General features: G+C 40.7%; 31 protein-coding genes, 19 long non-coding RNA genes, 2 other non-coding genes and 3 pseudogenes across 80 annotated transcripts; 27 read left to right on the top strand and 28 right to left on the bottom strand.

Annotated features, from left to right (window-relative positions):
- Positions 1–12,146: 12,146 nt before the first annotated feature.
- Positions 12,147–17,268, bottom strand: LOC145442477 (C-type lectin mannose-binding isoform-like). The gene is made up of 3 exons (XM_080320395.1): positions 17,130–17,268; positions 14,767–14,948; positions 12,147–12,502 (listed from the first exon to the last, which is right to left on the bottom strand). The coding sequence occupies exons 1-3, from the start codon at positions 17,163–17,165 to the stop codon at positions 12,229–12,231; spliced, it is 492 nt and encodes a 163-aa protein (XP_080176521.1). The 5' UTR covers positions 17,166–17,268; the 3' UTR covers positions 12,147–12,228.
- Positions 17,269–29,937: 12,669 nt separating this feature from the next.
- LOC145443353 (uncharacterized) lies at positions 29,938–31,905 on the top strand. Its single transcript, XM_080321332.1, has 3 exons — positions 29,938–30,429; positions 30,977–31,255; positions 31,318–31,905. The coding sequence occupies exons 1-2, from the start codon at positions 30,209–30,211 to the stop codon at positions 31,161–31,163; spliced, it is 408 nt and encodes a 135-aa protein (XP_080177458.1). The 5' UTR covers positions 29,938–30,208; the 3' UTR covers positions 31,164–31,255; positions 31,318–31,905.
- Positions 31,906–54,304: 22,399 nt separating this feature from the next.
- On the bottom strand, positions 54,305–58,586 carry LOC145443249 (uncharacterized). 2 transcript variants are annotated; one of them, XR_013916362.1, is made up of 4 exons: positions 57,870–58,586; positions 56,495–56,591; positions 56,104–56,254; positions 54,305–54,454 (listed from the first exon to the last, which is right to left on the bottom strand). It is a non-coding gene; the product is annotated as an uncharacterized LOC145443249 (long non-coding RNA). The 2 variants fall into 2 exon arrangements; XR_013916361.1 differs by lacking the exon at positions 57,870–58,586 and having other exon boundaries at positions 56,495–56,732.
- A 14,039-nt stretch (positions 58,587–72,625) lies between these two features.
- Positions 72,626–96,643, bottom strand: LOC145442838 (b(0,+)-type amino acid transporter 1-like). Its single transcript, XM_080320858.1, has 11 exons — positions 96,485–96,643; positions 91,719–91,866; positions 89,544–89,786; positions 88,956–89,178; positions 88,837–88,881; positions 76,377–76,500; positions 75,521–75,624; positions 73,934–74,030; positions 73,716–73,871; positions 73,487–73,655; positions 72,626–72,912 (listed from the first exon to the last, which is right to left on the bottom strand). Exons 1-11 carry the CDS (start codon positions 96,575–96,577, stop codon positions 72,830–72,832), a joined length of 1,485 nt encoding a protein of 494 aa, XP_080176984.1. The 5' UTR covers positions 96,578–96,643; the 3' UTR covers positions 72,626–72,829.
- Positions 96,644–107,738: 11,095 nt separating this feature from the next.
- Positions 107,739–126,628, bottom strand: LOC145442833 (b(0,+)-type amino acid transporter 1-like). The gene is made up of 11 exons (XM_080320851.1): positions 126,373–126,628; positions 124,785–124,932; positions 123,176–123,418; positions 120,112–120,334; positions 119,995–120,039; positions 114,013–114,136; positions 113,589–113,692; positions 112,945–113,041; positions 112,730–112,885; positions 112,138–112,306; positions 107,739–108,853 (listed from the first exon to the last, which is right to left on the bottom strand). Exons 1-11 carry the CDS (start codon positions 126,463–126,465, stop codon positions 108,729–108,731), a joined length of 1,527 nt encoding a protein of 508 aa, XP_080176977.1. The 5' UTR covers positions 126,466–126,628; the 3' UTR covers positions 107,739–108,728.
- Positions 126,629–134,786: 8,158 nt separating this feature from the next.
- Positions 134,787–134,858, bottom strand: Trnaq-uug (transfer RNA glutamine (anticodon UUG)). Its single transcript has one exon. It is a non-coding gene; the product is annotated as a tRNA-Gln (tRNA).
- Positions 134,859–137,756: 2,898 nt separating this feature from the next.
- LOC145442959 (b(0,+)-type amino acid transporter 1-like) lies at positions 137,757–158,797 on the bottom strand. The gene is made up of 11 exons (XM_080320998.1): positions 158,419–158,797; positions 155,008–155,155; positions 154,358–154,600; positions 148,706–148,928; positions 148,602–148,646; positions 145,222–145,345; positions 144,779–144,882; positions 144,440–144,536; positions 144,228–144,383; positions 139,104–139,272; positions 137,757–138,898 (listed from the first exon to the last, which is right to left on the bottom strand). The coding sequence occupies exons 1-11, from the start codon at positions 158,509–158,511 to the stop codon at positions 138,834–138,836; spliced, it is 1,467 nt and encodes a 488-aa protein (XP_080177124.1). The 5' UTR covers positions 158,512–158,797; the 3' UTR covers positions 137,757–138,833.
- Positions 158,798–191,330: 32,533 nt separating this feature from the next.
- On the top strand, positions 191,331–205,515 carry LOC145442482 (forkhead box protein F1-like). Of its 2 annotated transcripts, none has more exons than XM_080320399.1 (2): positions 191,331–193,546; positions 203,186–205,515. In XM_080320399.1, exons 1-2 carry the CDS (start codon positions 191,911–191,913, stop codon positions 203,329–203,331), a joined length of 1,782 nt encoding a protein of 593 aa, XP_080176525.1. In that variant the 5' UTR covers positions 191,331–191,910; the 3' UTR covers positions 203,332–205,515. The 2 variants fall into 2 exon arrangements, with proteins under 2 accessions (XP_080176525.1, XP_080176527.1); XM_080320401.1 differs by having other exon boundaries at positions 191,333–193,546; positions 203,189–205,515.
- A 30,720-nt stretch (positions 205,516–236,235) lies between these two features.
- LOC145442842 (tRNA-dihydrouridine(20) synthase [NAD(P)+]-like) lies at positions 236,236–265,013 on the bottom strand. The gene is made up of 13 exons (XM_080320866.1): positions 263,053–265,013; positions 256,418–256,463; positions 254,170–254,264; positions 252,302–252,345; positions 252,188–252,248; positions 250,930–251,043; positions 249,911–250,068; positions 247,638–247,806; positions 245,626–245,747; positions 244,842–244,994; positions 244,159–244,252; positions 242,662–242,735; positions 236,236–236,496 (listed from the first exon to the last, which is right to left on the bottom strand). The coding sequence occupies exons 1-13, from the start codon at positions 263,182–263,184 to the stop codon at positions 236,370–236,372; spliced, it is 1,389 nt and encodes a 462-aa protein (XP_080176992.1). The 5' UTR covers positions 263,185–265,013; the 3' UTR covers positions 236,236–236,369.
- Positions 265,014–290,475: 25,462 nt separating this feature from the next.
- On the bottom strand, positions 290,476–356,188 carry LOC145442861 (uncharacterized). The gene is made up of 8 exons (XM_080320891.1): positions 354,921–356,188; positions 321,388–321,496; positions 321,150–321,305; positions 309,902–309,976; positions 306,343–306,417; positions 301,609–301,662; positions 296,912–297,150; positions 290,476–290,786 (listed from the first exon to the last, which is right to left on the bottom strand). The coding sequence occupies exons 1-8, from the start codon at positions 354,996–354,998 to the stop codon at positions 290,592–290,594; spliced, it is 981 nt and encodes a 326-aa protein (XP_080177017.1). The 5' UTR covers positions 354,999–356,188; the 3' UTR covers positions 290,476–290,591.
- Positions 345,051–353,200, bottom strand: LOC145442955 (uncharacterized). Of its 6 annotated transcripts, none has more exons than XR_013916206.1 (6): positions 350,534–353,200; positions 349,870–349,976; positions 349,643–349,721; positions 348,440–348,555; positions 348,122–348,228; positions 345,051–345,397 (listed from the first exon to the last, which is right to left on the bottom strand). It is a non-coding gene; the product is annotated as an uncharacterized LOC145442955 (long non-coding RNA). The 6 variants fall into 6 exon arrangements; XR_013916209.1 differs by lacking the exon at positions 349,643–349,721 and having other exon boundaries at positions 350,534–351,555; positions 352,078–353,197; XR_013916208.1 differs by lacking the exon at positions 349,643–349,721 and having other exon boundaries at positions 350,534–351,555; positions 351,829–353,196.
- Positions 356,189–356,349: 161 nt separating the features above from the next.
- Positions 356,350–372,685, top strand: LOC145442654 (microfibril-associated glycoprotein 4-like). 7 transcript variants are annotated; one of them, XM_080320624.1, is made up of 8 exons: positions 356,350–358,033; positions 361,370–361,432; positions 364,858–364,920; positions 365,685–365,747; positions 368,131–368,273; positions 368,336–368,423; positions 369,802–369,898; positions 370,459–372,685. In XM_080320624.1, the coding sequence occupies exons 1-8, from the start codon at positions 357,796–357,798 to the stop codon at positions 370,772–370,774; spliced, it is 1,071 nt and encodes a 356-aa protein (XP_080176750.1). In that variant the 5' UTR covers positions 356,350–357,795; the 3' UTR covers positions 370,775–372,685. The 7 variants fall into 7 exon arrangements, with proteins under 7 accessions (XP_080176750.1, XP_080176752.1, XP_080176754.1 ...); XM_080320623.1 differs by having other exon boundaries at positions 356,355–358,033; positions 368,327–368,423; XM_080320626.1 differs by lacking the exon at positions 361,370–361,432 and having other exon boundaries at positions 356,354–358,033; positions 368,327–368,423.
- Positions 372,686–375,260: 2,575 nt separating this feature from the next.
- LOC145443554 (uncharacterized) lies at positions 375,261–378,495 on the top strand. The gene is made up of 2 exons (XM_080321496.1): positions 375,261–376,224; positions 377,080–378,495. Exons 1-2 carry the CDS (start codon positions 375,457–375,459, stop codon positions 377,581–377,583), a joined length of 1,272 nt encoding a protein of 423 aa, XP_080177622.1. The 5' UTR covers positions 375,261–375,456; the 3' UTR covers positions 377,584–378,495.
- A 447-nt stretch (positions 378,496–378,942) lies between these two features.
- On the top strand, positions 378,943–824,052 carry LOC145442999 (uncharacterized). The gene is made up of 2 exons (XR_013916254.1): positions 378,943–379,317; positions 823,888–824,052. It is a non-coding gene; the product is annotated as an uncharacterized LOC145442999 (long non-coding RNA).
- Positions 388,453–438,763, bottom strand: LOC145442870 (uncharacterized). Of its 3 annotated transcripts, XM_080320903.1 has the most exons (9): positions 436,976–438,763; positions 436,057–436,224; positions 431,307–431,348; positions 426,767–426,820; positions 419,870–419,923; positions 419,243–419,296; positions 418,795–418,848; positions 395,483–395,718; positions 388,453–388,697 (listed from the first exon to the last, which is right to left on the bottom strand). In XM_080320903.1, exons 1-9 carry the CDS (start codon positions 437,022–437,024, stop codon positions 388,503–388,505), a joined length of 906 nt encoding a protein of 301 aa, XP_080177029.1. In that variant the 5' UTR covers positions 437,025–438,763; the 3' UTR covers positions 388,453–388,502. The 3 variants fall into 3 exon arrangements, with proteins under 3 accessions (XP_080177029.1, XP_080177031.1, XP_080177030.1); XM_080320905.1 differs by lacking the exon at positions 426,767–426,820 and having other exon boundaries at positions 436,976–438,762; XM_080320904.1 differs by lacking the exon at positions 431,307–431,348 and having other exon boundaries at positions 436,976–438,762.
- Positions 395,726–408,564, bottom strand: LOC145442956 (uncharacterized). 3 transcript variants are annotated; one of them, XR_013916211.1, is made up of 5 exons: positions 405,928–408,564; positions 405,280–405,407; positions 402,271–402,386; positions 401,954–402,060; positions 395,726–399,249 (listed from the first exon to the last, which is right to left on the bottom strand). It is a non-coding gene; the product is annotated as an uncharacterized LOC145442956 (long non-coding RNA). The 3 variants fall into 3 exon arrangements; XR_013916210.1 differs by lacking the exon at positions 405,928–408,564 and having other exon boundaries at positions 405,280–405,667; XR_013916212.1 differs by lacking the exons at positions 395,726–399,249; positions 401,954–402,060; positions 402,271–402,386; positions 405,928–408,564 and adding an exon at positions 404,323–404,476 and having other exon boundaries at positions 405,280–405,672.
- LOC145442867 (uncharacterized) lies at positions 473,956–493,921 on the bottom strand. Its single transcript, XM_080320900.1, has 9 exons — positions 493,613–493,921; positions 493,344–493,499; positions 491,376–491,450; positions 488,691–488,744; positions 486,843–486,917; positions 486,162–486,203; positions 485,967–486,020; positions 481,958–482,196; positions 473,956–474,331 (listed from the first exon to the last, which is right to left on the bottom strand). The coding sequence occupies exons 1-9, from the start codon at positions 493,677–493,679 to the stop codon at positions 474,143–474,145; spliced, it is 951 nt and encodes a 316-aa protein (XP_080177026.1). The 5' UTR covers positions 493,680–493,921; the 3' UTR covers positions 473,956–474,142.
- Positions 519,200–525,668, top strand: LOC145442629 (uncharacterized). Of its 4 annotated transcripts, XR_013916103.1 has the most exons (6): positions 519,200–519,624; positions 520,893–520,990; positions 521,379–521,495; positions 521,561–521,673; positions 524,599–524,755; positions 525,485–525,668. It is a non-coding gene; the product is annotated as an uncharacterized LOC145442629 (long non-coding RNA). The 4 variants fall into 4 exon arrangements; XR_013916102.1 differs by lacking the exon at positions 520,893–520,990 and having other exon boundaries at positions 519,214–519,624; XR_013916105.1 differs by lacking the exons at positions 520,893–520,990; positions 524,599–524,755 and having other exon boundaries at positions 519,309–519,624.
- LOC145443414 (uncharacterized) lies at positions 542,742–548,389 on the top strand. Its single transcript, XR_013916425.1, has 6 exons — positions 542,742–544,489; positions 544,837–545,029; positions 545,433–545,552; positions 546,143–546,332; positions 546,824–546,922; positions 547,291–548,389. It is a non-coding gene; the product is annotated as an uncharacterized LOC145443414 (long non-coding RNA).
- LOC145442982 (uncharacterized) lies at positions 563,834–565,225 on the top strand. Its single transcript, XR_013916235.1, has 2 exons — positions 563,834–564,036; positions 564,782–565,225. It is a non-coding gene; the product is annotated as an uncharacterized LOC145442982 (long non-coding RNA).
- LOC145442866 (uncharacterized) lies at positions 602,239–623,497 on the bottom strand. 2 transcript variants are annotated; one of them, XM_080320898.1, is made up of 9 exons: positions 622,580–623,497; positions 619,254–619,409; positions 618,236–618,310; positions 614,599–614,652; positions 613,473–613,547; positions 612,813–612,854; positions 612,454–612,507; positions 603,844–604,082; positions 602,239–602,554 (listed from the first exon to the last, which is right to left on the bottom strand). In XM_080320898.1, exons 1-9 carry the CDS (start codon positions 622,644–622,646, stop codon positions 602,360–602,362), a joined length of 957 nt encoding a protein of 318 aa, XP_080177024.1. In that variant the 5' UTR covers positions 622,647–623,497; the 3' UTR covers positions 602,239–602,359. The 2 variants fall into 2 exon arrangements, with proteins under 2 accessions (XP_080177024.1, XP_080177025.1); XM_080320899.1 differs by lacking the exons at positions 612,454–612,507; positions 612,813–612,854; positions 613,473–613,547 and having other exon boundaries at positions 622,580–623,496.
- LOC145442864 (uncharacterized) lies at positions 628,826–661,227 on the bottom strand. Its single transcript, XM_080320895.1, has 6 exons — positions 655,765–661,227; positions 655,281–655,699; positions 633,565–633,719; positions 632,223–632,493; positions 630,245–630,699; positions 628,826–629,438 (listed from the first exon to the last, which is right to left on the bottom strand). Exons 1-4 carry the CDS (start codon positions 656,089–656,091, stop codon positions 632,426–632,428), a joined length of 969 nt encoding a protein of 322 aa, XP_080177021.1. The 5' UTR covers positions 656,092–661,227; the 3' UTR covers positions 628,826–629,438; positions 630,245–630,699; positions 632,223–632,425.
- On the top strand, positions 640,827–644,351 carry LOC145443217 (uncharacterized). Its single transcript, XM_080321203.1, has 2 exons — positions 640,827–641,223; positions 642,122–644,351. Exons 1-2 carry the CDS (start codon positions 641,199–641,201, stop codon positions 642,523–642,525), a joined length of 429 nt encoding a protein of 142 aa, XP_080177329.1. The 5' UTR covers positions 640,827–641,198; the 3' UTR covers positions 642,526–644,351.
- LOC145442840 (glutathione synthetase-like) lies at positions 678,569–1,028,624 on the bottom strand. 3 transcript variants are annotated; one of them, XM_080320861.1, is made up of 10 exons: positions 1,028,604–1,028,624; positions 687,357–687,553; positions 687,131–687,276; positions 685,939–686,011; positions 684,793–685,217; positions 684,664–684,733; positions 682,834–683,025; positions 680,970–681,051; positions 680,112–680,310; positions 678,569–678,965 (listed from the first exon to the last, which is right to left on the bottom strand). In XM_080320861.1, exons 2-10 carry the CDS (start codon positions 687,489–687,491, stop codon positions 678,842–678,844), a joined length of 1,446 nt encoding a protein of 481 aa, XP_080176987.1. In that variant the 5' UTR covers positions 687,492–687,553; positions 1,028,604–1,028,624; the 3' UTR covers positions 678,569–678,841. The 3 variants fall into 3 exon arrangements, with proteins under 3 accessions (XP_080176987.1, XP_080176990.1, XP_080176989.1); XM_080320864.1 differs by having other exon boundaries at positions 684,793–685,214; XM_080320863.1 differs by lacking the exons at positions 687,357–687,553; positions 1,028,604–1,028,624 and adding an exon at positions 704,698–704,874.
- Positions 687,554–690,358, bottom strand: LOC145442816 (ATP-dependent RNA helicase DDX51-like). Its single transcript, XM_080320829.1, has one exon. The coding sequence runs from the start codon at positions 689,742–689,744 to the stop codon at positions 687,915–687,917; it is 1,830 nt and encodes a 609-aa protein (XP_080176955.1). The 5' UTR covers positions 689,745–690,358; the 3' UTR covers positions 687,554–687,914.
- LOC145443347 (uncharacterized) lies at positions 733,407–735,638 on the top strand. Of its 2 annotated transcripts, none has more exons than XR_013916407.1 (2): positions 733,407–733,675; positions 734,229–735,638. It is a non-coding gene; the product is annotated as an uncharacterized LOC145443347 (long non-coding RNA). The 2 variants fall into 2 exon arrangements; XR_013916406.1 differs by lacking the exon at positions 733,407–733,675 and adding an exon at positions 733,723–734,162.
- Positions 734,724–736,238, bottom strand: LOC145443346 (uncharacterized). The gene is made up of 2 exons (XR_013916405.1): positions 735,155–736,238; positions 734,724–735,106 (listed from the first exon to the last, which is right to left on the bottom strand). It is a non-coding gene; the product is annotated as an uncharacterized LOC145443346 (long non-coding RNA).
- Positions 753,506–758,336, bottom strand: LOC145442935 (uncharacterized). The gene is made up of 4 exons (XM_080320987.1): positions 757,605–758,336; positions 757,044–757,144; positions 756,743–756,851; positions 753,506–755,751 (listed from the first exon to the last, which is right to left on the bottom strand). Exons 1-4 carry the CDS (start codon positions 757,654–757,656, stop codon positions 755,687–755,689), a joined length of 327 nt encoding a protein of 108 aa, XP_080177113.1. The 5' UTR covers positions 757,657–758,336; the 3' UTR covers positions 753,506–755,686.
- LOC145443627 (uncharacterized) lies at positions 768,482–769,686 on the top strand. The gene is made up of 2 exons (XR_013916495.1): positions 768,482–768,582; positions 768,642–769,686. It is a non-coding gene; the product is annotated as an uncharacterized LOC145443627 (long non-coding RNA).
- On the top strand, positions 770,159–773,587 carry LOC145443420 (uncharacterized). Its single transcript, XM_080321386.1, has 2 exons — positions 770,159–770,636; positions 773,258–773,587. Exons 1-2 carry the CDS (start codon positions 770,490–770,492, stop codon positions 773,585–773,587), a joined length of 477 nt encoding a protein of 158 aa, XP_080177512.1. The 5' UTR covers positions 770,159–770,489.
- Positions 774,787–776,899, top strand: LOC145443825 (uncharacterized; annotated as a pseudogene).
- Positions 796,321–797,565, bottom strand: LOC145443302 (uncharacterized; annotated as a pseudogene).
- On the top strand, positions 844,858–845,931 carry LOC145443535 (uncharacterized). Its single transcript, XR_013916455.1, has 2 exons — positions 844,858–845,183; positions 845,477–845,931. It is a non-coding gene; the product is annotated as an uncharacterized LOC145443535 (long non-coding RNA).
- LOC145443536 (uncharacterized) lies at positions 845,850–847,521 on the bottom strand. Its single transcript, XR_013916456.1, has 2 exons — positions 846,730–847,521; positions 845,850–846,111 (listed from the first exon to the last, which is right to left on the bottom strand). It is a non-coding gene; the product is annotated as an uncharacterized LOC145443536 (long non-coding RNA).
- Positions 863,329–865,281, top strand: LOC145442975 (uncharacterized). The gene is made up of 2 exons (XR_013916229.1): positions 863,329–864,190; positions 864,404–865,281. It is a non-coding gene; the product is annotated as an uncharacterized LOC145442975 (long non-coding RNA).
- Positions 874,249–875,167, top strand: LOC145442446 (uncharacterized). Its single transcript, XR_013916072.1, has 4 exons — positions 874,249–874,356; positions 874,414–874,709; positions 874,774–874,950; positions 875,024–875,167. It is a non-coding gene; the product is annotated as an uncharacterized LOC145442446 (long non-coding RNA).
- Positions 881,689–882,401, bottom strand: LOC145443612 (uncharacterized). Its single transcript, XR_013916490.1, has 2 exons — positions 882,009–882,401; positions 881,689–881,945 (listed from the first exon to the last, which is right to left on the bottom strand). It is a non-coding gene; the product is annotated as an uncharacterized LOC145443612 (long non-coding RNA).
- Positions 889,221–890,123, top strand: LOC145442932 (uncharacterized). The gene is made up of 3 exons (XM_080320982.1): positions 889,221–889,391; positions 889,454–889,631; positions 889,691–890,123. Exons 1-3 carry the CDS (start codon positions 889,242–889,244, stop codon positions 889,720–889,722), a joined length of 360 nt encoding a protein of 119 aa, XP_080177108.1. The 5' UTR covers positions 889,221–889,241; the 3' UTR covers positions 889,723–890,123.
- On the bottom strand, positions 911,215–912,976 carry LOC145443624 (uncharacterized). The gene is made up of 2 exons (XM_080321562.1): positions 912,806–912,976; positions 911,215–911,764 (listed from the first exon to the last, which is right to left on the bottom strand). The coding sequence occupies exons 1-2, from the start codon at positions 912,849–912,851 to the stop codon at positions 911,232–911,234; spliced, it is 579 nt and encodes a 192-aa protein (XP_080177688.1). The 5' UTR covers positions 912,852–912,976; the 3' UTR covers positions 911,215–911,231.
- Positions 936,041–939,935, top strand: LOC145442374 (uncharacterized). Its single transcript, XM_080320270.1, has 2 exons — positions 936,041–936,222; positions 939,349–939,935. The coding sequence occupies exons 1-2, from the start codon at positions 936,177–936,179 to the stop codon at positions 939,879–939,881; spliced, it is 579 nt and encodes a 192-aa protein (XP_080176396.1). The 5' UTR covers positions 936,041–936,176; the 3' UTR covers positions 939,882–939,935.
- LOC145443889 (U1 spliceosomal RNA) lies at positions 957,331–957,494 on the top strand. Its single transcript, XR_013916571.1, has one exon. It is a non-coding gene; the product is annotated as a U1 spliceosomal RNA (small nuclear RNA).
- LOC145442897 (zinc finger C4H2 domain-containing protein-like) lies at positions 967,122–973,696 on the top strand. Of its 2 annotated transcripts, XM_080320935.1 has the most exons (5): positions 967,333–967,752; positions 968,362–968,533; positions 970,034–970,206; positions 972,185–972,347; positions 973,195–973,696. In XM_080320935.1, the coding sequence occupies exons 1-5, from the start codon at positions 967,685–967,687 to the stop codon at positions 973,312–973,314; spliced, it is 696 nt and encodes a 231-aa protein (XP_080177061.1). In that variant the 5' UTR covers positions 967,333–967,684; the 3' UTR covers positions 973,315–973,696. The 2 variants fall into 2 exon arrangements, with proteins under 2 accessions (XP_080177062.1, XP_080177061.1); XM_080320936.1 differs by lacking the exon at positions 972,185–972,347 and having other exon boundaries at positions 967,122–967,752.
- Positions 979,538–990,637, top strand: LOC145442817 (N(6)-adenosine-methyltransferase catalytic subunit METTL3-like). Its single transcript, XM_080320830.1, has 11 exons — positions 979,538–979,737; positions 979,808–980,055; positions 981,270–981,794; positions 983,043–983,151; positions 984,179–984,390; positions 985,604–985,791; positions 985,851–985,889; positions 988,837–988,945; positions 989,031–989,096; positions 989,957–990,069; positions 990,124–990,637. Exons 1-11 carry the CDS (start codon positions 979,644–979,646, stop codon positions 990,242–990,244), a joined length of 1,824 nt encoding a protein of 607 aa, XP_080176956.1. The 5' UTR covers positions 979,538–979,643; the 3' UTR covers positions 990,245–990,637.
- LOC145442939 (U6 snRNA-associated Sm-like protein LSm8) lies at positions 988,947–991,631 on the bottom strand. Its single transcript, XM_080320992.1, has 3 exons — positions 991,510–991,631; positions 991,279–991,447; positions 988,947–990,364 (listed from the first exon to the last, which is right to left on the bottom strand). Exons 1-3 carry the CDS (start codon positions 991,538–991,540, stop codon positions 990,274–990,276), a joined length of 291 nt encoding a protein of 96 aa, XP_080177118.1. The 5' UTR covers positions 991,541–991,631; the 3' UTR covers positions 988,947–990,273.
- On the top strand, positions 996,386–998,153 carry LOC145443506 (cancer-related nucleoside-triphosphatase homolog). Its single transcript, XM_080321464.1, has 2 exons — positions 996,386–996,558; positions 997,729–998,153. The coding sequence occupies exons 1-2, from the start codon at positions 996,386–996,388 to the stop codon at positions 998,147–998,149; spliced, it is 594 nt and encodes a 197-aa protein (XP_080177590.1). The 3' UTR covers positions 998,150–998,153.
- LOC145442849 (uncharacterized) lies at positions 1,002,586–1,012,267 on the bottom strand. The gene is made up of 9 exons (XM_080320878.1): positions 1,012,140–1,012,267; positions 1,009,205–1,009,260; positions 1,008,700–1,008,854; positions 1,007,045–1,007,141; positions 1,006,892–1,006,992; positions 1,006,496–1,006,576; positions 1,006,294–1,006,436; positions 1,003,837–1,004,188; positions 1,002,586–1,003,754 (listed from the first exon to the last, which is right to left on the bottom strand). Exons 1-9 carry the CDS (start codon positions 1,012,180–1,012,182, stop codon positions 1,003,499–1,003,501), a joined length of 1,284 nt encoding a protein of 427 aa, XP_080177004.1. The 5' UTR covers positions 1,012,183–1,012,267; the 3' UTR covers positions 1,002,586–1,003,498.
- Positions 1,027,702–1,028,571, bottom strand: LOC145443505 (uncharacterized). The gene has a single exon (XM_080321463.1). It carries the CDS (start codon positions 1,028,569–1,028,571, stop codon positions 1,027,702–1,027,704), a length of 870 nt encoding a protein of 289 aa, XP_080177589.1.
- An 8,722-nt stretch (positions 1,028,625–1,037,346) lies between the features above and the next one.
- Positions 1,037,347–1,038,528, bottom strand: LOC145443398 (uncharacterized). Its single transcript, XR_013916424.1, has 3 exons — positions 1,038,362–1,038,528; positions 1,038,196–1,038,287; positions 1,037,347–1,037,435 (listed from the first exon to the last, which is right to left on the bottom strand). It is a non-coding gene; the product is annotated as an uncharacterized LOC145443398 (long non-coding RNA).
- Positions 1,038,529–1,048,904: 10,376 nt separating this feature from the next.
- Positions 1,048,905–1,051,988, top strand: LOC145442733 (uncharacterized). Its single transcript, XR_013916145.1, has 2 exons — positions 1,048,905–1,049,547; positions 1,051,322–1,051,988. It is a non-coding gene; the product is annotated as an uncharacterized LOC145442733 (long non-coding RNA).
- Positions 1,051,989–1,063,096: 11,108 nt separating this feature from the next.
- LOC145442944 (uncharacterized) lies at positions 1,063,097–1,091,265 on the top strand. 3 transcript variants are annotated; one of them, XR_013916187.1, is made up of 16 exons: positions 1,063,099–1,063,270; positions 1,064,269–1,064,385; positions 1,065,017–1,065,223; positions 1,067,243–1,067,334; positions 1,068,349–1,068,624; positions 1,069,245–1,069,315; positions 1,070,408–1,070,570; positions 1,071,499–1,071,640; positions 1,072,328–1,072,431; positions 1,073,393–1,073,503; positions 1,077,525–1,077,656; positions 1,078,119–1,078,192; positions 1,082,698–1,088,006; positions 1,089,627–1,089,762; positions 1,089,825–1,089,918; positions 1,090,780–1,091,265. It is a non-coding gene; the product is annotated as an uncharacterized LOC145442944 (long non-coding RNA). The 3 variants fall into 3 exon arrangements; XR_013916189.1 differs by lacking the exon at positions 1,064,269–1,064,385 and adding an exon at positions 1,089,214–1,089,348 and having other exon boundaries at positions 1,063,097–1,063,287; positions 1,082,698–1,088,024; positions 1,089,825–1,091,265; XR_013916188.1 differs by lacking the exon at positions 1,064,269–1,064,385 and adding an exon at positions 1,089,214–1,089,348 and having other exon boundaries at positions 1,063,098–1,063,270; positions 1,082,698–1,088,024; positions 1,089,825–1,091,265.
- A 6,391-nt stretch (positions 1,091,266–1,097,656) lies between these two features.
- Positions 1,097,657–1,099,190, top strand: LOC145443504 (uncharacterized). Its single transcript, XM_080321462.1, has one exon. It carries the CDS (start codon positions 1,097,665–1,097,667, stop codon positions 1,098,910–1,098,912), a length of 1,248 nt encoding a protein of 415 aa, XP_080177588.1. The 5' UTR covers positions 1,097,657–1,097,664; the 3' UTR covers positions 1,098,913–1,099,190.
- Positions 1,099,191–1,099,194: 4 nt separating this feature from the next.
- On the top strand, positions 1,099,195–1,099,627 carry LOC145443326 (histone H4-like; annotated as a pseudogene).
- Positions 1,099,628–1,099,765: 138 nt separating this feature from the next.
- Positions 1,099,766–1,101,747, bottom strand: LOC145443324 (uncharacterized). 2 transcript variants are annotated; one of them, XM_080321303.1, is made up of 5 exons: positions 1,101,328–1,101,747; positions 1,101,154–1,101,266; positions 1,100,939–1,101,099; positions 1,100,672–1,100,804; positions 1,099,767–1,100,585 (listed from the first exon to the last, which is right to left on the bottom strand). In XM_080321303.1, the coding sequence occupies exons 1-5, from the start codon at positions 1,101,545–1,101,547 to the stop codon at positions 1,100,127–1,100,129; spliced, it is 1,086 nt and encodes a 361-aa protein (XP_080177429.1). In that variant the 5' UTR covers positions 1,101,548–1,101,747; the 3' UTR covers positions 1,099,767–1,100,126. The 2 variants fall into 2 exon arrangements, with proteins under 2 accessions (XP_080177428.1, XP_080177429.1); XM_080321302.1 differs by having other exon boundaries at positions 1,099,766–1,100,585; positions 1,100,939–1,101,266.
- Positions 1,101,748–1,107,189: 5,442 nt separating this feature from the next.
- On the top strand, positions 1,107,190–1,107,795 carry LOC145443503 (proteinase-activated receptor 2-like). The gene has a single exon (XM_080321461.1). It carries the CDS (start codon positions 1,107,190–1,107,192, stop codon positions 1,107,793–1,107,795), a length of 606 nt encoding a protein of 201 aa, XP_080177587.1.
- Positions 1,107,796–1,111,418: 3,623 nt separating this feature from the next.
- Positions 1,111,419–1,116,029, bottom strand: LOC145442995 (uncharacterized). The gene is made up of 3 exons (XR_013916250.1): positions 1,114,660–1,116,029; positions 1,113,946–1,114,106; positions 1,111,419–1,111,854 (listed from the first exon to the last, which is right to left on the bottom strand). It is a non-coding gene; the product is annotated as an uncharacterized LOC145442995 (long non-coding RNA).
- Between the last annotated feature and the right edge of the window lie 37,404 nt (positions 1,116,030–1,153,433).

Here is a 1,153,433-nt window from a genome sequence, read left to right as displayed (position 1 = left end):
AGGCTTCAGCCGTTTCCTTCGCAATAAAGCAATCATGCTGTAAAAGCTTCGGTGAAGCTGGTGTTGTTTGTTCATCATGTAATTCGTAACTCAACATGTCCTGTTTTAATTTTAAATCACCACTTCTTGAACACCTAATCAGCAAGCTGCTGCTGGCGTGATCATTGAAGCATAGCCGATTAGCCAATCAATAGCCGTGGTTGTTTGATTACTAGTCTTCTCGCCGTTCTATGGTCGGTGGCACGCCCATTCTTGAGCAGCTACTTTCAAACGCTTTGACCGAAATCTTAACGGCATTTCTGTAAGCTTCTTTCAGGCTAATTGTTTTTTTTTATCAATAATCTATAGAATGAAACACAATCACGGAGACTTTTTAAGATTTTCCAAATTTTGGACAACCCTATTGGACATACTGAGCAAGTCCTCCGTAACTAACTGTGGGAGGTGGGACGAGTGGGAACAATTGAGGACGAACCAATAACTCTATGGGATATCGGGTGTTTGCTGGGGTGGATCAGGTCACTACGCTATCTCGCAACCGTATCCTGGAGTTAAACAAAAGTAGAATCAGCTAATCTATGAACAGATCGCTGATCCGATATTCAAATTTCCATGCTGTTCTAACCGACTTTCATTCTTATAGTTTTGACAAATTGGTTATAGCGATCGACCAGCTTGTAAAATCTCGTCGAAGTTTCTGACCCGTGTACGTTATCATTAAATCAATGTTTGGTCTGTTTTAAAGATACATATATATTACCTCCATACCATCACTCTATAATCAAATAGCGATATTGCGTTTTGGTTTATAATCCAAATTGTATGTAGTGTGGCCCGCGTAAGGATTCAGATCTTGAAAGCGGCCCGCGAGCTAGAAAGTTTGCCCTCTCCTGGTCCAAGCTACATCAGTCCAATTTAAATTATGCAAGAGGTTCGATGATATTAGTAACGAGCAGGAAAGACACTGCTATAGATAGGACACTACTAGTGGGTCCTAAACTTTTTAAGACATGCCCCTTTATGATAGTGAAAATTTCACGCCCCTCTTATCGTGATATCACAAAATATTAAAAACAGCAAATATAATGCTAGCAACATCAACGGTTAGTTCAATGGCATGGAAGGATATGGCTGTTAAAGATATAGTTCTCGGATATGAAATTCGGACTAGAATCAGAGTAACAACTAGGAAACAGAGGTAAATCGCGCACATCGCGAAAATAATTCAGTTGATGCGGCTTCGCGCCCCCTAATTTCAGAAGCACTGCTCTAATCATTTCGTTTGCGGTCAATGTATTTGTTACTTACCGACAGAGGCTGAGTAAAACCAGGCTGCGCAATCGCTGAATGACTTGTAGCTCACACAGATCATATCAGCGTGCCGAGAACATGTACGTGCGGATACAGCGATTAAATCGACACGGATTACTTGATAACGTGAAATTGCCTCGAATATTTTGCTTCGAGTCACGAGTCAATCCGCATTAATGTAACGCCGAGTCCAGTCATTTTTCAAAGCCACCAATGACCACGAAATTCACTGATTCATCGGTAAACCTAATCCAGGAGTGTTAAACCTTTTTTTGCTATTTACGACCCTATTTCGATTATAAATATAGCACAGGGCTGCGTTCCAGTTGAGAGTCGTCGTGGCCTATCTGGACGACAAATAGCCGACTCATGTTACATTGACTACTTGTAACTTCGCACCGCGGAGACTGATTGTGGTCTTCTGTTCCATCACTGACTTCTTGAGATATAGGGGAGATGTGGTACCGATGGATCACTGGGACCGAAAACACTTGAAAAATTCTCCATGATAATTCCATGATTACACTCCGTGAATTTGTCGACAGTTACATGCTGCTAGAATCTTTCCCCACATGCAAAAAAATGCGACCTGCGTGAGTTATGGGGTCTGTGACGAATGATTTACGTTTTAGGGGGTGTAAAGTAAATTTGGATCGACATTTGCATTTTTCTATATCACCTTTCTGACTAACAAACCCGCCATAATTTTAGATGTGAAGTATAGGGCTTGTATAATGGCAGATATTTTTTGAATCAATACCATCCTCGAGTGGACTATTTTCAATTCAATTACAATATTTATGGGGTGGGGGACCTATGGTACCATAGCCAAATCAAGCAAAATAGATGGACCAACTAATCACTTAACAACAGAAACTCGACTACATATATATAGGCTGCAAATCATAGTTACCTGTGGTGTTTTGTCGCTATTACGGGGTATTTGACAGTCAAAATGTCGATTTGCGGGTAATATGTATGTGGCATTAATTTTGTTAATTTGGGCGTAAATCAAAACATTATTTTATGCCAACATTTGAGTTGATATAATCTATTTTATTCTTGAAGGTCGTGACGAAACATTCGTCATTGGCTTGCTGTAGCTTAGCTTATGGTACACAACAAAACAAGTTAACAAATTTGAATTTTTGAGCAACAAATTTTAAACGTTTATAAATATTTTTTGAAAAGGCGGATATCCATGTTAATGTCCGCGATAGGTAAATCTTGTATCGAAGTGTTGAGATAGCAAAAGATCTGTTATTCTCAGCTGAAGATGTGAGGGCCAGAGATCATTTTGCAATTTTTGATCCATCGGTACCACATCTCCCCTACCTTGCACTTAAAAGTTTCTAATTGTCGAAGCAGAGCACCCCCGAAAGCTTCCTATACAAGCACCAGAATCGTGATTAATATTGTTTCGAAAAGTTATTGGGACTCATTATACAGACGCGCCGACCGCGGATATATTTCTAGCCTCGTGAATGACTTCCGTCGATAATATTTGTAGTTTCACATAATACCGTCAAATATTTATCCATTTCAGCCCAGGTGATCAGATCACCGGCAGAGCTGATGAGTGGGATATCTTCGGAAACTTCGGGCACAACAATAATTATGATGCATCCTGCGGTCTTCGTTATTTCTTGACCTCCCATTAAAGGATTGTCGGTATAGTCATAATTTGGAATCACCCAAACGTTCCAGAAAATCCTTCACTCGTTAGACGCACACGTCCCACATGATTTCAACTTGTTATTTATTTGTGGAGCCCATCACTTTTCTTTGCGGTTCGCATTTACACGGTGGGACTCAGATTGCAAGGACACTATTATATTAAAACCGAAAAATCCAAGTCACCCCGAATCGCGACAAGCGTGACGAAAAATATTGATTTCAATTAAAATCTCTTGATAACTAGGAAACGTATTCGTCAATTCAAATTGCACATTGACAGTCGCCAATACACGCTAATTTAATTATGTGTAGAAGGTCGCACATATTATACGGCAGTGGTTCTCAAACGTTTTTCGACATTTTTTGTACCCCCTTACCGTAATTTCATATAATAATAAAGAGAGCAATCAGTATGCTAGCGATCCCAACGGGTAGTTTGATGGCATTGAATGACATAGCTGTTGATGAGAGAATTGTGAAAGACGAAATTCAGATAATTTACCAAGCAGTCACCGTGAAACGAGGGTAAATCGCGCAACTGTATGTTAACTGCGGCTTCGCGCTCCTCTTCAGAGGCTTTCACGCCTCCAAGGGGGGGAGGCCATACATCAACAGGTTGGCCATCCCTGGCCTAATCGAAGCAAGGATGAGCAAGGCTGTTACATGCTAAATACTAATGAGGACTCGAGGTTAGTGGGAAATAATCTCACACAGTTTTTCTGAAACCCGACTCCCGAGACTCGCAGGAAGTACCAATTAAAAATGTCTGAACTATCGCTGCGGTTTATTCTAGAATCATTGTAGACAAATATCGCAAGCTGCACACATGTTAACTCCATCCTGTTCTACTTCAAAGGGAGCCAATAAGTCCATTACCAACGATTAAATGATGGAGTGAAACATTTGCTTATGACATCACAATAATGATGTAATTCACAGGCTGCGTTCAGTTGATATGAAGATTGTCCGATATTGCGCATCCGGTCAACCTGTTTTGAAGCATACACTTGTCTATCTATATTGTGACAGTGTTGGGATGACTCGAGTCACCTTTTTCGTACGACTTGACTTGACTCGAGTCACTTTGCTAAAATGACTTGACTTGATTTGACTCGGTCTATCTATATTGTGACAGTGTTGGGATGACTCGAGTCACCTTTTTCGTACGACTTGACTTGACTCGAGTCACTTTGCTAAAATGACTTGACTTGATTTGACTCGGCGTATCAGAAATGTGGATTTACTCGTGAATCGGAGCAAAATTCACGAGTCAATTTCGAGTCATCAAGCAATCGATGTCGATAAAAATCATTGTATCTTGCGTATGTTCGGATTGTACGCGAAACGCTGGTGTAATCCGTGAGAGCGACCAATCATTCAATGATTGTGCTATTTACTGAACCTCCATTGTTCTCACACAAATAAATTGATCGGAAACGAAATGATCGAAGCTTACAGCTTACGCTGTCGTAAACTAGTAATTTAAAGTAATTTAATAACAAAATGTCTATTTCTGTTCTCTGTTCTTAACTTAACCAGAGTTGTTTTATTGAAATTGAATTCTAATATAGTTTATATAGTCCTCAACCATTCGCGCAGGCCCGCATTGTATCAATTTCTAACTGGGTAATGTATTACATCTTATCAATTCGTTTCTCTATTCTCTGTTTTGGCTGGTAACTATAATCCGAGGCTATGCTATTACTTATGTAGTTTAGCATTTCAACGTAGGCTATATGTGAGCAATAAAGTGCCTTCTTGCGTTTATATTTAACTCTATATTCGTTCATGAGTCCAGAATCAATGACCACTCAATCTTTATTTCTGACAGCTAGCTAAATGCAATGACGTAAGCATGCCTTATACTTCGAAAAGGCAACTTGACTTGAATTGTGACTTGACTCGTGACTTGACTTGACTTGACTCGACTTGACTCGAGTCACCTCCAAAAATCGAGTGACTTGACTTGAATCGAGTCACCTTCGAAATTCGATTGACTTGACTTGACTCGAGTCAAAAAGTGCAATGACTCGAAATTACTCGTGACTTGAAGGTAGTGACTTGATCCCAACACTATATATATCGACTTTTCAATTAGATAAAATAAAAAGGGCAAAAGAAAACAGGAGACAAAAAGAACATCGAGATAATCAGTTATGGGCTCGTGTTAAGCGTCTCCAACGTGGGCGGTCGTGGGCGTCTTCAAGCGACAGCCCGCGTTGCGCTAGATCAGTCTCCATTGTCGAGCGCCATGTTCTCCGATTCCAGCCACCTCTGCGCCATGGCTACGTGGGAATGTGATTAATGGTTGCTCGTCTTGATGCCGCACTAGATGGCCGATTAGGCGGAGGCGTCGTTCAGCTGCCAGTAGACGGCATGGGACCGTTCCTGTGAGTTCTCGCAATGCGTTCGTGGATATATGCTCCGGATGGTGAATGCCGAGTGCATAGCGGAGGATTGCGTCATAGTCAGCGTTGAGCGTCTTAGCCAGCTTCTCTGTCAGCGTGAGTGTCTCTATTCCGTAGAGAAAAACCTGCTCGACAGTGGCACGGAAGATGCGGGTCTTGAGCTGGGTTGAGGCACTTGAATGGAAGAGGCTATGTAGCCGTCTTGCCGCGCCCCAGGTCTTTGCTCGCCTCGCCTTGAGCGCTTTTCCAGGGTCAGCGACGTCAATACCGAGGTATACCATACTCGTTACATACTTGAGATCGATATCTCCCAGTCGAATTGGTGTCGCGTTCTCCGGTAGAGCTGGTATGGCCAGAGCCTCAGTCTTCTTAGCGTTGATCTGGAGGCCAACAAGAGCGGCGGCGGCCTCTAGCTGGTTAATGAGGCGCTGTGCCGATGCGGTGTTCGGGGCAAGTAGGGCTAGGTCGTCTGCGTAGGCAAGAATACCTACGTGGATTGCCTCGCGAGTCGTACGCGTGCGCGTTCCTTGCCGTGGCCGCCATTTAAAGAAGTTCGTAGTATCCGGGAAGGCCGTTCGTAGCACGAAGTCAAGGATGACCACGAACAAGAATGGTGCCAGGGTGTCACCTTGAAGCACACCAGCCGAAGTGTTGAAATCTCCGCTTGGGCCGTCATCTGTTCGGACTCGCGCTCGTGTGTCAGTGTAGAGGGCCATAATGGCGTACGTTATCACATCAGGAATTCCATAGAATCTGAGGATCTCCGCCATGGCTGGGCGCGAGACCGAGTCGAAGGCTTTCGCGAAATCAACGAAGACGGCCACAACATTCTTTTTGTGTGAGCGGCAGGTGTCAATGATTGTGCGCAGTGCCAGGATGTGCTCTGTTGTACCGCGAGATGGTCGAAATCCATTCTGAGCATTCAGGAGCTTGGTAGAGAGTTGCTCACGTATGCGAAGGAGCAGTACTCGGTCGAACAGCTTGGCAGCGGTCTGCATCAGGGAGATGCCTCTGTAGTTCGCTGGGTCACTCGCAGCGCCTTTCTTGTATTGTGATAGCTAATCACCCGTCCATTGTAATTCGAAACGGGTACTTCTCATTGCATTCCATCTGAGTGGTGCAACCCTTTTAAAATTACGGTACACCCTAGGGCTGACCTGCTGGGCAATGTGTGGCCCGCGGGCCAAATGCGGCTAGCGACGCGATTCTGAACGGCCCGCGAAAAGTTGCTTGCAATTCATAATATAAAACCCACTTTTGAATATTAAGTGGCTGTAAGCGGACTACTGCTCAAGTATCAAGCGAGACAACCCATGAGTCATCGTCACCCATTAAGGATGAACGGGCATGTCACAAAAAGATAGGTGCGATAACTGAACGAAGGAATTCTAATAAGATCCTCCGCAAATAATCGTTTACTGCAGTCATGTAAACCCGTATTTTAAGCAGTTTGTGTACCGAGCAGGTCGCTGTGTTTAAGAACTATTATTATTTAAGTAGATCCTCTTAAAAAACACAAATTTTTGTCTCGACCCTCCAATATAATTTCTGCTTTTCTTTTGACCCGCGGAGAAAATAATTACCCACCATTGCTCTGTGCGATACACCCGTATGAAGAGCACTATTCAAGATAGCATCACATCCATAATCTTAGATTTTATATTTAAACGCTGGGGACAATCCAGTGTTGGGATCAAGTCACTACCTTCGAGTCACGAGTCATTTCGAGTCATTGCACATTTTGACTCGAGTCAAGTCAAGTCAATCGATTTTCGAAGGTGACTCGAGTCAAGTCAAGTCACTCGATTTTCGGAGGTGACTCGAGTCAAGTCGAGTCAAGTCGAGTCAAGTCAAGTCAAGTCACGAGTCAAGTCACAATTCAAGTCAAGTTGCCTTTTCGAAGTATGAGGCAAGATTGAGTAGTCATTGATTTCGAACCTATTAACGAATATAGAGTTGAATATACACGCAAGAAGGCGCTGTATCGTTCACATACGTAGAACTGTTGAACTACGTAAGTAATTTTTATTTTATTTTTATTGCTTAGCCTCAGTTTATAGTTACCAGCCAAAATAAAGAGTGGTGAAACTAATTGATGAGATTCAATACATAACCCATTTGCAAATTGAAATGATACAATTCGAGCTTGCACCAATGGTTGTGGACTATATACACTATATTCGAATTCAATTTATATAAAACAAGAGGTTTTATTGGGGTAATAAATGAGAACAGAAATAGACATTTTGCTATTAAATTACTTTACTATACTAGTTTACGACAAAGTAAGCTGTAAAGCTTCGATCACTTCGTTCGCGGTCAATATATTTGTGAGAGAACAATGGAGGCTCAGTAAAACGCACGATCATTGAACGATTGGTCGCTCTCACGGGTTGAACTAGCGTTTCGCGAATAATCCGAACATATGCAAGATACAGTGATATTTATCGACACCGATTACTTGATGACTTGAAATTGACTCGTGAATTTTGCTCCGAGTCACGAGTCAATCCACATTTCTGATATGCCGACTCAAGTCAAGTCAAGTCATTTTAGCAAAGTGACTCGAGTCAAGTCAAGTCACACGAAAAAGATGACTCGAGTCTGACTCGAGTCAAGTCATGACTCGAGTCATCCCAACACTGGGACAATCTAGTAACGTAGTTATTCACTTACTGCTCAAGAAATCCCGATGGTGCTAGTTACTGGGAAGGTGGGCAAACATTCCGTAACATTATATCGCGATATCAAGTATCTGCTCGCCGCTATCAACATCCTTTATAATCGAATGCATTATATTGCGGCTCCTGGAAATCACACCGATTTCGAGACCCCTAAACCGACCATCAAACAATGTCATTGTATGTATATTTGAAATATTTAAACATATTCCTGGAACCCGAGTCATTACACTGGTCGACACACATCTCAGGAAGACAAAGTAAGAGTGGTTTTGGGGGTTCTGAAGGGCACTGATTCCGAATATGACCTTATAGTTTTTTTTTCAAATTGGCTCTTGTTTCGAAGATAACCCATGGGGCTATTTTGAGCAAAATATCTCATTTTAGCTGTAATGGCTAGATATACAATCGGCTCAGTCGTACTATAAAGTTTTGAAATTCATTCTACCTGTTATTTTTACACAGAGAAGACTCTTTTAAATCAAAATACAGCAACAGCACTTTATTTAAGGATATTAGATTTATCACAGGTATAGACTTTCACGGATATCATGTAGGCCAGTGGTTCTTAACCTTGCCACCAGCGCCCCCCAAGGGGCGCTAGCAATTTTGAAGGGGGCGGAAATGCTCAGGGGGCAAAATGGGGGGCGCTGGGCTCAGATGGGGGCGGTATGGGGGGCGCTGGAGAAAAATGGCTTCGCAGTAGATGATGTGGTGGTAGGGCATATCCTTAATGAGTATTCAGAGCAATTAACACCGAGAACTTCGTTATATATTGCCTACAAAAGACATATAGGTTTAATTGTCCACGGGCGCCTAAATGACTGGCACCGAATGTTCATGTCTTGGCAATCTGAACCCCAGAAGAGGAATTCCATCTGGCAGGGAAAGATTTTATGCCAGTGAAGAAATACCAATTTGAAATCGTGTGCATGTTTTAGTTTAGTACGATTGGACGACAGGGATATCTAAAACTAGATATTCCTGTTGAGCGATATCCCTGTTGGGCGATTCTATATTTTTTGATATAGCAGACAGGAGGTCACGAAATAACATCATGCAACGAAGTCATACCAACGGGTTCGCCCCCCCCCCCCCCGAATATGTTTAATTATTAGTTATGGGCCCTACAGTTTCGAGGACACCTCAAAATGTTCGCCCTACGTTTTAATGAGTTTGCGCACACTCAACAACTCACTGCGCATACCCTTGGAAACACAGTGCGTAACGACTGAAAAAGGGTCATAACTTCGGATTTGTTTTGCGCAACGTAGATTTTCTGTGCGCAGAGACCGTGTCAGCACTGCGCACGTGCGCAGCTTAGAGGGAACATTACACCTCACTCAGCTCTACCGGTAAATCTGGTAACGTGAGCAGAGGGGACAAGGAATTGATAGCAATATATATGCAATCCCCGATCTGACTGGCCGATTTTATTATGAATTATCGAAAGTTTTCGCGCTTCGCACTGGCTCGCTAAACAGTACATCTGATTTCGTGGGCTGATAGGATAAAAAATTTATAGCGGCTTATATATGTAACTACCACCTATTCATTCATGCATTATAGAAAATTTTGGTACCTAGGGCGACCAGGCCACACATACTTTGCTGACCATCGAAATCACGCTACGGGTTTCTTGTGGGCGAAGCCCTCAGAAGTTTGGTATATCACGCTATGGGTGCGCAAGGCAATCGTTTTTAGGGGGTTGACGAAGTGCTGTTACGGCCCTCCCTCTTACTCATTGTCTTTATTACATTCCTTACAATATGAGGTTGGGGGGTGCTGGAGCACAATATTTTTTGAAAGGGGGCGCTGGAGGAAAAAAGGTTAAGAACCACTGATGTAGGCCTACATAAATAATCTCCAGTTATGTATATAAGTATTTACCTAGATACTCAAATTACGCGGTTATAATTCAATCAGTTTTATGTCAACCACCTAGTGTAAATTTGAAATAATCAGTTGGAATATAATCAGTTGGACATTTATTTTGAGGCACAATTGTTTTTGTACGGTTTTCGCCTGTAAGCAATTTAATGCAGTTTCTCGAAAGATTCAAGCATTGGTCTGCTATAATATGTTCATCTCGTCGGCCCTAATATCTTTCTTTGGTTGTTTTGGTGTCTGGGTGGAACTCCTCCCCTTGCTAATCAACAAGATCATCTGGAAATATATTAAGATGACTGAACAGGAAGTGAATATTTATGCTCATGTACGAATTTTCGGACCAACTGTTTGTAGTTGGGTGCTTTGTGATCATCTAAAAAGTTTTATTTACTACATCTTAGTATACATTGTATGCAGTGAACTCCTTCCTAATATGAAATTGGAATCTTTTATCCGTATTCGAATCTCAAATCTATCAAAGATATCAGATTTAGGCTTCTCGTTCATAAGGACACTATAGGTATACCCGCTTTGTTGATAATCCTCTTTAATTTTGGTAGAATGACCAATTGATATAGGAGAATATGTATTTCCATTATGCAAAAGTACAATTTCTAGGCCTGACAAACTGCTTTTTTGACAAACAAATATTTCGCACGACGTCATGTTAATATTGATAGAATGACTAAGAACGACATGAGCAATTATCTACTTATGCGCAGTATAACATAAGAATAAAGTACGATTTTCTTCCTCATCAGGTGAAATATTCAAAGGTAAACACAGCAGGAGCTTTTTCAGGGGCATAAAAATCTTAAAAACAAGAGCCAATCTGGCAAAACTAATGTGATATCCGTGATCAGCAACCTCGAAAACCCCAGAAACGGCTCTAAGATGTTCCGCCAAAATTATTTTTTTCATTTTGTTGACCAGTGTTATTCACTTTTTCCGGGTTAACGGATATGCATGAATCCCACGTAACGAAAAGGTCGAGGAATTACCTCGGGCAGGCTCGTCGAACAGCGAAATTCTGACCGTATGGGAAGCCAAAGATATGACGAGAAAAAGCTATGCAAGCGGTCTGACTAAGCGGATATTAGGCCTATGTCGATGGGAGGGCTTCGCACTACAAGCTGATACACCGCGTCGCAATCATTCATTCAGCAGCATATACAAACTGCAATCTTCACATTCAACGCCGTGTCTTTAGACGAAAGTTATGTCATGACATTAGTAGCAATCATTTTATTCGGAATCGGTTGCTCGGACTGTGCGATGTTCGACGAATGCGGCGTCATCAGGACATTCAAGTAGGCCTACTTCGTAACAACATGCCTTGAATATGATTTTCATAGATAGTTCCTGATATCTTATTGTCATGACTTGCAATTGTCGTTCACCCTGCATAACCTGCGTTAGTTGCCCCAATAGCCACCAGTTGCTTAGTTCTTTATAAGTTGTAATAACTTAAATTAGTTACCGCTTGGTTTGTATTACCAAATGACCGTAGCGCACAAGACCATAAATCAGGGGCGGGCCGGATACGGGATAATGACGTACTTAGCGGGCCGGATTCCTAAATCGATACATTATTCGCAGATTTATCCTCCCATACAAGGAATAAATTTAATGTAAACATTAGGTTTAGCATAGAAACCAAAAACAGTGTACATGCCTCTTCTTTACTTCGCCTAGGCCAAGGTGACTGCTGATCTCAAAGACTACTCCAAGTCGTTTCGACACCTTCCTATCTTTTCATTGTATCGCAGTTTTGTGGTATTTTGAAATGATGAAAATATTAATAAAACTGATTCATTGATTGATCCAATGAATTTATTGACGTAATGTACTTCAATATCTGTTGAGGTCAATGAGACATCTGGGGTCGATTAAAGTTTTCAACAAGTTCTTCGAATTCTGGCTGTATGTCGGACGTATAAATCCTTAGTAAAGACACTGCACGTGAACATCAGTTAGATTCGAAAGCGGCTTTGTCTTGTTAATGTTCATTGTTAATGTTTGCTTGGATATCTAGGTAGAGACCCGTGGGCCACATTATCATGTAAGACCGGAAGTGTCTGAGGCCGCATAAAATCCCGTCGCGGGCCGGATGCGGCCCGCAGGCCGTATGTTGCCCGTCCCAGTTATAAGTACGAATCCAATTCCCAAAAATAATACTCAAAATTTATTAGAGCTATGTCGGTTGATGAAATCTCAAACTACATACTATGCCATATATCAAATACGAGTAAACATGTCAACTATTTATCAACTTCGCATATATAGTAATGGTGCTCGTCGCACTGATCGTCGTTTATTTGCAGTTTTGCAAGGGTGGCAAACCATATATGACCGCAATTTTCTTCTCCACCGGCATTGTCCGGCTGACCCTGAATCCACTCTGTTGTATTAAGATTCGTGGTTCCGCCGTCCGACCAGATCCAAACTCCCTCACTACTATGGTCATCATAGCCTATCCAGGGTGTCGTGAATTTACTGTCCGACGTTCCTATGTATCCCTTTGAAATGATATTACTGTAAAAGGAAGAAAGGACAAAGAGGTTTTATTTATTAAGTTTGATCATGTTGTAGTCACGGAAACGTTCAATTTTAAATATATAACGATGCGAGGACGTACTCCGAAGTCCATTTCCCAATTAGTTTTGCAAGTCCGAATCCGATATGCATCAATGACATGGCTTGATCCAATGTAGGCTACCTTCTCCAATTATAACTCAACGAAATCGAAGGTATTTAACCGCGTTAGAAGTCTCATAAATCATCATTTCCTCATGTTTTATTCTCGTATACATATGGCAGACTAAAAGAGTGATTCTAACATGGATTATTCAAAAAGGGTTTATTGTGACGCCACGCATGTCCAACGTTGATAAAGCAAGTTTTACAAGGCACACTGAAACTTTGCTATTCGGCGACACTGATGAAAAAAAAATACCCACAATTGTCGGCGGACATATTAATTGATGAATTTTAAAATAGAGTACAGAAAGATTTATTTAAAATTCGTTATTCGTATTTAATAGTATCAGTTATGAAAATGATTTGACTTAAAATGCTGGTAGGCTTTATAACTACAGTTGTTTCGACTCTCCCACATATATGGTAATAATCAGATGACACCAATTTAAAGTAGATATTTAATGAAACTACTTTCACACCAGTCCGGGATCAATGAGAAATGCGATTTATGTAATTAATTGATTGGGAGCTTGGCAAAGCTAAAGTACAGATCAGTTCACTTACAATAAGTCGTTTCTAAAAGAAGATTGGATCTATCCGCCGCATACTTTGGGCAGCCGATCCAACTACTATGAAAATTGCATGGTGCATCTTCGTGACTAATACAAAACGACGAATGCCGCTCAAATTCTTGCAAATTCGAAAATATATTCAGTTACTGTGATCAAGGGGCTTTCGTTTGATCGATATAGGAATTTAACTCACAAACTTCATGGAAGCATGTCCCCAAATCACTTGGACTAAAAGAAAGTAGTTTTTCCGGGACGATTGTGACGCTGACGTGGAAGTGTAGTACAAAGAAACATCCACACGAGTAAGTACTGCAAGCGGTCAATCGAGTATACTCTGTAAAAGTCATACTCAGTTACTGACCACCTTCGATGAGCACACGCAGTCTTGCCGCCTACATCTCCATCCGTCCTTAAAGCCACTAGACATTAAACTAAGACTGTGATACTGTTTTGGGTGATTGCCCGTTCAGTCTTAATGTGCGAACCGAGGGTTGTTATTTTGCTCTACCACAAAAATAGATGAACAAAAATATGTCTGCGTGTTTCTTGGTTAGCATTCACCATGCAGATTCAATGTAGCTGTATGTAGGTTGTTTTAACATATACAATATCGTTTGCTTTGGTGAATGTTTGTCAGGTGTGCGAAAACACAGTACATCACTTTAAACCAGTGGTGCTCAAGTGGCGAGGTAGCATAATGGTATAGTCCACAGCTGCAACACGAATGGGTTGCAAGTTCGAGTCCGGCCGACGTCAATTCAAGAATCCTTACTAAGTGTTGAAGGTTTATCTAAGCTCCTCCTCGCCATATCATCCATGTAAGCGGTGTCTTATAAAGTCTGGAAGTGAGTCGTGCTACAACATGGAGACGGCAGCTGCGGAATCAATACGAAGAAAATTGGATTTGTGTAAATGACCATAGTAGTAGACAAGTGGGATTTTGAGGGAGCAGGAACGCTCATGGACTAGATCAGTGGTTCCCAACCTATTTCGACTCATCGCCCCCTTTTCAAGCTCAAGGCCGATCATCGCTCCCCAGATTTTGTGAACCGAAAAATCGGTATACAATCTGTAGTCATCGGCCGGTTGACTAAAAAAAAAAAGGTCAAATTTTCAGATCGTTGTCGAATTTTACAATTTTGCAACCAAATTTCCGTGGGTTGGCCCTGGGGGGCGATATCGCCCACGCTGGGAACCACTGGACTAGATGGAAGATATAACTCGCTGCTGTGCCTGTATAGATTTGTGTATCTATATTTTTATGTATCAATATCATGGTTGAGTTATGTTACAGCTGTTCTGGTTTAAATACAAAATAGTCAGAGCAACGGCGTCTTCAAATACATAGTGTTTTGGTCTTTATCGTGCCACTGACACTTAGTCGTTTGCGGTATTGTAATCATCGATGCGAAACAAACATGTATCGAATATAGTGAAGCTGAGAGCAGTGAATTAGATTTTCTAACACTAGTAAGCATTCATTTTCCGCTCAGTTATTCAAAAGGGTCTGATCATCATGATTGTTACCTAATGGCCTGCGCATCACGTAACGCTTTTGTCGCAAGTCTTCCTCCGGGATATCCCGCGCATTGGATTTCGGCAGTTCCGTAATTGACCGCCTGACGAAAGTACTTGTAGACAACATGTTCGCTCTTTTCCCATCCTAACAGTTTAACAAGAATCAGGTCGATATATGTATTCTGGTAGTCCTGAATAAAAATATCATTTATTAGGAGGATTCGAGGAGTGCTGTCGATTTAGGTATTTTATTTCATACGTATTTGTTTAATACCGCTACGTCAAAATTAAAAATCATTGGAAAATGGTAAGCCTCTAGAATCACGAATTCTAAATAATTCACATTCACGAGTCGTATAAATTAGAGTTTCCCTATTTTAAGATCCGATAAAGAGGACATGTTTTACACGGAACATTACCAGACATTGAAACGGGATATTTTTAAGAAACGTTGTGTTCGCTTGTAGGTAGGTTGACTAAAAAAATGTCATTTTCTGATTAATCACCAAAAAAAAACAGTTTCGACGCCCAATTGCGTTGGGTTGAGCTTTTTTTTAGTCAATCTTCGCATCGATAACTTTAAAATCCATTTCCCACGTGTATTCTTGTGCGGTGTTTAACTTTTGGGTTGTCGCTATACGTAATCGCCTAATATTGAACGTAACGAAAGTGGACGACTTACAAAAAAAGAGGACATTTAGGCGCCCTCTGAGGACATTTCGGGTTTCTTCAAAAAAGAAAACGCCACATGTTCCATTTTGTCACATCATGCTATTTATCATGTTTGAAATGTTTTGGTTTACTTTAGGATACGAGTTGTCAAACGATGGGCCATGACGCCCTCTTCAGTGAACCACAGACCTTATATAGCAGTGGCTTTTAAATAGGGTACTAAACGAACCTCACGTCTCAGGAAATTAGCGTTGGTTAGGAAAAACATCGAACTCATACAGTCGAATTCACACGGATAAAAATCATGGTAAATGGTTATGTTCTTACAACACTGTTGCTGATGTATAGCAGTATGAGCATCAGGCGGACACGGATAGCATTCGGGCCGGATATTGGACAATTTTGTGGCAGTCGGATAGGATTCGGATATTTCCGGATAGTTGTAAACAGAAGTGAGTTTTCATTGCAAGCCACTCAAAGAAATCATCAATTCGAGAACAAAACACAGACGGTTGACACCTTGCGATCTGACTGGTTGCACAATTCGTCAGTGATGACCTCTCATAACTATAAAATTTAATGGTAACAATTAGCTTCTATTACTATTTACTGGGATCATATGGCTCAACGTTTGGTAGTTTTATATGTTCATTGCCTAAACATTTCTGTCCTTTTTCATTTGCTTGCGATTCGAGTTTCAACTTTCATCCGCACACCTACTTCAAATTAGTAGCGGTTACCTCCAATTTTCGATTTTGCTCATTCCATTGATACTATTAGTGATCTTCCAGTGCAAAAATATATCTCAGCTTAGTTGTACAATTGATATCCTGCGACAATGTTTTTCGATGGGGATATTTTGGATTCTCGGACGAGATTTTCGGATATAGTCGGATAGTTGGATGATTCCGGATGGATTCGGATTCTCAAAAATCAATATCGGCTCAGTACTGATGCATGATAGTTCATTTTGTGGACCAATAATAAATAGTACTGTATTTATTTATTATAATTAGTATGTGTAATGTGCTTCAAATCAAACTTAAGGACTTGCTGAGCTAGACGCAATAGATCAGCGTAAATTAGGAGAAGCAGCAGACTCACACAGCAGAATTCACAATGATTCGCAGCAAAATGCAGTATAAACGTCTTGCTTTGTATGGAACTCGTGTTTTTATGGTTTGGTTCTTTCAACACTGTTGTTGATATGCAGAGCTCATTTTGTGACATCGCTTTAGCTTGCGATTGCAGCAGACATTGTAACGTTGCGGACTTTGTTGAGTCACCAGCGATTAGTATAGAGACGCTTTCAACCTTGTGAAAAACTCATTTCGTTTTGTTGTTGATCAAGTATCCAGGATGTGTTACAAGATCAGTGTATTTACTATATTAGAAATGATATTTGCTGTTATGACCTATTTCAAGATTTATCTGGTACTGAATTATGGCATCAAGTTCACGCATATAACATCGAACTATGTGCGCTTGAAACTTCGAATCCTGTCTGAACCTGGCATTCAGGCAAAAGTGGTCTATACAGAACCAGTCCTTTTTCTGAAAAACTTCCCACATCTTTATTATCTATGAATACTCAAATTTTTTGTTAGGGGTATATGACTTGGCCTCCGTCGTCCCCATTTCCATAGCGACTTGTTATTCTTGTGTTCATTTTATTCTTTTGATATGATATCGGTAATTACCTGATTCGTTTCGATTTCCGAAATGTTAGACTTCATGGTGAGTTCTGTTTGATCGTGTTCTGTGAAACAGATCCATATTGTGAAGAAAATAGCCTGACTATAGTAATGATAGTTATAATGATTTATGACGGTATCAAAAGGTTACTTGATCAAAGCGGTATTGCGACATGGCTACTAATAGAAAGTTAAAACACCACACAGTCCAATTCTAACAGATTTTCGAAGGTTAAATCCACGGATTTCAGTATCAGTGGCTGAATTTGTTATCCTCTCCGGCAAACATTTGTAGCACTGACTAAAATATCTTTAGACCTGGTGTAAAGGTAGCATTACCACACTTCGGAATCACAAATCATAATAGTTGGATTACCGGAATTGAACACGGCTGAATTTTACTGGTATCTTGTTACGTTCAACACACAAAAAAAATTAAAAAACTCCTACTCCCGAATGACCCGCGCGAACGTCCGCATTACTTATTTCGCGTCATTTATGGTGTTTTTTAGTTGAGCCTATCCATTAGCTATGCTGTCAAAGCTGTAAAAGAGGACGAATTGCCAAAATAGAAGACATTTAGGCGTCCTCAGAGGATATTTTCGATTTCCTGAAAATGGAGGACATATGGTAACCCTATAAGGCCATAATAGTAACCGATCACAATATTACAATACTACCAACCAACCAACCAACCATGATTACTACGAACAACAACAGCCGTTTATTGACCAGGATTTGGACATGATTCGAAACGAATTCCTAATTTGGATTTGGATTTGGATTTCCACTTGATTCTCAAATGTAGAACTCGATTTCTATTCGACAACAATATATCTATTCAATAGAAGTTGTAATAATTGATATGCCTTCGACTTATAAAATATGCAACGACATCTCGCAATAACCTCGATACATTGTTCCTTGAGATTCGAAATGTAAGATAAAGATCGTTGCAAGTGCTACAGATGTTGCTAAGAATAATACGCAGGACAAAAGCATAGCCATCTTCCCATATTTTCCTGCTGGAACTTCAGCTTTTTCCCCGGGGGTTGGACCTAGAAAGTTGGACATAGTCTTGAAATTGAATGTTATGTTACCAAACAAATAGGTAAACTTGTAGAACTGTAAGCATTTTCACCAACTATAAAATATCGCATTGTGCATTACGTTGCTCGACCTCTGTATAGGTATGAGATTCAACAGATTCCATGTTGGCAGTTTTCGGTAACGTCTTCGATAGTTGCGTATATCTATGTTATCTGAAATTTGTATTTAAGGAGTTTCCTGTTAGATTCGATCATTCATGTACATTTTAACATCCCTCTTGAATCAGGGCCGTAACAGCACATCGTCAGCCCCCCAAACGTTGGTCTTGGGCCCCCATATGATGATAAAACGTACTTATGGGGGATTTCGCCCCTCAGACCCTCTCAGGCTATACGCTGTTTACCGCTACCCATCATTTAAATTGGGGCCTGGTTGGAGAGTCGCCTATTTAGCCTATACGCGCGAAGCGCGAAAAATTTATATGATTCATGATTGAATCATTCAATATCATAGTGAATTGCATATATGTTGTTATCAATTTTTATCCGCTCTCTGCTCACGTAATCAGATTTACAGGTACAGCTGAGTGAGGTGTTCTTGTAAATGTAGGACCGCTCAATAATAATTAAACATCTTCGGGCATATACCCGTTGGCAGGAACGAAACAGCACTTCGTCAGCCCCCCCCCCCCCCTTCAAAAAACACGTGTCTTGGTCGTCCATAGGGTGATAAACCTACCCCCCATCACGTTGTTTGCTTTTGCCACGAAATTAGTTGTACTGTTTAGTGAGCCAGCGCGAAACGCGAAAATTTCCGAGGATTCGTGATAAAATCGGCCAATAAGATCGAGAATTGCATATATATTGCTATCAATTTCTTGTCCTCTCTGCTCACGTATTCAGATTTACCGATAAAGCTGAGTGAGGTGTCTTAGAAACTGTTAAACCCATAAATAAAAATATTAACATCTTCGGGAGGGCGTACCCGTTGGGATGGCACCCTAACATAATGTTATTTCGTGACCTCCTGTCTGCTATATCAAAAAATATAGAATCGCCCAAACGTAGGCTAATAAACTAAAAGACCCAAACGATTTCAAATTGGTAATTCTTCACTGGCATATAATTTTTCTCTGCTGGATGGTATTTGTCTTTTGAGGTTCAGATTGCCAAGACAGGAACATTCGGCGCCTGTCATTTAGGCACCTATGGACAATTAAACCTATCTGTATTTTGTACATATAGCGAAGTTTTCGGTCAGCATAAGGGCAGTCCTTTTCCACCAAGGTTTTCTCGCTGCCGATCGTTCTGGCACACTTCTTGGAGTCGAATGTTAAATGTCCTGAAACTTTATATGTAAAGGTTGTTGAATTCTAACAGCAGACACGCCACAACTACCAAGTGTGAGCTGGTTTATTGTCAAGGCAGGAACGCAAGTTCCTCACACAGCAGCAGAATACAAGGAATAAGCCAGACTACATAATAGCACGTGCACAGTAACGAAAAGGGGCAACACTAAAGGTTGCTGTCTAGCACAATCAATTAATCATCAATCATTCACATTACAACACTCCCACTTGATTGATATTTCAATGCTAAAGCATTTCGAGAGCCATTATCCCTTTCTAGTTCCAGAAAGTGTCGCAGATAGTGGAAACACATTTTGGTATCAGACTAACCATATTTATCAATCAAATTGCAAATGTATCGTTTTTGATGCAAATGGATACACTTCTCAGTGTGGTCTTGCTTAATGCAAACATCAAGGCAGTAATGCGATTCACCGATACCCGCGATGCAAGATTCAGGGCCGAAGTTATACTTCACTTCAGTTAGTTGATCATAAGACGGTGAAGCCAAAATGACATCATCAACAATGAACAGATTCTTATCAGTGCACGTAACGCATGAGTCAGAATAACAGTATTTGAACCCGATCGACTCAAAGTACTGATTAAGCACAATGTTCCAACAGCTTTGCGGCTGTTTCAATACATACAAAGACCTATGCTGATTACACACCAAATGTTCAGAACCAAATGCAATATAACCAGGTGTTCGATTCATATAGATGTCTTCTTCAAGCAGACAATTCATGAATGCAGTATCAACATCCATCTGATGTAACATATCGTTTTCAGGTGCTACAGTTAGCACAGCTCGACTCGAGACAAATCTGACAACTGGTGAAAATGTCTCATTATCATCTATGCCGCATTTTATTTCGAATACCGAGGGGCATTCAGCTGGTGCAGTTCCTTGTGGTTGCTCCACAACACTCCCTGTTTCATTCTTCATCAGAAAAGCGTATTCTCTGTCAGCAGCTTTTTCGCACTCACTTGAATGAGGTGATTTCATAGCCTCATCGACGATTATAGCTTCACATAAACCAGCAGCTGCAAATGCAGTTTGTTCAGTAGCAGTCCTTCCATCAGTTGATTCATCAGGCACATCATCATACTGGTTATATCCATTTCCAGTAGGGTGGTTTTCAGATTTAATTTCTCCCACTGGTTCAACATGTCCATTGGCAATATTTTCTGTGTCGGATATAACATGACAGCAACACAATCTGTACAGTCTTCCTGACACTGAGCCAGTTCCACAAAGCTTTCCATGCTTATTGTAGATTCTGCATTCATCTCCAATAAATGCAACTTTGCCACCAAATTTACTTGCTGCTCGCACAGAAAAAAGGTTGCTTGCCAGCTTCGGAACGTATAAAACCTTTTGCAGTGTCACAGTTACATTTTCTTCATTTTCAAGAAACATTTCAAGGTTTACTTTTCCAATTCCAAAGGCTGAAACGGTGCTACCATCGGCTAAGTGAATGGGTCGAGGAACCTCAAATTCTTTGTAGTCCGAGATTGATTCTTTCACCTTCGACATGTGCTTTGATGCACCACTGTCTACATTCCAGCTTGGATCAGCATCATCACAAACTTCTTGACCACCAACAGAAAATGTGTACTCTTCATCACTGTCATCAGACTCTGGACATTCGTGATACAGGTGACCAAATTTGTCGCAGTTATAGCATCGTAATATCTTTATCGACACCATTGCTGATTCTTCCAGTTCATAGCGATTTTGTTTACGCCTTTTTTGCTTGCCATACAGCTTATCTCCTTCATTCAAAATTGCTCTTTGAACAAATTTCAACTTGAGACCTGGTTCGCTATGAGTTTCCAGGGCAGTGACCAAGGTTGCGTAAGGCTTAGGTAAACTTCCCAGCAACGTTACAACTTGCAGTGTTTCTTCAACTGGCGAGCCAAGAGCAGCCATTTGATCAGTCAATTTCTTCATATATTTCAAATGACTCTCGACTGAGTCAGACTGTTTCATTTCACATCGAAAATACGACTTCATTAGCAAAAGTCTATTACCGGCGGATTCACCCTCAAAGTGTTCCTTCAAGGCATTCCAAGCATCCGCAGGCGTATTGCAGGATGTTATCAAATACAGTTGCGACGTAGAGACAGCCAAAGTAATGATGGCTAACGCCTTATCTAACTTCTTCTGATGTTCCCTTGTCTGCTGCTGATTTGCGCCTCCTGGCAACACTTCCGATCCATCAACATATTGGAATAATTCCTTCGCCTTCAGCAAACAAGTTATCTGGTATTTCCACGTCAGCCAGTTATCACTATGCAGTTTGTCCGCCGTGAATTTCTGTACTTCACCGGACGCCATAGTAGTCATTAGGCTCCAACGCAAATTGTAGAAACTGTAAGCTCTCCGTACGATCCAATATTCTCAATATCTCTTCTTCGGAATCCCCAAACTCGTTACTTGCCGCAGCGGGGGCGTGCTGGTCCCATAACCTGTTGAATTCTAACAGCAGACACGCCACAACTACCAAGTGTGAGCTGGTTTATTGTCAAGGCAGGAACGCAAGTTCCTCACACAGCAGCAGAATACAAGGAATAAGCCAGACTACATAATAGCACGTGCACAGTAACGAAAAGGGGCAACACTAAAGGTTGCTGTCTAGCACAATCAATTAATCATCAATCATTCACATTACAACAAAGGTGCGTCGTGGCGCGGTAATGGCCAATGACCTATATACATCTTGCGTATTTTTTTTCTTGGGGGAAGAAAATCAAGATATTCGGCAGCTTGAAATCGCGCCTAGCACGAACAAATTTCGATAAAGTTGCACAAATTTTCAAATAATACTAATTCATGAAATGATTTTGGGCACCTTCAAGCTTGGGCCCACCAATTGGGGGGGTTGGGGTGCGGAAGTTACGGTCCTGCCTTCAATATATAATGCGGCGATATACTGCTGCTTTACTTCGGAGTCCTTCGCACTACAATTAACCAGCTGGTACACTGGATTAATTGGGACGTCAGCGCAAAATATTTCAATCGTCAAATCTCAGTTGGTTTAACTGTATTCCATGATATACTGCTACTAGTAAAAGTGATGCATATGCATTGTGCCCTACCCACCACTCCTATCACCACATGTTCATCGGTAAAATTTAACTTATATGTCGCACCCTTTATGTAGGATATATTATGCGAACGACAACCTGATGCGGCCAGACATGGTGGGACGAAAAAAATATAATTTTTACGGGAGACACGAATTACACTAGGCGACCTTTTTTAACGTTATAATTATTTTTCTTCGAACAATCAATTAGGCTTACCTAATTCCACTATGCTGATTCGTAATTTGCAGTCAGAATTTATACATCACGCCACACTTTATTTGGAAAAATCGAATGAAAAATTTATTAAAATACGGCTGGATCAAGGGCTCTTGTACCCCATCAGCAAAAAAGCCTATCATTACCCGATAAGAAACAAGCCTAAAAGACTGTCAACTTACTCAACTGGATTTAAGATTTTATTAGCCTAAACATTAACCATTAACCCTCTCAACCTAAACCTAACTCACAAATAGCCCATAATTAGGATAATATATTTAAGAAACTTTTGATCCAAACAACATTTCTTTCTAGTTCTGTATTGGTGTTTGACACGAATTTCCGTATTTAAGCTATTTTGCAGCCTTACTATACTAATAGTCACGTTTCAGACACCAGCACTAGTCCGCCATCATCGTGACATCCAATCGCCCTTGATAACGCGTTTTCTTAGTTCAGATGCCCTGGTAAATTCACTATGTTCCTTGCTCATGTCATCCAAGTTCTTACGAAAATAGCCCGTATATGCACGCAGAAAAGGAACCTCTAAGCTCCTTAGATATCGATGCAGTGTTTGATAAAGAAACTGTGGTGTTATGATATGCTTGATTGAGCATAGCGATGGGTTCCGGATTGTTTTGATGACAGACAAGCATGTGGTCTGCTGGGAATACACTTCGAGTTCGGCTTGTAAAGGTATCTGTCTAAGTAGTCAGTCTTACAGGTAGAAGCTCGGTGATAATACTACAGAAACGAACCGACTTTCTACAATTTTCTGTTAATCCGGTTCCTTAGTATTTCCAAGGTATGTAGATACAACTTCCGTGAAGAATAGTCATGCATTTTTTTCAAATCCGTCTTGGCAACAAGAAATAGGCGGTTTGAGTTGAGTGTTCTGATATGAGCTTCAACAAATACACCTCATTTACCTCGATACTCAAGTGGCGAAACTTTCCCCACCTGTATTTAGAATGTGCACCTTCCTTGTTGAGAGCTTTTACAAACTGGTTCATGAGACCTAGTTTATCATCTAATGGCGAAATAATACTATTAAATCTGTCTATAACAGCAGGCTATAAAATATGTGGTGCAACATAGGCCTACTCCTCAACGGCCACTCAACGTTTAACGCAATGATTTCTTCCGTATCGACCATGCCATTCACACATAAACCAAGGATAGACTACTTTGTAAATCTAGATCGTTGAAACAGTAGCATATTTAGGACTTCAAAATCTACGATATCTTTCCATGCACGAGTGCTAAATTTTCAGATTTCATATTCTCGTAAGAGTCCTTGATGGTAGTTGCATGAGCTACATGGATATAAGCACATTGATTTGTTTTGTGCAACAAAAGAGCTTTTAAACTTGACTTTGATGCATTACCAAAGTCACTGGTCCCAATTTATTTATAATACCTTCATCATCCAGTATCCACACATTAGACTAAAGAGGATCCGGAGGCAAATAAGCGTGTGTATTCATGGCAGTGCTTATATCCAGCAAATGTGGTTTCAGTCATAAGCATGAGATTGGGTGTCAATATAGAACTGACAGGAGCAGACTCCTTCGGCAAATTTCAAATCTCTGACAAAGTCATTTAGTTATGATTGATTCAACTTTGGCTGCTGATCACCATTCCACTCATGCTAGGAACATTCTTCAGACCACTACTCTTCATTAAGAGAATCTTCTTTTACTCTTTATGAAACTTTTGAATGCAAGGTAACTGGAACATCTGGCCCATGGGGAATCGGTCGTATTGCGCAAGACGAATTAGGGTGTTGAAGTTTAGATATATTGTGGACATTTGGACAAAAAACAACACATGAAAAAAGTAACATTCTTTTCCGTGTCCATGTGGATCTCTCCAGATTATGATTTTTAAAGTGTCCTCCTTACCAGATTCAAAATATGGTTACCCTAATTTCATACAAAACGCTGTTCTGAATATTATCAATCATGACCTAAAAGCGATGATTTATCTCACAATCCTGTATTCGTAAAATGTTCTATTTATCACCGAAGCTGCCTATGGAGCAATCTATAGAGTCAAACACGCATATGTATAGCGGATGGCTTCTATGTTCCATCATAAATAACTCGAAAACTAATTGAGACCTATACCAGAAACGTGTTGCGGCATACGGAAGTTTTTGGAGGCTATACTTGGTTTCTATCTTCCGCTATAAATAACCCAACATCTAATTGAGATCCACCAGAAACGTAGGCATACAGAACTCTTTGGGGAGATACTTCCTCTTTCACAGTATTGAGAAATGCCGTTACTGTGACATTCAAGAACACTGATGCATGTACGACGAAGTCAAACCATTGTACAACGCTCCTTCAATGTTTCGCATTGTGTCAGAGCGTCTTTATTTATTTTCTACTAACCTACGGATAGAAGCGAAACACGTGACTGCATAGTTGGGCAAGAAAATATGGACTAACAATTTTTCCTAGCTTCGGAAACAATTATGACAATCACGCAACTTACGATCCGAGCTAAAAATTGGTTGAAAGTGGTCTCGTGCGAAAGCTACTGTCGCACTGATTCTGGCAATACATATTTTGATCTGGTTCGGGCGTTGCAATAACCTAAAAATTGCCCGAAAAAAGGCATTATTCCGAATAATCGATTCGCCGTAATACAATGATCGTATAAGTGGCGATATAGCGCAGTGGTACAATCCACGGCTGCAACACAAATTGGTTGTGGGTTAAAGTCCGACCGAGGTCGGCTTCATAATTCCTACCTAAGTGTTGGAGGTTTATCTAGGCTCCTCCTCGCTGCCTCATCCGCGTTAGCGGTGTCTTACAAAAAGCCTAGAAGTGGCCCGTGCTACAAGTCGGCAGATACGGAATCCAAAATGCAGACAATCGGCCTGGTGTAAATGACCGTTGCAGTCGACAAACACCATGAATACCCCAAAAACAAACAAACAATGATCGTATAGCATTGACATATAGCTGCATTCGAATTGTTCGGAGAAACGTCACTTCTAGCTCTATCTCAGTGGTTCCCAACCTGTGGTACGCGTACCACTAGTGGTACGCCAAGGTCTTCCAGGTGGTACGCGAGTAAATTCTGTCTTTTTCGACCGAAGGGAGTTATTAGTTCAGGTGAGGTTGAATTTGAGTTTTTTGAAGCCGTCGTCCCACGCTATTCCCCAGCTGCTAATTTTCCCTTATACGTGGGAATGCGAGCAAGGATTTTCATCCCTGATGACTATCAAGTCGAAGAAACGAAACCAACTTGTTGCGCCCATACATGATTTTCGATGCTCTGTAAGCCAACGTATGCCACGCATCGACAAACTAGTGGAAAATAAACATATGCAGTCATCGCATTAAATAAATTGACTTTTGTTGTGTGTTGTTATTTCATTATGTTGTTCTTCTTTTGACTGGTGGTAAAAAAACCAATTCCATACATCCCAACAACCCTGGCTGATAATGCCTAGATCAGGGGTGTCCAACTCAAATTGCATCGCGGGCCGGATCGAAGTCATGAAATCGCTCGCTGGCTGGACCAGTCAACGGAATCCAAAATGTTGCCTCGTGTCATTGCTTCTCGCTGGAGTACTTTATTATCATGCACGGATCGTAGGGGTTTCATTCTAGCGAGTCGCAACACCATTATTTGCGAGCAATGAAATTGGCGAAAATACGATGTTGGTCCGGTTGAATACAGTTAAGAGCCGCTAAAACAATGGCATTACCGGCGATACAAGTACACATATTTCAGTGTTCCCCTTGCTTTAGTCCAGGGGTGGCCAACCTGCAGCCGTAGGGAATTTGTGCGGCCGTAGACACGCAGTTCAATTAGTATGTGTTGGCGGCGGTCGACATGCAATTGGAATTTACGAATTAACTCCTTATTTCTTGAAAGATTTTAATTAATCTTGAAATTTTATTCGCGCTGGGCGCGATTCAATGCGACTTCACTTTTGATTTTAATATAGCAGCACTCTTTGCGATCAGAGCCCCACAATACAGATGCGAACATCAGTGGAAAACGAGGCGCCTCACATGGATATATCAGCTCGGAATCGTGTGCTCCTCACTATACTAACAATCTTGGTGGGAGGTCAAGAAATAACAGCATGCTACAAAGTGACTAATACCAATTGGCCCACTCAAAGATGCATCATAATTTATAACTTGCTTTAAATTTTTGAAAACACCCCTATATCAACTCTATACCAATGAATCTGATCACACGGGATAAGAAAGGATAAATGTTTGATGGTAATATGTAAAACTACTAATATCAATGACGAAATTCATTCGTGAATCTCATTTTTTTTCGCGCTTGGCGAGACTATCAGTACTTCCGACCTCTGCATTACCAGTGACCACTCGCGATTTGGGTGCGCAAAGTAAGCCTGTCATTAAATAGATTAGTCCAGAGTTCACCAGAAATGGACGATGTACATAGACACTTTAACCTGGGTATTTGGCGTCCATCTCGTTCATTACGACTATGCCCTGAATTGCGGCCGTAGGCTACACGAGTAGTCGAAATGCGGCCGTGAATGGCAAAAAGTTGGCCACCCCTGCTTTAGTCACAATCTGGCGTTATCTCTGCGTATGCGTTGTGATGAATACAACATATTTAACTGTAAACGCGGACGTTTTAATTTGGTTTATTACTGGGGATGTGATGGATAATATAATCTTTTTTCAATGTACTCAGAATTGCTATGCAGGCCGGATAAAATCGTCTGGCGGGCCGGATCCGGTCCACGGGCCGTATGTTTGACATCCCTGGCCTAGTTTAATAGAATGTGTTAATACACCTCGCACAGGTCAAATACGTGAGTATGACGTCATAAATGCTGGAAACGCGCGTAACGTATATAGGTGGTACGCGAGAACTGCATAAAACCTCAAAATGGTACGTGGGTGGAAAAAGGTTGGGAATCACTGCTCTATCTGCTTGCCGCTTACCCAACCGTATCATTACGAGGTACAAATCTACATGTAGATCAGTCTTCAGGGCTAATGCATTCTATAGAATCAGGCTGCATTACGAAAGTTTGAGTAATGTAGAATCATATCGATTGAAAGGTAACTTACATGTAGCCATGTACCACCCCATGACAATCCACGACCGGGATCACAGGCGGGATCAATTCACCATCAGTCTACCGGAAACTATTTTTCCAAGCTTCTCCTTACTCGAATATTCGACACATTCAACTTGCTCTTTCAGCAGCAAGACTCTGGCCAGTCGTTACGCTCATTGCTAATGTATTGACAAATTATTACCTCATAAGTTCACACATATAAAACTACATTGGTGAATTTATTTGATGTATGTTGGGTCCATTATAATTTTTAGAGATATTTGGGATGTAGAACTGGTAAAAAGGGATTTACCATTTTACAGACATCGATTCAAATCATCAACCTGAAGCGTCAATAAATTTATCCCTAATAAACGTTTCCACTCATGCAAGCAGCGGATCACAATGAACATATTGTATACGCAACCAGCAAACAAAACATGGATAACGTGAAATGGTTAGCAGATACCCTATTACCTATTTAGAATGTATTGAAAATCAGTCGATAATGGCAGATTTTAACGAATAGTAAATTCATATTTCACACCGAAGTTGTTAGTCGGTTGCGTGCCTCTTGTTTGGATCTTTTACATTGCGGATCACTAAGTAGTTCTAAACTTTAAATATCAATCAAATTCATTGTTTAGGGCAGGTTTTCCGTCGCGTGCGCTTGTCTCACTTCATTTAGTATTTTCAGTATGGATACCCCGTGACCCCAAAAAAATCTTAAATTAAATTAAGAAATTATGCAAAATTTACAAAAATGAATGCGACCGTATCCGCAATTGTGAGGAACAGTCTATCTATGCCAGTGGTTCTCAACCGACGGTCCGCGAGATATATTAAAATTATAAACCTTAATTTCAAGATGCAATATGCTCAAGGCTTTTCCACTGATCTGTTTGAATTTCAAATTAATTCGGAACTTCGTGAGGTAACATTAGGCTTCGAAACATGTTCCATTTGACTTGAAGTTCAAGGTCGCCCGTGACGACACATACGAGCACACTCGTTAAACCAAGCACTTTGCACAATCATTCGTTTTCGATTCATTCATTTTGTGGATGACCATGACCAGGCATCGCTGTTGCCAGGTGTTTGCTTGAGGCGCAGTGTATTCGCAGTGTATACGCCTCCTGCATGGTAGTGTGAAATGATCAGCATAGCACGACAAGGTGCTTGTTCCGACTCTGAAACGCTTCTTCTCGATATTGTCGAAGAGAAGAGTTGGCGTTGTCGGTTAAACCAGGGCCTTCGGCGCAAAAGACAGTAATCTACTCTCGGCATAGCACTTTTACCTGACTCAGCAGACACGCTACCGTAAAATCACATGAATACCATCATGAACATATTTAATTACGAACAAAACTCTCGAAATTTCACTCTCTATTATACAGAGGCAGCCAACCTGCTGTCGTGGCAGGAAATTTGTGCGGCAGTCGACACGTATTCCAATGAGAATGTGAATGTGTGAATTTACGAATTGACTTCAGATTGAACCCACGATTATATGCGACTTCATTTTTCTATTTTAATATGGATGAAGATTATGAACAGCAGAGGAAAATGATGCGCCCTATAAGAAACTAACAACTTGGAATCGTGTGCTTCCCTCCTGACGAAAGAAATTTGTTTCTGGCGCGTTTGGGCGATTCCAATATCTTTCCACTCATACCGACAATCCTGATGGGAAGTGAAGAAATAACAGCGACAAGGTGACTATATGATAGCAATTGGCCTACCCGAAGATGCATTATCCTTTATAATTTGCCCTTCATTTTTGAAAACACTCTCTCCATCAACTTTACCGTGGAATGTGATTACATGGGCTGAAAACGGATAAATATTTGATAGTAATACGTGGAACTCCTAAAATTAGACGAAATTCATCCGTGAATCTGTAAAATTTTTCGCGCTTTGCGCGACCATAGCCGAGCCCAGTAATTGTGGTATTCATAACATGATCACTCGCGATTTCGGCACGTATAGTAAGCCGATATGAAAAAGTAGATTAGTCCGGAGTTCAACTAGGGTTCTGGTTTAAATCAGGCTGATTTAAATCAGTGTGATTTAAATCAGGTTTTTTTCGTTGATTTTTGATTTTAATTGCACCATTTTGATTTTAATGATTTTTTTGATTTTTTCAAATTTTCTGACGAGATGCGTGAATGTGGTCTATTATCGGACAATCATGTGCGTTTTATATAAACCGGACGTAGTATTTCGTCACCGGCACCGTTATGGTTCAGCTATTTGACAGACAGGCGGGAAAAGAGCAAAGAGCGGTAGTCAATCAATATGTTAGCGTTTGTGCTGTGGATAGTCAGTCGTCTACGACATGCTGCTGCTATTTCCGAGGCACTCGTGGGATACCGAAAAGGAAGCGCAATCCGGAGTCTCTATCGAAAGATTCCCTCATCTCTGATGCCTAAGCGTTGCAAAAAGCAGTTTGCAGTTATTGTGGGCTGGAACGATGGGCCAACTAGCTGTGTGGCTGTGGGATGTGAACACAAGTGCAAGTAAGATACCATGTCATTATGTGTGATTCATATTTATATAGCTGCTTCAATACTGGTTATAGATTAAAATAAAAACGAATCTGTGTGTACCGTAAACAGGAACGGATACAGTAAAACAGCATGTCCCTAGGGCTAGATTTATCAGAACATGCGCACGACGTTCGACGAAAATCTCACCTTTGCCTCATCCCCTCAAGCTCGATGCTGAGCAATCGAAGGCCATAACTTTTGCCATTGGCGAACATCTATTGGACAATCCCGCTTGTATATGTTAACCAAAAATATGGTAGCTCATGAGATTGCCATTTACATTTAATTTTACTTCAGAAAGAGAGAGACAATATGACACTTGGTTTTTGACTTAAACATGCATGCTGTACTGAGAACAAGCAAGCTCCAATTACATAGAATAAGTAAGTAAGTCTCTATCAGAACTAAGTACTGATAGCGACATCAAAACATATAGAAAGAAAAGATTTCGACCAGTGGTTTCAAAACTTTTTTTGACTGATCGCATGTCTGAATTAAAAATCTTGCATTTTTGCAGCCATCTCTGGATAATACCTCTGCTGCCCTTCTCTTATCAAGCTGGATGTGAATCAAGCTCGAGATTAAAAAGACTATTGCTCCTTGTGCGGACTATAAAGTCTGATGTTGTCAAAGATGAGTTAGAGTATGTGGCTTGGACAATGGACATGAATCGCAAAAGAGTTGTTCAAGACCTGGCAAAATGATTAGTTTCGAAGATGGAACCAGAATGCAATAATTGGTCTGCTGGTAACCTATAATCGAACGCTGGATTGGATTGATTATGATTGTAAAGTTGGTGAGTATAATTGTGTATACTCCACACACACTGAATGTCTCTTATCTTCCTTCGATTTTTAGGAATTTTCGATGCAGAATCGAGTATTTCGGTACCATATCTCATTCATCAGCCAGCATTATTCTGGATGGATCATGCCGGTGTTCTCCAGAACTTTCAAGACTCGCCTTTCGTCCGTTGCACATGCTGCATCTTGTGCGGGGCATCAGTCATGTGCGGCCGCAACTGCAAACAAGAGTCGTGATTGCTTGCCACAGGCAAATCTTGAAGTGATGCCGCGAGTGAAAGATCACTTCATGGACTATGGTACTAACAAAGCAGTAAAGACTTCATGAAGATCAACAGTTTGCTGGCAGAGACCAATCCATCAATCAAGATGAAGATGCAAGTATTATGGATGGTCCCGAGATAAATCAACATGTTTCGTCGCTACTAGAACGGATCAGTATTGATTCTAACGACCCATCATTACCACATAGGTTAAACGTTTACAGCTGTGTGGATGATGATTCACAGCCCCACATTATGAAAGTTTAAGCGTTATCCTTCATCACCTTGATTGACAGTGTCGTCATTCATCCCATTTTCTGTTGTTCATGTTGCTGTTGTTATTATGAGTAAAAAAACCAAAAAAATCAAAAAAATCATGATTTGAATTAATTACTCGATTAAAATCGATTTTAATCAGAGGCAAAATGATTTAAACCGGATCCCTACGTAAGTAGTGTAGTTGGGTTCGTTTCGTGCAGGCCAATCAGAGAGCGCCACGTCATCCTAATTGCCACGCCCATTTTCATCCCCTAAGGGAACATTCATCTGCTACGTCATCTGTGCCACATCATCAAGCGTCACGCCTATAGTGCCACATCATCCATCCATTGCTATATCATCGCCGCATTGATTGCCGCATCTTGATACTTTTCTCAGATATTGTATTATGTGTATTTAGGACTAATATCATCCGTCCATATTTTTAAACTTGATTTTATGTGTACAAGTTACGGTTTCTGCAGTTTCCACATTTTACGACTTATGATTGCTGCGTCGATTGCTAGAATCGACAGATTTTCTATTATGTGTATTTAGGACTATGTATTTAAATTCCTATTCAGATTATACATAAATGCGAAAACTATGATGTCTATGTAAGGTTATATTCTCCGGATAATATTATTAATATCAAAATTCTACACATCATCACTAATTACTTAATATAAAATGCGATTTTGAGCGCTGCGGCTTGATAATATGAACCCCTACGCTTCTGATGCATGATTTTTTGTGATAAGGACCTAGGTAACATTCAGAGTCGGCAACGATTGTTTGGATATACATTATAGCAATACCCCACTAAACTATAGGCGGTTATATTACTCTATTGGTCAGAGATAACTCATCCGTCTACATTTTTAAACTTGATTTTATGTATACAAGTTACTGTCTCTGCAGCCTCCACATTTTACGACTTATTTTCATTAGACGCAGGCAAGCGATTCTCCAGTTCGGAGCTACGGAAACAAATCACTCGCATGTGCGCGTTCCGAATAGTCTTGTAGAATTTTCTAAAGTCGTAACAGCTTAGTAGCATATACGCGAATCCCAAGGTGAAAATAATCGAACGAACTATAGCCGTAGGCGTGCGATTCGCAGGGCTTTATTTATACAAACTCTATCGATGCCTGTACGCGAACCCCAGCGTTAAAACGATTAGGTCTAATTAACACGTTCTGAAGCCGAAAATTTAGTCAACATCATTGAGATAGCCATGATTTGAAGATGGTGATCGAGTGTGACAATAGCACTCGCCAAGGTTAGACAAACATAACCTTAAACTACTCTCTACTTCACAAAATATAAAGTTATAAAAGTAAGCAGATTTCTATGAAAACCCGTGAAATAGAAGTAAAAGTAGCCTAGAAACATAACTACTTAATGAAAAATCGTGATTCTTGAAGTGACCACATTTCATACGATTCAGTCCTTTTCATGTCACTAGAATAAGGTGATTAAACTGACAGTGAAACGCCGCCGGCGTCTTATAACGTAATAATGTAAGCTGCGTCGGGTGCTGCTATAATGTTAGGAGCGAATATAGTAGAAAGTTCACGTCTGGACACCTGTAAGCAGGTGCGCATACTACCGTAGTAAAACGCATAACAGAATTCACGCAAAAGTCGATATTGCTTTGTGATGCTTTTGATGTTGTTCCATACCGATTGGGAAGATAGGACTCCTAATTTCCTAACTAACTACATAATCCCTAGTAACGTAGTCAGACGCATAACGGAATTTACGCAAAATCGGTATTGCTCTGCGATAATTTTGACCACTATGTTTTGATAATAACTTGCTTCCGAGAAATAAATAACATTCATTATACGTTAGATGATACTTTTCCTTGATATTCTATTATGTGTATTTAGGGCTAATGCGACATCACTATATTGCCGACAGGCCTGATTCGAACACACCAATTTTTCGAATTAAACTTTTATCGCGGAACGCAACAAGATAAATCATATGAATTTGTAAACTACTTATTCATGACATAGTAATAATTCTACTTGTGTACTTTTTCATATTTTGCAGCAATTTTAGTAGTACTTAAATAAAATTCGGAATATAAACTAATCGAAAAATTCGGTAACCAATTTCGCATAGGCTATGCATACAAATGAGGAAAGTTACATCAACGCGTGTTAACTAATTGAATTATGTCGCTTGTAATTCATGCAAGTTTCGAAACTTCTACACTGAATCCTTTAAAGTAGATAGAATCGAAAAAACTAATCGAAAATATTCACGAAGTTTGGATGCGACATATTTGGGTTTTTTAAAATCATTCATACCCATGATTCGAAATACTTTAACTAACTTATGTTTTCGACATAAGATAAGCGTGAAATGTACAAATTTCTATGTTGCGCAAATACCGCAAACTTTGCTTGCTTTCAGAGCCGGCAACTAAATGCAAGACAGAATTTACGCAAAAGTTGCTATTCTGAAAATTTTGTCAAGGTAATAGTTTAAAAACTTACACTTGAGCACTACGAAATGTTCAAGTACTTTATCTTTACACGACGTTTTTTGTAAAACGAATACTAATATTATTGAAAAAATAAAAAATAAAAAGAGCGAAAAATTACATTTTATCCAGGAACGCAACAAGAAAAATCGTATGAATTTGTAAACTACTTATTCATGACATAATAATAATTCTACTTGTACACTTTTTCACACTTTATAACACTTTAAGTAGTACTTAACAGTTTCAGTTTTAAATAAAATACGGAATATAAACTAATCGAAAAATTCGGTTACCAATTTCGCGTAGGCTATGCATACAAATGAGGAAAGTTACATCAACGCGTGTTAACTAGTTGTATCGAGTTATCGAATGATTTTTTTCTTTACATCAAAATAACTAGAGTGTGTAACTACATTAAAAACGTATCTAAATGAGCTCCAGGTCATTGTGATTATGCAGCATACCAAATTTCATCACACATTTCATGATGGAACAACTTTAAAACTAACGCAGTTCTATAGCAACTTTTGCCTAAATCTGTTTTCGGTAGCATGTACATATCCATAGTCAGCTTTAATAACAGAATTACCATGCTAATATGTGACTCCTCACCTTGAAACTTGGTACGTAGTTGTAGGACATTGCGATTATGCAGCATACCAAATTTCTTCACGCATTTCATAATGGAACAACTTTAAAACTAACGCGGCTCTACATCGACTTTTTGCGTACATCTGTTTGCGGCAGCGTATAGCACGTACCTATACATAGTCAACTTTAATAACGGAATTACCATGCTTAACATTGAATCCCAACTCTAAACTTGATTCGTAGCTGTAGGACATTGTGACAATGCACCATGCTAAATTTCATCGCACATCTAATGATGGATCACCTTTAAAATTAACGCAGTCGAATACCGACTTTTAAGCATATCTGTTTTGCGTGAACATAGCATATACCTATGCATAGTCAATTTTAATAGCAGAATTACCGTGTTAAACATTGAATTCCCACCTTGAAAGTTGGTACGCGATTATAGGACACTATAACAATGCACCATACCAAATCCCATCACACATTTCATGATGGAACAACTTTAAAACTAACGCGGCTCTACATCGACTTTTTGCGTATATCTGTTTTGCGGGGGCGTATAGCACGTACTCATACATAGCTAACTTTAATAACGGAATTACCATGCTTAACATTGAATCCCAACTCTAAACTTGATACGTAGTTGTAGGACATTATGACAATGAACCATACTAAATTTCATCACACATCTAATGATGGAACACCTTTGAAACTATCGCAGTCGAATACCGACTTTTACACATATCTGTTTTTCGTGAACATAGCATATACCCATACATAGTCAATTTTAATAACAGAATGCTAAACCTTAAATTCTCACCTTGAACGTTGGTACCCAGTTGTAGGACATAATAACAATGCACCATACCAAATTTCGTCAGGCATTTCATGATGTAACACTTTCAAAAACCAACGCAGTTCTATACAGGCTTTTGGCTAAATCTGTGTTTCCGTAGCGTAGCACGTACCTATACATAGCCAACTTTAATATCAATACATGTTTATCGTAAGTCCTACACAGTCATGATATCCGGCCGAGTTTGACTTTTAGAAAACATTATACCGACATCGCGACATCTTACAAAATTGAAACCGCGGTGACTGCTTGAGAGACCTACCAGTGATATCGCGGTAATCTAGTTACTTCCACAAAATAGTATGTATTCAACTTACTTTCCACAAATCTAACGCGCAAAACAATTTACTTTGCTAACGAAAAGTGCTGAGTCATCGTATCATTATCCACGCAACAATACACCTAAAACATACTATCGTACAAAATGGTCGCTAACCTCTTTGTGCACCAGCTGTAAATCTCACAAGCAACAAGTTTCAAGATTCCAGTTATTGAAAAATGTTAAAGTGTTTCTCCTGCGCCAAGTCGTTATGTTGACGAAAGTGTATATTGTAATATCATGATCGATTTGCATTCGTTGGTCACAAACTGTCACTACTCTAAATAATTATTTTTCACTCAAACACAACAGCATACTTGTCGCCATTCGTTTTCATCAAGCACGAGTTCAATAAACTTACTTACTACGACATGAATTGGTATTTTTATGTTGTGTAAATAGGTAATAATTAATTTTAGTAACACTATACCAATATCATCGAGTTGTGCGAATAGATTTACATGTGGTGTTATGGTTTTAATCGAAGTACACTGCACGATCTAATGTAGAGTCATCTCTATTGTATAGCAACTCGGTAATCGAAATGCATGCATTAACATTTAAACAGCGATCGTGTTTCGTCACGCGAAAAATATGTTCACTACTGCGATACTCCGCACAGGGCATGCAAATCCTTTTCACACTCGTAATAGTATACCAACGGCTACCGGCGACAACGTTTAACAATACCAACGACACTAAACATACGATACCTACCCAATCTGCAAATTGTTTCGATTTATTCTGTCCGTTTCAATTTAAGATAAGGAAGCCCATTTCACTCAATGTATCGATGCCTACGGTACTCTACAAAATTTTCTGATTAATTCTCCCTATGCTTATTTATCACAAGAAAGATGATTTGACACCTAAAGTACGAAATACTTTTTCGCTTGAGCTAAGCCGCAGCACCTGGAGTGGAATTTTACGGGGTATGTGGACTCATTTCGTAGGGCTCTATGCCATGGGAGCATACTTTACGCTCCAATTCGATTCCCACACATTCCATATAATTACTAACAGAACCATTGAGTACCAGCCTTGACATTTTCCGTAGTACTAGATGGCATGTATACAATTTCACGACATCCGACATTACGACGAAGACTATCAAAATATCGAAAGAAGCCCTCTATTCTTTTCTGAAATAATCAAGGTTTTATCAGGACTTCCCTTCATCTAAACTCCAGCAGAATCACTAATAACCTCTCAAGTGTACTCAATTTACTCTAATTTGATACTCGTGTACCAAATCCCTATTTTCCGCAAGTATGATAGAGGCTATCGCTCGATACTCAACGATTCGTAATTTTGCTGGAATACAAGTACAATTAGTTTAAAGTAGTTTGAGGTTACGTTTGTATCACCTTGACAAGTGCTATTATCAAAAAATACTTTTGCTAAACTCTTACACTTTCACTAAACTTCTACACTGAATCTTGGAAAGTAGATAGAAAAGGAAAACTATTAACATAAGCTAAGTGAGAAGCACGCAAATTTCGATTGCATACAAATGCCACAAACTGCGCTAACTTCCAGAGTTGTTAAGTATAGAAGTACTCGTACGTCTTGAGAATACCCAAGTAGTTTTTTTGCCTACATGTACCAAATACTCTCAAGTCCTTATGATATTGGATTTACATGCCCAAGTTGGGGATTCTCGTTACATTGTCTTCTTGTGTGTTGATGATTAAATACATTGCGACGCTGTCACTTGGCTCTTAATTGGGTTGTTTCATCTGAAAGAACTAATTTTGTCTGTTATAATACTTTATTAGACTTGTATGGCGAGGCGTCTGGTATCGAGAAGTAAGATCGCAAGCAATCATTGAGTCAGTCGTGATGTCTGATTGGGAGTGTCGGCCTCTTATATCCAGCAAGTGTCATGTGCCATATTAGGCCATAAGTATCGTAGGCCCCGCGTGAAGTGTACAAATTTCGATGTTGCGCAAATACCACAAACTTTGCTTGCTTTCAGAGCCGGCAACTAAATGCAAGACAGACTTTACGCAAAAGTTGCTATTCTGAAAATTTTGTCAAGGTAATGGTTTGAAAACTTATACTTGAGCACTCGTACTTCTTGAGAATACCCAAGTAGGTTTTTTGCCTAGATGCACCACATAGTCTCAAGTCCTTATGATATTGGAGTACATCAACTTCATGATAGCTAGAGTATTAAACAGTAATATACCTAGAGTACTAATGTTTTACTTACTCGGAAATGACTACTTCTACCTTATTTTAAAGGATACCTCGTTCGAAGCGAAATTGTATGTGGTTTTGGATAACATCCAAGATGTAGGCTCACTTTGAAGGTTACTTCGTAAAACTCAAATATTGCGCAGTGAGAGTTCGCAAATTCTCGAAGTATTTTTGTTATTTTTATTGCGATAAGTCATTCTGCAGCGCGAAAATGCGTCGTAGGATATAGATGAAACTAGCACCACTCATCAAGACCGCTGAAAACAGTACGTTTCAACATTTAGTAGCAGTAAATTTCTAGTAAAGTACAAGACGTGATGATTTCCGAGTGAGTTAAAAAGTATTGCAGGTATAGTTTACCTGAAAACCGAATACTCTGAAATAGAAGTAGATGCAGTGTAAATAGTTAATCACTTGATTAAGTTTAGCGCAAGCAGATAAAACCTATACTTGAGTAGTACAAAATGCACGAGTACTTCGCTATCGCCTCCCTGCACGTAATAAGTGCTTTTACCGATACTCGTCGGTTTCAGTTTTAGATAGAATTCAGAAACCAAATAATTTCATAAACATAAGCTAATTTAATGAATTTACTCGAATGTACTATGCCGCGCTGATAAAATTAATTATAATATACTTATCATGTTACAGCGATTTTTCTAGCGTAGAAAATCTTTAAAATGTGGTAAGCAGGCCAAATGAAGATATTCGTTGAGTTGAATAAACATAAAAAATACTCTAGACCACTTTATCGGTACTTTACAGTTTCAGTTTTAGATAAAATTTGTCCCTTTCACCTATAATTACAACTCCTCGCTATCTAAACATGTTTAGAATATATTATTTGCGATGATACGAACCCGTGAAGTACTCGAGTAGCTTTTCGTAGGATATAGATGAAACTGACAACACTCACCAAGACCGCTGGTCCACTGAAAAAAGTACATTGTAGCAGTAAAGTCCTACTAAAGTACAAGAAGTAATGATTTCCCAGTTAGTTGAAAAGTAAGTATTGAAGGTATAGTTTGCTGGAAAAAGCGAAAAACTCTGAAATCGAAGTAGATGCAGTGTAAATAGGTAATCACTTCATTAAGTATAGCGCAAGCAGGCCAAACCTATACTTGAGTACTGCAAAATGTACAAGTACTTCGCTATGTTCTCCCTCCACGTAAAAAGTGACTAGGTTTTAGACTACTTTATCGGTACTCGACAGTTTCAGTTTAGATAGAATTTGGTAAGACTTTAAATTTTAAAGTAGTTTGAGCTTACGTTTGTATCACCTTGACAAGTAACATTATCAGACATGAAAATGATAGGGACGTGTTCGGACATCATGTCTAGGGTGTGTTCGGCCTGTGCTGCCATTCGGACATGGTGTCTTGGTCGTGTTCGGACATCATGTCAGGTGCGTGTTTGGACATCCTGTCTGGGGTGTGTTCGCCCTGTGCTGCCAATCGGACATCGTGTCTGGGGCGTGTTCGGCCATTCAAACATGGTGTCTGGGTTGTGTTCCGACTGAGTTGACACTCGGACATCGTGTCTGGGGTGTGTTCGCCCTGTGCTGCCAATCGGACATCGTGTCTGGGGCGTGTTCGGCCATTCAAACAGAGTTGAATAACCATAAAAAATATTCCCGCGCCCTCCTAAACCCAACTATTCCTAACCCCTACAACCTAGGGCGCGGGAATATTTTTTATGGTTATTCAACTCAACGAATACCCATCACCCTGCTTACTACATTTTAGAGCCACATGAGTTAATTGAACACGCCGCAAATAAGTACAAATCCTCGACAGCAGGTATTTTATGTTTATTATGAAATTAATTAGCTTATGCCGTAAAAGAGTTTCGTTATTGAAAAATCACTGTAACATGAGAAGTATATTATAATTAATCTCATCAGCGCGGCATACAACATTTTATAGTTTACATCTTCATATCGGCCTGCTTACCACATGTTAAATATTTTCTCCGCTATTGTGTATACAAGAATATACTTCTCTTAGTAATCAATTTCTCGTGAATTCCGAATCACATTGTCGTGTGTTAACTTCTGATATTAGGTGATAAATCATTTTCATGTCTTATAACGCCACTCGTCAAGGTGATACAAAAGTAAGCTCAAACTACTTTAAAATATATAGTCCTAAAAGTAGCTAGTTTCACCTGAAAAGCCTCTGAGTAGAAGGATAAATAATCTACAAACATACCCATATTAGTTACTTTCAGATCCCTAATTGTGATATTCCATTGGGAGTCATTGTTGAATTTGAATTGATCAACGTAGCGCTATTCATATTGCGCTGCACCGAAAGCTTCAATGGTCCCGGTGTAGTTGTTCCTAATCCAGACATTCTGCTCGTACGTATGACAGCAAAGCGAAACCACGAAACCTCGAAACATCAATCGATCTGGAGGATTTCAAGCAGCGAATCGACGCAATGACGGGCAACGATATCGTTGATATACTAACCTTCTATACTTACTTTTCATTCGCACGGGAATCATTACCTCAAATATAGCCTATCGGAACTTCATGAATTATTCGTTAGTTTTCCTTTTCTATATACTTTACAAGATTCAGTGTAGAAGCTTAGAAGTGTAAGAATTTAGTAGAAGTAGTTATCTGCGTCCTTTACGAAATTAAGTGTACTACCTCCCAAATCGGTATGGAACAACATCAAAATCATCGCGGAGCAATAGCGACTTTTGCGTGAATTTTATTTTTCTTTGCGCAAAACCCAATTAAACTGAATAATGTGAACATGAAGCATTGAGCATGCTACTTTTCAAAACGAACATCAATACGACGATAAAACAGCGTGAGCTCTAGCAACTTTTAAGTAGTCAGAAACGCAACTTCTATGGCAGAAGTTAAGACATGTCAATGTAACTTTCCGCATTTCTGTCTATATCGATTCGGGATCCACCAGAAATTGGTTACTATGTGAGCGAAGTATTCTTGCAAAGCAACAGCACAGGCAAATTTATATTTGTTCGGTATGGACAATATTATAGAACATGATATTTCCACTTGGAGAGAAGACGAAATTTGATGTCTTAAGGTAGGTCATTTTACACTATCGTAAATCTCTGTCGCTATAATGCTCGTAATCGAATCAAATTTGACCTGCAATGTATTCTGGGTAATCCTAACAATTTCCTTACGTAGCTGTAGAAATTAGAAAAATTAAAAGTATAAAGAAGGTTTCCATATGGGGCAATCCTTCGAGTATTCTCAGAAGAAACTGTATAGGTCCTACAGTAAAATGGATGCGATTAAACGATGAAGAATTTTATTCTTAAAATATTACACGAGACAAAACACGCGAACATCCATTATCTTGATAATGCCATTGCAGTAGATGTCAGTCCGATCCCGACAAACACGAGTCCCTTCCAAACTTTATTGTAGTCGAAAGCGGTATTATCAAAGAATTCTACAAAGCCATCCTACAACAAAAATAGAAGCCTTAATGATCAAACGGATGAAAGTTATCGTATCTGGAACCGAATTAGAAGGTAAAGCTGAGTTTCATCATCGAGAGATGATATGGGCTCTGGGGAGCGGATACACTATATATCTCATGCTAAAAGATAATTTATAAATCCCAAGCAAAGCATGTAAATCACCCACCCATCCTCCATTTCGCACTATCCACTTTAGTCTTCTGGTAGCAATGTAATTTCCGACTGTCTGTGTGATAGCTTCTATATGCTCCCCATGATGTTCATCCTCGTTCTTGCGAGCAAGAATGCTACCTAGCACAAAAAGGCAGACAATCCTACCCCAATTTTCTTCGGTATCTTTGCAAATTTCATCAGCTATCATCAGGAACATTCGCTCATCGGGTAAATATTCTTTATATTTTTCATTGACATCGACATCGCTATAGCGGAGACGTTTGGAGACTGCGTTTAGGACAGTTCGATGTCGCTCGAACATTTCATCCCCAACTCGACGTAAGGTTCTCTCTGCTTTCGTATTTACCTTAACGCATGAGCCATCGAGTTCGTACATGATAAAATTCCTCGTCAAGGAATATGCTTTGGATATAATCTCATCCTTTTCTTCAGCGATCGAAGGTGATACTCGTGGTAATTCCATGCTTTGAGGAAAATAGCGAGTCAGAGCTTATTTCGAGATCTAAGCTACTTTGAAAATGAGGATCCTAGGATTTGCATAACTTTTATCTATATCGTGCGATGCGTTTACGCGGTTCAGAATGACTTATGGCGATGAAAAATAGCAAAAATGGTCTATTGAGCATTGAGCACGGTTAAAGAACTATGATATTCCTGTAGGCCTACTTGCACAAGTTACAAACGCGGTATCGTAAATTAGTATATATATTACTAAAATACAAACTAGGACGAAATCAAGAATGCGTAGGACTTACCTTAAACATATATTGTGTACAAACAACTTTTTACAAGAACTATAAAATTCCACTCCAGTCGCTGCGGCTTAGCTCAAGCGAACAAGTATTTCGGACTTTAGGAGTCAAATTGTCTTTCTTATGGTCAATTAACATAGGGAGAATTAATCAGAAAATTTTGTAGAGTATACTCTATACTGTAGTCATCGATACATTGAGTGAAATGGGCTTCCTTAAATTAAAACGGATAGAATAAATCGAAACAATTTGCAAAGTCCCGTAGGCTTTAAGACATAGCTCAGGCTGAGATCATAGCCTAATAACGAGAGCTTCGAGTGGGATGTTATAGGAAGCTAGAAGAATCGTTGTAAAAGTGTTGAAACCTAATTACATCTGTAATTTCGTCATTAAAGTTGACTACGCATAAGTATGTGCTAAGCTCCCGCAAACAGTTTCACGCAAATGTCGGTATAGAACTGCGTTAGTTTTCAAGTTGTTCAATCATGAAATGCGTAACAAAATTTGACGTGGTACATTGTCATAATGTCTGACAACTGCGTACCGAGTTTCAAGGTGGGGAGCCGATTATTAACATGATAATTCCGTTTTAAAGTTGACTATGTATAGGTACGTGCTGCGCTATGGATAACAGATTTAGCCAAAAGTCGGTATAGAACTGCGTTGGTTTTAAAGGTGTTACATCATGAAATGTCTGATGAAATTTGGTATGTTGTATTTTCATAATGTCCTACATCCGCGTACCAAGTTTCAGGGTGGGAATTTGATTATTAGCATGGTAATTCCGTTATTGAAGCTTACTATGTATGGGTACGTGCTACGCTAGCGAAACATAGATTTGCGCAAAAGTGTGTAGAGAACTGCGTTAGTTTTAAAGGTATTGCATCATGAAATTATGATCAAATTTGGTATGATGCGTTGTTATTACTTTTACTTCTATTTAACGGGTTTTCATATAAATCTGCTTACTTTTGTAACTTTGTTTTGTGAAGTAAAGAGTAGTTTACCGAATAAGTAGTTTACAAATTCCTATGATTTTTCTTGTTGCGTTCCGGGATAAAATGTAATTTTTCGCTCTTTTTTATTTTTTATTTTTTAATTAGTATTCATGAGCATTGAGCACGGTTCAAGAACTATGATATTCCTGTACTTGCACTTCGAAATGATTTACTGAGCGTCGGTTCATTTAGATACCTAAGCTACTTTAAAATTAGTACTCGAGTATTTGCCTCAATTATACTATCGGGTAGTTATAGCCAGAGGGATTCGATGGTGACGTACTAGTATAATGCACATTTTTGAGAGATTAAGTAAAGCAATGATATCAGATAAATCCATTAAATTAAGGCAGAAGTAGCAATTTACGAAGAAAGTTAGCATTCTAGGCCTATAATTCTGTTTAATACTGAAAATGTCATGAAGTTGAAGCGAACGGAAATCATAAACACTTTAGTATTAGGTCCATATACGTGATAAGCTACTTTAGTATTCTGATGGTTTGGGATAAAATGTAATTTTTCGTGCTTTTTTATTTTTTAATAAAATCAGTATTCATTTTACAGAAACGTCGTGTGAAGGTAAAGTACTTGTACATTTCGAAGTACTCAAGTATAAGTTCTGGTCAGCTAAATTTCGATGTCATAGAAATACCACAAACTGTGCAACTTGTACTTCTTCAGAGTACTCAATTAGGTTTTTAGCTATATGCAACAAATACTTTCGGGTGTTTTTGATATTGGACTGCTTCAACTCCATGGTAATTATAGTATTAAGCAGAAATGAACCTACAATACGAACGTTTTACTTACTCGGAAATGACTACTTTTACGTTAATTTATAAAACTCAAGTAAAGCTCACGAAATCCATAGTGTAAACGTCTCTAATGCGCTGAAAAAGCCAGAAAAAGTACTCAATACGCTAAATTTGAATCTAAAAATATTAATTCTCGTAAAACGTAGTGGGTGTGGGATTCGAACCTATATGTGAACACTTGTTCATTGGAACTTAAATCCAACGCCAAAAAGCTATACTTTACAAAAATTTTGGAGTACTGAATAATTATATAGCTATGCTATTCGTACCACTATAAGCATAGGTTTATATTGGTTTTATATTTTATTCACTATCAGAAATGGTAAGATAAAGCATCACTGCACTACCTATTAAATCAGCTCCATTACGTATCTAAAAGCAGCGGCTTATGGGCCTTGTAAAATCAGCATAATCTCGGTAGTTAGATGCTTGCTATACAACTCGCAATTTAATTAAATTTGACTACGCATAGGTATGTGCTAAGCCCCCGCAAAAACAGTTTCACGCAAATGTCGGTATAGAACTGCGTTAGTTTTCAAGTTGTTCAGTCACGAAATGCGTAACAAAATTTGACATGGTACATTGTCATAGTGTCTTACAACTGCGTACCGAGTTTCAAGGTAGGGAGCCGAATATTAACATGGTAATTCCGTTTTAAAGTTGACTATGTATAGGTACGTGCTGCGCTACGGATATGGGTCTGTGTTGGGTTATTTGAATACTAGGATACGTGACCATTCATGTAAAAAAGTTATCTTGATATCAAAAACATTTTGTAGAGACTATATCATTCTATAGTTTGAAAACGCGTCCATTCATTCTTCAGTTTCGTAGTACGCGAATATCGGGTAAAGTCGATCACTCATTTATCAGCAGTAAATTTCTAGTAAAGTACAATAAGTGATGATGTCCAAGCGGCTAAACAAGTAAGTATCGACTTCTTCCGAGTACTCAAGTACGTTTTTTACCTACATGCACCAAATATTCTCAAGTGTTTATGATATTGTACTGCTTCAAATCCATTATAGTTTCAGAATTAAGCAGAAAATACCTGGAATACTGACGTTTTACTTAGTCGGAAATAGGTACTTAGTAGGCAAATACGTACTGGATGTGGGGTTCGAAGCCTAGACTAATAAGAGGAGCGTGATTGAAAATAGATGGAGGATCACTGGATTAAAGTTTACTGAATACCCCGCAATGTAAAAGTAGTATATACTATACAAAATCGGAAGTATAGGTATGTGCTACGCTCCCGCAAAACAGATTCACGCAAATGTCGGTATAGAACTGCGTTAGTTTTAAAGTTGTTTAATCATGAAATGCGTAACAAAATTTAATATGGTACATTGTCATAATGTCTTACAACTGCGTACCTAGTTTCAAGGTGGGGGAGTCGATTATTAACATGGCAATTCCGTTTTAAAGTTGTCTATGTATTGTATACGTACGTGCTGCGTTACGGAAAACAGATTAAGCCAAAAGTCGGTATAGAACTGCGTTGGTTTTAAAGGTGTTACATCATGAAATGTCTGACGAAATTTGGTATGATGTATTTTCATATTATCCTACAACTGCGTACCAAGTTTCACGGTGGGGATTAGCGTGATAAAAGGTAATTTTTCGCTCTTTTTTTATTTTTTCTTAAAATTAGTATTCATTTTTCAAAAACGTCGTGTATAGGTAAAGTACTTGTACATTTCGTAGTGCTGAAGTATAAGTTTTTAAACTATTAACTAGCCAAAATTTTCAGAATATCAACTTTTGCGTGAAGTCTGTCTTGCATTTAGTTGTCGGCTCTGAAAGAAAGCAAAGTTTGTGGTATTTGCACAACATCGAAATTTGTACACTTCACGCTTATCTTATATCGAAAACATAAGTTAGTTAACAATATTTCGAATCATGGGTATGAATAATTTTTAAAAACCTAAATATGCCGCATCCAAACTTAAGTCTGTCTTGCATTTAGTTGCCAGCTCTGAAAGCAAGCAAAGTTTGTGGTATTTGCGCAACATCGAAAATCGATAAAGTAGTCGAAAGCGCTATTATCTACCAACAAGGTTTAAATGACTCGCCTCCAGCGTTTATTGATGATTTAATTATAATTACCCGTATTCTCGACATGCCAAAATCATGCATGTATTAGTATGAAGCCCAGATGCAGCAAAGTGTGTGAGACTACCTGTCAAAATTGCGCGAAGCGTCGACTCTAATTTCCTGGCTTATAGCAAACAACGACGGTGGAATTCCACTTCAGATGCAGCAAAGTATGTGCGACTACTTGTAAAAATTGCGCGAAGGTTACTGCAAGTTGAACATAAGTCGTACGGATGGCGCTAAAAATAACTATGTATCGTTTTGTACGCACACATACTGCGGTGTTGCAATATAGTCCTGACACGATTGTCCAAGTTCTGAAAGCTGGAAAAGATACTCTCATATTATTTGATTGCGATTTCGATCCCACAGAATCTCAAGTTATTCGTGGTCAATGGAATGGTACCTCTATCATAGATGTAGAGGGAAAAGAGATCTTCCGATTTGTTGGTATCGTTAATATTCAACGCAAATCGGGCTTCATAATTGTGCGGGGGATCCCATTGTTGAATTTGAATTGATCGGCGTGTCGCTGTACAGTGTACATGATGCACTATATCGAAAGCATTATTGCTGGTTGAATATTGTCGAATGGTTGTCTATAATGTTAGTTGCATACAAGAATCTCGGAGATCTAAGCTCAAGATTTACGTACTCATGCTTGATTTGTTTCCATAGCCTCGACCTTGGGAATCGCTTGTATGCGTCCAAAGAAAATAAGTCGTGAAATGTGGAAACTGTAGAAACGGTTGGGAATCGCGTACCTGTCGCGAAAAGTTTGTTTAATTGTAACGCCGCGAATTGTGCGCCTACGGCTAGTCCGTTGGCGTTTAGCGCTGATTAAATTATCCTTATACTCGACATGCAAAGTAAATTTGCAGGTATTGGAATGAATTCAGTTGTAGTGTGCGTTCATATTAGGTCATGAAATGCGGAGACCTCGGCAATCGAAACCGCGATCTGTCTGCGCTCAAAATCGCATTTTATATGAATTAATTAATTAGTGATGATGTGTAGAATTTTGATATATCATCATAGAACCCCGCGTCTAGTTCAACGTTGATGAGTGTTATCTGTGAATATCTGGCAAATATAGTATTCTATTGACATCATAGTTTTCGAAATTTATGTGTAATCTGAATGTTATTTATATCCAAAAAAGTAAGTTATCATATTATTATTTTCAAGTCGCAGCGCTTAAAATCGCATTTTATATTAATTAATTAGTGATGATACATTTCAAGTTATTCAATACATATTGCTAAATATACATGGAAAACCGGTATTGAAATTCACAAAACAATGAAATTTGCTCATAAATACACACGATGTGGCACTGGCAGGTGACGTGGCAATGGGCATCCTGTAGGCGTGACAATGGGTGTCATATAGGCGTGGCAATTAAGGCGACGTGGCCTTCTGGGATTGGCCTGCGTATAAAAAGGATACCCTCACTACTTACGTACAAGGTAATTTCTCTTCCAAATAATCGTATTTCGTTGTGATGTGATATGCGTATGCGTTTAAGACTTCTTAGTCGCCGTTGTACATGCGTTTGAATGTGTGCCATAACTCTTAACGTGGCCACATATTCATAAATCAGACTTTGATGCAGAGGCAAAGCTAGTTTATTTACTCTCAGTGCCCGTTACTCTGCCAGCGTTCCCCAGACGCCTAATTTGTTGCTAGCGCCCCCTTCGACCTTGCTACCACCCCTCAGGGAGCGCTGGCACCTACTTTTGGAACAACTGCTTTAATCAAACAAGCAGAAGGGCTCATGCCTTTCCATAGGATCACGTTACATCACCAAAGTTTCAACAAAGTAGAACCCGGTAGCCTACAGTGTCACAACTTTATAATCGATTGAAAAGCCATGTACCTGTAGTCATGTAGGCCCTACCACACCACTACATTAATTTATTGAAAGCGGGTGATGTTTGCAATCTTTAATTGTCAAAATGATACAGTAGATTTCTGTTGGGGAAATTGCGGGCAGTCACGCTCCACAAACGTGATCACAGGCTAGATCAATTCATTATTAGTTTACCCGAAACTCTTTTCTAAGCTTCTCATTGCTGGGGAATTTGATGCATTCAGATGGCTCTTTCAGTATTAAGACGCCGACAAGTCGTTACGCTCATTGCTAATGTATTGTCAAATTATTACCTCATACGTTCACACTTATATATAGGCCTACGTTGTACCAATTCTACTATTAGAGAGATTTGGTATGGAGAACAGGTAAAAAGGAATTTACCATGTTACTGGCATCAATTCAGCGGAAGCGTTATTGAATAAATCCCTGAATAATGTTTTCGCTGATGTAAGCAGCGAATGAGAATGAAACATAATAAATACGCAATCAGCAAACAAAAGATGGGAAACGGGAAATGGTTAGCAGACACGCTATTTAGTATGTATTGAATAGCCGGTCGGGAATAGCCGCTGTTGACGAATAGTAAATTCCTATTTCACACGGAAGTTAGTAGTCGGTTCCGTGACTTAGGTCGGGCATGCTGTTGAAATCTTTTACACTGCGGATTTTTTGGTTGTTCAAAACTTTCAAAATTAATATTATTGATTCCGGCCATAACTCAGAGCATGTATTTCCCAAGGTCATAACCCCTAATCTGGTATCTGATGCATCCGGTCGCTCTACAACAGGGATGGGCAAACTATTGAGCTCGCGGGCCGCATTCAACATCAGAATCCGTTCGCGGGCCGCACTATATAAAATTGGGATTATAAACCAAAACGCAATATTGGCATTTGATTATATAGTGAGGACATGGAGGTACATGCTTATTTAAAACAATCCAAACATTGCTTTGATGATATCGTACACCCGTCAGGAACAGTGGCGAGATCATAGGCGGGTCGACCTCAACAACCAATATGTCAAAACTATAGAGATGAAATTCGGTTGTCCCGATTCTTATAGCAGGATTGAAATTTAAATCTGTGAGCGGAACGGAGAACGAATATACCTAATACACGCGCAGATCGTTTTTTATAAGCACATCACTGAAATATTTAAAACTGGAGTGGCCGATCTCCAACCACACTCGTGATACGAATTATGTCAATCTCGTTTAGGATTTATATGATGATTAGCAGTTGAAACCTTTCAAACTGCGAGGGCCTTGAGATCGGGCAGTCGCGTCAGAAATGAAACAGAAAAAATAATATGGCAAGTGTTTACCTTAGAACAGTGGTTCTCAAACTTTTTGAGACACGCCCCCCCCCCCCCCCTTCATTATGATGGTAAAAGATTTCGTGCCCCCTTATCGTCATATCACAAAATGCAACCAGGTTGCTAGCAGACTTAACGGATAGTTTGTTGGCATGGAAAGTTACGGATGTCGATGAGAGATTTTCAAATATAAAATTCAGCCTAAATACAGAGCAACAATTATGAATGGGACGTAAATCTCGCTGAGCGCAAATTTTTTTTTTAGTTGAGCTCAGCTTCGCGCCCACCTTCAGATGCTTTCACACCCCCTAGGGTGATGCCGCCCCAGTTTGAGTACTACTGCCTTAGAATTATTATGGTAAATTTACCAAGAAAATGTTTAGTCATGTCGCTGCATTAATTCGATTTTTGGTACTGATTTTATCAATATATTTAATAAATTTCTTTAGACTCTGGCGGGCCGCACAGAACGGTGTGGAGGGCCGCATGCGGCCCGCGGGCCGTTGTTTTCCCATCCCTGCTCTACAACATGGACCGCGGCCCCCTAGTATGTGTGCCACTTGCGTCGCCTGATCGCAAACCCTGCGAGCAGAACCGTAACTGACGCAACCCAAACCCGAACTTGGGGTTCGAGCTCGAAGGGACCGTAAATTAGTGTCTACATATTTTGGACAGATCAATTTACAGAAATTAATCCAACTGTATCCGTAATTATGAAGGAAACCTGTTATCCTTTGATACCGTCGGCGGCAGTTATGATCATTTTGTCTGTGGTATTGGCTCTTAACCGGGGTGCCGATTTGATTGTTCAGGGGTGAAGGCGAAAATGAGATAAAAAGGGTTGCTGTCGACTGATAACACCCATATTATGAGACGCTTTTGAAAAGCTGTTGATTGGGCCATGTTTTGACATGTCAAAATAAGAACAAATTTTTGCCAAAATTGTAGCGATAGGCCAAAAATGGTCAAAATTGTTTACAAAGTCAAATTCTTTTACAACCTGCATTTGGTTTGTATCGTAGATCTCTGCACTGCTGGTGAACCTATCATTTGACACTTTACACTACACTGCAGTGGTTCTCAACCTTTTTGACCCGCGGACTATTTTCAAGCTCGCCTATATATCCACGGACTCAAGCTTTATATTAACGAAAAGTAGGATTTTTGATATCTATCCAAGAGAGTGTAATACGGTATCAACAAAACAGGCAAGCATTGTTTTTCACCCAACCCACACTTAATGAGAGCCTTGTCCTTGATCTTGCTTGACAAGCTTATCGTAGGTATTCCGTAATTATGGTTATCAATGTAGGCCTACATCTGATGTCATCTTCCGGTTGAAGTCTATTGCTATAGCCTACTTATTTTGTTCACCGTCAGAGTTGAAAATCCAGATTCACACAGGTAGGCAATGTGGCCGGAAATAGCAAAAGAACTGTTGCAGCTTGCTAGCAAAGATCTGAAAGACTATCTTCCATCGACTGTACATTTGGCCGAAATTGAGTCAAGGAAGCTTTTTTAAACATGTCTTTCCACATCTATCGGCTTGCAATTCAAGCAACTGTTCAGTAATGCAGTCCATATCTCGAGTTCTACTTATAATAATGTCTCTACGATTTATCAATATCCAAAGGGAACAAGTCGCAATAATCAATCAACAATACTCAGCGTATATCGCGCCGGAAACGTGTGCAATGTGTCTATACGTGCAGGACCGTAACAGCACTTCATCAGCCCCCCCCCCAAAAAAAAACGTTGGTCTTGGGCCCCCACAGGTTGATAAATCTAACTTCTGGGGGGCTTCGCCGCCAAACCCCCCACTTCCGATACCTTTTTACCGCTATACTTCTCAGCGAAATTTTTGTACTGTTTAGTTAGCCGGCTTGTTTCGAATGAACCGCGCGAAGCGCGAAAATATTCTATATTTCATGATTGAATCGGTCAACATGATCGGGAATTGCATATATAGCGCTATAAATTTTGTATCGTGTCACTGCTCGTGTAATCAGATTTACCGGTAGAGCTGAGTGAGGCGTTTCGGAAAATGATACGTGTGTATGAAGAGCTGTCCTATGGGTTTATACCTGGCATATTCGGTATGTGAATTGTTATTATTATTATTATTATTATTGGTACAACACAGTGGCGCTTATCGCTTTTTCAAGCTAGGTGCTGCCACGACATGAATTGTGATAATGTTCATAGTGTCTTTGTCTTTCGTAATCTTGGGGGCGGCTTTCATTCTCTTCTCCCAGTCAATCCTCAGTCACCCTCACTAGCACGCGCCCCCAGCGTTGTCTCAGCTGCCGACTTGTAGCACGGCTCACTTTCGGTCTGGGCTTTTCAACGCACTACCGTAGTAGTGGGATCGGCGATGAGGAGCCCAGAGAAACCTCCGACACGTAGATGTTGGTCAGAACCGGGATTCGAAACCACATCCATTGGTGTCGTGACTGCAGTGCGTAACCAACTGCGCCACTCGCTTCCCCGTATGTGAATTGTGAATCGTACTCAGCATTAAATTCCGAGTTCATTCGTACTAAATTCAAGTCAATCCGACCAAAATTGTAGAGTTTATGACCATGATAGAATTGCTTATGACAATTTTAACAATCGGCTACCTCGGACATAAATGTAGGACATTTTGAAACATTCCAGTTGGCGATAATAGGGGTTTATACCTGGCATGTTTGGTATCAAACCAGGAAGATGCTACAGATGTGCAAAGTATACCCGTTTTGCCTGTGATACTTGCAAACAACTGGTTTGCCCAAGACACAGAAAATCTCAGAAGAACGAATATTGCTTGGAATGCTGATCAATTTATTGTAGTGCTGTTTCGTTGTTCTTGCGTTTGAAATATACGTGGCGAAACATCGCTTATTGAGGTATCTCTAATATTGCTTTCAAAACTTATAGTCACTGCAGTATAATTGATCAACTTGAAGGCATTTCGTATGCCACGGCACAATAAGAAGCGTATAGAACAGGGGTTCTCAACTTCCCATGTATGACGGGCCGCATTTTAACGGAAAAAGACGCTGAGGGCCGCAGAACATTATTAACATGTATTTGAAGGCTACTATTAAATTTAGGCTACTGTAGCTATACCAGTCGTATACTGCATTTAGGACATATGCATTCCCAGTAAACACAGTACAGACCAAAGATGTAGAAAGCCGAGCCCGATATAGTAGATATTAGATCTCGGCAGGTCGTAGAAAGGGGGATTTTGTGTCGACTCAATTCAATGTCTTTTCCATGTCCTTCAATAATGTAAATATTATGCAGATGCTACAGCCTTTAAACATGGTGAGTAGAATGTAGATCCTACATTAAAAGAACATCCTGATATAATAACCTGTTTTCTACCACTGGGGATAACCTGATCACGGCTGCGTACACACACACACACCACATTATCTACTACATATTAATCACATTTGCGGTAATTTAATTCAAAACGAATTGGCAAGTAAATAATGCCGGTTTAAAAAATGAAACGAATGAAATTACTTGAAGGGCGAAGTAGCAATGAATGAAACTATGAGAACAGTCAGTAATCAGAAGGTTTCATCGTCTGATGATGATAATCCCTCTGGCGTTTTCTTTTCAACAACCTGTAGAAATAAAATGAAAATGACGATTATTAGATAAGACATTCGTACTGCGAAAATGGCAGAGGTAGCGAGTAACGAATGACTCCTACATTTTTTTTCACCCATACTTATTAAAATGGATTTGATTCTGGACTATTTCCACTCAAGTTTTCAAGTTTTTATTATTATATTTTTTATTATTATATGACTAGAGAACTGACTTCAATCGCCACTTCTACTTGATTATCAAGATCAACGATGACTACTTCAGCAATCTTTGAAAACAGCCACTAACACAAAAAGAATTCTTGACTAAAATTTCTTCACATTCTGTCAAACATGATCAATTCAACAATCCAAATGAATCAGTTATTTGGCAGCTAGTTGGAGAGATACATACTCAAGTCTAGAAAGTGGAATGATACTCTGCCTGGAAAGCTGAAGACCTAACAATATTGTGTACAGAGAACAAAACATTTGAGTGGCGGCACTGGTATAGACATTAACAAATTATTAGAATTGGCAGCAAGATAACCAGCAAGACATTAAAATGAGAATTAGTGCAGTTTCTTAGGCTGTATAGTGATACACAGCCAGTAATTGACCTAGCAGAGAGCAAAACGTTGTAAAAAAAGCGAGCGAAACCTCCGACAAATGATACGATAAAACATTAGAATCGACAGTCTTACTAGAAGCAGAATAACAATCATGAGGGGTTAGAGAACAGAAGCCCGGGAAGTGACCATCAGAAATTACTGCATACTGGCCGAACAAATCCATGACCACTAACAAATGGTCTTTTAATAGTCAATATTGATACCAAATGACACCACCCCTATTTCACCGCAACATTTAGCAAATACAGCGCTGGAGTCAACCTTATATAACCGCTAACCAAACGCCCATTAGTTTTCTCACCTACTACTTCGCGCTTCGTGGATGGAAATACGCATTTAAGCGAATGGACGCGACTTGTCACACTCTTGCTATTTCTGCTCCCTTTTTCTCTTCCTTACTCTTGAGGAGAGAAACAGTCGGCCGCGTTTACGGATCGTGAATTCCCGGCTTAAGGGTGATTCTTCCTCCAATGGTCAGCACCTTGAAAATTGAGAACAATGTTGTTGCAAAATGCATGACAATTTGAAAGTTACATCATTCTAATTATTCCAGTTATGGCCGTGAATCGTTACAAGTGCGGTAACCATAAGAATTATTACTATACTTCAACTACAAATACAATATATTGTATAAAATAATTACTAATTCTTTTACGTTGATCGAGTCCCAAATGGATGAAATATGTCAAAGAATTTGCTAAATTTTTTTGTATAATTTGACAGATTCCGAAATCTTCTCAAAGTGCACCTTTCAAAAATTTGATATCAAGACTCCCAACATTTTACAATTCGAAGTTGGATGGCTTAACCAATACAAGCGAACAGTTTGTATCGCAATTGACAATTATGTAGAGAACGCTGCGAGACATGTGAGTAGGCCTACCCTAAAACGTTTCTGACATGGACATTAGGGCTCTTAAAAAATGACTTTTTTTCTCAAATCGTTCTGGCTACTTGATAAAATTGTTAGGTTACCTAATTCAAGCCTACACACCAAATTTGGTTCAATTCCAACCAGTAGCCGCATTGCTACAGGAAAAGAAAGTTTCTATTTATTATATAAAAATAAATAGAAAAAATTTTGAAAATTTTCTGTTCACCCCATGAAAGTGTTAGGTTATGTATAGAAACGATGTTCATCAAATTTGGTTCGATTCAAACAAGTGGAAGCGGAGTTATTGCCATCGAAAAATTCGGATTTTATTAAAATAGTATTTACGGTGGGCACCACTATAATAAATAATTAAAGAATTGTGTCACGCTGTCATACTGTTTTACGCAACCGTTGTTATGCACTGCATTGTTGCTGTGTTCTGGCTCCATTGATGTTATTTCTAAATTCGACATTAATGCGTCATAATTCTCCATCTGGTTTTGAATTCAACTCTGTTTTGCTTCCTTTATCGTGCAGGTAGCTCTTTAATAGGCACGCGAAAAGTTCTTCGGGTTTCAATAACGTTTATCATGAAGGTACTTTTGAAAGCAGTATTAAAATTTTGTACCACCAACCAGTTATTTAATTACTATTTATCTTCAAAGTAAATGCTCATTGCATGAAGCAGGGTTGTAAGACTCGAGTCAGGATTTTCTGTTGACTCGACTTGACTCAGGTCATCTTCTCAAAGTACTGAAATGACTCGACTCATTGCGCATGACTTGAGACTCAGACGGCCAAGACCGACATTTCATGATTATTTCAAAGAATAGTACAGCAAATCGCTATTGGGATTTCGTCTATTGATACTGGTATTTGAAAATGCGGCCAGAAACTGCTAAAAGTAAGGAAAATTCGTATATTATAAATGCGACCCACTCGATATCACAAAAAATATATAAAAAGGTGGTTTAACAAGACTTGAATTGGAAACTGAGCAGCTAACACAATGACTCTGGCTCGAGTCATAATACCATAACTCGGACTCGGCCCTCTGCTTGCTGACTTGGACTCGGACTTGACTCGGTGGTGAATTGAAAATGACTCGAGTCAAAACTATAAAAGTGAGATTGACTTGCGACTCGGAGCCTTGTGACTTAGTTACAACCCTGGCATGAAACCTCAATAGTTACATGAGTGGGGTGACTAGACAAAGAACACAGTGACATTTGCAGCATATCATGAATGTCTCTTACTATATGTGATCTTGTTCAAATGGAGGTTGATGAAAGCGTATTTCCCATTCTTTCCGACTCTGCTATAATTTCACCAGACTGGCAACCTTCTTCATGATGCTTTTTGCTGACTGACCAATATTGTCGCCGCCAACGGTACGAGTGCAAATGTCTGATATGTAAATATAGGAACAGAATTAGTTGACTGTTCATGACCGTCCACGTTCAGAGTTGCATCTCAAAGATGCTAAAATAAGCCTAAATATAATCCAAGCAATACGATCGTCCAATTTGACTGACTGAATTTCTAAAAATAATGAACATAACACCTTGATAGCTTCCACATCTTACGTTTATATATACCGTCTGCTATCGGCAAGCATTTGAAAATAACAAAACAGATTCAACATACCACATCTCTTGCAAAGGCTTTTGCTTTCATTCAATATGTCATCAAACTTCTTTAAATCCTCCTTTGTGGTGAGTGGCTTCGTTTTATCATATACAATCTATGGCGGAATAAAAGTTTCGGATAAGTTCTAAAACGAACACAATTTTCCACACAAAAGTCAATTGCCACACGAAATGCCAAATGCTACGGTCCCATTTTACAAGGTATGGCGAGGTAACGTAGTGGTACCCTTCATTATAGCTAAACACTAATGAATTGCGGGTTCGAGCCTGACACGTTGACTCCATACTTCCTACCGAAGTGTTGGCCGTTTATCTAGGCTCCTCCTCGCCGTCTGATCCGCATAGCCATGTCTTAAAAAGCCTAGGAGTGGGCCGTGCTATAAGTGGGCAGATGGTTGCCGATGAACTCGGCACTTGGTGAATTCGGCCCTCGGGAAATTTTGTAATGAAGTGTATTAACAGCTATTAATATGAATTATTAAACTAATAATAGTATTATCAAGTGATTCGTCAATCTTGTAAGGAGGTCAGGGCATCCGTAGATCACGCAGTCACGGTGTGATTAGATCACGGATTGCGTAGCCGCGGGAAATAATGCAGTGCTCATATACCGACCACACGCGGTCTGCTTGGAATCGATGGCGTGAGTGACGGGCCTGTGTCGTGTAAGCTTTGAGAAGATGGATCTTGGCGTTGTATGTGAGATCGAAACTGTGGAAGATCAAGCGGCGCTTCTTCGTTTATCGATCACGACAAGCCAGTGTTCCTCATCAACAAATGTTTCGCATGATCACGTCAAAATAAATTATTTTTTGCCTTTGGAGAGACGATTCCACTCTGGGGTTAGAATGTCTCGATAACAGGGTTGAAGGATCCCAAGATTTCGAGATCTACCGCGAGCCACGACACGTTTAAATTTCCTTTTTGATACTGTTCATTCATATTAAATGCATTTCTAATGCGAAGGTGTTCTAGTGCCAATTCCTCCAAGGGCCGAGTTCACCAAGTGAATAGCGTCGCGTTATATCCCGCGATTACGCAATCTGTGATCTAATCACGCCGTGACTGTGTGATATACGCATGCCCTGACCCCCGTACAACATTGACAACCACTCAAAGTGCCAAGTTCACCGGCAAACATTCCAGTAACCAATCATGGTGACCGGTACCGCTACGAGATCTACCACGGCCGAATTCACCAAGTGCCGAGTTTGTGCGGCCGAATTCACTAAGTGCCGAGTTCACTGGTAATCGGGCAGATACGGAATGATAATAATAAGAACCGGCCTGGTGTAAAATGACCAGTGTAGTCGAACCACCACCATGAACACCACAAACAAACAAACAAACATCTAACATGGAAAAGAAATTACCTTTACAGCCTTTGACAAACACAGTTACCATTGAAATCAGCAATTTAGGTCTTATTCGAAAGCAGAATAACAGCTGTTTTAGCGGACATATCAAATCAAATGTTGGAAAGTTCATGTAAATTAGCCCAAAATATTATCTTACTGTGACCATATTCTATCAATATGGTCTGGCTAGCCAAATTCTCTGGGCCAACATAAACAAGCTGCGTTTGGTTTCAACGATTAATAATCTTGTCACTGGATTCGAGGTATAATTGCACTCAAATATCAAATTTTGCTCCATTAATCAACATCGAGTTGAAAATGTCCATTCTTGCACCAACTTTTATAAAATCACGAATCAGTGTTCTACAGGTATGTATCTATATGACTTATATACCTAGAAAATTCAAGCATAAATATTATGATATACCGTAGGTATAGGTACCGGTAATTCAGATGTTTGAAGCGACTTGGACAACTAGATAATTATAGTGGTCTAATTTCACTAAATTAGAGCGAAATGCCAGCAATATAATTGTAATCTAATTCGGAAAAAACGGTTTAGCTCTAATTCTAGCCTGGAAAAGCTGAAACTTTTCTATAGTTGTCTACACATGTTTGCAGAAAGTCAAACAGCTCTAGGCGTCATATACTACAGGCAATTCGAAATACCCCATAAGCTATATGCTACTGCGTATATACCTTTAACCCGCTACCTCAGTCAGTCACAGTTCCTATATATTCACGGCATTTACCATACAGAAAGAGCGAACTATGCCTGGCTGCGACCTGTTGCGCGTCAAATCTTTGTCCGGCGCGCTGACGTAAAATTTGAATCGCCGAAATATTCTAGAAGTCACGCATCGATAATCATATTCCTAAACGTACAACATCTCACTTATTTAGTTATTCTCTGAATAAAACTATTAGCCATACTCGTTGAACATGCGAGATTACCGAAAGAGCGAATATATATATAATGAAGATCATATCAGAAGAAAACAAAACTGTTCGACCTTAGAGCAACAACACGAATATACAACACCGGTGACATCCTCACGCAATAAAACGAAGGGAGAACATTGTTTTCTAATGAATAGAACGAAGCTACCGCATGAGATCGAACAAAACCGGATAGGAATTCATCGTGATTGAATGTACCGACAAAGTCATCCTTTCTACGTATTTTAGTCATACCAGCGAGAGATAGAAAATTTGCATTATTAGGATAACTACCGGATATAACGAAGCCTAATGCATGAGATGGAACAACACCGAGTATGAATTTATTCTGATTGAATATAACCACAAGACCATCCTACTACGTATTTTAGACATTTCCTCGAGACTTAGAAAATCAGAACCTAATCGTGATGATCCCGGATGATCCTTTTACGGTTTTGTGTTTGCTGGGTTCTAAAGCATTAAAGGACAGTGTTCGTAAGTTTGCAGTTGCCGCTTTGTGTTAGAATATGTATCCTCCAGCGGCGCAAGTAAATCCCTTCATGGAGCATGCAAAGCATTCGTTGCCAAGTCGGTTATAGGAATCCTCAACTCAAACCCTTCCACCAGAGAACCGAACTCTCTGTTTCAATGCGTGAGCGAGCAAGTATAAAATTACGGTAACTATTTCGTTACAGAGGTCAATATAACTTTGACCTCTCAGTGATATGAAAAGAAGTCTGGCGTTCGGGGTCATTTCTGAAAAAACCAATCAACCCTTCTCCTTTTCTTCCATGGCTGGGGCCCTGATGCACCAATAGTGACAGAAGTCAGCTTTGTCAAGTCGATGTTTTTCGCTGGTCCGCTGTCACGTTTGCCCAGCCAGCATTTCTTCTACAAATATGTCCACTCTGATAAAAGGTGCCCATTGATAACTAGCTATGCAACGTATGTGGATGTGGAGTCGTTGGATTCGTCATAGGCTAAAGTAGCCTAGGCTACGCGACATGGTGTTTCAGAACATGCCACAAAAGATCGGCTGACTTTGCTGTTAGCCTACTCTTCTGGTCTACATCGAATCAGAAAACTGTAGCTTCGAAATTTGTCATGTGATATTGTCCTTGCTGCTGAGTTCCGGAAACAGCAAATATTCGCACAGCGTTAAGGTTTTATTGAAATCACAGTTTCTGTAGCAGACTTCTTCGGTTTATCGATATTCCAAGCAATTGTGAACGAATTCTGCAACGTGGTCGGCAATTTTAACAATGCCTCGAAATATAAGTTGCTGGGCTTGACAGCTATCTAGCAACGTTTTTCTAAAATTAGGCGATATGTTTAACTCCAGAAGAAACTGTCGTGGTATCATTTTAAACTTCTACAATTCAAACGACTTGTGATAACTATTCTTCTACAAATATGACACGTCGGTTTTCCTTTTATATCTGAGGGAGCAAATTCATTTTTCTACGCAGAGTTACGAACCTAGTTTGCGCCCTTTAATTTCCTGTTCCTTCTTCTAGTTTCTGTTCAAATGATTCGCGGTGAGTGAACCACTCGTTAAAAGTGTACTACGTATAGTGGGATTCTCTTGAACCAGTCCACCCGAATACCGATTCAAAACAATAGCAATCTAAACTCGAGCATATGTCAAGAAACCAGACACACCAAAGAATGAGTAATCAAGCGAAACAGAGACGGTGCGATGAGAGAGCTAAGTAGCTAAATTAATATGTAACAATAATGTGTCAGTAATAATTGCGTTCATAATGAAAGATGTCGCGGGCCGCAAAATAAACGTCTGCGGGCCGCATGCGGCCCGCGGGTTGAGAACCCCTGGTATAGAAGAAGATTCAAACGAAATCCAAATTGGCCAAATTTGACGTAACAATGCAATAATAAAAAGGAACGGTAGCTGGTCAAAGTCAGCTGTACCGGTACTCCGGTAGTCATAATAAAGGGGTAAGAGAGAATCAAATTATACAATAAACAGAAGACGTTACACAGACAATTAGCGGTATATATTATTGGAATATTTAAAGATTGTATACAAACTCTCTCCTTCTTATGGAGCCGTTAATTCTTGATAAGGGAAACCCGAAAAGCCACCGAGGTAATAAATTCCACTGCAATGAATGTAGTTCTGAAAGCTCTATTCAAGTTGAGTACCGCCAGTCACATATTTGAGGCATCTATGCATTTTTATGACAGCTATTAAGGTTACTAACATTTCAAAATAGGTATTTTGCGAATCACGCAGCCTAATTCTAAAATCGGAATTTGACGAAACCGGACCAGGACGGGGCTCATGCACTTTCGGACCAAAATGCGATTTTAAGCCTAGTGCACATTTGCGTAATTCGTACGCGCGTACTGGACGCGTAAAGTATTTTGGTAGTTTCTTTCCTTTCTCTGCTCTTCTCTCGTTTGCTCGTCGCGTAAAGAGCCTCTTTCTCTCGTTTTTTACGCGGTCATTACGCGGACCTTACGCGAAGAGAGCGATTCGTACGCGCGTATTGTTGACTTGCCAAGCTTCCAATCAGATATAGCTTCCAAATATGGTCCAGAAAAATGCCCGGCATTTTTACACCTACCTTGGCTAGGTAACGTGTCTAACCGTTTTGAAAAGCTTATTAAATCGGCTGTTCACCGTTGTTATTTCAGCGTTAACACTCATGTGGTGTAGCCTACACGACGAAATCCTTGTTGCCCAACTCTCGAAAATATGTACTTCCTGCCTTTAATGCAAGCAATGTTGTCTACCAATACAAGTGCCACTGTGATAAGATTGTTTGAGCGTATTAAGCAGCATATCCCTTAACTGATTCGGCCAAAAACATGCGCAAATGATCGTACGGAGCTCGCATGTCAGTGCAAATTGGCTACCAGACAGCTAACAGACTGCTATGACGATTACCAAGCATATGCTTCATCAATTGGTCAGTATCTGAGTGAAAACCTCGCCAGTGCACAGCACTATATATCTTTACTGTCATTGCGCGTGGCAGATCTTTGTTTCATTTAAAAGTGTTGGTGTCTACTATTATTCAGTTGGACAAACCAATGATATATATACAATGATTGGAAACTGCCACGCCCCTTAACGCTATAAGATAGATTCCAGGCGAAATCAGTCCGTCGCGGGATATGCTTGAGTAGAGGTACGGAATTGCGTATGTCGACTGTGGGGGAGTGCTGCAATCGACCATTCTGGGGTACTAATTCACTGCTTTTCCCCAATTGGTTTAGTTTTTGTTGGATTCTTGATCATAGTGAGGCAGTGCTGCATACTAGGATCTAATAGAACTTTTACCAATGCACATTTATCAAAGTACCGACTAGCTGTGAGGCATTTTAGCATCGGTTGCAACCATGCATGTACGACACAACCAAAAATATTAATAGATACTGTGGGTGAGCGTCAATATAGATGTGCAGAACCTAGAAGGATTGTTAAAAGAGGATTTTAAAATATTCTGGCAGCATTTTATGTCAGCTGATTTTTTAAAAGAGAAGGGTTGATTACGGTAATTGTGTGAGCAACTAAGTTGTTTTATATAGTATATGTTGTAATATTGTAGGGCCGAGTTCACTGGAAACCATAGTATTAGTATAGCGATTGTACCTTCATAATATAATATAAAATCGGACCTAACCGGAAACTAACATTGTACTGATTGGTAAAATGCTAACAGATATAACTTTTTACCGGGTCAGGCCGTTCAATCCACATTCCACATAAATGATGAGAATCGGCATTGTTCCAAACAATATTCCATCGGCAAAACAATGCACTAGAATGACATTGAGGATAATCACTCCATAGTTGGTATTGTGCACATCGACCTGGCGTGATATGTCGTACTACTCTCAATAGTTGAATCTTTCACACCGGGGTGTCCGAAAGAGTCTACCAATGCCCATTTGTTCAAAATATACCTGGTAAACGTTTTGGCACATCTTTGATATGAACTACCCGTTGTGAAGTGTTCCCCATGAATTGCCTGTAAACCTTGAAAATTAACATGGAGTACTCGTTAAGATTGATAGCTGGAAGGATTGTACAAAATAGATGATTTATGCATTTGAGAGCAACATTCTATGGTGTCTTATTCATTGAAAGGTTAGGAAATGATTTTGTAACCTTCGTCATTGTATAGTGTGTACGTCTATGGTTTTTTATGTATAACCTTCATAACTTTTCGCCATTTGCATCACGCTTTATGACCTGAGCATGAGCATCAACTTGCATTGTATGTGCTGCTGCCTCAAATACTCAGGTTATTTTTCCAGCAATGTAACTCCACAATCATCCAATGCAAAATCTCTCCCTTGAATATGCATATTGCTCATATATATTGCATATGCGGCAGTACGGAAAATACTTGACGGATTGAATAAATAACTTGATTTCAATTGTAGTTGACTGGCAAAACTGTGACATAAGAAATTCCCATTCTGTAAATGTCTAATGCATAAATTTTTTACAGGATCGTTAACATTTTTTATAAATTATAGTCCATTCAAACTTTCAAGAAAAGATTGTTCATGTATTGAAACAGCCGCAAAGCAACCCACAGCCGCGAGGAAATTGAAAAGGATTCAGGGATCTTAATAAAAGTGCAAATCATTATCTCATGGGATTTCGGCACGCCAGGCCGTCCGTGAGAAGCAACCATGTCATGTTCCACTTTGCTTCAGACATTGAGATATTTCCAAAGATTGCAGTCAAAATGAATAATACTTTGACGAATGGTGCCGGATTGGATTGATACTCATTGGATCGATTGATGCAGAGAAAAATAATCTTGCTGAACGACTATGACCTGACTGAACGGCTTGAAACATACTAGTGTTCAAATGTCATGGTACTTGATAGAGCCCGACCGATATTGGATTTCTGAGCCGATACCGATAAGACCGATATCCAGTACCTCCACCGATAACCCCGATATATTCAGCCGATATTCAAAAGATATGGAATCTAGCTCAAGGCCCAATTTTAACAACTCAGAGCATTTATTTCAACAACTTTACATCCATTGATATGCTTGAACATGAAATAAATGATCTAGGGGCTATAAAAATATATCAAAAGCACCAATCCAGCAGTTGCAGATTACAGTTCACGAAGCACAATTTCTCGGCTCATTCTCCAAGGAATGAACTTCTGTGGTCTCCATAAATGATGTATAAAGTACTAAACATAGTGAGCAGTGTTTCACTTGGTACCATAGTTAGTGGCACAGCAAGAATTGGAAATCTTTCTTCATTTCGGTTCCACCGCTCCCTTGCAGGGGATCTTTCCTTCAATGGTTTCACCAAATATTGATATTATTATTGATTAGGGTTGCCATACGTCCGGAATTTCCCGGACATGTCCGGAATTTCACTGAAAAATCTGCGTCCGGGAGGAATTTCTAAAATATGCATAAATGTCCGGAATTTTGACGGCTTGAAGCAGGCTCAAAAGTTTTTCGTAAATCAACATAAACAATATTATTTTCAAGCAGATTTATGCTATTCAAAATTGTTCTTCGCGCGCGAGGTAATACAACGTATATTGGTATTAGTATGGGCACCAGACACCATCCTCGCCAAAATGCAATCAAAATTATAAGCTATAACGGTATATTCCTAGAGTTGGTTAATGGTTAAGGCCGATCGGATGCTTCAGTCACAGACAGCGGTTCCAAATCTTGGGGTCGTTCGCCTTTATCTGGGGATCGCGATGATGTTGGACGTCATCAGCTTCCTAGGCCGTGAGTAAGTTTGGGCAAGCTGGATTTTTTAGTAATCAGCTAATCAAGTTTTCAGCTTTGACACGGAACATTTTCAAGTGGGAAATGAGATCACGACCATAAAAGGTTGGAAATCACCGGATGTGCAACCTATTGGTGCATTTTATAGTGGCCTAATATTTGGAGGAATCAATATTATTGACGGAATTCATACATAAAATTTTTCAGTTAAATGCATATAGTAAGTGCCCAACAAGTTACATCGACTACCCTATGGTGGGCCCAAGATCAGTCCTTTTTTGAGCGGAAGGGGGGAGAAGAAATGAGGAATCTGTTGCAGACCTCAGCAAGTAGCAATCACCAGAGCTCACATTACAGATGGCCCAATTCATGACCTATGTTCCACTCCATACCTGTATAGTATATAGTGTATAGTGTATACAGTCGATGGGCAATGCTTTGCTAGTGTGACGTCATATTGACGGTCAATGTGTTACACCTCATTTTGAAATCCGCTAGTGGGCGTTAAAGAATGTCCGGAATTTGCTTCACGAAAATATGGTAACCCTATTATTGATATTCTTCTGGCAGTGCACCTGGAGCCTTCAGCACATCGTTAACAAATAGATGAAGAGAATGTGCAAAACAACTGAAATTGTCCACGTCTGCAACTGCTCCACCCATCCCCCTTGGGCCTTGACCATGAGTCCATGACCAGCATTGAAACAATCAATTGATCAATATTTTACGCTCTTTTGTCAGAATTGGCCTATGTCATCATGGAATTAAAAATCTTCGTATCAATTATTGGCTTTATTCCACGTTTGCTTGATTTTCTTGCCCTCTATGCTCGCATATTTCTTATCATGGTGGCCCCGAAGGCCTCAGTTAGACGACTTCATACATTACTGGTTGGTACCGAACCAATAGCACTATCTTCCGAGAAATGTTTCGACGAGACGCCTTTCTCTATCATCACGAGGGTCAGTCCAGCATGATTGATGTTCTCATTTCTCTTACTGATTGAAATCTTCTGCAGACAACTATCCAATCCAACCCAGCTGCTCTCTGTCTTTGGTGATCGATCACTGGAGGGGGATTCCCACAAAGTCAGTGGGGCATAACGGTGGTTAGTAATCCATTATATTTTTCAGATAGGCACGCCTACTGCCTGTATGGAGTATGCACTATGTGCAGCATGGCCATTAATTTTTTATAATTTACCGTCCTCACGTCTTCTAGCGACTTCTCTGACTCCCTGCCACCATGTTGTGACATCACGAAAATGGCCGATATTTTTTTACCTTCAACGGCCGATACCGATATTTCTCTCCAAGCGTGATATCGACTCGATATTATCGGCGACCGATAATCGGTCGGGCTCTAGTACTTGATGCTTGAATGCCCTCCGATGTTCAACGTCATGTGAGATCGCTGCTCTACCATCCAACTGCTGTCCTGTTATTGTCATTAAGAGAGGATAAGAAAGCTCGAAAAAATAACATTTGAGAATATATATTTTTGTTACGTGACAAGAAACATTGACGTTATCAACTACTAGGCACAGTTATTCGATTGTTCATAATAGCACAGCACAGTTTCATAAATTACAGCAAAAATAGATGCAGACAGTACATAGGTATATCTGATATTGTAATTTGCATAAACATGAAAATCCTCTTTTGCTACATATTCACTTGACTTAAATGCTTTCCGTTGACTAGGATTTTGGTTCTTGTTATTCTGAATTTAGATGATAACAAGTCTGACATGATAACAAAAGTTGTTTATGCAGTTTTCAAGTGTTATAGTAAATGAAATATCCATACCCTGTATAAAATTCTCAATGATATTATGGTGTTGGTATCCTCAATGAAATTTAGACACGACTAGTATCAGAGCATTTAGGAGTCCATGAAGAGGTGAGGTATTTAAGCTGTTCAAAATCCTGCTTCTGTAACACCCATGCGATGACACATTGTTATGATGCTCGGATTCGACCAACTTCTTCCATGATCACCTCGACCGTTGAGGGAATAGATGGTGATGTGTAAGTTCGGAGATTTGTTGAGTGAAGGGGATTGTTGGATAGTCTCTATTCCGTCCCATTCTTCGAAGTCACCATCTTGCAAGTCAACTATGATTGTAAGAGTTGACAAACTGGACTGGACATGGACAACATTACAATTTTATGACCATACAAAGTATATGCTGTGAACAATAATTTATAGATCATTGGCTGTGCACAAGTCTATCAAACCTGACATGGACAGTGGCAGGAACTTTCTACCTATTGTGGGTCGCTCTTGCGCACACATACACTTATAAGATATACCATCATATCATGTTAAATTGTACTCATGAACAATGTTCCCTCTAATTTTTCACGAATCTGCGCAAACACGTTAACTCACTGCGCAGGCCCTTGGACAATAGTGCGCAACCAGCCCCCCACATAAGGTGATAAACCGAACTTATCGGGGGCGAAGTCCCCCAGACCCCCTATCGGGCTCTGCGCTTTTTGCCGATATCATATACATCGGGGGGGGGCTTAGTGGCTATCTCGCCTGAACGCGCGAAGCGCGAAAATTTTATATGATTCATGATTGAATCGGTCAATATGATCGGGAATTACATAGCATATATCTATTGCTATCCATTTTTATCATCTGTCTGCTCACATAATCAGATTTACCGGTAAAGCTGATCAAGTGAGGTGTGTTAGAAAAGGTAAGTCCTCTAAATATTAATTAAACATCTTCGCGCGCACTCGTTGGTATAATGACATCGTTATATGATGCTATTTCGTGACCTCCTATCGGCTATGTCAAAAGACATTGAAATCGCTCAAACGTACTAAACTGAAACACGAACACGATTTAAAATTGGTATTTCTCAACTGGCAAATAATGTTCCCTCGACATGGCATTTGTCTTGTTGTGGGACTCGGATCGCCAGCACATGAACATTCAGCGCCAGCCATTTACGCGCCTATGGACAATTAAACTTATACATATGAATCGAAGTTTTCGGTCAGCATATAGGGCAGTCCTTTTCGGCCAAGTTTTTCTCGCTGCTGATCGTTTTGGCGCACTTCTCGGAGTCGCATGTCACATAGCCTATAACTTCATATGTCTTGGTGCGCATTGGCATAAGGTAATGGCCGAGGCCCAAGTGCCCATTTCTCTTCATCACGCCTATTTTTTGTTGTGGGACGGGTACCCAATATTCAAGACATTTGACAAAATTAATTCGCGCACGGCGCGATAAATATTTTGAAAAATTCCTAAAAAATACACCATGATTTATGTTAATTCATGAAATAATTTTGGGCTCCTTTCGATCTCGGCCACCTAATTGAGGGTTTGGGTGCGGCAGATACGGTCCTGAGGAAATCTTACGCAATGTTCATGACACGCGGAGAAGACTATGCGCTAGTTTCTCGCAGATTAACTTCGAGCTCGCCCATTGTTATTTATAACTATGTTAAACCATGTTATTTCGCCATTCCCAGAAAATAATGCGCTATTGAAATGATATCAGTATCGCTCACGCGTACGAGACCATACTAAAATAAAACATTTTTCGTTAGGCGCTCGTGATTGCAAAGTCTCATTTCTTCACGGAGTGCAGTATTTACCTTTGCTGGCCGCACTTGTACCTCGATGTAAGACTTCAGCGATAACAATATTTGCCCCTGGCAATGTTCCCTCTAATTTTTCACGAGTTTGCGCGCCTGCGTGGTGCCTTGGACAACAGTGCGCAACGACTTCAAAAAAACATCACTTCGGATTTTCTGTGCGCAACTTAGATTTTCTGTGCGCAGGGACCGCTTCAGCACTGCGCATTTGCGCACGTGCGCAGCTTAGAGGGAACATTGCTCATGAAGTACCGTAGTTTGAAAAAGTAGGTTAAGACCAGGTTTTGCAGATGTTTCTTAGTCAATTGGATATTGAAATCTACTTGTTGAAGCAGAAAATGAACGGTCTGATAAGTACTCGAGTAGTATGAAGAAATGAGTTAGACTTTACTTTGTATCCATCTGTTAGTCAATTGTATATTGTATCTACAAGCTGCTGACGATTACTCCTGATATGTATCAAATAAAAATATTTTTATTTTTATTCAATTGTATATATGAGCATTCGGATCACAAGATGAATCTCCGTAACAAAGGAATAATGACTATTATTACTTCAAAAATGTGATGCTTTTTGCGATATCCTCAAATAGGTTTTGCCTACTTTCACAACTTCAGAAGGCCTGACTTCAGAGTCAGTTTTAGAACCTGCCTGAATTGACTTGAAAAATTTAGAAATGACTTCGTGACTTGATTAAAAATTTGCAATGACTTGAAGATAGTGACCTGATCCCAACTCTAGCTCGTCCTATGAAGTATCCACCTTTATTTGATACTGCGAGACCACCTCCGATCACAATGTTCATCACGTAGGCACACTGGTACATCAGTTTCGTCTGAATATTAAGCCATGCTACTGGTATTGGCCAAAACCTGTACAGTATGCACACATTTCACGTGCAAAAGAGGTCTCGATAAAAAACTTTTCACTACGTTAACGCCAGTTCCTGAAGAAAGATTGCTGGCGAACCGTTTGTTAACATCGATTTCATACCTGTAGTGAAGCATGACTCGCGACGCGCTCAAACGCAGAGCTCACTAGAGTTTCCAATCATTGTATATATATCATTGGACAAACCTATTTTATGCAGACGAAAAGATTTCCTTGATAACCTACATTTTTCTCATTAGTGCGTGTAAATCTTTTCGTCTGCATAAAATAGGTTTACTGTTTATTTACAAATTGCGTTGTACCGTATGTCCGTATACTTCAAAGTATCTTACTGTTGCCATTGATACAATGCGAATTTCATGGTCTGTGATTTTGATTGTTGCGTTGCTGACACTCGGCAGCGACAACATGCGGCACAGCGCTAAATTTGTTCTCACTTTTCCTTCAGCGATGACGTAACCTCTCGTTTTGGCCAACTTAGTGAGAGAGTGAAAATCGTACGCGCGTACGATTTACGCTAATGTGCACTAGGCTTAAGGCTGCAATGACTTTGGTCCGAAAGTGAACGAGCCCCGTAGGTCTGTCAATTACATGTTCCGAAAGCATATCGGAAGTGGGAGAAAACATTGAAAATTTTGACATTTCCGTGGATTTTCGATTTCTCAATCTAAAACTAAGTCCGTGTAGACCCCTAAATTAGGATCCATGATCGTTTCTTAAGGTTTTATCGATATAAAATTACCTAAAATAATAAATTCACTATGAGACTGGCGTCTTTCCATTGAAAAACACGAGGAAATACCAGGTTGACAATCTGTCAACGTGTGTGCCGATTAAGTTACTTAAAATTCCTGTGCTCGCGGACTCACCCAGGACCTTCCACGGATTCATTTGAGTCCGCGGACTCGGGTTTGAGAAACACTGCACAGCTTGTAGCCTAGTTTATAGGTCAACCTTTGTAGACGGCCAACTTTTTGACTCAACTCCCGAAACACAGTTTTTCTTTCACATTATCAGTTGGGTAACTAAAAAAAAGGTCGACTTTCCGGCTGAGCTCCCGAAATAGCCGCTGGAGCGTTACTTCAGTGCTGATTTACTGCATCTCAATCGAAATATGCCCTATGTTTAACCGAAAATCTCAAAAAAGAGGACATTTCGGCGTCCTCCGAGGACACTTTAAAAAAGTCAAAAAAGAAGACAAATTCTCTTAAAGAGGACGTATGGTAATCTTAACATTGTCAGACTGAAGTAACACTGTCTGTCACCAGCAGTGTGCGCACAACTTCAGTGTTGCCAGCCAACAACTGCTGCTGTTGAAAGTTTTTTCTCCATTCTTGGCAAGCAACTTAGTATAAGGACAGACACTTTCTAGCCGAGAATGTAGTAAAGTATCTTTCGTTGTACCATAATGCGTGATGGAACGACTGTAATTCTTCATATGTCCAGATTTCGTTAAAATAACGTTTTTTCATGTAAAAATTTGTCTGTTTTTAAGTCAGAATTTTTTTCAAGGCAAACTACTTCGTAAGTACAGTTCCAACAACAAATGAAGATAAGTAGGCCTAGTACAATTCTGACATTATGTGCAAAAACAGCTACATTACAAACGTGGGGGCAAGATTTCGTCAAAATTAGATTTTTTAGGTCAGAATCTTCGGTTTGTAGGTAATAAATAGCCGCACTGATGACCAAAAATGAGGCCATCAATGGCAGTGAGTCCGTCAGATTTAGGCTCGACTGAAATGAATAACTTTTTTGTCGCCTAATGATGCAAACATATTGCTGTTTAGAGTAGTTTTTCTGGCATTTTGGAAAAAAATTGTTTCAAAAAATCCATTTCTCCTGTGATAAACCGCTATTCCATAAAATCTTGAAGATGAGCTGCTAGATAGAAATGACTAGACTGAACGTTACATGATCATTAAATGTATTTTGATCAATTTCGATGCCACATATATTGCGATAATACCCAAAGGTGTCTTCAGACGCGTTACGCGTTATTATTATTATTACATTCGCCAATGCCTATCTTTGTGGAAAGGCATTTTCGGCACTTCTTCATATCAAATCGAGGGCGCGGATTTTCAAAACATGGCCGTGTATATCAAGAAATGCAGCTAGATAATTCACTTCGAAATACTAAAAGTCTTCCTAATTTCTATATAAATAATATATCTAATAAATATAAGTCATTTTGCTGCTGTATATCAGCACTCAGTGGCCTACGGGTAATATTTACACAAGACAGATGACGCTTGCACGAAATTGAACTAAATTTCAAGTAAAGAGTGTGTATGGGGGGGGGGGGAGGGTGGTGGTTCTGTGACTGTCCAAAGGGGATCCGCGAATGCAAAAAATTTGAGAACCACCGATGTATATTGTAGATCGATAGCTCTGGACCGCGCAGTTTACGTTCGGACTCAGGGTGGCGATAGAGGGCGTTGTCCAAGTGTCAATCGAACGGGTTCGAGTGTCGAGCAAGGAGAAACTAACAACTACTTTATTTTACAATATAGATTTTGCGAAGTATAGAGTAACACTTCCACAATGGGAGATGACGACAAGATAGTAAATCTATGTCTCGCTCTAGACACCGCTTACGGGTTTAGATGGCGAGGAGGGGTCTAGATCAGAGTCAATATTGCCACATTAAATAATCTGAATTGAAATTGGCACAAATGTTATTCGGAAATTAGATTATTATAGAAATTACAACATTCGCTATTTTGTACCACTCTTTGAAATTTTAAAACCTCATAAAGATATCTGTAATGCTGAGATGGTGCGACCTATTCATCCCTATGATAGGGTATCACAATGCCAAAAAGCTCAGGAACCACTTCTCTTAGGGTTTGTGACATGCGTGAAACTATTAGGCACCGGCATTTTGGCTCGTGGTATTATATATGTGTACACTGTACAGGTTCAGAGATGGCCGTCGCCGGAATGCCGGTTACGGGGACTGCGCACCACTAGCCTGAAGCATCCCGAAATCTAGTTAATTCAATCTGCCGCGAAATAGCCTACTCTTAGTATACAAAGATTTATGAAAATGAGGATGGCCCGTTGCGCCACCATTGACTAAGCTGTTGCTTTTTCAGTCATCAACATCCCAAATCTCACGGCACGGCTAATCAACACTTTGTTTGACCCTGCAAGCTCACAAAAAATTACGTCGGCGTTCTATTTTCCAATAAAATAACAAGTCTCGAAACCTATTCGCGGGCACGGGTTTTGCCACCCCTGTTGTAACATCATAGGTATATGAACTAGCACAAATCATAAGTTATCCAATGTGCTGACTAATTTGTCCGACTAAGGCGAATAAAGAAACGGAATCGTAGATTTCTTTATTGTGAGCGAATTAGGGGAATTGATAAATAAAGATGTTGGATTGTTGGTAGTAGGGCTACAGAGGCAAGAAAATATATGGCCTGGCTAGGAATTTACATGTATCGATATCTGTATTGCTCTGCGACTATAAATTATAAATTGTCTGTAATGTTCATACCACAGTATTGTAAGTGGGACAATGTCCCAGTTGCCATGTGGGACGAGCCGGCACTGGTGTATATATTTTATTCACAAGCTCGAAAATATACAGATTGAAATGATGTATAAAAATTAATAATATCTTACAAATATGAAAGTATATATATATATTTAATTCTTGAAACGCACTCGAATATAACTATGTTTATCGAGAAAATTTGGAATTTTTTATGCATACAATCGGCCAAGGTGGTTACAATTCACTTTGGTTCGTTCACATTGCTACTTGATCGTCGTCGTCCGCCTCTTCCGCTGGTACGATCTCTAATAACTGTTGCAGGAACACTGATAGTGACTCTGCAAAAGGAAACGAAAATATATTACCAGAAGTGGTCAAAGTTTTCATCGTTGTTACTGAAGGAGAAGTAACGTCGTAAATTTTGACTCAAGTGAAAGTATAGTAGTAGCGATTTCAGTTGAGTAAGATGTGAGTATAGGCTTATAGTTTTGGCTAGAAAACTGAAACCTGTTTAGTAGAAATGAAAGTAATCTGACATCATAAGAAGCACTTAAGTAGTCATTGCAAATAGGGTAAAGGTAAACCTACTTGGGCACCCCGAAAAAGTAGAAGTACTTCGTTACTTAACTGTAATTTGCAATCAATATTACTGAGAATGTCATTACCTAGCTGAAATGCAAATCTGCTATTTACGGGCCCATGCTTACAATACATCTTTGAAATTAATTTGTGGAATTTGTCTCGGTAGTGGTGCCGTATCCAGTCCAATATCGAAGGTTCTATAACCTTCGATTAATGACTCTCTTATATGGTTATGGAACATATATTTATATAGTGCTCAAGATGTTTAGGCTTTAGCTGATTAAATCTACGAGGTTACAACTGCATGGACAATTGTCAACGGTCACTTACTCATGAAAGGAAGGTGTTTCTTGTAGTAAATCACCGGAACGTAAACGACAAATCCGAACAAGATGACAATTGTCGCATATAAATACGCGAGGGAGGGAGCCTCGATCAACGGAGCCACGATCAAATATATAGAAGCCAGGAAACAGATCGCAGGAATCGCAATGAAGACCTAGAAAATATGATGTGAAATGAGCATCGTAGTGACCAAGCGAAACGAAGGACAACCAACTTTGTAAGGACGATGCAAATCCGGGTGTGTGTAGCGTAGAACCATCACCGACAGAAAAGTAGCACCGTAGAATATCCAGGTCGCGAACGTGAAATAATCAACCAGCGTACCGAATGAAGAGGATTCGGGAATTATCATGAGAAGAGCGACGAATCCCTGAATTTGGACAGTGACAAGTTCAATTTGATTGTTGGTACTTTGGTAGTCAGTTACCATACGTTGAATATAACTGCAGGCAACGGCGTCACTCTCCTTACACTGATGTAGGATAGCACTTTCGCCATGTGGCCTTCTTTAGCGGCGGCATATACGAGTCTGAAAAGGTAAAATTCCCCCCATATAGTAGTGCGTTGTTCCAGCAAGAACATAAAGAGAGTGGTTGTAAATAAACGATTGATAATAATGAGATAATATTTGACGGCAGCACAAAATTTAGACTAGATTAAGACACATTGGTAACTATAGCCTTCGGAACGGGACACATTTGAGATTTGGCCAATTTGGATAATGTAGGTTGATAAAGCATGTCAGACAACGCTTGATTTAATCTACTGACACCTACTGGAGCGGGAATTGAATAACTCTGATTATCTACCGGTTCGTCCGACCCCGTCTTCTCTGAAGGTATATTTAACTTCAACATTTGCGAAACGTGTGAAAGCCCCGTAGTTGTATTTGTGGATAACTCAGAAGTCGACAAATATGATTGCAAAACTTTGAGATTGTCTGTTTTTGCCGTGGACACTCCTGGTGTCTCGAATGCGTCAATTGAACGGCTAATATTGACAATTCTGATAAGTCAAGTGGCTTGATCGTGTCCCGTTGCGCGACTTGGTGTTTTCCAAACTTCAGCATGCGTTTGTTCGATATCTTCTATATCTTGTCTCGTGGAGTCAAAGCGGTCCCTACCTGCAGTCAATTCGGTTCAGGCGTTTGCTCACTGTTTAACGCCACTTCTTACCATGCGCTAGCCGCATGATGTACACTTGACATAAATTCAGCATACCAGCGGTATCACTTTATAAGTTATAAATGTCATTCGATAAAAGTCACAATTAGGCGCTGATACCCGCATCCAGGGAAATAATCGGTATTGTCAAATTCTGGCCGATATTTAGCGTCCTGTCGTAGACGTCAGCACTTCATCCACGCAACTCTTGAGTCATTACGGTTTTCTTATATTCCTTGCTCTCTGTGTTTTCAAAGTCCGGAATCTCTCGATTGTTATTAACTATTATTATTCGATAGTATACTGTCACTTCGGACCAGTAGTGAGTACAAGCCGGGAACAGTTATGGAGGCTGATAGCATTGGAGGTTACCTTCACAATGGGGTATAGTTAAGCAGTAACGAAACCATTGCCCTGTTCACATCATGCAATCTTGCAGTCGCGACGATTAGGGATTATCTGATAGTCTAGTTGCTTTCGTGGGATGATATCGGCCAAAAGCACGGAATGAGAGCTATGCTCTGATTTCAGTTGGGTTTCTCCAATGATAATGCCCGCCTTTTGGAATAGAAATGTTTTTTCTACAACTTTGCTACAATTTGATTTCGAATAAATGGAGTCGATACAGGACTTATTTTTCACGTTGCTGTCACTAATAAGAAGCTCCGCTTCAAGTATGACATCAGTCGAGTTCTGGTGATAATAATGCGGGCAATTAGATCTTGTATAGTGTTGCAAGGCGCGCACCAACGCTGTAGCGCTACTTTGACAACCTTGTTTGAATGTTTGAGTAGTTGCTCAATCAATTATACATGAAGAGGGACTTTCCGCCTGGACTCATGAAAGCAGTTCCTACCTTGCAGATGTAAACGCACTTCCGTTGGCGGCTCCAAAAGTAGAGAACGCTACCGACAAAGGAACTGTCCAAGCCCATGCCCCAAATACTCGATCGCCGAACGTCTAATACAAAAACGGCATTCGTACATACCGGTACTTGAACATAGTTTTATAAATAGGAAGTAAAACATAGTGATGATGTGAACCGTTACGAAGCTCAGGTTCGTGTGAGAAATGAACAGAAAAGATGGCATCACGTAACTTCCTAGTGCCTATTGAAACACAATGCCTTTATTGCATTTTTGTCGATCCCCATATCTGGACAGTGTACTGTACAAGTATAAGCCGAAATAGTACTCAGTATTCAGATTACCCTTCTTGTCATTCAAAAGATGTTTCTTACTACGATATGACAGAACGAAATGTTCTGTTATAACCACCTAGGTATATTTATAATATTATGTGGTGCAAACACGCACAAAGTATTGTTTGGCTGCTTAAACAATCTTTGGAACCCACACAAAGACTTTCGCATCGCTTGAAACACAATCGTTTGCATCAGGCATATGTAACTCCGTCACTGAGTGGGAAAAGCATATCGTGTCATGATCCTACACTAACCCGGTTCCGAGCCATGCCCGTAGCCCTGGCATAAAGAAGCCAATTTATTATTTACAACCAGATAGCGCTATATCCCGAGCAACATCTTCGAGAATCACTTTAAATTAAGGCCGTACAATATTTATTTTAGTTTTCTGGTCATTGTGCCATCTTGCTGCCATCTGGATGGACTTATATATTATCATGCTTTATACACCGAACTCGGAAGTGACCGCAGCGTTCGCAACAGCTAGCACTATAGTAAAATCACTTACCACAGCTACTGCGCTTGACGACAGAATTTCCGAAGGCGACATAACGGTAAAATAGGCGATGTTCACAAGGATATACAGAATCGTGACCAGTGGTATTCCAATGTAAATTGCAATTGGGAAATTTCTGCAAAATATAGGTGGAAATTTCAGTTGTAGCCTGTATCATATTCCTTGCTCTTTACGGGACGTGCATATCCTTGCTCCCAGTTAGGGACTTCATTGACACTGAGACCGTTTGAAGCTAATTCTTCTCAGGTTTAGCGTATATAGGCCTATATTATACGCAACGTGCGAATCACAAGATTATTCATGTCGTAATTCAGAAATGCCCTAACCAAACGGCCTGAACCAAATATGGAATAAAATGTGTCAGCGTAAGAACCGAACATTCATGCCATTACTTCAATAAAACATGAGAGTGAAAGAACGTACGGGCGTGATGAAATGCCTCGTCTGTTGTCATGATAACTAAATGAAAATTGTGAAACCTTCGATATTTATTGGTATTTGTTTACTGATGTTCAATAATGAAAAAATTTGAACGGCTTTACACCCATAATTGCATGATTTGCATATTTATTGTTCTCGAACAGGGCGAAATGTAAGCTGAGGCATGGACGAGCTGAATCTCGTCTCCTATCACATAGCGATGCAAGCTTAGACCTTATAACAGGGGTGGGCAAACTTTTGAGCTCGCGGGCCGCATTCAACATCTGAATCCATTCGCGGGCCGCACTATATAAAATTGGGATTATAAACCAAAACGCAATATTGGTAGCCTATTGGATTATATATAGTGAGGACATGTAGATGCTTATTTCAAACAAACCAAGCATTTCGTAGATGATATCGTACATGCGCCAGAAACAGTGGCGAGATTTCATAGCCTGGTCGACCTCAACAAAATTTGTCAAAACTATAGGGATGGAAGTCAGTGGCACCGATTCTTAAAATAGGATTAAATTTAAATCTGTCAGCAGTGATCGGTTTATAGATTTGTTAATTACACTTTTGGTGCATTTCCTGGATATACATAATGCTGACCGCATCATAACCATATAGCTTCAAACACGCTTCTACTGTGTGTGGATAAAATATAAATACCCTGTTTCTACGCATACAGAGAACGAATCTACCTAAAACAAGCGCGAATCGTTTTTTATAAGAACATCACTGAAAAAATTGTAACTGGAGTGGCCAATCTGAAATCACACTCGTGACCCGAATTACGTCAATCTCGTTTAGGATTTTTGTGATTTTTAGCAGTTTGAACCTTTCAAACTGCGTGAGCTTTATTATCGGGCTGTCAGACATTAAACATAAAAAATAATCTAGGAAGTATTTACCTTAGAACAGCGTTTTTCAAACTTTGCAAGAGACCAAACTTTACCCCCTTACGATGGTGAAAGATTACGTGTCCCCTTTATCGTCATATCACAAAACGCACCCAGGATGCTAGCAAACCTAACGGGTAGTTTGATGGCATGGAAGGCTACGACTGTGGATGAGAGATTTTTAAATATGAAATTGAGACTAAATACAGAACAACAACTGTGAATTGGATGTAAATCGCGCGGAGCGCGAAAATTTTTTTTAGTTGATCTCAGCTTCGCGCCCTTCTTAAGATGCCTTCCCCCCCTCAAGGTGGGCTCGCCCACCAGTTTGAGAACCAATTCCTTAAAAATATCATGGTGAAATATACTAAAAAGTTTAATCAAGTCCCTGCATTAATTCGATTTTTTGTATGCATTTCATCAATATTTAAAAAAAGTTTCTTTAGACTCTCGCGGGCCGCACAGAACGGTGTGGCGGGCCGCATGCGGCCTGCGGGCCGTAGTTTGCCCACCCCTGCCTTATAATATTCGGTATCAATGAAATGCTATTGTCGCACTCATTACTAATCTGGCTAGTAATCACGGCGCAATGAAACAACGGGCTATCGACATTGAGTACCGACGGTGTTTGTGAGAATTGCGAAGTCACGACAGCAGTGTAGTGCAGATCACTGATGTAGCAGTAACGCATTTTGTGGAGTGTGGATTTTGTCAATTGTGGATAAGTGGTAACTTGTTTCGTATAATGCGCGTGAAGCATAATAATGTCACAAGAAAGATGTCATTAACAAAATCAGCTCGGTTTTACATATACATTTATAAATCTGATCGGAAATCTCCCTCCCTATCACGAAACCCGCCGCACGTCACCGTTACAGTGAACCAATGTGTCTTATATCAGTGGTTCTCAACCACTGGTCCACAATGTATAGTGAAATTTTATACCTTAATTTAAAAATGCAATATGTTGAAGGCTTGTTCAGTGATGAAATAAACAGGACATCAAATTTTTAACTGATTCAGAACTTCGTGAGGTGACATCAGGTCTGGAAACAAGCTCGACTTGGCTTGAAGTTTAGGACGTGTCATTTGACTACATGCGAACGACAAGTAAGAGCTGACTCACTGACTTGGTTGATGGGTGCCTTTCTCCAAGAAATACGCATGATTTATAGAAATAGGCATTTCGTGATCGGTTATTACCGCGCTATACGACGCATCAACACATAATGAAGTTTAAGCTAACATGGGACTTCGAAAGGTGTGCCAAAACAACCTGGGCCGAAAAGGAATTGCCTTTGTCGACGGAAAACGTCAATATATATGACTAATTGTCCATAGGCACCTGAATGGATTGCGCCAAATCTCGCTGTCCTGGCAGACTGTACTCCACATGACAAATGCCATCCCACAGAGGAAACTTTTTGCCAGTTGGAAATACCAATTCGGAATCTTGTCGGTCTTTTAGTTTAGTACGCTTGGGCGATTTTAATATCTATTCACTATATAACAGACATTAGGTCACGAAATAATGACATGCGATGAAGTAATTACTCCAACATCCCAACGGAATATGTTCAATTACTAAGTACGTGCCTTGAATTTTCGAAGACGACACCGCACTCACTTCTACCGGAAAATCTGATAATTCTGAGAGGATAAAATATTTAGAGCAATATATATGCAATTACCAATTTCATTGACCGATTCAGTCATGAATGATAGAAAGTTTTTGCGATAGGCGCGATTTACATAAACTCTCTGCCTACATTGAGTAGAACGTATGTGCTCACAAGTATACTGGTGAAAACATCCATTCCACTGTGGGCTTCGACCCCCTCCAGAGGTTTGGCTTGTCACCCTGTGTGGGCCCGAGACCAAAGTTTTGTTTGGGGGTGAGCTGACGAAGTGCTTTTTCGATTCTGATTTTGTGAATGGCCGGTATAGCTGTTGCCAGGTATTTTCGTGCAGCGCATTGTATTCGTAGTAGCCAGAGTAGCCTACGTCCGGTGGTAGTGGGCAATGATCAAGGTATCACGAAAAGGTGCATAGTTCGACTCCGAAACGCTTCTTCTCTCGATATTATCGAAGAGAAGAATAATATTCGAGTTGGCGTGATCGGCTAAATCCACGGCCTCCGGTGCGAAAGACTGTATATACCAGTGGTTCTCAACCGCCGGTCCGCGGACCGGTGCCGGTCCGCCGAGTATATTACAATTTTATATCTTAAATTCAAGATGCAATGTAAAAGGCTTTTCCATTGATAATATTAATAAAACATCACATTTCAAACTGATTCAGAACTTCGTGAGGTAATATTAGGGCTGGAAACATGTTCGATTTGACTTAAAGTTCAAGACGTGTCATTTGACGACATGCGAGCGACATAAGTACAGAACCGGTACGAGTTGACTCATCGCTAAACAGCGCAGTTTGCGCGAGCATTCGTCTTCGATTCATTCATTTTGTGTAGGACCGTAGCCGGGGCACCCAAAACCGCCCAAATGGAGAGGGGCTAAGCTTGAAAAGAGCCCGGAGTTATTTTGCAAATGAACATCAGGGTTGTAACCAAGTCACGAGGTTCCGAGTCGCAAGTCAATCCCACTTATATTCTATAGTTTTGACTCGAGTCAAGTCGAGTCATTTTCAATTCACCACCGAGTAACGTCCGAGTCCAAGTCACTGAGTAGACTGCCGAGTCCGAGTCATAGTGTTTTGACTCGAGTCCAAGGCATTGTGTGGACTGTTCAGTTTCGAGTTAATGTCATGTGAAACCCACTTTTCACAACTCTACTCGGTGATAACGAATGCTTCTCATTCATAATATCCTCATTTTTCTCACTTTCAACAGTTTCTTTTAGCATTTTCAAGTACCAGTACTGATAGACGAAATAATATTAGTGTGATAACTTTACGATTCTTCGAAGTTACAATGAAATGCCTGTCTTGGTAGACCCAGTCTCCAGTCATATTACTTGTTCCGGGTCATACGCAATGACTCGAGTACAAGTCGAGTCAATGCACAAATTGACTCGAGTCCAGTCGAGTCATTTTTCATTAAAAAAATGACCCTCGAGAGTCATTACAACCCTGAAGAACATAAATGATGGCGTATTTTTTTAAAACTTTTTACAACATTTTTCAATTTCTTTTCGTGTTTTGCACAATTTAGTGTCAGTAAATGTCTTGCTTATTAGGTGCCCTTCACCGAGAAATACGCATGATTTATAGAAACAGGCATTTGGGCGTCAGCCATTACCGCGCCATGACGTACCAACACATAATAATGAAGATTAGGCTAATTTGGGACTACGAAAGGCGTGCCAAAAACTCGGCAGGGAGAAAACCGATTGAGTCATGAATGATGGAAAATTTTCGCTATTAGCACGATTAAGCTGCTCAAACTCTTTGCATACACTGAGTACAATGAATGTGCTCGCAAGTACAGGTGAAAATATCCGCCCAACTGTAGGGTCTGGGGGCAAAGCCCCCAGAAGTTTGGCTTATCGCCATGTGGGGCCCAAGACCAACGCTTTTGGGGCTGAGCTGACGAAGTGCTTTTTCGGCAGGTATGGCCGGTATAGTTGCCGTAAGGTGTTTTCTTGCGTCACGCATTGTAGTCGTAGTTGCCAGAGTACCCTATGCGTCCGGTGGCAGTGGGCAAGGAGCTAGGTATAGCACGACAAGGTGCTTGGTTCGACTCCGAAACGCTTCTTGTCTCGATATTGTCAAAGAGAAGAATATAATTCGAGTTGGCGTGGTCGGTTAAACCCACAGCCTTCGGTGCGAAAGACTGTAAACGACTCCCGACGGTAGCACGTTTATATGGAAAAGGCAATTTTACATCGACTCAGCCAACTGACTACCATAAAATCACATGGATGCCATCATGAAGATAATTAATTACGATCAAATCCTTCTAAATGTCACTCTCTAGCACCACATAATTGCAAAAAACGGTTGCATGCTTTACATTTTGGCTTCATTCCAATTTTGAAAGCTCACCGGTCTGCCAGACATTTTTTGAAATTTTACCGGTCCGCGAGGTGAAAAAGGTTGAGAACCACTGGTATATACGACTCTCGGCGATAGCACGTTCATATGGACAAGACAATTTTAACTAGACTCAGCAGAGTCAATACCGTAAATTCAAGTGTTGTTGTTGTTTTGATATTCATGGTGTTTCGATTACATTGGTCATTTTACACCAAGCCGATATTCTTTATTTTTGATTCCGCATTTACCGACTTGAAGCATGGCCCACTACAAGACTTTTATAAGGCACCGTTTATACGGATTACGTGGCGGGGAAGAGTAAATTCACGTGGATGCCATCATGTAAATAATTAAATACGATCAAATCCCTCTAAATGTCACTTTCTAGCACCATATACTTGCAAAAAACGGTCGCATACTTTACATTCTCGGCAGATTTCAATTTTTGAAAGTCCATCGCTCCGCCAAATATTTTTTGAAATTTTACCGGTCCGCGAGGTAAAAAAGGTTGAGAACCACTGTCTTATATTACCGAAAATAATACATTTTTGGTGACATTCGATTCAGAATTAGGATTGCCTATCAGTAAAAAATCCTTAAAACATGAATTAGTAAATCCTTGGAATCGCATCCATTGCCATTGGAGCTATCATGTTCTAATCTAGAGAAGTAAAAACAATAGGGTCATATCAAACTCATATGTCGTCCAAAGGTTGGATTTTGGACAGCGGTAATCGGTTTCATACAATATAGTATATCTTTTGCGACTCTTGTATCAATAGTCACATAATTGGATGTATGGTGCATGTTATATATAGAAAACCTTACCAGTCGTCTACCCATCGAACTTTAATGTGGCGAAACTATGCTGCGCTTAGGCCTGCTTACTAGGGATGGTGTGAACGTGAGGTTCACGTTCGCGTTTTGTGAGTGAACCTCCATAATCTAGAGGTTCACGTTTACAAACGAACCATGGTAGGTTTTGCACTGTGAACTAGGGATGGTGTGAACCTCTGAAAGGTTCAGGTTCTTGTGAACGCGAACCTTTTCGAAAGGTTCTGTGTGATCGCGGACGTGAACCACATGACGTCACGTGACGTCATATTGCTAATTCCAACCCTATATTCAGTGAAGTGATAGCCTATATCAATGTACAGTACACAATACCAGCTACGACTCGGGCCACACAATGTCACAATGCTGGCTGAAGTACATGTTGACGTTTTAAACGTCGCCAAATGTAGCAACTGCTGGGGCAATCAAATGATATAATACTACCATAAAATCTATACCTTCTGTCGCTTTGCCAACAATTTCGACGAGGAAGGGAACATGACATTACGCCTCAATGGTCTAGGCCAGACAGGACAATGTATTCGGGATCTGAGTATTGCGTTGTTGATATTGAGTAGAGTGTAAAACGTGTTTCTATACTTGCTGCCTGTATTACCCCATTAACAAGTTATACAGCAACAACCAACAACGCAATCGCACGGATTTGGTTTTTATGATACAATAAGCATATGAAGTCAAGATGGACCCATTACGCCTGCTAGATTTTTTTTTTACATCAGACAACGATATCAATTTCATTGATTGATTGATTGAATAAGCATAATTCGCTGACTGCATGTAGTGTATTTCGCTCTTGATGATGTGTGATTGCAGGCCTATTTCACAGCAGAGAGTCACTAAATATTCACAAGCGGAAAGCTGGATATTTCGAGCAAACTTTTGCAACAAAGCAAGCAAAATCTTTGAGACTGTCAAGGTGCATGCTCGTTTGGTGGTGATTTTTTTTATGCTGCCAGCGCCATGCATAGAGTGGCCCGCAGTTGAAATGCAATAAATTTCATACAAAGATGTTATAATGAAGTGAAAATTGTAATATATGAAAAAGGTTCACAGTGCAGAACCTACCGAGGTTCGTTTGTGAACGTGAACCTCTAAATTTGTGAGGTTCACACACAGAACGCGATCGTGAACCTCACGGTCACACCATCCCTACTGTGAACCTTCTTCATTTATTGCAATTTTCACTTCATTGTAACTGTAACATCTTTGGTTGAAATTTATTGCATTTCCAACTGCGGGCCACTCTATGCATCGCGCTGGCAGCATATAATATCAACACTAAACGGGCATGTACCTTGACAATCTCAAAAATTTTACTTGCTTTGTTACAAAAGTTTGCTCGTAATATTCAGCTTTCCGTTTTTGAATATTTAGTGACACTCTACTGCGAGCTTGACCCGTAAATCACACAACATCAAGAGCGAAATACACTACATATAGTAGGTAGTCAGCGAATGGTGCTTACTCAACCAATCAATGAAATTGATATCGTTGTCTGATGCGAAAAATCTAGCAGGCGTATGTATGATTCCATGTTTAAAGTTTATTGTATCATGAAGACCAAATCCATGCGATTGTAGTGTTGGCTACTGCTGTATAACTGGTTAATGGGATAATATCGGTAGCAAGTATAGAAACCCGTTTTACACTCTGCTCAATACCAACGGAGCAATACTCGGACGTCGAATACATTGTCCGGTCTGGCCTATACCGTTAAGGCATAAGCTTATTCCCTTGCAAGTCCCCGTCAATATTGTTGGCAAAGCGACGGAAGATATTGATTTTATGGATTTTTTTTATATTATTTGAATGCCCCAGTTGATGCATTTGGCGACGTAATGTGTCAATATGTGGGATACTTTAGCATTATAGCAATATGTGGCCGAGTCGTCGCTAGGTATCGTGTACAGTACATAGGCTATCACTTCACTGAAATGTATGGTTGGAATTAGCAATATCATGTCCCATGACGTCATGAGGTTCACGTTCGCGTTCACACAGAACCTGGTTCGCGTTCACAGGAACCTGAACCTTTCAGAGGTTGACACCACCCCTACTAGTTACCCGTATACGAAGTTAGTTACATATTTACAAACAGTCAAACTCACGTGAACTTAAATGTGAGATATGCACGGTGTATCGAGTACAAACAATGTGACAACCGATAAAAATAATGATCTTGGTGTGGCGAAGATGTTGCCGTCCAGGTTTCACTTGCGTTTGCATTTCGTCACGTGCTCAGTTCATGATATGAGCCTTTATGTTAACGAAGAGTAGCGTAACGTACAACTGTGTGACAGGATTGAAAGCGGCCGACAAATATACTAGAAACTAGGGATGGTGTGAACGGTGAGGTTCACGTTCGCGTTCTGTGTGTGAACCTCGGAAATTTAGAGGTTCGCGTTCACAACAGAACCTTGATAGGTTCTGCACTGTGAACCTTTTTCATATATTACAATTTTCACTTCATTATAACATCTTTGGTCAAAATTTATTGCATTTAAACTGCGGGCCACTCTATGCATGGCGCTGTCAGTATAAAAAATCAACACTAAACGAGCATGCACCTTGACAATCTCAAAAGTTATACTTGCTTTGTTACAAAAGTTTGCTCGAAATATCCAGCTTACCGTTCGTAAATATTTAGTGACTCTTTGCTGTAAGCTTGACCCACAATCACACAGCATCACGAGCGAAATGCGTATAGTCAGCGAATGATGCTTATCCAACCAATCAATGAGATTGGTATCGTTTTCTGATGTAAAAAATCCAGCAGGCGTACGGGGTCAATCTTGACTTCATATTTTACTGTATCATTATAGTCAAATCCGTGCCATTGAGGTGTTGGCTACTGTTGTATAACTTGTTATTGGGGTAATATCGGCAGCAAGTATAGAAACCCGTTTTACTCTCTGCTCAATATCGATGTAGAAATAGTCGGACGCTGAATACATTGCCCGGTCTGGCCTGGACCGTTATGGATTAAGCTTATATTCCCTCGTCCTCGTCGAAATTGTTGGCTAAGCTACGGATGATATTGATTGTATGGGATTATTATATCCTTTGATTGCCTCAGTTGATACATTTAGCGACGTTTAAAACGCCAATATGTACTTCAGCATTATGGCATTATGTGGCCCGAGTCATCGCTCGGTATCGTGTACAGCAGGGGTGGCCAAGCTATTCAGCTAAAGGGCCACATTCAATTGACGAACTATTGCGCGGGCTACTAGCCGCGCGAGGCGCGAAAATTTTCAAAAGTTCATAGCTCAATAACATTGTCACTTGGCTATATTGCGGGCCTGTTGTATATCGCTATGAGCTCAGTTTGCAAGGACTGGACTATTTGGCGCCTGAACGTATCGATATCGAAAGCTTCGACCAACATGAGTCAATCATGTTGTGCCTAGGTTGCATAGTCGAAGGTCTTTCTGCAAGCGCGAACGCAAGTTCGCATGTGTTGAACGACACTTTGTCTCGAAATCGCGAATATACTTAGACCCAATCTGATACAATAGGAGTTCATTCATTTTCACAAAGGGGTAATAATATTAAAAGCAAGAAATCAAGTGACAACATGTTGCGCGAAGCTTGTTGAAAATTTTTACTTTTGATAAGTCTATCGCAAATCATTTTGCTTTATTGTAATGTACGAAGATTTACCAAAATGTGACTGGCTCATGGATGTGCCAATGCGTCGGAACTGTTATTTTTGTCATCACATCTCAAGTGTGGCGGCCAGACTAATCAAATTGCAAGTTCACAATTTGTGCAATCCATTTTTTATAATATTACGTATTACGGAAATTACCTCGCGGGCCACTCAAAACCTTCTCGCGGGCCACGGGTTGGCCGGCCCTGGTGTACAGTGTACACACTCTGTCACATTAATATAGGCTATCACATCATTGAAAGATAGGATTGGAATCAGCAATATGACGTTACGTGACGTCATGAGGTTCACGTTCGCGTTCACACAGAACCTTTCAAAAAGGTTCGCGTTCACACGAACCTGAGCCTTTCAGAGGTTCACACCATCGCTACAGTAGAAATTATCCCTGACTGTGAGTTTTATCTAGAGTCCTCATCGCCACACGACCGTCATCAGCGATGTCTTACAAAATCCCACAGCGATAGAAAAATTGGTGTACCCTACACTGCATACGTAAGTATACAGTTCCCTTTGTAATTTTGGTTTATGTATTGCTACATAAGTTTCGTTTCATATATCTTTTATAGCTGTCAACGGGAATGGAGATTTTATATTCATCACAACGCATACGCAGAGCAAACGCCGCATCACCACTAAAACAGGGGGAATAGAAATACGCCAACTCATATCGTCATTACCGCTGTATGAATGGTTTATACCGGTATTGAATCGACCAGTCATTCTTGCCAATACCATTTTGGTGGATAAGACTAATAAAATATATGGTCCATCTCTGCAATATTGCCCGTGAAGACCTATTCCAGGCTCCGCTAGTAACACAAATCTATAAATCTATTAATTATGATTTTGACTAGAATTTATCTGTAATTAACATATTTGTGTCATCGGTGACGTCGAATAGCAAATAGGACCTATATTCGAGGTTTTCCAGAGCGACCGGCGAATGCTATAGGTATTGATTTAAATTCAGGTCGAGTGGATTTATTGATTTCAATCAATGATTTTTATCAAAGTATCAATGGACTCTTTGTATCAAAGAACTTTTTTAGCAACGAGAATCAGAATTTTTCGTAGGGAGTCCTTATACATCATCTTCATATGCGATTAGCACGGCATCCGGACATTTTATGGAAGCCTATTCAGTATTCAGTCATAGAACGAAATTTTCAGAACTTGGCGATCGACAATAAGCGGTATGGCAACTTGTTGTTGTTGTTTTTTCGGCTACTACGGTAATTATACCAGACCGATATATTTTGTTATTTTTCATGATCCGTCTACTTGTAGCGTAGCACAACCAAATTTCCCTACGCTTTTGTAAGACGCTGACGCTGTGGAACAGGCCACTACGCTATTTGCATTATAACAGATATTATTTTGTTTCTTTCCGAATAAAAATGACGAACAACACTGGGCAACACTTTTAAGCGAAAAATCTGTTGACTTTGATTTTGCACTTGATTTAGGCTAATTCGGGCGTGCTGATTCCAAAAATGCCGCTGGTTTTCTTCTATCATGTCATCTTTTTGCTCTACGACATATTTGAAGAGCTTCTTGGAGGTACAGAACTTCAGCATACAATTGAATAGTATATTCATATTGAAATGAAACCCGAATATTTTCGGCTAAGGGGTAATCGTCATCAACTAGTAGAGAATCGGAAAGAACATTGAATATCAACAATTGTATCACAATATATGACGTCACCAGCATGGAACTTCGAATGAGAGAGCGTTCAGTGCACTATCCCCAGGTAGTACACGAATTCCTTCTGTTGACAGAGTTTCGGTTGGTGTATTTTGATAACAGTCGACTCCAAGGCACACATGTGGAAGTGTAAACGGCCCTCCCAATAACGCGAAATTTGAACGGCAAATGCCTATAGGCAACTCAAAGTGGATCCTAAAGTGTGGCATTCTCCAAAATGGCAACGTATTAGGTTCATAAACAATTGCCCACTCAGATAGTTTTCGGGAATAATACAGAAGCATTTAATTGTAGGAATATCACAAGCCCGATTGGATCATATGTATCAGCTTTGAAATATTGTGTTTTCTTGGTGGTCAGACAATAAGGATGGACATTGGTCATTTAACCCTGATACACATGTGCCACTGTCATATGTTTATGTCGAACAGCACACATTCAAAGCTAAAATAGCTAAATAAAATCCCGGAAAACCTAGGAATAGTCAGCAATGGGCAAGCAGAAAGCATCCCCCAACATCTGAAGATGATGGGGTAAGACACCAGAGTAGATTGGAGCTTACATATCTTAGCTGACTATTGCTCGAGTATCAAACGAGACAACCTACAGAATTATGGGGTACTAGCGTAAATTTGGACCCTGAAACTAGCACTTAGTGCACAGTAGTGCTTCTATGTGGGTTATGAGTCCACATGGTCGGTGTCAACCCATAAACCGGACGTGATAGAGAAAAAACGAAAGTCATATTTTTAAATTCAGCACCCAGAAGTTAGTCAGAATTAATTTTCTGACCAAAGTCAACAAAAATTGTGTTGACCAGTGTAATTGAAATACTGGCTTTAGAGAAATAGACCCGAATGCCCCATTATAAATGTGACTTGAAACTATAACTCACCTGACAGGGTTTCTCACTTCTTCAGTCACGAAATTCAGTTGGTTCCTGCGGTCAAGGGCGATTATGCATTAGACGCATTCATGTACGGAGCATAACAGGAATCTCAGAGTTTAACTAACCATCCATCATATGACCAAAGTCCAGAGTAGAACGCCAAGGCAATAGCCGACGGCGAAGCGGAACCGCCGAACGCATTTGTGAGATATTGGGTGTTTCCTTGCCCGATCATTACAAATCCACCGATTACGATAGCAGCGATTATCAAGAGCTTCGCAGCCGTGAAGAATATTTGCACAAAGTTAGAAGCCTTCACGCTGAGGCAGTTGATCGTAGTTATGGTCACTATAATATAAACTTTCTATTAGCGATATAACTATTAAGCGATAAGTAGAAATGAGAATTTTCACATGAGGATGGTTTTAACTGCATGGAATATTATACAATCATGCACCATGGCGCTGTACTTCAGTTTTGGCTTTGCGCCTTACCATCAATTCGTGACGAGTATCTTTGCCGCACTATTAGAGTCAGCTCTACTAAATAAGAATAATTCAACCCGAATCTAATAATTAATGCTTGGAGTCATGCTTTTGAACAAACCGGGCTATTTCCTTTGATCTAACAATTATAGTCAACTCGATTGTTGAGATGAATCTCAGTATTATAATTTTTTGATGAATCAACAACAGTTATGTCAAGTAACTTACATATGCAAATTGCCGCAGCCAGTTTCTGGGCACTGGCAGGTGGCACACATCCCGGATAGAATGGCGCAGTCACGTACTGAGCAAACCCGGTAGAGATTATGGCAAATATTGATGGTTTGCTGATCAAAATTGACGTCCACGCGAATATGAAACCCATGGCATCTCCGAACGCTAATTTGAGATAGGAGTATTCGCCTCCCGATTTTGGAATCATCAGAGCAAGCTCGATGTAGGACACGGCACCTGTCACGACATCATAATACAAGCACTCATAAATCAAGTTGTACCTACGTTATTTCTATAATGGTGATGGAATAAATTTCACATCAGATATGTATGGAAAGCGAGTGGCGCGATTGGTTAAGCGCCAGCGTCACGACACCAATGGCAGTGGTTCGAATCCCGGTTCGGACTAACTTCTACGTGTCGGAGGTTATATGGGCTCCTCACCGCAAAGGAGAGTGCCTGTGAGAGTGCAAGAACATTCAAGAGACGAAGAAATGTATTCATTGAACTGTATAACATGTAATGCCGTGGAGCACAAAGCCTTAAACAGGCTATAAGCTCCACTGATGTGAATCATAATAATAATAATCACATATGTATGATACGTTTTTATTGAGAGTATTTTTAACATATCCTATTAACGGTTGGAAGGACTCAAATTCTTATAGTGAAACTTCGAATACAACTCTAAACAGATTCAAAGCTTCCCTCAACTAGCCTATCTCAGTCTAATGTCCGTACATCAGGAACGGAACAGCGATTACGGCCGGACTAATTGACCTCAACTTACCGAGATGACCCATTCTCGATATTTAGATTTTGATATTTTGTACGGTGCAAAATCTCAAAACTGTCATTGTGACTCAATGCACCGACTCGAAACTATTTTAGCTAAATATTGCACTCTGACTTACCATATGGACTCTTTCCATTCAACACAAATTCCACTGTTCAGGTAATTAAGCATTTCACCCTCACATTATTTAATCCCTCCTTAGACCAAAAACATTGATTGTCCCAAATATACAGCCCTTCGTGCTGCTGCATTGAGTTATAGTTCCGTATTTTACGTAATACTGTCACAATCGTAATTAACTCGCAAACATCGATGAATTAATATAGGACTGGATTGGGGATGGTGTGATCAACTGAAAGGTTCAGATTCGTGTGAACGCGAACCTCTCTGAAAGGATCTGTGTGAACGCGAACGTGAACTTCGTGACGTCATATTGCTAATTCCAACCATACATTGCACTGAATTGATATATATTAATGGACAGAATACCTAGCGACAACTCGGGCCACATTATGCCACAATGCTGAAGTACATATGCTGACTTTTAAACCGCCGCCAAATGTATCAAATGGAGCGATCAGTGATATAATAATCCCATAAAATCAATATCTTTCGTCTCTTTGCTGACAATGTATTCGGCGTCTGAGTATTTCTACATTGATATTGATATTATCCCATTAACAAGTTATGCAGAAGTAGCCAACACCCACATTACACGGATTTGGTTTTTATGATGCAATAAAAATATCTAATCAAGATGGACCCCATACGCCTGCTAGAATTTTTACATTGGACAGCGATGGATACTGTATATGAATTTCATTGATAGGTGAAAAAGCATCATTCGCTGACTACCATGTAGCGATTTCGAACTTGATGTTGTGTGATTGCGGGTCAAGCTCACAGCAGAGTCCCTAAACATTCACAAACGGAAAACTGGATGTTTCGAGGAAACTTTTGTAGCCAAGGAAGTAAAATTTTTGAGATAGTCAAGGTGCATGCTCATTTAGTGTTGATCTTTTATGCTGTCAGCGCCATGCATAAAGTGACCCGCAGTTGAAATGCAAATAATTGTAACCAAAGATGTTATAATGACGTGGAAAATTGCAATATATGAAAAAGTTAACAGTGCAGAACCTACCAAGGTTCGTTTGTGAGCGCGAACCTCTAAATTTCTGAGGTTCACACACAGAACGCGAACGTGAACCTCACGTTCACACCATTCCTACTGAATATATATCACTTACATACTTATCTGAAAATAATATGGTGTAGCCCGGGTGCAGTTAGACTTTATTACGACATTTATGCGGGTCTGAAGTCATAGGAACAGTACGAAACTATCAAGAATCTCAAAATAATGAAACTCATACTTAATGTGGCCAGAATACCGCACCCGGCCCAAATGATCAAGCTTGCTCCCACGGTTTCTGCACTCGCAAGGATAGCCTGAGGAGATAGAAATATCCCAGATCCAATCATTGATCCTACGACTAGAGATATTCCGCCAATGACCCCCAACTGTAAAAAGCAATCACAATATTATCATCTTGAACAATTGAATGAATAGGGAAGCATCGTTTGAATATTATATGTGCAATTTAAAATGAACCGCGGTAAAATTAACCGTCAACCTGAGAGTAATGATATATACTTGAATTCGGTAGATGTGAGCTTTGTGCTGAATCTCCGAGGTACTCAACCACAGTAATATTCATCATTGTAATTCAATGTTGATTATCCTCGTTCCCTCGTACCAACCGTATGCCAAGGTGCTTGATATTGACTGTTGCTATATTGATATTGATATTGACCAGAAAATACATTTGGGTTCAACTTAGCACCTAAAAGCTATAGTCAATTACCAGGGTGCGTACGAATAGTCCAATATTTTGCACCAGTTTTGCACCAATATTTTGTGACCTGACAATTTTCTTTGCACTTCGTGGGATTTATCTCCATGTCTTGGTAATTGTTATGTGTAGTCCCATATTGAACTTCATTTTCTCAAGTCAAACGATCTCTGAGAATTTGCCTATGCAAATAGTGGACAGTATGCAGGCAGGGGTGCCCGCGAGGGCAACAGGTCGCCCTTTGTGGCACTAGCAAATATTTAAATTAGACATTTTAAGGTTGAATTGGAGACGGGCTTCATGTGAATAGCAATTCAACACGGATCGTATTAAAATATGGTTAATATTACCGAGCCTCTACGTGAAGATTGGCGCTTCGGAGCACAGTGCGGCAATGCAACTGAGCCCGGATACACCGAAGTGCGTCCTGTCAAGAGTTATCTTTTCTTGCTAAACATCTGAAATCTACTCTGGTGCTCTGAATGTTTAAGTCAGGGATTCTAAAAATATATGGGTCGCGACCCAAACATGGGTAGATAAGGGTAGAAATTTGTGTTGCGTTAGGGTCGAGGCGATTTCTAAATTTCTTGCAACAGAAAATATTTCTCGTGCGTGGTTTGTACGTGTACAAGATCACTGTGTTGGGTACTATATAGCCATTAGGGGTTAGGCTACTACAATCCCTTGATCATGACAACGTGACGACATTGATGTGTTGTTTGTTGTTTTGTTGTTGCTTATTGAAAATTTGTGGCGCTTATCGCCTAATCAGTAGGGCGGTTTTTTTTTTACCAAAAAAAAATAAAATTTTGACCTAAAAAATCAAAAATTTGACTTTTTTTGACCTAAAAAACTGAATTTTGACCAAATTTTGACCTAACGTATGCAAATTAGGTGTTTTCCCACATAATGTTAAAATTGTACCACTTATCTTCATTTCTGGTTGGAACTGACTGTCCTAACGAAGTAGTTTGGCCTGAAAAAACGCTTTTGGCTTAGAAACAGGCAACTTTTTACATTAAAAAATACAACATTTTAACGAAATCTGGCCCTATGAACAATTCCAGTGGTTACAATATGTATTATGGTAGAAATAATTAAAATATTTTGTAGTACAACGAGAGATACTTTCCTACATTCTTGGGTAGAAAGTGCACGTCCTTACTAAGAAGCTTGCCAAGGACGTTCAACAGCAGGAGTTGTTGGCTGACAACACTCACGTTGCGTGTGGCGAGATAGCGCAGTGGTATAATCCGCGGCTGCAACACCAATGGGTGCGGGTTCGAGTCCGACCGAGGTCGACTTCTGAATTCCGATACCTAAGTGTTGGAGGTTTACCAAGGCTCCTCCTCGCCATCTCATCCGCGTCAGCGGTGTCTTACAAAAGCCTAGAGGTGGGCCGAGCTATAAGTCGGCAGTTACGAAAAATAAGAAAAATATCGGCCTGGTGTAAATGACCATAGTAGTCGACAAACACCATGAATACCCCAAAACAAACAAACAAACACTCAAGTTGTGCGTACACTGCTGTTGCTGGTGACACACCGTGTTGCTTCATTCTGACAATGTTGTCTACATCACAATTTTTCACCATGCGCTTCTTAATGTAAGAATGATGCGATGCACAAGAAGTCTTTCTTCATTTAGGATATATCGGTACGTTGACCATATTACACCATGTCTACCTATTATTTGTTTTATTTGACCGTTTATGATTCACAATGGGCAGACGATTAGGTGTTTACAACGGTAGGCCTATAAAATAGGCTAAAAGCGGTAAAATATCAAATTATAAGTTCTCCGACAGTGCAAAATCTACAAAACAAACAAAATGCAGACGTCAAAATTCTTTTGACTTCATGAAAAATTTTGACAAATTTTGACCTAACGCTACAATTTTGACAAAATTTTGACAAATTTTGACATGTCAAAAAAAAACGCCCTACTAATCAGGTTGTTTATGCCATGATCATTAGGGTTGGGTCACCATATTTTGGAATCGGGAAAGGAGGACACTTTTTCCAAATATTGAGACTTTGAATACGGAAGTAAAACCCGGAAAAATGTTAAATTTATCACGGAATTGTGGTCGGTTGACCAAAATAAGGTCAACTTTCCGGCTCTACACCCGAAATAAAATTTTTCTTTCACATTTTCCGTTCGTTGACTAAAATAAAGGTCGTCAATTACGTTCGAACCACGAATTTCCTGTTTAGCGTAGTTGATGCCCATTGCGTAATTTATGCCCCTTTTCAGTCGAATCTATCCATCATCTAAGCTCTAATAACATAACATCGTTAGTTTATATTTTTCATCTGAACGAGTCACACACAATGTACAATGCGATAAGGCAGCTGTGAAGGAGAACGAATTCCCGAAAAGGAGGATATTTAGACGTCATCGGAGGATATTTTCAAAAACATGAAAAATGAGGACAAATCCTCCTAAAGGAGGACGTACGGTAACCCTACATTAAGGTAGTAATGTTCATAAGTGTCTTTGTACTCTTTTACCGGTGACTTCCAGCCACGCATCCATTCACCCAGCAGTCTCTCTCGCTTTTCATGCGACCGTATTGCTTGTTCGCTGCTGCCGACTTTCTGGCACGGCTCACCATCATTCTGGGCTTGTTTGAAACACTGCTGTGGCAGTGAGGTCAGCGATGAGGATAAACCTCCATCACATCGAAGTTGGTCTCAGCCGATATTCGAACCACTGGCATTGACGTCGTGATGCTGGTGCTTAACCAACTGCGACACTCGCTTCCCAACACTGGTGCGTCTGGAACGGTCTAACTTGCGCGGATAACACTCGGGCAGGGTATAGGAAGAGAAATGGGTTGGCCGTAACTGCCGCACCCGATATTTTTGAATAGGTTACGCATAATTTACAGTGATGAGTCCAATTTATTCACAATTGTGAAACAGCAGTATATTCCTAGTATCACTGAACGCCGCCGGAGACCGTTGGTGTGCTTTAGTCTTGTGGTAAGCGACGGTATTCCGAGGTTGCCCTTCATGCCAAAGCCGGGATCCACGAAGACATGAAGTTTTGGCGTTCATGCGACTTGCCAATGCGGTGCAAAAATACTCGTCGACATATGATAGCACCTTAACCCAGAATGGCCGTCGCTGGTTGGCGAAAACCTTCAATATTGATATGTCCGGTATGCGAAATGGTAGGCACCGAATAGTCTCGTCCTTGTAATCACCACCAATCAGTAGGCTACAATATGGCTCGCAGAGGAAGATAATGCACCCCGATTTGAAATCGCTTGCGTCACACATAGAACCGCATTGGCTACATCTGACTGTCTGCGACTTCTCTATTTATAAATACCCGTAAATAGATAGCAAACTGACATTAAAAATACATTCATGTCGATGTGTGTGGCTTGGGTCGCGAAATGAAATATATCTCAGTTCAAGTTTATGAACCACTGGATTATGTGAAGAACTTCAACCAATACGGGTTAACGATGGGGGTAATGGATAGTTAGTCGCATTAATCAGTATCCAAGGTTATTTTCGAAAAGGTTGGTGACATTTGGTATATAGCGGTGATGTCGCGACATTAACATCGTCCCGATTGTTTAAATATTTACACGACTCGGTGACAGAGACACTTCGGTGACGCTATCCGAAACATTAATTGCTTTCCATTCTGAAACTGAAAGTTTTTATTTCAAGCCCCCTAGTTGCACTTTTTAATGTGTTTTGTATTGTCGATACGGGGCGCACGATATTTCTTACTATCGATAAGCGATCGTGTCTCACAAAGCTCAACAACCATGTAGGCTAGTGGAATTAACGATATAGAAATGAATAATAGCACAAAAAAGCATCATACATATTCGTCAAATTCTATTTGTCATCTGCCAAAGACACACACACACACACACACACACACACACACACAATGTACAATGTGATATACAAGACACGTAATGCGATGTGATAAATAGGTAGGGGGATGCCGAACGACCAACCAGTTGGGGTCTCTTAAACTGACATCCACATCGACCTAGTAGTCGATGGAACAGTCTTGTTCAATTTTATTATTTCTTTGTCTTTCCTTTCTTGAAGCTATTTCCTTCTTTAATTGGTCTTTTTTTGCCACCGTTAGAACAGCGACGCGGGGAACGAGGAACCCAAAACAACCTCCTACGGCGGGAATCGAACCCAGACCGCCAACGTAGATTGCGCCGATGCTAACCACAACGCTATCTCCCTCATTGTTAACAATGCACAGGGTAGAATAGTAACAGAATATCAACAAAATCCTACCTCTTTTTTCAGCATGATCTTATCCGAATCTTTGGGAGGAAAGTCATTGTCGTCTGACGGGAAGCGCTTACGTAACTCCGTACCGGTACTCATTTTGATAAGACTGTGGTCGAATCGAAGTTAAATCTGAAAGGTAAGCTAACCAACATAAATTGTTGAGGGAGATGTATATTGTGCAGTGACGAGAGAATTTCCGTCTACAATGGACTGTACGAAACGAAGAAATCACATGGTTGTTTCTGTTGGTACTGATTAACTTTCATATTGCTTTAAAGACCATGTTCAATTCAGTATAATTGATCAACTACAACTACTATCGGTGGCGCAGGGTGTAATTTACTCCCTCGCCATAGTACTATAGCCACCGACCGCTTATGGATTGATTTATGATTGCATCGAAAGAAAGAATTCACAGTGTATAACCTCCTCGCGCGGTCAGAACATCTATCACCGCTCTTTGAGATTGATAAATAGTTAGGGTTTCCTTACTGTCCTTGTCTATAAGATTTGTCCTTCCCCTGAAGGAAAATGTCTTGTTAACTCCACTGCCCTTGATGACACGGCTTTGGAGCAGCCGTAAATTTGCATTGCTCCAGCTCCGGAGCTTTCTTCTATCATACAATAGCTCCGGCTCCAGCTCCGGAGCCGCATTATTACCACTGCTCCGGCTCCGGCTCTGAAAACTATCGAAGGTGTCTGTCTATATCAGGGGTGGGCAACCCGCGACCTCCGGTCCATATATGGTCTGCGATGAGGTTTTGAGTAGCCCGCGAGCTAATTTCCCATTATATTATCGAAATCCTGTCATATTATCGAAATTGAAATGCTCAGATTGTGAACTCGCAAGGCTGACCAAAAATGATGATTTGTCGGGCCGCGACACATGGGATGTTGATGACTAAAATATCAGTTCCGACGAATTGGCAGATCCAGGGTATAATCACATTTTTAGTAAATCGTCGTACATTACAATAAACTAAAAGAGTAGTAAAATTTTTCTTCACGCTTCGCGTGTTTAATTGTCACACGCTTTCTTTCTTTGTAGCCTACCCCCTCCTGAAAATGAAAAAAGCCTGATTTAGCCGATTGAGTCTAATTATATTCGCAGCTACGAAAGAAAGTCTTTTAGCGTTTGCTCTCGCATAAAGATCGCCGACGATGACATGTAGGCACAAAATGATTGTAGAATATTAGCGGAAATCTTCGATAGCGATATGTCCAGATGCCGAATAGCCCTGTCCTTGCAAACTGAGCCCATCAAGCGGTATACGGTTGACCCGCAATATACCTAAGAATGGCCTACTATGTAGGCCATGACCTAAGTAATATTAATATTACCTTTGAAAATTTTACGCACCTGGCGCGGCTAGTGGGCAATGCGTCAATTTCATATCGCCCTTTAGCCGAAAAGGTTGGCCTCCATGGTCTATAGAGATTAATAATTTACCTTGTAGGTTAGGTATCTATGGTAATCTAGATTCTGTCAGCCGTCAGTAGCATCGGATGCAGCAACGAAGATATAGGCGCCGCTGTGTCGGCTTGTGACGTCATGATGAATACTTGTCAATTGTCGATAACATCATAGTTGCACTAGCACGCACTTTAATCCATGCCGTTGCTGTGTACAGCATTAAAATTCTGATGCGGTGTTTTAACACTGGCGCTGTAGTCGTTAACATTGAGCGATACAGCTCAATTCAATCTTTAAATGTCCGATTATTATTCAACTGTAACTGTAGTAAGAGCAATTTGGGCAGATATCACGACTCACGACCTCATCAATGCAAATTAGATTTGTACCAAATGGCCAATGGTTTAACGTTCGGTATTGGTGCACTCGCGACCAGTCCATCCGGTGTCGATCAAGTATATCGGAATATAATATTCTCCAGCACCAAAGAGGAAAAGATTTTTAATTTCGCGAAGGCCTGCTGTTGAATTATCTGAACTCAGCAGATATGGTTGTTGCATATATAATAACATGTTATGAAATACGTCGCAGCCGGAGCTACCCCTGAAATAACTGGCTCCAGCTCCGGCTCCGGCTCCGGCTGAATTTTATGTAGAGCTCCGACTCCGGCTCCAGCTCCGGTAAAAATGCACGGCTCCGGGGCTCCGGCTCCGGGCTCCGGCTCCGGCTGCAAAGCACTGCTTGATGATGACCTGTTTTTAATTAACAAGATAGGTATGATTCGGAGTGCTCGAGATGCGGTTTTTGTTAGTTGAGTAGTCCCCAAATTCCACTGATATCTGTCCATTTTAGCCGTTCCAAAATTTGAAACCATGTGGATGACAACCCTGTTGTTCACTGCAAGTTGAGTCGTAATACTAAATTCTGACCGTAAGAACTCCATCTGGCGGCAATATTCTAAATTATACAATTTAATAATACTTCGCTCACTCAAACAAAATGCAGATTTGCCTTTCAAAGTCACAATGAACACGGCGCCATTGTAATAACTGACATGCCCTGGGTGATTCATGAGATATAGATTTATTGATGAATTAATTACTGTAATGTAGTTGTAGAAATCAAAATTGTACACTTCTCTACAACGACTAACCAGCTCAGAGCGATTGACTGATTGAAAGACCTGACTGATTGCGTCACATGATGTGTCATATTTATTGGTATGGCATGCAAATCATCATAGACTCGTGCATCCTTGTGCCTCTCGTGCCTCTCTTCCTATTTATCCAAGTTCGCGTTGTCTTCTGTAAAACCGTCATCGTAGAAACTTCCAGGTTCCCTTTCACTGTTCTGTACCAGTTGTTCTCAGCCAATGTTCCCTCTAAGCTGAGCCCGTGCGTATTTGCGCAGTGCTGACGCGGTATCTGTGCATAAAAATCTAAGCTGCACACAAAAAAGCGAAGCTATGGCCTTTTTTAGTCGTTTCGCACTGTTGTCCAAGGTACCACGCAGTGTGCTGTTGAGTGCGCGCAGACTCGTGAAAAATTAGAGGGAACATTGTAATTCCAACCTTTTTGTCCCCGCGGACCCCAAGTTTTTGTTCAAATTTAGCCCAATTATCGTGCAACCGTCATCTTTCTAGGGCAACTATTAACTCTAGGCTAGTTATACACAGCAAAGAAATGACATTTCTTGAAAATAACAGCATAGGTAAAAATTGGCTATTATTTCAAAGCGAATTCTGCAGATGCATTTCTTTAATACGTGGTCGTGTCTTGAAACTCCGCGGCTTCAATTTGATGCGAACAAGTGCCGAAAATCTATTTCCACACAGATAGGGGGTGGCGAATGTAATATAAACTGACAACGCTTACAATAACGATTTTGGATATGATCGCAACATGGCAATGACACCAAAGCTGGCAAACAGATTTTTTAATTAACGTTCAGCCTAGTCATTTCTATCAAGCAGCTCATCTTGGAGGTATTCTGTAATAGGGGTTATGCAGTCGAAAATATTTCGAAGTCTCTTTTCACCCTGATCTACCATATACTTCCAACTTCCATTTTTCCACAAACCCAAACCAAACATCGCTAAACAGCAATATGTTTTTATCAGTAGGCTATTGGCAATTACGATAAGTTTGCGCTGTAGGATATTTTATCTCAGACGGTCATTATGTTGATGTGAGTCATGAAGTTTTAGCAGTAATGAAGCACAAACTGTGTCGTGATTCCCCTAATATAAACAAAAAAATTGGTTATCAACCAAGTCGCAAATTTAGAGGTTTCGTCGACCCCCTGGAACTGCTTCGTGGACCCCTGGTTGAGAACCACTGCTTTATACCTTCTCTTCGGCATATTATCGAGCTTGTCTGCATCCAATCCGAAAATAAAAAAATTAGGAAGTAAGCCCAATAACCGTTTCATCGGTTTTATTGTTGTCGAGGTTTCATTTTCCTGGACACTTTTGTATTTAATTCTAAAATTTGATATCTTGTCCTGTTCGATGTACATACAGCCGGCATTCTCTAAAAATCCGAGTTTCATCTCTCCCATAGAGGATGTAGCCTTCTCTCAGATATATCAATACCCGATTTCTTGAAACTAATTTTCTCGGGGAAATCTCTCATAGCTCTGAATTAAATTACCCCAAGATATTTTCAAGAGGATTTTCATCATAGACAATTCACATATTTGTTTATTCAATCAATCCGGCGATCCATTCAGCAGCGTATACTGATAAGCTACACCTGTATTTGCGAACTTTCTTACTCTGGCAAGGTAAATCTTGTTTGTTAACCGTCAAACTTGGATTTATAGATTTATTTGTAGTCAACGCAATATACAGGTCTGCTGTCTCTCTTGTTTTTTAGGCCTAAGCATATATTGTTATAACTATGTTATATCATATCAGCGGTATGCCGATAACCCATTTTGCTTGCGAATCTGTCGCGAGGCTGGACTTGCAATAAAGTGATCACTAGGGCAGGTTTTGTTGCAGCAAAATCCTTGGAAAGTTGCACTTATTTTTCAAAAAAAATTGCAGTAGGAAGTTGCATTTATTTTTCACAAAAGTTGCACTAAAATGTTGCATTTATGGACAAGTTTCTTGAGCTTCTTATCAGGGTATGAGGTACTCGTATCGATCCGTATCCATAAGGCTTTTTAGCAAAACTCAGTGTGGACGACTTCAACAAAATCAATAGCCTGAAATAATTGACTCAGTGAAAATATAATTTTAGGCGCTCCAGCCTGAATGTCCGTCAAATCTGAAAGGACCTCAAATTTGAACGACAGCGAAATAATCAACTGATCTATTTACATATAGTGCCAAATATCTCCAGTAAAAAGTTGATTGCATGAAAAAAACGTAAGAACTTTCAAAAAGTTGCATGAAAAATCGAAAAATGTTGCAAAATGTTTCATGAAAATTTGAAAAATTGCAAAAAGTCCCATGCAAAAACTGGAGAAAAGTTGCAGAAAGATGCAATATAAGATTCTCCCAAACAGCTTAAAACACCATACTACATAACTTCTGAGTATTGAGGAAGCTGCCGGAAGCTGTCGAAAAAGTTGGAAACTTTGCAACAACTTGCCTTAGTGATCACAATCAAAATGCCTGGAGTGTACGAGTTTTCCTCAACCCTCGGTCGATGCTAGGTTAGGCCTGCATCATTTATAGTTCATGTGTATATCGAACTCAAGATTGCATTGCTGAAACAAATCAGTATTTAGCAATCGATGTGAATTACACATTGGTATTTCTACTGCACGTTCATTTTAGGCGACGACCACCGGCAAATCACAATCCGGAGACCTTTCCTCTGCACTGAATGCGTACATGCTAAGTATCATCCATTTATCTGCAAGTAATGTATCATATCGAATTTAATAGCACGAGAAAGGAGCTTGCAAGCGAGATATTAGAATCCATTTAACACAGTGGGGTAACTTTATCTCTAGAATAGAGGTCTCAAACACGCGGCCCGCGGGCCGCATGCAGCCCACGAGAGCATTTTGTGCGGCCCGCGACGGCATTTTGGAATTTCAAGTATTCGACAATTTATTTCAGTGCCACATATCTTTTTTTAGATATAATAACTTGAAGCTCAACCTAAAACTGCTTTAAAAACACTGAAATCTCAACAAACTATACTATCACACCACGTTTAAAAGCTACCATGCGGTAGAAGATCAGCTATTACGTCACATTTCTAGTTCATGATGATAAAACATGATACGTTGATGATTCGTGACTGAAAATATTGTGATTTGGTTTTGTGCGATTTTCGTAAAATTACTTGATTTCGGATTGACTGGGTGATTAAATAAAAATGACTCGAGTATAGTCGGTCGAGTCAAACGTTAAAATCAGAGAAGGACTTACGACGCGAAACGGTGACTTGGCAAACATACGGACATAACAATCTATGAAACTGTCATGGCGAATTGTAATATATCAAAAGTTGGTTGCTTGCGTTGCGTAAGGTATATATAGCTATCTGATCAGGTCAGTATGGCAACCATTGGCATCATTTGAGCCCCGTGACGTATAGTTGGTGACATGCTAGATGTTGCCTGATCTCTTTGTCCATGTTATTATCGGTGGCGAGTAAGGTGGTAGTACGCTCCACAGCAGTAACACCAATGAATTCATCGGCGATCGGGCATTTCTATTCTTAACCAGGGTCCGTAGACCCCTTCGGGGTACGGAGCACCACATCATGGGGTACGAGATGCATTGTGGAATTAGGCATATGTGCTGGGTCATATTTTCTTGGCCAATTTACGCAACTGGAAAATGGTATTCGCGCTACGCGCGATTTTACGCGTATTGGCTTCTAATTTTAATATAGTTACAATCAGAAATTATGTTAAAAATGAACAGGGGCTACGAGGAATTTTATTGGAAGCACGAGGGGTACGATCTCTAAGGTTAAGAAACAATGCTATTACTATGGCTCAATAATGATTTTATTCAAGTTGTTATTGTTATGTTCCAATAATAATCGAAGGCAAAATCTCACGCATATTTGATTTGACTTTGGCAATGACATAGTAACAATAGCCTACTTATCACGACTATATCATAACCCGGATTAGGCTACACCGCTCAAATGCTCTGATATCAGATCAATCTTCGGTAGATTTTAAAATATTCTACATAAAATTGTGGCACGTTAAAGGTCCACTAGCTGCACTATAATAACCCGACAGTTTGACGATGTCATGATCAATGCTCCCTCTAATTTTTGACGCATCTGCCCAGACTAACCAGCTCACGGCGCAGACCCTTGTGCAACAGTCCGCAACGACTAAAAAAAGGGTCATCACTTCGGATTTTTTGTGCGCAACTTAGATTTTCTGTGCGCAGAGACCTTGTCAGCACTTCGCATTTGCGCACGTGCGCAGCTTAGAGAGAACATTGGTCATGATGCATCCTGTCGCATGATGTCTATAACTCACTATTTGAACAAATAATGCCAGGCATAAAATCAATTTTAATCAAATATTTAAAAATGTGATTTTGTTTCGTGTCAAGCGTGAATAGTACGTTTCTGGAATGCCTCTCCTCAAGCTCCCGTCAAATAAGGCGTTGAATATCCTTTTTATTGGTGATGCGGCCCGCGGCGTCATCAAAATTACGAAATTGGCCCGCGAGCACATTTGAGTTTGAGACCTCTGCTCTAGAACACCGGGAAGTGTCTGTCACATCTCGCGTGACTTTACCATTTGCGAAATCAGTCGGCAATCTAAAGTCAATAATATGGCCCATCATATTTGTTTGTATTTTGACTTCTGGATATTGACATGAGACAGAGGCTGCTTCACTAAGTACTAAGTATGTTTAGTTTATTTCGATATAATGCACGCCTCGTCATGTAATAATCTCGCACAAATTTTCAGACTACGAAACCAACTTAATACACTGACCAGTGCTTTTCAAATAAGCATGGGGTGCGGCAGCGCGGAAAGGTCTACAATGGTACATGACACACTTGTCACACTAAATTAGTGGTATTTAGCGTGGGGATGCCGTTTGTGAAGGGGCGAATCTTTTGTTAGCAATCATATTCCCTAATATGCCTTTAGGCCTGTGGTTCCCAAACTTTCTTAAACACGCCCCCTTTATTTGTTTGCTTTAGATATTCATGGTGTTTGTCGACTACTATGGTTATTTACACCAGGCCAATTTTCGTCATTTTCATTCCGTAGATGCCGACTGATAACACGGCCACTTCCGGGCTTTTATAAGACACCGCTTACAAGGATGAGATGGCGAGGACCCTGGGTAAACCTCCAACGCCCCCGTTGATGATAGCGAAAAGTTTTGCGTCCACTCTTATCGTCATATCGAAACATATTATAAATAACAACCACAATGTTTGCAATCCCAACGCATAGTTTGATGGCATGGAACGTACGCACGTAGCATATATATACTTTAGCGATTTTGGTGTCTAATACATTCTATTTCCTGACTTGGACTTGTTTTAAACGTACCTGACCATAGGCTAAATCAAAAACCAATGACGTGGGTGGCACGCCATTCAAACGTGACACTTCTTCACGGAACAAACAAACTTTCTCAACCGGAAACAAAAGCATATTTCAATTGATTAGTTTTGTGCTGCCACAAAATGCGCTCTTTAAGAGTGGCATTCTACAGAATGTGTACCAATTGAGTATACTCGGAGTGGCTTTACTTCGCCTTTCTAAGCTACTTCGATTTAAATCATTGTTTAGCAGATTCAAAAAGCATTTTCACGTGTAACATGACATGGCCTTTTCTACAGAAATATCTTATATCTCCATAACTATGTGTCTTTCTACGACGTCTGCACAGATGCCTGACATACAGACCATAAAAGCATCAGTTAGCACCAAGAGTCACGTATCCGCCATAGTTACTCCTAATTCAGAGACACCTTTTCATATGGGCAATGTACGGAATCAGTCACAATCTAGCATCGGTTTATGAATGGTAATACGCAACTCTGACATTTGACATGGAGATATAATTAGGATTATTGCGGTCGGTAAAACATGGAAGTTTCAGCAAAAAATTGAACTCATTTCTAGTTTAGGAAACTTCATTTCTTTATTGCTACCTCGCGTGTCCTTCGGATGCTTCCACGCCTCAACAGCCTTAGCCTGTCTGGAAGAAGATGTCGATTTATTTTATCAGCTATCAATTACGTTGAATATTTCCAAATAAACAGGGTGCATGAGTTTGTCGCAACAACTTAAAGGTTTCACCACACAAGAAAGGTTGAAGAGCACTGAACTAAACAAAGCTTAGTTCAGTTTAGTCTGGTAATGATTTATTCATTTCCAAACACCACTTGATGTACAGAAATAAATTCAATGACTTCGAGATGCTGAAGCTTTGGCGTAAGAAGTATTCGCAGCACCACAAATCAACTTTGTAGCCTGGGCTTGCACGGGTGTAGAACTACAAATTTACTTGAACAACATTGCATTAATTATTAACTTGGGTTAGGTCTAAAAATTGTCAAAATTGTTTTCAAAGTCATATTTTTTGCCACCTGCATTTCGTTTGTATCGTCAATGCTCGTACTGTCGGTGAACTCATCATTTGACATCTAACAGCTTTTAGACCTACCGTTTTAGAAGGTCCATTATCTGCTCATTGTGAATCATAAACGGTCAAATAAAACAAATATGTCGACATTGTGTTATGCTGAACGTAATGTAATATCCTAACTGAAGCAAGACTGCGTGGGCATTGATTCTTATATATATCTACCATATTGTACCATATCGTACCAACTAACGGAATTCTTCATAGGTCCAGATTTCCTTAAAATAAAGTATTTTCATGTAATAATTTGTCAGTTTTGAAGTCAAATAATTATTTTCAGGCCAACTAATTCGTAAGGACAGACAGTTCCAACCAGAAATGAAGATAAGGCGTACGATTCTAACATTATGTGAGAAAACACTTAATTTACATACATGAGGTCAAAGTTTGGTCAACATTGAGTTTTATAGGTAACAAAATGTTAAAATCTCTATTTTTAGGTTAAAATATCTCGCTACCCGTAATTGATTTCCCCCCTGTTCATGCTTGTTTATCATGAATGAATGATTTTATTTCGTCAAGCTAGATAAACGTAATATGGACTCGGAGTTAATGATAAGATTTTGCCCTTGGCAGGGTCAAATTATATTTACCAATAGCACGGTCGTAATGTCCGACCCATGTTAGATTGTACCTACTTTGCCTCATACTAGGTTTCGTCGTAGGAGTGTAACAAGCTTTAATGCATTTTTATTGTCTTTAAATCTGTTCCCTGCCGACTTTTCGAAAGTTAAAAATTATTGGAGTTCAGTCTTTTGTTCATGTTGGCAAGTGGAAGAAAACCTACCAATAAAATTTACTGGCAATAAATGATCCTACATTGTCATTTTACTTCATATCGTTAGTAGGTTTAATAAGACCTTTCGAGCTGCCAAGTAAAAAAATTTTACGACTCATCTCCTGATACTGAGTGAATGGCCAGTGGCCAGCTTGCCTCTTAGGTACAATATGACTTGAATGGGCCAAATACTACGTATTGATGCGTGCGATAACTTCACAATGATTTATGTCTACTCTTCCTTTTACTCCAAAACTCACTAACCTAATCTGCAGAGGTTGGCTGGTACGTCTTTCTTTTAACCAGACTGTCCATGAAATCGCTGGAATATATCTTCTGCCATCATGCGGATAAACGTACCGCGGTGATCCTTGGGCATATCCATCGCGAGTCGAAATGGTATGCATCTGTCAAAGCTTAAGGGTAGTATATATTTAATAGCGTACCGGTCCGTTCCATCATTGCGAAGCCGATGGTTTCAGGCTACAGTAGCTATAACATGTTGGAGGTTTAGACATGCTGCTCGTCGTAATTTGATACGTATGAGCGGTGTCTTACAATTTCTGGGACGAAAGTGGGCAGTTCTGTAAGTTGTCAGCTCATCGATAATGACTACGATGACCGTCATGGTGGAAGCGTTCCAAGATGCCAGAATTCGTTTAACACCGAACACCAACAAGGAACCGTTTGGAAGCCCATGAATACGGTCTGCACGTTAAATTACGATTGAAGCAGGTCCCAAGACGATGCAATAATATAAATCGCTACCGCTGCAATGACAGTATATTTTACACGTGACACCTAAACTAACATCTCTGACCTCTTGCCACAAAAATTACCTACTGCCTAAGCTATAATATGTTCAACGATTGTCTTCACTGAACGAATGACTACAAGTCCAAGGGTCCCTAACCGGCGTATTGAGTCGAAACAATCATCGTCAAGTTAAATAATTTCGTGTGTAGCAGGTAGAACGGGGCGAGCCCGACTGGATATCCGGTCGTTTTTTTTTCAATTATGATCGGAGTCGGATCGGAGCCGGATTCGTACTTTTTGATATGATCAAAATCGCTACTGATGAGCATGAATGTTGCCACCAATACACATCTGCATCCAATACAAACTTGTGAGTTTTATTGCCATGTTTCTTTTGTTAATATATAATCGAAACCCGATCTACTGATCTACTCTTTTCGCATGTTTCCATGAAATAGGTCTTTGTAGATGATGATTATCGGTGTTCTTTGGGCCGAGTCTCGGTCATGTCAACAATCTGTCCTAAAGGAGTCGAACCAGAGAACTTGTCGACTTGCCCGCGCTAATGGTAATATCCTAATTCGTCAACCCATGCACACAATCATCCGAAAAAGTGTACGATATTGCATACAATGGTAAACTGTTTGCGCTCGATATGCATGATACTTTAAGCTTGCAATGGCTTAATTGGAACAATGTGTGCAACATATTTGTATGAATTAATATTATTATGATAAAAAGAGCAGCGCATTATTTACATAACAGCTAAATGGTCATGGACTTCAAATGAATTCCTGGTTGAAGAACAGAAACTAATGAGGCAACAGCGGACTAGTATTTAGTACCTGGTTTTGTTGGAGTGTGTCCCCTTTTGGCGATTTTTAGGGATGGATCACGTTAATAGAAACCTCTCCACCCCTGGGATATATCTTTAAAAAAATCGGTGTGTTTGTCTTGTTTATACCCATTGGAATCAGTGTGTTGAGTGGATGCAGAATTTCGTACCAGGAATTGTAATTTACCTGATCTGCACTCTACGCCATGTCGTAATCGGCTAAACGCAATATTTTTGTCCATACTGTATGGTATGGCAGAATGTGGATACGGATCTGGATGAAAAATCCCATAGCATGAAAAGAGTTAGCCAAGTATGGAACATGGAAATTTCACATTCCACCACACCAGACTATTCCCTTCTTTCGGGGCACGCTTTTCATATATTCGACAGCGACTTTTGGCAGGAAGAGCAGAATAACGGGGAGTCGCGTAATTCGGGGATCCATTTTGATACGCGCTGCTTCTGATCACTCATTAAAACGCGTGTGTATGTATTGAAACCATTCTGTATTTATATTATAATTAGAAGTTGGAGTATACCTACTGCCATTTATGGCGATCAAAAATTCGCTTGCTACAACACATCACGAACTCATCAACGGCGAACGAGAGTTGGGGCAGCGAAGGTTTGTCGTATATGGAGAACGATATATGCAGCTTATTACAGTACGTTAATGAAAAACCTAGCTTTGTAGTTACCTCCCATCCTTTTGTTCCGACGATTGTAACGTAAGGTCATGCATGGCCGACGACGTGCTCACATCGAAAATGTATAACAAGAATGGGAAATCGACAGTAGTAAAACAGGCTTTATAATCTATATGTACATATGAGATTTGGAACTATGACTGTTTCATAACTGATATGATTTATAGGACTCCTTCATATCATTGCGACTTTGTTCTTCTTCATCGTCCTCATCGTCATTCTGCGTTGGTACAACTTCCAATAACTCTTGAAGAAATATCGTTAAAGGCCCTGTGAAATGATCAGTCATCATATTATTTGCGTTACTCGGCTTTGATGTGAATTGAGGTTAACGTATCTCAGCGGGTATCGGAACATTTAATTCACCACTTTCATTTAATTCATTATATTGTTGCGATTCTGACTCCTGAGATCCGCTGACGCTTTTATTAATATTGCCCGCACAAACATATCGGTGTCTAATTCACCGTATAAACAGAATCATGTTCAAATTTTTCAATGAAATTGCATTGGTCGAATAGGAATCGATGTTAGAATCCAACAATTTATGCATCGAATAATAGCTAATCTTATCAAGTATAAAGTAAAACATCACGTGGTGAAATAATGTTCTACTGCAACGAGATGCCGTCGAAGTATGTCATCAATCACACGTATATGCACGATTTGTGGCGGTTTTGAACTAATTTTGACGCAATAGGAGTTCAATGGGGGATATTGAAATACGTTGAATATGGAAAAATGTTGCAATCTGTAGAGTATCAGTATTGGGGATGGTGTGAACGTGACGTTCGCGTTCGCGTTCTGTGTGTGAATCTCCGAAATTTAGAGGTTCACGCTCACAAACGAACCTTGGCAGGTTCTGCACTGTGAACCTTTATCATATATTCAAATTGTCCACGTCATTACAACATATTTGGTTGTAATTCTTTGCATTTCAACAACGGTCTACTCAATCCATGGCACTAGCAACATAAAAGAATCAATGCTAAACGAGGTGCATTCTTGCCAATCTCTGCCCTAATCGTCTCTAGGAATATATCGTTCTCTTAAAATTGTGATTACAATTAGAATTACTACAGTAAATAATGGTTATTTGTTATTAAGTTTTGATTCCATGTTTGCGAGGCTGGTAGTCCGCATATTAAATTCAACATGTGTGACACTAAATCGCGCACAGCGCGAAGAAAAATTTCAAGTAGCATAAATCTGTTCAAAATATGGTTGCTTATGCTAATTTACAAAAACATTTTGAGCCTACTTCAAGTCTAGAAAATGAAGGATATTTAGACATATTTTAGAATTTTGTCTTGGACACCGTTTGCACAGTGAAATTCCGGACATGCCCGAGAAAATCCGGGCGTAGGGCCAGTGGTGGCCCTACGAACGGGAGGGGCGGGCGAGACTTACCGGGGCCCCCCTATAAATATCTAACCGTAGCTTCTGGGGGCTCCGCCCCCCAGACCCCCTTTCGCATCTGTCATTATTATCTATCTTTCACCACGTCAAGGTTTAGCCATATCTATTATTGCATGTGTGCAAGGATAGACTACATCAAAACTGAATAATTTTACCGCATGCAGAGGCGTTGATGATCGGGTACGGGACTTTTCTAACAAATGCAGATCTTTGATGATTATTCACATATCTGTGCGGAATCATATTCTTGCTTGGTACACGGGGTTTCCATGTCTATTCGCTATTATCCATGAAAAAAGCGCATAAACCAAAGAGGGGGGCCTTCGACCAGGGGGGGGCGGGCGACCGCCCACCTCGCCCACCCCAAAAGCCACCACTGCGTATGGCCACCATAGTATAGTTTCTTGGAAGTCCTCGTCGAAATTATTGGCAAAGCGACGGAAGATATTGATGTTATGTGATTATAGCATTTGATTGCTCCAGTTGATTCATATGGTGACGTTTGAATAGCCAGCATGTACTTCAGCATTGTGACATAATGTGGCCTGAGTGGTCGATAGTCATCGTGTACATGTAGGCCTACAATAATATATCACTTCACTGAAATGTAGGTTTGCAATCAGCAATGTGACGTCACGTGACGTCACAAGGTTCACGTTCGCGTTCACACGATCCTGAACCTTTCAGGGGTTCACACCATCCCTAATTAGTATGGTAAACCACAACAATGGCAGTGTTGAGAGGTAAGTCATCTCACAGGACTAAACAGCATTTTAGTATTGTATTCCGGGTGATAAGTGTCTGTGACAAATATCAGATATTCGGTTTACTGTTTCATCATTTCTATAATTGCAAACACGTCGTAATATCGGCTGCACGCTCTAACAGCATAAATGGTAATACTCCTTCATATTTACACACCAAACGTCAAACGACCACATTGATGTACAACACATTCCTGCCAAATTAAACATTGGAAGTAAATACATCGCAGAATAAAGGCCAATGCCGTAAACAGTGTTTTGGTGTTACGAGATTGCACCACAGCCTTTCGAACTACACCATCACATCAACGAGTATCCATACTGCTTCTTTGGTGAGCGCCATATAGTAGAGCTACAATATCAAAGAATCTCTAAATGCCTTTTGTAGGTATCTGTGCGATACATGTAGGTCTAAAATCGTGGATCGTGAAACCAATACCTTTTGCATTCTGCAATCAGCATAGTATTAGGATATCTTATGTATTCTATATGTTCTAAGATGGTTATACCACCGCTGAATATTGTAACGGCGGATTTATTCAGCTCCGGCTACCGTCATGAATTTCGACTAGATTTTATTGCTTTGCTGCAGTGATTCCCATCGAGCAGAATTCACCCCTTGGGGGAATTGGGAAATTTTTAGGGGGAATCTGGCTTTGGCATTGTATCGGAAGATAAACTGGGTTCACAAGGTTTTTATGGTATAGAACTGTTAAGTATGAATTAGTTCTTTACAATTGTGTGTTTCTGTGGCGGATTTCAAGCTAGGTATATGTTTAAATGCCTTCCGTATCTATTACACCCCATGGTAAAGTGAGGCTCACGAGACGATTTCGTTGGCTTCGCGACAGCCACTCGACCAGATTGCTTTTAAGCAGGAAAACGTCAAGCCGAATTCAGCACAAGGCCGCTAGTGAAATTTGTTTAACTTTTTAAGCCAACATATAAGCTAACGTGAAAAACATACCGTACCAAATTCATCAATTTAAATCAAGTCCATAGCAAACGGACTTGATTTATTTTTCGTCAGCGGCTACCCGATCGGTCAAAAACAGGTCAAATTTGACTGTACCTTACCAATGTTTAGTGCGGTCCGGATTCGCCATAGTTCGGACATATCTGAATATGTTTGGCCATTAATTGCTCAGTAAACACATGGATGCGCGTTCAAAAGCACATTTTTTAGTCACAGGCAACTTTTTCATAGGGGTGAATTTTCCTTCAAATATCGGCCAAGGGGGACACGAGACAAAAAAGGTTGGGAACCACTGCTTTACTGCAAATACTAGAATTGTATTCATGTCGAAGCAAACCCTTATCGTTCCTCGTCGCGCAGACGTGAAACGCCATTAATTCCGGAAAATATCTTACTCATTATCGGCGGATGTTTCCCGAAATAGACGACTGGTACGTACACCACGAAGCCAAATAAGATGATGATGGTTGCATACAGATACGCGAGTGATGGTTCCTCTACAATTGGAGCGACAATCAGGTAAAGTGATGCCAGGAAGCACACTGCTGGTATAGGAAGGAACACCTGGAATACAAGAAAGCCATACAGAGGACACTCGGTTATCAAATGGGAGCTTCCAATCTGCTATTGCAATCACAGCAGAGGATTCACGAGTCATTTAAAGGCGATATTTCGTCATTTAATGTTATGCGACTTGATGATACCCGGATATCCCACACGCTATATTCTGGCTGTGCCATGGTTTTGGTAAACAATTCGCCGCTGTACTTATGTATTTTGTTGGAACCCTATAATTAGGTCTATCGTTTTGTTCTCCCTTTCCCTCCCCTCCCCTCCCCTCCTCTCTCTCTCCCTCCCTCCATCTCTCTCTCATCGCAATGAACTAACCAACGAGCGATGGCAGTTGCACACCAGATGCAGTCACACTACAATCTACCTTGTCTAAAGCTGCATTAGCTCCCTTTCTACTGAAGTAGGTCTACTAACCTTGTAAGGACGATGTAGATCTGGTCGCCGGTACCGCAACACGATCACCGATAGGAAGGTAGCTCCGTAAAAGATCCAACTTGAAAACGTGAAATAGTTAATCAGCGACTCAAACGTGGATGCGTCCGGTACGATCATAAGCAACGCAATGAAAGCCTGAACGACATAAAGATGTTGTCGCCTGTATTCAGCTGAAATCAGGGAATAAATCGTACATTGAACATCGCTGCCGGTGATGGTGTTACTCTTGTAACGCTAATGTAAGAGAGTGCTTCCGCCATGTGTCCATTTCTTGCTGCAGCATACGTCAATCTGTAAATAGCTGTTATGGTGGATAAGTCACATACATAGATCGCATGAGCGTATAGATATTTCCGACACAAGCGGGTTTCCCCTCCATAATAGAGCAATTGCATCATTATTTACGACATACGTTAAATCCTTTTAGTGTGCCGTTAACTCTTGAAAAGAGGCACCCGAAAAGTCTTCGAGTTTAATAAATATTCTGTTACAAAGGATGTTGTATTGAAAACATACGTCAAAAGCAGAAATCTAATTTTACCAGGGAAAAAATTCAATAACATAGAACATTCGCATGTCTCGCATTCAATCACTGTAACGGGTATCCTGATATTGTCTGTTTCGATATACAACAATGCGTGCGCGTGAACTCGTCAAATGATCGAAGTAACGTCCTGCTGGTAGGGTATTGCAAAATTAATTATATATTTAAGATTTTATGGAGTTGACATCAGGTAGTCTGCCAGCGAATATCAATATTGATATTGATTCGATCCGACTACCAGTGTAGGTATTCGTAATTCTTATGATTAGGTGCACTTGTCACGACTTTTCTTACCGAGCTCCTGTAAAAGCACTGCCATTCGCCGCTCCAAACGTAGAACACGCCACCGCCAACGGGACCGTCCAGGCGAATGAACCAAATACCCTGTCTCCAAAGGTCTGCAGAAAATATGTAACTGTCATAAACTTGCATAGCTACATGTTCGAAATATCGTCTGGTTAATACTGTCGTATCGTTGTTACAAAAGTAGTAATTGTGAATATCCGTCCTAGTCGTTTTGTGGATTCTTACGCATTTAATCATCAATGCTCGTACACTAAGCATTGCAGTGAATTCCGGCGTCCGCTTCCACATATAATACTACACGAATGATTCGAAAATGGTTTAAAGACACATGGACCTACACACGACAAATACAGAATGATAAACACATGGACCAGGGAATGAAACTGGGGCTTATTATTTATTGTAATCTTACCACAGCCACGGCACTTGATGCCAGTAGTTCAGCTGGTGACATTACAGTAAAATACGCAATATTCACGAGGATGTAGAGTACCGTCACCATCGGTATTCCCAAGTATATGGCAATCGGGAAGTTTCTGCGAATGTAATCTGAGATTTATTCACAAGTGGTCAGCAAAGGTTTATATATAAGCTATCTTATCACGTGATCAGATGGTTGTCCGATTTCCGTGCTTGTGTTTTTGTTTGATTTAATATTTATCGAGCACCCGGCTGTTTACTATAATAGACTTACAATTCTTATTCTAGATAACGCCCACTAAGACAGATTGGTGACTCATAGTCACAGGCAAATTGATTCGTTTGTGCAAATCCCTCCATGACTGGCAAACACGTGCCGTTGTACCCCTCGAAAGTATTTGAACGTTAGTGGAAACCTACCAACATTATAAAATATCTCCAAAGATTGCATGCATTTATTTGTATTTAATACTTCGATTCGGCATACGCCCATATTGCATACTGCAACAACACGTGGATAATTAAAAGCGCGCCATTTTACGATCAAATTCGACGGGCTGATAGGGGCCTACGAAGGCCGTAGGACCCGGGCTGATATTATCTAGCGCATTGTCGGCATTAAAACCCCAGATGCGTAGCCAGGGATTTTCTCATTTATTACTAGAAATCCTGTCCTTTCGAAATGCCAATTCACTAATTCGTATTATTGATGCTGCGTACTGCAAATTAGCGAGAATCGTTTGTATGCGAAATGGATCATCGATATCTCGTGTGCACTATCGTCGGTGGTTTGATTTAGCGCGTCCACATGCAGGCCTGCTACCGTCCGCAAAAACACTTTCGCTAAACAGGAACAATCTCCGAGTGTAATATTGTTTGTGTTTATATATCTTTTTGATTAAAACTTATGCCCGCGTCTGAACTAATTGTGCTCGTTGCCATTGCCGAATCTGGGTATTTGGGTATTATTAGCGCACCCTGCAATTGTAATTATTGCAGGTTTGCTGCATGTCTGCATTTTAGTTATCAGCGCAACCTTACCGGCCGCATGTACAGTCCGATAAAATTGGTCACTACTATGTATTTCGCACAGCGTAGATGCTGATTTCAGCAAACTAACGATCGTTATGAGATGTAAAAATTCGACCTCATTGTTAGAAACGTAAATTTCATCGCGCGCTCTGAGAAACACCATCTTCTATCGCGATTTTACAACCAAATATACGTCTGCATTATTTGCATCGAGGTGGGCCGTCAGCCGCGTATATTTTGTGAACCATTTTTCTGATAAATATTCTCGGAGCGCAGTGTTTTATTGTTTGCGCCTGCTAGTTGGAATTTATTCCAGTACCCATAATATTAATCCAACTATGCTTTGCGAACGTAAATCGGGAAATGCAGAAATGCAGTCAAAATCAATGTTTTAATCAGCAACCAATTGTCGCGATGCGAGCTTCTTAATACTAAGTAAAAACCCATTGTGTGGGCGGTAAGGGATAATAACTGATTGGCCGCGCGCCTTTGCAATCATAATTCTTGTCTGTCTTTCGTGTTCCAGAATTGTCGCCTGTGTTACTGCTCAGTTCAACGACGAATGCCGAGCGCGTGGAAATCAATGATCTAATTTCGCTATCATCTCAGCGGGAGATCGCGTCCCGTTGCATTGTGCGATGCGATATGCGTGCACAGACAAATCTCGATAATTGGTCGCGGCTTCACGTAACACTGATAATACGACTTGAATTTGAATTGCATTGTTGAATTGCAACTGAATATTAGCGTCAGAATGGTCATTTCAAAAGGACGAGGTTTTGCCTGTCAAAAGAAGAGTGTTTCGACACCGTCCCCTGGCTACGCGTCTGCCGCCACCCCATGCAAAAAATAAAAGTCGGCGCCTATGGTCTGTTGTATCAACTCATTAAAGTACGGTATATCTTGCAACGATCAATATGTGCACAAAAGACGCCCCTCGTTACCAGAGCATCGCATACTCGGAGGCATATTCGTACAACCAACCATCATACAACGCCCTTTCTTCTACATATATACATACCAATCACAATCACTTCCTGACATATTGCAAATATTTGAATTAGACCGAAGTATTCATCCCACGATGAGCGATAATCCAATCGCTTCAATTAATCATAATTAATTTTTCAATCAATCCGCAGACATTATCACCCAATTTGAACGGAATATAATATATGTGCTAGGCAAAACAATATTGAGCGACGGATAGGTAAATACGCGGCTCGTCGCCGCGTGTGCTGTGCGCAAAATATAGCAGGCTCATGATCCCTTTTCAGCATAGTCCTATCAATACTCTGTCTGATGACACGACGATTACTGGCAAACACTCATAATCATCATATCTAGCCTGGTCGGTTGCAAATATCAGTATGAATCTTGGTATGATTGTTGTTGTATTGATATGCAAATACTGGATCTAAAACAGTGGTTCTCAACCTTTTTCACCTCGCGGACCGGTAAAATTTCAAAAAATGTCTGGCGAACCGGTAAACTTTGAAAATTGAAATGAAGCCAAAATGTAAAGTATGCAACCGTTTTTTGCAATTATTTGGTGCTAGAGACTGGCATTTAGAGGTTTTGATCGTAATTGATTATCTTCATGATGGCATCCATGTGATTTTATGGTAGTCAGTCTGCAGAGTCGAGGTAAAATTGCATTATCCAGATGAACGTGCTACCGCCGAGAGTCGTTAACAGTGTTTCGTGCCGAAGGCCGTGTGTTTAATCGACCACGCCAACTCGAACCAAGTCTAACCATGCACCTTGTCGTGCTACCTTGCTCATTGCCCACTGCCACCAGACGCATAGGCTACTCTGGCAACTACGAATACAATGCGTGCTGTAAGGAAACACCTTGCAGCAAACTATACCGGCCATTCGCAAATCCGGGCCACAAAAGCACTTCGTTAGCCCACTCCCAAAAACGTTGATCTTGAGCCCCACAGGGCGTTAATCCAAACTTCCGGGGCTTCTCCCCGAGACCCTGCAGTTGGGTGGATGTTTTCACCTGTGCTTGTGAACGTATTCAGTCTACTCAGTGTAAGCAGAGAGTTTATCCAGCTTAATCGCCCCAATAGCGAAAATTATCGATCAATCACGACTGAATCGGTTTTCTCGCTGCCGAATTTTTGGCACACTTTTCGGAGTCCCATGTTGGTACGTCGTGGCATGGTAATGGCTGACGCCGAAATGCCTATTTCTATAAGCCATGCGTATTTCTTGGGGAAGGGCACCTACTATATGCAAGACATTTAGTGATACTAAATCGCGCAAAGCACGAAAAGAAATTGAAAAAGGTTGGAAAAAGTTTCAGAAAAATACGCTATGATTTATGTTCATTTGCGAAATAATTTTGGGCTCTTTTCAATCGGCCCCTCTCCAATTGGGTTTGGGTGCCCCAGTCGCGGTCCTGCACAAAATGATTGAATCGAAAACGAATGATCGCGCAAACTGCGCTGTTTAGTGATGAGTCAGATCGTGTCTGTTCTGTACTTGTCGCTCACATGTCGTCAAATGACACGTCTTGAACTTTAAGTCAAATTGGACATGTTTGCAGTCCTAATGTTACCTCATGAAGTTTTGAATTATTTAAAATTTGATGTTTTATTTATTTGATCAATGAACAAGCCTTCAATATTGCATCTTGAAATTAAGGTATGAAATTGTAATATACCTGGCGGACCGGCGGTTGAGAACCACTTATCTAAAACACAATGTATCTTCAGTAACCGCAATGCGTGTGGTTAAAGAGTGTGGTTACACAACGAAGAATGCATGTTCGCGGACTTGGTATCACGTGGAAGCACTGCTCAAAAATTTCAGAAAGACTATAGTAAAACTTGAACCATACTCTAATTTGAAACACAACACAGTTTATCATAAATATATTTATTGTGCCTGTGGTACATCCTCTATATGTCAAATTTCTGGGTTCAGTAATAATATCCTGATAAGCCAATAAAACAATGTTGGGATCACGATCCAAGTCACTACTTCGAGTCACGAGTCATTTCGAGTCATTGCACATTTTGACTCGCGTCAAGTCAAGTCAATGGATTTTCGAAGGTGACTCGAGTCCGGTCGAGTCAAGTCAAGTTACAATTCAAGTCAAATTGCCTTTTGGAAGTATGATGCATGATTACGTTATTGCATTTTGTTAGCTATCTGAAATACAGATTGAGTGGTCATTGATTCTGAACCGATGAATGAATATACAATCATCGCTCACATATACCTAGAACTGTTAAACTATACGTAAGTAATTGCATAGTATCGGTGTTTAGTTACCAGCCAAAATAGAGAATAGAGAATAAAGAAACGAATTGATAAGATGCGATACATTACCCATTTACAAATTTATATAATACAATTCGAGCAGGCGCCAATGGTTGAGGACAATATAAACGATATTCGAATTCAATTGCAATAAAACAAGAGGTTTAGTTAAGGGAAGAAGAGAGAACAGAAATATATATTTTGCTATTAAATTACTTTACCATACTAGTATACGACAACGTAAGCTATAAGCTTCGATTAGTTCGTTTGTGGTCAATTTATTTGTGAGAGAAGAATGGAGACTGAGTAAAACACATGATCATTGAATGATTGGTCGCTCTCACGGGTAACACCAGCTTTTCGTGAACAATCCTAACATATGCAAGATACTGTGATTTGTATCGACACCGATTACTTGATGACTTGAAATTGACTCGTGAATTTTACTTCGAGTCACGAGTAATCCACATTTCTGATTCGCCGAGTCAAGTCATAAGAAAAAGGTGACTCGAGTATGAATCGAGTCATTCCAACACTGCAATGAAATCCTGCAATAACGACCTCAGAAATTGCCCTCTTGCGACTGAATAGCTCTCTCATTACGAAGACAAGTTTGTGTGGTCCATACTGATCTTACGGGAAGACCGTCAGTAAATCAATATAATTTGAGGCTTATAAAATTGGCGATCGATCATTATACACCCTAATGCTGCCAAATTTTGTTTGATGGCTGAACTCTATCTTCGTATATAGGACCTAGCAGCGTACTCCGATATGGAAATTTTATATACGCGCAACAAGTTTTCTTTGTGACCTAACATGGAATATTTATATGTAAGTTTCCTTATTTACTTGCCTATGATGAATAAGTTCTCTTTTACTCGGATATAGATCGAACATCATTGTTGCTATCGCAGTGGCGATTTGACAACTGCGTTACAACTGTTTTGACTAGTCATATTTTAAGTGAATGAGTTTGGATGTGTTAGTGAACCAGTTGAATTCAACTGTCCTTTATTTGCATTTCGTTTCCTCATCGACAACTCCTCATTGTGGTGTTTGATTTGATGGATTGGTTAATTCAATTGTTGCGCCGTCCGTTCTCTTTTACCTATATATTTCACTCGTTACTGTTGTTCCATTTCTCTATTCGACTATTATCGGACGAGCGAGCAATCGTGCGAAGCTCTCCCTTGCGTATCTTGCTATTATGACCAAGCTAATCCGTATTATTAGATTTGGACTGCTTGTATTTGAGAATAGAATAGATTTGATACGCAACGTTTGCCTAGTCCCCATTGCCAGATTTAGTGTATAGCAGACAGGATCCGACATCTGATAAAGCGCCACTCGTTGACATCAGTGCCGAGTCGGAACATCAACTTGGCCTGTAATTTATAGCTATATGCCGGTATCATTTCAAGTTGACAGTTGACCATGACCAGTACGCCAAACTTTTTTTTCTCTGGGATCTCCTATTGAACCGCCTTAGCAGCTCTGGTGGCAGAGAGGATCCTGGAAAAACCAGTGTCCAATAGTTTATGATATTATGGTATTAGAACTCTACTCTTAGTTCGCCACTGATATTCTGTTTGGTGTTATTTATCTGCTACCAGTCATCTAAGACCCAGTGATTGAAATATACGAAATGAAGAAAACAACCAACCTCTCCGGGTTTTGGACTTCTTCAGTCACAAAATTCAGCTGGTTCCTGAAAGTCAATAATTTTATCTTACCATTTTCGTTTTACCTGAGGCAAGATCATAGGCATGGTTGGACTTACCAGCCGTCGTATGACCAAAGTCCAGAGTAAAAGGCCAATGCAATCGCCGATGGCGTGGCAGAGCCACCAAACGCATTCGTTAGATGAGTGGTGTTTCCTTCGCCAATCATTACAAATCCTCCGATTATAATGGCGGCAATGATCAGAAGCTTTGCCGCCGTGAAGAATATTTGAACAAAGTTTGACGCTTTCACGCTGAGGCAGTTGATCGTAGTGATGACCACTGTACAAATAGCATCATTTTGATCCAGGGCAAACAGATAGTAGTCCAATCATGTATTTAAGACCAGGGCATGGTATGGTATGGTATGGTATGGAAGTATGGTATGGTATGGAACGAAATTTCGGTATGGAATATGGAAGAGCGCAAGTATGGTATGGTATGGAAATTTCCTAAGTATGGTATGGAATGTTCTTTCCATACTTCCATACTTTTCAGAGATGAGCGGATTTGAAATTTCTATGTCCTAATCCAATCCAAATCCGAACCTTCAAATCCAAATCCAGATCCTAATCCATAACTTTTTCATATTCAAGTCCATGTCCAATCCTAATCCGATTCCAACCGGAAACTCAGAAAAAATACCAATTTATGCATTGGAGGGATTCGAAAATTTTCTTTCACAAATAACGATTCACTTGATTCAAGATAACTTAGTAACCATAAGTACATTAATAACTGATCTGAATAAAGTTTGTCGCCATTCGCCACACGACATTTCAATCTCCCAGAAAATCGGTAAATCCAATCCAAATCCTAATCCGTTCTGAAAAAAATGTCTAATCCAAATCCAATCCAAATCCGACAAAATTTCACAAATCCTGTTTTTTGAAAACCTAATCCTAATCCATGCTCATCTCTGATACTTTTCCATACTTTGGCAGTTTTGCCAGAATCATGGCAATGATCCTACTTTCGATTTGTCAAATTGATTGCATACCTCAGAAAATCGCTCACTGTCTATGTTCATATCTCAAATTACGATTTAGTACTCACCCACCACGGTCGACATCTATTTGAATACAACAAAGAAGCGTTACGTGCATATGAAGGAAGATAATATTTATACTGAATATTCAAACAATATTAAAACTTAATATCATAAAAACGAATGATATTCGACCGCTGTCGCGTTACAACTTGCATTCAACTTGCACTTCCACTTGGTAAACTACCAAGGGAGTTTTAAAATCGTATATTCTGATAATGTAAAAGTTACATGAATATTTTTATCAATTTGTTGAACTTGAAAATAATTTTCTGCGCTGCAGTAGGATGATCATCGCGCAATATCTATTTTACATAACCGTCATTGTAATTCAAACATATATGTAGCTTGTCTTGGAGTGACGTTACGATATGCCGGCATCCAACACGCATTAAACTTCATGAAATGTGGTTATCTATGATAAAAGACTAGACTCCCCGATCTTGGCTAATGATTCTGATGTGTGGCCCACAGATTGGCGGGACAATGGACATTTGATCCGCTGTTCCAAAATGATTGTAGTGATGCAAATTTATATTCTAATATGTATTCAAATGCAGTGGTTTCGAACCGATGGGTAATTTAGGGATTTCTAGTCGGGTATAGTGTCTCTTGTAAAAAAAATATTCACCTTATTAACCTCATTTATTAAACGTCTGTGTGAAAAGCCGATCGTATCTCTAATATTTAGGCCTATTATAGCTCATTTGCAGTTCAGCCATTCGTAATTTCACTTATCAGTGCCTCCAATTGGCGAGAATCGACTTGACAGCGGCACGCGATCTCCCGCATATACGTTGTTATTCAGTCTCATGCGAAATGGTGTGATTGAAATCACCTGATTCGTTATAATAAGAGTTCATATATATATGGGTATGTATTCAGGGATATCGCGGACTCCCTAATTGATAGCATAGCCGGACTCGATACAGATGAAATGACATATCTAGCGTGCGAAAGTGTAGCTTATGGCGGCTTATATCTAACAGCAGGAAGTTTATCTGGCCCATGCATTGTTTTACATTTACAGGGGTATATAGAACTCATTTATCTCTGGGCATTTACACATGTAAATTGATGCTACCGCGCTGCATTTGGAAATATTTCAAGCCCCTACTATTTTTCTGCTGACTTACACATACATTCGATGGAGGCGCAGCATTGCGTTTACGGTTATCAGTTCACTGCTCAATCATTTCATTGCGTGCTGTTCAATTCTGAGGGTCTTAACTTTCACAAATAGCAAGTCTTTACAAAACAAAGTCTTACCTAATTTTATTGGATGGAGCAATTTTAAAGGGTGGAAATATAGATTTCAAGTTGTGGGGAATAAAGAAAGGGTTGGGAAACAATCTTCTAATTTCACAATACTTTTGGTTTATGTAATTTTGTAGACGATGTTACTGCTAGCAATTAGCTACCACAGTAGATTTACATGTCATGAGATTCTGTTGTGATTTCCAAATAATCCCGTGTGTAGGCCAATATATTATACGCGTCGTCTTCGATGATTAGGCAACATACATTGCTGACGTGATATGATAATAAGGAACTGCGGATATCATTGGTGCATCAGGGCTGTTTAAATGGATGATTCCATCCAAAATAATTAGAATTAAAACGCCGCTACATTTCCACGTAACAAAAATAGAATATCACTTGAGAGGTTGGCCAAGTCGCGAAAGTATGGAAAAAGTATCAAATATGGTATGGAAGAATGTTACTATGGTATGGAAAATTGTCAAGTATGGTGTGGAACGATTGGGCGGGTATGGAGTATGGAAAATTCCCATTCCATACCATACCATACCATACCATGCCCTGTTTAAGACAGAGACATTCAACGCGGTTACATCTACACACTGCACTACTATGCACCCAATGACTCAAAATCAATAGTTAACATAGATTGTCCAACTACCGCGCCTATATGTATTTTGTAGAGTCAAAATGTTATTGCTAGTGTGACACAAAGTTCATATACAGCAGTAGGTCGTGTTTAGTGTCATTGAAATGCCTTTTGTCACGTATTAACACATTTCTGTACTGTCATCTGTATATAGTACACAACTTACAGATGCAAATCGCAGCTGCAAGTTTCTGGGCGCTTGCTGGCGGTTCACATCCGGGGTAAAACGGTGCGGTTACGTACTGGGCGAAGCCAATCGAAATGATCGCGAACGACGACGGTTTGTTGATCAGAATGGAGGTCCACGCCAATATGAATCCCATGGCGTCACCGAACGCTTCTTTCAAGTACTGATACTCACCGCCGGATTTTTTTATCATTAGAGCAAGCTCGATGTAAGATATCGCACCTGTTAAAATCGTCATGATAGATTCATTGTTGACTGATGAATAGACTCCCAAAGAAGGAAGTTGCATTTGTATTTTCGGTGAACATCCGCAAACGATGCAGCTTTACACCATGGAGAAAACGTGCGCACGGCGCCACTACTTATTTGGTCGCAATAATGCACATCATACATGCTTCAATTTATTTAAACATGTCATATTTTAAATAATATTCTTTCAAGCAAAATATGAAGGAATTTTCTGCACAAATAGCGTAAATTCAGCATGTTAATCCACCATGAAAAGATAAATCAGTTGATCCCGCAGTTCAATTATAAATACCTAAATAGTTACATATAATATCCCGATGTATAAAAAATTGAGCAAGTTTTTATAAACTTGGTAAGGGTTTCATCACAAAGAGTTGAATGTTTTGCTGAGGCCACAACTGGTTTGTAGCCTATTCTGAATTCCAAGTTACACGTTCCGGCTCCTGCACTTACGTTGAATTTGAGATACGGAGTCTTCGTCTATATTCTGCAACATGTTTTTACAATAGAATTTCAGACTGTGAAATATTTGCATCGATCACCAGATAGTAAAAAGAACAGTATGAAATTGGTAGCATTATGCTTGACGTATGACTTTACTATCAAGTTACATTGATACAATAAAAATACAATAGTAATCATTACGTAAAATACGTGCATACGAGTAGCGATTGGAACATTTTAATGGTAAGCTACCTACTTGATATATAAGAGCATGATGTGTGACGCAGGACTATCACAAAAAATCGAGGATTCCACTGGTCTAACTTCCACATCCACACACAATGCATGATCAGTCAACAGCGCTTATGCCAGGGGTGGGCAAACTTTTTTTTAGCTCGCGGGCCGCAACCAACATCTTAATCCATTCGCGGGCCGCTCTATGTAAAATTGGGATTGCAGACTAAAACGCAATATTGGTAATTGATTATAATTACAATATAATTTTTTAATGAGGATACGGAAATATTAACCAACCAACCAACCAACCATTGATTTGATGTTGTCGCACGGGCGTCAGAAACATTGGCGAGACTTCATAAGCTGGTCAACCTGCTGTAACATTACACTCGTAATCCGAAAGTCATTCCCGTTTTGCCTTTCTCTTATGTTTGGCAGTTGAACTGAAACCTTTTTGGCATCGGGCATCGGGCCGTATATGGCAAGCGGGCCGTAGTCTGTCCACCCCCGGGGCTTACGCTATATAATGCACATTTACGCAAGATATAAATGATTGTTTATGTAATATACATTTATTGATGTTTTGAGAATGACGCCTCAAGGAATAATAAACGAATCCTTATCGGAGAATGGAGAATGAAGTATCCGCTAAACTCACTCAGTGTGGCCAGCACCCCACATCCTGCCCAGATAACCAGACTAGCACCCACCGTCTCCGCGTTTGCAAGAATCGATTTCGGAGAGAGGAATATGCCCGACCCGATCATGGTACCGACGACCAGTGAAATGCCACCGACAACTCCCAGCTGAAAAGATATATTACCCGGTTATTGTATTCCTCAATCTATAGCGTGGTTGAATGTGTTATGACAATCAATCTATAGTAGGCGAGTGTGTAGTCGGTTTTTGAAATCAAAAATGCGAACCAATGAATCAAAATATAATATTTTCGAAGAGTGAAAAAGAATTTTTACATGGAGTTGTTAATGATCCTTCATTTAAACGTGTGTTTTAAAAACATTTTGGTCACGACTACGTAATATGGACGAGACTACACAGGGAATTCCTGCAAGCTCGAAATAAGTATCAATGGTTAGCACTTAAGTCGTAAATCCTAACATTACACAGGGAAATGATGTATGAAACATATAGTACGCCGTAAGCTATTTTATGGTATATTGTTATGTGTTTGACGTGATCATCATGAAGCAATCTCTTAAAATGTTTTAAAATAGTTTTTCATGTTCAGCAGAGATCACGCATTTGCGATTACCTCATTTTTATGAGATGGATTCCGTCTGTCGCCGATAAAAACAAGGTAGATGGGACTCATTGGTACCCAAATGTTTAGGCCATCCATACAATACATTTATCTCATGTTTTTATTATATGATCCAAATTTCCTATGTACTTTACGCTGCTAGGCCGTTACCGACACACCTATATGTAGTCGGCCTATAATTTATAGCACAAACCAATTGGGTGGTAGGTCATTGTAAGTGGTCCCCCATCACCTTTTGCCGTGATATAGACAATATCTATATATATAGCTTCCTCAGCACTGGAGCCAGACCTCGAAAGACCTCGACCGATATCTATCTTGATATACATATCTGCATCGGCGCGCGCCGATCAATATTTAATAGTCCGTTGTTGTTGTTCTATTGTTCTATGTGAGAGGGTATTCGGTACAGTGGGATTATATGGCGATTAATAGGCGTTCACTTCTTGGTGAAAATACTGAAAACTTGTTGCTCCTGAACTGAAAATATGCCCTTCGTACTGAAAGTATTAGTTTATTATTCATCTTGAGTTCTATCATAAGAAATGGAGTTGATATGGGATAAATTCTTCTAATTACTGAAACAAAACGAAAACTGAAATCCTTGTTGGAAATTACATCGGCAATATCATTGGCCGTATCGGCAAAAGTGAACTTCATCGGCAATATCGGTATAGGATCAAAATTCTTATATCGGCCACACTCTACTATGGACTCAAATATTGACATTGGTTTTGAATCCTGAGTGCATAGTTGGTTGTGGAAACTAAATTAAGTAAGACAGAGTTTCTCACTTCAATTCGAACAAACGTGGGATGCGACCAAAGTAACAATCATATCTCTCTTTGAAAATAGGCCTATATGAACAACTGAGTCTATACGCATGCAGCAATAACCTACGATCGAAGACGTTTTAGCATAATTTGCAATTATCCATCACTTTTTCTGACGAATAAGCACATACCTCTTTTTTCAAGACGACTTTTTCCGCCTTCTTAGCAGGGACATCGTTTTCCGTACTTGACGGATATCGCTTTCGTAACTCATTCTCGTTCATAATTTATATGCGCTATGAAATGCAGTGTGTTTGGAATATCTTTATATGTCAGGATTCAGATTCAATTTTCTAATATACCAAGTACAGTGACATCTCTTAATTATGGAGATAATCAGACACCGAACAATTGAATTGCGCAAAAAACTCATTTTCGCCTCTAGTACTGTATTTCACGTGTCTTCAGCAAGACAATAGGAACCTCTTTACTATGTTGCTAGTTACTGCGTTTGCGACCGCAAGGACAGGTAATTAGCAACGCCTATTTATACTTAGCAACGCCGAGTTGAGCAAATAGAATATTTTTGAATTCGACACCAAATTCAAAGCCGTATTGAAATTTGTGATTATTTTCGAATATATTTCCATATCCGTAGACATACCGCCAAATCAATTCTAAAATCGCATGAAATTTAAAATACGTGGCAAAACCATCTAAATACACATCGAGTTTCGCAAAAATCAAACAACCGAATCGAATCAAAATTCTCCCCAAATCGACAATTTGGATACTTCAAATCCGTCTTCGACTATTCACTTATCTCCGGTGTAGCACATAACTTGTAAAATTATGAACTTTGGATGCTGATCTAGTGATGCGTTGCGAATGTTCCGCAAGTTAGCAAGCTGCATTCTACCGAACGCTAGTTTTTGTGACTACCATATCAAATCATTGCATTATGACATGTAGCCTATACTTAATTAGTGTCAATTTATACTTCATTACGGAATTACTGAATAAGTATATCTTCTCGAATTTCGTCTGACAACATATCCCGCCGCTTGACTAGCTCTAAATTAGAGATCTAACAAACACGCCAGTTTTCACATAAATATATAATTTCATAACCTTTCATTTAGATATTTCTCAGTAAACTCAAATATGATACATATCATAGGCTGGAAGCAAGACTCTTCTGTCAGTCATTTCATTTTAAAATGCTTTCTCACACGTGAACGAAATATAAATCAGTGCATAAATCTGTGCGAAATCTGCCCGAACCGGTAAAGTACTCGGTGACCAACATCTATCGCTATATAACACCGTTATTTGTGAGCTCATCAACTGCAAGCTCTTTTTGATCGCCGTACCAATATAGTGCGCAATATTCCCAACATTTTTATCTGAATCATCTCACTCTGCGATCCGAGTGGAAAATGCCGACGCAAATATTTGGTGAGTCCTGTGCAATGAATAGCGCTTTATGCCTATTCATGCTGTTTGCAATAGTCGTGCCAGTAGTTGAAAGACAGGTTTGATTATGCATATCTGAACTATAATAGCGAAATTGAATACGTTTGCTTTAATATTTTAACCCCATATTGTGCTGGTGCACGGATACGTAATCAATGGAGTACTGCCATTATGACGTGAAGGATCTTTAGAAACGTGATTCATACGGTACATATTTCCTGCAATTTATGGCCCTATACTACCCACGTCAGACTGCTAAATCAAGTCTGATGCCCTTGCAGACTCGATTGGTCCCATCTCAAACCAAGTCTATGTTAATGGCGGTGCTGTTCTTTAGGTAATCCGTATCGTTAAACGGGATAACGGCCTTTATATATCTATACGTGTTTATACGGGACGGCTAACCAATTTTTACAATCATTATAGTTGAATCTATAACGAACCACCGTAATTGGTATCAGATATGCTCGGGGATGGCTGCTCACACCACGTGCTTATCGATAATATATGGTGGCTTGGAGCATCAACAATTTCGTCAAAAAGCGAGTGGATAGCCTATTGGAAATTCACCCGACATATGCTTCCTGATAAGGGAATGAACCGCACACACAGAGGTCAGCGACATCCAATATATATTATAATTATTACAGCAGCGTCTTAAAGTGTTGTATTTAAGCAACGGCATATGAAAGGTATTTTGAATACAGTAATACAGTTGACGTACATGAAATATACATTTCGTTAGAGGGAAAATTTGCTTGTCATTCTTCAACAACTGCTTTATCGGTGTTTCATGAAGCTGAACGTTTATGCATCGCACAGTGACCGTGCGCAAATAACTAACCAAAGTAAATGTTGGAGTTATTGTGTAGTGGTTTTATCGCTTTTCGTTTTGCTCGATTCGATTACATAGTAAAGTTGTTCTTGCGTTTCTGAAATACTCGCACCACCGATATATAGGATGAGAGGATGAGTACAGATGAAATGTAGGTACCGATTGTTTAAACTGGAAACAGGTTCATCCTGAAATGTCTGGATGGTAAATGTCGGACTGATTTTTTTTGTAAATTGTAACCTATATGCAGGACCGTAACTGTCGCACCCCAAATTCCCCAATTAGGGGGGGGGGAGCTAGAAGAGGGCTCAAAATTATTTCGTGAATTTCCATAAATTATAGAGTATTTTATTGGAAATTTACGCCGTTTAATTTTGGCATTTTTATGCGATTTTGGCATCGCTATGAATTTATATTCATAGACTCGAATTAACCATATAAAACGCTTCGGTCTGGCCTTTCTTATGAAATGGGAGTCACAAAACATGCAGTATCCACAGCTCCACACTGTGCCATCAAACAACAAGATTTAAATCCGAATTGAAAACGATGTTGGAGCCCAAAGTCAATTCACTATGCGTGCAAAATTATCGGTATTCACACTGGTCATAATGTTTATGATTACTATTCAAAAGGGTTTCTGACACGTTTGGATCGCAGCCTTCACTACCCAGCCAATGGGTAAAAAATTATGAGAAGGGCAAGCTTTTTTGCACTAAAAATCATGTGAAAGTTGCACTTTAATCGAACAAATTTTGCAGTAAAAAGTTGCATTTATATATTTTTGGAAATATTAGGATATGAGACACTCGAAAAGCTCCGCTGTATAACCCAACAGTCGATTCAGTCGATCATTTATACATTTTTATGTTCTTCAGGTTTGAAACCTCCATGACATTCGACAGCATTCCGTTGTCAGCTTCTGCAGAACTGTAAAATTCCGTTCCCATTTCACGGACGGCCTGGCGAGACCGCCAAAATTACATACGCAGCATATACGATACGCAGCAAGAAAATAATGGAAGCAACAAATAGCCAAACAACAAAGCGATAGTCCATAGAACAAGTCCAATTCCATACCCCAAACCCTTCAGGTCTGCAAACTTGGCCCAAGTCAATGCATCAAAATTCAATGTTGGCGACTTTAACAAAATCAATAGTCTCAAAAATGTGACCAATTGAAATGAAATTTTCGGCGGTCTCGTCTGGGCGTCCGTGAAATGGAGAGGGGCCTCAATTTTTAGCGACAGTGACTTAATCAAGCGATGTGTTTACATATAGTTCAGGTATATTTCAGATTCGTGCTTGTCTGGGGTTGTCCAACTTCTACCTCGCACGCCATTACGTCATAGATAATATCGAGATGCAGCTAATTCACCACATAGCTCTTTGTTAAGCAAATCAAAGATAATATCATACCAGACATAGTTTTATAACATATTTTTTTAAATCCCTACTTTGCATTTTACGCAAAACATGATGTAAGTTGCACTAACAAGTCGCATGAAAAATAGCAGAAAGTTGCAATATAAGTAGGGTTGCATTTAAAACAAAAATCAATTTAAAACAAACATGTTTAAAACAAGGCCCTTATTTAGAACATGTTTTTTATTGTTTTTTTAAAGCCATGAGGTCACGAAAATTCAATTGTTACGTCATAGTGGATTGGCATTGACAATTGAAAATATAGGGTAAATGCAGCTCCTTTGACGAAGTATCCATACTATTGCTGTTGAATCGACTAGTTTGAGGGTTCTAACCATCCCGTATCGATATACGTCGGCTATATCGGGTGGTAATTGTCCGTAGGCTTATACAACGTGTTTTTGGAGTGTATTTACACAATTGTGGCATAATTTTACAACTTGAAAAAACGCATGTTTTAGACAAAGTGTTTTAAAACACCGCTTGTTTTAAATTCAACCCTAAATATAAGATTCCTCCAAACAGCTTATAACATCATACTACATATCTTCTGAGTATTTAGGAAGCTCCCGTAAGCTGTAAAAAAGTTGCAAAAGTTGCAAAAACTTGCCCTAATCATGAGGGACTTTATTAATCAGTATAATAGGAAAAATTATCCACCCGGCAATGAAAAATTAGGAAAGGACTGAAATTCTTGATGTATGTAAAAGGTACGTATAGACCTGAAGGCCTTCTGCGCAATGTCTGTTCAGTGATGAAAGTATGTCCCTATAGGCCTATTAGAAAACGTGACACAATATATCAGTTATTGAACAACGAACATGCAGACAGTTTTCAATTTCAAGGTAAGGGGGATGGAATTAGGTATATATGCACAATTGCACATTGAACTATATACAGCGTGGGTCGCGCGCGGCTGCTACATGATGTAACGAAATGCATGGCGCATCCGCGAGAATCCCTAAGGATCGTATCGCTGCAGCTTGTATTATATTTTTATTGCAATTCAGTTCAATAAAACTGTCTCTCTGTCATGAGCATATTGAGCATTGACAAAAGGAATATCCCTGGTAATTGCGCTAAATTCAAAAATTAGGGCCCTCTATCACAGATCCCGAAATATGCTGATTACTACTTTTGCGTGCAGAGATCATTTACTTCAGTGGTTCCCAACGTGGGCGATATCGCCCTCCCCCCCAGGGGGCGATTTGGCGGTCTAGGGGGGCGAAAATGACGAAGGGGGCGATAGGGGAGCGAAAACGGACAAAGGGGGCGAAATAGCGAAGGGGCGATGACGCGTTAAAACGGCTATATTGGAGTCAAGTCGGAGAAAATACCTTTTTTTTTCTTTTTTTCCATTCAACCCACGAAAATTTGGTTGCAAAAGTGTAAAATTCGACATCGAGCAGAAAAGCTGACCTTTTTTTTTAAGTCAACCCGCCGGTGATTACAGTTTGTATGCCCATTTTTCGGTTCACAAAATTTGGGGGCGATGATCGGTGTTGAACTTGAAAAGGGGGCGATGGGTCGAAAAAGGTTGGGAACCGCTGATTTAGTTCCTAATCGCTTAATATCATCTACTTTCTTTAATCGCTTGATATCATATATTTCCTAATCGCTGGATTTATCAATCCACAGATTGGCCGTAAATCCAGATTTAGTCACTGGACTTTTTGGCCTTTTCAATCACCTTTCATCGACCCTTAGATAGTAGTCTGCAGACCCGCCCGAAGGATTACGGACCCTCATTAAAGAATTCTGCTTAACAAACTTGTTTTATCGCTTCATACAAACTCCTGTCAATTCTTGTAGACATTTTTATCAAAAACTTTCATAGAAATTTACGACAGGCCTTATTTTTGGCATTTTCAAATATTTATTTTGGCATTTTGGCATTTGCTTCCCAAAATGCAAAAAATAACACGGCCTGCATATAGTATTGGCATATATAGAGAGAGGTAGCAGGCAAATCATGAGAGGCCTGTAAAAGACACGATAGTTCAGGCCAACGATGTGATCGCATGCGTCAGGCCTGCTGTAGACTAGATAGTTCAGGCTAGTGACGATATCAATCCTGGCCCGGTGCACGCGATAGTTCAGGCCACTGATTATATCGTGCAGGCCCGCATGCGGACGCTAAATCAAACTAGCGACGATAGCGCACAGCAGACGTCAATGACCCAACTTTGCACATAAATGATTCTCGCTAATTTGCAGTACACACACAGCACCGATAATACGAATTATCAAATTGGCATTTCGAAAGAACAGGGTTTCGTATTTAAATAGATAAGTCCCTGGCTATGCGCCGCCAACACACTGCTTAATATCAGCCCGTAACCTACGTAGTCCCCGATCAGCCCGTCGAATTTGATCGTGAAATGGTGCGATTTTACTTATTCAGGTGTCATTACAGCGACTGTCTGCATATGTTCTTAGACATCATGATCGTACAATGGGAGCGCGGTTGGTCTATAATACAGTACGCGAAATTCCATTGACATTTCCTGCTGTGCGCTTTCATCGCAGGCTTGATTTATCGCGTCTGCAGCGAGCCTGCCTGTTATTTCTCCAATGTATAGCTATAGACACAATGCCGTTCTGTGTAGCGACTGTTGTATCATATTAATTTACGACTGACAACGTGCATCTCAATCTTCGAATCCGCAAACAGACTATGGGCGTAATTTTGTTTGTGGTATTCATGGTGTTTTTTCGACCACTATGGTTATTGGTCATTTACAACATTTTTGGTTTTTTAAGGCATTATTTAAACATAGTTTAAACATTTTCTAAGAAACAAAGTCATTTAAAACACTATTTCATTTAGATACAACGCTACATATAGCAAGGCGGCTCAAATGTTGGGATTACTTTGTAATGCAATAAATCAAGGCGCCTGTATCATTTTCATAAACGATAGCAGAGGTGCGTGGTCTGAGTTTTTTTCACTGTCGCTAAGTTCTTAGTCCTTGACCTCGGATATTAGCTGATAGACTGCGTAGACGATCGTTGATAGGGCAGCGTTACGGGTATCCGGTACGGGTCGCCTGCACGTGCATTGAGTAGCATAATATTATATAACTATTATGAGCTAAATCACATAACGTTCGGTAAACGATGGAAGGCAATCATGTAACAACGAGTCAGTTGTTCCTTCACTTCCACAAAAAACATTGTTTGCTTTCTCAGTCTTGGTACAAAACATTGACTACATTATATGTTCATCAAGTTCTATCAAGATCACAGTCACATTATCACTCTCTTGCTGTTTGAACAACCAAGAACTCTAGTTCTGGTTAACGAAGATAGTTATGGTAATCTCGCTGTCAATCATTGTGTTGTGCCGCGTAATCCAAGATAGAAAAAAAAAGGTCAGCCACAGCTTCTAAATTGGCGACCTCTGTTGTAGACGTTGCAATTAGCCTATACTTCATTTATTGTTGCTTCATATAATTATTGTGGCGTTCGCAAGTGCGAAGATAACGGTGACTATACAACACGGATAGTGCAAGTAGCACTTCCAGTAGTGGGTTGCTGAAAACCTTACTCCTGTAACACTCCAGCTTCAGTGACTGCCGAGACTTTCAAACTAACACACTATTCACATACCATTTGTGCAATATCCATAGATTTGTTTATGTTGGGATTAATTAGGATTGTTGAGGCGGTTACCAGTGAATTCCGCATTCGGTGAAATCAGCACACAGTGTATTCGTCCCTTGGCGACTCCAAGTCCTTATCCTAACCTATCGTTACGCTCCTGCCTAACCTCAGCGTAACCTAACCTCGAGCCGTAGCTCGAATGCAACATTTGAGATCTTATTTCAAGCTGGTGCCGTCATATTTTGTGATATGATTGTTGCTATACATTGTTAATTCCAATTCTCTATTCATTGCTGACGATTACCCCCGACGAGCGTCAGTCGAAAATATTCGGGTTCATTGCAATATGAATATACTATTCAATGGTATAATACATACATAGATTACATACAATGGGCCGAGTGCCGAGTTTATCGAGGGCCGAATTTCCCAAGTGCTGTATATACTAATTTACGCTCATATTCTGTGAACTATTCGTTACCGAATTTATGAATACAATATTAATGCATTGCTTTCATAATAACATTTGTGTGTGTATTTACCAGTTTTGCTGTGAATAAAGAAATAGTTATTTAATTTCTAACGGGGTATTCACTAGTAACCGTTGAGACATTTCTGTTTGAATGTATGATATGATTCTATCTTATTGGTCGGTTCAAAACAATTAGGTGTGTCTCCTATTACACACCTTCGGACCATGCAGGTATACCAGATGGAGGAAGGTACTGCCAATGATATGATACAAAATTGGGCAAATGCAAAATGGCGAAGTTTCGCCGAGCCTTTAACTCGGGCAAAGGATTCAGGATTACGTATTCTAAAGATTGCACCACATGGTAATACTGGTATTCTTGGTTCGTTCGTTTGTCGGAGAAATTCTAATGGTTCAGAACACCACTAGATTGCGATAGAGTGTAAAAAAAGGAAGGTGTTGAAACGATATTGGGTAGCCTAGCCTTTCAAGTCAGATATCCCCTTGGTCTGGAACATGAGAATAAGAATCATGTACGCCGAATAAAAAGTAATACAAGATTACATGAACGCGACAAGTGATGAAACTTAGGTAACATTTGTCGGTACGTGAAGTTGATATATATTACATTGTGGTCGGGTAATATTGAGCGTTGTCTAGTATTTACTACGTATGGGAGGCTGCTACTATTACGACTTGAAATTGGACATTGCTCGACTATTGTCGAACACAGCTGATGTCCCTTGTTATGAATAGAGTTGTTTGAACATAATACAGAAGTAAAATAAACAAGGTCCCACCGAGATTTGAACTCGGATCGCAGGATTCAAAGTCCTGAGTGCTAACCATTACACCATGGGGCCTCGCGGACACGGTTCAACGCCTAATAAACTCATCTTCCGAATGCGTGTGTTTTTTTGCATTTGCAGTGAAGATGAAGATTCTATGCACAAATGCACATGCCTGTAGGTATATTCATAGGCGAAATTAAAGTACTTAGTCAAAGCTATAAACTGGCATGCGAATTGCCTCTAATTGTTCGACATTAATTATACTCCAAACACAAGTATAATGCATTAATATTTGGAATACCTCCGAATTATACATTACTATTATTCACTGTGAAAATAATACATTGTGGGGCTTGTCACCTTACCGATCTGGTTCAGCACGGCAAAAATTTCGTATTACATGTCGCAAATCATTTAGCTACACCGATTTAAACATATATATGTATATTTATTATTTAAACGAAACTGCACACTTATCCTTCTAGCTGGCGTAAAAGCACGGCTCAAGCATCACTGGGGAAGATAATACAACAGCAAGTTCCGGCCACCCGTTCCAAGTTTCGATTCAGTTAGACCAGTGGTTCTTAACCTTTTTTCCTCCAGTGCCCCCTTTCAAAAATTATCGTGCCCCAGCGCCCCCTCATATTGTAAGGACTGTCATAAAGACAATGGGTGAAAGGGAGCGCCGTAACAGCACTTCGTCAGCCCCCCTCAAAAACGATTATCTTGCGCCCCCATAGCGTGATAAATTAAACTTCTGAGGGCTTCGCCCCTAGAACCCCGTCACGCGATTTCGATGGTCAGCAAAATTTGTGTGACCTGGTCGCCCTAGGCGCCAAAATTTTATATATTGCATGAATGAATCGGTGGTAATTACATATATATGTCGCTATAAACTTTTTATCCTCTCATCCCACGTAATCAGATTTACCGGTAGCGTTGAGTGAGCTGTTGTATTGGAAAATGAAGGCCATGTAATTAATAATTGAATATATTCGGGTGTGCCCGTTGGTACAATTAATTCGTTACATGTTGTTATTTTGTTACCTACTATCCGCTATAGAGTCAAATGATATAGAAACGCATTAACGTAATTAACTAACGTAAGCAGTGGCAAATAATTTTCTCTGATTTATGTTATTTGTCCTGTGGGGTGCAGATTGCGACGACATGATAAATCGGCACTAGCGATTTAAGCACGTATGGACAATTAGACTTATATACATCAAATTTCACGGTCAACATAAGGGCAATCCTCTTCGGCTCAGGTTTTCTCGATCGCGATCTTTCTGACACACTTCTCGGAGTCCCATATTGACCGGAACTTCATATGCCTTCCTGAATCCTAGCGTGGTAATGGCCGATGCCGAAATGCCTATTTCTATTTTCTATAATTTTGAGTATTCTTTCGTTGGGGAGTCGTCAAAACATGATGTGTAATTTATGTTCATTCACCGAAATAATTTAAGGCACCGTTCGAGCTCACCGATTGGAGGTTTGGGTTATAGCAGTTTCGGTCCTAATTAGATGTCAAAGTCCAGTCGGTGTTTTCGGGACTTAAGTATTGGAAATATTTCGCGATTTAATCGTTCTCGAGGACCATTCGACTATAATAAACCATATAATAATTGTGTGTGGTATATTCAGGGTCAAACAAGGTTGTTATAACATAGCATTACCATATTATGGAATCGGGAAAGGAGGACCCATTTTCAAAATTTTCAAACTTAGAATACCGGTGGAAAATCCTGAAAAAATGGTTACTTTTTCCATTTCGTAGTCGGTTGACTAAACAAAAGGTCAACTTTCCCGCTCAGCGCTAAAAATACTGCTTTTTCCTTCACTTAATCAGGTGGTTGACTAAAAAAAGCTCAACTTTCGCTCAGCTCCCGAAATACCCGCCTGAGCGTTAGTTCAGTGCTATTTTATGGTTTCCCGGTCAACTTTTGCACTGTGCTTAACCGAAATTCTAAAAAAAGAGGACGAAATCTCAAAAAGGAGGATATTTAGGCGTCCTCGTAGGACATTTTCAATAACCAAACAAAGGAGAAGGAGGACAAATCCTTCTAAAGGAGGACGTATGGTAACCCTATTATAACAACAATCGGGTACGGTCTCATCATACCCTGTGGTTCGAACCATCCCGAATTCACATCTGCGAATAGCAATACGGGGAAATTAATGGTATTGGATTTTGTCTTAGTGCTTTTTGTAACAATAAGTAAGTCAACTGAGAATGGGATGCATATATCTGCTCACATTGAATTTGGTACTGCACCCAGTTATTAATTTTAACATGAATATAGTGCAAACAAAGCAACTCATATTATATAACGTTCATGTTAGGTTGTGAACCGCAACAATAGATAGTATCATCCTTCATGATACGATGAAAAAATATTCTGACGATTTAAATTTGTAGCTCTTAAATACAAGTATATTTAGTTCTTCATTTCGTGCACAAAGCTTGAATACTTATTTGATGCACAACGGGCTCTCACACTCAAAAGTGATATACAGTGCCTCCTTCGATTTTCACACTTAGTGCGCTGCGGGATATAATACCTAATTTGAAACATTTTGTTGAAAATAACCCTAGCAAGCGTGACGACAGTGTTTTAACGGGAAATTGGCAATCTAAAATTACGCGCAATTCGTTTTACATTTATTATAATAACCCACTGCATTTATGAAAACATATGTAGCAAACATCGTCGCGTAGCGCGACAAAACATTTCGGGATTGGACATGTCTTGTGAAATGTTAATTTGCTCTGAATACTCATTAAGGATATGTCCTACTATCACATCATCTACTCACTACTGCGAATCCATTTTTCTTCAGCGCCCCCCTTATCGCCCCCCTGAGCCCAGCGCCCCCCATATCGCCCCCTGAGCGTTTCCGCCCCCTTCAAAATCGCTAGCGCCCCTTGAGGGGCGCTGGAGGCAAGGTTAAGAACCGCTGAGGTAGACGCCCGTAACGCTTAAGGTTAAGTCACTGTCAGCTACATCCACACTTACGGGACGTCAAATGATCTCGCTCGGCTACTATATGGAACATATGCCACATCGGAAATATAGTACCGCATTTTTTATCAAATTGCTCTCGACTTCATTTTCTCTAAAGATTGTTGATTAAGTTCCGCGATGTTCTCAGCGCTCAGACCTACTGTCCAAGTAATATTTATGATGTTACATTGATACAAGTTTCACGCCGATATGCTGATGTAACCGAGAATACAGAAATTAAAAACATATATATCACAATTGGAGATCGCATATTTGTAAACGAAGGGAGACTGTATATTGAAGGAAATATTGTTACCAAAGAAATGGTATTACGTATCCGCTGTGACGTAACCACAATGGTTTCATAGGTTTTTGATAACATTCTTCAAAGTTTAAACCTAATACTTGAGGCTATTGATTATCCACAGGCCAATATTCTACTTATATTACTATGTTATGTGCGTCTTCTATGACTGATCCAATTTGCATTTAACAATAATGTTTTAGTTTTAGTTTGAAATACGATTAGGGTTGCATTGAAAACAAAAATCAATTTAAGATAAACATGCTTAGAACAAGGCCGTTGTTTAAAACATGTCTTTTTTTGTTATTTTTTAAGCCATGACGTCACTAATACTCAAGTGTGACGTCATGGGGGATTGACATTGACACTTGAAAATATAGGGTAAATATAGCTCCTGTGACGAAATATTTGTACTATTGCTGTTGAACCGACTATTTTGAGGGTTCCAACCATCCCATATCGATATACGTCGGCCATAACGGGTGGTAATTGTCCGTAGGTTCATACAACATGTTTTTTGGAAAGTATTTACACAATTATGGCATAATTTTACAACTTAAAAAAACACAATTTTTTTTCAAAAGGCCTTCGTTTAAAACATTGTTTAAAGCATATTTTTAACAAAGTGTTTTAAACAACCATTTGTTTCAAATCCAACCCCAAATACGATGAGATATTTTGTTAAGTTAATTTCTTCGTTTGAAATCATCCTCCTTTCTTTCATATCAGTTAAATTCATTCGTCTTGTGCCTCTGTCGGTACAACCTCCATTACCTTTTGAAGAAATATTGTCATTGGTTCTGAAACAGAAATATTTGAAATTTAGGCCGCATGATAAACTTTCTACTAAAACATAAATTGTGCATTATTCATCATATGGATGACGGTAAATTTTACATAGGCCAAGCTATAAGTCATCTGAGGAAGGGATATGTCATTTAAAGCAATTAAGATATTGTGTTAGTAATGTAGCAAGATTCCAAATAGAAAATTTCAGACTCTTACTCATAATTGGTAGATGTTTCTTGTAATAGACGACCGGTACGTAAATTACCAATCCAAATAACATGATGATAGTTGCATACAAATAAGCAAGAGACGGATCCTCAATAATCGGCGCAACGATCAAGTAAATAGATGCGAGGAAACATGCTGCAGGTATGGGAAGGAACACCTGCAATAATATAAAATTGGTTTCATTATGTTAATGTTATAGGCGTTGGGTGATTGCAAGTTAACCGACGCGGTGGTTCGCTGTGCAGTAGTCAGCAGAGCAGATCAATTGTATAGACTCCAATCGAACATGTGTACGGGCTAGAACAAATTTAAGTTGCTATGTGAAGGCGAACCAGATGTACGGCATCATGTTGTATTTTATATATCAAAATTTATTCTATAAAATTTACAATTTTCACTGTGAATATCATGATCTTCTTCAAAACGGTGGTCATGTGATAAATCAGTGGTTCTTAACCTTTGCTCCAGCACCCCCAAGGGGGCGATTTGGATTTTGAAGGGGATGGAAACGCTCAGAGGGCGAAATAAGGGCGCTGTGCTCAGGGGGCGGTAGAGAGGGCGCAGAAGAAAAATGGCGTCGCATATGATTATATAGTAGGACAATAGTTCTATATATCCCTGAGTTATCTTTGAAAACTAAAATACGACAAAATCTGTCAAATCACAACGTTCTTCGTTGCGCTCATCGCGAAATATCCACTGACGATGTTTCCATGAATGCAGTGGTTTATTTTAATTCATGTAAAATGATTTTGGCGTACTTTTGGATTGTCAATTCCCCGTTGAAACTCTGCCGTCGCGCTAGCTACTCCAAGTCGTTTCGAGACCGTGCTATCATTTCATTGTACCGCAGTTTTGAGGTGTTTTGAAATGATGAAAATATTAATAAACTGATACTGATACCGATAGCTCCGGTTATTTTCCACAAAGTGTTTTGATCTAGGTATTGTATCTTGCAGCGCACTGCGTGTCGAAATCGAAAAGGCACTGTACTGTACAACTTTTGAGAGTGATGCCCTTTGTTCGTTAGATCAGTGCTCTTCAACCTTTTTCGTCGTGGTACACCCATATAACATTTACTCGAAACTCAATTCCGTATAGCAAGTCTAATCCAGGGGTGCTCCACCCCCTTGCTTTTCACTGCCGTGCTTCGATTCCATATACAGCATTCGGTCGTCGGAGAGTTGTAATGGTCCATCTGGATCTCCTATACTCATGCTAAATTGGCTACTGGAAACTTCGCACCGCGGCGAGTCCTTGTAGAGTCCTTGTAGTGTTCTGTACCATCACTGATTTCTTGAGATATAACTTGCGCATAAAACTTTGAAATTGTAACCGCAGAACTCCCTGTAGGCTTACTATCTATTCACTAAAATAGCTAGTAAAAATGTTCGGAAAAAACAAGTGGATCACCTCTCTGGCCGCGCCGAGAGTGAACATTTTTTTCATCTGGATAATTAATTTCGTCGATAATATAGGTTGTTTCATATATTACTGTCAAATATTAGTCCATTCTTAGCCCACGTGATCATATTAACCGATGGAGCTTATTGAGGGGGTGTCTTCGAAAATATTGGGCACAAAATTAATGATGAGCATCTTCCGCTTATTATTAATCACTTTGTTCCATGTATTTTTCTTTTGACCTTCCGTCAGGACTGTAGGTCTAGTCGAAATATATATTGGATTCTGCCAAACGAACGAGAAAAACCTTCATTCGTAAAAACGCATTCGAGTCCAACTTGGTAGTTTTATGGGGAGCATGATTGTCCTCTGCGGTTCGCATTTGTACGGTGGGACTCAGATTACACTATTACATGAAAATCCAAGTTACCCTGAATCGCACCAAGCGGGCCGGCGGACCGTATGTTGCCCGTCCCTGGTTTAAATGACGAGGAAAAGCATTTGTTTATGACATCACAAAAGGGAATGCTACTCCCAAGCTAGGTACAGCTGATGTCAACATTGTAAGATATTGCACACCAGGTCAACATGTTCTGAAGCATAAACTTGCCTGTTTATTGTGATACCTAGTCATTGGTATATTTTAATGTGGATATGGTACACCCCAGTACACCACATCCGAGTAGTACACCCTTTTATAATTTTGGTACACCCCAGGGTGTACGATAGACCCGGTTGAAGAGCCCTGGATTAGATTTTTGAAGCTTTTTGGCTAAAATGATTGACTAAATATACTTGTATTTGAGAGCTACAAAATTAAATCGTCGGAATATTTTTTCGTCATGTCGTAAAGGCTGATACTGCTTAGTGTTGTTACCCCATTCATGTTAAAGTTGAGAGCTTGGTGCAGTTTAATATGAGAAAATCTCTACCACATTCTCAGTTTATTTAGTAGTCACTCAAAGCAATAAAACAAAATCCAATATTAACTTCCCCGTATTTCCAATCGCAGAGGAGAATTCGATATGTGTACATCGATCTTGAACCAAATTCTATAGCCCCCCGCCATACCCGATGGTTGTTATAACAACCCGGATTTGATCCCGAAAATAGTGCATACAATTATACCGGTAATAGGTCGAGTGGTCTAATGGTGAAGTCCCAACCCGAAACCGGACATCGACCACTTACCGATTGTTTTCTTATTACAGTCCTTAAATAGGGGGGCGCCATAGCCAGGCAATTTTCGAAAGGGGGCGCTGGAGAAAAAACGTTAAGAACCACTGTGATATATGGAGTCGTGCATTTTGAAATGCAAAGTCTGGCAAAGTCGTGAGCCTCGATTACTAGTCCTGAAACTTTTTCTGTTTCTCAATATTTCAGAGCCAGGCTCGCGTCTCGCCGTGGGTCAATTCATATGCTAATGCAAGACTGTTTCGTGTCATATTCATGACGGTCCATATTTTCTCACCGTTGATTTTGGGTTCAAATTCAAATCAATATTACTCTGGGCCAGGAAAGGGCAAGAAATATTCTACGGCCGTATACATATAATTAAATTATCGTTTGTTGGCGGCCGTCAACATGCAAGTTGAATTCACGAATTGGATGCCAAATTTTTGAGCGATTTTAATTCAACTTATAAAATTTATTCGCGCCTTGCGAAACTCAGGGTGTCCTTATAGTGTTGTCCTTGAAATCTAAGTAAGCACAACCGTACAAATGCAAACCGCAGCCGAAAATGTTCCACCCCATACGTTTGGGCAATTTCAGCCTATATTTTGAATCTACCAACAATCCTGATGGGAGGTGCAGAAAAAACATCGCCACAAAGTGATTAATACCAGACCTAAGATGCTTCATCGTAAATTATGAGCCCAGAATTTTCGAAGACATCAGAAAAATCTGAAATGTGGACAGAGAAAGGATACATATTTGAAAGAGCATTTGTTCAACTACTAATATTATCGACGAAAATCATTTATGAATTAGAAAATTTTCCAATAACTTTTCATAACAATTCCAATCCCAATAACTTTTCATGATAATATCACTCGTGATTTCGGTGCGCATATAATAGGCCTGTGAGGACGTTGTTCTTCTACAATTAGAAACTTTCATGATCAAGATATTTAAGAAGCAAGCAGTGATGGCATGAAATGCCACAAGAGATGTCCCAAATGTGAAGTCTACCAGTAGCCAATTTAACAATGGATATTTGGCGTACAGGACTACGGGTGTTCCATTCCGGCTGTCCGCTTGAATGCGGCCGTACCCTACATACGTATTCGAGATGAGGCCTTGAATTGAATAGCAAAAAGGTTGAACACCCCTTCTCTGTGCTATACGCCACGTCAGTAAAAGCCCAGCGTTGGCAAGAGATAGAAACGAATAAAGGATTTCTTCTGCATTTGATTAACATAACAGTATCGTTTGTATTTTTTGTGACTAATGTTATGGTAAAAATATATTTTTGTGTATGAGCTATGACCAGGCCTGTTTATTTTTGGATATTCGGTTTTATTTTTGGAGATTCTCCAAAAATAAGATTTGAAAACATCTAAAAATAAGATTTTTTTGGACGATGTTTTTTCAAGTTTTTCAGTGAAATAAACAAGTCAGAGCGATGTAAACAACCAGGAGACTACTTCCACTTATTCCACTACACGTTTCTGCTGACCTTGCCTTCCCGCCCCCTCAGTCTTTGCACTCCTGTAAGTTTCACAGTGCGACACGTAGAGAAGACGGGCAGGCAGCCTGAGTGGCAAAGGGAACGGCGAAATCAAATACCACCGCTTCTGTCACAATCACTTCGTCTATACCTACACGATGACGGGACCTATTGGCTGCCTCAGACGGCAACACAACTTGATCCAGGAGATGGAAAGTACGTGTCCCAAGTTTGTTGACAATGAAGAAGGTGGCCTCTTGGTTGACTGGACACCGTACCAAACTCCTTGGTGTTATGGACGAGAAAAATCCGGCACACCTTCGCTGCAGTAGTGTGAACTGATCGTTGTCGATCGCATGGTCACAGAGTTGAGCACCACCGTCAGGAAGCGTCAGGGTTTTGGCGTTCTAATCGTGGCGAAAAAGGAGCTCCAGCGCCTGGTCGAACGCCTTCGAGCTCTGTGTCCAGGTGAGGACTGGGACAACGACGCCCGCCACAAGGAAGGTTATCTGGTCAGAGGGTGTTGGGCTGTCAAGTTCAATGAGGCACGCATCTTCGTGGAGGATATGAGGTTTCAAGCGCATTACTGTATTACTACGAGCGCTTGTCTGGAGCAAAGGTTCAGAAGTTTGAGGAGGTTGGAGAGTTTGCCACCCATCCGTTTTTGGACCCCTAGGCTCGACGTTTCCCACAATTGCGACGGTCGAGGCCGATATCTCGAAAGAGATAAGGGTCTCGGCCGGGTGTCTCTCACCGATTTTTCTTTAGAGGGCATTCTCCAGGCCAACGACTTAATTTGTGACGAATGTATTGGAAAGTTAGATCAAGATCACTGATGATGTCGATGTGTTAGAAGACTTTAATACATGATAATAACGTACTTTCGGTGGAGTTTTCCAGTAGTAATAGGGCTAAAAACACCTTCATTTCTTATTTTTGGAGATTCTCCAAAATTAAAATTTGAAAACATCCAAAACTAAGATATTTTTGTTATTTTTGCAGAAATCCCAAAATAAACAGGCCTGGCTATGACTGACCTTGTAGGGGCGATGTAAATCTGGACGTCTGTACCGTAATACGATCACGGACAGAAATGTAGCTCCGTAAAAGATCCAAGACGTAAACGTAAAATAATTTAGCAGCGTCTCAAATGTCGATGAGTCCGGCAGGACCATCAACAGCGCGATAAAAGCCTAAAGGATAACATTTTGGAATACTGCAAGAACTGAAAATTCGATACACCTCATACATTAAAGATAGCTGCTGGGGATGGTGTAACCCATTCGACGCTGATGTACGATAAAATACTGGCCATGTGGCCATTCTTTGCGGCGGCGTATGTTAATCTATAAAAGATGAATCAGAAGGTTTCTATTTCGAAATTGCATGACCTGATGAACAGAAACTATGCACTAGAATACGTTACGTCTGCATTAAACACTTGAGTAGTTTCGGAAAATCGCGTCATTAGAATAATACCATATTGGTGTGCGTATTCACCACATTTCTTCAGTGTGCTAAATGAATATACATATAGTAACCTAGTTCTGTTGTAGAATTCAGTTACAGGTTATGGGATTCTCCTTACCTAGCCATGGTAAAAGTACTTCCATTCACAGCTCCAAAAGTAGAACACGCAACTGCCACCGGTACAGTCCAGGCGAATGATCCAAACACTCTGTCTCCGAATGTCTGAGGAATAACATGCAGTACGATATATAAACGGACTTCTGGAGGTGTCCACGATGAATTCGGGTAAAATGTTCTTAAAAGGTCTCACAAATACTGGTGAATTAAATCTCGTTGGGTCCAAAGTCGCGAAGTGTAAGGATGTTTCCATATATTCAAAATGCGACTTTGATATTTCTGAATCCGTGCTTGGAGTGCTAAGCGTATTTCATATTGAGTGCATGACTAATCTAGAAGCGCACTTCGTTTAGCAAGAAATGAATTAGGCACACATAGAGTGACAGGAACTAAATTAAAATAAAAGCTTGTTAGCCTTCTATTAAACGGAAGGCACGCACTTACCACAGCTACTGCACTGGACGCCAGTAACTCAGATGGTGACATGACTGTAAAATACGCAATATTCACAAGTATATATAAAACCGTCACGAGAGGTATTCCAAAGTAGATTGCGATCGGGAAATTTCTGAAATAACACAGATGTTGTTGTTAGTGATCAAATAGTGGTCACAATTCAGCGCAGAGCTCGTTCTTGTTGAGGTGAGCTCGTCTCGTGAAATCACAGCCTTACAAAAGCCTAGAACGTAAGTGAGCCATTCTATATGCAGGGCCGTAACTGAGGCACCCCAAACTCCCTAATTGGGAGGCGGGCGAACTCGAAGGGGGCCCAAAATTTTTTCATGAATTAGCATAAATTATAGAGCATTTTTTGAAAATTTGTGCAACTTTTTCAAATTTGTTTTTGCGGTATGTGCGATTTCAAGTTGCCAAATATCTTGATTATTGGGCACTCTTCCCCAAGAAAAAAATACGCAAGATTTATAGAAATGGCAATATCGGCATTGGCAATTAACGCGCCACGACGCACCAGGGCATATAAAGTTTTAGGCCTTGTAACATGCGACTCCAAGAAGTGTGCCAGAACGATCGACAGCGAGAAAACCTTGGCCGAAAAGGACTGCCCTTATGCTAACCGGAAACTTCGTTACATATACAAAATACATGCAGGTTTAATTGTCCGTAGGCGCCTAAACGACTGGCGCCGAATATTCCTGTCTTGGCAATGTGAATCCCACAAGACAAATATCATCCCGCAGGGAAAAATTATATGCCAGTGAAGAAATACCAATTTGATATCGTGTGATCTTTTAGTTTAGTACGTTTGGGCGATTCTATATTTTTTGATATAGCAGACAGGAGGTCACGAAATAACATTATATAACGAAGTCATATCAACGGGTCCGCCCGCCCGAATATGTTTAATTATTATTTACGGGCTCTACAGTTTCAAAGACACCTCACTCAGCTCTATGTCTAAATCTGATTACGTGAGCAGAGAGAACAATAAATTGATAGCAGTATATATGCCATTCCCGATCTTATTGACCGATTTCATCATGAATTATCGAAAATATTCGCGCTTAGCGCTGGCTCACTAAACCATACAACTATAATTTCGCGGCAAACGCGAACAACGTGATGGGGGTCGGTTTATCACCCTATGGGAGCACAAGACTCAAGTTTTTTGGGGGGTGAAGGCTGACGAAGTGTGGTTTCATTTCATTCAACGGGTATACACCCGGAGATGCTTAATTATTATAGAGGAGTCCTACCCTTTCAAACACACCTCAATCAGCTCTACCAGTAAATCAGATAACGTGAGCAGAGAGAGGATAAAAATTGATAGCAATATATATGCAATTCCCGATCATATTGACCGATTCAGTTACGAATTATAGAAATTTCTCGCGCTTGGCGCATTTAGGCGAAAAAAGAGACTCACTAATCGGACACCCAACGCAGATGATAAGTAGCGGTAAACAGCGTATAGCCTGAGGGGGGTCTGGGTGGCGAAGCCCCTGAGAAGTTCGGTTTATCACCCTATGGGCAGGCCGTGTTATTTTTGGCATTTCGGGAGCCAGATGCCAAAACTGCCAAAAATAAAAATTTGAAAATGCCTAAAATAACTAATTTTTGGCATATGCCAAAAATAACACAACCTGCCAATCGTGTATTTCTTTCATAGTGTTGTGTTAACAGGACCGCATTACAAGTGTGAAGGGCAGGTTTTTAACTCTATGGGTCCAGCCCACCCATTAGGGGAAAGAGCATGGTGTCCTAAATGGTGTGGGCACAGCGAGATTGAACGGCTGACTGCATTTGGTTTACGTCACTCTTTCCATTTGTCCAAAGGCAATTTTACGGCCATTTTTACCCGGTTTGCCGAGCGCTAAATTTGATAAAACAGGTATCAATGGAAAGCTGCCGCTGTACTGATTACTAAAATATAAATTGTATTCTGCTCATGGATCTGGAACCCCCAAATTCATCTAAGATTTTTGCATTGTGATCGAGCTGAGCATTGTGACACAACAAACAGTCCGGCTATTTCTGAGTTGCAGTCTCGTTTTGTCAGACAGTCTTGTTGCGGTAATGTTCTCAAACAAGCTAACCTTCCCAGGACTCTTCCATGTGAGTTGGTAATATTAAAGCCATCTGACCTGACAAAAGTCCTGCTAAAATATATCGGTAGACTGATGGAGATGGGATGGTCGCGCTACAAAATAGAATGTGTTGAGAGACAACACAGGGAACTCCTGGAAATGTATCGGGAAGAAAATTCTTTCCGCGATGAGATCGATGGCACTAGCGCAGTGATCTCTTTTCATGATGCTTGGAAGCCGGTTCTGCCCTCCGAAATTTTGAAGCTCTGAAAACCTTTTGTGGAGGACTGGCTACATTCTTTCCCTCAACGGCTACTGTTGAAGCCGATATTTCCCAGATTCGTTGGGCGAAAAATTAATTCAGGAGAAACTTTGCTGACCTGAGTTTGGAAGCACTGTTACAGTGCAAACAAGTTAAGTCTATTCAAAAGCTGTAACAATCAGGAGTTGAGCGTGTTTGTTAGGCTTCTCATTCTTTTTGCTTATTGGCACCGATTCCGAATGGATACTGCACATTTTGTGGTTTCGTTTGATATTATTAACCTATGTAATCGCTAGGTTTTTTCTTATTATTATTATTTGTTGGTACTTATTATAAATGGAAGCTGCACATTTTTTGGTGTCTATCGATAAACTGACCCAAATAAAGCTTTTTTATGACTAATTCGAGTCTGAAAATATCTATTTAGAGGTCGATGCCAAAACTGCCAAAAATAAATTGAAAAATGGCCTGCCCTATGGGGCTCAAGACCAACGTTTTTTTTTTTTGGGGGGGGGGGGGTGGGGGACTGACGAAGTGCTGTTACGGCCCTGGCTATATGAGACAGGGAACGAAAAATGATTCATAACGTGGTGTAAATCCGAGGTAGGTTCTGGCTTCGTGTATTGCGTATGTATATCGACATCCGCATTTCACGAGAAGTACACTGGTCTGAATACACAATCTTTTCGCTAGGAGTGTGGTTGTTTATGAAGCTACATTTATATCATACTGAAATTCCCCGTTTGTTATCATCGTACCATTAACCGCAAATACAACAAACCTCGCATTTGTGGCAATTTCCATTCCACTAACGTACCTTATGAAATAGATATCATATTCTCGGATTTGCGTGGAGATCGCAATATTTAATCACGGTCTCGTATCAATTCATCAATTCAACTAAAACCGGATCGGATGAGGGCCAATAAATTCTGATATAAAAATCGTTTACCATCATTTGCCATCTATAACAGTCATATATAACGTGGATCGTTACAACATTCAGACAAACTCACCTTTCTGGGTTTTGAACTTCTTCGGTCACAAAATTCAACTGATTCCTGAAATATTCAAGATTGGTGAAATCCTCCGTGAGTTCGCTCAGGTATATTGGACCTACCATCCATCGTAGGACCAAAGTCCCGAGTAAAAGGCCAGGGCAATCGCCGACGGCGTAGCGGAACCGCCGAACGCGTTAGTGAAATATTGAGTATTTCCTTGACCAATCATCACAAATCCTCCGATTATAATGGCGGCAATGATCAGAAGCTTTACCGCCGTGAAAAATATTTGCACCAAGTTGGAAGCCTTCACGCTGATGCAGTTAACCGCGGTGATTACCACTGTTGAAATGTCATTTCTTCACGTTAACATCGTACTTTATATTCATTCACTCGCGGAAGCATTATTGTATTCGCATTTAGAAAGTGTTGTATATGAAATGTATATGAAATATGTCGTACACGCCAAGGTGGTTTGGATACCGCGTTCAACGGAAGATGTCCAGTCAGGAGATTTATGTCAAAATCGGGCCTAGTGTATTCTATTTCCTTCATAACATCGGCTGACGTGGCGAGATAGCGCAGTGGTATAATCCGCGGCTGCAACACCAATGGGTGCGGGGTCGAGTCCAACCGAGGTCGACTTCCGAATTCCGATATCTAAGTGCTATAGTCTATAGCAGTTACGGAAAATACAAAAAGAAATATCGGCCTGGTGTATATGACCATAGTAGTCGAGAAACACCATGAATACCCCAAAACAAACGGAAAATACAAAAAGAAATATCGGCCTGGTGTAAATGACCATAGTAGTCGAGAAACACCATGAATACCCCAAAACAAACAAACAAAACATCGGCTGACAACTATATAAAGTTCGACCTCTGCGTGCCTGCCGGAGCGTGCTGCAACTCTGGAAATTTCAATACATTACAGCTCCATTACGGTGGCGTTCTGAAGAAAACGGCTGCGGCCAAAATTTTTCTTTCGTTTTGCCCTTCAATTTGAGACCACATCATTTTTAGAGTGCAGTGCCCCTTTAAGAACCATTGATCTCCTTGCGCAACATATAATCAGACAAAAAACGGTAGTTTGAAACCGTTTTCTGGTTGATAAGATCACTTAATTTTACAGTGCAGTGTGTAGGGTTACATTTAAAACAAAAATCAATTTCAAACAAACGTGCTTAAAACAAGGCCCTTGTTTAACACATGTTTTTACTGTTTTTTTTTTCAGCCATGACGTCAGGGATCTTCAATTGTAACGTCACGGTATATTGACAAAGAGCAGTGCTTTTCAACCTTTTTGAGCTTCATTCGCACTTTTTTTGTAGAATAAATTTCATTCGCACAAACTAACCGAAAATTGTTATACAAAAAGAAGATAGTTTCCAATACAACATCCATTGTAGCAGTATATTTATTAAACTCGAAGACTTTTCGGGTGCCTCTTTTCAAGAGTTATCGGCACACTAAAGGGATTTAAACAGATTTAAAAGCAAAACCAAAAAGGCAAAGTATGACGCAACAATCAAAATCACAGACCATGAAATTCGCATCGTATCAATGGCAACAATAACAAACTACGAAGTATACGGACATACGGTACTATAGTAGCAGCACAATTTGTAAATAAACAATTACACGCACGGAACAACACGCACTAATGAGAAATTTGTAGGTTATAGAGGAAATCTTTCTGTCTGCATAAAATAGGTTTGCTCAACTGAATAATAGTAGACTCCAACACTTTTAAATGAAACACAGACCTACCACGCGCAATGACAGTGAACATATTGTCATCATAGTGCTGTGCACAGGCAAGGTTTTCGCTCAGATGCTGACCGATTGACGAAGCATATGCTTGGTAATCATCATAGCAGTCTGTTTTTGCAGCCAATTTGCACTGACGTGCGAGCTCCGTGCGATCATTTGCGCATGTTTTTGACCGAATCAATTTTGGGATATGCTGCTTAATACGCTCAAACAATCTTTGAGATGTACGTCCTACATACCTACTATCACAGTGGCACTTGTATTGGTAAACAACATTACTTGCATCAAAGGCAGAAGGCAAAATTGATTCGGTCAAAAACATGCGCAAATAATCGCACGGAGCTCGCACGTCAGTGCAAATTGGCTGCAAAAACAGACTGCTATGATGATTACCAAGCATATGCTTCGTCAATCGGTCAGCATCTGAGCGAAAACCTTGCCTGTGCACAGCACTATGATGACAATATGTTCACTGTCATTGCGCGTGGTAGGTCTGTGTTTCATTTAAAAGTGTTGGAGTCTACTATTATTCAGTTGAGCAAACCTATTTTATGCAGACAGAAAGATTTCCTCTATAACCTACAAATTTCTCATTAGTGCGTGTTGTTCCGTGCGTGTAATTGTTTATTTACAAATTGTGCTGCTACTATAGTACCGTATGTCCGTATACTTCGTAGTTTGTTATTGTTGCCATTGATACGATGCGAATTTCATGGTCTGTGATTTTGATTGTTGCGTCATACTTTGCCTTTTTGGTTTTGCTTTTAAATCTGTTTAAATCCCTTTAGTGTGCCGATAACTCTTGAAAAGAGGCACCCGAAAAGTCTTCGAGATTAATAAATATACTGCTACAATGGATGTTGTATTGAAAGCTATATTCAAGTTCTGTACCACGAACCAGCTATTTACAAAAAGAAGATGAAAATACAGCATTTATTTGTTCGGATGTGCAACAAATTGGCTAATATGTATCTTAAGCTATCAAGTGTCTCATTAGAAAGGCTACTATTTTCGCTCGTTTTGATTTCAACAATTTCACTAAAAACCTTCTCAGCCAAACAAGTTGTCGGGTTTTATCCAAGAACGTCTACTATAGTGCTCTGATGGCAAGGTCTTAAAATCTGTTATGCACTCCTATCCAAAATACAACGTATTTTCACAAGTGAAAAATGCTTGCTGGAAGACGTCGATTTTGAGATCTGACAAAAAGGTCAAGGAGGCCCCAGTATGTCGAACGGGTGAAACAAAACACTTGATTGTATTGAGGCGTTTGCCTTATATCTTGGAAAATAAGGTCCAACTGATCAAGGAGAGTAGGCAGTAGGCACATTAGAGTTCGCTACCTTGTGATACGCTGTTCCAACTTTTTTTTCGATTTCCCATTTTCTGTCTAGCGAGTAGGCCTATATGTGGGAAGAGCAAATAAACTCACGATACTGTGCGTTATGCTCTTTAGCTCAATCTAACTTGAGAATTCATAACAGTTTATTAACGTTAAAGCAGCTTTTTAGACTACCACCAAAATGTGAGTTTTTGTGGCATCTCGCGGCCCGAGCCTCACCCAAGAAAAGGAATTCATTTTTATTATTATAGTATTATGCTACGATTTTACGGACATAATAGGCCTATGATATACAGAACTCCCACACCACATTTCTATCAAACACTGCTCTACAGAATATGTCCGACGCACGCGATTTCAAATTAGGGTGGATTAAATTCCCCTGCGTGTCGCAGTTGTACTACTGTCTACTCAGATTGCAAGAACGGGACTATTCCGTGCCGACAACGGCGCATATCCATATCGAATGGTTTGACCACATCCAGCATCGGTCATTTTGGCCAAGGTTTTGTCAATCCTCATGTTTTGACACCGCATTTTATCAGCGGCTTGTTGGCCAAAACTTTACGCCGTCATGTGACCCGACGCAGAAGAGGTTGGCCTCGAAATTAATGAGTCTCACAGACCTGAACTCGCTCGTTGCACATCCCTAGTCCATACACTAGTTCATCCCAACGGTCTTCGACCATGTTTACCAGTCGGACAAATCTTATCATAATTTCTCATGATAAAGCCATATTTTCTGCGTGTCTCGCTTATTGGCTACAGCAGGGGTCACCAACCCGGTGCCCGCGGGCACCAGTTAGCCGCGAGGATTAGATGAGTAGCCCGCGAGCCCATTCTAAAAATAGGTGGAATAGCAGCATTCACCAATATTCGTCATGTTATTACCAGTGAGCTTTTAAATATATAGATTGATTGATTCAGCTATTCTTGTTTAAAACACACTAACATGTCACTTACATATACAAACACTTGAAAATATCTTCAAATACAGTTAGTAATATATAGATGTATGTGATAGAATCACCAGAAGTTCAAGATACGGCGCTTTGCCTATACAGGCGACATGACGGTATGCCGTCCACGGTCTTCTTGAAATGGTGGGGGTTCCGTTACGATAGCTCAACGACCAGGACAATGCCAAAGTAGTAAACAATATTACTATTCGGAGTCAGATAGCCGTGAAGTACTAGCAGATTTTCAATATCTGTTACCCATTACGTATTGCATCTTTTGGCACAGCTTGTTTCTGTTACACTCAACGCAGCTTAATATACCATGTTTCTAACTTTCTGTAATGGTTGCTGCTGTCCGGTATAATGAAATCATGTCATTTCTGGATGCTGAACAGTTGGAGATTGAAATTGTAACACTGCAAAATGACCACCGCCTCAGTCTGCTGCAAATGTTTGGTGCATTGTTGATACGGAAAAGTACAGTGGTGTATGCACATTTCGCAGCAGCTATGAAGGTTGCAAGCGTCTATGGTTCAACTTATCGTTGTGAATCAGCCTTTTCAGACATGAACTTCATCAAAAACAAACACAAAACACGCTTAATTAATTCACATCTGGAACACTCACTCAGAATTGCAGTGTCAAGTTAAATATCAGAGTACAGCGCACTAGTTGATATCATACAATGCCAGGCTTCCCACTGACTGCTATAGAAACAGATAACATGATGTCCAGTCCTGCCCAGTGCTATGAATATAAAAGCGGAAATTCAGTGTGATATGGGTAAACGGTGGGAGTAAATAGTAGCCCGCCGCTTCAATCATTACGCAAAAGTAGCCCTCGGTTGCAAAAAGGTTGGTGACCCCTGGGCTACAGTATCCAACACCGTGGCCTTGGATTTGTAAAAACTATCGCAGGATTTTTTTGCAATAAATTCAACAAATATTACACACATATTAACAGATAGCTCAGGCACCGTGTCGACCCAAAATTATACCCTTTGCGGTCCATACTTTAATAACCCTTGAAGGGGTAAAAATTTGCAAGCGTTACAGTAACATGCAGATGTGAGTCTGTAATGATGGTATTTACTACTATCCACGTGCCTCGCACTAATCGAACAGTTATTACAAGAGTATGATGATTGTTTAGCCACAGAAAGCAGAAAGTCAATTTGACGTCATTTTCCAGCCTGTCGCAGGCTCAGACGGGCTGATATAATGTATACCTGCCACTACACAGCTTCCAAACCAGGCTTCTGGTTACGTAATAATTATATAGTGCGAAAGTATTAATTCACTACGGCTAGGGAGAGCTACGATTAGTGGTGCTTCGTAAGTTAAACAAGTTTTTACAATCGCGTCGCAACAGCAAAAGTTACACTGCCCTTGAATTTCCTATTAGGTTTATTTGAATTATTCCAGGCCAGAAAAATTAACAATTATTATTCACAATTTTCATTCGCACTCATCCGAGATTTTCATTCGCAACATTCGCACCACCTTCGTCATTCGCACTCATCCGGGATTTTTATTCGCACCGTTCGCACCACCTTCGTCATTCGCACTGCAATTTTTTTCATTCGCACAAGTGCGAACCGTCACACAGGTTGAAAAGCACTGACATAGACAATTGATAATAGACCGTTTGTTTTGAATACAAGCCTAAATTTACTAAATTGAATGCACAACTTACCGATGCAAAACGCAGCCCCAAATTTCTGTGCGCTCGCCGGTGCTACACATCCGGAGTAGAACGGGGCCGTTACGTATTGAGCAAATCCGATAGCAATGATCGCAACCGAAGAGGGTTTAGTGAGCAGGATAGAAGTCCACGCGAATAAAAATGCAATTACATCACCGAAGGCTTCTTTCAAATACGGATATTCGGCGCCAGATTTAGGTATCATTAGAGCGAGTTCAATGTAGGATATTGCACCTGGTAAGATGAAAGGTTTGGTATAGTATATTCATAGTCTTGATAGAGTTAGACCTATTATTTCGACTGGTGAACGGCAAGTTATATCCAGAGATTCGGACGTAAATGTTCACGATTCTATAGATTTAGAACCTGAAACAATCATTCAAATACGAATCCTCTCAATCGTTATGATTCGAGTCAAAATGTCAGATATGATGCTAATAAGTATTGAAATCTTGCTTTAGAATAGACAGTGTCAAATCAGTGAGTGTTATAATAGCTTGAAGGAACATGTTTAGTGGTTATAAAACACGACGAATTATTGGCCGAGATTTTCCAACAGGTACGTTGGGCAGGTTAAATATGTTATCTTGGGTATGACATGCTATTGGAGCTGAAAAAATTAATATGCCATGCGACCTTACTCAATGTTGACAGTACTCCACACCCTGCCCAGATGATCAGACTGGCACCCACGGTATCGGCGTTTGCGAGAATGGATTGAGGAGAGAGGAAGATTCCGGATCCTATCATGGTGCCGACGACCAGTGATATTCCACCAATTATTCCAACCTGTTTAGATATAGTCCTAATAATGGCGAAAGCTGTATCAATATGGAGCATTGTATGACAGACGGTGGGCAATGACTATACGGGTATGCTTGATGTTCACAGTGGTGTGAGTATTGCAACAACCACATTACTTGCTGGTGGTGTTATGATAATGATGAGAATAATCAAATTTACCTCAGGCATATAGACATTAGAGATTTCGGATTACCATCAATTGGAAAGATTTCTTACACTAACGTAAGACTGCCCGTCCCGAAAGACCATAGTAGTGCTTGGGAATTACCAATTCAATAACAACTGACCCTTGTTCTGTGATTGTTACCAAATATGCTGCCATTGATTATTCCGATGATTATGCTATTCTTTCACAGCATAATTTTTCATCTCTGTTTTTTTTTCATTTGTGTGTATCAGGGGTGCCCAATATGGAGGTCGTGATCCTGATCCACAGGAAGTTTTCAGAGGGGCATGACAAATTGTAAAATACTTATCATCACTACGTCTTCTCCACCATAGCAAAATAAATAAATTAAAATTTGATATATATACTCGTAGCCAATGTTCCCTCTAAGATGCGCACGTGCGCAAATGCGCAGTGCTGACATGGTCTATACGCACAGAAAATTTAAGTTGCGCACAGAAGAATCCGAATTGATGACCTTTTTTTTAGTTGTTGCGCACTTTTGTCCAAGGGTCTGAGCAGTAAGTTGGTAAGTCTGCGCAGACTCGTAACAAATCTTTAGTTTGTTTTCTTCCCTCTCCTACCAAACAATCAATTACGACATTGTCAGAGCATAAACAATCTGTCATATTAACCGTCATATTAACTGAATACGTATTAATTGATTAATGTAGGCCTACTATCTTGTTTGGTGTGTTTCACTTGTTTTAGATTCTTCTATCATTCCAACTACCAGTTGCAGTATAAATCAGTTTCTAACTGAAATAAACATTTCTTCAATTTTTTAAAAGATTGAAAAATAGAGGTGTTCATTGATTTTTCAAGATTTACAAGGGGGTCACGGTGTATAAAAGGTTGGAAATCCCTGGTGTAGCTACTATTTATGGTCTTTCGACATCAACATTTATTTCAGCGGGACGACGATATCGTGTACTTGCATCCTTAACTGCGAAGGTATGGTACTGTATAAATAACCCCACACACGCCCTGAGGAAAGGTTCCAAACCGGCGATTGGCTGGATTTGCAGCTGCGGTTCGTACCGCTATACGTAACTCACCATCCCCACCATACGAGTTAATAAAAGTCTGACTCATAGGTCTTCATAGAATATATGAATACTTTGATTCCTTTTTCGACATGGTTAATTTAGTCGGGGGTTATCAACTCGTGGCCGCTTTCGCTCTGAAAGACACCGTGGTCCATGAGCATGATGACTGAAATGTACATCATTGGTGTTGAGTCATTGGCTTTGGACCTATTTTCTTACCGAATCCCCACCCGCTGTTGTAATATGCCTTGTAAGTTGCACAGTATATACAATATACCTCGTACTTACATCGCAGTTCAATTTTCGATAGCACCACCACTCAACAGACACATGTTGGCAAACAGAATGCTTTAATACAAACGTATTAAAATCGTTGAATTTGTACGGTGCTATATCATCCCGATGAGCGCGATACAAATGTAGGGACAAAACAAACACGTATGTCCGAAGGTATACATGTAAAAACTTAGAGTGTCATTTTATTTTATTATGTTTGTACACTGGACACACACCATTACCTTTTTATAGCTTGATAAACAGTTTCATGAAAACTCAGAGGTAGCTTTTGCCACAGAAGAGCATTGCGATGACCTGGTGTGTTTGAGGTCGTGTCTTATTCTAAAAAATTGTGATGGTGTCATCGAACTTCACATTGATGCTCGAAACTAGCTCATGAATTTTTCTCTCTCCTTCAGGTTCCACATACCTGATGACTAGAGCCCAACTTTTGAGCCGATACCAATACAACCTATTACTAGCACATTCACCGATAACCTCTATACAATGAGCCGATATTCCAAAGATATGGCATCTTGCGTAACGCGCCTTTCAAAAACTGCAGAACAGCTTTGAAGTCATTACTATACTTGGCCTAGGAAGTCTGCATCTGGAGATCTGTATGGTCATTAACGAAGCACTTCTACTTATTCAGAGTAGTCAAGTAGGTTTTGGGCACACTTTTTACTCAAGTGGTTATGATTTCAGACTATACTTGCATTTCAACAGAGGAAAAACTAGGCCTGTTGATTTTTTTTACTGAATTCGAAATCGTTACTTCTACTTGTACTTAAAAATAAATTTACGACGTTGCGTCTGCTCATACCTGACTACCAACTATATGACTACTTTAACCACCTCTGACTGTAAGCTGTAAGCAATAGATCAATATTCCCAGACTTGCGATCGCAGATTATAAGTCTCTGACTCCTCACAACCATATTGTGACGTCACCAACATTGCCGATGATTGTTTACCTCCAATGGCCGATGCCGATATTTCCTTCAAAGTGTGATATCAACTCGATATTATCGGTGAATAGATTATAATCGGTCGGTCTCCGTAGTGTTGACACGCAGTTGGACCAAATTTCAACGTGAAATATATCTACATAACGATGGTAAGCTCGTGACCTTGGAATAATTAGCAGGTTCGAATACCTATGTTGACTATATCGAACATGTTCGAATCTACAGATTAGACATGAACATTGCACATACTACGAAATACGCCGCATACCAAGAAAATAAGATGTTGGAACACGCTTGGTCAGGCAATATAATTATTTTTTTAAATTTCGTTTACACGAAACAAACATTAAACTTGATATTCCTTAGCCCCGAACTTCACCGTGTAAGAACAGAGCAATTTCAAAGATCTCTGCAATACGCCGCGGCTGATTTAAGTTCCTCTAGCTTGTACCGCTTGGAGTAACAATGGCCATTATATCGTGTTTGTCGCTTTGTTTTGAGTTATTTTAATGACTGATGTTCTGTTTCTTTCATATAATCAATGATAGCAAATTAATATGAAGCGAACATCTTGACTAGCGCTAGGGCCAGCGAACTGAATTACATCTATCGCGCCGGTCAGGGCGATCGTATCATCCTACTTCACCATTAGTAACGGCAGGGCATAGTCAACCATTGAAGAGCAAAAACAGCAAAATTGAATTAATTTAACAGGATTTGCTTTCTTGTTGATCCAAGCGTTACGTAAACTAATCACCTCATCCAGAAGCTGTAAGTTGCTCTCACCTCCTTTTTCAATGCCACTTTTCCGGGGACTTTTACGGATCGCGTATCATCTTCTGCGACTGTCGACTGTCGTTTCCGTAATTTTGTACTCATATTGTGAATATTCTATAACGCAAGTTATCCCTGAGGAATAGAGTATAAGTATTATACATACGAGTTGAATGTTATGCATCTGGTCAGTCCAAACCCTGACACGCGCGCATGTGTCGATATCTTGCACCTCGATAAGCTAATACCATCATTAATATCAAAGAGCTAATAGAAAAATATTAAATCGTTTAGGACCGTGAAACACTTCAATTTTAGATGGTGCAGTATTTTCGCCGTTCTCTTCCAATGCCTTTCTCAAAGTCTTTGGATGTCCTGTTATACATCATCTTATCACAATACCTTGTTCGATCGGTCTATAAACTTATTATATAACTGTGGTGCAGATGGCAATAACTCAAACTATTTCACGGGCTGTCCTTCTGAGTATAGAACAAAGGTATACATTATACATTCACAAACACCGTATATTCTTTTCATCAAACGGCAGTTTATGGACATAATATTCGGAGTTCAAACAGCAAACTAAAACGAACATTACATTTCTTTTGGATTTTTGCGCGGTCGGTCATTTCGGTGCTGTCGACAGCGATTGAATATCTCGGACGTCATCTTCTACTTTTTAGCTAGGTTATAACTGATTTTCTACCAAGGACAACCATAATAAGTGCATGAAGTAAAAAGCAACAATGAATTCGTCTCTGCGCATTGAAATGATAACGTAAACCTTGTCGGTTTTCGATTCAGATATATGTCTTCGTAATTATAGAATCATTGACATTACTGCTGACCGCTAATCTTTATGGGCAGTGGCGTGAGAGCATATGCTGCCGCCCCTGGCTTTCGTTGAAAATGCCGCCCCGCAGCAAATGTTGAAATAGTTTCATGTCCCAGCAATCTTTTCAATAAATATAATTACAAATAATATGCCGTGTTTCAAAAGTTCTATGTTGCTTGGGAAAGAAGCCTCGCTGTCTCAGTGTCAAGGCCAAAATTAATGAAAAAAGGAGAAAAATGTATTAGGCAAATAAAAGATCACTAGCGGCCTCCTAATTGAACATTTTGAGCTTTTACCAAATCAAAATCAGCGCTAATATCTTCAAAATCAAGTTTTTGAACATAGTCTCTTTCTATAGAATGAATCGATGGAGGTGATAGCCGAACAAGATTCATGGTAGTACGTATTGTTACGACTTCATCATTTTGAGCTTTGAGAAACTACTTTCATCGCTCGCAATTGAAACACCAACGGTAAGACAATGTTTCGGACACAAGCTTAACTATGGTGTTGAATCAAGTAGCTGCGTGATTAAGCTGACTGTAAAACATCAAACTCTGTTGCATTACGATCAGACGTGGTTTCATAGATTTTGGCCAGCCTCCTAAATCTTCCAATATCCACAGCCAACTTCACAAAGTCAATCGCTCCGTGCTGTGTGCACTGTGCAGCCCCGTTTTGCCGGTCCCTGAGTAGATCCAGAACCGCCAAGTGGCTGGTACGCCACCACCTGCGGAAGTTGCTAATTTTAGTATAGCTCTAAAATTACAGATCGAGGTGCCGGTGGTATCTGAATGGGGTGCCATTTGGACTGCCTCAAAATAATGAGCTTAGCTTGAACCCGCGGATTGTTTTTGGAAAGACTCTGACGACTGTCGCATTCCGACCTAAAATTCGTCACCAGGAATTGGAATACGACGCAACAACAACTTCATACATTGCTGCCACCTAATATAAAGCGCATTACATCTGAACTCAGCGATTATATGGAATCGCGGTACTTGTAGTAATACAGTGCGATTTTACAGGGGTGCTGATGCCCTGTTCAGAATTACACTGACGTTTCCGAAATAAGAGAGATGGTAGCTTGCAAATTGTCCCGCTCTGCAGTTCGGGTTTCTGATTTACGATCACTCGTATGTATGTATTTCCTGCTCCATAAGCAAAATCTCTTGTCCCTTACAAACATTAAAGATGCATGATCAAAGGCAATGGTAAGGCTGTGGAAAATAATTGCTTAACACATTTCTATAGCTACATTATATTTTGCACAATTGTAACTCTTAATTACGAATATTGGCGTGTTTAACTATCAGTTCCGCACTATTTTCTACCGTTCTTCGGACTGTTGTATGAGTGCTGGGGTAGCGCGAAGGTACGACATCCCTTTATATTTATATACAGATCGTATACACATGGGATCATACAATATACAGATACATGCATGAGGGGGGGGGGATAACGTCCACGAATATATTGGGAAGTTTATTGGGTATTGTTTTCTATGAATTCGCCGACAATTCCATTTTTACATTGTCAGGTAGCCCATAACAACATTACTATGAAATAGCGCTGCGCAAAACATTTGTATTTTATTTACAAACAGTCAAACAGTGATTCACCTTTAATGTATGAGAAACTGGAGGTGAGATTGATCATAACTATATTTATACTAGGGATGTGATGACGATACGATGGATATTTGATAGAACATATTCCTTTCGAAAGAATAGAATAGCGGCCGCTTATCATTAAGATAATCTTTATCTGCGCCCCACATCGGCGATTCCGGTATACAGTCACGGCATCTGCAAAACCCCTGAATGCCGAGCTCAAGCATTCAAGCCCAGACTGGGTAGGGTTACGACATTTTGAGATCCGAGAAAGAGGACACTTTTTACAAGTGATAATAACAGACATCAAACGGAAGATCTTTACGGAAATTGGACATTTTTCTAACAGCTGCTATTTCCACGGTTACGTTCCGTCGGGTTGGCCCTTTTTTCTTTTTTTAGTTAACATTCGTGCCAATTTTGTGCAGAGTTTATGAAGTCAGTCTTGCCTGTTTCTCCGACGTTTCACTAATTTTAGTTGCATCCACGTCATCGCCTAACACTCACGGTAATAAGAGAGGGCGATTTGCGAAAAAAGAGGACATTTGGGAGTCCTCGTAGGACATTTCGGTTTTCTTGAAAATAGAGGATACAGGTAAATGTCAAAACTCATCACTTTTACATATCTAGCATCCAACACGACAGAATGAACATGCTTCAGGGTCATTATATTGCCATATCTACTAAGAGCCGCACAGGTGCAGGAAAAAACGTGCGAGATCAGGAGGATTAAAGAATCAACCTTTTTCGTGCTTGATGGGTGACTGCCATTGACACCACCTGCATCGTTCCTATTCATTGACCGACTTGAAATTACTTGGAATTTGAGAAGCCTTGACACCTTAAAATCCGTGCAGTGGCGCTGCTGAGTTATCTGATGTTGTTCTCCTAATACGGACAGAACAGTAGCGTCGCAGCAATAACTGCGCAATTGATGAGAACGCGAACAGGACCACAATTGTTTCGTTAATCAACAGAAAGTAGAATACGGCAGGGCCGGGCAACATACGGTCCACGACGGGATTTTGCACGGCCCGCAAGACGGTTCAGGTTTTACATGATTATGTGGCCCACTACTTGCTTATAGGTCAAATTGTAGTGGCCGTAGGTTTTTCTTTAGTTCATTGTTTTCTCTATGTTGTGCGTTTAGGCGTCCCTCAAGGAATCCAAGTTTTTCAACCTGAGAAAAATGGTAATGAAGCAACTTGTTCTAATCGGTTCGACATGCATTCGCGAGCAAATATTCTCGACCACGAACATTACCAGGACAAAGCTGCGTTACAATTGAACTTATGTTCACGTGCAGTATTTACCAAGGGTTTCTACGTCCGACTTACATGCATTGCATATGCATAACTTATTGACTTTGATCCACCACAGATGTCTTATTGACTTCAACAGCTATTGAAGTACATTTATTAGATCTATAGAATACTGTTTTTAGTCTCTGTGCTTTAAGCTTGGTGTTTAGATTGAATACGGTGTATTGCTCGTATAGTCGGATAAATCAGTGATTATTGTATGGACACAGGGTCTAGCCCGCCATGTACCTAATTTTCCCATATCAGGCCCGCCGACTCGAGACGTTGTCCGTCCCTGATTTTAAGGCATAGGCCTGTATTATTTCAAGTCTTTCCTCGTGGTTCGCGACATTTAGTGTCACCATGGATTTCTATTGGAATGGGTATGGATGACTGTGGCTATCCCCTCACAAGATATAAAAAATACAAATAAAAACTACGCGTAATTTACAGAAAAGAGTGCAACCTTATTCGTGATTACGAGAGAAGAGCCTATTGTTAGCATCGCATGAATAAGCATATGCAGCGCCATTACGGGTGTACGGCGTGTACGTACAACCGCTAGTGTAATGTATAATACAACAGGTCACATTTGAAGTGACATGGTGAAAAGAAACACTCGCAGTTGTACGCGCCATTTTCATTTGTATATACATACAAACGATTATTACCAATGGGTTGCGGTTTCGAGTCCGACCGAGGTCGACTCCAAGAGGTTTATCTAGGCTCCTCCTCGCCACCTCATCTGTGTGAGCGGTGTCTTATAAAAAGCGTAGAAGGGGGCCGTGCTGCAAGTCGGCATTTACGGAATAAAAATGAAGGTAATTGGCCTGGTGTAAATAACCATAGTAGTCGACCAACACCATGAATACTACAGACAACAACAACAAACGATTATTGAGTGACCATTATGCACATTACGACGCCAGATATTTCGGATTAAAGTGACCTCGTCATCTACTCTGCTGCTTGGCTTACTTGAAGCAATACAAAAACGACAGTCCAGTTTAAAACCATCATAATGGCCTTGGCTGACGGTATTATATCATTACAATCATGCATCTATATTTATTCAGTAGTATTATCGCTTGTGTGAGACTGGCTAAATTTCAACCAATAAATTTGAATCCATCCCGACCTATATGTGACATGGTAAATATAATCTACGAATTCCAATAATTCGAGACATAATTTTAATAATGATGTAGTTACTGTCAGCACGCTTCTTCAAAAGTCAATTGGTATATTTGCACCCCACGCAAGGCAGCCTGCACGAATTACAAGAGACGTAGGCGCACATAGGCCTGAAGACATACATGTATTGTTCCTTCAGTAGAATGACCGAGTAGTCAAGTTTGTGTACCGATATTAGATAATAAATTTCTCTAACGCGTCCAAACCATATTTATCCTGAAGTTGGCGCTACATATATAGCCGATATACAGATTTGCAATCAATAAACGTCGATTACATTGAATTGTACGCCATGTTCAGTATGGAGTCCACGCCAGAGGCAGCATTCTTTGCAACTTACATGAAATATAGTTTCCTTAGGGTTTTGAAATGTCATGCCACCACTTATTACAAGTTTGACGCGGTCTACCGCTGTACATTGGATCCTGAGCAAGAAGCCAGATTCCCGGGGCCGTGCATATGCAACGGAGCTGGAGCTGGAGGCGGAGATCTATGTGAAGTTGAAACGGAGCCGAGAGAGCGAGAGCGGGAGATTGAGCCTGTTGTTTTGAAAGTAACCTCGGCTCCGTGTATTTCATAAGATGATATGCAACTACTGTTGAATTGGACTGAATTCACTTTAATTACTAGAAATCCTGCTCAAATTTAGGAATTTTTATTGCCTTATTAGTAGCATTTTTTCTAATTAACCACGTTGCTTGGGATTTGACAATGGAGCAGTCACATGTTCATAGCTACAACCGAAGGTACTAACTACTGACTGACTCCTTTGATAGTTTACACTCGGTGATTTTATGGAGTCGGTGCTGAAGCTGGGGCCGGACCACTCGTATCAAAGGGCCGCAGACAAGGGGCTGGAGCTAAGTTATGATGAAAATTAGCTCTGGCTTTGGAGATGAAGCAACTTACTATTTATGCTTGCTTGAAATTGTGTCGAAATCACAAAATCGAAGACGACTTGACCTGACTCAAGTAACTTTAAAAATTTGCGAGACTTCACTATAGTGAATCGATTTGAAGTTCAAAATTAAATGACTTGACTCGAGTCGAAATTTGCACTGACTCGAAATGGCTTGCGAGTCATGCTAGTGACTTGACCTCAGCATTGCCCATCAGTCAATTGCATTTGAAAGTTTTAGAATTACATAAAGTCATCGGGAATAGCACAGAATGATTGATGCCGATGACGCCAAGTTCCATTTACGAAGTTATATTCGTGTCACCGTCGTACATGGTGTGCATGTGCAATGTGCATCGTCTTTCATGTCATCACTATTCACGACATGAAATATGACTATGACTATCTATTGAACGAAATGGTCCACAGTAAGCAGTTCGGCTTAAAACATAGAAATGGACGTGTAAGTAGTTAGAAATCGTTCCCATTTGATTTAGTAGTGGCTGCGTATAAATACCATTTGCATAATTCAAAAAGGGGGAGCTGTATTTCGTTAATGACGACCACCGAATATGATATGTAGGCTTGAGTTACCGCCATAGTCCCCAACCAATATGCAATTTATGAAACTGTTTGTATCGACCAATTTTCGGAAATAAATATAAAGTAGACTGTTTGTAGGGATGTTAATTCAAATTGCATTTTTATTCACGCTTTGCGCGATTTAAAGGGACTAGAATTCATGATTTTGAATTGGGAACCCTATATCCAGTAAGAAAAACGCATAATTTACAGAAATAAGTGAAATTTTATCTGCAATTTTGAGAGAACGGTATGTTCCTAGTATAGCCCAGAGGTGGTAAAAGTAGTCAAGAAAGCTACTCAAGTAGAAGTAGAAGTAGCGACGAATAATCTACTCAAGTACGAGTAGAAGTACTTCTTCCATGAGCAACCTAAAACTACTTGAAATAGAAGTAGAATTGACTGACTTTAAAAGTACTCAAGTAAGTAAGTAGTTGTGAAAACGATCCTAATTCGTTCACATGGATTGTAAAAATGTGCAAATTGAGCTATGCGAAAGGTGCCTAGCTTGATTCATATTGATGCATACCAGTAGGTCTCCAATTTTCGATAGCATGTAAGCCTTCGTCCACATCATGGGATGAAAATGATAGTATTGATATGGAAATATACTAATTCTCTGTTTACTCAAACAGCACGTTTTAGAAAATATCATGGTACTGCGCACTCCCCCATATGATAAGGCCTGTAGTTTAGTCGAAGAGCAATACGGAGATGTTGTGTTGGATACGGTGTAAACGCTTTGTGCGATTAGTAAACGTTAATAAAAAATATGGTGGACCGTAAGCTATATTGTGTAGCTATATTTCTGGAAATTGAAGACATTACTACACTTGTTTTTATGCTTCAACATGTACGTTTTTCAGACAAAAGAACTGATATAGGCCTAAATTAGAAATCAAAATAAATGGTACTGGGAATTGAAAGTGAAATCTAAATCTAAAAACGAGACATGTATCTAACGTCTTTAGTCCAGAAAGTTACGAAGGTTGGTATGCTAAAACAGCTCTAAAACTAAAAAAGTCAGAGTCCACTTTTCCAGATTAGGACACGCCATGGACAGCTTGATTACAATATAATAAGTAGATGCTAGATTGCGAAACATCAGTTTCAAACGTTATGATAAGCCATATATACTGTGATGAAATACTTGATATGGCGAAGGGCGACAATGCGGTGTGAACGGAACCACGCCAAACCGCCACCCACATTGTATTCACCGACACTTTCGTGAAACCATACTGGTTGCTCCGTATTCACTGCACGCGAAGCGCGACGAAAATTCTGGGCTTAACTCAACTTTTATGAAAATTGAATGTCGATACTCCATGAAAACAGCCCCGAAATTTCTCAGGCTATCTTCCTGATTGGAGGATTAAACTACTTCTACTTGACAAACTGAAAATAGCGAGAAGTAAGTAAGTAGATCACAAAATATTATGAAGTAGAAGTAGAAGTAGTGAAATTCAGATCTACTTGAGTAAGTATCAGAAGTAGAGGAAAACTGCTTGAGTACTTCGAAAAAGTAGAAGTACTTCGTTACTGACCACCTCTGGTATAGCCTAATGCCGTTGTGATGGCTTCGTCTTTCGTTTTGCATCCTGCGGGTCGGTACTTCTAAACATCGGCATTGCGGCTGCCAACCGGCACCACACCGGGACATAGGCCTACCAATACATATGAAGATTTGGCCACCACGTAACTTCGCAAAGTGCACTGCCTGTATCTCCATCAGCTCGGCCACTGAATCTGACCACATGGACTGTCGGATGATCAGAACTTTCTAGTCATATTATATGCATGTACCAGTATTATTGACAAAATTTAATTCTTATGTTAAAGAATTTCTGGCTTTATGCGTTCAGTTGGTACGAAACGCACACTGACTTTTCATAATATTAATACTCGCCATTTTGCTACGTATATTAAACAGATAGAAATAAATAGATAAGTCTCGTGTTAACCGTCAGCTAATTCGGCCCGTTTCCGAATCAAGTAATACACAAGACTTAGCTTGTTACAGCATGTTTGTTTGTGAATAGGTTGTATAACGGGTCGTGATGAAATCACCCGTAGAGAAAAGAGGGGCCTGGATGAGAAGTCCGAGTGATTACCCTGGCACCCCGGTAGGGTCCTAAGACCAGCGTTGTCAAGGGGTTAAATCGATTAAATGTTGTTCAGGATATTGGGATGGATTCTCCCGAACGTTACCGCATGACCCAGCTGGTCGTATGGCAGCAGGCACATCCGTTTCCTTGAGATAACATGAAAACCACAGTGTTGTTTCGTTTTTACCTTTTTTGATAATTTAAGGAACCGTGAGCCATTTAGAAATTGCTGAGAAAACATTGAGTATTTCAAAAAAGGTTTAAGAACCACTGACCTAGAACATGAAAATAAAAGGCCCACTAATGTGTGGAGATAGGCGAGGTTGGTGATGTGTTATACCGTGTTCCGGTAATCTGAAATGCTGTCCGGTATTTACTCAGTTTAAGCTGCTTGTACTTTGATTTTGATACTGCTCCAGTATTGTCGGATAAGGTTGAGATATGCTTTACCCCAGGTGAGGTTCAGCATACCGTATAAAGTGATGTGCGCCGTATTTTATAAATGTGCAATTAAGAACGTCAATTCCCACTCAACAATTTAATGAATTATTCCCTGCTTATTGCGAATCATTTCCGCAGCCATTCTTAGTCGTTATATTTATATCTGTGCATACTGATTTTTGAACCTGGTGGCATTAGAGTAGACTCATTAAACAGATGCCAATGCCTCATGCCTACTAAAATAGTGAACTAGGGATTGACTTGTGACTTAGAACTGCGTGACCTCGGTTTAACATCAGAGATTACGAAATAAAAATATTAGATGGACTCAGCAGTGGTATATTTTCCTATTTTTAAATTTTGTCAACCAATCCATTGACCTGGCTCATTACGGCAACTGTATACGTTCATATACAATGCTTTCCCGCTAATGAACATGACATTTTACGTGCAGAAGTATTTCGAACAAATGTTTATTGTTGGGACAGAAATACTCGTCTGCATCCGATTTCCATCGCTTCTGATATCTCTTTGGTTGGATATTTGGCAGGCAACGCGTGATGGTATCTTCCTGTCATGTAAATATTTATCTGAACACATTAAAACAGCGATTATATCCTTGTGGCATCTCGGGAGCTTCTTTGGGAGTTCTGATTGACATTTTCTGCTATCCGTTTTGCGGTCTGGGAGCGCGTGGCTCTTCTTGTGATACCGGGTATCTTGTTTGTGCCGCATGCACAAGCGTACTTGGATAATAAGATAAATCCGCAGATAGTTACGCATCATCGAATTGGCTGAAGTATCTTTAACGCCTACACGTTCAGAAGCAATTTCCAGGGGATATCACGATCACGAGTAGGGCTGGCAAAATCGAGTACCCGGGTGATTCGATTCGGAATCACGTATTCTGCTTCGAGTCGAGTCAACTAATCGAGTATCACTCATTATGACTTCATAACCGAATACAGTATTTCAAAGTACAAATATGTACCTTTTATGCCACCACAAAGAATATAATGTCCGTTATCTATCACATTAAAGTTACTTTGGTATTTTTTGGGCCATAACGATTTCATTGCACTTGATGACAATGTTGTGGAATGATCATGACTTCAGAAATGTGTTATTCCAAGTAACGTTCGTAGCTTTGTACTATATGTATTGTAAGCTACGGTACGGCCAGTCAATGTTTTAAGGCTTCAACAGTGAAAATTAGTATCGTAACTATAATTCTCGTTGATAAATAAACTTTCAGTGGTGAGGAGCGAATAATTACAGTACTCGAGAAAATCGTCTATTACTACTCGACTCGAATCATTAATATTGATACTCGACCCAGATTCGAGTAATCGAATCATTATGCCCAGCGCTAATCACGAGTGTTCTTCGTGGCCATGGGAGCAATATGTTCAACTCAATTTCACCCTAGCAACGGATAAGACTTACTGCTCATATGATGTGATGCTTGAAAGCCCCAACGAAATGCGGGTTGTTCCATATTAAATGTGCTTGTATTCTTGTTATAACCCTGTTGGACGAGCAATCAAATCTAGTTTCTGCCATGCTAAGAATCTGCGATGTCGCATCATTTCATTACCCCACTGTTATTGAGCCCATGCACTAATTCAGTGAATAATACTATAGGTCTACTTGCCGAGCAATGTCGTGAAACCATGTTATTATCCTCACAATAATATAGCAAACTTTCCTCAGTGTACGTGTTTTGTACATTTTATAGAGGCTTAGTTCTCCCACCGAAACGAGTTTGCCAGGTACGAACAGGAGAAAATCTTATATTATTATTGAATATTTTTTCAGTGCCGTAAATAGGATTGGGGACAATGATCCGAGATCTAGAATCTGCATCGAGTATAAATTCAAATGATTCCAGTCGAGAGATAATATTTTGAGTACTGAAACCGACAAGATAGCATAATGGTGAAGCGTCCGGCTTCTTGATCGGTAGGTCGTGGGTTCGATCCCCGACCGGGTCAGACCTAAGACCTGATTAGCAACACTGGTATCCATGACTTCCCTGCTTGGCGCTCATGCATTACTGGGATAGCATGGAGGGGTGGTGCATGACTCAGAAAGCCGTAAAGGCTATATCTGTACTTCCTTGTCCAGCGGCATATGCACATCATGCACTCATGGTATGCATATGCGCAGATCGTGTGTATGTGTATTATGAGTCGGTGTATATGCCGCAAAAACCATCAAGGACAAAAATAAACTACGTCTTTCCTTTTCCTCCTTTACGTGCTCCTTGCCATAATTATATTTTCGATACTATTTTCCACTGTGAGAGCACCTCCAAACCAGGGCTGTGGAGTCGGAGTCGGAGTTTGGCTAATTTGGCTTGATGGAGTCGGAGTCAGAGTCGTGAAAACTGTGGTGGCTGGAGTCGGAGTCGGAGTCGGGGAAAACATACTGACTGGAGTCGGAGTCGGAGTTTGTGAAAATGATCCTCACTTCGACTCCGACTCCGACTCCAACTTCTTTATCATGAAAACAATTGCTTTAAATTACTCATAATAACTATAATAGAATTTTTATGTACCATCAATCCCTGTTATAGTAACGATACAGATCGGGGGCGGCCAAACCATGCCCCGCAGTCCAAATGTGGCCCACGAGAAGGTTTCGTGTGGCCTGCGAGGTAATTCTCGAAGTTAGATATAACATCAGGTAAAATTGCAAGGCAAACCAAAATTTGATTAGCCTGTCCGCGAAATTTGATGATGACTAAAACATCAGTTTCGACGCATTGGCGTAACCAGGGGTCAGCAACATTTATCCCAGATCTTTGTATATGACCATGAAGTAAAATATTCCGTAGCAGATTTATTTGACTTGAAATTTTTTTCAGCACTTCGCATGATTTATTGTCACATTTCTTGCATCCAGTATTGGAACCCCTCTTGAAAATCATAAATACGCGTAATTTACATGATTGGGTCCAACTATACTGGCCATTAGGAGATAACGTGTCGTCCTACATGCGACTTCGCTTGAGCGCTCGAAGCGAGATCGTCGGCGATGAAACATTTACACAAACTAACAGATGCATGTTCACCAAAACCGTCGATATTGCTGTGTCTGAAACGCCAAATAATCCTGTCCTTGCCAAATGAGCCCATTGCTATACAGAGGCGACCCCCAATATATGCAAGTAATATTGATCGAAATCATTCATTACCTCTGAAAAAATTTCATACTTCGCGCCACCAGGGCATGACTGCACACTGTACATTTGCACACGGAGTTTTCATGACATAATTGTTATCAATTTTAAAGCGTAGTCATAGAAGTATTGTTTTCAATGTTATCTAATTAGGTTCGTTCCTATCGGACGACTAAAAAAGGTTATCAACATTCAAGTTGCCCGCGCAATGGTTCGTAAATCTCATGTGGCCCTATGACCGAAAAGGTTGGCCACCCCTGACATAAATAGAATTGGACATTATTTGCAAATTTAAATGCAGTTGCATAGATGAAGAAAGAAGCAAGATGCATCTTTGCGATGCAGTCACAAATAGATGCAATTTTTGGAATTATACCATGATATTGTGACAGAGCAAATATATCGTCTTGTTGTAAAATTGTTGTAAATATAACCAAACGTCCCTTTTCGCTTGACAAAATTAAAAATATTTGTAGTGTAGCTTAACTGCTTGGGTCGAACATTTGATTAAGCAAGACTGCAAGTCCTAGTCCTTGAATACTTGACTAAGTGCATGTGGACTAGACATATGCTATTTGACTACTTCCTAAATTTCATTCATGACCATTGACCAATGTCTATTAGTAGTGTGAGAGTGTGTGTGCTTGTAATCAGTACAGGGTGTACTGAGAAAATTAGTAAGATGCATCTCCGTATTAGTTACTGACTCATACATAAGAGCAACACTTCGATTGTTTAATCTACATTTTAATTATACAGGATGGGATATATGTCGTGTTTGAATGATTCATACATATTAGGTTATTGGAGAGTACAAGTTATAAAAACTGATAAAATATGGAAAAAGTAAGGATATTTAGAAAGGCAATCTTTCATGCATAGTGGATAATTCGAGCTGAGCCACAATGAAACAGTTTTGTATGTCATCGTTAATCATATGTTGGCATAAAGGTTTGATGTTTATATGAAAGTCATTTAACCGTCACTGTGACATATAATTTACGAGGAAAATTGGTAATACTGTTGGAGTCGGCGTTGGAGCCGGAGTCGGAGTCGGTACGTTTAAAGACTCAGGAGTCGTAGTCGGAGTCGGTCCATTGAAAATGTGTGGAGTCGGAGTCGGAGTTGGAGTCGGTGGTAAAATTTACCGACTCCACAGCCCTGCTCCAAACCCAGATTGGTGGAAAAGAAGAAACACGTAGTAAATAGCAACGCAAGTTAGTGGAAATTCTATATCTGCAAGGTCCAGATAAACTCGCAACATTGACATTAATTCCAATAAAATGGGTATGGACGAAAGAACACCACACCTAACTTCAATGTGATGCAAAACTGGCATTATAATATAGTATAGTATATTCATATTCGTAATTTCATGCTGGTGACGTCATATTTTGTGATACGATTGTTGATATACAAAGTCCTTTCCAATTCTCTACTAGTTGCTTACGATTAGCCCTGATGAATGTCAGCCGAAAATATTCGGGTTCATTTCAATATGAATATACTATTCAGTTGTATATTGAAGTTCTTTACCTCCAAGAAGGTCTTCTATTATTTGTGATAGTATAGAAGGTATATACACAGCGGCTAAACGTCGAGTCCCGTTCTGTTTCGAGTGTTGCTACAACTCCAAGTTTTACAACGATTCACGTACAACACGACATCGAAATGTTGTGTTGAACTCACACTTTTAATCGCATTTTTGCATTCCTACAATTTACAAAATCGACATATTAAACAGTTTACGCAAATAGTTAACCGCACGTATACTCCATTCCCTCACCTTCACTGGCAAGAGCGGACTTCCTTGAATCGCGTAGTACATGGGCATTGTTATCAGCAAAACAGAATCAGGATTAATACATGTTTACGTGTATGGCGCGTCTTTTTCTTAAAGGGAATAGAAATAATGTTATGTAACAATTTACACAAAAGATTCACAATTCCGCCAAAGTCAACAGAAAAACAAATATTACAACACCATGCTGTGAGGCGAATTCATCTCTGCAGCATGATTTATTTATTCAGCCGCAACCGTGACTAATACATATTCACAACAATTTATCATTTGTCCCCGGCATATTCTGCGTTTAGGGAAAAGTGTGTGTATGTACACACGGTTCACAATCTTGACAACATTGTAGCAATAATGACACGGATATGGACACATAATACACAATCACGTCTTAAAAGCTCTTTCCGCGGGACATTATTATCATTAGCATCTTGCAGAGTACATATGCCTGTATACACGTGAAGTCAAATTTTATCGGGGGAATAATCAGGAAATTTTATCAGCAGAAATAATCAGGCGCGCTACTGGGACATTAGGGATATCGTCTTTGTTTGAAAATCATGCGTATGAAATATTAAAATTATGTCGACCGCGAAGAAAACGCAGACACTGCACCAGAATTGTGCAAGCTAAAACGTTACATTAGAGCACAATAACGGCTGCTGTAAAATACAATCTCGCAGCAACTTATCGTTTTGAAATGGATTAAATTTTCGGCAATTTGACGTAATCATGATGCGGTCATAAATGAGCTGTGACGTGCAGTAGTCGGTCGATATTATCGCAACCAAAATTCTACTTTCAAAAGGAACATCGCTTGGCAACTAGAGACAAGAACTATGGTATGGGTTTCAGTCGATGACTCTTTTCATCAACATGCATGGCCTGATGAAACGCATGGATTTTGGACGCTTCTCGGTGTCATGAAAACAACTATACAAATTTATAAATACACGACACAGTTATTTCTTCCTAACTCAACCGTCTCAAGTAAATATCTATTCTGATTGCGTGTGGGACAACCACCGATGAGGTGAATATCAAAACACAAATGGCCACGTAAATTGAGTGCCAAATCACAAAGCGAATCATGAATACACATTCGAACAAAAGTCATAAATCATCCATCTGAATTACAAATTGGTGCGTGATCCATATTATTACCAATTGTAAGTTTTACTAACAAAATAAGCCAAGTGCCATTGTATGACCTAATCCAGGGGTGGCCAACCTTTTCGGTTAAAGGGCCACATGCAATTGACGAACCATTGGGTGGGTCATTATCCGCGCGAGGCGCAAATATTTCTCAAAGTTTATAGTAATAATATTATTACTCGAGTACATCTGCTGTGTATCGCTGGGCTCAGTTTGCAAGGAAAGGACTATTCGGCGGCTGGACACATCGACATCGAAAGCTTCGGCCAACATGCGTCAATCATTTTGTGCCTAGGTTCCGTTGTCGACGGTGTTTTTGCGAGCGCATACGCAAGTTCGCATGTTGTACGACACTTTCTCTCGTAATTGCTGATATAGTTATACTCAATCTGATATATCAGGCGTTTTCTTTTCATTTTCAGGAACAGTAAGAATATTAAAAGCAAGAAATCGAGTGACAACATATTGTGCGAAGCGTAAAGAAATTTTTTACTTTAGATAAATCTAACGCAAAATATTCCACTTGATAAATAACATTTTTTCGTACTTTACTGGCTAGTTGGAATGCACGAAGATCTACCAAAAATGTGGCTGGCCCATGCATCTGCCAATGCGTCGGAATTTATATTTTGTCATCAACATCCCAAGTGTTAGGGTCAGACTAATCAAATGTTTGGTTGGCCTTGCCATTGCGCAATATGTGCAATCCATTTTGATAATATAACTTATTTCGAAAATTGCTTTGCGGGCAACTCAAAACCTTCTCGCGGGCCACGTGTTGGCCGCCCCTGACCTAATCAAATGAATCAGCATTTTCGCAGCCATAAGAAACAGATCTAACACTCGGGTTGAGAGCCAATGCTTTAATAGGTAAATTGTTATTGGTGAGCAACTGTATCACAGTGTTACAAATGGTGCGTCTTTATCTGCCATGATATCGAAACCTTAGTTCAAATCTTACAATAGTCTATCGCTGAGGTGGCCAACCTGGGGTGGCTGGAGTGTCCATTTTATGAATAGTCACTGCGATTGGCCATGGTCGCGCCACGCGCTAGAAAATTTTCACATTAAAAATGACTTTATTCATTACTATTAGTAGTTTCCCATATTACTATCGAATATTTATCCTTTCTCAGCCCATGTGATCAGATTCACCGATTGTGTTGATGGAGGGAGTGCTTTCGAAAATTTAGGGCATAAGGTAAAAATGTTGATCCATCTTCGGGTGGACCAATTGTTTTTAGTCACTTTGTTACTTGCTTTTATTTCTTGACCTCCCGTCAGGCTTGCCAGTATAATGGAAAGATATTGGAATCGCCCACACGTACCAGAATCAAATTTCCTTTGTGGGGTGCACGCGACTCCAAGTTTGTATTTCTATATTGAGCGCATGCTTTTTCCCGTGCTGTTCGCATCTGTAGGCCTACTGTGGGGCTCAGATTGCAAAGGCGCTATTATATTAAAATCTAAAAATGAAGTCGCATTGAATCGCGCATATCGCGAAGTAGATTTCAAGATTAATTAAAATCTCTCGAAAATCCAGGAGTCAGTTCGTAAATTCAATGCGCATGTCCATGGCCGCACAAAGTACCTTCTACAGCCCCATGCGGCCGTACGGCCGCAGGTTGTCCACCCCTGGTCTACCGATACAGTTGATTGTTGTACGGTATAGTTCCTTTTTACTACTGTTGCAGTGCTATGTCCATTTGTTTACTCCATTTTTTATATTTTGTTGGATTATAGCAATAACAATTATTCGGTGCGGCGGGACAGCATGACATATGTTTAGAATCCCAATAAATAGGCCAAGTCAGGCGTATAACATCAGTGGCGGCTCGTGACAATATCGGGTGGTGGGGCAAGGGCTGCGAGCGACTTTTATCAACATGACGTCACAATGGCGTTTTCCAACGTAAAAAAGTAACTTTAATATGATGGTCACATGAATTTCCCGACAACAGTGATTTTAACGTAGGTGCCGCGAGAGGTTTGCCGGTGAGCCGTGACTTGAAGTGTGGTAACAAATGTTTTATTCATTTTTTTTTAATCAAAGGATTATTTTACATTATGTACGTGAACTAAGAATCGTCCCTATGCCACGAATCAATTATCAGGTCATCCTTAGTAGCATGCGTTATGATTTCATGGTAGAGTTAGAGATTACGCAAATCGATAGGCCGTCCGAAAGTGTTTCGTACAAGATCCTGGTGTGTTACGACCACTGAGCTGGTGGTTACGAGTTACGACCAGGTGATAGGCAACAAAAGCGGAGGTACCCGGCGCACGATTGGATCAATGGACTGGACAATTTCTATCATCATCATCATTGGTTTATTAGCAATTTTATCAGTTCAATACACCACAAAAATGCGATACAATGAAAAAGACAGGAATATGTCGAAGCGACAAGGAGTAGTCTTCTAGACCTTTAATTTTCGCTCTAAAGGCAACTGCGTAAACTAGCCTACGTACGGAGCAAAGATTCAATACGATTCATGTTCGCACTTGACTTGACCAGACTAATTCCAATGACTAGAACTCGAGAGATTGCGTAAGCCTAACTGCAAAGGTCAACGACTTCGGACACATACGCAATTGTTATCTCATAGATTGGGCCTGTCATATTGAATCCAGAACATCAATTTGAATGGTCTTTGAAGAACTAAGGACAGCAGCCTCGGAACTTCGGTCTCGGAACAACATAGTACATTTTGGCCTTGAAACTGGAGATTGTGACGCAACACATACGGCTTACTGTCTGCTGCCAAATCGCCGTTGGAAAATATATTAATCAATAAATACATGAATGAAAGCCGTAAACTTAGCATACTGTTACATGAAATCATCGAGAAGTAGCATTCGCAATCTCATAACCCATTCCGGCATCGTACACTGTCAAAATCAATACAAACAGACGAACACCGAACTTTGAGTAAAATAGATCGAGGAATAGGCTGATCGAATGATCAGCTGTTAGCCGACATCGAAAATGAAATAGCTATCGCATTTGACAGGGGATTGTAAGCAAACGGTTTGAAGGCCACAATTTCACAGTGAAATGCACATTGGCGAACATAAAATTATGTGAATATTTGAATGCAAAACGAGAATCTTAGTTAGCTGTTTCATGCGATCATCGAGATATACCATTGGAAATATCATCACCGATCTCGTTATGGAACGCAGACTAGATTAAGACAGACAGACACCGGCTTTTCCGTGAGATCCGCAATGATGTAGGTAGGCTAAGTATCAGATCAGCGCGCATCTCTACCATACTCGACCTCGAAAACGAAATAACTGCCTCAATCATTGAGCGTCAACTTTAAGACTTGGCACCGCGTTCGATACTAAAATCAAGACATACCGTGCAAAAGCTCATGACAGATCTAGGTATGGAACATCGTTAAAATCAATAGAGACCAATAACGGCTTTTGCGTAAATCTGTTAGCGATAAATGAAGAGTCAGCTCTCACTCGACTTTGGAAACGAAATTACCACCCACATAGTTCAGTGACAAACTTAAAACTTATTACAGCGGTCGATACTAACATTAGGACTTACTGTGCCAAATATCATGACCGATCTCGGTATGGAACATCGTCAAAATCAATGGAGACCAATACCGGCTTTTGAGTAAAATCTGTTTGCTGTACAATGTACATGATAGATCAGCACACACTGAACTTCGGAAACGAAATTACCACCCTTATTTTTGAGTAGCAAGCCTGAAACTTGGAGCAGTGCTAAATACTACCTTCACGACATATCGTACCAAGTTTCAAGAATTATCATGGTGCGAAACACCGTCAAAATCGACATATACCAGCAAAGGTCGAGTCAACGCATATCACGGTAACCGAGTTCAGATATAGATACGATTGTTACATCACACCTTAAGGGCGACAGGCATAGTTGCCCCACTTGCTCGGCCATTTTACGAATAGGAGAGAGTAAATCACCGTTTCTTTATTGTGCGCGGCTTTGAGAGAATAGATAGTGAAAGTATAGAAATTAAACATGGAACGGCAACGACCGATTTTGCAGCTTCGTTCCGCTTCGCCGAGGCTGGAGTGGAGAATTGTTTTGCGTAAGCGACTGTAGGATTTCTGGCAATCCAAAAGCTATCTTCCCGAGCGCAGAAATTACTGAATCTGGTCTTGATTGAAAGCTACTGTTACACCGATTCCGAAAATATAAATTATAATATTGATCAGGCACTGATCCACCTAGAATCTGTCCTCCAAGTCTGAAATATCGGCATTGTTCAGAACAATCGGGCAACCGCAACACAATGGCCATAACAATGACCCGTTACGACCCTCCGATTGTTCGAACAATGCCGTTATTCAGACTTGGAGGACGGATTGTAGGTGGATCAGTGCTTGATCATTATTTTAATTTATATTTTCGGAATCGGTGCAACAGTAGCTGTCGATCAAGACCAGATTCAGTAATTTCTGCGCTCGGGAAGATAGCTTTTGGATTGCCAGAAATCCTACAGTCGCTTACGGAAAACTATTCTCTACTCCAGCCTCGGCGAAGCGGAACGAGGCTGCAAAATCGGTCGTTGCCGTTCCATGTTTAATTTCTATAGTGAAAGCTTGTTATGAGCGCTACCGGGGCAAGCCCCGGCTAGGCATTCACAAAGCGAAAACACAGAAGAGAATTCGATTTTCGCAGAGACTTCGCTATGTATGGGCATTTGTTAGCGAAAGCACAAGAATAATGCGGGTTTCGCCGTGATCTCGGTATATACTGATTGCTGTGCGTCTATAAATGGTTAAATTGTTATTGAACAGAATTTTAGGTGGGGCAATGCCCCAGTTGCCCTATAGGACGAGCCGCCACTGTATAACATCGATGCGGCTTGTCTGCAAACGCGGGGGCGGAGGGATTGGTTCATCATTTTTTACCTTTATCAGCTTTTCATCATAAATACCACGAGATTTTACAAACTGCATATGGAGAGTATGAAGAAATATGGAATATGGAAGAAATGCACAGCAACATCACGTCGGAGAATATGTATAAAGCGAACATACCAAAGACTTATAATCCGGGTGCTAATCCGAAGGTGTAAATAGAAGTTGAATTTGTTTTTCAAATTCCTGTCTCCTCGTTAGTTACGCAGTCTAAGAAGAATTGGTCAACATTGATGGAATGCGGTTATGACTTGTAAATGGATTTTAGCAACCTTGTCTATCTTGAATAGTCCCAAATAGATTTACTACCCAGACCAACGGTCCTAACCTGGAGGATCGAGACATTCATTTGATGGGGCGTACGAAAATAGCAGGTAATTGTCGAAAGGAAAAAACGAGTGGAAAACTGGTTTACACCATTTACACCAGGCCAATATTTCTTATTTTTGATTCCGTAGCTGCCGACTATAGCACGGCTCATTTCCAGGCTTTTCGAGACACTGTTTACGCGGATGAGCTCAATTGATTGCCGGCCATTTTCAACCACGGCGTCCTTGTTATCAATAATTATTTGATAATAAATATCAACTGCGGTTGACTCTTTAACCAATCCCAGTTTGGTAGACATGTCTCCGATTCGGCCCAGATGCTGTTCGAATCAGATGACAAATTCTGACCAACTACTTGAGTGGTTTTCGAATTTTATAAGTGATATATCATGCCGACAAAGCAAACGCGGATTGGTGATTTTGCTGAATAATAGGCTTTTACCTCACAGTACACGAGTGTACCAATGTCCCCACTGAATCTGTTGGAATGAAGCTTCAGCTCGCAAATGAAAGTTTATTGGCAAGTCAATTATAACGTGTCCCTTCAGCATTAATTGATGACGCCATCGCTGTACCATTTCCTTTCGCGAAAACTTGTATATGCGATACGTAATTTTCCATTTTTGTGAATAGTTACTCGTGATGCTAACGAGAAACAAAAACATGCTTTTCCGTCGGTATTGATGGGTAACGAGAACTGGGATAGTGATTTCAATTGAGTGCCAACTGGGAGAATGTTAGGAAATGGTGATTGCACAAAACAGATTAATTGGAGTAGGCTACATATTTGACATATTACCTATACTTCGAACTAATGTTATGCATGTTTTCTGGATGAAGTGCCAGATTCTACAACTTATATTATTCCTCATTCTCGTGTTATCAACCCTTGCGTTTGCAGACGTGTAGCACCCAATAATATGCATGGAAACATTGCTGAAATTGTTCAATAGTCAATTACAAATGCATTGCTACCTATATCTCTTGATCATGACGCGCAAACACGGAGAACAAGTGACATGAAAAATATAGATTGAATGATAGATACTACACACCATGCGTTAGGTGTGAATAATGCCATGTACTCAGCATTTATTGCGCTCACACAGGATTTCCTTGTTACAATGAGCGCATATGATGATATCAGGTGATTTGAGGAGATTGGCACCAATAATTATATTTCTTATGCCTCAAAATTATCAGTGTGCCCGCTTTTACAATGTATCAACGCATACGATCTGATTTAACGCAATAACTTGGAATAGTAAGGAATGTTTGCCCACTTCTGAGGGTATTGGCAGATGAAAGCAGCCTTTCGATACTCCCGCCTCAAATGAGAGCTTTTGAAAAGCAACAAAACTCATACGCTTGATGATTTGTGACTAATGAGCGAATCAGATTTTGGATTTAGATCTTATCTGCGAAACTTGCAACGCCACAGGTTTTGTTCATCAGCACTGATCCAAAATACGAGCCCATAATTATTTCATTTCGCGGGATTTGATAATTGTGATTTTGATCAGATACATTCTTCGTTCGGAGATAATTAAATGTGCTTTATTACAATAAACACCATTATCTCTCACATTTATTTCTACACTTTGCTACTACATATAAATTTATTATGTTCAAAGCCAAGATGGGTGCATGAGTGTAAGAATATTATGTATTATTCCCCATGTGACGGATGCACAATCGAGCCTGCCGAAAGTTAATTTTTCACTGGTTCACATTTTCAGGCAATTGATTTTGTTTAAGTCGCCAACACTGAGTTTTGCTGCAATGCCTTGGCTCAAGTTTACAGACCTGGGAGGTTTAGGGTGTGGAATGTTACTTATTTTGTGTATTATCGCTTTTTTGTGTGGCTTTCTACGGAAGTTTATTTCCGCATTGCGCTATTTTCTGGATGCGTACCGACAAAAATGTAATTGCCGTCCGTGAAAAGGGAGAATACCAAAGTTGTCGGCTATGCAGTAGATAACAGCGAAATGCTGTCATTTCGGTGTCAAACCTATAAAGAATATAAAAATGTAAGCATGATCGATTGAATAACGAAGATAGAATCAGAACAAGCGGACACCCTGCAAATCTTAAACTGATGGGTTATACAACGACATCATACCCTAGTAATTCTGAAAATAATAAATGTAACTTTTTACAGCAACTTATGCTAAAATCTGCAACTTTCTCAAGTTTTTAGTACAACAAAAACCTGCCCAGCTGATTACTGAAGAAAGGTCAGCACTTACGCTCAGATCCACTCACGGCCTATATGAGTAACCTACAACAAAAACAAATCATGTCCGTAAAGTTAGGGCCCTTTGCTATTCTGATACATGCGTGATGCAATAATTCACACACTGTGTTCTCGTGTTAGCAATTGAATAACCACACCGGTATATAATGTATGTCATTCAAACGATGCAAATCCATTCTGAACTTAAATATTATGCATTGATGGAATAAATGTACACGTTGGACTGTGTGCCTTCTGTTCCAAACGTGCAACAGTGTCAGAAGCAAGGTGATCTACATTACGAAAATAAAATCTCTTGATGAAGTACCATCACACTGTAAACTTAAATCCTGCATTCCACTTATCACCCCCATAAAGGGTACATATCAGGTGAACGCAAATTTCTGATCCGAAATATTGATCTTGAACGAATTTTAGGTATTGACAGTAAGCCAGACCCATCAATCCATATGGCAGTTGTTCCTAAACTTTTTTGACCGCGGCCCAAATATGAGTTTTAATGGTATCTCGCGAGCCAAGCCTCACACATCAAATAGTATGCATTTCTAATATTACTATGCTACATTTACGCGCATATAGGGCCTATATGATATAGAGAACGCGCAGACAGCATAGCTGTACGAAACATGTCCGCCCCATGCGATTTCAAATCGAGGTGCATTATTTCACCTTGAGGGTCGCATTTGTACCGCAGTATAGTCAAACTATCCGGTGCCGACCATTTCCACGACCGGGCGTATCAATATTGAAGGTGTTAGCCAACGCGCGACGGTCAAGGTTCTATCGCCGCTGATCGTTTTGTGCCGGTGCGGAGCGGGTTGACCCTATCATTGCACACCTCTACACTAAAGCATCCCAACGGACTCCACGGTGTTTTTCATAGAAACCTGTCAACGAAACGACAAATCTTTTCGTGAATTCAAACCAATTTACGTAATACAAAGTTCGGCAATTTTTTATGAAGAAGTCATGTGGCAGTAGCGACTTTTTTACCTGTTTTGCTTATTGGCTATCCAACACAGTATTCTCGAATATGAAGTAAGTGTCCACAGGAAATTACGTGAAGAAATGTTTTTGTTTTCAAGAAATTCAACAAATATGACACGCATATAAATAAATCACTCTGATGTCGTCGCGACCCGACATGATACCCTTCATGGGTCGCGACCATTACCTAAAGAACCCATGCCATATGGTGACATATACCTGCGGTGAATTGGGCATTGTAATGTATTGTATTGATTGGCAGAGCACGGTGGAGCTTATCGCCTTATTAGGCATTGCACTTCACGACACAAATTTCAAAATGTTCATGGGTCATGGATCTCGGGAACGTCTTTCAACCTCCCTCGCTGTCGTTCATCAGTCAATCGCGTATTGAGCGTTGATACACATTCTACCATCAATAAAATACCCTATAATGTTTGTATGAATACAGGTTAAAGGGTGGGTGGGGGGCTAACAACACCATATATATAGTTTGATAATCACTTCTTACAGTCAATGAATTCAGTGATTACAATGCATGTTTGGAACTCGATCAATTTCCACAAGTAAATTGTATCCTTCTTAATCATGAAGTTGCCGTTGAAGATTAACGTGTCATATATCACTCTTTAGGAAGCATATATCGCATCTATCGCATCACAGTTGTAACAAAAGAACGGATATTTCTGTCAAGTAAATGAGCTACCACGTAGAACAAAACGAAGTTTCATGGCCCCATGTTTCATATCCTGATGGAGTTGGTGAATTACGATGCAATCCCGGGAAGCTAATTGGTTGTAAAGATATTTCCTATACGCTGGACCCATGTCTAATGTGCATGTTTATTTGGATTGATCGGACGATTGGAGAAAAGGGTATACACGGGCGCCAGTCGCTATGGAGATAGATGAGTGATTAACGAGCCCTCTATACACCACTGTAGAAACTTCCCCTGCTCAATTAATTTTAGCCGCTATATCCGAATGGGCATTTTCAATATCGTGTGCGCAAATCCAATTATCCAAGTAATTATTTCATAACTTGGAGGTTTGGGCAGGGCTGCTTTCGCACATATTATAGCAGGCCTTCACAACATCGGAGCAATTACGTAATTTGGTCTGGCCTTATAATAATGTGGTCGCGGAATATTAATATTACTCAATTTCGCGGAACGTGAGGTAATTTTATCATTTACGGTGAAACCACCAGTTAAGTTACATAATACTGCATAAAATTAGCATTTCAACTTTTGACGTTTCTGATGTGGTGAGGAAGCCGCACCATGTAGCCGGGACAATGTAGATGTCAGCGGTTTTGGTTGTCTGTGATAGGGGGTGGATTTAGAAAATTATGGCGGTATTTTTGTTCTTCTCTGTAACCTTTCTACATCATATAGAATTATTTTATCATAATCTAAATTCTAAATGAATTAATGCGTGGTTGGACCTGTTATCGAAAGTTGTGATCACTTTCCAGGGATATTATAGACCGAAACGAGCCTCCGACTAGTGGGCCATCCTGTGCCTGGCGCATTGCCGGGAGAGCATCAAATATGCCTTTCATTTCAGATATAGTGGGGAGAAAGCTCCTGGTTGCCACAAGACTAAACGTAAAATCGAAATGGTCAAATATCGCTATCTCTTATTATGTAGTTTGTAGAGGCACCTATGTGAAACAACATTCAAACATAAATCAAGCCATAGAGCTAATCCCAGAAGAAATAGATATTTCGAAAATATCAAAGTCAATATTAAAGATTGGAAACGTAAAGAGGGGCCTTGTGAATACCGACTGGATGATATTTCTATGTCTTCCATCATTTCAATGAGGCGCATATCGGACTATCATGATGAAGCAGGATAAAGCAGTTATCTTCTGAAAACCTAGCAACATGTATTCTCAATAACTGGCGTCCTATTTTCGTGATGTTTCAACTGGTTTTCCTGGCCTCTACGAGAACCCTGATATATTTAATAGCATACGCAAACAGTTCACTCACTCCATACTAGGGGTTCTTGAACTGGCGTCCACACACTCTTTAGGTGTCCGCGAAATAGTTGCTGGGGACACGCGAAAGAGTCATGTTGAAATACATCGTTACGGAAAAGTTAGTGGAACCATGGCTACATTGTCTAGCGACCATATACTCATTAAATCGTTATTGAGGCATTGAATTGTCATACATACAATTTTGCACCCTTTTACCACTCAAATCACACATGACCGTAACTGCCGCACCCCAAACCCCCCAATAGGGGGACCCGAGCTCGAAGTGGGTGCAAAATTATTTCGTGCAACTTTTTCAAAAAAGACCCGCGCTTCGCGCGATTTAATACTGTCACATATATAGATTTTTGTATAGGCAAGTTGTTTCATGATCTCGCTATCGCGACAGGCACGTAATACTGACAGAAGCGAGACAATTTATTAGTTTCGACCTGAATAGCGGAATACGTCGCTCAAATTCTCGAGAATCACCTTATTTTGCCATTGCAAGCTTATAGGTGATGGTAGAAGTGTCTTCCATATGTCGCCACATCGATGAGGTGATCGAAAGGATGTTGAAATTCATGGACTTAAACATAATTAGGGCTGGGCACAATGATTCGAGTACTCGAATCTGAATCGAGTATTAAATTTAATGAATCGAGTCGAGTAGTAAAAGATCATTTTTGCGAGTAGTGAAATTACACGCTCCTCGCCACTGAAAGTTAATTTACCAACGAGAATTAGAGTTTTGATACTATTTTCCACTGAGAAAGCCTTGAAACCTTGATTGGCCGTGTCGCAGCATACGGGACATAGTACAAGGCTACTAACGTGGCGGGAATTGACACATTTCCGAAGTCATGATCCTCCCGCAACATTGCAAGAAAATCGGTATGGTCGAAAAAATACCAAAGTATCTTTAATGTGACGGATAACAAGCATTATGTTCTTTGTGGTGGTATAAAAGGTACAGATTTGAACTCTGACATAGTGTTTTCTGTTATGACGTTATAATGAGTTGTACTCGAATACTCGATTCGGCGCGAAGCGTAATACGTGATTCGGAATCGTATCACTCAGGTACTCGATTCTGCCCAGCCCTAAACATAATGCGGTAACTCTGATATTTCAGAGACTTCACTGGCTATGATCCATCAAGGATATTTGCGAACACAAAACTCCGAATTGATTAGGTTGGCATACCGAACGTGAACCGATGGTTCGCGCCATCCCTAGCGACTGTGTATTAGCGTGTATTACCGGATTTTCACTGGTGCGACAAAATGAATTAATCTATCTACAGCACACTCTCGCGCCATCAAACTGGTGACTAGCTATGCGCGCCGTCGTGTCTTGTCCATTCTGTTTCAGACGTTAGAAATCTCCCATAAACGTAAAAATTGCTTATAGTTAGGCTCCGTACAGTTGTGTAAGTTGGAAATTTATATACGTAATAATAGCATATAGATGGAGAACGTGAACTTTTCGATAACTTCACGTCACATTTCTGTTTGACGTCACTGTACATTTACGACTTTACTTAATTTTCCGTATTCACTTTCTTAATCCGGCTGTATAACCCTGTGCTATTATCATTATATAATACAATAGTTATCGCCATACATTAGTTTATAGTCTATAGTTTAATGACGGTCCATCCGTAGCTTTGCAAATCGAAATCTTTAGATCTTTGCCTCGAAGAAGTATTGAGTATAAAATATAGAACGCGTGTTCTATATAATGTACTCTACTCAATACCTTCTTTTCCAATTCTTACCTGTTTCTTATTGGATAATAGCACATTGAATGCGCGGATTAATAATTGATTCAACATGCAAATTATATTTTCAATGCCGTTCAACGTCCGTTAATACCATGAAATGACGAAAGGTTTTCGCAAATTTAGGTCTTACGTCACGCTTGTCATCAGAGATGAATTATGACGATAACAGGCTTACGCGACACGGCGTTGACGATTGAGTTTCCAGAAAAGGTAAACAAATCATCCGCCGCGCGTCGACCTATTACAGTAGTTCATTATCTCAGTTCCTTTCCACGTCGCAAGGTTAATCATCCTAACATTCACTCAGAGCGAGACGTCGATTATGCATTGCTGAGTACGTAACTTGCAAAACGCTGATGTGAAATACCGTATTAGCGAGCCATATCGGCTGCTGCTGAATCTTGCAGAGTTACCACGAAAACTTGCAAGGTTTCAGTTGTCATCTTTAGTCCTCAAGAATGGCACAATTTAACGTTACTAATACCGCCCCTAAATTCGCGGTTAGAAGAATGCGGACTTAGGGGGTAGTAACTAGGGCTGGGCATAATGATTCGAGTACTCGAATCTGAATCGAGTATTAATTTGAATGATTCGAGTCGAGTAGTAAAACACAATTTTTTCGAGTCCTGAATTATACGCTCCTCGCAGCTGAAAGTTAATTTACTAACGAGAATTATAGTTTTCACACTATTTTCCACTGAGGAAGCCTGAAACCTTGATTGGCCGTGTCGCGGCATACGAGACATAGCACAAAGCTGCGAACGTTACTGGAAATATCACATTTCCGAAGTCATGATCAACCCGCAACATTGTCCAGAAGTGCAATGAAATCGTTATGGTTGAAAAAATACCAACGTATCTTTAATGTGATGGATAACATGCGTTATGTTCTTTATAGTGGCATAGAAGGTACATATTTGAACTTTAACATAGTACATGTTGTTGTGACGTCATAATGAGTGATACTCGAATACTCGACTCGACTCGAAGCATAATACGTGATGCCCAGCCCTAGTAGTAACGTGGCAGCGAGGCTCACATAGCATACCAAATGAGAAATAGGGCGCATGCGTTACGATCCCATAAGCGGGGCAGAGAGATTTTAATCAACGTCAGACTTGAATATAGTAATCTTTGTCTCAATATATTGTCGGACTGGCATCAAAATATCGGCTTGTTAGTGAGTGAGGGTCGTGTAAAATATAAATACCTAATAGACTATATGTTTATCGTTAACTTGTAAGATCATCGGCTACTGTGGTTAGCTTTGAATTAGTTCGGTCCTAAACATGCACACTCTACTAGCTATGCCTTGCATTGTTAAAGTTTTATCCTTACCTCAAAAGCACGTGACATAAATTGTGTGATTGCTGACAGTCAGTTACTGCGGTATATGGTCCGTCATTAGGATACTATTCATTTGCTGACATCAACACGGCAGTCAACATCAACCAAATAATTATGTACCTAAACGTTGATTGATCCGGATGGCCTTGGTTTAAATATATCAAACAACGAATATGTCATATCTTTAGTATGTGGTACAAGTACAGAGGCATCATTATGTACAAGTTTAATTGCCTTCACGGAAGCATAAAGTCAGCATCACTGCGTGCTACCGTCGAAGTCATTTGCCAGGACGACTTAGTTCCGCACAGTGTTCACATCATAAATAAGTCATCATTTGTCGGGCCCTGGTAGGAAGCTACGCATCGCGCAGTGCGCAACTGCGCAATCGCTCGTACTCGCATACGAGCCGAACAGGCGCGCCGATTTTCCGCGCGTGAGCCGTGACACCGTTCATTAAATTGTGATTGAAAACTTCGTTGCCCACCTCCGTCACTCGATTTAACATCTAGAATTTTTATCAATTGACACACTTTGAAATATTCATGGGCGGGCGGGCGGACGGGCTGGGTCGTCGTTTCAATACTTCCAAGGCTAGGCGAACATCCGGAATTCAACGCTTTATTTATAGAATAATATTCGTCTTATATTCAGTTTTAGCGAGTTTTGCACCCGCGTTGATGTAGTTTAATACGTTTTAAGATAGACGGAACCCGTCACAGTGAAGCGAAAATCTATTACTTGTCCCAATCGGCACCCAAATATTTACAGTACCTCTCGCTTTATAAAACACCATAAAATATCTTGCCTCATGAAGCGGCGACCGTGTAATCGTAATATTGTCAAAACCCCGTCTCCGTTTGGTTTATGTTCGCAGGGTTTTTGTCCTGCATTTTTCAGGCCCTCGCAAGCTGCTAATGCGAGCGTGCATCGACCTTGCGTATGGCAAATTAGAGCGACTCATCGCCTGTGATTACGTTTAGAGCGCGATCGGTGACAATGTGTGATTGAAATTTACGCCACTAAATTGTGCTTTTGCGCTAATGTCGCAGGTTTGCTCTCAACACCCCGGCGTGTGTTATATGTTATCCAAACTTCATTAGCAATAATGGTACATCCGCCTAAATCGCATTTGGCAGTAATTCTTTTTATTTTGCATTGAACATGGGAAAATGACATCGCCCTGTCACTATCAATATATCAAACGATTGGCATCCGAAATTTATTAACCTCACCCGTGACTCACGCGCGAATCGTGCAAAGCGCCATTACAAACTATAAACAACGAAAGGAATGATCCAATAATGATGTTCCATTTTGTCGGCAGTGCCTCACCGGCTTTTTTCCTGATCCGATACGAATTTCGTGCATCCGAGCAATTAGCTTTCGGGCAGAAACTTACCGCATTCAAATCTTCCCGGATTCGAATTACATCGTGCATCGAAGTTGTGTTGAGTTGGTAGCCATTTTACACCACGGATAATGCGAGGCTTCCTTTAATCGTCGCAGGATTATGGCTACCAGTATTTAAGCCATTTCGCGATATTAGAGAGTTACGCTTTATCCTTCCTTATCAAATGTCATTAGCAACGCGACGCGTCCGACCTGCCGCGCACGGAAATTACTAACGAAAATATTTTGGAATCGGGAGCCGCCTTGATAATTAGAAATTGGGACATAACGTGATGAGGGCATGCAACGATCAGGCACTACCGACAGGTAGGTGCTCATGAGGTAGCAATTAGGCGTCACTGTTCAAGTCGATATTGTTTCGAAGGAAAGTGAGCGTTATGGTGTTACTGCAACACCGTATACCCGGTCATAAGCTCGAAATTGCGAAATGACGATCCCCACAAAAATACCAGAGACACATAAGGCCCACAGGTACACAGTTTGCATGCGGCACAAATACAATCAGGTAGCACTTTTTATATGCAGCTATGCTCGATTGGAAAAATCGCTACGCGACGCAGAGACAAACAAAATGGTGGTCAAACTCACTAACAGAGTATCAGGGTGTACCCTGCATCGTTAATGGACATTAACTGCACAAATACATGATTGAAATCCTTGAGGTATGGATAGCCGATTAAATTATTAAATATTATAAAAACCGAAGCAAAAAAAAAACATTTATACAGGCACAGATAGGCGAAATCGGTTCATCACTAGAAAATTGACGTATTTGTTGTTGTTGTTTGTGGTATCCATGGTGTTTGTCGACTACTATGGTTATTTAAACCGGGCCAATTCTCTTCATTTTCGTTCCGTAGCTGCCGATTTGTAGCACGGCCCACTTCTATGCTTTTTATAAGTCACCGCTTACATGGATCAGATGGCGAGGAGGAGCCTAGTTAAACCTCCAACACTTAGGTAGGAATTCTGGAGTCGACCGCGGTCGGACTCGAACCCGCAACCCATTGATGTTGCAGCTGTGGATTATACGATACCACTCGCGTATTAAATGCTACCTCTCGGAAAGTTACAGTGCATTATTGCACAGTTATATCGCTGCGTCATTTGCAACGCGGATGTGCAGATTGATGACACAATTGATTTGTAAGAAAATAATTTATGTTGATTCGAGGATCCCAATCATCTTGTATCATGGGATGTGTACCCCGTACACAATTTTGTTAATTTTCAGCACACCCGACGCTCGCAATGCTCGGGAAAACCCGAGTCGTCAGGATCGGAGTATTTAATTCGTCGGATATGACATGATATCGAGTTTCGGGCATCTGGTGTATTTGGGGCGCTAGTTATGGTAATGATAAGTTTATCCCAGACTTTTTTCATTTCACTTCGTAACACTTGATACATGATAACGCCAAATTAGGACAATAACGATAACGGACCTATTTCAGGTAGACCTACATCTTTGCGTAATCGATAGTGTGAAAATCGAATGGGATTTAACAGAGATACTTCAGCTATCTGCATCACTTTGAACTTGTTTTTCTAGGGTTGTCATAACGAGGAATAGTCTATTTCCTATTTCTATTCAGTGGTAATGGCGCCATAATTTCTCACAAATGTACAGTACGCCTCATTAAAAACTTGCCGTTCATACATGAATTATTCTAGATCATTTCAAGGTCGACATCGTTAAATGGAAGAGATTTAATAGTATTAAGTTTCTAAACATTATTTAAAGCGATGTTTATGATAGGCTGATCGCACGGTGCGGCGATTTATCAATAAACCTTCCAATCGCAATATAAGAGGCTGGGATAGCGTCTGCGCGCAGAAAGGTCGACCTGACACCATGTTCCGTAGGCTATGTATTGTCATCAGTTATGGGACGCACGCTGTATGCATATCACCATGATCATAACCGTTTCATACACTGAATAATTATGATCATATCAGTTATAGAAGATACACACCTTGAGTAAATAATGATATATTTATCAGTAGAAACTGTATGGATGCGTGACTGAGTGCATGGTACATAAGTATGGGACGCAAAAGATTAATAGATGCCTGTATCGACTGGTTTACCGGTGTATTGCGCTATGGAAATCGCGATCCGGGCGATTTTATCGGCATTCAGGACGTCTGTAGAGAAGGCAATATGACGTACTCTGAGTTAGCCATGGAACCCATCTACCAAGTTTAAGACGGCGTACCAGTCATTTTCCATTTCGACACGGATACAACATCGGCATATTTAAGCTCCAATCATGTGCTTTCCAAAGTCGATGACCAAATATATTGTCACATGTCCAAGTTCAAAATAAGTAAATTATGCTTGGTATTGTTTTAATGTGTGGCTTAGCGCTGCACACGTTCCACACTAGCATGGTTCGGATCACTATATTGGCAGTCTACAATTGTCCACGCTATACCGCTCCTTGGCGATTGAATTATTTGAAATCGCGTTAGAAAGTATATATTATTGCATATGTGCCATCGCCAAAAATGCGTTTATCTATAAGGTGTATAATAACAGCTGCGAGGCAAGCTAATAGGTATCATTTCGAGAAAGACCGATTAGCGAATGATCTGGATGAACTGTTTTTCACTCTTTATGCCGCGGCTCCCTTCTTTTCTCTTTTCTTGTCGCGAGCGTTTGCGTTCGACTTCATCGTCACCATCTCCAGAGTTCGTTCCTCTGTAGAGAAACCTTGCAGCTATTATCTCCACTATATCACTGCGGTAGCGCGGAAAAGGATAGGTATAGTGACAGAACCATTGAGCATGAATGAGGTATTCAGTTAGCGCGCCGGCTCGATTCAGAATCGCATCAAAAAGTTTGCAAAGACAGTGGCATTATTTGTTTTAACAACGACTTCTCGACGCACTTTCGCTTGATATAGTAAATGCAGTAGAACTAATATTTAGATAAAAAGGCGATGCGATATTGGGTTTGTTTACTCGTCATCTGATAAGGTGCTAATTTTAACAACCATTGGTCACAGTTGATTGACGATATACAGAGTTTGTTGGCCGTGTATTTACTATATTAGAGCACATTAAAATAAAATTGTTATTGTGTTATGAAATAATGTGATTACATTATACCGAGCGAGTGATTTGGTTAAAATGTAAATTTGTCTGGGCCCAGGTGATTTGTTTATGTCATCACATAAACCGTTAGACACAACACCAACAGAGATAATGAAGCTCGGAATAAACAGTCGAAAATATTTACAAAATATTTACGATATTCGATAGTGCTCGTGTTGACTTTTCGGAACTATCTATAACAGTTTATATTTTTCCAGCTTACTTATCTGGACTTTGAGCTTGATACTATCTTGTTTGTAATATGGACGCGGCGAGATGCCGAAATTCATCCGTAGGAGTAATGGGCTCACCGACCAATTCCGACGGGCATTTGTTAAACCCTCCGCACCTCCTCGCATCCAGGTCGCACCAACGAGCGGCCAGTCAAACCCCGCTACCTCTAAGTCCCTCCCATTTGATGATGCACGGCGTGGCGGAACATTATCAACGCCAGGCTGCTCCGCATATGCCACCCCATCAGCAAGTATCACCTCAACCATCTGGACACCACCCGTTGCACCTCAGCCATTCCCATGATATGATATCGCACCAACCGATGTACCATCACCAATCTCAACACCCGCACCTTCAAAGGTCCCAATCGCATCACCCTACTAGTAACTCTCAAATGCCACAAACAGATATTGTTTCGCAAAGACCCAACAGCAACGAAGCTGTACACTCGCCCCCGCCTTTACGCCATCAGAGAACTCACGATTCTTCGAACATAGAAACCGGGATGTCGATGCTGCCGCAGCGACAGCAAAGCTCCCCGAGTTCAGACACTCAACCTCTACCAGAAACCCCAACAGACGACACAAACATCAATAACAATAGCAACAAAATACACGATGCCACGATGGACGAATCGCACAATCAGGAAAGCGCAGGAACCGGCGCTTCGGTCAACGGTTCGGAGACATCCACCTCTACGGAAGAAGACGGTAGTGACGGAGGCGCTGCAGTGTCTACGAAGAAAGGCACAGGCGCTCATAGACGCCCGGAAAAACCGCCGTATTCCTACATCGCTTTGATAGTGATGGCTATCCAAAGCTCGGCCACGAAAAAACTGACCCTCAGCGAGATCTACCATTTCTTACAGACCCGGTTCGAGTTTTTCCGAGGCTCTTACCAAGGCTGGAAGAATTCGGTGAGGCACAATCTCTCTCTTAACGAGTGTTTTATCAAACTCCCGAAAGGCCTAGGCCGACCCGGCAAGGGACATTACTGGACTATCGACCCGGCCAGCGAATTCATGTTTGAAGAAGGGTCCTTTCGACGACGCCCGCGCGGTTTTAGACGTAAGTGTCAAGCTTTAAAGCCGTACGGACTCTTCGGCGGTCCTGCTTCATTAGTATCCCATCAAGGCTACCCTTCTCATGATATGTTCGGCCACACCGGCCCGCTTCACCACGGCTCCATGCCACCACCTAGACACCAGCCAGGTCTTTTAGGTTTTGACCCTCAAGGTATGAACTTTTTGAATGGGGCTGCCGCTGCAGCAGCTGCTGCCAACGGTATGGCAAACCCCTCATCACCGAATCATCCCGCGAACTCAAAAGTTCCCGGAACGCCCCAAACACCTCCCGCAGTCAACCCGCATTATCCCACAAACACTCATTGCCCGAATTCCGCCATCGACGCGCGCACCACGCAGATTTCTCCGTCTTCAGCGGCTGGTATGGCAGTTCACAATCATCCTTATTCAGCGTCCATGTTTAATTGGTCGAGTGCGAGCTCTCACGTTGCCGGGGGATACATGCGCCACGGCCCGGGGAACCCGGTTTCGCCGGCCGACCATCAGGTTCCAATCATGAACGGGATGCCGCCGCCCGGATCGAGAATGGATTATCATTCACTGTACGCGCAGGCCCGCGAAAATCATCTGCCTTATGACGGTAAGTGGAGTTTTGTAATTGAGCATGTTGATTAAAAGTGCGTATGGCGGAATTGAACCTGGGCAGGCCGTCAGCCACAAATTTATTGCACTGGAAGTTTTGTTGTTGTAAATATATATCTATATATATATATATATTGTAAATATAAATGAAATGGTTTTATTTTCATCACACAATCCTGAAAACGTTGAAGTATATAGCTGACCATAAAATACTTTCGGAATCGCTGAGGTTCGGACTGGGTACAGCTTCTTTTTCGTGATGAAAATAATATGATATGTCCACAAATTATTGAAAAGTATACCGGCTCTGTGTGCAGTGAAATTTAATCACGCAAAGAGATCTGTGCACTTAATTATCAAACACCATTCACAACTTGATAACTACAGCTATATATACATTCTGTTCAGGCGCTTCAGTGATTTTGGACAAATAATGCTTTTCGGAGCATTGCTTAACTAATTAACGGGGTCTCATTGTGATTTCCATAGATATCAGTCGTAATTTATTGATATATTATATCCACGGTAGGCCGGAAATATTATCGCAAAACGTTAAGCTTCATAGTCCTATTAGACTGTATCAATCCCTATTCTCCTGCGCTATATTGAATATTGTTTATTTACTTATATTCTTTAAGTAGTGCAATGATTTATTTATTTTCGGATAATAAGTAGTACTCGAGTCAAAAATTGACGGAAAGTGGCGTATTTCGCGCGATACTCGACTGTAACCTGGCAATTTTAAACCGAACGAAATACTAAACCAACAGCATGCCGAAATAACAATTACAATGGCACCGAAAGTGAGATTATATCACTCGACAAAGTGTCTTTACCATTGGCCGATTGCTAACGTTATTGCCACACTTAAAACATGGCAATTACTTGACACGGCGCACGGTGGCTAAATTGGTTGCAAATAATGTCACTTCGGGTCGCCAGGAATCGGAAAACACGTGAATCATATGTTCTCCAAGGATGCGTGGGTTGTTTGTCAAATACGTGTTCATTGGCATTAGTATGAATATAGTATGAAAGTTGTCCTACGTCATGATATACCATTTTCATCAAGAGTCAATAAAAGTTAACAACAATAGTACGCCATTCTTTTGTTCGCGCTACTGGACCTAATGCAAGTACGGCATGAGATTTCGTACTCTGTGAATCTAGAATGTTGGTTTTCTATGCTTCTCTGGGAGTTAATTTGTAGATGACTAGGGTTGAAACAACAACACTACTCGTGAATTCCTGAACGCTAAGCACTAATTTTCCAAAGTTGTAGATAGCTACGTGTATAGTCCTCATACAGCTAATTGTATGTTTGTGAGTCTGTGTGCTGAATATGGCGGGTTATATTTCAATAATTCGACACAATATTTTTACCAGCTGAAGATGTATAGATCCGTTGTGTAGGTTTTCAACAGTTTCGTGTCGTGACAATATTAAACAGACAGAACATGCCAGTCGGGTTCTTTCGATGGCTGTATCCTCCCGTATTCAACTTGCGAAATAGTGTTGTTTCTGTAAGTACTTGTGACAAATGATCGCGAAAATCGGCAACAAAATCAGGTACGCAATCCGAATATCGGCCTTATCCGCTGACCGGACAACAGTAAGTTTCCGAAATATCACGACCTTTGCGTCGCAGCAAATCAAACTTCGCGTCACCGAAAATCGACAAGGCGTCGCCGACAATTCAGTTCAAGTGCAGTCTTTCAGAGATCCATCACAATATTTTTGTAAAAGGATCATTTTTGAGATAGTGATCTACACGGCTTGAGAGGGCATTTTTAATTGCTCCTGCCGCGTCAATACCGGAGATGAATCATTAGCGATGCGCCAGCGAACTTGATCAGACATTTTTTCAATATGGCCGAACCGCGATTAAAAAAACATCGCATGTTTGATGCACACGTACTTCAAACAATTAAATTCGATCACAAATGACTTCGAGATACGCATTCCTGCCTTTACGTAATATTTCACCCAATTTGCATCTTAGGAACGGTGTTCGCCAGCTGTATCGTAGTCTTGTTACATCGAGATGGTTTCTGTTCCAGACAAACTTCGTGATTCTTTAATGCGGGCTGTTGGTGGCTGGGTTGGTTTAAATTGGAAGTGACCTGATCACGTTGCGTCTAAATATAATAAGCAATTGTCTTGGCATCAGTCAGTTGACGCGGTATAGTTTGGAAATTATCTAAGTCTGGTAGAGGCCGCCCTCATATCAACATCCCATCCCATCTTAAGCAGGCCTGAAACAGTTATACAGTAGCGATGGCAATGTTTAAATACAAGCCTTAACATAACGCCAACTCGGTGTCTATATGCGTCTCTGCGCATGTGAATGTAAAATCGTCAATTGCAAGTGTGAAATTCTTATAGTAAGTCCATAATGCCGTGACATAATGTCCGCCAATTACGTGCAGTCTTTAGACAAAATTCTGTCTTCGCTAATGGTATGTTTTGCTAATTTGTAGTCACTATCTTCCGTTTGCGGTGATTAGTGATGAATGGGTGTGCAAAAAATTAATCTGTATCCATTTATTAGTCATTGCTACGTGATGTAATTATGCAGTGTATTTAAATATAGCGCGGCGCGGTAATTGTGCTTCATGTGCACATGGCGGCGAGCACTCAGTACTTTCTGACATATCACGGTTGCGACAATGCTACTGTTACAACTAAACATTATGCATTGGTCTTGTTTATTATATGCGTTTGCATTGTCAACTTTTAGCAGATTTGTGTATGTTGCTTGCAAAGTAGCATACATTTTACCATCATCCTGATGCTGTGTTCTCAGTGAATCAAGTTCTGTAATCTGAATCTCTAGGGATATGTATAACGGAGAGGTTGCATGGTTATAATGAATTGCGCAATCCGCTTAATCTTCACAGCGCCTGTAGAAATGAACCCACTATGAAAGGGTGTCCAATGCGTATCCATTTTGTTTGAGATATCTTTGTCAAAGCTGTTATCGATTTAGCACTAGTCGGGACTTGCAGCACTTGGCGAAACCTTTACGTTCCCTTCGCTAATTTACAATCACCTATACGTAATCTCGCGGTATAGCACCGTCACATTACCCATAACTGAATGGTTTCTCGTATACGTATCACGCAATAAAATTTCGCCCATAAGTTGACATACTCAAATACTGATCCTTCAAGTTATTCTTAGCGATCTGTTACCTTTTTCGAAGGCCTTTTATATCGATTGGCACTGTGTGCAATTGGCTTTCCTTGTAACTGGAAAGTTAAATCACATCACGAATGACTTGTCCTTACGTTTGACCTACCGGCGAACTTGACGTAGTAAAGTACAGTCGTAAAAACAAGTTGTCTGCACCTCAATGTGCGCTCTAATTATGTTCTCTTAAAACTATATCGACATATTCGCTTCCGATATTATTAGAAATTTCTGTAAAACATAATTACAGTGAATCGTGCCGTAAAGTACATTGACGAAGCGGGAACATGAAATTATAGGCTACTCGCGACAATGCCACACGAGGCCATGCTTCAACGCTGGTAGAAATTATGGAATTAAGTTCATGTGCTTACATTAGTACTCTTGTTACAAACCCCCGTTGTTTATTTATACAGTCTCTAGATCTTGTTCGTAAAAATACCAATGCAAGCATTTATTCCTCTCAGTCGGTGAATAAGGGCAACCAAGTGTGGATGTACAAATTTTGGAGTTTTTCGTATGTATGAATGTCGTGATAAACTGGTCTTGGATTCGTACGTTGTTCTGGATGAACAATAGACTGACTCGCACGCAACGCGTTATTGGCTGCTCCCAGACAACAATCACCAGCGTATTGATGCTGCCAGATGTGATTGCAAATTTGGTTTATAACACGACGAACGAACGAACGAACGAACGAATGACGTGCCGGTTGGGCGGCATGTGTGTGTTGCCGTATTCCAGTTAGTGAAGTTTGAAATGAGTTGCAGAAGTCGAACGGAAGCAACATTCATCCTTTTGTAAAAATTGACTATATAATTGAAATTGTTTTTCGGGTAGAATAACGATATAATGCAAACTAGTAGGCCCTCGTCTATGACTGCAACTTCTTTGTTAATTGATGTTTGAGTATAGAATGTAACTAAGCATAAACTTTCATGCGGACGTTGAGAATAGAGACACCAGATCACATATATTTTCATTGGATTTATAAGCGTTTTGATATATGTATTGTTGATTCGGCTTGTATCATAATGTTCTGACTAATGTACTCGCCTATTAACAGTATTTTGCCGGATATTCGCAAACGCGAAAGCGAGCAAGTATTTATAACCTGCGCTTGTAAAAACGCTTCCTTATAAGATCACAGAAGACAATATTTGCAATATGATAAGCAACCGTAACTCGTTAATCCAACGACAGTAGTAAATACATTACTGAGGGATGTTTGATCGCTTTGTCAAAAAGTAATGGGCAATGACGATTGAATACCCCAGCCTATAACAAGACTATGATATCTGTAGCAGGCTCAGCTAAAAGCCCGGAGGCATGCAATAAATATGAATAAATCAACAGGATGTTCCAGCGAGATGACGAGAGATTTCGCTGTCAATTCGTCGATATGAAACAGGTTTGCGGCATAAAGCCAGAATCTGTGTAGCCTGTAGAAGTTTTACGAAAAGTCCGTCTACCGTTTCGCGATGTCTCATTTAGAAAGACGATTGCAATGATGGGTTGCTAGATTACAATTGTCACTTTCATTATGCACGGTTAGTCACTGAAAATACTGTGAAACTGGGAGCTAATTTCGTTAATTGCATCGCCACCATGCGATAATAACCGGTCACAATGGGGGATTTGAATTGTAATGGAAGCGAGGCTACCTGCAGCCGAGAACTGGCCTATGAAGTAAATACTGCATTGGTCTATCGCGGCGCCCGCCATTTTGTAAACTAAAGCTATATTCGAGCCAACGGTTGAATGCACGTCTCATGTTTTAAAAATGATGTTTAGTCACAGCAACGCAAATCGTTGGGCAATGTGTGTGTAAAACCGGAGTACCACCAAGATACGTGTTTTTGTAACCACCGTGTGTCACTCAGCATGCTGATGAGGAGCTTGCAAAAACACGCACATGTTACAAAATTATATCTGAATGCATGAACCGCGGTTATTCCGACACATTTCGTTTCAGGTTTTAAAAAAGATTGATATCGAGGCCCTTTCAGTCGATTTTAGCGCGATACACTAATCGTATTTAAAACTAGATTGTTTTGAACATTACATAAAGAAATCCATGTTGTTCCTTACATCTGTTATTGATCGAACTACATAACACACAAAAATAAAATCGTTATCTTCACCGCGAGATAATTTATTTTGCGAGACAGCGTCTAACCAATGCCTCGCGCAAAATGTCTAAATAATTACAACCGACCAGCTAAAAGCGTGATAGTTCAGTAATCTTTGAATTTTGAAGGTGTGAATTATATCCATTTAAGTCCGAGATCAAAGTAATATGATGGACTCATTGATTTATAAATAGCAATGAAATGTTTGAATTTCAATGCAAGCTTCAAGCTGTTGTAGAGCTTAAACCCAGTGCGTTATCGTGGTTGAAATTGAATAAACGCTAAATTTTGTTTTGCAAGTTGCCCTGAACGCAATACTATAGCATTACGTCGACGCAAGCAGGAGTACGCTATACGTCATGCATATATTTGAATATCAAATCACCACCTAATACAGCAGAAAACTTGTTTGCAGCATCTACATCTACATGTCGTAAACTACTTCATCACAAGTAATTTTGGGTCATTTCGGCGAAATGCGTAAGAATGAAATCATGAATAACATCTGTTTGCTCTAAATCTATCTCAACTCTCAGGATGTATTTTGTAACGCTTAGTTTTATTCGAAAAGCAAGTCCTAAGTTCTTTCCATGTGAGATTTCGCATGCAGGTTACTGAAATTTGTAATGCCTTGATATCATCAGCTCATTGCGACGTTCACGTTAGTAAACATTCAATAACAATCATTTCATTTGGTATGATCATTACCGATGCTATATAATATCCTCTGCCTAAATGAAAATGAGTAACATGGTTAACAAGAATTTCTTTACTTGTCGTTCCTTAATCTTCAAAATGACTGTATTTGCATATATCAGGGAACGCCAACCTCTTGTGTCAGCATTTGCATCATTCATGGGCAAATAGAATATGTTTAATTGAATTCTTAGCGCTTCGCCATCGTTAGGGTTGTTATTGTGTGACCTGAAATAGAAAACCCCACGTGTACGAAAACCCATTTCCTCCGAAATACGATATAGTTGTTCAGTGCGCTCAAGATCATTAGCTGCACTTATAACAACACAGAATACAACTTTTAAACATTAAATCAGTGTCGCGAGCCGTGGCACTACACAGATATTTTTATTTTAGAAGTTGCATTCTCATTCACGGATTAGATATACTTGTCATATGATAAATTAACCATGCCTCGGATATTTGCGGCGCATGAGTGCTCCAATTACCGGTATTCCAATATTCCGATCCAACTTTTCTGCTGGAAACTGATATAATTCGCAGTCGGATGTGACGATGATTTAAGTCAGATATAGAGAGAAATATATGCTCAGTATTTTTCATCAAGTCTGTTCTTATCGCAAGTGGATTTTCCTATCTTATACATCATGATAATCGTGAAAACTCCGTCGCCCACTCGAGTCAAGGAGATTACTGACTGAAAAGTGTCGGAACTTACAATGAATTCATATTGTATTGAAATCACTTTAAACTTACTAATAATGTGACGGTTCTTGATAATATTTCCGAATCAACAACGCCGACCTGCACTACAATGGTTTAAAGGCTAAGTCATTGATTAAGTCTTCATTTCCTTTGTCAAACGCCAATTTACATGTAGATGAACTGACAACTAACAACATCCAAATAACAGGCCCTTAGCAATGCGATTCATGCCGCATTCATTCCGCGAACCAATTATATTATAATATTGCATATAGCAGTATGAATGCTGAAGTTCGTCCACGAAATGACAAGCTATAGCTTGGTGTTTTGACATCCCGTGCGCATGGAAAGTATCACAATGCGATTCGGAGAACGGTTTACCAGCGATTTCGACGCCATGTACTTTAAATCCGCGAGAAATGTCAAAATGTAGAATGGAAAACAGCACGGGGTTGACGGGGCACAAATGTCGAAAAACGGACGATAAATGACGATTTCCAGATGCGAATTCCTTGCGTGCCGTTTGCGGAGTTATTTTTCAATAATACGGATTAAAGGGGACACAATTTCAGTAACGGAACGTTATTACCGACGTGGATCCTTCCCACTACATTAGTCCGTGAATTTTGACCCAAATAGATATATCACATGTCAATCGACTTCATCCTCTACGCGAATACACATTAGTCGTGTTTAAATAGATAATTACTGGGTAATTGTGTTTCTATTCGATAATCCAGTATTGAAACTGACTGCAGGCAAAGTCCGATTATACAAACAAAACAGTATCAGGTTCAACCCTTTGGCTGTAAAAGAAATACTACTCATTCGTAACCTTGTCTTTATATTGCGTAATTTATAAGCATTACTCTACCATTCAAATCAGGTGTAAATTAAACTTATGACCGAATTTTAGATCTACCGAATAGACTGCAGTGATACCGGACACCCACGCCGCGTGTGTAAGCCTTCATATATTTAGAACACTTACTAGGACTTATCGGGTAAATCCTTTTTAACTATCCCTAGATTTCGACCACGACTTGACTTCAAAGACGCAGATCAATACTTGAGATCATGTACCGGCTATACCACTACCAGTCGAGAGACGATATTAAGTACTTATATAGATATATCGTATCTTGAACACACTCGACACGTAGGACTACATACAGTGGTCTAATTTTGCATGTTTCAAACGATGTCTGTGGTTGCAGATTGTCTGCTTTTTAACTACTGCACTGCCTTGATCGTGATTTTTTAGGAATACTACGATTAATTATAATTTTCAAACGCGATTTACAGAATTTATTTGATGGAAATAACACAAATTCTTTGAATAATCACATGCCGACTTACCGAGTCAATCAAAGTTATTTTTGCGTCCAACCGACTGACGAGAAACAGCATAATGTTTTCACCTAATTATTACCTTTACTATTAATACCATTCTAATTACCACAGAACAGGCAACGCACAATTTTCAATCGTCACGATCGAGCATTGCTCGGTTCGCGATCACTAGTTTGTTTGTGCGTTTATTTGATTCGCGTTAAATCCGGATAGGTGTATTTATTTAACTTTTTATTTCCGCAACCATCAGATGGAGATACACTGTAAAAGAGGAATGTACAACTGTGCAAGATTCGCATTTGTTGATATCTTGTGGTGGCGGCACGCGAACACCCAGAATTATCATTCACAACCTACGATTAGCGTGTCGAACGGATGCACAAAACTACACATAAAACAAGTACGATGCACTGATCTAACACGTGAAATTATTAATAATCTTCTGGGATTAAGGCAATGCGAGGTAGTCCGCCATAAGCCGGCCACACTCGTAGCAGGGATATCCAATAAAAGGGAGAAGCACCCTGACCACGGTGCGCGGGGTATTATTTAAATCTGACTTGAAGATGGGAAATATTTTGATCTCTTTCGCTTACCGATGTACGACAACACTTTGTACCGTCCTAATGTATGTGGATTATATCTCCGATCCAGCCTACCCTCACGCATAATGACTGTGATGTCATACACTGGATTTTAACCCCTATATCAATAACGATACATGAAACTATAGAGCAGACGGAATGATTTCAGTTGCACGAAAATCCTGGAAATGCTGCATGAATAGGCTTAGTCATATGAACAATTGACACCCACCCAAATTTCCTTAAATTATTGAAATAAACCACTCCCATAAAATCAAGGGTTATTAACCTGGGTCTCTTGGTGCTCCGCGGACTATTTTTAACCTCCATGAAAGGGTAAACTTGAAACTACAACCATAAACTATAAAAAAAACTACAATGCTACTATTTATCCTTAATTTAAACTTATCTCCGTATTCAGTTACCAAGGCTCTGTGACAATTAGGCTGTGGTTTAGAACTGGGCGAAATTGTTGTCTTTTAATTGGTCATGCGTTTCCCAAATGTCGCGGTTAGGCTACTCAAAATTTGACCATGGCTGTGAAGTATAAAAAATTATTTCATGCTAGGTCACAGTAAGCGGACCGTGTACGCAGACACCACAAAAAATTAGGGGTTCGTGCCAACAAATATTCTCTGATATCTCTCATCTAAACAAAGTAAGTTCCTTAAAATTCATGCCGGTCACTCTTATAGTAACATGTTCGGTTTGCAGGTATATAATTGAAAGTTGAACAACATTATTATTTGCCTTCGGTTTCGTGTGTCGGTTTGACATAAATCAACCAAATCAATTAGTTATAATCGTAACAGCGTCGATCCTATATTTTGCCATCAAACCTATTGCACGCCATTCTGTTTTCACCAAAATTTCGCAACCGCGTTTGAGATATTTTCGATTTTTTTCTGTTGCCACTACGGCATTTTCCTTTTTCGGCCCGCGATCTTATCTCTGACGAAGGTATTTCTCTGTAAGCAGCGTCGCCGGGAATGAAGTTCAAAACGGAGTACGATCAGTACGCAGTATCAGACAGGAAACCGCCGTATCCAGCTATCACGCCACCCTTGACAGCCGCCGGGTACGCCACGGGTTATTACGACGCGAAGACCTGCGCTATGTAGTTCTCGTGTCCTCGCCGACAGCAACATGACGGCGGTAAACTCAGGTGATGGCGCAGATCGCGGGACTTGTTTGAAGACGTGACAATAGCCAAAAATATGAAATAAGACACATTGACGAATGGCTCAAGAGTGGTGCGAAATCTCATCGCGATGAAGATGCATATATGGTAGCGCCGGGATCAAATCAGAAACGGTGCCTCATCGATAAAACAGCATGCGCGACACTCGCGGATGAACGCATCCACGCAATGCCACAATCTCGCTTCACAAACGGATGAATCGCAGATATTACAATGCTGTGGACTGTATACGAAAACCATGTTTTCAGCCGATTCCCACTAAATCCGGTAAATGGACCTTCATGGGAAAATGTGTTGCTTCTACGCCCATTCAAGTTGCAGAATATGAGTCAAGTACGCCAATTCATATTTCGTTATATCCCAGGGGCTAAAGTAGCTTCTATAATCTATATATGTCCGTGAAATACCTTTTGGGGTGGTAATATGCGCTTCGCACCTTTCGCAAACCACATGCGGGTGAAAGTTTATCGACTATATTGTATCTTTGTAGTAGTGTCGGTATGCAGCATCCATTCCCACCATCGTATACTTGTAAGGTATCATTTTAGACTTGGAAGAACTATCACCGGTGCCTGATTCTAATGTGACAATACTGGAGTTGGCATCATAATCTCCAATTGGGAAATGCCTTTCAGATTTATCGGATGTGAAATTATGCGTTAGAAAGTCAAACACGCCTCAAAGTAATGTGTTCGCGGTTCTGTAGGTTTCCGAACCTCAACCTCAACAGCCGACTACAATGCCTGTAGTGTCAAGCTGAACATTCATTTATATACGGTGAAATCCGAGGGGCTATCCATAGTAAAAATAACAATATCTTTTTGTCGTTTATTGTTGTTTCAACCGATATTTATATTTTGGTTTCAAACATACAGAAATGTCGCTTTATATGTCGTATTTATCTCCGCAAATTATTTGTTTGTAGAGCAAGAATTGCGGTTTACGGGCACCGCCGTCCAGAAATATGTTTCACGCCGGTAATCGGTCATTATAAGGAATGCCTTGCATTCTTTTTAACATTATAATACGCTGGCCGGCTTCTAATCTACCCTACAGTAGTGACAGGTTAAGTGATACGTCAAATTTTATTCTGCCTCGGACTGGAAAACTCGCCGCGCATACTTGTCTGCGACTCATTAGACCTCTCGTTATGACTAATTCGACGCGGTTTTATAATCTGGTTAATATGAGACGAACGCCAAAGCAGATTTGGACGCGTGTTAAAATTTGTCCGTCACATTACATCCGGTAAGCGCTTTGTAGTGCCGACGTCACGAAACGATTCGTTAACATTCACTCGTGGTTTGAGTTACGTATGTGTCTAATTCCAAACACTGCCATGCGTGTCCAAGGATACAAGAGTCAATAAAACATCATCCTGCTCAAAACAACGAAGGGTATGGTGCCAAAGACTAAACCCAAAGTGACAATCTTATGAATATAATTTTTCGAAGCACTGACATTTTTCGTACGTAATGATAAATTAAGCCCAATAGTGCGATATTTCATACTCTCGCTGTGAAAAGTCGCGAGTATGCATCTTGCGATAGTATAGCCAACTATAGCCACCGCCGATAAACTCCAAAAAGTATATGCGAACGTTCACTCAAATTTAATTTTCCTAAATACTTAAATGGATAGATTTCTGATTTTCCGCTTGAAACACTTTTGACGCGTTTAGGAAATCGGCACTTGTATTTATACTTCTACTTAAGTATCAGCGTTGCTTACTTTACCAACCTCTGGGTATAAGCGGGAAATTATTCGCATACTGTGAATCTTGCGTCTCGTGAGTAACTATAGAGTCGTTGCGTGACATTATATTTTGTTGATTTGTCGCACGTACCCGACCCAATGGAGCGGTGGCACGTGGCATAAATATATATTTCAAAGCTCTACCATACTTCCCAGCGTACTGTCAAACTACATCGGTATTTTGCGTTTAAGCGAAACAACCTCGCTACATTTCCTTGTATTTTGACTTCATCGGTTTGAATGGGCAATCGTGTAGCCTTATCAATGATAGTAAGATCGTACTGCCATTTTGTTTTTGTTTCTTTCTTTTTCTCGTTGCATTTAATAAAGTATTGACCGACAAAATATAGTTCATTTGGTCGTTGTATGATTACCACAGGTTATATGAAATCTTCCGAACTGGATGAATTTGGTGACGATGTTCGGTAACGACATTCGGGATGAATTGGATCAGATGGCGCTGTAGTCGCAACGTGTACATCATTTAGTACAGGATGGATCTACCCGTGTGTCCACGGCATGCAGACACTTGTTGTTGTGTGTGGTATTCATCGTGTTTGTCGACTATTATGGTCTTTTAGACCAGACCGATATTCCTTATTTTTGATTCCGAATCTGCCGACTTGTAGCACGGCCCACTTCTAGGCATTTTGTAAGCATTCACAACCAGAGCACCGAAAAGAAAGGTATACACGAAACAGAACCTAACTCGGAATTATATCACGTGCCTACATTCCTACGTGCATGCATATTTTGGATTAAAATATTGTACTCGATTTATGAAGCGATAAAAGTGTGAGGTAGGTCTGGTATCGCGTTTCATGGGTGTATTGTTTTTTTTTGTCGACTACTATGGTTATTTAAACCAGGCCGATATTCTTCATTTTCATTCCGTAACTGCCGACTTATACCACGGTCCACTTCTAGACTTTTTGTAAGATACCGCTTACGCGGATGAGGTGGCGAGGAGGAGCCTAGATAAACCTCCAACACTTAGGTATAGGAATCCTGAAGTCGACGTCGGTCGGACTCGAACCCGCAACCCATTGGCGTTGCCGCCTCGAATTATACCACTGCGATATATATCGCATTTCAGTGAAGAAATACAGCCTTGATACAACAATAACACTGGTGATCTCGATCCGCATCAACGGAATGTGACGTTCCTGTGGAGACCATAAGGAAGAGCGAGAGAGAGAGAGAGAGAGAGAGAGGTTGGAAGAATGACGAATATGATGGCAGGCCTATACGCAAAATACAGTGCCCTGGCATTTATAGTAAGAACGATAAACTTTGGGAGTATTATATGCGATACATTCGTACTGTTACTCTTCCAGATTAGTCTACCCATACCTTCTTGTGTCAATTTCACATTGCACCGCGTCACGTCATTGATATCCGCGAGGTTTCTCCCATTTCCTTTCACAGAACTTACCGAAATTACCAATTATACTCTTTAGGAGTAGTCAAGTAGGTTTTATCCACTACTTACTCGAGTAGATATAATTTTAGACTACTTCTGCTTCCGCTTGAACAGTTTTCAGATTTTAGGCAAATACTTCCTCTTGTAATTACTCGGAAATCGCAACTTGTACTATAGTAGAAAATTACGTCATTGCTTTTAATTCAGTACCGTCTGTGGCCATTTACACATTGATTACCTGGCATGGACAGTGGACGAATAGCGAACAATGGCTTGCAGTAACACGTGGGTTCTCAAAGTATGAGCCGTGAAGGGTATAATTTTAGGTCGCGGCTGCATCAAAGCGATCTTGTGATACATACATATGTCATATTTTTGAATTTCTTGCAACGAAAAAATCTCTTCGCGCTTCGCGCGATTATCTGCTGGGTAATGGATACTACAGCAGATAAACGAGACACACAGAAAGTTCGTTACTGAAATATGGGTTGATCTTGAAAACTATATCGACTTTTGTATTACACAAATTGGCTCGAATTCATGATGAGATTTGTCCGACATTGATTTGTCTGGAACACACCGTCGAATACCGTTGGTATATGTTGCGATGGTGGGTTGTGTAACAAGCGGGGGGAGGGGCTATATGAGACACAAGTATACTTCGAGGCCAACCGCTTCCGCGCTTGAACACATGCGGACATGAAGTTTTTGTCATTACACGACTGGGAAAATTGCGGAGCCAACACGATCTACGGCGATAAAGCCTTGGGCTAAATGGCAGGCCAAAACCCTGGGTATTGATATGTCCCGTCGTCGAAATGGCACAGTTCCGTTCTTGCAATCTGAGTAGACAGTAGTACAAATACAGTACAAATGTGACCCGCCGAGGAGAATAATACAGTCCACTTCCAAATAGCGTGCGACAGAATAGTTTCATAAGAGCTGAATTGCGTATACAGCTTACTAATAGTAAAAATGCATTATTTGTGATGTGTGCGGCTTGGGTAGCGAGATGCCACAACACTCAGATTTTGGTCACGGCCTAAAAAGTTTAAGAATCACTGATGTAACATATAACATGATTATCATGTGGGTGCGTTGGCCCAAGATCATTTAGAATTATCGCGCTGTAGTCCAGTGTCAGACGCCATCTCGTGTTAGATACTTCGGGACTACCTGTGGAACAAATTCAATGTAGGTAAGTCATTCGTGTAATCTCTCTCCAATGTCACTCGCGACTTCAAGTCTATCAGAGATGGTACCGACAATGATGTATGCAGTTGTGCGACAACAGTCAGATTTGTCTTGGCGATTAATCGATGCGTGGTAATTGCATCTTCATACTACCTGTGCACGCATATTATACTGACACTTTATGGTGACCTGTTTTCGATTCTTCGTGTTGACAGCAGTCGCATTAATTCTTTTTCAACGTCGCCAATCGTCCGAAGCTCTAGCGCATTGCTTGTGACCGAAGACGATATGTGAAAGTGAATTATTGATGGCAGAATTGTGATTGATATTTATTTGGATTATCGCCGACTGGGCACTGTGGAACTCTATACAGTATGGCATATAGACACGGTACCATATATGTGTTGACCACCTGGCAGGAAATGTGTGATTTCGAGCTAAATCTACATCAGCAGTACTTAGTTTCGACACTTCGGTCTTTGCCAAGTTTTGACAGTGTTTCTCGCATTGAAAATACTGATGAGTAGATGGAATTTCTTGAAGTAGGCCTACAGCCCATTATGCCCAGCACACAAAAATTCTACCTCGTGCATATTCACATCATAGGATTGCTGCTGATCCAAACACCAATACATTAGGCGTGATATCAAAGCCACCAATCCACTGGACAGTTTGTTAATATCTTATATAATATCTGTAATGTTCTTCCTAATTTTTCCCAACTCATAAATGTGTTTGACATTCCGATACCGATTTGTGTCATAGTCGCTTTCGACGAGATTCATCCGGGAAGTGTTGCAGACGTAAATTGGCGAGTTGCTCTCTTGTTCTTCTGCAATCCTTAATTACTGTACCACAAATAGTTTACCAGCTTCAATGTAGTTTGGTTAATGTTATTATGGATAGATATAATTGTTTCAGTTAGCTATCGAAAATATCACGGTTGTAGAATTTCAACGATGGTGGAGATCGTAGGTAGTAGGGACTTTTGTACTGGGTCCCGAGTATCTCTCACGCATTGCGTCGGCATGGCCCTAGAGCAGGGGTCTCAAACACACGGCCCGCGAGATCATGTTGTGCGGCTCGCGTCTGCATTTGGATTTTGAATTATTCGACAATGTAGAACTGCCAGATATTTTTTAGAACCTGAAACTACTCATCAAACTTCACTATCACGTTGCTTTAAAAGGTTACCATACGGTGGAAGATCAGCTAATACGTCGCATTACCTGTTTATGATGGTAAAACATGACCCGTCGATGATTTGTGACTGAAATTTGTGATTTGGACTTGGGCGCCATCTCATGTAGAATTACTCGAACTCGGACTGAATGGGTGAAAAAAATAAAAATGACTCGAGTTGACTCGAGTCGAACGTTACAATCGAAGAATGCCGTGACTTGGTACATCCATAGGGTTTTCTCCCGACATCTGTTATTGCAATGACGTTTGGCAAATACAATCAACCGTTAGAAGCAGACAACCTTTTAGTGAATCTTCGTGGCAATTCCTCGCTCTCTCCAGGGACGGGGTTCTCAATCTTGGGTCTACGGACCCCTCAGGGGTAGGAAACCAAGTTATAGAGCAGGGGTACTATTTTTCCATTTTAACACCCAAAGAGCCGTACATGTGAATCAACTATTACGTCGCAATGGAAAATTCGTGACGTCATGGTAGCACTAATTCGAACTCTCTACATGGGATTAGTCATGTGCGCCACATTTTCTCTGTAGAAAATCGCACTAATAATGCTGATTGCCTTGTTTAAGCTTGCAAAACTTATGTTACGAGAACGGATCTTCGTCGTGTGCTACTTATAAATGCGAGAACCCATGATCACATGCACAGGTGTCGCCAAACATGGTCACTACAGCAGTATATATGCCTAATACCCACTCTAAGCTGGGATGCATCAGTGACGTCGGGTCAGGGGAGGCAAGTGAGACAGTACCTCACCTGTCGTCAGGATGATTGAACGAAAATTGTGAAAGCTTTAATTACTATTGGTATTTTCTATCGATGTTCATGAATGACAAGATTTTGAACATTTTTCTTCCAAAATCACACAATTTGCGTATTTATTGTACGAAAATAAAGCGCAAAACGAGAGGTAAAGCACTGACGGACCTATAAGTGGGCCGAGCTAATAGTCGACAGTTACGGAATAAAAATGAAGAAAATTGACCTGGTGTAAATGACCATGACAATAGTAGTCGTCAAACACCATGAATACCACAAACAACAATAACAAAAAGAACAAATGTGTATTTGAAAACTGCATTGTCATATGATCGTCGCCATGTCTGCCATTCTCTTTGATCAATCAACGTAACGTGCAATCCAAGATTTCGAGGCGGGTACATCGAATTCGCGAGTGATGTCCGTCGCCGGCGCGACAGTAACCTAAATTTGAGGACTTTGAAAAGTGGGGGTCGGAGCCCGTAAACCTGAAGACGGCATTGTCTTTACCTCTCAGATACGCGTTTATACTGCAACGAGAATAATTATTCTGGCCGCGATGAACATTTACTAACAAGTTGCTGCAATATTGATCAATTCAGTACAAAAATAAGTAGTTGGCAAATAGCCATATCTTATACCACGAAGAGCCATATATGGCTCGCGAGCCATAGGTTCCCGACCACTGTTATAGAGGGTCCGTAAAAGAGCAATACTTCACCAAGAAATCGACAAAAACAGAATATCAGTTAAGAATGACGTCGTGGGTGGGACTGTGATTACCTTGTCTGGAGGAATCTTATATGGCAACTTTTATCCATTTTTCATGCAAATTTTTGTAACATTTTCGATTTTTAATGCAACTTATTTCGATTTTTTACCTGAAAAATAAATGCAACATTTTCCTGCAAATTTTGTGAAAAACAAGTTTTACTGCAAGAAAAATTTGCCCTAGTCGTCACTTATCTTATTATAGGCATGGAGCAGCCTTACAAGAATGGAGCTTGATGTGATGACCAGCCATCAGCTTCTGTCATTTTTGGAGTAAATTCATAACTGCCACAAAACCTGCAGGGGCCTGCGAGATTGGGGTTCCGCACACATCGTGAAAATATGATTTACTATTTTGAATTCACGCCTGACACGAAAGAAACCGCTTTTGTAAATATTAGAAGAAAATTGTAATTAGCAAAGTTTGCCAAAATAATTAGATTAGAGTACAAACGCATCATGATATCGTAAAAACTGTCGCCTTATAATTGTGCGGCTATAGCAGACATTTGACCTGTCACAATTATAGGTGAAAGATTGATGTGATATCAGAGCATTGGACCAGCACAGCCTAATCTGGGTATCTGGCATACTCCGATAACTAGGCTATCGATCATGTCATTACCAAAGTCAAATTATATCAGCCTTAGATTTGTCTTCGATCTATCTATTTATGTGCCATAGTACTAGAAATTTCCAATCGCCGAAGAATCCATTGACGTTACAGCTGGGGAGAGTAACAGTACTTTACTGGCAACCTTTAATTGGCGGCAATAACATGGATGACGCAGGATGTAACAACTATACATCAAGGGTCAACAGAATGCCAATGGTTGCCATATCGACCTGCTTAGATAGTTAAATACGCTACACAACGCAAGCTATGACATTTTGATATATTACTATTCCCCTTAACAGTTTGATAGTTCGTTGCGCCTGCATAGGAGAGAGGGGAGTGACGGTATTATGCAGTTGCGCGGCAATCTTAATGGAGCATACTCTTAACAGTTTAGTCTTGAGATAACTACGAACACCTAATATATATGCCATAACAATTTTGAAGCTACTGCCGGGCTACGATTATTTTCAGTTATTACAATTATTGCAAAATTGCTTTCCATGTATTTAGGAAATATAAATGATTATGATATAGACGTCAATACGCCGACGGTTACATCTTGAACAGGTAGCCTACACTACTATTTCAAAACTATATCCAGTCCATTTTCAATTGACTGCCAAATCCAGTGGTTCTTGATTTGACATTTTTCATTGTTCGCACTCCTTCGAAATTAGCAACCGGAAATAGCTTTCTTTTTTGAATCACTGATAAGCGCGTTGTTCCCATGCGTATACGCATGCGCGCACACGCGCATGGATAGATATTTCAAAAATAGGAATTATTTCAATAAACAACGGGACGCCATGGATCTAGTGTGACGTAGCGAACTAAGCTACGTCGACATTTTGAGAGGGGAAAGCACTTTTTTACCCTGACTATACCAGTTCCAATTGTAAACACCAAGATTTAATCTGCATTTGACTGCATGGTTTAACTGAAATATTCGCCTGAAATACGTGGTTAGCCGGCCATGAAGCACCACTGTGACCATCTGACGCTTGACATAATTACTGCAATAGATGAGTCTCAATTACTACAGAGATATGAAGGTACACACATTGGAGAAGAACCTAAACACATTGATCGAATATTACGCATTGCCGCGTCATCACTAGCAGTAGCAATGGGATATGAGTTTCAAAATGCACGATAGAAATCATAGTTAAGCTATTATTGTATTGTTTATTATGGAAATGGCTTTCGATGCACCGTTTATATCGCATAACTAAATTTAAGTTTATAAATGTATTTAACATTCGAATACTCGTTGAACTAGCAAGAAGAAGGTATAGTAGCTATATGCGTCAGATAAGAGGAATCAGTTATGTTATATTTATTGTTTAACCATCAACTACAGTAAACAATAAATAAACAGCCCTGACATTAACGGAATCGCTCATAATATATACCACATACGTGGTCTTCCAGGCTTAATCGAATATGGCACAATAATATCAGTAAAAGCTATACATTTAATGCGACATTACGGTGCAAAGTCCCATTTAATAGTTACGCCATACATATTATCCAAGATATACTGATTTTCTGTATTGAAATATTATATCTCAGTAGTACTCGAACTGATCGTGGGGATGACTTCGTCCAAAATATAATGATATTCGCAACAAAGATACCTTTTTACACGGCATTTCAAGGTAATAACTATAGCAATGGAAATAATACAGTGCCGGCTAAAAAATCTTTACATCGATTTGGCAGAAGGAAATTTACGTCTAACATATGCAATATGCATACGTCCGTAGCTTCAACTTATTGTTCCTGACAGAATCATCTCGTAACCACAGCCCTTATATTATGTCATAATTTGCTACTGTCCGGATACAGTTTTCTGCAAGGACATTGCTCTGCGTGCCTACTGCTGGTTTACAGCTTCCTCGCTGAAATCGCACAAAATTGTTCATTTTCATAAAATTTCGACGACTTTTAAAATCCATTCAAAAACTAGAATTGTTCGAAAGAAGGTGGAAATGAAGAATAACTTCATGCCTCGACTTTGTTGTAGAAGGGGGGTTCTGTTATTACTGTGCCTAGTGATATTGGGGTCTCAAGAAAGCCAATTAACCAAGTAAAACGGTCAGCGGCTACCTTACCACACATGATGATTCCGAATAGGTCAGGCCCCCAAAAAGATTTCGCCAGGAATGGAAAAGCCTTTGAACGTGAATTAAAATCATATCCATCAATAACCGCAAATGCATTAAAAAGACAGAATGCTGAGCTTCGCCAAAACGCTTCTAGTAGGACCAATTGTCACCGACTCCAGGATCTTAAGTTACTATGTCGCTGTGCACTGTGCAGCCGTGCCTCCCTTGATACCCCGATATCTCTGGCTACAGTAATCACAGTGCCTGCCTTCTCTCACAGTTTAGGACATGATGTTGTTCTTGCATTTGCACTTTTTTAACCAATCAAATTTTTCAATGCAAATTGAAAGCCGTCCAAATCTTGCAAAATTGAACGATATTGTGCGATTTCAAAGACCTTACTGCTGTAAAGCAGAGGTGTTCATGCAAAGCAATGTCCTTATAGTAAAGTGTAGCGAGACACTATCTTACAACGTACTATAGCGTTGAGGTAACGCGATACTTAAGTCGGGAAAATAAGCTACGAACCTATGCAGATTTTAGATGTAAAGTTGTTTTTTAGTCGACTGAATGTAAAGTTTTTTCGCCGGCACTGTAGAATGCCCGCAACACAGCATCGCATTAAAAAACGGTGCATTGCTATGGGGCAGAAGTCGCTCCGGGATTTCCGGGTCAGGGATATCTGTTTAGATATCCCTGTTCCGGGTTCGGCTCGTGACGGGTTCGGGCTCAAAATGAAATTGAAAAAGTATCCATTGTAAATCTCTAAATATCTGCGTGGATTTATTTATTTATTGTCATTCGATATTGCGAACGTTATATTAATATAGTATACCATATCCTATACAATATAATAATGCGTGATTGTCAGTCGCGATTCACGTAACACAGACTGGTTTCGCCAGGTGTCATCAGCTACCAGTCAATCCAAGAGTTTATATAGCTTAATAGGTTTTGACTTTAATTGTAAAAGTGGCCTTCGTACACGCAAAGTTTAAGTATACCATTTTAGGTCGGATTGCGGATTACATTTTGCCGCCAAGATGAACTGCAATATCCCCAGTAACCGCTGAGGCTATTGAACTAATTAAATATTCTATTGCAACTTTGAGTAATCACCAGGGTATGTAGTTTTTGTTGATTTTGTATTTATAGTCTTTCGGGTATTTTTCATTTTTCACCAGGGTGATATACATCATTATTATCCCTGAGCTGCCGACTTCAACACTTGGGAAGGAGTGCCGGAGTATGTAGTGTTATTTATTGATTTATTACTTCGTGGCGGGCTTAAACAGACTTGTTGAGAAGTTGAGTCTGATTGTGTGATACACTCGTGTCGATAGAGGCAAGTTCAAGACTTTTACGTAAGTCTCCAATAGATTGATGTATAGTCTTCGTGCTCAAACCGAGCTCCAATATGGCAGCCAGGCTGAGGCCGTGTTTGGGCTGAAAGCTGTCCGGCTCGTTCGGTTTTGGACACTGCGTAAGCGGCCCTATTCCACATTTGAAAGACGGCTCGCCCCGGATTTGAAATATAAATTGTCACGGTCTTTCCGGGCTCGAGTTCCTTCCGATTAGTAGGCTAATGTCCGCAGCCGGTTTGAAATAAATGAAACTAGGTTAGAGGGTGCAATTTTAAGTCATTTTAGGTTTAGTTCTGACATGCTGCTGACTAATCTAATCGAGAATATGAAATTAATTCTGGCTTTAGGGCTCAAATCGGGTTACTATACCCGGCTTCGGGTTCGTACTATGCGTACGGGCTCATGCATGTAATGCTGGTTTTGAAGCCACTGGAAAGGGCTCGATTCCACCTCTATCCCACAATATGGTTAAATCACTGGTACATTGCTCGGATTTCATGTCGTAGGCAGATTTTCATTCTAGCTATCACGCCCATGCTGGTCGCAAATCATCTGCGTCAAACGTCCGCCCCGCCTATACCAAAAGAATTCGAAAATACGATCCTGGACTGTAAATAGAAGCCTGATTTGACATTAACCACACGACACATACAATCCGCGTTCGAAACACTGGTAGTAACATTGTTGGTAAAGCAAATCGGACTTCCGCTGACAACTTCAATCTGATAAGCAGTTTCAGCGAATTCGAGAACGCGCTCGCGCAATCGAAATCAGCACACCAAAACATGCGCTCCGATCAGATTTGCGGCCAAAAGGCCAAAGGTGAGAAAGCGCGTAATGTGTCAGAAGGCATGGCCGCCCAGTCATCCACTGCTGCGATATTTCACACGCAGATTATCCAGGCCGAAATCCGTTCCGGCAACACTCTTTTTTTAATAGCCCAGCCGATCGCGGAAAGATGAACGATGAACACACGATTTTCAGAGAGATAAATCGCATTACGAAACCGGCGCAGTTTTGTAGGTGGATTCAGTCTTGAGCTACTAAATTTATCGTCATTTTTTCAACTATACCGCCGTGGAAATAACAACGCATCCTCTCTAATCGGGTGGTACATTAATTCACAAGTGCCTATTGGTAGATGGTATTTTAATCCTGCACAAACTTCTATGAATCATCGATCCGAATTCTGTTTTTTTTTGTGAGCATTTCCGTAAATTGACAACTCGGACTATTACACCTTGTAGGTTTGGTTCGTTTCTCCAGCTCAATATAAGATATTGCAACTGAAAAGATACAAATCTGCATACTGGTTATCGGAGACTTTGGTTCTTTACCCCGTGCTAGTCCGAGGAATGAAGGTTAGATCAATTGTAATGGTTGTCACTCAATCATCTCGACATTTTCCAGTTAATGTGTAATACTTAACTATATTGTGATGCTTTGAAAGATGAGAAATTAATAAACAAATAAACAAATATATGTAACGCACGGCGATGCGAGAAAAGTGTTATTGTTTCGGTTACTATTACACGTTTTGGATTCTTTTGGAAGGAAATCTTCGCAAGCGATCAGCTGAGCAACTGAAAGAAAACGATTTTGTCATATTTTATTTTATCTGCCAGGAAGTGCAACCTACGTCACTTCATTATACATAAACGCGATAATAATGAGTTATCTTGGCTATTCAGAAGTTAGATTAACCATTTGTCAATACCAATGTTTCCCAAACTTTATCAAACAACGCCTGCCCGGGTGCAGACCAGGTATCGTACGCCCCCTGATTCCCGCCCAATCTGGCCCAAAAGTTGTTTTCATCAATACTCAGCGCGATATACGTGATACACATGTGTCAGAGTCACGACTTTCAATCAATTCTATGAGAGACACAATCCGGTAAAATATAGGACAGGCCAAGTTTACTTACAAATCATACTTCGATTTGATGCGATATGGGCTTAAAACGTTATCGTCGTCGTTGCTCATGCGCGTGACTTGCGTTCGATAAATGTCGTTGGATAATATTAATCTATATATTGTTTGATTGATTGGTTGATTGGTTACAAAACTCGATGTTGAATATGGTTAGACCACGAAAGACGTGAAATTTTGGCCTAAAAGATAGATGACGGCAGTCAGATCTGAAAATTGACCTTTTATTATGAACACCACCAAACTATACGTACAAAGAGCCAGAGTGATGACGTTTTTTAATTCTACGCAACAAGATTTTCAGTAAATATTTCAAAATCAGTTGTTTTCAACTTCGGTAAACTAATTCTTATGATTTGATAAAAGTGCCGTCCTTTCCCGATTCCAAAATATATAACCCTAATGTTGATAACAATAAGCATCTGGGATTGTGCAGGCGACGATTTCCGATTGAATGCGCCTAGTAAGGCCGCGAAATGCGTGACGATATATTCGTAATCTGACTTTAGAACACAAATAGAGGTATTAATTTACGGGTTTTTCTCAAACAGTTTTCTAAAGTTCACTGCGCCCACTTTAACTCTCAGCGCCCTTCTTCTTTAAGCGCCCCAAGCGCCCAATTTGCAGCTAGCGCCGGCTTCTAGTTCCATTACGATCATCAGAAGTCCGTCTATAACGGTTACGAGATCAGACGAATAATATAGTCGCTCCGCAATCACCGATATCAACGCAAGATCTTTCCTCGCAACATATGCACTTACATAATCTGCTAGTTACAATTAAGGTATTTATTCTGTTTCCGTGAAAAATATCATTTCAGTGAGACTCAAACACCCACTTGCTTACGCGCACACGCACACACACACGCAAACGACACACACACAAAACCTGGTGATTGCTACCGTGGTTGGTCCGTCACGAACTACTTCTACTTTTTCAGGGGTGCTCAAGTAGGCTTTGTCTATGCTTGAATTGGTTACTGAAGCTGTTACGATCTTAGACTACTATACTTTTATACTTGACAGTTTTCAGGTGTTAAGGCAAAACTAAGTCTAGCATGCTTGCCGTTTTACGTATACTTCTTCGAAACATATACTTCTTTTACCTCTGCTGGTGTATCACGATGGTTAACAACAGGATGGCTATCTGCGATCAGCATACAGAATTGGTGTCTGTGCACTCCGGAGTCTTTCGTATTCTTGTTGTGAGAAAATAATTAAAACTATCGCCATACCCATGTAGTTATGCATACTTCGAAAATGCCAAATAATACCCATCTCGAATGTAAGACAAATAGCAATGTCCAATTTAACGTAATGTAAATAATTACAAATTCACTCTCCGCTCGTATGGCGGGGACAGCTTCCACTCTAATATTTTAGACATCATTCAAATACTCAGCGATATTTCTACGCACAAGGATAATACCATTTACAGTACATCTTAGTGGGGAACAGTATACGTTCAGCACATAGGCCTGCTCAAATCACATGTCAAAACCTACGCGTCAACGTCACTAGAAGTTGTTCTTTCTAGTATTTTATCGGTCTGGCTCTGGTCGCACTTCTTGTCGTGGGGCGTAATTGACTAACATACTATCATCATCTTCAACAACCACCAAAAACCTCTGTTAGACTGAATCTTGAATGTGCGATCAGGTACCCGGAAAAGGAATGTGTAACATGCCCCTTCAAAGAAGATGCTGCGTGTCTTTGAATATATATTATGGACCAGTGCTCGTCGAACTGTTCGGTGTGGTGAGCCTCTAAAATCATTGTGACTAACTCATGCACCCCAATGTATGCATCCTAGGACGCAACTGTGCACATCGCACTGTTTTAGACTATATTGGATCATTCTATTGGGCAGAACATGTAAACATAAATGCGGGTGTCAACGAAACAGTTCATGTCAAACTCCTATTGTGAAGGCACTTTTAATGAGCTTAGAAAACTTGCTAACTCTTCAAACTCCACTATAGATTTCAAGAAACGTCTCTGGTATTGACCCAGGATACAAGTGGTCAGATATTTACGATCATGACAGACATAACACTACACAGAATGTACCGTAATTTGTTTGTGTTCAACGTAGGCAGCGCGCCGTCTGGTCGACTGTAATATCTTCATCCGCGCTATCATGATTTTGTTTTGACGCATATGATACTTTGAATAAATGCGTTTAAATTTCACAAATCTTATGCAAGAATAGTCATACTATATATACCATAATAAACAAAGACAGTCTACGGTATGACAGTAAGAAACTATATATATTGCTATTCTAAACATACATCTCAGCCTACCGTTATGTCAGTTATATAATGACAAGCAACAAAAATGTGTTAACTGCAGATTAGAGGCATGAAGCATTCGCTCACGAGTTTCGACAATTGGCATTTATTCGACGACAACCAGGGCCAAACAGGTTGAAGACAACAGGTAAAATGTGCAGATAACGAAAAGAGAATATAGTGATTATACAATGTGGCAGCTCTCGGATATATCCGCTTATCTACCAGAGCAAACCACTAAGGCCAACAACAACTCGGAATATCCATTGAAAAAGTCTGAATATAGCAATGATACGGGGAACGGACGATTAGGGTTAATTTATAAATCCAGACTACAATACAATATTGCCGTTGCTGTGGATTTGTTCGGAATAAGAAATTGCTGAGATGACCAGACGGCAAATAAGTCGCCTTCATGAATTAATACAAGTGCTTTACCAAACCATTTCCTCGGATAATAACAATATAAGTTTTCGTCGTGCTTTCATTTTAGCTCATATACTTGCTCACAGAATGGCGCCAGATCCCGATATGACGTAGCTTACTACATTGGACAGGTTGTGGTGCAGCCAACAACAAATTCTCTAGATTCGGCACGAGGCGATTAGTCGATCATCAGTATTTAAAATGATATTTGCTGATGCAGCTTATGTTTTTGTAAATTTTGTTGCAAAAATATATCCAAATGAAATAATAAATCACTTTGTAAACTGGTACATCGGAACTGTGGAATAGGCCCATATAGTAAGGATACATCCTCGTTTTATTTTCTGGTTACAATGTACAAACAGGTAATCGGACTTCCTACAATCGGAAAATATTTTCTGATGAAACAGGAATGGTTCATTAAACACCAGCTTGTAGGATGGAAGTGTAACGTGGGATAGCAAAACACAAACCTACATCGGGGACAAATGTGATAACGATATGGTTCGGAGGCGGAAGGATATCGTTGTTTAGTGCAGTGGGGCTCGATCCCCAAATTGTTAACGCTCTGTTACTCCAAACATGACTTGTTACCGCAATCTACAAAATTTGCCGACATCCGCTTTCCAACCAAATCAATAGTCTGCGAATTTCTTAGATCTAGCCGGATGGCTTCCTAGTTCAAAAATCGAGAATCCGCTCCTTTCCGGTCTGAGATGCGAGTGAATTTCGATTCAGATGTCGACTGATAGAAAAGAACAGGGTTGTAACCAAGTCGCAAGGCCCCGAGTCACAAGTCAATCTCACTTTTATAGTTTTTACTCGAGTCCAGTGAGTGAGTCATTTTCAATTCACCACCGAGTCCAAGTCAGTTAGTAGAGCGTCGAGTTCAAGTCATGGTATTATGACTCGATTCCGAGTCCAAGTCATTGTGTTGACTGTTCAGTTTTCAGTTACAGTCTTGGTAAACCCACTTAATATAACTCTATTTGATGATGTCGAATGGTTCGCATTTATAATTTACTAATATTCCTCACTTTTAGCACTTTCTGGTCGCATTTTCAAATACCAGTTCCAATAGACGAAATCCCAATAGTGTGGTTACTTTACTATTCTTCGAAATTACAATGAAATGTCGGTCTTGGCCGTCTGAGTCTCGAGTCATATGACTTGCTTCGAGTCATGCGTAATGACTCGAGTCCAGGTCAGTCAATACACAGATTGACTCTAGTCGAGTCATTTCGGTATTTTGAGAAAATGACTCGAGCCAAGTCGAGTCATCGGAAAATCATGACTCGAGTCGGACTCGAGTCGACTCATGACTCAAGTCATTACAACCCTGGAAAAGAAACTCTACTTCCGATTTCTAAATATACCCAGCGACGATGATGATGACGATGATGAAATCATATCAATGGATAATACCAACCAAAATATTGACCTCAATACTACGAACTTCGACACGAAAATCCAAAACAAGCATTGGATTTGATGGTATTTAATATACATCTGACATACAGTTACATATGAGAGAATGTTATTGATGAAATTATCAAAAAGTACCAGCTGACTTTGTCATTAGGAAGAGAGCTCAGCGTAGGTCACTATCAGTGCCGTAATAGATGTGAGATATGCATGTGGGGGCAGCACTGAAATACTCTTGTCGGTGATTAGACCGTGAAATTCGCGCTACGCGATGGCGCCTTCTAATTTTTCGCAAATTACAGTATCTGGTCGCCTTGGTGTCCGAGACGAATTCTCGTGTGATGCTTACCACGCGCGGAACTACGCGGTTTGCGCGTGCGCGCTCTGTTGGAGACTGAAACCTTGTCTTGCGGCATCTGGAACGTAATTCTTCAAGATCTGTTCCCGATAAAGAAACCTAACACAACCTAAAAGATAACTTACAGAATCGATAGCAATTCAAAGAAAATCAACAAACCATCTTGTGTATTTTGACGTCGGTGCGTTGACCGCCCTTGTTGCGATTCGTGGCCGGATATTAATTATTCAAACAAAAAACTCATTATATAGGCAACACCCTACAACTATTAGGATATAGTGCGCATATGGTGGTTCAGCATAGGAAAACATGAGTTTGGGAAGAACGAGATGTTGTATGATATACAGTTTACTTCGATTGTCGATTGGCATGAAAGTAATAGTCTATAATTCGTTATACCATAGTGTCCTATACGGTATGGACATTGGACACAGCGAGACTGAACGGCTGACTGCATTTGGGTTACGTCATAGTTTCCATTTGACCAAATGAAACTTTACGGCCATTTTTGACCAGCTTGCCGATCGCTAAATTCAATGAAACGGGTATCAATGGAGAGCTGCTGCTGTACTGATTACGAAAATATAACTTTTCTCCTGTTTGTGGCCCTGGAACACCCCAAAATCAGCCTCAAAATTTGCATTGTGATCGAGTTATGACATTGTTACTCAACAATCCTGTCTGGCAAATCGAGAGTGAGGCTGAAAAGAAAGAGCCAGACAGTGATGTTGCGTCACCATGCCAAAACTCGATCCCAATGCATATTTCTAGTCTGATTTTGGGGGGTTCCAGGGCCATGAACAGAATAAAACTTATATTTTCGTAATCAGTACAGCAGCAGCTTTCCATTGATACCCGTTTTATTGAATTTAGTACTCGCAAAGCCGGTCAAAAATGGCCGTACAATTGCCTTGGTCAAATGGAAAGTATGACGAAACGCAAATGCAGTAAGCCGTTCAGTCTCGCTGTGTCCACACCATATCGGACACTATGGTCACATCCTCATACTTTTTAACGAAACTCGTAATATGGCCGGTTGGTCACCGTGGTGGCGCGCAGTGCAGCGGTCGTTTTCTATTATGTTTGTTTGGCGGTTACAACGCAAGGGGTTTTGTTCGTCATGTATATATAATAACGGAGTTTGGTATGGTGACGTAACTATGCCGGCTGAGCAGCTCAGGAGCATGTGCGCACGAGAGTTAGAGTGTGAATGCTCAATCGCCTGCGCAACAATGGCCAATACGCTTGCAGTTTGCGCTGCTCCTCACCTGCTCCCAGACGGCATGGCTGCGTCACGGTACCAAACACCGTTACAATGCAACATTCGAGGCTGATTTTTGGGGGTTCCAAAACCACGAGCTGAATAAAATTTATATTTTCGCAATCAGTACCGCAGTAGCTTTCGATTGATAGCCGTTTTATTGAATTTAATGCTCGGCAAGCAGGTCAAAAATTACCGTCAAATTTTATTTGACCAAATGGAAAGTGTGACGTAGACTAATTTCACGTGAGATTAGCTTGTGTCCACACCATATGGGACACTATGGCTGGACAATCCATCAAAAAATCGCGCACGTCTCCGATGCCTCCTGAGCTCTAAAGTGTTATTATAGGACAGGGGTTCTCAGCCCTTTCTTGGCCGTGGCCCATTTTCCGGTTTAAAAATGTGCTGTGGCCCACCTGATATCCTGGAGTCATAATCCTGTTTAATTCGTGATCATGGACAACGCCGATAGGCCTATTTCTCTATAATATGTGCATTTTCCTCTAACTGATGATATTTAAATCTCGATCTCCCGGGATATGAAATCGCGCGAAGCGCGAAAAAAATTTTAAGTTGCATAAATATCCTTCAACAAACGACCAACGAAATAATCGTGGGCCCCTTCGAGCTCCCTCAATAGGGGATGTGGGTACGACAGTTACGGCCGTTGTAGATCATAAGCAAAACTCCTAAGTAGAATATTTTCGTCCGCTGCTCCATTCGGATCGCGAAACACAGTGATCAGATCCCCGCACTGTACAATTGGGACTTTAGTCATACTATTGTGGAGAATATTATAATCATTCTGGGCCGGCATCGAACAATTCATTGGTGAATGGGGTACTACAGAGAAGGGAAGAAAGATTTTTCAAATGCATGATGTACTTTGTATGTCTTGTACCAAAACAACTGAAGTTGCGATGTCAGAATATTCAATCCAATGATACAATCAATTCCCGTGACTATTTCAGTATGTACAATGATTTCCAGGACGGACATTTTAAACCGACTTCAACGATTAATGCGCTCCGATAAATCCTCAATCCATTAAGATTCGTTGTTGCGGTGGTGCAGTATACCTCCTCCAGAAGTTGCTAATCATTTGCAATTATGGCTATGTTTAGCTTGCAATAATACGGCCTGCCGAAGTACGGTAAATCTGTACATCAATTGCACTTCATTGCGAGTTCATTGCATACCCCTTTCAACGGCATGCGACATATGACCCTTCCGGAATACTTGGTTACTTCAACATTCTCTTCCAGTTATTATACGCTTGAAATTATTTTAGTTGCTGTTAGCCGTAGGTTGTCATAGCCAATAGAAAAAGCCACTGTTTCCATCCCTAACGTTTTCGATTTGTACATTCTGACTTCATGCGTGCCACTACGTCTAATCAGAGTCGTATCAAAAGCTTTATGTAGCCTACGTATAATTCGATAATACGAATATATTTTTAGAGAATAACATAAGAAATGTAACTAAACTTACATTATTTCTGAAATTTTCTAAATGGCTCTGTGGCCCACCTCAAAATGCTCTGTGGCACACCAGTGGGCCATGGCCCACCCTTTGAGAACCCCTGTTATAGGACGACAGCTCTCAGGAAACATATAACGATTTATCGGCCTAGATGTCGACACATCATAAATACTGAATACCAACAATAACAACAACAACAACAACTACAAAAACATCAGACGCCACTTTTGACCAAATATAGTTATTACGATGTCCTTGGCTTCACAGGTGTCAGCATAGAAACATAAAATTGCCTTGTTCTGCAGTGACTTGGCTGTGCATAGTAATTGTGGATCGTAGGTTGACGTAGATTGTTTGTCTGTCTGTGAGCCACTAAAGGCAAATAATAGTCATTCCAACTTTTTCAGAGGTCGAAGCTACTAATATCCTATAGCATAGGCTTACCATACGTCCTCTTTTAAGAGGATTTGTCCTCTTTTTTGACTTTTTTGAAAGTGTCCTCGGAGGACGCCCTTTTGTCCTCTTTTTTGAGATTTTGTCCTCTTTTTTGAAAATTTAGGTCAGATATAGAGGAAATTGCGAGTGATATGCCGCAAAATAGCGCAGAAGTGAAGCTCCGGCGGGTATTTCTGAGGAAAAGCGGTGATTTCAGCTCTGAGCGAAATGAAGACCTTTTTTTTTTTTTAGTCAACCGACCGCAAAGTGGGAAAAATTCACCGGTTTTTGGGAATTCTACTCCGGTTTTGTATCTTGCAAATTTCTGAAAAAGTGTCCTCTTTTTGCATTTTCAAAATATGGTAAGCCTACTATAGCAGAGTTAGAGATTGCTATCTGAAGAGTTGTATGACATGCAGCAAGAATGCGCCATTACATGTAGGATTCTCCGAATTTCCTGCGGACATAAGTAATGGATAAGTTTGCTACCTGCGTGGGAGGGTAAGAGGAAACATTCGTTGCCATCAACGCGAGGCTCAAGCATGTTTTTTGTTGTAAGAGATAATCGGAATTTCGGCGGTCCGTCGTAGGCCGGCATGTTTAACGTGAAATATTTCACACGTACGATACTGCCACAACACGGATGTCGAAGAATCCCGGAATAATCCACCAGACACGAGGCGACAGTGCTGGATAAGTCCATTGTGGTCTATTGTGGTACAAGTTATTGTAAAAACATGTTTTTCATTCCGAATATTTAGTAAATGCGAATACTTGGTAAGTTCAAGCCGTGCTTCTGGGTTTATGGACATGCATGCAGATTTTGGTCACGTTTTCTGTTTGGAGGTAGACGCGATCTACGCAGTGGTGATATTTTTGCAACAACCGGTTTAAACGCGCCCGATCTCATTATCCCGTCTAATTGAGCACAATACAGTTCAAATCAGGGAGCATGTTTACAAATACTTATTGATCTCCAAAGTAAAGAACGTTTATGGAAGTATGCTTAAGGTATAAATATATATACACTAGCTTTTAGAGTAAAGTTCATTTATAAAGTCCATTTCCTAAAAAAATGTAATTGAAGCCCGTGACGGATGCGGAACTTTCAATATGATGAAAACCCGGTGATGTTATTAGCATCATGTGTACTGAAATCTATGTGTGAGGAGACACGTCAAAAGTCAAATTATTGCTAATGGTTCTTTTTTTCCCGTGCTGTCCGCGCGAATAAGGTACATAAATTTGACACGCGCAACATTTGAATCGGGTAGGAAATATTGGAAATGATCATTTTTTCACTCAATCCATCAGTTCATTTCAACTAACTCCATTCAATGCTTCAGAACTCCAGTTGCGTCCCCATTGTGTGATAATTCAGTCGAACATATAGTATTTGTAAACATCTGCTTTCGTGTCCTATCCATTCAAGACAGACAAGCGATGTAAGGAACAGATGGGAGAATGCCGAAAGGACCAAGCACTGTCTTCCAATTTAACATCCACCTCGGCCTATAGTGCCCAATGTAGCAGTGTTCTATCTTTCTTCGCTGTTTTCATTCACTTCCTTTCGATGTGTCCATTACCAGGTCGTTCTCCGGACTTTTTAAGGAAAGACACCGTGGGAACAGCAGCGGGATGAGCCCACATACGGCACTGCAGAACGTGCTACTGCCCAGACTTTTAACTGCAATATTTTGCTCCGATGGCGGTGGATTAACTAACCACACGCCAACTCTTTCGCAATTAAGAACTTCTCCGAATAATCACAATCCTTTGAAATCCATAATTAATCAGGTAGACCTGGACCAGATTCTGTGTCCCTGAAAAGAAGGAGGCTTTTATGTGATATTTGTTTTGATAGTTCTCGCTATATATCACTAATTTTGATACGATCGATAATATATTTATAATTCGGTTCGAGCTAATCAGAAAAAGTTTTCATCAGATACGAAACTTCATTTCCGTGCACCACGAATTGATATCGTAATTGCAGTAACAAACGTTAATAAATTCTTATGAATGCCTTCAATACTCTCAATATGTGATTGTTTTGGGGCATGTTGTACCGTGTCAGACAGAACCTGTGTATTATTCATAGCTAATCTGAGACAAGCAAGTTTGCTGCAACTGTACCGTTTCGTAGATAAAATATTATCTCCGACCTCACACAACATAACTGTACACTCTACATATATGGATATACATATTTAATACGCTCAATATGTAAGTGTATTGCAGCCTATATCATCAACGTACATTTGTGCAATCTTCCACATTTGTGCACAAGATTGCGGAAATCAAGCTCTGGCCTACCCGTCAAAATTGGAGCCGTCTTATCCACGTGAAATTTAGCGAGAATAATATCAATTACACGGTTTCATTATATCAGATTCATATCGTTATAAACTGCAAGTAAGCATAAATAAACAAATTAAGTTAGAGCTGCATTGTCGAAAGTGTATAATCTGAACTCATTCGAACCCAAACTCTAAAAGTTTAATGCATCGTCTAAAATTTAAACTCTAAAACGCCGAAGTGTCCGTTCGTCAAATTTTCCAGTCAACTTTCGCCATCCGGAGCACTAAACTCTTTCCGTCTGCTTGTACATCTGGCATATATAACGTATACCCATAACGCAGCACTTCGTATTTTCTCTATTTATATACGTTCACAGGCGCAGGCTAACAAGAGCACAATGCTCATCACTAGTTGAATTCAGAAGGTTAAATGATCTAACGCCATTGGGACTAATCTTTTGACTCAGCATGCGCCTTCGTCAGTGACTTGCATGGCCCAGAATTCCATGCGATCTAGCGAGCAAGTGTCGGGAGCCAATGGCTGTTTGGGGGACAGGATATGACTATCCCATACATTTTTAATTTGGATCTTAATGATCATCTTATTTGTTAATATTGCTGCAACTTGTTTGTGGATTTTCACGACGGTTAGGATCATTAGTCTTGTCGTAGCTGCGACAAGTTTTGTGCGGTCAAGACGATGGTGTATCCTGGGGGTTTAGGGAATCGAAACCTCCCATCTTCAATATCCTAATATTTATGTCAAATATTGCCTGATCATTTACCAGTCCAATAGAATATATTTTCTATGATAGGGTAAAAACGTAACTGGTGTTAGAACATCGCATCAGATTTTGGCTAGAAAATGTGGGGCATGTACGGCGAATCACATGTAGTGAACTTGGATTTCGTACTACCATGACATCGTCAATCTTCAATAGGAACTTTAAAATCAATTGACACGGTTGTATAGCTCTTTATGAATTGCAGCGGTATATATAGGTTCGAAATGGATATTATGAAGAAAAAGGTTCTCGACCCCTGCTATAAAGTTGGGTATTGCAATCAAATGAGATGTTGAACAAATTTCATAGCGCCAATGAAGTTCCAGACCACCGTGAATAAGATGGGGTGTTACGATGGATCTTCTCATATTTCTGTTATTACAGAAAGTAAAAGGTTAATAGTCTGTTTTTCATCGACCAAAATTGCTGCGGTTATAAGTATCGTTACTTTATTAATAGTCTGCGGCAATTTCCTTATCGTCGGATTAATCAGATAGCTGTCAGCTGCCCGAGTACCTTAATTCGTCTCGGAATAATTTACGCGGAATTTATTCACAAGAATACAGATGCAATGCCCCGAAGTCAATTATAAAATGACAGAAAAATGATGACGGATTCAATGTAGCGGCGATGAGGCATGTTGTGGTAATCCGAAGATCATACGCGCCGTTTTCAGATTACTCCGTACTCTTTAGCCCCGAGACAACTTGTCCTATTGTGACAAATGATTTCATATCGTACGTATTGTCGCCTTCGCCGTTGTTTATTTTTTCCACTACTATCCGTCATATAGGTTTTCTGTTGAAACCAAAAGCATCACCACTTCTACATAACGACAAACAGCGCTTCTGGTAAATAGATACCAGACGAGGCCACAACAATCCATGGACACTTGATAATATTAAATGATAAAAAATTTGAAAATTTTCTGTTCACCCCATGAAAGTGTTAGGCTGTCTATAGAAACGATGCTTACCAAATTTGGTTCAATTCCAACCAGTGGAAGCGGAGTTATTGCCGTCGAAAAATTTGGATTTGAATAAAATAGTATTTACGGTGACCGATTCTTTGTTTATTTATTATAGTTGTGCTCACCGTAAATACTATGTTATTCAAATCCAAATTTTTCGACGGCAATAACTGCGCTTCCACTGGTTGGAATTGAACCAAATTTGGTGAGCATCGTTTCTATAGACAGCCTAACACTTTCATGGGGTGAACAGAAAATTTTCAAATTTTTTATTATTTATTTTTATATAATAAATAGAAACTTTCTTCTCCTGTAGCAAAGCGGTTACTGGCTGGAATTGAACCAAATTTTCTGTGTAGGCTTCAATTAGGTAACCTAACAATTTTATCAAGTAGCCAGTACGATTTGAGAAAAAAAATCATTTTTGAAGAGCCCTAATGGACACGTCAATACTCTCACCTGCTACTACTTCAAGGTGTCACCATTCGCGTTATTGTAAAATTGTTCTATTCACTGATACATATATAGCAGGGAAGGGCAACATACGGCCCGCGATGTGATTTTGAGAGGCCCGCAGAGAGTTTCTACCCTAAAAGTGAAATTCTATTCTGTAAGTATTGACAAATATAATGCGTCACAGAATGAATCCAAGTTTTCCAACCAGAGAAAGATATGGCCATGAAACTATTCGCTACGTTCCGTTGTGCATACGTTTGCGAGCAAACATTTTCGACTGACAAGATAAGGCTGCGTTCCAATGTAACTGATGTTCACGTGCATTCTTTACGAAAGATTTCTATAAATACGTCATGCATTCAGAGTTCCCAAGAACTTGTTGACAAATTTTATCGACCACTGATGTCTGACTGACTTCAACAACTGTTTTTAATAAATTCATTAAAAACTGTTTTGGTCTATGCTTCGAACTTAAAGTTTATATTAAATACGATTTATTCCTTGTATAGGTTGATAAATACGCGATTAATTGATTTTCCCATATCCGGCCCACCGACCGGAGAAATTCCGTCCCTGATATATATTCATATTATTTTCAGGGCTGACAGGGCTGTGGAATCGGAGTTGGAGTCAGAGTTTCGCTTATTTTTTCCTAAACGGAGTCGGAGTCTTCAAAATTGTTTTTAGCATTTCTCGGAGTCGGAGTCAGCGTCGTGAAAAATACTGACTGCAGTCAGGGTCCGACTTTGTGAAAATGCTCCTGACTCCGACTTCGACTCCAGATTCTTTAATATAACAGCAATTGCTTTCAAACATTTCTTAAAATAACTCATAATAAATGAAACAGGATTTGTATGAACCAGCAATCACCGTTATTATACTAACGATCAGTGTTGGTATCAAGTCGGTATACTTTCAAGTCGCGAGTCATCTTAAGTCATTGCACATTTTGACTTGAGTCAAGTCAACTCAATAGATTTTCGAAGGTGACTCGAGTCAACCCACGTCAAGTTAAGTCACAATTCAAGTCAAATTGAATTTTCGAAGTATGAGGTATGATTCAAAGCCATTACATTTTGCTAGCTATGTGAAAGTGAGAGATAAATCGATCATTTATCTTGAATCAAATAAGGAATATAAAGTTGAATACATGCAAAAAGGCGTTGTGTCACACACGCCGACGTAGAACTGCTAATAGCACACGTGAGTAGCAGTATAGCTTCATGCAACAGTCTGTAATTATCCCCCAAAATTGAGCATCGGATACGAAGCCTCGAGAAGCTGAAACAAATTTATATCATACAATACACTACCCACCGATCTACACATCCCTGAGAATATAAACGCATAAACTATATTCGTTCGATTGAAATCATACAACAGGGTTGGTAAAGGTGAGCACTGCGCAATGAAAGCACTGAGTCGTCTAAGAAACAGGGATACGTTGCTATTAGAATAATCAACTAGGCTACTACTACTATTACTACTACTACGACAAGGTAAGCTCTGATCATTTCGTTTGCGGTCAATTTATTTCTGATTTAATCGACACCGTTTACATGATGACTTGAAATTGACTCGTGAATTTTGCTTCGTGTCACAAGTGCATCCATGTTTCTGAAGCATCGAGTCAAGTCAAGTCATACGAAAAAGTGGACTCGAGTCATCCCGACACTGGTAACGATATTCAAAAAAATAGACATTATTTGCAAAGTGCAATTCATCGTTTGGTTTTGTAAGTCACAACATCACTTGTAAAATCGATGCAGATATAATCATACGCTGCTTTCCAGTTGACAAAATCAAAAAATATTTCTAGTAATAAGTAGCTCAGCCGCTTTGATCAAAGAAAGAATAATTATTGAAGAGTGCAAGTATAGTCCTAGTCCATGAATTTTTGACTAAGTGCATGTAGAGACTGTAGACATATGCTGTTTGACTATACTCCCTAAATTTCGTTTCTGACCACCGTTTATTAGTGGGAGAGTGCGTGCTTGTAATAAGAATAGTATGTAGTGAGAAAATTTGTACACGTTTGTATTAGTTGCTGACTCATACACAAGAGCTACACTTCAATTGTTTTTATTCACATTTTAAATATACAGAAATATAGAATATTTGGCCACTCGCGGGCGACTCATTTAGCTGTCGCAGGCTACCTGTAGACCACGGGCACTGTGATGACCTTTATTTCACAGAGTAACCAAGGCTTTTATTAACTGAAAACGAGCACTATACGTAACACAGCTAGGCCAGCAACTATAAGGTACCAAGAAACGACAAATTAGGAGCGAGACAATATATAGAGGAAAAGACAGGTAATCAAGTAATAATTGATTTAACTAAATGTAAAAGACGAGACAATTGCGCACAAGAATTCACCACAGGCACCGTGCTGGTCACCCCTGATATCGGGACTATATCGCCCAGATAATTTGATAATTCTCACTAAGGTGATACAAACTATTCTAAAACTACTTCTACTTTACAAAATAGCTCAAATGCAAGTTGTATTGCTTCAAAAGCTTTGACATGAGCTTGAGTGCGTACTCAGTAGTGCAAATTGCAAAGTGCACTTGAGAACTCCAAAAAAGTATAAGTACTCCGTTACTGACCACTTCTTGATATATGATCTCCTCTGGGAGGTGCGGTCGCCAAGTAGGCTACACTGCGTTCATAAAACAATGAATAAGAAGCGCAACTTCACTGCGGTGAATATATCTTCGTTAAGGTTAGATCTAACTATTTTTTCGTCGAAATGGGATGAGGTGTATCAGGAGAAACGGCGATGGAACGCGATTTCAGCCATGAAGCAAATAAAGACTTTCAGACTATTCGTTTATGACCTACAGTAATGTAATAGCAATGCAGGCCTTGACTGTAGACATTGATATCCGAACTTACTCAGCGGTATTGTCGCGATATTCAAACTAGCTGAACCAGTCGAACATTTTACAAAAATAAGACACGAAAGCCTATTATGCATAGCAGGAATGCTCAATGCTCAAGTAGGCCCTACATTATGTCCGACATCGATTTGATCAGAAACACGGAATAAATAAATTTGTCAGCTCTCTGTAATCACTTCTTGACTGGATTCTAAGCAATTGATGATCCTCGAATTCGCTATATTATACCCAGCCCTGGTTGGAAGTCAGAGTCGCAGCAATATTCAACTTCAAAACTGACCCAAGCCTGAGTGAGAGTCGGAAATTTAAATTCTGCATTATAATCAGGCTCGCGTCGCAATCAGAATCGACATGGTCTAATCTAAGTGTCTAAACGTTAGCCTATTATTTCAACCAATGTGTAGAATTGGCCATTTTTCCAGCTGCTTTGAAAATAGCTAAAATTACTCATGTTCACAAATCTGGAGCTAAAACTGACATGAATAATTACAGGCCAATCTCAGTTCTTCCGTGTATTGCTATTTCATTTGAGAAACTCATCTATAAAAGAATGGTGACATTCTTTGAACGAAATTCCCTGATATAGAGTAGCCAATTTTGATTTCGACACAACACCGACACAAATCAAGCCATTAATGATCTCATTACTAGACATTATTCAACTTTAGGCTCTAACGATGTTTGCTGCAGCATATTTTTAGATTTGAGAAAAGCATTTGACACGATCAACCATTCTTTATTGCTTGAAAAATTACAGCGTTACGATATAAGAGGTAAATCCCTGGAATTATTTCGTTCCTATCTTTCAAACCGCTTACAGTACATTGACCATCACATGACATCTTCCTTTCACTATGGAAAAATCGAGACCGGTGTTCCCCAAGGCTCAACTTGAGGTCCAATTCTTTTTATAATGTACATTAATGATCTGCCAAATGCATCAAAGTTCCACATTACTCTCTCTGCAGACGATACATGCTTATTTGCCCGCGATTCTGACCTAGCTTCTCTCCAGAATACAGTCAACTCTGAAATGGAAAACATTATCACTTAGATGAATGTCAACAAACTAGTAATAAACCCTTCCAAAACTGAACTGTTGATTAGCAGCAATAAGGCACCGCCCACACACACACACTTTTGCAATAACTATACATGGCGTCACTGTGAAACCAACCTCCAATGTGAAATAATCAAGGATCCACATTGACAATGATATGTCTTGGAGATCCCATATCGAATTGCTAGTGTCAAAAGTTTCTCGTGCTTGTGGTGTACTGTCACGGTATCTCGTTTACTTCCCAGATCAGTTCTAAGAACTTTATACTTTTCCATAATTCATCCTCGTCTGTTATATGATATTATTTTGGGGGGCACAACCTTCAAAACGTTCTTGCATGACTTATCAGTGCAACAAAATAGAGCTATCCGCTCAATATGCCGTCTAGGGCCACAGGATAGTGTCCGGATCCCCCAACATATTAACAGTTTCTAAAATGAGCACTTTAGAAATTGCAAGGATTATGCATAGGTACCATAATGGCGATATTTCCGATGCATTGCTAGGCCTATTTCATTTCCAAAAAGACGTCCATACTCAAAATACCAGATCTGCTTCTTCTACCAACTACTTCATCCCACGTGTGTCTGCAATAGTTCAAAGATCAATTGTCTTTTTAGGACCAAAACTATGGGGTGAGATTCGAACTGATCGAATTCAAAAAATATGTCTTTCGTCGAATTTAAATATCATTATAAAAAGCAGGTCTTGCAATCATAACCAAATTGCTATTGGTTAGGTTATTCATTCTCATACCATTGGTAGTTTGGTACCGTTCGTACTGTTTACTTGTTATTTTACCAACTGTTTAGTTACTTGTTTTTATATAGCTAGATTGACATATGGGTTATATGTAATTGCGTTGCATGTAGGTAGGCCTATATATGACGGCCTGGATAATGTATAAGGTGACCAGTTGACTTGAAGACCTGATGGCCGTATAGCTGGCCACCATTTCATCGCAATACTTTCTTGCATTTCGAAATAAACTTCTGTCTACTGTCTGTCTCAGTACACGGGAACCAACCAAGTGAATTTACCCGCAGGATGTAATTGGATTTGCATTGACCACCATAATTCCAGATATATAGCGATAGGCCTAGGCTACCTGTAAATCAAAGAAATAGGATTTACCTTGGGTCTTTGATTCCCAAACTTTTAGAGCTTAGTAGCACACTATCAATATTATAAAACCCTGGCGGCACACCGGCAATATTATTTTCAATTTTTTTTATTTCCAAGTGTTAACGCGATGGGTGTGCTTACGTTTACAGGAACAATGTTCGTTATTTGTGTTCGTGTTGCAACCTCGTTTCAGTCGTATGAAAGTCGTATGCTTTTTGCATTGTTGACTAACATAACCGCATTCCGTCGTCAATTTCAAGCAGTCTTTATCTATTTATTGCTCTCAATTCCAGTTCAAGCAGAAAAGCGTCGATGTTGATATAGCAACGAAATAATAGAATAGAATAGGATTAAGAAGCAGACAGCAAAAACTCAGCCACTTCATGTGGAAACAGCGTTTGAAGAAACGGGTCGAACGAATGGTTGTTGGTTATCCTCGGCTCCTGACGCAATAGAACCGTAGGCTACTGGAAGTAATCTTCTCTACATTTAAGCTCAGGCTTTGGCTGTGCTGTCTCTTTCTGTTTGAATGTAGGAAGATTAGCTTTACCGTTACCACAATACTTTTCCATAAATAGTTACACTTTCTCAGCAATTTGGAAAACACAGTATAAAAGTAGCTGTAAACAATGCATAAGCACGGAACTAATTAAAAATATCAAATTTTCATCATACCCGTTTTTGCGGGTGTAACGAGTGGTTCGCTTGGCTCGGGGCTGAATCTCGCTCCCGCGGACACAGATTTTTAAAATACAACGTTACAGCGATGGCGGGCCTTTCACAACACTGTGTTGAATTAGCCGATTACCAGTCGGGCTATGCACGGAACTAACAGAATGAGATGTAGACATTTAATTGTAACATAGCCCCCAGATTATGACGGGGAATGACGCTACTCTTCAAGCGGCAGAGCGCATAAGTTATTTTCTCAAAAGATTTGCGGCACACTAGTCACCAGAGGTGGTCAGTAAAGAAGTACTTCTACGTTTTCGAAGTAGCCTACTCATGTAGTTTTCCGCTACTTGGGTACTTACTCGAGTAGATCTAATTTCCTGCTACTTCTACTTATACTTCGTAATATTTTGTGATCTACTTACTTACTTTTCGCTATTTTCAGTTTGTCACGTAGAAGTAGTTTGATCCTCCATTCAGAAAGTTAGCCTGAGGAATTTTGGGACTGTTGTCACGGAGTATCAACATTCAATTTTAATAAAAGTTGAGTTTTCGTTGCGCTTCGCGCACAGTACTCTAATATGATTTCACGAACGCATCGGTGAATATAATTTAGGTAGCGGGTCGCGTGGTTCCTTTCACACCGCATTGCTGCACATATGGAATATTTCATCACAGTAAATATGGCCCATCATAACGTTTAAAACTATAACATTTCGCAATCTGGCATTTACCTATTATATCGTAATCTAGCTGCCGATGGTGTGTCCCAAACTGGAAAATTGGACTCTGACTTTTTCTTAGCTTTACATTTGTTTTAGCAGACCACTGTTGAAACTTCTGGACTAAAGATATGAAATATAATTGCCGCTTTTTAGAAGTAATATTTATATTTCTCTTTCAATTCCCAGTATCATATTCTGAGTTTAAATTAGTTTCAATACCTTTGTCTGGAGAACATCATACATGTTGAAGGATAAGAGCAAGTGTAGTTGCTGGAATAAAACCCTCTATGATCCGTGATACAATGTAATACCCTTTTATTTATACGTGATTGATAATGAAGTATTTAAGTAAAGGTACGAGGTAACATTTTGGTATCATTGACTGGTCCGGCCCGCGAGCGATTTAAAGGTTTGAATCCGGCCCGCGAAGCAATTTGAGTTTGACACTATGTCTATGCGAACAAATTACGATCTTTTTCACGACTACTTATTTACTCGAGTAGATCTGAAGTCCGTCAATTCTACTTCTACTTCATGTAGTTTTAAGCTGCTTTTAAAAGGACTACTTTTTCTCGTAATTGAGTAGATTTTTGCGTCGCTACTTTTACTTCTAGTCGAGTAGCCTTTTTGACTACTTTGACCACCTCTGCTAGGGTTAGAGGTTTAGAAAGCCTGCAATAACCGCCACCCTCGCTTCTCATGATGCGTTTTGTTGTTTTCCTACGTCTCTATTTTTTGGTTATGCTCCTACCGTGAGTGGTTCACCATTGATGACTCTGCCCTATCGAAATACCTAGGTTATCCGGACATTTCACGCAGTTGCATTTTTGCCATGTACTTTGATTTGCACGGTCGACAAATAAAAGATTCAGGGACAACAGTTGTCGATACGTTCCAGCGTAGCGCTAAGTACTGCGTCGCAACTTGGTCACCGCCTTACGAACACTGCCATATTGACGATCCAAATTCGACTACAGCTTAGTCTGCTAAGTCCCATTACACATCACCGAACAATCCCCGCCAATTTCGTGTATTTATCGCCCACTAAAACAGAAAAAACTCATGACTCCTTCATCTTCAGCCGCCACGCATTTCTGCGCGCCCAGAGTTTGCTTCATCACTACTTTCAAAGTGCTCTACAACAGCGATCACGTGAGCGCCGATTCGCCATTCGCGACCTTTCTGACGACAGGTTCCAGCTTGCCGTCATCCACTCCCAGCGAGCGCAAGCACACGACCGCCGCGCTTTGCTCCGATAGTCGCTTGTTGCGCGCCCTGCAAATACGAGGATAGGATTAGATGCGGGCTGGTTGTCCAAGTCCGCCTTGCCTACACAGCATGGGAGTTTATTAGTATCACAGGCCAGTTGGTACGGACCAGATTTCAAGACTCATGACTACAAAATAATAGACAGTGATGGCGGGGCTAACGATATAATGATAAGAGACAGCTTTGTGAGTAATTATTCCCTTACAGAGTACTCAAGAGGTTTTCCTAATTTCACCTTGTACTCTAGCAGTTTTTAGGCAAGCCGGTAACTTTTACACTCCGATTTTGTAACAGTAGATAATAGCTTTGAAACTATCGACTCTAGAAGTTTTTCACAGTGTTGTTTTCTATTACCACTCCAAGTAGTTTTGACGTGTATTGGAAATTGCTAGTTCTTCATATAGTTGAGTAGAAATTTACGTCAATAGTTGCGCTTGCGTAGTAACGCAGATGAACTTGACTATACCTCGGTGAACAATTGAACATCTAAGTCCTGATTTCAAATCGTGGTATTTTAATTTCCGTGTAGCTGCGGTCCAAGTTTCTTGCAAGCGGAAAATCAGAAATTACGCCGATCGAACAGCGGCGTGACCGTGAAATAACATAACCGCGATATCATCAACAAAAGAATACGCATTGCACCTACTCGAGGAGACGACAAGGCCTATGAAATGCCAGAGGTGGTCAGAGCATAGTCAGTGCGTCTACTGAAGTATAAGAACCTGGTAATATTACGAAGAGACACAAGAAAAATCAAGACCAGTTCATATCGAACCAGACTTCATTCTCGTAAGAACGGGAGTGGCAAAAGTCCGCAAACCAAGCTCGGCTCGTTTCGCACCAATCAGTTCTCCTGATGGATTAACATGAACGCCAGAAATTAGATGAGAATTAAAATCAGAACATGGAAACATTTCACGAATTATGGATTAGATAGAATTAGTTTACCAGTATCGCGCTCCCATTTGCCTAAAAGGACTACTAAAATCATCTATTCCCTTTACAGCAACGAAGCAGTTCGGGGCCATTGGCCAGTTACAGTTAGCCGCCAACCATCACGATAGGAGAACAAACAGAAATCGCGGGGGCAAATCAGAGAGGAATATTCATGAAAAGATTCAACTTAGAAAGTAATTCTTCTTCTTTGGCTTACTTGCACGTCTATTTGAACAGTAAATGGAACATTGATCGGTTGTTAGTGACCAGATTTCAAGACCGATGACAATGACACAACAGGGAGACGTGTGGGGCTAACAGGACACAAAATATCAATAATGAGAGTCAGCTTTAAGAGCAATTTTTCATCTCCGAGTACTCAGGTAGATTTTGCTTACTTGCATTACCACTTGAACCGGTTTTAAGACAAACTGCAGCCGTTCACATTTTGGATTATGCAGGTGGAAGATAGCTTTCAAACGAGTACTTTTTTTCAGTACTATTCATATTTCCACTTAGAGTAGTTTTGACATGGAAATTGCTATTTATACTTGCCATTGAGTAGAAATTTACGTCATCACTTCCACTTGAGTACCAACGCTGATTACTCTGACCCGTTCTGTAAGCAATTGAACACTGAAGTTCTAATTTTAAAGTCGTGATATTTTAATTTCAATGCAGCTATTACCATCCAAGTTTCTTTCCATCATAAAATAAAGGAATTGCACCGTAAATAGAGCGTTTATACAGCGTGGTGACCGTAAAATAGGATTATCTCTATATAATCAAGAACAGAATACACATCCCGTGCACTCAGCAAGACGACTCGACCTATGAGATACGACGGCACCCTCGCGTGCAAGGCAACACCAATACCTCACCACCACTATCGCGTGCGGACAGTAATCAAGCCGGAACAAAACAACAGCCGTAACTGATAAGCCGTGCGATTAGCGGCGGTCCGTCTTGACCTTGTGACTCAAGCCGTGCGACTGAAAACAGCCGACCGACGACACAGACTGTTTACGGCGTACAGTGAGTCGCCGCAACAACGAAACGGCGGATAATGCGCGGATTAGCGGAGCGCGCGCACAATAACGCGGGCGTCGCGAGGCAGATTCCGCATTTTTCACACGCCGGGCCTCGCGGTGGACTTGTTTACGAGCGAGATTCCGCGTATCGCGGGCGGCCTTTTTCGCCGGGCTCCGTGTCTCTCGCGTAGGCGGTATACGCGGAGAGTACGGTGTCGCACGCCTGTCCAATTTCCGGTGTTGTATTCGTTAATCCTATTAACGAATCGTGTAGAAGCGAGCGAGGAAGAGATACATTGAAAATCACGAACGGAAGAGACGTGTTAATTATAATATCCATATTCGTTCATTATCGTGTCCTAATCCAGTTATGACCAGCTCATACTTGGACAATTAGATAATTCCAGTTGTCTAATTAGAGCCAACGCAGTTCATCTAATTCTAATTCAATTTCTAAAAAAATTAGCTGAAATTCTACTTCTACTCGAATTTGGAAAGAAACTGTATCTATGATTCTAATTCCAATCTGATTTGAAAAAAAAGGATCAATTCTAGTCGCTTTTGAAACAACACATCTATAATTCGATTCTCAACTAATTCGAATCTAATTTCAAAAACAAATTTCGCTATAATTCCAATTCTAGTCGAATTTGGAAAAAAATGTATCTGTAATTATACTTCCAATCTAGCTTGGAAAAAATAGGATCTATGATTCTGATTCTGGTCGAATTTGAAAAAAAAATATCCATAATCCTAATTCTGAACTAATTCGGAAAGAACTGTAGGTATAATTCTAATTCTTGTCGAATTTGGAAATAATGTATCTATGATTTTGATTCTAGCCTAATTTGAAAGAAAAAACGCAGCTATAAATGTAATTCTAGTCTAACTTAAAAAAACACTGTGTAGCTCTAATTCTAATCTAATTCGGAAACGCTACAATTTTTCTAGTTTCCAAACTCTGGATCCAACTGTTTAAAGCAGGGGTGGGCAAACTACGACCGTTTTATGCGGCCCCCGAAACCCACATAAAAGATATTGATAAAATAAGTACCCGGTACTAAAAATCTACATTATTGCGGCGACTTGATTGAACTTCATCTTAACATAATTCTCCATGACTATGATAAGTAATAGTCTTCTTACTATGCTCATTTCTTATTTTTGTTGCTACCGCAATAGCCTTACCTTGCTAAAGATCGCAGAAAGTCAAAACAGAAATGACATAATTCGGTTCACGAGCGTGATTTTGAATTGGAAACTTCAGTGGGTTGATTACTTTTAGTGCTGTGCTTGGAAGAACCGATTCGCGCGTGTTTTGGGTGGATTCATCTTCCATATGTGTACAAGTAGTATATATTTATATTATCAATATATTGTAGATACGTTATTTATATATTGTAGATACGTTATTTAAGGTAACATGGTTATGATGCCCCCAGCATTGTGTGTCCTGCAAGTAAAGCGAAAGGAGAATCAGCACATCTATGAGCAGATCGTTGGGCACAGATTCAAAGTTTCGACTTTCATTGCTAATGTTGACAAATTGCCAGAGGTGGTCAAAGTAGTCAAGAAAGCTACTCAACTAGAAGTAGAAGTAGCGACGAAAAAATCTACTCAAGTACGAGTAGAAGTACTTATTCCATAGGCAACCTATACCTACTTGAAGTAAAAGTAGAATTGACTGACTTTAAATCTGCTCAAGTAAGTAGTTGTGAAAACGATCGTAATTCGTTCGCATGGATTGTCAAAAGGTGCAAATTGAGCTATGCGAAAGGTGCAGAGCTTGATTCATATTGATGCATTCCAGGAGGTATTTAATTGTCGACAGCATAAGCATTCTTCCGCATCATGGGATGTAAATGATAGGGAATGCGATACTAATCCTCTGTTTAATCAAACAGCCCGTTCTAGAAAATATCATGGTGTAGCGCCCTCCCCCATATTATAAGGCCCGTGGTTTAGTTGCAGAGCAATACGGAGAAGCTGTACAGGATACGGTTTGAACACTTTGAGCGATTAATAAACGTGAATAAAAATTATGGTGGATCGTAAAAATGACATATTGTGTAGCTTTATTGCCGGAAATTAAGGGCATTACTACACTTGTTTTTATACTTCAACATGTACGTTTTTCAGACAAAAGAACTGAAATAGGCCTAAATTAGAAATCAAAATAAATGGTACTGGGAATTGAAAGTGAAATCTAAATCTAAAAACGAGACATGTATCTAATGTCTTTAGTCCAGAAAGTTACGAAGGTTGGTATGCTGAAACAGCTCTAAAACTAAAAAAGTCAGAGTTCACTTTTCCAGATCAGGACACGCCATGGACATATGATAAGTAAATGCTAGATTGCGAAACATCAGTTTCAAACGTTATGATGAGCCATATACAGTGTGGTGAAATATTCCATATGGGGAAAGGGCGACAACGCGGTGCGAACGAAACCACACCAACCCACTACCCAAATTATATTCACCGATACTTTCGTGAAATCATACTGGTTAATCCGCATCCACGGAGCGCGACGAAAATTTTAAGCATTACTTAACTTTTATGAAAATTAAACGTTGATACTTCGTGAAAACAACCCCGAAATTCCTCAGGCTATCTTTCTGATTAAAGGATTTAGCTACTTCTACTTGACAAACTGAAAACAGCGAAAAGTAAGTAAGTAGATCACAAAAAATTATGAAGTAGAAGTAGCGAAAATCAGATCTACTTGAGTTAGTACCAGAAGTAGAGGAAAACTACTTGAGTACTTCGAAACAGTAGAAGTACTTCGTTACTGACCACCTCTGCAAATTGGCTATTGAGGACGACCAGCTCATAAGATCTTGTCAACATTTCTGACACGTATATTTAGTTTGTTTCAAGTATACATTTATATTACCTCCATATTTCTTCGGTCACTATATAATTTAACAAAAGGTTTGCTTTTGCTAAAAATTTCTATTTACTATAGTGCGGCCCGCGAATGGATTCAGATGTTGAATCAGCCCGCGAGCCCAAATGTTTACCCACCACTGGATTAAAGTATAGTTGTCGTTGCTACTCAGGTAGAAGTTGAGTAGGCCATTACCTTATCATTCATTACTTTTCAACCAGTGTGCACGCCTCCCATTTACATGCTCTAGGATTGTAGGCCAAGGTGGGTGTCTGATTGAAATACTATTCCAAGTCGCCCCGACAACCGTCTGTCTTCATTACACATATTATTGATCTGACAGAAGTTTCATTGAGATGATTAAGTAGCAGCAAGGCTGTAAATTTCTGCGTAACTACAAGTAGAAGAAGAAAGTTCCAGGACACAATAAGACTATGGTACTTCAAGTGGAAGCAGCAAAGAAGGGTCAGAAATGTACTCGAACGTTTCAAAAAGTGTATTTGGTCGCTGGGTTGCATACTTCTAGCAGTTGATCAAAGACAGTGGCTTTTGAAATTACAGTGTCATCTTCGCTAGGTTATGGTGATAGTGGCTACTGTTAGCCTCAATCTCGAGTCGTCACTGGTATTGTGTTGGTGCCGTTCATTTTTGTGGTTTGGTGGTGGAAATAATACCAAGCAGTGATAATAGGGACTCAGCACAAGCGAAAATATCAGATGCTAGGCGATGTCATATTTGAAACCCGAATCCTATAGTTCAACGTTGTCCAACCTGAGGCCGAAGATGAATAATAATTATTATTGGCGTAATCCAATAAGGCTATGTAGGTGGCTGTCAACGCACAGTTCACGTTCACGAATTGGCCAGAATAACAGCATAACCCCAAATGAAGTTGGTCAATCCTCAATTTTTATCGTTCCTCGGGCGAGATTCTGTCAAGCGTTCACCAACTTCCCAATCGCTCAAGCCTATACCTTTCACGGAGGTCGATTGTGGGTCAACACCATCACGGTAAGGAGCAAAAAGCAATATTGAGCGGTGGTTTTATTGTTTTAGTGTGCTTTCCAACAGCTTTTGGTCTGATAGTGCATACGTGAATGTACTGCCACGTTTTGTCGTGAATTAGACGACTACGGATTACACAGTAACAGTCTTCATGAACATGAGTAACTTTAACGACCAATTAAACCAACTGTTGAATACACCTATGCGCACAAGTTCACTGGACAAGTTGTATCAAGAAACACTCGAAGTGTATTCTGCACTGACACACAGTTCGATAGCAATCGATAGCCCACGGAGCCAAATACCAACCATGTCGTGCATCTGTACGTTTTCGCGTTCACAGTCAAGGTCGATTGAAATTGTCTATCTGTCTTGCGACATTCCTGAAACAGAATAGAATAAAAGCTAGCGTCGAGCCACCGATCAACATGATCAACAGCGGCAATAATCCAAACGTCAGAGACAAAAGAATGAAAAATCTTCTCTCTGCACCCATCTCAGTCACCGCAAACATAATTTTCAAAATAGAAGGTATGCTATGCATTGTTTACAAACATATGTAGGCTACATATAACATGTACAATCGTACATGCAATAAGTCCATCTAATGCTGACACGAAACATGAAAACTACCTGGTACATATCTATGGGCATTAATATTACATCACCACGAGCAACGAAACATTGAAAATATGATGTTTATTGTGATATTTATTGTAATTTTCTGTCAGATAAACACCGAGTATGGGGAATCACATTCAAATTCAAAACGTTCGAGTGGCCACGATATTCCTTCTCTCAGAGCAATGTGAACACTGCGCTGTACTGCCATCTAACGACAGCAGTTTCGATCATATCGAATTTTCCACAGAATGCAACGTTTTGAGGTGACTACAGCACAGTACAGCAGGGCTGGACCCGTGCAACATTGGTCTCTTGTTTGGAGTTAAGTGCATGATGTACGCATATTTGGATGTTGTTGGATATACATTAGGGTTGTTATAAAATAATCAGTTCGGAGTCCGCGAATTCACTGACCAAATTGTTAGGTTGCCTCAAAAAACACTGCACACCGACTTTGGCTCGACCCAGTTGGTGGATGTGAACGAACAGGAGTTGAAAATTTTTAAATTTATTAAAAACCAAAAAAAAAATCAAATTTTAAATGGTAACCCAATGCAACCCAATGGAATAGTTGAGTTGTTGAAAAGAACTATGCTCAACAGTTTACCAATTTTTTTTTGCTCTCTTCTAACCGGTAGGAGCGAAGTTATTGCAGTTGAAAGTTTTCAAATTCGCAAAAATAGCCTGGCCCTGGACGGTGGGTAATTCCAGAATTATGAATGAAAAACTCAAATAGCTTCGCTTCTACAGGTTGGAATTGCGTCAAATCTGTTTTATATCGATTTTGTAGACAACTCAGAAATTTCATGGGATTGTCAGTAAAATTTTTAAACGAATTTTATTTTTATAAATTCAAAATTTCAAAGTCTTGTGCTTGTGCGTTCAGGTCAACCAGTTGGAATGGAGCCAAATTTGATGGGTGGCGTTTTTTAGGCAACCTAACAATGTAATTGATCAGCGAATCCCTGGAATCAGGAAAAAAGTTATATTTAAACAACCCTAATGCAGATACAATTCTGATAAATATAAAACTATTCAATACCATTAAGAGTATTATACTGCACCCTAACAGACACCAGAGCATCATCACAAATACATGTGTACGTCAGGAAAAATAGGAGAGTCAAAGTAGTCGCTGGTGTTAAAGAAAAATAGATTTTCAATGTGGATCAAAATACTAACTGTTTGATATATCGGAGGTGAAATTTTATTCTTTTTCGTCCAATCGTGTAAAATAGTTTTTGGAGATCTTCCTTTTTTCAAATCGTATTCGCATCTGAAATACAATTTTTCACGTTCAACGAAGCGACCCAACACGGCACTCGCCTGGACAGATGGCTATTTGCAGCCAATACGAAAATCCAGTAATCGAAAATCCAGGAATATCAATATTTTGGTAGTCACACATTGCATGATATGCAGCTAGAGATGAACACAGATCCCGTTAGATCCCAATCGGGTCCTCCAAATTCGAAGAGACCCTTCACAAATCAAATCGAAAGAACAGCGATCGCATCACTTCATTTACTTTGTAACAATTATACTTGTTGTGTAAACTGGCCACATGAAAGGGGAAAACTGAGCTATTTAGTCGGTGACACGGCCAGAAACGATTACAAACTCGAAGAAACAGAATACGTATGCATTCCACAAGCAATACTCCCATCAGAAAGACTATTTTCCGTCGATAGAAAGTATTACATCCCCTTGGAAATCATAAGGTGGGCCCAACACTTCCAAATTACCGTTCGGGTAACCATAAAATGTAATCATGGGAAGATCGATATGGATGGTGCTACATTTATTCGATGTTTTCGTTGATTCGAATCTGCCATGATACGATTTTTTACATTTAATAAACTCACCGCTTTAAAACAAAATCCATTTCTACGATATTGGATAGCTTCAAACGTTTGGCGTCGGGTAGCTCGGCGAGACCGCTTTTCCTCAGTTTCTCTTTTATTTTCCTGCGATTACTTTCCGCTTCATCGTATAAAGATTCCAGGTCCCAAATGCAGCTGACAATGAAGATAAAGCTGACACGTGAACCAATTCCTAAATTCTCACAACAAACGAAGAACAGACCACTAATAAGAAAACAAATGAATATTGGATTGAAACATGGTGTAACCGTTTCAGATTGTTGTGAACCCGGCATTCCGTGAATACCTATAACAAATTAAATATTGACTGCGTAATAATAGTCAAACTGAATAGTAAAATTCATGACACAGTTACACCGTTTGTTGCACAGGTACAGAAGCATCTATTCATAGGTAAGTCGGGCAGGGAGAAAATAATATAGCCTGCATACACTAATCACTGCTGCTTGCATCAATACCAGTTCTATCTATGGGCTATTATGGTCATTGGTCAGTCCATGCGGTTAACGCTTATACAGTTATACTGTATTAGAAGGTTGTAATAATTTTAATTGAGATGATGGTCAACACATTCAGCAACCTTATACATTGGAATAAAAAAATTAAATTCGTTATTTGATCTGAAATGCACTATATTCACCGCAAAGATTAGATTTGCCAATTGAATGGTTCTTTATATCATACGCATTGCGTATGACGCAAGTATGCTTGACACCCAACAGTGGTGGTACGTAATTTGCCATTACTCTACACCTGCATGACTTACCAGATTTCTCTCAACGATACCGACGCGTGGAGCTGTTTCCCGATCTCGCCCTCCAACTTCTCTCGCATGACTTCTTGAATGCAAAACTTGCAATTTATGAAGTGGTTGTCGTACATGATTGCCTGCAAGCAACAGACATTTACTAAAACTCAAACCGCCGGGGCCTGCAAACATGCCGGGATAAATCATTTCGACTGCGAGTCCAGTTTTGATGCTAGTCGATTACAAGAAAACCACCAGTAAAGGATGAAGTACGGCACAGGGGTGGTTGATTGGTCGAAGTAGTCAGGATTGGCGCTGTGAGTAAAACTAAAAGTAATATCATAAATTTTTACTCAATTACAAGTTGAAGTAGCCCAGGCACACCGAAACTACTTCAATTGTTAGTAAAAAGGGCAGCATGAACAGTACTAGGTAGATCAGGTTCGATGCGTTGTACACTTTTAGCAGTTACTCGGAGTTGGCTATCTCATTACTTGGAAGATATGGTTTCGCTACTAATGCAAAAAGACAAATGACTTTACAAGCATTTTGGAAATTTTTCGAAAATATATCCAGTCACTGTGACACAGGGGGTAGCCTATTTCGCCGGTTGCTGTCACAATTGAATTCATTGAAGTGATGTAAACCTATTCCAAAAGTGCTTTCTACTTTACACAATCCAAAGTGAAACATAATGAGCAATTGAGTAAATCTAAATTCAATAACCAGTTTGAGTTAATTGCGAGCACTCCCAAATTACAAATTTGGACATTGCGAAGTGATCGGTCCTGTGATCACTACAATTTTAGTTACTACAAACCAGTAGGTCTGGGCGCAATGATTCCTGCACTCGAATCTGAATCGAGTAGTAAAAGACCATTATGTTCGAGTACGAGAATTATAGTTTTGGTACTGTTTTCCACTGTGCAAGCCTTGAAACCCTAATTGGCCGTATCGCAGTATACGATAACAAATGGTACAAATACAAAGCTGGTAATAACACATTTCCGAAGTCCTGACCGACCCACAACATTGTCACAAAGTGCAATGAAATCGGTATGGTCGAAAAAATACCGGAGTATCTCTAATGCGATGGATAACAGGCATCATATTCTTTCGGATGGCATGAAAAGTGCATATTCGAACTTTGACAACTTACATACTGTCATGACATCATAACGAGTGATATACCCGAATACTCGACTCGAATCGGAGCATATTACGCGATTCAGAATCAAATCACTCAGGAACTCGATTTTGCCCAGCCCCACAAACCAGCCAGCTAACTACCGGTATTTTGACAAGTTCCAGTTCTACTTGAGTATCTTGAAAGGTGACTAGTTGCAGTTCCAGTTGCGGATTTAAAAAAATCAGTTGCCGAACAACAAGAAAACACGTGTGAATCGCGATATCGGTGTTCTGTCGTTTGATGTTCTTGCAGCTATTTCCAGGTCAGAGTCATCACTACTAGCAGGGGGTGGAGACCCCTCCCATTTCAAAATAATAATTGTGTGGAAAGCCGATCCGATTTCGATAAATTAAAAATCAACAAGTTGCTGTGGATTTGAATGTAGTTGGTCGTGTTTTAGTTAGTTAGTTGCGGATTTATAAAGGTGGTTAGTTCTGGTTCTAGTTGCGAATTTTGAAAAGTAGTTCTAGTGCTAATTGCGAATTTTGAAAATCCAACAGTTTGTACAAGTCTGGAATTGACTCTTTCCTTCCGTTCTTCTTTCGTCCGGTGAAATATCCATTCCTAAGTCAACACTGATCGACAGTTCCAACCCTAGAAGCGGCGTTTGGAAATTTGCAGGACAAAATGGTTTCAGCGAGTTATATCCTGAACCCATTGTGAAGAAGCGAGAAGGATGACGTCGCTATGTCTGCGCGAAAAATTGCGGGTATATTTCTAGCGGCAAAGACATATTTTGTTCACTCGGGCCACGTCCATTTCGATAGTGTTTTTCAAGCAGTGACATTTGCGTAGCAGCCTAACTGCAAACTAGTAATACGAAAATACAGTATATCCTCACAATTTTCAAATAGTCCTTGATCACGTCATGAACCGGCAGTAGACCTTCTTTTCTGAAAACGGACATGTTCCACTGAGCAGACCTTGCGATCATAACGGAAGACGCGCCGGCCATCGATCTGAACTTTTCAATGTCTTTGTACGAGCTGATGATGTCGTTGGACCCACCACTGAAAACAGAAGATAACTACTAATCGCTATTGAAGCAGCAATCGAAATTCTCAACTAGTTCAGACGATTTTTGTGGTAATGAAAGCGGACTTGCACAAACTACAAATGAAGTTAGCAGATGGTCAACTAACTAACGGTGTTTGGAGTATTTCGATTTCAAGTTGCTGATTTCGAAAAGTGCGTTGTTTTAGTTCTAGTTGTGGATTTTGAAAAGTAAGTAGTCCTAAGTTACGAGCTTTGCGATGTGAATAGTTCTAGTTCTAGTTGGGCATTGCCAGAATCCAGTACTTTGAACAAGCCTGGCTGAGGGGGTAATATCAAGGGAGGATAGGCAGAGGTTGTTAGTAGCAAAGTGGTTACGTTTATTCAGAACTCAAGTTAAGTCTTGCCTACATACTCTAGTGGTTATGGTATGGCTACTTCCACTTTTACTGAACAGTTTTTTAGGCGAAATGGCAGGGTTGTAATGACTCGAGTCGCGATTATTTGGTGACTCGACATGACTCGTGTCTTTTTTTCAAATGCCCGAGATGACTCGACTCGATTCAATTTTTGTATTGACTCGACTTGTACTCGAGTCATTGTGCATGACTCGAACCAAATCATATGAGTCGCGACTAGGACGACCAAGACAAGACATTTCACTGTAACATTGAAGAATAGTTAATGTACCACATTATTGGTATTTCGTCTATCAGTCCTGACACTTGGACAATAGGGTCAGTAACTGTTAAGACTGAGGGAAATTACCATATTATGAATGCCAGCCATTCTATATCACCGGAGCAGAGTTGAAAATAGTGGATTGAGCCGGATTGAACTGGAAACGGTGAACATGACTTGGACTCGACCCTCTGCTCTAAAAGAGAGATTGACTTGTGACTCGGAACCTTGCTACTAAGTTACAACGCTGCGAAACTTATAACATCTTGACTTAATTGCAAAGTAGGCCTAGTGAGCAGTTTGAGATATGCTTTGCTTACATAATGTTATGGGTGCAATTGTCATAGCAACTGGGGAAATAGCCCCTGTATCACGATAATTGAATGCAAAATTGCAACTTTTGCATTGTCATTGGTCATTTTGCGTTAGAGGCGCACCCTGCGATTTATAATCGAAAGCAACCACCTCCCTATCATACGTTAAAATTATGCAACCGTGCGACCAAATCCACTTTATTAAGCCTCTTTACTAGAGTATTTTCCATGCCTTCACGTTCTATTTCCCCTCACTGTAATTTCGACACAACTTGGAAAAATCGATTGTAATTGAGTAGAAATTTGCGGTGTTAATTCCACTTCCATCAGAATACCAAGGCTGACTACATTGACCACCACTGAGGACTGATTCCGCAGGGTTGTAATGACTCGACTCGAGTCAATTTGTGTATTGACTCCACTTGTACTCGAGTCATTGCGCATGACTCGGACCAAGTCATAGGACTCGAGACTGGGTCTACCAATACAGACATTCATTGTAACTTCAAAGAATAATAAAGTGATCACAATATTATTATTTCATTTATCAGTACTGGTACTTGAAAATGCTACCAAAAACTGTTAAATGCGAGGAAAATTAGTATATTATGAATGCGGAGCATTCGATATCACCGAGCAGAGTTGTAAAAAGCGGGTTTCACATGACATTACCTCGGAACTGAACAGTCAACACAATGACTTGGACTCGAGTCAAAACACAAATGACTCGAACTCGGCACTCTACTCCGTCACTTGGACTCGGACTTGACTCGGCAGTGAATAGAAAATGACTCGACTTCACTCGAGTCAATACTATAAAGGTGAAATTGACTTGTGACTCCGAACCTCGTGACTTGGTTACCACCCAGCGACTCGGGACCTGTACAAACCACCAAGCTAGTTAGCTAATGGTCAACTATCTACTGCTTTTCGAGTTTTTCTAGTTCTAGTTGAACATTTTGAAAAGTGAGTAATTCTAGATCTGGCAGCGGATTTTGAATAGTGAGTAGTTCTAGTTCTAGTTACAGATTTTTATAAGCGAGTAGTTCTAGTAGTTTTGAAAAGCCGTTAGTTTGAACAAGTCGGCCTAAGGATAATTTAGAATGGAAAATGTCAATTTTCTCACTTGGCAATGACTGGTATCGATACAGTTTCCGCAATTTTCTTGATAACGTCAGCGTGGACCGGATGGCGCGGTCTCTCTTCTTTGAGACGGCCGTGCACACCAAGGGCCACCACACCCGTTTCTTCTATCAGCTTCACCAAGGCTAACGTGTCTTCGAGCTGAAATACAATTCAATGAAGAACTAAGTAGGTTTAAACAGTAAATTTGGATTACTATACTTTCCTGAATTTGAAAACGCATTATCGCAACAAGCACAATGACTAATCCTACCCGAAATAGTGCAGTTTCTAAAAATATTCCATTACCACGTAAAATTTTTCAGAACTTTAAAACACAATGTTAATGGTAGGCAAAACCAACAAGTAATATAGTTTCAAAGTGGCGAAACGCTCTACTTTGTTTTGATAGTATCCATCAAATTAGTTGAGCAAAATCGGCTACTCATGGCTTGTTTGAAAGAAAAGATATCTGTTGCAGTGAATAACACACACTTATTCGCACTAGGTATACATTGAGGACTCTATAAGGAAATAACCAAAAGGTGTCTATTTTTACAAGGTTATCTCGTCTTCTTCAATAAAATGATTATATACACGCTAGGTTTCCCTGATCTTGTTTATCTTCGCGGCGTAGTTGGTTAGGCGTTGACATTCTGAATCCAACGACATATTACTTGTTGGTTTCGCATCCCATTGAGGTCGTGTTTTATAGTTTTGAAAAGTGAAGGACAATTTCCCAGAAACCCCCCCGGGTGGCAGCCTGTTAACGAGTGAAAGTAGACAAACCTACTTTGGTACTCCAGAAAACCAGAAGTAGGCCACTTTGTTACTGGTCAGATCTGGGTCTCGCCATATAGTAATAGGTGATATTAAACGCTCACTAGTAGGGCTGCACACAATGATACGAGTACTCGAGTACTCAATCTGAATCGGGTATTCATTCTAACGATCGAGTACTGAAATGAGTGATTCCATGCAAATTAGAGTTGGCAGCAGATTATAGTTGTGATTTATACTCACTTTGGGCAATATTCTTATCTTGCATGTGATGGGTATGTTGACGCCTTCCACTAGCGTAGTAAGAATCGCTCGGACTTTTTCTGGCGTTTCCAGTAGAGCGGCTCCCATTCCACCCTGGAGTAAAGTAGGAATTGACTGTTTTACATTCATCTGTTTGGAAGACGAAGACGAGAAGGAACCAAAAAGTTATCGAGACATCACCCCCATTTCCGCTTACCGCGTGCTAAAGCAATGGGCCTCATGCATTTCACCTTGTCAAATTTGATTTTCACACAGTGAGAGATTTGAATGATATAGCCTACCTTGGATTAGGCTTCTCGGCTGATTCATTCTCTCATTAAAGTGGTCCAAGTGCATTCAGAGACCCATTTTCACTCGACAAAATTATAGGTATGTAAAAATTAGTCATTCTGCAACAAAACTGTCGAAGTAATAGTATACAAAAACTACTTTCAGAGTAAGTTTTATCAGGAGACAAAAACTACCTCTGGCTTTTAGATGGTAATTAAATCATGTCGAGCATTATAAGAAGTGATGAGTTTGAGAACAACGTGATCAGGCCATAAATGATGGTCACGTATCAAAATATGTGTATTCAGATATTGACAATATCTGTACGAAAGAGTGGTGCGGTCAGTAATCAGCCTATGTAGGATCAGGGTTGTAACCGAGTCACATGTCAATCTCACTTTTGTAGTTTTGACTCGAGTCAAGTTGAGTCATTTTCAATTCACCACCGAGTCAAGTCCGAGTCCAAGTCAACGAGCAGAGAGGTCGAGTCCGAGTCATGGTATTACGACTCGAGTCCGAGTCATTGTGTTAACTGCTCAGTTTCCAGTTGCAGTCATGTTCAGCTCACTTTTTATAACTGTTTGGGGATATCGAACAGTTAACATTCATAATAGACTAATTTTTCTCTCTTTCAACAGTTTCTGGACCTTTTCCCAGTTTCAGGATTGATAGATCAATAATGCGGTTACTTTGCTATTCTTAGAAATTACAATGAGATGTCGGTCTTGGCCGCCTGAGTCTCGAGTCATATGACTTGGTGAGAGTCATGCGCATTGATTCGAGTCCAGGACGAGTCATTTCCGTAAATTGAGAAAATGACTCGAGTCAAGTCGAGTCATCAGAAAATCGCGACTCGAGTCATTACAACTCTGTGTAGGATACAGTTACAGTGGCAATCTGTGGGTTGGATGGTCTCGCAGATATAACGATTAAAAAAGCAGCCAAGCCAACATCACATGAACAGTACCTTTGTGGAGTATTCTTTTGGGCATCCCATGTTGACATCAATCCCGAAGACATCTTTCTCCCTGAAGTACAAATGACCGTAAAACATGATTGCTTCGCGGCTAGGATAACTTACACAAGTTTGGCAACTTTCAATGCTCTTTCTGGGTCTGATGTGCCCTGGAATAATGAATGAAACAGTTACAGAGTTAACGCAATGCTCATTATGGATTAGCAAACTGGTAGTATACTATAATCACTGTATACTGTCTTGTAAAAGGCACGTGGGTAGCTTGAAGACCCATTTAATGTTCAACATCACACAACTTCTTCCTGTATAGGAATACTTTATTGTTTCTGGACAGTAATCGCTTTAATATAATTTTATTATGCAATTCAATAGTAGCCTTTGTTCATATTGTAATAGGCCTACCCCAAATATTTTCGGCTGACACTCATCAAGGGTAATCATCAGCAACTAGTAGAGAATTGGAAGGAACATTGTATGTGAACAATCGTGTCACAAAATATGACATCACCGGCATGATATTACGAATAATCAAAGAGGAGCGCTGAAGCCCAATGTACCATCTTGAATTTTAATAGATCACTATGAGTTGGGCACTTTCCCTGGGACTCATGTATTGTGGAATTTGAAAATGTTATACACTAAGTCAATGCATAATATCGTTCGTCCAGAATAGAAAGGGCCTATGTCACATTTCATAGTTCTGAGAAAATTCAATTTAAAGATTCTACGTATTCCTTATTGAAAGATCTCAAAGCCTTTTCTGATATTAGTTCTTTCATCCTTCTCCTTGTCAATCAACTTACTTTGGGAACAAATGTCCATTTTCAAATCAATCGGCATGACGGGTTTTTCCTCCCCGAATGGACATAGGCCATGATTAATGCTCACTAATATACTGGGACATAGGCCCATTTGACTCAATATTGGGACATAGGCCCATGTGTCAATCCTTTTCAATCCGTCTTTTTAGACATTATGATGCTGTATTTTGTGAGCAATAACAGTTAACCATTAAAACAAATGTATTTTCGCATTTTTCAACCACCAATGTTGTAGACAGCAGGTACCGAGTCCATTAGAATGTCGCAGTTTTGATAGGTCTTGAAATTGAAGCAAGTTCAGCAACCACCGTTTTTGTTTTATACAAACTTGAAACTGAGAAACGACTAAATATAGTCAATAACATACATCATGATTCTATTTACAATTTATGGTGAAGACATTTTACCTATTCCTAATAAATCTCCTAACTGTTTCACCTCAAATGAATCACTCTTCAAGAAGCTGTATCCGTTGTGGCTGTATTAGAGACTTTGAATGGACCCAAGTTAACTGGTAATTACTTTTCATGTCTTGTTTTATCCTGCTGCCTTCTGTTTTCTGTTTGCTATGCTTACTATGAGAGTGGAGTATGATAGATTCCTATTGTACGAGGGTGGATGTCTTCTTATAACTTCTTTTTCAATCAAAGAAACTATAGCGCAACTGGTATCAATACTGATAGCTGGAGTTTTGAAGGTCCATTTCTCCTGGAATGATTTTAGCTGCTCAAATCAATGCGAGTAGTGTTTTCCTAACCCTAGCTAGATTGCTCTTTCTGTAACTGAAAAATTAAATAGCGTTCATTGTTCCACATGAGATGAAATAAAAATTTCCATTGTCCGTCACAATGCATCAACAATAAAATGGGCCTATGTCCAATTACTTACTTCAAGCAAGGTGATGGAAAAGGCCTATGTCCAAAAATCTTGGACATAGGCCCCTTCTATTCTCAAATGTAATCAAAAGTATTTGGCCTATGTCACATCAAGTCAAGGAACAGGCCCAATATATGAGAAGGTCTCATTGCCATCTGAAAGAGCTGTATCCATATACTGAAAAAATCAAAAAAAGTAAAATTATGAAAAATGGACATAGGCCCTTTCTATTCTGGACGAACGATATATCTACTCATAGTTGAAGCAAGAAATTACCATTTGCAAAACTACCCGGTCTCGTTCCTCAGAGCACGTTTGAAACATCGGTCGACTGCTTTCATCTTGAACAAAGTCGATGGTGCCGAGAGTATCTGTTAGAGATAAACGGAAAGGGCATGTTGTAAATATGTTTTCGTCACTTTAAATTATGACAATTAATCCAGCAGCAGGTTTCTACTAACAACACAGCGCAGTGGTAGCTTGTTGACTTATTCATTGCTACCCGGTAGATCATGGGTTTGAATCGCAGCTGTATCAGATCTAAGACTTGTTTGGTATTCACACCATCTACTATTCGGTATCCACACCTTTCTCCTGATAGGTTATTAGTATTTTAAGATACCATAGAGATGAAAATAGTGTTGGGGACTGGTAAGCAAACAACATAGGTCAAAACTATTGCTACACAGCAATAAAACCTAGTCTCTGTAGTAGGCCTGACCACTTATTTATATCTTATTTAAAATCATAAACAGGTGTTCAGTTATCTAATTTCAATATTGAGTAAGCAAAAAATATTCATTTTCACCTCAAGAACTGATCAATCAAATTATCTCAAATGAATTTCGTTCCACTAGGAACTTCATGATGCGAGAGACTGTGTTGAAGGGATTAAAATTTATCTGCATTTTGAGCCAACGTGTCCTGGCATTGTAAATTTTGTGTCTTGAGAGGATGATAGTAATAGCGTCGCTAATCATGACGATTTCAACACAAAACCTCGCTTCGATAGCCTGAATATAATAACGATGTTCCAATCGGTCATGGTAGAATAGGAAAATATGGCACAAAAAGACACAAGTCAAAGATACAGATATAGTTCAAATGAACTTTATATAGCTGTCATGAATCAGTAAATTGAGAGCCTACTACCCTACTATTATACCGCTATACCGGTACATGCAAGAACCTGTTAAGTTATAGTCGCAACAATAGCCTACCGTAAACCGGGGTAACTTTGGACTTACGGGTAACTTTGGACACTAAGCAGTAAAAGATTTAAATGGTTATTGATGAAAAAGGGTTGCTGCTGGATGTCCAATTCTTTTCATGAGGCAACAGTACCACAAGTAGGCTCTATAAAAGGTGGATTCATTTCACTACCAGATAAACTTGACCCAACATTGATAAATTAATGGAGGGGGTCAATTTCGTCAAAATTGATGGCCAATAAACTTCTTACAACCAAACATAGATAGCATGTGATTCATAGATTCAAAACTTGGCAGCAGATACCTCTAAGTAGTCTTAATCCATGGCCAAAATCTCAGTGGGGTCACCCTTAGATCAATACAAGAAAATGTGATGTCCAAAGTTACCCCGTCAAATTTTATCAGAACGGGGTAACTTTGGACAGTGAAAAATGTGATATTTAGAGCTCTGGAAAGTGGCTGCTTCATCTGCGTCAAAGTGTATCGTCAACTATATTCCTTATGACCGGCCTGATGGCTTCTTGAAATGGAATGAGAAGGTTAATAAATTGAGAGCTTGCCAAAATATGAAAAAATGGGTAGGCAATGAGCTGAGAGATTATAATCGGGTGTAAGCTACTTCAAAAACTTATCACATACTCCTAAAGATGCGCCTGCTGAATATGGGATATCGTAAATTACGACAAATATATCCATCAGAGGACATAGGAAAGGGAAAATGTATCTTTTCAAGAACAGTAATATATTAGAAATCGGCAATAAATCACGCTAACATGCTTAATGTTTGCTGTCAATTGCTGACACTGCCAGTGGGATACCCCTTATCACCATAGTTATTTATAAGTCCCAATTGGTGAAGGCATGAGGGAAAATTGAGATAAGGGATGAATAAGGGGGCATTAGCCTTCATAAACTACCTAATTTTTTTTTTTTTTGGGGGGGGGGGGGATTAGGTAAAAATCATGCAATAGGCCAGACATATACTATTTTGTTTCAGCTTTACTCACTGCTCTCATCAACTCTTACCAAATAAGCATCATTTACGAGGTTTCATAAACAATAGAGTGTAAAGGCATACAAAAAACTACATTGTCCAAAGTTACCCCACATGCAGGGGTAACTTTGGACACGGGTAATTTACAAAAATAAGGTACTTATTTATGACCATGAAGATTTTGGATGAGTTAATTCTAATCTTTGCTCCATGACTCCAAAAAAACACAAAACTTGCCTCCCCTACACCCTAGCATTTCCAAGATACAAAGCGGAATTGTTGAGAATTGTCCAAAGTTACCCCGGTTTACGGTACTTACCATTTTCAATCCTCTTGCACTGTGCCAGTCGATGATCAATTAGCTCCTACAAGAATTGGTCGAATTGTTTTAGGAATGTAAATGACTACCGTACATTAGGGTTGTTCAGAATTGACCGACTTTCAAAAAGTCTAGGTTTTCAGTCCGATTCCCATGCCTTATACCTTAAAAACATATTCTGGCTACTTTTTTTTGTAACTCATCCCCTGCATCCGTGTGCACATTGAGCCGGAAGAAGAGCAGCTGAAAATAGGGAATTCCCCTAAAATCTGAGTGTCACGATTTTACCTAGCTTAGTTAAAGTGACATATAACATGGATTTATGCAGCTGTTGCGGTTTGGAGTGCTACAAAACCCCACTGTATAAGGCATTCCTAGTTCAGGATATCATTTCCATGTCCCACACTGCCTTAGAACTGCTCAAAACTACCTAAAACTGATAGTCATTTTGTTGGATCACATATCCTACACCACTCAAACCTACCCGGCACTGTTCATCAATTTCCTGGATCCCCATGTGCAAGAATACAACTGTAAATGTAACATCCACTCACAGCCACATAATAAACATCACACGAAACGAAAAAATAAGGCAATGAAAGAGATCAACTTGGCAAAATATTACATAAATCAGGTGGATGAAATGGTTGCTTTCGAGAAATCTGCATATCTGTTCCGGTGATCTTCCACAGCTTGTAGGAGGCTCGCTCGCTGTTTTTTGTCATCCGTTACGAACGCAGCATAGTCGGTATTCAATTTTACCATACGCTCTGCTGCATCATTAACTACTTCAACAGTATTCACAAATTCTTGAGCAGTCACGAAATCCGGATCAGTATGTCACAAATTTAGTGGAATGACCAGATGTCGACTGTGCAAGTTCAAAATCAGTGCTGTGAGAAGTGTCAGCTACCTGTGACGATATAGATGAGCTCTCTGTAAATTCACCTTCGCTACTTGATGCTGGTGCAGACTCTCTTGCACTCATGGTCCGTCTCTTTTGTTGCATGATTTTCGCTTTCAACACTTTATCTTTGCCACCGATTGTTGCTAATCTCGGACCCCTTTGATCCTGATAAAATGCTATGTCTTCACGTTTTTTATCGTGAGAAAGAAGTCTACTTGCTTCAATTGTCGCTATAGCGTCAGGAGCTCCTATATCCCATAGCTTACTCAGTTTGGCTTCAAAGTCGCTTTGTTTTTATGATACATATTGCCGGCCTGCAGTTTTCTTTAGTGACAGCCATTTTTTTCCACACTGTTTCCAATCTTTTAGTGGCATTGACTTTTGTGATAGTCTTTATGCCAGCAAGTAACCAAAAACCGATCACTTCATCTACTGCGATCTGGATGTGTGACTTGACTGGTTCATTTTTTAAATATGAACGCTCTCTCAGGTGTAGCACATATTGCATAACTTGCCTCAGAGTGGGCAACTTCGATCCCGTAATGGCTTCCTCAGATGGCTCAACTAAGAAATGTTGTGTCTGCGATCATGTTCTTCTAGTTTTCTTCGGTACTGCTGCACTAGATGACGATTTTCTTTTTTTTTCAGACATTTCGCACTACAGCTAATCCTAGAAAAACAGATATACATAAACTCAGTAAAGCAACAAAGAATAGTGGAAAACATTTCAGTTCTTTTAGGTCGAACACATACTGCATAACTTGCACAGGAGTAGCCAGATCAGATCCAGTTATAAATTATCGAAGATAGTTATTCCTAAATTGGAAAAAGTCATACCAGTATATTGATATCTTGGGATATAACAAAAAATTTAGAGCAACCGACTGGCGGTTTCCCCAGTCACTGGAATATACATTTGCAAGCTTTGTTTCTATCCCAGTAGAAAGGAAAAGAGTATCAGGTCTATTATATCAAATAGTTGTATACTGCTATAATACTATGTTCACTAACCATGCGCTAAACTCGCTAATAGCATGAGTCAAAACGCCGCGTGATAAGTCCTGCACCTCAATCGTAAACACAGTCCATCAACAACAAAGCAGCAAGGCATGAAGGCACTTGACTGATCAATGATCCCCGTTTCACAGCCGTGCTCAGCGCTTTCTTCAACGCTAAAACATACGCGTCACGTCAATGAGAACACGCGCCATTCCTGTCGAGTCACTGACAACGGGGGAATCCCCTAATTCCGAAGAAATTTTTAAGTGCATGAGAAAACGGCAATGTGCACACGGATGCAGGGGATGAATTACAAAAAAAAGTTGCCAGAATTTGTTTTTAAGGTATAAGGCATGGGAAACGGACTGAAAACCTAGACTTTTTGAAGGTCGGTCAATTCTGAACAACCCTACCGTACATCTTAGTTAGGGTTGTTCAGAATTGACCGACTTTCAAAAAGTCTAGGTTTTCAGTCCGTTTCCCATGCCTTATACCTTAAAAACAAATTCTGGCAACTTTTTTTTGTAATTCATCCCCTGCATCCGTGTGCACTAGGGCTGTTCAAAAATAACTTTTTTTCCTGAATCTTCTGGGTTACGTGATTATATCGTTAGGTTGCCTTAAAAAACGACGCACACCAAATTTGAATTCATTCCAACCAATAATCGCGGATTTCATAGAGTTTGAAAATTTCGAATTTGCCTATGAATGCAAAAAAAATTTTATTTAGAATTTTTCTTCCAACCCCATAAAATTGTTGCGCTGTCTTCAAAAACGATGAAAAACAAATTTGACTCAATTCCAAGCCGTAGAAGCGGAGTTATTTCAGTTTTTCGATGATAATTCTTGGATTATCCTTGATTGGGGGATAAGCCCAGAAATATCATCGAAAAACTCAAATAACTCCGCTTCTACGGCTTGGAATTGAGTCAAATTTGTTTTGCATCGTCTTTGAAGACAGCGCAACAATTTTATGGGGTTGGAAGAAAAATTTGACTAATTTTTTTTTTTGCATCAATAGGCAAATTCGAAATTTTCAAACTCTACGAAATCAGCGATTATTGGTTGGAATGAATTCAAATTTGGTGTGCGTCGTTTTTTAAGGCAACCTAACGATTTAATCACGTAACCCGGAAGATTCAGGAAAAAATGTTATTTTTGAACAGCCCTAGTGTGCACATTGCCGTTTTCTCATGCACCTAAAAATTTCTTCGGAATTAGGGGATTCCCCCGTTGTCAGTGACTCGACAGGAATGGCGGGTGTTCTCATTGACGTGACGCGTATGTTCCAGCGCTGATGAAGCGCTGAGCACGGCTGTGAAACGGGGATCATTGATTAGTCAGGTGCCTTGCTGCTTTGTTGTTGATGGACTGTGTTTACGATTGAGGTGCAGGACTTATCAGGCGGCATTTTGACTCATGCTATCAACGAGTTTAGCGCGTGATTAGTTTACATAGTATTATAGCAGTATACAACTATTTGATATAATAGACCTGATACTCTTTTCCTTTCTACTGGGACTGGAATAGAAACAAAGCTTGCAAATGTCTATTCCAGTGACTGGGGAAAACCGCCAGTCGGTTGCTCTAAATTTTTTGTTATATCCCAAGATATCAATATACTGGTATGAGTTTTTCCAATTTCGGAATAACTATCTTCGATAATCTATAACTGGATCTAATCTGGCTGTTCAATCTCCTGTGCAAGTTATGCAGTATGTGTTCGACCTAAAACTCTAAAAGAACTGAAATGTTTTCCACTATTCTTTGTTGCTTGACTGAGTTTATGTATATCTGTTTTTCTAGGATTAGCTGTAGTGCGAAATGTCTGAAAAAAAAAAGAAAATCGTCATCTAGTGAAGCAGTACCGAAGAAAACTAGAAGAACACGATCGCAGACACAGCATTTCTTAGTTGGGCCATCTGAGGAAGCCATTACGGGATCGAAGTTGCCCACTCTGAGGCAAGTTATGCAATATGTGCTACACCTGAGAGAGCATTCATTTTTAAAAAATGAACCAGTCAAGTCACACATCCAGAACGCAGTAGATTAAGTGATCGGTTTTTAGTTACTTGCTGGCATAAAGACTATCACAAAAGTCAATGCCACTAAAAGATTGGAAACAGTATGGAAACAATGGCTGTCACTAAAGAAAACTGCATGCCGGCAATATGTATCAAAAAAACAAAGCGACTTTGAAGCCAAACTGAGTAAGCTATGGGATATAGGATCCCCTGACGCGATAGCGACAATTGAAGCAAGTAGACTTCTTTCTGACGATAAAAAACGTGAAGACATAGCATTTTATCAGGATCAAAGGGGTCCGAGATTAGCAACGATCGGTGGCAAAGATAAAGTGTTGAAAGCGAAAGTCATGCAACAAAAGAGACGGACCATGAGTGCAAGAGAGTCTGCACCAGCATCAAGTAGCGAAGGTGAATTTACAGAGAGCTCATCTATATCTTCACAGGTAGCTGACACTTCTCACAGCACTGATTTTGAACTTGCACAGTCGACATTTGGTCATTCCGCTAAATTTGTGACTCTAAAAGCTCCTGTAAACCTATTCAGCGACGAAGACCTATGCCAGGTTTTTGATCGCTTGAAAGTCAGTGATAATGCCGCTACCATGATAACTGCAGCACTGATTAAAGCTTGCGATGGCAACCCTAATGACTTCCATCTTTCAAGATCTGGGACCTATCGATGACGCATTGCAAATCGTTTGAAAATTTCCGAATCTATCTTTGAAAAAATATCCACCAATCCACCAGAGCACATTGCATTGCACTGGGATGGAAAGCTCACTAAGAGTCGTCTAGGATATCAATCTGAGGCCTTGGCAGTGCTCGCATCGTCTGCGTATTCCGGCGCATTTAAGAAACGGAAACTTCTTGGCATTTAAACTCTGGAAAGTGCTACAGGAAAAGCACAGGCTGATGCATCATTTCAACTGCTGGAACTTTGGAATTTAACAAAATCTGTTAGAGCTCTTGTGTTTGACACAACATCCTCAAACACTGGTAAAAACAAAGGTGCGGTTCCGTTACTTGAAGAATTGATTAACAGGAAAGTTTTCTACAATGCCTGTCGCCATCATATTTATGAACTGGTCATTCGAGAGGTTTGGAAGTGTTTGTTTGGATCGACAACCACAGGCCCTGAAAACACGGATTTTAATACCTTCAAGAAGAAGTGGAAACATATTGATAAATCAAGAAGCTATAAAACGCTGAAGTTTATTGAAGGCAGCTGGTTGGCGATGAAAGCTGATGAAGCAAAGCAAGAAATAATTCCACTGATGAAACCCAATGATGGAAAGCAGAAAGAAGTCTTGATAAGAGATGACTACAGAGAATGTGCAAGAGGCACCTTGGCGATTTTGGATGACAAATATGTTGATCATCGTTTTCGCAAGCCTGGTGCTACTCATAGCGCTAGATGGATGAGTCAAGTCCTGTGCTGTCAAAAAATGTTCATGTGGAGTGAGCAAATGGACTATTCTGAAGAGTTCATTGAAAAGTTGGAACGAATCAATACATTCATTGCTTTGTTTTATGTTCCAGCTTGGTTGAAAACAGGTATTGCATGTGACGCACCTTGGAATGATCTCAAATTCCTTCATGACATGAAAAACTTTTCATTATGCGATCTCACTGTTGCTGATGTGGCATACAAGAAATTGCGAAAACATCATTGGTATCTAACTGAGGAAATGGTGGTATTTACCATGTTCTCGGCTAATCCAAAGATTCCTGACAAACTGAAGGAAGCGATGGCTGCTAAATTGCTGAAAATGCCAATCCCTGAAAAATTTCGCAGAGGTATGCCTCTCAGTCTGATCTCTGACTCTGTCTCTGAGTCAATGAGTATGGTCGATTTGATTGGGCCAGAATCGTGGTTTCTATTTGATGCTTTACATGTGGAACATGACTGGTTGAGTCTTCCAGTTTCGGAATGGCATACTGATCCGGATTTCGTGACTGCTCAAGAATTTGTGAATACTGTTGAAGTTGTTAATGATGCAGCAGAGCGTATGGTAAAATTGAATACCGACTATGCTGCGTTCATAACGGATGACAAAGAACAGCGAGCGAGCCTCCTACAGGCTGTGGAAGATCACCGGAACAGATATGCAGATTTCTCGAAAGCAACCATTTCATCCACCTGATTTATATAATATTTTGCCAAGTTGATCTCTTTCTTTGCCCTATTTTTTCGTTTCCTGTGATGTTTATTATGTGGCTGTGAGTGGATGCTACATTTACAGTTGTATTCTTGCACATGAGGATCCAGGAAATTGATGAACAGTGCCTGGTAGGTTTGAGGGGTGTAGGATATGTGATCCATCAAAATGACTATCAGTTTTAGGTAGTTTTGAGCAGTTCTAAGGCAGTGTGGGACATGGAAATGATATCCTGAACTAGGAATGCCTTATATAGTGGGGTTTTGTAGCACTCCAAACCGCAACAGCTGCATAAGTCCCCGTTATATGTCACTTTAACTAGGCTAGGTAAAATCGTGACACTCAGATTTTAGGGAATCCCCTATTTTCAGCTGCTATTCTTCCAGCTCAATGTGCACACGGATGCAGGGGATGAATTACAAAAAAAAGTTGCCAGAATTTGTTTTTAAGGTATAAGGCATGGGAAACGGACTGAAAACCTAGACTTTTTGAAAGTCGGTCAATTCTAAACAACCCTAATCTTAGTATTGACTATTGACTAACCTCAGAATAGACGAGATCAGCGCCGTATTGGAGAGCAAGTAGTCTTGATGGTAGAGTCCCAATCCTTACCATTGGCGCGAGTATGTTTTTATTTGCATAATGTCTTCTTGCTTCGACTTTATCCACAGGCATTTCAAGATCAGATGATAGTGGAGATGAGAAATAATGGCTTTCAATAGAAAAATACAGATATTGTGAAATTGTGGGGCTAGGCCTATATATGATAGGGGAGAGTGGGTAGCAGTGTTGGGGTCAAGTCACTACCTTCGAGTCACGAGTCATCTCGAGTCATTGCAGATTTTGACTCGAGTCAAGTCAAGTCAATCGATTTTCAAAGTTGACTCGAGTCAAGTCAAGTCATTCGTTTTTTGGAGGTGACTCGAGTCAAGTCGAGTCAAGTCAAGTCAAGTCACGAGTCAAGTCACAATTCAAGTCAAATTGAATTTCGAAGAATGAGTGATGATTCAAAGTCATTACATTTTGCTAGCTGTGTGACAGACAGATTAATTGATCATTTATCATGTATCAAATAACGAATATCTAGTTAAATATACATTCAAAAAGACGTTGTATGCCTCACTCACACGTAGAACTGCTAATAAAATACGTGAGTAACTGTACAGTGTGCACCTATATGCTACAGTCAGTTATTAGCAACCAAAACATAGGATCTAATACGAAGCTTCGAGAAGTTGAAACAAATTGATATGGCGCAATATCAACATACACTAATTATCTACACATCCGTGAGAATATAAACGCACAAACTATATTTGTTCGATTTAAATCATACAAGAGGGATTGTAAATGTGAGCACTGCGCAACGTAAGCATTGTGCCGTCTAAGAAACAGAGACACATCGCTACTATACGTTGCTACTCTACAACTTCGACAACGTAAGCTGTGATCGTTTAGTTTGCGGTCAGTTTATTTGTGATCTAACAATGGAGGATAGTGTAACGTCGAATCAGTGAATGAGCGGCACCGGCATATTTTAAACAATCCGAACATACACAATATACAGTGATTTATTCGACACCGTTTACTTGATGACTTGAAATTGACTCGTAAATTTTGCTCCGAGTCACGAGTCAATGCACATTTTTGAAGCTCCGAGTCAAGTCAAGTCAATTCATTTTTCCGAAGTGACTCGAGTCAAGTCAAGTCATACGAAAATGTTGACTCGAGTCATCCCAACACTGGTGGGTAGGTATGGGCCACCAAATCTTACTAAGCTATAACTTGGCCAAACTTGGTCTAATATTCCTAAATTTCGGTATGGACGATCATTAGTTATATGGCTAACTATTACTGGTAGAATTAAGCTAAAATACCCATGTATTTGGAAGTGACATCAAATTTCGTAACAATACATCATTTTTGTAAATAAAAAATAGGCCTCGAGGTATGGGCCGGGGGGTGGTGAGGTATGGGCCGCTGTCTGTATTGAATCAATAAATGCCATTCATATCCTACAAACCGCAACTCTTGTCACAGTTACCGACAGTTTGTATATACTGATATAAAGCTGAGCTGGAAGTAGACAATTCATATATTTCAATTCCCGTATTGATCGTAAGCCATAACGCATAACGAAACAAGATAACGAAAAATATGTAACATGAAAATCACTATCAAATCATGCTTCTTTTGCCTCAACTACCCCATCAAATCCAAATGTCACAGCTCTATCTCTTATTTAAGTGGGAGTGACAAACCATGATACATATTTGAGCATATGATGACATACTGTGCTAACAAACTTTTCTCCTCTTCATGAAAGATAGTATTGGAAAACGATTTTGAAATCCTTTTCATGTGAGACTCATCCCCTGTTTTTCCATATACCTATTTAATGTAGCTCTACCAATTTTGTACTGACGGCATGGTTATCTTTTTGATACCTCCCATGCTTTAACGTTTCATATTGCCAAGCTCAGATCTGATTCTGAAAACTGGCCTTTTTAACCAAAGGGAACTCAGCCACGAAATTTCCAACCACGAAATTGCTACTTGACGATATCGCAGCACTAACGACTGTATCACTGAAAATCTTTGGACCACGGTACCTGTCTTGCTGAACGACAGAGAAAAAAAGAGAGAGAGAGAGAGAGAGATACAGAGAGAGTACGAGAGAAAGAGAGATATTTGATTTCCACAATACTGAGGATGCGTAGGAAAGTCTTTCTAAAATCCCCGAAATCGGCTCGCTCCCACGACAAAGACCCTATAAGGATGGTCCTAAGTACCGTAGCCACCCACCTAGAACTTTTCAACAATATCGTACGTTGGGACAGTGTCCAAAATGCACCCTATCTGACCAGCCCCAATTTCTTCAAAACTGAAATTTAGTGTGAAACCCTTTCTGAAAACCCCGAAATCGTTTCGCTCCGACAGTTATGACCCTATACGGGTAGCCTCTAGTATTCTAGTCACCCACCAAGAAATTTTCAACAATATCGTACGTTGGGACAGTGTCCAAAATGCACCCTATCTGACCAGCCCCAATTTCTTCAAAACTGAAATTTAGTGTGAAACCCTTTCTGAAAACCCCGAAATCGTTTCGCTCCGACAGTTATGACCCTATACGGGTGGCCTCTAGTATTCTAGTCACCCACCAAGAAATTTTCAACAATATCGTACGTTGGGACAGTGTACAAAATGCACCCTATCTGACCAGCCCCAATTTCTTCAAAACTGAAATTTAGTGTGAAACCCTTTCTGAAAACCCCCGAAATCGTTTCGCTCCGACAGTTATGACCCTATACGGGTAGCCTCTAGTATTCTAGTCACCCACCAAGAAATTTTCAACAATATCGTACGTTGGGACAGTGTCCAAAATGCACCCTATCTGACCAGCCCCAATTTCTTCAAAACTGAAATTTAGTGTGAAACCCTTTCTGAAAACCCCGAAATCGTTTCGCTCCGACAGTTATGACCCTATACGGGTGGCCTCTAGTATTCTAGTCACCCACCAAGAAATTTTCAACAATATCGTACGTTGGGACAGTGTCCAAAATGCACCCTATCTGACCAGCCCCAATTTCTTCAAAACTGAAATTTAGTGTGAAACCCTTTCTGAAAACCCCGAAATCGTTTCGCTCCGACAGTTATGACCCTATACGGGTGACCTCAAGTACCCTAGTCACCCACCTAGAAATTTTCAACAATATCGTACGTTGGGACAGTGCCCGTTGTCGAGAACAATTGGCCTTTGACGGCTATTTTGGAATGGTTACATTGCCCTGACGAGATTTTAATTTACACTTTTGGAATCAGTGCGACACGGGATCATGCATATCAAACTGGAGATAACAATTACTTAGCTATAACCCCAAACCTGTGAAGTTTTTATAGTTTATATAACTCAGTGGTGAAGCCACACTCTCGTGAATTTTCCAATACTGACGTCAAAGATGAACGCCTGATCGGTAACGCTCGACGAGTTCAATTGTGACGCTATTTCACGAACTACTATAAAGGCAAACGCATGCAAGACAGCGTCTTTCCCAGATTCGTTCGCGCGGTATAGTAGTGGTTGTTCGCGTTGTCGTATTTTCAAACTATAGGCAGTTGACTTTGATCATGTCATTCACTAAATCCACAAAGTTGGATGATATCGCTTCAGCTCTCTCCAAATTCTCACTTTCCGATATTGACATTCCGTCCATATGGCAATCGGTCTATATCGCGATTAATGGTGATAAAATTAGGCACAGGAGCAAGTCGGATAGACGCAGGTCGATCAGACTATTAAAATTCCGATTCGATAAATATAGAGCTGTTATCCTACAAAAGAGACGGGAAATTATATCTGCATCTGAAGCATCCGAGCATGCTGTAGATGGCTTTGTGGACTCGGCAGTAAGGTCCGAGCCTGTTGATGGTTTTGCCGACTCGGTGGAAAGCTCCGAGTCTGTTTTACTCGACTCGACAGTACACACCGAGTCTGTTGTAGATGGCTTTGTCGACTCGGCAGTAAGGTCCGAGCCTTTTGGCTTTGTCGACTCGGCAGTAAGGTCCGAGCCTGTTGGCTTTGTGGACTCGGCAGTAAGGTCCGAGCCTGTTGGCTTTGTCGACTCGGCAGTAAGGTCCGAGCCTGTTGGCTTTGTCGACTCGGCAGTAAGGTCCGAGCCTGTTGGCTTTGTCGACTCTGCAGTAAGGTCCGAGCCTGTTGATGGTTTTGCCGACTCGGCAGTAAGGTCCGAGCCTGTTGGCTTTGTCGACTCTGCAGTAAGGTCCGAGCCTGTTGATGGTTTTGCCGACTCGGTGGAAAGCTCCGAGTCTGTTTTACTCGACTCGACAGTACACACCGAGTCTGTTGTAGATGGCTTTGTCGACTCGGCAGTAAGGTCCGAGCCTTTTGGCTTTGTCGACTCGGCAGTAAGGTCCGAGCCTGTTGGCTTTGTGGACTCGGCAGTAAGGTCCGAGCCTGTTGGCTTTGTCGACTCGGCAGTAAGGTCCGAGCCTGTTGGCTTTGTCGACTCGGCAGTAAGGTCCGAGCCTGTTGGCTTTGTCGACTCTGCAGTAAGGTCCGAGCCTGTTGATGGTTTTGCCGACTCGGCAGTAAGGTCCGAGCCTGTTGGCTTTGTCGACTCTGCAGTAAGGTCCGAGCCTGTTGATGGTTTTGCCGACTCGGTGGAAAGCTCCGAGTCTGTTTTACTCGACTCGACAGTACACACCGAGTCTGTTGTAGATGGCTTTGTCGACTCGGCAGTAAGGTCCGAGCCTGTTGGCTTTGTCGACTCGGCAGTAAGGTCCGAGCCTGTTGGCTTTGTGGACTCGGCAGTAAGGTCCGAGCCTGTTGGCTTTGTGGACTCGGCAGTAAGGTCCGAGCGTGTTGGCTTTGTCGACTCTGCAGTAAGGTCCGAGCCTGTTGATGGTTTTGCCGACTCGGTGGAAAGCTCCGAGTCTGTTTTACTCGACTCGACAGTACACACCGAGTCTGTTGTAGATGGCTTTGTCGACTCGGCAGTAAGGTCCGAGCCTGTTGGCTTTGTCGACTCGGCAGTAAGGTCGGAGCCTGTTGATGGCTTGGCCGACTCGATAGAAAGCTCCGAGTCTGTTGTACCCGACTCGACAGTACACACCGAGTCTGTCGCAGATGGCTTTGCCGACTCGATAGAAAGCTCCGAGCCGGGTCATAATCGCGTATGGAGTCGTGCAAACATTAAGGGGAACCGGTGGTTCAATGTCAGTGAATCGGATTGGGATGCAATTACGTCCTTCGCGGGTGACCGGTCAAATGGGTCATGGGCGGATATAATCCGTGATGGATTGAAAAAGTTCAATCCTTATTGATTACGAGTCTTCTCACTGGTGATTTAAGCAGATATGGCAACTCAAGCTCGTATGGAAAGTACGGAAGGTTTTACAAATCGCTGGAAGGTCGCAAATATCAGAACTTGACTCGCAACTGTAGGACTGCTGGTATAATGGAAAAATCGAACCAGGAGCTGAAGCGTTGTCGCTTGCAAGGACGCCGATTTTCTGGACTAGACGAGTTCGCAATCGTCTACGATGAATTGCATAACTCCTTGATTCGTGAGTACCATGACAATCTTCAATCATTTCCACCCGTCAAAAGCAGAAAGCGCACCAGTGTCCCACCTGAAGAGGTTGAGGTTTGGAAAAAACATCACAGAAATGAAAATCCCAATAAAAATATTGGGAAATACTTCCAGCCCCCCCGGAAACCTCTGCGCGGTGTGACAAGTTGTAAGAGTAAAGCACTCAAGGATACGTCTTTCCCCATGGTTAACCGCTTTCTTGCCGAGAGAGGCGTTGCGCCTCATTTGACTTCTTTTAGGGACTCTCGGAAAATTTTGACATCTGCTGTTATGTGGCTCAATAGCGACATAATTGATCATTTCATGTGGATGTTGTCATCGCGCTTTGGTACCATCGACGGATTGACTAGTTGCGGCTACTATCACCCGGATTCGGCGCCGGGTTACACACCAATCACCGAATTCGTGCAAATAATCAATATCAACAACAATCATTGGGTAACGGTTTCCAACCTTTTTTCACCTGATCTCAACACCGTCGTTGTTTACGATTCATGGTACCGACAGTCAGCTTACACCGACACTTCCGCGTTATCAACTGTAGGTAAACTTTGTCGACCTAGTTCTGGAGTGTTGAACGTGGAATTCCCAAGGGTGCAGTCGCAATCGAATTCCGGCAACTGTGGTGTACTTGCAATTGCCTATGCCATTTCTCTCTGCTTTGGGATCCGCCCCGAATGCGTGTCTTATGACGAGCAAAGTCTTCGCTCTAAGTGCCTGCGTATGATGGAATGTGGCAGTATCGAGCGGTTGGGTAAAGAGTGCGATAAGCCAGTTTCTTTGAGGACAAGTATGCCAGCTGAAACGTATTGTCGCTGTAAATTACCGTTCGACCAAAATTGTACAGCTCGAATGATTGAATGCATGAAATGCAAAGAATGGTATCATGAATACTGTTTGGGGTACCGCATTCCAGAAAAATTCTTTCGAAACGAAGACCTGGACTGGTTCTGCTCTGATTGTGCTAGTGACGGGGCGAGTAATTAACCATGGCAATGGTCGACTAGGTAGCCTGTTGAGCAGGGGAGGCATACTTATACAAACAACTGGATCTTCAAAAATCGCAACTAGAACCAGAATTACCAAATTTTCAAAATCCGCAACTAGAACTAGAAATAACGACCTTTTAAATACGCAACTAACTAAAACGCAACTGCACTAACGAGATCAGTGTTTCCGGGAACATAATGTAAGTTATATTAAATGTGTAGTTATTGTGTAATGTGGTAGACTTTTTAAAACGCAACTGCACTAACGAGATCAGTGTTTCCGGGAACATAATGTAAGTCAGTGGTTCTTAACCTTGCCCCCAGCGCCCCCCAGGGGGCGCTGGCGATGTTGAAGGGGGGCGGAAACGCTCAGGGGGCGATATGGGGGGCGCTGGGCTCAGGGGGGCGGTATGGGGGGCGCTGGAGAAAAATGGCTTCGCAGTAGATGATGTGGTGAAAGGACATATCCTTAATGAGTATTCAGGGCAAATTAACACCGAAAACTTCGTTACATATAGCCTTCAAAATACATATAGGTTTAATTGTCCATGGGCGCCTAAATGACTGACACCGAATGTTCCTGTCTTGGAAATCTGAACCCCAGAAGACGAATTCCATCTGGCAGGGAAAAATTATATGTCAGTGAAGAAATACCAATCTGAAATCGTGTGCGTCTTTTAGTTTAGTACGATTGGGCGACAGGGATATTCCTGTTGGGCGATATCACCGTTGAGCGATTCTATATTTTTTGATATTGCAGACAGGGGGTCACGAAATAACATCATGCAACGAGGTCATACCAACGGGTTCGCCTGCCCGAATATGTTTAATTATTGGTAACGGGCCCTACAGTTTCCAAGAAACCTTACAATGTTCGCTTTAAGTTTTGATGAGTCTGCGCACACTCAACAACTCACTGCGCTGACCCTTGGACAACAGTGCGTAACGACTAAAAAAAGGTAATAACTCCGGATTTGTTGTGCGCAACGTAGATTTTCTGTGCGCAGAGACCGTGTCAGCACTGCGCACGTGCGCAGCTTAAAGGGAACATTGCACCTAACTCAGCTCTACCGGTAAATGTGTTTACGTGAGCAGAGAGAGGATAAAAATTGATCTCAATTTACATGCAATTCCCGATGATATTGACCAATTCAATCATTAATTAGTGAAATTTTTCGCACTTCGCGCGACTAGGCGAGAATAGCTGCCTCAGTAAATGTACACCCAATGTAGATACCTAATAGGCTATCAGCAAATAGCGGACAGCCTAATGGGGGTCTGGGAGCGAAGTCCCCCGGAAGTTTGGTTTATCACCCGATGGGGGCCCAGGACCAACGTTTTATGTTCAGGGAGGGGGGCTGACGAAGTGCTGTTACGGCCCTGGTAACGAATAATTGTACCTGCGGGAACGCCCGAATATGTTTAATTATTAATTACGTGCCCCTTATTTTCCTATACAACAGCTCACTCAGTGCTACTGGTAAATCTGATTACGTGGGCTGAGAGGATAAAAAGTTTATAGCGACTTATAAATGTAATTACCATGCATTATAGCAAATTTTGGTACCTAAGGCGACCAGGCCACACAAACTTTGCTGACCATCAAAATCACGATATGGGGTTCGTGGGGGCGAAGCCCTCAGAAGTTCGGTTTCTCACGCTATGGGTGCGCAAGGCAATCGTTTTTAGGGGGGTTGACGAAGTGCTGTTACGGCCCTCCCACTTACTCATTGTCTTTATTACATTCCTTACAATATGAAGTTGAGGGGGGCGCTGGAGCACGATAATTTTTGAAAGGGGGCGCTGGACGAAAAAAGGTTAAGAACCACTGATGTAAGTTATATTAAATGTGTAGTTATTGTGTAATGTGGTAGACTTTTGTGTTTGTGACTCACTGAAAATTAGCGAAGGCTTGTGGATTAGTGTACTCACTTTTTGATATCTGTAACTAAAACAAGAACTAGGCGTACTCCAATTTGCAAAATCAACAACTGGAACTAGAATTACAACTACTCAATTTTCAAAATCAGCAACTAGAACTAGAAGGTTCATGGATGTGGGAGCGAAACAATTTCGGGGTTTTCAGAATGTAAACATGGAATGGCAACGACCGATTTTGCAGCCCTCCAAGTCTGAAACATCGGCATTGTCCGCACAATCGGAGACCCACAACGGGTCGTTGTTATGGTCATTGATTTGCGATTATCCGATTGTTCTGAACAATGCGCATTTCGGATGTTCAAAGCGATTTTTCGTCTAAGTCTAGTACCTGACCATATTTCAATTTATATTTTTGGAATCAGTGCAACAGTAGCTTTCGATCAAGACCAGACTCAGTAAATCCTGTGCTTGGAAGATAACTTTTGGATTGCCAGAAATCCTACAGTCGCTTACGCAAAACAATTCTGAAATACAGCCTCAGCGAAGCGGAACGAAGCTTCAAAATCGGTCGCTGCCATTCCATGTTTACATTCTATAGTTTTACGCTCAATTTCAGTTTTGTGGAAATTGGGGCTGGTCAGATAGGGTGCATTTTGGACACTGCCCCAACGTACGATATTGTTGAAAATTTCTAGGTGGGTGACTAGGGTACTTGAGGCCACCCGTATAGGGTCATAACTGTCGGAGCGAAACGATTTCGGGGTTTTCAGAAAGGGTTTGACACTAAATTTCAGTTTCGAGGAAATTGGGGCTGGTCAGATAGGGTGCATTTTGGACACTGTCCCAACGTACGATATTGTTGAAAATTTCTTGGTGGGTGACTAGAATACTAGAGGCCACCCGTATAGGGTCATAACTGTCGGAGCGAAACGATTTCGGGGTTTTCAGAAAGGGTTTCACACTAAATTTCAGTTTTGAAGAAATTGGGGCTGGTCAGATAGGGTGCATTTTGGACACTGTCCCAACGTACGATATTGTTGAAAATTTCTAGGTGGGTGACTAGGGTACTTGAGGCCACCCGTATAGGGTCATAACTGTCGGAGCGAAACGATTTTGGGGTTTTCAGAAAGGGTTTCACACTAAATTTCAGTTTCGAGGAAATTGGGGCTGGTCAGATAGGGTGCATTTTGGACACTGTCCCAACGTACGATATTGTTGAAAATTTCTAGGTGGGTGACTAGGGTACTTTAGGCCACCCGTATAGGGTCATAATTGTCGGAGCGAAACGATTTCGGGGTTTTCAGAAAGGGTTTCACACTAAATTTCAGTTTCGAGGAAATTGGGGCTGGTCAGATAGGGTGCATTTTCGACACTGTCCCAACGTACGATATTGTTGAAAATTTTTAGGTGGGTGACTAGGGTACTTGAGGTCACCCGTATAGGGTCATAACTGTCGGAGCGAAACGATTTCGGGGTTTTCAGAAGGGTTTCACACTAAATTTCAGTTTTGAAGAAATTGGGGCTGGTTTGATAGGGTGCATTTTGGACACTGTCCCAACGTACGATATTGTTGAAAATTTCTAGGTAGGTGACTAGGGTACTTGAGGCCCCCCGTATAGGGTCATAACTGTCGGAGCGAAACGATTTCGGGGTTTTCAGAAAGGGTTTCACACTAAATTTCAGTTTCGAGGAAATTGGGGCTGGTCAGATAGGGTGCATTTTGGACACTGTCCCAACGTACGATATTGTTGAAAATTTCTAGGTGGGTGACTAGGGTACTTGAGGTCACCCGTATAGGGTCATAACTGTCGGAGCGAAACGATTTCGGGGTTTTCAGAAGGGTTTCACACTAAATTTCAGTTTTGAAGAAATTGGGGCCGGTCAGATAGGGTGCATTTTGGACACTGTCCCAACGTACAATATCGTTGAAAATTTCTAGGTGGGTGACCAGGGTACTTGAGGCCACCCGTATAGGGTCATAACTGTCGGAGCGAAACAATTTCGGGGTTTTCAGAAAGGGTTTCACACTAAATTTCAGTTTCGAGGAAGTTGGGGCTGGTCAGATAGGGTGCATTTTGGACACTGTCCCAACGTACGATTTGGGCCCAGGGCTGAAAACTACTGAATAGGGTTGTTATTTTGCAGTGGATATGTGTTTAGAAAAATGGTGGGATTTCGTGGCTTCTGCATGTGGCTTGGCCTGAACGTTTGATCCTGCGATATGTTCGACTCATGTGATATTTCTGCTGGGATGCTTTAGTTGCGAATTTGCGATTTCGTGGCTGGAAATTTCGTGGCTGACTTCCCTTTGGTCCTTTTTATTGGTTTCATGATTTACTTTCAGGTGATTGTATATGAGAGGGATTAAACCAACACCTTCTGTATTCTAGAGATAAATATATTTAATAGGATCAATCAAATATTGATTTCAGGTAAATGTTATGCTGTCCCATACCCCAGCCTATTGAGGTATGGGCCGGCCTATACCCTAACCTGCTAAAAGGCCCATACCTCAAACTCTCCATCTTGGGGATTCTTACCATAACTTCAAGATCCGAGAGATTGACAAAGCAATAAAACTATACTCTATAGATAGCATATTTCTATAGCTTTCACACCATAAATAAGTCTAATCCAAACATGCACATACGTGGACTCAAACCCAAATTCCCTATTTTCAAATAAATTTACTTTAGACCTCAAAAATTATATATCTTTAGCTGAGTCAAAAACTCTGCTGGCCTCACGGCTATGAGTAACATGGGTGAGTCTGGAGCCTTTTTCTAACAATCACACAGCTTGACAAGCATATGTGATATCCCAGTCACCAGATATGGCAGTGGCCCATACCTACCCACTCTCCCCTATATTAGTGCACTAAAAATATGACCTTCGATTCAGTTCATCAGCAATTTTTATCAGTTCAATACACCACAAAAATTGCGATACAATGATAAGATAGGAAGGTGTCGAAACGACTTGGAGTAGTCTTCGAAATTCAGAGTGGAATTGGTGGCAAACGTCACGCGCAACTTTCCAATTAATTCCTTAATTATTCAATGGAAGAAACCCTTCTGTAACGCGCAACTTATTGACGAAAACAACCACCGTAAACCGGGGTAACTTTGGACTTAAGGGTAACTTTGGACACAAGCAGTAAAAGATTTAAATGGTTATTGGTGGAAAAGGGTTGCCGCTGGATGTCCAATTCTTTTTCATGTGGCATCGGTACCATAAGTAGTCTCAATAGAAGGTGGATTCATTTCACTACCAGATAAACTTGACCCAACATTGATAAATTAATGGCGGGGGTCAATTTCATCAAAATTGATGGCCATTCAACTTCTTACAAGCAAACATAGATAACATGTGATTCGTAGATTGAAAACTTGGCAGCAGATACCTCTAAGCAGTCTTAATCCATGGCAAAAATCTCAGTGGGCTCACCCTCAGATCAATACAAGAAAATGTGATGTCCAAAGTAACCCCGTCAAATTTTATCAGAACGGGGTAACTTTGGACAGTGGAAAATGTGATATTTAGAGCTCTGGAAAGTGGCTGCTTCATTTCTGTCAAAGTGTATGGTCAACTACATTCCTCATTACCAGCCTGATGGCTTTTTAAAATGGAATGAAAAGGTTAATAAATTAGAGTTTGCCAAAATATGAAAAAATGGGTAGGCAATGAGCTGAGAGATTGTAATCGGGTGTAAGCTACTTCAAAAACTTATCACATACTCATAAAGATGTGCCTGCTGAGTGCTGAATATGGGATATCGTAAATTACGACAAATATATCTATCAGAGGAGATAGGAAAGGGAAAGTGTATCTTTTAAAGAACAGTAAAATATTTGAAATCGGAAATAAATCACGTTAACATGTTTAACTTTCACTGTCGATTGCTGACACTGCCAGTGGGATATCCCTTATCAACATACGTTATTTATAAGTCCCAATTGGCGAAGGCATGATGGAAAATTGAGATAAGAGGGCCCATTGGCCTTCATAAACGACCTATTTTTTTTTGGGGGGGGGGGTATTAGGTATAAATCATGCAATAGGTCAGTCATATACTATTTTGTTTCAGTTTTAGCCACTGCTCTCATCAACTCTTACCAAATAAGCCCCATTTACGAAGTTTCATAAACAATTGAGTGTAAAGTCATACAAAAAACTGGGCAACTCTAAACGGCGGAACGAGCGGACGGCGGAACTAGCGGAACTTGCGATACTAAACGGCGGACCAAGCGGAACTGCGGACCGAGCGGACCGTAACAAAATAGCCCAATACTAAACGGCGGACCGCGGAACAGCGGAACATGTAATACTAAACAGCGGACCGAGCGGAACTGCGGACCGGGCGGACCATGAGAAAATAGCTCAATACTAAACGGCGGACCGCGGAACATGTAATACTAAACGGCGGACGGAGCGGAACTGCGGACCGGCGGACTATCACAAAATTTGCAATGTAAACGGCGGACTACGGATCAGGCGCATCTCGTAATTTTCTCAAGTTATCTTTTCCTGGACTTTGTTGAAGCTTATATTTTGCTGAAAATTTTGACAAGTAGTTTTATTTTGTCAAGTGATTTAATTCTTCAACGTCTAGTTATGAATTAAGACACAATTTTATTTTATTCCATGTCGTTTTGTACTTTATATGTTTTGTATTTCTAAACTGTAGTATACTTTAATGGTCATGACATTGTAATCTGTTGACACCGGACCACAGTGTCCGTTCTATAATAGAACTTCTATTAGCAATTTCATCATTTCAAAAGACTGCAACACTGCGATACAATGAAAAGATAGGAAGTTGTCGAATGGATGGGGAGATAGCGCAGTGGTAAGCGCTCACCAATCTGGCGGACTTTATTCGATTCCGGTCGGAGGTTTATCTGGGCTTCTCTCCCCCGCCGTTGCCGTTCTTACGACGACCAAAAATGCCCAGTAAAAGACCCAACGAAAGAAAGCACTCACTCACAAGGAATGGAAAGAACCAGCAGTATAAAGGGCATCAACAAGTTCAAGATTGAAAAGAACTGCGTGACATCGGACACTAGGCCCAGGCGGATGTCAGATTAAAAGGATCGCAACTGTATGCGTGTCGTTTGACATCGTCCTATCTGTTCATCACTTGGCATTGTGTCTCACTTGGCATTGTACATGTGTGTGACTACAGATGATAAATATAATCCAACTATATTATCCTCTTATTGTCCTGGACTGTGGTAATCAGTTTACACCAGGTTACACAGATCAAAGGTACTTCATCTGATGTCCCCCCGTGGGAAAATTATGTCATTTTTAACTAAGACTGTGAGAACCATAAAGGAAGTTGACCAGCGTAGTAGCTGTGACATCCATAATCTGACATACCTTCACTGATTTAATGAGCCGTTCGCAGTTTCACTTTACGTTCAGTTCGTACTTACACCTGCATGGCTTAATCTTTGAGACAAGCATATTCATCTTTGTCTGCTATTACATTTGTTCAGTCAGTCCACGATTTGCGTTTCGGTAATCTGTCGTCTGACCCGTCGTTTTCCTTGTAAAATCCTTCTGGGATTTGTATACGAAGTTGTTATAAGTTTCCCTTGCCAAATTATCGTGTTCGAGCAACAATACTACTTTCTACATGTCAGAAAGTAAACAGTTCGTATTTCAACTTTAAATTAAACGGTAATTTTGATATAGTCCAGAAACGTAACCACCGGAAGAGTGAGCAGATGAAAACCTACCGGCATGTTCAAAAATAAAAAGTGCTTTCCTTATTTAGCTATAGACTAAGAGCACCATCACCGACGTAATGGAAACATCCATCGAAAAGAGAGCATCAGAGTTAGCTAGTTACATTTCATTATAATTACTACTCAAGTAGAAACAATTGAATAGTATATTCATATTGAAACAGGGTTGTAACCAAGTCACAAGGCTCCGAGTCACAAGTCAATCTCACTTTTATAGTCTTGACTCGAGTCAAGTCGAGTCATTTTCAATTCACTACCGAGTCAAGTCCGAGTCCAAGTCAGCGAGCAGAGGGTCGAGTCCGAGTCATGGTATTATGACTAGAGTCCGAGTCCAAGTCATTGTGTTGACTGCTCAGTTTCCAGTTGAAGTCTTGTTAAACCTACTTTTTACAACTCTACTTGGTGATATCGAATGGTTCGCATTGATAATATAAAAAAATTTGCTCACTTTTAGCAATTTCTGGTCGCATTTTCAAGTACTCGTACCAATAGACGAAATCCCAATAGTGTGATTACTACTATTCTTCGAAATTACAATGAATTGTGGGTCTTGGCCGTCTATGAGTCTCGAGACATATGACTTGGTTCGAGTCATGCGTAATGACTCGAGTCCAAGTCGAGTCAATACACAAATTGACTCGAGTCGAGTCGAGTCATTTCCGTATTTTCATAAAATGACTCGAGTCAAGTCGAGTCATCAGAAAATCGGGACTCGAGTCATTACAACTTTATATTGAAATGAACCCGATTATTTTCGGCTGACACTCGTCAGGGGTAATCGTCAGCAACTAGTGGGGAATTCAAAAGAACAGAGTATATCAACAATCATAACACAAAATATGACGTTACCAGCACCCTAAGCACGTCCCTAAATCAGCATGTTCCTAGATTCATTAGAACACGCTCGGTGAAAAGCTCACCCTTAACTCATCCGTTCAAGATCAAAGGCCATAAATTCTGCAATTGGCAAGCACTTGTTGGATAATCCCGCCTCTGCAAAAAATTAGCGAGACGACAGATTTCGCATACTCGGAAAGGGTCGCTCACACTTTCATTTGTGTGCCTTGGAGTCGACTTTTATCAAAATGCACCAGCCAAGGCTGTGTCAACAAAAAGAGTTCGTGTATCATCTAAAAATAGTACATTGAACGCTCTCGTATTCGACATTTCTTGCAGGTGACGTCATATTCTGTGTCACGATTGTTGATATACGCTGTTCTTTTGAATTCGCTACTAGTTGCTGACGATTACCCCTGACGAGTGTCAGCCGAAAATATTCAATTGTATATTGAAGTTCTGTACCTCCAAGAAGCTATTCAAGTAGAAACATACATATAAATTTCCCCCCGATCAGAGACAGTCGATAGGGCCTATATACCATGTCTGTGGTGTGTTAGTAGAGTACTGCATTGCAACCAGGACATCATGTTTGGGGTATGTTTGGAGTGTGTTGGTACTGTGTTGCAACCCGGACATCATGTCTGGGGTATGTTTGGGGTGTGTTCGTACTGTGTTACAACTCGGACACCATGTCTGAGGTATGTTTGAGGTGTGTTCGTACTGCAGTGCAACCTGGACATCAAGTCTGGGGTATGTTTGGGGTGTGTTGGTACTACATTGCCACACTTGAAGACACCCCATAGTTACCCTTGACAAGATGTCCTTATGTTCGGTATGCTCCTTATTGCCAAAATGAAAGGCACCCTTTCAGAAATTCGGAGTATTGCGACATTTGCGAGTTGCGTCTGATCCGTGGTCCGCTGTTTACATTGTGGTCTTTGTAGTAGTCCGTTCGGTCCGCAGTTCCGCTCGGTCCGCTGTTTAGTATTGCAAGTTCAGCTAGTTCCGCGGTCCGCTCGTTCCGCCGTTTAGTATTAAGCTATTTTGTTATGGTCCGCTCGGTCCGCAGTTCCGCTCCGTCCGCCGTTTAGTATTGCAAGTTCCGCTAGTTCCGCGGTCCGCTCGTTCCGCCGTTTAGTATTGAGCTTTTTTCTTATGGTCCGCTCGGTCCGCAGTTCCGCTCGGTCCGCCGTTTAGTATTACATGTTCCGCTGTTCCGCGGTCCGCCGTTTAGAGTTGCCCCAAAAAACTACATTGTACAAAGCTACCCCACATGCAGGGATAACTTTGGACACAGATAATTTACAAAAATAAGGTACTTATTTATGACCATGAAGATTTTGGATTAGGTAATTCTAATCTATGCTCCATGAACCCTAAAAAACACAAAACTTGCCTCCCCTACACCCCAGCATTTCTGAAATACGAAGCGGAATTGTTGAAAATTGTCCAAAGTTACCCTGGTTTACGGCACTGATTCCAGTCTGGTTTGAAATCAGTCCTCACATAATATATTATGTCATCATCTCCACTATTCCAGGAGCTATGAATATTCCAAGAATCCAAGTAGCCTATTTTCAAACACGTCCTTCTATCAACATAACATCAAGCATATCGTAGCCAATGGCCAATGCCAGAGCAGTACCGAAACTGTGGAACGGTATTTCGACGGCAAATCATCAGCTGAGGAGCATGTCCAATGTCCATATTCAAGTCCAATGGCAAGCAAACTCTACTGAATAAATACTATAGTCAGCACTCGAGATTACAGGAGCATGAGCGGACATATCGACATTGACTTTCATTACATACCACCTTGTTTTGCCGCTTCTTCTATTATACTTTTTATTCAGTGTAAAGTGTACAAGTACAAGTACTGGCCTGTTCTTTACATCGCCTATACTTTGGCGCTGGGTGTCTGATTTCAAAGACTACTCCATGCCGTTTCGTCGCCTGCCTACCTTTTCATGGTATCGCGGTCTTGTGGTGTTCTCACCTGCTGAACTTTGTACAAAATTGCGAACTGAGGCTTTTCAATATCAATGTTTTCATCACAAAAGCATGGGGGTATACTCTAAATATGATAGTTTACAACTCAGTCGGCTGTATCGCCATATCGCTAAAAGCTGCATTTATTATCTAAATTTGGGCACTGACATATGAATATTCGCAGGGTTCTGATTTCTTTCGAATTTCTTCCTTAGGCACTCAGCATAAAACAGTCTTTCTATTATGTTTCAACGTATTGTTTATTTAGCATTGGGTTGCCATACGTCCGAAATTTCCCGGACATGGTTGTCCATGTCCAATGTCCATCCAACAAGTCGCTGCTGAAGAGATTCGGCGTCCTAAACACAGAAGATATGCGGAAACTAGAAATCACCAAGTTTATGTATCAGTTCCACTGCGGTCGTTGCCCCGAATATTTCGATGACTTTTTTACCTCGGTACAACACACGCGTCCACGTCGTCCAAATATCATAAGATCGACCGAAAAGATCATCGCTCCATCAAATATGCCGGACCTGATGTGTGGAACCGCCGGCCATCCCACAGTCGACGAGCATGTCCATATTCAAGTCGAAATACAAGCAATTACTACTAAATGAATACTAGTCCATCCTCAAGATTACCGGACCACGATTGACCTATCGATTTCGCTTCCATGACATGCCACCCCATTTTGTCGCTTGTTTTTTTTCTATATTATCTTCTTTACTTTTCATTCAGTGTACATGGCTCCTCTGTACATCGTCTACGCCAAGTTGAATGTCTGATTCCATAGACTACTCCAATCGCTTCGACACCTTCCTATCTTTTCATTATCGCATTTTGTGGTATATTGAACTGATAAAATTGCTAATAAACCAATGATGTCTGGAATTTCACTGTAACAACTGCGTCCGGGAGGAAATTCTAAAATATGCCTAAATGTCCTGAATTTTGAAGGCTTGAAATGGCTCAATATTTTTTCGTAAATCTACACAGGGCCGTAACTGCCGCACCCCAAACCCCCCCAATTTGGGGGACCCGAGCTCGAAGGGGGCCCCAAATTTTTTGGTGAATTAGCATAAATTATAAAGTATTTCTTGAAACATTATGCAACTTTTTCAAAAAACGATTTCAAGTTGCCAGATGTTATGATTATTGGGTACTCTTCCCCCAAGGAAAATACGCAAGATTTATAGAAATGGGCGTATCGGCGTTGGCCATTACCGCGCCACGACGCACCAAGACTTATACAGTTTTAGGCCATGTAACACGCGACTCCAAGAAGTGTGCCAGAACGATCGGCTGCGAGAACCATTGGCCGAAAAGGACTGCCTTTATGGTGACCGAAAACTTCGTTATATATACGAAATACATATCGGTTTATTTGTCCATAGGCGCCTATATGACTGCCGCCGGATGTTTCTGTCTTGGTAATCTGAACCTCACAAGACAAATACCATCCCGCAGGGAAAAATTAGATGCCAGTGAAGAGATACCAATTATAAAAATCTTGAGATCTTTTAGTTTAGTACGTTTGGGCGATTCTATATTTTTTGATAGCAGACAGGAGGACACGCGAAATAACATTATGTAACTATCGAATGTGAATGTGAAACTGTCACATTCGATAATGTAACGAAGTCATACCAACGAGTCCGCCCGTCAGAAGATGTTTAATTATTATTTACGGGCTCTACAGTTTCAAAGACACCTCACTCAGCTCTACCGGTAAATCTGATTACGTGAGTAGAGGAGGACAAGAAATTGATAGCAATATATATGCATTATGCAATTCCCGATCTTATTGACCGATTGTATCATGAATTATCAAAAATTTTCGCGCTTGGCGCTGGCTAAGAACAGTACAACTGTAATTTCGTGGCAAAAGCGAACAGCGTGATTGTGGGGGGTCGGTTTATCACCCTATGGGAGCCCACGACTCAAGTTTTTGGGGGCCTGACGAAGTGCTGTTTCGTTCCTGCCAACGGGTATACACCCGGAGATGTTCAGTAAATTATTGAGGGGTCCTACCATTTCAAGCACACCTTACTCAGCTCTACCGATAAATCAGATGACGGGAGCAGAGAGAGGATAAAAATTGACAGCAATATATAAGCAATACCGATCATATTGACCGATTCAGTTATGAATTACTGAAATTTCTCGCGCTTCGCGCGATTAAGCAAGCAATCCTGACTCACTAAACAGACACCAAATGTATAAACAGCGTCATATTTACCAATGCAGTCATGAATTATACAAATTTCTCGCGCTCCGCGCGATGAGGCAAGCAAAGCAGGCTCACTAAACGGACACCCAATGAAGAAACAGCGTGCACCCAATGTAAACAGCGTATAGTCGTACGGGGCTCTGGGTATCGAAGCCCCCCAGAAGTTCGGTTTACCACCCTATGGGAGGCCCAAGACCAAGGTTTTTTTGGGGGGCTGACGAAGTGCTGTTACGGCCCTGAATCTACATTAACAATACTATTTTTAAATGCCATGATTTCTCTGGGCGCCTCATCGCTGACCTCACTGCAGTAGCAGTGTTTCCAAAGCCCAGAGCAGAGTGAAGGTGAGCCGAGCCAAAAGTCGGCAGCAAAGTGCAAGATATGGGCACATGAAAAACGAGCGTGACCGATGATGGAAGAGAGCGAGAATGGAAGTCGTCCGAAACGTTACAATGGCGAAGGACTGAAATTACTGAAATTAATGTCGTGGCGCAAATGACCATGTAGGCGATAAGCGCCACTATGTATATGTGTGAATAAAACAAACAAAACAAACAACTGCAATGATAGCTGCAGAAGAATGTGCGCGTGCTGGTGCTACTCGAAGGTGGTGGGTGCATCCGATTTTGCAACGCCGGCCTGTACTAGGTAGTGAAGCAGCCCAATAATTTAGTACTGCATCGCAGTAATTCGTTTCGCAATGCCTCGCCATAAGGTCCGTTTGCCAAACGGCTTTAGCAAAAATGACGCTATTCGAGTCTCGACACTGGTTTATATATGGATATGCATGAGCGCATCTTCCACTTCTCTCATCGTCGGCAATGTCGCCGAGTTAAATATGCTAAATAAAATCGACGGCGATTCGGTTGATGGCAGCGATGATAAAACAAACACTAACGCTCCGCCGACATCGCCTCGTCTGATACGGCCTTAAGTTAGCCATGTGATGAGGAGTGAGTACTACAAGAGATTTGACTGTAGTCCGGGGACCTTTAGAGTCGGAAATGACACCATGAATAGAGAGGGTCTGCATTTGCTGGACCTCAAACCAGAACACTCACCAAACCCAAACCCCAAACCCTATTTCTTATTAGGAAGGCGGATTTCGAAAAAAAATACATGACTCTCTTTCATTTAAGTTGCCTTTAAATTTCTTGGAAGTACAAAGGATCCTGATTATCTGGAGGGTTCGTAGTTCAAGATAATCAAACCCCAAATCTAATAAAGTAAGCTGAGAGCTTTGTAGGATGTGTTTCGTGTCATACGGACCTAAACGGGCATAAACGCCCTTTTAATACAGTCGTATTTGAGTAAAATTTTCATTCGATTTTTGCGAAAAATTGTTATGTGATGAGTGAATTCTGACGGCAAATTCGGAATCAGCATGGTCAAAAATAAGGTAAACTCAATTAATCGTTCTAAAAAAAAAAAAAATAAAGTTGAAAAATGTCGACCAGTGTTATTTGTTGTACTAAGCTGTCTTATATTATACTTCGTATTTCATCTCGGAAAAATGCGCTTTCGGTGTTACGGTTCATCCAACCCCGTTTCTTGTCATTTCTTCCTTCCATAAACTTAGGAAGTAGTCGGTTGCTCAATCAAGCCCTCAAAAAGCTACGCTAGATCCAGATTTACAAATTCTGTGTCGCGTTCTGACCGAAATATTCAACATCGTAAGATGTTGATTGGTTGTTGCATCGTTTTTGGACGTATATGACTATGATTCCTCCTGAATTCAATTCAAGCAAAAAAGATTATACAATTTACGTATTTTATTCTGCAATTAATCATATAGCATTGTCTTGAACTGATGGCCACACCATTTACGGCCTTTTAGCTATAGGATCAGAAAGGGAGGCGGACTGGGCACAGGGACACCTGAAGTTTTTAGCTCCTCCTGCAGATCGTGGATAATGATTGTCGTTTTTTTTAAACTCTGTGTCTATGTATTTCCAGACCTTTTCAACAGGACTCGTATCAGTCGAGTTTCCACGATATGTTCACTATTATGTTTTGCATGTACATTAATGAATCAAACGCTGCTATTTTAGTTGCAATTTTAATAGCTTTGTTTCACTTAGGCCTATATGGAGAAACATTGAAGCTCGTGTTTGACACAGAATACCGTAATGTGACTCTTAATCTAGGTAAATCACGTATCCGTCGTTTGCTTTTCTTTTGGCAGAGTTTATTCACGAAACTATAACTGAGCTTTCTTTTTTTGGCTGGGTTGGTGCCCATCGAATCACAGGCGCTCTTAAGCCGACAGGAAGTTGACGACATCAGTCTGAAAAGTAGCAGATCATTCGTCTAGGTCCGAATGTTCCAGAACTGAGAAAGGCTATTGAGAGCTTCTTTGACTCCAAATAAGAAAATCCAGTATCATATAAATTACGTGATCTACTGTTCTATTCGATCTAATGATTTTCTGGGTGTCCTGCATTCTCTTCAAGGCCTAAAGTAAGATGTTTTGCTAGTAAGCTGCATGAAGTCACATTTTCTAAGACTGTCACCACGTCCATACTTGTGAATGCGAGATACCAGTGCAGAGATCAAAGTCTGTACACATATATTGAGAACACTTCAACGAGAAGTAGCTGTCTCCTTTAGCAACAACACTAACAAAAAACCGCAGAAGGTTTCATTTCATGGGTGTGGTTGACAAGACTGTAAGGTAGTATTGCACAAGGGTGCCACCATGACGATGATGGGCAGTGCATGTTTACTTGAAATGTGATGGACCTTATACTCGTCAATAGACCGATACTGTGCAGATCGAGGATTAGTCGCGACATTACAAAATTCAATTCCTATCTTTTTGATATATTAGAAAGAACCAAAACGAACCTTCAACCCGCCCCAAAATCTCAATGGACGTGCAAAAATACCAAGTGCGCACCAAAGCGACACTGATATGTTTCACCATTGATACGGTGATCAGCGACAATTGTTGCATAGGAGTGTGGATAAAATAATGCGAGCATCTGTTTGTCTGTTATCCGTTTGTAGATCCTTGTGCTGATTTTTAGAATTGCAATAAATCGGACAAAATACTACATGTGTCAAAAAAGTCACTTGGTCTTTCTGTAGGTAGTTAGAAGTTCCGGTAGTTCTGGTGATATCTTATAAGTGCATGAACTGCGAGAGGGCACAGGGCGACCTACACTACTGAGCTCCAATTAATGGCTTGATATTTATTTTCTATGTTTGATGTAGGGCAGTGGTTCCCAACGTGGGCGATTCGGCGGTCTAGGGGGGCGAAAATGACGAAGGGGGCGATAGGGGGGCGAAAATGGACAAATGGGCGACAGGGGGCGAAAATAGCGAAGGGGGCGATGGCGCGTTAAAACGGCCTAATTGGAGCCAATTCGGAGAAATGACCTTTTTTTTTAGTCAACTCACGAAAATTTAGCTGCAAAATTGTTAAAGTTCGACATCGAGCCGAAAAGTTGACCTTTTTTTTTAGTGAACCAGCCGGTCATTACAGTTTGTATGCTCGTTATTCGGTTCACAAAATTTGGGGGGCGATGATCGGTGTGGAGCTTGAAAAGGGGGCGATGAGCCGAAAAAGGTTGGGAACCACTGATGTAGGGTGTACGGGTCAAGCTTTTAACTCGGTCATACATCTGTATTCCCGTGATGTCTCATTAAACATCATCATCGCAAAACCAGTACAATACCAATATTTATAATTACGAAAATCTGCAAGTCTGTATGAAGCATTGATAAACTTTCGTACGGCATTAGGCCTACATACAAGTTGTTTCGCTATCTCTCATACTCATGAGAATGCGAATGTGATGCGACTTGACTCCCAACATAAAAAAGTGTACGAACTTTCCTTAGAGCAGCAACGAGACTCTTCCTGGAGCGGAACTAGTCGTCGGATCACAGGTTTCTTACCACTGTCTCACTGATGCGATAGAAATGTACAGGGAGAGTGGGCGCAATGCTGTTAATGTTGTTGATTAAACAAAAAATTAGCCGCTTATCGCCTGTTGATTATTTGCACCTATCGAAAATGATGTAAATGCGTCGGGTTCAGTTAATATCATTCAAAAATGAAATATGGAAACAAGCTTCCGGAGCGACAAGGAAATGCAATCAAGGTACAAAGTAGAGACAATTTTGTGAACGTGTTAAATTATAGATAACTAACCTACGGATAGATACGCAACACCCGTCGTCACGCTTGGTTGCCCGGAGGGAATTACTGCTCAGCAATCTGAACGCAGCATAATTGCTAATCTCATAGCTGACGACCTGAGCGCTCAAATTAAATAAAGTTGATCTTATTTGAAAGATGCTGCTGCACTGATTTTGAAAATACACATTAAAATCTGAGCAGGGCAGCGGAACCCACTCAAAATACACCTCAAAGTCTGGAAATCTGCATTGTTGTAAACAATCGCAACCACGCAAGGGCCATTGTTATGGTCTTTGTGCTGCGTCGCTGCCATTGTTAGCAACAGTGCCGATTTTCAGACTTAAAAAACTATTTCGAGCTGGTTCCATTCCGCTAATGAACTTTTATTGTATATTTTCAGAATCAAAGCGACAGTAGCTTTCAAATAAGATTCACTTTATTTAATTTGAGCGCTCAGGTCGTCAGCTATGGGATTAGCAGTTATGCTGCTTTCAGATTGCTGAACACTGAGCAGTAATTACCACCCGGCAAGCAAGTGTGACGACGGGTGTTGCGTATCTGTCCGTAGGTTAGTTATCTATAGGTAAATATTCGAAAAACTATCTCACTGTATTTTGTAAAGAAGCAGGAAATAGTTTCATAGGTTTGTACCACTTTTACCAGTTGTCACAGCGACTGGGTGAGATCGCCAAAGTACCAGAGTAACTAATTCATTGGTTTTTAACTGATACTCCACGGATCATATAAATATATGTATATATCATTGCATTTGACCTAATGCCGGACGTAACAGAGTTCGATGTTGGTCTTTCGGTTTTCTTTGGACGCTTTTCCTAGTTCCTTTCTATAAGTCTTTCATCGGATATTTTTTCTTGATTTTTTTTTTGTACACGGGGATGTGACTAGTATATAAGACCTATGCCATATCGTCATCTCTTGTCAAAATTGTATATTTTTGACGAGAGAGATAATTCTTTTATTCGTCAGTCATGAAATATAGTATAGGCAACGCCCACACACATTCACCACGTGCAATAGTACATTTTTTTGTATTTTCCCAACTATATTTTACACGGTATAGACTGGGAGACCAGATATGACCAAAGTCTTCAAGGCCGGAGTCACCCAATCGCCAGATTATATTTTCATCTGCCCAAGATACTCACATAATGTGCAATGCGATATACAGTACACAATGCAATGATTGAATAGATAGCGAGGATGCTCAAACGACCAGTTGCGGTCTTTTTATCTGACATCCACTTTGGCCAAGCGCCCGATGTCACAATCTTTTTCTATGTTAATCTTTATTAGTCTGTCATTTTAGTCGCTCTTTCTTGCTATTGTCGTTTTGTCATCTTTCATCGGATCTTTTTTGTTTCTGCATTTTTGTCGCCATAAGAACAGCCAGCGACACAGAGACGGGGGGCCCGGAATAACCTCCGACGGCCGGACTTGAACTCGGACCGCCTGCGTAAGTGTCGCCGACGCTCACCACTGCGCTATCTCCCCGTAAACTATCTGTATGTCTGAGGGGGAGTTCACATAAACCGCCGATGCTTCAAAACATGCTACCGCCGAGAATCGAACCCAGTTCTCCAATTATGGCGATGGATTTAAGCACGACGCTAACTCTCCCCTGTTGTTACGAATACGTCATTAAAACGGCACTTTTCGCATTTATTGATTTTGTTCTTATAATAACATCGTGAAATCCTATTAGTTGCAGCCTTATATATCGAACTAAGATCATGATATTAGACATACTCATATCAAGAAATGACACTGCAAAAAGTACAGAGAAGAATATGTTCGCTTTTACTTTCATCACTTATTGAGAGGTGGGATATACAAGAGTCACCTTACTTTCAATGTAGGGAGGTTCGTTACAATTGCAGCATGAATACCTAAGTGATAAAAAGATCATTTCGAATCAGTCCACCCAAACAATAGGGGAGATGTGGTACCGATGGATCACTGGGACCGAAAATACTTTGAAAATTCTCCATGATAATTCCATGATCACACCTCGTGAACTTGTCTACAATTGCATGCTGGCAAAATCTTTCCTCACATACAAAAATATTCGACGTGCGCGAGCTATGGGGTCTCTCACAGATGATTTTTGTTGTGGGGGGTGTAAACTAAATTTAGAACGACATAAACATTTTTCTTTGTAACCTTCAACACGAACAAACCAGCAATCATTTTTATTGTGAAGTGTAGGGCATGTATCAGGCTATATAATGACACCTATTATTTTTTTCAGTACTTTCCTTGAGTGGACTGTTTTTCGATTCATGTATAAAATTCGTAGGGTGGGGACCGATGATACAATAGCCAAATCAAGCAAAATAATCAAGCATACTAATCATGAAACAAATAAAACATGCCTACGTACAGAAAATCTTTATGTAATAATTGCATATGATGTTTTATCGCTATAACGAGGTATTTGGAAGTCACACTGTCGATTTTCGTGCAATATGTATGTACCCACAAATTTATAAGTGCGAGCCTAAATCGAAACGTGATTTTATGACAACATTTGAGTTAATATTTATTCTATTTTTTGACAGTTGCGACGAAACATTCTTCTTTGACTTGCTGTAGCTTAGATTATAATACTGAGCAAGAAAAGTAGTCACATTTGAGTTTTTTAGGGTATATGTGTCATAGGTCCCCGGGTCGTGTGTCATTGGACCCACCGGGTGGGGACCGATGACACGTTCGAGCAACAAATTTTGAACGTCCATAAATATTTTTTGAAAAGACGGAAATTCATGTATATGTGCGCGATAGGTAGAGCTTGTATCAAAGTGCTGAGGCAGCAAAAGATCTGCTGTTTTCGGCTGAACATTTCGGGGCCAGCGATCATTTTCCAATTTTTGATCCATCGGTACCACATCTCCCCTATATCCAACATCATCTCATCTCATTATATAATGACGAAGCGTCCAGGATTTATTATAATCATAGGTTCGTACCACTTGAGTATACTGCATAGAAAACAACAAGCAGAGCCTACGAAAAGGGTGCTAAAAATTAGGTTTGCGTGACACGCGAAACGAGAACACTAAAATCAACACATCTATTGAAAATCAGTGTGACTTTTGTTGTCCCCTTTCAGATACCATGCGTTTCAGAAACTCGGTAGCTTTCAACTCGGATAGTGTCAACGTAGGCTAGCCTACTGTTCGGTCGAAACGCAACGACGGTACACAGTGCGTTACATTGTTGTACAGCACTTGTAAAATCGTTTGGTATCGAAAAACGGTACAAGAGACCCACATCTAACCTGAAAGTTTACCTCGCCCTCTAATGCGTTATGTGCAATCAGTGCCAATTACTGCAGTAACGGAGCATGCAATTCATTTATCACAAAAACAGTACAGAATTTATAATGCGTTGTCTGCCTTTACGCATGATCATGAAGGGAATTTGTTACCGCTTAATTCGGCTTAATTAGTTTATACAGCGGGATCATCGGGACAGCTCCCAGTTCGACTTTCGGCAGTACCACGTTTCGAAGTATCGGGGGCTTATCTGGCACCTCGACATCCCTGTTCTTATGGCGTTTATGCAATAAAGCCGATAAGAAGGCCCAGTGTAGGACGAGTGCATGGAAAGTGAATAAAAGGATTAAAAAAAAAGGGTTTAAATAAGCCGAGTTGAATGTTAGATTGAGAGGCTTCTGCTCTTGTAGATTAGCCTACACTGTAATACTTTTTATTACTTTTGCACCAACCATGAAATAAGAATTAGAAGTATTTAAAAGCCATTGATGCAGATTTGAAAAAGAAGGAAACTTTTCGTTTCGTAACTAAATGTTTGTTTGGTACTTCAGGTTCATGAAATATCCTATTGGTTTATCATGCAGTGTTGGATAGTTTTCTCTAAATGTCTGCTAAGCCTAGATTGGGAACAGCAACCACCTTAAATGCTGATAAATGCGACTAAGCTTCTGAGAAACTGAAATTCTCATATGTTTCGGATCGTAGACCTTCTCTATTAAACTTCCTAAAATAAATACATCGCTTATACACCATGTGTTCGGCGTGCACATGAATCAATGAAATAGAGCTATTTTAGTTACAGGTACAACAGCTTTGTTTCAACCATTTCGATAAACATAATTTAGACTCGAATCTGACAGAGAGCACCGAAATGCAAACTTGTTTCTGGGACAGTGAGGTATCCATCGCTTGCTTTGTCTTCGTGAGAGTGTATTGTCAAGAGTATAAATGAATATCTAGCATTCCTATTTAGTTCCTCTTGTGCCCAGCGAACGAATGGCGCTCTTGAGGCGTCAGAAAGATAGACATCATCAGCCTGAATCGTAACAGATTTAGTTAAGTCGGGGTGTGATCCAGAATAATGAGCAGGTCGGAATGGATCTCGAGGGCCTCGCGGGCTGCTAAGAGTAAACTGCAATATGAAAAATGCTGAATTCGCTCTTCTAATTAATCTAATGATTAACTATGCGTAACCTATGCAAATTATGCTAATGAAGAAAATACATAGGCCTACTGGCTAAAAAAAAACATTAAAATAGCTAGATGTGATACATTGTAGCTGCATCTCAATGTTATCTATGACGCAATGCCTTGTAAGCTAGAAGTTCAACAACCCCAACCAAGCACGACAGTACCAGGACTATATGTAAATAAATCGCTTAAATAATTCTCTGTCGTTTAACTTTAAGGTAATTTCCCATTTCACTGACGTCCATGTGAGACTGACGAAAATTACATTTCTATACTGGCTCACGTTTTTTGAGGCTATTGATTTGAATAAAGTCGGCAACACCGGGTATTGCTGCAATGTCTTGGGCCAGTTTGCAGACCTAGGGGGTTTTGGGTGGGGTGTTCGACTTGGGGAGAGGAGAAGCAGGTTTTCGCTTTGCTCACTGTTTGGGAAAACTATTTCCGCATTGCGTTATTTTCTTGCTTAGTACCGACGAAAAAGGTAATTTTAGTCGGTCTCGTCCGGTCGTCCGTGAAATGGGGAAGTACCAAATTTGACAGCTCTGTACGAGTATACCGCGAAATGCTAATATAGATAGGTTTCAAGCCGAAAGAACAGAAAAGTATATGTATTATCGATTGAAACAGAACAATCCCACACTCTGCAAATCTCAAGTTACAACGAAACCTTTCGAGTGTCCTTTACCCTAATAATTCAAGAAAATATAAGTGAAACTTTTCACTGCAACTTTCGATAAAATTAGGTGTAAATTTATCACGATTTTACTGCAACAACAACTTGCCCTATACTGATTACAGTTCGGCGGTCGAAATAATTTTATTACTAAATACTTTCACGTAATGCAGACAGCGAATGTCGGGGATGTAGACCTGCATTGTGCGAATGCGCATACATGAAAACGGATCCTACTACAGAATTCAAGAACCCCGTTCTCGGTCATCGATCGAATATTTCATAGGACTTAGCATTCCTTTATTTGTTTGTGTGTTTCAATTCAGTGCCAGTTTGAGCCAATTATCATTTAGGGCTGGGAAAAATCGAGTACCTTGGTGATTCGGTTCTGAATCTCGTATTCCGCTTCGAGTCGAGTCGAGTATTCAAGTATCACTCATTATGAGGTCACCACAGAATTACGATGTCAAAGTTTAAATGTGTACCTTTTATGCAACCACAAACAACATAATGCTTGTTATACATCACATTAAAGATAGTATGGTATTTTTCCACCATAGGCCTACCGATTGCATTGCACTTCTTGACAATGTTGTGAGATGATCATGATTTCGGAAATGTGTTATTTCCAGTAACGTTCGTAGCTTTTTACGATGTTTCGTATGCTGCGACACGGCCAATTAAGGTTTCAAGGCTTCCTCAGTGGAAACTAGTATCGAAACTGTAATTCTCCTTGATAAATTACCTTTCAGTTGCGAGGACCGTATAATTTCAGTACTCGAAAAAATCATCTTTAACTACTCGACTCGAATCATTAAATTTAATACTCGATTCAGATTCGAGTACTCGAATCATTGTGCCATCCCCTAATTCAGTGGTTCCCAACCTGGGGGAATTCCCCCCTTGGGGGGAATTTTGAAATTTTTAGGGGGGAATCTGGCTTAATTTTTTAGGGGAAATCTGGCTTTGGCATTGTATCGGATGATACACTGGGTTCACACGGCTTTTCGATTTTTATGGTATAGAACTGGTAAGTAGAAATTAGTTCTTTACAATTGTATATTGATTTGGCGGATTTCAAGCTAGTTGTATGTTTAAATGCCTTCCGTATATATTACACCCCCTGATAAAGTGAGACTCACGAGACGACTTCGTTAGGTCCGCGACAGCCTCTCGGCCAAATTGCTACTAAGCAGGAAAACGTCAAGCCGAATTCAGCAAAAGGCCGGTAGTGAAATTGTTTAACTTTTTAAACCATCATATGAGCTAACGTGAAAAACATACCGTACCAAATTGATCGATTCAACTCAAGTCCATAGCAAGCGGACTTGGTGATTTATTTTTCGTCAGCGGCTACCCGACCGGTCAAAAACAGTTCAAATTGGACTGTACTTTACCAAAGTTTAGTGTGGTCCGTATTCGCCATAGTTCGGACATATCCGAATATGTTTGGCCATTAATTGCTCAGTCAACAAATGGTTGCGCGTTAAAAAGCACATTTTTGTAGCCACAGGCAACTTTTTCATAGGGGGGAATTTTAGCTCAAATATCGGCCAAGGGGGGAACGAGACGAAAAAGGTTTGGAACCACTGCCCTAATTAATTATAATTGGGAATTCTTCGTTGTCAGTAACCGCCTGACGTGAATGCTGCGTTTACACTTGATAGTGAACATTATAATAGCAAGTCGGTGACATCGACGCCAAAATCGAAAGCAAGAAACTACACACCAACTTCATAGTTTTCAGGAAAATGGACTAGAACAGTGCTTTTCAACCGGTGTGACGGTTCGCACTTGTGCGAATGAAAGATTTTCAGGACGAATAACAAGCTTGGTGCAAATGAAAATCCAAATGACTGCGAATGAAAATTGACCATATTTCTCACTCCAGTCCGTAACTTTTGTCGTTTGGACGCAATTCTAAAAACTTGTTGGTAGATGCGTCTTTCTAGTTCACAAGTGAGGACGCTGCCGATGCGTTTAAATTGCAAGTTTGAGAATGTTTTTTCCGCACGAGAGGATTACGTCACTGCCTAGAAAATAGTAGTGGAATCGGTCGGTATCAGTTGACATTTGGCACATTTGAATGCAAAGTATTGGGATTTTGTCACATATTCATGTTGGTTCGCACCAGAATTTTTCGTTTATCACATTGGCAATTTCGACTTTCTTCAACTATAACGATTAGCACATTAGATCTGTAGCGAGTGTTGTTTACTCGTGTACCTAACTAAGTATTAGAGGCTGTTAAAAAATAAAATTAGAGTAAGCACATTGGTGTCTTACTTCCGATGAATCTTTATCTTGCATTACATCGAAATATTAAGTCAATGGGCAGTTTATCTATACTGACCATTGCAATAACCTGCTTGTAATGCGAACTAAACCATTCAGGCTTACATACGATTTCCATCTTCTTGTACTGATGATCTCAGGCCGAGTCTAGATCGTTAGAGCATAGGCCCTATATTGGTGATACCACTAAGCTTGCTGATCCATAGGAAAAATTTCCCTGGTTCGTATTCGTACCGCCTTGGTTTGTACTACAAACTTTGTAATATTGCGAACTATACCGATTTAACTTGAGCACTCTTTGCAGAGCAAAATCAAATCCACCAAGACGTATGTCTTACGATATTGCTTCTGCAGCCTATTTTAAGCTTAATTAGACTGTTGAAACTTATTCCTCTTTACGTATAAGGATATTTGGGATAATAAAGATAATTTGGCATTATTTCAGTCAGTTTGCCAGTATGTTACGATTGCCCCAAGAGCCATCCCGCAGTTGGCAACCCTGGTCGATATAACTGTGCAGTGTGCATTAATCATGAATATTATGTAAGTAATAAATATTCAAGAAGCTGTAAGTGTTGGCTTTGACAACGACAAGGATACCACACGTTGTTCTTAAAAGATATATTGATTTGTGTACTGCATAGATAAGAAGTGAATGAAGCCTATAAGCCAATCCATAAATAACCGTCATCAATTACTCGGATTGTGTGGGTTTGTATAGCAATGCATGCAGTCAGTTTCACTCATTTTTGCGTTATAAATAAGACCACATTCACATCGCGATGACGTAACATGTCGATTTAGTGGAAAAGTGAAATTGCTGCGAGTGAATATTATTCTTGGGTTCGCCCTTTAAGCTTCGAAGGAAATCACTGCACGATACCCCCGGAAAAGCAACGAACACCTTGAGAACAGCGTGAGTGCGATACCTGTGAGTTTTTCTACTGCAGTGATTTTAGTACTTGATTAATCAACAATATGATACGCTGAATGTAAAATAATGAAGCTCTGTACATCCAAGAAGCTCTTCGAATACAAAAGTGATAAGTTTCTTCATTTTCTTTTTGTGTAATAAATTCCAGCTGGCTGGTGTAATGAATTTTTTTTCAAGTGCGAATGGAGCTCAAAAAGGTTGAAAAGCACTGGACTAGAACATAATTATTCGTGGTCCTGTTTGAATGGTGTGATGCGAACCGAATGCAATAAGTCTGTGTTTGCAGTTAGATCTTTTGTATTACCACCAACGCATAGGAAGGGTCAAGGTAATATGCCGACTAAAACAGAGGGAATATAGAAACATCCGTATTACCGTGACCAGCAGGTTAAAATTAGGGATGGTGCGAAACCCTGGAAGGCTCAGGTTCGCGTTCACACAAAACCTTTCAAAAAGCTTCGCGTTCACACGAACCTAAACCTTTTAGAGGTTCACACCATCCCTACCGAATAGTATATACCATGTATATATGAATAGGACCCGCGAGACGAATCGAGTTTCACATTCGTGTTCCAGGTCTGTGTGGGATTTCACCGACCTGAGGACGTCCTGCTCGAGCCGTATAAGAATGCAGCATAGCCCTGGCAGGGTATTGATTTTCAGAAAGCATTTTGTATAATGTATGTAAACAACAATAGAGACGTCTCTTGGTCTAAGTGACGAACAATGCCTCAAAGATAAATTTGTGCTCCGTATTAGGTAAAAAAATTTATTAGTGAAACAACTTTGTTTAGCTAAAAGCGCTTGATCTTGATTTGTATTGCGATTAACTTTGATCGTAATGTACGATTAGTAGTTTTTGCTGACCGCATTCGCACCTCGTGCCAGGGTTTGGACCACCCTCATCTAAATGTTTCGTTGTGAATCTGGTTAATTTCGGCAGGCCGCGGTTTATCAAGTTGCAGATTTTTTTGAACATGAAGGTATCTAGCAAACATAGCCGTCCTACGCAGGTACCTATACTTGGTAATTTCTCACCACCGCAATCTCAATTACTTACAAAATATTCCGATGTAACTGAGATTCAATGAAGAAGTAGCTTTTCATATTTACGTGATGATTATCCTATTGCGTTTTATGCTAGCATTGATTCTTTCAAACCTTTGATAATATGTTTCGCCAAATTCCCTAGTATAGAAATTATTAATTACCTGCATGTAGATTTGTATTTAAAAAACAAACAATTTAAAACAAACATGTTTAAAACAGGGCGCCTGTTAAACCATGTCTGTTTTTTGTTTTTAGCCACGACATCACGAATATTTGATTATGACGTCATAGTGGATTAACATTGCGAAAATATATGGTAAATACGGCTCCTATGGCGATAACGGCTTCCACCCCTGTCATAAACAGACTATAAATATCTTTAACCATGAGTTTCATCGTCATGCAGCATGTTTACAGTCGACGGTCATCATCATCAGAACCCCCATTCGTTGATCTGCATTTACGTGCTGTAACCATTGTACCGACGACGATTTCTACAGTTCCAATCATACAATATCGTATGCGTCGACTATATCGGATGCAAATCGTCCGGCGGCTAATACCGCATGTTGTTTTTTTCGGAAGTATTTACACAATTATGGCAAAATTATACGTTTGAAAAATAAATCTAAAGATATTTTTTTAAAACGCTGTTCATTACGGGGGTTCTTGAAGTATGCGACGCGAATGGTATAATTTTGGGTCGCGACGGCACCAGTATATGTAAAGTAATATCAATAATAATGCACACCAATTTGAAATCGCGTGCGTCAGACATGTTTCATGAAGCTGCGTTGCGTACAATTATTTTCTACGCGTTCTCTATGTCATACACATGCCCTCAAAGACGTAGCTTACTAATATTAAAGTTAATTATTTTTGATGTATGAGACTTGGGTCGCGAGATGCCACTAAACTCAGATTTGGGTCGCGGTCCAAAAAGTTTAAGAATCACTGTTTTGAAACATGTTTTAAACGAGTTGTTTTAAAACATCATTTTTTAAAGATGAAACCCTACCTGCGTGTCAAATATCATTCCGGTTTTGAGGCTAAATGAGGGCGCTCCTGCCAATGAACCAAATGAAAGGAAAGATCTATAATAATCGGTCAACATGTCGAAATGCTGTGGGGAATATATGTTTCCCAGTGTTGCATTTTTTCGCTGGCATGACCATCGGGCAGCATTCATATTCATGGTTCCAGGTTCTGTCTCTCTCACGAAGTAACAATATTCTTCATATCGCACCTCGCATAGGCCTGCAAAACATATATAGTTGTCATAAATAATTGTATTTAGAATGCAACCAGTTTAAGAAAATTCATCACGGGAGGATTCATGTCTATTTGTGCGGTCTGCGACACAGCAAAAGAATTGCGAAAAATGCTGCCGCAAAATCTTTGGAGATGTGCATGCTCAAGCCAGGGCATTGGAGCCAGAGTCGGAGCAAGGAGCCGGAGCCGGAGCAAGGATCCGGAGCCGGAGCAAGGAGCCGGAGCCCCGGAGCCGTGCATTTTCACCAGAGCTGGAGCCGGAACCGGAGCTAGAGCCAGTTATTTTAGGAGTAGCCCCGGCTCCGACGTATTTCATAGGATGATATTATATATGCAGCAACCGTATCTGCTGATTTAACCTAAATCAACAGCAGGCCTTCGCGAAATTAAGAATCATTGCCTCTTTGGCGCTACCTTTTCCGACTAACCTGTTCCTGTGGATTCAACAGGAGAGCAGCCATATGTTCAATGTTCAATTTTCGTACATGCGCGCCGAACCCCGATATGCTAGATATGCCTGTGAATATTGTGGGTATTCGGCATACCCGCAATTTCATCATCAGCACAACCTTGTTGGCTAATTGTACGGTTCGCAAATAATGATAACTATATGTATTACGCGAAATGAGACATTCAAAGATTGAATTCAGCTGTATAGCTTAATGTTAACGAGTAGTGCCAGTGTTAAACGCTGCATCACAATTTTAAAGCTGTACACAGCAATGGCATGTAGTAAAGTGCGTTCTAGTGCAACTATGATGATATCGACATTTTACAAGTATTCATTATGACGTCACAAGCCAACACGGCGGCATCATGTCTTCGTTGCTGCATCCGATGTTACTGACGACTGACAGACTCTAGATTACTATAGATAACGAACCTACCGGTAGATTAGTAATCCTTATAGACCAGGGGTGGCCAACCTTTTCGGCTAAAGGGCCACATGCAATTAACGAACGAGTGCGCTGTCCGCTATATAGCTGCGCCAAGCGCGTAAAATTTTCAAAGTTTGTAAATGAACTCAGAGGTCAATAATAATATTACTTGCGTATATTGCGGGTCTACTGTATGCCGCCCGATAGGCTCAGTTTGCAAGGACAAGACTATTCGGCGTCTGGCCACATCGATATCGAAGGTCTCCGATAATATGCGACAATCATTTTTGTGCCTACATTTCACCGTCGACGATCTTCATGCGAGCGCAAACGCGAAAAGACTTTCTCTCGTAATTGCGAATATAGTTAGACTCAATCGGTTAAATTAGGCGTTTTTTTCATTTCAGGAGAGGGTAGGCTACCAAACAAGAAATCGTGTGACAATTAAACACGCAAAGCGTGAAGAAAAATTTTACTACTATTTTAGTTTATTTTAATGTACGACGATTTACTAAAAATGTGACTGGACCCCGGATCTGCCAATGCGTCGATATTGATATTTTAGTCATAAACATCACATGTGTCGCAGCTAGACTAATCATATTTTTGGTTGGCCTTGCAAGTTCACAATCTGAGCAATTCATTTTCGATAATATAACAGGATTTCGATAATATCAAAGGAAATTACCTCGCGGGTCACTCAAACCTTCTCGCGGACCGCGGGATGACCACCCCTGATATAGACAGACCCATTCGTTAGTTTTCAGATCCTTAGCCGGAGCAGTTGTCATAAGGCGGCTCCGGAAGTAATGTATGAATGAAGAAAGCGCCGGAGCTGGAGCAATTCAACATTTACGGCTGCTTCAAAGCCCTGGCTCAAGCTAGGCAAAATCTCAATTATTACTACAACTCTGTGGACTTACGGTAGCTACGCATGACGGCGTATGCGCATGCAGGTAATAATTGTCCAGCTGCGGTAGCTACGTATGACGGCGTCTGCGCATGCAGGTAATAATTGTCCAGCTATCTAGCTTGAATAGTGGGTCCCAACCTTTTTTTTTTTGGTTTCGGCCGAGGAGTCACATGAAAACACTCAAGTAATAATAACGTGTGTGATTGGGATATGTTTATGGACTTACAGTATAGACACGCGAGCTTGGCCGAGTGAACCACAGGTGATCGTGTTCTCGAAATGCCCTAGCGTTAACTCAAAAGCATGGAATTCTATATATTCTATTCTTTAGTTTCATATAGCCTACGAAGATTGGATGGTATTTAGTGAGACAAATTGAAAATTCTATCGCCCGTTCCCTGGTCAAGCAAGGCGTTTTATTATCCGCAAACGGAGAGAGTGCTATTTTTAACAAACGAATCGTGTAATTTTCGACGACACACGGTTCATCTCAGTTTTGAGTTGAATTTTCTTTTCGACCGTTCCACGGTCACAGAGAGAGTGATAGTAAGTTTTAAATCGATGGATTTGTATCAACGATGTTGCAATTACCTGGACATTCTTCTATCTCATTAAAAGGCTCACAGGGTGCATGCGAAAGTGAACATAGACCGAACATTCACACTGTACGTATATCACGCATGCGCAAGTTTGCCCAGTTTTGTATTTTTCTGTATATGGCTAGCATCAATAAAGTTTAGAAACTTGGAAAGGTGATGAACGAGAGTTTTGATAGTATTGTAAAAATACAAAAGAAAACATAGTGACGCTTCTCGCAGTGAAGCTTTTTACGTCACAAAAACATACATATTATGGCCAATGTTCCCTCCAAGCTGTGCGCATGCGCAATCATGCAGTGCTGACACGGTCTCTGCGCACAGAAAATCTAAGCTGCGCACAAAAAATCCGGAGTGATGACCTTTTTTTAGTCGTTACGCACTGTTCTCCAAGGGTCCGCGCAGTGAGTTGGTGAGTGCTCGCAGACTCGTGCAGAGTTAGAGGGAACATTGATTATAGCCCGTATTATATATTATAACCCCCGCATTGCTACTGACAAAACAAGGCAGATATATGGAGTCAGAATTATACAAAACTACGGACTTAGTACATGGACCAATGATTCAATCGCGGCGTCACTCCGCAGACTTCGATGTATTTATCCGCAGTCAAGTTGCCAGACCGGGAGGAATAAAAGTCCCGTGAATAATTACATTGATCGTTGCTGAGACCAAATAAAAAGAAGTGATCTCTGTGGTGTTTTATGTATCCGCTAGGTATCTACCTTTGCCGGATTTCCGTTCGTAATTATTTCGTCCGTTCGTTCTTCAGTTGATCATTTTGGTGTAGGCCCTACAGTGCAGGGCCTTTCGAGAGTAGCATGTGTTTCCTAATTTACTTGCATTTCATCGTTTATATTCTTTGTAGCATAGTCCGCAAAACAAAGCCTAGAAAACCGTTTGGATATCAGTAGGTTTCCTCTAAACGCACGACAACCTCTAATACAGGGGTGGGCAAACTTTTTAGCTCGAGGGCCGCGTTTAGCATCTTAATCCATTTGCGGGTCGCACTATATGAAATTGAGATTATAAGCAAAAACGCAATATTGGTATTTGATTTTATAGTGAGGATATAGAAATATTACATACGTTTATTTAAAACCAATCAACCACTGACTTGATGATATCGTACACGCGTCAGAAATATTAGCGTTGGTCAACCTCAAGTTGGTCAACCTCAATAACCAATTTTCAAAACTAGGGATGAAAATTCAACTACAAGAGACACAATGCTGACAGCGTCATTACCATGTTAGCTTCGAATAGCTCCCGCTAAAATATATACATTTTATAAATATAAATACTTTTGCACAAATGTAGAATGAATCTACGCAACACACGCGCGAATCGTTTATTCCAAGTACAGCACTAAAAGTATTAAACTTGCTGGAGAGGCCAACGTAAAATTACACCCGTGATTTGAAAGTCATTCCCGTTTTCACTTTCTGCAGTTGAAGCGTTTTAAAATTCGTGGGCCTTGAGATCGGGCTATCGCGTCAGCAATGAAATAAAATATACTATACTATAGTAAGAATATAACATATAATTATCACGGTGAAATATAATAAGAAACAGTTTAATCGAGTCCCTGCAGTAATTAGATTTTTAGAACGAATTTATCAATATTTTTAAATACGTTTCTTGAGCCTTTCGCGAACGCATGCGGCCCGCAGGTCGTAGTTTGCCCATTACTGCTCTGTTACTTAAAGGCATGATTTATGGTATCACTTTTCCCTTACGATTTTTCTCCCGTATGGAGCACGTAACGAGCCATTCATACGAGTTGGAAACCAACGATTTGTGGGAGGAAGATATATGTGCAATTCGTAGGCTACTTGATCATGCGGAATTTACGGAATATGTACTGTAAATGTGATATTTTATTAAATGGCAGTTTGGTATTCAATTTCTGATTATAGCGCAGTCAGCCATCGATAGTTCAGCGATTAGTGAGTACTCGTTATGCAATCTGCACGCCCGAGTTCAAATCGCATAGGAGTCCGTCATCACAACCCACCGCTGGTGTAAATGAAGTATCAACATTTCTTGAACTCACCGATATTCGCTCTTCTTTCGATTCGATCGTTATCACTCCGCAGTCGCTGTGTTTCTTGATTAAAATAGAAGGAAATAAGCAAGACAGCATTGATGTAGCATATCAGCGAGATTCTGGTATATTCCGTTTATATTTATAATATCCATAATCTTGTTTTTTGCTAATAAACAAAAACTTTGGTATATTGACAATGGGTGTCTCAAAGTAAAATGCCCACATCTCGTGAATTCTGCGCTTATTGAGCATTACAGAAATTACAATGAATATAAAAACTTCTCTTACGGTTTTCATGCCTCAAGACTAACTATATTCAGACAGCTTGGGGTCAATCAGGGCCTACGATATTCGCGGCCTTATCTCGCACAGAACACCGGCAAGAGCTAACAGGCCGATGCTAATAAAACAGACATCAGCGATTATGTACGATTTCACTTCTCGCTACTGGACGCCTTTCCTCATACAAGTCTAACAGAGCCATATAACAGGCGAAAGCCGTACTTTTCGTGCAAAAAACACAAAGTGACCAGTGACAGCGTCGCAGATGCAGTTATCCACCAAGTAAGCTAACTATTGAGAATACCCCGACTTGCTCATGCAAAGTATTTTATTGCATGGAAAATCAATTAAAGCATGTGAAGAATAAATTGGTAAAAACGAACATGTGCCTTAGTCATATAAGATTCTCGATCACAAGTACTGTTATTCAAATGTATCACTGAAGTATGCAAGTAACGTTTTACTCAACTGTCCTTCACAGCATCTTTTCTCACAGAAGCATTTACCAGTTTCTGCTTGTTATTGTAATATATGTTCACAATAATTTTGCTCGCTTATTTCAAAGCTCGACCTCGATGATCACAACATGCAAAGTGCAAGGCCCCCCCAAAACGATGCAAAACATATTCGCCAGCTTCCCTCACTGTAACCCGAGAGTGAGAGCAGATGATCTTATCAGAACCATATAGGATTGAAAAACCAGATGCAACAAATTTAGCGAGTGGTTCTGAAGGAGCAAACAGCAGGGTTGTAATGACTCGAGTTATGACTCGACTCGAGTCCAACTCGAGTCACGATTTTCTGATGACTCGACTTGACTCGAGTCATTTTTTCAAAATACGGAAATGACTCAACTCGACTCGAGTCAATCTGTGTATTGACTGGACTTGGACTCGAGTCATTGTGCATGACTCGAACCACGTCATTGACTCGAGACTCAGACGGCAAAGACCGACATTTCATTGTAATTCCGAAGCCAACACACTATTGGGATTTCGTCTGTTGGTACTGGTACTTGAAAATGCGACCAGAAACCGCTAAGAGTGAGGAAAATTGGTATATTTTAAATGCGAACCGTTCGATATCACCAAACAGAGTTATAAAAAGTGGGTTTACCAAGAAACTGAGCAGTGAATACAATGACTTGGACTCGGACTCGAGTCATAATTCCATGACTCGGACTCGACCCTCTGCTCGCTGACTAGGACTCGGACTTGACTCGGTGGTGAATTGAAATGACTCGACTTGATTCGAGTCAAAACTATAAAAGTGAGATTGGCTTGTGACTCAGAGCCTTATTGTGACATGGTTACAACCCTGGCAAGCAGTCCCCCACGATCGAGCAAATCGAAATAACGTGAACCTGCGCAATCAAACTCATCAAAAAATAACTCAGAACATATTTCACAAGCCAATTTTGCGAGGACCTTCTTACCAATGTACCCTGCAACAGCATACGACACCTCCTCACTGTCAGGAGAAAGAACTGATTCGGTAATTTCAACCGACAAATCTTCAATGACTTTTTTCAAATGATCAAAATGTGTTGAACTTGAAACACCAATAATATCATGCTCCCAGTAATTAATGTCAAATTTTAGGATGGAACGGAGAAGTAATATCTTTTCAGAATTGGTAACTTCTGTCAAACTTACCAAAAACCTCCCCCACTCATTTGCCTATGCTGTGAGAACCTTCTTTCAATTGGATCACTTTCGAATTTTCTCAAAATCACATATATTCATACCCCTCTGCTGAAAAGTCCTTCATAAGCAGCGATTGCGAGTGCAGGGTTTCAATCAAAGCAGTGAAGGTTTGCTTTGACAAACAATAATTCTGGGGGTTATCTCCATTCCATTTTATCAGCCAATTAGCGAAATCTTGTAGGAAATGGATTTTGCCCTCTTGTGGGACCACTGCTTTGGCCAAAAGGTTTCCTGAATTTCTGTAACAGGAATTTAGAATTGTCCACCAAGCATTGATAAGACTAAAAATGGAGCAATATCTTCCTTGTGAGACAAGTAACTTTTGCAAGCTGCAATAGCGCAGGATGAATGTTGAAGAGAGAACTCATCATTGCCAGGGTATTTTTATTTCATTATTGCAAATGCTTTTACATTGGACGGATCATTATCCGACACAAGTCCTTGAACAAAAAATCCATGGCGATAGAGAGAAGCAATACAATCCAGCAATTCGTCTGCTAACCATTTCCCCGTAATTTCGGTATCTGGCAGTGCTTTCACCACGATTGATGTTGATTTTTTCGGACCTAGAGCATCATTACAACAATACCTTTATATAGGTTACCGCTTTCATCTGCTCCATAATATTGATCTGCATGATATTGAACACCTTTCTGTAAGTACATCTCATCTACCATCAAAATTATATCAGTGGAGATTTCGCCCTTTTCTTTCATAATTTCCAGAACTTTAATCGCGTCAAAGCTCCCTTTACTATCGACTCAAGGTTGACATTGGGGGAAAGGGAAAGATTCTTGTAAGCATTTTATAAACTTGTGCAGATGAGTACCGAAGTAGTAGAGCAAAACAAATCATTTCGGATGAATATCGAATATGAGCATGGCCATCAGTCCCATCGAGCGAGATAGTCCGGCTTCTCGAGCGGTAGGTCGTGGGTTCGATCCCCGGCCGGGTCATACCAAAGACTCGAAAAATGGTATCCGCAGCTATCCTGCTAGGCGCTCAGCAATCACGGATAGCATGGAGGAGAAAAAAAACGGGGGCGCACACTAGATGATCTCATGGGGCCGTATCGCAACTCCGTCGCCAAAGCATCTCGATGGTGCAGGCGAGAAAGAATATCATATCTCTCTCTCTCTCTCTCTCTCTCTCTTGTAATATATTAGATTTTGTAGCTCGTCCAGTAAACTGTGCTGGGAATTTTCACGGAGATTTTTGAGAGGTTGCGGAAAGTTCAGTAAAGCACAAAATCTAGTCCGAGTAGCATTGGTGCCTTGTGTGGACCAAGGTGGCAAAGGAACATTCTTTCCATCACACTGCAATTTGACATGCAACATATCACCAATCCTTATGCTATCTGACACCTTTAGGAAATCATTGAATTCCAAATGGTAGAAAATCACATATTCATTATCACTTTTGTACATGGTATAGCCTTGTGAAGCATGTGACTCAGTTAAATCTGATAAGCTTATCGGCCAGCTTGAAATCTTTCAACTCATCTTTCTGGAATATCCTTCCGTTTGGTGGTTTTCTGCAAGGAGACACAGTCGGGATCATTGAAGGCCGTTGCAGCTCCTGCTCGGATCGAATGGAAGGGACCAGCTTTCTATCCCAAAGTAGCTTTTTTCGTAAGCCACAGTCTTTGATGTACTTTGCTTCAAAGTGCAGCGCACAAATTACAAAATTCTTAGTTGGCTTACAATCGCGTCTATTCACAAAAGCTATCCATTTTATTTGTAACTCTGTATCATCAAATGGAAATTGAAACGACGAATCTTTTTCCTTAGTTGTCATATATCCAGACTTACAATCATAAACACAGCACTTGTTGACTATTATCGATTATTTAGCCATAAACCAGACCTGAGTCACCAAGTATACAATCAGTCACTGAACTACCATCGCAATTTCTTAAAATATTGTGGTGCTCGTGCGTAATATCGCAACATAAAGAATTATTTAATAACTGCATAACGGTATCCTACCTCATGCTATAAGCCGTTCAAACGGCAGCTAAACATAACTCCACTACAATAAGGAAACAGTCGTCCCTGTAGTATTAGTTAGTCACAGTATCATTCTATAGCAATTCAAACTAAGGGGACTGCTTCATAGTAGCACAATCGCATTACGGTAGCCTACCTAATACTATAAGATGGTCTTAAAAGCTCATAACATCCCTTCTACTCGAGAACTCGCCGAATACTGAAACCTGCGCGCTTCAAAATGCGCCGAGTTTGTTATGAGAGGCGAAATCAAAACAATTCCTGAGTCAATCGCTGATGTCTGTTTTGCAGAGTCGGCCTGATAGCTCTTTCAAGTGTTTTGTGCGAGCTGAGGCTGTGAATATCGTAGGCCCAGGTTCAATGAAGCAATGGAATAACCAAATACATCTGATTACCAGCGTAAGCGATAACGGCCTCCCACCAAGTCGCTTCGACTCGTTTCTGGTCCTAGCAATAACTAGGGTGGCGAGGAGGCGAAAAGCTCCTTGATCCCTCAAAATATTCGGTGTGGTGATCATCTATCCCCGAAGCGCTCTTTACCGTTCAGTACGGCCCGCTTTAATAGCAGTATTGGACAACTCTAGTCTAGGCGATGGACAATGTCACATGATCTCACATGTTGAAATTCTACAGGCTACCATACAAATTAAAGTAGCTTAGAGTTGGGGCACATAATACCTTTCATTTCTTTGAGCTACTATATCAGATTAAAATTGCGTAATACGACGTAAAACTAAACATACCGTTGACATTCTTTTCTTCCATTGAAATTCTTTTGTTCTCGAGCCGCTGATATTTCTCTTCGAGATCTGCGTATTCTGGAATTGATAGCTGAATTAATTTTAATACAATACTTGAACGAATAATCTGGGGCTCAGATTGATAAGGGCGCTACTATATTAAAATCGAAAAATGAAGCCGCATTGAATCGCGCGAAGCACGATGAAATTTCGAGAGCAATTAAATCTCTCGAAAATTCTGGAGTCAATCAGTAAATTTACTTTTCATGTCGACGGCCGCCAGCAAATACTAATTGAATTACGTGTCCAGTGTCCACGAACTTCCTTCCGCGGTCGCAAGTTGCCCACCCCTGTATTAAAGTATGTAAGACATGCACTTGCTAACACAATATGCCAGCTATAGTGAAAATGATGTGAATTTCTACCAAATTCGGTGTAGAAATAATTTCCAGAACATGCCAAAGCTACTTTAAATGGAAGTAGAAAGGAAGGTCTGGGAAGTACCAAAGTGGTAGTTTCAAATAGTCTGTCAAATCCAGTCCAGCAGTTACTCCAAGATGGCCACCTTCGAACCCACAATATGCGTCTTCACGACTAACGCAAAATGACTATGGTCAATATATTGTTCAGTTCGGTTTATTAGCAATTTTCACCAGTTCAATACACCACCAAAAATTGCGATACACTGAAAGGATAGGAAGGTATCGAAACGACTTGGAGTAGTCTTTGGAATCAGACACCCACCTTGGCCTATAGGCGATGAAAAGAGGAGGCATGCACACTGAATGAAAAGTAAAAAAAGATAGTATAGAAAAAGCAAGCGACATAAATGGGGTGTCATGTCACGGAAAGCGAGATCAATAGGTCGATTATGTCGTGGTCCGGTAATCTTGAGGGCGGACTAGTACGGACTACTGACACTACAAATAGGTGCCATTTTCGGAAATATATTCAGGTACCGTGTTGCATGGTCTGTTTCGCCTAGTTGTTAAGAATGTGAACGTGGCGAAAATCCATCCCTAAACTGTTTTTTTCTACTCTACAGGTCAGCGCAACTTCGCAATTATTGCCAAACTTTGTTGATTTGAAGCTGACAGTCGCTTGAAAAGGACTTCCTGGAGTATTTTCCCAATATGTCCAAGAACCAGCACAGAATTCATTTCCTCCTGATGGATACATACGTCCTCTTTTCAGAGGATTCGTCTTCTTTTTTGACATTTCTTAGAGTGTCCTCGGAGGACGCCCAAATGTCTTCTTATTTTGAGAATTTGTCCTCTTTTTTGAAAATTCTGGTCAAGTGTACGTGAAAATTTGACAGAGATACAGGAAGTCAGCACTCAAGCAACGGTCCGGTGGGTCATTAGGGAGTTGAGCCGGAAAGTTGACATTTTTTTTAGTCAACCAACTATTACTATTATTATTAATTGTGAAAATGGGACATTGCGGCGCTTATCACCTTATCGGTCTGGTGCGCCACGGCAGAAAATTTCGTATTGCATGTCGCAAATCGTTTACCTAAAAAAATTGCTTAAATCATCACATTGCTGGCCAGGACGAAGTCAACAAGAGGCGATAGAAGTTCTGGCCGTACGTGAAGGTTATCTGGGGTGAACTCAAATTTCAAGTTCAAGTAGAAATCAATCAAATATGCTCGGTGCCAATCATATTTTGGGCGTGCAAGGAGGAAGTGATCCACATTATCGGGTACGGGGTAAAAGTCACACAATGGCGTGTCGCTGCAGCCTATTTTAAATAAATGCCCTTTCAGGCGAAAATGGATCGGAGACGGAATATTATCGTTTCATACAAACGCGATCTGTGCATTGAGGGAAACGTCGTTTGTACCGTTTGGTGGAAACGTTTGTAGTGGTTTCCCGTCTCTGTGGAACGGTACTCGGTCTGCCAATCAGTCCGGACGTATTGACGTACTTCGTTCATGACATTCCTATAGGTAATTTGAGGTACTTCCTGACTGTCAAATGCAAAAACGGCAGTGGAATGTGCAAGCTCATCTGCAACCTCATTGCCGGGAATGCCACTATGTCCTGGAACCCAGGAGACGGCAACGTCGATGCCCATTCCTACCAACTGCAGGAACAGAGGGAAAATCTTATTGAACGTTCTGCTCGGTGTGCGGTTCGGGGTAGCGATTGTATTCAGAACACTAAGACAATCTGTCTGAATAACATATTTATCGGTTCGACTGTCATGATTGATTATCCACGATAGGGCATTAAGCTCCAACTATAAACACGGAGTAAATTTAATAGTTTTTCCCGATTTTTGTCCAGTATCGTAAGTCTGAAAATTTTGAGATTTCCAAAATATGATAACCTTAAATGATAACCACGATTTTGGAAGAACTTGAAGATGAGCTGCAGCATGGATATAAAAACGCTGACCGTGATATACTTATTGTAAAATCTTTTCGCGCATTTGGATGTATCCATCATGTTGCGGTCTTACCCAAATGTCGGAAGCATTGCGCGTACAAGTGGATTTCCGGCTCTCGTTCACATAAAATCGAAGCCGCGGATTTCAAAAATACGACCACGTATTTATTACTAGCTTCTGACATACTGATGCTTCAGTGTTTTGCAGTAGGGAAGGTGGGGCACAATGGATCAAAAGTCACACTTTTGGACATTAAAATATTTTGAATCCAGATATACCAATGAGCAATGAGCAATGAGCAATGACGATGGATAAACAGAAAACGCATATTTCAAAGAAAATTGAATTGAAACTACGAAGAAGTAACGAAAGCGCATCCACTTGAAAAACGAACCTTTTTGTCCCATTGTGCCCCATAGGAGGGGTAGAATGGGACAAGCGCTGGGTGAAAATCGGACAGTATTGAAAATTTTAAAACTGCATCAGTTAGTAAGAAACTGGGAACAGTTGAAGAAAATGATGGATCAGGAAGTGTTCAAGACCAGTTTTAGTTTACATCCCGAAGTTTGGAATCGTAATGAAATTTGCATGACGATCGCTGCCGGCTCGTCAATTCACGTTGATTATAATGGTGATAAAATAACTTGAATGTCCTCCATTTATTGCGTTTCACTTCAAGATATGTTTTAAAGGAGTTTTGGTGACGATTTTGCTCATATCATACTATTAAATCATCGAAGCGATGTATATTATTCTTGTCGAGTTTCATAAATATTCACGATGTACCGTTGTGCCCCTGTACCCATTGTGCTACTCCTTCCTCCAATTATAGTCGTCACAGATTTCGCATATTATGATGTCATTTTCAAGAAAATCGCAATTTCTGCCTACAGTTAATATTTGCACAAGACAGATGATGTTTACAGGATAATTAAGCTCAATTTGAAGTAAAACATGTCGGGTCTCGGTCAGCCGTGAAAGGCACAAATGTGTCCGCGAAGACAAAAACGCTGAGAACCACTGCTAGGTTGTCATAGGACCTGAAGCGCCGTATCAAAAGAGCGGTAGAGGCACATACGTTTATTTCCTTCAGGTTAATAAGATCAGCATTTCAGTCGAAAATTACCACAATATCAAACTGAAGATCACCGTAAAATTATAAGCATACCATTAAAATTCTTTTCTTCCATTGAAAGTCCTTTTTCTTCTAGTCGCTGATATTTCTCTTCTAGACCTGTGTATTCTGGAATTTATAGTAGAATTAGGTGGAATACAATACTTGGGCATAAACATGAATTTTGTCACCGGTCTTGGCCTCACAAGATATTTCAATCTAAAGATCCACCCATAAAGTCTGTTTTCGGACTTATACAAACGCACACGCAATTAGTACAATAACGAACGAAAATTGCTGTAGCAAGATCGTGAGTAGTTATATAGATCGCTCAACCGGTGGCAGGGGTAGTATAGGGCCCGCTGGTGAGGTGCCGCGAAACTCGTGTTGGTGATGGCACCCTTTTGACCCCCCCTTCCGCTGGTGAGGTGCCATGTGTTCTTATGGGATCTCTGGTGATGGTACCCTTTCGGGTTTGGCTGCGTCGGTGATGTGCCGTGAAAACTCGTATTGGTGATGGTACCCTTTCAGACCCCCTATCGCTCATGATGTGCCATGTATTTTTCCGCGATCTCTGGTGATGTGCCATTGTTTCTTGCGGGATCTCTGGTGACTCACCATGTGTTCTTATGGGTGCGGCCGTGAATCGCCCTTTCGGGTATGGGCATCTCTCGACCGGTGTTGAATATGTATCGGGTATGGTAAATAGTCACGTGATTGCTCCTTAGTTAATGTGTATATCCCAAATTATTTTATATGACCGATTCGAGGTAATCCCAACGTTTACGGTGAGTGCGACTTCGATATATCGTTATTCTTATGGGCGCGGCGATGATTCGTACTTTCGTTGATAGAATGCTAGCGGCATGTCGTACTTTCACCAAAAAGGGTGTGAAATAGTTTGCTAAATCTAGGAGTCAGTCGCTTGGTAATTAATTTACCACGGAGCCGGCGTAGACGGCGATTCCAATACCAACAATAGCCGCGTTCACATATTAACACTCCAAATAGGTGTGAAATAGTTTGCAAACCCGGCGATCGCTGACAAGATAATATCTCAGACATACGCGACTTGATGTTACAGGCATATCGATCGCTCACGCGGTGAAATTTTCGTAAGCAGTTTGTCACAGAACTTGATTTCACTCATAAAGATTTAATAAGTAACGAATAACAGACCGCCAGTGTCGGTAACTTGAATAGCGACAAATTGTCACTTATTTCTACTCTAACCCTAATCCTTTGTGAAGTGTACGCTTATTCAAAAAGGTGCGACATAATTCTAAAATCCTACGATCGCTCACAAGATAACACCTATAAGACATAACCATCTCTCGTGACTTGTGGTTACATACATCGCAATCGCTACAATGTAATATGTTGGTAGTTTGGTGCAGAACTGGATTTCACGAGTCTGATACAATAAGAATATTACCTATTAAGTAATAAGCACCGAATAACAGAACCGTCGCAGACGGTGACTTGAATATCCAAGATTTGATACTTTTCGCGATCGCTATATGTTTCACGTTGACTTTGGTTGCGTGATGCGAATCATGAGAATATTCAATCAATGTGTCAATTTGTCAACTTGAAATGAAACTCACTACACAAACCAAGTTGATTCATTTTTGAATGTGTTGATCCGGTACAACTCTAATCCTTTGAGAAATCCATTTACCGCGATCAGTTGATTCGAACGTAACTTGAATATTGCTGACTCCAACTTCAGTCGCATCGAATTATTCACACATTCCACGCTGCTGTTTCACACCTATAGAATCAATACCAACTAACTAAACAAGAATCAAGAATCACAAGTATGTGCATTATACAGTTATTATCTTTATAAACATGAATTTAAACTCTTAACAAAAACACACAACTAATCATTTGCCAACTCCAGCATTACCAAAAAATTCAGGTATTGTTGATTGAAAATCCCTGAACCCGTATTATTAAGAGTGTTATAGCACGACGTCGGAATCCACTCGCGAGGTGTACTAAAGGTAAATCCAGATAATCCAAAATGAAATATTTGGACTTTGACATAGTCTGAATTAAAATAGATTGACAAACATGGCTAACAACTTTCAACCCAGGCATATTTAGAGATTATACGCACATTGATTCGAAACAAGTAATGAAACATTACAACTCTATTCGCGACCTGTCTTTACGTTTGTCAAAGAGAGTTTCAGAAATATTATCACTATGACATCTCAACATTTTAACATCTTGCCATCAACAAAAGAGTAAAATACAAAAACCTTGTCAAGTCAATCCGTTTGTAACTCACCGAACCAAAGCAAAATGCGTCCATACGAAAAGTAGACAAGACTACGCAAGTAATCACTACAACCCACAAACATATCAAGTTCGGTTTTAGGCATAGACCGCCAAATCGTCTTTTTGTTCAACTGTAAAAGTCGTTACTATTCTGTAAGATAAAAGTAATTACTTCTCGGTGCCGGCGACTTGAGATTAACATAATATGTTTGAGTATACGAGATTTGAATTTCTGACCAACGTAGTTGAGAATTCATTTATTACAATCGAACGCAGGTGTTATATCGAAAATTATCGTGATGTAAACATAAGGATTGTCACATCGATTTAACATATGAGATTTTGTAATGGTCTACCATGACTTGATTATTAAATTATTCGCGTTAATTAGACCCGGCGTTGTGGTAAAGGTTATTATGACAGCAACAAACTTTTCAGTACCGTTGTTATTAACATATTGAGTTGTAAAACTATGCGTGTCTGAAATGTTCTTGAATGGAAAATTATTCCACCTTGGTACATATCACCCTGCGTATCGCGGATATCAGAAAATAATTTACAAATGTAATTGTTTCCAGTAACCAAGACTAAAGACGAAACAACAATTGCGTTTGCTGCTTAACAACCGGTACAATACTTTATTGTCGGAATCTGCGACATCGAATTGAAACATACGCACATTACGCAGTACGAAAATATTACTTGGGAACTCGAGGGTATCATTTAATCCGTGTTAAACTCTTTTCACACTATCTGTCGAACGCGTGAAATGTAAAACATTACGAGGTTACACTCTAAGACTTTGATCATCAAGAAAGTAAATAGAGGTATGCTTGTTGGATACGTCCTATTCAACCGGTCTTGATTGGTACAAAACTCATAACAATATTAAAATCGAAGTATGTGCTACACTGAAATCTACAAAAAATGTGTTTGTATTGCTGTTCGTAGTAGTGATATCGATTTGAACCTCCGGAATAGTTGTCATCATCTAACCAAACTACTGAAAGTCGTTGTCAATCTGTATGATGTTCACTGATTGCATACTAGAACTATTTGTGCAACACACACGACCAGAGAAATTGGAAATTTTCCCATTGTCATTCATCAAAGTAAATGTCGTCACAATACTCAGTCACTAAAAAACCATATACTTGTATGTGATTGAATCATCGGTAATTAACTAGCTAAATCAAACCCTTAAGAAATTTCACTCACTCATTGGGTATTAAACAGCGTCGCTTAATCGGTGTGAGTCGCTTTTTTCTAAATACAAATCATATCTGTCCATCAGAAAACAATTTTCACTCACTTGGGTAATGAAACCAGTGTGCGATATTAATACAAGATGATTCAACTTCACTCGATATTCCCATGCTACGAAACTGTACAAGGGTTTCATGTTTTTGTATGACATGGAATTAATACCGATCGAAGTAACCGTATTAGAAATGACTTTCAAACAAAGACACTATATGTGGTTAACATTCTCATCGATTCTATTGTGATCAATGTATACTTCATGTGATCTGGATTCATTTCGATATGGTTAAACATTCAACCTCGACGGATACGAATTGTCACACACTCAAGTAATATCATACCAAATAGTTATTCACAACAACCAAGACACAGAAAATTTGTTTTGGTCGTTTCGATTTTATTACTGAGGTACTCATCACTTCACCTAATACAATCTAGATTTAAACTCCGTCTATAGTTTTGCTGGATACGAATTATGTTAGTGTAAACAATTTTCACTATCTTGGGTTATGAACTCAGTGTGTTAGCGGTCATTCAATATTTTGTTGTATCAACTAGTTACTTTGTAGGATACGAATGATCATCCCTACAACTCTTACAAAAGTACGAAGGATATTTACATCACGCGAAGTAATCAACTTTACTCGATATCCTCACACTACGAAACTAAATGTTTGGATGGACTCTACAAACTGTTTTGATGTCACAAGAACTTTTTCATACGAATGGTTACGTATCTAAATATTCAAATAATCCAAAACGCAACTATAGTACTTACAGAAATATCATATAGTTGTTGTAACAAAGTTGTATGAATATACTATTGAATTACATACTAAAGTTTTGTACCTTCAAGAAGCTCTTCAAAGTTGTATGTGTACAATGTTTATCGTGAGTCCTACACATTCATGATATCCGTCCGAGTTTGACTTTTAGAAAATATTATGCCGACATACTGATGTCTTTCAAAAACCAAACCGTGGTCACTGCTTGGGAGACCGATAAATGTCACGACAGTAATCTAGTTACTTCCACCAAAGAGTATGTATTCGACTTACCTTCCACAAATCTAACGCATAAAACAATTTACTTTAATAACGAGAAGCACAGATCCTCACATCAAAACAACTAGAAGGTGGAACTATATTAAAAAAACGTCGCTAACCTTTGTGCACCAGCTGTAAATCACACAAGCAACAAGTTTCAAGATTCTGGTTATTGAAAACACGTTGAAGTGTTTCTCCGGTGTCAAGTCGTTATGGTGACGAAAGCGTATATTGTAATATCATATGTCACCCATCGCGATAACAATTCTAGGTCGAGTTCCCCCCCCCCCCGCATGTTTACTTTGAATATAGTTCATTGGTTTACCGATTCAGAGTTGATATCCGGATCCGGTTACATACTTTATCAGGGTTTCCGATTTCAAACTGAATGTCGAGACATACATTAACCAATAAAGACACAATATAGTAAACATGCGGGGGGGGGGGGGGAAACTCGACCTAGAATTGTTATCGCGATGGGTGACATAAATCCAACCGTTTTCCGAAGACTGTTATCCACATACCAACCATCGTCGAGAAGGTGTTTTATTCAGACATTTTGACTCTGGAAAATCCAAAGCACGAACCCGGACATCGCAGAACTATCGAAGCCTATTGTCCAATTTTCCAAAACATACATTTCGGTGTACAAGAGCATATTGTATGTGGTTAACGATGATATTGATGTGATACGACTGATGGGGGTATACTCTGAAACCGGTAGTCCGTGTATATTTCCGTCACTGTTCGTTGTAATCTATTTCAAACTATCGTCAATACAACAAATACCAAATTGTCAGGTGTGTTTGTCAGATTTCAAAATGAAAATGGTTTTGTTACTCTAGGAAAAGCTAGATGACCAAGAGAAAATGTATTGTTACACTGGGTAAACGCCAGATCTCCAAAGGAAAATGATATTTTTACTCAGGTAAACGACGACCCACCAAGTGAAAATGGTTTGTTGCTCAGTGAAAACGGTTTGTTGCTCAGGGAAAAATATATTTCCAAGTGAAAAAGGTTTGTTACCCAGAGAAAAAATATATTTCCAAGTGAAAAAGGTTTGTTACCAAGAGAAAAAGTATATTTCCAAGTGAAAAAGGTTTGTTACCCAGGGAAAAAAATAGATTTCCAAAGGAAAAGGGGTTTGTTACTCTAGAAAACGATAGACCCCCAAGTGTAAATGTGTTGTTACTCTGAGTAAACGATAAATCTTCAAAGGGCAATGGTATTTTTTACTCTGGTAACGGTTGACCTCCAGGTGAAAATGATAATTTTACTTGGGTAGGTATCGTATGTTTAGTGTCGTTGGTATTGTTAAACGTTGTCGCCGGTAGCCGTTGGTATACTATTACGAGTATGAAAAGGATTTGCACGTCTTGTGCAGAGTATCGCGACAGTGAACATATTTTTGGTGTGACGAAACAAGATCGTTGTTTAAATGTGACTGCATGTATCTCGATTACCGAGTAGCTGTACAACAGAGAAGAGTCTACAGTTAGTTCGTGCTGTATGTCCCGATAAAAACCACAACGAAGACCACTTATGAATCGATTCGAAACATTTCAACCCTTCTTGCATTTAGTCAATTCGAATCAATTGCAATACGGATCCCCCAAGTATGACACACACACACAGATACACACTAATATCGTAAACACTCAACTCGATGACATTGATGTAGTGTTACTAAAAATAATTACAAAATATTTACAAAACTAAATCGGACTTCATGTCGTAGCAAGTAAGTTTCTTGAACTCGTGCTTGATGAAAACGATTGGTGACAAGTATGCTTTTGTGTTTGAGTGAAAAATAATTATTTGGAGTAGTGACAGTTTGCGACCGACGAATACAAATCGATCATGATATTACAATATACGCTTTCGTCACCATAACGACTTGACACCGGAGAAACACTTCAACGTGTTTTCAATAACCAGAATCTTGAAACTTGTTGCTTGTGTGATTTACAGCTGGTGCACAAAGGTTAGCGACGTTTTTTTAATATAGTTCCACCTTCTAGTTGTTTTGATGTGAGGATCTGTGCTTCTCGTTATTAAAGTAAATTGTTTTATGCGTTAGATTTGTGGAAGGTAAGTCGAATACATACTCTTTGGTGGAAGTAACTAGATTACTGTCGTGACATTTATCGGTCTCCCAAGCAGTGACCACGGTTTGGTTTTTGAAAGACATCAGTATGTCGGCATAATATTTTCTAAAAGTCAAACTCGGACGGATATCATGAATGTGTAGGACTCACGATAAACATTGTACACATACAACTTTGAAGAGCTTCTTGAAGGTACAAAACTTTAGTATGCAATTCAATAGTATATTCATACAACTTTGTTACAACAACTATATGATATTTCTGTAAGTACTATAGTTGCGTTTTGGGGATTATTTGAATATTTAGATACGTAACCATTCGTATGAAAAAGTTCTTGTGACATCAAAACAGTTTGTAGAGTCCATCCAAACATTTAGTTTCGTAGTGTGAGGATATCGAGTAAAGTTGATTACTTTGCGTGATGTAAATATCCTTCGTACTTTTGTAAGAGTTGTAGGGATGATCATTCGTATCCTACAAAGTAACTAGTTGATACAACAAAATATTGAATGACCGCTAACACACTGAGTTCATAACCCAAGATAGTGAAAATTGTTTACACTAACATAATTCGTATCCAGCAAAACTATAGACGGAGTTTAAATCTAGATTGTATTAGGTGAAGTGATGAGTACCTCAGTAATAAAATCGAAACGACCAAAACAAATTTTCTGTGTCTTGGTTGTTGTGAATAACTATTTGGTATGATATTACTTGAGTGTGTGACAATTCGTATCCGTCGAGGTTGAATGTTTAACCATATCGAAATGAATCCAGATCACATGAAGTATACATTGATCACAATAGAATCGATGAGAATGTTAACCACATATAGTGTCTTTGTTTGAAAGTCATTTCTAATACGGTTACTTCGATCGGTATTAATTCCATGTCATACAAAAACATGAAACCCTTGTACAGTTTCGTAGCATGGGAATATCGAGTGAAGTTGAATCATCTTGTATTAATATCGCACACTGGTTTCATTACCCAAGTGAGTGAAAATTGTTTTCTGATGGACAGATATGATTTGTATTTAGAAAAAAGCGACTCACACCGATTAAGCGACGCTGTTTAATACCCAATGAGTGAGTGAAATTTCTTAAGGGTTTGATTTAGCTAGTTAATTACCGATGATTCAATCACATACAAGTATATGGTTTTTTAGTGACTGAGTATTGTGACGACATTTACTTTGATGAATGACAATGGGAAAATTTCCAATTTCTCTGGTCGTGTGTGTTGCACAAATAGTTCTAGTATGCAATCAGTGAACATCATACAGATTGACAACGACTTTCAGTAGTTTGGTTAGATGATGACAACTATTCCGGAGGTTCAAATCGATATCACTACTACGAACAGCAATACAAACACATTTTTTGTAGATTTCAGTGTAGCACATACTTCGATTTTAATATTGTTATGAGTTTTGTACCAATCAAGACCGGTTGAATAGGACGTATCCAACAAGCATACCTCTATTTACTTTCTTGATGATCAAAGTCTTAGAGTGTAACCTCGTAATGTTTTACATTTCACGCGTTCGACAGATAGTGTGAAAAGAGTTTAACACGGATTAAATGATACCCTCGAGTTCCCAAGTAATATTTTCGTACTGCGTAATGTGCGTATGTTTCAATTCGATGTCGCAGATTCCGACAATAAAGTATTGTACCGGTTGTTAAGCAGCAAACGCAATTGTTGTTTCGTCTTTAGTCTTGGTTACTGGAAACAATTACATTTGTAAATTATTTTCTGATATCCGCGATACGCAGGGTGATATGTACCAAGGTGGAATAATTTTCCATTCAAGAACATTTCAGACACGCATAGTTTTACAACTCAATATGTTAATAACAACGGTACTGAAAAGTTTGTTGCTGTCATAATAACCTTTACCACAACGCCGGGTCTAATTAACGCGAATAATTTAATAATCAAGTCATGGTAGACCATTACAAAATCTCATATGTTAAATCGATGTGACAATCCTTATGTTTACATCACGATAATTTTCGATATAACACCTGCGTTCGATTGTAATAAATGAATTCTCAACTACGTTGGTCAGAAATTCAAATCTCGTATACTCAAACATATTATGTTAATCTCAAGTCGCCGGCACCGAGAAGTAATTACTTTTATCTTACAGAATAGTAACGACTTTTACAGTTGAACAAAAAGACGATTTGGCGGTCTATGCCTAAAACCGAACTTGATATGTTTGTGGGTTGTAGTGATTACTTGCGTAGTCTTGTCTACTTTTCGTATGGACGCATTTTGCTTTGGTTCGGTGAGTTACAAACGGATTGACTTGACAAGGTTTTTGTATTTTACTCTTTTGTTGATGGCAAGATGTTAAAATGTTGAGATGTCATAGTGATAATATTTCTGAAACTCTCTTTGACAAACGTAAAGACAGGTCGCGAATAGAGTTGTAATGTTTCATTACTTGTTTCGAATCAATGTGCGTATAATCTCTAAATATGCCTGGGTTGAAAGTTGTTAGCCATGTTTGTCAATCTATTTTAATTCAGACTATGTCAAAGTCCAAATATTTCATTTTGGATTATCTGGATTTACCTTTAGTACACCTCGCGAGTGGATTCCGACGTCGTGCTATAACACTCTTAATAATACGGGTTCAGGGATTTTCAATCAACAATACCTGAATTTTTTGGTAATGCTGGAGTTGGCAAATGATTAGTTGTGTGTTTTTGTTAAGAGTTTAAATTCATGTTTATAAAGATAATAACTGTATAATGCACATACTTGTGATTCTTGATTCTTGTTTAGTTAGTTGGTATTGATTCTATAGGTGTGAAACAGCAGCGTGGAATGTGTGAATAATTCGATGCGACTGAAGTTGGAGTCAGCAATATTCAAGTTACGTTCGAATCAACTGATCGCGGTAAATGGATTTCTCAAAGGATTAGAGTTGTACCGGATCAACACATTCAAAAATGAATCAACTTGGTTTGTGTAGTGAGTTTCATTTCAAGTTGACAAATTGACACATTGATTGAATATTCTCATGATTCGCATCACGCAACCAAAGTCAACGTGAAACATATAGCGATCGCGAAAAGTATCAAATCTTGGATATTCAAGTCACCGTCTGCGACGGTTCTGTTATTCGGTGCTTATTACTTAATAGGTAATATTCTTATTGTATCAGACTCGTGAAATCCAGTTCTGCACCAAACTACCAACATATTACATTGTAGCGATTGCGATGTATGTAACCACAAGTCACGAGAGATGGTTATGTCTTATAGGTGTTATCTTGTGAGCGATCGTAGGATTTTAGAATTATGTCGCACCTTTTTGAATAAGCGTACACTTCACAAAGGATTAGGGTTAGAGTAGAAATAAGTGACAATTTGTCGCTATTCAAGTTACCGACACTGGCGGTCTGTTATTCGTTACTTATTAAATCTTTATGAGTGAAATCAAGTTCTGTGACAAACTGCTTACGAAAATTTCACCGCGTGAGCGATCGATATGCCTGTAACATCAAGTCGCGTATGTCTGAGATATTATCTTGTCAGCGATCGCCGGGTTTGCAAACTATTTCACACCTATTTGGAGTGTTAATATGTGAACGCGGCTATTGTTGGTATTGGAATCGCCGTCTACGCCGGCTCCGTGGTAAATTAATTACCAAGCGACTGACTCCTAGATTTAGCAAACTATTTCACACCCTTTTTGGTGAAAGTACGACATGCCGCTAGCATTCTATCAACGAAAGTACGAATCATCGCCGCGCCCATAAGAATAACGATATATCGAAGTCGCACTCACCGTAAACGTTGGGATTACCTCGAATCGGTCATATAAAATAATTTGGGATATACACATTAACTAAGGAGCAATCACGTGACTATTTACCATACCCGATACATATTCAACACCGGTCGAGAGATGCCCATACCCGAAAGGGCGATTCACGGCCGCACCCATAAGAACACATGGTGAGTCACCAGAGATCCCGCAAGAAACAATGGCACATCACCAGAGATCGCGGAAAAATACATGGCACATCATGAGCGATAGGGGGTCTGAAAGGGTACCATCACCAATACGAGTTTTCACGGCACATCACCGACGCAGCCTATACCCGAAAGGGTACCATCACCAGAGATCCCATAAGAACACATGGCACCTCACCAGCGGAAGGGGGGGTCAAAAGGGTGCCATCACCAACACGAGTTTCGCGGCACCTCACCAGCGGGCCCTATACTACCCCTGCCACCGGTTGAGCGATCTATATAACTACTATCGTGGGATTGTTAGAAACGTAGTGTTGCTTGAGTGGGTGAGAATATGGGGTTCCATATCGTAATATGTTACTTCGTAGTGCAATCTTTTCCGCACTGAATATTCTAAATCTTCGAAGCTGATACAGAGCATTGATAACGTTTACAGATAGATATGAGGTGTTTTCCAAATTCATATCTGACAATTCCCTCCCAAACAGGGATATTGGTCATCAACACAGTCGTTTATAGTACGGCAATTTGTTTGTACAGGATCAATAATATGATTTGAGTCATCGGCTGATGAAGAATTCTGTGTATTCGTTGCACTAACCTCGGAACCATGTTCCCTGATGCGCGAAATGAAGCGCGAAAAGTGTTATGATTCCAACGGCTAGCAAACAGAATAAAATCATCGCTATAAGCCCTCTTTTAGAACATTTCTTTGTAAATGACTCCTTCGGCATCTGATCCGGCTTTTGATCAATATCTTAAAATAAAGCACCGTGGCTATGTCATTGCGATTCGGAGAGCCCGAATATAGGCCTGAACATTGTGAATAGCGTTGTTACCGTGAACAGATACTTGGGGTCGACCTCCTTCTTCCTTTTTTGGGAGATTATACGTGACGGTGTGCATTTCGGATCTGCAAATCGATCGGGACTCTGTGCAGGTATAGATCTATGACAAGAGTAGCAGTAGGATACATTCAAGAGTAGGACAGGTTGCAAAAATCCAAACATAAAACGCATGACTATCATGGGTCAAGTCCGAGTCCAAGTCGGGGTGCAGAGATTCGAGTACGATTCATAGTGTTGAGACTCGAGTAAGAGTCCAAGTTATTCTATTCGCTGTCCAGTTTCGTCGAGTTCATTTCTCGTTCAACCCACGTTTTTACACTCTGCCTGTGTTATATCGAATATTAAGATCGTAATATACATATTTTCCTCACTCTTAGCAGTTTATCGCCCTATATTCAAGTACCAGTACTGATGGACGAAATACCAATAATGCGATTACTTTACTATACTTTGAAACGCCTGTCGTGGCCATCTGAGTCTCGAGTCATCAAACTTGGTGGAATCATGCGCAATGACTCGAGTGCAAGTCGAGTCAACACACCAATTGAATTAGGTCGAGTGGAATCATTGTCCGTATTGATCAAAATGACTCTATTCAAGTCGAATCGACAAAATATCGCGACTCGAGTCGGTCGCGAGTCATTACAACCATGGTCACTCGTCCTCGCTTCTCAATTCTTTGCGAAATTTCTGGCACACAATTTTTTAGAGTTGCATTTTCTCGACTCTTAGTCCCATTTCTTTATAGAAATTACGTTGAAGATGTGATGCATCACCCAGCTATCTTCCACTTGATAATACGAAATGGAGAGCATTCATTCGGTTATTTTGAATTTATTGATTCTGTTCTGGAGTGACCGCAAATAAATAAGTATTCCCAGATTTGCAGCATCGCCTGGAAGGTCGGGGAATTATTATTACTCTTGAGTCATCTGTTAAGTAGGCAAGATCTTCCGACGGATATAGCAAAAATTGGGACACGTCGAATAGACGTGATTCTCCTTAGACTGAGAAGCGGTCATTGCAGACTAAACAAACATTTGCATAAGATTGGATGTTCTGACAATACACTATGTCAGGAGTGCAGAGCAGAAGATCAGGGTTCTAATGTCTCGAGTCATGACTCGACTTTAACTCAAGTCATTTTTTCAAATCCGTTGAATGACTCGACTCGAGTCAATTTTTGTATTGACTCGACTTGTACTGGTGTGCATGGTGTACTGGTGTTGGCATGACTCGAGTCATCACTTGACTTGAGTCAGACTCGAGTCCCTGTTTTCGTAGGACTTGACTCAGCGTTTCAAAAATGTGGATTGACTCGTGACTCAGAGCAAAATTTACTAGTCGATTTCAAGTCATCAAGAAATCGGAGTCGATAAAGATCGCTGTATATTTCACATGTTCTGATTGTTCTCGATATGCTGGTCTGACGTGTGAGAGCGATCAATTCCATTCATTCAATGATTTTGCGTTTTACTGAACCTCCATTGTTCTATAACAAATAAATTGACTGCAAAAGAAGTGATTGGAGCTTACAGCGTACGTTGTCGGTAACTAGTTGAAACACAATATAAAAGCAAGAAAATCCACTATAGACTAGTCAGAGGTTATTGGTGCCCGGCAACAACCTTAACCAATACTCTTGTATGATTTAAATTGAACTCGAACATAGTTTATATTGCTCGCCAACCATTGGCGCAGGTTCAAATTGTATCCCATGGATATGTAATTGTGCAGTGCATCCTATCAATTCGTTTCAACTATCTGAGGTCTCGTTGTTGTCAGTGGTATTTATGGTGATTGTCGACTACAATGGTCATTTACATCAACAGGCCGATTTCCATTATTTTGATTACAGGCTGCCGACTTGTAGCACTGCGGCTCACTTCTAGGCTTTTTTAAGACACCGCTCACGCGGATGAGATGGCGAGAAGCAGCCTAGATAAACCGCCAATAGGATAGGAATTCTGGAGTCGACCTCGGTCGGACTCGAACCCAAAACCCATTGGTGTTGCAGCTGTCGATTATACCACTACGCTATCGTTTCGTATTCCATTCGCTATTACAGACGTAGGGTATAAAGTTAGGCCTACTTATGTAGTTCACCAATTCTACGCGCGCGAGAGCTATATACACCGCCTTTTTGCATGTCTATTCAAGTCTATTCGGTCTTCGATTTAAAACATATAGCGAATGCAAGGACTTAATCATACCTCGTATACTTCGGAAAGACAACTTGACTTGAATTGTGACTTGACTCGTGACTTGACTTGACTTGACTCGACTTGACTCGAGTCACCTCCCAATATCGAGTGACTCGACTTGAATCGAGTCACATTCAAACATAGATTGACTTGACTTGACTTGAGTCAAAATTTGCGATGACTCGAAATGACTTGTGACTCGAAGGTAGTGACTTGATCCCAGCACTGGCATGACCAGGACCGAAACAGCACTTCGTCAGCCGCCCCTCAAATAAAAAACGCTGGTCTTGAGCTTCCTATAGGGTGATAAACCAAGTTTATGGGGGGCTTTTCACTCCCCAGACCACCTCATCAGCCTTTACCTTTTTTACGCTACTTATCAGCGAGATTTGGTGTACTGTTTAGTGAGTTACCATATACCACTTAAACGCGCTAAGACCGAAAAATTTCTACAATTCATGATTGAGTCGGTCAAAATGATCGGGAATTGCATATTTATTGCTATCACTTTTTTACTCACGTAATCAGATTTGGCGGTAGAGCTGAGTGAGGTATCTTGGAAAATGTAGGACCCGTATATAATAATTAAATATCTTCGAGTGGACCCGTTCATATAATGACTTTTTTACTTGATGTTATTTCGTGACCTCCTGTCTGCTATGTCAAAAGATATTATTGAAATCACCCAAACGTAGACCCTACAAACTAGACGCACACGATTTAAAATTGGTATTTCTTCTTTGGCAAATATTTTTCCCTGCGGGATGGCATTTGTCTTGTGGGGTTCAGATGGTCAGGGCAGAGACATTCGGCGCCAGCCATTCAGGAGCCTATGGAGGACAATGCATGTATGTTGTAGCCTATATATATCGAAGTTGTCGGCAGTCCTTTTCGGCAAAGGTTTTCTCACTACCGATCGTTCTGGCACACTTCTCCCGAGTCACATGTTACATGGCCTAAAACTTCATGTCTTGGTGCGTCGTGGCGCGGTAATGGCCGACGTCGAAATGCCCATTTCTATAAATCATGCGTATTGTTTCTTTGGGGAAAATTGCCCAACTGCCCAATAATCAAGATATTTGGCAACATAAAATCGTGCACATCGCGAAAAAAAAATTTGAAAAAATTGCCTAGATTTCCAAAAAAATACTCTGTAATTGACGTTAATTCACTAAATATTTTTGGGCACCCTTCGAGCTCGCTCGCCCCCAATTGGGGGGTTTGGGGTGCGGCCGTTACGGTCCTCTGCATGACTATAACCAAATCATATGACTCGAGACTAGGACGGTCCAGACAGACTTCTCATTGTCACTTCGAAGAATACTAAAGTTACGACATTATTGGTAGTTCGTCTATCCGTCCTGATACTTCGAAAATAGGGCCAGAATCTGACTGTGAAAAATAACTATATAATGAATGCGAGTCATTCTTTTTCACTCGAGCAGAGTTAAAAAAGTGGATTGAACCGGATTGAACTGAAAGCTGAAGAGTGAACATAATGGCTTGGACTCGGACTCGAGTCAAAACACTATGGCTCGGATGCGACCCTCTACTAGCTGCGTTGGACTCGGACTTGACTCGGTGGTGAATTGAAAATGACTGGAATTGACTCGAGTCCTAACTATAAAAGTGAGATTGACTTGTGACTCGGAACCTTGCGACGTGGTTACAACCCTGCAGAGGAATCTGTAGAGCACTTCTTGTTACATTGTGTGAAATACAAACAGCAAAGAAGACAAGTAGGCCACTACACGCTGGGCGAGTGAACCGGATTAATTTGGACTTGAAGGATGTTTCAACAGATAATGTTGTAGAGTTCGTGATATCTTCAAGACGATTTATATAGTAGGATAGCTAATACATGCAACTAAATGTGTGCGCCTGTGTTAATGACGCATTTGCATCATGTATACTATGGGCATAGTTCCGACAATTCTGTATATTGAGTGTTGTACATATTATTAATGTGTCGCTAAGACTGAGCGATGTTTTGATGCAAATTCCTGTTATAGATGTGGCGCACACAACATGTGCTGTGATACGCCCTACTTTCAGGATCTTAGAAATATTAAAAATAATACCGGTGGATATTTGTTTGAAGCGCGACAGCAACTCAGGCCTGGCAGAGGTACAAATTTCTATGGTAGGCCTACTCTACTCACCACAAGTGCTGGGCAAGCGCGAGTACCTGAATGATTCGATTCTATTATTTCATTATGCTTCGAGTCGAATTGAGTAATCGAATCAACGTCCAAATATGTGCCTTTCATGTCACCACGAAGAATATAAAGCCAGTTCTCCAACACATTAACAATTCTTTGGTATTTTTGCGACCAGACTGTTTTCATTGAACTCTGTAGCAATGTTGTTGAATGATCATGATCAGACTTCGAAGATGTGTTATTTCCAGTAACGCTCGTAGCTTTGTACTATATTTTTCGTATATGCTGCGACACGACCAATCAATGTTTCAAAGCTGCCACAGTGGAAAATAGTTTCCAAACCATAACTCTAGTTGATAATTTAACTTCCAGATGCGAGGAGCGAATAATTTCAGTGCTCGAAAAAATCGTGTTTGACTTCTCAACACAAATCATAAAATTTAATACTCGATTCAGATTAAAGTAGTCGTATCATTGTGCTCAACCATACTCTCGGCCGTCGCAAGACTCAAAGTGGCGACTCAAACTTCACTCTCGACTCCTCCCAATTAAAATTGGCTGCTCTTACTTTAACTCCAGAGCCTTGCGTCTAGAAAGTACAGAACCAACGAGAGAATGATTCTACAACTGCATCCCAATTAGGAATTACTTTGTAAATTGAGGAATATCACGCCATTGCTCGTGTAATATTGTTGTTATTGTTTTGGTATTCGTGGTGTTTCCACTATTTTATTTACTACGCTAAGCCGATATTCCTTTATGATTCCTGATCTGCTTACTTATAGCCGAGCTCACTTTCGTTCGAGCTTTGGTAATTTACCGCTTCCGCGCATCACATGGCGACTAGTAGCCTATATAGAATTTCCACACTTAAGTAGGACTAATGGGGTCGGCTTCGATGAGACTAACACTCGCAACCCATTGGTGTTGCAGCTGTGGACCGCAACACTATAGAATACACTGTCTCATAATCGATATTATATGCTGCACTTCTATAGGCTATATAGCATGTAGAACTTCTCAAGTTGCATCTTTTGTCATACGGCGATGTACGTTATCTTTATATATAGGCGTACATGGAAGCGAATTGAGGAAATGACCGTCGAAATTTTGCTTGAAATATGTGATTACTATGGTTGATATGGTTATGATACTGGGGTGGTTGTTTCGATATCAGGAACGGCTAGATATCTGTACAGTTGACGTCGACGGGGAATCTCGCATAGAGGTGTAAGGAACGCTGTATGAGTCAGGTCGAAGTATACATTCGGGCTGAACGTAAAAACGTTGATGATGTTATTTCATATTGATGTATGGTGTCATTTACCGATACCTAAACCGATAATGAGCTGTAATCCGAGGCCTACGCAAAATTAAAGACGGATATTTCCGTTGAGACACCATCTGTTTCTGATCGTTTCTAGCGTTACGTGTGTATTTCGTGCTTGTTGAGTATACGTACGGATTTTATAGTCATCATCTCATCCACATCCATTCCGGGTCTACTGGTCCGCGGGGACGGGATTCCAGGGCTTATTCATTGTCCGTTCAGGAATTCCTTGGGCACATGGTTTAGTCATAGCGTCATAACCCTCTTACGATAGCCCCCTGAAACACTGGTTGAAACTAAGCGGAATTTTGTGCGTTTTAGACAGTCTGACAATTAAATCTGAGAATTGAAACAACCTGACAATTACATGAAATACGACATACGAAAAGGACGATTTTTGGCATCACGCTAATACTGAGGCGTTAGTGTTACCCAAACATTGATATTCGGCAAGTCTAGGTTAATTGGTTAAGGATTGTACCATGTCATGTTTCCTTGTTGCAATTCATTAAGACGGGGGAAGACATTCATGTTATATTTAAAATTTGAACTCATATTGCAAGAATTATAGCTGTGAGACTTGTCATCGCCTGTTCTGTTCAAAATATTTTCTCGGTCGTCATAATTGTTTCAACGACATTCCTAATCACTATCGTGGTGGCATATTCAAACCCGAGCCTACTATATTTGAAGCGTTGGACGAGTTGGGGATAATCGTGCCCAATCCATCTCGCTTCCATCCATATAACCTGGTTTTCGACTATGAAAGTATATTACAAAAAGGCTCGACTCCAAACCAGACTGTTAATGTGCACTATGTAAATCGTCATGCCCCGGCCGCGGTGGCCTTCGCCCGTAATTTCCCGGGGTTTTTTGAATTATTTGAGTCAATTACCTGTATTCTCTTTCAATGGGTCTCGTTATGATATACCTTTGATTATCCCATATCTGGTGGAATACTTATCAGACCCTATCAGTATCATTAAGAGAGGGACATCGTATATGTCTCTGTCAACTAGTCGGTTTCGATTTCTGGATGTGACGTTGTATCTTGGCGCCGGTACAAGTTATGACGCATGCACACGTTGTCATAACTGTGCTTCAAGGAAGGCTTTTTTTCCGACTAACTGGTTCCCAACGTGGGCGATATCGCCCCCCAGGGGACGATTTAGCGGTCTAGGGGGGCGAAAAGGACGACAGGGGGGCGAAAATGGACAAAGGGGGCGACGGGGGCCGAAAATAGCGAAGGGGCGATAGGGGGGAGATGACGCGTCAAAACGGCTGACCTTTTTTTTTTTCTTTTTTTTTTTTTAGTTAACCCACGGAAATTTAGTTACAAAAGTGTGTCAAATTAGACATCGAGCCGAAAATTTGACCTTTTTTTTAGTCAACCCGCCGGCGATTACAGTTTGTATGCCCAATTTTCGGTACACAAAATTTTGGGGGCGATGATCGGTGTTGACCTTGAAAAGGGGGCGATGGGTAGAAAAAGGTTGGGAACCACTGGTATAACTATTTCACTGATTTATCGGTATTGGATGAGAAATGTATAGCAGACCACATACATCAGACCACATACATTTTATAACAAACTGAAACGGTCTAATATAACTGATGAACAAAATATCTTTGGTGTCAATCAAAGTGGGCAGAACATAAAATGACTACTTTTCGTGATAATCTATCTTTCTATGTCAGTTTAGATGTCGGGCCGTTACTGGAGGCCCTCACAAAGCACAAGCAACAATTTGCTCGTTATTAAATCGACATAACTAAAGACGGTATAGCATTGCCCACTCTAGCATCGAGGTTTGTGTTTAATAGTATATACCACCTGTATTTACCTTGTTGAATCAAAAGTATAGCCATATACACACGTTGATACGTGAAAATTTACGAGGAGGTCTTTCTGTTGTTACACTGCGTTATGCGGAATCTGAAGTCACAAAAATCAAACAGCAAATATATGGTGATAACGCGCTACCTGTGGAACAGGTGATAGATGTAGACGCGAATTGTCTCTATTTAGATACGGTTCGTTCACGATTACTGGCTGGCTATCCTTGTCTGTGGTCACCTAATGAAGATTTTACTCTATTCTCCAGGACAAAACGGCACCGCTCCATGGAAAAATGTCACACCAATGGCTAAGCTACATTGCGCACTGTCGGGGGGTCAAAATCCAACATCAATTCAATGGTCCTGAGCATCGTATTGGCCTGCTCCAGATTTGTATTGATGGGTATTATAGAACCCCACAAGCGCCTGTTGCACTCGAGCTGTTTGGGTGTTTTCACCATGGACACGGCTGCGACTTGGGAGTCAGCCCGGATCGTCAAGCCCGCTGGGCCACGACGCAGCGTAAAATCCAGTATATTCAAAAAGTGGGGTATAAATTGGAGTACATCACAGAATGTCAATGGGTCATTATGCGCCAACGAAGTGATATAGCTGCCTTTATTCAAACTCTCGAATCCAGTAAAATGGTGAAATGTCGGGTCCTCTCAAGTTCGAAACTCTTACAGTTGGTGTCAAAAGATCAATTATTTGGGGACGTTGAGGTCGACATTCATGTGCCGAGTCATCTTAAGGAGCATTTTAGTGAGTTCTGTCCCCTGTTCAAACATGCTTACGTAAGTCGTGATGATATAGGCCCATATACGAGGGCATTTGCTGAACAACATGGTTTTTTGAAGCGGCCACAGAAATTCTTGATTGCTACTCGGCAGGCCACAAAATCATTGCTATTAACACCACTATTGAAGTGGTATCTCGAGAACGGGTTAATCATTACTAAGGTATATCAAGTTATAGAGTTTGAACCAATTCAATGTTTCAATTATCTTGTAGATACGATAACCGAGGCTAGAAGACGGGCTGATGATGACCCATCTCAAACTCCTGTATAGGTAAAAACTCTCAAATTGTACAAAATATTCTGATGTCAAGATTGTTAACCGTCTAAAAGCTATGGTCTTGGTAAATGACTCCAGATTTAAATCGATGATTGAGTTATCCACAGATATTTTTGAGGTGTCCATGAAATTGAGAAAACATGTTTGGAGCCAACCTAACCACATTGTTTACTCTGTGTATGGGTATGCGAAGTTGGCCTTATTACGGTTCCATTCGTATCTGTCCACCTACATCCTGCCACGGTCCATTGAACTAGCTTATTCTGACACTGATAGCTGGTATGCAGCTTGCTCCTCTGACAGCCTGCTAAAAGTTGTACGACCCGAAAAACAAGCAGAATTTTTCGAAAATTTCCACAAATATTTTCCAGCAATCGCCTGTGACGAGCACCGTAGTGAATTTTTTGCCAATCCTCTCTCGTTTAATGATAAACGTGCCTGTTGTAAAGCTCGTAATCGATATGATCGACGGACCAGTGGTCTTTTCAAAATTGAGGCACAATCGAACATCTTCGTTGGTCTGTCTGCAAAGACTATTACTGCAATGAAGCTAAGTACTCACGCAAAGGGCTCTCAAAAGTAAACAAACTGACTGCTGACACTTACCGGAAAGTTTTATTTGACAAAAAACCGCACGGTGATGTTAATTCTGGTTTTGTGCGGAAAGATGCTTCCATTTTAACCTATGAGCAATTTCGGTCAGCCTTGTCTCACCTCTACTGTAAACGAATAGTCGAATCAGACGGTATTCATATGAGACCCTTGGAACTATTATTTTTTTTAAATGTACACTGTCTTTACCCGTATCTCTGCTTTTTATCTGTTTTCCCATTTTGCTCTCATGCTGACTCGAATGAAATTATTCCATGCATCTTGAACCTTTCACGATAGTGCTCGTTTTCTCGTGTTGTTTGAAACAGACGACAGACGATAGCATCAACTCCGCAGGTCAATAGCTTACGGCATGTGGGGAAAACGTATTATTGTGTTTAATGATTGTATAATACAATGAGTTTATTGAAATCATAATTGTCTCAATTCTCAGATGGATCAATACATCGATCATGCAGAATTCTTCCCGCCAACGGGAGTACATGTCTGGGTACGATCATTTACCTCCGTGTAAGCACAACGACAAGTTTGAGATTGGCGTTCTGTTTGGCTTGATCATACGACATGAATGCGGGGCAGACCGGGTGGAACTTTTGGCTGAGGTCTTGAAGATATAGAGGCTTTGAACATGGACGTCAGAAGACTAAGAAACATTTTGGAGGAGATTGGTGGTGTGTAAATATGCTCTTAGCTGTGTCGTTGCTAAAGCACATTTATTCATAGCCACAAGAATGTGCTAGCGTCCTCCTCGACCATCTCAGCTGCAAGACCTGTCGAGTCGCATGGAATTCCTAAAAACAGGTGGGGTTGTATATTGCAACACACATGAGTAATTTTATTTTATAGAGTTTCGTCGGCACGTCAAAGACATGTTAAAACGAAGACACTATTTTGTTGGGATACATTGCTTATCTTTCGGTGCACACTGTGAAATTGTGTTCCACATTGAACGCTTTTTCTTTCATCAACGCCTGTCGCTTGCGACTAGTTTTCGAAGGCAGCGTTTGAGTTGTAATATGTGTGTTATTTTTGTTTTTCCAGATGACTCATAATTCAGCCACAGATTTCATTAGTCATGTTTCCGGTCAGCTTTCACTTGATAGGCTTCACCGCAACACCCAAGCCAACTGGCATCGCGTCACTGAGCTGAATGATATTCTGCTGGAAGACAATCTGACCGATCAGCAAACGATTCACATCAAGAAGGAGTTACAGGAGTGTCTACACACTGCCACCACCTTGAGACCAGGTAACAAAAACGGTGATAGTCATTACCTGACACATGTCTAACTATCCTTTGTCTTCTAGAATGGGTGAGCTTTCGAGACGACCTGTTGCGGTGTGTGACGGAACTGCAGTTTCTACCCGTGTTCACATATGAAGGCGACGATGTGAGGAGCCGGCTGCTGTCTGATGCCCGTATCTTGAATCGTCGTCAAGTTGGCTTCACAGACCCCACCGACCGTACCACATGCAGCGTACAGAGCCACAATCAGCGCTTGACTCACGAAAGAAACGACAACGATCGCTACCGCTTCATGAACCAGGGTTATCTCCGATCGGGTCATAGAGAAGATCGTCGCACCCCGGCGCCTAAATCCGTTGACACATCACCTACCGTGGTTGATGCCCCGTTTGTCATGGCGACACCACAGCATGCCAGAGACATCATACATTAGTCGCCAGTGCTACCAAGACCGAATCTGACTAAAATCATAACAAAGAAGTCGCCCGGCGGGATATCACCTTACCCTACCCCACGTAGACCTCGATCCTTGGCCAGGACACCACTGAGCCCTGATGATGCTTCGCCTTGCGCCGATTATGATGCCTCGCTTCTGGGTATAAAAAGACGCTCTCGTGGACACCACTCAGCCCTGATGATGCTTCGTCTTCTCTCGCCGATTATGACACCTCGCTTCTGGTGTAAAAAAAAACGGTCTCGTGGACATTGTAAGATTCCCTGCGTGTAGTAGACGATTCGATTCGTGTTGTTTGTGTGACACTCGGAATTTATGTATTTTTTCGTGTACCTGTCATTTTTCTACTTGTCGGCTATAAATAGAAGTGTTTTTGTGAATACTTGTCGGCTATAAATAGAAATGTTATTGTGAATACACGTCTCGTTCTGTCAACAGTCGTCGAGACTTGGTGATGGATTTGTCGACAGGCAAGTCCTGTCTTTTGGCAGGACCGTCGTTTTCTGGGAAGAGCACTTTTTGGCAAGACCGTCGTTTTCTGGGAAGAGCACTTTTATACTCAAAGTCATAAAAAATATCGATAATATCAAAGGGTCGAATTAAAAGAATTGTCTATTGCTATACGGCTTATCAAGACTCCTTCAGCGAGCAGCAAGGAGTTGAGTTTTACTCGGATCTCTCTATCTTGGATGAGTTGGCGACAAGCCGCCCCTGTCCTACGCTCCTGATTATTATGATAAACAGGAATTTTCGGAAAAAATAACCCCTTTCTTTACTATTTTCGCGAATCATAAAGATATTTCTACTTATTTCATAATATTTCTACTTATTTCCTAATACATAATATATTTTTCCGGTCCAAAAGATCGAGGGACCTTAGCGCTCAGTATTTGAATATGATGCGTAATCCTAGAGATCGTTCTCAGATTCGAGTGCTTGCCCAGCAAAAGTTCCCGGGTAACTCCAAGTTTCTAGTTGATGCGTATGCTGACGCGACAAAAACGCCCCATGGATACCTTTTTACAGACCCGACCCAAGCCACACCCGATTCTACTCGTGTTAAAACGAGTGTATTTCCTGGGGATGAACTGGTGTTGTATACACCACTATAAATAGCGAAAGTGCCCACACTTTGACCACTATATTCATAATGGCTCGGTCCAAATCGCTGCCCAAGCGTCACTGTCATATTAAAAAGCATGGCGAGACTTTGAAATTCCTGTCCAAGTTGTCGCCCGCGATAAGGAAGGATATATTATTGGGGAGCTCTTCTGGTTTGGTGAAAGCATTTTGCGAAGTTTGCGTGAATGTTTTGAACGGGAATCTGCGACTGTCAAAACGCCGTATACAAAATTTACACCCGCAAAAAGACAAGATTCGGAAGTTGACTAATAGGCAGCTGAGCTTGAAGACCAAGAGACGTGTATTACACGCCAACACTCAAAGAGGCGGTTTTATCAGTGGGATCTTGTCAATCCTCCCCTTGGCGGCATCGTTGTTGAAATACGTTTTTGGTAAAAAATGAATTTCAAAAAAGTGATTATATCGCCTAACCCTCTAGCTCCCTCTAACGCGACTGATTTGAACCCCGAGTTGGATTGATCGATCAGCGCGATTTTGACTATGGACGTCTCGGCTAACAAGAAATTGTCCTTGTATAACTCTGCCATCTCAAAGTATAAAAAAGTCAACGTGGTGGTCAGATCGACAAGCCTCTTCAGATGAAGATGACCAACACCTCTAACGGGTTCACGAACGATCAGATAGCCACTCTCCGTGAATTACTGCACGAAGTGAAGCCGGGTCGGGTCACCTCGAAAGTAACACCGAAAGCGCTGTCGTCTCCAAGTACCCCCACTACAAGCAAGATAGTTAAGATCACCGCCACTTCAAGAGATCATCAGGCGTAGCCGGCGATCTAACAAGAAGCCGCCCCCGCTCTACGGGTCGTGGACGGCCTACGACGATGACGAACAAGGATAAATATTTTGATATCAAAGCCACGGCGAGCTATCGTGGTAAATACTTACACCCCGGCAAGAAGGATTTGAAACAAGAAAACAGCTACACCCTGCTTTATCCGTATACCGGCAAATTTCAACGCCAGAAGACGATCGTCAGCGGGCCATTTATTCAGATACAGAGTGACCTCATGGACTTGTCTAATATCTCTAGTAGCAATGACGGTTATCGTTATGTGTTGGTGTCAATTTGTTGTTTTTCGTTATGTGTTGGTGTCAATTTGTTGTTTTTCGAAATATATGTTTCTACACGCCACGAAACGAAAGCGTCCGATAGATATGATCGAGGGTTTTAACCAGGTCTTCGCTCATAAGAGGCCACACGTCGTTCAGACTGATGCCGGGAAAGAAATTACCGGATCGGTTATACAAAGGTTTTTTAGAGACTACCACGTCAAGCACTCTTTTACCAACAGCGACACTAAGGCTAGCGTCATAGAAAGACTGATCCGTACAACACGCAATGTATTGAATCGATACTTTGTCAATAACCGCACACATCGCTACATCCACGTGTTGGGGGATATCGCAGAGAGCTATAACAAAACATATCACACCGCGATTTCAATGCGACCGTCAAGGTTACCAATAGCAACGCGTCTCTGGTGTTCGATAGACTATTTACCGCAGGGGTGGGCAAACTACGGCCCGCGGGCCGCATGCGGCCCGCAACACCGTTCTGTGCGGCCTGCGAGAGTCTGAAGAAACTTTTTCTCGAATATTGATAAAATGCGTACTAAAAATCGAAATAATGCAAAGACTTTATTAAACTATTTCTTATAGTTTATTATCGTTTCTTATTTCACCGTGATAGTTCTAAGACAGTGGTTCTCAAACTGGGGGGCGTGAAAGCATCAGTGGTTCTCAAACTGGGGGGCGTGAAAGCATCAGAAGTGGGGCGCAAAGCTGAGCTAAACTGAAAATTTTTGCGCGCTCAGCGCGATTTAATAGCAATTTCATAATTTGTGCTCCGTATTTAGCCTGAATTTCACATTTAAAAATCTTTCGTCCCTAGCCGTAACCTACCATGCAGTGGTGGCTTTTGGGGTAGGCGAGGTAGGCGGTCGCCTAGGGCCCCCCTGGTTGATTTACGCGCTTTCGAGGGGCCCCCCCTCCTCAGTTTACGCGCTTTTTTCAACTATTTCTCCGGTTTACGCGCTTTTGTTCAAGTATTACCATTTTCCGAATAACCGCGGAATCCATGTATCCATAAAGAATCTTGGTATTGTACCGTAAAGAGGGGTCAATCATCAATCCTCATTTTTTAGTTATCATTTTACGAATAACCACAAAAATTCATGCACCAATGTAGAATATGGTACCGTAAACAGTTGTCGATCATTAAATTTCTGCACTTGGTGCAAGAGCTCACTTCGATTTTATGATCTCTATCCATTTTTCCATTAGTTAAAGCGCCCCCCTCCTACATTTTCGCGAATGTTATCATTTTGCAAATAACTGAAAATACATGTACCCATATAGAATATAATACCGTAAACAGTAGTCAATCATTAAATCTCTGCAGCCGCTAAAAGAGCTTACTTTGATTTTATGAGGAGGGCTTTCCTTCTTCATTTATGCGATTTTTGGTTATCATTTTGCGAATAGCCGTGAAAATACATGTACCGTAGGCCTACTGCCTACATATGTAGAATATAGTTCGGTACCGTGAGCATTAGTCGATCATTAAATTTCTGCACTAGTTGCAAGAGCTCACTTTGATTTTATGATCTCTATCCATTTTGACATTAGCTAAAGGGCCCCCCTCCTACATTTACGCGAATGTTATCATTTTGCAAATAACTGAAAATACATGTACCCATGTAGAACATAATACCGTAAACAGTGGTCAATCATTAAATTTCTGCACCCGCTAAAATGGCTTACTTTGATTTTATGAGGAGGGCCTTCCTTCTTCGTTTATGCGATTTTTGGTTAGCATTTTACGAATAACCGTGAAAATATATGTACCCATGTAGCATCTGGTACCGTAAACAGTAGTCGATCATTAAATTTCTGCATCCGCTAATAGAGCTTACTTTGATTTTATGAGGCCCCCCTACATTTATGCGAATTTTCGTTATCATTTTGCGAATAACCGTGAAATATATATGTACCGATGTCGAATATGGTACCGTAAACAGTCTATCATTAACCTTCTGCACCCGCTAAAAGAGATTACTTTGAATTCATGAGGGCCCCCCTTACACATTTATGCGAAGTTATCATTTTGCGAATAACTGTGAAAATACATGTAAGCCTACCGATGTAGAATATGGTACTGTAAACGGTTTTCGATAATTGAATTTCTGTGCTTGTTTAAAGAGCTTACTTCGATTTTATGTCAATGAGGTCATATTTTAACATGGAATGAATTATTACTGAATATATACTTCCTAGTGGCAGCAGTGTATATTTCAGTGCATCAAAATTTTCTATTTGTGTGAGATTCTACTTGCTAGCTCTTGATGCCAGCTTTCATATGATATGTCAATTTCTAATGAAGCGAGTCCACACTGAGCCTGAATATCCAAAATATCAAAGGAAACAGTCATTTTTAAAGCCAATGAAAGCATGTAGGCTATTATAACCTATATATTGTTGTTTACTGAGCCATTCTGACTCAACATATTAGTTGTGAATTAGGCCTTTTCTGAATGGAAATCCATTCTCAGGGTTGTCATGATTTGTTCATTTCTTCCTTAATACTCAAAAGTTTTGTTGGAAGCTTCCTAAATACTCAAAAGTTATGTAGTATGGTGTTTTAAGTGTATGCAGGAATCTTATATTGCAACTTTTCTTCATTTTTTAAGCAATTTTTGCAGCTTTTCGATTTTTCATGCAACTCACTTTTTACTGGGAAATTTTGGTACTATATGTAAATAGATCACTTGTCTCACTGTCGTTTGAATTCGATGTCATTTCAGATTTGACGTACATTCAGGCTAGACCGCCGTAAAATATATTACCACTGGGTCAATTTTTTCGGGCCATAGATTTTGTCGAATGCGCTAACACTGAGTTTTGCGACAGTGCCTTGGATACGCATTGATTCGAGTATCTCATACCCTTATAATTTCAAGGAACTTATCCATAAATGTACCTTTTTAGTGTAACTTTAGTGAAAAAGAAATGCAACTTTCCACAGATTTGACTGCAACCAAGATCTGTCCTAAGATCAGGTGTTGCATAAGTCAATTTTGACCATTACATTCTTCATATGGGCTACCAGTTCAATATAAATATGACTCGGTAAACAGCATATTAAGTAAGGCGCACTCGTCAGTTGACAACCATACATTTCATTAGCTACGATGAGTTTGGTATCACTCATTTAAAAGTTATGTTGTAATTTGTAACATCAGTATCTCCTAATTACTCTAGTCAAGTATCTGCTACAATGCCTTATGACTTGAATGATGTAACGGTGCTTTCAAATACGTATATGGTATTTGATTGTAGTGGTCTTTTGTCTATGCTATTTGTGGCTTTTTAGGTTTAATCCAACCAGGCAAGTTCTTACAGACAAAAAGATTTTCTCTATAACTTGCAAATTTCTCATTAGTGCGTGTTGTTTCGTTGGTGTAACTGTTTATTTACAAATTACGCTGCTACTATAGTACCGTATTTCCGTATACTTCAAAGTTTGTTGTTGTTGCCATTGTTACAATGCGAATATCATGGTTTGTGATTTTGATTTTTGCATCATACTTTGCCTTTTTAGTTTTGCTTTTAAATCTGTTTAAATCCCTTTGGTGTGCCGTTAACTCTTGAAAAGTGGCACCCGAAAATTCTTCGAGTGGAAGAAATATTATATTACAATGGATGTTGTATTGAAAGCTATGTTCTTACTGACCGTGGAACTAGCTCTTCACAGGTTATACCAGTGCTGATGTGTTCCTGTGGTATTACTGGTGTTGTACCACGTTGCCGCACATTTTGCTTGTGTGCCTAATCATGCGACAAAATCTTCTTCGTAGACAAAAGATAGGCCCAATCCAGCACCTGGCTGAAACCTTGACGTGGTGTCAGCCGACAGCTTTCTGGATTTATTTTTATATGTTCTATTTGGCGTGCAGTTGCCTTGGTATACTATTATGTCATGCTACATCCCATAATTCTTCTAAATAGGTGGGTCTCGACACGCGCTATAGTTCACTTGAGTCACTTATTTTCAAATATGACAAGTAGTTTATTGTACTTTGGCATGGCATTATAATTATTTATTATGGTTAAAGTTTTTATCATGAAGTACAGACAATGTAGTACCGGAACAGTGCATACGAGGTGTACAACAAAAGCTTTGTTCAGCGTTGCGATAATGTAGAAAAGGGGGAGCCCCGGAAGTTTCGCCTAGGGCCCCCCCAATCGTAAGGCCACCACTGCTACCATGCCATCAAACTATCCGTTATATTTGTTAGCAACCTGGTTGCGTTTTGTGATATGACGATAAGGGGGCGCGAAATCTTTCACCATGATGAGGGGGGCGGGCGTGTCTTAAAAAGTTTGATAACCACTGTTCTAAGGTAGATACTTTTTATATTCCTTTTTGAGTATTGCTTTCACAACTACATTCATTGCAGTAAAGAATTTATCAACTCGAAGACTTTTCGTGTGCCCCTTATCGAGAGTTAACGGCACAATAATAAGCATACAGAGAGAGATTCAAACGAAAACCAAAGAGGCAAAGTATGACGTAATAATACAATAATAAAAAAATTAACGCTAGGCAAAGTCAGCTGTACCGGTAGTCATAACAAGAGACGAGAGAAAATCAAATTATACTATAATACACGGAAGACAACACACAGACAAATCGCGGTATATATTAATGGGAAATTTTGAGATTATATCGAAACTCTTTCTGCCGACATAAATCCGGATTGGTCAATTTTATTATGGTTGACTCCGAGACAGACAGATGGAAGGCAGATCTGCATTTAGCAATCACAGTGAACATACTGTCATTGTAATGACTGGCACACACCGGGTAGTTCATTAATGTTGACCAATTGCAGAGTTGAACGCTGAGACCTGGTTATAGGAAGCAGAGTCAACCGCTTCCTTACACCGACGAACAAGTGCAGATCGATCGATAGGCTTGTTTACTGACCTAATCGATTTAGGCACATGTTGGTTCACTCGTTCAGCCAACCGCAAAGATGTGCGACCCACATACCGACTATCACAGTGGCATTGGAATTTATATACAATATTACTTTTTTGTAAAGCAGGGAGCACATCCTTGCGAGTTTGAGGCATGAGCGGCCTAGTCATGAACACCACTCGGGTATTCAGCATAAAATAGCACGATTGCACTGATGACCGGATTTGATTAGAAAAGCCGACTGACACTGACCCAAGCCAAGGGAGATGTATGTATACAGGGCATTTGTCTGGTCCATGAATTCGCGGCTGTTTGAATTGCGACATTTTCTTTGTGATGGCAGATTCAATTACGTAGTCTGGATACCCATTGTCAATCAACATGGATTTGATTTTATCAATTTCGCCACGAGCCGAACATCGGAGCATATCCTGAGCGCACTGTGAACTAATGACGAAATCAAATTTAATTTCCGTTGTTTAGGGCAAAATAAGTCCCAGCGAATATAGTGACCGGTAAACGTTGGTTTCCTATATACTGAAGTAATGAAACCGAGGTTGCTCTTTTCCGCCAATACGTCGAGAAAGGCGAGTGAGCCGTCAGACTCTTTTTCGATGGTGAAGTTTAGCGACTCGTGCAAGTTGTTTAGAGAAGCTAAGAAAACATTGCAATCGTCTTCACTGTCGAAAATTGCGAATGTGTCATCAACATATCTAACATACATGCGCGGTTTGATTACATTTAAGAAAAGTTTGCTTTCTTGGAAACCAACAAATATATTTGCCAAGCTAGGCCCAAGGGGTGACCCCATTGCCAAACCATCTATTTGGAGATACATGTTGTTGTTTAAGCTAAATTCAACCGAATGGGTGGCAGTTTCAAGTAGCTCAATGAAGACATTACGTGGAAAAGGAGGTGGATGTAATGAACTATTATTATACAGCGCATCGGCACATATATTGAATGTTTCACTCAAGGGGACATTAGTAAAGAGACTGGTGATCGTGCAATCGTGCTATTTTATGCTAAATACCCGAGTGGTGTTCATGACTAGGCCGCTCATGCCTCAAACTCGCAAGGATGTGCTCCCTGCTTTACAAAAAAGTAATATTGTATATAAATTCCAATGCGACTGTGATAGTCGGTATGTGGGTCGCACATCTTTGCGGTTGGCTGAACGAGTGAACCAACATGTGCCTAAATCGATTAGGTCAGTAAACAAGCCTATCGATCGATCTGCACTTGTTCGTCGGTGTAAGGAAGCGGTTGACTCTGCTTCCTATAACCAGGTCTCAGCGTTCAACTCTGCAATTGGTCAACATTTAATGAACTACCCGGTGTGTGCCAGTCATTACAATGACAGCATGTTCACTGTGATTGCTAAATGCAGATCTGCCTTCCATCTGTCTGTCTTGGAGTCAACCATATTAAAATTGACCAATCCGGATTTATGTCGGCAGAAAGAGTTTCGATATAATCTCAAAATTTCCCATTAATATATACCGCTATTTGTCTGTGTGTTGTCTTCCGTGTATTATAGTATAATTTGATTTTCTCTCGTCTCTTGTTATGACTACCGGTACAGCTGACTTTGCCTAGTGGTAATTTCTTATTATTGTATTATTACGTCATACTTTGCCTTTTTGGTTTTCGTTTGAATCTCTCTCTGTATGCTTATTATTGTGCCGTTAACTCTCGATAAGGGGCGCGCGAAAAGTCTTCGAGTTAATAAATTCTTCACTGCAATGAATGTAGTTGTGAAAGCAATACTCAAGTTTAGTACCGCCAACCATATTTTCAAATATTCCCTTTTATGTTTAATTTCTGGAGCGACAACCCGATCTCAAGGCCCACACGGTTTGAAAGGTTTCAACTGCTAAACATCACAGAAATCCTGAACGAGATTGACATAATTCGGATCACGAGTGGGATTTCAGATTGGCCACTCCAGTTTTAATTATTTCAGTGATGTGCTTATAAAAACCGATTCGCGCGTGTCTTGGGTAAATTCGTTCTCTGTATGCGTAGAATTGGGGCATTTATATTTTATCTACACATAGTATAAGCGTGTTTGAAGCTAACATGTAAGCCGTTTCCATGTCCAGGTTTCGTTGGCAGAGTGACCATATATTGGTTTCTGTGAGCATTGTGTGTCCTGGAACTGAACCAAAAGTGGAATTAGTAAATCTATGAACAGATCGCTGCTTACAGTTTTAAATTTCAATCCTGTTCCAAGAATCGGGACAACCAATCTTCCTCTCTATAGTTTTGATAATTGGTTATTGAGGTCGACCAGCCTATGAAATCTCGCGTGTACGATATCATCAAAGCAATGTTTGTTTTGTTTTGAATAAACACATATATTATCTCCATGTCCTCACTATATAATCAAATACCAATATTGCGTTTTGGTTTATAATCTCCTTTTATATAGTGCGGCCCGCGAATGAATTCCGATGTTGAATGCGGCCCGCGAGCTAAAAAGTTTGCCCACCCCTGATTTAACGGAACCGGACCTCCGGTGTCACCCAAGCTATCTGTCGATCAACCAGTCAGAATTACCACACGACGTGCCACGTTTGCGAGAAAGGGACAGCGGGGTCTTGGACTCGCGAGATATTTTACGTACACACACGAAAATGGGGGAGTCCCGCTACGTACACCATCCGAGATTATAACGGGGACGTGATTAGCGGAACATTTCACGAAAGTGAATTACAAGACATCGTTAAAAAAAGACGATGTCTATCGCGTGGAATCGATACAGAAAGTGATCGGTAGGGGACGGAACAGGAGATATCTAGTGCGCTGGGTTGGGGGGGGGGGGTACCCAAAATCGATGGACTCTTACGTTGTCGGTTTTGCATCAAACAGAGACGGTGACTCGACCGTGGTAATCATGGATTTATCGCAGCGGGGTACGAAAATTTTGTTCAGTTGAGCTCAGCTTCGCGCCTCCCTTCAGATGCTTTCACGCCCCCATGGGGGTGAGCCCTCCAGTTTGGGAACAACTGCCTTGGAATTATCGTGGTGAAATGTATAAGAAACTGTTTAATCAAGTCCCTGCATTAATTTGATTTTTAGTACGCATTTTATCAATCAATATTTTTAATAAGTTTCTCCAGAATCCCGCGGGCCGCACAGAACGGTGTGGAGGGCCGCATGCGGCCTGCGGACCGTCGTTTGCCCACCCCTGCCGTTGTGAGTATTCAAGATGTCAGTTGTTAAATCTCTGTACATCGCGACTGAATGTATGTCGCTTTTCATCGCCACAACGCTTATGACACTAAAAACTCCTTTCCAATCGACACCATATGATCGAATCCAGTCAACCAATGCGGTGAAATCACAATTTCGAACACGGTTCACGTTTTGACTACGTACATAAAAATCTAGTACTCCGTGGATGAATTTTCCCATTTCACTCAAAGGAAGACTTGGACAACTAGATAATTCTAGTTGTCTAATTTCACTAAATTAGAGCAAAATGTCAGTAATCTAATTCTAATCTAATTTGGAAAAGCTGAAAATTTTCCGGTTGTCCAAGTATATGCTTGGATAACTACATAATTCTAGTCCAGTTGTCCAAGTATATGCTTGGATAACTAGATAATTCTAGTCGTCTAATTTCACTAAATTAGAGCGAAATGTCAGTAATCTAATTCTAATCCAATTTGGAAATGCTGAAAATTTTCTTAGGTGTCCAAGTCTGCTCAAAGGGAGAGTTGTTAAGTTATGATAGTGTAGAAAATAGTTCTCAATAATCGCGCTAGTAGACATACCGAGTATTTAACTATAAACTGAAAAGGTAAACAATGAGAATGACACCGCGAGGTGTTAAAATGGTGAAATATACCTCTCAAACACCTAAAAAGAAGGGATCTGTGTAAGCGTGTGAAAATTAAATCTATAAATAGACATTACCACGATTCGATTGTGATACTTCGCTGTCGCAGACATAAACGTTGGTTGGAGCAGTTAGATATAATTATTTTACAGTTGTCCAAGTATATGCTTGGATAACTAGATAATTCTAGTGATCTAATTTCACTAAACTAGAGCGAATAATTTCACTAAATTAGAGCGAAAATTCAGTAATCTAATTCTAATCCAATTTGGAATTGCTGAAAATTTTCTAGGTGTCCAAGTCTGCTCAAAGGGGGGGTTGTTAAGTTATGATAGTGTAGAAAATAGTTCTCAATAATCGCGCTAGTAGACATACCGAGTATTTTTAACTATAAACTGAAAATGTAAACCATGAGAATGACACCGCGAGGTGTTAAAATGGTGAAATATACCTCTCAAACACCTAAAAAGAAGGGATCTGTGTAAGCGTGTGAAAATTAAATCTATAAATAGACATAACCACGATTCGATTGTGATACTTCGCTGTCGCAGACATAAACGTTGGTTGGAGCAGTTAGATTGAATTATTGTACAATGGTCGAGGCTCAGATGGATAATCTTGATAAATTTGGTCATCAACCAAATGCGTTCTAATCACAATTTGAAGAGAATGCGGATATCTTCGACCTGATTAATTCTGGTGATCTGATGACACCTAATTTAGGACTTGAATCCGCAAAACGCAACTCTACGACAGCGATCGAAATGCAGACATATCACCCAGATATAGCGGTCCAGGCGTGGGTGATGTCGGGTGAACTAGCTTGAGAAGGAGTGATTAATGATCTCGCGAACTTAGCGACAACGCCGCCGCGTATATCGAACGACGAAGCAACCGTTAGCACCGAATTGCCGAGTACTGAGAAACCGTCGACTTCCGTGGTGACGTTACCGTGCTCTGTGGAGACGCTATCGGTATCTGATACCCCAAAATCTGCACCAATCGGGAAAACAGTAACTTTTTGAAAAATAACCATATTGACAACGGTGGAGATAGTCATACCGCCGGCTGAACAACTTTGTAATGCGAAATCGAAAAAGTCGAGTCGTACTGAACCCAAGCAGAAGGTTGGTAGGAAACCTGCGAAATCTTAACACCGCGAGTATTTTAAAAGACGACGATGATTTTCGCGATGATACGAAGAGTAAGAAGAAGCAGGAAGAAAAACTATGTCACTACACAGTTGACAAGATCGTCAGCCAGCTCCAGACTATTGATGTTGTTAAACCACAATTAGGTTCAATACTATGTTATATTGACTCATTGATGGAGAAAAAAAACTTGACAATCGGAAAGCTCATGACTGACATCAAACGATTGCTAGCTGTCAAGGGACAGCGTTGGAGTCTTGATGAGATTCAACCTGAGTAAACATCGCAACCGATGAATACTTGCGTCGACTTCTAGAGATTAGAACGAAATTGAAGTATAATTTGTGATTGCGCTGTATGATTTTCATTGCTGGTGTGTGTATATTCTCAATTTCTTTTTTTCGTTTTAGACTTTACATTACAGCCATAAAAAAACAACGCCTTCTAAAAGCGCAACCACTAGTGGCGCTGGTTCTCTTATAGTCTCGACCAAGAGGAACGCTGTTTACACTCTAAGCGAAAAGAGTGGTTATATACACCCCAAAAGGTGGTACACGAAAACAGAACTTACGTAACCCTGCCGGTGTGAATGACCAGAATCCACCCCATTCCTTGCGGTGTATATCGGATATCTCACCCTAGCCATTAGAATTGATTGAGGCGGAATTTCAATATATACACCCCACTTGAAATCCTGCATCTTCTTCCAAATGGCACGCTATTGCAAATAAACTTTCTTGATTGCATATATTCGATATCAATTGAACCATAATAACATAAAATGGAAACATATTTCGCGAAATCACAAAAACAGAGATCCCAGCGACGGAGAAAAAAATTCACTGAAAATACTACTCGAAGAACATTGCCCATGTAATATTGGGAAGTCGCCTCCTCCAGGTTTCCGAAAAACACTCTTGTACGGCGAAGGCTGAGATCTTGTGGCATCATCCTGAAATCAAAATGCATATTCACAGCCCAAATAACAGGCACATATGCTAACATGCATAACTTAATGAACGACCACAAAAATAGAAGCCATTACAAAGTATATATATTTTCACAAAGTACTTACAAAAAATCAGATGTTACACTTGCTAAGGAATTGCAGCACAGACTGTGGTCCGATAGGGTGAACTTACCGCTATAGGAAACATGTTCACACACGATCACTGTATGTGTGGGCAATTAGGCATCGAAAATATGGAAATTGATGGATAGTTTTCATGCTAACCGCATGTAACAGGCAGACTTGGACAACTAGAAAACGTTCCCTTTTTCCAAATTGGATTGGAATTATATTACAACTACAAGTTTTTTTCGAATTAGAGTAGAATTAAAATTTGAGCTACACAGTTGGAAATTAGATTAAAATTATAATTCTACCTAACAGTTTTTTTCAAATTAGATTAGAATTAGAATTACTGAAATCGCCAAAAGTTGAATCAAACTCCGTTATCATCAAATCATAATTCATCTTATGTGCATGAGAACAGCAAATTTCTACTGTACAGTAGGGGTGTTCAAAAATGACTTTTTCTTTCAAATCTACTGGCTACTCGATAAAATTGTTAGGTTACCTAATTGAAGCCTGCACACCAAATTTGGTTTGATTCCAACCAGTAGCCGCATTGCTACAGGAGAAGAAAGTTTTTTATTTATTATATGAAAATGAACGAAAAAAGATTTAAAATTTTCTGTTCACCCCATTAAATTGTTAGGTTGTCTATAGCAACAATGCTCAACCGATTTGGCTCAATTCCAACCAGTGGAAGCGGAGTTATTGCCGTCACAAAATTTTGGATTTGGATAAAATAGTATTTACGGTGAACGATTCTTTAATCATTTATGACTGTTGTGCCCACCGTAAATACTATTTTATTCAAATCCAAATTTTTCGAAATCAATAACTCCGCTTAGGTTGGTTTGATTTGAGGCAAATTTGGTGGGCATCGTTTCTATAGACAACCTTACAATTTCATGGGTGAACAGAAAATTTTGAATTTTTTTACTAATTTTTAAATAATAAATAAAATAACTTTCTTCTCCTGTAGCAATGTGGCTACTGGTTGGAATTGAACCAAATTTGGTGTGCAGGCTTCAATTCCGTAATCCAACAATTTTACCAAGTAGCCAGAAGAATTTAAGAATAAAGATTCATTTTTAACACCCCTGCTGCACAGCAAGCATGGCTTGTTTCGCACTAGACAGTTCTTCTGTAACGTACCCAGGAAAACCGGGCATTAGATTAGACTTAAAAATAGACCATAGAAAGATTTCATATATTCGATTAGAATTGGAATTAGAGCATAAAAACGTTTCACAAATTAGAATAGCTTCAATTAGGATAATTAGACAACTAGAATACTAGCAACACCGCCTATATCAGAAATAACTGAATATGTTTTTGAAGATTCTTGCTGTTAGTAGTGTCATATGCCATTAGTAATTTTATATTAGTCGCGAAGATTCATATCGCAATTTTCAAGGTAGAATCCTCTGAAAATCTGCGTACCATACTTGACTATTTTTCCAACATTTCGTATTCTACTTCCACTTGGCGTAGTTTTGACTTGTATTGGGAACTGTTGCATCTACTTGTAATCGAGTATAAATTGAAGTTGGTATTTCTACATCGACTTGAGTAGCAACGCTGGTAACTTTGACCATCGTAGCAACGCTGGTAACTTTGACCATCTCTGCTTTGGTTTACCTCATAGATGCGACTACGAAAGTTGACATCAGGTGTCATTACTAGGGCAATTTTTTTTGACATGTCAAAAAAAGTCAAAATTAGGTCAAAATTGTAGCGTTAGGTCAAAATTTGTCAAAATTGTTTACAAAATTTGTCAAAATTGTTTACAAAGTCAAACATTTTTTGACCTCTGCATTTCGTTTGTATCGCAGATTTTGCGCTGTCGGTGAACTTATCATTTGATATTTTACAGCTTGTAGCCTACTTTATAGGCCTACCGTTGTAAACGGACCATCGTCTGCTCATTGTGAATCATAAAGGGTCAAATGAAACAAATATGGACATGGTTTTATGGTCAACGTACCACAATATCCTAGCTGAAGCAAGAATGCTTGGACATTGCATGGTTCTTATATCAAGAAGCGCAAGCTTAAAAATTGTGATATAGACAACATTGTCAGAATGAAGCAACACGGTTTGTCACCAGCAGTGTGCACACAACTTGAGTGTTGTCAGCCAACAAATGCTGCTGTTGAACGTTCTTTCTCCGTTCTTGGCAAGCTACGTAGTAAGGACAGATACTTTCTACCCGAGAATGTAGGAAAGGATCTTTCGTTGTACTACAACAAATTTTAATTATTTCCACCAGAATACGAAATGTAGCTACTGGAATTCTTCATAGGGCCAGATTTCGTTAAAATACTAGTTTTTCATGTAAAAATCTGTCAGTTTTTGAGCCAAAAACGTTTTTTCAGCCCAATCTACTTTGTAAGGAAAGACAGTTCCAACCAGAAATGAAGATAGGTAGTACAATTTTAACATTATATGCGAAAACACCTAATTTGCATACGTGAGGTCAAAATTTGGTCAAATTTCAGTTTTTTCAAGTCAAAAAAGGTCAAAATTTAGATTTTTTAGGTCAAAATCTTCCATGTTTTAGGTCAAAAAAAATTGCCCTAGTCATTACCAAAGTTGTCATACCTGCTGGCTTCATAACGAGTCTTTCAGTTTTCGCAGCAAACTCCTAAACTCGGTTAGTTCCTATGATATAATCTTGCTCTTGCAGCATCCAGTCTTTAAGCAGCATCCTAAAATTAGAAGAAAATCAGAGAAAGAGATGCATGGACTTGATTTAAATTTGACTACTTGGTATTAATGCAAAAACACGAAACGTTTTCTAGTTGGGCAATATTGACTTTCAGAATGGATTCAAAGCGACCGCAGATACAGGTCTGATTAGAAAACCGTGACTTGCCTTATACATGGAAATTAGCAAATTAGCTGGATGCTAATGATTACCTTGCAATATCTGCTGTTGATAAAGATCCATCACTGTTTCGCAGCATACGGTTTTATGGTTCAATGCGACGTCGACTTGGTTGAAATGCCCTGACATGATCTTGTATAGTAGCATCCTAAAATTGAAATAATAACCATGAGGTATAAACGTTTAGTTGACAATTTGGATTGGATTCTAAACTCATCTTATATGTGCGCTGGGGGTCTTCAAAAGTGGATTTTTTTCTCGAATCGTACTGGCTACTTGATAAAATTGTAAGGTTACCTAATTTAAGCCTGCACACCAAATTTGGTTCGATTCCAACCAGCAGCCGCATTGCTACAGGAGAAGAAAGTTTTTTATTTATTATATGAAAATGAATAAAAGAAGATTTGAAATTTTCTGTTCACCCCATTGTTAGGTTTTCTATAGAAACATTGCTCAACCGATTTGGCTCGATTCCAACTAGTGGAAGCGGAGTTATTGCCGTTGAAAAATATTGGATTTTAATATAATAGTATTTTTACGGTGACCGATTCTATAATCATTTATTACAGTTGTGCCCACCGTAAATATTATTTTATTCAAATCCAAATTTTTCGACATCAGTAACTCCGCTCCGGCTGGTTTGAATTGTGGCAAATTTGGTGGGCATCGTTTATAGACAACAATTTCATGGGTGAACAGAAAATTTTGACTCATTTTAATATAATAAATTAAAAAAACTTTCTTCTCCAGTAGCAATGCGGCTGCTGGTTGGAATCAAACCAAACTTAGTGCGCAAGCTTCAATAAGGTAACCTAACAATTTTATCAAGTAGCGAGTAGAATTTGAGAATAAAAAGTCATTTTTGAACACCCCTCCTGCACCGCAAGTTTGGCTCGTCTCGCATTCTACGGTTCTCCTGTAGCCTTTTCAGGAAACCCAGACATTAGATTAGAATTAAAATTACCGTAGATCATAGAAAGATTTCATAAATTCGATTAGAATTAGAATTAGAGCATAGAAACATTTCACAAATTAGAATAGCTTCAATTAGTATAATTAGACAACTGGAATATCTAGTTGTCCAAGTCTAGCAACACCACCTGTGCCAGGAATAACTGAATATATCTTTGAAGATTGTTCCTGTTAGTAGTGTCATATGCCATTAGTAATTTTATATTAGTCGCGAAGATTCATATTGCAATTTTCAAAGTACAAACTTCCGAAAAACTACTTACCATACTTGACTATTTTTCCGACATTTCGTATTCTACTTCCACTTGACGTAGTTTTGACTTGTATTTGGAACTGTTGCATCTAAAAAGTAATCGAGTATAAATTGACGGGGTATTTCTACATAGACTTGAGTAGCAACGCTAGTAACTTTGACCATCTCTGCTTTGGTTCACTTCATATATGCGACTACGAAAGTTGACATCAGGTGTCGTTAACAAAGTTGTCATACCTGCTGGCTTGATAACGAGTCTTTCAGTTGTCGCAGCATACTCCTAAACTCGGTTAGTTCCAGTGATATAATCTTGCTCTTGGAGCATGCAGTCTTTAAGCAGCATCCTAAAATTTAAAAAATAATCAGAGAAAGAGATGCATGGACTTGATTTAAATTTGACTACTTGGTATTAATCCAAAACACGAAACGTTTTCTAGTTGGGCAATATTGACTTTCAGAATGGATTCAAAGCGACCGCAGATACAGGTCTGATTAGGAAACCTTGACTTGCCTTAGCCCAGTGGTTCCCAACCTTTTTCGACCCATCGCCCCCTTTTCAAGGTCAACACCGATCATCGCCCCCAAAATTTTGTGTACCGAAAATTGGGCATACAAACTGTAATCACCGGCGGGTTGACTAAAAAAAAAGGTCAAATTTTCGGCTCGATGTCTAATTTGACACACTTTTGTAACTAAATTTCCGTGGGTTGACTAAAAAAAAAAGGTCAGCCGTTTTGACGCGTCATCGCCCCCCTATCGCCCCTTCCTATTTTCGCCCCCTTCGTCATTTTCGCTCCCCTAGACCGCCAAATCGCCCCCGGGGGCGATATCGCCCACGTTGGGAACCACTGCCTTAGCCTATACATGGAAATTTGCAAATTAGCTGAATGATAATGATTACCTTGGAATATAAGCTGTTTGATAACGATCCTTTACGATTTGGTTGAAATTCCATGATATTAGCTTGTATAGCAGCATCATAAAATTGAAAAAATAACCATGAGGCATACGGTAAACGTTTAGTTGACAATTTGGATTGGATTCGAAAGGCCCACGACATCCGAAATGTGTACTGATGTTGTAGCCTTGACTTGCTTTATGCTTGTAAATAAGCGAGTTAAAGTACAATTTTGTAACTATCCTACGCATAGTATATTACTCACCAACAACATATTTGATTTCACATTCACAGAGTAATAGTCTGCTACTAATAGCAATCAGTCCTTGAATCTAACAAAAAGCAGATTTGTGCATATGCACAGATCGTGTGTATGTCATATCATGAGTCAAGAAGTGCATATATTATGATTTGTTTATATTGACCGAAAGGATAGTTTGATAAACTTTGGCAAGGCTATGTTTGCCTCTTCATATTGGTCAAAACACTGAAGACCCAGCTAATCCGTGCATTGTTGCACACCGAGTTGACCGCAGTAGTGCGCATTGCTACTCAAGCAATAGATGTCAATTTCTACTCATTGACAAGCATATAGAAGTGGCTATGTCAAATCCATGTCAAGCTGCTTCAAATTAAAATAAATATATGAACAGAACTCAGAGAAGTAGTTTCAAAAGAAGTAGTCTGGTTGATGGGTCACATACTCTTAACAGATAGTCTGAGTTGGCCACTGCAAAATATGTTCAATGAGGTAAGCCTGTTCCCAGTCAAGTCTCTCATATTTATAGTGATAGCAATATAGCATCGTCATATTTTCACCCATGTCATAATATCAATAACATTTACTGGCCCCTATTTACGGGGATCGAAAGCTTTCATCAAATGTCCATTGCTCACCTCAGATACCATTGCTTCATATGCTTCAGCCCTCTGCTGTTTGTATGTTACACTTGTATTCTCGTGAGGAGAAATCGATAATTTCATTCTTCAAGAGCCCCAAATTTGCGATCTTTGCCCATGCAAGTCTGAAGTAGAATAGATAATATGTTTACCTTCCTACCATAACATAACATAATATATAATGTGTATATAGCTCAGTGATAATGACAGGGTGATAGGCCTATATAAACATAGCTCTGCATAGTCAGTGGTAGGCTACCCTTTACACTTAAACAGGTCGTGATGTGCTTTGGTAATCAATATAACGACAATCGAGTCGATTTTTTTCTCAATGCACTTACAAACGATGTCGCACAAACCCAAATTACCGTAGTTTATAATCATAGCTAATGCTGGACCTGTCAACAGTATCTCCATTAGAGACATTGAGCTACTGTGTCTTGGAGATTGGTATCGGTACTGGTGATACAACAATTTATGTGAATTCAATGTATCGTCACTACCGGTACGTTTAAAATTCCAACTTGCTACATATAATTCTGTTCAGTACAGCTGCGACACTGAGTAACAGGAATCGGATCTGTACTGGAAACGCAACGGAACAAATGTTCTATACTACAATAGTACAGATACGAAATGTAACTCACCATCCAGATATTTTCAATATCGAAAGAGGCTTTCTTCACAGATTCACGACGACTAATACGGTCAGTCGATAGCCAGTCTGGTCTCTTAAGCGCGGAAATACGGTATATAACGAAACATTTTACATGGCTGTAGCCAAACATAGCAGCAGCTGTTCTGGTGACGACGGTTTGTATATTCCATTATGATGTGACAATTGACTCACTGATGTAATAACTATATTGAAGTTAAGGATCTCCGGAATATTTGTATGTATACTATAATTGATTTATCGGAAATATGGATTTGATAGCTGTGAAGCTGCAGATTGCATCATAAGCTTCAAAAAGTCTTGCAGTACTAAATTTATCTTCATAGATCGAACCATTGATACGATCCGAAAGCTTTATGCGAATTGTCGGTTAGGCTTAGTGTGCAATTCATAAAGCTACCAAATAGTGAATAACACATCAATATAGATATGAAAATAACCAGGAAACTTTGCCCAATTTAGTCCCTCTTTCGCCCAATTCAATGATTGTTCCGTGACGTAACCTGGTGTTCCATTCTAATTTGAATTCTTGCTACGCCCATATTGCGTACTGCTCATATAAGTTTGTGGCTGAAATTTAACTCCTTCTAGTATTCCCAGCTCTAAATACCCTTAACCTGCATTATATTGTGGTTATACACTAATGCTGTGCGGAATAGGCCCGATATATTTTGTACATATAGGCTACGTACAATGTACAATTGTGCATTTGACGTGACATGAAAGAAATTATAAACCAGTATCGTGACAACTTCATAATGTGTCGTATTTTTGCGACACACTTGAGATACATCGGTCACACTATAGTAGACAGGGTGAAATTTCAGCCAAAGTAAGAGTACCGCAGTGCACGATAAATGTGAATTACAATATGATATTGCAGACTTAGCTATTATTCATTCATGTCAATGTAGCACACGAATGTTATACAACGAATTCTTATTTGTCACTGAAGCTGAAACTATCTGCGTAGGCGAATTTACTTGATCGAACCGGGTTAAATCCATAAAAACTGAACAATGGAACATTGCCGAAGCCTACCCAAGAAGCCTTAAAGACACGGACAACAATAAAGTGGGCGAAAACACGCATTTTCGGTGGATAATTTAAACCCAAAGAGAAAATGTCCGACACGACCTACAGTTAGACACAGCAGAGAAGTTCTCAAGTGCCCATACAATGATCAGTATACAATGATTCGACTGAATTTTTAACAAGAATGCAGACTTGCCGCACCCCTGCCTGCTTAACCAGGCTTCTGACCGACACAGACTTAAAACTTCAACAGTCAAGTTTTGTGGAAGCGGCTAGCGCGGATTGAATCCCAAACTTCATATTTGTCTGACAAAAAGTGTAATCTTTAACAATTTACCCCAAATGCCAATGCTTTGGGTGTATATCTTGAGTTATATGTGTTTAGGGGTGTGTTTGGCTCATTTCCACCAATAGCTTAGGTGTAAATGACAAATTCAGTACCCAATAGGTGTGATGACCCAAAACACACCCTACGCTAGGGTGTGAATTGCCAAAACACACCATTTTCGTTTACAGTGTAGGGAATGCAAATGAATAAGGCGATGGTGTTTAACATCAACCAGCAAATCTTGCGCTTCAAGGAAATCTGCTCCCAGCAACGGCTGGGACACGTCAGCCAAGGAGAATTCCCAACCATATTTGCCAGACGGGGAAACTGAAGAAATACGCTTGGTCCCGTAAGTACGTATGATGCTTCCGTTCGCGGTCGTAAGCAGCGGACCAGAGGTTTTGTGTTAGAGCCTGGTGGGTGGGAAAACGCTCACTTCCGCCCAGGTGGCGACAAGAAAAAGGAAGTTAGACCTCAAATCTTGCAAGTAAGATAATTTTTTGCCGGTTGCCCCGTTTACTGCGGACAACCGACTTTGTTGTTTTCCTGTTGCCAAGCACAGGGACGGCAGCATTGTCATGCTTTCTTGCCAAATCGTCGATGATAGAAGCAAAAGTTTGAAGCCGGCTCAATCTTATTAGGAACGGTCGGTTTTGTCTTACTCAATTTAGTAATATTGTAATCGCTGGATATCGATAGCCACATTTGATCGGCCTGCTGAGCCAAGTCTCGGGGGTTATCTACATCCTCTTCTGCCAGCACTATCCGTATGTTTTCCGGCATGTGCTTCAAGAATAAGTGTTTGAAAGTAAGCGGGGGTGATGATCTCCTGACAGTGCGAGCATTTCGTCCATCATCTGTCGGTTTTCTGTCGACAAGAGGTGACATTTCACAGACGTGCAGCTCGCTCTGGTGGAGGCAAGGCAAAAGACTGTAACAACCTGCTTTTACTTGTGTTGTACTTCTCTGCCCGTAGAGTATTGTCCAATAGTTCTATCAGCCGTTTTGCTGTGGCCTGATCTAAAGCTGAAACTACGTAATAAAATTTGGTTTCATCCGCAGTAACTCCTTTCAAGGCGAACTGTGCTTCGGCCTGTCGAAACCAAACTCGTGGTTCCTCGCTGCCCAAAAAGTTGAGAGCTTAACATCTACCGTGTTCTGATTGCCTGCTTGCTGATCCATGCTCGTAGTGCAGGAATACGTTCCTGCCTGTCGGGTCACCAATGAAGCGTGAGCTCCGTTTATTGCGAGCGAAGTTAGTAACTGCACCAGAAAACGCATCATCATGCACGCATTGAAAAGGGACGCGGACGCATTCACAATTGGCAATCAAACAATCAACACTTCGACGAGAGCGCGTTGTAGAGCCGCTACAGTATTAGCTATTTCAGTTACGGTTACAGTAGCCACGGTTCACCCATTTTGTAAAACGTAATTTAAAATCGTCTCACTGGGGCAAAGAACAGCGAAATTGACATCCCCCTGTTGGTTGTCCAAGTATCCATCGTTTGCTTCACTTTCGTCAGCATTTACATATACGCCATACGGCTATAAATGAATGCTGAGCTATGATTGTTGGTTGTCCCGGCCTCCAGCGAATGAGTGGATTTAAGCCATCAAAAAGATGAACAAACCTAGTCTGGAAACCAATAGATCATTTAGATATATTTTTTTCTAGCGTCGTATATGCAGTTTATTTCGTACATATTTTCTAAACAAGAAAACATTGAGCGAAGTTGTAAAAAAGTGGGTTGAATATGACTTGAACTCGGTACTGAACAAAGAACACCATGATTTGGAATCGGAATAGTCACAACACTATAACTCGGACTCGACGCTCTGACTTGGACTCGGAGTTGACTAGGCGGTGAATTGAAAATGATGATATTTACTTGTGACTCTGAACAATGTGACTTGGTTACAACCCCGGGAATTAGCATGACTTAAGTCTACTATAATGAGATTGAATCAAAATATCGCTGAGGGGACAATCTGGTGGCATTATCGATGGAATCGGTGGAACTGAAACCTACCAAATTAAGTGTTTACCCTGAGACCGTGTGGTAGTGTCTTCGATTTTAGGGCAATTTTCCACATCCCCTTGTTGCTCAGAATTGCCTATATACGGTTAACATTGACTAGAATGTGGGACAGGTCTAGCGGTTGTTGCCCTGTTGAACGTACTATGACATGAAGTCCTCTCGGTGAATTTTTTATCGTAAAAATATTTCTTGAATGCTAAAAACACAATCAAACATTCGTCTTGCACTCGCACGAATCACTGAATTGTATTTTCAGGTGTTATTTTTTTTTTTAAATCTGGGTTAAAAACGACCATGTTTAAAGGGCAACTGCACTCTAAATATGACGTGGTCTCAAATTAATGATAAAAGCGAGACAAAATGTTGGCCGCTGCCACTTCCTTCAGAAAGCCACCGTAAAGGAGCTGCAGCTAAAACAAAATTACAACTATCGCCATTGCACGCTAGTTGCACAAATGAATTTCTATGGTGGCGAGGCTGCGCGTCTCCGCTGGTTAACCTGTTGTGAAATTGCTGGCACGATTTCTTCACTGGCACCTGCTCGACCCGATTTATAGACGCGACCTCCATATTCTAGTCCCATCATTTCCTTTGGCTAGTACGTTGAAAACATATGATGCGTATGCATCTGAATTAATTCCCAGCCAGATCAGAAGGCTCAGCTCCCGTAGCGTACTTCCATACAACACTTATGACGATATTTGTCAGCTTTCACATATTTGTAATCAACACGCCCTCGGGCAAATTCAAGTAATGCAACGATTTGCTGTAGGCTACATAAATTATTTGAAATGTCGTTTGATTCCAAATATGTCTTTATCTCACGTTGACATTCGTTAGTCTGTATTATGTCGGAGAGGTTCAGTGGCAGAGAAATTGCGTTACTCGGGCTTTTAGTTTAGTAGCAGGTATAGCTTTAGTTTTACTTTGAGTGTGCAAATTCGATTTTATTATCATGAAACAGAACGAATTATAAAGTATAAGAAGTTATTTTCTAGTGAAATCGCTATTGGCACGTCATTCATGGATGAATTTAGTTTGTAGAACGTGAATGGAGACTTCGATTTAATTTCGATTTGACTATATGGGTTGCATTTAAAACAAACGGTGTTTTAAAACATTTTGTTTAAAACATGTTTTAAACAGTGTTTTAAACAAAGGCCTTTGCCATAATTGTGTAAATACTTTCCAATAACATGTTGTATGAGCCTACGGAGAATCACCACCGATTTAGCCGACGCGTATCGATATGGTGTGGTGGGAGCCCTCAAAATAGACGGTTCAACAGTTAAAGTACAGATATTTCGTCAAAGTAGCTATATTTACCATAAGAGGCGTGTGCAATTGTGTTAGATATAGATGTTGGCAATACCACGAGCAGATAGTTATTTGCGAATTACTATTACTGAGAAATGAAAAGTGACCGTTTCACGACATTATTACATTGCATTATTAACCCATGGTGTGATGGTTTTGCTAAGTATGGCTTCGAAATAAAGCATTGACGGTTGCAGAATCGAAATAGTGTTTGACTCGGTCAATTCAATTCAATATTGTGAAAGATTCTTATTCACAAAGAAATATATGGTTAACAACAGAAACTCACCTACATATATATAGGCTGTAAATCATAGTTACCTGTCGTGCTTTATCGCTATTACGAGGTACTTCAAAGTCAAAATGTCGATTTGCGGGTAATATGTATGTGGCATTAATTTTGTAAGTGTAGGCGTAAATCAAAACATGATTTTAAGCTTACATTTGAGTTGATATAATCTATTTTATTCTTAAAGGTCGTGACGAAATATTTTTCATTGGCTTTCTGTAGCTTCAGCTTATAGTACACAACAAAACAAGTTAAAAAATTTGAGTTTTTGAGCGTATGTCTTATCGGTCCCACGGTCGTGTGCCTTTGGACCCACCGGGTGGGGACCGATGACACATTCGAGCAACAAATTTTAAACGTTCATAAATATTTTTTGAAATGACGGATATTCATGTAAATGTCCGCGATAGGTAGAGCTTGTATCGAAGTGTTGAGACAGCAAAAGATCTGCTATTCTCCGCTGAAGATTTGAGGGCCAGAGATCATTTTGCAATTTTTGAACCATCGGCACCACACATCTCCCCTACTTTTAATACTTTCACTTTCCATTTCCACTCGAAATACTTTTCACGCGTTTTATATATCGCTACATAAACTTGTAAGTACGAAGAAATATAGTGTTCATTCTATTTCGACTCGAATTTACCAACGCCGACGACTTTGACCACCTCTGTTGAAATGAGGATAACGAATGTGATCATCGCGTCATGCATATTGGGGATGATTTCTGCTGCGGATCAACACGAGGAAATGCGCTGCAAAGCACGACTAGGCTGCCATCTGGCTAAATGTGATCCCGGACTGCTGTCTCCTAGTTTGAACGCAAATGAATATCCTGTTACTTGCGTTAGGACGTCTGCTCAAGACGGGGGGGAATACAAGGAATTGAAAAGCGAAATGAGAAGCATGCGAACAGGTACTTCAATTGTGTGTATATAGCAGTGATTCCCAAGTGCGGCCCCGAGGGCCGCATGCGGCCCTCAAAATATATTAAGAAATCGATTTATGACAAAAAATAAAATTTATATTTATAAAATACTCTTGCTTGGCCTGGCCTCTGTAGTTTTTAATTATAGAATTGCAGGAAAGTTGTGAGTATAGACTGCTAACGTTGCGTCACTGCTGTTTCAATGCAATGTGCCCTTACTTTCCAGTTGAACGAGCAGTAGCTATATATATAAATAGGTATTGATAACTTTCAAAACCGGAGGAAAATCCTGAAAAAATGGTAAGTTTTCCCCACTTCGTGGCCGCTCGACTAAAAAAGAAAAAGAGCCCAACTCCCGAAAAATACAGTTTTTCTTTCACATTACCAGGTGGTTAACTAAAAAAAGGTCAATTTGCCGGTCCCGCTCCCGAAATAGCTGCCGTAGCGTTCCTACACTACAGTGCTGACTTAATGTAATATCAGTCGAATTTGGCCCTGTAGCCTAACCAAAATCCTCAAAAATGAAGACAAAATCCCAGTAAAGAAGACATTTGGGCGTCCTCCGAAGACACTGAAAAAAAAAATCAAAAAAGAGGACAAATCATCTTAAAAGAGGACGTATGGTAACCCTATGATAACTAGATGTGCAACACGTGGCTCACGGTTGAATACGCCGAGATGCATACTGCTTAGCCGGCTAAAAGCAGCATAATTGGTAGTCCTATAGTCAGGGCCGTAACTGCCGCACCCCAAACCCCCCAATTGAGGAAGGCCGAGCTCGAAGGGGGCCCAAAATTATTTCGTGAATTAGCATAAATTATAAAGTATTTTGAGACAATTTATAAAACTTTTTCAAAAATTTTTCGTGCTATGCGCGATTTCAATTCGCCACATATCTTGATTATTGGGTACTCTTCTCCAAGAAAAAAATATGCAAGATTTATAGAAATGGGCATATCAGCGTTGGCCATGACCGCACCACAACGCACCAAGACATATAAAGTTTTAGCCATGTAACATGTGAATCCAAGAAGTGTGTCAGAACGATCGGCAGCGAGGAAGCCTTGGCCGTAAAGGACTGCTTTTATGCCGACCAAAAACTTCGTTATATATACAAAATGCATGTAGGTTTAATTGTCCATATAGCAGTGTTGGGATCAAGTCACTACCTTCGAGTCACGAGTCATCTCGAGTCATTGCACATTTTGACTCGAGTCAAGTCAAGTCATTCGATTTTCGAAGGTGACTCGAGTCAAGTCAAGTCACTCGTTTTTCGGAGATGACTCGAGTCAAGTCGAGTCAAGTCAAGTCAAGTCACGAGTCAAGTCACAATTCAAGTCAAATTGAATTTTCGAAGTATGAGTCACATGATTCAAAGTCATTACATTTTGCTCGCGGCGTGAAGGACATATAAATTGGTCATTTAGCTTGAATCAAATAACGAATATAAAGTTAAATACATGCATAAAGGTGCTGTATCACTCACGCACACGTAGAACTGCTAATAAAATACGTGACTGTATAGCTACATGCTACCGTCTGTTATTATCATTCAAAATTGAGGATCGAATACGAATCCTCGAGAAGTTGAAACAAATTGATATCGTACAATACACTACCCACCCATCTATACATCCGTGAGAATATAAACGCATAAGCTATGTTCATTCGATTTGAGGTTGGTAGGGGTGAGCGCTGCGCAATACTGAGTCGTCTAAGAAATAGAGATACGTTGCGATTAGATTAAATCTACTACTACTACAACGACGTAAGGTGTGATCATTTCGTTTGAGGTCAATTTATTTGTGATGTAACAAAGAAGCAATCAGTAAATGAATGGTTGCTCTCGTAAGTGACACCGGCGTATCGCGAACAATCCGAACATGCACAAGACACATAAATCTAATCGATATCGCTGACTTGAAGACTTGAAATTGACTCGTGAATTTTGCTCCGAGTCACGAGTCAATCCAGATTTCTGAAGTGCCGAGTCAAGTCAAGTCAAGTCATTTTGGTAAAGTGACTCGAGTCAAGTCAAGTCATACGAAAAGTTGACTCGAGTCTGTCTCGAGTCAAGTCATGACTCGAGTCATCCCAACACTGCCATATAGGTGCCTAAATGACTGGCGCCGAATGTTCTTGTCTTGGCAATCTAAACCTCACAAGACAAATACCATCCCGCAGGAAAGGAAATTATATGCCAGTGAAGAAATACCAATTTGAAATAGTGTGATCTTTCAGTTTAGTAGGTTTGGGCAATTCTACATTTTTTGATATAGCAGACAGGAGGTTACGAAATAACATCATGTAAAGAAGTCATACCTAGGGGTCCGCCCGCCCGAAGATGTTTAATTTTGCGAGGTCTGCAGTTGCAAAGACACCTCTCACTCAGCTCTACCGGTAAATCTGATTATGTGGGCAAAGAGGACAACCATGCAATTCCCGATCTTATTCACCGATTTTATCATGACTTATCGAAATATTCGCGCGTCCCGCTGTCTCACTAAACAGTACGACTTTAATTTCGTGGCAAAAGCGAACAACGTGATGCGGGGTCAGTTTATCACCCTATGGGAGCCCGAGGTCCTGACGAAGTGCTGTTACGTTCCTGCCGACGGGTATACCCCCGGAGATGTTTAATTACTATTGAGGGGGCCTATACCATTTCAAACACACATCACTCAGCTCTACCGGTAAATCAGAATACGTGAACAGAGACAGCATGAAAGTTGATAGCAATACATGCAATTCTTGATCATATTGACCGATTCAGTCATGAAACTAAAGAAATTTCTCGCGCTTCGCGCGTTTAGGCGAGAAAAGCTGAGTCACTCAACGGACACCCGATGCAGCAGATCAGTAGCAGTAAACAGTGTACAGTTTTGAAATCTCGCCGGGGCAATAAAACTACTCAGAAATAGCCATGATGACTATTTGGGTCCGTTTTATACCGTAGTATTCGTGCGGCCCCGACCGTACTCTGAAATTCTAAATTTGGCCCTCACACCGCAAAAGTTTGGGAACCACTGGTATATAGGTTTGCCTTCAAAGCAAATGGCGTTTTAAAACAATTGTTTGTAACAAGTTCCGAACGGTGGTTTAAAAATGCCATTTTAAAAAACTTTTGTATAATTATGCCTTAATTGTGTAAATATAGCCTACGTACTCGATATAGTCAACGTATACGATATGGAATTCATATCGGATACCGGATAAGTGTTTGAGAAGTGCAGTTTCGTTTGTGCCTCTCAATAACGTGAGACGATATATAAATTCGTGCAATCGATGGTAATCATGCGCTACAGTCTCGATCATTGTGTTCAGATTTCACATCTTACGCATCAAGGATTTCAACGCTTGAGAACGAAAATAGGAAAACAACCGCCGGTGATATATTACTTTGTTATACTATAATGAGAGTGGTTATACAAAAATATTTCCGAAATACTCAACACCCAAATTTCTATTTGTACGGTTGGTACTAGTGCTACGTTTTCCGAATCCTAAAGTAGGTTTTGCTTACTTGTACTAATTTAGTGTGGTTCGGTTTATAGACTTTACAGTCACTGCTACTTAACAGTTTTCTAGACAAAGCCACACAGTCATTACGATTTAGATTTGGTTTGGCTTGCATCATCTTTGTGTGAGTTAAAGTGTCATGAAAACTTCGAGACGGATCCCGTGTATCACGATACCTAGATAAGTGGGTATATTTTCATGAATTGCACCTACCGGTATCTGTATTGTCATTGGTCATTTTGCGAAAGAGTATCGATCAAAATTACGTTTAAAACTAGTTACTTGGGTAGGCCTACTTTATATATATAAATTTTATACTCTCACTTAAAGTAATTTGGACGTGTCTTCAAAATTACTTCTTCTGTAATCGAGTAGACACTTACGACGTTACTTCTACTTGAGCAGCAAGACTGACAATTAACCATTTCCGGTATATAAATTTGAGAATTCATAAGAATAAGTAGCTATATATATTTATTATCACTAGGGAGATTTTTTTTGACCTAAAAAACGGAATATTTTGACCTAAAAAATCTAAGTGTTGACTTCTTTTGACCTAAAAAAACTGAAATTTGACCAAATTTTGACCTCAAGTATGCAAATTAGGTGTTTTCGCACATAATGTTAAAATTGTACTACTTATCTTCATTTCTGGTTGGAACTGTCTGTCCTTACAAAGTAGATTGGCCTGAAAGAACTTTTTTGGCTCAAAAACTGACAAATTTTCACATGAAAAAACTAGTATTTTACCGAAATCTGGCCCTATGAAGAATTACAGTAGTTACATTACGTATCATGGTGGAATAATTAAAATTTGTTGTAGTACAACGAAAGATACTTTCCTACATTCTCGGGTAGAAAGTGTTTGTTTTGTTTGTTTGTTTTGTGGTATTCATGGTATTTGTCAACTACTATGGTCATTTACACCAGGCCGATATTCTTCATTATTTTCCGTAACTGCCAACATATAGCACGGCCCACCTCTAGGCTTTTTTGTAAGACACCGCTTACGCGGATGAGGTGGCGAGGAGGAGCCTAGGTTAACCTCCAACACCTACCTTTCGGAATTATGAAGTCGACCTCGGTCGGAATCGAACCCACACCCATTGGTGTTGCAGCCGCGGATTATACCACTGCGCTATCTCGGGTAGAAAGTGTCTGTTCTTACTAAGTAGCTTGCCAAGAATGGAGAAATAGCGTTCAACAGCTGCAGTTGTTAGCTGACAACACTGAAGTTGTGTGCACACTGCTTGCTGGTGATGCACCGTATTGCTTCATTCTGACAATGTTGTCTATATCAGTGGTTCTCAACCTTTTTCACCTCGCGGACCGGTAAAATTTCAAAAAATGTGTGGCGGACCGGTGCACTTCGAAAATTGAAATGAAGCCAGAATGAAAAGTATGCAACTGTTTTGTGCAATCATATGGTGCTAGAGAATGACATTTAAAGGGCTTTGATCGTAATTAATTATCCCCATGACAGCATCCATGTGATTTTATGGTAGTCAGTTTGCTGACTCGAGGTAAAAGTGCGTAATCCAGATAAACGTGCTACCGCCAAGAGTCGTGTACAGTCTTTCGCGCCGAAGGCAGTGGGTTTAACCGACCACGCCAACTCGAACCAAGTCGAACCAAGCACCTTGCCGTGCTACCTTAGCCTACTCATTACCCACTTCAATCAGACGCATACGCTACTCTGGCAACTACGAATACAATGTGTGCCGCAGGAAAACGCCTTGCCGCAACTATACCGGCCATCCGGAAATCCGGGACGCAAAAGCCCTTCGTTAGCCCACCCCAAAAAACGTTGGTGTTGGTCGCCCTCAAGGAGATAAGTCAAACTTCCAGGGATTCACCCCCAGACCCTACAGTTCGGTGAATGTTTTCACCTGTACTTGTGAGCACATTCATTCTACTCGGTGTAAGCAGAGGGTTTATGTAGCTTAATCGCGGCAATGCCGAATATTATCGATCATTCATGACTGAATCGGTTTTCTCGCTGCCGAATTTTTGGCGCACCTTTCGGAGTTCCATGTTAGCCTATACTTCATTAGGGTTGCTACGTCGTGGCGCGGTAATGGCTGACGCCGAAATGCCTATTTCTATAAATCATGCGTATATCCCGGAGAAGGGCACCTAATAAGCAAGACATGTAGTGACACTAAATCGCACAAAGCGCGAAAAGAAATTGAAAAATGTTGGAAGAAGTTTCAGAAAAATACGCTATGATTTAGGTTCATTTGCAAAATAATTTTGGGCACTTTTCAAGCTTGACGCCTCTTCAATTGGGCGGTTTTTGGTGCCTCAGTTACGGTCCTACACATAATAAATGAATCGAAAACGAATGATCGCGCATACTGCGCTGTTTAGCGATGAATCAGCTCGTACCTGTTCTGTACTTGTCGCTCGTCAAATAACACGTCTTGAACTTCAAGTCATGTCGAACATGTTTCAAGCCCTAACGATACCTCACGAAATTCTGAATTATTTTAAGATTTGATGTTTTATTTATTCTATCAATGGACAAGCCTTCAACATTACATCTTGAAATTGAAGTTTAAAATTGTAATATACCTTGCGGACCGGCACCGGTCCGCGGACCGGCGGTTGAGAACCACTGGTCTATATCACAATTTTTCAGCTTGCGCTTCTTGATGTAAGAACCATGCAATGCCCAAGCAGTCTTGCTTCAGTTAGGATATTGCGGTACGTTGACCATAAATCCATGTCACTATTTGTTTCATTTGACCGTTTATGATTCACAATGAGCAGACGATGGGCCGTTTACAACGGTAGGCCTATAAAGTAGGCTACAGGCTGTAAATTATGAAATGATAAGTTCACAGACAGCGCAAAATCTACGATACAAACGAAATGTAGAGGTCAAAAAATGTTTGATTTTGTAAACAATTTTGACAAATTTTGACCTAACGCTACAATTTTGACCTAATTTTGACTTTTTTTGACATGTCAAAAAAAAATCGCCCTAGTTATCACTATGAATGACATTGTTAACGAGGTATGAAATAGGACTGAACGGTGCCGGAAGTATAAATCGCATCCTTATATCGTGCTTTCGAGGACAAAATTGCACTGGTACCCACGATTTTCAAGAATGATAATTTGTACATATGGAAGCTATCGTGTGATATCCCGCATATTCCAATCACTTCATGCTTTCACGGATAAAATGCCGCGAACTTGCGAAAGCAACCACGATTTTCATTTCTGCTGTATCTATAAAGTACATTATATAATGATCATGACAATCTTTGCAATATGATTACTTCTAGAAATGGAAACGCTGAAGACCAAATTAGCGAAATCGGAACAAAGCATTGAAGCGCTTTTGAAGGGTATGATATATGATTTGATCTAATATGTAAATTGCAAGTTTGAAATTATTTTTGTGAAGCTGCCATTTTCGTTAGAAAGTCACTGTTCTGAAACTGCGGCTACAACATTACTACGGGTTGTACCATACCACTCCATCAGTGTAGGTGCTACGGAGGTCATGCATCATCGATTCTTAACCACGTGCGAAGTTTTTGGCACTCATTTCTTCAAGGTTGCACTTTTACGATGCGAAATGTGTCACCTACTTTACTTACCCTTGATAAAACAGCACACTCTTATTGCAACTTGCAACAGACATAAATATATAAAAAAAAAACTTTTGGCAAGATCTGACATTCTCAAGGGTATATCCACCATAAATAATGCATTATAATGCAAAGAAAGGTCCCTACAGCGACTCGACAAAATCATGTCACTTTTCAAATGAAATGAATCCGATTTGACACCAAATAAAACAGCCATGCACGCTTTTATCCGGTTCATTTCTCAAAAACGCGTCCAACTCATTTTAAGCTTTACGATCATCCACTATATAGTGTCGTTATTCCTCTTTCTCCTACTTCCCTTATGATAAACACTGATGTTTACCTGATAGAACCGAAGTAGTCGACTTAAGACATACAATCGAAACATGTTTAATCGTGAACACTAAGTGTCCATGACTATTTCATTTCAACATGGTCGTTTTTTATGGCACAGCAGTGTCCTGACAAATATTCCAATTTAGTAATGCGACGCCTAAGCGGTGTCTATTTGATTTTAGAATTAAACGCCTTGAGGATCAAAACGAATGATTTGGAATCGCACCGTGTCGAACCAAACGCAGGTATATGATCGGTTGTTTTGTTTTACAATATTTATTCAATCACTGCGTATGATCAACTAGGCCGGGAATTTTAACCAAACATAAATCTGTGGCGAAGAATTGGTAGGAACGTTGGCAGGAACGGAAAAGCACTTCGTCAGCCCCCACCCCGCCAAATATAATAAAATAAAATAAACTTAGGTCTTGGGCTCCCATAATGTGATAAACCTACCCCTATCACCTGGTTCGCTTTTGCATGAAAATAGCCGTACTGTGTAGGCAGCCAGCGCGAAGCGCGAAAATTTTCGATAATTCATGATAAAATCGGTCAATATGATAGGGAATTGCATATATATTGCTCTCAATTTCATCAGATTTACCAGTAGAGTTAGTGAGGTGTCTTGAAAACTGTAGGGCCCGTTCGTATGATTCCGTAACATGTTATTTCGTGAATTCCTGTCTGCTATATAAAAAAAATACAGAATCGCCCAAACGTAGGCTTTCAATCTAAAAGACGCACACGATTTGAAATTGGTATTTCTTCACTGGAATATAATTTTCCCTGCGGAATGGTATTTGTCTCGTGAGGTTCGGATTGCCAAGACAGTATTTTGTAGATATAACGAGTTTTTCGGTCAGCATAAGGGCAGTCCTGTTCGGCCAAGGATTTCTCGCTGCCGGTCGTTATGACACACTTCTTAGAGTCGCATACATGACCGAAAACATAATATGTATTGGGGCGTTGTAGCGCGGCAATGGCCAACGCCGATATGCCCAATGTCCATTTCTTTAAATCTTGCGAATTTTTTCATGGGGATGAGTAGGGGAGATGTGGTACCGATGGATCACTGGGACCGAAAATACTTTGAAAATTCTCTATGATAATTTCATGATTACACTCCGTGAACTTGTCTACAATTGCATGCTGGCAAAATCTTTCCTCACATACAAAAAAATTCGACGTGCGCGAGCTATGCGGTCTCTCACAGATGATTTTTGTTTTGGGGGGTGTAAACTAAATTTAGATCGACTTATACATTTTTCTTTGTAACCATCAACACGAACAAACCAGCAATCATTTTTATTGTGAAGTGTAGGGCTTGTATCAGGCTATAAAATGGCACCTATTATTTTTTCAGTACTTTCCTTGAGTGGACTTTTTTTCGATTCATGTATAAAATTCGTAGGGTGGGGACCGATGATACAATAGCCAAATCAAGCAAAATAATCAAGCATACTAATCATGAAACATGCCTCCGTACAGAAAATCTTTATGTAATAATTGCATATGATGTTTTATCGCTATAACGAGGTATTTGGAAGTCACGCTGTCGATTTTCGGGCAATATGTATGTACTCACAAATTTATAAGTCCGAGCCTAAATCGAAACGTGATTTTATGACAACATTTGAGTTAACATTTATTCTATTTTTTGACAGTTGCGACCAAACATTCTTCTTTGGCTTGCTGCAGCTTAGATTATAATACTGAGCAAGAAAAGTAGTCACATTTGAGTTTTTCAGGGTATATGTGTCATAGGTCCCCGGGTCGTGTGTCATTGGACCCACCGGATGGGGACCGATGACACGTTCTAGGAACAAATTTTGAACGTCCATAAATATTTTTTGAAAAGACGGATATTCATGTATATGTGCGCGATAGGTAGAGCTTGTATCAAAGTGCTGAGCCAGCAAAAGATCTGCTGTTTTCGGCAGAAGATTAGAGGGCCAGAGATCATTTTGCAATTTTTGATCCATCCGTACCACATCTCCCCTACCCCAAAAATCAAGATATTTGGCAGCATGAAATCACGCCTAGAGCAAAAAAAATGAAAAAGATGCATAAATTTTCAAAAAAATACTCCACAATTTATGCTAATTCACGAAATTATTTTGGGCTCCGTTCGAGCTCGCCCCCCATTGGGGCTTTGACGTGCGGCAGTTTTGGTCTTGTCTTTATCTATAAATCTATAGCCACTGCTCGTGCAACTGGAAAGTTATGGCACACTGCATTGAAACAACAGTGACTTAACCATAGCAGTCTACTCACGACTTTCCTGCAATCCTAATTAAAAACTCCATACTCCAAGCCAAGCAAGTGTATTTCATAAATAGAATAATTTTTTGTCATAACTTGATTTCTTAATATTTTTTTTTGGGGGGGGGGGCGCGAGAAGGCTAGCTGGGGGCCGCAGTTGGGAATCACTGTTCTAGACCATGCATGCTCACAATGTTTGCGAGGCTTCCAGTTGACTTACGGTCAGACTTGACCTGTATGCCTTCAACGAGTCATCAACATGGATCTGATCTAGCAAAGCATGTTTAGAAAAGTCAAGGGCTGGAGAGATTTCCATCGCTGGCATTCGTCGATTGACGATTATGAAACGAATTCTATTATTTCTAGCTCTTGTGAGAAGTTGCGACGGCGCCCAATTGGAATCAGCATTAGCGCGCAATGATTCTGGGGGAGTCTTCAACTCGTACATACCCACAATTGGATTCAAGGGTGTATTCTGTGACGTAACTGACGATGGAGGAAACTGGACCGTGAGTTCAATGCGCGATTGTTGCGGAAAAATTTATTTCCATTTTCATGAAAGGTTTTCCAGCGAAGAATGAACGGGGCCGTGGATTTCTACAGAGGTTGGGATGATTACGTGAAAGGATTCGGCGATTTGCAAGGAGATCATTGGTTGGGTAGGCTTTTCATTTATAACTTTGTGGTCTATTCTAGCTTATGAATTGCGCCGAGCCGTCATAAGCGTGGTGACAAACTATTTCAAACGTTATTACTGAAGAACACGTCATCTAGATTTAGAGTTGCGTTTGTGATAGGATTGCCGAGAACAGGAGCGATCAGAATACGTCGGCTTTGATAGAATTACTTTTTTTTCCGCAATCGATCGATGTCGAGTTAATATTTTACGCAATATACGAGTCGGTGTGCATGGCTTTAACGTAGAGCGAATATTTGTTCATGTTGTACTTGTAATCCGACTCCAGAAGGTAAATTTTGATTCCTTGCGTAGCCTGTATCTTTCCTTCGACGGACCGGCGTCCCTCGCCGCAGGGTTCGTTGGCTGACGTGCCACGAAGCCTGTCTAGTGCACATGTATTCGAAGCAGCCCAAAACTACTTCAAGTTCAAGTAGAGCTGATTAGGGTTGAATCAACTTAAGTAAGTATAGTATTAAAAAGTAGTCATATCAGCGTTGTAATCAAGTCACTACGTTCATTTGCTTTTATTTCGTACAAGCAAACTTGTGAGACTTATGAGACTTCATTCTGTACAAGAAACTAATAAAACAAGGAAACTTTTGAAACAGGAGGGAAATTAATTCAGATTTGAATTTTATTGTGAGTCCATTGTCTAGCTAGATATTCGATTCCAAATAGGGATTTCCAAATGACAATTGCAATCGAGTGCCAATCGAGATTCACATGGTTGTCAAAATTTTCAACCATGCAGCACCCTCTGTAAATGGAAAATAGTGGTTCTCGACCATATTTGGCTAACGGCAAACTGCCTGAAGATTTGCTAGCACCGAGCTAGCACCGATAGACAAGACATACAGAAATTATGTCTCTCTAACGAAGCTCTTCTACCTATTCACTGTACGCGAGTAGGCTTTGCCTTGTTGCACTATAGTACGTCACCATGCGGTACTAAGTGCCACCACGCCTAACAAGAAAATGGGGACGGATTTGATTGCAATATGTCTTGCAAAAGCCCCAAATCATAATAGTCGGCGGATCAGGAACCGCAACTTTTTTACAGCTTCCGGCAGCTTCCTAAATACTCGGAAGATATGTAGAATGCTGTTTTAACTTTTTGGAACTTTTGTCAAAAATAAATGCAACTTTACACGGGTTTAACTGCAACAAAAACTTGCCCTAGTAATGACCAATACCAGCCTGGTGTAAAATAACCAGACCATAGTAGTCGAAACACCATTAATACCAACCTACTTCACATATAGAAATTATAAATGATAGATACATTTATACATTATCCAGCTTGCTGACGATTACGCTTGCCGCGTGTCAACCAAAAATATTCGGGTTTATTTGAACAGGCCTAGCAGCGCTGCATCAATTAACAAAGGCAGGAGACATGGAGCTGAAAATCAAAATGATTTCGAGGAAAGGAATTTACTCGGTTGCCAGATACAGGTGAGCAGCGATCCTCGTGTATTTCGCTTCTGATACGCCAAAAAGAGAGAACGTTTGCGGTCTGGAGACAATCGAGCCCTGATTTTCATTCGATAAAACTGTGCAATTAAAGGCGCAGTATATGATTTTTGTAGCGGATCCATTTGGATTTCTTGTAGTCAATTAGTTTTATTAACCGTAATTTGGTAAGGTAAGAATCCCAATGTTTTACGACTAGATCTCTTTCCCGTAGGCCGTCATTGGTGGGGATTGACCCCTCCCACGGAAGTGATGGGATTGTGAGATATAGTTTGCTATTATGTAACGAAGATCTTACGTATAAGAGGTTATACTGGTAGTGGATGTTATTAAGAATGGTAAGTTAAGCATGTGAAAAATATATACAAATATATATATAATAATGTAAAGAGAAAGCGAAGGGTAGTAATAATATAAAAAGAATATGACTCAGTCCAAAGCAACTCTACTCTAGCACCTCACGTCATCAGGGGTGGTAAAGGTGCGCGCAGGGCATAATAGCCGCTCCTTTTCTGTAGCAAACAACTTAAATAATTTTCCAGCATTTTTCGCATCGGCCCCGGTTCCGACAACTACAGACTGCACGCATCCGGATTCTCCGGGAATGCAACCTTCGATGCTCTCTCATTCAACAATCAACAATTCTCAACGAAGGACGCAGATCACGATGGTCGGTCGTCAGTGAATTGCGCTTCCAACAACGAAGGAGGCCTCAACGGAGGCTGGTGGTATATCGGATGCGGCTCCAGCAACCTGAACGGAGACTTCCACAAAACAGGCACCAAGGGAATCTGGTGGCGGAGTTGGTGGATCAGCCTCCTGCGCTTCTCGGAGATGAAGGTCCGGAGAAGACCGTGAAAATGGAAGTGACGTCACTGGTCCCAAAATCCTGACTCTCTTTAGCGCCCTGTAACGGTCCAGGAATGACATTGCGGGACTTCTTTATTCCAACTCCGGAAAACTTTCTTCTTTTTGACTATTGCGTCAAACGGTTTTATTTCAATATCAATTATTATTCCTCTGCTATTATTTTATATTCTCGACATATCAATATTTTCGTGTCGTGTTGATTTGACGTCAGAATTTTTTTTTGATTTCACGCCTCCACTCAACGTGTTTTTGGCCTACTTCAATTATTTTGTGTTGTGCTTGTCAGGTCACAATAACAACGTACTGTCGTTGAAATTGTAATTAGGCAAAAATGTTATCAAATTACATTTACACAAAATGAAAAAGCTTTAATTACAATTATAATTACGATTACATGAAAAAATGTTATTAAATATATTCAGCCAAATTACAAATTACCACAACTCAAACACTGTGGCACACCACAGGTAACTAATTGGGGAGAGGACAAGATGTCAGTGATGGAAACCATATTGTTGGCGTCCACGGTGGTGGCTTTTCATGAGATAGCTACTCGCTGTCTGTGGCCTTTATGCTGTGTTCAACTGCAATACCTATAACCAGGCCGTGTTATTTTTGGCATTTCGGGAGCCAGATGCCAAAACTGCCAAAAATAAAAAAATTTGAAAATGCCAAAAATAACTAATTTTTGGCATATGCCAAAAATAACACAACCTGCCAATAGTGTATTTCTTTCATGGTGTTGTGTTAACAGGACCGCATTACAAGTGTGAAGGGCAGGTTTTTCACTCTATGGGTCCAGCCCACCCATTAGGGGAAAAAGCATGGTGTCCTAAAAGGTGTGGGCACAGCGAGATTGAACGGCTGACTGCATTTGGTTTACGTCACACTTTCCATTTGTCCAAAGGCAATTTTACGGCCATTTTTAACCGGCTTGCCGAGCGCTAAATTTGATAAAACGGGTATCAATGGAAAGCTGCCGCTGTACTGATTACTAAAATATAAATTGTATTCTGCTCATGGATCTGGAACCCCCAAATTCAACTAAGATTTTTGCATTGTGATCAAGTTGAGCATTGTGACACAACAAACAGTCCGGCTATTTCTGAGCTGCAGTCTCGTTTTGCCAGACAGTCTTGTTGCGTTAATGTTCTTAAACAAGATAACCTTCCCAGGACTCTTCCATGTGAGTTGGTAATATTAAAGCCATCTTACGTGGCAAAAGTCCTGCTAAAATATATCGGTAGACTGATGGAGATGGGATGGTCGCGCTACAAAATAGAATGTGTTAAGAGACAACACAGGGAACTCCTGGAAAAGTATCGGGAAGAAAATTCTTTTCGCGATGAGATCGATGGCACTAGCGCAGTGATCTATTTTCATGATGCTTGGAAGCCGGTTCTGCCCTCCGAAATTTTGAAGCTCTGAAAACCTTTTGTGGATGACTGGCAACATTCTTTCCCTCAACGGCTACTGTTGAAACCGATATTTCCCACATTCGTTGGGCGAAAAATTAATTCAGGAGAAACTTTGCTGACCTGAGTTTGGAAGCACTGTTACAGTGCAAACAATTTAAGTCTATTCAAAAGCTGTAACAATCAGGAGTTGAGCGTGTTTGTTAGGCTTCTCATTCTTTTTGCTTATTGGCACCGATTCCGAATGGATACTGCACATTTTGTGGTTTTGTTTGATAATATTAACCTATGTAATCGCTAGGTTTTTTCTTCTTATTATTGTTTGTTGGTACTTATTATAAGTGGAAGCTGCACATTTTTTGGTCTCTATTGATAAACTGACCCAAATAAAGCGTTTTTATGACTAATTCGAGTCTGAAAATATCTATTTAGAGGTCGATGCCAAAACTGCCAAAAATAAAAATTGAAAAATGCCAAAAATAAGCTATTTTTGGCAGTTTTGGCATATGCCAAAAATAACACGGCCTGCCTATAACCCTTAATTGTGGTATGCGATAGCTATACTTATATAGCTTGCGTTGTTTTTTTTTTTTGTGGTCAGTGGTGCCACTGTTATGTGTTTTTTCATTACATCTAGTGTATTTTGACTTGACCGAGTGTATTTTCTTTCGAAATTCGGCATCTAGTGTTTTTTTACTGAAAAAAATATTTGTAAATGAGGATGCTATTTTCATGTGCGTCGAATAATTTATACCGGTACTTGAAGATATACTAATTATAATAATAATTATAATAATACCTCTGCTCTGTAAACCTTGCCAATTCTTCATCTACTGCATTTCAGTAATCTGACTTTTCCATGTCTTGCATAGGAATCACAATTTGACTGCATTAATGAAATTAAAAAAAAAAATTACTTCAATCTCGCCATTTTCCTTTGGGTGCAGGTTGCTCCCCGGATTATGTGTGTATTGACCAGTTTCTTACTGTGAATAAAGAATAAAATAATAGTATTTGGTTGCATTAAGAGGATTTTAAAGATCTTGTTTTTGTTGCTGCTACAACAACAACTACAAGTAAATATTCTCACTATTCATTGTATTTAAATGCTTAAACATTATATACCGGATGGTCTACTCTACGTATTTACGGAGACACATGCGCGATTACCGTTAGGTATATCGAAAATTAAAAATTGAAAGTGTCCTCGGAGGATGCCTAAATGTCCTATTTTTTGGGAATTTGTCCTCTTTTTCTCTGAAAAGAATTTAAATGGCACGGAAAATTCGATTCCGACGCGGCGCACTTCCGAGTTTCTTGAAAAATCGGGAGCCGAGTCTGAGTAATGACCTATTTATAGTCAACACAATACTTTCGATCGAAAAAATTTAAAAATCACCAGTTTTATTGTTGCTTTCAGAATTTATGAAAATTGTCCTCTTTTTAGGATCTCAGAATATGGTAGCCCTATTTTAAAGTGTAATGGGGGATGAAGACTCGAGATAAATCTGAAGTGGGGAATGAAAACAAAAATGTTTCGAACCACCGATTTAGATCGTTTTTGCTCGCATCGTAAATGCAGTTTATTTCGCAAATATATTCTGAGCAAAATGACATTTAGCGCAGTAGTAAATATGTGGGTTGAATATGACTCGAAACCGAACAGAGAACACAATGATTTGGACTCGGACTCGAGTCACAACACTGTGACTTGGACTCGACCCTCTGCATCCAGACTTGTACTCGGACTTCAATAGACGGTGAATTTAAAATAGAAGTGAGATTGACTTGTGTCTCGGAACAATGTGACTTGGTTACAACCCCGGGAATTACCATTACTAAGGCCTGCTATGATGGAATTGAATCTAATTATTACTGGCGGGGAGAATCTGGTAACATTATTGATGCAATTGGTGAACCTGAAACGCACCAAAAGAAGTAATGAAGCTGATGATTACCATGAGACCCAAGAGTCGTGTTGATAGTGTCTTCAATTTTTCGGCGATTTTTCAAACCCTTCTGTTGCTCAGAATTACCTATATGTGGGTTACATTGACTAGGATGTGAGACAGGGCCTGCAGCTGTTGCTTTATGCAACACATGTATGTCATGAAGTCCTCTCGGTGATTTTTACCGTAAAAATAGTTCTCGAATGCTAGAAACACAATCAGACAGCTTTCTTTATCGTGCACACGCACGAATCACTGAATTGTATCTTTAGACGTTATCTTCGTATGAAATCTGGGTTAAAAACGGCCATGTTTAAAGGGGAACTGCACTCTAAATATGACGTGTGTGGTGATTCGTATAATACTCTTTTGTATTCAAGCCATCGCGCATCATGTAATCCAGGGCCGGCCAACCCGTGGCCCGCGGGCCACATGTGGCCCGCGAGAAGGTTTTGAGTGGCCCGCGAGTAATTTCCGAAATTTCTAATTTCATCAAAAATGGATTGCACAGATTGTGAACTTGCAAGGCGAACCAAAAATTTGATTAGTCTGGCCGCAACACTTGAGATGTGATGACTAAAATATCAGTTCCGACGCATTGACAGATCCATCAGCCATTCACATATTGGTATATCTTCGTACACTACAATAAAGCAGAATAATTTGCAATAGATTCATCAAAGCTTGTCGCAACATGTTGTCACTCGATTTCTTGTTTTAATATTGTTGTCCCTTTGTGAAGATGGAAGAATACATAATGTAATAGATTGAGTCGAACTATATTCGCGATTACGAGACAAAGTGTCGTTCAACATATGCGACATCGCGTTTGCGCTCGCAGTAAGACCGTCGACTATGAAACTTAGGCACGAAATGATTGACGCATGTTGGTCGCAGCTTTCGATATCGATATGTCCATGCGCCGAATAGCCCAGTCCTCGCAAACTTAGCCCAGCGATATACAACATACCCGCAATATACTCAAGTGACAATATTATTGATCTATGAACTTCAAAGAATTTTCGCGCTTCGCGCGGCTAGTGGCCCGCGCAATATTTCGTCAATCGAATGTGGCCCTTTGGCTGAAAAGGTTGGCCAGCCCTGATGTAATCATTGCTTTTCTAATCATTAGTTTCCAATTCCTCTGTTACTTAAATCGCTAATGCTACTGTTACTGTTACTGTTCTATTTGATGCCGAGATTTAAGTTAGTAAAAGCCAACGAAACAAGAGTCTTCTGTTTACTGGTACGACAATTTTACTAACTTAAATTATATCTCGCTGCTTGAGATAGATCGCCTGTAGTAATGTCCGGAGAGAAGTATATTAAAGTTCCAACGTTGGACGTTCTACCGGACTCTGCAGATAGTGTAAAGATCTTCTCTCATTGGGAGCGGATGTTGAAGAGTTTAATCGAAGCTATAACTGCTCCTTCAACTTATGTAAACAAGCTCGCTATATTGTCAGGTTATTTATCACCTGAAGTCTTCTCATTTACTGAAGAAATTGATAATTACGATGCTGCTATCACCGAGCTGCAGTCCCTTTACAAAAAGAAGAAAAACGAAGTCTACGCCCGACATCTGTTAGCAACTGCAACGCAAGAGGTCGGAGTTAACGTGTCAGAATTTTCTAGAAAATTGATGGCATTGTCCAAAGATTGTAATTTTTTGGCCGTTAATGCTCAAAAGCATAAAGAGGAAGCTGTAAGAGACGCTTTCATCACTGGGCTGAGGTCCCCTGCAATTCGACAGAGATTACTGGAATGCGATGAACTAACTATGCAAAAAGCATTCCAGACTGCGGACACATTGGAAAGAGCCCAGTTGTTCGCAAGCTCTTACAATGTCACCACTCCTTCGTCTGATACCGTCGCTTCTACGGAAATTGCAGCAGTTCGGCAAAGAGATCAGGAACACAGGACAGATTCTAGCGCCGCTGTAGAAAAGCCTGGAGCACCGAGATTACTCCGCAAATGTATCTTCTGCGGCGGATCTCATGTGGCAGACAAGCGATATTGTCCTGCAAAGGATGTCGAATGCCTGAAATGCGGAAGAAAGGGGCATTTTGCAAAGGTATGTCGATCCCCTCCTCGTTCATATGACATCCGAGCGACCGCCAGCATGCTTCTAGCCGGAGTTCCAAATTGTCTCTGGCGTGCGTCATGCACAGCTAAAATTAATCAATTACTTGTGGGCGTTCTCTTAGACTCCGGCTCCTTCGAAAATTATATGGACGAGTTGCTAGCTACTAAACTAGGATTCTTGCCACAAGGTCAGCCCACCACCATATCACTCGCATCCAAGACAGCGACAGCCGAAGTATCCGGCACCTTTACTATTTCTTTCGAAATGCTATCTCGAAACTATGTGGGTATCACATTCGGGGTGGTTAAGGATTTGTGCGCTGATGTAATTCTTGGTCATGATTTCATGAAGAAGCACAGGAAAGTCATCTTCGAGTTTGACGGAAACGAAGAAACGCTGACAATACAAAGTCGATCGTGCGCTTTGTCCCCTGCTAAGGCAGAACCTCTTCAGCTATTTTGGTTCCTAGATTCCAATTGCAAGCCTATCGCCACTCCGTCAAGAAATTATAGTCGCGAAGATCAATCGTTCATCAAAGACGAAGTTAATCGCTTACTCGAAGAGGGAATAATCGAGCCTTCTCGCTCTCCTTGGCGTGCTCAAGTATTAGGTACGAAGGATTCCAGGCACAAGAGAAGACTTGTCATTGATTATTCGCAAACCGTAAACAGGTATACTCCGCTTGATGCGTACCCCTTGCCAAAAATTGAGACTATCGTAAATGAAGTGTCGAAAGGTAAAGTATACTCGACTATTGATCTGAAGTCGGCTTATCACCAAGTTACGCTATCTTCATCTGACAAGCCGTTTACCGCCTTTGAAGCTTGCGGCTCCCTTTATCAGTTTTGCAGGTTGCCTTTCGGCATCACCAATGGAGTGGCTGCTTTCCAACGTTTTATCGATTCGTTCATCGACGACCACAGTTTGAAGGGGACTCTGGCTTACTTGGACAACATCACTATATTCGGTAAAGATGCCGCGGAACATGACGAGAGACTTCAAGCTTTTCTCAAAGCCGCATCTGATTGTCGACTAACGTTGAACGAGGACAAATCCGTCTATACCGTGAGTGAATTGCGTCTATTGGGCCATCTGGTGTCGCACGGATCCATTAAACCCGACCCAGATCATCTGAAACCGTTGATTGAGTTGCCACCCCCTAAATCGGATAAAGAGATGAAAAGGATCTTGGGTATGTTCGCATATTATTCAAAGTGGATTCCAAGCTTTTCTGATAAAATCAAACCAATGCTTAGCAATTCAGTTTTTCCCACTGAGTGGGCCTGCCCTGACCTCATTCAATGCTCTGAAGGAAGACTTGATAAAATCATCCCTTTGTTATATTGACGAATCTGAACCGTTTGAAATTGAATGTGATGCGTCTAACAACGCTATTGCTGCTATTCTCAGTCAACGAGGTAGACCTGTGGCATTTGCATCGCGAACATTTTCTAAAAGTGAACTAAATTATCCTGCTGTCGAGAAAGAAGCAGCCGCAATCATGCATGCTATAAGAAAGTGGGGGTATCTTTTACATGGTCGTAAATTCCGATTGATAACTGACCAAAAGGCCCTGTCGTTCATTTTTCAGAAAAAGCATCGCAGTAAAATAAAAAATACTAAATTGACACTGTGGAAGCTGGAACTTAGTGTTTTCGAATACGAAATTGTTCACAGACCAGGTGTAGAAAATATTGCGCCTGACACTATCTCTCGGATTTGCAGTCTAACGGCTTTGTCCACTGATTTACGCGAACTTCACAACATTTTGGGACATCCGGGCATCCGTAGGTTGAGTCATTTTGTTAAATCTAAAAACCTACCCTATTCAATGGAAGACGTCAAAAAGGTTTGTGGTAACTGTAGACAATGCTCCGAATTTAAGCCTCGGTTTTTCAACAACAACGAGCATCATAAACTTGTCAGAGCCACTCGCCCATGGGAACGCATCAGTATGGACTTCAAAGGCCCCGTGGCTGGGAGAAACAGGTTTTTATTGATTGTTGTGGATGAATACAGTCGATTTCCCTTTGTGTTTCCATGTCGTGATATGTCAACTCCAACCGTGATGCGCAACTTGAAGACGCTGTTTTCGCTCGTAGGAGTTCCCGAATATATCCATAGCGGTAGAGGAAGCTCTTTTATCTCCAGAGATTTGATTACATTTTTAACCAAACGTGGTGTCGCTACTAGCAGGTCTACTCCGTATCACCCCACTGGTAATTCTCAGTGTGAACGCGTCAACCAAACGATTTGGAGAACTATTAAATTGATTCTTGCTACGGAGCGGCTGCCGGAATCTGTGTGGGAAATGGTGTTGAATGATGCGCTACATAGCGTGCGATCGCTGCTTTGTACAGCTACTAACGTGACACCACATGAACGATTTTTTGGTTTTCCTAGACGCTCGATGATTGGACCCTCGATTCCTGATTGGTTACTTTTCGCCGACTCCGTACTCTTGCGACGTTTCCATCGATCCTCAAAGTCTGAACCGCTTTGCGATCCGGTCGAGCTGCTTGATGTGAATCCTAAGTACGCGTTAATACGCCACGAAGATGGAAGAGAGTCCACCGTGTCCGTGAGAGACTTGGCTCCGAACCCAACCATCGATGTGGAGAAGTCGGGAGCGAGAGCCGATACGTCAAGGGCTGAAATCATTCCGACATCGAATGATCGTGCCGAGGCATCGGGTGATATAAAGAGCCCGAGAATGAGACATCTCTAATGAAGGACAATTCGTCGCATACGCCAATGCCGCGCCGATCTAATAGAGTTAGAAAGTGTCCGGAATGGTACGGCGACCGTGTAAAGTGATTTTGATTTTGATGTGCTGATATGTCAATTTTGTATTTAATTTTATTCGGTGGGGGAGATTGTGGTGATTCGTATAATACTCTTTTGTATTCAAGCCATCGCGCATCATGTAATCATTGCTTTTCTAATCATTAGTTTCCAATTCCTCTGTTACTTAAATCGCTAATGCTACTGTTACTGTTACTGTTCTGTTCTATTTGATGCCGAGATTTAAGTTAGTAAAAGCCAACGAAACAAGAGTCTTCTGTTTACTGGTACGACAACGTGGTCTCAAATTAATGATAAAAGCGAGACAAAATGTTGGCCGCTGCCACTTCCTTCAGAAAGCCACCGTAATGGAGCTGGAGCTACAACAAAATTACAACTATCGCCATTATGCACGCTAGTTGCACAAATATATCTCTATAGTGGCTAGGCAACCCGTTGTGAAATTGCTGACGCTTGCTCGACCCAGTTTCTAGACGCGAACTTCATATTCTAGTCCCTTCATTTCCTTTAGGTACTAGGTTGAAAACATATGATGCGTATGCATCTGCAATAATTCCCAGCCAGATCAGAAGGCTAAGCTCCCGTAGCGTACATCCGTACATGGACCAGTATGGTGATTATGTATAATGTACAATTTGTCCATTTTCAAGTTGCAATGAGAGACCGTGCTGTTACATCATCAGAAAAGTGACTGACGTGCGGCCAGGGGAGGTAAGTAAGGTAGTTTTTAACATTTTATGTTTCGACGCGACACTCCGATCTTAATGCGTACCGATTTAGCAGGCGTCAAATCCTGTTTGCTTAGCTAAAATCTCTACTGTGGACTAGGCAAACCTTGCGTATTAGTCTTGTATTCAATCTAACACAGCCAAGCTCTCCAGATTGAAACAAGGATTCGGTTGAAACACGAAGATGCGTCACCGAGATTCGCAATAGTGCTTGCTCGTCCGTTGCTCGGTGGAATGGAGCACGATACAACAGTATAATCAAACAATCAAAATCACCATAATCGCACAATTACAATGATTAGAAAAGCCGAATACAAATAAGAACATTCAGTTGCGAACTGATTCCTCAAAAACGTCATCAAATGAAGGATAAAAAAAACATGCGCAATCGCATTTTAACACCCAAAATCAGGGAATTTGCATATTTATCGATTTATTGTTCAGAGATATATCGCGAATGAAGAGGTGAGGCACGGACGGGCCACGCCCCACCCGTGATAACGCAATACATCATAAATCGCTCAGAATTTATATAAACAAGGTATTACTCGAATGCCATTGTCGCACTGATTCCGAAAACCTAAACATTATGAACTTCGGAGCATTAGAACTCCCTGAAAACCGCCAAGGAATGTGAGATTCGACTTTGTGGCGTATAATGACATCACAGACAAACAATAACCAGGTGAAGCATAGATGGATTGCGCTATCCATTTCGCGAATCGACGTTATGATATGAATCGTGGAGTTACGACGGCATAAATATAGTCCATCACTGAGCAGAGCACAATTCATTCACTTGCTGGCGTGGCTGTTATGTGTTTTCTATTCACATCTATAACTATAATTGTAGATATATATAGCATCAGCTTCCTACGTCACGCGCTTGTGAAGGCTGTGAAGGGAACTGATGTGTGGTCATATGTATCAGCCACCATTTTGGGTTTATATATTTGTAAACCTGACTATAACTGGGTTGGTGCCTCACCAGTCACCAGTGAGGAAATTCACCGCAAGTCACTGAAATTGGGTGACGTATCATATGATGAATATTGAATATGCATCTACATCAGTGCTTTTCAACCTTTTCAAGCACCATCCGCACTTTTACGCAAAGGAAGTTTCATCTGCACAAACCAACCGAAAAATGCCATACAAAAAGAAAACGAAGATTCTTAACAATAATTTGCTCGGATGTGCTACAACTATAGGCTACTATGGTTTGTTTAGGCCAAAGGTGTCAAACTCAAATGCGAACGCGGGCCAATTCCCGAGATGGCGTCGTGGGCCGCAGCACCAATAATAGGGGTATTCAATGTGTTTCTAAGTATGCCTTATTTGACGGTACCTTGCAGACTGGCATTCCACACACATCGTCAAAATGTGATTACTATTGTGAATTCACGCCTGGCACGAAAAAATTGTTGTACTTGGCATAGTTTGTCAAAATAATTAGTTGTAGACACCATGCGAGAGTGCAAATGCATCGTTACATCCTAAAAGCTGCCACGTTATAATTTTGCAGCTGGCGGACGTTTGACGTGCCACAATAATAGGTAGAATATTTTAGAATTTAACAAAGATTGAGATCAGAGCATTGGATCAGTATAGCCTAATCCTGATAATTGGATAATGATCATGTCATTACCAAAGTCAAATTAAATCAGCGTTAGATTTACCTTTGAATATTGGAACAGATCAATGACAACTTGAATATAATGATTAATGTTCCATTGCAATAGAAATGTCCAATCGTTGAAGAATCCATTGGTGATACAGCTGGGAAGCGTACCACACTGCCACTACTTTATTCGCCACCTTTGATTAGCGATGGATAAAGAGACCCAATATGACACGAGATGCAACTATCTATACAGAATGCCAATGTTTGCCATACCGCTCTGCTTAGATAGCTAAATACGCAACGCAGCGCAAACTCCGACCTTTTGCTATATTACTATTTCCCATAATAGTCTGATAGTTTGTTGGGCCTGTGGTTGTACCAAGTCACGGCATTTCGAGCCACAAATCCTTCTCTGATTTTAACGTTTGGCCCGACTCAACTCGAGTCATTTTTATTTTATCACCCCTTCAGTCCGAGTTCGAGTAATTTTACAAAAGGTCGCGTACAATTCCAAATTACAATTTTTGTCACGAATCATCAACGGGTCATGTTTTACCATCATAAACAGGTAATGTGATGTAATAGCTGATCTTTCACCGCATGGCAACTTCTGAAAGTAAAGTTTGATGAGTAGTTTCAGCTTTTGGAGTAGTTTTAAAACGATTTTTAAGTTCTCAAACCTAAAAAAAATATGTGGCAGTTAAATATTGTCGAAAATTTCAAAATCCAAAATGCCCACGCGGGCCGCAAAAAATGATTTCGCGCCCGCGTGTTTGAGACCTCTGGTTTAGGCCATCAATTGTCTAATTAAAAAGACATCTTTTTCCTTAGTTTTGATTTCAACCATATTGCACTAAAACCCTTTTCTGCCTAATATGTGTTGGATTTTGTACAAGAACTGGTAGCGGATGGCCAAGTGTTTATAAGAACCATCCAGCAACCAAAAGGGGTGCACAAACAGGCAGCGTGATATATTCCAACGTAAGAGAGAGAGAGAGAGAGAGAGAGAGGTAGATTTATTGATTCGTCAAACCGACAATAAAATCACATTGGCGTATGAGAATAATTACAAAGCAACTGACGGTGTAGCGCACATAGTACAACGATATGACTCTCGGGGGGTCAAGTGGTCTGATCACACTGTGGTGAATTCTTGTGTTCGATTGTCTCGTCCTTTACATTTAGTTAACCATTATTACTTGGTTACCTATCTTCTCCTCTATATATCGTGTTGGTCCTAATTTGCCGTTTCTTGGTACCTTAGTTGCTGGCCTAGTGGTATTGCGTGTAGTTCTCGTTTTCACTTAATAAAAGCCTTGGTTACTCAGTGTAATAAAGGCCGTCACACCCACCCTGCAAACAAGTACGACATGTATAATTAAGATCCATTAGTTTATTTCAGACATTAGGAAAAAGTTTAGCTGAGCATATGTTTGACTGCTCACTTTCAAAAAACAAACTCCAGGCATCAGCTTTATACGCAACATTCAGCATGGAGTTTCGGCAGTGTCCACCTCCAACCCTAGAACGAGGCTTCAATGAAAAAATGAGGAATAAGATGAATGATTGACAGGTGGAGGACAAAATATCTGCACAATGCTCAAAGCTTATCAATTGACATAAAAAATCTGTTGTTTGGTATATTTGATTATATTAGCGTATAGAAATAAACGGTGCCAATATAGAGCGCTACGTTCAATGCTGATTTCGGACTTTAGGAGCAATTTTGAGGGGGTTGCCACTTTAAAAATTGAAGGTTGCACCTCGGCGACAAATGCATAATATCCAGTGACACTACAAATAGGTGGTTTTCTGAAAATACATCCAGTTACCACGTTATAGGGACTATTTTGCCCAATTGTCACGAGAATTTCATCCATGAATGCGATGAAAGCATATCCCAAAACTAAGACTGAAAATGTAAGTAGTTTTGATTGAAAACCTGAGTAGAAGTAGTCAAAAACATGACCAGTACAAGTAGGCAAAACCTAAGCAGAAGTGCTTTGTTACTGACCACCTTTGTACAATGCGTGAGAACATGCCCCGTAATGACAAAATGATGTCGTGCCGCGACCGAGTGACCAGAACAAGGCATCCTACATTTTTTATTGCATCGCTATTCGTATTACCTCTTCACTTTCAAATCTTGGTAACTTTAATGCCAACTTCAGGTATTTCTCTAGTGTGCATATGTCTTTTTACTCTCATAGAAGAACTTCAGGTTGTCACAACCCGCTACTTTTTTTAATTTTCATTACTTGTCTATTTTTATGGTATTACCAATTTCTCATATTGTGTACATGCTTTATCAACTTGATTGATTGACAGTTGTCGTTTTGACTCATGGAAGTGCTTTAGGTCGCTGCAGTTGAATGTATCGCTATTTCAAAATGACTCATCATTTTCAAAACTTGCCAACCTCTGGTATTTCTGATATAGGCTAGTAGTGTACTGCAGTGCGTGTCTTATTTTTGTTCTCATTGACGAACTTCAAATAATATTTTCCCATTTTGTATAGTATTCTGTGATTCTCCCAGTGTACATACTCTGTAGTCATCCTAATTTTTTGCCTGATTGATTGATTGATTTTTACTTGATTTACAGCCGTTGCTAAGTTGACTCGTTGCTGTCCTTTTTTATTTCTCGACAATTTGATAATAGAGGCTTTTAGTCTGAAAATCAAACTTGTGTAAGTGTAGGGTTACCATATTTTCGTGAGCTAAATTCCGGACACTCTTTATCACCACCTAACGGATTTTAAAATGAGGTATGCACAGATATGGCGTCACACTATCAATGCTCTGCCTATCGATTGTATACAGAAGTGGATTTTTCAACATAGCTAGTGAATTAACTAGACTATTGCGACATCTCTAAAATTTGAGCTCTGGTGATTGTTAGGGTCGGTATTCTCATTTTGTGTGCAACAGAGACGTCTTCACGGGTCGGATGAAATTGTCTCGCCCGTCGTCCTTGTGACATCCCTGCTATACTGTTAGGTCAGTGCAGATATGTTGTTGTGTGTTGTAGCCAGGACCGAACCAAGACTTGTCTGAAGCCTGCTATAGGGTGATCGACTTCCTAGATATGCATATGCATCTGGTTTCTATGTCCATCCTCTTGTTCACTTTTTTAATGAATTCTGTCAATGAAATATTTTCTTCCATACATCATTATAAAATTGTTTACCTCTCTCAGCCGACGCGATTAAAGTTAGCGGTAGAGCTGGTGGAGGTGATGATTTCGAAAAGGCAGGGAACGTCGTTGTACGAGTACATCGCAAAGTCATGCTCATGTCACATATTGTCATTGTAGTCGAAATACCAGCAATCTCTTTTAAATGAATAAAATAGTCAGCCTTCAGGATCACCGGACCACGACCTAACATGTCGTTCTTGCCTTCCGCCACATGCCACCTCATTTTGTCGCTTGCCTTTTATATTATCTGCTTTACTTTTCATTCAGTGTGCTGCGCATGCCTCTTCTTTAATTCACCTAGGCCAATGCGGGTGACTGATCTCAAAGACTACTTCAAGTCGTTCCGGAATCTTCCTATCTTTTCACTGTATCGCGGTTTTGTGGTGTTTTGAAATGATAAAAATATTAACAAACTGATACTGTCACACGGATAAGACTATTTATGAGCCGAAAAGACGGTGCGCACCATCAGGTTTCGCATCCGGTAGTTTCCTACCTTTTATGGTCGCGACTCCTATTCTAATTTGGAAATGTTCCGTGGCCCAGCTCGAAGTTTGGTAAGCTGATTACTAAAATACTAAAAAAAAGATCAGCACCTTTGCCAAGACTTACTCCCGGCCTATTATGTTGGAAGTTAATTACGTTAAACATCCCCGCGATCCGCGGGAAAGGGCCAATGACCCCAGCTTGAGAACCACAATCTTTGACTGAAGCATCCAAACAGCCTTACCGACACTAGGAATATACATTCTCCTTGCAATTTCGATTACAATAAGTATGATTACAGTAAACGATGGTTATGATAATTTATTTTTATTCAAAGCTTTGCGGGACACAGTTACCCAACCCATATCAAAATGTGTGTCACTAAATCGCGCATAGTGCGAAGAAATATTTCAAGTTGCATAAATCTTCCTCAAAATAATATGTTTTGATTTTTATATGGGTACCCCTATCCTAGCAAAAACTTCAATAAAAAAATAAATTAAAATAACTATCGTTTACTGTAATAAGATGAATTGTAATCGCAATTGTAAGAGAACCGTATATTCCAAGTGTCCGTAAGACCGTTTGGATGCTTTGGTCAACGATAGGTGTTCCGAAGCCTGGGTCGGTTGCCATTTTCTGACGATCACAAAGATTTTGAACTTATCAGCTTCAAACACTGGCCGTGAGGCGAACGTGCTGACCATTTGTTTAGTATTCAGTAGGGATGGTGCGAACCTCTGAAAGGTTCAGGTTCGTGTGAACGCGAACCTTTTTGAAAGGTTCTGTGTGAACACGAACGTGAACCTCATGACGTCACGTGACGTCAGATTGCTAATTCCAATCCTATCTTTCAGTGAAGTGATAGCCTATATCAATGTACACTTGTACAGTATAGGTACACGATACCTAGCGACGACTCGGGCCACATAATGCCACAATGCTGAGGAACATATTGGAGTTTCAAACGTCGCTAAATGTATCAACTGAGGCAATCAAATGATATAATATTCCCATAAAATCAATATTTTTCGTCGCTTAGTCAACAATTTCGACGACGGCTTACCAGGGAACAAAAGCTTGCGCCTTAACGGTCTAGCTCAGACCGGACAATGTATTCGGCGTCTGAGTATTGCTACATTGATATCGAGCAGAGTGTAGAACATGTTTCTATACTTGCTACCGATTTTACTCCATTAACAAGCTATACAGCAGTAGCCAACACCTCAACCGTACGGATTTGGATTTAATGATACAGTGAACCTATGCAGTCAAGTTTGACCCCGAACTCCTGCTAGATTTTTTACATCAGAAAACGATATTTATCACATTGATTGGTGGAGTAAGCATCATTGCTGACTACGCATTTCGCTCGTGATGTTGTGTGATTGCGGGTCAAGCTCACAGCAGAGAGTCAATAAATGTTCGCAAAGGGTAATAAAGCTGGATATTTCGAGCAAACATTTGTAACAAAGCAAGTAAAACTTTTGAGATTGTCAAGGTGCAAGGTCGTTTACTGTTTATTTTTATACTGCCAGTGCCATGCATAGAGTGGTCCGCAGTTGAAATGCAATAAATTTGAACGAAAGATGTCATAATGAAGTGAAAATTGTAATATACGCGAAAGGTTCACAGTGCAGAACCTACCAAGGTTCTGTTGTGAACGTGAACCTCTAAATTTCCGAGGTTCACACACAGAACGCGAACGTGAACCTCGCGTTCACACCATCCCTAGTATTCAGCTTACCAAATTCTGAGGTGCGCCACGGAACATTCACAGATTGGAAATGGAGTCGCGACGATAACAAGTTGTAAACCGCCGGATGTGCAACGTTCTGGTGCGGACTGGCATTTCGGATCGTAAGTAGCCTTAGCAGTATGACATGAACATGACCTAATAACGATGTACAATTACATTCCGTGCATGTTCAAAGTCATCATCCACACCAGCTCTACCGCTAACTTTGATCAGGGGGCTAAGAGAGGATTGCATTTTTATAATGAAATTTGAAAGGGCCAATATTATAGTCAGAATTCATTCACAACATTTACCAACCAGATTCACATAGAAACCAGATGCATATTGTTACAAGCCAACCAGAAGTTGCATCAATCACCCTATGGTGGGCCACAGACCAGTGTTCTTATGACGGGAATTGGCTTAAAAGTATTGTTCCGGTCCTTGTCTAAACACACAACCACATATCTTCCGCAACGTAACAGTATAGCAGGGATGTCAAACACGGCAGCGGGTCCGACAAGTTCATCCGGCCCTGGAAGTATAGTCTGTTGCAGACCAAATGAGAACTATCGACCGTAGTAGTCACCAGAGCTCAATTTAAAGATGGCTAATAGTCTAGTTAATTCAGGACCTATGTTTAAAAACACTCCTGTATAAAATCGATATGCATAGCATTGCCATTTTGACGTCATGTGTGTTCACTGTTCATACCTCACTTTAAAACCCGCTTGGCCGCGCTAAAGAGTGTCCGCAATATCGTAACCTATTATCTATCAGGCACTTCTTAGCATTACGTCTGAGGCAGGCAGGCATACTTAATGACTGATCAGTGGCATTCTCGTCCTGAGTAATGACCCTTTCGCAGTTATCATTACGCAGCAAATAACTGTACAGTGTACAGGTAGCAGAGATGAGCATGGATTAGGATTAGGTTTTGAAAAAACAGGATTTGTGATATTTTGACGGATTTGGATTGGATTTGGATTAGACATTTTTCTCAGAACGGATTAGGATTTGGATTGGATTTACCTATTTTCTGGGAGATTGAAATGTCGTGTGGCGAATTGCGACAAACATTATTCAGATCATTTATTCTTGTACTTATGGTTAGATCATTTATTCTTGTACTTATGGTTACTAAGTTATCTTGAATCAAGGGAATCGTTGGTTGTGAAAAAAATTTTTCGAATCCCTCCATTGCAAAAATTAGTATTTTTTCTGAATTTCCAGTTGGAATCGGATTAGGATTGGACATGGACTTGAATATGAAAAAGTTATGGATTAGGATTTGGATTTGAAGGTTCGGATTTGGACTGGATTAGGACATAGAAATTTCAAATCCGCTCATCTCTGACAGGTAGTTGCAGCCGTAAGCTTATCTGTCACAAGAATCTGTCACGGAAGTAGGACTTCTCAATTGGTAGTCTCAATGTCATCGAGTTGCCCATTGTCGATCAGGCACTTCTTAGCATTGCGTCTGAGGAAGTAGAATTATAATTATCATATCGATGACGGTATGTATGTATGTAGGCTACACCTTTTCGATCACACTCTTGAAATCATTTGCTTCGTAAATCCATGATTTATTCTCTTTCTATCCTGTTTGCACTTGAATCAATCAAACGTATTAGCTATTTTTGTTGCGGTTACAGTACTTCTGTTCAGTCATTTTGTGAGGCATAATTCAAACTGGTCTTTGGCAAAGAGCACCGAAATTGGTAGCCTCCTCTGGAAAGTTCACATATCCATCGCTGTCTTTACTTTCGTCAGCGTTTATATGCACGACTATAAATGAATTTTGAGACCCGGTCGTTGGTTGTCCCGTTTCCCAGCGAATAAACGGCGCTCTTGAGCCTTCAGAAAGATGAACAAACCGAGTCTGGAGAGCAAGAAAACATTTAGTAAATGCAGTTTATTTCGCAAATGTTTTCTGAGTTGCAATATGTTCTGAACATGAAGGCCTTCAGCGAAAACAGCGATCGTACACACATATCTATTCGATAAGTTCTCACCATCACAATATAGTTCATTGTCAAGCATATAGACATGGACATTTTCGTAACTCGTTACTGAAAATTACCTTTTAGAGTCGAGAACGAAGATGCTCTTCGCACACCTCGGTGGTTAGTCAACACATATCCCACGTAACACAGCATACTCAATAATCACAAAATTATATTTTCATCTGATCAAGACACACACAATGCACAATGCGATAGGATACAATGCGATGTAATGAACAGATAGGAGAATGTCGAACGACCAGTTGCGGTCTCTTAAACTGGCATTCACCTCGACCTAGTGCCTGATGTCACAGTTCTTTTTCGATGTTAATCTCTATTCCGCGGCTCTTTCATGCTCTCTCCATTCCTTGTGAGTGCGTTCTCTCCCCGCTCGCGGGCCGCATTCAACATCTAAATCCATTCGCGGGCCGCACTATGTTAAATTGAGATTATTAGCCAAAGGGCAATATTGGTATTTGATCATACAGCAGTGGCTCTTAAACTTTATAAGACACGCTCCCCTATATGATAGTGAAAAATTTCGCGCCCCCTTTATCGTGATATCACAAAATATCCAAGAGAATAATCAGAATGCTAGCAATCCCATCGGATAGTTTGATGGCATTGAAGGTTATGGCTGTAGACGAGAGAATTATGAAATATGAAATATGGACAATAGACAAAGCAAGATCCATGAACTGTAGGCAAATCGCGCATTGACCGCGAAAAATTTTCAGTTTACTGCGGCTTCGTGCCATCTTTCAGATGCCTCCACACCCCCCAGTTTGAGAACCACTATCATATAGTGACCGAAGAAATATGGAGATAATATATAAGTGTATCGTCCTTATCAGTAACAAGTTTGTAAAGAAAAACACTCGCGGACCGAGCATTCAACATCTAAATCAATTCGCCTACCGCACTATATAAAATTGGGATTATAAACCAAAATGCAATGTGGGTATTTGATTATATAGTGAGGTGTGAAAATTGTATATATTTTTATTTAAAACAAACCAACCAACCATTGATTTGAGGATATGGTACACGCGTCAGACACATTGGCGAGATCTCATAAGCTGCTGGTCAACCTCAATAAAATCTATTTTCAAAACTAGGGATGAAAGTCGGTTGTCCCGATTCTTAGAACAGGATGGAGATTTGAATCTGTGAGCAGTGATCTGTTTATAGATTTGCTGATTCTAATTTTGGTTAACTCCGGGACACACAATGCTGACAGCGTCATAACCATGTTAGCTTCAAATATGCTAGATATAGATTTTATAAATAAAAATACTTCTGCACATACAGAGAATCGGTTTTTTCAAGTACAGCACTAAAAGTAATAAACTTGCTGGAGTGGCCAATGTAAAATTACACTCGTGATCCGAAAGTCATGCCCATGATGACTTTCTGTAATGTCTAGCAATTGAAACCTTTTAAAATGCGTGGGCCTTGAGATCGGGCTATCGCACCAGCAATGAAATAAAAATATTACTCAGAATATAACTTATAATTATCATGGTGAAATATAATGAAAAAAATAAATCAGATTTTTACTGCGCATTTTTCCAATATTTTAAATACGATTCTTGAGCCTTTCGCGGGCCGTAGTTTGCCCGCCCCTGACGTAATAGCTCATTATCTCCAAATCGATATATCAGCAATAGGAAGATCTGCGGCTATATCACATTCGCTACCAATGAACGGCCGTGATAGCTGTTATAAAGAGGATGCAAAGGCTTATAATTGTGACCAGGGCTGTGGAGTCGGTGAATTTTACCACCGACTCCGACTCCAGGTATTTTCAATAGACCGACTCCAATTCCGACTGCCGAATCCTTCAATGTACCGAATCCGTCTCCGGATCCGACTCTAATAATTTTTCTCACAAAACTGCGACTCCGACTGCAACAGTACTACAAATTTACTTCTAAAATTATAGGCCACTGTGACGGTTGAGTGGTTTTCATGTAGCCTAACCATTAAACGTATGAATATATATTAAGCATGATTGCACGGTGAATTATTTCCTTGTGACGCAACTTGAACTCCTATTAAGTATGACTGTATCTATTTCGAAATATCGATCCTTGTTTCATACAATATTACTTTTTTATAACATATACAAGCCACGAATACTTTGATATGTATGAATCATTCAACATGATATATATATATATACATCCATTGGCGCCGACTTTTATTTTTACATGGGGTGGCCAGATGAAAAAGGGAGTTGTTTGGAATTGTTTCAAATTTTCAAAGTCAGCATCGATTTATTACGGTTACGTATAGGCGTAAATTCTCATAATACATGGATAGAACAAGCTTCATCGTGTTGACGAATTTACGCGCACAGGCTTAACTGCGAGTCCAGCGGTTAATTAGCGATTCCTCGATCTCGATTCAGTATCAACTATTCACTTTTCACCAACACGCGCAATCGCGCATGCGAACAATTGAATACGCAACATCGGTGAAGACGAACAATTTCACAAAATAATGCGATTGAAGTCTCCCGTGGAATCTGTTCTGTAATGGCACCGATTTCTGGTGATTCAGGCCTGTCGTATCTATTGATAACTCTGCCTTAACACACAAATTCTGATGTTTTAGTATTAGGGCTAATCAATTACGTCCGTTCGAGTCTGTTGGTGGCCAATTGCGCAGATTCAAAGTTATTAAATTTCACGCTGTCAGTCTTAAAAGTCAGTAACAATCGCATAAGTAGAGATAGCAGGTAAATCATGCGAGACCTGTATCAGTCCCTATAGTTTAGGCCAGCGTAGTTATGGCATGCGTCAGTCCTGCTGTAGACTCGATAGTTCAGGCTGGTAACGATATCAGGCCTAGCCTGGTGCACCATGCCACATGCCAGCAATTGTAGCGCGCAGGCCTGCATGCGGACGCGCTAGATCAGTGGTTCTCAACCTTTTTGGCTTTACGGACCCCTTTTGACTGTCACGGACCCTCGCGGATCACCTAAAGTTTTAGTTCAATTTTAGCTCTTATGGTGAAACCTTCGTCTGTCTTGTGCAAATATGAACTGTAGGCTTGCGATAAACAGCAAAATAATGATTTTTTTGAAAATAACATCATATTATTTATATAGAAATTGGTAGACTTTAACTATTTCAAAGCTAATTTTGCTGCTGTATTTTTGGACGTACGTGCGGGTCGTGTCTTGGAAATCCGCGTCTTCGTTTTGCTATGAACGAGGAGTGCCGAAAACCATTTCCGCAAAGATAGATGGAGGCTAAAGCAATATTAACGCATAACGCTTCTGACGTTACTTTTGGTGTGATCGCAACATTTATGGCACCAAAATGAAGAAAGATATATTTTATGAACGTCCAGCATCTAGCGCAGGGACAGGCAACAAATACGGACCGCGGGCCGGATTCGGCCCGCAGAGAGTTTCTACCGTCAAAGGATAATCCTAATCTAAAAGTATAGACAAATTTTATGTACCCAAGAATGGATCCAAATTTTCCAACCTGAGAAAGACTGTCATGAAACGACTTTTCTGTTCGAGTTTACATATATATTTGCGAGTGAACATTTGCATACCAATATAACTGGTGATATGAATTTCAGGGTCGGAGCGTAATGCTTTGATAGCAACGAAACATCAAAAAATCAGCCTTGTTCATCAAAAAATCAGCCTTGTTCATCAAAAAATCAGCCTTGTTCATCAAAAAATCAGCCTTGTCGATAGGGCATCCGAAATAAGAATGCGCCAAATCTGATAGCCGAGCTTCAAGAGCAGGTATATCATTGTCCGACTTATGATGAATGTCAGCCGAAAATATTCGGGTTCATTTCCATATGAATATGCTATTCAATTGTATATTGAAGTTCTGTACCTCCAAGAAGCTGTTCAAATAGTGGTTATGTATATCACAGGATAAAATGGATTTCGTGGCGAGGTTTCAATCCCTGCATTGGGACAAATTAAGGAAATACTTCGAAAACTTTTGTTTTGAACGACTGTTCACTAATTTAATGAGACTGACAACTTCAAATCGAGAAGGTTTCGCAGACATTACGAAGTCACCCTGATTGACGTTACTATCTCCATATTTTTATTTTTTCCACAAACCCTAACAAAACGTCTTTAAACAGCAACATGTTTTTATCAGCAGGTCATTGGAAAATTGGCAATGAAAATGAATTTCCACACTACGATAGTTCATGTCAGACAAATATTATGACGATATGAGTCAAGAGGTTGTAGCAGTTGTGGTAAAAATTAGGTTATCAACCATTTTATAAATTAAGAGGTATCGCGGATCCCCTGAAATTGCTTCACGGACCCCCGGTTGAGAACCGCTGCGCTAGATCAAATAAGAGACAATCGCGCACATCAGATGTCAATGACCCATTTCGTATACAAATGATTCTCGCTAATTTGCAATACGCAGCATCGATAATACGAATTAGTCAAACTCACTGGCTACTCACCTAGGGTTTTAATACCGACAACGCGCTGGTTAATATCAGCCCGAGGCCTACGGCCCAAGCAGGTTCCGATCATCCAGTCGAATCTGATCGTGAAATGGTGCGAATTTAATTATCCAAGTGCTATTACAGCAAGAGCAATATAGGCGCATGCCGCAACCTTATCAATAGAAATACAAATCCCGATTGTTTGAAATTCGATCCGCGATACGGTTGCGCCCGATAGAGTACGTCCAGCAATGAAGTTTATTGGAACCCAGCAATGAAGTTAATTGGAACAGAAGGTTCCCGCTCAAAAGAATCGAGTAAATTCGAATTTGCGCCACCGATAATCTCGTGTTGCATCAATATTAGACAAAGCAATTCAACGCCGTGCACTGCACAATGCGCAGTATTAATAACAAATCAAACACTGACAAGTGACATCGAGGGAATACGAGTGTATAAAGCAGACAAGAATTAGTAGCCCACAGATGATACCAAACGAGAAAGCGCGCATCTAATCAGTAAATGTGGTTCCGAGTCTGGCATCGCGACAATTGTTTGCTCATTATACCGACGGTTGAGCTGCATTGTTGCATGTCCCGATAATAGTTGGCAAAGCCTTGTTAGAGTAATGAATATGCGCATTTTGCGCAGGAATGACTTTCTATTCGCAGGCATACACAAACACACTGCCCTATTTCGTGCTCCAATTAAAAAGACTATAATGAAACTAACTCAAGAATTATTTTGTAAACGAATATGCGTGCAAATACAATTTAATTGAGTAAAGTAGGACGTGAATTCACTCGTCTGGTCGAGAGAGAAGATGGTGTTTCTCAGCGCACGCGTGTCGAAATCGACGTCGCAAACAAGGTCGCTTCGATTGTATGATTACTAATCACGGATTACAATTTGTTGGGGCGTTTTAAGCAAAAGTTCGTCGTCACCGACGAGGCTGCGTATTCAATTATTTACGCGCGCATCGGTTAATGGTGAATAGTTGGTATTTACGCGATATCACGGAGTCGCTAATTGGCAGACGGCGCAGCGCAGACGGTGGGCGTTTCAACATTTTGTATGGGGTGGCCGGCACCACATAATCGTGTCATGGGGTGGCTGCGCCACCCCGCCACCCCTTAACTCGGCGCCTATGTTAATCCCATCCAGTATGACTGAGATGTAGATAGCAAAAACAATTAAGTGTAGCTGTTGTGTGCGAGACCACAACTAATACAGAGATTTACAAATTCTCTACACAACACAGTATTTACTCATTTACTCTCTTACAGAGACAAGATTTAATTCCAAAAACATTCACCAGTTTGTAAATTGCATCAGTAATTTTGTGTTGGTCGCGAATATGCATCTTGTAATTTTCTTCTTTATGCGACTGAATTACAATTTGCAACTAATATGTGTAAGTCATTTCAATCATGCCAACAATACCAATAATAATGGTTTGTAGATTCAAATCCTATTTTTTTCACTATTGGTAATCTTCAGAAACTGTTGGAAGTACTTGACTTCATATTAAAGGAAATGTATAGTTGGGGTCGGAGTCAGGAGCATTTTTACAAACTGCGACCTCGACTCCAGTCAGTATTTTTTCACGACTCCGCTCCGACTCCAACTCCAACTCCGACTCCAAGGAGCGCCAACAAATTTCTGTAACTCTGACTCCGACTCCATTGCGGGAAAAACTAGCGAAACTCCGACTTCACGACCCCAACTCTTCAGCCCTAATTGTGACTATCTAACAATTCGAGGATTACTCTCAAGGAAACTGGGTGGTTGAGGAATGAAAATATCAAGGTTTGCACTCAGCCTATGAGGTTTTTATTAGCATAATAATTTTAGGACCAGTACAACAAAGCACTGGAGATTCTATTCAGAAAAGGATACAATTCTTCATCCCGGTGATTAAAATATTAGTGTCTTAGTCTTTTTTACACTGTGTATTGAAAACCTGAATATACTGTAAACTTCGCTATATTATAGGGATTTGTGTATGTATAAATGAATGCACCCTAATTCTTCTGTCTAGTTACCGGGGTATGTCAATGATTTGATCATATTTTCAACATCGCAAGGATACCATGATGTTATTTGTTTCAACACCACTTCATCGGTCAAGTACCCTACATAGATCACTATACATCAGTGTGTGTCATACTTATATCTTGGGGCAGGGTGGCCGAAGAAAATATATTACCTTGGTGTCGAATAGCATTCCAGTTTTGAGGCCAAGTAAAGTCGCTCCATTCAAGAGAGTTCCTACGTAGGGTCGATAAAAATTTGTCAGCATGTTGAAATGTTCTGAAGAATATATGTTTCCTAGTGTTGCATCATTTCGCTCGCAAAACCATCGAGCGGCATTCATATTCATGGTGTTCGGTCCTTTCGCGCCCACAAAAAAACAGTAATCCCCATAGCGTACCTCGCACATGCCTGAAAAATATGCAGTTCTTATATAGATTTACATGCTGATGTAACATGTTTGAAGATATTAATCAAACGATACCACACAGATTTCATTCGAAATATTGTAGTCATATGACGGCTGTAACGGTCACCCGTAAGAGATATGAAATACGTTGCCCTGTCTCTTCGTGTGGGATAAGAATCACCAAAGTCCTGTTGAGCAGATTTAATAGGGTTTGCTCTATAGAAACGGGGTCGGCACGACGGATCAGTGCTCACATCTCATTGAGTCTCACACACAATTATTTGTCTGATGTTTACGCCGGATATTCTTCCTGCCGCAACCATCCGGTCATCTACCTGGACGGGAGACTGGCATCGATATTGCTCGCCACGAATGGGTATGGGGGACAGACGGTGCGAAGCGAGTCCAACACTAGGGGTGAACCAGGGGTGAACTATTCAACAGATTTACTGTGAAAAACAATTAATAAAATCGGTTCATTGCTGAAACTTTTTCTAGTGACTTTCGGTCCCAGTCTTGGTATGAGCGTGCCTATGAAGCTGAGGTGGCGATGCTGAGCATCTTCCTTTCCAGGCAGTGGTTCCCGGCGTTTTTGAAGCCATGGAACCGTTGCAGAGAATGTTAAGCCCACGGATCCCTAACGACCAAAAATTAGTGTTAACCAATAATTCTGCATAGCCACGCATTGACCCGCAACCGCAATCCAAACCAAATGGGAATTCGGATGGTTGCTTTAATCTATATCTGCTGTGCTACACTTACCCATTAGCTGACTATCCCGTGAGCGCATTGGTCTTACATTTATCCGCGAACAGCGATGAAAAATAATCTCATCGTAATTATCATATAATAATTCACATCCCTCAAGTTATTTTCCATTTTCTATGGTCAGCTTTAAAAAAAAATTTACGCTACATGATCAATGGAGACGACTAGCGTATAGTGGTGTCATAATGTCTTACAGTGGTGTGGACACAGCCAAATCGGCTCACTGCGATGGGTTACGTCATTGTTTTCATTTTACCAAAGGTTGGGCTGCCATATTTTGGAATCGGGAAAGGAGAACACTTTTTACTAATCCTAAAAGATAAACTACCGGAATTGAAAACAGCTGAGTTTAAAATTTTCACTAATCTTTTTGCGTTCGCTCAAAAAAGCTCATCACTCCGACTCGACTCCCGAATGACCCTCTCCAACGTCCACATTACATAATTCGCGATATTTATAGCGTTTTTTATTTGACCATGACCATAAGCCTAGCTGCCAAAGCTGTAAAGGACGACGAATTTCCAAAAGATTAGGACATTTATGCGCCCTCGGAGGATATTTTCGATGTCCTGAAAAAGGAGGACAAATCCTACTAAAGCAGTGCTCTTCAGCCTTTTTCGTCGTGGTACACGCTTTTAATGTTTTCTCAAAACTCGCACCCCCCCCTGACCATAATACACCGCAGAAAGCTGCATTTCGATGAAATATACAATACGTCCGCTTTCCGACGGGGAATTGCTATGCCCGATGGACGACAAATACTCATATGAATTGGGCTACGGGGAACTTTGCACCGCTGTGTTTTGTTCCTTCACAAATTTCTTGAGATATGCCTTGCGTAAATTTTCTAATTGTAAAAGCAAAACATCCCAGGAGGCTTACAATATAACATATATGTACCAAAATCGCGAGTATAAATATCAGGAAAAGATAATAGAATGACGTGTGCAGTCACGCGGAGCGCGAAAATTTTGCCCCTTGAATGGATTTGGTCGATAATGTTGGTAGTTTCACATACTACTGTCATGAATTTATTCATTCTCAGCTCACGCGATCATACTAACCCGTAAAGCCGAGGGAGGGGTGTCTTCGAAAATTTGGAAACAAAATTAATGATGATACATCTTCCGGTTTTTATTAATCACTTTGTTGCATGTTCTTATTTCTTGACCTCCCATCAGGATTGTTTGTATTGTTTTTGTTAATATTACACATCAATGACAGTGGCGCTAATCGCCTGTTTAGGCTGTGCGCCACGACAGTGCATTTCTTAAAGTTCAGTGTCTTTGCTTTGGGTGATGAGGACGACTTTTGCTTGAACGCGCAACTTTTCATTCTCTCTCGCTTACGTGCGTCCACTTTCTGGACTTTGCTGCCGACTTTGGAGCTCGGCTAACTCTTCTTCTAGGCTTTTCAAGACGCTGCGTTAACAGGGAGGCCGGCAATGAGGAGCCCAGTTAAACCTCCGACACATAGAAACATGGCAGAGCCGAGACTCGAACCAGCAACAATTGGTTGCATAATGACGGCTGCCAGCACACGCTAATTTCAATAAGTGTAGACCAGTGGTTTTTGACATTTTTTTCTCCAGCGCCCCCTTTCAAAAATTGCCTGAGTCTTTTGAAAACAATGGGTAAGTGGTCGAAGTCCGTTTTCGGGTTGGGAGTTCACTATTAGACCACTGGACTAATTAACGATATAATTGCATGTGCTATTCTCGGGAACAAATCCCGGTTGTTATAACAACCATCCGGTAAGGCCTACGGCCTCATAGCATTTGGTTCGAGATCGATGAAGACATCCCGAACTCTCCTCTGCGATTAGCAATACGGGGAGGTAATTGTATTACGTTTTGTTTCATTGCTTTGTGTGACTAATAAATCAACTGAAAATCTGGTAGAGATTTGCTCACATTAAATTTAGTCCTGCACCATGCTCTTAAGTTTAACATGAATGGGGGTAACAACACTAAGCAGTTTCATCCTTTGTGATACGATGAAGAAATATTCTAACGATTTAATTTTGTGGCTCTCAAATACAAGTATATTTAGTTAACTATTTTGGCCAAAAAGCTTCAAAACATTTTTAATGTACAAAGGGCATCACTCTAAAAAGTTTTACCGTAGCCTACAGTGCCTTTTCGATTTCGACACGCAGTGGGCTGAAGGATAAAATACCTAGTTTAAATAGTTTTGTGGAACATATCCCGAGCAATGATAAGTATCAATTAATTATTATTTTCATCATTTCAAAACACCACAAAACTGGCATACAATGAAAAGATAGGAATGTGTCGAGTAGCTACACTCTTAGCGAAAAGAGTGGTTATACACACCCCAAAAGGTGGTACACGAAAACAGAACTTACGTAACCCTGCCGGTGTGAATGACCAGAATCCACCCCATTCCTTGCGGTGTATATCGGATATCTCACCCTAGCCATTAGAATTGATTGGGGCGGAATTTCAATATATACACCCCACTTGAAATCCTGCATCTTCTTCCAAATGGCACGCTATTGCAAATAAACTTTCTTGATTGCATATATTCGATATCAATTGAACCATAATAACATAAAATGGAAACATATTTCGCGAAATAACAAAAAAAGAGATCCCAGCGACGGAGAGAAAAATTCACTGAAAATACTGCTTGAAGAACATTGCCCATGTAGTATTGGGAAGTCGCCTCCTCCAGGTTTCCGCAAAACACTCTTGCACGGCGAAGGCTGAGTCACTATCTTCAGCAAGATCTTGTGGCATCATCCTGAGATCAAAATGCATATTCACAACCCAAATAACAGGCACATATGCTAACATGCATAACTTAATGAAAGACCACAAAAATAGAAGCCATTACAAAGTATATATATTTTCACCAAGTACTTACAAAAAATCAGATGTTACACTTGCTAAGGCATTGCAGCACAGACTGTGGTCCGATAGGGTGAACTTACCGCTATAGGAAACATGTTCACACACGATCACTGTATGTGTGGGCAATTAGGCATCGACAAGATGGAAATTGATGGATAGTGTTCATGCAAACCGCATGTAACAGGCAGACTTGGACAGCTAGAAAACGTTCCCTTTTTCCAAATTGGATTGGAATTATATTACAACTACAAGTGTTTTTTTTCGAATTAGAGTAGAATTAAAATTTGAGCTACACAGTTGGAAATTAGATTAAAATTATAATTCTACCTAACAGTTTTTTTCAAATTAGATTAGAATTAGATTTACTGAAATCGCCAAAAGTTGAATCAAACTCCGTCATCATCAAATCATAGTTCATCTTATGTGCACGAGAATAGCAAATTTCTACTGTACAGTAGGGGTGTTCAAAAATGACTTTTTCTTTCAAATCTACTGGCTACTCGATAAAATTGTTAGGTTACCTAATTGAAGCCTGCACACCAAATTTTGGTTTGATTCCAACCAGTAGCCGCATTGCTACAGGAGAAGAAAGTTTTTATTTATTATATGAAAATGAACGAAAAAAGATTTAAAATTTTCTGTTCACCCCATTAAATTGTTAGGTTGTCTATAGCAACAATGCTCAACCGATTTGGCTCAATTCCAACCAGTGGAAGCGGAGTTATTGCCGTCACAAAATTTTGGATTTGAATAAAATAGTATTTACGGTGAACGATTCTTTAATCATTTATGACTGTTGTGCCCACCGTAAATACTATTTTATTCAAATCCAAATTTTACGAAATCAATAACGCCGCTTCGGTTGGTTTGATTTAAGGCAAATTTGGTGGGCATCGTTTCTATAGACAACCTTACAATTTCATGGGTGAACAAAAAATTTTGAATTTTTTTACTAATTTTTAAATAATAAATAAAATAAAATAACTTTCTTCTCCTGTAGCAATGTGGCTACTGGTTGGAATTGAACCAAATTTGGTGTTTAGGCTTCAATTCCGTAATCCAACAATTTTACCAAGTAGCCAGAAGGATTTGAGAATAAAGATTCATTTTTAACACCCCTGCTGCACAGCAAGCTTGGCTTGTTTCGCACTAGACAGTTCTTCTGTAACGTACCCAGGAAAACCGGGCATTAGATTAGACCTAAAAATAGACCATAGAAAGATTTCATATATTCGATTAGAATTGGAATTAGAGCATAGAAACGTTTCACAAATTAGAATAGCTTCAATTAGGATAATTAGACAACTAGAATACTAGCAACACCGCCTATATCAGAAATAACTGAATATGTTTTTGAAGATTCTTGCTGTTAGTAGTGTCATATGCCATTAGTAATTTTATATTAGTCGCGAAGATTCATATCGCAATTTTCAAGGTAGAATCCTCTGAAAATCTGCGTACCATACTTGACTATTTTTCCAACATTTCGTATTCTACTTTCACTTGGCGTAGTTTTGACTTGTATTGGGAACTGTTGCATCTACTTGTAATCAAGTATAAATTGAAGTTGGTATTTCTACATCGACTTGAGTATCAAAGCTGGTAACTTTGACCATCTCTGCTTTGGTTTACCTCATAGATGCGACTGCGAAAGTTGACATCAGGTGTCATTACTAGGGCAATTTTTTTTGACATGTCAAAAAAAGTCAAAATTAGGTCAAAATTGTAGCGTTAGGTCAAAATTTGTCAAAATTGTTTACAAAATTTGTCAAAATTGTTTACAAAGTCAAACATTTTTGACCTCTGCATTTCGTTTGTATCGTAGATTTTGCGCTGTCGGTGAACTTATCATTTGATATTTTACAGCTTGTAGCCTACTTTATAGGCCTACCGTTGTAAACGGACCATCGTCTGCTCATTGTGAATCATAAAGGGTCAAATGAAACTAATATGGACATGGTTTTATGGTCAACGTACCACAATATCCTAGCTGAAGCAAGAATGCTTGGACATTGCATGGTTCTTATATCAAGAAGCGCAAGCTTAAAAATTGCGATATAGACAACATTGTCAGAATGAAGCAACACGCTTTGTCACTAGCAGTGTGCACACAACTTGAGTGTTGTCAGCCAACAAATGCTGCTGTTGAACGTTCTTTCTCCGTTTTTGGCAAGCTACGTAGTAAGGACAGATACTTTCTACCCGAGAATGTAGGAAAGGATCTTTCGTTGTACTACAACAAATTTTAATTATTTCCACCAGAATACGAAATGTAACTACTGGAATTCTTCATAGGGTCAGATTTCGTTAAAATACTAGTTTTTCATGTAAAAATCTGTCAGTTTTTGAGCCAAAAACGTTTTTTCAGCCCAATCTACTTTGTAAGGACAGACAGTTCCAACCATAAATGAAGATAGGTAGTACAATTTTAACATTATATGCGAAAACACCTAATTTGCATACGTGAGGTCAAAATTTGGTCAAATTTCATTTTTTTCAAGTAAAAAAAGGTCAAAATTTAGATTTTTTAGGTCAAAATCTTCCATGTTTTAGGTCAAAAAAAATTGCCCTAGTCATTACCAAAGTTGTCATACTTGCTGGCTTGATAACGAGTCTTTCAGTTTTCGCAGCAAACTCCTAAACTCGGTTAGTTCCTATGATATAATCTTGCTCTTGCAGCATCCAGTCTTTAAGCAGCATCCTAAAATTAGAAGAAAATCAGAGAAAGAGATGCATGGACTTGATTTAAATTTGACTACTTGGTATTAATGCAAAAACACGAAAAGTTTTCTAGTTGGGCAATATTGACTTTCAGAATGGATTTAAAGCGACCCAGATAAAGGTCTGATTAGAAAACCGTGACTTGCCTTATACATGGAAATTAGCAAATTAGCTGGATGCTAATGATCACCTTGCAATATCTGCTGTTGATAAAGATCCATCACTGTTTCGCAGCATACGGTTTTATGGTTCAATGCGACGTCGACTTGGTTGAAATGCCCTGACATGATCTTGTATAGTAGCATCCTAAAATTGAAATAATAACCATGAGGTATAAACGTTTAGTTGACAATTTGGATTGGATTCTAAACTCATCTGATATGTGCGCTGGGGGTCTTCAAAAATGGATTTTTTTCTCAAATCGTACTGGCTACTTGATAAAATTGTAAGGTTACCTAATTTAAGCCTGCACACCAAATTTGGTTCGATTCCAACCAGTAGCCGCATTGCTACAGGAGAAGAAAGTTTTATATTTATTATATGAAAATGAATAAAAGAAGATTTGAAATTTTCTGTTCACCCCATTAAATTGTTAGGTTTTCTATAGAAACATTGCTTAACCGATTTGGCTCGATTCGAACTGGTGGAAGCGGAGTTATTGCCGTTGAAAAATATTGGATTTTAATATAATAGTATTTTTACGGTGACCGATTCTATAATCAGTTATTACAGTTGTGCCCACCGTAAATACTATTTTATTCAAATCCAAATTTTTCGACATCAGTAACTCCGATCAGGCTGGTTTGAATTGTGGCAAATTTGGTGGGCATCGTTTATAGACAACAATTTCATGGGTGAACAGAAAATTTTGACTCATTTTAATATAATAAATTTAAAAAACTTTCTTCTCCAGTAGCAATGCGGCTGCTGGTTGGAATCAAACCAAACTTAGTGCGCAAGCTTCAATAAGGTAACCTAACAATTTTATCAAGCAGCGAGTAGAATTTGAGAATAAAAAGTCATTTTTGAACACCCCTCCTGCACTGCAAGTTTGGCTCGTCTCGCATTCTACGGTTCTCCTGTAGCCTTTTCAGGAAACCCAGACATTAGATTAGAATTAAAATTACCGTAGACCATAGAAAGATTTCATAAATTCGATTAGAATTAGAATTAGAGCATAGAAACATTTCACAAATTAGAATAGCTTCAATTAGTATAATTAGACAACTGGAATATCTAGTTGTCCAAGTCTAGCAACACCACCTGTGCCAGGAATAACTGAATATATCTTTGAAGATTGTTCCTGTTAGTAGTGTCATATGCCATTAGTAATTTTATATTAGTCGCGAAGATTCATATTGCAATTTTCAAAGTACAAACTTCCGAAAAACTACTTACCATACTTGACTATTTTTCCGACATTTCGTATTCTACTTCCACTTGACGTAGTTTTAACTTGTATTGGGAACTGTTGCATCTACTTGTAATCGAGTACAAATTGACGGGGTATTTCTACATAGACTTGAGTAGCAACGCTAGTAACTTTGACCATCTCTGCTTTGGTTTACTTCATATATGCGACTACGAAAGTTGACATCAGGTGTCGTTAACAAAGTTGCCATACCTGCTGGCTTGATAACGAGTCTTTCAGTTGCCGCAGCATACTCCTAAACTCGGTTAGTTCCAGTGATATATTCTTGCTCTTGGAGCATGCAGTCTTTAAGCAGCATCCTAAAATTTAAAAAATAATCAGAGAAAGAGATGTATGGACTCGATTTCAATTTGACTACTTGGTATTAATCCAAAACACGAAACGTTTTCTAGTTGGGCGATATTGACTTACAGAATCGATTCAAAGCGACCGCAGATACAGGTCTGATTAGGAAACCTTGACTTGCCTTAGCCCAGTGGCTCCCAACCTTTTTCGACCCATCGCCCCCTTTTCAAGGCCAACACCGATCATCGCCCCCAAAATTTTGTGTACCGAAAATTGGGCATACAAACTGTAATCACCGGCGGGTTGACTAAAAAAAAAGGTCAAATTTTCGGCTCGATGTCTAATTTGACACACTTTTGTAACTAAATTTCCGTGGGTTGACTAAAAAAAATGGTCAGCCGTTTTGACGCGTCATCGCCCCCCTATCGCCCCTTTCTATTTTCGCCCCCCGTCGCCCCCTCTGTCCATTTTCGCCCCCTTCGTCATTTTCGCTCACCTAGACCGCCAAATCGCCCCCTGGGGGGCGAGATCGCCCACGTTGGGAACCACTGCCTTAGCCTATACATGGAAATTTGCAAATTAGCTGAATGATAATGATTACCTTGGAATATAAGCTGTTTGATAACGATCCTTTACGATTTGGTTGAAGTTCCATGATATTAGCTTGTATAGCAGCATCCTAAAATTGAAAAAATAACCATGAGGCATACGGTAAACGTTTAGTTGACAATTTGGATTGGATTCGAAAGGCCCACGACATCCGAAATGTGTACTGATGTTGTAGCCTTGACTTGCTTTATGCTTGTAAATAAGCGAGTTAAAGTACAATTTTGTAACTATCCTACGCATAGTATATTACTCACCAACAACATATTTGATTTCACATTCACAGAGTAAGAGTCTGCTACTAATAGCAATCAGTCCTTGAATCTAACAAAAAGCAGATTTGTGCATATGCACAGATCGTGTGTATGTCATATCATGAGTCAAGAAGTGCATATATTATGATTTGTTTATATTGATCGAAAGGATAGTTTGATAAACTTTGGCAAGGCTATGTTTGCCTCTTCATATTGGTCAAAACATTGAAGACCCAGCTAATCCGTGCATTGTTGCACACCGAGTTGACCGCAGTAGTGCGCATTGCTACTCAAGCAATAGATGTAAATTTCTACTCAATGGCAAGTATATAGAAGTGGCTATGTCAAATCCATGACAAGCTGCTTCAAATTAAAAGAAATATATGAACAGAACTCAGAGAAGTAGTTTCAAAAGAAGTAGTCTGGTTGATGGGTCACATACTCTGAGTTGGCCACTGCAAAATATGTTCAATGAGGTAAGCCTGTTCCTAGTCAAGTCTCTCATATTCATAGTGATAGCAATATAGCATCGTCATATTTTCACCCATGTCATAATATCATTAACATTTACTGGCCCCTATTTACGGGGATCGAAAGCTTTCATCAAATGTCCATTGCTCACCTCAGATACCATTGCTTCATATGCTTCAGCCCTTTGCTGTTTGTATGTTACACTTGTTTTCTCATGAGGAGAAATCGATAATTTCATTCTTCAAGAGCCCCAAATTTGCGATCTTTGCCCATGCAAGTCTGAAGTAGAATAGATAATATGTTTACCTTCCTACCATAACATAACATAATATATAATGTGTATATAGCTCAGTGATAATGACAGGGTGATAGGCCTATAAACATAGCTCTGCATAGTCAGTGGTAGGCTACCCTTTACACTTGAACAGGTCGTGATGTGCTTTGGTAATCAATATAACGACAATCGAGTCGATTTTTTTCTCAATGCACTTACAAACGATGTCGCACAAACCCAAATTACCGTAGTTTATAATCATAGCTAATGCTGGACCTGTCAACAGTATCTCCATTAGAGACATTGAGCTACTGTGTCTTGGAGATTGGTATCGGTACTGGTGATACAACAATTTATGTGAATTCAATGTATCGTCACTACCGGTACGTTTAAAATTCCAACTTGCTACATATAATTCTGTTCAGTACAGCTGCGACACTGAGTAACAGGAATCGGATCTGTACTGGAAACGCAACGGAACAAATGTTCTATACTACAATAGTACAGATACGAAATGTAACTCACCATCCAGATATTTTCAATCTCGAAAGAGGCTTTCTTCACAGATTAACGACGACTAAGTAATACGGTCAGTCGATAGCCAGTCTGGTCTCTTAAGCGCGGAAATACGGTATATAACGAAACATTTTACATAGCTGTAGCCAAACATAGCAGCAGCTGTTCTGGTGACGACGGTTTGTATATTCCATTATGATGTGACAATTAACTCACTGATGTAATAACTATATTGAAGTTAAGGATCTCCGGAATATTTGTATGTATACTATAATTGATTTATCGGAAATATGGATTTGATAGCTGTGAAGCTGCAGATTGCATCATAATAAGCTTCAAAAAGTCTTGCAGTACTAGATTTATCTTCATAGATCGAACCATTGATACTATCCGAAAGCTGTATGCGAATTGTCGGTTAGGCTTAGTGTGCAATTCATAAAGCTACCAAAAAGTGAATAACACATCAATATAGATATGAAAATAACCAGGAAACTTTGCCCAATTTAGTCCCTCTTTCGCCCAATTCCGTGGTTGTTCCGTGACGTAACCTGGTGTTCCATTCTAATTTGAATACTTGCTACGCCCATATTGCGTACTGCTCATATAAGTTTGTGGCTGAAATTTAACTCCTTCTAGTATTCACAGCTCTAAATACCCTTAACCTGCATTATATTGTGGTTATACACTAATGCTGTGCGGAATAGGTCCGAAATATTTTGTACATATAGGCTACGTACAATGTACAACTGTGCATTTGACGTGACATGAAAGAAATTATAAACCAGTATCGTGACAACTTCATAATGTGTCGTATTTTTGCGACACACTTGAGATACATCGGTCACACTATAGTAGACCAGACATGGGGTGATTACTTCATGAATGTAATCGATTGCGATTACGATTACTTATGAATCACGCGATTACGATTACGATTACGATTACAGCAAAATCCGCGAGTAGTCGATTACGATTACGATTACTTTGGAAAAGTAATCACGATTACTCACGATTACATTCATTTTGCTTCTGAGAAGTTATCTTTGGAAGACAACAATGCGATGAAAAGGCCTCATGAGAGAAGGTCTTTATTTTTAAATGAGATATAATGACGTCATTTCCTGTGTATGACATAGTATACCATGGCATGATTCACACAGAAATAGGCATTTCGGTGCCAGCCAATACGGCGCCGCAACACAACAAGACATGCTACATTGGCCGAAACATTGTGTATTTGTCCATTGTCCATAGCCGCGCTGGATGGTCGCGAAGAATAGTCTTTTCAATCTCAGCGCCACAATACAAATGCCACCGGGGGCACTCACTGAGGAAAATGATGAACCACGTGCATAAATGACAATTTTTGATGCGTCTCACAAAAGTTTTTCGTTTAGTTTTCTTTTCGTCCGCTACGTTTGGGCGACTCCAATATGTCATGACTATATAGCAGACAGGAGGTCACGAGTTAACACCATACAATAAAGGTATAGTCGTAAATTATGTGCCTAAATATTCGCGCCTGGCGCGACTTGACAGCAAATTCACAGCGGATCCATCGCATCAAATCGTGTTTTCCAGTTCTTGTGAAAAGCCCGGCCTTTAAGGGGGTTCTGGGGGACTTCGCCCGCCACAAGCTTTATTGATCGCCTTATGGGGAGCACAAGATCACCATTTGTGAGAATGGCGGTGGCGAAGTGCTGTTTCGGTACTGATTCTAGCTGAAATCCACGCTAACATGGTGTGTAAGGGGATGGCTAGTGGCATATCCGAATGATGAGTATAAAATTGCGAAGGAACAATTGTTACCCGTTTTAAGTAGGGCCGTATGAGAATATGATAAGGTAAACATCAACTTTTGACTGCAATCCACTTAATACAGGCTATTTCGATCTGCCGTTATACGAGTAACGGAAAATAACGGCTCGGTTATGATTTTTTTATCAGCAGCCTGGTTTTTAATGCTTCGATGTAGAAATTGTCATGTTTAATTTGACGGGTACAAAATTTCAAATCGTTGTCCATTGTATACGTAAATAGGCCTACCGCTCGCCAATCAGCTACGGTCAGATTGCGTTTACCTAAGCATAACAAAACATCTATACATTGTACAATGTAGGCTCCAATTTGTACATTACGTTACTATTCGAAATTAAACCAGGCCGTGTGGTGATTATTATCCTGCTGCGAGGTAGTGGCGTGTGTAATGATCAGTGCAGTGACATAATCCACAGCGGGTGTTCTTACAATCACAGTACTACATTATTTACATCGAATATCTATTTACTACGTGCGGATAATTCGTTACGCAATCAAGAACCAAGCTAATACCTGTGACGTAATAATGATTATAGAGGCGTTTGAAAACCAGACATTTCTGCTATCCAAATCCTGTTTTCACACTCTTCGTTGCTCAATGCTCATTGCTCATGAATGTTCATAGTTCAGTTCATGTCATGGGCATTGCACAAATGAAAAGTAATCGTTCTTTCACAAAGAAATCGATTAGATATGTGAAGTAGTCGATTACGATTACGATTACTTCGGATTTTTTCGAATGTAATCGATTGCGATTACGATTACTTGGAAATGCTGTAATCGTCGTAATCGATTACGATTACTAATCACGATTACCCCATGTCTGTAGTAGACAGGGTGAAATTTCAGCCAAAGTAAGAGTACCGCAGTGCACGATAAATGTGAATTACAATATGATATTGCAGACTTAGCTATTATTCATTCATGTCAATGTAGCACACGAATGTTATACAACGAATTCTTATTTGACACTGAAGCTGAAACTATATGCGTAGGCGAATTTACTTGATCGAACCGGGTTAAATCCATAAAAACTGAACAATGGAACATTGCCGAAGCCTACCCAAGTAGCCTTAAAGACATGGACAACAATAAAGTGAGCGAAACACGCATTTTCGGTGGATAATTCAACCCCAAAGAGAATATGTCCTACACGACCTACAGTTAGACACAGCAGAGAAGTTCTCAAGTGCCCATACAATGATCAGTATACAGTGATTCGACTGAATTTTTAACAAGAATGCAGACTTGCCGCACCCCTGCCTGCTTAACCAGGCTTCTGACCGACACAGACTTAAAACTTCAACAGTCAAGTTTTGTGGAAGCGGCTAGCGCGGGTTGAATCCCAAACTTCATATTTGTCTGACAAAAGGTGTAATCTTTAACAATTCACCCCAAATGCCAATGCTTTGGGTGTATATCTTATGGTATATGTGTGTAGGGGTGTGTTCGGCTCATTTCCACCAATAGCTTAGGTGTAAATGACAAATTCAGTACTTAATAGGTGTGATGACCCAAAACACACCCTACGCTAGGGTGTGAATTGCGAAAACACACCATTTTCGTTTACAGTGTAGCGTGACGGGAGTGTTATAACGGTCCCAAATCCGGCCCACGGAGCCATTCTGTGCGGCCAGCGAAAGGTTGCTTGGAATTCAAAAGATAAAACCTGCTTTTTGAATGTTGATGCGTGGACTAAAACCGTAGGCTGTATCAACTGGACAGGAAATTCCCGTTTACTTTGAAACCTGTTCAGTGTTCAATAATACGCCACGATTACGCTGCTTACGTACCTCGCATGCGTAATCCAGATTCAAAATTAAGTCAATGTAGCAAAGTATGAGTAGCAATTGAAGTCACAAGAAATTACTCTTTCCATGTAGTTTAGTTCAAACATTCTTTGTTGTCATTGTGACATACACATTATACCAGTGGTTCCCAACATGGGCGATATCGCCCCCCAGGGGGCGATTTGGCGGTCTATAGGGGGGCGAAATGATAAAGGAGGCGACAGGGGACGAAAATGTACAAAGGGGGCGACGGGGGGAGAAAATAGCGAGGGGGGCGATAGGGGGGGGCGATGACGCGTCGAAACGGCTGACCTTTTTTTGTTTGTTTTTAGTCAACACACAGAAATTTAGTTACAAAAGTGTGTCAAATTAGACATCGAACCGAAAAGTTTACATTTTTTTTAGTCATCCCGCCGGTGATTACAGTTTGTATGCCCAATTTTCGGTACACAAAATGTTGGGGGCGATGATCGGTGTCGAACTTGAAAAGGGGGCGATGGGTCGAAAAAGGTTGGGAACCACTGCATTATACGGTCTGTGTTTCTAATTGTTACGTGATACGTTTCCAAATCCCTAATTCGTAAAACAAATCAATCAGTGCTCGCGATTACTATATGTCAAAAAAGGAAGCCGAAAGCTGAAAATCAAAGATGGTTGAGAGCACCAAATATTTGTATACTGGAGTCAGAGGTAAACCTTTTAGTTTGCGACGAGCATGTCGCCGAGATTAATGATTTTAATTAAAGTCGGTATTATGACAAAACACAAAGACAGACAGTCGGTCAACGGCAGGCGAATTTCAGAAAAACTGTATGCTTCGCTCAACATCATGGCTATTTAAGCTGCACAAGTGCACACTTCTCGGAAAGCAGCGACCAAGACAATAAGCTTTTCCCTATCCCTAATATATGTCACTGCAGTGGTTCTCGAACCAGCATCTGGAGGGGGCGCAAAACCGAGGTTGGATGAAATTTATTTTCGCGCTCTGCGCGATTACCTCCAGCTCATAGTTATTGCTATGTATTATTGCTACGACTTTCATATTTCAGAATTCTCCCATCAACAACCATCAACTTGCATGCCATCAAAATACCGGTTGGGATTGCTAGCATTCTGGTTGCTCGTTTTAATATTTTGTGATATTATGATAAGGGTTGCGCGAAATTTTTCACTATCATAAAGGTAGTCGTGCCTAAAAAAGTTTGAGAACCACTGTTTTAGTGTCTTATAGTAGAACGTAGGTTTAAAGTAGGGGTGAGCAATCTTTTCAGCTCGCGGGCGGCATTCACCATTGGAATCCACTCACGGGCCGCACTACATCAAATTGGACTACTAAAAGCAAATTAAATATTGTTCTTTGATTATATAGTGACTGATAACATGGAAATATTATATTTGTATTTGTATATTTAAAGCGAACCAAACATTGATTTGATGAAAACATACACGCTTCAGCAACATTGACGAGACTTTATATGCATTGTCAAAATTAGGGATGAATGTCGGTAGTACCAATTAGGGGATATTTAGAACTCCAGATATCCCTGTCCCGATTCAGAGAACTGGTTTTAAATTTGAGTCTGTCAGTAGCCATCTGTTCATAAATTTGCTGCTTGTACTTTTGGTTTAACTCCAGGCAGGACCGAAACAGAACTGCGGGAGCCCCCCCCCAAAAAAAAACGTTGGTCTTGACTCCCCCCCCCCTCATAGGATGAAAAACCATACTTCTGGGGCGGGACTCACGCAATGTTGTTTCGGTCCTGCCGAATTCTATAATTCATGATTGAATCGGTCAATAATATCGGAATTGCATATATATTGCTATCAACTTTTATCTTTTCTCTGCCAACGTAATCGGATTTACCGTTAAAGCTGAGTGAGGTGTTGTCTTGGCAAATGTAGCCCGTAATTAATAATTAAACATATTCGGGTGGGCCCGTTGGTATAATGACTTCGTTACATCATGTTATTTTGCGACCTCCTCTCTGATATGTCAAAAGATATTGAAATCGCCAAAACGTAGCCTGCTAAACTATAAAAGTCGCTCCACGATTTCATATTGGTCTTTCTTCACCAGAAAATAATTTTCACTACTGGATGACATTTGTCTTGTAGGGTTCAGATTGCCAGGACACGAACATTTGACGCCAGCCATTTAGACGCCTATGGTCAATTATACATATCGCAGTGCTTTTCGGCCTAAGTTTTCTTGCTGTCGATCGTTCTGGCACAATTGTCGGAGTCGCATGTTACAGGGCCTAAAATTCACATGTGATCGTGCGTCAATGTACGGTAATGGCCAACAACGATATGGCCATTTCTATAAATCATGCGTGTTTTTCTTTTGGAAACGGTGCCCAATAAGCAATTTTATTTGGCGACAATAAATCACGCGTAGCGCGGAAAAAGCTGAATCAAGTTTGATAAATTTTCACAAAAATACTTCCTAAATTAATGTTCATTCACGAAATAGTTTTGGGCCCCCTTCGAGCTCCCCACCCAATTGGGGTGTTTGTTGCGCGGCAGTTACGGTCTTGACTCCAGGACAAAAAATGCTGACAGCATCATAACCATGTTACCTTTAAATACGCTTCTACAATATATAAATATTATATATATAAATACGAATCGTATTTATTCATAAAAAGAACGAATCTACCTACCAGATTCGTGAATCGGTTTATCCAAGTACAGCATAAAATGTATTAAACGTGCTCGTTAGGGTTGTTCAGAACTGACCGACTTTCAAAAAGTCCAGGTTTTCAGTCCGATTCCCATGCCTTATACCTTAAAACCATATTCTGGCTACTTTTTTTGTAACTCGTCCCCTGCATCCGTGTGCACATTGAGCTGGAAGAATAGCAGCTGAAAATAGGGGATTCCCCTAAAATCTGAGTGTCACGATTTTACCTAGCCTAGTTAAAGTGACATATAACATGGATTTATGCAGCTGTTGCGGTTTGGAGGGCTACAAAACCCCACTATATAAGGCATTGCTAGTTCAGGATATCATTTCCATGTCCCACACTGCCTTAGAACTGCTCAAAACTACCTAAAACTGATAGTCATTTTGTTTGATCACATATCCTACACCCCTCAAACCTACCCGACACTGTTCATCAATTTCCTGGATCCCCATGTGGAAGAATACAACTATAGATGTAACATCCACTCACAGCCACATTATAAACATCACAGGAAACGAAAAAATAAAGCAAAGAAAGAGATCAACTTGGCAAAATATTACATAAATCAGGTGGATGAAATGGTTGCTTTCGAGAAATCTGCATATCTCTTCCGGTGATCTTCCAGCAGTGTTGGGATGACTCGAGTCATGACTTGACTCGAGTCAGACTCGAGTCAACATTTTCGTATGACTTGACTTGACTCGAGTCACTTTGCAAAAATGACTTGACTTGACTTGACTTGACTCGGCGCTTCAAAAATGTCAATTGACTCGTGACTCGGAGCAAAATTTACGAGTCAATTTCAAGTCATCAACTGAACGGTCTCGATTAAATCACCCTTTTTTTATGTATGTTCGGATTGTTCTCGATACGCCGATGTCACTTGTGAGCAGGGTTAGTTCGGATATCGATAATTTTCACTATCTGGATAACGGATATATCCGGATATTTGGAATTTATCTAACCGGTTAACCGGATAATAACTGCTCAGTGAGACGATCGATTCCACGAGGTCTGGATGAAAAACGTATCGCGAAATCATTACACAGCGTTATTGTAGACTTATACGTACACGCGCAGTACGAGCGAACAGGAGAAAAACCACGCAAATTTAATGTTCACTGCTTTTGCAACGCCCTCCATATAAAGCACAATCCAGCATCTTGTAACCGGGACCGGAATTTTGTAGCAAAGAGTCCACATGCATTGAATACTCTTTCAGCTTCCACAGAAGTGGGATGAATAGTAAGCAGCGCTTCGTAGAGTGTCTAAAGTTTGGCAGGTCGTTTCCCGGAAACTTTAACGACTTAACATTCCTTTTTTACCATTCTTCTGTTTAGGTTTGGAGTACAGGACGAGTAGTTGATACTGGAATTGATGACCAGTGATACCTGTCTATAATTCCACCGTGAGAAATTCACGTGATCAGGCACACAGTCAGCCGATAATTAGGGAGGGGGTGTTTGAAATAAAATGAGGGGGTTTCGATTTTTTTCGAATTAAATATCAGCGGAAATCAATTATGCTCGCATGCACGCGCGCTCATCTTTGCGAACATTCGATGTGTTCCGTTTCGCGATGTCACTCTAAAAATTGCTAATCAGAATACACTTAATGGGATATCGTCACCAAGCCATCGAGAGATAGGAGCCAACGCATGCTAGGTCCGAGATGTGATGGTTAGGCCAGCGATAATATCGTGAGCACCAAGCCAATGCAGATGCGATTGTGCAGGTCAGCGATGGAATAGTGTGCACAGTGCACAGGGCTTATTGCAGATGCGATTCTTCAATTCAGCGGAATTATAGGCTTGTTGGAGACGCGATAAATCAGGCCAGAGACGATAGCCGAGTGCGCGGCGATCAATGACCTAATTTAACGATTCTCAGCGGGAGATCGCGTCGTGTTACATTGTGCAATACGCACAGACGCATCTCCCTAAGTGGCAACACGTTCGTCGCTAATCGGTCGAGCGCAACATTGAATACGACTTATTGAAGCTTACTATTGAAGCTTACTATTGCAACGGTACTCCTTTATCCGGTTAACCGGCCGAATTATATCCGGATATCAGATATTTTAAAAACCCTCGGTTAACCGGTTAACCGGTTAACCGTTATCCGGATAATCCAACCCTACTTGTGAGGGCAACCAGTCATTTACTGATTGCAAATTGACCGCAAACGAAACGATCACAACTTCCGTTGTCGTAGCAGTAGTCGATTAATCCAATAGCAAGGTATCTTTGTTTCTCGATGCTCAGTACGCAGCGCCCACCTTTACCAACCCTCTGGTATAATTTCAATCGGACGAACATCGTTTATGTGTTTATATTCTCGCAGGTGTGTAGATGGGTAGTGTAGGCTACTGTAACATATCAATTTGTTACGACTTCTCGAGGCTTCGTATTCTATCCTCTATTTTGGTTGATAATAACAGACTGTAGCATGTATCTATACGCAGCAGTTACTCAAGTATTTTATTAGCAGCTCTAAGTGTGCGTGAGCGATACAGCGCCTTTTTGCATGTATATTTAACTTTATATTTGTAATTTGATGCAACATAAAAGTTCAATTAATCTGTCTTCCACCCAGTTAGCAAAATTAAATGACTTTGCATCATCACTCATACTTCGAAAATCCAATTTGACTTGAATCGTGACTTGACCCGTGACTTGACTTGACTTGACTCGACTTGACTCGACTTGACTCGAGTCACCTCCAAAAAACGAGTGACTTGACTTGACTCAAGTCACCTTCGAAAATCAATTGACTTGACTTGACTCGAGTCAAAATGTGTAATGACTCGAGATGACTCGTGACTCGAAGGTAGTGACTTGATCCCAACACTGTCTTCCAGAGCAAGCTTATAGGAGGCTCGCTCGCTGTTTTTTGTCATCCGTTATGAACGCAGCATAGTCGGTATTCAATTTTACCATACGCTCTGCTACCTCATTAACTACTTCAACAGTATTCACAAATTCTTGAGCAGTCACGAAATCCGGATCAGTATGCCATTCCGAAACTGGAAGACTCAACCAATCATGTTCCACATGTATAGCATCAAATAGAAACCACGATTCTGGCCCAATCAAATCGACCATACTCATTGACTCAGACACAGAGTCAGAGATCCGACTGAGAGGCGGCATACCTCTGCGAAATTTTCCAGGGATTGGCATTTTAAGCAATTTAGCAGCCATCGCTTCCTTCAGTTTGTCAGGAATCTTCGGATAAGCCGAGAACATGGTAAAGACCACCATTTCCTCAGTTAGATACCAATGATGTTTTCGCAATTTCTTGTATGCCACATCAGCAACAGTGAGATCGCATATTGAAAAGCTTTTCATGTCATGAAGAAATTTGAGATCATTCCAAGGTGCGTCACATGCAATACCAGTTTTCAACCAAGCTGGAACATAAAACAAAGCAATGAATGTATTGATTCGTTCCAACTTTTCAATGAACTCCTCAGAATAGTCCATTTGCTCACTCCACATGAACATTTTTTGACAGTACAGGACTTGACTCATTCATCTAGCGCTATGAGTAGCACCAGGCTTACGAAAACGATGATCAACATTTGTCATCCAAAATCGCCAAGGTGCCAGTTGCACATTCTCTGTAGTCATCTCTTATCAAGATTTCTTTCTGCTTTCCATCATTGGGTTTCATCAGTGGAATTATTTCTTGCTTTGCTTCATCAGCTTTCATCGCCAACCAGCTGCCTTCAATGAACTTCAGCGTTTTATAGCTTCTTGATTTATCAATATGTTTCCACTTCTTCTTGAAGGTTTTAACATCCTGTTTTCAGGGCCTGTGGTTGTCGATCCAAACAAACACTTCCAAACCTCTCGAATGACCAGTTCATAAATATGATGGCGACAGGCATTGTAGAACAATTTCCTGTTAATCAATTCGTCAAGTAACGGAACCGCACCTTTGTTTTTACCAGTGTTTGAGGATGTTGTGTCAAACACAAGAGCTCTAACAGATTTTGTTCAATTCCAAAGTTCCAGCAGTTCAAATGATGCATCAGCCTGTGCTTTTCCTGTAGCACTTTCCGACTATGCTGCGTTCATAACGGATGACAAAAAACAGCGAGCGAGCTTCCTACACGCTGTGGAAGATCACCGGAAGAGATATGCAGATTTCTCGAAAGCAACCATTTCATCCACCTGATTTATGTAATATTTTGCCAAGTTGATCTCTTTCTTTGCCTTATTTTTTTCTTTTCCTGTGATGTTTATTATGTGGCTGTGAGTGGATGTTACATTTACAGTTGTATTCTTGCACATGGGGATTCAGGAAATTGATGAACAGTGCCGGGTAGGTTTGAGGGGTGTAGGATATGTGATCCAACAAAATGACTATCAGTTTTAGGTAGTTTTGAGCAGTTCTAAGGCAGTGGGGGACATGGAAATGATATCCTGAACTAGCAATGCCTTATATAGTGGGGTTTTGTAGCACTCCAAACCGCAACAGCTGCATAAATCCATGTGATATGTCACTTTAACTAGGCTAGGTAAAATCGTGACACTCAGATTTTAGGGGAATCCCCTATTTTCAGCTGCTATTCTTCCAGCTCAATGTGCACACGGATGTAGGGGACGAGTTACAAAAAAAAGTAGCCAGAATATGTTTTTAAGGTATAAGGCATGGGAATCGGACTGAAAACCGTGACTTTTTGAAAGTCGGTCAATTCTGAACAACCCTAGTGCTCGTGTTTCCAATCTTATATGACACATGTGGTCCGAACTAAGTCATTCACCTTCTGTGATGTTTAGCAATGAAAAGCTTTCAAAATACATGGACCATAGCGCAATCAATAAAATTAAAAAAAAACTATGGTAAGAATACAACTTATCATTATCATGTTGAAATATATGAAGAAAAAGTTTAATTCAGTACCCACAGTAATTTGATTTTTTTACGCATTTTATCAATATTTCTGCAACGTTTATTGAGGCTTTCGTGGGCCGTACAGAACGGTGTTGCTGGCCGCATGCGGACCGCGGGACGCAATTTGCCCACCCCTGGTTTAAATAGAGTTTAAAATGTATCATGTTTATATTGTTCCGAATCATGACGAGAAATAAATATTTTTTTAAAATTAAACGTCACTTTCTCATTACCTAATATCGACACATTCACTAAGCAGCATTGATCAACAATGTAATTTAGAAATAAAATATTAAAATACGCTGCAGAATATTGCTAAAAAGATCACACGGCCCGCTAACGTATTTTAAACTTTTCATGTGGCCCGCGGAGAAAAATAATTGCCCACCCATGCCCTAGGGTGTACGAAACACGCGGTTGAAGAGCCCTGTACCAAAGTACGTATCGTAACCCTACCAAAGGCAATTTACGGCACCCTTTATACTGCTGGTATCAATCAAAAGTTGCGGCGGTACTGATCACGAAAATATAAATTTGATTCCTCTCGTGGCCCTCTTGTGGCCCAAAATACAAAATTCGACGTTGATTTGGTTTTTCCAAATTCATATTCTCGCGATCAGTGCCGAACAGGGCTATGGAGTCGGAGTCGAAGTTACGTTAAATATTTGTGACGTCATGGCTTAACAAAAAACATAAAAACAATGTTTTAAATGAGGGCCTTGTTTTAAACATGTTTGTTTTAAATTGATTTTTGTTTTAAATGCAACCCTAGCTATAAGTATGTGCTTGGGAATCAAAACAACGAATAACTTCTAGTTGTAAAATGATGGTAGATATCAAAACACAGTGAACATTTAACCATAACCGCCAACCTGCTAGCTGCTGGTTTTACCCACCGCACTCATTTCGAGGGTTTAAATCCCACCATTGCCACTATATATAATATTATCACCGGCGCCACGCACTGAATACAAGTTAACCTCCAACGCGCATTCACTTCTCCGCAGCCCACACCTCATGACCCCAAAACACAATCACGCGAATAAATGGCTGTGGTCATTCAAGCTTATCGTAGTACCACAACTACTGGACCAACGACATCAACGATCCATTGTTATATGGTGGTGACTATTCTATACTCATATCGTTACTGCTCTCATAGTCTGCAGTTTATTGTTTTAGATAGGGAGTGAGTTAAGTCCATAATGCTGTTATCGAGAGTGGTGATACGAAAAATAATAAAATCCTTGAAAACAGATAATATCACACGTCCTGCAAGCCCATGTAGTAGCCCTTCCAAATCCAGAAGTCCCTGAAACCATAAATGATTGAGCCATGTGATTTGTCTATCCCTAAACGCACCGACCCTACCGTCCTATTCCACACTCACGTGCGCCTGACGTGCACCATAAATTCCATTGATAACAAGGAAGATTCTCGAAAACTGGGATTCCGCACCGTTTTAGTGTATAGAGTGAGTGATGGGTGGCTTTGGGGTATGGAATCTATCATGCGTGAGATTGCATTTTACTATTTTCTAAATTCTCACAAGGTAAATGTGAAAACTGTGAAAATTGATGGCTTGGGTAGTCGTTTGTTCCATCCTTCATCCGTGAAAAATCAAATTCACGCCAGGATTAGAGTCATTGCTGTAAATAAAATAACTGCAGGCCTACTTACCGATATTTGCTGTTCTTCTAATTTCATCAATATCACTACGCAGTTGCAGTGTGTCTTAAAGAAATGTTGATCTCATTATCAATATCGTTTCTTTCTTTTCAGAGCGATAAAACTTTCCGTTTTAGTAGCAATATTGATGCAATATTAACGAGGTTATAAAATATAGCGGTATAACTATTCAACATATGGGTGCCAAACATGTATGACAAACATCCCGGATATATATAACGCCATGAAAGAGCCGCCATCTTACTGGGATTTGAAAACGTCAATAGAACTCGGTATCTGAATACAAATACAAGTACTGATTATAATCGATGAATACCTGACGACAAATCGCACTTCGGACTTCGAATAAACTTTATCAAGCACAATATTCCTGTTATGGAAATCCTGCTTGTGCTTGGGCCCTCTCTTATAGTCTCACAGAGTCTATACTATTACCTACCATTGGAATTCTTTTCTTGAAGTTGCTGATATTTTGCATCAAGATCCATATATCCTGAAATAAAACGGGAATGCTCACTGCGACTTCATACCCATGCGTCATATGAGGTCTCAGAATTTCAGGTATTCGAGTTTTGCGATACATCATGTATGTGAGACATTTTCATTTTTAACGGGATTTAACATTATGATTTGTCTATGTTGGTCTTGAATTCAATAATTATTATTTTTCAATACTATTGCTAGGGTTGCATTTAAAACAATGCCTTTAAAAAAACATTTTTTTAAATGTTGTAATATTATGCCATAATTATGTAAATTTACTTTTCAAAAACATCCGGTATGAGCTGACGGCGTGCACCATAAATTCCATTTATAACAATGAAGATTCTCTAAAACTGGGATTCCGCACCTTTTTAGTGTGTAGAGTGAGTAATCGATGGTTTTGAGGTATGAGATCTTTCACGCGTGAAATTGCATTTTACTATTTTATAAATTCTCACAAGTTAAATGTGAGAACTGTTAGAATTGATGGCTTAGTTAGTCATTCATTTCATCCCCGATCGGCGAAAAATCAAATTCATTACAGGATTAGGGTCATTGGCGTAAATAAAATAACTGCACTTACCGGTATTTGCTGTTCTTCCAATTTCCTCAATATCGTTACGCAGCTGCAGTGTGTCTTAAAGAAAAGTTGATTCCAACATCAGCATCGATTCTTTCTTTTCAGAGCGATAAATCTTATTGATTCCATCTTCGTTGCAAAATTAATGCAATATCAACGAGGTGATAAAATATAGCGGTAGGCCTATTCTTATCCAACATATGGTTGCCAAACATGTTTGATAAACATCCTGTATATATACAACGCCAGGAAAGAGCCGTCATCTCGCTGGTATTAGAAAACGTCAGCAGAATTCGGTGCCTGGCTACAAATACAACTACTGACTATAATTGATGAATACATGGTGACAAGTTGCACGTTCATAGCGAAAAGATTCATGAATTCGAATAAATTTCATGAAGTACACAATATTCATGTTGTGCAAATCAAGCTCATGCAAGACCCTCGCTTATAGTCCGATTGAGTCTTGGCTCAAACGTACCAGACCAAGCATCATTAGAAACTCTTTTCGTTGGCCTCTAATCATTTAAACGTGGCACTTCTGCGGGCCGCAGGTTGCACAATGTACACCCTAGTTTAACATATAGTCATTGAAGTGTTATCGATTTATGTTATGTAAGTCTTGTTTTACGAGAGGTAACGCTAAAACATGCATCGCGACACTAAAAAATATCCCTAGACTTCTAGTGTCTATCGTAATGCGGGTATGATACTATACAACCTTCTGTGGCTCATGACAGTTACCGTGTGAGCAATGTTTTTTTATGTTCACTGATTTTTCAAACTATTACCTACCATTATAATTCTTTTCTTGAAGTTGCTGATATTTTGCATCAAGGTCCACATATCCCGAAATTTGAATTGGAAGGAATACTCACTACGACTCCGTACCAGGGCTGTGGAGACGGAGTCGGTGGAGTCGGAGTTCGGCTAATTTTTCGCTTAATTTTAGTACGCCTTGGATTCGAAGTCGTGGGAAAATACTGACTGGAGTCGCGGTTGGAGTTTGTGAAAATGACCCTGACTCCGACTCAAACTTTTTTATTATGAAAACAAACGCATTCAAAGGTATATTTGAATTACTGATAATACATAAAATAGGATTTTATGTATCATTAATCACTGTTATTAGTAACGATATTGACAAAATTGGATATTATTTGCAAATTGTTATTCAGTTGCATAGAGGAAGAAAATTGCAATATCCATCTTCGCGATGCAGTCATAAATCGATGCAATTTTCGGAATTATACCATGGTACTGTGACAGAGTAAATACATCGTCTAGGCAGGGGTTCTCAACCTGGGGGGGCGCGCCCCCCTTGGGGGGTGCGGGAAGCTCTCAGTGGGGCGCGAGAAATTGACCACGTCTGTATGAATTCTGACTAAGAATGTGCTTCACAATCATTCTGAGAAGACGATTGTTAAAGATTAAACTTATTTCGTATTCAAGAAATCTCGCCAAATTCTAATTCCAGCAGTCGCGCTCAACGGAGTATAGGCTGATTTCAACTTCATTTGAGCAAATTTTTGATATTCTTTGAAAATTTGGAGCAATTCCCACAAGTTTGGGGAAATTTGTCAGAAATGTTAAAGACTCAACAACTGGAATGCGGATTCAAACTGGGCGTAAGACATACCATATCCATACTATTAGATCAGGGAAGGGCAACCTGTTGCTGTAGATGGGAATTTGTGTGACCGTCGACACCTAATTCAATTAGTCTGTGCGGGCATCCGTGGACATGCAAATTGAAATTACGAATTCACTGACTTTTTGAGAGATTTTAATTAATCTTGAAATTTTCTTCACATTCCGCGCAATTCAACATAACTTGATTTTTCGATTTTAATATAGTAGCGCCCTTCTCACTCTGAGCCGGAATCGTGTGCTCCTCACGAAAGAAATTTGTTTATGGTACATTTGGACGATTTTAATATATTTCGACTACCGATACAATCGACAATCCTGATCGGGGGTCAGGAAATAACAGCATGCAACCAAGTGACTAATAAAATTTGGCCCACCCGAAGATGCATTATCATTTATACCTTGCCCTAAATTTTCAAAAGCACTCCCTCATTGAACCCTACCGGTGTATCTGATCACATGGGCTAAAAGAGGATAAATATTTGATAATAATATGTGATACTGCTACTATTAATTACGGAATTCATTCGTGACTCTGAAAAATTTTCGAGCTCGGCGCGACAATAAACAATCCCAGCATCTATTCATAACATTGCGACTCGGCTTTTGTTAAAAGTATAATAGTCCGAACTCCGGAGTTCACCGGCAATGGATCTGGATATGAACAGATTAGGTATTTTGCGTTCAGTTGGTTCATTACGGCTATGCCCTGGAATGCGGCCTTGGGCTACATAAGTAATCGAAATGGGCCGTGATTAGCAAAAAGGTTGCCTACCTCTGTATTAGATGATGTGCTCTTTTAGACATGACGAAAAGTGTAGGGGGGGGTCGGGGGGGGGACGCAACTATTTTCGACCATCCCCAAGGGGGGGGGGGATGTCCAAAAAGGTTGAGAACCGCTGGTCTAGGGTTTTGTAAAATTGATGTACATATAACCAAACGCTGATTTCCCACTTGACAAAATTAAAATGATTTGCTGTGTATCTCAGTTGCTTGGGTCGGGCAAATGATTAAGAAAGACTGCAAGTCCTATTCTTTGAATACTCGCCTAAGGGCATGTAGATATATGTTATTTGACTACTTCCTAAATTTGGTTTCTGACCAATGTTTCTTAGTTGTGAGAGTGTGCGTGCTTGTATTCAGTGTAGTGTGCAATGAGAAAATAGGTAAGTTCCATCTCTCTATTAGTTGCTGACTCATGCACAAGAGCTACACTTCGATTGTTTTATCTACATTTTCATTATACAGGATTGGATATATGTCATGCGTGAATGATCATACATATAAGGGTATTAGAGAGTCCATGTTATAAAAACTTATAAAGAGAAAAAAAAAAGGATATTCAGAAATGCATTTTTCCATGTTAATTGCATATTGTATAATTCGAGCTGTGTCACTATGAAGCAATTTTGCATGTCAATTGGTCATACTGTTGTAGTAGGGGTTGTCTTGAGAAAATAGTCGGAGTCGGAGCCGGAGTAGGTACGTTTAAACACTCAGGAGTCAGAGTCAGAGTCGGTTCGTTGAAAATGTGTGGAGTTGGAGACGGTATAATGAGAATGCCAGGAGTCGGGTCGGATTGGGATTCGGCGGTAAAATTTACCGAATCCGCAGTCCTGCTTCCTACCCATGCTTCATATGAGGTCTCAGAGTTTTAGGTATTTATTGAAAATTATATTTCTCACGAGTGGTAGGCTATATTACCTGATCTCAGTGCTAATCCGTTTAGCGTGGTTCTAGGTGAGACGTTAGTGATTTCGTTCAACCATGACTTCCATATACTATGGGTATGGCGTACGGCGTCATTGACTGTACCCAATTTTCCGTTAAGATGACAGTGATCTCCAACGAGTTACATTTCCTCAAGTGTCCAAATGATCTCACGAACGCATCAGCCACATTTCTTTATATGCATTTTAGTGATTCAGTAGAACCACGTCGTCCGTTTTGAAAATTTCATAATTTCGTGTCCGAAGCAATCGGATTGTCGATGTTAATTCAGCAGTTACCGAACCTGATGGATTCCATGAATAATGCGACAATTATAACGTACGTTTTGGTCGTTGCCTAGCTCAAACGATAGTTCGTTATATTTACTTGATTAGAGTTTTGGCTGTAACAATTTAGGTATATGTCGAGTAGCTTGTCAACTCGCATTGAGACTACCACCTCACTTTTTTGCTTCCTACAATCTGAGCCTACCCCTGAGACCCGGTCAAATGTAACTCCAAACAATTACAGAATAGGATAGCAATTTACTACATAGAAAGATCACGTCAACGTCGAGGCAATAGTCACAATAGCGGTTAACAACAGTTAACTCTCTAGGCTCTAAACTTGCAATCTAAATCAATAAAATACAATCACCAGAATGATGGCAGAAACTTACAATACTTATACAATACAAATAATGCCCTATGGTACATTATATCCCTAAATTTAGCCTAACTCCAATCACTGATCCAATGATATTACAAGCAACAAAGCGACTAAACTTCAACAAGTGACTATCAAGACACGAGGGGAAAATCCAACCAGAGAGGGCACTACTGAGCTGTGATGCTCACAATCGCTTGACCATTTCTCGTGTTACAACAATAATGTCCTACACTAGTGTACCGTGTACCTGTACAGTACTCAAACGAAAATCGCACGTCTCAATGAGCTTTGTTTATTTGGCTTCATCGGACCCAATTCAATTTATGACAATATTTCGGCAGGCTTTCCGCGCATTGAATCCATAGTGACCTACTTAGTCACTACGTAGTAAATATATATTATATTCTTAACATGGCTATGATTTTGAAGCCTCCGGTTTTTGAGAAGGCACAGATGTACAATTGTTACTCTCTGCGCATGGCAGCGGAGATTTTGCAAGGTTTCGATGTATTTTTCGAGTTTTGCGATACATGTGAGATTCCTTTTTCAAATTTTGACTGGATTTAACATTATGTGTTGTCTATGTCGGTCCTAAATCAAATAATTTTTTTTTTCAGTACTATAGCTAAGGTTGCAATTAAAACAATGCCGTAACAAAGCATTTTTACTTTTCAAAAGTTGTATTATTATGCCACAATTGTGTAAATACTTTCTAAAAACATGTGGTATGAGCTGACGGACGATTTGAAACAGATATAGTCGACGTATACGATACGGAATGGTTAGAACCCTCGAAGTAGTCGTCGGTTCAACAGTTATAGCACGTAGATAAAGACCATTGGTACGGAATGGATGTTCTGATGATGATGACCGCCGACCGTAAAAATGCTTCAAAATGATGTAGTCCTAGTCAAAGATATTTTTGGTCCGTTGATGACAGCGGCAGGAAGCCTAATTCACCAAAGGAGACATATTTCCCCTACATCTTACATGGCCAATGTCAATCCACTGTAATGTCACAATCAATATTCGTGACGTCATGGGTTAAAAAAAAACAATAAAACATGCTTTAAACCAAGGGTCAGCAGCCTACGGCCCGCGGGCCGGATGCGGCCCGCCAAGCGAAATCATCCGGCCCGCGACAAAATAATTAGTTACCACAAGAATACGGCCCGCCGTTTCGTAATGAGATCCTATCTGCAGCGGAGCACTGCTTGGAAAGAATGCGGCATTGCTACGATATAAGTAGCCTACGTCGTATTAGTCTATTGCTACGCAACTAAACTGGTTCGGTTGACTAAAAGTATGAGATGGAGATTGTCTGCAGAGTAGACTAGACCAGGGCTTATCAAGCGGATGTATCACGCACCCCAAAGAATACCATTGTTTTTAAACAGTTTGCCACTCTGCTGGGGTGTGACAATAAAGGTGCCGTTCCTCTGCTTCAAAAACGCTTGAAACATCTCAGACGCAGTGACAAAATCTCAAACCTTCCCTGCTTCATCATAGATAACTAGCCTCCGTAGGTTATCGTCTGTAGTTTAATTGACCAGAAGACATTGCACGCCAAGACAGCAAACCTGAATGGTGTTTTGGACACTACGGTGAAGTTGATTTTGTCTCACAAACTGAATCACCGACAGTTACCCCAGATGAATCAATATGGCGATGTTCTGTATACCTGCCATGTTTGCGCATTAAGTCGAGCAGCTATGCTTGCACGAGTGTATGAACCGAGAAATGAAATAGCAACTTTCCTTGAAAATACAATCATCGTCGACTCATAATCTTCTAATCGAAAATGGGTATGTAATATTGCTTTCGCAGTACATTTAACGTCACATATAAACAAATTGAATTTGTAACTTCAGGGGAAAGCAACTGAATAGCCTACATGAGATGTTGAGGCGCATTAGAAACGAAACTGCGACTCTGGGAATGCCAAAATTACAAATAAAATTATGCCCACTTTTCTATGCTGGAGGAGAGTATAAACCTAGCACCAGCGCTATACGTTTGTAAATTTGATCCGAAATTCAATTACTGAATTTCCACCCGCTTTTCCGACATTCGTACAAAATAAATTCTGAATACTCAGTACTCCGTTTAATGTGAACGCCAATACCATTGCCTGAAGATTACAAATGGGCCCTCTTGAAATGCGATGCATTTGAATTGAATGAAAAATTTTATACAAAAAGCATATCGCTGCATGACTTTGATGAAGGGTAGGCTACGTTATCGAAATGGGTCTTTATAAAAGCTTGACCAACAATGCAAAAGAAAGGGTATCAACTTTTGGCAGCACGTACGCATGTCAACAATAGTTTTCAGCAATGAAATTCACGAAGAGCAAGCTAAGATCACTTATTCCAACGCCCATTTGGAATATGGTCTGATTCTTGCTTCATCTGACTTGTTACCAGAAGTTGAAAACCCTTCACAAAGCAAGCTGCGCCAAGTGTCACATTTATCCTGCGTTGTTGAGGTGTAAATACATGTGTTTTGTTCATTTTGTGATTTGTATGATTGACATTGCAGCAATGTAGGGTAATATACCGAAGTGAGCGTTAAATATAGTATTAAGAAAAAATCCGGCCCGCCAAAAAGTTGTGCACTCGAAATTTGGCCCGTGACTAGCAAAAGGTTGCTGACCCCTGCTTTAAACAAAGGCCATGTTTAAAACATGTTTGTTTAAAATTGATTTTTGTTTTAAATGCAACGATAACTATTGCGAAGAGAGCAGCCAATAGTTCAACGGATAGAGCACGGGTGCTTGCATGCCAGGATGGTCGGCCTAGCCCATAGTTGGCTTTCACCAACGAAACCCTCCACTCGTATAAATCAAGTATCACGATGTATCACGCTCACCTAAATTCATTTTTCCTTCGATTCTATCGATATCAGTCCGCAGTCGCTGTGTTTCTTGGTGAAAAATGAAATGAAATATGGAGGTCAACATTAATACTTTATTATATATTCAGTTGATATTAGTTAACGGCACTATTATATATTATGTATAATCTTGTTATGTGTCGGGAAGCCATCTAAATGTATACCATGCCAGCAACCGATCACTTTAGCATATTGTTAACCTGTCTAGAGTAAAATGCTTAGTCGTAACGAATACTTCGCTCATCGGGATTTATCAGATGTACAATGACTGACAACGCCACTATGGTATTAATGAGTCCGTGACCGTGACATCACTTCTTCATCCCCCAAAAACGCTTGACTTGGGATCCCATCGGGTGATAGAGCAAATATCTAGGAGGATTGACCCCCCTTCACTACAGACCCCTGCAAAAAAAATCCGATTGATGGGTGAATTCGATAATTGAAATTGGAATTGCATATATTGCAGTCAAAATTTTATTTGATGTCGCTAAAACGAACCAGACCTAGCAAACTTCGTCCGTGCAACACGCACGACTCAGAGTGGGATTTCTTCACAACGCGCATAATTTTTCTGTACGGGTGGCATTTGTGATGTGGGGATTAAATTGTCAGTACAAGAACATATTAGGCGCCAACCATTTCTTGTTAGGCACCTATGGATGACTGAAATTTCGACATATATATCGGTTTCGGACAACATGGGGCGTTTCTTTTGGGTCAAGGTTTTCTTGACACCCAGCTTTTTGGCAACACACTTCGCAGAGTCGCATGCCACTGAAAACGTCAATATCAGCGTCTAAATGTGTCTTCACGCGGTAATGGCCGGCGCCGAAATACCTATCTCCATAAATTGCCGGTTTTTATCTTTAGGGCGGGGTACCCATGTTGTTATCAATAAAGCTAGCGATCTCACTGGTCAACACATATTTTTAGGCAGACAAAGTAAGAGTGGGTTTGGGGGTTCTGAAAGCCACTGATTCCGAATATGACATTAGTTTTTTTTCAAATTGGCTCGTGTTATGGTGATAACGCATGGGGCTAATTTGATTAAAATCCCCCATTTTCGCGGTAATGGCTAGATATCAAATTGGCTCAGTCGTTCTATAAAGTTTAAAAATCCAATCTGCTTGTTATTTTTACACACAGAAGACTCTTTTAAATCAAAATGCAGCAACAGCACTATATTTAGAGGTAATATATTTATCATAGTTACATACTTTCACGGATATCATGTACATAAATAAACTCTTGTCATGTATATTTACCTAGATACTCAAATAACGCGTGGTATATTCAATCAGTTTTAAGTCAACCACCTATTGTAAATTTGAAATAATCAGTTGAAATATAATTTTATTAGTTTAGTTTAAATCACAATTGTTTTATTGTACGATTTTCGCCTGTCAGCTATTCGGAGCAGTTTCTCGAAAGGTTCCAGCAATGGTCTGCCATAATATGTTCAATCGTTCATCTCATCTGCCCTGATACGTTTCATTTGTTGTTCTGATGTCTTGGTAGAACCTCTCCCCTTGCTAATCAACAAGATGGTCAGGAAATATATCAAGATGACTGAACAGAAAGTGAACTTTTATGCTCATGTTTGTGTTAAAGATTTCGAAATGCAGCTACGAATTGGAGGACCAACTGTTTGTAGTTCGGTGCTTTGTGATCATCTAGAACAGTGGTTTTTAACCTTTTTCCTCCAGCGCCCCCTTTCAAACAATATTGGGCTCTAGCGCCCCCATATTGCAAGGACTGTAATAAAGACAATGGGGAAGAGGGAGGGCCGTAACAGCACTTCATCAGCCCTTTAAAAAACGATTTTCTTGCGCACCCATAGCGTGATAAACCAAACTTCTCTGGGCTTCGCCCCCAAGAACCCCGTCGCGCGATTGTGCGGTCTGGTCGCTCTAGGCGCCAAAATTTTGTATAATGCATGAGTGAATAGGTGGTAATTGCAAATATATGTCGCTATAAACTTATTTATTCTCTCAGCCCACGTAATCAGACTTACCAGTAGCGGTGAGTCAGCTGTTGTCTGGGAAAATGGGGGCACGTAATTAATAATTGATCATATTCGGGCGTGCGCGTTGGTACAATTACTTCGTTACATGTTGTTATTTTGTTACCTCTCGTCCGCTATCTAGTCAAAAGTTATTGAAACGCATAAACGTATTAAACTAAAGTAAGTACACGATTCAAAATTGGTATTTCTTCACTGGCAAATAATTTTTCTCTGATGGATGTTATTTGTCATGTGGGAAGCAGACTGCGATGATAATTCGGCACGAGCGATTTAAGCCCCTATGGACAATTAGACTTATATACATCGAAGTTTACGGACAACATAAGTGCAATCCTCTGCGGTTAAGGTGTTCTCGCTGGCGATCTTTTGGCACACTTGTCGGAGTCCCATATTAGCTGAGACTTCATATGCCATCGTGGCGTGTTAATGGCCGACGCCGAGATGCCTATTGCTATTTTCTATCATTATGCGTATTTTTCGTGGGGGAGTCGTCAAAACATGATGTGTAATTTATGTTCATTCACCGAAATAATTTAGGGCACCCTTTGAGCTGACCCCCATTCACCCGATTGGGGGTTTGGGTTGCAGCAGTTTTGGTTATAGTAAGAGGTCAAAGTCCAGTCGGTTTCTTCGGGACTTTAGTATTGGGGATATTTCGCGCCTTAATCGTGCTCGAGGACCACTCGACTATAATAAAACATATAATAACTGTATGTGGTATATTCAGGGTCAAGTCAATGTTGTTACAACAACAATCGGGTACGGTCCCATACCCTGCAGTTGGAACCATCCCGAATTCACATCTGCGATTGGCAATACGTGGAAATTAATGGTATTGGATTTTGGTTTAGCGCTTTGTGTGAATAAGTAAGTTAACTGAGAATGGGATGCATATATCTACTTGCATTAAATTTAGTCCTGCTCCCAGTTATTAATTTTAACATGAATACATTCCAAACAAAGCAATTCATATTATATAACGCTCATGTGAGGTTTGTGGACAACTACACTAGATAGTTTTATCCGATATGATACGATGAAGAAATATTCTGACGATTTAATTTTGTAGCTCTTAAATACAAGTTTATTTAGGTATTCATTTCGCGCACAAAGCTTCATGACATATTTTATGTACAAGGGGCTCTCACTCTCAAAAGTGTTATACAGTGCCTCCTTCGATTTCCACACGCCGTGCGCCGCAGGATATAATACCTAGTTCGAAACATTTTGTTGAAAATAACCCTAGCAAGCGTAGCGGCAGTGTTTTAACGGGAAATTGACGATATAAATGTACGTGCAATTCATTTTACATGAATTATAATAACCCTCTACATTAATGAAAACATATGTAGCAAACATCGTCGTGTAGCGCGACCAAGAATTTCGGGATTTGACATGTTTTGGAGAATGTTAATTTGCTCTGAATACTCATTAGGGAAGTGTCCTACTACTATATCATCTATTGCGAAGCCATTCGTCTTCAGCGCCCCCCTTATCGCCCCCTGATCCCAGCGCCCCCCATATCGCCCCCTGAGCGTTTCCGCCCCCTTCAAAATCGCCAGGAGGCAAGGTTAAGAACCACTGATCTATAAGGTTTTATTTACTACATCTTAGGAGAAATTACATGTAGTATAGATTAAACTTCTTCAAATGTGAAATTGCAATCTTTCATTCCATTGAATTCGAATATACCATATACCATATTTAAGCTTCTCGTTTGTTAGGGTTACTAGGTATACCCACTTTGTTGACTCAGCGGAAAATTATCCATTTACCAGTCAAGAGAAATGAGACGCATTCGAAATTGCAGTTAAGCTTTACAAGGACAAATTTTATAGTTTTATACTACTCTTGGGGTATTTTGTAGAATTACCAATTGATACAGAAGAATATGTATTTCCGTTGTGCAGAAGTACAATTTTTAGGCTTCACAAATTGCTTTTTTTGACAAACAAATATTTCGCATCATGTTATGTTAATATTGATAGAATGACTGAGGATGACATGAGGGTTCTTCATAGTCAATTATCTATTTATGCGCAGTATAAAATTAGAAAAAAATACGATTTTCTTCCTAGCAAGTGAAATATTGAAGGGTAAATACAGTAATTTTGGGCTTTTTTAGGGGTATGAATATCTTCTGACAAAGAGCCAATCTGACAAAACTAATGTGATATTCGTAATCAGCAACCTCGAAAACCCCAGAAACGGCTCTCAGATGTTCTGCCTAAAATTTATTTTTCATTTTGTTGACCAGTGCAATAAATCACGCGAAACGCGAAGAAAATTTGAAAAAAGGTTCTATAAATATCTTAAAATGCTCTATAATATGGTAATTTCCGAAACAATTTTAGGCCCCTTTGAGCTTCCCCATAGCAATTGAGGGGATTGGTTTGCGGCAGTTACGGCCATGTTAATGGCTCGGCACTATTGTTACAGATTACTTTTAAGGTAATCAGAATGGAGTAACGATATGCATTTGCTTACCAGCATGAGCGTCTTCCAGTTCATTTCGTAATTGCATTGTTTCTAGATTAAAATATTTGACATAAGATTGATATCGGCATATCACAATTTCATTGCAGGCTCACATTTGCAAGTTAGTGTGACGAAACTTTTTCGCCATTTTAGGGTAGCCAAAGTATCGATGGCAAAGGGTATATGTTTGGGTGGCCACGGCACCAGATCAATCTTTTAGTATGCATGTAATGCTTTTTAAATTTAATGCAAAAAAATTATTCGCGCGATTTTATGTTGATAGCTGTTGCTTAGCCATATTCATTGTGTTGGGTACGATAATGAATTAGAGAGACATGGAGAAAATATGGCCTGATCATGAAAACGTGACGACCTTTGTATTACACAAATTGGTTTCAATTCGTGATAAGATTTGTCCGACTGGTTTCTCTGGAAACCACCGTCGAGACCGTTGGGATGCTTTAGTATATAGGCATGCTCAACGAATGGGTACCGGCCTATGAGACACATTCATTTCGAGGCCAACCCCTTCTACGTCGGGACACGTGATGACTTGATGTTGTGCCCATCATACCGATGCGAAAGTGCGGTGCTAAAGTGATCGGCGGCGACAAAGCCTTGGCCAAAATTACCATTGCTGGTTGGCTCAAACTCTCGATATTGATATGATAGGTTGTCGAAAAGGCCGGTAGTCGGCACCGAATAGTACCACCCTTGCAATCTGAGTAGAAAGTAGTTCAAATGCGACCAGCAGAGGAAAATAATTCACCACAATTTGAAATTACGTGCGTCAGACATGTTTCGAAGAGCTGTGTTGCATACAATTGTTGTATGCGCGTTCTCTGTGTCATACATGCCGATATTGTCACCTGATTGTTTCCACTTCATTTCGCAATTGCTCGTTATTTCGTGTTACTTTCTTTTTTCATGTACTATGTATGTTCAATGACCGTGGCGCAAAAGGCCGTCGGGCGATAAGCGCCAAATTTTTTGTTGAATAAACAACAACAACATGCCCAAAAAATCGTAGCATACTATATAATCATATTATAATTGCACAATTTTTGATGTGTGCGGACTTGGGTCGCGAGATGCCAGTAAAACTCAGATTCTGTCTAAAAAGATTAATAGCCACTGCTTCAAGGTTACTGAACTGCTATGAACTTTCAAGTTCGATCGAGCTTAACAGCCGAACACACGGCTTCTTTACTTTCTTTGCTCTTCTCATTTACTCTCGAAACAGAAAATATGTAGTTGAAAAAAATAACAGAACACAAATTGAAGCAGCGTATCATAAGGTAGCAAGCTCTAATGTGGTCACTCTCCTTGAGCTCATTTTCCTAGCCATCAGGCAGTTGACATAAAACAAACATGTGGAAATTGTACTCATTTGACGAACTGGAGCCGTCGAGACCTTCGTGTCACATTCTATAAAGAGATTTTTGCAAGCAAGCATTTTTCACTCGTGGAAAATACGCTGTGTTTTGGATAGGAGTACTGGATTGTTTTTATAAATACTTGGCCATCCAGGAAATAGGAGTTCTCGTACAAAATCCAACACTTATTTGGCCGGGGTTGTCCTTTTAATGGGACACTTGATGGCCTGAACCGGGAGCATACTTGTTGCATATTTGAACAAAATATTGCTAAGTATATCTTCAGTTTCTTTTGGCATAACACTTTTCGGTCGGTTTGTGCGGATGGAATTTTTTTCTTTTAAAAAGTGCGGATAGTGATAGAAAAGATTGAAAAGCACTTTTTCAGTTTTGTCGTAATTTAGCTTTCGCCTCAGTGTGGTCAATTTCGTCCGCTACTGTCTACGGGGAATTTTCGAGCTCTGTCCTGACAGCTTTTGGCAAGCCAACGTGTCGGCCGACTCGTTACCACTGATATCAGGATCCCCTGGTACTAAGGCAAAGACAACGATGTCGCATTTTCGGATCGATCAATTCAGAGAGCGACCCGATTCAAATATAATAGTCTGCGTTTGCTGGGACTCCAAGTTGGCCATTGCGGCTAGTACGTCCAAGCTGTCTGAGAGAATGAGATATGATTATGGACATCATTAGCTGACTTCGTCCAAGTAGTGTATTTCATTGTTGATGTTGTGTGATTGCGGGACAAGCTTACAGCAGAGAGTCACTAAATATTCAAAAACGGAAAGCTGCATATTTCGAGAATACTTTTGTAACGAAGCAAATAAAATTTTGAGATTGAAAGGTGCATGCTCGTTTCGTGTTCATTTATTTGTTATCCTGTCAACGTCGCGCATAGAGTGGTCCGAAGTTGAAATGCAAAGAATTTCAACCAAAGAATTTCAACCAAGAAAAATTGTAATATATGAAAATGGTTCACAGTGCACAACCTATACCAAGGTTCGTTTGTGAACGTGAACCTCTAAATTTCAGTGGTTAACACACAGAATGCGAACGCGAACCCCACGTTCACACCATCCCTAGAAACTACCAAAATTTAAACGACAGAATTAATAAAGCGATCTATGCACATATTGTTAGGGCACGGTTGGGTAGTAGTCGAAGTTCTAGCTTGCAAGTCATTGCGTCATAGATAATATTGAGATGCAGCTAATATATCATACAGCTCTTTGTTATGCAAATCAAAGATAATGCTACCATAATAGAGATAGTTCACAACATATTTTTTTAAATCACTTCTTTCTATTTTGCGCAAAATTTGATAAAGTTGCAGTCGAAATTTGCATGAAAAATGCACTATGTAATTCTTGCAAACAGCTTAAAACAGTGGTTCTCAAACAGTGTGCCATTTAGGTCTCGCAAGGGTGCCGAGAGAGATTTATTCGAAATTTTGAAATTATAAAATATATCTAGAAGGTAGCAAACGATCAATGGTCTAAATCGGGCTCGATGTGAAGTTTGTACATTTAACAGCCCGCAATCAATATCATCCGCGAATTCGCTTTACCGGGCATCGCGTGCCTTGAAGGTTAAATTAAGTTTTGCGCAACACGTTGATTGGTCGCAGAGAAGTGCAGACATGGTGGAGCCTGTGTGGCCATTCAGTTTTCAAATCCTCTTTTCTTCCGAATCACCAGGGAGAAATAAACTTTTTTCCCGTTTACAAATTCGAATTAGTAACATAGCCAAGCCATTCACATTACAATTGTTAGATAGCGTGCCTGCATTGCCGATAAATGTAGGCTCGCAGTGTTTGTTTGTTTATTTTTGGGGTATTCATGGTGTTTGTCGACTACTATGGTTATTTACACCAGGCCGATATTCTTCTTATTTTCCGTAACTGCCGACTTATAGCACGGCCCACCTCTAGGCTTTTGTAAGACACCGCTGACGCGGATGAGGTGGCGAGGAGGAGCCTAGGTAAACCTCCAACACTTAAGTATCGGAATTGGGAAGCCGACCTCTGTCGGACTTGAACCCGCACCCATTGGTGTTGCGGCCGCGGATTACACCACTGCGCTATCTCGCCACGCTCGCAGAGTAACATTATGGTACAGGCGACGGATTTGAGAATAAGAAGTACAAGATCATACCAGATAGCAAATTTCCTGGTCGCTGAGGTTATTATTTGTCGGAAATATAATTTAACTGCGAGGTATTGCTATCCTCACGCGTGCTACACGATCTGCGTGGAAATGCGTTAAGCAACTATGTATGTATAATTGTATACGCCTCAGTATTCGTTAATGGCGATGTCACTTGTCTAAAATTCAAAACCACACACGGATCGGAGAAAGTTATTTACTCGGGAATTGCTTCGCGGGACGGGGGCCGTATGTTTGATACCCCTGAGTTAAGGTCTTCAGTATATATGTCTCGTAGGTTCATTAAGCATGGATCCTACTTTTATTCCAAAAATAACTAGTGAATGTTATGTAAATACTTTAAATTTAGTAAGCAGGGTGATCCGAGTCGCGGTATATTTTCAAATCGGAATTTGGGTCGCGACAATAAAAGGTCTGGGAATACCCGAGCCAAATGTTTCATGTTGGGGGATTTATGAAAGATAGATTGTGGCGATATTCCATCACGAGAACGGCTTGAAGGCCTATATTAAGTCCGTGTAAACGAGAACATTCATAAAATTGCCATAGTGTAAAAACATATATATCGCGACAAGATGGCTTTAATTAAATCACGGTAGTGTTGGAGAAGAATAGAGTGATTTCCAATCGCAGTGTCGGGTCTACTGTGCTCGATTATTAGCTTGGCGGTAGACCGTCTGACTTCGCAATTAGTTTTTCAATGGTCAAAACAACTGACGAAGTCGGATCGAAAGCCTGCTGCTTAAAATCGTTAGATCTTCCCAGTTAATCGCCGCAACTATGGAATTAAAAAAATGGAAAAATATGGCTTTGAGACGGTAACATACTAATTCCTTCTCATCTTTATTGCCAAAGAATCGCGATGGTGCGCACTATTATGAAGAAGAATTTTTGTGACATTGCTCTGTTGATGTCGTTAGATAGATCGCCAATAACGAGCGTATACGTTGAAACCTTCCTGGCTATAAATAGGAATCTGAGTAGGTGTTTGCTGGGGAAGATATCAGCTCATCTACAACTGTACATTATATAAAAATTTTCCCAAGTTCCATGACGCTACAGAAAGTTGGACATGCAGGAAATTCGCCATAGGCTACTCTAGTTCTAGATATGCCCGCTCGCGTACAATATATATGCTGGATTAGGATACATAATATGCATTTATTGAAAAGTAGTGTATTTTTTGTACGAAGTATTCAAACGAAAGCTCGCACTCACCTCGATTCCACGTTCCTTGAGATTCGAAATGAAGGGCAAAAATTGCTGCAAGTCCTCCCACTGCTGCAACCAATAAGACGCAGAATATAACCATCGCTATCTTCCCATATTTTCCTGCAAAATCTTCGGCTTTCTTATCCGGAGTTCGTTTAGCCGGTTTGACGTACTCTTGAAAAACGATTTTGTTATATCCTGTTAAATTGCCAAACAAATATACAAACGTGCAGACATAGCCTACGTACAAAGAAACCCAGAGCTAGTCTAGTGGGTTCCGCGGAGTTCAACACACACACACACACACACACACACACACACACACACACACGATTCATATTATTCGTGAATACACGGCCGTCTAGGTGATCATCGGCTGCAGGAAATTCTAAGCGCGACCACTTGTCGAATTTTAACTGTAACTGTGTGATGGCTGATGGTACGTCTTGTGCAGTGGTGAACGCATGGATAACACTGGGCAACAATTTCGAACGAAAACTTTGTTGACTTTGATTTTGCACTTGATGTAGGCTAATTTTGGCATGCTGATTCCAAACATGCCACTGGTTTTCTTCTATCACGTCAACTTTATGCTCTACCTACGAAATATGCCCAAAATATGCCAATTTTCATGAATTTAGTCATAGTACTTTTCCATATCATATAAAAATCCACACTTTTACCACATAATAAGGTATATAGTCAAGGGCTCGATTGAATTATGTAGGGAAAAAGGTAGTGGTATCGATAGTAAAAGTATAATGCATTGGATTTGTTGGTGGATGTATAACCTGGACGCTTTACTTTTGTAGATCAGAAAATATGGGTATTACCCTTTGGATTGCAAATTGGCGTGAGGGTACTCAGAATAAGTAAGTGCTGAAAACCAGTGCATGGTATAATGATACTATTTAAGCATTTTTACCGTTCATATATACTTGGTCGGATTGGTCTTTATATTCAACGGATTGCATTTTGGTAGTTTTCAGTATACTTTCTTCAGTAATTACATAGATCGACGTTATGTGCAATATCTAAATAAAGAGGATTAATGTTGAATACGATGCTGCCAGTACATTTTTAACAGGTAGTTTCAATAGATAGTAAGGTAATCCACTATGCTGTCCTTTGAATCCTATATTTTCCATGAAACTAAGCAGGTATTCGTGCTGTATAGGAATTTGGGCGAAGTATCAAAAGTTTTTGCTTACGAAATCCTAAAATAACGTGCGCTAACTCGTGAGTTGGCTAGTCTGTATTCCGTTGCATACTGTTGCTGCTGCAGTTGATGTATCCCCTTAGTGCCAAGGTCAAGACAAGAAGCAGAATCCTTAACTGTAAGCGAAGTGTGAAACAATATCTCGCCGGTTATCCGACAATCGTTGATTATATCCACATTCAAGTCGAAAAACAAGTATTTGTCACTGAATGAATAGGCCTACTAGTCAGCCCGCAGGTTTACCGGACCACAACCTTACATATCGACCTAGTCTAGTCTTCCATCACATGTCACCCCGCTTGTCCTTTTATATGATCTTCTTTTACTTTTCATCCAATATCAACACCGCATCGTCTATCCCCAGGTGGATTTTATTTTTTATTTCAAACACTACTCCAAGTCGTTTCGACACTGTCATATGTTTTCATTGAATCGCAGTCCCACTTTGAAATGATGAAATTATTATTAAACTGGTAGTAATATCAACTTTTGAAATCCGTCCTAATTTCTCGCGAGCTAGGATCGACACCGACGTCGTCTTTATATATCTTTATGTAGGAGTGGTTTCCACACTTTTTGGCTCGTGGCACACTACAAAAATTATGAAACGCTCGCGGCATTCTTACAAAAAATTGTTTCATGAAAAATATTAATCGGGTATTGCGATGGCTATGCTTATTTATGCCAGCACTTATACGACTGGAACGAGGTTGCAGAGCATTGTGTACAACGTACTCGCACTTCGCCTTTAATTCCCAGCAATATCCATCGTGCACAGCTTTTAATTTCAGTCCATACAAAGAAGCATAATGTCCACATCCACATACTCATGAATGCATGGATGCATGGATGCAAATGACAATATAATTCTGATTGCTCCTGTACCTATGGGAGACTGGGTTTGAAATGAGACAGCCATAACTCATCATTTTTTTTATAAAATAGTGTTTTTAAAAAACGGGACGTTTCGTGTATCAATGAACTGTTCCTCGGCAAAAAGACTACTCGATTATTTGCGTCCAAATACCAACTACACAAAGCCAATTTTAAAGAACAAATCACGAGAGTAATATTGCAAAGAAAGATAAAGTCCAGGCCGGGTACTCACGTCCCGCGGAGTATTGTTTTGTTTGTGAGTTAATTCGCAAGGAGCGTGAAACGAATTACACACTCTTCGATACCTAGCAGCCTAATTATGACTTGATAAATACTAGGGATAGTGTGAACCACTGAAAGGTTCAGGTTCGCGTGAACGCGAACCTTTTGGAAAGGTTCTGGGTGAACGCGAACGTGAACCTCATGACGTCACGTGACGTCATATTGCTAATTGCAACCCTACAATTCCGTGAAGTGATAGGCTATATAAGTGTACACGATACCTAGCGACGACTCTGGTCACATAATGCCACAATGCTGAATTACATATTGACGTTTTAAACATCACCAAATATATAACTGGGGCAATCAAATGATATAATAATCTCACAAAATCAATATCTTCCATCGCTTTTCAAACAGTTTTGACGAGGTCTTGCAAGGGAATATCGTCGCAGTGGAATCAAAGTGACTTATATCCATTTTATATATTTTGAAAAAATTGACTTAAGGTAAAATTTTCATATTCTTTCATCCACATATTGGCCGTGATTGACTTTGAATTAATAAAACAGACATAACAATGGCCAAGTTATGGCCGAAAAAAATTGAAAATTTTTCAAAAACTTGACTTTTTTCAAGTTTTAGAAATGGACCTTGAAAATTTGAAAACTGGACATAAGTCACTTTGATTCCACTGCGACGATATAAGCTTACTCCTGATCAGTCAGGGCCAGACAGGGCAATTAATTCGGCGCGTCTGAGTATTGCTACGTTGATAATGAGCAGAGTGTAAAACGCGTTTTTCTACTTGATACCGATATTACCCCATTAACAAGTTATACAGGAGTACTCAACACCTGCAATCGCACGGATTTAGTTTTTATGATACAATAAACATATGAAATCAATATCGAGGCCGTACGTCTGCTAGATTTTTTACATCAGACAACGATATCAACTTGATTAAGTGGTTGAATAAGCATCATTCGCCGACTACAGCATGTAGTGTATTTCGCTCTTGATGTTGTGTGATTGCTGGTCAAGCTTCCAGCAGAGAGTCACTAATATTTGAGCAAACTTTTGTAACAAAGAAAGTAAAAATTTTTGAGATTGTCAAGGTGCATGCTCGTTTGGTGTTGATTTTTTTATGGTATTATTATGCTAATATTTACGAAGTTATTTTTTTAGATTGGAAAAAATATTCGCGGCACACCTGAGAATATGTGGTGACACACTAATGTGCCGTGGCACACAGCTTGGGAATCACTGTTACACTACCAGGACGTGGGTACTCTCCCGACGACGGATATACTGTGATGGTCTTTTTTTGTTCAACGAAATCATTGACAACAGCCGGCCCATCCAACACCCGATTGCACATTTAAATAGGGATACCGTACGTCCTCCAGGAGCATGTGTCCTCGTTTTCAAGAAATTGAAAATGTCATCCAAGGACGCCTAAATGTCTTCATTTTAACAAATTCGTCCTACTTTACAGCTTCTGCAGACATACCTATGGGTATAGGGTCAAAGGACGCGAAATAGGTAATGCGAACGTTCAAGCGGGTGGTTTGGGAGATGAGTTAAAGTGATGAACTTTTTTTATGTTTTAGTCTACACAACAAGATTTCCGGTCAATATTTTAAAATTAGCTGTTTTCAATCAAGGTAAACTAACTTTTACGATTTTTTTAAAAGTGCCCTCTTATTCGGGTTCCAAAATATGGTAACACTACATATGAATCAACACTGAATTGATATCTACTGATGTGAAACACCGCCTATTGATACATTATTATCATATAATAGATCAGGGGCGGAATCCCCGTGGCCCGCTAAAAGATTTTGAGCCACCCGCGAGATAATTTTCAAAATTAGTATCGCATATGAGTTGGTCATATTATTAATTTGACAGGTCAACCAAAATTTTGATTAGTCTGGCCGCGACACTTGGAATGTTGATGACTAAAATATCAGGTACGACGCATTGGCAGATCCAGGTTACAGTCACATTTTTAATAAAACGTCGTACATTACAATAAAGTAGAATAGTAATAAAAGTTATTTTCACGCATTGCGTGATTTAATCTTCACTCGATTTCATGCTTTCAATATTGGTACCCCTTTCTGAAAATGAAAACAAAACACCTAATTTACCCAAACGAGTCTAAATGTAGGCTATTTGCAATTACGAGAAAAATTCTCTCCGGGTTAGCGTTCGCAGTAAGATCGTCGACGATGGAACCTAGGCACAAAATGCTAGACGCATGTTTGCGGAAACCTTCGATATCGATATGCCGAGGTGCCAAATCCGAAGACCTGTCCTTGCAAACTGAGCCGGCTGGTGGCTCGTGCACTGGCTTGTCAATTGCTTTCAACCCTTTAGTCGATGAGGTTGGCCACCCCTGTCGTAGATGGTCGAAATCTCAATCTTCGGAAGCCGAATTCATCCGACTGTAGCTGTAAATCCGAAATTAAGAGTTCGAAAAAATCTGACTGGTGAGTTTGCCGATTCGAAGTCCGAAATGATTCAGTTAAAATAGTGCTAACACGACATATTTCAGTGGAAAATTCCCGTTGAAATCCGACTTTTGAAGTAAATTAAAAATCCGGGACCAGTGCTCCCACATTAAAAATCGACAAAATCCCGCTCTTACTTCAGCTCCTTGGAAATCGAATCTCAGCCACCTCTCTACATTTGTTATTGTCGTTACGCGGGATCTATAGATCCATAACCTGAATTTTGAAGAAATTGATTTGACATATATATCGGCTATAATACAGACATGGTTGTAAACCAGTGATCAAAACTTGTGATACACCATGACGATGGTTAAAATATAATAGATCGGCCTACGTTGTCATTACTGTTAGTCAACATGTACAATGCACCTGGTGTATATCATTATTCCGTTTGCATAACCTTCGTCCGGCTTAGTGGTGATCATATTACTAATATTATGACAATATGTCACTGCATTGTATTTCTTCCGCCATTGATGCCCACGCGGAAATTGTTGATATGTTTAATGTTATCAACCAAACCGTTCACAAAATCAGTATGATCTTCCAGTTCCACGTAAATTATGCGCGTAGCCCGAGTGCAAGATTTGTGAAATTCATGACCAATATTATAGTCTAACAACCTACGTCGTCATGATATGTCTTTATGTACACTGTACAGTACTGTACTACCAGGACATGTGCACTCTCCAGACGCCGGATGCACTGTGATGGTATTTATATTTACGCAACGAAATAATTGACACCAATCAGAACATTTATCACCCGATTGCACTTATCAGTCAACATTGGATTGGTATGCAAACCGCCTCCCGATACAATACCATAGATCAGGAGTTTTCAAACAGTGTGTCACAGGAGAATTTCGAGGTGGGCCACAGAGCTATGTGGAAATTGTAGATTTTAGTGAAAGTTGAGTTTTCTTTGGTATGTTATTCGCTCATAACATATATTCATAATATAAATTTGCACAGGCAACATCAAGCTTTTCAACCGACTCTGATAGGACGTATAGTGACTAGGGCTGGGCAAAATCGAGTACCTTCGTGATTCGATTCTGAATCACGCGAAATGCTTCGAGTCGAGTCGAGTATTCGAGTATCACCCATTATGACCTCATAACAGAATGTAATATGTCAACGTTCAAGTATATACCGTTTATGCCACCACAAAGAATATGATGCCTGTTATCCATCTCACAAATAATACTTTGATGTTTTTCGACCATATCAATTTCATTCCACTTGGTGATAATGTTGTGGGATAATCGTGACTTTGGAAATGTGCTACGTCCAGTAACCTTCGTAGCTTTGTACTATATATTTCATATGCTACGATACCGCCAAGCAAGGTTCCAAGGCTTCAAAAGTGAAAATTAGTATAGAAACTATAATTCTCGTTGATAAATTAACTTTCAGTGATGGGAAGCGTATAATTTCAGTACTCGCAAAAATCGTATTTTACTACTCGACTCGAATCATTAAAATTAATACTCGATTCAGATTCGAGTACTCGAATCATTGTGCCCAGCCCTAATAGTGACACGTATGGCGTCATAACATATCAGTCGAGAATAGGAGGGGAAAAGGGCGTCTATTGTCTCCGGACACGCCTATGAAAAGAATATTATGATATAATGACTGGAAGGTAATGCGGAAGGGACCAAGTATTTCGGCAGGGTCATATGCGATATGCCGTTCAAAGCTAAGGTTACCGTATTTTGGAAATCTGAAAAGAAGACACTTTTTCAGAATTTTCAGACTTGCAAAACCGGAGGAAAATCCTAAAAAAATGTAAATTTTTTCCACTTCGTGGTCAGTTGACCGTAAAAAGGTCAACTTTCTCGCTCAGCTCCCGAAATACTCACCGGGGCGTACTTCGGTGCTGATTTACGGCATCTCAGTCGAATTTGGCCGTAAATTCAACTACAATTCTCGAAAAAGCGGACAAAATCTCAAAAAAGAGGACAAAAGGGCGTCATCCGAAGACATTTTCAAAAAAGTCGAAAAAGAGGACAAATCCTCTTAAAAGAGGACGTATGGTAACCCAATTCAAAGCGGTGTGCATTAAACTCGGACTAAAGTGTATGTTTGATGTATGTGTACGGTACTTTGGCAGGTCGTATTATTGTAGCATAAAAATACCCATAATTTATTTTTATCAATTACCAACTTCTTTTGGAAGTATACGACACCACTAGAGAAGTCGGTCAAGAATGTTCGGCCCCTGAAATCATTAGATTCGTGTGAATTAGAGTCGCGTGAATTGTTTGTATCAATGGATTAAATGTTTCGACATCGCAACTTCACTACACTGTAAGTTTTGAAGTGTTGCTCAACCCGAAAAATTGAACACGAAACGTGATCCAAAAATTGAACGCCTAGAAGTGTTCCGAAGTGTTCAAATTAAAACTGTTTACCTAAAAAGTGTTTAGTCTCAAAGTGGCTGGTTGACTAGTCACCGGAACGCAGGGCTCAAAATAAAATCAGATTTTATTGATTCAAGAATAAATGACGCTTATAATACCCAACCTGTGTGATTAAATACGTGCAAACATTGAAATTTCCAATAGCTGCTGTGACAGTGTTTCATAGATTCAGATCAGCAGTTGAAACCGTTCCCGGAAGAGTCCATGAAATCACGAACATCACAAATGATTAAGAGCAAACTCACTACAAATATCATGCAACTCGCTCAATCATGAAAATGAATGCATAGGGAATTAGGGATATAGTGATAACAAAATATCATTTAGTATCCTAAACTTTCGTGACAGGGGCATGGAATCAAATTCACTGGTTACGTCCGTCAGCGGAAAACATGATCAACACAAATCATTACAACTTTTTTAAAACTGATCAAATTACGGCTTGTAAATTTCTAATTTTATTGTAAACGAACAAACAATGAATGTATCAGTATCACTACCACTACCACTACCACGATAAACAACCATAAGTATTTTTTTACTCTTAATGAAATTGGGCCTGCTAAAAATATCCTAGGGCTTGCATTAGAAGTATTTATATCAGCTTAATGCCAATCGCTTTTGTTTAAATAACAAAGAAATCGTTTCTTTGAGTCCATACAAATTTTGCAAATTTACAGAAAAAATGTTGTTGTTATTTACCAGTCTGCTGCAAAATATGAAATCTGGAAGTCATTAGGGCAGTGGTTCTTAAACATTTTGGAAACGCTCCCATATGATAGCAAAAAATTTCACACACTCCTTATCGTCGTATCATAAAATTAAAAAAAGCAACCAGAACGCTAGAAATCCCAACGGATAGTTGGATGGCAGTGACGGTAATGGTTGTTGATGAGAGAATATTCAAATATTAAATTCTGACCATACACAGAGAAATAACTACAAGCTGCCATGCATGCATGTGCGAAAAAGATTTTAGTTGACAGCGGCTTCACGCCGCTTCAAATGCTTTCTCCTGTTTGAGAACCACTTCTTTAGGGTATGATAATCCAATGCATAGCAGCTCAAAACGTCAACAATGTTTCTGAATACTAGATTTTCACTGAAGCAGTTTTATATTCTTGCCATCAGCTGCAATCCAGGCTCGGTCAATCTCTGATTCGTGGCGTGTCATGGTGTTTGTTTCTTTTCTACTGGTCGACTCCAAGTTGCGCTCCTTGAAAATGTGATTAAATTCCAAAGTTTTGAATATGTCAATGAAAATTCTAAATTTGATGCAGAAATAAATATAAATATTTCACACATGCAGGTTACGCAAGCGCAGGAAAGGCGCTCGGATACATGTAAAATCCTATCATTGAGAAGGACTAAAATTAGCATAACGACTAATAAAAATATCTTGAATCAGGTCTGCGTTTTTTTTCAATTTGGCCATTTTGACATTTACATTGACATTCAGATGCACAGGCAACAGTGAGAACGCAGAACTGTAACTCAGAATGACATTTATAGTAGAACGTTGCAGGTCTATGTAAATTTGTATGGTCCACAAAAAAAAAAAGATTACGGTACCTGTTTCCATAAGACATGCGCTTGGGTCTTGGATTATATTCGTTTGTCTCTCAATTTGGCTTTGAGAAGAAGACAGTTGACTTCATCAACCTCGTTTTGCTGAAAATGTAATTGATTGCAAACAAGATCCGACAATAAATATAGTAGAATAGTTATCCCTATGGGTTCGGATTTCCATTATAATAATTGACGTACGGTAGGCTTTACATATAACTTTGATTCCAAGATTTTATAGCTGCTTTGAATTGAGACGAGAAAATATACCAGACAAAGGACAGATTAGTAGTATAGTCGATCGGTCTGGGTGTGCCTGGGGTTCTTATGGGCGCGGTGGCGAGCGGCTGGAAAACCGGGGGTGGCGAGCGGCTCTTATGTCTTATGGCGGGGGTGGCGAGCGGCTATTGTGTCTTATGGCGGGGGTGGCAAGCGGCTCTTATTTCTTATGGCGGGGGTCGCAAGAGGCTGGGAAACCCGGGGTGGAAAGCGGCTCTTTTGTCTTATGGCGGGGGTGGCAAGCGGCTATTGTGTCTTATGGTCGCACGGTAACCCTTTTCAGCATAGGGATCGGTCGCACGCGGCTTCGTTGTTGGCATATCATACTTTCGGGTATAGACATCTCTCGTGTGGTGGCTTATGGCTGCGTTGGTATGTCGTACTTCGTATGGTGTTGAATAGGTACGTAAGTAAATAGTCACATGATTGGTTCTTAGTAAATGTGTATATCGAAAATTATTATATATGACCAATTTGAAGTAATCCCAACGTTTACGCTGAGTGTGGTATAATATATCGTTACTCTTATGGCCGCGGCGGTGATTCGTACTTTCGGTTATAGACTGCGGGTGGCATGTCGTACTTTTAGCAAAAAAGGCTGTGAAATAGTTTGCTAAATCTAGAAATCACTTGCTTGGTAATATTTTGGTAATTAGTTTACCACAGAGCCGGCGTAGACGGCGATTCAAATACCAACAATAGCCGCGTTCACATTCTAACACTTCAAAAAGGTGTGAAATATTTGTAAAATCCTACGATCGCCGACAAGATAACACCTCAGACTTAACCATCTTTCGCGACTTGGTGTTACAGGCATATCGATCACTCACGCGGTGAAATTTTCGTAAGCAGTTTGGCACAGAACTTGATTTCACTCGTAAGATTTAATAAGTAACGAATAACAGACCGCCAGTGTCGGTAACTTGAATAGCGACAAATTGTCACTTATTTCCGCTCTAACCCTAATCCTTTGTGAAGTGAACGCTTATTCAAAAGAGTGTGATATAATTTCAAAATCCAACGACCACTCACCGGATAATGCTTCAGACATAGCAATCCCTCATGCCCGCTCACAAGGTAATATTTCGGTAATTAGTTTGTCACAGAACCGTCGCAGACGGTGATTCGAAAACCAACAATTTGTCACTTGCCCGCGATCGCTATATGTTTCACGCCTCCGGAATAGTGGCTGACTTTAGTTGCGTGATAAGATCCATGAAAATATTCAATCAATGTGTTAGTTCGTCAACTTGAAATGAAACTCACTACACAAATCAAGTTGATTCGTATCTGAATGTTTTAAATCGGTACAACTCTAATCCTTTGACAAATCCCTTTGACGCGTTTTTGTTGAATCGAACGTAACCTGAATATTACTGACGCCAACATTCAGCCGCATCGGATTATTCGCACATTCCGCACCGCTGTTTCACACCTATAGCATCAATACCAACTAGCTCAATGAGAATCAGGAATCACAAGTATACACATACAATAATTGTATTTAATACTGAGAAATCAAACGCTTAACAAAAACACGCAACTAATCATTTGCCAACTCTAGCATTACCCAAAAAAAATTCAGGCATTGTTGATTGAAAATCCTTGAATCCTTATTATCAAAAAATGTTATAGTGCGGTATCGGAATCCATTCGCGGGATGTACTAAAGGTAAATCTAAATAATCCAGAATGAAATATTTGGACTTTGACATTGTGTGAATTGAAATATGTTTGACAAACATGACTACCAACTTTCACCCAGTCACATTTCGAGATTATACGCATATTGATTTGAAACAAGTAATGAAACATTACAACTCTATTCGCGACCTGTCTTTACGTTTGTCAAAGAGAGTTTCAGTAATTTCTATCGCGATATTTTAATGTGTTACTACACACAATAGAATCAATCAATGAAATATCGCCCATTGTTGTAAACATTTCCAACTTGACAACCGCTTGCACATAACACGATCGAGTTGCAATGCGATGAGTTGAATCGGAATATTTCAATCTACTTTGATGAAACCCTGAACAAGCTAACTGGTTATGTTTTGCCATTGAGTTAACGGAAATAGTATTACGCATCGACATTTTAACATCTTACCATACTCAAAAGAGTCAATCATGAAAACCTTGTCAAGTAAATCCGTTTGTAACTTACCAGACCAACTAGACAGTACCCGTACAGAAATAAGACAAGATTACGCGAGTACATACAATCGCTACAATCTAAAATCCATAACAAGTTCGGTTGTAGTCATATAAAAAATCGTCTTTTTTGTTCAGTTGTAAAAGTCGTTACTATTCTGTAACCCAAGGTAATTACTACTCGGTGCGCGAAATTGAGATTAACATATGTTTTGAGTATATGATATTTGGATGTCTGACCAACGCAGTTGAGAATTCATTTCTTACAATCGAACGCAGGTGTTATATTGAATATTATCATGATGTAATCATAAGGATTGATACTTTAGTTTGACATACGAGATTTTGTAATAGTCGATCGTGACTTGATTATTGAATCATGACGTAATTACACCGGTGTTGGTTATTGTGATATCAACAAACTTTTCAGGGATATTTTTAATTAACGCATCGATTTGTAAAACGAGGACTTGCATGTGCGCAATGTTTTTTGATCGGGAAATTAATCCAGGATCGTTCGAATCGTGTGATCAATATTTAATCCTTTCACACCCACCATTGTACGTGCTAAATGTAAAAAAGCATTGTGAAGTCTATAGATCTACACTTCAAGGTTTTGATCAGCACAGAAGCAATTGTAATATCTTTACCGATGCGTCCTATTCCACAGACTTGGTTAATACAAACTCATATCAATAATAAAATCTCAGTATGTGCTACACTGAAATCTACAGAAAATGTCTTTGTATTGCTGCTCATATTAGTGATATCGATTTGAACCTCCAGAATAATTGTCATCATCTAACCAAACTACTGAAATTCGTTGTCAATTTGTCTGATTTTCACTGAATGCATACTAGAACTATTTGCGCAACGCACACGATCAGAGAAATTGGAAATTTTCCCATTGTCATTCGTCAAAGTAAATGTCGTCACAATACTCAATCACTAAAAAAACGATATACTTGTATGTGATTGAATCACCGGTAATTAACTAGCTAAATCAAACCCCTAAGAAATTTCACTCACTCATTGGATATGAAACAGCGTCGCTTAATCGGTGTAGATCGTTTTTTCTAAATCTAAATCATATATGTCCAGCAGAAAACAATTTTCACTCACTCGGAAATGAAACCGAGGTCTCCATTCGATATTTTGTTTGTGTCAAATACTTTGCAATGAACACATTTGAGTGGTCGACCTTTACATCATCAAGCTGTCATCTGTAAATCGAGATTACATCCGACTTGTAACTGTATCATTTAACTAACCGAGTTGTACGCCCGGTTTGATATTTTTGTCATTTAGAGATTGCTGAACATACCAAACGATACACATTCACTTCCGAAATACTGCGTTGATCTCAATTTCCATCATCGTAACAATCGAAGTACATTTGTTTCGAATTCGTAAAAACCGACTTTTCTATGACCTGATAAATTTTTGACAAGTTATGCTTAGAAGATTGGTGCATATCGCGAAAAATAATATACCACCCATATTGATACTGTTACTCCATTGACCGGTATTTTCAAACGAGTCGATTTTCAACCGAGCAAAATTTATTACTTGAGTTGTCCCGCTTACTATATTTAAATGTAAACTCACCCGTCTTTCTAAACCACAACAAATAATGATAAAAAGTACACAAGCAAACACAACAAGTTTTACTTTTGTTGGACACTAATTATTATTCCACGCATCTCATTTCATACTAAGTGTATATGAAAGATATTCATGGCACACGAAAATATTCGATATTCCATGCTACGAACATACGCAATGATTGGTGACGCATTCACATTATTTCGATTTAGTGTAACAAAAACAACAACAACAATTTTTACTCTCTTGACTTATGAAAACAACAGACGAACCTTCATTCAATATTTTGTTTTTGTCAACTAGTTACTTTTTCATGAGACCCCCTCAACTCTTACAAAAGTACGAAAGATATTTACATCACACAAAGTAATCAACTTTACTCGATATTCTCACATTACTAAACTAAAGAATGGTTGGTTTGACTCTACAAACTGTTTCGTTACCTCAAGAACTTTATTGTCTGATTGTTTGTTCATGTGTCTTAAGAACCAAATAGTTCAACACAGCACTAGTACCAACAGAAACATCAGAGTTGTTTACACAAAAGTTTGTATGTGCGCAGTATGCGAATACCACGTGTAAGTCCAGCACAATTGCAGTATCCAGCCGATTTATTACAACGGAGCCACGTAAACTTTCGTGAATGTAAGGCATACTCACTTCTCGAGATTCTGTCAATGTCATAGCAATGAACCAGCTACTCCAACAACAGAGTACATACGTTTTCTAGTAACGACTCTCGAATCTTACACACAGATCAATCTACTTTGCTAACGAAAAGTGTTGAGTCATCACATGGTTGTCCTCAGAACAATATAACAAAAACATACTATCATACAAAATGGTCGTTATAGTTTGCACACCAACGGTACATCGTACAAGTAGCAAGTCTCGAGAATCCAGTTATTCAAAAAACGTGAAAGTGTTTCTACATCAAGTCGGTATGTTGACGAAAGCGTATATTGTAATATCATGATCGATTTGCATTCGTTGGTCACAAAATGTCACTCCTCTAAATAATTATTTTTCACTCAAAAGCATACTTGTCACCATTCGTTTTCATCAAGCACGAGTTCAAGAAACTTACTTACTACGACATGAATTGTTATTTTTATGTTGTGTAAATAGGTAATAATTAATTTTAGTAACACTATATCAACATCATCGAGTTGTGCGAATAGATTTACATGCGGTCTTGTGGTTTTAATCGAAGTACACAGCACGGTCTAATGCAGAGCCATCTCTATTGTACAGCAACTCGGTAATCGAAATGTATGCATTAACATTTAAACAGCGATCTTGTTTCGTCACGCGAAAAATATGTTCACTATCGCGATACTCTGCACAGGGAGTGCCAATCCTTTTCACACTCGTAATAGTACCAGTGATGAGCGGAGTCTGCTTTTCGAGACTCCGAGTCCCTCCGGCAACTTTTGTCTCTGATGCAAAGTCCCTCCGACTCCGGGGATCTCAATCCCAGACTCCGAGATAACCCGAATAATCTTGTCCAGTCTTCGAAATATATCCAGACCATTGTCGAAGAATCCCAATCGATGTTTTTGATAGCCTGTCTGATATTCATACCAGTTTTTTTAGTATCCGTGAATTGCCGAACAGTCGCAACATTACTTCTGAGAGTCAAGTTCTCTCCAACAAAATGGACAGTCAAGCTAATAGAACTGCGACCCTTTAGATCGGTCCACATATCTAAGGTGATGCCAGCCAGCTCATAACACTTGATAGCAACTCTTAGTTCCTCTGACAGCTTCTGCTTCAAAGATGAAGCCTCCTCATCCAACTTACGTTTCACCGTAAATCTGGATTTCAAAACATCTTCTGCACAACACCACGGCAAACCGGCACTTCTTCGGTATTCTCCACCCGGCGATCAGTGTTCCCCATGATCACCTTCTTTGATTACTCGCTTACTTGCATTTCAACTGCGATCAATTCTTCTTACAAGCTTCGATATGTCTTCGAAGATGCGACGTACCACGTGTCAACTTGTGATGCTTTAGCTGAACATTGCAATTTTGACATCTCGCAAACCCAGTATACTGGCCGTTATTATCATGCAGCATCAGAGTGAAATCCTTCCACACGTCACTCTTTCTCTGCGTCTTTGTGAGTAACCCACTTGAAGTCGACGGTGCTTCAGCCATTATATTAAAACGACGAAGGAAGACCAGTCAGTTCGAACTAACTACCACTAACACCACTGAAATCGACGATCACATCACAGGTTTCAGTAAATTAAGTTCCGCACCGCCATGAACCAGTTGATGGAACTGCACTGCACTAAACATACATGATGCATCACTGACGCACCGATCGATGCTCCTTGGAGTTGACTAAATGACTAGTGACTTCCAATTTTGAAGCTGATACATGATATCTGGAATTTGGAGTCTGAGACAGACCAGCAGCAGAAACTTGATTGCGGTGCTGATTTTTCTTATCACATTAAAGTCATTTTTCAATCAAACCAAACATTACATGACGAAAATTCAGAAGAGTTCTGGATGACTGACTACGTCAATCAATATTGAAGGAAGCGTAGTTGAGTTGATGCGAGCAGAGCAAAGCAGACTGGTGTGGTTATTTAGTGTGGCTGTTCAGGATTTCGGAATATTCTGTTTTTACAGGGTAAGATCAGCTTACCTTAGTGATTTATGTATTGTTGAAATCTTAGATGCTGGTATGCCTCTGTGAGCGGATCTTACTAGCGAAAATTCGTCGCAATGTCATTAAATCATGTAACACATTGCATAAGTTATTATTGTTTCCATCCAGATACTTGCTTGTTGTATGTATATTTCTCACAGATATAAAGGTAATATTGATGCAACACTTATTATCGATATCTCTTACTGCAAATTGCAAGTACGATGAAAGTTGCGAAAAGTTATCACAAAAGTGGTATCGGATAAATTATCTTGTTTCAACTGATACCAACGTTGGGAATACATTTTCACAAAATGGACTTATTACTATGTTGAATGTCATCAGGATAATGGGATATATTCCGTTATGATCATGAACTTGCTGGAAGAATCAGGGTAGCTAAAGGCTGTACCATAGGGAAGCCCCGCTGTATGTTGCTAATTGTAAATGTTTCGCACAATTACTGGGGTAGCATGAAAATTAGTCACGAAACAAATACGCCAGGAGGAATGTGATGTGACTATACGCAAGGAGGAATGTGATGTGACTATAGAAGACCGCAATGACAGCAACGTGGAAGATTCTGGAGATCTGATCTCATAATATGGTGACATTCAGCAGTGGATTCAAAGACTGCATCTCAAGGCAGGGAGCAAATGATGCACTGCGAATGATATTGGGTGCCTTCAAGTTTGTGAACTACAGACACTGCTCAACGGAAATGCCTTGCTAGATCACTAGGTTACTTTCCAGTCCCCAATTGCAGTGCAGATGGCTGATTTTTGTGCACTTGGCAATCATATTACCGGTCATATTACAACTTTACAAGGTGTCAACTGTCTGAGTTTGTAATCAATAGTGTCTTCTGGTCAAAGCTATCGAAAGATATCGGGGGCAAAACTTAATACTCCGGAAAACTCCGGAAAAATATCTGTTGTAAACTCCGACTCCACTCCGGGTATCACAAAATTGGCAAAACTCCGCTCCTAATTCACTCCGACTCCGCTCCGGTGCTCATCACTGAATAGTACACCAACGGCTACCGGCGACAACGTTTAACAATACCAATGACACTAAACATACGACACCTACCCAAGTAAAATTACCATTTTCACCTGGAGGTCAGTCGTTATCTGAGTAAAAACACCATTGTCCTTTGGAGATTTATCGTTTACTCAGAGTAACAATACATTTTCACTTGGGGGTCTATCGTTTCCTAGAGTAACAAATCCCTTTTCCTTTGGAAATCCATTTTTTCCCTGGGTAACAAACCTTTTTCACTTGGAAATATATTTTTTCTATGGGTAACAAACCTTTTTCACTTGGAAATATATTTTTTCTCTGGGTAACAAACCTTTTTCACTTGGAAATATATTTTTTCCTTGAGCAACAAACCATTTTCACTTGGAAATATATTTTTTCCCTGAGCAACAAACCATTTTCACTTGGAAATATATTTTTTCCCTGAGCAACAAACCATTTTCACTTGGCGGGTCGTCGTTTACCTGAGTAAAAATATCATTTTCCTTTGGAGATCTGGCGTTTACCCAGTGTAACAATACATTTTCTCTTGGTCATCTAGCTTTTCCTTGAGTAACAAAACCATTTTCATTTTGAAATCTGACATATCACACCTGACAATTTGGTATTTGTTGTATTGACGATAGTTTAAAATAGATTACAACGAACAGTGACGGAAATATACACGGACTACCGGTTTCAGAGTATACCCCCATCAGTCGTATCACATCAATATCATCGGTTAACCACATACAATATGCTCTTGTACACCGAAATGCATGTTTTGGAAAATTGGACAATAGGCTTCGATAGTTCTGTGATGTCCGGGTTCGTGCTTTGGATTTTCCAGAGTCAAAATGTCTGAATAAAACGCCTCCTCGACGATGGTTGGTATGCGGATAACGGTGTTCGGAAAACGGTTGGATTTATGTCACCCATCGCGATAACAATTCCAGGTCGAGTTTTCCCCCGCATGTTTACTATATTGTGTCTTTATTGGTCAATGTATGTCTCGACATTCAGTTTGAAATCGGAAACCCTGATAAAGTATGTAACCGGATCCGGATATCAACTCTGAATCGATAAACCAATGAACAATATTCAAAGTAAACATGTTACACCCCGTGTTTCCACGAAAAAATACCATCCAGACATACGTCGCGCTTGTTTGCCCACACCAGTATACGCGTAAATGGAGGTGTGTGACATTGCATGCAATGTGTTGGTATACAAACTTCGGGGAGTAAGCCGTCGATCCACAGACATTATCATAGCCGGTAATTTTGATGCAGATCGAATATCATCACACCCGAAAACAATGTCATACCAATAAGCCACATTGCAATGACTCTGAGTCAATCTGAAGCATGACATACAGACACACAAACATGGAACCCTAACATGGGTTATTCGCACGACGGTGAAAGTGAACTGTACAACATATACCAATTCGGCGTTCACAGTCGAATATGCGAACCATGCACAATCATATACCCAAATTTTTGTTGGATATGTACGAAACCGATAAATCGATACATTTCTTTTCCTTCAACGTCAATAATACAAAGGTCATTCCAATTCATCGCTCGAATGTGAGGTTCGTCTGGTGTAAAATCCATGTCAAATAACACCAAAGTGTGCCTTCCGTGTTTTATTATTTCCACCGTCGCATCTTGTCTGTGTCGTAACACTATGGTGCAGGGACTTGAAAACGGTACTTTGTAAAACGGATTGACATGTTCTTCGATATGACCATCTGAATCGACGTCAATAGCCTTGTGGTGATGACAGTTTCAAAATGCTCCGATATGACGAGACCAACCCCGATCTCGCGTGGTGACGACCGTTTTTTGTAATGTTACCGGACGAACTGGACAAACCCTTACGATGGTGTGTTTTATGATTGCGTGTGAAATCACGAGGTAGTGTTCTATTGTGGTGTACGATTGCAGTCTTCATTCCACTGAAACACACCTTATTGGATCACAATATCAGTCCGAGATTTGCAGAATCACTGTTCACGATATTTATCCGGAGTCGTTATGTGGGAGTAGCGACATCCATGCATCGTGACTAAAAGACTGATCGCAATCATTTCGAGCACTGTACTTCGATAGTTCACCTAGATCGAACGCTGTAGTCTCAGCAGAAAACTTCGGTGTCGACAACACGATGGATATTGACCGAAGTATCCAATTGGTCTGAGTGGTCCGTCTGCAGATAGGGTCATGACTATCTTGTAATGTTACAACACGATAACACCATCGAGTAAATCAGTGAACGGTGTCGAAATATCGATGTAATAGCGCTGACTCAGAGTCATTGCAATGTGGCTTATTGGTATGACATTGTTTTCGGGTGTGATGACATTCGATCTGCATTAAAATTACCGGCTATGATAATGTCTGTGGATCGATGGCTTACTCCCCGATGTTTGTATACCAACACATTGCATGCAATGTCACACACCTCCATTTACGCGTATACTGGTGTGGGCAAACAAGCGCGACGTATGTCTGGATGGTATTTTTTCGTGGAAACACGGGGTGTAACATGTTTACTTTGAATATTGTTCATTGGTTTATCGATTCAGAGTTGATATCCAGATCCGGTTACATACTTTATCAGGGTTTCCGATTTCAAACTGAATGTCGAGACATACATTGACCAATAAAGACACAATATAGTAAACATGCGGGGGAAAACTCGACCTGGAATTGTTATCGCGATGGGTGACATAAATCCAACCGTTTTCCGAACACCGTTATCCGCATACCAACCATCGTCGAGGAGGCGTTTTATTCAGACATTTTGACTCTGGAAAATCCAAAGCACGAACCCGGACATCACAGAACTATCGAAGCCTATTGTCCAATTTTCCAAAACATGCATTTCGGTGTACAAGAGCATATTGTATGTGGTTAACCGATGATATTGATGTGATACGACTGATGGGGGTATACTCTGAAACCGGTAGTCCGTGTATATTTCCGTCACTGTTCGTTGTAATCTATTTTAAACTATCGTCAATACAACAAATACCAAATTGTCAGGTGTGATATGTCAGATTTCAAAATGAAAATGGTTTTGTTACTCAAGGAAAAGCTAGATGACCAAGAGAAAATGTATTGTTACACTGGGTAAACGCCAGATCTCCAAAGGAAAATGATATTTTTACTCAGGTAAACGACGACCCGCCAAGTGAAAATGGTTTGTTGCTCAGGGAAAAAATATATTTCCAAGTGAAAATGGTTTGTTGCTCAGGGAAAAAATATATTTCCAAGTGAAAATGGTTTGTTGCTCAAGGAAAAAATATATTTCCAAGTGAAAAAGGTTTGTTACCCAGAGAAAAAATATATTTCCAAGTGAAAAAGGTTTGTTACCCATAGAAAAAATATATTTCCAAGTGAAAAAGGTTTGTTACCCAGGGAAAAAATGGATTTCCAAAGGAAAAGGGATTTGTTACTCTAGGAAACGATAGACCCCCAAGTGAAAATGTATTGTTACTCTGAGTAAACGATAAATCTCCAAAGGACAATGGTGTTTTTACTCAGATAACGACTGACCTCCAGGTGAAAATGGTAATTTTACTTGGGTAGGTGTCGTATGTTTAGTGTCATTGGTATTGTTAAACGTTGTCGCCGGTAGCCGTTGGTGTACTATTACGAGTGTGAAAAGGATTGGCACTCCCTGTGCAGAGTATCGCGATAGTGAACATATTTTTCGCGTGACGAAACAAGATCGCTGTTTAAATGTTAATGCATACATTTCGATTACCGAGTTGCTGTACAATAGAGATGGCTCTACATTAGACCGTGCTGTGTACTTCGATTAAAACCACAAGACCGCATGTAAATCTATTCGCACAACTCGATGATGTTGATATAGTGTTACTAAAATTAATTATTACCTATTTACACAACATAAAAATAACAATTCATGTCGTAGTAAGTAAGTTTCTTGAACTCGTGCTTGATGAAAACGAATGGTGACAAGTATGCTTTTGAGTGAAAAATAATCATTTAGAGGAGTGACATTTTGTGACCAACGAATGCAAATCGATCATGATATTACAATATACGCTTTCGTCAACATACCGACTTGATGTAGAAACACTTTCACGTTTTTTGAATAACTGGATTCCCGAGACTTGCTACTTGTACGATGTACCGTTGGTGTGCAAACTATAACGACCATTTTGTATGATAGTATGTTTTAGTTGTATTGTTCTGAGGACAACCATGTGATGACTCAACACTTTTCGTTAGCAAAGTAGATTGATCTGTGTGTAAGATTCGAGAGTCGTTACTAGAAAACGTATGTACTCTGTTGTTGGAGTAGCTGGTTCATTGCTATGACATTGACAGAATCTCGAGAAGTGAGTATGCCTTACATCAGTGGTTCTTAACCTTTTTTCTTCCAGCGCCCCCTTTCAAAAATTATCGTGCTCCAGCGCCCCCCCCCCCAACTTCATATTGTAAGGAATGTAATAAAGACAATTAGTAAGAGGGAGGGCCGTAACAGCACTTCGTTAACCCCCCTAAAAACGATTGCCTTGCGCACCCATAGCGTGATAAATCGAACTTCTGAGGGCTTTGCTACACGAACCCCATATCGTGATTTTGATGGTCAGCAAAGTTTGTGCGGCCTGGTCGCCCTAGGTACCAAAATTTTCCATAATGCATGAATGAATAGGTGGTAATTACATATATAAGTCGCTATAAACTTTTTATCCTCTTAGCCCACGTAATCAGATTTACTAGTAGCACTGAGTGAGCTATTGTATAGGAAAATAAAGGGCACGCAATAAATAATTAAACATATTCGGGCGTGCCCGCAGGTACAATTATTCGTTACCAGGGCCGTAACAGCCCCCCCCCCCCTAAAAACAAAAAACGTTGGTCCTGGGCACCAATCGGGTGATAAACAAAACTTCCGGGGGACTTCACTCCCAGACCCCCAGTAGGCTGTCCGCTATTTGTTGATAGCCTATTAGGTATCTACATTGGGTGTCAATTTACCGAGGCAGCTATTCTCGCCTATTCGCGCGAAGTGCGAAAAATTTCACTAATTCATGATTGAATTGGTCAATATCATCGGGAATTGCATGTAAATTGAGATCAATTTTTATCCTCTCTCTGCTCACGTAAACACATTTACCGGTAGAGCTGAGTGAGGTGCAATGTTCCCTCTAAGCTGCGCACGTGCGCAGTGCTGACACGGTCTCTGCGCACAGAAAATCTACGTTGCGCACAACAAATCCGGAGTTATTACCTTTTTTTAGTCGTTACGCACTGTTGTCCAAGGGTCAGCGCAGTGAGTGGTTGAGTGTGCGCAGACTCATCAAAACTTAAAGCGAACATTGTGAGGTTTCTTGGAAACTGTAGGGCCCGTTACTAATATTTAAACATATTCGGGCGGGCGAACCCGTTGGTATGACTTCGTTGCATGATGTTATTTCGCGACCCCCTGTCTGCAATATCAAAAAATATAGAATCGCTCAACGGGGATATCGCCAAACAGGAATATCCCTGTCGCCCAATCGTACTAAACTAAAAGACGCACACGATTTCAGATTGGTATTTCTTCACTGACATATAATTTTTCCCTGCCAGATGGAATTCGTCTTCTCGGGTTCAGATTGCCAAGACAGGAACATTCGGTGTCAGTCATTTAGGCGCCCATGGACAATTAAACCTATATGTATTTTGAAGGCTATATGTAACGAAGTTTTCGGTGTTAATTTGCTCTGAATACTCATTAAGGATATGTTCTATCACCACATCATCTACTGCGAAGCCATTTTTCTCCAGCGCCCCCCATACCGCCCCCCCTGAGCCCAGCGCCCCCCATATCGCCCCCTGAACGTTTCCTCCCCCCTTCAAGATCGTCAGCGCCCCCTGGGGGCGCTGGGGGCAAGGTTAAGAACCACTGCCTTACATTCACGAAAGTTTACGTGGCTCCGTTGTAATAAATCGGCTGGATACTGCAATTGTGCTGGACTTACACGTGGTATTAGCATACTGCGCACATACAAACTTTTGTGTAAACAACTCTGATGTTTCTGTTGGTACTAGTGCTGTGTTGAACTATTTGGTTCTTAAGACACATGAACAACCATTCAGACAATAAAGTTCTTGAGGTAACGAAACAGTTTGTAGAGTCAAACCAACCATTCTTTAGTTTCGTAATGTGAGAATATCGAGTAAAGTTGATTACTTTGTGTGATGTAAATATCTTTCGTACTTTTGTAAGAGTTGTGGGGGTCTCATGAAAAAGTAACTAGTTGACAAAAACAAAATATTGAATGAAGGTTCGTCTGTTGTTTTCATAAGTCAAGAGAGTGAAAATTGTTGTTGTTGTTTTTGTTACACTAAATCGAAATAATGTGAATGCGTCACCAATCATTGCGTATGTTCGTAGCATGGAATATCGAATATTTTCGTGTGCCATGAATATCTTTCATATACACTTAGTATGAAATGAGATGCGTGGAATAATAATTAGTGTCCAACAAAAGTAAAACTTGTTGTGTTTGCTTGTGTACTTTTTATCATTGTTTGTTGTGGTTTAGAAAGACGGGTGAGTTTACATTTAAATATAGTAAGCGGGACAACTCAAGTAATAAATTTTGCTCGGTTGAAAATCGACTCGTTTGAAAATACCGGTCAATGGAGTAACAGTATCAATATGGGTGGTATATTATTTTTCGCGATATGCACCAATCTTCTAAGCATAACTTGTCAAAAATTTATCAGGTCATAGAAAAGTCGGTTTTTACGAATTCGAAACAAATGTACTTCGATTGTTACGATGATGGAAATTGAGATCAACGCAGTATTTCGGAAGTGAATGTGTATCGTTTGGTATGTTCAGCAATCTCTAAATGACAAAAATATCAAACCGGGCGTACAACTCGGTTAGTTAAATGATACAGTTACAAGTCGGATGTAATCTCGATTTACAGATGACAGCTTGATGATGTTAAGGTCGACCACTCAAATGTGTTCATTGCAAAGTATTTGACACAAACAAAATATCGAATGGAGACCTCGGTTTCATTTCCGAGTGAGTGAAAATTGTTTTCTGCTGGACATATATGATTTAGATTTAGAAAAAACGATCTACACCGATTAAGCGACGCTGTTTCATATCCAATGAGTGAGTGAAATTTCTTAGGGGTTTGATTTAGCTAGTTAATTACCGGTGATTCAATCACATACAAGTATATCGTTTTTTTAGTGATTGAGTATTGTGACGACATTTACTTTGACGAATGACAATGGGAAAATTTCCAATTTCTCTGATCGTGTGCGTTGCGCAAATAGTTCTAGTATGCATTCAGTGAAAATCAGACAAATTGACAACGAATTTCAGTAGTTTGGTTAGATGATGACAATTATTCTGGAGGTTCAAATCGATATCACTAATATGAGCAGCAATACAAAGACATTTTCTGTAGATTTCAGTGTAGCACATACTGAGATTTTATTATTGATATGAGTTTGTATTAACCAAGTCTGTGGAATAGGACGCATCGGTAAAGATATTACAATTGCTTCTGTGCTGATCAAAACCTTGAAGTGTAGATCTATAGACTTCACAATGCTTTTTTACATTTAGCACGTACAATGGTGGGTGTGAAAGGATTAAATATTGATCACACGATTCGAACGATCCTGGATTAATTTCCCGATCAAAAAACATTGCGCACATGCAAGTCCTCGTTTTACAAATCGATGCGTTAATTAAAAATATCCCTGAAAAGTTTGTTGATATCACAATAACCAACACCGGTGTAATTACGTCATGATTCAATAATCAAGTCACGATCGACTATTACAAAATCTCGTATGTCAAACTAAAGTATCAATCCTTATGATTACATCATGATAATATTCAATATAACACCTGCGTTCGATTGTAAGAAATGAATTCTCAACTACGTTGGTCAGACATTCAAATATCATATACTCAAAACATATGTTAATCTCAAGTTGCGCGCACCGAGTAGTAATTACCTTGGGTTACAGAATAGTAACGACTTTTACAACTGAACAAAAAAGACGATTTTTTATATGACTACAACCGAACTTGTTATGGATTTTAGATTGTAGCGATTGTATGTACTCGCGTAATCTTGTTTTATTTCTGTATGGGTACTGTCTAGTTGGTCTGGTAAGTTACAAACGGATTTACTTGACAAGGTTTTCATGATTGACTCTTTTGAGTATGGTAAGATGTTAAAATGTCGATGCGTAATACTATTTCCGTTAACTCAATGGCAAAACATAACCAGTTAGCTTGTTCAAGGTTTCATCAAAGTAGATTGAAATATTCCGATTCAACTCATCGCATTGCAACTCGATCGTGTTATGTGCAAGCGGTTGTCAAGTTGGAAATGTTTACAACAATGGGCGATATTTCATTGATTGATTCTATTGTGTGTAGTAACACATTAAAATATTGCGATAGAAATTACTGAAACTCTCTTTGACAAACGTAAAGACAGGTCGCGAATAGAGTTGTAATGTTTCATTACTTGTTTCAAATCAATGTGCGTATAATCTCGAAATGTGACTGGGTGAAAGTTGGTAGTCATGTTTGTCAAACATATTTCAATTCACACAATGTCAAAGTCCAAATATTTCATTCTGGATTATTTAGATTTACCTTTAGTACATCCCGCGAATGGATTCCGATACCGCACTATAACATTTTTTGATAATAAGGATTCAAGGATTTTCAATCAACAATGCCTGAATTTTTTTTTTGGTAATGCTAGAGTTGGCAAATGATTAGTTGCGTGTTTTTGTTAAGCGTTTGATTTCTCAGTATTAAATACAATTATTGTATGTGTATACTTGTGATTCCTGATTCTCATTGAGCTAGTTGGTATTGATGCTATAGGTGTGAAACAGCGGTGCGGAATGTGCGAATAATCCGATGCGGCTGAATGTTGGCGTCAGTAATATTCAGGTTACGTTCGATTCAACAAAAACGCGTCAAAGGGATTTGTCAAAGGATTAGAGTTGTACCGATTTAAAACATTCAGATACGAATCAACTTGATTTGTGTAGTGAGTTTCATTTCAAGTTGACGAACTAACACATTGATTGAATATTTTCATGGATCTTATCACGCAACTAAAGTCAGCCACTATTCCGGAGGCGTGAAACATATAGCGATCGCGGGCAAGTGACAAATTGTTGGTTTTCGAATCACCGTCTGCGACGGTTCTGTGACAAACTAATTACCGAAATATTACCTTGTGAGCGGGCATGAGGGATTGCTATGTCTGAAGCATTATCCGGTGAGTGGTCGTTGGATTTTGAAATTATATCACACCCTTTTGAATAAGCGTTCACTTCACAAAGGATTAGGGTTAGAGCGGAAATAAGTGACAATTTGTCGCAATTCAAGTTACCGACACTGGCGGTCTGTTATTCGTTACTTATTAAATCTTACGAGTGAAATCAAGTTCTGTGCCAAACTGCTTACGAAAATTTCACCGCGTGAGTGATCGATATGCCTGTAACACCAAGTCGCGAAAGATGGTTAAGTCTGAGGTGTTATCTTGTCGGCGATCGTAGGATTTTACAAATATTTCACACCTTTTTGAAGTGTTAGAATGTGAACGCGGCTATTGTTGGTATTTGAATCGCCGTCTACGCCGGCTCTGTGGTAAACTAATTACCAAAATATTACCAAGCAAGTGATTTCTAGATTTAGCAAACTATTTCACAGCCTTTTTTGCTAAAAGTACGACATGCCACCCGCAGTCTATAACCGAAAGTACGAATCACCGCCGCGGCCATAAGAGTAACGATATATTATACCACACTCAGCGTAAACGTTGGGATTACTTCAAATTGGTCATATATAATAATTTTCGATATACACATTTACTAAGAACCAATCATGTGACTATTTACTTACGTACCTATTCAACACCATACGAAGTACGACATACCAACGCAACCATAAGTCACCACACGAGAGATGTCTATACCCGAAAGTATGATATGCCAACAAGGAAGCCGCGTGCGACCGATCCCTATGCTGAAAAGGGTTACCGTGCGACCATAAGACACAATAGCCGCTTGCCACCCCCGCCATAAGACAAAAGAGCCGCTTGCCACCCCGGGTTTCCCATCCTCTTGCGACCCCCGCCATAAGAAATAAGAGCCGCTTGCCACCCCCGCCATAAGACACAATAGCCGCTCGCCACCCCCGCCATAAGACATAAGCCGCTCGCCACCCCCGGTTTTCCAGCCGCTCGCCACCGCGCCCATAAGAACCCCAGGCACACCCAGACCGATCGACTATACTACTCACATTGGATTGTCTTTAGTACAAAAACTTTTTGACATCTTATCGAAGGTGTTGAATATATTTCCTTCATTGCAGTAATTGTAACTGTTCTCAATCTTTCAAAATCCTTCATTCCTGATTAAATTTAACTAACGAAATTAATTGGAATTAGCACGACATGGGAAATGATCTCCATTTGATTTTCCAAGTATAGTTCAGTAAGCAGTAGTTTAAATACAAGTTACACCGGCTCTTTACATTCAACAACACCTCTGTTCAATGTACACAGATCAACCCTCTCTTCAGCTCATATCGCATATATAGATAGTTTTTGAGAACATTACATAATCAATGGTGATATATAAAATGAATAAATAGGCTTACATAATCACATGTATCCATGGGTTCTTGAGACATAGGTCTGTATCGCATAAGATGACTGTGCTGGCACAAAGCCCGTTACGAACGACTCGTCACGTCACTGTCAACATTGTCTGATAGCGCAGGCACGGTAGACCCAGGGGGCTCTTTTTAAAGAGTCGACATCAGTTGGATGAATTTGAGGATTAATCCAAGACTATTGAAAAGAAAATATTTGTTGCGAAAATTTGCAATACAAATGAACTGCTCAGTAATCACGCAGATATCATACTGGATACAGTTGTTATTTTCTACAATAAGTTGTGCATGACAGAAGGGTGTCTTTCATAGAATAATTAAGTATTGGAATGGAAAGTTGCACATGACGTTACCACCAATTTTACTCTGGCACAGGTAGTATACTTCCTGGATTGTTAACAATTTTAGTGAAATTTTATCAGCAGACACTCATAAAAATCTTTATCACGAAGATAACCGAATGCAACAGAATCAAATTCATTCACTACGGATATTCCAGTTCACTTACAAATCACCGTGATGCTTACCAGGATTCCATACACCAAATGCATTTTAAAAAGGTGCCAATTTCAATACATACTACCTGCGACATAGAGTTTAGTTCAGTTACTGTATCATAATATAAACTCAGAAAAGTCAAATTTGGGGATTTGGCGAAACAAATACTAACCCTTGTGATCCATGGTTTGTTGAAAAGATTGTTTGTTTTGCTGTGCTATTATTAGGGCGATTTTTCGGACCTAAAAAGGGAAATTTGACTAAAAAATCCAAATTCACACATATTTTGACGATGAAAAACTTAATTTTGACCCCATGTACTTATGTTTCTCACATAATGTCAGAATTGTATTACCGGTACTTATCTTTATTTCTGGATGGAGCTGTCTGTTCTTCCGAAGTAGTTTGACCTGACAAAATCTTTTAGCATGAAAACTGACATATTTTTACATTAAAAAACCTTATTTTATCGAAATCTGGACCCGTGGAGAATTCTAGTATTAGTTACATCTCGTATTATGGTAGAAATAATTAAAACTTTGTTGTAGTACAACGAAAGATACTTTCCTACATTTTCGGGTAGAAAGTGTCTGTCCTAACTAAGTAGCTTGGCAAGAATGAAGAAAGAATGTTCACCAGCGGCAGCTGTTGGCCGGCTACACTGAAGTTGTGAGTACATTGCCCTCTCTCTCATTATGACAAAGTTGTCTACATCGCAATTTTTCATCATACGGTTTCTAATAGAAGAATCAATGCCCACGCAGTGTTGCTTCAGTTAGGATAGTGCAGTAGGCTACGTTGAGTATTTGTTTCATTTGACAGTCTATGATTCACAATGAGCAGACGATGGTCCGTCTACAACGGTAGGACTATAAAGTAGGCTACCAGATGTAAATCGTAAAATGATAAGTTCACCGACAGTGCAATCATCTATGATACAAACGAAATGCAAGTTTGCCAAAAACTTTTGATTTTGTAAACAATTTTGGCAATTTTTGACCTGACGGTACAATTTTGACAAAATTTTGACCTATTTTGACATGTCAAAAAATCGCTTTAGTAAGCAGTACAAAGTGGGGTGTAAAATGTGTTGCAGTTGTAAAACAATCAAAACCGTTGCACGACTGTCATACCGGCATTCAATTGCTGACATTGCAGTACTTGTCCACAATGGACCACAATATCGCCTACATAGGGTTATTTCAGTGTGGATGGAGAGAACATGCATTTATCTATATATCAAAAAAGTTACTTCGATAGCAGCTTCCCATCAGTACCTAGTATACCTGGTCGCAGCCTGGTATATTATCAGATTCGAAGCTCGATCCTCCAGCAATAAGATCAGACGAATCATATACTACAAAACATCTAAAGAACATTCATATGAATAAGGGATATCAGTAGCCTACTAAAACATCTAAAACAAACGACCTTACTGCAATGTCAAAACGAGCTCATTTTATGACTATTCTCACATTACATATATTCAATAACATTTACCGCATTTCCATACCTTACAGTACATGGACGTTATGATCCTTTACGCCATCAGGTAGCAGAAACTGCTTCAATATATCCATTCTGCCAAGTCTTTTCGTGTACCCTACTCTCTGCTTGAAGACTGACGAGTGACGAACCACCAATTCAAATCCGAAACTGAAATCGAGCGCGCTCTACCGTAACGAAGGTGGTGACCCCTCTGCGTCACAGGGAAATATGTAGATTTTATTGTAATATTACCCTTAAACTTCGTGGCTTGGTCAGTTGAATAACATTATTTTACATATACCATGATTTTATGTGATCTTCAAACCTACCGAAGTACCGATAGTTTATGAATGCGAAATCGATGATAAATTACTAGGTATAAATTTTCTTGAAAATAAGCCGCAGTGGCGAAGTGTTACATATAAACGGAGAAATACGCAGAAGCGTTGCGACGATAATGGCCCAATGCGTTTATATGGCCAAAAAGTGTGTCTGTACGCAGAAAAAAGTGTTATGAAGTGTTCAATACGACTTTGCGGATTTACAGTGTAGTTACAAGACATACGCACAGCTTGCATAATAAAAATTCATTCTCTACTTCTCTGTAGTATCCGATTCACCGAAATCAGAATAAGAGGTGTTTGAAGCAGGCCAATAATCGTTTTGCTTTCACAGTAATATGTATTTCCCAACATAGTGGAACTAAATTCCCAATCACGCAAACTGATTTCTTCGATGCCGGGAGCACATCATGGTATTGCGTGCCGTGCGTGGACGGACATAATGTACAGATAACAAGAGTTATACGGGCAACCAGAACCGTAGCTGTCAGGTGCGTAACTGCCGCATACCCCCCCCCCCCCCCCCCTTCGCATCCAGTCACAATTATTTCGTGAGTTGTTTTTTGGATGAGACCTTACTCAGCATGAAAATTCTCTTCGCGCGTTTCGGATTTTAATGATGTTTTAAACAGTATTTAAATAAATAAATTGAGTTTTTATCATACGTTGCTTGATTATGCCATAATTGTGTAAATACTCTCGATAAAACATATAGTATGAGCCTACGGACGATTAACACCCAATATAGTAGACGTATACGATGTGGGGTGGCTGGAGCCCCCGAAACCATTGTCGGTTCAACAGTTAGAGCATGTAGATATAGATCACTGGTACGGAATGGGTGTTCTGATAATGAACACTTCGACCGTAAAATGCTGCATAACTATATAGTCCTAGTTCAAGATATTTTTGGTCTGCTTATGGCAGTTGTCGAAATCTCTCTTCGTCGATGGAGTCATATTTATCCCATATTTTCAATTGTCAATGTCAATCACAAAAATGAAAAGCATGTTTTAAACATGTTTGTTTTACACTGATTTTTGTTTTAAATACAACCCTAATTGTGATACACCATGACGATTGTTGAAATATGACAGATCGGTCTACCTTGTCATTACTGTTAGTCAACATGCATAGTACACCGGGTGCATATCAATATTTACATTGCATTACATTCGTCCTTATGACTGGTGTAGTGGTAATTATATTACTAATATTATTACAGTATTTCGCTGCATTGTGCTTCTTCCGGTTGATGGCTGCGCGGAGAGTCAATTCACCCAATATAAATCCGTCCGACTGCTTCTGCAATATCTAATCCGAAATGCATGCATAATTACCTGCATTCACACAGATCACAATACAATTCTAATACCAATTCAAAATCGTTGTTGACACGTTTGAATCACAGCCCTTCACTCGCTATTCAATCGTTAGAAATCACGAGTGGCTTTAATATTCAATAGAATATGAAAAATATCCAACGGGCAAACAATAAAGGACTGAATGTTTGCAGTTTGCGGGCCTGTACATGGTATGCATTGATTCGGATTACTTCTTGGCGGCTGAGGTATTTTGCAGTGTGTAAGTGTGTAGGTTCAATTGTTCATTGATGAGACTTGACCCTATTGTACAGCGCGACACATTCTATCAGTGATTGCACCATATACTGGCATCGTCACTAACAAGTTGAAAGTAAATGGAATTATATATACGCATTGACCTAAATGCAGCATGAGTCGCGCATCCGTAATTGCTGTACATCATTTACTACCCGGGTTGATCAATCCACAGTATGTTGTAAATCCAGATTTCCGTACTCGACTTTTTGACCTCGACCCTAAGATTTTCATTAGCATTACATATATCCTTCGGGCGGTATACCGCGGCCTTTCGGAGGATTCACGGACCTCAATTAAGGCATTTAGCGTTACACACTTGTTTTGTCGCTGAATGCTGACTCATTTCAATACCTTTCTATCTAAAACTTTCATAAATATCTATGTTTTCGAAAATCCCTATTTTTGGCATTTAAAATTATTAGTTTTGGCTGTTTTGGCATTTGGTTCCGAAAATGCCAAAAATGACACGGCTTTATCATATGTGTGAGTGGGTAGATTCGTTTGATATATCGGTCCATGTTTCCATCACTGTAAGTCTAACCACGATAATACACGGCGTAAATATTATTATGTCGGTTCCATTGAGCTCCTCCTTATGACTGGTGTGTGGTTACGGATATTACTAACATTGTTATTATCAATCCTCACAAGTTTTATAGCTGCAATGTATTTCTTCACCATTGATGCCTACACGATAATTTTCGATATGACTTAGACTGTCCACTTAATGCATGGTGAGCAAGTATTCGGATGAATCTTGAAATGTTTGAATATTTGATTGCATGTTTGTCTGTTATACATTATAGTTGCATAAAACTATAATCCTCTAGGACAGTTCTGCGGGCCTGATGGACTTGATTATGAGTCCAGAAGAATCATACCATTGTTCTAATGCTACATAGCAATTCAAGCTGCTATGCATTACGATATTTACATTACCACAGCCAAATACTAAACGCAAACCGGTAAATACTAGTTCGTGAATCGCGTAACACCGCCTTCCGTTGACTACGTCATGTCATGAGTGTACCCGTGTTTGTGAATCGCATGTAAAAGTATAGTGATGAAATTACTCGTACAAGAAAGAGGTCGAGTAAGGCTGAACACATTTTGGGGTCCATGATCAGCGTTTTTCTTTGGTTGGGGGTGGCTGACAAAACAGAATGTGGCATGAACATAGTTGAAACCGAGATGGACCTTTTGAAATAGGCGACTATGTTCAAATGTTTGCAACAATGCAATATCGTTTCAGTCGTATGTGTTCTTATAAACAAGCCCATTAACACGCGAAAATAATTTTTGAAACATCTTTTCTTTTGCTGGAAGTGTGCCGCGAGCGTTTTAAATTTTTCTAGCGTGCCGCGAGCTGAAAAAGTTTCGGAAGCACTGCCTCAAAGAGATTCTTCCGAATCAGACCATCCCAACGATTTATCTGGTAACATATCTTGTCAATATGTAATGAGTAATAGAGTCCAGGATTCCTTCTAGGCAGAAGTTCGTTTTCGTATCACTTGAGTGTGTGGCGAGATAGCGCAGTGGTAACACCAATGAGTTGCGGGTTCGAGTGCGACCGAGGTCGACATCAGCATTCCTATCTAGGTGTTGGAGGTTTATCGAGGCTCCTCCTCGCCATTTCATTCGCGTAAGCGGTGTCTTATAAAAGCCTAGAAATGGGCCGTGCTACCACTCCGGCAGTTACGGAATAAAAATGAGGAATTAAGCCTGAACTAAATGACCAATGGCCATAGTAGTTGAAAAACATTATCAATGCCACAAATAAACCACTTGAGTGTATTGTACACAAATCCCCAAAGCAAAACCTACCCACGGGAGCTACAATACGGTTTTTAGGCATAAGAACACACGAAACGAAAACTTAATGAATATTTCTTGCAAATCAGAGTGACTCTGTAGCCCTCTTTCTGATACCAAGCATTCCAAAAACTCGGGGCTTCAACTTGAAAATTGCCATCGTATTGTTCCGTCAAAACGCAACTGCGTGACACAGTGCGTTACCCAGGTAGGTGATAAAGGTAATGGGATCTACGCTATAGAATTATATCGCACGCTATGAGGAACTGAGTACTCTAGCAAAGGAAATTTCAGTTCACTTCAGTGTGACAAACGGTCAATTTTAAACAGTTCAAATCACATTGACGAAGTAAAGCATGGTAGGGGTGGTTTTAAAGTTCGATGTTCGAGCGACCAACAGGGATCGCATAATAACTAGAAAACTTTACTACATACGGAACCACCTTATTATTCGATTAAATAAACCAAACAACATTGATGGAAAATATGGTTGGTTCCTGTGTGGGCTATATGTGGGAAATCTAAGCTCCTCTATATGTGGATTTGATTACAAAAACTCAACAGGTAAAACTCCCCCGAGTTCCAATTGATAGGTACAATGAGAAGATAGACTTGTTGGAATCTACCTGGGATTGGTATGGTATAACCACGCATCTTTACGGATGGAAATCCCGCTTGGTTTCGATGTGGGTAACATGTTACTAACCCATTTCGTTTTTCTACCCCACCTACCCACTTAAATTCCACTTGGATACCAAGTGGGCGTGCTAGCTGGGTACCTCGTTATACGGTACTTGCAGAATAGTTTGATGTTGAAAAACTGTACATATGTACAATACAACTAAGCTGCAGGTAAAACTCGACCTCTTGTGCGTTATATGTAGGCCTAATCAATGTCAATTACTGCAGTTATAGCGCAGCTGCAATTCATTTATCGCGCAACAGAACATAATTTAAAATGCGTTGTCTTTGTCTGCCTTTTTACGCATGACCAATCCAATGACCATAAAGCGAATCGATTTCCGCTTAATTCCGACAATTCGGATAGATTTACGGGTGGGTAGTTTCCATATTAGAAACGGCTACATATTTGTACTTATAAATTTATGTTTTTCGTGTGTCAGGTTGGTTATAGGGCTTAGGTCGAGTTATACTTGGATGATGTTTATTCATACTGATGTATACAATATCAACTATACCGCAATGAGCAGGCCGCGTTATTTTTGACATATGCCCAAACTGCCAAAACTACCTTATTTTTGGTATTTTTAAATTTTTATTTTTGGCAGTTTTGGCATAGACCTCTAAATAGATATTTTCAGACTCGAATTAGTCATAAACAACACGCTTTATTTGGGTCAGTTTTTCAATAGAGACCAAAAAATGTGCAGCATCCACTTATAATCAGTACCAACAAACAATAATAATAAGAAAAAACCTAGCGATTACATAGGGTAATATTATCAAACGAAACCACAAAATGTGGAGTATCCATTCGGAATCGGTGCCAATAAGCAAAAAGAATGAGAAGTCTAACAAACACGCTCAACACCTGATTGTTACAGCTTTTGAATAGACTTAAATTTTTTGCACTGTAACAGTGCTTCCAAACTCAGGTCAGCAAAGTTTCTCCTGAATTAATTTTTCGCCCAACGAATCTGGGAAATATCGGCTTCAACAGTAGCCGTTGAGGGAAAGAATGTTGCCATTCTTCCACAAAAAGTTTTCAGAGTTTCAAATTTTCGGAGGGCAGAACCGCCTTCCAGGCATCATGAAAAGAGATCACTGCGCTAGTGCCATCGATCTCATCGCGGAAAGAATTTTCTTCCCGATACTTTTCCAGGAGTTCCCTGTGTTGTCTCTCAACACATTCTATTTTGTAGCGCGACCATCCCATTTCCATCAGTCTACCGATGTATTTTAGGAGGACTTTTGTCACGTCAGATGGCTTTATTATTACTCACATGGAAGAGTCCTGGGAAGGTTAGCTTGTTTAAGAACATTAACGCAACAAGACTGTCTGGTAAAACGAAACTGCAGCTCAGAAATAGCCGGGCTGTTTGTTGTGTCACAATGTTCAACTCGATCATAATGCAAAAATCGTGATTGAATTTGGGGGTTCCAGATCCATGAGCAGAATACAATTTATATTTTAGTAATCAGTACAGCGACAACTTTCCATTGATACCCGTTTTATCAAATTTAGCGCTCGCCAAGCCGGTGAAAAATGGCCGTAAAATTGCCTTTCGACAAATGGAAAGTATGACGTAAACCAAATGCAGTCAGCCGTTCATTCTCGCTATGTGCCCACACCATTTAGGACACCATGCTTTCTCCCCTAATGGGTGGGCTGAACCCATAGAGTAAGAAACCTGCCCTTCACACACGCTCTTCTCGCTTGTAATGCGGTCCTGTTAACACAACACCACCAAAGAAATACACTATTGGCAGGCCGTGTTATTTTTGGCATTTTCAAATTTTGGCAGTTTTGGCATCTGGCTCCTGAAATGCCAAAAATAACACGGCCTGGCAATGAGCGATAATCTGAAGCCTACGCCCAGCTCAGGGGTTCTCAAATTGTGGGCCACACGAGCATTTTGAGGTGGGTCACACAACTATTAGGAAAACTGTAGAATTAGTGAAAATTCTGTTATATTTATTAAATTATCAGCTCAAAAATATATTCGTATTATCGAATTTTACGTAGGCTAGATAAAGCTTTTCATCCGACTCTGATGAGAAGTAGGGACACGTATGGAGTCACAATGTACAAGTCGAAAATAGGAGGGTGAAATAGTGGCTTTTGTTGCCCCGGCTATGACAACACACGGCTAAGAGCCACGAAAATAATTTTGATTATATGATACCTGGAGGTTTATGCTGCAGTAACTAAGTATTCCGGCGGGGTCGTATGCCGTTGAAAAGCGTGAGCACCAAAATAGGACATAAGTGTATTTCATGTAGATTTACTGTACTTCGGCAGGTCGTATTAGTGTAACATAAAAATACCCATAACTGAAATTCATTGCCAACTTCCTGTGGAAGTATAGGGCACTACCGCAACAAATCGTGATGGATTGAGGATTAGCGCAGCACATCAATCTTTGGAGTCGGTTTAAAACGTCCGGCCTTGAAATCATTGTACATAATGTAAAAGTCACATGAATTGATTGTATCATTGGATAGAATCTTCTGACATCGCAACTTCAGCAGGTAGAAGACATGTTATATTGTACATTGTACTTTGTACATGCGGATTGCATATTAAAAAATTCTTCCTCCACATTTAACTGTATATAGTATCCCATTCACCAAAGAATTGTTTGAAGCTGTCCCAGAATGGTTGTATTATTCCCCACCATAGTGGAACTAAAACCACAATCATACAGTGAATGCGGGGACTAGATCATTAGGTTTCGCGACGTCAGTGGAACAGCGGACGGCCATAATGTACACCAGAGTTATACGATCTAGCAGGGCTGTAACTTCCGCACTCCACACCCACAATTGGGGGGAGCTTGAAGGGGCGCAAAACTATTTCTTTGGTAGTTTCTATCAGGAAATTTATTGAATCGCAAATTGTCGTGCGACTTCATGTTCCTGGCGGTCTAGAGTTCGATATTATTGTTAGTAAAATATGCGGATGCTTTAGAACAGGGGTCTCAAACACGCTGCCCGCGATAACATTTTGTGCGGCCCGCGACGGTATTTTGGATTTTTAAGTATTCGACTACGCACTAAGCGGGCCTATGTTTGACTCTAGGATAAGAGGTGGGCCACAGAACATTCTCAAACCGGAAAATGGGCCACGGCCAAAGAATGGTTGAGAACTCATGGCCTAGCTTAAGGAAAGATCCTTCCGGTAATTCATGATTTACGTCTGATCATTTCTTGCGTTAAGCGTGTATTTCATGTTTGAGTATCCCTTGTATTTCATTTCATAGCGGTTGTTGGAATCACCATGTTATCGACACGTGCAATCAAAACTAAATAAACTGGTCCGCGTGAGGCCTATAAAAAATTATGAAACGCTCGTGACACACTGAAAAGAGAAAAAAAATTCCCTCATGCGTTTGTTTTCACGTGGTAATGCGATATATGTGCTTAATTATACGAACATATATATACAACTGAAACTATGTTTCATTGTTGACAAGCATCCATTTTCGTCGTCGATTCCAAGTATAGTCGCTCCCGTTTAAAGCTTTTGATTACAGTCAAAACAGAAACCTCCTGTTCATAATGGCCGAACAAATGCAAATGGGGCCATACTTTTGATTGCTTTTGCATCTATCATGAAATAGGATTTCGAAGCGTTTTAAAATCATTGATACAGATTTTTTTTAAATTGTGTTTCGTAAAAAAAATGTTTGATGGGGAATCCGGATCACAAAGTATATTTTTGGCACATCCTGCAGTGTTCGATGTGTTTTTACAAATTTCTGCTAAGCTTAATGGGAACAACATCGGCTGGTTGGATAAGGCTTTATTGCACATGGGGTAGAAGGATTGTAGGACATCTTCAGGTCGTGAAGCAATAAACCCGTACTGCACATATACTTCTTTATATCAACACTTTGACTTTTGCTGTGCGGTCTCGTTCTGTCCGCATGTAGGGCTACTATTTGTCATAATTAGCTTGATGTTTCGGATTACATAAACTGGCATCTGAATAAATAAAAGAACTAGAATATTTCAAAATTCTTTACCGGCCGAGAATCGTAGCCACGCCTCACCATAAGCAGAGATAAAACGTCACCTATATCCAGCAGATAGCCAATTACTATTTGCATTGTCCTAATTCGAAGGTACATCGGTAATGATTTATTATATTCTCAATATTCATTTTCCATAAACGCTGATAAATGCAAATGAGCTTCGGAGATGCGGAAATCCTCATATATTTCGGATCGTAGACCTTCCCTATTAAACTTCTTGAAATCGTTTCACATAATAAATTCATCGTTTATGCACCATATGTTCTGTTTGCGCATGAATCAATCAAACTGATCTTTTTAGTTACAGTTATAATAGGTTCGTTTCGATCATTTCGATAAACATAATTTAAACTGGCATCTGACAGATAGCACCGAAATTCAAATATCCTTCATCTGCGGTGAAGTATCCATCTTTTGTTTCATCTTTGTCAGAGTGTATTGACAAGACTATAAATAAATCGTTTCGATTTGCTTCGGCCGATTCCCAGTGAACGAACGACGCTCTTGAGGCATCGGAAAGATACACAACATTAGCCTGAAGAGGAACAGATCATTTATTTGGGTAGGAAGGATCCAGAGTTATGAGCAGGTCGTAATAGATATTGAGAGCCTCGCGGGCTAAAAAGAGAAAACTTGAGTATGCAAAAAAATTGAATTCTCTCTTCTTATCAATCTAATGGTTATTTGCGCCACATATACGTAATTCTTGATGGTATCTGCATATATTTGAGACTTAAAGTTACAAATCCTGCTGATAAAGACAATATATACTGGCTTGCTAAAAAATAGCAAGCCTATTAATATAGTCATTGCTATCCATTGTTTGGACGATGTCTGATTAGATTTCGGTAGTGGAAGTTTTTTTTACAAAATATGTCCACATAAGTCAGTGGTTCCCAACATGTGGCACGCGAAGGTCTTCCACGTGCATGGTACGCGAGTAAATTCTTTTTCTTTCGACCAAAGTGAGTTAGTAGTTCAGTTTTTTTTTTTAAATCTCGTCCATAATATTGGTAGTTTCAAATATAACTGTCAAATATTTATCCATTCTCAGCCCACACGATCAGATTAAAAGGCGTAGCCGATGGAGGGGGTGTCTTCGAAAATATCGGGCACGAAATTAGTGATGATGCACTTTGTTGCATGATGTTACATTTCTTGACCTCCCATTAGGATTGTCGGTAGAGTAAAAATTCATTAAAATCGCCCCAACCTCCATTTGTGAGACTCACACGATTCTCACTTGGTGTTTATTTATGACGTGACTCATGTAGGTACTACGCGAGCACTGCACGAAACCTCGAAATAGTGCGTGGGTGAAAAAAGGTTGGGAAACACTGCCGTATATGATCCCTCAAGACAGTTAATGTCGAGCATGTCCATTTTCTATACACTCTTAGCGAAAAGAGTGTGTATCAATACTTAATAATTATCGTCAGATTATATTTTCATCTGCCCAACACACTCACAACATGTACAATGCGATATACAAGACACAAATGCTGCGTAATGAACAGGCATTTTGTTCTGGCATCACCCTCAGCCAAGTGTGCGATGTCACAGTCTTTTTGGTGTTAATCTTTTATTCATCGGTCCTTATTCACACCCAAAACCCGGTACTCGAAAACTCAACCGATTTCGGAATTCAGAAACCCTGTTCTCGAAGTGTCGATCGAATATAGTTCACGGGGCTTATTAGCGACTGAGCGGCATTTATTTATCTGTGTGTTTCAACTTGGAGTCAATTTGTGCCAATCATCATTATAGATAGGCGCTTTTATATCTCTGTAATATTCAATCGCTAATTTAGCTCTTTTGGTTACTTCGCGGGCTTAAAGCAATGGTTTTCAACCTTTCTGACCTCGCGGGCCGGTAAAACTTCACAACAAATCTAGCGGACTGGTAAACCTTCTAAAACCAAACTCGACCCTATATAACTACGACAAATGTATACAACTCAAATGTGATATTGTAAACTTCATTTCATGTTGCCTTTTTTGCAGTAGATATTTTTGAGTGATGTTGTGAAGTTTCCGCAAGGTAAAGCTTACAAAGTCGTGTGAAGACCTCTGACTTCATCGGCGACTGTTGGGTATCCTTAGAAACATGAGATGTTGTGTGCCAAGGCCTTATTATACCGCTAGTATCGCATAATTGCACCGTCAGAATTTAATGATTGTTTAAAAGTCTTCCGTAGCTTTCACATATAACAGGCCATATACTTTTAAACAGTTTCGTACAACACTTGCACAATTGTGACATACGGCCAAAGTATACCATGAAATCTCTTGTACGACACAATTCATTGCAATGTACACGTTACAAACTTCTCCGTCAATTTATAATTTGATGTTTTATTTCCCTCATTTATTGACAAGCGTCTATCTATCGCATTTTGGAATTGAGATATAAAACTAGAATGTCTGTCGCGAACCTGCAGGAAACTTGCCACGAACCGGCACCGGTCCGCAAACCGGCGGTTGAGAATCACTGGTCTAAAGCATTGTTATAAGCACCTATACGTGCCTACGTCTATACCTCGTACCGTCCGTATGTGGGTACATTCATTCGTACTCCATTTGTACTTAATTTAGTGTGTCAGGCATCATTCGGATTGAAATGCTGTGTGTGATATTTACTGCGGTATAATTCTAAGATAGGTTTTGTTTTGTGTGTCACCTTTAGGATGTCAATACACACTGTTATCGCTAAGAATTTACGCAACGATACAACCGTCCAGCGAGACTGCTGCGCTTCCACTTTATTGACGAATGTAGTTGCAAGTCTGTGACATTATCGACACCAAATTCTGAGAACGCAAAAAACTACTCGCAGACGGCAGAGTTAGTGGTTTTTGAATGGTGTGATGTGAACCAAATTCGAAAAGTCTGCGTTTGCAGTTGGATTTATTGTACTGCTCACAACGCATACGCAGGGTCAACGTCGCTCCACAACCAAAAACAAATGGGACATAGAAATATACCAACTTACATGCCTGCTTTATCATATTATAACTAGAGTGGGGAATTTTTATTCTCCAATCACTGTTATTAATACCGATATTGATAAAATTGGACATAATATACAAATTCCAATTCATTTGCGGAGAGGAAGAATATCGCAATGTGCATTTTCGCGATGCAGTCACAAATTGATGCAATATTTGAAATTATGCTATGATACTATGAAAGATCAAATACATCGTCTGGTTATGTAAAATTGTTAAATTGATGTAAATATAACCAAACGCTGCTTCCCATTCCCCATCCCTATTTGTAGTGTAGCTCAGCTGCTTGGGTCAAACAAATGATGAAAAACGACTGCAAGTCCTACTTCCTAGTCCTTGAATACTTGACTGAGTGCATGTAGATATACATATGATATTTGACTATATACTTCCTAAATTTCGTTTCTGACGAATGTTTACGAGTTACAGTATAATTAGTGTGCGTGCTTGTCATCAATATAGTGTGTACAAGTCACATTTGTGTATTAGTTGCTCACTCATACACAAGAACTACACTTCGATTGTGTATCTATATATTTTAAATATGCAGGATTGGATATATGTCATCGTTGAAGGATTCATACATATTAGTGTATTAGAGAGTCCATGATATAAAAAAAAAAAACTCATATAAAAATATTAAAAAAGGAATGATATTTAGAAAGGAATTTGTACATGTCAATTGCATAGTGAATAATTCTGTGCCGCAATGAAACAATTTTGCATGCCACCGTCAATCATATGTTAGCATATGTTTAGTGGTTATGAGTAGGACAACTTTTACGACTTTATTTTACAACTTCCGACAGCTTCCTATAGATACTCAGAATCTATGTCCATACAATGATGTTTTAAGCTGGTTGGAGGGATTTTATAATGCAACTTTTTGCAACTTTTCTGTTTTTCATAGCAATTTTAACTGCAACTTTTATCAAATATTGCGACAAAACGTACAGGAGTGGTTTAAAAACATGCTATAAACTATTTCTAGTATGGTTTTATTCTCTTCGATTTGCATAACAAAGAGCTATAAGATGGGTTAGCTGCATATCACAGTGTTATCTAGGACATAACGGCTTGCAAGCATAAAGTTCAACTACCCCTGCCAAGCACCACCGTGTCCGAACAATATGTAAATAGATCGCTTTAGTAATCATTTCATTTAAATTTCAGATAGTTTCCCATTTCACGGACGCCCAGGCGAGACCGCCGAAAATTACACTTTCACTGGGTCACCTTATTCGGGATATTGATTTTGTTAAAGTGGTCAAGAATGAGTTTTTCAGCATCAACTTGGGTCAAGTTGAGGTGATTTATTGACTTGCTTTAGGGGGAGGGGGTGATCGCTATGATGTTTGGCTATTTTGGGGAAATTATTCCTGCATTGCGTAATTTTCTTGCTGTGTACCGGGAAAAATAGAATGTCCGTGAAATTGCAAAGTAACAAATTTGACAGATCTGCAGGAACTAGGTTGTACTGCAGAACTTCTCGATTATCTCATACCCTACTAATTCAACAAAAATTATAAATTCAACTTTTTACTACAACTTTTGTCAAAATTACATGCAACTTTCTCGCGATTTTAGTGAAACAAAAATTGCCCTAGTCAGGAGCAGAGGTGGGCAAAGTAGCCAAGAAAGCTACTCAAGTAGAAGTAGAAGTAGCGACGAAAAAATTTACTGAAGTACGAGTAGAAGTACTTCTTCAATGAGCCACCTAAAACTACTTGAAGTAGAAGTAGAATTGACTGACTTTAAATCTACTCAAGTAAGTAAGTAATTTTGAAAACGGTCTTAATTCGTTCGCATGGACTATCAAAAGATGCGAATTGAGAAATGCGGCAGAGAGCTTGATTCGTATTGATGCATCCCAGGAGGTGTCAATTTTCGACTGAATAAGCATTATTTCGCATCATGGGATGCAAATTATAGTATTGATATGAAAATGCGATACTAACCCTCTGTTTACTAGAAGACCCCGTTTTTAGAGAATATCATGGCATGGCGCCCCACCCCATATTATAAGGCGCCAAGTGCAGGCGAAGAGCAATACGTAGAAGTTGTATCGGATACGGTTTCATCACTTCGCGCGGTTAGTATACGTTATTACCAAATATTGTGGATCCGAAAAGTTCTATTTAGTGTAGCTTTATTTTCGGAAAATAAAGGCATTACTACACTTGCTTTTGTTGCTTCAACATATATGTCCTGCAGACAAAAGAACTGAAAGTAATTAGAGCACAAAGTATGATACTCGCAATTGAAAGTGAAATACAAATACCACTTCTAAAAAGTGGGAAATATACTTCATGTCTTTTGTCCATAAAGCTTCAAAGGTGATCTGCTAAAACAGGTGTAACGTTCCAAAAAAGCTGGATTCTCCAGATTAGCAAGACACGTAATGGCCTGCTGGACTACGATATGATAGGTAATTGCTAGATTGCGAAACGGTAATTTTTAACGTTATGGTTGCCCATATTTACTGTGAATAATTATTTGATATGGGCGACAATGCGGTGTGAGAGCAATCAAGCAATCCGGTACCTAAATCATATTCACTGATACTTTCATGAAAACATATTTGTCACTCCATCACTATACTATGCGCGAAGCGCAACAAAATTTCTGGGCTTTACTTGACTTCTATGAATATTAAATGTTGGTACTCCGTGAAAACAGCCCCGAAATTCCTCAGGCTATGTTTCGTATTGGGCGATTAAATTACTTCTACTTGACAAACTGAAAATAGCGAAAAGTAAGTAAGTAGATCACAAAATTTTACGAAGTAGAAGTAGAGAAAATCAGATCTACTTGAGTAAGTACCAGAAGTAGAGGAAAACTACTTGAGTACTTCCAAAAAGTAGAAGTACTTCGTTGCTGACCACCTCTGGTTAGGAGTCATTTAACCGTCACTGTGTCATATAATTTTCGAAGTAAATTGGTAATACTATTGTAGTCGGAGTTGGAGTTCTCATAAAAAAATGATCGCAGTCGAAGTTGGGATTAAAGTCGGTATAATGAAATTGTCTGGAGTCGGAGTCGATGATAAAATCTACCGACTCCACTGTCTTGGTTGTAGGGGCGTCAAATTGTATTCATTCTTCCAATGACTGTGTTTTCGTCAATTTCCTTGTTTACCTAAAAAGGTGCTGTTAGATTAGAGCCCCTACCAGCTACAGAAGTTAAGTTTGACATCCGCGTTGTAGGTCCTGCGAGATTTTACCGACCCGAGGACGGCCACACCCTTCCATATTTATTTCGGAGGCTGCTCGAGCCGCATATGAATCCAGTATAGTCCTTGGTAACGTATATATTTTGTTGGAGCATTTTGTGTACATATAATAAAAGAGAGGACTTCTGGCATACGGGGCAACAATGCGTCTGAGTTAACTTTGTGCTTGGCATAAGGTAGCACATCTGTGAAATCACTTTTATAGTTATGAGGAAGCGTTTGAAAAGCAACACCAAGACCTTGATTTCGATTGAAATTAACAACAACCGTGATGTGTGATTAGCAGAGGTGGTCAGTAACGAAGTACTTCTACTTTTTCGAAGTACTCAGGTAGTTTTCCCCTACTTCTGGTACTTACTCAAGTAGATCTATTATTCGCTACTTCTACTTCTACTTCGTAATATTTTGCGAACTAGTTACTTACTTTTCGCTTTTTTCAGTTAGTCAAGTAGAAGTAGTTTAATCCCCCAATAAGAAAGATAGCCTAAGGAATTTCGGAGAGGTTTTCACGTAGTACCAACATTCAATTTCCATAAAAGGCATGTAATACCCAGAATTTTCGTTGCGTTTCGCGCACAGTAGGTATGGAGTGACGGATATGTTTTAACGAAAGTATCGCTGAATATAATTTAGATACCGGGTTGCGTTGTTCCGTTCACACCGCATTGTCGCCAGTATCAAATATTTCATCACAGTAAGTATGGCCCCTCATAACGTTTGAAACTACAGTTTCGCAATCTATCAATTACCGATTATCCCTAGCAGCCCATGACGTGTCCTAATCTGGAAAAATTGACTTCAACTTTTTTAACGTTAGACCTGTTTTGGAAGACCACCGTTGAAACTTACTGGACAAAAGACATGAAATATATTTTCCAATTTTTTAGAAGTAGTACTTGTATTTTTCTTTCAATTAGGAGTATTATACGTTGAGTTCTAATTATAGTTTCAGTTCTTTTGTCTGGAGAACATACATGTTGAAGTATAAAAAGCAAGTGTAGTAATGCCTTATATTTTCCTAAAATAAAGCTATACACTATATGGCATTTTTACGATCTGCCATATTTTTGATTAACGAATTACCGTATACTAATCGCGCAGAGTGTTAAAGCCGTATCAGACAAAACGTCTCCGTATTGCTCTTCGACTGAACTAGGGGCCTTATAACATGGGGGAGGGAGCCATGCCATGTTATTCTCTAAAACAGGGTGTTTGGGTAAACAAAGGATTAGTATCGCATATCCATATCAAACCTATGATGTGGACGATTGCTTATTCTGTCAAAAATTGACACCTCCCGGGATGCATCAATATGAATCAAGCTCTCTACACCTTCCGCATAGCTCCATTTGCAACTTTTGATAGTCAATGCGAACGAATTACGATCGTTTTCACAACTACTTACTTACTTGAGTAGATTTAAAGTCAGTCAAATCTACTTCTACTTCAAGTAGTTTTAGGTTGCTTATGTAAGAAGTACTTCTACATGTACTTCAGTAGATTTTTTCGTCGCTACTTCTACTTGAGTCGATTTCTTGACTACTTTGACCACCTCTGGCGATTAGTAGTTTTCGTGGTTCGCATTTGTACCGCGTGACAGGCTTCAGACCGACCTTACTTGACTGTTTCCTCCCGACCGGTGGATCCTCTTTATTTCGAGGTTTTTCAACTATAGGAGAATTTTCGAAACATGAAGGTATGTAGCGAAGATAACCTCCGTACACAGGAGGCTATACTCTTTTTACTACGTCGATCTCAATTGCTGGTAATATATTTTCTTAGTTAACTGAGAGTCAATGAAGAAACGGCCATACATATTCTATTTACGCGATCAATATCCTTTTCCGATTTACACTGACATTGATTATTTCCAACCTTCGGAAACTCGTTTCGCGACATTCACTTGTACAGAAATATATTACCTGCTTGTCAAACTTCATTCCGGTTTTGAGGCCAAAGCTGGGCTGTTCTGCCAATGAATCAAATGTAAAGAATGTTCGGTAATAATTGGTCATCATGTCGAAATGCCTTGCAGAATATATGTTTCCCAGTGTTGCATTTTTTCGCTCGCACGACCACGTAGCGGCATTCATATTCATGGTAGCAGGTCCTGACTCCTCCACGAAGTAACAATAATCGCCATATCGCAACTCGCAGAGGCCTAAAAACATTGAGTTCTTTTATCTATATATATATTTACATAGAATGTAACCCCTTTGAGAATATTCATCGCGCGATTGCATGTGAATAACCATTTGAAATATTTTGTTGTGGGCGAGGTAAGCTAGGATTACAAATACGCAAGCCAGTTTATTTGTGCCGGTGCTATCGCAACATCTTCGGAGATTTACACGATCCTTACTAGGCAAAATCTCAATACAATTTCCCATTGTCGGTGCTACCATTCTGTGGACTTATGGCACCGACCCATGTCAAGGCATAACAGACCGGGGCTTTGTGCAACCCGTGGTCCAAATGCGGAAGCGACGCGATTCCGAGCGGCTCGCGAAAAGTTCCTCGGAGTTTAGACTATAAAATGTATTTAATAATTTTAATAAGTGGAAAAGAACTATAGTGAATAAATGGATCCTGAAATGAATTCTCTTTGAAGTCTAGTTTACTTATGTACCGTGATTACGTAACCTACGCACGTCGTTTGAGTAAACCAGGCTCAAAATTCAGCCAAGTCAAGCCGCAACGATTAAAGTTACAAGTCACTGTTTCAGCATCCAAGTTCAAATCTTGTTTGTTGCCAGGTCTGTGCTTTAAACTGTTGCGTCACACGTTTCCAAATCCTAAATCGAAATATAAAGCAATATGAGTGGTCATCACTTACAATTAGGGCTGGGCAAAATCGAGAAACTGAGGGATTCGATTCTGAATCACGTATGAGTTCGAGTCGGGTATTCGATCATCGCTCCTGATGACGTCACAACAGAACGTACTATGTCCAAGCTCAAATATGTACCTTTTATGCCACCACAAAGACTATAATGCCTGGTATCCGTCACATTAAAGATACTTTGATATTTTTTTCGACCACACCGATTTCATTGCACTTCTTGGCAATGTTGTGGGATGATCATGACTTCGGAAATGTGTTATTTCCTGTAACGTTTGTAGCTTTGTACTATGTCTCCTAGGCTGCAACACTGCCAATCAAGGTTTCAAGGCTTCCCCGGTGGAATTATTTTCCAAACTAGGATTATCATTAGTAAATTAACTTTCAGTTGCGAGGAGAGTATAATCTCAGTGCTCGATAAAAACGCCTTTTACTGCTCGGCTCGAATCATTAAAATTAATACTCTATTGAGATTCGAGTACTCGAATCATTGCGCCCAGCCCAACTCACACATAATGTTATGTCGAGCAATGGGAGGTGCTGCTGAAGGCCGATATGTCAACAGCATTTAAAGCATAAGCATCAAATATTTGTTTATTGAAGTCATCCATGAACCGGTCTTTATGATGAGTACCGAGTAGGTTTCCGTGTTTAGGATATATAATTTGAATCGACAATAAGAGAAAAATCAGGCAGTGAAATTCATACACTTGGCTGATTTGGAAGATCTGCTAACAAAGCTAGCAAAACAGCAAGGCTATTTTACCAAGCCACACAGCGCTCGGGACGCAACCTAACATTAACTCATCCGCTCATCAGCATATGGCAACAATGTAATTAATTGCTTTCAATTTGGAAATAAAACTGCACGCCGCAGAATATATAGCAAACTTTCGTCTCGACCCGTCGGCGTATTTTCTGCTTTACATTCGGCCCGTCGGGAAAAATAATTGCTCAATGCTCAAGAAAATTTGACCGGTTTAGACAGACAGTAGCCTTATAATCTCGCCGAGTGAGATGAATAAAGAGGGTGAATCGTACGCTTCTTTATTGTGGTGGGCATTGGGAGAATATGTAAGTGAAGCTTGTTATCAGGGCTATAGTGGGATAACGAATACAAGTTTATAAGTGAAAACACAGAGAATAGCACGATTTTCGTCGCAGTTTCGTTATATTCATTGCCCTGCGTCTACAAACAATAAATTGGCGTTGATATTGTTATAGTATAGAATTATATGCCCCAGTTGCCTTATATGACTAGCCACTAGGGTTGTTCAGATTTGAAAAAATTTCCGGAAACCTCGTTTGCCGAATTCTAAATGATATAGTTTAGTATATAAAAACACTTTTATACGCGATTCTGGTCATCTTCATCCTGCTCTTTCTTCCCCTCAAAGCCCCCAAAGATCCACGGGGGAATTCTCCTTACTACGGGATATCTAGTGTTGACCATGTCACCGGTTTATTGCTTTGTGACGTTATCAGATGAAAACGGCTGTGTGGAGATGGGATTTTGCAATGAAATAGATATGTATTCAAAATTGTACTCAAATGTAGTCCTATAAATGCCATATGCATCTCCATATTGCTCTGCACAACCTGTCTATCATGTTCATGGGAGCCATGTATTGGTCGCACAATGCACAGTTGACATCGACTTGTTTTGAATCTTACATTGAAGAAGCGTCGTTGGGTTGCAAGTCGAGAACAAATGCAGATTTTTCCTGCTAGTTTTCAGCCAGAAGATATTATTTAAAGGTATTTAATGTCAGTAATACTTTTATGAACTTTACATAATCTGTACAATACCGAGTTGAATCCAGATCCAGTAGTAAGGAGAATTGCCCCGTGGATCTTTGAGGGCTTTGAGGGGAAGGAAGGTCAGGATGAAGATGACCAAAATCGCTTACAAAAGTGTTTTTATACACTTTTAAACTATCATTTGGAATACGGCAATCGAAGTTTTTCGACAATTTTTCAAATCTGAACAACCCTACTAGCCTCCACCGGTTCATAATATGGCGGTCATGAAAATATCTGATATCGTGCGCCTGGAAAAACGTTTTGACGCACAATTTGTTTGTTTGTTTGTTTTGGGGTATTCATCGTGTTTACCGACTACTATGGTCATTTACACCAGGCCGATACTCTTCTTATTTTCCGTAACGGCCGACTTATAGCACGGCCCACCTCTAGGCTTTTTGTAAGACACCGCTGACGCGGATGAGGTGGCGAGGAGGAGCCTAGGTAAACCTCCAACACTTAGGTATCGTAATTCGGTAGTCGACCTCGGTCGGACTCGAACCCGCACCCACTGGTGTTGCAGCCGCGGATTATACCACTGCGCTATATCTCGCCACTTTGACGCACAGTCTTGTCATTGTTGTTAAAAACAAAAGAAAACATAGTGACGCTCTCGCGGTAAAGCATTTTACGTCACAACAGCATATACATATTATAGCCCATATTTCATATCATAACCCGCACATCGCTAAGGAGAAAACAAGACATTTAGAACGAGACAAATATGGCGTCAGAGTGGTACAAAACCACAGTCTTGGCGCATGGGCCACTGATTCTATTGTGGCGTCACTCCGTAGGACGTCGATTTATTTATCCGGATTGCCAAGTTGCTAGACCGGTAGGAATATTATTCCCGTGGATAATTACATTGATCGTTGCTGTGGCTTGTGACCAAATGAAAATTATTTGCCTCTATGAGTTATGGTATCATTTTTCACTCCTGTTTTTTTTTCATATGTGGAATAAACCACTGCTACGATTTGGAAACCAACGATTTGTGACAGGAAGAAATATGTACGATTGGTAGGCCTACTTCTTAATGCGGATGAAAACAGGAATGTTGTAAAAGTGACAATTTCTAAACTTTGAAGAGGATCACAGATTATATTTCTAGCGCGTCTGTTTGGATTTCAATAGCTATTTATTACTATGACAGCCATCGATAGTTCAGTGAGCACTCGTTACGCAATATGCACGACCGAGTTCAAATCGCTTACAGGCGTCCGTCACCATACAATACAAGACACCGTTGATGCAAATGAAGGATCTCCGTCTTCGAAACTCACCGGCATTGACCCGTCTTTCGATTCGATCGCTATCACTCCGCAGTCGCTGTGTTTCTTAATGAAGATATAATGAAATAACCACGCCAGCATTGATAGATTATAACAGCGAGATGCTGGTATATTCCATTTGTCAAGGTAACTTTTCAGATACATTGGGCCAAAGAAACAATGGAATAACGACATATATCTCCTTACCAGCGTGAGCGAGCTCTATTTCACTTCGCAGTTGTAATGTTTCTAAATGAAGATATTTCATATTTTATTGATGTAAACCTTTCACCAAGTCGCTTCGATTGGTTTCAGGCGGCTGGTACTGACTAGCGTGGACAGGAGGCGAAAGACTCCTCGTCCCCTCAAACGATTTAGAGTGTGTTGATCATCTGTACTCAATACGAAAGCGCTCTTCAGCTTTCATTGCGGCCCGCATTAATAGCAGTATTGGACAACTCTGGTGTAGCCGATGTATGACGACTTCTAACATGTTGAGATTATACAGTTTACCATCGCCGATCCCACTGTGGACACAGCGTCTGCATAGGCCAGAGAAAGAGTGCGACGAACTCACGAAAGTCGGTTGCCGAGACCCGAAAGTGGATGCAAGAAAGCGAGAGTGTGTAAGGAGTGGGAGTGCGCAAGAATGGCAAGTCGTCCAGGAATGCAAAAGACGCTGAACTTTTTCAAATGCGCTGTCGTTGCGCACAAGACCTGAATAGGCGATAAGCGCTACTGTCCTCGTCGTCGTATAATAATAACAAATACAGGTTACCATAGAAATGCAGGCGATATTTCAACTAGAGTTGGCGCCACATACGTTTTAATATTTTGAGGCACTATATCAGATTAAAATTGTGCAATTGTGCCTAAAACTAAACATACCATTAAAATTATTTTCTTCAATTGAAAGTCTTTTATTCTCGTGACTCTGATACTTTTCTTCGAGATCTGAGTATTCTGGAATTTGTAGTTGAAATAATTTTAATACAATACTTTAACGATATACATGAACTTTTACATCAGTCTAAGCCTCCCCCCCCCCCCCCATCACTGTATACATTATAAGGAGATCACATATACAATCTGCCAATGAAGTTACTTTTCGGGCATTTACCAATTCAATTAGTTCCACAAAGAAAAGTTCCGTAAGATGTTTGAGGGATTATCAGCGACTGATGAAAATATAGCCGAAAATTGCCAGCACATGAAGGCTGCCTCGGAGTCAAACGAGGGGCATGCCGAACGCGATCCCAACCTCAATCCAGACACTCGAATTCATATGTTACATAATTTTCAAGCCGGCCACAGTAAACGAATATGCGGGTGAGATCGGGACTTAGTGTGTATTGCTGTATTTGAACTGCACCAGGTTCGGTGGAAAAAAAGTTATTAAAACTGCGTGTTAGCAGATGGGCTATTGCGTCGATAGGGCATCACTGCCAGTAGATCGCTATGGTTTCCATTACCTGTTTCTATGCAACGATTTGGAAACCAATGGTTCGTGGCAGAAAAAAAGGTTTTACCCTCGCCTGACAGCGGAGCATGTACTGTAAACGCGAAATTTTCAAATTTATAAAGGGGGTCGCAGATATTATATTACTACCAGATTTGTTTTGAATTCAATATATGCTGTTTAATACCATAGCGCCAAGTGTCGGCGATAGTTCGGGGGTTAGACCATTGATCGTGCAAATCGCACAGGGGTTGTTACTAGGGATGGTGTGAACCTTTGAAAGGTTCAGGTTTGTGTGAACGCGAACCTTTTTGAAAGGTTGAACGCGAACGTGAACCTCGTGACGTCATGTGACGTCATATTGCTAGTTCCAACCCTACATCTCGGTAAAGTGATAGCCTAGATATTAATGTACACGACGCAGCGACGACTCGGGCCACATAATGCCCCAATGCTGAAGTACATATTGACGTTTCAAACGTCAACGTATTAACCGGGGCAATCAAATGATATCATAATCCCATAACTCAATATCTTCCGTCGCTTTGCCAACAATTTCGACGAGGACTTGCAAGGGAATATAAGCTTACGCCTTAACGGTCTATGACAGACCGGAAAATGTAGTCGGGGTATGAGTATTACTACGTTGATATTGAGCAGAGCGTAAAACTGGTTTCCATACTTGCTACCAATATTACCCCATTAACAAGTTATACAGCTGTAGCCAACATCCCGATCGCACAGATTTGGCTTTTATGATACAATAAACATATGAAGTCATGATTGACACCGTACGCCGGCTAGATTTGTTACATCAGATAACTGTACCAATTGCAATAATTGGTTGAATAAGCATCATTCGCTGACTACATGTAGTGTATTTCACTCTTGATGTTGTGTGATTGCGGGTCAAGCTCACAACAGAGAGTCACCATAAATATTCACAAACGGAAAGCTGGATATTTCGAGCAAACTTTTGTAACAAATCCACTAAATTTTTTGAGATTGTCAAAGTGCGTGCTCGTTTAGTAGGGATTTTTATGCTGCCAGTGCCATATATAGAGTGGCTCGTAGCTGAAATGCAATAAATTTCAACCAACGATGTTACAATGAAGTGAAAATTGTATTATATGAAAAAGGTTCTCAGTGCAGAACCTACCAAGGTTCGTTTATGAACGTGAACCTCTAAATTTCTGAGGTTCACACACAGAACGCGAACGTGAACCTCACTTTCACACCATCCTTAGTTGTTACCATTAAATTCATAAGGTACTCACCGATGTCCACTCTTCTTTCGAATCGGTTGATATCGCTTCGCAGTCGCAGCGTTTCTTGTAAAAAAAGAGAGAAAATTCGCATTGATACATTGTTATTAGGGTTATTAAGAGAAGCAAGAGCAGTGGTTTTCAACCAATTTTGGTCTTGGCCCATTCTCCGGTTAAAAATGCGCTGTGGCCCATCTCTTCGTCTAGACTGGAGTCACAGTCCTGCTCAATGCGTTGCAATCGCCGGCCCCCATATGCATATTCCTATATTTATTCTTATTATTCATATTATAATTTAGAAACCTGGCGATATGAAATCACGCGAGGCGTGTAAAAAATTTTCAAGTTGAATAAATCTACCTCAAAAACGACTAACGAAATACTTCGGCGGCCCCCTTCGTGCTCCTTCCAATTTGGCGGGCTTAAGGTGTGGCAGTTACGGCCCTGGTAGACCCTATAACTCTTGTGTACATTACGGCCGTCCGCTGTTTTACGCTCTTCGCGATACACAATGATCTAATCCCCGCGTACACGAGCTCAATTTGCGTGATTAGGGTTTTAGTCAAACTATGATTAGTAGGGCAAGTTTTTGTGACACTAAAATCGCGAGAAAGTTGCATTTAATTTTAACAAAAGTTGCAGTAAAAAGTTGCATTTATGATTTTTGTTGAATTATTAGGTATGAGATACTCGAAAGGTTCCGTTGCATAACCTAGTTCCTGCGGAGCTGTCAAATTTGTTACTTCGTTATTTACCGGTCTGACGAAACCGTCAAAAATTACATTTTTCCCGGCACACAGCAAGAAAATTACACGATGCGGGAATAATTTTCCCCCAAAAGGCCGAACAGCATAGCGATAACCACCACCCCCAAAAACAAGTAGAATAACACACTCCAAACCCCCTAGATCTGCAAACTTGACTTAAGGCATTACAGAAAAACTCACTCTTAGCGACTTTAACAAAATCAATAGCATGAAAAAGGGGACCCAGCGAAAATTTGATTTTCGGCGGCCTCGCCTGGGCGTTCGTGAAGTGGCAAACTATATTTCAAATTTGAACGACAGAATTAATAAAGCGATCTATTTACATATTATCCGGGCACCGTTGTGGTAGGTAGGGGGAGTTGAACTTGTTTCCGTTGTGTCATAGAGAACAGTAAGATGCAGCTAACCCATCATATAGCTCTTTTTTTATTAAAGCTCCCACAGATGCCGCATTGTATGGTGTGATTTTCAAGAAAATCGCAATTTCAGCAGTTTACACTAGCCTACAGGTAATATTTGCACAAGACAGATGACGTTTACCGGATAATCAAGCTAAATTTAATCTAAAACCTGACGTTCTCGGTGGGCCTTGATTAGGGTTGCAATACTTCTTCCTTTAGAAGGATTTGTCCTCTTTTTTCGGGATTTTGAAAATGTCCTCCGAGAACCCCCAAATGTCCTCCTTTTTGGCAGTCCGTTCTCCTTCACAGCTTTTAGAGCCAAGATAGTGGATAGAATCGTGTGAAAATGGGCATATATGACGCAAAATAGGCTAAATAGGATATTCGTGGTTCGAACGAATGTGACGACCTTTTTTTAGTCAACCAACCACAATGTCGGGTAAAATTTATCTTTTTTTCTGTATTTTACTCCATTATTCTATGTTTGAAAATTTTGAAAAAGTGTCCTCCTTTCCCGATTCCAAAATATGATAACCCTAGCCTTGATGAGCACAAATAGATCCGCGACGACAGTGAGGTTAAGAACTACTACACTAGGTTGTCTTACGACTTGAAAGTAACATATCAAAAGAGGGATGGATCAGGGGTGGCCAACCTTTTTGCTATTCACGGCCGCATTTCGATTGCCCATGTAGCCTACGGCCGAATTACAGGGCATAGTGATAAGCTGGACGCCAAATAACCATGTTACACTGTCCATTTCCATTTCCGGTAAACTCCGGACTAATTTATTTATTCAGATTGGTGGTCATGAAATGGGATTGGTGATTATGGCGCAAAGTTTCTCAAATGAATTTCGTTAGTAGTTTCACATATAACTACATATCAAGCAATAATCCTTTCTCGGCCCATGTGATCAGACTCGACGGTAAGGTTGACGGAAGGGGTGTTTTCGAAAATTGTAGGCAAGTTGTAAATGATGAAGCATCTTTGTGTGGGCCAATATTCATTAGTTACTTTGTTGCATGTTTTGATTTCTTGGCCTCCCATCACCATTGTTGGTATAGTGAAAAGATAATGTAATCGCCCAAACGTTCCAGAACAAATTTTATAGTCAAGAGCGCACGATCCCACGTTGGTATTTCTATATGGTGAGCATCATTGCATCATTTGCTGTTCGCATCTGTATACTGTGGGGATCAAATTGCAAATACCGCTAGTATATTATAATCGAAAAATGAACTCGCATCGAAACGCGCCTAGCGCGAAGAAAATGTCAAGATTAATTAAAATCTCTCCGAAATTCGGGAGTCAATCCGTAAATTCAATTTGCATGTTGAAGGACGCCAACACATACATATTGAACTACGTGTCGGCGGCCGCATAATTTCTTTTTACAGCCGCAGGTAGGCCATCCTTGGGCTGGAGACAAATGAGTTTATTTTCTTCCGGTTCTGTATGAGATCAGCGTTATTATGAAAAATTAACGCAAAATTAAACTAAAGATCACCGTAAAACCATAAGCATACCATTCAAATTATTTTCTTCCATTGAAAGTTTTTTCTCTTCTAGTCGCTGATATTTCTCTTCAAGATCTGCGTATTCTGGAATTTATAGCAATTTATAGGAATACACTACTTGAACGTATACATGAATTTTATCACCGTCTTGGTCCAACCGAAAGATCCGCCCACGAAATTTGTTTCGGGCTTGTACAAGCGCAATAAGTACAACGAACAAAAAGATGACGTAACACAGTGGTTCCCAACCTTTTTGTCTTCATTCCCCACTTCAGATTTATTCCAAGCCTTCATTCCCCACCAGGACCGTAACAGTCACTTTATCATCCCCGCCAAAAAAACGTTGGTCTTGGGCCCCCAGAACCCGCTCTGAGCCTGTACGCTTTCCCCCCGTAACTTATGAGCTACATTTGGTCTACTGTTTAGTGTGTCGTTTATTTCGACTAAACACGCGAAGCGCGAAATTTTTTTACAATTCGTATTTGAATCGGCCAATATGATCGGGAATTGCATATATTTTGCTATCAATTTTTTATCCCTCTCTGCTCACGTATTCAGATTTACCGGTAGAGCTGAGTGAGGTGTGTCGGAAAAGGTATGACCACTAAATAAGAATTGAACATCTTCGGGCGGACCCGAAGTCACACACGATTTCAAATTCGTATTGCTTTACTCCAAATAATTTTCCCTGCGGGATGGCATTTGTCGTCAGGGGTTCGGATCGCCAAAACAGGAACATTCGGCGCCAGGCATATAGCCAATTAAACATATATGTATATTGTATATATATCGAAGTTTTGGGTCACCAAAAAGGCATTCCTTCTCGGCCAACGTCTTCTCGCCGCTGATCGTTCTGGCACACTTCTCGGAGTTGCATGTTACATGGCCTATAACTCCATATGTCTCTGTGCGTCGTGGCACAGTAATGGCCGACGCCGAAGTCTCCATTTCTATAAATTCTACGAATTTTCGTGGGGCAATGGAACCCGATAATCAGATATTCGGCAATATTAAATCGCGCAACAAGCGCGAAATTTTTTTGAAAAAGTGTCATAAAGTTTTTAGAATATACTGTAATTTATGTTAATTCACGAGATAATTTTTGGCCCGTTCGAGCTCGGTCCCCCCAATTGGGGGGTTTGGGTACGGCAGTCACGGTGCTGTTCCCCACTACCCAGCACTTTTGTCATCACTGAGCAGCTATCTGCTGGTTTGACTACACAAGACACACAACAACACCAGTACGCAAGACAATCGCCTATAACTGCAACATAAAACGTATTGTGAACCGATACCAGTAACGCTCAAAATTACGCGAAAGCGTCATTTCACGACAAACTAGTCGTGCTGGATGCGTTTGTGACGCCAGCATTGGCCATCCAGAGTCAAGAATGAGGTTTTGTTAGCAACACGCAATGTCATTTTCGATACATACATTCCAGAGCAGTTAACTGGTAACGGTAATTGCGCATGTGTGTCCGTGAATAAGTAGACTGTCCTGTATATAATTTTGAACAAATGCGTCTATTCCCCACCAGAAACCATTGAATTCCCCACCAGTGGGGAATCCCCCACCGTTTGGGAACCACTGACGTAACAAGATTGCAGGATTGTTGGAAACTTATGGTTGCTTGAAGAGGGTGAGAATATATTTATGTTATCGTTATTATTGATCAGCAATCACCCGACGCCGCTCATGATTGAAATATCTGGAACAAATCCTATTATTTCACGTCGTAGTGCAATCTTTTATCACTAATGACCCTAAATCGATTCGAAGCTGATATCCAGCGTTCGTACCGTTTATAGATAGCCTACATATGTGGTGTTGTCCCAATTCATATCTAGCAATTTCCTCCCACACAGGGATATTGGTCATCAGCACAGTCGTTTATATAGGACAACAATTTGTACGGGATCGATAATATGATCTGTGTCACCGGGTGATGAATTATTTCGCATGTTCGTTGCACTAACCTCGAGACCATGTTCTCTGATACGCGAAATGAAGCGCAAAAAGAGAGACGATTCCAATGACTAGCAAACAGATTAAAATCACCGCCATAAGCCCTCTTTTCGCACATTTCTTTGTAAATGACTCCTTCGGCATCTGATCCGACTTTTGATCAATATCTAAACATAAAGCACTTTGGCTATGTCACTGTGATCGGGCACCTTGACTGTGTCATTATGATTCTGCGAGCTCGAATAGGCATATATATGAACATTGCAAATAGTCTTGTTACCTTGAACAGATACTTCAGGTCGACTTCCTTTTTCCTTCTCTTGGACATTATACGTGACGGTGTGCATTTCGGATCAACAAATCGATCGGAAATATGTGAAGGTAGTTCTATGTCTAAAGTAGCAGTAAGATATATTCAAGTGTATTGCAGCCAGAGATGGTCAGTAACAAAGTACTTGTACTTCTTCGAATTACTCAAGCAGTTTTCCTCTACTTGTTGTACTTACTCGAGTAGATCTAATTCAGGGCCGGCCAACCCGTGGCCCGCGAGAAGTTTTTGAGTGGCCCGCGAGGTGATTTCCGAAATTAGTATTAATATCAAAAACGGATTGCACAGATTGTGAACTTACAAGGCCAACAAAAGATTTGATTAGTCTGGCCGCAACACCTGAGATGTAATGACTAGGGTGATTTTTTTTGACATGTCAAAAAAAGTCAAAATAAGGTCAAAATTTTAGCGTTAGGTCAAAAAATGTCAAAATTGACAGAATTTTTCGCAACCTGCATTTTATTTGTATCGTAGATTTTGCGCAATCGGTGAACTTATCGTTTGACATTTTACAGTTTGTAGCCTACTTTATAGGCCTACCGTGGCAGACGGCGCATTGTCTGCTCATTGTGAATCATAAACAGTCAAATGAAACAAATAGGTTGACACGGTGTTAATCTCAACGTACCGCAATATTCTAAGTGAAGCGCAAGACTGCGTGGGCATTGCATGGTTCTTACAAAAATTGAGATGTACAGTGTACACCATTGTCAGAATGAAGCAACACGGTGTGTCACCAGCAGTGTACGCACGCACAACTTCAGTGTTGCCAGCCAATAGCTGCTATACAGTTGAACGTTCTTTCCCCATTCTTCTTGCTGTTGTTGTTTGTATATTCATGGTGTTTGTCGACTACAATGGTCATTTACACCAGGCCGATATTCCTTATTTTCGATTCCGTATCCGCCGAGACTCTGCCGACTTGTAGCACGGCCCACTTCTATGCTTCTTGTAAGACACCGCTTACGCGGATGAGATGGCGAGGAGGAACCTAGATAAACCTTCAACACTTGGGTAGGAATTCTGGAGTCGACCTCGGTCGGACTAGAACCTAAAACCCATTGGTGTTGTAGCTGTGGATTATCCCACTACGCTATCTCGCCACATCCTCATCCTTGGCAAGCTACTTAGTAAATACAGACACTTTTTACCCGAGAATCAGGGATATCTAGAACTAGATATCTAGATATCCCTGCCGAGAATGCAGGAAAGTATCTTTCGTTGTACTACAACACATTTTAATTATTTTCACCACAGTACATCATGTACTGGAATTCATCATAGGGCCAAATTTTGTTAAAATAATATTTCGTCATGTAAAAATTTGTCAGTTTTTGAGTCAAACAAGTTTTTCAGGGAAAACTACTTCGTAAGGACAGACAGTTCAAACCAGAAATGAGGATAAGTAGTAAAATTCTAACATTTTTTGGGAAAACACCTAATTTACATATGTTAGGTCAAAATTTGGTCAAAATTTAGTTTTTTAAGGTCAAAAAATGTCAAAATTTAGATTTTTTAGGTCAAAACCTTTCGTTTTTTAGGTCAAAAAAAAATCGCCCTAGTAATGACTAAAACATCAGTTCCGACGCATTGGCAGATCCGTGAGCCAGTCACATTTTGGTAGATCTTCGTATACTACAATAAAGCAGAATAATTTGCGATAGATTTATCAAAATTAAAAATATTCTAAACGCTTCGTGCAACATGTTGTAACTCGATTTCTTGCTTTCAATATTGTTACTCCTTCGTGAAAATGAAAGAACGCCTAATGTACCAGATTGAGTCTAACTCTATTAGCCATTACGAGACAACGTGTCGTTCAACATATGCAACCTTGCGTTTGCGCTCGCAGAAAGACCGTCGACTATGAAACCTAGGCACAAAATGATTGACGCATGCCGGTCGAAGCTTTCGATATCAATATGTCCAGGCGCCGAATAGTCCATTCCTTGCAAACTGAGCCCAGCGATATACAGCAGGCCCGCAATATAGTCAAGTGACAATTCTATAGACCTACGAACTTGGAAAACTTTTCGCGCTTTGCGCGGCTAGTGGCCCGCTCAATAGTTCGTCAATCAAATGTGGCCCTTTGGCTGAAAAGGTTGGCCACCCCTGATCTAATTTTTCGCTACTTCTACTTCGTCATATTTTGTGTTTTGCTTACTTACTTTTTGCTATTTACAGTTTGTGAAGTAGAATTGAGGTTGAGATTGTGAGAGAGGGAGAGAGAGCGAAAGAGAGAAAGGGAGGGAGGGACGGAGACTGAGACGGTGCAATGGAGAGTCTGTGTTCTCTGAATACCAAATATAACTTAACTATCACAAAATTTATTGAAAGTCTGAAATCTTCGTCGTGCTTCGCGCGAAATAGATATGGAGTGACAAGTATGTTTTCACGGAAGTATCGGCCAATATAATATGGTAGCGGGTTGCGTGGTTCATTTCATGCAGTATTACTGCCCATATCACATGTTTCATCACAGTCAATGTGGCTCAGAAAAAATGTTCACAACTATCGCATCGTAATCTGATCTATCTTATGCTAATTTAGCATTCTAGCCGCACAGGGTGTGTTGATCACACAGGAAATAGGGGTGTCAATTGACTTTTAAGCGTTAGACCAGTGGTTCCCAAAGTGGGCACCAGCGCCCCCTGGGGACGTTTGCGAGCGTGAGGGGGCGCTGGCCATGAAATAGGCGATTGGGGGCGCTGGGTATACAATTGGGCGGTGGGGGGCGTTGATAGCAAATGAGGGCGGTGTAGGTTTAGAACGAAATTACTGGGTAGTGTTGAAACGATTGAAAGCAGCTAAATACGCAGTACAAATGCAAAATCGATTCAGTCATGGCAATTTAGGGTCGTACGTCTATTTAACAGTGTTGGGATCAAGTCACTACCTTCGAGTCACGAGTCATCTCGAGTCATTGCACATTTTGACTCGAGTCAAGTCAAGTCAATAGATTTTCGAAGGTGACTCGAGTCAAGTCAAGTCACTCGTTTTTTGGAGGTGACTCGAGTCAAGTCAAGTCAAGTCAAGTCGAGTCACGAGTCAAGTCATAATTCAAGTCAAATTGAATTTTCGAAGTATCAGTGACGATTCAAAGTCATTACATGTTGCTAGCTGTGGGAAAGACAGAATAATTGGCCATTTATCTTGAATCAAATAACTAATATAAGGTTAAATATGCCTGCAAGAAGTCGCTGTATCGCTCACGCACACGTAGAACTGCAAATAAAATACATGAGCTACTATGTATAGCAACATGCAACAGTCTGGTATTAGCAGACAATCCGCTCGAAGCATCGAGAAGTTTAACAAATTGATAGGGTACAATACACTATACCCATCCGTGAGAAAATAAACGCACAAACTATATTCGCTGGATTTAAATCATAGCAGAGGGTCGGTAAAGGCGATCACCGTGGAATTCAAGCACTGGGCCGTCTAAGAAACAGAGATACGTAGTTATGAGGTTAATCTATTGCTACTCCTACTAACAACGTAAGCTGTGATGATTACGTTTCTGGTCAATTTATTTGTGGTATAACAACAGAGGATCAGTGAAACGTACAATCAGTGAATGACTGGTTACTCTCGCAAGTGACACAGCAGGCGTATCGCGCATAATACTAACATTCACAAAATTCAGTGATTTAATCGATACCGTTTACTCGATGACTCGAAATTGACTCGTAAATTTTGCTCTGAGTCACGAGTCAATTCGCATTTTTGAAGCGCCGAGTCAAGTCAAGTCAAGTCATTTTTGCAAAGTGACTCGAGTCAAGTCAAGTCATACGAAAAAGTTGACTCGAGTCTGACTCGAGTCAAGTCATGACTCGAGTCATCCCAACACTGCTATTTAATCAACTGTACCAGAAAAGTCCATCGTCACTTGACAATGTTGATCCTGCCCATCAACGTACTGATTTAGAAGTCGGCAGAGTTACTGCGCTTCCAACAAGCTCACACCTCTTTCTGGGTTTTTTCAGTCACTGCAAAGACGAGCCCAGATAAACCTCCGACACGTAGAAACTTGGCATAGCTGAGACTCGATCAACAACCATGACCATGTCGTGACGGCGTCGCTTAGCACACTGCGCCACTCGCTTACCAAGAACTACGAAGTATTAGAGCAGTTAAATATTGCTCAATGCAAGGTATTATGGCTTTCTAAGAGTTACTGTCTTGCGTGATTTTAATCTTTGTTTCAAACGTTCGCGGATTTTCCACAGCACTGCGACCGTACCCTTCGACACGCCGTTTTCCAAAATTTATGAGTATCCGTCCTTAATGATGAAAACTGATAAAGGTGAAAATGGCACTGTCCGGATTCAGTGTGAAGCCCGTGATATTTCAGCGACATTTTGCGACTCGTGAACTGTTCCAATTTTCAAGCTTCCATGAAAAACCGGTCCAACTCGAATACCGGATTTTGATGGGGAAAGATAAATCAAAGATCTCAGAAGACTGCACGAGGATATGGTAATTTGATCGCAGGGTATATTCCAATTAATAATTCTTTACCAGATAATCAATCCATTCTGTAATGCTTCCGAGCATGAAATGATTGAGGAGCTGAATTTATTGTAGTGTTGATCCATTTGAGTTCAACCCAAAATTCAATATCTCAAATCAATCGTCCTGGATACACTATTAAATGAAATAAAAATACCGTCATTGGAGTCGGGTTGACTTTTTCGTTGTTGCTCTTCCCCGGTCATATTTGATAGAAAGTGTTTTCACTGCATTGACAAAGTTTCTGACTCATAACAAAAACCGCCTTGACAGCACGGGACGTGGAGACTGGAGATTTTGGAATGAGATTGTTCTTATCAAAATCTAAACCAAATATGACGAGGATGACGATAATAATACACTAGATTCATCCGTCTCATTATTTGCTGTAATAAATGCAGAACAACTTTTGTTTCAAGATTTAGGCGTGGCAAGGGGGTTTTGGGGGCGCTGAGACTTTATTCGTTGTCCGGGGATCGGTAGCTCGAAGAAGTTTGGGAACCGCTGCCTCATACCATTGAACGTCAGCCACCATTGAAATTATCTGGACAAAATACATGAGATACCCTGTATTCCATCGCGATATCGTTACAGAAAGATCTTTTAATTAATCCAAGTTGCTCTGACCGTAGCACATATAAGTGATGGAAGTTCAAAACTAAGGTCACTCTTGCCTTTTCCCTCCTGAAGTAGAAGTAAATGTAAATCATATTTTGGTTAGCGTACGATAATCGCGCAAATCGATAATGCAGTGTCTGATACAACTCCGAAATGCTTTCCGATTTAACTACACGGCTCTTATAATACGGTGGAGGGCACCACCCCATGACTATATCTTAAATAGGGTCTGTGGTAAACAAAAGTTAATAACCACTGTTCCAAAGCAGCACTATGATTTGCATCCCATGATGCGGTCCAATTCTTAAGTGTAGAAACATTTTACCTCTTTATATGTAGAAGCACGAACCTAGCTCTGCGCGCCGTCCGCTTGGCTGGTTCCAGCCCATAATAGCGTATTTATAACTGCTTCTCACAACTACTTAGTTACTTGCTTAAAGCGTCGCTACTTCTACTTCTACTGGAAGTAGTTTTAAGATGCTTTCGAACGACTACTTCTACTACTCATGTTATGTTCGTGCATTCTACGTTGGTATCGTTTGTCTTTCATTTGTCTAAGATTAGTAATTAGGCCTACCACCAATCATTATTTCCTCGTGTGTCGTGATTGGTATTTACACCTTGTGTTCTGTTGTCTCCTAGTCTTTTGGTTCACCTACACTCTGGATCGTGTCGCTGCCTCAAAGTTATTCTGCTGATAATATACTGATTTCATATTGCAACCTCGTCGTATGAGTTATTGTTCAAACAAGATCAAGAACATAACAATTGGTGTCAGAAGTCGGATTCATAATTATTTCTGCGACGAATATATATCGTGGAATCGGGTATTTTGAAAATTCTTAAAAAACAGCAAGAGATGATGGTGCGACAACAATCGAAGCAGCAGGAAATGATGGCGGAACAATGCGCACAGCACAAAGAAGGGATGGCACAGCACAAAGAAGATATGAAGCAGCAAAATGCTCAGCACAAAAAAGATTTGGTGCAGCAAAAGCTGCGGCATGAGCAAGCCATATCGCAATTAACGCAGAGGTTTTGTCCCAGTGCCTCAACATCTGAAGCTACCGCTCCAAAGTTTGATTCGTTTGTAAAATCAAAGGAGAAAATGGGACCAGTATCTGCAACGATTCAATCATCACCTAACAATTTACGGCATTTCCAACATGGAGAAAAAAAGAGCGTGTTTACTCTCCTGGGTTGGACCCGAAACCTACTCGCTCCTACGTAATTTGTTTGGTGCTGCTGATGTCACTGCGCAATCCTTCGACGCGTTGACTGAGACGTTGTCTGCACACTTCCAGGACTCAATTCATGTGCAACCTGCCAGGTACGAATTTTACAATTGCAAAATGCAACCGTGGCAGTCGTATGTCGATTGGATCGCTACTCCACGCGGAATCTCCAAGGATTGCAATTTCACGTGTTCAAGAGAAGGCTGTGATCAGAGCTACGTTGATGAGCTAATGCGCGATCTCATCATTAAAGAAACGCCGCACGCGGATGTGATACGGCATTGTCTAACAAACCAATCCATCCTTTGACGACGTTCTCAAAGTAGCCACAACACACGGGAGAACGCTGGAAACTGATAAGGTTATTCAGGACGAGAGAGCGGTAAAGACACTTCCATCGCCAACAAAATGACGGTAAGTTATCAGATGGGGAGAAAACCTTTCAAATCCGTCCAAGGCAACTTCCCGGAAAGACTGAAATCCTGCAGCTGCTGTTTCATCGATCACCAGAGAAAGGACTGTCAATATCGACATGCAGTATGTCAGAAATGTGGTCGCAAAGGTCATATAAAACCTGTGTGCAACTTGCATGACTACCAAACCTAGTGTCACGCAACAGGTCACATCCGTAAATTTCTGCTCAGTGCCGCTGCTCTCCTTCGACATCGATCAACTATATCGACGAGTGGGAAACCAGCTCTGGATCAACTCGAGCATCAACGGCATTCCGTTGCCGACACAGTGGGACACTGGTGTACCCTCCATCATGGTGGGATTGACTAGGTACAAAACTTTATGCTCTCCGAAACTCTCAGCATACCATTGCTCTTTCGTAGCGTACGGCGACAAGCCACTAAAAGTGAAAGGTATTTGCACTGTAACCGTGCAAGTGGGTTCAGAAGTTCGAGTTGGTTAAAATTGGTAGTTTGCGACGAACACCGTGGGCAAAACATTTTTGGTCTCGATTGGAGCGATGCTTCCACCATGGCCGCTAAGGGAACGTCTGCTTTGAATGTAATTTCCTCGCAGATGGTCAAATCGCAATCATATAAGACTATCGACGTTTGTGAGTCGAACGACAAATTGGTATTTTTTCAGCCCAAATTTCCCTCCCGTTTTCTCAAATGTATTAGGACGATTCACCAAGACAGAGGTGACAATTCAACCTAATGCCCAGCCCGTATTTAACAAGCCACATCCTTTGCCTTTCGCAGGTCAAATCGCTGTTCAAACCGAATTGAATAGATCAAGGGTCGGCAACCTACGGCCCGCGGGCCTGATCCGGCCCGCCAAGCGAAATCGTCCGGCCCGCGACATAATAATTAGTTATCACAAGAATACGGCCCGCCGTTTCATAATGAGTTTCAATCTGCAGTGCAGCACTGCATGAAAAGAATGCGGCATTGCTACGATATAATAGTAGCCTGCATCGTATTAGTCTATTGTTACCCCATAAAACAAAGGTGGTTGAAGTAGGAGATGGAGATAGACTAGACTGCTATCAGTGCTTATCAATCGGGTGTATCTCGCAACCGAAGGTGTTCCATACTTTTTTAAAGGGTTTACTACGCTAACGGGGTGTGACAATAAAGGTTTCCTTCCTTTGCTTCAAAAACGCTTGGAACATCTCAGACGCAATGACACAATCTCAGAGTGTTCAATTATAGATAACTAGCCTCCGTATGTTAGTTAGCCTATCTATAGGTTAATTCTCCAGAAAGCATTTTGTGCCAAGACAACAAACCTGAATAGTGTTTAGGCCACAATGGTTAAAACTGCTAATATGATTTTTGTCTCATTAACTGAATCAGTTACGCCAGATATTACTAGAAGCAGATAATCAATATGGCGATGTCCTGTATAGGCCTATATCTGTAATGTTCGCGCATTAAGTCGAAGAGCTATATGCATACACGAGTGTATGAACTGAGAAATGAAATAGCAACTTTCCTCGAAAACACAAATATCGCCGACTCATAATCTTGTAATCGAAAATGGGTATCTCATCTTGCTTTCCTGGTACATTTAACGTCACATCTGAACAAATTGAATTTGCAACTTCAGTGGAAAAACAACTAAATACGTGAGATGTTGAGGCGCATCCAAAACAAATCTGTGACTCTGGAAATGTCAACAGCACAATGAAAATTATGCTCACTATCCTATACTGGAGGAGAGAAAACCTAGTACCAACACTACATTTGTAACTGTGATACGAAATTTAACTACTGAATATTCACCCGCTTTTCCAACATTCCTTCTCTACAAAATGAATTCTTACTATTCAGTAGTCCGTTTAATGTGGACGTCAATACCATTGCCTAAAAATTTCAAATGGGCCTTTCTGAAATGCGATGCAGTTGAATTGAATGACAAATTTCATACAAAGAGCATATCGCTGCATGACTTTGACAATGAGTACGTTCTTGAAATTAGTCTCAGCTTGACCAACAATGCAGAAGAAATTGCATCGATTTTTGGAAGCACGTACGCATGTGAACAATAGTTTTTAAGAATGAAATTCACGAAGAGCAAGCTAAGATCATTTATTTCGGACGTCCATTTTGAATAGGGTCTGATTCTTGTTTCATCTGACTTGTTACCAGAAGTTGAAAACCATTCACAAAGCAAGCTGCGTCAATTGTCACATTTATTCTGTGTTGTTGAAGTGTAAATACATGTGTCTTCTGGTAGGTATGATTGAGATTGCAGCAATGTAGGATAATATATACCGAAGTGAGCGTAAAATATAGTACTAAGAAAAATTCCTGCCCGCCAAGAAGTTGTACACCCGGAATTTGGCCCGCGACTAGCAAAAGGTTGCCGACCCCTGGAATAGATAGTCAATCAAGGTATTCTCGAACCAATCAATTACAGTGATTGGGCAGCACCAATTGTTGCTGTCACTAAATCTAATGGATCAGTACGCGTTCGTGGTGACTTCAAAGCATTGAATCAACAGATTCAGATTGATCAGCATCACCTGCCCTCCTCAGATGATATCCTTCACAAGGTACTGGGCGGTTGTATCTTCACGAAAATTGAACTTGCTGTTGGCGCAGAATACCACCTTCGCTATGGACCAATGATTTTTTATGACGCATGAATGATGGTATTGGCGCCACGAATCTACCACTTCACGTGGCGTACTGCATTATATTGGTCGCATATTATGTTTGGCTTGAATCGTTTAGTTTAGGTCGTATTATTGTAGTTAGGGCTCTATTTGACTTTGATGTTATTTAATTCGTATTATTTGTTGGTATTAAGAATTTGGATTGTTATAAATTATTTGGTCAGTTGTTAATCGCTGGGAATTTGGATCATTAAAAACCATACTTCACCCAAGAAGACGCGTGTTGAAGTTTCAACCAGAGCGAAGACAGCTGACAGTGCTACGTCGTGTACCGAGATTAGGCCTGAAATTTCTGCGGTTACACAAGTTTTTAATGTTCACATCGCATCAAACGAAACGTTGCACTAAACGACAAAGGATATTTCATAATGGAGCTGTTGAAAGATGTTGCGGTCTCCAATCAACTAGCATCTAATCAACATGGAATTGACGCCCTGGTGTTATCCGAAGATAATATGGAAGGCCCGATTCAACAATTAGCAACGCACGTCAAAGCTTATGGCGCGATAGGAGCTGCAGCACAGCCAAAAAACAACTTGAACAAAACAAAGACTAAAACAAGTTCGAGTTGTGTGTCTGCTGGCATGGTTTCGCGTCATGTGAAAAGAAGCACCAAAAGTGCATTGCTAACCAAAGACAATCTACGTATGATGACTAGCAGATCAAAGGTAAAGGTTGGCAGTCGATCGAGTATTAAATCAAAAAGTCATGTTACTCAATCACATAGCTCAGGCTCAAGGTCTACCTCAGATGTAGGTATGACATTGATGCAACAAGAAGCAGTTCTGGAGGCCAGATCTGCTTCATCCTCACAACGTCATATTCTGGAAAAACAGCAACTCATGTTGCGGCATCAACGTGAAGAAGAAGAAATGCTTGAAAAGATTAAATCAAGACGGGAAGAAATTGCTCGACAGCAAAAGCTCGAAGCAGAAGAACTCAACCGGGAAAACAAGTCCGAGGTTGAAACCTTGAGACGCATTAGACAACGAGAGATCGATGAACTCAGTATGAGGCATCAAAGGGACCAACTCGAAATCGCGTCTGCGCTTGAGGAAACTCGCGCAGAGAGAAAGGTGCTTGGTTTTGAGTTTCCTACTGTTAATGCTTCAGGTATGAATCGCACCGATGTTCAAATTCCTTTTGTTCCTCAGTCCTTAGAAACCCGGCAATCAATTTTTAGCCCCAGACCGAGTCCGGTAGTCAAGCAGGAAACTGCCATCGAATTCGTTCCTCAGGCTAATTGTCCATCCATTCCAGGTAGTTCCCAACCTTCAGGTTCAGGTACTGATAACTCAGTGCTTGATCTGATTGATTTTGATAGCCCTTGTTTGTGGGGCCGTAGTGAACCTACTATGTTGCCAAAATATGAACGGGAACCTAAACCCGCTGTTCATATTTCGACACCAGCTAATGCGGAAGCCTGTTACCTTGCTCCTAAAAACAATATCAGTAATTCGGTACCCAAGGTTATGTATGCCCAAGTTCCCCAACCTTCTTTATTGCCCCTCACAGAACCTCCCATCTTTACAGGAAACGCCAGTGATTTTTATGATTTTAAAATGGCTTTCAATTCTTTGGTAGAGCCATACGCGTTAACCCAACAACATAGGCTTCAATATCTAATGAAGTATACAAAGGGTGTCCTGCATGTATTGGTCAAAGGTTGTTTGCATGCTGATTCACACTCATGCTTTGATAAGGCATGGAAAATATTAAATGAAAATTATGGGCAAGAACATCAAATCAGTCGCTGTTGCCTGGAGTCCATACTTGAAGGTCCTCGTTTTTCTGAAAAAGATAGAGATGGTTTGGCAATGTTTTGGGCGAAACTGGTTTCATGTAGAGAAACTTTGATGGGCACAAATAGTTTGCATGAAATTGACAACATTATGGTAATTGACAAAGTTGAGGATAGATTGCCGGAAGGATGGAGAAGTGGATGGAGATCCATTGTGGATAATATTGTGAATGTAAAAAGGGAAAAATTGACCATGCTTGACTTGTCAAATTACATTCGAAAGAAATCTCGAGAGTTGGAAACAAAGCCTAAAATAAATTGGTCCTTGAGTAACGAAAGGTTTGTTAGTCCTAAAGGAAGCAAAACCAGTTTTGTTACACAGATGGAGAGTTCAACTGCATCATGTTGTCCGCAATGTAAGCAAACTCATTTTCTCAACCAATGCAATGTCTTTCGAGCAATGAATTTTGAACAAAGGCATGATTTTGTGCAGCAAAACAAGCTGTGTTTTTCGTGTCTTCAAGCAGGACATTTCAGTAAAGAATGTTATCGTAAAAAGCCATGCTCTCAGGCAAAATGTTTCGGTAAGCACACTACATTACTTCATCCTCCTGATAACAATCCTCCCCAAAGTCATAAGCCAATTGAATTGATTAAATCGGAACAAAACTCGGAATCTGACAAAACGACGAATACATTTGCTAGTAGCATTCACAAGGAAGCAGGTGCATTATTACCTGGGTTGCCTGTCAAAGTGCGTGTCGGCAGTGGTGGAAACATTTTACCACCAAAGCGTTGCTTGATGGAGCAAGTAGAAATTCATTCATTACACATTCATTGCTGGAAAGAATTGGTGCTAAAGGTAGGGATGTCAGCGTGGCTGTAAAAACTCTCAATGGCGTTGGTTCCCACAAAACAGAAACTTTGATTGACAATGTAGAAGTATCGGCATATAAAGGTAATGATTGGGTGTCCCTTTCAACGCTGGTATCTACCGAAGAGATACCTTTGGGCAAATATGAAATGCCACTCCAGGAAGATATCCAAGATTTTCCTGAGTTCGATGGAATTGAAATTCCTGATGTGGACTGTGATATTGAATTGTTAATCGGCTGTGATAATAGAAGTATTCATCGACCAAGAGAAGTGGTTGATGGGCCGGCAGGTTTCTATGCCGTTCGCACATTGATTGGTTGGGCGGTGGCGTGTGAGAGAAGTGAAACAAAGGGCAATGGAAAATTGCCCGTCAGTTGCAACTTTACAAAGGTCAGCACAGACAGTGTCTGTGAAATGTGTTCGGACGTAATTGATTCAGTAAAAACTAAAAAAACATGTCTTGCAACTGTAGTGAGTGATGTTCCTACACCTGGTATTGAATTCATGGATGAGGCAATAAAAAACATTGTAATTGGTTCAAACTCAAGAAGGTGATTGCTTGGGTGCTACGATACAAAGATAGGTTGCTCTCTAAGGTTAGAGGAACATCTGGCGGTAATGAATCGCTCCCTGCAGGGCTATTAACAACAGATGAACTGTTGCGTTCGGAAAGAGAAATTATCAAACATGAGCAAGCAAAATTTTATGCTACAGAAATGCATGCGATTGCAAATGGTCAAAATCTTAGACCTGTAAGTACTTTGTACAGGTTGAAGCCTTTTATAGAAAATGGGTACTGCAGGTTGGTGGCAGAATAATGGAAGCCCCCATTGCTTATGAAAATCAACACCAAATTGTAGTGCCAAGAGATAGCATGATTGCTTCTGCCATTTTTGAATGGCATCACAAATTATCAGGACATTCGGGTCATGAGCATGTCCTGGGAATGGTCCGTAAAAAATATTGGATTGTGCGCCCTCAGCCCAAATTGAGAAAAATAATATATGATTGCGTGATATGTCGCAAACGGCAGCGACAGCCAGAGTCGCAGCAAATGTCAAATCTTCCAGCAAATCGGCCCAAATGGATTGATGGTAAATGTAACCTAAAAATCGATGATATTGTCCTAATCATGGACGATAACCTGCCCCGAAATGCATGGCTTCTGGGCCGTGTCACACAGGTATTTCCTGGCAAAGACGACCTGGTAAGGTCGGTTCGTATCAAAACAAAAAATTCTGAGCTTGAGAGGCCCATTATTAAGTTGGTGCTTATTCAGAGCTCGTCAACATAATCTCAATTCATTCACTAGAACATCGCTTGTTCAATACTCGGTGTTTTGTTATTTACTACTGTGGTACCCATTGTTTACTACGGCACTCGTTTACTACAGTATGTGTTTTCGTTATTGATTGCGTCACAATGCCATGAGTGACACTTTGGCTCAATACAATTTAATTGATTCGTTGCTTTGTTGTATTTGTTTTTTCGCATGGTTCTGGGAAGTTGTTGGTTCACCTGTGAAAAAATGTGTATAAATTTATTGTAATAAATTTCCCATTTTTGGGGGTGAGGGTGTTGGCGCAGAATACCACCTTCGCTATGGACCAATGATTCTTTATGACGCATAAATGATGGTATTGGCGCCACGAATCTACCACTTCACGTGGCGTACTGCATGATATTGGTCGCATATTATGTTTGGCTTGAATCGTTTAGTTTAGCTTTAGGTCGTATTATTGTAGTTAGGGCTCTATTTGACTTTGATGTTATTTAATTCGTATTATTTGTTGGTATTAAGAATTTGGATTGTTATAAATTATTTGGTCAGTTGTTAATCGCTGGGAATTTGGATCATTAAAAACCGTACTTCACCCAAGAAGACGCGTGTTGAAGTTTCAACCAGAGCGAAGACAGCTGACAGTGCTACGTCGTGTACCGAGATTAGGCCTGGAATTTCTGCGGTTACACTTGGCGATGCTTATTTTCAGCTAGAATTTGATGAGGATGCGAAGAATTTGTGTGTCATCAACACGCAATTCGGTCTATTCCGTTATCGACGCATGTGTTTCGGAGTCGCATTTAGTCCCGCAATTTTTCGACGTTGTATTGATGCCATGATCGCCGGCTTACCCGCTGTTGCTAGTTTTGTCGATGACATAATCGTTACTTGCGCTGATGAACGCGACCATTTTCGCAACTTATCGCTACGTTTTTAGCGGCTCCCCGAATACGGTTTCACCGTCAATTTCTCTAAATGTGAATTTTTCAAAAGTAGTATCGAGTATCGTGGTCACATAATTGACAAGGACGGCCAACGCCCGTCTAACAAATCCGTTGAAGCAATCAAACAGTTGCCTATACCTCAGGAAGTTGGCCAGCTACAGGCAGTCCTGGGCAAAGTCAATTATTATCGCGCGTTTATTCCTAATTTTACGAATAAATCCGCTTCTTTGTACCGTCTTCAAAAAGACGCGGAATTCATTTGGAATACGGACTGTGACGCAGCTTTTCGCAATCTCGAAAACGACATAATCGACGCTACGCAGTTAGCCCATTATGATGTAAACAAGCAGCATCTCATTTTGTCAACGGATGCTTCTCAATTCGGAATCGGCGCTGTCCTCTCAATCGAGCACAATGGCGGAGAGAGACCCATCGCGCACGCGTCGGAAACGCTTTCCGGTTCGCCAAAATCATACTCTCAAGTAGAGAAGGAACCTCCGTCAATCATTCACGTTTACGGAGTCACTGAATTTCGTCAATTCTTGTATGGTAGAAAATTTACGCTCTTGACGGACCACAAACCGCTTTTAGCTATTTTCTCGCCAGACAAGAAAATTCCCGTGATTACAGCGCAACGTTTACAGCGATAGGCACTAACGCTCATGGCTTACCAATATGACATTCGCTACAAGCCGACCAGTCAGCACGGAAACGCAGACGGTTTATCTCGCCTACCAAAGGGTTCAGACCCTGAATTTGACGAACAGGAATCTCGTGAAAACGCTGAGATCGTTCACGCTATTAATATGGCATTCGATGGCTTACTGTTACCTCGAAATGAAATTCGCGACGCGACGCTTGAAGACAAAACCATGAAACTAGTGAAGTTTTCTGTGACCTATGGTAATTGGAATCTGAAGACGCACGTTGATGATTTTTCTTGGTTTTCAACTCGCAAACATTCGCTTTCTCTGCACGAAGACATATTGTCATGCTCAATATTGATGGTTTTCAGCGAGTAGTAATTTCGCAGTCACTTCGATCGCGAGCATATCATTGTCGCACGAAGGACATTGGGGCATCGCGAAAATGAAGCAGATGGCTTGACGTACATCGCATGGCCTTCCATTAATCGCGACATTGAAAATCTCGTTGAAGAGTTACGACGCTTGCCGTAAAGTATTCAAAGCGCCTGATCGTCAGTATCGCGAATGGCCCAAAACTTCTTAAAGCTTTGAACGGATTAAGTTGGACTTCGCAGGTCCAATAAAAAGGAAAGTTTCCTGTCATCGTCGATGCGCTTTCAAAATATTCTTTCGTTAAAGTAATAAATGTCGGATCCGCCACAACCTTGTGTGTAGTCAACGCGTTGATGGAAGTCTTTTCTATCGAAGGCTTGCCCGTAACAATCTTCACGGATTGCGGACCGCAATTCACATCGAATGAGTTCGATACGTTTTGTTCTAATTTGGCAATCAGTCAGATCGTATCACCGTTTTTTACCCTGCCTCGAACGGGGAAGCGGAGCGTTTCGTCCAGACTTTGAAAGCTGAATTGGGAAAAACATTCGATGGGAGAAAAATTTTAACTTCGCGCTCCAAACACTTCACTTCTCGCTACATACCGATGTGCACCGCACCAGGGCATAGACTGGAAAACGCCTGCTGAGATTTTACATGGTCGGCAGCCGCGGAATTTGTGTAAGTTTGTGCTCGCCCTTCGATAAATCGAAACCCGTTACGCCTAGACAATCAGTCACTCATTTCGAGGTTGGTTCCTCGGTTTACGCTCGCAGTTACCGACGTGGACCGAAATGGGTTGCTGGCGTTGTGACGGAAATACTGCGACGCGTTGTGTACATTGTCAAAACAGATCATGGGTATTGGAGAAGGCATAAAAACCAACTCCGCGCCTGATTTCCACTGATGGTGATATAGCCACACAGGACGTTGCTCAGCCTCAACAGTCACAAGCTGAGCAGAGCAACCATTGGTCAGGAATAGGGCACAACGTCTTGCAGCTAGTCCTACTCGAACGTAAGGTAGACGTTATCCGCTTAGAATTAGGAAACAAACTGATTTCTATCGGCCAACGTAAATTACCTTGTACTCTTTAACTTACAAGGAAGGACTGTTATGTTCGTGCATTTTACGTTGGTATCGTTTGTCTCTCATTTGTCTAGGATTAGTAATTACCGCAAATCATTATTTCCTCGTATGTCGTGCTTCGTATTTATACCCTGTGTTCTGTTGTCTACTGGTCTTTCGTTTCACCTGCACTCTGGATCGTGTCGCTGCCTCAAAGTTATTCTGCTGATAATATACTGATTTCATATTGCAACCTCGTCGTATGAGTTATTGTTCAAACAAGATCGGGAACATAACAACTCATACTTCAGTAGAGTTTAGCGTGACTACTTCTACTTGAGTAGCTTTCTCAACTACTTTGACCTCCTTCGATTGCAGCAATCCAAATAGTAAAATCATGAATATCATGAGTCAAGTGTGAGTCCAAGTCGGGGTGCAGAGATTCACGCCCGAGTCATAGTGTTGAGATTCGTGCCCGAGTCCAAGTTATTATGTTCGCAGTTCAGTTTCGAATTCATTGCAAGTTCAACCCACATTTTAGTGCTATGTCTGAGTGACATCGAATAATATGATCATAATATACCAATTTTCCTCACGCTTATCAGGTTATCGCCCTATTTTTCCAGTGCCAATACTTAAGGACTTGAGTAGGACTTATGCGGTCGGCATCGATGGGACTCTGAACTCGCAACCCATCGGTGTTGCAGCTGTAGAATGTACCACTATATGCTGTCTCACAACCCATATTATAAGCTGCACTGCTATTAGGTTACATATCCTGTAGGACTTCTTAAGCAGTATCTTTTCTCATATGGCGATGTATGTTATCGTTATATATGGGCGTACATGGAAACGAATTGAGGAAATGACCTACGAAACTATGCTTGAAATGTGTGACTACTGGTTTATATGGTTATGATACTGGGATGGTTGTTTCGATATCAGGAACGGTAGGTATCTGAACACTTGTACGGTTGACGTCGACGGGGAATCACGCATAAGTATAAGGTATGACTCAGGTCGAAGTATACATTCGGGCTAATCGCAAAAATATTGATGTAGGGTGTCATTTACAGACACTTAGACCAGTGGTTCCCAACGTGGGCGATATCGCTCCCCAGGGGGCAGTTTGGCTGTCTGTGGGGGGGGGCGAAAATGACGAAGGGGGCGATAGCGGGGCGATGGCGCGTTAAAACGGCTATATTGGAGCCAAGTCGGAGAAATGACCTTTTTTTTTTAGTCAAGCCACGAAAATTTAGCTGCAAAAGTGTAAAAGTTAGACATCGAGCCGAAAAGTTGATTATTTTTTTAGTCAACCAGCCGGTGATTACAGTTTGTATGCTCATTATTCGGTTCACAAAATTTGGGGGGCGATGATCGGTGTGGAGCTTGAAAAGGGGACGATGAGTCGAAAAAGGTGGGGAACCACTGACCTAGACCGTTAATGAGCTGTAATCCGAGGCCTACGCATGTCGCATAAGACGGATATATCCGTTGAGGAATCTGTTTCTGATCATTTCTAGCGTTAAACGTGTATTTCATGTCTGTGTAATATCTTGCTGTGCGTCATTCCATGAACTATGTACGGGTTTTAGTGTCATCATCATACCCACATCTATTCCGCATCTACTGGTCCGCTTGGACTGGATTTCAGGGCGTATTTACTGTCCTTTCAGCCATGCCGTAAGCACAATGTTTAGTCATAGCGTCCATACCCCCCTAAAAGACTGGTTGAAACTGAATGAAACTTTATGTGTTGAGGGCTTTAGCCAGCCTGACAATTGAATCTGACAATTGAAACAACTTGACAATTAGATTTAAATAAAATTAAACTATTGAAATCAGGAAAGAACGATTTTTGAATAACGTTACTAAGAGGTATGGTACTCAAACATTGGTATATCAGGGGCGAGATAGCGTAGTAGTATAATCCACAGCTACAACATACCAATGGCTTGCGGATTCGAGTCCGACCGAGGTCGACTCCAAAATTCCTGCCCAAGCGTTGGAGGTTTATCTAGGCACCTCCTCGCCATCTCATTCGCGTTGGCAGTGTCTTATAAAAGCATAGAAGTTGGCATTGCTACAAGTCGGCAGACACGGAATAAAAATGAAGGCTACCGGCCTGGTGTGAATGACCAATTGACCATAGTAGTCAACAAACACCATGAATACCACAAAACAAACAAACAAATTGGTATATCAGGCACAAGTCTAGGTTAATTGCTTATGGGTTGTAACTAGGGCTGCATTCAAAACAAATGGTTGTTTAAAACACTTTATCTCGAACTTGTTTCAAACAGTGTTTTAAACAAAGGCCTTGTAAAAATATTGTGTTTTTCCAAGTTATATAGTTATGCCATAATTGTGTAAAGACTTTCCAAACACCGTAGTTTATGAGCCTACGGACGATTACCACCCAATATAGCCGACCTATACAATATGGGATGGCTGGAACCCTCTTAATCAGTGGTTCCTGACCTTTTTTGGTGTCTGAGCTGCATTTCAAATTTCAAGAGTACGTTTGGAGCCGCACGAATACGCTCACACAAAGATTGTAAAACATGAAAGCACGTACCAACGAATAGCAACACTACCAAGAAAAAAAATCAATTAAATGTCCAACTTGACATTGGCTTTGAGCTTCAAGAATTGTGTCAAAGCGAGGCGTAATTGCAGATAATGAAGTACGCAGTAGCTGCTTGAGGTGGTCATCGGTCAGTCGATTGCGATATTGATTTTTTTATTCTAACCATTTTCCTTAAAAAATGCTTAACATACATAAGTCGATCACGATAGAGAATCTATTTTCTGGGGATTGATTATCAAGTTGGGATACTTTGCCTCTGGAACTTGACTCCAAAATTCAAGTAAGTCTTCGTTTTTAAATAATTGCTTGAGCTCAATATCTGACTGCTTGTCTAGCAACTCAAGGTGAAAATTACTAGGGGTGGTGGCCACATTATATGCAATAGGATTTGAAAACATTTTCATCATGGACAAGAAAGCATTCATTCCGTCAATGCGGTGGTTGAACTCATCAATGAAGTTGCTAATAAGCTGGTTTGATGGTCCGATACTGCTGGAAAATGTGTTGTAACACCACCTGCACTTAAGTCTGGTGGTGAGCGGACTTAAATTTGAGTGCCGATCCGAACGCATATGAGTGTGATTATTTTGACGTGAGAACGAAATCGTTGCTGATTAGAGAATCGGTACTCCACAGCAGAGCAATTGGTCCCCACCCTTAATTTTTAACTCCACAATCCAATCCAAGCAAAGGTAATTTGTTATTATGACTTAATTCTTTTGTTATAAATTGATTTTTTCTATATTTTTGTGGGAGCCGCAAGAAGGCTAGCTGTGAGCCGCATGCGGCTAACGGAGCCACGGTTGGGAATCACTGCTCATAATAGTCGGTTTAACAGCTATACTACGTAGATATTCCGACAAAGGGGCTACATTTACCCTCTATTTTCAATTGTCACTGTCAATCCATTATGACGTCATAATTAAATGTGCATGACGCTGCGACTTTAAAAAGACAAAAACATAAAAAAACATGTTTTAAATAAGGGCCTTGTTTTAAACATGCTTGTTTCAACTTTATTTCTGTTGAAATACAACCCTATTTGTAACGTACAATGTTTTCCTATGGTGATTCCCATGTTAACAATAGAAGGTATAGAAGCAGTGCGTCAGTTTTCAAAGATTTTGTTGCTACTATGATTTAGACATGGCGTAATCGTGATTAGTAATCGTAATCGATTACGACGTTTACAGCATTTTGAAGTTATCGTAATCGCAATGGATTATTCAAAATATCTAATCAATTTCTTTGTAAAATAATGATTACTTTTTACTTCTACGAGAGCTATGACAGGAACTGAACATATGTAAGCAAGTAATAGCGCGATATCAGGCTATTTATTGATAGCAGAAACTTCGGGATTTCGAACTACACTGCTGATTATTACATATCAAATGTTAGTTTGCTCGCCAAGGTACCTTTGCCCCAAGAAAAGAAATTCGCATGATTTATAGAAATGGGCATTTCGGCGTCGGCCATTACTGCGCCACGACGTACCAAGGCATATGAAGCTTTAGGCCATGTAACATGCGACTCTGATAAGTGTGCCAGAACGATCGTTGGCCGAAAAGGACTACTGTCATTATGCTAGGGAGGAATTTCTAAAATCTGTCCGGAATTTTCAAGTTAAGAAGTAGGCTTGAAAATTTTTCGTATATCTACGTTACCGAGATTATTTTTAGACAGTTTTACTCTATTTGATAATTTTTTTCGAGCTGTGTGCGATTTAGTGTAACGTGTATAGTTTTTAACATGGGGATCACCGCCTTCGCGAGGCATTCGGCTTGAGACGTCGTCACGTGCGGACCTCTTGCTGCGCTTCCTAACTGAGTAGTCTGAGATAGACAAGCGCTGTATAATAATTAGTGATCTACAAAGTCAGTTCGGATGGAAGTCTCTTCCTCTGGCAAACGAAAACTGTCGCGTGGTCCTACGGACGTGGACAATAGTGATAGTGATGCTCGTGCTTCTTTAGCGAAAGTCTCAGCTAAGGATTTTGCTAGTCAGCCTACGAAGCAACCTTCCAGCACCCAGGAACCGGAATTGAGCGAGCGACCCCAGGATGGAGCAGGTCAACAACAGTGTAGCCAAATGAGAGTCGTTGTATCAGGTGAAGGCCTTTCGTTGAAGCGCCTCCATCCTACAGTAGTGCATAGGGCACTCTTTTCATTGATTGGCGAATGTGAGGGACCTCGTCCTCTTCGGTCGGGAGACCTTCTAATCACATGCACTAGTCCGAAACAGGTCCAAGCTCTCCTCCAGTCTGACTGCTTGACAGACAAAGTTTCCAGCTCTAAAATTAACGTAAAAACCTCTCTGTACCACGAAAAATCATTTGCTAGCAGAGCTGTCATTTCTGGCGTGCCCCTAGATATCAAGGAGTCGGAACTCCTCGACAACCTTAGCGGTGTTGGAGTATCAGCCGTAAAACGCCTTAAGAGGAAAGTCGACAAAGGTTACGACTCCTGTTCCGCCGTTCTCCTTTACTTCCGCTGTGACAAGCTGTGACAAAGTACCTGAGAGTGTGAATTTCTCTTACCTTCGGTTCTGGACTAGGCCTTATAATGCTCCCCCTTTGAGACGCTATCGCTGCAATAGGTATGGCCACTCCAAAGAATCGTGTAGAGGAAAAGCAACTTGGAACAAATGGGGTAGTTCTGACCACGAGCATGCCTCGTGCACGAAGGATAAATTTTGCATCAACTGCAAAAAACCTCACAGTGCCGCATATGGCGGTTGTAGCGTAGGCCTATATAAAACCGAAGCTAAACTTCAAATTATCAAAGAACGTACAAAAATCACGTACAAAAATCGGTTATTATTCCGAAGCGAAGGTCGTGTTAAACTCTGCCACCGGACTTTTAGTGAAGTCCTCGCTAACGACTCCTCGACATCTTTCCGACAACCACGACCGCGTCGCACCAAAATCAGTTCGATCCTTAGCAAACATACAATTTCCGCTCCTGCTCCCAATCACGGGGATTTGCGACATTTCAGTCAGACCCAATCGAAAGAAAATACGGTTAACCATGCTGCTAGCCATAGGCCTACCGAATTGGGAGAGAATACCCTAATGTCTCCGTGTCAACCATCCACCCCAGATCTTTCGCAGTTACTTTCCTTACTTGTAGGAATCGTTGAATATACGATGGAAGCTGTCAAATCATGTCAATGCAATGCGCTTGAAATCGTTTCCAGAGCATGCCTTAGGTATGGCTTTTCGGCCCCTCCTCCTAAAATAACCTCCTAAAATAAATGTCTAATCAAGCTCTTCGTTTCATCCAATGGAATTGTAGAGGTATTTATCGTAAACTACCAGAGCTGAAGCAACTTATCCACAACCTACCAAATACCCCTGATGTGATATTGCTTCAATAGACTCATCTCATCGATAAGTATTCCCCCAAGTTCACGGGTTTTCGGGTCTTTCGTAAAGACAACTCGCTTCATTCCGGTGGCCTGGCCATTTTTGTGTGGGAATCTCTCCCCGCGACTGACATCCAACTTGACACCCCATCTTGCATTGAAGTGTTATGTATATCCATCGGTCAACTACGCATCTGCAACGTCTATATGAGCCCTACCGCATTTTCAGAAGATAGCGCTTTTGTTTTCCTTGAATCGCTGTCACATCGTGCAATAATCTTCGGGGATTTTAATGCCCACCATCTTTCCTGGGGGCAACGTAATAACCGACGGGGCCGCCTCCTATTTGGCGCTTTCGACCAAAATGAATTGGGTTGGCAGCAGCTCGCCAACCCATCTTAATATTGCCTCCAACGCCATAAACCGCTACTCGCTACTTGATTTATCTATCGCGTCAGCCGACGTATCTTCGAAGGGCCGCACCGACGTCACGGATCGGTTACTGGGAAGCGACCACTTTCTTGTAATAACTACCTTCAAGGAGAAGTTTTCAAATGAAACAAACAGAAAAAACTCGTGGAATTTTCGCAGAGCGGATTGGGCGGCCTTTGAGAGAAAAATCGACAGGAGCTTGGAATCTTCGGGCTATGAAGATGTAAACTTTTTGAACAAGACTCTCTCAGAATGCATAATGGACGCGGCGCATTCATCAATTCCGAAGTCTCATTTCTCGAACCGAAAACCTTCTGTGCCATGGTGGAATGCGTCTTGCAATAGAGCTGTAAGACGCAAGAGAGCTGCTTTCCTCAAAATGAAACGGACTTTCTTCATAAATGATGTCATCCAATATAAGCGCTTGCGGTCGGAATGCCGGAAAAAGATACTTTCTTCTAAAAGGGAAAGTTGGGAAAACTTTGTTCTTCTCTGAATGATTCCAGCAATTACTCCAAAGTTTGGAAGGTAGTTCGCTCCTTTTCTGGTGTCCGTTCCTACAATATCATACCTCCTATCACTATTGGTGGCGTCGTTACGGGTAGTGACGACAGGTCGAAGGCTGACGCTCTAGCCTTGCACTTTTCGTCGGTTAGCAGTGATAGCAATTACACGTCTGCATTCCGAACAAGGAAGGAAGCGGTTGAGGATCAAATAACCTCCCGAATCACCTGTCTCTCAGCACCTAACAATGATATCATTGACGGTCCTTTTTCCATGGCCGAACTGAAATCAGCCATTTCGTCTCGAGGAAACACCAGCCCGGGCTTGGACGATATCGCATACCCCATATCCTCCGTTTGATCAACTCTTCTTTGTAGTAATGGCCTTCTTCCCGACACCTGAGTAGTGAGGGTAGCTGGGTTATACGCAGACCAATCACAGAAGGCCACGTCGCCTTAATTGCCACGCCTACATTGCCACATCATCCGCCCATTGCCGCACCTATAGCACACCTATTGCCACATCATCCATCCATTGCTATATCATCGCTGCATTGATTGCCGCATCTTGATACTTTTCTCAGATATTGTATTATGTGTATTTAGGACTAATATCATCCGTCCATATTTTTTAAACTTGATTTTATGTGTACAAGTTACGGTTTCTGCAGTTTCCACATTTTACGACTTATGATTGCTGCGTCAAAACTTACCTTGGCTAGAATCGACAGATTTTCTATTATGTGTATTTAGGACTATGTATTTAAATTCCTATTCAGATTATACATAAATACGAAAACTATGATGTCTATGTAAGGTTATATTCTCCGGATAATATTATTAATATCAAAATTCTACACATCATCACTAATTACTTAATATAAAATGCGATTTTGAGCGCTGCGACTTGATAATATGAACCCCTACGCTTCTGATGCATGATTTTTTTTGTGATAAGGATCTAGGTAACATTCAGAGTCGGCAACGATTGTTTGGATATACATTATAGCAATACCCCACTAAACTATAGGCGGTTATATTACTCTATTGGTCAGAGATAACTCATCCGTCCATAATTTTAAACTTGATTTTATGTATACAAGCTACTGTCTCTGCAGCCTCCACATTTTACGACTTATTTTCATTAGACGCAGGCAAGCGATTCTCCAGTTCCGAGCTACGGAAACAAATCACTCGCATGTGCGCGTTCTGAATAGTATTGTAGAATTTTCTAAAGTCGTAACAGCTTAGTAGCATATACGCGAATCCCAAGGTGAAAATAATCGAACGAACTATAGCCGTAGGCGTGCGATTCGCAGGGCTTTATTTATACAAACTCTATCGATGCCTGTACGCGAACCCCAGCGTTAAAACGATTAGGTCTAATTAACACGTTCTGAAGCCGAAAATTTAGTCAACATCATTGAGATAGCCATGATTTGAAGATGGTGATCGAGTGTGACAATAGCACTCGCCAAGGTTAGACAAACATAACCTTAAACTACTCTCTTCACAAAATATAAAGTTATAAAAGTAAGCAGATTTCTATGAAAACCCGTGAAATAGAAGTAAAAGTAGCCTAGAAACATAACTACTTAATGAAAAATCGTGATTCTTGAAGTGACCACATTTCATACGATTCAGTCCTTTTCATGTCACTAGAATAAGGTGATTAAACTGACAGTGAAACGCCGCCGTCGTCTTATAACGTAATAATGTAAGCTGCGTCGGGTGCTGCTATAATGTTAGGAGCGAATATAGTAGAAAGTTCACGTCTGGACATCTGTAAGCAGGTGCGCATACTACCGTAGTAAAACGCATAACAGAATTCCCCAGCAAACACAGAACCGTAAAAAAACCTTTCGGGATGGTTTCGAATGGTTATTTTAGGGTTTCGATTTTTATGTTTCAGAGGTATGTTTAAAATACGTAGGAAAAATGATCTTGAGGATCAAATTATTCTGTATGAATTCCAATTTGGTGGTAAGTATTCTGATGTGGGAAGCTATTTGGAACCTGTAGATACCGTTGCGTTTTGATAGAGTGCTGCCATCAGTATAAATTCTTGTTACTTGGTCGAAAACCTTATTTTCTGATTTACCGTCATCATTATATACAGCCTATATTCATTGTCTCGTGAGTCTCGTCTGTTTCGCTAGCTGAGCATGAATTCCAGTTTTATTCCGAGTATATATAACTAAATAAGTCGAATGGCTGCACTTAACTGTACGTGGTTATCCGAGCGTGACTTCTAGATTATTCTGGAAATTTGAACTGCGCTTCGCGCTTCGTTCGCGGGATGACTGTTTCGGAATGTGGTTGTAGTTGTGTATGTTTAATTCTGGAAGCTGGAATTGCGACTGGTACCGGATGTGGGTAAAAACTAGGTGTACGGTACATAGTTGAGCGAGTAATATGCTATTTTGAAGGAATACCCTGTAGTTTATGACTCCGAGAGCTGTTTGACTTGCTGCAAACAGTTCGAAAATTACGTCTATTTCGGTGGCTGTAATAATAATAATACAAGCATTTTCAGCTATTTATAACATTATAATGTAGCATGTTATCAGGGACAATCACCGTACCGGACTGCATACTATATGGGTTGCTCAATGGCTTGGTCGTCTGCAGTTATCCACGTAAGTTTCTAAAATTATGCTTATATGAGTCATTTTCGTATCATATTATGATAACATACCGTAACATGTAGGAGATTATATGACACGGCCTACTGGGTATAATCTTAGCGCTGGCGACCAGCTGTACCAACTACTTTTTCACTGATTCCTAAAATACTAATTAAAATCTCGTCCGGGCACTGAAACCCCCTAAAATCTCCCACAAAGTTGGAAATTTTCATTTTACTGAACAATAGGGGCGCCCGAGCTGAATGCCGATTAACATTTGGTACGCACGGTACCGATTGTGACGCCATGCCATTGAGCGTCTCGGCGAAGTCAAGCCGTGCTCCCGGTGAGGCCGTGACCCTCTGAGTATGTTGCTAGAGATTGATGTGATGCCAATATACGTCCTATTCGAGTAGTTTTAGTATTTCGCGTCGTAGCGCATTTACAAATTTGAGAATACAAATGATAGCACTGAAGCCAACGCATAATGTAGAATTTACTATCAACATCAACGTGTACTTATTTGAAGCTAGCTGGCCAATTTACAAAACAATTATATAGTTCCATTCGGGTCTTGATGGTTCCTAAATTTTATTTGAATTGGCAATATTGGAACGTAGTTATAGGTGTTGCAACCAATGTTCCCTGTAAGCTGCTCAAGTGTGCAATTGCGATATGCTGACACCGTATCTGGGCACAGAAAATTTAAGCTGCGCACAAAACATCAAAGTGATGACCTTTTTTTAGTCGCTACGCACTGTTGTCCAAGTTGAGTGCGTGCAGACTCTTGAAAAATTGGAGGGAACATTGGTTGCAGCTACTTTGAGTTGGTTGCATCGCATCAATCGCTGTAAACGCGAATACGTCCTAAAATGCAAGTAGCCTACTTTCATATTTTTTGTCGCGCATATAAAAATTTGGACAAATAGAAATGAGAACACACCAGTTATTCTCTGCGATTAACCGACTGATTAACAAAACGGCTCATTCTCATAATTCATTCAGCTAAGTCCTAAACGGCATCCCAACCAAACCAAAAATGTCATAAACAGTGGTGTGTGATCTAAGTGGTTTTTGGCCGCCATGTTTTGATCGGCGTCGCAGATATCGCAAATGTATGATTTCAAACTGCCAAACATCCCAATTATAGGTACAATTTATCTATCTATGATGCACTATAAACACTGTTTCGTTAATTAGCCTGTTATGCGCAGAGAACACCTAGTGTGTTATCGCACTGGTGTCTCATTCACATTAGAACTATGTTATAATATTGTCAGTTCCGATGAAATTTATGACCCACAAAGAGCCGAATGGATTCATCTGCTACGTGCAAGGAAGTACGCATCTATATCGAATTCCGCAGTGATATGCGTAGGTAGGCTGCATTTGTATAATCAAAATTCGTGGATGCGCGATGATGCGAAATGCAAAAACTACTCGACGTATTCGGGTCACATTGAATTATATGTCGCAAAATACTCTGACAATCATGGGGAACACAGCTCGACTTTGCCGAGACGCTTGTTGGCGTCACAGTCGAAAAGAGACTTTATTCGACTATTGTCTACGGGCGATACAATTGTTATAAACAATGTAGATTCGGACATTGAGGGTTATTTTCGGGGGGTTCCAGTGGCCGGACCAAATTTTAATTTATATTTTCGAAATCAATGTGACAGTAGCTTTCGATTGAGACCGGTTAAACAAAATTTTGAGCTCGAGTTGCCAGCGCTAAGATTACCACCTACTGCTTTCGATTTCAGAAACAGCAGCACTGATTTTTTTCGGAAGAGCAAGCAGATGCGTAAGAGCTGGCAAAATTGGTATACTTCTTGACCGGAAAGTGAATTAAACTGTTCTACAAAAAGATTGTACCGCAGGTATGAGGCTGAATATTTCTAATACTTCTGACTTATGGCTAGCAAAACATGATATACAATTGCAGTTTAAAGTTCATCCAACGCAGAAGCAACTTCCCACTTGGCAGACCGGACTGTCACAATATCACACTGAGACGATCGCAAAAGTGGATTTACATACTTTCGTAGTATTCCCTCGGTATGTCTAGAATTTTTAACCGGACTGACTTTGATAATTATAATGATATCAAAAACTCAATCTCAAACCAAGTATCGATGTTTGATTCGTGGATGTGAAGCAATAACTGCAACTGATGTACCCAGAATCCCTCAATAGGGTTCTTTAGAGTAATGAGGTATCTTCAGTAACTTGAGACTATATTTTCATGCTTTGCGGGGATAGTTATGTGCACTAGATTCATTTTAATATTCTGAAAACAATGTGGGGGTCGAATATCCGCATTTTAGTTTCATGACCAAAAGTATTTAAGAACCCCTGTAGATACGATACCGCCATATTGTATATTTTGACTCGCGTCAAGTCAGGTTAATCGATTTTCGAAGGTGACTCGAGTCAAATCACTCGATTTTTGTATGTGACTCGAGTTGAGTCAAAATTCAAGTCAAGGTGCCTTTTCGTCGTATGAGGCATGATTATGTCATTGCATTTTGCTAGCTGTCTAAAACAAATTGAGCGGTAATTGACTCTGAGCCAATGAACGAATATAGAGTTAAATATACGCGCAAGAAGACGCTGTATCGCTCACATATACGCAGAACTGTTAAACTGCGTAAGTAATTGCACCGCCTCAGTTTATAGAACTTCTAGAACTGGTAACTTTACCAGCCAAAATAGAGAATAGAGAAATAAATTGATAAGATGCAATACATTACCCTTTTACAAACAGATATGATACACCATGCGTTAGTACAACGACGAAGCCGTTTCTGCTAGTGCGGAATAGTGTTGTTGCACACAGGCGAATAGCTTATTTTGAAAAAAAACAATAATTTGAAACTGACATCAATTTCAGCATTCAACCGTCAGCCACGTGTTGCACATCTATCCGTAGATTAGTTATCAATACCTATATCTATAGCTACTGTTCGGTCAACTGGAAAGTTACACAGCACATTGCATTGAAATAGCAGTGACGTAACGTTAGCAGTCTTCTCACAACTTTTCTGCAATCCTAGTTAAAACTCCAGACTCAAAGCAAGAGGCTTGGATGCATGATTATGCATTTTTGTTTTACTTCTAATCCAATTCCTGGTTTTCCTGTAAAGGCGACTGTAGGCCTATTGTGTGAAACAAGCCAAGCTTGCTGTACGGTACAGACATTTGCTATTCTCATGTCCTTAATAAGAATGGACCATGATTTCGAACTTGATGCGATGTCCGAGTTTTCTCGAATTTAGTCATTTTAATCTAATTTGTATACAAACTGTAGCTATAATTCTAATTTAAATCTAATTTGCAGACAACTGCTGTGTAGCTATAATCCTTATTCTACTCTGATTCGGAAATATATCTAACTGTAATTCCAATCTAATCAGGAAAAGCTAAAATATTTCTAATTGTCCAAGTCTTTTTGTGAAGTCCTTGTCGGGTATGATCGTTGCACTTGAATAATTCTGTTTGTATATTATGATTTCAGATAGCTGGATTCAGCTCAGTTGGAGGCGACACAATTGGCCAATCTGTCAGATCCATCATGAAAAAGGTCGCTACTACCCGTGTGTGGAGCAGTTACAGCCGTGTTGGAAAATCTGGGAAGGAGGCTTTTAACAAGCTCGCGTTGTACAAGATCATATATAGTGAGCAACATTTATGTTTACCTTCGAACCTATCTATATGTGTTCAGTAGCCTACCTTACACCCCATGTAAATGTTGAGCTAGCTCAGTGGTTCTCGAACTTTTTTGACAAGCTACCTTGACAATAGCTAAAATTTTCGCCACCACCCCTTTATCGTCATATCAAAAATATTAAAACGAGCAGCCAGAATATTAGCGACCCCAACACATTGTTTGGCGGCATGCAGGGTATTCTGGCTACACTATGTTACCAGCCTGAACTATCGCGTCTCCAGCAGGACTGTCGTGTGTGCGCAGCGTGTGCGAATGTTAGCCTGACCGCGGACTTTAGGCTGTTGATGACTAAAATATCAGTTCCGACATGTTGGCGTAGCCAGGAGCCATCTTTGTATATGACCATAAAGTAGAATATCTCGTAAAGGATTTATTTGTCTTGATATTTTTTTAGCGCTGCGCTCGATTTATTGCCAATCGATTTCTTGCTTTTAGTATTGGTGTCTCCTCCTGAAACGTCTTATTTACGGAATTGATATTAGCTATATTGGCAATTATGCGAGAACGTGTCGTCCGACATACGACTTCGCGTCTGCACTCGCGAAAAGATCGTCGGCAATGAAACCTTTGCACAAAGTGATAGACGCACTTTCACTGAACTCTTCGATATTGATACGTCCAAGCGTTGATTAATCATGTCCTGGCCAAATGAGCCCAGCAGTTTACAGCGTCGACCCACAATATATGCAACTGACAATGTTTTATTGACCTAATTCTTTCATTAACTTTAATAATATTTTCGCGCTTTGCGCGACCAGGACATGTTTTCATGACATAATTGTTAACGATTTTGATGTGTGGTAATATGAGTCCTTTTTTACCGTTACCTATAATCCGGTTCGTTCCTATCGAACGACTAAAAAAGCACATCAACATTCAAGTGGCCCACGCAATGGTTTGGAAATCTCATGTGGCCCGTTGGCCGAAAAGGTTGGCCACCCCTGATGTACGGTATCAATAAATTTTTGTCAATCATTATTCAATCGATTAACCAATTCAGTGTCATGGTTCAGTTATTCAAATGTAATACGATGTAATGTTATTCAACAGAATGTTATGTAATTTAACATTGCAAGTCTATTATGGTTAGTGCAGGGGTGGCCAATCGTTTTCAAAAGTCTATTATGGTTTGTGCAGGGGTGGCCAACCTTTTCAAATTTTTTCAAAGTTCACGAAACAATTAGGTCAATGAAATAATGTCAGTTGCATATATTGTGGGCCGTCGCTGTATACCGCTGGGCTTATTTGACCAGGACATGATTAATCAACGCTTGGACATATCAATATCGAAGAGTTCAGTGAAAGCGCGTCTATCACTTTGTGCAAAGGTTTCATCGCCGACGATCTCTTCGCGAGTGCAGGCGCGAAGTCGGATGTCGGACGACACGTTCTCGCATTCCATTTTGCTGGGTAAAAGACGGATTAATCGGTCATTTATCTTCAATCAAATAATATAAAGTTAAATATAAATGCAAAAGGCGTTTTATCACTCACACGTAGAACTGCTAATAGCATATGTGAGTAACTTTATAGCTACACGCTACGTTCTATTATCAGCCGAAATAGAGGATCGAATACGAAGCCTCGAGAAGTTGCAATAAATTGATAAGGGACAATATACTACCCTTCCGTGAGAATAGGGACGCATAGACAATATTCGTTCGATTTAAATTATACAGGAGAGTTGGTAAAAGATAGCACCGCGCAATTTAACCACTGTGCTGTCTGAGAAACAAAGATACCTTGCTAACAGAATAAACTACTACTACGACGACAACGCAAGCATAAGCTGTGACCGTTTCGTTTGCGGTCAATTAAATTATGATGTAACAACAGGATCAGTGAAAGGTGCGATCAGTGAATGGCTGTTTGCTCTCACAAGTGATACCGGCATATCGCAAAAAATCCGAACGTACATAAGATATAGGGTGATTTAATTGACACCGTTTACTTGATTACTTGAAATTGACTCGTGAATTTTACTCCGAGTCACGAGTCAATCCATATATCTCGAGCGCCGAGTCGAGTCAAGTCATTTTTGCAAAGTGACTTGAGTCATCCCAACACTGCGTAGTACTAAGAGCTATCTAAACAGGATCGAGCATGTCTTTAACATTCAATGTTGTTGTTTCTCTGTAGGGTTCTATGGGGAAAAGGCAGAAAGCAGCGTCTTATCCTCGTCATCAGAAGATGAAGAAGACACATAATTAGTTGGCTTGATTATTTTTTCATTCGCTTCTTTGACATCGTTTCGTTCTGAATTATTTTCTTTGAGTTTCGTTGACACTGTTTTCTGTATGAATTATAAGTTCATCAAAGGCAATGTGTACTGTGATACGTGTATGTGTCCGCAGTCACCCTCAGGTATGCCTAAATATGGGAATACAGGGATGTTAGTATCTCAGGATGTTTTTCTGACCATCGATTGTACGTTCTAAAGCATTGTAGATACACAGTTTTATCTACGTTTTATTAACGATCCCGATTTGCGTGAAGAACGCGTTAAAACGCGTCGACACAAAAACCGACTTAAAACTATCCTGCTAGTCTTTAATATGAACCAAATAAAAACGTTTTTTTAACCTCAATGGGCTGTTTCGTGTTTGCTGGGTCACGCAAAAGTCGATATTGCTTTGTGATGCTTTTGATGTTGTTCCATACCGATTGGGAAGATAGGACTCCTAATTTCCTAACTAACTATATAATCCCTAGTAACGTAGTCAGACGCGTAACGGAATTTACGCAAAATCGGTATTGCTCTGCGATAATTTTGAACACTATGTTTTGATAATAACTTGCTTCCGAGAAATAAATAACATTCATTATACGTTAGATGATACTTTTCCTTGATATTCTATTATGTGTATTTAGGGCTAATGCGACATCACTATATTGGCGACAGGCCTGATTTGAACACACTAATTTTGCGAATTAAACTTATCGCCCAACACGGACACTCAATGAAGAGCACCCCGGAGACCCGCATAAATGCTCCACAATTCTCGACATATAATATACTGAGCATATAATAAGCTAACAAAACCTATACTTCAGTACTCCGAAATGTACAAGTACTTTAACTTTACACGACGTTTTTGTAAAATGAATACTAATTTTAATGGAAAATAAAAATTATGTACTCAAGTAGGTTTTTGTCTACACGCACCAACTACTCAAGTGTTTATGACACAGGAATGATTCATTAAGTATACCGCAAGCAGGCCAAACCTATACTTGAGTACTCCAAAATGTACAAGTACTTCGCTATGTACTCCCTCCACGTAAAAAGTATCTAGGTTTTAGACTACTTTATCGATTTTCGATGTTGCGCAAATACCACAAACTTTGCTTTCTTTCAGAGCTGGCAACTAAATGCAAGACAGACTTTACGCAAAAATCTCTATTCTGAAAATTTTATCAAGTTAATACATTAAAAACTTATACTTGAGCACTACGAAATGTACAAGTACTTTATCTTTACACGACGTTTTTTGTAAAATGAATACTAATTTTATTGAAAAAATAAAAAATAAAAAAGAGAAAAAATTACATTTTATCCCGGAACGCAAAAAGAAAAATCGTATGAATTTGTAAACTACTTATTCATGACATAGTAATAATTCTACTTGTACACTTTTTCACATTTTATAGCACTTTAAGTAGTACTTAACAGTTTCAGTTTTAAATAAAATACGGAATATAAACTAATCGAAAAATTCGGTAACCAATTGCGCGTAGGCTATGCATACAAATGAGGAAAGTTACATCAACGCGCGTTAACTAGTTGTATCGAGTTATCGAATGATTTTTTCCTTACATCAAAACAACTAGAACGTGAAACTACATTAAAAACGTATCTAAATGAGCTCCAGGGCATTGTGATTATGCAGCATACCAAATTTCATCAACCATTTCATGATGGAACAACTTTAAAATTAACGCAGTTCTATAGCAACTTTTGCCTAAATCTGTTTTCGGTAGCGTATACATATACATAGTCAGCTTTAATAACAGAATTACCAAGCTAATATGTGACTCCTCACCTTGCAACTTGGTACGTAGTTGTAGGACATTGTGATTATGTAGCATACCAAATTTCCTCACGCATTTCATAATGGAACAACTTTAAAACTAACGCGGCTCTACATCGACTTTTTGCGTACATCTGTTTTGCGGGAGCGTATAGAATGTACCTATACATAGTTAACTTTAATAACGGAATTACCATGCTTAACATTGAATCCCAACTCTGAACTTGATACGTAGTTGTAGGATATTATGGCAATGCACCATGCTAAATTTCATCACACATCTAATGATGGAACACCTTTGAAACTATCGCAGTCGAATATCGACTTTTACGCATATCTGTTTTTCGTGAACATAGCATATACCGATACATAGTCAATTTTAGTAACAGAATTAGCATGTTAAACATTAAATTCTCACCTTGAACGTTGGTATGCAGTTGTAGGACATAATAACAATGCACCATACCAAATTTCGTCAGGCATTCCATGATGTAACACCTTTAAAACCAACGCAGTTCTATACAGACTTTTGGCTAATTCTGTTTTTCCGTAGCGTAGCACGTACCTATACATAGTCAACTTTAATAACGGAATTACCATATTAATAATCGACTCCCCACCTTGAAACTCGCTACGCAGTTGTAAGACATTATGACAATGCACTATGTCTAATTTTGTTACGCATTTCATGATTGAACAACTTTTAAACTAACGCAGTTCCATACCGACCTTTGCGGGAGCGTAGCACGTACCTATGCATACTCAACTTTAATAACGGAATTACCGAGCTAAACATTGAATGCGCAACTTGAAGATTGGTTCACAGGTGTAGGACATTATGACAATGGAACATATCAAATACCGTGTTTCCATGAAAATAACAAGACATTACACATCCAGTATACTTCCAATCGACATCGCGCTGGTTGATGCGGCGCTGTGCACCATATAGATGCGGCAATCAATTCGGTGATGATGTGGCAATGGATGATGTGCAGAGGTGGTCAGTAACGAAGTACTTCTACTTTTTCGAAGTACTCAAGTAGTTTTCCTCTACTTCTGGTACTTACTCAAGTAGATCTGATTTTTGCTACTTCTACTTCTACTTCATAATATTTTGTGATCTACTTACTAACTTCTCGCTATTTTCAGTTTGTCAAGTAGAAGTAGTTCAATCTTCCAATCAGGAAGATAGCCTGAGGAATTTCGGGGCTGCTTTCACGGAGTACCAACATTTAATTTCCATAAAAGTTGAGTAAAGCCCAGAATTTTCGTCGCGCTTCGCGCGCAGTGGATTCGGCGTTACCAGTATGAATTCACGAAAGTATCGATGAATATAATTTAGATAGCGGTTTGGCGTGATTCCGTTCACATAGGGATATCTAGAATTAGATATCTGGATATCCCTGAGTTCACACCACATTGTCGCCCTTCGCCCATATGAAATAATTCATCGCAGTATATATGGCTCACCATAACGTTTGAAACTGATGTTTCGCAATCTAGCATTTACTTGTCATATCGTAACCTAGCATGTCCATGGCGCTTCCTAACCTGGAAAAGTGGACTCTGACATTTGTTGTTAGTTTTAGAGCTGTTTCAGCATACCACCTCTGAAACTTTCTGGACTAAAGGCATGAAAAACGTGTTCCACTTTTAGAACTAGTATTTATGTTTCATTTCCAATTCCCAGTATCATATACTTTGAGTTATAATTTTTATCAGTTCTTTTGTATGGATAACATACATGTTGAAGTATAAAAGCGAATGTAGTAATGCCTTTAATTTCCGGAAATAAAGCTACACAATATGGCATTTTTACGGGCCACTATATTTTTTATCAACGTTTACTAATCGCGCAAAGTGTTTACACCGTATCCTATACAACTTCTCCGTATTGCTCTTCGACTAAAATACGGATCTTATAATATGGGGGATGGCGCCATACCATGCTATTTTCTAAAACGTGCTGTTCGAGAAAACAGAATAAGTATCGCATTTCCATACCAATCCTATCATTTTCATCCCATGATGTGGACGAATGCTTATGCTATCGAAAATTGGATACCTGCTGGTATGCATCAATGTGAATCAAGCTCGTCACCTTTCGCATAGCTCAATTTGCACCTTGATACAATCCACGCGTGAACAAATTAGGATCGTTTTCACAACTACTTACTTACTTGAGTACTTTGAGTCGGTCAAAACTACTTCTACTTCAAGTAGTTTTAGGTTGCTTATCGAAGAATTACTTCTACTCGTACTTGAGTAGATTTTTTCGTCGCTTCTTCTACTTCTACTTGAGTAGCTTTCTTGACTACTTTGACCACCTCTGATGATGTGGCACTATAGGCGTGGTACTTGATGATGTGGCGCAGATGATGTGGCAATGGGTGTGCTATAGGTGCGGCAATGGGTGGATGATGTGGCAAGGGGGTGTCCTATAGGTGCGACAGAAAAACACACATATTTGACCGTAACATGGTCTTAGTATGAACCGACATGCATTCGACTTATGGAAAAATGTGTCGCACACTATGTCACCGAGATTACAACCCTTTCACGGATATTCGTTGGTGCTATCGATACGGTGAACAGCACGTTATGTATAGCGATATCTCCACAGTCAAATACGCGAACCATGCACAACTATATACCCCGACTTTCGTTGAATATTCACGACACCAACAAATCTGTACATCTCCTTTCCCTCGACATCAATGATAGAATCCTCATCCCAATGCGCAGTACGAATGGTGGGTTCATCGGGTGTAAAATCCAAATCAAATGACACCAAGGTCTGCTTTCTCATTTTCAATATTTCCACCACCGCATCTTGTCTGTGTCTTAGCACTACCGTGTGAGGATGGCGAAATCTGTGGCTGGTAACACGGATGGACATGATATTCTTCGATATGATCAACTGAAACCACGGATGTGGTGGGTTAGAGTCTTGTCGTGATGGTCCGTTTCGAAATGCAAGCGGATGAACTAGACCAAAAGTTTCGAAGATGCGTTTTATAATTGCTCTAGGTGTGAAATAGACATCGCACTCTTGCGGGGAAACAACACGAATTCAGTCTTCACACCGCAGAAACACAGCCGCTTGGTTAACATCACAAAACCGCAATTGAACTCAAGATTGCCATACACGGAATCGCTGTTAACGATGTCTGACTGCGGCGTTTCGACGAGTAACGAATTCTCGTATTTAGTATTGATTGTGACACATAGTCAAAACAGCGACAGTTTTCACAACCCGGTACATACATTGAACCAACTGATGTAAGGTGAAACACTACGTTCACACAAAAAAAAAGTTTGCAGGGTATGACCACCACCAACATATAGAGTAGTGAGTGAGTAATTAAACTACATACCCCGATTTTACTATATTCCGAGATCCGGATCACGATTCAAGTCTACCTGAGAATCCGAACTACCCTGTGAAGTTGATATATCAAGTTGTGAACCGTGAAAGGGTTGTAATCTCGGTGAAATAGTGTGCGACACATTTTTCCACAAGTCGAATGCATGTCGGTTCATACTAAGACCATGTTGCGGTCAAATATGTGTGTTTTTCTGTCTCCAAGTCAGCTACCCCCACATTGAATGTACAGAGTCGGTGCATGTATGAGACTTCAGAACATGAATTTGTAATCCATGATGCTTGTAGTGCCGGCCATATGATGTATGTAATGTCACACACCTCCTTTACGCGAATACTTGGTATCTATGAACAATCGTGAAGTATACTGGATGTGTAATGTCTTGTTATTTTCATGGAAACACGGGGTTGTAACATGTTTGAATATTGTTAATTGGTTTGTCGATTCAGAGTTGATATCCGGATCCGGTTAATACTTTCTCGGGTTTCCGATTTCAAACTGAACGGTGGGATATGTATTGACCAATAAAGAGTGACACAATATAGTAAACATGTGTGAGAAAACTCACAAGTAACCCGGATTTGTTAGCGCGACGGGGACATAAATTCAACCATTATCCGTGTACCAAGCAGTTACCAAAGTCATGGAGGTTGCTAATTTCAACATATTGACTCTGTGGGAGGCTAAAGCACGAACCGGGACACACAATATCCGTCGATTTCCAAAGCATACATTTCGATATACAAGAGCTTATTGTTATTTCATGTGGTTAACCGTTGATATAGATGCGATGCGATCGACGCGGGTATACTCTGAAACCGGTTCGCTGATTGTAACTAATGTCAAGATATTGGAGCTAAAAAATATCGGAAACTGTAAATTTACGATCAGCAATGATCAGCCATAAAAAATTCAAACTTATAACAGAAAAAAAAAAGTTGTTTAGTCACTCACGTCATATTATAGGCTAATTGTGCTAAGATTAAACTAGAATTTTCCTCATTCATCTCTACACAGCCGCTCATACAGAATGTGATCATTAACAACTGTACCCAGCAATAATCGCGCAGACCTTAATGTTTTTGAGCTGCATAGCAATGAAATCTGTTGACTGCAAGCGCGAGTTCACAACTGACAAATATGTTAGATCGCTCGAAATAATAGTCCCGAGTTGCGTAAAGTTAATGTTCTCCCTGTAGCTGAGATCGAGGTTTTTCAATTTCACCTACGGAAATGAGGTATTAGGAAATATCACTTCGAGAGGTTCTATACTAGATTAGCGCCTAGCTTTTTCCATCACCAATACCTGATGGTGCTGGATAAGTTTACTCAAAATAATCAGAAAATCTTCGGATCCACCACTTTCTTGCAGATTGAGCTCTGTCGAAGCACACTGCTTCATCAGCTCGCAGATTAATGGAATGAGTTTTTCAATGTCGTTGTGTGCTGTAACGCTGAGTTTTCTTATTTCGACCTGAACGAGCGCAAAACTTAACGCATAAAACGCTAAATGATCTATGAACAGCCTAACACTGATCAACTCTGACTATAGTCTATCTAGTAAGGCTATCGAGACTAATGCCTATACCAGTAGCAAATGAGCATTATTCGCTGCGATACCACCAATTCGCGCCTTAACACATTAGTAATACAGAACAATGCGATAACGATAAAGCTGTATCTCGATATTTTACGGATAACATATACTGAAATAGAACGTGAATTTATAATGATCAATGACTACGAGCGGAATGTGCGAAGGCGTATACCTCAGATTCAAATCCGCGAATTTTATCCAATAGAATCTTGACGAGGTTTTCATTGAGATGACATTGACGAAATTCTAACTCATACACGTGAGATTGGCGAATAAGAGAATTAGCGATATTATTTATGTCCAATTCAGTCATAGTTTGGTGATAGAGCCCATAAGGAATTTTCACTTCATCATGATCCGTAAGTACTAATTCATGGTACATCCTCTTTTCAGCTTGATGATGTAGATTATCCTAAAATTATTTACTTTTATAACTCTATATTCTATGATGTAAAAGTAGTATCATAAACGCTATCGGATGATATTCAACGTCGAGCAATTCTTCTCGAATATAAGGTGAGTTGTATAAGCATAAAAACATTCCCGCGCGTCTTAGTATTAGGTGCGTAGCACCCCGATTTGCGTGATCCAAGCCGAATGTCGGGAAATGCCTCTGCATCTACGGCACAAGTTTATTTCAATGAATTACCGGTGTCACGTGATGAACCAGGACCCGGGAAACTCGTTCATCAGCCAAATTATTGAAGATTCCTGGCATGACATTTACAGCCTCACAAATCCCAGCTTTCAGACATTCAACACCTATACTAAATCACCGCTATTCTACGGCTTCATATTGGACAGGTACCGGCTTCCCTAGTCTCCTCCTTGGTTGTTACCTCAACCAAGTGTTGATTTATCTCTCCTCTCGGAGAATGCTTTACGTGGCGTTTTTGAGGCCTATAACCAGACTTGTTTAAGTCACGTTGCCGATCACTACGATGCACATACGCTAATATACACGGACGGATCTAAATCGCTTGTCGGAGGGGGAGCGGCGTTTTGCATCCATTCACTTGACGTCTCAGTTGCCCAGGCTTGTTCAACCGAGCATTCTGTCTTCTCCACTGAGGTAACAACAACAACAACAACTAATAAACAACAACAACAACCACTAATAAACAACAACAACTAATAAACAACAACAACAACAACTAATAAACAACAACAACAACCGCCTTCGCGAAAAATTCAATGAAAATAAATAAAAATGACCAGCATTTACTGGAAAAGTATAATTGTAAGAGCAATTATATAAGATAACGGTATATTCCTAGAGTTGGTTAAGTTCATTTGGATGCTTTAGTCAATGATGGTGATTCTAAACGTAGAGATCGTTTGCCTTTATTCTGGGGATCGCAAAGGTATTGAACCAGTGGTCGAGAACCAGTGGTCTATAGGCTTCTACATCAGGTTGCAGTATCTTAGAACAAACGCTCTGTAGCTCATCTTGACTCATCAAAAATTTCGCCGCTCCCCAAATTTTTTTTTGGCTACACCCTTGCCTGTACCTCCCTTCTCCTTCTGCGGTTCAGGTAAGCAATAAACGTGCGATCTCGGTGATTTCGGGTGTTAAAATGTTCTAAATTTAGAAGAAAGTACCTACATTTACTAGTGATAAAATCATTGAAAGTTTTCACAAGTGCCTTCCTGACTAAAGGTTATGCACTTGCCTGGCTGGCCACCCAACCGCATGTCCCTGATTAAATCAGTATAGTTTGAAGGAGACGGACTTTCAGTATTCCCGTGGCCACTCACTGGCCACGGATTTTTTGTGACCGGCCACAAATATTCCGTGGCCGGCCATGTAAAGTGCTATACAATGGCCGGCCACAGTGAATTTCATGGCCGTGTACCTTGGTAATATACCAACTTAATATTGAATATCAGTACTGTCCGCGACCCAATCGTGGTCAAATATATGATCAAGTAGGCCTATGTTCTATTATGGGCGCACAGTCAATAGAGCTAGGTGAGAACGAGAGTCCATGAATATTTCCATGTTGCAGCGGCACATGAACTTGACACACTGCAGTTTTGTTGCGTATGTGAAAAAGGGCAACGATGTAGCATAACCTACCGGGCCATTGGTAAAGTGTGGGGCTTTGTTGAACCCTGATATTCGATTTTGATCACGTTTCCAATCCCATATAATTGGTACATATATATCCATCTAGGTGCCGTTCTTCCAGGTTAAAACAAATCATGTACGAATGAAATGGATGTCGCAGTCACTATCGATGCCGTGTATTCTATGCCATAGGATAGCCTACTTGATTACTTGGGTGCAAGGATCGGTTTGTACCGCATGTCGTTGTTAGATCAAGCTGCTAACCGGTGTGGTGGACATAGGACGTTAATGTATCTACTATATTCAAATTACTGTTATAATAATAGATGACTCCAGATAATTTGCGTCATTTAATGCAGCACCATCGATGAATGAAAAATGCCTATTCCAAGTCTGCGTATTGACCAATAGTCATGATATATTTGTGGTTGATGCAAGGAACTATAATGAATGATTGGAACTAGTCCGTGTCATCAAGATTGCTCCCTGAGCATTGATTGGGGGAAACATTCCACAACATCCGAATGCAGTGCAAATACTTATTTCGGTGTAAAGTGCATCTGATCTATCGTGCCCCTGGGTGTATTCTGTGAAAAGCATGTAGGCCTATTCGACACATTGCATTTCAACTACTTGTATATGAATGATTGTAATCATATCTTTAATTGCTTTCGATTTCGTGAAATTTGTAATGGAATAAACGAACTTTTTGAATCGAAATATGACGGTTTCTTTATGTAAAAAACGAAGGAGGGGTAGGGAGTCCGATTATTTACGTTTGTATCACTAATGGGCTTGGACGATGGAGATGCGAAGAAACTGCAAGGCTATCGAGTCTGCACCATGGTTTTATCGCTCCACGGAATCCCATTGGGTTGAGCGCTTAGCGTGGAAGCCGTGGACACCAGTTTTATTGTAAAGCGGTTCATATGACCGAGCAATAAGATGTACGCTCTAACATTACTCTATCAATTATCTAGGAAGTTCCAGGAACACATGTTTCGGTGTTAGGTTACAGCGCACCGCCCCAGAGTAATTTTCCAATAGTCAGAGGAAATTAAATTCATTTCTACAGCGAACCCAGAAGGTAAAATGTGTGAAGCCGTGGTAATTTTGCACCATCCACGAACTACTCAATAAAGTGGCAATGTAACTTAAGTAGCCTACGTGCAATGTTAGTGAAAGTCGTTTACAAAGTACAAACCAAGCCGCCAGCGAGTTCGTAGTGCAAATGAAGAAGATCTAGGGGAGATGCGGTACCGAAGGATCACGTGGACCGATAATACTTGGAAAATTATCTATGATAATTTCATGATTACACTCCGTGAACTTGTCTACAAGTGCATGCTGGCAAAATCTTTCCTCACATACGAAAAATTTCGACGTGCGCGAGCTATATGGGGTCTTTGACAGACAGAACGCTTTTTCATGGCCGGCCACAGAAAAATCTGTGGCCAGCAAGGGGCCACGGGAAAGCTGAGACCCTTACTGGTTTGATGTGAATCGTGGAATATTTCCATTATTATCATTCAGCCAGGAGTTGGGGTTCTCGAATGCAGATCTGCGTCACTGTTACCCAGGTTAATAAATATCAGGAACCACGAAAACGGATATTCGATGTAGTCGTATGATTTAAGAACCATGCCCCGCCTGCCGTTTGTCAGGTTATCAATACACACCACACACCATTACCGCGCAGGAGGATAGTAGGCCTAATCACCAGCACTATGCCTAGTTTCAAGCGGTTACGGATGTATTAATGTTTGGTACCGTATTTCTTAGTTAAACGTAGTGTGAACGTTTCTGCTTGGAGAGGAGTAACTCATATGGGTCTACTTGAAGCGGACACCAATCGTTATGTCGCAATTACCGCCATAGCCATCCTCTTATATACTTTGTTAGTGTAGGTTGTAAGTACAATGAAATTCGTTGCGGTAAGAAATGATCCGTGATAAGGTTGGGCAACTGGTATATTGCGAAGTAACACGCAAATGAAATCATATTTAAATGGAAATTATTCGCTCTTGGGGCCTTCTCACCGCAATCGTTATATTATCTTCCAATATATATTGAAGGCTCAAGTTCTAAGTACCTGTATAGCAAAATGCATGTACTCGTGAGTAATCGTGATTAATTTTCCATTGTAATTGTAATCGTAATAGACTACTTCGAGATTTTGCCGTAATCATGATTGCGTCATTCAGGAGTAATCGTAAAGGCAATCGATTACATTGATGAAGTAATCACCCCAGTTCTAATTCCAACCAATGTACGTGGTCTTATTTGTTCGGCTCCACGAATTATGAAGCGGGTTTAGTCTGCAATGTAACTTGCACAACTCAACATCAGGAAAATTCGCAAGTTGTGATTGATGTGGCGAGATAGCGCGGTGGTGTAATCCGCGGCTGCAACGGCAACGGGTGCGGGTTCGAGTCCGACCGAGGGCGACTTCAGAATTCCGATACCTGAGTGTTGGAGGTTTACCTAGGCTCCTCCTCGCCACCTCATCCGCGTAAGCGGTGTCTTACAAAAAGCCTAGAGGTGGGGCCGTGCTATAAGTTGGCAGTTAATGGAAAATAATGGACAACATCGGCCTGGTGTAAATGACCATAGTAGTCGACAAACACCACGAATACCACAAACAAACAAACTAGGTGTGATTCATGGCCATTCTGGAATTGAGTAAAAGTATTTCTGGTTATTACAACTGGCGTCCCTGAGCTCCATCCCGCTGTATCACTTGAGCTGTGACAAACCTTTTGTCTATGTAAACTCGATCGAATTTTCATCGCTTTGGTAGGGAGTCTCATGACGTCACTCCAAGACGACTTAGCTCCAAGACGACTTGGACATAGGCTTAACAACTTCTTTACCTCGGTATCAAAAGTGCATAATTACAACATACGCGCGTCCAAGTTGACCAGCTACCATATGGTCGACGTAAAAGATCATCGCTCAATCAAATATGCTGGACCTGCAGTGTGGAAGAATATCTTGCCGGTTATCAGACAGTAGTCGAGTATGTCAACATTCAAGTCGAAATACAGACAATTTCCTCTGAATCAATACTAATCAGCCCTCAAGTCTACCAGACCATGACCTGACATATTGATCTTGCCTTCCGACACAAGTCACCTCTTTTTGCCGCCTGTACTTTTATATTATCTTCTTTTGATTTTTATTCAGTGTGCATGTGTCTCCGTTTTACATCGCCTAGGCCAGGTCGGTGTATGATTTCAAAGGCTACTCCAAGTCGTGTCGACACCTTCCTATCTACTCATTGTAATGCAGTCTTGTTGTGCATTGAAATAATGAAATTGTTCATAATACATTGAATTGAATCAAAATTCAAATGTAATAAACAGATAGGCGGATCTTGAAACAACCAGTTACGCAGTTATACGATCTCTCAATATAACATCAACATTGACCTTATGCCCGAAGCTTTTCATTGCTCTTTTCATTCGCTTCCTACTATAAATCGTTCATCGAGTATTTTTCTTGTATTTTTTTGTACGCGGGGAGGTGACAAGTAATAAGACCTATGCCATATCGTCATCTTCAGTCAAAATTGTTTATTTTTGACGATGCTTCGAAACATGCTACTGCCGAGAATCGGACCCAGTTCTCAAATTATGATGATGTATTTACCACGACGCTAGCTCTTCCCTTGTTACGAAAACGTCAATAAAACTGCACTTTTCACATTCATTGATTTTGTTCTTATAATAACATTGTGAAATCCCATCAGTTTCAACCTGATATATGTAAATACCATCATCATATACCAGTGTTGGGATGACTCGAGTCATGACTTGACTCGAGTCAGACTCGAGTCACTTTTTTCGTATGACTTGACTTGATTCGAGTCACTTTGCTAAAATGACTTGACTTGACTTGACTCGGCGTATCAGAAATGTGGATTGACTCGTGACTCGGAGCAAAATTCACGAGTCAATTTCAAGTCACAGTGATTTTTATCGACACCGATTACTTGGTGACTTGAAATTGAATCGTGAATTTTGCTTCGAGTCACGAGTCAATCCACATTTCTGATTTCGCCGAGTCAAGTCAAGTCATTTTAGCCAAGTGACTCGAGTCAAGTCAAGTCATGCGAAAAAGGTGACTCGAGTCATATCCGCATATCATGCAAAAAAAGTTCGCTTTTACTTTCATCACTCACGAAGCGGTGGGATATAGAAGAGTCACCTTACTTTCTATGCAGGAAGGTTCTTAAAAATAAAAAGATAAAGCCCTAAGAGATAAAGATATCATTTCGAATCAGCCCATCAAAACAATATATCTGACATCATTTCATCTCTTTATATAATGATGAAGCGTCAGGATTTATTATAATCATAGGCTCGTACCACTTGAGTGTACTGCAGTAGTATAAGTAGTGGGCGATTTGCCCGCATGCACCCTATTTACTTAAACAAACAAAGATTATCAATATAATAAACAATGAAAGAATTAGCTCATTCTCAGTTTTGCAGCAATACTCGAGGGGAATTCCCTTCTGACAGTGCGGCAATCAAAAAGGGGGGAATAATTAACGATAGAGAGAAAACGAACAAAGAATCTGGATTGACCTTTGGACTCAGACATGAGACTTGTGTCATTCTACTTGTACTTTTCCACTCGCCTCCTGATTCTACCTGCCCTGGGGTTTGCGAATATGTTGAACGTAATCAGCTTCCAAAATATCGATTGACCTTTTGTACTCTGGCCAGACGTGAAACTTATTGATTAGTAATTCTACTTGTACTTTTCCACTCATGATTTAATCTGCCTCGCTTGACCTCTGGACAAGGACACGAAACTACAGCTGACTCCGGTCGTACGCGACTGGACTTGGTAATAGTTGCCTGCCGACAAATTGTCCTGACCTATCGTTTTATGGTCCAATTTCGTGACGGGGCTTTGGGAATAATTGCCTGTCAAACCACCCTGGTTGACTTGTCGTTTCGCGATTGACTCGATTTCGTGTACGGTGGGGCATAGGAATAATTGCCGGTCGTGACGTCAGTATAGTTTTCTTCTGATCCATGAGATCCTGGTGCGTGTTTTAGGTGTCCATACGTTCGGCTGTGTAAGGTGACGCTTGTGGTCTGTCTCATACTGTCGTACTTGAACCCGCTTGCTTTGTTGTCCACCCAGACAGTAACGAGAAATGATCTGTTATTATTATAAATATGTGTGTCATTTCGAGTCATACCGAGAATCAGAATGAATGTCCTAGTAGAAATTTGTATTAGGCGACCCGACATAGATTAGCTTAAATAAAGTAACATTATGAATATAATAAGTAATTAAACAAATAGCTGATTCTCAATTTTGCTCGCATCAACGTGTTAAGCCCCGGTATTACGCACCTAGTATTCGGTGCAAGCAACAAATGTGGCTGTTCCATACCTATACCGCGTTCTAGCGTCTTAGGACAGACAGTCCCAACCAAACAATGTGATGGGTTCTTTTACTGCTTCACGTCTGGTCAAGCGTAATCGTGCCGGTGCTTGTAAATGATATACAATTTACCGCGGCATATTATTTTTGTATGCTGTACACGAGGTACAACTTGAATCGATCAGTTGGCGAACTAATGCTTTACCCGTCTGTACGATCGATCGCGAGCTCACCACGCACTTGTCGTTCGAGAGCGACTCATTTCGCTATAGACAATCAGTTGTGTTCGCGTGTACCGTAACATATCCTCAACACTTGTTATGCCAACACCTCCAAGCATATTTACAATATCATGCTAAGGAACTATTGCTTCGGCAGCCACGCACTGTCGTTCGAATTCGACTCATTTCGCTGCAGACAATCAGTTGTGCTCGTGTGTGCCGTAACATATCCTCAACACATGTTATGCCAACACCGCCGAGCATATTTGCAGCATCATACTACGGATATATTGACTCGACAGAGTGTTACTATAGAAATTAAACATGGAATTGCAACGATCAATTTTGCAGCTTCGCTCCGCTTCGCCGGGGCTGGAATGAAGAATTGTTTTGCGTAAGCGACTGTAGGATTTCTGGCAACCCAAAAGCTATCTTCCCGAGCGCAGAAATTATTGAATCTGGTCTTGATCGAAAGCTACTGTTGCACCGATTCCGAAAATATAAATTAAAATATTGATCGTGTGCTGATCCACCTAGAATATGTCCTCTAAGTCTGAAATATCGGCATTGTTTAGAACAATCGGGTAACCGCAACACAATTGCCATAACAATGACCCGTTGGGATCAGTGGGCTGACCTTATCTGGCTGAAACGCGCTCGGTGGTGCCATAATGACAATGAATTGTGGTAGATCATACGTTATGCGATCTATAGCCTGAGGTGAGGTGTAAAGTAGAGTGGGAGATTTCGAAATCGGAATCCACTGCGACTATAGGGTTGCAAAATCAAAGTCCAAAAAACCCGACTGGCCCGTAAAGTCCTGGTATTTCCATGTATTAGGCTGGTAAAATGTAACATAAATCCAACTCTCAAAGACACTTGGCCGCATCCAGTCCGGGTTTAACCAAAACTGATGAAATCTGCGCCGGGTCCGGAAACGAATCGTGACCACCCCCGTCCAGACAAAATAGTTCTGCTGTAAGGGGAGTGTCGTTGTACATTAATTTGCGTACAGCGAGACTTTGTATCGACTCATTGACGGACTTCTGTTTGTATCGCGTTTGGTTTAGATCCCAATTCTATATAGTGCGGCCCGCGAATGGATTCAAATGTTGAATGCGGCCCGCGAGCTCAAAAGTTTGCCCACCCCTGATGTATATTGTACCACTTGAATCGATCTGTTGGTGAACTAATGCTTTGCCCGTCTGTAACATACACATATCAATCACGAGCTCACCACGCACTTGCCGTTTGAGAGCGACTGATTTCGCTATAGACAATCAGTTCAGTGTTGCCAATTTAGCGATTTTCGCGCTAGATCTAGCGATTTTTCATCCGGTTTAGCGCTAAAAAATATGGATCTAGCGCCCAGCGATAAATCTAGCGATTTTTGAAAAGGTATTTAGCGATTATTTAGCGCTTCTTACCGAAAATAACTAATAAAGATCGGTTCTGGCCGACGACTATGGCGACTCATCTGCCACCAGAGTGCGGACTCCAATGATATGTAATGAAATTAATGATAGATTACTAACGTACGGATAGATACGCAACTCCTGGCGGTTACGCATGGGCAAACAGTGTCTCTTCTTGCTGTGTAATCTAAAAGTAGCATAATTGACAGTGCTACATCTGGCGACCTGAGCGCTGCAATTTAATATAATTGACCTTGATCGAAAGCTAGTGTCGCAGTGATTTCGAAGATACAAAATAAAATCTCGTCAGGACAATGGAACCATGCACCCCGAAACAGCCCTCGAAGTCTGAAAACCAGCATTGCTTCAATAATGGTACCGCCGCAACACAATGGACATAACAATGACCAATTTCGTCCAGCGATTGTTCTGATCAATGTCGATTTTCAGACTCTTGGGGCTACTTTGAGGTCGTTGCATTGTCTTTACAAGAATTTAATTCGTATTGTCGGAATCAGTGTGACACTGGCGTTTAAGACCAGATTCATTAAATTTCTTACTCCGGGTTGGTCCTCTACTTTTAGTGGCTGGCAAACCCGGTTCAAGTCGTGTTGTATCGGGTCAAGTCGCATGTTGCGTACAAGTGTGTCAAGTCGCATGTAGTGTTCAACTCAGTTTCGAGAAGTCAAGCGCATTTCCACGGTACATCGCATCACTATTCACGGACGCATGGAGCAAGGCACGCTTATATAGAGTGAGCGGTTATGCCTGCAAACCTGGTCAGTGACCACGTATAGCGATCATTGCGCAAAGCGATCCGCTCTACCGAAACGCACTGCACGTTTTGTTCCGCTTAGAGATGAATATTACGTATTATGAACTAGAAATATGATAAGTGACTTTGGCCCCCCAGGCGAGTAAAATACAGCTGAGAAGAGTGTATTGATATTATGGTTCAATTTAACACCTTAAGCAATTAATGTACACTGTAAATCCGCAAGGTCGTATTGAACACTTCATAACACTTTTTTCTGCGTACAGACACACTTTTTGGGCATATAAACGCATTGGGCCATTATCGTCGCAACGCTTCTGCGTATTTCTCCGTTTACATGTAACACTTCGCCACTGCGGCTTATTTTCAAGAAAATTTATACTTGGTAATTTACCATCAATTTTGCATTCATAAACTATCTCTACGTTTGGAGATCACATTAAATCACGGTATATGTAAAATAATATTACTCACTTGACTCAACACTAAGGGTAATATTTTAATGAAATATACATGTTTCCCTGTGACGCAGAGGGGTCACAACCTTCGTTACGGTAGAGCGCGCTCGATTTCAGTTTGGATTTGAATTGGTGGTTCGTCAGGCTTCAGGCAGAGAGTAGGGTACACGAAAAAACTTGGCGAAATGGATATATTGAAGCAGTTTCTGCTACCTGATGGCGTAAAGGATCATAACATCCATTTACTGTAAGGTATGGAAATGCGGTAAATGTTATTGAATGTATGTAATGTGAGAATAGTCATAAAATTAACTCGTTTTGACATTGCAGTAACGTCGTTTGTTTTGGATGTTTTAGCAGGCTACTGATATCCCTTATTCATATGAATGTTCTTTAGATGTTTTGTAGTATATGATTCTTCTGATATTATTGCTGGATGATCGAGCTTCGAATCTGATAATATACCAGGCTGCGACCAGGTCCAGTACTACGGTACTGATGGCCGTGATGGGAAGCTGCTATAAAAGTAACTTTTTTGACATATGGATAAAGAGATGTTCTCTCTATCCACATTGAAATATCACTATGTAGGCGATATTGTGGTCCATTGTGGAAAAGTACTGCAATGTCAGCAATTGAATGCCGGTATGACAGTCATGCAACGGTTTTGATTGCTTTTCAACTGCAACACATTTTACACTGTAGGCCTACTGTTTATTCCAAGTGGTAAGGTGTTAAGTAAAAGCGATTTTTTTGACATGTCAAAATAGGTCAGAATTTTGTCAAAATTGTACCGTTGGGTCAAAAATTGCCAAAATTATTTACAAAATCAAAATTTTGTTGGCAATTGCATTTCGTTTGTATCATAGATGATTGCACTGTCGGTGAACTTATCATTTTACAATTTACATCTTGTAGCCTACTTTATTGTCCTACCGTTGTAGACGGACCATCGTCTGCTCATTGTGAATCATAAACTGTCAAATGAAACAAATACTCAACATAGCCTATTGCACTATCCTAACTGAAGCAAGACTGCGTGGGCATTGGTTCTTCTATTAGAAACCGTGTGATGAATAATTGCGATGTAGACAACTTTGTCATAATGAGAGAGAGAGAGTGCAGTGTACGCACAACTTCAGTGTTGCTGGCCAACAACTGCAGCTGGTGAACGTTCTTTCTTCATTCTTGCCAAGCTACTTAGTTAGGACAGACACTTTCTACCCGAAAATGTAGGAAAGTATCTTTCGTTGTACTACAACAAATTTTTAATTATTTCTACCATAATACGAGATGTAACTAATACTAGAATTATTCATGGGTCCAGATTTCGATAAAATAAGTTCTTTTTCATGTAAAAATTTGTCAATTCTCATGCTAAAAGATTTTTTCAGGTCAAATTACTTCGGAAGAACAGACAGCTCCAGTCAGAAATAAAGATAAGTTCCGGTAATAAAATTCTGACACTATGTGAGAAACACCTAATTTAAGTACATGGGGTCAAAATTAAGTTTTTCATCATCAAAATATGTGTGAATTTGAATTTTTTAGTCAAAATCTTACCTTTTTAGGTCCAAAAATCGCCCCAATAATAGCACAGCCAAACAAACAATCTTTTCAACAAACCATGGGTCACAAGGGGTAGTATTTGTTTTGCCCAATCCCCAAATTTGACTTTTCTGAGTTTATTGTGATACGGTAACTGAACTAAACTCTATTTTGCAGGTAGTATGTATTGAACTTGGCACCTTTTTGAAATGCATTTGCTGTATGGAATACTGGTAAGCATCACGGTGTTTTGTAAGTGAACTGGTATATCCTTAGAGAATGAATTTGATTCTGTTGCAATCGGTTATCTTTGTGATAAAGATTTTTATGAATGTTTGCTGGTAAAATTTCACAAAAATTGTTAACAATCCAGGAAGTATACTAACTGTGCCAGAGTAAAATTGGTGGTAACGTCATGTGCAACTTTCCATTCCATTACTCAATTATTCTATGAAATACACCCTTCTGTCACGCACAACTTATTGCAGAAAAAAAAACTGTATCCAGTATGATATCTGCGTGATTACTGAGCAGTTCATTTGTATTGCGAACTTTGGCAACAAATATTTCTTTTCAATAGTCTTGGATTGATCCTCAAATTCGTTCAACTGATGTCCACTCTTTAAATAGAGCCCCCTGGGTCTACCGTGCCTGCGCTATCAGACAATGTTGACAGTGACGTGAGGAGTCGTTCGTAACGGGTTTTTTGCCGGCACAGTCATCTTATGTGATACAGACCTTTGTCTCAAGAGCCCATGGATACATGTGATTATGTAAGCCTATTTTTTCATTTTATATATCACCAATTCACCATAGATCATGTAATTTGCTGGTTTTTGCAGTCCTACTTTTCTCACGAACTATCTCGCAGAGTAGCTTACGGGCTATTCAATATGAGCTGAAAAAGGCTTCATCTGTGTACACCGTACAGTACAGTGTACCCTGAAATGTGTACACTGAACACTGAACAGAGATGTAGTTGAACGTAATGAGCTCGTGTAACTTGTACTTCAACTATTGCTTACTGAACTATAATGGGCTAGGTCAGTGGTTCTCAACCTGGGGGGCTGAGCACCTCTCCTGCGCTTCTGTAACCTATCTGTGTGAAATATTTATATTTACTTCTGCATCAAATTTACAATTTTCCTTTGTAGGCTACTGTTTCGTATTTTCTAGGAGCAGCATTTGGATTTGACCAGTAAAAAAAAGATCCGCCATGGCACGCCACGAATCAGGGACTCATCAAGCCTGGATTGCGGCTGATGGAAAGAATATGAAAAATGCCCTAATGTGCAGGTATGTATGTATGTAATTGTATGTATGTATGTATGTATGTATGTATTGCAATTGGCACCTTCTTGAAATGCATTTGTTGTTTAAAATACTGGTAAGCATCGCGGTATTTCGTAAGTAAACTGGTATATCCTTAGATAATGAATTTGATTCTGCTGCATTCGGTTATTTTTATGAATGTTTGCTGGTAAAATTCCACTAAAATGATTAACAATCCAGGAAAGTATGCTACTCGTGCTGTAGTAAAATTGGTGGTACGGTCACATGCAACTTTCCATTACAATAATTATTTGTTCTATGAAAGACACCCTTTGTCACATACAAATGTATCCAGTGTGATATCTGCGTAATACTGAATGCCGGTGACGTCATATTTTGTGATACGATTTTTGATGTACAACATTCTTTCGAGTTCTCTACTAGTTGCTGACGATTACCCCTGACGAGTCTCAGCCGAAAATATTCGGGCTCATTTCAATATGCATATACTATTCAATTTTATATTGAAGTTTTGCACCTCGAAGAAGCTGTTCGAATATTGAATAGTTCCCTTGTATTGCAAATTTTTGAAACAAGTATTTTCTTTTCAACAGTCTTGGATTGATCTTCAAGTTCATCCAACTGGTGTCGACTCTTCGAAGAGACCCCCTGGTTCTACCGTGCCTGTGCTAACAGACAATGTTGATAGTGACGTGAGGAGTCATCTGAACGGATTTTGTGCCGGTGCAGTCATCTTTTGCGATAATACGTTTGCCTCAAGAACACATGGAAACATGTGATCATGTAAGTCTATTTATTCATTTCATATATCACCATTGATCATGTAATGTGCTGGTTTTTGCAGTCCTAATTTTCTTAATAACTATATCTATATATGCGATATGAGCTGAAGAAAGGCTTGATCTGTGTACATTGAACAGAGGTGTTCTTGAATGTAAAGAGCTGGGGTAACTTGTATTTAAACTACTGCTTACTGAACTATACTTGGAACATCAAATTGAGATCATTTCCCATGTCGTGCTAATTCCAAATAATTTCGTTAATTAAATTTAATCAGGAAGGAAGTATTTTAAAAGATTGAGAACAATTACAATTACTGCAATGAAGGAAAAGTATTCAACACCTTCGATAAGATGTCACAAAGTTTTTTGTACTAAAGACAATCAATGTGTCCTTTGTCTGGTCAATTATTGTAATGGAAATCCAAACCCATAGGAATAACGATTCTACTATATTTATTTTCGGATCTTGTTTGCAATCAATTACATTTTCAGCAAAACGAGGTTGAGGAAGTCTACTGTCTTCTTCTCCAAGCCAAATTGAGAGACAAGCTAATACAATCCAAGACCCAAGCGCATGTCTTATTGAAACAGGTATCGTAATCTTTCTGTTTTGTGGACCATACAAGTTTACATAGACCGTTCGTAGACGTACATAGTCGTTCTGCTATAAATTTCATTCTGAGTTACAGTTCTGCATTCTCATTGTGGCCTGTGCGTCTGAATGTCAATGTAAATGTCAAAATGGCCGAATTGAAAAAAGCGCAGACCTAATTCAAGATATTTTTATTAGTCGTTATGCGAATTTTAGTCCTTCTCAGTGATAGGATTTCACATGTACCCGAGCGCCTTTCCTGCACTTGTGTAACCTGCAGGTGTGAAATATTTATATTTATTTCTGCATAAAATTTAGAATTTTCATTGACATATTCAAAACTTTGGAATTTAATCACATTTTCAAGGAGCACAACTTGGAGTCGACCAGTAGAAAAGAAGCAAACACCATGGCACGCCACGAATCAGAGATTGGCCGATCCTGGATTGCAGCTGATGCCAAGAATATAAAACTGCTTCAGTGAAAATGAAGTATTCAGAAACATTGTTGACGTTTTGAGCTACTATGCATTGGATTGTCATACCCTGAAGGAGTGGTTCTCAAACAGGAGAAAGCATTTGAAGGGGCGTGAACCCGCTGTCAACTAAAATCTTTTTCGCACATGGCAGCTTCTACTTATTTCTCTGTGTATGGTCAGAATTTAATATTTGAATATTCAACTACTATTACCGTCGCTGCCATCAAACTATCAGTTGGGATTTCTAGCGTTCTGGTTGCTTTTTTTAATTTCATGATACGACGATAAGGGGTGTGTGAAATTTTTTTGCTATCATAACGGGGCGTGTCCGAATATGTCCAAGAACCAGTGCCCTAATGAATTCCAGATTTCATATTTTGCAGCAGACTGGCAATTGTTATTTAAACAAAAGTGATTGGCATTAACCTGATATAAATCCTTGTAATGCAAGCCCAAGAATATTTTTGATGCCTGTTTAGCAGGCCCAATTTCCTTAAGAGTAAAAAAATACTTTGTTACTTGTTTATCGTGGTAGTGGTAGTGAAACTGATGTATTCGTTGTTTGTTTTATACAATAAAATTAGAAATTTACAAGCCGTAATTTGATCAATTATAAATATGTTTTAATGATTTGTGTTGATCATGTTTTCCGTTAACGGACGTAACCAATGAATTTGATTCCATGCCATTGTCACGAAAGTTAAAGATACTAAATGATATTTTGTTATCACTATCCCTAATTCCCTATGCTTTCATTTTCATGATTGAACGAGTTGCATGATATTTGTAGTGAGTTTGCTCTTGATCATTTGTGATGTTCGTGATTTCATGGACTATTCCGGAAACGGTTTCAACTGCTGATCTGAATTTATGAAACCCTGTCACAGCAGCTATTGTAAATTTCAATGTTTGCACGTATTTAATCACCCAGGTTGGGTATTATAAGCGTCATCTATTCATGAATCAATAAAATCTGATTTTATTTTGAGCCCTGCGTTCCGGTGACTAGTCAACCAGCCACTTTGAGGCTGAACACTTTTTAGGTAAACACTTGTAATTTAAACACTTCGCAACACTTCTAGGCGTTCAATTTTTGAATCACGTTTCGTGTTCAATTTTCCGGGTTGAGCAACACTTCAGAATTTACAGTGATAGATCTAGCGCTATTTTTTAGCGCTTTTTTCTCAATATTTAGCAACATCTAGCGATTTTTGACACCAGATTTAGCGATTTTCTTCCATCCGGCGAGTTGGCAACACTGAATCAGTTGTGTTCGCGTGTACCGTAACGTATCCTCAACACTTGTTATGCCAACACCAATATCATACTAAGGATATATTTCTTCGGCAGCCACGCACTGTCGTTCGAATTCGACTAATTTCGCTGCTGACAATCAGTTGTGCTCACGTGTGCCGTAAAATATCCTCAACAAATGTTATGTCATATTTGCAGCATCATACTATGGACGTATTGACTCGGCGGAGTGTTACCGTGAGAGAAATGCTGTTTGACCCCCTCGTCCTAGCCTTGGGTTTACCGTTTCGAAAAATTCCACCAGCTCTGGATCAACTCCAGCATCAACGGCATTCCGTTGCCGACACAGTGGGACACTGGTGCACCCTCCGCCATGGTGGGATTGACTGGGTACAAAACTTTGGGCTCTCCGAAACTCTTTTCATTTAACTGAACTCTGGATCGTGTCGCTGCTTAAAGTTATATTGCTGATAATATACTGATTTTGTATTGCAATCTCGTCGCATTGAGTTATTGTTCAAACAAGATCAAGAACATAACAATTGGTGTCAGAAGTCGGATTCATAGTTATTTCTGCGACGAAGATAAAGCATGGAAGAAGGTATACTGAAGCTGCTCGAAAAGCAGCAGGCAATGATGGCGAGTCTACATGAAACGATGGAACAGCAAAAAGCACAGCATAAAGAAGAAATGGCGCAATTAGCGCAGAGGTTGAGTCCCGGTACGTCAACATCTGAAGCTACCGCTCCCAAGTTTGATTCGTTTGTAAAATCGAAGGAGAAATGGGACCAGTATCTGCAACGATTCAACCATCACCTAGCAATTTACGGCATTTCCAACATGGAGAAGAAAAGAGCGTGTCTACTCTCATGGGTAGGTAATATACAGAATCAGTATATTATACAACAGAATAACTTTAGGCAGCGACACGATCCAGAGTGCAGTTAAACGAAAGACCCAGGTAATCCCGCCATGGCGGAGGGTGCACCAGTGTCCCACTGTGTCGGCAACGGAGTGCCGTTGATGCTGGAGTTGATCCAGAGCTGGTTTCCTACGCGTCGATATAGTTGATCGATGTCGAAAGAGAGGAGTGGCACTGAGCAGAAATTGACGGATGTGACCTGTTGCGTGATGCTAGGTTTGGTAGACATGCACACAGGTTTGATATGACCTTTACGACCACATTTCTGACATACTGCATGTCGATATTGACAGTCTTTTCTCTGGTGATCGATGAAACAGCGGCTGCAGGATTTCAGTCTTTCCGGGAAGTTGCCTTGGATGGATTTGGAAGGTTTTTTCCCCTTCTGATAGCTTCCAGTCATTTTGTTGACGATGGAAGTATCTTTACCGTTACTCTCGCCCTGGATAACCCTATCAGTTTCCAGCGTTCTCACGTATGTTGCAGCTACTTTGAGAACGTCGTCGAGGGATGGATTGGTTTGTGTTAGACAATGCCGTCTCACATCCGCGTGCGGCGTTTCTTTAATGATGAGATCGCGCATTAGCTCATCAACGTAGCTCTGATCACAGCCATCTCTTGAGCTGTGTACCGTAACGTATCCTCAACACTTGTTATGCCAACACCAATATCATACTAAGGATTGCTTCGGCAGCCACGCACTGTCGTTCGAATTCGACTAATTTCGCTGCTGACAATCAGTTGTGCTCACGTGTGCCGTAAAATATCCTCAACAAATGTTATGTCATATTTGCAGCATCATACTATGGACGTATTGACTCGGCGGAGTGTTACCGTGAGAGAAATGCTGTTTGACCCCCTCGTCCTAGCCTTGGGTTTACCGTTTCGAAAAATTCCACCAGAAGAAGCTGTGATCGAGTGTCACAATCAATGTCAGCCACGCTCCATCAATCTGTTGTTTTGACAAAACCAGTACGTATACGCCGGAGATGAGCATTGATTAGGATTTAGAAAAAACGTATTTGTGAAATTTTTCTGGATTAGGTTGAATTAAGTTTTGAGATTGATTTACTATATCGTACGGGCAACTACTACCGAGACCCGTCGTGACGAAATCGGATTAATCAGTCATGGAACGACAAGTTAGGGCTAACCGCTTATATTCCTAGTTTATTCTTGAAAGCTCTATAGATTACTGGTTAGATGTATGTTGTGGGCGATTGACAACAGTTAGTTGTCGCTGTTATACAATTTACACTTTGTGTTATACATTCCTCGTTACCACCGCGAACTAGGAGGTCAATCACGACGACGGGCAACTACTCCCAATTGGCGGAATACTGTTTGATTCATCTGTATAATCAGGTTTAGCACCACAAGAAGTATATTAGTAGTTTATGATTGAATGAAATCTATCCATCAAACAACGATAACAACTATATAGATCTCGTTCGTATTACTATGAAAGCTAATCGATCACGTCCACACAATATTATTACGTAGCATTCATTTGGTGGGGTTGTTGTTGTTAGTATTGTAACATGGTGATCGGGTACTATGACCTTTACACTAGGGTTGCCATATTTTGGTTTAACAAATTCCGGACGCTCTTTAGCGCCCACTAGCGGATTTCAAAATGAGGTATAAAAACATTGTCGATCAATATGACGTCACACAAGCAAAGTTTTGTCTATCGACTAGATGTGGTCAATGGTCATGATCCGGTTCAGGATTATGTGGTTGTGTGTTTTAAGTTGTAACCGGGGCCGAAGCCACACTTTTTTAGCCCCCTTCCCGCCAAAATAAACACTGATCTTTGGCCCATCGTCAGTTGATCGATCCAACTTCTGGGGGCTTACTAAATGCATTTGGCCGTTCAATTATTTGAATGAATTATATCAATAATATTGGCTCTTCCATATACTACATGATCAGAGTTAGCGGTAGACCTGCAGTGGAGGATGATGACTTCGAAAATGTTAGGAGCGTAATGGGGCTGTTCCACTTCATTTTGAACACGCGGTGGCGACAAAGGTAACTCGACCCAAATCTGTGTTGTTGCTATATACTTTACTATGGGACTGGACTAAACATCGACCTAATTCCGTCTCTTGACGTACAACGAGGGTGGTGAAAGTATCCATATCAACTTAAATCATCCATATGGATATCAAATAGCTGTTAGATAGCTATTTCTTGGCGTCTTGTCCTCGTGATAGAAGTGCTGAAATTATGATTCCATCCTTATCACCAACTGCAATGGTTCTATCATTATCATTTTCGCCATTTAGCGCCAATAATACACCAGGTTGGACTGGGTTCAACAAAAACCCTTTCTAGATATATTATTACCTTAACCAAATAGCTGTCCTTCCAATGCCTTCCTATTCTTCAATCTCATCACTATCTGTTGGTGTTTTTAAATGATAAAATACTAATAATACCAACTAGATCTCATCCTTTCTGATGATTGACAATTAAACAGTGTACCAGTAGTATTGTAGCAGTTATAATACTAATAATACCAACTATAGATCTCATCTTCTCTGATCATTGACAATTAAAGGATGTACCAGTTGTATTGTTACCGTTATTTTGTTGAATAAAATGGAACGGATATAAACTGAAGTAGCAAAGTGTATACAGTCTATAAAGCAAAGGTTCTCGAATATTTTTTTGCCCGACCCGAAAATAAATAGTATGGTAAGCACATAAACATTGGATTATAACATTCTAAGCAACGGATTTATGCATGCTCATTATTACACATTAACATAATTCTTAGGAAGAAGGAATGTCAACCTGCTATTTGAGAAACCCATGTATGGGACTGAGAAAAGCAAAATACTATGGTGTAAACCAAATTGATACAAATAGCATTACCATATCCAAGAATTGTGAAACACAAATATGAGCTTGTGAGCCTTGGTCATTTTTGATCATCGAGTTTGTACTTGAAAATCTTGAAGGTTGTAGCAAAGTTCGTTGTGCTACCAACATAATAGGTATCAGATAATCAGATACGTATAATAGGAGTCCATGTAGTGAGCAACCGACAATAGTCCTGTTTTGTTGAAGTACCGGTAATATGAGATAGTTGTCTTACAACTAAGCCTGATTGCCAAGTCTTTCAGTTGGAAGTACACAAATGACGCCATGCTTTCAATATCCGACAGTGCCGAGTGTTTAGGATTTATAATTGGAATGATGGTTGCTTCACACTATCAACTATAGAGTATGCTTCTTTCAATAACGGGTGAATCTCTGTAGATTCAGCTATCCCCTTTTCCGAATTGTTGAATTGTCAGAACAAGATGCCGTGACTGATGACTTGTACGGTCTATTCTTTTGCAACAGCTTTTGACACTGACGTCTCTTCTGCAACCTCTTTCATTGAAAACAGAATAGATGAGGCTGCCTTGACTGAAGTTTCATCAGCTTCATTGTAATTCAAACGCATGATTTTTATATGTTGTAGGACCTCACAGCAGCAAATGTACAATGTACATAGCATAATTTTCCACAACACACAACACTCATGGGGGTACTGATTTACTGCAGCGGAAGCAGGATAAATCATGCTGGTGAAATGATAGTCTGCAGACTACTTTTCCAGGAGAGGACCTCTTCTTCGTAAACGGAACCCATCCTCCTGATAACTTTTTGTTTCTAATTGATGCATCTTCTGCGATCAAATGACCGTCATCCTTACACAATGAGGCATATAACACTTGCCATATCAACGACTCTCGGAAAATTTACAGCAATGTACCGGTAAGCTGCAACCTGCCAGGTGCCAATGTCCAGCACGAGGACAATACGCCAAGAAATAGCCTCATTTTCGTCGGCTAACAGTTATTTGATATCCATATGGATGATTTATATTGATATGGATACTTTCACCATCCTCGTTGTACGCCAAGAGACGAAATTCGGTCCATGTTTAGTCCATTCCCATAGTAAAGCATATAGCAACAAAACAGATTTGGGTCGAGTTACCTTTGTCGCCACCGCGTGTTCAAAATGAAGTGGAACAGCCCCATTGTACATCGCTAATAGACACTTACGTGACCTTTGACACGGACCAATCAGATTGCAGTGTGATGTAAACAAACCGCGACATAGGGCAAACTTACTATTTGTGAGCTCTTAGTCTTATGTCAAAAAGGTGAACGGATGAAGTCATAGTTCAATTACATTGTATTAGGCATATCTGATTTTGATGAATGGTAATAATATAGATCTAGTATGTATTTACAGTAATTCTAATCACGGTTTTCTTTTCAAAATGCCCTACTACACCCAGCAATGAAGGCAATTACGCACCAGTATTTAACAACTTTTCGGGTGAAGCAAGAAGTGGAATTTCTTGCTACCAGTATTCGTATACTGCAGGATAGCGGTACTGAATTGCATATGTTAGTGGTGGCTTGAGTCAGAATAGGTTGTGGTATTAATTATGCGCGCTTAAAGTGATAAGTGTTCTATTTAAGGAATCCTATAAGTTTCCTACACGCTACACCACTACATCATATATAGGCTACCGTATGTAAGTAGTAAATTTCTGATTTTTTCTAGCTCATTTATTAAATCCATCAATACAAATGCCGCATAAACATTGTTCCTATGGCCGTTGTAACAGTGACAGTCGCTACCCAGACCGTAATCCTGATGTGCAGTTCATACCTTTTCAAAAGCCAAAAACACGCATGAAAGAATGTAAAATATGGATAAAGGCCTGCGGACGTCCTCATAGTCAGCTAAATCGTGATTCGATTACAAGATTCTCGTATGTATGCTCCAAGGTACATTGTCCAAAAACCAAACCATTGCTTGAATTATTGGTCTATTTCTCCTTTCCTCAGCATTTTCACAATCAGATTGGTCCTACGGAGCAGTATCCCTATCCAATACCACATGATGGTAAGGAAATACGTTCAAGGAAGAGGCGTAAAGCAGGCAACAGGTGATTGAGTATGTTCCCATTCCCAACCTACCATTTTCTTATTGAAAGTATCCAAAATCTTTGCAAGATTACATTATATCTGTTTCCTAAAATGATGTAAAATTATCACTTTTTACCTTCCATTTTCAGCAGTACAAGTCTTCCGAGCAAGAATCAAGATATGCCTGACGAGCCTAATGAAGTGCAAGAGATAGCAGCGGAGATGGTTGAGATACCTCATTCACAGTATCAGCCTAGTCAGTCGGTTAAATCATTCAACAAGCAATCAGTGTATTAATTTAACATGGAAAACAATGTTGCAGTAGTTAAAGATTGCGTATTACGGCTGGCAATATTCAGAGTAGAAGTGGCATAGGCGAGATAGCATGTCTGGGTATATTCTGATTACTTCCAAGCTAATTTTAGTATAGACAACAAGGTCGCACCAAGGGGCACCAGTTACCAAAATTTGACCTTGGATTTGGTAATAATATATACTGCCAGGTTGAAGACAGTAGCCAGTCGTGGGCGACCTAGTAAGCCAGCCAATTTTTATTTTGGCGACAGCTTCCTCAATTGATATTTCCCGAGCAGAATATGGACACTTGATTTCCATAATTCCGAATCCGTCTCCGTCACAAACTGTTCCATCAGGAGTGGCACCCAAAAATGGGAATTCTGGGTTGACTACCAAGCCGCAGTCATGAGTGTGGACAGTTTTCAATCTGCTGTACTGTTGCCGAGCTTTTCGTTAATTGGCCTGGCCATACTTGACTGATGCAGCAATAACTTTCCGTGGCTTAAATATGGAATCGAGAAATAATTTAGAAGGCAAACTTTTCCGTTTCAAAATAAGTCAAAACTGAGATGCGGTCAGACGGAGCTTTCTTTCATGGTGCCACAACCGGCTTAATGTTTGCATCCTAGTATTCCGCTCTAGTGCTGTTGCTTGGTGATGTGTGATGGCTTGAAATTGCTTGAGACCGTTATATTCAGTAGGGAGGCGGATAGTTGATGCTATTGGTAGTGGTGAAACATTGCAGGAATTGGATGAGTATGCCTTGACAGGTGCCCGCACAGCGGAATTGCTCTGTAAAATAAAAATATGTTTCTACAGGCTCATTGGACGTCTTATGTGAAGCTGCTCAGATCCAGTGTATGAAAGAGGAAATTGATGGAAAGAACACAAGAATAAAATTCCTAGAAGGGTTAGAAGCAGAGAACAGGAAACTCCGCCAGGAAAATAACAAATTAACAAACGAACTAATGCTAGCAAAGTTCAGTTTTCAAAGTATCATGATGTCAAAAGATTCGGAGAAACTTATGAAATTCTATACTGGACTACATCCAAATTCTTTTTCGGCGTTACATAAACTTCTGACATGTGATGGTAATGTGAATTATCCGGATGATCGAATCGAGTTATCCCTGCATGGTAGTGCAGATCATCTGCTATTAACATTGGCAAGACTGAGGAGAAATTTCCAATTGGACTTATCCCACAGATTTCGAATTTCTATCAATACTGTAAGCATAATATTCAACAATTGGGTGAATCACATGTATAGCTGCTTAATCAAAATTTCAATCTGGCCACATAGAGATGTGATTCTTAAAAATGCACCATCTGAATTCATTCGTGAATTCCCACAAACTATAATGATGATTGACTGTACCGAGCTGAAGACTCAAACCCCAAGCTCTTTGCGACTACAATCACAGTTTTATTCGGACTATAAATCACATACGACCTTAAAAGGATTGGTGGGTTGTGACCCAGGCGGTGCAGTGATTTTTGTGGGAGAACTATTCACAGGAAGCATATCAGATAAAAATATTACCGAGCAATGTGGATTATACTGGAAATTGCAGAAAATGATGGACTTGGGCTATATCGCAGCAGGAGATGCTATTATGGCAGACAAGGGATTCACCATTGAGTCAGATATCAAAAAATTGAATCGAAATTTGAATATTCCTCCACGGGCTTCTGAACACCGTCAAATGCCAGGGCCGGACTGCTCCACAACAAGAAGGATTGCACGACACCGTATCCATATTGAACGACTGATCGGAAGAATCAAAGAGTATAGAATTTTGACAGGTGTCATACCATGCAGCATTATCTATCAACTCAACAAAATCTGGACTATCTGTGCTTTGCTCACTCTATTTCAAGATAAGTTGATTAAAAACAAAATTTAATGAAAATTATTATCCTGCAATTGTTCAAGTTCCAATGTATAGCTAGTAAACGTATATCTTGATCACCTGATAACATGCTACTGATCCTAACTGTGCGATGCCGTGGTCAGTGGGTACCAACGGTGCATCTTTGTTCACAATATATTCCATCGGTGTGCCTTGAAGCTCATTCAGATGTCCGATTTGTTGAATGAACAGTTCTCCAGGTGCAGATGTCCTAAGATTAGTTATGTTCGGTAGCGTATTAGAAAGGTGAAGGCTCCAGATATGGTAAAATTTACCTTAAGGCAGACGGAGTAGATGGCTTGCGATATCGATCAATAGATGGCGTGGCAATCACGATTGAGCTCACTGGTGCTGGCTGAATTTTTTCTCCGCGTGGAACATTCCATGATTGCGGTATGCTTGTGCATGACAAATCCCTTGGGATGTCTTTCAGTCCTTGAAGCTTCAGGTACTGAATTGTCTTTATTAATGCATATGCATGAGAGCATATATCAGAACCAAGTCTGAAAGAAATCAACAATATCTATTGCAAGATTCTCTGAAGAAACGATAGTTTTGATACTTACCCTGCCTTACAAGTGCAAGATGAATCAATAATGGATTTTCGCACCTCACTTTTCCGCATACTGCGATAACATCGCCCGCTCACCAGAATATTGCTTCCACAATAAGAGTGGATTGTCTCCTCAATCTTTATGCCCAAATCGTGTACATAGCACTCCATGAAATACTTTGTAGCTTTTACCGCGGCGTTAGGAGAAAATGTTATACCACTCAAATCAAAAAAATCTGGTAGCATCTCCATAGCTCCTATAATCAAATCAATGTAAATCATAAATTTCTGAAGACAATATATGCTTGTATAAGTTGCTTAAGACCTTAGCCTATGAAGCAGTCGAAATATGCGGTATCGCAATCCTACAGTATACGAATAACAAGAAACAGCTATAAGTGCTGGACTTTATCCGTAATGTTATCAAAATGCATTCATTTTAGGACACATCATACTGCTGCGTAGTTGCCACCATTGCTGGTTATTTTGGTTTAGAATTACTGTAAATACATACTAGATCTATATTATTGCCATTCATCTAAATCAGATATGCCTGATACAATGTAATTGAACTATGACTTCATCCGTTCACCTTTTTGACATAAGACTCAGAGCTCACAAATAGTAAGTTTGCCCTATGTCGCGGTTTGTTTACATCACACTGCAATCTGATTGGTCCGTGTCAAAGGTCACGTAAGTGTCTATTCATGTTCATGTCACACCGATAAGATTATTTATCAGCCTAATGAGAGCTGCACCACCGAGGTATATAAACTCCGTGCATCCGGTGATTTCCGATCTTTTATGGTCGCGAGTTCATTTCCAATTCTAAAATGTTCCGTGGTCCAGCTCAAAATTTGATGAGCTGACTACTAATTAAAGGTTTGCATATTTGTCCAGACTTAATCATGGTCTATTTTGGAAGCTAATTACGTTTAACATATTAGTGAGCTCCATAATAAAGCCAAACTATCCCAGGTTTAAAACCACTATATTTGAATAAAGCATCCAAACGACCTATCCTGACTCTATGAATATACCGTTATCTTTTAATTGTGATTGCAATTGGACTTATTTTCGTAAATGAATGTTATTTTTATATATTTGTGATCGCAGTTTTTGCGAGGGTGTTATAGTCCCCATATTTAAACCAACATAAGTTATACTAAATCGCGCGCAGCGCGAAGAAAAAGTTCATGTGGCCTAAATCTGCCCAAAAATAATATTGTTTATGCTGATTTACGAAAAAATTATGAGCTCACTTCAAGCCTTCGAAATTCCGGACATTTAGGCATATTTTAGAAATTCCTCCCGGACGCAGTTTTAACAGTGAAATTCCGGACATGTCCGGGAAATTCCGGACGTATGGCAACCCTACTTTACACCAGTTCTAAAAGGGTAAGGAATTGGTTAGTGTTACAGCTGTCTGACGGTGGGGTATTCGACAAAATTACTATGTTTTACTACGGAAGCTATGATCACACGGACGGGCTCTCATCACTTATCGTACGAATGCTTGTAATCTCGGTGTGATGCACACTAGGGTTGTCCAAAATTTGGAAAATCTTACAAATCCCCCGTTGTAATGTGTTATTCTATAGATTATTGATAAAAAACGACACTGGGCCTAAAAGAAGCTCACGGGAAGGCCGTTAACATCTCGTGCAAAGCGTTTGAAAGTAGCTGCCAAAGAATGGGCGTGCCACCGACCATCGAACGGTGAGAAGACTAGTAATCCCGAAACCACGGCTCTCGATTGGCTGATCGGCTATGCCTCAATGACCACGGCTGCAGCAGCTTGCTGATTATGTGATCAAGGAGTCTGCTACCGGCGGCGATTCTTAAGGCGCATTGTATGTAGGTTGACAGTTAATGATTTAGGATTGATTCAGGGTATGTTGAGGTACTAAATACATGATGAACAAACAACAGCTGCTTCACAAAAACGTCTAAAGCATGACCGCTTTAATGTGAAGGACACCGCCGTCGCCTATACGCCTTGTTTTCCACGAGGGAGAGCATTGGCGTTTATCCAAGTGGCGACGGATTCGTGGTTTCAGAAAGGATATATCATTATTGAATACAAATATAAAGCTTAACAATGACAATATAATTTGTGTGATCTTATTGGGCTCAGGTTGTAGTACATAGTTGCAGTTTTGAATGCTCTAGGGATCGGCTGAATCAGACAGTTAACCTTGGCACTCATCAGATGTTTACAGCAAATTGAATTCACTTGTAAGTGTTTTCACAGTCCCTAATGATGCCGCAGAAACGACGTGTAAATGTAAGCACAGACTATGCTTGACGTGCTTTCGTGTTTTAAAATTTATGTTATTGTTATCATCGAAGGATGGTCATAAATAGGCAGGAACAACTGATTTAGACCTTGATGTGTTCAACAAAATACGCGTGTAACAGTGTAACACATCCTACCCCGGGCCGAAACCGATCTTTTACCACACCTTCTATATGGTAAACGCAGCTTTTACTCATACGTAGCAAGATGATCTGTGAAGACGCAGCACTAACGTGCCATTTCGTTATTATTTCGACGTCACATGACAGGGTAGGTAGACATTGGGCTGTGGTACCCGACAATACAGTGTTCAACGCGATCGATAAGTACCCCCACTGCGTGCTATACGTTTAAATAAATATTTTTACTCGTTTCCGCCACCTAGTGTGTAGTAATGAAGAGGGTACATAAATGAAGTAGCAATATAAACTAGACTGTACAACTGACTATGATTTCAGATAATACGAATTAATGATGATTTGGAAATGAGCTAAGAAGTATTAGACATAGAATCGGTATTTTGAAAGGATAGGTCTTTGAATTTGAAGTGGTTGAAACCCTTCCTAAGCCACTGTTAGTATCGCTGACTGTGAGCTAACAACGGCCGCAAGCACATCACATAACAGAACATCGGTATCATGATTTACGTCAAACCGCGACACATGTTTTATTCTACAGTTCGAGTTTCACAGCGAAATCAGTTCTAGAATGCGCAACTAGAACTCGAACAACTGACTTTTTTAACTCCGCAACTATAACTACATAAAACCGCAGATGGCTGACCCTCAACCAATTAGTTAGATAATTCGTACAAGTCCGCGAGCTGTCGTTACCACCAGGCTCGGTCATGATTTATTTTGTTACCCGATGATTTTATTGCTTTGATGTGGAAATTTGTCATGTATTATTTGATGAGTGTAAAACTTCAAATAGATGTCCGCAGTTCGTACTACTGGCCAAAGAGCAGCGTTCCAAATGTGTTTAACACACAAGAAACGTCAATAATTGCTTTACTATTTGAAACTAAGCCGAGTGGAGGGTTATTATTCTCCCCTATGCGAAGTAGTGTGTCTGCGATTTGTTGATAACTCGCACACTGTGGGGGTTACGAGTGATAACTTTTGTAAAAAGACACATTAGCATACAGCAGGGGTCCTCTCGTATCACGGTCAACACTGCATAGTATCAATTCTTATTAGGATCGCATTCAATACTGCACTGTATCAATGCCTATACCAGGTGACATATGACGGGCGAGAGATAACAAATTAGCACCTTGGTGATTACGTTTCGACTACTTGTGGGATTTTTCTGTAACCGTAATTATAGTCGGATGATTCAGCAGTAATCGTAATCTCAATCGATTCAATTGATGAAATAATCATCCCCATGCCCACTAACACACATTACAAAGCAAATTAACACACATTTAAGCTTGTGTAAGTTATTGTCTGATACCGATGTGTTACAATGTGTAACCGATTTTATAGTCACATGACATCAAGACATCATATCTAATTCATTAGTTGATGTTGAGTATGTCTTATGGTACTTTACAAAATTTATCAACCCCATTTTTTGCAGTTTATTCTATTTCGCTATGACCTAAATCACCTCTTTTCATTACCGCACAGCGGGATACCCGGAAGTATTGCTTGCAAAAGTGTGAATCAGCTGTTTCTTTATTTATCTTTAAAATTCGTTGAAAATTTTAAAGCACGAAAGCACGTACCAACGACTATCAACGCTAACAAGAGAACGAACACCAATCAATTTAATGTCCAACTTGAGTGGCTTTCCGCTTCAGCAAGCTTACCAAAGCTACAAGCTCGTACAAGTAATCGAGTCGTCAATTTCTGCTTTCTACACATAAGTGATCATTATTGCGACGGTGCGACATTAACACTACATACACAGAGATTGACTTAACTTACGCTCGCAGTGACCTTGGGAGGGTACCTCAATACCTTCTTTCATGCTACGCGGAGAGAATAACAAAATAGCACGTCAGCGCCTGCATTTCCCGTATGTCGTCGGCTTACCTCTGGATAAAAAGGACGTTTCTCGTATAGAAGGTGTGGTAAAGGATCGGTTACGGCCCAGGAATAGGATGTGTTACACGTGTATTTGGTTGAACCCATCAATGCCTAAATCAGTGGCTCCCCACCTTTTACGAAAACACTCTATAATAACCAACATTAGACCATGAAAACACGTACCAATAAATATCGACGCTAACAAGAGTACAACAGCAATCAAAGCCCAACATGACAGTGACTTTTGAACTATAGAACGTTTGTCAAGGCCACGAGATCGTACAACCCAGGGGTCAATTTCTGCTTTCTACACATAAGCGAGTGGTCAATATAGCAATAGACACTTACGTGACCTTTGACACGAACCAATCAGGTTGCAGTAGGATGTAAACAAAGAACAAGCCCGGGCAAGCTTACTATGAGCTCTTATGGAAAAGAGTTGCAAAATATAGGGTTTTAGCAAGATTACATTGAATTGGGAATAGCTGGGTTTGGTGAATGGTAATAACGTAGAGGTAGTATGTATATGCAGTGTTATAACCTACAATAAGCATGAATGATGGCAAGCACGCATCAGCATGGTATGTCCAAATGAATGAATTTCTGACAACTTTTCGGATGAAGCAACTATTGCTGTATTATCCTTAGTCGTATACTATAGGATTGTCGTAGCGAATAGAATGTATTAGAGCAGGGGTTCTCAACCTGGGGGGCGCGCCCCCCTTGGGGGGCGCGGGAGGCTCTCAGGGGGGGCGCGAAAAATTGACGAAGTCAGTATAGGGGGGGGCGCGAGAAATTCACAAAGTCAGTATAAATTGTACGTGTCTGAACATGTGTTTCACATCCATTATGAGAAGACGATTAATGAAGATGAAATTTATTCCATATTCAAGAAAGCTTGCAAAATACAAACTCTAGCAACAGCGCTCAACTGAGTATAGTCTGATTTCAACTTCATCTGAGCAAATTTTTAAAATTCTTTGGAGATATAGAGAGCAATTCTCACGTGTAAGTCATTCATTGCTTCATAGCTTTGACAGTAGCCTAAAGCTTGTTGCGCTGGGCAGCTCTTGTTAGTAGCTTGCGAACTGCACTGCCTAAGACAGACTTAGATGCAACATAGGTTACCCGGTTTCGCCCTCAATTAGGCTATAAATCAACACAATTAATTCATTTCGAAAACTGATCAAATTTAGCCTGACAGGACAGAACGACGCCTTGCTCTCTGTACTCACTAGCAGCATCAGGATTAGTCTCAGGATGACCTACATTGAAGTTAATTGGATGTCTTGTTCAATGTTTTTTGTTATTTTCAAACAAATTTGAAGAAATTTGTCAGCAATGTAAAAGACTCAACAACTGGAATGCAGATTCAAAATTTGCGTAAGATATACCTTATGTATACTATTAGATCAGGGGTGCGCAGCCTGCAGCCGTAGAAGGGAATTTGAGCGGCCGTCGACGCCTAATTCAATTAGTATGTGTTGGCGGCCGTAGACATGCAAATTGCAATTACGAATTCACTCCCGCATTTTCGAGAGATTTTAATTAATCTTGAAATTTTCTTCGCCCTCCGCGCAATTCAACAAGACTTCATTTTTCTATTTTAATGCAGTAGCGCCCTTCTTAATCTGAGCCGGAATGGGAATTGGCAAGAAATAGCAATTCGTTCGCGGCCCTGCAAAATTTTCGCGCTCCGCGCGACAATATGCACATCCCGGCAACTATTCATAACATCGCGATTTCGGTGCGTACAATTGGCCATTGTGAAAAGTAGAATAGTCCGGAGTTCACTGGGAATGGATATGGACAGTTTACCGTAGGAATTTTGCGTCCAGCTCGTTCATTGCGGCTATGCCCTGGAATGCGGCCTTACGCTACATAAGCAATCGAAATGCGGGCATGATTATTAAAAACGTTGCCCACCTCTGTATTAGATGATGTGCTCTTTTTGACATGACGATGAATGCAAGGGGGGTCAGGGGGCGCGAGTTTTTTGACCATCTCCAAGGGGGGCGCGTGTCAAAAAAGGTTGAGAACCGCTGTATTAGAGGAATATTGAGTCAGGATATGTGTGGTATCCATTATGTGGCGTTATATGCGTTCTATTTATGGAATCGACATTTGTATATAGTAGTCTACAGTCTGTATCATTATCTAGCAAATTACTGTTACACTGAACACTTGTCTGCATATTCAATGATCATATTAATATGATATATGTTAGGCAACATGATCTGCTCCCGGCTGAAATCGTCATTTTTTGTTCTAGCTCGTGTATTGTATCTATCAGGATAAATACTGTGCTAATAGCCTCCGTAACATGGAGATGGCTACCCAGACCGTTCCTGGTGTGCGCTTTTACCTTTCCCAGAGCCAATGACATGCATGGAAGAATGTAAAATCTGGATAAAGGCATGTAGACTTCCTTGTAGTCATCTGAATTCTCATTTTATTAAGAAAATGACATATCTATTATTGTACCAAAAATATTGAATCGTGACATAATCTAGAATCTAGATCAGTGGTTCCCAACATGGGCGATTTGGCGGTCTAGGGGGGCGAAAATAACGAAGGGGGCGAAAATGGACAAAGGGGGCGAAAATAGCGAAGGGGGCGATGACGCGTCAAAACGGCTGACATTTTTTTTTTATTATTATTTTTTTAGTCAACCCACGGAAATTTAGTTACAAAAGTGTGTCAAATTAGACATCGAGCCGAAAATTTGACCCTTTTTTTTAGTCAACCCGCCGGTGATTACAGGTTTGTATGCCCAATTTTCGGTACACAAAATTTGGGGGGGGCGATGATCGGTATTGACCTTGAAAAGGGGGCGATAGGTCAAAAAGGTTGGGAACCACTGATCTAGATGAAACAATTCTGTGTTTCAAAATGAGTCCAATCTGAAATGCAGTCACACTTGATGCCACAATCGACTTGGTGTGTGTCTCGTTTTATTCCACTCCAGTTTTGTTGCTTGATGGTGTGTAATTGCTTGATGGTGTGTATTGAAATTGTTGAAAACAATATATTCAATAATGAGACGAATAGTTGAAATTGGTAGCGGTGATACGTTGTACGAGTCGGACGAGTACGCCTTGATAGGTGCCTGCACAGCAGTATTGTTCTGTAAAATAAACATATTATATATTTTGTGCAGGCTTGATGGATATCTTTTATGAAGCTGCAGAAAGAGGAAGTCGATGGATAAAACGCAAGAAAATCAAATTTCTGGAAGAAGTATAGAAGCACAAAACAGTAAACTCGTCCAGGAAAATTACAAATTGGCGGACAATTATTGCTAGTGAAGTTCAGTTCTCAGAGGAGCATCATAATGTCAAAAGATGCGGAGAAGCTGAAATTTTATGCTAGACTACATTAAATTCTTTCTGAATTGCCCGACTTATCCTACTGACGTCAAATTTATAGTATTGCTGTAAGCATAGTATTTAACCATTGGGTCAGCCATATGTAACTGCTTCATTAAATCGCGATTTGGCCATGTAGATATGTGGTTCTTAAAAATGCACCATTTGCATTCATTCATGATTTCTCAAATCTAGAATGATTATTGACTGTCAATAAATCACATACAACTTTGAAAGGATTGATGGATTGTGGTACACTTACTTTTGTGCAGGAACTATTTACAGGGAGCATTTAAGATCGAAATATTAGTTAAATATGTGGATTCGACAAGAAATGTAAGAAAATGACGGAGTTCAGCTATGGTGAGCCAGACAATGCTATCATGGCAGAAAAGGGATTCACCATTGAGTCTGAAATCAAGAAATTGAATCTAGATTTAAATATTCCTGCACGTGATTTATACACCTTCAAATGCCTGAGCCAGACTGTTCCACAACAAGAAAGATGGCGAGAGAACGTATTCATATTGAACAGCTGATCGGAAGAATCAAGGAGTATAAAATTTTGTCTGGTGTCATACTATGCAGCATTGTGTATCACAACTAACCAAATATATATGGACTAATTGCATACTCTAATTCAAGATTGAAAATTAAAAATGAATGACGCAACATATTCGGCAATTGTGCAAATTCAGTTCCATTGTCAATATCGTAATGCCTAATAGCATGCTACGGATCGTAATTGCGCGGTGCCATGGTCAGTCTGTACCAACAGTGCATGTCTAGATCAGACATGGGGTGATTACTTCGTGAATGTAATCGATTGCGATTACGATTACTTCTGAATGACGCGATTACGATTACGATTATGATTACCGCAAAATCAGGAAGTAGTCGATTACGATTACGATTACATTGGAAAAGTAATCACGATTACTCACGATTACATTTATTTTGCATCTTAGAAATTATATTGAAAGACAATATATGGATTGCGCTGAAAAGGCCTAATGAGAACAACTTTCTTCAAAAAAGATGCGACATTTTCTTGTTACGTCATAAAGTATCCATTGCCCATTTTATATTGGACGATTTATCGCACCCAACGATTTGCATTCTTGCCAGGTCCACAACTGCCGAACCCCAAATTTCCTAATAGGGTGGGGATCGAGCTCAAAGGGGACTCAGTAGTATTTCGTAAACCAACACAAATTATAGACTAATTTCGAGAGATTTCATGAACTTGAAAATTGTCTACGAACATCGCGATTTAAATGTCTCTAGATTGCTTGATTTTGAAATACATAGCCTACGTCTCCTCAAGAAAAAAAGCATAAATAATTTATAGTAACAGGCATTTAGGTGTCAGTCGATACCGCGCCACGACACACCAAAAGACAGTCCGCGGCTGCAACACCAATGGGTGCGGGTTCGAGTCCGACCGAGGTCGACTTCACAATTCCGACACCTAGGCCCCTCCTCGCCACCTCATCCGCAAGCGGTGTCTTACTAAAAGCCTAGAGGTGGGCCGTGCTATAAGTCGGCAGTAACGGAAAATAATGAAGAATATCGGCCTGGTATAAATGACCATAGTAGTCGAGAAACACCATGAATATCACAAAACAAACAAACACAACAAAAGACATATGCAGTTTCAGCCAACATGCGAATCCACGAAGTGTGATACTAATGAAAGACATTGGCCGAAACTTGGGGCATGTGTCCATTGTCAATAGCCGCGCTGGGTGGGCGTGACTAGTAGTCCGGTCCTTCCAATCTGAGCCCACAATGCAAATGCCACCCGGGCGCCCACAGAGCATCAAAGACATGGCAATTTGTGTTTGCGTCTCACGCAAGTATTTCTTATAGTCTATTACGTTTTGGCCACAATAATATCTTTTGATTATATAACAGACCGGAGGTCACGAATGAACAACATACCCTAAAGTAAATATTACAAGATACCAGATGTTATAATTATGAATTACGTGCTCCCAGTACTTCAGGTAAATCTGACCTTCGGGGGCTGAGAGAGGATTAAAAATGAATAATAATACAACGCAAATACCAATATTATTGACGAAATTAAATCTTCAACTTGAAAATTAACTACCCTATGGGGGCCAAAGACCAACGTTTGGAGTGGGGGACGATTTGCTGCTTTTGTCCTGATTCTAGCTACAAGCCACGCTAACAAGCCACGCTAAGCTGATGGCTATGGCGGCAGGTCCAAATGTTGAGTAAAGAATTGTGAATTAACGATTCGCGCCCGTTTCAAGCAGAATCATATGAGAATAAGAGAAAGTGAACATAAAATTTTGCCTTCAACTTAATACAAATAATGTAATGCAAGCGGGAATTACGAGAAACGGCTCGGTTATGATATATATCAACAGCTATTGATTTTTAATGCTTCGTCATGGAAACCGTAATGTTTTATTTGACGAGTAGGCTACAAAATTTCAAAACTTTGTCCGGTGTAGGCCTACGTTCGTACTACATAGGCCTACTGCTCGCCAACAGCAACGGTCAAACTGCGTTTAACTAAGCAAAACCAAACATCAATACAAAAGTTACTATTTTAAACTAGGCAAAGTGGTGATTAATTGTCCTGCTGCGAGGTAGTGGCGTCTGGAATGTATTGATAACCTGATATGCAGCACGGTGAGTGTTCTTACAATCACACTAATGTACATCGAATATCTATTCACTATGTGCGGACAGCTGGCTGGATACTTCTTACGCAATGACGAGCAAAGCTATAGGCCACTTCTGACGTAATAATGAGCAGTGGCGTTTGAAAATCTGACGTTTGTGCTATCGCTAACTGGTATAATAGCCTACCTCTTCCTTGTTCACGGAAGTTCAGTTTATGTCATAGTCTTGTACAAATATAAACTATAAAGTAATCGCTCTCTCACAAAGAAATCGATTAAATATGGGAAGTAGTCGATTACGATTACGATTACTTTGGAATTTTCTCGAATGTAATCGATTGCGATTACGATTACTTGAAAATGCTGTAATCGTCGTAATCGATTACGATTACTAATCGCGATTACCCCATGTCTGGTCTAGATATTCCAGTGGTGTGCATTATTGAAGCTCATTTAGATGCCCAATTTGTTGAATGAACAATTCTCCAGATGAAAATGTTATAGGATTATTTGTGTTTGATGGAATGTTATAAAACTGAAGACACCAGATACACCAAAATCTACCTTGAGGCAGGAGTTGATCGGTTGCGAGTACGGTGGAGAGATTGCTTGTCAATCACGATGGAGCTCACTGATGCTGATGCAAATCACAATGTAGTCCTTTTAGCTTCAGGTGCTGGATTGTCTTATCAATGCATGCATATGCATGAGAGCATATATCAGAACCTAATATGAAAATAAATCATGGTTAAAATATCTATTGAAGGAGTCTCTGAAAAAATGTCTTTTTCCTTACTTACCCTGTCTTACAAGTGCAAGACGAATCAATAATGGATTTTCCGAGAACGTGTATTTCCATTGAGTGTGTTATCTCACTTTTCCACAAGTTGCCATAACATTGGCTGTTCACTAGAATATTGCTTCTAAAAAGAGTGGATTGTCTCCTCAATCTTTATCCCTAAATCGTGTGCATAGCGCTCCATGAAATACTTCGTAGCTTTCTCCGCGGTGTTAGAAGAAGATGCTGTTCCACTCAAATCCATAAATTCGATAGAATCTCCATAGCTTTCAAGTTTCATAATCAATACACAAAAATTGTGATGTGTGGCAGCAGCTATATTTTATAGTATATATATTTCTGAACATGAGATATGCTTGAAAATTTTGCTCGAGACCTGGAGCCTATGAAATCGTCAAAATATGCATTACCACAATCCTATAGTATAGTATACAACAATCGTCGCTTAATCAGAAAAGTTGTCAAAAACCCGTGCATTTGGACACAGCACGCTGGTGCGTACTTGTAGGCTTACCATATTTTGAAAATGCAAAAATAGGACACTTTTTCAGAAATTTGCAAGATACAAAACCGGAGTAGAATTCTCAAAAACCGGTGAATTTTTCCCACTTTGCGGTCGGTTGACTAAAAAAAAAAAAAGGTCTTCACTTCCGCTCAGATCTCAAAATAACGTTTTTTACTCTACATTGCCAGGTGGATGACTAAAAAAAAAGGTCTTCATTTCGCTCAGAGCTGAAATCACCGCTTTTCCCTCCGAAATACCCGCCGGAGCTTCACTTCTGCGCTAATTTGCGGCATATCACTCGCAATTTCCTCTAAATCTGACCTAGATTGATTTTCAAAAAAGAGGACAAAATCTCAAAAAAGAGGACAAAAGGGCGTCCTCCGAGGACACTTTCAAAAAAGTCAAAAAAGAGGACAAATCCTCTTAAAAGAGGACGTATGGTAAGCCTAGTACTTGCCACCATTCATGTTCAACCTAGATTAAAAGCTGCAACCACATACTAGCTCTACGCTATTACTATTCATTAAGGCCAGTCATCCCCAATTCAACGTAATCTTGCTTAAAACCTTCATTTTTCAACCTTTTTCCATAAGAGCTCATAGTAAGCTTGCCCGGGCTTGTTCTTTGTTTACATCCTGCTGCAACCTGATTGGTTCGTGTCAAAGGTCACGTAAGTGTCTATTGTGTGACATTTGCACTCCAAAACAGTTGCAATTTTACGGTGCGAATTACTCTTTAACAACTACTTCTACTTGAGTATTTCAAAGCGATACATTTTGTACTCCCATTTCAAGGAGATTTAGCATGTGCTGTGAATCGCTACAGCTATCTCGATAACCTCGCTTTGGCTAGAATCCGTAGTTTCGTATACCCAGCAGCGCTTTGTACGCTGCGTTTACGCACTACGCAGAGAGTGATTGTAGTGGCGACTTGCTTCAGTCGCTTAACGGACGATGTCGATTTCACACTCATCCCAAGGTACTTATTGTGATAATGATCTACCACCCTCCCCGCTATTCTCGCTGCAACATGGAAACATTTGTCTGTACGAAACGAAGGAGGGTATACCCCGACAGGGAGGAAGGAGTGTGCTCGATTTTTCGTGTAATGGTAGCTTGAGTCGCTTTCGGTATTCATCGATACATGTTTGAAAAGCACAGCCCCATACCCACGTAATAGTCTGTGCTAGGTCATGGGAATGCAATGTGAAATTATGTGCAAACTTCAGATCATGGACATGGCCATTGGTGTGTACATCCCAACATGGACCGGCTAGTGAGCTCGTTTTTTTTCATGTAATGATAGCTTGTGGTCGCTTTCGCTATTCATCAATACATGTTTGAGAGCACAGGTCCCATAACCGTAATAGCCTATGCTTGTCATAGGGGATGTAATGTGAAATTATGTGCAAACTTCGATGTTCAAATCCGAGACTAAAAGCTGGTAAAATATAGGGTTAACATAAGCCCCGAAAGGAGGACACTTTTCACGAGCTGCAAAAAGTTACTATAGCGGACGAATGATTTGTATGTTTATACATCAAATTTCATGGTGTTGACTAAAAAAGCTCAATTTGTACCCTGACTTGACTCCCGAAATACCCATCTCTCGTAAACTAGGTCATCATTTAGTGCCATTCGTAGTCTTTTTGGATATTTTAAGATAAAAAAAAGGAAGACAATTTGACAAAAAGGAGGATATTTGGACAAATGAGGGAAATTTCTTGAACGGAATATACGAGTTATTTCAAACAGTAAATAGTGACTTCGATCGTGTCACACTCGACTGATCACAGCTGATTCGTGTGCATCACACCGAGATTACAGGCATTCGTACGATAAGTGATGAGAGCCCGTCCGTGTGATCATAGCTTCCGTAGTAAAACATAGTAATTTTGTCGAATACCCCACCGTCAGACAGCTGTAACACTAACCAATTCCTTACCCTTTTAGAACTGGTGTAAAGGTCATAGTACCCGATCACCATGTTACAATACTAACAACAACAACCCCAACAAATGAATGCTACGTAATAATATTGTGTGGACGTGATCGATTAGCTTTCATAGTAATACCAACGAGATCTATATAGTTGTTATCGTTGTTTGATGGATAGATTTCATTCAATCATAAACTACTAATATACTTCTTGTGGTGCTAAACCTGATTATACAGATGAATCAAACAGTATTCCGCCAATTGGGAGTAGTTGCCCGTCGTCGTGATTGACCTCCTAGTTCGCGGTGGTAACGAGGAATGTATAACACAAAGTGTAAATTGTATAACAGCGACAACTAACTGTTGTCAATCGCCCACAACATACATCTAACCAGTAATCCATAGAGCTTTCAAGAATAAACTAGGAATATAAGCGGTTAGCCCTAACTTGTCGTTCCATGACTGATTAATCCGATTTCGTCACGACGGGTCTCGGCAGTAGTTGCCCGTACGATATAGTAAATCAATCTCAAAACTTAATTCAACCTAATCCAGAAAAATTTCACAAATACGTTTTTTCTAAATCCTAATCAATGCTCATCTCCGGCGTATACGTACTGGTTTTGTCAAAACAACAGATTGATGGAGCGTGGCTGACATTGATTGTGACACTCGATTACAGCTTCTTCTGGTGGAATTTTTCGAAACGGTAAACCCAAGGCTAGGACGAGGGGGTCAAACAGCATTTCTCTCACGGTAACACTCCGCCGAGTCAATACGTCCATAGTATGATGCTGCAAATATGACATAACATTTGTTGAGGATATTTTATGGCACACGTGAGCACAACTGATTGTCAGCAGCGAAATTAGTCGAATTCGAACGACAGTGCGTGGCTGCCGAAGCAATATATCCTTAGTATGATATTGGTGTTGGCATAACAAGTGTTGAGGATACGTTACGGTACACGCGAACACAACTGATTCAGTGTTGCCAACTCCGGATGGAAGAAAATCGCTAAAACTGGTGTCAAAAATCGCTAGATGTTGCTAAATATTGAGAAAAAAGCGCTAAAAAATAGCGGTATCTCTACATTAATTGCTAAAGGTGTTAAATTGAACCATAATATCAATACACTCTTCTCAGCTGTATTTTACTCGCCTGGGGGGCCAAAGTCACTTATCATATTTCTAGTTCATAATACGTAATATTCATCTCTAAGCGGAACAAAACGTGCAGTGCGTTTCGGTAGAGCGGATCGCTTTGCGCAATGATCGCTATACGTGATCACTGACCAGGTTTGCAGGCATAACCGCTCACTCTATAAGCGTGCCTTGCTCCATGCGTCCGTGAATAGTGATGCGATGTACCGTGGAAATGCGCTTGACTTCTCGAAACTGAGTTGAACACTACATGCGACTTGACACACTTGTACGCAACATGCGACTTGACCCGATACAACACGACTTGAACCGGGTTTGCCAGCCACTAAAAGTAGAGGACCAACCCGGAGTAAGAAATTTAATGAATCTGGTCTTAAACGCCAGTGTCACACTGATTCCTACGATACGAATTAAATTCTTGTAAAGACAATGCAACGACCTCAAAGTAGCCACAAGAGTCTGAAAATCGACATTGATCAGAACAATCGCTGGACGAAATTGGTCATTGTTATGTCCATTGTGTTGCGGCGGTGCCATTATTGAAGCAATGCTGGTTTTCAGACTTCGAGGGCTGTTTCGGGGTGCATGGTTCCATTGTCCTGACGAGATTTTATTTTGTATCTTCGAAATCACTGCGACACTAGCTTTCGATCAAGGTCAATTATATTAAATTGCAGCGCTCAGGTCGCCAGATGTAGCACTGTCAATTATGCTACTTTTAGATTACACAGCAAGAAGAGACACTGTTTGCCCATGCGTAACCGCCAGGAGTTGCGTATCTATCCGTACGTTAGTAATCTATCATTAATTTCATTACATATCATTGGAGTCCGCACTCTGGTGGCAGATGAGTCGCCATAGTCGTCGGCCAGAACCTATCTTTATTAGTTATTTTCGGTAAAAAGCGCTAAATAATCGCTAAATACCTTTTCAAAAATCGCTAGATTTATCGCTGGGCGCTAGATCCGTATTTTTTAGCGCTAAAACGGATGAAAAATCGCTAGATCTAGCGCGAAAATCGCTAAATTGGCAACACTGAACGGATTGTCTATAGCGAAATCAGTCGCTCTCGAACGGCAAGTGCGTGGTGAGCTCGTGATCGATATGTGTATGTTACAGACGGGCAAAGCATTAGTTCGCCAACAGATCGACTCAAGTGGTACAATATACATCAGGGGTGGGCAAACTTTTGAGCTCGCGGGCCGCATTCAACATTTGAATCCATTCGCGGGCCGCACTATATAGAATTGGGATTCTAAACCAAACGCGATACAAACAGAAGTCCGTCAATGAGTCGATACAAAGTCTCGCTGTACGCAAATTAATGTACAACGACACTCCCCTTACAGCAGAACTATTTTGTCTGGACGGGGGTGGTCACGATTCGTTTCCGGACCCGGCGCAGAACTATTTTGTCTGGACGGGGGTGGTCACGATTCGTTTCCGGACCCGGCGCAGATTGCCCGGGCTTGTTCTTTGTTTACATCCTGCTGCAACCTGATTGGTTCGTGTCAAAGGTCACGTAAGTGTCTATTGTGTGACATTTGCACTCCAAAACAGTTGCAATTTTACGGTGCGAATTACTCTTTAACAACTACTTCTACTTGAGTATTTCAAAGCGATACATTTTGTACTCCCATTTCAAGGAGATTTAGCATGTGCTGTGAATCGCTACAGCTATCTCGATAACCTCGCTTTGGCTAGAATCCGTAGTTTCGTATACCCAGCAGCGCTTTGTACGCTGCGTTTACGCACTACGCAGAGAGTGATTGTAGTGGCGACTTGCTTCAGTCGCTTAACGGACGATGTCGATTTCACACTCATCCCAAGGTACTTATTGTGATAATGATCTACCACCCTCCCCGCTATTCTCGCTGCAACATGGAAACATTTGTCTGTACGAAACGAAGGAGGGTATACCCCGACAGGGAGGAAGGAGTGTGCTCGATTTTTCGTGTAATGGTAGCTTGAGTCGCTTTCGGTATTCATCGATACATGTTTGAAAAGCACAGCCCCATACCCACGTAATAGTCTGTGCTAGGTCATGGGAATGCAATGTGAAATTATGTGCAAACTTCAGATCATGGACATGGCCATTGGTGTGTACATCCCAACATGGACCGGCTAGTGAGCTCGTTTTTTTTCATGTAATGATAGCTTGTGGTCGCTTTCGCTATTCATCAATACATGTTTGAGAGCACAGGTCCCATAACCGTAATAGCCTATGCTTGTCATAGGGGATGTAATGTGAAATTATGTGCAAACTTCGATGTTCAAATCCGAGACTAAAAGCTGGTAAAATATAGGGTTAACATAAGCCCCGAAAGGAGGACACTTTTCACGAGCTGCAAAAAGTTACTATAGCGGACGAATGATTTGTATGTTTATACATCAAATTTCATGGTGTTGACTAAAAAAGCTCAATTTGTACCCTGACTTGACTCCCGAAATACCCATCTCTCGTAAACTAGGTCATCATTTAGTGCCATTCGTAGTCTTTTTGGATATTTTAAGATAAAAAAAAGGAAGACAATTTGACAAAAAGGAGGATATTTGGACAAATGAGGGAAATTTCTTGAACGGAATATACGAGTTATTTCAAACAGTAAATAGTGACTTCGATCGTGTCACACTCGACTGATCACAGCTGATTCGTGTGCATCACACCGAGATTACAGGCATTCGTACGATAAGTGATGAGAGCCCGTCCGTGTGATCATAGCTTCCGTAGTAAAACATAGTAATTTTGTCGAATACCCCACCGTCAGACAGCTGTAACACTAACCAATTCCTTACCCTTTTAGAACTGGTGTAAAGGTCATAGTACCCGATCACCATGTTACAATACTAACAACAACAACCCCAACAAATGAATGCTACGTAATAATATTGTGTGGACGTGATCGATTAGCTTTCATAGTAATACCAACGAGATCTATATAGTTGTTATCGTTGTTTGATGGATAGATTTCATTCAATCATAAACTACTAATATACTTCTTGTGGTGCTAAACCTGATTATACAGATGAATCAAACAGTATTCCGCCAATTGGGAGTAGTTGCCCGTCGTCGTGATTGACCTCCTAGTTCGCGGTGGTAACGAGGAATGTATAACACAAAGTGTAAATTGTATAACAGCGACAACTAACTGTTGTCAATCGCCCACAACATACATCTAACCAGTAATCCATAGAGCTTTCAAGAATAAACTAGGAATATAAGCGGTTAGCCCTAACTTGTCGTTCCATGACTGATTAATCCGATTTCGTCACGACGGGTCTCGGCAGTAGTTGCCCGTACGATATAGTAAATCAATCTCAAAACTTAATTCAACCTAATCCAGAAAAATTTCACAAATACGTTTTTTCTAAATCCTAATCAATGCTCATCTCCGGCGTATACGTACTGGTTTTGTCAAAACAACAGATTGATGGAGCGTGGCTGACATTGATTGTGACACTCGATTACAGCTTCTTCTGGTGGAATTTTTCGAAACGGTAAACCCAAGGCTAGGACGAGGGGGTCAAACAGCATTTCTCTCACGGTAACACTCCGCCGAGTCAATACGTCCATAGTATGATGCTGCAAATATGACATAACATTTGTTGAGGATATTTTATGGCACACGTGAGCACAACTGATTGTCAGCAGCGAAATTAGTCGAATTCGAACGACAGTGCGTGGCTGCCGAAGCAATATATCCTTAGTATGATATTGGTGTTGGCATAACAAGTGTTGAGGATACGTTACGGTACACGCGAACACAACTGATTCAGTGTTGCCAACTCCGGATGGAAGAAAATCGCTAAAACTGGTGTCAAAAATCGCTAGATGTTGCTAAATATTGAGAAAAAAGCGCTAAAAAATAGCGGTATCTCTACATTAATTGCTAAAGGTGTTAAATTGAACCATAATATCAATACACTCTTCTCAGCTGTATTTTACTCGCCTGGGGGGCCAAAGTCACTTATCATATTTCTAGTTCATAATACGTAATATTCATCTCTAAGCGGAACAAAACGTGCAGTGCGTTTCGGTAGAGCGGATCGCTTTGCGCAATGATCGCTATACGTGATCACTGACCAGGTTTGCAGGCATAACCGCTCACTCTATAAGCGTGCCTTGCTCCATGCGTCCGTGAATAGTGATGCGATGTACCGTGGAAATGCGCTTGACTTCTCGAAACTGAGTTGAACACTACATGCGACTTGACACACTTGTACGCAACATGCGACTTGACCCGATACAACACGACTTGAACCGGGTTTGCCAGCCACTAAAAGTAGAGGACCAACCCGGAGTAAGAAATTTAATGAATCTGGTCTTAAACGCCAGTGTCACACTGATTCCTACGATACGAATTAAATTCTTGTAAAGACAATGCAACGACCTCAAAGTAGCCACAAGAGTCTGAAAATCGACATTGATCAGAACAATCGCTGGACGAAATTGGTCATTGTTATGTCCATTGTGTTGCGGCGGTGCCATTATTGAAGCAATGCTGGTTTTCAGACTTCGAGGGCTGTTTCGGGGTGCATGGTTCCATTGTCCTGACGAGATTTTATTTTGTATCTTCGAAATCACTGCGACACTAGCTTTCGATCAAGGTCAATTATATTAAATTGCAGCGCTCAGGTCGCCAGATGTAGCACTGTCAATTATGCTACTTTTAGATTACACAGCAAGAAGAGACACTGTTTGCCCATGCGTAACCGCCAGGAGTTGCGTATCTATCCGTACGTTAGTAATCTATCATTAATTTCATTACATATCATTGGAGTCCGCACTCTGGTGGCAGATGAGTCGCCATAGTCGTCGGCCAGAACCTATCTTTATTAGTTATTTTCGGTAAAAAGCGCTAAATAATCGCTAAATACCTTTTCAAAAATCGCTAGATTTATCGCTGGGCGCTAGATCCGTATTTTTTAGCGCTAAAACGGATGAAAAATCGCTAGATCTAGCGCGAAAATCGCTAAATTGGCAACACTGAACTGATTGTCTATAGCGAAATCAGTCGCTCTCGAACGGCAAGTGCGTGGTGAGCTCGTGATCGATATGTGTATGTTACAGACGGGCAAAGCATTAGTTCGCCAACAGATCGACTCAAGTGGTACAATATACATCAGGGGTGGGCAAACTTTTGAGCTCGCGGGCCGCATTCAACATTTGAATCCATTCGCGGGCCGCACTATATAGAATTGGGATTCTAAACCAAACGCGATACAAACAGAAGTCCGTCAATGAGTCGATACAAAGTCTCGCTGTACGCAAATTAATGTACAACGACACTCCCCTTACAGCAGAACTATTTTGTCTGGACGGGGGTGGTCACGATTCGTTTCCGGACCCGGCGCAGATTTCATCAGTTTTGGTTAAACCCGGACTGGATGCGGCCAAGTGTCTTTGAGAGTTGGATTTATGTTACATTTTACCAGCCTAATACATGGAAATACCAGGACTTTACGGGCCAGTCGGGTTTTTTGGACTTTGATTTTGCAACCCTATAGTCGCAGTGGATTCCGATTTCGAAATCTCCCACTCTACTTTACACCTCACCTCAGGCTATAGATCGCATAACGTATGATCTACCACAATTCATTGTCATTATTGCACCACCGAGCGCGTTTCAGCCAGATAAGGTCAGCCCACTGATCCCAACGGGTCATTGTTATGGCAATTGTGTTGCGGTTACCCGATTGTTCTAAACAATGCCGATATTTCAGACTTAGAGGACATATTCTAGGTGGATCAGCACACGATCAATATTTTAATTTATATTTTCGGAATCGGTGCAACAGTAGCTTTCGATCAAGACCAGATTCAATAATTTCTGCGCTCGGGAAGATAGCTTTTGGGTTGCCAGAAATCCTACAGTCGCTTACGCAAAACAATTCTTCATTCCAGCCCCGGCGAAGCGGAGCGAAGCTGCAAAATTGATGGTTGCAATTCCATGTTTAATTTCTATAGTAACACTCTGTCGAGTCAATATATCCGTAGTATGATGCTGCAAATATGCTCGGCGGTGTTGGCATAACATGTGTTGAGGATATGTTACGGCACACACGAGCACAACTGATTGTCTGCAGCGAAATGAGTCGAATTCGAACGACAGTGCGTGGCTGCCGAAGCAATAGTTCCTTAGCATGATATTGTAAATATGCTTGGAGGTGTTGGCATAACAAGTGTTGAGGATATGTTACGGTACACGCGAACACAACTGATTGTCTATAGCGAAATGAGTCGCTCTCGAACGACAAGTGCGTGGTGAGCTCGCGATCGATCGTACAGACGGGTAAAGCATTAGTTCGCCAACTGATCGATTCAAGTTGTACCTCGTGTACAGCATACAAAAATAATATGCCGCGGTAAATTGTATATCATTTACAAGCACCGGCACGATTACGCTTGACCAGACGTGAAGCAGTAAAAGAACCCATCACATTGTTTGGTTGGGACTGTCTGTCCTAAGACGCTAGAACGCGGTATAGGTATGGAACAGCCACATTTGTTGCTTGCACCGAATACTAGGTGCGTAATACCGGGAGTAGTTATATAAATGTGCGGAAGGTGCCCATTCGCGATTTATAAAGAACAAACAAACATTATCAAGATAATAAACAGTGTAAGAATTAGCTCATTCTCAGTTTTGCAGCAATACTCGAGGGGAATTCCCTTCTGGCTGTGCGGCAATAAAAAAAGGGGGAATAATTAACGATAGAGAGAAAACGAACAAAGAATCTGGATTGACCTTTGTACTCAGACATGAGACTGGAGTACTTCTACTTGTACTTTTCCACTCCTGATTCTGCCTCGCCTCTGGACACGAGACTTGTATATTTGATATATATTATATTTTGCCTCGAATAACAATGAATCGGCTTTTAATTTCAATGGTATGCACGCCGACGATACGCTCGACTGGGCAAAGCGACGTCCACGGCCTGTGTCATACTGGACTCGTAACAACCTCGCTCGACCTCTGGTCAAGGACATGTAATTACAGCTGACTCCGGTCATACGCGACGGGGCTTGGTAATAGTTGCCTGACGACATATCGTCCTGACCTATTGTTTTGTGGTTCAATTTCGTGACGTGTCTTGGGAATAATTCCCCGTCAAACCCCCTGGCTGACTTGTCGTCCCGTGGTTGACTCGATTTCATGTACGGTGGGGCATGGGAATAATTGCCGGTACTGACTTCGGTCGTGTACGACGAGGCTTGACCATAGTTGCCGGCCCTGACCTGTCATTCCGTGGTCCAATTTCGTGGCTCGGGAACAATAGAGCGTCAAGCTGGTTGACTTGTCGTTCCACGGTTGATTCAATTTCGTGTACGGTGGGTCATAATTACCGGTCGTGACGTCAGTACAGTTTCTTCTGATCCATGAGATCCTGGTGCGTGTTTTAGGTGTCCATACGTTCGGCTATGTAAAGTGACGCTTGTGGTCTGTGTCTTGTGTACTGTTGTACTTGAACCCTTTTTTGCTTTGTTATCGACCCAGACAGTAACGAGAAACGATCTGTTACGATTATAAATATGTATACCATTTCGAGTCATATCGAGAATGAGAATGAATGTCGTAGTAGAAATGTGTATTAGGCGACCCGACATAGATTAACTTAAATAAATTAACATTATAAATACAATAAGTAATTGAGCAAATAGCTGATTCTCAATTTTGCTCGCATCAACATGTTAACCCCCGGTATTACGTACCTAGTAATCGGTGCAAGCAACAAATGTGGCTGTTCCATACATATACCTCGTTCTAGCGTATTCATAAGGACAGACAGTCCCGAGCAAAACAATGTATTTATGATGGGTTCTTTTTACTGCTTCACGGGTGGTCAAGCGTAATCATCCCGGTGTCTGCAAATGATATTCAATTTACCACGAGATATTAATTTTGTATGCTGTACAGTGTACATGATATACAACTTGAATCGATCTGTTGGCGAACTAATGCTTTGCCCGTCTGTAACATACACATATCGATCACGAGCTCACCACGCACTTTTCGCTCGAAGTCGACAAATTTCGCTACAGACAGTCAGTTGTGTTCACGTATGTGTCGTAAATATATCCTCAACACATGCTATGTCAATACCTCCAAGCATATTTGCATCATACTTAGGGTTCTGGTTTAAATCAGGCTGATTTAAATCATCACGTGTCGACAATCGATCGAAGCCCGTCAACTGGTATTTCGAAAGCTCCCGGTATGGTGTATTATTGTGTATGGATTGTTGCGGTATTAGAATTGTGGTTACGGCTCGTTGGCGGTGCGAGGATCAGGTTTATAGTATACTATAACTACTTAGCTCGGATATTATACGACGCGCTGCTATCGTTGCTTTGTCCAAGACCTATTTCGCGATAATCAATCTCGCTGTCGAAAATGACATGCGGCCGCGTAGACTGCATAGCGCCATTTTGTTTTGTGATCCATCCTGCTGTGCCGAGGATCGAAACATATCCTCAACACATGCCAACACCTCCAAGCATATCTGCAGCATCATACTACGGATATATTGACTCGGCAGAGTATTACCGTCAGAGAATTGCTGTGTCACGCCTTCGGGCCTTGCATTTTCCGCTCGGTAACTGCGAGTACGATGTTATTTCAATTGTCCACGAAACGAATCGGGGTAGCTCGCTTCATCGGGGATCAGTGACCTTATTTGGCTGAAACGCGCTCGGTGGTGCAATAATGGGAATGAATTGTGACAGATCATACGTGATGCGATCTATAGCCTGAGGTGAGGTGTAGAGTAGAGGGGGAGATTTCGAAATCGGAATCCACTGCGACTATAGGGTTGCAAAATCAAAGTCCAAAAAATCCGACTGGCCCGTAAAGGCCTGGTATTTCCATGTATTAGGCTGGTAAAATGTATCATAAATCCGACTCTCAAAGACACTTGGCCGCATCCAGCCCGGGTTTAACCAAAACTGATGAAATCCGCGCCGGAAACGAATCGTGACCACCCCCGTCCAGACAAAATAGTTCTGCTGTAAGGGGAGTGTCGTTGTACATTCATTTACGTACAGAGAGACTTTGGATCGACTCATTGGCGGACTTCTGTTTGTCTGTACAGGTATTATTAGTGTAATTAGATTTGCCACCACAGGGAGTATATTGGCAAAATCACACAACGATAACAACTTTACCCGCCAACAACTCCAACGGGATATATCCATGTAAATTTCATTCATATTATTATGAAAAAGCTAATCCACCACGTTCACACGATAATATTTCATACGACTCCTTTGACAGGGTTGTTTACGCTAGTATTGTAACATGGTGATCACTAACAGGGGGCTGTGAATCCAGGTCCAAAGAGTCCGGGAATAGGCTAGCAATACAACCGTTGGGCGGTGGGGTATTCGAGAAAATCGCTTAATTTTTCGACAGGAACGATGATCACACCGACGGCATCTCATGACTTGTCATTCGAATACTTGTAATTTTGATGTAGTGTGCTGTACGCAAATCAGCTGTGATCAATCGAGCGTGACACAGTCGATGTCAGTCATCAATCCGCTTGTTTGACAAAACTCTAGTTTTCTGGTTGATAGCAACACGATACGATACATTTGTTGTCCCCATCGACCCTCCTATTTTAATAGGGTTACCATGCGGCCTCCTTCAGGGGAGCATATGTCCTCCATTTCCCAGATATGTCACCCAATTCACCTAAATGTACTCTCTTTCTGTCAGTTTGTCCTCCTTGTTAGCTCAACATTTCCAAAAAACACCACGAGTAACGCAAAATGCGGTTTTAGATTACGAAAGTCGGGTACGTAGCCAAATCGGAAAAATGACGCTATGATGGCATTGTGCAGGCTATCACGTGGATACGGGGGACCTGTGTAAACACGTGAATAGTAAAAGCGCCCCAAACAATCGTGAAAAAGATCAAGCGTACTCGACTATGTCGGGGCCCACCATAGTACAGCCAAATGATCCAATGTCGTACCGAGAATAGCCGGGGTGTTGGTACATAATTCGCACGAGATGTACTTTGGAATGCGTGTGAAATCGACATCCTCCGTTACTCGACTGAAGCAAGTCGCCACTGCACTCTCTCTCTGTGTATACACAACGATCCAGACGAAACTACGCGTTCTGGCGAGGTTATCGAAATAGCTGGAGCGATTCACAATACATGCTACATTTACTTCTAATGGAAGGACAAAATATAGCTTTGAAGTACTCAAGTAGAAGTAGTGTTAAAGAAATGTCGTGAAATCGCTTTCTATCCTAATGATAAAGAGTAGGTCCCCATAAAACTGTCGAGCCAAAATGCAGTTTCGAAGCAACCCAGTAATTTGTAAATCTTATTTATGGGTTGCACGGTGTGTTCATTGATTAGAGAGAAGCAGACACGGCGGTGCCTGTATAACAAGGCTGTTCTCAAACCCACATTGTCTTCGTTATTATCGGCGAGATATGGCTTTGCAGTGACATTGCGGTCGTTAAAATACATTGATTAAATACGATTTATCCCTCGTATATGGGGATCAATGGGCGAATAATGTATCGATTCAGCAATTCGACACGCCAAGTACTTAATTTTCTCCGGCCCGCCGACCGAAGGAGTTACCCGCCCCCTTGTATTACACCATAGTGTCCTATATGGTGTCGACACAAGCAAATCGCACGGTTCAATGAAATTGTATCACGTCACAGTTTACATTTGGCTACAGGCAATTTGACGGTGATTTTTGACCGGCTTGCCGAGCATTAAATTTAATGAATCGGGTATCAATCGAAAGCTGACTCTGCACTGATTACGAAAATATAAATTTTATTCCGCTCGCGGCCCTGGAACCCCCACAATCAGCCCCCAATTATTCATTGTCGAGTAGATTGGCAGTGTGACGCAACAATGCTGTCTGGCGAAACGAGAGACTAGCTCAAGAGCAAGGATGCGGCCGAGCGGCGAGAGTGGGATCAGCTGACGTCGCGGCAATAGCAATGTGCAACCGCGCCACAGAGAAACGCTGCGCTGTTGATACTTTTTCTATGCGTTTCGGTACAAGCGAGCACACGCCAGCCTTTCCTTGACTTGTAAGGGTAGGACTGGGTCCACAGAATGTATTACGGCCCTACCAATTTTCGCGCAATATCCTTCAGCTGATAAAGATATGTAGGCTACGTCTAAGTAGTCTACATTGGATATGTCAGATTATTATGATATCGATTGCCTTGGCCCGCTTGTTGCGTAGGGCTCCAGAGATGCGTGGCGCTGTTGATACTTTTTCCATGCGCTTCGCTAAAAGCGAGCACACACCAGCCTTTCCTTGACTTGTAAGGGTAGAACTGGGTCCACAGAATGTATTTGGTCCCTACCAATTTTCGCGCAATCCTTCAGCTGTTAGAGATATTTCTAGTAAGAAAAATATACTTTCAAGTAATAAGATTCACTCAAGACAGCAAATTTAGATAATGTAAATATATCATATTGTAGTAATACAACTACAGTGTTGAGTTTTCACTCTAGTCCCCATAAGCACCACGTCGGTGACCTTGCCAAATTCCGAGAAGGCGAAAAAGTGTAAACTCTGTTGGGCCGAATGGACAAGGGACATTCAGTTATTCACAGATGCGAAAAAAATACTGCAAATCCGTTTTACGTAAGTTACATTAGGAATATATATACAGGCTACAGAATGAATATAATTCAAATATCTGTGATACCACTGTATTACTTTTGACGCAAAAGGTCCCCGGCATTCAAAAAAACTATTTGGTGATTGAAAAATGCTAAACCAAATTCCAACGTCAACGTTTATAGTGATATCAGATATATTCCAGTGAAAAACAAAGGTATGAATTTGGTGGTAACATTTTGGAATCATTTGGCAGGTATGGCTCGCAAGCTTTCTAGTAACGGATTGAATCCGGACAGCGATACCAGTATAATTCGACACTCCTGCTGTTAAACTTTATTCAACAATCAACATTTTACCTGCTGCATTCGCGGACCAAGTCCTACCCATACGGTTCAAATAAAAGCTTGTAATGTATGCTCAATTGCTCATGCCCAATGCTCCTTGCTCACACTTAACCATAAAAGCGACTATAGAAAGTATCGACACCCGCCATCAACAGCGCGACGTGTCTCTGCACTCTGCAGCCCTACGCAACAAGCGGGCTAAGGCAATCGATATCATAATAATCTGACATATCCAATGTAGACTACTTAGACGTAGCCTACATATCTTTATCAGCTGAAGGATATTGCGCGAAAATTGGTAGGGCCCTAATACATTCTGTGGACCCAGTTCTACCCTTACAAGTCAAGGAAAGGCTGGTGTGTGCTCGCTTTAAGCGAAGCGCATAGAAAAAGTATCAACAGCGCCACGCATCTCCGGAGCCCTACGCAACAAGCGGGCCAAGGCAATCGATATCATAATAATCTGACATATCCAATGTAGACTACTTAGACATAGCCTACATATCTTTATCAGCTGAAGGATATTGCGCGAAAATTGGTAGGGCCCTAAAGGCCTCTGCACACTGACCTCGCGACGCAACATCGCGAGTTGCGCGTTGCGAGTTGCGAGTCGTAAGTCGCGAAGCAATGCACACTGGTCCCGGCAGTGCCCACAAGCGGCAACTACAGCTCTTGCGCGTTCTGTCCGAAGTCTCGCAATGGATACACATTGCACAGCTCCCGATAGATCGCAAAATGATTATTTCGATGGGTATACATGGGTTTGTCAATGATTAAGATGACGTCTTATATGCACACACTTTTCTATTAACGAACCAATATCATATTTCAATGCTGATAACGCAAAATCTGACCCAGTTAAAGGCGCTATTTCCGGTTGCCGATCCAAATTTCTGGAGTTCTAGCTGTAGCCTATTATGCTACAAACACCAAGCCTTTCTGTATTCCACTGCCTCAGTGACTGCATCAACTGTCAAGCACTCATACATTAATTTCTCGATATGATAGAGAACAACATTCAAATGCATTATAATTTTATTGTAAATGAATTGAGTCTTAACAATATTCAAATATAACTCTGGGATTCTTTCCTTTTCAATCTTCGATTCGCCCTCAGGTATCAAGCATGGAAACTGATCCGTAGGCCTGGTTGATTCATTCTCCATAATGATGCGTAGTCCATTTCTGACTTATAATATTAGCCACTACAATTCGTACCGAAGTCTCATAAGGAGGAGAATAGACGAAATCTAACATCAAGAGTTACACTGCTGCTACCTAGTCATCAAAAAGATATTCAGACGTCGTGTTCTGAGATGTACCGGTATCTGAAATATACATCAGTGAACCCATGACATACCACGATTATATGTGCCTGCTTATCCCAGTTTCCAACCAATGTACATTGTACACTGTACAGGTTAAAATGAACCAGACAAGGTATAGATATAATAAATCCACCTGTAGACATACAATGACTGAGAGTTTCGCGGTATCGGTACTGCCGGAGCTGGTTGGCCTTTGGTAATTACCAAGTACCGGTACTGCTTACAGTAGAATGCGCTCTTCCAGTTAAGATGGCCTCAAATCAGTCTAAATTCATTGAGGAAACAATTATAGATGCTAAAACACGCAATACCCGGACAAACTATTGCGGTGACATAGAGCTAACGATCAGTAACTGCTGACCAGTCGCTCGCAACTCGCGACAAAGTTGAAAATTTTCAACTTTGTCGCGGAGTTGCGCAACCCTGTCGCAGACGGCATGTTGCGAGTTGCCGGCAACTCCGGTCTGCATGGTCCAGTCGCAGACAGGCGCGATTCTCTCGTTTTATCGGGTCGCGAGCTCAGTGTGCAGAGGCCTTAATACATTCTGTGGACCCAGTTCTACCCTTACAAGTCAAGGAAAGGCTGGTGTGTGCTCGCTTGTACCGAAACGCATAGAAAAAGTATCAACAGCGCAGCGTTTCTCTGTGGCGCGTTTGCACATCGCTATTGCCGCGACGTCAGCTGATCCCACTCTCGCCGCTCGGCCGCATCCTTGCTCTTGAGCTAGTCTCTCGTTTCGCCAGACAGCATTGTTGCGTCACACTGCCAATCTACTCGACAATGAATAATTGGGGGCTGATTGTGGGGGTTCCAGGGCCGCGAGCGGAATAAAATTTATATTTTCGTAATCAGTGCAGAGTCAGCTTTCGATTGATACCCGATTCATCAAATTTAATGCTCGGCAAGCCGGTCAAAAATCACCGTCGAATTGCCTGTAGCCAAATGGAAACTGTGACGTGATACAATTTCATTGAACCGTGCGATTTGCTTGGGTCGACACCATATAGGACACTATGATTACACAAATGTAAATGATACAATAGCGACAGCTAGCGGTTGTCAATCATCCATAAAAATACTAACCAGTAATACAGCCCTCAAGGAAAACAACAATCCGGGAGATATGTCAAGTGTATTTCAGATACATCGTCTGTAGACCTCCAATTGCGGAGAACACCGGAGCAGCTGAAGCACTGCGTTCTGTCTAGGTCACCGAGATAAACCTTGTTTTGCCAACTCGCCGACCGTCCGTGGTATGGGATAGCGGGGTCATTTCTCAAAGGTTCAGTACTCTCCGTATTTTGAGGTTATTGCACAATCTATCTCTAATATGCTGTAATATAGACAGGTCCAGACTTGTCTATTCACTTCCGTAGACTGACTTTTATAACACATTTTACACAAATACACATGTTCAGTTTATTTGAAGTAATAACGGGCAAGCACATTAACTAATCGTCCAGAACAAGGTGTAGAGCTTCTTTCAGATCTTGGCATACTTTCTTGATATCAGAATCCTTTTTTTGATTTGCGATGTAAAAGCAATACCAGCTTCGCATACATGAGCATATGATTGCGTATAAACCGATATTGAAGTCTTCTGAGAGCATCTTCATTATTCTCCAGTCTACACAATATTATTTTCCTCTTAGTACGTTATGTCTCTCAATCCAACAGAACAGTTGAATTGCTATTCGAAGGTATCTGATACAGACAAACTAATTCTTTAAGTTTGTTCATCGTAGCGTAACGACCATTTTTACGAATCCATAACTGTATCATTTGATATCGTTGCTCAGTTAAGTTATAGCAATCCGTGTATTGGCATTCGGCAATTTCATTGTCAGATAGCTCAAGTTTTTCACGTGCAAACCTATACCAGTTCATCGGGTCAATCCGATCCATTATCACTAGCAGTAATCTTGGACATATTCGATCTATAGTGTACAGCGAATAATCATGTAATAAATATTACACGTTATATATTGCCTTGCACTCGGTTCAACTACAATAACAAAGAAGGCGATCAACTTACGCAATAATGACGTAATCATATCTCAGCGTTACTGAAACCTAGCAAAGCCGCTCTCGTAATAACTAGAGTAATCAACTACGCAATCATAATGACGTAATCATTACTGCACATGCTTGAACTGCAATACGCAATCATAATGAAGAATATATACGTATATATCAATCTCTGCAACTTTTTAATTTTTCTCGCACTGTACACGATTTCATGTAGATAAATGTTTTGATTACTAGGCACCCTTCCTTCACAAAAATACGCATCATTTATGAGAGTAGGAATCTAAGCGTTGGCCATTACCACGCCAAGATGTAAGAAGACATATGAAGTTTGGGCCAACATGGGCCTCATAGAAGAGTGCCAAAAAGATCGCCAGCGAGAAAACATGGGTCGAAAAGGATTGCCCTTATATGTTGACCGTAAACTTCGATATAAATGTATTTGTATGGGTGCCTAAAGTGCTGGCACCGAATAATTATGTCGTGGTAATCTGGACCCCACAGGGCAACTGACATCCCGAATTATTATAGTGAAGAAATACCAATTTTGAATCGTGCGCTTCTTTTAGTTTAGTAGTCTGTGTATAGGCGAGTTCAATATCTTTTGATTACATACCGCACAGGAAGTCGGACTGAGAGGATACAAAATTTATAGCAATATACACGCAATTATCAATATTACTGACCTGATCAATCATTAATTATACAGCTATTTTACCAGGTCCACGTGGTCGCATCTGAATGGAGACCGGATAGGTCAAAAGTGCTACATTCGGTCAAAGCGGCGAACATACCGCCTGGTTATCAAGTGTTTTTATGTGTGATCGACCCCCACTGTCTAGCGAGACGAGCCGGATTTTGGTGTCTGATTAATAATGTCGTAAGAGTGTGGTAAACCCATTTACAAACTACTTTACACATTTCAAAATCCCAACACCCGAAAAGTAAGTAGCTAAAACTGTTGAAGCGGAGGTAGTCTGAAACACAACGACTCATATAGCACAGATGGACAAATCCTAATCGAGTACATCGGATAGAGTTGTATCCTTGAAATCGTTATTTCCTCAACAAATCGATACAAGAATGGATCTGCATGGAAATAAACCTGAATATGTTCTGATGACACTCGTTATGGAAAGCTAAATTCGCCTGCCCACATCCCCAACAGAACATATTGACAATTAATATCAGCCATATACTACAGAAATACCCATTTACTCGAATGGTACCATGTCTGAAATACTGTAGTGTAGGCGAATCAGCGTCTGCTGATCCTGACAGTCACCGTTTAAACAGGTTTTTGCCGGGTCAACTGTGATCGGACACGGTTCATCTGCTACTTGCAGACTTATACGCGCGGGGGTTGAAAAAAAAATGGCTCGGATGCTATGTCAGCTCAGGGCGACAATTCGAAGTTTTAAACAATACGGTTGGTACGTAAAGCCTCGTTATTCCCGCGTATTGTGAGGGTAAAACCTTTAAGACAGTTCCACATCGAGCCGATGAAAATGCGTGCCCGAATCGTGGTCAACTCTAGTCAAGCCTAACAGCTCCGCTATCGTCGCATGATACGGAGGGGGTCGCTAAACTTTTATAAACTATTAAAAGTAAGTGGCTTCCTAAAGAAGGCTAGCTACATTGATAACTTGGTGCAGTGCGAGTATAGACAGAATCGAGTACCCGGAAAAAAGTAGCGGCATTGCTGACAACCTCTGTGTAGTTATGGTGGCTTGTATGTCTCGCACGGTAACCGTCTTTATTGCCCCGCACCGCGACCCGTCAGCTGCTGTGTGCTATTATGTTTACAATTTATCACTCGTAATCACACCGTGTGAAACAAACCTCTGACTTCGTCGAATAAAACACGACATCTTCAAAAGGGTATTAAAATCACCCCGATGCTAAAATAAGTCGTACGGTAAAATTACTAATAAGGTATGTCTCCCGGGCGCCCGTCCATGCCCCCGTAACTATACGTTTCGGAAGGGTATACCGAAAGCCTCTTTACACTGTGGGTGAACTTATCACATAACATTTCACAGCTCTGCGGCGTAATTTAACTGTCTAGCGCTGTGGACGGTCCATTTTGTCTGCTAATTGGGGGCCATAAACGACCGAGTGAAACAAATAGTTTGGGGTATATGCGGATATGATTAGGAAACAACACGCTGAATGACTTGGGAATCTCAACTCGACAAAGGATCGTCGCGACGGGGGACCTGCAAAAACGTTCCAGACACCCTGAATCCCGCTAATGTAGGCGCTGACAGAGCATAATTTTCCCTGCTACGGGTGTAATCTAGATAAAGCATGATTTTTTCCTATATGTCTGTAATCTATATAAAGCATAGTGCTCCCTTGATACCAGGCGTGGTGGATCACGAATCACCAAGTGTTTTTATACATTGAGAAATTATCGAGCTATTTTTATACCCGAGGTAGTCATTCAGAGACATGCAGGCTTATTCGTATAGACTCTCTATAGTGTAACATCTATCTGATTCGGGGATAAGTAAATGCTTTGTCCACGCTCAAACTGAGGATGCTTTGAATTTGTATCTTACTCATGTTATTATTCACCCTCCAGGAAATATTTATAGTACGACGGAGTCTAATAAATGCCGTATTTGTGCGCGGGAGTTCACAAGAAAATGCAACCTCAAAAGTCATTTACTATGGCACACTGGTGTTAAAGAACATGAATGCTTGATATGCGGACGATGGTTTCTTGCCAAACAGAACCTAAATGTCCATTTGGCTGTACACTCGGGTGTGAAACCGTACGATTGTGAAGTATGTGGTCGTTTTTTTGCCCGAAAATACACCATGGAAGTCCATTTGGCCACACATACTGGCGTAGAAAGATTCGAGTGTGGGGTGTGTGGTAAGCTTCTGTCGGGGAAGAATGGAATGAAAAAACACCTAGAAACACACTTTGGAATTGGAAAATAATCGTGTCAGGTGTGTGGGAGACTGTTTCCTCAGCAATGCGGGTTAGAAACTCACCTCCAGGCTCACGTGGGACTGAAAAAATATCCATGCGGTGTTTGCGGTAAAGCTTTTGGTTCGCAAGCAAATCTTCACAGACACGAGACTACTCACTTTGTGTGAGCCGATCGTATTTCAATATGAGTGTACCAATAAATATTTTTTTCGCGTCTGTATAATTCTGTGTTGTTTGTCCGAGGCTTCAATGTCGGTGTTTTAATCATTTAGTGGGGTAGAGATAAAAGAGACGGTATTACAATAGACACGACTCGTCCTAGTCGAGTATTAGAAACCACCATGAAAGCAGGTCAACTTTATGTGACAGTTTTGATAACACCAATACTACAAAATACCATTTATCGTCTGACGGTGAAAGATGTGGATTTGCGAATAGGGGCTGGTTGCAATACCACCCGAGTAAATACACAGAGAGAGTCTTTATTTTGAACAAACCAAAATACATAACAAACGGCAGTGATGGTGGTACAGAAAATATACTTTGCACAGTATTCGGTACTAGATGGGAATGATCGACAAGACCGTGAAGGTCATCTAGTCTGATCACACAGTGTAAAGAGGCTTTCGGTATACCCTTCCGAAACGTATAGTTACGGGGGCATGGACGGGCGCCCGGGAGACATACCTTATTAGTAATTTTACCGTACGACTTATTTTAGCATCGGGGTGATTTTAATACCCTTTTGAAGATGTCGTGTTTTATTTGACGAAGTCAGAGGTTTGTTTCACACGGTGTGATTACGAGTGATAAATTGTAAACATAATAGCACACAGCAGCTGACGGGTCGCGGTGCGGGGCAATAAAGACGGTTACCGTGCGAGACATACAAGCCACCATAACTACACAGAGGTTGTCAGCAATGCCGCTACTTTTTTCCGGGTACTCGATTCTGTCTATACTCGCACTGCACCAAGTTATCAATGTGGCTAGCCTTCTTTAGGAAGCCACTTATTTTTAATAGTTTATAAAAGTTTAGCGACCCCCTCCGTATCATGCGACGATAGCGGAGCTGTTAGGCTTGACTAGAGTTGACCACGATTCGGGCACGCATTTTCATCGGCTCGATGTGGAACTGTCTTAAAGGTTTTACCCTCACAATACGCGGGAATAACGAGGCTTTACGTACCAACCGTATTGTTTAAAACTTCGAATTGTCGCCCTGAGCTGACATAGCATCCGAGCCATTTTTTTTCAACCCCCGCGCGTATAAGTCTGCAAGTAGCAGATGAACCGTGTCCGATCACAGTTGACCCGGCAAAAACCTGTTTAAACGGTGACTGTCAGGATCAGCAGACGCTGATTCGCCTACACTACAGTATTTCAGACATGGTACCATTCGAGTAAATGGGTATTTCTGTAGTATATGGCTGATATTAATTGTCAATATGTTCTGTTGGGGATGTGGGCAGGCGAATTTAGCTTTCCATAACGAGTGTCATCAGAACATATTCAGGTTTATTTCCATGCAGATCCATTCTTGTATCGATTTGTTGAGGAAATAACGATTTCAAGGATACAACTCTATCCGATGTACTCGATTAGGATTTGTCCATCTGTGCTATATGAGTCGTTGTGTTTCAGACTACCTCCGCTTCAACAGTTTTAGCTACTTACTTTTCGGGTGTTGGGATTTTGAAATGTGTAAAGTAGTTTGTAAATGGGTTCACCACACTCTTACGACATTATTAATCAGACACCAAAATCCGGCTCGTCTCGCTAGACAGTGGGGGTCGATCACACATAAAAACACTTGATAACCAGGCGGTATGTTCGCCGCTTTGACCGAATGTAGCACTTTTGACCTATCCGGTCTCCATTCAGATGCGACCACGTGGACCTGGTAAAATAGCTGTATAATTAATGATTGATCAGGTCAGTAATATTGATAATTGCGTGTATATTGCTATAAATTTTGTATCCTCTCAGTCCGACTTCCTGTGCGGTATGTAATCAAAAGATATTGAACTCGCCTATACACAGACTACTAAACTAAAAGAAGCGCACGATTCAAAATTGGTATTTCTTCACTATAATAATTCGGGATGTCAGTTGCCCTGTGGGGTCCAGATTACCACGACATAATTATTCGGTGCCAGCACTTTAGGCACCCATACAAATACATTTATATCGAAGTTTACGGTCAACATATAAGGGCAATCCTTTTCGACCCATGTTTTCTCGCTGGCGATCTTTTTGGCACTCTTCTATGAGGCCCATGTTGGCCCAAACTTCATATGTCTTCTTACATCTTGGCGTGGTAATGGCCAACGCTTAGATTCCTACTCTCATAAATGATGCGTATTTTTGTGAAGGAAGGGTGCCTAGTAATCAAAACATTTATCTACATGAAATCGTGTACAGTGCGAGAAAAATTAAAAAGTTGCAGAAATTGATATATACGTATATATTCTTCATTATGATTGCGTATTGCAGTTCAAGCATGTGCAGTAATGATTACGTCATTATGATTGCGTAGTTGATTACTCTAGTTATTACGAGAGCGGCTTTGCTAGGTTTCAGTAACGCTGAGATATGATTACGTCATTATTGCGTAAGTTGATCGCCTTCTTTGTTATTGTAGTTGAACCGAGTGCAAGGCAATATATAACGTGTAATATTTATTACATGATTATTCGCTGTACACTATAGATCGAATATGTCCAAGATTACTGCTAGTGATAATGGATCGGATTGACCCGATGAACTGGTATAGGTTTGCACGTGAAAAACTTGAGCTATCTGACAATGAAATTGCCGAATGCCAATACACGGATTGCTATAACTTAACTGAGCAACGATATCAAATGATACAGTTATGGATTCGTAAAAATGGTCGTTACGCTACGATGAACAAACTTAAAGAATTAGTTTGTCTGTATCAGATACCTTCGAATAGCAATTCAACTGTTCTGTTGGATTGAGAGACATAACGTACTAAGAGGAAAATAATATTGTGTAGACTGGAGAATAATGAAGATGCTCTCAGAAGACTTCAATATCGGTTTATACGCAATCATATGCTCATGTATGCGAAGCTGGTATTGCTTTTACATCGCAAATCAAAAAAAGGATTCTGATATCAAGAAAGTATGCCAAGATCTGAAAGAAGCTCTACACCTTGTTCTGGACGATTAGTTAATGTGCTTGCCCGTTATTACTTCAAATAAACTGAACATGTGTATTTGTGTAAAATGTGTTATAAAAGTCAGTCTACGGAAGTGAATAGACAAGTCTGGACCTGTCTATATTACAGCATATTAGAGATAGATTGTGCAATAACCTCAAAATACGGAGAGTACTGAACCTTTGAGAAATGACCCCGCTATCCCATACCACGGACGGTCGGCGAGTTGGCAAAACAAGGTTTATCTCGGTGACCTAGACAGAACGCAGTGCTTCAGCTGCTCCGGTGTTCTCCGCAATTGGAGGTCTACAGACGATGTATCTGAAATACACTTGACATATCTCCCGGATTGTTGTTTTCCTTGAGGGCTGTATTACTGGTTAGTATTTTTATGGATGATTGACAACCGCTAGCTGTCGCTATTGTATCATTTACATTTGTGTAATACAAGGGGGCGGGTAACTCCTTCGGTCGGCGGGCCGGAGAAATTAAGTACTTGGCGTGTCGAATTGCTGAATCGATACATTATTCGCCCATTGATCCCCATATACGAGGGATAAATCGTATTTAATCAATGTATTTTAACGACCGCAATGTCACTGCAAAGCCATATCTCGCCGATAATAACGAAGACAATGTGGGTTTGAGAACAGCCTTGTTATACAGGCACCGCCGTGTCTGCTTCTCTCTAATCAATGAACACACCGTGCAACCCATAAATAAGATTTACAAATTACTGGGTTGCTTCGAAACTGCATTTTGGCTCGACAGTTTTATGGGGACCTACTCTTTATCATTAGGATAGAAAGCGATTTCACGACATTTCTTTAACACTACTTCTACTTGAGTACTTCAAAGCTATATTTTGTCCTTCCATTAGAAGTAAATGTAGCATGTATTGTGAATCGCTCCAGCTATTTCGATAACCTCGCCAGAACGCGTAGTTTCGTCTGGATCGTTGTGTATACACAGAGAGAGAGTGCAGTGGCGACTTGCTTCAGTCGAGTAACGGAGGATGTCGATTTCACACGCATTCCAAAGTACATCTCGTGCGAATGATGTACCAACACCCCGGCTATTCTCGGTACGACATTGGATCATTTGGCTGTACTATGGTGGGCCCCGACATAGTCGAGTACGCTTGATCTTTTTCCCGATAGTTTGGGGCGCTTTTACTATTCACGTGTTTACACAGGTCCCCCGTATCCACGTGATAGCCTGCACAATGCCATCATAGCGTCATTTTTCCGATTTGGCTACGTACCCGACTTTCGTAATCTAAAACCGCATTTTGCGTTACTCGTGGTGTTTTTTGGGAATGTTGAGCTAACAAGGAGGACAAACTGACAGAAAGAGAGTACATTTAGGTGAATTGGGTGACATATCTGGGAAATGGAGGACATATGCTCCCCTGAAGGAGGCCGCATGGTAACCCTATTAAAATAGGAGGGTCGATGGGGACAACAAATGTATCGTATCGTGTTGCTATCAACCAGAAAACGAGAGTTTTGTCAAACAAGCGGATTGATGACTGACATCGACTGTGTCACGCTCGATTGATCACAGCTGATTTGCGTACAGCACACTACATCAAAATTACAAGTATTCGAATGACAAGTCATGAGATGCCGTCGGTGTGATCATCGTTCCTGTCGAAAAATTAAGCGATTTTCTCGAATACCCCACCGCCCAACGGTTGTATTGCTAGCCTATTCCCGGACTCTTTGGACCTGGATTCACAGCCCCCTGTTAGTGATCACCATGTTACAATACTAGCGTAAACAACCCTGTCAAAGGAGTCGTATGAAATATTATCGTGTGAACGTGGTGGATTAGCTTTTTCATAATAATATGAATGAAATTTACATGGATATATCCCGTTGGAGTTGTTGGCGGGTAAAGTTGTTATCGTTGTGTGATTTTGCCAATATACTCCCTGTGGTGGCAAATCTAATTACACTAATAATACCTGTACAGACAAACAGAAGTCCGCCAATGAGTCGATCCAAAGTCTCTCTGTACGTAAATGAATGTACAACGACACTCCCCTTACAGCAGAACTATTTTGTCTGGACGGGGGTGGTCACGATTCGTTTCCGGCGCGGATTTCATCAGTTTTGGTTAAACCCGGGCTGGATGCGGCCAAGTGTCTTTGAGAGTCGGATTTATGATACATTTTACCAGCCTAATACATGGAAATACCAGGCCTTTACGGGCCAGTCGGATTTTTTGGACTTTGATTTTGCAACCCTATAGTCGCAGTGGATTCCGATTTCGAAATCTCCCCCTCTACTCTACACCTCACCTCAGGCTATAGATCGCATCACGTATGATCTGTCACAATTCATTCCCATTATTGCACCACCGAGCGCGTTTCAGCCAAATAAGGTCACTGATCCCCGATGAAGCGAGCTACCCCGATTCGTTTCGTGGACAATTGAAATAACATCGTACTCGCAGTTACCGAGCGGAAAATGCAAGGCCCGAAGGCGTGACACAGCAATTCTCTGACGGTAATACTCTGCCGAGTCAATATATCCGTAGTATGATGCTGCAGATATGCTTGGAGGTGTTGGCATGTGTTGAGGATATGTTTCGATCCTCGGCACAGCAGGATGGATCACAAAACAAAATGGCGCTATGCAGTCTACGCGGCCGCATGTCATTTTCGACAGCGAGATTGATTATCGCGAATTAGGTCTTGGACAAAGCAACGATAGCAGCGCGTCGTATAATATCCGAGCTAAGTAGTTATAGTATACTATAAACCTGATCCTCGCACCGCCAACGAGCCGTAACCACAATTCTAATACCGCAACAATCCATACACAATAATACACCATACCGGGAGCTTTCGAAATACCAGTTGACGGGCTTCGATCGATTGTCGACACGTGATGATTTAAATCAGCCTGATTTAAACCAGAACCCTAAGTATGATGCAAATATGCTTGGAGGTATTGACATAGCATGTGTTGAGGATATATTTACGACACATACGTGAACACAACTGACTGTCTGTAGCGAAATTTGTCGACTTCGAGCGAAAAGTGCGTGGTGAGCTCGTGATCGATATGTGTATGTTACAGACGGGCAAAGCATTAGTTCGCCAACAGATCGATTCAAGTTGTATATCATGTACACTGTACAGCATACAAAATTAATATCTCGTGGTAAATTGAATATCATTTGCAGACACCGGGATGATTACGCTTGACCACCCGTGAAGCAGTAAAAAGAACCCATCATAAATACATTGTTTTGCTCGGGACTGTCTGTCCTTATGAATACGCTAGAACGAGGTATATGTATGGAACAGCCACATTTGTTGCTTGCACCGATTACTAGGTACGTAATACCGGGGGTTAACATGTTGATGCGAGCAAAATTGAGAATCAGCTATTTGCTCAATTACTTATTGTATTTATAATGTTAATTTATTTAAGTTAATCTATGTCGGGTCGCCTAATACACATTTCTACTACGACATTCATTCTCATTCTCGATATGACTCGAAATGGTATACATATTTATAATCGTAACAGATCGTTTCTCGTTACTGTCTGGGTCGATAACAAAGCAAAAAAGGGTTCAAGTACAACAGTACACAAGACACAGACCACAAGCGTCACTTTACATAGCCGAACGTATGGACACCTAAATCACGCACCAGGATCTCATGGATCAGAAGAAACTGTACTGACGTCACGACCGGTAATTATGACCCACCGTACACGAAATTGAATCAACCGTGGAACGACAAGTCAACCAGCTTGACGCTCTATTGTTCCCGAGCCACGAAATTGGACCACGGAATGACAGGTCAGGGCCGGCAACTATGGTCAAGCCTCGTCGTACACGACCGAAGTCAGTACCGGCAATTATTCCCATGCCCCACCGTACATGAAATCGAGTCAACCACGGGACGACAAGTCAGCCAGGGGGTTTGACGGGGAATTATTCCCAAGACACGTCACGAAATTGAACCACAAAACAATAGGTCAGGACGATATGTCGTCAGGCAACTATTACCAAGCCCCGTCGCGTATGACCGGAGTCAGCTGTAATTACATGTCCTTGACCAGAGGTCGAGCGAGGTTGTTACGAGTCCAGTATGACACAGGCCGTGGACGTCGCTTTGCCCAGTCGAGCGTATCGTCGGCGTGCATACCATTGAAATTAAAAGCCGATTCATTGTTATTCGAGGCAAAATATAATATATATCAAATATACAAGTCTCTTGTCCAGAGGCGAGGCAGAATCAGGAGTGGAAAAGTACAAGTAGAAGTACTCCAGTCTCATGTCTGAGTACAAAGGTCAATCCAGATTCTTTGTTCGTTTTCTCTCTATCGTTAATTATTCCCCCTTTTTTTATTGCCGCACAGCCAGAAGGGAATTCCCCTCGAGTATTGCTGCAAAACTGAGAATGAGCTAATTCTTACACTGTTTATTATCTTGATAATGTTTGTTTGTTCTTTATAAATCGCGAATGGGCACCTTCCGCACATTTATATAACTACTACCGGGGCTTAACACGTTGATGCGAGCAAAATTGAGAATCAGCTATTTGTTTAATTACTTATTATATTCATAATGTTACTTTATTTAAGCTAATCTATGTCGGGTCGCCTAATACAAATTTCTACTAGGACATTCATTCTGATTCTCGGTATGACTCGAAATGACACACATATTTATAATAATAACAGATCATTTCTCGTTACTGTCTGGGTGGACAACAAAGCAAGCGGGTTCAAGTACGACAGTATGAGACAGACCACAAGCGTCACCTTACACAGCCGAACGTATGGACACCTAAAACACGCACCAGGATCTCATGGATCAGAAGAAAACTATACTGACGTCACGACCGGCAATTATTCCTATGCCCCACCGTACACGAAATCGAGTCAATCGCGAAACGACAAGTCAACCAGGGTGGTTTGACAGGCAATTATTCCCAAAGCCCCGTCACGAAATTGGACCATAAAACGATAGGTCAGGACAATTTGTCGGCAGGCAACTATTACCAAGTCCAGTCGCGTACGACCGGAGTCAGCTGTAGTTTCGTGTCCTTGTCCAGAGGTCAAGCGAGGCAGATTAAATCATGAGTGGAAAAGTACAAGTAGAATTACTAATCAATAAGTTTCACGTCTGGCCAGAGTACAAAAGGTCAATCGATATTTTGGAAGCTGATTACGTTCAACATATTCGCAAACCCCAGGGCAGGTAGAATCAGGAGGCGAGTGGAAAAGTACAAGTAGAATGACCCAAGTCTCATGTCTGAGTCCAAAGGTCAATCCAGATTCTTTGTTCGTTTTCTCTCTATCGTTAATTATTCCCCCCTTTTTGATTGCCGCACTGTCAGAAGGGAATTCCCCTCGAGTATTGCTGCAAAACTGAGAATGAGCTAATTCTTTCATTGTTTATTATATTGATAATCTTTGTTTGTTTAAGTAAATAGGGTGCATGCGGGCAAATCGCCCACTACTCATACTACTTACTGCATACGAAGCACTAAGTAGAGCCTACGGAAAGGGTGCTAAAATTAGGTTTTTAGGCATAACACGCGAAACGAAAACACTATAATGAATATATCTATTCCAAATCAGTGTGGATTTTGTTGTCCCCTTTCAGATACCATGCAGTTCGGAACATCGAGAGATTTCAACTTGGAAAGTGTCAACATTATGTTCGGATGAAATGCAACGACGTTACACAGTGCATTACATTGTGATCTTGAACTTGTATAATCGTTTGGTGTCAAAAAACTATACAGTAGGCTACAGCTAACCTGAAAGTATAACTCGCCAACTTGTGCTTAATATGCAATCAGTGTCAGTAAATGCAGTAAAGCGCACCATGCCATTCACTTATTACCAGGCCGTGTTATTTTTGGCATTTCAGGAGCCAGATGCCAAAACTGCCAAAAATAAAAATTTGAAAATGCCAAAAATAAGCAATTTTTGGCATATGCCAAAAATAACACGGCCTGCCAAATATAGTGTATTTTGTTCATGGTGTTGTGTTAACAAGACCGCGTTACAAGCGAGAAGAGCGTTTGTGAAAGGCACGTTTCTTAATCTGGGTCCAGCCCACCCATTAGGGGTGAAAGCATGGTGTCCTAAATGGTGTGGGCACAGCGAGATTGAACGGCTGACTTCATTTGGTTTACGTCATACTTTCCATTTGTCCAAAGGCAATTTTACGACCATTTTTGACCGGCTTGTCGAGCACTAAATTTGATAAAACGGGTATCAATGAGAAGCTGCCGCAGTGCTGATTATTAAAATATTAATTATACTCTGCTCATGGAACTGGAACCCCCAAAATCAACCACGATTTTTGCATTGTGATCGAGTTGAACATTGTGACCCAACAAATTGTCTGGCTATTTCTGAGCTGCATAGTCTCGTTTTGCCAGACAGTCTTGTTGCGTCAAAAGCTAACCTTCCCAGGACTCTTCCATGCGAGTTGGTAATATTAAAGCCACCTGAAGTGACAAAAGTCCTCCGAAGATATATCGCTAGACTGAAGGAGAAATGATAGTCGGGCTACTAAATAGGATGTGTTGAGAGACAACACAGGAAACTCCTGGAAAAGGATCGGGAAGAAAATTCTTTCGGCGATGAGATCGATGGCACTGACGAAGTGATCTCTTTTCATGATGCATGGAAGCCGGTTCGGCCCTCCAAAGATTTTGAAGCTCTGAAAACCTTTTGTGGATGACTGGCAACATTTTTTCCCTCAACAGCTACTGTTGAAGCCGATATTTCCCAGATTCGCCGGGCGAAAAATGAATTTAGGTGACCTGAGTTTGGATGCACTGTTACAGTGCAAACGATTTAAGTCTATTCAACAGCTGTAACAATCAGCTGTTGAGCGTGTTTGTTAGGCTTTTCTTTCTTTCTTTTTTGCTTAGTGGCACCGATTACGATGGATACTGCACATTTTGTGTTTTCGTTTGACATTATTAACCTATGAAATCGTTAGGTTTTTTCTTCTTCTTATTGTTTGTTGGCACTGATTATACGTGGATGCTGCATATTTTGTGGTGTCTTTTGACAGACTGGCCAAAATAAAGCGTTTTTGTGACTAATTCGAGTCTGAAACTATCTATTTAGAGGGCGATGCCAAAACTGCCAAAAATAAAAATCGAAAAATGCCAAAAATAAGTTATTTTTGGCAGTTTTGGCATATGCCAAAAATAACACGGCCTGCTTATTACGCAACAGTACAGAATTTATAATGTGTTGTCTGCCTTTACGCATGGCCATGATGCGAATTGATTACCGTTTAATTCGCACAAAACCGTTTCCCGCCTAATTCGGCCAACAGTGAGCGGAATCAAAGTGTCCGTATTAAGCGAAATCGACTGTATGCGCGTTTTTTAATTGCCTGATCTACTCGAATCTATCAACGCCCTCGGTGTGGATTCTTACCCACTAGAATACTCCAGGGTGGGTATTTTCGATATCAGAGTCGGCCACATATTTGTACAATTGACGTTTTTCGTAGGTATCAGGTTGGGAGTATATGACTTTTTTCCAATTATACATTGAAGATGGTAATTAATACTGAGGTATGTAGTATCAATCACCCCTATGTAATGAAGCCACGCCTAGCTTAAGGAGAGGTATTTCCATTAAGACATGATTTGTGTCAGATCCTTTCTTGCGTTACGCGTGCATTTCATGTCTGTATATACTTTGTGCTTCATTTCATAACCTCTGTATTTCTGTTGGAATCACCAGGTTATCGACACGTTATGAACTGGAGCGCGTGTAGACTAGGGCCGGAGTCGCACGAATTTCTCTCTAATTCCTCTCCAAACTGTCCTAAGATTCCAAATTGCGACTATGGAATACCGAAATTGCGACTCACCCCCTGACTCGACATATTGCTAATTATCGACTCGGCCCTGGCTTAGACTCTCATAATGAACAGAATTGCGAAGCCTACTCTAACATGACACTCCGACCGCCCCCCCCCCTCAATCCGAGCTATATATTGGAATTACTATCATTTTCCAAGCAGAGAAATGTTTGGTGCAATTCTGATACCCGTCTCTTGATCAATTGAGTCGGCGTATCGGAGTTAGTCCACGTATTCAGAAGCCATTCATACAGATTTTTGAAAAGTTTCGTTTCGTAAATAAATGTTTGATTGGGACTTCAGGTTCACAGAATATCTTTTTAGTTTATCCTGCAGTGTTGGAGGGTTTTCTCCAAATGTCTGCTAAGCTTAATGGGAACAACAATTGCTGGTTAGATAAAACTTTATTGCACATCATGCAGAAAGATCGTTCGATATCGTGAAGCAATAAACGTATTCTGCTCTATATCCACACTTTGGCCATTGCTATTCTGTCTCGTTTCGTCCATATTTATAGGTCTGCTAGATTTGTTTCATGATTAGCTTGATAATTCGGATGTCATAAACTGATATATGAATAAATAAAAGCATTAAAATATTTCAGAATTTTACCGACGGGGAATCGCGGCCAGGCCTGGCTGAGCCGTTAGCAGAGACAATACGTCAATTACATCCTGCAGATATAGCCTATTATTATTATTTATATTTTGACCTCATTTGAAGGTGTGTCTATGAGATTTATTATATTCTCATTATTTATTTCCCTTAAATGGTGATACATGCCACTGGGCTTCTAAGAAGCTGAAATTCTGATATATTTCGGTTCGTAGACCTTCCCTATTAAACTTTTCAAAATCATTTCGAGTAATATATCCATCGTTTATTCACGATGTGTTCAGCGTGCACATCAATCAATCAAATGCAGCTATTTTAGTTACAGGTACAACAGCTTCGTTTCATCCATTTCGATCAACATAATTTAAACGCGGATCTGACAGAGAGCACCAAAATTAGAAATTTCTTCTGGGTAAGTGAAGTATCCGTCGCTTTCTTCTCCTCCGTGAGAGTATATTCTCAAGACTATAAATGAATATCGAGCCTTCTTATTTGCTTCGGCTGGTGTCCAACGAATGAATGGCGCTTTTGAGGCATCAGAAAGATAGACATCATCAGCCTGAATCGATCGTAACAAATCATTTATTTAAGTCGAGTGTGATGCAGAATGATGAGCAGGTCGGAATGGATCTCGTTGGCCTCGCGGGCTGCAAAGAGGAAACTACAATAAAACAAAAACGTCGAATTCGTTCTTCTAATCCATCTAATGATTATCTGCGTAATCTTTACGTAATTCTTTATGGTATCGGCATATATGCCACCTGAAATTACAAAATCTACTGATGAGTAAATACAAACTGGTTAAAAAACAAACAAAGTGGCAATCCTTGAACTATAGTCATTGTGACGCATTGTTTGATGTTTGATGTCTGACTAGATTTCGGAAGTCGAAATAATTCTATTACTAAATAGGCCTACTTCCACGCATACAGCAAGTGTCGAGCATGTAGCCATACGTTGTACTGACACTCTTAACAAAAAGAATGTGTATTCACGATCCAAAGGTGGCAGAGGAAAGCAAAACTTATCGCTAGTTTAGCTCTTTTGGGCTACTTCGCGGAAGAGACGGTTTAAACTCAAAGCAATGTTATAAATCCTTACTTGCACAGTTCGTTTGTGCCTACATTCATTCGTACACCATTTTTACATATTCTATACTTTATCGATCATCATTTGGATATATGTTATATTTTAAATTCTGGGTGAGTTCTGTTTTTCTACCAGCTTTAGGGTGCGATTACACAATATCTTCGCTAAGAGTTGTTGAACAATTTTTGGGTCTTATTGCCTATTCAGGCCATGTTTTGGTACACATTACGAAAGACTCTTTCTCTCTCTCTCTCTCTATCTATCCCTCTCTCTCACTCTCACCCTCTCCACCTCGCTACTCCTTTCTTCTCTATTTCTCTCTCTCTCTCACACTCGCAGAGCCGAGACTAGAACCAACAACCATTGGGGTCGGGACGACGTCGCGTGGCACACACGAGTTCGAGACTTCCGAATAGGCTTCCGACTCCTGATATTAACAGACCAATCATATCTTTAACCAGGATTACATCGTTATGCAGCATTTTTACGGTCGGTGGTCATCATCATCGGAGCACCCATTCCGTATGAATGAACCGACGACGATTTCGTAAGTTCAAACCACTATACTATATGGTGTCCAAATTGTCCTCAGCTTAATACTACATTTTATTTTAAATTATTCACACAATTATGCCATAATGATATAACACTTGAAAAAAAAACAATGCAGTACTTATTAAAAGGCATTTTTAAAACACTGCTTAAAACATGTTTTAAACAAACGTTTCAAATGACCATTTGTTTAAGATGTAACGATACCTGCGCGTCAAAGATCATTCCGGTTTTGAGCTGAAACCATGCCGATCCTGCCAATGAATGGGATGAAAAGAAAGGTCTGTAATAATTGGTCAACATGTCGAAATGCTCTGTAGAATATATGTTTCCCAGTGTTGCATTTTTTCGCTCGCATGACCATCTAGCGGCATTCATGTTCATGGTTTCACTTCCTGCCTCTCTCACGAAGTAACAATATTCATCATATCGCACCTCGCATAGACCTGAAAAATATATACTTACATCTGGAATGCAACCAGTTCAAGAGAATCCATCACGCAAGCATTCATGTCTATTTGTGCGACCTGTGGCACAGCAAAAGAATTGCTGCCGCAATATCTTAGTAGATGATCACGCTAGGCCAAATCGCAATAATTACTACAACTCTCTGGACTTATGGTATAGATCAGGGGTGGGCAAACTTTTGAACTCGCGGGCCGCATTCAACATCTTAATCCATTCGCGGGCCGCACTATATAAAATTGGGATTTTAAACCAAAACGCAATATTGATATTTGATTATATAGTGAGGACATGGAGATAATATACGTGCTTATTTAAAACAAGCCAAACATTGCTTTGATGATATCGTACACGCGTCAGAAACATAGTGGCGATATTTCATAGGCTTACGGACCTCAATAACCAATTTGTCGAAACTATAGAGATGAAAGTCGGTTGGCCCGATTGTTAGAACAGGATTGAAATTTAAATCTGTGAGCAGCGATCTGTCAATTTCTGGTTCAGTTCCAGGACAAACAATGCTGACAGCATCATAACCATGTTAGCTTCAAACACGCTTCTACTATGTGTAGATAAAATATAAATACCCCAATTCTACGCATACAGACAATGAATCTACCTAAGACACGCCCGAATCGTTTTTTATAAGCACAACACTGAAATATACATAAAAATGGAGTGGCCAGTCTGAAATCCCACTCGTGATCCAAATTATGTCAATCTCGTTGCAGCTATCCCGGTGTGATATTAGGTATTTACCTTAGATCAGTGGTTCTCAAACTCCCCCCTCATGATGGTTAAAGATTTTTCGCCCCCTTATCGTCATATCACAAAACGCAACCAGGATGCTAGCAAATACAACGGGTAGTTTGATGGCATGGAAGGTTACGACTGTGGATGAGAGACTAAATACAGAGTAATAACTTTGAATTGAAAGTAATTCGCGCGAAGCGCGCAAAAACATTTCAGTTGAGCTCAGCTTCGCGCCTTCTTCAGATGCTTTCACGCCCCCCACGGGGGGCGCGCCCACCAGTTTGATAACCACTATCGTGGAATTATCATGGTGAAATATAATAAGAAAAGTTAATCAAGTCCCTGCATTGATTCGATTTTTAGTACGCATTTTATCAATATTTTTTAAAAGTTTCTTTAGACTCTCGCGGGCCGCACAGAACGGTGTTGCGGGCCGCATGCGGCCCGCGGGCTGTAGTTTGCCCACCCCTGGTATAGATAGACCTCCCTGGACATTGTGCGGTTCATATGCGGCCAGCGGTAAGACTCTTAGCGGCCCGCGAATAGCTCGTTGGAATTTAAATTATAAAATCGATATATTAATATTGATGTGTGGACAAAACTACTGTACAAACTGGTCCGGAAATGCGTTTACTTTGAAGTCTAGTTTATTTATGTACTGTGATTACTTAACCTCCGTACTTCGCGCGAGTAATCCAGGGTCGAACTATAACCAATCTGGCAAAGCATGCCGTAATCCGTAACAATTATAATTACAATAAGTCACTGTTTCCATATTCAACTTCAAATCTTGTTTTTTTGCTAATGCTGTGCTTCAAACTGTTACGCCATTCGTTTCCAAATCCTAATTCGTAAAATAATGCGATCAGCGCACGTAATTGACGGTCATCCTCACTCACAACGATGTTATGTCAAGTAATGGAAGATGCGGCTAAAGACCAATATTTCAAAAATATTTGGAACACTAACTATCCGTTTACTGAAGTCGACCGTGCATGAGCCGGTTTTTGATGAGCACCGAGCAGTTATCCGTAGAATATAATTTGAGTCGGCAATATGAAAAAAATCATGCAGTGCTCGGCTGATTAGCACCTGCTAGCGAAGTTAGGAAAACAGCAAGACAATTTTAACAACCAATACAGAGCTAGGGACATATAGTATAAACGTATCAACTTAGCAAGATGTGTTAGCAATATAATTGACTGCAGCGTTGAGTGGATTAAACATAACTAATATCGGTTATTTTAGCATTTATATTCAGATATCAAAGTACAGTCTTCTTAGAAACAAACTGCGACTGTCTGTGACTGTCTTATATTCTTTCTGTAATTTTCGGAGTTATTTGAGTTTTTCGTTGATAATTCTCGGATTATCCTTGATTTGTGATAATCCGATAATTATCAACGAAAAACTAAAATAACCCCGCTTCTACTAGTTGGGATTGAGTCAAATTTGTTTTGTATCGTCTTTGAAGACAGCTCAACAATGTCATGTGGTTGACAAAAAAATTTGAAATTTTTTTATTTTTAATTTTCCCTAATAAATTAAAATTTTATTTGGATCTGCGGAGTCCTATACTTGTTACAATTGAACGAAATTTGGTGTGCAGCGTTTTTTAGAGTTACCTGACAATTTAATCAGTGAATGGCTGGAGTCCGGAAAAAATATATATTTGAACAGCCCTACTGATCAATGACTGCGAGAAAAGTTTAAAGACGTTCCCGACAATACAATGCAAGAAATCAAAGACAGATCCATGAATAATATTGAATTTGTGTCGTAGAGCGCAAGGTTGAAGAAGGCGATAAGCTCCACGGTATTGTGCCCATTAATACGATACAACACAATATGACATCCTTCACCAAACTTTTACGCAGATATGAGCGGGAGACTGCTGATATATTGTTATGCTTGAGTAATTGGAGTGAAAGGTAATGACCTTTAATTCATGCTGCGTACTGGAGCCGTACACCACAAATTAAAAATTGTCACTTGGGTGATCGAATAGATCAATTGCTACAACAACAAAGAGCTTTACAATGTCAAAATAGCTCATCAAACACCATTTCAAATATTTTTTGAAAATACCCCTCAATTCACGGCTGAGTGAGCAGAAAAGCTTGTTTTCATCTTGCGATAACTTGAAAAGACTTGTGTAATTTATTATGAAAAAATTTGTATTTGATCAGATAGACTTTACAATGTTATGCGACAATTTTCAGCCAAATCTGACACTTAATGGAAGCCAAATCTATTTTTGTTTGATTAGACATGACATCACCCTATAATATAAATTTAAAGTAGTCCCGGTAACACGATACCTAAGTTATGGTGGTAGAACTAAGATTTATTATGTTTTTTTCTGGCACAAGCTAACATAATACGGCACTTATTTCCAGAAAACATATTTTACAAAGTGTTATACAAATATCAGAAACTTTATTTAGGTTTATTGTTGACGTATGCCTTGTGTGGGATTTCAGACAAGGGGTCAATTCTCATTGGATTTCACCTTGTCAAATCTAACTATTTTAGCCAGAGCTTTTCACAATGTGGGTTTTGGTAATGCCTTGGCGATTTTTATATTTTGAGGCATCAATTGAAAGTGTGGTATCGACCTACGCTGAATATGCTTACATTGAATTTAGTTTGGTAATAAAGCGGGAATATCGCACCCAGTTCTTAGCTTTAACATGCAAGCCAAAAATTATTTCGTTGGTTGTTTGTTGGAGGCGAGGTATTCAACTGAAAAATTGTCGTCGCGCTTAGCACGATTTGATGCTCCAAGAGGTTTAGATTTAAATATGATTAGTAGGAGAAAATGTGCATATTTTGGAGACATAGGCATATCAGCACCAGCGATTACCACGCATTAAACAGAACTATGACTCTAGAGTAGTGCCACAGATCATTTTTAAACCGGAAAATGGGCCAGAGCCATAAAAGGGTTGTGAACCCCTTTTCTGGACACTTTTAGATCTTAGAAATTATGATGCCATATTTAATGAACACATAGAATGTGTGCATCTGGGTTCTCCATTGCAGGATCATATTGGACCACCGATAGTGATTTCAACTTTAACGGAATGAGAATACCCAGGAGAGATATGCGGCACTCTGAAGATGCTGGGTGTATTCTGTTGTATCACTGTTATAGTGACATCTTTTCCCGGAATTATGCTCATACATCATGGTTATAGGCTATATACAAGCGCTTTCTTCATATGCCTTCTAGCCAGTGTTGCCACTCAAGGTTCGAGAAAAAAACTGGATTTGCCTACTATAAAACACTAGATCGACAAAAAATACACTAGCTTTCAAATTTAGGGCACATCTAATGCATAAATCATAATGTAAGAGGGGGGTGCATTCATTAACACCACTGAAGTTGCGAAAAGACTTACCAAATGACAAATTCATCACGTTTTCCGCAAAATTGCTCTGCTCTAAACTGCAACAGATTCTCGCGAATATAAATAATATCCATTACATTCGATCCAATGTGATTGAGGGATAAAATAATTGGTGGAGCGCCATACACTCACATATCAATGAGTAGCTCTCCATCTTTTCCACAGGGACACTGGAAGATTTCAATAAATGAAAAACTTCGATGCCAAATCACTACAGGCAAGCAAGAATGTCCAATATGTCCTTTCAAAACTAGACTTTAGCGTAATGGCGCCCAGTGTTGGGATCAAGTCACTACCTTCGAGTCACGAGTCATTTCGAGTCATTGCACATTTCGACTCGAGTCAAGTCAAGTCAATCGATTCTTGAAAGTAACTCGAGTCAAGTCAAGTCACTCGATATTTGAAGGTGACTCGAGTCAAGTCAAGTCACGAGTCAAGTCACAATTCAAGTCAAATTGGCTTTTAGAAGCACGCGGCATAATTACGTCGTTGCATTTTGATAACTGTTTGAAAGTCGCCATTTATTTTGAATCGAGTTAAGATTATAGATTTAAATAACCATGCAAAAAGGCGTCATATCGCTGACGCATAAGTAGAACTGCTAAACTATGTATAAGTAACTGTATAGCCTCAGTCTATAGTAGTCAGTCAAAATAGAGAATGGATTACGAAACCTCAAAAAATAATTGATATATGAGCCCACCTGCACATCCGTGAGATACAATTTAAGCCTACGCCGTTGGTTGGCCAATAATACAACCTTATAAACTATATTGAAGTTGGATTAATATCTTACAAGCGGCTTGGTTAAAGTGAGTGCCGACCGCGATGAGCAGTCTATAGAACGGAGATAGATAATTTCCATCACATTACTTTACTACTATTTTACGACAACGTAAGCTATAAGCTCCGATCACTTCGTTAGCGGTCAATTTATTTGTGATACAACACTGGAGGCTTAATAAAACGCATAATAATTGAGTGATTGCTCAAGCTCACAGGTTACACCAGCGTTTCGCGCACAATCCGAATATATGCAAGATCAGTCATTTTTCGGCACCGTGACTTGATGACTTGAAATTGACAGGTAAATTTTGCTTCGAATCACGAGTCAATCCACATTTCTGAAACGTCGAGTCAATTCAAGTCAAGTAATTTTTGCAAAGTGACTCGAGTCAAGTCAAGTCATACGTAAAAGATGACTTGAGTCTGACTCGAGTCATCCCAACACTGATGACGACACACCATTCTTCAATTCAAATATTGTTCACTTAACTTAGTGTATATCCCAGTGCTACACATACTATGGAATCATTCACGAATTGACCCAGGCAATTTTGGCATTTGGGCAAGTTATCATATTCGATTCTGTCATCGGTTTGCTTTTGGGACTTAAAAAACGGTGTCAGGCTCAGATTTTCACGCTGTCTGTGATAGAAATGTGCGGCAGCAAGGTAACTTACGCATTGGGTTCGTTATTGCGCTAAATGAGCAAGTGTGGACGGATAATAATAAGTATTCCTTGCAATATATATTATGTAAAGCACATCAAAATAACATCTTCATTTAAATGTATTTTTTCATGAAAAAAACACTAGATTTACCGAATTTTGATAAAAATTACACTAGAATACTAGGTCAAGTCAAAATACACTAAATCTAGTGTAAAAACACTAGGAGTGGCACCACTACTTCTAGGTCCTTGTTCAGATTTTACTACTAGCGATATGCGAAATATGAAGCTATTTCGGCATGTTAAACGTCACAATACGCATTGTCAGGGTCGATAACGATTTATTTATTCGCTTGCCTAATGCAGTCACGATATTGCGCTAGTGCAGAATATAGGTTGGCCGAGGAATGTCATAAAAGCGGAACTGTGGAGAATCAATACGTCGTAAACTTTCATGTTTGTTAGGCAATTTCATTGTCAGATTGTTACGGATGAGATCAGGACCGTAACTGCCGCACCCCAAACCCCCCAATAGGAGGGGGGCCGAGCTCGAAAGAAGCCGAAAAGAACTGCGCTTATGCTGATACGTATAGGATTAATTGTCCATAGGTGCCTAAATGACTGACGCCGAATGTTCCTGTCTTAGCAATCTGAACCTCACAAGACAAATACCATCCCGCAGGGAAATATTATATGCCAGTGAATAAATACCAATTTGAAATCGTGTGCGTCTTTTAGTTTAGTACATTTATGCGATTATATGTTTTTGATATAGCGGAGGTCACGAAATAACATTATATAACGAAGTCATACCAACGGGTCCGTCCGCCTGAAGATGTTTAATTAGCCTATTATTTTCGGGCCCTACAGTTTCCAAGACACCTCACTCAGCTCTACCGGTAAATCTGATAACGCGAGCAGAGAGGACAAGAAATTGATAGCAATATATATGCAATTCCCGATCTTATTGACCGATTTTATTATGGATTATTGAAAATTTTCGCGCTTGGCGCGTGCTCACTAACTAGGACAACTAATTTCGTGGTAAAAGCGAACAACGTGATGGGGGAGGGTCGGTTTATCACCCTATGGGAGCCCAAGACCCTAGTTTTTTGCGGGGCCTGACGAAGTGCTGTTTGGTTCCTACCAACAGGTATACGCCCGAAGATATTTAATTAATATTGAGTGGTCTTAACTTTTCAAACACACCTGACTCAGCTCTACCCGTAAATCGGATTACGTGAGCAGAGAAAGGATAAAAATTGATAGCAATATATATGCAATTCTCGATCATATTGCCCGATTCAATCATAATTATAAAAAAATTCGCGCTTTGCGCGGTTAGTCGAGAAAAGCATACTCATTAAACGGACACCCAATATTGATGATAAGTAGCGGTAAACAACGTATAAGCCGAGGAGGGTCTGGGGGGGGCCTGACGAAGTGCTGTTACGGCCCTGGATGAGATAGTTCACCATCGCCCTCTACTTGTATGTAAACCGTTCCAACTGGTTTCACATGTGGGTACATTCGACAGTGAGCGTGTCATGTTGCGTAGGACAGCCAACAATATTATTTTTCATGTAATTTTAAGTTTGTAAGTGCGCGTGAAAGAGGCTTTCGGCCATCCCGCACAAGATTGCTATTGGTTATGTTTTGATGGATCCGTGACTTCACGTAATTGACTGAAAAAAGGTCCACGGAAACTGTCCCTGGAATCCAGGATTTAAGGTACCCATGCTGAAAGTTGACCTCTGTTTTGTCAATATACCGGGAGATCGGTATTATCTGTATGAATTTCCCCCATTTATACCTCATATTGCAACTTGAAAGAAGGGTCCTGTTTTTTCAGATCTTAAAATATGGTAACTCGGGCCTCGGTGTAGTTTTTTGTATTTTTCTGTATGTTGCCCGCATCAATAAAGTTTAGAGCATTTTTTTTTCGTGGTTCATAATATGGCGGTCATCGAAATATCTGAAAACGTGCGCCTGGAGAAAAGTGACGAACCACGGTTTTGTTATTATTGTTAAAAATCAAAAGAAAACATGCCTTCTCGCAGATAAAGGATTTTACGTCACAACAACATAATATCATATAGCATATATTACATATTACAATTCCCGTAAATAAGTACATTAATTGATCGTTGCTTGGGCTTGTGACCAAATGAAAAGAATTGACCTCTGTGGTGTTTTATGTATCCGCTAGGTGTCTAGCAATGCCTCATTTCCATTCGCAATTATTTCGTCCGTTTGTTCTTCAGTTAGTTGATCATACTGGTGTAGGGCGTTTCGAGAGTAGCATGTTTTTCCTAATTTACTTGCATTCTAACGTCTACATTCTTCTAGTAAATGAAAGCCGGGAAAACAGTTTGTATATCAGTAGGTCTTCATAAAAAGGTCACGAAAACTTCTAATACTTGAAGGTATGATTTATGGCATCACTTTTCGCTCACGATTTTTTTCCCGTATGGAACACGTAATGAGCCATTCATACGACTTGGAAACCAACGATTGGTGGGAGGAATATATATGTGCAATTGGTAGCCTACTTGAACATATGCGGATGACAACGGAATATGTATTGTAAATCTGATATTTTCTTATATGTTTGTTTGGACTTCGTGAGTATTCGTTACGCAATCTGCACGCCCGAGTTTAAATCGCATAGCAGTCCGTCATCATACAACACACCTCTGGTGCAAATGAAGTATCACCATTTCTGAAACTCACCGATATTCGCTCTTCTTTCGATTCGATCGTTATCACTCCGCAGTCGCTGTGTTTCTTGATGAAAATAGAAGGAAATAAGCAGGACAGCTATAATACATATATCAGCGAGATGTTGGTATATTCCATTTACATTTATAATATCCATAATCTTGTTTTCTGTCAATAAACGAAAAATTTGGTAGATTGACAATGGGTGTCTTAAAATAAAATGTCCACATCTCGTGAATTCTGCGCTTATCGAGCATTACATGAAATACAATTACAATAAAATTTCTTACGGTTTTAATAGATTAAGACTAACTATATTCAGACTGCTTTGGGTCAATGAGGCACTGGAGTAACCAAAGGCATCTGCTTACCAGCGTGAGCCAGATCCAGTTTACTTCGCAATTGCAGTGTTTCTAAATGAAGAGATTTCATATTTTATCGATATCGGCCTTTCATCAGGTCGCATCGACGCGTTTCCGGCCCCTGATACTCACTAGAGGGACCAGGAGGCGAAAGGCTCCTTGTTCCCTCAACATATTTCATTTGTGTGCCTTGGAGAGTCGACTTTTATCAAAATACACCAGCCAAGGCTGCGTCAACGAAATGAGTGCACCATCTAGAAATGGTATACATTGAACGCTCTCTTATTCTAAATTTCATGCTGGTGACGTCATATTTTGAGATACGATTTTTGATATACAATGTTCTTTCCTATTCTCTACTAGTTGTTGACGATTACCCCTGGCGAGTGTCAGCCGAACGTATTCGGGTTCATTTCAATATGAATATACTATTCAATTGCATATTTGAATTGTTGATCATCTGTCCTCGAAGCGCTCTTTAGCGTTTAGTACGGCCCGTTAGCAAAGTTGGACAACTCTGGTCTGACCCATAGATGATGATATCTCACAAGTTGAAATTCTACAGCCTACTATATAAATTAAAGTTGTTGAGAGTTGGGGGCTCATACGTTTCATTTGCTAGAGCAAATCTGAATAAAATTGCGTAGTACAACGTAAAACCAGACATACCGTTAACATTCTTTTCTTCCATTGAGATTATTGTATTCTCGAGCCGTTGATGTTTCTCTTCGAGATGTGTGTATTCTGGAATTGATAGTTGAATTAATTTCGATACAATACTTGAGCGATATACACGAACTTTCACATCACTCTTGGCCCACCACCTGAAACACTAAAGGAGATTTTTTTATACAATTTACCCACGAAGTTAGTTTTTGGGAATTTACTGATTCAATTAGTACAACAAACAAAAGATTATTCTGTAACAATAAGATTGAGGGATTGTCAGCGGCTGCGGAAAACATAGCCGAAAATGACCCTTGCATGAAGGCTCTTCTATTAAGGTATGTAAGACTTGACGTGACATTACATTACGTCAGCTAGTGGAAATCATGTAGCCTAAATCAGGATATATGACGTGGAGTCAACCGTGGAGTCAACCGTGAGTCAACGTGAGTCAACCGCCTGTAAATCCAGACTACGAAATTAATATTTCGGTTTTATGTTTGTATGCCTCGAAACGCAAGATTATATATATGCGCGTTACACAGTCGGTGTGTCAGACAGAAATGACAAATCGTAAAAAAGCAAGTATTAGTTAGGCAAGTTAGAAAAATAGACAGTAAACGCGTGGTGCAGACACAGAGTGGATACGAAAGATGCTCTTGCCAATCCCACATGTAATTGTTGATTGTGACGTTGCATGCATTAGCCACGTCGTGATAGATCCGTGATGCCATGTAATAGTTAAATTTTGTCGCACGCATTTTTACATAATTATCACGCCTGCTAAACTACACGTGCCACTTGGCGGTCGGACCTTAGTGTGTACGCAAGTCCATCGCGCCGGTTTCCATTCCCAGATTCTATATGATACGCTTTGGAAACAAATGGTTCGTGGCAGAAAAGACATACTACTGCCGCTCATGACAACGAAGTATGTAGTGTTAACGCGATATTGTCAACATTGTGGAGGGGATCGCGTTCTTATTATATTCCGGTCATGTGTGTGTTTTGAATTCAATAAACATTGTTTAAACCATAAAGAAGATTGTCAGCGATAGTCAAGGGGTTATACCACTGATCGTGCTAATCGCACTGGTGGTTGTTACAATTAAATCCACAGGCTACTCACTGATATTCGCTCTTCCTTCGATTCGCTCCATATCACTTCGCAGTCGCAGTGTTTCTTGTTCAAAACGAGAAAAAATTCGCAAGTCAACAGTGATATATTATTTGCGATATGTTATTAGGGAAGCAAGAAGTTCCTTTATACGCTCCAAATGTTTAATTTGTCATTATAGATCCGTGAATTCAACATCCTTGATTCAATCCGTGATAAAATCTTTATCCTGGTAACGTCTAGTGGCGAGCCAGGGGAATGAGAAAGCGCGACTGTCCCTTCCAGATTTTCGACTTGGGCATTATGACTACATTAATTTTCATGGGCCACAATTTATATTACATTGCATGATGCGGTGAAGATTTGAGTCGTGATAGGTATTACAGCCATGTGTAGCATAGCCTTTCCTGAGATTCAGCGACGTAAAGCGAAGCGTGATCAGAAATCGTGAATAAAAAAACAATGTAAGTTTGCCTACTGCTGTAGACCACTAAAACTAAAACATACATTGCCCCAATAATTATAACTAATAACGGAATAATTCGTGAGCTGATTCGTGGACTATGATGTTTTAAAACCCTACTATATAGATATTGGAGTAGGCTATATTGGAGAACCCCGTTTGCGGTAAACCCGAAGCCCCATCGTTATCGTCAAGCGGGGATTCTGCAGCAATTTCAGGGAATTCGCGATACCTCTAAATTTGCAACATAAATTATAGCATGATTTGTGATGCAAATGGACTATAGTCAGTATATTGACATTAAAAATAGGTTCCATATTCGAAATTATACTCGGACACCTTAATGCATGCTGGGTGTGTCGCCTAGTACAGAGGTCTAAAACTCAAATATGCTCGCGGGCCAATTTCCTGTATTTGATAGCTTTGCGGGTCGCGGCACCAATAACAGGGGTGTTCAATGTATTTCCAAGTAGGCCTTGTTTGACGGGACGTTGCAGACTGCTGGCATTCCACAAACATCGCGAAAATGTGATTCACTACTATGAATTCACGCCTGGCACGAAAAATCACATTTTTAAATATTTGAATACAATTTTTGTTCTACTTGGCATATATAGTTTGTGAAAATAATTAGTTATAGGCACCTTCGATATCGGAACTGATCAATAACAACTTGATTATAGTGATTATTGTGCCACGCACCAATCGCCGAGGAACCAATTATTGTTCCAGCGGTGTAGCGTATCACTACCTCACTCGCCACCTTTAATTGGCAATAATAACATGGATAAATAGACCCATGATGACGCAGGGTGTAACTTAAATAGCCAAATACGCTACTCTACGCAGCGCTCCCCACAACAGTCTCATAATTTGTTGCGTCCGTGGTTGTACCCAGTCACGGCGTTCTGAGTCACAAGTCATTCTCTGATTGTAAAGTTTGACCCGACCAAAGTCGAGTCCGAGTTCGCAGTAATTCTACAAAAGGCTGCGCCCAAGTCCAAACCACAATTTTCAGTCACTAATCATCAACGGGTCATGTTTTACCATCATGAACAGGTAATGTGAGGTAATATAGCTTATCTTGTCCCGCATGGTAACTTTTGTAAGTGATGTGATGGTGAAATTGATGTGTATTTGCCTGTTTTTGGAGTAGTTTTAAATTTTAAGTTCTCAAATCTTAAAAAATATATGTGGCAGTTAAATATTGTTCAATACTTCAAAATCCAAAATGACGACGCGGGCCGCAAAAAACGATCTCCCGGCCCGCGTGTTTGAGACCTCTGGCCTAGTAGTTAAGAAAATTTCCCAATTCCTAAACTATTTTCTACTTTATGTAGTCAGGGAAACTTCGCAATAATTTCCTAACTTTCTTGATTTGAAGCTGACAATGGCTTGAAAAAGAGGTCCTGAAGTATTTTACCAATATATCCGTTGTCCGAGGACACGCACAAAATTCATTTTAATCTGATATAGATATAAGCGTTATTTCAGAAGAACTTGAAGATGTGTTGTAGGATAGACGTATAAATACGCTGGCCGTGATATTTTCATTGTAAAATATTTTTGCTAGCCAGGGTTGTAATGACTCGAGTCATGACTCGACTCGAGTCACGATTTTCTGATGACTCGACTTGACTCGAGTCATTTATTCAAAATACGGAAATGACTCGACTCAACTCGAGTCGATCTGTGTATTGACTCGACTTGGACTCGAGTCATTGCGCATGACTCGAACCAAGTCATTGACTCGAGACTCAGACGGCCAAGACCGACATTTCATTGTAATTCCGAAGCCAACACACTATTGGGATTTCGTCTGTTGGTACTGGTACTTGAAAATGCGACCATAAACTGCTAAAAGTGAGGAAAATTGGTATGTTATAAATGCGAACCATACGATATCACCAAACAGAGTTATAAAAAGTTGGTTTACAAAGACTTTAACTGGAAACTGAGCAGTCAACACAATGACTTGGACTCGGACTCGGGTCATAACTCCATGACTCGGACTCGGCACTCTGCTCGCTGACTTGCACTCGGACTTGACTCGGTGGTGAATTGAAATGACTCGACTTGACTCGAGTCAAAACTATAAAAGTGAGATTGACTTGTGACTCGGAGCCTTGTGACTTGATTACAACCCTGTTGCTAGCTTCCGACTTGATTTGAAGTAATTAAAGTCGTCACAAATTCCGCATGGTATGATGTCATTTTAAATGAAATCGCAATTTCTGCAGTGTAGCACTAGCACAACCAGAAAGGACGTTCTCCCGGCTATAAAACAAAGCAACGTAATTTATGAATTCAAGTGCCACTGTGATTGTCGGTACGTAGGGAGAACTTCCAAACGGTTGCAGGACCGTATCAAAGAACACATTCCACCGTCTGTCAAATCTTATATCTCAAATTCTCAGCTTAACAATCCGCTTGTTCTTGAACGTAACCAGGCCATGGGTCAAAAATCTTCTATAGGCAAACATTTACTAGAAAATCAAACGTGTGCTGCTAACTATCACGAGGACATGTTCTCTATATTGGCTAAGGGTCGCAATTTATTTCATTTGTCTGTTCTTGAGTCCACCATCATTACTATGAGCAAACCTAGTCTATGCCAACAGAAAGAATTTGTGTATCATTTGAAAATCGCGCATTAACTTGTTTTGCTTCGCTATCTCCATGCCAACGCTGCAGTTCTCTCGTTTTCCCAACTTTGTATATTATCTCTGTGACGTCATAATTAGCGATACATATTGTTGCTGAACATAGTTATTCGAATTCTCGTATTATTGCTGACGATATTCCCCCTGACGAGGGTCAGCCGAAAAGCTTTGGGAATAAAATGAATATTTTATTCAAATGTGTCATGAAGTTCTGTACTCCTAAGCGTCTCTTAGCACATAGAGGTAATTTTTGTACAAGACAGATTACATTTACAGAATTGTCAAGTTAAATTTGAACTAAAACCTGACGGGTCTCGGTGGGCCTTGAAGGGCACAAATGGGTTCTCGAAGACAATAAGATTTCGAACCTCCAAACTAGGTTCTCATGGGACTTGAAGCGACATATCGAAAGAGCAGTGGAGGCACATATATTTGTTACCTTCAAGTACTGTATGAGATCAGCATTTTGATCGAAAATTGACGCAAAATTAAACTAAAAATCAACGTAAGACTTTAGGCTTACCATTGAAATTATGTTTTTCCATTGAACGTCTTTTTTCTTCTAGTCGCTGGTATTTGTCCTCTAGATCTGTGTATTCTAGAATTTACAGTTGAATTAGGTAAAATACAATACTTGACCGTATACATGAATTTTTTCACCAGTCTTGGCCCAAGAGTAATATTTTTTAGCCCAAACATGAAGTTTGTTTCGGGCTTGTACAAGCGCATGCACGCGCAATCAGTACATTACAACCAATAAAAAGTTCATGTAACAAGTTTGCGGTATTGTTGTAAACTTGTTGTTTGAAGAGGGTGATAATATATTGATGATATCGTTGCTATTGGTCAGTAATCGCCCAACCCCGCTCATGAAAGAAATATCGGTAACTTATTCTAATATATGGGGCTCCAAATCCTAATATTTTACGTCGTAGTGCAGTGGTTCCCAACCTTTTCCACCCATGTACTATTTCGAGGTTTTAGGCAGTGCTCGCGTACCACCTACACAAGCTACGCGCGCCGAAGACGGTCAAAATTGTGCCCACCACGTCGAGCTGCCGAAGCCAGCGAAAAAGCGAAGAAACTGAGCGTTTTAAGGAGGAGTATATGATTTCTGAGGTGGATCCATTTGGAATTGTTGAGGTCAAATATAGTAAAACGGAATTTGGTTAGGCAAGAATCCCAATGCTTTACGACTAGATCTGTTCCCCCATAGGCCGTCATTGGTGGGATTACCCCTACCCGGACGACGACCTTACAGCGGCGACGACAGCTGCAAAAAACTCAAAATCCACCCCACCTGAACTAATCTCCCTTCGGTCGAAAAGAAACAGAATCTTCTCGCGTACCTCCTGGAAGACCTTCGCGTACCACTAGTGGTACGCATACCAAAGGTTGGGGACCACTGTCGTAGCGCAATATTTTATTACTGATTATTCTAAGTCTTCAAAGCTAATATCCAGCATTGACAGCGTTTACAGATATATGTGTGGTGTTTGCAGAATTCATATCCGGAAATTCCGCGTATTCGTTGCACTAACCTCGAAACCATGTTCTTTGATACTCGAAATGAAGCGCGAAAAGTGTTATGATTCCAATGGCTAGCAAACAGAATATAATCATCGCTATAAGCCCTCTTTTCGCACATTTCTTTGTCAACGACTCCTTCGGCATCTGATCCGACTTTTGATCAATATCTAAAAATAAAGCACTTTGGCTATGCCACTGTGGTTCGGAGAGCCCGAACATAGTCCTATATCAGAGGTGGCCAACCTGCTGCCGTAGAAGGAAGTTTGTGCAGCCGTCGACAGGTAGGTAATGTTATTAGAGTGAGACTGACCGATTTGGCACATGCCTGCTGCGGCTGTCCTATTGATTCGGCAAACTTTTTAATTACCAAGGAATGTTTTCGCAGAATTAGAGCATTGTGAAAGAATCAGAGCATACACATCGCCAAACCCGACAAAGGTTCTGGTGTTATTATCTTGAACAAACATGATTACATACTAAAAATGGAATCAGTACTGGGCGATGAATCGAAATTCAAGACACTGGCTCCTGCTGCTGATTTTGATGATAATGCGAAGATTGAAAGACGGATACAGCGCCGACCTTTCCGCCTGAAGGAAAGCGGCTCCATAACATCGGAGAATTACGCGCACATCAGACCAGCCGGATCGCAGAGGCCACGAATGTACGGACTACCGAATACTAATACTCACAAAACCAAGTGTCCGTTCGACAGATTCTTTCCATGATTGGATTGGATCGGCTCAGCACATGTTGGCGAAGTGACTGATTGATATTTTGGAAACAGTGCATTTTTCGTATTGTTCTCATTGTGTCATTGATTCATTTACATTCGCGTGCATGTTTACATGTGCGTATGGTCTTATGATATCATTAGTCTTTTGACGAACGTACCGATAGTGATTTGCTACCACCCCCTTTCTCGCGTAAAGTTCTGGTTGAGCTTTTGAATATGGCCACTTGCTCTGTTGATTTCAGTTTTAATGATACTATGTATAGGGAAATCTATGGCGTAGCCATGGCATCCCCTCTCGGCCCGAAAACAAATTATGCGCCGCTGATCTAATCAAAACACCTTTCATGTATCGTCGATAAGTGGGCGGCACCTTCGTCATCTGCCAAAACGAGTCAGAATTTGATGATTTTCTGGCTAACTTTAATGCGCTACATACGTCTTTGAAATTCACATTTGAAAAAGAGTGCGATAACTCGTTACCGTTCTTGGACGCTCTCGGAACTCGAATATATCCGGAAAATTTTAATCGATAACGGTTACCCCGAACATACCATCAAGAGCTCTATGGACAGAAAACTGAACAATTTCAATGCCACCAATTCCCAAAAATCGAACGAACGCTCTGACGAGAATTTATACATACATTTACCGTGGTTGGGTCCCATCTCCCATTCACCACCAAGCAACTACTTCCTGCAACGCATAAATATGTTCCTCCCGCTTCTCAACAAAGCAATATAGTTTACGAATTTAAGTGCCACTGTGATTGTCGGTACGTAGGAATAACAACTTAGCGCTTTCAGGAACGCATCAAACAACATGTACCGCGCGTTATTAGATCACGTACATTATATTCTCGGGAACATGCCGCTGAAATTGAAACTGACCTAAGGGTGTTGGAACACAATCAGGCCTTGACAATGAATTCTGCCAATGGCAAGCATTTAGGTGAGCATGCTACTTGCGCTAAACACTATGGAGACGGGAGATTCTCGATTTTGGGCAGAGGCCGCACACTTTATCACTATGGCGATTTTTTTGACGTGTCAAAAAAGTCAAAGTAAGGTCAAAATTTTAGCGTCAGGTCAAAAAATGTCAAAATTGTATACAAAGACAAAAATTTTTGCAACCTGCATTTTATTTGTATCGTAGATTTTGCGCAATCGGTGAACTTATCGTTCGACATTTTACAGCTTGCAGCCTACGTTATAGGCCTACCATGGCAGACTGCGCATTGTCTGCTCATTGTGAATCATAAACAGTCACATGAAACAAATAGGTTGACATGGTGTCATGATCAACGTACCGCAATATCCTAAGTGAAGCAAGACTGCGTGGGCATTGCATGGTTCTTACAAAAATTGAGATGTACACCATTGTCAGAATGAAGCAACATCATCAGCCAACAGCTGCTACAGTTGAACGTTCTTTCTCCTTTCTTCTTGTTGTTGTTTGTATATTCATGGTGTTTGTCGACTACAATGGTCATTTACACCAGGCCGATATTCCGTATCCACCGAGTAGGCTATCTGCCGACTTGTAGCACGGCCCACTTCTATGCTTTTTGTAAGACACCGCGTACGCGGAAGAGATGGCGAGGAACCTAGATAAACCTTCAACACTTGGGTAGGAATTCCGGAGTCGACCTCGGTCGGACCAGAGCCCACAACCCATTGTTATTGTAGATGTGGATTATACCACTACGCTATCTCGCAACATCTCCATCCTTGGCAAGCTACTTAGTAAAGACAGACACCTTTTACCCGAGAATCAGGGATATCTAGAACGAGATATCTAGATATCCCTGCCGAGAATGTGGAAAAGTATATTTCGTTGTACTACAACAAATTTTAATTATTTTCGCCATAGTACGTCATATACTGGAATTCATCATAGAGCTAGATTTTGTTAAAATAATATTTTGTCATGTAAAAAATTTGTCAGTTTTTGAGCCAAAAAAGTTTTTTCAGGGAAAACTACTTCGTATAAGGACAGACAGTGCAAACCAGAAATGAGGATAAGTAGTACAATTCTAACATTTTTTGGGAAAACACCTAATTTGCATACGTTAGGTGAAAATTTGGTCGAAATTTAGTTTTTTAAGGTCAAAAAATGTCAAAATTTAGATTTTTAGGTCAAAATCTTGCTTTTTTTAGGTAAAAAAAAATCGCGCTATTTATCACTTGTCCCACTGGAATCGACATTCATCAAAATCCATGAATCAACTGCACTTAAGCCCGCAGAAGGAGCGTTTGCTTCAGCTAAAAATTGACCACTAGCTGCGATCGCGGTTTGCCTGTGCTGTACTCAATGTTGTTTTCGTTTTGTGACATCACAATTGGATGTATGCAATGTAGGTATATGCAAGACTTTGAAATTCTCTATTTGCTGACGATTGCCCTTGAAGAGTGTCAGCTGGAAAATCTTCGGGTTTTAATATATTTATGATATGAATATAAAATAAAATGCATATTAAAGTTTTGTACCCCAAAAAGCCCTGGAATGCCGCCGTAAGATACATAAGTAATCGGAATGCGGCCGTATATAGCAAAAAGGTTGGCCACCCACGTCCTATAGTAACATTGAGAATAGCAAAGTTACCTTGAACAGATACTTCAGGAGGACTTCCTTTTTCCTTCTCTTGAACATTATACGTGCCGGTGTGCATTTCAGATCTACAAATCGATCGGAACTATGTGCAAGTGGATCTATGTCTAAAGTAGCAGTGAGATATATTCAAGAGCAGTGCTGCCAGAGATGGTCGGTAACGAAATACTTCTACTTTTTCGAAGTATTCAAGTAATTTTCCTCATCTAATTTTTCGCTACTTCCCCTCCTACTTCGGCAGATGTTGTGCTCTACTCCCTTACTTTTCGCTATGTACAGTTTGTAAAGTTGAATTATTGAGTGAGAGAGAGACTGAGACGATGAAATTTAGATACTGTTTTCTCTGAATACCAATAACAATTTAACTATCACAGCGTTTAAGGAAAGTCCAGAATCTTCATCGTGCTTCGCGCGAAATAGATATGGAGTGACAAGTATGATTTCACGGAGGTATCAGCCAACATAATTTTGGGTAACGGGTTGCGTGGTTCCTTTCATACAGCATGGCCTCCCATATTATACATGTTTCTTCACAATCAATATGACTCGGAAAAAATCTTTGCAAATATCGTATCGTAATCTGGCCTCTAACTGTCTTTTCGTAATCTAGCATTCTAGCCGCACAGGGTGCGTCTAAAAAGTGGTACTTGACTTTTAAGCGTTAGACCGTTGAGCGTCCACCACCCTTGAAACTGTCGGATAAAATATATGAGATCCTCTCTTTAAAAATTACAGTTGTATTTCTCTTTATGCACACGGTATCGTTACAAAAGTATCCTCTAATTTATCTAAGTTCTTTTGTCCGGAGCGCATTCACGTGGAAGTTCAAAGTGCACTGTTGCCTTTTACCTCCCGAAGTAAAATTGCATGTAAATAGCTTATTTACGATTTACCAGCACACTATAATCGCGAAATCGTTAATGCAGTGTCTGTTACAACGTGACAACATTTACATGGGGTCTGGGGTAAACGCAAGTTAAGAACCACTGCTCCAAAGCAGCAGTATCATTTGCATCCCATGATGAGGTCCAATTCTTGTGTGTGGAAACGTTTTACCTCTTGGTATGTAGCAGCACGGACCTAACTCTCTGCACCATCCGCATGTGACTGGTTCCGGAACTTGACAACTCATACCTGCTCCTCACAGCTACTTTCTTACTTTACTTACTTACTTGAATTGATTTTAGGGTTGCTACTTCTACTTGAATAGGTTTGTTGACTACTTTGACCATCGCATCCGAGCATCACATGGCGAGTAGGAGCCTAGACTAGAATAATGGGGTCGCGATCGGTCGGACTTGAACTCGCAACCCATCGGTATTTTAGCTGCGGAACTGAAAACCACACACTGTCTCAACACCTATATTATATTCTGCACTGCTATACATAGCATGTAGGACTTCTTAAGGTGCAATGGTGCATCTTTTGTCACACGGTGATGTACGTTATCTTTTTATATAGGCGTAAATGCGGACGAATTGAGGAAATAACCGCCGAAACTTTGTTAGGAAGTAGGCTATGCGACTAATGGTTGATATGTTTATGACACTGGGCTGGCTGTTTCGATATCAGGAACGGTTAGATATCTTTAGAGTTGACGTCGACGGGATATGAAGTATATAGGTATAAGGTAGGCTGCATGACTCAGGTCGAATTATACATTCAGACCGAACACAAAAATATTGATGAAGTTTAATTCATATTGACGTATGGTGTCATTTACCGAGGCGTAACCTGTATTGAGCTGTAATCCGATGCATACGCATAACATAAGGAGGGATGTTTCCGTTGAGATCATTTATCGCGTTATGTGATTAGTTCATGTCTGTGTAATACTTTGCTGTGCGTAATTCCATAAACTATGTACGGATTTTAGGGTTATCATCTTATCCACATATATTCCGGATCCATTGGTGCGCGTTCACGAGATTCAGGGCATATTCACTGTCCTGTTTGTTTGTGGTATTTATGGTGTTTGTCGACTACTATGGTCATTTACAGCAGGACGAATATTGTTGATTATTTTCCGTAACTGACGACTTATAGCACGGCCCACCTCTAGGCTTTTTGTAAGACACCGCTTCCGCGGATGAGGTGGCGAGGAGGAGCCTAGGTAAACCTCCAACACGTAGGTATCGGAGTTCTGAAGTCGACCTTTCACTGTCCTTTCAGGCATGCCATGAGCGAAATGTTCAGTCATTGCGCCATATCCCCCTAAAATAGCCTCCCCCAAAAACAGTTTGATATTGATACTGAGCGGAATTTTGTGTATTGCATAGGGTTTTGGGAATCTGAAAAGAGGACACCTTTTTTCAGACTTACAATTCCGGAGTAAAATCCGGAAAACTGTTAAATTTATTGGAAGTTGGTTGTCTAAAAAAAGTATACTAAGACGTTACTGGTACTCAAACATTGGTACATCCAGGACCAGTCTAGGTTAATTGGTTGTGGATTGTATCGTAAAATGTTTTTCCATGGTAATTCCCATGTGAACAATAAGAAGGTATAGAAGCAGTGCGTCAATATTCAAAGATTTTGTTGCTACTACGAATACGAACACACGTAAACAACCCCATTTGCCATTTGTATTATAGGCCTATCATACGTCGAAGCGAAGTGGTATCGATAATGATTTATAATATCCTCGTTATTCATTGAATTTAAATGATGATATATTAGGGTTGCCACATTTTGGGATCCGGAAAGGACACGTTCAACAAAAAAGTTAGATTACCGGACTAGACAACTTCTGATTACTCCGAACTCCGAATTAACCATTTCATACTAACAATGCTGTGTTGACTAAAAAGCCCAGACATGCCACTCCTGGGTTTTACCACCCAGATCTGGATTTTTCGAGCATAACCTGGGTTTCTGGGTTTTTGTCCTTGAAATCTGGGTTTTTTCAACATCATGTTCGTCAGGTTAATTTTATGTTCGAAAATCAATTATATTAGATTAGTAAGATCATAGTTTTGAAAAATGCACAAACTTCAGTGGTCGATTAACTGCTGTATTCATCCATCTATGTATTTTCAATGTTCATGGAACCGAATAAATTCTCTGTCTCGCTGCTTGATTGCTGCATTGTCGAGGGATCTCGTTGTATTCACGATTTCCTGTTTAGCATCATTTATGCCCATTTTTACTCGAAACTATCCGCCATCTTAGCTAAAAGCTGTAAAGGAGGGCGAATTGTCAAAAAAGAGGACATTTAGGCGTTCTCGAAGGACATATTCAAGAACCTGAAAAAAGAGGACAATATGAGGGTGGGGGCGCTAGGGCACGATAATTTTTGAAAGGGGCGCTGGAGGAAAAAAGGTAAAGAACCACTGGTTTAATGCAACCAGGCAAGTTTTTACAGACCAAAAGATTTTCTCTTAACTTACAAATTTCTCATTAGTGCGGTTCGTTTCCTGTGCGTAACTGTTTATTTACAAATTGCGCACTGCGCTGGTATTATAGTACAGTACCGTATGTCCATATACTTCAAAGTTTCTTGCTGTTGTCATTGTTACAATGCTAATATAATGGTTTGTGATTTTGATTGTTGCATCATACTTTGCCTTTTTGGTTTTGCTCTTAAATATGTTTAAATCCCTTTAACTCTTGAAAAGGGGCACCTGAAAATTCTTCGAATTCAATAAATATTATATCACAATGGATGTTGTGTTGAAAGCTATATTCTTACAGATCGTGGAACTAGCTCTTCACAGGTGATACCAGTATTGATGTGTTCCTGTCGTATTACCGGTGTTGCACCACATTGCCGCACATTTTGCTTTTATGCCTAATCATGCAATATCTTCTTTGTAGAAAAAAGATAGGCCCAATCCAGCAGCTGGCTGAAACCTTGACGTGGTGCGCTGGCTTATTACTAATGTCAGCCGACAGATTCTGGATTTATGTGGTCTATTCGGTGTGCAATAGCCTTGGTATACTATTATGTCATGCTACATCGAATAATTCTTCCAAATAGGTGGGTCTCGACCAGACGTGGGGTGATTACTCCGTGAATGTAATCGATTGCGCTTACGATTACTTCTGAATGACGCGATTGCGATTACGATTACAGCAAAATCAGGAAGTAGTCGATTACGATTACGATTACATTGGAAAAGTAATCACGATTACTCACGATTACATTTATTTTGCATCTTAGAAGTTATATTGGAAGACAATATATGGATTGCGCCGAAAAGGCCTGATGAGATAACAACTTTCTTTAAAAAAGACGCGATGATTGCTTGTTATGTCATAAAGTACCCATTGCCTATTTTATAGAGGACGATTTATCGCCCCCAACGATTTGCATTCTTGCCAGGTCCACAACTGTCGCACCCCAAATTTCCTAATAGGGTGAGGAGCGAGCTCGAAGGGGACTCAAAAGTATTTCGTAAACCAACACAAATTATTAACTATTTGCGAGAGATTTCATGAACTTGAAAATTATCTACGTGCATCGCGATTTAAATGTCTCTACTAGATAGCGTGATATTGAAATACATACGCCAAGAAAAAATGCATGCATAATTTGTAGTAATAGGCATTTAGGTGCCAGTCAATACCGCACCACGTCACACCAAAACACATATGCAGTTTCGGCCAACATGCGAATCCACGAAGTGTGCTACTAATGAAAGACATAGGCCGAAACTTTGGGTATGTGTCCATTGTCAATAGCCGCGCTGTGTGGGCGTGACTAATAGTCCGGTCCTTCCGATCTGAGCCCACAATGCAAATGCCACCCGGACACCCACAGAGCATTAAAGACACGGCAATTAGTGAGTGCGTCTCACGCAAGTATTTCTCTTAGTCTGCTACGTTTGGGCCACAACAATATCTTTTGATTATACAACAGACCGGAGGTCACGAATTAACAACATACCCTAAAGTAACTAATTGTTACAAGATACCAGATTTTATAATTATGAATTGCGTGACTCCAGCTCTTCAGGTAAATCTGACCATCGGGGGCTGAGAGAAGATTAAAAATGAATAGTATTATAATGCAATTACCAATATTATTGACGAAATTAAATCTTCAACTTGAAAATTTACCACCCTATGGGAGCCCAAGAGCAACGTTTGGAGTGGGGGACGTTTTGCTGTGTTTGTCCTGATTTTAGCTACATGCACGCTAACATTGTATATAAGCCGATGGCTATGGCGGCAGGCCCAAATGTTGAGTAAAGAATTGTGAAATAACGATTCGCGCCCGTTTCAAGTAGAATCATAATAGAATAAGAGAAAGTAAACATAAAATTCTGCCTACAACTTAATACAGATAATGTAATGCAAGCGGCCATTACGAGAACCAGCTCGGTTATAATATATATCAGCAGTTGTTGAGTTTAATGCTTCGTCGTGGAAACCGTAATGTTTTATTTGACATGAAGGCTACAAAATTTCAAACCTTTGTCCAGTGTACATTCGTACTGCATAGGCCTACTGCTCGCCAAGCAGCAACGGTCAAACCGCGTTTAACTAAGCATAACCAAACATCAATACAAAAGTTACTATTTGAAACTAGGCAGAGTGGTGGTTAATTATCCTGCTGCGAGGTAATGGAGTCTGGAATGTATTGATAACCTGATATGCAGTACGGTGAGTGTTCGTACAATCACACTAATGCACATCGAATATCTATTCACTATGTGTGGATAGCTGGATACTTCTTACACAATGGCGAGCAAAGCTAATAGTCCCCTTCTGACGTAATAATGAGCAGTGGCATTTGAAAATCTGACGTTTGTGCTATCACTAACTGGTATAATAGGCTACCTCTTCCTTGTTCACGAATGTTCAGTTTATCTCATAGTCCTGTACAAATAAAAATTAATCGTTCTTTTTGCAAAGAAATCGATTAAATATGGGAAGTAGTTGATTACGATTACGGTTACTACGAAATTTTCTCGAATGTAATCGATTGCGATTACGATTACTTGAAAATGCTGTAATCGTCGTAATCGATTACGATTACTAATCGCGATTACCCCATGTCTGGTCTCGACACGCGCTATAGTTCACTTGAGTGACGTGTTTTCACATATGACATGTCGTTTATTGTACTTTGGCATGGCATCATAATTATTTTATATGCTGAAAGTTTAATCATGATGTACAGTACAGATAATGTACTACTGATGGAACAGTGCATACGAGGTGTACAGCAATAAAAGTTCCGTTCATCGTTAGTGAGGAGGTGTAGCCCCCCAGAAGTTGTAATAATGTGGATAAGGGGGCCCGGGGGCCCGGAAGTTTCACCTAGCCCCCCCCCATCGTAAGGCCACCACTGGAGACGGGTCGACTAGTCTGATCACACCCTGCAAACAAGTAAGACATGTAATAATAGGCTTACCATACGTCCTCTTTTAAGAGGATTTGTCCTCTTTTTTGACTTTTCTGAAAGTATCCTCGGAGGACGCCCTTTTGTCCTCTTTTTTAAAAATTTAGGTCAGATTTAGAGGAAATTGCGAGTGATATGCCGCAAATTAGCCCAGAAGTTGAGCTCAGGCGGGTATTTCGGAGTCAAAAACGGTGCTTCTAGCTCTGAGCGAAAAGTTGACCTTTTTTTTTTAGTCAACCGATCACAAAGTGGGAAGAATTTACCGGTTTTTGAGAATTGTTCTCCGGTTTTGCAGGTCGGAAATTTCTGAAAAAGTGTCCTCTTTTTACATTTCCAAAATATGGTAAGCCTATGTAATAATGAAGATCCATTAGTTTATTTCAGGCTTTAGGAAAAAAGTTCAGCTAAACATGTTTGGATGCAGACTCCGGGTATCAGCTTTATTCGCAGCATTTGGCATCGAGTTTGGGCAGTGTTCACCTCCAGCTCGAGAACGAGGTTTCACTGAAAAAAATCAGGATGAAGATGGTTGATTCACAAGTGCAGGACAAAATATCTGCACATTGCTGAAAGCTTATGAACTGAGACATGAAATCTGTCGTTTGGAATATTTGATTATAGTAAGGAATATGAATGGGGCCAATCTAGAGTGTTAAGTTAGGTCTTTACATTCCTATCGTAGGCTTTGGATCTATGAACGCATGCTGATAGGATGAACAGGATTTTACTGACTACTGCGTCAGTCGAATATATTTTAAGTTACAAGCGAACCGTGAGATGTAAAAGAGCAATCCAGATAGCGAATGCAAATTCTTATTCCTTTGGTCATAACAGAGGATCTTATTGACAATAATCTGGCAAGAAAAATCAAACTTAGCTATGGCTAACTGCCTTTACCTTGTGCATCACTAGACCTCCGACATTGCGGAGACTTTAATATTGTTCCCAGCGTCGATGGCGGATTATATTATTTATCAACTACTTCGACTCTGGTTATTGGATCTTGTCTTTGCCCCCATGAGCGCAGCTTAAACATACCAGAGAAATTTAATTTAGAAAACCAATTATCAGCCGCATACCGGTGAACATTGAAACCTCTTCGTGGGCTGCAAATTTCTCGGTGGGGTGCAGGCAAATTTCTCGGCGGGGCGCAGATTGCACAACTCCATTCTATGTATACTCAAGGAACATATGGTCAAATTACTACGTAGCGTAGATTAACGGAAAATCAACGCCGCCGTGCGGGCGGATATATACTTGAACATTCAGAAATATGAAAGGAGCAATATGGGAAACTTCCCAACACTTACTCAGAATTGGCTCCGAGACCATCTCCGAGCTGGTTCGACTGACTCCCGCCGAGCGCGTAAAAGCTGGAGATGCCTTGATACCCGGTCGCCTCGAAAGCGTTCGTACTTCCTTGATTTTGTGATCCGAAACCGCCGGCCGTGCCATGAATAGCTAAGCTCCCGAAACTTGGAGCGTTTTCCTGATTCGGGAAAGCCCCGAACCCATCAGAACGGCCGTGATTAACCTCGCTTCCGACTATTGTCTCGTCTTGGACTTCTGCGCTTCCGAATGGCGGTCCAGGTTGATCCTCATTTCTTGCACGGCCAATGCCGCGAAGCTTGTATCAGCGTCATGATTTGCAGCGCTGCCGAAAGTCGATCCAGCTTGACTGTCGAAACTTCCCGAAACACTTGAACCTCTCTGATTCGCCAATCCTTCGAAACTTGCGGTGGTGTCACTCCAGCCGTATGCATACCTAAGTTGAGACGATATTGTCGCAGTGGCATGAGAGGGAATATATATGGATTCGAATCGGACGCTAATGTAATTTATATAGTTTTTGCAAAATTGGGACGGGATTTGTATAGGCCTACTGAATTATTGAAAATGAACTCGAACCCATCTGATTCGCCAATCCATCGAAAGTCGAAACCTGTGGTGGTGTCACTCCAGCCGAATGCATACCTAAGTTGAGACGACGACATTGTCGCTGTGGCAGAGGGAATGAATATAACAAGTTCTATAATAATACTAATTTATAGAGCGCCGAATATAACAATGTATCATTATCACTACACTAGGGCGCTGTACATAAAAGGCAATAAAATATAAAAGTAAACGATATGTATAAAAGACGTAGTGCATAATTGCAGTTCGAACGCTCGTGTGAATAAAACGGTCTTGATTTTGCGTTTGAAAACATATAGCGAGTAACATAGTCTGATAGAAAATGGAAGATTGTTCCACAGAATGGCGGCCGAGAAAGAAAAGGTTCTCTCGCCGTATGTCAATGTTCTGACTTTTGGAACTGACAAGAGTTTTTGCGACTGGGAACGTAGCGCTTTTCCGGAATTGTAGATTGTAACTAGTTCACGCAGGTACGCTGGTGCACTTCCCTCCATGCATTTTAAGACGTACAGAAGAAGCTTGTACTCAGACCTAAATTTTACGGGTAACCAATGAAGGGATCTAAGAATCGGCGTCATGTGATCACGCTTCCTTGACCGAGTTACCAAACGAGCAGCGATGTTTTGTATCTTTTGTAGCTTGTCGATGTAATTTTGGTTTACCCCGTAAAGCAGAGCATTTCCATAGTCAAGCCGTGATATCGCCAGCGACAGTATTATGGCTTTGCATGTATCTTCAGATAGGTAATTCCTGATTCGACTGATCTTGTGGATATACATGAAACAGATCTTTGATGTGTAGTCAATATGTTTTTCCATCGAGAGCATGTCGTCAAAATGAATACATAGGTTACGTACAGAGGTCATGGCTTGGAAGGTGTCTGGTCCGAATCTGATGGTGAATTGTTTGTGGTCGATGGGGCGTCTGGTTGGAGTAAAAATGATGAGTTCAGTTTTCGTTTTGTTTAACTTGAAACGATTTTGTGTCATCCAGAGCTCAAAAATATGAATTTGAATCGGACGTTATTGTAATTCATAGTTTTTACAAAACCGGGCCCGGATTTGTATTCTGAATTATTGAAAATGAACGAAGGCCCATTAAAGAGTATAGTCGCTCTATGGACTAAAGAATGACACATTTTCAGATTATTTCAATATATGAAATTTGTAACTGATCTGTGAAAAAGACGCAAAACCTCGGGTAATAGACGTCAAAGAACTACATACATCAGCTTTCGACACGTTAAGTCCCGAAATCTAAGAGGCGGTAGAATGAACGTCATTGTACGACAACGCTCGCCTCTTGGTAAATAGGCATGTTTATTACACGTACCTGGATATAATTTAGGAACAGCATATTAATATTACTTACCCTCCAAATCCTTTGTCCACTCCAAACCTGGAAGCAGCTCCGAACTCCGGCCTGATAGCCGGGGAGCCCAAAGTAGGATTGCTTCCGAATAGCGGCGGGCCGCCAAATGCGCTCCCGGGCGGCTTTCTGAAAGCCCCCAAGCCTTGCGGAGTCACTGTGGCGCTGTTAGGGATCTCTAACGCAGAAAACCGGTTGTGCCTTTGTCAAGCCGTGGCTCCGCAGCGTTCTGGGCTGGATTGCACCCGGGTGGCGGGATTCCCCAAGTCAGATTCTGCGAAATCGAAGATGTGATGAAATCCGAAACGTACCTGGATTTTCCGACGGTTGAAATGTTTCATTTGATTCGAATGCCACCAAAATATAATCTCCGAAGCGTGAAACAAACGACAATCGTTCCCACTCTCTCAGGTCGACGAGTCGAAGAAGGGCAGAGAGTGAAGATGAACCGAGCCCAAGAAGCAGGGTTGTAATGACTCGACTCGAGTCACGATTTTCTGATGACTCGACTTGACTCGAATCATTTTCTCAAAATACGGAAATGACTCGACTCGACTCGAGTCAATCTGTGTATTGACTCGAATTGGACTCGAGTCATTGCGCATGACTCGAGCCAAGTCATATGACTCGACACACAGACGGCCAAGACCGATATTTCATCGTAATTTCGAAGAATATTAAAGTAACCTCCCAATTGGGATTGCGTCTATTGGTACTAGTACTTGAAAATGCGATCATAAACTACTAAAAGTGAGGAAAACTACTATATTAGAAATGTGAACCATTCAATATCACCAGACAGAGTTATAAAAAGTGAGTTTAACAAGATTTTTGCTGGAAACTGAGCAGTCAACACATTGACTTGGACTCGAGTCACAATACCATGACTCGGACTCGACCCTCTGATCGATGACTTGGACTCGGACTTGACTCGGTGGTGAGTTGAAAAAGACTCGACTTGACTCGAGTCAAATCTATAAAAGTGAAATTGACATGTGACTCGGAGCCTAGTGACTTGGTTACAACCCTGCCAAGAAGTCGACAGCAAATAACACCACGGGGACGAGTTAATACTAAAGAGGCTGAATGGTAAAGTAGTCCAAAAGAAAATAAAGTCATAGGCACTAAACATTACTGCTTGATATCATTTCCGTGGCCTGAACTGGCGAAAAAACCACTGTTGTGTCGGTGAATGAAACAAATAAATCGACGAGCTGAGCAAACGTCGATCTGCGCGGATCAGAAAATCAACTATAGTTGAGCCGAGAACGAAAGAACGTCACGAATCAAAAAAGTATAGCATCTCGGAATTATCGGGGTCTCCATCAACAACACCCATGCCTACCTCGAACTGTGGCTTCATCCAACGTATGACTGTACGCAGTCTGAAACGGGTTCCTAGAAGCCGTCGGCGTAGGTTTTGCCCCAAAACTCAGACTGCCAAGTCCACCGACACCGTTGGAAAACCCGCCGGTCGTTGACGTAAATATCGGTTTGGATCTGATCAAAGTAAATTGAGACATGATTCGAAATACGTTGCAATTCACGCGAAGGGTCAGAAAGTGCCGGCTCTCCGGCAGTTCTTCGGAGCTGCGTACGAGGTGGATGAATTGTGAGGGAATAGAAAACAGCGGCGCCGAAGATAACGGAAGAAAACGACGGAAGAAACAAAAGCTACTGTGTCGGGCACCTGACGATTTGACAACTAAGCGAATAAATTTGAAAAAAAGTTTTTTTTAACACCCCTAATGCCCAGGTCTGCCCTACGCTTATCTACAAACCTTCTGGAAACCCCCTATAGTTTTGAATGAGTCACAAAAACAAAAGTTCGCCACCGGAGTCTCAAACACGCGGCCCGCGAAAGCATTTTGTGTGGCCCGCAACGGCATTTTGGAGTTTCAAGTATTCGACAATATATTCAACTGCCACATACCACTTTCAAAAGCTTCCATGCGGTGGAAAATCAGCTCTATGTGACATTTCTATGTAATGATGATAAAACTTGACTCGTTTATGAAAATTGTGATTTGGACTTCGCGACCGTTCGTAAATTTACTTGAATTTTGACTGACTGGGTGATATAATAATAATGACTCGAGTTGAGTCAGGCCAAACGTTAAAATCAGAGAAGGGCTTGTGACTCGGAACGTCGTGACTTGGTAGGACCGCGAACGCAACTGTCATTTAGCAGACCAACAAAAAGTGTACTATTTTCTTGGCTAATTTATTCAACTGAAAAATATCATTCGCGCTACGGACGTCTTATGTGAGGAAGTGTGATGAAATCTTATTGAAAGTACATGGGGTACGATCGCAAGAAACACTGCTATTACTATAACACAATAATTATTATTATATTAAGTTGTTATTGATCTGTTCCAATCGAAGGCAATTCTAACGCTGATTTAATTTGACTTTGGAAATGACAGGAACAATTGCCTGGAAAAACCAGAATCATGGATTAGGCTAGACTGCTCAAATGCTCCGATATGAGATCAATCTTTGGTAAATTCTAAAATATTCTAACTATTATTGTGGCACGTCACATGACCGCTAGCTGCAATATTATACGTTGTCATGATGCAATTGTCCTCTCGCGTGGTGTCTATAACTCACTAACAAATTACGCCCAGCACAAAAACAATTTTATTCAAATATTTGAAAATGTGATTTGTTTCGTGCCCAACAGCTGGAACGCATAAACCAACATGTCCCCAGATTTATCAGAACACGTGCATCACGCTCAGTGAAAAGCTCACCCTTAACTCATCCGCTTAAGATTGATGCTGACCGATCAAAGGCCATTAATTCTGCCATCGGCAAACATCTGTTAGATAATCCAATTTGTGCGAAAAATTATCGAGACGACCGATTTCGAATCGTTGGGCGGGGCCGTTCAAAATTCCATTTGTGTGCCTTGGAGTCGACTTTTATCAAAATACACCAACCAAAACTCTGTCAACAAAAGGAGTTCGCGTACCACCTAAAAATAGTACATTGAACGGTCTCTCTCTTTCATGCTGGTGACGTCATATTTTGTGATACGATTGTTGATATACAATGTTCCTTCCAAATCTCTACTAGTTGCTGACGATTACCCCTGACGAGTGTCAGCCGAAAATATTCGGGTTCATTTCAATATGAATGTACTATTCAATTGTATATTGATGTTCTGTGCCTCCAAGAAGCCCTTCATATCACTTTTTCATGCCATATAAAAATCCACACTTTTACCATATAATAAGTTATCTAGCCAACGTTTCAATTGAATTATTAAAAATAATGGTAGTGGTATCGATCTAGGCCGATGCTTTCTCCCATTTTTGGTTACAGGATGCAACCATCCCAGGATATTTCACACACATATTTGATGTAAACTGCAGGATATGGCAAGAAAAACAAACATTATATTTACTATCAGCTATAGGTCCAATGCCCCATTCAGCTTATCCAGTGTAACTTAAAACTGCTATTTGCTCGATAATTTGGATCAATATGAAGATCTTAGGGATAGCAGGCCTAATGCTGTAGATGTTGAAATTGAAGATGATTCAGAATGTAGAGTAGTCCATCAACACAAGTTATTGATCTGACATAGGCTTTGGGACTTGGAATAGAAATTTTCTGAACTTTTAACATCCTTACGAGGTGAGAAAAGATTACTTGGCAAGGTAGAGAAGGTATCTCACTTTCGATCAGGAGAATCAGCCTTTTCTTCGTCGGCCTACTTTCGGTAGCATTTTTCATTGTCGTGATACTGGTATTGGCATGATACTGTCACCGTGGATTACTGGAGGAGTTAGGAATCCTCATTTAGAACTCAAGGGAATGACAAATGCCTATAGTTAGCTCAAAAAAGGATCCTAAAGTGTGGCATTCTCCAAAATGGAAACGTCTTAGGTGCAGTAACAATTGCACACTCAGTTAGTCTTCGTGAATAATACAGAAACTTGGAGAACAATGCAGAAACATAGAATTGTTGCAATATCACGAGCACGATTGGATCGCATGTGTCAGCTTTGAAATATTGTGTTTTCTTTGTTTTTTCAGGCAATAAGGATGCACAGCACATCCAACCCTGATACACATGCGCCACTGCCATATGTTTATGTCGTACAGCAGACATTAAAAAAAAACTAAAATATCCTAATAATTTCCCTGAATACCTTGACATAGTCAGAGATGGTCAAGGAGAAAATGTCCCCCAACATCTAAAAATGGGGATAAGATACCAGAGTAGATTGGAGCTTACATATGTTAGCTCACTATTGCTCGAGTATCAAACTAGACAACCTACAAAATTATAGGTTATTAGCGTGAATTTGGACCCTGAAACTCGCACTTTATTGGTCAGGTACGTACAAGCAATATCAGTTTAAATCAACCAAATAAAGCAGTGCAAATGTTTATTTGAAGTCTAATCAATTACTTTCGACTATGGTTACAGTTTTTGAAACGTTTTATATGACGAAGACAAATTTTATAAGTAGTGTTATTATGAGGGTTTTGAAGCAATGTGGAGGGTGCCTAAACCAAAAACTTGACGTGATAGAGAAAAACGGAAGTCGTTTTTGAATTCAGCGCCCAAAAGTTAGTCATGATCAATTGCCTGAACAAAGTCAACAAAAACTGTGTTGACCAGCGTTATTGATGCTGTGGCCTGCGGTGTCGCAAATAACTAGGAAATTGAACCCGAGCACATTTGAGTTTGAGACCCCTGTTCTACCACATTACGCAATGACTACACATTTATTGCATTAATTACATTGTGCGCCCTGACACACCGGTCAAGAAACCCTGATCTAGTTAATAGTTGTGTTATTGTTAGATGCGTATTTTTAAAGGTCGTTGGTTGCAGTTCTAGTTCTAGTTGCAGATTTTGAAAAGTGACTAGTTCTAGTTCTAGTTGCGGATTTCGATAATTGGTTAGTTCTAGTTAGGAGTTTTAAAAATTGGGTAGCTCTAGTTCTAGTTCTGGTTGCGCTTTTCGAAAATCCAGTAGTTTGTAGGCTACAAGTCTGCCTGGTCTATGCGGTCACACACTAGTGTAATTGTTTCTTTTATAGTGGTTGTCACGGTGTGTGTCAAATACTACAGCCGTTTACGCAAGCACGATTTTCTTCATTTTTATACCGTAGCTGCCGACATATAGTACGGCCCACTTCTGTACTTTTATAACACACCACTTTTGCGGATTAGATGGCGAGGAGGATCCTAGGTAAACTTCAAACACCGCTTCGGTAGGAATTCTGGAGTCGACCTCGGTCGGAATCGAACCCACAACGCATTGGTTTTGCAGCTATGGATTATACCGCTATACGCTATCACGCCACACGCTACAATGGTTGACGTGCGCTCGATTATTATTATTCGACTGTTTACCTGACATTTATTATGTTGACTGGGACCAGATGCCGAGGTGCTGGTGATTGTGCTTATTATTTGTTCACCTTATGTGCGTTCGTGATTTACCAGTCAATTGCAATTAAGCCTTCGCTAATAGGCTGTTCAAACCGCTATAGCGTTGGCGAACGATGGCTATGGTTTCAGGACGACACATAATTAATAAACACTTACGTGGCCTTTGACACGAACTAATCAGGTTGCAGCATGTGTCAACAAACAACGAGCCCGGGCAAACTTACAGTGAGCTCTTATAGAAAAGGGTTGAAAAATGAAGGTTTTTAGCAAAATTACATTTAATTGGGGATAGCTGTCTTTGGTGAATGGTAATACCGTATATAGCTTAGTATGTATTTGCAGTGTTCTAACCAGGGCTTTGGAGCCGGAGCCCCGGAACCGTGCATTTTTACCGGAGCTGGAGCCGGAGCCGGATCTCTACATAAAATTCAGCCGGAGCCGGAGCTGGAGCCAGTTATTTGAGGGGTAGCTCCGGCTCCGACATATTTTATACGATGCAACAACCATAATTACTGAGTTCACATAATTCAACAGCAGGCCTTCGCGAAATTAAGAATATTTTCCTCTTTGGCGCTACCTTTTCCGACTAACCATGTTCCTTGGGATTTAACAGCAGAGCAGTCATTGTTCATTAGGGTTGTTCAAAAATAACTTGTTTTTTCAAATCTCACTCGCCTAGTCACTAAATCGTCAGGTTTTCCAAGAATACGATGCACGTCAAATTTGACTCAATTCCAACCAGTAAAGGCCGTGCAATCTTGAATTGAAATTTTGAATTTATTATTAAAAATTAAAAAAAAATTCTCAAATTTTTCTGTCAACCCCATGGAATTGTTGAGGTGTCTTCAAAGACGATGCAAAACAAATTTGAGTCAATTCCGACTTGTAGAAGCGGAGTCATTCGAGTTTTTCGTTGATAATTCTCGGATTATCCTTGATCAGGGGATTATCAACGAAAAACTCAAATAGTTCCGCTTCTACTAGTCGGAATCGGCTCAAAGTTGAGCGATCAGTGTCAACTGCAACGCTCCGACCTACGATATCTCGCAAAATACTGTTCGATACGCCGGGCCCGCGCCACGTACAATCGCACATTTACAGTATAGTATAGTTTTACCATCATCACTGACTATTATGTGGTGAATCGAAGATGGTCGAAGAGAAAATGAGCCTGCATTATGCTTGTCTGAAGTAAATTCTGTAATGACGAAGTTTTCAGTTACAATTTGTTATTGTTGCTTATTGACTGAAATAATAAATTATTTATTATCGCATATTGGTCTCTTGTGCAGACATGTAGGCTACCTCGTTCAGTAATGACATACAAATATGAAGGCACCAGAGACCAGGGTTGTCAAACACACGGCCACTGGCCGCGAAGCAATTCTGAGGAAAGGGAAATTCGCTTATGTTATCCAGCACATTTGTAAATTGAGATTTTATCACGAAGAAAAGTATTTACGTAAATCCATCAGGACAGCAAATGCCACATATGTTCTTAGGCGACATTTCAAGAATCCGACCGCAGTGTTGCGTTTAATTCGATTGGAGAACGACATGACAATCAACGTATTGCCAGTAGCGTATTGGTTGGAAACAACCTCCGCAAAACGGTACTAAACAAAAACAAGTTGACAAATTTGATAGGTTCCGACAAGGGCTTGATCTATGACAGAGGGTGCATGTCTCGCATTACATCATGATATACTTAAGTTGATACTTTTTCTGCACGTGAATTATAGTCCAATGGCACCGGCGAAATTTCAAAAAATATCTGGCGGATCGGTAGACTTTCAAACATTGAAATCAAGCCCAAATGTGAACTGGCAAGTATATGGTGTTTGCGAGTGACATTTGAAGGGTTTTGTTCGTGAATAATGGTGTTCAATATTGCATCCATGTGATTCTACGGTAATGATGAGGCTGCTAAATCGCGGTAAATTTGCCTTGTCCAGATAGACGTGCCACCACCGAAATTCGTTTACAGTCTTTCGCGCCGCAAAACCGTGGGTTTAACCGACCATGCCATCTCGTATAATATTCCATGGACATGGACAATTAGACATAGGCCTATATGCTATATATCTAAGTTTTCGGTCAAAAAAGCGCAGTCCTCTTCGGTCCAGGTTTTTTCGCTGCCTATTTTTTTGGCAGACCTTTCGGAGTCCCATCTTTGCCTAAACTTGCTGGTACGTCGTAACGCACTAATGACTGAGGTCGAAATGCCTATATCTCTAAATCATGGCTATTCCTTGGAGAAGGACACCGAATAAGCAATGAGTGGCAATAAATTGCGCTAGGCGCGAAAATAAATTGGAAAATGTTGGTAAAAGAAGAAAAAAAAAGTATTAATAATGATTATTTGCGAAATTATTTTGGACCCCTTCAAGCTCGACCCCTATCCAATTTGGAGGTTTGGGATGCCCCAGTTACGGTCTTGCACAAATGAATGAATCGAAAACGAACGATTGCGCAAACTGCGCGCTTTAGCGAGTCGGCTCATATTTTTCTTGAACTTCACGTCCAATCAATCATGTTTCCAGTCCTAATGTTAGCTCACGAAGTTTTGAATCTGGAAAATTTGATGCTTTATTTATTCTATCAACGGACAAGCCTTCAACATATCGCATCTAGAAATTAAGCTACAAAATTGTAATATACCTGGCGGACCGGCGGCCGAGAACCACCTTATCGTATTTAATTTTTGGACCACATCTTATTACTGTTAAAATAAATGATCAAGGTAAGTCATCGGAATGATACCAAACCAGAAGAAACCCCCGAAGAAGTTTCTCGTGAAAACCAATGTTGTATTGACCAGGATACCAATGTTTCCTTCAACCCGAAAGGACGTTCTCCCGGCTTTACAACAAAGTAACGTAATTTATGAATTCAAGTGCCACTGCGATTGTCGGTACGTGGGGACCACTTCCAAACGGTTGCACGACTGTATCAAAGAGCACATCCCACGGTCTGTCAAAATCTTATATTTCGAAATCACAGCATAACAATCCGCTTGTTCTCGAACGTAACCAGGCCATGGGTCAAAAATCTTATATCGGCAAACATTTACTGGAAAATCATATATGTGCTGCTAACTATCACGAGGACATGTTCTCTATATTGGCTGAGGGTCGCAGCTTGCTGTATGCATTGCAAATATAAATTCGATTTTAGAGTCTATGACGCTATAAATTACGCGATTTCGGAATCTGGAATTTCTAATTCCTATGATGTCATACTATAAACTTGCGTTACAATCGCTTCAACAATATGGCGGCTCAATTGTCGTAATGGAGAAGAGACAGAGTAGACCGATGGAGGAGTTAGTGGCGTATAGGGGAAAGAGGAAAATCGAATATCTATATAATTTCCATACGTACTATCAGTCTCCAGTTAGTAAAAATGAAACGCCATATTCAACCCAAGAAATTTCAATTGATATTGCAGTTAATTGTTCGAAGATTGCTTGATATGTATATTGTATGCTGATGAAATATATTACTTTTAGATGCTAAGTTTATCTGCGGAGTTTGAGTATTGACGGACCTTATCAAAATGGCAACGAACGCTGCTGAATCCGGTAAGCCATTCATACCAACAGCCAGTACCAACAGGTTGATGACGTCAATCATACTTCACGAAGCACTTTATAGTTGTAAAATGCATTCCATTCGATATAGCTATGCAAAAATATTCAAATAAATCACACGTTGTATAATGACCTGGTATCAGTATCCGTTTATTATTATTTTCATCATTTCAAACCTCCACAAGTCCGCGATATTATAAAAAGATACGAAGGTGTTGTGACGACATTTAGTAGTTCAGACGCCCACCTGAACCTGGGCCTATGTGATGTAGGCTAAAGTAGAGGCATTCACACTGAGTGGAAATTAATTGTAGTCACCTTGACTTGTTCTGGTATAATTGGATTATTATTTGGATTATGTGACCAATATACATTGCCTTATAAAGATCCTACGATCTCTATAATTACATCGTATATTTTTAATTTACTCAAAGCCATGATTCGTCTGTGCAAGTGAGTATTTCGCAATCTGTTTTCCTATTGGCCAAACTTCACGACCTCTGTTACGTAAAACTAGCGTTCTATAGCTATCACTGCCTTTTTCGTATCGCGACTTCTTTACGATCCGTATTCCTATTGGCCAAACTTCGCCACCTGTTACGTAAAACTAGCGTTCTATAGTAGTAATGTTAGAGATCCGATGGAATAAAATTGTTTTTTAATGAATCCAAAATGTCCGAAACTGGCAGCTAACTTGTTGCACATCTGAACAAAATATTGTTAAGTATATTTGTTTTCTTTTGTATACCAATTTTGCGAATGAAAGTATTTAGACAAATCTTTGCGACACCTTCCTTTCTTTTTATTGCGTAGCAGTTAGGGGTGTTTTTAAATTATAAAAATAATAATAAACTGATACTGATCATATCGAACTTTTATACATTCACAGGCCATCTTCAGACTGACAAAGCAGAAAGAATGTCTTCTGGTCAATCTGGTGCACCAAAGAGATCATTTTTTGACATATTTGGACGCGCAAAAAACAGGAAGGATATGCCCCAGCAGTCTCCGGTTAACAAGAAAAAAAAGACCAGAAAGACGAACATTATTGCATTTTATGCCATAAAACGATTAACAGGGGAAATGCTGACTCACGTAAAAGACACGCGAAAGACAACCACGCCACCAATCGCTCGTACGACTGTTCGAAGCATATTGTGCCAATTAACAGCAAGCTGGCTGAGAAGTCAAAAAAGGAACGGCTCGCATCAAAATCTATTTCGCCGAAAATCGGCCAAGTACAAAATTCAAACAGTAAACAAGATCCCAAGCCAAGTGTCCACCAAACCGTGATGCAAACCACCGAACCAACGAATTTTTTCAGTAATACAACTGGCACGGCTGCTACAAACGGGAATAATATAACCTTGGATTCGGAAATAAATATGGACAATTTGTCGTCGACATTGCAAGAGATTCTGGACAAAATGGATAAAATCGATTTAGCGGTGCGGGCGAATAATAAGCAACAGAACGACTCAAAGCGCATCTTCAATGAAATCGAGGAATCGGAAACCGCCGTTCGAATTGATATCATAAAAAAGGCAAAGTGTTTGACTGAAATTGAGGGTTCCGGATTTATCGTCAAGCACGGCGGCGATGTGACGAAAGGAGGAGGGATAATTATATGTACCCTCTGCCATGACTACGTCAGTGAATCTAAGCTCTCGAAGAAGAAGATGGACCGCGGATTTGCCTGGGGTATAGATTACCCGCAAAAAAAAATTGCGGAATTCATACATGGTGGCAATGAGTCATGGCGGAATTTTAAATGCCGAATGACGCAGCATCTGATGTGTTCAGCGGATCGTGCTGGGGGTTTACAGCATTTCAACGCCCTATTGCATCGCCAGTGGAATGACAAAATTTCCAAAATAATTACAAAAATCACGGCAAATCAAATACGCTGCGCTCTCACCACGATTAAAGTGAAGAGCGCAGCATTGTATTACGAGAGTCATATAGCACTACTATATGCGTGCGAGGCACGTGTTGGAGATGTCGGTCATGGCCGAAAACAATGCAACGAGATTGTTAAGACTCTCTGCATATGCTCACAAAAAAACTAAACATCTTCTTTGCCAAGAATTGCCATCTACCGGGATCCCTCCACATTTTGCCACTGCGTCCGATAAATCGACTCCTGGAAGAACGAGTAACCATGCTATAATGGTATTAACCAGGTGCAAGGGAAAAAAAATTTCCATACCAATTGCCGCACCCACCGTGTACAGTGCCACCTCTGACGGTGCGGTTATTGGTGGAGCTGCAGCTGACCTTGCTGAACAAGTTGTAAACGCATTGAAATGCAACATAAACCTTGAGATGGACATGCTCTCCAGACTGGTGTCTCATCAAGCAGACGGACAGTACGTGATTGCTTCAGGCTTTAAACAGGCCTTGCTCTCAGCTGCGCACTCCAACGCCTGCGTGACAGCGCAATCGGAGAGGTATTTTGTCGTTGTGTGGGATGTGGCTCATTGGATGGACTTGTGTTTTACGAGTCTTAAAGAAAATGGCGAGACAATGTTTACCAAATTTACATCCCGCTGCAACGAATTTGCCCATATGTTCGGGATGGGTAAGGGATACGCGGAGTATAAAAGTCATGGAAAGAAACTTCAATTATCATCGAACGTCATCCAGACGTTCTCCAACACAAGATTTTCGAGCAGCTCTTTTGTCCAATTTCAAAATATATATAAAAATTACCCTGCGCTCATCGAAACTTTCAATGAGACGCGCAACTTTGGCGATGATTGCGACGAAAGAAGATTTAAGGTGAGGGGCCGCGATTTTGTCATCGATCTATGCGGAGTCTTGGATTTTCTATCTCCAGTTATGAACGTCATGGTAAAAATGCAATCAATTAATACGAACATATGGGACATCATTCGCATTTGGCCGCGACTTGAACAAATCCTACTGATGAAAATTGACGAACTGAAAAATTTCGACCGATCAGAACGCCCTGACGCCGAAATCTTCCCTAAGCTTCATCGCCACTGGCATGACCTAATTGACGAGGATGCGTAAAAATGTAAATTTCAAGGTCAAGGATTGTTAGAAGGGTGGTTGGTGTCGAAAACCGTTGTCAAAAGTAAAAAGATGCGGCAATATACACAGGCCGTGTTATTTTTGGCATTTCAGGAGCCAGATGCCAAAACTGCCAAAAATAAAAATTTGAAAATGCCAAAAATAAGCAATTTTTGGCATATGCCAAAAATAACACGGCCTGCCAAATGGTGTATTTCGTTCATGGTGTTGTGTTACCAGGACCGCGTTACAAGCGAGAAGAGCGTTTGTGAAAGGCAGGTTTCTTCATATGGGTCCAGCCCACCCATTAGGGGTGAAAGCACGGTGTCCTAAATGGTGTGGGCACAGCGAGATTGAACGGCTGACTGCATTTGGTTTACGTCATACTTTCCATTTGTACAAAGGCAATTTTACGACCATTTTTGACCGGCTTGTCGAGCGCTAAATTTGATAAAACTGGTATCAATGAGAAGCTGCCGCAGTACTGATTATTAAAATATAAATTAAATTCTGCTCATGGAACTGGAACCCCCAAAATCAACCACGATTTTTGGATTGTGATCGAGGTGAACATTGTGACGCAACAAACTGTCTGGCTATTTCCGAGCTGCATAGTCCGGTTTTGCAAAACAGTCTTGTTGCGTCAATGTTATTAAACAAGCTAACCTTCCCAGGACTCTTCCATGGGAGTTGGTACTATTAAAGCCACCTGAAGTGACAAAAGTCCTCAGAAAATATATCGGTAGACTGAAGGAGAAATGATAGTCGGGCTACTAAATAGAATGTGTTGAGAGACAACACAGGAAACTCCTGGGAAAGGATCGGGAAGAAAATTCTTTCCGCGATGAGATCGATGGCACTGGCGAAGTGATCTCTTTTCATGATGCATGGAAGCCGGTTCGGCCCTCCAAAGATTTTGAAGCTCTAAAAACCTTTAGTGGATGACTGGCAACATTCTTTCCCTCAACGGCTACTGTTATGAAGCCGATATTTCCCAGATTCGCTGGGCGAGAAATGAATTTAGGAGAAACTTGGCTGACCTGAGTTTGGAAGCACTGTTACAGTGCAAACGATTCAAGTCTATTCAACAGCTGTAACAATCAGCTGTTGAGCGTGTTTGTTAGGCTTTTCTTTCTTTTTTTGCTTATTGGCACCGATTCCGATGGATACTGCACATTTTGTGGTTTCGTTTGATATTATTAACCTATGAAATCGTTAGGTTTTTTCTTCTTTTTATTGTTTGTTGGCACTGATTATACGTGGATGCTGCACATTTTGTGGTGTCTTTTGACAAACTAGCCAAAATTGAGCGTTTTTGTGACTAATTCGAGGCTGAAACTATCTATTTAGAGGATGATGCCAAAACTGCCAAAAATAAAAATCGAAAAATGCCAAAAATAAGTTATTTTTGGCAGTTTTGGCATATGTCAAAAATAACACGGCCTGAATATACACATACATGGATAGAAAGATGTCCAGAGGATTGCCTCAAAGACCTTTGCGACATGGCAGAAGCTCTTGTGAAGACAATTAATATTCGATTCCACAAGTGTATTCCAGCCGCTGCGCACGAACTCGCCAATTGCTTTGACGCGCACAAAGCAATCGAAAATGCGATTATCGAGTCTGCGCCCTTATCCTCAACGAGCTATGTTCATTGGAAAAAGAACGGACTGGCAGAGTTTTCTAACTTTTTCGAGTATGTTTGCTCATTGAAACATGTGGCAGCATTGTATCAAAAAGACCGCTCTCTGTCATTGGATCCGGTTCTTGGCGATCGAGTTTGGATCAGGTCCCGCGAGATTATTCACTCGGTGTTGTTTAACGACTTTGCTAATTGCCGCCATGAATGGTTTGAATGTGAAACCGCAGAACGCGTCATACCAAGCGACAGACCTTTGGATGCTATCGAAGTGATTCGCCCAAATGTTGAAATTGAAAATAAATACCAACTAAGATTCGGACACGAGGTTTACGGATGCCGGCTTAAAGAACATGAATTTTATAAATCGTTTTACGAAAATGAGGACTTTTTTGGTGCTGTGGGCAAAGAGTTTTGCATTTCGCTGGACATAGCTTTAAACATGGGGGGCTCCGAAGCTGTAGTAGAATCATTTTACTCTGTAATGAAATGCCAAAAAAAATCTGGTGGCCAACAAAATGAAACGTTGGCACAGAGATCAATAGTAGATTGGGTGTTTCCAATGCCTATACAAATTCCTGACACGATTGACGAAATCGCCAAACTATATTTGGACGGGGATGGAGATTTACCCCCACATCGCCTGCCGATCATCTTTGATGAACGAGGACGAAAGCAGGCAGTCAGGGAACCAAGCAAAGTTATTGCTCGCTTGTCACAAAAAAGTGACTCTTTTGTTGCAGCACCGGGCGATATGTAGGCTAACCAACCTACCTTTAGGAATACAGAATTCGTTTCCGTATGTATAATCTGTTGTTCGTTTCGTGTAATTCGTTTCGTTCATAGTTTCATTAGTAATTAAATGAACACGTTTATTTACCTGATACGCACCTGATAATTTCGTGCTTTTCTCTGTCCTACACAAACTAGATATAACTTTATCAACTGTAGTTGGAGCTCAAGATCCGTGTGACGTCACTACCTGAGGACTAGGTTGTGATAGGATGAATCAGCAAAATCGAAAATGTGACGTCAGCACATTTCACTAATCGGCGTGATCAGACGCAAATGGCCGCGTGACGGTGCGCGTGACAATGCCAGCGATTCCACTCTGGGTTGCAACCTTTCCGGCTAAAGGGCCACACGAAATTGACGAACGTGTGCGCTGCCCACCAGCCCCGCCAGTCGCGTAAAATTTTCAAACCTAATATTATTATCACTTGGGTATATTGTGGGTCGACTGTATACCGCCCGCTGGGCTCAGTTTGCAAGGACAGGACTATTCGGTATCTGGACATATCGATGTCGAAGATTTCCGCTAATAGGCTATATAGGCTACCACAATCATTTTGTGCCAACATTTCATCGTCGAAGATCTTTCTGCGAGCGAAAATGCGAAAAGACTTTCTCTCGTAATTCCGAATATAGTTTCATTATCAGGAGGGGGTAGGCTACAAAGCAAGAAATCGTGTGACAATTAAACACGCGAAGCGTGAAGAATAATTTTACTGCTGTACTAAAAGTGTGACTGGACCCTGGATCTGCCAATGCGTCGGAACTGATATTTAAAACATCAACATCCCAAGTGTCGCGGCCAGACTAATCATATTTTTGGTTGGCCTCGTAAGTTTACAATCTGAGCAATTCAATTTCGATAATATAACAGGATTTCGATAATATAATGGGAAATTAGCTCGCAGGCTGCTCAAAAACTTCTCGCGGGCCACGTATGGCCCAGAGGCCGCGGGTTGCCCACCCCTGATATAGACAAGACACCTTCGATCGTTTTCAGAGCCGGAGCCGGAGCAGTGGTAATAACGCGTCTCCGGAGCTGGAGCCGGAGCTATTGTATGGTAGAAGAAAGCTCCGGAGCCGGAGCTGGAGCAATGCAAATTTACGGCTGCTCCAAAGCCCTGGTTCTAACCTAGAATAAACATGAATGGCTGGCAAGTACGCATCAGCATGGTATGTCCAAATTAATGGATTTCTGACAACTTTTCGGATGGAGAAACTATATTCCTGTATCATGCTTAGTCGTATACTATAGGATTTCCGTACCGAATAACATGTATTAGAGGAATCCTGAGTCAGAATAGGTGGGGTATTTATTATGTGAGCTCGGTGTTATATGCGTTCTATAGAATCGTATATGGTACAGTCTGTATCATTATCTAGCAAATTACTGTTACACTGGACACTTGTCTGCTTATTCTATAATCAATTAATCATATTAATATAATATATGTTATAGACAACATGATCCGTTCCCAGCTTAAATCGTCATTTTTTGTTCTAGCTCATGTATTGAATCAATCACGATAAATGCCGGATAAACACTGTGCTAATAGCCTGTGTAACTTGGAGATTGCTACCTAGACCGTTCCTGGTGTGCGCTTCTACCTTTCCCAGAGCCGACAACATGCATGAAAGAATGTAAAATCTGGATAGAGGCATGTGGATTTCCTTATAGTCATCTGAATTCTTATTTTATTAATAAAATGACGAATGTATTATTGTACCAAAAATATTGAATCGTGACATAATTTAAATTAATTTTGCGTTTCAAAATAAGTCCAAACTGAAACGCAGTGAAATCGCTTCCATTCTTGATGCCACTATTGACCTGGTGTGTGTCTCATATTATTCCGCTCCAGTGATGTTGCTTGATGGTTTGTAAGGATTGAAATTGTAGAGAGCAATATATTCAATACTGAGCTGGATGGTTGATGAACTTGGTAGCGGTGACACACGTTGCATGAGTTGGATGCGTACGCCTTGATAGGTACCAGTACAGCACTGTTGCTCTGTAAAATAAACGTAGGCTATTATATATTTTGTACAGGCTTGATGGATATCTTTTATGAAGCTGCAGAAAGAGGAAGTTGATGGATAAAACGCAAGAAAATCAAATTTCTGGAAAGAAGTAATAGCACAAAACAGGAAACTCGTCCAGGAAAATTACAAATTGACGGACAATTATTGCTAGTGAAATTCAGTTCTCAGAGCATCATAATGTCAAAAGATGCGGAGAAGCTGAGGATATTTTATACTGGACTACATTAAATTCTTTCTGAATTGCCTGACTTATCCTACTGACGTCAAATTTCTATCATTGCAGTAAGCATAGTATTTAACCCATTGCATCCATTCATGAATTCTCAAAACTAGAATTATTATTGACTGTACTGAACTGATGAAGACACAAACCCCACCGAGCTCATTGCAATTACATTCACAATTTCATTCTGTCTATAGATCACATACAACTTTGAAAGGATTGATGGATTGATGGTGCACTAACTTTTGTGCGAGAACTATTCACGGGGAGCTTCTCAGATAGAAATATTAGTGATATATGTGGATTTGACAGGATATTAAAGAATATGTTGGAGTTTAGCTATGGTCCACCAAGAGATGCTATATCATGGTAGAAAAGGGATTCACCATCGAGTCTGAAATCAAGAAATTAAATCTAGATTTTAATAATCCTGCACATGATTTGGCACCAGACATGGGGTGATTACTTCATGAATGTAATCGATTGCGATTACGATTACTTCAGAGTAACGCGATTACGATTACGATTACGATTACAGCAAAATCAGAAAGTAGTCGATTACGATTACGATTACATTATGAAAAGTAATCACGATTACATTTATTTTCCTTATTCTTAGAACTAATCTTAGAAGATATATTGGAGGACAATATAAGGCCTAATGATTTAACAACTTTCTTTGGAAATGAAGCGTAGCCTAAGTTGCTTGTTACGTCACGATGAAGCCGTTTCCCAACAATATAGAATTTATCGCACCCAACGATTTGTACTCTTACCAGCTAGGTCCGTAACTGCCGCACCCAAAAATCACCAAGAGGGTGGGGAGCGAGCTCTAAGTGGAATCAAAAATACTTCGTAAATCAACATAAATTATAGAGTATTTTCGATAGATTTAATTAACTTGAAATTTTTTTCGAGCTTCGCGATTTAAATGTTTCTAGATAGCTTAATTTTGAGATTCATACCTCTCCCCCTCAAGAAAAAAAAACATGCATAATTTATGGTAATAGGCATTTGGGTGCCGGTCATTACCGCGCCACGACACACAAAAAGACATATGCAGTTTCGGCCAATATGCGACTCCACGGAGTGTATTTCTAAAGAAAGACCTTTTCCGAAACTTAGGGTATTTGTCCATTGTCCTGCTGCGAGGTAGTGGCGTCTGAAGTGCATTGATAATCCGATACACCGCGGTGAGTGTTATTACAATCACACTACGATGTACATCGAATACCTATTTACTATGTGTGGATTAGGGTTATGACTAAAAAAAAATTTTGCCTGTAGCAGGAATTGATGAACATTTTGATATAAATAAATAATATTATAATCATTTTGTTCAATCGAAAAAAATGTCCCGCACAAACTAACATCAATTTTCGACACTGGTCCGAATATGGAAAAAATTTAAAATTCAAAGATATTCTTTGCTACAAATTTGATCTTCAAATATATGTCCTTTTACATTTATTGTAAAGTTCATTCATCAATTTGACTTCCCTTTCTGTTATTATGTTAGTGCCAGGGACATCAACGACGGACATATCCGACTTCCAATGGGGTTTTGGGGCACTTTATCGCTGCAGGACATTCGACCGCAAAGATAGCAGCAAATAATCTTTGGTATATTCTAGAGCCCGACCGATATTGGATTTTTGGGTCGATACCGATGAAACCAATATCCCACACCTTAGCCGATAACCCCAATACATTCAGCCGATATTCAAAAGAAGTTGGATGTATACATAAGCACATTTTCAAATCTTCAGAGGGCATTTATTTGAACATCTTTACAGTCATTGTTATAGCCTACTTGAACATGAAATGAACTAGAAAGGCTGCATCTGGACACCTGTGAAGTGTAAGCTATACGAAATATATCAATATTCTCAGTCTAGCGATCAAAGATTATAGTTTTCTGGCTTCCTTCCGCCATGTTGTGACGTCACACGCAAATTGCCGTTAAGTTTGCAGCTCCAATGGCCGATACCGATAATTCTTTCAAAGTGTGATATCATCTCGATATTGTCGACGAACCGATAATCGGTCGGGCTCTAGTATATTCCATCTTTAGACATCTGGTTAGAATACCAGCAGTCTTAATTCCTGACACGCATTTGCGATAAATAAGCATCTCCAGAGTTATTCTCTATCTGGGGAAGTGGAAGTACGCATCGCAACCCTTGAGCACCCTCTCGCATTGCATGGAGATGGAAGTTTATGCCATTTGATCAGTGGTAATCAATACTATTTTCTTTGAAAGAACGGCATGTTCTGCACATGCCATAGATAAACTTAAAATCATCCCTACATCCTCGGTTTTCTAATATTTTCATCTGGAATTCGTGCTTGGTGGATTGCACCTAGTTTTCGTAGTGTTTTACCACATCATCTCCAAATTTGAAGCTGAGAGTTGGATTTCTTGAAGACGTTGGATCGAAGAACTCTAATATATGCTTTAAAAATCGATAATATGATGTTGGCAATGGATATGAAAACCCATGCTCATCATTGCATTTCGCAGTTTCGAAACAACGCCATTCTGCCGTCCAGTATCAACATATGCTACGGTGTCACATATGATATATGAGATTTTCAAATTTTCCTGTACATCATATTCTTCTAAGCGGTTTTCTAGACCGTTGAAAATACCTAGAGTTGTTCTACTTTCGCCTTTTCGCACACCCAGTTTGATTTGTGCCAGACAAATTGAAATTATACGATGTATACAGTCTACATCTAAAATCGGAATTAATATTTATTTATTAATTATTTAATATTGACTGTAAACAAGAACACGATAGAAATAATTCAATCTGGGCAATCAAAATGTACCAAAATACTATTTTAAATCTTCGCAATTGGAATTGGGTCAGTTAAATTCAAATCAGTCGATAAATAAATTATATAGTCTGTATCTACAAAAGAAAGCCTATCCTCCATACAGTGAAAAACTGGAAAATTTTTGTGCGGGAGGTTTTTGTTCAAACAGTCTAAACTTTTGTGAGTTTTGAAATCAGGACACAAAAGCTCATCATTTGTGACTACGGGACACACAAAATTTTGATTTTTTTTCCTAGTCATGACCCTAGTGTGGATACTTCTTACGCAATGACCAGCAAAGCTAATACTTCTGATGTAATAATGAGGAGAGTGGCGTCTGAAAATCAGACGTTTGTGCTATCACTAACCTCGTATAATATCTGTTCCTTGTTCACGAATGTTCAGTTTATGTCATAGTACTTGTACAAATAAAAAGTAATCGTTTTTTTACAAAGAAATCGATTAGATATGGGAAGCAGTCGATTACGATTACGATTACTTCGGATTTTTTTCGAATGTAATCGATTGCGATTACGATTACTTCAAAATGCTGTAATCGTCGTAATCGATTACGATTACTAATCGCGATTACCCCATGTCTGTTTGGCACACCGTCAAATGCCAGGGCCTGACTGTTCCACAACAAGAAATATGGCGAGACATCGTATTCATATTGAACAGCTGATCGGAAGAATCGAGGAGTATAAAATTTTGTCCGGTTTCATACGATGCAGCATTGTGTATCAACTAACCAAATATGGACTAATTGCTTACTCTAATTGAAAATTAAAAATTAAAAATGAATGACGCAACATATTCGGTAATTTTTAATTCCATTGTTCCATTGCGTGGTTCCATGGTTAGTGTGTACCAACAGTGCATGTCTATTCATACTATATTCCAAGGTCGTACATTGAATCTCATTTAGATGCCCATTTTCTTGAATGAACAGTTCTCCGGGTGCGGATGTTCTAGGATTATTTGTGTTTGATGGAATGTTATAAAACCGAAGACACCAGCTATACCAAAATCTACCTTGCGACAGGAGTTGATGGGTTACGAGTAGGGTCGAGAGATGGCTTGGCAATCACGATCGAGTTCACTGATGCTGATGAAAATCACAATGTAGCCCATGTCTTTCAGTCCTTGTAGTTTCAGGTAATGGATTGTCTTGGTCAATGCATGTGCATGAGATCATATATCAGAACCTAATCTGAAAATAAATCATGGTTACAATATTTATTGCATGAGTCTCTAAAAAAATGTCTTTTTCCTTACTTACCGTGTTACAAGTACAAGACGAATCAAGAATGGATTTTCTGAGATATTTTCATTGATCGAGTGTGGTATCTTACTTTTCTGCGAATTAAGATAACATTGGCTGTTCACTAGAATATTGCTTCCACAATAAGACTGGATTGTCTCCTCAATCTTTATCCGTAAGTCGTGTACGTAGCGCCCATGAAATACTACGTAGCTTTCTCCGCGGCGTTAAAAGAATATGCTGTTCCACTCAGCTATATTTTTCTAGCATATTTCTGAACTTGAGATTTGCTCGAGACCTGAGCCTAAAAAATCGTCAAAATATGCATTACCACAATCCTATATATAGTATAGTTATAAACAACAATCATTGCTTAATCCGAAAAGCTGTCAAAAATCCATGCATTTGGACACACCATGCTGAGGCGTAGCCTACTTGCCACCATTCATGTACATTCTAAATTGAAGCGTTTGCAACTGCATACTAACTCTACGCTTTTTCTATTCATCAAGGCCAGTCACCCCCAATTCAATGTAGTTTTGCTAAAAACCTTCATTTTCAACCCTTTTCCATAAGAGCTCATAGTAAGCTTGCCCGGCCTCGATGTTTGTTCACATCCTGCTGCAACCTGATTGGTTCGTGTCCAAGGTCACGTAAGTGTCCATTGCATATCTTGTGTTTTAACGTTCATTCGGTTGTATGTTGATGTAACCTAGCTTTCTGTTATCGTGTCATGACAAGGACTGTAATTGCCGCACCCCAAACCCTCCAATTGGGAGGGGTCGAGCTCGAAGGGGGCCCAATATTATTTCGTGAATTAGCATAAATTATAGAGTATTTTTTGAAACTTTATATAGCTTTGTCCATAAATTATTCGCGCTTCGCGCCATTTCAAGTTGCCAGTTATCTTGTTTGTTGGGTACACTTCACCCAAGAAATAGGCCTATACGCAAGATTTACAGAAATGGGCATATCGGCGTTTGCCATTACCGCTCCACGACACACCAATGCATACAGTTTTAGACCATGTAACATGCGACTCCAAGTAGTGTGCCAGAACAATCTGCAGCGAGAAAACCTTGGCCGAAAAGGACTGCCCTTATGCTGATACATATAGATTTAATTGTCCACAGGCGCCTAAATGACTGGCGCCGAATGTTCCTGTCTTGGCAATCTGAACCTCACAAGACAAGTACCCTCCCGCAGTGAAAATTATATGCCAGTGAAGAAATACCAATTTGAAATCGTGTGCGTCTTTTACTTCAGTAAGTTTATGTGATTCTATATTTCTGATATAGCAGACTGGAGGTCACGAAATAACATCATATAACAAAGTCATACCAACGGGACTACCCGCCCGAAGATGTTTAATTATTATTTACAGGCCCAACTGTTTCCAAGACACCTCACTCAGCTCTACCGGTAAATCTGATTACGTGAGCAGAGGGGACAAGAAATTGATATTATATATGCAATTACCGATCTTATTGAACCATGTTATCATGAATTATCGAGATTTTTCGCGCATTGTGCGTGCTCACTAAATAGTACAGATAATTTCGTGGTAAAAGCGAACAACGTGATGGGGGAGGGGGTCAGTTTATCACCCATGGGACCCCAAGACTCAATATTTTTGGGGGCCTGCTAAATGCTGTTTAGTTCATGCCAACAGGTATGCGCGGGAAGATATTTAATTATTCTTGAGTGGTCCTACCTTTTCAAACACACCTCACTCAGCTCTACCGGTAAATCTGATTACGTGAGCAGAGAGAGGATAAAAATAGAAAGCACTATATATGCAATTCCCGATCATATTGACCGGTTCGATCATGAATTATATAAATTTCTCGCGCGTTTGGGCGAGAAAAGCTTAGGCCAACTCACTAAACGGACAGCCAATATAGATGATACGTAGCGGTTGACAGCGTATAGCCTGAGGGGGGTCTGGGGGCGAAGCCCCTCATAAGTTCGGTTTATCTCCCTATGGGGGCCCACGATCAACCTTTTGGGGGGACTGACGAAGTGATGCTATGGCCTGGTGGTGACTAGTTTGGATCGTATTTGCTGTGTTTTCTGATTTGGAACTTGGCCATTTCATTAAAGTCGTGACAAAAGTGCTTGAATCACAACGATTATCGCCAGTAGATAGGCAGGCTTCTGCGCCTGTGTGTATCGACATCAGAGGAATCGGACTACAGCGCATAAACACAACATAGGCTACTTACGCTCCAAATTCTTTGCTTTCCTCGTTACCGAAATTCATTTCAGAAGCGGTAGCAGGGCTGACTGCGGGGGTCTCGGCCACAGCAGCATTGGTTCCGAATTGAAACCGCACACCCACCCCGCTCCCGGGCGGCTTACCGAAAACCACGAAACCTTGCGAAGCGACTCCGCCACTACTGGTGCACGCGAACGACGAAGACGTGATGTGCCTTTGCCTCGCGTTACCACCCAAAGAACCAGATTGCACCGGGGGCGAACCGACGGAGCATTTTGATGTCGTCTCCAGAGTGTGCACGGCATGCTTGGTGGAGCTTGACGCGGTAGTGCTGGCTGGGCTTGGCTTGTAGGGCTGCAGATAGCTCGCCGGGGTAGCGGTTACAGACGCAGCGAGAGGTCTCTCCTTTTCCAGCGATAAACCGGCCTGTTGAACATGTGCATTTATACCTGTGTGTTAATTGTTAAACTTCGGACGATAGGGTTAATTACCAATCCGCACGTGGCGTTCGAGATGGGCGCAGTGAAAGAAGGAGGCCCTCCGTAAGTGGATTTAGAAGTCGTCGGTGCCTTGACGATTTTATCGGATGGTTTAGAAAAAAGTCCTGCGCTGACCGGTTGGATACCCGGCTTTGGTAGCGAGGCGGCCTTCTTCGTCTTTCCGAATATACCTCCACCGTTTGGCGCGGCAGAATCGCTAGAGTTCTTCGCATCTCTCGTAAACGTAGCAGGTTTGATAAGAGACCCGCTACCGACCGCCGTGAATACGTCGGGTTTCGAAGATTTTATGACCCTTTCCGGCCCACCCTTCATGTTCATGTTCGCTGTCAGAACCCGCGATTGATTTTCGCCGGATTTTGGTGCATTGGAAACTGAAAAACAAATTTGTTCAACGATAATAATAAGTAGCGAAATGGCGTATGGTACGATCTACATCTCCAACACGGTCGCGGTTTCTTGTCCGTTCGACGGCGACTCTGTGATCTATTCGGAAATGTTGGAGGTTTCTATAGGCCTGGCATGGCCGTCCCGCGGCCCGCGAGAAGTTTCTGAGCGCCCCGCACGATAATTTTGAAAAGTACTTATTGCCACGATCTTGATGGGCCCTAAATGTTTCGTAAATTTGCATAAATTAACATAAAGTAGAATATTTGGGCAGATTTATTTCACTCGAAATATTTCATCCCGCTATTTAGCGTCTCCGAATTTCTTGCTTTTAATATGGTTACTCCTTCCGAAAAAAAATCGATAAAAATGCAAAATTTACGTAGTTGAATCTAACTGCGTATAGATATTGTCGGAAAAGATGTATTCCTAGTATCACCATATGGGTTACGTCAGTCTGTGAGTGCGCACTTGTGCAGCCCGCTGATACGAGACTATTAGACACCGGATTTTCAAAACCTTGTCCCCCATAAATTTGTTGAAACCTTCGATATTGATATCTCCAGGCTCCGAAATAGCCACCCAGAATATTGCTGTCCTTGTAATGTGAGCCCCGTGGCATGTACGCAGCCCGCAGTGAAAAATATTGCACCTCGTGAAGAATTTGGAATCGTGTTAGCTTTACCAAATGAGTTTATTTTATTTTGTTCTGGTTAGTGTCCAGTATTTTTAGTAACGACAATCTTGAACCGAGGTCACGAAATAACAACATGTTTGAGCAAAGTGATTAATAGCAATGGTCTACCCTACCCGAAGCACATTCTCAAGATTTTAAAGATATTTCAACTAAAGCCAAATTGGCAAAGTGGTTGGTAAGTGGTTTTTCGTTTGAATCACTTTATATATATTGGTTATTGAGCCGTTAACTCTTGATAAGGGGCACACGAAAAGTATTCGAGTTTACACATAATCATCAACTCGCCAAATGCTACTTAGGATTTAAATGCGCATAATTTTGTCATATGTTGACAGCCTCCCTCTAGTCCAGTGGTTCCCAACCTTTTTCCACCCACGTACCATTTCAAGGTTTTATGCAGTGCTCGCGTACCACCTATATAAGTTACGCGCGTGTCCACCATTTGTGACGTCATACTCACGTAGTTGACTTTGTGAGGTGTAATAACAAGTTCTATTAAACTAGGCAAGGGGTGTCAAACATACGGCCCGTGGGCCGGATCCGGCCCGCATAGCAATTCTGAGTATAGATTGAAAAATGATTATATTATCCATCACATCCACAGTAATAAACCAAATTACAACGTCCGCGTTGACAGTTATATATCTTGTATTCATCACAACGCATACGCGGGACTAACGCTAGATTATGACTAAAGCAAATGGAACACAGAAATATGTCTACTTGTATCGCCGGTAATGCAACAACTGTTCAAGCGGTTCTTGGCTGTATACAACCGGGCAATCATCGTATTTTCGCCAATTTTATTGCTCGCAAATAATGGTGTTGCGACTCGCTAGAATGAAACCCCTACGATCCGTGTATTATGTATATATACTTGATAATAAAGTATTCCAGCGAGAAGCAATGGCACGAGGCAACATTTTGGATTCTGTTGACTGGTCCGGCCCGCGAGCGATTTCATGGCTTGGATCCGACGCGCGGTGCAATTTTGAGTTTGACACCCCTGAACTAGGCATTGTCAGCCAGGGTTGATGGGATGCATGGAATTATTTTTTCACCACCAGTCACAAGAAGAACAACATAATGAAATAACACCACACAACAAAAGTCAATTTATTTAATGCGATGGCTGCATTTGTTTATTTTCCACTAGCTGGTCGATACGTGGCATACGTTTGCTCACACCGCATCGAAAGTCATGTATGGGCGCAACAAAGTCGGTTTCGTTTCTTCGACTTGATAGTCATCAGGGATGAAAATCCTTGCTCGCATTCCCACGTATAAGGGTAAATTTGCAGTTGGGTAATAGCGTGAGACGACGGCTTCAAAAAACTCAAAATCAACCACACCTAAACTAATAACTCCCTTCGGTCGAAAAAAAAAACAAAATCTGCTCGCGTACCACCTGGAAGGCCTTTGCGTACCACAAGTGGTACGCGTACCACCGGTTGGGAGCTTATGCTCTAGTCTATACCAGCGCTTTTCAACCTGTGTGACGATTTGTGCGAATGAAAAAATGTGCGAATCACGAAGGTGGTGCGAATGAAAATCCGGATGAGTGCGAATGTATATCGTGAATGATTGTTAATTTTTCTGGCGTGGAATAAACCAATTAAATCTAATAGGAAATTCAAGGGCAGTGTACCTTTTGTATTTGCGACACAATTATAAAAACTTGTTCAACCTACGACGGACCAATAATCGGAGCTCTCACAAGCCGTAGTGAAATAAAAAATTTGCACTATAATTATTAAGTAACCAAAATCCTGGTTTGGAAGCTGGTGTAGTGGCATAGGCATACAGTATATCAGCCCGTCTGAGCCTGCGACAGGCTGTCCAATTGACTTTTTGCATTCTTCCACTAAACAATCATCATATATTCGTAATAACTGTTCGATTAGCACGATGCACGAGGATAGTAGTAAATACCATCACTATACAGACACTCACATTTGCAAGTAGTGTAACGCAAATTTTTACCCCTTCAAGGATTACTGAAGTATTGACCGCAAAGGGTATAATTTTGGTTGGACACTGTGCCAGAGCTATCTGTTAATATGTATGTAATATTTATTGAATTTATTGCAAAAAAAATCCTGCAATAGTTTTTACATATCCAATGTCCCTGTGTTGGGTACTGTAGCCAATTAGCGTGATACGCAGAAAATATGGCTTAGTCATGAGAATTCATGATAAGATTTGTCTGGTTTTCTGGAAAACAGGGTCGAAGACCTTTGGGATGAACTAGTGTAGGGGTGTGCGACGAGCGAGCTCAGGTCTATGAGACTCATTCATTTCGAGGCCAACCCCTTCTGCATCGAGGCACATGAAGATGAAAAGTTTTGGCCAACAAACCACTGATACAATACGGTGCCAAAAACATAACCGGCGACAAAACCTAGGTAAAAAAATGACCGATGCTGGATGGCCAAACTTTTCGATATGGATATGCTCCATTGTCGACACGGAATAGTCTCGTTCTTGCCATCTGAGTAGACAGAAGTGCAACTGCGACACGCAGAGGAATTTAATTCCCCCTAATTTGAAATCGAGTGCGTCAGACATGTTTTGTAGAGCTGTGTTGGGTAGAATTGTGGTGTGTGCGTTCTGTATGCCATACATGTCCGTAAAATCGTAGCATGCAACTGCAATATTAAAAATGAGCTCCTTTTCGTGGGTGAGGGTCGGGTCGCGAGATGCCGCAAAAACTCAGATTTAGGTGGTGGGCCTAGTCTAAAAAGCTGCTTTACCGTTACTGTTACTGTTATGAATTCTTAAGTTAGATTGAGCTAAAGAGCAGAACACACATTAGAGAACACAGCAGAACACACGTGAGTTTATTTGCTTTTATCATACACTCGCGGAACAGAAATTGGAGCAACGTATTATAAAGTAGCGAGCTCTAATGTGCCTACTCCCCTTGATCGTTTTGGACCTTATTTTCCAAGACATGAGGCAAAAGTCTATCCAAAAAAAAGATGTGGATTTTCACCCTTTCGACAAACTGGAGCCTCGGGGACCTTTGTGTCAGCTCTGACAAACGATTTCTGTCAGCAAACATTTTTCACTCGCCAAAAATACGCTGTATTTTTTTATAGGAGTGCAGAACAGATTTTAAGACCTATAGACATCCGAGTACTAGTAGACGTTCTTGTACAAAACCCAGCAACTTGCTTGGCCGAGAAGGGTTTTAGTGAAATGGTTGAAATCAGATCGGGCTGAAATTAGATAGCTTAAGCTACATGGTAGCCAGTTTGTTGCACATCTGAACAAAATGTTGGTAAGTATCTTCATCTCCATTTGTATAACAATTTTCGATTATTTTGTGCGAATGAATTTATTTTACAACAAAAAGTGCGAATGGAGCTAAAAAAGGTTGAAAAGCATTGCACTGGTCTATACGAAAAGATAGGGAGGTACAGACGAGCCAAACCTCGCTTGTAATAGCGCAATTCATCATACACATATCAGAATGTATGGTAACTGATATTAATCGAATGGTATTGTCATATCACACTAATTCCAAAAATATAATTGACAATACGGCCAGAGCACCAAAACCCCCCTTCAACATGACTAAAGAAGGTGAAATTCGGCTTTGTCACGTATATTGACAGTGCAAAGAAACAATCACCAGGTGAGACACCGATGAAATTGCCTCATTCATTGTTGGCTAACAATCAGACGATCGCAGCGCAGTGAAACAATACGCTATCGAATTCGCAAACAGACGGTGTGGTATGAATCGTGTAGTAAAGGGTGCTAATGTGAAAAGAAACAAGTCGCCAACGTAATCAGCTACCATTTGAGGTTGTTATGTTTGTAAATCTAACTTCAACGGAGCCAGTGACTCTCCAACCATGAACCTCACTGCACTCATCGTATGTTATCGTCACAAGTATTCCGATAAATAAAAGATCAAATATGTCAGAGCACCATAACCCATTTAAAATCGCCAATGAATATTAAAACACAGTGAAGCAATGCTGAGTGAGGCACCAATTAATCAATTGTTAGCGCAAGATTCCAACAACTAAGCCGAATAGAAACAATGCGCTATTGGCTTTATATTATGACCGTCTGCCTTCCTTCAATTATGGATATAGTAGTGAAGAGTGCTGATGGGATAAGAAACCATTTGTCAATTGAGTAAGCTACCCTTTTGAGGTTATATGCTTGTAAATGTAACTTTAAGGGGTCACTGTCTCACCAACCATAACCTCATCACCACCGGTCACTACACTGTTAAAATAACTTCGATTTACCACGAAGGATGATTTGAATACATTACGTAGAAATAGTTTCAAAATCTGGACGGAGGTCTAATATACTCCTCGTCTATAAAGCTGAGCTCCTATGCTCCATAGCATGCTACGGTAAATAAAATGAGTGGCAGTTACACACCGTTGCTAGGGACTAAGAATAACACAACCTAATATAATTCCACCGTATCTTTGTTCGTTTCACTATAGATTACTGACCTGCTGATTGATACACCAGCGTGTATACTCGAAGGCGTTAGAACACTGGGAGAAGTTATCATCTTCTCACGCTTCGATAAGGTAATCCTCATTGTTCATGTCGATCCGTCTCCCGCACTGGTTAAATGCCTAAGTCGGTATTGGTATATGTTGATTTTGACTATGTTTCATATCGAGATGGGCGACAAGATTTGGTATAGTATATCTTCTTGATGATGTCGTCCAATACTGTGCCCAGTTTCAAGGTCGTCTCTCAATGACTTGGGCAGTAATTTCGTTCTCGAAGTCGAGGATGTTATTATTGTCGATCCGTCCGAAGCAGTGGTTCCACGAAAAAGGCGGTATCGGTATGTGTTAAACTGTTGATGTTGACAATGTTTTATAGGGAAATAGGTTACAAGATTTAGTATGGTATATATTGATGATATCATCGAACACTGTACCAAATCTCAAGACTGTCACTAGATGATTAAGGCAGTGATCGCCTTATCCAAATCGACCATGTATACTGTATAGAAGTGCGCTAAACTGAAACTCGCCTACGTATAGCAGATTTTAAGCAACGCTCGCTATTGATATGTTCCGGTTTTGAATGTATGCTATACGTAGTTGAGGGACAGTATTTCGTATGGTACATCATGATTATATCAGCTAACCATGTACCAAGTTTCAAAGCTAAACTTAAAGATTAGGGTAGTAATTTCCTTATCCAAATCGACTATTGTATATAGGTGTACGAGTAACTAAAACTAGGCTACCGCATAGCAGATTTTACGCAAAAGTCGCTATTGATATGTGTTAATTTTGACGGTGTTCAATTATAGACAGTGTTGCCACTCTAGGTTCCCCGAAAAACACAGGATTATGTAGTGAAAAAACACTAGATTGGCGAAAAAACACTAGAATAGTAAATTGCAGGAAAAATTTGCCCTTGCCAAGTAATCATGATGACCAAGGTACAAACCCATAGATAAGGAGTGTTCCACACGTGAATTCGATACATATGCATGATATACTGTATGATTATCCAACGAAAATTAAACTAATGAAACGAATTCAACAGCGCAAAAAAAAAATATTGTCGCTTTCTAATAGTACGGCATCATAAAAATTATCTTTTGTATGGCATCTTGATCGCTACCGTACATCTTCAACCAAACAATGGGGAGGTTTCCATGTGCACTTGTGCAGCATACTTAAATTCCACGAATGCAGTGGAATGTGGCAATGCACAGAGATTCGTCATGAGCTTCCACAGTAAATGAAATGTTGATTCACCGAATTCATTGTGCACATGATTTCAATTTTTCCTAAAATTCTGTTGGAGGGCATCGACTGATAATCTGCAGCTCATTTTGCGATCTTGCCAAAGCAGCCCATTCTTCCGACAAATAACCAACGGTAGGCCTATCTACCAGAGATGAGCGGATTTGGAATTTCCATGTCCTAATCCAATCCAAATCCGAATCTTCAAATTCAAATCCTAATCCTAATCCATAACTTTATCATATTCAAGTCCATGTCCAATCCTAATCCGATTCCAACTGGAAATTCGGAAAAAATGTCAATTTATGCAAGGAAGGGATTGGAAAATTTTCTTTCACAACCAACGATTGCCTTGATTCAAGATAACCAAGTAACCATACGTACGTTTATGACTGATCTGAATAAAGTTTTGTCGCCATTCGCCAAACGACATATCAATCTCCCGGAAAAAAGGTAAATCCAATTCAAATCCTAATCCGTTCTGAAAAAAATCTTCAATTCTAATCCAATCCAAATCCGACAAAATTTCACAAATTCTGTTTTTTCAAATTCTAATCCTAATCCATGCTCATCTCTGCTATCTACATGTGGCTAGATGTCCCGACAAATTACCCGACGTAAGGTTACGCATTCGTGCGTCACAGACGACGCAAATTTGTCGGGAAATCTGTCGGGCCAAATTGTCTCGCGAGGTTACCCGATAAAACAGCAGGGGAAATCGCGTTTATCGGGTAACGGAAACGTTCGTCCTGAGATTTCAGTTTGGTTTAGGTATTTCCATGGCTGTATAATTGATTTTAAGTCAGTTTTATAACATTATAAGTGACTTTTAGCACCTGTGGGTATAATTACATCGTCGAATGGCGATATGTCTAAAGTACCGTACGAAACGAACCTGATATGGAAGAGGCAATTTAGCTTCTGATACAAAACAACCCGCATTGCCAAACATATTATAATTTAGGCTGTAAAAATGTTTGTTGTAGCTTATTTGTGAACTTCAAGTGTTCACTAAGGTTATTCACGTTGAGAACCGGTCCTATTCGGAATATACATGGCACATCAATAGGCTGCCTAAAGTTTCACAGTTCCAAACGACTCCTTTTGCAGTGATATGCGTCTTATTTGCCTCTATCAACTATGCAATGGAAAACATCACATGGATGAATGTTAATAAACTAATTATAAACTATCGAATGTAATGCAATGTGTAGTTTCGATAGATAAACCTGTGACATGTAAAACGGCGAATCTGTCGGGTAAGCTATAGATGACTAACCTACGGATAGATGGGCAGCACGAGAGTCACGGTCGAGTGATGCGACAACGGCAGATTTGTTGTCGCTTCATAGCATGAAACGGGAGCGTAATTGCTAATCCCATAGATGACGACCCGAGCGCTCAAATTAAATAAAGTTTCATCAAGGCAATGGAACCACCCCGAAATAGCCTTCAAAATATGAAAATCGGCATTGTTCTAAACAATCGCAACCACGCACGGACCGTTGTTATGGTCATTGTGCTGCGCCGTTGCAATTGTTTTAGAACAATGCCGATTTTCATATTTTGAAGGCTATTTCGGGGTGGTTCCATTGCCTTGATGAAAATTTAATGTATATTATCAGAATCAGCGAGACTGTAGCTTTCAAATAAGATCAACTTTATTTAATTTGAGCGCTCGGGTCGTCATCTATGGGATTAGCAATTACGCTCCCGTTTCATGCTATGAAGCGACAACAAATCTGCCGTTGTCGCATCACTCGACCGTGACTCTCGTGCTGCCCATCTATCCGTAGGTTAGTTATCTATAGGTAAGCTGTCGCCATTCGGGGAGTCCCCCTACGTAATAATCACTGTCGGATAAATATAATGGACATGTAGATAGCTCTACTAGAGTTAGGATCAAGTCACTACCTTCGAGTCACGAGTCATTTCAAGTCATTGCACATTTTGACTCGAGTCAAGTCAATCGATTTTCGAAGGTGACTCGAGTCAAGTCAAGTCACTCGATTTCTGGAGGTGACTCGAGTCAAGTCGAGTCAAGTCAAGTCACGAGTCAAGTCACAATTCAAGTCAAGTTGCCTTTTCAAAGTATGAGGCATGATTACGTCATTGTTTTTTGCTAGCTGCCTGAAATACAGATTGAGTGGTTATTGTTTCTGAACCGATGAACGAATATAGTATTTCAAGGGAGTTCCATTGCCCTAATTGGATTTTAATGTATATTTTCGGAATCAGTGCGACAGTAGATTTCAAATAAGACCAACTTCATTGAATTCAAGCGCGCGTGTAGTCAGCTATAGGATTAGCAATTATGTTGCGTTCATATTGCTGAGCAGTAATTTCTTCCGGGCAAGCAAGCGTGACGACGGGTGTTGCGTATCTAAATCCATCCGTAGGTTTGTTATCTATAGTTCAATGCGTCTTTGGGAGACAAGATTTGGTATGGTATATCTTGTTATATCAGCTAACGATGTACCAAGTTTCATGACTGTCGCTTAATGATTAGTGTTGTAATTGCCTTATCGACTGTACAGTGTACAATGTGTACATGTACAGAGGGCCGAAACTGCCGCACCCCAAACCCCATAATTGTGGGGGGGCGAGCTCGAAGGGGGCCCAAAATTATTCCGTGAATTAGCCTAAATTATAGAGTATTTTTTCAAAGTGCAAAATATTTTGAATATTGGGTACTCTTCCCCCAAGAAAAAATACAAACGATTTATAGAAATGGGCCATTACCTCACCACGACGCACCAAGGCATATAAAGTCTTAGACCATGTAACATGCGACTACAAGAAGTGTGCAAGAACGATAGGCAGCGAGAATGCCTTGGCCGAAAAGGACTTCCCTTCTGCTGACCGAAAACTTCGTTTTATATACGAAATACATGTAGGTTTAATTGTCCATAGGCGCCTAAAGGATTGGCGCCTAAATGTTCCTGCCTTGGCAATCTGAACCTCACAAGACAAATACCACCCGCAGGGAAAAATTATATGCCAGGGAAGAAATACCAATTTGAAATCATGTGATCTTTTAGTTTTGTACGTTTGGGCGATTCTATATTTTTGATATAGCAGACAGGAGGTCACGAAGTAACACCATGTATAACGAAGTCATACCAACGGGTCCGCCCGCCCGAAGATGTTTAATTATTATTTACGGGCTCTACCGGTAAATCTGATTACGTGAGCAGAGAGGAACTCAAATTGATGGCAATATACATGCGATTCCCGATCTTATTGGCCGATTTTATCATGAAATATCGAAAAATTTAGCGCCTCGCGCTTGCTCCGTAAACAGTACATCTATAATTTCGTGGCAAATGCGAACAACGTGATGGCGGATCGGTTTATCATCCGATTGGAGCCCAAGACTGAATCTTTATTGGGGAGAGGGGCTGACGAAGTGCTGTTTCGTTCCCGCCAACGGGTACACAATACACCCGGAGATGTTTAATTATTATTGAGGGGTCCTACCTCTTCAAACACACCTCACCCAGCTCTACCGTTAACTCTGATTACGTAAGCAGAGAGGGGATAAAGATTGATAGCAATATATACGTAATTCCCAATAATATTGCCCGATTCAGCCATGAATTAGGGAAATTTCTATCGCTTCGCGGGTTTAGACTAGAAAAGCTGACTCACTAAACGGACACCCAATGTAGATGATATGTAGCGGTAAACGGCGCACAGCCGGAGGGGGGTCTGGGGTTTATCACCCTAGGGGGGCCCTGGACCAACGTTTAGAGGGGCTGACGAAGTGCAGTTAAGGCCCTGCATGTCAGGGTTGTAACCAAGTCACATGGTTCCGAGTCACGAGTCAATCTTACTTTTGTGGTTTTGACTCGAGTCAAGTCGAGTCATTTTCAGTTCATCCCCGAGTCGAGTCCGAGTCCAAGTCACAATTTAAAGGGTCAAGTCCGAGTCATAGTGTTATGACTCGAGTCGAGTCCACGTCACAGTATTGTTCAAGTCATGTTTTCAATCCTGCTTGGGTGATATCGAATTCCGATGCTACAGATAGACAAGACAGGCCGCCAAAATGATAAGTCTACTAATCTCAGAACTAAAAATCAAATATCTGTCTTGTCAGTCCGATATACATCACAAATACAAGCATTCAGTTTTTATTTCGAGCACATCGACGACAGCTCACAAATAGCTGATAGAGAACCAACGAATCCACCTCTACATGCTATCTGATAAAGAACCAACGAATTCGCGTCAGAGCTAATAGAGAATCAACAAAATGCATGTTCATGTCTGGAGAGGTATTTTCACCAGGCCAGCATGCTGTAAAAGCGTGCATGCATAGCTACGTGCACTGTGCAGTGACAAAAGAACAGATACCTTTTGATATTACTAAAGGTTTTCCCAATTGCATTACAGACTACATCGCATTTACAGCACTGGAGAAATTATTGTACAACGGGGCTGTTCAAAATCCTTTTTTCAAATTTTCCGAATACTTCTTTAAATTGTACATAGTAATAGTACATTGTGGAGTCATGCTCATGTCACTTCGATAGGATTATTTATCAGCCTAATGCCTGTGCGCAATGCATCACTGATTTATATAAACACCGCACACCTGCTGGTTTCCAACCGTTTATGGTCGCGACTCCATTTCCAATATGACAATGTTCTGTGGCCCAGCTCAAAATTTGATAGGCTGATTACTAATTAAAGGTCGACACATTTGCCCAGACCTATCCACGGCATATTTGGAAACTGATTTGATTGCATTCAACATCTTCGCGAACCCCATAATAAAGGCAAACTACCCCCAGGTTTAGAACGTCCATCTTTGAATAAAACACCGAAATGGAGTAAACCGACTCTGCGAATTTACCGTTATCTTGTAATTGTAATTGCGATTACAATTAGACTTATTTCTGTAAATGAATGTTATTTTTATTTATCTTTGATCGCAGTTTTTGCGAGGGTGGTAGTCCCCATATTAAAGCCGACATATGTGATACTAAATCGCGCGTAGCGCGAACAAAAATTTCACGTAGCATAAATCTACCCAAATATAATATTGTTTATGTTGATTTAGGAAAAAAATATGAGCTTGCTTCAAAATTCCAGACATTTCGGCATATTTTCGAAATTCATCCGGGACGCAGTTTTAACAGTGAAATTCCGGACATGTCCGGGAAATTTCTGACGTCTGGCAACCCTACCTTAGAATAAACCCACCTCTACTGAATACACGTTCCACTGGTGCACCAGATGCAGGAATCGACAAGGATTTTTGACCCACACTGAAGAGCATTGGATATTCATTCTTTCTAGTCGCCGAAAAATGCAAAGAATCATGGCCTTCAAATCTGCACAAGAGCTTATCAGTCTAGCTGGGGGGGGGACGGCTGATAAAATGCGATGCCAAAACATAAGCGCCGACAAAACCTTGGCCACAAAATGACCGATACTGGATGGTCAAACCATTTGATATGGATATGCTCCATTGACGACACGGAATAGTCCCGTTCTTGCAAACTAAGAGGACCAGGGGTGTCAAACTCAACTGACGTTGCGGGCCGGATTCAACACTTCAGGTCGCTCGCGGGCCGCACCTGAATTCCCCATTCCCAAAATACCTCAAAATTAATGCCTTATTTTTCATTTGAATACTCCATTAACCAGCGTATATACACAATAGTGTGTTACATTATATTACGGATCATAGGGGTTCTATTCTTGCTGCACATTTTATTCGCAAACGGTGGAATTGGCAATAACACCATGATTGGGCGGATGAGTAAAGTTATAAGCCTATAAAGCAATGACTCCAACGATGGTTTAAGTTGGCATATTTCTATGCTCCCTTCGTTTAAGTTATATATTGGCATCAACCCTGCGAATGAGTTGTGAGGAATGGAAACACGGTCGTTGGAATTTGCTTCATAGTATTATATCGCGAATCGCGAGTTACTTCAGAGTAGTGGTTCTCAACCTTTATTTGGACACGCTCCTTTATGATAGTGAAAAATTTCGCGCCCCCCTTATCATCATTTCACAAAATCCAACCGGGATGCTAGCAGCCCCAACAGATTGTTTGATGGCATAGAAGGTTATGACTGTTGGTAAGAGAATTAGAAAATAATAAATTCGGTCTGTATATAGAGAAACACGCTTGAATTGGAGGTAAATCGGGCAGAGCACCCCCCACCCCCAGGTTGAGAACTACTGCTCTAGAGGTTGGAGAATGAAGACGTCTAATATATTTTCCATGTAACCTATATATCAGGCTTTTAGGCGTTTTCTCTTATGTGAATAACTAGTCTTTAGTCAGTGAAATGACTTCGCACTTTCTTGCCTTCTCGGAATTGGGTGTCATGTCAGCGACCTGGTACTAATGGTGACTAGAAACCACAAACACCGCAGTCTGGTGGTTATAATGTTGCCGATAAACATGCTCGACATGTGCTATCTTGAAGGACTATTTAATGGATACATTTCTTACTAAAAATCTCAACATCTTTTAGAAATGGTTTGGATATGACAAGCATTCATCACTTAACTCAGAATTGCTTCAATGAAATCACCTGGCGGGCCGTATGTTTGACATCCCTGGAGTAAACAGTAGTACAACTGCTACACGCAAAGGAATTTAATTCACCCTAATTTGAAATCGCGTCCGTCCGACATATTTTGTAGAGTTGTGTTGGATGGAATTGTGGTGTGCGCGTTCTGTATGTCATGCATGTCCGTATAATCATAGCATACCACTGTAATAATAAAAATGAATTACTTTTCATGGGTGAGGCTCGGGTCGCGAGATGCCACAAAAACTCAGATTTTGGCGGTAGTCTAAAGAACTGCTTTAACGTTATTAAACTGTCATGAATTCTGAAGTTATAGTGAGCTAAAGAGCAGAACACACAGTATCGTGAGTTTATTTGCTCTTACCACATACTCGCGAGACAGAAAATGGGAAATCGAAAAAAAAAGTAGGAGCAACGTATCATAAGGTAGCGAGCTCTAATGTGCTATCTCTCCTTGATCATTTGGACCTTATTTTCCAAGACATAAGGCAAAAGCTTCCACACAAACAGGTGGGTTTTTCACACTTTCGACATACACGAACCTCCTATACCTTTTTGTCAGCTCTCAAAATCGATTTATTTCCAGCAAGCATTTCTCACTCTTGAAAAATACGATGTTGGATAGGAGTGCAGAACAGACTTCAAGACCTGGCCATCCAAGCACTAGTAGAAGGGTTTTAGTGAAATAGTTGAAATCAATACGAGCGAAATTAGTAGCCTTTTTAATGACTAATAACTAAAAATCAAATATCTGTCTTGTCAGTCCGATATACATCACAAATACAAGCATTCAGTTTTTATTTCGAGCACATCGACGACAGCTCACAAATAGCTGATAGAGAACCAACGAATCCACCTCTACATGCTATCTGATAAAGAACCAACGAATTCGCGTCAGAGCTAATAGAGAATCAACAAAATGCATGTTCATGTCTGGAGAGGTATTTTCACCAGGCCAGCATGCTGTAAAAGCGTGCATGCATAGCTACGTGCACTGTGCAGTGACAAAAGAACAGATACCTTTTGATATTACTAAAGGTTTTCCCAATTGCATTACAGACTACATCGCATTTACAGCACTGGAGAAATTATTGTACAACGGGGCTGTTCAAAATCCTTTTTTCAAATTTTCCGAATACTTCTTTAAATTGTACATAGTAATAGTACATTGTGGAGTCATGCTCATGTCACTTCGATAGGATTATTTATCAGCCTAATGCCTGTGCGCAATGCATCACTGATTTATATAAACACCGCACACCTGCTGGTTTCCAACCGTTTATGGTCGCGACTCCATTTCCAATATGACAATGTTCTGTGGCCCAGCTCAAAATTTGATAGGCTGATTACTAATTAAAGGTCGACACATTTGCCCAGACCTATCCACGGCATATTTGGAAACTGATTTGATTGCATTCAACATCTTCGCGAACCCCATAATAAAGGCAAACTACCCCCAGGTTTAGAACGTCCATCTTTGAATAAAACACCGAAATGGAGTAAACCGACTCTGCGAATTTACCGTTATCTTGTAATTGTAATTGCGATTACAATTAGACTTATTTCTGTAAATGAATGTTATTTTTATTTATCTTTGATCGCAGTTTTTGCGAGGGTGGTAGTCCCCATATTAAAGCCGACATATGTGATACTAAATCGCGCGTAGCGCGAACAAAAATTTCACGTAGCATAAATCTACCCAAATATAATATTGTTTATGTTGATTTAGGAAAAAAATATGAGCTTGCTTCAAAATTCCAGACATTTCGGCATATTTTCGAAATTCATCCGGGACGCAGTTTTAACAGTGAAATTCCGGACATGTCCGGGAAATTTCTGACGTCTGGCAACCCTACCTTAGAATAAACCCACCTCTACTGAATACACGTTCCACTGGTGCACCAGATGCAGGAATCGACAAGGATTTTTGACCCACACTGAAGAGCATTGGATATTCATTCTTTCTAGTCGCCGAAAAATGCAAAGAATCATGGCCTTCAAATCTGCACAAGAGCTTATCAGTCTAGCTGGGGGGGGGGGGTGAAACATCTGATGGGAGGGCGCGAAGAAGCGGTCAACTAAATTTTTTTTTTCGCGCTCTGCGAAATTTACCTCTAATTCACGTGTGTTTCTTTGTATATAGACCGAATTTCATATTTTTTAATTCTCTCATTAACAGTCATAACCTTCCATGACATCAAACAATCTGTCGAGGTTACTAGCATCCTGGTTGGATTTTGTGATATGACGATAAGGGGGCGCGAAATTTATCACTATCATAAAGAGGGGCAAAAAAGGTTGAGAACCGCTGAGCTCTTCCAAGCACTTGACCATCTGAGTCATTGCATTGGCTCTAATTGAACTTTGCTTCGATTGTTTGCTTGTATAATTGAAAAGTCTTGTAAAATTGAAAAGTCTTGGGTACTTTGAATGCGGAGGATCTATTACACTTCCATTACTGGATCATTTTGTGCAATGCATTGCTAATATGTACCATTGTCTGTTGTTTTTACGGTGGCATATCTGATATCAGACGAGTGCATCGGAAGCAGTGGTGACAAATACCGATGGCGGCAGAATTCGTCAGATGCGTTGATCTAGCCATTACGATTTGCAAAATTCTACATCTTCAAGTCATATAAAATAAGCCGAGTCAATGACTTGGTTCGAGTCATGCGTAATGACTCGAGTACAAGTCGAGTCAATCCAAATATTGACTCGAGTCGAGTCGAGTCATTTTCCCATTTCAAGAAAATGACTCGAGTCAAGTCGAGTCACAAGAAAATCGTGACTCGAGTTACAACCCTGCTGCATGTACGTAGTAGTGATGATGTGAACCTCTGAAATGTTCAGGTTCGTGTGAACGCTACCTTAGTAGTATATGTGCGCGCTGGTGAGAGGTAAATGTAATAAGCAAACAAAGACACCGGAAATTAAAAAAGCAGCATTTTTAGGTGCTTGGTGCGCTAAAAGTGGCATGTATCGTTTCGTGGAATATAATGAATAAACCAAACACCGGGACTTCAGAAAAGCGTGCTGTGGCGGTTCGTGGTACGCGAGCAGTGTAATTTCGTCAACTAATGACTCTGTTGAATGGTATAGTCATATTGAAATGAACCCGAATATTTTCGGCTGACAGTCGTCAGGGATAATCGTCAGCAACTAGTAGAGAATTCAAAAGAACAGCGTATATCAATTATCGTTACACAAAATATGACGTCACCAGCACGAAATGTGAAAGAACATGTAGTGTATACCAAGTACATTAATAGCTGATCTGAATATAAAGATTGTCGCCACACGACATCAATCTCCCAGAAAATATGTAAATCCAACTCCTAATCCGTTCAGAAAAAAATATTCAATCCTGATCCGTCAAAATTTCACAAATCCTTTTTTTTCAAATCCTAATCCTAATCCATGCTATTCTCTGGAACAGTGCTTTTCAACCTGTGTGACGGTTCGCACTTGTGCGAATGAAAAAAATTGCAGTGCGGTGCGAATGAAAATCCCGGATGAGTGCGAATGGAAATAGTGAATAATAATTGTTAATTTTTCTGACCTGGAATAATTCAAATAAACCTTATAGAAAATTCAAGAGCAGTGTAGCTTTTGTTGTTGTGACGCAATTGTAAAAACGAGTTTAACTTACGATACGCACCACTAGTCGTAGCTCTCACAAGCCGTGGTGCATTAACATTTTCGCACTATAATTATTACGTAACCAAAAGCCTGGTTTGGAAGCTGGTGTAGTGGCTGACGTTCGGTATATCAGCCCGTCTGAGCCTGCGGCAGGCTGGGAAAATGACGTTAAATTGACTTTTTGCTTACTTACGCTAAACAATCATCATACTTTCGTATTACCTGTTCGATTAGTGCGAGGCACGAGGATAGTCGTAAATACCGTCATCACAGACTCCCATTTGCAGGTCACTGCAACGCAAATTTTACCCCTTTAAGGGTTATTGAAGTATGGACTGCAAAAGGTATAATTTTGGGTCGACACGGTGCCAGAGTTATCTGTTAGTATGTATGTGATATTTGTTGGATTTATTGCAAAAATTCTGCGATAGTTTTTACAAATCTAAGGTCACGGTGTTGGGTACTGGAGCGAATAAGCGAGACACACAGAAATACGGCTTTATCATGATAATTCATGATAAGATTTGCCCGACTGGTTTTTCTGGAAGACATGGTCGAAGACAGTTGGGATGAACTACTGTAGGGACTAGGGATTTGCAACGAGCGAGTTCAGGTCTATGAGACTTATTCATTTCGAGGCCAACCTCTTCTGCGTCGGGTCACATGAAGACGGAGAGTTTTGATCAACAAACGGCTGATAAAATGCGATGCCAAAACATAAGCGCCGACAAAACCTTGGCCACAAAATGACCGATACTGGATGGTCAAACCATTTGATATGGATATGCTCCATTGACGACACGGAATAGTCCCGTTCTTGCAAACTAAGAGGACCAGGGGTGTCAAACTCAACTGACGTTGCGGGCCGGATTCAACACTTCAGGTCGCTCGCGGGCCGCACCTGAATTCCCCATTCCCAAAATACCTCAAAATTAATGCCTTATTTTTCATTTGAATACTCCATTAACCAGCGTATATACACAATAGTGTGTTACATTATATTACGGATCATAGGGGTTCTATTCTTGCTGCACATTTTATTCGCAAACGGTGGAATTGGCAATAACACCATGATTGGGCGGATGAGTAAAGTTATAAGCCTATAAAGCAATGACTCCAACGATGGTTTAAGTTGGCATATTTCTATGCTCCCTTCGTTTAAGTTATATATTGGCATCAACCCTGCGAATGAGTTGTGAGGAATGGAAACACGGTCGTTGGAATTTGCTTCATAGTATTATATCGCGAATCGCGAGTTACTTCAGAGTAGTGGTTCTCAACCTTTATTTGGACACGCTCCTTTATGATAGTGAAAAATTTCGCGCCCCCCTTATCATCATTTCACAAAATCCAACCGGGATGCTAGCAGCCCCAACAGATTGTTTGATGGCATAGAAGGTTATGACTGTTGGTAAGAGAATTAGAAAATAATAAATTCGGTCTGTATATAGAGAAACACGCTTGAATTGGAGGTAAATCGGGCAGAGCACCCCCCACCCCCAGGTTGAGAACTACTGCTCTAGAGGTTGGAGAATGAAGACGTCTAATATATTTTCCATGTAACCTATATATCAGGCTTTTAGGCGTTTTCTCTTATGTGAATAACTAGTCTTTAGTCAGTGAAATGACTTCGCACTTTCTTGCCTTCTCGGAATTGGGTGTCATGTCAGCGACCTGGTACTAATGGTGACTAGAAACCACAAACACCGCAGTCTGGTGGTTATAATGTTGCCGATAAACATGCTCGACATGTGCTATCTTGAAGGACTATTTAATGGATACATTTCTTACTAAAAATCTCAACATCTTTTAGAAATGGTTTGGATATGACAAGCATTCATCACTTAACTCAGAATTGCTTCAATGAAATCACCTGGCGGGCCGTATGTTTGACATCCCTGGAGTAAACAGTAGTACAACTGCTACACGCAAAGGAATTTAATTCACCCTAATTTGAAATCGCGTCCGTCCGACATATTTTGTAGAGTTGTGTTGGATGGAATTGTGGTGTGCGCGTTCTGTATGTCATGCATGTCCGTATAATCATAGCATACCACTGTAATAATAAAAATGAATTACTTTTCATGGGTGAGGCTCGGGTCGCGAGATGCCACAAAAACTCAGATTTTGGCGGTAGTCTAAAGAACTGCTTTAACGTTATTAAACTGTCATGAATTCTGAAGTTATAGTGAGCTAAAGAGCAGAACACACAGTATCGTGAGTTTATTTGCTCTTACCACATACTCGCGAGACAGAAAATGGGAAATCGAAAAAAAAAGTAGGAGCAACGTATCATAAGGTAGCGAGCTCTAATGTGCTATCTCTCCTTGATCATTTGGACCTTATTTTCCAAGACATAAGGCAAAAGCTTCCACACAAACAGGTGGGTTTTTCACACTTTCGACATACACGAACCTCCTATACCTTTTTGTCAGCTCTCAAAATCGATTTATTTCCAGCAAGCATTTCTCACTCTTGAAAAATACGATGTTGGATAGGAGTGCAGAACAGACTTCAAGACCTGGCCATCCAAGCACTAGTAGAAGGGTTTTAGTGAAATAGTTGAAATCAATACGAGCGAAATTAGTAGCCTTTTTAATGAGACACTAAATAGCTTAAGAGACATAGTAGCCAATCTGTTGCACATCTGAGCAAATAAATGTTGTATTTTCATCTTCTTTTTGTATAACAATTGTCGGTTAGTTTGTGCGAATGAAATTTATTTTACAAGAAAAGTGCGAACGAAGCTCAAAAAGGTTGAAAAGCACTGCTCTGGAATATGGCAGTGGTTCCCAACCGGAGGGAATTCGCCCCTTAGTGCGAATTTTGAAATATTCAGGGTGGAATCTGGCTTCAGGGTTGTATTGGAAGATGCACTGGGTTCACTTCAAGTATGAAATCAGTTTTTACGACTTCGTTGGGCCCACGGCAGCGACCAAATAGCTACTAAGCAGGGAAGAGTCCAGCTTAAAACAGCATTCTACATATCTTCCGAGTATTTAGGAAGCTGCCGGAAGCTGTAAAAAAGTTGTAAAAATTTGCCCTGGTCATGACGAAGTCAGCATAAGGCCGCTGGTGAGAGTGTTTATATTTTTCAAGATAACATCTGATCTAACGTTAAAAACATAGCCGACCGGCAAAAAACATGCCCAATTTAGCGCAATGTTGCCGCAACGGGAAGTGACGACGTAATTTCTTTTGATTTAGGAATTTTCTAAATAACGGTTCACCTAGTTATTGATTTGATATGGAAGCAGACCGTAGCACATTACCAAAGTGTAATGCAGCCATCATTCGACATAGATTGGGCATATCTGAATATCGTTTATGCATATTTTGCTCAGTCAACAAATGGTTGTGTGTTAAAAAGCACCTTTTTAGTCACCGGGAGACTTTTTCTTGATGGGGGGGGGGGGATTTTGGCTCATTATCGGTTAAAGGGGTCCATGAGACGAAAAAGGTTGGGAACCACTGGAATATGGTATTAATCAGGTAGCTCGCTCGCACTGCCATTTAAATCTAGGATTGTCGCGGAAGATTATATCTGTTACCGCCAAAGATTTTTAGTAGCAATGTTATCCAATTGATATCAGTCAAGTGCGGGCATTAAAGCATTCCATATATAGCAGTGGTCGGGAACCTATGGCTCGCGAGCCATATATGGCTCTTTTGGGCATAAAGTATGGCTCTTTGCGAAAATTCTAATTTTTTGCATAATTTATCAATATTGCAGCAACTTGTTATTAAATCTTCAGCACGACCAGCATAATTATTCTTGCGGCAGTATAAACATGTCTTTGAGAGGTGAATACAGTAGCGTATTCAGGGTTAAGGGCTCGGACCCCGTTTCAAAATCCTCAAATCTAAGTTGCTGTCTCGCCTGCGCCACGAAATCTCGGATTGCACGATGCGTTGATTGCTCAATGAGAATAGCAGACCTGGCGACGCCTGTATGACAATGCAGTTTTCAAATACGCATTGTCTTCCTGATCTACGGCGAGAAATGAACTCCGTGGAAGTGATATTCACAATTACAAACAACGACATAGTGATCCACGTTCTTGATTGACAAAGTAGCTTTGTAGTTGCTGTTCAAATGTAGGCGTGTGGCACAACGTTGTGTTACCGCCGAATGCTTTGAGAATTGAGAAATCGAATCGGAATCGGTGTGGCTATTACATTCAATTTTTTTTGAAATATTTTATTCCGCATGAATACATGAAATGAAATATGCGATACGAATAAATATAATCGCGACTTCGGTCTAAGAGCCGTTTCTGGGGTTTTTGAGGTTGCCGATTACGAATATCACATTACTGATTAGAGATTCGATCTTATACCCCTTAAAAGTCCAAAATTACTGAATTTACTATTGAATATTTCACTTCGCAAGAAGAAAATCGTAGTTTTTTCTAATTTTATACTGCACTTCAATAGATAATAATTGACTATGAAGAACCCTCATGTCTTCCCCGTGGGTTATCTCCAGAATAAGAGCCAATCTGATGAAACTAAGGTCATCGTCGGAATCAGCGCCCTTCAGAACCACCAAACCCACTCTCACTTTGTATGCCAAAAACTATGTGTAGACCAGTGTTATCAATATTATAAATTCTATGATATTTACGATGAATTGAGCTATGCTAATCCCGGCTGTGCCTCACCAAGGCCTTACCTCCCCTTTCATGCTATATTTTCGAACAATAAATAGGTAAGTTGCGTGATTTTCGTAGTAAAAATGTTCAAAATCTAGTAGACAGGTAAGGTCATATCGTCAAGACGAACCTACGATCTCGTATAACTGACGAAAATCGACGAATTTGCGCTACGATGACGTCACAATTTTTATATTGTGACGTATTGATTAAAACGTATGGCTCTTTGGAAGTTAAGATGGAAAATATGGGGTCAATATGGCTCTTCGGACAAAAAAGGTTCCCGACCACTGATATATAGAAATAGGGTACACACGACGAAACTACTGAAATTCGATTTTGCGGCACCCTAACGTCACGAACCTCCAATAGTGACGTAACAGTCAATCGAAATCCTTTTCTGGCTCTTTCAGAATTACAATTGAAAATATGACGAAAAATGCCCCGACCCGCATCGGCGTAAGGTTTGGTATGGCATACATAAACTAGGGTTACCCTATGTCCTCTAGGATTTGTTTTTCAGGAAATCGAACATGGCATTGACAGCCAGAGCGATGGACATAAGTTAACGTGACATATGCAATGCGGACGTTCGAGCAGGTCATTCGGGGGCAGGATTGGAAAAATGTACTTCATTTTTTTAGTCAACACCATAGCAGTATCGTTAAAATGTGGGTAATCCGGGAGTCGAGTCAGAAAGTTGATTTGTTTCGTCAACACCACATCAGTATGGATAAAAAGTGGGTAAATCAGTAATCAAGCAAGTCGGACAGATGACCTTATTTTCAGCACAAAAATTCTAGTAGAAATTTTAGAATTAGCAGTTCTTTACTCCGGTAATCGAGTTTTATGATTTGTTAAGTGTCCTCCTTCCCGGAATCGAATTGAACCTTACAAAAACAGCAGTTTGTGGGCGCTTTGTGGAAAAGCTTACGGCATATTTTCAGTGGTTACAATTACAAACAATGATTCAAAATCCCAACAGATAACGTTAGATACGCATATTGTTTCGACTATGTTAATCACACATAACACATTTTTATATCAAGAAAAGCCGATTCGTTTACAAGCAAATTACCTGCCATTCGCAGTCATCACACACGTAGAATGTACAGAAAAATTATCATTGTTTATTTTATATATCATATTGAGCATTTGCACAAATAAAGTGAATCATTGAAAAAGCAAAGTAATGTAATTGAGGTGAGGATAACTTCGCCGCTAGGCACGCATATTTTCTGTACCACCATCACTGCCGTTTGTTATGTATTTTGGTTCGATGAAAATAAAGACTCTCTCTCTCTCTCTCAGCTGGTTTCAGCAACTCTACCATAAACCATTACATAAGGAACTGCCATAAATATCCAGACGAAAACAAAAGGATCAATATAGCATAGGTGAATCCAGGACAGCCACCCCGCTGGCAACGCCGCCATCGTTGTGATGGCTTGACTTGGTGCGAAGCAAGTGGCCGGCGATCGAGTTGTGTAGTATTTGATCACCTTTCCTACAAAAGAGTGAATTTTTACAAGGGGATAGGAATTTGCCAATTTCATCAGTGTTGTAACGACTCGAGTCGCGATTTTCTGGTGAATCGACTTGACTCGAGTCATTGCGCAAGACTCGGACCAAGTCATGTGATTCGAGAATTGGTCTACCAAGACAGGCATTTCATTGTGATTTCGAAGAATAGTAAAGTTATCACACTATTATTATTTTGTCTATCAGTACTGGTACTTGAATATGCTACCACAAACTGTTAAAAGTGAGGAACATTACTATATTATGAATGTGAAGCATTTGATAACACCGAGCAGAGTAAAAAAGTGGATTCACATGATATCAACTCGGAACTGAACAGTTAACACAATGACTTGGACTCAAGTCAAAAATACTACGAGTCAGACTCGACACTCTACTTTGTGTCTTGGACCTGGTGGCTAATTGAAAATGACTTGACTCAAGTCAAAACTATAAAAGTGAGATTGACTTGTGACTTGGTTACAACCCTGAATTTCATACCAACTAGCATTTGGGATAATTTATTTTGTCATCATGTAACCCTGTTTTAACTAGTAACTCACTATAAACTTAGTAGTGGAGGTGGTCAGTAACTTTTTGGGGTACTTGAGTAGGTTTTGCCTACTCTTATACTGACCTAAGTAGCTATGTTTTCTGACTATTATCACTTTGAATCTTGTAAAGAAGTAGGTAGTAGGTAGGAAGTAACTGAATTATTTGTTACTTTTACTAAATTACTTCTACATATACCGTGCAAGATTCATCTTAGCATTCTTGTGAAAACCAGTTACGAATAAATTTGCACTGAGAAATGCAGAATTCTAAAACTTCGCGTTGCGCTGCAAATTATTCTCCCTTAAATTTCTTTCAAAACTTTACAAAGCTATCACTGTTTTATTGGGGGACAGGCGTGAGAGATAAGCAAACAATAAAATCGCAGCCAATTTGAATAGGACTTAGATATTCATGCCAGAATCATATCCAAACATTTTTCCTGGGATACAATACATGTAGTACTTCAAAAGAAAACAGGGACAGATCACGGCATAAAAGCAGCTTACATGGGCGGGTACATCTAAACCCAAAGAATCCATATAGACCTACCATGGTCATTTAACAAAATTCAACTTACACTATGATGTATCCATATATGCCCAATTCGCTGACGCCTTCTACAGGAGTTGGTATGTCGTAGCCTGCTTCGGAACGTACGATGATGGACTGCACTGTCATCGGGCGTATTTTTTCCATCACAATGTAGCTGCATCTCCGGTCATCCTCTCCAACTTCTTTGAGCTTTGCCACCATCTCATCGTTGTAGAGATTGTTTCCTGCAATTGAGGTAGGTGAGTATCCCAGCTAGACAACACGTGATAACAGAAGAACTTGACAATTGCTATCAAACTAAATCTGACAACTCTCCACCGCCAAATCAATAGCGAGATATTTATGATTGGGAATATTTGAACCCATAGGACAAAGTGGAAAAGAATTCAGCATCATTTGGCTAGAACAGGGGTGGCCAACCTGCGGCCGCAGAAGGGAATTTGTGCGGCCGTCGAACGTAATTGAATTAGTATGTGTTAGCGGCCGTCGACATGCAAATTGAATTAACGAATAGACTGCCAAATTCTTGAGAGATTTTAACTAATCTCGAAATTTTCTTCGCACTATGCGCGGTTCAATACGGTTTCATGTTTCGATGTTAATATGGTACGGTAGTGCCCTTTGCAATCTGTGCCCCACAGTAAAGATGCGAACTGCAGAGGGAAATGATGCGCCCCATATAGAATTGTGTTCTCCTCACGGAAGAAATCTGTTTCTGGTACATTAGGGCGATTCCGATGTATTTCCACTATACTGACAATACTGATGGGACGTCAAGAAATAACAGCATGCAACAGGGTGACTAACAAAAATTACACCTTTAAAATGACTATTGCTCATATTTGTTTATAGCATAAGTAGGCTATATTATGGCGTCGGTTACCTCCTCCTTCGAGTTGTGGTTTCAAAACATAGTTTTCTGGATGTTGCAATACTTTTTGAATTGATTCATCTCCGGCGCTACCCTGAAATGCAAAGTCACAGTGAATTTTGCTCAGTTTGTCAGGTCCGCAATTGGGAAACAGAATCCACCAGCAAAACAATAATAAGCGAACCACTGTGCCTCACTTCAAGTAAATTGCAGACCAATACTAGCCCGTTTCACCATTCCCAGATCTCTATGAAGATAGAACCTCTTTCCATATTATCTCCGATTCATTACTTTTTTATTACTATTGACTCAGTCCTTAATCACGGCAATGAGCAATTAAGATTTTTCGAGTTTGATGAAAGGTTAATTGAAAATATCGAATTCCAATGTTTTGTGAAGTGTCACGATCCATTTGCGAATGACACATAAAATATCACCATAGAGCAGGGACGGGCAACATACGACCCGGATCCAGCCCGCGAAGGCATTTTGAGCGGCCCGAAACGAGTTTCTGACATGAAAGTAAAATTATAATCTGAAAGTATTGATAAATTTTATGCGTCACAGAATGAATCAAGTTTGCCAACCTGGGAAAGATGGACATGATCAATGTTCTCACTAAGCTGCGGAGGGGCGTAGTGCTGACACGGTCTCTGTGCACAGAAAATCCAAGTTGCGCACAAAAAATCCGAAGTGATGACCTTTTTTTAGTCATTACGGACTGTTGTCCAAGGGTTTGCGCAGTAAGTTGATGAGGGTGCGCAGACTCGTCAAAGATTAGAGGGAACGTTGGACAGGACCTGAAGCTACTTGCTCTGTTCTAGTCTACATATATTTTCGACCATGAACGTTAATGAGACAAGGCTGCTTTCCTATATAACTGATGTTCACATGCAGTCGTTACTGAAGGTTTCTACATATGACATGCGGTCAAAGAAGTCATTAACAACTTTGACCGTCCACAGATTTCTGATTGACTTCAATAGCAATTGTTGATAGATTTATTAAACAATATTTTTGGTCTTATGCTTTAAACTTAAAGTTTACAGTAAATACGATTTATTCCTTGTATAGGTGGATACCGGATAAATACACGATTAATGTATATATTCTGTAATCCGGCCCGCCAAGGACTTCCATTTTCCCATATCCGGCCCGCCTGCCAGAGAAGTCGCGCGCCCCTGTCATAGAGGATACCGATTGGAATTAAAAACAAAATGGGGTCTCACACAATTACAATACAGTCATGTCACAGGTCACGCAAAATCAATCAAGTCCAAGCCGAGAATTCAGTTGAATTGAATAATAGAATTTTACTCAGAATCGAATGAATGCCTGGTGTCACCAATAGAAAAAATATCGCAAAACATTTTCCAATTTTCTTGAGAATCAATTGATGGCTATTACATCAGGTTTGTTTAGTAGTGTAAATGGAGATTAAACAATGCTTTGCAAAATTATGTAAAAATTAATTACCACTTTGTCGCATTTGCTTTGTTCATTACAGCAGGCTTTTCATAAACACTTCGCTATTATATAGTGATACTGATAGGGGTTGGAGTTTTCATTTAGTTACTGACATCTTCATAATGTGCAGTCTCTGCAACTCGTTTGAACTACCCTAAAAGTTCCTCGCTGTGTTTGTGACTGAAGTAACTTTGAGTGAGTTAAGTTTGGGATGCGTGTTGCGGGATATAACATTTAGGCTACAACTGCTTCAATCTCTTGGGAGGTAAAATATCTTCGTAATTATTTTATTGTACAGTAGGCTAGTTTTTTCTGCGTGCCTAGACTCATCCTCTAGACTTGACCACTAGATCTAAATTTATCCAGGGTTAGGAATCTCTGATTTAGTACTTTGCGGAAGTATGATTACCATTTCCAGTCCGTAGAATCCCACAAACGTATCCCTGATTCTTTTTACCGAATTGCGGTCCTTGATAAATCTTTCTACCATGTTCGGCTGTGAGAGAATCTGTTGCATTTTCTTCGCACCCACCAATTGGTGAGCGACACACGGGCAGTTGATCGCAGTACTGGTATCCAGGAGGAGTCGCGCATCCCATTCCTGGAAGTGAGGAATCGGAATACTAACTTACAACTTGTACTTATTCATTGATAAAATAACAAGAAAATTTCAAATTTTTTCGTTAACAAAAAAAAATTCAACAGACGCTATTAATAATATTGATGTGTATAGTTTTTAACCTTTCCAAAGCCATTGGTAGTTTGTTAGCAAAGTTGGCCCGCGAGAAGGTTTTGAGTGGCCCACAATGTAATTCTCGAAATTAGTTATAGCCTAATATCAAATAAATCAATTGGCCACGTAATTTATTGTGAGCTTGCAAGACCAACCGAAAATTTGATCACCCTGACCACAAACTTTGGGATGTTGATTACTAAAATATCAGTGAAGCTGAATGGAACACAATGAAGTGCGGTTAGTTTGGAAGGAAAATAGTGTTGTGCAACTATATTCCTGGATTGTGAGTTGCGACTCTGGTTGACATAACGTGTATTGGATCAACCTAAATGGACATAAGCACCAGCGTCATTTGTGTGTATGATGAATAAAGCAACTTTTTCCGGGATAGCGGTAGGGGGCGTTTGGTTGGTTGCCTAAGAGGCGTTGTGTAAAGAAAGTTTGGAAAACACTGCCTTAACACTTAGACGTAGGAAGTAGATTTAGGTCCGTGCTCTTATTAAGAATATTCCAGGCGTTGCAGGTTCGCGTCAAAGTCGCAGCACCTTGGGGCGCCCCGACGAACTACAAAACGAAATCAGAAAAATCACTAAAAAAGGACATCAACATTCAAGTGGCCCATGCAATAGTATGTCAATCTCATGTGGACCTTTGGCCGAAAAGCTTACGGTCAACAGTCATGGAAATTTTCGAATAAGATTTCATAAGCTTGATGACTCAGGGTATCATATATTTCAGATGTCGAATTCTGATGTTTATGATGAGTATAGCGATAGGGTTACCATACGTCCTCCTTTAAAAGGATTTGTGCTCTTTTTTGACTTTTTTGAAAGTATCCTCGGAGGATGCCCGTTTGTCCTTTTTTCTTGAGATTTTGTCCTCTTTTTTGAAAATTTAGGTCAGATTTGGAGCAAATTGCGAGTGATATGCCGTAAAATGCCGTATTTCGGAGTGACAAACGGTTATTTTAGCTCTGGGCGGACAGATGACTTTTTCTTTTTTTCTAGTCATCCACCTAGCAATGCGGGAAGAAAAGCGGTATTTTGAGCTCTGAGCGGAAAAGATGACCTTATTTTTTTTAGTCGACCGATCACAAAGTGGGAAAATTTTTCACCGGTTTTTGAGAATTCCTCTCCAGTTTTGCAAGTCTCAAATTTGTGAAAAAGCGTCCTCATTTTAGATTTCCAAAATATGGTAAGCCTAGTATAGTGATACATTCATAAGGAGCACATGAAAAATCAACATCGAGGGTACCGAATTGTATTGAGAATAAAATGTTGAGGTCTCCTATGTAAACAGATAGTCCAAGTGAGAAATCAGGTCAGGTTGAATGATCAAATTATACTCAGAAGAAAATGTGAGTCTGTCAATGGATATTATGATAGAAAAAAATTGAGAATCACTATTTTACAAAATTCTTGGTGTTGCAGAACTTCAGTATACAATTCATTTATATATATTCATATCGAAATAGATAAAAAATACCGAGTCAAATATACTGACCTTCTCTGAATGATAATGATCCGGCGAATATCCGGCCCGATAGTAAACAAAGCCTACTTTTTGATCATTACTGTGGATAGAAGAAGAATATTAATACCAAAACACGTCCAAGGAAGCAGAATATCATACATAACCATATTTCCGTCATCATCATGGTCGCCGAGCTCTGATATTTGCGTGAGAGTGTATCGTTTGACGACAATGTCCGGTTGTATTTCGCAGATTCGAAACTCTAACGCCCGTTGGTCGAATATATTATTTTCTATTTCCGTTATAACGAACACAACAACCGCAGAGTTATCGCCGTAGAGGTCCCAAGCGTTCACGATGGACTGCGCTAGGTTTTGCAGCGCCTTATTTTGCGGCAGCGATGTCGCCACATCCTCAAATCCCGCGTGTCTGAGAGTGTAACCATGGAGAGATCTCGTTTTCTCCGTTCCGATCCCTCCGAAACTGGATGCGATCATGTTGACTTCGATTTGCTTCAAACTCGGTTCGCTCTCATCTGTTTTGTTGAACATATAATCGGAACGGATGATTGCCATTGCAGTCTTCTGAAAGTGAACAACAAACATATGGATGAAGGTCATGGCAGTACATCAGCGAGAACAAATTTGAGGGGGCGGAAAGCCTTCGGAGAGTAATGATTAGAGCATGACCGATATTGGACTTTTGACCTGATATCAATTATATCGATGACCCCAACATTTATGCAGTCAATATTCAAAAGATATGGCATCTAGCTTGGGGGCATTTGCATTTCCAAAACATCAGAGCATTCATTTCAACAGCTTTGCTTGGACATGACACAAACTAAAACGGCCGCATCGGGACACATGTAAGCTATATTAATCATACAGTCGGGGTGTTCAAACTACAGAGAAACATTGTGTGACCTGCGAGGAGGTGTCAATATTGTATGGTGTGCGGCGGCAGAAATGGGTTTTTAATTTAGCTTATGATCTGGTTCATTGCATCCAATCAAGTGGGCTCAATAGTCTCAGAATGCTTCAGAAGATGAGAACCACTCGTCTCGTCTAAACCCCAACGGCTCTCAACACATGATCTTTGGGCGATGAATCTAGATTTTGATGTGCCAATATATGGCAGTTGAAAATATTGAACATGTTCAACAACTTGTAGGCTTGGTATGCATGAAAGGCCAAATAAATCACATGCTAAGGTAGGCCCTAGCTACATAACTATATGTAAATCATTACAGTGGAAAACTTGTTGGTTCGTTCAAAATTACCAACAAATAATCTTAAATCTCACCTTGGGTTTTTCTAAAAGTGCAGTTTCGTAAATCTCGAACAGTCTCCTAGTAAAGTCATCACTGTGAATAATGCTGAAACATGAATAAAATTGTTGAATGATTGTCTCGAAATGATAGTATCCCTGTGTCTGCAATGAGACATTGAGAAATTTTGGTAGGAAAGAAATAAAGTCTATCATTCTCTGTAATAATTAGGCTTTCATTGAATCAGTCTACTCTATATGTTAAATTCAACTCTCTTCTATAGAAGTTGATAGGGTTTTTACCTATCAATATTTGAATAGTAGTGCCACTAGTTCACTGAAACCAACTAGTTTCATAAATTATTATTAGTGTCATGCAAGAGTTCCTTCTGGCTTACTGCAGATCAGTGGTTCCCAACGTGGGCGATATCGCCCCCCAGGGGGCGATTTGGCGGCCTAGGGGGGCGAAAATGATGAAGGGGGGCGATAGGGGGGCGAAAATGGACAAAGGGGGCAACGGGGGGCGAACGACAGACAGACAGACAGACATTTTATTGCTTCGTCAAACATAAAAAGTTGACTGGAGGTGACGATATGGCCTATAAAAAATAGCAAAGGGGGCGATAGGGGGGCAATGACGCGTTAAAACGGCTATAATTGGAGCCAAGACGGAGAAATGACCTTTTTTTAGTTAACTCACGGAAATTCAGTTGCAAAAGAGTAAAATTCGACAACGAGAGGAAAAGTTGACCTTTTTTTTTAGTCAACCTGCCGATGATTACAGATTGTATACCGATTTTCCGGTTCACAAAATCTGGGGGGCGATGATCGGCGTTGAGCTTGAAAAGGGGGCGATGAGTCGAAAAAGGTTGGGAACCACTGCTGTAGATTATTCAAAGAAGTTAATTTGTGGCAGTGAATGGGTACCAATCCTCAGTCCAGTAATGTAATACATACACGCGGGTAGGTTAATATATATCGTGAATAAGCTGCTGATAGAGATAGTAGATCGCTAGGCCCATAGCCCAGTATCTCAAACAACTAAAAACGTCAGGGAGTACACGGCCCTGATGTAACAGAGGAATATAATGGGCCATTTCAATGTTACACATTAAAGCTAACTGAATATACACTGCCATATGCAACACCCCCAGAACATAGTTCAATGACTTGAAGAATCGTTACAATGAAAAAATGCCAATATACAATGAATGTAATTACATCTTACGTGGAAAAAGCAGACTTCATAAATTCCGGATCCTGACTGATCGCGTGCATAAGGAAATTGAAGTCTTTCTGCACAGAAATTGCTTGCTCATACAAATTCTTCGGTACTGGAGATGGTAAGAGCGTGAACGGCGCATGTTGAACAACCTAAGAGCAAAACAAAAGTATGTTTTTTATCTAGATATAGTAGCCTACCTGTATGCGACTTTATAAAAGCAGTAACTCACATCGGATGATGTTGGCTTCAACCGCGTTCTCATTACAATCCCATTACAGATGGCATAGTCCACAGCATCAAGAACCAATTGGCCAACAGACCTCTGTTCCAGAAACTTGGAAAGCTTCACAGCCGCAGCATCCATCGCCTAGAAACCTAGCTTCAAAAGTAGCTGATATACCGCCAATGACAAATAACTGAATCAACCTAAAGCAGAAATGAGAAAATTTTTCGGTCAAATTTATTCCCCTTGCCAAAATCTTTACGCTCGACAATATAGACAATTCATTGGCACATGCACAGCACTGTTATTCCACAAGATAAACTAGACATTACAATGAAAGTCATACTGTGCCAGAGGAATGAGGTTACATCATAAGCCATTGCCTTTCCGCAGAGTAATAAGCTGCTTCTGTAAACAAGTCTCATATCACCTGGCTTTTCAATTGAACAATACTACAATCACCATGAATCAGCAAAACTATGATATTGTGAACAGCATTTGAACAGTGCAAACACGCCATTCTCTCTGGGCTTGGAAATGAGTCAGCAAATAATTTCACATATTTCACTGCTCTTTAGATTTGGAGGACATTTTTTGGCAGTATGACAGGGCATTTTCGTATTCACCATATATTTTATCATTCCACTTGTTATCGTGAGTATCTGGAATGGATAGTTTGGCTTTTTGAAATAATTTCTTGAAAGACTGCATATCGTCTTCCGTTACAAGGCTATACGCGGATCCCTTTTTGCCAGCTCGAGACGCACGGCCAGCTCTGTGAACATATGCTTCAATATATTGAGGTATATCGTAAATGATAACGACTTCGATATCAGTAGCATCAATACCGCGGGCAGCCACGTCCGAAGATACCAGGCAACAGCTTTTGGACGTGGTGAATTGGGCCATGTTCTGTTTTCTTGACTTTTTACTGAGTAGCGATGAAAATTCAATGCACGGCATTGCAAGCATGTTTTTCGAAACATAGTAATTCATAACTAAATGTAGCCTCCTCGCAGACTCGGCTGTACCGGTGAAGCAAAGCGCTTTTTGCACATTCAAGTTTGCCAGTAAACTGACTACAGTGAAAGGTTTGTCATTTGCTTTACACGCGACACTGTACTGAGATAACGTTGGGGGTAATACATATTGGGAAGGTCTACGGCTGGAGGCGACGGGTTTAGGTACAAACAGTCTGGGTTGAAACAAGTCAAGATCCTTCAATTTTTCAGGATCAGGATTAAGTGTCGCCGAGAATAGCAACTTCTGGACATGTCTTCCCGGTTTACACAATTCCCTGAGAGCAATACGGCTTGACGAATTCCAATGTGGCACTTTATTTTTGAGTTTATTAAGCCACGATTGCTTCAGCAAATCCAAAATACGGTCAGCTTCGTCAATAACTAAGAACCGTAATTCTTCCATATTCAACAATCCAGGAATTTCAAGTAAATGCGCAAAACGTCCCGGTGTGGACACAATGATCTCCGGAAACCTTGTAATGTTGTACTTTGATTTCTTTCCCAACAACTGCATATCACTGTCAACTTGTCCGTTGCCGAGCAGAGCACAGAATATATCTAGTCCCTTGCTCACGCTCAGAAATATTTCATGCACTTGCTTTGCCAATTCAATTGTCGGTATTATTATCAGAGCAGCAGTACCATGAGGTTTATACTGCAACATGTACTGAACGATTGATATCGCGAACACCAATGTTTTCCCACTGCCGGTGGGAGAACACACACAAATATCATTTGGTCTGGTCATCTTTCCGCCAATGAAACTGTTCAAGACTGTAGGTATCACATCAGTTTGCACAGGGAACAGCCTAGTTACCTTCAAACTTTTCAAATTTTCCATGATCGCCGAATCGATTGTCGATAAAATTGAATTTGTAGCAAGAGAGTCTCCAGCAGAGTTGATGTTGTCAATGTATTTCGGATACTTGATCCATTCTGGTAATCCATCGCGAATTGATCTAGCCAAATCAGTAGAAAGCAATTTGTTTGACGATTTCAATTGTTTTCGGAACATGGAAAGTGGGTCGTACACGCCATGCTCAACAGTAGGCAAATTCTTGACGTCTTCAGGTGTACAGCTGTCCTTATCTAACTTATCTGTGACGTGAGATGTGTCAGCGGTGGTAGGTAAAGGGGGATAGTCTGCTCCTTTTTTAGGGGTTTTAGATTTTGGTACAAGTGGATCAACTTTCATATCATCATCTTTTATAGCATCCACTTTTGGTTCTGTAATATTACAATCCGACAGTTTCCTTTTGCGAGACAGGCCTTTACGTTTTGCAGCATCCGCTTTCAAACTTTTCAATATAATGTCTCTGCTAGCTGTTGATTTTTCCTCCTTTTCAACATCATATCTTTCAATCGCAAACATTCTACAATATCAGTTGACTAGGATTAATCTGTCAGAAAACAGGGTGATTGTGTCCGAGAGGAAGATGTGAAACGTAGTCTCGTCTCTACGAGCAATAAATTTTACAAGTAGCAGGCGATTTACTTTAGAATACAGTGCGATCTCCCGACTAAGACTTGTAAAATTTCCCAATAATGAACCTGCTGAGTGGCTAAAAAGAGCTGATCACATTTGCTCTGGCATAATCAATTTTCGTGGCTATATTGAGAATCGAGATTAAATAATAGCTTAAACCAGGTGTCACCTCATTTGAGATTTCGTAAACATTTTGAATGATGAATGACGTGCCCCGTGATCCCGCGTGAGTTGGCGACCCCGGGCTTAAACAAACAAAACACCTTGATTATTAAAACAAATTGGGGATTAAATAGGAATTCGAAAGTTACCTAACACGACATAAATGAATATCACTGAAGTGGTCCTGGCGGAATTTCGGCGGAATGTTTGCACTGAGGTGAAACATGGCGAATGATCACGTGAAACATTATGGTGAACGAATAGTCAATATTAACCCCTGGCGTATCAAGTGGTCGGAAATGTCGACTTCTCGGGAGGAATTTTTGACTAATCACGACTAATTTATTGGAAAACTGAATTTGAAGACAGATTTGATGCAGCGTTATTTCCTCGTTATTCGCTATTTTAATAAATCATAAAATTATCACACAAACGGTATTGGATTATTCTTCATTACAAAATGATTTTCAGAGTCTACATAGTCCTGGCTTATTCAAAATATGAGACCGATATTTGTGTACAATTGAAGAGCATATTTATATTGAAATATACCCGAATGGTAATCGTTAACAACTGGCAGAGGATTGGAAAGGACATTGTATACCAACACACGCATCACCAAATATGACGTCACCGGCCTGCAATTCCGAATGACCGGGGCTCAATGTAGTCTACTATTCAATGTCCATGCAGCATGATGCACCGTATTCAATCAACTCTAAACGACGGACCGCGGAACAGCAGTACCAGTCAGAGAGAGAGAGAGAGAGAGAGAGGGATATTTATTTCTTCGTCAACCGGATTAAACAGAATGAGTATGCAAAAAAAAATACTCAAACCAAAAAACAAACACATATACATTAATAATAGCGTGTAACTGGCTTTATAACGGTATAGACGGGTGCCGGCGATATGATCGTTACGATCTTCATGTCAAGCCGGAACCTAGGAGATTAGAAACAAGTATATAGATACCAGAGATGAGCGGATTTGAAATTTCTATGTCCTAATCCAATCCAAATCCGAACCTTCAAATCCTAATCCATAACTTTTACATATTCAAGTCCATCATCATCATCATCATTGGTTTATTAGCAATTTTATCAGTTCAATACACCACAAAAAATGCGATACAATGAAAAGACAGGAAGATGTCGAAGCGACAAGGAGTAGTCTATGGAATCTAACACCCACCTTGGCCTAGGCGATGTAAAGAGGAGGCATGCACATTGAATGAAAGTAAAGAAGATAGTATAGAAAAAGAATGCGACAAGAAATAGGGCGGCATGTCATGGGAAGCGAGATCGATAGGTCAGTCGTGGTCCGGTAATCTTGAGGATGGACTGTATTTATTTAGTAGTAATTGTTTGTATTTCGACTTGAATGTGGACATGCTCGTCGACTGTCTGATGGCCGGCGGGATACTGTTCCACACATCAGGTCCGGCATATTTGATGGAGCGATGATCTTTTCGGTCGATCATATGATATTTGGACGACGTGGACGCGCGTGTGTTGTACTTGTGCGCTTTTGATTCAGAGGTAAAGAAGTCATTGAAATATTCAGGGCAACGACCGCAGTGAAACTGATACATATACTTGGCGATTTCTAGTTTCCGCATATCTTCTATGTTTAGGACGCCAAATCTCTTCAGCAGCGACTTATTGGATGGGCAGCCAGGCGCCTTTGGAGCCCTAGCTATGATTCGGAGTACTTTATGCTGTAGTTTCTGCAGTGGCTTGAGTGCAGTTTTACTGGCAGCCCCCCAACAGAGGATGCCATAATGTAACTTCGATTGGATTAAGGATTTAAAGAGTATCAGAAGAACCCATGCTGGCATGAAGCGCCCAAGGCTGTAGAACAGGCCGCACTTCGGTGATAATTTAGTTTCTAGGGACTGAATATGACTCTTCCAGGACATGTTCGAGTCCAGTAAAACTCCGAGATATTTGGCATTATCTGTGTTGTCCAATCCTAATCCGATTCCAACTGGAAATTCAGCAAAAAATACTAATTTATGCAATGAAGGGATTCGAAAATTTTCTTTCACAACCAACGATTCACTTGATTCAAGATAACTTAGTGACATTAAGTACAATCATCATCATCATCATTGGTTTATTAGCAATTTTATCAGTTCAATACACCACAAAAAATGCGATACAATGAAAAGACAGGAAGATGTCGAAGCGACAAGGAGTAGTCTATGGAATCTGACACCCACCTTGGCCTAGGCCAGTGGTTCCCAACCTTTTTCGACTCATCGCCCCCTTTTGAAGCTCCACACCGATCATCGCCCCCCAAATTTTGGGAAACTATAAAAACAGCACTTCGTCAGCCCCCCAAACATTGGTCTTTGGCCCCATAGGGTGATAAACCAAACCCCAGACCCCCCCTCGGCCAATGGGCCTTTTGTCGCTACATATCAGCTATACCCTATTTCATGTACTTTTTGGTGAGACACCGTATTTCGCCTAACCGCGCGAAGCGCGACAAATTTATATAATTCATGTTTGAATCGGTCAATATGGTCAGGAATTGCATATATATTGCTATCAATTTTTTTTATCCTCCTTCTGCTCGCGTAATCAGATTTACTGGTAGAGTTGAGTGTGGTGTGCTGGCAAAGGTAGGACCCCTAAATAATAATTATTAATTAAGCATCTTCAGGCGGAATCTTTGTTATATTTACTTCGTTAAATGATGCTATTTCGTGACCTCCTATATCTGCTATGTCAGAAGATATGGAAATCGTCAAATCGTACCAAACTAAAAGACGCACGTGATTTAAAATTGGTATTTCTGTACTGGCAAATAATTTTTTCCTTGCGGGATGGCATTTGCCCTGTAGATTTAAGGTCGGAACATTCAACGCCAGCCATCGAGGCGCCTATGGACGATTAAAGACATATGCATGTATATCGAATTTTTCGGTCAGCACAAGGGCATTCTTTTTCGGCCAAGGCCTTTTCGTTGCTGATCGTTCTGGCACACTTCTCGGAGTCGCATATTACATGGCCTTTAACTTCATATGTCTTGGTGCGCCGTGGCGCAGTAATGGCCGACGCCGAAGTCTCCTATTTCCATAAATCATCCGTATATTTTTGTTGGGTGACGGGTACCCCAAAATCAAGTTATATGATATTAATAAATCGCGCACAGCGCGAAGAATTTCTGAAAAGTTGCATGAATTTCTATAAGATTTTGGCCCCCCTCGAGTTCGGGCACCCACGCCCAATTGAGGAGTTTGGGATGCGGTAGTTACGGTCATGACTCCAATATAGCCGTTTTAACGCGCCATCGCCCCTATGGCCCCCTTCGTTGCTTTCGCCCCCTATCGCCCCCTTCGTCCGTTTTCGCCCCCCTATCGCCCCTATCGTTATTTTCGCCCCCCCCCCTAGACCGCCAAATCGCCCACGTTGGGAACCACTGGCCTAGGCGATGTAAAGAGGAGGCATGCAGACTGAATGAAAGTAAAGAAGATAGTATAGAAAAAGAAAGCGACAAGAAATATGGCGGCATGTCTTGGGAAGCGAGATCGATAGGTCAGTCGTGGTCCGGCAATCTTGAGGATGGATCGACTGTATTTATTTAGTAGTAGTTGCTTGTATTTCGACTTGAATGTGGACATGCTCGTCGACTGTCGGATGGCCGGCGGGATACTGTTCCACACATCAGGTCCGGCATATTTGATAGAGCGATGATCTTTTCGGTCGATCATATGATATTTCGACGACGTGGACGCGCGTGTGTTGTACTTGTGCGCTTTTGATTCAGAGGTAAAGAAGTCATTGAAATATTCGGGGCAACGACCGCAGTGAAACTGATACAATAACTGATCTGAATAAAGTTTGTCGCCATTCGCCACACGACATTTCAATCTCCCAGAAAATAGGTCAATCCAATCCAAATCCTAATCCGTTCTGAAAAAAATGTCTAATCCAAATCCGACAAAATTTCACAAATCCTGTTCTTTTAAAACCTAATCCTAATCCATCTCTGATAGATACATACACTCACGCTTACTAGTTATGGTGGTCAGAGATGAGCGGATTTGAAATTTCTATGTCCTAGTCCAGTGGTTCTCGACCTTTTCGTCTTCACGGACCCCTTTTTGGCCGCCACGGGCCCCCGCGGACCCCCACAAGTTTTCGTTCAAAATTAGCTCAATAGGCCATTTGCAGGACTTCGATCACGTGACTAGATACGCATAGCAACCACGAATAGACACTTACGTGACCTTTGACACGAACCAACCAGGTTGCAGCAGGATGTAAACAAAGAACAAGGCCGGGCAAGCTTACTATGAGCTCTTATGGAAAAAGGTTGAAAAATGAAGGTTTTAAGTAAAATTACGTTGAATTGGGGATGACTGGCCTTAAGGAATAGTAATAGCGTAGAGCTAGTATGTAGTTGCAGCTTTTAGTCTAGGATGAACATGAATGGTGGCAAGTACGCATCAGCGTGCTGTGTCCAAATGCATGGATTTCTGACAACTTTTCGGATTAAGCGACGATTGTTGTATACTATAATATAGGATTGTGGTAATGCATACTTTGACGACTTCATAGGCTCCAGGTCTCGAGCGAAATTTTCAAGCATATCTCATGTTCAGAATTATATGCTATAAAATACAGCTGCTGCCACACATCACAATTTTGGCGTATTGATTATGAAACTTGAAAGCTATGGAGATTCTATCAAATTTCTGGATTTGAGTGGAACAGCATCTTCTTCTAACACCGCGGAGAAAACTACGAGGTATTTCATGGAGCGCTACGTACACTGGTTAGAGACAAAGATTGAGGAGACAATCCACTCTTTGTGGAAGCAATATTCTAGTGAACAGCCAATGTTATCGCAACTTGCGGAAAAGTGAGATATCGCACGGAATGGAAACACACATTCTCAGAAAATCCATCAATTACTTCGTTTCCATGCTCGGCCGACGGTCGGCCGAAAGGCCATGACGCATGCGTTGTACATGTCGGCCGTGTTTCCCTGAGCAGCCGTATCCCAACCGCGACTTGGCCGAACTAGGTGGGCGTAGCGTTCGCGATGAATTTTTTGGCTTACTTACTCAGTAATAATTTCATAATAATCACAAGATTGCGATAAAATGACTCGGGAGGAATGAGCCGAGACGGCTTGGAGCGGTCATTCAATCAAACAACCCACTTTGACCTTGAACACGTAGGCCTAAATCAATCCAGCATGTAAAATGGTCATGATGAATCACTTGCTTAAAACTGAGAGAAGATAGGATAAGATGGAAAAAAGATGAAAATTGGGTGTCACATCTTAGTATGTGTGAGATATAGATATGGTATATCGTGGTCCGATAATTTCGAATGCAGAATAGTAACTTGTCCATTAGTCACTACTGTTTCGTCGTCGTGATTCAGACATGAAACTCGAGTGTCCTGTTGATTATTTGCTTACCAGGAGAATGTGAATAAGTTCACCTAGTTTGTGGTCAAACGGTAGTTTTATTGTAGCCATGCACCAGAACACAAGCCCGCGAATCGTGGCAGCAGCATATGTGAGCATATCGCGAAGAAGATTTCGGTAGCCTACGGGTAATTCGTAGCAGTACCGGTACTACTAATTTCCGTTGCAATCATAATTAATTTCCTGGTTTCCCGATGCGTCCAAGATCCGTCCGGAGTGCAGCCATGGTTGATTTGATACGAAAAGTGTATTGTAAGTAGCAGATAGCAATTTGCTAACCGAAGACACAGCGCACGGCTAAGCCGAAGAATTCACTCGATGGCCGACGAGTCGGCCGACGTGGGTGTGCTTGCGCAACAAAATTCTCTCGTTCGTCGGCCGAGTCTCTCGAAAATGGGCCCATAGGCCGAGCATGGAAACGCAGTAATTGATTCGTCTTGCACTTGTAACACAGGGTAAGTCAGGAAAATGACATTTTGTCAGAGACTCCTGCAATAGATATATTGTAACCCTGATTTATTTTCACCTTAGGTTCTGATATATGCTCTCATGCATATGCATTGATCAAGACAATCCAGCACCTGAAGCTACAAGGACTACATTGTGATTTGCATCAGCATCAGTGAGCTCGATCGTGATTGACAAGCAATCTCTCAACCGTACTCGCAACCGATCAACTCCTACCTCAAGGTAGATTTTGGTGTATCTGTAGTCTTCAGTTTTATAACATTCCACCAAACACAAATAATCCTAGAACATTTTCACCTGTAGAATCGTTCATTCCACAAATTGGGCATCTAAATGAGCTTCAATGCACACCACTGGAATATAGTATGAATAGACATGCACTGTTGGTACACATTGACCATGGCACCGCGCAATTACGATCCGTAGCATGCTATTAGGCATTACGATATTCACAATGGAACTGAATTTTCACAATTGCTGAATATGTTGCATCATTCTTTTTTAATTTTCAATCTCGAATATTAGAGTAAGCGATTAGTCCATATTTGGTTAGTTGATACACCATGCTGCATAGTATGACACCAGACAAAATTTTATACTCCTTGATTCTTCCGATCAGCTGTTCAATATGAATACGTTGTCTCGCCGTCTTTCTTGTTGTGGACCAGTCTGGCTCAGGCATTTGACGGTGTGTCAAATCATGTGCAGGAATATTTAAATCTAGATTCAATTTCTTGATTTCAGACTCAATAGTGAATCGAATCCCTTTTCTGCCATGATAGCATTTCCTGGTACACCATAGCTGAACTCCATCATTTTCTCACATTTCTTGTCGAATCCACATATTTCACTAATATTTCGATCTGAAATGGTTCCTGTGAACAGTTCCTGCACAAAAGTAAGTGCACCACAATCCATCAATCCTTTCAAAGCTGTATGTGATTTATTGACATTCAATAATCATTCTAGTTTTGAGAAATCATGAATGAATGCAAATGGTGCATTTTTAAGAACCACATATCTACATGGCTAAATCGAAATTTAATGAAGCAGTTACATACGATTGACCCAATGGTTTAATAATATCCTTACAGCAATACTATAAATTTGACGTCAGTAGGACAAGTCGGGCATTTCAGAAAGAATTTATTGTAGTCTAGCTTAACATTTCAGCTTCTCCGCATCTTTTGACATTATGATGCTCCTTTGAGAACTGAACTTCACTAGCAATAATTGTCCGTTAATTTGTCATTTTCCTGGACGAGCTTCCTGTTTTGTGCTTCTACTTCTTCCAGAGATTTGATTTTCTTGCGTTTTATCCATCGACTTCCTCTTTCTGCAGCTTCATTAAAGATATCCATCAAGCCTGCACAAAATATATAATATGTTTATTTTACACAGCAACACTGCTATGCAGGCACCTATCAAGGCGTACACGTCAGACTCATGCAACGTATCACCGCTACCAATTTCAACTATTCATCTCATTATTGAATATATTGCTCTCAACAATTTCAATCCATTACATGCCATCAAGCAGCAAAACTGGAGTGGAATAAACCGAGACACACACCAAGTCGATTGTGGCATCAAGTGTGACGACTGCATTTCAGATTGGACTCATTTTGAAACACAGAATTGTTTCATCTAAATTATGTCGCGATTCAATATTTTTGGTACAATAATAGATATGTCATTTTATTATTAAAATGAGAATTCAGATGACTACAATGAAGTCCACATGCCTTTACCCAGATTTTACATTCTTCCGTGCATGTTATTGGCTCTGGGAAAGGTACAAGCGCACACCAGGAACGGTCTGGGTAGCCATCTCCAAGTTACACAGGCTATTAGCACAGTGTTTATACGGCATTTGTCCTGATTGATTCAATACATGAGCTAGAACAAAAAATGACGATATCAGCTGGGAACGGATCATATTGCCTAACATAAATATCCAGGGTTGTAATGACTCGACTCGAGTCACGATTTTCTGATGACTCGACTTCACTCGAGTCATTTTCTCAAAATACAGAAATGACTCGACTCGAGTCAATTTGCGTATTGACTCGACTTGGACTCGAGTCATTGCGCATGACTCGAACCAAGTCATATGACTCGAGACTCAGACGACCAATACCGAAATTTCATTGTAATTTCGAACAATAGTAAAGAAACCACTCTATAGGGATTCCATCTATCGATACTGGTAATTGGAAATGCGACCAAAAACTGCTAATAGTGACGGAAATTAATATATTATAATTGGGAACCATTCGATATCATCAAACAGCGTTATAAAAGGTGGGTTTAACAAGACTTTATTTAACCAGTGTTGGGATGACTCGAGTCATGACTTGACTCGAGTCAGATTCGAGTCACCTTTTTCGTATGACTTGACTTGACTCGAGTCACTTGGCTAAAATGACTTGACTTGACTTGACTCGGTGTATCAGAAATATGGATTGACTCGTGACTCGGAGCAAAATCAACAAGTCAATTTCAAGTCATCAAGTAATCGGTGTCGATAAATATCACTGTATCTTGCCTATGTTCGGATTGTTCGCGTAACGCTGGTGTAACCCATGAGAGCGGCCGATCATTCAACGATCGTGAGTTCTTCTGGGCCTGCATTGTTCTCTCACAAATAAATTGACCGCAAACGAAGTGATCGAAGCTTACAACATACGTTGTCGTAAACTAGTAGTACAGTAATGAAGTAGCAAAATGACTATTTCTGTTCTCTTTTCGTACCTTAAGGAAACCTCTTGCTTTATTCAAATAAAATGCGAATATAGTTTGTATCAGGGCCGGCCAACCCGTGGCCCGCGAGAAGGTTTTCAGTGGCCCACGAGGTCATTTCCGAAATTTTTAATATCATCAAAAATGGATTGCACAGATTGTGAACTTGCAAGGCCAACCAAAAATTTGATTAGTCTGGCTGCAACACTTCAGATGTGATGACTAAAATATCAGTTCCGACGCATTGACGGATCCATCAGCCATTCACACATTGGTATGTCTTCGTACAATACAATAAAGCAGAATAATTTGCGGTAGATTTATCAAAGGTAAAAATTTTCTAGAAGCTTGGCGCAACATGTTGTCACTCGATTTCTTGTTTTTAATATTGTTGCCTTTTTGTGAAAATGGAAGAACACCTAATGTATCAGATTGAGTCTAACTATATTCGCGATTACGAGACAAAGTGTCATTCAACATATGCGACATTGCGTTTGCTCTCGCATTAAGACCGTCGACTATGAAACCTAGGCACGAAATGATTGACGCATGTTGGTCGCATCTTTCGATATCGATATGTCCATGCGCCGAATAGCCCATCCTCGCAAACTAGGCCCAGCGATATACAACAGGCCCGCAATATAGTCAAATTACAATATTATTGGCCTATGAACTTCAAAAAAATTCCGCGCCTTGCGCGGCTAGTGGCCCGCGCAATAATTCGTCAATCGAATGTGGCCTGTTTGCTGAAAAGGTTGGCCAGCCCTGGTTTATATAGTCCTCAGCCATTGACGTAGGCTCGAATTGTATAATATCAATTTGCAAAGGGGTATGTATTGCATCGTATCAATTAGTTTCTCTATTTCGGCTGGTAACTAATAGGGATGGTGTGAACCTCTGAAAGGTTCAGGTTCGTGTGAACGCGAACCTTTTTGAAAGGTTCTGTGTGAACACGAACGTGAACCTCGTGACGTCACGTGACGTCATATTGCTAATTCCAACCCTTTCTTTCAATGAAGTGATAGCCTAATATCCCCTATATTAATGTACACGATACCTAGCGAAGACTCGGCCCACATAATGCCACAATGCTGAAGTACATATCGGCGTTTTAAACGTCGCTAAATGTATCAACCGCGGTAATCAAAGGATATAATAATTGCATAAAATCAGTATATTCCGTCGCTTTGCCAACAATTTCGACGAGGACTTACGAAGGAATATAAGCTTACGCCTTAACGGTCTTAGCCAGACCGGACAATGTCTTCGGAGTCTGAGTATTGCTACATTGATATTGAGCAGAGTGTACAACGGGTTTCTATACTCGCTACCGATACCACAAACAACAAGTTATGCAGCAGTAGCACGCACCTTAAAGGGGCACTGCGCTCTAAGAATGATGTGGTCTCAAATTGAAGGTAAAAACGAACCAAAATTTTTGGCCGCGGCCATTTCCTTCAGAACGCCACCGTAATGGAGCTACAATTTATTGAAATTTCTACAAGACCAGCTGTCGCGGCTGCTTAACCCGTTACATGGCACGATAATGTCACCGTCGCACTTGCTCGACGCAATTAGGTAGTCACGCAGAGAACAAATTTTAGATAGTTGTCAGCCGATGTTATGAAGGAAATGTGTCTAAGTTTCGTATGCTTCATGAAGTTCGATTATTCAAAATGTTCTCGCAATAAATTCATTGAGTTTCAGAAACATACATTGCCTTCACTTGACTCTCTTGTTGTTACAAGAGCAAGTCTTGTATCATGAACTTGTTGGATTTTCACAATGTTGCTCAGTAGGTACCCTTGTCATATTCCACACTATGGCAACCTCTTAGACTGTTTGAACAGGACAGTCCTGCATTTTGGTCGTCTTCGGGCAATAAGTGAACGGGAATATTGAGTAGTGGACTTGTCTCTTGTTCTTTGCAGGACAGGTACAACCCTTCTCCGCTTTGTTTCAGGCATTCTTCAACTAAATTCTGGTCCTCCATCAAATTAGACAACTCAGTATTTTACAAATGAGCTGAAATTGTCCGGAGGCACTGGCATTGCACATTATATTCCTACTTAATCGATCTTTCACCAACGTTAACAAAACAAAAGCATCCCGGAAATGCATGCAATTTTCTCATTCATATAGCCTGACTAGCTGTAGCAGTGGGCCTATAGAGATAACAACACATGTACCAGAAGGTCGCACTGGCATATGTAGTTCAATACGACTGCCAAAAAGATATATTACCATGATATTTTTCACCTATAGACGGTAGTTTTCAACTGCAAACTCCACTAAAGGTACAATCATCACCTCAAAGCACTGCTTTACAATAAGAGCTAGGTAAAAAGTCTGGGGAATCCCCAATAATAAGGAGAATTATCCCCTGATCTTTGGGGGCTTTGAGGAAAAGGAAGATCACGATGAAGATGGCCAAAATTGCTCATAAAATTGTTTTTGTGTACTAAACCATCATTCGGATCACAATGGCCGAAGTTTCCGGACAATTTTTCAAATCTGAACAACCCTAATGCCCACTTACCTCACATGCGTAATAAAGGCATAAAAAATAAAGGCAATGTGGCAAAGTATGATTAGCAATTCAAGTCGCAAGAATCACACGTTTCATATATTTTTGTTATAACTAGGGCAAGTTTATGCAACTTTTGCAACTTTTTCTTACAGCTTCTGGAAGCTTCGTAAATACTCATAATGTATGTATTATAATGTATGTAGTATGGTGTTTTAATCTGTTTGTAGGAGTTTTATGTTGCAACTTTTTGCAACTTTTATCTATATTTTTCATGCAACTTTTTTCTGCAACTTTTATCAAGTATTGCGCAAAATATGCTATAAAACTATAATAAAGACTAAATTAATAGATTTCAAGTGACAATGCGGCCCATCATAGGCGCGGACGCAGGTATACTGGGTATGCAGTGTTTACCTAGCAATGTTTTCGGGTATGCGGCATACCCACTATTCCGTTAGTCATGAAACTCCCTGAACTAACTGGTAAATTGTGCGAACCCTATGTAAATAAAAATGTAACCATGATCGATTGAATAGCGAAGGAAGAAACGGAACAAGCAGACACCATGCAAATTTTAAACTGCTGGAACCTTTCGAGTATCTCATACCCTCATGATTTCAAAAAATTGTATAAATGCAACTTCTGCAACTTTTGTTAAAATTAAAAAAAAATGAAACTTTCTCAGGTTTTTAGTGCAACAAAAACTTGCCCTAGTTATAACCTTCTTTGCTGTCAATGTTACATTACGCATTATAAGGAGATATGTGTTTCAAATTGCTACGTGATACATTTCCAAATCCCTAATTCGTAAAACAAATCAATCAGTGCTCGCGATTACTATATGACTTATCATATCTTTCACCCATAAAGGATTAACGGGTATGCCAAAAAAGAAAGCCGAAAAGTGAAATTCAAAGAAGGTTTAGAGCAGTGAGGTAGCCTTCTTGCGGCTCTGATTGACATCTAAATATGGCACAATGGACGACAGTTGTTGTCTGCCGCTATGAATAGTTATAGTCAATTACTGTATATGAATCCTAAAATGACGGATATTAGTTACGGCTGAAGTCGTCCAAGAAAAGTTCTGAAAACCGGGAAAGAGAATTCTTGCAGACTAGCGTCAAACGCATGGATGAATACCGGTCAAACAAGGATATATCTTGAGTTCAGCTGGTCATAGACCTTTATATATCGTCTCTGTGAAGAGTAAATTTCGATACAATTTTAGTAACATCCACATAACGGCTCATACCCAAGTATAAATTGCAATAAGTCCAATATTACTCTGCGTATAATACCCCAAAAACTTGTGCTGGCTGTGCTGGAATGTACGAAGACTTGAAGAGCTATCACATAACGACATAATAGTATGGTGTAGTAACTATCTGCATTTTCAGTTTATTTCAATGCATAGCACTCGCCAATATGAGTGTATCAATGTTGAAATAACTGATATAGAATCTATAGAAGTCTATCTGCATGTAGGTAGCCTGCATGCAGAATAATAAATTTTCATTATACGTAGCCTGCACTCGAGTGTTTTCATGCGGCTGCATACGTACTCTGAAATTTGTCATGCGGCTCCGTCATCCACAAAGGTTGGGAACCACTGCTTTAGAGCACTAAACATTTGTATACCGGAGTCTGGGGTAAACCCACCCTTTCAGTTTTTGCGGAGCATGTCGCCGAAATTGAGGATTTTAATTAAATTCGGTCTTACGACAAATACACGAAACACTCGGCCAAGGGAGTACGCAGTTAAGAAAAATTGCAAGTTTCGCTCAACAGGAAGGCTATTTAAGTTACACACTGCTCCGAAGGCAGCGACCAAGTAAATAAGCTTTGTACTATTGCATATACATTTCAGTGCGGTGGTGCTCGAACTGGGGGCGTGAAAGCACTGCCTATACGGGAGGCATGACCGAATGCCATTCGCGGTGTTCTTGAAATGGCGCGGGGTTCCGTTATGTTATGGTCGATTGACATGAAGGACAATGCTAAAGTACTAAACAACGATATTATTCTGTAGCAGATAGCCACGAAGTACTAGCAGATTTTCAATATATTTATATGCCCATTGCGTGTTGCATCTTTTGACACAGCTTGTTTCTCTTACACTCAACGCAGTTTAGTACCATGTTACTAACTTTCTGTAATCGTTGCTGCTGTACGGTACAAAGAAATCTGTCATGTCTGGATACTGAACAGTTGGAGATTGAAATTGTAACACTGCAAAATGACCTCCACCTCAAAGCCCACCAGGCTGCAGCAAACTTTTGGTGCCTTTTTGAAATGGAAAAGTACAGTGGTGTATGCGCAGCAGCTAAGAAGGATGCAAGCGTATTTGGTTCAACTGATCGTTGTGAATTAGCCTTTTCGGACATGAACTTCATCAAAAACAAACACAGAACACGTCTCACCAATGCACATCTTCAATGCAATGCACTCACTCAGAGTTGCAGTGTCAAGTTACATACCAGAGTACAGCGCACTACTTCATACTGCATGCAGTACCATAGGCTACCCACTGACTGATATATAAACAGGCAACATGATGTCCAGTCCAAAGCGTGACATGATTTATTTTAAAATTTTAGTTTACGGTTGTTGTATAATTTATACAAACATGGTGCGAAATAATTCATGATTTCTCAAAAAATCTTAGTGGCGAGCTAGTTGAAACGAGATGTTTTGATTTAAAATACTCTCTTAGAAGTCTTACCGCAATGTGATTCCTGCCCAGTGCTACGAATGTCAAAGCGGAAATTCAGTCTGGTACGGGTGAACGGCGGGATGGAATTTTGTCTATAATATTGGTAATTGCATATAATGATATTGATTTTTCAACATCTCTCGTACCAAGCGATAAGATTTACTGGCAGAGCTGAAGCAGTAGGTGAATGTAGATAGCAAGCGCATAACTATATTCCGCGCGTATGGACAGTGGACAATTGGCAATTATTGGTTTTGGTCATCATGCGGCGGTTATTTTCGCCCAAGGTTTTATATGGTAACACACTTCGTGAAGTCGCATGTTGGCCGAAACTTTAGAAGTCTTGGTATCGGTCTCGGTAATGATGGTCGCTGAAATGCCAATCTTTCTTATAAATGATGTGTATTTTTTTTTCTCGGGGCGCTCTACTAAAAAGACAACATTTAAGTACAGAAAATTGCGCATGGTTCGATTACTCAAAGAATCGTTAAATGGAAAAAACGCGAATACAGAATGAACATAATTACAACAAGACTTTCATATCTTACGTGGAAAAAGCGGACTTCATAAAGTCAGGATCTTGACTGATCGCATGCATAAGGAAATTGAAGTCTTTTTGTACGGAGATTGCTTGCTCATACAAATTCCTTGGTACTGGAGATGGAGATGGTAAGAGCATGAACGGGACATGTTGAACAACCTAAGAGCCAAAACAAAAGTATGTTTGAGATCTTGATGATATAGTCTGCGACTTTATAAAAGCAGTAACTCACATCGGATGATGTTGGCTTCAATCGTGTTCTCATTACAATTCCATTACAGATGGCATAATCCACAGCATCGAGAACTACTTGGTCAGCAGACCTCTGTTCCAGAAACTGGGAAAGCTTTTTACTAACAGTATCCATCGCCCGGAGAACTAGCTCCAAATCAAGCTGATATACCGGCAATAAGTAACTGAATCAATCTAAAGTAGGGTTACCATATTTAGGGAATCTGAAAAGATGACACTTTTTCAAAATTTTCGGACTTATATTACCGGGGTAAAATCCTGAAAAGATGGTAAATTTTTCCGGACTTTGTGGTAGGTTGACTAAAAAAGGGTCATTTTTCTGGCTCACGTCCCGAAAAACCCGTCGGGCAGTTAGGCCTACTTGGCCGCTGATTTCCTATATATCGGTCAAATTTCCACGCACATTTAACCAAAATTCTCAAAAATATCTCGGTCCAATTTCTACGTACATTCAACCAAAATTCTCAACATTTCTCAAAATCTCAAAAAATACGACATTTAGGCGTCCTGCGAGGACACTTTCAAATAAGTCAAAAAAAGAGGACAAATCCTCTTAAAAGAAGAAACGTGTGAAACGTCCACAATGGACACAATGATCTCCGGAAACCTTGTAATGTTGTACTTTGATTTCTTTCCCAACAACTGCATATAACTGTCAACTTGTCCGTTGCCGAGCAGAGCACAGAATATATCTAGTCCCTTGCTGACGTTCAGAAATATTTCCTGCACTTGCTTTGCCAATTCAATTCTTCACGTCTTCTGGTGGAGAGCCGTCCTGCTCTAGCTCATCTGTGAGGAGATGTGTCGACGGTGGTAGGTAAAGGTGACGCGTCTGCTCGTTTTTTAGGGTTTTTAGATTTTGGTACAAGTGCATCTGGACCGCAGCTGTCATATCATCATCTTTTATGGTCTTTCTTTTTATTTCGGTAACATTATCTTAAGACAGTTTCCTTTTTACGAGAGAGGCCTTTACGTTTTGCAGCATCCGCTATCAAAATTTTTAATATAATTTCTCTATCATCTGTGGACTTTTTCTCCTTTTCAATTAATCTATCAAAAAAACAAAACCATCAAAGAACACGGAAGTCAACTGTGTGACCTGTGTGATTGTGTCCGAGAGGCAGATGTGGAACGAAGTCTCGTCTCTCCAGCGAGCAATACATTTTGCAAGTAGCATGCGACTTCAGAATACAAGCGACCTCCCGGCCAAGAGCTGCAAAATTTCTCTATACTGAATCTGTAGGCTAAAAAGAGCTGATTACATTTGCTCTGGCATAATCAATTTTCATGGCTATATCGTGCATCGAGATAAGCTCAAATAATATTGTACCTGTATGACAACCAAGACACCGTGATTGTTAAAACTGATTAGGGATTAAATAGAACTTGGAAAGCCTAACACTACATAAATAAATATCACAATGCACTGTCTCAAGTAACGAAAAAAGACTAGTTTCTCTGTTAATATCGCATCATTGTTCCACGCGTGAAGTTACCTGAAAATTTTCATCACAATAACACCAATCAATTTTCTCAACATGTAAAACTTGTATTTCAACTCGAATGTGGACAACTGGACATGCTCGATGACTGTCAGATAGCCAACGAGATGCTGTTCCACAATTGAGGTCTGGCATACTCGATGTGAGCGATGTTTTTAATGTATCTCGTCCTGATAATATGGTACATGTAGTTCGACGACGACGCCGCGCGTGTTTTGTAGCGATTTGTCAATCACTCAATTGTACATCCAGGCCCCCATGGCGTTGGCAATAATACGGAAAATCCGATGCTGATGTTTCAGATCAAGCCTACAAACCCACCCCTCATCTAATCGCAACCAACCTCACACCCCAGACTGGAATCGTTGGTTGCTTTCGACAACATGTCGGACATGACAGAGGGATTTCTCTCGTAACTGGAAAGTTTTCGCGCGTGGCGAAAAATTATAAGCGTGACGGAAATTTGTCGGGAAGAATTTCCACTCTCATTTCCAAATCAAAGATTTAGGAGACTGGCCTGTTTTGAACATGACTGACCTTATTGTGCAAACAATCGCAGCAATGCTGTAGAAGTTATCCCACCAGCTTATAGTAAATTGATGCGTTTATAACTGCGGATTCTAAAATTTCTTTTCGGTCCTATTCACATTACTGAACATTTCATCCCGTAACATGACATTCTGAAAGTAGGCCTACCACCAGATGAACAAACTATAAGCTAAACTACGCATGGGACAATTATGTAAAAACGTGCTACGCTATGGCTACGGTAAGTATGATGTACGCCATACGATATACCTTTGTTTTAATTACAGACAAAGTTAAGTGATCTGGGTCAACTGCAACGCTCCGACCTCCGATATCTTGCGAAATACTGTTCGATACGCCGGGCCCCGCCACGTATATTTACCGTATTGTTTTACTATTATCCCTGCCTATTTTGTGGTGATTGGAAGACGGGCGAAGAGAAGACATGCGTGCGTTATACTTGTTTGCACCAAATTACGTAGTGACGAAGTCTTCAGACACAGTTTGTTATTGTTCTTTATTAACCCTTTTGAAATTTGGTCAGTTTTCGCGAAACTGACCATCACTTTTCAATTCATACCGTGACCTCAGCAAGACTTACATTTGGGCTATTTCAGTTTAAAAGTGGGCGGACTATATCCCTCTACCGTTTCCGCCATCGATCGACACGCCAAAACCTGTCTAAGGTTTTTTATAAGACTAAATAAACAAACTTTTTCTCTAAAAAATTTATTTCTTTCTCTCAATTTTCAAGACTGACCCACAAGAAAGCGCCAGAGAGCCAAAAATGATGCATGAGTGCGTAGCCACCGTTGCCTGGTTTCAAACAAGCCGTCAACCATGGCCGTCAACCACGCCGCTCGCCAGTTATCGAAAAATCAAAAATAATGAAAAATTTACATATGGGCGTGGTCAGTAAGTGGTCACAATGGTCAACTTCAAGATCAATACCGAATCGGACCCTTACCGCCCAGTTAATGGCATGAAACAACGTGGTATACTTTCTCTCGTCGTATCCAGCCATTTGCAGGCGTAGTGAACCAGTTTATGACTCATATTCGGTCACGAACTTAACTATGTTCTGGAAAATCACCGAAGCGTGACCACAACTACCAAACCCCTTTAGAATACTCCCTAGAACAAGTTTTGATGTTTGAAACGGTGAAAAATTACACAGAACACCGTACAAGTCGACTTCTGATGTTCTGGCAGAATGTCTGACAAGATTTCCCACTCGGAAAATATCTGGAAATTTTTGGTGATAACCACTTTTTTTTTCTTGCGTATTTTCGGCCGAACTCCTTATGTAAGATCGTCGGTGCTCGAAAATTGTCATGCCTTATACCTTCTAATTAGGTATCATATAAATCAGAAGATTGCTAGCTTTCCCTACGAACAAAAATGAAGCCTCTAGGACGTAGACAAATACAGATATGGCCTGATGAAGTTGATCGATTGCGTATACGCAATCCGATTTTAAAAGGGTTAAATAAAAGATTAAATTATTTATTATGATATATTGGTCTCTTGCACAGATATCTACCTCTCGGTCAGTAATGGCATACAATAGGCTTACCATACGTCCTCTTTTAAGAGGATTTGTCCTCTTTTTTGACTTTTTTGAAAGTGTCCTCGGAGGACGCCCTTTTGTCCTCTTTTTTGAGATTTTGCCCTCTTTTTTGAAAATTGAGGTCAGATATAGAGGAAATTGCGAGTGATATGCCGCAAAATAGCGCAGAAGTGAAGCTCCGGCGGATATTTCGGAGGAAAAGCGGTGATTTCAGCTCTGACCGAAATGAAGACCTTTTTTTTTTTTTTTTTTTTTTTTTCAGTCAACCGACCGCAAAGTGGGAAAAATTCACCGGTTTTTGGGAATTCTACTCCGGTTTTGTATCTTGCAAATTTCTGCAAAAGTGTCCTCTTTTTGCATTTTCAAAATATGGTAAGCCTAGCATACAAATAATATGATCTCGGCACGAGGGCATCGGAGACCAGGGGTGTCAAACACATGGCCGCGAAGCAATTCTGAGAAAATAGAAAATTGCTTGTGATATCCAGCACATTTGTAAGTTGATATTTATCAAGAAGAAAGGCATTCACGCAAATAATCCATCAGGACAGCAAATGCCACATGTTCGTAGGAGACATTATAAGCATCCGACTGCAGTGTTGCGTTCAGACTTGTACAAACTATACTCGATTTTCAAAATGCGCAACTAGAACTAGAACTAGAACTAGCAAATTTTCAAAACTCGCAACTACAACTAGAACTAGAACTAACGACTATTAAATATCGGCAACTAACTAACTAAAACACTACTAACTAAATTTAATTCTGAATCAACTCATTCATTTGTAATTTATTCAAATAAAATAGGCGTTACACATGAACGTTGGTACAATGAAATTACTGAAAAATCAGACGGACAGAACTATTCTGTAATTTGTACAGGATAGACTAAACCATTTTCTGCAACTGTTGATGATTGCAGCGAATCAACATGAGTCGCGAAAATGTTTTTTCGTTGAGTTTTGCCCTCTTCGGTGAATACAAAATCCCAGCATGCGAGAAAGCCCTTTCACTGGGCGCAGATGTCGCAGTCATCCCAAGAAAATCTTTCGCCAAGTTTCGTAATTCTGGCAAGTCGGTCATATTCCGCCAATAGTTTAGCACATTCTGACCCAGGGGTAGTCGCTGTTCCCTGACATACTTTTTCACCTCAGACGGGCCGGATTTAACTTCAAGCGAACGACACTAACTTTGAGGTAGAAAGTTGAAGAGTGAGAGTCTCGGTTTCTTGAGCGTTGGACAGCCGGGATCGAGAAGACGATCCAGTGGAGCTTGTTGACACCTCTGTAGAATTTTAGTTTTCATAGTCTGGCTTACCAACTCTAATTTTCAATGTAAGGGTAGAGCGATCAAACTTACCTTGGCCATGGTCGTACTCGGCTTCTTTGTCTGATGCCAGCTGCCTCCGCGTATCTAACAAGGCCGAAATGTATTCATGCAACGTTGTCACGTCTTCTTCGTTGTCCTACCAGGCTGACTTGAAGCGGGGATCTAGGAACGTTGCCACTTGGTAAACCGGATTTTGTACAAACGGAGCGAGTCTTTCATTGATTTCTTGCTTTAAACAGGCAACGAAATCTGGGCAGTTGTGCGACTTTACTGGAGACATTTGCAGGTTCAGCCCAACCACACAGGCGCAGACTGCTGAAATGGTCACATGCTCGTCACCTTCTACAAAATTCATTGCCTCTGCAAACGGATCTAGAGTCACAACTATTTCATCAATGAACGCAATGTCCATAGACCTTATATAGTCTTATTGGCTTCTCCTTGCGTGCAGTCAGCACCTCAATCGCGCTGTTCAGATTCTGAACTACAGCCCTTTATATGGATTTCAACATTTTCAACGTTGAATTCCACCGAGTTTCGTTTCTTTGGCAGAGATATATCGTCGCAGTGGAATCAAAGTATCTTATGTCCAGTTTTCAAATTTTGAAGCTCCCTTTTTTAAACTTGAAAGAAATAGACTTTTCGAAAATTTTTGTATTTCTTTCAGTCATATCTTAGCCATGGTTATGTCCGTTTCAGTGTATCACAGTTAATCGGGGTCAATATATGGCTGAAAGAAGATGAAAACTTCACTCAAAGTTAATTTTCCCAAAATCTGTAAAATGGACATAAGATACTTTGATTCCACTGCGACGATATGTTCTTACTATGCAATGCAAGAAGGCAGCTGCATGAATGCTTTTTCTCGGAGCCGCGGACAACTTGGACAATTTTAGCACCATATTATGAGCTGCTGAATCCGTATCCTTCGCATTTTTTATAGCATGGATTATACCCAGTTGCATGCTGTGGGCAAAACAGGAAACACATTGCGGTAACATTGACAACAAGTGGTCGTTCTCCAGCTCTATTACATCATCTTGCAGAGGGTCTGAAATATGGGATGCAGTGTCTTCGCCGCTTTCACGATCGTGAGCAGTTCCAGCACTGCTCTCATCATTATCGTAGTAAGCGTCCTGCTTACGGCGTAACTGTAACAATGATTCCCTGAAAGCCTTCAACATGGCACGGTCATTGTCGGATACAACTTTCTTCACCTTCATTTCGACAGTGTACAGTTGAACGATCCGTTCGTAGGCTGCTGCGATATTTTCGGCTGTGTGACGTCCTGAAAACACGTCGCAATTTAGCGTCCGCTTTTGCAGAGCAAATTCGTCATTTATGTAGTGGACAGTCAAGGCAAAAAAACGACACCATCATTCGGTTAGTCCCTAAATCAACCGTAGCGTAACAAGCTTGAACCGATCTCAGATCTTCCCGTATATTTTCCACAATGTGTTGTTCGTGATTTGGTAGCAGCGAAGAGCAAATTGTTCTGTGATCAGGCAGAGAATATTTGGCTCCATCGCATTCATGAGTTCCTTGAATTGAGGGCGATCCACAATGCTCATGGGTAAGCCGTCACAGGCTACTGTGTTGATCAGCAAGTCATTTAGATCAGGGGTGGGCAACCTGCGGCCGTAGAGGCATAATTGTGCGGCCGTGAGCGCATCATGTGAAATGCATGTGCTGATGCCGTGTGTTGATGGATCATATGTTAAATGTATGATAAAACTTATTACGACAATCGAGGGCAGTGGCGGCTCGTGACAATATCGGGTGGTGGGGCAAGGGCTGCGAGCCACTTTTATCAACATGACGTCACAATGGCGTTTTCCAACGTAAAAAAGTAACTTTATGATGGTCACATGAATTTCCCGACAACAGTGATTTTAACGTAGGTGCCGCGAGAGGTTTGCCGGTGAGCCGTGACTTGAAGTGTGGTAAAAAATGTTTTATTCATTTATTTTTAATCAAAGGATTATTTTACAAAATGAACGTGAATTAAGAATCGCCCTATGCCACGAATCAAGTATCAGGTCATCCTTAGTAGCATGCGTTATGATTTCATGGTAGAGTTAGAGATTACGCAAATCGATTGACCCTAATTTTTCTAAGCCCGTCCGAAAGTGTTTCGTACACGATCCTGGTGTGTTACGACCACTGAGCTGGTGGTTACGACCAGAGATGGGCGGATTCCAAAATTTCGGGATCCGAATCTATCCGGATCCGGCTTGCAGTTGGAAATTCAGAGTCCAAAGAAATCCGGCTGGTGAATGTCCAGTTCGGAATCCGAAAAAATCCTGCCAGAACAATGCTAATTAATCATATCACAGCAAAAAAATCCGGCTAAAATCCAACCGTCACCCCAAATTCAAAATCCGGATCCAGTCCGGCCAGGTAAAAAAAACATTGAAATCCTGCTCCGGCTCCAGAACCGGACTGTGGCCATCTCTGGTTACGACCAGGTGATAATAGGCAACCAAAGCGGAGGCACCCGGCGTACGATTGGATCAATAGACTGGACAGTGGACAACTTCTATACCTCTCATTTTCGCTCTAAAGGCAACTGCGTAAACTACGTACGGAGCAAAGATTCAATACGATTCATGTTCGCGCTTGACTTGACCTGACTAATTCCAATGACTAGAACTCGAGAGATTGCGTAAGCCGAACTGGAAAGGTCAACGAGTTCGGACACATACGCAATTGTTATCTCATAGATTGGGCCTGTCATATTGAATCCAGAACATCAATTTGAATGGTCTTTGAAGAACTAAGGACAGCAGCCTCGGAACTTCGGTCTCGGAACAACATAGGACATTTTGGCCTTGAAACTGGAGACTGTGACACAACACATACGGCTTACTGTCTATAAGTCTGCTGCGAAATCGCCGTTGGAAAATATATTAATCAATAAATACATGAATAAAAGCCGTAAACTTAGTATACTGTTACAAGAAATCATCGAGAAGTAGCATACGCAATCTCATAACCCATTCCGGTATGGTACACTATCAAAATCAATACAAACAGACGAACACCGAACTTTGACTAAAATAGATCGAGGAGTAGGCTGATCGAATGATCAGCTGTTAGCCGACATCGAAAATGAAATAGCTATCGCATTTGACAGAAGATTGTAAGCAAATGGTTTGAAGGCCACAATTTCACAGTGAAATGGACATTGGCGAACATAAAATTATGTGAATATTTGAATGCAAACCGAGAATCTTGGTTAGCTGTTTCATGCGATCATCGAGATATACCATTGAAAATATCATCACCGATCTCGTTATGGGAACGCAGACTATAGATTAGCACATACCGACACCGGCTTTTGCGTGAGATCCGCAATGACGTAGGTAGGCTAAGTATCAGATCAGCGCGCATCTCTACCATACTCGACCTCGAAAACGAAATAACTGCCTCAATCATTGAGTGTCAACTTTAAGACTTGGCACCGCGTTCGATACTAAAATCAAGACATACCGTGCAAAAGCTCATGACAGATCTAGGTATGGAACATCGTTAAAATCAATAGAGACCAATAACGGCTTTTGCGTAAATTTGTTAGCGATAAATGAAGAGTCAGCTCTTACTCGACTTTGGAAACGAAATTACCACCCACATAGTTCAGTGACAAACTTAAAACTTGTTACAGCGGTCGATACTAACACTTACCGTGCCAAATGTCATGACCGATCTCGGTATAGAACATCGTCAAAATCAATGGAGACCAATACTGGCTTTCGAGTAAAATCTGTTTGCTGTACTATGTACAATTGTACATGATAGATCAGCACACACTGAACTTCGGAAACGGAATTACTACCCTTATCTTTAAGTAGCAAGCCTGAAACTTGGAGCAGTGTTAAATACTACCTTCACGACATATCATACCAAGTTTCAAGAATTATCATGGTGCGAAACACAGTCAAAATCGACCTATACCAGCAAAGGTCGACTCAACGCATATTACGGTAACCGAGTTCAGATATAGATACGATTGTTACATCACACCTTAGGGGCGACAAGCATATTTGCCCCGGTTGCTCGGCCATTTTACGAATAGGAGAGAGTAAATCACCGTTTCTTTATTGTGCGCGGCTTTGAGAGAATAGATAGTGAAAGCCTGTTATGAGCGCTACCGGGGCAAGCCCCGGCTAGGCATTCTCAAAGCGAAAACACAGAAGAGAATTCGATTTTCGCAGAGACTTCGCTATGTATGGGCATTTGCAAGCGAAAGCACAAGAAGAACGCGGGTTTCGCTGTGATCTCGGTATGTATTGATTGCTGTGCGTCTATAAATGGTTAAATTGTTATTGAACAGAATTTTAGGTGGGGCAATGCCCCAGTTGCCCTATAGGACGAGCCGCCACTGATCGAGGGTATAGTTAAATCAGTGTGCTAAACTCTTTCACTGCATACTCTGTGACTACGTTTCCAGCTGCTTCAAGCGACATAATATGATACTGCAACTTACCGACTAAAAGACGGACCTGCGGGGCTCGTGCCCTTTCGGACCAAACTCACTACAGCTTTACGGAGAAAATGTGTTTTTGGTCCAAAAGTGCACGAGCCCCGTCCTCGTCCGGGATCGTCAATTTCAGATTTGCTTATTAGGCTTCCAGCGGTACGAATATGCGACTATCTCGTCCGTGTGCACCTTATCGAGAGTTGAGGGCACAATAATGGTTGCTAAATGTAGATCTGCTTTCCATCTGTCTGTATTGGAGGAGTCAACTATTATGAAATTGATCAATCTTCATGTATGTGGGCAGAAGGAGTTTCCATACAATCTTAAAATTTTCCATTAACATAAACTGGTAATTGTCTGTGTAACGCCTTCAGTGAATTGGATAATTTTATTTCCAGTCGTCTCTTGTCATGAATACCGGTAAAGCTGACTTTGCCTAGTACCGTTTTCTTATTGCATCGTTACGCCACACTTTGCCAATTTCAGTTAAGTATGAGGACCAAGGACTAAGCTTAGTCAGTCTTGTCACGAAGTCCAAATGTGAGTGACCTATTGGCGATACTGCGATAGGTTGAACCGTAGTTATAAAAGCCTTGGTAAGCGGATAACATTGTGTGGGTGTGGGTGTATTGAGCAAACGGAAAGAGAATACATTGGGACAAAATTTTTTCCTTAGCCCAATTACATTATAAAGTTGGTCTACATCGCATTATGTCCGTAAAACGAAAAAGAACAGTAACAGAGGAGAAAAGGGCATTTAATATCAAATGGGAGTTGGATTATTTGGTACAAGTGCATTTAATACCCAGCTCTACACGAGGAACACTAAATGAAATTCGAGAGAATGGCAGTCAAAGAAGTGTAATGTGACGAAGCATAAAATTTATTCAAGTTTATTTGATCTCATATGGAACAAGTGAATTTAACACCAATAAAATTTGACGTGAAAGCGTAAAAAAAATGGTGGAAATGTGAGGTGGAATAATCTGAACTTGAGGGTATTAATGTAGTGTACGTGTACCGAGGATAATCACTAGGAACTACCAAAAATGACGAGAGGAATAATTTGTCGGCCATTTTAATTGAATCGAAATTTGAACTCGACGCCGCGGCTATATTCAGCGACCTGCGGCAACATTTTTAAATCTGGCCCGATAGAGTGAATATCCGTTAACGCTTGATGTGCGATGCAAATTCAGGAAGTTATGAGGAGTCAAATTTCATAATCGATGCCATATGGCAGGGGTTCTCAACCCGCGGCCCGCAGAGGTTTATTTTGCGGCCCGCGACACCTTTCATCATGAACGCAATTATTACTGACACGATATTGTTACATATTAATTTAGCTGCTTAGCTATCTTATCGCACCGTCTCTGTTTCGTTTGATTACTCATTTTTGATGTGTTCTGGTTCCTTGATATATGCTCGAGTTTAGATTGTTATTGTTTTGAATCTGTATTTGGTTGACTCTGGTTCAAGAGAATCCCGAGTACATTTTGTAAAGAGTGTGTCACTCACCGCGAATGGTTTGAACTGAAACAAGATCAAGGAATGGGAAATTAAACGGCGAACATTGAGTTTGTAACTCTGCGTGGAACAATGAATTTGCTTTCTCAGATATAAATGGAAAACCGATGTGTCACATTTGTCGGAAAACAGTTTTCGTAAGTCGTAACGAAGCGTTGAAGCTTAAAATTGTACCACGACAGTTTCGTCGGAAGTTATACCTATCGCCTGATCTTAGAAAAACGTTGCCAGCTAGGTGTCAAGCCCAGCAATCCATATTTCGAAGAATTGTAAAATTGCCGACGACGTTGCAGACACATCGTTCAAAATTGCTGGGAATATCGCAAAACCCAGAAAATCTGCTAGCTAAGGTGTGATTTCAATAAAATTGTACGAGTATTCGCTGTTTCCGGAATTTAGCAGCAATGACAACACCACCTGACATATTTCGAAGCTATACAGTTGTTTGATTCAACCGTGACCGAATTAGTAACAGCAATGTCAGTCGATCTTCTATCGCATGTTCTGAAACACGTTGCCGCGTAGACTACTTTAGCCTAGCATTGGACGAATTCACCGACTCCACAGACATTGCATAGCTAATTATCTGGGTGCATTTTATCAGAGTGGACATATTTGCAGAGATGCTGGCCCGGAAAACGTGGGAGGGTGACCAGCGGAAAACATCAACTTGACAAAGCTAACTTATGTGACTAATGGTGCAGCCCTCCGCTATGGAATGAAAAGAGAAGGGTTTTGCTCAGAAATGACCCCAAACGCCAGACTTCTTATATCACTGAGAACTCAATGTGATATTGGCCTCTGTTACGAAAAAGTGACCGTAATTTCATACATACATACTCGCTCACGCTTTGAAGCAGAGAGTTCGGTTCTCCGGTGGAAGGGTTGAAGGCCCGCATACGACTGGTAAATAGGCTACAGTAGCCTTAATTTCATTGTAGCCCACAAATACATGGTAATAATGTCCTGCGGCCCGCAGCGTCTTTTGCCGTTAAAATGCGGCCCGTTATACAAGAGAAGTTGAGAACCCCTGCCATATGGTAACTAAAATGAGATGCGAAGAACTATCGTTGCAGCAAAGTTGACCAAATTAATGTGACCTGTAGTTGTATTTTTTGACCCGTTTAAACTCCGCAAATTTGTGACTATTTAGTGAAAGAAAACATGAAGTTAACTCGACGTTGAATTCCCAGCCGGTCAAGATTCATCGCTAAGCCAATCACAACCCAGGCGTTTGGTAACGCGATAATTATAATACGGGTATGCTGTTGAAAGTAGTCCAATGAATTCACCTCAGGAAAATCGACAGTTGTCCGGGATTCTAAACTCGCACTATATTCGGATGATCAACTTCGTGTGTTAGCAATCGTGGGCATATGATGTCGCATGTATTTGACACAACGCGCAAGAATATATGTATTCTGATTTCGCCCGTACAAGGAAGATACAATAATCGCCAAATTATTCGTGCGGTACTCTCTATATGCTACGTACGCACATGAGCGATGGCGTAATCGCTAGATTGGATGTTCTGAAGCTTGTATTGCACACGACAAAATGGGCGGTCTATATCTACTTTACAGGGAACGGGCTCATGTAATACATGTACGGCCCTGGGGCAGATTATAAACTGGTACTGCACCGGGTCCGGGCTAACTTACATCATAAAATTGGATAACTGAGCACTGAGCAGGCAACGGTCAATCTCACCGACCCCAAATTGCTAACCACCTGCGGGATAATAATGGGCGCTAGAACCGCGTTATATTTTAATTAAAATGGGAAAAACCGGCGTCTTTATGTATAAAGTGCAAGTCGTGGTTTGGTTAATACGCTTAGATTGGGTGCGCGAACTTCGAGTTCTCAGTCGTATTGGTAGTGGGCTCTGTTGCATGAATATCATCTGTGGGCTACTGATTCTTGTCGGTTCTATACACATTGTACCAGCTTGATGTCACGGGTCAACGCTTGATCTATAATTAACACCGTGCAGTGCATGGCATTGAGTTATGCCGTGAAATGTTGATGCGGCGCGAGACTTGCGGTGGCGCGAGTTCTGAGTTTGTTCAAGTAGATTTATAGAGCGGACTTTTTCGGGCGTAATCACATCGCGGATCGAATTTCGAACCATCAGGTTTGTAATCCTGGTGACAGAGGTCGCGGCAATGTGGCCATATTTGGGAGTGACAGTCCTGAACTTCAAAGGTGCCAAGGTACAAATTCTCATAATGGATGCCACATACTGCGAAATTGGCAGTAGATATCTGATGTGAGCCAACTACACTGGGTTGCTGGTTGGTTGCGCAACATGAAATAACGATATTGCCATATGTTTGCTGTATAATAAACCCGCGTGAACCTACTGCCACTTCCTGACTAGGAGTTTCGAGAACAATTGATCTAGGGTAACTGAAATATAATGAACCCACGCCCAGCTACGTATCTCATGCGCCCGGTATAATTCTGTAAAAAAAACTATTTGGCATTTATTTATTCCTTCGAGGAGCTTCTTGGAAGTACAGAACTTCAATATACAATTAAATAGTATATTCATATTGAAATGAACCCGAATATTTTTGGCTGACACTCGTCAGGGGAAATCGAGGCAAACCGAAAGGAATATACCCCTTGCTCCAGTAACCAGAAATGTCAACTGTAAGGCAACACTTTTCGTCATAAAGGCAGGGGTGTTTCACAAATTTTGACCAAATGCAAGTGAAACGATCTTCGCATTGCGACATTGCCTCTGACGTGAATCTTGTGCGCCGTTAGTGATGCGTGCAAATAATCTAAAAGACCCTGATTTACGAACAACGCTTGGCCTAGTTATATCCTGAGAATAGCGTAAGGAATGACCCAGTGGTAGATAAAAGATCCATGAACTTGCTATGCCTCAATATAAAGTAAAAAGAACAATCGTTAAGGCATATGTTATCAATTTATGTGCTGTAATCAAGTTTAGGAAAACCTCGAATGAACTTTGTGTGCGCAAAATGAAACAACAGCGCCCGCCGGCGGCCTAAAGGAATAGGTAAGCGATTGGGGTCCTTTTGATAAAAAGGGAGGACTGACTGACTGACGAATGAACAACTTGCGCACGAAGTCATCATCATCATCGTTATCATCATCATCATTTGAGTGACTCGTAGTCATTAATAAAGCTAAAAAAGACAAGCTCTCGCACAAGTAGTGATGATTGACAGCTCTTGGAGCCAAAAAACAATCGGACAATGAGCACGGCTGGTCCACGAACTGTGACTCATAAAAGAATAAAGAAAGAAATAACTCTCCAGGAACTGGGCCCGAAACTGATAACCAGCTGTGGGCGAAAAAATGTTAGTTTGTTTTTGAATCAGAAATGCATATAAGCAGCCTCAAATCAGCATCTATCCAGTCCGATTTTTGGACTCCAACACGACGCAGATGAGTTGAAGCTTAGGAAGAACGCATGCTACGCGCGGGACTGCAGCTGGCATCCTTGCACCGAGGTTACGTTAAAGATCAGACGAATGGGTTGAGTACTTCAGAAATATTTTGTGTCCCATGTAGCGGTGGCTAAACGTAGTTGCAGTCATGGAAAGTTGGAGCTTTGCCCGGGTATCTACGCGCTTGAAGTAGTGCGCACCAAGTCGCTTTGTTCTTGCACCCTGCAAAGAGAAAATTTAGTACACCAAATATGATCCCGATTGTAAAAAGCCGGCCTGTGTTTTCTTTGGATACCATTTCGATTGTCATTGATCATAATGGTCCTTTCAGTTTGAATTCGAGCCCCTGGGCTCGCAGATACGAGCGGCCCATGATGGAGGTTACGGGCACAGCTTGCGGGCCATATCTAGCAATAGCTCACTCTGGGGTTGCTGTGGAAACCCCGCCAAGTTTCGCCATAACAAGATTTTAAAACTACAAATTACGGCCGGCATAAAGGCGACCTGGTTGGCATGTATGGAGTTGTGAGTTTTTTTCCGTATCGAACGCAAGATACTATCATAAGTAATTTTGATTTCTCCGAAGGTTGTAAGATTCTCGTTTGTGGAAACCCGTCGAAGGGGACCCACTTGAGATTAATATATTAATATCCCTATTATTAATGCCGCGGCCGCAGCACCTCCAAGACTTGGGAGAGAGACCTGCGAGCATGTCCGAATTGGGGCCTCTGGATAGAACAGGAAGGCGTGAAATGGTAAAATAATTAATTGGTTAAGGTAGGCTGCCGTTTGTCAAGTGTGGGAATGTGTCTGATTTAGTGAATGCTAATTATTGCTTTTCAATAACCTTTTTTGGCGATTACTGTCAACAGGTACCCGGGATCATCAATGTCCGAATATTATTATGCAGGCTTATCCTGGAAGACTAGGCTGGGAAATGCGCGGGGTCCCGCTTAGAGGTGTTGCGTTCACTACGGCGATTTACGAGCGCGGCCGAGCAGACCTTACACTAAGTAAGGAATATGAACCTGCCACCCGGTGGGTTCGTATCAGCTTCAAATCGGAAGTAAGTCAGGTTGAATAAAATAATTACGGCACGTTTTTGGCGGCTGGCAACCTCCAGACGGGCGATTAGTCCCTGGAGCAAAGCCTTCATTGCGAGCTTGTGGACAAATTCGAGCGGCACGATGGGCTGGGCCCTTATTGTCTCGAGTTCAAGATGGGCTTTGTTCCGAAGCGTAGTTAGTTAGCAAATAAGTTAGGCAGGAGTAATCCCAATTTAGACGATTGCTCTTATGGCAATCCGTGGGCCCAGGGACAGTAACTCGCCTCGGTAGCGGGAAGCCTTACGCCTACGCAAATAGGTGCAGTAGGATCCACAGAGCTGGCATTGCATAGCCGCTCGCAGGACCATTGTACATACCGAGCGAGTTCTAGGCTACGGCCTGGGGAAATTTTGTAGAGCGGAGATAGTATAGATAGGCGAAATCAAGGAACGTAACGCCCCAAGTTCGATACGAACCCTAAAATCCACAAGGGTGGAATAGCAACCTAGTAACACAGGGGCGGCCAATCCGTGGCCCGTGATAGGGTTTTGAGTGACCCGTGAGGTAATTTGCGAAATCAGTAATAACTGCACAGATTGTGAACTTACTAGGCCAACTGAAATTGACTAGTCTGGCCGCAACTGTTGATACGTAATGATTGAGGTATCAGTTAGCCGATCATATTTTGGTAGATCTCCGTACACTAAAGTGGAATAATTTGCGATAGGTTTATCAAAAGTAAAAATTTACTACACGCTTTGCGCAACATGTTGTCGCTCGATTTTTTGCTTTTAATAAGGTTACCTCTTCGTAAAAATGAAAGAACGCCTAATATCAAAGTGAGCCGAACTGCATTTGCGATTACGAGATAGAGTGTTCCCCGCCGTTTGCGCTCACAGAAGGACCGTCGGCTATGAAACCCAGGCCTGGTCGAGGCTTTCGATAATAATATGTCAAGGCGCCGAATAGTCCATCCCTTTCAAACTGGCCCGCGACATAGTAATTAGTTATCACTAGAATGCGACCCGCCGTTTCATAATGAGATTCAATCTGCAGTGCAGCACTGCATAAAAAAATGCGGCATTGCTACGGTATAATAGTAACCTACATCGTCGAAATCAATTACGCTATGCCTACACGAGTGTATGAACTGAGAAATGAAATGGAAACTTCCCTCCAAAACACAAATATCGCCGACGTATAATCTTGTAATCGAAAATGGGTATCTCATCTTGCTTGCCTGGTACATTTAACGTCACATCTGAATAAATTTAATTTGCAACTCCAGGGGGAAAACAACTAAGCGCGTGGGAGGTTGAGGCCAGGGCTGTGGAGTCGGTGAATTTTACCACCGACTCCGGCTCCGACTCCGACTCCACACATTTTCAATATACCGACTCCGACTCCTGAGTCTTTAAACGTACCGACTCCGACTCCTGGGTCTTTAAACGTACCGACTCCGACTCCCGACTCCGACTCCAGCATTATTACCAATTTAATTCGAAAATTATATGCCACATTGTCGGTTGAATGACTGTGATACAACCATTAAAAATATGCAAACCTATGATTAACGGTGGCATCGTAAATTGTTTAATTGTGGCACAGCTCGAATTATCCACTATGCAATTAACATGAAGGAAATATTTTCTAAATATCCTTCATTTTTCAAGTTTTTATAACATGGACTCTCTAATATCCTGAAATATATGAATCATTCAAATACGGCGGATATCCAATCCTGTATAATAAAAATGTAGATAAAAAATTCAAGTGTAGCTCTTGTGTATGAGTCGTCAGCAACTAATAAAGAGATTGAACTTACTAATTTTGCCATTGCACACTATCCTGATTACAAGCACACACACTTTTACTACTAATAGACATTGTTCATAAATGGAATTTCGTTGAGTAGTCAAAGACGATAGCCTATGTCTAGTCTACATGTAATTAATCAAGTATTCGGGGATAGGGAATTGCCGTCTTCTTAATCATTTGTTCGACCCAAACAGCTAAGCTACACTACAAATATTTTTAATTTTGTCAAGTGGGAAGCATCGTTTGGTCATATTTACATCATTTTTACAATTTTACAAAACCAGCCGATGCATTTGCTCTGCCACAGTATCACGGTATAATTCCAAAAATTGCATGAATTTTGACTGGATCGCGGAAACGCATTTTGCGATTTCCTTCCCCTGTGCAACTGAGTTGTAATTTGCAAGTAATGTCTAATTTTATCTATATCAGCTGTGGGCAAATTTTTCGGCCAAAGAAACACATGAGATTTACTAACCATTGCGCGGGCAACTGGAATGTTGATAACCTTTTTATAGTCGTCCGATAGGACCGAACCGAATTAGGTAACATTGCAAACAAGACTTATATTAATACGCCCTAAAATTGATAACAATATGTCATGCAACTGTGCAGTGTGCAATCAGGCCCTGATCGCGAGATAATAACTGAATTTTATCAATAAATATGTTGCTAACATACATTGGGGGTCGCATCTGTATACCACTGGGCTCATTTGGCAAGGACAGGAATATTCGACGTTTAGACACAGCAAAATCAACGGTATCAGTGAACATGCCTCTATCATTTTGCACAAATGTTTTGTCGACGATCTCGCTGCGAGTGCACAAGCGAAGCTGCATGTTGGACGACACATTATCTCCTAATTGCGAATATAGTTAGACTCAATTCTGTGAATAATATGTATTTACAATTTTCCGAAGGGGGCTCAAATACTGAATGCATGAAATCTAGTGACAATGAATCATGCGAAGTACCGAGACAAATTTCAAGTCAAATAGATCTGGTATGAAATATTCTATTTTATGGTCATATATGAAGATCTGGGATAATTGTGACTGGCCCCTGGATACGTGAATGCGTCAGAACTGTTCTTTTAGTCATCATCAAATTTCGCGGTCATGCTAATCAAATTTTTGTTGGCCTTGCAATTGTACCTGATGTCATAAATAATTTCGAGAATTACCTCGCAGGCCACACCTAACCTTCGCGTGTGCCAAATTGGGCCTGCGTGTCACGGGCTGGCCGCACCTGATCTGTATGGTTATTTATAACAGTGATAGGTGGTACATAAAAATTCTATTGAAAATTCTTTGAAAGCAAATGTTTTCATGATAGAGAAGTTGGAGTCGGAGTCGGAGTCGAAGTCAAGGTCATTCTCACAAACTCCGACTCCGACTCCAGTCAGTATTTTCCCCACGACTCCGACTCCAGCCATTATAGTTTTCACGACTCCGACTCCATCAAGCGAAAATTACCCCGACTCCGACTCCGACTCCACCGACTCCGACTCCACAGCCCTGGTTGAGGCACATTCAAAACAAATCTGTGATTCTGGAAATGTCGACAGTACAAAGAAAATTATGCTAACTTTACTATACTGGAGAAAATCTAGTACTAATCACTACACTTGTACTGTGATGCGGAATTTAATGACTGAAAATTCACCCGCTTTTCCAACATTCCTTCTCTACAAAATGAATTCTGACTATTCAGTGCTCTGTTTGAAGCGGACGCCAATACCATTGCCTGAAAATTTCAAATAGGCCTTTCTGAAATGCGATGCAGTTGAGTTGAGTGACAGATTTCATACAAAGAGCATATCGACAAAGGTTACGTTCTTGAAATTGGTCTTTATCCCAGCCTGAATAGCAATGCAAAAGGAATTGCATCAGATTTTGGAATCTCGTACGCCTGTGAACAATAGTTGCGAGCAATGAAATTCACGAAGAGCAAGCTAAGATCACGTATTTCTGGCGTCCATTTTGAATAGGGTCTGATTCTTGTTTCATTTGACTCGTTACTAGAAGTTGAAAACCTCTCACAGAGCAAGCTGCGTCAATTGTCACAAGTATTCTGTGTTGTTAAGGTGTAACTACATGTGTCTTCTGATTGGTATGATTGAGATCGCAGCAATGTAGGATAATATACCGAAGTGAGCGTAAAATATAGTACTAGGAAAAATTCCGGCCCGCCAAAAAAGTTGTACTCCTGAAATTTAGGCCGCGGCTAGCAAAAGGTTGCCGAACCCTGCTGTAAGGGTGATTTGACTTGATTCGAGGCATTGCGACTCTGCACTTTTAGACCAAAATTTGTTGAGTCCACCATCAAAATTTATGCTGGATGGGGGAGGCAAAAAAAGGGTTGACCTGCAATGGCCTACATTGAGGATGTAATTTTCGGATCTTTATTTGGAAAAATAATACGGCTTGTAATATGGGCCAAGATTTCGTCCCGCTAGTTCACAATTGACTAACCTGAAAATATTTGCACACCCCTGATTGAGCTAGGTCAGGGCCAGCCAACCCGTGGCCGCGAGAAGGTTTTGAATAGCCCGCGACGTAATTTCTTAAATTAGGAATTGTGGTCAAAAACGGATCCCACAGAATGTGATGGTTATAGCTATTCTGGAACACAGTGCAACTGTATAAAAAGTGCTAGTCGTTTTGAATTCAAATGAAGGGAACGCTGAAAGACAGAGAGGGTCCGAATTATATGACAATTGCTAAAGAAAAGAAAAACTGACTTGTGGATGATATCAGCAGAGGTGGTCAAAGTAGTCAAGAAAGCTACTCAAGTAGAAGTAGAAGTAGCGACGGAAAAATCTACTCAAGTACAAGTAGAAGTACTTCTTCAATAAGCCACCTAAAACTACTTGAAGTAGAAGTAGAATTAACTGACTTTATATCTACTCAAGTAAGTAAGTAGTTTTGAAAACAGCCTTAATTCGTTCGCATGGACTGTCAAAAGCTGCGAATTGAGCTATGCGGCATGTGCAGGGAGCTTGATTCGTATTGATGCATCCCAGGAGGTATCAATTTTCAACATAATAAGTATTGTTTCGCATCATGGGATGCAAATTATAGTACTGATATGAAAATGCGATACTTATCTTTTGTTTACTGGAACACCCCGTTTTTAGAGAATATCATGGGATGGCGCTCTACCCCATATTATAAGGCCACAAGTTTAGGCGAAGAGCAATACGTAGAAAATGTATCGGATACGGTTACATCACTTTGCGTGATTATTATACGTTAATTAAAATGAAATACAAATACCACTTCTAAAAAGCGGAGAATATATTTCCTGTATTTTGTCTACAAAGCTTAAAAGGTCATCTGCTAAAACTGGTGTAACGTTCAAAAAAGCTGGATTTTTCAGATTATCAAGACACGTAAGGGGCTGCTAGATTACAATATGATAGGTAATTGCTAGATTGCGAAACGGTAGTTTCAAATGTTGTGGTGGGCCATATTTACTGTGATGAAATATTTCATATGGGCGACAATGCGGTGTGAGAGGAACCAAGCAATCCGGTACCTAAATTACATTCACTGATACTTTCATGAAAACATATTTGTCACTCCATCACTACTATGCGCGAAGCGCAATAAAATTTCTGGGCTTTACTTGACTTTTATGAATATTAAATGTTGGTACTCCATGAAAACAGCCGCGGAATTCCTCAAGTTATCTTTCGTATTGGGGGATTAGACTACTTCTACTTGACAAACTGAAAATAGCGAAAAGTAAGTAAGTAGATCACAAAATATTACGAAGTAGAAGTAGAGGAAATCAGATCTACTTGAATAAGTACCAGAAGTAGAGGAAAACTACTTGAGTAATCCCTAAAAGTAGAAGTACTTCGTTACTGACCACCTCTCGCTTTCAGACATATTCTGTTGTAATTCGAATGGGTGATGACATATGAAATCCTTCGCGAATATTGCCGTTTGTTCTCAAACATGCGCGGTATATAGTCCTAGTCGCCATGGATGAAACAAAGAAGGCTACACCATATTAACACGTTTTATCGATAGTATTCAAAACGGATCATGCTTAACGGTATTGATCCATATCTGCAGAAACCCGCTCGAATAATCAATACGAAAAGTATGTAATTCATTTACGCGAAAATTCGAGTAGGACAGTTAGTATAGTTTAATTAAAGTCCAGAGATACTAATGTCTAGAGATATAAAAGCAGGAAATGGCGAGTGCTTATGCCGCGTTTAGTCAATCAGTTTTAATAACATTTTCATCATTTCAAAACACCACGAAACTGCGATCCAGGGCAGTCGTATCCTGTCGCGTGTAGTAATTGGTTGCGACAGATTTGGCGAGATGAAAGTGTCTAGTTGAAAGTGAGCCTGACTCCAGACAAGATTTGAATATGCCGAAAAACACCCTATTATTTCGTGTAAGCTTACATGGGCCGAACTAGGACCAAGAATTAGTGAGGATGACAAATAATCACTAGCAGCGATAAAGTTTCCGTAGGGTATGTTGCGGCAGTGTAAATGTGTAGTATCGCAGTGCGTCAATAAATATGTGCCGTTCGCTGTGCATATTCATGCCGACAATAAGGCGGGTGCCTTTGTACCTAGATATTCCATGGTTTTGTCAGCATTTTAGAGCATTCTTGTTTAGTGTTTTTGAGGACAATTTACCTCGCTGACGTAAGATGAAACGCACTAACTCAAAAATAGCTTCAGAAATATACCAACTTGTCGCATTAAGTAATAACAAGGACTAAGTCAAATTGGATTTATTATTGGTACTGCAAGCAGGCGACTCGAACCAGGCTTGGACAACTAAATAATTCTAGTTGTCTAATTTCACTGAATTAGAACGAAATGCAAGTAATCTAATTCTAATCTAATTTGGATAAAGCTGTGTAGCTCTAAATCTCATCTAATTCGGAAAAGCTGAAAATTTTCTAGTTGTCCGGGTCTGACACAAACTGAAAATATATTTACCTATATCTGAACGTCACAAGCGCTACTATTCCGGCAAGGTCAATACACTCAATACCATTCTGATCAGGACGTCAATGCCCCTGTGGAGACGCTGTAAATGGTCATGGAGCAGCGAGTCAGTTCGTTGGCTACTATGTCCATTTTGTGTTGTCACATATATCGGGCCTTGTGTGGATTTTACGTCGTGGCGCTGAAGCGCCAGTATAGTTGCCGACTATCTAATCGCAAACAACAATGTCAGCGGATTTCAAATTGCTACATCGATACCTTTGGTGCTATACCTTGGAGAAGATCGACTAATATTCCAAAAGTTTAGGGCTACTATTGTGATTAATACACATCGATACCTTGGTCACTAACTAGGATTAATAAAGAAGTATAATGTAACCGGAATTACTAGACCTATAACATTAGGAATACTTCAGGCCAGTACTGCTAATATAAAGACCTTAGAAAAGTAACCCATGGTTGAACTTATTCACACATTCGTTTTTCGAAACTGATGTGTCGATGATGGAAAATGACACTAGCCTAAAACCCGCTTTGTCCGCGTATTCACTTTACGAAGTGAATGCGCCTGACGAACGCCATTTTGTCGCATTGCAATCATTACGTGTACGAACTATGAAAGTTTACTGTATTGGCAAAAATCAATCTGCAAAAGGGTATTTTCATGCGAGGGTTTACTATGACGTATTATTGCAACGTGACGCCCATCTTTCTTATATTGTTCAAGTACTGCATTTACCTAATCTTTGACATCTACCATCATATTGCTTTAAGATGACGCTAACATGTCTTAGATATAGGTATAAGTTATGAACATTTAATTTGAGAATAGTTGGTTGTTACTGCAGTAATTTATTAGCGAGTACTACAACTGTAGGTATTAATAAGGCGTCATAACTGACCCCGCCCCTATACTAGTGTCAGGACCCTTCACCCCAACGGGACAAAAGTTTGAAATTTTGATGTGTAATGGACCATAGGACAATAGAAACATGGGTATTTAAAGACCTCTTGGGGTAAGGCATTGGAGCATATGTGAGTTCGAAATTCGCGATAAGCCTAGTCTATTGCCTATGAAGCACGATATATACGAATGAATAAAAAAGCTTAAGCACACCAATACTGGAAATTAAGGAATATAGCATGATTACAATTAGGATATTGGTTCACATATGACTATTATAAGTGAGATGGTATCATTTTGTGCTTATCTGGGACTGTGTCGTATGCATGTTAAGTGTTAGCTATACCATCAGTTTGCTTTACCAAAAATGGCGCCACCATTTTTTCATGTATGCGAGCTTTTACAGTGAGCCGAAGTATGACTGATATATGTATGCATATCTATGCCATGTATGATGTCCACATGAATTGTACACTCAGTTGTAGTATCCAATTATTGCATATAAAGACGACATCGGTGCGTCCGCTAGGTTCGGCGAACTTGTGACTCTATGCCAATGTAAATCCGCCAGTCTGAAACAGAGCCCCAAACGAAGCATCCAGTAGCAGACTATATCCAGAAAACTGGACATTGACGGAGGCATTGCGGAAGGGTTTGACGTCTTTTGAGATTGAAGGGTGATGTTCCGATGTCACTCTGAAAAATCTTGACATACTATTGATTGGATCGGCTGCTTGCTGCAGGTGCAAAGTATACAGAAATAAAGCAGTGCGATGAAATGGGAGCGACTGCTAACCGAAATTGCAATGTATACATAAATGAAGAAGCTCGATTAAATTTGCTGGAATCGCTCCACAAAGCCGATGAGCTAAAGATGGAAAGAGCCAAGAACATAGAGGTATTGCATTCGGAATATCGTTACAACGAACCCTCAACAAACCCCGCGTTCTGTTGGACTTGGAATGCCCGATCTCCGAATCGACAGCACGCAAGTAGGCTACTTGATGATCCTAAGTAGTAACGACTCAAACAAGGGGCCGGTTCCTGGACTAATTGCGGTTTGATATCTGCATCTGGAAGATTGGGGAACTCTTATAAACAAGGTGGTCGGCAAATTGGTCAACTTGAACTCTGTGTGGTATTGTTTTTTTGTGGCATCGATTGGCATATTTCTTGTATATTATATGCATGTATATTGTCGGCAGGAAATACCGTCACATTTATGATGTAAACACACCTTGGAGTACTGAACTGTTATTAATCGTGCATGAATATGAATAGGTTAAATCTTGACTCGTGTTGTGATTGACGTATATGTTCCGTGTGCCAACTTAACCGAGTTTTGCATAGATACTTCATTGCTGTCTGCATGATAATTATTGGAGTATGTTGGTTGAATTAAGCCAAGGAACTTGTCTATTGTATGAATAGTTTGAGCCGCTGGACCTTCCAAGGTCACTGCTTCGTTCGTTCGATCAATCTACAAAAATTGCTTCAATCAACGTCGACAAAACCGGGTTGTATAAGGGGTGTGGAAAAATGTGGAAAAGCCATTAGATGGGGTTGAGCTCTGTGAAGTAAATCGAACCAAGTGTGGAATACTTGCATGGCAAGCGCCATGAAGCTACACTATAATCAAATGGAGGGACCAACTGAAGGTCTTCCAGGGCTGAGCGTCATTTCTTGGCAATTTCAGTGGACGGGGGAGAGTCTGAAGACGAACACATCGATTACCTCCTTGGGCTACTATCTGCGAACGCCAATCTATAAAAAGAAAAGATCGTCGAAGGGTCACAACGGGGGTGCTGATTTTACGGAATTATTTGGTCGTCGGCTTTTGTATTTAGTTGATACAACAACAGGTACGAAATTCTGCGCTGACATGGGAAGCGTCCTCAGATTAAAAAACGTTGTCGAAACCAAATACCCGCCAAGCTGGGAGGAGCGACAACCTATAGACATAAAACTATACGTGATATGAGTGACTCCTCCCACGTTGACTCCTTAGTAATAATCAATTTCGACGGACTATCGGCTCCATTTACGATCGAGAAAGGAGACCTCTCGATATTGTAGTTCTAAAATGGATTGATCAGGTACAACAATTACCAAACATAGCGACTGAATTTGAATCTCCGCCTAATGCAAACGAAGAGTTGTCTTTAATAACGCTTCATGACGGGATCTCGTGTGATCAACGGGACGGAACCAAAGCCGGAAGCAGTCTTCGCGACACTGTAACCGATGATGGGTTGATGGAAGCTGCAAATCAAATAAGCGTCGAGCCGGCACGTTGTCTGTGTGGCCGCAGGCCGTTGCCGCTGGCGCAAGTGTCGAGATGGTAATCACCACTGGCGCGAAATGTGTCGAGTCAGGAATCCCTGCTGGCCCCAATCATAAATACGCCGATTTTACGACGGCAACTGTCTTACCTTCTTTCCCAAAAGGTCAAAAAATTATGGGAAATCCCTAGTGTTGGGTCAGGTAGCCCCTGCTGGCACTAGTCGAGAAAGTGTCGGGTCAGTTAGCACTGCTGGCACTAACTAAAGATGTGTCGAGTCAGGAATCCCTGACGGCACCATTCAGAAGACGTCGAGCGTGGAATGCCCGCTGGCGCAAAAGAGGACCAACACGAGAAAATTGGTCCTGAAAGCTTTCGTGGATGCCCTTGTCTGAATAACTGTAACAATTCGGCCCATAGCTTGCATGCGACAGCAACAGAAGACGTCGAGCGTGGAATGCCCGCTGGCGTAAATAAGGACCTGCACGAGAAAACTGGTCCTAAATGCTCTCGTGGATGCACTTGTCCGAATAACTGTAATGATTCGGCACATAGATGCATGACGACAGCCACAGTCATGAGTACTACCCCAATAGGTTCAAACAAAGCAGCTATTGCCGGTCAACCGAATACACGCCCGGTCATGTCCGGCAAGGAGTCTGGGGATTTTAAGATGCACGTCTCCCCAGAAACGGGCCCCGGCGGCGACCGAATCCGCCGGCGTGGCGATAGGCGTGGGCACACGCCGAGATCAGAGGTCAGATTGAATAGGTTGGGAATCCCCGCTGACAACGAAGAACCTCGCCCTCTCTCCACCAACACCAAAACCCCGTTCATCACGAGATTCGCATTGGGGCAATAACTGGCCCAATTACTATGTAGCCTAACCTTACAACAAGACACCAGTCCCAGCGTGCAGACGGAACTCGAAAGTCTCTGTGCACAATCAGTAGCACTGGCGAAACTGTCATACAAACCTCCTGACTTTTGACTGGCCTAGAAAACATCGCCATTCCTGAAGGAGTCTTGACAGCCGTTTATGATCCATTTGCTTCCGAACTTGATAACCTGCGGGGCCAACTCAGCGCTCCCCAATCCATGAAATACCAATGCGACATCGGACGTAAGGACCCATCGACTAAGCCTTTCGTTTCTGGCCCTTATAACCTGACGCGGGAGGGTCAGGCGTAGGCACTAAAGGAAGCAATAGATATAATACCTGATTTTGGTATTATTGAACAAGGTTTTGCCGAATGAAAATTGGCTATTTTTGTTGTTCCTGAGAAAATGAATGAAAGACTACAAGACAAGGCGAGTCGCACTCGATAGTAGCAAGACGGACGTCAGAGGTAAACCCCCATCCCAAGAAGTGTACATGATCGCTTACTACAGTCCGACGTGGGTAACCCCAGCGGCGAAAGACTATGATCCAAGCACTACAGTGCTGAAACATCTGCCACCCCTAACAATACAATGGCGAATGAAAGCGAGGCTGGTGCAAGTAAGACGATCGAAATCGATGGCTAACAAAAAGGGGGAGTATAAAACGGTCAAACCAACTGATGCGACTTATGGGAAGCAACAGTTGCAAACTCTTCGCGCGCGAAACCAAACCGACGGAATGACGAAAATCATTGGTGAAACACCTACAACGACGCGAGTGCATCCGGTCACCACTGCGAAGGCTCTGCAGAACTCCACGGAAGACGGCAGGACCGACATCGGAACGGACTACCAAAACCCGGACCACAACCGTAAGATAAGTACCGAAACAACTGTTTTGTATTCAACAGGAGACGACAAAGACGACTCGTCCCCGAGGAGTGTCGAACTAATGAATACTACCTTGGAGTCAACGATGGTTGACGCATCACCGCTGCCTGGGCAGAAAAACCAAAGGTTGGGAACATCCGTACCTGAATATTCCCGACTATCAAGAACCACCGTGGGGAAGACAGCCACAGATTTCGTTGACTACAACTATACTCAATGGCTGCACGAACTGGTGATGATGGAAGGTGGATATAAGGTAAGTGGATTAAACTTGATCGATAGGATGATTATGGAAGGTGCGAAACTGATACCTACACTGGAACCAGTAGCTGTGATAATGGTGGTAACCGGGTTGATAGCTCTGGTGATTGTGTTATGGGTAGGTTGTATAAGGTGTCGTCGACGTAGAACCTCAAGTCGTATGAGAAACACGAGGAGACGAAACGGAACAAATCAATGGATGGCGATAAGTTTAATACGTAACACAACGGAGAATGACAAAATTTGAAGGTAAGAGAATTGGTTATTCTTAAAATTTAGGCGTAAATACAGGATATTCGTAGTTTGTACAGGGAAGTAGTAAAATGTGATGTTATAATTTTGCTAAATCGTGAAGTAACTTTGTGATAGGTATCAGGCGTACAAAATTAATCCCGGCGACGCATTGTTTGTAATAGGTTTCAAGTGAAGTATTTTACGTAATGGGCGTAAACGAACCTCGTATCTAGAAATATGCTGAGTCATGGTAAGATAGCTATGTAACGAAGCATAAATGAATGGAAGTGTCTACTCGTCCGGTACCGGACAAATTAGGTTCCTCAGGCTATTCGTCCGGCGTAAGCACGCCGCAACTGCAGAATGGGTACCGGGATTTCAGGAACTGTCGGCCGTAACTGCGCCATGGATTCCGAGAGTAAGTTCGCCTCTTACGAAGACTTGAAAAGTGCTTTGGAGAAATACCAGAAAGAAAATTACGTCCAGCTCTACAAGAGAGATTCACGTACGCTCGATGCAGTAAGAAAGCGAATCACTCGGCGAAATTTCAATGATGCGCTCAAGTATGGCCAGATATCTTTTCACTGCATCCACGGCGGCCGCAGATTTCAGAGCTTATCTAAGGGTCTTCGACCTAACCAACGGCAAGTAAGCTTTACGTATGATACGGAATTTCCACCGGGTCCACAACCACATGAACATCAAGAAGCAATGTTCCCCATGAGCATTTTGTAGTCTTGGTATCGTGAAATTAGGGTTGGATTAGCCTCAGCCTGAACCCCAACCCATTCCTATGACACCCAACCACCTGATCTTACGACACCCAAATCCTAACCCCACGCGTGCCGACACCCCAATCCTAACCCCACACATGCAACCGCAACCCCAATCCTAACCCCACACATGCAACTGCAACCCCACCACCTCATCTTACGCATACGCAACCCCACACATGCAACCACAACCCCGCCACCCCGATCCTAACCCACCCGACCCTAATATCCCGCACCCCACATGTTCATGGGAAGCATTGGTTTCATGGGGATCACTTCTCGATGTGTGGAGAATAACGAAGAAGTGCCCCCTTTTTAGCTCGCTTCTGGACTACGGGCAGCGGCACTGCCACACATGCTGTGCATTACGCTTGAAACACAGGGTAACGTATCACGATTTCATTGCAGCACTTTCCGTAAAGAGTGCCAAGCTCATATCAGGTTTGGTACGTCAGAGGATGGGCAGTATCTCATAGTGAAGAGTATGAATGAACAGCATAACCGCGGGTTGAGCAAGGTAATATGCGATTATCACTATTGAATCAATAAATGACAACTAATTCATAATCACCGTTATATTATTGGAATTTATTGCAGGTTGCCTACGAATTTCTACTATTCATGATTGAATCGGTCAATATGATTGAGAATTGCATAAATATTGCTGTCAATTTTTTATCCTCTCTCTGCTCATGTATTCAGATTTACCGGTAAAGCTGAGTGAGGTGTCTTGGAAAATGTAGGGCCCGTAAATAATAATTGAACATATTCGGGCGGACCCGTGGGTATAATGACTTCGTTACGTAATGACATTTCGTGGCCTGTCTGCTATGTCAAAAGATATTCAAATCGCCCATACGTACTAAACTAAAAGACGCACACGATTTCAAATTGGTTGGTCAATTGCGCTATAGCAGTGTCCGAAGTCTGTGATGCAGATAATAGCACCCCAGCAGTGTCCGTAGTCTGTAGCAAAATCACCATGACACCAGACAAGTTCACGGGTTGGTGTCAAATTAATCCAAACTTTATCTTGCTACACTATAATAAAACTGATCTTGCTGTTTCAGATCTTTCCAACATTCATCTGCCATCAAAACTGAAAAAAAGAGGACGCACAAAAGGCTTGAAACAAACTGTGGTTGGCCTTCCGAAGAAGAAGAAATGTGACGCTCCAGTTCCATTTAAAAAAAGACATCCTAAAGACAGAGACCGATGTAAGTTTATTTCATGCAGAACCTCAGCAAATTTCACTTCTGCCTCATTCACAGTGATGCTGTCATGGTTTGTATCACCATCGGACACTAATGAAGCAGTGTATGGAAAGAAATTGGGCAGTAAGTCTGTCACGTCTGACACTCGTCTCATCCCCAACAGTTGCCTTGATGAGACTGTGAATATACTCCACATCAAGAATTACTTCGCATATGATGGATGGGCTGCTGTGATGAAGGCATTCCAAAGTAAATATAGTCAGAAGGACTGGTACTGTGGAGTATGCGACCTTCAACTTACAAAGAGCAATTCAATTCGTTTTGACTCCTGTCTCAACCGGGATCATCTCCTATGTGCTGGACTAAACACTTCCCCGAAACAAAACAAATGGTTCTGTGGCCGCTGCAAAAAATAATAGATGCCTCTGTTAGAAAAATATGTAGCGGCAACTTTGACATTGAAAGTACTTCAATGTTAGTTTTCATAATTGATGTTCCCAGTGAAAACACGCTATCAATGCTTAAATATCTTGGAAGCAGCAAATTGTATGCACAGCATTTACTGTCACTTGCAATATGGAGTGTGCGGAAATGCCAGCATGCATACCACATTAACACCCAATGATCATATATACATTGAAAGTTATACACAAATATTTTTCGAACAGTTTGTCGAATGTGTTCGATGACTTTGTCATACCTGTTTAAGTTGTTCACTCCCTTAATACAAGACCCTCGTCGAAGGTAAATATCTACTTGGGCCCATTTAATAGCTACCTAACCAAGAGATCTATCGACTGACCTATCATTTTGAATGGATTACCATCTGTGAATTGCTGTATGGCAGATTATAAAAAAAATACCTCATTACCTCTTGTCGCCGTAATAACACTCTTGCCATACCTGATTACCTCTGATAGTCCTATAAACGCTCTTGACCTACCTGATTACCACTGATAGTCGTATTAACACTGTTGCCCTACTTCGCCCAGACATTGCTTCATTCATTCATTTGCTATCATTTAATTTTTCGTCATCTTTTCAACTACAATTCGTTACAGACGGATGATGCAGAGACAATGTAGGCATATACTTGTTTCATGTGGGTTTTATCAGACCACTTGACTTCCAAGGTTGTATCGATCTCTCCTATCCGACAACCGACACCAAATACTGTGCATGCACATGTTTTCTGTATGATCATTGCTGCTGTCCATTTGTTCTGTATTTCTGTTGTATGAAAATAAAGACGCACAGTCTCTCTCAGTTGGTATTCCAATCATTACTGCGCAGCAACATCAAGTATGAGTACTCGTAGTACAGCAGAGGTGACAATTCCATCTTAGCTGTACAAGTTCACGTACAATTGGTTAGGTCAACGACGCTTGTGTGAGTTCAGAAATAGGTGGAGGCAGCAAGAATTTCGGCGAATCGTTCGTGTTCTGACTGCATCCGGTTATTTATCGATAGCACTTTGGAACTCTTCGTATGGCGCAAACATTCCCTCGGAGCTCCAATTATGAGCATACAAATCAGTATCCTACTTGTTCTTACTTCATTAAGCGTAGGTGAACATATCTTGTAAAGGTAAAGGTGGGCGTCAAGTTCTGGTACTTTCACGACAGCAATTTGCAATTATTAGTATGGCGTAAACTTTCCCTCGGAGCTATAATTATGAGCATACAAATCAGTAACAGTAACCATTAAAATCAGTAACCAGAAACGCGAATAAATAATGTACAAAACCGAAGCCTGTCATAAACGTATACAGTCTCCATAGTAACGGGCCTACGTCACACGGTGCCGGACGAATAGCGTGAGAAAATTATTCGTCCGGTACCGGACGAGTAGCCACTGCCTAAATGAATAGCAGTGCATCGTTTGTAATAGGTATCAAGTGAAGTATTTTACGTAATGGGCGTAAACGGGAAAAACTGAAACCTCGGAACTAGAAATCTGCTGAGTCATGAAATATCAATTCGAGAGAATTATAAAAGAAAAAGGTCGACGTGTAAAAGTACTTAGGCCCGTATTCAAGAACACCAATCGGTGCTCAAGCATTGCTTGAGTGCCTCAAACAAGAATAAATGGTATTCAATAACGTAACTCAAATCTCAAGTTTAAGGTCAGTTTGAGGCGCGCATCCTTGAGTGTGAGTTTCTTGTGAGAACTCACGGTATTCTAGAAGATTCGGAATCTCCACACTCGAGGGTATTTCGCTAAGTTTGAGTAGTGCTTTTTTCAAGTTTGATCACAGGGAAGCTTGAACTGGACTTGTTAGCTCTCTGACTGATGATGGACATTGCAAGTGAATGTAGTCGTTCTCGTAGGAGAACCCAAAGAGAGAAGGAGTTGCTGCATTCTCCCGTAGACAACTTTATGTGGGTTGTCGAATCGAAAAAAAGTGATGCCAAATCAATCCAACATAAGAATGAAGCTTGGGAGAAGATCTGTAAAGAATACAATGCGATGCCTGATGTGCAGAAGTTGACAATCATACAGCTCAAAAAACTATGGCAGAACATGAAGAGCAGAGCAAAAACCGATATCTCTCGGGAGCGTATGGCAACGAAAGCTACTGGGGGAGGCCCGCCTTCACCCGAAGTTGAGGAGATTTTTTAAAAAATCTACAGCGCGATTCCGTCACAGTTCGACCCTTTGCCGAATGACTTTGATGGTGATTTTAGTCGTTCTACCCAACCTGTCCAAGAGGTCGTAATCCATGTGACTGATGTAGAATGCATGGATAGGCCTAGTACAGACATGGACAGCAGTTCTGTATCCAACTCTGGTGAGGCTCCTGTCATTACAACCACAGGGAGTAATGTTTTCCTCAATAGTACAATGATATCTGAACCAGAAAATGTTAGCTCTTCATGATATACTCAGCATACCAACAAAAAATTGAAAGCACAAAGCGAGGTCAATGATTTTATTTTGAGAAGTTTGTCTGAGCAGCACGAGGCGAAAATGAAACAAATAGACCTGCAGATAGAACAACAAAGGCAGGAACAAGAAGTTAAAATGGAGAAATACAGAGCTGAAATGAAGTTTCTTGAGGAAGAACACAAAGCAAAAATGGAAATTTACAAAAGGAAAGCAGAAAACCTAAATAAATGAAGCATGTACCAAATTTTCATTGTGACGCTATGTTATGGCAATACAGAATTTTTGAGTGGTAATCATGTTATAGTAGCCCAAGAAATATTGGTTTGGAAACGACTAGATTTGGTTTCTTTGTACAGACAAGAAATGGTTGCGGACTATGTCTTGTCGACAAGCTGCTCCGTTACGATCGTTGTCAGGCACATGTGCAACAGGCACTTCATCAGATACTTGATTACAGGGATCAAGTTCGATACATCTAAATATAAATTCATGTTTAGATATAGATGTGCACTGGTTTAGTGGTTTGTGTCAAGGAGTTGAGACTCGAGCCCGGTTAGTTGAGCAAAATCAGTTTACACTCCCAACGTCTGAAGAAATAGCCTATATAGATACACTTCGACAGTTTATCGGAGTTGACTATCGAATTGCAAGATCTATCTTTGTGGCAACCCAGAATGAACATTGAAACTACAAATTGGTATCGATACCAATTTCGAAAATATAGTCGGTCACGACACAGAGAGAGAGAGAGAGATTTATTTATTCGTCAACCGGAATAAACAGAATGAGTATGCAAAAAAAGTACTCATAACAAAACAAAAAACACAGTAATAATAGCGAGAGAGGGTGTTTAGTTCAGTTATGCCATGATTTCACTTGTAACACGATCGAAACATGCAACAAAACTACTTTCTATTTTGCAAAATCCAAAGTATTATAACAAGTATGTTTTGCCAAGAAAACTTCAGCAGAAGGGGTGGTATGGTAAAAAACATCACCAATTGACCACTTGATTACATTGTGCAAGTATAGGCAATACCCACTTGACTATGGTACTCCAAAACAGTAGAAGTACTTTGTTAGTGACTAGTGACTACTTCTCATTTTTATGAACGCACCCTTTGGTATACTGCCATCATTCTGCCTAGCCATCTAGCATATTTTGAACATTGACCTGGATTGAAACGATGGAAACATAGTTGTTTTTACCTGGTACGTCTAGCATGGTTATACAGTATGGCTGTAGCCACAACGATCCCCATCGTGGTGCAAACATTTGTTCGTATATCCAGTGATAGGCAAGGAAAAACTCTCTTCCAGACTCCAAAGGTCCTCTCAATTGTGATCCTGGCCTTGATGAGCGCATTATTGAATTTTCTCTTGCTAACATTTTGTGGAGCTAAAAATGGGATCATAAGATATGGTTTGCAACCATACCCATTGTCACCCACCAGGATACCATCAGCATATTGTCCATTTTTAAATCACTGCCTCAAGTTTGAATTCAAAAAGATGCGCGAGTCATGGACAGAACCCCTCCAACGTGCCACTACATTGGTGAACAACATATCGGAGTTGCAGACGGCTTGAACATTTAGGGAGAAAAATCTCTTCCTATTTCTGAAGAGTTCGGGATCTTCACCAATCAATTGCACCAATGATACCAGGGAATTGGGACATTTCATGAAACTGCACCTTTTCTATTCGGACAAGCTCTCCTTCGGGAAATTTGATGAAGGTATCATATTTTTTGGCAATGAGAATACTGATTGTTTTGACGATCCTGCTAACTGTTGGCTGCGGCCTGCGGGACTCCTTCAAGGTCTCCAGTGACGATTTGGAAGCTTCCAGTTGCATAAAACCTCAGCACGGCTAGGAATTTCAAGATAGGTGGCAGTGATTGACCTCGATCAGTAACCGAGATAAGGTCTGCCATCAAATATTCCATGAATCCAACAACTGCCATCTCTGTTGAGAGCGATATCTTTCAGTAAATTTCTCATCAGAAAACGTCTCCATCGGGTTGGTATAATCTTGCAAATATTTTCTTATGGCAGGTGCGCGGCTGGTGATAAGATATAGGTTAACAATTTCTTGCAAATGTGGTGTATCAAGGAAATCCATCTGTAAGAATGAAAAGCATTCGGATAGATGTCAAGAAAACTTTATTACCTGGTCTCTTGGTCTACAATAATCAATAGAGTACCGTATATTTTGACAGCTATAATTGTTTGTAGAATTTACAGATATTATAATGCCATATGCTCTCCAAAAAGCGCTGATGCAGACCTTTTGCTAACGATGCTCCGATTTTACAACCGCTACCATGCACAGCACATACACCTGAGCTTACGACAAATCCCTACTAACTACGAACGAACAGTGTATCACTATAGCATTTCAACCCCAGTTCGCATTTTGCAGCAAAACTTCAAGCATTCTGCCAGTATTCCACAACATTATATTCTATCCGATAAAACACTTTTACACCAATCATAGTTCGAAAAGACGGTCACCGATGAATGAACACTCAAGTCTCAAAGTCTCAACTCAATCTTGAGATCGGTCTAAAATGGACCTTGAATACCGCAGCCACTTCAAATATGAGGTGATCTCAAGCTGATCTCAGATTGTGCGATCTTGAGCATGTCATGAAGTACCGTTCTTGAATACGGGCCTTAGTCAATAAAGTGATCACCATGAACGGGTAATGTTGGTGTATAGTTCAGTAGTTCCAGGAATTGTATATGCGGCAAGCTATACTTGAATAGTTTAGGCTAGTAGGTTGATAGTTCGTGTGTGTAGCGATAACAGATAGCAGTAATTGAAGGAAATACTGGGCAACAAACATCACATCTAAACCCGCGTATCGCCAGATCACGAGCAATTCATAAAACTGCAGAGGTCTGCGAGCAGTCATCACCTGTCAAATCTATTGAGTAAAGACTCGAAACTGCAGAATGATCTTCTAGCCAGTGCCGGTCCCAAGCTCGCGAAATTAGGCAGCGGTAAAACTTAACAGGCCACGAGTTGAGCTATAGTCTGCAATAGGCCTTTTGCAGGACTTCGATCACGTGACTAGATACGCATAGCAACCACAAATTGGTTAGCAAGCTACTTTCTCGAGCACCTGCTTCAGTGCTAAATATCGCATAGTGTACTGTTGATTTCTGGTTGTAAACGTTTCGGAAATTTGTTGTAGAAGTAATCAGCGATTTACCTATGCTAGATGTCAATCCTGTACAAAGCACATAGAATGATATCGTCAGAATTACGCAGAAATCCGTCGTTGACGTAGCCGTATTTCGGATACAGTATATTATCGTTTTCGGGCTGTAAACGTTTTATATAAAACGCAAGTGTCATGGAAATGCGCAAGGATTCAAATATGTTGGATGTCTTTGATTCATGAACTATGTAAACTCCTTGCGTCAAAATGATCGACATTGTAGCCGTTATTTGGTAGTCAACTATGATTTTATGACACAAAATTCGACATTGCAGGACATTGACTGCGTGATATTTATTGCAGCATTAAGTTAGGTGCGGATAGTATACTATACTATAGTTGTATTGTAGTGGTAGTTGGTAATCATTGCAGCATTTTGATGATTGATATCGATTGCAATATATATATGATACTGCTATTTTTAAGCTTAGAGACAATGACTGCCAGTGCCAGTACGTTGATGTGTTATGAATTCATGCAATGTGCTACATACCATATATATATTAAACATCCTATGCTATTGTATGGCTTCTCAGTTGAACAATTCAAAATATTTAGACCTCTACACCTATATTACAAGTTATTGATCATTCTGTCATGCTGCCAAGTGCCACTACCCGAAGAAAAATGATCATCAGCTCCAATTGAGGGTGCAACAAACTGTCCCGAGGCCTGGACTACTTGATTGATTGCCTGGATTGGATTACTTCACTCTATGGCACAGTGCAAATATCTTGAGTTTCAAGACATGGCTATACCACATGTATACAAATTAATGATCTGATGGATTATCCCAAGAGAGCCGAACATAGACAACTAAGAAATTGATGATGCCCTCGTCAAGAATTCAGCCTGGAGCCAATTATTATCACCACATAAAATTCGGTCATGCGGTAAAAGGCAGCGTGGTTTCATGCCAACAGAAAATGTCAGCAGATGATTTGACCACTGACTAACTGTCCTGAACTTCTTTCGCGATGTTGATGTCTGCTTTGAAAATGATGTTTCATTTGTGTACAGCAAGTCAAGCGCTCTTCCGTGGATGCTATGAATCTGTCTAGACAAGTGGCTATGATATTCTTTGATTCATTGAATTTACAAAGTTCAGAATATTACGGAGTCAATGCAAAAGAAACAATGTTCGTCGTCTTTAGAGGATGTTTCTGAGTTGGTTGAACCAATACACAGAGGGGGTCAGCAACGAAGTACTATTTTACCTGAGTACTAGCGTCATTATGAGTTTAGGCTACTTCCACTTCTACTTGACACTTTTTAGGTAGTACTTTTTTGTCAGGTTTGGGATTTTGTCAACTAGAAAGTAGCTTTGGCGCATGATTGCATCCCCTTCAAGCGTGAGGTTGTCATAACAACTGGGCAAAATAGCCCCAGTACCACGGTAACTAAATTAATTTTTGAAAATTGCACTTATTTGTGGTGTCATCACCCTTTTGCGTTGATCAAGAAGATGCAACATGCAATGTTTACAGTTGTCACATGGAATCAATTTCTAAAACTAAGTGACCCTCAACCAAATCTACTTCATGTAACGAATTTCTTGACTACTTTTCAGAAATTCATTTCTACTTCCACTTGAAGTACTTTGGACATGTCCTGGAAGTAATTAGTGCTACTTGTACTGGAGTATAAATTAAGGCATTACTTCTACTAGGTTCCCAACAATGACCACGTTGACCACCTCTGGGTATAGGATGACCGATCATATCACTGCGTTTGAGCTGCTCTAAGATTTATTTGATAGTTACTTCCCTTAGTTCGCTTAATAGCGCACATATGTGACATCAACTATTTATCAAAATCGCGTGTGATTTGGCAAATCCACTTCAATCGCAGTTGCGAAGTAGTGCAAATAAAATCGGCATTGTATAAGGCAACAATAAAGTACACTGCTTTGCTTAGTCGTGATGGCAGGTTCTCCCAAACGATACTTCCGATGTGTTCAGCGACATTTGTTTTATAGCAGCACGCCAGCACCCAAACCAGCAGACAGTATATCCTGATCCTTGCGGGTCCCGGATGCTTCAGTCATATCTTCCATCCAAAATCAGGCTCCACAACAGACAAATAGTACTGCTTGAACTAACAAATACTCTTACCAGAATATAAACCAGTGGTTCCCAAATGATGGGGAATTTCCCACTGGTGTGGGGAATTCAATGGTTTCTGGTGGGGAATAGACGCATTTGCTCAAAATTACATACAGGGCAGTCTACATATTCACGAAGACACATGCACAATTACCGTTACCGGTTAACTGCTCTGGAATGTTGGTATCGAAATTATATTGCCTGTTGTTAAAAAAAACTCATTTTTAACTCTGAATCGCCAATGATGGCGTCACAAATGCATCCAGCACGACTAGTTGACGTGAAATAACGCTTTCGCGAAATTTTGAGCGTTACTGGTATCGGTTCACAATACGTTTTATGTTGCAGTTATGGGCGATTGTCTTGCGCCTACTGGTGTGGTTGTGGGTCTTGTGTAGTCTAACCAGCAAATAGCTGCTCTGTGTTGACAAAAGTGCTGGGTAATGGGGAACAGGATCGTAACTGCCGCACCCCAAAGCCCCAATGGTGTAGGGGTTGAGCTCGAAGGGACCCAAAATTATTTTGTGAATTAACATAAAAATTAAAGAATTTCTTTGAAATTTATGCCACTTTTTCAAAAAAAATTCGCGCTGGGTGTGCGATTTAATATTGCCGTATATCCGATTATTCTTCCCCCACGAAAATACGTATAATTTATAGAAATGAAGACTTTGGCGTCGGCCATTACTGCGCCACGACGCACCAATGCATATGAAGTTATAGTCCATGTAACATGCAACTCCGAGAAGTGTGCCAGAACGATCAGCAGCGACAGGACCTTGGCCGAGAAGGAATGCCCTTGTGGTGACCCAAAACTACGGTATATATACAATATACATGTATGTTTAATTCGCTAAGTGGCTGGCAAAGAATATTCCTGTCCTAGTGATCTGAACCCACAAGATAAATGCCATCCCGCAGGGAAAAATTAGTTGCCATTAAAGCAATACCAATTTGAAATCGTGTGTGCCTTTTAGTTTCGGCAATTTCCATATCTTTTGACATATTGTCGATATAGGAGGTCACGAAATAGCATAATGTAACGAAGTCAATATACCAACGGGTCCGCCCGAAGATGTTTAGTTTTTATTTAGGGGTCCTACCTTTTCCAACACACCTCACTCAGCTCTACCGCTAAATCTGATTACGTGAGCAGAGAGGGGATAAAAAATTGATAGCAAAATATATGCAATTCCCGATCATATTGACCGATTCAAACATGAGTTATATAAATTTTTTGACGAATTACCGGTCATTCACACTGTCGAAATGCAAAGAAATATTGACTGCGTCTTGCCGTGGTTACGTGAAGGTAACAGACAGCCTTTCGTATTGGTCGCTTCGCGCGTTTAGTCGAAGTCAGGTGACGCACTAAACAGGAGACCCAATGTAGCTGATAAGTTGCAGGGAAAAAGCGTACTGGCTCAGGGGGCTGAGGGGGTCATTGGGGCCCAAGACCAACGTTTTGTTGGCGGGGCTGACAAAGAGCTGTTACGGTCCTGGTGGGGAATGAAGGCTCGGGATATATCCGAAGTGGGGAATGAAGACAAAAAGGTTGGGAACCACTGATATGAACCAATCGCTTTACTTCAAATGCATAAATTCAAGTACATATGATCGGAGTTGAGTACCGTAATACGACTACGTTACCGATGGATTTCTGCGTAATTTTGACGATATCATTCTAAATGCTTTGTACAGGATTGACATCTAGCATAGGTGAATCTCTGATGACTTCTACAACAAATTTCCGAAACGTTTACAACCAGAAATCAACAGTACACTATGCGATATTTAGCACTGAAGCAGGTGCTCGAGAAAGTAGCTTGCTAACCAATTTGTGGTTGCTATGCGTATCTAGTCACGTGATCGAAGCACAAGCACAACTCCAGGCAGATGCGAGATATGAGGGTCGTAGCAGTACAGTATCTCTAAATTTAATATTGAGTTATTTCCATGTAGACCGACTCTGATCACTTCAACGTTTCCTTGCATTGATACAATTTATTGGGGAATTAGTATATTCAAGATATGAGTTGTAAATGGGACAGTGTCGTCTTGAGAGTAGGCTAGCCTCCACAGAGTAAAATGAAAATTTCATAAATATTAGGTAGCAAAAATGGAAAAATAATTTGGATGTGCCGCGACCCGTATTACGATGTTTTTTAATCGAGTTCAAAATTGGACAATGTGTTATTGATGTGAATACAAGCAAAAATTACAAATTTACACGGGCAGTGGCGATCCAAGATGGTTGTCTGGACGGTTCAATTATCTGCGGTTTCGTTCTCTATTTTTGCTGATAATTAGCCTATAGGCGCGGAGGCCGTAGGGATGGTGCGGACGTGAGGTTCACGTTCGCGTTCTGTGTGTGATACTCGGGAATTTAGAGGTTCGCGTTCACAAACGAACCTTGGTAGGTTCTGCACTGTGAAGTGAATCTTTTTCGTATATATTACAATTTGCTCAATATCACTGTATTGATAGTCAGAGGCCGAATACGTTTTACAGTCGAGCATAGACCGTTGAGGCGTAAGCTTATATTCCCGTGCAAGTCCTCGTCGAAATTGGTGACAAAACGACGGATGATATTGATTTCAAGGGATTATTATACCATTGTGTACATCAGCGCTTTTCAACCTGTGTGACGGTTCGCACTTGTGCGAATAAAAAAATTGCTGTGCTAATGGCGAAGGTGGTGCGAATGAAAATTCGGATGAGGCATTGTACAATATGAAATTGGTGTCCTGAACTAGGCTAAATATCTACAGAGAAGTTTTGCATGACCCCAAACCACAACAGCTGCTTAAAACCTGACATATATGGTATTTAGCAGGATAAGTAAAATCGCGCCAATCAGCCGATATTGTTCCAGCTCAACATGCACATGTACACAGATGCAAGGAATGAATTACAGAAAAAAGTTGCTAGAAAACGTTTTCAAGGATGGCATTTTAGTAGGATAAGTAAAGTCGCACCACTCAAATGTTAGGGGGAATCGTCCATTTTCAGCCGATATTGTTCCAGGGAGAATTGCCCATTTTCAGCCGATATTGTTCCAGCTCAACATGCACATGTACACAGATGCAAGGAATGAATTACAGAAAAAAGTTGCTAGAAAACGTTTATAAGGCATGGGAGACGGACTGAAAACCATAGCTTTTTGAAAGCCGGTCAATTCTGAACAACCCTAGTGTGCATGTACATGCAACGAGCGAGTTCATAATGCCTATATTCGACTCATTCATTTCGAGGCCAACCCCTTCTGCGTCGGGGGGGGGGGGGGGGTGAGGCACTTTATAGCTCTGCTACATAGCCAATTTGTTGCACATCTGAACAAAATGTTGTTCAGTATCTTCTTTTTTGTATGACAACTTTCGGTTAGTTTGTGCGAATGAAATTTCTTTTGCAAAAAGTGTGGACGAAACTCAAAAATTAATATATCACGTAACTGAGATGTTAGGTTGGAATAACCATATGACGCCACATGGCGTCATAGGTTCGGGTTCACGTTCGCGTTCACACAGAACCTGAACCGTTCCGGGGTACACAGTACACACCATCACTAGAGCAGTTACTTACGACGTTTCGCATTTCTACGCGAGCGTCGGCTAAACAACGCTTTTTTGCATTCATATTAAACTGGGGTTATCATACGTCCTCTTTTAACAGGATTTGTCCTCTTTTTTGACTTTTTTGAAAGTGTCCTCGGAGGACGCCCTTTTGTCTTCTTTTTTGAGATTTTGTACTCTTGTTTGAAAATTTAGGTCAGATTTAGAGCAAATTGCGAGTGATATGCCGTAAATTAGCACAGAAGTGACGCTCCGGTGGGTATTTCGGAGTGAAAAACGGTGATTTTAGCTCTGAGCGAAAAGTTGATTGACTTTTTTTTTTTAATTCTTTGGGCCGATAGCAGACGATATAGATAATATTAGGATCTTGGTTGTTTTCACACCCTATTTAGCGTCCACTTGCAACGTAATAATTTTATTTATTACACGAGCTTTCGGAGCTCCGCTCCTTCTTCAGGTGTTCAGGTTTTTTTTTTAGTCATCCACCTAGCAATGTGGAGAGAAAAACGGTATTTTGAGATCTGAGCGGAAAGATGACCTTTTTTTTAGTCAACCGCTCACAGAGTAGGAAAAATTACCCGGTTTTTGAGAATTTTTCTCCGGTTTTGCAAGTCTCAAATTTCTGGAAAAGTGTCCTCTTTTTAGATTTCCAAAATATGGTAAGCCTATATTAAACTCATCTTCGTTCCTCGATTTCACGGAATTGCGTAGAAGGTGCGGCGCGACTTTAGTGCCATGTATTTCAAACATTATCACATAGCCAGTGTATTGAATCTATAGACTACTTGCAATATATTTCATGAAAAATAAATGCAATGATAGCCGTTTTTCTAGTACTATAGATATGCAGTTTTGATGTAAAGTTCAAAGTATGCTTCAGCTTGGAAATAGATCTCTGAGTTACGCAAGAGCAAGAGAAATTTTGGAAATGTTTGGGATAAACCGGCAGTACTACCCAAATGTGGCGAGGGTTATTTGCAGGGGTTTTAAATTGTACTTAAGTACAATTTAGCAAAAATAGTTTATTTTATACTCAACCAGAATTTTAAATTATACCAAATTATACTTTTATGAAAAATGGCTTTCCTGGCGTAGGAGGGTACCATACTGAGACTTTTATGTGAAAACAAGCTCGCGTTTTGCGTTACTCCACCTGCCGGTGTTTCAAGTCTAATGATGATCTAACCAAAAATCACACAAGTTTCTGCAGCTCTTGAAACTGTTCTGCATGAAGGCAGCCTTCGAGCGAGAAATCGGTCAGGCTCTCCCAGTAGTCATCCTTTTCAATTCCGATGGCGGAAAAATCCGCCTCCACTGGAAACACGGTCGAGAGCGTTCCGCAGAAGTCCTTTAGGGTGGGCAGGTGGATGTTCATACCCTCGAGGACACCCCAAGCGTCCCTGAAGCTGCTGCCAGGGCCCTCCTCCTCCAACGTAGTGCGGAAATTGTCATGGTACCTGTAAAAGTTCCGCAGTTGAGCGTGCTCCGTCTCGACATCATCGAGTTTTTCTTCGGCCCAACCAGCTGCTCGAAGCCGTCGTCCTGACTGTTCGCGAACCAAGTCAGAGACAGCTGAACGACGCAACTCAACCAGTTCCTTCGGGAGCGTCGGTGGTGTCTCGTTATTTTTGATGTCCGCGTTGTTTGGCAGGAGCTCACAGACGCCATGAAGTAGGGTGCAAACCAGAAGGCCGACTCCCCTTTGAACTGTCTTCCTTGTAGCCTCCGAGATTTCATCAAGTTTGGCCTGCACAAAAAGTCCTAAGTCGGGGATGAACTCCTGAACATTTGTCATGGAAACAGAAACTGATTCCACTCTGACGTATTCTAATTCACCCTGGAAGCCATCCTCCTCACGAAGCTCCGTAGTTGCTGAACACACATTTGTCATGGAAACAGAAACTGATTCCACTCTGACGTATTCTAATTCACCCCGGAAGCCATCCTCCTCACGAAGCTCCGTAGTTGCTGAACACAAGTCCTTCAGGTTGTCACGCAACTTCATCAGCTTGGCGTGCTGCTCGGTGACCAGAGTTTTCTTGCCTTGCAGGGACTTGACCACTTTCAGGACCTCTCCGGCGACAACGTCAAGAGCGACAACGTAAATCCACCACTCTGGCGATGGGCGTGCAGGAGGATTTTTTCATCGAGATATACTGAAGCACGCGTATCTTGTTCGCAACAAACCATCCAGTCACTCTCTTCACTGAAGCCCACCTAGAGTCGATAAAGCGTGGGCATGTTCTTTGCACACAGTCTGGAGCTTCTGCTGTCGGCGCAGAAATCCGATAACCTGTTCATTTGAGTAATGAAAGTTTCATTGGCAAGCTTCGAGTAGGCCTTTTGCAAAACCAAGTCGAGTTGGTGTAGTCCGCACCAGAAGTGGAAAATCTCTTGTGAAGCTTCCTTTGGAAGCAGGGTTCCAACACCACCGACGTGGCCTGTCATTGTCGGTTCACCGTCACTAGCAAACCCTAACAACTTGGTCCTGCAATCCGACACAAAATCTCAAGAACAGAGGTCAACAGTTGACCAATTTGTTTGGCAGTTTTCGCTCCAAACACAGGAACAGCAATCACGTGAAAGTTGTGAATATCACCATCCTTGGTTGAATACAATCGAATGCGAATATCCAAGTAATTTGTACTCTGCTTGTTACCACAATCGACGGCAACAGAAAATGCCTAGGACGGTTCCAACAAATCTTTGACACTCTGCAAGTTCACAGCCGCGATAATTCGAACGACTTTTGCACAATACCCTGCAGCCCGTATAGAATGCCAGACCCGTCTCTTCCTTGACTGAAGCAACGAATTTGCAAGCCTGTTGAAACGACGCACCGTCACGAATAAATTTCATAACCTATTGGAACATTGACCCCGACTTGACTACAGCAAGAAACACTGAGTATTTTCAAACGATGTGATGAACAAGCTTTCACTATCTATTCTCTCAAAGCCGCGCACAATTAAGAAACGGTGATATACTCTCTCCTATTCGTAAAATGGCCGAGCAACCGGGGCATATATTCCTGTCGCCATTAAAGTGTGATGTAACAATCGTATCTATATCTGAACTCGGATACCGTGATATGCGTTGAGTCGACCTTTGCTGGTATAGGTCGATTTTGATGGTGTTTCACACCATGATAATTCTTGAAACTTGGTATGTCATGTCGTGATGGTGGTATTTAACACTGTCCTAAGTTTCAGGGTTTCTACTCAAAGTTTAGGGTAGTAATTCCGTTTCCAAAGTCGAGTGTGTGCTGATCCGTCATGTATCGCAAACATATTTCACGCAAAGCCGGTATTGGTCTCCATTAATTTTAACGATGCTCCTTAGCTAGATCCGTCATGAGCTTTTACATGGTATGTCTTGATTTTAGTATCGAACGCTGTGCCAAGTCTCAAGGTTGGCACTCAATGATTAGGGCAGCAATTTCGTTATCAAGTTCGAGTATGGTAGAGATGTGCGCTGATCTGACACTTAGCCTACCTAACGCATTGCGGATTTCACGCAAAAGCCGGTGTATCTGTGTTCCATAGTGAGATAGGTGATGAGATGATGATATCATGAAACAGTTTACTAACATCCTCGGTTTGCATTCAAATATTTAGTTTTATTTTATATTCTCCAATGTCAATTTCACCGTGGAATGGTGGCCTTCGGGCCATTTGCTCACAATTACAACCCCTGTCAAGCGCGATAGCTGTTTCGTTTTCGATGGCGGCTAACAGCTTATCGCTTGATCAGCCTATTCCTCAGTAAATTTTACGCAAAATTCGGCGTTGATCAATTCGTATTAATTTTGACAGTGTACCATACCGAAAACGGTCATGAGGCTACTTCTCGATGATTTCATGTAACAGTGTACCAAGTTTTCGGCTTTCATCCACGTATTTATTCGGTAATATATTTTCCGAAGGCGATTTTGCAGCAGACATATAGACAGTAGACACTATAGACCGTAAGCCGTATGTGTCGTGTGACAATCTCCAGCCTCAAGGTCAAAATCTCCCAAGCTGTACCGGGACCGAATTTCCGAGGCTGCTATCCGTAGTTCTTCAGAATGATGTTCTGGATTCAATATGACATTTCCTGGTCCAATCTATGAGATAACAATTGCGTATGTGTCCGAACTCGTTGACCTTTCCAGTAAGGCATACGCAATCTCTCGATTTATAGTCATTTCCATTTCTGCAGATAAGTAGTCAGGTCAAGTGCGAACATGAATCGTGTTGAATCTTTGCTCCGTACGCCGTTAGCCAGCTGCCTTTAGAGCAAAAATTAGAGGTAAGGCGACTAGGTCCGTATCAGCCTAGAAATTGCCCATTGGTCCAATCGTACGCCGGAGGAAAACGCACTCGTGCCTTTTCTTCAGCGCATTTCGATAAAAATGAATGGCTTACTTATAGCGAGGATAAAAACGCCTTGTTTCGCTTTTACTGTCTTTTATTCGACAGTGCCGGTACCGGAAGCAGTGGCTCTTGTTGGAACAAAATTGGTTATCGCGATCTGAAGCATTTGTCAGAGCGTGTGAAAGCGCACCAAAAATCCCAAAATCATTGTTTACGGGAAATTCATGTGACCATCATGAACGTTGAAAAACGCTACTGTGACGTCATATTGATAACAAGTCGCTTGCGGCCCTTGCCCCACCACCCGATATTGTCACGAGCCGCCACTGGAGTCCGGCACCATATATCTGGTACACTATATGGGTGACAGTATTCTGCATCGAGACAGTTCACACGGCAATCCAATAAAGAAAAAAGATTCGGTGTTCGTAAACACCTCGCGGGCGTGCCTGGACGAAATCAAAAAGGACGACAAAAATACACCCAAACAAACGTATGTCGATTTACAAGCCAAAGGAATGAGGCAATCGGATCAATCTAGAATGCCCACAGACAGACCGCGGGATGTGAAACAATGTGAAAATATGAAATACGCAAATCGGCAGTCGCTTCTAATTTCCAAGGACACGCTTTATAATGCTGTACAAATGTCAGTTCACACCGGTGACTTTGTCAGAAAGATCGAAATAATTCCCGACATAACTATCCGTATGGCACACAGCGATATGCTTGATGAGACTAGAAGTATATTGAAAATCGCGATGAAGAATACGGAACTAAGTGCTATCCTACGATACAACTTTTTCTCTGGGAGACTTTTACGTTTCCATTTTATTGTGCCGCAATGTGTTAATGAAGGAGGACCCAATATTCCCAGTTGCATTTATGGTACATGAGAAAAAGTTAATGACAAACCGTGAACAGATGTTCCGCGACATATTGCATTGCCTCGGTATGGATAAATGCTCAAACATCCCGTTTGTGACTGACCGGGAAAAAGGCATAACTAAACCACTCCATGATTACTTTTCAGACTTGCCAAAGTTTTATTGTCTGAACCATACATATCCTCAATGATGCAAAAAGATGGCTTCGCGAACACTCTTTTAAAGCACACGAAGTGAGCATTCTATTAGGTGATATAGGCTACGCAAGTTGGTTTTGTCGGATGGAGAAGATCAATTCAACGATAAATATCGTACGCTGGCAAATGGATGGACAGACAAATTCAGAGAATATTTTGACAAACATTTGAAGGGTGACATTTCCAGAAATACCTGCAGATTCAGAACGAAATATTTTTCCGCTTTTAGTGAGAGCCCACCCACTAACAATATTAGCGAATGAATGAACAACGTTTTGAAGGCTGCGAGCGGGCGTAAAGAAATGACGTTGGATGCCATCATATTATGGATGCATAATCTGCAGACGAACTCACGACGAACCACGAACGACTAACGACTTCGCCGTGCGGAATGCGGACATGGGGAATATCAACTTAAAACGGAATTTAGTTACATGAGAAAAAAACTCGAACATATCAAATTTCCTAAAATGTTGACGCTTGACGATATCATAAGTGAAATAAACAATGACCAAAATTCTTCAGGACAAACAATAAGTGAATCAAAGATTCTCCCAGCGCGCTATGGCGATGAGGTGGTGCGGGATAAATAATATGGTTGGATTCTCGTCGACCAATGGTGTGTTCACCGTTGCTTCAATGACTCAACGTCAAGTTCATTGCGTCAGGTATTTCCCAAAGCCTTCATCCATGTACTTGCCCAAGCACAACAATATGCTATCATATTCTAGCTGTAGCGATGTCACTAAGAGACAACATCACACAGAAAGCGGTCCCCTGCAATTTGAGTCAGCTCCTGAAAAATCGCAAGGGTAGAACCAGGAAGTCTGGTCGGAAAAGGCCTCGCCGGGTAGATTTTGACTACATTGTAAATAGTACACCAGCTCACCATTCAACACCAAGAAAACAGCAACCCAAACAACCGCTATTGCATTCTGATCTATCAATGATATCCGACGAGCAGATGTCTGAAATCAATGAAGAAACAGCGCCATTGGACTTGACGACCGACTCTGTGAAGCTGCCCGCCCTCAATGATTACCCTTGGCTTTCGTCGTCAAAGGAAGATAAAGATCCGCAGCATGTGATACGCCAATGCTTGAAACCTGAGCGATGGCTAGATGATGAAACAATAGAGTGAGCGACAGAAGCATTTTGTATAGAAAAACCTTCGGCTTTGTTTTTCACCTCGTACAGGTATCAATGGACTGAACAAGATCACAATGTGCCGTCGCTATGCCGATTTGCGCATAAGCACCAAGCAGCATAAACAAAGACTTCTTCATTTTTCTAGTGCATGTTCCAAATCACTGGATACAGACAGTAGTAGTTAACTCGAGTATCAAAAGTAAACTGGTGATGGACTCTTGGATACAGACAGTAGTAGTTAACTCGAGTATCAAAAGTAAACTGGTGATGGACTCTTTTATATCTCCTAATCGGACGAGATATGAGGGTATTTTTCGCAACTCATTTAAAATTGTCAGTGCTTGCTTCAGGGTTGCGAATGAGAGATGCACAATCGACGACTGGCAGTTTTATATGTGCAGGCGCGGACGTTACACCGGGAGAACACATTTATTTGACTGCGGCATACATGAGATAGCAAATGCTTATTGCGTGACAAATAATTTGCCTTTAGCGCGTGATTTAAAAGTCCGGAAAATGCCGAGTCTAGGTAGATTACTTGGCTGCCTCGAGGACGGTCAACTGAGAACCAACTGCACTCTAAATTCGAATGCGTGCAGAGGAACGCAAAATTACACGCCAAATCCGGTTTTTTTTTTAACTACCACACAACGTGCTGGAGCCGATCTGTGCCTGGCTATCCTGTGTTTAGTCGTGGTGTGTTCATGCTGACTTGCGCAGAGCTCGAAATTAATACCAGCCATCCATGAATTTTTACTCAGCTTAGGCTGAAAAACGATTTTATTGCAACGAAAGATGAATACAGAACATTCATTTGCAGACGAAAATGTGTGAATTTCTAGCTTGCACAATTGAAAAATTTAAGCTTTTCCAAATAGAAATAAGAACTACAGCTACAAAGTTGTCATAACTTAGATTCTAATTAGAGCAAAGAAACGTTTCACTAATTGGTGTAGCAATAGAATTATAGCTACACAGTTGCAACCACAAATTACATTTGAATCAAAGCAAAGAAACATTTCAAAAATTGGGATAGAATTAGAATCATAGCGACATAGTTTTCATCACAAATTAGATTCTAATTGGAGCAAAAAACATTTCAAAAATTGGAGTAGAATTACAATCATAGCAACACAGTTGTTTTCACAAATTAGATTCAAATTAGTGCAAAAAACATTTCCCAAATTGGAGCATAATTAAAGTCATAGCGACACAGTTGTTATCACAAATTAGATTCTAATTAGTGCAAAAAACATTTCATAAATTGGGATAGAATTAGAATCATAGCGACATAGTTTTCATCACAAATTAGATTCTAATTGGAGCAAAAAACATTTCAAAAATTGGAGTAGAATTACAATCATAGCAACACAGTTGTTTTCACAAATTAGATTCAAATTAGTGCAAAAATCATTTCCCAAATTGGAGCATAATTAAAGTCATAGCGACACAGTTGTTATCACAAATTAGATTCTAATTAGTGCAAAAAACATTTCATAAATTGGGATAGAATTAGAATCATAGCGACATAGTTTTCATCACAAATTAGATTCTAATTGGAGCAAAAAACATTTCATAAATTGGAGTAGAGTTAGAATCATAGCGACACAATTGTTATCACAAATTAGATTCTAATTAAAGCAAAAAACATTTCAAAAATAGGAGTAGAATTACAATCATAGCAACACAGTTGTTTTCACAAATTAGACTCTAATTAACGCAAAAATATTTCCCAAATTGGAGTAGAATTAGAATCATAGCGACACAGTTGTTATCACAAATTAGATTCTAATTAGAGCAAAAAAACATTTCAAAAATTGGAGTAGAATTGGAATTATGGTAACACAGTTGTTTTCACAGATTAGATTCTAATTAGATCAAAGAAACATTTCCTAAATTGGAGTAGAATTATAATTACGGTATAGCGACACAGTTGTTATCACAAATTAGATTCTAATTAGAGCAAACAAAATTGCAAAAATTGGAGTAGAATTGGAATTATGGTAACACAGTTGTTTTCACAAATTAGATTCTAATTAGATCAAAGAAACATTTCCTAAATTGGAGTAGAATTATAATTACGGTATAGCGACACAGTTGTTATCACAAATTAGATTCGAATCAGAGCAAAGTAACATTTGAAAAATTGAAGTAGAATCAGAATAATTACTGCAGTTTTTTTTTCTGAATTAGACTAGAATCCAATTAGAGGTAGTATTTATTTCAAATTAGAAATATAGCTATACGGTAGTTGTTTTCTAAATTAGATTCGATTGAGAGCAAAGAAACATTTCACAAATTAGCGTAGCATCAGAATTTATAGCTACACAGCTCTTTCCAAATTAGAGTAGAAATAGATTTGTAGCTTTTTTTCGAAATTAGAGTGGGATCAGAATTATAGTAGGAGTTTTTTTCAAATTATAGAGTAGAATCAGAACTATAGCTACACTGTTTTTTCCAAATTAGAGTACAATTAGAATTATAGGTTCAGTTGTTTTCACAAATTAGATTCGAATGAGAGAGACGAAGCACTTCACGAATTAAAGTAGAATTATAATTATAGCTAGTTTTTTTTCAAAATTAGAGAATCATCAGAATTTTAGGTACACATTTTTTTCACTCTAATTAGACAACTAGACTAGTACTAGAATTGTATAGTTGTCCAAGTCAGCAAACGAAATCAAAATCATTACTGAGATTTCTGAAATCTGCTCATAAAACAGAGAAGCTTGTTTGATTGAAACCCAAATTTTTGTCTTCAATCAGGACATACTGTAAATTGAGAGTATCTGGAAAACTTTTGGATATGTGGGGTCACAAACAAAATAGAGAAGATCCAGCACCATCTCAAATGGTGTCGCTTTATTGTGAGACGATCCCTTTATGCGGAAGCCATTCGCCACGATCCATGACTGCAGGTCACCATTTTCATGGTGCGCTAGTACGAGATGTCGAGGACTCAGCTTTGTGGCCGTTAATTGGACTGAATGGGCCTGGAATTGAAAGAAATATGTTAAGTAAAATTATATTGCCAATAATCCATGTGTGAATTGAAAGCACAAGATTTAGATTATGTAGAAATGCCTTTATGGGACTTCTGCATAATGAATATTGAATAAAAATAGAGCTGAATAGGTCAATATAGGTTTTTGTCAATATGGTCAAGCTTAACTCATGGACACAAGTGATAGCAAATTCTGTCGTCACAATATGCTGTCTAGTCGTTGACATGTATGGGTTTTTTCCACATAATCATAAGTTTACTAACCTTTAATGATCCATTCAGATTTGATCAGTATACCATCATACAGGTTCCTTTTGGAACGACACAAGCATTATGCTCACATTCACTGATTCTAGGCACTATATCCATGGTAGCCATCCTCATGGTCTCGAAGTCAGGAAAACCAAAAATTACATTAGCAGCAGAAATGATTTTCCATGGTTTGGAAAAAAACGAATTTGCACCAGCTCATTCTAACTTAGATTTAGCCTAATCAAAAAGAATGATGTCATTGAAAAGCATTTAATAAACATTTATTTTTGGAGGCCATTTTCAGTTCGAGTGTTTATTGCACCGTCATAACGTAAACAGCGTCAATCAAAACATAGGCCTACCATATTTTCAGCACCCAAAAACAATTGTGCCACATTTGAGCTCAACAGATCCTGAATTAGAACACATGTTTGTGGCGCATCTTGGAAATTAACAGACCCCCGAATTAGAACCAACTCAACATGCGCGTATGTTAAGCCATAAACTTTTCAAACTAGCTATACTTTTGTGACGGTCTGTTAAGTTCGAACTTGTGCCAGATAGTGGCATGCAAAACGTCCAAGGTGTTATGGAAGACACCGAACAATGTTTGCCGAAAAATCAGGACAAGAGTCGAAATCAGTACAAATCTGACAAATCAGGACGTTATGGTACTTCTATGTTCATTGTTCACACAGTTCCAGGTTAAGCAAGCAGCAAATCCTCACCTGATAGAGCGTTATCGCCCTCAAATCCGAGGAGGGTTGGTGTGATTCTCTTTTCAGTTACTGCATTTCGTAACTCCATCAGGAGTATAACCGCAGCGGATTCTTTTCCCTACAAATAAATATAATAATAAATATAAATAATGTAGAAGATTTGCTTGAAGGACATTCCACTTATTGCATTCCGGTTGATATGAAGGCAAGAGTTCTGACACAACAATATTTAATATAAAAAATTGCAACAAATATAAACAGGATTATCCCAATTAATAAATTCATTCTAGAATAGTTAAATAATACTAACCTCTTCATCTGTCTCTAGCTCTACTCCAAGTATTTCGTCATGAGTAGTAAGTATTTCGCTTCGACACTCCTCGGAACGAACATTTGAAACCCCGCTCTGATCTATTACAAAGGCAAAGTGTTACTATAAAAGCAGCTATGTAGTGAGCTAAGCATGCACATTGCACAATGCATACACACTTTTATGTGTTATATAGAGGGAACTTGATATGAATATAATAAGATTTATTTCACTGTATAATATTAACAATAATTATTATAATAGGTTCATGAATGAAATGTCATGTTTTCAACCAATGAAAATGTCATGTAATTGGAAAAACTAGTGAGTCAACTGCAAAGCAAGATCTATATAACTTGGTCAAGAATTCTAGTTGTAAACCCATATTGCATCAAGTTAGAGGATTAACTGACATTCTGAAACTCAGTTTCGATGCTACTGCAAGTTGATCTAAAGGGCAATCTACCAATATTTCTCACACTGCTGCTTGCTGTAAGAACCCTCTTGACAACATACCGGTAATCATAACATATCGCATGTTGATATTCTTGAACGAATTACCTTCAATTATTAAAGCAATGTGTTCTCTCGTAATGCCGTACGCAATCAACATCTTCTTTATTCCTTCCGCTATGATGAGATTAGCGACACGTTCATCCACATCCACAAAGTCACTGTACTGCGAGTCTGCGACCTGTCGCTCAATTTAAATTTGACCCTGACTGAGTTCCCGCCGTTACCGAGAGATGTGAAGCGTGAAAGAGAGAGGGAGAGAGAAAGAGAGAGGAATAGCAATAGAGAAATATAGAGATGTTTATTCAGTCAACAGTCAAAAGCAGAATGCACTGATAATAGCCAGGTAACACTAACGATTACTAAACAACGTACTTCAAAATTACATGGTAATGACAATGATTGATTGATTGATTGATTTCTTCATTGCTATACTGCTGATATATCAATGATCAATAATGGGGAAACGCAATATAATGGAAGTCATAGTCAAGTCAGACAATCATGTGGTTGTAACAATGATATATATAATTGGGTTGAAATGATCAATTTCTTCTGCCAGTTTGGTAGGTAAATAAAATGAGAAGAGAAACGTTCACAAAACCTAGTAAATGCAAGAAAGCGACACACTAAAATAATGGAGCGACATTGATGAAACAGCAGTCCACTTCATGGCTCCTGAGCAATGTGCCCTTTTAGGTACGCATGTGGGCAATTGATTTGAGCTGACACGGTCTCTGCTCACATAAATTATAAGTTGCGCACAAAAAATCCGACGAGATGACCTTTTTTTAGTGGTTATACGCACTGTGGCCAAGGGACCGCGCAGTGAATAGGTGAGCGCTGCTGCAGACTCGTCAAAATTAGAGGTACCATTGCTTCTGAGCTATATGTAAACGGGGCTAAAAGCACACATTACTTACACGAGAGTCGTTATTACCGTTAAACATCTATTATAGAAATGCTGCATCATTTGAGAATCTATATCTTGCAGCTTAATTCCTCCCCTGCAAATAACCCAGCGGGAGCAAACGGACCCCAGGGTCATTGGGTTTACCGATGACGTCATGATCGGTACACGAGTGTACCGTACCTTACCGTGGATGATCTGGTCATTTACCAGTGACATTACGATTACATTTCAGCAGCGTTTCCAGCGTCGACCTCACAATCCCTCTCAATCTTACTGATCTCACAACTCGTGCGGCGACTTACCGGACTATTAAAATGTATACGTAAACTCTTTCATAGTGATCAAAGCCGACGACAGATGATAAAATGAGAGCAGAAGCACATATTTCGTAACTTTATCTGATGAAGTGTGGACTTGCACATATTATGACACCACTTCGGCGAAAGATTTGGGTCGACTTTATGTGTTTGTCCCATATTGCATCTTTGGATGCACAATTTTGTGCCTAAATCGATGCTTTCGATTTAGAGTGTGCCAACCGGCCGTCAACCGACTGACGAAACGCAATCAGAATCCGGTTGTATTTTGGATGATTGGAATGCAATATCAGAAAGTGATATTACATATGCAGAGCTAGCCGATTCCTCATCCTCATCTATTGGTGTCATGAATAAATCGAAATGGGATAATTGCGACAGCAGCTCATGTAAAGGTAGTAAAGACCAAGATCAGCAGATAATGTGTGTGAAATGTCCAAGATGGTTCCACAAGTCCTGCCTAGTCGATGAAAATGCTGAGATGACATACTTCATTTGCTACCGCAAAAACTGTTTAGCTGCTAAAATTCAGCCGTGAACTTTTATATAACCTTTTATCATGACTGTATATATTTTCTTCGTTTCATTTCGGTAACATCTGTATATAATTTGTAAAAAATATTTCGTTAATGAAGTGACATGTGTTAGCAAATAAGGAGAAGATCGAGTCGAGCAAAGGTGGATTGTTAAGCCCAGGCAAAATGCCCCGATATTGGGTTCATAGCAAGTAGTTACGGAGTTCGCAGTCGCACTATAGTCACTAGTGGAGTGGTCTCAAACAAGAATGTGCTCGCGGGCCAATTTCCTGGTTTGATGATGTCACACGCCGCAGCACCAATAAGACTGGTCTACAGGATTTTTGCGCCAAGACTTCTTCGGGTCAATTATACCTAATTTGGGGGCGATGAATACGAATATGACGTTATTTTTGCTTTATCCCATCACGTTGTTCAGATATTATATATGTTGAATATTTCTACTTTTTCGGGGTAATCAAGTAGATTTGGGCTACTTCCGGTACTTACTGAAGTAGTAACGTTTCGCAATTACTTCAACATCTACCTGAACAGTATCTGGATGAACTATTTACATTTGCAATTAGGTTTAGTAGAAAGTAGTTCAGTATAATATTCCACAACTATCATCAGTTAAATTGTCACAAGAAACGCGTGAAATAGCCTCTGAATAACGGTAACTGAATATATTTTTGAAGGATTCTACCTATGGGTAGTGTCATCATAGTCATTTTTCGTTAGCTACAACGATGCATCTTGTGATTTGGTATGTAGCCACCTCCGACTAACTGTTGAATGTATGCGACCACCCTCCCACCGATCCACTATACTGAGATATTTTCCGAGTTTTCCGTTATTCTCCTCTGCTTCGAAACATCTTCCGATACGCCCCGATCTCCGCTTTCCTTGTATTATATAACCGTCCGCTATGTCATCTCATCGACGGGCAATCAGTCGCTAAATTGGCCTGGAACTCGCATGGATGACTTATCCGTTATTCTCCACTGCTTCGAAACATCTGCTGATACGCCCTGATCTCCGCAATATTATATTACCGTTCGCTATGTCTACTTCGCGGGGCCCCGAACTCTGCTTTCAGTATCCGTCCGCTATGTCGCGCGTGTCTATAAAGGTCAATGACCGAAAGCTCCGCTCTCCGCTAGTTCCGCTATCTCCCTCCGTCTTTTAGGAATCGGCATTTCGGCTCTCTCCGCTGTTTCCGCATTTTATGGTCCGTTCTCCGCTGTCTCCGTCTTTTAGGGATGCCCTACCGCCGCTATACAGGGATTGACCGACGCACTGAAGAATCTCGTCATCCCTTCGACAACTAATGCGGTAAGCGTTAAACTTCCGTCAATCTGGTCTGACAACCCTACTTTGTGGTTCGCTAGAACTGAAGAAGCCCAGTTCGAGGCTGCAAGAATCACTCAAGATGAGACGAAATTTAACCATGTGATTTTTTCTAGATTTTGTGCCTCAGATAAAACTGGGATTGGTATTCTTGACTCTTGTGGTGTATGATAAAATTCGCATAGACGTCATCGTCCTTTTGATACTCATAAAACGGATCCGGTGAATTTATGAGGCTTTTTCATTTTTATTCATATGAGATTGCAGCTCTTGAAAACTTTTTCAAACCTGGGGGTAATTTTGTCGCAGTAAAAGCACAAACAAATAACTGGCTAATAATGACATCCGTTTCATAAATGTTGAGGCTAGAAATATCATTGCCATCCAATGCATAGATAGCATGGCGGTAATACTTCTAAATGTAATATATTTTGCACATAGTGGACGCCGGCCTTCACGCAGTGGCTCAGGCATATTGGGCAGTTAACATGGCTCAGGCATATTGGGCAGTTAACAAAGAGGGTTAAACACAAGTCAATACCCGACGCTTCATCCGTTTCTATCTGAGTACACGCGACTTTGACTCGAGTCACTTTCAAGAATCGAGTGACTTATCCCAACATTGGTTTTGACGTCGTGAACACTACCCTGACGGGATGTCACTGCCGGCCACGAAACAAGCACACCATACATACAAAGAAATAGTGTATTAGAAACGTTCACAAATAAGGGCGTCGAGGGTCATTGCTGTTTGCACTTATCGTCTTGGGCAGTGTTTTCCAAAAAGAGAAACGCTTTTGTCACACGTGGCGGTGGGGTTGAATTTTTTTTGTCGGCCGGTTCTGTCACAAGTAAGTGATTGGCAGGAAACTGTAATTGGAGGCGGTCAAAGTAGTAAGTGTGCAAATTCCTACTCAATTACAATTGCAAACAGATGTCAAAACCAATTCAAGTAGTAGAAAATGATGATTCTTTTAAGTCGATGGATCGCTGCACCCGAGAAATTTTTTATGTTCTCAGTCGTATATGGCACGTTGTAACGTAGCTAGCTACCGGGGTAGTCCTGGCAGATCTTTGTAAGGACTTTGGGCCAAACTCGACTCGAATATATATTTTAAAAGCTTTTCCTCCGTCCGACCGAATAACTTGTCCTAGTTGAATCAAAATACAAAATGTCTTTCTGGCACAAATCTTCGAATAATTCCAATTGAAAGGGCGAGAAGAATGTGACGACGCTTAAAAGACAGCCTTGCCAGCCTCTAATGAAATGTGTGCCGTCTTCCTCGTATATCTTCCTCAACAACTCAATATTTTGAAAGACATCGGGGGTTCGGCCATAACTTTGATATTATTTTTCTTGAAATATCGAATGTCGTAGCATATATATGGGCTTCGGAAGTCGGTTACCATTCGGTTTGGAAAACCCGAAGCTCTCTATATGCAGCTTGGATTTTTTTGCAGCTCAAATCCTTGCCAAGACCTTGACTGTCTGGCCCTCTCATCTGTCTCGATCGTTTACTCCCTATGTTTTCGGCGTCCAGCAAGTTCCAGGTTGCATGTTATTCTAGTTCCTCGACGCAAAAACAGGATTTTGTCTTCCACGGGGCAGTTACAGCATGTGTGGTGAGCACAGCGCAAGTATAGGGCGCTGTGGTCTGTTCCTAACAGGCTGTTCGTATTAATTTTGACAGTACCATACCGAAAAGGGTCATGAATGAGGCTACTTCTCGTTGATGTCATGTAACAGCGTACTAAGTTTACAGCTTTCATTAACGTATTTATTCGGTAATAAATTTTTCAATGCCTATTTAGCACACACATGCACGGTTCCAGGCCACGATTTTGGCGTGCGGTAGGCCGTCTTGCTGCGGAAATGTCGCTGCGGCTATCGTACGGTCAATTTCTTCGCTTTTTTGCTGCCGAATGACGTACGAGACTTTTTGATCGCAATCATTACGCATTTTGGACTTGGATATGAACGCGATAGGAAATAAATTCACCCATTGCCAACCTCACATTCATCTACGCACATAGATTAATCAGAAAATAAATGAACGAAATGCCGAGTGGTCACATACCTTTGACCGAGGATTCAATTTCACGTGTGTCCTTGTTAGCCCAGATTGATACAGGACGAGGCTGGTTGACTCGGTGTTATAGAGTTCCAGAACATGACTCCATAATATGTCATTGCCCTTGCCATCAATATTCATATACCTGGACCTCGCACTTCTGGACGAAAGCAGAGAGTTCCTAGCAGTCTGCAATCAAAAGTCCAATCAACAGTCCCGCAGTCCAATTAACAGTCCCGCATAACTAGTAAGTTTCTCAGCAACTTCAAACTATGCTTGCCTTGAGAAGATGTGGAGGATCTGCAGTGGCGGCTCGTGACAATATCGGTGATGGGGCAAGGGGCACATGTGATGTTGATAATCTAAAAAAAAATGCATAATTTGAACACATGCAGTAATGGCATAATAAGCCTCTTTCTGTGATTGGTTAGTACTGTGCAAGATTTTTACAGTAGTTCATATTGAACTTCTATCTTGGCACATTGTCTTGAATTGCTTGGCACTATTTCGGTAATGTATAGCCTACATCATTCCAGTAGATCAGTGGATATAAGCATGTTCTGTGATATTTTTTAAAACTTGAGCATATGGGTTATTCTGTCTTATGCTGGGTAAGCGTTACATCTAGGGGTAGATAAGGGTCAGTTTGGTTATATTTAAAGGCGGATATGAGGTTTGGGTCAAGTTCAGGGGTTAGGCGGATATGAGGTTTGGTTTGGTTCAGGGGTTATTAACCCTAGAATGCATAACAGTGGTAAAAATGACCCAAACGATGTTACTCATTGTAAGTAACTGCTCAACACACATTGCGAATTTACTGGTTTTTCTTGACTTTGTTAGCCTTTTGCACTTATACGTGATGAGAATAGCCTTTTGTACTTATACGTGATGAGAAAACAGTTGTTCTGTAAAACTTGACCTTTGAGTAGAAAAATCCATTTTTCATCAAATACCGCGACAATGCATAACAGGGGTCATTTTGACCCGCAGCAAATTGGTTTTGAAAATACGTTGCTTCTGGCTTGTTAGCACTTTCGCTGCCAATCGACGACATGCCGTCTTGTGTTTGTAGACGTGAGATGCCAATAGTCGACATGTGTCGTCTTTTTACGACTTGACTTCTGTTTGTTGCTCTCTTCTGTTTGTTGCTCTATGTAAAACAAGATTCGTCGTTCAGCAGTATTTCGTCATGGAATTTTACAGAATCCGTCATTCTATTGCGCAATTGTAAGCATAGTGAGCACAGGGTATGGCAAGCTTCGTGATGCAGTTTCGCAATAGTCAGTAGCAGGTTTAGGTAATGAAGGAAGCAAATGAGTTTTCGTGATGATCCTACACTGTAAATTCACAGCGTTGAATGAGACACAACATTGTGCATAGGTATATACAATATTTGGCTGACACATATTATCGGCTGAGATCTGACATCGAGAATCCGCCATGTTGTGTGCACGTCCACACATCATCAGTGAACGTCATAAGATGTGGGTTAATGCTCATATGATGTGTCTATGAGCTCACATGCATATCAGTATAGTCATTCCGGACAAATTTCCTGTGGTGTCAAGCATTCATACCGGATATCAATTGAGAGGGAGTTTAAGAGGTCGCTTGCTAATCTCCACTCTGAAACTTCACGAGGTTACTATTGATGTGATATATCATCCCAGGCACCCTAAAGCGCGGTAATATTGATACACGCCGAAAAGCCTCGCAAAATGTGATTTGATCGGTATGTCCTAAGTTATAGATTTTACTTCAGGCTGCAGTGTTTAATTAACAATATTATTACAGTTATAAATAACCAAGATTGTAACCGACAGTGGTGCCGGGCTTCAAGCAAATAGGTTGGTGATCAGATATTATGGTCATGCTGTACCAATACCTGACTGACGACTCGCTGTCTTGAGGTTTGCTCTGATCTGACTTTACATACCTACGATAGTCACGTTAATCCTTATAGTTAATCGCTTGTTACTCATTTCAGTTTATTATAAACAAATTATCAGATCAACATACTAAGAGATTGCGATAAAATAAAAGGTTGATCATATTATTTCCCTACCGAACTTACTGAAGAAATTTGTCATACAAATATGTATGAAACACCCCGACGTTGAACATTTTACTCGTATCGGGTACCGCTATCATTGCCAACAGTATAGCAATCATTCAGTTATTAGTAGTACCCTTTGTATTTTATCATTGATGAACTGTCTCTTCTTTACGCATGACTTACTGAGTCACGTGACTGTATGACGCAATCCTGAGACAATCGATCGTTACCACGCAGGACCAGAGATGGCCACAGTCCGGTTCGGGAGCCGGAGCCGGAGCAGGATTTTGATGAATTTTACTATGGCCGGATCGGAGCCGGATTTAAACAGGATTTGATATTCATAAAAAAATTGGGTGATAAAGGTTCAAGATATCTTATATTCAATGAAAAAAGCTGCTGCTATATTATTTCCGTAGTTAAATGCATTCATTGCTATGGATCAAGCCCAGGCTGGTTCCGACAATAAATGACAACGTTGAAACCGCTGCTACCGGTCACGTCGTTGAAATGCGTATGCAACATAAGTAAAGTTTCTGCAATGATGAGATTACTGCTGGATGAGATGAGGACGAAGGCAGGCTCCAGCAAGCGAGCTGTAGAAGTGTTTGTTTTCGAATTCAGTTGTTCCTTAGATATTGATTCTTATACTTCCTGTTCATCAGCCATTAGGGTACTTGATACCAGTTGTCAGGATGACAGAAAACCGAGGTATCGGTGTTGTTGCAGAATGCAGCTAGGTAACTCATGGTGGTTCTGATATGTGATTTCTGATGTCATTTGGAATGATTTTGTGGTGTGGTAATGTATGAATATATGCTGGCATGGTCAATTGGTCATGTTTATGATTTCGGAAACACACTAGAACTGAAGTACTACCGGTACTCTCTGATTGATTGTGCACACCATCATGCTGATTATATAATATTATATATATTTCCTATTCATTGCTGCTCTATCAACTCAAGTGATCATTTTGATTGATTCATCCATTTTGTTTGATACGTGTCTGTTCTGTGAAAATTTAGTTCCATTCTTCAGTAGTACCATAGGCCTAGTTGTCTTGGCCAAGTCACAATGCACAATATCTGATTTTGTTGTTGGCATCATGGCATGCCTTGGTTACTATGTTTAACCTCTCCGTAAAGCAACTAATATTGCTTTCTCTGTTCTCACAGTCTTTTTAGCTCATTTCCCCTGCCTAGTTACTACTACTCGCATTTATATTCAAGATATATACCGTACCTAACCTAACATTGATTTGAAATGTGATATAAATAAACCCTTGTAAGGCATTAATTGATACTTATTTGTTGATTATAATGTTCATATCTGTTTTGCAGGCTATATTTAATGTGAAATAGCACTAAAACAATAGCAGGATTTTTTCGGATCCTAATTTTGGTGCTCAACTGTCGGACTCCGAAATCCTATTTGACTGTCGGATCAGGACGGATACGGATTCCCAAAATCTGGAATCCGCCCATCTCTGCGCAGGACCAGAGTGAGTGAGATATACCGTGAATCTGTCGGTCTTTGTTACGTGAATCTAAATAGCATATAGCGAGGGAATGGAGATGTTTTTAGTTCAAAACGGAATGGAGAGGGAGCACATTGATTTACTGCAAGGTAATTCGTTAATGTAAATTTTCAACATCATCTGTAAATAATGTTATGTTCATGTTATCGAGTTTCAAATACAGCACCAGCGCCCAGCGGTATGAGTAGATATAGATTACCTATTTTCGATCTAGCAGCTTGATGCGCCATAAGAGCAGACCATGAAAATGGGAGCTAATGCTGTTTAATAATTTCATCTGAAGATATCATAATAGACCTAGTGATGAAACCTCATTTGCAGATGAAGTTATTTGAACAGCTTCTTTGAGGTACAGAACTTCAATATACGGTTGCCGGAGAACCCGGCCCTTGGAGAAGCCGGCCCTACCAACTCGGCCCTCGGAGAACTCGGCTCTTGGATAACCCGGCCCTCGGTGAATTCCTCGGGAAATTTTGAAATTAAGTGTATTCACAAGTATTAATATGAATTAATAAAGTAATAATGTTATTATCAACTGATTTGTCGGTCTTGTAAGGAGCTCAGGGCATGCGTAGGTCACGCAGTCACGGCGTGATCAGATCACGGTTTGCGCAAGCGCCAAGCGCGGGAGAGAACGCGACGTTCACATATCGATCACGCGTGGTCGGCTCATTGTTGAATTGACTTGGCGAGAAGCAGACGTGTGATTTTCGAAAATATGGATATTAGGGTTGCCGGGGGTGGGATATTAGGGTTTCCGGAGGTGGGATATTAGGGTTGCCGGGGTGGGATATTAGGGTTGCCGGGGGTGGGATATTAGGGTTGCCGGAGGTGGGATATTAGGGTTGCCGGGGGTGGGATATTAGGGTTGCCGGGGATGGGATATTAGGGTTGGTGGAGGATATTAGGGTTAGGGTTAGGATATTAGGGTTGCCGGGGGTGGGATATTAGGGTTGCCGGGGGTGGGATATTAGGGTTGCCGGGGATGGGATATTAGGGTTGGTGGAGGATATTAGGGTTAGGGTTAGGATATTAGGGTGGCCGGGGGTGGGATATTAGGGTTGGTGGAGGTGGGATATTAAGGTTGCCGGAGGTGGGATATTAGGGTTGCCGGAGGTGGGATATTAGGGTTGGGGAGGGGGGATATTAGGGTTGGGATAGGATATTAGGGTTAGGGTTAGGATATTAGGGTTGCCGGAGGTGGGATATTAGGGTTGCCGGTGAATACAAAGTTTCCCGAGGGCCGGCTTCACATTTAATGCATTTTTAATTCAAAATTGTTCGAGGGCCGCATTCTCCGAGGTCCAGAGTAGTCGAAAAACACCGTGAATACCACAACAAGTAGACCACGCGTGCTTGATATACAAAATTTCCCGAGGGCTGGGTTGTCCGAGGGCCGGGTTCTCCAAGGGCCGGGTTCTCCAAGGGCCGAGTTGGTAGGGCCGGGTTCTCCAAGGGCCGGGTTCTCTGGTAATCCAATATACAATTGAATAGCATATTCATATTAAAATGAACCCGAATATTTTCGGCTGACACTCGTCAGGGGTAATCGTCAGCAACTAGTAGAGAATTCGAAAGAACAGCGTATATCAACAATCGTAACACAAAATATGACGTCACCAGCACGTATATCAACAATCGTATTCGACATTTCGTGCTGGTGACGTCATATTTTGTGTTACGATTGTTGATATACGCTGTTCTTTCGAATTCTCTACTAGTTGCTGACGATTACCCCTGACGAGTGTCAGCCGAAAATATTCGGGTTCATTTTAATATGAATATGCTATTCAATTGTAGATGAAGTTATGTACATCTTTCTTTGCACTTGACCTGTTTCAATTACTTAATATGGTTTGGTAGAATGTCTAATGGAAAGTGTTGGTTGTGCCCTTTTATCGGAACTACCGATTTGCTGTCTACACATTTATTGTCACAGACAACATCCGAGTGTTATCATGTCATGCAGGATCTGTGGCATAGTGTATTCAAAATATGAAGATCTCTGTAGCCATTGTAATAAGAGACACAAAAATATGAACACACTGGACTTGTTTTGCTATGAAGCACCGTCTTCTCTTGACTATGACCTACTGCCCGAATCCTATCCGAATTCAATATATTAAAGTTCATTCATGATCAAATGCTTTTCAGTATTACATCTCGAAAAAGCTGTCGCAAAAGTTGAGGAATCTCAGACAAAAGACATAGGCATCTGGTACGTCTTCATGGAGAGCGCATGCTTTGTGTCAAGGCTCATCAGGTGATTGGATGATTGTTATTCGTTTTTTTATTATTTATAAGTTTCATTTTATTCAAAAGGTCACCCTAATATAACGATTGAAGACGCCAGGGTGCAGTTGGAAACAGAGTTCAATAGACCTGGTGCCAATTGGCCGAATGTCATCACTCTCATGAAGTTCACTCATCACGACAGACGCAATCAGTTAAAGATGCTAGAATTTGGTGGCGTTGCTGAAATTTTTAAGAGCTTTCGAATGCTGCAAGATATTAGAATGGTGAGGTCTTTCATTCTTTACAGATGACTTCAATTTGCAGTCATAACTTCGAAAATCAGTAAATTGAAATTGTTTGTGTGCCTCGGCAAAATAAGCAATTATATTGCATATTTATCTTCCTATTGCATTAGCATACACTATTTTCCCATTACATGACATGCTTACAGTGTACACTATACCAGGCTTGGACAACTAAAAAATTTTTAGCTCTTCCAAATTGCAGCGCCATAGCTGAAAAGTTGGTCGTGCTGTTGCACGAGGCGGATATTTTTGTTAGCTCACTACGAAACAACATGGTCCATTAGGCAGAATGAACGCCTCTAAACCCTTGAAATATTTCATTAATGTGTGCTGTGTTCTCGGTTATTTATAACCGAATATGTACTCGTTAACGTTTGTATTGTATCGTTACTACCGTATGTTGCCCGTCTACTAGTTGTTTGTTTTTGTCATTATTACATCTTAGACACAAAATAATTCTTACATTTAGAATTTGATCCACCCTATCACTATGACGTTCGCTACTGATGAGGGTCAGTCGAAAAGCTTTTAGCGAATAAATAAACAATATGAAGTTATTGTTTCGCGTTATTCTGAATAACTAGGCTATGTGTTTTAAAATGAATAATATGGATGAATTTACTTACTCTAGGTAACCTGTTTAAGTGATGTGCATATTCATGACTAACAGCTCTGAGTAACGCATTGTTATTTTCAATAGATCAGACATGAGTTTCAACTGCTTGTTGATAGAAGTGTTGAAGAAATGCATGAGAAGTACATGGAAATGCTTCTCACTCTTGATAAAGTTTTTGGAAATCAGACTGATCAAGAGGTTGGTATCATGCTTGATAATTAACAGTGCTACGGCAGTCATAGACACTGACTTTTATTTTTGGATGGGGTGGCGGCAGGCGCGTAACCAGGTGGTGTCGAAATCCCTCTTTTTGAAACGCAAAACCACGATCTTTTAAAATGGCCATTCTGACTCTAATATTCAGTTGTAATTCAAGAAGTCGTATTATCAGTGTTACGCGGGGGCGCGACCATTTAGCGAGATTCGTCTGGTCACGCATATCGCATCGCACAATGCTACGCAATGCGATTTCCCGCTGAAATATTTTAAACGTGGCTTGCGGTCCTCACCGATGCAAATAATGCACTTTAATTTGTAGAAGGTATATTTGCTCGTCAAATCGCAATAAGAGATGGTTTTCTCGGAGCACGCGATGAAATCTACGTTTCTAACGATGAAGTCGAATTTGTACATCAAATAAGGATCGTAAGTTTGGTGAAATCAGCATAGAATGTTGCGGTGAAATCAGCATAGAATGTTGCTGCTCAAACTAATCGAATAAATTCAGAATTTGCGCCATCGAGAATCTTGTGTTGCATCAATTTTTGACAACGTAATTCAACGCCGTGTACTGCACAATGCGCAGTACTAATAACAAATCAAACACTGACAAGTGACACCGAGGGAATACGAGTGTATAAAGCAGACAAGAATTAGTAGTCTTCAGATGATAGCAAACGAGATAGCGCGCATTTAATCAATAATTCCACAACTTGCGTACAGTGCTAATGCCCAAACTTGCCTTTATCTAAAATGGAATGTGATGGATGGAATGGAAACTTTTGAATTGCAGGAATGTCCCTCACCTGTGCCTATTATGACTCTAATTGTTTGCAGGGAAAAGAAGACGATGAAATTCATATCCTGCTCGAACTCCAGAAGGCTCTCACAGACAAGAAAATGAAGTCGAACCATGGTTTGAGTGCAATATGTCTTCGTCAGGTAAGATTTGCTACCTGTCTAGTATGGATCTGCTTCAGTTTAGATCAGAGGTCTCAAACACGCGGCCATTTTATGCAGCCCGTGACGGTATTTAGGATTTCGCAGTATTCGACAATCTTTAACTGCCAAATATCCCTTTTTACTTTGAAAACTGGAAATTTGCCCCAAAACTACTCCAGAAACCTGAAACTACTCATCAAACTTCACTATTACATCAATTTCAAAAGTTACCACGCAATGGAAGGTCAATGAATACTTCGGCGATTGGAAATTTCTAACGCTATGGCACAGTAATCATTATATTCAAGTTATAATAGATCTGTTCCAACATTTGAGCGTAAATCTAATGCTGATTCAATTTGACTTGGGTAATGACATCATCAATAGCGTTGTTATCAGGAGTATGATCGAAACCCGGATTAGGCGGCACTGCTCCAATGCTCTGATATCAGATCAATCTTTTTAAAATTCTAAAGTATTCTACCTATAATTGTGCCAGTTCAAATATCCGCTAGCTGCAAAACTATAACACGATAGTTTTACGATGTCCCGATGCATTTGTACAGTCGCATGGTGACTACAACTAAATATACAGCAACTATATGCCAAGTGCAGCAACAATTGTGTTCGAATATTTTAAAATGTGATTTTTTTCATGGCAGGCATGAATTCACAATAGTAAATCACATTTCCAAGATGTGTGTGGAATGTCAGTCTGCAAGGTCCCGTCAAATAAAGCCTACTCGGAAATACATTGAATCCCCCTATTATTGGTGCCTGCGGCCCGCGGCGCCATCAAAAAGTAGGAAATTGGCCCGCTAGCATATTTGAGTTTGAGACCTCTGTTTTAGATATACATAAAAGTTCTATTAATAAAATCTTTCAATATGATCGAAATTCTTGAGCCGTCCTAAAACGAAGGTATATTATACTATGCTAAACACTGCGCTCGACGTAATGGAGCTGCAGAATTTCGTACTAAGACCAACTGACGTGGCTGCGAGTCATCAATTCTTAACCCTTTGCGAAAATATAGAAGTCACAACGAGTAAAGCGATGGTGAAGTTAACGCACCATAAATTTCGAAATTGGTTAAGAAACGCGGAAGCTCGAGCGTAACGGGTCTTATGCAAAATTCTTTCAATTTATATGTTTGTCATATTTTGGAATCGGGAGAGGATTTTCACACTAACAGTACTGGAGTTGCCAAAAAGGAAGACATTTAGGCGTCCTAGGACGACAATTTGAAAAACCTGAAAAAGGAGGACAAATCCTCCTACAGCAGTTCGTATGTTAACCATAATTAAATTGCAGCACCATTACGGTGGCTTTCTGAAGACGATGTCTATGATCGAACGAGGTCCGAGGTTCATTGGTACCCCTGAGGATTCTGATGATGTAGAGAAATTTATGCATCTGAACACAATTGGTGCATTAATTGAAGCTTCAATTAATAATCGAATAATATAATAACTTATTATAAATTTGCCCTTTGGAGCTAAGCTTGTTAACGGTGCACTGCACTCTAAAAACTATGTGGTCTCAAAGTGAAGGGCGAAACGAGAAATTTTTTTAGGCCACAGCCATTTTCTTCAGAACGCCACCGTCATGGAGCTGCAATTTATTGAATTTTCCACAGGGGAATCATGCTCCAGCAGTCACGCAGAAATCGAACTTCATATAGTTGTCTTCTGTAGTTGACTGAACATCTTCCGTTGCACGCGGTGTTTAAACGACCTTTGCTTGTATGACATATTTCCTTCATAACATCGGCTGACAACGATATAACGTTCGATTTCTGTGTGACTGCTGGAGCATGATTCCCCTGTAAAAAATTCAATAAATTGCAGCTCCTTCACGGTGGCATTGTGAAGAATATGGCTGTGGCCTAAAACTTTTTCTCGTTTCGCCCATTCAATTTGAGACGACATCATTTTTAGAGAACAGTGCCCCTTTAAACTATTCGCCGATTCAACTACATTTATATCTTTAGTATGAGAAGCAGGGTCGTAACCAAGTCACAAGGCTCCGAGTCACAACTCAATGTCACTTTTATAGGATTGACTCGAATCAAGTCGAGTCATTTTCAATTCACCGCCGAGTCGAGTCCGATTATAAGTCAACAAGTAGAGGTTCGAGTCCGATTCATGGTGTTATGACTCGAGTCCGAGTCCAAGTCATTGTGATGACTGCTCAGTTTCCAGTTCCAGTTCTGTTGAACCCATTTTTTATGACTGTTTGGTGATACCGAATTATTCGCATTTATAATACACTGATTTTCCTTTTAGTAGTTTCTGGTACCATTTTTAGTGCCAGTACGAATAGAAGAAATGCCAATAGTGTGGTTATTTTAGTATTATTCAAAATTACGGTGGAAATGTCTTTCTTGGCCATCTGAGTCTCGAGTCATGTGCAATGACTCAAGTCGAGTCAATACACAGATTGTTTCGAGTCGTTTTTGTGTTTTGAGAAATTAATGACTCAAGTCGAGTCAAGAGAAAGTCATTAGATTATGAGAAGTCTCAAATAAGCATTTCTAGCTGAAGTTGGTCATGTGCTCTGGATTCGCACATGAACATTTAGCAATATCATTTAAAGCTAACATATTGTTTTAATTCCAGGCACATACAGTCGATTTAACGACTTCAAAGTTGACACCTCGACATCTTTTGATTGCACGTCATGAGAATGCAGATGAACAGTCGTGGATTGCGGCCAATCGCATCACCATCAAGCGCAGATCCGAAAACGAAAGAAGACCGTTTGAGATGATTATTGATCTCGTAGCATGCTATTCCGCATGGGATCTTAGTTATCCCAAGGTCTTTCAAATATTGCCATTCATTCAACGTGTCCTTGTTAGTGATAAAAATTCAGGATTCCAGTCGAACAAGTTCGTCAATTTTTGGAAAAAATATCAGAATGCCCAGCAATCGATTGAAAAAATGTAGAATTAATCTCCCTTGCTCCTAGTACTTGGACTATGAGTAATGCTTTCTTTTGGTATGGAATGTACCTGTACATAGTGGATTTCGTTATTTTTTGCATTTGCACAATGATTCGTTTTTTTTAGTGACTAGACTTTTGCTATGCCTTCATTAGTAAATTTTTCGTTTTTAGTGGCACTGTATATTAGGGCTGTTCCAAAATAACATACTGTTTAGCCAAAATTGGTTTACTATGGCATTTTGGCAATTCAATCAATCATTTGATCATGAAACCAGACAATTTTTGAGAAACAATATTTATTGACAACATTACTGTACATACACCTTGCTTTAGTTCCGAATCCAGTTCTTTTATACTGTTATTACTGTTAAATAGTATATTCTTATCGGAATGAACCCGAATATTTTCGGTCGACACTCGTCAGCAAATCTAGTAGAGAATTGGAAAGAACGTTGTATATCAACAATCGTATCACAAAATATGATGTCAGCAGCATGAAATTTCGAGAGAGCATTCAATCCAATATTCCCAGGTGGTACACGAACTCCTGTTGACAGAGTTTCGGTTGGTGTATTTTATATCTTATCAAAATACACCATTCGAAACTCTGTCAACAGAAGTTATTAAACCAACAGAAGTTATTAAACGCTCACTATCGCGAAATTTCATGCTGGTGAAGGCCTATTTTGTGATACGATTGTTGATATACAATGTTATTTCCAATTCTCCACTAGCTGCTGACGATTACCTCTGACGAGTGTCATCCGAAAATGATTGGGTTCATTTCAACATGCACAGCACATACTATTCAGTTGTGTATTGCAGTTCTGTACCTGCAAGAATCTATGTTATTACTGTATAAAATCCTGTCTTACTGTGTCAAAAAATTGTTATGTTTTCAATTTGTATTGTCATATTTAACGGCAACTTACACTGTTTCTTTTATTGTACATTCCACAACCGATTCTTTTAAAATAAAAAATATTGTTTCGAGAAGATCCTGTGGATCCACAGTGTGGAGGTATTTCAGGTACATAATTTCGAGCTCTGCAGCGATAGGTACTGACATGCCACTTCAGACCACACAATATTATGACATACATCGCTACCACGCAATGTGACATCTAAAAAAAAATTCGATTATTGTGTGTTTTTATTGTGCATAAATGCACTCGTTATAGCTTACAGTGTAAGGGGCGCCGTGGTACCTTTAGAAAGTGCGGCGGAGGAAGCTACGTCAGTACTATTCCTCCATGCTGCTGCAAATTATGGAGTTTATATACTTATGTTTCAGCAAGTTTATTACGAAATGACTGTATTATGGCTGATTGTTACAAAAATCGTAGCATGGGCAATTGAGCAAAAATCGTAGCATGGGCAATTGGGCATTGAAGAAGCTGTACAGCAAGAGATGATGGATGCAATGGATAAGACGATGAAGAAATATACAGAGAACGCGGAAACAGTGACTCTAATCATTCAGATGATGATGATCCGCCTTATGTGCCTTCTACTGTGGATACTCATTATTCTGATACCGAAGCAACGATTCAATCTTTGCATGCTACAGATTCCGGATCAGACAGTGAATAAAGAAGGAACTCTGCACCCAGTCATTCTTATGCAACAACATATTCCTTATTAACATCTCCCGACACCAGCACTCGACCTGGAAAGGATGGAACTGTCTGGAGTTCATTTTCATCTCCTCAAGAAAGAATTTTAGATCTCACAATGTGCTTTGCACTCGCTTGCACACAGTTTCCTCGTTAGAAATCTACACTCCGAAGGATGCTTTTATGGCATCTTTCAATGATTATATCATTGAAGTGTGCACCAACTTGCAAGGTCGACGAGTTACTACGAAATGGAACCATGGAAAGCTGTGCAAAAAGGGGAACTTTCGGCTTTTATTGGCGTTTTACTTTTGGCAGGAGTAGAAAAGATTAGGGACATATATATACGGCAATTGTTTTTATACCCGAAACAAAATACATCCGACAAACCAGCATTTGGCGTCAACAGATTTGAAAATATTCGACATCATCTGCGATTCGATGACAAGAGGACACGGGCCGAATAAATGAAGCAGGATGAATTAACCGCATTCAGCTATATTTGGGATTAATTCATCGCAAACTCTAAGACTCAAGTTTTCCCCGGAGCTTTCACTGCTGTAGACGAACAGCTGGTGCCATTCAGACGACACAATACATGCCTAGCAAGCCTGCCAGCGAAAGCCAAGTACGGCATAAAACTGTTTTGGCTGTGAGATGCTTCTTCATGCCTCCAATGCCAGGATTTACGTAGGTAGGCAACCAGAATCAGAACAATAGAAAAATCTTGGTCAAGATGTTGTTGTCAATCTAACATCACCGATTCTAGGCTCAGGGAGGAATATGTCAATGGACAGACAACTATTTTACAAGCGCTCCTTTGGCCCCAACAATGCTTGCACACAAGTTGACAGTTGCTGGAACATTGAAGAAATGCACACGAGAGATTCCAGAGTGCATGAAAGCTGCTAAGTCTCGAGAAGGAAAGTTCAACAATCAAATGACGATGGTGAAGTATATGTTCCCAAAAAGAATAAACCTGTGGTACTATTGAGCACAATGCATCACGATTTCGGCATTGATAAAAAAGAGCCCTGAGATCATCTGGTTTTATAACAAGACAAAGATTGGTGTTGACTTGGTTGATCAAATGGTTCAAACATATACTTGCAAACGACAAACCCGCCTATTGCCTTAAGCTCTCTTTTACAATCTGCTCGACATCGCAGCTCTTTATGCGTATACCCATACACAGACGAGTATATCCTGATTATAAGAAAGTTCAAAGCGACGAGGTTTCATAACCGATCTTGCTAACTACCGCATTTTCCCCCACACGATGACAAGCCAGAAATGTCCTCGACTCCACAGAGCCACAACAGAGGCTATATGGTGAGATGTGGCTTAGATTTTCGAAGTACATCCATGCAAACACGTCGCAGAAGAGGAAGCGGTGTTCCTTATGTCCCCACGCAAAGGATAATGAAAATTGCAAAATGTTGTTCACGATGTTGCAGACCAGTGTGTTCAGAGCACAGCGTGACCATGATCACATGCAACAAATGCAATGAATGAATCAGGCTATGCGGGCTATCGGGCCATGCTGGGATTTTCGCGTTGTAATATATTCTGGGATTTTCTCATCGACTTTCTGTTTCTGTCAATTGTTTCAATAAAATGCAGTAAAAACTTATGTTAACGCAAATGGAAGAGACAAGCAATAAAAAGAAGAGAATGGTCATGGTCTGTAAAATATAATTGGATATAATAGCAACACTAGTCAAATGACCCCTGTTATCCATTAGCGTAAGTTTTTTCGTGCAAGTTTTTTCGTGCATGCGTTCTATGGTTAAGTCATATGCGGCAGTTATTTATGCTTAGTTACCGCGTGCTACCGCGTGCTCTAATGGCTTTGAACTAATTATTTAATGCTGTGCCACAATTCTTTGCTGTGCCACAATTCTGCTGTGCCACAATTCTTAGTTTGTACTAACTAGCAACAGTCCTGTTTCATTGTGTAACTAGCAACAGTCCTGTTTCATTGTGTATAACTTGCATTTGGCAATGATTTTGATATGATGGTTTCGTTTTATCATGACGATTTCATACTGTCGTCGATTTTTAATATGATGGTTTCATTGCAAACTATGGAATGGTTTTTATGCTGCGTTACAAACGGCGGGGCGTGTGCACCAGATTATTTAGTAATCAATTTGAAGATCTACATAGAGGGTCATGTAGACCAGATTATTTAGTGATTATTTGGGTCCATGCACGGTGTAGAAAACTATATAAGGCAACACATCGTTTGACACCGGCTATATGGCACAACACAGTATTTGACAACGCCAAACCACAACGCGAAACATCTTTTCAGGTCGTCACCAACGGGAAAAATTACAGTGTGGTTGTGAACCTTTTCGGAGTTCACAAGATGTCTCAAGATACTACCACGTGTAAGGCGCCTATTTGGCTCGGCCCCGATTAAATTGCTTGTATTTATATCGAGAATGATGTCACAAAATGTATTGTTACAAATTTTGTCACGCGTTATGCAAGAAAATGAGCGAATTCATATATATTCCATTGAATGGTGAAGCTCGGTCCATCGCATACGAAGTCCACAACAAAGCCGGATTTCCATAAGTTAATGATGGGGTCATTGATGGCTGCCGTATTCATGCTATGCCAGCTAGAGACGGAGTTCGATACTATATCAATAGGAAGATGTTTCCGTCAATACTCTTTCAAGCTGTAGTGTATAATAAGTATACCATACAAAAAATGCGTGTCTGTACCAAAGTATGAATTGTTTTTCCAGGTTCAGGGACATCTTTGAGGTTTAGAGACATCTCTATCAAAATGCCCGGTAGCGTGCATGATGTGCCAGTATTGCGAGCGTCCGACTTATACAGGCATCCGGAAAGACTACCCAGGGTACACTTTTATATCTCCGGGTCTTTTGTAACTGGAACACGTAAAATTACAGGGAAATAACATTGGCGACGTCGACGTTCCTCTAATGTTGTTGGGTGATGCGGCTTATCGGACGGTGCCCTATCATATGCGGCCAGGCCATACTGTGGATCCCGACTGACTCCGATTCTAGAGTGTTTCAACTTCCATCACAGTAGCGCACGCATTGTCGTTAAAACGTGTTTGGTCGATTGAGATCTAGATGACGCATATTTAAACGACAGCTCGACGTCGATATTTCTCAGGCATCATACATATAACACTGGGTAACAATTTTGAACGAAAAATTTGTTGACTTCGATTTGGCACTTGATTTAGGCTTGGCACTTGATTTAGGCTAATTGTCGGACAGCAGATATTCAAAAAAGCTAAAATATCTGAATAATTTCCCTAAAAACCTCGACATAGTCAGAGAGATGGGAGTCAGAGAGATGGGCAAGGAAAAAATATCGACAGAGTAGATTGGAGCATTGTTTCCTTTAATCTAAATCAGTGGTTCCCAACCTTTTTCGACTCATCGCCCCCTTTTCAAACTCCACACCGATAATCGCCCCCCAAATATCGGGAACCGAAAAATGGGCATACAGACTGAAATCACCGGCGAGTTCACTAAGAAAAATAGTCAACTTTACGGCTTGACCTCGAAATTACACTTTTCCAGCTAAATTTTGGTGAGTTGACTAACAAAAAAGGTGATTACTCCAACTTGATTCCCAAAGAACCGTAACAGCACTTCGTCAGCCCCCCCCCCAATACGTTGGTCTTGACCCTCTCCTCCATAGGGTGATAAAGCAAACTTCTGCACCCCTCATGCTCAACTCCCACAATATCTCTTTACCGCTACTTCTCAGCACAAATTGTTGGACTCTTTAGTTAGTGGGCCTAATTCGCGCGAAGCGCGAAAAATTTATATCATTCATGATTGAATCGGTCAATATGATCGGGAATTGCATATATATTGCTGTCAATTTTTATCCTCTCTCTGCTCATATGTATCCAGATTAACCGGTAAATCTGAGTGGGGTGTCTTGGAAAATGTAGGGCCCGTAAATAATAATTGAACATATTCGGACGGACCCGTGGGTATAATGACTTCGTTACGTAATGACATGTCGTGGCCTGTCTGCTATGTCAAAAGATATTCAAATCGCCCATACGTACTAACCTAAAAGACGCACACGATTTCAAATTGGTATTTCTGCACTGGCAATTAATTTTTCTCTGCGAGATGGCATTTTTTTGTGGGGTTCTGATTGCCAGGACAGTAACATTTGGCGCCAGCCATTTAGGCGCCTATGGACAATTAAATATATATGTATATCGTATATATATATCGAAGTCGGTCAGCATAAGGGCAGTCCTTTTCCGCCAAGGTTTTCTCGTCCTGGCACACTTCTCGAGAGTCTCATGTTACATGGCCTGAAACTTCATATGTCTTGGTGCGTCATGGTGTGGTAATGGCTGATGCCGAGATGCCCATTTCTATAACTCATGCGTATTATTTCTTGGAGGAATGGTATCCGATAATCAAGATATATATGACCACGAAATGGCGCGCAGCGCGAAATTTTTTTGAAAAAGTTGCCCAAATTTCCAAAATAATACTCTATAATTAATGTTAATTCACGAAAAAATTGTGGCTCCCCTAGGAGCTCTGGCCGCCTACCCCAATTGGGGGTTTGGGTGTGGCAGTTACGGTCATGGACGCCAATATAGCCATTTCAACGCGCCATCGCCCCCTATCGCCCCCTTCGTCCATTTTCGCCCCCTTGGCTATTTTCGCCCCCCTGGACCGACAAATCGCCCCCTGGGGGGCGATATCGCCCACGTTGGGAACCACTGATCTAAATGATATATCACTTTTCCTACCATTGGCAGTAGTTGATTTTGTTGGTGCATTGTTCACCTCCTCTATTCCAGACTTGATGCTGAATGACACAGTAAGTAATTCAGGAGGTAAAAAACCGTAGCTTGGGATTTTTGGTTGAGGGTGCCAAACATATACTTCTCAGGCTGCCTGAAAATATACGACTTTGGAAATCACTGCCATCTTTCAGCCCAGTTGCTATGTTGTCCTAAGTAAAGCAACCCCTTTCTAGCTTAGCACTTGTTAAGCTCTACAAGGGTGATCTATCGCTGCCAGACACCTAATACAGAATGAGGAATCTGATACAGTGGAATATTGATGGCGATGCTACAGCAGAACAGCTAGCGGCTAAAAGCTTATCAGCACAAAGATGCAAGTGGTGAGCGTGCTTTTGAAGAGCTGGCGTTATTTGCTTTGGCAATCTTATCATTGCCTTTGAGCAATGCAGATGTTGAGCGAGCTTTCTCACAAGTCAACATTATCAAATCAAAGCTCCGAAATTGCATAACCAACAAAACACTTGCTGGATTATTGCATGTGCGATATGGCATGAGACGGCAAAATGTTTGCTGTACCGACTTCAAACCTACGAAATGCATGCTGGAGCGGTTTGATGAAAGCATGTATCAGGACACTGTGGATGTTGGACAGGAAAATGTGAGTAATTCCCTGTCAACATGCAAATATTTTTTTAATCCGCCTCCACACCCTCTCAGATTTGTCTCTAAAAATTTATATACAACTAAATATCTAGTTCTGAGTACAACAAAATTTATTTCGGACAATTTCGTTGAACGGCTCTCGAGTTATTGCAGTTTGAAAAATGATGATTTCGTGATTACTCAACCATGAAATTTGGCAACACAAAACCTGTGTATGATTGTAACTGATATAGCTCAGAGGTTACGTAGAGTAGAGGTTTGAATGTGTTATTTGGCAATAATTGTTGGTACATGTTCTTCACTTACCACGAATCTCCACAGTATTGGGTTAAAACGCGATTTCAAAATTGGCATATGTTAAAATCGGTGATGCATAACGATATTTTTCAACTCATCTGGTGCAATTCTATTTGAACCAAAATTCACAAGCAAGGTGTCATTTGAAAGCTGTTTCCAACTAGAATACACGAAACTTATTTTTATTATTGATATTTGACAGCAGCATGGGTAGTTTTATTATTGATATTTGACAGCAACATGGGTAAAAATATAATATGGTGCATAATGCAAAATAGGTGATTTTTCAATTAATTTTATTTATATTAATTCAGTGATTATCTGATTTTGACATTATTCTACTCCTTATATGATAATGTGTTTCATAAGATAATTATTGCCATGCTTAGAAAGAGTACTTTTATTTATTGTATGTGCATTATGCTTGCAAGGTTGCTTCTGGGTTTGCCGACTATCAGTAATTCGAGTCCACATCCAAATAATATTTCAATTCGTCTACACAACCTCTCAGATTTCTCTGCAATATCATGTACAACTAAAGTACCCAATTCTGAGTAGAATAGAATTTAATTATTATAACTATATTGATTGGTTCTTGAGCAATTGCAGTATGAAGAATGAGGATTTCGTGCTTACTCAACCATGAAATTTGCGTATAATTATAACAGCTAAAATCATTACTTATACAGGCTGCAGGTAGTAATGCTGGTAAGCAATGATTGGTGGTACATGTTCTTCACTCACTAGGAATTCCCCTCCGCATTACAGAATCAAGGTTCTTCTATCTAACTCAAAATTCATAAGGTGTCATATGAAAGCTGTTACCAATTAGAATCCATCGTCTAAGACAGGAACACGGTTAAAAATATACTTTGACAATTTATGCAGAACAGGTCAAGAACTATTCAGAGCGCATCTTTTCAATGAAGTTTTAGACAAGCGGCAGTCAAATATCTCATGCACTACCAATTCAGCAACGCTCTACCCTTTCCAAGCTTCCATTTGACACCTTCCTCGAAAAAAAAAATCGGTTTAAATAGAATTACGCTAGGCAGAGTTGCATATTTGTTACGCATGGCTGATTTTGAAAACATGATGACTTTGAATTGACATTTGACCCCTAACCCTCATAAGTAAGGTTAAAATTTTTGGTCCATCACTTTTATAGGTCCATCACAAAAAGCATAATTATACCAAAATATCTTACCACAGAAATTTACGTCTGCCCGGCAGCAATTTGATCACTATAATGTTAATTACAATTAGACACAGGTTCAAAGCGGTATAGCGTTACGGCCGAGTGAGCACAAAATGTCATTTTTCAAATTGCAATAACTCTGTTTCAAGAAAATCGGACATTTCGTTACAAAGTTTGTTATGCACCAAATTTATTGCCTGATCGATGTGAAAATTTTCAATTTGATCTAAAATGGTGTGGAGACGGGCGTATGCATGTTGAGAGGGAATTACTCGACATCGTTTCACATGTTAGGCTCATATCTGAGTGAATTGATCAATGTTGTGCATTATAAAAATTGTTGCTTGTTTTTGGGCTTGTCTCGGCTTGTTTTGGGCTTGTATTTCAGCTTTTTTTGCCTGTTGTTGTAACATAACAACCCTGATGTTCACTTTGTTGGGCTTGCAAGTTAGCGATGGACGACGAGAGAGGACGTCAAATTTTGCTGGCTACGTCTGCATATTACTTGATAGACCTGTTGATAGACCTGAGGATGATGTTGAATTCACTGCTGGATTCGCTGCTGGAAAAGTTAAAGCTAACAGGAGAGATCAACAACATGCTGCAAAAGAACCAAGATCGACTGTTGCCACCATCAATAACAATACCTCCGATATATCTGCGATAAATGGACAAACTCAATACAAGACTAGGTGTGCCAGAATAGAGGTGTCACACATACGGCCCGCGGTCCGCATCCGTCCTGCCAGACGATTTAATCCGGCCCGCCAAGCAATTCTGAGTAGACATAAAAATGCTTAACATATCCAGCACATTTGTTGAGATGTTGAGATGATCTAAAGGAAATACTTTCTTTAAATACGCCCTTGAGATTTGAAGGTTTGAATCCGGCCCGCGACAAAATTTGAAAGAAACAGGATCGATAAAACCTAGCTAATCGAAAAAAGTATAGAGATAGCGTTTAGCCACATTGACGAGCTCGACCGCGAGGAGGGCCACGTCGTGGCTGTGAAGCTTGCCCGACGCCGACGGGCTGCCATGGCGACATATCCCCAGACGGTCTGGGTGATGTCCCTCCGATCATGTGTGGAGGTTGTTGGGGCAATGGTGTTTGCACCATCGGAAGAGGTGGTGTTGTCGGTGGAGGAGGAGGGGTGTTTATTCGTCCATCTCCACCCCAGTGAGTAGGGTAACTGTGCATCATCGGTCCTGCAGGCTGAACATTATATATGTGTACAGGTGGTAGGGGTGACATGGTTTCACGCGTTTTTCTGGCCTCCCGAGCGGTGGGACGTACTTCTTGTTCATTCAAGAACTCAGAATTCCAGTACAGCTGTAAATCCTCCGCCACCTTTTGCCAGGACCTGCTATCCCATCCTCGCATCAGCAGCCTAAGTGCTTCTGGTAATCGCTGTCTTAGGTTGCGGAAGAGTCGAAGCCCATCCGGATTCTCTTTGATTTCAGCCTCCATATCAATCTCTAGTTGTTTTAAGGCGCTATTCAACAGCGGAAGAGGTTCGTCTTCCCACTGATAATTCCTCCGGAAGTCGTTAATGACCTTTTCATTGTTAACCAAGCCTTGCGGGTTGGATAGCGCCAAGGATTTCATGACAGAGACCCATTTTGCATTTCCCGAGTTGGTGTTGAAGAAATTCCCCAGCTGATTAGCTTGTTTGAGGCGACCCGTACTTCGCAACTTCTTCTGCATGGCATTGGCCAGGATTATATCTGTATCAGTGTCGCCCTCGCCGTGTCGTATACGCCTCATCTTATTAGCCATCCACTTTAGAAGGGGCATATCACCAGGGTCCATCATTAGCTGTAGCATCTCCTTTTCCGACTGGAACCTTTCGGGCGTAGTTAACACCGGGTTCACGCCCCCATTCCGTGGTCGATCTCGTGGGAGTCTCGACCTCCCTTCGCTTTCTCTTGGGGTAGATGCGTATCGAGGTAACCTGAGGTATTCAGAGATGTCTGACATATTCTCTTCAGGTTAGATCGGGTTGGGCCGACCGAAGTCACGCTGAAGCGTCCGTGTGGTCTCCCGAATGGCCTCCCGTGCCTCCGCTATTTGTCTACTCAATCTGTCCAATTGGGCATCGGTATCTTCCTCCTAGTCCTCAGGATCCTCGCTCCCGTCTTGTCGGTAGTTGGTTCTCCCTTCTTGAAAGGTAACTCGCCTTGTTGGAGTGCTGGCCGCACCCTGTGTCCTGGCCCGGGTTCCTTCGGCTGCTCGTTGATCGTCGAGCCATGTCGCGAGCCGTTCTCGAGCGTGTGCATAGCCATCGTCTGAATCTGGTCCAGTGTCTGTTCCGGTTTCACTCAGCGGGAATAGGCTGGGTGTATCGACTAGGTTCCCCCTTCGTCGTTCGGGGCGTGTCCCATTTCGAACCGGGAAGCATGGAGTCGTTCCTGGACGATAATCTGATAGCGACTTCGGCTTGGAACCTGGCAACGTAGGTTAGACTGCCGTCACGGTATGGCTATCCAGGCCCTTTTCGACTGTAAACGTGGGTAGGGGCGCTGTCACCCTGGGCGATTGCCCAACGGGCGGGTCATACGCCGGTGGAGGTGCTGTAGCCATTACGGACAGAGAAGATGGTGGGGTGGTTTATCCCCAACCACTTGTGCATGGGCTTTGCCCAGCTCAAATTCCGATTTCAAGATTTCATTGAGGACTTCGGTAGAGACTTTCCCGCTGACTTTTGAAGTGGCATCGCATACTGCTTTGAGGTCGGCTTGAGCTCGCCTGGGGGTCCTCAGGGACCAGCTGCACAGCCAAATCAAGGCAATAGCCAAGTGGCCTGGACGGAACCGTTATATCGTCGTCCTCCACGTCGCTATGACGCCTCGCATTGGACGGATGAGGAACTTGAACAAGGCTTGAGACTCTCAAAAAACGGCTGGGGGTGCTGATTGATCCGGTAAATCAGCTCCCAGATAACTTATTACCCCAACACGCAAAAACTGTACATAATGCTTCTCTACCCCTATTTACATTTCTTGATACACCGGATAACCCACTACAGCCAGACTTTACGGAATTATTCGGCGGTCGGCTCTTGTATTTGGTTGACACCACAACGGAAACTAAATTCTTGGCCGACACGGGAAGCATTCCCAATTTAATAATGAAAAGTGTCGTCAAGACCAGATACCCACGAAGCTGGGAGGAGCGTCAATCCTTAGACATGAAATTACGCGGTATAGGGGGCTCTTCCTACGTTGACTCCTTGGTAATAATTGATTTCGACGGACTATCGGTTCCATTTGCGACCGGGATAGGAGTCCCCCTCAATATTATTGGATTGAAATGGATTGATCAGGTACAACAATTACCGAACATAGCGACTGAATTTAAAACTCCGTCTAATGCAAACGAAGAGTTGTCTTTAGTAACACTACATGACGAGATCTCGTGCGATCGGCGGGATGGAACCAGAGTCGGAAACAGTCCTTGCAACGCTGCTACCGACGATGGGCTGATGGAAGCTGCAAATCAGATAAGCGTCGAGTCGGCGCGCCGGACATCGATGCCGGCCGTCGCCGCTGGCGCAAGTGTCGAGATGGCAATCGCCACTTGCGCGAATGACGGGTTGGTAAACACCACTAACGTCGAAGAAAACCTACGGGAAACCCCTAGTGTTGGGACAGTTAGCTCTGCTGGCACTAGGCGACAGAGTGTCGGGTCAGGTCGCCCTGCTGGCACTAATCAAAGATGTGTCGAGACAGGAATCCGTGCTGGCACCATTAATGAAGACGTCGAGCGCGAAATCCCGGCTGGCGCAAATAAGGATCGACTTGAGCGGAACAGTCCTGAAGGCTTAAGTAGCTGCCCTTGTCCGAACGATTGTCAAAATTCGGCCCATTCGACAGCTACTGCCTTACCCAATTTCCTAATTTCCTAAAAGGTACTAACGAAGCAGCTATTGTCGGTCAACTGGACGCATGTGCAGGCATGTTCGACAAGGAGTCTGGGGATTTTAAGATGCACGTCTCCCCAGAAACAGGGCCCCCGGCGGAGGTTGAGTCCGTCGGCGTGACGGTAGGTGTGGACACGCACCGAGCTCAGAGGTCAGATTGGATAGGTAGGGAATCCCCGCTGACAACGAAGAACCTCGCCCTCTCTCAACCAACACCAAAACCCCGTTTATCACGTGATTCGCATCGGCCGATAACTGGCCCAGTTACCACGTACACCTTACAAGGCACCAGTCCCAGCGTTAAGACGGACCTCGAAAGTCTCTGTGTACAATCGATAGCACTGGCGAAACTTCCATATAAACCTTCTGACCTAACGACCCCAGAAAATACCATCATTGCCGACGAAGTTTGGAAAGCCGTCTATGAGCCTTTCGCAGCTGAACTAGAGGACCTGCGTGGCCACTTGCGAGCTCCTCAAGCAATGAAGTATAAGTGTGAAAGCCGTCTATGAGCCTTTCGCAGCTGAACTAGAGGACCTGCGTGGCCACTTGCGAGCTCCTCAAGCAATGAAGTATAAGTGTGACATAGAACTCAAGGATCCCTCGACTAAGCCTTTTGTTTCTGGACCTTATAATCAGAAAGGAGAGGGCCAGGCGAAGGCGTTAAAATAAGCAGTGGACGACTTCTTGGACCTGGGAATAATCGAGCAAGGATTTGCCGAGTGGAAACTGGCCATCTTTGTCGTCCCACAAAAATGAATGAAAGACAGAAGCAGGAGGACTGGTGGAAGCAATCATGGAGAGTCGTACAGAATCAATCGAAGTATCTCCACCGTTAGTACCAGACGTAAAGCAACTCGCCCAGGGAAGTGAAGTGCTCTCCCTGCTGGATTTGAAGAAAGCCTACTTCCACATGGATATCACGGAAAGATCCAAGCAATATGTGGGAATAGCCATCAAAGGAATGCACGTAAGATGGCGCAAGATGATGAAGAACAGCCGAGAGATGAAGAAGAAGGGGGAGAAATTTCTTCGCCGCCGGCGTCGAATATGCAACGCCGAATTGAAACGGAGAAACGGATTCTTCAACAGGAAAGGCTAAAACGAAGAGAGATGCGAAATGAGTTGAAGGATCGTAAAGGAAAAATACGCATTTTTTGCCGTATACGGCCTTTATCGGCAAAAGAAATCGAGGCCAAAACCAAGTCGATTGTGAATGCTGTTAATGAATCCACTGTACAGGTGGATTACAAAAGGAAAAAGACATCCAATAATTTTAACCGAGTGTTCGCGGCCGACAGCACACAGGAGCAAGTGTTTGAAGACACTAGCGAATCCTCGAACTGGAAAGACAATTTCAGATGATTCCGCAAGTGGCATCCTATGCAGAACTGCCGACCTACGTCAGGACTGATCACCCAGGAAAACTATGAACACCTTTGGCGGGTCGTCCATCACTCACCAACTTTATCCGGTAAAGGCCTACTCAACATCCCGCATCCCCCATCGTGTAATCTTTGGCCGACCCAGAACAAGAGTGAGTGGGGGGACTTGCCCACCACGAATTTTCCTCGAAGGATTACATGGATACAGGCGTCCTTACCGAACTGGAAGGGTCAAGATGACCAAGGGCTGGATTGGGATAACTTGTTCGACGGACCTGCCGAAAGACCAGCCGCACCTTACGACATACTACCTATTTGGCGAAAGCACCGCTCTCCGGTTGCGGGTGATCCAATGTGTCAGGAACGAATAAGAGATAGCCGTTGCCGATATCCGGTCGGAGGGCCTCAGTTGAAGGCGGCCTTTTGGAATCAGGTACACTTCGACCCTGAGCATAACCGACCCCGTTTTCCGGGAGGTCCTATAGAAATAAAACGAGACATCGCACGTGACAATAAAAGGATTGGGAGAAAACGTAGACGTAAACCGATTCCTCTTCGGCCTACTTGCACTAATCTTTGCCGTCGTGTCAGTTGTCGCAACGGTATCTTCACAGCTGCATAAAGAAACTGAGGACCTAAGTAATCAAACCAATGACAGAATGATCCAGGCTACGGAGAGATCATCCGAACTAGGGGAAAAGATAAACGAACTCTCCCAAATCCAAACGGCGCAACAACAGAAGCTGGATCGATTGGTTGAAAACATGGAGGTAAGGGCATCACTGACGGACAGACGATTGGTGTGGATGCAGAAGATGGTGGAGAAAAACCGACAAATGATATTACGACAGGCTACCATCACCCTCGCCCAGTCTCAAAGTTTCACAGAGGTGAGCGACGCTGAACTTGCCGTCGACCGCTTGGTCATGAAAGAATTGGCTAATTTGACCGGTAAGTCAATATTCGATTCGAGTAAGGTCTATCTTACGCAGATTTGGAAAGGGACATTGCGGGTGCGGGAGCATGCTCAGCAGTTAGCCGCCTATAAAGATACATATGTAAATGAGACAAATGACATCAGTAGTGAACTTCGAGCCAACAGACTTCATCTGAACCAGGCTCAAGAAGAAGTGGATCTCAGTATACAGGTACGGAAGGAAGACCTGAACCGGAGTGTGTTCGTAAATATCTCCGACTGGCGCTACGAGAATGTGTCAGTATAGCCCCCTTTGAGTTTGCTGGGGGGGGGGGAATAATTTATGAAGAACTTTGGCAAAACGATAAAAGAGATGGCGAACGGTGCCGGAAGTCTGATAGAATCGGTCGGAAACGGTGCAGGTAACCTCCTACAAAAGGGACTTGGTGCAATCGGAGGCCTATTTGGAAAGGGACTGGGTGGCATCTTCTCGGGCTTCGGATCCATCCTTCTCCCCTTGGGTCTTGTACTGGGGGCAGTGATTATCTTATTCTGCTGTGTCAGATACCATAGCCTGTGTTGTCTGAAGTTAAAATCTAGCGTACAAAAGCGGAACACTAACGCCCAACTTGCGATGTACATAACGTCGACACCATCTTACTCCTAAAAGCGCAGGCCCATAGTGCGATGGTAACCAACCTCCGCAGAAGACCTCTTAATCATCACATTTAACTAAACACCGCTATATAAATTACAGATTTTTCACGTTAAATTAATATGCCAATAATTAATTACCTGTACAAATGGAAAGGACTACAAAGATTGCTTTTGTTAACCCTGTGGGCTTGTTTTGTGGAAACTCAAACTGGCGAAAACCTACTACCCTTATCCGCTATGATCGTGGAGTCCGTGGACGACTTTAATTTTAAGGGATGGATACCTTTCGACGTCACACCAAAATCGCAAGGGATCCCCTTGTCTCGGCTTTTTATGTTAGGAGGGGACTGGCATCGAAGAGACGTTCAACGTCGCTATCAGATACAGGTTGACAACTCGGCCTTTGGTCCGTTAGAAGCCGCCCCGCAAAGTTTATACAAATTGCTTGCACCCAGATCATCCTCAGCGTCCCAAAGCGCCAGGTATTGGAATGAAACCTGGGCGTATGAACGGGAGTGTGTGTGCAGAAGGACCGAGTCGTGGATATCACCGGATCTGAACCCTGCGGACAACTATTCTCAAAAAATAAAGTACCGACGCAACGGCAGACTGGGAGTGATACATCTTTGGAGGTACGTAGAAACCCGAGTCTTGCATTCTCTACCCCTCGAGACATTAGAACGACTAACCGTATATAGGACAATGATCATAAACCTGTTAGAACGATATGTGACGGTCGAAGCAAATTGTCGCTATCAGTTCGGGCGTCATATAGGATGGGATATCGGACAGAATAGATTCAACCATTGTGTTGCTCACAAAAAAACGTCGAAGTAGAGTGATTTGTATAGAGTGCTACTTCGTGGGGGAACAACCGGTTGGGAATTTCTTGCCTCTAGATTTTGTAATACAGGAAGTCGATCCCGGTATTATTGGAAACCCGTCGAACAGGCGAAGAACCTTTTCTAGCAATCAATGGCCTAATAGAGTTCCTCTGCCAAGAATAAGCGAGAATCTGGTATGGCTACAAGCAAGAAACGAGACATATACGGAACATTGGCATGTGATGTTCGACGGACGAAAAACCGATACGGCATTTCTCCGAACGATGACGAAACCCCAACCTTCAGACATGACAATGTATGACCCTTACCCAGTTCTTATGCATAATAGCTCGCGGTGCGAGCTACAGAAAAATAGGCAAGTTTGTTCGACGGCTGTTGAAGATCTCAAAACAGCCTTAATATTCAATAGAGTATTATGCGACCCTTTCGAGGGGCGGGCCGTGTTTGCGGGCCCCAGGCAAGGTGCAATGCAAATTGCTGCTCCTGAAAACCGAGCGCAGACGGAAATACTTTTACCAACCCTGGATAACCAAACTTCCTGCTTGATTTCAAAAGGGTGGGAAACGTTTATACTATCACAGTCTCGAGAGACACCCAATGAATATGGACGAGGAGGTATTAAAAACTGGCTATCCCGCCTTGGGGTACAATACACAGAAGAGATAAAGAAACACCTGTCGGGGTACAATACACAGAAGAGATAAAGAAACACCTGTCACAACTAAAGGTTCGAATAAGGGGAGGTGTAGAAACGCGACGAGAAAACCCCGTCTCACGGGGACAACTTGAGAAGTTATCCATGAGGTATAACCTTACCCTACGACCGACATTAGTGGAACAAGCAAAATTATTGAATATGATACTTCTAAATTATATTGCCTCACAAAAGCTGATTCAGGCAGAAGTGGGAATGGAAAAGTTATTTCAGTCTCGATGGATCTATCGGGGGACGTTTTGTGATGGTGCCCTGGTCTATACGCTATATGCCTATAGCAGGGGTGGGCAAACTACGGCCCGCGGGCCGCATGCGGCCCGCAACACTGTTCTGTGCGGCCCGCGAGCGTCTAAAGAAATTTTTTTTTAAATATTGATAAAATGCGTACTAAAAATCGAATTAATGCAGGGACTTGATTAACTGTTTCTTAGTATCACCATGATAATTCTAATAATAGAGTGGTTCTCAAACTGGTGGGCGCGCCCCCTTTGGGGCGTGAAAGCACCTGAAAGGGAGCGCGAAGCTGAGCTCAACTGAAAAACATTTTCGCGCTCCACGCGATTTACATCCGATTCATAATTATTACCCCGTATTTAGTATGAATTACATATTAAAAAATCTCTCATCCACAGTCGTAACCTTCCATGCCATCAAACTACCCGTTAGGTTTGCTAGCATCCTGATAGGTTTGCTAGCATCCTGATAGTGTTTTGTGATATGACGATAAGGTGGCGCGAAATCTTTCACCATCATAAGGTAAATACTTAATATCACAGCGGGATAGCTGCAACGAGATTGACATAATTTGGATCACCAGTGGGATTTCAGATTGGCCTCTCCATTTTCATTATTTCAGTGATGTGCTTATAAAAAAACGATTCGGGCGTGTCTTAGGTAGATTCGTTGTCTGTAAGCGTGGAGTGGGGGTATTTATATTTTATCTGCACATAGTAGAAGCGTGTTTGAAGCTAACATGGGTATGATGCTGTCGGCAGCATTGTGTGTCCTCTAACTGAACCAAAAGTGGTATTAGTAAATCTATGAACAGATCGCTGCTCACAGATTTAAATTTCAATCCTGTTCTAAGAATCGGGCCAACCGTCTGTCATCTCTATAGTTTTGACAAATTGGTTATTGAGGTCCGCCAGCCTATGAAATCTCGCCACAATATGTTTCTGACGCGTGTGCGATATCATCAAAGCAATGTTTGGCTAGTTTTAAATAAGCACGTATATTATCTCCATGTCCTCACTATATAATCAAATATCAATATTGCGTTTTAGTTTATAATCCCAATTTTATATTGTGCGGCCCGCGACTGGATTCAGATGTTGAATGCGGCCCGCGAGCTCGAAAGTTTGCCCATCCCTGGCCTATAGGAATAATGCGGGGGATAAATTTACCGCTCAAACGGTGACGTTAACCGCAACTGATGACAGTGAAAACCATCACGCCAGGACCACACGGACAACCGAAGTTCCGCAATCTACTTCGATGATGGTGGGCAGTACGACCATGAAAGCTTGGGAAAATGGACATGGCATAACACCAAGTGAGCAAGAGAAACCAGGCATAACACCAAGTGAGCAAGAGAAACCAGCAAACAGTCTCCCGACGCCGCATATGACTTGGGAAGTAATAACGACCGCCACTGAAGAAATGTCGTTATCAAGGCACCCGTCCGCGCACCAGGTAATCACAAAACGGGGAAAAGAACTGACTAAACCAAACAAATCGGTAGAGGCGAGAATAACTAGAGAAATGACTCACGAGACCACCACGCAAACGAAAATAACCGTCCAAAGGTTAGGAGAGACTGATTGGCCCGGTTTTGCAGGAACTACGGTTTCCTCCGATCGAGATGTAGACGGGAATACAACACCCGAGGCGAGTAGAACTGCCTATATACCGACTAGCCCTCTCCCTAACCGTACCGAAACAAGCAAGATTCCAAGGGATCAGGAGGACGACGTCGCACCCTTGGTGACCGTTGAACGGCTGACAACAACAGTACCAAAGACTACAGCGCTGAGACACCTGCCATCCCTAACTCTAGGATGGCGGATGAAAACGACACTGGTGCAAGTTGGACGATCGCAATAGGTGGTTGAAAAAGAAGGGCGGTATAAAACTGGTAAACGAACTGATATGTCTCATGGGAAGCAACAATTGCCAACTAGCGCGCGTAACCTACCCGAAGAAACGACGAAAATCAGTGGTGAGGTGTCCACAACAACGCGTGTGCATCCGGTTACCACTGCAGACGCTCTGCAGGACTCCAGAGATGATGACGGAAGCGACATCGGAACGGACTACCAAAACCCGGACCACAACCGTAAGGTAAGTACCGAAACAACTGCTTTGTATTCAACAGGAGACGACAAAGACGACTCGACTCGTCCTCGAAGAGTGTTGAACTAATGAATACTACCTTGGAGTCAACGATGGCTGACGCATCACCGCTGCCTGGGCAGAAAAAAACAAAGGTTGGGAACACGCGCACCTGAATATATTCCCGACTATCAAGAACCACCGTGGGGAAGACAACCACAGATTTCGTCGACTACAACTATACTCGATGGCTGCACGAACTAGTGATGATGGGAGGTGGATATAAGGTAAGAGGATTATCCTTGATCGATAGGATGATTATGAAAGGTGCAAAACTGATACCTATCATGGAACCAGTGGTTGTAATAATGGTGGTAACAGGGTTGATAGCTCTGGTGATTGTAATACGGAAGGGTTATATGAAATGTCGTAGACGTAGAACCTTAAGTCGTCTGAGGAACACGAGGAGACGAAACGGAACAAGTGAATGAATGGCGATAAGAGTAATACGGAACACAACGGAGAATGACAGAATCTGAAGGTAAGAATGGGTGTTTAAGATTTAGATGTAAATACGGTATTTTCATAGTTTGTTATGGGGAAGAAGTGAAGTGTGGTGTAATAAATTTGGTAAATCGAGAAGTAATGTCGTGATAGGTATAGGGCTTAAAAAAATAACTCCGGCGACGCATTGTTTGTAATAGGTTTCAAGTGAAGTATTTAGGCGGGCAACAAGTTTATTGTAAGCAGCACTTGAGGCCGAGTGTGACGTCGTGGTCTTCCTCGTGGCTTCGGTTGAGCTACCGGAACTGGCATGGAGAGGTCCACATGCGCCGGTTTCAAACGGTCGATAGAAATCGTCTCTTCCCTTCCCCCAACTTGAAGCTTGAATGTCTTTGTGGTCTTTTCGAGGACCTTGAAGGGGCCGTCGTACGGTTTCGTCAGTGGAGGTCTGTGTGTATCTCGCCGCACGAACACGTAACTGCAATCTGTTAAACAATTTGGAATTAATACTCGTGTATTGCCGTGCCTGGACATTGACGTAGGCAGTAACTTGCGAAGCGTTTCTCGCAGCGACGGCATAAACTTTTCTGCTTCTTGTGTGGCTTCCGGGGAGATAAACTGGCCAGGTACGTTGAGTGTAGTCCCGTAAACCAGTTCGGCTGATGTAGTCTTTAGATCTTCCTTGAGAGCGGTCCGGATCCCGAGCAGAACCCACGGAAGGTGGTCGACCCAGTTTGCATCGGTCAAACGAGCCATTAACGCACTTTTCAGATGCCGATGAAACCGTTCCACCAAACCGTTTGCTTGTGGATGGAAAGATGTAGTGCGGTGAAGTTCGATACCTAAAAGTTGGTTGATTGCTGACCACAATTCCGATGTAAATTGGGGCCCACGATCGGAAGACAGATGGTAGGGAACACCAAACCTAAAAATCCAATGAAATATGAACGCCTTGGCGCACATGATAGTTGTGGAGTTTTCAATTGGGATCGCTTCTGGCCAACGAGTGTGTCGGTCGACTATTGTAAGTAAATAGGTTTTGCCTTGGCATTGAGGCAAAGGGCCTACCAAATCAATGTTTATATGGCTGAAGCGCGCCGAGGGTGTTGGGTAATCTTGAACCGGCGAAGAAACATGCTGATGTATTTTTGAACGCTGGCACGCCAGGCATTGCTTGGCCCACAACCCCACTTCTTTCTGCATACCGTGCCAAACGAATTTCGAGCTCACGAGTTTTTTCGTTATGCGAATGGACGGATGTGACAAACGGTGGATTGTTTCGAAAACTTTCCTTCTCCAAGGTTTGGGAACCACGGGACGAGGTTGTCCACAGGAGATATCGCATAGCAGCGTGACTGCAGAGTTTCCGACAGGAATGTCTCTGAGCTGTAGGTTTGTAACCGCAGTGCGATAAGCCCGTACCTCGTCGGTTTCTTGGGCTTTAGCTAAGTTTTCGAGATTAGGTCTAAAAGCGTCGGCGGTTGGCCGGTAGTAGCGATCGTTGGTCTCGAAAGTGCGTCCGCGACCGTGTTGTTTTTTCCTTTGATATGCTTGACATCAGTGGTATATTCGGAAATCGCGCAAAGGTGCCGCTGTTGTCGTGCTGACCAAGGCTCCGAAGGTTTTGTGAATGCGTAGGTGAGTGGCTTGTGGTCTGTAAAAGCTGTGAAAGGGCGCCCCTCTAGGAAATATCGGAAATGCCTGATGCATAAATGTAGCGCCAAAAGTTCACGGTCGAAAGCGCTGTATTTTGTCTCCCGCTTACGAAGCTACCGACTGAAAAAGGCAAGGGGACACCATTCCCCGTCTACCAGTTGTTCTAGGACTCCCCCAACTGCCGTTTGTGAAGCGTCGACAGTGAGGGCGGTGTTAGCAGCGCATCTTGGATGGTGCAACATTGTTGCGTTGGCTACCACTTCCTTCGCTGCATCGAAAGCTTGTTCTAGCTCGGGGCCCCAGACTAAGTTACGTGGCTTGCCGGCCAGCGCACGATAAAGGGGTCTCATGATGTCGGCAATTGCAGGGATGAATCTGTGATAGAAATTAATCATCCCGTTGAATTCTTGCAGAGCCTTGAGGGTTTTGGGCGGCGGAAATTGCGTTATTGCGTCTACTTTGGTGGGCAAGGGTTCGATTCCTCGGTGGTCAACGATGTGACCCAAGAACTCAAGCTTGTCCTTCCCAAATTGGCACTTCTCTTTGTTGATCACTAAGCCGTGATCGCACAGTCTCTGAAAGAGAGTGCGAAGATGCTCGAGATGCGTCTCGAAGTTCGGGCTACCCACCAAGATGTCATCAAGATAAACGTACACGAATGGCAAATCTTGACAGACGGTGTCCATTAGTCGTTGAAACGTCTGGGCAGCGTTCTTCAGACCAAATGGCATGCGAAGGAACTCGAATAGTCCAAAAGGTGTGATAACCGCGGTTTTGGGAATGTCGGCGGGTGCTACCGGGACTTGGTGGTATCCTCTGACGAGGTCAACTTTCGAAAATATTCAACTCCCCGCTAAGCGAGCGGTGAAGTCGTGGATATTCGGAATGGAGTAACGGTCTGGTGTTGTTGCAGCGTTCAGACGCCTATAGTCCCCGCAGGGTCGCCAGCCCCCTGATGATTTCGGAACCATGTGTAAAGGTGACGACCAAGGACTGGATGATCGCCGGACAATTCCCAAACTCATCATTCGTTGAAACTCCGCTTTGGCAATAGCTAATCTGTCTGGTGGAAGACGTCTTGCCCGTGCGTGTACTGGCTGTCCTGAAGTCACTATGTGGTGTCCTACTCCATGTCTCGTTGACGACGAAGAGAACTTGGGTACCGACAGTTGGGGGTGCGTGGCAAGGAGCTTGTCATACGGAGAAGCGATCGTGTTCAGCTGTGGTGCAGGCTGAGCGTACCTGGTCACTGGGTAGGTTTTGCGCTGATTTGGGTTGATAAGAAGCTGCTTGTGCATGTCGATCAGCAAATGATGGGCGCGCAGGAAGTCGGCTCTGATGAGTGGTCGAGAGACGTCGGCCAGGATAAACTTCCATGTGAATGTCCGCGCGGGGATGTTGAGCGTCACGTTTTTGTGACCGTATGTGGTTATTATGCTGCCGTTAGCTGCTTGCAACGGAGCGCGTTTCTCGTTGATCGGCGTTCGTAGTTTGTAGGCGGTAGTGCACTAACTTCCGCGCCGGTGTCTATGAGGAAATTTTTCCGGGAGACGAGATCGTGCACTAAAAAAAGGCTAGAATGTTGACCGGTTACTCCAGCCATCAAGGGCAACCGGCCATGGTGTTTCCCTGATGGGAACAAGGAGAGCATTTGCGTGCTTTGTCGCCGAAAGTCTTGTGATAGTAGCACATGTCCGCATAAGTACTGCTGCTATCTGTATTAACCTGTTTTGGGCGCTTTTTTGATATGTCAATCGAGATTCCGCGTGTGTGCTACGTGCGTGCCATAGCAAGTCGGCTCGCTTGGACAACTCCTTAGGATTTGTGATATCTTGCTCGACGAGTGCGAGGCGAATATCCTCGTGCTAATGCTGCAAGAAGAGGTGTTCGAATAGTAAACACGGTTTATGATCGCCCAGTAAAGAGAGCATCTCGTCCATGAGTGCGGAAGGCTTACGATTGCTCGAACGCGGGATGCTAATTAGTCTCGCTGCGCGCTCTTGTCGTGGAATGTCGAAAGTGTCAAGAAGGCGTTGTTTTATTGCTGTGTATTTGTTCTCCTGTGGAGGCTGCTCTAAAATATCGACAAGTGGACTTGCTGTTTCCTGGTCTAATGCTGAGACCACGTAGTAGAACTTTGTGCTGTCTGTTGTGATTCGTCGAATCTGGAATTGGGCCTCGGCCTGGCAAAACCAGGTGCGCGGCTGAGCGGCCCAAAAGGCAGGAAGCTTGATAGCCACTGCGTTCTCCGCTGGTGTATCTAAACCTGCCTGATTCTCTGGATTCATTTTGCTGCGTGAACTATCCAGAATTCTCTGGATCGCGGGGTCACCAGTTGGGCGGGCAACAAGTTTATTGTAAGCAGCACTTGAGCGAACTGACCAAAAGCACAATCAACGGCTTTATATATAAAGCGTCATGAAAATAAACGAAAGCACTGTACGCTTCGATGACCGCAGTGGTGGTGCCGCATGGTGTCGCCACAGTATAATATTTTACGTAATGGGCGTAAACGGAAAAAACTGAAACCTCGTAACTAGATTTATGCTAAGTCATGGTAAGCTAGTTATGTAACGAAGAAAAGTGAGAAAGGCAGTGCAACGTTTATAATAGGTATCAAGTGAAGTATTTTACGTAATGGACGTAAACGGAAAAACTGAAACCTCGTTTTATAATAGGTATCAAGTGAAGTATTTTACGTAATGGACGTAAACGGAAAAACTGAAACCTCGTAACTAGAAATATGTTGAGTCATAAAATATCAATTCGAGAGAATTATAAAAGAAAAAAAGGTTGACGTGTAAAAACACTTGGTCAATAAAGTGATCACCATGAACGGGTAATGTTGGTGTATAGTTCACTAGTTCCGAGAAGTGGATAAAGATTTTTTTAATATGCATGCTGTACAATGCATATTGCATGTCTTGTAATAAACCAACTGAAGTTGCGATGTCAGAATATTCAATCCAATGATGCAATCAATTCATTTGACTCTTACATTATGTACATTGTACAATGATTTCCAGGGCGGAAATTTTAAACCGACTCCAAGTTCTCAAGCCATTACGAGTCATTGCGGTGATGGAGATACCTCCACCTGACGTTGCTAATAACTTGCAATTATGGCTATTTTTATCTTACAATTAAACGACTTGCCTAAGTACAGTGAATCTATATCTCAATTACACTGCATTCCGAGTTTATTGCACACCCCTTTCAACGACATGCGACATATGAACCTGCCGGACTACTTGGTTATTTCAGCATTACCTTTCAGTTATTATATACTCGAAATTATTTCTGTTGCTGTTAGCCGTAGTTTGTCACAGCCAGTGGGAAAAGACGCTGTTTCTCCCTCCCGTTATCGACTTGAACATGGTGACTCGATACGTGCCACTACGTCTCATTAGAGTCGGACTTAAAGCTTTACGTAGCCTACATATTATAAGATAATAATATGAATATATTTTTAGTGGATAATACAACAAATATAACTAAACTTAATTCTAAAAATTTTCAAATAGCCTTGTGGCCCATCTTAAATGCTCTTGTGGCCCACCAGTGGTCCATGGCCCACCCTTTTAGAACCCCTGATCTAATCCAACCCCGGCGACGGTTCATCCGTTCGAAAATAGACCGGTTTGGTTTGGTTATAACCTGCCAGACCAATGCTCATTCTTAATATCTCAGGACGACTGGAAATCTATTTCCGATTCCGTCGTTGGCCGCACCATAACATTGAATTCCTGGACCGATATAGTGCGGGCTGGTTTGAAAGAGTATAATCCTTATTGTAGTTACGCTTTCAGGCGACATAATTTTAATGAATGCCAGTCCAAGCATGTCTTGGTGTGCTACGGCAGATGCACATTTAAATCATGCCTTGGCAAAATAAAAATTGTATACCATCGTGCGAGACCGCGCCCATTTCGAGTTATCTTTACCGGAAAAATCAGACATATTGGCATCAAGGCAACCAGGCTGTCTGAAAATCGAAGGTCGCAATTCAAAAGACTTTTGAGAAATGGCAAACTTTGGGAAACGTCCCTACATTTCATTGGAAAATACCCGAAGATGTTTTCCAATCTGGAAACCGCGATGATACGCCACCCCAAGTTTCTTAAAAAAGGCTATACAGGATGCTAACGAAATTGTCCTACTCGAAACTGACCAGTAGGTCGCTCTGGATGTGATTCGACAGAGATAGGTGGCTCGGGACCAAGACAAAAAAATCCCCGGTACGCTCCAGGATTTTTCTCGCAAAGCTGAGTTTATATTGCTTTGGTCAGAAGAATCATTGCGCATTTTTCACAAACTTGCGGTGATGGATGCCATGTATCTTGACTGCACAGGTAATATCATTTATATAGCTCAGTGATCATGCGGGCTATAGACAAAACGTATTATATATCAGACATGGGGTAATCGCGATTAGTAATCGTAATCGATTACGACGATTACAGCATTTTCAAGTAATCGTAATCGCAATCGATTACATTCGAGAAAATTCCGAAGTAATCGTAATCGTAATCGACTACTACCCATATTTAATCGATTTGTTTGCAAAAGAACGATTACTTTTTATTTGTACAGGACTATGAGATAAACGGAACATTCGTGAACAAGGAAGAGGTATTATACCAGTTAGTGACAGCACAAACGTCAGATTTTCAAATGCCACTGCTCATTATGACGTCAGAAGGGGACTATTAGCTTTGCTCGTCATTACGTAAGAAGTATCCAGCTATCCACACATAGTGAATAGATATTCGATGCCCATTAGTGTGATTGTAAGAACACTCACCGTACTGCATATCAGGTTATCAATACATTCCAGACGCCACTGCCTCGCAGCAGGATAATTAACCACCACTCTGCCTAGTTTCAAATAGTAACTTTTGTATTGATGTTTGGTTATGCTTAGTTAAACGCGGTTTGACTGTTGCTGCTTGGCGAGCAGTAGGCCTATGTAGTACGAACGTACACCGGACAAAGGTTTGAAATTTGAAAACTCGTCAAATAAAATATTACGGTTTCCACGACGAAGCATTAAAACCAACAACTGCTGATATATATCATAACCGAGCTGGTTCTCGTAATGGCCGCTTGCATTACATTATCTGTATTAAGTTGTAGGCAGAATTTTATGTTTACTTTCTGTTATTCTCGTATGATTCTACTTGAAACGGGCGCTAATCGTTATTTCACAATTCTTTACTCAACATTCGGACCTGCCGCCACAGCCATCGGCTTATATGCAATGTTAGCGTGGCATGTAGCTAAAATCAGGACAAACGCAACAAAACGTCCCCCACTCCAAACGTTGCTCTTGGGCCCCCATAGGGTAGTAAATTTTCAAGTTGAAGATTTAATTTCGTCAATTATATTGGTAATTGCATTATGTTACTATTCATTTTTAATCCTCTCTCAGCCCCCGATGGTCAGATTTACCTGAAGAGCTGGAGGCAGGTTATTCATAATTATAAAATATCGTATCTTGTAATAATTAGTTACTTTAGGGTATGTTGTTAATTCGTGACCTCCGGTCTGTTGTATAATCAAAAGATATTGTTGTGGCCCAAACGTAGCAGACTAAAAGAAATACTTGCGTGAGACGCACACACTAATTGCCATGTTTTTAATGCTCTGTGGGAGCCCGGGTGGCATTTGCATTGTGGGCTCAGATTGGAAGGACCGGACTATTAGTCACGCCCACCCAGCGCGGCTATTGACAATGGACACATACCCCAAGTTTCGGCCTATGTCTTTCATTAGTAGCACACTTCGTGGATTCGCATGTTGCCGAAACTGCATATGTGTTTTGGTGTGACGTGGCGCGGTATTGACTGGCACCTAAATGCCTATTACTACAAATTATGCATGCATTTTTTCTTGGCGTATGTATTTCAAAATCCAGCTATCTAGTAGAGACATTTAAATCGCGATGCTCGTAGATAATTTTCAAGTTCATGAAATCTCTCGCAAATAGTCTATAATTTGTGTTGGTTTACAAAATACTTTTGAGTCCCCTTCGAGCTCGCTCCTCACCCTATTAGGAAATTTGCGGTGCGACAGTTGGGGACCTGGCAAGAATGCAAATCGTTGGGTGCGATAAATCGTCCTCTATAAAATAGGCAATGGGTACTTTATGACATAACAAGCAATTATCGCGTCTTTTTTTTTAAAGAAAGTTGTTATCTCATTAGGCCTTTTCAGCGCAATCCATATATTGTCTTCCAATATAACTTCTAAGATGCAAAATAAATGTAATCGTGAGTAATCGTGATTACTTTTCCAATGTAATCGTAATCGTAATCGACTACTTCCTGATTTTGCTGTAATCGTAATCGTAATCGTAATCGCGTCATTCAGAAGTAATCGTAATCGCAATCGATTACATTCACGAAGTAATCACCCCATGTCTGTTATATATACGAGATCGTCGCTCGCCACCCAGTGCCGAGAAAAGCCTTATCGCACTTGGGTCGTTCGTAAGTTGTTGTTGTCATCATGATACTACTAGTGTCGCATCATATCTATTACAATTTCGACGCGACGAGAAAGCACTATACGAAGTCCGTATTACGGACCGAAACATTCGGTGAGACTGTTTGTTTGCAATGGCAGTATCGTTCTCAATTTGATGATTTTCATGGGAGAGCTTTTGGACCATTACATGGAACGATGCTACCGAGTAGTTATTGGTAAGGCTAAACCCAATGACTTGAAGAAGCCTTTCATCAGGTTGTGTGCTAGTCACATAGTGAAGAATTTCAAGTATCTGTGCAAAAAGAATCAAAAACGATTTTAAGAAATGATGTATATCCTGGGAATAATGGTGATTTCAAGTGATTGGCAAATCAATTCGGTCACAAATTTACCACTTGACCGTATTGCTAAACACACGTAATGAAAAGTTGGCAAATGATTCTCTTTCCTTTTTTAATGAAAACATAACAGTGGAAAGATCTGCGATAACTTTGCTATTGGCCGAAACCTGGAGGAAGAAGACTTTGAATTCGGATCAGATTCCTTCGTTCAGGAATTCAAAGCAATTATTACAACGGCTCAGGAATTAGTGAGTGAGACGTCAAATACGGGAACAAATGCTGTTTATTGCCCGCCATATTCGCTCACTTTCAGAAATACCTTTTATCAAAAATCCCCCTCTTCACGGGTCTTTTATCGGGTGATCTTTCTCGCTTCGGAGTTGGCGATGAGTACCGTAAATACGCTCTCTTTTATAAATCTTTGCAGGCATTAATTACAATTCCAAAACTTGTCAAAACAATGTCGGACCACCAACCAGAAATTGAAATCTACTCGTTTGAAGAGACGGAAATGTTCTCGTCTCGACGAGTTCGCCATAATCTATAACGAACTGAATATAGCGCTTCTGCGAGAATTCCTAGACAACTGCATATTACCCCTCCGAAAAAAACGTACTCTGAACAAATCAATGCCTTCATATCCCGGAGATGACTATAAAGAGGTAGAAGTGTGGCAGAGGTCCGACCCGAATAGGCCACCAATCAATTCAGTCTGAAAATATTATTAGCCGCCTGGTGAAGATTAGCGCGGGATTAAGAAGGCTGACACATCAGGTAAAAGGCAACGTCGCTTTTCACTGAAGGATCGCTTTGAATGTGACAGGATCGCAGCTACACGACTGGACGGCGTTCCAACATCATGTCGCAACATTCTTGTTTCCAGCTCGATCTGGTTCAACTGTGACATCATCGAACACTTCAAGTGGATGTTACATCGCAAATTCCCTGATATTGATGACCTCTCATGTTGCAGCTTCTATCTCTCCAGCAGCAGGCCTGCATATAGCCTACACCTCGCTCCAAATTTGTGCAGATAATCAATATTAACCGTAATCACTGGATTACCGTCTCAAATCTATTTTCGTCTCAAAGCAATGAGGTTTACGTATACGATTCGGCATTCAACAGATCTGCATACAAACCAGCTGCTACCCACAAGTCCAACAGCAAAGAATACAAGCGATTGTGGCGTCTTCGCAATCGCAATCTCTCTTTGCCATGGGGTGAGGCCAGAATGTGCAGAATATCCGGACAATGATATCCGACGATTATGCCTTGCAATGATAAGTAATCTGGAAATAGAGCAACTAAAAATCGCAACATCTAAAACTTCACCGAAGGTGCCAATATCTTTCAGCATAAAACACATTGAATTTGTTTACTGCCATTTGACAGTCGCATCTAAGAAGATATGGTTGAATGCAGTATGTGCAAGAAATGGTTTCATGTGAATTGCGCCGTGTGTCCAATCTCGAATGATGTCGTCGAAAATGAACACATGCCATGGTAGGCCTACTGCTCCGAATGCAAACAATGAGCTTGTTCCTTTCACTTTATAATCTGTCATCGTTGATTTGATTATAAATTTCGTTCTTAGGTCTTTCTGCATCTTGTTATAATTGAAGACTCGGTGTGTGCTGAATGCTGTGCTACGTAGGCCTATTTGTTTTACTCGAATTCGATTGCTTTCAAGGTCCGATGTTCATTACTTTCAGACTAATGCTTTGATCTGATTTCATCAAAATACTCCGTATTGCCTCAAAAATTCATAGACCATGGTCGATACTTCGAAAATGGTGATACATTTGATGTGTGCTATCCTGAACATAGTAGTTGGGAATTTACACTCTGAGGATTAGAGATTTGAGAGCTGACTTCACCCTGGTTATAGGGTGTAACACAACAAGGGATAGCCTATCATGCGAATCGGCAAGCGGGGTAATCAATGAGGGATACGCTACACTATAGATCGTTTATCGTCAAAGTTCTTTGAAAGAAATCAACCTGTCCATATCAAACATAAAACTGTATTACAGGAATAAATTCACTGATTTAAATTACATAAATATGTCCGTTATGACCAGCCATTTTACAAATATATATGCACTATTACCTTAGAAGTCAAGCTGATATGCCATGATGTTCTCGACTTCTCGTCAGTTGTCACAAACCATTACCGAAAAACTTCGTAAAACGGCTGAAATCGACTGTTTTTCGCTAAAAAAAGATTCCATGCTAATTATAAACATGCTATTTATTTTAATCTAGCATCGATACCCTGAACTGCATCATATCGACAACCCACGGAGATAAATAGCGAAACCAACTCCAAAACTGCCATCTGCGCGCACGAAGCAAGATTCACCGACTGCCATCCCTTAACCATAATGGCGGCGCTCCTGAGCAAAAATGAAAATCGTGCATTAACTAGGCGCCATCGCCGGCGATGAGAGAAGTGGAAGATGCGCTCATGCGTATCCATATATAAACCAGTGTCGAGACTTGAATAGCATCACTTCTGCTCAAGCCGTTTGGCAGACGGACCTCCTGGCGAAATGAATGACCTCTTCCGTTTATAATAGATCTTGTATGATAAAAAATGGAGACGGACTTCCTTGAATTGTTATTAGTGAGGTGGCGAGACGTCCGATTATATACGACACGAGAAGAAAGGGTTAATATAACCAGATTTCAAAGAATTTTGCCCACCACTTTCGAGTAGCACCAGCACGCGGACATTCTTCGGCAGCTATCACGGCAGTCAACACTCGTGCTACTTTTAATTCTTTTGGCTTACCCTCACAAATGCCAATACTACCATGGTTCCGAATAGGTTTCATCCGACAGAACATTGCAGCATGAACACATTCATCAGGCATCATAATACGGTAGTGTACCGTAAAGTACACACTGTACAGTGAACAATGTACATTGTTCAACAACAAAAACAGCCCGATTCGTATATATCTATCAATCCCCGAGCAGGTTCAAATGCAACGGGTCGACGCCTGAAACTAATCAAGTGCAACGATCTCTCACATGATGGTAGAGAAATTATCCCCGACATCGCCTCGCCTGATACGACGGCCTTGAATGTCGGATACCTTTTGCGTCGTAAGTAACACAACGGTAACATTGCCGCGACGCCAGCTGAGCACTCATTCTCGCCGCGCAGCCACTCATCTGCTCTCAAGCTACGCTCTCATCTCGCCAGACAGCATTGTTGCGTCACCATGCCACTCTACATAACAATAAAAAATTCGAGGCTTATTGTTGGGTTGAGGCTCCAGGGCAATGAGAGAAATAAAATTTACATTTTTGTAATTAGTACAGCGGCAGAAGCTTTCGATTGATACCCGTTTTAGCAAGCCGGTCAAAAATTACCGTCAAACCGTCTGATGCCTTTAGCCAAATGGAAGTGTGACGTATACCAATTTGGTAAAAACTATATACCTCCAATTCTAATGTAATTTGAGATTGGAGAATAATTCCAATTCTAATTCTACTCGAATTTGGAAAAGCTGAAAATTTTGTAATTGTCCGAGTCTGACTTTTGCGCTCATTTCACACTGGGTATTGTCTGGCAATTTCTTGAACAATGTCCCAAAAGTAATATTTTTTCTCTCTTGTCCGACGCCACATATCACTCGTCGATATTTGACGGTACAAGACTCCGTACAGAACCATTCATACGATTGAACTTCCGATTGTAGTCTCGGCAAAGACTTTCAATATTCTTCGTGTGAACACCCTGAGGAGTCTTCAACAAATTTTGATGGCAGATTGTTTTATGGGTGTAGCCGTTGCCCATGCCTGATAAGGAAACATAAATTCTTTTATAGCCGTTGCCCATGCCTGATAAGGAAACAAATTCTTTTATAACATTCATTATTATCGCTGGATAAGATTTCAGTTATCGGTTATGCTCCGATACGCTGCCATGGTGCCCATTCATGCGACCAAATTTCGGTGCCCGAAGCAATATATTGCCGAATGAGTGGCTGCAGGGTGTCGCGTCCCGGCGATCGACGTATCGCATTGGCTGCATAAAACATATACTTCAATAAAGTTTTGCTGACGTTGGATTTTATGGATATATACTTCAAGTTTTGTTGACGTTGGATTTTTATTTTCTGTGTACAAACTTTGTTGTAAGGTCCACGTCTCCAAAAATCCATTGCTGTGGAATCGGTCTTGCTTGAGCGTTGTTACCCGGCCTCTCTTAGCGATCACCGATTTGTCGATCACAACGACATGTCCCGAGCCACCTATGACGCCGAAACCCCTTACCAGCTCAGTTGAGCAGATCTGGAAGATGTCACAACGCCTTCGAGTATTTATAGTGCCTTGCTTTACAATGGAATTTGAATAATACCTCCCTGAAAAACTGACACCAGGCGATGCAGGTCCAGTTACTTATTTTAGCTCGTCAATAATCTTGACCTGCTCGTGGTCCTTGGACCAGAAGTACATCATGTACAAAAGTTGCGTCGGGGTGAGATTACTTTTGAAACAAAAAACCCTGCCTGATGCTGATGAAATCAGAGCATTTCTGTGAATGGAAAATGTCACGAAAGTTGATAGTGAAGCTGCGACAAATAATTGAAAATTTAATACCGGCAACGCCAAGCGACCTTATCGTTCACGTCCCTGAATTTTTCCGCGCAGTGCACATGGCAATTCGGGCAGTTCTTCTTAGGGATGGTGTGAACGTGAGTGAGGTTCACGTTCGCGTTCTGTGTGTGAACCTCGGAAATTTAGAGGTTCGCGTTCACAGCAGAACCTTGGTAGGTTCTGCACTGTGAACCTTTTTCATATGTTACAATTTTCACTTCATTACAACATTGCTGGTTTAAATTTATTGCACGTTAACGGCAGGCCAATCTATTCATGGCGCTGGCAGCATAAAAAAATCGACACTAAACGAGCATGCACCGTGACAATCTCAAAAGTTTTGGTTGCTTTGTTGCAAAAGTTTGCTCGAAAGATCCAGCTTTCCGTTTGTGAATATTTAATGACTCTATGCTGCGAGCTTGACCCGCAATCACAAAACATCACGAGCGAAATAAGCTATGTAGTCAAAGAATGATGCTTATTCAACCAATCAATGAGATTTGATATCGTTTTCTGATGTAAAAAAAACAAACAGGCTTACAGGGTCAATCTTCACTTCATGTTTACTGTATCATTAAAACCAAATCGGTGCGATTGACTGAATGATTTGTTAATGGGGTAATATCAGTAGCAAGCATAGATACCCGTTTCACATTCTGCTCAATATCAATATATGATGTCGAATACATTTTCCGGTCTCATATGAAAAGGTGATTCGAGTTTGACTTCAGTAAAGTCATGACTCGAGTCATCCCAACACTGCCACAAGGCTATATCTGCATCTTCCTTGCCTGGCGGCAAATGCACATCATGTACTCATGGTGGGCATATGCGCAGATAGTGTGTATTTATGTCATGATTCGGTGTATATGCGGCAACAAACATCAAGGACAAAAATAAACTACTTCCTTTCCTGTCATTATATTCTCTGGTAAGTCCTCATCGAAATTGTTGGCAAAGCGGCGGAAGATATTGATTTTACGAGATTATTATATCATTTGATTTCCCCAGTTGACACATTTTGCGACGTTTAAAGCGTCAGTTTAGGATACTTCAGCATTGAGACATTATGTCGCCCGAATCGTCGCTAGGTATCATGTACAATCCGTACATTATTGTAGGCTATCATTTCATTGAAGGATAGGGTTGGAATTAGCAATATGACGTCACGTGACGTCATGAGGTTCACGTTCGTGTTCACACAGAACCTTTCAAAAAGGTTCGCGTTCACACGAACCCGAACCTTTCAGTGGTTCACACCATCCCTAGTTCTTCTGTCATGCCAGCAGTTCATGTTCGCGCAAATACAGAATGGCTGCGCGGTCGCTTGACAGCGCAGCACGCCCATTCTCACGAGTATACCACACCAACTAGAGTCGACATGCTTACTGATAGATGTGCGCTATTAAATGAAACGAAACGATATATGATCTAACGTTGCTTTGATTTCACAAATTTTAATGCGGCATAAAATTATTCATAGATAGAAATCAGCCTAATCCTAAAGGCCGCTGTAGTTTCTACTGCACCTCATTTTTTAATATCTTCCTGCAATTTTGTCTTTCCGGTTCATTCTTTCTTTAATTGCAATCATCTTTTCATGGCCACATGCTGCAGCAGTTATTGCTGGATCATACACATGGACAAGTAACAAAAATTTGGCAGTCTGCCATGTAATGGGAGACATTCACATCAATGATCAAACCTCTAGAGGCGCGCAATTCCAGTCCATTCATCACTGAGGTATATGCTAATTGCTATCAACAGGTCTTACATATTACGTATCGTTTCCCTGCTGCTGAGAATACGTTTACTTCACGAAAAACACTGCGAAAATACACGAAAAACACTGCGAAAATACTCGAACATGAATTTATTCGAAAATACTCGACCATGAATTTATTCAAGACCGCGACAGTTTTTTCGTATATTGGCAGCCTTTTTCAACTCTAAAACGGGCTCAATACAGACCGTAGATGGCCTCATTTTGAAGTACCGGAATAGTTTCTAATTTGTCTCTTATCTGGCGTAGCTGGTCAATGATCGGGAAACTGCAGTGCGAGTCTTGGCAGTAGCACAATCAGCGCGGTTTGTTAACAATCAGCGCGGATTGTTAACAATATTATTAAATCAATACACCACAAGACTGCGACACGATGAAAAGATAAGCAACAGGTATGTATCAAAACGACTGAGTGGAAGAATTGGCCTCAGTTCTTGGAGTAGTCTTTGAAATTTGTAAAGACGCCGCCCTATCATTGATAGAATGGTTCAAGATGAATACACCGCGGTCTGCAGTCCTTACACCCAGCCTTTTTACATGAAAATTAAGAGGCCAAAAGTCTATTTTCCAACCCTTGTCAGCTGTGCATTCAACTGGTCAGAAAATGCCACATTGCCGTAATGCTCCCTGATTTTGGCCGTTTACAAAAACACAGAGGCAGAATGTTTGTAAAAAATAGTTTATTGCAGTCATATATGAGGATAAAATATATATAGGCTACTGCATGACGATATGCACATTGTACTCGATAACTATTATGCATATAACGGAAAAATGATACCAACAAAATATGTTATGTAGAACTTTGCAAGTATACACATCGAACTTCAAATGGTAGGGTGCATATAACTGAAAAATATTAGAAACAAAATTTGCAGAACTTGTGAAAAATGTTTGCAAAACTCTCAATACGAGATTCAGGAAACCAATTTCACAATCATTTCTTGGGTATGTGCGGAAAACAGTAAATTCACATCTTATAGGACACTCTAATTTCTGCATATTTTTCATGAAAAAGATCAGTTACCTTGAACGCAACATCTGTACAATTTTTGCAATGATCATTACAAGCGATTCGGGATTTACCTATCACAAATTTCAACACACATAATACTGCACGGCCGGGTCCATCTACTTTGTGAATGTCGGCGCAATGTCGGCGCAATGTAGGTGCAATATACGAACTTATACCGTGCAATATACTTATATTCAAATAATTATAACTGATATTATACTTGACAGATAGCAATGTCGATGATGTTGCTATCTGTCAAGTATAATATCAGCGCAATGTCGACAATGCCGGCGCAATGTAGATACAAAATAAGAACTTATAACTTACAATAGACATATTTAAAAAACTTTTTAGTAGATATGGCTCATGTTTAATTGGGTGAGTATGCTATGCTTGATATTTTACTTGACCGATAGCAATGTCGATGTTGCCGCAATGTCGATAATACCAGCGCAATGTCGACAATGCCTGCGCAATGTTGATAATTCGTCGCAATGTAGGTACAATATACGAACTTATACCTTACAATATACATATCTATGGTATTGGGTGACGATGCGAAATTGCTGTTTTAAAATTTACAGGTGATAAACTTAATGGAACGACAACAGACGAGATCCATTTCTGTATGTGAAGACTGAAGAGGCGCGAAAGGCCGCTGTAAAAGCAAGCACACTCAGCCCAGAATTCATATTACAACTAGGCCTACCTATGTCATTTTTATTGTACCCATATTCTTGCTGGGCTCCTTTCTTGCTATATGTGATTGTTGCCATCATATTAAACTGTTGAATGTATATAGTGTTTTTTTCACGGATTGTGCTGACTTTCCTTCAGTCAGTCAGACAGACAGATAGCCGCAGCTTCAAAAACAAAATGGCCACCGTTATACGTAACATTCAAATGACGACACAATACCCTTGCAATTTCGTGTTCGAACAACATATTTTGCATCGCATCAAGTGCATCACAACGCCAGGATATATATGAATATTGTACTTGAGTAGTATCAGTCATTTTCCTCTTTTTACACATGACGCAAATTGAATAAATTATGCGATGCTGTACAAGCGAATGCTGTAGATTTCTTGTTCTGACTGATCAATTCAACGTTATTACCCAATCTTGCGAATGGTGCAGTCAAGTTATTTCTTGCGTCACAACTGGGATGACGACACAATGCTTCGCTATTCTTCTTATGCAAGCAGATAATTTTGGAATTGGATGACAGTTGGATATATCCTTGTAATCTGAGTTTCTGATTTCGTGGATATATGGCTACCATGATCGACGGAGTCGAAGTGATTTTCCAGGTGCGGGAAGTAAGTAGGCTTACTCGGGCGCGAAGTCAGAGCATACGTTAAAAAATATTTTATTGAAATAATTCGAGATATCGGTGTTCAATCTACCATTTCACGCCAATAGATCTCTACGATAATTTTCGACATATCTGTAATCTGAATTCTGGGATGAATGTTCACGCCCGAAGTACGCGATGTGTCGTATGCACAAATCAATGCATGGACGAATGCATTGAATGTGAGAATTGCAATTTATGGGTCCATTCTACGTGCACCAAAATAGTCGACTTGCAAAAATGGAGCAAGTTGGTATATCTTTGCCCAGCATGTATTGTCAAAGATGGGAATTTCAATTACGAAATGGCATTGGAATATTTGACGCGATCACCGAAGTATTTGAAATCTATCAGACATCTTCTTGAATTATATTCGGTACCGGAGCCCGTTGCTGCTTCAGTAGACCGCCAGAGCATTCCTGTTGATAGAGTCGCCATGAAAATACTTGAACTATATCACCCGATGGTTCTTCGTAGTGCGATAGCTGTGGCTGTCGCTGGAGACGGCAATTGCTTTTACCGAGCAGTGTCTGTAGCGTTGTACGGTACAGAGCGATACCATTTGCGGCTCAGGCTACTGACATCGCTCGAGATTATTGAAAACAGAAAATTCTATGACGAGAGTCATAAGTCATTCGTAGATCTGATTGGGGACCCTCGTGTGATCACGACTGAATACACGAGACTGGTTAAAAAATCTTGCCAACCGGGAACCTATTCTGAGCTTTTGCATTTTTATGCCCTAAGCGCTGCCATCCGCATGCCAATACATTCTTATTATCCCCCAGCAAGGGTCAACGAATATTTGAGCGAGCCATTTTCTAGAAAATGTTGTGGACGAGGGGTCAAAAGTTCCAAATTTAGCTCAATAACTTTAATGTGGACGCAGATGACTGTCCCTTCAGATTTCGCACCGTTTCGGCCAAATCACATAATACCGATTTTTGACAAGAGAACAGAATTCAATATTGATTTGACCGGAAACACGGATCACTTGGACCCGCCCCCAATAATTGATCATCAGAAACAACCGGAAGTTGCCCAACAAGATTCAAGCGATTCGGTGCGCAACTCCTCCATCGATTCGATGGACAACTTAGCAACGACTTCTGCCAGGAAAGCAGAATCGAATATTGATTTCATCGCAAACACGGATCATTTGGACCCACCCATCATAATTGATGATCAAATACAATCGGAGGTTGCCCAACAAGATTCAATCGACCAGGTGGACAACTCTGATTCATCAAAAAGTAATAGCGATGATGAAATACTAAGTACAGAAGGGTCCGGTTCATCGAAAAACTTGCCCATGGTTGGTAACGAGTTGGTATTCGGGCAATACATGGGGATCAGCGAAGTGCTACGCCTTCTGCAGAACTGTCGATCACCGAACAACAGTATCCCAATTGGCAGGAAAAGTAACATCAACTTTTTAGTAGACAACTCAATTAACATAAAAAGAAAAAAGGCGAACATGCTACGCGTATTTTGGGACGACATGGGAGTATGGCATAAGACGATGCGATCATACTCCCTCTATGTCAAGTCGGAGGATAAATATACCCTTGTGTACACCCCTAAAATAAAAGACGGAGCGTATTGTATTAGAAGAAAGATCCAAGAAACCAACTCCGTAGGATACCAGGAGCTTTCTCCTCAACCAATTCCTCAAGATATCATCAAAATTGGAAGGTACTACGCTACCCTAAAAGGTAACAAACTTGAAAAAAGAATTACATGGATTGAGGACGATTCTGCGCTGCCAGTAGCTCTTGTTGAATACAAAGGCGAACCTGAAGAATGCACAAGTCACGGAAACAGTCGTTCAAATAAGCAAACATATATTAGAACGAATCCCAACGTTATGGATGAAATTAAAAAGAAATGCTCATACATTCCCGCCAAAAGACTTTACACAAATTTACAAACAGAAGCGTCAGACATCACCAACATGCCACGAAACCACCACCAAACACACTAAACGAAATACAGGAAAAACGATGGACATCAGCATCATGATATCAAGATTCCGGCTAAGGGAGGGTTTGCCGACGAAATGCTCCAAGTCATAAATATGGCACAGACATCCAATTTCGTAAAAAAAATCATTCATTCGAAACACAATCCTCCAAACGTTATTTTGTATAGCAACGAACAAATTTTGGATATCAAAAATCAATGTTTAACCGGTAAGGCGGTACTCGGATTTGATAAGACATTCAATTTAGGGAACGTATATGTGACTGCTGCAGTATTTAAAAATATGAAACTTATCAGCGTAGATACCAACAAACATCCAATATTTATAGGTCCGTTGTATTTGCACCACAGATCGGACATTGCAACTGATAAGGACTTTTATAATCAGCTCGCATCTGCTCTCGGATCTGACTTCACCAAATTAACTGTTGGCACAGATGACGAAAACGCACTTCACACTGCCATAGAGAGTTCGTTTCTCAAATGCACGCATGTACTTTGCCTGAAACATTTGAAAAACAACCTCATCGAAAAGCTGCAAAATGAGATCGGAACCAACAAAAAATTCAGAAATAGTTTAGTCAATGACGTCTTTCATCTCCTCGATAGTCTTACAGATGCCGAGTTCGAGCAGCGCGAACAACAAATTATTGCGCGGTGCACTTCTGAATGCCCCTATTTGATTCATTACCTCAGAACTAGAATGTTCGAATTGCTAAAAAACAAAGTTTGGAAAGTTGGCAAAATATCTCATGGAAATCAATTTTGGACAAATAATAACAACGAAAGTATTAACCACGTATTGGTGGCAACGTCTTGCAGAACTTCCCGTTCAATTACTTGATTATTCTATGTAGTACTCTCATCACGCAGGATTGATTTCAAAAAACAAATCGAGATTCTATGTAAGAGTATATGAAGGATATAAATATTTTTGACGAAAACTACAGTCATACTCACAGGTTAAGCCCGTTCAGGTTATTTGTTTGTTTTGATCTTTTGGCTTTATCCACATAACAATGTAGATCACGACACAGTCCTTGCCTTTCAACACTGTCAATAAAGCATAATAAAAGTTACAAGTATTCATTTTCAAATCAGTATATAGCAGTGTTGGGATCAAGTCACTACCTTCGAGTCAGGAGTCATTTCGAGTCATTTCGCATTTTGACTCGAGTCAAGTCAAGTCACTCGATTATCGGAGGTGACTCGAGTCAAGTCAAGTCAAGTCACGAGTCAAGTCACATTTCAAGTCAAGTTGCTTTTTCGAAGTATGAGGCATATGATCACGTCATTTCAATTTGCTAGCTGTCTGAAATACAAATTGAGTAGTCATTGATTCCGAACCGATGAACGAATATAGAGTTAAATATACACGCAAGAAGACGCTGTACCGCTCACATATACTAAGAACTGTTAAGCTACGTAATCGCATAGCCTCAGTCTATAGTTATCAGCCGAAATAGAGAATAGAGAAACGACTTGATAAGATGCAATATATTACCTATTTACAAATAGATGTGATACAATTCGAGCCTGCGCTAATGGTTGAGAACTATGGAAACTATATTGCAATTCAATTTCAATAAAACAAGAGGTTCGGTTAAGCAGAGGTCTCAAACTCAAATGTGCTCGCGGGCCATTTTTCCAGTTTTGACGACACCGCGGGCCGCAGCATTTATAGGGGTATTCTATGTCTTTCCAAGTAGGCCTTATTTGGCGGGAAATAATTGTCCTATTGAAAGTGAGCCGATCCACCAGACTGACAGTAAACACTCATCGTCAAAATGTGATTTACTCTTGTATCAATTTAGGCCTGGCACGACAAGAATGATCACATTTTTAACTATTTGAATAGAAATGTTGTTGTACTTGATATATATTAATTATAAGATATAGACACCATATGGGCGGACAAGATGCCATCACAAAAGCTCTCGGGTTATAATTTTTCAGCTACTATGAATATTTTGAATTCAACAGATTGATAATAGAGTCTGATCTGATATCGAAACATTTCTAAGTTGAGCATTGTAACTCCAATCGATTATTCGGGAATACTTCTGATAAGTAGGCTGTTAATCTCATGACCGAATATCTTGAAAAGGAAAAAAAAATATTAATATAATATAAATATAATAATGAATGTGTCCTAGTAATTGAAATGTCGGAACGCCGAACGGCCCATTGCTGTTACATCGTTACAGCGTACCGCTGCGGTACTCGTTACCTTTAAATGGCCTTAATATCATGGTTTAGCGACCAAACATGTAACTATAACAGATCGCCAATGGTTGCCATAACTACTTGCTTAGTTAGCGAAATACCAAGCTGTGACCTTCTGATCTATTACTATTCCCCTGATACGCGATTAGTTTGTTGCGTCCGTGGTTCTAACAAATTCACGGCATTTCGAGTCACTCCAAGTCCACTCGAGTCATTTTCATTTTGCTATATCGAGTTAGCCCGAGTCTGAAAAATTCGAAGAAAGGTTGCGTCCAAGTCCAACTCACAAATTTCAGTCGCGGATCGTATAAGGGTCAGGTTTTGTCCTCATGAATTGGAAATGTGGCGAAATAGTGAATCTACCACTGCATGGTAGCGTTTGCAATTGATGTGATGGTGAAGTTTGCTGAATAGTTTAAGGCTATCGGAGTAATTTAAGAGAGCATTTTCACTTTATTACCTGAAAAGATATATGTGACACTTATATATTGTAAAATTAATAAAAATCTAAACTGTCGTTGCGGGCCGCACAAAATGCTCTGGCGGGTCGCATGCGGCCCGCGTGTTTGAGACCTCTGGGTTAAGGTATAAGAACAGAGAACAGAAATAGACACTTTGCTACTTTATTACTTTACTACTAGAGTTACGACAACGTAGGCTGTAAGCTTCTATCACTTCGTTTGCGGTCCATTGATTTGTGAGAGAACAATCGAGGCTCAGTGAAACACACGATCATTGAATGATTGTTCGCCCTCACGGGTTACACCAGCGTTTCGAGAACAATACGAATACATGCAAGATACAGTGAATTACCTAGGCTCCTCCTCGCCACCTCATCCGCGTGAGCGGTGTCTTACAAAAGTCTAGATGTTGGCCGCGCTATGAGTCGGCAGTTACGGAAAATAAGAAGAATATCGGCCTGGTGTAAATGACCATAGTAGTCGACAAACACCATGAATACCCCAAAACAAACAAACAAGATACAGTGAATTTTATCGACACCGATTACTTGATGACTTGAAATTGACTCGTGAATTTTGCTCCGAGTCACGAGTCAATCCACATTTCTTATGCGCCGAGTCAAGTCAAGTCAAGTCATTTTAGCAAAGTGACTCGAGTCAAGTCAAGTCAGGCGAAAAATGTGACTCGAGTCAAGTCATGACTCGAGTCATCCCAACACTGGTATATAGTTATTATAGTTTCCCGTAAAAGTACGGATGTGTCAATCATCATCAAATCTCTGCATTTGTTAGAAAATTCCCGTATCCCGATGATGCGTCTCTGCATGCGATAGAATTACCTAGTCTTGATGTAGGCTATCCTTAGACACATACAATAATAGACATGGCCGAACCCAGCAGCTCAACCTTACCGCGGGAAAGGGGGGTCTGTTACGGTTATATACTTATAGGGGCCCCCCCGGTAAGTCTCGCCCAGGGCCCCCCCGTTCGTAAGGCCACCACTGCCAAGTTCTATATACTTTGTGACATTATACCATACACCATATACCGATGTTTCATATTAAGCATATATAAATTACCATGTACAGTTCAGTTTTCAGTAATCCTCTCTCAAAGTACCACGATTAAGTCCAGAACGCAAGTAAACCAAACATTCAACTATAGCTGTAAGCCGCCATTACGAGAGCGCTTTGTCTGCCATAAATATATTTCGCGCCGAGACTTGTGTTCGCGTGGGAGAAATGGCCTCTCGTTTACACGCCGGATCAGGAGCCGGAGTCGTAGCAGGATTTCAGCACTACAGTACAGCCGGAATGGATGCGGATTCTGAATTTGTTTCGACAGTCGGATTCTAGCAAGATGCTCAATAATCTTAAATACTATATCATGATTTTGGCAGAAGTTTTTTGGACGCAGAACTGGAAATTCTTCAGCCGGATTTTGCGGACTTTCAAATTGCTACCTAGAGCTGGGCTTATATGATATTGAAGTTTAACCTACAAAATCGCAAGAAACAGCGTGGCACTGGGTGGAACATTCGTTAGTGACACTATAGGTGACTAAATCGCCCTATAAGAGTAAAAATTCATTATAATCTACTGTACATTTATAAACACCACTCTACCATAATAGGAAGCAATATTCGAATTTGATATTCCTCACAAATATATTTTCAGCATTCGACAAAATTTAGCCAAGAAAAAGTTGTGCTTCAGCACAAGGTATGCACAATAAAAAAATATATTCAAGTTGTGCTTTAGCACAAGGTATGCACAAGATATGATTTGGACATGAGCGGACAAGAAAAAGATATCCTGACAGGTTCAAAAGATTTCTAGTGTTTGCTGGGAATAGCACCATGCAACAAAAATTAAGTGGACATGCAACAAAAATTTAGTTGAGCTGATAGTGTGATATTTCCTGTAATATATATATTATTCATTGATAAAACATGTTTCCGGCATTTTTTTGCTACAAGTGTCATTTACAATTGTTGAAATCGTGGAGCGATGCGCAGGCACACTCGAAAATGTCCATTTGTGACAATCATTGTGACGCTTAGCACGGCTCGTCGGCGTCAAGTGGAACGCCGCCAGCCAGTCACGCATCAGCCCACGGAGAGAAACCATCATGAGTCTTTGGCGATTGTAATAGGACGGATGCCTATTGAAACGCGCCAAATAGACGTAGATGCGGAAAAGTCCTTCGCATAGCCTCAATTACGGGCGTTGACCACCGCAACAGTGTCATCAGACAGCATCATGAGCGTCAGCAAAGTATTTGCCTGAATGCTCATTTTCCATCGACAGGATTAGGAGATATGAATGTCAATGGACGCGAAATAACTATACCAGCACCTGATTCGGGGGAAACAAAACGTCCCTCAATGCTACCAACGAGCGAGAAATAGATTATGACAAATTCGATTACACCCGCCATGCGTAACGACCCACGATCAACGAACGCATTACACACGCCGCCACGCCCACCGCACCGTTTCCAATTGTGCCATGAGGAGGCGGATGTGCGTACCACGAAACGCATGGACATTTTTATTTGACAGTTCGTGACGGGACTCGGTGGTGGTCTTCCCGTCACGAAGGCCACACCAAAAAAAACGAATCGGTCCAAATATTGTCCAGTCACACCCTACTACTGTTTAAAAGCGCGAATGCGAAGCGCACACACGGGGTTTCTGCCTCGGCGTCAGTGTATATAGACTACTAACCTACGGGTTACGCTCCGGCAAGCAGTTACACTTACTGCTGAGCAATCTAAAAGCAGCATAATTGGTGGTGTTATAACTTGCGACCCGAGGGGTGAAATTTAATGAAACTGGTCTTATCGAGAACTACTGTCGCACTGATTCTGAGAATACAAATTAAAATTTTGTCAGGGAAATGGAACCACGTCAAAACGTCCCTTAAAGTCTGAAAATCGGCATTGTTCTGAGCAATCGCTTGACGAAATTGCCATTGTTATGTTCATCGTTTTGCGGTGGGGCCATTGTTGGAACAATGCCGATTTTCAGATTTCGAGGGCTGTTTTGAGGTGGTTCCATATCCCCGACAAGATTTCAATTTGTATTCTCAGAAACAGTGCGACAGTAGCTCTCGATTAAGACCAGTTTCATTAAATTTCACCCCTCGGGTCGCAAGTTATAGCGCACCACCAATTATGCTGCTTTTAGATTGCTCAGCAGTAAGTGTAACTGCTTGCCGGAGCGTAACGACGGGACCTGCGTATCTATCCGTAGGTTAGTAATCTATAGTCAGTAAGCCCACTGATGCCTAGCCTGTCGCGCCATTTCGTTCATCATGCGCGCATACTCTTCTTTGTCATTCGTCACATCTTTCAGCGACCGTTCCTGCTCCGAACGGCGAGCCCGCTTGTATTCTCGCGGCTCTCCTCCGTCGTAAGCCCCCCGAGGAAGAGGCAGCCTACGGAGCAGGTTCGTCACAAGCAGACGGCGAGTCATTAGGTGGAGTGTTGCTGGTGATCTCGAGGTGTCGAGCTAACAAGCACGAAGTCTTTCCTGGTCCTCTCTTCAACGCGCTTCGACGCAACTTGGTATCTCCCGGCGACGGCTACATCGCGGGGGAAGGCAGCTGCAACGCGCTCCGACGCAACTTCGTATATTTTCTTATCCTCACCAGACGACATTCTTAGATGCTAATCCCGCGACGGCTATCGAGGGAAGGCAGAGTTATCAAAGACATGAACACCATGCCACAAAAATTGAGTTAAGCCGATTTTCTATTAACATATTCATTGATAAAACATGTTCCCGGCATTTTTTGCCACAGGTGTTATTTCAAATTGCGATTTTGAGCTTTTTTAACTTCTCGAATTAGCTCCTTTATTGGATTTCCTATCAAGTATGACGTCACATTGATCCATCATTCAATTCATAATGGTTGGTTGTTAGTAACAATCATCTTCTCAGTCTCAGTCAGTATTGGCTTCAGCAAGCAATCTCTAATTCCTTATCGTTTTGTTCTGTTAATGCACTACTGATTGTGGATCCAGTGAGTATTCTGGAATGACGGCGTGAAGATTGACAACGAAGCAGCTATTCATGAGTTTCAGCTATTCACGAGTTTCAAAACAATGTCGAGACTGCGTGCAACGACTTTTCTGAAGTTTCTATTTCATCTGGAACGGAGGAAGTTGCATATTTTGTGTTTTCTTCATTGTCCACAATCTGAAAAGTCGTACGGACTGCGCCACGCCAAATGTGTCGCTTATTATCCCTCACAACTGATGAAGCTGAAGAGGAATATGCTGAGTATTTCAATTTGTTGGATAGGGGAAGGTTGACTGTGTACCTGTCGTTCAAGTGGCCTATTTTGTATTTAATTTGCGGTTTTAGATTCGGCTTATCAGCTCACATCTAACCGTAGCTCTGTTCCTCTGTGACGTGCAGCATTATTTGTCTTGAAAGTTGTGTTAGGTAAATCTCGAACTGCGAATCGGTTGCTATGCGCATAGTGAAAAATGTACAAATGTCACGTTCAAGATTAAATAGTGAACATATTTGAAAACAAGAAGCAAAAATTGGTAGACTTCACCATCAGAGAAGACTCAGTTCGCCAATTTAGAGAGAAGCAAAGACGAAAGAAGTGATTGTCAATTCAATAGCTTTGCCCACATTTCTCTTTCATAATACAAATTTCGTTGCTAATGTTTTCCTCTTTCATTGCTGGAATACCTCTTTTTTATTGCTGCAATAGACTCTTTTTACAAACATTCTGCCTCGGTTTGTTAGAGTACCAGAATCAGGTGTTAGAGTACCAGAATCAGTAAACATTATATGGCAATATCGGATATCTGACCAGTTAGGTGCACAGATGGGAAGTGTTAGGTGCACAGATGGGAAGTGTTAGGCAGACATACTTTAGGCCTCTTAGTGTTCAGGTCAAAAATGTTGGGGGGGGCCGTGTTTTAGTAGGCCATGGTAATAATTGTTCTATTTACATAACTGCGAGCATACACCTTTAGCTAAATTGTTGGTTTCACCGTACTGTTTATATGTCAGACTCGGTTGTTCATCTTGCAGATGTATCGGTTTCGTCTAATGACGTGGATGACCTCGGTGCGATACGGCAGCACTGCAGCCGTTCGACACCTCACAAGAACAGGATATTGATCAAGGTGGCTTCAACAAAAACAGGATATTGGTCAAGGTAGTCTATTTTTCCAATGCTCTCTACACTAGGCATTAGCTGATAATATATCATTCAACAATGCTGGTTGTGCTTGCATTTACAGGCGCCGAGACATCATTGCGATCTAGGCTGCAGCAGTGCATCGGACTCTGTTAATGCGAAATATTCAGCCCCTCGAAGCGCGCGGATGAATCGATGCATCAGGAAGAGAAGAGACTGAAGAAATGATGGAGATACAGCGTAGTATTAGAGATCTTACTGGCTCAAATGGTGGAGAAGCAACAAAAAGTTATTGCAGATCTTCAGTAATCATGTTGCTCTTTCGGCACCGTCGACATAAATTGCGTTACAGTTGATTCTATTTTATTGATGATCGAGTCAATTACTCGAAAAATATTCAATTTCTGTTTGTCAAGTTTAATATTATTATATTAGATAAGGGTAGGTTCACCGCACATACCGCCAATTGTCAACAACATTGACTTGCGATAAAAATCCGACTGTCGCTTAGTCAAAACAATTGTCGACTCCAGCCTCAGCGAAGCTGCAAAATCGGTCGTTGCCATTCCACGTTTACATTCTATAGTGATAATGTAGAGACTGTGGGATGGAGTGCAATGCACACCCATTCATTGTTCGCAGTTCAGAATGGTCACGCTTGACATATGCTATGTTATTTGTTTATGTCAGGTCTGCAGAGATTGTTTAGCGATCCAGTTTTTAGCGAATGCAGGTGTTGAAAGTTGGCGCTAGTTGCGATCCAGTTGTTAATTTTTGGCGAATGTAGGGGTTTAAAAGTTCATGTTAGTTGTTAATTAGGGTTTTGTCATGTAATATTTATTACAGCAGACCACCTCTCTTTTCTACTATGGCAGGGGAGTCGAAGTAATAACGAGTTTGCTGTACCGGTGCCAGCATCCCGTCAAAGTTCTATTGGTATAATACGGTAGCTGCATTCACATAATATGACTCGCCACAGTTCAGTTATTATCAACACTGTTATCGATCAATACACCACAATTGTGATAACAACAACAATCATGGGGTTATAATTTTCATCTGAACAAGTTACACACAATGTATACAATGCGATACTACACAATGCGATATAATGAACAGATAGGAAGCCAAGCGTTAACAGATAGGAAGCCAAACGACACGCATCAGTAGCGATCTTTTACTCCAACATCCACCTCGGCTCAGAGTGCACGATGTCAGTTCTTTTCGATGTTGATCTTTTTTGAAGCCGTAGTCCTTTCTACTAGTTCTTTCCATTCTTTGTGAGTGCTTTCTTTCTTCGGGTCTATTTTCTGGGCTTCTTTTAGTCGCCGGACGACGACAGCGGGGGCAGAGAAGCCCGGATGAACCTCCGATGGGAATCGGACCCGGCCCACCGGCTTAATCGTTACCAGCTTCGTTACCACTACGCTATCTCCCCCGCCAATGACGAGGTCAGGCACCTACATCGGCTCAAGATCCGTAAAGATCAGGCATGCACACTAAATGCAAAAAGTATTATTGGGATAAGGGACAAACGGCGAAAAGAGGTGAGGTGGCATGCGACGAAGGGTATGTGGTCAGTAGTCTCGGGCGCTGACTAGTATTTACGAATTGAAAGAATTATGGCTGGTAGTCGGTCTGTGATCCCTAGGGGCATGAAATACTGGAACGTTTGCTCTGCTCTAACAGTAATTAGAGTCATTCGCGTGCTGTTGAAGGCGGGCTATAGGGCCGACGAAGTTCCTCCGAGACGACTTGTCGATGGCGCTGTTGCTGTTACGGATAAAATTACATCAGACATGAATGGATTGTAGGTAGCGCTTTACGACCCCAAGGACTGAGGTGATCTTATGTACCCTTTATTTATATGATGAGCGTGTAACAGGGTTGCCAGACAGCTTTTGAGAGAAAGGGTCAAACTGGCTTATAACACCCAAATAACTCAATAACGTTGTTAAACGATGCATAATAACGTTTTTCCAATCACAGGGATTACCTGATTTATATTGCTAATACCAGGGTAATGTCACAATTGCAGATATCGCACTGTGCGAAACACTCGCTCTCCAAGCTTCTTTTGATACTTTGAATTCACGAATAACGTTTTTACGCTTGCTCATTTTGACTAATCAGATTTACCGTTATTAGTAGCTAAAAGTATATGTGCGACGTTATTAGTAGCTAAAACTACATGTGCGACATAATTTAGATCAGTGGTTCTCAACCTTTTTGGCCTCGCGGACCCCTTTCGACCGCCACGGACCCTCGCGGACCCCCTCAAGTTTTAGTACAATTTTAGCTCTATTTTGGTGCAACCTTCATCTGTCTTGTGCAAATATGAACTGTAGGCTTGTGATAAACAGCAAAATATTGATTTTTCTTGAAGATAACATCATACTATTTATGTAGAAATTGGTGGACTTTTGTTATTTCAAAGCTAATTTTGCTGCCGTATTTCTTGAAGTAAGTGGTCGTGTCTTGAAAATCCTCGTGTTCGTTTTGATATGAACGAGGAGTGCCAAAAACCATTTCCACAAAGATAGATGGAGGCTAATGCAATATTAACGCATAACGCTTCCGATGATACTTTTGGTGTGATCGCAACATTTATGGCACCACAATGAAGAAACACATATTTCATGAACATATCACGTCCAGCATCTAGCGCAGGGACGGGCAACATACGGACCGCTGGCCGGATTCGGCCTGCAACGACATTTTGATCGGCCCGCAGAGAGTTTCTATCGTCAAAGTGAAATCCTAATCTAGAAGTATAGACAAATTTTATGCACCAAAGAATGGATCCATGTTTCCAACCAGAGAAAGACTGTCATGAAACGATTTTTTCTGTTCGGGTTTACATATATATTTACGAGCAAACATTTTCGACCAAGAACAATTGAACATTAACAAGAAAAGGCTGCATACCAATATAACTGGTGATATGAATTTCAGGGTTGGAGCGTATTGCTTTGATAGCAGCGAAACACTCCTTGTTCATCAAAAAATCAGCCTTGTCGATAGGGCATCCGCAAAAAGAATGCTCAAAATCTGATAGCCGAGCTTTAAGAGTATAGGTATATCATTGTCCGATTTATGACGAGTGTCAGCCGAAAATATTCGGGTTCATTTCAATATGAATATACTATTCAATTGTATAATAAAGTTCTGTACCTTCAAGAAGCTTTTCCCTGCATTGGGCCAAATTATGGAAATAATTCGGAAATTTTTATTTCAAATGACTGTTCACTAATTTGATGAGACTGCTAACTTCAAATCGAAAAGGTTTCGCAGACATTACGAAGTCACCCTGATTGACGTTACTATCTCCATATTTTTATTTTTTCCACAAACCCCAACTAAACATCTCTAAACAGCAATTTGTTTGTATCAGCAGGTTATTGGAAAATTGGCAATGAAAATGAGTTTCCACACTACGTCAGTCCATGTCAGACGATTATTATGGTGATATGAGTCATGATGTTTTAGCAGTTGTGGTGCGAAACTGCCTCATGCTTTCTCAAATTAAAAAATAAAATAAAAATTAGGTTATCAACCATTTTAAAAATTTAGAGGTCTCGCGGACCCCCTGAAATTGCTTCGCGGACCCCCAGGGGTCCGCGGACCCCAGGTTGAGAACCGCTGATTTAGATGAATTAATTTATCAATGATTTCATAGCTTTACTACTTTTAATCCAAGAGTCGACTGCACTGCTCCCTTTCTCGCTACACGATAAATGCTGCCTTCACACAGCTTATTCTGCTGTAGACTAAACAGCAGAAGTATGGTACTGCTGTTTAATGCTAAAATGTCGTCTGCTGGGATAGCTTGGTAAGTCCGTATAACTGCTGTACCACTCAATGCCGCCCTAGCTATCTCACCACTGACAAGTCAAATCCTGTCGTACGTACACGACGGGTGTTCGTTTCATTCATGATGTCACTATGGAATGTAAACGTGGAATGACAACGACCTGTTTTGCAGCTTTGTTCCGCTTCGCTGAAGCTTTACACAGACTTATTTTACAGCAGCTACTGTAGGATTTCTGGCAATCCAAAAGTTGTCTTCCAGAGCTCAGAATTTACTGAATCTGATCTTGATGGAAAGCTACTTACTGTCACACTGAAACCGAAAATATCAATCAAAATATGGTCAGGCTCGCAGCCTGCGCAGAGATGCCACTCCTGGTTTTTTCCACCAAGATCTTGGTTTTTTTAGCATCATCTGGGTTTCTGGGTTTTTATATTTGAAATCTGGGTTTTTTTCAACATCCAGTTCGCCAGGTCAGTTTTACGCTCGAAAATTAATTATTAGATTAGGATTAGTATGGTCGCAATATCGTAAAATGCACGCACTTGAGTTCGCCATTGTCGATGGATTTTGCTGCTATTGTAACGACAGAGTGTTGAAAATCTATTTCACTACTAAAATGAGAGGCTTCGGCTTGATGCGAGGGAGCTTCATTGAATGGTAACTTCCAGGTCGCAGAAAGTCATGTTCATATAGGACGATTGCCAGTAGCGAACGCGGCACTTGGTGAACAATTAGGCATGTATCGATAAATGTCATGTAACTATATGGTATGCACAAGCACATGAACAGACCAGGTGATCATCCGACTAATATAATCCTATTGTTATAGTTCCAACATGGACACTCAGAGAGAGAGAGAGAGAGAGTTAGTTGGACACCCCTAGCAAGTTAAAAAGAGGCATTGGTTATCAGCACATTCGAACCCCAAGTCCCTAACCCTAACCCCGAATTTCATGATTTGGCAGTTATTTATTTCCACTATACATTGGTATGTCTGTGATTACTCCAAATAAAAGTGATTGTCGTCGGATTAATCAATCGAAAGCTACTTTCAATCTGTTCAGGTCTCTGAAAATACATGAAATCTTCCTTCGAAATAGGGAATGGATGGCATTGTATTGAACTTTCGCAGCGCGATGATATAATTAATACCGGTACACTATTAAGTATTCACGCTGCGCCCCAATTGTTTCATTGCGATGTGTCGATAGGAAAACAACATGTTTTTTGTGCGATTCGCAGTGTTAACCAAGCAAAATGTGTATTATGAACTGTTGTAAATTCAATATCAAAGGCTTCAATGACTGTATGAGTGTATTCAACGACTATCAGGCACATTTTCACAGCTATCTCGTGTCTTTTGAGTGAAATATAGGATCTGGTTTTTTCTGGGTTTATTTCGCCTCCAATTCTGGGTTTTTCCGAAATATCCCAGTGGCATCTCTGAGCCTGCGTTGTCGATCAGTTAATTGAGACTGCCAGTTGAAATCGCTGGCGTTTCCGACTTGCAAACAAAACGCTACGTCTGATACGGCCTCAAGTAAGAGCGGCAGCTTATTATATCATGCAATTCAATGACAGGATTGATTACCGCAAGAAGACTATGAAACTGTATTAGGCAGACAAAAAAACGAAGTCTCTATTGTGATGAAACTCTCAAAACCGTGTTTATGTACAATTGTACATTCATCCGCCCCATCGATAGTAGCTTTGATTATCGGAAAGCAATATTATAAAGAGTTTATAGCACATTCATCATTCAAAGGCATCGTATGATGTTTACCAAACATCAAATCACACATTCGTTCGCCGAATAGTTAGTTAGTTGGCAGGCGTTCATGCCTTCAGAATGTTCACGCTCGACTTAGGCGACTCGCGATGGTATTGTGACGCATGAAACGCAGTGGTATCGGCATTGTCCGAACAATCGACGAGCCGCAATGGGTCATTGTTTTGCGGCCATCCGATTGTTCTGAACATTGCAGATTTATCTAAGTACGGAGGGAAGGAAGGTCCAGAACCAGTCATCCATGTCCATTGTTTATATATAATTCCATAGTGCACAAAATATTGTGGGGTAATGTTCGCTCTGCTTGCCTTTAGAATATACTATCCACGGAATGAGGTAATGTTGTAGCATAACACAAGTCGGAATCATGTGGAATTTGGCATATTGTCCATCATGAGTCATCATTCCTATGCATCATGTGATATTCGGCGCAAAATCTACATACATCGCCTTATATCAAATGAGCTCAATGCAATTTATGGGTATTTGATAACAGTTTCATCATTTGAGTACACCACAAGACTGCGATACAATTGAAGATAGGAATGCGACGAAACGACTTGGAGTAGTCTTGGAAATCAGACATTTACAATTCTTACTCACCAACACGATACGTTGCACTGCCGACCAAGGCGACAGAATACTATCCACGTCTTCTTGAATGGAAGGTTTTCGTTATATAGTAGGTATACGACCAGGAGACTGTCAAAGAAGCGAACACAATTACTATTCCTTAGCAGAAGCAGAAGCATTAGCATATTTGCACTTTTTGTGGGCCTTTGCCTAAATATTACGTATTTTTAAGCTGTTTAGCATTGCCCGATATCATTTGAAACAGTGGAGTTTTGTGTGTTCATTGCTGTGTTACTAGGTGTAATGAATCGATGCACTAGCCAGGCTAGTTCGCTTCCTTATTGGTGATGTCAATCAAATCCTTGCGAGACTCTCTGGTGTATGAGCCTTACCAGGGTGATTCCGACGCGACAATGCACCGATCCCATGAAGCCGACGCTTTGGACGCTGGCAACGCCGACAGCGGATATTAGCGGTCGCTCACGCTTGACACTTGCCCTTTTCAACTTGTGGCTGCCTAAATTCCAGTAGCCTTCCAGACATGCCACTCCTGTTTTTTTTGTTCTTGAAATATATTTTTTTTCATGTTCCTCAGGTCAGTTTTACGCTCAGAAATTGATTATTAGGTTAGTAAAATCGTAACATTGTAAAATGCTAACGCACGTTACTTCGTCATTGTCGTTGGATTTCGCTGTTATGTGTAATTGTACCGACATAGTCCTGCTGGAAAGAGACTGTTTCCACTACTAAAATGAGAGGCTGCCTGTGACTGTCAGGACCAATTTTTACAGCTATTTTATGTAAATCTGAGTGAAATATTAGGATCTGGGATTATTTGACCTCCACATCTGTGTTCTTCCAAAATATCCCAGTGGCATCGCTGATACCTTCATTTGGGGTGGTGCGGGTGGGGTACTGAAATTCATGACCACCTGACCTGTGACGCGGAGTGGTGTAGAAGACCCGCCCGCTCCGATTTTTTTCAATTGTCTCGTCCCCATTCTGAGATACTTCATATTTGGAATTGATGTCATATTTGGAATTGATGTCATAAAAATGGAACTCGTTTCTCATTCTCCTGTCAAATTCATCGGCATCTCCGGCTAGTACGTAAGGATCGAGTTTTTGGGTAGGGCAGAATTTCAAATCAAGACTAAGAGAGTAGGAGGTTGACTGGTCTCTCCAACGTACCATGCATTGGTACATCCATTTCGGCAGCGAATCAAGTACATCAAATGACTTGATTTGCAAGTGAAATGGCTTTTGGTGTTGTGCTTGGCATGTCATCTTGTAATCACGTTATTATTATCGAGAATAGTACACGTCTTGCATGAAGATTTTCCAAGCATTTTGTTTGTCTTGACCGGGGTAGTCTGCTATTTCACTAAAATGTTACGCAAGCTGCGTGGTTGTTGTATAGCTAAAATAGGCCTTTTCGGAATACTTCATTGCATTTTGTATCATTATTAAGTATTCGCTGATGTTTTCGCAAAATCTTGCGGATCCTTTCTGCTCCCGGAAAATAAGTCGTGACCAGAGGCACTCTGCGATTTCGTGATTCATCATTGTTATTCCGACTGCAATGATGTTATTCCGACTGCAATGAAGGAGTTCTTCACGTGGTACATTGAGCGCCTTCTTTATTTGAGTCTTTATTAGCTGTTGGTCGTAGCCAGATTTGGTTACTTAATTTCTCAAAACTTCCAAGTGATCATTTTTGTCCTCTTCATTTGAGCAGATTTTGTGTATTCGAAGGGCTTTGCTGTATACACTATTCCTTTTTGCAGTGTGACTGGTGGGAACTATGATAATTTAAAATCTTACCAGAGTCAGTTGGTTTGCGGTAGAGTGACGTGAAAACACGGCCTTCTTCGATGTTAACGAGCGTGTCGAGGAAGGGAACTGCAATCATTGAGTTTTCCATGGTACGGCGAATGAATATTTGGGTGGATTCGGTTTATGGACTCGTGAAACGTTTGTACAAACCGTTCGCCATGGGTCGATATCATATGTATGTCGTCGATGTACCGCGTGTAAAATATAGGCCGCAATGTTTGAGTCTCCATGAAATCCTTCTCAAAATGGTCCATGGAAATTTCGCGTACTGCGGAGCAAATTTAGTGCCCATCGCCGCGCCTTGAAGCTGTAGAAAGATATCTTGGTTAAATTTGGACGTGTTGTGCGTCAGCGTGAAGCCGATTAGTTCCATGATTTTTTTCAATGGATGTCCACTTTCCACATGAGATCTTTCGACAGCTTCCATGCCATCTTTATGCGGAATACTCGTATACAGGGATGATACGTCCATGGTGATTAACATCGTTCCTGATTTCAAGTGATTCACGTTCTTGAGCTTGTTCAAGAAGTCCGTGGTGTCACGACAAAAACTTGGTGTATTTTTCACCAGCGTTTTGAGATGTTTTTCCACGTATCCGGATATGTTTTCCGTTAGGGTCTTGTTGCACGACACGATGGGACGTCCAGGAACATTTGGTTTGTGTAATTTCGGCAGGAGATAGAAGCGGCCGAGAGAAGGATCAGAAGAGAAGCGGCCGAGAAAAGGATCAGAAGGGGTATTTAATCCTCGATTTTTCATCTTCCTTCATAGCCAAAGATTTTATTTATGTAAACCGTTTTGTATGTTCCTTCGTCGGATCATTGCATAATTTTTGATATGAATTGGATTCGTTCATCTGTCTGTATAACCTCCTGCCACTGTCTTTCAAGTCCATTACGACCACCTTCCCTCCTTCATCGGCTGGCTTGATTACGATGTTCTCATCGTGTTTAAGCTCTGCGATAGCCCTTTTCTGCTCCTTCGTAAGATTGTCGTTGTAGTTGCTGTTCAGATGTTTGGACTTACTGATGAATGTAGCGTTTTCATTGTGGAAACTTTCTAGAGATCTGTCCAAATTATTGTTTACACCGTGAGGTGCCCTCCATTGTTTGTCTCGTCCCCATTCTGAGATACTTGATTCGTTTTCATGTTTCTCATTCGATATAGATATTTCCTTGCCTCAGTTGATATTAGATAACTTGCCTACCGATTTCGTAGAAAGTCAGTTTTTTTCATTTGGAATGCTGGCCACTGATGAAGGTGTGTTCTTTAAACTTGTTCTGCAAACTGTTGAAAAAAACGATCTACGAAAAAACCTGATCTGTGACTGTCACTATGTAAAATAAAATCCAAAATTTTGTTACTTACCTTCAAGACAGTTGTAACCATCTTGTTGAATGGAATGGTCGTACATTCTGATAGTGATAACCCATTGCTTGGACGTCATGGATCGGCAATCGACGAACGCGCTCCGGATTCGCAGATATGTCCTAGTAGAGAATGAATACGGTTGTATATATCTCTTATGTGCAATTATAATGATAGGCATGGTGGAGTAAATGATCAGTACATCGACCTCTTTTGAACTAGTAATGGGTTGATGCGAAATCAAAATCCCATGAGAGTGAACAATATTCCAATCCCATGAGAGTGAACAATATTCCGACGCTGACTTGCTTGAATTTCTCCGTCGCTGCTATGGTGATTGTTTTCTTACTCCCTAGTGGACCGTCGCTGCTATGGTAATTGTTTTCGCACTCCCTAGTGGATTTATCAATGGTATTTCCGCATCTGATGTATTAGTTACTTGTAGATACATAAAATGCGCTTTATTAGATTTGCCGAACGATCATATGCAATTCGTGACCAACCAGCAGCATCCACTGCGAACTTACTCACTGCACCGATGATCCTGTAGTGATCGAGTTTCGACTCACTGCACCGATGATCCTGTAGTTATCGAGTTTCGCCTGTCAGATATATAACTGATTGCAAAGAACCGACAGTGCACAATGCAATGCGATGTAATCGCTGTCTTGCGTCCAAGATCACAGCGTTGTCATTTTATATTGCCCTACAATAATCATCGTCCTAGATTTATCGATTTATTGAAATAATAGGGCTGTGTACCTTTCGCAATGATAGCCTTCGGATTAGCTCTTCATTCGAATTGGCAATGATAAGAGTCGCTACGATGCTTTCCAGCATACATGTTTTTGAATCAGTGAGCATATGCAGATAGTAATCAATGACCTGTAGAGTAGGGGTGGGACTTCGGGATTCCCCGGGATTAGAAAAGTAGTAAAATACACATACACCAATATAACATTTAGTCCTTGTGATATTGAATTGACGCAAAGCATATGAGCATCAAGAGTATCATCGTTTAGATCAGGGGCCCCAAACTTCAATTTGCTCGCGGGCCAACTTCGTAGTTTTTGATGACACGGCGGGCAGCAGCATCAAATAGGGTTATAATATGTATTTCCCAGTACGCCTTTTTTGTCGGACCTTGCCGATTAGCATCCCATACACATTGTGAAAATGTAATACACTATTGTAATATTCACAGTTGCCACACTATTGTAATATTCACAGTTGCCAAGAAAAAGTCATATTTTTCAATGTTTTCAAAAATATTGTTGTGCTTGGCATAATTTGGCGATGCCAAGCACAAGGAGTTATATAGACAGTTCGACAAATGCCTCGTGTCATCGTAAAAGCTGTCACATTATAATTTAGCAGCTAGTGGACGTTTGATGTGTGATAGCGATTCAGGTTTTTAGTGTGGTTTCAGAATGAATTTTCAAGGTCCGAAATCTGAAATTTTCGAGTTTAATATTGTCGAATGCTTAAAAAGTAAAAACGCCGACGTGGGCCGCTAAAACAGTTCTTGCGGGCCGCGTGTTTGAGGCCACTGTTCTAGACAATCAGCCGAGTTTGTGACACTGCTTTATTACCAAAATAAGAGATATGGCGCTACATATACCAAAATAAGAGATATGGCGCTACATATAAGCCTTGGTAGATGCTGTTCACAAATCCCGGGATTTCACCGGGACCAATCCCGGGATCGGGATTGCTTCAAATCCCGGGATCGGGATTTCCCGGGGTCTCAACGCTACTGTAGAGTATGAATCCCAGTTGTTTGTCATCTGTGTGTATCTACTTCATTCCGTTATTTCGTCATATTTTATGTACAATGCTATTGACCGTGGCGCAGAAGGCCGTCAGGCGATAAGCGGCATTCCTTTTGCTTAATAAACAACTAAATAAACAACTATACCTTTGTAGTAGTACAACAACCTGTGTTGCAAACAATCACCATACGAGTTTAAACTGTAGTAATATTAGCTTCTCTTAATTCTAGGTTTGCAGTAGTAAATTTACAATATGATGACTTACTTGGACGCAAGGTTCGCAAATCTCACATGAAGAGCGCATTTGAGGAAACATAGCAGCTACCATTTCCACATTTCCTTCAAAGTAATTCTAGTTCCTAGGGTTATAAAGTATGCTAGAAAAAAGTTATCCAGAATACTGCTAGAAAAAAGTTATCCAGAATACTGCGACGAGCTTGTTTCATTTTTGCCTTCAGAATACCGCGACGAGCTTGCTTCATTTTTACCTTCACCGGCCATTCCACTAAGATCGTTGTCGAATTTCTATATTTTTGATATATCGAATAATTATTTAGAATAATAATTGTGTTGTGGCTGTCCAAAAACTCAGATTCTTTGCATGCGACTCGCGCATGAAGAACCCCTGATTTAGAAGTTTCGAACGTATTTATTTGCATGGTGTCGTAATAGTCCTGTGGTTCTCAACCTCTTCGGCCTCGCGAAAATGGTTCGTCTTAGCGATACCCGGACCGAAACGGAACCTGGTCAGTGCCGCAAATATTCTTATTGAGCGCTCATAGGATATTGAACACAATTTTGAGGCGCGAAGCCCCCCCCCCCAGACCCATTCATGCGAGCCACTGCCAAATTCGCCACAAATCAGACTTGTACAAACTACCCAATTAGTTAGTTGATGGTAAATTTAACCGACGGTCTTTGAGTAGTTCTAGTTGCGGATTTTGAAAATTGAGTGTTCTACTTCTAGTTTTAAAAATCGAATAGTTCTAGTTATAATCCTAGTTCCGCTTTTGCAAACCAGTAGTTTGTTCAAGTCTGCCAAGAATCTTTACACATGCGACTCGCCAACACGCACACTGCACACATAGCGAACTGATATACATACGACTCGCCTGAGTGTTCTACTTCTAGTTTTAAAAATCGAATAGTTCTAGTTATAATCCTAGTTCCGCTTTTGCAAACCAGTAGTTTGTTCAAGTCTGCCAAGAATCTTTACACATGCGACTCGCCAACACGCACACTGCACACATAGCGAACTGATATACATACGACTCGCCAACACGCACAGTCCACACATAGCGAATTTAGTCCGGCAACGTGATCATTAGCGTTGTCCAAAATTCGGAAAATCATAAAAATTATCCTTGATTGTGTCTCATGCTATAGATTATCCTTGATTGTGTCTCATGCTATATATAGATTATAGATGTAAAACAACAATTAGCCTAAAAGAAGCTCACAGGAAAGCCGTTAAGATTTCGGGCAAAGCGTATGAAAGTAGCTGCCCAAGAATGGGCGTGCCACCGACCATAGAACGGCGAGAACACTAGTATTGAAATAACCACGGCTCTTGATTTGCTAATCTGCTATGCTTCAATGATCACGAAAGCAGCAGCTTGCTGATAACGTACGTGTTCAAGGAGTCTGCTACCCGCGGGGATTCTGAAAGCCCATTGTTGGTTGGTAGGGTGGCAGATGATGCTTTAAGATTAATTCAGGACATGTTGAGGTACGAAATACATGATGAACGAACAACAGCTGCTTCACTAAAACTTCTACAGCATGGCTGCTTTATTGTGAAGGAAACGGCTGTAGCCTTACAGGCCGGTATTCTCATCGAGGGAAAGAAAAGACGCTTAGGCAAGTGGTGAACGAATTTATCGTTTCGGAAGGGGTCCATCATCAGTAAATACAAATATAATGCTTGACTATGACTTCCTCTTCCCCAAGGGGCTTGGGTGGCTCAGTCCATTTGTCGCACAGAGCTCATCCGAGCTTGCGGGCCCTCAGAGAAGCAGTCCATCAGCCGCACTACTCCTTGCCGAGTCAAGGTCAGTTGGTTGACCTGTCACCGAGCTATTGGTCGCCTCGGATTCTAACTTCAGCAGAAGCTCCCTGTACTTCGCACCTTTCCTATGACATCGAATGGCTTCGATGCTCCACTCAATGGGAGCGCCTTCTCAAAAACCTTGTAGTAAACTTTCCTGCCAGAGCTCTTGAGGAGCAGTTACGTCTTGGCAAGTACCAGCTCCTCTTCGAGACATTACTGCCGCCTTTTGTTCGCGATCTTCTCAGCCGCTTCTGCCGCAAACGCCACCGAGCGGCTCCGTTTCCGGTGTTGCCCTCTGTCTGTCCTGAGGCGTGCCGAACGATCATTTACAGGAACCGCTCGGGTTTCCTTCCCGAGATCCACCCCCTAGGGTACAGCTCCTTGGAGTCTCTTGGGTCATCTCGCTATCTTCTTCCTTCTTTGCTGTACTTCACTCTCGCTGAACTTCGCTTCCTCTCCCTGAATAATCTCTCAATCACAGATCACAACTAAACTAGAGCACTGTCAAAGGAGAGAAGATTCGGTCAGTATCGGGCTTCAATCGACCATTGGGCGGTCAAAGCCATCCGTCTTAAGCGACCCGGGAACCGGGATCCCACCCCTTGCGCACAGTTCGCAGTAGATGGGACGCACTGGAACCAGGCCCGCCGCCAGGGACGGTTAGGTTGGGGGAGGCCGCCAGAGTATCCGGACCTGCTGACCCTCACCACTGACGACGACGGGTGTCTCAATTCGTCCCCTGTCTACCGCTACAGAGAACCAGGGCCCAACTCCTTGCATTGCTGCAGTGAGATGAGGGCACCAGAACTCAAGCCGTTGGCAGGGGCAACTAGGCAGACAGGACACCCTTATTCTAGCACCATGAAGTGCTAAGGGGGGTTCGCAAGGCCCTAACCTTCGGGTCCTAACACCTCACAGCGCTATAGGGCACAGGGCCATGACATCTGGTTCAATCCACTTTGGACCGAATATCGGTCACGGCTGATGCCGGCTTGCCAAGGCCGATGTTGCGTCAAGGCTGACGCTCGTTCGAACAGGCGGCTCGGACCCAGAGGCATTTGGTCTCAGCCCCCCACTCTTTGACGCCGACATTCACCTGGCCGACGTCGCGACGATTTGTCACAGCCGCCGGTATGTAGTGTCGTTTGCGAAGACTCGGACCCTGAGGTTTCAGTCCCCCTCCGCGTCAACTGAACAGGGTTGACTTGACGATCGCTACCTTCGTCCAAGAGGTGTATCAAGTGTCTTCTCGTCGGCCCTAGGCCCACGTAGTCTCGGGTTGTTGCGTCGAATTGCACAAGTTCGACTAGGGGGTCCGGTTTACGCATGCCTCCGGGGTTCACAGCTTGACCAATAGAGTCATAGTTACTCCCACCGTTTAACCGCGCTTGGTTGAGTGAATACTTGCTAATTGTGTCGCTGTTTAACCGACCGCTTTTGATAATGGCAAAACGAATAAGTAGTTTCTTATTCCCTCACCAAGCCAAATTAACATCGAAGTGTGATTCGTTTAACAAGGAATGGTTGTCATAGCATGTGAAAGCGGAAGACAAAACTATAAAATTAGGTGAGAATTTACTTTTTTGAGAGGGAAAGGGTCTGCTCTGCGAAATATGTCGAGAAGCCAAAATAGCAAACGAATTTTCGGATGATAAAATGCGGACAGCAGCGAGGTCACGAAATAGCATCCTGTAACGCAGCCAACGGCTACGCCCGAAGATGTTTTAATATTATTTAGGGAACCTTCCTACCTTTTGCAACACACCTCACTCGATCAGCTCTACCGGTAACTCTGTTTAAACAATGATAGCAATATACCGATTTAATCATGATTTATAGAAATTCTTCGCGGTTCGCGCGTTCAGGCTACACACCCGCTGAACGGACACCCATTGTAGATGATAAGTAGCGGCAAAAAGCGGAAAGGCCAAAGTGGGTTTGGGGGGCGAAGCCCCCAGAAGTTATGTTTATCACCGCATATGGGGGGCCTGGTTCGCACTGTTGTCCAAGGGCCTGCGCAGTGAGTTGGCATGTTTGCGCAGACTCCTGAAAAATTAGAGGGTACGGGACGTGGAGACTGGAGATTTTAGTATAGAAACTCAAGCCCAATATGGCGACGAGGATGATGATTTTGATAATACGCCAGCTTCATCCGTCGCATTATTAGCTGTAATAAATGCAGAACAGCTCTTCTTTCATGATTTGGAAGTAGTGAGGGGGGGCGCTGACACTTTATTCGTTGTCCAGGGGGTGGTAGCTCGATTCTGTACACTACTCCGGTACGTAGCAGACTTGGACAACTAGATGATTCTAGTTGTCTAATTTCACTATATTAGAGCGAAATGCAATAATCAAATTCTAATCTAATTAGGAAAAGCCGAAAATTTTCTAGTTGCCCAGGTACATGCGTCGACAACTAGATAATTTTAGTTGTCTAATTTCAATAAATTAGATCGAAATGCCAATAATCTAATTGTAATCCAATTTGGAAAAGCTGATAATGTTCTAGTTGTCCACGTCTGGTACGTAGTCGGCCGAAAGCTTCGCAGGAAACAAACTTTGCACGGTTACTGGACTCTCTCTTCCTGTTCAGTTCAGTGTGGCTCTGGCCGGAATGATCGATTCGGTGTGGCCGCGCCTTTACTAGAATTACTCACTTCAATAGCTGTTTCAATATTTATGACATGCTGCAATGTTTCGGAGAAAGAATACCATCTTGTCCCGCTAGGTAACCACGTGGTAATCTTTTCCCGGCACATAATAATATTGAGAGATTGTGAGCTACGGAGAGAGCTACTGAGCTGCATATGAAAGATGCAACAGTGACAACTTTTTCGACTATATTCCACACACGAGTGATGCCCATCAGGTCTTTAACGAGAATATTTATTTGATTATGGTCGATTCCGAATTCTAAAATACAAATCTCAAGGTTTTAGCAATTCCAAAAACAACGATTTCTATTCAAACCATATAATCCAGACATACCTGCAGGAGCAATCGTCTAGACACATATACGCAACTCATGCGGCCAGATCTGCTCAACAACGTTTATGCAATCAAGTTACAGCATGGAATAAGAATTCAGTAACTTTTGAACAGGCAAGTGACAAACCTAATATCACGTGGGCTGGTTGAGTATTTTCAAATAAACTGAGTAAAACAACTAGATTCTCATTTTTACTTTCGTCTCTTTCTTCTTCCATAGTCTGGCTTTACAGGCCAATTGTTTTCTATGTCCAACTTCTAGTTATATTTCAGTAGACCTATTCTCATTTTGTATACTGATAACCATAACATGAGTAGTTCCAAATTGTCGCATTTCTCCTTGAACTCATACACACGTATATGCATAAACTAATATCTAACTAGTTTTTGGATGGATGTTGAATCGACTTCTATATTTTCAGCATCAATGATTTGGTCACGCTTAATTCGCTTCATTTGAAGAGAGACAAAGCGAGACCGAATGTTAGTTAGTCTTTCACTTGGCGGTCGTGCGGTCAGCAGGAACACGAGAGGGGATAAGCAAGATAAGAGAGTCTAGCAGCGAAGATATAATGAAATATGCAGAACAGCATACGAAAATTGCGGTCCTTTCTGGCGCACTTGGTTTAATCAATAACCAACCTTAGCCCAGGACTACGTATGGTATTAGCTTGTACAAGTTACTCCTCCGCAGTCTACCTTGAGGCGATCGAGTGCTGCAAGAACTGAAGTTTGTAACTGCGACCGGTTCCGACGATTGTTAAAACGAACCCGGCAAACGCACTTCTGTAATAGGCAGCGGCGGACGTCGCTCGGTGGAGTGCAACCGCAAACATTCCTGACAATAAAGTAATGATCGCCATGATATGCTACTAGACCCGTCATCGAATGGGTTCAGGAACATATTGATAGAATCGAAGTGAGAGTGACCTCGGCCATTCCATCAGTATGTTCGTGGACCCATTCGATGACGGGTCTAGTAGCATATCTGGTCACTTTGGCTTCATGGGCGCGATGTAGGACGTTCTCTCCGGTCTTCCAATCGGAGGTGACCTGAACGTCTATGACCGAAGCGGTATCTACGGGCGGCCGCCAGCAGACATGTCTGGGCTGCAGTAACTCGACTCAGTTTTGATCCGCGGAAAGGAAAGGACGTAGTGTATTTTTGTCCTTGATGTTTTTTGCGACATAGGGCCTACACCGACTCATGATACACATACACAAGATTTGTGCATATGCATACCATGAGTGCATGATGAGCGTATGCCGCTGGACAAGGAAGTGCAGATATAGCCTTGACGGCTTTCTAAGTCATGCATCACCCCTCCATGCTATCCCAGTAATGCATGAGGGCCAAGCAGGGAAGTCATGGATACCAGTGTTACTAACAGGTCTTTGGTCTGACCCGGCCGGGGATCGAACCCACGACCTACCGATCAAGAAGCCGGACGCTTCACCATTACGCTACCTTCGGACACTCAATTACATGCCACCTGTTCTTTTTTCAGTCTATCGACGATTACTTTCTGCACGCTATCGTGGCGGATACTTCGTAGGCCATGCAGTGCGGGGCACGATTGACTGAGATGACCAAGCGTCTCCGGCTTGTTATTTCCCTTGCATAGATCAGCCTGACAAAAGGGGCTCGCTGTTATTCTACCCCTCGCTCCATGGCTCACCGTAAACGGGAGATTACCCCTGACCTTGACAGCCTGGATAAAATCCCGTCCCGTGAGCAAAGACGATCCGTCAGAGACCCAGTTATGTTGGCATGCTGGGATCTCATCCGCTTCCTTCAGGCAGGCCCCATCAGCCGTCTGATGGAGCCACCCGGCAAGCGCCGCGTCTGCCGCCGGTAGGCTCTTTACCGGCTCCCCGTTAATCTTGGGTATACCCGGTTTCCGAAGCACCACCGCTACATGCTCGCCATGTCCCAGAGCTTGGACAACAGGGTCGGGGTTATCCTTCAACTGCTCTAACTGTGCTCGCTTGAGGAGGATCAACCGACTTGCTAAGGACGGAATCCCCAGACCTCCTTCCGTAATTCTCCCGTGTAAAAACGGGGTCATCGTATCGTTCGGTAGGTGCAACCAGCGTCGCACCGCGCTACGAACTTTGATATCGTAGGTGGACAGCAGATTCGGTTTCCCTTTCCCCAAAGAACACCCGTACGTGTAAGTCTGGGGAAGAGGTGATTTCTCAGAAGAATAAAGCCGCTGTTGCGACTTAAGAGGGCGTCCGTCCGACAGTGCCTTCAACCCCTCCTCCAAGCATTTCCCAACTTTCGCCTCACAGCCGTCAGCTCCCGTCTCGATACCGAGGTACCGATACGTTTCCTCAGGCCCCAGGGCTCTGATGATGGGCACTTTCTGATGATGGGCACTCCGTTAATTCCAAAGTGGTCCGAGGTATTAACCAACCACCGCTTGTGCTTCCCATCGGCCTTGATGACCAACGACCTACATTGCGCAGGATTGGCCTCAAGACCTGCCAATTTGAGACACGATAGGAAGGTCTATAGTTGCGTTTTCATTGCGGCCGCTGTTCTTGTAAGCAGCGCCACGTCGTCGACAAATCCGAGGGCACTAACCACCTCCCCCTCGATAGTCGGCCCGATTTTCTTAAGCTTGCAAATAGCTTCATCGAGGGTCTCCTTGACGGACTCCGCGCTTGACTTGGATCTCCTCACTGTAGAGGTTGGTCGAAGCGCCGTCGCAACAACTTTCCAGATACCTCGCGAAGGGTTCCGGGACGCCGAGGCGCATGGCCGCTCTGAGAATGCTTTCTTGTTTCACCGAGTCGAACGCTTTACGCAGGTCAAGGAAGACCACGTTGAGGTCCGATATAGAGCTTTTCGCATTCGTGACCATAGCATCTAATAGTGTCACGTTTTCGGCGCATCCGTCGGTTGGGATTAACGCCCGCTATATGGAATTCAGCTTTAATGACAAGCTCAGCCGCCACGCCAGTATCTTATGGAATGTGCGGACTATTATCGGACCAATCGTAATGGGGCGGTATGGTCACCCGGAGCCTTCGGCTCAAGCGTGTTTGGTATCAACACCTGAAGGGTCTTGGGAGCACTCCGCTGAGCAACCATAAGTGAACAACTTCGTGGGCTGGCGGCCGTATGGCGCCGAAGTATTCGAAATGCGGCCGTGGACGCCAAAAAGGTTGCCCACCTCTGCTTTAAACAAATCATCCGCAAACATTTTTCCAGTGATCCTTGCCTCCTCCTCGTAGTGCGAGACGAAACTAGATATATTTGCTCCTCGTAGTGCGAGACGAAACTAGATATATTTGATGTTATATTTGATGCTCGGTTTTTGTTCAGGTAGATATGTTTCAACTGTAAGAAAAATTGCTCTACTGAACCTTGTGTTCTTGTATCGTTGCAGATCGAGTCCAGGGTATCGCTTCAACTGTCGATACATTTTTTGAAATTTCAAATATTTATTGACTTGCTGGAATGTCCGTATGGCAGTGCCTTGATATGTCTCCCAGAATATGACGAGAGGTTGCGCCTAGTCGACTAACGATAATTTGCCGATTTTTTTTGTAAAACGGCGGCGAGCACTTAACCACATGGAGGCAATCTAGAAAAAAACACCGCCTATTTTTCACCCACGTACATGTCCAATTCTCGCATTTGCTGACACCTATTTTGACACTAACTGACCACCGCAACATTAGTATATATCTATCTATATAGACCAGAGTTGGACAACTAGAAAATTTGCAGCTTTTACATATTACATAAGAATTACAATGATTTGAATGTATAGGAACATCATCACTCAAACAATGCAGACGAGTTCTGAAATATGAACTACCACGCCAAAAAGTAGAATTAGAATTATAGCTAGACAGTATTATTCAATATTAGATTACAATTACTGTATTCGTGAAAACTTCGAAATTTATTCAAGTTCTGTTCGTATCAATTCAGAGTTCATCTGTTCGTATCAATTCAGAGTTCATTCAAGCATGAGAATGGCAAATGTCTGTGCAGCAAGCTTGGCGCGTTTCGCACTATACAGTTCTCCTGTAGCATTTCAGGAAAACCACAAATAAGATTACAATTAAAATCAGATTATAGAAACATTCCAAAAATTAGATCAGAATGACATTATCGGCATTTCGCTCTAATTAGTCTAATTATCTAGTTGCCCGAGTCCGCTACAGTCAGTAGCACCATCTGCTGTTCTAACGTGTAAATGATATCACGAGTTTATGATTGGACGTGCTGTGTTTGCTATCAACTATAAGCGGCTAGTTTATATCTCATAAAATCGGCCTATATCTCATAAAATCGGCCTTTCAATCACGAGATATCGGGCCGGCGATGATCGAAAGACATTGTATCACCTCAAGTCCTCAACTGTGTACTACTTACAATTGCAGCTTGTTCATCACAGTGTCTGGTTGTTTATTAACTGGCATTGTCATCATGTGATAGCTGGCCAGTCGCTTGGCGACGCATCGAGACAGGTAAGGATCCGGAAGATCTTGCGTGGACAACGTTTGACACTTGGTGAAGGAAGAAAAAGCCTGTTCAAATCTCTGTAAACCATCTCAAAACCACACCGATGAATAGAATTGCGGGCAGTGGCATATGGTTTGATTCGGGTATATTCACAGGTGGTCAGTAACGAAATTCTTCTACACTCTTTCCGGGTTGGAATCGATTAGAGTTGATTCTGACGTCCACTTTGTCGCGAGGTTACAATATCGAAGGTAGAAGGGAGATCGGAGCTCTTGTTCTTTGTCGATAGGAATTATCCCTGAAAAATATTCCTCGTCGTGGCCTCCCTCGTTGGAATAGTCTTCGATACTGTAACCTTGGTTTTCCTGTCCTTTATGCAGTGACAGATACCGAAAGCTGGTTTGAAGAGATGGCGTCAGTTTGGGATTGAGCAACATCGTATGAATGTTGCGCGTAATTTCGTCCAGTTTTGATAATAATTCTTGCGACAGCAAAAAAACCAATCCAAAATAATGCAACTGAGACAAATTCCTTTTTGTAATGCTTTCGACAAAATATGGATGCGGCTTTCATGCTGTAGCTATAGCAATTTACTACGAAAGTCTTTTCCATATCATTTTGTGCAACATTGCCAGTTACGATGCGATAACAGCGGTAGTAGTATTGTACTCGATTTTCCCTGGTAAATGCATCCAGCACTGCATTCCACACCGCTTTACTGCCGTCTGTTACAATGATAAGCGGTTTAACGGCACGCTTTCTACCCGACGAATCGCATTTGAAATTCCGTAGGAAGTTCCCTCTATATCAGTGGTCGGGAACCTATGGCTCGCGAGCCATATATGGCTCTTTTAGGTATAAGATATGGCTCTTTGCCAAATATTTATTTTTAGGTATAAGATATGGCTCTTTGCCAAATATTTATTTTTGTACCGAATTGATCAATATTGCAGCGACTTGTTGATATATTTTTATCACGGCCGCAATAACTATTCTTGTGACAGTATAAGCATGTCTTGGAGAGGTAACAACAATGCCGTCTTCATATTTAGGGGCTCGGACCCTCTGTTTTCAAAATCTTAAAATTTAAGTTACTGTCACGCCGGCAGTCAATGCCACTCGCGATGACAGTCAATGCCACTCGCGAATTCTATGTACTCGACTCTAAATCTTGAATTATGCGACATGCTGATTAATCAAAGAGCATGGTGACGCCAATCTCAAAACGCAGTTTTCAAATACACATTGTCTTCCTGATCTACGGCGCGAAATGAACTGCCGTGGACGTGATATTCACAATTACAAACTCGAATTACAAACAACGCCTTAGCTATCGACGTTCTTTATTGGTAAGTAGCTCTGTAGTACGGGCGATAAAATGTATGCGTGCAGCGCAACGTAATGTTACCGCCGAATACCTTGACAATTGAGAAGTATTTAAATTTTCGGAATCAGTGTGACAGTTGCATTCGATTATTATCAATTATAATAAATTCTAAGCTGTTTACGATGAATTGCGTTATGAATGGTGAGGCTCTCCCCGTCTCTGCCTTTACCTCTCGTTTCGAGCTTTATTTTCGAACAATACATACCAGTTTTTACAGAGAAAAATATCACGCACACGAGGAATCCCATGTAGTTAGTTCGAATTTCTGCTACCATGACGTGACGAATTTTCAATTGTGACGTAACAGTTAATTGGCATGTATGGCTCTTTGGGAGTTGAGATGGAAAAAAAAGGGCCAATATGGCTCTTCGGACAAAAAAGGTTCCCGATCACTGCTCTATATGCTGTCGTGCGTGTTGGTTAGAAAGCCAGCATTCCAGGTCGACCCTTCCTTGGATTTCGAACCAAAAGCACGTTAATTTGAGCATTCTCACATCCTTTCTGGCTGCGCGTAACAACCCTGCTGCCATCAAAGAAGAAGAAATATATGCGAGAGAGCATTTGATAGAGGCGCACCTGTCCGTCATTATACATGTACGATGTACACAGTACATACTCACGCTTGGTGGATGCGCGGATCACGTGCGTAGGAAATTAGTTTTCTTTTCCTTTGTCAAGATTTCTCTCAACTTTTCCATGAACAGTAGCCAATTTCGGGCGTATTTCGTCGCTGGACAACCATATCCTTTGACATTTTTGAGGACGTTAATTGAGGGTGCAAATGTGTGTGACCCTTACTAACGCTCACTGTCCGACAATTGATCGTATAATTTTCGATGCAATTATGTTGGCGTTTTGTTATTAAGTTCTTCCTTCAGCTGGAGCCGCTGTTCACCTTTAACTCGTCTCGCTTTACTACATTTGCGACCATGGTTCCTGCATCCAGATGCAATAAAATAAAGTTAATCAATTTAAGTTGATGTTATCAAAGTATGGATATTAGCTTCGACAACGACCGTGCATCCGCGACATTTTTGTTGCCGCAGTAGAGTGTGACTTTACCTTCCTAGTGTTTTTCGCTGTCTGTCGTTTATCTGGAGCACGTAAATAATTTCACTGGACCCTGGGTACAGACACATGAATCATAGTTTCAGAAGCTCCCGTATAATGATCGTTGCGTAAGGTGAATCGCTAGCAAAATGATGTTTGACTCGATTTTTATAGCTCTTTGTCATTCCTCTGGGGTTATTGTACTAGATAGCTTCTTGTTAAAATCTCCAGATTCGGTAATTCTGTCAGACAGCCTGGACTTCATGCTTCCAAGCGATTCGATTACCGAATTCTCAACGCCGATGTACGGGTCCAGTTCAAAAAATGGCGTAGCTTCCTGTTCTGTGACATCGTCATCAGCATGATCTGATTCATTTGTTTCATTATAGAAATTAAACATTGAACGGCAACGACCGATTTTGCAGCTTCGTTCCGCTTCGCCGAGGCTGGAGTGGAGAATTGTTTTGCCTAAGCGACTGTTGGATGTCTGGCAATCCAAAAGCTATATTCCCGAGCCCAGAAATTACTGAATCTGGTCTTGATCGAAAGCTACTGTTGCACCGATTCCGAAAATATAAATTAAAATAATGATCAGGGACTGATCCATCTAGAATCCGTCCTCCAAGTCTGAAATATCGGCATTGTTCGAACAATCGCAGAGTCGGAACGGGTCTTGTTATGACCATTGTGTTTTGGTGTTGCGTGGACATTTCTAGTGCTGCTTCAAAATGCTTTGCAAAAACTATTTGATGACTTAAAAATTGGCTTGGAAATACAGGCGGGTATACTGCTTAAAACTGTCCTAGTCGAAGGAACTGAAGGCTACAACCACGTACGTCACTGTCCTTATTGGGCACTCAATCACACCGACCGTAGTGATCATTGCAATGTTACAGCGATAAATAAACTGCCACTGAGAAACATATATTGCCACTATTTCGTGTTTGTTAATTAGCTTAATAGATCAACGATTTTGAGCAAGTGTGCTTAGACGCCTTTGAGACATTGTATTGAGATATATTAGTAAAATGTTGCGCCATCTTACCACTTGGTTATTGCACAATAGCGTTTGCAATTTTTGTGTTTTAACTTCCTTTGACTGTGTTTTCGGTATTTCCTCGACTGCGATTTCCTATTGATATTTTTCTCGAAGAGACGAAACTGATTTAGCTTAACCTATTTCTATTCTGTCGTTTCAAATATGAAAAACTTGCCACATCATGCAATAAACACGAGTTAAAGGTCAACTGCATCTTCATAGACAACTTTGCGGAATCATGTTCAGAATTTTTTTTCATACCGAAATGGCCGACTTTCCGTATTTCAAACTAATCGGAAATTGCCGTAATTTGGACCGAAAGTCCCAATATTGGTATGTTTACAGAAAAAGCGGAATGTTCATTGTGACGTCATGTAGTTGACATCTCTTCTGGCGGCTGCAGATGTATGCTATAGGGTTGGCGGTCTTGCAGTAGCAGGGCGCTTATTTTAGTTAGTTATGGCGGAGGTTTCGCTTGTAATGGATTCACCAGGCGAGTCCGAGTACTCAGATGTCGAATGTAAGTATGCTTTTTCCTCTCACTTACGAAAGTAATGTTGAAACGAGGACACGTTTCAAGTGTTGATGTGCTCGATCCCATATCAGTGGAACTTCTTGCTGCTCCGAAAACGAGGGGTCGTTTGAGTATGATTATTGATGACTAACCTAAGGATGTTAGTGATATATAGTATGATCAGCCTAGCGTGTTCAGCTTAAGCCGCTTGTCTAGACCAAATGAAATACACCGGTATGTGTAATTTGGTGGAGAACCTCCTTCCAGTTATTAATCTTGCATGGTATTATCAATTACAGTTGAGAGGATGGAGGTTGCCAACTTATGCAAACTATCAGGGGAGAGTGCTGCAAACAGGTCCCTCGAGCAACGAATGAATTATTAGTGCATCACAGCATTTCAATCAAGCGTATGTATTGGAGATTGTCTCGCTATAGATATCAACAGGAATATTGTCATATAATTATAACATCCAGTTTGATGCATGAGCGAATGAGTCTCATTCACATGAAATGTTGAGTCGGGTGCCAAATAATTACCCGTCAGTAACACAACAATTACGCTTTTCAGGAAGCTGAGAAAAACTGTACACGGAAATTTTGTTTGCTGGCCACTGGGATTCTGCAACAAAAGCCAACGAAAAATCCTGTCTGCGCATCCGATCAAATCCAGTACTTTCAAAGGATTTCAATTTTACAATGCTTCGTGAAGGAATAGTTGTATTGAAAATAATAAATGCAACATAACCAATCCATCAACAGTACTACTGTGTCAGGGAGAGAAATATAGAGTTTTGTGTCCAGCAATAGCTTCTTTCAACTAATTTTGACGATGCCGTTTGTCGAATGAGGATGAATCATCATAATAGACTTGGTCGACTCGGCCGTTTCTGGTCTTGCTTTAATGAATGCGTCAACTTCATCATTGCAGGAATCTAGAGCAGGAGTAAAAATATCACTGAGTTTTATAACAAAGTCGAATCGAAGGCAGTAGGCCTATACCAAATGCTGTTCGGAAGTATCATAATAATGAAGGATTGCCAACTGCATCCTACCTAACTTTACGACTATTATGATGATAGTGATAAGTTTTCATCTTTTACTGAGCGGTCAATATTGATAGGTTCAGTCACAGATATCTGACACTCCTCATTCAATAACTAAAGTAACTAATATGATTACATGACCGCACATGTACCGTACACAAAAAGAAGTGTATTTTCAAAAGTAATAGCAACTCTTCCATTAATAGGAAGTCAGCGATATATAACCATTATACATCATGAAGTCAGCAGGTTATGAACTCCCTTTATAGTAACTAATGCATTTATAGATCTTTTTTCTTAATTGATTTTCAAGTGTTTTTATTTCAGACTACGTACACTCCTACTTACAAGTTTTTCAAGGCATACATATTTCAGTTATTTGCACATGCACGTGAGTGTAAACAATAATAATACTTCGATGACTACCATACCACAGTCAATACTACTATAAGCGGTTAGTTATACACTTTTACAAAACTATAGCTGACACAGTACATTTTCACTTACCGATTTCGGACACTTTGTATAGCTTTAGAAGTGCGTTCCTCTGACATTACCACAATTACACTGGTGCGCGGAAATAAAGTATGAGCGGCCGGGTTGGAATCCCGGTACCTTCAGCGTAATATCTTTGGTGTGCCAAGACGGTTCTCAGCGTCACACCTGTGTGTAATCAGTAGAATCTTTGGTGTACACGAGACGCCGATTCCATATTGGATGAGCGGCACTAGTGCACTACTGCAGTACGTCGGCAAGAGTTGCCCGTGTTCAGTAGTCAGTTTTCTTGCGTGTTGCGTATCTCGGATACTTCATTGAAGCAAGATACTTGTTAGTGATTCGCATTTGAAAATGACTCTGCCTTTGGTTGTCTATAAGTCCGCACTTTTGCTCTTAATGGCGTCCGGTCGCCTGTCGGTATATGGATGGGTTTTCGCAGCGATGTCAATGCATTGTAGGTACGGCATATTGCGTATTGGACCAACCATACGCGACATAACATCTGACTCTATGAATTATCTCCTTCACATCTTTCATGATCCCACTCAAAGACCCAAATCCACAGCAAATCTAAGCAATAATCCCACCTAACAGCCTACAGAAATAACAAGGACTTTTGTTGTGTCAACTACTTGACGTCATTTCACGGCTGGGTGATTTCGTTTCCGTTTTCCGGAATTTCGATTTGTAATTCAAATTACTTGAAAACTATCTGGTAATTTCAATTTTCATTATTTTATTCATATTCCTAACCACATAATGTACGAAATAAGGTGAAGTCATTTTGAAGATGCAGTTGACCTTTAATATAAAAATTCGTATGCACTAGATCCAACTCAAGCTGTCACTTTTCAACATATTTATAAATAAAGCTCATTATTGCTCAATAATAGCAGTGCTGTTACAGTATTTTGAACTAAATTCGGAGATTTGTTACGGTAGCGTGTGTAAATACAGTATAGATCCATAAGGTTTGACTGACTACATCCATAAGGTTTGACTGACTACAAAGTGTTTGAAGGCGTCCAAATTCAGATTTCTGGACATTTCAAGATGAGATAAATGCAACATCTAATATAGGATTCCTTGCTGAGCCTTCGTAAGAATTTTGGTGCTTTACGTCTGTACGTGACAGGTAGTTTCCAGTTGGTTGCTGGAACATTGTTAAAATCCTTAAAAATCGATCTCAATTTGTTAACTTTCCTGTTGGAAAGCTGGCCGCAGTGGCGGAAGCGTTTTCAGTGTGATATTTTTACATTGCACATGCTATTGAAAATTTATACTTCCTGCAATATAGCAGCACGAGTCCAGTTCTCAGCATGTCAGATCACCGCTATCGGCAGTTCATATAAATGCTTTTAACAACTACTTACATACTTTGGTAATTTTCTAATCGAACAATTTCTACTTATTTCGGCAGTTTTATATCAGGCTACCGATGGACGAAATCTATCTTACGTCAATCTATCTGTCACGTTACACACTGATAACTAAAACAGTTGGTTCGTGGTACAGAACTTGAAGATCGCTTCCAATACAACATCCGTTGTAGTAAAATATTTATTCAACTCGAAGACTTTTCGGGTGCCTCTTTTCAAGAATTAACGGCACACTGAAGGGATTTAAACAGAATGAAAAGCAAAACCAGAAAGGCGAAGTATGACGCAACAATCAGAAATTACATACCATGAAGTCTGCAATGTAACAATGGCAACAATAACGAACTTGAAGTGTAATAGTAACATAGCAATTTGAAACTAAACAATAACAAACACGAATTAGAACGCACTTATGGGAAATTTGTAAGTTATACAGAAAAATCTTTTTGTCTACATAAAATTGAATCAACAACAATCATCCAATTGATCAAGCCTAAGGCTTTCAAATGAAACAAGGATCTGCCTCGCGCAATGACAGTAAACATTTGGTCATTATAGTTTTGAGCACAAGAAGGGTTCTCACTTGAATGTTGGCCAATTGCCGAAGCGTAAGCTTGGTAATCTTCGTAACAGTCGGTTTTGGCGGCTAATTTGCATTGTCGTGCGAACTCCGTACGGTCATTTGCGCAAGTTTTTGAGCGAATTAATTTGGGAATGTGTTGCGGTATCCGTTCCAACAATCTTTGTGATGTACGTCCCACATACCTACTATCACAGTGGCACTTAAATTCGTAGACGACGTTACTTGCATTTAAAGCAGGAAGTATACATCCTTTCGGAAGTTTGGCAGAAGTGCTTTGGTTGTATACACCACATGCGCATTTACACTATAACAACGGTGCACCGCCGATTTGATCAACTTTTCAAACCGATTGGACACATTGCCTAGCCAAGGTAGATGTAAAAATGCCGGGCATTTTTCTGGTCCATAATTGGGGAACGTTTTAACACTCTTGCGAAGAAGCATTTCAATACATGCTCAGGATAGCCATTTTTGAGAGGATATAGAATGGATCTCATCCAAATCACGTGGCAATTTTTCTGGCGAACAGATGCGCGCAAGGCCCGTTGAACCAGAGTTGATATTAGGCTGAGTTTTCGCCGCTTCGGGCAGAAAGAATCCTAACGGATATAATGGCCAGTGAACGTCGGCTTCCTATACACTGACGTCAAAAACAATTTTCCAGATCTCTCAACTAAAACGTCTAAAAATGGAAGAGCTGTATCAGTTTCTTTCTCCACAGTAAATTGTAGAGCTGGGTGGAGACAATTCAATTTTTTAAAACACATATTACAATCTCGTTCATTATTGAAGGCAACAAAGGTGTCATCGACATATCAATAATAAAGGAGAGGTTTTGGGACGTTTTCAAACATTTTCTTTTCATGGTACCCCACAAATATATCTGCCAAACTAGGGCCCAAAGGAGAACACTATGGCAATACCATCGATTTGCATAAACATCACGTCGTTGAAGCTAAATTCAACACAGCTTGTAGCAGTTCGCAACAATTCCAGAAATATTTCACGTGGTACTATAGGAGGTTCAAGGGAGCTACCATAAAGCTCATCTGCACAAGTTTCCGACAGTGGCACATTGGTAAAAAGACTTTTCACATCGAATGAGCTAAGAAATACTTTGGACGAATTTAATTCAGCGCACTTCAATTCTTCCACAAATGTGAAAGAGTCACGAAAAAAATGGGGCGTATATAAGGATCGAACTGGTTCAATGACGGTGTTAAACCATTTGGCCAAATTATGTTGCGCTGATCCACACATTGACAGTATGGGACGCAAGGGCACGCCATGTTTATATGTTTTCGGTAAACCATACATACGCGGCCGCTGCGAACCCGAAGGACGTAAAGACTCGTACAGATTGACAGGCAGGAGTCCATCCTTTTTCAATTTGAGAAGGCGACGTTGCAGCTTCATTTCGAGCTTTCGTGTGTTGTCGTTAGTATCAGCTGGGTCAAGGTTGATGAACTTGGACGAATCCTTCAGGTATCATTCAGGTATCATTATGCATGTGCGTGCATTGTGCAACAATGTCTGCGCTTGGGGGTAGATTTTCAATAACAGGAAAGTGACAAGTAGCTAATACATCATTCAAGTTGATGACTGTGCTTTACCCGATTCCTTTAATGGATATGGGCACAAATTTAGGCTGGCAGGGAAGGATGGCAGCCGTATTCATCAAAAAAGTCTGCGGTTCGCCACTGATAACCAATTGGTTTAGGAGAATGAAAGTACACAGGCAGTTGGTAGCCTCAGAAATAAGGAATACACATGTGATAAAACTGGTAGAAGCTACCAGACAGGTGATTATCACCAAAGGCGTGGACAGATGTACCGGACAACTTATCTCGGCAATTGCAGGAGATAGAGCCGTAACTGTGTTGTTACTGGCAACAACAATCAATTTAGGATGTAATGAACAATTATAAGCGTCATGTAATAAAGTGCTTTGAGCACAGCCACATCCATGAATTTTGCAATGACATGTGGATGGGAAATAACTGTGATCATGATCACAGAATAAACAACTACGGCGTGACAGACTCCCTTCTACGAGTCCATGAAGTTGCTGAACTTGCATTTTTTGGTAGTCTTCAAAGTTGAAGAGATGATGAAGATCTTGACACAGGATACATGATGAACGTAGCTCCTTTTCAGCGACATATCGATGCACCGAGCTTGAATCCATAGATGCAGTATTCACCTCTATTGCAGTTTTGCGCGGATTCTTTGAGTACTTCTTGTGCAGTACGCTTAGATCAACATCTTCGGGTTCAAGTGAACAATAAAATTCATTGTTGACCGGACCAAATGGTGACCGAGTCAATGCTGTTTTCTTCTTGACAAATTCAACGAAATCGTTGGAATTTGGACTGACACTGGCTTCATCCTGGTGACTTACAGGAGATGAAGGTGTAATAACAGGGTATTGAGCAGACTGTAGCAACTCACTATTGTTAGTGGTAACAGTTGCAGAGTTCATAGAACTATCAATGGACATTTCACAAGTGTGAAAGCCTCGATTAAATTTGGTTGCATCAGCCGGCCCATTATGGGTGGCTGAGTAGTGAATATCAGAGGAAATTTTTTGTGGCACAGCCGGCCGATTATAGGCTTCTGAGTAACGGCAACTGAATGGCAAATCTGGTTGCACAGCCGGCCCATTACAGGGGACTGAGAATCGGTAATCGGATGAAATAACTGGTTTCACAGCCGACCCATTACGGGGGGCTGAGAATTGGATGTCTTGTCTGATAACAAACATTCTTCAACACACGGAGTAGGGAAAGTTGCGGAAGTTTGACATTGCGTGGGAATGGCCGGAGTATTGAGAAAGTCTTCTGTGACTGGTTTATCATTAATAGCATTGCCAACTGGCAGTCCTTCGTTGTGGGTGTCATTACTATCCAAGCTGCAGAACCTTTGTTACTGGTCAAAGAAGCTAATGATCCAAATTGTGACGAAACAATTGCTTTATACCGTTCAAGTTTTGACTGAGCACTGAAAATTTTCCATTCCAAGCTTTTCAAACTGTCTTTCTCATGCGTCCACAATGTCTGTAAGTCGTCATATGACGTACTTACACTTTCAGAGAGAGAGAATCTTTATTCGTATACATTACATATCAATATTCGTATACATTACATATCAACATAACACTACAAAAATGTTACAGTGAAATGCGACATGCAAGGTAGACGGGAGGCTCGATATGACAAAGTCTTCAGAGCCGAGCCACCCGAGACAGGAGCAATTTTCACAGTCGATAACTAATGAAAAAAAAAATTAAAATAAACTAACGAACGAAAAGGAAAATAAGACACAGTATCATGGACCAATTTGAAATACAACGCAAATACAATTTAGCGGTAGTTAGAGATAAGAGATTGAAAACATTGTTTTTTAAAAGCACAAGAGTCTAAATTGCGGAGATTAGGTGGCAGCTTATTCCAAACATTGACACCAATAAAACTGATTGAATTTTGCACTTGACTGGTAGAGTGGTGTTGCACAGACAGAGACAAGTTAGAAGAAAATCTGGTATGATGTTGGTGGGTATCTACAGGTATCTTGAACAGATTATCAAAATATAGTGGCAGTTCACCCTGATGATAGCTATGCATGAATTTCATTACCTCAAATTTGAAAATGTCTTCCACTTTAAATATTCTAACGCTACGATACATGCTATTACAATTCTCATATCTAGATTTCCGACAGAGAATTCGTATGGCTCGATTTTGCAAGACTTGCAATTTCTGCAGATGATTTTTCGCAGCAGGTCCCCAAACTAGGATCCCATAAATGAGATAGCAGTGAATTAAGGCATAGTAGACTGATCTGAGACTTTGATGAGGAATTAAATTTTTAAGGCGATAGAGAGCCCCGACACCACGCGAGATTTTAGTTATTATATTGTTGATATGATCAGACCATCCGAGTTTATCATCAATGATAATGCCAAGATATTTAACAGTTTTATGTGTATCAAGATGTGCGTTATTTACTATAATTCTACTGCGATTCACTTGTGTATGAAATACGAGAGTTTTGGTTTTGGAGGCATTGAGCTGAAGTTGGTTAGATGCCATCCATTTTGACACTGTCGATAGCTTAGTGTTAATGTTGTCAAATGCATCAGATAAATTTTTACCGGGTATAACTAGGCTGGTGTCGTCAGCAAACAGTGTGATGTCATTGTCAAATAAATGACCAATATCATTGATGTAAATTATGAACAGCAGGGGCCCGAGAACGGATCCCTGAGGTACACCAGTCTGTATGGGTAGTAATTGTGAACGCGTTGTTCCAATTGTTTCCTGTTTTTTAAGTAAGATTCGAAATACATTTTTGCAAGTCCACGTATACCATAGAATTCAAGTTTGTCTACTAGTTTGGAATGATTGACACAGTCGAATGCCTTTTTCAGATCTAAAAACACGCCAGTGGCAACATTTTTAGAGTCAATGAGCTCACATATCCTCGAGGTAACTTGTAATATAGCTTGAGAGGTTGTGTGGTTATTTCTAAAACCATATTGATTTGAGTTTAAGAGATTCATTTTATTGAGATAACTGTTAAGTCTCTCAAATAATATTTTCTCAAGCAGAGTGGCAAACGGTGACAATATCGAAATGGGTCGATAGTTGCTTGCGTTGGTTTTGTCTCCACATTTAAATACAGGTATCACACGTGCAATCTTCAAGTAATCAGGAAATATCCCTGAAGAAAATGAGAAATTGAATAATTTAGCTAGGTGAATTCCTATGTGTTTGACAATAATGACAGGTAGTTGGTCGTGACCTTGAGCTTTATTGTTTTTCAGTGTAGATAGAACACTTATGACTTCATTTGGTGACGTTGGTTGAAGATAGAATGATGAACTTGGGCGTTTTCCAAAAATATGATGGTGATCGCCATCATCATTCGAGCAACATTCCGAGAGTTTTGTGCCGATGGTAGAAAAGAAACTATTAAAGATCTCGGTCTGACTGATCGAGACCATTTGATCAGAAACAAAATCTTTTATTTTGTTAGGTGCCTGGGATTTGGATTTTCTGTTGATAATACGATTTACGGATCTCCATGTTTCACGTGGATTATTTTGATGTTTAGAAAAGTGTTTCTTAAAATATAGTTCCTTTGCTTTCGTTTTGATTTGAGAGAGTAAGTTGGCATATTTTTTGAATTGCAATTGTCTAGATTCTGACCATTTATTTTTCAGTGACCTGTAGAGTCTGTTTCTGTGCTTAATGGATACCAGTATGCCAAGAGATAACCAAGGTTTATTTGATAATCTTTGTTGACGCTTTGATAGAGTTTTTAAAGGTGCATGTTTGTTTACAATACAAGAGATTTCTTTCATGAAGTAATCAAATGTTTCATTAAAGTTGTTATCATGGAGGATCACAGCATCGGCTTTATCTGCCAAGCAGTCAAGGTCATTGTAGAAGGAGGTCAGGTCAATTTTGTGCAGATTTCTGCGCATGTACTTTGGTCTCAAGCGTTTAAGACGAGATCCAAATTGACATAATATTGGATAGTGATCACTCAAGTTACATTCCACAACAAAAGGGGATATTGATTGATCAGCAATATTTGTATAGGTATGATCCAAGAGTGTTTTAGATGTTCTTGTGACTCTTGTCGGATGGGTTATAATTTGAGCAGTGCCGTGACTTGATATCATGTCTAGATATTCTCTGACCATGGTGGATGCATCTAATAGGTTGATGTTGAAGTCACCGGTGATAATGAATTTTTTATCTTTACTGTTCAATAATTCTAGGGTCGAGGAAAATTGTTCCATGAAATTGGAAACATTATCCCTTGGGTGTCTATAGATTGATCCAACAATAACGGAGTCTGGGAAGGTTGGCATACCAGAAATTTCAATCCATAACTGTTCACATTGACAGCCTTTAATTTCAAATTCTTGATTCTCTTGGTAAGTTATGTCATCATGTATATACAAACCCACTCCACCAGCATTGGGTTTGGTTGGGCTATGAATAAAACAATAGACATCAATATTTATGTTACTAATTGGGTCACTCTGAAGTCAGGTCTCAGAGACTGCAAGTAATGTAACTGGGATATCCAGTGAGCATAGAAATTCATGAAGCTTGTCGAAGTTTTTCTGCAAAGATACAATGTTTACATGACCAATAGCAAAATGGTTGGTCTTGGGTATTTGAATAGAATCAGCTGTAAAATCAATACATTTACATGCATTTAGGTTGTTAAGCTCTACTTGTTTAGTTGATAATTTGTTACTATCAGTGATCTCTGCAGGGGAAGTAGTGGTTTGGCACAATGTTTCATAAGAATGACCAAGAGCAAGATTACTGTTTAGGCAAACATTACAATAATGCTGTATGGCAGCAGCACTAAACAGCAGCAGTAATAAGTTTACGGAATGTGCCATCAGCAATATTCTTTGTATATAGACACAGGTCATGAAATGACGAAATTCTTTCCAATATTGATTCGGCATAGACGCTGCGCTCGGTTATCTTTTCTTTGATACCGGTAGTGTAACGGTGTCGCTACTAGTTCTTTATACTCTGGCTGTGAACTAATTTACACTTGAAGACAGATACCGTAACAGTTGTATTATCGACAGTAGGAAGCATATGTACCACACAGCACGGACACAAAACATAATATTCCAGAAGGTTGCGGTTATCTCCCGCGAGCGCATTGTCTACAGGCGTGACGTCATTGGTCGCCATAGATGGCGCCCCGTCACATATACCCCCCTCCAAATTTTTTCGAATGGTACATGAGAAAATATCTACCTCAAAACAAAAAGCAACGACACACTAAAAATACTTCGGCATAAAAGCCAAAAAGCAACGAACATACAAATGTTGAAAATATGTCACGTTATGTAGTCTTGCAGACGACCAGGTCTGTTGATCTGTCGGCCAGCACGAGTGATGGTTGGCGTCGTATCGTCAGCAGCAGCATCTGATGTAGAGGGCGATGATTCTCGCCTCTCCAGAAGATAAGGCCTGATATAATCAGCATGTGAAAGTCTGCACTGCCCATTGTCCAAGTTCTCGATTCGGTACAGGTATGGCGATTTCACTTCAATGACCTTGAATGGTCCAACCCACCCATTGGACAACTTCTTCACCAAGGGTTTATAGAAGAACCAGACTAAATCGCCGACACAATATGGGGCTGGTTTAACGGAAATTTCAAAGTTGCACTCCTGTTTCTCAGCAGATCTCGACAGCTGCTGTCTTGCAAACGTAAAGGCGTCAGATGTTGTTGATTCGACCCATTGTACATATTCATGATAAAACTCGAACGACAGTTCGTTAGATGGTTTTCCAAACATCAAGTCTGTGGGAAGGGAAATTTCTCTCCCAAACATTAGTCGGTTGGGCGTGTACCCAGTACTCTCATGAACCGCGGATCTGTATGCCATCAACAGATAAGGGATATAATCCTCCCAATCAGATAAGGGATATAACCCTCCCAATCATAGTGATTTCCATTCCCCACAAACGTTTTTATCATTTTTTGCAAAGTTCCATTAAATTTCTCGACCAGACCATCACTACGTGGATGGTAAGATGTTGTTCGAGTCTTGTCAATTTCGAACAATTTCATGAGATGACGAAACAGTTCAGATTCAAATGCGGATCCACGATCAGAATGAATGGTGAATGGAACACCATATCTTGTGAAAAATTGATTGACCAGCGCCTCCGCGGTAGTTACAGCTTTAACATCTTTGACAGGGTATGCTTCCACAAATTTACTAAAACAGTCCGTAACACATAATATATACTCATTGCCGTTCTCAGACAATGGTAATGGTCCAATGTGATCAATGCCCACTCTGTCCATGATTTCTGCACATGGCATTTTGCGCAAGTAGGCCTGATGTTGTCGTAATGGCGTTTTTGCAGCAAAGCACGGTTTTCATAATCTGGTCCAATCAGCAATTTGTCGATGCATATTAGGCCAGTAAAATCTTGATCGATTTTTTTTTGTAAGTTTTCTCCTTGCCAAGATGGCCGCCCGTTCTTGATTCATGAAGTAACCGATAGATATCCTTACGCAAGCTTGATGGCATCACAATTTGAAAGAGCTCAACATTGCCCGGTTTTGTGACAAAAATTTTCGGTGCAAGACGCCATCCAAAACTCGCAAGACATCCCATTGCATACATAGGGTGCGGACATCCCTTGGATATGCGAAGTTCGCTGCTCTTCTTCGTCTTCATATCTGCCATACTCACTCGTCTTCATATCTGCCATACTCACCAAAGACTGTAACAAACGGTACAAAAGACTGTAACAAACGGTACGAGGGTATCTCAAAGGCTTGACCTCCGTCGAACCCCTGAGCCTGAACGGAGAGAGAAACCTGGCTTCGATATCGTGTTGGTAAAGAAATTTTCATCGAGCTAACGACATTTAATGAAGCTAGACAGAGTAGAGAGATTCCAGTAAAAAATGTGAACAACTTTACACCAACACAAAACAGAAAAATTACAATAAAGTCGGTAAAAAATCATGAGCACAAAGGCGAGGGAAATCTGGCTTCGATTTCCTGTCGGTAAAGCAGTTTTTTTCGAGCTAATCATGGTAACGAAATTTAATAAAGCTAGACAGAATAGAGAGATCCCAGTAAAAAACGTGAAGAACTTTACAGCAACACAAATTTGAAAATTACAATAAAGTCGATAAAAATATAAATCATGAGCTCAAAGGCAAGGGAAACCTGGCTTCGATTTCCTGCCTGTACAGAAATTTATATCGAGCTAATCATGGTAACGAATTTTAATAAAGCTAGACGGAATAGAGAAATTTCGGTAAAGAGTGGAAAGAAGTTTAGAGCAACACAAAACAGAAAATGTAATAATAAAGTCGGTAAAAATATAAATCACGAGCTCAAATGCAAGGGTAACCTGGCTTCGATTTCCTGTCGGTACAGAAATTTATATCGAGCTAATCATGGTAACGAATTTTAATAAAGCTAGACGGAATAGAAATTGCAGTAAAGAGTGTAAAGGACTTTATAGCAACACAAAAGACTTTACAGCAACACAAAATTGAAAAATTACAATGAAGTAGGTAAAAATAGTGAAACAGTAAAAATATAAATCAAGAGCACAAAGGAAGCAGCGATTCGAATGATTTCCCAAGCCGGCGGTGGATATTGATGTGGAACGGTGTAACTGCGATGTAATTGCCAGAGATGTGCATGTGCACAGATTTGGATTTGACAGAATCGGATGAAATGATTTGGGTTGAATTTGGATCGGATATACAGGGTTGAATTTGGATCGGATATACAATTAAAAGTATTTATTCCGCTGATTTCGGGTAACTACAGATTGGATTTCGAGACTGACATTCGCCTCATACGAAGAATTTGTCAGCACTGTGCTTAGATACCAGATAGTTATTACGTCCTACGCCTGATATGGCAAGAAAATGATAAACTCAGAAAATTTCAAACAACACACTGAAGTACGGAGAGATAACTTACACTGCACCCACGGCGGCCACTGATTTCTGAGCTCGTCAAAAAGAGAGAGATTTTACCATTGTCCACACCAGGGCTACTTGAATCGTTAACCAAGGTCCGAATGCAAACCTTTTCAGTGTTGAATCCAGACCTTATCTGTCTTGGTATTCACGTACTGGTCGTATAATACGAAATACACTACCTTTGATTTGCAAAAACAGCACAAAAATGCCATTTCTTCCGCTAGCTGTGACCAGCAGAATGACAAATGCGTTTAGCTTATTGCTTTCGCTAATACCGCTTCACATTATTTTATATATACAGCAACACCGTATAACATTTGCATGATTGTTAATCATTTTATGAGAGTTATGACTGGCCAAATCGAATTTTAAACATTTACTGTTTGCTCAAAACAGTTGATTTCCTCTGCATTAGACTATCCCACTCGCAGACATTGACCTGACCAATAGTACGTAAACTTGTACATCTAACACGATATTTTCAACTCTGCACGGTAGTGGTCTACAACTTTTTTTGGCTTGGTGACCCTTAAAGTTGTGACGAACTCTTTTGATCCAATTTCCCTGTTTCTCAGTGAAGGGAATCAATAGTCAAGTGGACAGACATACATATATATATATGAACATGAGCAAACTAAATTGAAAACAGAACTGTATTATGAATAACTTATGAACAAAAACCTCTTTGACCTTCCACTTGACCAAATGTCTATCAGGATGCAAGTCAGTAAGCTGTTGGGAACACGATGTCATGCGTTATTTGAGTGTACTATAACTATAGGGTCTGTCAGGACGAATTTCCATTTTGATTACTATTATTCAGGCAAGCTATATGATATTATCAGTCATATAAAGAATGTTATTCCAAGTTCATGGGATATGCTCTGCCAAAATTCAGAGCTCAGGTAGATGAACAGTGTGAGAGAGGAGATAATATTGTTGGTTGAGTTATATGAAACGGAGATGTTGCTCGTATCTCAAGTATTTCCTGAACTATTTCAAGGTAATTCACAGTATTTGTGGTTGAAAACTGGCAGAATCGAATTAGAACACAAGAACACATTCAAGGAGGTCAATCGCGGCATGGTAATTTGATGATCAGATGGTCTTATACGGAGGTAATTGGACTGACGCAAGCATACATTGGACAGTGACAAAGACTTTGGGGTCTAAATGGTTGGTTTTATGGAAAATTGAACAGCATGAATCTATAGCATAACTTGTAACAGGTAGACGAGGCTTGTTAAAACACATTGATAGCCCTATTGAAGGAGGAAAAGGCCAGCTTCTCTCACGTGAATGCCGAACTTACCATGGCAAAATAATGAGGGAGGGTGGAGGCAGGCTTTTCTTCTAAACCAGTGGTTCCCAACGTGGGCGATAACGCTCCCCAGGGGGCGATTTGTCGGTCCCCAGGGGGCGATTTATCGGTCCAGGGGGGCGAAAATAGCCAAGGGGGCGATAGGGGGCGAAAACGGACGAAGGGGGCGATGGCGCGTTGAAATGGCTACATTGGCGTCCATGACGGTAACTGCCACACCCAAGCCCCCAATTGAGATGGGGGGCCCGAACTCTAAGGGGGCCCACAATTTGTCGTGAATTAACATTAATTATAGAGCATTATTTTGAAAATTTAGGTCACTTTTTCAAAAAAATTTCGCGCTGCGCGCCATTTCGTGGTCGCATTTTTCTTGCTTATTGGATACCCTTCCTCCAAGAAATAATACGCATGAGGTATCGAAATGGGCATCTCGGCGTCAGCCATTATCACACCATGACGCACCAAGACATATGAAGTTTCAGGCCATGTAACAAGCGACTCCGAGAAGTGTGACGGAACGAGAAAACCTTGGCGGAAAAGGACTGCCTTTATGCTGACCAACTTCGATATATACGGTATACGATATGCATATATATTCAATTGTCCATAGGCACCTAAATGGCTGGCTCCAAATGTTCCTGTCCTGTCCAATCAGAACCCCACAAAAATATGCCATCTCGCAGAGAAAAATTAATTGCCATAGTGCTGAAATACCAATTTGAAATCGTGGGCGTCTTTTAGTTTAGTACGTATGGCCGATTTGAATATCTTTAGACATAGCAGACAGGCCACGAAATGTCATTACGTAGCGAAGTCATTATACCCACGGGCCCTACATTTTCCAAGACACGTCGCTCAGCTGCACCGGTAAATCTGAATACATGAGCAGAGAGAGGATGAAAAATTGACAGCAATATTTATGCAATTCCCCATCATATTGATCGATTTAATCATGAATAATAGAAATTTTCGCGATTCGCTGGCTATAACTAAACAATTTGTGCTGAGAAGTAGCAGTAAAGAGGTATCGGGAGAGTTGGGTCTGAGGGGTGCAGAAGTTTGATTTATCGCCCTATAGAGGGGGTCAAGACCAACGTATTGGGGGGGGGGGCTGACGAAGTGTTGTTACGGTCCTTTGGCAATCAAGTCGGTGAAATCCCCTTTTTTGTCAGTCAACTCACCAAAATTTAGCTGGAAAAGTTCAATTTATAGGTCGACCCAAAAAGTTGCCCTTTTTTTCTTAGTCAACTCGCCGGTGATTTCAGTTTGTATGCCCATTTTTCTGTTCCCAATATTTGGGGGGCGATGATCGGTGTGGAGTTTGAAAAGGGGGCGATGAGTCGAAAAAGGTTGGGAACCACTGCTCTATGCAGTGTTCCCTAGCCTTTTTCGAGTTTGCATGGGATCAGCCTTTTCCCAAGTTTGCGTGAGCTCTCTTACGAACTGTTTCAATTTCTGGCCGCCAGCTTCCTCCATGGCAAATCGGCGACAGAGTACACAGTACCCTCCGTCCTGGGACGGACTATGAGCTAACCATTTAAATGTCTCGAGCCAACTTCGTTGAAATTTAAGCCTGACGACTTTCTTTTTTACACGACGCTCTTGAGTGGGAAAATTGAAATATCGGTTTGGTCTCCAATGATTGGTTAAGTAATTAAACTTGGTTTGCGCCTCAACGTTATGACAGCGCTGGTAACCGGCAAATGGCGATGTCAAATTCAAAACGCGAGTGACTGAATTGCTGTGAGGAGCACGGTCTTTCGTCCTGATCGAAATCGACTCGCATTTGACCCGGAGACGAACTGCATTCGGGGATGACGACTATCTAATTGACAGATTGCTCACTGCTATCTTCCGACGAGGATTTGAAATACAACGTAATCGATCTCTGTCCACTTTTCTTCATATTTCACATTCGGAACAGATATCGCAGGCCTCAACTATCGCGTGTGCACTTCGCACGTACATTTACTCGTATGAGACAATGCCGCTCGAGTTCAATTCATTAGCGATGGTGACGTCAAAATCCATATTGATTGTTTCCCCGCTTATACCAGTGGTCGGGAACCTTTTTTGTCCGAAGAGCCATATTGGCCCTATTTTTTCCATCTCAACTCCCAAAGAGCCATACATGCCATTCAACTGTTACGTCACAATTGAAAATTCGTGATGTCATCATAGCACTTATTCGAAGTCACTACATGAGATTCCTCGTGTGCGCCATATTTTCTCTGTAAAAACTGGTATTTATTGCTCGAAAATAAAGCTCGAGACGAAGGGTAAGCCACTGACGGGCCAAGCCTCACCATTTATAACACAATCCATCGTAAGTAGCTCAGAATTTGTTAAAACTGATGACATTAATCGAATGCGACTGTCACACTGATTCTGAAAATCTTAATACTTATAGACTTCTCAATTCTCAAAGTATTCGGTGGTAACAGAACGTTGCGCTACACGCCTACATTTATTCAAGAACGTGAATAGCTATGGCGTTGTTTGTAATTCGATTTTGTAATTGTGAATGTCACATCTACAACAGTTCATTCCGCGCCGTAGATCAGGAAGACAATGAGTATTTTAAAACTGCGTTTTGAATGGGCGTCGCCATGTATGCTATGCTCTTTGATTAATCAACGTATCGCTCAATTAAAGATTTCGAGTCGGGTTCGTAGAATTCGCGACAGCAACTTAAATTTGATGATTTTGAAAAGAGGGAGTCCGAGCCCCTAAACCTGAAGAGGGCATTGTCTTTACCTCTTGAAGACATGTTTGTTTATCCTGCCACGAGAATAATTATTCTGGTCGTGATGAAAATTTACCAACAAGTCGCCGCAATATTGATCAATTCAGTTCAAAAATATATATTTGGCAAAGAGCCATATCTTATACCCAAAAGAGCCATATATGGCTCGCGAGCCATAGGTTCCCGACCACTGGCTTATACTAATCATGAGGATCCACCAGCGTATGGGAGGGGTATGCGACGGATGCGGCTGCATCCCCAAATGTTTGGAATTTTATGCAAATTGATTATTTTAGTTTCACTATAACTTCAAAAGATTACTCTAATCTGCTTCCTTACTATATTACATTAGCATTCACAGAAAATTGTACAATATAAGTGGAGTAGGTATACATTTATAGTAACAGAACTCAATGACTCTTCGTATGCCCTTTATCGAGTTATACGCCAACGGCACCATGACAAGCGTATGAGCCGAGCATCAAAATTTCTATTATGACCATATCCGCTATGTAATGGATGGACATTGGGCAATCTTCCCCCAGATTAGCTTGGAACTCGCATAGTTGGCTTTCCCAGATCTTCAGAAATGGTTTCCACATATTTATGATCTTGGTTTCTGCATATTATGACCGTATCACTGTCCGCTATGTCATCGATCGAGATAGGCCAATCTTCTGTCAAATTAGCCTGGAACGCGCATAGTTGGCCTTTCCTCTCTTTAGAAATGTTTTCCACATATTCATGATCCTGGTTTCTGCATACCGGATATTATGACCGTATCACTGTCATCGCTATGTCATCGATGGACATTGGGCAATCTTCTGTCAAATTAGCTTGGAACATGCATGGTTGGCCTTTCCTCTCCTTAGCATTGTTTTCTACATCTTTATGATCCTGGTTTCAGCATATTATGACCGTATCACTGTCCGCTATGTCACCGAACTGATGGACATTCGGCAATCCTCTATCAGATTAGCCCGGAACTCGAATGGATGGCGTTCCCCTCTTCAGACATCTTTTCCACTTAGGATGGCGTTTCCCTCTTCAGACACCTTTTCCACTTAGATCATATTATGGCCGTATCAAAGTCCGCTATGTCATCGATGGACCATCTGCACCAAATTCTCCATCTTCTTATGGCCGTAAAGTCAATATTTTCCGCTTTTTCTTCTATGGCATAAGATATGCATATTTCTAATTCATACAAACTGTTATGAGATAATAATGATTGACACCAGACTTGCAATCTTGAATAGAATCAATTCTAGATTTGGTCAGCCCCACGTAGTAATAGAAAACGTTACCGGTACGGTACGTGTACCTGCATTTTTCTTTGAAACAATTACTGTACCTACATTTTCTTGCAAAGCAATAAGTTTAAAAACGTAAAGGAATTTTACTTCATGGATTTACTAAGTATGCAGCTTTTAGGTTGCTAAATTTCTTATTGCTCATCAAAGATTTTTGGTCATCGCCAAAAATAACACGACAACCTGAACGTAGTAGACTCGTCATTTGTGGTCACTGGGTTGGAACAAAACATTTGAGGTCATAGGTGAACCAACATATTCAGTCTATCAATCCGGATATGAGATGAACACGACTGATAGACAGATAATGGTCGCATAAAACAAGGGATAATTTCTGCATATAGTAAAAATGATATCATATCGTTAAATCATATATTGGAAAAAGCAATCAAATATCACAGGCATTATTATTGCAGCTATGGTTCATCGCACACTAATGCAGCAGAATATATGTTTGGTTTGTTGGCTCCTGCCACTTTAGTCATGCCGAATTGCAATGAAAAATGTCATTGTGTTTTGTGTAAGCTGATCCTGAGGGTGTGTTGGTTGAGGGAGAATAAGATGTGTCGCGATGTCGGGAATTTGTTGGATTCGAAATTTATACAGAAATCAGGTGAGCTGCATATTTCTTTTAATTGGATTTTGCATGAAATTATGTTCGCTTTGATGATAAGCAGTATCCAAACTAGTTCTTGTAGTTTTCGTCTATCAGGTATACAGTTATTGTCTACCATGTAAATGGAGATCAGTTGCTTGCTAACTTGAGAAATAGCAAAAAAAAAGTGTAACTACTAAAAAGTCAGTAAAGTTTTTGAATTTTACCCAGGTAATCCAATGGATAAGCATCAAAAGAGAAAGTTTTCGGACATCAACCGACATGCAAAAACTGCCGCCAATCCCTATCTGCATGCTGCATCCTACAAAGAAGAGAATATAAAGTCTGCTAACTGTTCAATTGAATTTAGTGCTGAAGATCAGCTTGAACGAAGAAAGTTAACATTTACGGCCAATTAGAATGGAACATTCATAGCCGTCAGTACTGATGATACCAATTGGCAGTGCACAAGCCCATGGAAACTCCTGCTCACGATATAACTACTGTTGCAGCGATTGTTGTGCAAGTGTCTCTTTCTTCAGTCAGTGCCAGAAACATGTGTGATAGCAAATCTTGAAACAATTACTATCAAATATTGATCTGGCAATGAGCAATGATTTCAAAAGATCTGCTGGCGACAACATTGAGCCTCATCGACAAATTTTACAATACTACAATCCAAAGAAATAGCCCATGGCAATGAGAAACAAGAGATTTCAATCCAGCTCCTCAAAACGAAATCTCAAGTCTTCAAAACTCATCTCTGGTTAACTTGTAACAAAAATGACAAGACTATGAAATGCTGTCTATGCCTGAAATTCAACAAATCAAATGATGGATTCAAGTATTCACAATGGAGAATGCCTAATAAATTTGTTAATCATGCAAAGTGCAAGACTCATCTTACAGCGATGGAAAAATTCTTGACCACAGTTCTGAAAGTGCACTTTCGAAGTTGAAAAGACTAAAAACATATCTCAGATAGACTATGGGTCAGGCACGACTTACCAATATGGCGTTATTTTACCTATCGTCAATATTGAGCACATCATTGATGTAGGCCTATTTGGTATGCATCATGGCAGAGACAAATACTTTTTCTGAATTGGTGATACTGACTGCTCATAAATATCCGAGCCTTGAAATAATTTCGGATTTCGCTTCAGTGATGGGTTATCTTTGCTTTGACTGTATTGCAGTTTGTCCTAAATATGGGTAAAGTTCTTCCCAGTGCGTCATTTACACTATTAGGTGCTTTATAACTACTTTTGTCGCTCACCGTCTATTTGGGCAAAAAATATTTCGCATCCCCAAAAGTTTTTCCTCCCATACACCTATGTGAGGATCAGAAGATGTATTGCGGGCTTGAACATTTTGATGCGTGAAAAAGGTTTATACGATACCGTGTTCATTTCAGAGATGAGCATGGATTAGGATTAGGTTTTGAAAAAACAGGATTTGTGAAATTTTGTTGGATTTGGATTAGACATTTTTTTCAGAACGGATTAGGATTTGGATTGGATTTACCTATTTTCTGGGAGATTGAAATGTCGTGTGGCGAATGGCGACAAACTTTATTCAGATCAGTTATTCATGTACTTATTATTCATGTACTTAGATGGCTACTAAGTTATCTTGAATCTAGTGAATCGTTGGTTGTGAAAGAAAATTTTCGAATCCCTCCATTGCATAAATTAGTATTTTTTCTGAATTTCCAGTTGGAATCGGATTGGACATGGACTTGAATATGAAAAAGTTATGGATTAGGATTTGGATTGGAAGGTTCGGATTTGGATTGGATTAGGACATAGAAATTTCAAATCCGCTCATCTCTGGTTCATTTGTATTAGAAAGGAGAGAACATCTCCTGAGTCCTGATACGTTGTAATATGATCCGACGGCGCGCTTATCGGTGATGACTGATTACAGTTGCGTATTCACGGGGCATCGGACTCGCTAGGCACGAATCGTTGGCAATTTAAGTAGCGAGCGTAAATGGAGCTTATACCGGCATATAAATATATAATACGCGTAGGTTCCCGATGGGTGGAAGCTTTTCTGATGTTCTGAATGCTATATAGTTCTGTTTCTTTTCTGGTAAGTCGTTAGTTACTGTAATTTTCCATGTATAATGCGCAAAATTTTCACGATTTTTTGCCCTAAAATCGGGGGGCGGTGCGTATTATACGTGGGAAGAACACACTTGAAAAATAATCTCCTTCAACTAAAATCTTGAAATCACACCTTCATGTTTGTTTCCAATTGCGCATCACTTTTAGTAATTCGTATTATCAGTGTAACGCGCTGCCAATTATCGAGAAGCGTGTTGCCAATTAACTATAGTCGTCTGCACAGCACACGATCTCCTGTTGAGTTGGTTTGCCGTTTGCACGCGAGCGAAATTAGGTCATGCATTGATTGCTGCACGCGCGCGCGGCAATCCTCGCTGATTCATCGCTTCAACGACAGGCCATGTGGGCAAATTATAATCGCCTGCGTAATCAGTCGCATCTCCAACAGGCGTGGTGTGCACGACATAACCGTTGGCCTGAGCAATGGCATCTGAACTCGTGCGCGAGTTGTCGCGTCGCCGGCCGCGCAGGCTTCGACTGGTACCTACTATCGGATGGAGGCGATGCCCTTACTTGTCTAATGATTAGCAATTGTATCTGTAATAGTTCTTGTGCGCAAGATGTCGTGTCTCTGGCCAGAACCATCGCGTCGCCAGCCTCGCGGGCTTAGGCTGCTCTCTACTATCGTTTAGACCAGTGGTTCCCAACGTGGGCGATATCGCCCCCAGGGGGCGATTTAGCGGTCTAGGGGGGCGAAAATAACGAAAGGGGCGATATGGGGGCGAAAACAACGAAGGGGTCGATGGCGCGTTAAAACGGCTATTTTGGAGTCGGGACCGTAACTACCACACCCCATACCCCCCAATTGGGGATGGGGGGCCCGAAATCGAAGGAAGCCCAAAATTATTTCGTGAATTAACATGAATGATAGTTAGCAATTTTTTAGAAATTCATATGATATTTTCAAAAAAATTTCGCGCTCTGCGCGATTTAAAATATTAATGTATCTTGCTGTTGGGGGCCCCGTCACCCAACAAAAATACGCAAGATTTATGGAAATAGGAGACTTCGGTGTCCGCCATTGCTGCGCCACGACGCACCAAGACATATAAAGTTACAGGCCATGTAACAATGCGACACCGAGAAGTGTGCCAGAACGATCAGTAGCGAGAAGACCTTGGCCGAAGAGGAATGAATGCCCTTGTGCTAACCGAAAACTTCGATATATATACATACATGTTTAATTGTCCATAGGTGCCTCAATGGCTGGCGTCGAATGTTCCTGTCCTGGCGACCTTAACCCCACAGGACTAATGCCATCCCGCAAGGAAAAAATTATTTGGCAGTAAAGAAATACCAATATGAAATCATGTGCGTCTTTTAGTTTGGTACGTTTTGACGATTTCCATATCTTCTGACAGCAGATATAGGAGGTCACGAAATAGCATCGTAAAGAAGTCAATATAACAACGATTCCGCCCCAAGATGTTTAATTATTATTTAGGGGTCCTACCTTTTCTAACATAGGCCTACCACATCGACCATATTGACCGATTCAAACATGAATCATATAAATTTGTCGCGCTTCGTGCGTTTAGGCAAAATACGGTGACTCACCAAACAGTACATGGAATAGGGTAGCTGAGAGGGGTCTGGGGTTTGGTTTAGAACCCTATGGGGCCAAAGACCAACATTTTTTTAGGGGGGGGGGGGACTGACGATGTGCTGTTTTTCGGTTCTCAATATTTGGGGGGCGATGATCGGTGTGGAGCTTCAAAAGGGGGCGATGAGTCGAAAAAGGTTGGGAACCACTGTTCTAAACCTTTCCCAATATTGTTGAGAATGGCCTAATCTTGACTCATTCACGATATCAGGGCTGTAATATCGTGCCAAAAAGCGCCGGAAAGATACAGGTTCAGGACGAGAGCGTCACTGTACTATTAGGGCAGGATAAAATGAGTACCTTAGCGATTCAATTCAGAATCGAGTGTATTCGCATATCAGTCACGGCTGGCACAATACTTCGAGTACTAAAGTCTGGATCGAGTACCGAAATTATACGCTCCTTGCAACTAACAGTTATGCTATCAATGAGAACCATAGTTTCGATGCATTTTCCACTGTGAAAGGTTGTGAACCACGATATTACGTACCACGATATTACGTACCACGTATCACAGCATACATAACACGTAGAAGACAGCAGCACATATTAGTGAAATAACATATGTGAAGTCGTGATCAACCCAGGGTACGATACGCAAGGCTTTGAATGATTTTTCTATTAACTGAAGCTGGTGTTTTTGAAAACGAAAGTTCAGCATTTTGGTACGAGTCAGCACAGCTTCATCTAGTAGGGAAGGAAGGGATCAGGTAGGCAGCAACCGCGTGATCCCAGAAATGGTTGATCCGATAGCGCATTAGATAGGAATGCTTACCAGAAATCACTACCCCATATTGCTACACAATACACATAGCAGACATATTTTTACTTTCTCGTTTTTTGGGATTCATTTAAATACGCTTGAACAATGAATACGTAGAATAACTATAATATGGTATTCAATTGATTCCAGCAGTGCCTTTTGATATGTCACATGACGCTGAATTTCTCCATCAGCAATATTCACAGCCACCACATAGCTGCCAGTTAACATGATCCCCATCAGCACCATATAAAGATTTTGAATCCAGGATAGGTAATTCCGAGGCACTCTCCAATAATAACTTCAAGCTGGCAATCGTAGATGCTCTTACTTCCTATAGATACATATATCTGAAAGATAACTGAACTTATCCATCTTTTGACAGCTTGGTTATTTCTCTACACGTAAAATATGCCGTTTGATGTTATCCAACATTAGTAATAAAAGCAAACTGCAATGTGTATTTGTATCATCGCATGTACGGTGACCTGCAACTGAAGGTAAGGAGTAAGAAGACAGAAGACAGCATCAGAAAACTGCCTCAGGATTAATGGTATCATACCCAAGTCAAATTGTTAATACCATGGCGATCGCCTTATCCAAGTAATTGTGAAAAAGGCACTCAGCGACCATAGAAATATCTGAGCTCAAGTACGTTTATTTAGCTGGATACAACGAATAAAGCAATCTACATCAGGAATATAACGACAAATAAATACATACGATGACACATAGATAACCTAATTTTACCACGAACAATCAAAACCACTTATATCTTCGACATGTCGACATACACAGATAACACCGGTATAAACACGAGATGTTGGGCTGAAACAAATCCTGAATGTTACGATGACTATTCATTCAAAGCTCCATTCGTATGAAATACTACAAACCCATTATGAATCAAATATATTTAAACACTGGACGCTTTTCCATGAGCTCCTGCACTACATCGTACAGCCTACTACCCACAATGCAACTGTTTCTAGTGAACAGCAGGGATGGCCACAGTCCGGTTTAGGAGCCGGATCCGGAGCAGGATTTCATCGATTTTTAACGTAGCCGGACAGGATCCGGATTTTGAATTCGGGCTGATGGTCGGATTTTAGCCGGATTTTTCTACTGAAATATGAATATTAACATTGTTTTGGCAGGATTTTTTCGGATTCCGAATTGGACATTCACCAGCCGGATTTTTTCGGACTCTAATTTTTCAATTGTAAGCCGGATCCGGATAGATTCGGATCCCGAAATTTTGGAATCCGACCATCTCTGGGGATCACGTAAATATCGCGAGTAGCGCACTCCAGTGTTTATATATAGCTCACTGATAAATACACCACACATGGAAAAAGACAAAGGTCTTTTGACCTAGTCGGAGATGAGGGAGATGAGAACATTAACACAGAAGAAGTGTTGTATCTGATCCGCACTCAAACGAATTTGAAAAGGATCAAACAGCACATTCAGTCGATATTTCAAATATCACAAGACACCTTCAGTATTACGGTACAAGAACAGGAACACAGAGATAAGATCTTAGAAGATCTACAAGACATACATCGCAACGGAAAGAGCTACAGAATACGGAAACCGAAAGAACCGCTTACACAAATCAGTGTGAGAGCCAGTGGCGGCTCGTGACAATATCGGGTGGTGGGGCAAGGGCTGCAAGCGACTTTTTATCGAGATGACGTCACAATGGCGCTTTCCAACGTAAACAAGTAACTTAATGATGGTACGGTAACATGAATTTCCCGGCAACAGTGATTTTAACCTTAACATATGTGCCACGAGAGGTCCGCCGGTGAGCTGTGACTTGAAGTGTGGTAACTGCGTAAACGGTGTACTGAACAAAGATTCAACCATAGTGTTCTAAGGTGGTGTAGACACTACCGATCGTTCCGCTTCGTCAATTTGGAAAGGCAGTCGCCAAGATGCTATCTCTGCCGCTTGAGCACAGGGAAAAGTTGCGTTCTAATCAGATCTAGGAGGTTAATTGGCTAGCGCGGTATGTTTTCTGTACGCAATTCATAATGCTGAGATATCACTTCGTAGATTAAGATGTCAAATTTTGCTGCCGGTAGGGTTTTTCAGGCAGTGCCAGCGGCATGTTATCGTGCTACATTGCAACTGGAGTAGCCTGTCATAGCTTCCTTGGGAATGTTATCGTTATCAGCTATATGTTTTTGTGTCTGCTGTATGGAATCGACGTGAATATGCTGTATGGAATCGACGTGAATATAGTGGGCACACAATTCCCTGTTAGCGCATTACTTTACCTTGGAGGATTATTGCTGGCCGGTCGTTATATTAGGCATACCGTACATGAAATTACTTGATGGCTGATGACACAATTTTCATGAGAAATTTAGTGTTGTAGTGTTCTTAACTGGTTGCAGAAAATAATGTCAGGCTCCAATTGCTGCGTTCCTGGTTGTCACTGGCATTCACAAAAGGCTCGGAAATCAGGAACACAACGATCGTTTTTTCAAATTCGAAGACCAGATTTGGCGAAAACCGAAGAAGAAAGGAAACATAGGGAGGCTCTGCGTAAAATTGTATTACAAATTAGGGATCCAACACAGGGAGACACAATAAAGAAGCAACTTCACAAGGAATCGTGAGTCATTGCATATACCGTATGTGAACTATAGCCCATATACGCCTACCGTATATCTCTTTGTTTGATTTTGGATGATGATTCTGTTTGAAGTTTATCGCATTTCAGACTAACCGTGTCAATAATGATTTGTACTTTCAATAGAGCCACTATCTGTGATGTCCATTTTCGCCCTGATGACATCATGAGAAATGGAAAAAGAGTAAGTCTGAAGCTTGGTGCCGTACCCATCCTGGAAATGCCGGAAAAATTCATTTCACCCAAACCTACCCCGCGAAAATTTCCACCGACACGATTTGAAACCCCGCTAAAATTGCAACATAAATGCCGTACTGATATTTGGAAGTCGATTGAAAAGCTGTCATCAAATGCAAAAGGTAGCCTTATATGCTTACCAAACGCAGTTTTGCTCGTTAATCCTGAGATGAGTTAAAATCGGCACTTTTCACAGGAAATTGGGTTTTCTATGACAAAAGACAGATGTTTGTAGCAGAACTGCAATGTAGCGATGAAGTCTCTCCCAAGATTAAGTATTAATATTTCCATCCCTTGAGTTTGATATGGAGTGTTAAAAGTATGAGTGTGTTCAGGTTGCAGTTTGATGACAATATGCATCTCTGTCTGATGTCCGTTTATGGCTGGAATGTCCCGCTTGAGGCATTTCCATCTGGCGTCAACTTGCAACATCAGACTTTGAATGCGTATTTACGTGAGTAACAGCCTGTTTACGCCTTCACAGTTATGCCTAGGTCAATGTTTGCAGAATAGCTTGTTGGGCGAAGGGCTTTTTAGAATAGTAAATTATATGGATAGTGATATGAAACTGATATTCATAGGTGTGTATATAGCTTCAGTAGGTTACTGCAAGATAATAATTAGGTAGCGTTATAATGATTGTAAACATAGAATAATATCGGAGGGCACTAATAGGTTGTGGTTTTGTGAGGAGCTTGAGGTAGAAATATGTTCATAGCAGTGTTGGGATCAAGTCACTACCTTCGAGTCATGAGTCATCTCGAGTCATTGCAGATTTTGACTCGAGTCAAGTCAAGTCAATCGATTTTCAAAGGTGACTCGAGTCAAGTCAAGTCACTCGTTTTTTGGAGGTGACTCGAGTCAAGTCACAATTCAAGTCAAATTGAATTTTCGATGTATGAGTGATGATTCAAAGTCATTACACTTTGCTGGCTGTGTGAAAGACAGATTAATTGATCAATGCTGATCATTTATCTTGAATCAAATAACGAATATCTAGTTAAATATACCTGCGAAAAGACGTTGTATCACTCACGCACACGTAGAACTGTTAATAAAATACGCGAGTAACTGTACTGTCACATGCTACAGTCAGTTATTATCAGCCAAAATATAGGACATAATCAACATCTATCAACTACTACGACTACGACTACGACTACGACTACGACTACGACTACGACTACGACTACGACGACGACTACGACGACGACTACGACTACGACGACGACGACGACGACGACGACGACGACGACGACGACGACGACGACGACGACGACGACTACGACTACGACTACGACTACGACGACGACGACGACGACGACGACGACGCAAGCTGCGATACTTTAGTTTGCGGTCTATTTATTTGTGATCTAACAATCGAGGATCAGTGTATCGTACGATCAGTGAATGACTGGCTGCTCTCACAAGTGACACCGGCGTATCTCGAACGATCCGAACATATACAAGATACAGTGATTTATTCGACACCGTTTACTTGATGACTTGAAATTGACTCGTAAATTTTGCTCCGAGTCACGAGTCAATGCGCATTTTTAAAACTTCGAGTCAAGTCAAGTCAAGTCATTTTTCCAAAGTGACTCGAGTCAAGTCAAGTCATACGAAAAAGTTGACTCGAGTCTGACTCGAGTCAAGTCATGACTCGAGTCATCCCATCACTGGTTCATAGTAGAGCATCTTGTGAGATGAGAGTAATGGAGGAAATTTGCTTAGTGAAAAAATTGATAGCCCTAGGTAAACTGTCTTCTAAATAAAGTGGCGACTTTTCAGGAGATGTGGAAGCTATCACAATATGTGAGGGTACTGGAATGCCATACAAAGTACAGAACTCTGTTGTTCATCCGGTGATTATGTTGAATAACGGGCAGCTTACAGTCCATGAAATGATACGAACACCAGAGTGCCAGATTATTGGTAATAGTATGTTCAATTTAAACCGTTTTGTGAGGATATCTTGACAATATGATCCTATGAATTTAGTAGCTGGCTGTGTTGAAGACAACAAGTGTTGCATGAAATGTGAAGTCTTTGAGGGAAGATCAGATTCCACATTACTTGTTGAGGATTCCGTTGACGTTCAGGTGAACCTCACAGTTTTGAGTTGTGTTATGATTGTTTGATTGCTGGTTTTTAAGTAATTGTTCCGAAGTAGCAAGAGCATGTACAGTATACAGCGTTAAAGCCATCAGTATTTTTCATTATGACTGCTCAACATTTAACCTGGCTTGAGATTTTTCAGGGAATGCAGGAACCTGGTATTGTACAACCTAATGAATGGCAAGAATTATTTTTACGAAATCAAATTGAAAATTCATCGGTTTGCTCTACCAGAAGAAGGTACCATCCGGATGTGATTAGATGGGCTATTGAATTTTATTGTCGCTCACCTGCAGCATATCACCATGTTGTAAACAGTAAAGCCCTCGTTTTACGTTCTGGCAAAACAATACAACGTTACAGGTTTGAATATTTCAAGGTCTCGTTGAATTGCCATCTGGTTTACTTATACACTTTGATAGGAATTGCATCAAGCCTCAACCAGGAATCAATGAAATGGTGGTCAGTGAGATCACAAAGGTCATGAAGCAGCATGAATTCCTTCCGGCTTTTTTGACTTCGGATGAAATGAACCAAAGTATATACTGAAATCTTGGTGTTTTATAATCAGAACATATTGTTGTTATTTTGCAGTCCGATAAAATTTGGTTGTATCAGACGGAAAGTTGATTGGGTTCATCGATCCAAATTTTGTGAATGACTGTCAACTGGCTACTCACATACTTGGTAGTAACAAACTATGATATAAAATTGATCGTTGATTAAAGTATATTATATTTACAGTGTTTTACGTACGAACGGTTAAAGGAGAGATTTCCTTGCCACTTGCATGGTACCCAACAAGCATTACACCACAAGCGGATCTATGTTTAATATTCTGGGAAATACTTGCTCATTGTGAGCGTTTGAATTTGAGGATTCATGCTGTAATTGCAGACGGCATGTCGACCAACCGCAAATTTTTTAAACTTATTGCTGGAGTTGACTCAATTCCGATACGGTGTGCATTCACAGCTCCAAATCCATATGGTCGGAACAGACCAATTTTACTTTGTTCTGACCCCTCACACCTTCTCAATGTGAGTATAGAAATTGCATTTAGTGGTACATGAAGGTGTTGAGTGATTGATGTATATTTTGCAGACTGCACGGAATGCTTTATATTCCTCAAAACCGGGAGGAAAAAGGTTCATGAATAGAGCTGGGAAGCATATTTTATGGACTCACATTGCGAAACTGTATCATAACGAGAAATACAGCCTGATGCTCCGACGATCTCGACTCACAGAAAATCACATAAAGCTGAATCCTTACTCCAAAGTATGTATCATTTGTGTGTTAGCGTGACCAATATAGTTCAGGCCCATTAGTTGCGGAATGAAATTATTAAAAGATGAAGGTGAATCTAGCAAGGGATGTCCTCAGCTGGGAAGTGGGCAAAAATCTTAAAACCATGGAGGGAGCCAAGGGAACCTCGGAATTCGTCCTCATGATGAACAGGTTTGAATTCTTTCATTATTTTTGTCATGAAGATGGGTAAATAATTCGGCACTTCTTCGTTATTCCCCACACATTGAGGAATGCTCCCCATGAACATCACGGATTAGTGTTCCCCATGAATATGTAAAAATTAGTAGTGTTTCACGTGTAAAACAACCGTGTTCACCATTTACACTTATTTTCTCTTATTTATCATGTCTCTCTCAATCAATACGTCACTATCCGGCGTTTATCTTGCCGGCTTTTGGTTTCGAGCATCGAATGCACCTGCAAAACAATACAGCACCAAAACAAAAATACGATGATGCCGGATATATAGCATTTGCGTTCTCACACGAGTCATGGTATTGTGAACTGGACATGGGGGAGTTGCCTTGCGGTGAATTCGACGCATGAAACATCAATTCGATTCTTGGCAGTATCACGTTCTGGAGTCGGTTGCAAAATTGCGTGTCTTGGATTTATTTTACAGTGTCTTTCAAACATATCTCCGTTACGGCCGAATGCAAGGAAAGTGAATAAAACGGAGCCAGGGAAGGACATCTAACTAGAAGACACCCGAATAAATCAAGATCGGACATTTTGACTTGTGTATCGTGCCGCACATTGAAATTATGAAACTAATAATATTAAATTGAATTTGGCTCCTCGCCAGCTGATCCGCATAAGCGGCGTCTTACGAAAGCGTAGATATGGGGCGTGCTACAAGTCTTGCATAGGGAATGATGATCTAGATCAGTGGTTCTCAACCGCCGGTCCGCGAGGAATATTACAATTTTATACTTTAATTTCAAGATGCAATGTAGAAGGCTTGTCCTTTGATAAAATAAATAAAACATCTAATTTTTAACTGATTCAAAATTTCGTGAGGTAACATTAGGGCTAGAAACATGTTCGATTTGACTTAAAGTACAGGACGTTTCTTTTGACGACATGCGAGCGACAAATACAGAACAGATACGAGCTCACTCATCGCTAAGCAGCGCAGTTTGATCATTGGTTTTCGATACATTTATTTTGTGCAGGACCGTAACTGTGGAACCCCAAACGGCCCAATTATAGAGGGGCCGAGCTTGACAAGGGCCCAAAATTACTTCGCAAATGAATATAAATCATAGCGTTTTATTTGAAAGTTTTTCCAACATTTTTCGATTTCTTTTCGGGCTTTGCACGATTTAGTGTCCCTGAATGTCTTGCTTGTTAGGTGCCCTTCTCCGAGAAATACGCATGATTTATAGGCATTTCAGCGTCAGCCATTGCCGCACCACGACGTATCCACACGTAATGAAGTTTGGGTTAACATATGGGACTCCGAAATTTGGGCCTAAAATTCGACCGCGAGAAAAGCGCTTCAGTCGTGAATGATCGAAAATTCTCGCCATTGTTGCGATCAGCTGCGTAACTCTCTGCTTACGCTGAGTAGAATGGATGTGATCACAAGTACAGGTGAAAACATCCACCCAAATGTAGGGTCTTGGGGCGAAGCCCCCGGAAGTTTGGCTTATCGCCCTGTGGGGGCTCCAAGATCAACGTTTTTGGGGATGGGCTGGCGAAGTGCTTTTTCGGCCCGCATCTGCGGATGGCAAATATAGCTGCTGCAATGTGTTTTCTTGCGGCACGCACTGTTTCCGCAGTTGCCGGAGTAGCCTGCGTCTGGTGGCAGTGGGCAATGAGCAAGGTAGCACGACAAGGTGCTTGGTTCGACTCCGATACGCTTCCTCTCTAGATATTATCGGTCGGTATTGAGTTTGCGTGGCTGTTTAAACCCACGGCATTTGGCGCGAAAGACTGTAAACGACTCTCAGCGGTAGCACGTTTATCTGGACAAGGTAATTTTATCTCGACTTGGCAGACTCACTACCATAAAATCGCATGGAGGCCATCATGAATATTATTAAATAAGATCAAAACCCGCCAAATGTCACTCTCTAGCATCACATAATTGCCAAAAACGGTTGCATACTTTACATTTTGGCTTCATTTCAATTTTGACAGTTCACCGGTCCGCCAGACATTTTTTGAAATTTTACCGGTCCGCGAGGCGAAAAAGGTTGAGAACCACTGATCTAGATCAGTGGTTCCCAACCTTTTTCGGTGGCAGGGCTGAATTTAGAATTTCAGAGTACGGCCGGGGCCGCACGAATATCAGGGCAATGAAAGGAACCCAAAATAGTCACAAAAATATGAAAATTGCCATTGTTCCAATAATTCGCTTGACGCCATTGCGTTGCCGCGTTCCCGTTGTTCAGAACAATCAACCTCTGGTGGCTATTTCGGAGTAATTTTATTGCCCCGGAGAGATTTCAATTCATATTTTTGGAAAGAGTAGTGCGACACTTGCTTTCGATAAACACCGACATATCAACTTATTCCGACGCTTGGGTCGCGAGCAATAGGACTACCAATTATGCTGCTTTTTGTCGGCTAAGCAGTACGCATCTCGGCGTATTCAATCGTGAGTCACTTGTCGCACATCTATCCGTAAATTAGTTATCGATACCCAGAGCCGTAACAGCACTTCGTCAGGCCCCCCAAAACGTTGCTCTTGGACCCCCATAGGGTGATAAACCGACCCCCCATCCCGTTGTTCGCTTCTGCCACGAAATCAATTGCATATATAGATTATTGCTATCAATTACTTGTCCTCTTCGCTCACGTAATCAGATTTACCGGTAGAGATGAGTGAGCTGCCTTGGAAACTGTAGGACCCGTAAATAATAATTAAATATCTTCGGACGGGCGGACCCGTTGTACGACTTCGTTACATAATGTTATTTCTTGACCTCCAATCTGCAATATCAAAAAATATAGAATCGCCCAAAAGATGCACACGATTTCAAATTGGGTAGTTCTTCACTGGCATATAATTCTTCTTCTTCATATAATTCTGGTGGCCTATTTGTGTCGTGAGAGTTTCAGATTGCCAAGACAGGAACATTCGGCGCCAGTCATTATACCTATATGTATTTTGTATATATATACCGAAGTTTTCGCTCAGCCTAAGGGCAGTCCTTTTCGGCCAAGGCTTTCTCGCTGCCGATCGATCTGGCACACTTCTTGGAGTCGCATGTTACATGGCCTAAAACTTTATATGTCTTCGTGCGTCGTGGCGCGGTAATGGCCAACGCCGATATGCCCACTTCTATAAATCTTGCGTATTTAATCTTGGCGGAAGAGTGCCCAATAATCAAGGTAGTTAGAAACTTGAAATCGCGCGTAGCGTACTCGGGGTGAGCGAGTTCCGTTTGACCTAACCCTGGCTCGCTCACAAGTTTGCATCAGGTCAATTCGCAACGAGAATGATGTCACAGTAATATTCAGTTCCACGTCTACATTGGCTCCTGGGGTTTGGAACCTAATAAATTTTGTCAATGGCCTGCGTGAGTTATGGGCTCTGTGACAATTAAATGATTTATTCCGGGAAATATTATGTGGCATTGATTTTGTAAGTTTCGACGGAAATCAAAACGTGATTTTATCGCCACATTTGAGTTGATATATAATCTATTTTATTCTTGAAGGTGGCGACGAAACATTCTTCATTGGCTTGCTGTAGCTTCGATTATTATAATACAGAAAACAAGTTGAAAAATGTGAGTTTTGAGCGTATGTCTCATAGGGCCCGTGGTCGTGTGCCATTGGATCCCCCACCGGGTGGGGACCGATGATACGTTCAGGCAACAAATTTTAAACGTTTATAAATATTTTTTGAAAAGGAGGATTCCATGTAAATGTCCGCGATAGGTAGAGCTTGTATCAAAGTGTTGAGACAGCAAAAGAGCTGCTATTCTCGGCAGACGATTTGAGGGCCAGAGATCATTTTGCAATTTTTGATCCATCGGTACCGCATCTCCACTATGGTAGTTCGCTCTTGATGTTATGTGATCGCAGGTCAAGCTCACACTAAAGTCCCTAAGCATTCACACACGGAAAACTGGATCTTTCGAGCAATCTTTTGTAATAAAGCAAATAAAATTTTTGAGATTGTCAATATGCATGCTCGTTATAATGTTGATGTTTATGCTGCTAGCGCCATGCATATAATGGCCCGACGTTGAATTGAGAAGAATATCAACAAAGATGTTATAATGACGTGGAGAATTTAAATATATGAACCTACAAAAGCACATTCGAATATAGCCTATAGCCTATCTATACCCTGAAGTTCATGATTGACAGTCACATTTCCCCACATATGGACGCTACGCACTAATTGTTTCATAGCAATGCGTCGTGGCAAACATCATATCTTTGTGGGATTTGTAGTGTTGACCGACCCAAATTTATTGTTGGAACCGTGGAGATTTCAATATCAAGTTCTAAAACTTTTATATGACTGTAACTGACTGTCAGTTTCAAGTTTCATAGCGATCGCATAGTAATTGAGTGAAATATAGGACAGGAATATCTAGTTCTAGATATCCCTGTATAGGATATGGGTTTTTCTGGGTTTATTGATAGTGTCAACATCTGGATTTTTACGATATGTCCCAGTGGCATCCTTGCATTGTCTGTCTTGACTTGAGCCGCGGGTAAAAATAATAGAACCGCCGATTATATTATTAGTGGTTCCTGCTGCAAGGCGATCACAAACATATTTGATTGATTAATAGGACCCTGTCAATAGATAGGTGAGGTAAATTCCACACATTCGTCATGGCCCGCGATATGAAAATACTGCCATATCGAATCAGCGCTACAGGCTTGCGTCGTGAGGATATATAGCTTTCCGACAAGCAATGTTGGAGCGAAATCTCAGACAGCACTTTGAACCACATGTGACACACTGAGACACGGCGATACAGTATATATCGAAGAATCAAAATGTATTCGATGTGACCTATTTGCTATATGCTGAATGCCGGCTCTGCCAGGCTAATTTCATTTAGTTTTGCTCATGTTGAGGTAAATGCTGGAGTAGGCTAATTCAGCAGAACTCACAATAAACGAGGGCGTTGCTTTGTATATATGTGTATAAAATTATGGGCCCCTAAATTGATACGTATGTGTATGTCGAAATATATTCCCAATACACGTATACTTACAGTTACACGCTGTAGATTGGGTAGCTATATTCGCAAATCGCAGGGATATGTTAAGATTGGAAAGGCATTACATTCAAATGCCAATGGAATGTCGAAGTATTAGGAATTCTGACTCTATACTAGCTGTAATTAATCTAATTCAGGGTCACCGATCGGCCAGGGTCACCGATACCAAAGTCGACAGATGCCCTTTTGTATCATACAGTCCTCTGGTTGACTCGCTTGCGTCACTATCGATTTCGCAATACCTTAGCTTCATGTAATGCTGTTGACCTATAGTCGACCAATAGAGTAGACTTATGTGACACGAATTCTTGTCACGACTATAGTTTTCTTAATGTACTGTACATTATACCTAGCTACGACTCTAGCCACATGATGCCACGATGTAGAAGCACAGGTTGGCATATATTACTTTAAAAACAAATTGTACAAGTACATGTAGCCATAGCCAACACTCCAGTCCGAAAGATTTGGTTTTTATGATATAATACACATATTAAATCATGATATATCCCGTACGTGTAATAGATTGCTTTACATTAGACAAGGATGCATTCTTGATACCAATTTCGTTGATGTAGGTAACTCATTGTTGGATAAGCTGACTACTTATGTGGTGTATTTTGATCTTGTTATCGATTGTGGGCAAAGCTTACATCACAGCGTCACGGAGTCAGGGGCGGGTCAGGGGGTGCAGACTAGACAGGGCCGTAACATCACTTCGTCAGCCCCCCCCAAAGCGTTGGTCTCGTGCCCCCCAAAGGGTGATAAACATAAATTCTGGGGGGCTTCGCCCCCCAGACCCCCCTCTGACTATACGCTGTTTACATTGCGTATACGCGAAACGAATTGATAAGATGCAATACATTACCCATTTACAAATTGATATGATGCAATTCGAGCCTGCGCCAATGATTGAAGTCTATATAAACTATCTTCGAATTCAATTTCAATAACACAAGAGGTTTGGTTCAGGTAATAACAGAGAACAGTGGTAGACATTTTGCTATTAAATTACTTTACTATACGAGTTTACGACAGCGTAAGCTGTAAGCTTCGATCACTTCGTTAGCGGTCAATTTATTTGTGAGAGAACAATAGAGGCTCCGTAAAACGCACGATCATTGAATGATTGGTCGCTCTCACGGGTTACACCAACGTTTCGCGAACAATCCGATTGCAAGATACAGTGATTTTTATCGACATCGATTGCTTGAGGACTTAAAATTGACTCGTGAATTTTGCTTCGATTCACGAGTCAATCCACATTTCTGATACGCCGAGTCAAGTCAAGTCATACGAAAAAGGTGACTCGAGTCATCCCAACACTGCTGAGTACAATCCCTTACTGATATATTTTCCCTCCATACCCGTCTTAAATAGTGATATGTAACAGCTATACATACATAGCCTGCATTTATGGCACCAAGCCAAAATATTACGATCTAGATTATCAATCCCTTACAAGACTTGTATCACGCCCCATATCTACGCTTTCGTAAGACACCGCTTTTGCGGATCAGCTGGCGAGGAGGAGCCAAATTCAATTTATTATTATTATTAGTTTCATACTTTCAATGTGCGGCACGATACACAAGACAAAGTGAGACACAGTGAAAAGATAGGACGATACTGGAACAAACAAGTCCGACGTAACATTGTCTGATCAAGATATATCCGGGTGTCTTCTAGTTAGATGTCCTTCCCTTGCTCCGTTTTATCCACTTTCCTTGCATTCGGCCAATAGGGAGATATGTTTGAAAGACACTGTAAAATAGCAACGTATGGGGAAACCAAAATAAACCCAAGACACGCAATTTTGCAGCCGACTCCAGAACGTGATACTGCCAAGAATCGAATTGATGTTTCATGCGTCGAATTCACCGCGAGGCAACTCCCCCATGTCCAGTTCACAATACCATGACTCGTGTGAGAACGCAAATGCTATATATCCGGCACCATCGTATTTTTGTTTTGGTGCTGTATTGTTTTGCAGGTGCATTCGATGCTCGAAACCAAAAGCCGGCAACATAAACGCCGGATAGTGACGTATTGATTGAGAGAGACATGATAAATAAGAGAAAATAATTGTAAATGGTGAACACGGTTGTTTTACACGTGAAACACTATTAATTTTTACATATTCATGGGGAACACTAATCCGTGATGTTCATGGGGAACATTCCTCGATGTGTGGGGAATAACGAAGAAGTGCCAATAATTCTACCTTGTATTATTGAAGCTGGTTCGAAATTGTCAACTGTGGGACGAGGAATCCTATCCGCACTATCACCCAGCAAACACAGTACAGACCAAAGATGTAGAAAAGCCGAGCCGATATAGTAGATATTAGATCTCGGCAGGTCGTAGAAAGTGGGATTTTGTGTCGACTCAATTCAACGTCTTTTCCATGTCCTTCAATAATGTAAATATCTCTACAGCCTTTAAACATGGTGAGTAGAATGTAGATCCTACGTTAGAAGAAGAAGATCCTGATATAATAACCTGTTTTCTACCACTATGGGCTTAACCTGATCACGGCTGCGTACGTACACACACCACATTATTTACTACATATTAATCACATTTGTGATAATTTAATTTCAAACGAATTGGCAATAATGCCGTTGTAAAAAATAAAACGAACAAACGAACGAATGTCTTTAGAAAGAAAGTGAAAACAGTCCTTATCATCAGGTTTCATCTTCTGATGAGCCAGTTAAATAACCAGCATGCGGCCTTTTTTTTCAACACCCTGCAGGAATAAAACGAAAATGATGATTAATAGCTAAGACATTCGTACTGCGAAAATGGCAGAGGTAGCGACTAACGAATGACTTCTACATTTTTTTCGCCCATACTTACTAAAATGGATTCGATTCTGAACTATTTCCACTCAAGTTTTCAAGTTCTATTATTATATTTTTTAATATTATATGACTAGAGAACTGACTTCAATCGTCACTTCTACTTGATTATCAAGATCAACGATGACTACTTCAGCACTCTTTGAAAACAGCCACTAACACAAAAAGAATTCTTGACTAAAATTTCTTCACATTCTGTCCAAAATGATCAATTCAACAATCCAAATGAATCAGTTATTTGGCAGCTAGTTGGAGAGATATATACTCAAGTCTAGAAAGTGGAATGATACTCTGCCTGGAAAGCTGAAGACCTAACAATATCGTGTACAGAGAACAAAACATTTGAGTGGCGGCACTGGTATAGACATTAATAAATTATTAGAATTGACAGCAAGATAACCAGCAAGACATTAAAATGAGAATTAGTGCAGTTTCCTAGGCTGTAGTGATACTCAGCCAGTAATTGACCTAGCAGAGAGCAAAACGTTGTAAATAAAGCGAGCGAAACCTCCGACAAATGATACGATAAAACATTAGAATCGACAGTCTTACTAGAAGCAGAATAACAATCATGAGGGGTTAGAGAACAGAAGCCCGGGAAGTTGGAAGATGGAAGACCATCAGAAATTACTGCATACTGGCCGAACAAATCCATGACCACTAACAAATGGTCTTTCAATAGTCAATATTGATACCAAATGACACCACCCCTATTTCATAGCAACATTTAGCAAATACAGCGCTGGAGTCAACCTTATATAAGCCCTAACCAAACGCCCATTAGTTTTCCCACCTACTACTTCGCGGATGGAAATACGCATTAAAGCGAACGGACGCGACTTGTCACACTCTTGCTATTTCTGCTCCTTTTTTCTCTTCGTTCCTCTTCTCTGTCGCTTCCGCTTGAGGAGAGAAACAGTCGGCCGCGTTTACGGATCGTGAATTCCCGGTGGGTGATTCTTCCTCGAATGGTCAGCACCTTGAAAATTGAGAACAATGTTGTTGCAAAATGCATGACAATTTGAAAGTCACATCATTCTAATTATTCCAGTTATGGTCGTGAATCGTTACAAGTGCGGTAACCATAAGAATTATTACTATACTTCAACTACAAATACAATATATTGTATAAAATGATTACCAATTCTTTTACGTTGATCGAGTCCCAAATAGATGAAATATGTCAAAAAATTTGCTAAATTTTTGTATAATTTGACAGATTCCGAAATCTTCTCAAAGTGCACCTTTCAAAAATTTGATATCAAGACTCCCAACATTTTACAATTCGAAGTTGGATGGCTTTACCAATACAAGCAAACAGTTTGTATCGCAATTGACAATTATGTAGAGAACGCTGCGAGACATATGAGTAGGCCTACCCTAAAACGTTTCTCTGACATGGACATTAGGGCTCTTAAAATATGACTTTTTTTCTCAAATCGTTCTGGCTACTTGATAAAATTGTTAGGTTACCTAATTTAAGCCTAAACACAAAATTTGGTTCAATTCCAGCCAGTAACCGCTTTGCTACAGGAGAAAAAAGTTTCTATTCATTATATAAAAATAAATAGGTAATAAAAATTTGAAAATTTTCTGTTCACCCCATGAAAGTGTTAGGCTGTCTATAGAAACGATGCTCACCAAATTTGGTTCAATTCCAACCAGTGGAAGCGGAGATATTGCCGTCGAAAAATTTGGATTTGAATAAAATAGTATTTACGGTGACCGATTCTTTGTTTACTTATTAAAGTTGTGCTCACCGTAAGTACTATTTTATTAAAATCCAAATTTTTCGACAGCAATAACTCCGCTTCCACTGGTTGGAATTGAACCAAATTTGGTGAGCATCGTTTCTATAGACAGCCTAACACTTTCATGGGGTTAACAGAAAATCTTCAAATTTTTAAAAATTCATTTTTATATAATAAATAGGAACTTTCTTCTCTTGTAGCAAAGCGGATACTGGCTGGATTTGAACCATATTTTGTTTGTAGGCTTAAATTAGGTAACCTAACAATTTTATCAAGTAGCCAGTACGATTTGAGAAAAAAAGTCATTTTTGAAGAGCCCTACTGTTCATGACCGTCCACGTTTAGAGTTGCATCTCAAAGATGCTAAAATAAGCCTAAATATAATCCAAGCAATACGATCGTCCACTTTGACTGACTGAATTTCTAAAAACACCTTGATAGCTTCCACATCTTACGTTTATATATACTGTCTGCTATCGGCACAACAAAGTAGGCCTATTTAAAAATACCAAAACAGATTCAACATACCACATCTCTTGCAAACTTCTTTAAATCCTCCTTTGTGGTGAGTTGCTTTGGAGTTCTTCTAGGATCAATTCCGATATTGTTTTATCATATACAATCTATGGCGGAATAAAAGTTTCGGATAAGTTCTAAAACGAACACAATTTTCCACACAAAAGTCAATTGCCACACGAAATGCCAAATGCTACGGTCTCATTTTACAAGGTATGGCGAGGAAACGTAGTGGTACGTTCCATTATAGCTAAACACCAATGAATTGCGGGTTCTAGTGTGACACGTCGACTCCATAATTCCTACCGAAGTGTTGGCCGTTTATCTAGGCTCCTCCTCACCATCTGATTCGCATAGCCATGTATTAAAAAGCCTAGGAGTGGGCCGTGCTGTAAGTGGGCAGATGGTTGCCATTGGACCCGGCACTTGGTGAATTCGGCCCTCGGGAAATTTTGAAATGAAGTGTATTTACAGCTATTAATATGAATTATCAAACTAATAATAGTATTATCAAGTGATTCGTCAATCTTGTAAGGAGGTCAGGGCATCCGTAGATCGCGCAGTCACGGCGTGATTAGATCACGGATTGCGTAGCCACGGGAAATAACACAGCGCTCATATACCGACCACGCGCGGTCTGCTTGGAATCGATGGCGTGAGTCACGGGCCTGTGTCGTGTAAGTTTTGAGAAGATGGATCTTGGCGTTGTATGTGAGATCAAAACTGTGGAACATCAAGCGGCGCTTCTTCGTTTATCGATCACGACAAGCCAGTGTTCCTCATCAACAAATGTTTCGCATGATCACGTCAAAATAAATTATTTTTTGCCTTTGGAGAGACGATTCCACTCTGGGATTAGGGTGTCTCGATAACACCCGGTTGAAGGATCCCAAGATTACGAGATCTACCACGAGCCACGACACGTTTAAATTTCCTTTTTGATACTGTTCATTCATACTAAATGCATTTCTAATGCGAAGGTGTTCTAGTGCCAATTCTTCCAAGGGCCGAGTTCACCAAGTGAAGAGCGTCGCGTTATTTCCCGCAATTACGCAATCTGTGATCTAATCACGCCGTGACTGTGTGATCTACGCATGCCCTGACCGCCGTACAACATTGACAACCACTCAAAGTGCCAAGTTCACCGGCAAACATTCCAGTAACCAATCATGGTGACCGGTACCGCTACGAGATCTACCACGGCCGAATTCACCAAGTGCCGAGTTTGTGCGGCCGAATTCACTAAGTGCCGAGTTCACTGGTAATCGGGCAGATACGGAATAATAAGAAGAAGAACCGGCCTGGTGTAAAATGACCAGTGTAGTCGAACCACCACCATGAACACCACAAACAAACAAATAAACATCTAACAAGGAAAAGAAATTACCTTTGCAGCCTTTGACAAACACAGTTAGCATTGAAACCAGCAATTAAGGTCTTATTCGAAAGCAGAATAACAACTGTTTTAGTGGACATATCAAATCAAATGTTGGAAAGTTCATGTAAAATAGCCCAAAATATTATCTTACTGTGACCATATTCCATCAATATGGTCTGGCTAGCCAAATTCTCTGGGCCAACATAATCAAGCTGCGTTTGGTTTCAATGATTAATAATCTTGTCACTGGATTCGAGGTATAATTGCACTCAAATATCAAATTTTGCTCCATTAATCAACATCAAGTTGAAAATGTCCATTCTTGCACCAACTTTTATAAAATCATGAATCAGTGTTCTACAGGAATGTATCTATATGACTTAGATACCTAGAAAATTCGGCGCTTCTTCGATATACGCCCCAGATCGAAACAGTGTTTCACATGTAACCAGCAAGTGTTTCCCATGAACACAATCAAATTTTATAAACGTCAAAATAAATTGTTTTTCGCCTGTGGAGAGACGGATATTAGGGTTGGATGTGGGTAAGGGTCGAAGTTTGGGTTAGGATATCCCAAGACTAGGGTTGGGGGAAGGGCTATCAAGGTTGGAGGAGAAGAGGATATTAAGGTTGGGGGTAGGGGGAGGGTTGATGTGGGTTACGGTATTCCAAGATTAGTGTTGGGAAAGGGGGATATTAGGGTTGGAGAAGGGTTAGGGTATCCCAAGATTAAGGTTGGAGGAGAAGAGGATGTTATGGTTGGGGTAGGGTTGATGTGGGTTGGGGTATTCCAAGATTAGTGTTGGGGAAGGGGGATATTAGGGTTGGAGGTAGGTTAGGGTCAAAGTTGGGGTTAGGGTATCCCAAGATTAGGGTTGTGGGATATTACGGTCGGGAGAGTGTGGGATATTAGGGTTGGATATCGTGTCCTTCACCCCAAACCTCATCTTGGATACCCTAACCCTAAACCAGCTCTAACCCTAACTCTAAACCCCTCCCCTAATATCCCTCCTTCCCCAACCTTAATATCCCCCTCTCCTCCAAACCAAATATCCCCCTTTTTCAACCCTAATATCCATCATTTCTCGATATCCCCCTCTCCAACTCTAATATCCCCCTCTCCTCCAGCCCTAATATCCCCCTCTCCTCCAACCCTAATATCCCCCTGTCCCAACCCTAATATCCATCATTCGTCGAACCCTAATACCCCCTCTCCAACTCTAATATCCCCCTCTCCTCCAGCCCTGATATCCCCCTCTCCCCCAACCATAAAATCCCCCCCTCCCACAACAAATGCAAAAAACAATTTATTTTGACGTTTATAAATTTTATTGTGTTCATGTGAAACATTTATTGGTGTCATGGGGAACACTGTTTCGATCTGGGGCGTATATCGAAGAAGCGCCGAAAATTCAAGCATAAATATTATGATATACCGTAGGTATAGGTACCGGTAATTCAGATGTTTGAAGCGAATTATAGTGGTCTAATTTCACTAAATTAGAGCGAAATGCCAGCAATATAATTGTAATCTAATTAGGAAAAACGGTTTAGCTCTAATTCTAACCTGGAAAAGCTGAAACTTTTCTATAGTTATCTACACCTGTTTTGCAGAAAGTCAAACAGCTCTAGGCGTCATATACTACAGGCAATTCGAAATACCCCATAAGCTATATGCTACTGCATATATACCTTTAACCCGCTACCTCAGTCAGTCACAATTCCTATATATTTACGGCATTTACCATACAGAAAGAGCGAACTATGCCTGGCTGCGACCTGTTGCGCTTCAAATCTTTTTATGGCGCGATGACGTAAAATTTGAATCGCCGAAATATTCTAGAAGTCACGCATCGATAATCATATTCCTAAACGTACAACATATCACTTATTTAGTTATTCTCTGAATAAAACTATTAACCATACTCGTTGAACATGCGAGATTACCGAAAGAGCGAATATATATATAATGAAGATCATATATATCAGAGGAAAACAAAACTATTCGACCTTAGAGCAACAACACGAATATACAACACCGGTGACATCCTCACGCAATAAAACGAAGGGAGAACATTGTTTTCTAATGGATAGAACGAAGCTACCGCATGAGATCGAACAAAACCGGATAGAATTCATCGTGATTGAATGTACCGACAAAGTCATCCTTTCTACGTATTTTAGTCGTACCCGCGAGAGATAGAAAATTTGCATTATTAGGTTAACTACCGGATATAACGAAGCCTAATGCATGAGATGGAACAACACCGAGTATGAATTTATTCTGATTGAATATAACCACAAGACCATCCTACTACGTATTTTAGACATTCCCTCGACACTTAGAAAATCAGAACCTAATCGAGATGATCCCGGATGATCCTTTTACGGTTTTGTGTTTGCTGGGCACTGACAACAGAATTACGAAATTTAAGGAGTTCGTTGAAGAGCTACTGCGTTGGAAAGTGTGTATTGGTTGCAATAATTCAGCCTTATATCTTCCAAGACATTGATTATTTTATAGGAAGAAGTGGACGGATTTGGGGGACAGATGCGTATACTACCTCAGCCGACTTTGGAGGGGCTAATATTCACCTCAAGAAACTTCGTGTTTTTATGTGAGAGACTCCTTCAAGAAATGGATTATGTGCAGCTGCGAACTTTTTCACAGGATATATTGGAAGCATTTTTCGGAAACCTCGTTAGTATCCTTGGGGTTTAGGATCACATAATTTCATTTGTTCAGATGACTCAATTTAACAGAGAACTTTGGGAAGGTTTTCCCAGAATCCGGACATCCAAGAAGTCGGATATGGAATCCAGCACATCATTCAACTAAAAATAATCAAGAAAGTCAAAGGAGGGAATACAACGTACGGTTCTCGTAATGCTTGGACTGCAATATGTCATGAGCCTTTACCAAAGCGCCAAAAATCTGATGGTTAGCCGTAGACCGAAAGTGGTTTCGGAATGGTCGCTTATATCTCGAATCATTTTCAGAAATTCCTGAATCTTCCAACAGCACCAACTGATCTCTCCACGTAAATCCACACATCTACATCCTCCAGCATTGTGTTCTTCAGAAGGATCAAACTGGCCATATCTAATTCAACAATGTCGACGTCAATATGGGCAACTATCTCTACCCATCACAAATTATTTCATTATTCGACTTGAGTAGCTTCAATTTTGGCAACTATGTCGATGCGAGAGAATAATGGAATATTTCCTGGTATGGTCGAGATAGTTGCGGACATTGATACTGCTTGATGGTAACAAAATGTTCCATTGGCAACATTGGCAGAATAGATACACCCGGTCAAACCCTACTACTTGCATGATTAAATTGATTGATTTATCTGTTTTCAATTTCATGAATTAGGCTACTCCGTCGAGCACAATAAAGTTCTACTTGTGATATTACTGGTAGTAAGACGTTTGATTCTTTGTGACTATGGAAATAGGTGAGGTGACTACATTGACCGCTATATGTAGCATACGATTAGACCTATTTGAAGCAGGTAATACTTGGTCATATTATTGCATATATCCTGGTAGAAGGTTAATATACCAATGAATCTAACTGATAGGTGGCTAGCATACTCTATCTATCAAGACATTGTAAGTAGCTCCATCTGGAAGCCTATTTTCTCCCTTGGATGATGTCTTATGACTGCTGCACTATTGTTTCGTTTGTACACGAAATCAAGTCACATATATTCAACATGATGACTGTAATTGGAAAAAAAGCTGCAATACAAATGATGACAAAAATCTACTGCTGCACCTGTCGTTTGAGGTCACCTCTCAAGCCTCGTGAAAGGAGGCATTTGCTGCGCACCCGTTGAAATAATTTCTTTGCAAATCCCTTTGTGAGAAGTGCAATGACTGTTGTAAAAATTTGTAACACAATCTGTTCAGTCAAATCATGGTCAAGTTGAGACATCTCTTCTAGCCTTTCAACATACGATACATAATACAAATTGCTTCGAAGCTCTTTAGTGAAGATGGTTATATCTATTTCGTCAGGTCTCCTTCTGAAATGCTCACCCAGCATCAAGTACAATTTGCTCAAGAACTGTGCAAGCTCTTCAGAAGGGCAATACAGAGATCCTACTTTTTTTTCCATAAATGTGATGAAACTTCCCGGTTTTGGTTGACTCGTCAAATTATCCAAGAGCGAGTTCTTTCCGAATTTTGCTACTGCCTTTTTCAGAGCAAATCCCCCTAGGTATTGGAGTGTGTCTGTCTCGTATGAAGTTATTTCCGTTGCTGTGGTCGATTCTGATGCGCATTTATTTTTCGAAATTGTTATGATAATTTGAAGAAGACAATACGCAGGATCTCTGATTTCATTAGCACCTTCAAAAAATGAAGAAGCTCTAAGGCAATGCTTGCTTTGCTGAGCGACAAGCTTGTCTTTATTTCTTGTCACAGCATAATCCTGTATCCACATTCTGATATTTTGTAGTCCAAATGAAGTCAATTCAAGTTGCCCATCTCCGCCCCGACTTTCACGTAATAATTGTGTCACTTCTTCGTCAGTTATTTCTGGCACGGATCTTTTTTTCGAAGACGGATGGATGGGCAAAATATCTTCATCATCAAGCATCAGTAATTCTTGAATCAGTTCCGGAGAAAGCCACTCAACGCTATATTCTGGAATATTAGCCATTGATATTCAATCTAGAAAAGTTCGAAAACCACAAAGAATTTCATGTACGTTTTGCCTACTATAACGGGTGACCAGCAATAATCTTCCAAGGTAAAGTAATGCGCTAACAGGGAATTGTGTGCCCACTATATTCACGTCGATTCCATACAGCAGGCACAAAAACATATAGCATGATAACGATAACATTACCAAGGAAGCTATGACAGGCTACTCCAGTTGCAATGTAACACGATAACATGCCGCTGGCACTGCCTGAAAAACCCTACCGGCAGCAAAATTTGACATCTTAATCTACGAAGTGATATCTCTGCATTATGAATTGCGTACAGAAAACATACCGCGCTAACCAATTAACCTCCTAGATCTGATTAGAACGCAACTTTTCCCTGTGCTCAAGCGGCAGAGATAGCATCTTGGCGACTGCCTTTCCAAATTGACGAAGCGGAACGATCGGTAGTGTCTACTCTACACCACCTTAGCACACTATGATTCAACACGGTTCATGTTCGCACTAGACCTGACTAATTATCTGCTGAAATGGAAATGACTATTCCTCGAGAGATAGGGTAAGCCTAATTGGAAAGGTCGACGAGTTCGGACAGATAATCAATTGTTATCTCATAGATTGGGCCTGTCATATTGAATCCATAGATTGGGCCTGTCATATTGAATCCAAAACATCATTCTAAAGAACTAAGAATAGCAGCCTCGGAAATTCGGTCTCGGTACAGCATAGGAGATTTTGGCCTTGAACTGGAGACTGTAACACGACACATACGGCTTTATTACTGTTTATAGGTCTGCTGCGTAATCGCCTTTGGAAAATATATTACCGAATAAATACGTGGATGAAAGCCTTAAACTTAGTACACTGTTACATGACATCATCGAGAAGTGGCCTCATGGCCCTTTTCGGTATGGTACAAAGTCAAAATTAATGCGAACAGACCAACACCGAATTTTGCGCAAAATTTACTGAGGAATAGACTGATCAAGTGATCAGCTGTTAGCCGCCATCGAAAACGAAATAGCTATCGCGCTTGACAGGGGGCTGGTTCGGTATATATAGATTGGTGTGCGTCTATAAATGGTAAAGAATTGTTATTGAACAGAATTTTAGGTGGGACAATGCCCCAGTTGCCCTATAGGACGAGCCGCCACTGGTGAGAGCGGTCCCGGCGGAAACAACAAATGAAAATTTGGCAAAAATATTAGATACATGGGGATCAGCGACAATAATGCGGATAACAAGAGGTTATCACAAAGAAACAAGACGTCGAGAACGGCTGGAGATATCTTTATTTCAAAGACTATATGGATGGAATACTTCCACAGGCTATAGTCATAAATGGAGCAACCAACCACTCCACAAAACACAAATAGGAAGTGCTATGTGTGCAACCAGCCAGGACATCTGGCTGCAAAATGCACGAAAAAGAGCTGCGGTTTCTGCCAATCCAAAGAGCATAATGTGGCAGATTGTCAAGAAAGAAATAAGGAACACCCGCCTTTGGCAAAGGAAAAAACAGAAGATCGAGCAGAAATAAGCATTTTTGAGGAGACAGATATCTAACAGAAAAGGATGACAAAACCAGGGACAGAGACAGTGAGGTGAACTTGTCGTCTTCGGGCCCAGACTCCGATGAGAACAAGCCGGAAATGAAATCGGCAATAAGTCGAGCAAAGTCACAAACTGGGGGACCATACAATGTCACAAGCACAGATGAAGATAAGAATAAAACCGAACAATATCAAGAAAAACCTGACAAGAAAACAAGAAAGAAAATGAAGAGAACAATAAGAGCAAAGAGCTCAAGCCACATGCTCAAACGCAATAATGACGCCGAACATCACATCGCTAAACACGAACGGTTTGAATAGAAATTGGAATACATTCACACGGAATACATTCGCACACATTATAAAAAAACAAAATAGCGATGTGATTTGTATACAAGAAGCACATAGATTGAACAAGGAAATGATTGAGGAATGGGCCCAAACAAACAGCTATTTAGTATACACAAACGCACTAGATAGAAATGACATTAGGACAAACAAAGAACACGGAAAAAATAACTATTATTTAGGTCAGGGGTGGGCAAACTTTTGAGCTCGCGGGCCGCATTGAACATCTATATCCATTGGCGGGCCGCACTATATAAAATTGAGATTATAAACAAAAACGCAATATTGGTATTTGATAATATAGTGAGGACGTGGAGATAATATATGTGGTTATTTAAAACAAACAAAACATTGCTTTGATGATATCGTACTCGCGTCAGAAATATAGTGGCGAGATTTCAGCGGCTGGTCGACCTCAATAACCAATTTGTCAAATCTATAGAGATTAAAGTCGGTTAGAAGCGGATTGAAATTTAAGTCTGTGAGCAGCGATCTGTTCATTGATTTACTAATTCCACTTTTGGTGCGGTTCCAGGACACACAATGCTGACAGCATCATAACCATGTTAGCTTCAAACACACTTCTACTATGTGTAGATAATATATAAATGCCCCAACTCTACGCATACCGAGAACGAATATTGTCAATTTCGGTTATGATTTCTGTGATGTTTACCAGTTGAAACCTTTCAAACTGCGTGGGCCTTGAGATCAAGCTGTCGCGCCAGAAATTAAACATAAAAATTATAATAGGAAGTATTTACCTTAGAACAGTGGTTCGCAAACTTGTTAACCCTCCTACCCTTTATGATGATGAAACGCAAGCAGGATGCAAGCAAACATAACGGATAATTTGATGGCATGGAAGGTTATGACTCTGGAGGAGAGACTTCTAACTATTAAATTCATGCTAAATACAGAGCAATGATTATGAATTGGATGGCGCGGAGCGCGAAATTTTTTTTCAGTTGAGCTCAGCTTTGCGCCCCCTTTAGATGCCTTCACACCCCCAAGGAGGGCGTGTACCCCAGTTTGGGAACCATTGTCTCAAAATTATAATGGTGAAATATACTAAGAAAAAGTTTAATCAAGTCCCTACATTAATTCGATATTTAGTAGGCTATATATTTTATCAATATTTTTTAAAAGTTTCTTTAGACTCTCGCGGGCCGCACATAACGGTGTTGCGGGCCGTAGTTTGCCCACCCCTGATTTAGGTACTGTAGTAATAATCAAATCGGAATTACAAAATAAATACAAGATAAGCGGAAAAACCATCATTGAGCATAGAGTGCAAAAAAGGACAATAGAAGATGGAAAAGGTGCAACAGACATCTGGAACGTCTACGGACCCCCAAATGTTGGAAAGCACCAAACAACAAACAAATTTCTTCAAAGTATTAATAGAAAATCTAAGTTGTCTCGGCAGAAAGATCCATAATATGTGGAGATTTCAACCTCGTAATAAAGGAGAAAGACTGCAAAATAAGCTCGAAATTTAGGCTTGTGAAAACAATTCTTAGAAAACCACAACTTCCAAGACATCTATAGATGGAGAAATCCAAAGAAAAAAATCTTCACAAAAATAACGGGCACGGAAGAAAGGCGTATAGACACAATATATGCCACAAATCAAATAGAGAAGGATGTAAAGAAATGTGTGTGAGTATAGTCCAATCTCGGGTCATACATACATGACGCGCATGAAAATAGTAGAAGAAAACAGGAAGATTTTTGGAAATGAAATATGGAAAGGCAATGTTTCCCAACTAAGTAACCACTTAGTTCGGGAAAATATAAAAGCCACTATAGAAATTATGAAAGAAAACAAACATAGGTATGAAAACCCATAGCAATGGTGGGACGACCTAAAACTAGAGATAAAAAATACGTGGAGATAAAGCCCGGAGATAAAGCCCAACAAAAGGCCACACAAAAACAGCGAGGAAGCTGAAATTGTACAAAAAATAGAAAAAATAGAAATGGAAATAGACGGTCGAATCAAAATGAAAAGACACAGGAAGTTTAAAAAAGAACAAAAGAGAAAGCTAGACTTTCTATGCCAAAAGGCGAAGATTTTAGAAAAGGAAAATGACGAAAAGCCGTCAAAATTTTTCTTCGACAAACTAAAATCAAGACAAGCACAACAACGAATCCACGAAGTACAAGACGAACAAGGTACCGTGGTAAACCAAAAGGACGAAATCAAACAAACCGTCCAAGGATCTATAATAAATTATGGAACAAACAAGAAGACATGGACGAAGAGAAGCAAAAAGAATATATTAATGAAATAAAAGAAATGTAACTAGATGAAACAGAACACTCTGAAAAGAATGAATGCAAGAAAAACTCCTGGAAGTGACGGATCACAGAAAGAATTCTACATCAAATTTTGGAAAGAATTAGGAAAAACAATGACAGAGATATACAATAATGCAATGACCTTTGGAAACACGTGCAAATCGTGGAATAAGGGAATTCTGCAACTTTTGTACAAGAAGGGGGATGCCAAACAATTAAAAAATTGGAGGCCAATAACCCTTCTAAATGTTGATTATAAGGTTATTGTAGCCGCCGTACGGCCCTAAGGTGTCGCTGTGGCTCCTTCACACTCCCGCCGAGCAAGAAAGTGGACTCTGTGTCATTGGTACCTCATAGCGGTAACTAGGTCTGACGTATCGTGGTGAAATTCACTGTTTAGTGCACGTGCGTTAGATGTAGGATCGTTTTGGCATTAGTTCAGTTATTAGAATAGGAATAGTTAGGTTTATCGCATTTCTAGAATAGGGCTAGTTAGGTTAATCCATTCATTGTCTCACTGTTTTGATATCTCGTTACAGTCAAAGTAAATCTATAAATAAAATAAAGTAAAAAACCCGGAAGACACATTGTCAAGTAAGATGCTTTGTATTTGATTACCTTAGTACGTACTTGCCAATGCTTATTGTAATTCATTTTTAATAGAAAACACGCACCAACAAAGCGAGTCTTTTTCTCTGTGCCGAAAGGGAATATAAGCAGCCAGATATTTCAATCCGCCCTGTGGCGCGATCTGCGGGTTGCGGCTACAGTTATTATAAGGTTCTAACTGCCAGAATAGCAATCAGACTAAAAGGAGTCACCGGGAAACTAATCTTGAATACACAGAAATGTGGAGTGGCAAAAAGGCAAATCTCAGATGCCCTACGAAACATCAAGGCCGCTCTGGATTTGGTATAGTATAAAAATCAACAACTTATAGTGCTGAATCTAGATCAGGAAAAAGCGTACGATAGAGTACAACAATTTTACCTGTATGAAATATTAGAAAGTTACAAAATCCCGAGATCAATCACAAGGCTAATAGCTAACATTTATGATAACTCCTACAATAAAGTGAGTATCAATGGTAGCTTGACAGAAAGAATACAAATAAATAGATAGGGGCCTAAGACAAGGGTGCCCTCTTAGCATGTGCCTTTATGCGATGTCAATTAACCCACTAGCAAGGCGCATAGTCAAGAACAAGAAAATCATAGGGATCAGGCTAGGCGGAAAAGAACTCAAGTTACAACAGTACGCCGATGATATGACTGTTCTAGTAACAGACATACCATCGATCGACGAAACAATGAGAGCACTAGATGAATTTGGAAGGGCCACAGGGTAATGTCTAAACAAAGAAAAAACAGAAATTATAAGCACGAAGACAGATAACATAAAAAGCAGCATATACAGAGATAATTTGAAAATGTCAACTGAGATTTTAGGACAAACTTTGGGAAAAGACTATAAGAACAAAAGTTGGAGAAAAAGAATAGAACAGATAAGAAAATTAACAATAGCATACATAAATAGGAACTTAACTTGGTTTGGAGAAGCGATAATAATAAATAGCCTAATGGCATCGCAAGTCATCTACAATGCCAGAATAATTGAAGTAACCAAAGAAATAATCAAGGAAATAGAGAACTTAATTTTCAAATTCTTATGGTATCCTGAAAAAATGGAACCAATTAAGCGATCACAGATGATATCAAAAGAAATAATGACTGAGATAAACATACCAAGCATAGAAAGCAAATTCAAAACATGTAAGGCAGAAAAATATCAAATAATAAAAATTTAGAGGAGCCAAGTGAATTTTGGCATCACGAGGCACTGTTTAACCTAGGAACAAAAGTGCGTAACATAAACGCCAAACTATACTCTAAATCTTGTCCTCATAAAGACAAGATGAGCAAAGAGTAGGAGAGAATAATAGAGACTGTGGAATGTATAGCATGGAATAAAGAAGAATGGAAGGAGGCAACACATAGAAAAATGTACCAAGAAATCAAAAAAGAAATCAACTAATACAACATTTAGACTAAATAACGGGAATGAAATAGACTAGAAAAAAGTACAAACTAAAAATGATTAGGGAAACGGATTATGGAAACGGTATCAAAGAGAGAGTAAATAACATAAGAATAGCATGTAATGGATACTTTTTGGAGAAGAAATAAGAAAACGTAACTTGTTTAGCATAAATTGGCAAAATACAATTGACACGAATTGCAAATTTTGCGGACATAGACTTGAAAATCTTGAACAACACATTTTTCTAAAGTGCCACTTCGTGAAAGAAATTTTCGCTAATTTCATGTTGCTACTGGGAAATAAAAAAAAATGGAAAAGATCAGATCTTCTCCAATGAAAGACTGGACAATAATTAGCATAATTAAAAATCAAATCGTCAGAACGAAATTAGGACTAGACAAAGAAAATGTGAATATTAAAAAAACCAAAATAACGACGAAATCAGTCACGAACAGAATACTGAAGAAAATTAAAAAAAGAATATTTCGATTCAAAAACCCAATACAAGAAATCATCTTCAGGAATGAAATAGCCTTCATGGAAGATGAAAACAGAGCGACCTGAAAGAAACGAACAAAGAACGAGAAAAGATGAGAACCGAGGAGAAAGACGAAGAATGGAATGTAAATATTCGATGAAAAGCGATGACGAAGCACAAAAGCATGTATTGTGTGTGTGAACCTTTTCTTGCAATGTAGTAAAAGTTTTCATGCAATTTTCGATATTGAAATGTGAAATGCGACATGTGTATTGAAATGAATAAAAGGAAATTTGGCACATTTTAAAATTGAAATATATATATTTTTTCCTTGTATTATTTTATTTGACGACACCAAGGCTCGCTGCGGCAGCCTACAAAAAAATAAACACACCTAAGATGGACGCCATCTTGCCAAATAGCATAGCTTTCCAAGTTTCATATGCTTTCTATTCATCTATTTTTATTGTGTTTGTTGATACTCTTTTTGCATACTTTTGCATACACTAAGCGGTCAGAATTGCAAGGAAATTGGAAAAAGAGTATGGAGTTTTAGAAATACACCATTACCCAGGTAAGGAAATGAAATAAGTAAGTTACCAAGCAAGAGATTATTGATTTCTATTGTGATGATGAAAATTCAAGAGTAATGCCAGGTATGCGTGATAAAGTTCCGGTCAGCCGTAATGTCTACGAACAGACAAAATTAATTTTATGCACTGTGAAAGAGCTTTACCTGTCTTTCAAGGAAAAACATCCAAATGTTGTAGTAGGATTTTCAATGTTTGCCTCATTAAGACAGAAATGGTGTGTACTTGCGGGGTCTTCATGCACTTATTCAGTCTGTGTATGTACCATCCACCAAAATTTAATTTTAATGATAAAAGCGGCTGATTTAAAAAAAATTATTGGGATTTCATCTAATTGATCGTATGTGACCCAACCAGTAAGAACTGCATGCTTCATCGATGCACCAATTGTCCGGGCCCAGAATGCGTTGTGGCTTTCTTGAAGGCAAAATTTGAAGATGATGATGGATTGATCACATTTAACCAATGGACTGCTACAGACAGAACAGAATTGATTTATCAGGTTTTACCTGCTAGTTCATCTCTGTCTTCATTGAAAAACTGACTAAGGTCCTTTCATATTCCTTTATTGCTAAAGAGCAAGTCAGATTTTTGAAATTTCGAAAGCTTTCTTCGGAAGCTTTCTTCAGAGGAAGGAACCGTAATAGTCATCATGGATTTCAGTGAAAACTATGCATTTCATGTGCAAGATGAGGCTCAGGGGTATCATTGGACACACAGCAACTGCATTGTCCATCCTGTTATGTGCTACTATAAGACAGATAACCAATTGAGGCACAGTTCTCTTTGCTTCCTGTCCAGTGACTTACGCCATGTGTGCATGGTTTGCGAAATTCAAAAGGGGACTATTCGATTTCTAAAGAGCAAATTGTCAGTTCTCAACAAAAGGTGGAGTATTTTTATGACGGATGTACAGCGCAGTACAGAAATTATAAAAATTTTGCTAACCTTTGCAAACATGAAGACGATTTTGGTGTTGCGGCAGAATGGTCCTTTTTGCCACGAGCCATGGCAAGTCAAGCTTGTGATGGAATAGGAAGCACTGTTAAGAGATCTGCTGCCCATGCAAGATTACAAAGAAGACCTTCAGAACCTCAGATTTTGAATGTGGGGGAAATGTTGCAATATTGCAAGTCAGCAATCTCAAGCATTCATTTTGAGGAAATTGAAGCTGTAGCACTGGATAGGTCAGGTTCCTATTTACAAACAATATTTGCAAGTGGATCAACCATTAAAGGAACCAGAAGCTACCAGAATTTCAAACCTTTGTCGCCCAGTAAAATTGAGATGAGACGAATCAACTTTGATGAAAGTGCAAGTTATAGAATAGACTTTGTTCACAACAATTTACTGGATATTCATCCTGTTGAGGTAAAGCTTGGTAGCTTTGTAGCTGCTGTGTATGATCAGTGCTTGTACCTCGGTTGTGTTTTGGAGACAGACGTTTTTGCATCCTAAAGGTCCCAAGTGTATCTTTCCGATTTCCAAGAAGTGTGGACGAGTGCTGGGTCCCATATAAGCACATTTTGTGCAATATTGAAGCTCCGACACTATCATCATCAAGAGGCCAGTACCAATTGACTGAAGAGTCAGAAAATATAATTTCATCATCCTGGGAGATATTCACTTCATCCCTTGAATAAGCTTTATTACCGAATTGAGTGTTTATGAGACTCCAGCAAATTGATATTTTTTCTCCTGTTTTTTGTGTTTCTTGTGTTTCAGACTAGGTCTTTGTTATTCTTTACGTAAAAATCTTCGAAAGAAGCGATTGAGAGACTTACCACTAGTGCGTGTGATGAAAAATGCCTGACTTCTGAAAGTTAATTTAGACGCACTAACAATCAAATATTAGTGAGTAAATCATGTCAGTTAAGTTGCCATTGCAGCCAGATTTCATATGATATATCACTTTCCAATTTTGGTGTGGACAGAATTGTGCTAGAAACATTTCAAATTGACGTTACGTATTAGTGATTTTGAAAACTGTCAGGGGGTTAATCCTGGTTTTGACCCCTGACCCCAATTGATAGAGAAAAATTTTCCTCCTAAACATCAAGAGTTTCTCCCATTATATCAGTAGACACCATTATCTAGTCCTAATAACCTGGCAACGATGTTTTATCACCGCTGCCATCCCAGGCAACGTAAAAGTAGCAGAACTTCACGGTTGGGTGACCACAAAATCTCCATTTTTAAAATGCGATGACTTTGAGAAAAAGTAGACCGATTTTGATAAAATTTAGTTTGCTGCACTCAGGGCTAGACACCCAATTTACTCCTCGATCTTCATTGCAATCTGACACCTAGTGGTGACACCTCTGGTTGATTTGACATGAACTTACCCTTCCATCAACCTCTGATTGTATTATCACTATTTATAGCTCGAGTCCTTGTGTCTGAACATCTCCCATCTACCATAGCAGAAAATGTCATAAAACCGTGCCTAGAGCGCGCAGCGCAAGAGCTGCAGGGAGGAGCCGCGTCTGTGATTACAGTGCAAAAGGTAACCTTGTCCGACAATACAATGTAGAGGAGATCTTCCATGATTGCTATATCGCTAAAGACATTGTTCTAGCAAAGCTTCGTCATGCTCCTTGCTATGGGCTTCAATCGGATGAAACGACCGATATCACAAGCCAGGCTCAGTTGATTGTTTATGATTGCTTTCCAGACACGAAATGCAAATAAATTTTAGATCACTGGCCATGAAAATCTCTGCCAAGAGGTAAATATTCTCAGACAATATGGAAAAGAAACGGGCCGACCACGTTGTTAATCTATGCAAGATGTTTCAAGGTGTTACGAAAACAAAATTTCAAGAAATTGAGTATTGTTACGCAGAATGCAATAATGTTGATATTCCTGAAAATTGGAGTAGAGATCAGAAAGCTGGATGTGAGTGCCACCAAGGCTTTCGGAACAGACATGACCTATCGCTAAGAGCACTGGAAGTGACATCATTGGCTCGGCACACCGCATTCAACAGACATTCTGTTGGTGAGTGTCTCAAAATCTTTCCATGTGACCAAAGACAATTTGCTGCAAAGATGCGGTATTTTACTCCACATGGTACGAAGTTTTAGAAGATCAAGCTGCCTTGAAATGCGATGATGTCAGCATGTCGCAGCACATCGATTGTGGCCCACACGTTGTTATCTCACAAGAACAGTACTTGAGAATGGTGGAGGATACCCCTCGTCGATGGTGGAGGATACCCTCGTCGATTACTAAAAGAAATTGCCGGTATTAATGGGCCTATTTTTGAAGAATAAACCTAATTAAATGTGATTTTGTCATTTTTATTTATATAAGATGTGATTTTGTCATTTTTATTTATAGTAGATGTGATTTAGCCGTTTTTATTTACATTAGATGTGGTTTTGTCATTATTTGTAGTAATTAGATGTGATATTCTCTATTTACCTGATTCAATTGATTGTGTGAAGCTGGTCAGAGTAGAGCAGGTTGTTAAAGGTAATGTCACCGTAGGTTGGAGCATAAGGAACAAAGCACAAGCTGACGGAGATGAGGTTAGTCAGGTTACGTCAGGGGTGGGCAAACTACGGCCAGCAACACCGTTCTGTGCGGCCCGCGAGAGTCTAAAGTTACTTATCAAATATATTATTGATAAAATGCGTACTAAAATCGAATCAATGCACAGACTTGATGTATTTGACCATTTGACCATGATAATTCTAAGGCCGTGGGGGGGAGCACGGATCTGAGCTCAACTGAAAAATATTTTCGCGCTTCGCGCGATTTACACCCAATCCATGGTTATAGCTCGGTATTTAGTCTGATTTTCATATTTTAAAATCTCTCATCCTCAGTCGCAACCTTCCATGTCATCAAACTATCCGCTAGGTTTGCTAGAATCCTAGTTGCGTTTTTTGATATGACGATGAGGGGGCGCGAAATGTTTCATCGTCATAAGGGGGGGGGGCGTGTCTTTAAAAGTTTGAGAACCACTGTTCCAAGGTAAATACTTCCTATATTATTTTTTATGTTCAATTTCTGGCGCGACAGCCCGATCTCAAGGCCCACGCAGTTTGAAAGCTTTCAACTGCTAAACATCACAGAAATCCTAAACGAAATTAACTTAATTCGGATCACGAGTGTGATTCCAGATTGGCCACTCAAGTTTCAATATTTTCAGTGATGTGCTTGTAAAAAACGATTCGCGATTGTCTTAGGTAGATTCGTTCTCTGTATGCGTAGAATTAGGGTATTTATATTTCATCTGCACATTGTAGAAGCGTGTTTGAAGCTAATATAGTTATGATGCTGCCAGCATTGTGTGTCCTGGAACTGAACGAAAAGTGAAAGTAGTAAATCCATGAACAGATCGCTACTCACAGATTTAAATTTCAATCCTGTTCTAAGAATCGGGACAACCGACTTTTTCCAACCCTTACCAGCTGTGCACTTAATTGGTCAGAAAATTCCACATTGCCATAAAACGGAAAAATGATATCAACAAAATATGTAATTTAGAATTTTGCAGGCATACACATCGAACTTAAAATGGTATGGTGCATATAACTGAAAAATATTAGAAACAAAATTTGCAGAACTAGGGAAAAATGTTTGCAAAACTCTCAAATTTGAGATTCAGGAAACAAATTTCCCAATACATTATTTTACAATCATTTCTGATGTCTTCGCGGAAAACGGAGTGCCGTATGAGATAGCAATATGCTAATTTCTGCACATTTTTATGAAAAAGATCACAGTTACCCTGAACGCAACATCTGTGTAATTTTTGACATGATCTTTACAAGCGATTCTGGATTTACCTATCACAAATTTCAAAACACATAATACGGTACGGCGCAGTTAGATGCGAGCCAATTAGCCGAATCTGGAGCAGCAAACCAATCGAATACAAAATGAACCACTTCCAATGACGGGATAATCAACCGAAACCTAGGCCTATGCAACAATCTGGATTATTCATCATATCTATCTTCAGTTTAATCAGCCATAAGGGATAAGCTAGACTTAGTGCCGTTTATATTACTTTGTATAGATCGGTGGCCATGAAGGCAGCAACAAAATATTCAGCAACAAAATATTCAACTACGGCTCAGACTGAGAGATTGTATCGTCATCACCATAATAGTCAGTAGTTACCACAGTGAAATAGCGCTCATTTTGCTGATACATTTCATCTACAATCATAACATCGTCCTCGAAAATTTCCCAATCGGATTTCAGTCGCTATATAGCCTTTGAAAAATCAATACCGGTTCTCCCTCCCGGCTCCAGTCTTGGACTGCAAACACCCCGCCAAAAATGGAGCATAAGATTAATCACTTCCAGGACATATTGTCATAAAAGATGGTATGATCAACAGCCTTGAAGTATCTAGATTACGCAGCTACTCTCAAATATCCAATTTAGGATCCCCAGATCATCAAGGCTCGAGACTATTCAGACACCTTGGCAAACTCAGTACCGGTACTTGGCATACGGTAATGTTCCTTTCGAGCAGAGCGTTGTCGGTCGAGTTATATATATCAGTTTCACTTTCAAATGGCTGTCGATTTATATCGCTTTCTGATATTCGGACTGTATACTCTTCAGACCCCTTGGGCCTTGAGATCTAGTCGGATGCGAAGATTCTTTCATTTCAACCAGTCTGCTTGTATCGACTGATCTCACGAAGGTACCCGTGTTGCTGCCTCACCACGTTTCCTGCGCATAAAACAATTCTCTTCGAAGTGTTCAACGCACTTGACCAACAATTTGGTCAGCATCCATCCATTCTCCGTCGCAAGGACGCAATACAACACCGAGACACCGTCCATTTAAAGCAGTCGACATATACCTCAGTTATGAATAAAGGACTGGAATTGCGCGCCTCTATTGGTTGACCATAGATGTGAATGTCTCCCAATATCGTAATCAACCCTTCTCTTTTAAAAAATCAGGTGACGTAAATGCTGCCAGAAAATTTTCAAATCCTCTTTTAACAATCCTTTCAGGTTCTGCACATCTATATTGACGCTCATTTACAGTATCTATTAATTTTTTAGGCTGTGTCGTACATGCATGGTTGCAACCGAAGCTAAAATGCCTCGCAGCTAGTCGGTACTTTGATAAATGTGCATAATTAAAAGTTATATTACATCCTAGTATGCAGCACTGCCTCAATATGCTCAAGAAACCAACAAAAACTAAACCAATTGGGGAAAATCAGTGAATTAGTACGCCAGCAAGGTCGATTGCAGCACTCCACCACAGTCGACATACGCAATCCCGTACCTCTGCTCAAGCATATCCCGCGACGGACTGATTTCGCCGGGAACCTATCTTATGGCGTTACGGGGCGTGGCAGTTTCTAATCATTGTATATATAGCATTGGATTGACCAAAGTCACCAGATTCCGTCGAGCGTGACCTAACAATGGGAAAACGGGAGTTCCGTGAGTTCCGTTCCATAGTCACATTCGATAGTGTAATTGTCTAATTGCATGTTCTGACAAATACAATTGTTGAAGTCACGGATTTGGGTGCTTTCGCGCCATCGATGAGGGCACTTGCGGCGTTGTACCTATGGGCCGGGCAAAATCGAGATACCCGAGTGATTCGATTATGAATCAAGTTTTAGGCTTCAAGTCGAATCGAATATTAGAATACTATTCATTGTAACGTCAGATCAATCATGCGGGAAGTTCACATTAAATTACATTATTCGCTGTTTTTCACTATATTTCACTGCGGTTTTTGACAACACTGTGCGTTGATCATAACGTCATATTATGGACATGTCATTTTCCCTAACATGCGTAGCCTTTTGCTACCTGTTTCGCGTGACATATTTTATTCTCGTTGACAAATTAACTCTTAGTGATAAGGAGTGCATGACTATAGAAATTAGACATGGAACGGCAACGACCGATTTTGCAGCTTCGTTCCGCTTCGCCGAGGCTGGAGTGAAGAATTGTTTTGCGTAAGCGACTGTAGGATTTCTGGCAATCCAAAAGCTACCTTCCCGAGCGCAGAAATTACTGAATCTGGTCTTGATCGAAAGCTACTGTTGCACCGATTCCGAAAATATAAAGTAAAATAATGATCAGGCACTGATCCACCTAGAATCTGTCCTCCAAGTCTGAAATATCGGCATTGTTCGAACAATCGGAGAGTCGCGACGGATCATTGTTGTTATGGCGATCGTGTTGCGGTTACCCGATTGTTCTAAACAATGCCGATATTTCAGACTTGGAGGACAGATTCTAGGTGGATCAGTGCCTGATCATTATTTTAATTTATATTTTTGGAATCGGTGCAACAGTAGCTTTCGATCAAGACCAGATTCAGTAATTTCTGCGCTCGGGAAGGTAGCTTTTGGATTGCCAGAAATCCTACAGTCGCTTACGCAAAACAATTCTCCACTCCAGCCTCGGCGAAGCTGCAAAATCGGTCGTTGCCGTTCCATGTTTAATTTCTATAGTATGACTGTAGTACTCAAAAATTTCACCTCCCATTCTCGATCGACTCGAATCATTAAAATTTGTACCCGATTCAGATTCGATATTTCTGTGAGTTATCAAGATTAAGTTAACGAAATCAAAAGCACGTATTTGTTGAGAGAGAGAGAGAGATATCATTTTTCACCTGCACCATCGAGATGCTTTGACACAGAGATGAGCATGGATTAGGATTAGGATTTGAAAAAACAGGATTTGTGAAATTTTGTCGGATTTGGATTGGATTAGGATTACAGATTTTTTTCTGAACGGATTACGATTTGGATTGGATTTGCCGATTTTCTGGGAGGTTAATATGTCATCTGGCGAATGGCGACAAAGTTTATTCAGATCAGTTATTGATGTACTTATAGAACACTACACTATGGTTCACTCGGTGCAAATGAACGGAAGAGGTGCAGCCCTATGCTAAGTTATCTTAAATCAGACCTGGGCAAAGTGCGGCCCGCGAAGCTATTTTGTGCGGCCCGCGAAAGGTTGCTTGGAATTAAAAACAAAAAACTTGCTTTTTGAATGACTAAAACCATAGGCTGTATCAACTGAACAGGAAATTCGTTTACTTTGAAGCCTGTTGAATATGCCACGATTACGCTGCCTACATACCTGGCATGCGTAATCCAGATTCAAAATACAGGCAAAGTGGCAAAGTGTGAGTAGCAATTAAAGTCACAACATATCATATTTTTTCATATAGTTTCGTCCAAACGTCCTATGTTGCCATTGTCACATTACGCATTATTATACGGTAGTTGTTTCAAATTGTTACTTGATACGTTTCCAAATCCCCAATTTGTTAAACAAGTCAATCAGTGCTCGCGATTGCCATATGACTCATCATATCTATCACCCATAAAGGATGAAAGGGCGTATCTAAAAAAGAAAGCCGATAATTGGAATTTGAAGTTTTTGAGGACTGAATATTTGTATACAGGAGTCAGGGGTTAACCCGTCATATTTGTTTTTGCCGATCATGTCACCGAGATTGAAGATTGATTAAAGTTGGTCTTATGACCAAAATACGAAACAATTGGTCGAGGGAGGGCGAATTTCAGAAAAACTACAAGCTACGCTCAACATCAAGGTTATTTAAGTTGGTCGGCACACTACTCGGAATGCAGCGACCAAGACAATAAGCTTTGTACTATCGCATATACATTTCAGTGCAGTGGTTCTCGAACTGGGGGCGTGAGAGCATCTGAAGAGGGCGCGAAACCGAAGTTTATTGAAAAAAAATTTCGCGCTATGCGCGATTTACCCCCAGCTTGTAGTTGTTGCTCGTTGCATTTTCCGACTTTGATATTTCAGAACCTGTCATCAACAGCGATAACCTTCTATGCCATCAAACTATCCGTTAAGATTGCTAGCATTCTGGTTGCACTTTTGAATTTTTTCTGATATCATGATAATGGGGGGGGGGGGGCGTAAAATATTTCACGATCATAAAAGGAGGCATGCTTGAAAAAGTTTGAGAACCACTGTTTCAGAGTCTTTATAGAAGAACGTGGATAACTGGATAAGGGTCTATAGAGATTTAAAAAATGTATAATTTTTAACATCGTTTCGAATCATGACGGCAAATAGATATTTATTATAATTTACCGTCACTTTCTCATTACCTAACATCAACACATTCACTGAGCAGCATTCATTTCCAATGTAATGAAGAAATAAAATTATATTGTGCTGAGAATATAGCTAGAATTCACTCGGCCCGCCAATGTATTTTCAACTTCTCATTTGGCCCGCGGAGGAAAATAATTGCCCACCCCTGTCTTAAATCAAGAGTTGTGAAAGAAAATTTTTCCATCCCTCCCTTGTATAAATTAGCATTTTTTCGGAATTTCAAGTTGGAATCGGATTAGGATTGGACATGGACTTGAAAATGAAAAAGTTATGGATTAGGTTTCGGATTTGGATTTGATGTTTCGGATTTGGATTGGATTAGGACATAGAAATTCCAAATCCGCTCATCTCTGCTTTGACGCAGTGTTGGGATGACTCAAGTCATGACTTGACTTGACTTGACTTGACTCGGAGTATCAGAATGTGAATTGACTAGTGACTCGGAGCAAAATTCACGAGTTGATGTCAAGTCATCAAGCAATCGGTGTCGATAACAATCACTGTATCTTGCATATGGTCGGATTGTTCGCGAAACGCTGGTGTAACCCGTGAGAGCGACCAATCATTCAATGATCGTGCGTTTGACTGAACCTGCATTGTTCTCTCATAAATAAATTGACCGCAAACGAAGTGATCGATGCTTACAGCTTACGTTGTCGTAACTCTGGTAGTAAAGTAATAAAATAGCAAAATGCCTATTTCCGTTCTCTGTTCTTACCTATTGTTTTATTGAAATTGAATTCGAATATAGTTTATTTAGTCATCAACCATTGGCGCAAGATCGAATTGTATCATATCCATTTGTAAATGGGTAATGTATTGCATATTATGAATTCGTTTCTCTATTCTCTATTTTGGCTGGTAACTATATAAACCAGTGGTTCTCAACATTTTTGACCTCGCGGCACACTTCGAAAATGAAAAAAAGTTCGCGGCCCACTAGGACAGTGGTCCTAAACTCTTTTGGCTTACGGCACAGGCTACTATCAGAATGCGTATAGCAGCAACCACAGTCTTACAGAGGTGGTCACTGACGAAGTAGCCTTTTCGGAGCACTCAAGTAGGCTTTTCTCTGCTTGAGTTTTCTTTTATCTCACAAATGCGTCTACGAATGGTATCATTTGACATGGGCATCGTTTTCAATTCTTCCCAAACATTTTTTAAACAATTTTATTGCAGGCCGGTAGAAGAACTTTCTCCGCTTCCGTGTGAGGTTTTGAATTATCAGCTTTTACCTCTGTTACCACATGACTGGCCTGCTGAAATCTCGTTTAAACTTCAGGCTGAGCTTAATTTCATTCAATTGGCTTCACAATAAAGTCTGCCCACTACCGCATTGTCGATGTAATTAACCGTCGCATCGAAGAGTCCAATCACGATCGCCACTAACAAATACAGAGGCGTAGAGGTGTATTATACATGGATGCCAAACGCATTTCCACGCAGATCGTGTAATAGCGCCTGTGAGGATAGCATACCTCAACAGTGTTACTGGCAGCCACCCGCAGTTCAATTGTAGTTCCTACAAACCGGGATAATAAACCTCAGCGGCGGGGAAATTTGTAACTGATATAATTTGATTAAGTTTACTTCCCAATTGTCGAATTTATCGCCTGCAACATAACGTTGCGCCCTGAGCCTACATTCTACCTGCAGTGGTGCCACGCTACCAAACAATCGCAATGTCAATGGCTATGTTGGCAATGCTAAATTTGTAAACGTGAACATCACTGCCGAAAGAGTTCATTTCTCGATGGTGAGAATGCCTTCCTAGGTGTTGGAGGTTTATGTAGGCTTCTTCTCGTCCCCCGATCTGCAAAAGCAGTGTCTTACAAAACGTGGGCCGTGCTATAAGTTGGCATCTCAGGAAACACAATAAGTAATATCGGCATGGTGTAAAATGATCTTCGATGACGAAGAGATGGCAAGAATACGACTACAAATAGAAACAGAAAAAGGTCATCAACCTGCGTCACGTCCCTGTTCTGCCTCCGCCCCTGATGGGGGACAACTAAAAGGTGAACACTTCGGCCTCACCTCATATCATGGTCCAATTGCCCGAGTTCAGTTATCACCGTCCTAAATGCAACTAGGTATGGGCAGGGCAAGGGCAAACTAGGGTATCACACCCATTGACGGCGAAGGCCTCACTTTGATTCATGGCAGTGCAGTAGCAAGTTACGAAGCGTCGCGGATATATTAGATTCTCCGCCCCAATACTTTGGTGTGCTCAGAGCATCTTTACAATAAAAAGCCCAGAGTATGACCCAATCCATGACTTAATGGGATGTCAGATTGAGATACTAGATCGAGATACACCGTAACAATACGGTCGCCTCGACATCCTTATATCTGTTCACTACATCAGATTGTGCATCGCGTGTCTTGATCGGGTAAATTGAATAGAAAAACCAACAATGACACACTCAAAATTTGGATTTTTGTTTTACTTCGACATAGTTTACCACATCTGCTAGCGCCACACCTGAGCAGTAGGGCTCTTCAAAAATGACTTTTTTTCTCAAATCGTACTGGCTACTTGATAAAATTGTTAGGTTTACCTAATTTAAGCCTACACACCAAATTTGGTTATTTCCAACCAGCAGCCGCATTGCTACAGGAGAAGAAAGTTTCTATTTATTATATACAAATAAATAGCAAAAAATTTGAAAATTTTCTGTTTACCCCATGAAAGTGTTAGGTTGTGTATAGAAACGATGTTCACCAAACTTGGTTCAATTCCAACTAGTGGAAGCGGAGTTATTACCGTCGAAAAATTTGGATTTGAATAAAATAGTATTTGCGGTGGGCACCACCATAATGAATAATTTTCAAGTTGTAACATATCTCCCACAAAATACTCCATAATTTCTATTGATTTGTGAGATAATTTTGGGCCCCTTCGAGCTAGCCCCCATCCAATTGGGGTTTGGGGTGCGGCGGTTACGGTCATGTATGAGGATGCCTGCTAATCACGTCCAGTAGCACTATTTTTCGAATTAGGATTTGGAAACGGTAAATCATAGACCTGGAAATTCCTAATTTATCAGCGGCAACACACATTTGAACTCGAATATGGAAACAGTGTCAATCAACTTTATTTGTTACGGCAGACTTTGCTATATTAGCTTCATTTTGAACCTGGATTAGTATTACCGATCCGACGTACATGTAGGTTACATAATCACGGTATATCAATAAACTAGACTTCTAAGTAAACACGCATCCGCTTCCGTTGATACGGCTTTCAGATGTAGTCCACGTATCAAAATAGATAAATAAATTGCCTGTTCTAGGATCGACTCGATACCCGTTGCTCGTGTTCAATTCCCAATGATCGCACCGACTGGACCCGGATTCATAAATGGAAGGGATACGCTTATATGACACAGATTGCAGGAAGCTATTAGTCGGATTAGAAAGTTGTTTATTCAGCTGAGCGGCAATATTTCCTTACGATCTCCCGTCGCTCGTGCTTGATACTGCTGACGCAGTAAAACCTTGACCAAACCAACCCGCACATGAGCAGAACCAGGCCTTGCAACAGGTAAAGAGCTCTTCCACCCACATCCTTCACGAATTCTTCAAAACTTATCACCGTTCCGAAAAATCCAAACCCACACGAACCATGGACTACTATCGTTGTCGAACCAAGAGAGAACAGAGTTGTTGCTATAGTGAAGCGCAACTCGCTGGCCGCTTGCTCCAAGTCATTTTTTTCTTGCTGGCTTAGTCGTATTTTGATGTCCTGAAGATCCGGCGTGATCACCAAGTATCGGCGGTATACCATACAGCAGTATGTTAGAAATGAAGAAACACAAATCATGCCTTCTGTCCCCGAATAAGGGGCTGGCAATAGGACTTTCGCGAGGATCTCCAAGATCACAATGAGTCTGCTCGTCCAAATCACCAACTGAGCCTCTAAATCACGCACGTCGGCATCGCTCAGGTTTACCAGATCTGCAACAGAAGCAAGAGTGAATTTGCGTACACTTTTACAGCTTACGCCATAGCCTGTATATATAACGCGGTCAAGTTAAATCAACAGACGAATATATCGTATTCGTGAAGTCTCCGTCGGGCATACATCGGGAGCGCCACCGATAGCAATGCTGCGCCGTCCCCACTCCAGTCATCATTCGGCATTAATCCGAGGACGGAGAACGCGCTCACGGTGTGCAGTGTTTCCAAGAAAAAATAGACCTAAGATTGGGCGAAAACGCTAAAGTCGTTGCATGCACGAACAGGTAGGCCTACTCAAGGCATATAATACTATTATGCACCGCTATATATTTGGGTTGCAATATGTCCCCTTCTAAAGGATTTATCCTTTGCGGGCATTTGTCTTTTTTTTTCTAGGAGTTAAATTGCGATAAAAGAACTGGACTCCGATGCGGCGCGACCGCTATATTGCGACCAGAGATGGGAAATATGCCTTTTTTTAGTCAATATTTTGGAATGGGGTAATAGCGGAGTCACAGAGATTAACTTTTATCATTTTAGTCATCTCAGTAAACAGTCAACACATATTTTCGAAATCACCGGTTTTCTTTTCCAGTTCTAGAGCTCTCAGAATTTTTTGAATAGTTTCCTCTTTGCCGGATCTCGAAATATGGTAATTGATAACCCTACTGCATATACTAAAACTTCCAAGTGAATGGGCCCGTTATAGTGCACTTTGACGATATTAATGCGGGAAGGGAAGACCCGGTTCATGTACCGACTGCATCATCAGGGCGTTTTGACGATGAGGATACTAAGGAACCGTTTGATTACAGAGTCGGCGACACTCCAGCAATCCCGGTGTGACAATAAGCGGTCAACGGGAAATCGATAGATAGCAGTTTTACAAGCAGTCTTTGGTTAGACTGATTGGGGTTCGAACTCGTGACCTACCGATCGCGAAACCAACGTTGTGCCACTTACTCTCGGGACTGCTATTCACCAACTCGTTTTCAAAATACACCTTCGCGACTCGTTGCCGATTGCAATGAATCTCACCTTTTGAAGTAAGAGAAAAAATTCCATTTAGACGAGCGCGACCCATATTGACTTGCTGCCTTTTTCAATGCCCCAATGCCTATTTTACGAATAACGGATAACATCAACGTCTGCAAAAGAAGTAACAGTAGACAGTGAAGATCACACACCTCCTGCTCCACTTACACGAAACTGCGTCACGTCTGCTCGTGTAACCTCGTGGCTAGACAGCACCGAAAAATCGTCCAACACGCGTTCGGTTTTTAAATCAAGCAATTATTAGACTTGTACATCTGAATCGATCGGCTCAGAAATTCAAAGTTGGGGATAGTTTGCATGGATGGCGCAGCATACCAAACCGCCGTGTTGGGAGTATCGGCCTTCTAATCCATAAATATTCTGTTGACAGGCGTACAGTTTACTGCCTCCGCTTAATTCGGATAGTTTGGCTCCGCTCGCTTTAGGGCGTGTTAGGCGGAAAAACGGCCATCTTCGAGTTAAGCAGAAAATCGATTGTTCGCTTTATGGTTGAGCGTAAAGGCATAAGAGATGTACAAGATCATGCAGTATTTTGAGGAGTCTAACGATCGCGATGCCCGGTCAAGTTGATAGTCAAGTCTGTTTGTTTGTTTGTTTTGCGGTATTGATGGTGTTTGTCGACTACTGTGGTCATTTAGCCTACACCAGGCCGATATTCTTCAGTTTTATTCCATAACAACCGGCTTTTTGTAAGATACCGTTTACGCGGATGAGGTGGCGAGGAGGAGCATAGATAAACCTCCAACACTTAGATATAGGAATTGTGAAGTCGAATCCGCAACCCAATGGTGTTGCAGCCACGGATTATACCACTGCGCTATCTCGCCACCGATAGTCAAGTCTATTATGTCACGTTTCACACAGTACTGCATCATCAGCATCCGGTGACGCAGTAGACCCCTTCGCCTGTCAACAGAATATTTATGAATTAAAAGGCGGATACTTCCGACTCGTCGGTTTGGTATGCAGCGCCATCCATGCAAACGGTCCCCAACCTTTGGATTTCTGAGCCGATTGGTTCAGACGCATAAGTATAATAATTGCTTGATTTCAAAAAGCAACGCTTGTTGGTCGATATGTTTCGTTGTTGTATGCTTAAGACGGTTAGTTAGCCACGGGGTTACTCGAGCAGACGTGACGCCGTTTCGTGTAAGTGGGGCAGGAGGTTTTATCTTCACTGTGTACTGTTAGCCTACTTCTTTTGCAGACGTTGATGTCATCCGTTATTCGTAAAATAGGCGTTGGAGTATTGATCAAGGCAGGTAGTCATTATGGGTCGCGTACGTCTAAATTGAATTTAATCTCTTACTGCAAAAGGTGAGGTTCTTTGCGATCGTCAACTAGTTTTGACCATGTATTTTGAAGCATGTTCTCGAATATAAACTAGTCTGTGCATGGCAGGGTTGTGAGAAAGTGGTACAATGTTGGCTTCTCGGTCGGTAGGTCACGAGTTCGAACCACAATTAGTCGGAGTCGGACCACTAAACTGGTATCTGTCGATTTCCCGTTATGCGCTTATTGTCACACCGGGATTGCGAGAGTGTGGCCGACTCGGTAACTAACGGCTCCTTGGCATCTTCACCATCCAAACGCCGCGATGATGCAGCCGGTAAATAAACTGGCTCCTCTCTTGCACCGCGTTAATATCGTCAAAGTGCACATTTGCCAGTTTGAATTAGAACGAGTGCTAAATGTAAGGGACTCATTCACTTTGATGTTTTGGTCTATATCAGTGTTGGGATGACTCGCGTCACCTTTTTCGTATGACTTGACTCGAGTCACTTATACCAGAAATGTGGATTGACTGACTCGCAGCAAAATTCACGAGTCAATTTCAAGTCATCTAGTAGTCGGCGTCGATAAAAGTCACTGCATCTTGCGTATGTTCGGATTGTACTAGAAACGCTAGTGTAACCCGTGAGAGCGCCCAATCATTCAATGATTGTGCGTTTTACTGAATCTCCATGGTTCTCTCACAAATAAATAGACCGCAAACGAAGTGATCGAAGCTTCCAGCTTACGTTCTCGTAAACTAGTGTAATAAAGTCATTTAATAGCAAAATGTATATTTCTGTTCTCTGTTATTAGCGTAACCAAACCTTGTTTTATTGAAATTGAATTCGGATATAGTTTATATAGTCCTCAACCATTGGCACATGCTCGAATTGTATCATATCAATTTGTAAATTGGTAGCCTAATGTATTGCATCTTATCAATTCTTTTCTCTGTTCTCTATTTTGCTGGTAACTATGAACTGAAACTGTGCAATTACTTGTGTAGCCTACTAGTTCTACGTATATGTGAGCGATACAGCGCCTTCTTGCGAGTACATTTACCTCCATATTCGTTCAGCGGTGCAAAATCGAAGACCACTCAATCTGTATTTCAGACTGCTAACAAAATGAAATGACGTAATCGTGCCTCATACTTCGAAAAGGCAACTTGAATTGTGACTTGACTCGAGTCACCTCCAAAAATCGAGTGATTTGACTTGACTCGAGTCACCTTCGAAAATCGATTGACTTGACTTGACTCGAGTGAAAATGTGCAATGACTCGTTTCTCGAAGGTAGTGACTTGATCCCAACACTGGATGTAGCGGTTGGGGATCGTGTGGACCTCTGGCAGGTTCAGATTCGTGTGAGCACGAGCCTTTTTTGAAGGTTATATGGGAACGCGAACATGAACCCATTACGCCACGTGACATCATATTGCTAATTCCAATCCTACATTTGGGCGAAGTGATTTAATAATGTACTCTGTACAGTTGTACACGATACCTAGCGACGTCTCGGGCCACATTATGCCACAATTCTGAAGTACATGTTGACTTTTTAAACGTCACCAAATGTTATCAACTGGGGCAGTCAAATGATGTAATAATCGCATCTTCCGTCGCTTTGCCAACAGTTTCGACGAGGACATGCACAGGAATATAAGCTCGCGCCTTAAAGTTCTAGACCAGACCGGATAATGTGTTCGGCGTCGGACTATTGCTGCATCGATATTGAGCAGAGTGTAAAATGCGTTTCCAAACATGCTACCGATATTACCTCATCACCACGTTCTACAGTAGCCAACGGGCAATTCCCTGCACAGACAACCGATGTTCCCACCACCACCTCTTCAAATCTCTTGAAATTTGGTACACGCACAGATGAGTTAATTCCAAGCAGGACGAACTTTATTTCATGAAAATTGGACTTTGGGGTCAAAAGTTACGTCACTTTGAAAATTGACAATTTTCTGCTCATTTCGAGTCTGCACTTTCAGGTTTTATCAATGCAATATTCAAGAAGGTGTAGCTAGATGATAGATGACAGTTGAGATACGGCACTTGGATTTATTTGAAGCTTGTCTGATCGTCTGTATTTCCAAGGGAAATTTAATGCCCTGTAGGTTAGGGTCAAAGGTTAAATTGAGGGGGAATTTGGTCAATGGTCTAAAATCGGTCAGGCGTTACACGATTGAGACTGCGGATTGCTCAAAAACATATTAAAATATTTTGGAAAATAGGATCTTAAATGAAAGTTTGCTTCAAGGAGACTTCGTTCATAACTGTTTGATTTTGGTTTTTGATCGTAAAGTGATGAAATTGCAGTTTCAAGAGCACACTTCATTTTCACATGGAAATGCAGTAGTAGTAGGGTGTTTTCGGACATCTATTCTGGGGTGCGTGTGGACATCATGTCTGGGGTGTGTTCCGACATCATATCTTGGGTCTGTTAGGACAGTGTTGCCATTCGAACATCGTGTCTGGGGTGAGTTCGGACTGTTTTGTCCCTCGGACATCGTGTATGAGGATTGAGGGGGGTGTTCAGACACCATGCCTGTCGTGTGTTAGGACTGTGCTGTAACTCTGACATAGTATCTGGGATACGTTTGAGTTGCGCCAGACATGACTCAGACCTGATATCTGCGCACTAATTTTGTCCGGACATGCTCCGGAGCTGATACCTGCCCACTAAATACCCCCAGGCATGGTCCGAACCGGATATATGCGCGCTTAATGGGCACAGATATGTGTCAGACGTGATACCCGCGTCCTAAACGACGCGTTTTTGCTGATATCTGCGACAGCTGGGTATATCCACAGTAGTGGTAGCTGAGTATATCCACATTCACAGTAGAGATAGCTGAGTACATCCAAAGCTATCACTACTGTGGTTATACTCAGCTATCACTGCTGTAGATATACCCAGCTATCGCAGATATCAACAAAAACCGCAAATATAGAGGTCATATATAAAGCAAATGTCGTTTAGGACGTGGGTATCACGTCTGACGCATGCATGTGTCCATTAAGCCCGCAGATATCAGGTCCGGACTATGCCTGGGGGTATTTGGTGCGCAGGTATCAGCTAACACACATGTCCAGATTAAAATAGTGGGCAGGTATCAGGTCTGAGGCATGTTTGGCGTATCACAAACATATCCCAGACATGATGTCCGAGTAGCAAACACAGCCCGGACACACCCCAGGCAAGATGTCCGAACACCTTCCAGACACGATGTCCGAATGACAACACAGTCCGAGCTCACCCCAGATACAATGTCCGCGTTGCAAAACAGTCAGAACACACCCGAGACATAATATCTGGGGTGAGCTCGGACGGTGTTGTCATTCGGACATCGTGTCTGGAAGGTGTTCGGACATATTGCCTGGGGTGTGTCCGGACTGTGTTTGCTACTCGGACATCGTGTCTGGGATATGTTTGTGATACGCCAAACATGCCTCAGACCTGATACCTGCCCACTATTTTAATCTGGACATGTGTCGTAGCTGATACCTGCGCACCAAATACCCCCAGGCATAGCAGAAAGATGGTCGGCGATGAAATCTTTGCACAAAATGATAGACGCATCTACGCTGAAATCTGCAATATTTATATGTATAAGCGCCGAATAATCCTGTCCCTGCCAAATTGGCCCAGCGGCATAGAGAGGCGACCCGCAATATAAGCAAGTGACATGAGTATTGGCCTAACTCATTCATTAACTTCGAAAAAAATGCGTGTTTTGCGCGGTTAGGACGTAAGTGCAATATGAACACTGACTTTTCATGACATAACTGTCATCGATTTTGATGCGTTGTAATATAAGTCTTGTTTTCATCGTTACGTAATCCGGCTCGCTGCTATCGGACGATTAAAGAAACGTCATCGACATTCAACATTCGCAATGAATCGCAAATCTCATGTGGCCCTTAGGCCGAAAAGGTAGACCGCTCCCGATTTAGAGGTTAGCGTTCAGAAACGAACCTTGGCAGGTTCTGCACTCTCAGCCTCTTTCACATACTACATTTTTTCACATAATTATAACATATTTGGTTGAAATTCTTTGCATTTCAACGTTCCGTGCGATTGGGGTGTTGGGGCAATTCCCTGCAAAGACAACCGATGTTCCCACCACTACCTCTTCAAATCTCTTGAAATTTGGTACACGCACAGATGAGTTAATTCCAAGCAGGACGAACTTTATTTCATGAAAATTGGACTTTGGGGTCAAAAGTTACGTCACTTTGAAAATTGACAATTTTCTGCTCATTTTGGGTCTGCACTTTCAGGTTTTATCAATGCAATATGCAAGAAGGTGTAGCTAGATGATAGATGACAGTTGAGATACGGCACTTGGATTTATTTGAAGCTTGTCTGATCGTCTATATTTCCATGTGAAATTTAATGCCCTGTAGGTTAGGGTCAAAGGTTAAATTGAGGGGGAATTTGGACAATGGTCTAAAATCAGTCAGGCGTTACCAGATTTAGACTGCGGATTGCTCAAAAACATATTAAAATATTTTGGAAAATAGGATCTTAAATGAAAGTTTGCTTCAAGGAGACTTCGTTCATAGCTGTTTGATTTTGGTTTTCAGACCGTAAAGTGATGAAATTGCAGTTTCAAGAGCACACTTCATTTTCACATGGAAATGCAGTAGTATTAGGGTGTTTTCGGACATCTATTCTGGGGTGCGTGTGGACATCATGTCTGGGGTGTGTTCCGACATCATGTCTTGGGTCTGTTAGGACTGTGTTGCCATTCGAACATCGTGTCTGGGGTGAGTTCGGACTGTTTTGTCCCTCGGACATCGTGTATGAGGGGGGTGTTCAGACACCTTGCCTGGCGTGTGTTAGGACTGTGCTGTCACTCTGACATAGTATCTGGGATATGTTTGAGTTGCGCCAGACATGACTCAGACCTGATATCTGCGCACTAATTTTATCCGGACATGCTCCGGAGCTGATACCTGCCCACTAAATACCCCCAGGCATGGTCCGAACCGGATATATGCGCGCTTAATGGACACAGATATGCGTCAGACGTGATACCCGCGTCCTAAACGACGCGTTTTTGCTGATATCTGCGATAGCTGGGTATATCCACAGTAGTGGTAGCTGAGTATATCCACATTCACAGTAGATATAGCTGAGTACATCCAAAGCTATCACTACTGTGGTTATACCCAGCTATCGCAGATATCAACAACAACCGCAAATATAGAGGTCATATATAGACCAAATGTCGTTTAGGACGTGGGTTTCACGTCTCACCCATGTATGTGTCCATTAAGCCCGCAGATATCAGGTCCGGACTATAATGCAGACGCGACGTCGGGTGTTGGACGACGCGTTCTCTCATAATTGCCAGTATTTTCAGGCTCAATTCGGTAAATTTCTAGGAGGAGGTACTAAAAGCAAGAATCGTGCGAATTACTAAGAAAATACCCAGTCAAATAAATCTACCACCGAATATTCTGCTCTGTCATGTACGAAGATCTACGAAAATGTGGCAGGCCCATGGCTACGCCAATGAGCCAGAACTGATATTTAATTCACCGACAATCGAAATTTCGCGGTCAAGCTGATACAATTTTTGGACGGCCTTGCAAATTCACAATAATTTATTAATTTATTGTTATATATTTTAGCTAATTTCGTGAATTTATCTTGCGAGTCAAATGTGGTCCGCGGGCCACGGGCTGGCCGTCCTTGCCCTAAATTCCTGAGGGTCACCACACACAGAAGGCGAACGTGAACCTCCGTTCACGCCATCCCAAATAGCGGTGCATAATTAAAACAATATTCCTTGAGTACTTGTTCGTGAGTGCAACGGCTTTTATCGTTTTCGCCCAAGCTTAGATCTATTTTGTTTGCATTTGGTTCTCCCTCCTCGGAATGATGCCAAATGGTGACTAGAGTAAAGACGACGCAACGTTGCGATCGAAGGTGCGCCCGATTTATGCTAGGCGAAAACTTCTCGAATACCATACATTAGGAGGCTGTAGTTCTAACTCGGCCGCGTGATATACAGGGTATATGGTGAAAACTGCAAAAGCGCACGCAAATTCAATCTTACTTCTATTGCAGATCTGGCAAACCTGAGCAATGCCGACGTACGTCATTTGTATGTCCAGTTGGTGATGTGGTCGAGCTGTTTCATCGTCATCATGGAGTTCCTCGCGCTAGTCTTGTTGCCACGCCCTTTTTCGGGGACAGAAGGCACGCGTTGTGTTTCCTCATTTATAACCTACTGCTGTATGGTATACCGTCGACACTTGGTGATCAATGTTCCCTATAATTTTTGATGAGTTTGCGCACACACACCAACTCGCTGCGCAGAAAGTTTTAGGTTGCTATGAAAGAAGTACTTCTACTCGTACTTGAGTAAAAAAAATTTCGTCGCTACTTCTACTTCTATGTGAGTAGCTTTCTTGACTACTTTGACCACCTCTGTATGTAACACCTTCACCGATATTCAATGGAGGTGGAACCAACCTCTGAAGTTCGCATCCTCAATACTTAACGGAGCATTTATTTCAACAGCTTCAGGGCAATTGTTATACTTGAATATGAAATAAACTAGAAAAACTGCATTTGGACGCCTTGAAAGTGTAAGTTAGGTATATGAAATATGTTAATATTCCCAGTATAGCGATCAAAGATTATAGTTTTCTGACTTCCCACCACCATGTTGTGACGTCACAAAAACTGGCGATATTTTTTACCTCCCATGGCTGATACCGATAACACTTTCAAAGTGTGATATCGACTTGATATTATTGGCGAACCGATAACACTTATCAACAAATTTAAAAAAATTAAAACTGCGCCAAAAACTGATGATTGATATAAGCTAATGTTCGGTCGCTGAATCCGAATATGAGCTCAGAATTTCTCCATCACGTCAGATTATTTCGCTATGAATTTTGTCCAATTTCATAAATTCACCAATGTCGAGTTTCGTTATTTTAGTTAATATTGTTATTCAAATAATCTATGACGAAATCTTGGCTGTTGTAGAACAGAATGACTTTCAATGAGTTTTCTGTGGACGTCATTATAGTGGTTCTCAATCTTTCCTTCAATCTGGACTCCTTTTTGACTTTTGATAACATAGGTGGACGGAACCAGTTTTAGTTGGTCAGTTATGTTTAAACATCGCTCGTGGTGAAAGATTGCTTAGTAGCTTCATACTAATCTTTGTTATCACCTTTAACATTATGCTCATTGCTATTTCGTAACATGTAAAATTTTGAAAGAATAAACATTGCATTGTTCCTGCGCAATGTAGAAGAGAATCGTGCACTCTCGCACAAGCTGTGATCCTTCAAGCCAGGGGTTCTCAAAGGGTGGGCCATGGCCCACTGGTGGGCCACAGGAGCATTAGAGGTGGGCCACGGAGCTATTTCGAATATTGTAGAATTAGTGAAAATTTGGTTATATTTATTACGTTATTCGCTCAAAAATATATTCATTATTGCTATCAAATTATACGTAGGCTACAGGAAATGATTGTACCATTGGATTGACTGTTCTGACATCGCAACTTCAGTAGATACGTGAATTACTATATGTACTGTACGAACATTGAAATATTCTTTCTCCACATCTGTGCAGAGTCCCTTTCACCAAAGAATTATTTGAAGCTGGCCTAGTTCCAATCCGCACCATAGTGGAACTAAAACCGCAATCACGCAGTGGATGCGGGAATTAGATTATTGGGTTTCGCGACGCGAGTGGAACAGCGGCCATATTAATGATACACAAGAGTTATACGATCTACCAGAACCGTAACTGCAGCACCTAAAACTCCCAATTGGGGGGAGCTTAAAGGGGCTTAAATTTATTTGGTCGTTCGTTTGTTGGATGAGGTTTATTCAACTCGAAAATTTCCGTCGTGCTTCGCGCGATTTCTTTCATATGAAGGTCTAAATTTTGTAATGATCAGTAAGAGAAAAATGCGGATATTTTAGAGACATATGCATATCGGCGCCAGCGATGACCACGCCTTGAACGGGACTATGAATCTAGAATAAGAGGTGGGCTACAGAACATTTTCAAACCGGAAAATGGGCCACGGGCAAAGAACGGCTGAGAACCGCTGCTTTAAGCTATCTTAAAAACATAAAAAGACGCAGGGTTTATGCTTTTACAAAGAATCAAACGGCTTATGATAATTTGAACGAGTTTATCATCAGTAATCTGTTTATCCTGCAACATTCTAATTCTTGTCCAGTTTGGATATACTGCCATATTTTATCGGAATCGTGGGAAGCTGTTCCTGAACTATTTTCTTCTTCATTGCCGTGATGTAAAGGCCTTCTTTTGCATCGTCTATTATTGACAACCATACGAATGCAGAACCCTGACATGTGTGTTACTTCATAGTATAATTTAATACGCATCGATTTTTAGACAGAGCCAGCAAAGATAAGCATTGGTTAAATTCTAGCGCAGTGGTTCCCAACCTTTTTCGACTCATCGCCCCCTTTCAAGCTCAACGCCGATCATCGCACCCCAGATTTTGCGAACCGAAAAATCGGTATACAATCTGTAATCATCGGCGGGTTGACTAAAAAAAAGGTCAACTTTTCGGCTCGTTGTCGAATTTTACACTTTTGCAACTAAATTTCCGTGGGTCATTCCGACGACTTGACTCCAATATAGCCGTTTTAACGCGTCATCGCCCCCTTCGCTATTTTCGCCCCTGTCGCCCCTTTTGTCCATTTTCGCCCCCCTATCGCCCCCTTCGTCATTTTCGCCCCCCCCCTAGGCCGCCTCGTTGGGAACCACTGCTCTAGCGATTGATTTAAATGATTTCGAGTCATTGTGTTTGTGTTTTGTAAAGACCTTGGCAGTTCTGATTACAATAACCTTTACATTTTCATGGTGGTTTATGCTTTGCCGTAATATCTTCCTATGAACCATAAGTGATCGTAGGGATCAACGTTGCTACTCAGATAGAACAAGCAATGCCTTGCATTCCTACTCAATGTCTTACATTCCTATGCCTTACATTCCTACCCAATTACAAGTTGCAGTTGTAACTTGTGAGACATGTCAAAACTGTTTTAAGTGGAAGAGAAAAGTCAACGGTCTGAGTAATACCGAAGTCAGTATTTGCCTTACAAAATCTCAAGATGTATGGTCTTTGCTAGCCCCACATGACTATAATGAAACCATCAGAGATGGTCAAAGTAGTAAAGAATGCTACTCAAGTAGAATTAGAAGTGGCGACGAAAAAATCTACTCAAGTACGAGTAGACGTACTTCTTCCATAAGCAACCTAAAACTACTTCAAGTAATAGAAGTAGAATTCACTGACTTTAAATCTACTCAAGTGAGTAAGTAGTTGTGAAAACGATTCTATTTTATTCACATGGATTGTCAAAAGCTGCAAATTGAGCTATGCGGAAAGGCGAAAAGCTATGCGAGCTTGATTCATATTGATGCCTATCACGAGGTATCCAATTTTCGACAGCATAAGCATTAGCCTGCATCATAGGCTGAAAATGATAGCATTGATATGGAAACGCGATACCAATCCTCTGTTTTCTGGAACAGCACGTTTTTAGAAAATATCGTGATATGGCGCCCTCCCTCATATTATAAGGGTCGTAGTTTAGTCGAAGAGCAATACAGAGAAGTTGTATAGGATAAGGTGTAAACACTTTGCGCGATTAGTAAACGTTAATAAAAAATATGTTGGACCATAAAAATGCCATACTGTGTAGCTTTATTTCCGGAAATTAAAGGCATTATTACACTTGCTTTTATACTTCAACATGTATGTTTTCCAGACAAAAAAACTGATATCAATTTGTACTCCATGTATATGATACTGGGAATTGAAAGTGAAATACAAATACTGCTTCTAAAAGCGGAGCATGTATTTCATGTCTTTAGTCCAGAAAGTTTGAAGTAGGTATGCTAAAACTGCTCTAAAATTAAAGTGAAGTCAGAGTCCACTTTTATAGATTAGGACACGCCATGGACGAACATGCTAGATTACGATATGATAAGTAAATGCTATATGGCGAGACATCAGTTTAAAACAGTGGTTCCCAAAACGTGGGGAATTCTGTGGTTTCTGGTGGGGAATAGACGCATTTTGTCAAAATTATATACAGGACAGTCTACATATTCACGGAGACACATGCGTCATTACCGTTACCAGTTAACTGCTCTGAAATATACGTATCGATAATTATAATTCGTATTGTTCACAGAACCTCATTTGCCGAGCTCGAAGGGGCCCAAAATTGGGGCCCAAAATTATTTCGTGAATTAACATAAATGATATAGTATTTTTGGAACTTTATGCCACTTTTTCGCTGGGCGCGATTTAACATTGCCGAATATCTGGATTATTGGGTACCCTTCCCCCACAAAAATACGTGGAATTGATAGAAATGGAGACTTCGGCGTCGGCCATTACCGCGCCACGACGCACCAAGGCATATAAAGTTATAGGTCATGTAACATGACAGCATTCCGAGAAGTATGCCAGAACGATCAGCAGCGTTTAGTCGATATAATGCGCCGCAATAAACAGTAGCAGTAGACCCAATGTAGCTGATAAGTAGCGGGGAAAAGCGTAGAGGCTTTGGGGGTTCTGGGGGGAATGGGGTTGGGTTTATCACTCTGTGGGAGCCCAAGACCAACGTTTGTTTTTTGTGGGGGCTGACGAAGTGCTGTTACGGTCCTGGTGGGGAATGAACGCTCAGAATAAATCTGAAGTGGGGAATGAAGACAAAAGGGTTGCGAACCACTGGTTTAAAACGTTATGATGAGCCATATACACTGTGATAAAATATTTCATATGGACGAAGGGCGACAATGTGGTGTTAACGGAACCACGCTAACCCGCTACCTATATTATATTCACCGATACTATCGTGGAATTATGCTGGTTACTCGGTTTCCACTGCGCGCGAAGCGCGACGAAACTTCTGGGCTTTTCTCTACTTATATGAAAACTAAATGTTGATACTCCGTGAAAACAGCCCCGAAATTCCTCAGGCTATTTTCCTGATTGGAGGATTCAACTACTTCTACTTGACAAACTGAAAATAGCGAAAAGTAAGTAAGTAGATCACAAAATATTGTGAAGAGAGAGAGAGATATGATATTCTTTCTCGCCTGCACCATCGAGATGCTTTGGCGACGGAGTTGCGATACGGCCCCATGAGGTCATCTAGTCTGCGCCCCCGTTTTTTTCTCCTCCATGCTATCCGTGATTGCTGAGCGCCTAGCAGGATAGCTGCGGATACCATTTTTCGAGTCTTTGGTATGGCCCGGCCGGGGATCGAACCCACGACCTACCGCTCGAGAAGCCGGACGCATAACCATTACACTATCTCGCTCGGCACGTAGAAGTAGCAGCGAAAATCAGATCTACTTGAGTAAGTACCAGAAGTAGTGGAAAACTACTTGAGTACTTCGAAAAAGTAGAAGTACTTCGTTACTGACCACCTCTGGAAACCATATACCCATTGGTGGAATATTCGTAAATATATTCAGGATTCAGGGGGTTATTTCACGCAGTTCTTGACAATTTAACTCATGAGGTTGGTGCAATCGTATTATTAAACTACTTTATACTATTCAAAAGCCAAATTGCTAAAGCAAAAAGTTTGTCCAAAATATTGTTCAGGTAGAAATGGAAATAGTCTGAAAACATAGAATCTGCTCACACCCAATTACAAGCTGCAGTCGTAACTTGTGACTGCAACTTGTGAGACATGTCAAATCTGCTTTAAGTGGAAGAGAAAAGTCAACGGTCTGAGTAGTACCGAAGTCAGTATTTGCCTTACAAAATCTCAAGATGTATATGTTCTTGGCTAGCCCCACATGACTATAATGAAACCATATACCCATTGGTAGAATATTCGTAAATATATTCAGTTAACGGGATTCAGGGGGTTATTTCACGCAGTTCTTGACAATTTAACTCATGAGGTTGGTGCAATCGTATTATTAAACTACTTTATACTATTCAAAAGCCAAATTGCTAAAGTAAAAAGTTCATCCAAAATATTGTTCAAGAAGAAATGGAAATAGTCTGTAAACATAGAAACTGCAGTAACACTGCAAGCAGGCAAAATCTACTTGACTACCCCAAAAAGTAGAAATAATTGGCATATGTATTATCTAAAACACGTGATGCGATAGAGCTAAAATAACGGTACGGTGTGGGTCGTCTAGCAGCGATGAACGTGAAATTTTGTTCAACTTAGTGAATGCATTTCGTCGATAGTTTTGGTTGCTGCATATATTACTATCAAATATTTATCCTTTCTCAGCCCAAGTGATAAGATTTTAAATTAGGGATGATGGAGGGGATGCCTTCGAAAAATTTTGGCGCATAAATGATGATGTGTCTTCGGGTTGCAATTGACATGCCATCACGATTGACGGTATAGTCAAATGTAAAATTATATTGGGATTGCCCAAACCTACCAGAAAAACCTTCATTTGTGAGATGCAGACCATTATAAATTGGTATTCTTCATTGGCCACATTATTTGTCTTTCCTGTTCGCATTTGTACGTTGGCGCTCAGATTGCAAGGACTCTAATGCATTAAAATCTAATAAATAAGTCACTGTGAATCGCGTGAGGCGGAGAAATTCGGGTGCCAACTCGTACACTCATATTGCATGTTGACGGCTGCCGAAACACACTAATTTAAATGTTGCAGGCGGCTGCACAATTGTTCTGTGACCGCAGATTGGAAGAACTGCTAGCTCCGCTAACCAACACGACTTTTTCGCCAAGCTGCATACTGCTCGGGAAGCAGTGACCAAGACAAGCTTTGTGGTATACCCAATAAGCTTTAATGTCTTCACAGATAAACGTGTCTGAGGTTAAAAATAGCTCAAAATGTATCATGTTTAATATTGTTTTGAATTATGACAGAGAATTGATATTAACCGTCACTTCCTCATTAGGTAATATCAACACATTCAGTGAGCTCAACGTCTTAAAATGTAATTCACTGCTTTCAATTTAAAAATAAATTCAATACCCTGCAGAACATAATTAAAACGTTTTTTCAGCTTTTCATTTAGACCGCGGGGAAAAATAATTTCCCACCTCTGCATCACTATGACTCAAACTATACACCCTTTCCGCTGATCCCTTTCAAGTATTTTCTGTCCCACTGTCTCATCGGTACCACATCTCCCCTTCTTGAAAATAGGGCTAGAAACTGTTTAGAGTGAGGCAAATTACTATTATGAATGCTAGACATTCGTTACGACCCAAGCAACTCGAAACTGAACAGTAACGCAATAACTTGGACTCAAACTCGAGTCTCATCTCATCACTACAGACCTAGGCAATGTGCGGCCTGCGATAAGTTGTTTGGAACTCAAAATATAATATATACTTTTGAATGTTAATGCACGGACTAAAACCATCTATGCCCTTTTTATCTGCCCCGATTACGTAGCCTACACGTTCATCGCATGTGTAATCCAGATTCTAAACAATGTCAATTTTTTTCTGCTTTCGATTTGGCCACGGGGAAAAATAATTGCCCACCCCTGCATCACTATGACTCAGACTACACCGTTTTCCCCAGACTTGGACTCGGTCAGGAATTGGAAATGACTTGACTCGAGTCAAAACTATAAAAGTGAGATTGACTTGTGACTCGGAACCTTGTGACTTGGTTAGAAATAGGCGTAGGCATGTTGGATGTTATCAGCAATGAAGTAGGCCTACTTCCACTTCTTGGACTACCAAATTAGGTTTATCTACTTGTGCCAGTGTTGGGATCAAGTCACTACCTTCGAGTCACGAGTCACGTCGAGTTAATGTACATTTTGACTCGAGTCAAGTCAAGTCACTCGATTTTTGGAGGTGACTCGAGTCAAGTCGAGTCAAGTCAAGTCAAGTCACGAGTCAAGTGACATTTCAAGTCAAGTTGCCTTTTCGAAGAATGTATGAGGCATGATTATACTTCATTGCAATTTGCTAGCTGTGTGAAATGCAGTTTCAGTGGTCACTGGTAATTGATTCCGAACCGATGAACGAATATAGAGTTACATATCTACACGCAAGAACGCGCTGTATCCCTCACATATACGTAGGACTGTTATTCTACGTAATTGCATAGCCTCAATTTATAGTTACCAGCCAAAATAGAGAATAGAGAAACTAATTGATAGGATGCCATACATTACCCATTTACAAATAGATATGATACCATTCGAGCCTGCGCCAATGGTTGAGGACTATATAATCTCAGGGATATATAGAAGTTAAGGGATAGGCCTATATTAGTTCTATATATCCCTGCATAAACTATATTCGGCTTCAATTTCAATAAAACAAGAGGTTTTGTTAAGGTAAGAACGGAGAACAGAAATAGACGTTTTGTTATTCTATTACTTTACCACAAGAGTTACACGACAACGTAAGCTGTATGCTCAGATCACTTCGTTTGCGATCAACTTATTCGTGAGAGAACAATCGAGGCTCAGGGAAGCGCACGGTCATTGAATGATTGGTCGCTCTCATGGGTTACACCAGCGTTTCGCGAACAATCCGAATAGATGCAAGATACAGAGATTTTTATCGACACCGATTACTTGATGACTTGAAATTGACTCGTGAATTTTGCTCCGAGTCACGAGTCAATCCACATTTCTGATACGCCGAGTCAAGTCAATTCGAGTCATTTTAGCAAAGTGACTCGAGTCAAGTCAAGTCATGTGCAAAAGGTGACTCGAGTCTGACTCGAGTCAAGTCATGACTCGAGTCATCCCAACACCGACTTGTGCACTGCTTTTACTTCCACAGTTTTTGATGCTGAATTAAAGACTTTTGCATAATTAACTTTTCCAAGTGGAAAGTACTTTTTTTAAACATTTGAATCCCCTTCATGAGTGAATGAATTAGCTGACGGCCTAAATAGAATTGGGCTATTGTTGAGGTCAGTGTTAGCCATCTTCAACTCTCTATTCGCCTTAATCAGGCTATCTTTAGCATGCTTCCGCACTTTACATCGCGAAGTAATAGCAACGTATTACAATATTAGCTGGAATGCACTTCGAATAACACAGGTCAACAAAAGATTATTTTTCAATAATCGAGAATACGTTGTTGAACATGAAGTGATTCAATGTGGGAAATGTCTCCGAGTGAACTTACAAGGAGTACTCTGGCAAGTCGTTAGGAGATCAAAATAAATACCGCGCACCGCAAACGGTCCGCCAGCATCAGGCTGAAACTTCGCGCTTATGGACTCAGGGGATGGTCTAACGAATGCGATTTGTAACCGACGTAGTTTCGTGCGAGCCAAAGAGCCACCATGATGATTGATCTTTTTACATGAATGACATGTTTGGTTGGAACTAAAACAAGAAGTCATAGCACTTCCGCCACACTGACTCTGCTTTGCAGCCAAATACCCACTCCCCTGAAATTCCATTTGCAGCTTTACGCCCCTGCTAGATCTTATTTCGAATGATGCTACGATATAGGGAATGATACAGAGTGACCCAGCGCCTTATACTCAACATCGGCTAACAACGTAGGTATTGACTTGGGTTGAAAGGACAAAAGGAAGAAACTATGGGATCACCTGGGAGTGATGTTATCGAACGTTCTTGGGCCAAGGATACATAAGCAACTGCATTAAAGTTCAGTATCAACGCTTCACCGAAAACTTGGAATATATGAGGGGGAATGAGGTGTAAGGTTTCTCCTATGAGTAGAATAAATGGAGAGAGATATCAAGATAGTTGGGATGCTCATATTATGACTAATACTGCCAGCTGCCTATAGCGAGCGAATCTGTCCCCATCACAGAGGACTTACCGGCAGATGACTTCGAGCTAATTTGAATTAATAACAGGAGTTGCATCTAATAACTTCACTAATTCACATCTCGATATTGATTCATTTGTACGAGAAGATTTGAATACTGTGTTTACAAATTGTCGTCTTTCTGTAGGCTCAGGCATTCTTGGTTTGTTATTAGTAATTACCGAATTACTGCTATTTGATGTTCACTTCAATGTATAGGTTTATGAAGCTTATTGTCACAAATTATAATATGATAGGAGAATCCGATGAAATTATCAATAAATGGGGTATTTCTGTGTTCGATATGTAGTAAAGACTAGATGAATGCAGCACAGTTTCGTTCTGCCGATCTAATTGTGTTTTACATTTCTCACATTCTAGCGGTTTCATTGCAGACGTATCTACTAAAACATTCAATATAGGCTGTTAGGATAAAATGAAACGTATTTTGCATAAAATATAAAAATGAAATATAAACGTCCAAATCATCTGATATCTTGAAAACTTAGGCCAATCTACAGAAACTAATGCCATGCTCAGCGCCCCCGATTTCCCCTGAAATCGTTTTCACCTTCCATGATGAAATTATTTTGTTAGCCAGTGGGATAGTGCTTGTGTTCAGCTTTCTTCTTGAACAATATATAATAGCTAACGGTAATTATCAGTGTTAAAAGCAGGCAATCTAAGGCATCGCTCTTCAACCGGGTGTATCGTACACCATAGGGTGTACCATAATTTTAAAAGGGTGTACTACTCAGATGGGGTTGTACACTATACACTGTACAGTAGGGCTGTTCAAAAATTACTTTTTTTCCCGGATTCCAGCCATTCACTTATTAAATTGTCAGCTGCACACCAAATTTGGTTAAATTCTAACGAGTATAGGACTCCGCAGATCCAAATAAAATTTTTAATTTATTATGAAAAATTGAAAAAAAAATTCTAATTTTTCTGCCAACCCCATGAAATTGTTGAGCTGTCTTCAAAGACGCTGCAAAACAAATTTGAGTCAATTCCGACCAGTAGAAGCGGAGTGATGTGAGTTTTTCGATGATAATTCCCGATCCTTGATCTGTGGATTATCCGCGATTTATCAACGAAAAACTCACATAACTCTGCTTCTACTGGTCGGAATTGACTCAAATTTGTTTTGCAACGTCTTTGAAGACAGCTCAACAATCTCATGGGATTGGCAGAAAAATTAGAATTTTTTTTTCGATAATAAATTAAAAATTTTGATTGGATCTGCGGAGTCCTATACTTGTTAGAGTTGAACCAAATTAGGTGTGCATTGGTTCGCAGCGATTTTAGGGTAACCTGACAATTTAATCAGTGAATGGCTGGAATCCGAAAAAAAGTTATTTTTGAACAGCCCTACTGTACAGGGGTGTACCAGATCATCATTAAAATGGCCGACGACTAGCTATCACAATATACAGGCAAATTTATGCCTCAGAACATGTTAGTCGGGTATACAATATCGTATAATGTTCATATCAGCTGTACGTAGCTTGTAAGTTACATTTCTTTTGTGATATCACAAGCAAATGTTTCTCCTCGACATTTAAACGAACTTGTTGGCTCCTTTTGGTGTAGAGCTCAGAAATATTGAGTTGGTTCTTTCTGCGAGATGCTTATCAATAGCGCAGTGGACATCATTTCAGGAGCGTAGCCAAGATGTCTCACGAGGGGGTCAAGTTTGAGAACCACTGTGCTAGATCGGGGTCTGATAACCTCGATCTCTTATAGGTGGCCTAATTAGCATTTCAACTACGTTGCAGCCTTGTTCCTCCATATTTGAACAGGCTAGAGGTGGCCAGCCTGCAGACGTACGGTCGCATGCAGCCGTTAAACAATAATTATGCGGCCCTCATCACATAATTAAATCAGCGTGTGTTGGCCACCGTCAATATGCAATTTGAATGAACGAATTGGTCCCCAAATCGTCGAGAGATTTTCAACTTCTAAAATATTTTTCATCTTGGCGCGATTCAGGGTGCCTTAAAGTTTCCGTTTTTATTATAATAGTGTGATCTGTGTCCCACCGTACAAATGCTAATCGCAGAGGAATATGATGCAGCCCGCAAAGAAATGCGAAGTCGTAATCGTGTGCATCTCACGAAAGAAGGTTTTTCTCGTACGTTTGGCTGTTTCCAATATATATTTGAACTATGCCTACAATCCTGATGGGAGATCAAAAAATAACAACATGCAACAAAGTGAATAATAAAAACCGGAAGATGCACCATCAATAATATTGTGCCCAACATTTTCGAAGACCATCAGCTCTATCGTTTAATCTGATCACGTGAGCTGAGAATTGATAAATATTTGACAGTAGTATATGAAACAACCGCTATTATCGATGAATTAAAATTCCCAGATATAATATTTTTCGATCTCCGCACGAATATAGAATGTGAGTTAAGATAACTTTTCCTAACATCTATACTCGCGATTGTGGTGCATAGATAGTAAGCCAGCGGGGTGTTCTGCTGCTGCAATTAAAAATTTCATGCGCAACATCACGAAGTCAGTGATGGTACAGTACACCACAAGCGCTCTCCGCGGTGCGAAGTTCCCAGTAGCCAATTCAACATGAGTAGCCAATGGGTGCGGGTTCGAGTCCGACCGAGGTCGACTTCCGAATTCCGACACCTAAGTGTTGGAGGTTTACCTAGGCTCCTCCTCGCCACCTCATCCGCGTCAGCGGTGTCTTACAAAAAGCCTAGAGGTGGGCCGTGCTATAAGTCGGCAGTTACAGAAAATATGAAGAATATCGGCCTGGTGTAAATGACCATAGCAGTCGACAAACACCATGAATACCCCAAAAACAAACAAACATGAGTAGCTTATATGACAGTTCGGGAACCTATGGCCCGCGAGCCATATAATGCTGTTTTGGGCATAAGATATAGCTCTTTTATAAAATTTGAATTTTGTAGGCCTACCTAATTTGGCAATATAGCAGCAACTAGTTCGTTAAGTTACGTGACGGTCAGAATAATTATTCTCGTGGCAGCATAAAAATGTCTCTGAGAGATCAAGACAGTGGGGTATCTAGGGTTAGTGGCTCGCCCTCTTGCAAAATCCCCAAATTTAAGTTGCTGTCGCGCCTGCGACTAACACCAATAGCGAATTCGATTAACCCACCATCGAGCGCCTCGAAATCTTGGATTGCACGATACCTTGATTAATCAAAGAGAATAGTAGACATGACGACGCTTGTAGGACAATGCAGTTTTCAAATACATATTGCCTTCCTGATCTACGCCGATCAATACTTAGATTTTAGGAATCAGCGCGACAATTACATTGGATTAATATCAGTGATTATAAATTCTAAGCTATTTACGATGAGTTGCGCTATCACAGGTCAAGCTTGGCCCGTCTGCGCCTCATCTGTGCCTTACCTCTACTTTCGCGCTTTATTTTCGAACAATAAATACGAAAATTCCGTGATTTTGGGGATGAGAATATTCAAAATCTCGTCATTAATAAATATCGTTAGATAATACCAATAATCATGTATAAGGTCTCCCAATTTTCCTTCACTCACCCCGATGACATCTGACGCCTTCCCTAACGCTAGGCTTACCATATTTTGGAAATCTAAAAAGAGGACACTTTTTCAGAAATTTAAGATTTGCAAAACTGGAGTAGAATTCTCAAAAACCGGTGAATTTTTCCCACTTTGTGACCGGTTGACTAAAAAAAAAAAAAAAAGGTCATCTTTCCGCTCGGAGCTCAATATAGCGTTTTTCGCTCCGAAATACCCTCCGGAGCCTCACTTCTGTGCTAATTTACGGCCTACCACTCGCAATTTGCTCTAAATCTGACCTAAATTTTCAAAAAAGAGGACAAAATCTCAAAAAAGAGGACAAAAGGGCGTCCTCCGAGGACAATTTCAAAAAAGTCAAAAAAGAGGACAAATCCTCTTAAAAGAGGACGTATGGTAAGCCTACCTAACGCGCTTGTCACTGACGTATCACACCCTCCAGTGGGTATGTACTGCTGTAGTGACTTGCTTGGCTCCACCTAGGCATGTGGGCAGAAAAATAGTGCGCACACTACGGATCCCATATATTAGTGCTGCTGATTCGTCACGGGTTTTACAAGTGTGGCGTAACAGTTGGTTGAGATGTATGGCTCTTTGGGCATTACAATTGAAAATATTGGGTCAATATGCCTCTGCGGTCGAAAAAGGTCCCCGACCCCTGCCATATAACGTCCAGCTGGGCCAAGACGACTCTCCGCCCGAATGCGGCCGTATGCTATATATATGAAATCAAAGCACGGCCGTGAATATCAAGGAGATGGAACATCCGTGCATTAAGCCTACTATTCGGAATCAGTGAGCTATCTGGTCAGGGGTGTACCAGTTTCGAATAAACGTTAAAAGGGTGTATCACGACGGAAAAGGTTGAAGAGCACTGATCTAAGGGTTGTCATACGTTCGGATTTCAGGATGCGTCCGGAATTTTAGTGTGCAGACTTCGTCTTTGGGAAATGCTCAAATATGCTAGAATAGGCTTACCATATTTTGGAAATCTAAAAAGAGGACACTTTTTCAGAAATTTCAGACTTGCAAAACCGGGCAAGAATTCTCAAAAACCGGTAAATTTTTCCCACTTTGTGATCGGTGGACTAAAAAATAAAAAATAAAAAGAAAGGTCATCTTGCTGCTCAGTGCTCAAAATACCGTTTTTCTCTCCCCATTGCCAGGTGGATGACTAAAAAAAAAGGTCATCTTTTTGCTCAGAGCTAAAATCACATTTTTTTCACTCCGAAATACCCCCGGTCCTTCACTTCTGTGCTAATTTGCGGCATATCTCTCGCAATTTGCTCTGAATCTGACCTAAATTTTCAAAAAAGAGGACAAAATCTCAAAGAAGAGGACAAAAGGGCGTCCTCCGAGGACACTTTCAAAAAAGTCAAAAAAGAGGACAAATCCTTTTAAAAGAGGACTTATGGTAAGCCTATGCTAGAATGTCCTAAACTTGTACAATTGTATTCTAATCCGAGTTTATCTCGTTTATCTATCGCCATATCCCCCAATCTTTCTAGATCGGAATTTTCTCAGCTCGTCAAAACCGTATGATTTGCTGTTTGCATATAGTTTCTTGTTTATCCTGCTTTCACAAAATAATCAATAGCGGTGCATGTGCGTAGCCAGGGGGCGAAGGGGTCGTGCCCCTCACGCCAAATAGGCCAACATGCGACTTCGTGACACGCGCATCCCGATAAATGGAATCCTCATCCAATTCGGATCGTGTTTCCGTCTCAAATGTCAAAATCAAGATCCAAAAATATCCTGGACAAGGTTGAGCATTTATTCTCCCCTGTCGTCAAAATTTTTCAAACTACACTTCAGCAATATATTGAAGTTTTTGCTGTTAGGGATTTATTTTTTGAAATAGTGGTGCGATGCTGAAGCCAGCTGAGTCCAAGTTAACACAGAATATCGAAGTAAACAACAGATTGTCACTTTGATGCACTAGAAATTTAGGATCCTGACCTGATCCGGATCCGGCTATCGGGCAAAAATGTGAATCCGGATCCCAGAAAAACTTGAGAAAAACTTGACGGATTCCCGCCCGGTTAGAATCCCATATCCTGATCCTGTACATCTCTATTCTCTAATGCCTTCACGCTCGACCATGAAACGAACAATCGATTTTCTGCTTAACTCGAAGATAGCCGTTTCTCTGCTTAATTCGCCCAAAAGTGAGCGGAGCTAAACTATCCGAATTAAACGGAGTCGTTTGTATCCATTTACCAGTCTGCGAGTGGACGAGTTTAACGATCGCCATGTCAGGTTAAGCCGATCGTTGAGTCTAATATGTCACGTTCCACACGGTACTGCATCATCAGCATCCGGTGACGCAGTAAACCCTTCTCCTGTCAACAGAATATTTATGGATTAGAAGGCCGATACTCCCAACACGGCGGTTTGGTATGCTGTACCGTGCATGCAAACTGTCCCCAACCTTTGGATTTTAGAGTCGATCGGTTCAGACGTACAAGTTTAATAATTGCTTGATTTCAAAAACGAACGCGTGTTGGTCGATATGTTTCGGTGCTGTCGACCGACAGTTAATTAGCAACGAGATTTACACGAGCAGTCGTGACGCCGTTTCGTGTTAGTAGGACAGGAGGTGTGATCTTCACTGTGTACTGTTACTTCTTTTGCAGACGTTGATGTTACCGTTATTCGTAAAATAGGCGTTGGTACGTTGATAAAGGCAGGTAGTCCTTATGGGTCGCGTACGTCTAAAGGAAATTTTATCTCTTACTTCAAAAGGTGAGATTCATTGCAATCGGCAACGAGTTTTAAAATGTATTTTGAAAACGAGTCGGTGAATAGCAGTCCCGAGAGAAAGTGGTATAACGTTGGCTTCTCGATCGGTAGGTCACGAGTTCGAACCACAATCAGTCTAACCAAAGACTGCTTCTAAAACTGCTATCTATCGATTTTCCGTTGAGCGCTTATTGTCACGCCGGGATTGCGGGAGTGTCGCCGACTCGGTAATCAAACGGTTCCTTAGCATCCTCATCGTCAAAACGCCCTGATGATGTAGTTGGTAAATGAACCGGGACTTTAACCGGGACATTAATATCGTCAAAGTGCACATTTTCCGGATTGAATTAGAACAAGTGCGTAATATAAGGGACCCATTCACTTGGAATTTTTGTTATATATAGTAGGGTTACCATGTTTTCAGATCCGGAAAAGAGGGAACTTTTCAAAAATTCTGAGATCTCTAGAACTGGAAAAGAAAACTGATTATTTTGAAAATTTGTGTTGACTAAAATATTAAAAGGTAATCTTTCTGACTCGACTCCGGAATTACTAAAAAAGGCATCTTTCCGATCTCTGCTCCCAATATACTAGTCGTGTCGCATCGGATTCCATTAACACTTTTTCTCGAAAAAAGAGGAAAATTCCAAGCAATAAGACATTTATGAGTCGTCCGAGGACACTCTCAATTTATTGAAAAAGAGAACAAATCCTCTTGAAGTGCACATATTGTAACCCTAGTATATAGCAGTGACGTGCGGTCAGGTTAGGCAAGTGAGGCACTGCCTCACCTGTCGCCAGGATGAGAGATATTGATTGTGAAAACCTTCAATGATTACACTGATCGACATGATTTTTGTTTTCTGGCCATAGTCAATTTTCGTATGCTGATTACGAATATGAAGTTGCTTTTTTTCTCTCACGTCAGGATTTTTTATAATCTGATTTGAAATTTTGCATTTTAGTGCTAAAAACAGCCTTTTCAGTGACGTATTCCTTGCTGTTTGGGCATAGCTTTCACCATTGTGACGTCATCAGAGGTGGTCAAAGTACTTACAATAGGTACTCAAGTAGAAGTAACAGCATCAATTTCTACTCAAGTAGAAGTAAAAGTAACTTTTTATAAGTATGTAAAAAAAGTCAGTATCTAGGCCTAGTTCTTGATATCAGTATCAATTTATTATTATTTTTTTCTTCCAAAACATCACAAGACTGCGACACAATGAAAAGATAGGAAAGCGTCGAAACGACTTGGAGTAGTCCCTGAAATCAGACATGAGAAAACTGAAATCAGACCTGGGCCTATAGGCGATGTAACGAAGAGATATACACAGCACAATGAATTAATAATAAAGCGACATTGAGGCTGTGAAGCATTTGAAAACAAAAATAATCGGTGTGCCAATATGGTTTGGAGAGAGCCACATGGACATGGAAAAGATTGTTACTTTTAATCATGTTTTTTTTTATTTAATGTCAAAAATCAGCATAAAATTCAATATCCAATTTGACTTGCGCAATACTACAGATTTCTCATGGGCCAGATGTTACAATTCCATTGACTTCAAAAGTTTTACCAGAAGTTGAAGAAGATTCTCTCGGTGAAGAGTCTATGTCTGAAGAATGTTCTCAGCACGTGTGTGATGGTGATCAGCAGCTATATGAAGTTGAATCAAGCTGAACTAAATAACTTTGTCATAAATTTGAATTTGTCAAATGAATCTGCTCTTATTGTAGGTTCCAGATTGAAAGCCAAACATATAGCCTACTTGGCACTGATACCACTTTTGCTTGGTATAGGCTATTCATCGTGATAGTGAATACACACTCTTCTTTGCCGGCGAACCCTCTTTAGTCTATTGTGTCGATGTTCAAGGTCTCATTGCATCAAGGTTAAAAGCTGTTTTGTCGCACAATACAAATCAATGTGCTTCTATCCTGGTAGCTGGTACAACTGGCATCAAGGGTCTTGCGAGAATATGAAACTTTTGATTTCAAATTTGGAATATAGTACTCAAACTACTCATACGTGTAAACTTTCCTTCCGTTGATTTTGAACTCATAAATATGGTACTGGTTCAACGGTCTAGAACTACAAGGTATCCTTGTTTTATGTGGGAATGGGACAGTATTATTATTATTGAATTTACCTTAGGGGCCGATGAGGGAGTTTGTTATACCAGACTTTAAAATGTTTCAGAGCCTGCTCTTATCGACACATCTAATGTTGTATTTCCACCATTATATATTAAACTGTATCTCATGAAAAAGTTTTTAAAGGCTCTGATCAAAGAGAGAGCGCCTTCTAAATACATTCACGAAAGCTTTCCTCACTTGAGTTAATACAATAGAGGGTGTATTTTCTGGACCTCAAATCAGAACACTCGCCAAAAAACCCAATTTCTTATTAGGAAGACGAATTTGGAAAAAACACATGACTCTTTTTCATTGAAGTTGCATCTGAATTTCTTGGAAATATCAAGGATCCTGATTCTCTGGAGGGTTTTAGTTCAAGATAATCAAACCTCGTGTGTCTCGTGTCACATATGGACCTAAACGGGCATAAACGCCCTCAATTCAGCCGTATTCGAGTAAAATTTTCATTCTATTTTTGTGAACAATTGTGACGTGATGAGTGAATTCTGGCGGCAAATTAGGAATCAGCATCGTCAAATTAGGTAAACTCAATTAATCATTCTAAAAAACGGAAAAAAAGTTGAAAAAGGTCGACCAGTGTTACTGATATTTACCTTCGATGTTCACGAATAACTAAATTTGAATATTTTTTCATCCAACATCAGTGCATCACCAGCCATGAACGACGCCGCACGTCACTGGTGCATAGTAACATTCTATTTCTCGAGTACTTGGTCGTGCAGGCAACGACTTTTGACGTTTTCGCCCAAGCTTGGGTCTATTGTCTTCTCCGTCCTCGGAATGACGCTAAATGATGACTATAGTGGAGATGACGCAAGATTGCTAACGGAGGCGCGGCCGATTTGTGCCGGACGGTAACTTCTCGAATACGATGCATTCGGAAACAGTTCTAACTGGACCGCATTATATATATATAGCTACGACGTAAGCTGTAAAAGTGTACGTGAATTCACTCTCTCGCTTCTGTTCCAGATCTGGCAAACCTGAGCAATGCCGACGTGCGTGATTTGGAGGCCCAGTTCGTGGTATTGACGAGCTGCCTCGTCGTAATCATGGAGTTACTCGCCTCAGTGTTATTGCCACCCCCTTATTCGGGGACAGAAGGCGTGTCTTGTGTTTCTTCATTTATAACCTTCTGCTGTGTGGTATACCGTCAGTACTTGGTGATCTCGCCTGATCTTCAGGACATCAAAATACGAATGAGCCAGACAGAAAGAAATGACTTGAAGCAAGCGACCAACCGGTTGCGCTTCATCATAGCAATGAACATGCTATCTGTAGGTTCGACAGCGCTCGTACTCCATGGTTTGTTTGGGTTTGGATTTTTCGGAACGGTGATTGGTTTTAACCGATTCGTGAAGGATGTGGGTATAAGTGCTGATATCATATTGCAAGGCCTTGTTCTGCTTTTGTGCGTTTTGGTTTGGTCAAGGGTTTACTACGTCGGTAGCATTAGGCACGAGCGACGGAAGATCGTCAGGAAATACTGCCGCTCAGCTGAATAAACTGCTTGCTAATTCGTTTAATAGCTTCCTGCAATAAAATCACGAATTCACAAATCTGTGTCATTTAAGCGTGTCTCTTCCATTTATGAATCCGGTTACAGTCGGTGCGATCATTGGGAATTGAACGCGAGCAAACGGGTTTCAAGCTGATCTTTAAAACAGACCTGAGCATTGTGCGGCCCGCGACCGCATACAATTCAGGGTTTTTACCAAGTCACAAGGCTCTGAGTCGCAAGTCAATCTCTCTTTTATAGTTTTAAGTCGAGTCACTTTCAATTCACCACCGAGTCAAGTCCGAGTCAAGTCAGCGAGCAGAGGGTCGAGTACGAGTCATGGTATCATGACTCGAGTCCCGAGTCCAAGTCATTGTGTTGACTGCTCAGTTTCCAGTTGAAGTCTTGTTAAACCCACTTTTTATAACCCTGTTTGGTGATATCGAATGATTCGCATTTATAATATAATAATTTTCCTCACTTTTAACAGTGTCTGGTCTCATTTCCAAGTACCAGTACCAATAGAAGAAATCCCAATAGTGTGGTTACTTTACTATTCTTCGAAATTACAATGAAATGTCGGTCTTGGCCGGCTGAGTCTCGAGTCATATGACTTGGTTCGAGTCAAGCGCAATGACTCTAGTCCAAGTCGAGTCAATACACAGATTGACTCGAGTCGAGTCGAGTCGTTTCCGTATTTTGAGAAAATGACTCGAGTCAAGTCGAGTCATCCGAAAATCGTGACTCGTGTTGGACTCGGGTCGAGTCATGACTCGAGTCATTACTACCCTGATACAATTTATTTATCAATGTTGAATTGTTGATACGTGGACTAAATCGGAAAGCTGTGTATCAGCTGAAGCGAACGCGCGTTGATTTCGAAGTCTTATTTATATATATATACCGGGATTACCTAACCTACGTGTAAGTCGTACGAATTATCCTAATCCAGGTTCAAAATAAAGCCAATATAGTAAAGTATGCCGTAACAATTAAAGTAAAAAGACACTGTTTCCATATTACGAGTTCAAATGTCGTACGTTGCCACTAATAAATTAGGAATTGCAAGGTCTGTGATTTAACTGTTCCGTCATACGTTTTCAAATCCTAATTCGAAAAATAATGCCATTACTGGACGCGATTAGCAGTCATCCTGACCCAAGATCGTAAATGCCGCACTCCAAACCGAAATTATTTCGCAAATTAGCATAAAATATAGAGTAGTTTGTGGGAGATTGCCTACAACTTCAAAATCTTCTTAGCGCTATACGCGATTTACTGCACTTTAAGTGACCACTTTTTACAATGGGATCCCTATTAGCGCCTCGAGAAAAAAATACGCATCATTTATTAAAATAAATGGCATTCCAGCGCCGTTCATCACCGCTCCAAGACACATCAAGACTTCTGAAGTTTCGGCCAACATGCAATTTCGCGAAGCGGGTGAAGCTGAGAGAATCGTAAAGTTGTCGACGTCCTGTCGAAGTCCCAATGTTATATCGCAGTATAACAAAGTAGAGTATTTTTGAGTGGATTTATTAAAAATGGAAAGATTTCCTAGCGTTTCATGTGTTTTCGTATCAAAGAGATTTGTTGCTTTTCATTTGGATAACATTCCCGCCGACAAAATAATAGTAGGCTATTCTAATAATAATCAATCAATGAATAAATAAATAAATAAATAATCATCAGATTATACTTTCCCAAAAGAATAAACGTAAGTTACAGAAATCAGTCTAGCCTTCTTCGTAAGCATGAGAGAATGGTGTCTCAAGAGCATTGATGGGCTGCTTTAATGTAGAGGTGTGAAATCTGCGGCTGCGGGACTATCAGACACCATTTGGCCTCGGTCGCCAATTCGGCCCCAGAATACACCAAGACTTATGACTCATCGGCGCGCCTGCGACGTCATAAACTGCATAGCGTAGTAGTTCAGCGAAGATATAACCTTGGCCGTAAAAAAATACCGCACGTTAGGCGAAACCTTCGTTATTGATATCTTCAGACGCTGAACTGAGAGGCCCCAAATATCCATGCGCTTGCAATTTCAGCCCCACGGTAGAAATACGAACAGGAGTAAAATAATGCGCACTGTGACGTCATCCCATTCATCAGCTCTATAGTCGAATATCTGACTGACACAGATAAGAAATTATTAGTAACATATGCAAGTATACCATGATTATTGACAAAATATTCAATAATTAACTTTAAAGAATTTCCACAATTCGCGCGTTCAAGACAACAATGGGTGTGGTGCTGTGGTAGTCCAATAGAAATCAATAGACAAGCCTTGTGTTCGTGAATAGCGTCATCCCGTTTTCTGCTATGGAAATAGTGTTTGTTTGTGAACCGTGTGTATAAATGTTATATGGTGATGAAATAACCCGCATTACAATGGGGCCGGGTCGGGGGGTGCGATCCCCAGAAGTTATATGTTAAACACCGTATCGGGGTCCAAGACAATCGTTTGGGGCGGTCTGGCAAAGTGCTGTTCCGATCATGGACAGGGGCGCGAGGAAATCTCATGCGCTCAAAGGGTACAAGCGTTAAAAATGCTACAAAACACATGCAGCGGAGGGAAAGTGGAGCACGATGTACGTTGGTTCACGCGATACCACAAAGTGAGAGAGAAAATCGCGCCTGCTGTTTTCGACAATCACAATCATTATCCGTGATTCTATTTATGCCATTCTCTCAAGACACGCAATGATGTGCAATGCAACTTGTGACATGTGCATGTCAACACCGCTGAAATGGGGTAAAAGCGGATAAAGTCGAGACGAGAAGATGACATTTTTTCTCTCAGTCAACACAGTACTATTGGTCAAAAATTTTTCAAAATCATCAGTTTTTTTTTCCGGTGCATAAGCTTTCAGAATGTTTGCAAAGTGTCCTCTTTTTCGGATCTCATAATATGCTAACCCTACTTAGTTCAATTAGTATGAATTTGCGGCTGTCGTCAACATGCAAATTAAATTTACTCATTGGCCAAATAATTAATTGAATTTAACTTGTGAAAATTTTCTTCGCGCATTGCGCGATTCTGTGCGAGCTCATCGTTCTGTTTCAACATACAGTAACAGTGTCATTGCAATCCGACCCCGCAGTACAGATGAGAACTGCAGAGGAAAACGATGCGCTCATCAAGAAATACCGATTTCGAATAGTATGAGTCTCACGAAAGAAAATTCTTTTTCTTGTACGTTTTGGTGATTCGAATATCTCTTGACGATACCGACCATCCTAATGGGAGGTTAAGAAATAACAGCATGAAACAAAGTAATTAATATCAACTAGCGCAGCAGAAGAAGATTCATTATCATTTACGTGACCTCCATTTTCAAAGAGATGCACTTTATTATTGCGGCCGTGAATAGCTAAAAGGATAGCCACCACGGTGTAGAATATGGTTATAAAAGTATCGCGAATAATTCAAAATCATTTGGGCATGCGGCTGTCTCCCCTGCTTTCCCTCTACCTGTGGTACGCGAAGGTCTTCTAGGTGGTACGCGAGTAGATTCTGTTTTTTTTTTTTCAACCGAAGGGAATTATTAGTTCAGGTGGGGTTGATAAAGAATTTTTAGACTAAGTGGTTAAAACACAATTCAATGCATCCCATCAAGCCTGACTGATAATACCTCGTTTAATAGAATTTGTTATTACCAGGGCGATTTATTTTGACATGTCAAAATAAGTCAAAATTTTGTGAAAATTGAAGCGTTAGGTCAAAAAATTGTCAAATAACGAAGTCAAAAAAATTTTGACCCCTCCATTTCGTTTGTATCGTAGATTTTGCACTGTCGGTGAACTTATCATTTGATATTTTACAGCTTGTAGCCTACTATATAGGCCTACCGTCGTAGACGGCCCATTGTCTGCTCATCGTGAACCATAAACGGTCAAACGAAACAAATAGGTTGACAATTGACATGGTGTTATGGTCAACGTACTGCAATATCCTAACTGAAGCAAGACTGCTTGGGCATTGCATGGTTCTTAAATCAAGAAGCGCATGATGGAAAATTGTGATGTATACGACAATGTCATAATGAAGCAACATGGTGTGTCACCAGCTACTGCTGTTGCACGTTTTTTCTCCAATCTTGGCAAGCTACTTAGTAAGAACAGACACTTTCTACCCGAGAATGTATAGGAAAGTATCTTTCGTTGTACTACAACAAATTTTAATTAACTCTACCATAATACGTGGTGTAACTACTGCAATTCTTCATAGGGCCGGATATCGTTGAAATATAGTTTCTCCATGTAAAAATTTGTCAGTTTTCAAGTCAAAAACGCCTTTTCAGGCCAAACTACTTCGTAAGGACAGACAGTCCCAACCAGAAATGAATATAAGTAGTACAATTTTAACATTAAAAAATGGCCCTAGATATTACACTCCGCATATGTCAAATACGTGATTTTGGCGTCATAAATGCTGAAAACATTTATTACTGCCTACGGCGCGCGTAGCTTATGTAAGTGGTACGCGAGCACTGCATAAAACCTCGAAGTGGTACGTGGGTGGAAAAAGGTTGGGAACCACTGCTCTACTGCTATATTACTCTGGGTCACGACATAAAACAATAAGGAACTGCTCTAACTCACTAGCCTGGAGACAATGCTGGATAGTAAAGAACTTGTTTTCGACAACTGACGTACTTTGAGAGTGAACTTTCGATTGGTGGAATTGTCTTAGTGGTTTTGAGAAGGGACCTCTTGAAGTCACAAAGCAGTACGTTCACAGATATTTGCATTATATAATTTTAGCACAATGTAATCTACATAAAACTTCTAACTGCGTGTGAACTTTTTCACCTTCTCGGAATTTGATGCCGATATGCCACAGACTTGGTACCAATGGCCGGGCGCTCGTAATGTGGCATAGGAACAATGAACATGTTCGACATTTGCTGTCTTGACGTGGAAAGATATATTATTTAATATCTCAACTTTGGTTAGTAATAAACAGGATAATACAAGCATTTTGTTATTTACTCGGCTTTGCGTAACGGGCCTTACGTTTCACACTCCTGATAAAAAGTGAGTGTAAAAATATGACAAGTCCCTGGATACATGGATAAGAACAATAAGAAGACCCGGATTAAAAGTATTTCAACTAGATTAGGGCCAACGTATATCCAAAACTAACAGAAAAGAAGCTGGCTCCGTTTCGAGACTGCATGTATTGACCGTTCGTTTTCAGTCAGCAGGCGAGGAAGTGTGAAGTGGTGTAAATTATTGTGGAACGTGAGTATTGGCATTATTGTAGAGCATGTTAGTTCATCACCATGTCGTTTGTAGTCGAAAACTAGATTGCAATCTGCCATCTAGTGTGATTAGTGTGACAGCGATTGCATAGCAAAGAGTTATAGCTGATCTTAGGCGTGTCCGTCGCCTATATCGACTCGACTGTCAATATGGATATTGCGCCACTCAGTATGTCGTAATTTCTTTAAATGGATGTTCGGCGGTGCGGAAGCGTATTAAGGAATGCCTTTCCACCATGCGTGGTTTACAATGTGCGATAATATAGTTCTCGTCCGGCTCATACACTGGATTCAAGGTCGACCACAATTAAGGGCTCGCAATTTCCCGAACATTTCAGACGGATTATGAAAAAATGTAGCGGGTTTTATGATGGCGCACTACTTGTGTTCTTGATACACAATTTTAGGATGCAGTCGATATGTATACTTATTGTATGATAATTACCGTTCGAAACAAACCAACCATGTATATTACGACCCATGGTCGGTGGACCATCAGGACTAGCTAGTTGAGCTTGTCATGCCTTTCATGTTGACTTTGAAGAAACCATATGACTCACTAGTTATTGTGCAACCACCATTTATGACCTGAGTGTTTCTACTCTATAATATAATAATTTATCGTTAATTCATACGACCCCTGTCCTTCGTGTACAATTTCAATTTCAATGAAGGTGGTGCAAAAGGTCGTCAGGCGATAAGCGCAAAATCGTGGTATTTTATAAACAACATCATCATCATCAACAACAGCAACAACAACAACAACAACAACAACAATAACAATAGGACTAACTTGTAGCAAAGTATAATATTTTCATCGCAAATTCATCAGATTATATAATATGACTTTGAGTATTGCGGTTCACATATTTTGTACTTTTCATTTGTACTTCTAAGTTCTAATGCAGAATCATAAACATTTCTTCCTGTGCCCGCAAAAGTATAGGTTACGACAATATGTGGCAACACCAACAATCTGGCATGTTTCGATACACATTGACTGCTTATGGTCACCCGATTTTACAGTGACTTATTGAAGGATGTCGGACGAATATGAAATCGGCAGCAAACTAATCAATTAGTCAATGCCGAAATAATGTAAAATCGAAACAACGACTTCATCATGAAAGATGGTCCCCGCATCATGCGATGAATATGGGCGATATAGATGTCAACTTGTAGATGACGGTGAAGGACTTTCGTCGGCGTTGGAATCATCCTGCTCGTCTTCCGTTGGCCTCCACTTCTACAATAGACGGAGCACTATATGAAATTATCATGTCATCTCGCATTATTTGAATCACTCTTGGACACTGGACAGTTACAGCAAGAAAAAATATATCTTTATATGAAATGTATTCTTCATGTCACATGCATTTATTTAAGAATACGATGGTTCTAAGTACCCACATCAATACCGTAAATCTATGAGTGGTACGATGCAGCCAGGGGAACTGACGCCATCTATATATATTAACCGAGTCTGTATCTGAATCTATGCCGTCGCTTGATTCTCATGGATAAAAAATTATTTACAGCCATATTTAGAATAACAATTGTTTCTCCTTATTGTCTTGATCGTACTTATACCTACTTTTATACTTGAGATTTGGGAAAATCCGATCAGTTACTCCTTTCTGGGATCCAAATTTACATTTCAATATGAGCTTCGTAATATAAAAACGATCAAAAAGTCAAAATGCCTGGTCGATATTAACACTGGCGTAAGCAATGAGAAAGTTGTGAGAGGTCAATTTAAAATGATAACATGACGTCATAAATACGTCTACGGTGAGGTCACCAATGGAGCCATAAAGCCTAAGGTGAAATTCTGGAGATGGCATGGCCGCCTTAAGTCCGCTGGCCAGACCATAGGATCAACCTCCCCTATCTACGCTTACTTCATATTACCTTTATTAGCTGAGTTAGAGAATCCATTCTCTGAGGGTACTTTTTGGTCACCACTAAGGCTTTATGGACATCCACCAAAGTCACTGATTCGAGATTCTTGTGTACTTTTGAATGCAATTCGTGCAGAGCAACCGGGACGACGTTCATATTCTCGTCATATTCTCCATTCAAGTGGGAGTCGTTGACTTTGCGATCGAGGACGATGCTCGAATCGAATAAGTTCGATTCATCTCGAATTGAGTTGTGAAATGAATCATCATATTCATTGCTTTCGGGACTCTCTTCTGCAAATTCCCTATCAGAAAGGTCTCCGGGATGGCTACCGTAAATCCTGTCATGTTGGTACTTGCCTGGGGCTGATGCGGGTCTCGGACTGTCGTTTGGAAATGGCTCGGCGGCTATATCCTGTAGGGTGTGAGACCTTATCGTGCGGGGCTGTGGTAGCGTTAATTCTAAATCGGACGATGTAATGTATGAAGATGTTTGTGGTTCCTTTGGCGTGTCTGAAAGCCCAGGAGACATCGCAGAGCTCCGAGAGTATAAAGAACTTCTGCTAAGATCGTCCTTGCGACAGTTTGCCGATGACCGCAACCGTCTCTTTTTCGCCGTGTTTGCTCTTCGCGTGTAATGCCCGTGTGCTTTCTGGAGATCGTAAAGTTGGAATCTGACTTGTGCGCTAATTTCCATGTTGTGTTCCTCGAGTAAACGGAGCGCGGCGGGGAGTATAACTCCGCAAACCATCCCTGACATCTTCGCTGAAAATAATGACCCAGTCAAAAAGATATCATGAGTTCGGGGGCCTTTCCCGATTCCCTATACAGGAAGAGCTAATTTGAGTCGGAGATTAAGAAATAAAGCATTCAAGGTAATACGAATTGTATATCTAGGACGAAGCGAGTGGAATTTGGTGAAAGTTAACCAAAGATATTCGAAACGTAGGCTATTACAGTCGACTTCGCATAATTCGGACACTTTCGTTCCGATGACATTTGTCCGACTCGATAGGAGATTGTTACTGCATGTATCGTCATTGCTTCATTCCATCTCAGTTCAGTTCAGTTTATCACGAATTTTCATCAATTCAAAACACCACAAGACTCCGATACAATGAAAAGATAGGAGGGTGTCGAAACGACTTGGAGTAGTCTTTGAAAGCAGACAGCCACCGGGGCCCCCTATCTCAATCTCGAAGTACTGTTCATTGTGTCATAAACTAACGATATGAATTGTGAGCCTGTGTCCAAATTATGCGGGGAATAGTTCAAAGTAACAAGAGTTTTTACGGGAATTTGTTTACTTTTGTTCAGTTTCCGAGCATTTTGGTCGAATAATGCTGCGAATTAGACAGGTGCGACTGTATTTACATTTATCATGAGGTGATCGTACATAGTCGATGTTACTGTCGAGAAACTATATAAATAGCCTACAATGTATATCCTAAGTAACGGTTCACAGTCATTATTACAATCCGATAAGTACTTGAGCATTCGACAATACCTCGGCTATTATCATTGTTCCAAGCGTCTTTTAAAATCTCCGCCGTTGAATGATCTTTTATTCTGTAAAATCGACTGTTCGACGGCGCCATTGACTGTTTCATCATTGTAATTCGGGAGTCCGTTTGTGTCGAGCGCTCAAGATTTTTCTTCAGCCTTTTCGTGACAGCTTTGGACTCCAGTCCGAATTTGGAATCCGACTGTATATCAAGTTAGGCAATAATATGGCAACGAAAAATACACACATTAATTTCTAGTATTCAACTTCGTCTATAACGTTATCACAGCGAAATTGCGTTCGGCAGAAACGAGAGATATGGGCTCAACCGATTCGAGGCTCGGAACGTGCTGGATTAGACATATGAATGCGTGAGCGGTGACCGCGGTAACAAACTGGTACAAACCACCGTTTTACAAAATGTGCAACTATAACTATAACTGGAACTAGAAGTACTCAATTTTCAAAGCTCGCAAAGCTAGAACTAAAACTAACGGCCCCTGAAAACCCGCAACCAACTAACTAAAACACAATTAACTAGCTGCAATAGCTTCAGCATCAGCTTTCTCGCAAACGAGCTACGAAATATTTGAGATAGAATTGGCATTTCAAAAGGACGGGGTTTCTAGTTTATAATGGGAGGGGTTTCGACCCCTAAAATCCACTCTCTTGCTACTCCATTGTTGGTACTGATGACTCTGAGCTAGCAATGGCCGCAAGAACATCACACAACAGAACACCGGTAACACGATTCACGCCTAATGACGGTACGCGTTTACAAGTTGTTCGGCAACTAATTTTTTTAAATGCACAACTAGGACCAGAACCGCAAATAGAACTGGAACCAGAACTACTCAAAACACTAGTAGTTAGTTGACCGTCACCTATAACTATAGATTGGTAAGTTTGTAAAAGTCTGCACGGTATAATAGATAATTTTATTGGTCCCATTTATGAGTAACCTTGTGCGTGCATATAGATCATACAGTGTACCTGACGGCGCATCGATTGCATGAGGGATAGCTGCTTTTGGAGAACATTCTCTTCCAGTCTGCTGCTTCTTCCCAATGTCGACTGGTTTTCGCCGAAATTAGAAGGCCTACATATGGACATTGCCTATTTTTCTTCTGAAATACAGGTGAAGATTTCAATAATAAAAGTACATTAACACAGAATACTTCTTTACTCTACTGACAAATACCAATCTCTGCTTGCTGTAAGCTATTCAACGAATAGCGTGCAGCAAGGTGTCGATCGCTAAACGACTATTATTATGAATTATACCTGGTTACCGGATTGGATCTTCTCGTCACATAGAGATTTACTACATCACAAATAGTGATAACGCTCTATCGAATGGCTGAGTACATACAGTATAACTTACCACCACAATATAAAATCTAGATTACAAAAGCTTTTATTTGTTCAGTAAGGCCATATAACTCAATTTATCACCGTATATTGTCAAGACAGCTGCAGCTTCGAACAATTCCAGAATCTGATGACCGTAATTATATGTTGCCTGTCCGCAACGCACCCTATTATTTCTCTCCCCTGTCGCATTTACATACAATTGTTCAGTGCTCACGCGAACAAGGTCAAGGATCCGCCGATATAGCGAATGGACTTGAGCAAACAATTGATGGGACTTGTAAAGAAACTGCAGTAGTTTAACGATTATATTACGGCCGGGTTTTACGACAGAGAAATTTACTTCAATCTATCAAAACATAATTACTATCCGAAGTGAAGTGAATCATAGAGCATTCGTTCTCAAGAATTATGAAATTGTCATCACGTCGAAATAACATGCAGTAGAAGCTTGGGTCGCACACGATTCAGGCATAATATGTATGGTTAACTATATAGATAACACATGACATCTCTACAGAATTACAGCGCCATAGTGCGTAGTCATTAATCAAGATATAGTCACTCCAATTTACAGGCATTGCGCAGAGTCGGTATTCAGAAGCCTATCTTTGTCCCACGCAGTTAGTGAAACATCGAGCTTCCCTCAAAATCGTTGAACCACTTGAAAAGTATGCTGGTACTGTGGCATTTCGTGGCATCTAAATACCACCCTGATTTCTTTCAACTGCCGTCGTCGTTAAAAGGAACGACATTTTAATCGACGATCACAACGGCTATGAATCACAATCCATCGATCGTCAAGTGGTACTATTGTAGACTAATGTTATTTTTGGTCAATGATCAAGATACCTCAAACATACAAAAATAGGTTATGGGGACAGCCATTTATATCGATTAAAAAGATAACAGCAGTCTCCGAATAAGGCGTTGCCTACGACCTAAAGCTAAGTATACATAAGCTATTCTGTATGGATCGATTGTATGCTCCCGTATTTAGATACGTGTGTTCTGCAAGCTACCGTACGTAGTCCTCACATCAAAAATTGACAGAAAACTAGGTGTGACTGAATTCAAACGATTGGCAATATCTCAATTTATAATCTATAAGACAGGCGTACACACTACACAATACACCTTAAACATTTCTCCACCGTATAGTCCCGTGAAAATGACACGAATACAATACATGTCATACCTTACATATGCTTACTCCTGACTGGCGGAACAATACCGTAAACTTAACTATAATCGAAAAGTTGAATCAATTGGATTGGAAATCTCAAAAACAACCAAAAGCTAACCGGCGCCATTGCCATGCAACTTGGACTGAAGAGTACTTCACTATAAACGCGCCGCCCGTGTCGCTTCCAGATCTATAGAAATAGTCCTATCTGAGGTCGTCCGAACACTTCAACATTTGAGTATAGTCTATCTATCTAAATTGCCATGGTTTGCGCTGTGGAATACGTAACGGCTGCTTCTCGAAAACTCCTACAATCGGGAAATCCGCATCAAAAGTGACATGCGGAGGATTCTCACGATTATTCATGAATCTTGTCGTAGCGATGCAGTATACTTGTCAAAATTCACCCATATTCATCAAGATGCAAGTATGCAAACTTATGTCCACTCCATATGTTCTCAAGCTATCTCCATAATGAAGCGTGGTTATCACGAATAAAATTATATTGGCTCGTACTCCGAATAGCAAGTGTCATGATTAGGGTTGCATTTAAAATAAAAATCAATTTAAAACAAACTTGTTTAAAACAAGGCCCTCGTTTAAAACATGTTTTTATTGTATTTTCCTAGCCATGACGTCACGACTATTTAAATTGGGAAGTCACATTGGATTGGCCTTAACAATTGAGAATGTAGGGTCAATATGGCTCCTTCGACGATAAGGGATTCCGATCACTGTCATAAACAGACCAAAATATCTTTAACCAGGACTACATCGTGATGCAGCATTTTACGGTCGTTGGTCTTCATCATCAGAACACCCACTCCGTACTAATGATCTATATCTACGTGCAAAAACTGTTGAACCGAGGACGATTTCGGGGGTTCAAGCCACTCCACGTCGTATTCATCGGCTATTTTGGATGCAAATCGCCCGTAGGCTCATACCACATGGTTTTTTTTCGGGCATATTTCCACAATTTTGGCATAATTAGGCGACGTTTAAAAAATGCACAATTTTTTTAAAAGCATTTGTTTAAAACACCGCTTGTTTTAAATGAAACCCTAGTCATGACACCAAGTTTTTCGAAATAACCAAAGTTAAGCCTAACCTTAAACAAGCTAGCCTGATCCACACTCTAACACTGATTCGTTATTGTTCTGTTTTATTATTGTTGCGGAAGACCAGACGCGAACAATGCCATTGCTTTCTAATCTAGAATCTATACAGCGCATTGCATTGAAATTCACTTATTACTCTTAATTTCCGTTGCGCTCCTTTCCTATATAATATGAGGTGTTCTGCGTTATTCGTCACAGCATATCACGCAATCCCGTCGTCCTCCACGTGAGTAATTGTGCACTCTTAGCGGAAATAGTTTGTATTTACACTCTAAAGGTGTCACATGAAAACAGAAACTACTTCAGAATTCAGAAACCTCATTCTCGCGGTGTCGATCCAATATTTCACCGTACTTTTTAGCGACTGAAATGCATCACGTCGCTTGTGCGTTTCGATTTACGGTCAATTTAAACGAATCATCATTTGACTTTCTTTTCACATATTCAATCGGTAGTTAGGTATTTTGATTACTGCCCTGAGAAGACGGTTGTAATTGATTCGTATAGTTTGAACTCTAAAGCAGGGGCGGGCAACTTCTCCGGTCGGCGGACGGATATGGGAAAATGAGGTACTTGGCGGGCCGGATTACAGAATAAATACGTTAATCGCGTATTTCTCCACCTATACAAGGAATAAATCGTAGTTAATGTAAACTTCAAGTATCAAGCATAGAGACCAAAATCAGTATCTAATGAATTTATTAACAGTAGCTGTTACAGACGTCTGTGGTCGGTCAAAGATGTCAACAAGTTCTTTGAACTCTGACTGCATGTCGTATGTAGGAACCTTTGTAAAGACTGCACGTGGACATCAGTTATGAACGTAGCCGTGTCTCGTTAATGTTCATGGTCGAAAATATATGTACTGTACACACGAACAGGTTGGCAACCTGGATTCAATCTGTGACGCATATAATTTGTCCATACTTTCAGAATAGAATTTCACTTTCAGAGTAGAAACTCTCTTCGGGCCGGTCAAAATCCCTTCGCGGGCCGTATGTTGCCCGTCCCTGCTCTAAAGTTTTGTTGTAAATCCTACGTGTCTACGGGCCAGACTTGGACAACTAGATAATTCTAGTAGTCCAATTTCACTAAATTAAAGCAAAATGCCAGTAATCCAATTCTAATCTAATTTGAGAAATGTCTCTATGCTCTAATTTTAATTATAATCTAATTTGTGAATTGTTCTCATGCCCCAATTCTAATTCTAATCTAATATGTGAAATGTTCGTATGCTCTAATTTTAATTATAATCTAATTTATTGTTTCCTGAAAATGCCTTTATGCCCGCGACATTTGGCAGCGAGTTAACAAGAATATACCTCTATCGCAGGGAAATCCAACAATGATTTGAAACTGACATCAATTTCAGCGTTTCAAAATGCTTTATTTCGCGTTCCTCCAAAATTACAAATCAGATCGCCGGTTGCAAAATAGGACCTCGCGGGCCGCGTGTTGATGACTCTTGGTATAGTGCATAACGAGCCAAGCTTCGTGCAGACTACAGACGCTAACCATTCTCATGGTTATGGGGACACACTGTGATTTGATATGAACTAAACTTTCTGCTGCATTTATTTCTCATTCATAATTTCATTTAATTTCCAAGTTTTTGCGAATTCAGTAGTTCTTATTCTCATCTGATTCGAAAAAACTGTGTAGTTCTAATTTGAATTCTAACCTAATTTGGAAAAATTGAGTTGCTCTAATTCTAATTCTAATCTAATTTGAAAAAGAAAACACCGTGTAGCTCTAATCCTAATTCTAATCGAACTAGAAAAAGCTGAAAATTTTTGTCTGGCTCGTCACACGGTATTTCCAGGAAGACAGTGACCATCAGCGCGCCTCCAGCCAAACTTCATTCCTTCATTCTGTATCTCGGACCGTAACTAGCTAAGGTCATCCATTTATGTTTGTGGGCGTCAATCTTGTTTTTTTTAGTAAAAGTTTATACAATAAGCTCATTGTCTGGCTCGTCATACGGTATTTCCAGGAAGACAGTGCCCAAACGAGACCAGGATATTCCGAAAAAACGGTGAAACTATATGTTTTCTGGTGCAATGACCAAAGCAGATAGCTCACTCGCTTCGCTGTCGTTGCTGCCCGAAAGGAATTCAGGAAAATACCTCAAAATTACATCACAAAAGACACGCGAACAGAGTTATTATAATTGATGTCTTTGATTACGCGAGCAATCTCTCCCGATTCTGAACAAAGCACACGTAGTGTAAATTATATAATAATATATAAATCAGCCTTTTGCTCAGAAGTCGCGGCTGTCAGAAGATCGTTTGCAAGCGATCATGAATGAGTATGGCACAGCGTTTCTCAGTCGTTAGTAGCTCGAGGACCGCCAAATATTCGATACAAAATTTTCTGACCGACTGGCCCGCAAAAAAAGATAATCCAAAATGTAATTAGGACAAATATTGGAAACTCCGATTGAATGAGAAATTTTCTGCTTCCTTTTCGATATCTCACATGTTATGCGTGGTTCAATTGATGTTTCTGTCAGGCGAAGTCCTTTTAAAACCATTAACTTTATCTCGGTAAGAACTGCGACTACGCTGTTCCTTAGAATCTATTATGTTGCCAAATTTCACTAGTCTGTACTGTGTGAGTTAATTGAATTTCGTATTAAAAGTCTTAGCTTTCAAAATATAACTGGTCTCAAGCTATGGTTGTAGACAATTGCTAAACTGTTTGGTACAACATTTGTTGCATTGCTGCAAAGTATGGACCGTGAACTCAATATTACGACATCGATGGAAAAAATGCGTTCCAAAGTTTTAAATCAATTGATAATTTGATGTTTTATTTCTCTAATTAATAGGGAAAGTCCCAACTTCTTGCATTTTGCAATTACGCGAACCGGCGGTAGAGAACCACTGCTCTATCAAACGATCGACAAAGCAGCGAATTATCAAAACATTGCTCGCTGCAATGCGGGGCTCAATATCGGTTGCTGATCAGAATGGAAATCGTATTTTGATACATTCATTCAAATTTGTAGAGTCACTCGTCCCTTTCTGTCGGCAGATAACCGGCTACGATAACGCTGCAAAAGCCAATGTTCTGTCGTCAGCAGTGGCGTAGGAGCATATGGCGCCGCCCCTAGTTTTCGTCGAAAATACCGCCACTAGTAGACTGCAGCCATTTTTGAAATAGTTTCATGTTCAAGTAATCTTTTCGTTAAAATAATTATAAATAATGTGCTGCGTCTCATAAGTTCTATATTGCTTGAGAAAGAAGCCTCACTGACTTATTAGCGTCATGGCAAAAAATAAAGACAAAAAATGGAGAAGAAACGTATGAGGTAAATAAAAGATCAATTGCCGCCTCAAAATTCAACATTTCGAGCTCTCGCCGAAGAAAAATCAGCGACAATCAAAATCAACTTTCTGAGCGTTGTCTTTGTCGTTGTCCTTCTATAAAAAAAAGTCGATAAAGCTGGTAGCCGATCATCATTCATGGTGGAACGTAAATACGACTTTACTATTTTAAGCTTTAAGAAACGCCTCTCACAGCTCGCAATTGAAACACCAATAGTAAGCTAAAGTTTCAGACACAAGCATAAATATATGGTGTCGAAGCAAGTAAGTGTCGAGTCTAAATTACTTGTATAAATTTAACCACAACTTGTCATTGAAACGTTTACAATTAATAACAACTTAAACGTTTACACATGCCAGGACTGGTTCACCTTTGACAGTTTTCATGGTCTGCTGAACAAAATCGTATCGCAACAAATTAGCTTGTGATTAGCCATCTCTCCGTGCTGTGTGCGCTGTGCAGCCTCATTTGCCACTCCCTTGCGGCCTGCCACCCCCTTGCAGCCTGCCCCCCTGGTGCAGAGCCACAATCGCCAAGAGGCTTCTACGCCACTAGTCTCCAGAAGGAACTCCTCTACAGACTTGCAGACTTGAAATATTTCACTAATATTCCGCGTTGTTGTTTTCGGCTTCATTTGTAACCGAATATTAGATATGGTATTGTTGCATACTGCTGCTGCGGTATTACACTTATTTTCGTTATTATTATGCCTCACAGGCAAACAATTTCCCACATTTCGAATTTGATTGACAGTAGGCTTTACATCGCCTAGGCCAAGGTGGGAGTCTGATTCCATAGACTACTCCGAATCGCTTCGACACCTTCCTATATTTTAATTGTATCGCATTTTGTGGTGTATTGAACTGATAAAAATTGCTAATAAACCAATGATGATGATGATGATTGGCCTATTACTGACGAGACTTAATCGGAGACTCAACCTAAACATTGAGTTGAAAATTCGAATTGTGCTAAAACTATAGTGACGAAAGATTTTCTATGCACGCAAAACCACGTATAGTCGACTTTCATCATTTGCCGGCATTTGAATCCCCCTCCAATTAATCTTTACCAGCCGTGCTTGTGTTAGCAGTTGAAAATGTGGCATGAGTAGTTGGGAATAGCTAATGCTTATGAATAACAAAGTTGTAACAAATTCTACGTTTCTACGTCAATAACTTAACATATCTCCTCATCGCCGACCTCTCTGCAGTCGCAGTGACTTAAAAAGCCCAAAGTGAGCTGAGTTGTAAGTCGGCAGCAAAAGAGACGATGATGAAGCGCGCGTGACAGAGACTGCCTGAGAGAGTGCAAGAAATTAAAAAGACACGAAGAAATGCATTCATTGTAATGTACAAATTGTAATGTCGTGGAGCACAAAGCCTTACACAGGCTAAAAGCACCACTGTTATGTATATTAATAATACCTTGACACAATCCTCTTTTAGTGCAGACCATGGCACTAGTAAAATAAGCAGTTGAGTATAATCCATCTTTTACAAAGCAAGGGAATTTATATGCAAAATAATCGAAAAGATCCAGAATACTTTGGATATTACTGGAATATAATCGATTACGAAAACTAGAAAATGCTGTAATCATCTTGATCGATAAAGATCGCAATTCACCCCATGTCTAGTTCACACTTTAAGGCCTACTTCGAGACTATACTTGTAGATTTCAGCATCAGTGAAGAATATTATCGTGCTCACCACAAATATTATTTCACTATAGAAAGACGGGTGCAAAATAAATTATTCACAACTCATACTTACCTGACGGAGCAGTATACCGTCATCAAGCAGACGGTTCTGCCCGGGCGAGGCCATGCCATTGCACATCGGCGTGGTTGACCTAGGCGATTACCCCAAATGTGGGTAACTCGGTCGTGTAATTTCTGTTGGTGGGGTCTGCGTTCGCTCTAACCCCTTTATATATTCTAGTTATAGGCTTATCACATGTACTCTGCACCAAGTGAAGAGAATCATCCGAAGACGCTCGGCAATGCCCAAATGTAACCTTTCTCGAATTTCGAGTCAGTTGCTCTATTGTATATACAAGGGGTCGGGAACCTTTATCGTTCAAAGAGCCATTTTAGCCCTATATTTTCCAATGTAACGCTCAGAGAGCCATACACGTAAATCAATTATTACGTCACTATTCAAAATTAGTGACGCCATTGTAGCACCAATTCGAAGTCACTTAACAATTTTTACAATACATAGGATTCGTCGCGTGCGCGTTATTTTACATGTCAAAACTAAAAACTGGTACTAATCATGCTGGTTGCCGTACTTGAGCATGTGAAACTTGTGTTACACGGAGCGGATATGTTATTTTTGGAAGCTTAAGACCATTAACATTCAGATTTCCAACAGATGTAGACAACAGTATAAGTGTGAATCTACTATTCACACTCTTTTTACAGTTATTGCGTCTTTTGGTGCTAAATGGTATTACTCATAGTTGATTGCTATTTCCTATTAATGTTCATGAATAAGTAAATGTAAACATTTTTCTCCCAAAATCACGCAATTGGCGTGAAAGGAGAGGTAAGGCACATATAGGTCAAATGTGACCTGTGATAACGCAATTCATCGTAAATAGCTTCGAATTTATAATAACCGATATCAATCGAATGTAATCGTCGCACTGATTCCGTAAATCTAAATATTGATCGACTTTTCAATTCTCGAAGTATTCGGCGAGGTAGCATAATGTTGCGCTACACGCCGGGGTCTGTTGGCGTTGTTTGTAATTTCAATATGTAATTGTGGGTGTCACTTTCAACGCAATTCAGTTCTCGCCGTAGATCAGGAAGGCAATGTTTCAAATGCAATAATGTTACGAAGGCGTCGCCATGTCTGCTCTTCGATCAATCAACATGTCGTTCAATCAATGATTTCGAGGCGCGCGATGTCGTGTGCATCGAATTCGTGAGTGATATTGGCACGCCAGCAACTTAAATTTTAGGATTTTGAAAAGAGGGCCCGAACCCTTAACCCTGGGTATGCCACTGTTTTGACCTCTCAAAGACATGTTTATGCTGCCACGACAATAGTTATTCTGAGTGATATGAAAATTTACTAACAAGTTGCTGCAATATTGATAAAATAAGTACAAAATGAAAAATTTGTCAAAGAGCCATAACTAATCCCTAAAAGAGCCATGTATGGCTCGCGAGCCATAGGTTCCCGACTACTGCACTATCAACAGGACTTTTAGGCGAGAAGTATTCATTTTCTAATAATGATTATTGCCATGAAACATGTTGAATTGCTGGTCTAAAAGGATTTCTAACAATTGGCCCAACTTCTTCATTGCTATTGCAAACATTGCTTGACCTTGTCTGTAATATCCGGGGATTTATATACATGTAAGCATCTGCCGCAATTGCGAACTTTACAGACCTATTAGTTGGATCAGTTTCGGTCGTATATACTTTCAATGATGTTTCGTGTAAACTATTCTACCAACTAATTATAATTCCCAGTCCTTGTCGGCAAAAGTTGGGGAACGTAAAGTATTCATGGGTTGAATCGAAAAAATATATTTGATTTGTCGTTTTTGTAACTTTTATTGCTTTCGCCTGCAACTACCACAGAAATATAAATATTAGATTTGGTGCTACTTGACGACAAAATAGTCCTGTTTTGAGGCGCTGAAAATATGGTAAGCCATTGATACAATGATTTGTCGATTGAATATAGTTATAGGCCCTTAAGGTGTAAATTAGCATAGTTCTGTTACATATTTTAGTCCTGATGCGGCCTTGGCCTCTCCTGTGCGCTGTTTGGAATAGAAGAGGTTGAACTGTAAACGCGTCGAATTTGGTTCTTATTATTACACCACAATTCGGTTTTCCAGGGATACGATTAGGGCTACATTTAAAACAAAAATCAATTAAAAACAAACATGTTTTAAAAAAGGCCCTAATATAAAACATGTGCTTTTCTGTTTTTGTTTTGTTTTAAAGCCATGGCGTCACGAATGTTCAATTGTGACGTCATAATGGATTGACATTGACAGTTGAAAATATAAGGTAAATATAGCTCCTTTTGACGAAATATCTGCACTGTAACTGTTGAACCGACTATTTTGTGGGTTCCAACCATCCCATATCGATATACGTCGGCTAAATCCGGTGGTAATTGTCCGCAGGCACAAACAACATGTTTTTTGGAAAGTATTCACGCAATTATGGCATAATTATATAACTTTTAAAAAAACTCAATTTTATTTTAATTTTATAAAGGCCTTTGTTTAAAACGCTGTTTAAAACGTGTTTCAAACAAAGTGTTTTAAACAACCATTTGTTTTAAATGCAACTTAAGTTATGTGTATCCATTACACTGGTCAACACTATTTTTGTTGACTTTGATCAGACAATTGTTTTTAACTACATTTTGGACGCTCAATTAAAAAATGACTTCGGTTTTTCTCTATCACGTCAATTTTTTGGGTTAGGTACCCACCACATTGTCTCATAACCCACATAATAGCACTATTTTTAATATTTTTGGCTTATTGTATAAAACGTTTCAAAAACCACAAGCAGTCGAAAGTGAATCAATATAGACTTCAACTAAACATTTGCACTGCTTTATTTGGTTGATTTAAACTGATATTGCTTCTACATGACTAATAAAGTACGAGTTTCAGGGTCCAAATTTACGCTAATAATCTATTATTCTGTAGGTTGTCTAGTTTGATACTTGAGCAACAGTCAGCTAACATATGTAAGCTCCAATCTACTCTGGTATTATAGACCCATTATCTTCAGATGTTGGGGGACATTTTCTCCTTGTCCATCTCTGACTATGTCAAGGTTTTTAGGGAAATTATTAAGATATTTTAGCTTTTTTGAATGTCTGCTGTTCGACATAAAGATATGGCAGTGACACCTGTGTATCAGGGTTGCATGTGCATCCTTATTGTCTAACCACTAGAAAACACAATATTTCAAAGCTGACACATATGATTCAATCGTGCTCGTCATATTGCAACAATTCAATGTTTCTCTACTATGCTCCTATACTCCTAATGTTTCTGTATTATTCACGAGGAATAACTGAGTGTACAATTGTTACTGCACCTATGACTTTGCCATTTTGTAGAATTGCACCCTGTAGGATCCTTTTTGAGCTACCTATAGGCATTTGCCATTCACTTGACTTGAAAATCGGGATTCCCAACTCCTCCGGGAATCCATGGTAACGGTATCAAGCCAATGCCAGTATCACGGCAATACACAGATCTACCGAAAGTAGGCCTACGAAGAAAAGGCTGTTTCTCCTGATCGAAAGTGAGATATCTTCTCTACCCTGCCAAGCAATCTTTTCTCACTTCATAAGGATGTTAAAAGCTCCGAAGATGTCTATTCCAAGTCCCAAAGCTTATAACTCGTGTTGATGGACTACTTTACTTTCAGAGGTGGTCAGTAACTAAGTACTTCTACTTTTTCGAAGTACTCAAGTAGTTTTCCTCTAATTGTGGTACTTACTCAAGTAGATCTGAATTTCACTACTTCTACTTCTACTTCATACTATTTTGTGATCTACTTACTTACTTTTCGCTATTTTCAATTTGTCAAGTAGAAGTAGTTTAATCCTCCAACAGGAAGAAAGCCTGAGAAATTTCGGGGCTGTTTTCACGGAGTATCGACATTTAATTTTCATAAAAGTTGAGTTAAGCCCAGAATTTTCGTCGCGCTTCGCGCGTAGTGAATGCGGAGTAGGCCTATCCAGTATGATTTCACGAAAGTATCAGTGAATATAATTTAGGTAACGGGTTGGCGTGGTTCCGTTCACACCGCATTGTCGCCCTTCGCCACAGTTTCATCACAGTATATATGGCTTATCATGTCGTTGGAAATTGATGTTTCGCAATCTAGCATTTACTTATCATACCGTGATCTAGCTGTCCATGGCGTGTCCTAATCTGGAAAAGTGGACTCGAACTTCTTTTAGTTTCAGAGCTGTTTTAGCATACCAACCTTCGAAACTTTCTGGACTAAAGACATTTAATACATGTTCCGTTTCTAGATTTATATTTCACTTTCAATTCCCAGTTCCATATATTTTGATTTCTAATTAATATCAGTTCTTTTGTCTGGATAACGTACATCTTGAAGTATGAAAACAACCGTTGTAATGCCTTCAATTTCCAGAAATAAAGCTACACAATAAAGCATTTTTACGGTCCACCATATTTTTTATTAACGTATACTAATCGAAGAAAGGGTTTACACCGCATCCAACACAACATCTCCGTATTGCTCTTCGACTAAACTACAGGCCTTATAACATAGAGGAGTGCGCGATACCATGATATTTTCTAAAACGTGCTGTTTGAGTAAACAGAGGATTAGTATCGCATTTCCATATCAATACTATCATTTTCATCCCATGATGTGGACGACTGCTTATGCTATCGAAAATTGGATAACTGCTGGTATGCATCAATATGAATCAAGTTCGTCACCTTTCGGATAGCTCAATTTGCACCTTTTTATAATCCATGTGAATGAATTAGGATCGTTTTCAAAACTACTTACTTACATGAGTACTTTTAAAGAGAGTCAATTCTACTTCTACTTCAAGTAGTTTTAGGTTGCTCATGGGAGAAGTACTTCTACTCGTACTTGAGTAGATTTTTTCGTCGCTACTTCTACTTCTACCTGAGTAGCTTTCTTGACTACTTTGACCACCTCTGTTTACTTTCTGAATCAACTTCGATTTCAAAATTTTTATCATTTGGGCTGCTATCCCTAAGATCTTCATCTCGATCCAAATTATCGAGCGTATAGGAGTTTCAGGTGACACTGAATAAGCTGAAAGTGGCATTGAACCTATAGCTGATAGTAAATGTCATGTTTATTTCTCTTGCCATATCCGGCAGTTTGAATCAAATATGTGTGTGAAATATTCTCGGATAATTGCATCCTCTTACCAAGAATGGGTGAAAACATCGGGCTAGATCGATACAAGTACCTTTTCCCTACATAATTCAATCGGGTCCTTGACTATATAACTTATTATATGTTAAAAGTGTGGATTTTTAGATGATATGGAAAAGTAATATGGTTAAATGCGTGAAAATTTGCATATTTTGGGCATATGTCATACAGCAAAAAGTTGACGTGATAGAAGAAAACCAGTGGCATGTTTGGAATCAGCACCCCAAAATTAGCCCAAGTCAAGTGCCAAATCAAAGTCAACAGATTTTTCGTTCAAAATTGTTGCCCAGTGTTATTGTACATTTCGTGTCTTTAGCGGATAAAAATGACTCAAGTACCGATTGCTATAATGCGGGATAGCGTTGTCGAAATTCCTTGCGCTATATTCGCTTAGCTGTATTACTCACGAAATGATAATTTTGATTAATCATGCCCCGTGCCAACCGTGCATTATATGTTCATGTTCACTTTATTACTATTCGTCCGTGTTTGAATTTGAGTGACAAATTTTAGCTAGTCGTTTCGATGTCAACATTTTATATTTTATTGTATGACTGTCTTGAATCGTTTAGAACTGATATAAATATCTTTAAACGAATGAATCTAAGAGCAGCAGCGAAAAGATGCGTTGCGAATATCGCTCCTGTATTTCTCTGCGGTAGTTCGTTGTTCGCTACGTTCATTTTGTCCATCATTGAAATAGGACTACTAGACTTTCCATGCCTAGTCTGCAAGGACATTGAAATAGATCAATGTATACGAGAATGGGCGAACATGTTTTGTCGTCTAACAAATGCGATCCGACTTGTATGCTGTCTGGAGAAAAGACTCTTGCCGTTGTTATCATTTAATCAGCCTCGCTAAACGTTTACCTCGATATCCACCATATGTCAGTGTTTACCGTCTATTTATTAGATGCGCGCTCAGAAAAATCGAATCGCCAACCGAATGACGAGAAGACTCTTGGGAATGCCCTGTCAGATGTATTATTCAGCAAAGTAATCATTTCTCTTGTTCTTGTGTAAATATGCTTTTTACACACCAAAGACGCGCAGACACAGGGTTGAAGTTATTATCGATTTGAGTAATGTGTTGGGCAATTATACGTTGCGCAAAACCGTATAGCGTCACGATTTATGTATTTGTGCAGAGAAAATCTTGCGGCAAGCGGGCCGAATGGATTCCAAGGAGAATGGTGAAACACAGAAGCAATACGATTAATCTTTTGCGTTGATACCATCGTATCGTCACAGCGCTACAACTGGTATGGGTCGGCATCGGCAGTTCCAACAAAATTTGATCGTCGAGACTTGATAAATAGGCTAACGTTGGCGGAGTCAGAGAGCCGAGAGGGAAATGTTAGTTTATGCGGAACTAGACTCAGCAGCGATAAACGAATCTAGTGTGTGCAATCCGAGAGGTCAAGCTCTATAGAATGCAAAAGAATAGCGATCATATACCTTTAATGACTAATATTAGATCAATATAAGGCCTACTCTTGTAGGTTTGTCGGGTTAAGTCCCATTTTGCGTGGCATTTTGTAAGCGATGTAGGCTTACTTGGTGTGCGTATAAATCATATATAATTATAGCCGATTGATTCGTCGTAACTACATCCTTTTTATTTCAAATCACTGCATATTTGGGTAGCACTGAAGAATATAGGAACGCGTCGCAATGACCCAGTGACAAAATATTTGTCCTGATACCAGTAGTAACAGTGGGATTCAGTTAAAAATATCAGCAGACTTAATACCATGAACAAGTCTCAAAATCAATAATTAATAATTCCATCATTTCAAAACACCACAAAGCTGCGATACAATGAAAAGTTGGGAAGGTGTCTAAATGACTTGGAGAAGTCATTGATGAGATCAGACACCCACCTTGGCCTAGGCGAAGTAGAGAAGAGGCATGCAAATTGCAAAGAGTGCACAGTCTGCACACCACCGAATAAATAGTAAAGCAGATAATATAAAAGGCAAGCGACAAAATGAGGTGGCATGTGGCGGAAGGCGAAATCGATGTTAGGTCGTGGTCCGGTAATCCTGAAGGCTGACTACTATTCATTTAGAAGAAATTGCTTGTATCTCGACTTGAATGCGGACATTATCGACGACTGTCGGATAGCCGGCGAGATGCTGTTCCACTATTGGGGTCCGGCATACTTGATAGACAGATGGAGCAATGCGTTTCCTTGTATTCCGTCTTGATCATATGGCAGTTGTTCTTCGCAGACGCGCGTGCACCGTTTGTGCGCTTTTAACTCCGAGGTGACGAGTATATAGTCGTTGAAATTTGAGGGACATTCACCGAAATGGAACTGATACATAAACTTCGCAATTTCTAGCTTCCTCGTATTTTCCATGTTTACAACACCAAATCGTTTGAGTAGCGATTTATCATTTGCACATTTAGGCAGAAATATCAGCATAGTCTGCAGGATCGTACACATAGCCTAAACAACGACCTAATAAATAAAGAAGCATTAGAAGTGAGTGAATTCAATGTTCCAGATAGCAGATATGAGCGCATGTAGTCGATATTTAGTGGTTTTCCCATCCCGACCCTGTTCCGGATCGGAGAGTCAAATCAAATTCGTATTCATTTCGTATCGTGTCCTGACTCCTGATACAAGTCCTTTATTCACCAAAATTAATAACATCTATATCAATCTGATGGCCATCATCTTGATACTTATTACAGTTTGAGTTTGTACAGTTAACGCTTATGAATTATTTTATATTGATAGAATATATTAGTGTAATTTGTTTTCAAGCAATATATTCGACTTAGCTATAAGAGCATTCTTGCTTTTGATGCGTGTGCATTAGGGCTGTTCAAAAATAATTTTTTCCGGATTCCAGCCATTCACTGATTAAATTGTCAAGTACAGGACTCCGCAGATCCAGGGATATCTAGATATCCCTGCGCAGATCCAATTAAAAATTTTATTTTATTACAGAAAATTAAAAAAAAATTCAAAATTTTCTGCCAGCCCCACGAAATTGTTGAGCTGTCTTAACAGACGATGCAAAACAAATTTGACTCAATTCCATCCTGAGTTAGAAGCGGAGTTATTTCAATTTTTCGTTGATAATCCTCGGATTACCATCGGAAAATTGGATTTTTTTTTAATTTTCTGTATTAAATTAAATTTTTTAATGGGATCTGCGGAGTCATATAGGCTACTTGCTAGAATCATAGCCTTTACAAACTAGCCGGGAAGCAGTAGACCGATTCAGTGCTAACGTAGTTGCGTATAGCGACACCGGGTGTTGAGATGCAACTTTCATATTTCTACCGCATTTGCCATTAGAACAATAATCCTATTGAAGGCGACCCGACCACTAAATTTACTAAAAAATAGTCTTATTCGAAAGCTACTGTCTTACTGATTCAGAAAATATAAATTATGATCCGGTCAGGCCGCTGAAACTTACCTAAAATCGCCTTGAAAGTGTGGAATTGACATTGTTTCAAAACAATCAGAGCGCCGCAAGACAATGCCCAGCTGATTCAAGCCTCTCACTGATTGTGATGCAATGCAGACCCTCTCTGAATGGCGTCACAATCAGTACGAAACGTGAATCAGTTAAGCATTGTTCTGATTGTTTTGAAACAATGTCAATTGCACACTTTCAAAGCGATTTTAGGTAAGTTTCAGCGGCCTGACCGGATTATAATTTATATTTTCTGAATCAGTAAGACAGTAGCTTTCGAATAAGACGAGTTTTTGTTAAATTTAGTGGTCGGGTCGCCTTCGATAGGATTATCGTTCTAATAGCAAATGCGGTAGAAATACGAGAGTTGCATCTCAACACCCGGTGTCGCTATACGCAACTACGTTAGCACTGAAGTGGTCTACTGCTTCCCGGCTAGTTTGTAAAGGCTATGCTAGAATTGAGCCAAGTTTGGTGTGCAGCGTTTTTTAGGGTAACCTGACAATTTAATCAGTGAATGGCTTGAACCCGGGAAAAAAGTTATTTTTGAACAGCCCTAGTGTGGATTTTGTCTTGTATGTGGACCTGGTAACGATTAAATAAAAGGCCCTTCCTATTTTCGAATACAAATCGCGAGATTCTCGCAGCGGCACTGTGAAAGCGCCTTTCGCTGCTTGCCCTGCCCATTTTGTTAAATTTGTATTGCTATTCATAACTCGATTTCCTGGTGGATACTTGATTGCCTTTGCTAGGTATTTTGGACTCCGGTTCATGTTTTTCTTTTTTCGCAATTCTTGTGGCATTTTGAACTTGCGCAGATAAAATAGGTGTTAATAATTTGCAACATGCGTACCACGTACATTTATGATTTGTCACAAACCAAAACAAATCTTGCAGAACTTCGATGCAGATTCCGATTGCAGTGCATTTGAATGAGAAACGCCGGTAACCTCATTCTAATCATCTAATTTCTGGCCTTCTTGTAAATGGTACCGGTGAACGGTACGAACGAGCCAAGCTTGCTGTATAGACATTCGCAACTCATGCCCATGACAATCAACTGTGATTTGATATGATGAACAGAACTTGATGCAGTCATTGCAGTGTCCTCTGTTCAAGTTTTTGTGATTTCAATAATTCTCATTCGATCTAATTTGAAAAAAATGTGTATAACGGTGTTGATATAATTCTAATCCTACTCTAATTTGGAAAACTGTGCATCTATAATTCTAATCTAATTTGGAACAGCTGAAAACTTTCTGTCAAAGTCTGACTGAATTTATAGCCTAGCCACCTGGAATCGGTGTCTCGACACACCAAAGATTCTAGTTACTACACACAGGTGTGATGCTAGGAACTGTCGTTACACTTGACGTACTGGGATTCCAACCCGGATAGGCAATCAATATCACTTCATGCCCCTATGGAATCTCGGTTCATTTTTTGAAATAAATCCTGCATGATGAGAGCTTTTCTGCATAGAATAATCAAGTAAATTAAACAAAAAGTTCTGCGTGACGTTGCCACCAATTCCACTCTGGCTTCATAAATTTCAATTATTTTTCATTTTGGATGACATAAGGAGCATCAACGTCCTTGCAAATTCCCAGTGCTGCAAATATATCAAGATCGTCATTGAAGCACAGCCTGTATTTTCGATGTTCCAGTATTAGTGTGATAGTGATAATAGTTGGAAGTTAGTAACACCTCAGATCATCACAATGTCCATAAAAACCGAGGCCCAAGAAGACGATTACTTCACAAAGCTGGAAGTACTGAAAGATATTAGGTGAGTCCAATCACAATTTATTTCGGTTGTTGACTCACACGTTTTTCCGACTTATCTGACCAATGGTTATGGCTAATGCCTATAGCTTGGGGTTAACTTATGAATATGGTATACGAGTTGTACAATATACTTTCTGAAAATGCACTCCATTGATAGTTAGAAACGAAGATAAATTTCAGTAAACTTATAAAATTCATGCTAATCATACTTTCCAAGTGCACTTTTCTAACTAACAAAATCCTTTAATGGATTTTTGCAACATAAACTTTGTTTGGTTTGAAATTAATTGATAGCCTATGCCCTATTGATTGGGAACTGCACTTTGAAACTAGTGATGAATATCTTCTCCAGCTGAAATTACCCCACCATGGACAACTTGAGGATATAGTTAGGGTTGACTTGGGTTCAGGCTGGTTTAACTTTGATTAGGTTTAGGTTAGCTTTCTTTAGCGTTGCAGAAAATATAACGATATCGGCCATGCTATTGACTTGTATTAGTCTGCAAAGATGTCTCAGAACAACTGAAGAAGGGTCTGTTGTATCGTCCAAATTTTATATACCCGGCCGTCTGTTTCGACTACTTCTCTAATTGCATAACAATCTTCTTAGACAAAAGACGATAGTCGCGGAAAAAATGAAATTGAATATGAAAGACCTAATCGATGAACTGCAAAGGGAAGAAAATTGTATTGAAGAATACCAAAGAGAACTTGAACTGTTGATACAGGAAAAGATGGCTCATGTTGAAGAACTGCGACTCATCCACACTGACATAAACACTGTGAGTTTTAGAACTTCTTACATCAGCGCAAATGCTGTAAAAGAATGCATGCAACAGCTGTAGCATATTCTTATGGAAAAGTATTATGCCAAATATTTTCCACAGCTTTTACGGATTGTTCTGTTATCACTAATTGGCAGCTTTGGTATTTCAACTTAAATTTACAGAATGTTGACCAGTGACCACTTTATTGAAGTTTAGTTGAAACTGCTGCCAACAATTGAGCACGCGACACAATGAAAAAGCACAGATGAGCGTGCGACACTTAAGCATTTGACTTTATAACCACAAAGCTACCCCTAGCCCAAGTCTAATCTAACCCAAATCCAAACTTAAATCCACATGCCCAATGTCGCATGCTACAATGTCACGCGTTGATTTGTCCAATGTCCAGTCCACCAGTCTGTGAAACTTCATCTGCACTCCTGCACAGTTTTGCATGGTACGTATCATTTATAAGAACTTGAGTAATTGGCATAAAGGAGGTGGCTATATATAAAATGACCGGAGTTTGTATATGATTTAATCATTAGAGAGAGGCTAATTTTACTGGAAGAGATGGGATGGTAAATGTATCAGCACTTGGATGCCTAATAAGCATAATTCACTCAAAATTTACACTAGATCAGGGGCGGGCAACTTTTCCGGTCGGCCGGCCTGATTTGGGAAAATGAAGTAGGCTACTTGGCGGGGCCGGATTACATAATCGGTACATTAACCGCGTAATTATCGACTTATACATGGAATAAATCGTATTTAATGTAAACTTAACGTTTGAAGCATAGAGGCCAAAACAGTAATAAATGAATTTATTAACCTAATGTACTTCAATAACTGTTGAAGTCATTCTGACATGTGTGGTCAATCAAGGTTGTCAACAGGTTCTTTTAACTCTGGCTGCATATCGGATGTAGATTTAGAAACCCTTAATAGACTAAAGACTGTACGCAGACATCAGTTACATTGGTACACACTCATGTCTTGTTAAATTTCATGGTCGCCCAAAACAGAACGATTACTTTCATGACCATCCTTTTCAGGTTGGCAAACTTGGATTCATTTGTCAAAACTTTCATATTGGAATTTCACTTTCACGGTACAAACTATTTGCGGGCCGCTGGAAATCTTGCTGTAAGTTGCCCGCCCCTGCACTAGGTCTGTTCTAAATTTTTCGACAGTCCCACTAAACTCATTGAACATACTTTGACCACTATATTTTAAAAATATATTCCTTTCTTGTCGGAATGAAACAATGCGGACCATTACTAGGCACGGTAATGTATTTTATATACTATAATTAATATTTATGCAATATCTATGGCACCCACTAGTGTGATCCATCAATTTCACCAGTCTACAGCTGTTCAGTTGATCATCTAAATCCCTCACTGCAGCGGAGTTCTGCATCCCTGTATGCTTAGCATTTGTGTGTCGTTTTGTATCATACCAAATAAGCCCCCTCCTGTTTCTCAGCTGTATTGTAACAAATCGTTTTTGCAGATGGAAGACCTTACAAAGCAAGTCCGAGCATCGAGACAAAAGATTTTGGATGATATTGGAAAAGCCCACGAGGAGTTCTTGCCTTTGAAGGAAGAGCTCAATGAGATGAGATCAGCAGTTGGTGTTCCTCCGCTCCGAGATCCGGAAGATTTGCCACAGTCGCTTCTGAGAGGGTAACATCCAATATGAAACTTACTTTCTGCCGAACATATCTCCTTCCTGGCAGATTTTATCCTTAGCAATATTCCCGTCTCCACTCAACCATTGTGACTTCAAAGAATAGCTAGGGACTTGTAACCTTGTGAATTGGTTACAACCCTGAATATATCCTTGCATCTGTCTCATTTCTTGATTGGAGAATATTGAGTTCACTATATATTGGTAGTCGAGATGTAACTAGATTGGAAGGATTAGATTACCATACCAACAATATCTTTTACCCAGAGGCGGTCAAAGTAGCATTGCATTGTTGCTGAAGTAATAGTAACATCAATTTCTAATCTAGTACAAGTCAAATTAGCGCTTTCTGGGATGTACCAAAACTGCTTCAACCAAAAGTAGAATGTGAGAAGTCTGGAAATTACTGAAATAGGTAATTATAAAAAAGTAAATTCGGTCAAGGTGACACATGTCACACACTTACAATATTTTAATACGAGCGGGCTACTTAAAAAATGGCAAGGTACATCTTCACGACCGACTGAAAACGGCAAATGACATTATGAATCAGTGCTCATTCTAAATATATATTAAGCCACCACCTACCATGATACACGTGCAAACTTGTCATGACTTGACATGAGTATCAGGGTATGTAGTTCAAGTACTACAATTGTTTTCGAGTACTCAGAATCAGTAAAAGTGTTTTGTTACCGATGACCTCTGCTTTTACTTAGCTGCCGTTTCCACGGTTGTAACCAAGTCACAAGCTTCTGTGTCACGTAAGTTAATTTGACTTTTATAGTTTTGACTCGAGTCAAGTCGAGTCCTCAATTCACCACCGAGTCAAGTCCGAGTCACGGAGTAGAGGGTCGAGTCCACGTCATTGTGTTCACTATTCAGTTTTTAGTTTAATCTGGCTCAACCCACTTTTTCGTCAACTTTGTGAGTGATATAGAATGACTCGCATTCATAATATCGTAATTTTCCTCACTTACAATTTCCCTCACTTATATAAATCTACTCGTAGGTCCGCCAAACAAGATTTTGTTGTTAAAGCAGCAATGTAACAAATTGTAACATGCAAATTGGCATTGCAAACTTGGTAAAACCAACCGACATTTTAATGGCGGCCTAGAAATCAATGATTAGCTGGTAACTTTTTTTCTGTACATTTTCAAGACGAAGTTCCATGGAAGTGATATAGAAACATGTTGCTTCCGCAGCTTTTAAGCCCAAAACTAGCATCCTAGCATAAGCGTATATCAAGATATGGCAAAATTAGCTGTTTTCGGCCCGTTCGTTGAAATTGCACGGCCAGTAGAGGGTGCAGGAGCCTTAAATTATGATGGAAGTAATTCATTCGAGATTTGGGACCAAATATCAGAGGCACTTTTTGGAATTCAAATTTTACTTTTTTTTTCACTCCACCCTTTCTCAGTCCTAACAGTTTTTTGCCCTATTTTCCTAGTATCAACACTGATAGGTGAAATATCAACAATGTGGTGACTTAACTATTCTTCCAAGTTGTTGAAATGTCTGTCTTGGCCGTCCAAGTCTCGAGTCTTATGACCTTGTTCGAGTTATGCACAGTGACTGGGGTACAAGTCGAGTCAATACACAAATTGACTCGAGTCGAGTCTAGTCATTTTTCGCATTTGAAAAAATGACTCGAGTCATGACAACCTTTGGTGTTCGGTATTGAGTTCAAGTCAGGTTAGCTCACTTCAGGGAACCTCTTGGGTGAATTCGAAGGCCTCGCATTCATATTATGCTCATTTATCTCACTCTGAACTCTGAACCTGTTTATTCAAAGAGATTGAAGACAATTACTGGGACCGTTTCTCAATTATTCGTCCTGTTATTCGAGACTTGAATAAGTCATATAGAATGTGTCCAGTCGTATGAGTCGAGTCAGTGAAAAATTGCAACTCGAGTCATTACAACCCTGGTAATTTCGCATATCAGCTACCGTACGGTAATACATTACAGAAATAAACCGGAGGCAAATGAAATCAAGCTACCTGTTGCGAGTGAGATCCCCGAAAGTTCTCCAGGCCAATCCACAGCACACCACGAGGGATTGGCCATGCCAACCAATCTGCTTGGTATGCCGAAGTCTACGATAAGACAACAGCAGCCAGCACCGATGAAGGTAATTGGTCAAAAAGGGGGGTAGTTATTGCAAGCAGGGGCACTTGAAGCATTCAGTGGTATTGGTAAAAGTGGCAAGCTATAAAATTCTGTTTTGAGTTCGGGAAATGATTCACACCAGGGGTTCTCAACCTTTTTTTACGGCGTGGGTCCCCTTTCAAAACTCTTAAAAATCAATGACCCATTATTTTGCAACATTTTGCAAAGAAAGTAAACTGTAATTTTAATCAAATTCTAGTGAAGACAGTAGACTAGCCGGCAGTTATATACAACATACAATAAACATAGTGCAGTCCTCAATTAATACATACATATTTAGATAAATTGATGGTTGAGCTTGTTTTTGACTTGCATTGTCTTAATTGCTGGTTTGGTGACGAAAAGCCAGCCGTAGTCGCATGTCATATTTAATTTACAAGACAGTGCGCTGCGTTTTCCTCAGAAGTCACAACATGCGATGGCATTTCAATGAGCTTAGGATATCAGATGATAAATTATTTCAAATTTTGCCGTGGCCTGTCTGCAACAGGCTCATGGCCCACAGGTTGGACACCCCTGATTTATGACTAGAGTACAAGTCAACTTAATACACAAATTGACTCAAGTCGAGTTGAGCTTCATCATTTAAAAAATGTGACTCGAGTCACCAAAAATGAGTGCTCGAGTTCCCCCATGGAATACTACAAATGCACCGCAAACTACGTTTCTACTGAAATTTTGAATAGGACAAAACTTCTTCTTGCTTCCGAATTGATGCGTGGGAACAACCAATGTCTGTCAGAGCCTTGAGTGCCCTGTTAGTCTGAGAATGCTCTGTTACAAAGTCTAAAATCAGTTCACCATTTCAGTCTTGTCAATCATGCCATCAACTTATTCACCGGAACGCTCCGATATGTCCACTGTGCAAAGCAAAAAGTCGTTCGAGAAATCCGAAGAAGAGCAAACGAAGGCATGATGCACAGCAGTAGGGTTCTTATGACCCACTTTGCAAATTCGCAGTGAAGCATTTCTACGAATCCATCTGTTTTACAAGTCACATTTTCTACTAGTCCAATCATGGTTACGCCTATTACTGGGGCATCTTTTGAACTTTCTCATTTCCCAAATCTGCTGTAATTCTACTCAATTGGAGGCGTCCGAGAATGGGTGATAGTGTACGGATAGCGTACTACTATGAATGTGGATGCGACCAGACTGTCTAACTTAGAAGGTCATATCGATCATTCCTATCCGAGACCGAATACTGCGTTTATGTTTTTCTTCTGTGTCATCATTTAAGCTGTCTGTATGTTATATATTTCCGTTGAATGAAAATAAAGACTCTCCCTTCATTGGTCAGGTCAGAGGTGAGATCGATATCCCAGTCTATTGTGCTCGAACCTACGACCAAATACGAAGTCGAAGTAGCCATCCACAAAGTCACAAACTGAAATCGCACAAGGCCGTCGGCTATGACCAAATCCCATCATGGTTTTTAAAAATGACAAGCTTGCATATAGGACTGTATATCGCCCCTTTTTTCAACTTCATGATAGAAAATGGAGTCTACCCAAGCTATCTAAAACAGCCAGAGTAGTCCCTGTACACAAAGTCGGGGATAGGACTAATGTCACCAACTACCGTCCGATATCCGTTCTTCCATGCATAGGGGTTGTATTCGGAAAGTTGCTCCTCTCCCGCCTATCCTCACTCCTCGCCAAAATGTCTGTAAATTCCCCTCAACAATTTGGCTTCCGAAACAAACACCAAACCTCACATGCCCTCTTAACGGTGGCTGAACAGTATTATGAAGCGAAATGTGGGACGTAGCATTTTTCTCGATCTAAGAAAAGCGTTCGACTGCGTAGGTCGGCCGAAAAGATCATCGCTCCATCAAATATGCCGGACCTGATGTGTGGAACAGTATCCCGCCGGCCATCCGACAGTCGACGAGCATGTCCACATTCAAGTCGAAATACAAGCAATTACTACTAAATAAATACAGTCCATCCTCAAGATTACCGGACCACGACTGACCTATCGATCTCGCTTCCCATGACATGCCGCCCTATTTATTGTCGCTTTCTTTTTCTATACTATCTTCTTTACTTTCATTCAGTGTGCATGCCTCCTCTTTACATCGCCTAGGCCAAGGTGGGTGTCAGATTCCATAGACTGCTCCTTGTCGCTTCGACACCTTCCTGTCTTTTCATTGTATCGCATTTTTTGTGGTGTATTGAACTGGTAAAATTGCTAATAAACCAATGATGATGATGGTCATAAAATTCTCATCTCGAAATTGGCGCGTTACGGATTTCGGGGCACACAACTTGAGCTCATGAAAAGCTGCCTCACTGGACGCCAACAAATAGTTGCAATCTCGGACACCTTGTCCTCTCCTCACCTGGTAACCTGTGGTGTACCCCAAGGCTAAGTACTTGGACCCGTCCTCCTCACCTTATATGTCAACGACATCTTTGAAACCTCCTCATTGAACACCACGCTGTTCGCTGATGGTATACTCACCTTCTCTCTTCCGCATCTTCGACGGCAGAGCTGGGTGCCCAGACTGGTGATCAAATGCCTAAAGTGCGCGAGTGGACGGCTCAAAATGATCTCTGCATAAACGCCTCGAAATCCCTATTGCTGACCGTAAATTCAAAAAATAACCTAACCGCTAACATCGGCACTGGTCAGCCCGTTTCCAACACAGATAATGCCATATAATATCTTGGAGTTTTATTGGACTCGGACATGACCTGGAAGAGTCATATTCAGTCCCTAGACGCTAAATTATCACCGAAGTGCGGCCTGTTCTACAACCTTGGACGCTTCATGCCAGCCTGGGTTCTTCTGATACTCTTTAAATCCCTAATCCAATCTAAGTTACTATATGGCATCCTTTGTTGAAGGGGGGGGGGCTGCCAATAAAACTGCACTCGAGCCGCTGCAAAAACTACAACATAAAGGTACTCCGTTATCATAGCTAGTGCCCCACAAGGGCCTGGTTGTCCATCCAACAAGTCGCTGCTGAAGATATTCGGTGTCCTAAACATAGAAGATATGCGGAAACTAGAAATCGCCAAGTTCATGTATCAGTTCCACTGCGGTCGTTGTCTCGAATATTTCAATGACTTTTTTACCTCGGAATCAAAAGCGCACAAGTAGCCTACACACGCGCGTCCACGTCGTCAAAATATCATATGATGGACCGAAAAGATCGCTCCATCAAATATGCCGGACCTTATGTGTGGAACAGTAACCCGCCGGCTATCCGACAGTCGACGAGTATGTCCACATTCAAGTCGAAATACAAACAATTAGGCTATACTACTAAATGAATATAGGCCTACTAGTCCATCCTCAAGATTACCAGACCACGACTGACCTATATCGATCTCGCCTTCCATGACATGCCACCCCATTTTTGTGGCTTGCATTTTTCTATACTATCTTCTTTACTTTTCATTCAGTGTGCATCAGAGGTGGTCAAAGTAGTCAAGAAAGCTACTCAAGAATAAGTAGAAGTACTTCTTCCATAAGCAACCTAGAACTACTTGAAGTGGAAGTAGAATTTACTGATTTTAAAAGTACTCAAGTAAGTAAGTAGTTGTGAAAACGATCCTAATTCGTTTACATGGATTGTAAAAAAGGTGCAAATTGAGCTATATGCGAAAGGTGACGAGCTTCGTAATGCATATACCAGCAGGTATCCAATTTTCGATAGCATAGAAAATGATAGTATTAATATGGAAATGTGATACTTCTACTCTGTTTTCTAGAACAGCACGTTTTAGAAAATAGCATGGTATGGCGCCATCCCCCATATTATAAGGTCCGTAGCTTAGTCGAAGAGCAATACGGAGAAGTTATATAGGATACGGTGAAAACACTTTGCGAAAATTAAAGGCGTTACTACATACACTTGCTTTTATACTTCAACATGTATTTATCCAGACAAAAGCAATGATATTAATTAGGCTATAACTCAAAGTATATGATACTGGGAATTGAAAATAAAACATAAATACTATTTCTAAAAGCGGAACACGTTTTTCATGCCTTCAGTCCAGAAAGTTTTAAAGGCGGTATGCTGAAACAGCATTAAAACTAACAAAAAAGTCAGAGTTCACTTTTCCAGGTTAGGACGTGCCATGGACATGCTAGATTATGATATTATGACAAGTAAATGATAAATTGCGAAACATCAGTTTCAAACCATATGATGAGCCATATATACTGTGATGAATTATTTCATGTGGGCGAAGGGCGATAATGTGGTGTGCGTGTGAACGCAGGGATATCTTGTTCTAGATATCCCTGTGTGAACGGAATCACGCCAACCCGCTACCTAAATTATATTCATCGATACTTTCGTGAAATCATGCTGGTAACGCCGTATCCACTGCGCGCGAAGCGCGACGAAAATTCTGGGCTTTACTCAACTTTTATGAAAATTAAATGTTGATGCTCCGTGAAAACAGCCCCGAAATTCCTCAGGCTATCTTCCTGATTGGAAGTTTAAACTACTTCTACTTGACAAACTGAAAATAGCGAAAAGTAAGTAAGTAGATCACAAAATATTACGAAGTAGAAGTAGCGAAAAAAAGATCTACTCGAGTAAGTACTATAAGTAGAGGAAAACTACTTGAGTACTACGAAAAAGTAGAAGCACTTCGTTACTGACCACCTCTGGTGTGCATGCCTCCTCTTTACATCGCGTAGGCCAAGGTGGGTGTCCAATTTCATAGACTACTCCAAGTCGCTTCGACACCTTCCAATATATCTTTCATTGTATCGCATTTTTGTTGTTGTATGGAACTGATAAAATTACTAATATTAAACCAATGATGATGATGATGATGATGGACAGGCTATTGGTATTGGGTAATTATAGGCTATGTGCTCTGTTATCGATACACGTGTGTCATGGATACAGTCATTATTTCTAATTTGGGAAGTAGTCCCAATCATTGAAGCTATATATCGTGTTTGTTGCTTTTAATAAATCGTTCAATTCAATGTTCGTTACTTCATCTTAATTTTAAAAATTGATTGAAGAAGGCGAGACCATAATTTTAAGACGAAAAAAAAGAAAATTGCATATAGCCTAATCAAGCACAATGGTCAGAGGGCACTAGTTGTTACAGCTCTAGCAGAAAAATTCGAGCTTTGGGGCGGCGGGGCGGTTCAAACTATAGTGACAAGAAAAATATCTCACATAGTAGGAGTTGGCCTATTTTTTCGGATTCAGTATAGGCCTATATCAGTAGAGTGTCATGTATGGGCAACTGCGAAAGTATGGACAAAGTATTAAATATAGTATGCAAAATTGTAAGTATGATATATGGAACGATTGAGGTGGCCATGAAGTAGGTGAATGTATGATTTCATTACATGCCCTGCGTAGGCGCATATATGGACAATATTAGGGTTACCAGCATATTTTGGAAATCTAAAAAGAGGACACTTTTTCCGACTTGCAAAACCGGAGGAAAATCCTGAAAAATGGTAAATTTTTTCCACTTCCTGGTCAGTTGACTAAAAAAAGCTTTCTCGCTCAGTGCCCAAAATACAGTTTCTCTTTCACATTATCAGGTGGTTGACTAGAAAAAGGGTCATCTTTCCGGCTCAGCTCCCAAAATACCCGCCGGAGCGTTACTTCGGTGCTGATTTACGGTATATCAGTCGAATTTGGCCGTAAATTCTCAAAAAGAGGACAAAATGGGAGTCCTCCGAGGACACTTTCAAAAAAGTCAAAAAAGAGGGCAAATTCTCTTAAAAGCGGACGTATGGTAACCCTAGACAATATAGCATACATTTGAATATATCGAGCACGTATAGGCATTGGGCAAACATGCGACGGTCATGGTCAGTCCCGGACAAGATTTTCTCGCTGCTGACCTTTTCGGCCACATATTCTGCTGGGAGTTGCATGTTGGCCGAAACTTCAAACGTATTGGTGTGTCTTTTGATAGATAGGCTACCTAACCTACGTTTCGCGATAAGGGTGGGAATGTTCCTTCTATTAATTAGGCATAACGGTAGTGGGGGTAGCGTAGTGGTGAGCGTCGGCGCCATCCAAGCAGGCGGTGCGGGTTCGATTTCCGCCGTCGGTGGTTATTCTGGGTTGCCCGTGTCCGTTGTTCTTACGGCGACAAAAAAGCCCGGTAAAAAAGAAAAAAGAGCAAGAAATAACATTACGAGAAAGGACCGACGAAGATAGAATGACACCGAAGAAGAATGTGACGTCGGGCACTAGGTCGAGCGAGAGGCCAGTTCAAGAGACCCCAACTGGTTGGTCGTTCGGCATCCCCCTATCTGTTCCCTCGGCATCGCTTGTCTTGTACGTCTTATTGTACATTGTGTTGTGTGTCTTGGGCAGATGAAAATATAATCTGTCGATTGTTGGATTGGTTGACCGTTTGCATTGCATACTTTTTTCTATAGAAATGAAGTATACTGATTAAAATGAGAGAGAGAGATATGGTATTCTTTTTCGCCTATACCATCGAGATGCTTTGACGACGGAGATGCGATACGGCCTTTATAGTAAGGTCATCTAAAAGAAATTTATTTTCAATTGGAATGAAGGGATGTTAAAATACTCTATAATATGTGCTGATTGTGGCCCCCTTCGAGCTGAGCCCCCAATTGAGCGGTTTGGGATTGAGGTGAGCAGTTTTTCGACCAGCGGACAGGAGAGGATGCCGTCGAAACGACCGGTGCGGACTCTCAATCTCTCATCCACATCGAGCTAATTACGTAATATTACGATGTAGAAGCAGAAGTCAGGAACTAGGTATCCCTGGTAGAAGATTGGAATTACTAGAGTTATTAATGCGAGTGGATGAAAACTACTTGGGTACTTCGAAATTGTAATCTTCAACACGGGGGTTAGTCATGCGTGCAAATTATACATCATATTGGCTCTGGCTTGGTGTTTACTTCAGTTCAGTTTGCCACCAATGCCGATTCCTATGTAGCAAATAAGCAATATCTACTGCTTTCGTCGTAGCACGTCAGCAGTACGTAAAACGTAGCACGTAACAGTCAGTGTCCAGGTCATCCTCATAAGTCCGAAGCAGGGATTGTAACCACCAGCCAATTTATATATACCTAAATTTTTATGATTAGCGACAGATTAGGGAGTGTGTCCAAATTCCCCCAACTAGCATGCCTCGGTTCGGTTTATTGCCATTCCATTATTATTCAATGGAATGGCCATGCCAACCACAGATAACCATAACTTATGTATTGAAATTCAGTAGCAGTTTAGGATATTGTGTAAACTGTTAACCATTAATCAACTGCCAAAATGTCATCAGACACATGGAGTGATATTGAAAAGCTTCGACGGAACCAAGAGAGTTTACGTGAGAGAATAAAACGACGAAGACAAGGTCACAAAGGTCCGTCTGAAATTTCTCATTCTTATCGTGTAACTTAAGCCTGTCATTTCTATAAGTTAATATTTTGCAGATCTACTCGCGCAGACCGCAGACTCTTCCGAATCAAGGTCTCAAGATAGCGACACAAATGAAAACTTGCAAAAGTCCACGAACAATCTGGCAGCAGATCCGGAAACTTCTGATTCCAAGTTGGCAGCTGATAAGGACTCCACGACAAAGATTGATCCAGACACGGAGAAGAAATTCCAACGGTACCTTTGCCATCATTCACTAGAATTCCCCATGAACTCTGTCGCTTTGACAAAAGGGTTCATGAAGGTGAGTTGCTTGTTTATTTCAATACTGCTTGCTGCCGTCCCGGCATTCGCCCACACCTCATAGTATTGTCTAGCAATGTGAAATCTATTTAAATCTATTTTCATTGGACAAGTAGAATATGTAAGCTAAATTGCTGAAATTTAAAAATGCTAAAAATCCTCATCAATTTAAAGCATGCGAAGAGAAGTGTAGTTTAGTTATGCATCGGGCGATAGATCCTTACCAATATGTGAGACGAAATATTGTGTCAGTCTTGATATTCTTAATAATTGTTTAGTATCGAAACAAACGATAATTTTCCTTTGATTTTTTATTCTTAGTCTCAAGAAACACATAAATTCAACACTCGGATAGACTAGCACTGCTTGCCTTCTAATCAGTAAAATCAAGACTCGATTTGTATTACATTACTCCAATTATTGCACCCCAGCACCACTCAAAATTTACTTCTCTGGCATGAATGTGTGCGCTTAATCTAATTAATTTGCGATATAAGGGCAATATTCAGGTATTCTTGTTTTTGACATTCGAGGAACCAAAGCCAATACTGATTTTGAATATGCCTAAAAATAAATCAATTTTGGTAGATATTAATGAGAATTTAAAATGAAAACATCAGCAGTGTGTTTCAGCCGAAGGACACAAATACCGGGATGCAATTTCTCAGGGTTCGAAAACTGGGGTCTGTGAACCCGTCCATGAAAGGCAAACGACGATGTTATGGTTGAGGTTATTTCAACCTTTCATATTGCTGTAAGCCTGTAACAGTGTAACAGTCGGTCATTTTCTTTCGAGCGAATTTGTTCAGCAACATCGTTACGGTATCAATTTATGAAATTAACGTAGGGTTACCATGCGTCCACTTTTCAGAGGATTTGTCCCCTTTTTTTTAATAAATTAAAAGTGTCCGCGGAAGACGCCTATGTCCTCTTTTTTCGGAATTTGTCATCTTTTTCTAAAAAGAAACTCGACCGGGGCCGATCAAGTAGGTCTACTATTGGTCGAAAAATTTTGAAAACCATCAGTTTTCTTTACCGCTGCGGAAGCCTTCAGAGTTTTTAAAAAGTGTCCTCTTTTTGGAATGTCAAAATATGGTAAACCTGAATAACAAAACTGATTTTTGGCAATAAGCTAATTGTGATATTTTGGGCATATTCAGATAATAACATACCAGACCAGATTGCTTCATGTTATTTCGTCATTCCCGCAAACAGATGCAAGACGAGCAGAAACATCCGAAAACCCTAACCGTGAAACAAGTCGAGATGCTGCTCGAAAAACAAGCCGCCCAAAGATTCCTTGAAATTGACTCTACGAAAAGCGACTCGGAAATGACAGTGCTGTCGGTGTTTCACAGTAAGCTTTCCGCGGTTGCTCGCGAGTCCAAAGAATCGGGAGAGAAAGAAACCAAAGACCACGAAGCCGCACACGGCAGCTCAGCTGGTACTCAGTCCAAGGAGAAGTCTTCCCGTTCCAAACAACACGGTACGAAGCGTCACGCTTCTGACGTCAGTGAGAAAAGGAAGAATCAGAGAGCGGATTCGCGACGGTCTGACAAATCCAAGGAGAACAAAAGCGATGCAGCTGTCGATGACGATATAGAAGCGTTGCTGTCTGTCAAGTCTGCGAAAGAACAGGACTCGAAACGGATCGCCGAGGAGATTCAGGAGTTGTTGGGAACTGCGTCCATCAAGGAGATGAAGTTGGCGGAGAAGTTCAGGACGATGGGCGGTTCACAGGTAGGACGCCGCGTTGATCTGTTCTGGGACATAGCGATAGGGCTGAGAGATCGAGTACCTAGGATTACGGCTGGTCAAAATCGAGGGGGAGAGGAGGCAAAGATGAGACACTTTTCGAATATTTAAACGCCACTCAAAGAGAAGCTCCGTCTGAGGATTGATTTTTGTACGGATGGAAAGCATGTGGTCTTAGTAATTATGCTCAAATGTCTCAACTTACCCCCAGGTGAGGATAAGATGAGACACCTAGCAACTCTTGTTCATTACACCATCAATTCATCCCAAATGATGAATCAACAAGCGACCTGAATGAAATAAAATAATCCTGAAATAATTCACTTTAAGAGGAATTTGTAGGCCTACCTGGTGTACGAATTTAATGGCTTCGAAAACAAATTATCAGTGGGATCCTGCAACAACAAGAGTTTCATTATTATTTTGTCGTGTAATGTCACATCTGGTCAGCTACTAGACAAATAATCTATTATGTGTGCTGTGAGCTATAAATTTTAAACATTGCGAGGCTTTCAATGGAAAAGTTGAATGATACCCAAGTCTCAACTTACCCCCGCACCTCCATTATTGTATAAACTTCAATAAAAAAATTTCTGTTTATTACTTTTCAAAGGTAAGCGCATGATTACATTGCTAATATTGGACTCTGCCAGCTCCAGTGATGTTGTTTTATAATATGAAATATTATGATCGCTTGATCGGTATGCCCTTACAAACATGAATTCACATAACTTACACAGAGTATAAAATATATTTTTGGGAATTTTTCTGCCTAACCTCAGATCTGTTTGCCTTGTTAATATGGTAGGACTATAGAATGACATTATGGGAACAATATAGTGGAAGAAATCTGTCCATTAGAAAATTTGTCTATGAAGAAATTGCATGTTTCATCTTGCCCGGTGTCTCATCTTTGCTTCCTCTCCCCTACCTGTGTGACTTGGTTCTGAATCGTGTGTTAGGCTTCGAATTGAGCATTAGAGTATTACTCATTATGATGTCAAAACAGCATGAATGTCGTGCATCACATCACATCAAAGATTATTTGGTGTTTTTGACCACAACTGTTCAGATTAATACAAACATTTATTCTACTGAGAATATGGTTCTTTACGAAATAACTCCGTGATCCACATGATGAACGTAGACGGGTCGGACGTGACCCGTGGGCTACTGGTTCCCCATCCCTGCTTTATTCGTATGAATGTCATCATGCCACTGTTTTAAAATCAGGTGAAAGAATTCTGCCCGCACGGGACCAGACCGGAATGCATGCGACAGAGAAAGTCAAACTACTCGTGTTCGAAACTGCACTTCAAAAAGTTGATAAAGCCTCACACAGGTGGGTTCGGTTACGCAGACTAGAATAATGCCGACATTTCATCGCATTTCAGAACAACAGTCTAGCTTTCAAATAATGCTGGTGTCAGCTTGGGTCTCTAGGTGGCAGAAACAGTCACTCTTTGGCTTCAGTCGCGTACTGGATGCAGTATGCGTGATAAATTAACGTGGTCCCATACTGCATGAAGTGAACTGGCCAGCAACGATCGCCGAGCGCACGGCAATCGATGAACTAATTTCGCGATCATCTCAGCAGTAGATCGCGTATCGTTACATTGTGTACAGCCGAATCTCGCTAATTGGCCGCACAACACTGATAATACGAGTTATCGAATCGTAAGTTGACCCTTGACTCATTCCCTCAAGATTGATTCGGAACAATCAAGGCCATAAATTCTGCGATTGGCAAACACTTGTTGGATAATCCTGCCTGCGCGAAAAATTATCGAGACGACAGAGTTCGCGTACTCGGAAAGGGCCGTGTCAACAAAAAGAGTTTGTGTATCATCTAAAAATAGTACATTGAACACTCTCGTATTCGATATTTCATGCTGGTGACGTCATATTTTGTGATACGATTGTGTTGATATACGATATTCTTTTGAATTCTCTACTGGTTGCTGACGATTACCCCTGATGAGTGTCAGCCGAAAATATTCGGGTTCATTTAAATATGGATATACTATACAATAGTATATTTACGTTTTGTACCTCCAAGAAGCTGTTGAATTGTAACTGCATATTAGCGTCAGAATGGCCGTTTCAAAAAGACGGAGTTTCGGGTCTCAAAAGGGTGGGGGGTTATTTAGCATTTACACAGCCTTATTACTCAATTCCGCCACATTTTGACCTCACTCCTTTGTGACGTCATCGAGCCCGCATACCTATTGCTGAGCACTCGGAAAAGTAGAAGTACTAGTTACTGACCACCTCTGGAAAAACGATTAAATAACTACATTTCACCTCTGCGCCGGTTAGGTGTAGAAACACAATTTACAGATAGTGATGTGGACCGAAATCTTTTGCAGACGAATCTCTCGGGGACTGCTCTTTTCTTAACACATGCTTCCACATGGACACTTGCAAGTTTGTCCATTACGAAATCGACTACAAGGGAAGCGAACTGGACCCGAGGTACAGGAAACGAAAGAAGAAATCCGACGGGAACGAAGACAATCAGTTACTGCCGAAACTGGCCACGGATGCGGATTACCTTCAGAGGAAAATGCTGCCGGCACAGGTGGGTTTGTTTCTGCAGAGTGCGTACCCTTCATTGTTTGAACTCCCGCGCTAAGAAGTGCGAATCGACAAATGCTTGAAATAGAGGAAAACTTCGCTTCCCGAGGCTGAGGCCCTGCAATTTTTTAGAGAGACTTTTCCAAATGTCTAGTTGCACACATTCGATTACTATGGTTGCTGAAAATGTCTAATCGATATCGTCATTTAGAGGTGAAAAAATGTCAGCAATCTTCGTGATGACGCAACACTGTAGTAGGGGGGCGGAGAACTACAATCTGGGATTGATAGATTGGGAATATTATTGATATATTCTATATAGCTTACCGGTGTCTAGATGCAGCGTTTCTAGTTTATCTCATGTTCAAGCATTGTGACGACTGTGAAGGTGTTGAATTCATGCTCTTAAGTTTGGGAAATCGGCCTTAAGGTAGGTACTGTAGGCCTATGTTTTGAGTATCGGCTGAATATATCGGGATTATCGGTGAAGCTGCTAGTCATCGGTTTTATTGGTATGGGGTCAGCAATCCGGCGTTGTTCAGGCTCCAGTCAAGATATACTCAAGGTACAAAACCGAGTTTTTTTTAAATAAAATAATAATTCCTACTATAATCTATACTTGGCGGCACAGAGCTACTACCTGATCACCATGTCCACTGTTTATTGCTACATACTTTCACAAATTTGAACAAAACGAACTAAACAACCACAATATTATTTAACTATAAGTATTGTAACATATTCACTAAAATAAATCCAAACTTATTGCTGTTTAGTAGTTGTCACTGGCCGCTTTCACGCTTTCAAACAACTATGACAAATACTCCTTCATGTGATCGAAGATGTGATTTGTAATGTTGATGACTGAAACAATGTCGCTACTTTCCACGTCTGTAAAAGCTATGTGCTGGTCTATTTATAAAATCGGCGAAAATGGTTACTTTTTTTGTTGTCATTAACGCTCGATTGACCCGTGTAATTCGAATCTGATGAGTCGACACTGTGTTACTAGAAACTGGTCTTTTTCCATATCAACCAATATTCTTGATTTCCACACCAACCGTAGACTGTTTTCCAACGGTACTATGAAAACTTGCTGATTCACTTGCAGATTGCCAAATACGGCTTCTTCTGCATCGAGGCACTGGTTTAGAGTAGAGAATAGTTAGTGCGCTTTGGCAACTATGATGTTCTTATTTGTAAATCGTATTCAACAGTGGATCAGCTGCGACATACGATATCTGGACGTGTCCGTCCTCGGGAAATTCTCCGTGATCATGGCCGACCCGCCCTGGGACATCCACATGGAATTGCCGTACGGAACCATGCAAGATGACGAAATGCGGGCTCTCCGGATTCAAGACTTGTCTGATGACGGTCTGTTTTTTCTTTGGGTCACGGGAAGGTAAGGAATTCGGTTCACGCTGTGTGGAGCGTGACTGAGAGCATGGTGAATTATTTCAGAGCGATGGAACTGGGCCGCGAACTGTTTGAGCTTTGGGGGTAAGTGTTAAGACCAAAGGTGGTAACAGAGTACTTTCATCTACTAGCAATACTTATTCAACCGAATATGCTTTTGCAGTTACACTATTGTACATTATTTTGCGTTAGCTGCGATGGTGCATCTTTCAATTTTGAAAGTAGCCACCTCCGATTCACCACTAGAAGTATTACTTCATTGAGCCCATAACAGGCCATAGACCAGGGGTGGTCAAACTTTTCGGTCAAAAATCCACACGTAATTGACGAGCCATTGCGCTAGCCTCGCCAGGCGCGGAAATTTTCAAAGTTGATGTGTTAATAATAGGTCAATAATATTGTTACTTGAGTATATTGTGGGTCTGCTGTATATCGCTGAGCTCAGTTTGCAAGGGACAGAACTATTCGCCGTTTGCACATATCGATATCGAAAGCTTCGACCAACATGCGTCTATCATTTTGTGCCTATGTTTCATCGTCGACGGTCTTTCTGCAAGCGAAAACGCAAGTTCGCGTGTAGGACGACACTTCTCTCGTAAATGCGAATATAGTTAGACTCAATCTGGTACATTTGGCGTTTTTTTCATTTTCAGGAGGGGGTAACAATATTAAAAGCAAGAAATCGAGTAAAAACATATTGCGCGATGAACAGGCCTGTTTATTTTTGGATTTCTCCAAAAATAACAAAAATAGCTTATTTTTGGATGTTTTCTAATTTTATTTTTGGAGAATCTCCAAAAATAAGAAATGAAGGTGTTTTGAGCCCTATTACTACTGAAAAAATCCACCAGAAGTATGTTATTATCACGTATTCAAGTCCTCCAACACATAGATATCATCAGTGATCTTGATCTAACTTTCCAATACATTCTTCACAAATTTAGTCTTTGGCCTGGAGAATGCCTTCTCAAGAATATTAATCAGTGCGAGACGCCCCGCCGAGACCCTTCTGCAACTTGATTTTCGAGATATCGGCCCCGAACGTCGCAATCGTGGGGAAACATCGAGGTTAGGGGTCCAAAAATGGAGGAATGTTCAACTCTTCAAACTCTCCAATCTTCAAAGCCTTTGCTCCTGAAAAGCGCTCGTCAGTAATGCGCTTTAAACCTCGGATCCTCCACGAAGTTGCGTGCCTCATTGAACTTGACAGCCCAACACCCTCTGACCAGAAAACCGTGTGGCGGTCCTCGTTGTCCCAGTCCTCGCCTGGACACAGAGCTCGAAGGCGTTCGACCTGGCGCATGAGCTCCTGCTGCTCCATGATCAGAACGTCAAGACCATAAAGCTTCGTGACGGTGGTGCTCAGCTCTGTGAGACCGTGACCATGCGATCGAGAACGATCAGCACTGCAGCAAAGGTGCACACTCCGGAATGTTTTCGTCCAGAACATCAAGGAGTTTGGTATGGTTTCCAGTCAACCAAGAGGCCACCTTCTTCATTGACAATAAACGAGCGTCAACAAACATGGAGTGCGCACTTTCCATCTACTGGATCAAGTTAGTGTTGCCGTCTGAAGCATCAGCAGATCAGTCCCATCATCGTGTGGACGAAGTGATTGTGACAGAGGTGGTGGTATATGATTTCGCCGTCCCCTTTGCCTCACTCAAGCTACCTTCCCGTCTTGTCTACGTGTCGCGCTGTGAAACTTATATATATAGGAGTACAAAGGCGGAGGGGCAAGGTCAGCAGAAACGTGAAGTGGATTGAGTGGAAGTAGTTTTAGCGTTTTGGTGACCCCTTCCCACACATAGATGCTGTTTTTGTGTGTTTTTATGAGTTTTCTGGTCGTTTACATCGCTCTGACTTGTTTATTTCACTGAAAAACTTGAAAATCATCATCCAAAAAAATCTTATTTTTGGATGTTTTCAAATCTTATTTTTGGAGAATCTCCAAAAATAAAACCCAATATCCCAAAATAAACAGGCCTGGCGATGAATGAAGAAAATTGTTACTTGAGATAAATCTATACCGCAAACGATTCTACTTTATTGTAATGCAAGAACTTCTACCTAGATGTGACTGACCCATGGATCTGCCAATGCGTCGGAAGTGCCAATCTGCCGATGCATCCCAAGGCCAAACTAATTCAAGTTCGCAATCCGGGCAATCCATTTTCGATATGTAACCAGTTTCAAAAATTACCTCGCGGGCTATGGGTTGGACGCCCTTGACATAGATGAAATAAATATCTTGATATCTTTAGCATTTTATCTAATGACCACTTACAAGTTGATAATTTGTTTCTGGGTGTACATTCCATAAAGCTTTGAAAGCTATCAAGATATTAATTTTCTAGGTGTGACATGTCCACCAAATGTACTGTTTGAAACTGCTTACTTGCTTACTTTGATACAGCTCATTTTTTATTTCTACCTGAAGCAGTGTGGGTATATTTCGGAATTTTTCATTGAGAAGAATTTCGCCGTATTACTTATATTTCTACTCCCGTGTAGCAATGCTGGATGGTTGGACCACCCCTGGTGATAAATATTGTCTAATGCAAGCAACCTGAAGTAGTTCCGGCTTCTTGTAAATCTCTACTTCTGATTGAGTAGAAAATTACAGTATTACTGCTATATCTACTACTGGAGTAGCAAGGCTCAAGCTGCCTGCTTTGACCACCCTGAACTGAAATAATTATCTCCAATAGAAAATGCGACAGATGCTGCGTCGTCACGAGAGGCCGTTAACACTTTCATTTGTGTGCCTTTGAGTCGGGTTTCATACAAATATGCCAACTTCGTTTGTTCCAACATGAAGCTTGTGTACAATATAATATTACATTGACCTTTGGGGAGCTCTTCGCCTCGATTATTCGAAATTCCCTGCCGGTGACGTCATATTTGGTGGTACGATTGTTGATATACAATGTTCTTTCCAATTCTCTACTAGTTTCCGACGATCACCATTGATGAGTGCCAGCCGAAAATATTCAGGACCATTGCAGCATATTCACACTTTACCTTCCAGATACCGTCGATGCGACGAGCTGATTTGGGTCAAAACGAATCAGTTGCAGCGCCTCATTCGGACCGGGAGAACAGGCCACTGGCTGAACCACGGAAAGGAACACTGCTTGGTAAGATACAAATCAATTTATTGAAAAGACGACGCATGAAATTCAGAGAAACGCTCACACAATACACATTATGGTATTTATGCAGGTCGGCATAAAGGGTGATCCAAAGAATATCAATACATGCTTGGACTGTGACGTGTTAGTAGCGGAGGTGGGTTGCAATTAGGACTGAGCAAAATGATAAGAGTACACTGATCTGAAATGAAGGATTAATTATAACGAGTCAAGTAGTGAGATATGATTCACAGGGTTGCAACCAAGTCACAAGTCAATCTCACTTTATACTTTTGAATCATATCAAGTTGAGGCATTTTCAATTCACCACCGAGTCCAAGTCAGCGAGCAGAGGGCCGAGTCCAAGTCATTGTGTTTAACTGCTTATTTTCCAGTTATTTTATAACCATGTTTGGTGATATCGAATGGTTCACATTTATGATATACTAATTTTCCTCACACTTAGCAGATTCTGGCCGCATTATCAAGTACCAGAACCGACAGACAAAATCCAAATGACGTGGTTACTTTAATATTCATTGAAATTACCATGAAATGTACAATTCATTGAAATAACCATGAAATGTCGGACTTGGTTGGTTTGAGTCCAAGTCGAGTCACGTCCGTGTTTTGGGAAGATGACTAAGTCATCAGAAAATCGTGACTCAAATCGAATAATTACATTTACAACCCTGATGATTCATACTGAATTACTTGCTAAGGTCACCCGAGTTTGTGGGAGTGACATACTGTAAAGTATTGATAAACCTACAACATTGTCACAAAGTGCAATGAAATCCAGGTATGATCGAAACAATATGGGGGAATCATTGGTGTGATGTAGAACTGGCCTTGTGGACTTGTGGTCGCATAAAAGGCGTGATACTCCAATACTCGACTGGATGTCTAATACTCAAGCACTAGTCACTAATCACTCAAGTACTCGTATTTGCCCAACCCTAAGTATGATATTCGGTGACTAAGATCACAGTTTAATTACCGTTACCCGTGTTCCAGGTTAGAGACACAAGTCACAAGCCCGACGAAGTATACGGAATCATAGAGCGCTTGTCGCCGGGCACGAGAAAACTGGAATTATTCGGTCGAATGCATAACGTGCAACCAAACTGGTAAATTCAGTTATCGAGGTATCTCGTCCCTTTCTCCAAATGATTCATTTCCAGGGTGACGCTCGGAAATCAGTTGGACGGCATTCATCTCGTCGAACCGGACGTCGTAGAAAAATTCACAAAAAAATATCCTGACGGTAAAGTGACGAAGCCCTCGAAACAGTCCGTGAGCTAGCTCGTCGTGACGTCACAGTTTTGACGGCGTCAGTGGACCACCGAATTTAGAGGGGCCGCTTTTATGTTGGTCAAGTCCAAGGATGCATCCGTTGCATCGTCAATTTCGCCAATGAGTGCTCTGAAGAAGAGAAAAAGGATGAACCTGTGTAAAATGGTTCTTGATAAACCGCGTATGTTCAAGTATGATACATGTTGGATGTGGCCCCTTGACTGCAACCATTTTTGAGGAAACCAAGACCGTCTCATGCAACTGATTTTGACCTTGGAGGCAACTAAGACCGTAAAGGTAGTAAATAAGACCAACTTTACCCCAAGTTAGTTATGTGAAGTACTTGCACTATTTTTTATGCTTGGCGACTTTTACTTACAATAAAGGTATGCAAAGATTCAAGCGAGTGGAATTATCTGCTTTATAGCTAAAAATGCTTTTCCAGGTGTTTTCAAAATCTTTAACTTAGGAGTGGAGTTATTTGCAGAAATTAATTTACAGTATCAGGTCGGGCGGCTAATTCCAGTCCAAACTATATACATTTTCAGACAGGGTTCATCAATGCTGACGCTCCTTCAGCCTAGCATTTCATATCTATGTGAAAATGCCGAGTTGCTTCCACCAGTAAACTGCGTGACCACTGGTCGCATTCTGCTTCATCTCGTTATAATTGTGTCAGAGTCAGTAGTTCTTTTTAGCTGGATTGCAGTGTGTCCCTTTTTAGTGAAAGCCTGTCTCACACCCAACCAGTACACAATTCTGATCTAGTCATGTCGTGGGAGGTTCCCCTGTTTGTAAATCCCGACAGTGAGTTGTGATAACATACTGCAGTGAATTGTGTATTATTGTATATGCAGTGAACGGCGAGGATGTAGCCTACATATGGATTGAGTAGTCCATCACGGAATAAATACACAGGGTGTGACAGTTCTTCATTACAAATTTACTCTTAGATGAGTTGTGGAATGGAGGCTGCACAGCATAGCCACCACATTTGCTAGTGATGTGGTTACATACGTACATTTCAACAATAGTTTACTTACACATTATCTCCTCTAATGACATAAAGACCCAGGAGAACTTGCTCAACGCCTTGATTGGAAGAAAATACCCGTTCGTGACTTTCATCCAGAATGATGTTCACGGTTTGATCAAATCCTTTTAACGTGCCCACGATCATCCTTCCGTCTGCAGTTATAACCGACACGACACCTGCGACGAGTCGGAAATCATATTTTAGGGACTTAAATTTAGAGAATATCACGGTAACATACTTCCCACGAGCGGCTCGAGGGCTAAGGCCATAATTTCTGAGCAACCTGTACGAAACCTTCGAAGAAATTGCTAGATCTTGAATGAATGGGAAAGCTGTTTATCAAACACGCAGCAACAGAATCTTGATATACGCTCATAAAACGCACGTCAATCAATACCGCTCAAACCGGAATCAATCATTTGGAACGGCAATTTTTCTTGTTGAAGAGAGAGAGAGACAGAGAATCTTCATGTGTCAACATTTCAAATAAACACCACATCACACACAACAAAATGCTACAGGTGTAAATGCGATATAAAGACATGCGAGGTAGACGGGAGGCTCGATAAAACAAAGCCGAGCCACCGAGGTTTATATAGCTCAATGGGCCAAGAGCAATTTATCACAGTAGGTAACTAATAAAAATAAACTAAAATAAACACATGGGAACAGAAACAAACATCGTCATGGAACAATTGAAAATTAAATAGGGCCATTTCAACTACAATTTAGCGGTAGTTAGAGATCAGAGACTGTAAACATTGTTTTTGAACTCAAATAAGCCAAACGGATGTTAGATGACAGCAATAAAACTGATTAAATTTTGCACTAAACTTGTAGAGTGATGTTGCATAGATGACAGAGATGAGCATGGATTAGGATTAGGTTTTGAAAAAACAGGATTTGTGAAATTTTGTCGGATTTGGATTGGATTTGGATTAGACATTTTTTTCAGAACGGATTAGGATTTGGATTGGATTGAACTATTTTCTGGGAGATTGAAATGTCGTGTGGCGAATGGCAACAAACTTTATTCAGATCAGTTATTAATGTACTTAAGGTTACTAAGTTATCTTGAATCAAGTGAATCGTTGGTTGTGAAAGAAAATTTTCGAATCCCTTCATTGCATAAATTAATATTTTTTCTGAATTTCCAGTTGGAATCGGATTAGGATTGGACATGGACTTGAATATGAAAAAGGTATGGATTAGGATTTGGATTTGGGTTTGAAGGTTCGGATTTGGATTGGATTAGGACATAGAAATTTCAAATCCGCTCATCTCTGATAGATGACTAACCTACGGATAGATGCACAACACGTGATTAACGTTTGAGTACCTAGATGCATCTAGCGATTGCTGGTCGCTTATTCGGGAACAGTGCACACATATTGTTTGCCTGCGACTGGGCAGCATATTATTATTATGTCTGGGGTATTAGATTCGGATTGTATTGCCTCTCGGATATCATGTCTTTGGTATGTTCGTAATTTGTTGCGCCACTTGTCTGGGGTGTGTTCGAACTATGTATCCACTCGAACAGGATCTGGGGTGGATCCAGACTGTGCTTCGCCACACGGACAGCGATTCTGGGGCATGTTCGGACATAAATTGTTGCAACTCGGATATCATATCTTCGATGTGTTCGCACTGTCTTCCGCCACTCGAACATCACGTCTTGGGATGTTCGGATTGTGTTGCCACTCGGACATTATATCGATCTGTTGTAGATTCGGACTGTGAGTCGCCACTCAGACATGGGGTCCGAGCATATAATCAGACATGATGTCCGAGGTGCCATTACAGGAAGAATATACCCCGTACATGATCACAACATGTACAACTGAGATAGTGAACAATAAATTTATTATCATGGGGTCACTAACAACAAACTATTGCTATATTTGAAGAGTTTCTTGAGAGTACAGAATATTCATATTGAAACAAGCCCCTGACGTATGTCGACCGAAAATATTCAGGTTCATTCGATATGAATACTCGCTATAGTAGTTTATACTGAATGAGATCAGAAAATATTATGGACGATCAGAAGTGGTCAGTAACGTAGTACTTCTACTTTTTGAAGTACTTGTAGTAGATTTTGCCTACTCGCACTACTTATCAAGTATGATTTTGGACTACTTCTACTTGACAGTTTTCAGTTTTTCAGGCAAAAATAGGCGAAGAATACCCGCTTACCTACTTACTTGTGAACCGCCACTCCTACTTCTAATACTTGAGTAGAAATTCCGGCGTTACTTCTAATTCTACTTGACTAGCGACGGTGGCGACTTTGACCAACTCTGTGGATGATAGAACCAGACAGACATTCAAATCACAATATATACAGAGGTGGTCAAAGTAGTCAAGAAAGCTACTCAAGTAGAAGTAGAAGTAGCAACGAAAAAATCTACTCAAGTACGAGTAGAAGTACTTATTCCATAAGCAACTTAAAACTACTTGAAGTAGAAGTAGAATTGACCTACTTTAAATCTACCCAAGTAAGTAAGTAGCTGTGAAAACGACAGTAATTCGTTCTCATGGACCGTCAAAAGCTGCAAATGGAGCTACGCAAAAGGTGTAGAGAGCTCGATTCATATTGATGCATCCCAGGAGGTGTCAATTTTTGACAGAATAAGCAGTCGTCCACATCATGGGATGTAAATGATACCATTGATATGGAAATGCGATACTAATTCTTTGCTTACTCGAACATACCATTTTAGAGAATATCATGGCATGGTGCCCCCCATATTATAAGGCCCTAGTTTAGTCGAAGAGCAATACGGAGAAGTTGTGTCGGATACGACTTTAACACTTTGCGTGATTAGTATACGTTAAATAAAAATATGACAGATCGTAAAAATGCCATATATAGAGTATATATAGCTTTATTTTCGAAAAATATAAGGCATTACTACACTTGCTTTTATACTTCAACATGCATGTTTTCCAGACAAAAGAACTGAAACTATAATCATTACTCAACGTATAATACTCGTAATTGAAATAAAAATAAAAATACTACTTCTAAAAAGCGGAAAATATATTTCGTGTCTTTTGTTCAGCAGAAAGTTTCAACGGTGGTCTGCTAAAACAGGTCTAACGTTTAAAAAAGTCAAAGTACACTTTTCCAGATTAGGACACTTCCAGATTAGGCTGCTAAGTATGATATGTTATTGCTAGATTGCGAAACGATAGATTCAAACTTTATACGGGACCATTCTTACTGTGATGAAATATTTGGTATAGGTGACCATGCGTTGTGAACGGAACCAACCCGGTATCTAAATTAGGCCTATATTCAGCAATACTTTCGTTAAAATACATTTGTCATGATGCTTAACTACTGTGCGCGAAGCGCCTCGAAAATTCTGGGTATTACATGACTTTTATGAAAATTAAATGTTGGTACTACGTGAAAACAGCCCAGAAATTACTTAGGCTATCTTTGTTATTGGGGGATTAAACTACTTCTACTTGACAAACTGAAAATAACAAAAAGTAAGTAGGCTACGTAGTTCAAAAAATATTACGAAGTAAAAGTAGAAGTAGCGAAAAAAAGATGTACTTGAGTAGGTACCGGAAGTAGAAGAAAACTACTTGAGTAATTCGAAAAAGTAGAAGTAGCCTACTTCGTTACTGATCACCTCAGATATATATAGACAAAGACATGCATGAGAAATTCAATACGCCGTGTAGGTTTAATGTTGAGCAGAAACGGTATTACGTTTGTTACATTTGTCAGCATTCCCCTCCTGACTTGTGATCTTCGCCCTGATTGGGCATCATGTAAAAACTATGAAAGACTACCACCGTGTCACGCTTTAAAAAAGGGAGACCACTATCCATTCTGTGGTGAGCGGATGGGTATATTCGCAAAATTGCTACCAGCTCTCAGCTCAACAACGTTGGAGGCTTTTGCACCGGGCTTGGCGTTATAAAATAAAGACTTCCGGATGTAACAACTTTTCTCCTCGTTTCTCCGATCGTCCCGCACTTCTGCTTGCGAAACCAGTCCTGATATTTCATGCTGAAATCTGAAAGACCGTCCAAGTCCATCCGGATCCAACCTTTTTAAAAATATTCATAGTCCGTTCGGATCCAGATCCAACGGAAAACTAAAGATAACTATAGTATCACGTGATTCACGGTCGAGTGATGGTACAGTCGCAGATTTGCTTTCGCTTCATAGCATGAAACGGCAACGTAATTGCTAATCCTATAGATGACGACCCGAGCGCCCACATTTAATAAAGTTGATCATATTTGAAAGCTACAGTCGCGCTGATTCTGATAATATACATCAAAATCTGATCAGAGCAAAGGAACTCGAAATACCCCTCGAAATCTGAAAATCGGCATCTTTCTGAACAATCGCAACCACGCAAGGACCCTTGTCTGTAGCTTTCGAATAATATCAACGTTAATAAATTTGAGCGCTCGGGTCGTCATCTATGGGATTAGCAATTACGTTGCCGTTTCATGCTATAAAGCGAAAACAAATCTGCGACTGTAGCATCACTCCACCCTGAATCACGTGATGCGCATCTATGCGTACGTTAGTTATCTATAGGAAAACCCGCACAGACCGGATCCTGTCCAATCCAAGTCCAGTCCAATTAGGGTTACCATATTTTGGAGATCTAAAAAGAGGATACTTCTTCGGAATTTTCAGACTTGGAAAACCGCAGGAGAATTCTCAAAAAATGGTGAATTTGACCCACTCTGTGATCGGTTGACTAGACAAAAAAAGTCATCTTTCTCGCTCGGTGCCCAAAATACAGTTTTTCCACTCACATTGTCGGGTGGTTGACTATAAAAAAAAGGTCAACTTTCCGTTCAGCTCCCGAAATACCCGCCAGAGCGTCACGTCGGTGCTGATTTACGGTATCTTAGTCGGATTTTGCTATATATATATATATATATATATGACCAAAATTCTCAAAAAAGAGGACAAAAGGGCGTCCTCCGAGGACACTTTAAAAAAAGTCAAAAAAGAGGACAAATCCGGGCGAGGATAAAACGAATTCATTGAACCGTGGAGCACCGGTTAATCCCACTGAGCTATATAATCCCCATTCGTGATATTCTATTGCAATAATGCAAAGATTATGCAGTCGAGCCAGAAGCAGAAACATGTTGGCCATGCCAAGCATTTACTTCTGACTGGCCCTCCCTGCGTCGGAAAAACTACGTTGGTGCAAAAGATATGCGGTAAATTGAGGGATACTGGGATCCCTGTGATTGGATTTTATACCCAGGAGTTAAGACAAGAAAAGCAAAGGTACCAACTACCATAAATATCTTCACCGTATTCAGTGTTTGTATTTCCTAATTGCCATAATGTAGGGTTACCATAGAGGATGAGGATGCTACAGACGTATCGGGCTGTATTCAATATGTAACCCGAACGTAAAGCATTTTACGATCAATTAGCGAAATGCACAGTGATTGATCATGCATGCTTGTAACAGGACAAATATCTTATTGAAGTTTGAAGTAATATATTATGATGTGCCGTTTGTTATCCTTCATCCGTCTATTATCAATTACATTTTTAGTTGAGATGTATCAATAAATTGTGGAAGTTTAAATGGTGCGTCTCATGAATGCAATTCACTATATTTGAGGAGGCACCTTGAAACTTTATGCTAGTGGAAGATGATCTCAACACTCAACAGTAAGTTAAAAACTATCGTAGGCTACAGCTTACCAGCATATGATAGCTCATTTTCACTGCAAAATGCTGTTTATTTAATTGTTCAGAAATAACCGATTTTCTAAAAACTTAGGGCTACCGTATTTGATGTAAACAATGCTTCCTTTTCACTAGCGTAATATATGATTAGATAATCTTTGTAGTCATAGGCAGGCATAATGCATTTGGAATAATGGACAATGCATGGACCTAGGTAAATAATACCGGTATGCTAGTTTCAAGATAGTAGGCTCTAGGTTGACCCAGCTTTGATTCGTTAACAGTCACAATTTAAAAGACAAGTTTTTGTATAAAAAAGGTACTTATGGCATATAAGTGAAAATTCACTCATAAACTTGTTTCAACGTGAAATGCATGAATCCTATGGTCTGTTTCGTGATTGTGTCAAAAATATTCGGAGATTTGTGTTTCAAATTGAGTGGGAAACTGAAACAGTTGGAAATTCTACGCGACCCAGCTGATGCTTAGCACCTCACTATCCAAGTTAATATTAAAGTTTATGTTTTGGTTTTGTGCAAGTACATGGTATGGTATTGATTACATTGAATATTATTATTGTAGAGGCAAATATGTGTTACTATAATATATTCTCATATTGTGCAACAGTACCTCAGCTGCTGTACATTTACTTTCACACTTCAAAAATTAGTAGTCTAGCAAATGAATGCAATCCGGCTAATATACCTATCATATATCTATATATTCATATGAATAGCCATGTTTTTTGTATCACAGAGTTGGTTTTGACATCATCAGTCTAGATGGGAGGCAATCACCACTTGCAAGAATATCCTCGAACATTCGAGGACCAAAAGTGGGCAAATACACGGTAGATGTTGCATCATTTGAGTCTCTGGCTCTGCCACTACTCACTACCAAGGGAGAAGAGACACAGATATGTGTGGTAGATGAGATCGGAAAAATGGAACTTTTTAGTGATCGTTTCAAAAGAAAAGTCATTGACATTTTGGATGACAGAAAGTGCTTCATTCTGGGCACCATTCCAGTAAAGAAGGGCAATGGAATACCTTTTGTTGAGAGTGTGAGAAGTCGATCGGATGTAAGAGTTTTTGATGTATCATTCCTAAACAGAGACTCTGTTTTGGATGAATTGCTACAAACTATTATCACAATAACATCTGCTCGTACCAATTGAGTTATACACTGGTAATATTGGATTATTACCTAGACATTCAATTTCTAATACAATTAAGTTCAAATTTGTTTTGAAATGCTGAACTTTGATCAAAAAGGTTGTATGTGATGTGTTTTATGATAATAATCACGTTGCGAAGCTTTATGATGAATGATAGCATGAATTTTCAAGTTAAATACCACAATACTTTCCAGTTGGATCAGACCAGTCCTCGCTGGCTAATAATTCTGTTTGTTGATTGATTGATTCGCTTGTTGGTTAAAAACTCATTGTTGCTTAACTGTGAAAATAAGTGCAGAGCTTGGTGATGATTTCAAAATGAATGCGCCTTGTACAACCGCAAACAATGTGGCCTTATATTCACATATCTGCTCGTAGCGCACAAATAGAGTTATAGGCTGATGGATTTTCCAAACTTAAACAAATTTTCTATTAGTCCGTTTTGCTTTGTGTATGCTGTCGTTTTATTTACACTCTGCCTAGCACTAGCTACTATGGTACCATATAGTTTAAAGTTGTTATTGCAAATTCCATAGTCCATTGGTCCATGACATACCCTGCCTTAGTGGTTGTCTTTATGAATCTGTTTAAATCCCTTTAGTGTGCCGATAACTCCTGGAAAGATGCACTCGAAAGTTATATTCTTCAATGCCCGCAGTCGCCCAGTTCGTGACTAGGTGTTAACGCCCCAGAACGCACTTGCGCCCATTTCGCGCACCACTGGTTCCATCTCTAAACCTGACGTACAGCCGTAATTGGAACTGGGTTGGCGTCACAGTCGCTCTTTAACCGATTCTGTACCAGAGTGACTTTGTAGGTGTCAAGTGATCGCATTACAAACTGAATATTAGAAACGTTCTGTCCTAGCAAATATTCGAAATAGGTCTCGAGATGTAGAAAATATGCGCAAAACGTTAGTAAGAAATGGCTAATGTCTAAATTATCTTGTTACCAACCAGTACCATGCTGAAACATATGCAATGAAGCGGGTAATAATATATAAACTGTTTTTGATTCGGGAACTGGTTACATTTTGTTTTTCATGTAACTGATCAGCAGTGTTAGGATGACTAGAGCCAGACTCTGGTCACCTTTTTCATATAACTTGAGTTGAATTGGCGTATAGGAAATGTGAATTGACTCGTATCTCGGGGATAAATTTTGAGTCATCAAGTAATCAGTGTCGATAAACATAACTGTATTTTGTCTTGCATATGTTCGGATTGTTCGCAAAACGTAGTGAGTGCGATCAGTCATTCGGTGATCGTGGGTTTTACCGAGCCTCCATTGTTCTATCACAAATAAATTGATCGCTAACGACGTGATCGGAGCTCAGAGCGTACGTTGTCGTAAACTAGTAGAAAAGTTGTAGTTTTTCTTGTTGTATGAGTTTAATATTGGTGCTAGACTTCTGACGTCTTTTGCACTAGATCTATGTTGAGAGTAATATATTTTGTTTTTTAACATTATAAATCTTGACCAGTGAGTAGGGCATGATCTATCAGAGTACTCATGGTGAGAGGATTGACCAGTAAAGTTTCCAATCGCACGGGTACGGCGTCTCTTATTTGATCCCGCAGATACTGCCGAGGGCCTGGTGCAGTGGATGACCTAATGTTCAACTGTTTCTGGTACGCCACAGCTTTCGCACTGTCCAGTAGCAGCCACTTGGCGGTTCTGGCTCTGCGGCAGGCTGCAAGGGGCGGCATAATGGGGCTGTGCAGTGCACACAGCACGGAGAGATGGCTAATCACAAGCTAATTTGTTGCGATCTAGACATAGAACCAGTAGTTGTTTCTGACAACATATTGATCGTGACAGAAGGATTTTTCGCGTGACTAAAAATTACACTGGGTAACAATTTTGACGAAAAATTTATTGACTTCAATTTTGGACTTGATTTAGGCTAAATGGCTTCAATCAGGTTAATTAATATTTTTATCGTTTCAAAACATCACAAGACTGCGATACAATGAAAAGATAGAAAGGTGTAGAAACAACTTGGAGTAGCCTTTAATATCAGTCACCCACCTTAGCCCAGGCGAAGTAAAGAAGAGGCATGCACACTGAATGAAAAGTAATGCAGAGAATATAAGACGCAAGCGACAAAATGAGGTGGCATGTGGCGGAGGGCGAGGTCGATGTTAGGTCGTGGTCCGGCAATCATTAAGACTGGCTAATATTCATGGTATGATGATTCCAAAAATTCCACTGGTTTTCTTCTATCACGTCTAGTTTGGGCTCTACAACCAGCTAGATATCCCTTTCTACAGCATATGCCCAAAGTATGGAAATTGTTACGAGTTTAGTCATATTGCTTTTCCATACCTTATAGAAATCCACACTTTAAATATATATTAAGTTTTATATCAAATGGGTCGATTGAATTATTAGGCAGCGATGCTTCAGTCCATTTTTGGTTAGAGGATGTAATCATCCAAGAAAATTTTGAAAACAGATTTCATGCAAATTGCAGGATATGGCAAGAAAAATGAACATTTCATTTTCTGTCACCTATACCAGTGGTTCTCCACCGTTTCACCTCGCGGACTGGTAAAATTTCAAAAAAATATTTGGCGGACCGGTGGACTTTCCAAAATTTGAACCAATCCAAAAAGGGAAGTATCCTACCGTCTTCTGCAAGTATATGGAGCTAGAGAGTGACATTTTTAGGTTTTTGATCGTGATTAATTATGTTCATGATGGCATCCATGCGATATTAAGGCAGTGAGTCTGCTGATTCGAGGTAAACATGCCTTGCCCAGATAAACGTGCTACCGCAGAGAGTTGTTTACAGTCTTTCGCGCCGAAGGCCATTGGTTTAACCCAGGGGCCGGGAACCTTTCGTATGCAGCGTACCAAAATATCAAAATTGTAAAATATTATCAACTGGCGTGCCATCCATTTTTAATTTTGTGATATTTAACGTTTCAGGCTAGGAATCACACCAACCACCTATCTGCAGCTGGCAACGGCATCGGTCACGTCAGTATAGGTAATGGTTATAAATTTTGGTCGCTATAACCGCACTATAGACCTACCGCTTAATGACTGCAGTGTGCGCACCATTCAAATTTAGTCGCCTGATGATCGATCTTCTGTGAGTGCCTTGATCCTTTTCAAGTATACTGTGCTCGGTACCATGGCCAATAAGTGACAGGCTCATCAAAGATTTTATGATGAGATGGCCTGATGATAAAAATGTGCCAATCCCTGCAAATCATTATGAGACCTCACTTGGTTGTTTCGATATCCTACTATCTGTTCATTACATCGCATCGCAGTTCGAGCGCGTGCGAAAATATTAAAAACACCTACTATGCCACATTCAGAAATTTGGATTCCATTATCAATGTTTTATGTCGATCTTGTTTACCAAATTTTCTCACGGCACCCCGAGCAGTCCAATCGGCACAGCGATCGCGAACCACTCACAACGCATGGAATCGCATGTTGCCGAACGTGTGTTTCACATCGATAAAATATTCGCGATCCCACATGCTGCACGGCGCACATGCACACTCCTAGACTAAAGCATTCAAACAGCTTTACACAATAGGTTGCCGTATAAATATTTTTGTGGGTTTTTCCCAAAAAAAGAAATCAGGTCACTGTAAATCGCGCTGAGCGCGTAAAAAATGTATAGGATAACTGAAACCTGCCCCAAAGACTTTGTATTATGTTGATTTATCAAATACTTTAGGCTTTTTCTATTTTGATAACTTATGTGACATGTTTTGCAACAAACATGGTTACAATATGTCTTGCTCGTCAAATCATTTGGCGTGCCACGAAAAATCATCTCGCTTGCCACAAATGGCACGCTTGCCGGGGTTTGCCGACCCCTGAACGTACGCAGACCCTGGCATACTCGACTTTGATAACGTAGTTACTACGGACTACTGTAATTATTTAGTCGCATCAGCCTTGAAAGTTGGTGCAGTGTTAGATTCCTTCTTCATCAAGATATATATTTTCTTCTGTTACGCGACTTGAGCTTGGTTAAAATTCAAGCATACCCGGCCAGCAGCTGAATAAACAACTAATGGCGCTTGCCCCACGCCCTTCAAACCGCTGGCACTTCATGGGACAAACAGTTTTTTACGAGTCGCAGGCGTTCAGCAAGACAATAATTTAATTAAGTAGGCTTGGGCTGCCATAAAATGCACTTATTAGGTGTGGTATTCTACAATATGTGCCCTAATTGAATATTCTCGGAAAGGCTACTTCGATGTTGTAAAAGCCGCTTCGATTAAAATCCTGGTTTCTTAGATTCCAAAGGCTTATTATACATGGCATATGACAGACCTTATAAGAGAATATTTTATTTCCCCGTAAATGTGCGCCTATCAGTACAATTTGCACATATGCTTGATAGACAGACCATAATAGCATCAGCTGACAGCTACACGCATTCACCAGTTATAACTCTGAAGTCGGATAACACATCTTCTAATCGATGCAAGGTTCGGTATCAGTCAAATTATAACATTGGTGTATGGATAGTACGACGCAACTATGACATTTAAAATCAGAATATATAACTTGGAATATTGCCGTTGTTGTTGGAGGTTTCAGCACAAATTTAAATCATTTCGAGTTCCAGAAATATCAGTTCTATCAGGTGGCTTCGCGCCCCTTCAAATGCTTTCACGTCCCCCAGTTTGAGAACCACTGGCCTATACGATGTAAGTCCTGGATAGTCTGTTTTTACAAGGTAACGTTGATGTTTGACGCTTGAAGAAGCGATTTACACATAAACTGAAAGAACGAGCAACATGTACTGCTGATCTGTGGAATGGACGGACTCAAAACCTCAACACAATTGGACTTATTTGACGTCCAGGCAGTGCGGAGCATTCCTTCAGGTGTTGGTGCGCACCGCCGAGAGTCTATTCATTGATTTGTTTTCCTTTCAAAATCACCAAAAGATTGCGATATAATGAAAAGAAAGACGGGTGCGAAAGGACTTGAAAGAATAGCCATTCAATCTGATATCCACCTGGGCCCCGGGCAGTGGTCAGCAGCTGTACATTCGTCTAATGAGAGATAGATAGAGAGAGAGAGCACGCATTTATGACTGATTTTCCACGAAGCCCACTTACTCACTGGTAAGCGAGCTGACCCCCTTCTTCGCGAGCTCTGGTTTTTGTCACAATGGCAAAGGTTGGTTTTTGCGATAACTAAGATGTATGATTGCCAAACGAGTTCAATTTGACTTGTTGATTAGTTCATTTAAACTCTTCATATATTTAAAAATATTGGTCATATGGCCTCGTTGTTATAAGCACAATTTGTAAATCAGAGCGTAAGTAATCCCTTGATTATATTCTAGTCTGTGAAATATCGTTACAAGAAGATGTTGAGAACTGTAAAAATCGCTGACAAAGCCACAAGTTGAGATGTCGCCATTGTCGCGTCATTTTCGACTCTTGTTTCTGTTTCTTTGTCCAATATTTCATGTTTCGGAGTTTCCGTCGTCATAGTCGCGTTTTCAAAGAAACAATCTCGTTCATCCTCCCCTTGCGGGCAATCGTTTGTGTCGTCACAGCGCTTCTGCCGTTTGACGCAGCCGCCAGATTCACAGAAAAACAATTTTCCGAGCCTGGAAAATGATAAGTTTTGAATTTTTACTTGGAAAAATTTACTTCTTGATTTTTTTGGTCATCCCAAACGAATTCACTCACGTGATGCATTGAACTTCGTCCGTGCAATCTCCGCAGTCGTCTATTCCGTCACAGACCGACTCCAAACCGATTGTCTGGCCTCCCGCGCACATGAACTCGGCGGTGGATTGTGACGTCTCGCGTTCTGACGTCGGCATTGTGGCGGCCGTTGTTTCGTCACTTCCCGATGCAATCGTCGCCATTGTCGTTTCCTCGTATTGAATTGTTTCGTCACTTCCTGATCCGAGCGCCGCCATTGTCGTTTCCTCATATTGGATTGTTTCGTCACTTCCCGATCCTAGCGCCGCCATTGTCGTTTCCACATATTGGATTGTTTCGTCACTTCTATCGCCACAGTCGTCGACACCGTTGTCTTCATGAATAGAAAAGTGAATAAACAAATAAGTAACAATAAGTGACAATAAACAATAACGAACAAGTATCAATAAGTGAGTAAACAATAGCGATCAAGTAATGGGTTACCATATACTAGGGCTGCCATACGTCCGGAATTTCACTGTTAAAATTGCGTCAGGGAGGAATTTCTAAAATATGCCAAAATGTCCGGAATTATGAAGTAAGCTCATAATTTTTCCTAAATCAACATAATATTATTTTTGGGCAGATTTATGCTACATAAAATCTTTCTTCGCGCTGCGCGCGATTTAGTATCACATATATTGGTTTTAATATGGGACGACCACCTTCGCAAAAACTGCGACCGGAACAAAAGAAAATGATATTCATTTACAGAAATAAGTCTAATTCTAATCGCAATTACAAGATATCGGTATATTCATAGAGTCGGTTTAGGCCGTTTGGATGCTTTATTGGAATATAGTGGTTCTAAACCTGTGGGTAGTTTGCCTGTATTATGGGGTTCGCGAAGATGTTGAATCAGCTTCAATAATAGGCCGTGAGTAAGTCTGGGCAAATGTGTCGACCTTTAACTAGTAATCAGCTTATCCAATTTTGAGCTGGCCACTGAAGATTTTCAAATTGGAAAGGGAGTGGCGACCATAAAAGGTTGGAAACCACCGGATGTACGGTATTTATATAGCTCATGGGTGCAGTGCGCACCGGCTGATAAATAATCTGGTATGACATGAACGATTTACAATTACCGGCCTTGTATTTTCGAAGTCATCATCATCCACCAGCTCTACCGCTAACTCCGATCATGTGGGCGGATAGAGGATCAAATTATATAGTAATATACGGAAGAACCAATATTATTGACATAATTCATTCAAATCATTCAACGACCAGATGCATATAGTAACCCTCCAGAAGTTTCATCGATTACCCTACGGCGGGCCCAAGATCAGTGTTTATTCGGGCATGAGGGGGCTGAAAAAATGTGACTTCGGCCCAGGTCACAACTTACAACACACAATCACATACTCCTGAGCCGGATCGTGACCACCTCCAGTCGATAGACAAAGCTTTGCTGGTTTGATGTCATATTGATCGATGTGCTCATGCCTCATTTCGAAATCTGCTAGTGGACGCTAAAAGCGTCCGGAATTTGGGTTACAAAAATATGGTAACCCTACCATATACCCTCTATTAAGAGGATTTGTCCTCTCGAGGACGCCCAAATGTCCTCTTTTCTGGGAATTAGTCCTCTTTTTTATAGAAAAATATGTTAAAAAACGGCTTGGTCGGGAGCAGTAACTGAAAATGACCGATTTTTGGTAAACACGGCTATTACAGTGATTGTTAGTCGCGGGTAATTCTGGAGTCGAGTCTGAAAAATGACCCTCATTAGTCAACCTAATGGTAGTAATCGAACTTTTTCAAATCACGCGTTTATATTCTCCGGTACCATAACTTTTGTCACTTGTAAAAAGTGTATTCTTCTTCGGTTTTCAAAATATGGTAATCCTACAATAAGCAAGTAAAGTGAACTTTTTCGCCCATGAGATACTCAGCAACATACCAACAACTAAACAACAATATAGGCCTACACAAACAAAAAATGCAGACAGCACGTACAGTTCTCGAAGGAAAAAAAAATGAACAATAAAACAAATAAAAGCAAACAACAAACAAACAGTTACATACGGAAAGACGCAGTAGCAACACAAACAAGTAAAAATAAGTAAATCAACAACAAAGAATAATAATTAGATAAGCAATGTACCAAACAAAGAGATCCAACAACAACAGCAAGCAACAAATAAATGACCAATCAAACAAACAAAACAGGAAACATACGAACAAATTAAATTTAACAAAAGAACCAGCAAACAATAAAAATAAGAAGAAACACAAACGCACAACAAAAGAACAGATACATGTTCACAACACATACAGTATGTGACAGACAAAACATAAACAAACAAGTTAAACAAGCAAACAGACAACAGAGCACAACAACAACAACGACAACTGTTACATATGCACAATATACACAGTTACCGAACGACAAAGCAACATAACTCCTACTAATAGGCAATCAAATTAACAAACAACCTCTTAGATTTCCGCTCAAACATCGTCCGTTGTCGCATCGAAAAGTTCCCGGACATTTGCATTCGTCGCTAGTGTCTTCGCAATCCGCTTTTCCGTCACATTTCAAATTCATTTCCACGACTCGGCCATCGTCACACACAAACCTAAACATAAGCACATAAATATGATATACCAGTGTGTGCCTATGTTTTCGCGCGCCTACTTGTCTAATTTGCAATCTGCCTCGTCAGAATTGTCGCCGCAATCGTCGATTCCGTCGCACGCCAGAAGATCAACCACGCATCTGACAATATTTTTATTGCACTTTACTGATTAGATTTCTTTCCTAATATTCTACTTCGACTATTCTACGTCCCTACTTCTAATTCAACTTGAGTAGCTTCCTTTATTGCTTGTACAATATGGGTATTGTCACAACGCAGACTAGAGGGGGCCAGTAACAGTACTTCTGTTTTCACTTCTGCTTCAAGTATAATTTACCTACTTGAACTCCTTATTACACAAGGTTATGTTTCTAAAATACTTCTTATTTAATAAAATATAAATATACATATATCTTGATATTTCTCAATCATTTTTTTGTGTGGAAGGAATTCACCTTCCATTGGCGCAGGAGAAAGTGTGCGGGCAATCGCATTCGTCCGTCTGGAACTTGTCGTCGCAATCGTCCAGCTGATCGCAGACTTGCTTCTCCGCGACCTGAACGAACCGAGAACCCAATTTTGGAAACGAACCGAACAGAACCACTCACTTTCTTCCCGTTTCGACACAGGAAGTTCGTGCAGTTCGCGGTTGTCGAACTTTCGTCTTCGCCCTGTCGGCAATCAGAAATTCCGTCGCAACGAAACCTGTTACGAATTGAATTTTACGGGAGATCAGCAATATTTGCCCCTACTTTTTGAGGTCAGAAACAAATTAGTTTTTCACACTTGCGTCATTTACTCACGGGGTCAGTTCTGAGCTACATCTATTCGAATAGTCTTAGAATACTTGGTTTTTCCTTACTTACTTATTTACTTACTAACTTAGGCCTACTTACGTAGGCTACTCACGTACCTTTGTAATCTACTTCCACTTTAGCTTGACAACATTCGACCAACCGAATTTCAGAGGTGGTCAGTTAGAAATGATTTCTACTTTTTGGTGTTACTATAGTAGGTTTTTCATACATGCAGCACTTACTCAAGAGGCTATGTTTTTGGACTAATTCCACTTTATTACCCGACAAACGTTTCAGGCAAAACTAGCCCTATAAAACAAAATTTAGTCATTACACCAGTGGTGTGCCGATTGGACTGCTCAGGAATGCCGCGATAAAATTTAGTAAACAAGGTCGACATACAACAATAATTAGGGAATCCAAGTTTTTGAATGTGGCATAATCGGTGGTTCTATTATTTTTACACGCGCTCAAAATACAATGCGATATAATGAACAGATAGTAGGATTTCGAAACGACCAAGTGCGGTATCTCAATCTAGCATCCTCCACAACCAAACGCCAGTGTTCGACCTTTAGCTCTCTTTTTGAGGCTTCTTCGCGCTTTCCCGTCGCTTATTTGGATTGGTACTAGGTAGGACAATCTCAGATAAACCTCCGACGCTACTTGCTACTGACAAGACTCAAACCGGGCCCCACCGTCAATGGTACGCTAATGGCTCACATATAGTAGCACCGGCTTTCCAGAAGATAGAAATCTGAATACAAGCTCCTTCTTTACGATTTCAAATGCATTGAGGGAAGTGCACCGGCGTGAGCTAGTCACAATCTAAAATCCCAGAAGGTAGCTACATTCTCAGTGCCAGGAACTCTTGACAGTGTCAAGAGTCAAAAAATCGACCTACGGCGTGAGAACATTTTTTCCACGGCTGTCGTTCTGTGAACAAACTCCAAGTTTCTATCAGACTATTTGACTCACTATATGTTTTCAAGCGCAAAATCAAAAACGTTTTATTCACACGAGCGTTCGACTTCAGTAGTGTTCATTCTTCGCTACAACTGTACTCCGTCTTTTATACATATCGTAAATACTTTTATATATTATTACCACTTGTGTACAGCGTCTTAGTGTAGACTAGTAATGATATATTGCTATATTCTGTGCTATATTTTTTATTATATATCAATATTAATTACAATGTAGCGTACTATTTTAGATGGTACACAAACTCCTTCTGCTTGCCTTCATATATTTTATATCACGATTCTTTTATGTTGATCTTCATACCCCTACTGCGACCGGTCAATATATATATATATTGATTAATGTGTAGTTCAATTAAGTATCTGAAGTTTTTGTTATTTTCATTGGTGCGATGACGAATATAACTTTCTCTCTCTTTCTCGCTCTACTCTAGTACCAGTTCCGACCAACTCTATCAAATTCCGCTGCGATCGAATACGCACCTTTCCGCTATCACTTCGCCGTCCGCACAAACGAAGGTTTCGCAATGAGCAGGTTCGTCCGACCGGTCATCGCAATCCGCGATCATGTCGCACACTTGCATTTCGTCTACGCATTTCGAGCCATCGCCGCATTTAAACTCGTACAGCTCGCATTCCTGGAGAGGGAAAGATAATTGCTACTTGTCATCGAATTGAATGGGCATTCAAATCAGACTTGCAAATACTACTGGATTTTCAAAATGCACAACTATAACCCTTGAAATAACTGTCTTTTCAATGATAAGCTCCCGACGACAGCATGTGGAGCTAGCAATGGCTGCATGAACATCACAAAACAGAACGCCGGTATCACGATTCACGCCAAACGACGACACGTGTTCTCTAGTTGTTCGACAACTAGAACTACTACTACATCTGCTCACTTTTCAAAAACTAGAACTATTGAACTACTCGAAAAACAGATTCACAGTTTGTACAAGTCTCACTCAAGTAGCTTGTTCCTCACCAATGATTCATCCTTCGCCGCGACGCGTTCTCGGCCGGCGATTAAGTTGAGGAAATCTGAAACAATAAGATTTCACAACGGATCAATTGGAGACACACGAAATCTATTAAGAGGAAACCGATTTACGCTCTATTAGAGGCAGCGTTTATTCCGAGTATATCGGCTTCAATTTTGTTGGAAAGGAAATCATTCAGAATAATGAAGTTGATCCTCAAATTACCATCTTGGACTCGATAATTCCTATCACAGCGGTTCGTAACCTTAATCAAGTTCGCGAATCCCTACGCTAATCTCCAAGCCTATTCGTAAAACCCAAAAGTTCGTGACAAAAACATTGCGCATCCAATGTATTACAAAGGAATACTAGTTTGTTTGTGGTATTCATGGTGTTTGTCAACTACTATGGTCATTTACACAAGGATCTAATATTCTTCAGTAGTTCTAGCACGGCGCACTTCTAGGTTTCTGTAAGACACCACGTACACGGATGAGATAGCGGTGAGGATGAGCCTGATAGATAAACCTTCAACACTTAGGTAGGAATTCTGGAGTCGACCTCGGTCGGACTCGAACCCGCAATCCATTGGTGTTGCAGCTATGGATTTTACACCACTACGATATATCTCGCCACTCGCAGAATACTGCTGCACAAAATGAAATGTCCATCAACAACTGTGTTGAAGAAAAACGCTAAAACCATGATTTTCAAGCAAAACAAAAACACACACTGAATATTCAATCGAAATCAGCGTGTCTTCTACTGTATGAGTTAAATAAGTGTCTCAGAGCATTCATTTAAACAGCTTTACAGCCATTGCTATGCTTGGGCATAAAATAAACTCGAAAGTCTGCAGATTCCCAGTCAATCAGATTAGAGCTCTTTGACTCACTGCATCAGCGTCAGGAAAGTGACGAGATAGGGTAGTGGTATAATCCACAGCTGTAACACCAACGGGTTGCGGGTTCGAGTCCGACCGAGGTCAACTCCTACCAGACTGTTGAAGGTTTATCTAGGGTCCTCCTCGCCAACTCATCCGTGTAATATTATTATTATTTTTATAGCACAACAACGACAGTGGCGCTTATCGCCTGTACAGGCCTTGTGCGCCACAACAATGCATTTTTATACAATTTAGTGTCTTTGCTTTTTGGTCTTGTGGACTTTCCATCCGTGTAGTAAACGGTGTCCTATAAAAGCCTAAAACTGGGCCGTGCTATTAGTCGGCAGCTACGGAATAACCATGAAGGAAATTGGACTTGTGTAAATGAACATAGAAGTCGACAGAACCATATGAATAGTAGGGATGGTGTGAACGTGAGGTTCACGTTCGCGTTCTGTGTGTGAACCTCGGAAATTTAGAGGTTCGCGTTCACAACAGAACCTTGGTATAGGTTCTGCACTGTGAACCTTTTTCATATATTACAATTTTCACTTCATTATAACATCTTTGGTTCATATTAATTGCATTTCAACTGCGGGCCACTCTATGCATGGCGCTGGCAGCACTAAAAATTAACACTATAAACGAGCATGCACCTTGACAATCTCAAAAGTTTTACTTGCTTTGTAACAAATGTTTGCTCGAAATATTCAGCTTTCCGTTTGTGAATATTTAGTGTCTCTCTGCTGTGAGTTTGACTTGCGATCACACAACATCACGAGCGAAATACGTAGTCAGCGAATGATGCCTATATTCAACCAATCAATGAGATTGATATCGTTTTCTGATGCAAAAAAGCTAGCAGGGGTACGGGGCAATCTTGACTTCATATCTTTACTGCATCACGAGAACCAAATCCTTGTGATTGAGGTGTTGTCTACTGCTGTAAAACTTGTTAATGGGGTAATATCGGTAGCAAGTATAGAAACCAGTTTTACACTCTGCTCAATATCAATGTAGCGATAGGCTACTCAGACGCCGAATACATTGTCCGGTCTGGCCTAGACCGTTAAGGCGTAAGCTTATATTCCCTGATATGTCCTCGACGAAATTGTTGGCAAAGCGACGGAAGATATTGATTTTATAGGAGTATTATATCCTTTGATTGCCTCAGTTGAAACATTTAGTGACGTTTAAAACGCCAACATGTACTTCTGCATTGTGACATGATGTGGCCCGAGTCGTCGCGAGGTATCGTGTACGTTAAAGGGGCACTGCGCTCTAAAAATGATGTGGTCTCAAATTGAAGGTAAAAACGAACAAAAATTTTTAGCCGCAGCCATTTCCTTCAGAACGCCACCGTAATGGAGCTGCAATTTATTTAAATTTCTACAAGAATAGCTGCCGCGGCTGCTTAACCCGTTACATGGCACGATATCTTCACCGTCGCACTTGCTCGACGCGATATGGCAGTCACGCAGAGAACGAAACTTAGACATATTTCCTTCATAACATCGGCTGACAACTATCTAAAATTCGTTCTCTGCGTGACTGCCTAATCGCGTCGAGCAAGTGCGACGGTGAAGATATCGTGCCATCTAACGGGTTAAGCAGCCGCGGCAGCTGGTCTTGTAGAAATTTAAATAAATTGCAGCTCCATTACGGTGGCGTTCTGAAGGAAATGGCCGCGGCCAAAAATTTTTGTTCGTTTTTACCTTCAATTTGAGACCACATCATTTTTAGAGCGCAGTGCCCCTTTAATATAGGCTATCACTTCATTGAAAGATAGGGTTGGAATTAGCAATATGACGTCACGTGACGTCATGAGGTTCACGCTCGTGTTCACACAGAACCTTTCAAAAAGGTTCGCGTTCACACGAACCTGAACCTTTCAGAGGTTCACACCATCCCTAATGAATAGCACAAACAACAAAAACAGCGTCCGGAAATCGCCGCTATTTCATTCAAATTGTGTTATCAACTCGACATTATCTGCGAACCGATATAATCGACCGGGCTCAAATCAATACACGTAAAACAGTTTAAATCCTCACTTAGGAAGATAATGATCCGTGGTGTAAGATCCGTGTATCGCATGTCCACGGTCAATTTAGGTAACAACAGCGATTAGATAATCCCCTGCTGCAATAAACCAAAGTTAGCGAAAAGCAGAATTTTTTAAATATTTTTATATAGTAGATGATCTCTTAGGGGCAAGGAGGGTATTATATCAACACTTAGTAGAATCATCTCTGACTATTCCCCACAAATCAATAGAATTAATACTTGATTCAGATCCTTGTACCCATCCCTAGAAAATATAATATACCACATCAACCTCAACTCTATTCACGATATTGCAACACTGAAATGAGTTAACTGATGACTAGACAAGGTAGTCATCAGAGATGAGTGGATTTGAAATTTTTATGTCCTAATCCAATCCAAATCCGAAGCTACAAATCCTAATCTTAGTCCTAATCCAGACATTCTGTATATTCCAATCCTAATCCTAATTTGATGTAAACTAGAATTGCTATTATTAGACAGCCTACATCTTATGCCTATAATTCTGTAAAAATAAATAAAACGCATAATGAGTGTCAAAGTACATGAAGTAACTTTAGTAGGACGAAAAACGTTGTTGCCATTCGCCACAGGACATCAATATCACCAAAAATCAATGAATCCAATCCTAATCCTGATCCATTCAAAGAGAAATCTGAAATCCCAATCCAATCCTAATCCGACAAAATTTCACAAATCTTGTTTTATCAAATCCTAATCGTAACCCATGCTCATCTCTAGTAGTCATAGTCTCACAAACGCTGTCATAGAGAAATGATAATCTGGTTTTGAAGTTTCTTAATGACGTATTATGTAAATCAACATTGTTTTTTTCACGGAACCGCAAAACTTGTTCGTGGGCCCCAGTGACACAGAGCCAAATTAAATCTGGATTTTATTTCCAGTACAATACATCGAATATTTCAGCTTTCGATAGCTACCAAAATTCACACCAATATCATCCCAAGCACAAAGTACTCATTGACGGATTTTCGTACAAAACTCAATGCGCAAGCAAGCGGTATCAAATCGTGTGTGACGTATCAATGACGGCGTCTCGTGTTCCACTTTGAATTGCCGGAAACGCGGGAAGGCGTAAATTGAAATTTCTTTTCAATAGCGAAGCTCCTAACTGGCTTATTAGGACACTGGTTTTGATTTTAGACAGCTTTTACTACACTGACTTCAGTTTGTTAGGGACGACTAGCTCTTCACTTTACATAACTTGCTGCTGAAAATCTTTGGCGCGTCGACCCAATGTACGTTTTGAAACTGGTAATACCTCAGTACTCCACGCTCATTTCTTTTTCTAGTTCCACCCGAAGTAAAATGTTGACACTAGGGATGGTGTGACCTCTGGAAGGTTCAGGTCCGTGTGAACGCGAATTTTTGTGAAAGGTTCTGTGTGAACGCGAACGTGAACCTCATGATGCCACCGGACGTCATGTTGCTAATTCCAACCCTACATATCAGTATAGTGCAATGTTCTCTCTAAGCTGCGCGCGTGCGCAATTGCGCAGTGCTGAGACAGGCTCTGCGCACAGAAAATCTAAGTTGCGCACAAAAAATCCCAAGTGATGACTTTTTGCTTTAGTCGTAACGCACTGTTGTCCAAGGGTATGCGCAGTGAGTTGGTGAGTGTGTGCAGACTCGTCAAAAATTAGAGGGAACATTAGTGAAGGCAACATTAATATGCGTGTACAACACGATACCTAGCGACGACTCGGATCACATAATGCCACAATGCTGAAGTACGTATTGACGTTTTAAACGTCGCAAAATGTATCAATCGGGGCAATAAAATGATATAATAATCCCATGAAATCATTATCTTCTATGGGTTTGACAACAATTTCGACGAAGACCTACGAGGGAATATAAGCTTACGCCTTAACGGTCTAGGCCAGACCGGATAATGTTTTCGGCGTCCGAGTATTGTGACGTTGATATTGAGTAGAGTGTGAAACGGGGTTCTATATACTTGTCAACGATATTACCCCATTGACAAGTTATACAACAGTAGCCATCACCCCAATGACACAATAAACACATGAAGACATGAATCATGATTGGCCCCGTACACCTGCAAGATTATTTTACAACATATCAATGCGATTATATTATGTTCTTGATCTTGCTTGAACAATAACTCATACGTCGAGGTTGCAATATGAAATCGGTATATTACTAGCAGAACAACTTAAGACCGGCGACACGATCCAGAGTGCGGTTAAACGAAAGACGAGTGGACTGAAAAGCTACCAATTTGTCGTTCCAATCACAAATGTCAATAGTATTACATGATTGCGATTGGACCATCGGCGAGGAAATTGCATCCAAAGCAGACGTTTCCTTAGCGGTCATGGAGAAAGCATCGCTCCAATGGAGACCAAAAATGTTTTGCCCACGGTGTTCGTCGAGAACTACCAATTTTAAGCCAACTCGAACTTCGGATTTGATTTGATTTGTGGCCGTCACCGATTGAGTCGACCACTTGATTTGGTAGTATAACCGTTGCAGACGATTGGCTGAAAAGCGAGTGCATTTATAAGTTGATATTTCACCGATTAAATCAGGCGATCGGGTTAAAGATTTGTGCCCAGTCAATCCCACCATGGCGGAGGGTGCACCAGTGTCTCACTGTGTCGGCAATGGAATGACGTTGATGCTGGAGTTGATCCACAGCTGGTTTTCCACTCGTAGATATGGTTGATCGATGTCAAAGGAGAGGAGCGACACTGAGCAGAAATTGACGGATGTGACCTGTTGCGTGACACTAGGTTTGGTAGACATGCACACAGGTTTGATAGGATCTTTACGACCACATTTCTAGCATACCGCATCTCGATATCGACAGTCTTTTCTCTGGTAATCGATGAAACAGCGGCTTCAGGATTTCAGTCTGTTCGGCAAGTTGCTTTGGATGGATTTAGAAGATTTTCTTCCCTTCAGATAACTTCCAGTCATTTTGTTGACGATGGAAGAGCGTCTTTACCGCTACTCTCGCCTTGGATACCCCTATCAGTTTCCAGCAGATGTGGTCAAAGTAATCAAGAAAGCTACTTAAGTAGAAGTAGAAGTAGCGACGAAAAAATCTACTCAAGTACGAGTAGAAATACTTCTTCCATAAGCACCCTAAAACTACTTGAAGTAGAAGTAGAATTCACTGACTTTAAAAGTACTCAAGTAAGTAAGTAGTTGTGAAAACGATCCTAATTCGTTCACATGGATTGTAAAAAGGTGCAAATTAAGCTATGCGAAAGGTGACGAGCTTGATTAATATTGATGCATACCAGCAGGTATCCAATTTTCGATAGCATAAGCATTCGTCCACATCATGGCATGAAAATGATAGGAGTGATATGCAAATGCGATACTTATCCTCTGTTTTCTCGAACAGCACGTTTTAGAAAATAGCATGGTATGGCGCCATCCCTCATATTATAAGGTCCGTAGTTTAGTCGAAGAGCAATACGGAGAAGTTGTATAGAAGACGGTGTAAACACATTGCGCGATTAGTACACGTTAATAAAAATATGGTGGACCGTAAAAATGCCATATTGTGTAGCTTTATTTCCGGAAATTAAAGGCATTACTACACTTGCTTTTATACTTCAACATGTATGTTATCCAGACAAAAGAACTGATATTAATTATAACTCAAAGTATATGATACTGGGAATTGAAAATGAAACATAAATACTACTTCTAATAGCGGAACACGTTTTTCATGCCTTTAGTCCAGAAAGTTTCAAAGGTGGTATGCTAAAACGTGAAAAGCTGAAAAAAGTCAGAGTCCACTTTTCCAGGTTAGGACGCGCCATGGACATGCTAGATTACGATATGACAAGTAGGCTAGATGCTAGATTGTGAAACATCAGTTTCAAACGTTATGATGATTCATATATACTGTGATGAATTATTTGGGCGAAGGGCGACAATCTGGTGTGAACGCGGGAATATCTAGATATCTAGTTCTAGATATCCCAGTAGTGTGAACGGAACCACGCCAACCCGCTATCTAAATTATATTCATCGATACGTTCGTGAAATCATACTGGTAACTCCGTATCCACTGTACGCGAAGCGCGACGAAAATTCTGGGCTTTACTCAACTGCTATGAAAATTAAATGTTAATACTCCGTGAAAACAGCCCCGAAATTCCTCAGGCTATCTTCCTGATTGAAAGATTGAACTACTTCTACTTGACAAACTGAAAATAGCGAAAAGTAAGTAAGTAGATCACAAAATATTACGAAGTAGAAGTAGAAGTAGCGAAAATTAGATCTACTTGAGTAAGTACCAGAAGTAGAGGAGAACTACTTGAGTACTTCGAAAAAGTAGAAGTACTTCGTTACTGACCACCTCTGGTTTCCAGCGTTCTCAGGTGTGTTGCGGCTACTTGAGAACGTCGTCAAGGGATGGATTGGTTTGTGTTAGACCAGAGGTTCTTGACCTTTTTTCCTCCAGCGCCCCCTTTCAAAAATGGGCAATTATTTTCCTCCGCGCGGGCTAAATGAGAAGTCGAAATTACGTTGGCGGGTCGAGTGAAAAATTTAGCTATATTCTCCAGCGTATTTTAATTTTATTTCTAAATTGCATTGTTAGTAAATGCTGCTCATTGAATGTGTTGATATTAGGTATGAGAAATTGACGGATGATTAAAAAAATATTTATTTGCCGTCATAATTGGAGAAAATGTATAACATGATACATATTTACTCCTCTTTAAACCCCTATCCACGTTCTGCTATTAAGACTCTAAAACAGTGGTTCTCAAGCTTTTTATGCACGCCTTCCTTTATGATAGTGCAAAAGTTCGCGCCCCCCTTATAATGATATTACAGAATATTGAAAAGTGAAACCAGAATGCTAGCAATCGCAATACATAGTTCGATGGCATGGAAGGTTCCGGCTGTTTATAAGAGAATTCTGAAATAGAAAAGTAGGAGAATACACAGAGCCTAAATGATATGCTGGGTGTGAATCGCGCAGAGCGCGAAAATTTTTTCAGTTAAACTTCGGCTTCGCGCCACACTTCTGATGTTTTAACGCCCCAAGTTCGAGAACCACTGCACTGAAATGCATATGTTATAGTACAAAGCTCGTTTTCTTGGTCGCTACCTCCGAGCAGAGTGCAGCTTAAAAGACTTTATGTTGCGCGAAGCTTGCAATTTTTCTGAACTGCGCCCTCCCTTTTCCACGTGTTTCGTGTTTTGTCATAAGACTGACTTTAATTAATATCCCTAATCTCGGCGACATGCTCGGCAAAAACTAAAAGGAGAAATCCACCCCTGAATCCAGTATACAAATATTTTGTGCTCTAGTCTGAACCTAAACCTAAACCTTTTTCGTTTTTTTTTGTCATGCCCGTTAATAATTTATGGGTGATAGATATGATGAGTCATCTATAGTAATCGCGAGCACTGATTAACTGGATTTGCGAATTGCGGATTTGGAAACGTATCACGTATCAATTTGATTCACATGCCGTATAATGCGTAATGTGACATTGTCACAGTGACAATGGCAACAAGGAAGGTTTGAACTAAACTGTACGGAAATGGTGATTTCTTGTGACTTCAATTGCTACTCATACTTTGCCACATAGTCTTTATTCTCAATCTGGATTACGCATGCGAGGTGCGTAGGCAGTCCGATCGTGGCATATTATTAAACAGGCTTCAAAGTAAACGAATTTCCTGTTCATTTGATACAGCCTATGGTTTCAGTCATTCAAAAAGCAAGTTTTATGTTTTGAATTCCAAGCAACCTGTCGCGGGCCGCACAGAATAACTTCTCCGGCCGCATTTAACCGCGGGCCGCACTTTGCCCAGGTCTGGGTGAGAGGGAGGGCCGTAACAGCACTTCGTCATCCCCTCTAAAAACGATTGTCTTGGGCACCCATAGCGTGATATACCAAACTCATGACGGCTTCGCGTGTTTTCGCGAAGTTTATGTGGTCTGGTCGCTTTAGGAGCTAAAATTTTATATAATACATGAATGAAATAGGTTGTAATTGCATCACTATAAACTTTTTATCCTCTAATCAGATTTACCAGTAGCGCTGAGTGAGCTGTTGTATTGGAAAATGAAGGCCACATAATCAATAATTGAACATATTTGGGCGTGCCCGTTGGTACAATTAAATCGTTACATGTTATTATGTTACCTCTTGTCCGCTATATAGGCAAAAGAAATTGAAACGCAGAAACGTGTTAAACTAATGTTAGCAAGCACACGATTCAAAATTGGTATTTCGTCACTGGCAAATAATTTTCTGTGATGGATGTTATTTGTCCAGTGGGGTGCAGATTGCGACGACATGAAAATTCGGCACGAGCGATTTAATCACCTATGGACCATTAGAATGATACAAATCGAAGTTTACGCTCAACACAAGTGCAATCTTCGGCTAAGGTTTTCTCGCTGACGATCTTTTTGACGAACTTCTCGGAGTCCCATATTTACCGGAACTTCATATGTCTTCGCGCATCGCGGCGTGGTAATGGCCGACGCCGAAATGCCTACTTTTATTTTATATAATTATGCATATTCTTGCGTGGGGAAGTCGTCGTAACATAAGGTTTAATTTATGTCCATTCACCGAAATAATTTAGGGCACCCTTTAAGCTAACCGATTGGGGGTTTGGGTTGCAGCAGTTTCGGTTTTGGTAAGAGGTCAAAGTTCAATCGGTCTTTTTGAGACTTTGGTATTGGAAATATTTCGCGCTGTAATCGCGCTCGAGGACCATTCGACTATGATAAACCATATAATAATATGGTAATAATTGGAATATTCAGGATCAAATCACGGTTATTATAACAATAATCGGGTACGATTTCATACCAGGGTTGTAACCAAGTCACAACGCTGCGAGTCACAAGTCAATCTCACTTTTATATTTTTGACTCGAGTCAAGTCGAGTCATTTTTAATTTACCACCGAGTCAAGTACGAGTCCAAGTCATCAAGCAGAGGGTCGAGTGCGAGTCATGGTATTATGACTCGAGTCCGAGTCCAAGTCATTGTGTTGACTGCTCAGTTTCCAGTTAAAGTCTTGGTAAACCCACTTTTAAAAATCTGTTTGCTGATATCGGATGGTCCGCATTTATAACATACTATGATTTCCCTCACTTTCACCACTTTCTGGTCGCATTTTCAAGTACCAGGACCAATAGACGAAATCCCAATGGGGTGGTTACTTTACTGTTCTTCGAAATTACAATGAAATGTCGGTCTTGACCGTCTGAGTCTCGAGTCATATGAATTGGCTCGAGTCATGGGCAATGACCCGAGTCCAAGTAGAGTCAATACTCAGATTGACTCGAGTCGAGTCATTTCTTTATTTTGAGAGAATGACTCGAGTCAAGTTGAGTCATCAGAAAATCGTAACTCGAGTCTGACTCGAGACGATCATGACTCGAGTAATTACAGCTCTGTTTCATACCAGTGTTGGGATGACTCGAGTCATGACTTGACTCGAGTCAGACTCGAGTCAACTTTTTCGTATGACTTGACTTGACTCGAGTCACCTTACAAAAATGACTTGACTTGACTTGACTCGACGCTTCATAAATGTGGATTGACTCGTGACTCGTAGCAAAATTTTCGAGTCAATTTCAAGTCATCAATAAGCAAACTGTGTCGACTAAATCCTTGTATCATCTGTACGTTCGGATTATTCGCGATACGGCGCTGACACTTGTGAGAGCAACTAGTCATTCACCATGGAAAACTGAATGGGATAGAACGGTAACTGCGTGGCCTGTCAATCATTTACGGTTGAATAACAATCAGTAAAGCCAGAATGTCGCGATTGTTTGCTGTTATTCTTCGGCTTACGTAGCAGCGTACAACGGGTCACTTAAGTGCTATTATCATTATCGTAAGTAACTTGTCTTGTCTAAAATACTTTGAATGTAATTATTGACAGTATGTGGCATCTTCTTTTACCTTTCTTTCAGTGTGTATTAGTATGTAATTAGCTATGCAATGTCCGTGGAGTCGGTGGATTTGTCCAATGCTAGGCGGCGAAAATGAGTCAATACGCTGCAATTTGTTTCAGAACATGCGATAAAAGATCGACTGACATTGCTGATACTATTCTGGTCACGGTTGAATCAGATAACTGTAGCTTCGAAATTTGTCAGGTGATGTTGTGCTTGCTGCTAAGATTCGGAAACAGCGAATATTCACACAAAGGTTTATTGAAATCACACATTCTGTAGCATATTTTTGGGGTTTAGCGATATACCAAGCAATTTTGAACGATGCGTCTGTAACGTCGTCGGCAATTTTAACAACGCCTTTACGGCTTGACACCTAGCTGGTTACGTTTTCTAAGATCAGGCGATATGTATAACTGCAGAAGAAACTATTGTGGTATCATTTTAAGCTACTACGCTGCGGTACGACAACTGTTCTTCGACAAATATGACACATTGGTTTTCCATTTATATCTGAGCAAGCAGATTCATTTCTCCACGCAGAGTTACGAATCCAATTTTTGCTGTTTAATTTCCCGTTCCTTGTTCTCGTTTCTGTTCAAACCATTCGCGATGAGTGAAACACTCTTCAAAAAGTGTCCAGCCGAACACCGATTCAAAACAATACCAATCAACTCGAGCATCTACCAAGAAATCAGAACAAACCAAGGAATAAGTAATCAAATGAAACAGAGACGGTGCGATAATTTAGCTAAGTCGCTAAATCAATATGTACCATAACTGTCCCAGTAGTAATTGAGTTCATAACGAAAAACGTCGCGGACCGAAAAATAAACGTCTGCGGGTTGAGAACCCCCTGCCTAGGGCAAGTTGGGTGTCTGATTCCATAGACTACTCCAAGTCGCTTCGACACCTGCCTATCTTTTCATTGTATCGCATTTTTGTGATGTATGGAACTGATAAAATTGCTAATAAACCAATGATGATGATGATGATGTACCTTGATAACGTTATGTAGTGAATGACTTGTAAACTCCTTGGCACGGTGTAAGATGCACAGGAAGACAGTTAATAGGACAGATAGAATGTGTTAATCAGAAAAAATATAAGAGAATATCAGAAACTACTAAGTGTCGAGAGCATAATAAGAATCAATATGACGTTCAACAAGAACTAAGTGCCGGTAGTGCTATACAGATGAGTTAACAGTATAATACACACATGCAGGCTCGGCGCAGTGGAATAATAAGTTATAGATCGTTATCTGTATTTCTATCTATTTAACTTGGACTACTTCGATTGGATATAGATAGAAATCGCTTAAAAAGATTAATATACGTTGCTACATTCTTGATTGATTCTTTTAATATAAGGAGGGAGGTTGTCGAGTTACTGCGCACATATAGTCGCCAGCTTCACTATAGCCTTTTTTAGTAACCAGCACGCCAAATTGAGAGGTGGGGTTGCGACCATAAAGAGTTTGGGAACCCCTGCTCTAGCTGCTAGCGATATAATTGAACACCATCCTGTATTGATGGATCAAAAGTGATCGGAGTTGGCATAAGCTGGTCGGATATTAGATATACATACCAATTACTATCCAATTTATGATGCTATTCGAACATGTAGCATTGTAGCCTAAATACTATACACATTGCACAGCACTATAGCATACTAGAAACTACAAAGGACACTGGCGTCGATGTTCAACTTGATAGCGACGTGCAGTCATTAACTATATGAAATTAATTTAGACTAGTCACGCTAACGATAATAATGACAGTTGCTTCACCCGATGTATGGCTGTTACGTAAGCCGTAGTATCACGGCAAACCACCGAAAATTCGGGGTTGATTGATCGTTATCTACTGATTGTTATTCAACCGCAAATGATTGACAGGCCACGCAGTTACCGTTCTATCCCATTCAGTTTTCCATGCATTCACTGATTGTACATTTCACTGGTCCTCCGTTGTTACATCACAACTAAATTTGACCGCAAACGAGATGATCACGGCTTACGTTGTCATAGTAGTAGTAGAGTAATAGAAACGTATCTCTGTTTCTTAGTCGACTCAGCGCTTACATTGGGCAGTGCTCACCTTTATCAAAACTCCTCTATGATTTAAATCAGGGGTGGCCAACCTTTTTGGCCAAATAAAAGGGCCACATGCAATTGACGAATAAGCGTGCGGGCCACTAGCCGCACGAAGCGCAAAATTTTCTCAAAGTTTATAGGTCAATAATATTGTTACTTGAGTATATCGCAGGGCTAAGTTCGCAAGGATTTGACTATTCGGAGCCTGGACATATCGATATCGAAAGTTTCGGCGAACATGCGTCAATCATTTTGTGCATATGATGTTGGACGACACTTTCTCTCGTAATTGCGAATATAGTTACACTCAATCTGGTACATTAGGCGTTCTTTCATTTTCAGGGAGGGTGTAACAATATATTAAAAGCAAGAAATCGAGTGAAATCATATTTCGGGAAGCGTCAAAATTTATTTTACTATAGATAAATCTACCGCAGAATATTCTGCTTTATTGTGATGTACGAAGATCTACCAAAATGCGACTGGCTCAAGGATCTGCCAATGCACCGGAACTGACATTTTAGTCGCCACATTTCAAGTGTTGCGTCCGGACTAATCAAATTTTTGGTTGGTTTTAGCAAGTTCCCAATATGGATAATCCATTTTTGATAATATTACTAAGTTCGAAAATGACCGCGCGGGCCACTCAAAACCTTCTCGCGGGCCAAATGAGGCCCGCGGGCCACGGGTTGGCCGGCGCTGATTTAAATCGAATGAATATAGTTTATGCCAGTGATTCCCAAGTGCGGCCCCCAGATAGCCTTCTTGCGGCCCCCAACATATATTAAGAATCGATTTATGACAAAAATAAAATTTATATTTGTAAAATACTCTTGCTTGGCTTGACCTATGTGGTTTTTAATTATAGAATTGCAGGAAAGTTGTGAATTGTGAGTATCGACTGCTAACGTTATGTCATTGCTGTTTCAATGCAATGTGCCCCAACTTTCCAGTTGAACGAGCAGTAGCTATAGATATAAATAGGTATTGATAACTTTCAAAACCGGAGGAAAATCTCTCCCTCGTGGTCGCTTGACTAAAAAAGAAAGAGGCTCAACTCCCGGACAATACAGTTTTTCTTTCACATTAACAGGTGGTTGACTGAAAAAAAAACTTCCAGGTCCAGCTCCGAAATAGCCGCCGTAGCGTTCCTACAGTGCTGACTTAATGTATATCAGTTGAATTTGGCCCTATGTAACCAAAATCCTCAAAAAAGAAGACATTTGGGCGTCCTCCGAGGACACTTTAAAAAAATCATAAAAGAGGACAAATCATCTTAAAAGAGGCCGTATGGTAACTCTATGATAACTAGATGTGCAACACGTGACTCACGGTTGAATACGCCGAGATGCATACTGCTTAGTCGGCTAAAAGCAGCATAATTGGTAGTCCTATATTCAGGGCCGTAACTGTCGCACCCCAAACCCCCCAATTGAGGGGGCCGAGCTCGAAGGGGCCCAAAATTATTTCGTGAATTGGCATAAATTATAGAATATTTTTTGAAAATTTATGCAACTTCTTAAAAAATTTTTTGCGCTGGGTGCGATTTCAATTAGCTGCATATCTTGATTATTGGGTACTCTTCCCCAAGAAAAAATACGCAAGATTTGTAGAAATGGGCATATCAGCGTTGGCCATGACCGCACCACAACGCACCAAGACATTTAAAGTTTTAGGCCATGTAACATGTGACTCCAATAAGTGTGAACGATCGGCAGCGAGGAAGCCATGGCCGTAAAGGACTGCTTTTATGCTGACCAAAAACTTCGAAATACCAAAAACTTCGTTATATATACAAAATACATATAGGTTTATTTGTCCATATAGACGCCTAAATGACTAGCGCCGAATGTTCTTGTCTTGGCAATCTGAACCTATCAAGATAAATACCATCCCGCAGGAAAGAAAATTACATGCCAGCGAAGAAATACCAATTGATCTGAAATCGTGTGATCTTCCAGTTTAGTAGAGAGAGAGAGAGAGAGTTCTTTTATTCGTCAACCATGAAATATAGTAAAGGCAATGTCCACAAACATTCACGTCCAATAGTATACATTTTTAAATTTTTTCCTCACTATAATTTGCACGGTATAGACTGGGAGACCCGATATGACCGAAGTCTTCTAGGCCGGAGTCACCCAAGCATATTGGCAGTATTAATTATAATATGGATCAATTTTTTCTCTCAGTCAAGTAGCACCGCAAAGAGTAACGAAATAAACAAAAGTAAATAAAAGACAGCCACACTAGTGAAGGACGGTTACCATAGTTAACAGTGTGATCAGAAAATAACAATTTGACCCATGTACACAGTGGTAATATTATTGTAGCATATTAAATGAACCAAAACAACAAACAACATTACTGTGGTCATGAGATATGTTCTTCTTAGTACTTGGATAATATAAATTTGCAATAGCGAGCTTTAAATGTATGATAAGGAAGAGTACGGTACAAAGCTGGTACATTGTTCCAAAATTTCACACCTATATAAGATAGGGAATTTCTTGACAGTCTTGATGAATTCAATTTAACAAATAGGGACTGATTCTGTGAGAATCTAGTGTTATAATGGTGAATTGAATTGGGGCATTGAAAAAAGTTGTCGAAATATTCAGGTAATGTTCTTTCATTATATTGTTTCATGATTTTTACAATTTCAAATTCATACAAATCCGAGACCTTGAGAATGCCCAATTTTCTAAATTCAGGACTGACCCTGCTACGTGCAGGTATATTAGATATAATCCTAATGGCTTTGTTTTGTAATACCTGGAGCTTGTTGATATGCTTCTTGTAAGAGCAGCCCCACACTGTTATTCCATATGTAAGATGGCAGTGGACGAGCGCATGATAAACAGGTAGGAGAAGTGATATTGGAACCAGCTTCTTCAGGCGATAGAGTGCACCAATGCCACGAGATATTTTGCTTGCTATGTAGTTGATGTGATGGTCCCATACTAGATTATCATCGATAATAATACCTAGATACTTGACAGATTGACTGGTTTTAATCAAAGAGTCCTTTAGTTTGAATTCTGCGATCGCATTGTTGAGAGATCCTTTAGTGTCAAATACTAGTATTTTGGTTTTGAGGGGATTGATATGTAATTTATTCGAAGACACCCAATTGCTAACAGAGGCTAGTTCAGAGTTAGTATTGTCAATGGCAGATGCATAGTCAAATCCAGATGTGACAATACTAGTATCATCTGCAAAGAGTGTGATATTTCCTGGGGAGGAGTAGACAATATCATTTATAAATATGATGAACAATAGTGGCCCCAACACAGAGCCTTGTGGAACACCTGTAGTTACTGGTAGTTCCAATGACTTGATTGAATTGATTTCAACAAATTGGGATCGATTTCTCAGGTAGGAACTGAAAAGTTTTTTTGCAATTCCACGAACACCGTAATACTCAAGTTTTTTTATTAAGATAGTATGATCAACGGTGTCAAAAGCCTTTTTCAGGTCGAGAAATACTCCACATCCAGTTTGCTTCGCACATAGTATATCATATAGTTTCGAGGTCATATGAATAACAGCTTGAGAGGTAGTATGATTCTGTCGAAATCCGAATTGGCATTGATTTAACAATTTTTTGTGGCATAGGAAATCATTTAGTCTTTGAAATAATAGTTTTTCGAAGATAATTGCAAAGGGCGACAGGATAGATATTGGCCGGTAGTTTGAGATAATGTCTCTGTCACCATTTTTGAATATGGGAATGACTCTAGCTATTTTGAGATAGTTTGGGAAGATTCCTAGATTTAATGAGTGGTTATAGAGAGTAACCAAACTATCACTAAGTTGAGTGCCAATTAATTTAACAATATAATTTGGTAGCATATCATAACCTTGAGACTTTTTGTTTTCTAGTGATGCAAGAACAGTTATGACCTCAGCACTTGTGATAGGTTTCATGAAGATGGAAGATTCTGGTGAAAGGCCATAAGTTCGCTGTGATGGAGCAGTTTGGTTGGCTAGTTTGCAACCAATTGATGAAAAGAAATGGTTGAACGCTTCACATATTTCACGTTGATCAGTTTTGGTTAGACCAGTTTCCGAATCTATGATTTTGTTTGGTATGCAAGTATTTGTGCCACGATTTATTATTTCACCAATCATTTTCCAGGCGATTTTTGGGTTATTTCTATGTTGTGCAAATTGCTTTTTGTAATAAAGTTCCTTGGCTTTTATTTTGACTTTGGAAAGTAGATTTGCATAGGACTTGTAATGAGAGTGGTTGCAAGCAGAAAAATTGAGTAATAAATACTTATGCAGCTTATTCCTATTACGGATAGATGTCAAGATGCCCTTGGACAGCCATGGCTTTGCAGAGAGTCTGCGTTCGCGTTTTGATTGAATTCGCAATGGTGCATGTTTATCCACAACATCACATATATCGTGCATAAATTTATCAAATACTAAATCATAGTTTTTTTCATCAATTTCTGTTCGGTACAGATTGGCAGATATTTTCTCGATATCATCCGTAAAACTGTCGTAGTCCATACTACCAAAATCCCTACGCTTGTAGCGGCTATTGATAAATCGGGTTGTGGTTTCCAAGAGACAAAATATAGGGTAATGATCAGTCAGGTCTGAATTAATTATAGAAGGCGTTAAACGAAGATCGACGATGTTAGTATACATATGATCCAATAAAGTAGACGATGTTCTGGTCACTCTAGTGGGTTTAGTTATCATGGGAATACAGGCATAGTTGGTAATCATATCTAAGTAATCATGTACAGTAGGGGATGATCGAAGAAGGTCTATGTTCATGTCACCCATCAATAAGAATTGTTTCCCGTCGTTTGTTAATTGGTCAAGACTAGATGAGAGATTATCTATGAAGTTCTTCAAGTTGCCTTTTGGGTGTCGATAGATCACACCGCAGACTATGTTTTTTGAATCACTGTTGGATCCTTCAAACTCAATCCAGAGTTGTTCAATATTGCATTCTTGAAGAGCATATTCACTCAACAGTTTGTAAGAAACATTATTATTGATATAAAATCCCACTCCACCAGCATTGGATTCAGTGGGACTGTGAATAAATGTATAGCCATCTATAGTTATATTGTCTATTGGGTCATTCTTTAGTTTGGTCTCAGATATACCAAGAATTGAAATAGGATAGTCAAGGGAGCAAAGAAAATTGTGTAATTCGTCAAAATTCTTCTGTATTGATCTAATATTTACATGGCCCAGGAGCATTGCATTTCGGCCAAAACTTCTGAATTTGAAATATGGTGGACCACGTTCTGTATCCTGGTATTTACAGTCCTGTACATTCAAAAAATCAATCTTATTAGTTTTAAGGTTATGTGATTTTCTGGTGTCAGAAGTTAGATAGGGTCTGTTATCACAGGAAAATAAATTATGAAATTCTATATTACCGAGGTGTGAGAAAGGAAACACTTTTTCCAAATTATACTGCTGGTTAAGCATTATAATAGAGACAGAAGTTCTGGTAGCCATATAACAGGAATTTAACTCATCTTTACTAAATCTTGTTCATTCTCGATGACAAGTATGTTGGCGTCGGAATTTTTTCTTGCAAGAATTTTGCCATTTCTTGTCCAGAGAAAGGAATATCCTGATTTCTTTTTTTGGTCTTTTGCCTTGAAAAGCAGATTCAGTGCTTTTGGTGTGAGATTTTCCACAACGAAAACTTTCGATACATCTGGTATGTTTATGGAGTTATGAGCAGCTTTGAGGTTCGAGCGAGAAGACATGATGTGGTTCCTAGTTTTGCGGGAGATAAATTTAGCAATAATGGGACCAGTTTCTTTATTTTTAGCTTTTCGTCTTCTAAATGAGTAATCAATGTCATTTTCCGAAATATCAATGTTCATGAGAGAAAGTAATTCTTTGATGAGGCTATCAGTGCTTTCATTTTCCTGTTCTGGAATGTTGTGAAATTCCAGAATTTCCATGCGAGAGAGTCTGTCAAATTCCTCCAGTTTTCCTTCCAATTGTGTAGAATATTCTTTGTACGAATTGATTAATTCAGTGTTCTCTCGTATGTTTTCAGCATTTGCTTTCGCCATCTTCTGGACCTGAGTAATCTCGTTCATTAATTCATCAAATTTTTCGCTTTGAAATTGCTGTGCATGTTTTACTGTCTGGATATCATTGTTCAGTTCTTTGATTGATACATTTATCGCATCAAGAGAATGTTGCAATTTGGAGGTATCATACGATCTTGATTTAAGAAGTTCCTGTAGACATATATTGATGATTGATGGCAGGTCATCTTTTATCCTGGCAAGTAGTTCATCTTCGAATCTTGGAAGCAACTTGCGAATGGCATCAGCTTCACTTTGTTCAGATTTCTTGGGAGGCATCTTGGGTGGCATGTTGCAGCTATAACTTATGATGTATATGCTACTTTAATACAACCAAATACTCCAGGTTTGGGCAATTCTACATTTTTTGATATAGCAGACAGGATGTCACGGAATAACATCATGTGAAGAAGTCATACCTAGGGGTCTGCCCGCCCGAAGATGTTTAATTTTATGGGGTCTGCAGTTTCAAAGACACTCAGCTCTACCGGTAAGTTGGATTACGTGGGCAAAGACGACAACTACGCAATTTCCGATCTTATTCACCGAATTTATCATGAATTATCGAAATATTCGGGCGTCGCGCTGTCTCAATAAACAGTACAACTTTAATTTCGTGGGAAAAGCGAACAACGTCATGCGGGGTCAGTTTATCACCCTATGGGAGCCCGGGGTCCTGACGAAGTGCCGTTACGTTCCTGCCAGCGGGTACCCCCGGATATGTTTAATTCCTATTGAGGGGGCCTATACCTTTACAAACACACCTCACTCAACTCTACCGGTAAATCAGATTACGTTAACAGAGACAAGATGAAAATTGATAGCAATACATGCAATTCCCGATCATATTGACCGATTCAGTCATGAAACTAAAGAAATTTTTCGCGCTTCGCGCGTTTAGACGAGAAAAGCTGATTCAATCAACAGACACCCAATGCAGCTGATAAGTAGCGGTAAACGGTATACAGTTTTGAAACCTCGCCAGGGCAATAAAACTACTCCGAAATAGCCATTATGACTGTTTCGGTCCGTTTCATAGCCGTAGTATTCGTGCGGCCCCGACCGTACTCTGAAATTCTAAATTTGGCCCTCACACCGAAAAAGTTTGGGAACCACTGGTTTATGCGCTTATATTCTCACGGATGTATGTAGATGGATAGTGTATTGTACCATATCAATTTGTTCAAACTTCTCGAAGCTTCGTATTCGATACTCTACTTTGGCTGATAATAACAGACTGTAGCATGTAATTAGTTAATCACGTATTTTATTAGCAGTTCTACGTGTGCGTGTGGTATACATCGCCTTTTTGCTTGTATAATTACCTTTATACCGTTATTTGATTCAAGCTAAATGGCCAATTAATCTGTCTTTCACGCAGCTGACTTTGAATCTCGACTCATACGTCGAAAATTCAATTTGACTTGAATTGTGACTTGACTCGTGACTTGATTTGACTTGACTCGAGTCACCTCCGAAAATCGAGTGACTTGACTTGACTCGAGTCACCTTCGAAAATCGATTGACTTGACTTGACTCGAGTCAAAATCTGCCATGACTCGAGATGACTCGTGACTCGAAGGTAGTGACTTGATCCCAACACTGTTTCATACCCTGCGGTTCAGATTTTGTCTTAGTGCTTTGTGTAACTATAAGTAAGACAACTGAGAAAGGGTTGCATGTATCTGCTCACATTGAATTTAGTACTGTACCCAGTTATTAATTTTAACATGAATGTATTCCAAACAAAGCAACTCATATTATTTAACGTTCATGTGAGGCTGTGAATCACAACACGAGATAGTATCATCCTTTATGATACGATGAAGAAATATTCTGACGATTTAATTTTGTAGGTCTCAAATACAAGTATATTTAGTTATTCATCAAAAGTGATATACAGTGCCTCCTTCTTCGTTTTTCACACGCTGCGCGCTGCAGGATATAGTACCTAATTCGCAATATTTTGTTGAAAATAATCCTAACAAGCGTGACGGCAGTATTTTATATAACGGGAAATTTCGGGATTTGACAGGTTTTCTGTGATGTTAATTTGTTCTGGAAACTCATTAAGGATATGTCCTACTAGCACATCATCTACTGCGAAGCCATTTTTCTTCAGCGTCCCCTGAGCGTTTGCGCCCCCTTCAAAATCGCCAGCGCCCCTTGGGGGCGCTCGAGGCAAGGTTGAGAACCACTGTGTTAGACAATGCCGTCTCACATCCGCGTGCGGCGTTGCTTTAATAAGTTCGCGCATTAGCTCATCAACATAGCTCTGATCACAGCCTTATCCTGAGCATGTGAAGTTTCAATCTTTGGAGATTCCGCGTTGAGTAGCGATCCAATCGGCATACGATTGTCGCGGTTGAATTTTAACGCCGGTAGATTTTAACGCCGGTACTTCTACTTCAGTTTGAAGTAGTTTTAGGATGCTTTTGAAGGACTGCTTCTACTCGTACTTCAGTAGATTTTAGCTTCGCTACTTCTACTTCTACTTGAGTAGCTGTTTTGACTACTTTGACCACTTCTGCTCAACGCGCTGCCGTAACTGCTGCACCCCAAACCACTCGATTGGGAGGGACAAGCTGAAAGGTGGGCAAAAATTGTGCCGTATATAAAGTGGAAGTGGAAGTGGAAGTGGAGTCTTTCGGTGAGGATTTTATTGATCTCTTCGCGCGAATGTACAATAGCCAGGGAAAAGTTATTGCGTGCAATCGATGTAACTTTTAGAGTTATACACTCTGATAACAGAATTGTAGCTCTAGGCCTTCGGGAACATGGAGAAATCTTGGTCAATTTCATACCCCCCAAAATGTCAAAATATGCCAATATCTCTCTAAGTACAATAGCCAGGGCAAAGTTATTGCGTGCAATCGATGTAACTTTTAGAGTTATACACTCTGATACCGGAATTGGAGTTCTAGATTTTTCTCTTAGATTTTTCTCTTTTCCAGCCAAATTCTACGTGAGAAGTTACGTCAACAGCAAATGGATCTCGATGGGGGATTGTTGGGTTGGTATATACGACAGGTTTGTCGTCACTGCTGAATGTTCTATTATGTGTAATTTCCAGTAAGGGATCGGAAAGGATGTCGAAGATGCAGAAGGAACTGCAATTTGAAATTAGAGACGAGAGGAAGAAATGCATCGCGGGCAAGGAATGGACTGTCGGTAGCATTTCAAATGTTTCCTCTGCAACGCGAGACGTAGGTTTCCTGTCCCTGGTATAGTGTATCGCAAGCCCACCCTGTCAATTTATTTCAACTTGGCGAGGCTTCGTATTAGATCATCTATATTGGCTGACAATAACAGACTGTAGCATCTATCTATACCAAGGGCGGGCAACATACGGCCCGCGAAGGGATTTTGTCCGGCCCGCGGACAGTTTTCTGTCTTACATGATAATGTGACCCGCGGCCCCAGTCTGCCTAGATTCCCCACTACTTGTTTAGTACGTCAAATTTTAGTGACTGTATGTTATTATATACGTGAATGCGCAGCGTGCGCGAGCAGAGCTTACGCGTAGGTTCGTCGAAGCGAGAAGACTTGCATTATCTGTGGCGAAATAGCGTAGTGGTATAATCCACTGCTACAACACTAATGAGTTGTGGGTTCGAGTCCGACCGAGGTCGACTCCAGAATTCCGACTTTAGTGTTGGAGGTTTTAACTAGGCCCCTCCTCGCCATCTCATCCGCGTAAGCAGTGTCTTAAAAAAAGCCTAGAAGTGGGCCGTGCTACAAGTCGTTAGATAAGGAATAAAAAAAATGAATATCTTGCTGGCAGTGGCGGCTCGTGACAATATCGGGTGGTGGGGCAAGGGCTGCAAGCGACTTTTTATCAAGATGACGTCACAATGGCGTTTTCCAACGTAAACAAGTAACTTGGTGGTACGGTAACACGAACTTCCCGACAACATTGATTTTAACGTATGTGCCGCGAGTAGGGCTGGGCACAATGATTCGAGTACTCGAATCTGAATCGAGTATTAACTTTAATGATTCGAGTCGAGTAGTAAAAGACGAATTTTTCGAGTACTGATATTATACGCTTCTCGCCACTAAAAGTTAATTTATCATCAAAAATTATAGCGTCTATACTCTTTTCCACTGTGGAAGCCATGAAACCTTAATTGTCCGTATTGCAGCATAGAAAACAGGCCATGAAGTATAAGTACAAAGCTACGAACGTTACTGGAAATACCACATTTCCGAAGTCATGATCATCCCACAACATTGTCACAAAGTGCAATGGAATCGGGATGGTCGAAAAATACTAAGTATGGTTAATGTGATGGATAGCACGCATTATATTCTTTGTGGTGGCATAAAGAGGTACAAATTTGAACTTTATCATATTACATTCTGTTATGACGTCATAATGAGCGATACTCGAATACTCGACTCGACTCGAAGCAAAATACGTGATTCAGAATCGAATCACTCAGGTACTCGAAAATGCCCAGCCCTAGCCGCGAGAGGTCTGCCGGTCAGCTGTGACTTGAAGTGTGGTAACTGCGTAAACGGCGTACGGAACAAAGATTCGACACGGTTCATGTTCGCACTATAGCTGACTAATTATCTGCAGAAATGGAAATGACTATAACTCGAGAGATTGCGTAAGCCTAACTGGAAAGGTCAATGAGTTCGGACACATACGCGATTGTTATCTCATAGATTGAACATGTCATATTGAATCCAAAACATCATTCTGAAGAACTACGGATAGCAGCCTCTGAAATTCGGTCCCGGTACAGCATAGGAGATTTTGGCCTTGAGGCTGGAGACTGTCACACGACACATACGGCTTACGAGTGTCTATATGTCTGCTGCAAAATCGCCTTTTGAAAATATATTACCGAATAAATACGTGGATGAAAGCCGAAAACTTGGTACACTGATACATGAAATCATCTAGAAGTAGCCTCATGACCGTTTTTGTATGGTACACTGTCAAAATTAATACGAACAGACCAACACCGAATTTTGCGTAAAATTTACTGAGGAATAGGCTGATCAAGCGATCTGCTGTTAGCCGCGATCGAAAACTAAACAGCTATCGCGCTTGACACTCGACAGGGGTTGTAATTGTAAGCAAATGGCATGAAGGCCACAATTTCACGGTGAAATTGACATTGGAGAATATAAAATAAAAGTAAATATTTGAATGCAAACCGAGGATGTTAGTAAACTGTTTCATGATATCATCATCTCATCACCTATCTCAGTATGGAATACAGTTAGCGTTAACACAGATACGCCGGCTTTTGCGTGAAATCCGCAATGCGTTAGGTAGGCTGAGTGTCAGATCAGCGCACATCTCTACCATACTCGACCTTGATAACCAAATTGCTGCCCTAATCATTAATCATTGAGTGCCAACCTTGAGACTTGGCACAGCGTTCGATACTAAAATCAAGACATACCATGCAAAAGCTCATGACGGATCTAGGTAAGGAACGTCGTTAAAATCAATGGATATCAATACCGGCTTTGCGTAAAATATGTTTGCGATAAATGACGAGTCAGCTCTCACTCGACTTAGGAAACGAAATTACCACTAACATAGTTCAGTGACAAACTTGAAACTTTGTACAGTGTTCGATACTAACATTAAGACTTACCGTACCAAATGTCATGACCGATCTCGGTATGGAACATCGTCAAAATCAATGGATACCAATACCGGCTTTTGAGTAAAATCTGTTTGCGATATAAAACGGATCAGCACACACTCAACTTCGGAAACGAAATTACTACCCTAAACTTTAAGTAGAAACCCTGAAACTTGGGACAGTGTTAAATACCACCATCACGACATGACATACCAAGTTTCAAGAATTATCATGGTGTGAAACACCATCGAAATCGACCTATACCAGCAAAGGGCGACTAAACGCATATGACGGTAACCGAGTTCAGATATACATACGATTGTTACATCACACCTTAAGGGCGACGAGGCTATGTTGCCCCACCTGCTCGGTAATTTTATGAATAGGAGAGAGTAAATCAGTGTTTCTTTATTGTGCGCGGCTTTGAGAGAATAGACAGTGAAAGCTTGTTATGAGCGCTACCGGGGCATGCCCCGGCTAGGCATTCGCAAAGCGAAAACACAGAAGAGAATTCGATTTTCGCAGAGACTTCGCTATATATGGGCATTTACAAGCGAAATGACAAGAAGAATACGATTTTCGCTGTGATTTCGGTATATATAGATTGCTGTGCGTCTATAAATGGAGTGTTATTGAACAGAATTTTAGGTGGGGCAATGCCCCAGTTGCCCTATAGGACGAGCCGCCACTGTATGGAACACAGTTAACGTTACCACAGATACACCGGCTTTTGCGTGAAATCCGCAATGCGTTGTAGGCTGAAGTGTCAGATCTGAGCATATATCTACCATATTCGACCTTGATAACGAAATTACTGCCCTAATCATTGAGTGTCAACCTTGAGACTTGGCACAGCGTTCGATACTAAAATCAAAACACACCGTGCAAAAGCTCATGACAGATCTAGGCAAGGAGCATCGTTAAAATCAATAGAGACCAATACCGGCTTTGCGTAAAATCTGTTAGCGATAAATGACGAGTCAGCTCTCACTCGACTTAGGAAACGAAATTACCACTAACATAGTTCAGTGACAAACTTAAAACTTGGTACAGCGTTCGATACTAACATTAAGACTTACCGTGCCAAATGTCATAACCGATCTCAGTATTGAACATCGTCAAAATCAATGGATACCAATACCGGCTTTCGAGTAAAATCTGTTTGCGATACATGACGGATCAGCACACACTCAACTTCGGAAACGGAATTACTACCCTAAACTTTAAGTAGATACCCTGAAACTTGGAGCAATGTTAAATACCACCATCACGACATGACATACCAAGTTTCAAGAGTTTTCATGGTGTGAAACACCATCAAAATCGACCTATAACAGCAAAGGTCGACTAAACGCATATGACGGTAACCGAGTTCAGCTATAAATACGATTGTTACATCACACCTTAGGGGCACAGACCTATTGAGCCCCGGTTGCTCGGTAATTTTATGAATAGGAGAGAGTAAATCACCGTTTCTTTATTGTGCGCGGCTTTGAGAGAATAGACAGTGAAAGCTTGTTATGAGCGCTACCGGGGCATGCCCCGGCTAGGCATTCGCAAAGCGAAAACACAGAAGAGAATTCGATTTTCGCAGAGACTTCGCTATATATGGGCATTTACAAGCGAAAGGAGAAGAAGAATACGATTTTCGCTGTGATTTCGGTATATAGAGATTGTTGTGCGTCTATAAATGGTAAAGAATTGTTATTGAACAGAATTTTAGGTGGGGCAATGCCCCAGTTGCCCTATAGGACGAGCCGCCACTGCTTGCTGGTGTAAATGACCATAGTAGTCGACAAATATCACAAACAACAACTTGCATTATTGATATTTACGATGTACTCAACCCTAATGTCATTTGTGGTAATCATGGTGTTTGTCGACTACAATGGCCATTTACACCAGGCTGATATTTCTTATCTTTGATTCCGTGACCGCCGACTTGTAGCACGGCACACTTCTATAGGCTTTTATAAGACACCGCTTATACCAGGGGTCGCCAACTCAAAACGGGTCGCGGGCCAATTTTCAAATTTCGTAGAGGACGCGGGCATGCATTCAATATCGAGATTATTAGGCCATACAGTTGAACAACGACGCTATCTCGTCACCTATTCAAGCTTAATGAATCTTGGTAAATCTTGGTAATCAATCTTGGTCAATTTGGGGTACCGGGCTTATAGAACGCATTGAAATCCTATTTAAGGATTGCACCGTGGGTTGATTGATCAGATAGAAGCAGACACGGCGGCGCCTGTATGACAATGCTATTTTCAAATCCACATTGCGTTCGTTATTGTCGGTGAGAAATGGCTTTGAAGTGACATTGCTGTCGTTAAAATACATTCATTACATACGATTTATTCCTTGTAGCCTATATGTGGATAAACGGGCGAATAATGTAGCGATTCAGCAATCTGGCCCGCCAAGTACTTAATTTCCCTACATCCGGCCCGCCGATTGGAGAAGTTGCCCGCCCCTGCTTTAAAGTGACATTGCTGTCGTTAAAATACATTCCATTAAATACGATTTATTCCTTGTATATGTGGATAAATGGGCGAATAATGTATCGATTGAGCAATCCGGCCCGGCGAGTACTTAATTTTCCTTTATCCAGCCCGCCGACTGGAGAAGTTGCCCGCCCCTGATCTATACAGTTACGAATTTTATTAGCGGTTGTACGTATGCGTGACCGATACAACGCCTTTTTGCACGTGTATTTATCTTTATATTCGTTATTTGATTAAGGTTGAATGACCTATTATTCTGTCTTTCACACTATTAGCAAACCCTAATGACTCTGCATTATCACTAATCCTTCGAAAATTCAATTCGACTTGAATTGTGATTTTTCTCGTGACTTGATTGACTCGACTCACCTCCAAAAAACGAGTGATTTGATTTGACTCCAGCCACCTTCGGAAAATTGATTGACTTGAATTGACTCGAGTCAACATATCCAATGACCAGAGATAACTAGTGACTCGAAGGTAGTGACTTGTTCCCAACACTGCTGCATATGTCGCGTAATCTTTTCAAATCACGACGGTTGCAATGTACTCGGTATACTTCACTCAGGCAGGCCATTTTCACATAACTTATCGAGTAAATGATTCACCAGAGCATCCCTTTAATTTGTACAGTTTATCGTTCGAGGTTTACAAGATATCCGTTTTCGATCACGATAATCAACTTAATCCAACGTGAGTCGCATTAAAAAGTAACATCGGAACACGGAAGTATCGTTTTTCCAGGATAGGAAGTCAACTTGATGTAAGAATCGAGATATAGTAATTTTCATCCGTTTGGAATCATAACATCCATATGTATACATATCTGCAGATACATCACCGCTACGTTTTATGTGTGTTCTCTCTCTCTCTCTCTCTCTCTCTCTCTCTCTCTCGATTCGGCCTGCGTCACAACATCATATCATTGGATATATCACAACGTATTAGACGATAGTTTTATTCTATCGACAAAAAGCAATCGATGAATTATTACTTCCTCCTTTAAACTTCGATATTTTATCGTCTCGGATACCTGGGAATAATAGATTTTCAAATGTCAGAAAGACCAATAGGCTTATACATAGAAAGAACGACTACATTTGTACGGGACAGGCAGTATTTGAATAATATGGCAGAAATATCAAAGACAATATCTATCACAAAATGATTGATGAGGTGCCATAGAGACGGCACTATGAAGAATTTTAATTGCATCAACGAAGCTTGTTCAAGTGCATATAAGGAGGGTTGAATTTAAAACAAACATGCTTAAGACATGGCCCTTGTTTGAAACATGTTTTTGTTCTAGCCGTGACGTCAAGAATATTTAATTGTGGAGTCACAGTAGATTGGCGCTGACAATTTAAAATATAGGGTAAATGTGGCTCCTTCGACAAAAAAGGGCTTCCGATCACTTTCATAAACAGATCAAAACTACCTTTCACCAGGACTACATTGTAATGCAGCAATTCTACGGTCTGCCGTCATCGTCATCAGAACACCCATTCCGTATCAATTATCTTATAACTGTTTGACCAACGAAGATTTCGAGAGTTCTAGCCACTTCACATCGTATACGTCGGCTATACAGGGTGCAAATCGTTCATATGCTCATACTACATATTTTTCGAAAGTTTTTGCTCAATCATGGCATAAATATACAACGTTTGAAAAAAATCAAAAATATTTTTTATAAAAGGCATTTGCTGCATTTGTTTAAAACACTGCTTTAAAAATGTTATAAAACACTGTTTGTTTTAAGTGCAACCTGACATATAATTCACACACATTACCTCACTCTTCTATATGAAAGATAAGCATATGTGACGGTGCCTGTGACAGTAGTATTGGGTCGGGCAGTCCGAGTCTTGCGAGCAGTGACCACCTATAGTGGAAAAACGGAATTTGCAACTGTCAAGTACTCCGAGTATCGCCGCGTTATGCAAATAAAATACTGACTTGGTAGCCGAACATCTCGATCATCTGGATTATTCTCTCGGTATAGATCATCTAAACTTTTAGCAAGCGCCATCGATATTAATGCCAATACAATGCATGTAACTTTCATCTTGGTAGGTTATTATTTCAGGATCTGTAAATAAACGCAACATTGCATGAGACCTTTAAGTCATATGAATGAGGAGTACAGAGTTTCGATCGAAAATCCAACATTATCGTGATGGGGTAAGATCGGATAGAAAAAAGAGACGCGTTTGTCATTTAGTCACATTTCGTCCTTGAGCACTTTTAATACCTTTCACGTGTCGTATCGGACAAGCAAAGCCGAACCAGGCAACATACTGCTGTTTCTAAAAAAGGCGACTTCCCACTTGCGACATTTCGAATAAATATGAGTAGAGCATCGCGACAGATCTCTTAAAAAAATGAACATGTTCTGTTCAAAGAGGCACATCTTATTGGCATGGTATCCGCACTTGTGTGCTGGTGACTCTAATAGCGAAGTGAATATCTCTCCATGTTCCTACACCTTTATAGATTTTTAATTTCCCGTGCTGCCAAGAACGCGCGAGTCCTTTTAATCGAAAAACGCATAGCTGCCAATTCTTGGTAAGGTTCAGATGCGTGACTTGTCGCGAGATATCACATCAACGTCGGAAACCGCGTGAACCGAGCGGCGAATTACGGTATGATCATCAAAACATCGCCTTCAGTCAATAATCGGCTGCTACTGATGGTAAATCCATGACAAGAAATACTGAATGATATAACTTTACGTAAACAAAGATTTACCCTGTGATATACTACTATATTTATCAATGTGAGTCGGTGAGTGACCGATGACTATATAGCTTTCCCAGTCAATTATACGATTCGCGCACGTAGTCTTCCAACTTATCAACGTCATATTTAGGCATATTTCCATGTAGAATTCGTCAAGCAGTGACGTTATGGTGCGGCTTGCCGAAGTGTTGTAACTGAGATCGGGTTCACCTTGGCATATATGTTTCCCATTTTCGGTTATACAGCAGTTCGGGATTGCCGTAGGACATCAGTTCTCAAACTTTTGTAGACACCCCCCTTTATGCGGCGAAATATTTCACGCCCCTTTCCATCATATCAGAAAATGCAATCAGAATGCTATAGCAATCGCAACGGATAGTTTGATGCATGGAAGGACATGACTGTTGCTGAGAGGATGAAATTAGGACTGTTCATAGGGAAATAACTATGAACTGAAGGTAAATCGTGCCGAGCGCGAAAAAAAATTCAGTTGACCGCAGCTTCGCGCCCCCTTCAGATGCTTTCACGCCCCCAGTGTGGGCACCACTACCCTAGCAGATTATGCTGCGCCAGTTGCAACAATCAGAAATACTTTTGTGCAGTACCCGATATTGTCAGGAGCCGCCACTATAGTATCATATATGGCAGGCCTGGGCAAAGTGCGGCCCGCGGAGCGATTCTGTGCGGCCCGCCAAAGGTTGCTTGAAATTTAAAATATAACCCCTACTTTTTAATGTTGCTGCGTGGACTAAAACCATAGGAAGCATAAACTGAACCGGAAATTCGTTTACTATCAAGCCTGTTCATTAACATACCGTGATTACGCAGCCTATACGTCAGTGGTCGGGAATGTTTCTCGACCAAAGGGCCATATTGACCCAATATTTCCAATTGTAACTCCCAAAGAGCCATACATGTCAATTACCTGTTACGTCACAATTGCAAATTCATGACGTATTAGTAGCACTAATATATGGGATTCGTAATGTGCGCCATAACCTTCAATGAGTATTTATTGGTATTTTTATCGATGTTTATGAATGATTAGATTTTAAACATTTCTATTCCCCAAATCGCGGAATTTCCATATTTATTGTTCGAAAATAAAGCGAGAAAGGAGAGTTAACGCACAAATGAGGCACAAACGGGCCAAGCCGCACCTGTGATAGAGCAGCTCATCGTAAATACCTTCGAATTTATCATCACTGAAATTATTCAAATGAAGTTGTCGGGCTGATTCCAAAAATCTAAATATTGATCGATATTTAAAGTATTCGCCGTAACATAACGCTACACATGCACCTACATTTTACTTCGGTCCTAGTAGGCTATTGACGTTACCAATCAAGAACTTGGATAGCTATGGCGTTGTTTTTAATTTGAATTTGTTATTGTTAATGTCACTTCCAAGGAAGTTTATTTATCCGTGTAGAATGTAGATCAAGAAGACTATGTGTATTTGAAATCTGCATTGTCCTACAAGCTTCGTCATGTCAATGTATCAATCAAGGTATCGTGGAATCCAATTTAGAGGCTCGCGATGACGGGTAGATCGAATTTGCCGGTGGTGTTAGTCGCGACAGCAACTTAAATTTAGGGATTTTGAAATGGGGGTATGAACCCCTAACCCAGGTTACCCCACTGTCTTGATCCCTCAAAAACATGTTTATGCTGCAACGAGAATAATTATTCGGGCCATCATGAAAATTTACTAACAAGTTGCTGCAATATTGATGAATTAAGAACAAAGTTACAAATTTGTCAAAGAGCCATATCTTATACCCAAAAGAGCCATATATGGCTCGCGAGCCATAGGTTACGGACAACTGCTATACGTACATCACATGCCTAATCCAGATTCAAAGTAAAGTCAGTGTAGCAAATTATGCCGTTAGAATTAAAGTCACACGAAGTCACCAAACTTTCTATTTTGCCATTGTCACATTAGTTTCAAATTGTTACGTGATGTGTTTCCAAATCCATAATTCGTTAAACAAGTGAATCAGTGCTCATAATTTCTATGAATATATCACCACCCATGAAGGATGTCAAAAAAAAAAAGAAAGCCGAAAGTTGAAATTAAAAGATGGTTAATGACTGCAACCTTGGCTAAACAGCGAGTCCATTTCGGCAAGCGGCACAATGCTCACGTCTCGGAAACCAGCTACTAAGACAATAAGCTATATATTATTCTCAGGACCGTAACTCCCGCACCCCAACCCCCCCCCCCCAATTGGGTGGCGAGCTCGACGGGCGCCCAAAATTATTTCGTGAATGAACATAAATTACAGGGTATTTATTTGAAAATTTATGCAACTTCATTCAAATTTTTCTCGCGCTTGGCGCGATTCGGAGATCAATGGTTTATAGAATTGACCATTTCGGCGTCAGCCATTGCTGCGTCACAACGCACCAAAATATATGAAGTTTAGGCCAACACGGCATTCCGAGAAGGCACTGCAATTGCAACTGCTGATCAAATTAACTAAGTAAAAGGGAAAAAGCTCGGCAGCGAGAAAACCTTGGCCGAAAAGGCTACTCTTATGTTGACCGAAAACCACGATGTCCAATTGTCCATGGGCATTATTTTCCAGTGAAGCAATACCAATTGGGAATCGTGTGCGTCTTTTAGTTTGGTACGCTTTGGCGATTTCAATATCTTTTCACATAGCAGACGGGAGGTCACGAAATAACAACATGTAACGAAGTAATTATACCAACGGGCCCTCCCGAATATTTCAAATACAGTACCTCACTCAGCTCCAGCGGTAAAACTGAGTAGGCAGCTACGTGGGCTAAGAGAGGTTAAAAATATAGCAATATATATGCAATTACCAATATTATTGACCGATTGAATCATGAATCATGAAAAAATTCTGCGCTTCACGCGATTAGGGCATAAACGTTGCCAATTAGTGTATACAAAACATCTCGTGCATCTCGATGTGGGCTGATCTGGGGGCGCAGCCCCCTGGAGCTTGGTTTAGAACTCTATGGGGGGCCCAAGACCAACGTTTGGGGGGATGACGACGGATTGTTTCGGCCATTCCAAATACATTTTAATGTATTGATAGAAAAACGCGGATAGGGGTTTAGAGAGACTTTAAAATGTATCATGTTTAACATTGTTTCAAAATATGACGGCAAATAAATATTTTTTGGGTAATTACCGTCACTTTGTCATTCCTCAATATCAACACATCCACTGAGCACCAATTCGTGTAATTCACTGCTCCCAATTTAGAAATAAAATCAATACGCTGGATATTCTAAAATGTCCGACTTGGCCCGACAACATATTTCTGCTTCTCATTTGGCCCGCGGAGAAAAATAATTGCCCACCCCTGCTCTAATATCCTGAAATGTATGAATCATTCAAATATGGCAGATATCCAATCCTTTATAATAAAAATGTAGATAAAAAATCCAAGTGTAGCTCTCGTGTATGAGTCAGCAACTAATAAAGAGATTGAACGTACTAATTTTGTCATTGCACACTATACTGATTACAAGCACAAAACTCTTACTACTAATTGACATTGGTCATAAATGGAATTTAGTTAAGTAGTCAAAGATCATAGCCTATGTCTAGTCTACATGTACTTAATCAAGTATTCGAGGATTGGGACTTGCAGTCTTTCTTAATCATTTGTTCGACCCAAACAGCTAAGCTACACTACAAATATTTTCAATTTTGTCAAGTGGGAAGCATCGTTTGGTCATATTTACATCATTTTTACAATTTTACAAAACCAGCCGATGCATTTGCTCTGTCACAGTATCATGGTATAATTCCAAAAATTGCATCAATTTTTTTACTGCATCGCGAAAACGCATATTGCGATTTTCTTCCCTGTGCAACTGAGTTGTAATTTGCAAGTAATGTCTAATTTTATCGATATCAGGGGTGGGCAACTTTTTCGACCAAAGGGACACATGAGATTTACGAACCATTGCGCGGACAACTGGAATGTTGATAACCTTTTCTAGTCATCCGATAGGAGCGAACCTAATTAGGTAACATTCCAAACAAGACTTATATTAACACGCTCTAAAATTGATAACAATATGTTTTGCAACTGTGCAGTGCGCAACCAGGCCCTTGTCGCGCTAGGCGCGAAATTTTTTTGCAAGATAAAGACTGAATTATATCAATAAATATGTTGCTAACATACATTGGCGGCCGCATCTGTATACCACTGGGCTCATTTGGCAAGGACAGGATTATTCGACGTTTAGACATAGCAAAATCGACGGTATCTGTGAACATGCCTCAATCATTTTGTGCAAATGTTTTGTCGACGATCTCGCTGCGAGTGCACAAGCGAAGTCGCATGCTGGACGACACGTTATCTCCTAATTGCGAATATAGTTAGACTCAATTCTGTGAATAACATGTGTTTATAATTTTCAGAAGGGGGCTCAAATACTGAATGCAAGAAATCTAGTGACAAAAAATCATGCGAAGTACCGAGAAAAGTTTCAAGTCAAATAGATCTGCTATGAAATATTCTACTTTATGGTCATATACGAAGATCTGGTATAAATGTGGCTGGCCCCTGGATACGTCAATGCGTCAGAACTGTTGTTTTAGTCATCATCAAATTTCGCGGTCATGCTAATCAATTATGGTTGGCCTTGCAATTGTACCTGATGTTATATCTAATTTCGAGAATTACCTCGCAGGCCACACCTAATCTACTCGTGTGCCAAATTTGGCCTGCGTGCCACGGGCTGGCCGCACCTGATCTGTATGGTTATTAATAACAGTGATTGGTGGTACATAAAAATTCGATTGAAAATTCTTTGAAAGCAAATGTTTTCTTGATAGAGAAGTTGGAGTCGGATTCGGAGTCGAAGTCAGGGTCATTTTCACAAACTCCAACTCCGACTCCAGTCAGTATTTTCCCTACGACTCCGACTCCGACTCCGACTCCAGCTATTATAGTTTTCACCACTCCGACTCCGATTCCGACTCCATCAAACGAAAATTAGCCAGACACCGACTCCGACTCCACCGACTCCGACTCCACCGACTCCGACTCCACAGCCCTGGCCTTAAAAGTATGGGGCCCTATTTTCCAAGTACCAGGAATAATAGACCAGTGGTTCCCAACCTTTTTCGACTAATCGCCCCCTTTTGAAGCTTCACACCGATCATCGCCCCCCAAATACTGGGAACCAAAAAACAGCACTTCGTCAGGCCCCCCAAAACGTTGGGCTTTAACCTCATAGGGTGATAAACCAGACCTTCCTCAGCCAGTGGGCTTTTTGTCGCTACATATCGGCTACACCCTATTTCATGTAGGTTACTGTTTGGTGGTAATCACCGTATTTCACCTAAACGCGCGAAGCGCGACAAATTTCTTTAATTCATGTTCGAATCGGTCAATATGATCGGGAATTGCATATATATTGCTATCAATTTTTCCTCTTTCTCTCACGTAATCAGATTTTCCTGTAGAGCTGAGTGTGGTGTGTGTTGGAAAAGGTAGGGGCCTGAATAATAATCAAACATCTTCGGGCGGAATCGTTGTTATATTGACTTCGTTACAGGATGCTAATTACTAAAAGACGCACATGATTTCAAATTGGTATTTCTTTACTGGCAAATAATTTTTCCTTTTGGGATGGCATTTGTCGTGTAGGGTTAAGGTCACTAGGACAGGAACATTCGACGCCAGCCATTGAGGTGCCTATGGACAATTAAACATGTATATATATATATATATTTACCTATTAGACTACTTTGGTGGACAGTCCTGTTTTGAAGCAGTTGGGCGACAATTATCGCCAACAGAAGGAGACAAGCTAGGCGTCTTGAAATAACTCGATTGGTTTTGGAATATCGATTCCGCGCTTTGTCACTGGTGATTTGCGGTTTATATCGCAGCGTTTAGAATATACACGAAATGTCCTCCAACTGCGGTCGCCCTAATTTTTCCCAACTTTTGCAATATCTAATAGACCACTTTCATGGACATTTGTTACTTAGGGAGACAATTCGCCATTTTGAATTACCAGACCATGACCATTGCTGTTACTGAACTTAGGTGGACATTGACGTCGTATTATATGACAAGGTTCGGGAACCAGTTTCGTCAAAAGAGTCATTTACCAATGACAATCACTTTTGACGTCACTATTTGAAATCCACGACGTCATCCTTGTACGATATCGATAATCGCGATATATAATTCGCCGTTTGTTTGTTTTTTATTCATGGTGTTTTGACTAATTTGGTAGTTTTAGAGTATGCCTATATTCATTTTTTGATTCCGTATTCACCGACTTTTAGCACAGCCCACTCCTAGGCTTTTATAAATCACCGCTTACGCGGATCACATGACGACGAGGAGCCTAGATAAACCTCCAACACTTGGGTAGGAATTCTCGTGTCGTCCTCAGCCGGACTCGAACCAACAACCCATTGGTGTTGCAGCTGTGGATTATACCAATGACCACGCCATTTCACCACGCACATATTCGCGTTTGAAAACTGCTGTGAAAATACGGAACATGTGTCTTTATAAGAAGCTACAGTTGGCCATGCTGCAGATTAGATCACCAGTTCTCTACGGCTAGCATGCAAATAACTACGACATTCAATAGCTACCTTGCTGCGATAGCAGATCTCAGTTACCATAAAATAATAAATATATTCATTTATTATAATCGACCCTAATATCCATCGGAAGCTTCTTGTTTCATGGACTTGGAGTGTATTAGCAGGTATAAGGCAATTTTCGGCTTAACGTAAGGCACACTTTTTGATCAATTATTACTAGTGCTGCAAGACAGAAACCTTCGAATAAAGACCACTTTAACATGTCTCTACCTCCTATCTCAGACTCTCGTCATGTTAAAGCCGCTTCAAATCGTTACGGATTAGCTGGAAATTAGTCCACTTCATTAAAATAACTCCATTAAAGGGTGGTGGGATAATTTTTTGAAATTAAGGACGACGAAAATGAAATGAGCTGACAAGCAGGTAAAATACGGGTAAATATATTTCTCCAGTGATAGTAACATGTATTTTTGTCGGACCAATTTAGATTTCATGAAATCAATCCCAGTTATGCAGGGCACACCGATGTCTCTCTGCCTTGATTCGAAGTTTTTACTGATTGCAAAGTCGCCATTCCTAAAATCTCATCCACAAAGACATCAATTGCATTCCTCAGCAACTCAGCGTTAGAATATTTCTCTGCCACTTGACATTGACTGATCCAGGGCGTAAATGATGCCGATTGCAATTGAGAATGGGCTATGCCAATGAATGGTATTTATGAGTTGAAAAAGCATTTATGGTACTTCACTTAGGCGTTGATACTAGAGCTGTGTATGTGCTGGAAACTTTGCGAGCTTCAGGGAAACGAAATGGTAACCCACTGAGCTTATAAAGCACATTAGTTATTTTCTGGTCTTTCAATATCACCAGAACCCCCTTCTTGTCATAAAGTAATAAAAAACATTGGTGATTTAACACGATATATGGATACAATTAGTTATTAGATGGTATTCACCGAATGTGGAGGATGACATGAAAAAAGGACGATGACTTTTGATAGGAATAAGATCCGTCACGATGCCAATTAGTCTTATAATCCGCCTGTAAGAGTACTATAGGAGTGCTGCAGAGCAAATGATAGAATATCATAAATATCAAATTGTAGCGTGAAGGAATCCACCTTGGACCGATAAAGAATATAGATATTGACTATCACTTGAAAATTATATTTACCCGTATTTTGCGTGCTTATTGTGGTCGTGAATTTCAGTGTGTAAACTACTCTATTGGAAAATTATCTCACCATCGTTTTAACGTGTCTATTTCAATGAAGTGGACTAATTTACAGCTAATATGTGTCATCAATTTCTTTCATTTACTGGCGATGTAGGCCCTTGTCAAGATCAAAACAAGTCTAAGGGACATCCCTGCCTCTTCAGGCATAAATGGAACACGATTTTTGGTCATGTCGGTGTGACGAAATTGGTCACCGTAAATACTATTATTTCAAAAATGACCGAAATTTGCATTTGACTGGCCTCGGCTTCTACGCAGCGGGAAATCCAGCAAACCTAACCGAACATTCGCCGTATTCATAGACACGCCTAGATCTCCAATTCAATCATGCTCGCTAGTGAGAGCGTGGCGAGATAGCGTATAGTGGAATAATCCACAACCGCAAGACCAGCTGGTTGCGGTTTCGGGTCCGACCGAGGTCGACTCCAGAATTTGTACTAAGGTAATAAAGGTTTATCTCGGCTTCTACGTAGCATCTCATTCGCGTAATCGTTGTCTTATGAAGGTAAATATGGCATAAAAAACATCGGCATGGTGTAAAATGTGAACAATGTAGTCGAGCACCGTGAATATCAAACAATAACGACCAAAATTGTTGCGGTACGCTATATTGCGGCGTGAGAATTGCTTTCATGAATCGCATCGATCTGATATCGTCTATGTTCACTGTTCATACTTTCGCAGTTGAAACACATTAACCTAGATTTACCGGCTCGGAGTCGAATGAATCTTCACTAATCTATACTAAAACAGTCAGAGTGGGTTTGTTGATGCAGCCATCCACCAGTAAAACCAGATTCGAAATAGTGAAGTCATGTAATATTGATCTTGATACCGATAGATTTCCTTCATGTGTAATTTCGTAACTAAAGCTATATTTGTCGCCAATACTACGTTGAATACGCGTTTTGTAAGGTATCATAAATGTTACGGGTAATAACCCTGCCCGATCAATTATAATTACAATTATCAACATGGCCAAAGCGTCAAACCCTGTATAAACCAATCCCAACCTATCTTCATTTCGAATTGCGAACCTCCTTGATTACCTTGGCGCTTGATGGGGTCATCATCATTGTAACCGAGGTATTGCACGCGACGTAATATGATTTAATAGGCTCCAGGCTCCGCCCATGTCTGCAGGCCTGTGCTTCAAATCCCGCACTGATCATAAATGTCATAAAAAATAATTCCGGATTCCAGCCATTCACTTATTAAATTGTCAGCTTACTCTAAAAAAACACTGCACACCAAATTTGGTTCAATTCTAACAAGCATAGGACTCCGCAGATCAAATTAGAATTTTTAATTTATTAGGTAAAATTTTTAAAAAAATCAAATTTTTCTGCCAACCCCATGAAATTGTTGAGCTGTTTTCAAAGACGATGCAAAACAAATTTGACTCAATTCCGACCAGTAGAAGCGGAGTTATGTGAGTTTTTCGATTATAATCCTCGGATTATCCTGGATCGGTGGATAATCCGAGAAGTTCACGTTTTTCATAGGCGGGCTATCCGAGGTTCCGTCTCGGTCGTTCACACCACTGGGCCATACGAGATACCGCTGCGTTCGTCTTCGGGCCCCGCGTAGACCGATACCCGATACGATCGTATCGGACTTTCAGCCGACTCGGGATCGGCCTTCAAAAAACAGTGTATAGCGCTTTTTTCACAGTTTTTTTAATCACCGATTTCTCGCCAACCGAATATCGTAGCCGGATAAATTTGGTACCGGCAGACGCGTAATTCGATTACGATTCCAACGATGCCCGGGAAATGGGGCTGGGACGCGTAGAAAAAAGTTTTCTTCCAAAAACCCGTGATGGTACGTCAATACGGGTTACGCAATTGGTTTTTCGATCGGTCGGTATCAGAACAGAAATCGAAATACCGATCGACAACCGCTGGTCCTAGGGGTTCGACAGAGTTATCCCCGTTTTCCTCTCATCGAACTGAACGCGATGATATCCGATTCAACGGCTTGGGACCCGGGGTTGGCCCGGTATTGGCGTTTGAAAAGTCGGTTTTTGTCTCCCAAAGGCTACCGAATTCGCAGAATATACAGATCGATCAGTAGCATAGGAATAGCCTACTTTTATCACAAAAAATTTAACATGCCGCCTTACTTACAGAGATAGGCGCAATTCACAATGTTGAATTAGGTCGATGACTTTAGTGTTGTATACGTACGTGCGACCAATTGCGTGCCATCAACTGGTAAGGTCTCATGTCCGCTGTCACCGAGTGATTGAAGGATTAGTTTCAGCGTTTTAGCACTTAAGCAGGTTATAGTAAATGGACGTTACTTTGGAAGATGTAATAGCAGATGATGTAGAATGATGAAGATGATGTTATTAGCAGCTCATGGCCCCCAAGTTTCATGACAAGTATATTAGCATGAATCCTATAAACACGAATCTCATAAGAAAAGTTTAAGATGCAAACATGCCATGCGTGATGGAGTTACTTCCCAATCAGTGTTTTCATCGAACGATCCGTTGTGCGTATTGAAGAGTATTCTACATAGCTGCTGAATTCTGCGTACAAATAGCGTGTAAAAATGGATCGCCACGCCGACTCCATTTCCATGACAAAAAGTGAGTATTGAGTAAAGAATGCATTTCTCTTCTGTTGTGTTATATTTCAAGCTAACTTTATATTTCGCGTTAACTTTATATTGTTTCCCGATTAATTTCAAATAGTTCAACTAGATAGTTTCTAAATATTGATAAATCGTATTTAAACGCTGTTTGAGAGAGCATATAGTTACGATAACATCTGCATTTTCGTTTCATTGATTCTTTTTAAAATCCAGTGTGTGGCCTATGCCTGATCGATACGATTGTCTCGGTCGTGAGACGGACGCAATTGTTCACTAACACGCCTCCTTTGATCTAAGATATCTGGCGTTGTACCGGTCATAGACGGTTACAGTCTTTTTGTAATGATAATTTTTATCAATACGCGTACATCAAGCTATATATCATATACGCGAGCAGCGTATAACCTGCTCAAATGCTGGTTGAATACAGAAAAACGAATTTTGTGCGTGTCGGTAAGACCAGACATGCAAAGTCTTCCCTGAACACGCTTCACCTAATCGGAGATATAATGCGTTATGATGGTCTTATGATGTTGCAGTACTGTGCTGTGGATGGCTTCTATCGACACATAAGTACCCAGCCATTTATAAGCTATTTTATGATGATAAAACCTGTTAAAAGTGTAGGTTCTATACGGCAAAACATTACGCGGCTAACGATGTCGGCAGGCATGATTGAATTTTCACAAATGCCCGTCCGCCATGGCAACATATTTGCTTTTATGAGACTTTTAGGCACTTGCAAATTGTACGAGATAGCTGCAATTCAAAAGAATTCATTACTATCAATCTATTGGACACTGGCGTAGCAAAAAATTGCCAACGTGACTAGTGAGGCCGTACAAATGAGCCCGCAGACTTTGCCGTAATTTAGCTGACTGGTGTATATAATAACGCGCCATAAACAGCGATATCATAAGTTCTGGATAGGAAAGGACGTATGCCGATCATGACGCCAATAAATCGCACGTGGTGATGTGTATTGCCTTTCATATTGATATGAAAGAAACATCACTTATACTGCGTAGAAACGACGCCCGCGTGTCACCTATGTGAGACAATATACCCTGTATTATGATTGTCTTTCGAATTGGCAGATTTGCTAGATGTCTAATGCCATGGATAACAATACTTTATTCGTTATCATTAGATTAGTTATCATTGATCACAAAAACAATAGCTTAGTGACTGTGAAGTGGCTGCCGCGTTGTGTAATCGACACGCGGTGTGAGTCATCTTACGCAAACCGCAACACGCACGCTCAAATCGCATGTACGTCTGAGTTCATTACTTGATAACTGCATAAGGTAAACACGTCACTCAGGACTCTTTCGATAGATGATACAGCTGAGAATTCGGTCAAGCGATCACTATAACATAATAAGGATTAGAAATGGCGTCACGGCCAAATGAATACCAGTTTTCTCTTTTCTCAGATGAGAAATCGAGAACACTCGGGATAATTAAACTATGATATCCCATCGCAGTCGCCGTCAAATTAGCTCAATTGGTTGAGCATTGAAACGCAGAATCTGGCGATACGTTAGGCGTTGGTACAAGTCCCGGGGTTCGGATTTTATGATCATTTTTGTGAATCCACCCAAATTTTTGCATATAGGCCCGCCGTTCAGTAGCTCAATCTTGATGAAGCAACCTATCATGCTGCATTTTTGTTTTGAAATTTACTGAAGTTGTGTATCATCTCCAAACGCGAGTGTACTGCGCATGTAGTTACCAATTTGGCACTACATCGCTGCATTATTTTTCAGCCACTACAAACAATCGAGACGTCAAGATAGCTGGGAACTCACTCCAATGAATTTGCCGTCGAGCTATTCAATGCGTGACCGATAAGTGCATGCGGACTGCGGAGGCTTCATATAATCAGACGCAAATGTGAATATCACTCCCTAGTCTGCCATAATGAGCAACGATGATGACGTTATACGCTCTGATCTCTTCAACATCAGTCAGTCAATATATGTAATGTTGCCTTGCCTTGGCTTGAACTGACGGGGTCGTAATTGATACCCGAATCTAACTGCTTCTTACCGTGTTTTATAATAGGGAAACTAAAATATCTGTACTCGTGGAAATTATTAGTTAGTGCAACGTATACAATGTAGAATTGTGGGCTGTAAGCCTATACTGAGCGTTGTAACCGACGCATTGTGCGAATTCGATCCTCTGGTATTTAAAGCTGATACCATAATATGTTTGATAAGTGTTTGATTTGACGCTCTCCTGCCTCAGCATTGTGACGTTATGAAATGACAAAAACAAGTCAACTAATTTACTACTTGCACTTGGCTGCTTTCCAATCCTATGTTGCCACATTTCAGCCTGATCATAATTATTTGTTTATGTTAGCTTTTGCAGAGTCATTTTATCCGTGTATGTGATGACGAATAAACCAGCTCGATTTTTCTATCAACACTCCTGCATGGTATGAGCGGATGACATGAGCTACGTAGTTGAATTTAATGTAAAACGTATACGCTTGATTGATGTCAGGCGTTTTCGACTCAGATATGTGTTTCTGGTGACGATGATAGGGTGATTACAATAATTTATGGAATAAAACAAACTTACGAAAGTATGGAAAGCTGTTTGGGGTCACATAGTCCGTTGGACCTTGCGTATATTTCGAAAATTACGAGATATATTGTTATTTATTATGCTAGTTGGTGCTGTTCTCCTCTCTCTAGCAACGAAATTGTTGTGGATGTGGAGAGGGGATGATTACACCCGCGGCCATATTAGGTCACATTTTATATTCATCTGCTTTGACTACTGCGTTCTGAGCAATATATTATTCTTGTATAGGTATAAAAGCCATAAATCCAGGGACTGTTACATAGCATCTCGCCTCACATTGATACAATTAAGAATCCTATATCTATTCGGTGATCGCCACTTTGACCGAATGTAGCACTTTTGACCTATGCAGTCTCCATTTAGATGCGACCACGTGGACCTGGTAAAATGTTTGTATAATTAATGATTGATTAGGTCTATAAAATATTGATAATTGCGTGTATATTGCTATAAATTTTGTATCCTCTCAGTCCGACTTCCTGTGCGGTATGTAATCAAACGATATTGAACTCGCCTATACGCAGGCTACTAAACTAAAAGAAGCGCACGATTCAAAATTGGTATTTTTTCACTGTTCAATAATAATTCGGGATGGGATGTCAGTTGCCCTGTGGGGTCCAGATTGCCACGACATGAATATAATGTGCCAGCACTTTAGGCACCCGTACAAATACATTTTTATATCGAAGTTTACGGTCAACATAAGGGCAATCCCTTTCGACTAATGTGTTCTCGCTGACGATCTTTTTGGCACACTTCTATGAGACCCATGCTCGCCCAAACTTCATATATCTTCTTACATCTTGGCGGGGTAATGGCCAACGCTTAGATGCCTACTTTCATAAATGATGCGTATTTTTTGTGGAGGAAGGGTGCCTAATAATCAAAACATTTATCTACATGAAATCGCGTATAGTGCGAGCAGAATTAAAAAGATTCAAAAATTTTCAAATAAATAGCGTATATTAATTGTTCATTCACGAAATAATATTTGGCACCCTTAATAAATACCGCGCTTCGTAGTTTCATCATTCTCCTCTTTGTTCAATATGTCGCAATGCATCTTTTGTACCGCACTGTACACTGTCTGGCTTGAGCGGAAACAATAATTTGAGCTAAATTAGAAATAAAAGTAGGGTGTCCGCGGAGGCTCGAGACGGTCCAAAGGGGGTCCGCAAGGACATAAAAGGTTGAGAATAACTGACCTAAGGTATATTCCTTATGCTCGCAACTGACAGAGCATCTTCAAGCGGCCTTGACACAAGCAAATCAACGACCTATCAGCTCAATATATTGGGTGCGAGAAATACTACAGAATATTTATCATGCTATAACCAATACATATATTTGATGGAGCTGTATTAAGGTAAAGCAGTAATTCTTTTTCACAATGTGTATCACGAGTGTTGAACAACATGTAACAATGATGTAGTGCCTTTTCGCCTTTGCTAAGAGCTAATAAGGGCCCAAATATTAGGAGTCGACATTAAAATCGTACTACCCGCGGTGTCTACCAAAATCGCAACTAGAACTTATGTTGAGTCATCACAATGGTGGTCAGCATTTTTTGTGTCGTCATTTTTTAACACAGTGTATAAATGCTTAAAATCCCTATATATACCGGAATGGTTCAAACTGAGTGAATCCTAAACAAAAACTATCATGTATGCAAAGCGGTGTCATTTTATACACGCGAAAAGTGGAAGAAAATCCCCCCTATTGGTTGTCGACTTAATGCCACTTTTCAAAATACGGGGTTTATACAGGGGTCAAAATGTCGCCATTGTAACTCTAAATTCCTGCTACTTCATGGCTTGATTTCTTTTGTAAGGAGCAAATGAGGGACTAATGAGCGTGGTCCCAAACGGATTTGCTTAACAGACGATAACAACTGAGGGAAAAATGTCGCCAAGAATTAGGGGGACACAAAATTGTCTCCCTATTTTTTTCGTCCCCCAACTGCTACAAAAATAAGTACGATTGTCTCCCAAAGTAGCCTAATAGGTAAATATATATATACATATACATACATATGTATAGTAAGTCTGCGGATGGTGTTCTGCTGCTACTGTTGAAATCTTGTATCGGCCTACCCAGGGTTTATATCAAGAAATCAGTGATGACAAAGAACACCACAATGTCTCTCCGCGGTGCCAAGTCTCCTCTAGCCGATTTTAGCACGAGTATATTGAAGTCCAGAGGGGCTATCAGGACTCTCTGCCGGAATGCGGCCGTATGCTATATATGTAATCGAAAAAGGGCCGTGATCAACAAAAAGAATGAACTTGAACACCCCTGGATTAGGGTTACTATTTGGAATCAGTGTGCTATGTGATTAGGGGTGTTGGTGTACGAGTTAAAACGTTAAAAGGGTGCACCATGACGAAAAAGATTGAAGAGCCCTGCTATATACGTTCTTTACAGATGAATTTTATAATTTGGCACGCTGTTTGTGGAGTTCGTCTATATCTGCCTGACGCATCGTTATAATGGCACGCATTTTCAACCAAGTTCAATAAATGTCATAATTTACGTGACTCACACTAAGTCGTGAGCATCACGCACAAAACAAGTTTAGCCTGAGTGTTCGCCTGCCGCTCTAGCCAGACGTAGATTTGCACGACCGCTGAGCCACGAGTCTCGACTGCGACACATGTCCTAGCGTCAAGAGCTCGATACGCTGATAATGAAGAATTGTACCAAGTCATTTCCGCAACCATAATACCTACCTTTTTTTTGTGTATCGAGCGTCACTGCCTATGTGCCTATATATAACGCCGGCTCGCATCAAACACATCGTGGAGAGAATTGTTCAGGTAGGCTACTATCGGCTATTGTCACCGCATTCGCTACTTCTGTGCTTGCTGAAGCTTTAGATCAAGATTGTCCAACTAAAGTCAGAGCCGTTACTCGTTATCGAGTAGCCTAGTAGGGATGGTGTGAACGTGAGGTTCACGTTCGCGTTCTGTGTGTGAACCTCGGAAATTTAGAGGTTCGCGTTCACAGCAGAACCTTGGTAGGTTCTGCACTGTGAACCTTTTTCATATATTAGAATTTTCACTTCATTATGACATCTTTGGTTCGAATGTATTGCATTTCAACTGCGGGCCAGTCTATGCATGGGGCTGGCAGCATAAGAAATCAACACAACACGAGCATTTACCTTGACAATCTGAAAGATTTTACTAGCTTTCCGTTCGTGAATGTTTATTGTTTAGTGACTCTCTGATGTGAGCTTGGCCCACAATCACGCAACATCACGAGCGAGTGGAGCGACATACCCTATACATGTAGTCAGCGAATGATGCTTATTCAACCAATCAATGAAATTGATATCGTTTTTTGATGTAACAAATCTAGCAGGCGTACGGGGTCTATCTTGACTTCATATGTTTACTGTATATCATTAAAGCTAAATCCGTGCGAGCAAGGTGTTGGCTACAGCTGTATAACTTGTGGGGTAGCCTAATATCGGTATCAAGTACAAAAACCTGTTTTACATTCTGCTCAATATCAATGAAGCAATACTCAGACGCCGACCACATTGTCCGGTCTAGCCAAGACCGTTAGGGCGTGAATTTATATTCCCTGGCAAGTCCTCGTCGAAATTTTTGGCAAAGCGACGGATGATATTCATTCTATGGGAGCATTATATCATTTTATTGCCTCAGTTGATGCATTTAGTCATTCTCAAATATTTTTCCAATAGTTTGCCTCCTGTGTTTGATGACTTTTTCATACCTGCCAAAAATGTCCACTCCCACTACACGAGATCCTCGTCTAAAGGAAATATCTACTTACCCCCACCCAATAGCAACCTAACTAAGAGATCTATCGACTACTCGGGACCTATCATCGGGAATGCATTACCACCACACATCCGTGAATTGCCTTATAATAGATTCAAAAAAGCCCTACTTGATCACCTCTTGTCGTTACACTAACACTGTTGCCCTACCTCGCCCAGACATTGCTTCATTGATCATTTGCTACCATCGTTTAATTTTTCTTCTATTTTATTTTTTTAACTACTGTAACCTTTTTTACAGCCAGACTGCTTAGAGTCAAGTGTACCTGTTTGATGCTGGTGTGATCAGACTAGATGACCTTCACGGTCTTATCGATCATTCCTATCTAATACCGAATACTGTGCAAGCATATTTTCTGTACCACCATCACTGCCGTGTGTTATGTATTTTGGTTGGATGAAAATAAAGACTCTCTCTCTCTCTCTCTTTAGCGACGTTTAGAACGTCAATATGTACTTCAGTATTGTGGCATTATGTGGCTGGAGTCGTCGCTAGGTATCGTGTACATTAATACAGGCTATCCCTACATTGAAAGATAGGGTTGGAATTAGCAATATGACGTCACGTGACGTCATGAGGTTCACGTTCGCGTTCACACAGGACCTTTCAAAAAGGTTCGCGTTCACACGAACCTGAACCTTTTATAGGTTCACACCATCCCTATAGCCTACCTCACCGGAAATCCCATTGCCGCGACGCGTACCTAACTGACGTTAATGTACAATTGTACATGGGCCTACATGGACGTGCATTGTACAATTTAAGACTTGTAAGCGGCAGTTACAAACCATTGTACCTTTCAACGACACGTTTGCTTATCAGAAGTTGGGAGGAATCATGAAATCCTTGCTGGCCATTGTGTTTTGGGCAATGTTATTTGCTGTGGCAGTGGGAAGGAGATCCGAAAGCCACGTCAAGCTACTGGAACGCAAAAGCAACAGCGGTGGAAGGGACTTGGTAGACGACGGCACATCAGCATTCGGACCGTCATGGTGGAGTAACCGCGGAGTAATACATATACACATTTATCGTTTGATAGTTCTAATCGTCGGCGATGTTACGTTATTCTTTTTGAATTGGAATTCATATGTATGTTACATGAATATCTCGTAATAAGATCTTAATCAGCGACTCAATTCTTTTAATCCGCGCAAGATACATGATGTAGGCCAGTGGTTCTTAACAGCGCCCCCCAAGGGGCGCTGGCGATTTTGAAGGGGGCGAAAACGATAAGGGGGCGATAAGGGGGCGCTGGACTCAGGAGGGCGATATAGGGGGAGCTGAAGAAAAATGGCTTCGAAGTAGAGTATTCAGAGCAAATTAAAATTCCGCAAAACATGTCAAATCAGGAAATTTTTAGTCGCGCTCCGCGTCGACATTTGCTACATATGTTTTCATAAATGTAGAGGGTTATTATAATTCATGTAAAATGTGTTGCGCGTACTTTTAGATCGCCAATTTCCCGTTAAAACATTACCGTCACGCTTGCTAGGGTAATTTTCAACAAAATGTTTCGAACTAGGTATTATATCCTGCAGCGCACAGCGTGTGCATATCGAAGGAGGCACTGTGTATCACTTTTGAGTGTGAGAGCCCCTTGCGCGTAAAATATGCTTTTAAGCTTTGTGCATGAAAGGAATAACTAAGTAAACTTGTATTTAAGAGCTACAAAATTAAATCGTCAGAATATTTTTTCGTCGTATAGTAAAGGATGATGCTATCTGGTGCTGTTGTGGTCCACAAACTCACATAAACGTTATACAATATGAGTTGCTTTGTTTGGAATACATTCATGTTAAAATTAATAACTGGGTAGAGTACTAAATTCAATGTGAGCAGATAGGCCTATATGCATTCCATTCGCAGCTGACTTACTTAGTCACACAAAGCACTAAAACAAAATCCAATATATCATTAATTTCCCCGTATTGCCAATCGCACTCGTGAATTCGGGATGCGTACATCTGGTTCGAACCACAGGGGACGAGACCGTCCCCGATTGTTGTTATAGCAATCTTGATTTGACCCTGAATATACCACATACAATTATTATATGGTTTAGTATAGTCGAGTGGTCCACGAGCGCGATTAAATCGCGAAATATTTCCAATACTAAAGTTCCGAAAAGAACGACTAGACTTTGACCTATTACCAGGACCGAAACTGCTGCAACCCAAATCCCGATCGAGGGGGAGGTGAGCTCGAAGGGTGCCCTAAATTATTTCGATGAATGAAAATAATTTACACATCATGTTTTGACGACTCCCCCACGTAAAAATACTCATAGTTATAGAAAATAGAAATAGGCATTTCGGCGTCGGCCATTACCACGCCACGATGCACGAAGACACATGAAGTTCCGGCCAATATGGAACTTCGAGAAGTGTGCCAGAAAGATCGTCAGCGAGAAAACCTTAGCCTAAGAGGATTACCCTCATGTTGACCGTAATTTTCGAAGTATATAAGTCTAATTGTCCATAGGTGCTTAAATCGGTTTTCGGGGTACACGATTTTGAAGAGTAATGATCAATCTGCAATATGTCTCCGGTTGCGAAATATTCAGCTGTTGCAACACTAGGCACGTACAAGCCAAAAAAAGGTCCTCTCTCTCGCTTTAGGCCAGTGGTTCTCAAACTTTTTCAGACACATCCCCCTTGACGATAGTGAAAATTTTCGCAATCACCCCCCTTATAGTCATATCCAAAAATATTAAAATAAGCAATCACGATCGCAGGGTTCGACAAAAATTATTTCAATGGAGTACTTTTGGGATGACAGAAAATGCGCTTCTTAGCAGTAACATTCTACAAAACGTGGCCTAATTGAGTATACTCGCAGTGGCTATACCTCGACATCGTAAGCCCCTTCGATTTAAATTCTTCTTAGATTCAGGGGGCATATTATACATGGCATTGACATGACCTTATGAGGAAATATCTGTTTTCTCCATAAATTTGTTCCTTTTTACGCACTCTGAACAGATGCTTGCCAAACAGACCATAAATTCATCAGCAAACAGCCACGCACGTTCGCCAGTTGCCAGTTACTACTAGTACAGAGACATCTTCTAGTCGGTGCAAGGTCCAGTATCATTCAAGATCTAGCATCAGTGTTTAGGCAGTACGATGCAACAATGACGTTTAAAATCTTAATGTAATTAGGATTATAGCAGTTGTTGAAACTGGAAATTTCATCAGGAACTAAAATTTTCGATTTCACCCACAACTTCAAAAACATCTTCAACCATTTAGGGAATAAGAAGCAGATGCACCCCCTACTAAAGACAATGAGGATATACTGGCAGCGTCATGCCATGCGAAGTTCCTTCATATCAAAACCCTCTATGCTATAGATAGAAGAAGGCAAGACATTGAAAGTTGCATATCAACTCAAAAAAGTTTCCCCCAATCCCACCAGCATCGATCGAACTTCGCTGCAAACTGCACATTATGTTGAATTCATCAAAACCATTTGGAATATCATGTCTGTTAAAAGCCCAAGTAAAGATAAAAGTTTCGTTATACCATATAGCAGTGGTCGGGAACCTATGGCTCACGAGCCATATATGACTCTTATGGGTATAAGCAGAGGTGGTCAAAGTAGTCAAGAACGCTACTCAAGTAGAAGTAGAAGTATCGACGAGAAAATCTACTCAAGTACAAGTAGAAGTACTTATTTTATAAGCAACCCAAAACTACTTGAAGTAGAAGTAGAATTGACTGACTTTAAATCTACTCAAGTAAGTGAGTAGTTTTGAAAACGCTCGTAATTTGTACGCATTGACTGTCAAAAGCTGCAAATTGAGCTATGCGGGAGGTGCAGAGAGCTTGATTCGTATTGATGCATCCCAGGAGGTATCAATTTTTGACAGAATAAGCATTCGTCCGCATCATGGGATGCAAATTATAGCATTGATATGAAAATTCGATAATAACCCTTTGTTTACTCAAATACCCCGTTAGAAAATATCATGACATGACGCTCTACCCCAGATTATCAGGCCCCTATAGAGCAATGCGGATAAGCTGTATCGGAGACGCTTATACGTTAATAAAAAATATGGTGGATCGTAAAATTGTATATAGTGAAGCTTTATTTTCAGAAAACAGAGGCATTACTACACTTGCTTTTATACTTCAACAATCAACATGTTCTGCAGACAAAAGAACTGAAATTATTTAAAACTCAAAGTAGGATACTCGGAATTGAAAGAGAAATACAAAAAAGCGGAAAATATATTTCACGTCTTTAGTCCAGAAAGGTGGTCTGCTAAAATAGATGTAACGTTCAAAACAGCCGGAGTCTACTTTTCCAGATTAGGCCACGTCATGGGCTTGTAGATTACGATGTGATAGGCAATTGCTAGATTGCGAAACGGTAGTTTCAAGCGTTATGGTGGACCATATTTACTGCGATGAAATATTTGAAATGGGCGACAATGCGGTGTGGGCGGAACCACGCAGTCCGGTGCCTAAATTATATTCACCGATACTTTCGTGAAATCATATACTTGACACTCCAAAACTACTGTGCGCGAAGCGCAACAAAAGTTCTGGACTTTACTTGACTTTAATGAAAATTAATTGTTGGTACTCCATGAAAACAGTACCGAAATTTGTTAAGCTATCTTTATCATTGGAGGATTAAACTACTTCTACTTGATAAACAGAAAATAGCGAAAAGTAAGTAAGTAGATCACAAGATATTACGAAGTAAAAGTAGAAGTAGCGAAAATCAGATCTACTTGAGTAAGCACCAGAAGTAGAGGAAAACTACTTGAGTACTTCAAAAAAGTAGAAGTACTTCGTTACTGACCACCTCTGGGTATAAGATTTGGCTCTTCGCCAATTTTTTTATTTTAAACTTAAATTTATCGATATTGCAACAACTTGTTGGTAAATTTACTCAACTGCCAGAATAATTATCCTCGTGGTAGCATAATCATGTATTCGAGAGGTCAAGGCAGTGACGTATTCAGGATTAAGAGCTCTACAAAATCCTCAAATTTTAGTTGCTATTGCGCCAACGACCAATATCCCTCGCGAATTCGATGTACCCGGCATCGCACGCTGCGTAATCTTGGATTGCACCATGCGTTGGTTGATCAAGAGACCAGCAGACATGGGGACGCCTAAATGACAATCTAGTTGTCTTCCTGATCCACGCCGAGAAATGAACTGTTTGGAAGTGACATTCCAATTACTAATCAAAATGGCAAGCAACGCTTCGCTATTCACGTCCAAATTGATAAGTGGCTATCTAATACTACGGTTAGGCGTGTAGTGCAACGATTTCGTTACCACTGATTTGAGAAGTCGATCAATTCTTATTTTTGGAATCAGTGCTATGATTTTTTTATATTAGATTTATGTCAGTTATTATAAATTCTGATCTATTTACGATGCATTTCGTTATCACAGGACGATTCTAGGCCTACAAGTTTTTACAGAGAACACATGGCTCCCACGTCGAATCCCATAGTAGTGGGTTCGAATTAGTACTATGATGACGTCACGAATTCTCAATTGTGACGTAATAATTGACATGTATGGCTCTTTCGGAGGTGAAATGGAAAATATAGGGCTAATGGCTCTTCAGGCGAAAAAGGTTCCTGACCACTGGTATATAGGTTTCTCGCTGTAATTTTTGACTTTGGCTAATGCAACATAATATTCGTTTCAGCCGTGCGGAAGAGGAATCCATTTTTCATCCCACTGCAAATTGGTGACGATCATCCCGGTGTTTCCTATTTGAGAAGAGCCATAGACATTTTCAAGAATTGGCAAAAGTCGGGTTGTGCTGGTCTCAGCAATGAAACCTTCATGGCCTGTATTCAGACAATGGGGGCAGTGCTATCGTTGACGGAGCACCTGCAAGTAAATGACAATGTGAAATATTTACTATCCGGGAAAATAATGTCCGACCCAATCGAAGCCCGTGAGTGACCCGGGAAGCGAGTGGCGCAGTTGGTTAAGCACCAGCGTCACGACACCAATGGCAGTGGTTCGAATCACGGTTCGGACCAACTTCTATGTGTCGGAGGTTTCTCTGGGCTCCTCATCGCCGACCTCACAGACTGAAAGTGAGCCGTGCTAGAAGTCGGCAGCAAAGACCTCGACGGGGACGCATGGTTGCGAGAGAGACTGACGTCTGAATGTGCGAATGATTGAAAAAGTCGTCCCCAAGATTACTGAAAAGACAAAGACTCATGAACAAAACAAATATTTGTGTCGTGGTGCACATAGCCTGAAGAAGGCGAGAAGCACCACTGTAAAATGTGAAATATTAATAATAATAATTTGGATGATACTGATGCATTTGTTGTAGTCTTTGTTAGTGGATAGATTGATCGCTCAATTTTCCGCCGTAGGAATTGTGACGACTGCGGAAGCGTGCTCATATCCGGTATTATTAATGTTCCAGATAATAATGGCTGCATTCCTGAGCGATATAAAACGATTTTTGACATGACAGATCGTGGAGGACTGGCTGAACCAACTGAAACTTCCGAAAGATTCGCAAACTGACTTCGGAGGCTTCTGCAAAATGCTAAATTGCGTCATGGTGACGTCACACCGCGGCAACTGACTGTGGCGTCACCGTGACAACTGACATCTCTCTTGTTATTTCCTAATAAATATGTACAAAAGACATGTCCTTCATGTTTTGCGAAGTCTTTTGTAGCTGCTTGGTTGTATCGACATAGGCCTATATACCTACTTCAGGGCGCCTCGAAAAAATGTGTCCACCCCGGAGTTCTAGATGTCCTTGGGTTGTATGAACAACTTTACGTAGGACGTATGGTAACCCTAGCTAACTGGCTATTCGACTTTTCGTCCAGCACAGAAGACAGGAGAAATCATGGAAAACTGAATGGTTTTCCATGGGAGAAATATTATCTTTCGGGTCGACTATGACGTAACACACCATTCGGTACTTGCACGACGTCACGCCAATGTGCCTGACGAATAGTTAATTTCTAAAAAGAAATCTCGATTTATGCGAAATTTCACGAAAAGAAAAGGGTGCGCATATTTTATTAGATTTTTGGTGTACGGCGGCGATAGCATTTCATAACGTCGCAAGCGATTATTTTAGTCGGCATGTTCGCCACGGATGAATACCCAATGCCCATAAAACAACACTGGTGTCTCAGCTATTGAGCTGATTTCTGAAATCACTCGCTTATTTCTAGTTACTCTGCGATACTGCGATAGTCGTTAAATGCAGTTAACGCTGGGAGATTCAAGTTGCCGAGAAATAATTAGATCGATCGTCGTAGACTGATGAAATAGGGGCCGACAGAAAAAGGTACAGTGATAATGCGAGTAATATATCAAACCTCTTTAGAATCTAGTGCAACACCCGACTATTTCTGTTTTTATGTGACACCGGTATATAAGACGCAGTTCTCGTAGGCTCTTAGCTATATAGAAGGGTTACCATACGTCCTCTTTTAGGAGGATTTGTCCGCCTTTTTCAGGTTTTTGAAAATTTCCTCCGAGGACGCCTAAATGTCCTCTTTTTTGAGATTTTGCCCTCACTTTAAAGAATTTTGGTCAAATTTACGGCCAAATTCGACTGAGATTCCTTGAATCAGCACTGAAGTAACGCTTCTTTTAGTCAACCACCTGACAAAATTTACCATTTTTTTCAGGATTTACCTCCGGTATTGTAAGTTTGGAAATTTTGAAGAAGTGTCCTCCTGTCGTGATTCCAAAATATGGTAACCCTACTAGGAGCCTATAGATCTAGATCTAGGAACTCGAAACTGCTTTCAGAATATGAATCGGTTTACAGCATGTACTATATACCGGTAGTCAAGAATGAACGGAATAATTCGAGTACTCAAATCCAAATTGAGTACTGGTATCTATTACAAAAAGTCATGTCGACGATTTAGAATCGATATTTTAGGCAACAACCTCTCAGTACTGAAGAGTTTTTATCAGCGGGAGAGCCTTCAAACTGCAATTGGTCATACCAGGGTCATATCAGACTTGGAATTGTGGAGTAAAATTCGGAAAAAATTGTATATAAATTTGTCCAGAGTAAGAAAAAAGGTCACCTCTTTCGTTCAAACCACGAATTTCCTATTTAGCGTCGTTTATGCCGATTTCTTGTCTCGAAAAGCTGAAAAGTAGGACGATTTCTCATAAATAAGGACATGTAGGCGTCCTCGGAGGACATTTCCAAAAACGAATTGTGCCGGTAACCCTATCATATCATCGTGTAGGCCTATGTCCAAATCATTTAGGCTTACCATAATGCTACCGTCACTCTTGACAACAACAATTTCTATGTTTTAGCCTCAGCATTGACTGCATTGTCACAAAGCACCATGAAATAATCATTGAAAAGGAAGCACGAAATTGTTATTATGGAAGACGTGTAACTGGCATTATCTTTCATACAGTCGCAAAAAGGTATACGTATTTGGACTTTTAAAGTTACCCTTACTGTTATAATATGTTAATGAGTGACATTCAAATACTTGGCACATCTTGAAGCTTACTAGCTTAGGTTAATGCTTGATTTGACCAGCCCTAATTAGCCAGCATGGGATCGGTGGCCGTGGCACACATAATCACGCGGCACCTGTTGTACGAGGTAATAATAAATACCTTAGACTGGCAACAGGATGAGTTGAGGAAGTTCGTCGATCCCACCATAAATTATATCAATTGATATTGGTTCGTGTCAGCAGGGACTGGCGAACATTACATGCACTGTATTTCCGAGTTTTCCGCACAAGTACGTTGAAGTAGTTTGATCGTAATCAATTATGGACTGTTATTTTGTGAATTGGTGTTCATTTGAGATCAGCATAGTATGGTTAGTTTGGAACCAGTGGTCAAGATTCAACTGCCAAGTACTTCAAATTGGCTAATTTTTGTCACTGAAGAATATCTGATTTGTATTTATTGCTCCCTACTTGGCTCTTATGAGCAAATCCTGATGACCCGCCCATTATGAAGTTATCTTGCTTTCTACCTCGGGCTGCATGTGACAATGCAAACATTAATCTATTACTTAACCAGATTGCTTTGGATTCAGAAATCAATGTGGCAGCGGCTGAGCAAGACAATGCGATGTCGAAATCCCACACAGCGTCTGTAATCGGTCAGATAGCATACCTCACAAAGTTCAGCACGTTCGTGTTCTTCAAATCATCACCACCAGCAGAAGTTGAAGGTCTAATCTACTCTCTTGTATTCCGGAAAGCAGCATGACATCACCAGATCCCAAATCAACTCCTTACAGGTCTAGTACATGAATCTATATCATATTTTTCCAACATGTTTGCCAAACTAGGGTGCTTCCCTGAGCATATGAAACTAGCAAAATTCTGCCCAGTGCATAATGTAGACACGAAATAGACATGGAGTAATAACCATGTTTCACGGAAGTATCGGCAAGGTTGTAACCAAGTCGCAAAGGTCCGGGTCACAAGACAATCTCACTTTTGTAGTTTTGACTCGAGTCATTTTCAATTTAACACCGAGTCCAAGTGGGCGAGCAACGGGTCGATTCCGAGTCATAGTGTTATGACTCGAGTTCAAGTCATTGTGTTGCCTGTTCAGTAGGGCTGTTCAAAAATAACTTTTTTTCCTGAATCTTGCTGGTTACTTGATTAAATCGTTAGGTTGCCTTAAAAAACGACGCATACCAAATTTGAATTCATTCCGACAAATATTCGCGGGTTACGTAGAGTTTGAAAATTTTGGATTTGCCCAAAAACGCAAAAAAAATTTTTTTTTCAAATTTTTCTGCCAACCCCATGAAATTGTTGGGCTGTCTTCAAAAACTATGCAAAACAAATTTGACTCAATTCCAAGCCGTAGAAGCGGAGTTATTTCAGTTTTTATTCGATAATTCTGGGATTATCCTTGATTGGTGGATAATCCAAGAATTATCACCGAAAAACTGGAATAACTCCGCTTCTACGGCTTGGAATTGAGTCAAATTTGTTTTGCATAATTTTTGAAGACAGCCCAACAATTTCATGGGGTTGGCAAAAAAATTTGAGAAATATTTTTTTGCGTTTTTGGGCAAATCCAAAATTTTCAAACTCCACGTAAACCGCGAATATTTGTCGGAATGAATTCAAATTTGGTGTGCGTCGTTTTTTAAGGCAACCTAACGATTTAATCAAGTAACCAGCAAGATTCAGGAAAAAAAGTTATTTTGGAACAGCCCTACTGTTCAGTTACCAGTTGAAGTTTTGTTACGCCCACTTTTTACAGGTCTGCTTGGTGTTATTGAATGCTTCACATTCATAATGGCCTATACTAATCTTCCTCACAATTTCTGATCGCATTTGCCAGTACCAGTACTAGTAAACAAAATACCAATAGCGTGGTAACATTACTATTCTTCAAAATTACAATTATATGACTCTCTGCTACTACTATCTTCATTTCTGGTAGGAACTGTCTGTCCTTACGAAGTAGTTTCGACTGAAAAAACTTATTTGGCTTGAAAACTGACAAATTTTTAGACGAAAAAACTTTATTTTAACGAGTATCAACCTATGAAGAATTCCAGTAGTTTACGTCACACATTATGGTAGAAATAATTAATATTTGTTGTAGTATAAGAAAAGATAATTTCCTACATTCTCGGGTAGAAAGTGTCTGTCCTTACTGAGAAAGAACGTTCAACAGCAGCAGTTGTTGACTGGCAACACTGGAGTTGTGCGTACATTGCTGGCGTCACACCGTGCTGCTTCATTTTGACAATGTTGTCTACATCACAATTTTGCATCATGAGCTTCTTGATATAAGAACCAATGCTACCGCAGTCTTGCTTCAGTTAGGGTATGCCGGTACGTTCAGCATAACACCATGTCAACCTAATTGTTTCATTTGGCCGTTTATGATTCACAATGAGCCGTCTACAACGTTAAGCCTATAAAGTAGGCTTAAAGATGTAAAATGGAAATGATAAATTGACGGACAGTGCAAACATCTACGATACAAACAAAATGCAGATTGCAAAATAATTTTGACTTAGTAAAAAATTTTGACAATTTTTTGATCTAACGCTACAATTTTAACAAAATTTCGACTTATTTTGAAATGTCCAAAAAAAACCCTCCCTTATAATTATATATATATGACTGGTTTCCACAACTTCTTACTTTCTGAGTTGTAGGCCTATTTAAAGCAAGCCAATTTTAAAATACCAATCTCACTGAAGTTGATTAATTTCCAGCGAATCAGTCTCATGAATATTTATATGATCAATTTGTAATGTGTCTTTGTCGAAACGCCATCGCAGGCCCTTTACAAGATGAAACACGTGACATCGCTCTCCTTTCCTGCCTGGATCACGATTTTTGATGATGACGATGAAACGATATTTGCGACCAGGTACCTTGTGTCAAATGATCCAAATTTCAGATTTGAATCTGCATACAAGTCATCGTGTTCAGTTTTCAGTTCACTTCGGTTCAACCCATTGTGTCAACTCTGCTCGAGTGATATAGAATGGCTCGCATTCGTATAGTAATTATCCTCAGTCCTAACAGTTTTTGGCCCGATTTTCCAGGATTGTAACCAAGTCACAAGGTTCTGAGTCACAAGTTAATCTGACTTGTATCGTTTTAACTCGAGTCAAGTCGAGTCATTTTCAATTCACCACCGAGTCACGGAGCGAAGTGTCGAGTCTGAGTCATAGTGTTTGGACTTGAGTTCGAGTCATTGTGTTTACTGTTCAGTTCCGAGTTGATGTCATGTGAATCCCACTTTTTACAACTCTGCTCTGAGATATCGAATGCTTCGCATTCCTAATACACTAATTTTCCTCACTTTTTACAGTTGCTGGTAGCATTTTCAACTACCGGAACTGATAGACAACATAATAATGGTGTGGTAACTTTACTATTCTAGCAATTACAATGAAATCCCTGTCTTGGTAGATCCAGTTTCCAGTCGTATGACTTGGTCCGAGTCGTATGCAATGACTCGAGTACAAGTCGAGTCATTTTTCCTTTTTAAGAAAATCACTCGAGTCAAGTCAAGTCACCAGAAAATCTTTAGTCGAGTCATTACAAGTTGTAATTTACAACCCTGCCATTTTCTAGGTATCAGGATAGACGTAATACCATTAATTTGGTGACTTCACTATGCTCGGCCGTCCTAGATTCAACTCATATGACTTGGTTCGAGTCATAAACAATGACTTGAGTACAAGTCGAGTCGAGAAGAGTTATTTTATGCATTTGAAAAATAACTTGAGTCAAGTTGAGTCACCAATAAGTAGGACTCGAGTCATTCCAACCCTGACGATTCAGTTCACTATATTTTATTAACGTAAGACCTTGTCAGCTTCCACACCCTATTTAACGTCCAATTGTAAATGAGTATATCTTTATTTGTTACAAGAGTTACACGCTGTTCCGGAAGCTCGCGGAATAGGCAATGGTCGTCTGTTGAACCGCTCGTCAAGAACTCACCCAGGACGTGCGTCTCAGCTTTACTGCCAGTTAAGTATATTGCAAGCCGCTATCCGTAGACCCCCTAACTCGCTGTGTACCATCACAGGTTATCGGACAGGATGAACGTTTCGCAACGGCATCTATTGTACGAGCTCATGTACCTTAGACTGGCAATTTCAGGATGAATAAAGGAAATTGGTCCGGCCCTCCATTGGATTCCATGGTATATAATACACAACTTACTCAAGTAGTTCTTTATTACTATTAGGCTACTATTTCTACTTTACAGACTTGTAGAGTAGAGAGTCGTTTTGGGATATGATTCCGTCACAGTTTTTATTGAATTTGTCATAACTAAGGCGATTTTTTTTGTCAACATTTTGTCGAAATTGTCGTGCAAGGTCAAAAAATTGTCAAAATTGCTAACATAAGTCAAAATTATTTTGCAACCGGCATTTCGTTTGTATCGTAGATGTTTGCACTGTCGGTGAACTTATCATTTGACATCTTGTAGCCTACTTCAACTTTACGCTGTAATTCTGATTGTAATCGATTTCGAGAAAACTGAAAATTTTCAAGTTGTAAAAGTCTGCCATAAACCACTTCTTTATAAGAGGTGTGAGACTGTCACGTGTTCCACGTGTTCTGTGCTTTGTGTATAATTGTCTCAGTTGAGCGCTTTGAAAAGAAAAGAACCGATTGACTGTTAACTTGAAATTGAATTATAATTCATTTCAAAGCTTGATTCGGCTTTATTTGAAGTATTTTCAGCCTTTTCTATGCCCGCCGAATGTATTTTTGCAAATTTCCAATGCTCGATACTTAATCAGCATGTTCTTCCAGACATATGGCGTCTACTTGGGACACACATTCCAAGACGCAGCGCTTATGGTTTTCGACAATATCCTTTGTCGGTGAGTTGATAATATTATTTCTTAACGTAGTAACTTGCATATAATGGGGTCGCCATATGCATGCTGAAACATTTAACCTGACTAAATGCCTGAAAATTCTTTGCAACTAATTCTGCGTAAACCGCTGGCCAACTTTGTGGTTTAAGAATAAAATTGGCACTTTGTCAATGTCAGGAACAACTTTGGCCTGGGCCTAGATACCTGCAAACGAGACTTGGAATAATTCAAATTCTGCTTACGGTCAGTAGACTTAACAGCGTGAATCCACTGCAATATTATCATTAAACAATAGTCAACACACTCATGCTGCAAGTCAATGCAATATCATAACTATAACCTGGCCAAACTGGGGCTGATATCACACTTTGAAAGAAATATCGGTACCGGCCAGGTAAAAATATCTGCAATTTCTCTGATGTCACATTAGGGTTGTTCAAAAATAACTTTTCTTCTCAGGATTCCAGGTATTCGATAATTAAATTGTAAGTCTGCCTAAAAAAATGCTTCACACCAAATTTGGCTCGATTCCGACTGATAGATGTGAACAATACACAGTTTGAAAATTTTGAATTTATTAAAAAAATATTTAAATTTAATTGTTAACCCCACGAAATTGTTGAGTTGTCTAAAAAAAAAACGATGCTTGACAATTTTTGTTTATTTTCAACCGGTAGAAGTGAAGTAATTGCAGTTGCAAATTTTGCATTCGCGAAAATAACCAGGACGGTAGGTAATCCCAGAATTATTAATGAAAAACCCAAATGACTTCGCTTCTATAGGTTGAAATTGCGTCAAAATAGTTTTTGACCGTTTTTGTAGATAACTCAACTATTTCATGGGGTTTACGATAAAAATTGGATTATTTTTATAATCAAATCAAAATTTTCAAACTCCTGTTCGTTCACATCTACCGACTTGAATCGAGCGCTAGTTGGTGTGCAGCGTTTTTCAAGTGATTAGCACCGGCGGGTTTCTCTGAAAAATTTTTCTTCACTTTTCAAAACTGAAAAACACAACCTCAATGGGATGCGCGACCAACAAGTGCTATATCGTTGGATTCAGAATGACTCTCTTATAATCTTTGGTACGCAGGACAAATTAGAGGCACAACATGAAGCCTGCAACTGACCCTGAAAGCATTGGAGAGCTATCAGCGCAAGTGCATAAAGATGCCGAATATCCAGTTGCTATCAAGACCACATAGCCTTTGCAAAAGAGCTGAATCTAACGATACTTTCAGTGAGCTGAGATCAAAGTATGTTCTTATTCCTGGTCTATTATGCTGTGCTCTATCTGAATTCGTAGCAATAAAAACGAATACTCTGAAGTCGTGCTCAACGAATAATCGGTTCAATTCTCTGAATTCTTACTGAGTTAATTGATGAGTTGTTGGTTGTAAAACATGGGATTTTAACTCAAAAGTGGTGAAATGCCACCGTCCAAACGGCCACAATATGTTAGGGGGCGGCTTTTCAACGGCGCTTTGGTTGCTTGGCTCTCGTCCCTGGGCTATAAGGTCATGATTTTTTGATAAAAATTAACCTAAATTCTTCATTCATATGCTTCATTTGTTTGAAATCCAAATGATAAATGTCTGATACTTGCAGACATAATACAGAGCAGCTGCATATGTGTGAGCTGCTACGAAATATTTACAGCACCTGGATTAGTGTTGCAGTTTTCGGTTGATAGTTCAATTGGTGGTCGTTTTTATGCTATTAATGGATTGGATTTATTCAACGAGCATATATATTTTGATAATGTGAGTAAAAATGGCAGAGTGAAATCTATTTGAGATTGTGGAGTTTCTTGGAGGTACAGAACTTCAATGTACAATTGGATAGTAAATTTCGCGATACAATTGTTGATATACAATGTTCTCTCCAACTCTCTACTAGTTGCTGACGATTACCCCTGATGGGTTCAGGTTTTTATAATTTGAGTATACTATTCAATTGTTTAAGATTGTATGTTGTTTGTGCCCTGGCTAATACGAAAATACTGCCCATCTTCAATTGTTATTATATTGAAATGTGATGGCACAGACTGACTATCATCGGAAATCATATGTATGAGTCGAGTGCCTGTCTTTAACCCCTGAGCCTGGCTTGTGGAATACCGGTTAAGAACCACTGATCTTTATTAACAGGGCAATTACGTTAACCAGAGTGATTCTATTTCAGCATTCAGTGCCTTAGAGGGTGATGCACCATCGAAATCTGGTCCAGCATAAGCAATCATTCAGATAGCATATCTCGCCAGGATCAGCCTTGTCCATCTTCCTCGAACCTTCATCGCAAGCGGAATGCAACATGACATGACCAGGTCCTCCTCATGAAAGTAATTGTAGGTCTAGTATATGAACCTGTATATGATTTTGCAATGTGTTTTTCAAACTAGGGTGTTTCCAGAGCATATGAAACTAACAAAAATTTTCCTAGTGCATAATCTAGGTCAACCTATTTGACCTCGTCGTACTGTAAAATTTCAGAACAAATGTTGCATACCGGTGAACCTTCAAAATCAAAACTAACCCTGAATTCGTATCACAAAATATGACATCACCTGTATAGAATTTCGAATAATTGGGGCGAAGAGGGCACTTATGCTGGTGACGTCATATTTGGTGACACTATTGTTGATATACAATGTTCTTTCCAATTTTTTACTAGATGTTGAGGATTACGCCTCACGAGTGTCAGCCGAAAATATCCGGGTTCATTTCAATATGAATACGCTATTCAATTGTGCATTGAAGCTTCATGACGATTTCATAATCATCCACATTGAACGGACAAAATTAGCTCCTGATATTGACTATCCATTATGAAACATAGTTCCTGCTTGAGATTTTATATCCTCTTCGTGCTACGTGGAAAGCATTCATATGCAAATTATATCACCATCATTTTGACTTGGCTATCTCAATGAAGTTGACCAATTTCCTGCAAATAAGTCTCATAATGATTTTCAAGGTCAATTTGTGATGTCTTTGCTCAAACTCTATTTCAGGTCCTTTTCAAGATGAATCACGTAAAGAAGCATCGTTCTTCCTTGCCTAGAACACGGTGTTTAATGGTGACGATGCAACAGAATTGGTCACCAGAAATATTACGGTACGTGCTGTTAAATGGTCGAAATTTGACGTTGGAATTGGACTACTGCCAGTGCTTGGACTTGAGTCGAATTTGGTGTGCTGCATTTTTTAATGCAACCTCACAATTTATTCACATTTTAGTGAATTTTGGAAAATCCTGTTGTCATAACAGCGCCCAATCTTGCTTGCTAGGTAATTAAATAGTTCGACTGGCTAAAAAACGATGCACACCAAATTTGGATCAATTCGATCCTGTAATCGCGAATCTATTACAGTTTTAATATTTTGAATTCATTATAAAACACTTTACATCACGTATTATGGTAGAACTAATTAAAATCTGTTGTAGTACAACGAAAGATACTTTCCTACATTCTCGGGTTGAAAGTATCTGTCCTTACTGAGTAGCTTGCCAAGAATGAAGAAAGAACGTTCTACAGTAGCAGTTGTTGGCTGGCAACACTCAAGTGGTCTTTTGCTTGTGACTCCGTATTGCTTCATTCTGACAATGGTGTCTACATCACAATTTTTTAACATGCACTTGTTGATATAAGAACCATGCAATGGCCACACAGTCTTGCTTCAGTTAGGACTTTGCGGTAGGCTACGTTGAGCATAACACAGTGTCAACCTATTTGTTTTATTTGAATGTTCATGATTCACAATGCGCAGACAATGGGCCGTCTGCAACGGTAGGCCTATAAAGTAGGCTAAAAGCTATAAAATGTCACATGATAAGTCCACCGACAGTGCAAAATCTACGATACAAACGAAATGCAGGTTGTAGAAAAATTTTGACTTTGTTTTGACCTAATTTTGACTGGTTTTGGACATGTCAAAAAATGGCCCAGTTATTAGCTGATCAATATCTAGTTTTTCGAGATTCCATAATAGCTACTCAGTGAATTTCTTGAGCCAGCTCCACATAAATGCAAACCTTTTTCTTCGATATGTGCCTTCACTTGTGATTTTATGTTTAGGTCAATGACTGCATTGACTCGGAAGAATATGGTCATGATGAGGAAGATTACGAAGGCCGTGACATCCCATACGGATTGCCATTGTTGTCTCTATCAAATGACAGCTTGAAGGTGAGCCTTCATCTTTCTGCCTATTTGGCTGAAAAATTCAGCTCTTCTGAAGGTGAAAGATAGAGCCATTTAAAGTCATTAAAGTCATTTTTTTTTCTATGCATCACTAAGTCGTGAAATCAGTTTTAACGCAAAAACCGCATCTCTATGAGGTATATTGAGAAAGTTATAAAGTCATATTTTCCATGTTAGGTCATAAATCGGCATTTTAAGTTATATAGTCATATCGTTGTATCCTTTGAATAAAAAATACCAATTTAAGCGGTGAAGCAATTGAGCACCAAGAAAGTAAGGCAGTTACTCATTGGGGTAGCTGGTTGAATGCTGCTCAATATGATGCCGAGAGACATCCAGAAGTTAAAGAAATACTCAATGCATAGGACCAGGGGCGTAGCCAGCCGAGATAAAAAGGGGGTAGAACTGAATAAGGGGGCAGAATGAGCCTCTATGCGTCATACCTTTAGCGATAGCGACTTCTGTATTCCGTACGCTTTTGAAAGCGTAACTAATTGGCGGATCTAATTACTTAAAGCGAGTTAGCAATCAACAGCTTGCACGGGGATCGGATCGTGTTAGCAATCAACAACTTGAACGGGGATCGGGTTAGCAATCAACAACTTGCACGGGAATCATGTTACGATGCGCACGCGCTCATCCCGTGACAGTGCAGGAGATCTTATTTGTATTCAAATAAGTAATCGACCTTGAAACAATACCAGAACAACATTTCACGACGAACAATCTGTACAGCGCAGTATCTGTTATATCTTCATGAATTTTGACACGATTCAATCCGCGTGTAAGAGTAACGTCTTCTCGGCATTTTAATTCCATTCATTTCGAACATGGCGCATATACTAATTGTACCGGCGTGTGAATAATGACTTATTCGCAAAGCGAGGGAATCTCAAACAAGTTTCGGCGCGGCTATTGAAGGCTGAATGCGTCCCGGTGGGATACCGATCACGAAAGGCATAATCTAGTATGACGTATAGATGGTCATTGAGGTCAAGACAATGCACAACAATGGCGTCAAAAATAAAATGCGAATCGATGTGTCTTCACGCTGTTTTGGGGAACAGGCTTGAGTTCGGCAAAGCATGAATCAGATGCGATTGGTTTAAAACATGATTTCATTCAGGTATAAGTTGTTATTTTCATGTTATTAATGTTCGTTATCGTTTACAATGAACTGTTGATGAGAAAACAACGCGTGAACGACGCGACAAATGTTATTATTGCTCGACGACTGCGTTCAAAATAAAGGCATTAAGCTGATCGCTAACCCTCGCCAAGAGAAAAATGTAACAATGCCCCTTTCACGCTTGCATAGACGCGCTTCCATAGACGAGAGATCGACGAGAAAAAGGCATGTAATCAGCATCGGCGTCGCGCGCAGCAAATTGAAATTAGGCGATAACGTGAAGAAATGTTGTTATAGCAGTAGCATTGACTTGGGATTTTCGGGATAGAATCGAGCCTGGAAGGGGGTAGAACGTTCTTCAATTCTACCCCCCTGTCTACGCCCCTGCATAGGACGGTGAAGGAGTTATTGTAAAGAGCGTCAAAAATTCAAACAATGATCCAAAGTTTACTAGTCACTTAACAAAAATATGCCTCCACTATAACAATATTTCAAACTTAACACTGGAAATGGAAAGTTGTACGTACACCATCAAAGAGGCCCATGCTAATCTAAATGCCCTTGATTTCGGAAAAGATCCGCTTAAGCTCAGAAATTACATTAAGCGATTGGACAAAAACGATGTGCAACAAATTATGGAGCTTCAAAGACAAGACATTTCACCAGCGCTTTATGCAAAACTGCAGAAGTGTCAACCCACATCAGCGTATGTAGAGCGCTCATTTTCCTCACTAAAGTCATTTTACGTCCAAATCGTAACTTCGAAGACTCTAACACTCCACACTACATGAAACTGTACTACAACAGTGGTTTAAAATAAAAATGAATGTGTATTACTGTTATGCTGCATATGTTTTACTCTTTAGTTCTGTGAGTGACGTTGCTCGCATGTAAAAATACACCTTAAAGTCATATTTTCCAAAAAATAAAGTCATATTATTGATTTTTTCAGGTCATATAAAAACGGCCCTTGTGATGAGTATTATTGATTTACTCGACTTTGATTTGAGTTGAAAATTGAATTGATTTAATAAAGGGTTGGCGGCTTGAAGCGAGTTTTGTATAAACTTGTATTTGTGATTTGAATATGATTCTAATTGGCATGCAATGAGTTAAATCAAAAACAAACTTCAGATATTGTAGTTTGAGATACCGCTCGCTATCGTCAAGCAGACTTGGCCAACTGGAAAATTTTCAGCTTTTTGAAATTAGGACTACACAAAGTACACAGGTTTGTCTAAATTAGATTAGAATTAGAATTCACGAATTCGGGAAAACCCAGTAATTTGATAAAACTCAGTTTATATCAAATCAGAGTTCATTCTTAAAAGCTTGAGAATGGCAAACTTAGAATAATTCAAATTCTACTTACTGTATGTAGGCCGAACAGCGTGAATCCGTGGCCATAGTAAGTAGCGTTAATGCTACAATAATCAGCAAACAATGGACAAAGTCCTCATGCAAGTTAGTGAGATGTTTTAACTAGAGCCCGGGAGAATATCGTGTCGAAATCACACTTTAAAAGAACAATCATTATCGGCCGTCAGAAGTAAAAGTACCAGCAGTTATTTCATGTCCAATCATAGCAATGGCTGTAATACAGTCAAAATAAAGGCTCCAGTTTTTGAAAATAATGTTAGATGTCATATCCATTGAATATCCGTTACCGGTATCTGTGAAGGTGCTTGATATCGGTATAAGCAGAAAAATTCGATATTGGTCCGGCTATTTCGGCTTTCCGGCTAATTTTGACTATTTTTTGCAATGTCAAAAAATAATCACCCTATTCATGATGCAGCGGCTGTAACATAAGGGCTTTCAGTTTAAAAGTGGTTAATAGTCACCTTTCACACAGGTACAATTTGTTAGAACGCGTAATTAGCTTCCGACGACTAGGGCTGGGCAAAATCGAGTACCTGAGTGATTCGATTCTGAATCGCGTATTATGCTTCGACTCGAGTATTCGAGTATCACTCATTATGGCGTCACAACAAAATGTAATATTTCAAAGTTCAAATATGTACCTTCTGTGCCACCACAAAGAATATAATGCCTGTTATTCAGCTCATTAAAGATGCTTTTGGTATTTCCTCAACACTACCGATTTCATTGCAATTTGTGACAATGTTGTGGGAGGATCATGACTTCAGAAATGTTTTTCCAGTAACCGTCGTAGCTTTATATTATGTGTTTCGTATGCTGCGATACGCCCAATCAAAGTTTCAAGTCTCCCACGTTGGAAATAGCATCCAAGCCATAATTCTCGTTGATAAAATAACTTACAGTAGCGAGGAGCGTATAATTTCATTACTCGAAAAAATTGTCTTTTGCTACTCGACTCGAATCATTAAAATAATTACTTGATTCAGATTCGAGTACTCGAATCATTGTGCCCAGCCCTACCGACGACACCATAGTTGCTTGGTTCACTCCGTAGAATGTCATGATTTTTGAATTTTGAAAAATGAACTGAAATTCTTTACTGATATATGCTTCATTTCTCTGAAATTCCCATATTCTATAAGAAATGGCCGATAATTTCAGACTTGATACGTAGCATCCAGCTGCGACCTGCTGGAAAAAATGTACATGAAATCGCTCTGGATTAGTGTTGCGGTTTTCGGTGAATATTTTAATTGGGTGTATTTTTTATGCTAATGATTGATTGGATATATACTCAGTATGCATATGTATTTTGATAATGTGAGTAAAAACGCCATAGTGAAATCAGTTTAGGATTGTATTTTGTTTCTTGCCCTGGCAATTACGAAAATAATGCCATATTATCTCTCATCAGCTATTATGAACTGTAACCGATTTCCGTTATATGCGAGATGTGGAAATATCTGTTTTCATATTCTGCAATATTGATTACAGGCAATTTTCGCAATGACCTCTCCATTCTGACAATGATCTCTGACACCAGAAGGCATCAACATTGTGTGAAGAAAGTTGGTTATCTGACAAGGATTTTGAAGGAACCGCTCAATTGGAGGTCCAGAATAAAAGGTACATTCGACCCAAATATATCAATATCAGGTCAAACCTCTTAAACAGTTTGCAACCCCGGCATATTTCTGTTTTTTTTTCTAGTGTACAGTAATCGAATATATTATTAGACATCCATTTGTTGTAGGGTAGTGGGGCTGGTTTGCCATACTGAAATGTGTGATTTATGTCACATTCAGATTATAAACTGATAAACTTTTCAAGATTTCATACTTACATCCAGGTGAAATTATTAGTTAGGGCCGGAAACTAGCTTTCGAACGGTACCTTCGTTTTTGACTTCGTGTCCCTGGTGATTCATGGTTCTTGAAAAAGGACCTGCCATTCTTCAGAAATTCCAATCAAAAAATTAGAACTGAGCCCTTTTCATGATGGGGCCATTCTTCAGAAATTCCAATCAAAAAATTAGAACTGAGCCCTTTTCATGATGGGGCATGTTTTGAATTTGTATCTTGATTTCAGGTTGTGTACTACATATACTTGGAAGCCCTTAGTCACTAGAAGATAGTGAGGACAGTCCACTACAGGTTCAGCAGGTGAGCTTGAAGTTAGTTTCTGTGCAGTTGATTGAATTAATTGAATTGATCATTATTGCAGCAACTTGGTAGTAAATTTCCATCACGTCCAGAATAATTATTCTCGTGACCGTATAAACATGTCTTTTTAGAGGTAAAGACAATTGCTGTCTTCAGGGTTAGGGGATCGAACCCCCCTTTCAAAAACCCCAAATTCAAGTTGCTGTCGCGCCGGCGACCAATATCGCTCACGAATTTGATGTACCTGACTCGAAATCTTGGATTGCACGATACGTTGATTGATGAAAGAGAATAGCAGACTTGGCAACGTCCATATGACAACGAAGTTATCAACTAAATACGCACAGTCTTCCTGATCTACAGCGCGAAATGAACTGCTGTGGAATAAGTGACATTCGCAATTACAAACTCGAATATCAAACAATGCCATAGCTAGCTCGTTTAATAAGTCGCTTTGTACTACCGGCGATAATATGTAGGCATGTGACGTAGCGTTATATGTTCCCTCCGAATACTTGGATAATTGTGAAGTCGAGCAGTATTTAGATTTTCGGAATCGGTGCGACATGCAATTAATCATCATACATTCAATTATTATCAGTTCATATAAATTCTAAGCTCTTACGATGGATTGCGGTATCAATTGCGAAGCTTGGCCCGTCTGTGCATAACCTCTCGTTTCAGGCTTTATTTTCAAATAATAAATATGCAAATCGCCTGATTTAGGGAGGAAAATGTTTAAAATTCAACCATTCATGAACATGGATAGAAAATACCAATAGCAATTGGAGGTTTCACAATTTTCGTGGCAACAGGTGACGAACTGACTCACTTGCCTCCCCTGACCCCACGTCACTGATGTAACACACCATATATTAGGTATATACTGCTGTAGTGACCATGTTCGGCTCCACTTACGCACGGGATCATGGGTTCCTGCATTTAAAAGGAGGATCACTACAAAGCCAAGTTCTCGTAACTCGAGGTTCACATGCTCAAATTAGGTTATGCAACCATGATAGTACGAGTTTTTACAGAGAAAATTAGGCGCAACACGATGAATCCCATGTAGTGAGATTGTATAGGTGCTACCAGGCACGTATCCAGAGCGCGAAAAAGGGGGGGTTTTGCGTTACGAAATTGGCTATTATGACGTCATCATTACAATTACTCGTCTCCACGCCATGGCGAATATTTACGATATTCTATAGTTTAATAATAAAAAGAGATTTGCGGTGAGTGGGAGATGTACGAATACGATACAGACATTGCCTGAAAATCGCGTTTCTTTGACGGTATGATTGAAAGAAATTCGTAATTGCTCACATTTAGTCATGAGCCAGCAAACGCCGCCCGTCTCCAAGCGCCTAGTTCCAGCCAGAGATGCGCGAATTTGTTGGTTTTTTACTATATTATGCGCACGGTCGGTAGTATCGCAGCGGCAAACAAGCGCGGAATAAGGCGGTAGCATAAACGAGGGCGATCGCAATCACCACAGAGAGGTGTGGTGTGAACAGTGTACAATGTACATCGCACACGAATGTGTGCTTTTCGATGGCTTTACTAGCCGGACGGCCGAGCGTGCAGTACGCGCGAAGGCAATTACACCTTAATTGCAAGTACGCAAGTCAGTCAATTAATACAAAGTACATTAATACATTGGGATAATAACTTGATCGACAGAGAAACTTGTCAGCCGATATAATTAGGTTAACTATACTACTAGGCAATGTTCCCTCTAATTTTTCGGGAGTCTGCGCAGACACGTTAACTCACTGCGCAGGCCCTTGGACAATAGTGCGCAACCAGCCCCCACATAAGGGGATAAACTGATCTTCTGGGGGGCAAAACCCCCCAGACCCCCTTATCGGGCTATGCGCTTTTTGCCGGTACTTATCATCTACATCGGGGGCCGGTTGGGTGGTTGTGTAGTCTGAACGCGCCAAGCGCGAAAATTTTTTTTCATTCATGATTGAATCGGACAATATTATCGGGAATTGCATATATCTATTGCTGTCCATTTTTATCCTCTCTCTGCTCACATAATCAGATATACCGGTAACGCTGATCGAGTGAGGTGTGTTAGAAAAGGTATGTCCTCTAAATATTAATTAAACATCTTCGGGCGCACCCGTTGGTATAATGACTTCGTTACTTGATGCTATTTCGTGACCTCCTATCAGCTGTGTCAAAAGACATTGAAATCGCTCAAACGTACTAAACTAAAACACGAACACGATTTAAAATTGGTATTTCTCTACTGGCAAATAATGTTCCCTCGCCATGGCATTTTCTTGTTGTGGGACTCGGATCGCCAGCACATGAACATTCAGCGCCAGCCATTTACGGGCCTATGGACAATTAAACTTATATGTATGAATCGAAGTTTTCGGTCAGCATATAGGGCACTAGGGCAGTCCTTTCCGGCCAAGGTTTTCTCGCTGCCGATCGTTTTGGCGCACTTCTCGGAGTCGCATGTCACATAGCCTATAACTGCATATGTCTTGGTGCGTCGTGGAAAGGTAATGGCCGACGCCCAAGTGCCCATTTCTCTTAATCACGCGTATTTTTTGTTGTGGGAAGGGTACCCAATAATCAAGATATTTGACAAAATTAATTCGCGCGCGACGCGAAAAATATTTTGAAAAATTCCCAAAAAATACATCATGATTTATGTTAATTCACGAAATAATTTTGGGCTCCCTTCGATCTCGGCCCCCTAATTGAGGGTTTGGGGTGCGGCAGTTACGGTTCTGAGGAAATCTTACGCAATGTTCATGACACGCGGAGAAGACTATGTGCTAGTTTCTCGCAGATTAACTTCGAGCTAGCCCATTGTTATTTATAACTTTGTTAAACCGTGTTATTTCGCCATTCCCAGAAAATAATGCGCTATTGAAATGATATCAGTATCACTCACGCGTACGAGACCATACTAAAAGAAAAGATTTTTCGTTAGGCACTCGTGATTGCAAAGTCTCATTTCTTCACGGAGCGCAATATTTACCTTTGCGGGCCGCACTTGTACCTCGGTGTAAGATTTCAGCGATAACACTATTTGCCCCTGGCAATGTTCCCTCTAATTTTTCACGAGTTTGCGCGTCTGGGTGATCCCTTGGACAACAGTGCGCAACGACTTTAAAAAAAAACATCACTTCGGATTTTTTGTGCGCAACTTGGATTTTCTGTGCGCAGAGACTGCTTCAGCACTGCGCATTGTGCACGTGCGCAGCTTAGAGGGAACATTGCTACTAGGCCTACTCAATTCTCCCGTTCAGCGACAACACAGGCCTGTATTTGAACGCCAGCAAGCCACCTAACAATCGGGAACGTGGATTGCTAGGCTTGTATTTTGAAATGTGAATGTCAATCGTAGACCATTTCTCGCCAATAATCGCGAAGATGTGGATTTGAGAATGGCATTGTCGTACTGGTGCCGCCGTGTCTGCGTCTCGCTGATCAATCAACACGCCGTGCAATTCTTAATTAGGATTTCAAGGCGAGCAGGTGCAGCGAATTCGCGGGCGATTTCGATTGCCGACAACTTCGTCTTTGCAATTACGTATCGCGTCAGCTAATTAGATTAGATTTTCCTAAAATGGTAGGGGTTTTAGTCCCCTTAAATAACATAAACACGCCATATTCACCTTCTCATACGTAAAAACGAATATGTTAAACTAATAAATTAGCAAATATTAGAGGCTATATTTTACAATTTTTAGGATTTCGAAAAGGGGGGTTCCGACCCCCTAACCCCCCTGGATACGCCACTGGGTGCTACCATGACATCACAAATTTTCAATTGTGATGTAACAGTTGATTGACATGTATGGCTATTTGAGAGTTGAAATGGAAAGAAAAATGGGCAAATATTGCTCTTCAGACGAAAAAGGTTCCCGACCGCTGCTTTAAACGAAGAGTGGTATATAAAGATGAGTCCTGCTACTGACTAGAAATGATTGCAGATACTTGCAGTCTTGATGCGTAGCCGTTGACCCATATAGGTAAGCTGCTTTAAAGTATTTACATGGCATTGCCTTGTTTTAGTATCACAGTTTTCTGTGAATATTCTAATTGGTCTATCATTTATTCCATTACTGGATTGGACTTAGGCTACTCAATGAGCATATGTCTTTTGATTACGCGAGTAAAAATCGATTAGGCACAAAAACCCTAAAATATTCATGAGCTACTTGCTATCATTGCACATGATTATGTATAACAAGATATCCAACTGGAATTTTTTTTGCGCTGTGCGAATAACCTCAAGCTCAGAACTGTTGCTCTGTATATAGTCCGAATTCCATATTTGAGAAGTGTCTCAACAAGGCCTACCACCTTTCATGCCATCAAACAATACGTTGGGATTGCAAATATTAAGGTTGCTCTTTTATTGTTTTTTGATATGAAAATAAGGGGGCGTGTCGAATAAAGTGTTGAGAATCACTGCCCTCTATGCAAGAAGTCGAATTATTTGCATTCATATTTATCAATTTTGATTTCAGGCAATTTCCAAAAACACCTCTCCATTACGACTTGGCTGTGACCTAAAGTCATCAAGCACCGCATCAAGAACGTTGTTCAAGTGCGTGACGAAGATTTTGAATGAAATGCCGAATCGAAGATTCAGCGAAAAAGGTACTATCGCCCCAAGTATTATGTCACACCTCATTCAATAGTGTACAACGCTAGCATCCTTCTGTTTTTGCTGGTGTTCGGTTTCTTGCTACAGTCGAAGAAAAACGAAGAAAAAAAAACGATTTTTAAATTAGAGCAGTCGTTCTCAAACTAAGTGACGTGCCCCTCTTGGGGGAGAGGGCGAGGGGCGAAGCTGTGGTCACCTGAAAATTTTTTTTTGCACTCTACTCGATTTACCCCCAATTTAAACTTATTGCTCTGTCTATAGTCTGGACGTCATAACTGAGATTTCTCTCATCAACAATCATAACCTTCCATGCCGTTTAACTATCTGTTGGTATTGCTAGCATTCGGTTGTATTTTGTGATATGATGATAATGCAGGGGTGGGCAAACTTTTGAGCTCGCGGGCCGCATTCAACATCTGAATCAATTTGCGGGCCACACTATATAAAATTGGGATCATAAACCAAAACGCAATATTGCTGGTATTCGATTATATAGTGAGGACATGGAGATAATATATATGCCTATTTGAAACAAAACAAACATTGCCATGATGATATCGTACACGCGCCAGAAACAATGGTGAGATTTCATAGGCTGGTCGACCTCAATAATCAATTTGTCAAAACTATGGAGATGAAAGTCTGTTGTCCCGATTCTTAGAACAGGATCGAAATTTAAATCTGTGAGCAGTGATCAGTTCATAGATTTACTAATTCCGCTTTGGGTTCAGTTCCAGGACACACAATGCTGACAGCATCATAACCATGTTAGCTTCAAACACGCTTCTACTATATGTGTAGATTTCACGCCCTCTTATCGTCATATCACAAAACGCAATCAGGATGCTATAGCAAACCTAACGGATTGTTTGGGGGCATGGGAGGTTACGACTATTGATGAGAGATTTTTAAATATGAAATTCATACTAAATACAGAGCACTAATTTGGAACTGGAAGGAAATCGCGCGAAGCGCGAAAAAAATTTCGGTTGAGCTTAGCTTCGCGATCCCCTTCAGATGCTTTCATGGCCCCAAGGGGCAAGCGTCGCCCAGGTTGAGACCCACTTCCTTAGAATTATCATGGTGAAATATACTAAGAAAAAGTTTAATCAAGTCCCTGCATTAATTCGATTTTTAGTACGCATTTTATCAATATTTTTAATAAGTTTCTTTAGACTCTCGCGGGCCGCACAGAAGGGAGTTGTGGGCCGCATGCGGCCCGCGGGCCGTAGTTTGCCCACCCCTGTGATAATGGGATTGGAATTTTTCACTATCATAAACGGGGCTTGCCTAAATAAGTTTGAGAGCCACTGTTATTGACGGTAAGCATAATTTATTAAAATTATGAGATATAGACACCATGCAATAGGACAAATGCATGATATCAGCATATTATACTCAGTCGTGATGAAACTCATGACTATGTTGACTAATCATGACTATGTTAGTCAAAACTCTTGACTTGGCTACTTTAGCACAACACACTCACATTCCACAAAGGTGCCATAAATACTCCTTGCTCCATTACTTATCTTCGTAAAACCTTGCTTACATGAGAGATTGACATGAAACAATCTCCTTGTATATACCTGAAAGGTATCTTTTCTTCTTAACACTGGTCTTGCAGAAGTGATCGGCTGATCAGTTGACTCTTTGCGCATACCAAAATGTGTCTTTCTCTCCTCGACACTGGACTTGCAAAAGAGATTGGCACTCAGTTGACTCTTTGTGGATACCAAAATGTGTCTCTTCTCGGCACTGGTCTTGTAAAAGAGATTGGCATTCTACTGACTCTTTGAGCATACCAAAATGTGTCTTTTTCGTGACACCGGGCTTGTAAAAGAGTTCGGCACTCAGTTGACTCTCTGGGCATACCAAAACGTGTCTGTTTCTTCTTAACACTGGGTTTGTAGTAGAGATTAGCCTTCAGTTGACCAGGCTTGATGGTCGACTAACTAACTTTTTTTTTTTAATACTTTTAGTAGTGGATTTCAAAAAGTGAGTAGTTCCAGTTGCGGATATTGAAAAGTAAGTAGTGCTAGTTCTAGTTTCACATTTGAAAAACATATTAGTTGCCGATCAAATAGAAAGCAGGTACCGTCATTTTGCCGGAATCGATATACCGGTGTTCTGTTTAATGAGGTTTGAATAGTATATTCATATTGAAATGAACCCGAATATTTTCGGCTGACACTCATCAGGGGTAATCGTCAGCAATAGTCAATTGTGTATTGATGTTCCTTACATCCAAGAAGCTGTTCAATGAGTTTTGTGCACGTGCAGCCATTACTAGCTCTGAGTCATCAGTCCAAACAGTGGCGTACCCAACGGGTGAGTTTTGGGGTCGAAATATCTCCCATTTCAAACTCGAAACCCCGTCGTTTTAAGAAGTCGATTCTAGGTATAGTATTTCCGATAAAATAAAAATTAATGTGTTGCCTAGGAGAATGAAATCCAGTTCAGTAAGGGTCTTAACATTCAATGACTTGGGAACCTCTACGCCAGAGGTTGGCAATTAATTTTCTGAGAATGAGAAGCAAAAAGTACGTTGGCGGGCTAAGTCGAAAGTTTGCACTGTACTGTGCGGTGTATTCATTTTTAAATGTCGTTGGTTCTAGTTTCAGTTCTAGTTGAGAGTTTTGAAAATTGAGTAGTTCTAGTTTTAGTTCTATTTGCGCTTTTTGAAAATCCAGTAGTTTGTACGAGTCTGCAGCTAGCTCTTCGCGCAAACCAAAATGCGTCTGTTACTCATAAATTTTGACTTGGGAGTTAATGGCACAACACACACAACCCACAAAACATAAACGTGCCTTGAATATTCCTTGCTCCATTACTTTTCTTTGTAACACCTTGCTTGCGTGAGAGAATAGTACAGAAAAATCTCCTTGTACGTACCTGAAGGTGTCTTTTCTTCTTTACACTGGTCTTGCAGAAGTGATCGGCAATCAGTTGACTCTTTGCGCATACCAAAATGTGTCTTTTTCTTATCGACACTGGACTTGTAAAAGAGATTGGCATTCAGCTGACTCTTTGCGCATACCAAAATGTGTCTCTTCTCGGCACTGGTCTTGTAAAAGAGATTGGCATTCTGCTGACTCTTTGTGCATACCAAAATGTGTCTTTTTCGTGACACCGGGCTTGTAAAAAGAGTTCAGCAGTCAGTTGACTCTTTTGGCATACCAAAACGTGTCCTTTTCTCCTCGACACTGGGCTTGTAAAAGAGATTGGCATTCAGTCGACTCTTTGCACATACCAAAATGTGTCCCATTCTTTTCGGCACTGGTCTTGTAAAAGAGATTGGCATTCTACCGACTCTTTGTGCATACCAAAATGTGTCTTTTTCGTGACACCGGGCTTGCAAGAGAGTTCGGCAGTCAGTTGACTCTTTGGGCATACCAAAACGTGTCCTTTTCTTCTCAACACTGGGCTTGTAAAAGAGATTGGCTTTCGGTGGACTCTTTGCGCATACCAAAATGTGTCTGTTACTTATAAATCTTGACGTGGAGACTGTTATACTTATAAATCTTGACGTGGAGACTATGGCACAACACACTCAAATACCACAGCGGTGCCTTGAATATTCCTTGCTCCATTACTTTTCTTTATAACACCTTACTTGAATTTGAGAATGAGACAGAAAAATCTCCTTGTACATACCAAAAGGTGTCTTTTGTTCTTAACACTGGTCTTGCAGAAGTGATCGGCAATCAGTTGACTCTTTGCGCATACCAAAATGTGTCTTTTTCTTATCGACACTGGACTTGTAAAAGAGATTGGCATTCAGCTGACTCTTTGCGCATACCAAAATGTGTCTCTTCTCGGCACTGGTCTTGTAAAAGAGATTGGCATTCTGCTGACTCTTTGTGCATACCAAAATGTGTCTTTTTCGTGACACCGGGCTTGTAGAAAGAGTTCAGCAGTCAGTTGACTCTTTTGGCATACCAAAACGTGTCCTTTTCTCCTCGACACTGGGCTTGTAAAAGAGATTGGCATTCAGTCGACTATTTGCACATACCAAAATGTGTCCCATTCTTTTCGGCACTGGTCTTGTAAAAGAGATTGGCATTCTACCGACTCTTTGTGCATACCAAAATGTGTCTTTTTCGTGACACCGGGCTTGCAAGAGAGTTCGGCAGTCAGTTGACTCTTTGGGCATACCAAAACGTGTCCTTTTCTTCTCAACACTGGGCTTGTAAAAGAGATTGGCTTTCGGTGGACTCTTTGCGCATACCAAAATGTGTCTGTTACTTATAAATCTTGACGTGGAGACTATGGCACAATACACTCAAATACCACAGCGGTGCCTTGAATATTCCTTGCTCCATTACTTTTCTTTATAACACCTTACTTGAATTTGAGAATGAGACAGAAAAATCTCCTTGTACATACCAAAAGGTGTCTTTTGTTCTTAACACTGGTCTTGCAGAAGTGATCGGCAATCAGTTGAATCTTTTGCGCATACCTAAATGTGTCTTTTTCTTAGCGACACTGGACTTGTAAAAGAGATTGGCACTCTGCTGACTCTTTGTGCATACCAAAATGTGTGTTTTTCGTGACACCGGGCTTGTAAAAGAGATCAGCATTCAGTTGACTCTTTTGGCATACCAAAACGTGTTCTTTTCTTCTCGGCACTGGGCTTGTAGAAGAGATTGGCATTCAGTCTACTCTTTGTGCATGCCAAAATGTGCCTCCTTTTTTTCGGCACTGGTCTTGTAAAAGAGATTGGCATTCTGCTGACTCTTTGCGCATTCCAAAATGTGTCTTCTTCGTGACACCGGGCTTTTGAAAGAGTTCGGCACTCTGTTGACTCTTTGGGCATACCATAACGTGTCCTTTTCTTCTCAACTTGAAAGAGATTAGCATTCGATCGACTCTTTGGACATACCAAAACATGCCTCTTTCTTGGCACTGGGCTTGTAAGAATCTAATTCTGTTCAAATACTGATATTTTGCTGGAATTGCTTCTCTTTTCCAGAGATGTATTATTTGTCAAGACATGTTTTGCTGCTGTAGCTATTTTTTTAGTGCTCAACATGGAAATATGAAGATGACGAAGACTAATTTCAAGATTTCGTACCACATCTCTACCAAGGAGAAATCATAAGTTCAAAAAGACTTCCAGAGGACTGTCACCGGGTATCCAATTTGAATCAGAATGATTCATATCAGGTGGTAACTCTATCCATGGTAAGATTTGTTCTTGGTCTGTTTACACGCTACTTTATGTTCTTCCAATGGCTATATTACATAGCTGGTCCTCGCCATTGATATCAATCAGTTAGCTATGGTATCATCCGGCATTAGTATGCATTTGGTGAACACTGAATGCAATATTTATTTGTGAATGAATTGTAACAAGGGTGACCTAAAAAACGGAAGATTTTGACCTAAAAAAAAATTTTTGACATTTTTGATCTAAAAAAAATTAGTGTTTGACTCACGTATGCAAATTAGGTGTTTTCGCCCATAATTTTTAAATTGTGTTGTACTTATCTACATTTGTGGTTGGAACTGTCTTCCAGTAGTTACATAACGTATTATGGTGGAAATAATTTAAATTTGTCGCAATACGACGAAAAATACTTTCCTACATTCTCGGTTAGAAAGTGTCTTCTGTCCTTACCAAGTAGCTTGCCAAGAAAGGAGAAAGAACGTTCAACAGCAGCAGTTGTTGGCTGACAAACCGTGTTGCTTCATTCTGACCATGTTGTCTGCATCACAATTTTACGTCATGCGCTTCTTGATATAAGAATTAAGAACCATGCAATGCCTAATCAGTCTTGCTTCAGTTAGGGTATTGCGTTACGTTGATCATAACACCATGTCAACCCATTTGTTTCATTTGACCGTTTATGATTCACAATGGGCCGTATACAACGGTGGGCCTATAAAGTAGGCTACAAGCTTTGAAATAGCTAATGACTAGTTCATTGACAGTGCAAAATCTACGATACAAACGAAATGCAGGGGTCAAAACAATTTTGAATTTGTAAACAATTTTGACATTTTTTGACCAATTCAATTATATTTTGACAAAATATTGACTTATTTTGTCATATCAACAAAAATCGCTCTTATAACATAACCGATTTCCTTCTATGTAAAAAAATGATCATTTTGGTTATGTTTTTCGAATTTGAAACGAAACAGAATGAACACTCAACATCTTTTGACTTCTTGCCGGAATTTGTTTGGGAATCCGGCCTGCCAAGCACGTCTTTCCCATATCAGGCCCGCCAACTGGAGAAGTTGCTCATCATTGTTTTATACTAGTGATTTTGATAATATTACACTCTAATGCTTTGACGTTTTCTACTCGATTCCTGTTGTTAATGCTTAGTGGTCAGCGCCACCACCTAACCCTGATGCATTCTAGGATAATATCATGGCATTGAATGGAACACCATGGAGTTAGCAAGAGTACAAAAAACTTCGGTTAAGACGAGCATCCTGAGATCTAAGAGGTGAACGAAGGTGCATGAGTAAGAAAGAAGTCAACGTGTGTTGTCCGGTATGAAAAATTTACTTTCAATAATAACTATTATAACTATTTATATGTGAATGTATTATAACACACAACTGATTTGTAAAGAAATGATCATTCTGGATATCTTTTTGGGTTTTAAAACGAAAAATAATATCTTTTGACTTTGCTTGCTAATGTTGAAATAAATCTTGCTCTACATTTAGCGATATTGATAATATTACGCTTTCGGTGCATCTGGTGTGTTAAAATTGAATTCTTTTGTCCATGCTCATCTCCATCTCCTATACCCCGATGCATTTTAGGATGATGTCATCGCATTCAATGGAACACCTTGCAATTTACCAAGCGTATAAAAGACTTCCGTTAAGACAAGCATGCCGAGACCTACGATATGAAGAAAGGTGCATGAGTAAGAAAGCAGTTGCCACGTGTTTTCCGGTATGAAATAATCTCTTTCTATAATAGCTATAGTAACAAATTACCTAATTTGTACTGTGTAGGTATGCATGAGATTTCGGCATCCGACAGAGCAATCTGTGCTGGCGAAGTTGCAAGAATGGTCTGTGGGGACAACACCAAAGCAAGATTCTGAAGGTACAGTGAATTTCTCATAGCTGTGCGTCTGCACAGCTGGCCATCCGTTCGGTTCCACACCACATGATTAAGAGTAGTTGCTGTGTACTTTGAAATAAGCGCGGTCTCGTCTTAATTTATCACTGGGGTTGAGCAAAATCGTTAACACAAGTGATTCAATTCGGATTCAGGTATTGGGCGTCGGGTATCACTCAGTATGTCGTCACACCAGCATGAATAATGATATGTCAAGTTCAAATATGCACCTTTGGTGAGATCACAAAGACGATAATGCCAGTTATTTATATAAAAAATGATTTGGTTTTTCTTCCGACTGTAGTTCTTTATTGCACTTTGTGACAAAGCTGTGGGTTGATCACAACTTTACAGACATGTCATCTCCACTAGTGTGTGTAGCCTTGTACTACACGTTTCGTATGTTGCGATATGACCAATCAAGGTTTACAGCCTTCCATAGTGGAAAATAGTATCGAAACTATATTCTTGCTGATAAATTACCTCTTTGTGGCATGAGACCCGTCATTTCAGTACTCGAAAAAAATCGAATCATCATGCCCCAGTCCTTCTCAAGTCCTGTTTATAGGTACTGTTCATTGTGATTTTGTCAAACTCAGCCATGCCTCCAAGCCAGTGGCTCTTTGCTGTGTTATGTCAAGCCATATATTGCTATACTAAGGTTCGTAGTTTTTGGTACAGCTTATTCGTCGGCATGGGTTGTTCTTGTCTTAGTGTTCTGTGTTGACCAAAGCACAATCTCCGGGATTGTCAACATACAAAAATTTGACATATCGCTGTTTTATTACTTGGCAATAGTAAAAAAAAATTCTTATTTGAATTTATTGCTCACATATATTTTTTAAGGCATTGGAAAATCTTCCTCCGTACGAATCTGATAAAGGGATCTTCTGAAATCGAATACAACCATTACCAGATGTGTTCCTCCGCAAAGAAACCATTCCTCTATCTTATCGCTGAATGGGACCATATCCTGATCGACATCTAACGCAGCCTAGATATATTATGCCAGTCGACTCACTCGGACTGGACATGTGTATATGGCGTTTAGCATCCTCGCCTACTGTGTGCATATTCTCGAGCATATTTCCGTCCAGGTCGAAATCGTTTACTCCTTTGTCAACGCAATGTGTTGTCTCCACATTTCTGCTCAAACACTCGGCTTGTTATTCCACATATATCATGCTGATATTGATCTTTTCATTGTACATTTCACTGGTGGTTCCTCCTAACATTGCGAAAAAAATTTCTGATGCTGATTTTGTTCAATGTTTAATTTCTGATTTGCATTATGCAGCATTTCCATATGAAAATATACCGCTTTTAATTCGCTTTCATTTTTGCTTTTGATCTCATGGGTTTGCAAAGAGATTCCAGTTTGGTGATGAAGGATTCAATGAAATGATCGGTAAACGGTCAGTCGTGCTGAAAGTACTCTACAAAGTTGTAGGATTTGTGAAAGGAAACTCAACTCGGTGCGGTTGTAGAAGTAATGGCTTTTGGTACGACTCCAAACTACTTGAAGCAGGGGTGGGCGAACTTTTTAGCTCACGGGACGCATTCAACACATTAATCCATTCTCGCCGCACTATATAAAATTGGGAGTATAAACAAAAAACGCGAACATTTACGGGGTTTCATAAGCTGGTCAATCTCGACCAATTTTAAAAAATATGGATGAAAGGCGGTATGTCCCGATTCTTATTAAAGGATGGAGATTCAATCTTGAGCAATGATCTGTTGAAAGATTTGCTGGTTTTACTTTCGGTACAACTCCAGTAATCAGTGTTCACAATGCTGACAGTGTTAACCATACGGTAGCTTCATATACTCTATCACTAAAATACGTATATTTTCAGATTTTATTTTTGACAGTTTTGACATCGCCCTGAATTCATACTTATAGACTAGAATTTACCATGTAAAACGCTTCGGTTTGGTACTTCTTATGAAACGGAAGTCGCATAACATGCAATATCCACACTGTGCCATCAAACAGCAAGATTTGAATCCGAATTGATGACGATGTTTGTGACCAAATTTACCCGATACATAACAGTAGAGCTTCTGCACTTCATAGCAGTGTTGGGATCAAGTCACTACCTTCGAGTCATCTCGAGTCATTGCAGATTTTGACTCCAGTCAAGTCAAGTCACTCGATTTTCAGAGGTGACTCGAGAAAAGTCAAGTCACCCGATTTTTGGAGGTGACTAGAGTCAAGTCAAGTCACTAGTCGACTCAACTAAAATTTTCAAAGTATGATACATGATTCAAGGTCATTGCATTTAGCTATCTGTTTTAAATACGGATGGAGTCCCCATTTATTCTGAATCAAGGTACGAATAAAGCATGTTTGTAACCAAGTCACATGGTTCCGAGTCACGAGTCAATCTTACTTTTGCGGTATTGACTCGAGTCAAGTCGAGTCATTTTCAATTCATCACCGAGTCGAGTCCGAGTCCAAGTCCCCGTTCAAAGGGTCAAGTCCGAGTCATAGCCTAGTGTTATGACTCGAGTCCAAGTCACAGTATTGAAGTCATGTTCATCCCATGTTTGCAATCCTGCTTGGGTGATATCGAATTCCTTGCTCGCCAAAAGCTTATTTTGTCCCTATCAGAATCTTGGCACATGTTTATTTAGGTAGATTACAGACAGTTCCTGGCCTCATTTACCGATACTGCAGATAGACGAGACAGGCCGCCAATATGATAACTTTACTAATCTTGCAACTTCAAATCAAATATCTGTCGTGTCAGTCTGATATATCACAAATACAAGCATTCCGTTTTTATTACGAGCACATCGACGACAGCTCACAAATAGCTGATTGAGAACCAACGAATTCACGTCTACAAATTAGGTGATAGAGAATCAACAGAGGCATGTTTATGTAGCGGTATTTTCACCAGGCCAGCATGCTGTAGCTATGTACACTGTGCACTGACAAAAGAACAGATGCCTTTTGATATTACCAAAGGTTTTCCCAATTTAATTACAGACTACATCGCAGTTACAGCATTATAGAAATAATTGTACAATGGGCAGGGCATGGTATGGTATGGTATGGAACGAGAATTTTCCATACTCCATACTTGCCTTACTCTCTCCATACCATACTTGTAATTTTCCATACCATACCAACATTTTTCCGTACCATACTTGATACATATTCCATACTTCCAAATACTTCAATATCATAAGTATAGTACCTTTTACAGCTCCTATATATTATTGATATTTCGGATGTCATTATTGCTTAAACTGGCCATGGTGCGAATCTAATTCCTGGTAATAGTTTTACAGAGTCTGTTTTGGTGAGGTTTAGTTCACGGTGGTCAGCAATGTTCCCTCTAATTTTTGGCGAGTCTGCGCACACTCACCAACTCATTGCGCAGATCCTTGGACAACAGTGCGTAACGACTAAAAAAATGTCATCACTTCTGATTTTTTGTGCGCAACTAAGGTTTTCTGTGCGCAAAGACCATGTCTTCACTGCGCATTTGCGCAGCTTAGAGGGAACATAGGGGGTGAGGTGCTGTGTACGTCTTCTCTACAGCTTCCGCGAGCAAAATGAGATAGTGAGCAGATTGTTATCTAGGACATCCATAAAAGGGACTGGCAACATACGGCCCGCGGGTCGGATGCGGCCTGCAACAAGATTTTTCCGGCCCGCGGACAGTTTCCCGTATTGCATAATAATGTGGCGCGCGGCCCCAGTCTGCCAAGATTCCCCCTAATTGCCTAAACGTCAAATTTTAGACATTGTATGTTATTATATAGGTGTGCGCACTGTGCAGCGTGCGAGAGTGGAGCTTACGCGTAACTTCGTCGAAGCGAGAAGACTTGCATTATCGGCATTTACGATGTGCTGAACCCTAATGAATTGATTCTTGGTAAATTTCGGGTACCGGGCTTATCAAACGCTTTGAAATCTTAATTAAGGATTGCACCGTGAGTTATTTGATCAGAGAGAAGCAGACACGGCGGCGCCTGTATGACAATGCTATTCTCAAATCAACATTGTATAGTCATTATCGGCGGGAAATGGCTTTGAAATGACATTGCTGTCGATAAAATACCTTCATTAAATACGATTTATTTCTTGTATACATGGGCGAATAATTTATCCATTCAGCAATCCGGCCCGCCAAGTAGGCCTACCTAATTTTCCTATTTCCAGCCCGCCGACTGGAAAAGTTGCCCGCCCCTGTTCCATAAGGATATCATCTCATTTCCGGTACATTGGCATGAGAAACATGCAAGTTTGAAGTAAATACTCGCAAAATGATTTATAATATTGGCGCACCCTTAAAATATCCCAACTGCAGGCGATCAATACTGCAGCGATCTGCGTGATTATTAGTACAGTATTTGGTGGGGGTTAGCGTGGCGAGAATTCCAAACTATATCTACCCCACTCCCCGATCTATAATCATAATGCGAGAGCGTTTGGAATATGACCAATATGATATCTTGGTATGTAAAAAGTATAGATGTGCGGACAATGTTTCGGAAGAAATGTAATTATCAATCACATTGAGCATTAAGTTCGTTGCATCATGATTGCTTGCGGAAACTAGAAATCGCCAAGCTTACGTATCAGTTTCACTGCGGTCGTTGCCCCGAATATTTCAATGACTTCTTTACCTCTGAATCAAAAGCGAACAAGTACAACACACGCGCGTCCACGTCGTCCAAATATCATATGATCGACCGAAAAGATCATCGCTCTATCAAATATGCCGGACCTGATGTGTGGAACAGTATCCCGCCGGCCATCCGGCAGTCGACGAGCATGTCCTGTCCACATTCAAGTCGAAATATAAGCAATTACTACTAAATAAATACAGTCCCCCCTCAAGATTACCGGATCTCGACTGACCTATATCGATTTCGCTTCCCATGACATGCCGCCTTATTGCTTGTCGCTTCCTTTTTCTATACTATATCTTCTTTACTTTCATTCAGTGTGCATGCCTCCTCCTTACATCGCCTAGGCCAAGGTGGGTGTCTGATTCCATAGACAACTCCTAGTCGCTTCGACATCTTCCTTTCTTTTCATTGTGTCGCATTTTTTGTGGTGTATTGAACTCATAAAATTGCTACTAAACCAATGATGATGATGATGATGATTGTGAGCTGTCGTCACTCTAGGAATAACGTAGTTGGAGTAGCCTACATTACCAATTATTGCGTCACATGATAGACTATGCTCGGAGACGTCGGGTCTAGACTCGAGCGAATATTGGATCAACATTACTGTTGTCATTATTACATCACAAATTCATGTCATTCCAAGTTCTCCTAAAACCGTTGCACAAGCGTGTATTTGTTCCTACACAGCGTTCAATAGTTCACGTTCGCACATAAGGAAAGCGATCGTATTCCGTGAACAACGAACAACGTACGCTTCATGAAGCTTGCACAGATCACGATAAATTGTATAAAACACCAAAGTATGGAAGTATGGAAATGTCGTTCCATACCATAGATTAAAATCTTCCATTCCATACCATACTTGCATTGTTCCATATTCCATACCAAAATATCGATCCATACCATACCATACTTCCATACCATACCATACCTTACCATGCCCTGACAATGGGGCTGTCAAAAAACATTTTTTTTCTATTTTCCGGGTACTTCCTAAATTGTTAGATTGCCGCCAAGTAAAATAAAAAATAGGTAATTTTTGAACAGCACTATTGTACAAGCATCACACAACATTAGCCATTCATTATCACTCACGTGCACAATGCACATACCCAGTGGTGGCCCTATGAACGGGGGGGGGGCCTGGGCGAGACTTACCGGGGGGGGGCCTATAAGTATCTATCCGTAACTTCTGGGGGCCTCCGCCCCCCAGACCCCCCTTCCACATCGGTTATTATTATCTATCTTTCACCATCGCAAAGGTTTCCCAGGTGCTGGATTCGGCCATGTCTATTTTGCATGTGTGCAAGGATAGACTACATCAAAACTAATTAATTCTACCGCATGCAGAGACGTGGTGATTATCGGGATACGGGAGTTTTCTAACAAATGCAGTGATTTGATGATGATTGACACATCTGTACGGAATCATATTCTTGCTTGGTGCACGGATTTCCATGTTTATTCGTCATTCTCCTTGAAAAAAGCGCATAATCCAAATAGGGGGGGGCCCTTCGACCAGGGGGGGGGCGGGCGACCGCCCACCTCGCCCACCCCAAAAGCCACCACTGCACATACCTAACATAACGTCAAATGGACGAAGGGTATTATGTGTTTTCACAGACGGCAGATCAAATCCATGAGTTAAACTTCAAAAAAAAAAAAGTGGAGAGAAGATCCTCACATATATTAAAGCGGCATTTTGTACAATGCATTGCTACTATGTAGCCTACCATTGTCCGTTTTTTTACGGCGGCCTATCTGATATCAGTCTAGTGCAACGAAAGCAGTGGTGACAAATAGCGATGTCGGCAGAATTCGTCAGATGCGTTGATCTAACCATTACGATTTGCAAATTTCTTCGTCTTCGAGTCATATAAAATAAGCCAAGTCAATGACTTGGGTCGAGTCATGCGTAATGACTCGAGTAGCCTACAAGTCGAGTCAATCCAAATATTGACTCGAGTCGAGTCGAGTCATTTTCCCATTTCAAGAAAATGACTCGAGTCATGACTCGAGTCATTGCAACCCTGGAATAAAGAGTTGATTATACACGCAAGAAGGCGCTCTATCGCTCATGCATACGTAGAACTGATAAACTATACAAATATAGCGGTCTAGCCTCAGTCTATAACAGGGGAGGGAAAACTGCGACTCACCAGCTGCGTGCTGCATGCTCTTTGAGTCTTTGATTGCGACTCTTCAATGAGTGTGCAATGTGCATTCGGTGATAATGAACGTAGCCCACCGTGCCTTTTCCGTCAAGATTCGCCCAATAATCACACAGCTAGAATTGAAACGTCATTACGAAACCAAAACCAAACACCAAAACCTTAATTTCCAAGTGTTACTTAAAAAAATACATGTTTATGAAGTATTATGATTACCGAGTTCCGCACTGTTTGACGTCATATCAGTCCGATTTCAAACACTTTGCAGCCTAGGTGGAGACGCATCGTCTGATACCACACAATAATAAACTTCATTCAATACCCTACATTTCCTTGTGACGAAATATCGTAGTATAACAATTATTGTGTTGTGAGTCTTATAAGGCAATGATTTTTGATATGCGGCTCGCGTGTGAAGCAGCTCTGCCCACCCCTGATCTATAATGGACGATTCTCACCGCTCTAGCGCCCCCTATTGGGCTCGAAAGTCACGTGACTTGTGGTTCGCTGGGGCCAAACCACTATCTTAGATAGGCGCTGCCCGTGTTAATGTCCGATATTGGTCTGTTTTCAATTCGTATTTTCTGTCTTAGTAAGGTTGTTTGTAGTACAGTTGGAGGTTTTATGGAATCCTCGTAGTATAATTAGCGAGTTTCAGGGTTTTTAGATGGTTACTAGAATATTTTATGTTATTTTACAGTCGCTCAAAATGCCACAGTGTTGCGTGCCACAATGTCGTAATAGAAGAGAAACCAATCCAGAGTTGTCTTTCTATCGACTTCCGAAATGCAAGAAAGCCATGGGAAAGTGGCTGAAATTAATAAGGCAAGGGGTGGATGATGAATTGTATTTAAATTATTGAATTAAATTAAAAATTAAAAAATTGAATTATTAAATTTTTGTAATGTATTTTAGGAGAGAGAAAGGGTTTACGCCAACGACAAATACAAGAATATGCAGCTGGCATTTTCCAATGGGCAAGGTGGCAGGACCTACTAGATTTGAGTGGAACGAAGGCAAGAGAATAGACTGCAGTAGCCCTGAGAAAAGAATGAGGATATCCACCCCCTCAAAAAAACATTCAGATTTGTTGACCACAAATAGTGAATGTGCTACATCTACAAGGATACATGCAGAAAATGATGATGTGGAAGAAATGAAAAAACAAATAGCTATTTTCAGGAAACGTGTGTTAGCTTATGAGAAAGAAAAAGAAGAATTACGTTCAGACAATATAAAGTTAAAACAGGCCAATCACAAGCAATTCATCGACAGTTTTAAAGATAGCGCAGAGAAGATAGCTATGTATACTTCGTTACCGGACAAAAAAACTTTCGACATAGTTGTTGCAATGATACAGCGGTTTACGGTTAAGTATCATTCCAACTGGAATGTTAAAATCCTCTCAATCGAAGACCAAGTGTTGCTAACTCTGATGAAATTAAGACTCAACTTGCCAAATCTAGATTTGGCTGTTCGCTTCAATGTTAGTACAGGCACTGTTACCAATGTTTTTCTAAGTTTGATTGAGGTCATGCATGCCATTTTCCACACAGGTATGATGGTCAAAAAGTTTCTGTCATTGCTAAAATGCAGGATGAGTGCTCCAGAGTGTTTCCGTAGTTTTCCTAACTGCGGAGTAATTTTAGATTGTACTGAAGTACGAACAGCCAAACCCGATGATCTTAGCAAAAATTGTCAAACATTTAGCCACTACAAAAAAGGTAACACACTGAAAGCATTAGTTGGAGTCGCACCTAATGGAACGATTACGTTTGTGTCAGAACTTTATGCAGGCTCCACGTCAGATAAGGCCATTACAAAAGATTGTGGAATCCTTGACTTATTGAAACCTGGGGACTTAATTTTAGCTGACAAGGGGTTTGCAATTCACAGCATACTTCCTCCAGGAGTTACTGTGAACCATCCATCATTTTTAAGCAATCCTCAATTCACTCCTCAGGAAGTATCAGCCAACAAAGAGGTATCGCGAGCCCGTATTCATGTTGAAAGGGCGATACAGCGAATTAAAGTTTTTCGTATCTTGGAGTTCATTCCACACCATTATCGACACCTATCCCGCAAGATCTTTCAGTGTGCTTCATGCTTGGCAAATCTGCAGACCCCAATCATCCAAAATGCTTATAAATAGTTATTTTATTTATAGTATGTACCTATTGTTTTTCAGGCAAAATCCTTTGTTTAATTGAAAACAATCCTACTCTTTCTTTAGATACTTATGCTTTTGAGTATATATTGAATCAAGGTAACGATGGATGCAAGACTGCGGTGTCAAACTGTCCTGTATTGAATACTACTTCAACTTGGCAAATGGTTGGCTGCAATGTAGCCTGGATAACACAGAAATCATAAAAGATAATTTATCTGGATCATCGTGCCGTATTGCATGATGTGCTTGGTGACTCTGCCAAGAAATGCACCCTGGAAGACATTTTCTTCTTTATTGCCATAAAAAAAACACTCGGCTGCTTGGTGCGGACAATTCAAGCCCCTACCAACTTTTGAAGTCGTCCCCATGTGCAGTTGCAGAACTTGGTAGGCAGATCAGCTTAGGAAAAGGAGGCGCCAAGCGTCACAGGAAGGTGTTGCGTAATAACATCCAGGGAATCACCAAGCCCGCCATCCGTCGTTTGGCTCGTTGTGGCGGAGTGAAGCGTATCTCAGGACTCATCTACGAAGAGACCACAGAGGTGTGCTGAAGGTCTTTAGAGAATGCGAGAATGTCATTAGAGACGCCGTCACTTACACTGAACATGCCAAGAGAAAAACCGTCACCGCTCTGGACGTGGTCTACACCTTGAAACGTCAAGGACGAACTCTGTACGGGTTCGGCGGATAAGCGACTCGCTACTGCGATTACAAGACAACAACGGCTCTTTTCAGAGCCACCCGAACTTGTTGAAACTCTATAGAGAATATTTTGGTCGATCGTATCGTACATAATTATACTACTACTGACCAATCAGCTTTTCAATAAACCACCCGACTTGTACCGCTATACTAACTAATTCGGTAGTTTGTAACTACAAGTCTCGCCGTCGCGATATTGCGACAGCCAGCCTGCCCGTACTCTATAAGCGTAAACATCAACTTTGGATGGCCCTGAAAAGAGCCGTTAATAGTGGAGGTGTTGACGACACACGCCAGCATTTACTTCTTCTTGGGTGAGGTATTTTTGGCAGCCTTTCTTCGGCGACTTTTTCGAAGCGGGTCTCTTGGCAGCCGGCTTTTTGGCGGCGCGCTTCTTGACATTTGCCGATTTCCTGGCCGCGGCTTTCTCGACGGGAGTCTTTTTCGCTTTGGGCTTTTTGGCCGCAGTTTTTTTGGTCGATTCCTTGCCGACTCTCAGAGTTCAAGCGATAGCAGGAGAGGTACAAAGGTATTCCTATAAAAGTCTCTCAAGAGAATTAAATTGTTCTCCCAGTCACTATCCTTAGGTATTCTCTCGACCAACAGTTCTGTTGGTGTCCAAACCACAAAATGGCATAACTCCGCGTTTGCCAAGTGTAAGCCGCCCTGCACCTGGTCATAGTACTCGTGATTTTTATCGAGTACCAAATGATCCCCAGCTATTTTCAAAAAGAAGTCCTTTTTCGTCATGGCCAAATCCATCAAGGAGGTTGATTTTGCGGAATAGGGACACTTCACCTCTATTAATTCATTTTTATTAATGATGCCGTCGGGTGATGCTCCAAGCATGCCAGTGGGATCGATAAATAGCCCACATTGTGATATTTCACAATTTACTTGCTGGGCATATTGATGCAGGGCGTCGGATTCGTGCACGACTCCCCACTTTATAGCCTGTAATGATATTGTCGAAGGTTTACAGCCTGCAACTAACCTACGTTATCTCAATTTGTGTTTAAACTAAGTGTCATAATACTTACTGGAGCGTTGGCTGCAGACGAATATTGACAAAGTAGAGTCTTCATCAATGAGTCGGAGTAACGACCTCTTTTAATGGACCCAAGTACCTTTCCAAAGTTGCTTGATGTAACTCTACCTTGTCTCATTTGGTGCCTGAAATTTGTTGAGAAATACTGAGTGTTCACTCTCACGATGAAATGGTGTGTGCTATGTGAAACAGCTTAGCAATACAGCTCAATGACCCACCATTACAATTGGGTGAATAGACCAAAAAGTCATTCATTTACCAGATCTGGTTGTTGCGTTGGCCTTTCGTCAAAGTTAACACGGAAGTTTGCTCATTACCGTCCAAACGGAGAAGTGATAATATCGAGCCTATTCTCTCCTTCTCATTGTCGACACTGTAAGTTTCTTGCAGAAAATGTGCAACTGTTTTGTCATTCAATGTCTGTAAGAGGTGAGAAATTAGCATCAAAACGGCAACATAAAACATAGTACTTACAGCAGCAGGTTCTTCGGATAAGAGCCAACCAAATCCTGTAGGTCTATTCAAATTTGCTAATCCCTCTTTGAAAAATAGGATGTCATCGTCGTTGACGTCACGATCAGTAGTAGCTGAAATATATTGTTCACGTCGAAATACAATGCTGCATGCCATTCAAAAAAACACTTATACCTTGTCCTTGATTTGGCCAGATTTGAGAAATTCTTTTACCAGCGCTTTCAATTTGCTTTCTCGGCTTTATCCACTGGCATTCAACATCGGTGCGTGTTATATTTTTGCATAGCCAAAGAAGAACTGCAGCCATATGGTGACACTGGAATTGGCCATTTGGACAGCCGCAATGTGCGCGACAAATCTTCTGATCAGTAATGTGGATTTGAGACAAAACCATGTCATATAAGAGAGAGAGAGAGAGATATGGTATTCTTATTCGCCTGCACCATCGAGATGCTTTGACGACGGAGATGCGATACGGCCTTTATAGTAAGGTCATCTAGTCTGCACCCCCGGTTTTTTCTCCTCCATGCTATCCGTGATTGCCGAGCGCCTAGCAGGATAGCTGCGGATACCAGTTTTCGAGTCTTTGTTCTGACCCACGACCTACCGATCGAGAAGCCAGATCCACAACCAGGCTTACCATACGTCCTCTTTTAAGAGGATTTGTCCTCTTTTTTGACTTTTTTGAAAGTGTCCTCGGAGGACGCCCTTTTGTCCTCTTTTTTGAGATTTTGTCCTCTTTTTTGAAAATTTAGGTCAGATATAGAGGAAATTGCGAGTGATATGCCGCAAATTAGCGCAGAAGTGAAGCTCCGGCGGGTATTTCGGAGGAAAAGCGGTGATTTCAGCTCTGAGCGAAATGAAGACCTTTTTTTTTTTTTTTTTTTTTAGTCAACCGACCGCAAAGTGGGAAAAATTCACCGGTTTTTGAGAATTTGAGTCAATAAGATGCCAGAGGTGTTGTTACTCAAGTACGAGAAATGCTGTAAATTTCCACTGAATTTCAAGTAGAGGTAATCTTTCACAAAGCTTTCTGGTAATTTAGCTGTTACCAACCTCAATGTCGTAAACTTTCTGCTCGTAGCTGGACTGAATACGGCCCACCGCTCTACCGTCACCACCATACTTCGCTGATACTAAATGATCGCTGTCTAAAGCATTTTGACCTCTTCTAACCAGATTCGGGTCAGTTTTAAAGAAATCACATATCGTAAAAGTAGTTACCAAATCCATCTGCAAGGAAATACATTGTATCACTTATACGGTAATGTCAGTGTTACTGTTGCTAAATGTCTATTCCTAACGAACTACCGTCTCTCTATATACGTTACCCATGCTATGCGGAAGGTTTATTAGCAATTTTATCAGTTCAGTCTAATCCTAACGTACTACCGTCTCTCTATACGTTACCCTCCATTTGTAAGTAAATAAATTCTTCTTGCAGCTAGCACTTTCGTTACACGAACACCAGAATTGATGAGAAACTCCGAACAGTGGCACAAATTGCGAATTGGAAACGCGTTCACATAATATCAAACCAAGCGCTTGGCCCCAAACGGCGGTTGTTATGAAAAAAGTCACGTGACTTTCGAGCCCAATGAAGGGATGGCGGTCGTAATTTTGCCTCCACTACCGAGCGAGATAGTGTAATGGTTGTGCGTCCGGCTTCTCGATCGGTAGGTCGTGGGTTCGATCCCCGTTCGGGTCAGACCAAAGACTCGAAAACTGGTATCCGCGGCTATCCTGCTAGGCGCTCAGCAATCACGGATAGCATGGAGGAGAAAAAACCGAGTGTGCAAGCTAGATGACCTTACTATAAAGGCCGTATCGCATGTCCGTCGTCAAAGCATCTCGATGGTGCAGGAGAAAGAGAATACCATATCTCTCTCGCTCTCTCTCCATAAGGCTACCATTGTGTGCAACGAAAAAGGTTGAAGAGCATTGATCTAATACACATTATTAGTTGGTAATACAATTTCACACAAAGTTCTCCGGGGGCCGAATATACCGATTGAATTCGGCTGTCGGTAAATTCGGCCCCGTAAACATCTGCATATATATATACATAGGGGAGATGTGGTACCGATGGATCAAAAATCGGAAAATGATCGCTGGCCCTGAAATGTTCAGCAGAAAACAGCAGATCTTTTGCTGGCTCAGCACTTTGATACAAGCTCTACCTATCGCGCACATATACATGAATATCCGTCTTTTCAAAAAATATTCATGGACGTTAATAATTTGTTGCTCGAACGTGTCTTCGGTCCCCACCCGGTGGGTCCAATGACACACGACCCGGGGACCTATGACTAGGGCTGGGCATTTTCGAGTACCTGAGTGATTCGATTCTGAATCACGTATTTTGCTTCGAGTCGAGTCGAGTATTCGAGTATCGCTCATTATGACGTCATAACAGAATGTAATATGATAAAGTTCAAATTTGTACCTCTTTATGCCACCACAAAGAATATAATGCGTGCTATCCATCACATTAACCATACTTAGTATTTTTCGACCATCCCGATTCCATTGCACTTTGTGACAATGTTGTGGGATGATCATGACTTCGGAAATGTGGTATTTCCAGTAACGTTCGTAGCTTTGTACTTATACTTCATGGCCTGTTTTCTATGCTGCAATACGGACAATTAAGGTTTCATGGCTTCCACAGTGGAAAAGAGTATAGACGCTATAATTTTTGATGATAAATTAACTTTTAGTGGCGAGAAGCGTATAATATCAGTACTCGAAAAATTCGTCTTTTACTACTCGACTCGAATCATTAAAGTTAATACTCGATTCAGATTCGAGTACTCGAATCATTGTGCCCAGCCCTACCTATGACACATATACCCTAAAACACTCAAATGTGACTACTTTTCTTGCTCAGTGTTATAATGTAAGCTACAGCAAGCCAAAGAAGAATGTTCGGTCGCAACTGTCAAAAAATAGAATGAATATTAACTCAAATGCTGTCATACAATCTCGTTTCGGTTTAGGCTCGGACTTATAAATTTGAGGGTACATACATATTGCCCGAAAATCGACAGTGTGACTTCCAAATACCTCGTTATAGCAATAAAACATCATATGTAATTATTACATAAAGATTTTCTGTACGTAGGCATGTTTCATTTGCTTCATGACTAGTATGCTTGATTATTTTGCTTGATTTGGCTATTGTATCATCGGTCCCCACCCTAAGAATTTTATACATGAATCGAAAAAAAGTCCACTCGAGGAAAGTACTGAAAAAATGATAGGTGCCATAATATAGCCTGATACAAGCCCTACACTTCAAAATAAAAATGATTGCTGGTTTGTTCGTGTTGAAGGTTGCAAAGAAAAATGTATATGTCGATCTAAATTTAGTTTATACCCCCTAAAACAAAAATCATCTGTGAGAGACCCCATTGCTCGCGCACATCGAATTGTTTTGTATGTGAGGAAAGATTTTGCCAGCATGCAATTGTAGACAAGTTCACGGAGTGTAATCATGGAATTATCATAGAGAATTTTCAAAGTATTTTCGGTTCCAGTGATCCATCGGTACCACATCACCCCTATATATATTTATACGCATACCCCGTTCTCCAAATCACTTGATAATAATATAATTATGAAATTAATCCACATTAATAGTTGGTAATACATTTTTATAAAAAATTCTCCGAGGGCCGATATGCCCGAGTGAATTCGGCCGTCGGTAAATTCGGTCCCCGTGAATATCCGCGCTATCTCCCGCGATTACGCGATCTACGCATACCCTGACATCCAAATCACCTAATAATAGTATATTTATGTAATTAATTCATGTTAACGGTTGGTAATACATTTTAATACAATATTCTCAGAGGGCCGAATTTACTGATGTCATAGGCCGAATTTACCTGGCCGAATTTACCGCGGGCCGAGTTTACTGGCAACCATACGGACATACGGTACTATAGTAGCAACGCAATTCGTAAATAAACAGTTACACGCACCAAACACATGCACTAATGAGAAATTTGTAGGTTATAGAGGAAATATTTTTGTCTACATAAAATAGGTTTGTTCAACTGAATAATAGTAGACTCCAGCACTTTTAGATGAAACAAAGACCTACCACGTGCAATGACAGTGAACATATTGTCATCATAGTGCTGTGCACAGGCGAGGTTTCCACTCAAATGCTGACCGATTGACGAAGCATATGCTTGGTAATCGTGATAGCAGTCTGTTTTGGCAGCCAATTTGCACTGACATGCAAGCTCCGTGCGAGTATTTGCGCATGTTTTCCAGTTATCTAAAAAAAGTCAATAGCAACATTATCACGATAGAACAGTAGAGGATATGATCGGATTGAAACACTTCTGGTGATTTACTCACTTCAAAATTCAACCCGACTACAGATCTTATTTTTTATATCCATTTCTTCATGTGAAAAGATAGATTCATGTTCTTGAGTCGTTGTTGCATTTTAGAACACAACAATCACAGTGTGATCTTCCTGTCACAGTCCACGACCCAGCATCTGCATTCATGTCTGTTATCTCACAGGCAATACAGTATAATAATATATAGATTGTTTATCGTAAAAGTTCTTTGCAAGAAATCAACCTGTCCATATCAAACATAAAACTATATTACAGGAATACATTCACTGATTTAAATTACATAAATATATCGGTTATGACCAGCCATTTTACAAATATATATGCACTATTATCTTAGAAGTCAAGCTGATATACCATGATGTTATCGACTTCTCGTGAGTTGTCACAAACAAGTACCGAAAAACTTCGTAAAACGGCGGTTTTTCGGTAAAAAAAAAGATTCCATGCTAATAATAAACATGCTATTTATCTTAATTTAGCATCGATACCCTGAACTGCATCATAGCGACAACCCACGGAGATAAATAGCGAAACCAACTCCAAAATTGCCATTTGCGCGCACGAAGCAAGATTAACCGACCGCCATCCCTTGACCATAATGGCGGCGCTCGTGAGCAAAAATGAAAATCGTGCATTGTCAGAAATAACGGGACTTCATTTTTGTTCCTAATAATTGAAAAGGAACGACTGCGTTAGTCATTCAAGTGCTTTCGACAAGATTTTGATCTATGTGACAACGATAAATTCGAAGTTGACAATGTAACTACTCTCATAAACGCAAGACTACATTTTGATACGTCTCACTGATCTTGAAATTAGATTAATTATATCCTCCGCCTTTTAAGTGCTTTCATTACTGCATATATAAGTCTATACTTCATTCTCCCTTTTTCAAGACGTAATCTTCTGGACGACAAGCACTTGAAGATATAATTGATATCTTTCGTAGTGTGCTCTGCTCCCCTGCATCAATCAGTACGTCAGAAAAACTCAATCAAGCCTTCTTTTCAAAGTAGGGGGATTGATCGAATACGTAACACGTAATTGAAGCCTCTTAAAGCCATCGCTGCATTCGTGTACCCGACCTAAAGGTATCGATTGTCCATCAATGCCTTAATATATATTAGTGCATCATTATGACACTGTAGCTTTTTCAAGTTTCCTCCGGACAGCTGGATTATCCAAACGGCATTAGACAGGCATCATACGGTAAACCGATCCAGATTAGATTAGATATGTCTTCACCAACTAAAAATATGACAACAGCAAGATCACACACTGAAACAATATCGCAGGGTTCTGACATATCGCAAAACATAAGTGGCGTGGAATATGCTGTGATTTGGACTATATTTGGAACATTGACCACGGTAGGCGTGATCGCTAATTCCCTGATGGTTTTGACGTTGCGTCGAATGAAGAGGAGCGTATTTCATATTATCGTTACCGGGCTATGCTTTTCCGACATCATCTCGTCCTGCAACAGTCCACTGTATGTGCTGTTTGGTATGAAAATGCCACTCGGCACGCCTTCCTTCTTCTGTTTCTTGCCCGCAGTTCTCAATAATGCGACATCAATCGTCACTGTTTATCAGGTACTGCTTCTGAGTTTTTCAGATTTCGCAGTGTCGTTTATGCGTTAACTTCTCAAGGCGAAATGACTGCCAACAAGTCCATCCTGATTGTTCTTTCGATCTGGATTTTGTCCTCGGTACTATCGGTCCCACATGCATTTGTATTTGATATTGTGAAAACCAAAGAATTCTGCATGTGCGAGACCAAGAAGGATGCCCACCATGTATGGTACTATTTGTTTGTCTTGTCCTTGACAATCGGAATTTTCATACCAATGCTTCTGGTTGTCGGATTCTGCGTTACCATCATTGCGTTCCTAGTTTGCAGAAAGACACTTCCTGCAGCACGTTCGAAGAATTCAACATCGAACAGGAAGCAGGAGCAAGCCCTCAAACAGCTCGGGACCATTGTCAGCAGCTTCTTGATAGCATACACCACGGAATACGGCACGACAATGTATGTCGTTTCCAATCACCATGACCTTGATGCTCAAACATTGCTTGTAGTAGGATTAGTTGGTCATGGAGTACTACGCGCTGCAGAATGTCTGAATCCGTTTATTTACTACTCGGGATCGCATGAAATTCGGGAAGAGTTGAAACGGATGTTGAAAGATGCGAAAATCAGGTTTACGTGCAACGGAGATGACTACCCCGATAGCAATACAGCGCCCGCAGTTTCAACATGATTTTCATAGGACGAATTCAATAGTGCACCGTAACCTTTAAATCACGGAAAGCATACGAAAAATACGGAGACACATATTGAATAGTATATTCATATTGAAATGAACCCGAATATTTACGGCTGACACTCGTCAGGGGTAATCGTCAGCAACTAGTCGAGAATAAGAAATAACATTGTATATCAACAATGGTATCACAAAATATGACGTCACCAGCATGAAAGTTCGAATGAGAGAGCGTTCAGTGCACTATTCCTAGGTGGTGCACGAACTCGTTCTGTTGACAGAGTTTTGGTTGGTGTATTTTGATAAAAGTCGACCCCAAGGCACACAATCAATCAATCAATGAATCAGGTTAATTAATATTTTCATCGTTTCAAAACATCACAAGACTGTGATACAATAAAAAGATAGGAAGGTGTCGAAACAACTTGGAGTAGTCTAGCCTTTAAGATCAGACAGCCACCTTAGCCTAGGTGAAGTAAATAGGCTAAGAGGCATGCACACTGAATGAAAAGTAATGCAGAGAATATACGAAGCAAGCGACAAAATGAGGTGGCATGTGGCGGAGGGCGAGTTCGATGTTAGGTCGTGATCCGGTAATCCTGAAGACTGGCTAGTATTGATTTAGAGGAAATTGCTTGTATTTCGACTTGAATGCGGACATGCTCGACGACTGTCGGATAGCCGGCGAGATGCTGTTCCACAAGTGGAAGTTTGAACGGCCCCTCCCAATAACCCGAAATTTATCGTCTCGGATATACCTGCTCTTAAAGCTCGGTTATCAGATTTAGCGCACTCGTATTGTGGATGCCCGGTCGAAAAGGCGGATTTCCTAATGAACAAGAAGTGTTTTCTTGCCATCAAAGCATTACGATCCAACCCTGAAATTCACACCCTAGCTCGCGTGTTGTCAAATGACACGTCTTGAAAACTTCAAGTCAAATCGGACATTCAAGTCAAATCCAATATGTTTTTAGCCCGAATGTTACCTAGCGAATCTCTGAATCAGTTTAAAATTTGATGTAATATTTATTTTATCAATGGACATGTCTTCAATATATTGCATCTTGAAATTAAGGTATAAAATTGTAATATACCTCGCGGACCGGCAGGAAAGTCGTCACGGACCGGCACCGGTCCGCGGACCGGCGGTTGAGAACCACTGGTTTACGCGATACGGCGTTGCCGCCAACGGGAAAAAGGCGATACTGTTGTCTCGTATTTAGAGTGTATCATGGGCGAGTGATCACAGAGGAATAGCTGCAATATCATCAACGCTCTATGCACGAGGGTGCCAATGAGGTTAATTTTTCTGCGCCGAGGACTAAATGAATTACAACGAAGGTGTTGGCATGTGAACGTTGGTTTCCTGAAGACAGACGTTTCGAATTTGTAGGTATTGCGCTTTTCCATTAGAACGTCCAGAAATGATAACGAGTTATTGCGTTCTTTTTCAATTGTGAATTGCAAAGCCGGGTGAAGCGAGTTTAAGCGAATAAGAAATTGATCACACTCCGACTCATTCCTGAATATGACAAAAGTATCATCTACATTTCGGCATTACAATAGTGGTTTGACGGACTCCCGCTGAGAGAGAAGCTCGCCCTCAAAATATACTACGGAAATGTTCGCCAAAATAGGTCCCAGGGGACTACCCATGGCCACGACGACTATTTCGCGAAACATGACATCGTTAAAGCTAAACTCCACGGAACAGGTTGCCGCTTGTAAAAGTTCAACAAAGACGTTACGCGGGATTGATGGTGGTGGTAACTTACCACCGTACAGCGCGTTGGCACAGATATCAATATAGTCTCTTGCTGCAGAACGTTCGTAAAAAAATAGAGATATCAAAAGTGCTCAGAAACACGTCTGGATTTGGCAAATCCAGGTTTCGTATTTCACCAGCGAACATGAACGAATCGCAAACACATTCCGTGCCGTACAATTCCCGAACAGGTTCCAAAATGTCAACAAGCCATTTTGCCAGCTGATGTTGAGCAGACCCGATCATGGAAAGTATAGGTCTCACCAGGGTTGTAACCGCAAGTCACAAAGCTCCGAGTCACAAGTCAATCTCAATCTTATAGTTTTGACTCGAGTCAAGTCGAGTCATTTTCAATTCACCACCGAGTCAAGTCCGAGTCAAAGTCATCCAGCAGAGGTGCGAGTCCGAGTCATGGTGTTGTGATTCGAGTCCGAGACCAAGTCATTGTGTTGACTGCTCAGTTTCCAGTCAAAGTCTTTTTAAACCCACTTTTATTACTCTGTTTGGTGATATCTAATGGTTCGCTTTTATATTATACTAATTTCCCTCCCATTTAACAGTTTTTGGTTGCATTTTCAAGCACTAGTACCAACAGACGATAACCCAATAGGATGGTTACTTTACTATTCTTCGAAATTGCAACGAAATGTCGGTCTTTGCTAGCTGAGTCTCGAGTCATATGACTTGGTTCGAGTCATGCGCAATGACTCGAGTCCAAGTCGAGTCAATACACAGATTGACTCGAGTCGAGTCGAGTCATTTCCGTATTTTGAAAAAATGACTCGAGTCAAGTCGAGTCATCAGAAAATCGTGACTCGAGTTTGACTCGAGTCGAGTCATGACTCGAGTCATTGCTTGCAACCCTGGGTCTCACTGGGACATTGTCTTTGTGAGTTTTTGGCAGTCCGTACATGGGTGGTCTTTGCTATCCCGTTGGTCTGATGGCGCTGTACGTTTCTGCCGTTAGGACGTCGTTTTTCTTCAAGGTCAGCAAACGATTTGCCAGTCGTCTCTCAATTTTAGTTGTGATGTCAAATTCCGAAACCGAACCAAGCGAAATAAATTTGGTTTTTTCATGCAATATTGATTCCATTTTCGAAATGCATCAGCTTTGTTCAAAATGACGACGCCGGATCCCTTGTCTGCTTTGGTGATGTGAATTTCAGGGTTGGATCGTAATGCTTTGATGGCAAGAAAACACTTCTTGTTCATCAGGAAATCCGCCTTTTCGACCGGGCATCCACAATACGAGTGCGCTAAATCTGATAACCGAGGTTTAAGAGCAGGTATATCCGAGACGATAAATTTCGGGTTATTGGGAGGGGCCGTTCAAACTTCCACTTGTGGAACAGCATCTCGCCGGCTATCCGACAGTCGTCGAGCATGTCCGCATTCAAGTCGAAATACAAGCAATTTCCTCTAAATCAATACTAGCCAGTCTTCAGAATTACCGGATCACGACCTAACATCGAACTCGCCCTCCGCCACATGCCACCTCATTTTGTCGCTTGCTTCGTATATTCTCTGCATTCCCAGCAAACACCCGATGTCCAGTTGACTTCCTGCGGAAAAGACGCAGGACGCCCAGTGTTACTTCCCTGGAGTGGATTTGTCGACTACTAGAAGCGTCCTAAACACTTCCTGAGTTGGTCTACTATGGACGTGAAGCGACTCCATATGGACTCGTTGGATCTGCTGTGAACGTGACGTGACTGCCTATGGATGCGTCAGACCTACTGTGGACGCGACGTGACTCCCTATGGATATGTCATTTACCACCTGTTCTATTCCTCAGGATTACCATATCAGGACTCCCCTCCTAACCTGGTGCAATTACATGGAATTCAACATCATATAAACTAACGAACTGTTTATATTGGGTTACTGTAAAACGACAATTGCAAAATACAAGTACAACATTAACTAATGGACTATTACTGGTAAACAAAGTTCAGGCTTACGTGAAAAATCGATCAGGAAATCACTACGAATAAATGTGTCAGTGGGATTTTGCATATAACAGCAAGTTCCAAGTCAATTTTATATTACCATTACAAACATTTCAATTGAAGTGCATCATGAAATTAGAAATAAACGTGTCACATGACTTTGAAAAAGTACAACTGCTAATACAACTAAAACAGGGAAAAGCATGGAGCAATCATAAGTAAAATTTACATTGCATATTATAAAACGATGGATCATTTGCACCGCATCATGTTAAGAGCGCGAGTGCGTATTCGCAATAAACTTGGTTGCAACAACAGTTTTCTTCTTGGTCTTTGTTTTGCCTGAAACATATACAACAATGTCAGCAAATCATTTGTAGAGCCACTCTGCAGACATAGCACATGAAATTTGCGTCAGAGCTGCTTCAATTTCTATTCCCTCATGCATTAATTGTGATCCGCTACTTCTACTTGTGCTGAGTGATAATTTATGACGATACTACAATGTCTACTCGAGTACGGCAGCTTCTGACGTTGTGATACAGAGTATGAAACCCGTCAATCAAATTATATTGTGGAAACACCTCAAGTACATACTTCAGTACTTTCCAGAACTTCTACTTTACCTAAAATAGTTTTGATAAGCCATGTATATCGCTGCTTGAGTGCTTGAACCCGAGTAGAAATACATTGCGTTACTCTTACCTGTACTAGACTACTGACGCTACAAATATTTCTAATTGAGTGCTGAACATGATTGCTTTCCTTATCTCTGTTTAAAAGCATACAACTACGACATTCCTCAAGTCTCCATATTTTGACCATGTCGACACTTGGAAGTAGTTTGATGTCTTGTAAATCGCTATTTATACTATTTAGTACGGTACTAACGATGAATACTTTGACCACCTTTATTTGGAACTTATCACCTACTACAACTAGGGCTTGCCACGGATCTGAATAGAGTAACGATAAGTCGAAACAGATGATCTTTTAGGGTACATAAATTGTACTCAACAAGATTTAGAATTCCGATTCTATGTACCACTGCGAGGCCTAAAAACATCGATTGGCCATATCACAGAACACGGCACATGTAGGACGTAGCTACGCACGATCGTGTGAATGACAAATGTATTGTCTCAAAGTACAATAAAATAGGAATTATCTTAAATCTAAAAAACATTCTTCGATATGATGTAGAGCCGGTATTCATTTTCTTCGAATTCGCATACGAGATAGATATTTCAACTTTTCCTTGTTCATAATGTTGTCACATCATATAGAGCAGAGGCTTCAAATTCAAATGTGGTCTCAGGTCAATTTCCGGATTTTTGACGACGCAGCAAGATAGGGATATTCAATGTATAATTTCCATGTAGGCCTTATTTGACGGGAGCTTGCAGACAGGCATTCCACAAACATCTCGAGAATATAATTTACTATTGTATTATTCACGTTTGACACGAAAAAAATCACAGTTTTGAATATTTCAATAAAATTATTTTGGTGCTGGGCATAATTTGTTAAAATAATGAGTTATAGAGATGATGCAATAGGATGCATCATGACATCATCAAACTCTGGGTTATACTATTTCAGTTGGTGGACCTTTGACGTGTCACAGTTGTATTTTAAAATCTACTGAAATTTGATCTGGTATCAGAGCATTTGAGCGGTGTAGCCTAATCCGGGTTTTGATATAGTCGTGATAAGTAGGCTGTTGCTACTGTCATTACCAAAGTCAAATTAATTCAGAATTAGATGTTGGCTTCGATTATTATTGGAACATATCAACAACTTTAGCCATAGTAATAGCATTGTTTCTTAGCCTTAGCGATCGCACACTTCATGCTACTCATAAGATTTCTAGCAGCCCAAAATTTATTTTCAACACAATTTCTGATGGTACCTATATTAAAATCAGATAGTCAATTCACATAAAATTGCGCATAGCACGAGAACCACAGCATATAGGTCTAATTCCACGATGCATATCGTACCACAAAAGGGTCTACGGGCCCTGTTCAAGAACCCCTGGGATAGAATGGAGCACAAAATCTTCTTTTAGAACTTTTTACTTCATTTTGAAGTGAATTTTACAAGCCTGGTAAATGGCTAATTGTACAGTAGAAATTCAAGGCGTTGCAACTATTTCAACTCCGGTGCAAACAATATGTACTTTGACCACCAACTATGATTAAACGCTAAGAATGCCTACGCAACACCTCGACCAAATCTACTTTTTCAAACTTATTAATTGTATACTTTCCAGAAGAGCATTATCTACTTCCATTTCGAGTAGATCTAACGCAACTTTAAAGTTGTTACCTCTAGGTGTGTATAAATCCATAACATTACATCTACTTCAGTTCAAAAGATGATTACTCTCACAGCCTCTGGTTTCCATGAAGTGTATTCAATGTTTTATACCTTTTGACTTTTTCCTGAGGATGACGCAGCACAGATTTTACAGCAACGCTTGTTCCATGTGGCAGTAGTTCTTCCGAACGATTTTGGTTCCAGTCATCAAGACATACTTTGTACAGTGTTCTTGACGTTGTTGAACACTATCAATTGAAGACATTGCCGATCTAAATAATCAAAGATATTATAATGTTTGTAGTGAAGCCATTTGTCAAGAAGCCAAGCCAGGGATCTAGAATATCCTGTAAAAAAAAGACAATGAAGTTCAAGCTGGACCATTTGCACATTCTACTCACTACAATGACTAATCAGTAGGGCTGAGCACATTGGTATGGTTAGCCTACTCAAATCTCGAACGAGTATCAATTCTTATGATTCGAGCCAAGTATGTGACTATTTTCAAGACAGCCTACTGAAATTACACGCTCTGTGCCACTATAACAATGCAGTTTATAATAAAATTATAGTTCCACCCAGCACGTTTTAGCAGCCCGATTGCGAACCACCGTCAATTGTATATTTCCGCATCATCGATGGCACTTTTTTCAGGGTAATAAATTGCTAATTAATGAAATATCATAAATCATCATATATAGTTCGTAACTTCAACTTACATAATTCAACATCTTCATAAAGGAACATTCCACATTTCTGTAAGCCTATACATAACATTTCAAAATTCAGTATATACCGATATGTTATAAAATACCGGTACATTACTTTATGCGGCATCTGGTTTGCTGATTGGGTCCTGCAGTCCTAGGAAATCCTTGTAAAACTTTTCACAGGATGCACATGAAATGGCAAGTTATTGCTTGTGAGACATTATGGAACAGAGTACAATAAATCAGACGTCTATGATCAATACATTATCATATAGTATCAAATGTAGCCTACTACAAGAATTATCGGCTTGCATGAGTTACCGATTAGCAGCGGGTCGATCAATTCCGTCTGTCGGTGATATTACAGTCGTGTCACTATAATCATATAATCGAATTCATTATATCGCATCAGCAGTTCATGATGATCGAGACTATTGCTGTTTATTAAATATAGCACTCAAATACCAAGCTCCCTGCCCTTCCGGTACTCATGATAGAGACATCTCACAGTCCACGCTGTTAACGTTTCCAATTATGAACTAAACCATTACTGTGATAATTCGTCCCTCCGCCATTGCTACATACGGTGATCAAATTGAATTACACGCGCGGCGCATGCGCGATGCTCGCCAAATAGAAGAAGGCAGGCTTCTGGTTTTATGGTTGGATGAATCTGAAGCAACAGGCGTGTTCGACTCCATTATCGAAATAGCCGAGAGGATTGCTTACTGCGTTGTTCCGTGATTGGAATAGTCATCACAATCCCATCATGACGATTATCAAGTTCTGATATCGGAATATTTCACATGCATTACGAGTATTTGCCCCTGATGTGGGCATTTTCGACCCAGTAATGTCACAATAAAATAAGCCACTGTGTCTCTGTATCGCACATTATATCGAGCCTCTTTAGCACTGTGCGACCGCAATGATCGACAGCCGGGCTTGTGAAGTTCCACGCGATGAGAAAGTCACACCATATCAACATTCACGGCTTCACTCCACTAGATTTCACTTGTATCATGACTGTATTCAACACAACTTATTCAGCATTGACTGCAGAATAATGCACATTTGAGTTCATAGAAACGATTTCCCAGTAAGGACATCCAAATCAACTCCTGTGTTGGTGGCATCCAGGCATCACACTATTATGACATCCACTGGAATGGTCATTGGTGACTGGCATAGGAGCACTCTTAAAGTTACTTCCTCTGGGGGTCTCTTGGAGTTACATAATTGGACGTCAATTTGTGACCTACTGAGCAAGTCCTCAGTCACTAAAAGTGGGACGTGGGACGACTGGGCACAATTGTGGACGTACCCGTAAGTCCGTGGGAGATCGGGTGTTTGCTGGGTTACTTTTCATTCAGTGTGCAATGTGCATGCCTCTTAGCCTATTTACTTCACCTAGGCTAAGGTGGCTGTCTGATCTTAAAGGCTAGACTACTCCAAGTTGTTTCGACACCTTCCTATCTTTTTATTGTATCACAGTCTTGTGATGTTTTGAAACGATGAAAATATTAATAAACCTGATTCATTGATTGATTGATTGTGTGCCTTGGGGTCGACTTTTATCAAAATACACCAACCAAAACTCTGTCAACAGAACGAGTTCGTGCACCACCTAGGAATAGTGCACTGAACGCTCTCTCATTCGAACTTTCATGCTGGTGACGTCATATTTTGTGATACGATTGTTGATATACAATGTTATTTCTTATTCTCGACTAGTTGCTGACGATTACCCCTGACGAGTGTCAGCCGTAAATATTCGGGTTCATTTCAATATGAATATACTATTCAATATGTGTCTCCGTATTTTTCGTATGCTTTCCGTGATTTAAAGGTTACGGTGCACTATTGAATTCGTCCTATGAAATCATGTTGAAACTGCGGGCGCTGTATTGCTATCGGGGTAGTCATCTCCGTTGCACGTAAACCTGATTTTCGCATCTTTCAACATCCGTTTCAACTCTTCCCGAATTTCATGCGATCCCGAGTAGTAAATAAACGGATTCAGACATTCTGCAGCGCGTAGTACTCCATGACCAACTAATCCTACTACAAGCAATGTTTGAGCATCAAGGTCATGGTGATTGGAAACGACATACATTGTCGTGCCGTATTCCGTGGTGTATGCTATCAAGAAGCTGCTGACAATGGTCCCGAGCTGTTTGAGGGCTTGCTCCTGCTTCCTGTTCGATGTTGAATTCTTCGAACGTGCTGCAGGAAGTGTCTTTCTGCAAACTAGGAACGCAATGATGGTAACGCAGAATCCGACAACCAGAAGCATTGGTATGAAAATTCCGATTGTCAAGGACAAGACAAACAAATAGTACCATACATGGTGGGCATCCTTCTTGGTCTCGCACATGCAGAATTCTTTGGTTTTCACAATATCAAATACAAATGCATGTGGGACCGATAGTACCGAGGACAAAATCCAGATCGAAAGAACAATCAGGATGGACTTGTTGGCAGTCATTTCGCCTTGAGAAGTTAACGCATAAACGACACTGCGAAATCTGAAAAACTCAGAAGCAGTACCTGATAAACAGTGACGATTGATGTCGCATTATTGAGAACTGCGGGCAAGAAACAGAAGAAGGAAGGCGTGCCGAGTGGCATTTTCATACCAAACAGCACATACAGTGGACTGTTGCAGGACGAGATGATGTCGGAAAAGCATAGCCCGGTAACGATAATATGAAATACGCTCCTCTTCATTCGACGCAACGTCAAAACCATCAGGGAATTAGCGATCACGCCTACCGTGGTCAATGTTCCAAATATAGTCCAAATCACAGCATATTCCACGCCACTTATGTTTTGCGATATGTCAGAACCCTGCGATATTGTTTCAGTGTGTGATCTTGCTGTTGTCATATTTTTAGTTGGTGAAGACATATCTAATCTAATCTGGATCGGTTTACCGTATGATGCCTGTCTAATGCCGTTTGGATAATCCAGCTGTCCGGAGGAAACTTGAAAAAGCTACAGTGTCATAATGATGCACTAATATATATTAAGGCATTGATGGACAATCGATACCTTTAGGTCGGGTACACGAATGCAGCGATGGCTTTAAGAGGCTTCAATTACGTGTTACGTATTCGATCAATCCCCCTACTTTGAAAAGAAGGCTTGATTGAGTTTTTCTGACGTACTGATTGATGCAGGGGAGCAGAGCACACTACGAAAGATATCAATTATGTCTTCAAGTGCTTGTCGTCCAGAAGATTACGTCTTGAAAAAGGGAGAATGAAGTATAGACTTATATATGCAGTAATGAAAGCACTTAAAAGGCGGAGGATATAATTAATCTAATTTCAAGATCAGTGAGACGTATCAAAATGTAGTCTTGCGTTTATGAGAGTAGTTACATTGTCAACTTCGAATTTATCGTTGTCACATAGATCAAAATCTTGTCGAAAGCACTTGAATGACTAACGCAGTCGTTCCTTTTCAATTATTAGGAACAAAAATGAAGTCCCGTTATTTCTGACAATGCACGATTTTCATTTTTGCTCACGAGCGCCGCCATTATGGTCAAGGGATGGCGGTCGGTTAATCTTGCTTCGTGCGCGCAAATGGCAATTTTGGAGTTGGTTTCGCTATTTATCTCCGTGGGTTGTCGCTATGATGCAGTTCAGGGTATCGATGCTAAATTAAGATAAATAGCATGTTTATTATTAGCATGGAATCTTTTTTTTTACCGAAAAACCGCCGTTTTACGAAGTTTTTCGGTACTTGTTTGTGACAACTCACGAGAAGTCGATAACATCATGGTATATCAGCTTGACTTCTAAGATAATAGTGCATATATATTTGTAAAATGGCTGGTCATAACCGATATATTTATGTAATTTAAATCAGTGAATGTATTCCTGTAATATAGTTTTATGTTTGATATGGACAGGTTGATTTCTTGCAAAGAACTTTTACGATAAACAATCTATATATTATTATACTGTATTGCCTGTGAGATAACAGACATGAATGCAGATGCTGGGTCGTGGACTGTGACAGGAAGATCACACTGTGATTGTTGTGTTCTAAAATGCAACAACGACTCAAGAACATGAATCTATCTTTTCACATGAAGAAATGGATATAAAAAATAAGATCTGTAGTCGGGTTGAATTTTGAAGTGAGTAAATCACCAGAAGTGTTTCAATCCGATCATATCCTCTACTGTTCTATCGTGATAATGTTGCTATTGACTTTTTTTAGATAACTGGAAAACATGCGCAAATACTCGCACGGAGCTTGCATGTCAGTGCAAATTGGCTGCCAAAACAGACTGCTATCACGATTACCAAGCATATGCTTCGTCAATCGGTCAGCATTTGAGTGGAAACCTCGCCTGTGCACAGCACTATGATGACAATATGTTCACTGTCATTGCACGTGGTAGGTCTTTGTTTCATCTAAAAGTGCTGGAGTCTACTATTATTCAGTTGAACAAACCTATTTTATGTAGACAAAAATATTTCCTCTATAACCTACAAATTTCTCATTAGTGCATGTGTTTGGTGCGTGTAACTGTTTATTTACGAATTGCGTTGCTACTATAGTACCGTATGTCCGTATGGTTGCCAGTAAACTCGGCCCGCGGTAAATTCGGCCAGGTAAATTCGGCCTATGACATCAGTAAATTCGGCCCTCTGAGAATATTGTATTAAAATGTATTACCATCCGTTAACATGAATTAATTACATAAATATACTATTATTAGGTGATTTGGATGTCAGGGTATGCGTAGATCGCGTAATCGCGGGAGATAGCGCGGATATTCACGGGGACCGAATTTACCGACGGCCGAATTCACTCGGGCATATCGGCCCTCGGAGAATTTTTTATAAAAATGTATTACCAACTATTAATGTGGATTAATTTCATAATTATATTATTATCAAGTGATTTGGAGAACGGGGTATGCGTATGAATATATATAGGGGAGATGTGGTACCGATGGATCACTGGAACCGAAAATACTTTGAAAATTCTCTATGATAATTCCATGATTACACTCCGTGAACTTGTCTACAATTGCATGCTGGCAAAATCTTTCCTCACATACAAAAAAATTCGATGTGCGCGAGCAATGGGGTCTCTCACAGATGATTTTTGTTTTAGGGGGTATAAACTAAATTTAGATCGACATATACATTTTTCTTTGCAACCTTCAACACGAACAAACCAGCAATCATTTTTATTTTGAAGTGTAGGGCTTGTATCAGGCTATATAATGGCACCTATCATTTTTTCAGTACTTTCCTTGAGTGGACTTTTTTTCGATTCATGTATAAAATTCTTAGGGTGGGGACCGATGATACAATAGCCAAATCAAGCAAAATAATCAAGCATACTAGTCATGAAGCAAATGAAACATGCCTACGTACAGAAAATCTTTATGTAATAATTACATATGATGTTTTATTGCTATAACGAGGTATTTGGAAGTCACACTGTCGATTTTCGGGCAATATGTATGTACCCTCAAATTTATAAGTCCGAGCCTAAACCGAAACAAGATTTTATGACAGCATTTGAGTTGATATTTATTCTATTTTTTGACAGTTGCGACCGAACATTCTTCTTTGGCTTGCTGTAGCTTACATTATAATACTGAGCAAGAAAAGTAGTCACATTTGAGTGTTTTAGGGTATATGTGTCATAGGTCCCCGGGTCGTGTGTCATTGGACCCACCGGGTGGGGACCGAAGACACGTTCGAGCAACAAATTTTTAACGTCCATAAATATTTTTTGAAAAGACGGATATTCAATTCATGTATATGTGTGCGATAGGTAGAGCTTGTATCAAAGTGCTGAGCCAGCAAAAGATCTGCTGTTTTCTGCTGAACATTTCAGGGCCAGCGATCATTTTCCGATTTTAGATCCATCGGTACCACATCTCCCCTATGTATATATATATGCAGATGTTTACAGGGCCGAATTTACCGACAGCCGAATTCAATCGGTATATTCGGCCCTCGGAGAACTTTGTGTGAAATTGTATTACCAACTAATAATGTGTATTAGATCAATGCTCTTCAACCTTTTTCGTTGCACACAATGGTAGCCTTATGGAGAGAGAGCGGGAGAGATATGGTATTCTCTTTCTCCTGCACCATCGAGATGCTTTGACGCAGACATGGGGTAATCGCGATTAGTAATCGTAATCGATTACGACGATTACAGCATTTTGAAGTAATCGTAATCGCAATCGATTACATTCGAAAAAAATCCGAAGTAATCGTAATCGTAATCGACTACTTCCCATATCTAATCGATTTGTTTGTGAAAAAACGATTACTTTTTGTTTGTACAAGGACTATGACATGAACTGAATATTCGTGAACAAGAATGAGATAATATACCACGTTAGCGTTAGCACAAACGTCTGTTTTCAAACGCCACTGACTCATTATTACGTCAGCAGTATTAGCTCCGCTCGTCATTGCGTAACAAGTATCCACACATAGTAAAACGGACATGCGATGGACATTGTAGTGTGATTGTAAGAACACCTCCCGTGGTGTATATCAGGTTATCAATACACTACAAAAGCCGCTACCTCGCAGCAAGATATTGATCACCACTCTGCCTATAGTTTCAAATAGTAACTTATGTATTAATGTTTGGTTGTGCTTAGTTAAACGCAGTTTACCATTGCAGCTTGGCGAGCATGAGGCCTACGTACGCACGTGCACCTGACGAAGATTCGTAATTTTGTACTCGTCGAATAAGACATTGCAGTTTCCACAACGAAGCATTACAAATAAACAGCGGCTGATATATATCATAACCGAGCCGTGCTTAGCCGTTTCTCGTAACAGCTGCTCGCTGTATATGTATTAAGTTGAAGGCAGAATTTTTATGTTGACCATATCTTATTCTCATATAACTACTTGAAACGGGCGTCAATCGTCATTTCACAGTTCGTTACTTAGCATTTGGACCTGCCGCCATAAACATCCGCTTATATAGCCTGACATGTTAGCGTGGGTTGTAGCTAGAATCAGCAATTCATCCAAAACAGCAATTCCCCTGTCCAACCGTTGGTCAATTTTCAAAAGTGAATTTCGTCAATAATATTGGTAATTGCATTATATTACTATTCATTTATAACCTCTCTGAGCCCCGAGTGTCAGATTTACCTGTAAAGCTGGGGTACGTAATTCATATTCATAGCATCTGGTATGTTGTTATAATTACTGTATGTTGTTAATTCGCGACCTCCAGTCCGTTGTATAATCACAAGATATTGTACTCGCCCAAACGTAGCAGACTAAAAGAATATCTTTTGTGAGACGCACACACAAATTGTCATGGCTTTATTCTTTTGTGGATGCGCCGGGTGACATTTGCATTGTGGGCCCAGCTTGGAAGGACAGGAGTTATTAGTCCCGCCCACTCAGCGCGGCTATTGACAATGGACGAATACCCTAAGTTTCGGCCAAGGTATTTCTTTGGTATCACATCCCGTGGAGTTGCGTGTTGGCCGAAACTGCATATGTGTTTTGGTGTGTTGTGGGATCGTGGCGCGGTAATGACCGGCTACGAAATGCCTGCTCCCATAAAATATAGCCTATGTATGTTTTTTCTAGGGGGGAAGAGGTATGCATTTCAAACCCAGCTATGTACTGGAGCAGGGTCACCAACTGTTTTGAAACAAAAAGCTACTTCTTGTGTAGTGTGTACTGATTATTGCGACGACCGACGGGTTACCTCGTACTCCCGTCGTTTATCCATGTTCAGTTGGATTTCTTCACTTAGAGTAAGACTATCAGAGCACTGGGCCGGGTTTCCGCCCCTTACCAAGAAAAAAAACGCTCACTCGCAGGGACTCACACCAGCTCCTCCAAGCTCAGTTGCGTTGCTGCAGTGTGCGCAGAAGCGCCGATCTTCGCGTCTGGACTCGGGAATATTAACTATATAGATTCCCGTTGAGCCGCCGCGTGGGCGAAGACAAGCAATGCCCCGAGCGACTGCGTTCGTATGTTCCTTGGCGTCGGCCGACCAATGCTCAACTGCTGCTCATAGAAAACGAGCTTCAACTATCAAATCTCTCATTTGGATATTTGCTACAGCGCAGTGTTGGCCATACGAACGGGGGAGCCTGAGCGAGACTTAACGCCCCCCCCTATAAGTAGCTATCCGTAACTTATGGGGGGCTTCGCCCCCAGACCCCTCTTTCGCATCTGTTATTATTATCTATCTATCAAGGTTTGGCCAGGTTCTGGATTCGGCAATGTCTATTTTTTCATGTGTGCAAAGATACACGACATTAAAACTAAGTAATTCTACCGCATGCAGAGACTTGATGATTATCGGGATATGGTACTTTTCTAACAAATGAAGAGATTTGATGATGATTGACACATCTGTACGGAATCCTATTCTTGCCTTACACGGATTTCCATGTTTATTCGTTATTATCCTTGAAAAAGCGCATAATCCAAATAGGGGAGCCCTTCGGCCAGCCCCCCCCTGGCGACGGCCCACCTCGCCCACCCCAAAAGCCACCACTACTACAGCGACCGCGGGCGACTCATTTGGTCCGCGTTGGTGACCCCTGTACTAGAGATATTTGAATCGCAAAGCTCGAAAATCATTTACAAGAATTAATTAAATTCTCGAAAATGCTTTATAATATATGTTGGTTTACGAAATACTTTTGAGTCCCCTTCGAGCACGCTCCCCACTCTATTAAGGAATTTGGGGCGCGGCAGGTAAAGACCTGGCAATAATGCAAATCGTTGGATGCGATAAATCATCCACTATAAAGTTGGGCAATTGATATATTATGACGTAATAAGCAAATGACGCATGATGAAGAAAGTTGATATCTCATTAAGCCTTTTCATCGCAATCCTTGTATTGTCTTCCCATATATCATTTAAGATTATAGTCCTAAGCAAAACAAATGTAATCGTGAGTAATCGTGATTACTTTTTCAATGTAATCGTAATCGTAATCGACTACTTCCTGATTTTGCTGTAATCGTAATCGTAATCGTAATCGCGTGATTCCGAAGTAATCGTAATCGCAATCGATTACATTCATAAAGTAATCACCCCATGTCTGCTTTGACGACGGAGATGCGATACGGCCTTTATAGTAAGGTCATCTAGTTTGCACACTCGGTTTTTTCTCCTCCATGCTATCCGTGATTGCTGAGCGCCTAGCAGGATAGCCGCGGATACCAGTTTTCGAGTCTTTGGTCTGACCCGAACGGGGATCGAACCCACGACCTACCGATCGAGAAGCCGGACGCACAACCATTACACTATCTCGCTCGGTAGTGGAGGCAAAATTACGACCGCCATCCCTTCATAGGGGGCGCTAGAGCGGTGAGAATCGTCCATTATAGATCAGGGGTGGGCAGAGCTGCTTCACACGCGAGCCGCATATCAAAAATCATTGCCTTATAAGACTCACAACACAAAAATTGATATAGTACGATATTTCGTCACAAGGAAATGTAGGGTATCGAATGAAGTTTATTATTGTGTGGTATCAGACGATGCGTCTCCACCTAGGCTGCAAGGTGTTTGAAATCGGACTGATATGACGTCAAACAGTGCGGAACTCGGTAATCATAATACTTCATAAACATGTATTTTTTTAAGTAACACTTGGAAATTAAGGTTTTGGTGTTTGGTTTTGGTTTCGTAATGACGTTTCAATTCTAGCTGTGTGATTATTGGGCGAATCTTGACGGAAAAGGCACGGTGGGCTACGTTCATTATCACCGAATGCACATTGCACACTCATTGAAGAGTCGCAATCAAATACTCAAAGAGCATGCAGCACGCAGCTCGTGAGTCGCAGTTTTCCCTCCCCTGTTATAGACTGAGGCTAGACCGCTATATTTGTGTAGTTTATCAGTTCTACGTATGCATGAGCGATAGAGCGCCTTCTTGCGTGTATAATCAACTCTTTATTCCAGGGTTGCATGACTCGAGTCATTTTCTTGAAATGGGAAAATGACTCGACTCGACTCGAGTCAATAATTGGATTGACTCGACTTGTAGGCTACTCGAGTCATTACGCATGACTCGACCCAAGTCATTGACTTGGCTTATTTTATATGACTCGAAGACGAAGAAATTTGCAAATCGTAATGGTTAGATCAACGCATCTGACGAATTCTGCCGACATCGCTATTTGTCACCACTGCTTTCGTTGCACTAGACCAGTGGTTCTTAACCTTTTTTCTTCCAGCGCCCCCTTTCAAAAATTATCGTGCTCCAGCGCCCCCCCCCAAATTCATATTGTAAGGAATGTAATAAAGACAATGAGTAAGAGGGAGGGCAGTAACAGCACTTCGTTAACCCCCTAAAAACGATTGCCTTGCGCACCCATAGCGTGATAAACCGAACTTCTGAGGGCTTCGCCCCCACGAACCCCATATCGTGATTTTGATGGTCAGCAAAGTTTGTGTGGCCTGGTCGCCCTAAGTACCAAAATTTTCCATAATGCATGAATGAATAGGTGGTAATTACATATATAAGTCGCTATATAAACTTTTTATCCTCTCAGCCCACGTAATCAGATTTACCAGTAGCACTGAGTGAGCTGTTGTATAGGAAAATAAAGGGCACGTAATTATTAATTAAACATATTCGGGCGTGCCCGCAGTTACAATTATTCGTTACCAGGGCCGTAACAGCACTTCGTCAGCCCCCCCTCCAAACTAAAAACGTTGGTCCTGGGCCCCATCGGGTGATAAACCAAACTTCCGGGGGACTTCACTCCCAGACCCCCATTAGGCTGTCCACTATTTGCTGATAGCCTATTAGGTATCTATATTGGGTGTCCATTTACTGAGGCAGCTATTCTCGCCTATTCGCGCGAAGTGCGAAAAAATTCACTAATTAATGATTGAATTGGTCAATATCATCGGGAATTGCATGTAAATTGAGATCAATTTTTATCCTCTCTCTGCTCACGTAAACACATTTACCGGTAGATCTGAGTGAGGTGCAATGTTCCCTCTAAGTTGCGCACGTGCGCAGTACTGACACGGTCTCTGCACACAGAAAATCTACGTTGCGCACAACAAATCCGGAGTTATTACCTTTTTTTAGTCGTTACGCACTGTTGTCCAAGGGTCAGCGCAGTGAGTTGTTGAGTGTGCGCAGACTAATCAAACTTAAAGCGAACATTGTGAGGTTTCTTGGAAACTATAGGGCCCGTTACTAATAATTAAACATATTCGGGCGGGCGAACCCGTTGGTATGACTTCGTTGCATGATGTTATTTCCTGACCCCCTGTCTGCAATATCAAAAAATATAGAATCGCTCAACGGGAATATCGCCCAGCAGGAATATCCCTGTCGCCCAATCGTACTAAACTAAAAGACGGACACGATTTCAGGTTGATATTTCTTTACTGACACATAATTTTTCCCTGCCAGATGGAATTCGTCTTCTGGGGTTCTGATTGCCAAGACAGGAACATTCGGTGTCAGTCATTTAGGCACCCATGGACAATTAAACCTGTATGTATTTTGAAGGCTATATGTAACGACGTTTTCGGTGTTAATTTGCTCTGAATACTCATTAAGGATATGTCCTATCACCACATCATCTACTGCGAAGCCATTTTTCTCCAGCGCCCCCCATACCGCCCCCCTGAGCCCAGCGCCCCCCATATCGCCCCCTTAGCGTTTCCGCCCCCCTTCAAGATCGCCAGCGCCCCCTGGGGGGCGCTGGTGGCAAGGTTAAGAACCACTGCACTAGACTGATATCAGATAGGCCGCCGTAAAAAAACGGACAATGGTAGGCTACATAGTAGCAATGCATTGTACAAAATGCCGCTTTAATATATCTGAGGATCTTCTCTCCACTTTTTTTTTGAAGTTTAACTCATTGATTTGATCTGCCGTCTGTGAAAACACATAATACCCTTCGTCCATTTGACGTTTTGTTAGGTATGTGCAGTGGTGGCTTTTGGGGTGGGCGAGGTGGGCGGTCGCCCGGGCCCCCCCCTGGTCGAAGGGGCCCCCTCTATTTGGATTTTGCGCTTTTTTCAAGGAGAATGACGAATAAACATGGAAATCCGTGCACCAAGCAAGAATATGATTCCGTACAGATGTGTCAATCATCATCAAATCACTGCATTTGTTAGAAAAGTCCCGTATCCCGATAATCATCACGTCTCTGCATGCGGTAGAATTACTTAGTTTTGATGTAGTCTATCCTTGCACACATGCAAAATAGACATGGCCGAATCCAGCACCTGGGAAACCTTTGCGATGGTGAAAGATAGATAATAATAACCGATGTGGAAGGGGGGTCTGGGGGGCGGAGGCCCCCAGAAGTTACGGATAGATACTTATAGGGCCCCCCCGATAAGTCTCGCCCAGGCCCCCCCCCCGTTCATAGGGCCACCACTGGGTATGTGCATTGTGCACGTGAGTGTATATGAATGGCTAATGTTGTGTGATGTTTGTACAATAGTGCTGTTCAAAAATTACTTATTTTTTATTTTACTTGGCGGCAATCTAACAATTTAGGAAGTACCCGGAAAATAGGAAAAAAAAAGTTTTTTGACAGCCCCATTGTCAGGGCATGGTAAGGTATGGTATGGTATGGAAGTATGGTAAGGTATGGATCGATGTGATGCGAGGTCTTGCGTCTTTTGGATAGCCATGCGTGATGTACCAAAATTCAAGGCCACCGGTACGGACGGCATCCCAACGGCTGCGTACACCTCGGGCGTTGCACCTTTTCTCCTCGACGTCATGAACGGTGTCCTCGAAGGTGGCCCGGTGCCGCCCGAGTGGCTCGAGAGCGAAATCGTGCCTATCTACAAGAAAGGCGCTGCGAGTGACCCAGCGAATTACAGAGGCATCTCCCTCATGCAGACCGCGGCCAAGCTGTTCGACCGAGTACTGCTCCTTCGCATACGTGAGCAAGTATCTACCAAGCTCCTGAATGTCCAGAATGGATTTCGACCATCCCGCGGTACAACAGAGCATATCCTGGCACTGCGCACAATCATTGACACCTGCCGCTCACACAAAAAGAATGTTGTGGCTGTCTTTGTTGACTTTGCGAAAGCCTTCGACTCGGTCTCGCGCCCAGCCATGGCGAAGATCCTCAGATTCTATGGAATTCCTGAGGTGATAAGGTACGCCATTATGGCCCTCTACATTGACACACGAGCGCGAGTCCGAACAGACGACGGTCCAAGCGGAGATTTTACCACTTCGGCTGGCGTGCTTCAAGGTGACACCTTGGCACCATTCTTGTTCGTGATAATCCTTGACTTCGTGCTACGAACGGCCTTCCCGGACAACTCGGACTTCTTTGAATGGCGGCCACGGCAAGGAACGCGTACGCGTACGACTCGCGAGGCTATCCACGTAGGTATTCTTGCCTACGCGGACGACCTCGCCTTGCTTGCCCCGAATACCGCGTCGGCACAGCGCCTCATCAACCAACTAGAGGCCACCGCCGCTCTTATTGGCCTCCAGATCAATGCCAAGAAGACTGAGGTTCTGGCCATACCAGCTCTGCCGGAGAACGCGACACCAATTCAACTGGGAGAAGTCAGGCTCAAGAATGTCAAGAGTTTTATATACCTCGGTATTGATGTCGCGGACTCCGGAAAAGCACTGAAGGCGAGGCGAGCAAAGGCCTGGGGCGCGGCAAGACGGCTACATTGCCTCTTCCACTCAAGTGCCTCACCCCAACTCAAGACCCGCATTTTCCGTGCCACTGTCGAGCAGGTTCTTCTTTACGGAATAGAAGCACTCACGCTGACAGAAAAGCTGGCTAAGACACTCAACGCCAACTACGATGCACTCCTCCGCTACGCACTCGGCATCCACCACCCGGAGCACATATCCACCAATGCTCTGCGCAAACTCACAAAAACAGTCCCATGCCGTTTGCTGGCTGCTGAACGACGCTTACGCTTAATCGGTCATCTAGTGCGGCATCAAGACGATCAACCAGCCGCCGCCATCATCAACCACATTCCGACAGAGCCATGGCGCAGAGGTGGCTGGAATAGAACCACATCGCGCTCAACAATAGAGACCGAGCTAGCGCAACGCGGGCTATCACTCGAAGACGCCCACGACCGCCCACGCTGGAGGCGCTTGATAAGGGCCCAAAACTGATATCTTGATGTTCCTTTGTTTCCTGTTTTCTTTTGCCCTTTTATTTAATTGAAAGCCGATATATATATATGGATCGATATTTTGGTATGGAATATGGAACAATGCAAGTATGGTATGGAATGGAAGATTTTAATCTATGGTATGGAACGACATTTCCATACTTCCATACTTTGGTGTTTTATACAATTTATCGTGATCTGTGCAAGCTTCATGAAGCGTACGTTGTTCGTTGTTCACGGAATACGATCGCTTTCCTTATGTGTGAACGTGAACTATTGAACGCTGTGTAGGAACAAATACACGCTTGTGCAACGGTTTTAGGAGAACTTGGAATGACATGAATTTGTGATGTAATAATGACAACAGTAATGTTGATCCAATATTCGCTCGAGTCTAGACCCGACGTCTCCGAGCATAGTCTATCATGTGACGCAATAATTGGTAATGTAGGCTACTCCAACTACGTTATTCCTAGAGTGACGACAGCTTACAATCATCATCATCATCATTGGTTTAGTAGCAATTTTATGAGTTCAATACACCACAAAAAATGCGACACAATGAAAAGAAAGGAAGATGTCGAAGCGACTAGGAGTTGTCTATGGAATCAGACACCCACTTTGGCCTAGGCGATGTAAGGAGGAGGCATGCACACTGAATGAAAGTAAAGAAGATATAGTATAGAAAAAGGAAGCGACAAGCAATAAGGCGGCATGTCATGGGAAGCGAAATCGATATAGGTCAGTCGAGATCCGGTAATCTTGAGGGGGGACTGGATTTATTTAGTAGTAATTGCTTATATTTCGACTTGAATGTGGACAGGACATGCTCGTCGACTGCCGGATGGCCGGCGGGATACTGTTCCACACATCAGGTCCGGCATATTTGATAGAGCGATGATCTTTTCGGTCGATCATATGATATTTGGACGACGTGGACGCGCGTGTGTTGTACTTGTTCGCTTTTGATTCAGAGGTAAAGAAGTCATTGAAATATTCGGGGCAACGACCGCAGTGAAACTGATACATAAACTTGGCGATTTCTAGTTTCCGCAAGCAATCATGATGCAACGAACTAAATGCTCAATGTGATTGATAATTACATTTCTTCCGAAACATTGTCCGCACATCTATACTTTTTACATACCGAGATATCATATTGGTCATATTCCAAACGATCTCGCATTATGATTATAGATCAGGGAGTGGGGTAGATATAGTTTGGAATTCTCGCCACGCTAACCCCCACCAAATACTGTACTAATAATCACGCAGATCGCTGCAGTATTGATCGCCTGCAGTTGCGATATTTTAAGGGTGCGCCAATATTATAAATCATTTTGCGAGTATTTACTTCAAACTTGCATGTTTCTCATGCCAATGTACCAGAAATGAGATGATATCCTTATGGAACAGGGGCGGGCAACTTTTCCAGTCGGCGGGCTGGAAGTAGGAAAATTAGGTAGGCCTACTTGGCGGGCCGGATTGCTGAATGGATAAATTATTCGCCCATGTATACAAGGAATAAATCGTATTTAATGAAGGTATTTTATCGACAGCAATGTCATTTCAAAGCCATTTCCCGCCGATAATGACTATACAATGTTGATTTGAGAATAGCATTGTCATACAGGCGCCGCCGTGTCTGCTTCTCTCTGATCAAATAACTCACGGTGCAATCCTTAATTAAGATTTCAAAGCGTTTGATAAGCCCGGTACCCGAAATTTACCAAGAATCAATTCATTAGGGTTCAGCACATCGTAAATGCCGATAATGCAAGTCTTCTCGCTTCGACGAACTTACGCGTAAGCTCCACTCTCGCACGCTGCACAGTGCGCACACCTATATAATAACATACAATGTCTAAAATTTGACGTTTAGGCAATTAGGGGGAATCTTGGCAGACTGGGGCCGCGCGCCACATTATTATGCAATACGGGAAACTGTCCGCGGGCCGGAAAAAATCTTGTTGCAGGCCGCATCCGACCCGCGGGCCGTATGTTGCCAGTCCCTTTTATGGACAGTCCTAGATAACAATCTGCTCACTATCTCATTTTGCTCGCGGAAGCTGTAGAGAAGACGTACACAGCACCTCACCCCCTATGTTCCCTCTAAGCTGCGCAAATGCGCAGTGAAGACATGGTCTTTGCGCACAGAAAACCTTAGTTGCGCACAAAAAATCAGAAGTGATGACATTTTTTTTAGTCGTTACGCACTGTTGTCCAAGGAACTGCGCAATGAGTTGGTGAGTGTGCGCAGACTCGCCAAAAATTAGAGGGAACATTGCTGACTACCGTGAACTGAACCTCACCAAAACAGACTCTGTAAAACTATTACCAGGAATTAGATTCGCACCATGGCCAGTTTAAGCAATAATGACATCCGAAATATCAATAATATATAGGTGCTGTAAAAGGTACTATACTTATGATATTGAAGTATTTGAAAGTATGGAATATGTATCAAGTATGGTACGGAAAAATGGGAACTAGTGCACTATACACCAACATTACCCGTTCATGGTGATCACTTTATTGGCTAAGTACTTTTACACGTCAACCTTTCTCTTTTATATTTCTCTCGAATTGATATTTCATGACTCAGCAGATTTCTAGTTACGAGGTTTCAGTTTTTTCCGTTTACGCCCATTACGTAAAATAATTCACTTGATACCTATTATAAACGATGCACTGCCATTCATTTATGCTTCGTTACATAGCTATCTTACCATGACTCACAGTTTTTTCCTTTAACGCCCATTACGTGAAATACGGAGTGCTTGGGACTCATCATAAACGATGCGCCAAAGGATTTGTTTTGTACGCATGATACCTATCACCACTTTTCTTGACGATTTACCAAAATTATAACGCTACACTTCATTAATTCCCTATAACAAACTATGAAAATCTCGTATTTACATCTAAATCTTAAACGCCAATTCTTACCTTCGGATTTAGTCATTCTCCGTTGTGTTCCGTATTACTCTTATCGCCATCCATTGACTTGTTCCGTTACGTCTCCTCGTGTTCCTCAGAAGATTCAAGGTTCTACGTCGACGACACCTTATTCAACCTACCCATAACACAATCCCCAGAGCCATCAACCCTGTTACCACCAATATTACAACCACCGGTTCCATGATAGGTATCAGCTTTGCACCTTCCATAATAACCCTATCGATCGAGGATAATTCTCTTACCTTATATCCACCTTCCATCATCACCAGTTCGTGCAGCCATCGTGTATAGTTGTATTCAACGAAATCTGTGGTTGTCTTCCCCACGGGGGTTCTTGATAGTCGGGAATATCCAGGTTCGGGTGTTCCCAACCTTTGGTTTTTCTGCCCAGGCAGAGGTGATGCGCCAGCCATCGTTGACTCCAAGGTAGTATTCATTAGTTCGACACTCCTCGGGGACGAGTCGTCTTTGTCGTCTCCTGTTGAATACAAAACAGTTGTTTCGGTACTTACCTTACGGTTGCGGTCCGGGTTTAAGTAGTCCGTTCCGATGTCGGTCCTGCCGTCTTCTGTGGAGTTCTGCAGAGCCTTCGCAGTGGTAACCGGATGCACTCGCGTCGTTGTAGGTGTTTCACCAATGATTTTCGTCATTCCGTCGGTTTTGTTTCGCGCGCGAAGAGTTTGCAACTGTTGCTTCCCATAAGTCGCATCAGTTGGTTTGACAGTTTTATACTCCCCCTTGTTGTTAGCCATCGATTTCGATCGTCTTACTTGCACCAGCCTCGCTTTCATTCGTCATTGTATTGTTAGGGGTGCCAGATGTTTCAGCGCTGCAGTGCTTGGATCATAGTCTTTCGCCGCTGGAGTTAACCACGTCGGACTGTAGTAAGCGATCATGTACACTTCTTGGGATGGGGGTTTACCTCTGACGTCCGTCTTGCTACTATCGAGTGCGACTCGCCTTGTCTTGTAGTAATTCATTCATTTTCTCATGAACAACAAAAATAGCCAATTTTCATTCGGCAAAACCTTGTTTAATAATACCAAAATAAGGTATTATATCTATTGCTTCCTTTAGTGCCTTCGCCTGACCCTCCCGCGTCGGGTTATAAGGGCCAGAAACGAAAGGCTTATTCGATGGGTCATTACGTCCGATGTCGCATTGGTATTTCATGGATTGGGGGGCGCTGAGTTGGCCCCGCAGGCTATCAAGTTCGGAAGAAAATGGATCATAAACGGCTGTCAAGACTCCTTCAGGAATGGCGATATTTTCAAGGCCAGTCAAAAGTCAGGAGGTTTGTATGACAGTTTCGCCAGTGCTACCGATTGTGCACAGAGACTTTCGAGTTCCGTCTTCACGCTGGGACTGGTGTCTTGTTGCAAGGTTAGGCTACATAGTAATTGGGCCAGTTATTGGCCCAATGCGAATCTCGTGATGAACGGGGTTTTGGTGTTGGTGGAGAGAGGGCGAGGTTCGTCGTTGTCAGCGGGGATTCCCAACCTATTCACTCTGATCTCGGCGTGTGCCCACGCCTACCGTCACGCCGGCGGATTCGGTCGCCGCCGGGGCCCGTTTCTGGGGAGACGTGCATCTTAAAATCCCCAGACTCCTTGCCGGACATGACCGGGCGTGTATCCGGTTGACCGGCAATAGCTGCTTTGTTTAAACCTTTTGGGGTAGTACTTATGACTGTGGCTGTCGTCATGCATCTATGTGCCGAATCATTACAGTTATTCGGACAAGTGCATCCACGAGAGCATTTAGGACCAGTTTTCTCGTGCAGGTCCTTATTTACGCCAGCCGGGATTCCGCGCTCGACGTCTTCATTAATGGTGCCAGCAGGGATTCCTGACTAGACACATCTTTAGTTAGTGCCAGCAGTGCTAACTGAGCCGACACTTTCTCGACTAGTGCCAGCAGGGGCTACCTGACCCAACACTAGGGATTTCCCATATTTTTTTGACCTTTTGGGAAAGAAGGTAAGACAGTTGCCGTCGTAAGATCGGCGTATTTATGATTGGTGCCAGAAGGGATTCCTGACTCGACACATTTCGCGCCAGTGGTGATTACTAGAGCCCGACCGATATTGGATTTCTGAGCCGATACCGATAAGACCGATATCCAGTACCTCCACCGATAACCTCGATATATTCAGCCGATATTCAAAAGATATGGAATCTAGCTCAAGGCCCATATTTAAAACCTCAGAGCATTTATTTCAACAACTTTACAGCCATTGATATGCTTGAACATGAAATAAACGATCTAGGGGCTATAAAAATATATCAAAAGCACCAATCCAGCGGTTGCAGATTACAGTTCACGAAGCACAATTTCTTGGCCCTTTCTCCAAGGAGTGAACTTCTGTGGTCTTCCATAAATGATGTATAGATTAGTAATAGTACTAAACACAGCGAGCAGTCTTCCACTTGGTACCATAGTTAGTGGCACAGCAAGAATTGGAAATCTTTCTTCATTTCGGTTCCACCGCTTCCTTGCAGGGGATCTTTCCTTCAATGGTCTCACCAAATATTGATATTCTTCTGGCAGTGCACCTGGAGTCTCCAGCATATCATTAACAAAAAGCTGAAGAGAATGTGCAAAACAACTCAAATTGTCCACGTCTGCAACTGTTCCACCCATCCTCCTTGGGCCTTGACCATGGCCAGCATTTCAACAATCAATTGATCAATATTTTACGCTCTTTTGACAGAATTGGCCAATGTCATCACGGAATCAAAGATTTTCGTATCAATTATTGGCTTTACTCCACGTTTGCTTGATCTTCTTGCCCTCTATGCTCGCGTATTTCCTATCATGGTGGGCCCCGCAGCCCTCAGTCAGACGTCTTCATACATTACTGGTATAATTAGCTCTGTTGGCACCGAACCAATAGCACTATCTTCAGAGAAATGTTTCGACGCGACGCTTTTCTCTATCATCACGAGGGTCAGTCCAACATGATTGATGTTATCATTTGTCTTACTGATTGAAATCTTCTGCAGACAACTATCATTCCAGCTGCTCTCTGTCTTTGGTGATCGATTACTGGAGGGGGATTCCCACGAAGTCAGCGGGGCATGACGGTGGTTAGTTATCTGTAATAATTTTCAGCTAGGCACGCCTACTGCCCTGTATGCAGTATGCACTATATGCAGCTTGGCCATTTATTTTGATAATTTATCGACCTCGCGTCTTCTATCGACTTCTCTGACTCCCTGCCACCATGTTGTGACGTCACGAAAATAGCCGATATTTTTTTACCTTCAATGGCCGATACCGATATTTCTCTCCAAGCGTGATATCGACTCGATATTATCGGCGAGCCGATAATCGGTCGGGCTCTAGTGATTACCATCTCGACACTTGCGCCAGCGGCAACGGCCTGCGGCGACACAGACAACGTGCCGACTCGACGCTTATTTGATTTGCAGCTTCCATCAACCCATCATCGGTTACAGTGTCGCGAAGACTGCTTCCGACTTTGGTTCCGTCCCGCTGATCACACGAGATCTCGTCATGAAGCGTTACTAAAGACAACTCTTCGTTTGCATTAGGCGGAGATTCAAATTCAGTCGCTATGTTTGATAATTGTTGTACATGATCAATCCATTTTAGACCTACAATATCGAAAGGTCTCCTTTCTCGATCGCAAATGGAGCCGACAGTCCGTCGAAATTGATTATTACTAAGGAGTCAACGTGGGAGGAGTCACCTATATCACGTAGTTTCATGTCTATAGGTTGCCGCTCTTTCCAGCTTGGCGGGTATTAGGTTTCTACGACGTTTTTCAATTTGAGGACGCTTCCCGTGTCGGCGCAGAAAACCCCAGTAGTGATCCTTCGACGATCCTTTCTTTTCATAGATTGGCGTTCGCAGATAGTAAGGAGGTAATCGATGTGTTCGTCTTCAGACTCTCCCCCGTCCACTGAAATTGCCAAGAAATGACGTTCAGCCCTGGAAGAAGTTCAGTTGGTGCCTCCATTTGATTATAGTGTAGCTTCATGGCGCTTGCCATGCAAGTATTCCACACTTGGTTCGATTTACTTCACAGAGCTCAACCCCATCTCCTGGCTTTTCCACATTTTTCCACACCCCTTATACAACCCGGTTTTGTCGACGTTGATTGAAGCATTGGTTGTAGATTGATCGAACGAAGCAATGACCTTGGAAGGTCCAGCGGCTCAAACTATTCATACAATAGACAAGCCCCTTGGCTTAATACAACCAACATACTCCAATAATTATCATGCAGACAGCAATGAAGTATCTATGCAAAACTCGGTTAAGTTGGCACACGGAACATACGTCAATCACAACACGAGTCAAGATTTAACCTATTCATATTCATGCACGATTAATAACAGTTCAATACTCCAAGGTGTGTTTACACCATAAATGTGACGGTATTTCCTGCCGACAATATACATGCATATAATATACAAAAATATGCCAATCGATGCCATAAAAAAACAATACCACACAGAGTTCAAGTTGACCAATTTGCCGACCACCTGGTTTATAAGAGTTCCCCAGTCTTCCAGATGCAGATATCAAACTGCAATTAGTCCAGGAACCGACCCCTTGTTTGAGTCGTTACTACTTAGGATCATCAAGTAGCCTACTTGCGTGCTGTCGATTCGGAGATCGGGCATTCCAAGTCCAACAGAACGCAGGGTTTGTTGAGGGTTCGTTGTAACGATATCCCGAATGCAATACCTCTATGTTCTTGGCTCTTTCCATCTTTAGCTCATCGGCTTTATGGAGCGATTCCAGCAAATTTGATCGAGCTGCTTCATTTATGTATACATTGCAATTTCGGTTAGCAGTCGCACCCATTTAATCGCGCAGCTTTATTTCTGTATACTTTGCAACTGCAGCAAGCAGCCGATCCAATCAATAGCATGTCAAGATTTTTCAGAGGGACATCGGAACATCACCCTTCAATCTCAAAAGACGTCAAACCCTTTCGCAATGCCTCCGTCAATGTCCGGTTTTTTGGATATAGTCTGCTACTGGATGCTTCGTTTGGGGCTCTGTTTCAGACTGGCGGATTTACTTGGCATAGAGTCACAAGTTCGCCGAAACTAGCGGACGCACCGATGTCGTCTTTATATGCAATAATTGGATACTACAACTGATTGTACAATTCATGTGGACATCATACATGGCATAGATATGCATACATATATCAGTCATACTTCGGCTCACTGTAAAAGCTCGCATACATGAAAAAATGGTGGCGCCATTTTTGGTAAAGCAAACTGATGGTATAGCTAACACTTAACATGCATACGACACAGTCCCAGATAAGCACAAAATGATACCATCTCACTTATAATAGTCATATGTGAACCAATATCCCAATTGTAATCATGCTATATTCCTTAATCTCCAGTATTGGTGTGCTTAAGCTTTTTTATTCATTCGTATATATCGTGCTTCATAGGCAATAGACTAGGCTTATCGCGAATTTCGAACTCACATATGCTCCAATGCGTTACCCCAAGAGGTCTTTAAATACCCATGTTACTATTGTCTTATGGTCCATTACACATCAAATTTTCAAACTTTTGTCCCGTTGGGGTGAAGGGTCCTGACATCTACAGAATCTGGGAAAACCATCCTTGGTCAGCTGATAATCACATCTGTTTAGGGCGGCTCTTCCGAAATATCTAAAATCGAATCACGATGCAGGCCAAAACTCACACATTTCTAAAAATTATCTAGCAAGCTCGGCTACTAGGATGCCTTCTTATCAGATATAACTAATTGAAAAATCCTAGCGCACTCGGTGCATTTGTAATGCGAACTCACCTTAACACAATCAATATGTAAGGTGATATTAATACGGGCGCTTGAGTAGATCGCGAGTCCTATGTCATTTTACTGGACACGACGCATTCTTTGGAAGCCAGCAATCGAACCAATGCTTGATCTTATCTACAGAATCTGGGCAAACAATCCTTGGTCAGCTGATAATCACATCTGTTTTGGGCGGCTATTGCGAAATGTGTAAAATCGAATCACGATGCAGGCCAAAACTCACACATTTCTCAAAATTATCGAGCAATCTCGGCTACTAGGAAGCCTGCTTATCAGATATGACTAATTGAAAAATCAGAGCATACTCGGTGCATTTATAATGCGAACTCACCTTAACACAATCAATATGTAAGGTGATATTATTACGGGCGCCTAAGTAGATCGCGAGTCCTATGTCATTTTACTGGACAGGGCGCAATCTTCAGAAGCCAGCAGTCGAACCAATGCTTGATCTTATCTACAGAATATGGGCAAACCATCCTTGGTCAGCTGATAATCACATCTGTTTAGGGCGGCTCTTCCGAAATATCTAAAATCGAATCACGATGCAGGCCAAAACTCACACATTTCTAAAAATTATCTAGCAAGCTCGGCTACTAGGATGCCTGCTTATCAGATATGACTAATTGAAAAATCCTAGCGCACTCGGTGCATTTGTAATGCGAACTCACCTTAACACAATCAATATGTAAGGTGATATTATTACGGGCGCTTAAGTAGTTTGCGAGTCCTATGTTCTTTTACTGGACACGGGGCAATCTTCGGAAACCAGCAATCGAACCAATGCTTGATCTTATTTACAAAAGCTGGTCAAACCATCATTGGTCAACTGATAATTACATCTGTTTAGGGCGGCTCATGCGAATGTGGAAATCGAATCACGATGTAGGCCAAAACTCACACATTATTTCTCAAAATTATCTAGCAAGCGCGACTACTAGGAAGCCTGCTTATCAGATATGTCTAATTGAAAAATCCGAGCGCACTCGGTGCATTTGTAATGCGAACTCACCTTAACACAATCAATATGTAAGGTGATATTGTTACGGGCGCTTAAGTAGATCGCGAGTCCTATGTCCTTTTACTGGACACGGCGCTATCTTCGGAAGCCAGCAGTCGAACCAATGCTTGATCTTATCTACAGAATCTGGGCAAACCATCCTTGGTCAGCTGATAATCACATCTGTTTAGGGCGGCTCTTGCGAAATGTGTAAAATCGAATCACGATGCAGGCCAAAACTCGCACATTTCTCAAAATTATCTAGCAAGCTCAGCTACTAGGTAGCCTGCTTATCAAATATGACTAATTGAAAAATCCGAGCGTGCTCGGTGCATTTGTAATGCGAACTCACCTTAACGCAATCAATATGTAAGGTGATTATATTACCGGCGCTTAAGTAGTTTGCGAGTCCTATGTTTTTTTACTGGACACGGGGCAATCTTCGGAAACCAGCAATCGAACCAATGCCTGATCTTATTTACAGAAGCTGGGCAAACCATCAGTGGTCAGCTGATAATCACATCTGTTTATGGCGGCTCATGCGAAATGTTGAAATCAAATCACGATGCAGGCCAAAACTCACACATCATTTCCCAAAATTATCTAGCAAGCTCAGCTACTAGGTAGCCTGCTTATCAAATATGACTAATTGAAAAATCCGAGCGTGCTCGGTGCATTTGTAATGCGAACTCACCTTAACACAATCAATATGTAAGGTGATTGTATTACGGGCGGTTAAGTAGTTTGCGAGTCCTATGTTCTTTTACTGGACACGGGGCAATCTTCGGAAACCAGCAATCGAACCAATGCTTGATCTTATTTACAAAAGCTGGTCAAACCATCATTGGTCAGCTGATAATTACATCTGTTTAGGGCGGCTCTTGCGAAATGTGTAAAATCGAATCACGATGCAGGCCAAAACTCACACATTTCTCAAAATTATCTAGCAAGCTCGGCTACTAGGAAGCCTGCTTATCAGATATGACTAATTGAAAAATCCGAGCGCACTCGGTGCATTTGTAATGCGAACTCACCTTAACACAATCAATATGTAAGGTGATATTATTACGGGCGCTTGAGTAGATCGCGAGTCCTATGTCCTTTTACTGGACACGACGCATTCTTTGGAAGCCAGCAATCGAACCAATGCTTGATCTTATCTACAGAATCTGGGCAAACAATCCTTGGTCAGCTGATAATCACATCTGTTTGGGGCGGCTCTTGCGAAATGTGTAAAATCGAATCACGATGCAGGCCAAAACTCACACATTTCTCAAAATTATCTAGCAAGCTCGGCTACTAGGAAGCCTGCTTATCAAATATGACTAATTGAAAAATCCGAGCGCACTCGGTGCATTTGTAATGCGAACTCACCTTAACGCGATCAATATGTAAGGTGATTGTATTACGGGCGCTTAAGTAGTTTGCGAGTCCTATGTTCTTTTACTGGACACGGGGCAATCTTCGGAAACCAGCAATCGAACCAATGCCTGATCTTATTTACAGAAGCTGGGCAAACCAGCAGTGGTCAGCTGATAATCACATCTGTTTATGGCGGCTCATGCGAAATGTTGAAATCGAATCACGATGCAGGCCAAAACTCACACATCATTTCCCAAAATTATCTAGCAAGCTCAGCTACTAGGTAGCCTGCTTATCAAATATGACTAATTGAAAACTCCGAGCGTGCTCGGTGCATTTGTAATGCGAACTCACCTTAACACAATCAATATGTAAGGTGATATTATTACGGGCGCTTGAGTAGATCGCGAGTCCTATGTCCTTTTACTGGACACGACGCATTCTTTGGAAGCCAGCAATCGAACCAATGCTTGATCTTATCTACAGAATCTGGGCAAACAATCCTTGGTCAGCTGATAATCACATCTGTTTGGGGCGGCTCTTGCGAAATGTGTAAAATCGAATCACGATGCAGGCCAAAACTCACACATTTCTCAAAATTATCTAGCAAGCTCGGCTACTAGGAAGCCTGCTTATCAAATATGACTAATTGAAAAATCCGAGCGCACTCGGTGCATTTGTAATGCGAACTCACCTTAACGCGATCAATATGTAAGGTGATTGTATTACGGGCGCTTAAGTAGTTTGCGAGTCCTATGTTCTTTTACTGGACACGGGGCAATCTTCGGAAACCAGCAATCGAACCAATGCCTGATCTTATTTACAGAAGCTGGGCAAACCATCAGTGGTCAGCTGATAATCACATCTGTTTATGGCGGCTCATGCGAAATGTTGAAATCGAATCACGATGCAGGCCAAAACTCACACATCATTTCCCAAAATTATCTAGCAAGCTCAGCTACTAGGTAGCCTGCTTATCAAATATGACTACTTGAAAACTCCGAGCGTGCTCGGTGCATTTGTAATGCGAACTCACCTTAACACAATCAATATGTAAGCTGATTGTATTACGGGCGGTTAAGTAGTTTGCGAGTCCTATGTTCTTTTACTGGACACGGGGCAATCTTCGGAAACCAGCAATCGAACCAATGCTTGATCTTATTTACAAAAGCTGGTCAAACCATCATTGGTCAGCTGATAATTACATCTGTTTAGGGCGGCTCTTGCGAAATGTGTAAAATCGAATCACGATGCAGGCCAAAACTCACACATTTCTCAAATTTATCTAGCAAACTCGACTACTAGGAAGCCTGCTTATCAGATATGACTATTGCAAAATCCGAGCGCACTCGGTGCATTTGTAATGGGAACTCACCTTAACACAATCAATATGTAAGGTGGTATTATTACGGGCGCCTAAGTAGATCGCGAGTCCTATGTCATTTTACTGGACAGGGCGCAATCTTCGGAAGCCAGCAGTCGAACCAATGCTTGATCTTATCTACAGAATCTGGGCAAACCATCCTTGGTCAGCTGATAATCACATCTGTTTAGGGCGGCTCTTCCGAAATATCTAAAATCGAATCACGATGCAGGCCAAAACTCACACATTTCTAAAAATTATCTAGCAAGCTCGGCTACTAGGATGCCTTCTTATCAGATATAACTAATTGAAAAATCCTAGCGCACTCGTTGCATTTGTAATGCGAACTCACCTTAACACAATCAATATGTAAGGTGATATTATTACGGGCGCTTGAGTAGATCGCGAGTCCTATGTCATTTTACTGGACACGACGCATTCTTTGGAAGCCAGCAATCGAACCAATGCTTGATCTTATCTACAGAATCTGGGCAAACAATCCTTGGTCAGCTGATAATCACATCTGTTTTGGGCGGCTCTTGCGAAATGTGTAAAATCGAATCACGATGCAGGCCAAAACTCACACATTTCTCAAAATTATCGAGCAATCTCGGCTACTAGGAAGCCTGCTTATAAGATATGACTAATTGAAAAATCCGAGCATACTCGGTGCATTTATAATGCGAACTCACCTTAACACAATCAATATGTAAGGTGATATTATTACGGGCGCCTAAGTAGATCGCGAGTCCTATGTCATTTTACTGGACAGGGCGCAATCTTCAGAAGCCAGCAGTCGAACCAATGCTTGATCTTATCTACAGAATATGGGCAAACCATCCTTGGTCAGCTGATAATCACATCTGTTTAGGGCGGCTCTTCCGAAATATCTAAAATCGAATCACGATGCAGGCCAAAACTCACACATTTCTAAAAATTATCTAGCAAGCTCGGCTACTAGGATGCCTGCTTATCAGATATGACTAATTGAAAAATCCTAGCGCACTCGGTGCATTTGTAATGCGAACTCACCTTAACACAATCCTTAACACAATCAATATGTAAGGTGATATTATTACGGGCGCTTAAGTAGTTTGCGAGTCCTATGTTCTTTTACTGGACACGGGGCAATCTTCGGAAACCAGCAATCGAACCAATGCTTGATCTTATTTACAAAAGCTGGTCAAACCATCATTGGTCAACTGATAATTACATCTGTTTAGGGCGGCTCATGCGAATGTGGAAATCGAATCACGATGTAGGCCAAAACTCACACATTATTTCTCAAAATTATCTAGCAAGCGCGACTACTAGGAAGCCTGCTTATCAGATATGACTAATTGAAAAATCCGAGCGCACTCGGTGCATTTGTAATGCGAACTCACCTTAACACAATCAATATGTAAGGTGATATTATTACGGGCGCTTAAGTAGATCGCGAGTCCTATGTCCTTTTACTGGACACGGCGCTATCTTCGGAAGCCAGCAGTCGAACCAATGCTTGATCTTATCTACAGAATCTGGGCAAACCATCCTTGGTCAGCTGATAATCACATCTGTTTAGGGCGGCTCTTGCGAAATGTGTAAAATCGAATCACGATGCAGGCCAAAACTCACACATTTCTCAAAATTATCTAGCAAGCTCGGCTACTAGGAAGACTGCTTATCAGATATGACTAATTGAAAAATCCGAGCGCACTCGGTGCATTTGTAATGCGAACTCACCTTAACGCAATCAATATGTAAGGTGATTGTATTACCGGCGCTTAAGTAGTTTGCGAGTCCTATGTTCTTTTACTGGACACGGGGCAATCTTCGGAAACCAGCAATCGAACCAATGCCTGATCTTATTTACAGAAGCTGGGCAAACCATCAGTGGTCAGCTGATAATCACATCTGTTTATGGCGGCTCATGCGAAATGTTGAAATCGAATCACGATGCAGGCCAAAACTCACACATCATTTCCCAAAATTATCTAGCAAGCTCAGCTACTAGGTAGCCTGCTTATCAAATATGACTAATTGAAAAATCCGAGCGTGCTCGGTGCATTTGTAATGCGAACTCACCTTAACACAATCAATATGTAAGCTGATTGTATTACGGGCGGTTAAGTAGTTTGCGAGTCCTATGTTCTTTTACTGGACACGGGGCAATCTTCGGAAACCAGCAATCGAACCAATGCTTGATCTTATTTACAAAAGCTGGTCAAACCATCATTGGTCAGCTGATAATTACATCTGTTTAGGGCGGCTCTTGCGAAATGTGTAAAATCGAATCACGATGCAGGCCAAAACTCACACATTTCTCAAAATTATCTAGCAAGCTCGGCTACTAGGAAGCCTGCTTATCAGATATGACTAATTGAAAAATCCGAGCGCACTCGGTGCATTTGTAATGCGAACTCACCTTATCACAATCAATATGTAAGGTGATATTATTACGGGCGCTTGAGTAGATCGCGAGTCCTATGTCCGTTTACTGGACACGACGCATTCTTTGGAAGCCAGCAATCGAACCAATGCTTGATCTTATCTACAGAATCTGGGCAAACAATCCTTGGTCAGCTGATAATCACATCTGTTTGGGGCGGCTCTTGCGAAATGTGTAAAATCGAATCACGATGCAGGCCAAAACTCACACATTTCTCAAAATTATCTAGCAAGCTCGGCTACTAGGAAGCCTGCTTATCAAATATGACTAATTGAAAAATCCGAGCGCACTCGGTGCATTTGTAATGCGAACTCACCTTAACGCGATCAATATGTAAGGTGATTGAATTACGGGCGCTTAAGTAGTTTGCGAGTCCTATGTTCTTTTACTGGACACGGGGCAATCTTCGGAAACCAGCAATCGAACCAATGCCTGATCTTATTTACAGAAGCTGGGCAAACCATCAGTGGTCAGCTGATAATCACATCTGTTTATGGCGGCTCATGCGAAATGTTGAAATCGAATCACGATGCAGGCCAAAACTCACACATCATTTCCCAAAATTATCTAGCAAGCTCAGCTACTAGGTAGCCTGCTTATCAAATATGACTAATTGAAAAATCCGAGCGTGCTCGGTGCATTTGTAATGCGAACTCACCTTAACACAATCAATATGTAAGCTGATTGTATTACGGGCGGTTAAGTAGTTTGCGAGTCCTATGTTCTTTTACTGGACACGGGGCAATCTTCGGAAACCAGCAATCGAACCAATGCTTGATCTTATTTACAAAAGCTGGTCAAACCATCATTGGTCAGCTGATAATTACATCTGTTTAGGGCGGCTCTTGCGAAATGTGTAAAATCGAATCACGATGCAGGCCAAAACTCACACATTTCTCAAATTTATCTAGCAAACTCGACTACTAGGAAGCCTGCTTATCAGATATGACTATTGCAAAATCCGAGCGCACTCGGTGCATTTGTAATGGGAACTCACCTTAACACAATCAATATGTAAGGTGATATTATTACGGGCGCCTAAGTAGATCGCGAGTCCTATGTCATTTTACTGGACAGGGCGCAATCTTCGGAAGCCAGCAGTCGAACCAATGCTTGATCTTATCTACAGAATCTGGGCAAACCATCCTTGGTCAGCTGATAATCACATCTGTTTAGGGCGGCTCTTCCGAAATATCTAAAATCGAATCACGATGCAGGCCAAAACTCACACATTTCTAAAAATTATCTAGCAAGCTCGGCTACTAGAATGCCTTCTTATCAGATATAACTAATTGAAAAATCCTAGCGCACTCGGTGCATTTGTAATGCGAACTCACCTTAACACAATCAATATGTAAGGTGATATTATTACGGGCGCTTGAGTAGATCGCGAGTCCTATGTCATTTTACTGGACACGACGCATTCTTTGGAAGCCAGCAATCGAACCAATGCTTGATCTTATCTACAGAATCTGGGCAAACAATCCTTGGTCAGCTGATAATCACATCTGTTTTGGGCGGCTCTTGCGAAATGTGTAAAATCGAATCACGATGCAGGCCAAAACTCACACATTTCTCAAAATTATCGAGCAATCTCGGCTACTAGGAAGCCTGCTTATCAGATATGACTAATTGAAAAATCCGAGCATACTCGGTGCATTTATAATGCGAACTCACCTTAACACAATCAATATGTAAGGTGATATTATTACGGGCGCCTAAGTAGATCGCGAGTCCTATGTCATTTTACTGGACAGGGCGCAATCTTCGGAAGCCAGCAGTCGAACCAATGCTTGATCTTATCTACAGAATATGGGCAAACCATCCTTGGTCAGCTGATAATCACATCTGTTTAGGGCGGCTCTTCCGAAATATCAAAAATCGAATCACGATGCAGGCCAAAACTCACACATTTCTAAAAATTATCTAGCAAGCTCGGCTACTAGGATGCCTGCTTATCAGATATGACTAATTCAAAAATCCTAGCGCACTCGGTGCATTTGTAATGCGAACTCACCTTAACACAATCAATATGTAAGGTGATATTATTACGGGCGCTTAAGTAGTTTGCGAGTCCTATGTTCTTTTACTGGACACGGGGCAATCTTCGGAAACCAGCAATCGAACCAATGCTTGATCTTATTTACAAAAGCTGGTCAAACCATCATTGGTCAACTGATAATTACATCTGTTTAGGGCGGCTCATGCGAATGTGGAAATCGAATCACGATGTAGGCCAAAACTCACACATTATTTCTCAAAATTATCTAGCAAGCGCGACTACTAGGAAGCCTGCTTATCAGATATGACTAATTGAAAAATCCGAGCGCACTCGGTGCATTTGTAATGCGAACTCACCTTAACACAATCAATATGTAAGGTGATATTATTACGGGCGCTTAAGTAGATCGCGAGTCCTATGTCCTTTTACTGGACACGGCGCTATCTTCGGAAGCCAGCAGTCGAACCAATGCTTGATCTTATCTACAGAATCTGGGCAAACCATCCTTGGTCAGCTGATAATCACATCTGTTTAGGGCGGCTCTTGCGAAATGTGTAAAATCGAATCACGATGCAGGCCAAAACTCGCACATTTCTCAAAATTATCTAGCAAACTCGACTACTAGGAAGCCTGCTCATCAGATATGACTAATTGAAAAATCCGAGCGCACTCGGTGCATTTGTAATGCTAACTCACCTTAACGCAATCAATATGTAAGGTGATTGTATTACCGGCGCTTAAGTAGTTTGCGAGTCCTATGTTCTTTTACTGGACACGGGGCAATCTTCGGAAACAAGCAATCGAACCAATGCCTGATCTTATTTACAGAAGCTGGGCAAACCATCAGTGGTCAGCTGATAATCACATCTGTTTATGGCGGCTCATGCGAAATGTTGAAATCGAATCACGATGCAGGCCAAAACTCACACATCATTTCCCAAAATTATCTAGCAAGCTCAGCTACTAGGTAGCCTGCTTATCAAATATGACTAATTGAAAAATCCGAGCGTGCTCGGTGCATTTGTAATGCGAACTCACCTTAACACAATCAATATGTAAGGTGATTGTATTACGGGCGGTTAAGTAGTTTGCGAGTCCTATGTTCTTTTACTGGACACGGGGCAATCTTCGGAAACCAGCAATCGAACCAATGCTTGATCTTATTTACAAAAGCTTGTCAAACCATCATTGGTCAGCTGATAATTACATCTGTTTAGGGCGGCTCTTGCGAAATGTGTAAAATCGAATCACGATGCAGGCCAAAACTCACACATTTCTCAAAATTATCTAGCAAGCTCGGCTACTAGGAAGCCTGCTTATCAGATATAACTAATTGAAAAATCCGAGCGCACTCGGTGCATTTGTAATGCGAACTCACCTTAACACAATCAATATGTAAGGTGATATTATTACGGGCGCTTGAGTAGATCGCGAGTCCTATGTCCGTTTACTGGACACGACGCATTCTTTGGAAGCCAGCAATCGAACCAATGCTTGATCTTATCTACAGAATCTGGGCAAACAATCCTTGGTCAGCTGATAATCACATCTGTTTGGGGCGGCTCTTGCGAAATGTGTAAAATCGAATCACGATGCAGGCCAAAACTCACACATTTCTCAAAATTATCTAGCAAGCTCGGCTACTAGGAAGCCTGCTTATCAGATATGACTAATTGAAAAATCCGAGCGCACTCGGTGCATTTGTAATGCGAACTCACCTTAACACAATCAATATTTAAGGTGATATTATTACGGGCGCTTAAGTAGATCGCGAGTCCTATGTCGTTTTACTGGACACGGCGCAATCTTCGGAAGCCAGCAGTCGATCCAATGCTTGATTTTATGTACAGAATCTGGGCAAACCATCCTTGGTCATCTGATAATCACATCTGTTTAGGGCGGCTCTTGCGAAATGTTTAAAATCGAATCACGATGCAGGCCAAAACTCGCACATTTCTCAAAATTATCTAGCAAACTCGACTACTAGGAAGCCTGCTCTTCAGATATGACTAATTGAAAAATCCGAGCGCACTCGGTGCATTTGTAATGCGAACTCACCTTAACGCAATCAATATGTAAGGTGATTGTATTACCGGCGCTTAAGTAGTTTGCGAGTCCTATGTTCTTTTACTGGACACGGGGCAATCTTCGGAAACCAGCAATCGAACCAATGCCTGATCTTATTTACAGAAGCTGGGCAAACCATCAGTGGTCAGCTGATAATCACATCTGTTTATGGCGGCTCATGCGAAATGTTGAAATCGAATCACGATGCAGGCCAAAACTCACACATCATTTCCCAAAATTATCTAGCAAGCTCAGCTACTAGGTAGCCTGCTTATCAAATATGACTAATTGAAAAATCCGAGCGTGCTCGGTGCATTTGTAATGCGAACTCACCTTAACACAATCAATATGTAAGCTGATTGTATTACGGGCGGTTAAGTAGTTTGCGAGTCCTATGTTCTTTTACTGGACACGGGGCAATCTTCGGAAACCAGCAATCGAACCAATGCTTGATCTTATTTACAAAAGCTGGTCAAACCATCATTGGTCAGCTGATAATTACATCTGTTTAGGGCGGCTCTTGCGAAATGTGTAAAATCGAATCACGATGCAGGCCAAAACTCACACATTTCTCAAATTTATCTAGCAAACTCGACTACTAGGAAGCCTGCTTATCAGATATGACTATTGCAAAATCCGAGCGCACTCGGTGCATTTGTAATGGGAACTCACCTTAACACAATCAATATGTAAGGTGATATTATTACGGGCGCCTAAGTAGATCGCGAGTCCTATGTCATTTTACTGGACAGGGCGCAATCTTCGGAAGCCAGCAGTCGAACCAATGCTTGATCTTATCTACAGAATCTGGGCAAACCATCCTTGGTCAGCTGATAATCACATCTGTTTAGGGCGGCTCTTCCGAAATATCTAAAATCGAATCACGATGCAGGCCAAAACTCACACATTTCTAAAAATTATCTAGCAAGCTCGGCTACTAGGATGCCTTCTTATCAGATATAACTAATTGAAAAATCCTAGCGCACTCGGTGCATTTGTAATGCGAACTCACCTTAACACAATCAATATGTAAGGTGATATTATTACGGGCGCTTGAGTAGATCGCGAGTCCTATGTCATTTTACTGGACACGACGCATTCTTTGGAAGCCAGCAATCGAACCAATGCTTGATCTTATCTACAGAATATGGGCAAACCATCCTTGGTCAGCTGATAATCACATCTGTTTAGGGCGGCTCTTCCGAAATATCAAAAATCGAATCACGATGCAGGCCAAAACTCACACATTTCTAAAAATTATCTAGCAAGCTCGGCTACTAGGATGCCTGCTTATCAGATATGACTAATTGAAAAATCCGAGCGCACTCGGTGCATTTGTAATGCGAACTCACCTTAACACAATCAATATGTAAGGTGATATTATTACGGGCGCTCAAGTAGATCGCGAGTCCTATGTCCTTTTACTGGACACGGCGCTATCTTCGGAAGCCAGCAGTCGAACCAATGCTTGATCTTATCTACAGAATCTGGGCAAACCATCCTTGGTCAGCTGATAATCACATCTGTTTAGGGCGGCTCTTGCGAAATGTGTAAAATCGAATCACGATGCAGGCCAAAACTCGCACATTTCTCAAAATTATCTAGCAAACTCGACTACTAGGAAGCCTGCTCATCAGATATGACTAATTGAAAAATCCGAGCGCACTCGGTGCATTTGTAATGCGAACTCACCTTAACGCAATCAATATGTAAGGTGATTGTATTACCGGCGCTTAAGTAGTTTGCGAGTCCTATGTTCTTTTACTGGACACGGGGCAATCTTCGGAAACCAGCAATCGAACCAATGCCTGATCTTATTTACAGAAGCTGGGCAAAACATCAGTGGTCAGCTGATAATCACATCTGTTTATGGCGGCTCATGCGAAATGTTGAAATCGAATCACGATGCAGGCCAAAACTCACACATCATTTCCCAAAATTATCTAGCAAGCTCAGCTACTAGGTAGCCTGCTTATCAAATATGACTAATTGAAAAATCCGAGCGTGCTCGGTGCATTTGTAATGCGAACTCACCTTAACACAATCAATATGTAAGGTGATTGTATTACGGGCGGTTAAGTAGTTTGCGAGTCCTATGTTCTTTTACTGGACACGGGGCAATCTTCGGAAACCAGCAATCGAACCAATGCTTGATCTTATTTACAAAAGCTGGTCAAACCATCATTGGTCAGCTGATAATTACATCTGTTTAGGGCGGCTCTTGCGAAATGTGTAAAATCGAATCACGATGCAGGCCAAAACTCACACATTTCTCAAAATTATCTAGCAAGCTCGGCTACTAGGAAGCCTGCTTATCAGATATGACTAATTGAAAAATCCGAGCGCACTCGGTGCATTTGTAATGCGAACTCACCTTAACACAATCAATATGTAAGGTGATATTATTACGGGCGCTTGAGTAGATCGCGAGTCCTATGTCCGTTTACTGGACACGACGCATTCTTTGGAAGCCAGCAATCGAACCAATGCTTGATCTTATCTACAGAATCTGGGCAAACAATCCTTGGTCAGCTGATAATCACATCTGTTTGGGGCGGCTCTTGCGAAATGTGTAAAATCGAATCACGATGCAGGCCAAAACTCACACATTTCTCAAAATTATCTAGCAAGCTCGGCTACTAGGAAGCCTGCTTATCAGATATGACTAATTGAAAAATCCGAGCGCACTCGGTGCATTTGTAATGCGAACTCACCTTAAAACAATCAATATTTAAGGTGATATTATTACGGGCGCTTAAGTAGATCGCGAGTCCTATGTCGTTTTACTGGACACGGCGCAATCTTCGGAAGCCAGCAGTCGATCCAATGCTTGATTTTATGTACAGAATCTGGGCAAACCATCCTTGGTCATCTGATAATCACATCTGTTTAGGGCGGCTCTTGCGAAATGTGTAAAATCGAATCACGATGCAGGCCAAAACTCGCACATTTCTCAAAATTATCTAGCAAACTCGACTACTAGGAAGCCTGCTCATCAGATATGACTAATTGAAAAATCCGAGCGCACTCGGTGCATTTGTAATGCGAACTCACCTTAACGCAATCAATATGTAAGGCGATTGTATTACCGGCGCTTAAGTAGTTTGCGAGTCCTATGTTCTTTTACTGGACACGGGGCAATCTTCGGAAACCAGCAATCGAACCAATGCCTGATCTTATTTACAGAAGCTGGGCAAACCATCAGTGGTCAGCTGATAATCACATCTGTTTATGGCGGCTCATGCGAAATGTTGAAATCGAATCACGATGCAGGCCAAAACTCACACATCATTTCCCAAAATTATCTAGCAAGCTCAGCTACTAGGTAGCCTGCTTATCAAATATGACTAATTGAAAAATCCGAGCGTGCTCGGTGCATTTGTAATGCGAACTCACCTTAACACAATCAATATGTAAGCTGATTGTATTACGGGCGGTTAAGTAGTTTGCGAGTCCTATGTTCTTTTACTGGACACGGGGCAATCTTCGGAAACCAGCAATCGAACCAATGCTTGATCTTATTTACAAAAGCTGGTCAAACCATCATTGGTCAGCTGATAATTACATCTGTTTAGGGCGGCTCTTGCGAAATGTGTAAAATCGAATCACGATGCAGGCCAAAACTCACACATTTCTCAAATTTATCTAGCAAACTCGACTACTAGGAAGCCTGCTTATCAGATATGACTATTGCAAAATCCGAGCGCACTCGGTGCATTTGTAATGGGAACTCACCTTAACACAATCAATATGTAAGGTGATATTATTACGGGCGCCTAAGTAGATCGCGAGTCCTATGTCATTTTACTGGACAGGGCGCAATCTTCGGAAGCCAGCAGTCGAACCAATGCTTGATCTTATCTACAGAATCTGGGCAAACCATCCTTGGTCAGCTGATAATCACATCTGTTTAGGGCGGCTCTTCCGAAATATCTAAAATCGAATCACGATGCAGGCCAAAACTCACACATTTCTAAAAATTATCTAGCAAGCTCGGCTACTAGGATGCCTTCTTATCAGATATAACTAATTGAAAAATCCTAGCGCACTCGGTGCATTTGTAATGCGAACTCACCTTAACACAATCAATATGTAAGGTGATATTATTACGGGCGCTTGAGTAGATCGCGAGTCCTATGTCATTTTACTGGACACGACGCATTCTTTGGAAGCCAGCAATCGAACCAATGCTTGATCTTATCTACAGAATCTGGGCAAACAATCCTTGGTCAGCTGATAATCACATCTGTTTTGGGCGGCTCTTGCGAAATGTGTAAAATCGAATCACGATGCAGGCCAAAACTCACACATTTCTCAAAATTATCGAGCAATCTCGGCTACTAGGAAGCCTGCTTATCAGATATGACTAATTGAAAAATCCGAGCATACTCGGTGCATTTATAATGCGAACTCACCTTAACACAATCAATATGTAAGGTGATATTATTACGGGCGCCTAAGTAGATCGCGAGTCCTATGTCATTTTACTGGACAGGGCGCAATCTTCGGAAGCCAGCAGTCGAACCAATGCTTGATCTTATCTACAGAATATGGGCAAACCATCCTTGGTCAGCTGATAATCACATCTGTTTAGGGCGGCTCTTCCGAAATATCAAAAATCGAATCACGATGCAGGCCAAAACTCACACATTTCTAAAAATTATCTAGCAAGCTCGGCTACTAGGATGCCTGCTTATCAGATATGACTAATTCAAAAATCCTAGCGCACTCGGTGCATTTGTAATGCGAACTCACCTTAACACAATCAATATGTAAGGTGATATTATTACGGGCGCTTAAGTAGTTTGCGAGTCCTATGTTCTTTTACTGGACACGGGGCAATCTTCGGAAACCAGCAATCGAACCAATGCTTGATCTTATTTACAAAAGCTGGTCAAACCATCATTGGTCAACTGATAATTACATCTGTTTAGGGCGGCTCATGCGAATGTGGAAATCGAATCACGATGTAGGCCAAAACTCACACATTATTTCTCAAAATTATCTAGCAAGCGCGACTACTAGGAAGCCTGCTTATCAGATATGACTAATTGAAAAATCCGAGCGCACTCGGTGCATTTGTAATGCGAACTCACCTTAACACAATCAATATGTAAGGTGATATTATTACGGGCGCTTAAGTAGATCGCGAGTCCTATGTCCTTTTACTGGACACGGCGCTATCTTCGGAAGCCAGCAGTCGAACCAATGCTTGATCTTATCTACAGAATCTGGGCAAACCATCGTTGGTCAGCTGATAATCACATCTGTTTAGGGCGGCTCTTGCGAAATGTGTAAAATCGAATCACGATGCAGGCCAAAACTCGCACATTTCTCAAAATTATCTAGCAAACTCGACTACTAGGAAGCCTGCTCATCAGATATGACTAATTGAAAAATCCGAGCGCACTCGGTGCATTTGTAATGCGAACTCACCTTAACGCAATCAATATGTAAGGTGATTGTATTACCGGCGCTTAAGTAGTTTGCGAGTCCTATGTTCTTTTACTGGGCACGGGGCAATCTTCGGAAACCAGCAATCGAACCAATGCCTGATCTTATTTACAGAAGCTGGGCAAAACATCAGTGGTCAGCTGATAATCACATCTGTTTATGGCGGCTCATGCGAAATGTTGAAATCGAATCACGATGCAGGCCAAAACTCACACATCATTTCCCAAAATTATCTAGCAAGCTCAGCTACTAGGTAGCCTGCTTATCAAATATGACT

This window comes from Botryllus schlosseri, chromosome 7 (genome assembly GCF_051294905.1).
Source record: "Botryllus schlosseri isolate E-star chromosome 7, Bs_hap1, whole genome shotgun sequence".
Lineage (NCBI taxonomy): Eukaryota > Metazoa > Chordata > Ascidiacea > Stolidobranchia > Styelidae > Botryllus > Botryllus schlosseri.
This window is presented reverse-complemented; position numbering and strand designations above follow the sequence as displayed.

Bases quoted from the DNA above. Each gene is read 5' to 3' on its own strand.
- LOC145443504 (XM_080321462.1), top strand. From the start codon at position 1,097,665: ATGTATTTTAGGAGAGAGAAAGGGTTTACGCCAACGACAAATACAAGA.
- LOC145442374 (XM_080320270.1), top strand. From the start codon at position 936,177: ATGGGTCGCGTACGTCTAAAGGAAATTTTATCTCTTACTTCAAAAG. The intron at 936,223-939,348 runs GTGAGATTCATT...CTTCTGTTCCAG, and splicing joins TTTATCTCTTACTTCAAAAG to ATCTGGCAAACCTGAGCAAT.
- LOC145442840 (XM_080320861.1), bottom strand. From the start codon at position 687,491: ATGGATGCTGCGGCTGTGAAGCTTTCCAAGTTTCTGGAACAGAGGTCT. The intron at 681,052-682,833 runs GTAATCATACTT...TTTGCATTTCAG, and splicing joins GATTCTACGGACTGGAAATG to GGTAGCGCCGGAGATGAATC. The intron at 678,966-680,111 runs GTAAGTTGAATT...ACTCTTTTGTAG, and splicing joins ATATATGGATACATCATAGT to GAAAGGTGATCAAATACTAC.
- LOC145443324 (XM_080321302.1), bottom strand. From the start codon at position 1,101,547: ATGGTTTTGTCTCAAATCCACATTACTGATCAGAAGATTTGTCGCGCA. The intron at 1,101,267-1,101,327 runs GTATAAGTGTTT...AATATATTTCAG, and splicing joins CTGGCCAAATCAAGGACAAG to CTACTACTGATCGTGACGTC. The intron at 1,100,586-1,100,671 runs GTAAGTATTATG...ATATCATTACAG, and splicing joins CGTCTGCAGCCAACGCTCCA to GCTATAAAGTGGGGAGTCGT.
- LOC145443503 (XM_080321461.1), top strand. From the start codon at position 1,107,190: ATGACTGCCAACAAGTCCATCCTGATTGTTCTTTCGATCTGGATTTTG.
- LOC145442817 (XM_080320830.1), top strand. From the start codon at position 979,644: ATGTCATCAGACACATGGAGTGATATTGAAAAGCTTCGACGGAACCAA. The intron at 981,795-983,042 runs GTAGGACGCCGC...TTTTAAAATCAG, and splicing joins GGACGATGGGCGGTTCACAG to GTGAAAGAATTCTGCCCGCA. The intron at 983,152-984,178 runs GTGGGTTCGGTT...AATCTTTTGCAG, and splicing joins GTTGATAAAGCCTCACACAG to ACGAATCTCTCGGGGACTGC.
- LOC145442838 (XM_080320858.1), bottom strand. From the start codon at position 96,577: ATGAGTACCGGTACGGAGTTACGTAAGCGCTTCCCGTCAGACGACAAT. The intron at 75,625-76,376 runs GTAAGTGATTTT...TTTTTGTATTAG, and splicing joins CGTCAAGCGCAGTAGCTGTG to ACGTTCGGCGATCGAGTATT. The intron at 73,656-73,715 runs GTTGGTTGTCCT...CATATTTTCTAG, and splicing joins ATTTGCATCGTCCTTACAAA to GTCTTCATTGCGATTCCTGC.
- LOC145442849 (XM_080320878.1), bottom strand. From the start codon at position 1,012,182: ATGCGATACACGGATCTTACACCACGGATCATTATCTTCCTAA. The intron at 1,008,855-1,009,204 runs GTGAGGAACAAG...TTCCCTCTCCAG, and splicing joins CGGCGAAGGATGAATCATTG to GAATGCGAGCTGTACGAGTT. The intron at 1,007,142-1,008,699 runs GTGCGTATTCGA...AATTCGTAACAG, and splicing joins GGCGAAGTGATAGCGGAAAG to GTTTCGTTGCGACGGAATTT.
- LOC145442482 (XM_080320399.1), top strand. From the start codon at position 191,911: ATGGACGCGGCGAGATGCCGAAATTCATCCGTAGGAGTAATGGGCTCA. The intron at 193,547-203,185 runs GTAAGTGGAGTT...TTTCTCTGTAAG, and splicing joins AAATCATCTGCCTTATGACG to CAGCGTCGCCGGGAATGAAG.
- LOC145443505 (XM_080321463.1), bottom strand. From the start codon at position 1,028,571: ATGCCACCCAAGATGCCTCCCAAGAAATCTGAACAAAGTGAAGCTGAT.
- LOC145442816 (XM_080320829.1), bottom strand. From the start codon at position 689,744: ATGTTTGCGATTGAAAGATATGATGTTGAAAAGGAGGAAAAATCAACA.
- LOC145443353 (XM_080321332.1), top strand. From the start codon at position 30,209: ATGTTAGCGTTTGTGCTGTGGATAGTCAGTCGTCTACGACATGCTGCT. The intron at 30,430-30,976 runs GTAAGATACCAT...GCATTTTTGCAG, and splicing joins GGATGTGAACACAAGTGCAA to CCATCTCTGGATAATACCTC.
- LOC145442932 (XM_080320982.1), top strand. From the start codon at position 889,242: ATGCGTATACTACCTCAGCCGACTTTGGAGGGGCTAATATTCACCTCA. The intron at 889,392-889,453 runs GTTAGTATCCTT...TCAATTTAACAG, and splicing joins AAGCATTTTTCGGAAACCTC to AGAACTTTGGGAAGGTTTTC. The intron at 889,632-889,690 runs GTTAGCCGTAGA...AATCATTTTCAG, and splicing joins AAAGCGCCAAAAATCTGATG to AAATTCCTGAATCTTCCAAC.
- LOC145442939 (XM_080320992.1), bottom strand. From the start codon at position 991,540: ATGGCCTTAGCCCTCGAGCCGCTCGTGGGAA. The intron at 991,448-991,509 runs GTATGTTACCGT...GACTCGTCGCAG, and splicing joins CCTCGAGCCGCTCGTGGGAA to GTGTCGTGTCGGTTATAACT. The intron at 990,365-991,278 runs GTAAGTAAACTA...TCTCTTCTTCAG, and splicing joins GTCATTAGAGGAGATAATGT to AGCACTCATTGGCGAAATTG.
- LOC145442477 (XM_080320395.1), bottom strand. From the start codon at position 17,165: ATGAAGTCTAACATTTCGGAAATCGAAACGAATCAG. The intron at 14,949-17,129 runs GTAATTACCGAT...ATTTTTATTCAG, and splicing joins CGGAAATCGAAACGAATCAG to GACTACCAGAATACATATAT. The intron at 12,503-14,766 runs GTAACAATCATG...TTCCTTTTACAG, and splicing joins CGTGATGCGCAGGCCATTAG to TAATATCATTTCAAAGGGAT.
- LOC145442864 (XM_080320895.1), bottom strand. From the start codon at position 656,091: ATGAACATGAAGGGTGGGCCGGAAAGGGTCATAAAATCTTCGAAACCC. The intron at 655,700-655,764 runs GTAATTAACCCT...CATGTTCAACAG, and splicing joins CGAACGCCACGTGCGGATTG to GCCGGTTTATCGCTGGAAAA. The intron at 633,720-655,280 runs GTAAGTAGCCTA...TACTTTGATCAG, and splicing joins GAAAGCAAAGAATTTGGAGC to ATCCAAACCGATATTTACGT.
- LOC145443217 (XM_080321203.1), top strand. From the start codon at position 641,199: ATGGCAACGAACGCTGCTGAATCCG. The intron at 641,224-642,121 runs GTAAGCCATTCA...ATACATTCACAG, and splicing joins AACGAACGCTGCTGAATCCG to GCCATCTTCAGACTGACAAA.
- LOC145442959 (XM_080320998.1), bottom strand. From the start codon at position 158,511: ATGAGTACAAAATTACGGAAACGACAGTCGACAGTCGCAGAAGATGAT. The intron at 148,929-154,357 runs GTAAGTTGTGCA...ACATTTCAACAG, and splicing joins TGGGGCTGCGTTTTGCATCG to TGGTAATCACCGCGGTTAAC. The intron at 138,899-139,103 runs GTAAGAGTCTGA...TTTCTGTTTCAG, and splicing joins GAAACATCTACCAATTATGA to AACCAATGACAATATTTCTT.
- LOC145443624 (XM_080321562.1), bottom strand. From the start codon at position 912,851: ATGGGTCGCGCTCGTCTAAATGGAATTTTTTCTCTTACTTCAAAAG. The intron at 911,765-912,805 runs GTGAGATTCATT...CTTCTGTTGCAG, and splicing joins TTTTTCTCTTACTTCAAAAG to ATCTGGTAAACCTGAGCGAT.
- LOC145442935 (XM_080320987.1), bottom strand. From the start codon at position 757,656: ATGTTGATTGCGTACGGCATTACGAGAGAACACATTGCTTTAATAATT. The intron at 756,852-757,043 runs GTTAGTATTATT...ATTTATTTGTAG, and splicing joins AGCTAGAGACAGATGAAGAG to GGAAAAGAATCCGCTGCGGT. The intron at 755,752-756,742 runs GTGAGGATTTGC...TTTCAATTCCAG, and splicing joins GGGCGATAACGCTCTATCAG to GCCCATTCAGTCCAATTAAC.
- LOC145442897 (XM_080320935.1), top strand. From the start codon at position 967,685: ATGTCCATAAAAACCGAGGCCCAAGAAGACGATTACTTCACAAAGCTG. The intron at 968,534-970,033 runs GTGAGTTTTAGA...TCGTTTTTGCAG, and splicing joins TCCACACTGACATAAACACT to ATGGAAGACCTTACAAAGCA. The intron at 970,207-972,184 runs GTAACATCCAAT...AATACATTACAG, and splicing joins CCACAGTCGCTTCTGAGAGG to AAATAAACCGGAGGCAAATG.
- LOC145443506 (XM_080321464.1), top strand. From the start codon at position 996,386: ATGCAGTCGAGCCAGAAGCAGAAACATGTTGGCCATGCCAAGCATTTA. The intron at 996,559-997,728 runs GTACCAACTACC...TTTGTATCACAG, and splicing joins TTAAGACAAGAAAAGCAAAG to AGTTGGTTTTGACATCATCA.
- LOC145442866 (XM_080320898.1), bottom strand. From the start codon at position 622,646: ATGCACACCGGCACGTATAATGTTCAAGAGAAGGAAAAAGGAAGTCCT. The intron at 614,653-618,235 runs GTAAGCCTAAAG...GTTTTGAACAAG, and splicing joins GGAAAAACATAATTTCAATG to AAACACTGCGACTGCGAAGT. The intron at 602,555-603,843 runs GTATCGTTACAT...CGATCGATTCAG, and splicing joins GAATGATCTTTGACGCGCAG to GCTGATGATGTCTATCTTTC.
- LOC145443420 (XM_080321386.1), top strand. From the start codon at position 770,490: ATGTCCCTCACCTGTGCCTATTATGACTCTAATTGTTTGCAGGGAAAA. The intron at 770,637-773,257 runs GTAAGATTTGCT...TTTTAATTCCAG, and splicing joins GTGCAATATGTCTTCGTCAG to GCACATACAGTCGATTTAAC.
- LOC145442861 (XM_080320891.1), bottom strand. From the start codon at position 354,998: ATGCTGACGAAAGTGAAGCAAACGATGGATACTTGGACAACCAACAGG. The intron at 309,977-321,149 runs GTTAGTGCAACG...TATAAATTCCAG, and splicing joins TCAGGGAACATGGTTCCGAG to AATACACAGGTCTAGAAGAG. The intron at 306,418-309,901 runs GTATGCTTATAA...TATCAATTCCAG, and splicing joins GGAAGAAAAGAATTTTAATG to AATACGCAGATCTCGAAGAG.
- LOC145442870 (XM_080320903.1), bottom strand. From the start codon at position 437,024: ATGCAATCCGTTGAATATAAAGACCAATCCGACCAAGTATATATGAAC. The intron at 426,821-431,306 runs GTAAGCAAATGC...TTTTTCACCAAG, and splicing joins ACTGGAAGACGCTCATGCTG to AAACACAGCGACTGCGGACT. The intron at 418,849-419,242 runs GTAGGTAATAGT...CATTTCTTTAAG, and splicing joins TCAAGAAAAGAATTCCAATG to ACACACTGCAACTGCGTAGT.
- LOC145442833 (XM_080320851.1), bottom strand. From the start codon at position 126,465: ATGAACGAGAATGAGTTACGAAAGCGATATCCGTCAAGTACGGAAAAC. The intron at 124,933-126,372 runs GTATGTGCTTAT...ATATCTTTTCAG, and splicing joins AAGTCGTCTTGAAAAAAGAG to CTGGGAGTTGTCGGTGGCAT. The intron at 113,693-114,012 runs GTAAGATTACAA...TATTTTCTGCAG, and splicing joins CATCAAGTGCCGTGGCTGTG to ACCTTTGGAGACAGGGTATT.
- LOC145442867 (XM_080320900.1), bottom strand. From the start codon at position 493,679: ATGCACACCGTCACGTATAATGTCCAAGAGAAGGAAAAAGGAAGTCGA. The intron at 493,500-493,612 runs GTAACAAGACTA...CTTTATGTTTAG, and splicing joins ACCTGAAGTATCTGTTCAAG to ATATTGATCAAAAGTCGGAT. The intron at 488,745-491,375 runs GTATGCTTATGG...TTTTTTTACAAG, and splicing joins GGAAGAAAATAATTTGAATG to AAACGCTGCGACTGCGAAGC.
- LOC145443554 (XM_080321496.1), top strand. From the start codon at position 375,457: ATGTCCGGAGAGAAGTATATTAAAGTTCCAACGTTGGACGTTCTACCG. The intron at 376,225-377,079 runs GTATGTCGATCC...TCCCTTTATCAG, and splicing joins GAAAGGGGCATTTTGCAAAG to TTTTGCAGGTTGCCTTTCGG.
- LOC145442654 (XM_080320623.1), top strand. From the start codon at position 357,796: ATGAGGATAACGAATGTGATCATCGCGTCATGCATATTGGGGATGATT. The intron at 358,034-361,369 runs GTACTTCAATTG...CATTGTGTTCAG, and splicing joins AATGAGAAGCATGCGAACAG to ATTTCACATCTTACGCATCA. The intron at 368,274-368,326 runs GTGAGTTCAATG...TTTTCATGAAAG, and splicing joins ACGATGGAGGAAACTGGACC to GTTTTCCAGCGAAGAATGAA.
- LOC145442842 (XM_080320866.1), bottom strand. From the start codon at position 263,184: ATGCCTGTGGATAAAGTCGAAGCAAGAAGACATTATGCAAATAAAAAC. The intron at 252,249-252,301 runs GTAAGTTATCCT...TTTGTACTTCAG, and splicing joins TTGAAAGTTGCCAAACTTGT to GGAGAAAGATGTCTTCGGGA. The intron at 236,497-242,661 runs GTTGGTATTTGG...TCGTATTTGCAG, and splicing joins ACGTACAGATGCACGACATG to GGCGCGCAACAAGCGACTAT.